The 917,307-nt window shown below is 44.1% G+C and overlaps 3 protein-coding genes across 28 annotated transcripts; 2 read left to right on the forward strand and 1 right to left on the reverse strand.

The window, feature by feature from the left end:
- Positions 1-26,091: 26,091 nt before the first annotated feature.
- On the forward strand, positions 26,092-724,917 carry KALRN (kalirin RhoGEF kinase). 26 transcript variants are annotated; one of them, XM_045851423.1, is made up of 60 exons: positions 26,092-26,528; positions 239,378-239,452; positions 250,118-250,232; positions 278,507-278,699; positions 281,132-281,644; positions 315,637-315,759; positions 341,941-342,132; positions 346,543-346,674; positions 350,028-350,258; positions 368,273-368,395; positions 399,867-400,058; positions 410,346-410,554; positions 413,864-414,038; positions 431,082-431,277; positions 439,407-439,573; positions 446,394-446,513; positions 452,751-452,969; positions 455,983-456,132; positions 458,997-459,111; positions 462,757-462,872; positions 463,303-463,425; positions 470,705-470,887; positions 472,109-472,227; positions 475,694-475,760; positions 476,312-476,421; positions 492,372-492,441; positions 494,813-494,902; positions 500,004-500,096; positions 504,925-505,036; positions 506,802-506,992; positions 507,424-507,525; positions 508,774-508,916; positions 511,886-511,988; positions 582,487-582,733; positions 649,400-649,683; positions 650,842-650,946; positions 654,252-654,347; positions 663,804-663,934; positions 665,685-665,751; positions 667,373-667,476; positions 667,665-667,734; positions 668,052-668,138; positions 668,942-669,034; positions 669,738-669,788; positions 670,613-670,690; positions 673,849-674,034; positions 674,397-674,568; positions 677,387-677,625; positions 679,727-679,983; positions 683,538-683,661; positions 684,789-684,848; positions 697,812-697,839; positions 698,345-698,516; positions 700,146-700,267; positions 701,145-701,276; positions 702,665-702,829; positions 705,948-706,026; positions 713,311-713,511; positions 717,186-717,324; positions 718,028-724,917. In XM_045851423.1, exons 1-60 carry the CDS (start codon positions 26,456-26,458, stop codon positions 718,571-718,573), a joined length of 8,970 nt encoding a protein of 2,989 aa, XP_045707379.1. In that variant the 5' UTR covers positions 26,092-26,455; the 3' UTR covers positions 718,574-724,917. The 26 variants fall into 26 exon arrangements, with proteins under 26 accessions (XP_045707379.1, XP_045707380.1, XP_045707381.1 ...); XM_045851424.1 differs by having other exon boundaries at positions 679,730-679,983; XM_045851425.1 differs by having other exon boundaries at positions 650,845-650,946.
- Positions 724,918-726,479: 1,562 nt separating this feature from the next.
- On the forward strand, positions 726,480-757,425 carry UMPS (uridine monophosphate synthetase). Its single transcript, XM_045851346.1, has 6 exons — positions 726,480-726,700; positions 740,750-740,903; positions 742,679-743,350; positions 745,293-745,468; positions 747,052-747,166; positions 756,919-757,425. Exons 1-6 carry the CDS (start codon positions 726,545-726,547, stop codon positions 757,086-757,088), a joined length of 1,443 nt encoding a protein of 480 aa, XP_045707302.1. The 5' UTR covers positions 726,480-726,544; the 3' UTR covers positions 757,089-757,425.
- Positions 757,426-768,410: 10,985 nt separating this feature from the next.
- On the reverse strand, positions 768,411-883,729 carry ITGB5 (integrin subunit beta 5). Its single transcript, XM_045851314.1, has 15 exons — positions 883,162-883,729; positions 874,950-875,035; positions 862,803-863,007; positions 853,502-853,751; positions 845,701-845,869; positions 823,510-823,671; positions 822,007-822,102; positions 820,188-820,277; positions 812,643-812,777; positions 803,152-803,581; positions 778,759-778,981; positions 774,562-774,665; positions 771,352-771,471; positions 769,836-770,002; positions 768,411-769,180 (listed from the first exon to the last, which is right to left on the reverse strand). The coding sequence occupies exons 1-15, from the start codon at positions 883,229-883,231 to the stop codon at positions 769,085-769,087; spliced, it is 2,403 nt and encodes an 800-aa protein (XP_045707270.1). The 5' UTR covers positions 883,232-883,729; the 3' UTR covers positions 768,411-769,084.
- Between the last annotated feature and the right edge of the window lie 33,578 nt (positions 883,730-917,307).

Here is a 917,307-nt window from a genome sequence, read left to right on the forward strand (position 1 = left end):
TTTCCAGGAAGTGGGGGTAGGAGGGAATGGGAGGTTATTGTTTAATGGGAGTAGTGTTTCAGTGTGGAAAGATGAAAAATTCTGGACACGCATGGTGGTGATGGTTGTACAACAGTATAAATATACTTAATAAACTAAACTGCACACTAAAACTAGTTAAGGTGGTAAATTTTGCATTAGGTATATTTTAGCACAACAAAAAAGCTATAAATGGTATTTTTGCAACAATTGGGGATATTTGGTATTGTGGAATAATTATTCATTTCCATAGATGATGTAATAGTATTGTGGTTATAGAAGATAATGTCCTTATTCTTAGGAGATGTATTATGAAGTACTGGGGATGAGGTGTTATGATTTCTATTATTTACCTTCAAATGGTTCAAAACAATTAAAAAACCCCAAAATACACATGTATACACACCACGCATGTAGATAAAGTGAATATGGCAAAATGTTAACAATTGGTGAATTAGGAGGAGAATATACAGGTATTCATTGTTTTATTTTTATAATTTTTCTGTTTGTTTGAAATATTTACAGTAAACATGGGGGCCAAGAAGAAGGTGTCCAGGAAACCCCAAGAAATGCCCAAACCCCATCCCTAAACAAGGGACACAGTCTTCTCTCTTTCCCATAAACTTCCTAAGGACAATCTATGTAAAAGGAGAAATGACAAAGGAAAGCAGCTCTTCATCTGGGCTTGTGTTTGAAAGCTAAGTGCCTCTTTCTTTGCTAGATGGTTCAGAGCACACGACCTAGGCCAGAGGGTCACCTGTGCCTCTCCTTCCTTCAGGCATAAACCCAAGTTGCAGACCTCCTTCATGGAACAAGAACACAAAGAGATGAGTGTACAGCAGCAAGCACAGGGGAAGAAAACTGTGAGCTAGATGCCCTCTTCAGCAATGTATAGGGAAGAGGAAGAAAGGAAAGTGGTGGAGAGAGAGACGCCATCCCTTACTAAGTAATGCCCACTCAGTGTGCTTGATCGTGTTACCGCCTTGACATGATTTCTTACTCAGGTACAGAGGTGAGGAGCCTACAGAGAAGTGAAGATGGCTTGTGTTCTTTCTTTTCCCAGAGGTAAAGGGCAGGTGGATGGAGACTCTTAGTCAATATCTGAAGTCCAGACTTCAGATTATAAATAGCATTTGTATGCATAGGAGTTGTGAAAAGGAAAAGTTCCAACTGGAAGAGGTCAGAGTTGGGCCAAGCAGTATTGCTCCTGCCTTCCCTGAAGCTGTGTTCAGCAACAAAGATGATAACCAGAAGAGAAGATGCTTTGCTAAAATACTTAGGAGCTTGGAGAGAAGATTATAAGCACCTATAATGACTTTTATTATGTTGGTAAAGAAGCACAATTTACTGAGAGGATCATCACTCCCGGCCCTTCCTAAAATGCTCCTGGCCCTTCCTCAAATGCCTTCTCTTTGACTTACTTTCCACAACTTGACAAAACAAAAGTAGTTTGGAATACTGTGGAGACAAAGTAACTAGGTTCTCCTTGACATAAATGATTGACATTATCACTCGTAAACTAGCCACATCTGTAATCATTTTATTAATAGGGATGAATTCATGGAAAAGAGGAAGGCTAGCAGATGAGATGTTAGGGAAATGGAATAGAAAGTAGTAATCCCTTGAAGCAAAACAGGGAACCTCTGACTTCCAACTTAACTGAATGCTGAATGGCGGTCTCAAGGTGAACCACTGCAAGTAGTTTGCAACTATAATTTTGCTCACACCTTCCCCCCAACTCTGGCCTTTTGCCAACTTCCTGAAACACTCATACCATCCTTGGCTCAAAGTGAAAACTACTTTCTTTGATGCCTCACTGTATCTTTTCTTACATGTTTAGGAAAAAGGCAATAACTTAGCTGAAACAGTTGCTTGTTTCAGAGGCACATTGACTGACTGACTTCATCTGATCAGGAATTAGTCCATCCTTTGTTGCTATTACTACTCCTCACAATGCCCTAGCATCAAGGGACTTGGCGTGGTGGGGGAATCAGGTGGTTGGAAACAGATATTTTAAATACAGACTCTGCCATCCCTGAATTTCCATGCATCATCTACGGGGGAATGTGGTGTGCCCTCACTTTCAGCTATTGAGAATCACTGTTTGTAATGGGGATATTACTCTTATTCATTCATTTATTTATTTTTAGAGAGGGAATGGAGGGGGAGAGAGAGAGAGAGAGAGAGGGAGAGAAACATCAATGTGCAGTTGCTGGGGCCGTGGCCTGCAACCCAGGCATGTACCATGACTGGGAATTGAACCTGTGATGCTTTGGCTCGCAGCCTGCGCTCAATCCACTGAGCTATGCCAGCCAGGGTGGGATATTACTCTTGTGGAGCCAGAAAACAGCCACTGCAACTGGCGGAAGAGGAGGAATTGGTGTCACCCGTGTGCTCAGATAGTTATCTACTTGTCTTGGGACTATGAACTCAAGGTCATGTTCAGCACAGCCTTGCACCTCAAAAATACCTGGAACAGTTGCTCAGGGGGTACACTTAACTCCCTTTCAACCTAGTTTCCCATCTGGAGATATGGAGCTAGTATGAGAGACAATGAGGCAGACCCATATCTCTCAGGATTTACCACCGCAACATGTTGTAGACATCTGACTGCCAGTACCTGTGTCTTGATGCCTAAGGACTTTACCTGGAACTCTAGAAAATCACTAGGCCCAAAATATATGGAAGTTCAAGAAGTTCTGGAAAATTAGCTGCCCTGCTCCCTCCCAGCATCCTTGAACCAATGAATGATGGGAGATGATGTATAAATATCTTAGCAACCTCATCCCTTGGGTGGAATAATTATGAGGTATTTTACACTGTTTCCCAGCAGAATCAAGCTATAGTTGTTCACTGTGTAGTTGGCTTAATAATTCACTTTTTATTGGCTGTCTTCCCTTCCCTGACTCACTTCCTCATTCCCTTACTGGTATTTCCTTGGATTAACTCCCAAATAAACTAATTGCTCTTAAACCCCTTGTTTCAAGGTCAGCTTCTGGAGGACCCCAAACTAAGACAATTAATTGTCTAGTAAACATTAGATTTGCTAAACACACATCACCAGAAAGCTGCTAAATGAGACACCCTCCTCCTCCTCTAATTCCTCTCTCTTCTCATCCAAGGCAGGAGGGGCTGTACCCAGAGATTTGTGTGGTGTACTGTATATACTCTCCTCTGTGAAGAGCTCAGTGTTGTAAAAAACATGTTCACAGGCTTTGAGAAGTTTTCTCATTGATACGAATTGTAAAATGAAAGAACATTGGTCACAGTGGAGAGAGTGGATCAGAGACTGTACTGACAGTGGGTGAGAGGAGCTGTCTTTACTAAGAGTAGTATTTCCTAATCTGTATTCCTTGGTGTTCTGGAAGATTCTTATTAGATGGAAACCACAAAATCAAGTTTCTATAGTCAACTGTTTGGAATTGCTGTATTAAGCAGAGACTATTTGATGGTAAGAATTCTCAGGACCTTCAATAAGACAAAGTACATTATGATCTCTGATTAGGGATCACATATATGGTGTTTTCCAAAGCTCTCTGACTATAGACCTTTAGGGGAAATAGCTACTGATACTCCACTGAAAACAGTTTGGGAAGCGATGGTGGAGAGACATCTATTTTATTCCTTAACAATTAAGTCTTTATTGCAAAGATGTATATATTGTCAAAATAAAATACAATAAGGAGAGAATAAAATATAAATGTTTACTTGCAAAATTAATACATATACATATATATTTCACAAAACACTGAGAAATGTAGTTTGACGAAGATTCAATTTGAACTGAAGATGCATCTCTTAAGTATAGCATTTTTTTCATTATTGCTGAGAGAGAATCCAAACATTCTGTGACTATAGAGAAAGCCCCATTTCTTATTATGTTCCAGCAATTCTCATGCTCTTTACATTAGGCCTTTTTTCAGGTCTTTGTGTTTTGAAAAGATTAGACCAGGTCAAAAAAGAAGAAGATGAAAACACATCAGTTACCAGAGTGTGTTGTATGAGATTTGTCCAGGTAGTCTGAGGGCTGGGTCCATTGCACCACAGAATGTAGATGACATCCTGGATAACATTAGCCTTCCAGAGAAAACTCTGGGTTTGAGTTTTTGCTCCAAAATTTATCAGTTTTTGTGATTTTGGGCAAGTTACTTAAACAATCTGAACCTCAGTTTCCTCTGTAAAACAAAGAGAATAATATTTCTCATGGGGCTGTTGTGAGGATGAAATTAGATGCTATACCTAAATCTCTTCACACAGGAGGTGCCTGGAATATAGTGGGAATGAAAAAGGAAAGATAGTTATTATTAGTATAATAGTATCCATAACTTTTACTCTCTAGCACAAAATAATCATTAAAAAAAAACAGACTTCACTTCTGTTGGTACCTTACTAAAAACAGTACTGCTTCCTAATGACTTTTGACAGTAGTTTTAAAAATTCTCATCAACAGCAAACTCACAATTATGAACAACCACACCTAAAGCAAAAACAAAAAAAACAAAATAAGCAAACAAGTAGAACAGGAACAGAACCACAGAAATGGAAATCACTTGGAGAGTTAGCAACAGGGGAGTGGGAGGAGGAGAGGGGGAAAAGGTACAGAGAATCAGTAGCATAGATGGTAGGTAGAAAATAGACAGGGGGAGGGCAAGAATAGTATGGGAAATGTAGAAGCTAAAGAATTTATGACACATGAACATGAACTAAAGGAGGGGAATGTGGGTGGGAGGGGGTGTGCAGGGTAGAGGGGAATGAAGGGGGGGAATGGGACAACTATAATAGCATAATCAATAAAATGTATTTAAAAAATTCTCGTTTGATTTGGTTTTGTCTTGCATAAAAACAGGACTAAATAAGGTAGCTCTTTGCCACATTTTGCTTTCAGACTAAATGACGTTAGTGCTCTCTCACACTCTACCCCACCCCTTGAAAAAAAGAAAGATACAAGAACGTATGGAATCACAACTCAGAAACCTAAGCGTTTTTCATTTTGGCTTTTCTTGGAATAATTTGATGAAAAGCCTGTGCTGTGGTTTTAAATGGCATCGGGATGCTCACCTTCTGTCCCTACCCCTAAGCTCCTGAACATGATTGATGTTTCTTGATTTTAAGCTAGTAAAATTTACGAGACTTTAAGCACCATAGTTGAAGTTATTCGAAGTTTAAAGGGATTAAGTAGGTCCAGCAGCACCTGGAGGTGTATAGGGTTGTTTTTTTTTTTAAATCAGCATTTGCATGTTAAAAATCACTTTTTAAGGATTCTCATAGCCTGAGTTTGAATCCATTTATTTGGGGCAGAGAAGTGAATTTTTTAGGATTTCTCTTAGATGGAAAAAAATCTATCCCCTATTGCTTCTGCTTTGTTTTCTGGGTTGTGCCTCTGCCCTTCACCTCATATTTCTTGTTCAGCTTGCTCTGTCTTCTCTGGGGTTTCCCTTCTCCTGTTCTTGTCCTCTCTTAAGCAGTTGATGTCTGGGTATTCCTCTACATTCATGTATTTACAAAGCTCAGCCTCTGACCCACGAACCTAACAGCAGCTGGAGCAAGCCTGACATTTCCCTACCCTTAGCTTCTTGGTGAGGGGAGCCAAGGGATCCTGCTGGCCGTGGAGGGCTGCAGTGGGCGATAGGTGCATGGGTGGGAATGCCTCGTTCCACAGGGGTGAAAGATCCCCATGTTTACACCAGAGGGTGCAATGACTCTGTGGCTAAGAGAGGCTGGTTAGAGTCAGGAGTTTCAAATGAAAATGCCCACTCAAGACAAAACACACAAATTCCTAGGCAGTTATGTTTAGAAGAAGTTGTACTGAGTGACATTGAAAAATAGGTTCAAGGCACAAAGTGGGCATACACTCATCGCCATATTCTACCAATGCTGGGAAGAAACAACATTCTTCTCATTGCCAAAAATTATCCTCATCAGCCTCCATACCTTGCCTTTCATGTTTCTTCCAAGTCCTAGCTCTGCCCACCCTGTCAAATCAGTGTGGATGTGGGGAGCAGGAACACATTTTAATATCAGCCTGAACCAGACATCACTGGGGAGGAACTCAGAGAAGCTATTCCGAAGTCAAATAAAAATAACTTTTGTGAGGGCATACCCTATGATTCCACTTATACAAAACCCTAAAATAGACAAATCTAACCTAGAGTGACAGCAGATTGGAAGCCATAATAAGGGAGGACTGACTGAAACGGGGCACAAGAGAAACTTTGGGGGTGCTGGAAATGGGCTTTGTCTTAATTATGGTGATGATTGATTGCACAGGTATATACAATTGTAAAAACAATAAAGTGTACAATTAAAATGGGTATAAATTATATATTGATTTTTAAAAATGTATCTGCTATGCATCCACATTCCTCACCCCCTCTATTAGCACAGGCAATGGAGAGTTGAGTATAAACCTTAGAATGCTCCTCAATCAGTGGATGGTTATTCTACCAGCCTATACTATGCATCCATACAAGGCATGGAGATCATCCAAAGCAGTAGATAAATACCCAATCAGTTACAGTGGACTTTGGAATGCCTTTACATTCCCTGAGTTCCACCTGACTGACAGAGACATCCGGGAACAGGCAGTCGAGAAATGTGGAAGGGAAGACATTACACAGTTAGCAGGGAGAGACAACAAAAGGGTGAATGACTACACAGATGATAAAGAATAGTTGACTTTGTAATGTGAACTGTGCATTGTATAAAAGTGTACAGGGATTGGTGATGTGGAGCAGATGCTCATTAGAAATCAAACGAACCACACCAAATGGTCCTGGCATCTGGTTCTCACCAACTCCATCTTTTCCAAATCTTTAATTAAATTTTTGATATTGCTTAAGTCAGGTGCAGTGCCCAATTCATTCTGACATTCAAATATCCATTTTAAAGTTGGCCAGTCTATCAAGAGGATGATGTAAATAGATCAAGGATGGAGTTTAGATTTAGGACATTGGATTTTTTTCCCCTGCTGTGTGACCTTCTGAAAAATCACTTACTTTATTTATTTGTTCAATTATTCACATATTCAATAAAATTATCAAACACTTGCTATGAATCAGGCAGTTTTCAAGACACTGGGGATATGACTCTAGGCTTTGCTTCCCTCATTTGTAAATGCTCGTTCTGGGATTCCTGTGCCATCCTACCACTGAGTGGCACATGGGAAGCAGTGTGGTCAGGCTCTGAGATTCCCAATTCTCAGAGATAGAGCTGCCGAGGTGGTATAAACAAGATATGACTCCGAACTTCTCTGCTCTCTATATTTCCAAAGGACACCTAAAACATTTTTGCCATAAAAGTTTTCATGAAAATTAAATTAGACATTTTAGTTTTATTTGTTGAAAAATGCTCATAAGAACTTTCAAAGCAGTTTGAAATTAATTCCCTATTTCTTCAAAGCACAAACTCACATGCAGTTATAAATTAGCATTTGGTCTAGTGCAGGGCAGTAGACCAAGGCTTTTGTCCAGCCTTGAAGATGGGGTGGGTGGGGTCAGCAAAGAAGAATCTTGATTTTCAGTGTTCCCAGGCACACCCACCCCATCTTCAAGCAAAATTTAGACATCAATAGACACAAAATTGCTTCTATTCTTGAAGTCCTACTTACACATATCTCTAAGTATACAAGATCTATCCCTTTTGGATCATCAAAGCAACTCCCAGAAGAGTCTGATAGAATTGGATTCAAATTCTGCTTTGTCCACTTATAATATGTGATCCAAGGAAGGTCCCCTAATCTTTCTGTGACTCAGTTTCTTTGTCTAGAAGTGGGAATAACAATAACTGATTTGACTTGTGGTGTAGTATAAATAAGATGATGAATGTGAAAAATACATAGCCTGGTGTTTGCTCTTAAAGCCTAGCAGAAATAAAGTCTGGGAATTGAAGAGAAAAAGTCCACCATAGACTAAAAACTATCCTTTTGATTCTTGGAATGGAGGAACCTGGATATTCAGGCTTAATGCATGAGTGGCTACTGTTGGGGAATAGCATGTTCACATTATGGGGTTCAGAAGTATTCATTATCTATCTGGGAGAAAGGCTGACATTCTAAAGGGAGAAATAAGCTATCCCAATGCCTTTGACCCAAGCATGAGAGAGTTTTCTCTTTAACCCAACATTCAGCTATAGGAGGAATTCATCTGGAACAATGAGGGAGAAAAAGACATGCCCCAGCTAGCTGTGATGGCTACATGAGCAGATGCCACAGTCAGATTACCTCTACATTACCCTAGGAAAGGTTGACATCTTCTGGCCCCTTCCAAATTAGGCACAATTCCACCCAAAAGGTCTTAATCAGTGTCACAAAGAGGGCTGAGAACCTGAAGATAGAGTGTGCCTCCTGTTCCAAGAACAACAGACAACTGGCTCAGTCTGTGATTAAAGTTGGTTGGAATTCACAACCAGTAGAACAATGACCGCATTCATGAACTGAACTTCTGATTACTCTCCTATTCCAAAGTCCTTAATTTTTCCTCCACATGGACAGACAGCTGTGCTGAGAGATTTGTGGTGTTAGCACCTTGATGTGTTGGGTGGACTTGATTACTGTGTAATAAAATCTAACATGAATGACTTGAAAATATAGTTAAAGGGTGCAAACCTACTTGTAATTACTAGGAGCCCCAAATAAAGGCCACTAGATTGTGGAGCTCAGCATGGTCAGGGACCATAACTGTCTTTTTTATGGATTTATATCCAGTCTTAAGCACAGAGCTTCTTGGGTAACCAACCTTCTTAGTTTGTGCAGGGATCTCCTGATTTTAGCACTGAAAAGTCCTGTGTCCATGGGAACCCCCTTCCCTCCAAGTCACAGGCAAACTGGAATGACTGGTCACCCTAGGCCTGGAACACATTAGGTGCTCAGAGAATTTTTGTTAAACAAAAGAAATAAATAAGCAGTAGAGGTATAACTGGAATTATAATGCAGTATGTTGTATTAACTGCTGTGGATAGGGGTACATCTCCAGCAGATACTGATTTGATGTTGAGCTTGGTGAAATAAAGCATATGAGTTTGATGGTATAGAGGCCCAATCTTTGGCTTTAAATACCATTTCATTTCTGTCCATTCTTCTGAGCTTAGTTTATACATCTCAGCCACTAGTCAGAATGAACTGTGCAGTTTCAAAACTGTCAAAGCATGGTCAAAGCATGACTAAGATTTCTAAGGTCTCTTTTCCCATTTAGTAACTTTCCTACCCTTTCTACATAGAAGCTAAGTGTTTTATTTTTTTAAATATATTTTATTGGTCATGCTATTATAGTAGTCCAGTTTTTTTCTCCTCTTTATTCTCCTCCACCTTGTACCCCCACCCCCATCATTCCCACACCTTAGTTCATGTCCATGGGTCATACATGTAAGTTCTTTGGCTTCTCTATTTCCCATACTATTCTTAACCTCCCCCTGTCTATTTTGTACCTACCATTTATGCTTCTTATTCCCTGTACCCTTTCCCTCATTCTCCCTCCTCCCTCTCCCTGCTGATAACCCTCCATGTGATCTCCATTTCTGTGGATCTGTTCATGTTCTAGTTGTTTGCTTAGTTCATTTTTTTAGGCTCAGTTATTGATAGTTGTGAGCTTGTTGTTTTACTGTCCATAGTTTTTAATCTTTTTCTTACATAAGTCCCTTTAACATTTCACATAATAAGGACTTGGTGATAATGAGCTCCTTTAACTTGCTTTTATCTGGCAAGCACTTTATCTGCCCTTCTATTATAAATGATAGCTTTGCTGGATAGAGTAATCTTGGATGTAGGTCCTTGCCTTTCATGTCTTGGAACACTTCTTTCCAGCCCCTTCTTGCCTGTAAAGTTTCTTTTGCAAAATCAGCTGATAGTCTTACAGGAACTCCTTTGTAGGTAACTGCCTCCTTTTCTCTTGCTGCTTTTAAGATTCTCTCTTTCTCTTTAATCTTGGGTAATGTAATTATGATGTGCCTTGGTGTGTGCTTCCTTGGGTCCAAGTTCTTTGGGACTCTCTGAGCTTCCTGGACTTCCTGGGAGTTCTATTTCCTTTGCCAGATTGGGGAAGTTCTCCTTCATTATTTTTTCAAATAAGTTTTCAGTTTCTTGCTCTTCCTCTTCTCCTTCTGGCACCTCTATGATTTGGATGTTGGAATGTTTAAAGTTGTCCTGGAGGTTCCTAAGCTTCTCTTCACTTTTTTGAATTCTTGTTTCTTCATTCTGTTCTGGTTGAATGTTTATTTCTTCCTTCTGCTCCAAACTGTTCATTTGAGACCCGGTTTCCTTCCCTTTACTGTTGGTTCACTTTGTTTCACTTTTCATAGCTTTCACTTTTTCCCCTACTTTGCAACCATACTCAACCATTTCTGTGAGCATCCTGATCACCAGTGTTTTGAACTGTGCATTTGATAGGTTGGCTATCTCTTCATCACTTAGTTGTATTCTTTCTGGAGTTTTGATCTGTCTTTCACTTGGGCTATATGTTTTTTTTGTCTCAACATGCCTGTTATGTAGTAAGGGGAAGAGTCTTAGGTATTTGCCAGGGCAGGGCAACCCACTTTGATATATTGTGGTGCTGTATGTGGGGGAGGGTTCTGAGAGGGAATAATGCCCACTTGCTTTGCTCTCTGCCAGCTTTCAGTCACTTCCTCTGCTACCCACAAGCAAATTGGGCCCTTCTGGTGCTGATTCCTGGGTGGGTGGTTTTGTGTACATTCTAGGGCCATTTGAGTCTCTCCAATAAACTCTCCTGTGAGGCTGGGAGTTTCTCTTGCCTCCTCAAGCCCAACGGATTTTTTCAGCCAGAGGCTTTGAGGCTTTATTTCCCCTAGCTGGAATCCTGGGTTGTGTGGTTTGTCTCACTCCCTAGTTGTTTCTCCCAGTTTATCCACATGCAAATATGGGACCACCCACTCCGCCAGCCACCATCTCGCCTGCCATCATCCTTCATCTGCTGCCTTGCTGTGAGTCCTCTCTGTCCTGGCAGCCCATCTCCACCCCTCCTACTGGTCTAGATGAATGTTTCTTCTTTAACTCCTTGGTTGTTAAACTTACATACAGTTTGATTTTCTGGCAGTTCTGGTTGTTTTTTGTTTTTAAATTTGTTGTACTTCTTTTGGTTGTGAGAGGAGGCAAAGTGTATCTACATACACCTCCATCTTGACAGGAAGTCTCTAAGTGTTTTAATGTGATCAGTAATATACAGTTGGGAAGGGAAGAGCATTTCTCCACTCAAAGTAATTCAACAATCTTTTATTGAGTAAGTGCTCTGGGCATTGTGCTGGGCACTGCAGGACATCCCAAATGAGGGAAATAGGACCCATGCCCTTAGCAGCTCTCTATCTAGTGGGGGTGTGTGTGACTAAACACACATAGTTATTTATAACATGAAGTAGGCTTGATACATGCACACTAGTTTAATTTTAATTGTACCCTATGGGAGAGAGGGAGATCAATTTTGAGATGTTGTGGAATACCTTCTTGAAGGAGGTGGGATTTAAGGTGGGCTCTGAAGCATAGGACTTCAAAAACTGGCTATGGAGTAGGGAGAGAGTGACTTATGGTAGAAGGAAGAGTATGAGTATGACAGTTAGTTGCATTAGGCTTCTCATTACATAACCCTGATTATAGGACCTTAACTAAACGTAGGCTTATTCTTCTCACATAACAAGCAGTCCTAGCCTGATGCAACAGCTTCAAGGTGTCATCAATGTCCCAGGCTTCTTTTATCTTATTGTTCCTCCATTATTGGCTTATTGTTTTGTTGCCTCATTCAAGGTTGTTGCTCCACCCTAGGTCTCCTATTTGTGAAGCAGGCAGGAAAGAGAAGAAAGAAAGGAGAACAGATTAAAGAGAAAGGCATGTGAAAGGGAAAGGCAGGGTATATATTAGAAGGTCAAATACTCCCCACAACACTCTAGCACACTTTCTCTGAGTCATATCTCATGACAAGAAAGAAGTTACATGACCGTCCTAGCTGCAAAGGAGTCAGGGTGGTAAATATTTTATCTGGATAGATTGCTCTCCTGAATAATATTTCAGTCCTTTTAGTAAGAAGATATGGGAGAATGTATTTTTGGCAGGTAAGCAGCAATGTCTGGGCCTGTGAGCAGAAGCTTAGGGATGGGGGCAGGGCAGGAATTGCTGGATAAATGAGAATGAAGAGCAGAATCTTGTGCATCAAATGAAATGCGTGTGTGTATGTGTGAGTGTGTGTGCAGGGAGTACAAGATAGAGTGAGATGGTGTCACAGGGTGTAGGGAGGAGTAATCTGAAGAAGATAAGATTGGAAAAAAGATTAGCCAAATGCAGGAGGCACGTGGCTTTCACCCGGCTCTTTAATTTCTCTGTAAAAGCTTGCCCTGGCTTATGTGGCTCAGTGGATTGAGTGCAAGCCCATGAACCAAAAGGTCACTGGTTTGATTCCCAGTCAGAGCACATGCCTGGATTGTGGGCCAGGTCCCCGGTTGGGGTCATGAGTATCTCTCACCCATTGATGTTTCTCTCCCTTTCTTTCTCCCTCCCTCCCCCTCTCTCTAAAAGTAAAATCTTAAAAATAATAATTTCTCTGCAAAAGCTCAAGAATAGTCTAGTTGACATTTTCATGTTTCATGGGGGGGCATTTATCTTACTCTCACTTTCATATTATATAGTACTTTGGATAGAGATATTAAAGATACCACTTTCAAACTTGTACCCTCATGTCAATATCAAAAGAAGATGATGGAAACACTTAAACCATTTTCTTTCCCTAAATTCATCTGTCCTCCATATTTCAAATTTCTATTGTTATTCATATATTATATTGATTGACTTCTTTAATTCTCTTGGGCACTATACATATCAATCTTTTATCATGGGCAATTGTGATTTTAGAATTGGTAAATACTAATCAGAAAAATGTATATACAGAAACATAAGAGTATAAATATATATTTCTATGTACAGATTCTGTGTTTTATACATACGCACAAATGCACACATATATGAGTATATTTCCCATCTATAACCATTTTCTGAAATTCAGATTTTTTAAAATATGTATTGGGCTAACATTGATTAATACAATTATATAGGTTTCAGGTATACAATTCTACAATAAATAAGTCATCTGTACATTGTATTGTGTTCACCACCCCAAGTCCAGTCTATTTCCATCACCATTTATGCCTCCTTTACCTCCTCCTACCTCCCCACAGAGTCAGATTTGTTCTTCAGCTTTACGATTTCTTTTGTATCTTGGTGCAGTTCTGCTTTGGTCATTCTCTAAGCTGCAGCTCTAATTTTTCCATTGTTTGGCCCTAGCCTTAGTTTGTTTCAGAATAATAGTTTCTGTAGATAACTTTAAGCATAACATAGAACTGAAGAAGCACAAAGAGCTTACTAGTATTAGAGGAAGTTATGATGTTTTTATTCTAAGTCAGCAAACCTTTTTTGTAAAGGGTCAGATAGTAAATATTTTTAACTGCAGGTCATATGGTCTCTGCCACAACTATTCAACTCTGCCATGTAGCACAAAAGCAGCCATAGACACTAAGTAAATGAATGAACAGTGTTCCAATAAAAACAGAAAGAGTTTCTTTCTTTCTCTGCATCTCTTTCTTTCTCTCTCTCTCTCCATATATATACTCCATATATATATTTCTCTCTCCTCATCACATTTTTTTCCACATTTGCCTTTATCCCTTTCTCATTTTAACCTCTCTGTTTCTCACTTTCTCCCCCACATTTTGGTTCTTCTTTTTTGTCACTTGCTGCAAGACACATCCCTAAGCGATGCTTGGCAGATCCTCCTAGCCTCTTGAGATGGCATTTGAGAGGAAACTTGACTCTTTCTTGAGTCTTCTTGGTGACACAAAGAGGCTCTGGGGCTGACTCGATTATGTGTCTGGTTACTTCTTAAGCACATGAAACTCTTCTTGGGTAGCTTAAGATGTGCTTTAGTTTCCTAGCTGTGGAATTCCTTCTGGCTTCCTCAGACCTGAATCTCTGAGATTACTAAAGGGGTATTTCTCTCACAACATCAGTGGAAACTGAGGTATATTTGAATGTTCTTTCACCTTTTTGAGTGCTCTCATAGCCTTGTGAGAGGATAACAGGCTAACAGGGAACATGAATGTAGAATCTATGAGGACAACTTCCTTAGGACCTGAAGAAAGTCCATATAACCTTACCTGCTGCAGATTTCCTCATTCAGGCAGGTCTGTGTGTTTGTTTTGTTGTTGCTGTTTTCTTTTTTGCTACCACATGCTATCCCCAAAGACAGGATGAGAGGGAATGAGCTTCAGCTGCAGTGGGAAAGATTAAGAGCAGAGATCAGGAAGAACTTGCATTCTGTCACAACTATATATCAAGTAAGGCCAAGACCTGGGGATGTTTTGGCATTCCCTTGGAATTGTTAAAAGAACAGGACAGATTACTTCCTATGCTCACTCTAAACAGAAAATAGTGTGACAAAGGAAACAGCTTTGTGTTAGAAATTTCCTGTGCAGTACGAGCTGAGGACTGGGAATCAAGATTTGAGGCCAGAATATCTTCCACCAGCTTCCTCTATGTAGACCAGCCCTCAGGATGCCAAACGATCATAGCAACAAGGAAGGCCACCCGCCCATCCAGTTTCTGTGTAAGGCTGATAGTTACCCAGCTTCAGAGCTTTTTATCCCTCATTTTTCTCTCAGCTATGTCTTTAGACTCTGCATAGCTAGGTCCATTTTAAACGACAAAATGAAATAAACATTTGTAAACTTGACTGTTCTGTCTAGCCATTGTCTTTTCTTTTTCTCACTGTCAAAACTTGGTGAACAGATGATTCAGTTCCACTGCTTCTCCTTTCTCATCACAGGCTCCTGTTCTGTCTCCAGTCTTTCCACCCTCTACTTCACTCACTCCCTTACCACATACTCTCTCCTACAATAGGGGTCCACCCTCCTCTTTCTCTCTCAGGTCTCTTGTAACCTACCACTTACCCAGATCCTATCTCCATGTCCCATTCCTTGTTGCCCCTTACTTCTCTGTGACATCTGACTTTTTTTGACCCATTTGCCTCCTGACACCATCTATTCTCTTGAACCTGAACATCTCTCCACTCTCCTCTACACTGACATTCTTGTGCATCATGTGAAAAAGATTCACTGTGACTTGTCTGTCTCTCTGGCCTTTTTTTTTTTTCAGGCATTGGCTTAACTTCCCTACCTTGCCCAGAGAAGTCAGTTGGCAAGCTGTTCTAGAAATTCAAGATTACAGAGCTGAAGGCTCAGCTAGGATGACATTAGAGGGAAAGGGGCAACAGATGTCATTTCAAAGAAAAACTTTGGCTTAATGACAGTATGGATGCAGGAAGTAGAGGAGGCTGATGAGCCAAGCACATCTCCCAGGATTCTAGTCTGTGAAACTGGATGAATGAAGTCAGGAAAGTCAGGAAGAGGTGCTGGTTCTAAGGCAATTGGATTTGAGTACAAGACAGGTCATACAAGTGGATAATATGTGGAAAATTAATGGAAATGGATAGAAAACATTTGATCTCATTTGCTCTCGCTACTTCAGCCAGCTCCTAGCTCCTTAGTCAATAGCTCCAGCTTCAAAGTCTTCCCAGACTCTTCGTGGACAGTTCTATTTGCTGATTGTACGTTACCACCTGGATGCCCATCACCACTTCAGACTTCTCAGGTAAGGTGAAATGTATTACAGGGAAGTAGCATGGAAAACTGGCCTGAGAGTCATAAGTTCTAAGGTCTGTGTGAACTTGGGCAAGTCACTTTACTCTCTAGTTTATAGACTTATCATTGATGAAATGAGGGTTTAGACTAAGTAATGTTTTACTTAATCACTTCCTCATATTTCTTTAGATTGGTTTCTCTCCTAGATTTTTTTTGTTAGTCATGCCACCATTCTTTGAGCTACCTAGTGCCCAGAGGTGTCTTAAACTCCTGTTCACCACTCCTTTCTCTTTCCTGCCCATACCTTCTCCATTCCACATATAAGCCACTGAAACTTGTTGTTTCTTTTTCTTTCTTAGTGACTTCCACAGCTTCCTATTTCAGTCCCACAGCAACGTCCTCCTTGAGGAGCTTACCATGCTTACTACTTTGCTCCTAGACTATTCCTGTGGACTCCAAACTCCCTCAGTCTTCAGGGCACATATACTTTCTTAAACACTTCATCCATCCTGTCCTCCGCTCTGTTAGTCTTCAAAGAGGGGTGGAGAGAAGATGGTGTCTTTCAAGATTATTTGAGCTTTTTTTCTAATCACTTGTACTTGAACATCTCTCCACCCTCTACCGCCCTGACAATTCTTGTGCCTCATGTGAAAAAGATTCTGCAGGTAATGATTCTCTCTCTCTTTCTGCTCATTGTAAAGAACTCATGTTATGAAATTTAAATATGATACACTTTTTATAGACCATATATTCTCCTCAAGATAACTGTTATTTCCTTGTAAGCAAATAGAGCTTTACCCCCTTTCTTCTGAAAAAAACCTATTGATTTAGCCCAGCTGGTGTGGCTTGGTTGGTTAGAGCATAATCCTGTGCACCTAAAGGTTGCAGGTTCAATTTCTGGTCAGGGCACATACATAGGTTTGGTCCTCAGTTGGGTTGCGTATGGGAGGCAGCCAGTTGATGTTTCTCTCTCATATATATATGTATTATATATTTATATATAATATAAATAAAACTATTGATTTAAAATAAATATAAGTACATATTATATATTTATATAATCAATATATAAAAATCAATATAGATCAATATTTGATTTATAATATAATATTGATATTAAAATCAATATAAATAAAATTATCCATTTAAAAATAGCTTTGCTGAGGTATAACTGACATTTGATAAATTGCATATATTTAAAGTACACAGTTTGATGAGTTTTGAACCTATGAAACTATTGCCATAATCAAGAACACACCTATCACCTCCACAACTTTCATTCTTCCTCTTTGTCATCCCACCCTCTCCTCCTCTCCTAGCCTCCCCCTCTGGTTCATCTCTAGACAACCACTGATCTGCTTTCTGTCAGCATAGATTACTTTGCATTTCCTGAAATTTTATATAAATGGAGTAATTTAGTATGTACTCTTTTTTTGTCTGACTTCTTTCAGTCAGCATAATTATTTTAAGTACATTCATATACTGTTGGTATATCAATAATTCATTCCTTTTTACTACTGAATAGTATTCCATCATATGTGTATATCACAGTTTATTTAGCCTATCTCTTGTTGATGGAGTATGTATTGCTTCCAGGTTTCCACATTATAAATAAAGCTGCTATTATAAATAAAGCTGCTATGAGAATTTATATACAAGTTATTGCATGGATATATGCTTTTATTTCTCAGGAATGGCTAGGTCATATGGTAGGTGTATACTTAATTATTAAGAAACTACCAAATTGTTTTCAAAAGTGGTTGTATTATCCTACATTCCCACCAGACATATAAGAGAGTTCCAGTTGTTCCACATCATCAACTCTTGATATGAACAAGTTTTTAAATTGTAGACATAGATTGTGGTATCTCATTGTGGTTTTAGTTTGTATTTCCCTAGTGACTATTGATTTTGAGCATCTTCTCAAGTGCTTATTTGCCACCCACATATATGCTAAGGTGAGTGTCTATTCAAATCTTTTGCCCAACTTATATAAATTGGGTTGTCTATTTTCTTATTTTAAGAGTTTGAGAATTCTGTATATATTCTGGATATAGTCACTCATCAGACATATGTGTCTCAAATATTTTCTCCCAGTGATTTATCTTTTAATTATCTTAACAGTATCTTTTGAAGATCAGAACTTTTCAATTTTGAAGTCTTTTTTTTTTTAAGATTTATGCTTAGGTGTCATATCTAAGAAATCTTTGCTTCCCTAAGGTCACAAAGATTTTCTTCACTGTCTCCTAGAAATTTTATAGTTTTAGGTTTTGCATTTAGTTCTGTGATCCTTTCCAATTTATTTTTGTGTGTGGTGTGTGCGATGTTGATCTAAGTTTATTTTCTGTTTCTGTATGGATATCGATAGCAGAATTATGTCCTTCCTCAAAGATGTCTATCTTATGATCCCCAGATCCATAGCCTATGGGTATGTTAGGTTACATGGCAAATGGCAATTAAGGTTTTGGATAAAATTAAAGTTGCTAAACAGATGATCTTAAAATAGAGAGGTTATCCTAGATTTATCTGGGTGGGCCCAATGTAATCACAAGGGCTCTTAAAGGTGGTAGAGAGGAACTAAAGAGAGAAAAGAGAGATGGTAGTATGAAATGGACTTTAACAACATTACTGATTTTGAGGATGGAGCAAGGGGACAGAAGCCAAAAAAAAAAAATGCAGGTGGCTTCTAGAAGATGGAAAAGGCAAAGAAACAGATTCTCCCCCAGAATCTTTGAAAAGATCATGTATTCCTGCTAGCACCTGATTTTAGCCCAGTGAGACTCATTTTAAACCTTTGACTTCCAGAATTGCAAGATAATAAAATTTGTGTTGCTTTAAGTGATTAAGTTTCTAGTAATTTGTTATGGCAGCCATAGGAAACTAATACAGATTTTTAGTTGTTCAAGTGCCATTGTAGAGGCTATCCTTTTTATCCTGAATTCCTTTTGATCTTGGTTGAAAATCAATTGACCATTAACATATGAGTCTGTTTTGGGACTCCATTCTGTGCCATTGATCCATTTGTACATCTTTAAACCAACATTACATTGTCTTGATTACTGCAACTTGAAAGTTCTTTTAATAAATCTTGGAATTGGGTAGTATAAGTCCCTCAACTTTCTTCTTTCTTAGTTGTTGGCTTTTCTAGTTTCTTTGCATTGAATCAACTTGTTGATATCTACAGAAACAAAAAACAAAAAACAAAAACCCCTCCTGGAAACTTCACTGAAATTTTATTGAATCCACACATCAATTTGGAGAAAGTTGATATCTTCTGATCAATGACCCAGAATATCTTTCATTTATTTAAGTCTTTTTAAATTTCTTTCAGCATTGTGTTGTACTTTACAACACAATTGTGTTTGTAGGACTTGCATATCGTTAATTAGATTTAGTCTTCATACTTCATATTTTTAAGTTTATATAAATAGGGATTTTTCAAAAATGGGCTGTTTCTTCTAGTCTACAATAGAAGCCATGCCTCTCCCTTTCACAGATGGTGCTGTGAAAGCACAAAGGGAGAAATCATGGTTCCTTGTGGAAGCACTAAGAGAGCTCTCCAGATAGACAAGACATGCCTTCCTCTCCTTCCATTTAAATCCATTTTCTTTTCTCAGCTTCCTTAAAAACCTGAACTAAATTTCAACTTGCAACAAAATTGTGTAAGACTTTGCTTGGCTCTTAGTTTAAAATGTTTCACCAGAGACTCACAAGGTTGATATGATGATGGTGTTCAGCTTGAACTGTGGCTCATGGTCAATTAAAGTCTGCGTGTTTATTTAAAAAATTGCTATTTCCAAATCTTCATTGCTAGTGTGTAGAAATACACTTAATTTTTATAGTTGTCTTACAGCTTGAAATCTTGCTAAACATGAGCTTAGTTCTAGTGGCATTTTGGTAGAGTTCATGAAATTTTCTAAATAGATAATTATGTTGTCTATGAACAAAGACAGTTTTACCTCTTCCTCTTCAATTTGAATGCCTTTATTTTTTTTTCTTCTTCCCTTATTGTACTGGTTAAAACATTCAATACAATGTTGAATAGGAGTGAGAGTAAATATTCTTTCTTTGTTCTAATCTTAAAGGAAAAGGATTCAGTCTTTCACCATTAAGCATGATATTAGCTATAGGTTTTTTGGTAGACACCCTTTATTAAGTTGAGGAAGTTTCTTTTATTTCTAGTTTTCTAGATTTTGATCAGAAATGGATGACGTGTTTTATAGAGTGCATTTCTTGTAACTACTGAGATGATCATATAGTTTTTCTTTTTCATTATGGTATATATATTAATTTTCTAGGCCTGCTGTAACAAAGGACCACAAACTGGTGACTTAAAAGAACAGAAATTTATTCTGTCACAGCTTGGGAGGCAAGAGGTTGAAATCAAGGTGTTAGCAGAGCCATTCTCCCCCTAAGACTCTGGGTTGAATACTTCCTTGCTTCTCCCTAGCTTCTGGTGGTGGCTCTCAGTCCTTGTCATTCTTTGGCTTGCAGCTGCATCACTCCAATCTCTGTCTTTGTTGTCACATGGTGTTTTCTCTCTGTGTCTCTATCTTAATATGAAGTTTTTCTCTTATATGGATACCAGTCATATTAGATTAAGGCCCACCCTAATGATTTCATCCAAAGTTGATTACATCTCCAAAGACCTTATTTCCAAATAACATCATATTCACAGGTTTTAGGACTTCAACATATTTTTTGGGGGAGGTGTGCAAAATTTAACTCATAATATCTGGTAAATCACATAGATTTTTCAAATGACAAACCAACCCTGCATCTTTGGGATAAACCACTTGGCCATGATGTATTACCCTTGTGATATGTTGTTGGGTTTGATTTGCTAAAATTTTATTAAGAATTTTGCATCTATGTTCACAAAAGATAGTGGTCTGTAGTTTTCCCCCCATTAATGGTCTTTGTTTAATTTTGGCATCTGAGTTATGCTGGCCTTATAGAAATAATTGAGAAATAATTCCCTCTTCTTTATTTTTTTGGATTAGTGAGTATGGGATTGCTTTTATTTCTTATTATTTCCTCACATGTTTCACAGAATTCACCAGTGAAACCATATGGGTCATGTTTTCTTTGTGGGAAGCTTTTAAACTACAAATTTTATCTCTTTAATAAACATTCGGCTATTTAAATTATCTATTTCTTCTTGAGTAAGCTTTAGTAGTTTGTGCCTTTAGTAGTTTTGCCTTGTCCATTTTATTTAAGTTGTCAAATTTATTGGCATAAAATTGTTCATAATATTCCTGTATTACTAGTTTTTACATCTCTATAATCTATAGTGATGCTGCTTCTCTTCTTCCTATAAATTATAATTTGATTCTTCTCTATTGTTACCTTATTTCAGTCTGGTTAAAGGTTTATAAATTTTATAGAGCTTCACAAAGAACCCTCTTTTGGGTTCATTGATTTTTCTCTTTTGTGTTTCTGTTATCTATTTTATTGTTTTGGCTCTGCTCTTTAAAAAGTTCTGTTTTTGACTTCAGGCCAAGATGGAGGCATAGGTGGACACACTGTGCCTCCTCGTACAACCAAAATAAGGACAATAACAATTTAGAAATAAAATAACAACCAGAACTGACAGAAAATTGAACTCTATGGAAGTCCAACAACCAAGGAGTTAAAATAGACACATTTATCCAGACCGGTAGGCAGGGCGGAATTGGACAGCCGGGCGGAGATGGGTCAAGGCAAAAAAAAGTGGGACAGAGAGGGGTCAAGGCAAAAAAGTGGTGACACTGGGTGCTCAAGGTACCCAGGGTGCGTAAGGCATCCCGGGTGCAAAACTGTAGTGGGTGGGCCCTGGGCAAGTAGACGGTGGCTGACAGAACCTTGGCTTGGGGTGGCAATAGGCAGACCCAGAGAAGCAGCAATTGTGAAATGCAAGGTGGCTGGCTGACTGGGTGGTCCCACATTCACTTGCAGATAAACCAGTCGAGGCTGGGGAGGGAGACATGCTGAGCAACCTAGGATCTCAGCACCGAAAAATAGAGCCTCGGGGCAACTGATTGAAAACACCTGTGGGGGTTGAGGTACCTGGAGAGACTCCCAGCCTCACAGGAGAGTTCGTTGGAGAGACCCACAGGGTCCTAGAATGTGCACAAGCCCACCCATACGGGAATCAGCACCAGAAAGGTTCAGTTTGCTTGGGGGAAGCGGCAGAGGGGACTGGAGTCCGACAGAGAGCAGAGCAGGCACCATTGTTCCCTCTCAGACACTGCCCCCACATACAGCATCACAACCCAGTGACTGGGTTGCCCCACCCTAGTGAACACATACGGCTCCGCCCCTCATACAAGTAACAGGCGCATATCAAGACAAACAAAAATGGCCCAACAGAAGAACAGATCAAAGCTCCACAGCAAATACAACTAAGTGAGGAAGAGATAGCCAACCTATCAGATGCACAGTTCAAAGCACTGGTGATCAGGATGCTCACAGAATTGGTTGAATTTGGTTGCAAATTAGATGAAATAATGAATGCTATGCTAAGTCAAATGAAGGAAAATGCACAGGGAACCAATAGTGATGGGAAGAAAACTGAGACTCAAATCAATGGAGTGGACCAGAAAAAAGAAAGAAACAATCAAACAGAAAAGAATGAAGAAATAAGAATTCAGAAAATTAGGAGAGGCTTAGGAACCTCCAGGACATCTTTAAACATTCCAGCATCTGACTTATAGGGGTACCAGAAGGGGAAGAGGAAGAGCAACAAGTGGAAAAGTTATTTGAACAAATAATAAAGGAGAACTTCCCCAATCTGGCAAAGGAAATAGACTTCCAGGAAGTCCAGGAAGCTCAGAGAGTCCCAAAGAAGTTGGGCCCAAGGAGGAACACACCAAGGCACATCATAATTACATTATCTAAGATAAAAATGAAGGAGAGAATCCTAGAAGCAACAAGAGATAAGGAGACAATTACCTACAAAGAAGTTCCCATAAGACTGTCTGCTGACTTCTCAAAAGAGACCTTGCAGGCAAGAAGGGGCTGGAAAGAAGTATTCCAAGTCATGAAAGGCAAGGACCTACATCCAAGATTGCTCTCTCCAGCAAAGCTTTCATTTAGAACGGAAGGGCAGGTCAAGTGCTTCTCAGATAAGGTCAAGTTCAAGGAGTTCATCATCACCAAGTCCTTATTTTATGAAATGTTAAAGGGACTTATCTAAGAAAAAGAAGACAGAAAACATGTATAGTACAATGACAACAAACTCACAATAATTAACAACCACATCCATAACAAAAACAAAAACAACTAGAACAGGAACAGAACCACAGAAATGGAGATCACATGGAGGGTTAGCAACAGGGGAATGGGAGGAGAAGAGGGGGGGAAAGGTACAAAGAATAAGTAGCATAGATTGTAGGTTGAAAATAGATAGGGGGAGGGCAAGAATAGTATGGGAAATGTAGAAGCTATAGAACTTACGACACATGGGCATGAACTAAAGGGGGGGAATGTGGGTGGGAGAGGGTGTGCAGGGTGGAGGGGGATGAAGGGGTGAAATGGGACAACTGTAATAGCATAATCAATACAATATATTTTTTTAAAAGTTCTGTTTTTCTAATTTGGTTTTCATTTACTCTTAAGGTAGAACAGAAGATCCTTGATTTGAGACCTCTCTTTTCAAAATATTTTAGCCATCTAAATTTCTCTCTACGTGCTGCTTTAGCTGTATTCCATGGATACTTATATGATATTTTTTCATTTTTTATTCAGTCTAAATTCTTCCTATTAATTCCCTTTGAGTTTTTAGTTGACCATAGGTTATTTAGAAGTATGTTATTTAGTTTTCAAATACTTGGGGTGAATTTTCCAGAAATTTGTTATTGATTTATAATTTAGTTGTGTTTTGCTCAGAGAACATACTTCGTATGATTTTTAAAAAGCAACTAAGTTATCATTTGCATATCAGTGTGCATGGTGTGAATCCTTTTAAATTTATTGAGACTTGTATTATGGCTTAGCATATGGTTTATGTTGATAAATGTTAACTGTATACTTGAAAAAATTTGTATCTGCTGCCATGACAGCAGATTCTATACATGTCATTCTATACATGTCAGTTAGGTTATATTCTTTGATACCATTGTTAAAGTCTTTCATATCTTACTGATGATCTTTCTCCTTAGTCTATCAAGTATGATACATATTAAAATCTCTGAGGATAACTATGACTTTGTCTATTTCTCCTTGTAGTCCTATCAGTTTTTCTTCGTATATTTTAAAATTCTAATTAAATACAAAAACTTTGATAATGATATGTTCAATTGATGAATATTTCAATATCTCTCTTTATCCCTGGTAACATTATGTGCTCTGAAGTCTTTGCCTGATATTCATATAGCTAAGAACATTTAAAATTTTAATAGAAATCACCAAATTTTCTCTGAAAAATCAATGTCATTATATAAGGTTATCCCCCGTCTGATCCTCATTTCTTGAGATTTTGATATGAACCTTCCTCTAAACATGTAATGTTTCTTCTCACTTTGGGATGAGAATACTCTTATCATGCCTGTGGTTCTCTATCTGCACAATGGTGGCAGTTAATGGCAGCTCTGCTATCCTGTATTGGGAGGTGGTGAGGGTGGGTCGGGGGAGGGGTGGGGGTGAGGGGAAGTACAGGACAGGGTTTTGTCATGGGGTTAAATCGAGGCAAAATTTAGAAAAGACAAATTGAAAGTATTTTCATTGTCAGAGTAGGTGGTAAGTAGAGAGCATTTGGCTGCTTTAAGGCAATTCAAGGTATCAGGGCCAGATGAATTAGATCTCGATCTCATGGCAGTTAACTTGAGATCTCAGAGTCAGTATTAATAATTTTTTAAGGAATGGAGTCTGATAGACATCCAGGACTGGAGACTGGTAACTGTACAACAAACAAACAAAAAACATTGTGACATTCAGTAAAGAAAGTGATGAGTACACAGAGCCAGAAAGGGTTCACTAAAAACTAATTTAATTCATTTTGTTTGCTGTTAGAGTTACCTAGCTGGTAGATCTGGAAAGATCTCAGGTGCTTTGACTCAAGGGAGGTTGCCAGAGACAAACATGCAGAAGATTCTGGCTGTTGGGCAGCATGACATCAACTTTAGACTAGGACCTGGTTTTCCAATTAGGTGTGTTTAACACATTAGGTCAGGCCACAGCCATTCCATTTGCCTGGATGAGGCAACAGCAACAGCCCCCAACACACCCCATTAAGTACTCAGGTTAAAGAGCCTCTGTTTTATAGGTTCTGCAGTCAATAGAACTATAAACAGAATACTGGCTAATTATTGTTTAATTATTGCTTAAAACCAATTGGCACAATACAATCACTGCATTAATTACCCATACAGCATCTGCTCGCTTTCTTTTTTTTCTCCTGTCAACCCCACTCCTCCCCTGCCCCTCTCCCCACTTTAATTGAAATTCAGCTTGCTGTAACACCTCCTTTCTTCTGGCCAACTGGATCTCTCCATTCACACGAGGAAGATGAACAAAACAGAGAAAGCCCCGGGGATTAGGGAGTTTTGACAGCTGTCCAAGAGAAGCGCTGAGAACGGGGCCAAGTACCGAAGCAGGACAGAGACAAATGAGAGACAGAAGAGTGACAGAGGGAGAGATAGTCAGGGGGACACCGCCAGAGGAATGAAGCGGACAAAGAGTCACAGAGATGGGCAGAGGTGTTTAAAGGGAGAAGAGGAAGAGAACTAAAAAAAGGAAAGAACTACGGGGAGATCGTGATGAACATGCAAGAGGCTCTGAAGGGGAGGAAGACAGGAGAGAGCTTATCTGCAAGGAGCAGGGGAATGGGGGGTGGGGAGTCCAGCCCCTAGGGACAGGTCAGTCCAGCTTGGGGATCGGTCTGAAAAGGAGAAAGACAAGCAGCTTAGGGTTCCCCTTCACACCTGGGAGCTGGGTGGGGCGCGAAGCACACACAGCACGAGGGAAAAGGCTGAGAGCGCATTGCTGGGGCGGCAGAGCCCGGGGCAAGCCGAGCGAGTGCCCGGCGGCCCCGCCCCCTCCTCGGCCACCTCCTCGCGGGGCTTTTCCTGCGGGGCTCAGGAAGCCAGCCGGCCTAGTACCGCCAGGAACAATAGCTCCGGGCCGGCTCTCTGCTGCCGGGGAGGCCGGTGCCTGGCCACGGGGCAAGAAGGCGACCACGCCGCCGGGGGTCCGAGGCGAGCCCCGGGCCCCGGCCGAAGCCTCAGCTGTGCTCGGCGCTGCCCGGGTCATTGTTGGCCGGGACTGTGGAGCGGGAGCCGAGGGAGGAGCTGGGGAGTGAGCGGCTGCGGCGGCGGGAGCCAGAGGGGGAGCTAGAGAGCGAGGTAGGGAGGGAGAGAGGCAGCGAGCGAGCGGGCGAGTGAACGAGGGAGGGAGGAGGTAGAGAGACTGGGAGGGTGGGAGGGAGGAGGAAAAATAAAGAGGAGAGCCGAGCAGGGCTGAACAATAGAGACAAGCGGACGGGTGAGGAGGAGAGCCAGCTGCTGCTGTTGGGCAAGAGCGGGCGCCCAGGCAGCCGGGCCCCCGGCCCCGGCCAGACAGCAGGCGGCCAGCGTCCCCGAGGAAGGGGTACCATGGGGGAGCCGGCGACAGGCGCCCCCAGCCCGCCGCGCGCCTCCCCTTGAGGGAGGCTTGGCGTCCTCCTCCCTAGCTTGCCGCCCCAGCCTCCAGCTCTCGAAGCCCGGAGTCCGCCCGGGTCTGCGGCCGCGGCCGCAGCCGCAGCCGCTGCGCCCCACACTCTCTGCCTACCCGGCGCTGAGCAGTCCTCGGCCCCAGGCTTCGCCGGCCCCGGGCTGCTCGCGGACGCCCTCCCCCAGTCATGAACCCCCCGGAGGGGGCAGCGGAGGAAGGAGGAGCGGCCGATTCGGACGTGGATGCGTTTTTCCGCACAGGTAGACTGGGCAGGGTGCGGGCAGCCGGGGGCAGGGCCGCTGCCTTGGGACGCGGCGTCTCGGACAAGTTTGGGGAAGCGGGACTGTTGCTGGGGTGTGCGTGTTGGGGAACCCTCCCCCACGCCGTCCGGCTGGAGTTGCAGAGATTCTTGTTGTTATGGCAATGCTGGTCGCGTTTCGGGGATGGGTGGGGGCTGGGAGCTCGGCGCCCCTCGGTGTTCACCTCACTTGCGGGAGTCTGTGGTGGGGAGGCGGGAGGCGGTTCCCTCGGCCGCCTTCTCCCGGAGCGCGGGGATCGGGCGATGTTGGATCACTTTGCAGCGCGCGGATCCAGCTACCGGCGTCCCCGGCCCCTCCCTCAATACCCTCCTCCCAGCGCCTGTCAGCCCATCTCGGGCCGCCCTGGGCTGGCACCCCTTCTCGGCCCAGGGGCCCCGGGGCCCTGATGTGCAAAGAGAAAGGCCTTGGGGACCCGGAGTCACGCAGGCTGCAGACTGACAGGAGCGGGGCGGACCCAGGACGGTCAAGCAGGGTGTGTGTGGGGAGGCTTGCGTCTTTGACTTGAGAGGCAGACCGTGCTGGGAGGGCAGTGGGCGCCTCTGGCGTCCTCCTTGTCCTCCTCTTCTCCAGTTCTGGGAACGGATGAAATTTTCATAAGAATCACTTATTCCTGGAAGTGTGAGTTAGCGTCCCCCTCATACACACCCACTGAGTCTTTGCTTGCCCGTGGTTTGTAAAGCCCCCAGATCTGTCTTTCCAGCTGTTTGCAGCCTCGCTACCTCCCATCCCCCAGCTCTATAGCTTCTCCTGCTCCCTGACTACAGAGCCCCTTCCCCTAGAACGGGCACCCACTGCCTTCACGTCCCACCACCTGTGGCCCGGTTTCTCTGATGGCCAGGGATTCCCCATCTCTCTTTTTACCTGTGGCTTCCACCAACTCGGTAGATAGAGCTCCGCATCTCCCATGTCTGGAACCATTTTGTCTGGAATCTTTGTCCCAAGGAGTCCATTAAGTTATGAGACCCCGCGTTTCTGCCCTCTCCTTTGCTAAGTTATATTAGAGAACGCGGACTGGTGGGGCCAGATCAGGTTAGCTCTGAAGGCTCTCTGCATATCCATCTGTTTCCTAAACTCATTGCTTTGCCCTGGAGGTCATCTCTAGGGAAGGGGGTGGAGTGCTTTGTTGGGGAGACTTGTGGCTTTAGAAGTCAAGACTTGATTGGCCCATATGTTCATTTTCTAGTGGGTCTGGAAGGGAAAATGCTTAGTACAGGCTAATGCCAGGACCTGGAGAAAGCAGAGGGAGCCCCTGTTATCCAGCTCCTCAGGCCCCAGCCTTGCCTTCCTTCCTCATTCCTTTTCCTCAGAGGTCACATTCTTATTCTCTCTCTCTCTCTCTCTAACACACACACACACACACACACACACACACACACACACACACACACACACACACACGACCTAGGACCCAAGGCATGGATTCTCAAGTGCGTGTTGGGAGCCAGCATCTCAGACTTGACTCGAGTTTGTATCCTGCAATCTAGGGTCAAATTTCTGGGAGCTAAGTGATACCTGGAAACATTCACCACGGGGTCTTCCTGACCCTTCTTGCCTTCCATGTGGGGCAAAAGTGTGCCTTTTCTTAGCTCTGGGGAAAACTCTTGAAGAGGGAGACTTCCCACTTTTTCTTTCTAGACTTTCTTTTCTTTCCTCCCTCCCTCCCTCCTTCCCTCCCTCCCTCCCTCTCTTCTTCATTACTTCTTTCCTTCCTCCCTCCCTCCCTCCCTCAGCATCCACTCCTTCCTTTTTCCTACCATCCAAACACTAGTTCCTGTTCATTCTCTGTCCCAGACCCTTGGAGGAGAGCTCAGTTTCTGGATGCTTGCTAATTTCTGACAAATGAATTCACACAGCATTAATGGTGTTAATGGCCTGTAATGGTCCAGTATGTCACTTTTCCTAGGGCCTTTCAAGACTCAACTTGGGGCTTATATTGTCTAGCTCCAGCTAAAATCACAGAGTAAATAGCAGACTCCTGTGGGACTCTTGTTAGGGCTATTCTTCCTTGGGCAGGCTTGTTGAAGGGAGGCTAGGTCTGATGTGCATTTAGAATCAGAGAAATGTGAAACCCTCAATGCATGTGGCTGGAAATGGCTTATGACCTGTAACACATTCCAAAAGGGAGTGCAGGCTGCCTTTGGTCCTCTGTGGCCCCCTGTGCTCTCCTTCCTGATTTTACCCCCTTCCATTCATTCTCTTGCCTGGGCTCTTGCTGAGGATTCTTAAGGCCATATTTCTTAAGTTTCTGGAAGAGGCCATATTTCCTAAGTTTCTTCCTTCTGATTCCCCTGTCTGTGGAACATAGCACTACACCTGGCAGTCTGGACATTATGAATTTATTCAACTGAACAATTGAGAAACAGTCAAACAAATTCTCAAAGTCTCTAGTGCAAGGGTTACCCCTTTTTTTATGGAAAATTTTGCATGCACAAAGACCAGACTGGCAATTGCTTTGTCAAACCACAGCATATTATGTCTCTAATTAGGCATGTTTGGGATAATTCTGTCCTTACTTGTCATCTTCTGATTATTTTGGTATTTCAGTTCTCTTGACCAACTGATTAAGCTAGATTTCTTAAATCTTCCCTACATGCGTGTGGGCACACATAGCCAACTCTCCCCACCCTCAAGCCCACTATTCTTACAGATTGGTGGACTCCATATCATCTTCCCGGTAATTCTCTATACCAAGCTTGGGAAAGTATGTCTTAGTAATTTTATTGGTGATGGTTATGAGGCAGAGAAGGGGAAATATGGGGACTCAGAACTGGGACTAGGAACCACTTGGAATAGAAAACCAACAAGGACTTTTCAACTTCTACCAGAAGCCTTCTGCTATCTAGGATGCTGGAATACAAATGAAATATTCAAAGTGGTCTCTTCCCTTGAAGAACTTTTAAAAGAAGATTGACAGTTACTTCTCAGAGATTAATTAATTGCTGAACATTTTGGTGGTATAAAATAAAAAGTTGGCAGAACTACAGAGGAGTGGAACCACCCTTGAGGGGGGATTGACTGGGGAGTGGGAAGAGCAGCGTGAGCAGAGGCACAGGGAGGTTGGGGCATTGACATTGAGGATTCAGAATGACTGAATGGAAGGTGTAATTTGGGGAGGAACAGGAAACAGAATTGGGTAAGTAGGGCAAGGCCAGATAGGAGAGCCTTGGAAGGCCAAGAAAAGAGTTTGGATTTGATTCAGAGTTAGTAGGGAGTCATTTTAGGTTTTTGAGCAAGGGTATATCCTGAAGAAAGTGGTTTTTGGAAAGGTTAATCTGGAGATAATGTGACTGGTGAAGCAGAGAAGAGAGTGAAAAAATTCAGGGAGATGCAAAAGTGATCCAGACCTGAGAGGGAGGGGACTTGGTCTGGGTTGGTGGCAGAAAGGATGGGGAGTCAGGGACAACACTGGGAGACATTTTCAAAGGTAGAAATGTGGGGATTTGTTGACAAGCTAGTTAGAAGGGGAAAATATTTTTAAGCCCACGAGGAAACAGAAGTAGCCTGGTTGATAGTACAGAGGCCTGGCTGTTCCTACTGACATAATCTGGTTGAAGACAAGAGTCCTTTTTGCAGGTAGCGAAGTTAGTTCCAGATGTGGATAATTGGAGGTGATTGAGGGATATCGAGGTGGAGCTATTTTGTGGGAAATTTGGGACTCAAGATAGGAGCATAGGCAGGAGGTTAGGGTTGGCAATGTAGACTTAGAAGCCTTCTGCATCAAGACTGGGTGCAGCCTAAGCTTTGTGATGGTTTCGTTCTTGGAGAGGGTGGAGGAAAGGGAGGAAGAGCTTTGGTTAGACATTGGAGGAGAAACCCTTATTTAGGAAGTGGCAACAAAGGGGACTTGATGCTGGGGACTCCAGGGAGTCAGTGTGGGTTTTGGTGTGATGACAGGCTATAGACAGGGTGAGCAGGAGAGCACTGGGTGTCTGTCATTGGATGTGGTAAAAAGAAGGCCACTGGGAGCTCTTGGGAGCCCAATATTAGAACAGAGATTCAGAGTAGGGATTTGGGGTGGTGGGTAGGAAGCAGTTACTTGCAGAGTTTATCAGTGAAAGGAAAAAAAGTTGTGTGCTAGTCATAAGCAGTTTTCCTTTTTTTTTTTTTTGTCTTTTTTTTGTCACAGTTAGAGAAGGTTTGCAGGTGGGAGGGAGAAAACCCATGGACAGGAAAAACTGAAGATGGGAGCTTAATTGTTGTGTTAGATACCTGAAAAGGTGAGATAAGAATAAGTTTTCTAACAAATATAAGAGCTTAGCTTTGGTGATAGAGAAGAAAACTCTTTCTTTACTATTCAGGGAAAAAACCTAAGAAGATAAATGATAATAGGATGTTGTAGAAATATCTTCTACCTTTGTCTTTGTGTTGAGCTTTGTCCTGTGATTCCAGACATTTTCAACTGGAGTGTTTGCTGTTACTTGGACTTTGGCCAGACTCAGACTCAACTCTATATGTCTTTCCAACTCCCCAAAGTAGCTCTCCTGCTCTTGCCTTCCTTAATTCTTCAGGTGGCATCTTCCATCTCTCAGTCATGATATTTAAAGCCTTGGTATTATCTGTGAGGGATCTCTCCTCTAACAAACCCTATTAAATTATTTTTCATAGTTAGCCATTGCTGTTCATGCTGCTCATGGACTCCTTTTAGTGGCCTTCATTCTTGCCCTTGGAATCTGCTCTCTCACCTCCACTCCAAATTGGTACCTGGAGGAAGATTGCACTTCCCAAAGTAGTTTGCACTACTTTCATCATATCACTACCTGGTCTGGTCTATGGACTTAAAATGACTCGATAGTGCTTCAGGGCCAAGTCCTTACTTGGCAGCTCAGCTCCAGCCTGGCTGTTCTTCTCACTATCCAATGGCTCCTTGACTCATGTTCTCCTTGAATTATCCACCCTGGCACCCCCACTCACTAAAGCTACCTCATATTTGGACACTTGAGCCCCACCTTTTTCTGGGAGCTTTTGCAACTCAGAAGACCAACTCTCCCAAATTCCCCAAACACTCACTTGTCTATATTCATTTTCTCACTTCATCAGCAGTATTATATTGTTTTTTTTTTACCCTTTCATACATCTCTAGAGTTGATCTCTACCATTGAAGTTCGTTTTTCTTTGGAGGTAAGGAGAAAGATCTTTTAAAAAGCTTATGATTTATCATAAAAAAATCACCTCCCCCAATATAGATAAAGCAAACATGGTAGTACATAAGCAAATGTTGAATCTAGGTAGTGGTGTGTTGGTATTCACTGTATGATTCTTTAAACTTTTCTCTAAGATGATAGCCCCATCCTACCTAGACAGAAGAACTGCACATCATAATGTTCAGATCAGAGAAGGGAGGTTTGGGAATAGCAACTCATGCTGGTGTGGAATTCTTTGAGTAGATATCACCACCCTGGCTGTGCATTGTCAGGTACCTGAAAGAGAGGGGGGGTCTGTCATGTCCTGAGCTCTCTTTTGCAGTAATGGAAAACATCTCTTTTTGACATTGTGCTCGGTGCTCCATAATGTAAACATGATGAGTAATTCAATGTTTATTATTCCTTCTTGATTCTCTTCCACTTCTACTCGTCATGAATTGGGCTTTTGGTCATATCATTTCCCAGAAACTTCTGGGGAGTAACAAGAGGACCTTGCTGTTCAGGAGAGGGGATATTGTTAATATTTCTAATATTGAATTTATATAACTATTTCTATATTAATGTATTTTAGAACATACCAGTGATATCCAGGAGCTCTCCATAAGATTTGGGAGGCTTTGCTTCTTCCTTGTGCTACCAATCATGAATAACTATTACTGGCTCCTTCTGTCTAATTGTATTTGGTAATCTTTTGTGGGATGAAAAAGGCAAGCATAAACTGAAGCTATTGGAATAAGCTAAAGCTACAGAAAGAAATTAAGTTAGAAGTAAGAAAAATCTATTGACTATAAATATCAATAAAACACTAGCACAGGTGAACTAGAGGTTCTTTTAAGATGTTAGAGAATGAACATTTTTAGTTTTCAAAGTTCTTTCTGGTTCTGGAAGTTGGCAGTTTACTTTTGGAGAGAGTCACTATGCTATAGTCCAGAGGTTCTCAACTGGGGGCAATTTTATCTCCCAAGGAACTGTTGTCAATGTCTGGAGACATTTTTTTTTGAATGTCATAATTCTGGGGGGTCGGGGGAGGAGGCAGAGTGTTGCTACTGGCATCTAGTGGTTGGAGGTCTAGGGTACTGCTAATCATTTTATAAGGCACAGGACAACAAGGGATTATCTAGCCCTGAAGTGTTAATAGTGCTGAGGTTGAGAAACCCTGGTGTAGCCAGAGATCATGGGGTTTTGTTGTATAAGATAGACTTGGCACTAACTAGGGGTAGAATCCCGGGTAAATTATTTAATCTCTTTTATCCTCATCTTCTGCAAAATGGGACTAATAATACTTGTTTTACAGGTTGGAAGGATTAAATAGGAAAACAATGTGTAAAAACATGTAGTGGCTTCTGATACACAGTAGGAGCACAAGAAATCCTAGCTGTCCTTGTTGGTCCTATTGTTTTAATAAATAAATGTGGTGGCACAGAGGCTGGGGGCGGGGGTCTCTGGATGGGTGCTGTGCAGGGCTTTTGACATGGGATGGAAGGGAGTGTCAGGCAGCCTGATAGAGTGCAAGGAGCCTGTCTGTGGAACCAGAAGGCTAAAGTTTGGGCCTCAGTTCTTTCATTCAGTCATTTAGCAATTTGTTTGACAAATATTTATTGAGTGCCTACTGTGTCAATGTGCTGTGCTATGGGAGTGTGTAAAATCATTATAAAAAATATAGTACAGAAAGGGAAATGGGTATAAATGTATCCCCTCAAGGGAGCACTTGCATTTAAGGGGTAGGAAAGGGAGAAAGAAGAAGCCTGTGAAGGAGGCTTAGAAGGTCAGGCAAGAGAGTAGGGGGTGAACACTCCCTTTTGCTCCCTACTTATCTGAATGTCTTGGGCAAGTGACTTTAACATCTGTATAAGATGAGGATAATACTCCACTTTGGCACCAACAGGGTTATTGACTCAAATAAGATACTGTATGTGAAAGGTCTTTATAAGTTGTACAGTTCTATCCAAATATATGTAGATAGTTCCTTCCAAATCAAACATTCTATTACTCTAAGTATCTCTTCTGACAAGTATTATCTTATTTAATCTGACTTCCATGGTACCTTTCCAGCCCAGGAAGAGAGCAATCCTCCTCAACTTTGTTTTTAGGACACTTCTATTCTCTCCTCCACAAAAGTATAAAAATGCCAGCCCTCAGGCCCTGGCACATGGCCCCATGCCATCTGGAGGTGCTTAGCAAGAATGGACTTCTTACGTCTGCCAAGTCTCAGGTGGGTACAGTGAATCAGTCCCTTCCTGCTCCTTCTCGGTCTACATGCGGTGCAGACTCCCCTTGCCACTCCTTTGTGTGTGAATGATTGGCAACAAATAACCAGGCAATGATTGACAGCCACAGGGTTGTTGGATCAATAGAGCTGCTTGAAATTGTGTCTGCTGAGGAGTGAGGGAATGGAAAGAATCAGCTAGTAGGACAGAGGAATTAATTCAGAGAAGTAAAGAACAAACTTGGAGAATTAGCTTTGTCTCCTCCCCTTCTGTCCCATGGCATTATTAGAAGGGAGATGGACATTAGCTAGAAAACATGGACATGAGGGATAAACAGTAGGAGTGGAAAATGAGAAATGAGCTGTGTTCTCAAGGAAGTGGTCACTCCTCAAGCTGTGGCTTGAAGGATGAGTAGGATTTGAATGGGGAAGGCAGAAAGTATTCTGTTTCCCAGTTCAACTGGCGTTAGGGAGGTGGGAACGTCCATGGCATATCTGGGGCAGTAAGAGGTCCAGTTTATGTGATTCAGAGATGGATGCAGGTGGAAATCAAGGGGAGAAAAAATTCAGAAGAGTGTGGGGACTAGGTTGACTGATTGCCTCATTTATCAAACATGTGCTCCTAGGTCACTAAGGGCTTTGAGTCACAGGCCAAGGAGTTTGGTCTTTTCTGCCGTTTGCTTTTGAGAGACACTAAAAGTTTCTGAATGGGGCAGTGGCATGACCAGGAAGATAAATCTGGTAGCCCTATTGATTAGAATGGGGGAGGTACTGCTGGCCAGGCCTGGATTGGGATACCATTGTGACAGGAAAGGAGGGTCCAAACTTGATATGCCACAGTGGAAGTGGAGAGGAGTGGGTGGATATGAGGGACCTCGTGGAGGTAGAGTTTATAGGATTTGGCAACTTGGATGTAGAAATGTCAAGGAAAAGGCAGGAATTAAAGATGACTCCAAAACTTAGAGCCTGGTGACTGGAAGGATGTAGATACCCTAAATGACAGCAAGGAGTTAGGAAGAGGACAAGCAGCTGTGGGGAGGCAGGAGGAGAGGGAGTATTTGGGGATTTACTTTGGGACATGTTACATTTCAGGTGTCAGTGAAATAGCTAAGGGAAGTGTTGATTCCGTAGGCGAATAACAGAGTCTGGAGCATTGGAAGGATGCCAGAGCCGGAAAAGTAGATTTGAGAGATATCTGCAAGAAGTTGTGGTTGGAGTTATCAGGATAGATGAGACAATAAATGAAAAGCATATATAGGCTTAAGGGCAGAGGGACAAGGACAGATATGTAGACTCAAGTAAAAGGCTGAAGCAGAACCAGAAGAGAGCAGTGCTCGGAGAAAAACAGGTCATCAATAGCCCTAAAGCTGCAGAGAGCTTAAGTGAAATGGGGACTGAACAGACCTCCTTGGTTCTGGAAATTGGGAGATCATTGGTAACCTTTGAAATTATGTATGGGAGTTGGAATCCAAATTGCAAGGGGAATGGGGAGTGAGTGGATGGGGAGGAAGTGGTGGGAGTGCATATAGATGACTCTGGAAAGGTTTGGCTGTGAAGGGAAGGTTAAAAATAGTAAGGTAGCTAGAGATGGTAGCAGAGTTGAGGGAAGGCTTTTTTTAGGTGGGAAAGATATGTGAATACCTGGGGGTGGGGAAGAGGAAGAAGGCATACATGAAGAGAAGAATGAATATTTAGAAAAGATAGGAGGAATTGATGGGGGAAAGTCCTGGATGAGCCTGGAGGGATGAATTTCAATGTCAGCTGCAGGGTGAGCTTTGGGCTAGATGGGGAGACAGTGGAAGGCAGACCTGACTAAAGTAGCTGGGGGCAAGGACCTCAGCTGAGGGCACAGTGTGCCTGATCAACAGTCCTGTTAGAGAAAGCATCCATCAGCTGGCTTGCAGATTTAGGGGCTAGTGGTGCCATGCTTGAGGAGAGTGGTGTAAGTTGAGGGTAGCTATGAAATCAGTGAGCTGCGTTGGTGTGTGGCCCTAGATGGTCCTTGGAGAGGAAAGATGGAAAGAAGAGTAGGAGATCCTAAATTAGCAATCCTTTTAGAAATGCCGGTGGTTTCCTTTTGCAGTCTGAGGTGCGATCTTCTCCAGGCTGTATAATGGGGTCTGCAGAATCACTTCTAACAGAGTGCGAGTCCAGAAGGCAAGTTAGTGGGTTGAGGGTGAGTGGGGAGAGGAGAGAGGGAGAGGGGCTGAGGCAAGAAGGTGTTTGGGGCAATCTCCTGGGGAGGGGTGAGTGCCTGGCTATCAGGTGCTGTATCACCCAGGGGTGGGACCTGCTCTTGAAGTTCTAGAGTTTCCTCAATACCTCTAGAAGTCCTAGAAGGAAGAGGAAGTATAGTGATTGAGGAAGAGCCTTTTCCCCTTGCTTCTTCATGAAGAGAAACCCCTCACACAAGACGGGAAGGTAACCAGGTGAGCACATCCATTTCATTAGCCTGAAAACACTCCCTCTGACTGGACTTTCAATTCTCCTTTTAGGGGAAAATTCAAGGACTGTCATTAAGGGAAAAGCCCACTTCAAAAAGGGTTTCTCAAGGACCTGACACAGCCCTCCAGAGGGGTGGGGAGTAGGAATCTGGGGGCTGCTATTCCAAAAGGTGGGCTATGGGGTACTTGGCTTACACCTCTTAGAGTTGAAGGAGGTGGGAGTTTCCTTAGGTGTAGCTCAGTCCCAGAATCATAGTCTTAGAACAGTAACTTACTAGCTGTGTGACCTTGTGCAAGTTACAAGCTCTCTGACCTTCAATTTTCTCATTTGTGAAATGGGTAAAAAAAATTCTTACCTCTCAGGGTTGCTGGTTGGTCATAGATATACTGTATATTGCTATAGTTATAGTCATACTATAACTCGTAGCAGAAAGGGGCATTTATTACTCGTTATATGATTATATTACATACATAATATAATCGTATTACTAGTTGGATGAATCTGTCTTTCAAATCATGAAAATTATGATGCTTTGATAGCTTGCTTCCCCCTAACTCTTCCTCCTTCTCTCCCTCCCTCCCTCTTTCCCTCCCTTCTTTTCTCCTTCCCTCCCTCCCTCCCTCCCTTCTTTCCTTTGGCTTCCTTCTTTTTCTCTGTAATAGCACAGAGATAGGCAGAGATACAATTTTAAGCTTGCAGTTATAGTTATTCCAGGGCATAGCAGGCAGGGACTGGGAATGTGGCTAAAATTCCTGCCTTTTACACTCTTACCCTGCAGCTCAGGGACAATGGATATCTATGGGTGGTGGGGGTAGGGAAACAGTGTTGAGTTGGCAGCTGTAGGCCTAGAAGGAGACCCTGGAGACTGGCAGATGGTTAATTGAATATGACAAAAGGGGGCTAGGAGGCGGGGTGTGGGGCTTCTAGGGGATTCTTGTCTCTGACTTCTTACTGTCCTTGAAAGGAGGCTGTGGGGAAAGGGAAGAGTAGCTTCAGAGCAGTCGGGGGAAAATATTGGCAGGACCCCACGTTGGTATGTGGCCGTGGAAGGACAAAACACCATTGGGCTGTGATGTGGGTGTGAGATACGAAGTTTCTTCTCTGTACCCCAGTGCATTGGCACATAACAGGCTCAGATACTTGGATGTAAAGAGAATGCTTCATGATCCCAAACACTGAGTTTTGAAAGCTATATCCTTATCACTTTTCATGAGAACTAGAGAAAGAATGGATCAATTTCAGTGAGTGGACCTCTTCACTTATTTCTGCACTCATTCATTCAAGTGGCAAACACAAGCTGTATACCTACTAAGTGCCAGGCTCTGGGGGTACAGAAACAAGTTAGAAATAATCCTTTCCACATAGAGGGTAACAGTCTAGTGGGATTGCCTGACACATAAGCAAATGATTGCAGTGTAGTGTAGTAAGTGCCATAGAGGTTTGCATGCTGTATACTTTGAGGATATAGAGGAAGGATTGACAGTTTCACCTGGGTGGGTGTGGGGAGAATTCACTCAAGAGGGGTTACTTAGGCTGAAATGAATGAGGGAGTGGTGAAAATGAAGATAGACCACTGTTTAAGAAGCTTGGTAATGAAAATAAGGAGAAAAAATGGTAATTGAAAGAACATTTTGAGAATATTAGTAGTGTCCTGTTTCTTTATCATAGTTGTGTTCTATTTGTGAAGGGTCAGTGAGCTATAGACTTATATGTGCAATTTTATTCACTTAAATTGTGTTTCAATAATAATTTTAAAAAAGTTATCAGATCCAGTGAAATTTTTTTTTTGTTTTTCAGAGAGAGAAAAATGTTTGAATGTGTGAAAAAAGTCATTGGAGGAGATAGTGGTAGAGAAAGAAGGTGTTAGAATGCATTTTGTGTGTGGGCAGGGTAGCAGGGTGAGCTCCAGCTCCTCAGAAGTCAGAAAAGGATGGGATTCCCAGGCAAAGAGGTTATTTCTGGGATGGAGGGACATTTTTTCCTCTGTGGCTACTGGAGAAGATCAGATAGTGTTCAGGTCAGATGCTAGAGCTCTTATTAAGCTGACTTCAGACTTCTCTGTGAATGGGAGCCAAGGTCATATGATAGACCGAGAGATGCTGAGAATCTGGAAAGAGAGTAGACAGCCTGGATCCATTCTCTGGACAATGAGCGAGAAATGCATGAAAGATTGATGTGTCCAGTTGAGTTCAGATTGGGTCAGGTATGCAGGCTTCTGCATCTTGCTCAGCCTTGAAGGCTCTGGAGTGGAGGCAAAAATGGTGGACTTTTGAGTTCTTGGGTGGTGACTTGACCAAGACGTTGAGGTTGGAGAAGAGGTGTGCACCAGATTTGTTTGGACACCAGTCTCCCTAAAACCTTACTGAACATTGATGACTCAAAGTCCTTTTAGAGGCCCTGCCTTGGAAAATGGTCATGTCTGGTTCCTGCTGGGGGCCATACACTCCTTTGGTGTGGCCTTGTCTATACTCTTCTCAAAATCCAAATTAGTGCCTTGAAGATAATACTTGCTTGATTAGTATTTGTTGGCTAGATTTTTTAAAATGGTGTGTAGGCCAATTGAGAGTTTTATAATGAAACATTGTGCTAAGGAAATGAATTGTTTTTGTAGACAGGCAATTCCACCTTAAACAAAACACCTTTGAAATCAATATTGACTGTGAAATATAGTGCACAACTCTTGTTGATTCTGGATTAATTAGAGGGGACTCCTTTTAACATTGGCTTGCAAATATTTATGTATTTAATAGGCACCAGAAAACTAAAGATGTACTCTTCTTTCAGGAAAATCCATACAGGAAAGTTCAAACATACAAATGGACCAACTAATCAGTACTGAGTGAATATATGCCATGTGCTTAGCATTATGCCAGATACTAAGGGGTCTTCTAAAGATTAGTAACAAATGTTTTTTGTCTCTGAAGAGTTTAAGGCCTCGCTGTGTTGGGAGGGGGGAATTTATATAGGAAAAATGGCTAATTGGAGGTCAATTAGAAAGGGAGTTTAACTCATACATTGATTTCTTTGATATGTATTTGTTGCCTATCAGCTAAAAAATAATTTAAATAAGTTGTAAACAAGGTTTCTTTTGTTTTTATTTTTATCCTCACCTAAGGACATTTTCATTTGCTTTTTAAAGAGAGAGATGAAGGGAGGGAGGAAGGGAGAGAGAGAAACATTCATGCAAGAGAAGCATCGACTGGTTGCCTTAGAGGCACCCAGACCGGGGACCTATGGTAGGACGAGGGATCATATGTGACTTGACTGGGGGTTGCATGCTTCCATCACCAGACTGGAATGAACCTGCAACTCAGGCATGTACCCTGATCAGAAATCAAACCTGCAACCTTTTAGTTACAGGAAGATGCTGCAACTACTTAGCCACACTGGCTGGGGCTAAATAAGGTTTCATTTAGAGAGAATCGATTTTCAGTATACTTTCATAGAACAGTAATTTTTTTTATCCTGAAGTCTTTTTTTATTATAAAATTAATGCTGGCTCACTGTAGAACATTTGAAAACTATGATCAAATGTAAAAGACAGAAAAGCCACTGTGATCCCATCACCCAGAGAGAACCCCTGTTTGTTTATTTGAGATATTTCCTCCTGGTCTTACTCTCTGTGTGTGCACTGTCCCTGATCCGTGGTGTGTATCATTGAGAGTTAAGCTGAAAGACAAACTGGGGTGGAGGGTGTTGACTTTTTCCTGGAATGAATTTAAATGTATGATACACCATTATACACTTTTTTAAAAAGCAAAGTAAGACATTCCTAAGCCAAGTAACCTTTACATGGAAATAATGTAGGAAGACAGAGGAGAGGTAAAGGCATTGTCATGCCATTGTACAAAATATTTACACAAAACACAAGTGCAGGATCAATGATCAAAAGTGAATGCACTTTCTCCTTCCTGATATTAAGATAAATTCAACAGATATGTGTACCTGTTGCATGTACAAGTTTGTACAAATATGTGACTTTCTTTCTTATTTACCAAGAAAGAGTTATGCTATACCTGTTTTCCTGCAACTTGCTCTTACCACTTTATAAACATAGACATTTTTCTATGTCAGTACATATAGCTCTCCCTTGTGGGATTTGAGTTGTGTTACATTCCATTGTGCGAATGTGCCATATTTTATTTAACTATTCTCCTAATGATGGATATTTATAACCCAGCTTTTCTGTGGCCTGGTGTTTGTTCTGGGACATTATTTGGTCCAAAGGGTAGCAAGAAGGGTCACCCATTGTCTGATCATTTTTAAAGGTGATGTAGGACACTGTAGGTTCAGGATGTTTCATCTGCTTTTATCCTCAGGAGAGAGGGAGGACAGCCAGTCTCTGTTCTTTGGAGTATAACTTTTTTGTGTGATGTTTAAGAACACTTTTGTTAGTGATATTTAAATAGATGGTAGAGGCCATTCTCAGCTTCTTTTGCTGTGTGTCTTTAAGTGACCTAAAGAGCCAGATTTGCAGTCACAATTAGCCAAAAAAAAAAAAAAAGAAAAAAAGAAAAAAAGCCACATGTGTTCTGTGGGCTTGAGTGAAAGTTAATTCCAATACCACAGGTATGGCAGTGCTTTAGGTTGTGTGTGCAAAAGCCATAGCCTGTGTTTGGCTAGAAGAATCCAAGGATATGATTCAGGAGACCTTGGTTTCCTATTCTACCCACCACTAATTAGCTCTGTGACTTGGCCAAGCCAGTTAACATTTCTGCTTCTACAGATGAGACCTCTGTTTCTTCATCTGAAGAAAGAGGGAAACAAAATTGCCCTGCCATCCCTCATAGGAATAGTATGAGATAAAGTGAGATAATAGAAGGAAAAAGCTTTGGACAAACAAAATTGCTGACCAGATGAAAAGAGTTTTTGTTGGCTGCCTTTGTCTGGGGTCTCCCTTGGTTTTAAGTGTGGTTGAAAGCTGAGCTAGGAGACTCAGATGGGAGTGACAGCCTGGACTGTGTTTGAGGACTGTACATTTTCTCATGTCTAGTAGGAAATTGTCAGCACTAGAGATGGAGTGGAACGTTTCATGATAAGTTCCATTTGGTTTTGGAAAAGAGATGTGTGTATGAGAGTGAAAGAGTGGCTCTTCTAACTGCGCAGAACAGCTGAGGATTTCTCTCTGATGGGTGACAGTGTAGCTCAGTTGCCCACTTATTTCTTACTACCCAGATGTGCAAAGAAAATGTTGCTTTTAAAATTTACTAATATGGACCTAACTTTTCTTATGAATCCTCATTCCAACTGGGCTGGTTTTATAGTATTGTATATCAGGTTTTTTGGTTTTTGTTTTTTTCAGGATTGGTCTTTTGGGATGATTGTTTCTTTCAGATAAATTTCTCAGTCACTCAGATTTTCTCCTGTTCTCCCACTTCTTTTCAGAATGGGATCTGTGTAGAGATGAACATGTGAACTTGTGGTGGTAGTGATGGGGTGAGGGGCCAAGTGTGCTTAGAGACATGGTATGTATGATGGCTGGTTTCACCTGGTCTTTGCTTCATGGGGGCTGGTCTGGCCTGATTCTTTTTCTTAAATTATATTTTATTGTTTATTCTATTACACTTGTCCCAAATTTTCCCCCTTTGCCCCCCTTTACTCAGCCCCCTGACTCCCTTAGGCAATCCATGCCATTGTCCATGTCCATGAGTCATGCATGGCTACTCTATTCCCTATGCTGTGCTTTACATTTGTATTCATGACTGTTCTGTAACTACCAATTTGTATTTCTTAATCCCTTCACATTTTTCACCCATCTCCCCACACCATCCCATACAAAGAATGATCAAAACATTCTCTGTATCTATGATTCTGTTCTGTTCTGCTTATTTATTTTGTTTTTGTTTTTTAGATTCAGTTGTTGATAGATATATATGTATTGCCATTTCATTGTTCATATTTTTAAAAATATATTTTATTGATTATGCTATTACAGTTGTCCCATTACACCCCCTTCATTCCCCTCCGCCCTCTCCCACCCACGTTCCCCCACTTTAGTTCATGTCCATGTGTCCTAAGTTCTTTCGCTTCTACATTTCCCATACTATTCTTGCCCTCCCCTGTCTATTTTCTACCTACAATCTATGCTACTTATTCTCCATACCTTTTTCCCCTCTCTTCTCCTCCCACTCCCCTGTTGCTAACCCTCCATGTGATCTCCATTTTTGTGGTTCTGTTCCTATTCTAGTTGTTTGCTTAGTTTGTTTTTGTTTTTGTTTAGGTGTGGTTGTTAATTATTGTGAGTTTGCTGTCATTTTACTATATATGTTTTTTATCTTCTTTTTCTTATCTTCTTTTCCTTAGATAAGTCCCTTTAACATTTCATAAAATAAGGACTTGGTGATGATGAACTTCTTTAACTTGACCTTATCTGAGAAGCACTTGATCTGCCCTTCCATTCTAAATGAAAGCTTTGCTGGAGAGAGCAATCTTGGATGTAGGTCCTTGCTTTCATGACTTGGAATACTTCTTTCCAGCCCCTTCTTGCCTGCAAGGCCCCTTTTGAGAAATCAGCTGACAGTCTTATGGGAACTCCTTTGTAGGTAACTGTCTCCTTATCTCTTGCTGCTTCTAGGATTCTCTCCTTCATTTTTACCTTGGCTAATGTAATTATGATGTGCCTTGGTGTGTTCCTCCTTGGGTCCAACTTCTTTGGGACTCTCTGAGCTTCCTGGACTTCCTGGAAGTCCATTTCCTTTGCCAGATTGGGGAAGTTCCCCTTTATTATTTGTTCAAATAACTTTTCTACTTGCTGCTCTTCCTCTTCCCCTTCTGGTATCCCTATAATTTGGATGTTGGAATGTTTAAAGATGTCCCGGAGATTCCTAAGCCTCTCCTCATTTTTTGGAATTCGTATTTCTTCATTCTTTTCTGATTGTATGTTTTTTTCTTCTTTCTGGTCCACTCCATTTATGTGAGACCCAGCTTTCTTTCCATCACTATTGGTTCCCTGTGCATTTTCCTTTATTTCCCTCAGAATAGCCTTCATTTTTTCATCTAATTTGTGACCAAAGTCAACCAATTTTGTGAGCATCCTTATCAGTAGTGTTTTGAACTGTGCATCTGATAGGTTGGCTATCTCTCAGTCACTTAAAAGTATTGATTCTGGGGCTTTCATTTGCTCATCTGTTTTGAGTCATCTTTTTTTTTTTTTTTTGTCTTGATGTGTGCCTGTTAAGTATGGGGGCAGAGCCTTAGGTGTTTACCAGGGCAGGGTAACCCAGTCACTGGGTTGTGACACTGTATGTGGGGGTGGGGTCCGAGAGGGGACAATGGCACTTGCTCTGCTCTCTGTCAGACTTCAGTCCCTTCTGCCGCTTCCCTCAAGCAAACTGGGCCTTTCTGGTGCTAATTCCCATGTGGGTGGGCTTGTGCACCCCGTGGGTCTTTCCAACAACTACTCCTGTGAGTCTGGGACTCTCTCTCTGTACCTCAACCCCCATAGGTGTTTTAAATCAGTGTCCAGAGGCTCTATTTTCCGGCGCTGGGACCCTGGGACCACCTGGTCAACCAGCTGTTTTGCGTGCAGTGCTTTGCTTCACAATCACTGCCTTGCTTCACAATCGCCACCTCACTGGGTCTGCCAGTTGCCACCCCTCAGCTGGGATCTGCCAGCCATCGCTTGAGCACCCAGGGTCCACCTGCTTTGGTCTTGCATGCCCAGGATGCCTTACGCAGGTCCCAACACTTTTTGTTCCATGACCCTTCTCGGCCTGGCTGCCCGACTCTGTCCCTCCTACTGGTCTGGATGAACGTATCTATTTTAACTTCTTGGTTGTCCGACTTCCATACAGTTCAATTTTCTGACAGTTCTGGTTGTTATTCTGTTTCTAAATTATTGTTGTCCTTATCTTGGTTGTGCGAGAAGGTACAGTGTGTCTACCTACGCCTTCATCTTGGCTGGAAGTCTCATCATTGTTCATATTTTTAATCTTCTTCTTAAAGCAGACCCTTTAACCTGGTTTGGTCATGATGAACACCTTTAGCTTTTTCTTGTCTGGGAAGCTCTTTACCTGCTTTTCGATTCTAAATGATAGCTTTGCTGGATAGATTAATCTAGGTTGTAGGTCCTTGCTCTTCATCACTTTGAATATTTCTTGCCAATCCCTGCTAGCCTGCAAAGTTTCTTTTGAGAAATCAGCTGACAGTCTTATGGGTGCTCCCTTGTAGGTAACTAACTGCTTTTCTTTGGTTCACAGACTGGCGCTCAAGTCACTGAGTGTGCCAGCCAGGGCTCTAACTGCTTTTCTCTTGCTGCTTCTAAGATACTCTTTTTGTCTCTAACTTTTGTCATTTTAATTATGATGTGTCTTGGACATGGGCCTCTTTGGGTCCATCTCATTTGGGACTCTCTGTGTTTCCTGGACTTGCCTGTCTCTTTCCTTCACCAAGTTTGGGAAATTTTCTTTCATTATTTTTTGAAATAGATTTCCAATTTCTTGCTCTTTCTCTTCTCCTCTTGGCACCCCTATGATGTAATTGTTGGTACACTTGAAGTTGTCCCAGAGGATCCTTACACTGCCTCATTTGTTTTGGATTCTTTTTTTTTCTTGTTGTTCTGATTTTTTTTTTTGCTTCCTTATGTTCCAAATCGCTGATTTGATTCTCAGCTTCATTCACTCTATGTTGACTCCCTGTAAATTGTTCTTTTTTTCAATTAGTGTATCCTTTGTTCTGACTCTTTTTTATACTGTTGAGGTCCTCACTAAGTTCCTTGAGCATTCTTATAACCAGTGTTTTGAATTCTGCATCTGATAGAATGCTTTTCTCCTTTTTGTTTAGTTCTTTTTCTGGAGTTTTTACCTGTTCTTTCATTTGAGTCGTGCTTTTTGTCTCTTCATTTTGGCAGCCTCCCTGTGTTTGTTTTTATGTATTAGGTAGAGCTACTACCTCTCCCAGGCTTGGTATAGTGGCTTAATGTATTGGATTGGCCAAAAAGTCCATTACATTTTTCGATATGATGGCCCTATTAGTGCTTAGTTGTCTTTAACTTCAGTTGAAATAATTTTGTTTGATTTGTTTGTGACAGCTGTCATATTAGCATGTTTTTAAAAAAATATCAAAATTGGTGAATGTTTGTACAACCATCTTAATATTGAAGATGGAAGAAGATATGCAACACTTTTACCTTACTATGCTTTATTATTTCAAGAAAGGGAAAACTACAACTGAAATGCAAGGAAAGATTTGTGCAGTGTATAGAGAAGGTGCTGTGACTGATTGAATGTGTCATAAGTGGTTTGTGAAGTTTCTTGGTACTATTGACATTTTGGCCAAATAATTATTGGCCAAAATGTCTTTGCTATAGTGCTATCTTATGCATTGGAGGGTGTTAAGCAGCACTCCTGGCCTTTACCCACTGGAAGCCAATAGCGGGAGATAGCCAATGTACTCAAAATATCCAAATCAGTAAAGTTATTCAGGAAAGTGAAAAATGTGTCTTTTATGTTATGGAAAATACCAAATAGACTTTTTGGCCAGCTCAATAGTAGGTGTCCTATAGGGTCTAGTGACACAACAACCCTTATTACCCAAGCTGGGTGCTCAAGGTGTGCCTACTGTGTGGGGTGAGTACTTCCTCCTCTTGTAGTTGAGACTTCATTGCTGTTGGTAAGTCCAAGGTAAGCCACCATCTGTGTTGTGTCCAGGGTCACACAGCATTAGCTACAAAGAGATATGCAGATGGTTGCTACTAGTACTGGGCTTGGAGGTGCCCAGGAGAGGCCAAGCTGTGGGCCAAGGCCAGCTGCTGCTAGTACTGAGTCTGGGGCAACTTAGCGAAAGGTACAGGTAGGATGCTCACTGAAGCCAGATGCTATTTGTTTGAGAGAATTTAGGAAAATCTGAAGCATGAGCCAAGACAAGCCATTTTTAAGGAAAAGCCACTGGAAGCAGCCTGTGTGGGCCCAGAAGTTGAGGGGGGCATTGCCTCAGTGAATCACCAGGTTGGGGCAAACAATGTCAGCCAGATTGATGGAGTCTCAGATATGGTGCCCACTTGTTGGCTCTGTGGCTCTGTAGGGGGAGTGCTCAGAAAAGGAACTCCAGGGAGGAAGTGAATTGTCTGTCAGCAGTTTTGTCCCAGAGAAAGCTGCCTGCCCCCAGCTCTTGCCCTGATGCCAGACAATTCACTTCCTCCCTGTATGTCTCTGATGCCTTTCAATCTGCTGCTCTGGCCCTGGAGCTCAGAAGGAGCGTCTGAGCTCCAGCCTAATAGTAGGTGTCCTGTAGGGTCACCAAGCTTAAAAGTCTGTGTAGAGGCCCTTTAAGAGGAACTGCCTGGGATTCCAGCAGTTCCTGTCTTCCACAGCCTCAATCCCCATTGGTTTTTACAACAGGAAGTTAATGGAGACCTTACTTTCTGGCACTGGAACTCTGGGCTTGGGGAGCCTGGTGTGGGGCTCAGACTCCTGAGGCATTCCTCCTGATTATTATTTAACACATGTGGGTGTGCGACTAGCCCATTTTGCATTTCTTCCCCTCCTACCAGTCTTGATGTTGTTTCTTCTTCAATTCCATAGTGGTGGGACTTCTATTCAGCTCACTTTATGATGGTTCTAAATGATGGTTGTTCTACAGCTTAGTTGTAATTTTGAAGTGGTTGTGCAAGTAGGTGAGTTGTCTTTACTACACCACCATCTTGACCAGAAGTCTCTGGTTTGATTCTTGTAGTGGTGGTGTAGAGGTGTCACCAGACCTGTCTTGCTTTTTGGGAGTATTGTGCTGATACTTAGTGCTAATGTTCATGTCCTGACTATTTGCCTATGGGGTCAAAGGTCCTGCACATTGTAGCCTCTTAGTCCTGACCCTTGGCCTTTGACTGGTCACTGACTCTCTGAGCATCTCTGAGTATTGTCATCTGTTCACTCAGTAACAATTGTGAGGAGGCAGAAACTATGCATCTGGCCTACCCAACTAGATACCAGCATTGGCCAGTGCTATGTTTTCATTTCTACATCTCTACACTGTGTGGAACATGGGACATGACTGCATGGTAGGCATTATCCTAGAGGTCTACAGCCTCCCTTAGGAGTGGTTCTAGGGTTTCAGGTTCCTTCACACCTATTGGCATATTATATTCCAAAGCTGCCTTCTCCCATTTCCCAGCCTGTGGTTGGACCATGAGGTGGGTCCACAGGAGGAGCCTGAGACCTTGATATCTCATTTTCTACAATGAAAATTTTCCATGTTCCCCTGATGCTCAAAGGACAGGGCTTTCTCTCCTTCTGTCATGGTAGGGTTCCCCCTTTTGTTGCCTACTCTGTATTCTTTGCCTCCGGTTTAAAGTGACTTTAAAAGTGATCTCAGTGGTCAAGTTCACCCAGTTGGGATCTTGATATATTAATGGGAGCTTGAGAATTCAAGCTGCATACTAAAAAAATCCTTTTCTGAATGTCAGCAGCTAAACATGGACACTTTCTTTGCCTGCTACATAACTATCCTAAATGTCTCTGAGGCAAATAGATGAGAGTTTAAATACATGGAAGGATATGCAAAAGAGAAAGGTGCATTATGTTTTTAAAAGTATTACCCTACTTAAAACAATAATTTGGGGGGGAAAGTTTAGAAATGGGGCTTCCAAGATTGCCTTCATTGGGATTCCATCTGTATACCTGTATGTTTATGTGCATGTAAACATGCAAAAGTGTGGCATTGTTGATTCTTCCAGTGAGCATTTAGCAAGCACTTCTTACATCCTATGCACTGTAATAGAGAGGGGACTATAGCAGTCTCTCTTTTCAAGGAGCTCCCAGTTTTAGGATGGCCATAACATCCTAAAGGGGCCTTTTTATTTTTTTACTGTTGACACTATTATAGATGTCCCCCATTCCCCTTTCCACTTTGCCTACTTCCACCCAGCCCCCACCCTCCCTCTCCTCCGGCCTTCACCACACTATTCTCTGTGTCTACCAGCTATGTACATGTTTTTGACTAATCCCTTCATTTTCTTTTATCCAGTCCCCACCCCCACCACCAACTGTCTTCCCCTCTGACATCTGTCAGTCTGTTCCATGTATCCATGCCTCTGGGTCTCTCTCTTTTTTTTTTTGTCAGTTTATTTTGTTCATTAGGTTCCACATATAAGAGAGATCATATGGTACTTGTCTTCCCCCTTACCTTGCTAAGTAAGATCTGCTTTCTGAGTCTCTTTAGCCTCCTAAAATGACCAGTTCCAGTGACTTTTGCTTTTTTTAAATAAAACTAATTCCTTCCAGTGCAGGTTTTTGTGAATATTTCGATGTATTCTATAGAAAGGACATGGTAAATGAGATTAATTTAAAGCAATAATAAATAAATAGAAAAGGGAAGTCCAGCTTAGTGCAGTTGCTCTATTTCTTCTGTGGTGGAATTACCTGTTTGCCATTGTTTTTAACCAAAATTCTTCATCTCTTTTTATCTAGGAACATTTTTGTGTATTGCACACTTTCTTACTCCAGGGCTCTGGGGCTCAAATAGCCCTAGTAGTTATGAGCAGTGTTTCTTGTTTGATCAGGGAAAATGGGAACACTATTCCCTGCAAAGGTGGTGGAAACTGGGAGATGGGCAAGCCAGACAGGTCAGTAAAGTACAGCAAAAATAAAGAAGCAGGTACATGATGGTGCCAGATGGTTGGCTGAAATGGAAAGAGCAGTGGGCTGGGTGTCAGGAGAACAGTGTCGTTATTGATAAGCCTGGTTGAATCCCTTTATCTCTCTGAGACCAGTGAGAGATTTGAGCTAGGTGGTCTCAAATGCATCTTCCACCTACAATGTTCTGAGCTAACTGGACAACAGTACAGCCAGTAGGGCTAGAAACCAGGTGGTAAGTGGGCTGTGAAGACTTTCCATCATTCTGAGGCCTCTTGTCTCTGTAACTTGAGACTGCTTGGTCAGACCCTCTGATGCCAGAGTTTGTAGGCGACCCTGCATTCTCGCTTGGTGAAGACAGGCTCTAATAACTGTTTAGAATCATCCTCATGGTCAGCAGTGGCTTCAAACTGATTTGGCCCTTAGGATATTTTGAAAGAAGGGCCAAGTTTCTGGGATTTCTGGGCCTGTGTTGAAAATACTACACTTCCTTGCCTGTTCCTTTGGACTCCAAGTCTGTAATTAGTCATGCGCCTAAACACCCTAGACAAGGCCTTCATCAGGGCTCCATCAGAACTACTCTGCAGGCTCTCCCAGGCACAGGGAAGGCTAACTTATTGATCTTCCTGCCAACTCATGTCCTTGATGTTTCTTCTTTTGAGTCAGAGAAGATGGTGAAAGGAATCCCAAATCTTCATTTCCTAGGGCATGTACAAACCCAGCCAGGTTGCATCATCTCAAAAGGAGACACGGGTAATTAAGCTGCTATCCTGGCTTTCTTATACATTTCCTTCTATCCAGAAATCCAGCTCCTTTCCCGTATATCCTTTAGACATTCAGAAAACTCACATTTTGATAGAGGAAACATTAGATATATTTTTTAAAAGTACATTAAAGGATTTCAGGTACATAATATAACTGCACTAGTGGAATGCAGAGACATAGGGAGGGAGTGGTGAAGCCTATTTTGGCCAATGTGGTGGTAGTCATAGAGTAGGAGATGCTTGAATGACTTTTGGAAGATGTGTTCATTATCCAGAGTGATAGGCAGGGAGGGGCATCCCTATCAGAGGGAGAAGGGCAGGTGAGGGCAGAGGGTTGTGGGAGATTATGGTGAATGAGAGCTCGTAAGGTGAGAGACTGGAGGTGAATGTGTGATTTTGGATTTTCATATTCTAGGCCTTAGATTTTATCCTGTAAGTAGTAGGGAGTCATAAAGAATTGAAGTGATGGAATGAAAATTATAATTTAGAAAGGATGGTGTCGTGTTGGAAGGGGCAAAACCAGAGATACGAATTCTAGTTAGGAAACTACTGAAAGATAGTTGGTATAAGAAATACGATGTCAATGGAATCTATAGGATTTCACATCTAGTTGATTGTGGTAGTTGAAGGAGAGGTGAAGTCTCAGGTAATCTCCAGAGTTTTGGTTTGGGTTGTGGGTAAAGGGTGCTTTTTATCTAGACTGGCACCATAAGAATCACATTGGAATCAGGAACATTTCACAAACTACTTTAGCTTTCCACTGTGAAGAGTTTTAGCACTGCTCTGTTCTTCCACCTATTTAAACTATTTTGAATATAAAACATAAACAGAGTGACTGAAGGATGGACAAGTATATACCCAGACATCTTTTCCCATGAGGATGGCAAGTCTGCAGGTCTCTGTGTGCGTATATGTGCTTGTGTGTGTATGTGTAATGTTGCTTATGCCTTAGATGCCAGTGTGTGTGCTTCTTCCATCATACTGGGATCTTGACACAATATCATTTTTCAGCATTAAAATTCCCATCACCTCCCAGAAGTGCTCCCTTTAGGATCCATTTCTCCTTGGCTCAGTGTGCACAAACATTCCAGTGGGATTGATTGCTTATGTCAAATTAATTTTTTCCCTTCCCAGGGAGAATGTCTGCCATGTAGAAAATGGGGAAATCCCCAGGCCACTAGCCAACTGCAAGCTCAGATAGACGAGCAAAGTCAGGCTTGGGTCAAGAATTACTCCAGATAACCCACAGAGCTTGCACCTGGATACTTTAGCTACTCTTCCCAGCATGCTTTGTTATTGTTCCTGGGTAACAGGAAAGCTTGAGGCTGGATAGAGATGGCTGCATGTAAGGCTTGGGTCCTTTTAGCATTGGCTGCGGCACCACTTTCACTTCTGTGCCCCATCTTCCTGTTACTGCTTTATTTAAAAGGTTGCAAAGCTGATGGAAGCAAATGGAGAACATGCTGACTGTCCTCCACTTGACCGCTATGAAACTTCAGAAAGCTCTGGGGCTGTTTTCCTTCCAGCCCCAGACCTGATGGTTCCCTGCAAGCTTTGGTGGTCCCTCAGAATGGACCTCTCAGGCCTTTGCCTGACAGGAAACCCTTAGCTTCATGCTGCCCAGACAGATAGCCTTACCACATGTGCCTGACTCCGGACACCAGACCAGGAACCTTCAGACTGTATTTCCCACAGTTGGAATGACTAGTCAGTTGACTGTGTACAGCAGGGTGGTCTAGGCTATACTGCCCACTGATGAACTAATTTGTATCTTGGTAGTAGGAGCTTTGTGAGATGTGTGATACAGTCTTCCTGAGAATAATTCTGGAAGTCCTGGTTAGCATTTGTTAACTTTAAGTTTAACTTTGTGGGTTATGATTATCAGTAGTTCCAACCAAAGTTTCCCTAGGAACTTACTGTCCATAGTCTAGTTGAATATAGATCTTTAATTAGTGGGCTTATGGAAAATATCTTAGCTCATTCAGTTAACCACTAGCCTTCAGGAACTTTGGAACTTTGATTTCCTCCTCCTGAAGGGTAAAACAATAAACTTCCACATTATCTGACATAGCAATTACCTTGGGCGGGGGGATGGATTTGGATTCCATTGGCCAAAAACTTTTGTATACATTGATAAAAGAAATGATACTTAGCATTTCCCAACAGATTCCGTAATGCATCACTTTTAGCAGAGGGCACACTTAGTTATATAATTTAATTCTCTGCAGTCCTCATAGAATCTGATTGTAATGTCTGTTTTTGGAGCCAGGATAAGTGGACTGCCAGGGGGGTTCAGGGCTCACAGAAGTCTGCTGCTGTTAGCCAGAATGTTTCCTCTTCCCTGGTGCCACCTATGTCTCTTGAATTCAAAAGGAGGTCATCTGATCTCTTCTTTCTACCCTGGCCCAATTTCTAAGCTCTTAAAGCCTTTCAGTCTGTTCTGTTTGTTTTGAAGTATTTATTTGATTTATTAGACATTAGAGGTCATTTTCTGAGACTTTTTTTTCAGGGACCACCCCAATTATTCCATCCAGCATTCATTATGCTGGGTGTTAAATAAGCGTGTTTGTGATTTTCCCTTAGGTTTTAGTTTTTCCCATGGGAAAGACCAAGGCAGCTCTCCAGATGAGATCCTCTCTGACAGACCCATGGCTGAAATGTGTGATCATGTGCTACGTTAGGTTTCCCAAAGGCCCTAGGAACATAGAACCTTAGATTTGGCAGGACCTGGTGATAGAGGTGGCATCATCAAATCCATCCCTATAGCTCTTTAAAGGAGAACAGAAGGGCAATCCCTTTAGGACACTGTCAAGCCCTCCAGGGGCAGGAGGTGGTGCCATTTTTTCCATGCTAAGACTTCAGTTCTTATACATTTAAATGTCTCTGCATGCAGGTACATGCTTTATTCATTCCTTCAAGGACCCTCAATATGTGTCCTCCTGAGGGTTTTGCATTTCTGGGGTGTTGGATTCAGTTTGATCTCCTCATACATTAGCTTAAATAGCTAATGTATAGCCTTGTGAATTCCTGGACAGCCTTTGTCAAGGTTAAGAACAAGGGAGGCAATTCATCTCTTCAAGTGTCAGGCCTTTTAACCCTATGTTTTTCATCCTGTTCCTCTGGGTTGTGTGACTTTTGGCTGCCCCTCACCTTGCCTGGCTGTGTATGCTGTAGTTAAGGCTGGACTTTCCAGGCACTGCTCAGCCCTTGGAAGGAAATTTGTATATGATTGTATTTTTTTGGTGGGGAAGGACTCCCCAAAAAGATGGTCAGTGGAAGTTGGCCCTGCTTTGGATGCCAGTAGAGACTTCAGGTCTTCTGGCTGGATTGTGACACAGCCATGGCTGCAGTGTGGTACAAAAGGGCACATCCCCAGTCTGGAGTTGAGAGCCCTGCGTCGGGCTCTCAGCTCCGTGCTGGCCTCCTCTGTGACCTTGGGCAGACCACTGCAACTCTCTGGGCCTGCGTTCCTTCACTGTAAGTTGAAGGTGCTGGTATGGATGATTGCTGAGGTTCTCTAAGCCATTAGAGAAAGTTGACAGGGTCTCCTTCAGACGGTACTTAGGAGAAGGTCCTTCTCTGATATCTCAACTCTGAGAAATGCTGGTCCTATAAAGATTGTCTTATGTTGGGGGGTGGTGTCCCTTTTCCTCTCACATGACACACAAAATTAGGTATAAATTGCCACGGGTTGATAGCTGTCCCTAGCCATTAGACATCTAGCAATGACAAACCCCTGGTCTAGCCAGTCTCTGGGTGAGCTGTGCAGGATAAATTCTGAGCCAGACACTGTATCCTCAGTTCTTACTTTTATAGGACCTAGAAATATTTATGGGCTTCCCAAGAAAGTACAGTCAACAAAATTTTTGGGTAGCCATAATCTATATATAACAACTACTCTTAAACATGGCTTGTTTCCTTTCCTGGTCTGTAAAGAGGATTTTTGAAAGGGTAAAAGTTTTGTTTGAATTTTCTCAGAGCCTCCAACTTCTTTAAATTGGATATTTGGCATATTTTTTCCCCCAGAGATACTCATCTTGGCCGGCTCTGCCAGATCTTTTCCCTTCCTATTAGAAGGAGTTTTAACTTCCATTGATTTATCCTTTACCACAGTTGGCTTGGTGAAGAGCTGTTGAGGAGAGCGATCCTTAGGGGGCTTCTTCCTGTGGTGATTAAGCCTCAGGACCCTCTCCCACTGTACTCCCTTTTCTGCCACTCTGTCTTCAGATATGAGTATTATTTTGGAAGCTGGGAAGAGGATGAGAAACTGGGATAAAGGAAACACAAGCAAGGTTTAAAGGTCAGGAAGTTCTCAAAGTTTATCACATGTCAAAGAGTCAGAAACAAAGAGGGTAGCCAGGTCAGAATGCACCCCAAAGCTAGATTCAGGACAACAGGGGCTAGGACAAGAAAGGTAGATGTAGGCCAAGAAGGTGAAGTGTGGGAAGGTCAGTCAAAGAATGCAGTGAAAGATCTGCTGAGCACCCAGGCCATCTGCAGAAACCAGAGGGGCAGCAGAAGAGAAGGGGAGGATGTGAGTTTTAGCTACAGCAGTCCTTATCTATTGAGGAATCTCCTGGCTTTGGCCCTGTCCCCTGCACCAACTCCCAAGCAGGAGGATCCTGGTGAGAGCACCTGACTGGGACATAGTTCTTGACGTCATCAGCTGCTGTCCCCAGACCTCTCTCTGGGTCACGTCATCTCATGACTCTGTCATTTCTGCTGCCCATGGGCCCTCTGTCTTTCCCCGTTCAGTAAGCCTGTCAGCACAGCCTCCAGGCTTATTCACTAAGCCTGGGGTTACAATTTGAAGTTTCAGACTATCTGATTATATTAAGAAAGTGAGACACTGGGCATCCAAATTTCTCTTAGAGTGTCTTCATATATATATATATACACATAATATTATATATATTATATAATATAATATTATATATATAATATAATATATTATATTATATTATATATACATATATACATATTATGTATATATTATATAATATATAATAAACAAATTTAATAAATAAATTTAAATAAATTTAATAAATAAATTTAATATAATATAATAAATTTATTATATTATATTATATACATATATACATATTATGTATATATGTATATAATATATAATATTATATATTATATATTATATACATATTATATATATAATTATATATAAAATTATATATATATATAATTTCCACCTTCAAACAGAGCTACTGGACTTTCCCTGTTTCTTTGGACAGTGCCGTGTCTTTGTGTTCACACCCAGGTCTGTGGGTGGGGCTCATTAATTCTGGTAGGTGGGCCAGATGCTCTTTGGGACCACAAGTAAGACAGGTTATAACCTGACAACCTTATTGTTTTTTGATCCAAACTCTCCTCTCAGTTATTTTTTCCTTCTCTCTCAAACTTGGAAGTTTTGAAGTTACATATCTCCCTCTGGTGCCAAAGAGCATCATCAGCTTTTGATCTACCTTAGTCCTGGAAGCTTCATAGCCTTGACCTGCAATTGGATTTTTCTGTGATTTCTCATTGGAATTAATCCAGCCCCATTAAATCAGTGAGTTTCCCTCTTGTCTCTGCCTTTGCATCCTTTACACCTGGCTTTAGCATTTCCTTCAACAGTCTTCAAATTGGGCCATTCATCCCCCAGGCCAAAGGTGAAAGGGTCTACCTTTATTACTTCTTTTTTTTAACATCCAAGGTGATGTTTGATATTTGGCAGTAGCTCCTTTAAATATAACGTGAGAAACACTGTGTGCCAATTGTTGGTTTATACTTGGTTGAATCCAGCTGTGGTTCCGCTGGGTATATGCTCCTTACAATCTTTGTCTTCCCCTTGCAGAGACGTTCATTGTATAAAGTAAAGGGATTGTGCAGTGCAGAGGTTCCCAAACTTTCTTGGCTCACGGTACCTTAACATCTCACCAATTTTCCATGGTGCTCTTAGGCCAAACAAAACACTTAACAGATCTGCTCATTAAGTAGCTAGGTCCAAAAAACTTAACAAGTAATTATGTCCAAATGATGTAGTAGCCATTTGAAAAAATAATACACATAAATTGAAAGAAAAGTATTTTTATTTAGACCATGGAATCAGATTGGATATTGTTCCCTTCATTTCCTGTTCTATATTGATTTTTTTTGTGTTATGCTTACTTTTTAATCATAGCAACTGTTCCAAATCCAGTTTTGCAAAGATATGATGTTGAAAGGAATGAAATGTGATTTCACATTAAAGCTGAGAACTATGTTGTGCTAGTAGGTCATGTGGTGTCTGACAGAGGTGAAGTGTTGATGTATTTCTCTCACAAGTTTAAACATCCTGTGGAGCCCTTACAAATTTGCTGTGGTGCCCAAGGGTGCCTTAGACACAGAGTTTGTGAACCATGGGGATAGTGGCATAACTGTTGGGAAATGTTTTCTGGGGGTAATTTTAGTGCTTTTTATCTCCTTAGCCTAGTTGCCATTCTCTAGGTTGCTAACATTTTCTGAGAATTCCTTGGCTTCCAGGTGGCCTTGATTCTCAAAGGACTCTTCTTTTCACTCTCCATTGGCTTTAGTAACCATTCTTGAGGCCAATTATCAGGGGTTCCTTTCATGAAAAAGGGCCAGATAGTCCTCCCCTAACATGAGATGAGGGCGAGATGAAAGTGGCACCAAGTAGGGGATTTGGAGTGAGGCTAGGGTTGGGGTGAGGACTGGCTACATAATTTATAGCACCCAGTGCTAATGAACATGCACACCTTTTGTTGAAAAAAATGAATGTAGTGCTGTTAAAGGTGTTAAAATATAAAGCTTTTTCTTTCTTTCATGGTCTCTCTCTTGACCTGTGATGGTGTTTTTAATTTGCTATTTAATGATGTGGTCCCTTAGCAAAGGATACTCGGAGCTACCAGTGCAGACCCTCACAGGTGCCTGGTGCCTCCCCTCTTATGCTTTTATGCATATGGCCTGTGTACTGCTGGGGTTCCCTTTTGCCAGCTGTAGGACTGCCCCCTGCTGAAGGGCAGGTGAGTTGAGCCAGGTGTCTCCCATTCCCATGGGCCCACTGCCTCAACCAGGAGTACGTGGGCACCCCCTGGGGATACTGCAAACACAGGGACATGCTAGCTAACTTGAGTACACGTGGGCAAGAAGCTTGTGTTTGCTGAGTTTCCCACTGAGCACACTGTGGTGTGGCCAGCCCAGGGAAGGGATGGCTGCCATCATCCCCTGCCTTGCGCTATTGTGGTGTGAATGTGCCTGACCTTGACTACCTCACCTCCAGCCATATTTGTGTCTAGGCCCCTGACAGGGAACAGGAATAGAGAACTAGGCAAGGCCTGGTGCCCCAGGCAGTGGGAGAATAGGATGCTGGAGGTGGATTGTATATAACCCAGGCCCCAACCCTCTGGCACACTGCTCTATTTTCCCACCAGAGTTCACTTATAAAATAGTTTCAAAGATTAAATTATTAAGAATTTTCAGAGAGTGACTACAGAACATTAAATTCCAAGCACAGGGCCTTCTCAGTGTGGGGCTCTGTGTGACAATGCATGCATGAAGCTGGCCCTAGCAATATTGGGGTTGCTAAGGGGTGGGTAACAAGTACCCAGATGTGTCTGCCTGACCACCCTTGCCCCTTCACAGGCCATGCTGCCTGCACCCAAGACACCCCAAGATAAACAGAAAAGAATGAGCTAGTAACTTTTGTGTATGTCTCTTTTCTCCAAAAAAGGCCTATAAGCCTTGGGGAGGAAGGCACAGTACGTAATTCTACCTTGTGACTGATCAAGCCAAATTCCTTAGTGGGTGAGGAATTCACTAAACCATGGTTCATTGACTGCAGTTACATCTCTGGAAATATTTATAGCCAATTTGGATTGAATGCTCACCTTGTGTCAGGCATCACACTACGTGCTTTACTTGTAGTAACTCATTTAATTTTCACAACAAAGCCATTTTACTGATGAGGAAACTGAGGTTAAGTGACTTTTTCCAAATTCCATGGTATGTAAGTGATGGAGCCAAGTTCTGAAACCACACGGTATGGTTCCAGAGTCCACCTCCCAGCCAGCAAGCCATTCTCTTTCTAATCCAGCTTTTGTTCATAATAATGGTGCTTAAGTGCATCTTTATTTCCTAATTCCAAACACAGCCTTTTGTTTGGTTGTATGTATTTCCCATCAAGGACATTTATTTTTAATTTGAAAGTTTTCTTTAAAGTGAAATAGTGTCCTAATTTTCTAAACTATGTTGAAGAAAAGTATGTGGTTCTATTTCCCAGTTTTCACCATCTCATCACAGTTTTCCACATGGATGTTTCAGTAGCATGACTGAAGTTGGAGGTGTGGTAGGTAGTCCTTTGTTCTGGGCTCCACCCTGCTGGCTGTCAACAGGTGATTAGTGGCCAAAATCTGAGGCAGCAATGAAGTAGGTCCACTCACTTCACACAATGCGGCCAAGGAAAGCAGAGTGTACTGCTCTCTGCAGCACATGTGCTCACTGTAAAGAAATAGACTATTTATTTAGAACAACAGAAGAGCAGTTATTTTACTTTCTAAGACCTTGCTACTCAAAGGATAGATCATGAACCAGGAGCATCAGCATCATCTGGAGCTTTTTAGAAATACAGGGTCTTAGGCTTGCTGAATCACATTCTGCATTGTCAAAAGAGTCTCATTTAATTTATTTGCACATTAAGGTTTGTGAAGTACCATATTAAGCAAGTATGTATGCTTATTTTATTTACTTCTATGGAAAAAAATATATCTTTTGTCACTTATGTTAAACACTCTTCCTTGGACTTGTGTGGCCTTGAGTACACCTTCTCTGAGCTTCAGTTTTGCTTTGTCAAATGAAATGAGACCACATAATCTCTGCAGTCTATCCTGGTTCTATGGTTTTAGTAGAAATCCCTATGCAACAGAGCTTTGCGACAGTTTATTGCTTCTATTTAAAGCCACCTTTGGGCATTTACACATTTTTAGCCTGCTTTATCCTGTACCCAACTGCTAAAACCCAATCTTTCCCAGAATGTGGCTTATGACTATTTGCATTAGACTCACTGGGGACATTGTTAAAATACAGATTCCTTGGTCCCAATCTAGACTTTCTGAATTGGAGTTTCTGGGGGTGGGTTCTAGAAACCCACAGCTTTTATCTTTGGTGCCAATGTATGTGTTAACACTTTCCTGGTACTTTTCAAGTACAGAAGTTTCTAGTGGTTCTCTTCTTTAATTCTCTCTCTTTTAAAAACACTACACACATTTCCTTGGTGCCTTAGAAAAATGGAGGCACAGTGGAAGGATGAAGGGAAAGAGCTAATTTGGGGACAGATGACATTGAATGTGTGGTGACAGCACATGACTAAAATGCAATTGTCTAGAAAACATTTGAGGCTCTGGGGCTTAAGTACATAGGAGAGAGGAGGATTGTGCCTTGGGTTTGGAAGTGCCTGCTACAGATGTGGCAGCCAGTCACCTTGCACCTTGGGGCATTGAAGCGTATAAAGGAAAAGGGAATGCTGCACATTTAAGTGTGAGAAGGTGTTTCTGCACAAGGCAGCAGAGCCTCCCAGGAGTGGGAGGGTACAAGGAATGGGGAAAGAGCTCACAGATGACTCTAGGGTTTGACTTTGAGGAAAGCTCAGAGTTAGAGGGTGAGAGGGAAATTGGAGTCCATGGAACATCCAAGCAGAGTTGGCAAGGAAGAAGGAGAGCCAGCATAGCTCAAGGTGAGCACACCAGGAAAGAAGAGTGTGGAACTGGTCACCAGTAAGACACTAGAGGTCAGCCAGTTTGTCTCCAGAAGGATTCATGCATTTGGAATAAGGGTTCAATGTCTTTGGCAGCCAGATTATATGTGATTTAAGAGAGGGCAGTGAGAAGAGAAGCAGAAGAGGGGAGACAGTGTGGCTGATGAGTAGGGTGATGGCACTGCTGGCTGTTTTGTAGGGAGGGGGAGCCACTGAGACATTTTGATGGTGCACTTGTCCAGGGTGTAGAGATGGTGGCCTGGCCTCCTCAGTATGGGTAGGTATATTTGCCCTTGGTGCTCGCATAGTGCTTATATGGTAATGTCTGAAGTTGCCAGCTCGGGAGGGAAGGGATGTGGGTGCGATGGAGGAAGATGGTTGGTAAAGACACAAACATTCTTGGCTGGTTGGCAAACACTGGGAGCAGCAAGCTGGAGGCAAACAGATGTCAGTATTTAAAACAAGATGTTTGGACATTTTGGAAGCAAGAAAGCTTTTTACTCCACTCACTTTCAGGAGGGATTGGTAATTTTCTTCCTTGCTTGAACTTTGTCGGCTACTTATCATAATTCAGACACACTGTAGCTATATTTGGCAGATGGTCAGCTTCTCTAGGGAACACAGATCATGGACACCATCAGGTCAACTCAACAAGCATTTCTCGAGGGTGTGCCTCATGTAAAGTACTGACTTGGGTGTAGTGATGATCGAAAAAGGCTGGGCCAATCATTTAGGAGTCATGGTATAAAAAGATTGATGTACAAATGTAATAATAGGCTGACTTACATTCTCTGTGTACATAGACACATGTTTTCTGGATGTGTAGTGTTTTCCCATTACTTTGATTATCAGATGAGCTACTGAGAAGCAGTTGGAGATTTTTTATTTTTTAAGTGAAGAAAAAGGAAAGAAAGAAACACACTCTAGTGTCATTAGCAAGACAAAGAGGTGTTTTTGGGAGAAGTGCTAGAATTCATTACATGCTGACCAATCCTTGTTAAATGACTGATATACAACGGCCCTGTGTGAAGGATTGAGGGTACAGAGATAAATAAGACATGGTTTTGGCCTCAGGAGCTTAGAGTCCAGTGGGGCAGACAACCAAGGAAATAGATAATTGTAACTCATGCCGAAACATCCTGCAACCGGGTCATCACTGAGTGCCTAAGGAAGCAGAGACGAGGGCACCAAACTCAGGAGGTGATTTTGATTAAGCCTTGAAGAACAAGTAGGAGTTTAAACTGCGATGGTAAGACACTTTTTTTTTGAATCAGTAAATGAAATGATGAGATTTTTCTGGTAGCCCTTTAGGGGCAGGGCATATGGTTTTGGCATTTGGAGGTTATGTTAGGGCTTCAATGATGCCTTCTTCTCTGTACTCTTCCTCCATTTCTCTCTTCATCATCTTCCTCCTTCATCAAAGAGATCTGAAGCGGAAAAAAAGCAACAGGAACAATCCATTCTCCTTATCCATCCCCCTCCCGACGGTACATACTATCCACCCTGGGGCAGGGAGAAAATCCAAAGGTTTTTGAGAGGGTGCCCAAAGATGATATCTGACCAGTGTATGAGCTGATTAGTTGGGCACTGAGGAAAAGAGCATAGTGTATATATTTAGGACTGCCTTTGGTTTGGGGTTCAGAATCTCAAAGGTGACTCTGTAACTGGGAATGATCCAGCCTTGCTCTTTCTTTCCATTTGACATCGCTTGAGCTACACACACGTTGCTTTTAGAACAAGTGTGCCTGAAGCAAAGACATGGAGCAGATTTGACAGTTTTCTCCCTCTGGATGACGCCACTCACTGCAGAAAGACCCACATCCTTCTCTTCAGGAGCCTCCCCATCTTTTCCCTCTTTTCCCCCCCTTTATCCCCCCTTGCCCTGCTACCCCAACCCTCCCAGCATTCCCCCTGCCTTAGTTCATGTCCATGGGTTGTACATATAAGTTCTTTGAGTCCCCTGTTTCCTACACCATTTTTTTTTATCTCTCCCCATCTATTTTATGCCTACAAATCATGCTTCTTCTTCCCTGTACCTTTCCCCACTATTCCTCCCACCCTCCTCCCTCCCTACTAAAATTCCTCCATGTAATGTTCATTTCTCTGATTCTGTTCCTGTTCTGGTTGTTTGCTTAGTTTTTGTTTTCATTGTTTTTCTTTTCTTTCAGGTTCATTTGTTGATAGTTGTGAGTTTGTTGTCATTTTACTGTTCATATTTTTTATCTTCTTTTTCTTAGATAAGTCCCTTTAACATTTCATATAATAAGGGCTTGGTGATGATGAACTCCTTTAACTTGACATTATCTGGGAAACACTTTATCTGCCATTACATTCTAAATGATTACTTTGCTGAATAATCTTGGATGTAGGTCCTTGCCTTTCATGACTTGGAGTACTTCTTTCCAGCCCTTTCTTGCTTGTAAGGTCTCTTTGGAGAAATCAGCTGATAGTCTTATGGAAACTCTTTTGTAGGTAACTGTCTCCTTTTCTCTTGCTGCTTTTAAGATTCTCTTCTTTTCTTTCATCTTGGGTAATGTGATTATGATGTGCCTTGGTGTGTGATTCCTTGGGTCCAAGTTCTTTGGGACTCTCTGAGCTTCTTGGACTTCCTGGAAGTCTATATCCTTTGCCAGATTGGGGAAGTTCTCCTTCATTATTTTTTCAAATAAGTTTTCAATTTCTTGCTCTTTCTTCTTCTGGTACCACTATGATTTGGATGTTGGAGTATTTAAAGTTGTCCCAGAGGTTCCTAAGCCTCTCCTCATTTTTTTGAATTATTGTTTCTTCATTCTGGCTCTGTGTGTGTGGAGGGGTCCAAGAGAGAACAATGCCACTGGCTTGGCTCTGGGCCAGCTTTCAGTCACTTCCTCCACTACCCACAAGCAAACTGGGCCCTTCTGGTGCTGAGTCCTGGGTGGGTGGTTTTGTGTATGTTCTAGTACCCTGTGGGTCTCTCCAGTGAACTCTCCTGTGAGGCTGGGAGTTTCTCCCATTGCTGCAACCCCCACAGGTTTTTTTAGTCAGAGATTTTTGAGGCTTTATTTCCCAGCACTGGAGCTATGGGGTGTGTGGACTGTCTTGCTCCCCAGTTGTTCCTTCTGGTTTATTCACATGCAAATGTGGGACCACCTGGTCTGCCAGCCTCCGCCTTGCCTGCCTTAGTCCTCCAGCCACTACCTTGCCTTGCTGCACATCCTCTCTACCTCAGCTGCCTGTGTCCACCCCTCCTACCGGTGTGGGTTAATGTTTCTTCCTTAACTCCTTGTTTGTTGGACTTCCATACAGCTCAATTTTCTGGCAGTTTTGGTTATTTTTTTGTTTTAAATTTGTTGTCCTTCTTTTGGTTGTGTGAGGAGGCAAAGAGTATCTACCTATGTCTCCATCTTGGCCAGAAGTCCTCTCAATAGCTTTTAAATTGTTATTTTTATTATTAAAAAGAAACTGGTTCTAGAAGTTGAGATATTAAGCTTAGAGTGGGGCTGGGAGAACATAATTTCTCTAGAGACCAAAGGAATTCCTGCCATTGTGAGAACATGGATGGATTTTGAGGGCATTATGCTAAGTGAAATAAGCCAGACAGAGAAATATAAATACTTACATGTGGAATCTAAAAGAAAAGTCAAACTCATAGAAACATAGAGAAGAAAAGTATTTGCCAGGGGCTTGAGGGGTCAGGGAAATAGATAGAGATTAGTAAAAGGGTATGAACTTTCACCTATAAGATGAATAAGGTCTGAAGATCGAATATGTAACTTGGTAACTATAGTTGATAAACTTTTTATGGTTGAAATATACTAAAAGAGTAGAATTAAAATATTCTTACCCACCCTTCCCCCAAAAGATAGATATGTGGCATGCTGGATGTATTAAATAGATAAGGGAATACTTTCACAGTGTATATGAATATCCAATTACCATGATGTACACTTTAAATATCTTACAATTTTGTATGTCATTTATATCTCAGTAAAGCTGAAATTTAAAAAAATTTCTCCAGAGGCCATACAAAAGCATCCAACTTAGATAAATTTGTGGCGAAGTCTGGGGAGCAGAGGTGGAGCTGGGCTTGATGGGGTTCCAGGATCCCTGAAAACCACCTTTTCCCTGGGAGGGTGGGCTGGGTGTTGTCAGGCAGAGGCTTGTGAGTAGGAAGACATTGCTGAGAGGCCATCTAAAAGGAGAGATACTGAGTCACCAGGTTGGGTGGAGGAGTGTAAGAGACAATGACATGAATGTTGTGCTGCTCATCCGCACACAGAACTGAGATTTTTCAGGCAATGTGATGATTTTTTCTTTTCAAGTGGAATGGGGAATTTCGCAGGTAGGCATGAAGAGGGTTGGTGAGAAAAGGGACAATTCCACTTCTGTCTAGGAATTCAGCTGTGCCAGAGAAAGTCTGGGGTGTGAGTTGCATAGTCCAGAGATTTTTCAGAGTGATTCAGTTGTTCAAAGTAGAACTAGGGAGGAAATGGGTTCATTAGATATTCCAGTCAGGGCTTCAGCAGGAACAGAGGAGTTGACCTTTTTGGGTAATCTAAGGAAGGTTTAATGAAGGGGCTTTTACATAGGTGTGGGCTAGTAATGGAGAGGTTTGTTTCCCTAGATCTAATGGAATGAGGAAGGAGTAGTTACCAGAGGTGGAGATAGAGAGTCTGTGTTGAGGGCTACCTCAAAAGGGGCTGTGACTTTAGGTCAAGGGATGTAGCCAGCCCACTTGGACCTCACAGGGAGGTTGTGGAGAGGCAGGACATACCCCAGTCTCTCTCCTTGCTTCTCCTGACTCCTACTAGAGGTTTCCAATGTTTGAACTCAGCAAGGTGCCAGAAGGCAAGGCAGCCTTGGTGCAGTCTAAACAGGTCAGCTTCCAGGGCCCAGAGTAGGCTGGAGAAAGATGGTGGGTGTACCTAGAACAGGGTGGAGGGTAGATCTGGAGGGGCAAACAGGAGTTATCTAGTCCACTAGGAGAATATGAGGCTTTTAGGAAAAAACTATTTTTTTCCAGCCTCACTCTCAGTTACTGCCCTATTGCTAATATAGGCATATCTTGGAGATATTACAGGTTCTATTCCAGATCACAATAAAGCAAGTACTGCAATAAAGCAAGTCATAATCTTTTTGCTGGTGGAGGGCCTTGCCTTCAGTTTGTAAAAAACAACATCTGTGAAGCACAATAAAGAGGATTGGCTGTATAGGCAATCTTTGTACTCCACATAGGTACTAGTAGCTTTATGCAAATGCCACTTTCTAAGGATGTGGTGTTAGCTGTGGTGAAAATGGGAGATCCAGAAGGAGTACTGGAGATAATTTAGCCTAACTCCCTCATTCCTATAGATAAGAAAACCCAGTTCCTAAGAGACAAAGTGATATGTCTATAACTTCTTAGAGGCAGAGCCTGACTGAGGACACCCATATCCTGGCTTTCAGTGAAATGACCTTTTCTTGAGACCCGAATTTTACCTAGCCTTAGATGTAAAACTGGCATCTCTTCCCTCTTTCTACATTCTCTGACCTCTACTCTTCATGGTCACTACCCCACTCCTTGTGAAATGAAATACTTGATGCAGTGGAGGCCTGTAAGTGTGCTTTACACATAGTGGGCACCCTGTCTAGATATCATGGAACTGAAAGCTCACAGCCAAAAACACGGAATAGGTCTGTGTACTTAGAATAGGGTACAAGGGAGTGGAAAGACCACATTCCTGATTTCCGTGTTACATAGAGTCATAGATCCTGTCTGTTCCTCTGCCATGTCAGCTTTCCCCTCTGATGATGTGGTTATGGAAGCCAGAACTGGGAGGTGAATGAATGGGCATAGCAGGCAGAAGGTGCCTGTGGCCAATGCATACTTTTTTTCAGAGAGATAATGGGGCAGGTAAACCTGTCTGGAGCTGTCCTGATAAACAGCTGTGGATCTTGTGTGGGCAGAGGACACATGAGGCCTGAATGAGTGTCACCAAAGAGCAGTTGTTGTTCAGCATGAATGTTAGGTGTCTACTTGGTTCTTTTCCTCCTTGCCTAGCTTCTCTTCAACACATGAATGCTCTTACTTTATGTATAACTTGTCTCATGAGCTACTTGCTTACTTATTGCCTGTACTCAGGTGTATCTATCTTCACTTTGTTTCTTCTGTTTTCTATAGAGAAGAATTGAACATTCTTAAATTAGAGAACAAACACACATTACACCTCCTCCGTGTATTTAGACTGAATGTTCACAGTTTGTACCTTAGTTTCTAGACTTTGAAGATTAAAAAAAAACATGAGACATTTCTTTAATTTCCAAAGAAGAGCTAGAGCTCTCTTAAGTGACTTTTTCCTCAGTGAAATTACCTCTCATTTGCCTGTCTTAATGAATTTCAGAATTAGATCATTATATATCTCCAACTAACGAGGAGATGTGAAGACACAGCCAAGAGGCTTCTCACATGGCCTGCTGACTACCCACCTGTCTCCTGATGCCCTGCATGTGTCTTTTCGGGCCCTGTGCTGTTAGCACAGTGGTTGACAGTGGCCTGGAGGGGCCATACCACAGGTCAGATGTGATAGTGCCCAGCTAGTGTTGCACAGAGGAAAGCGTGGCTTCCCCTCTACAGGTGGACCCTCCTTTAATCCTGGGCTATTCTGACAATGCCTTTGTCAAGGAGACAGGATGATAAAGTTTGAATAACTCTACCCAACCAGATCCCAGTTCTAAGGCTGACTAGAAGTCAGGGGAGGAACATGGTCTTCCTTCCTTAAGGAAACCAACCCTCTCCATCTGTGGAACTCAAGGACCCAGCCTCTTCTGGGTGTAACCTGCCTTTCCCCAGTAGTAGCCTTAGTGACATTGGGGCTAAAACCTAAAAGCCTGGTTTTCTCAGTGACACCAATGACAGCCCCAAATTACACTTATGTTCTGAGTCACTGGGAATTTCCTTTGCTGAGTGTGCTGTAGACTGAGATTTAACTTTTAGAGTCCAAGTATTGCCCCTGTTTCCATCCAGTACACTCAGTATTTGTGTTTAGCCCAGAGACACAAATATGAGGCACCTGGAATGAAACTCGAGTCCCTGGTTGCCTCTATCACTCACTGATAGTTCATTTTTCATATTCCTGCCACATCTGGAGATGATAGAGAAGTTAGTGGATTTTAGATATTTATTGATTTAGATCCTTTCTCTTAATAGTTGACTAATGTTTCTTAAGAGAAGCATTTGGGGCATGTAATACAAAAGGAAAATAATCATAGAGCTTGGAGGAGTTGGAGAGGGGTGAAGAGAAGCCCCTACTGACTGATGGTTTGAGGAACAAAGTGGCATTTTCCCCTTCATGCTGAGGAAACTATGTGATTTGTGAGGCAGAAAGGGCCTCCGAGCCCTGAGCCGTGCCTGTGTTAGACTGGACGCCAAGGCTGCAGTGTCCGACTTGCTGCTTTTGTCTTTCATGACATGGAAACACGACTAATAACAAGAGTAATAATTATCAGTAATCATTCTAGTATTTAATGAACACCTTCCATATGTTTGTGATAAGATTGGGCATTTTCACACATATCTCGTTTAATCCTTAATCTTTGTGGTCTCCATTTTTAAGGTAAAGAAACAGAGACCCAGTGAGGGTAGGAACGTCCCTAAAATCACACAGCTATTAAATGGCAGAGCTAGCTCTTGAACTGAGAAATCGTCTATATGTCTACTTCCACAGTCCATGTGATTTCTATTGCACTACCACAAGGAGTGCAATAGAAATAGGTCTCATGGAGACCTAGGAAGAGGAGGAAGAAGAAATACTGAGGAATCAATATTTAAGTGTCTAAGAGTCTGGGGATCTCCCAGAGCTGAGGCTACGTGTGTCTTTCTATCCAGTGCGCAGCCCAGGGACAGGAGAGGGGCACAAAGAGTCTGCTGCTCCTCGCCTTGCCTGTCAGTTTCAGTGTGTCTGTGCACTGTGGGACAGTGAATAAAACCCTCCACCCAGCTGGAAAGTCTTGGTTTTGTATTGATCTGTCATTGACTTGGATCTGTCTCTTCTCCTTTCTAGGTCTCAGTTTTTCCACCTGTAAAAAAAATGCAAGGGTTGCACTGAATAATTACTAGGGTTCATTCTATGTATGTAATTGTGCGATTGAAATTAGGGATTTCTCCTTTGTTGTGCTCTTTCTTCACTACCATTTCCCCCCAATGTGTGCTGATGTCTGTCTCTAAATGATTTAAAACTCTGGACTCAGAAAGTAGCATGCCCAGTGAAGAATGACCAGGAAGGGGATGTGCTGGTTGGATGGTGTGGGAGGCATGGTGTTCCTGCCTGTTTAGGCATGCTGGGATGCTTGGTGATCTGAGCACAGTCAGGTGTTACCTGGTGGTGACTTCTCTCATGGCAGTGCCCGTGGCAGGTGCCAAAAATCTGCCATAATAAAAGCAACCATTAAGTACTTTTCAGATGTCATCTCTAGTCCCCCCAACAACTCTGTAAGTAGTTAGTAGCAGTAGTAGTTACTCTCATTTATAGCCAACAGAACAGGCTCAGAGAGATGTTTGCCCAAAATTGTCAAAACAGAATCTTTCCATCAACTTTGCCTTGTTGCTCAAGCCCAGAAGAAGAGAGCATAAGGTATCCATGCCACAACCACACAGGAAAGGGAGAATTCCCCAGCTGGCCAGGTGTCTGTCTCCCCTGCTCGAATTTCCCTCAGGCACATTAGTCCTTGGGCCACAGGGAGTCCTGAAAGACCTCTCGAAGACGTTTTCTAGCTTAAGGGGTATGTGATTTGAAACTCCCAGGCTCCAGGTTTATTTCTTCTAAGAACTAAAACTGAATGTTCTTCCACAGGCTGTTAAGACACCAGGGAAGGAAAAAAGGATGTTGGCCAGGATAAATGTGGTGGAAGAGGAGCTGTTTCTTTTCCAGTAGTGGGTATCAATTTTCCACATACAACTCGGCAACATTTTACATTTCCTTCTGCAAGTGCTTGTAAAGGTAGCAGAGACAGCAGCTCAGAGCTCTGTTCTTCCTCGTCTTGTTCTGTTCTGATCTGCTCCCCGAGTCTTCTCTTTCTCTTTCTTCCTCTCCCTCCCACCAGTGTTTGAAAAGTGGTCTCTTCCTATTAATGAAAGCAAATTTTTGCAGCTTCACTTCAATGAACTTCTCTTCTACTTTGCTAAAGAATCATGAAATAAAATAGAAGATGAAGATCTTGGCCTGGGCGAGTTTTGTCCATAAGGTTTCGTGGAGGTAACAGTAAAGTCTCCCAGGAACCTGGAAATAACATGCATGAAGCTGCCTCTGAGGGTTAAATTGGGTCCATACATATATCCTACGTGGATGTAATCTACCATCTGCAGCTGTGGACTGGGAGATATTCTGAAAATGTGCAAAGAAAAAGACTTCATCAGAGTGACCTGGGAATAATCTCAGAAATGCTGGGCTGAATGAAATGTGACTGTAATTTAGTAATCTGAAACTTAATTAATTGAACTGAGTGCAGTCTGGAGAAAGTCTGTGTGTAGAAGGTGCTGGTTAGCTGGAGCATTTCTGAAAGGAAAGTTAAAAAGGCAGAAGCCAGTAGTGCCCATTCAGCTTGGCCACAGACAAGGGAACTTTGGGTTCTGGCAGATCTAGCCCTAATCTTGGGTTAGATATACATCAGATTGTCATTACCTGATGCCATTTAGCCATGAATTGTTCTGCAGACTCTCCTAGCCTTGCTTACATGCTCACTATATGAGGAAGGACCCCCCCAATGGAATTTATTTATTAAAAATTGTGTATTTATTCTTACATGTTTAAACTTGAGTCGCCTTCAAAGTACTCTCCATTTGATGCAATACACCTGTCGAGATGTTTTTTCCACTGCTCAAAACAGTTTTTGAACTCATTGATTTTGATGCCTTCTAGTGCTTCTGCTGTTTTTTTCTGTTTCACCTCTTTCACATTTGCAAACCATTTCCCTTTAAGGACTTTCTTCATCTGGGGAAACAAAAAAAAAGTCTCTCTGGGTGAGATCAGGTGAATAGGGAGGGTGGGGCATGGGGGTCATGCTGGTTTTGGTCAAAAACTGCTGCCCACACAGCGTGGTGTGGACAAGTGTGCTCGGAGATCACCAATCATGAAATGGGCAAATGTGTTGAAAGTCTTCAAAAAAAAATTCACTGAAGCTGAACGCAGCCTTTTACAACAACTGCAGCTGGTACACTGATACAGATGGGTTCCTAGAACACTCACCAAGTGGGGGAAGCCTGTACTACAAGGGGCCCACCCTCTAGAAAATAATTCCTATTATGGGGGGGTCCTCCCTTGTATAACTTTCGAATGATGGCTTGGTTCTCCCAGTCCATTAGCCTACATGGACCGTGCTGACCCGAGCACTCCAGGTCTTGTGACAGTTGGATTTTGGTTTTGTTTTTGGCACCCAATGACGAGTTTCTGGCTTATACATCAGCTTTGTGAACTTGGTTAATGTAAGGAGTCTTCACCAACAATAAATCTGCTCTCAAGGTGCTGACAAAGTCTAGCTTCAGAGTGCATTCCCTTTCCCTGGGTGGATTCATTAAAGACAGTGTCACACATGAACCGTCTTGGAGGCAGTTAATGGCTCACTACTGTTCGAACAAGGCTTGCTGCCTGTTTCCATGCAAAGTTTAACTCGAGAACAGGCAGCAATGCCATTGGCATATGGAAAGGACTTCAGAGTTTATAAAACAACATACAGGTTTAAGCGAATACTGTGCAAGAAGATAATAAAGGGACAACCGAAAGCTGAGGGGTTGTAGAACAAAGAGGACTATCATCAATCACCTTTTTAAAAGGCAGCCTTTTAAAAGTTACATTTAGATTGAGGAGTAAATAAAGGAATAGATGTGTTTAGGAAGACATTGTTAGTTCTAGCTAACACTTATTGAGTTCTTATTATAAGCATGACCTCAATTGATCTCCAGAACTGCCCTTTGAAGTAGATAAACATTCCTATGCCCATTTGAAAATGAGGATATTGCACTCTAAGTTTGCTTAACTAGTAATTAGGGCCAGGATTTGAACCTAGGCACATAACCACTATGTTAGAACAAGCTTTAGCAGGCAATACAACATTGCATTCTTTTGTTTCTGCCTCTCCAACAAAGCATTGTCTTCAGTCCCAAAATATAGAGTAGGCTTCAAGGTTCCATGATGCTAGGGGGTAACTAGGGGAGAAGTTGTTTGGCCCTTAGTTTTGAAGGAGTGAATGGATGTGGATGAGCAGACATGGATGCTGAGAAAGTCACACTATGTGGTAGTCACTCCTGTCAGTGGCAATAGGAGAAGCAGAACAGGCAGATGGAATAGCTCGCAGGGAACAGTGGGGCCTGTTAAGGGATACTGAGCTGATTCAGATTTTCATTTCCATGGTCAGCTCCCTGCTCAAAATAAAGATGCAATAACAAAAATCAGCTCAAAGGAATAGGTAAATTCAATCATACTCTTTTGTTTGTTCTTTGTTCATAGTGTTGGATTGGCTTTTCTGTGGATGTCTATTTTGGGTTTACAAACCTGAAGTTCTGTGTATTGAGTGGGCGCTGCAGATGAGGGGAGAGGGTCTGGCTCATGGTTGGCCCTACTGGGCAGGGTTGAATCAAATGTAGCGGACAGTTTGCCTGTTAGTCTAGCCAAGAGCATTTTCTGTGAGTTAAATCTGTGTTTGTTCCTGTTTTCCAGGCATATGTAGGCTGTGGAACCCACAATCATAAGACCCAGGGAATGGAGCCCAGAATTCATCTTATCTGGAGAGAGGAGACTAAGGAGCTGTCATGGGGCAGGCAGATCCCATCACACTGAGACTCAGTGTCCTCTCTTCATCAGCTCTTAGAACCCGAAAAGGGCTTCCGATCGTTTCTCTGGATGAGCAGTTCTTTTTCTCGTGGAAGAGTGTGCACCTGTACAATATCTCTCCACTAATTCCCTCTGACAGATTACTTATAAGAACGTTATGTAAGACCGGTTCTAGTGTTTATGCCTTAAGAAATCCACTTTTTTATTTCTTAATTTGGGGAACTGCTGGTTTATTCTTTCATTTTGTTTGTGGTGTCTAAGTCAGTTCTCTGATAAAGTGTTTACTCTGTTATATCATTATTCAGTTAAAAAAAAGTTTTTACTGTAATGCCTTGCCCATAGTTTCTTGGAAATTTATGTAAATTACATCCACAGATTTTAATTCACATTCATGTTTACTCTCAAAAACTCTTATACTTGCACTTTGCTTTTATAAGAATCACCCTGTCTTTTCCTCTGATAGGTCATGCTTGCTTACACACTCAGTAGTCCTGTTTTTCATACATATTCTGTTGGCTTTCCTGGTATGAAAATGAGAATTCTCCCTGGATCCTTTCTTATGAATGGAGGCTACATGTGTACTTGGCACTTTTAGGGCATGAGTGACTTTGTAATAAGAGGTTACACACTTTGGCTATCAGTGCCACAATTTCACCCTTGAATTCCTTTAGGGCTCCCAGGTGAATGCCATATGGTCCTGGTGATTTATTTATACCTCATTTGTCAGTCAGGTTCCTGAGTGCTTACTGTAGTGTCAACCCTGACCTCATTCCTGTCCATCGAGGAGGGCAAGCTGGGAAGGACTTTCATTCTTGAGGATATCTCTTGGACTAAGGCATTACCAGCTGGTCCCCCGACTCTATCTCATTGTCTCCCTTTGGTGGAACAAAATAACCTCTGTGATTGCCCTTGGCATCGGCATCCCTCGGTTGTATTTTTGGCTTAATTCCTGGGTTGATGCCTGTGTTTATGTGCCATTTCTTCCTCCACGGCCTCTGAAATTTCTACCTGGTCATTCAGGGATGCTTCCTCATGAAGGGTCTGCTGTTTTGGGCTCTGGTCTCACCCCGTCTATACCAGAATTCTAATACTGTATTTTAAAATAGCCTCCGATTTCTGTGGACTTGTGACTTTATACTTGTCTTTTCAGTCTCCCTTTACCAGTGTGTGTGTCCTTGAAGTTTGGCATTTGGTGTTTAGCGTACAGCTTGAGAAAGAACTTGGGGGCAGGAGTAGGACAGGTTGGTTGAGGGAAGTATTTATTGTGCATTCTACTGAGAGGCCCTTTGGTGTCATGCACATGGGAGCTGAACATACTGTCCTTGTTAGGACAAGCTTAGTGACTGAGACTTGTTTTCTGAGTCTGGATAGGTGGGTGGGATGTCCCAATGCTGCCAACCTTGTGAATGCACCTCCCTCTCTGCATGCAGTGTGGCCTGTGTACAATCTTTCCTTCCACACCCCAGGTCCCAAAGGACCAGAGAGGTGATTGACATGAGCATACTGGCCTGACATGCTTCCTGTGATGAGGCCAGAATCTCTGCAGGACAGAATTAAGAGAGAATGGACTGAGATTGCAGCAGGAGAAACCAATTTTGTACACAGAGGGGAATTTCCAAGGGGCCCTAGTGGGAGACTCAAGAAGAAGGTGGAACCTCTTTGGTGATATTTAAAATATCCATTTGTGTGAGCGAGAGACCCAGACCCAGCTGAAGTGAGGGCAGTAGGGGAAACGACTTCCTGAAACTTCTAGGCTGAAGATGCTGCTGCTCATCAGGATCACTACTCTGCTCCAGCAGCAAGTGCCTGACCAGGGCTGTTAAGCTAATTGTTAAATTAGAGCGTCTGGGAAAGCAAATTGCTTCATGATGGGGTTTCTCTGTGTCCAAGGCTGATGTCATCTGTCTTGTTCCTCGTTGGTGGGGTGGGAATGGGGGGACGATGTGCAGGCCTGACACACGTGTTAATGAACCTTGATCAACTGCAGGATGCCCTACTCCTCTGAGGAGCTCATATTGGCCTTTGTGGGGAATTCACAGCCAGCTTCTCTGTGCCTCTGCTTACTGCCCCGGGTTCCTGAGCCTCCCAATGGTGATATTCTAGATCATCTTCCTAGGGGTTTTGAACTCAGATGCCGAGAGAAGGCAGACCATTAGCAGGAGAGACAGAAATGGGCCAGGTATAGATGATGAGCGGGGACTCTCAGGGAGCAGGAAGAGCTGGTGGGGACTGTGGCAGACTGGAGAGTGCTGCCTCATGAAAGGGGGATGGCAGCTTCCCAGCTCCAGCTGATTGCTGCCATGTGGGAATGTGAGTTTTTGTTGCCAGGCCTTATTTCAGAGAAGATTCAAATATGCACTTGCTTTGTAAATAGCCTGGTTTTGAAGTGTTGAAACTATTAAAAGACATTGTGTTGGTCAAGCAAAGTCCATTTGCACGATGAGTTTGGCCTGCCAGGCTCCAGTTTACAGCTTCTGATTCTGGTCCATACCGCCTGGCTTACAGACAAGGAAACTGCCATCCAGAGAAGTTAAACCTCTGGCCCAAGGTTACAGGAAATCAGAGTTACTGCCTGGGGCTTGTGAGTCTTGTCTGGCTGGCACTTTTCTGCTTCTTGGTGCTGACTTGGGACCAGGCCTTTTGTGTACTGGGGCAGGCCAACTAGAGGAGAGTAGACCTGGGTGGATGTGATTGTGTAATGCCTCATACCACATTATTGCCCCTGTTTGGGATTTGTGTGTGTGTGTGTGTGTGTGTGTGTGTGTGTGTGTGTGTGTGTGTGAGTGACTCATTAAGGCTCAGATTCCCCAAATACTTGGGATGGTTAGGGTAATTCAGGAGGATGTGGCAGTTAACAGCAATGTATAGGAGAGTTGTGGGGAGTGGGAAAATCTAGGCTGCTCTCTGATTTGGAGCTCCTGAGGACTTAAAGCTGCCTTAACACAGACCCATGCCTGCACACATTCCTACTCTTTCGCATAGGCACTTACTTCCCTTTTCCATGCACACTGCACACATGTTCACACAGCGTGTGAGGCACTGTCACTGGAAGTATCTTCACCTCACACAGAGGCACTGGAGAAGCATGCATATGCCACCCCATTCTCTCAGTTTCCTATGTGTACACCTTGGAATTACCCTTGACTGTCCCTACTCTTCCTCTGAAATTCCTCTGCTCTGAACTGCCTTTGCAGTCTGACTGCTGCTCTCCCAGTCAGGAGTTTCATGATACAGTGTTGGATCATTGCAGTAGGTTTCAAGCCTGACTGCTCCCAATCCATTCTCCCCATTACTACCTGATAAATCTTCCCAGGCACAAGCTTTGACCTTGGCATGTACCTGCTCAAAATGGCTTCCCATTGCCCATTGGGTAAAGTAGCAGCTCCTTAACTTAGCATTTCAGACTCCAGAGCACTGTGGCATTGCTGCTGCAGTTGTCAGGCTGGCCTGAGTGTGGGTCCCAGCTCGACCGCTTGCTGGCTGTGCTAGCATGGGTGATTTTCTTGACTTCTCTGAAGGCTCAGGCTTTCCTTCTCTGTAACAGGAGGGTATTACATAGGATTGTTCCAAGAAATAAATGAAATCATGAATGTGAAGCGTTTAGCCTGGCACACACTGATTATTTAATTATTCAAGGACCTCCAGGCTCTGATCACAGTATTACCTGTCCCACAGGCTTAGGTCTAGCCACTTTGAACTACTGGGTGATCCCTGTGTCTTGGCCTCTCTTTTCCCGTTCTCCAGTACCCGTCCTTTTTGTACTGTCGGTATTTGTGTCCTCGTCGTGCCTGCCTTCCTCCATGTGCGCTGTGATGGCAGGGCCTGGGTTTGGCTCATCTGGTACCATACAGGCACAAGAGACACTCAGGAAATGGATGAATATTATCCTCAACAGAACAGTTCTCTGAATTTGGACTCCACATTAATTAGTCAATTGATAAGGTGTATATTTATAAATAGTTTCATGAATATTTATTGAATCTTACTGTCTTGGGGGTTTCAGTGAAGAAACAGGTAGTCTAGGCCCTCATGGATCCTGCAGTGAAATGGCGAAATGGGCCAGTACAGAGACCACTGAAGTATGCATGATAAGGGTGGTGGCAGAGCAGGCACAGGGCTGTGGTGGTGCAGGTGCAGGGCTGTGGTGGCGCAGGTGCAGGGCTGTGGCAGGGTGGGTACAGGGTGATACTGGTGTATACTGCAGGGGCAACTAACATAGTGGTAGGCTCCCAAGGGCTTCCTGGAAGAAGTATTACACCTGAGACCAGAAAGATGAGTACGACCTTGACTCGGGCCCATGGTTTATTGGGATGAAACTGCTTTACGTCTTCATTATAAAGAAATCCTTGCTACATTTTTCTTTACTCACAAGCTCTGACAGAAATATTTTCTGAGGATGAGGTTTTGTGAAGTGATATGTAACCAAGGCAATGTCAACAGTTTTAGGTTGTTGATTGTATTCAAATTTTAAGTTATCCCTGCCCCCATACACACACACAGCTGTGGCTAGAGAAACAAAGTTTCTCTTTTCTTTAAGAGCTGGGTGGGAGATAATTCTCTTATAATTACTAAAGGATAATCATATACTTTCATTCTGTTAGGGTGTGTGCATTCATCTACTCCTTGGATTCTGCTTTTGTTTGTTGTTTGCTTGTTTCATGGCTTCAGCTGTGTGAATAAAAGGACAGGAAAGATAAAAGCAGGAAATGTCTGGGCTGTTTCTCTGACCCTTCTGTTGGTTCTTCTTCTTGGGCTGGGAAGGGACGTGGTAGTGCAGGCATGGTCTGCAGCTGCAGAGGAAGCAGGGGGGCATTTTTTGCATTAGGAAGAGCTATAGGGATCTGGAGCTATGTGCAAGTCAGGAAACCTGACACCAGAGTGAGGAGGCCACAGAAAAAGATAAGGGTCTCTTTATAGACCCTGGACAAAAGAAATGTCCCAAGGAAAGCAAATGATTAAGAATCATTGTGATGGAATAATCAGAAGAATTATGAAATATATTATATGTTACTTTGAAACAGGCTACATTTAGGCCCCATGAGTGTGTTTGTTCTTTCTCATTATTATTTGTTTTGATTTAAAAAAATACTGGAAAACTGCAAATTTCTTTTTTCTGCATGTAACGTTTAGGACCCAGAGTCCAAGGCATCTACTGCCATCTGGTGGCAGAGTACACCACCTGTGGGATTTGGAGTTGATGGCGGTACTACACATTGATTGAAAATTGATCTACAGCTAAAATATAGATTCATAGACGATCAGAGTTGTCAGAGATCTTAAAGTTTACACAGTTTGACTCTGATGAAATCCAACACTTTTTCTATAAAATCTCTTAATTGAATACCTCCAGCGACAGGGGGTTCATGATCTTGCCTGATAGACTATTCTGCTGTCATTTATTCTTATTAGTTAGAGTATTTATTCTTATTTATTTTTAATTGAAATCACTTATATTTATTAATCCTAGTATCTACCCCTAGAAAAACCCCAAATAAGTTTGCTGCATCATCTGCATAATAAGCCTTCAAATATAAGGAACCTGCTTGTCTCCCCATAATCTTCTTATCGTGAGGTTAAAAAGTTGTGGTTCCATCAGTCATTATTCTTAAGTCATGCTTTTCAGATTCCCCACAGCCATTTCTTTCCTCTGGTTGCATCCTACTTTGCCAAGGTCTCCACCTAACTGTGTTGCAGGATCGGATCCAACAGTGTTGCAGCCATGATCGCCCAGCTTAGTGATATGGTACTTGCAGGCTATCTGGACACCAAACTTAATACCTCTGTGTAGGATGAAGTAGTTTTTTGTAGCATTTCCACAATGCTCACCTCTTTGAGGTTGTGGTAACAGCAAGCCCAAGAATCTGTGCCCTTCCCCGTATTTTTTAACCTTTTGTAAAAGCTAAAAGCAAGTTTTTACTTTAAAAAGAAAGTGGAATTACACAAGCTTAACACAATACATTCTGAATTGCAAATATAACAGGTAAAGCCTTGATTTTACACCAACTTAGTTTCTTCCTGGAGGTAAATCCTGCTATCAGTTATTAGGAACGCTTCCAGACAATTTTGTGCATTTACATGTGTAGATATATATCTGTGCATATGTGTGTGTGTGTGTGTGTGTGTGTGTGTGTATTTGTGTGTGTATATGTCAGAGGTTAGTATATCATATTTTTCATATCATTTTGTAACTTTTTATTCATGCAGTGACATGTTTTGAAAATCTTTTGTATAGTATTGCTCATTGTGGATATTCCATAATTGTCTTGGCAATTCTTCTGTTGTTGTTTCTGTTTTTTACTTTTATTTTTTACCACTATAAACTGTGCTACAGTGAACATTTGTGAACAAGCATGCTCATACACAGGTGTTTCTCCAGAGTAGATACAAGGGAGTGCAATTGCTCTGTGAGTGATATGTATATTTTAAATCTTAAAATGTAGATTTCAGAGCTAAAATAGTTAATTTTGACCTAGTGTTGAAATCCGCTGAGGTAAATTCACATACTGATTTTGGTCATCTATTATAGTATTAAGCCCATCTATTATAGTATTAATATAGTATTAAAACTGGTATTAAACTATACCAGTTTTGTATCATCTGTCCATACTATAAGGTTATCTTTTATTTCGTCATCTTAGGAAATAATTTTTTTTAAAGTCAAATTCAACAGTCATGGGGAGAGCTTTTCGGCTACCACCAGAGATGCACATCCCAACTGAACCTCATTGTATTCTCCTAATAAACACTCTTTGGGCCCTGCAGTTTATCTGCAGTAATTCTGCCCTACTATACTTTTATCCTGTTCATTTTCACTATCTTATCTACATGATTATCATGGAGGACATTTGTCAGAGATTTAGCAGAAACTCAGCACACGCTTGATGAAATTCTCCTGCCCACCCACTCCAGTCTGTCATGGATGGCACATATTGCCCCGGGGCAAGTGCCATTTAAAATAGATCCTGCAGTAACACTTTAATGAACAGTGTTTTATGTACCTCCATGTAAGAATGTATTCAATCTCAAAGATATCAGGGAAAAATAAGCTATCTAATCTCAAATTAAACCACTTGGTCTCTAGGGAGATGGTGATGGTAGAAGCACAGCTGCTTTAATGACAAGCTCAGTGCTAAGGGGTATACTTCCAGTGTTACTCAGGCTAATTTGTCTTCCCCTGATAAAATGCAAATGGAGATCTATTCACATGGACACACTCACAGGCCTACGTGCATGTACAGTATATATGCCTCCACACACAGCTTTTCGCACAAGTTTTCTGTCTCTGGTACTCATGGAAAAGTACATTGTCCAAGTCACAGGCCTTACTAGCTTACTCTGCATCATCCACATGAAGGATGGAAATAAGGGCAGATAATTTCCACTCACTTTTATCTGGCTTTGAAATTTGTTATATGACATACCACAGATGGTCCTCAAAATGGTAGTGACAGTGGGACCAGAGTCCTGGGGTTAGTGATGGAGGATAGAGGCACTGTGACTCCGAAAATCCTCTTCTGGGACAGCTGTGCCATCACATTGCTGCAACAACATAGGTTGGCAGTGCTCCTGGGTCCTTCTACTCCCTGGGCTAGGGTTTGGGAGCATCACTGCCCTTCTGGAGGTGGCCAGGCTCAGACTTTTCATTGAGGAAAAGATCATATGTTACCTCATTTTTAGGGCAACCAGGATGGAAAACATAACCTCAAGTATCTATGATGTAATCTCCAAGGGAAAAGTTGCTTCAGCTTTTTCTTACTAAAAGTAGAAATTCTGTTTCCTTTTTCTTTCTTCACTGAGCCTGATCTATCAAAAGCTCCTGGCAGACTTACAGCCAAGGATCTCTAAAATCCTACAGCCGTCTTTATTTGGCAGGTGGGGTGGTGGTGGTGCTGGTTCTGCTTCAGAAAAGAAGAAGGGATGACAGATGTTCCTTTAACTCCTAATGTTTCTCCCCCCCACTTCTTTTCCCTTAAGCTAATAAACAAAACAAACATAAACATAGTGATAAATGCATAAAGGAAGAAATGGTACAAAACGAGTGAATTGTTCCTATTTGCATCCTGCAATGCTTCCTCACTCTGGACAAAGTGCTATGCTAGGGGCTGGGTGCCAATGGCAGGAGGGAGTGGGGTGGGATATAACACAGCACAAACTATGGTTTCTGCCCATAGAGTTTACAGTCTGGTGAAGTCAGTTTGCAGACAGGATAGATGCAATGAACTGACCAGCATTTCTTGTGTTAGATAGACCATTGTTATAAAGAAGAATCCACGTTTTCTTTTTTTAATTTTAATTTATTTTATTTTTTAGGGGGTAGGAAGGTTTTTTTTTATTGATTATGCTATTACAGTTGTCCCAATTTCCTCCCCTTATCCCCCTCCACCCAGCAACTCCATTCTCACCAGCAATCCCCCCCTTAGTTAATTTCTGTGGGTCATACATATAAGTTCTTTGGCTTCTCCATTTCCTCTACTGTTCTTAACATTCCTAGTCTATTTTGTACATGCCAATTTTTGTCTCTTAATCCCTCTACCTTTTTCCCCATTCTCTCTCTTCCTCCTCCCAACTGATAACCCTCCAAAAGATCTCCATATCTATAATTCTGTTCCTGTTCTGCTTGTTTGCTTAGTTTGTTATTCAGATTCAATTATTGATAGTTGTAAATTTATTGACATTTTAGTATTCATCATTTTTATCTTCTTTTTCTTACATAATTCCCTTTAGCATTTCATATAATAATGGCTTGGTGATGATGAACTCCTTTAGCTTTACCATGTCTGGGAAGCACTTTATCTGCCCTTCCATTCTAAATGATAGCTTTGTTGGATAGAGTAATCTAGGTTGTATGTCCTGGCTTTTCATCTCATTGAATACTTCTTTCCAGCCTCTTCTTGCCTGAAAGATGATTTCTTTAGTGAAATCATCTGACAGTCTTATGGGAACTCCTTTGTAGGTAACTATCTGCTTTTCTCTTGCTGCTTTTAAGATTCTTTATCTTTAAACTTTGGCATTTTAATTATGATGTGTTTTGGTGTGAGTCTCTTTGGGTCCATCTTGTTTGGAACTGTCTGTGCTTCCTGGGTTTTTATATCTATTTCTTCATGTTTTCTTTTTCATAGTTCATGCAAAGTTATGTTTATTTTTTATGTTTGGTTTAGGTTTACAGATCCACTCTAGGAAAGCCTGTATTTCTCTCCAAGAGCTACCCCTTCCTTTGGTACCTGGTGACTTCTTGCCTTGGGCACGGCTATACCCACTCCATCTTCTTTCTTGAGTTACTGCTAGAAGGCAGAAATGTTGCTGTTCAGACTGTGTGTTGTTGGAGAGCAGCCTGGGTGTTCTGCTCCTTTATGTACTTCCAGGCATTGTCTAGGGTATGACACAGAGTAGACACCTAGTAAATGCTGTTGAATGAGGAAGGCTGCCCTCATCTATTCTTCACTTATACATTCAACACATATTTACCAGGTGCCTTCTCTCTGCCAGACACTAGGTATACAGCAACGAACAAGTCCTGGTTGAGGACATAGACATATAGACCATTGGGCTATAATATGATATCAAGGAAGTATAGGCTGTGATGGGTGCATATGCAGAGACATTCAGCCCAGCTAGGTGTGTCAGGGAAGGCTTCCTAGAGACTTGGAGAATTAGCACAGAGAGCCAGATGAAGTCAGGGTGGGAAACACTGTTCCAAAGCATGGGAAGAGCATATGCAGTAATCCAAAGGGAAGAGGTGGCTTAGCAGGGACAGTGATGGCTGAACATATAATAATAATAATGATAATCATAGATATATATGTAGTACTTAATGTGTGTCAGGCCCTGTCCTAAGCTTTTACATTTATTAGCTTAAGTACTGTTATCATCATCCTAATTTTACAGATAAGAAAATGGAGGCACAAGAAGTTAAATAACTTCATCAATTTCACACTAGTAAGTGGTAGAATTGGCATATGAAGTTGGTGGTGATAAAGCATTTAAGCCTATTTGTGGAGGGCACTGATTCACAGTGGGTATCCCTGGCTAACTGTTGGATGTGGATAGGCCCTAGTGGTAGCAATCTGCTTGGAGTATGTCTAGTGAAAACTGACAGGGCTTCTGATATATCCTAATTGTTGAGCTTTCCTTCATCAGGTAGATGATGAGGCTTTTCTTGCCTCAGTGGTTGGTTCCTCTGTGAATAGACTGAAGAGGAGGGAGTCCCCAACCTCCTAAGGAGAATGGACTTGGGGCAACAGCGACAAAAAAAGTTAAACTGTGGATGACCACACTGTATTCTCTTGTGGGATTTCATCCCTGAATGGGGAGAAGGAAAATGGTTTAAAGACTCCCACCCGCACATTGGACAACCTCTCCTGGTGCTATGCTGCTGCATGTGGTTGTCAGGCTACAGGTTATAAACAATGGATGAGGCAGGTCTTGGTTGATTGCCCTCTAGAAAATAGGCCTGAAAAGGGGTGAAGGTATTGGTTCTGCTTTCTTTCTCCTCAGTTTAGAAAGGAGTCATTCACCCCAAGTTATCTGTGCCCTCAAAGGCTTGTTTGTGCGGCCACTCCCAGTGACAGACCATGGTCTCTGGGCCTTGTCTCCTGCTTTCCAGATTCCCATCCTTCCTCCAAAGCTTTACCATGATCACTTCCTCACAGGCAGATTCTGCATGAAGGGGTATCTTCGGCAGCCTCCTCACTGTCTGCTAGTTACTCAGGAAAAGCACAAGAACTGCACATTGGTGTTTGGAAAAATTAATGCTTTCAAGATGGGCTTCACACAGTCTTAGCACGTCTGTGTCTATCTCTCTCAACAGCTGAAAGGAAAGAAAGGAAAGAAGCATTCTTAGACAATTACTTCCCAAGGGAGCCCAAGGACTGGCTTTGTTTATTGAGTGTTTTTAGTTACAACACGTGAAGTTCTGAGATTTTTTTGGCTTTGAGTTTTTTTTTCTCTCTGTTTTTTGTTGCAGGGATAGGAAAGATGAGTGAATTCCCAGTCAAGAGGGCACTTGGACATTTCAAAATTGTGAAAGGCATGTTCTAATGTGGGCATAATTGCTGAATCCTTGGGATAAGGAATTCAGTAAGACTTGGTAGAGGGCACCCAGGCTCTGACCTGCATTGTACCCTGGTGTTCAGAGTCTTCCATCTGCAGCTGCTTGAGGCTTCTTCACCTCCTAAGACTTCATCTTGTCTTCTGATAGACACAGTACTTAAGGACACAGTTACAATTGGCTGTCATTGTCCTTAACCTTAGCCACCTCTTTCCACCTTCAGTTCCTTCTAACCAAAGCATAACACTCTAAGTAGAGATGGTGGATTTAAAAGGATCAGTGTCAGTGAGCCAGAGTCCACTGTATAAGAACAGAGGTGGCAAACTTCATAGTCTATGTGTTGTGGCTCTTCTTGCCATGTCTTGGCAGACATTTTTAATTGACAGTGCCACTCTGTCCTGCCTGTGGCCTCAAAATACACCCCCCTGATCTCAAAGATATTTATTAGTGCAAAGAGAAAGATAGTAACTCTAAAGCTCTAGACAATCACTTCCCCTTGGTTAGAAATGAAACTTGAGATGAAATAGTTGCCACCTCTGACCAAAGTCCTGCAGGTGTCCAAGTGGCCCATAATGGAATACATGGTTTGAGAAGAATGGATTTTAATGAATGCTCATTAAGTTCATGGAGCATCATGGAGCAAAATGTGGTGATGAGCTGCATCTGATGGCCAGTGGACAGGTGCCTGAGTCCTGGGAATTGGTTACTATGACCTGTGGAGACCATCTCATATTCCAGGTCCTATGAGTGGGAAGAGGAGAGAGAACCTGCTGTCCTGGACCTGAGGGAGCACCCATTTTTCAGAGAGGGTCTGAGCTGCTACTTCAGTCAGCTTGAATACTTGAATGCTTTGAAATTACCAAAGTAATGAATGCTTATGGTATAAAGAAGTGTAACATAAAATTCTATAAAATATAATTCTCTGATATCATATCAGGGAATTATTTCCTCTTCCCCCATCCTCCAGGGGCACTCACTGTTAACACTTTGGTATATATCCTATGAGAACTCCTTTTCTATGCATGTTGAAATACATTCTTATAGTATACATGGGTATATTTATATGTCTGTATTTTCACAAAAAAGTGGGATAATACAAATTATTTCAAATTATTTTGCAAATTGTTTTCTCCTACCTAACAGTGTATCATGGACATCTTTTATGTCACTACATATAAAATTGCTGGTCTTTTTAAATGGAAAGTATAACTTATATTGTATTATAACTATATCATAATTTATCTTGGAGGAGGCAAGATGGCAGAGGAAATAATGGAATCCACACTAACCTCTTCCCAGGACCAATCTGGAATTACAACTAAATAGTGGAGAAGTCACCTGGAACAAACAACTGAACAATAGTGAGAGAGAAGCCTTATAACCTCGGACAGACAGAAGAACCATCTTCAGCACTAACTGACTGCCCCTGCACAACAACATACAAGACATGGTGGGTAGAGTGACCATGTTGACCAGCTGGAGGGAAGGACCCACCAAAGAATGACCCAACAACAATCAAAACCCTGTTACATTCAGAGAGCCAACATAAATGGCATAAAGGGCATCCCAAGAGCATCAGGTTCAGGAGATCAAGGAGACTGCACCACTGAATCTCACAGGTCTCCTACCATAGAAGCTCATACCACAAACTCAGAGAATCAAAACAGATCAATTTAAGAAGCAAAGACAAACTAGAGTCTCACAAATAATAGGAAGACAAAGAAACAACCCCCAAACAAAAGGAAAAGAGGGATCCTCAGAAAGAATGCTGAATTAAATACAGGCAAGTCAACTATCAGACACTGAGTTCAAAACAGTGGTTATAAGGAAGCTCAATGAACTCAATGAGAATTACCAAAACCTACAGGGAAGCTACAAGGAACTTACTGTGAATTATACTAGCATGAAAAAGGGCATAGAAACTATCAACAAGAGACAAGAGGAAATGAAGGATACAATTTCTGAACTGAAGAACACAGCAGTAGGAATCACATACAGCCTAGATGTAGCAGAGGATCAAATCAGTGAGCTGCAGGACAAGGTAGAAAAACATTCCCAGAAAGAGCAAGAAAAGGAAAAAGGACTCAAAAAGAATGAAGAGGGGTTAAGGGAGATGTAGGGCAACATGAAATGTAATAATATCTGTATAATAAGGATATCAGAAGGAGAAGAAGAGGAACAAATGATAGAAAACCTGTAAACAGTAATGATGGAGACTTCCGGCCAAGATGAAGGCATAGGTAGACACACTGTGCCTCCTCACACAACTAAAATAAGGACAACAATAATTTAAAAACAAAACAACAACCAGTACTGACACAAAATTGAAATATATGGAATCTGACAACCAAGGAGTTAAAGTAGACACATTCATCCAGACTGGTAGGAGGGGCAGAGTCTGGGAGCTGGGATGGAAAGGGCTTGCCACAGGGCAGCTAGTGGACCCTGGACATGCAAGGTGGCAGCGGACAGGCCCAGCAAGGTGGAGGATTGTGGAGGGGCATGGCACACAAGGTGGCTGGCGGGCTGGGCGGTCCCACATTTGCACACAGATAAACCAGGCAAAACTGGGGAGCAAGACAGCGTGCAACCCAGGGTCCCAGTGCAGGTAAAGAAAGCCTCAAAACACTGATTGAAAACACCTGTGGGAGTTGAGGTGCCAGGAGAAACTTCCAGCCTCACAGGAGAGTTTGTTGGAGAGACCCACAGGTTCCCAGGACGTACACAAACCCACCCACACAGAAATCAGCACGAGAAGGGCCCAATTTGCTTGTGGGAAGTGGGGGAAGTGACTGAAATCCAGAAGAGAATGGAGCAAGTGCCACTGTTCGCTCTTGGATCCCTGCCCCACATACAGCATCACAATCCAGTGACTGGGTTGACCCACCCTGGTGAACACCTAAGGCTATGCCCCTCATTACATAACAGGTACCTCAAGACAAAAAAAAAAAAAGACCCAAATGAAAAAACAGATCAAAGCTCTAGAAAAAAATACAACTAAGTGACAAAGAGATAGCTAACCTATCAGATGCACAGTTGAAAACCCTGGTAATCAGGATGCTCACAGAATTGGTTGAATTTGGTTGCAAGTTAGATGTAAAAATGAAGGCTACACTGAGGGAAATAAAGGAAAATGCACAGGGATCCAATGGTGGTGGGAAGAAAACTGGGACTCCAATCAACAGTGTGGACCAGAAGGAAGAAAGAAACAATCACACAGAAAAGAATGAAAAAACAAGAATTCCAAAAAATGAGGAGAGGCTTAGGAACATCCAGGACATCTTTAAACATTCCAACATCTCAATTATAGGGGTACCAGAAGGGGAAGAGGAAGAGCAACAAGTGGAAAAGTTATTTGAAAAAATAATAAAGGAGAACTTCCCCATTCTGGCAAAGGAAATACACTTCCAGGAAGTCCAGGAAGCTCAGAGAGTCCCAAAGAAGTTGGACCCAAGGATGAACACACCAAGGCACATCATAATTACATTACCCAAGATTAAAATGAAGGAGAGAATCTTAAAAGCAGCAAGACAAAATGAGAGTTACCTACAAAGGAGTTCCCATCAGACTTTTTCAGCTGATTTCTCAAAAGAGACCTTGCAAGCAAGAAAGGGCTGGAAAGAAGTCTTCCACATCATGAAAGTTAAGGACCTACATCCAAGATTGCTCTATCCAGCAAAGACTTCATTTAGAATGGAAAGGCAGATCAAGTGCTTCCCAGACAAGGTCAAGTTAAAGGAGTTCATGCTCACCAAGCCCTTATTATATGAAATGTTAAAGGGACTTATCTAAGAAAAAGAAGACGATAAAAAATATGAACAGTAATTTTGCTTGGTTGTTTGTTTTGTTGATTAGGTTCCCTTTATAGGGTCCTGTTAAAGGTGAAATCATATGGTATTTGTCTTTCACTGCCTGGCTTATTTCACTTAGCACAATGCTCTCCAGCTCCATCCATGCTGTTGCAAAGGGTAGGAACTCCTTTCTTTCTGCTGCATAGTATTCCATTGTGTAAATGTACCACAGTTTTTTGATCACGGATGGAACAACTACCAACAACTGAACCTAAAACAAAAACAAACTAAGCAAACAGCTGGAATAAGAACAGAAGCACAGAAATGGAGGTCATATGGAGGGTTATCAGCAGTGGGGAGGAAATGGGAGAATGGGTACAGGGAATAAATAGCATAAATGATAGGTAGAAAATAGACAGGGAGAGGTTAAGAGTAGTATAAGAAATGTAGAAACCAAAGAACTTACATGTATGACCCATGGACATAAACTAAGGTGGGGGGGAATGTAGGTGGGGTGCAGGGCAGAGGGGAATAAAGGGGGGGAACAGGATAACTGTAATAGCATAATCAATAAAATATATTTAAAACATAGAAATAAAAATGGTATTAAGAGAATAAAGTACTAATAATTAAAAGGGATGAAAAAAAATTAAAGAAAAGGAACTACACAGACTAGAAAGTGAAGGGTTGGAAAAAAAAATATTCCGAGCAAATGTACAGGAAATAAAAGCCTGGGTAGCAATACTTATATCAGACAAAATAAACTTCAAAATGAAGGCCATAGAAAGAGACACAGAAGGACATTGATAATACTCAAGGGAAGAATCCATCTTCCTTTTTTCCCCTTGTTTACCAATAAACATGGTAAACATATGTACCCAACATAGCAGCAGCCAAATATATAACAAAAATGTTGGAGGAATTCAAGAAATATATAGACAGCAGCACACTTATATTAGGGGATTTTAACATCTACTGTCAAAAATTAATAGATCTTCAAAACAGACAATCAACAAGGATATTTTGGCACTGAATGACACTCCAGATCATATGGACTTAACTGATATATAAAGAACCTTTCACCCCAAAGAAACAAAATATACATTCTTTTCAAATCTACATGGAACATTTTCAAAGATAGACCACATGGTAGGACACAAAACAAGCCTCAACAAATTCAAGAAAATTGAAATCATATCAAGCATTTTCTCAGACCACAATGGCTTAAAACTAGAAGATAACCTAAAGGAAAAAATTCAAAAACAGTAAAATTCATGGAGATGGAATTACATGTCATTAAACAATGAATGGGTTAACAACAAGATCAAGGAAGAAATAAAAATCTTTCTGGAAACAAATGAAAATGAACATACAACAGCCCCAAACCTACGGGACACAGCAAAGACAGTCCTGAGGGGGAAGTTCATAGCAATACAGGCCTACCTAAAAAGGATGGAAACATTTCAAATAAACAACCTAAACTTAGATCTAAAAGAACTGGAGGAACACCAACAAACAAAGCTCAGAGTGCATAGAAGGAAGGGAATAATCAAGACCAGAGCAGAATTAAATGACATAGAGACTAAAAGAACAATTCTAAGGATTAGTAAATCCAGTAGCTTGTTCTTTGAAAAGGTAAACAAAGCTGACAAGCCTTTAAGGAGACTCATCAAGAAAAGAAGAGGACCCACGTAAGTAAAATCAGAAATGAAAGAAGAGAAATTACAACCAATATCACAGAAATACAGAGAATTGTATGAAATTACTACAAACAACTATATGCCAAGAAATTTTCAAACCTGGGTGAAATGGACAAATTTCCACAAACATATAATCTTCCAAAACTGAATCAGGAAGAAGCAGAAAGCCTGAATACACCAATAACAGCTGGTGAAATTGAAGCAGTAATGAAAAAACTCCCAGCACACAAAAGCCCTGGACTGGACAGCTTCACAGGAGAATTTTACAAAATGTTTAGGGAAGAGCTAACCCCCTGTCCTACTCAACCTATTCCAAAACATCCAAGAAGAAGGAAGACTCTCAAACTCTTTATGAGGCCCATATCATCCTAATTCCAAAACCAGATAAAGACACAACAAAGAAAGAAAACTACAGGCCAATATTGCCAATGAACAGAGATGCTAAAATCTTCAACAAAATATTGACAAGTCACATTTAGCAATAAATTAAAAAGATCATACATCATGATCAAGTGGGAATCATCCCAGGGATTCAGGGATAGTAGAATATACACAGTATATCACATAAACAAAGTCAAAACCAAAAATCACATTATCATATCAATAGATGCTGAAAAAGCATTTGATAAAAACACTCAGCAAAGTGGAAGTAGAGGGAGCATACCTCAACTTAATAAAGGCCATATACGAGAAACCTACAACCAACATCATACTCAGTGGGCAAAAACTAAAAGCTTTCCTACTAAGTCAGGAACAAGACAAGGATGTTCCACTTTCACCACTTCTATTCAACATAGTATTGGAAGTCCTAGCCACAGCAATCAAACAAGAAAAAGAAATAAAAGGCATCCAAATTGGAAAGGAGGATGCAAAACTGTCATTGTTTACAGATGACAGGATAGTGTACATAGAAAACCCTATAGACTCAATAAAAAAAACTACTCGACCTAATAAGTGATTTTGGTAAAATAGCAGGATACTAAGTCATTATTCAGAAATCAAAGGCATTTTTGTACAATAACAATGAAATATCAGAAACAGAAATCAAGAACAAAATCTCTTTTGATATAGCAACAAGAAAAATAAAGTACCTGAAAATAAACCTAACTAAGGAGGTAAAAGACTTGTACTGAGAAAACTATACAACACTGAAGAAAGAAATTAAGGAAGACACACATAAATGGAAGCATATAGTGTATTCATGGATTGGAAGAATTAACATCATCAAAATGTCCATACTACCTAAAGCAATGTATGGATTCAATGCAATCCCTATTGAAATACCAATGTAATATTTCACAGACATTGAACAAATATTTCAAAAATATATATGGAAACTTAAATGACCCCAAATAGCTGCAGCAATTTTGAGAAAGAAGAACAAAGTAGGAGGGATCACTATACCTGATATCAAACTATATTACAAGAGCACAGTAATCAAAACAGTCTAGTGACTGGCATAAGAACAGATACATAGATCAATAACATAGAACAGCAAGCCCAGAAATAAACCCATGTCTCTATGGTCAATTAATATTTGACAGAGGGGGAGAAGCATAAAACAGAGTAAAACCAGTCTCTTCAACAAATGATTTTTGGAGATCTGGACAGGTACATGCAAAAAAAAAATGAAGCCTGACCACCAACTTATTCTGTACACAAAAATAAACTCAAGATGGATAAAAGACTTAAATATAAGTTGTGATATCATAAAAGTCCTCAAGGAGAACATAGGCGGGAAAATCTCAGATATGCCATACCACAATATTTCCACCAATATGTCACTTAGAGCAAGAGAAATAAAGAATAAACAAATGGGACTTCATCAAAATTGAAAGCTTCTGCACGGTTAAAGAAAACATCAGCAAAATGAAAAGGGAACCAACTGTCTGGGAAAATATATTTGCCAGTGATACCTCAGATAAGGATTGGATCTCCAAAATACATAAAGAACTCACATGACTCTCCTCCAGGAAGACAAACAACCCAATTAAAAAATGGGCAAAGAACCCAAATAGACACTTCTCCAAGGAAAACATACAGAGGGCCCAGAGACATATGAAAGAATGCTCAACATCACCAGCCATCAGTGAGATGCAAATTGAAACCACAATGAGATACCATTTCACACTGCTCAGAATGGCCATCATAACCAAATCAAAAAACAAGTGCTGGCGAGGCTGTGGAGAAAAGGGAACCCTAGTGCATTGATGATGGGAATGCAGACTGGTGCAGCCACTGTGGAAAACAGTATGAAATTTCCCCAGAAAACTAAAAATGGAACTGTCTTTTGACCCAGGAATTCCACTGCTGGACTATACCCTAAGAATCCCGAAACACCAATTCGAAAGAACCTATGCATCCCAATGTTCATAGCAGCACAATTTACAATAGCCAAGTGCTGGAAGCAACCTAAGTGCCCATCAGTAAATGAGTGGATCAAAATACTGTGGTACATTTACGCAATGGAATACTATGCAGCAGAAAGAGAGAAAGAGCTCCTACACTTGCGACAGCTTGGATGGATCTGAAGAGCATTATGTTAAATGAAATAAGCCAGTTGGTGAAAGACAAATACCATATGATCTCACCTATATATGGAACCTAATCAACAAAACAAATAAGCAAGCAAAATATAACCAGACACATTGAAATAAATAACAAACTGAGAGTAACCAGAGGGTAGGTGGGAGGGGATAATGAGGAGTATAAGGAAAAGGGCCATCAAGGAACATGTGTAAAGGACGTATGGACAAAGCCAAAGGAGGGTGGGATGGAGGGTGTGTGGTTGGGATAGCTAGGGTAGGGGGTGTGGTGGAGGGGGGAATGGAGACAACTGTACTTGAACAACAATTAAAAAAGAAAAAAAGAAAAATAAAAAAAGTCCGTGAGATAAAAAAAATTTATCTTCCCATTCTCCTTGTTGAACACTTCAGTTGTTTCTAGTTTTTGCTCCTACAGAGTATACTGAAATGTGTGTGTAAATACTGTAGTAGACAAGAGTCTTAGAAGGAGATTTGCTGGGATGTTGGCTACACATTTTAGAAATGTCAATATGTACTGCCAAATTGATATTATGCCTATTTGCTCTTCTACCTGATACTATTTTTCCCCCCTCAATCTGGCAGGTAGACTGTGGCATGCTGTTATCAGTTTAATTTGCATTTTCTTGACCATTAATAAAGGTTAGCATCTTTTTATTTTTATCAGTCATTCGTATTTCCTCTTCTGTAAATTGCCTGTTCATATTCTTGACTCGTTTTTATACAGGTTGCTTAACTATTTCTTAATGTTTTTTTAGGAGCTCTTCATAAATTAGAGGTAGTAAACTTTGGTGTAACATATTATTGCAGTGTGGCAAATATTTGGCTCCTTGATTATCTTAGTATTATTCATGTTTTTGCAATTTTATCTATTCTTTTTTTTCTGTGAAGACTTAGAAACCCCTCAGTTACATGCATTCATATTTTTTGAAAATTTATATAACATAAAAAGATTTTTATAAGACCATTATGTTCTGTCTGTCCAGCCTCTTGCCCCACAGGTAACCATCAGGGTTAGTTTATTATGAATCTTTCCAGTGTTTTTTTTTTTTGCAAGTATAAGAAAATCTGAATCCATACTTATTTTACCCCTTTCTTATTAAAAGCAAGCAAATACTAACTATATTGTTCAGTATCTTGCATTTTCAACCCCAAAATATGTTGGGAATATTCTTTCCTATCAATTTACAGGAACCTGCCTTATTCTTCTTTTTAAGCAGCTGCATAGTATTCCATCATGGGGATACACCATATGTATAGTTTAGTGGGCTTCAGACTTTTTGGCTTATACATGGCCTAATATGAAAAACTATATATGCCCTCACACATTTAACATTTCTTTTACTATAAGTTTAAATGGCTGCAAATAATATATTTTCTAACATGTATTATATACAAGCTTTAATTGGGTTGGCCAAAAAGTCCATTACATTTTTTCCATATGATGACTCTAGTAGTGCTTAGTTGTCTTTAACTTCATTACAGACAAGCTTTTTAGATTGTATTGTGACAGTTGTCACATCAGCATACATTTAAAAAAAACTTATCAAAATTGGTGAATTTTTCTGCAGCCATGTTAATTTTGAAGATGGAAGAAAGTATGCAACATTTTTGGCACATTATGCTTCATTATTTCAAGAAAGGTAAAACCACAACTGAAATGCAAGAAAAGATTTGTGCAGTGTATGGAGAAGGTGCTGTGACTGATCAAATGTATCAAAATTGGTTTGTGAAGTTTCTTGGTGCTCTTAACATTTTGGCAAAATAATTCTTTGCTGGGGGCTGTCTTATGCATTGGAAGATGTTTAGCAGTACCCCTGGCCTCTACCCAGTAGAAGTCAATAGTGGGAGATAACCAACATACTCTAAATATCCAAATCAATACAGTTACTGGTGAAAATGAAAAATATGTCTTTTATTTTATGGAAAAAAACTAAATGGACTTTTTGGCAAATCCAATATATTTTCTTCAAACTCTTGGAGCTGTAAATTTAATGAATTGGAAAAGACAGTTCTCATTGTCAAAAGAAGCAGTCAAATTATACATGTTAACTTCCTGTTAGAGAAAGTCTGGCTTCTTTTTAATTCATGTTAGACAGCCCCCCTTCGCATACTTGGGACAACCCTGTCTTCAGAAGTCTAGTTCTAAGATGGGTACACTCAAAGATAAGTAGATATGGTCCAGACACTAGCTTATGATTTTGTCTTCTAGATAAGACAAAGTATAATCCTTTAAATGCTTCCTTGGTGACCTTATCCAATCTTGTGGCTTTAACTGCTTTCCATTTACCAATGACTCCCTGTTTCATTTATCTATTATGTTGTGACAAACCACCCCAATCTTGGTGGCTTAGAACAACAATTTATTATTTCTAATGATTATGAGGATTGACCAAGCAGTTCTTCTGTTTCATGTGGTGACTGGCAGGTACTAGGATGGCTGGAAGCTCCAAAGTGGCCTCACATGGCTGGCAGTTGGTGTGAGTGGGGATGGGACTTCGGGTTCTGAGCCTGGGTCCTTGGTGCTCCTTTATGCAGTCTTTCCTTGTGGCTTGGGCTTCTCACTACAGGGCAGCCAGATGCCAAGAACAGTTTTACTTAGTCTTGACTGCATCATCTTAAACTGTCCTTTAAAAAGTTAGGTAATGTAGTCCAAAGGTCAAAATTCAAAAGATGTAGAAAGATATACTGTGAAAACTATTTGTTTCACTGTGATTTTTTCAGCCTCTGTTCTCCTTAGATGATTTGTATATTCTTCCAGAGAGTAAAAAAAGCATGTGCAAGCCAGTAAGCTCAAGTTTTATGTCTTGCTTAGGAAAACCTTTCCACCCTAAGACTATAAGAGTTTTTCTTCTTGAAGTTTTATGGTTTACTTTTTTTTACATGGACGTCTTTAGGCTTTCCTGTGTGTATGATGTGAGGCCAGACATGATGGACTTTTAGGGCAGCCAAATCATTGGAGTTTTCCATCTCCTCAGCACTGAGGGTTCTCTACATGGTTCGCGTGGGCATAGTCTAAGGATTTTTCATAACTGAATCTCTCTTAGAACTTTCCAACCTGTGTAAGGGCAGAGGAAGGAAGCCAGATGAGTTGGACAGTTGGGCAAGGAAGGTCTAGGACATTTCCCCTGCCTCAAGTCAGGTGGAGAAGCTGGGGGTTTTGGAGTCATGACCTGTCCCTAACTTGGGACTTCCTAAGGACATTTGGCTTAGAGTTGTTTTCAATGGCAGAGCTGAAGCTGTGTTTTTTTTTTAATTTTTAATTTTATTTTATTGGTTTGTCTATTTAGGTCCAATGAATTGAGAATTTCAACCTGATATAAGATTATTTTTTATTGTGGGAGAATACACTAACTTTATTAAGCACCTATTATGTATCAGGTACAATGCTTAGTATTTTATATGTTTTATTTTTTTTCCTTATGATTGTTGTACAGGGTTTTTTGTTTGTTTGCTCAGGTTTTGTAAGATCAGCTATATCTTCATCCAAAAGATGAAGAAACAGAGATTTGGGGAAGTTAAGTGCTTTGTCTCAAGTTACTCAGCTAGGAAAAGATTTAGTATTTGAACCTAGTAGGTCTGATTCCAACCTCACATCCTTACCCAATAGCTAGAAAGTTTCAATTAACAGTATTAAGAGATTATAAAGAGATTCTTTATAGAATTTATGGGAGTCAGTTGTTTTCAAGAACCATAAGCAGAATTCATTTGCTGCAAAGTAAAGTAATCGTGGTAACTGATTCTTTACTTTTTGAAAATAAGAGCCAAGGAAGAGAGAATTCAGTTGGCGCATGTACAGCCTGTTCTATTGGTGTGGGTGAGGGCAGTCAGGGCACTCAGGTGAGTCAGATATTCTGATATCATGATGGTTATCCTGGGTAACACACAGATGATAGATTTTCCAGAAAAAAAGAAACTCCAACAGAATATAGAAAAAATGTTTAGTTCTAAATATATGTTAACCCAAATGTAGTATTTCTTTGATGGCACTGATACAGAGAGCTCTGATCAGATCCCTGAGGAGGAGTAGAGAGGGGGGCTGTAGGAGGAGGTTGCCCGAGGCAATGGTAAACAGTCTAGGACAGGATTGGCTGAGAAGCTGAATGCCTCCAGAGCACATGGAATTATGGGCCAGAATTAAAATAAAAAGAGGGCAGAGACTGGCTCTGGCTCTCTTTCTCAAGGATGCCTGGATGATTGGGCTACAGCTGCCTGCGTTTCCCAAAGGACGGTATTTTGGATGGGAGAAGAACCTCCAGGTGCGGCCTAGGATCAGGTTGGCCTGGCAGAGGGTGGCAGGGTTATTCTTCTTTGGGTGTTCTAGAGGGGGCAGACTCTGAGGCAGAAGCCTGCCATTCTTCCAAAATTGTGTAGCTTTTATATCTTATGTTGTTTTAGTTTGTAGACTAACCCTATAGAAATAAGACATTTAAAAACTAACAGGGGAATGATAGGTGAACTCAGAAATTAAAGAGTTTATCCTTAATTGATACTTACTGAAAGTGACTAAGGCCTGTGGAAAGCTGTGATTCCAAAATTGTGTAATTTTTGAATGAAGACTCCTTTCCTTTATCACCAAACCTTTACCTCCAGAATTTTGCCTAGAGGATGGCAGTGGGAAGCAGGACCCTACCTGCTATTCAGTAACAGTACAGTGGGCTCTTTTTGATCTTGTTCAACTTCACATTTACGATATTATCAACCTCAGTCATCATTGTGGTACCTGGTTTCACAGGGCAGATGTGCTGTAGGGGTTTAGTTGGCAAAGTTCTTGGAGGAGATGGAGAGGGCATGAAAAAAAGAGAGGAGAAGGGAGAGAATTCTTTACAGTAGGAATCCCACATGCTCGGTGAGGTAAAAGCTTTCATTTGTTGTGACTGACCACTTAAATTTTCCTGATTTCATGTTGATGAACTGTGGGAATTGAGGGATAGGAGAAACAGTTAGGAGAAACTCACCTTAGAGGGGTGAAGTTCTGAGGCTTGAGAGGGCCTTGTGCCATTGAATCACACTACCTCCTTTAATGGCTGAACATACTACTCATAGTGCAGGAAAGATGGAGGCGCCACCTTCTTGGCTGTGAGGGAAGCATAGGCAGCAATAATGAACTCTCTGGATTACCTAGGCCTCTTGGGTCAGGTTCTGAGGTATTCTCTCCAACTACTTATTAGCCCTTTTCTTTTCTTTAAAGAACTGAAACTGGAAAAGCTGGCATTCGTGCTGTGACCTACCAGACCCAATAAGCAGAGGGATTGAATCTTTACGGGCGCTTTATTCAGATGTCCGGTGATCTGAGAAGAGAGTGGATTTGTACCCTAACAGACCATCTTAAATTCCATTTTTGACCCTTTTTATAAGGAGAAGAAAAGTGTAGATAAGGGGATTGGAATTCAGAGAAAAATTTAATCAGATAAAAAGCTGCAGCATTCTTTCATCTGTGTACTGGGTGTGGTCTTTATCTGTGCCCTGGGTGGTAGGCATCTCACCCTGGAGTACAATGGCTCAGACAACATCCTAATTGCTTGAGACCTCCTGAGGCACAAAGATCTGCTTACAGTCTCCTGGAGTCAAGTTGGGCCACACCTTCAGTTCCTGAACAATAGCTTTTTACATGCAGTGATTACTAAACTTATTAGCTATTACCTGGAACTAAAATTTTTCCAACATTTGAGCCCCCTGTCAGAACTACTTTATAATTTAGGTGCTTTGGAGAAGGCGACACACCAGGTGATCATGTACTGAATGGGAAATAAGTGATCAGGACAGTGAATTAGGGAGGGTGGAAGAGGCATCAGCTCTCGCAAGTTGCCCTCACCAGAATGGCCTGATAGGCAAATGACTCTGAAAGCTTAGGGAAGAGTCATGGTTGCTCCTTTTTGCCCCCAATATCCACCCCAACCACTGCTTGTATCTAAGGCCTGGACTTCCAGGCTCCTGTCTTTGGCAATCTCTTTTGCCAAAATGTAAATATTCCCTGAGGGTCTAAATACTAAGTTCTCATGATAAAAACCTTAGAGGGGATGATATTATTATAATACTTTTCATGGGCCCAGGGTGGGTGAGCTTTGAAAAGGCAGAGAAAGAAGGAAGAGTCTGACTCTTAGGACATAGGGAGGGATGTTGGGTGGCATGCTGTGGTTGAATATTCAGAGCAACGTAGGGGTTCTCTCGATTGGTTGGGGAACTATATGCTCAGGGAAGAGGACAGGGAAGGGTCGTGTTTCCCATTTAACAGTTTGCAGGGTATGGTTGTGTGAGGTTCACGTGGGCCAGGGGTCCCTCAGCCAATGGAGAGTTCAAGATCTCAGTAGGGGATGGAGGTGAGCAAGAATGAAAGTGACACAAAAGCCAGGGCAAGGCAGGGTAGTTGGCTTCTGCCTTCTCCTCCTGCTGCCTGACCTGATATTTGAGGTGACATTTAAAGCCATTGTACAGGTGTGTGGTGGGCCATGGCAGAATGAACACTTTCTGGAGCCTTTGGAGAGATGAGGCTGATTCCTCAGCCTCCCTGCTGTCAGCTTCTCAGACTCTCCTCGGGAGTCCCTTTCTGGACCTGGAGGGGAGGCAGGACTTCCCTTTACTATGTAGGGAACTCTGGTGGGATTCAGGGCTCAGAATCCCCTCCCTCCTCGACTCTTAGGATGTGTGGGGAAGATGGGTACACTCTAGAATTCAACCAAAATAGTTAAATGATTTAAGTCAGTGCTGTGTTTAACAGAAGAGAGCAGGGACAGAAGCAGACAGAGTTTACAATTTCAGAATCATCTAAGGAGTTTGTTAAAAATGCAGGTTTCTGGGAGTGAGGCCTAGTTATCTACATGGATAACCAACCCTCTAAGGTGATTCTGCTACCCATTAATCTTTGAGAACCCCTGAGATAGAGAATGAATGAGGTTAGCTTGGAAAAGGCCTCATGGGAGAGGTGGACTTGAATTTCAGTGTGATAGGTAATACTTGTCTTAGGTGCTGTCCTCAGGTGTGGACCTAAGGAACCTGTTTACCTTAGGATACCAGGCTCTCATAGGAGAAACTGGCAGGTGTCCATCCCATCTCAACCCATGGATGATGTGGCTGTGAATGTGTTGCAACAGGCTTCACTTTACCACTTGGGCACTAATCATCAAGGGGACAGAAGTGGTGTGGGAGGTGGCTGAGGATGGTGTCTGCTGGAGTGTTTGTTTCACGTTGCAACGGAAGCACAGCTTGCAGGGCAAAATGGCAGCCTGGTGGTGCCTACTTCCTAGGGTGGGGCGGGAGGAAAACATCATGTTGACAGACAGTCCTCACTCTGGCATGCAGACACTAGCAACTGTGCCACCTTCTGTGTTGCCTTTACTCATAAGATAGCCCTGTGTGTCTGAGGAGCTGGCCAGTGCTGCTGCAGGAACAGTGGTCATTGTCATCCAGGGAGATGAGTGGGAAAGATCTGGGATGTAATTGGTTTTCTCCTCCTTCCATGCTGCTTGCCTTCTGCTCCATACATTTGTGCTAGCTTTAGCTGATCAGGAACACAATGTTTTCATGTTGGGGTGGGTAGAAAGAGGGAGAAAAAACAGTGCCAAGTTGAGAAGAAGGAACAGCAAAGAGAAGGGGATATATCTATGTTGTGACATTGAGTAACCTGTGATCATCCAGATGGGTGATGGATGGAATGGATGGGCTGCTGCTGGCTTGGAGTCACTTCTTGTGCCTGGAGGACACATCCCTGTAGTCAGCTGGGCGGGTGGGAGGAACCATGCCAGTAGCCATGCTTGCTTTGACCACGATGAAGGAAGGAGCCACTGCAGAGCATTAAGACAATCAACAATAATAACAAAAACCTAGTAAAACTCTTTCTTGGCCAATATCCCATCCCTTCTAATTGCACTGCAGCTAAATTGCAACTCTGATAGTCTCTTGAAACATTTTATTCAACTTCTGGAGGGGCTGTATTTAAAGTAAGGCTTATGAGGCTCTGCGGGAGATGGAGAAAGAGCAGCAGTGGGCTGGGGAGCTCCAAGGAGCCCATCTTGATGGGTTGAAGCCAATCTTGAGCAAAATTCCTGGCTGAGTGGGTTTATCCTGGGCCTGATCCCAATAGGTGTGCTTATGTTCTTAGGTTCACAGTTTGTGAGAGAAGTGCTTGTACCCATATTGTTCTTTAACATCTTTATTCTCTTCTTTCAAAAAGAGGCTGTATGGAATATTTTGCCCTTGATTACCAGAAGCAAGGGAAGAGGGCCAACTTCTTTCTTTGGACCCAAGAATGGAGTGTGGAAGAGTAGTACTGGCTCTATCAGAGTAGTTTACACACCGTCCACAGTCACTGGGCCTTTCTGTCTCAGAGTCAGGCACTCTTCCTACAGGCCATCCTGTCCATGTCTCCTGCACGGAGGGATCCATGGGTATGCCCCTCTCATGTCAGATTTCTCCTGTGTTGGAGAAATCCATTTTGGGCATTCTTATTTGGAAATGCTTTCCCTCATGTAGCTACAAGCCAGGAGCCAAAGAAAAAGATGAAAGGCTGTTAGTAAGTGGTTATGTGCCTGCTGTGTACTCAGCCTGTGCCCACAGCATGTCAGCACTGCCCTGGAGATCCTGCCTTATGGGGAGGGCTTCCATCACTCTGTGAAAGATGTCACAGTTCCTCAGAAAGCAATTTCAGAGCCCCAGAAACTCTCTTTGGGAGGACACAGATGGTACATATTTCTTTCTCAGCCTAGCCACCTACTAGGCATTTGACCATAGCAAGTTATTTAACCTCTCAGAACATGGGTTTTCTGTTCTGTAGCCTGGAGAAAGTGGTTCCTATTCTACAGAGCTTGAAGGGCAGTTAAGAGGCCCAAAGTTGATGAGGGATGTGAAAATACTTAGTGAGCTAAAAAGTCCTGGCCACACCTGAATTATGGATTTTGTCAATCATGAAAGAAGGGGGAGGCTATGGGTCAGTGCACTTCTCTCTGGAGAGAGAGGAAGAGGGGTTTGCATTTTTGTGTTAACTAAACTCTGGAGTATTGTCCGTTTAAGGTTATTAAGTAATGCTCATTTAACAAAACGATCCTCACAAAGCCTGAGAAGTAGCTTTCAGATAGTGGTGTCAGCTCAGTCCCAATGCTGCCCTTTGAGAAGGAGCCAGGATGTAGTCAATGGTGGTGCTGGGTCAGGGCAGTGGAGACTGTGGTCCTACTCCCTTCCTCCCTCTCCCTCCTTTCTCCTGCCCCTGACATGCCTCCTCCCCAGTATGAATTCTGTCAGAATCTGCAGCCTGTCTTGTCGTGGAGGCCTAGGCCCCCAGGAAGAGCTGCCACTGAGAGAGGTCTGCTTCTGTCAGCTGCCGGAAGGAGACCAGGAGACCTGGGATGCCAGCGTTTCTATTAGGACAGTGAGAAGATATTGCCGGCATGGTCTAGGCTGAAATAAAAGCTGTGGTGAATGTACACATGGCTGCTGGCTTGCTGTTAGGCCTGGGGCACAAGGTTGTCCCACACCTAGGGTCTCCTTGGGTTTCACTTCTCTGAGGAGTACTCCCAGCTGCTGGGGGACAGCCTCACCATGTGGGTGGGCAATTCACTGTGAAATGGGTCCTCCACACGGCAAGGACATGGTGTTCTGTTATCCTTCTCTAGGCCTTAGGCAGTGCGCAGGCCCCCACAGTCCATTCCTTTCCGTGACAGAAAAGCAAAATGATGTTTTTATGGGTATTCGGACTCATTTGCCTGTTTATTCATTCCGTTACTAAATCCTTGAGCACACGGCACTATATGAAGCACTTTGGGGGTTGCAGAGATGATTACACAGTAGACTCATTTATCTTCATGGAGTATATGGCCAAGTAAGGAAGCAGAGCCCTCTATAAAGGAGAAAGTGAAATGCAGTATAAAGTGGGGAAGACCAGGGAAGGCCTCCTGCATTGCGTGGCATTTGAGTTAGACATTAGAAAATTCTGGAGGATTTGACCATGATGAAGTGGGGGAGTGGGGAGGTCATGCTGTTGGGAGGAAGAGCAGAGCAAAGACATGGAGATAGAAAACCACGAGATGTAATGGGTATGTGGGAACTAGAATCTGGCAAGAGGGAAAGGGGAGCAAACACTGGAGTACTGTTATCTGCTTAGAGCTGTTCCAGAAAGGCTAGATTCTTCCTTTCCATGGAGCCTCACAAGATCTCTGGGAGGCCAATGCTGTTTTCTCCAGTTCATAGAGGAGGAAGCTGGGGCTTAGGGAGTTGAAGTAACTTGACTGAAGCCTGGCAACTATTAAGTGGTAGGAAGCTCTGAACCCATGACTGCAACTCCAGAGCCTGGGCTGTGTCCAGTATAACAGAGGATCCATGAAGGACATAGGGAGAATGGGGCTGTGGCCTTTTTCTGGTCACATGGGCCTAGCAGTCCTGAGCAGGGAGTGCCTGTGGTTTTCACAGAGCAAGGCCATGGTGGGGTACTGGGTCTTTGAGCTGGCTTTGGAGTCCAGGATGGCTGAGCTCCTGGTTTCCCACCCCTGTCCTACTGGGGAGCCACTGGCCTCTGGCATGGGAGGCAGAGGAAGCCAGGATGACAGGAGATCTGAGAATGAAAGTTCAAGGAGGTCAGTTCAAGGTTTGGTCTTGACTGCAGATTCATTCTTAAAACCACCTCTAACCTAAACCCTTTGTGAAAGTACCCCCTACCTCCCCTCCCCATCTCTGATCTCCCCTTAGACCCATGCAGATTCTGTCTGCACAAGGTGGCCGCGTTCTGCTCTTGTTCCTTTGTTGCTGTGAAACAGGCTGCCTGCACAGTCAGCCTCTGTGTGGGAGGACTGGTGGTTGTCTTCACAGGCAGGCATTTGCTTAGAGCAGGCTGCGTGTGAGCCCCACGTCAAGAAATTCCGGCCTCCTCAATCAGCGTCAGTGGAACTAGGCTCTGCTGAGGGGACTGGCTGTGAAGGATGAGTTCAGGGTGGGATGACGGACCGCTTCTGGGACCAGTGGTATCTCTGGTATCTTCGCTTCCTCCGGCTGCTGGATCGAGGTATTGCTGTGTGTGTGTGTGCGTGTGTGTGAGAAAGAGAGAGAGAGAGGAAGATATATACACACAGAGATAGAAGCAGAGACAACACAGAGAAAGACAGAGCAGAGAGGGGTATGGAGAGCAAGAAAGGAGAAAAAAGGGAATGACAGAGGCAAGTAGCCAACCCATAGAAAGTAAAGAAAGACTGTTTTCCTGGGGACATTTGTCACCCAGCTGGGAATCAAGAACAGGGGGCCATTTGGAGAACATCTGTATATCAGGATCTCATTTCTTGCTCAGTACTATAGTCAAAGGCAAGTTAGGCCCTGTCTTGCAGGGCTCTCGGTAGAATGCTGGGAAGCAGTGCAGCAAGGAGAATGGTCCCTGCAGCAAGAAGCTGGGGGCAGGCAGACATAGGCTCACACCTCAGCTCTGCTGTTCTCCAGCTCTGTGATCCCTGCCTGACTTATGTGACCTTTCTGAGCTTGTTTTCCCACCTGTAAATGGGCATGGTAAGACCTATCTGCTAGGGTTGTTGTGGAATTATTATCTAATCCATACCTGTAAAACACAGCGTGATGTCTGGTGCACAGTAGGTACTTTGTAAGTGTTCTTTTCCTCCTATGCCTCTTAGCATCGTGGAGCTATAGTACCTGCCCTGAGGACAGCTCTCTTTGTGGATTATGTGTAGGTAGAGCCAGTATAGAATTTGCAGTTAGTAGAAAGGGAAGGGAAAGTTCACTTTATTCCTCAGATTAATCTGATCTAATACATTCCACCATCAAATACTGATGCAATTTAAATCTCCTGGCCAAATCTAGACATTGCATTATAAAGAAAAGCCACTGTTAACTGAATTGAGTAATTGATTTTAAAAGAATGTTCAATGTTATTTTTAACAAGCTTTGGCTCCTTTAAGAGGTTTTGACTAGAATGAGATCCGACTCCTGACAGAAAAGGTGATGCTGGGAAGCCCTGCTACATACCCCGGTGTGTATTCACCCCCCACTGGGAGCTGTCTTAGGTGTGTCAGGAGGTCAGTGCCAGGTGGAAGCGGAGAGCTGCACAGAGCAGGGCTCTTATCAATCAGAAATCAAAGATGGAGGAAACCAAACCAGCACCTGCGGAAAGCAGTCTCTCACTGGTATTGAGAAACAGGCCAGCGGGAGCCTGGACTTGAGATTAGATGAGAATGTTAGGACGAGATCCAGAACTTCTGACTGGTTGAAAGCATAGCCTGGGGGAAGGGGAAGGAGACCACAAGTATGAATCCTCCTTACCTGTGTGACCTCAGGCAAGTTACTTAACCTCTCAGTGCCTCTTTTTTTTTTTTTTTCATTTTAAAAGGGGATGATGGTAATAGTAGCTCCAACTCAGAGGGTTGCTATAGGGGTTAAGTGAAATACTACTTATCCTAGTGCCCGGCGTGAAGAAGGTGCCCCTTGAGTGTTAGTATTCAGTACCAACACAGTTAATTTTCACTTTCCTACAAACATCTTAGGAGAGGCAGGAACAGGTGGTATGTAATCACTAGGAGCTGAGAAAAGTCCAATTAAGAATTGTTAGAGGCTTAGAGATAATTTATACTTACATGGATTAAAACAAGATTCCAACTAACATACGACACTAATTATAAGAAGTTGATGTTACTGTATAAGCTATACTGCTAATAATATTAAGTGCTATTTTTTAGAAAACGCTCAAATTCATGAGTTGCAAATCAAGGTTTAAATTTTGGCTCCACTATTCATACCCTTGAATAAATGATTTATCCTCAAACTGACCCTCAGTTTGTTAAACTGAAAAATGGGAATATTAATAACAACACTTATATTATAGAAATTTGGGGAAATTGTGTTAGTGCTTGTAAAGTTGCCAGGCATTCTTAGAAATGTCAGGTTAATGAAGTTATGGGTTGAAGGATTAACCTGTCTCCGTAACAGCAAAAGTCGGCTGCCAGAATTGCATGTTCTCCGTGCATGTTTTGTTATCTTGTGTGTCTGTAATCGGAAAGCTTATGGTCTTTCAGAACAGGTCTCTATGGTTTTCTTTAATGTCAGGCTTTAGACTAGCAGCTTCAGACTGGGTAGGGCAACTTATTTCCAAGCTTTTGAGGGGTGGAGTGTTGATTATGTTGCCCAGTTCTGGTTAGTTGGTATCACAATATTACACATGTACATGTGAGCACACCTACATCCATGTTCAAGCGGGATTTTTGGATATAGCAACTTCCCTTGACTAACTAATGTTAGCTAATGTTCTATAGACAATGGCACACTTTAACATGACATGACTGACTGAACTAGCTCATGGGAGATGCTCAATAAATACCGTGTTTGTTGAGTGAATGGTTGAATGATGAACCTGTCCTTCTGGGCAGTGAACAAAATTCTCTTAGATCTCTCTTTAGTTTAACAGAATTTAGCTCCCTTCATCTGTTTTAGGATTTTATGTCATTTCACCTTGACATTGTCACCCCTTTTGTCATCTTGAAAGTAACAGGTGTCAAGAAAGTGAAGGTGGAATAAGAAATAAGAAGTGGAAAATGATGAGCTTAGCCCAGGAAACTGAAGCAATCGACAAGCTGTGTGCCAGTCTGAGTCATTCTCTTGGCTGTGACTGGGGGATAAATGAATCTGAGATTTGCCACACCTAGGAAAAGGGAGGAAGCATTAGAACACATCATAGAGCGGAAATAAACTTCACGAAGAGATGACAGTGTATGCTCAGTGATTGCAGACTGATCTTTAGTCTTCGTCTGTCATTGTTCTTTAGGGGTAAGGATTTAAAAATGTCAAAGAAATTATTTTCTTGGGCTGTACTTAACATATGTAAGGATTTATATGATAATGAACTGCCAGCTTGCTCAGGAACATGATTATTTTGAGGATTTATTTCATTAATAGCAGATGCTGTTTTCACAGTATTTGTTATGGGGCGTTTGTCACTCTGCTGCTTGTGTTCTGTGCTTACAGATGATGACCAAGGAGATGGCTCCTATGGTGAGGATTGTCCATTGAAAGAAAGGAACTCATACAGATAGGAAACCTGAGTGGTATATGAGAGAAGTAACATTGCTTTTTGTTGTTGAATTTTGGTGTTTCCATGGGGATTTGACAAGTAAGGTGGAGGTTTACATTCCTTTGTTTACATGTTTTTTGGTAGTGAAAGGGGAAGGGTGTAGGAAGTTTTGACAGGGTATGGGAATGTCCACCACTAGTAGCACATGAGATGATGTTTAGGCACTTTACAGGTCTTGCTGGAGGTTCTCTTGCTAGTCACTGCCTGGCACTGTCCGAGGGACAATCTGTTCTGCCTGAAGGACAATCTGATCTGCCTGGTGTCTGTTTCTGCTGAGCTCTCCACCCCTTTCCCAGATTCCGGTGCAGGCCCTCCTTAGCCCCACCCATCCCTCAGATCTCTCCTCAGGCCCACCCCTTCACCTCTCTTTTACCTTCCCACCAGCCCTCCTGGGCCTCACTCTGCCCTGCCTTCATCTCTGGTCCTAGATGGCTGCCTCCTCTTGCCCCCCTGCTCCTTCAGCCCATTCTCCCCTTCTGCCCCTAGGGTAAAGGCACAGCCCCACACCAACTGTAACCCAGTTCCCTGGCATCCCTCTATTATTCTCTAATCCATTGCCAAGCAAGCCTCCAGCCCTTCTCACCCCTACTCCTGGGACAACTTTGCCATGTGGATCCTGGGTTTTCCACCCTGGGCCTGCTCCTTCCTGACTTCTAACTCCGAGTGCTTTTTCCTCCCAGGAGCCACTGTCTTCTCTTCTTTTGCTTCTGCCTTTTTATGTGACCTTGCCATTATCCCCAGCCCACTAGTTTATTTAAAAAATTAAGTAAGAAATAGAGTTGACTTAAAACATTATCGAGGAAGTAACTGCAGGAGGTATGTGGATATGGTGAAGTGGGGACAGAAGCACAAAAGTGACTGTGGAAAACTAAGTGATATGTTGAATTTACAACACAGACTTCAGGCTGTTAATTTCTTCTTGATCCTCTGTCTACATCCCTGTAGCTACCATGAAGTTCTTTGGATTCTGGATCAGAAACCAGCTGATTCTGTCCCTGGGTGTACACAATGATCACCTGGGAGCTCTTAGCACAATGTCCAGTTCCTCCCTCCCCACATCCCCAAGCCAATTAAATCAGAATTGCTGGAAAGAGGGCAGGGTACTGGCATGTTTAAAGAGCTCTGCAGGTGATTCTAATGGCAGCCAGGGTTGGGAACTGCTCAGTGCCACCATGTAATATGGATGCCAGAGAGAAGAGGCAAAAATGACTCTTTAGCACAATAACAAAATAAACGAGAAAAGCAGTCACTGTGTGAGAATAGTGAACACAGAAGTAAACATAGGAATGTACTAAGGAACAAGAATTAAAAGAACTTAATCCTTTAACTATGTAATTCATGCAACTTCAGAAATTTCAACTACAACCATTTTGTGTCACTACCCAACTTTCCTTCATAGTCCCAGGAAAAAAATTTATCTGTGTCCCAGGATGTTGTCTGGTGCCACCTTGTTTTGGGGTTTGTTGCTCTCTGTTCTGGCTGCCTAGGGCTCTGGAGATTGAGATGGTGGCTTGTCACTGCAGATATCAAAAAAACAACAACAATCCTAAAACACAACAATTTCCTGACTTGATTAGTGTAGCTCCAGTAGGTGGGAACTGCACATATTTAGCTATAATTAGAGAAGGGAAAATCACTTCTCCCTTCTGGGTAAATGGGTAGTGGGGACAGTAACTTTTCTGAAGCTTCCATAGGGTTGGGCCTCTTCTTCAGCCTGCAGTCTACTTGTGTTTCTCACTGACGTTTGCCTCTTCCTGCCTGGACATTCTCTGTTCCTCAACCTTCAAATCTCCTAAACGTTCTAATCCAAGGATTGACTCTGCCCAGGGGCAGTGCAGGGTCAAGAGGCAGCTGGCCCTCACCGCTGTAGCCTCAGAGCACCTGGATAATGGTATCTTCCCATGCCTTCAGCTTTCTTCCTGGCCCCTGGTTTCCTGTCATTGACAGATGCCCTGCATTTGGCTTGCTTGCTGCTTAGCTCTGGCCCCTGACTGGGTCAGATTTGGTGTCTCTGCTCAGCCCATTTTAGGCTAGTTCCTACCAAGCTGCATACCCACTTTGGTTTGTCTTGTCCTGATCTTGTTAGCTGTTGCATATATGTGTCTAGCAGGATGTATGGCTTCTTTGTGCCAGCCTTTATGACTTGTTCCTCCCCTCCTATAATTAGTAGGAAAAAGTAAAGAAAAGCATGCAGCATGTGTATGAAAAGCTCATTGGATGGCTCCTCTGCTGGGAATTCCATCATCAGAGGAGGTTAGGTTGTAATCCCCTTCCCATTGGAATTGAATATTCATATCATACATAAAGAAGTTACTTTAACTTAGCTTTTTAAGTTGCAGACAGGTATCTTATATAGTTATTTAACTGACTTTTGGCACAAACCACCTTCCTAAAGGGACCAGGCCTCTTGTCCAATAAACAGTTTGAACACAGTTGAAACACCACCCCAGAACAATTCCCTGCCACTCTATACCAGAGCCTCCCCAGCAACCTTCATATTTTCTGTGTTTCTACTTGAAATGCCCAAAGTTTCCTCTTCTTATGGTTAATCCACATCCTTTCCCTTCTAAACTTCAAGACCCCCATGTCCTCCAGACAAAGCTCCCCTGGTAATCATACCTGGTTGAGTTCTGAGACATGTGGGCACTTTGGTGCAAGGCCAGTGTTTCATGACCCACTCCTGTGGGTGGTAGTAGGACACACTGTGTGGGCTTGTTGTGAGCATTGAAGGAGTTAATACTTGTGGTCAGTGCCTAGAACAAGTAAGTGCTCAGTAAGTGTGTGCTATCCTGCCAGATATCTGTTGCTTCCAGGAGCTTAATTGCTTCTTGGGGGGCCTTTCCCTCCATTGAAAGTAGAGCCTCCCTGAGGGCAGGTTCTTATCCCACCATCCCTTTTTGTTCTCACCCAGACATCTAGTTCAAGGTTGTATTCTAATAGGAAACTCAATAAATAACTCTGGCTAAAGGAGTGTTTGAACTCTCCAGGGAATGAAGAGTTACTGATTATCATTGAATTGTTAAGGAGGAAAAATAAAAAGATAACTGTAACGATTTGACATTTCCAATATCTTAGCCCTTTTGACTTTAGTATGTTTCTTTGGGATAGGTTACTTTAGTTCCCATTTCACAGAAAATAGATTTGTACCAAAGTCACAGTGCTGCTAGGAGAAGAATCAGTCCAGGCCCCTGACTTCATCTGCGATGAATTCTCTCCTATACCTGCCACGTACATGTGAGGAGACCCCCATCCTTCTCTCTCGCCAACGTGCATGTTAAATTGGGGTGTCTGCCCATCTCCCCTGTCAGAATATATCACTGGATGCCTTGTCTGTGGTGTGAGATTGCTAGGCAAGATAGATGTAGGCCAAGTCCTGGGGGAAGGACACTGATAGCTGCTCTGTGAGGTCCTGGTGTGGTGTTTCCATCCAGTGGGGTGGAGTTTACTGCGATGTGAGAACAGTAAAGCAGCATTTGCCTGGGTGTGGTGTGGCCTTCCAGGGCCTGGTCTTCTGTTGTAGCACATTCAGTGATTGCTTAGAGTCAGGGGCAGTGGGGCAGCTGTGTCCCTGGATGGTCTGAAAGCCAGCCAGATTCCAGTGTAAGTGGTGGATTCGTTCTTCACCTTGTGGATGGAGTTGGCTTGTTATCGAAGAAATTGTCAAGGCAATAAGTAGTGTTATTATTAGTGGCAGTAGTAATAATATCTGCTAAGGGACCAGGCATACATAGTAGGGAGTGGTTAGGGGTAGGAAATAGGATTCTTTTCTTTAGGGAGCTCATATTTCAAACTCCTAAAAGAACAAAGGCTAGAAGTAACTTCTGAGTCTCTCTTAGCTCTCTACCAAATAATGGATTACTTATAAGGAATCCTTCTAGTTCTATGGTCTGTGTAGACAATACCTGCAAAATAATAATACCTAGAATACCTAAACTATATCTATGTGACCCCACAAGGTGTTATTTCCTGTTGAATTGCTAAATGAGTGCTATGGATTCACAAGAGGGATAAATATTTAGGCCTAAATGAAGGAGGGAATGCTCACTCATTCAACAGATATCTTCTAAGGACCTACTATATGCTATGCCTTCTTCAAGACTCTGGGAATACAATGCTGAAGAAGACAGTGTTCTTGTCCTCATGAAGCTTTAGAGTCTAGTGGGGGAAATAGACAAATACCACAGCAAATAATACAATGGCAGGTGGAATAAAAAGGAGAGAACTGATTTGAACTTTAGTAGTGCTTACTGGTGAGAATGGAAGTTGGAAGGTACAGAATGTCTAGTGCTCCTGCATGGTTAGAGTTAGGTTTGGCAGGATGAGTTGGGGCCACCTTGTGAAGAGTCTTGCTTGCATGTCATGCTAAAGGCAAGTGATGGCAGGGTAGTAGCATTCAATCTGAAAAATGTATTGAGCAATTTCCATATACCAGACAGTAGACTAGGTACTGGAACTACAAAGAAGCATAATGTGGTATCACATGATAGAACCAAATGCCCAGTTCTTTTATGCAAGTGAGGTATGTCTGTATTTCTAGAGAGCAGTTAGGGTAGGCGATGCATGGTTTTGAGTTATTTGCCTAAAAGCGATAGTGAAATTGATATTAGCTCAGGGAAGACAATATAGAGGGAAATGTGACTAGTGTAGACTGATCTTAGAAAGTTTGGACACAGGGAGACAGAATCATGGGAATGGAAAGAGTATTCCCAAGGTTAGGAGGAGAGCCAGGATACAATAAATTCATGAAAGTAGAGGAGAAGGGATGGTTAGGGGTCCCATCTGTAGGGATATGGGGCAGTGTTGAGGGTTTGGTGACAGAAGGCATTTGTGACTACTCACAACCTTGTTTCAGGATCCTTGTTGAGGAGAAACCAGATTGTGGTGGTAGGAGGTAATGGGGATGAGGCAATAGCAAGCACACACTGTTTGTTTGAGAAATATGTCAGAAAATACAAGGTAAAATAGAATGTTGGTTGGTGGGACATTAGGGTAAAGTGATTGTTTTGTTAAAGAAGGGGAGCCTGAATGTGTTTGAGGCTGGGGAAGAAGCCAGTGGCAGAGAGAACTTTGGAAATGTTGAACAGAAGTGGATTTATTAATTCATTTAATAAATATTCATTGAGCACCAACAGGGTTCCAGGGCTCTGTGCTATTTGGTGGGGATACAGCATGAATAAGGCATGAAGTCTTCTTGAAGTTTACATTCTAGTGAGTGAGGCAGACAGTGCGCATGTCATAAAATCCGAGCTTGTGGTAAATGCTGTATAGTGTAGCAATGACCTGGAAGAAATAGGGGTGGGTTGAACAAAAGAGCGCAGATGGAAGTGATAGACTGGAGGAGGGACAGTGCTTCCTCTGGAAGGAAGGAAGAAGGGAGTGCTTAGAGAGATATTTTTAGGTAGAAGAAAGGAACAAAGTGAGGAAAGGCAATTCAGGTGGCTTTTATATCTCAAGCAAAGGAGTAGGCAGTGTCAAAGGCTGAGACCTGAGAGGTGGGATAGTTCAGGACTTTGGATAGTCCTTACCTGCCTCATTCAAGCCTGCAACAACTCTGGGTGTAGGAGATGTTCTCATTAAATAGGTGAGATAACTGAGGGGACTCAGAGAGGACCCCCATAGACCCATATCTCAGGGCAAAGGGGGAGGTCTATCACTTGGATGGTCTGCCAGTCAGCGACTCAGAGGGGACTGTTAACGAGGGAGGCACCAGGAGCCTGTCAGTGCAATCAAGAGATCAGTTCCTCCTCCTTCCTGCTATACAAAACACTATGCTGGGCCCTGTGGGGAACTCTTGGAGAGGAGATGACATCTGTGCCTGGACAGCATTAAAAACTGGTAAATCAAGCCATCAGCACATATTTTCTATTAAACTCACTGTCCTTGTGAGTATTTGGATTTTTAAGGATTTGAATAGAGCAAGGGAAAAGGGCATTCAGGGTGAGAGAAAATGCAGAGCAAACACTGAAGTGATTCAGAAGGTAGGTGTAATCAGAGAAGGCTGATGCTTCATCAGATAAAAAGTGAATTTACTGGCTGGAGAGATGGTATTGGGTCAAACAAGATCCATGGTAAGAAGGGGTTTTTATTTTTCATTTTCTTTGCCTCCATAACTGTATTCCAGCAAAAGGAAGACAAAGAACTGGAAGAGACCTCTCATTTAATAAATGGGGAAACTGAGCTCAAGGAGATGATTTCGTTTTCTAAAGGTATACAGCAGGTTATTGGCCAAAGCTGCATATGAATCCAGGGCACAAAAACTCCTAGCTGAGGTGTCTGTCTGTTACATTCGTGAGTTGTTTCAACTCAGTTCTGCCCCTTTAACATGTTCAGCAGCCCTGATGGATCACTGTATGTGGAAGAATGGGCAGGCTGGAGAATCCATGGGTTTGAAGGGTCTCTAGTTTAGATTTTGGTGTTTTGAGGCTCCAGGAAAAATTTCTAAGAAGCCCCAAAAGCAGGATTATATTTCTTTCTCTATCCTCCTTCGTTATTATCACAAAAAAAATAAGCTGAGCAGAGTTGGAAGTGGCACCTCCTGGCTCTCTCAGTCTATTGCAGAATCGCCCTCTGAAAAACCCAGGCCAGGGCAAAGGCAGAGGAGTGTCTTCCTTATAAACCCAGGCTAGGAGGAAGAATTGGCATGGGGCTTTTAATCTGTTCATGCCAAATGAAATCTGTTAGATGGGATAATGAGCTCCATATTTTATAGACTATTTTAAGCCTGTCTTAAAATATAGTACAGGGCTAGGGGTGGAGGAAGGACGATAAGTCTTGGAGACAAAATGCCATGGCTTACTCATCAGTGTTTTCATTTTAATGATCCCAACCCCAGTACAAGTCCCTCAGTGACACTGTAATGGAAACCACATTTTTTTTTCTGTTGGAAGTTTCAGGATGAACACAGCCAAACACTTTGAGGTATAGTTAAGATTACAAACTCCCATCCCCAGTAATATACTAACCTTTCACCCCCAGGAGGCTCAACTAGAAACAGTGTGGTGCAGAAGCAGTTGAAATTATGGAGACATTTCTTTCACCAATTCTGACCCACTACAGTTTCTTTTCTGGGCTTTCCCTCCCCATCCTCTTAACCACTGGCCCATCTCTGGAAAGAAATAAACCAACAAATAAATAACCCTGTTATTGACTCCTTTCCTGCCACAGGGAAAGAATCTCAGTCAGATGCTGCTGTGTCTGCGAGGGCTGGACATGGCTGGCAGAGGCAGGGCACCTGTAGCATGAAGGGCAGCCAAGGGAGCTTGACAATAGATGGAAGATACTGGGAGGCAGAGGTGCGTGTGTCATCAGCAGGTATGGGGGGAGATGGGGAATGTTCTGCACATTACAGGCTGGAAAGTCCACGTCATAGGAATGTCTGAGGACCCAAGAGAACAGTGTGTCTCCCTCTTGTGTTTGGACATGATGGGCTGAGTTCTCTCTCAGTTTGTATCTCCTTTGCCTAGACAAGCTTTCTGAATCTGGAAATATCCAAGTTAAGAAACACGCCAACACAGAAAAGATTACGTGGGCTTATTTCTTTCCTGTTAACCACATCTCGAACACTTGGAAGATAGAAGATTATGGAAACCCTTAGTGCATGTATACAAACTCACTCTCTGGCCAGTTTCAGTCCAATCTTAACTGTGTAGAGAAGGTTCTAGTTAGCACAAGGAGCAATGAGAGGACTAGGATATAGGACCCCTGACTGCCTTGGTCCTATACACTGCCCCTAAGGGTCATGATTCTGAGATGGAATAAGATGAGACACAGCTAGGCACTCTGCTTGGCTCCTTACAGAGGTCGTATAGCTGCTTCATGTCTCTTCTCACTGCCCCCATCACCAAAGAGAGTCCTGTTATTACCTTCAGGAAGATGTATTGATGAGTTCATTTTTGATTCATTTATCTAACAAGTATCAGATTCCTCTCTGAGCTTCAGCTTCCTCATTTGAAGGATTAGGGTATTATCTATCTGGGGTAGTCATGAGAGCCATTCCTTAACTGTTTTAGCTTTCTGCCTTCTAGTCACATGGTAAGATTGTACTTCCTTACACCTTTGACCTTGTGACTTACTTTGACCAATGAAGTGTGAACACAGTTGTGTTTCATTTCTAAATGGAAGCTTTTTTTTTTTAAGATTTTATTTATTTATTTTTAGAGAGGGAAGGGAGGGAGATAGAGAGAGAGAGAAACATCAATGTGCGGTTGCTGGGGGTCATGGCCTGCAACCCAGGCATGTACCCTGACTGGGAATCGAACCTGCAACACTTTAGTTCGCAGCCTGCGCGCAATCCACTGAGCTACGCCAGCCAGGGCTTCTAAATGGAAGCTTTACAAGGCAGTATACTACTTACTTCATTGTCCCACTGTTTCATGGATTGTAGAAGTTATACTGGCATAAAACCTCCATCAGTCTGGGATTTTGAATGACTATGAGCTTAGTCCTCTGTTGAGCCATATTGAACATGTAGGATAAATAAGAAATAGCCATCTTTTCTGTTAAGCTATTGACATTTTGAGGTAGTCTGCAGTCATAGTCTGCCAAGCATATATCGACTGATTTATATTACCTTATAAGGCTTGTGGGGCATTACACAAAATGGAAGTCTTTATGCAGTGCCTGCTGAATAGTAGACATTCAATAAATGGTAGGCACTTTATTTTTGCTATGAAAATCTTTTAGGATGCTTTTGGCTTCAGGCAACTGACCCCAAACTCAAAATAGCTTAAAAAAGAAATACGTTTCCTTCTCTCTTTCTGCTGCTTCTCCTGCTACTCTTAACAAGAAGTTTCAGAAGTTGGGTTGATAAAACAGAGGCTCAATATTCTCACCAGATTCTCTCTTACTTAGTCTGTTTGAGTACATCAGATTTTTTACATCTATAAATTGTTGCCTTTCACCAGTTTTCGAAAATTTTTAGCCATTATCTCTGTTCTTTTTTGTGTCTTTTCTTGGAATACCAATTGATTGAAATGGAAATTTCTTGAATTTGAATCAGTTTTCAAATTGATTGAAGTTAAAATTTTTCAGTGTATCATCTATATTTCTTATTATTACTTCTACATTTTTCATAATTGTGTATGTACCTGATTCACCCTAGGTTGTTTCTTTTGACTTTTCTTCCAGTTTATTCTCTGTTCAGCTATGTCTAACTATGATTAAATTTGTTCATTGACTTCTTAATTTCAATTATTTTTCAGTTCTAGAATCCTCACTTAATTCTTTTAAAAGAGGTTTAATAAAAAACTTTGAGCTTGTCTTATTTCTTTATTACATTTTTATCTCTGATAATTCTAGTATCTGGCGTCTCTGTGGGTATGTTTCTGCAGTCCACTCTTTTTGATGGATTTTGCTCATGGTGTTTTGTTCCCCCTTGTGTTATCTTTGATTGTGTTGTCCAGGTCATTATTTTTGAAATAGATTTTATGAGGATAATTTGAAGCCTAGAATGGTAACTTTCTCCTGCAATGATATATATATATATATATATATATATATATATATATATATTTTTTTTTTTGCCAGAGCCCTAGGACACTATCATCCAGTTCCATTTTAACTCAAGTAGAATGTTCCTTGGACCTAGATTATAGGCAGATGTGTTTCAAGTTCCCATGAAAGCTGGTTTGTTTCTAGGTCTTATTTATTTATTTTAAATTATATTTATTGATTGCATTATTACAGTAGGCCCAGTTTCCCCCCTTGGCCCCCCTCCATCCAGCACCCTCTATTCCCTCAGGCAATCTCCAAACCATTGTTCATGTCCATGGGTCATGTGTATAAGTTTTTTTGGCTCCATTTCCTATACTGTACTTTATATCTCCTTGGCTATTCTGTAATTACTGATTTGCACTTTTTAATCCCCTCCTCTTCACCCTTTTCCCAATATCCACTTCCCATCTGGCAGCCACCAGAATACTCTCTATATCCATGATTCTGTCTCTGTTCTTTTCGTTTGCTTTGTTTTTTAGATTTAATTAATAGATATATATTTATTGCTATTTTATTATTCATGGTTTTAATATTTTTCTTAAATCCCTTTAACATTTCATATAATAATGGTTTGGTGATAATGGACTCCTTTAGTTTTATTCTTGTCTGGGAAGATCTTTATTTTGCCTTCAGTTCTAAATGATAGCTTTGCTGGGTAGAGCAGTCTTGGCTGTAGGTCCCTGCTTTTCATTACTTTGAATATGTCTTGCTAATCCCTTAGCCTACAAAGTTTATTTTGAGAAATCAGCTGACAGTCTTATGGGAACTCTCCTGTAGGTAACTAACTGCTTTTCTCTTGCTGCTTTTAAGATTCTCTCTCTATGTTTAACCTTTGACATTTTAATTATGATGTGTCTTGGAGCAGGCCTCTTTGCATCCACCTTGTTTGGGATTCTCTGTGTTTCCTGCACTTGCATGTCTGTTTCCTTCACCAAATTAGGGAAGTTCTTTTTTCACGATTTTTTCAACTAGATTTCCAAATTCTTGCTCTTTCTCTACTTCTCTGACAAACCTATGATGGAAATGTTGAAACGCTTGAAGTTGTCCCAGAGACTGCTTACACTATCCTAGTTTTTGGGGGGATTCTTTTTTCTTCTTGTTCTGATTTGTGTTTTTTTTTTTTACCTCCTTATGTTCCAAATCATTGATTTGAATCTGGGCTTCATCCACTCCACTGTTGTTTCCCTGTAAATTGTTCTTTATTTCAATTAGTGTATCCTTCATTTCTGACTGGATCTTTTTTATGCTGTTGAGGTCCTCACTAAGTTCCTTGAGCACCCTTATAGCCAGAATTTTGAACTCTGCATCTAATAGATTGCTTATCTCCATTTTGTTCAGTTCTTATTTCTGGAGTTTTTATCTATTCTTTCATTTGGGCCCTGTTTCTTTGTTTGCTCCTTTTGGCAGCCTCTCTGTGTTTGTTTCAATGTACTAGGTAGAGCTACTATGACCCCCTGTCTTGGTAGTGTGGCTTAATGTAGTACATGTCCTTTATGGTTCAGTGGCCCAGGCTCTGCTATCACTCGAGCTTGGTACTTGAGGTATGCCCTTTTAATGGGCTGAGTACCCCCTCCTCTTGTAGTTGATCCTTGGTTGCTGTTGGCAGGTCAGTGGGAGGAATTTAGCCAGGCCAGTCAGTTGTAAGGACTGACTGTGACCACTGACCACCAAACTCCACTCTTCATGGAAGATCAGCTATGCAGGGGCAGGGTGGTGGTGCTCTGATGTGGTCTGTAGCTGTCCACTGGGTGCACTAGCTCTGGGGTTTTCCAGGTGGTACAGGCCAAGGTCAGCCCTCACCTGTGTTCTACCTGGGACCACCCTGCATGAACTATAAAGCAATCTGCAGATGGCTGCTATTTGTGCTGGGCTTGGAGGTTCACAGGCTTAGCCATACTATGATGCAAAGCTGTCTGATGCTAGTGCCAGGCCTGGGGCCACATAGCAAGAGGTAAGAAGTCTGGGGACTCACTGAGGCAGGCTGTTGTTTATTTGAGTGGATTTAGGGAGTTGTGAAGCATAAGCCAAGACCTGCCATTCATATGAAAAAGCCACTGTTAATAGCTTTGATAGGCCTGTAAGTCGGGTGGGACAGAACCTTGGGTGATCTCCAGGGAGGGACACATAGTGTTGGCCAGTTTGATGGAGTCTCAGATATGGTACCAGCCTGCCAGCTCTGTGGCTCTGTGGGGGAGGGTTTAGAGAAGGGACAGTGACCTCTGCCTGACTTTCTGTTTGGGAGGAAGCTGCCCCCCAGCTCTCACCTTGATACCAGACACTTCATTTCCTACCTTTATGCCACTGGTGGTTTTCAAGCTGCTGCCCCAGTGCTGGAGCTCAGAAGGAGAGAGTCTCAGTAAGTCTGTTTGTGAGTTCTTTAGGAGGAACTGCTTGGGACTCAATCCCTGCTGGTCTTTGCAGCCAAAAGTTATGGGGACTTATCTTCCTGTCACTGGAACCCTGGGCTGGGGGTCCTGGTGTGGGGCTGGGACTCCTTGCTTCTGAGACATCCCTCCTGAATTTTCATCCACCTTATGTTGATTGGGACAGCCTGTTTTACATTTCTGCACCTCCTACTAGTCTGGATGGATGTGGTTTCTTTAATTTTGTAGTTGTTGGGCTTCCAATCAACTCAATTTCTGATGGTTCTCAGTGATGGTTGCTCTGTAGTTTAGTTGTAATTTTGAGGTTGTTGTGTGAGGAGGCGAGCTATGTTTTACCTATGCCTGCATCTTGGCCAGAAGTCCTTATGCTACCTTTACCTTGAGGCTGAAGCCTTCCCTGTATGAGGAAACCCAGCCTAGACTGGGATATTATTTATCACACTCTTTTCTTTGGACATGCCCTGAACTTTTATTTCTGCTTCCCTTAGCCATACTGGCTGCCAAAAGCACTGTTTAGTTTTGCCACTATATGTCACAGATTGGCAAATGTGTTCAGGGCCAAAGCCGCTTTATGTTCTGGGCCAGCCTTTTTGGATTCTCACCTTCTCTCAGATTTTGGCTTAATAATCTTTATTTCCTTAGCTCTCTTATGCTTTTAAGATTTAAAAAATTATATTCAGTGAGAAGATTAGTCCTAGTTGCCCAGGCTGCCACTATAAGAAATGGAGATGACAGGAACCCAGTTCTCTGCACCTCCCACTCCTTATAGTCCCAAGCTGGCTGCCACGTGGACTCCAGGTGTCACATGCAGAACTGAGGACTGAGAAGCCTACTTTCATGCATGTATTCTCATCTTTTTAAGAGTAAGAAAGCCTTTTCTGATGACCCTTAGGAGACTTTCCCTCATGTCTCAAAGGATATAATTTTATCACCGATTTTTTTACACAAGTCACCAGAAAGGAGATTTAATTTTTCTGATTCGTATAACACAGTTAACACCTTGTGGGGCTGGAAGGGTCTCCACCTCCACTGAAGATGCAGATGCTTAATTCTCAAACAGAATTGATTAGGTTCTATAAGCAAGGACAAAGGGAGAAAATGGCTCTTGGGTAGGCAACCAACTCTGTCATATTCTGTGCTGAGCTAGAGTTAAGGATTAAGTAGTGTAGGCATGACCTTGGCTGGGTGGCTCAGTTTTTTTAAGCATTGGCCCATACACCAAAAATGTTGTGGGTTCAATTCTTGGTCAGGGCACATACCTCTGTTGCAAGTTCAGTCCCCAGTCAGGGTACGTACAGGAGACAGCTAATGGATGTCTCTCTTTCACATTGATGTTTCTCCTTCCTCTTTCTAAAAATCAACAAACATATCCTCAGGTAAGGATAAAAAAGAAGAAGTGTAGGCATGTTTGTTTCCCTACTTGGGGACAAACGTGCTCTGAATGATGTATAAGAATGTAGAGCTAAATCTTAATAGTAAGAATTCACAAGTATCAGGGCCATGTTACTTAAAAACACACTTTGTAACTTAAAAACTCTAAAAATTCGAGGTAGCCTGTGATCAAAATGTAATAAATTTATTTAATCAAAACTATCTAAAAGTAGAATTCTATAGTAAAATGGTCTTATTGGAAGGTTAGTCACAAAGTTTAATTATACTACTAATTACTTCTGTAATGCATATTGAAAAAAAATCTAATGCATCTGGTGGTGTTACATGGCTTCACTAGCTTAGCTGGGTCCTTTCAGCTCTTCCTGGCAGAGGAGGGCTGCATGTTGCAGAAGAAGGATCTTATTAAGGTTTAAGAATCCTCACAGACCTCAGAAACAAGGGCCATAGCCCTAGTAGGGTTATTGTATGGATCAAGTCATGTTACTTATGTTAAAGGGTTAATAAATGTCAGCTATTAATTCTTAATCCATATTGCCTAAAATTAACTTTTGGATGAGAAGAGAGTGGTGGAATGGTCAAGAGACAATTGGAGGCCTGGAAGCTTAGGCAGATCTTGAAGGGGTGGGGGACAGAGAATGTACTGTGAGTGTTGTGTACTGGGATTCTGAGAAGGGGCAATTGAGAATTGGGTGTCAAAGACCAACCTGCACTTTTCTTGAAGTTTGGCCAGAGACCCTGGTGGGAAACTTTAGCCCCAGGCTGTCATGTGCACCTCTTCCTGACTAGGATGTGTTTCCTACTGGAGTAGAGTCATCCATCAGTAGCTCCTTATTTTAAGGTCCTGCCTCCTCATCTTGAGATCCCCTGCCAGGTGGCTACGCTAGACCACCTCTGAGGGGGCAGTTCATCTGCTGTCTTCTGTTCATTCAATTTACCAGCTCAAGGTGCTTCCTGACTCCTTAGTGTTCTTTCTCCATTAAGTAGATTAAGGGGTTGGACATCCCAGTCCAGAATAATGGATATGCTAATTGGCAAACATTAGAAGGCTTCAACATTGATAAATCTTCAGGCTCTGGGCAGTATCTGCTGAAAATCATTCTTATCCACCACTTTGAGAGAGAAGGATCCAAGGGCAATGGTGAATGCCTAGCTGAGGAAGAGGGACCATCTGAGGCAGTGGGTCCTCAGAAGTACTGGAAGGGTGGAGTACTCCCTTGGTGGAAGCATTAAAAGAGTAAGACCGAAGGGTTTTCCTCTTTAAATGGAAAAGGTGGTTATAGTCAGCTCTTTGGCACCTCAAGTATTAATAGAAGGATGAGTGATGAGGCCTGAAGCAGCAGGTTGGGAGACAGGTTATGTCAGAGGCAAAGGAGTATAGGAGCTTCAGTGTACACTGGGCATTTGGGTGTCTCTTGGCCATTTCATCGGAGAGGCAAGCAGTCCATTGGTTCCTGTTTGTGTGATGAGTTTGAATGGGAGGAAAGGGAAAATGGGTTTTGGAGAGACCATGTGCTGTCTTTCCCAGATGTTTATTTCCATTTATCCCCATGGACTCATGTCTGAGCCCTGAGGAGAGCAGTGTTGTGCAAAAACTGAAAGAGCTGTTCTCATAGGGCTCTGTGTGGGATATGGGGACAGATGATGCTGGTTGTGAACAGAGAGTGGGGAGAGGAATGAAACTTCCATCACGGCTTGATGTGGGGGTGGTGAGAACTCCAGGGAACTCAGACTGTTTGGCACTCGAAGTGTTGGGGTTTGGGAGCCCTGGAGCTAAAACCGGAAAAGACTGGCATTCGTGCTGCCTGTCACCCACCAGACCCAATAAGCAGAGGTATTGAATCTTTATGGGTGCTTTATTCAAGTGGCTGGCAATCTGAGATGGTGGCAGGTCCATACCCTAACAGATCATTTTAAATTCCATTTTATATTTTTTAGGATTTTATTTATTTATTTTTAGGGAGAGAAGAAGGGAGGGAGAAAGGGAGAGAAACATCAATGTGTGGTTGCCTCTCACATGGCCCCTACTGGGACCTGACACACAGCCCAGGCATGTACCCTGACTGGGAATCAAACTGGCAACCCTTTGTTTTGCAGCCCATGCTCAATCCACTGAGCTATACCAGCCAGGGCCTTAAATTTCATTTTAAAATGACCCTTTTTATAAAGAGAACAAAGTGTAGGTATGGGATTTAGAATTCAGGGAAAAGGTAATTGGATTAAGAACACTGCAGTGTTCTCACCCTGGGCAGTAGTCTTTAGATGTTCCCAGGCTGTGGTCATCTCACTTTGGAGCACAATGGCTCAGATCTTATCTTGAATTGCCTGCAGTCTTCCTGAGGCACAAAGGTGGAACTGCTTATGGTCTCCTGGAGTCTGGGTGGGTCATAACTTCAGTTGTTGGAACAATAGCTTTTACATGCATTGATTACTAAGCTTATTAGCTATTACTTAAACTAAAAATTTCCAACTCTCAAGTTCCCTACCAGAGTAGGCACTCTTGAGTCAGATACTGGTATCCTTACCGAGGGACCCCAGCAGCACTGGGAGGAAAGCCAGAGCAGGGGAGAAAAGACATGGCAGGTATGGTTGATGGAATGTTTGGTGAGCCCAGAGAGGATGTGAGCAAGGCTCTTGGACATAATAGGATGAAACTTTTCAGGTGCTGAGATAGCACAGGAGAAAGGAAATCAGGCCAAAGCTAGTGAAATTTGAATTGCCTCTGTTAATGGGACTTCTTGTCTGGTGATGACTACAAAACTTGAGTTATGGAAGAAACACCTTGGCACTGAGGTGCTCCTTAAATTGACAAATATTTATTGTATGCCTACTTTGAAAATATACTCTTATGAAGAGTGAGCAAGACAGGCAAAGGCTTTGTCTTCATGGAAATGGCAGTGAAGGGAAAGGATTACTTAGTTGGAAAGTGCCATGGGAGCACAGAAGAGGACGTGAAGGATTCCAGCTATGAATATGACCTTGGAAGGCCCTGAGGGATGGGTAGAAGCTGGACTTGTGGAGGCTGAGGAGGGTAACAGAGGAAAGGTGCTGAGTGGGCAAGTTTGAAGAGTTTGGGAAATAGTCTTCCTGTGGAGGTTGTGTGTGTATGCTCATTGCAGTTGTGTGTGCAGGTGTTACAGAACAGACCCGGGGTCAGAGGAGGGTGAATAATATACTATTACCGAATGGACTCCCTTTATGCTCTGGGGGTCCCCCACCGTACTAGGTTCGCCTTGCTGACCACCAGGGAAAGACATCTCTCAATGCCAGAGATTGGTGAAAAGGAAAGGGATTATTTATTTAAAAAGTTATACAGACTTAGAGTAATGACTTAATGTCTTCATTAAAAATACTAAAGTCCTTTAGAATACCCGCATATGTACAGTCCTTCCTTCTCCCTTTTGCCCAGTCTGGGGTATCATATCTCAGGAAAAGAAGTACAAATCCATGGTTCAGGCAGTCCCTTGGTTCCTGCACCATCAGCTGTGTCACCACCATGATCTCCAGCTAATCCAAAACCATGTGGCACCTTCTCATGGCCCACCAGCAAGAGTCTTCTCACCCCCTTTCTTTCAGGCAAAATCTCCCCTGCTTCCTAAGGCATGTGGCAAAAAGGGAGCACCCTAAAGCTGCATGGTCCCAACTTTTGCCAAAACTGCGTGGTTTCAGAAAGCCCCCACATGGCACCTGGGTTTAAATCCCAGTGCCAGTCTTCCTCTGCAGCACCATTTCTGACTACTCCCATAGTCAGTTACATCTGCCAGCATTCCCTATCCTTCTAGCTTTACTGGGCTGCCATAGTAAGTCCAGGCAGGTGTGGCCCCAGGGCTTGGAGCCAATCATCTCCAAGCTCTCACAAAGCCACAGCTATTACATATCTATGAAACCAGTAAAAGGCTATAGATATGTTAAATGACCGTTCCAGAGGTTATCTGCAAAAATGTTGCTGTTGAAAACAATTCTCAATAGCCCTGCTCCATGCATCCCATACCCCAGCTCAGACTTGTGGGGGTGAGGGCATCATATATATATATACACACATATATGTATATATTTGTGTATATCTGTATATATGTGTGTCTGTGTGTATTTCGAATATTTCCTGGACACCCTGAGTTCTGGACCCCATTACAAATCCCTATTTGCACCCCCCCCCGCCCCCCCGCCACCAGCCCCTTGACTGCACTCTGTTACACAGGGGACTTGGGATCATGAAAGAGAAGGGAGAGAGAGAGAACCCTGGAAAGGCTGGGTGAGTGGGATTTACATTCTACACTAAAGATTTAGGATTTTATTTAGTAGTTTATGGGCTTCTTTTAGGAGATTTTGAGCAAGGAAAGTAATTTATCAATCCTTTCCTGTCCCTAGCTGAGGTCACTTGGTAGCATTGGTGTTAAGCATGGCTTCAGGCCATGATTGTTTCAATGTGTTCTCTTCCTAGGTTTCTCATGGGAGCAGCCTTATTAGTTTTATTTTTACCCACATGTCTGTTTTAGGTGTGCATCAGATTAGCAGCTCTATGCTTCCAGTTGGGGAGAGCTTCTGTTCAAAGCTACTGTGTGGGTGGAGTCCTTCAGCCACTGCCCAAACCTTGCTGCCCCTCCTGGGTGTTGACCTTAGCTGTGGAGGGTGTGGCTTTTGATTTAAGGCTGTTTGCTTTCCCTGCTTTCTCAGCTCCTTCCTGGTGGTTTTGAATGACCCAGAATTCTTTGTAGGAGGTTGAGCAGGGGACAGCTTGTGGTTTGAGTATTAGCTAGGGGCAGCCACTACTGGTAATAAATGAATGGTCATCTTGGGAATGTATGGTAGGTCTCTGCTTCAACCAGATTTACTTCCATTTTGTCATAAATACAAGCAGCTTCATAAATTTAAGTTGGTTTTCAGAAACAGAGCCTGGTTCCAGGAACATTTCTCAGTGTGGAAGACAGGATTGTCAAAAAAGATAGGGATGCATTTTTAAAGATAAGATACATTTGCCAGGACACAGTGTACCAAGAAGCAAATTGGCTAAAACTTCTCTTCTATATTCAGATGAAGAGTATGGTACAGATTTATCTTCCAGTGTCAGTGATGTTTTAAAATATCCTTCTGATGCTGTTAGCTCAGTTTGCCTGGATGCTATATTTATGAGGGGAAGGCTGTGGCTCGGGTCTGGAGTCCTCTCTCTGCTGGACGACTTCTCTCTGGTTATGGCTAGAGACCACACCTTCTGTCCCATCTGGTAGTCTCCCAGTAGCTTTTTATTAGTTGCACAAGAACCAGCACAAGCAGTATACTCAGAAAACAAAAATCTAGTCCTTCTACTGGAAAAAGAATCCAGAGACTAGAGCCTGTTGATAATGGTTGTGTTGTAATTTCATGATTTTGGACATTGATTAAGTACTTCCTGTGTGCCAGGAACTGCTCTAAGTGTTTATCTCAAACGCCACAATAGTAGTGTCACTCTCTTTAGAGATGAGGAAACTGAGGCTCAAAGAAGTTATGTGACCTGCCTAGGTCATTCTGCTTGTGTAATGGTGAGTTAGGATTCTAACCTAGGTTTTCTTTTTCTAAATCTCATGTTCTTTGCATTCTTCCACCTGGAAATTGTGATGAGAATACATATACCCAGTCACCTGGAGGCAGGGTCAGATGTTTGACTGTTCAGTGACAACTTAGGGTATCCTGTGGCCACCAAAGTGTATTTGGCTATGAATTTAGGCCTCTTCTTTATTGGAAGCAGTTACTTCTGTCCCATTTGGTGTTCAAGTTAACATCTGCTCATTGCCAAGGGGACCCCTGGAGACCTTTCTAGCTCTATCTTCCAGTCCCCAGCCTCCTGCTGAATTGGGGAAGTGACAGATGGAAGATCAAGTGACAGATGGAAGATCAGATTTCAGATATTGAAGACTTCATTCTGATCTGCAATGGCTTGGAGGAAGAGGAGGGGCTACTAGTTAGTGCATAGCCAAGTATGTTCTATGGACCAGCTACCCTGAGCTGGCGGTTAATACTGGGAATTTCTTTTATGAAAAAGAAAAACAGTGGCGATTTTTCCTTGAGCACGTTGGGAAAAGGTCAGCAAATTATTTGATATTGAAATAACCAAAACATTTATTAGGAGTCATCTCTGGGTAAGGCAGATCAAATCAAACTTAGTTTGATTTGAAAAGTGCTAGGAAAGTGTTCCCTGCCCACACCTCTCAGACCCTGGCGTGCCTTGGTGCCCCTGGCAGGTTCACTTATTCTTATGGGCCACCATCACCCAGCTGATTCCTTCAAAAGCTAATTTAAGATCACTTGTCTCTGGAAGAATTAGCGGAACACTTAAGGCAGTGTGTGTGCGCAGTGGGGCGGTGGTGTCTAGAGTGAATGGAATGACTCAGACGTGGTGACAGATATTCTGGGATGGCTTCCTGGAGGAGAGAGGTGTACTTAACATGGTGTGATGGCAAAAAGGATTGGTTGTTTTTTTTGTGGGGTTTTTATTTTTGAGGAGTTATGGATTGGAGCATTTACCAAGTTACTAAACATCAGTTTTCAGTTTTTCAGATAGTAGAATTAGCTCTAATAGTACAAGGTAGAAAGCCATCATTAACTTAGAAGCCTTTATAATCAGTTTATAAAAGCTCCTTTTGCTTGGCACCTTTCTCAAAGTGCCAAGGATTTAGAAATCTTAGAAATGCCATTTAATTAATGCAGAAGGTAAAACCCCTTTGGTTTCAAGCTGCCTTGAGAATCTACTCCTTCTTCCCCCACCAGAACCTTCCTGCCCGTCTCAGTATCACCCAGGAAGCCTCCCGGCAGGCATGGAAGGAGGCAGCAGGGTGCTTTCCCCAAGGGCGACTGCTGTGCTTCCTGGGCCCATTGAACATTCTGTGGGGATGCAAGAGACACTTCGCTCTGTGCCAGGAACCAGATTTCAGGGAGGCTGAGTGGCGAGCGCTCAGCGGGGTCAGGACAGAGGGACCACAGATGGCAGACGGCTCTGGCTGCCACTCGATGGGGGCTGTTCTTGGAGACCAAGGGTGGGAGGGGCTTAGACTACTCCCTGGAAAGGAGAGAGGGAATGCTTTTCTTAGGATCTAGGGAAGCTTTAGCAATTGAGTGAGGATGACACTATCTCTGTGTGAGTTTCTTGAGACTATAAAGATACGTGTAAATGTGAATAGTTTAAAAAAAATGCAACACATACATGTACACAGAAACCCTCTGCCCCTGACATAGGTCCTGGATGTGACTAAGTTCTGTGTGTATATACGACAGTAACAGAAACATTCATTTAGGGAACATGTGAAAAAGTTAGGCAGTGAAGACTGAATAGTCATGAGCTCTAATAAAAGTAAGCAAATTTCTTTTTTTACTTTAATTTTAATTTAGTTATTTTTACTGAACTTACTGTGGTGACATTGGCTCTCCAAACCACACAGTTTTCAAGTGTACAACTCAAAACATCACAGCACACTGCACGGTGAGCCCACTGCCCCAAACGGAGTCTCATTCTACCTCCCTTTTCCACCCTTTGCCCACCTCCCCTTTCCTTTACAACCCTTTCCCTCTGGCTGTCACCACACTGTTCTCTGTGTCTCTGTGTGTTATGTATACATGTGTTTTTGTTAATCCCTTCAGCTTCTTTTGTCTAGTCCCCCAACCCCCTCTCCTCTGACGGCTGTTAGTCTGTCCCGTGTACCCATGCCTCTGTAAAACTAAACAAATTTCATTTTTCATGTTTTTATAATAAGATGTCTTATTTGAGAATTTTATTACATACCAGGTTTGTCCTAAACACTGGAACTATATATCTTTTTGTTTAATTGTCATAAGAACACTGGGAAGTAGCTATAATTCTTTAGAGTTTATAAAGCACCTCCATCATCTCATTTGATTCTTTCAACAGTGTATATTTCCTTATTATCTGAATATGAATAGGAAACAGCCAGAAGTAGTGACATTGGAACTTGAACTCAGAGCTCTTTATTGCAATTCCAAGTCTCCTTTCACCATACCACAATGCCTGGCACTCTTTCCTCCCTTTTCTGTTCTATGGAGAATTCCTTGGGATTCTGTGCCTGGGTGAGGTATCTGAGCAGGGTGAGATTTTAAGACTGTATATAAGGTTGGGAGACACAAGGTGAGAGGGAGTAAGATTTGGAGACTGACTGGCGGGGCCCGGGGGATGTGTCAGAGACAGTGCAAGCCAGGCACAGGCTCCCCGTGAAGAGGGAGCTGGAAAGGAAAAACTCCCACTTTAGAGAAGAACGAGGCTATTCCCAGCATCTTTACAACCGTGAGGGGACTGATGATACTAAGGCTCACTGATGAATGGGCAGACATTTTCATGTCCAAGAAAATATTCATATAAATATTTAATTTGAACAAATTATGCTGCGAATCATTAAGACAAACATAAATCTCATGAATAAGGTTTCCCCTATTTCTCTGAATCTCAATGAAATATTTATTGAGGAAAATGAAGTCAGCTCACTGCTTTGCATGACTAAATGGCCATTGCTGGCTTCCAAGAGCAGCTTCTTCAGGATCCATTTGGAACACAAGGATGGGGAAGGACACAGGAATACTCTCAGGTCCACCCAACATGAGCAGGAGGTAGACTGCTCAGATCTCCTAAGACTGAAGCGAAGTCTAGCATTGTGGCTGGAATACAAAAGGGAATTTCATTTTTGATCACTTAGTGTTGATTTTGAAGGTCCTAGTTTACTTTCTAATTTGGGGAATAGAGAGGATGGGCTTCAGGGTAAGTGCCCTTAATTTTCAGGTTGTAAATCTGAATATATCCTATGAGGATGTCTAGAGCATAACTCTCTGATTTGAGCTAAGGCCATTGTAGGTGGCACACAGATGTCCTGATGCCATTTCCGGTCTTCTGGCTGAATGTGCTCTGCCTATGCTAATGATGTGCTCCTTGGTGGTATAGGTAGAAGGGCTTACAGATGCCTTTGGGGATTGGGAGAGCACCATCAACTCACCTGATCTCACCTACCAGCGTAGTAAAGGATATTGGTCCACCTCCCTCACAGATGTCAGCTCTAGCCACTGTTTCCTTACCTGTGGCACCCCCTAAAGGTGATCAGAGCAGAGCTGGCTATTTCAGGAAGTGGATTTCAAGAGATGAGTGAGTATGGGTATTTGGGGCATTGAGGATACTCAAGGTCTCTGGGCTCCCTGGACTGGTTTTGGCTGCAGCTCTACCCTTGATGGGGTGGGTGGCCCTGACTTGTGGATTCATAATCTTTTGACAGGCAGATCCTGTGTGGGTGAAATGATGGATTTTTCCATGGGTGGTCTTGTTGTACAAAGTTAGGTTTGCTGCTCCAATTTTATTTTGGTTTTCTTCTTGTAATACACAGGTGCCTTATGCCAGTACTTATGGATAAATGATAGATTTATTCCTCCCTCACAAACATAGTACTCTGGTCTGATGAGGATACCAGCCAGCAGTATCCATCTCAGCTGTGGATGTTCATCAAAACATGCTAAAAACATACACAGAGACAACTAGGTATAGGAACAGCAGGGCCACCCCTCACAGGGGGAGCACCTTGGCCACCCTCTCTCCTGGATGGTGCCATGGCCACTCTTCACGTGGGGAGTGCCTCATGTCCATACCCAAGCAGCTTTTTATTGAGAAAACAGACTTAGTTTGTGGATTTACAGTCTGGTAGAAAGGATCAAAAGATATAAACAACTTACAAAGGTGGGGACAGAAGTCCTGCTGAGATTCAGGGCAAGGTTTGTGGTCTTTAACATATTGCTTAAAGGGCTAGTTTTGGTTTCCTGTCTGTGCTTTTAAATTCCAAGTTAATAACATCCTCCAGAAAACAGATCTCACAGGATCTTGCATATTCTATGTCCCCCCAGGCCTGATTACCCCAGGGGTCCACCGTTTCTGGTCTGGGCCACCCCTGCAGGCCTGAGGTAACAGAGAAGACAAAGACAGCCAGGAGACTTGGATTTCTCACATCCAAGAGCAAAGACTCAGGCTCTGACAAAGGCAAAGGGGGCAGGAGTTGATGTCTGATCACCCCTTCATTTCCACAGCCCCGTGAGTCTTGTCCCTGTCATTCCTTCCTGAACGCGTCTGTCTTAGATTCATTCTCTATCCAAGAGAATTGTTACCCGTCATTGACTGCCGTTCAAGCCAGGGAAATAAGTTTTGTCTCCTTCAGTGGCTTCTGGTCCGGAGGTCTTTCACTCAGCCCAAGTCACAGGGGGTTACAGCTTCCTGAGACCAGGCAGGGTGGCCCACAACACTGATCCATGAGAAAGCTTAGTCAGGATATTGGGGCATTGTAGTTTAAGACTGACTATATTGTTTTCCTTGTCCTTAGGCTTCCCATTTTCTAAATCCAGGTTATGATGTATATGATTGGCATAGAATAGGAACCCTCAAGGCGAGCAGAGTTACTGAATTCAACTAAGTATGTACAGACAATTCCCAACTTAAAGATTGTTTTACTAATGGTTTTTATACTTTATTTTGCCGAGAAGCATTGTGAATTCAGTAGAAACTGTACTTCACATTTTGAATTTTGACTTTTTTCTGGACAAGACATATATGGTATGATGCTCTTATGAGGAAGAGTAACAGCAGCAAGCTGAAGTTTCCAGCCAGCCATGTGATACTTTACAGTGTACTATATTGCCAGCATTTTTTGAATATTGTGTTTTATATTTTTGTATCCCATCATGTCTACAAAATGCCCATGTGTGTCTCCTGCTTTTACTAATAAGGGGAAGGCCATTACTCCTGAGATTAATGTAAGTGTTCTGAGAGCTTACATTAAGGTAGGCTAGGCTAAGTTATGATGTTCAGTAGGTTAGGTGTATTGAATGCATTTTTGATGTATGATATTTTCAACTTTTGGATTTATCAAGATGTAACCCCATCATAAGTCAAGAAGCATCTATACTGAGAGTGAACCATGTACCCAGCACTGGGTTGGGTGCTCTCAAAGATTCAGAAACGTTAACAAATTCTTGTCTTTGGAGAAACTTACAAGCTAAACAGAAAAAATAAATATATATATTTATATAAATATATACATTTGTATATTTCATGTAATTAGCTAACTATTCATTTAGCATATATTTACTCAGTACCTTCTCTTAGTAGACTACAAAAGAAATCAGAAATGCTTTTACCCTTAACCTGCTTAAAAAGACATATTCATAATTATATTGTAAAGTGGAGAGTAATGTGAGTCCCAGGAAAGTGCTTTCTGTGAAAGACTCTATGTGATGCATGGATATAAATACCACTTCTGTCAGTAGGCCAGAGGATGGAGCCCCAGGCAGAAATTTTGACTGCTTATATTGTTCTACCGCCAGAACCTAGCATAGTGACTGGTACATGTAGATGCTCAATAAATAAATGTTGCATGAATGAATTTTGCTAGGCTGGAGTGCTAAGAGAAAACTTCATGGAAGAAGTCCAGCTTGAGTCAGATATTTAAAACATGATTGAATTTGGGTGTCATTGAGGAGGGCATTTCAGGTTTTTCAGGGGAAATCACTGCCACCTCCATAGCACTCTGATATTGATTTCCCTTTCATGTGTATAAACTACTGCATAAGTCACTCATGAGCACACAACCATTTTTTACCACCTTTATCACACTGTTAGGGAAGAGTTGACTCTGGTTCCTGTCCAGTTGTATGATGAAATGCAAGAAGTAGCGATTTATTTCTACTTGAAGCATTTTTATAGTTTGGGAATGCCTTTGGAGCCCCATTGAAAGAGGCTGTGGATTGGAATTCTCCATAAGACCATTAATTATTGAATTTGCTTTGTTGTAAAACAAAGGAGCTGCTCAATAGGTGTCAGCTGTTGAGCATGCAGAGCGAGTTAGTATCACTGTAAGTGCTCCTAATCACAGGCAGACCTGTTAGCAGACACTCAGGGAAGAAGACAGAATACTATCAGCACAATGCTGCAGCGAAGATGGGCAATTAGTGGCTTCAGATGTCACATAGCATCCTTCTTCCTTTACTCTCCTGGGCGCAATCAGAGACTTTAGTTATGACTCTAAAAAGAAGTCTCAGTGAGAGAATTCTGGTCTATAAGCTTGCCAATAGGATGAGGTGAGCAGTGCCAGGGAGTTTGGCTGCAGTGGTTGTAATGGAAGTTCTGCAGGTGGTGATGCTAAAGAGAAGGAGAAAAAATCCCTGGTTCTCATGGGGATGGTTTGCCCTCTAGGCAGGGGTCAGGGTGTATCAGTGTGGCCTGTGGTTATGGAAGAAGTACCACCTCTGCTGCTGCTACTTCGTCCATCAGCAGGCTCTGGGGGCTGGATCTGCTGCTCTCCTGCCTCAGGTCTTGGAGTGCACGAGGCCAGGCTGTGAGATCCTTCTCAGTGGGTGTCTTCACAATGAAGTGTATGGAAGCTTGACTTCTGAGCAAACGTGGTTAACCTGGGCAGAGGGTCTGTGTTTAGCGCTGTAGGGCCAAGGGGGCCATTCAGTGACATTTAAACCAAATTTGTGCTCAGCCCACAGAGGGAGCACAACCCTAATTTAGATACTGGAGTATAAGTATCATTGGAGTTCTCTGCACCACCAACAATAGAAATAGGTTGCTTTGCACGTCCCAAAGAACTTTCACATGATTTATTTCACTTGAAATCCACAATAGCCTTCTGAAATAGGTAGGGCAGGGATTATAATCATCCTTTTCCTTCTGACGAAGTAACTCCAACAAGTGAAGAGATTTGCCTAAGTTGCCCAGCTAGGAAGGAGAAGCTAAGCCTTGAATTTGGGATCTTGGATTGTGTGCCTCTTGTTTTGTTCTGTAGTTTCATGTTGTCAGGTCCTAATAGTGAGGAGACAAATATACACACAACTCAAAGATACACATGACTCAAAGAAACTAATATTGGAAAGAGGGAGACACAAGGTTAGAAATGGTGTAATGAGTAAGAAAGGGTTCTAGGAGCAGGTGACCTTGAGTCCTGCAAAGGAGAGGAAGCCATGATTTTGGTTGGAGAGGGCTGCATGTGGTGTTCCTGGAAATGCTGGCAGACATTTTTCAGGCCCAATCTTCATTATTCCTTTGCATGCAAAGGAGCCGGGGGTGGGAGGGAGTTAAGGGCATTGAGGGCCCAAATAATTTAAATCAGGAAACATAAACACCTCTTTTTAACTTACAACATAATCCTTCTTTCCTAGAAATGTTTTCAACACACTGCCCACAAACAGTAAAATACCTTGGAATAAATTTTTTCCAATTCTGTCTTTAATTCCCCTGTGATCAGGGAAGTACTTAGGAAAAGAGAAGAGGAGATGTCAAGAATCTGGATTTCCCCAAATAAGGCCATCAGCCTCTCTGATTGATTTGGTCTGGGCTGCACGGATCAGCTGTTTCCACTTTGAGCTATGGTGGCTCCACGAATTAGAGGACTCACCCTGGTTTGGGTCCTGACTCCGTAAGGCAGGTGTGGGGGAAAAGAAGCTGACTCTACCAGCTTGTACCCCAAAACTCAACAGCTCAACTACTAATACTTCCCCCTCTGGGGTGCCCTTTAGCAACATCTCTTCTGTCTTCACGGTTTATCTTGGTGTTCACTGTAGAAATGTTGAATAAAAGAGGATCATGGTTTGGGGGAATTCTGGCTAAGAATTAGAATAGATTTCCTTGCTTTTGCCAAGCCTCAAATTAATGGTTCTCTTCTTTCTCTCTCTCTTTTTAAAAATTAAGTTCTGAGTGAAAATTTCCAAACTTGGAAAAATAGACATCAGAAAAATTTTCTAAGAAGGTCCCTTTATTTATATATATTTTTTACTCAAAGTTATGTTTAAAAATAATCTGCTGCTATCGAAAATCAGTCACTGGGTAAGGTTTGGCTCCTTCGATCATTGAACTATTTTGAAGTCTGAGCAAATATTTGAGAATCTTCTTGCTCCCCAGCCCTGCTCCATCTTGGGAGAGGTGGACAACAGAGGTTTGTCTCTGGTCTCTGGACCTCGCCTGGCCACTCCTCTCCTTTGAGGTGTTTTAATCTCAAGGTGGTGGCCAGAGATGCCATGTAATCACAACTTTTGCTTTCTAACTGAGGACACAAAGACAGATTCTTCTAAAGGAGAAACACAAATTTGCATGCTTGCAAGAATTTCTTAGTGTAACACAGAATGTAAAGGCAATTCCCTTGCTATAATGTAGATAAATTTTCTTGTGGAAGTGAAATGGCGTAAGCCCTGCTGTGCCATGCTTTCCAAGTGACAGTTTCATCAAGTCCATATGTTCACAGATGAAGGAAGTGTTGTCACATGGCAAATGGCCAGGAAAACCCCTGACCTACTTCCGTAGGATTGTCCAAGAGTGCCTGGCATGTTCCACTCCTCAGTTACTCCCATTGATTGTGAACAGATGGGCACATACTCTTTAAGTCATATTAAAGTGTCTTGTATTTGGCCATTTTTCAAGAAAAATGAAAGAAGGTACTGTTTGTCTGTCTGGCTCACTACATTATAGGATTCATAAAATAATGACCCCTAGTTTGGTAATAACAAGAGTCCAAGGCTGCCAGGATGGGCACTTTTATGGCGGCAGCTCAGAGACTACCATTCACAAGTTTCGATTGGTTACAGATTGGTGGGCCAGACTTGCCTTGTTTTTGGTTTCTTTTCATTTCCAACTTTATGGCCTCTCAACTCACTAAATATCTGATAATATTTTCCCATTTCAGTTTGATCCAGGTTAGGATTATCTGCCAGTTTAGGAAGGTCTCAATTTCCTCTAAATAGATGGTTCTGAGAATAATACATATGAATCCTAAAGTGTCTCTGATATGATTCTGCAGGGTGATTTTTGTACCCCCCACATACTTAATGAGTTTCTGTGCACCTATATTCTAATACTCATTGTAGTCACTAGATTAAATTGCCATTCTGTGTCACCTTCTTCCCAGTCTATTTCAAATTCTCCCCTTCAAGGAAGTCTTCTTTGGTTGACCATATCTACTGTTGACCACAGAGTTCAAGATTAGTAGAATCTTCGTTGTGGATGAAACTTAAGAGTCCACTGAGTCCAACTTCCTATTGAGGTAGAAATTGCCTCTGGCGACCTCTGATTGATGGTGATCTATAACTTCAATGATAAAGTGCTCAAGACTCCATAAGACAACTTATTTGACCATTGGACAGAGCTAACTGTTAGTAAATTGAGTTACATATTTGAAACCTGACTGTCGAATTCAGTCATGTTGATCTTGGTTCAGACCTCTGGAGTAAAGTAAAGCTATATCATTTAATTTTTACTTGAAATCCTTCAGATAATTGAAGCTAGCTGTTATTATTACCATATTGTCTATTTGGCAATGATTTGTACTTCTTCATTGATCCTTGTGTCTCCTTAATTTTTTCTCTTATGTATGCTTCATTTACTTTATTACTCTTATTCCATAGTTTTATAGGCTAATCCTCTCCATGATTTTGTGTCTCTTAACAATTTATGCCTTTGATTTGTACAATATGTTTTAAATTACTCAATTATTTTCTTTATAGTTTCCCTCAATTAATATTTATTAAGTATTTTTGTGTGTGCAGGTCTATGGTAAGTGCTAGAAAGGCAGCAATGAGCAAGACCAACCCACTCCCCCTCCCTCAAGAAGCACTTACTAATGTGTCACGCTCTGACTTACCCCAAGTTGTGCATTATACCTGTAGCCAGACTTAACAATGGAATCAGATGGGTTAATAAACAGAGAAAACCAGAAGACTAGAATGCCAAGACATAGATGGCTTTCAACCACTGTTACATTTGTTTACAGATGGCTGCTCCTCTTCCTTCTCTCCTCTTGTTCCTTTCTGTGTAGTAAAAGACATTTGTCCTTAGAAAAAACGTGTTTCTTATAGAGGTTATTTAAACGTACACTGAAGACAGAAGACTGAGGTGAAAAAACTTTTGGGTTGAGAATGGAAATCTCAGCCCAATCCCACTTTACTGATTCAAAAGTGTTAGTTTTGCTTCTGTCCTATCCAGAGGGGAGGTGCTTCCTCTGAGTTGACGATGTGGGGAAGCAGGAAAACCAAATGAATTTTTTACAAGTGACAAGAAGTAGATGGCCCCTCACAATGAAATGAGACTACAGGTTCCTGAAAAATAACTTGATCCCAGCCCCCCAAAAATATTTTGAGAGGTGAGTTTGATGGAGGGGAGTTTTATGCTTCAAGAACTGTGTCTTCATGTGTGTGACTCTGTACAGTGCTGAGGCATGTGCACATGTCCCTGCTCAGCTGCTGTCTTTGCCCTTTTCAGCTGGTTCTGAAGGGTTCTGGGATCTAGAGTCACCTTATGGGTCTGACTCTCCTGTGCCTATTCTCTGCCCCCTCCCCCACTCCCCAGTATTTGCTCTTTCAACTTCATTACAGCTCTGCACAAGGACAGAAACGGGTTTCTAGTCCAGAAAAGCCATGAAGTTGTTCTCAGTCATTTGCATTTGACATCTAGGGAACCAAGCCAGAAACTATGAATTGAGAAATTGAGGCTGTAGAATCCTGGTGAGCAAAATTGTTCGCAGCCTTATCTATGTGCTCATGTGAGGATATTTCTAAGAAAGTCTCTAAAATTCTCAGTCATTGTGCTTAGGCAGCTTTTGTTTGAGTGAAGAAGTCAAGCTATTCTCAGGAATAGCTGCTGAATCATGTCGCAGCACCATGGTGGTATGGAAAGCTTATTCTGCCTATTCACAGACTCTGAGGGTCCCATGTTTCTTCCCACTCTAGTCTTTCACTAAAGAGCAGAGCCCTCTCCATCACTGCTCCACTGTTCTGTCTTAAGTCTTACCTGCTTTTAGAACCAGCTCAAGGCCTGTCTACTCTTTGCCTGCATATGCCAGTCCACAGTGACTCCTCTTTAGATTCAACCCTGTGTTTGGTGATCACCATAGGTATGTTCTTTAAGGTTGGTAGATTCTGTAAGGTCAGGGAACATGTCTTGGGCACTGTACTTGGTGGTGAAGTATGGGATGGGCAGCACACTCTGTTTCAGTAACTTGGAAAATGGCAATAAGAGAGAGTAGCTGGGAAGAAGGAAGGTGGTGGTGGGTGGAGGTCAGGGGAAGAAGGGATAAGGTGGAACTTGACCTTGTCCTAAGATTGTAGATCGATGCATCACCTTCTACTCTCCATTCACTGTATCACCATGGCACTATGGCCAGGGCTATTTATCTCTTTTTCATTTCATTCCCTAAAACTTGCTTTCCCCTTCAAGGCCAAGGCCATCATTGATTTTTTTAAAACTTCAGATCATCTATGAAAGATGGGTAGGGTGGGTTAGTGAGAAAAGGAAAGCAGATGACAATATTCCATGTGATTTACCCTAGTTCCCTGGCCTCAAGGGAAGCCTTGTTCATTTTCTTTGTGACTTCCAGAATGCCTAACTCAGTAACATAAAATATTTGCTTTATAAATGTGTGTTGATTATTTGATAACTAGGTAACATTTTCCAAGCCACATAAAAACAAATGAAATGAGTAATAACTCATTTGTCTATTTATGGGGTAACCTTTAACACTCAAGATGTAGAAATAGCCTTACAGCAGCAAAGAAGCCTATGCACAATAAATGCAACAAGAACTTTTTGACTTATGATTGTGTGTAGTGTTCCTGATTGGGTCATCTTCAGTATTTCCTGGAACAGTGATTAGGGGGACATGCTATGGCTTCTGATACTTTAGGGATGTCTACCCGTGAAGAAATAGATAGTGAAATTCCTAGATATTTAATATAGAGGTAGTCATCTCTACACATTTTAGTATGGTTCTCAAGGGTTAAGTGGATTATTATGTATAAGAAGTAAAACTGTTAGATTTTTTAAAAAGCTGCTTAAAGACTAAAATCAATTATCTGGAAATTATCTGGAAACCTATCTGGGGCACAGTGTTTCCCAGTGATACTTTAAAAAGGAGCCTTTACCAATAATACCAAGTGTTGATGAGGATGTGGAGCTCCTGGAACTCTTTGCTGGTGGGAGTGTTTTCTGGCATAGTCACTTAAAAGTTTTTTTGGTGGCAGCTATTATGTATACCCCTATGGCAGTACAGTTCTGCACCTGGATATACCCAACAGACATGAGTGTTTATCATCATCAAAACATGTACATGAATGTTCATATCAGCTTTATTCATAATACCTCCAAACTGGAAATAACCATAATGTTTCTATCAACAGTAGATTGGATAAATACACTGTTGTATATTGATGCAACAGAAGGTTATACAGCAATGAGAAGCACACACTGTTGGCATACTGGCAGCCCAGAGCAGTGATTTTCAACCCATGAGCTGCAAGAATTTTTATAACATGTAGTACCTGACTATTTGTCAGGGGTACTTGCCTCTGTTACCTTAGATTGTCAAATAAAAAAATGACAACAACCAACACAAAAGTAACTATCCAGTGTGAATGAATCAAAATTATACCTATTTTTTGTCAGTATGGCAAAAAAATATGTTTCTTGGTAACCTGCAGAATTTTAGTAATTAGTTTATGTGTGCCATGAGATGGAAAGGGTTGAAAATTGCTGGTATAGAGGAATCTTACCAGATGTCGAGCAAAAGAAGCCAGATATAAAATAATAGATACTCTTTCATTTATATGAAGTTCAAGAACAAGCAAAGCCTGTTATGGGGGGTAGAGGTCAGATAATGGCTATTCTTTATTTTCAGCAGTTTACAAAATTTTTTAAATTGTATTTTGTTGATTAGGTGATTACAGTTGTCCCAATTTTTTCCCTCTGCCCCCTCCAACCAGCACCACCCACTCCCTCAGGCAATCCGCACATAATTGTTAATGTCCAAGGGTCATGTGAGGGTTCTTGAGCTACTCCGTTTCCTATACTTTACTTCCCATGGCTATTCTATAACTACCTATTTGTAGTTCTTAATCCCCTCACCTCCTCACCCATTCCCCCACACCCACCTCTCATCTGGCAACCATCAAAACACTCCCAGTATCCCTGATTCTGTCTCTGGTTTTCTTGTTTTGCTTCATTTCTTTTTTAGAGTCAATTGTAGATAGACATGTATTCATTGCCATTTTATTGTTTATAGTTTTGATCTTCTTCTTTTTCTTAAATAAGTCACTTTAACATTTCACATAATAATAGTTTGGTGATGATGAACTCTGTTGTTTTTTTCTTGTCTAGGAAACTATCTGCCCTTTAATTCTAAATGATATCTTTGCTGGGTAGAGCAATCTTGGCTGTAGGTCCCTGCTTTTCATGACTTTGAATATTTCTTGCCATCCCTTCTAGCCTGCTAAGTTTCTTTAGAGAAATCAGCTGACAGCCTTATGGGAATGTCCCTGTAGGTAACTAACTGCTTTTCTCTTGCTGCTTTTAAGATTCTCTCTCCATCTTTAACCTTTGGAATTTTAATTATGATGTGTCTGTAAGTGGGCCTTTCTTTATCCATCTTGTTTGGGGCTCTCTGTGCTTCCTGGACTTGCACGTCTATTTCCTTTACCAAATTAGTGAAGTTTCTGTTCATCATTTTCTCAAATTTCCAATTTCTTGCTCTTTCTCTTCTCCTTCTGGCACCCCTATGATGTGAATGTTGTAATACTTGCAGTTGTCCCAGAGGCTGTTTATGCTATCCTTGTTATTTTTTCTTTCATTCTTTTCTTAATTATTTTATTGTTGTTCAATTACAGTTGTCTGCATTTACCCCCCACCATTCCCCCTCATCTCAGCTATCTCCACCTCCCTCCCTTGCTTCCAACCCCCTTGGTTTTTTCCATGTGTCCTTTATAGTTGTTCCTGAAAACCCTTCCTCCCTTCCCCCCATTATTCCCTCCCACCTCCCCTATGATCACTGTCAGATTGTTCTTAATTTATCCTTGTGTGGGTTTTTTTGGATTCGTTTTTCTTCTTGTTGTTTTGATTGGTTATTTTTTTTACCTCCTTATGTTCCAAATCTTTGATTTGATTGTGGGCTTCATCCACTCTACTGTTGTTTCCCTGTAAATTGCTCTTTATTTCAATTAGTGTATCCTTCGTTTCTGACTGGATCTTTTTTATGCTCTTGCGGTCTTCACTAAGTTCCTTGAGCATCCTTATAATGAATGTTTTGAACTCTGCATCTGCTAGATTGCATATCCCCATTTTGTTTAGTTTTTCTGGAGTTTTTATCTATTCTTTTCATTTGGGCCATGTTTCTTTGCTCCTCCTTGTGTTTGTTCCTCCTTTCTTTTGGCAGCCTCCTTGTGTTTGTTTCTATATATTAGGTAGAGCTGTTATGACTCCCTGTCTTGGTAACATGGCCTAATGTAGTAAATATCCTTTAGGGTTCACTGGCACAGCCTCTCCTATCACCCAAGTTGGGTACTTGAGGTGCACCCTTAGTGTGGGCTGAGTACACCCTCCTCTTGTCATTGAGCCTTTGCAGATCAACGGGAAGGATATACCCAGGCCAGTCAGTTGCAAGGACTGGCTTTGACCACTGACCACCAACCTCCACCCTCTGTGCAAGATCAGTGGTGTGGGGACAGGGAGTGGTACTTTTACGAGGTCAGTAGCTGTTCACTGGGTGCACAGGCTCTGGAGTTTTCCAGGTTGTATAGGCCAAGGTCAGCCCTGTCTGTGTTCTGCCCAAGGCCACCCTGCCTGAGCTATAAAGCAATCTGAGACGGCTGCTACTTGTATTGGGCTTGAAGATTCCTGAGTGAAGCCAAGCTGTGAATCTAGATTGGTTGCTGCTAGTGTGGGCCTGGAGCCATGTAGCAAGATATGGGGGCTGGAGGTTCACTGAGGCAGGCTGTTGTTTGCTTGAGAGGATATAAGAAGTTGTGTAGCATGAGCCAAGACCAGCCACTCATATGGGAAAGCAGGTTGGGTGGGCCCAAAATTTGGGTGGCACAGAGTCTCGGGATCACCAGTGTGGGGCAAACAGTGTGAGCCAGGTTAATGGAGTCTCAGATATAGCACCAGCCTGCTGAGTCTGTGGCTCTGTGGGGAAGGGTTCAGAAAAGAGCTAAAGGCCTCTGCCTGCCTTTCTGTTTGAGAGAAAGCTGTCCTCCAGCTCTTGCCTTGATGCTAGACACTTCAGTTTCTCCCTGCATGCCACTGGTGCCTTTCAAGCTGATACCCCAGTGCTGGAGCTCAGAGGGAGTGATTCTGTGTAAGTCAGTGGATAGGTTCTTTAAGAGGAGCTGCTTGGGACTACTGAAGCTTCTTCCACTGACTCAATCCCTGCTGGTTTTTGCAGCCAGAAGTTATAAGGATTTTTCTTCCTGGCACTGGAACCATGCCTGGGCTGGGGTTCTTGATGTGGAGCTGGAACTCCTCTCTTCTGAGAAATCCCTCCCAAATTTTTATCCACCACAGGTAGATGTGGGAGCAGCCTGTTCTGCATTTCCACCCCTCCTACCAGTCGGGATAGATATGGTTTCTTGAATTCCTTAGTTGTCAGACTTCCATTCAACTCAATTTCTGACAGTTCTGAGTGATAGTTCTGTATTTTAGTTGTAATTTTGATGTGATTGTGTGTTTACCCATGCTGCCGTCTTGACTGGAAGTTTCCAGCTATTCTTGATTGAATGGTAGATGAAGGAACTTTTTGGGAAGCTGTAGATGTTCTAAGTTTGGTTTAGATGGTGGTTTCCACCAATTTATATATATGGAAAAATTTACTCAGCTCTTCCCTTAAGAGTTGTATACTTTATTGTTTGTAAGTTATAGTTTTTTAAAAGAAAACAATAAAAGAAAAATGAGGTATTGATGAAGTATGAGGCTGAGTAGTTTGCCCCAGACCTCTGTAACTTCTGTTTGCCTGCATGTTAACAGACAGTATTCTTATGGCTCTAGTTGCTGAACTTTCTTGTGATTTTTAGCTTCTTTCTCCTGTTTCCAACTTGCTCTGGGAGGATCTCTGGTCTGAGAGTCAGGAGACCTCTGTAATAGTCTCTCAGCTCTACTTTACAGCTGTTTACTTATGGATTAGTTCAGAGAAGTCTATGGAATAGGTATCTCAATCCCTCCTCCAAATGTACCCAATGGGGTTTGCTGAACATCACATTAGGTACAACATGTCAAAGAGATTTGGAAAAAAATCAAAAGGGCCACCCACATACCAAGAATATTATTATCCTTGAACTACATGAAATTGAGAGCAGCTACTAATTTGAATTTATATAAGGTGCTGCTATCAAAGACCATGCTGTGATTTCAAACAATTGGGAAGTGATTTATGAATCATTTTGCTCCTTGGCCTGGGCCAGTCAAGTAGTACGTGAGGGTGACTCATGTATAGGGAAATGGTGTGATTACAGAAGCAGCCACTGTCAGGAACCCTGCAGGGTCCAGGCCACACAGTGGTCAGCATCAGGGGTACAGGATGATGTTTCTTTTCAAGGTGAAGCCCATGGACTAATGTGAACAAATGAACATGTCTCTGCTGAGACAATTCAGTTCTGGTTCTGGCTCTTCTGCCAAATGCCTATGTGTTGTGAGCAGTTACTTTACTTCCCTGGACCTTAGTGTTCTAGTCTGCAAAATGGGGGCCTAGATGATATCTTAGGTCCCACTCAGCTCTAATTTCTTATGTGTTTCCCTTATAGCCAGTTCTTAATTATTTCTGTATGTGTGATATATAATCGATTTTAAATCCTGGACTGGCTTCCTTTTTTTCACATGACTGTTTTCTGTCCTTCCTGGTCTTTGTGTTCAGGAAATGCAAATTCATTTTTGAACAAATACATGCTTTGCAACTCTACTACAAAAAATCATATTGTCTCCTAACAAACAATGTAGTAAATTCTGGATTATCGATTATCTATCATTTTGATTACCCAGCATCTCTTTCCACCATTAGTGCAGATGACTTCAGCATCACCTGATGATACAACCATTTTTCCGTTGTCCTGCCTTGCTTTCCCCATTGGTTCCCCAGCTCAGCATGCCTTGCTGAGCAGAGCTGAGCATTGGTAATGTTCTGTTTGGGGCTACAAGGGTTGTGAGGACAGCTTGAACAGTGCTTCCAGAGTTCAGGGTCTGGCACTCAAGCCAGTGAGAATGCTGGTGTGAGGAGCAGGAATCCAGTGAAGACAGAGCTGCCAGCACGGGGGAGGTAAGCACCAAGACACAGCATGACACACTGCAGGCTTCTTGCCTGGCCAGAGCATTTTAAGGCTGAATGAAAATAAATGCAGAGCCAAGGAGAAAATATCTAATTCTCCTTTGGCCAACCTGGGCAGAGGTCTTATTTTGCATGTGGCAGGACTCAAGGAAGGAAGAGCGGAGGGTTGATGGGGCCAGGAGAGGGTAACTGTGTCTGGGAAGGATTTAGGCCCTAGTACTACTGCTCAGAGAATGGGGAAAAGCTGTGTGGCACCTTTAATTTTGCCGTTCTTCTAACAACTGTTTCTGCAGGGAGTTTTGTTTCTATCTCATGTTCCATATTCTTCCGTGGGGGTTCTGTGTGTCAGAGGCCTGAAACTAGGCCAGGCGTCAGCCTCTGAAGACACTCTTTCTCCTTTGGCACACCTACCTCTTTGGAGACTAGTTCTGGTTCCTGCTTCTGGGGTGTCTAAACCCTTTTCTCTGAAGTCAAATACCTTCTTTCAGGCAGGACCCTGAGGGCAGCAAATGCTGGGCATGCCACCATGTCCAAACTGGATGGGATCTGCATTCTAGGAACTGTTTTCCAATCTGGTGGTGCAGGTTGTTCTTTTGTTTCTGTTTTTCCTCAACTATCCTTAATGGTGACAAAACTTTGTCCTTTGAATGCTAATTTGATTTTTGGAAACAGCCCAACTTCATTTGGGGAAATCCAGGGAAGAAGGAACCAAATCTGGCAACCTGAGTGATGGTGTTGTTAGTATTAAAAAAAGAGCAAGGTTTAACTATGAAGTAATGACATAATTTGCTTGTTTTTATTTTAAAATGACAGTGAAAGCTATTCCCAAGAGGAGACAAAAAAATGTTTTTAGCATCTGCTGGGCTAAGTATGGAGCCCAAGGAGGCAGCTACAAGGACAGTCCCCATTTCCCTGTTCAGTGGGGGAGTGCAGGGGATTTCTCAGGGGTCTGCAGCACTGTGGGAGGCCCAGGGCCTCTCTGTGACTGCAGACCTTCTCCTGTGCCTTGAAGGGAGGGAGGGAGGGGCAGACAAATTTGGGGCTGTTGCCAAGTCCTGTATAGACCTCTATTCAGATGTTGGGGAGGGAGATTCAATAATGAAAGATTCTGCATGAGGGAGGACTGCCTAATGCTGAAAGAGCTCACCCTGAGCCAGTGGACCTGCCTAGACCCATAGGAAATAAGTTTGAGAGGGGTAGGAATAGGACAGTATGTTCCTACTGTAATTCAAGATGACCTTTTCTAGTTGTTTTTAAAGAGCTGGGCTTTTTTTTTGATAGAGTTGGGTGAGGGGTGTTAGAGCTGAGGTCTGGGCTGTGAGCAGCCCTCTGGGGACAGTCTTGTTCCCAGGGACCCAGGCTGTTTTTCAGGACAGTGACTGAAGACACTGGGAATGTCAAGATGGTTGCTGAAGAGAGCCCTTGCTCAAAGCTGTGAACAACCAGGACGTTTTTCCTCGGAAGGGTAGGGTCCTTGATGATGAACAGCGTAGGAACATTCTAAGCAGGTTAGTCCAACTGCTGAATTCAGAGTCAGTGAGGGAGGGAACTGATGCAGAGTAAGCATCTACTCTATACCAGGCATTTACCTATAGTATGTCACCCTATGTAAGATGGACACTACAATCCCCATTTTACAGACGAGTAAGTAGAGGCACAGATACTGAAGCCACTTGCCTTGATCTCCTCACTGCCTTCTCCCTTCTCAATTGCCAGCACACTCATTCAATGTTTACACTCAGCACATTGCATTACGATTATTTGCTCACTCCTAGAGATTTTAATGGAATTGGTCTGGGATGGGGCCAGGCTTTGGTGTTATTTTAAAAGCTCCCCAGGTGATTTTTAATGTGCAGCCAATACTCAGAACTGCTGGTCTAGATCATAAGTTTTTTGTTTTTGTGTATCCTCAGGGTCTAGATCAGTGGTCCTCAAATTTGAGTGTGCATTAGAATCACTTAGAGAGTTTGTCAAAACACTCGCGCTGATTCTACTCTCAGAGTTTCTGATTCAGCAGGGTTAGGGTTGGCTTAAGAATTTGTATTTCTAACAAGTTCCCTTGTGCTGATGCTGCTGGAGTGAGGACCACATTTGGAGAGCCTCTGCTCCTTAATACAAGAGTAGGTCCTTAAGAAATGCTGATTGAATTGGGCACATCACCACACTTCCCAAGGATTTAAAACCTAGCCTGTCTGGTAGCAAAGCCATGACACTAGGCTGACTCTTCAGGAGTTTGGATAGACCAGTGTGGTAGGCCTGATGTTTGCTTAACTTTGGGGAGGAGGGTGATGCTTGTTGGTCTTTATAGTTTCCTCACAGGAGAGATAATGCTAGTAACCTGTCAGGAAACCTAGTGGCTATTGGAGCACAGAATTTCTGGGTAGTTGTTCAAGGCAGCTATGAGATCCTGGAGTTACAATCCAGGACACAGACTTCTGGTGCAGGGTGTGACCTGGGAAAGGGTGGTCGCAAATGTGTGCATCCCAGAGTCTTTGTTATAAACGTGGCGACACTGCTTTAAAGTTACACCTTGTTTGTGCTCCACAGGAAACTCAGAAGACTTTAAGGAAACATGGCTTAGTGATGTCAGCAGTGGGGGATTGGGGTCTCAAACCATCCTGGATGAGTAGGCAAAGGGTCAATGGGGTAGAGCATCTGTGAGAGTGGGTAACTGGAAAGGTTATTTCAGGCCAGGGCTGGGATGGGGTGGGAGAGAGCTATGATGGTGAATATAGCAGAGGATGTGAGGAGGTTCTGTTCTTCTGGAGGGACATGCTTGAACAACTGGAGACTCAAGTCACCCGTTTTTGCTGCACAATGAATAATTTTTAAAAATCAACTTAAAAACAAATCTTTATATAAGTGTCTACTATGTGCACAACACTTTTATAGATGTTGTGGGGCCTCAAACAGCTTAATGATACAATGCAGGTGATATGTCAAATGGTTGGTGAAGATGAAAGGTCTTTAATTTGGGGGTGAGGGGAAGAGTCCTGTTGGCTGTGTAGTTTGGGACAGCTTTGGGGAGGGTGGGTCTTCTGGTCCTAGCAGGAGGAGTGTGAGAGTGCAGTGATAATGGAGTAAGTGAAGGTGTGGAGTATGGCTCTTGATGTGTGAATAGCTCAGTCTGGGTACAATGGATGTTTGTGGCAAGCAACATCAAGGATGTGGATGGAAGGGGGATATGAATGTAAGGAACCTTGCTCTGGATTTTTGTCCTATTCCTTCCTCAAAGGATGAGAGCTGGCAGTTGGCGCTGATTACTTCTTGTTTTTCATCCTCACCTGAGGATATGCTTATTGATTTTTAAAGAGAGAGAAAGGGGAAAGGGGAGAGACGGAGGGCAGGAGAGAGAGAGAGAGAGAGAGAGAGAGAGAGAGAGAGAGAGAGAGAGAGAGAGAGAGAGAGAGAGAGAGAGACATTAATGTGAGAGAGAAACATCATCAGTTGCTTTCCATATGCACCCCGACTAGGAATCCAACTTGCAGTCTAGGCTTATGCCTTGACCACGAACAGACCTGCAGCCTTTTTGTGCATTTAACAATGCTCCAATCTGTTACTGAGCCCAAACAGTAGTGGGGGTCCTACCACTTGCCACCTACCAGGCAAATCTCCAAAGATGGAGTTCAATGGAAAAGAAAGGAATCTTTTATTTAATGACAAGTTTCTGCTAAAATATCTGGGTAACAAAAGTAGGAGGAAAGGAAAAGTCAGAGTATGACATCAAAAATAGCTGTTTAAATATTTGTCACTACAACTACTACTTAGGTTCAAGAACTGAAAATAGCACAAGAACAGAAGTCTGTTCATAGTGCTCACTATTATCACCAAGGTCTTTGGAAATAATGGTCTTTGGCAAGTTTCTGCCTCAAAGCCCATAACCTCTAAGACATGCAAAGAAAAATCACCCTGTGACCCTCGGTTAGCACGTTTCAAGGTTGCACTGGGAACCTCTTTTCCCACTGGAAACGATCATAAACATAGGTGGGTTAGCTGGTCTCCAGTTGCTGTTTAGCTTCAGGCATCTTTTGGACTCTGTGTCCTCAGGCCTCCACTCACAGGCCCACACTGGCCACTGTTGGCAGGCCTGCTGGTGACCATTGACAAGTCCTGCTGGGGGAGGGGAAAGAACCAACTTCCTTTTCATTTCCTGGTGCTCTCCCCTTAAAAAATCCTCTTCCAGAATCCCACGCATGCCAAAACCAGTAGGAGTGTCCAGCCTTCCAACCAATAATGGCCATTGTTGGCCATGTTTGTCTTTGCCCCTCTTCCGGCCACCATGCTTAGCAAGGGCTCAAAGTCCCCAGTCATGCCCACACAGTGCAAACCCCTCCCCCATTTCTGGGGTGGGGGCATGTGTATCCCTCTGACAAACCAACTGAGCCACCTGTCAGGGCCTGGTTACTTCTTAAAAGAGTGTCTACAAAAAGTCCTCAGAGGCTCCATTTCATCTTATTCATCTTATTCTTAACTTTACCAGGAATATTGGAAGTTGGAAGGAGGAGAAGAAAGTTCTTCCCTTTTAGAAATGGGAAGACTGACATCTAGGGAAGGGAAAGAGCTGAACATGACATTTGGGTATGGGTTGGATGTAGAGCATGGCCCAGATGGCTATCTGAATGGAATGGGGTGTGCTCAGGGCAGGAGTGAAGGGCAGTCTTCCCTGACTATCACTGGGTCATGGATGCTTAATCCTAGGGTTTTCTGTGCAGTTGGTGTCTTTGTGAGTCTGGGCTGGAATTAGGAAGAACAGGGTCAGAACAGCCCTAGTCAGGACACAGGGCCCCGGACATCTTCCAGTGTCCCCAGCTGGCTGGTATCTCAAGGGCCTGTCCTGGGTGCTGTGTCCTGGCGCTGTGGTTTCAGGAGTCCCCTTCCACAATTCATCTTACTTTCCTCCTCTGTCTACCTTCTCTCTGTCTCTCTCTCCATGCCTCTGGGCCCAGTGGGATCTGGACATGTAATCAGAAGTGCAAAGCCTTGTCTCCTTGCAGCATTGGCCATTAGACCATGACTTAGCTGGTTTTTGTGGGGGCCCACTCTTTCCCACCACCCCTCTTAGAACCATTCATGCCTCCCCTGACTTTGAAATCAGCCCTGTGTAACTGAAGGAGGGGGAGGGAAGGGTGTCTGTTCTCTACTCCACGAGTGGCATCACACACAAGTATTTATATCGAAAAGGAGTGTTCTGTTGCCTTGGCAACTTTCTTGCACAGGTTCTGGTGCTTAGAATATCTGACAAATCTCCATGTTTCATGTTCAATGGGTAAAGAATGGAGTTGTAGACCACAGGGTAAATATCAATGATCAGGACCAGGACCAAAGATTAAAAGGGTGACCAGGACAACATATAAGAAACTGCTAGGGTCACAAAGGATTCACTTCAGTTCTTTCCCTCTCCTGTCTCCTCTCCTTCCAAATTTCCTTGTGTAGTCTCCCCCTTCTGTGAAGTTCCTGGGGCCTCTTGTTTGTCTTTGGGTATCACTCAGCCAGCAGCATGGATGGGAGTGCTCCTGTAGGCAGTGTTCTGCTGTTGCTGAAGGGAAGTGGTGGACTCAAGGACCAATGTGTGACTTAAAAAAAAAGATTTTATTAGTTATTTCTTTTTAGAGAGGGGAGGGAAGGGAGAAAAAGAGGGAGAGAAACATCAATGTGTGGTTGCATCTCATGCGCTCCCTACTGGGGACCCAGCCTGCAACCCAGGTATGTGCCCTGACTGGGAATCAAACCGATGATCCTTTGGCTCACAGCCTGTGCTCAATCCACTGAGCCACACCAGCTAGGGCCCAATGTGTGACTCTTCATCATGGCTTTGGTCTTCAGAGAGCTCCCTGATTGTTGGGGGCAGAGTGAGGGATTCACCATCTCCATAGCACTTCTTCCCAGAGGAAAGAAAGTGTATTGGTGTGAGGAAGCCCAAAGATTGGGAGTGTGGTGTTCTCTGATGTTGTTCATCTATGTGTCTATGATGGTACATAAAATATAAATGTGAGGTGATGGAAAGACCACATTGCAAAGAAAACTGATGCAGATTGGGCACAGGCATGTCAGGGGGGATGCTGGAGGGCCTGCAGTGGGAGGGGCTGGTGAAGCTGGTTCAGAGCAGAAAAGTCCCTGTGTGGCAGAGAAGTGCTCTCCTCTCAGGGTTCTGTCCATGGAAATTTTTCTTGTGATGTGGGCCTCTGTGACAATGCCTCCTTGGATATAGGGGACCGCAGTGATGAGGAGTCAGAGGGCCCTGAGGTTGATGGCACTCCCTTTAAGTTGGTCTCTGGAGAACACATACTGAACAAGTGCTTGTGTGTCAAAATCAGGGCATATCTGTCTATCAAGTAAAAGCCTCCTTGGAAACATAACAAAGTGCTGTACCTTCTGTGGCTTCCTATGATGTGACTCTCTTGAGCTATACTTTGTCCAGCATTTTAATACATTAGCTTCCTTTTTATGTCTGCAATTAACTATGCACTGGCTATGTGCTAGCCCTGTGTGGCAGGAGCTCTTCAGAACCACTCCTTCCTGTTTGAGAATGGTGGGACAGGGTCCCTCTGTTTTGTTAGGGACAGGATGAGCGCAGAGAGGAGAAAGTTAGAGCTTTGGGGCCAGAGAGAAGGAATACAGGAGTGGTCCTACCAGGGTATCTGCGGTTCTGTCACACAGGGGTTTCAAGGGAGGTATAGCCATTGGCCCTCAGTTCACTGAGGAGTGAGGTAGAACCCTGGGGTTTTGATGTTAGGAGATCTTGGGTCATCTTTGAAGGAACAGTTTTAGGAGAGTGCTGGGATCACAAAGAAAGCATAACTGGGCAAAAAGGAGAAATTTCTGCAGCATCTGGAAGTGCTTCCTGGCTCTGACCTCAGTCTGTGTTGGTGCACCTTGATCCCTTTCATTTTGCTCCCATGGGAGGTAGAGAAGGCTTTTCTATGGTTTGGTGATGCCCTCAGGAGAGGTACTGCCCCCTGACTCTCATACTGTACTGCCAAGGCCCCACATTATCACATGCAGTTCCAGCCAGCAGGGTTACCTCTTCTTTGACTCCCCCTTCCATTAAGTGATCCGGGCTGATCCCTGGTGAAGCTATAAAAGTCACTCTTCTAGGTCCTTTTCCACTCTTGTTTCTAACTCATTTTAACCAGTGACCTTAACTCAAAAACTCTCCTCTCCTCTTCTCCAACACATAAAACTCTTGCTACTCATAAATTAATGCACATTTTGTTACATGTGATTGGTAACAAGTCAATGGGTTATTCCTCATGGGATATTTGTCTTTTATTTTTTTAAGATTTTATTTATTTATTTATAGAGAAAGGGGAAGAGAGAGAAACATCAATGTGTGGTTGCCTCTCACACGCCCCCACTGGGAACCCCGCCTGCAACCCAGGCATGTGCCCTGACTGGGGATTGAACCGGTGACCCTTTGGTTTGCAGCCTGCGCCCAGACCACTGAACTGCACCAGCCAGGGCTGTCTTTAAAAGAAGCTTGTTAAGCTAAATAAATAAGTCTCTAATGGTAGAATTTTACTGCTACTGATTTTTCTAAATTTTTTTTCATTTGGTTATCTAGAGGAGCCTTCCAGAATGTCTAAAAGTCAGGTGGAGGTGATATTTTGGGGGCCCTGGGGTACATTTGTAGAAGAGCAGTTATGGCCCCTTTCTGCAATATAGACCATTTCATGACCTTATCAAGAGGACAGAATTCAGTTCATGGTGCCCCAGATCCAGCTTTTGGGGAAACATGATCAACATTTGGCTGACAGAAGGAGAAACTGACTTATTATTTGTGCTATTCCAGAGAGTATAACTAGGCCTTCTAGTAGATATTAATGAAAAAACTGTTTCAGTGGGAACTGAACATAATGGAAAGGCCTGCTCAGGCTTGGGGTGGAAGGAGCTAACATTAACTGATGCTGTCTGTATGTCCTGCACTATGCCAGGCACTTGACACTTGTCTTACTTACTCTTCAGAGAGGTTGAGTAACTTGCCCATACTCACTCAGATGGAAAACTGTAATTTTTACCCAGACCTTTCTGACTCCAAAATCTGCTGCCTTCTTTCTATACCAAGAAGATGGGCAAGGGCCCCTGTGATTCCCCGTCCCTGGCAAAGGCTGATGATCCTTCATTAGAGCACAGACGGGATTCCTGCTTAGAAAGGGAAGTGAACGCCTTCCTTCTAGGCTTGACCTTGTTTGAGAGCCTCGCTGGCTCTATTTATGGGAATAATTAAGAGTTCGCCCAGGGATTTCATTTCCATTCTTGTGACTTCTCTCATCAGCACATACAGTTCCTAAGTTCCGGAGCAGCTGTCCTGCCTTCCCTGGGGTCCTAAGGAACAGGGTACACAGCTCATCTCATCTTGGGTGATGGGTGAACCCACCTCTTCTCCCCCAGCCTCAGGTTTCCTTTTCCTGAGTTTGTGGTTCCTGATTTTTTCATTTGGTTATCTAGAGGAGCCTTCCTCTTATTCTGGAGCCTTCATTCTGGAACATTCTTCCAGAATGTCTAAAATGGAACATCACCACTCTCCCTCAAAGTTTTATTTTTTGCTGGGCTTCTCTAGTTCTGAATATGACACTATCATTGTCCTGGTTTGAAGTTTGGGTTAACTTTGATTCTCCACTTCTGCTGCTTCCCAGCTACTAGGACTTTTCTGTTCACCTTGAAATACCCAGGAAACTAGTCCTTCCTTGCCATCCTCAGGGTCCCTTCATAGTTCTGACCGTCATCATCCCATGCCTGTTAGTCCCTTCTCCGGCACTCTGAGCACTGCTGGTTTCCTTTACTTAAAGCCCTCTGATTAAAGATCAGACTTGATCAGCCCAGGCTCTCCAGTTTTGCCCCGCCCAACTGGTCTGTGCTGTTCCCAGCAGCTCTCTTCTAACACAGAGAGCGTATTTCCTGCTTTTGCTTCCATGGATGAGATTTTTCCTCTCCCAAGTGTTCTTACCTCTCTTCCCCTCCCAACCTGTCCCCCCTTTGAAACCTTTAAGGCCCACATCCACTCCCCTACCTCCACAGAATCTCCTGTTGCCACTACAATTGGAAGAAACAGTTCCCCCAATTAAACTCTACTATGATTTATTTTTGTATGCCTTCTTTGGCACTTTTTATAGCATTTCACTAATTGTTAATTTTCACCTTTTATCTCCCTATTTGCAAATGAATTCCGGGCAATGATGGTTTATATACAATATTCTTCCCCACAGCATTTAGCACAGTGCAGAGTGTTGGTCGGGGGTTGCCTGGTCTGCCTTCTTTCTGCTCACCACACCCTCCAGTTTCTCACAGCCCCATCCATGCCCCCAGGAATCTTCCCTTGATAACCCTGATGATTTTTCAGGCTATCACTGTCTTTGCCCAGGCTGCTTCCCCCAGGCCTGCTCAGAACCCCATGCCTGTCCAAGTCTTACCATCTTAGAAAGCAGTGGAATCCAGTGGAAGGTACACAGGTGTGGAGCCAGGTGGATCTGGGTTTGAGTCTTGGATCTGCTCCTTACTAGCTATGTGGCTTTGAGCAAGTTATACTCAACCTCCCTGAGGGGAGGCTTTTTCACTTCTGAAAATTCTTTATCGTTAGGTAACAGGCTAGGTAGCAGGCCTGGTAACAGGCCTGCAGTAAACACTAGTCTCCCTCACCTACTCCATCTTCAAATCCTCTCTCTTCCATGCAGCCTTTCCTGACTATTCCTTTCAATATTCAACTCCCCATCCACTGATATCTGGTAGCATTTATAATGCCCAAGTCTTAGGCATTCAGACCTGGAAAGAATGCTTAATTTAAGCCTCTCATTTTAGATATCAGAAGACTGAGGCACAGAGACCTCCAGTGACTTGATACAGGCTGCTCAGACCCCGGCCAGGTTTAGCACTTAGACCTGAGTCCCAGCAGATATCCGTCAGCACACAACACATGCCCTCCCTTAGCCCCAGGGCTGTCTCTACTCCCATAACATCCTGCACTGTGCAGAGTGAATGTGGGGGATGTGCTTAATAAATACTTGTTGATGGACTGTTTCTATACGTGTGTGTCTTACTGCTCTGGTGGACTCTATGTTCCCCCAGGTGGGAGCATGCCAGCCTTTATGGCGTTGTTTGTCCTTTTTGGTATTCAGTACAGACCTGGTTATAATAACTGAAGGTTAATTTTAGGCCAAAGAACAAGGGTTTTGCATCAAGGCGGGAGGTCTTCTCTGTGGTTCCTGGGGCTGTCCCCACAATATTCTGACTACCTCTGGAGAGCATGCTTCTGTGCAGTGTCCATCTGTGAGCAGCTCCAGGCGAGAGGCCTATGTGTGTAGCTGTGGTGCTCTCTGTGCACCACTTTGCCTCCCACTCTGTACTCCCCTGTCCTCCCCATGCCCTCCCTCTGCTCCCATCTCCTCCCCCCACCTACTCCCTGCTTAGTACTGCTGCTCTGCTGGCTCAGGCTAGAATAAATCATCATGGTTGCATAGCAACGAGTTTGCTTTCCTTTAGTCCTCCTTCTCATCCTCCTCCCACAAAAGTCCCTCGGCACTAAATTTAAGGTAGTGTGTCAGAAGATGCCTTTATCCCACAGATGTCTCTGAACCGTAGCATTGTTCCTTGTATAGCTGCTAGATTTAGAGGGCAGAAACTGACTGCTTTGTTTACTTTTCTATTCCTAGCACCTAGTACAGTTCTTGGCACACAGTAGGTACTCAATAAATATCTACTGGATAATGAATGAATGAATCATTTTCTCAGATTCCCTACTGTTGAGAGGTGTGTCTGGGATAGGGAAATATTATTATGGACTCTGACGTCGTCCATAATTCACCTCTCTTGGCTAGACACCTCCCTCCCTCCTTTCTTCAACTACTTAAGATCTGGTATAGAAAGGGAGGGCACATTTTCTTCATAGTTCACTGGCCTGTGGGTGGCGAATACATTTCCCTCTTTTCTGGAAGCTGGTAGTTCAGTCAACCCTCGCAGTTTACTGAGCCCAATGGAGGTACCAATCTAATGGGGCTTCATGATTCTTGCCTTAGGAAGCTCATAGTATAAAGTGCTGGGGGCAGACTACTCTTTTTCGGTGGCAGGAGCATGAGGCTTGCTTCTAGAAAATGATCCCCTGCGAGCTTAGAAGTCACAAAGTACTATGTTTAAATCCTAGTTCTGTTCATTGTAAGCTGTGTGACCCTGGGTGGGTCTCTGAACTAAGCTCTTGGATTGTAAGGTTTGTGAGAATTCACAAGTAGACTCTAGCAGAGTGCCAGGAAATAGAGGTGCTCAAGGTAGTGTCAGTTTCCTTTTCCTCTTTCAGTGGGGAAACATACCAGAAAATGTCTGTTAATGCTAGTGATGTAATGCTATCAATATGCAGGTGGGCAGGGAAGGAGAGACCCAGGGAATGTCTTATTTTGGGGGCCAGAGGGAGTGTGGCTCTCTAGACCTAATGTGTTATTTTTTCCTGGCTCAGTAAATAAGTATTGGATTTCACAAGTTTCTTCCCAGATACCTTGTGGTTATCTCCTTCCAAACATCCTCATGTAGCATCCTAATCAGAGTAAGCCTCAAGGAGTGGGAGATTCAGGGTCCAGAGGGAGAAGGAAAGCTCAGCTGCTTCTCTGGGGTTATCGAAATAAGTTTGAAGAAAAGGCTAGGGAGGGGCCTCTTTTCAGCTAAAAATAACAACTGAGGGAGCAGCCAAAGGTCAGAAGCTGGGGCAGCCCCAGGCATACATTCTCAGCAGAGAACTTGGAGCTCAGCTAAGCTGTTCCCTGCCCCTTGAAATGGGGCAGTGGACACTGCCCAGTGCTGTGTGTCACCTGTATCTGCCTACAGCCGGCAGCCAGCATCTCCTTTACACTTCCAGCCTAGCACATTGCTTTGCTCCCTACCCCACATTTTCCTATTGTCCTTACATACTGCCATCATACCTGTAATCTTGCTCTTCTTCATCCACACAAAAGCATTTATATATTAGATGTTTTACAAACCAGTTACTTTGTACTAAGTGTTCTCAGGCCTCTGTCTTCTGGAAGTCTATAGTCTGAGATAGCATCCTGGACCCATGGACCACCAGAAAAACAGTCAAAGAACAACCATTAAATAAACACAAAATAGATGAGATAACATGTTCCCATCCCTTATGAGTTGAGGCCAGTGGTATTTGTGGAAGCTTCTGGGTATGTATTCAAGAAAGCCCCAGAGTTTCCTGCTTAAAAATGGTGAGATTGAGCTAAGCCAGTGATTTCCTGGGGCCAGTGCTCCAGGGGAGAAACAAGCCCTTCTCCCACCATCAAGAGGCTATAAGCCAGATGCTTTCTGCCTGGAGCTAAGGGCTGGACCTTGGGAGAAGATGCATACTGGAGCTATGGGAGGAGGATGGAGTCAAGACCATCTCCACATTTGCCAAAGACTCATTCTTATCTATTGATTAATTGATTGATCAATTAAACAAACTGTTGATCTGACCATTTATTCATTCAAAAAATTTAAGGAACATATGCTAAGTACCAGAGTGGAGGGAAGGATATTCGAGATCAGTGTTCTTTCATTCTAGCTGCACATTGGACTTACCTGTGGAACCTGAAAAATGCTGATGCTCAGGTTTCACCCCAGAAAAATGATATTAAAACATATCGAGGTCTAGGAGCCAGGGTAGAAAACCACTGGCCTTAATGACCACAAGTCTCTTTCCTACATAACACTACCACTCATTGCCTCTTTTTGGTTATGGCTGCTCTTGGCTTCTGAGTGATGTGACGAAGATGTGACTTGAGGTCACTGAGATGTAGCCAACACTCTATAGCCAGTTCCCATAAATGATTATTGGGCAGCTATTATGGGGCCTAATATTAGAGAGACACAGAGGTGTGGATAACAGTATCCCCTGGGAGTAACTTAATATATGTGCTCCATTTCCTTGAGTGTTTATCTGGTGATGCAAAAACAGTTCTTCTAATGAATGGGATTTTTCTGTGATTTGAACTGCCTTGTCCCTGGTGCATTTCAGTTAAATGGAGATGAAGCAGGTGGTAAAAAAAAAGACCCAGAAATAGGTGGAAGACAGGCAAATATGGGGTGATGCCAAGGGGACAAAATGTGTTCATCAGGCAGGCTTTCACAAATGCACTATCAAGTTGTCTAAGTTGTGGAAAGGTAAACATAAATAATGTGCCTATTTACCTTTTGGATTATCCAAAGGGTTTCCCAAGGATTTGAGCCCCAATGAGACCCCTGTCTCGTGCTGGGTACAGTGGACATGACCTTGGCATTGAAAGAATAGGCAATCTAGCTGGGGAATTAAGATGAATATAAAGAAATAGAGATTTTACATACTCAGTTGTGCATTATGACTATAAGGTTATTATTAGGAGTTTGAAGAAAGGAGGTATAAGAGAGGTGCTACTTAAAGTATGGTCCATGGCACAACTCTGCCAAATGTTTGGCAGAGTAAGGCCAGTAAAGACAAGTATGGAAATTTGAAAGGAAGCATTTAGAAACTTTTGTAGCAATTTGCCAGAGCAATTTTGTCCATTGAATCTACAAAATATTTAAATGAGCCTTATATTTTGTTTTTGAAATTGGATTTCTTTAGTAATTCATTTTCATTATATTTCTACAAAACTACTAGCCTATGACAGATTGAAATAAAAATCATGAACAAAAAACCAAACCAAACTGGCCGTTGACCACAGGTGGTTTGGGAGGCCCCGGACTGGAGTAACTGGCAATCGAAGATGCCATGGAATGCTGGAGAGCTACCAACAGGTGGGAAAGGGGCAGATGTTCTGTCGAATATTCTAAGAGTGTGTCCTGATAACCTGGATCTTATTCATGGAGGCTCTAAGACCATGAACATTTATTGATTTTTTTTTTGGTGGATACACCAAAGCTCTATCCATGCTTTTTATATAATTGGTATTAAATATGTCATTGACTCCTTTCACAACCTTATGTGATAATAGTGCTTGTTATCATCTCTGTTTTGCAGAGGCCTGAAGAGGGCAAATAATGCCCAGGCTTCCACAGCTGGTGAGTGGCAGGCCTGTATGTTAAAGCCTTCTATCTATATTGGGCTCCAGAGCCTGATGATTCACAGCCCCTCACCCCAGTTGTCATTCCAGGTGACAAGAAGCATGGGCCACAGACTCTGGCCATCCAGACATTACAGAATAGGGTGAAGAGAAGGTCCTTCAGATTTAGTTCAGGGAATGCAGGTTTGTCCTTCCAGAAATTCCTACCTCCTAGGAAGGGGTAGGGTATGGACCTTTACAGTTCTGCTCTTTCTTCTCCTGCGTGCTTATTTCCAGAGGTAGATGGGGCCACTCTGGTTTGGGCCTTTTATTAGACTCTATACTATCCTGTCAGTATCTTTTGTCAATGGTATCTCATCCATCTATTTATTTTGAACTTTTAATTTTGACATAACAGGAAGTTGCTAAGAAACATTCACGGAGGTCCCATGTACCCTTCATCAGCATGCCCACTGTTAATATTTTGTACAATTATAGTACAATATCCAAACCAGGAAATCAACATTGGTATGATCTGCAGACTCATCTATCTACTTTTTTCTATTAAATTTTAGAAAGACTTCTTTTTTAAGAGCTGTTTTAGAGTCACAGAAAAATGGAGAGGAAAGTACAGAGATTTCCCATTTACAAATGCAGCCTCCCTCATTGTCAACATCCCCCATCTATGACAAATTGATAAACCAACACTGACACATCATAATCACCCAAAGTCCACAGTTTACATTAGAGTTAACTCCTGGCATTGTACACATTTTATGTATTTTGATAGTAGTATAATGGCAGAAGTGTCCAACATTATAGTATCATGAATAGTAGTTTCACTGCCCTAAAATCCTCTGTGCTTTGCTACTTTATGTACCCTTCCTTGCTAACTCTTGGCAACTACTGATCTTTTTACTATCTCATAGATTTTCTTTTTCCAGAATGTCAAATAGTTGGAATCATATAATATATAGCCTTTTCAGATGGGCTTCTTTCATTTAGTAATATGCATTTAAGTTTCCTCTATGTCTTTTCATGACTTGACAGCTCATTTCTTTTTAGTGCTGGGTAATATTCCATTGTCTGAATGTACCACAGTTTATTTACCCACTAATCTACTGAAAGATATCTTTGTTGCTTCCAAGTTTTGGCAATTATGAATAAAATTACTATAAACATTGGTGTGCAGGTTCTTGTGTGGACATAAATTTTCAACTCCTTTGGATAAATGCAAGAAGCACAATGTAACCTCCATTTTTTTCTTCCATATTCTGGGTACCACTCTTTAAGAGAAGCATCAGCAAGTCATAATATATCTGGAGGAGGGAGAGGATGGGTATTCTGGAAGCCATAACATATCCAGATTGTTCTAATGAATATTAGGTCGAGAGTGAGCTTCTTGTGTGCAGATGTCATGTATTATTTAGCTTTCCTGTCTCAGCACCTAAAGCAGTGTGAGGCACTTAGTTGACCCTCAGCAATTGTTTTTTAAAAATTGAATGTTTGATTCAGAGCAAAAAAATGTTCATATAAGCATACTGGCTATCTTCCATATTTCTGGGCTTCCACTGTGGAGGAAGGGTGAGATTTATGCCACCCGTTGCTCTTGAGGGCAGAGCTAGGATTAGTTAATGAGGAAAAGACAGAGGGAGAAACACCCAGCTGGATTTAGGGAAGAACTTGATGGAGAATGGGAAGTGGTCAGCTCCTCTCTTCTGGAAGTATTTAGTCAGTACCAGATCATCAGGAATACAGTGAAAATCCTTGCATTTTATTGATATTGGGGCATTTTAGTGATAATGGAATTCTTACCAGTTTCTTGTTTCTGAGATTCTAAGAATATGCAGACAAGGACAGAAATAAGGCAAATGGGAAGGGGGACTAGTTTATTGGTAGAGGGTATTCATGGAGTTTGAGATGACAGCAATATATTTCCATGGAAGAATGTCTGTATATTTTGTAAAGATTCTATTTGCCTTTTTAAAAAAGATTTTATTTATTTTTAGAGAGGGAAGGGAGGGAGAAAGAGAGAGAGAGAAACATCAATGTGCGGTTGCTGGGGGTCATGGCCAGCAACCCAGGCATGCACCCTGACTGGGAATCGAACCTGCGACAATTTGGTTCGCAGCCCGCGCTCAATCCACTGAGCTATGCCATCCAGGGCTCCATTTGCTTTTTAAAAGGAAAAATCATAGGCAGCTGCATATAAAACCCTTTATTGAAGCTTTTCTGTGTAAACCTGTGGAATTTGCCCAAGGCAACATCTGGAGTTAACCTGGTAATCAGACACTAATCCTTTCGGGCTGCTTTCAGTCCTAGAGAAAATGGTGGGAGTTGGATTCTGACTACAGCTGATGTGTTTTTGTCATGTTAATCACTTATTGAAATTAAGAAGTTTATTGCAGTTTCTATTCCAGGAAAGGAAGTAGGCACTGAGTTAATCAGATAACTTCCATGTGAGAAAGAAAAAAAAAGCATTCTTAAATTGGGCCATCTGAGAAGGTTATTATATATTCATGCATGATTATCCTATGAGGTGTGAATTTAGATGATTTATGTTTTAATTTCATTTTAGCTGCCAAGGAAGACATACAAACTGTTCATGTCACACGTTTTTAAAAACTGACAAAAGAAAACTTACCCCTTTTTAAAAAATGTATGGAGTGGGGAAAAGAACTAACATTTATTGCCTACTATGTGCTGGGAACTTTACATATATTATTTCATTAATTTTCACAGTGATTCTGATGGTAGGTATTATCATTGCTACTTTATGGCCAAGAAACTAAAGCTCAGAGCAGATAAGTAACTTGTTCTGGGACACATCTAGTGAAAAGTAGTGTTGGGGTTCAAAGCCAGATCTGTTGGACTTCAAAGCCAGTGTTCTTAGTGCTGTTTAGTATTGGTAAAATCCCGTCTCTAGCAGAATCCAAACCTACTGTGTTCATGAGTAGATTTCAGAACTCTACCTTATTTTCAAATCCATAGGAGTCCGTTGCCTGTGTATAGCAAAGCCTGCCCAGATACCACGTTTCCACTGTTGCTGGTGACCTTTTTGCAGTAGTCAGACTGAGCTGTTTGACCGTTGCTACACTCAACAGCTAACTAATTGCCCCCAGCCCTGGCTCCTACCCCTGCCCCCCTCCCTCCTCCCAGTGCCTCTGTGATGCATGATCCTGAAGGTGTGAACACTGTCCTTGGGCTGGGGCACAATTTCCAGGTTGCCTGCTGCCCATTGTCTAATAGTCCTAGCCTAACTTTTTTCAAGTCTAGGGATTGTGTTCTCATTCCATAAGCGGGCTTGGAGTGAAGCCAGGAAGGCTCATGGTACAGGAGACAGAGCACTGTGCCTGAATGTGCTTTGTCCCTGCTATGCAATTTACCAGTCCTATGGCTTTAAGGAGTCCCTTAACTGGCTGAACCTGTTTTTTCACCAGCTAAAAGGAGATAGTAATAACCTCTTCTATTTTTTTTAGGGTGAGCATGAGACTCAGATGATACTAGCATGTAGGAGACTTTGTAAATCGTAGACGTTGTACAAGTATAAGTCCAGCACATGAAAGAGAATGATCCCATCCCCTGGAAAAGCTTTCCTCTGGAAGGGCTGGAAGCCAGCACACACATCAGGGTAGGAAAACATGAGCTCCTTCTGGCCAGCCATGCTCTTTCACTAGAGCAGGTTTGTCTCTCTGGCCCCCTCTTTTTCCTTAATAGCATGGCTGTGTTTCTTGGCTTGGATTGTTGAGATAATTGCTCCCAATCTTCCCTGTTCAATGAGTGCGAGGCTATTAGACCTGAACGATAACCACTGGCTGAAAGCCTTCCAAAGATTCTGATTGGGTAGACCATGTTCTGCTCAGCGTAATTTGCTCTGCTAGTTATGTAAATATTAGGATTGTTAATCTTCATTAGTGGGTGTTAGCCAAGAAAAATTGTATTTTTAAAAAACCCATATATTAACATGGGAAAGAAAATAAAAGTAAGACAAGCAAAATTTAACAATTTCAATGTCCTAAAAGCTTTCAGTGAAGACTACAAAGCCTCTAATGTGTATTTGTTCAATGAATAAGACTGTGGCTTCCAATTCTTTTTGAAAGTGGGGCATATATCTTAAATTAAAAAAAAATTTCTAATGTGAACAATTAGAAACTATAAATTTTGCTGTCATTTAAGAGGTTTGTATTTGCAGTTTTCATGGATTTTCCCCCCTCACATAGACTTTGTGTCTTAAATTCATTTTGTGTTTATATTTTTTTATTATAAACTTTTTACTGAAGATTCACATACATATGGAAAACTATACAAATCTTAAGTGTACAGGTCAATGAATTTTTGCCCTGTGAACCAGTGTACAGATCAACAAACCACATAACCAGCACCCCAGATCACTTGTCCCCCAGTGTCCCTTTCCGTTAAGTAGTCTCTCCTCTCAAGGTACTCTCTAGGGTGACTTCTAGCACCATAAACTTAATTTGTCTGTCTTGAAGCTTTATGTAAATGGAATCTTAAAGTACGTACTATTTCGCATCTGTCCTCTTGGTCAACATTATATGTGACAGGTTACTTCATGTTGTGTTAGCAATTATATGTCACTTTCACCTTTATGTAATATTCTATTGTATATACAGTTAGCTCCTAAATAACACTGGGATTAGGGGTGCTATCCTTTCCTGCAGTTAAAATTTGCATGTGACTTTTGACTGCCCTCAAACTTGACTTCTAATAGCCCGCTGTTGACTAGAAGCCTTAGCGATAACATAAACAAATCACACGTATTTTGTATATATGTATTATGTACTATATTCTTACAATAAAGTAAGCTAGAGAAATGAAAATGTTATTCAGAAAATCATGTAAATTTGTTTGCTGAAAAAATTCACATATAGGTGGACTTGTGCAGTTCAGAACCATGTTTTTCAAGAGATAATTATTTGTATCATAATTTGTCCATTTTACTGTAAAAGGAATATGAATTGTTTCTAGTTTGGGGCTATTGTGGCTAAAGCTCAATGAACACTTTTGTGTAGGTCTACTGAAGAATATATGTGTCCAGTTTTGTGATGCATATACCTAAGAGTAATTACTAAGCTACAGAATATGAGTATGTGTAGCTTTAGTAAATGCTGCCAAATGGTTTTCCAAAGTGGTTGTAACAATTTACATTTCCACTAGTAGGTAGGAGATTTCCAGTTTCTCCACACCTGCCAATATTTGGTATATTTGTCTTCTCCATTTTAGCTTCTGTGGTAGGTATGTGGTGGTGCCACATTTTGGGTTGTTTGGTTTTTTTGCTCACGCATTTTACTGATTATGAAAGGAGTCAAGAACATTTTCATATGTTTATTGGCCATTTGGATACCCTATTTTATAAAATGAATCTTTCATTGTTTTGCCCAGTCTTTGCTATTGAATTATCTGCTTTTACCTTATTGAATTGTACTTCTTTATATGTTCTTTTGGTTTTTAATTTTTAAAATTGTTTTTTCTATTACAGTTGTCCCAGTACTTTCCCCTTTTGCCCCCCTCCACCCAGCCCGCCCTTTTTGCCAACAGTCAGTCCCTTCTCCATTGTCCATCTCTATGGGTCATTCATACATGTTCTTTGACTAATCCCTTCCCCTTGCTTTCACCATTCCTCCCCTCTCTCCTTCCCTCCTACAGCTGTCAGTCTATTTCATGTTTCTATGTCTCTGGTTCTATTTTTCTAATTAGTTTATTTTGTTCATTAGATTCCAATTATAAGTGAGGTCATATGGTATTTGTCTTTCCCTGACTAGCTTATTTCACTTAGCATAATAATCTCTAGTTCCATCCATGCAAAGTATAGGAATTCCTTCTTCTTTCTTTCTGCTGCATGGTATTCCATTGTGTAAATGTACCACAGTTTTCTAACTCACTCATCTACTGATGGGAACTTAGGCTGTTTCCAACATTTGTTTATTGTAAGTAGTGCTGCTAGGAACATAGGGGTGCATAAGTTCTTCTGAATTGGTGTTTCAGGACTCTTAGGGTACATTTCCAGCAGTAGAATCACAGGGTCATAAGGAAGTTGCATTTTTAAGTTTTTGAGGAAATTCCATACTGTTTTCCACAGTGGCTGTACCAGTCTGCAATGCCACCAACAGTGCACTAGGGTTCCCTTTTCTCCACATCTTCGTGAGCACTTGTTTGCTGATTGATTAATGATGGCCATTCTGACAGATGTGAGGTGATATCTCATTGTTTTTAATTTGCATTTCTCTGATGGATAGGGATGTTGAGCGTCTTTTCATATGTTTATGGGCCATCTGCATATCCTCCTTAAGTGTCTATTTAGGTCCTTTGCCCATTTTTTAATTGGATTGTTTGTCTTCCTGGTGTTGAGTCGTATGAGTTCTTTATATATCTTGGATATTAAACCTTTGCCCGATGTGTCATTGGCAAACATGCTCTCCCATACAGTCAGTTCCCTTTTCATTTTGATGATAATTTCTTTTTTTTAGTTTAGTTCACTTTATTTTTTAAATTATTTTATTTTTGTTCAAGTACAGTTGTCTGCATTTGCCCCCACTGTTCCTCCCCATCCACCCATCCCCACCTGCTTCCCTGCTTCCACCCCCACTTGGTTTTGTCCATGTGTCCTTTGTAGTTGTTCCTGAAAACCTTTCCCCTGTGCCCCCTCATTATTCCTTCCCACCTTCCCTCTGGTTACTGTCAGATTGTTCTTAATTTCAGTGTCTCTGGTTTTATTTTGCTTGCTTGGTTGTTTTGTTGATTAGGATCCACTTAAAGGTGAGATCATATGGTATTTGTCTTTCACTGCCTGGCTTATTTCACTTAGCATAATGTTCTTCAGATCCATCCATGCTGTCCCAAAGGGTAGGAGCTCCTTCTCTTTCTGCTGCATAGTATTCCATTGTGTAAATGTACCATAGTATTTTGATCCATTCATTTAGTGATGGGCACATAGGTTGCTTCCAGTACTTGGCTATTATAAATTGTGCTGCTATGAACATTGGGGTGCATAGCTTCTTTTGAATTGGTGTTACAGGATTCTTAGGGTATAAATTCCCAGCAGTAGAATTGCTGGGTCAAAAGGCAGTTCCATTTTTAGTTTTCTGAGGAAATTCCATAGTTTTCCACAGTGGCTGCACCAGTCTTCATTCCTACCAACAATGTATTAATTAGGTAGGGTTTCTTTTTCTCCATATCCTCACCAGCACTTATTATTTTTTGATTTGTTTATGATGGCCATTCTGATCAGTGTGAAGTGGTATCTCATTGTGGTTTCAATTTGCATCTCTCTGATAGCCAGTGATGCTGAGCATCTTTTCATATGTCTCTAGGCCTTCTGTATGTCCTCCTTGGAGAAATGTCTATTCAAGTCCTTTGCCCATTTTTTAATTGGACTGTTTGTCTTCCTGGAGTGGAGTCATGTGAGTTCTTTATATATTTTGGAGATCAAACCCTTGTTCAGGGTATCATTGGCAAATATGTTTTCCCATACAGTTGGTTCTCTTTTCATTTTAATACTGTTTTCTTTACCTGTGCAGAAGCTTTTATTTTGATCCCATTTGTTTATTCTTTCCTTTATGTCCCTTGCTCTAGGGGACATATCAGTGAAAATATTGCTGCATGGAATATCTGAGATTTTCCTTCCTATGTCCTCCTCTAGGACTTTTATGGTGTCATGACTTATATTTAAGTCTTTTATCCACCATTTATTTTTGCGTATGGTGTAAGTTGGTGATCGAGCTTCATTTTTTTTTGTATGTAGCTGTCCAGTTCTCCCAACACCATTTGTTGAAGAGGCTATTTTTACTCCATTTTATGCTTCTGCGCACTTTGTCAAATATTAATTGACCATAGAGACTTGGGTTTATTTCTGGGCTCTCTAATCTGTTTCATTGGTCTGTGTGTCTGTTCTTATGCCAGTAACAGGCTGTTTTGATTACAGTGGCCTTATAATACAGTTTGATATCAGGTATTGTGATCTCTCCTACTTTGTTCTTCTTTCTAAAAATTGCTGTGGCTATTTGGGGTTGTTTATGGTTCCATATAAATTTTTGAAATGTTTGTTCTATATCTGTAAAATATGTCCTTGGTACTTTAATAGGGATTGCCTTGAATCTATAAATTGCTTTGGGTAGTATGGACATTTTGATAATGTTAATTCTTCCAATCTATGAACATAGTATATGCTTCCATTTATTTGTGTCTTCCTTAATTTCTTTCTTCAGTGTTGTTTAGTTTTCTGAGTACAGGTAGTTTTACCTCCTTGTTTAGGTTTATTCCTAGGTATTTTATTTTTCTTGTTGCTATATCAAATGGGATATTTTTCCTGATTTCTGTTTCTGTTATTTTGTTGCTATTGTACAAAAATGCCTTCAATTTCTACTTTGCCAAATTCACTTTGTAAGTTGAGTGTATTTCTGGTGGAGCCTATAGGGTTTTCTATGTACACTATCGTCATCTGCAAACAATGACAGTTTTACTTCCTCCTTTCTAATTTGGATGCCCTTTTTCTTTTTCTTGTCTGATCACTGTGTCTAGGACTTCCAATGTTATGCTGAATAGAAGTGGTGAAAGTGAACATACTTGTCTTTTTCCTGATCTTAGTGGGAAAGCTTTTAGTTTTTGCCCATTGAATATGATGTTGGTTGTAGGTTTTTCATATATGGCTTTTATTATTTTGAGGAATGCTCCCTCTACTGCCACTTTGCTGAGTGTTTTTATCATAAATGGGTGCTGTACCTTATCAAATGCTTTTTCTGCATATATTGATACCATTATGTGATTTTTTCTTTCCTTTTGTTTATGTGATGTATTGCATTTATTGATTTGCGAACATTATACCATCCTTGAATCTCTGTGATGAATCCCACTTGATCATGGTGTATAGTCTTTTTAAAGTATTTCTGGATGCGGTTGGCCAATATTTTGTTGAGGACTTTAGTGTCTATGTTCATCAGCAATATTGGCCTGTAGGTTTCTTTCTTTGTTGTGTCTTTATCTGTTTTTTGTATAAGGATGATGCTGACCTCATAAAAAGTGTTCGGGAGTCTTTTCTCTTCTTGGCTTTTTTAGAATAGTCTGAGAAGGATAGGGGTAGCTCTTCCTTAAATGTTTTGTAGAATCCTCCTGTGAAACCTTCTGGCCAGGGCTCTTGTGTGCTGGGAGTTTTTGATTACTGCTTCAATTTTACCAGCTATTATTGGTCTGTCCAGGCTTTTTGCTTCTTCTTCATTCAGTTTTGGAAGATTATATTTTTCTCAAAATTTGTGCATTTCGCTCTGGATTTCAAATTTCTTGGCGTATAGTTGTTTGTAGTAATTTTTTATCATCCATTGTATTTCTGTGGACTCAGTTGTAATTCTTCCTCTTTCATTTCTGATTTTATGTATTTGGGCCCTTTCTGGTTTTTTCTTGATAAGTCTGGTTAAAGGCTTACCAATTTTGTTAATCTTTCCAAATAATCAGCTCCTGGATTTATTGATCCTTTAAATTGTTCTTTTAGTGTTTGTCATTTAATCTTCTGTGATCTTGATTATTTCCTTCCTTCCACTGGCTCTGGGACTTTGTTGGTTGTTTTCCTCCAGTTTTTTTAAATATATTTTTAAATTTATTTTTAGAGAAAGAGAGGGAGAAAAAGAGGGAAACAACAATGTGTGGTTGCCTCTCATGTGCCCCAGGCATGTGCCCTGACTAGAAATTGAACCGGCAACCCTTTGGTTTGTAGGCTGGCACTCAATCCACTGAGCCATACCAGCCGAGGCTGTTCCTCCAGTTCTTGTAGATGTAGGGTTAGGTTGTTTATTTGAAATGCTTTTATCTTTTTTAGGTAGGCTTGTTTTGCTATGAACTTCCCTCTCAGGACTGCCTTCACTGTGTCCCAAAAGTTTTGGGTTGTTGTGTGTTGATTTTTATTTGTTTCCAGATAGTTTTTGATTTCTTTCTTAATCTCATTGTTAACCCATTCACTATTTAATAACATGTTATTCAATCACCATGTATTTGAATGTTTTTGAGTTTTTTTCCTTGAGGCTGTTTTCCAGTTTCAAGCCATTGTGATCTGAGAAGATACAATTTCAATTTTCTTGAATTTGTTAAGTCTTGTTTTGTGTCCTACCATGGCATCTGTCTCTGAAAATGATCCACGTGTGTTTGAAAAGAATGTTATTTTGCTTTATTGGTGTGAAATGTTCTGTAAATATAAGTGAAGTCCATTTGATCTAGAGTGTTGTTCAGTGCAGTGCCACAATACGCTTGTTGATTCTTTGTTTGGAAGGTCTGTCCATTGGTGACAGTGGAGTGTTAAAATCCCCTATTATGACTGTATTGCTGTCAGTCTCTTTCTTAAATTCCTCCAAGATTTTTCATACATATTTAGGTGCTCCTATGTAGGGCACATATATGTTTACAAGGGTTATCCTGTTGTTGGATTGATCCCTTTGGTATTATGTAGTGACCTTCTTTGTCTCTTGTTATGGCCTTTGTTTTGAAGTCTATTTTGTCTAATAGTAGTATTGCTACCCCAGCTCTTTTTCATATCTATATGCTTGGAATATTTTTTCCATCCCTTCACTTTCAGCATGTGTAGATCTTTTGTTCTGAGGTGAGCCTCTTTTAGACAGCATATGTGCTGGTCGTGCTTTCTTTTTGTTTTTTAAAGATTTTATTTATTTATTTTTAGAGAGAAGGAAAGGGAAGGAGAAAGAGAAGGAGAGAAATATCAATGTGTGGTTGTCTTTTGCATGCCTCCTACTGGAGACCTGGGCCACAACCCAGGCATATGTCCTTACTGGGAATTGAACCAGCCACCCTTTGGTGCACAGCTGACACTCAGTCCACTGAGCTATACCAGCCAGGCTGATTTTTGCTTTCTTGTCCATCCAGCTACCCTTTGCCTTTTGGTTGGATCATTTAATCCATTTACCTGTTCATTGCCATTTTCTTCTTTGTACCTTTGTTCCTCTCTCTCTCTCTCTCTCTCTCTCTCTCTCTCTCTCTCTCTCTCTCTCTCTCTCCCTCCCCCCCCCCTTCTTCAAGCAGTCCCTTTAGCATCTCTCACAATGCTGGTTTGGTGGAGATGTACTCTTTTAACCTTTCTTTTTTTGTCTGAGATGTTCTTTATTTCATCTTCCATTTTACATGAGAGCCTTGCTGGATAGAATAGTCTTGGTTGCTTGTCTTTGCTTTTCATTATATATATTCTTGATATAAATCCTTTGTTGAATATATGTATTATGGATATTTTCTTCCAGTCTACAAATTGGCTCTTCATGCTTTTTATGATGTATTTTGATGTTCTTAATGTTAACATAGTCCAGTCTATCAAGTTATTTTCTTTTACAGTTAGTACTTTTTGTGTCTAGTAGAAATCTTTGCCCACCCTAATTTTTTTACTGAAAGCTTACTTGTTTTACTTTTCACATGTACACAGGTGGTAAATTGAGAAGTGCTTTTTGTATATGGGGAGAAAATTATTTTTTTCTTTTGTGTTTTGTCATCTAATTGATTTAGAATCATTTGTTGAAAAGACCATTCCTTCTCCAGAGCACTGTAGTGTTATCTTCGTCATAAATCAAATGACCATATATGTATGGGTCTGTTTCTAAGCATTGAGATTTGGAGGTGTCACCAACCAGTAGATGCTATCTTGAGTTGGATTGTATTGAATAAGTGGCTAGCTAGACTTTTGGCAAAGGTATGGATGACTAAGAGAAGCCAGGGCAAGATCAGAGGTCCAGAAAAGTTTCCAGTGTGAATCCCATTGACTCAAAGACTGTATTTAGATATGCTTCTCCAAATAAAGTAACTTTAATAGAATCATAGTATATATTAATTAACTGTCCTCTCCATTAGAAGATAGATATACTGTAAGAAATGGAATTTAAAGGAATGTAATACCTAGTTTCAAATTAGATACAATTTCTTACAAGGGTCAACTGGAAATGATTACTTTATCTGATGCCAGTTTTCACAATCAGGGAATGCTTTCTTCAAAAACAGGCTCAGCTAGTGCCTATTTTTTGGGTTAATTATATCTGCCTGATCTGTGGGCTCAGGTATTAAAACACCCAGAGCCTTTAATTGTTTACTTATTATAATTACTTTGTGAAGTCCATTTTGTTTGTGCCCATTACTTCCGGCAGCCTGAAATCTTTCAGGTTTTCTAAGATCCTAAGGCAGTTGGATCTGGGGTGCTGCTAAGGGGTGGTTCTTCAGATGGATGAGTACCCCTTTTCCATGGGTCCCACCCAGCATAAATTATGGAGGATGTAGGCTGCCTGGTAGATCCCCAGCTCATCCAGGTAACATAGCTCCTTTCCATCAATAATACCCAGATGGTCAATGAAATGGAATCTGCCTTCTAGGGGACATGGACCTGGTTCCAGCTCCTTTAAGCTTGGAGAGCTAACCCTCATCCCTGTCCCCCTCTCTTGGGGCTGACCTGGAAGAATGAGCTGCCATGAACGAGAGACATTGTTCAACAAGCAATGGAATAACAGCTTCTTCATGTTTCTATTTGGTCAACAAATATAGTTGACACCTGCTGTATATCAGCATTCAAAATCTATTCCTAGCCCTTGAATCGCTTAGTTTACTTCTGGCTGTGTAGAATAACCATCTCTACTTAAACTTGAGGCCTGACAAAAATCCTTACTGATGCCAATCACTGGCCCTCAACTCTTACCCATCTCTATTCCTTGCCATGGCTAGACCTAGCTGAGTGTTTGGTGATAAATCTCATCTACCTGTCCTTGTACTGCATCCCCCCTTGTACCTCCATTGTGACTTGAGGTAATCCATGTGGTCTGTTAACAGGACGACTCCAAATTTTTTTGCTAAATATTTTATTGTTTATGCTATTACAAAGTTGTCCCAATTTTTCTCCTTTGCCCCCCTCCACCCAGCCCAATTCTCACTCCCATAGTCAATCCCCACACTGTTGTCCATGTCCATGGGTCCTTCATGTGTGTTCTTTGACTAGTCCCTTCACCTTCTTTTGGTCAGCCCCTGCCACCCCCATTCTCTCTGACAGCTGTCAGTCTGTTCCATATTTCTATGCCTCTGTTTCTGTTTTGCTCATTAGTTTATTTTGTTCATTAGATTCCACTTATAAGTGAGATCATAAGGTGTTTGTCTTTTCACTGACTAGCTTATTTCACTTAGTGTAGTTGTCCCCAATTCCATCTGTGCTGTCACAAAAGTACAGTGGCATACTGTACATTTTACACAATGGCATACTACATAGCAGTAAAAAAAGAAGGAATTCTTACTTTTTGCAACAGCATGGATGACTCCAAATTTGCTGGCAGGTTTTGCATAGTAACACCCAGTCTGAGCACCTGCAGAAGCCCTGGTTGCCCTCCCCAAGTTCCTAAGTATTGAAATGCTGCTTTGCCACCCCAGGGTCTGCTGGTGAGCTGGGGACAGAATGGTTCCCTTTTCAAGAGAGAGTTAATCTTTTTGAGTTAATGCCATCCACATGTTAGGGTCTTGGGTTACCCTTTTGCCTAATGGTAAATGGTATATAACAGTGAGGTGGCGTTAGGACTAGGTAAAATGTCCCCACAATTGTCATGCCTTATTTCAGTCAGCAAAGAGTCCTAATCACCACAAGTCTTTGCTACCCTGGATGTTGTGTATCTTTGATCTCATCTACTCATTTTCTCTGTGTGTGTACAGGATGGCTAGAGACTTTATTTTGGCTTTTTACTACTGTTCTTTTAAAATGAGCATTTAAAAAGACTGTTCTGTTTTGTTTGTTTTAAATTTTAAATTTATTTTTGCACATTTAAAAACCATTGTATATAAAGAATAACAGACTTTCAGAACCCAGAGATATTAGATATCATTAGTCCAATCTTCTCATGACTGAATAATATTGTGAGATTTCTCTCCCTGGAGATATTTTTAAATGTCTTTTACAATCACAGGAAGTCAGAGCTGAAAGAGAACTGAGAACTGTATAAAGCCAGCAATCTCATTTTACAAATGAGGAACCTAAGACCCTGAGGAGGCAAGTGACTGGACCACACAACTAGTGGTGTGATAAGACCCCAGGTGTCCAGATCCCCCAATCTGGGGGTCTTTGCTTTTGTAGTCAAGGCTGCTTTTTACTTCCAATTTTGCTTCATAGTTGTAATGCGAAGACAGCCAGGAATTTCTAATGGAATCCGTGAACCTGCTTGTCACGCAACATTAATTCATACCAGGATTTAATGTAACATAGAAATAGCCAAAATGTACCTTGGGAAAGTGCCATGAATCCCAGTGAGGGTGGGCTGGGATACATAGTAATGTTAATAAAACCTTTTCACATCAAAAGTATGAGTCAGGTTCAATGTATGAATACCACTAAGAAGTTAAACATGGAGGGAGTTTAATTTTAGTTCAAACAGATCGCCTGTTCGCATCTCCCTTCAGAAATAAAGGAAGTGGAACTTGTCTTTCAAATTAGATTGACTGTTAAAAATGGGAAAACAATCTGGAGGCAGATCATTTTTCCTTGTGGACTACTGTCCTATGTACTTTCTATTTCTAGCAAAGCTTGGACTTCAGTCCAATAGATGTGGAAATGGAGAATGTGCCTTTTCTCCCCTTTGCCTTAGCTGCATTCAGGAAATTCCACACAGGCCACTTAACCCTGCAGGTGCCCTGCCTCAGACTCTTTGCTGAGGCCTGTTGCTCTGGGCTGGTCTACAACTAGGCAAGGGTGGCTGTGTTTGTGGAGTTAGTGGGGCTTTCTGTGATGCTGTACATAGCTTTTCTTAAGGAGAAGGGAAATCAAAGGAGTCAGCCATCCTCCTGCTCCTCGGGGATCCCCCTTTTCTGCTCATATTTGCCTAGGAAGGCCTAAAGCAAGAAAAGAGGCTCAAAGATGTGCCTATGGATTTCAGAAATTATTTTTCCCACCACACTCTCACCTTGCTCCTGCCCCCAATGTATCACCTCCATTCTTTATTCTGCTCCCTAAGATCCCAAGCAAGGGAGTTTGTAGGTGAATGAGGAGGATGGAGAAAGTGCTGTGTTTCACCCCTGGGCTTTGTGTCTAGTGCCTAGAAGGACCCTGACACAAGGCCTATGGGAGGGACAGCCTACCCCTTCCCTTCCAGGGAAGGTCCCAATCTAATGAGGAGATAATAATCACCTGTCTCATGGTCTCCAGTGCAAAGTAGTGCCTGAGCTGGGGTTACTTTGTTGTCTCCTGGATGCAACTGCCACTCCTGGGGAAGTATGACAGTGGGAAGAAGCTGGATCTGAGTTAAGATGATGATTCTGTCCTCTTTGAATAGGCCATTGCTCACAAGAAGCATTCATGCGTTGATTTGCAAAGCACTTATGAGCTACTCTTTGGGGATTTTTTTGTCTGAAGGGGATGTCCATTCCTGGAATATACTGAAAGCTCTCCCTGACATGCCCGCTGCAACCCATCATGTTAGTGGGAAGGGAGAGCTGGAGGCCCAGCCATGTCAGGATGACTGTATTGATTGTAGTGTCTGGAGGAAGGTTATGGAAATGGATGGGGATTTACTGATAGTGAAGGAATAAAGCTCTGGCCCTGGAGCCTGTCTTTTTAACTGGGCTCCCAGCCAGGGCTTCCTTGCCAACTCCCTACTCCCCCCAGTCCATCATGCACACCCAACTAGATCTGGCTTCCTTGAACACCATTAGTCAAACTTCCCAATTGCTTAGAACCCTTAATGGATCCCTTTGGCCTGGACTCAAGGCCTGCAGGTTTATGTTAACATCCACAAACAGTTGCCTGTACAACCTTATCACTGATCAAGCCTACCCTTTGCAGCAAAGCCCATTGTCTAGTCAGATGAAGACTGCTCATACTCCCCTGAAGATTCCAGGCTTATTTAAACCTCCATGCATTTTTCCAGCTTGTTCCTGTGTTTTCTCCTTGGCTACCTGCTCAAATCCATTCCCAAATCAGTACGTGGCTCTTTGACCTTCTCTTCTCAGTTAGCTATAAAATAGCCCATTTACCTAATATGCACCAAGCCCCTGGAAATAACAAACTGCTCTAGATATAATCTCTAGTGCAAGGCTGAATGTGAGATACACACACATTGCTTCTTGGGTGAATGGGCAGAGATGGGTACTTGAAATAATGAATCCTCTCTGGACAACTTAGTATTATTTCTTTCTTGGCCTGGTGTCCAGGCACCCATTTTATAATAAGGTCTGGAGATGTTTAATAGGGTGGGGGAAGGATGAAGGCAGATCCTTCAGAAAGGTTTCCAACAAGGCAGTGGTCAAGAGCGGGACTGAAATGAAGCAGATGCTAGAGGCAAAAAACAAAACAAACAAACAAAGAAAATAAGAAATTGGATATAAACAAAACTTGGAAATGGAAGGTGAGTGTATGGGTTGATTACGTGTCCTCTGAAAGTTCATGTGTATCTGAAACTTCAGAATGTGACCCGTTTGGAAACAGTGTCTTTGTAGTGATAATTAGTTAAGGTAAAGTGAGGTCATAGTGGATTAAGATGGGCCCTGAATCTAATAAGTGGTGTCCTTGTGAGAAGAGCAGAAGACACATTGAGAAGAAGGCCATATTGTTAGGGAACAGACCCGGGGGGTTGGCACAAGTGATACACTATTACTGAATGGACCTCCCTATTGCTCTGGGCCACCCCCCTCCCCACCCCATACTAGGTTCACCTTCCCTGCCGCCAGGGAAAGACATCTCTTAATGCCAGAGATTGGTGAAAAGGAAGGGGATTATTTATTTCAAAAGTTATATAGACTTAGAGTAATGACTTAATGTCTTCATTAAAAATACTAAAGTCCTTTAGAATACCCACAAATGCACAGTTCTTCCTTCTCCCCTTTGCCCAGTCCAGGGTACTGTATCTCGGGAAAAGAAGTAGAAGTCCATGGTTCAGGCAGCTCCTCAGTTCCGACACCATCCACTGTGTCGCCGCCATGATCTCCAGCTAATCCAAAACCATGTGGCACCTTCTCATGGCCCACCAGCAAGAATCCTTTCACCCCTTTTCTTCCAAGAAAAGTCTCCCCTGCTTCTTAAGCCACGTGGCAAAAAGGGAGTACCCTAAAGCTGTGAGGTCCAAACATTTGCCAAAGCTTCATGGTCCCAAAAAGCCCCAGCAAGGCTGCGGTGCCTAGGTTTAAATCCCAGTGCCAATCTTCCTCTGCAGCACTATTTCCGACTCCTCCCACAATCAGTTACACCTACCAGCATTCCCATATCCTTCCAGCTTTACTGGGCTGCCATAGTAAGTCCAGGCAGGCATGTCCCCAGGGCCTGGAGCCAATAATCTCCAAGCTCTCACGCAGGTGCTGTAACAGGGGGAGTTGCCTCCCAGTTGCATCATGGGTTGAAGTCACTCCCATCCCCCTGGCTTAAAGCATGGCCACAGCTATTTAACATATCTATGAAATCAGTTAAAGGTTATAGATAGGTTAAATGACTATTCTAGAGGTTATCTGCAAAACTGTTGCTATTCAAAACAACTCTCAATGGCCCTGCTCCATGTGTCCCATCCCCCAGCTCAGACTGGTGGGGGTGAGGACATCATATATATATATTTCTAATATTTCCTGGACACCCTGAGTTCTGGATCCCATTAAAAATCCCCATTTGGGCCTCCCCCTTGACTGCACCCTGTTACAATATGGAGCTGGAAGCAGAGATGAGAGATGTAGCTACAAGCCCAGGAATATCAAGGATTGCTGGGGAGCTACCAGAATCTGGGAGAGGCAAGGAAGCATTCTTTCCTAGAGCCTTTTGGTGCTGACACCTTGATTTTGGACTTCTGGCCTGAACTTTGAAAGAATGTATTTCTATTGCTTTAAAGCTATCCAGTTTGTGGCAATTTGTTGTGGCAGCCTAAGAAATGAATACAGTGTATTTAAAATGGATATATTTTAGAAATATATAGAAATTCAAGGGATCAGGGGATCTAATGCTTAGATGACACTATATCTCTACATTCTCAGTACTGAGACCCCACTGTGGTTCTAATTGTGGTAAGAAGTTTGCAGTAGTCATTTGTGATCCAATTTTGCCAAGAGCTGCCCAGGGGTAAACTGACTCTTGGAAGCTCCTGGTCATCTGGGTGGAGGTGGCTGGCCCATGAAGCATATGGGGCCTGATAGGAAGTTGTGGGAAGAGCCATCTTATGAGGCACAGGAAGGAGAAATCACACCAGGCAGGATCTCCAGGTTGTTCCATGTTTATGCAGAAGAAATATGGCTAAAATAGTAATCAGGAACAGAGGAGGTATGTTCTAGGGAAGAGGACAGAGGGAAGAGGGAAAGGAGTGTGTCATGGCGATGTTATGAAAAAGTGGATAGGATGTGGGTTTGCTTTGCTACAGTGAAGGAGAAGAGGAGAGACAGTGCCAAACTACCCAAGTTGGCTTTTGTAGTGCGTGCTGTGTAAGAACTGCCTTCTTTTTCTGGGCCACCAGGCGGCTCTGGCTATTTGTCCCCAAAGCAGTGAGAATCTCACAAAGCAGAGGGTGGGACAGGAGACAGCTCTGTTCTTGAAGGATGTTCTTCCTCCTTCTCGGTGTTAGAGGTGGTGAGTTGCAGATGGTGCACACTGGAAGCCTCCCTCAGTTGCACCCATTGCCACTGTTCTGGTTGAGCAAGTCTGTTGTCCTCTCCAAGCTTTGGTGTTCTTCCTTTTACAGGAGGCATATGAGGTTTATGTGAGCATTGAGGAAGAAAACTTTGTGAACCTTAAAATATAATATACCGTTGTATTTTAGGGTCTCCAAGAAGTGAACAGAAAGATAGGTGGAGTCTTCATTCTTTGGACTAGAGTCCTGGGGTGGCTCATAGAGTATGTGAAAAGTAATACAGGTTTCAGTTTGGGATGGTGAAAAAGTTCTGAAGATGGATGGATGCACAAACATGTGAGTGTACTTAATGCCTCTGAAGTGTACAGTTACAATTGGTTGAAATGCTGCTCTGACTGGGTGGCTCAGTTGGTTGGAATGTTTCCTATACACCAAAAGATTGTGGGTTTGATTCTCGGTCAGGACACATACCTAGGCTGAGAATTTGATTCCTGGTCCAGGCACATATGGGAGGCAACCAATCGATGTTTCTCTGCCTGCCCCTCCTTCTCTCCTCTCTCTCTCTCTCATCAATGAAAACATATCCTTGGGTGAGGATTTTTTAAAAAACTGGTTAAAATGCTAAATTTTATTTTATATTACCACAATGAAAAAAAATCACAAGCTCCTACCACAACAAAGTAGTGGATACTGGACAAAGCTGAAATTCAAGTAAATTTGACACTCAGGTGTTACAGGGTGATTATTGTACTTTGTGGTGAATGATCATATTTACAATCATTGTGAGAAATTAGCCCTGTTTACTAAGACTCAACTAACACCATATATTATTATTATTATTATTATTATTATTACTATTATTATTTTGGGTGGCTCTGACTCCCTTGGGAGGGGGTAAATGGCTCACAACAATTGGAATTGAAATATGTACTTAATAACATGGGACCTGAGACCACTTCGCCGGTTCTACCTGTTCTCCCAAGGTTATGCTCCCTCCTCAGCACTGTTCTTTCTTGTTTTTTCCTTCCCTTTGGTTCCCAGTTGACTTTTTCTCCCAGGTCAGCATAAAAACAGACGTGCATCTATAGCACAGAAACACATGATGAGTTCATGCAGCCTCATGCACTTCACGTAAAATATCCATGCTTTCATGGACCCTGGTCCTCTGGCTCAGACTTTGCTCCCAGAGCTGAGAGCTATTTGCCCACCTCCAAGAGTATTTCATCCTTCAGGCCTGTGGGCATCTGCATCAAAGCGTTGCAGCTTCACCTCCCTTACAATTTCACTAATTCTCTCCTTTTTCTAGCTCCAACCGGCTTCTGAAGATCAGAACCATAGGCATAAATACTGCCTGATGACCTCTCCATTTCTGAGGAGTCCCCATAGGCTAAGGGCCTAGGAAATAACTCCAAAATGGGCTGAAGTTTGGATATCTTTTGGATTGAGACATTGTTTCATTTTAGGACAAAATAAACTGTTTAAAGTTTCATGTTCAAATATTGGAACCTGTATTATACCTCCTAAATCATCTCTGAAAATAACGCAGAACATTTTTATGTAGAGTTAACTGCCCCTGGTGCCAGGTGATTGTGAATCATGCACAGAGCCAGGCACAGCTCTGAGGTGTAATGGCTTCCTGTGTTTGAGCCTTCAGGGCAGACAGCCAGTTACTAAGAGGGGTTTGGGGATGGGGACAATCAGTGTGTTCTCTATGGGCTTCTTCTTCTTCTTGAATTTTGCTCCACAGGTTGGAGGTTAAATTTCAGTCCTCCTAACTAGGCCTTAAAAGTCTGGGTAGAGCAGATGCTCGCTGGAACCTATGTAGGTTATGAAGCAAGGAGCTCACTGCCTTACGTGGTCAGGAAAGGCAGGAGCAAAAGCCAGTGTGAAGGTGTAGGAGTTGGAAGGAAGTTGGAAACCAGCGCTTTGTGGCCCTTCCCTTTGAGATTCATGAAGGAAAATGAGATGTCTCCTTGCTGAAAGGTAAGACTTTAAATTTATCTAAACTCGGAATATTATATACTCTATTTTAGCTCCAAAGGCTTATTACCATAATGTATGTAAATTATATTTGAATTGTTGTGAATCCATGCTCTGAGGCAAAGCCAAGGTGGGGCCTTCTGAGCTGGGACACTTCTTAGTGCCCTCTGAAGGGACTGTTATCCAAGTTATATGCCATGGAGAAGAAACTCTAGAAACTAAACATGCACTAACAATACTTTTGTCCTTTTATTTCTTAGCAAAATGGAACCTCCTTTCTGCACATAAGCCCTTCCTCACAGCAGGTTATTCCAAGGGAGAAGAAGAAGTATGACTTCCAAATACCGTCAAAGGAAATAGGCGTGTCTAAAGGAGACGAGGACGACTGAGTGTGTTTTTCATGTGTGGAACATGTCTGCTGCACTAAACAATTCTTGATTAGTGAGGGAAGGGGGTATTTACCAATACCTCCTTCTAGCATTCCAATTCCCTAGTTCCTGCTACTGCTGTGTCTGAAACCACAGTGTCTTCATCAGGAACAAATGAGGAACAAACACAAACTGCCTATAGTCCTCTCAGAGGTATTCAAAGCACATCATAGAGAAGACGACGCTTGAAGATGAGAAGGGTAAAAAAAAAGAAAAAGAGCACTGTTCTCCTGGCATGCTAGTATGAGAGTGCCTGAAAGTGGACGTTGGTCAAATTTCATGTGCACATCAGCCCCAGGCCCAGAAGACATTCTTGGAAAGTCTGTTTAGGGTGAAGACATGACCAGGCAATGAAAGCATCCATGAAGAGCAAGGATCTTTTGCAGGACTTGTTGATGGGTGACTGATCACTCACACAGAGGGAAGAAACCATGGACTCCATGATAATAACTCTCAAACCAGCTTTTGTGTTCCTAGAGCATTGAAAATAGAAGAGAACCATCATGTAAGGAATATAGGAAATCTTACAGAAAAGAGGTGGTAAAGTATTTGTTTTGACAAGTCACCTTGCAAGTGATGTGAAAGCAATTTGGAGAAAAATATCCTCATCTAATACTGCATTAGTGTGTGGATCCTGTCGCCTAAATCTGTTGATGACATTAAAACATATTTTTGAGTTTTTTAAATAGATTTTTATAAGTTGGATACACTCCAGAAAAGAGATGAGCAAAATAGGATCTAAGGCATATAATAGTTTCCAGAATTAGAGCAACATAAGAAGTAAAAAAGAAATGATATAAAGTTAGAAGAAAGGTATAAATACTACAATAGGACACTGAACTATTTTAGGACCTTTACTCAGGAATTAAAAAAATTGGATTTGTCTATAAAAGACACTGAGAGGCTGTAGAAAAAACTAGATAATGTAGAGCAGTGATGTTGTTTTGGGAGTTTAAAAGAAAATAAAGAAGTTATTCAAGAGAGTAATACCTGAGGATCTCAAAGGAGTGTAAAGTGTGGTCTTCACAACTTAGAAAGATAACCCAGTTCTGGGAGCCCTTATCTCTGTTGCAGACATTGGTATAGTTCTAGATCTATTTTAAAAAGATCCCAAGGCAATTTCAGAGGATTTTGGCCAAAGAAAGCATACCAATTACTGTATGAGCTTGGTTCCTTCAAGTCTGAAGTGATAACCTGTGGGCTGGGTGGCTCTTGACCACAGACCTCTCATTTTTCACCTACAGGCTTGCTCTGGGCCCACTTCCAAGCTCTGGGCTCCTCCTCTCAAGCTTTCTTGTGCATAGTCTTGTTCCTGGGCTACCTGACTGATTTTGAATGCCTGAGGATTTGCTTTCATCTCTGCATGACAGAGTCTTGGCCAAGCTACTATTTTTGTTGACTTAGTTGCAACATCTGCCCCTGCTGGGGATGGTCAGAGCTTTCATAGTTGACACACAGTCCAGCTTGAATCCAGTTTCTTCTGTACTTTTTCTGGGCAGCAGGAAGCACTGTTTTTTGGATTCACTGCAGAACTCACACACTTAAATGTACAGTCAGTTTCTGTATCTGTCGCTGCAGCCAGATTGGACAGTGACCCTGGCTTCTGTTTCAGATAAACTCAGCTGACATTTAAAACCTTATTGTACTTTTCCTATCTTGTCCAGAAGAAAATACAATGGAATACTTCACCAAGAAATGGAGAAGAAGCACATGGTTGGCTATTGCTACTGAGTGAATGAATGGGTCTTAGCTCTCAAGCTCAAAGGCAACTGAATAAATGCAGATGGCACTGCTGCTACGTTTGCCTGGCAGACCTGTAGATTATGCAGCATATTTCAGCCTTTAGTGTTAGAGCGGCATTTCCAAGTACAGACTCGAGATCCTCAGGTGCCTGATTCTAACAGAGAGCCAGGGATTCTGTCCTGCCAATGCAGCCTGCAACATGGGGAAAGGGCCCAGTCTTCTGTGCCTCTTGCTTCAAACTCTTCTACCCTCTGGAGGCTAGAGAAAGATATAGGTCTACATCTTGAAATATGTGACTCGAGCAAGAATTACTAACCTGTAGAAAACTTGTCTTACTTTGAACAAATTCTCAGTTTACAGAAGCCTATAGAAAAATCAAAATAAAACATCAGAAGAAACAGTAACATTAGATGTCATTAGAAGTCATTAATTAAGGGGGTAACCTGGAAAATAAAGTCCTATTTGCCAAAAACTGTCTGATTAGTTTGGATTCTTATTTTTGATCCTTTTCCTCTTTTATATTTCTCTTCTAAAGTTAACTGCTCTTTCACAATCTACTTAATATTGTGAGAAAAGCCAAGTCTAGAAATTCGGATGGCTTTTCTTATTTGAATAATAAACAAGCAGCAACATGGTATGGCAAAAAGAGCTTAGGTTCCAGTCTGTCTTTGCGGCTAACTCTGGGTAACCTTGGTCTTGCCATGGCACCTCTCTGGGCCTCTTTTTAAAAAATATTTATAAAATAACGTGGGGGTGGTGTGCTCTCCAGAATACCCTTCTGGCTCTACAATCCATCAACTCTGTATTGCTGATAGTTTCCTCTGTTTGGGAGTTTCCGCATTTCTCACAAACTGTCAAAAGAGCCAGAGTTCAGGAGGAATGGAGACTCGTGACTATATTTGCAACAATGTTCAAAACTTTTAAATGCAAATGTAGATAATTAATTTGTCATCATTGCCTGAATATATTATAATTTTTAAATACTGTATTCTAAAATATCTTTAGAAAAACAAATTTGTTATGGAAAGTAAATAATTGTTACTGCCTGTCTCAGATCCTTCAGAGCTCCTCAGTCATCATCTACAGTGGTGGTCCTTAATCCTGGTCATGTATTTTAAATATGCTGGTGTCTGCCCTGCCACTTCAGCAGTTGTAACCTAATGGGTCTGGCACAGATCTGGGTACCAGTATTTTTAAGAGCCAAGTTAAGAACCTGTAGCCTGCAAAATAAATTCAATTCCTGAGGCTGGTATATAAGGCCTTCCCCTGCATGGCTTGAGCCTACTGTCCTCCATGCTGACCACCTGTAGTCTCTCCAGTATGCCATCATATTTCATGTGTGTCGTTTTACACTTGCACACCTTTGCTTCTGTTGTTGTGCCAGAATACCATTGCCGCAAGAGGCCTAGTCTTTTTTGACCAGCTTCCTGCAGTACAGGTTTCTTTTTATTAGCATAGTTACTATAATACTTTGTAGTCCCGCCTTGTAGTCATCTTCCTGTATTATAAATATTTTATCAATAATTGTATGTATTTATATTCATAAATCTGATCATATCTCTCTCATGTTTAAAACTCCCTGTACTTTCTCATTGTACCAGGAACAGCATCCACACCTCCTGCCTTGGCCCTTAAGGACATACATAATCTGAACCTGCCTTTCTCAGACCTCCTACCACTTCCTACTTGTTCACTTCACTCCAGTTTCACCAGCTTTCTGTTCCTAAAACATGTGAAGCTCATTCTCCTTTCAGGGCCTTTGCACATGTTGTTCCCTCCACCTGGGGCATCTTTTCTCATCTTTTCACTTCCTTCCTTCCCAACATTCAGACCTCAGTTCAAATGTCATTTCTTTAAAGCGGCTTTTCCTGGGCAGCCTACCCAAAAAAGCACATCCCCACCCTACCCACCATCCTCTATCCTATTGTTTGTATGTTCTTTTTGGACTGTCTGAAATGATATTTTTTATTTTGTTATTTTTAGAGAGAGGGGAAGGGAGGGAGAAAGAGAAGGGTGAAAAACAGATGTATGAGAGAAACATTGATCAGTTGCCTCCTGCACCCCCCCAGTGGGGGAATGGCCTACAGCCCAGGCATATGCCCTGACTAGGAATTGAACTCCTGACATTTCCCTTTGTTGGATGATGCCCAACCAACTGAGCCACACTAGTCAAGGCTGGAATGTAAGTTCTATAAATACAGTAACTTTCTCTGCCTGGTAGGGAATTTAATAAATGTAGAAGGGATGAATGTTGTCTCTCCTATAAGATAATGCTATGCCTAGCATAGTGACTGGAAAGAAGGTATTCAATAAATGTTTAATGAATTAATGGTTACATGTTACAGATGTTTCACCTTAACAAACAGTATGCCCAAAGATCTCTAAATAACACTAATGAAAATTAGGCTGACATACATTATGCATTTGCATTCTTAATTTCCAGTTACATAAACAGACTATATAGGACAGCAGATTATGTGCATTTATATCATTACTGAAACTTCCACTGGACAGTGCTGGTTTAGAGTGCACCCCTGCTAAGGATGAGAGATGTCTAGTTAGAGACTTGCTAAGGCCCCATCCATCTCCTAAGCTCAGAGATTCTATGGCTTTGTATTGAGAAGGTCCTATCTCTGTCTTTCTTCTGCTGAAAGTCTTTTGGTTTTCAAAAGTGCCAAGGCTAGTAGAAAGGGACAAAAAAACTGCAAGGAGTTCCTGTCTGACTGAGGACATTGTCATTCACATCAAGAATTGCAGCAAGATTAAGAGATGATGACATCGTATTGGAAAGCCCTTAGAAAAGTTGAAAAGTTACATGAGGATAAGGCAGGACTGTTAAGTGAACGCATTAGATACAAAGGCATCTTGGTCCTGGCTCCTTCTTGACTCAGCCAATCAAAGTGAAGTTGGATTTGAAGCAGTGGTATTTAGTTGCCATTGGCAACCGATTCACTACCTCATCCAAGTTTTGAGAACTTCAGTTGGGATGTGGGAGAGTTCAGGGAAGAGCATGGAAAGCTGGCTTCTGCTGGGGAGAATTGTGTTTGCCTCAGCTTGAAGGGAGCCGCCATAGTGGTGGTGAGAATCGTGAGGTTCACCTGGATCAGGGACTAAGACAGGTTTGAAAATTAGGGGCTTAATGGTTTCATCTTTTTTCCCAGGTGGAGAGTGAAGTCATTGAAAATGTAACTTTTTGTTCACCCTCTCTACATGTCTTCTTGTCTGGCTTCCCTTCTGTTTCCTCTCATGTCTTTTCATCATGGTCTTAACTCTTGTTGTGACAATATGGTATGTTAAGTACTGTACAAAACACACCACTTTCGGTGAATGAGTTAACCACATGCCCTCTGGTTTGGGTTATGTCTCAGTAGGACTCATGGAAAAGAACTGTGGCAATGATTTGAAAGGCAGCCCCATCTGTCACCATTGTCAACACTATGTCTAAACATGACACCGTGCTGGGAGCTGTACGAAGCCAGCTACAAAGGCACAAAGTCTGTCCTTGGGTATACAAACACCCAAACACAGGCAGGTGCATTTAGAATATGTAATAAGACAGTATAACTCTAAGTGTTAGCTCTTGGGTAGAAAGTCATGGACCTTGATTCAAGGCCTATTTATTGACTATGTTATCTTGGGGTCTGTTAGCCCCAGTTTACTTATGTATAAAATGTAAATAATAATGCCTTATTCACAGGGATGTTGTAGGAATGAATGGTGAACATGTGTGTAAAGGACCAAACAGAAGGCTTGGTACCCTGAGTCACTTACATTATTTCCACTGCCTTTATGAGGGGTCAGTGTTGTGACTTGGTTGGGAGTGATGGGGCAACTATAGGGAGTGCACACTTGAAAATTGGGAAACACTTCACTCTGTATATGGGCTCTCTGGGCTATTTGAATGGTATGGTGGAGATAGGGGTCAGTTTGGCTTACTGGTTTGGGAGGGGGGGACCCTCTCAATAAGATAAGGGCTCACGGGTATGAAGGAGCCTTCTTCAATCCTGAGCCAGTGGTTAACATTTTAGCAGCTGTAGCTTCTTTCCATCTGTTAGCTCTAGTTGGACAGGGGATGTTACTTGTGGATGGACAATCTACAACTACCCATGCAGTGGAATACCGGGGACTGATGGAGGGCCAGCGTGTGTACTTTTAGGGAAAGGGGGAGGATCTCTATGGCTTCCTGGCGCCTCACCTTCAATGAAATGCTGTTACAATCAATGGTATTTATTGATTGGTCTCTGATGGATATTTAGTTCTGTTGGTTTGGTTTCCCATTTTACTACAGAATACGAGTGTATATTTGTGTGAGAGATACAGGAAGCAGTTATGGTCAACAGTGGACTGAATTTCCTGTCAATAGGGGGATGTTTAGGGGAAGACCTCGGGGTCAGTTCTCTCTGGGACTTTCAGTTGACCTGAATGTGGGGGGTGTAGCCTTGCTGGAGTGGAACTAAGGAAACTAGGATTAGAGAGTTTTTTCCCCACTTAAGAAACTGAGAAGGAGGTGAGAATAGTGCTAATCTGGGACCAGTGTTCTTAGAACAAGGGGCAAATGACCATCAGTGGGTATGAAGTGTAAGGCTTAGATGAGGGTTGGCTTGTTTAAAACTCAAGCAAGAATGTCTCAGAGTTCCTTTCTCAGTAGATATTTTGGCAAAGCCTTCGTTAGCTGTCTGATTGCTTTGTAGATGTAGCTGGGATGTGCAGTAAAAAACAAAAACAAGCTTAGTCATCACTCTGATCCCTTACAGACCACATCAGTCTTCAAGATATTACTTTATCTCAATAAATCTTTACCTCCCCTCTAGTACCTCACAAAATGTTCTCTGAGGGGATCTTTCTTCCCCAACTATAATGGAGGATGTTGAACCATTTAGTCAATATTTACTGTAAACCAGGACCAATACTGCATACTTTGTTATGTCATTTTACTTTCCATAACATCCCTATAATCTATACATGTAAAAATCCCAGTTTTACAAATTAAGAAACAGACTCAGAGGTGTGAGGTGTCCCACTCAGGGTGAATCTGTGGTGGTGCTGGGATTAGAATTCCAGATCTGACTTTAGCACCAGATCAGGGAGAGCCCCTAAATGTCAGGTTAAGGAGTTTAGAATTCTTTTAGGAGGCAACAGGGAGTTGTTTACTATGACCAGCAGCTTGATATATGAAAGAAGACATTTTCCTCTTGAGTGTACACAGAGAAGTTGTATATCGATAAAGGTTTTTAAACCTCTTCCATTTTTATGAGCCCTTGTGAAACCCTTGGACTTTTTTTTTTTTTAAATGCACTCAGAACTCTATGTGCATTCTGGCTGTGGTCTTGGGGCTTCTTGGAGCCTGGAGAGTCTCTCAGGACATGAGCCATATCAGCTGCCTTGTCTGAAACATACTTTACAATCTTCCTCAGTTCCTGTATTCTTTATTCTACCTCTACTCTTAAAAGTGATGGATTTGTGCATTAGAGCAATCCTTTGTAAGTTTACTTGGGGAATTGGGCCCTAAACTATTTTTCTATATGTTGTTAATTTATTCACATTACTGTCCACCAAGTGCACATTCTGTGGTACCCAATTCCACTGTGCACCTCACATTCCACTATATGTTGCTACTGCTTTGGGCTTGACTTATTGACATGTATAATACGGTGAATTCATTGCAGGAAGAGTTCTCAACTTATTTATGTATACCCTATGCTTGCCAATGCAGTGCTGGGCTTGTAGGATACTCTGCATATAGACAAAATGAAAGTGATTATCAAGAAGAAACTTATGAAAGAAGTCCTACACAGGGGTTGTTTAGAACTAAAGGAGATTCCTCACTGGGTAGGTGGGTGGGTATTGCTGGGAGTAATAGGTGAGGGTAATATTCTTGGAGGCAAAGGAAAGGTATATCAGTTATCTAGTGCTGTGTAACAAAATACCCAAATCTTAGTTGCTTAAAACCACTATTTATTTGCTTGCAATTCTGTGGTCCCACCATTTGGAATGGGATCAGCTGAGTAGTTCTTCTGCTGATTCACCTGGGGTCCCTCATGTAGTTATTGTCAGTTTACAGCTTGACTGGGGCTGGGTGATCTTAGATGGCTTCATTTGCATGTCTGCCAGTTGGTCCTGGCTGTTAGCTGGGCACCTGTGTTTGCTCATCTTCTGGCATCTCATCCACCAGAAGACCAGGCTGAGTGTCTGTATCTAATAGCAGAAGTGTTCCAAGAGGATGAGAGTAAAAGCTGCAAGACCTCATAAAGTCAAGGCCTAGATGTCACACAGTATCTCTTCCACTGTGTTCGTTTGGTTAAGCAAGTCTCAGTCTAGCCCAGATTCAGGGGCTAGCAAGATAGACTCCAACTCTTGATGGAAGGAGAGATGAAGTTACATTGCAAAGGAGCATACATATATGGATGGAAGGTCTTGATGGGGCTAGCTTTGTAAATACAGTGTATCTCGGTACTTGTTGTTAATTTGTTCCAGAACTTATTATGTGTGCCAAAACCTATGGATACCAAATGACGCAGTATTTTCTCTTGTGGGGTGGTGTTGTGACTCATACAAATTCTAGCAAGTGCAATGAGTCCTGAGCAAGCACCGAGTGCTGAAATATTTTTTTCTTGTCAAAATGCAACAGATACACGGTTTGATGAGTTCTGAGGTCGACGAGTACCAAGGTATGACTGTAACCTATCATAGATCGACTTCCATTATTCTGACCCTCCCTTAAGTTTGAACTACATGTTCCCTGAGGATTCCTGTCTGCAGAGATCAATTAGAATTGGGATTCTCAGGAAGATGGTTTAATAAATGCTGGCAGTTGCTATCAGGGTCCCTGAATAAAGTCGTCTTTCTGGGAGTTCTGGGAAAGATTCTGGTGGATTTCCTAAGCAACTTCTCCCCAAAACCTTGTGCTATGTCCATACATTTTTGCACACTAGGAGGGAAGGCAACATGGTGGAGAGGGAAAGCATGGGTTTGGGAGTTGTAAAGACCTGGGTTCAGCCAGTTCAGCTTTAACACTGACTGACTATATGGCTTTGAGTACATTACTTGACTTCTCTGAATCTTATATTAATATAGGTGTTTCTATTTTGTGTGATTGATGTGAGGGGTGATGGTGTTCCAGGAATAATAAGAATCCATTTCAAGGGCAGAGTAAACTCAAGCTTCTCATTCAGATCCCCAGAATCAAGATGGTCTCACTCCCATCCCCATCTCCTTTCACCTTACCTTGACACACTGGTCATAAGGTATTGAGTTTCCACAGATCTTCCTGTTTTCTTCTGCCATGACTGCTGTGAGCAGGGAAGGTCAGGATGGGTCCATCTAGCTAATTTGGGTTCCCTGAAGAAAAGCCAGAGGAGGAAGTTTGAGAAAAACAGCCAGAAAGTCTGCTCTAGACAAGAAATTCTGCTTGAGTACTGAATGGAGCTGCCAGAAATGTTGCACAGAGAATCAAGTCACTGCTTAGGAAATTATTGTAGAACACCTGGACCTGAGGCCTTCTAGATATGAGATCTTGGGCAAATGTTTTAAACTAGTCTTCTTTAACTATAGAATAGGGATCAGAATTTTGTTTTGCAAGTTTGTTGAGAATTTGCCAAGAGCCTAGCAGAATTCCTAGAACATAGTATGTACACAGTAAGTGATAGCTTTGGGACTATTCTCAGCCCTGTCTACACTATGCATCACTGTTCCCTGTGTGTGGGTATTGTCACCCACAGGAAGTGATGGAGTAGGACCTTCCCACAATTTGAGTGACCTACTCCTGAGATATGATAACTGCACTTCAGAAAAGTTGCATGTCATGTGAATTTTTATAATTGAACCCTATTTCCTGATTGACTGATCTGATCATTGATCTAAGTGAAAGAGTTTATTGGAAAGCAGGTGTAATAGGAATGAACAGAGCTGCCATGATCAGCTTCCCTCTGTCCTCATTCTAGCCAGGAAATTGAGCTTTGGGAGATTAAGTAAATAAATTGTCCAAGGTCATACAACTAGTAAGTGACATAGCTGGGAACAAGGCTGTTGATCTAGATTGGACAGGGAGAGGGGGCAGGAGAAAAAATATACAGAGAGTAGGCTAGAAGGAAATGCTTTAAAAATATCATAGTAATTATATGGGGTTGAGACATTGTCATTTTATTTCCTCTGTCTCCTTTATTGTTCAAAATTTCTAGGCTGAACATGTGTTTCTTTTACAATGGCTAAAATAAATTTTATAAAGAAAAAAATTTAGAAAGAGAAAGGTTGGGAGAACAGAGCCTAAATGTAGTAGGCTATGTTTAGATTATGGACATGAGTGTCCCAGACTAGAAGGAAATATAGTGGGCAAAGAGCAGACAGAATTGGAAGTGTACACAAAATACCTTTTGAACTCTGAGGATAAAACTACCTTGTGGAAGTGGTACTTAGGTTGATTTGAAGCTTTGGGGGGTGAGGGGAATGTAGGTGTTAGCAAACCATAGCACTGAAGCTTCCTTTACTTCATTTATCTTTGCCTTGGCCTCCTGGCCTAGTGATAATTGCGGGAACGGGGAGTAAGATGGAAGTGGTCAAGACTTCCTGTTGTTTTGAATGGGCAAGTCTCAGGGCCAACTGGAGAAACTAAGCCAAGGGCTCGGAAACCCCCAGCCAGTCAGAGATAAAGTTTCTCCCAGAATTTTGGAAGAAAATAAATAGATCTTGTTATTGATACTGTGAAGTGCAAAATGCCCCACCATTCATCATTGCCAAGGAGTTCCTGGTGTTCCAGCAGACTTTCTGTAGCAGTGAGGCAGGAAGTTTTAAAAGTACAGCATTTGTCTTTTTTAGGCACAAGGCTTACTTGCTTGTCATTCACTGCCAGTCTCCTCACAGCTTGAGGTTGTCTCCCCTAGGCCCCTTTACCAGAAAATCCCACATCAGTCTCCTTCCTTGGAGCCAGCTGGGCCCCTCCTCCACCCACAGGATGTCAGGCCATTGACAAAGTGCCCAGAAGTCCAGAATCACAGCTGACTCCCTGAGAAGGAACCCCAGGTAAATGGCCTGGTGCAGGGTCTCTGCCACTTCCCCTCCTCCTACAGAGCAGACCTGATCTAACCAGGCTTCTGGTCAGGGGAGCACATCAAGAGGAGAAGTTTCCCACAGAGGGAGGAAAGGGGCAGCATGCAGGTGTCCTCTGGGGACAGAGACCTGGGTATGAATGCAGGACGTGGTTGCTGAGGTCTCTTCCAGAGCAGGGGCTCTTGGCTTTTGCTCCCTGATCACAAGAAGGAGTGGAGTGAACCACACCAACACCCTCATCTCACTTGATGATGTGGAGCTTTATGGTACTCTTCAGAGAGTAGAGGCTTGTACTTTTCTTAGGCATTCTCCATCACTAACCATCTTTGCTGGTTCCTGCCTCAGACAAAAGGGAAAGAGACAGACCTTACCTTAAATATGTTCCTCAATGAGAGTAACTCTCTAGAAATTGAATGCACCTGTTTGTCTGAGGATTGTGTCAGCATCTAGGTGTCAACTTGTCTCCTTACCCCTCAGCAGGTGCCTTGAAAGGGATATGCAGCAGTGCTATTCTCATTGCAGGGATAGGAATGCAAAAGCCAATAATGGGACTTTGCACCAGGATCTAGGGAGGGATAGAAAGACTATGTGGTTGGGAAGTAGAGGTGGGCATTGGTACAGAAGGGACGTGTATGTGTGTAGCCTCAGCTGCAGGTAGAGGGTTTTTGGCCAGACTCACCCACAAGGACTGGAGCTTGGAGATTCTTGGCTTCCCTTTCCAGTCAGAGCTCTTCTTCCTTTCTTGATTTCAACTCACATAATCCTTGGCAGGGAAGATGTTTAGAGGATGGCTTGGGTCCTGTGAGCTAGTCACCATCTTTAGAATTGAGAAAACAGTGGCAGGACTTAATTATAGAGAGGCTTCCTTTTCTGCCTGGTCAGTCTATGTGGGAACCTTATGCTGTGCTTCCAAGAGATGGGGGCAGCTGGCAGGACCAGTGCCCCATGGTCCTGGATCATATTGACTTCTGTTGTCATGAAAACTAATGTGGCAGGTAAGACAATGTGTAGGGCACACTCCAGCCTGTGTGTGCAGCCAGAGGAGGCTACAGTTCAGTGTTTCCCTGTGCCTTGTGCTATGCACAGTAAGCACATGGTATAACAACATGCCAAATTCTCTGCCCTCAAGATGCTTATAGAAGATTAGGGACATAACACACACACATGCACACACAGAGGCACTGAGCACCGAGCACAGTGTATGTGCTGCTGAGTGTCCAGGCCTGCTCTCCAGGGCCACTGTGGGTGTGTCTGCCCTGCTCACATCTTTTTAGATTTCAGGTTCTCTTCTCTCCTTTCTGCTGTGACCCTATGTGAATATTCTGTGCAACAAGTCTAAAATTACACTCAGCCTCTCCTCCCAAGGTATTTTGTCCCTCTTTCTTAAGACTTAAAACCTTGAGTGTCTGTATGGTTTTCTCTTTTCCATGGCTGCCTTATCTTAGTCTTCAGATCTAGTTGCCATACAACCTCCCCTTTCCACTCCTCCCACACTTTATCTCATGCCTGGGTGCTTCAGAAGCCTCCTGACCAGCCTTTTTGGTCTTGCCCTGCTCCTTTCTAGCTTAGCCTTCCTAAAACAGCAAATATCTTCAGTTGCTCTCTACCTCCTAGAGCAGTAACAGGGTTATATCAGGATAACCTGGGAGAAGATGGAGTGGGATGATTGGAGTCACCAGGGAAATCCATCCTGAGGGAGCCCCCACTAGTATTTGGTGAAGTGGTAATTTTATTAGTCATAATCTCCACATAAAATACCCAATTGTTATACATTTATAATGACTTTTAAAATCCAGTTCTGGCTTCTCTCTGCTGCTTAACTGTGGCCATGGTGCCTGTCCTCACTATCTGACTAGTATGTGCTCAGAGTTTCAACTCCTTGGGATATTAGCTGGAACCAGATACCCCTCAGAGGGTAAAGCAGCTGCTGGCGCCAAAAGTCAGAGCATACCCTGTCAAGCCAAATGTGGTGAACCTGACCAGTAGAGCAGAGCAAGCATGAGAAGCCCCAGTTCAACCATCAACTGTATCACCTTGAGTGTAAGTTGCTTCTGCAGTCTGGCCTCAGTTTTTTTAGATCCAAAATAAGGTCCAGTTCTGGATTATTTATACAACTTCTCTCCTCTATTTTCAAGGGAATTTGGGAGATGACTGTGTTTTCTAACTGTATGTCAATTATCTCTTTGTATCCTGCCAGAAAGGTATCCTCAGGCTTTGGCTAAAAGGAATTATAGAGTGTTGGCTTTAGGAGGGATCTTGGAGATCATCTAATTCAAACTTCTACATGATGGGCATACATAGTACTCAGCAAGCAAAGGAGACAGCAGATTGATTTTCTGCCAGACTCCTGAGGCAGAGAGGCCCCCAGGGTCCCTAGGGCTCAGGGCACTTAGTAAAGATCGCCTGACCTTCCTTGAGAAGAGGTGGAGGCAGTCAGACAGAATGCCTGGGTGGGCACCACTGTGGGGGCAGATACACTGGCTTCCTTTGTTCTCTCTCCATTCCTTTCCATGACACCTGGGAGTCTGGGGCTCTGCCCCGTGCAGATGGAGACCTTTGTATGTGTGCTTCTGAGGGGAAAGCCAGCCAGCTCCCCATGCACTCAAGACAAAGCAGTTGCCTGGCAAGTGTGAACTCAGACAAAGCCCTTGTTGCCTCTCTGCAGCATTTTAAACTTAATGAATATCCTGGTAAACTTGACCATAACCTGTAGTCTAGTAAAAATACCTGGAATGGCAGTTAATTGGGACCAATACAGAAGTGGCAAAAGTAGGTTAATAATAATAAATTGTACAGTAATAAATAAATAAATAAATAAATAAATAAATAAATAAAACAAGAATAAACTGTGTTTTTCATACTCACAACTGTAAATCTGCTTTTTTCCATCCCTGTGTTAGGGAGGTGAGGGTTCCAAAGGAGTCAGAAGCTTGTGTAGGGGTCATAAGGAGTTAGAAGATGCTTGTAAAGTGCCAGTGACTAGTTTTGAGATATGTTGGAGGCAATTTCATTTTAGTGGCCAGTTGCCCAGAAAATTCTTATCTTTCGCAGTTTCCCCACAGTTCTCTAAGCCCCATTTTTGGTGAGCAGTCCCAATCTAATTCATATATTGCTGTGTAATAGGCAGACTTTTCCATGGCCACTTGGTTCAAGCCAGTGTTTCTTCAAGTGTGCTTTGGACCACTTGCATCACCACCACTGGGGGTGCTCTTTCACCTGGATATGCAGGTCTGAGCTGTGGTGTCCTGAGACAAAACAAGAGCATGGTTTTTATAGCCATCTGGTTGGGTCCACAATATACCTCTTTATCAAAAGGGTGATGTTTAAACACCACTCAGAAAACAGTAAAATGAAGATAATTATTTCAAGAAGAAATTTTTAAAGGAAAAAATGCCCTAGAGACATAGCTGTATCTTCCTCATTAAGCCACAGCTTCCCCTTCCTCAGCATTCCCCTAACCATAATCATATATACAAACGTTGATCAGGAGGATGCACAGTTGTAGCCTGGAGGGACTGGTGGAAGTGCCGCTACTCAGCTTTTCTTGGTGTCATGGCTGTGGCTCTTCTCCACTGCTGACCCTGCCTTTGCCCTTCTCTGGTAGTGCTGCTGCTTCTTCACCTGCTAAGGGAGGCTTTGGTGGCTTTTGTAAGGAGTGCCCTGGCTTTCTCTTCCTAGTGGTTCTGGAAAGTTCCAGACTCAGCATCTCCAGCCCTTCAGCTCCTACCTTGAAGGCCATAGAGTTTTCCATGATTTGGGAAATGTAAATTCTCTGATCCCCTGACTTTTTCAGCTACTTTACTCTGTGCTTTGGTATTTCCTTACCCCAACTTTCATCAAGAAAAGTGGAACAACTCTTCCCCTCTTTTTTCTTAACCTAGAAAAAGAAGGGAGTGGATGCAAGGAGAAGCAACAAGAAAGTCCTTTCAGAGAAAGAAGGAGCCCCTACCTTTCACAAAATATCGGTGGATCTGGAGAGCATTATACTAAGTGAAATCAGCCAGGCAGTGAAAGACAAATACAATATGATCTCACCTCACCTACAAGTGGAAGCTAATCAACAAAACAAACAAGCAAGCAAAATATAACCAGAGACATTGAAATAAAGAACAAACTGACAGTAACCAGAGGGCAGGTGGAAGGGGGTAATGGGATGAAAAGGGGAAGGGTTGTCAGAAACATGTATAAAGGACATATGGGCAAAGCCAAAGGGTGATAGAATCAAGGGTGGGAAGTACGGATGGCTGAGGTGGGGGGAGTGGTGAGGGGAAAATGGAGACAATTGTACTTGAACAACAATAAAAAAAATGTGGGAAAAAAAGGAAGTGCTTTCTGGATCTTCATAAAGAACCTAGCTGGAAACTTGGCCCTACCACTTACAAGCTGTGTAACTTTTAGTAGGTTATGTCAACACTAAGAATAGTCTCTTCATCTGAAAAATGGCAGAAAATGACCTACAGGACTGCTGTCAGATTTCCATACAGGAGAAAACGGTGGCTCAGTGCTCCTCACATATTAGTTACTCAATAAATATCATCCTTCCACTTCCTTCTGCTTCTCTCTCCCAGTGAGCTCACCTCATTCTCTGTTCTCCTTCCTCTCAGTTCTGCTTGGCTCCCTTGCCCATGTTTGCACATTCCGCTAATTCTCTCACCTTCTTTTCTATAACAAACAACACCCTCCTCATTTGTGTCTATGACCCCAACTTACAAATGGGTGTCAGAACTAGACTTGTGCTTCTCTTAAAGAATGCATGTTTATGCATAGTTAGTTGAATATTCCCAGTCTAGACCCAAAATAACTCACCACATAGCATACATTTACAACGATAAAGAAAATGGAGCACAAAATTGTTTTAATAGTAAACATAACAAAAACTTCAGCAAAGAGAAGTCCTATTTTTCTTAAAAGCTGTGTATGATCAAAAACAGGTTAAATCAAATTAGATGATGAAGAGGTGGGTAGTTGAAATTTTTGTAGAGGCTATGACGTTGATTTTGGGGTGCTTTCAAGGGCTTTGCTGTCTTTGGTAATTTATTAGCTGTAATTTACTTCAAAATTCATGGCTCTGCCTTTTTCCTGATGAAGGTGTAAATCTCTGGCACTGATCTTGCACTTAGCCATCATTAGGATTATTTTTGGCTCAAAAATGGAACAAAGCAGGGAGGAGGAATTAGAGGGGAGGGAGAAAGAAATCTTTTACTGAGTTAGTTAGGGAAGAATTAGAAATAAAGAAAAGAGACAGACAGAGCTATGATAGATGTATATGTGTTGTAAAAATGCTGTTTATGGTGGGAAATGATTCTTCTAATGGATGTAGAAGTGTAACTTATTTCTTGTGATGGGGAAGAAAGGAAAAAGTAAAAAACAGAAACCAAATCAGGTGGGAGGGTGCTTTCAAATATTTTAGAAACAGGGTGCAGTGACCTTGTTAGTAGATCAGGGATGAGAATCTTGTTATCAACTTAAGTTTGGATATTTTTATATTGGCACTTAGTATCCTGGGAGTGCCTTTAGAGTGACTGTAGTCTTTTGCAATAGGAAAATCTGTTTGATGGAAATTATATACAAGAGAAAATTATCCTAAGGAAATTAAACATAAATATGGATACTAGGAGATATTAATTAGTCAGAAGTCAAAACAATAGGGTGGCAAATATTTGGGGACTACTAGAGAGGGTTTGGGAGCAGTGTATTAGTTATCTCTTGCTGTATAACAAATTACTCTATAACTTATGTCCTAAAATACACACATTTTTAAAAAGATTTTATTTATTTTTTAGAGAGAGGGTAAGGGAAGGAGAACTAGAAGGAGAGAAACATTGATTGGTTGCCTCTCACATGTCCGAACTGGGGACCTGACTCCCAACCTAGGCATGTGCCCTGACCAGGAATTGAACCACTGACCTTTCAGGTCACAGGCTGGTGCTCAACCCACTGATTCACACTAACCAGGGCCACACATTTATTTTATAGTTTCTGTGGGTCAGGAGTCCAGACATGGCTTACTGGGTCCTCTGCCTCATGGTCTGTCATGAGGCTGCAATCATGGTGCATCTAGGCCTGGGGTCTCATGTGAAGACCAGACTGGAGAAAGATTTACTTTAAAGCTCACGTGGTTGTTGGGAGTTCCTCAAGGGTTGTTGGACTGAGGAGCTTAGTTTCTAGTTGGCTGTTTCATGGAGGCTGATCTCAGTTCGTTGCCATGTAGGTCTCTTTGACATGGCTTTGTTTCATCAAAGCCAATGAGAGAAAGAGACAACTTTAGAAAGATAGAAGTCACAGAAGTGACACCACCTTTGCCATATTCTGTTGGTTAAGAAGTAATTTGCTAGGGCAGCGTGCATTCAGGTAGAGGGGATTTCACGAAGGCAGGAAAACGAGGAGTTGTAGATCATTGGGACAGCCTTAGAGTCTGCTTGCCACAGGCTGGGAGTATTAACCAACATGAGGACCCAGGAGACTGAGGGATCGATCTGGTGGCCTAATCTCATCTGGTTCCATCAGTGACTGTTTAGCCCTCTCCCTGTTGGCCTCTAATCCTGAAAAGGTATGCTTTCTGCCTGGGCTCCTAGTGCTCTGCTGCCATTCTGACTAAAATAGCACCTTCACAGCTTTTTTCTCATTAAAGATTTTCATACTGAATATAAAACACATAAAAAGAAAAATAAAGTGATGGGGAAGAGAGGCAGGAAAGTTCAAAATATTAAGTATTTATATGTACATAGGATCTTATGGGCTGAACTGTGTCCTGGCATGTTCATATGTTGAAGCCCTAACCTCCAGAATGTGGCTGTATGTGGATATAAGGCCCCTAAAGAGCTGATGAAGTTAAAATGAGACCAAAACTGGTAGCTTTATGAGAAGAGGAGACTAGGACACATGGAGAGACACCAGAGGTGCATGTGCACAGAGGAGCAACCATGCTTAGAGGCAGCAAGAGGGTGGCCGTCTGCAAGCAAGTGAGAAGCCTGAGGAAACTGACCCATCCAACACTTTGTCTCATGCTTAGTGTGAAAGCTCGTAGTAGAGACACCTGTTTACTCTTGAATTTCCCTCCCTTCTCTGTCAGAAGAGACCTACTTTGGCTTCAGTTCTTCCCGGCCACTTCCATATTTCTCTCAAAGTTCTCATTGTGGGGCTTCTACATTCTGTCCTAATCACTGATCCTCCCAGCTGAGGCTCTGTCCTTGGAAGGTTGTCTGGTGCTGGATCTTTGGTGACTGATTGTTGCTCCGGTGTCTGTTCCACCCTGTTCCTCCAGTCAGGGTCTCAACATGGGATGCCCATGGCCCAGGCACACCTGGTAAACAGACAGCAGCAGCTGTTCTCTGTCTTGCTCTGGGGACCCATCTCATAAACCCACAAGGCACCCAGGGAAGGGGGAGAAGAAGATCCAAGGAAGATGCAAGGCAACCTGAGGGTCATGTGCTAGTCCAGAACACCCCATCTCAGCCCCAGCACTCAGATGGTGGTAGTGTCCCTCCCCTGCTGTCAGCTGCCCTTCTGTCTTTCATTTTCATGGCCACTTGGTATTTGTTTTGACCTTGTTTATAAGCATGTTCATCAGAGAGTTGGGGACAGATTTGTGGGGTCTGCTGCTGGGCAAAGGGAACTGCCCTGTGATCCAGATGAGGAAGGCAGAGGTAAAGTCTCAATGTTGTTAGAGTCACACTTCAGTATTCACTTGAGTGGAGTTCCCTGGCTGGAGGGCCTAGCTTATTTATTGTGGTTGCCTCATTAGCTTGTCTTAGGGACCCCTGCTTACTCTTGAGTTTCTCTCCTCTGTTGGAAAATAGACCCACCGTGGGAGGATATTCACAAGACCCTGAGGAACAGTTCCTACAGAGAAGATACAGAACTCCTCTGAGCAACAGCAGTACTGTTAGAATACTGCTGCCACCCTTTCACCACAATGGTTAGGTTTTTAGATTCTGGAGCCAGACTTCCTGGGTTCAAATCCTGGTTCTACAACTTGCCTTCTCTATTCCTAAGTGTTCCCAGTTGTAAAATAGAGGTCATCGCATGGGCAAATGCCATCAATTGTACTGAGGAGTAAATGAGTCAATACAGTAACGGTGATTAGAGGCATACCTAGCAAATGAGTAATAGATACTATTTTAAAAGTCTTTTTTTTTCCTATTTTTTATTGTGGTTAAATACATATAATGAAATTTACCATCTTAACCATTTTTAAGTGTACAGTTTTGTGGAATTAAATACATTTATAAAGTTGAGCAGCCATCACCACCATCCATCTCTATAACTCTTTTCATCCTGTAAAACTGAAACTCTCTACGTAACTCCTCATTCTCTTCTCCTCCTGGTTGCCAGGGACTTCCTCCCAGTTATCATTCTACTTTCTTTCTCTATGATTTTGCCTACTCTCAGTACCTCATGTAAGTGAAGTCATATAGTATTTTGTCTTGTTGTGACTGGATTATTTCACTTGGCATAATGTCCTCAAGGTTCATCCATGTTGTGGCATGTGTCAGTTTCCTTCCTTGTTGGGACTGAATAATATTCCAGTATGAATATGTCACATTTTGCTTATCCATCTCTTGATGGACACTTGGGTTGCTTCCACATTTTACCTATTGTGAATAATGCTGCTATGAACATGGGTGTCCCATTATTTCTTTGAGATCCTGCTTTTAATTCTTTGGTGTGTATACCCAGAAGTGGAATTGCTATATCATACGATAATTCTATTTTTAATTTTTTTGAGGCTTCACCATACTTTTTTCCATGGTGGTTGAACTATTTATTATTTCTACCAACAGTGCACAAGGGTTTTAAGTCTCTACATCTTTGCCAACATTTGTTATTTTTGTTCTTCCTTCCTCTTTTTTTTTTTTGATAGTAGCCATCCTAGCAAATGTGAAGTGGTATCTTATCGCAGTTTAGGTTAGCATTTTTATAATGACGTTAAACATTTTTTGTGTGCTTTTTTGCTCACTCATATATCTTCCAAAAGTCTTCATAATGTGTTACTACCTTTTGTGGTAGGCTAGAGAGAGAGAACATATCTTAGACATCACTGAATCAACACAGTGCCTGACCAGAGCCTATTGCAAGCAGATGCCTGGTTATTTACTGAATAAAATGCTGAGATCTCTAATTTTCCATAGCTTATATCTTCACTAGGCAAGGGCTGAGGCTAACAAAGTTGTCTTTTTTTGCTAGGAATAAAAATCCTCTCACCGTCCCCTTAGATAATCTTTCCTTCCAGCTCAACACAGCCCACATTTCAATCATTAAAGTAACTCATTCACTTGACATAAGATGTTTCCCTCACAATACCTTATCAGTGCTCCAAGCCTGAGCATACTAGATCCCTTCTCAATGAGAGTTTTGACTGAGGTAACTATGGGAAGAGTGTGGGAATATTCTCCTGGAAGGAGAACAAGGCAGGAGAGGAGAATGATGCTGGAGGAAACAGTTCACAATTTATTAGAAACAGTTAGACCTTGATGACTTGGCAGTACTGCCCAAAGCTCATCTTGGTGAGGATGGGGAGCGTCTTTCTGAAAGACACAGCAGTTGGGACATGGAACATGTGAACTGAGCCATCTTTAAAGACAAATTCCTGGTTCCAGGGTATGGAACAGAGGCTCTGTATATACTTGAATATAAGAAATGAATGTTATATACTTAGAAATACCCTTTTCTCACCTATAATTGGACCTAACCAACAAAACAAACAAGCAACCAAAATACAACCAGAGACACTGAAATAAAGAACAAACTGACAGTAACCAGAGAGGAGGGGTGAGAGGGATAATAGGGGACAGGTCATCAAGAACATGTATAAAGGACACATGGACAAAGCCAAAGGGGGTAGGTTCAAGGGTAGAATGGCGGGGCCTGCTGGGGTGAAAATGGAGACAGCTGTACTTAAAGAAAATTAAAATTAAAAAAAGAAACACACAACTAACCCTCTTGTTAAGTGGTACCCTCAAAAGCAGACTGAGAGGGAGGTGGGCCTTCCATATCAAGCCCACTTGATTTAGTATCTAGAGGCTTCTGTAGCACCCTGTGCCCCCATCCAGGGACAGGGCATGTGTGTAGAGGAGAGGCAAGGATTTGTACAGGAGCTGTTCAGGCTCCATTGTATTAGCAAAGGTTCCTAGGCTTCTGGCTTGTGTTCCCCTGCAGGTTTGGGTGCGGAGAAATGGGGGCAGAGAGGAGAGAAGCATGAAGAATTGACCCTGAATGGCAGCGTAATAAGCCATGAGAAACCCAGTTGCTTCTAAAGGTATCTTTAGCGAGGCACACAGGGATTGGTGGACAGATAACTATAAATGGAATAATTGGAGTACCAAGGTGGAGTAAAAGGAAGGGAATGGGCCAATTAAGTCTGTATCTAGATTTCTGTTGTGATTATTAGAGAATTACAAGGTTGGGGGTGTTTTTAAGATTTATATTTGAAGCAAGAACTAAATGATTTTGTCGAAAGGTAATTAGGATATTGTAGCAGAGCAAATATGAGATAAAACTCCCTAATGTATGCATTTTTACCTGGTTCTTGCTTCTTTTGGGGTAGACAGACTCAAAATTTTGAACCCTGACTGCAAATGGAGTCTCCTAGGAAACCATTTTTAAAACCCTATGTTTAGGCCCCACTCCAGGGAAATTAATGAGATTCTCTAGCCTGGAGCCCTGGAGTCATGTTTTCACAGGTAGCCACAGTGGAGTCCACCATGTAAATTGTATTTTACAGTAGTATAGATAAGGGGTTTCGGGTGGGGCAATATGGACATTTAAGACAGTAAAAAAACAGCCATGAGAGGTCAGGGGTTGTGGAAGAGAAGAACTCTGTAGGGAAAAGGACATTTCTGAAAAGATTTTCATTCAGAGGAAAAGCTGCTTTAGTATCATTACCAACTAAATGATCCCCTCTGTATGGGTTCTGACAGAAATTAGTGTCTATCACTTGAATTAGTCATTTAATTACATTTACCTTCAGCTTCTCTTGTCTTGCGCTGGCACAGACAGTGGGTTTTGTAATCATGGGTCTGGCAGTTGGAAATACTTTGGACAAGAAGAATGAGAGACACTGGAGTGTTTTAGTGGGAAGGAGAGTGTACTCTGTTACCTAGTGTCAAGAACTGTAAAGGGCCTGAGATGTTACCTACTTGCAAGCTAACAAGTTAGCCTGCCATTGTTTCATGGATGCTGGCAAAAGATATGAGACTCCTGGGTCAGAAACAAAGAACTTGATTACTCATGGCAAAACAGATTGCATGAGCAGCCCCCAGAACCAAGGACTCTGGCAACCAGAACGTGTTCGTGTTTCTTTCCTCACAGCGTTTTCTACACAGCACTTCTCCCCAAAAGCAGAATGTGTGTGTGCCCAGCACGTCAGTAGAGTTAAAAATATGCCACTGTGATGCTGGTGTGAGAAAAGCCCTGTAATAGCTACATTCGGGTTTGCTTCTAAAACAAACTCTTATCGGAGCTTCTGACCAAGATGGAGTCATAGGTGGTCGCACTGTACCTCCTTGCGCAACCAAAACTAAGGACAAGAGGAATTTACAAACAAAAAACAACCAGAACAGAATGAAAGTCTGAATACTATACATCCAGTCCGGAAAGGAGGGGCGGAGTCAGAGGCCTACGGAGAGGGGTCGAGGGGTACCGGCAGGAAAAAGCGGTGGCTGGCAGATGCGGGAATGCAGGGTATAGACAGCAGTTGGCGGACCCCAGAAGCGCAGGGACAGCTGACAGACCGGTGGCAGACCCTGGGTGCGGGAGATAAGGAGCAGACCCAGAGGGCGCACAAGGCAGCTGGCTGTCTGCAGCCTTACATTCGCATGCAGACAAACTAAGTGAAAACGGCAGCGACACAGACTGCGCAACCCAGGGACCCAGCACGGGAAAACAAAGCCTAAAGACACCGACTGAAAACATCTGTGGGAGTTGAGGCCAGGAGATTCTCTCAGCCTCACAGGAGGCTCCTTGGGGAAACCCACAGAGTCCGAGAAAGTACACAAACCCACCCACCCGGGAGCCAGCACCAGAGGGGCCCAATTTGCTTGTAGGAAGTGGCAAAGGGAACTGAAGTCCTAGTGAGAGCGGAGTGGGCACCACTGTTCCCTCTCGGACACTGCCCCCACATACAACGTCACAACCCAGCGACTGAGGTGCCCCACCCTGGTGAACACCTAAGGCTCTGCCCCTCACACGTGACAGGTGTGACCAGACCAAAGGAAAAAAAAATAAAATAAAGAAGATGGCTCAAACAGAGTTAAAAGCCCCAGAGCCAGTTTTTTTTTGAGCGACCAAGAAATAGCCAACCTATCAGATGCACAGTTCAAAGCACTGGTGATCAGGATGCTCACAGAATTGGTGGACTTTGGTCATAAATTAGATGAACAAATGCAGACTACAATAAGAGAAATGAAGGAAAATGCACAGGGAACCAAAAGTGATGGAAAGAAAACTGGGTTTCAAATCAATGGAAGGGACCAGAAGGAGGAAAGGAACAACCAAACAGAAAAGAATGAAGAAATAAGAATTCAAAAAAATGAGGAGAGGCTTAGGAACATCCAGGACATCTTTAAATGTTCCAACCTCCAAATTATAGGGGTACCAGAAGGGAAGAGGAAGAGCAACAAGTGGAAAAGTTATTTGAACAAATAATAAAGGAGAACTTCCCCAATATGGCAAGGGAAATAGACTTCCAGAAAGTCTAGGAAGCTCAGAGAGTCCCAAAGAGGTTGGATCCAAGGAGGAACACACCAAGGCACATCATAATTACATTAGCCAAGGTAAAAATGAAGGAGAGAATTCTAGAAGCAGCAAGAGATAAGGGGACAGTAACCTACAAAGGAGTTCCCATCAGACTGTCAGCTGATTTCTCAAAAGAGACCTTGCAGGCAAGAAGGGGCTGGAAAGAAGTATTCCAAGTCATGAAAGACAAGGACCTACATACAAGAATACTCTATCCAGCAAAGCTTTCATTTAGAATGGAAGGGGAGATAAAGTGCTTCTCAGATAAGGCCAAGTTAAAGGAACTCATCATCACCAAGCCCTTATTATATGAAATGTTAAAGGGACTTACCTAAGAAAAAGAAGATAAAAAATATGAACAGTAAAAAAAGACATCAAACTCACAGTAACAACCACATCTAAAACAAAAGCAAACTAAGCAAACAAAGAGAACAGGAGCAGAATCACAGAAATGGAGATCACATGGGGAGTGGGAGGAGGAGAGAAGGGGAAAAGATATAGAGAATAAGTAGCATGGACCATAGGTAGAAAATAGACAGGGGGAGGTCAGGAATGGTGTGGGAAATGTAGAAGCTAAAGAACTTATGACACATGGACATGAACTAAAGGGGGGAACGTGGGTGGGAGGGGGTGGGCAGGAGGGAGGGGAGTGAAGGGGGTAAATGGGACAAATGTAATAGCATAATGAATAAAATATATTAAAAAACAGATTGCATGAGCTTTACCATATATTTGTTGGGACCCCTTTACCTATGTCCCACAAGGCAATGCAGAGAGGACCCCTGTGAAACCTGCACATGCAGTGGGTTTGCATCACAGCTGGGGAATCCCAATCTTAGGAAACCCCAGTGTTTTAAATGGGCTGCAAGTGAATCTTTCCAACCTTTTTCCCTGAGGGAGATGTTATCTTTATTATACTGGACAGCAAATAAAGCTCCTTCCCTTGGAGGGAACCTGTCTATCTTTCAAGCCTGTTCACTATATGAACATACTTGATAAGGCAGTCTAGAACAAAAATTCTCAGGGCCTTTGTTCATAGATGTGAAGAGACCATGGAGAATTGTATAACATCTAACACTTAAGGTCTTCCAGCAAGTGGGTGTTGCAGTAAGACTATCCTAGTGTTATCACTACACATCACACGCTCCAGGGAAGGTGGAACATGCCAGTTCCTTTTGGTGTGGTGTGGAGAGTGTTCTGAGACACTAAGCCAAGTACCCATAGTGTTCAAGTCTGAAAGTGTTGATGTATGTGATGTCAGCTCATATCCTTGGAGCATGCAAGGGATTCCAGGAGTTTTGAAAGAGTCATAGGAAGCAGGAGGTAGAAATGTTTCTCTGTGTAACCACCCAGTTCTTGACCCTGGAAAAGTCTGATGTGCAAGATTGTATAGAAAGCAGCATACAAGAAAAAATATGTACATATACTTTTAAATAGTGCTTTCCAGTACACAACTACTTTCCCAAGCTATCTATCTCATTTTAGCCCACAATTATTTTCCCCATTTTCTGTGCATAGGTACTGAGACAATGTAAGAAATAATACTAATCAGACCAGGGAAGGCTCCACTTCTCCAGGAAGCAGCTTTTAAACAGAGTTGGGAGGTGGCATAGGGGTCAGATGAAGAAGAGAAGTGGTGGGAAGAATACAGGACATTTGGCTTGGCAAAGAGTTTGTGTGCAAGTGGGTGAACAGGGAGCTTAGGGTGGTTGGTTCTGCCTACTTTCCTTCTTGAACACTTCCAGGGCCTTTGACTTTCTCCCTTAGTGGTTATATGTCTGAACACTCATCTCTCTTCAAGATTCTACCTGTTCCCTATCCCACCATCACCAACCCTGACAGCCATCTGTGGGCAGGTTACATGGAGCACAGTCCTACTTGAGGAGACTGGGGCCAGACAAGATCGCCACCAAAGACTGCCAAATCACTGGTCAGGGGTCCCATTTATATCCAGGACATAATGGTGTGAAACAACCAACAACAACCATTTTATTATGCTCATGTTTCTGTGGGTCAAGAATTCAGGCAGACCACAGTGGCGGTGGTTTCTCTACCCCCCCCCCAATGCTTGGGGTTTCAGGGGGTAGCTCCAGTACTTGGAGATGGCTGGGACAGGTGGTGCATTAGGGCCTTATGTCTGGGTCCCTGATTTTGCCTATAGCTAGATTTCCCTCACCCCGCCACACACACATACATACATTGTGTCTGCTGGGTCTGGAATATCTAAAAGGGCTTCATCCATGTCTGATGCCTGGGAAAACAACTGGGTTGCCCGGCCATTGCTATCTCTTCATATGGTCTCTCCACGTGGCTAGCTTGGGCTTCCAACAGCTTGGTGGTCTCAGGGTAGTTATATTTCCTGGGTTGTGGTTGGCTTTCTCAGTGTGAGTGTTTCAAGAGCCCTGGGAAGATGCTACACAGCCTCACAAGTCCCAGAATGCCCCTTCCACTGCATTCTATTGGTCAAGCAAGTAACTAAGACCAGCCCAGATTCAAAGGAAGGGGGATTAGACTCTGTCTTTTAATGGGAAGACTAGCTAACAATTTGTTGCCATCTTTAATTCAGCACACCAGGTCTCCACAGATCAAATCCCTATGTCCAGGTGAGGGTCACTTTTAACAAGTGAAGTCACTTGTTAAACCTGTGTATTCAACAAATGACTACAGGGAACTCCAGTCATGAGAAAAGTTTGGAAAATGCTGGTATTGAGAGTTGGTTTAAACTAGGAAGTGTGTTTGCCTTGAATTAATTGTATGGATTTGAAATTTATGTTCTCCAGGAAATTTTCACTATGTATACTTTTATTCTTTATTAACCTGCCTAGAATCTATTTGATTTTCTATCTGATTTTTACCCTCTTTGCGCTGGTCCTGGAACAGTTTGTTTTCAGACCCCCACTTTGCCCCAACTTCTTCTACTTTGCCCCATTTTACAGGGCACTACCCCCTATAGACCACATTTCCCAGGCCTCATGAGAGCTGGCTCATGGCTGAGTTTGGTTAGTGGAAAGCGACAGTAGGAGATTGAAAGGTGGAACAAAAGAGGAAACAAGAATATCTCAGCCTCCATCTCTGTTAACGTAATTTTCTGAGTGAGGGGAATGAGGCTCAGCTCCCTGGGTTTCAGTTTCCATGGGTGACCCTGGCTCCTGGTCATCTCTGGGTTTCTGCTCCATCCTGTTGGACTTCTTGGCTCCTCTATAACTTGGGTAACCAATTTTTTGCATTGAATTCCCAGTTTTTAATTTCTAGAGTGATTTTTGTTTATCTGATTGAAACCTGCATGATATATTCTTTTAATATTTTTGCCTAATTTAACAACTGCATACGACTTTCCACTCCCAAGCTTCTTTACAAATAGAATCCAATTTAATGTTCATTCTGGAATTCCTTTAAAGTGAAATTTCTGGCATTTCCAAAAGAAAGACAGAAGACTAAATGGAAAAAATAGCAGTCTTTCATAGTCTCACCAGAAATAACCCCTCTTAAAACTTTCCTTTCAGTCTTTATTTTCCTTTTTTCTTTAATATATTTTCTCCAGTGTCTTTATGCATTTTTATATGGTTGAATTCACCCAGTATATCTATTTTTGAAAACCGTCTCTTGCCTAGCTTGACATTTTATCATAAGCATCTTCCCATTTCTTTAGAAATCTTTACAAGCACTACTTTTACCTTGTGAAGGGGATCACAAAGGTAGAATTAGGGAGAATTCTGACTTTCGAAATTCTGTATTCCAAAAACAGGGTGCCAACTAGGGTTTGCATCTGTATCTCTCAAATTAGTTGTTCAACAGGCATTCATTGAGTGCTTGCAGTGCCCATGGTGTAGTGGGAGGCGTGAGAGAAGAAATTATCTAAGCAGGGACTAGTTGGGAAGCCAAGAGGACACATATAAAGCAATTAGAGAGCAGCAGGAAATTAAAAAAAAATCAATAGCTAGGTAGAGTACTTCAGACTCTAAAGTCAGTGCCATAAAAGAGTAGGGGAGGGAAAGATCAATATGCACTGGATTGCTCCCCAAAAGTCTCTTCCAGTGATGCCAACATGGGCAGGATTCAGGCAGGTCTGGAGGAGTTGGAAGGAGTTCCAGGCGAAGCAGGGTACAGATTAGAGGCTGTGGAGTCAGGCAGGCCTGGGTCTAGTCCTGACTCGCTCTCATCTCTACTAGCTCTGGGATCATAGGCAAGTTAGGAGCTTCCCTAGGTCCCAATTTCTTGGTGGTAATGATAATACTACCTACTTCTTAGAATGAAATGCAGTATTCGAAAGAGTAACAACCTTCTTTCTTCCCACCAGGATTTAAACTTTCTTCCAGGTGAGCACAGACATGAATAACTTTCATGTAAGCACTTGCTGTGGATTGTTACCTATAGTTAAAACTGCATCCATGTTACTGAAAGCGTACATGGCCTGCCCTACCAGAACAAAGGAGTGAGAGTCTGAGTTGAGTTAGGGACTGTATTCCCTGGTGCAGCTGAACCCTTGGGGCACTGAGCCCTCCCCTAATGTCTCCTACACACCAGGTACTGCCAGAATCCATGGGTCAGTGTGACTTCTCAGATTTCACCATGGCCCCATTCCCTTCTGGGTGGGCCCTTACCTGCAACTATATGGGGGGAGGGTTGTGTTTTTGGAAGAGGATGTTAGGTAAGGAAATGCAGTTGAAGACACTGAGCTAGTAGACCTGAATATCAGGAAAAAAAGGTAGTGACGGGAGGTTGGGGAATTGACAAGCATGAGAATGTGTGTGCAATTGTTGCAAATACTATAGATTGATGTAGATGCCTGTGAACCCAAAATACCTTTAGATACCCAAAATATCTGTTTGCAAAATTGCCTTGTTATTACTACTAGAAGAGACTTGGGGAGAAGAATTAGTCAGCTGGTTAAGACTTAGGGAGAAACCATGTACACACACTCAGAAAGTTTGAAAGAACTTGTACTATAGCCCCATATTAATTAGCTTGTCTCTTGAACTTAGCCAAGACCATGAGAGTTTACCAGACTTCGCAGGGCTTCTTTCCTCCTCCAGAGAGTCACTTGCCCTACTCAGGACTGCCTGTGTGACAGGCTTTTTGGGGTGTTGCCTACTATAAACTGATAGCTGCCCAGTGCCCTTGTTGTAAGGATCAAACTGATGGCACATGTAGAAGTGTTTTGTCAGTGGTGGGGAGGGTGCTCCGGGGACTGGGCCCTGACTTTTTAAAGGCCATGAGAGAAAATGTCAACATTTTCAGTACCTCCTCTTGGGGCTCCCCTGTGTGGGCAGGGTGGGAGGTTGGAGGAAATCTCTTCCTTCTCCTCAAGGGGCTTATAGAGCCACCTGTCTTGAACTATAGCCATGACAGGGAAAGGTCTTAAAATACAGAGCCTCAGTGAATCATTGTCCCCCAATACTTATTCTTGGGTACAGGATCGGCTCCACAAGAGACCCTGTCTTTGCTTCCACTCTCACCTACCTCTTGACTTCATTGTTTAGATAACAATGATGAATCAAGTTTAGCAGCGAGTGTAGGGTGCTTTGTCCACTCTTCTGCACAAAAGGATGGCCACTGAAGCCTGCAAAAGCCTGTCAACCTGCCAGAAATCTGATTTCAGCACTTGCACCAAACTCATCTGCACTGGAGTGGACTCCCATAATTGTTTTGGTTCTTATCAAAGTGTTCCTTTAGCCTTGGCAGGAGGCAGAGCTCCACAGAACCAAGTGGGGGTGGTGGACTGGGGACATTTTTTTCATCACCACCAGCTTTGTCCTCAGAGCCTGGGACGCTGTACCCAACTATCCACACTGAATAATGGTAATAAATGGGAAAGGGTGAGAGTGTTTTCCATGAATCTGCTGATCTTAACCAAGAACTCCTAGAATTGCCCCTCAGGGGTGTCTGCACAATGTATGGTGTGGTCTTCTTCCTGATTTGTGTGGCCTGAGTGGGTTTCCTCATTTGCCTAATTCCTGGTGCATAGGGTACCCAGTCTGAGAAGCTGTAGGTGGGGTCCTTTTCAGGGACAGTGCTCAGGTAAAGTTTGTTTTAAAGACCAATTGGGTATGTGAAGGGCTCTGAAAAAAGGTGAGTTGCTCTTTTCATGAGAAGTATTGATAATACTGATAATCATAGAGACTGCCGCTGCCTGCTTCTGAGATTAGAGAGGCCCACAGCCCAGTTCATGGACCAAAGACCAGAGAGAAGGAGAGCAGGGTGGAAGCTGGGGATGGACTCAGTGACGGCCAGGAGTTTTCTATAAGCTCACATCAAAGAAATTCCTCAGGAGCATATTCCCTTAGAGATTTTGGGGGGGGCTTTATTGAAGTTTCCCTTTCCTCCCCTTCATTTCTGAGGGTAAAAGTACTTTCCTATTCTCCTTGGCTGTTTATTTCTGAATCTTTATCTCATTTTCTTAATTATCTAAATACATACACATAATAAAAATATAAACAAATATATAAATATATGTATAACAAAACTAAAGCATACATACTATAATCTGCTTTTTGAAACCTAAAACACATTATTTGGTATCATTTGATTAAAAACATCTTTCAATATCATTATATTTGTATAAATTATTTTTAATGGCTCAGTAGTATTCTGCCTTATCCATGCATCTTGAAAATGATAACAATACTGCTAGCTAACACTTACTGAATCATTTCTTGCCATATAGATATCTAGAAATATATCAAGAATTGTGCTAAGTTAAAATACTAAGAGGTGGGTGATATAATTATGTCTATTTAGAGGTGAGGAAATGGAGGCTTAAGGAACTTAAGCAATCTTAAAAAGTTAACACAGTTCCTGAATAGCCAAGCCAGGATTTAATTCAGGCTGTCCGATTGCATGCCCTGCACACCGAACCTTGATGCCATGGTGCCATGATGTAATGAGCTGCTCTCTTACTGTGGGATACTTAGGATTTTTTATTTTTTTAAAGATTAGCAACATTTGAAATATTTTATTTATTTATTTTTAGAGAGAGAGGACAGGAGGGAGAAAGAAAGGAAGAGAAACATTGATTTGTTGCCTTTTGCATACCCCCAGCTGGGAACCTGGCCTGCAACCTAGGCATGGGCCCTGACTGGGAACTGAACCGGTGACCTCTAGGTTTGCAGGCTGCTGTTCAATCCACTGAGCCACACCAGCCAGAGCATTTACGATTTTTTAAATAAAAAATATATATAAACCAGTGTTTCATCTTTACATACATCTATGTCTCTGACTAGATTCGGCTTATGTCATTCTTTGAAGAACATGGTATTCTATAGAATCATAACATGTTGAGCCTTTTATTTGCTTTCTACATAATTTTATTTGGTTTCCTGAACATCCATGATAGTGGGTAATGGTGCCCACGTTCTCCAGGTGCTTTAACCAAGACCAGCCCTCCTGCTTATCAAGCCCTTGCCTCTGGCCTCTAAAATCAAGCCCTGGGTGGTGATTGTAAATAGATACCCAGAGCACAATCTCCTGCTCCCTCATTTGCTTCCAACCTGTTTCACTCAATCTTGTCTCCTGGATTCCACTCTCTGCCAAACCATACATAGCTTGACATTGCCCACATCCCTGACCCTTCCAGCTGTGGCCCTCTTCCAGCTGTGGGTGACATCTTTCCTGGATGTTCTCTCCCTGGCTCACCCTCTGGGCTAACCTCAGCTTTTCTCATGGGCTAGAGACAGCATGTGAAAAAAGTCCATTCTAAATGTCATTTCCAACCACCAGCTCGCTCCAGCCCTTCAGTAGGTACCTGACAGGGCATGGCTTACTCTCTGCCCTGACCCTGGGCCCCTGCCGGACTGGGAACAAGAAGGAATTTATGAGTCTTATATTTTTTTCTTGCTATGCAGTTTATCTAGGAATGTTCCATCCATCTGCTAGTTAATTTTCCATATTACATCTTCAACAGTGCTCCCCTGCACGTTCTGTCTCCCGCCCACCTCTCACTGCTCTCACTGTTTCCTACTGGAGTGCTACCTGAACCTCTCTTCTGGTTCACACTCACTCACTTAAGTGACAGTTCCATGAACTGTCCAGAAAAGCAATACCACATCTATGCAAAGCCAGAGAAACAGATGCATAACTATAAGGTGTTCTCTCTTTAGCTAGATTTCTAGTTGTGGAATTAAAGGCTTTGTGCAACATGGATTAATTAGGTGGCGAGATTTTGGATGGCAAGGGGAGCTTTCTTTTGTTTACTCCTAAAAGTAGCCTTGGGAAGTCTCTAGAGTGTGGTGATAACAAGAGCAGACATGGATGCTGGACAAACCTGGGTTTGATTCCACCCTCCTTATTTGGGCAAACACAGTCAGTTCTTTAACTTCTTTAAGCCCAATTTCCTCATCTGAGATGGGATAATATTCACTTCACAAGTTTATTGTAAAGGTCAGATTTCCAGAAAAATGTCAAGTCCTTTGGCTTCCTGCAGCTAGCCATGCAGTAAGGGCTCAGTGTTTTTTTCACTAACGGCTTCTGTGGTGGGAGGGATCAAAGAGACATTCTGTGTTCTCACTGTTCTAAACACTTCCCTACAGGGAGGACAAGCTAAGAGTTGCCTGGCTGAGCTGCTGGGAGCTTCCCCAAGGGAGGGCAGCAGCCCTAAAACAAAAGTGGTTCATGACCTCCTCTGGGCCAGGAGTTCTTATTTTAGGTCCACGAGTGGGCTTTTGGGGAGGTCTATGCAGTTCCTATAACTGCAGCTCCTAAAGGTTTGTGGTTATATGTATGTGTGCAGTTGACTGGGACAAAAGTCTGTGGCTTTCATCATTGACTCCAGAGAGGCTAGGAACCACTTGCTTTGCAGGGGTGTCCTACCTTTTGGTGTCTCTGGGCCACACTGGAAGAAGAAGAGTTGTCGTGGGCCACACGTAATACCTTGGGACACATAATCACAAAAAAATCTCATTGTTTTAACTAAATTTATGATTTTGTGTTGGGCTGCATTCATAGCCATCATGAGCCTCATGCGGCCTGTGGGCCACAGGTTGGACACCACTGCTAGAGGTTCTGTTGTCTTCTACATTCTCTTTCTCCATCAACGGTGGCTGTGGGCTGCAGGGGCCAGGGCCTAGGAATTGATCGTAAGGCCTCAGGAAGACTCAGGATGTTCATGGAAGCAACGGACCAGTGCTAGGAGAGAGTCAGGAGCAAAGTGCCAGAGGTGCCAGAGGTCTAGGCAAGGCAGTAGGGCAGACTTAAGGAAGCTGAGGAGAGGCCTGAAAGGCCAGAGATAGGGGGAACTTTGAAGCTGTGTGACGGCTGCCCATGTAACTGGCACTGATTCCCTGAATGAGGGAGGGCCCAGGTAGAATGTTGGCACTGCAGTGTGTGCCTGGTGCTCACTCTTGCTGCTCCTGGGCTGGGTTTCTTCCCATTTCACTTCTTTGCTTTCCTTGCACCAGGAGTTCTGTCTGTTAGAAGTTCAGAGCCCATTTTCCTCTTTTTACACGCCCCATCCGTCCCAGAAATACAGAAAGATCACCCCCAGTGCCATAGACCTCAGCCTCCCTGGGCTCTTGAATTCTAAGAGGTTTCTGGATTTGCACTGAATGCCCCAACTCAACCCTCCCTGGGGTCTGCAGAGTCCTAATTGGGCACCCACAGGAATGATCAAGTGTTTTTCCACTCTGGAGAGGGTAAAAAGAAAGGTATTGACACTATAATAAGAAGGATTGATGTTTTGCATTCATTTATTTAATATTTTTTATTAAGAACTTAACCATGTATAAGCACCATGCTAGTGGCTGGGAAACAATATTGAGTTAGATATAATTCTTTTTCTTAAGGAGGGAAGGGTCTCGTGTAGAAGTCAGAACAGTGGCCAGGCAATGCCCAGGCAGTGAGCAAAGTGCTCTATGGAGGAGTAGGTGCCTGGCCTGAGCCATGAAAAGTCTGTGCAGCAGCATGCAGGGGTGTGGTGGGGGGAATGGTTAGAGACATGCCAGAGAACTTAAAGGCCTGTCCTTGCTGTTTGAGGGGCGTGGAGTGAGGGAGATGGAGAGCATGACCCCTGGAAGGCACCTTCTTTTCTTGGGTTTGGTTTTTTAGAACCTCTTTTGGGTGAGCTTTGAGACAACATCCGATGAAGATGTACATTCTGTTGGTAGTAGGTTCCTGATCTTTTTCAGCCTTTTATGGTACTTGCTAGATTCCCTATGACCTATCTTCTTTTCATTAACCCAAATGTTTAAATGGGAAAGGCTCATCATAAATAGGAGAAGTAGGAGGTTGCAGCAGTAGTGGCCACAGTCAGGCGTGCAGCGTGATAAGAATGACCAGTGGTATAAGGAAAAAGCACTGGCTTGAGACTAGAAATCTGGGTTCAGAAACTGATTCTACCACTATAAAGCACTGGACATTTGGCAAATAACTTAACCTCTCTGAGCCTCTCGTTTTTATCTGTAAAAGTAGGATAAGTTATCCCTGCCTTAGAGAATTGTGGTGAGGAATGCATGAAAAAATACATATAAAAATGACTCAGCATATTCAATGGGAAGGGACAGTTTGGGAAAAATACATCCTGAGAGGCTCTTCTGAGTCTGGGGTGTGTTTTTCTACAGCCCTTTACATTTTTAAAAAAGATTTTATTTATTTACTTTTAGACAGAGAGGAAGGGAGGGAGAGAGGGAGAGAAACATCAATGTGTGGTTGCCTCTCACATACCCCCCACTAGAGACCTGGCCTGCAACACAGCCATGTGCCCTGTCTGGGAATGAAACTGGTGACCCTTTGGTGTGTAGGGCAGCACTCAAACCACTGAGCCACACCAGCCAGGGCACCCCTCACATTTGAGAACAAAAGCAGCGAAGAAATATACCACACCATCCCTCTTGGGAGGTATGGATACCCTTTTGATTTGTGAGTCTGTGTGTGTGGTTCAGATACTGCAGGTTGGTGTATATAACATCCATCCTAAAGATCTTCTCTCTTCTTCCTTTATTATAAAGGGTAGAGAGTGAAATACTTAAATCTCCAGCTTCCCTCGCCACTAGGGAAGACTCTGTGAGACAATTCTGACTCATATGTAGGCAGAAGTCAATAGAAATATCTTCTCATCTTAAGCAGAGATAAAACCATCCGAATAGAAAGCCGTCTGCTCTTCACCCTTCTTCCTTCTGGGACTGGGGACATGATGCCAGGATGTGTAGCATTTATCTTGTGACCAAGAGACAAGAGCCATGTGCAGAGATGGTGAATCAAGAGGACCGCTGCCATTGAAGCAGCCCTGAACTGCCGGCTCCAGACTTCTAGTTGCTTGAGACTTGTTTCAGCCATTATAGTTGGGCTTTTTGCTACTCACAGCCAAACAAAATCCTAACCAGTGCAGGACCGTGAGGTTTGGGAAGTTGCAGTTGAACTTGGGCTCAGAGGGTGGTAGAGACACTGTGTGGTGCTGGCCATCCTTCGAAGCGTGAAGAACAATGACTTTTCTTGACTCTCCCTGGCTGAGCTCCTGGTCCCTCCGGCATCGGGGGCATTTCCCATGGAAGACTGGAGCCTTGTGTGTTTTCTTTTTTGACAGACATTGCTAGTTTTCAGAACGTTTCTCTTCCTGGAAAAGAATCCTTGGGGAAAACAGGGATTTAAAATGCCGTCCTCATCAAAAGGCATTGACAAAGTCCTCGTGCATGGAGGCTCTGTTGGGGTCTGCACAGGTTGATTTCCATTTTTCCGAAGCTCCTGGTGGGAGGGAGATGTGCAGAGCTGCCCTGGGGAGCTCCAGACCTGAGAGAGGCCATCAGACATAAACAAACGATAGAATTGGGGATGTTTACTTTTTTGAGAGTTTAACTTTTAAGACATGTAAATTAATTTGATATGAATTAAATCCATAAATGCCGCCAAGGGAGTTGTTCCAATTACGTGACTCCCATCTTGGGAAGAAGTAGCTTTTACTAAGGCTGTGTCCTATTCTCTAGTCAGTCTTGGGCCTTGGAGCCGTGACCGGGAGCTGCTGGAAATGAGGATCACGCAATCATCAGGCCAAGGCCACACCAACATTTTTTTGTTACATCATATCATTCTCACCTCCTCCCATCTCCTGCCTCCCTTTGCCTGCAAGAGAAAGCACAGGGGCTTCAGAGCTAGCTCAGATGAAAGGTATGAAATCTCATGTGTTTGATGTACTTCACTTACATGTAAGTGATTTAGAACATTTAAATTAGAAAAAAACCAGCATGAAGGCTTAGAATTTTTTTCTCCCTGTGTGGAGAGTGGCATCCACTCCACCCTACTCCTTTAAAGAGGGTTTGGGTAACCTAATTTCTTTGAATCCCCCACCCTCTTCTCCCTTATTTTTCTTTCAGGCTACATTTTCGCAGACTCATCTGCCCTCCCCTTCTTCCCAAACCTGCCTCCTCCACCTGCGGCCCCTGTGTTTGTCCCTCCTGTGGTTATGTCTTGCAACAGACACAGCTGGGGTCCATTGCCCATAATTTTGTATCATCACCTTTTCTTCAGAGACACACTTCTTTTCCTCTTTGGTAGAGAGCAAAGTGTCACCCCCTCAGTTCCTAAGACTCTTCCACAGTCTCTAGAGCCCTCGGTGCCACTGCAGTCCTCTGCGGCTGTCCTGCTGCTTGGCTCGCTGGCAGCGCCGTTTCCAGTGTGTTGTGCCAGCTGGCAGGCTGGGCTATGGAGCATTTTCCGCCCTCAGCTTTGCTTGTTTCCTTTACTCCTGACATGTTTTGGTGGTCGCTGAAGTTCCATTAATGTTTCATAAGCTGCCCCCAGGAACCTTGGTTGCATTACCCTGGGGAAGTTTTCTGTCCTTCCTCCTCCTCAGTGCAGAGCTCTGGGGCTAGAGAGATCATTTTGTTTCCCAGAAACCTGGTGTCATCTGTCCTCAAGCCTCCAATTAGCGGAAGCTCAGTGTGGCAGTTTGGGGGTGCCAGCAATCTCCCTGACCAGGGAGGGAAGGCTCCTGGGGACAGTGACAGACTGGCTCATTATCCCTGAGCTGTGTCAGCCTTCGCACTAACTCATTCTTCTGGGCCCTTCATTAGTGCTTCTGGCTGAACCAGGTTCTATTTGATCATGCCCATTTAGCAGGGCTAGTAATTAAGACCAAAGGAAGGAAGCAGGAGGCTTGTTCAGGGTCATGTAGTGAGTCGAGGGCAGAGCCAGGTGAAAGCCGTTATCTTGCTTGGCCAGTGGTGCAGCGATGAGTCTCCTCTGCCATCTTCAGAGGCCGTGAGGCCATGAGCCTGCTGTCCAGATGCTGAGGGAAAATAGAGGTTGGGGCACCCAGGCAACAGCTTCTGTAATGCTTTGTGCTTTGGCTTAGGATAATGTTCCCAAAGCAAGGTGAGAAATAGAAAATAACAATAGGGCAATAACTAGCAGTGACTCTTCTGTGCCAGCAACTGTGATAGGTGCTTTCCATTCTCCAACAATGTGAATTGTTAGGTGTGAGTTCCCCCATTTTCCAGATGAGTATTCTAAAGCTCATATATTTTAAGTTGCTTGTCCTCCAAACATAGCTAAGTGGCAATTAGTCTTCCCACTTACACTTCGAGGCCTGCTGGATATGATGCCTCTTCATAAAACCAGAATCCCTTTCAGATGCTGTCCTAAGTGTTTTTACCTTCCCTGGCTATACTTGGGTCTGTTGGTCCACCTCACTTAGGTTTCTTCTTAGGGTCCTTCAGTAGTCGTAATTACTGTTTTGCTGTTAGGTTTTCATGAGTCTTTCAGTTCTGCCAAACACATTATCTTCTGGACTCACCGAATATAAGTGTAAACATAGGCACTAGAGTCTGTATTTTTAAAAATGTTCTCAACCAAATCTGATGATCAGCCAGGTTTGGGAACAACTGCTCTAGGCCACAAATAAAAACACCAATGTCTTTATTTTTCACGTGGGGATTATTTTCCACATGGGGATTATTTTCCACATGTGGAATGTTTACTTAAAAACAGAAATGTGAATACAGGCTGACTGCCCACAACAACTCCATAAACCTCTTACACTCCTTTTCCCAAATATCGAATCACTGCACGCTCATCTAATTAAGATGCACTTTGATTGCAGAAGGTGAATCATGTGCAGTTGATCACAGAAAATATTCTAGTAGTCGTTTATCTCTGGCTTTGAAATGCATCATGTGATTTCATCTGCTGCTTTGGATTATCTGTGCCACTGCCTTAATGTGCTAACTGCACATTCTTTTTTTTTCTTTAAAAAAATAATACCTGTGTCAGAATTTACCTCAAGGGGATTGTGATGCCTCCTTTATCCCTTATAAAACTAAATCTCTAAGATCTTGCTTTTCATAGCAGTTCTCCACATTGTCCCAGAATATAACCGCCTCCCCACCTAAAACTATGTTTTTCTTCCTAAGCATTTCTTACCAGCTTGTTAGGAGAACTCCTTGTAGAAGTCGCAAGCTTGAGCTAAGCCAGACAGTTCTTCCTCACCCCTTTGTAGCTTTGTAACATTTGCATTTACTTTTGGTAAGTTTTTGTTTGAAGTCTGCATGCCTACCATCTTTCCTTCTACTTCTTTTGCCTGGAATTTTAACAAAACACAGCATTGCATTGTCACATGGGTACACATAGAAAGGTGTAGCTAGTGCTGTGCTGGTAAATGTTTCCAAGGAAGATTAAAAGGCCTGATTTGTAGCATTTGTCGATTTCCATTGTGAAAATACTCCTATCTGTGGCAGATCTCAAGCTACCAACCTGTTCAACAACCAGCTGGCAAAGTTCCTGAAAATTACATTGTCTCTCGGGAGCCAGGACAAGCAGGCTCCGCCACCGCTGGTTGTAGTCAGTTGTTGAAGGGAGGATTCCAATCAGGTGTGGTGTTCTGCACGAATGAAAGTCATTCTTACAGCCCTGTCTACCAGTTGTCTGACTTTCGGCAGATCGTTTGACTTTTGTAAGACTCAGTTTCTACATCTGAGAAGTGCAATAATTTCCATCTCAAGAAAGAAATATAAGAGGATTTAATGAGGTAATTACTGTAATGGGCCTGACATATGTTAGGTGTGAAGTGACTGATTATTCCCCTCTCTGACATGACGGAGACACACAGCTGAGAGCAGTGGAAGATTTTGAACTTTTGATCTTCTAAATAGAAAGAAACACCTGCTGATGGTTGGTGATGCAGCTGGAAGTAGGCTGGGTAAAAGACAAGGCCAAGGGTTTAGATCTGGGAATCAGACCAATGATAGTACCTTGTATTCACGTTGCTCTCCAGAAGTTACCTGCTGCTTTCATATGTTTGTCAGAGGCATGGAAGTGGGTGAGCTCTTTTACAGAAGAGAATGCAGTGCCTGGCTCACTACCGGTAGGTAGTATCTAAGTCCTTTCCTCTCCCCTGTGTTTGTTGTTCTCTGTCTCTGTGAAGCTCTCTCGTGGGTTTTGTACCCAGGTCACTTATGTATTCCTTATTGCTTTTATTTTTTTATTATATTTTTTCATTACCATTTAATCCCCTTATTCCTTATTGCTTTTAAAAGAGACTATGTTTACCCTTTACAGAATACATTAACCCTAGGTTTAAGATTTTGAAATGGAGATGGAAAGTAATTTCTTCAGCCTTTACAGTTTGCCACACTGTTATTTCACCAAAAATTATGTCAGCAGTGCAGTGTTCTCTGCTTATTGGTCCTGATAGGTTGATGACTTTAATCACCTGCAAATGTTAGCGGTAATGAAGTAGAAGCTTATTTCTTGCTCATGTCACAGGTGACAACCAAGGAACCAAGCTCCTTCCATTCAGTGATTCTGCTACCCCTTAGGATCTTGGGGTCCTCTGCTGGAACCTCTGCATTCAGTCTTTGAAGAGGGGACAGGGAAAGTGTGGAGGACACACATACGGGATGATTTCACGGGCCAGTCATGGAAGTAGCACATCACATTTCTGTCCACTGGCTAAAGCCCAGTCATACGGCTGCTCTAACTGCGTGAGAGGCTGGGAAATGTAAGAGTTGTGTCCTTCCAAAGAAGAGTGAATGTCTTGGTGACCATCTGGCCAGTCTCTGGCCCATTCTTACATGACTTGGGAGAAACAGCCACTGCCATGGATATAGGTCAACCCATGTGACCACAGACTTTTTGTGTTTAACCCTAGGGTTTTCTGGGTAGTGTGGTAGATTGAGAAGTGCAACCCCATTCCCACAGTCAGACAGATTTCATCTAAGTTGGATTTCCAGTTGTTGAATTTACTGTGTTACATGAGTTCTCCAAACTTTTCCAGCACTAGAGTGTTCTGCTGACTGTACTAGCTGGTTTCAAGTTAACATTTGAAGTTGGTAATAATATTTGCTGTTGTGTTTATAATTACCTTGTCATTAACAGTCAACGAGGTGGGGAGTTTCATGGGACTTTTTATTTTAACTGAGCTACTTGTTTTCTAAAATGCTTTGGACAGTTTTTTATGGGATGTTTTAGTCACTTGCCTACATGAAGAAAATTGACTTCCTACCTCAAAACAAGATTGGCATTGGCACAATGTCTGACTGAGAGCTCAGGGACTGCTTAGCTGGCCTTGAAGAGGTGAACAGTGAGCTGTGAAATACATGGGATCCAATGGAGCATCACAAAAGCAAGTTTTCTTCAGGCCATCGTGGGGGAAGGAGAGTGAGCAGTTGTGGGAGGGAGTCTGCACGAGGTGGGAGACACTGTGTCAGGAGAGTCAGGGTTCCTACACTAGGGGGCCACCAATCCATTCCTGTCAGGCCCCTAGGCAGTGACTTAGGAGCACAGGTACTAAGACACATTTCCCTCTAGTCCCTGCCAGAGAGGGGCATGGCAAGGGATGGGAAAGACCCTAAACAATCAGGTGGGCCTTCAGGTTCCAATGCTAGCTAGCTGCAGGGTACAAACTGTAGCAATCAGCAGGAAACTGAGGCAAGAGCTCAGCAGGCCACTGTCCTGTGACTCCATAGAAATGCAGGGGCTGGGTGTTCATCCCAGACATTTCAAATATTGTATCAGTGCTGCACCAAACACGGTGGGATTCCCACCTAAAGCTCTGATGTGCCTCCAACCCAGGTGATACGGGAACTTGACAAGACAGCTCCATATGGCAGAAAGGTTTACATACAGGCTTTGGAATGGGGTAGACCTGAGTTCAAATCCTGACTTCATCATTTCCTGGCTCTGTGGCCTTGGGTCACATATTGATTTTTCTAATCATTAGTTTTTCACCCCTAAGATGTGGAAAATAATATGTACCGCATAGGGGTAATTGTGAGAATTAAGTGACATAAATTATATAAGGCACTTAAGGAGCCTACACCTAGGTAGGAACCTTTAATCTGTGGGAGCAAACATGTACAGAAAAGCCCACAAAAGCAGCAAGAACAACAGCCAGACAGGCTTGCAAAGGCAGGAGCTAAAATCTGAGCCCTTGTGATACTTGATTTACAAAGTCTGGGTTTTGTGAGGTAAGCTGTTATCAGGGTGTCAGTGGTGCCTCAGTTGTGCTGGCTGATTTCACCAGCTTGGACTTTCCTCAGTGTGGTTAAACTATGGGGCTGGGCTTATGCCACACTCCCTGCACCCCTACCCCATGCCAATTTGGTGTCTTTCAAATGGAAAGTAGGACTGTTCAGTCAGCCCACATACTGGCTACTCAGTATGGCTACTGAGAAGTACTGGCTACTTCTTTGGCACTTTTACTTTCCAGCTGGAAGACCCATCCTTTCTCCTAGAAGCCTGCAACATGATTATCACACATTGTCTTCTAATTGGTTACTAGAAGCACAAAGACATCCCTAAAAGGGTAGGAAGGGGCTTTTACTGTACTGACACTCAATCCGTAATGATTGGAAGGTTGAATGTAAATTCCTTTGACCTTGAGCTTCAAGTGGCTGGGAAGTCTTGAGGACTGTCTGTGCCTTGGAAAGGGGTTGGCCTTCACTTTAAGAAAAGCAGGGTGGATTATGAAAGTAAAGGGACTTCTGAAAGAAGCTTGATTTTTTTAAAGGCCTCACACAAAAATTTAAAGGAAGAGCGGGTAACTGGAATAAAACCAGCAGGAAGCCAGCTTGTGAACAATAATATTAGAGGAAGGTTTTGGTTTTCTGCTTGGGGAGCCGGTCTGTTGTAAAGGGAAATGGAGAAGCTAAGGATACAGGCCCATAATTCTGCTCCCACTGTCATTCAGCCAAGAGAATGTACTTCAACTTTTAAAATGCAAAATAGATTATTTGTATAAGAACTGATGGCCAAGAAGCAGAGATGATAGTAAAAGAACCAAGCTACTTTAACAGTCATAGCCGTAACTACCCTGGATCACCCTGGATCATCTATCCACCTGCTGTGTACCACAGAGACTTTATATGTGTTATCTCTGTATGAGGTTGGCATTATTGGCCTCATTTTATAGATGAATCCACAAGGCCCAGAGAAATTAAGCATACAAGGTTTCTAGAGGTAGCAGGATTCGAATTGTTCTGTCCACCTTCCCCCACTGCTTTGAGAAAAGCTCTGTATATTGGGCCTGAAAGGACTGTATCCTGGGATGCTGAAGGAACTCGCCCATGTGACCACGGGGAAATACATTATTAAGAAATCATTGAGTAAAGATGGGAAAATGCCTGGAACTTGAAGAGACAGAAATGGGCAGATTCAGGACACTGTAGACTTGAGTTTGGTCTTATTACCTGGCAAAATTCTAGAATTCTAGCTTTTGCACTAATTGGCTGTGTGACCTTGGGCAAATGACATAACCCCTTTGGGCTTTTGTTTCTTTGTCTGTAAAATATGTGCTTGTACTAGCCTTACGTCTAAGGCCCCTTCTAGTTCAAAGTATTTCATCCTAATAAGTTCCTCTAAAGTGTTCTGACAGTTTTAGTGTTTCAGCCCGATCTCCATCAGAGAACTCATTTTCTCTTTGAATCAAATGCTTCAGCCTTTCTTTAAAGGGTAAAGGGTTATGAAGATGGAGTTTAGAGTGAAATAGTGATAGGTTCAAATCTCACCACTTTTACCTCCTAGTTAACTGACATTAAGCAAGTTCTGTAAACCCTCTGTACCTCAGTTTTCTCCCCTGTAAAATGCTATTTTACACATTTCTGTTTGTTTCACAAGGTTGTTTTAGAAATAAATGAAATAATGTATTACATATAAAACACCAGCCTCAGTGCCTAGAATATAACAAGAACCCAGTAAATTCTATTTCCCATATTTCAATGATTCTAAGAGGTCCCTTTCAACCCACATTTTGCCATCTCTGAAATCAGGGTGCATTTTATAGTTTATTGGTGTGTAGTAGTTTAATTTTTTTTCTCTTAATGTACATAAACTAATGATTCCCTTTACCACTGATTAAGTGTGGTGTTCCCCCAGCATGATTCTCACCCTGGACATCCTCATTTTTCCTCTGGGGTGACCCCTTCTCTAACTTCTTGCCAGCCGTCATCTCTTCTACAGCAAAGCAGAATTAGGGAATGAAACACCTGGAGAGGGGACGGCCTTGGTTATTATTTTGTCTGCCTTGTTCATTTTACTAGTGTTGAAAATGAAGGCCAGAAAGGGGAAGGGACTGTGAAAAAAGTCACAAGGGGAACTCAGGTCTTCCACTTTCTAGTCTAGTGTTGTCTCCCACATCAGGAACATTATTAGCCTGGAGCAATACCCCAGTCATGACTCAGTTGCTCTTGACATGCCGGGACCCCAGTCTGATGGCCAGCACTTCCAAATTTACAAATGCATTTTGATGGAAGGATTTTAATCCTAGAGCCTAAAAGATGGAATGTTGACTACTCTTTCCATTTCCATAAACACAGAATCATAAAGTTTTAGACTTCAAGAGGGGATTTTTTTTTCCCCCACAGAAAGTATAATGTCCTCACTGTTGTAGTAGTCTGAATTTGCACGGCATGCTCTGTGGAGGCAGCTTATTTCTTCCCAGCTATTGTGCTTTCAGCTCCAGGAGCTGACAGCATGTGAATGATTGTGTCTTAAATTGAACAATGATTTCTACAGTTTGGCTGCTTCCAAGTTTGTACATCTGAGCCTAGTGACAAATCAATCATGTAGTCCAGACACTTCATTAATTCATTCCTTCACTCCATCACCTAGCACTTATTGGGCACCTGCTATCTACTAGTCACAAAGAAGGCACATAACCTCAGTTAATTCTCACAATAGCCTTGTAACACAGGAGATCAAGCCTTGGGATCTTGACGGTTTGTTCGGATAAGCCAAAAAATCCACAAGGAGGACTGGGTATAATAGACATTGGCTTTATTACATTACAGGGAGATCTGACAGTGGTGGGTTGGCAAGTAGTACCACACCTCCCTTAGGTCGAGACTGGTTTTAAGGGTCCCAAAGGAGGCACATGTTCTATGTGTGACTACCTCAGTGTGTACCTGCAGCAAGAGAAGGTCAAGAAGCAGTCACAGGACAGGAAGCCACTCCCAAAAGGGCATACAGAGGGATTATAATCCATTTTCAGAACAATACACATTCCTTCTAGTCACCACTCATGATAGAAGGGGCCCTCTGGCCAGCCTTCTATCATGGGTGGCGAAGGAGTCACATCTTGACCTACCCCCCAAGCATTATGAGGTTGGTGTTGCATTTGCAGTTGGGGAAATTGAGGTAGAGTGATGCTCAGTGACACCTTTTTGACTTGAAAGTTTATGAACCCTTCATGTTGAAAACAGATTAGGGCATTCCAAGAGCAAGAGAGAAGTTTATTGTTATAAGAAAAGTGTCTTAAAATTAAAATGGCAATATGAATTATTTTACACTACAGATGTGAAAATATAAAAATATACCCATAGCTTATAGAAAAAAATAGAATGTTCGTTGAGTAGCTTATTAGCCCCAAACATTAATTGCATCTGTCACTCTTAATTGAGACAGTAGATCTCAGAGCAGTTCTTTTCCTTGTCTCACGTACTTCAGGTGTTGAAAATATCCAGAGGATCTGGTCTCTTTATGGCCTGTATAAGCAGCTAACTTTTCTCCTCTTTTGTCTCATTTTAATGAATGATATTTGATATTGAAAAGATGTCATTTTTGGAGTCTTTACATCCAGAAATTTCTAGAACTCATTTTTTATTGGCAGGAATTTTCGTAATCAGGCTGTACTTAAAATTTTGAATACAGCAGAACAAGTCAAACTGTTTGCTAAGGGGCTTTTTTTTTCCCCCCGCAAGAATGTACACCCAGTCTTTTGAGTGACTTCTCACCTTGCCATGTGTTAGACTGGGCTTCAGAAGCTATTGGGCAGATTGGCTTCTTTCTATAGCAAGGCAGCCTGATTTCCATATGACCATCCAGCTTTTCATTGCTTTGGTAGAGAGTGGTTGGACACATGCAAGTTTTCAAATTGCCTTCTGAAAACATTGAGTCTCCAGTCTCCTAGCTTTGGGAAGATATTTTTCCAATAGAGGATTTGTGGATTTCCCTTTTCATTTAGGCTTCTTGGCCTTCTGGCACAGTTGCCTTCAGAATGGCAGAGCCTCGAAGCTATCTACATGAGGGAGGCTTGGAAAATAGTAACTGAAGGTTTTGGTTCCCATTGGAAAATTTGGTCAGGTTTCCAAAATTAATAGTCACACTTTTTGAGCAAAAGAGGTGAGGAGACAGAAGTCACTTTTTCCTTCCCTAGGCTCATGTGCTTAGACCAAGGATGGCCATCCCGGTGGCTCCCCTGGATGGCAGATCTGTGTCTCATGAACTCTGGGTCCTTGCTGGCTGGGGTCCTTGCTGGTTGTGTCATAGACTGTTCTTTTACTTATGCAATATTAGTTACAGGGTGTGGAGAACATTCCCTGTACATTCCAAAGGAACACTTGACATAGACCCTGCCCTTCAGGGAACTCAGTCATTTGCAGCATGTCTGCCCATCTGAATGATTAGCACTCTCAACAGAACTTTCTTGCAATGAATGATGCAGATGTTCTCTGTCTGTGTCTCCAATATGATAGCCATTAGCTACTTCAAATGTTACTGATGTGACTGAGGAAATGAAATTTTAATTTTATTTAGTTAATAAAAATTTAACTAGCCTCCTGTATTTTAGTGGGCACTGTGTTGATAGCAAAGCTCTAAACTGTCATCTGCCCATCCTTGTATTTTAATATGGATGAGCATGCCATGGGCGTACCCTTCAGACTACGTGATTAGAGCACAGAATGCTGGACTAAGATTGGGTTTCTAGACCCATGATGACAAGACCTTGAGTCTCTTCCCGCCACTGGATCTCATTTTTCCTTCTTGTAAATGAAAGACTAGCAGCTCTGTAAGGGCTTTCTAGCTATGACACTCCATTTGGTTCTGCTTGGTTCTGACCCTAATCGGTCCTCTAGGAAGAGGAGTTTTGTCCAGTGATCTGAGGAAAAGGAAGGTTGTTGTCTCTGCTCAACTCACTGGCATAGGCTGTTTGTAAGGCTGTTGGGCACATTTAGAAATTGTTTCCAGCTCTGGCTGGGTGACTCAGTTGGTTAGAGTGTCATCCTGTGTACCAAAAGTTTGCAGGTTCTGTTCCTGGTCAGGGCACACACCTAGGTTGTGGGCTCCATCCCTGGTCAGGGTGTGTACAGGAGGCAAACTATCGATGTTTCTCTCTCACATGGATGTTTTTCTTTCTCTTTCTCTCAGGTCAATAAACACATCCTCAGGTGAGGATTGAAAAAAAGAATTCTTTCTGAGAGAAAGAACATAGTGGGAGAAGGAGGTGAGGGAAAGTAATGCTTTACTTGGGAAGCTGGTGAAAATGTGGAAGGTAGAGGCCCTAGCCACATACCTGGGGTGGCCATCCATCTCATTATGATTATAGTGGTTGCAAGGATACATTCCGCCCTCAGAAGAGAAAGAGGTTAGACAAGGTGTCAGGACTCTACTGGGGCTGGCATTTCATGAAGAACCAAGAGTGTCTTTCTAGGTTTTGTTTGTCTGAGTGTCCTAGTAGTTGTGCTAAGATAATTACACACATTGGCATTCAGGGAAGTGCCTTTGGTTATTTTGACACAGTCCTCATCCCACACTGGGGACCATGTACTCTATGTTCCCTGATTGGGAATGCAAACATAGCTACACAGTTCCCCAACATCTAGCCCCACACTTGTCCTGCAGACCAGTGCTTGCCAAGAGTTCAGGCTTACAACTGGCACATTTATGTCCTCAGACCTGAGACACTAAAGCAGTGCAGGTAGGCATGGAGTGACCCAGGCTTCTTCTGATCATTGTCACCAGTACAGAGGACTGCCTCTCTCCTGAGGTTGCTGGTGATGGTGGTGGTGGTAGGAGGGCTTTTGCGTGAGCCTAAAAGCACAGGCATGCTTCAAGAACAGAAAGGCATAAAATCTGTAATTGCTTCCATGACAAGCTGCAATGGAGACATGATAGCTAATACCTTACTCTTATATTGGGCCTTGAAGTTTGGAACCTGCTTAACCTTGAATTCATTTAATCCTTATTGGTGTAGTATTGACATATCCACTTCAGGAAATTGAGGGCAGAGAGGGTGAAGAGCCTCCTCAAAGTCGCTGAGTTGATATTGGTTGAATCCATGTCATCTGACTCCAAGTCTGGTGTTCTTTCTGCCACTTCATGGTACCCAGAAACTCCCATAGTGCAGTTAGGAAGTGCTGAGAGAAGACATGTCACCAAGAGCTATGAGTCCTCCTCATATTATGGATGAGGACTCCAACAGACATTCAGTGAAATATCAGGCCAGGCGACTGTGATTAATTCTCACCACCATGCAGGCAAGCTGCTGTGTGTTCTCTTCCAAGCCTGTGTGCCTTTACCTTTTACCTGCAAGCCCACAGGACAGGGATAGGAACCTGTTTCCCAGCTTTAATGGAGTGGCAGTGACATGAGTGGGGAGGATTATCGATGAGGAGCCTGCTTGCCCTCCCCTTCTGTGGTACTTCTACTGACTATGGTACTCCTGCTGGCCACTTCTGGGCAGTGCAAATCGCATGACTCTCTTGTCTGGTCTATGAAGGCTTACTGGAGGAAGGGCACTAAGAGCCCATGTCAGATATTTTCTAGGGCCCTGCTTCTTGTTCTAGGAGTCAACCTCAAAAGCAAATTATAGAACATGCAAATAGATCGAAGGGCAGAAAGATGAGCATGGAGAGTAAGGGATTAAAGAGGCAGAGGATTATAAAATCCAGACAAAAGAAAGCACAGTAGTTTACCATAGATTTGAGTTTTGGGTATTTTTTCATATTGTCTTCCTGTAATTATACAACTTTAAATTTTTAGTACATATTCATTGTAGAAAGTCTGAAAACTATATAAGAATATAAAGAAGGAAATGAAATATCCCTATAATCCCACAACCCAGAAGTACATTACATTCATATTTGAGATCATACCAAATGGCTATTTCTGAAAGTAAGAAACCACTTGAGTCTCAGCAATTTCACATGACTCAGCCTAACATGTGTACAGTACATGTATCATTAGTATCCTAACTTTTACTTTACATATTTTGAGCATTCTTCCATGAAATTATAAATTACTCAAAGATAAAAAATTTAATGCCTGATTGGTGTTTCATTTATAGCTATCTCAAGTTTACCTAGCTTGTCCCCTTCTGCTGGGCGTTTAGGCTGTTTGCAGTTTGGGGCCACAATAAAAGATACTGCTCAGAACCTCTTGTCCTCAGATATTTGTCCTCATTTTTCCTTAGTTTCTTAGGACAGACACCCAGAAGGGGAATCACTGGGTCACTGGTTATGCCTATTATTATTATTCATGATTCATATTACTAGGTTGCTTTCTGGAAAGGCTGTAGCAGTTTTACTTCCACTAGCTGGGGTGTGGGCAGGCAGGGCTAACACAACTCCTGTCGACTCAACGATTGTTGCCTTTTCAACAACTCTGCAGATTTAATAGATTTTAAAACATCTTATTGTTTAGTTTGCATTTTCTAGATTACTGACTTAGGTAGATTACTTTTTTATGTTTATTAGCCATTTCTCCTTTTTTAAAATGTATATTTATATTCTTTGCCTGTGTGTCAGATTTGTTGTAAATATTTCCCGGCTTGTCATTTATATTCTAAATTTTGTTTATACTCTGATTTATAATTTACAATATTCCACGAAAAAAATCAGTATTTTTCTTCTCAATTTCTTTCAGTGCTTCAGAGCTCTTTCTCATTTGGGGATCAATTAAATACTCACCCATTTTTTTTTTACTGTTGTTCAAGTGCAGTTGTCTCCATTTCCCCCGCCACTCCCCCATCCCCAGCCGTTTTCTCAAGGCTTTTTTCTTGTGTGTGTCACTTTGAAGATTGGGTTTCTAATCCGGCTCAAATTTATTTTGGTGTATAGTATGAGGTTGTGAGGATTAACTTGATTACTCTGTTCCACATAGTCAATTTTTCCAGTGTCATTTATTGAATAAATGTCTTTTCCCCATTGCTTTAGATAGGTCTATAAATCAGGCTTCATTCATTTTTATGTTAATTCTTGTATCTATTCTACCTTTTAATAATTGTAGTTAAAATTTTTTCTTTTAATATCTAGTAGGGTAAGCCCAATCCATTATTCATCTTTTTTCCCAAAAAGATGTTTAGTTACTTTGATTCATTAATTTCTCCAAATGGAAGTATAGTTTAAGGTCCCTTTGGCACCTATCAGGTACTTAGAGATGAATGCAACAGATATCTGTTATAACATTTAGCTTTTAAAATCCAATAACATGTTGATTTTATTAGAATTTTTATTTTACTTGAGTCTTTTTTAATGTCTTGCATTCCTGAGATAAATCCTATTTGCATGCATGGCAAATCTTTAAATGACATTTAATGAAAAATTAATTTTCTGTTTACAGCTTCTTTGGACTTCAGTACCTTTAGCTGTGAGACATTTTGTGTGTGATGAATGGTAGCCGTTTTTAATTTGCTGTGGAATCATGTCACACAGTGAACAGCTGCATAACACAGTCATCCTAAATTTTAAATAAGTTTGCTTTTAAAATGCTGTTTGCAGATGCTGCCATAACAACAACCTAATTATTACACTTTTTAAGTATATGAATATTATGTAATGATCCTGTTTATGGAAGACTACTGTATAAAGGAGGGAATTGACTTTTCTCCAATTATATCAAGAATAAATAAGAAAAATTGGACAGTGAAAAGCATTAAAGAAATGTTAACACAATAAGCCATATCCCCATTTTCCAGAGGTAACCACTGTGTGCATGTATGTATGTGGGTTTTATACACACACATTCACACACCCACACATACCAGTATATATAAAAACAGAATAAGGCTGTGCATACTATTTTCTAATCTGTATTTCCTACTTAACAATATGCCATGAAATTTTCCATGACATTAATTATTCTTGTATAGTATCGTATTTAATGGTCGTTTAGAGTGGATATACCATGGATTATTTTGTCAGTCCCCTGTAGTTGAATATTTAGGTTTGTTGTGATTTTTCAATAGTTACAAAGCCATGATAAACATCTTTACTCTCTGCCTTAACATTAAGCTAGTCTTTAGCATATAAGCTGTGCTGTGAGTACATGTGCACATTCATCCATGGACAGGGCAACCTTATGACTCGCTGATCATGGCAAGGGCTCCTCATCTTCAAGGAGCTGGAAGAGAGGAAAGAGGACCAGGTATTCTGGCTTCCTGCAAGTGTCCTCCTTAGATTACTGGAGGAAATTCTAAGTGTTTGAGAATTAATGAGAAAATACTTTCAGAGAGCATGGAATAGAGATTTCCAGCAGCTTGGGACCACTTATTGTTTGGAGCAGGTAGATCTGAGGGTCTGTCTGACTCACCCAAGTTTCTATTCTTTGCCATTCCCCAGTGCCTCCACACCTAGCTCTGCGGCCTCTCTAGCCTTTCTTCCTCTGTGAACTCCCCATTCACAATGGCCTGACAGCTTAAGGCCAACCAAGGCAAAGATCTACAGGGTACAGACTCTCCTTAGGCCTCTTGTTCTTTCTCTCTGCAGGCAACTGGGGCTCCTGATAGGGTTCTGATGGTATTGTCTACAGGGAGATGCTAGGGATACCCCATCCCAGATGGTGGAGCTGCCATCGGTATGCATTTTCAGTAGGGGTACTTCTCAGAAATGCCATCAGAACTTGTACACTTTTGTCTGGGACCCAGCCTCATAAAAGCAGTGGAGAGAGGAGACAAGGAAGAAGGAATGGGGCATATGGTAGCTAAGGGCACCAGCACATGGAGATTAGTGTGAGAAGGGTGCCCATGATAGCCCTGTGGACACAAGAGGAGGGTGTTAGTGCTCAATCAGCTCAGTTTGTAGCTGGTCTCCCTTTGGGGACAGAAGGCTTTCCTTTGTAGCTGGGGAATCTTGCTAAGGGTACAGGAGTAGTTGGAGTGCTTGCCAAACTGCCAGATTGGGTAGGGAAGAGAAACAATAAAAATTCACAGGAACCACAGAGGTGAGTGTGCATAGCATGGCTTACTGGTGTGTAGTGGGAAGGTGAGGAGTCAGTTTTTAGCTTTTGTTTTCTGAATTTACTCCATTGACTTACCAGTTTACTTATTCATTTGTTCATTCACATAATCAACATTTATTATTGAGCATCTATATACCATGGCCCATGCTAAGGCTGCCAATATGAACAGGGAAGAGGGAAAGAGTGTTATGTTAACATCAGCTATGTGTCTGGTACCTTCAAATAGATTTTCTTCTTTAATCATCACCTCTGAAGTAGGTGTTGTTATTTCCTATGAGGAAACAGATTCAGAAAGGTTAAGTAAGTTGTGCAAGGGCACACAGCTAAAAAGTGCTTTACTCAGGGTTGTGCTTCGCTCAGAGCTATCTGTCAGGATGTGCCTGCCCAGGAAGAGCTTGCCATCTCATGCAGAAAATGGCTTGTTAAGCAAATAGTGGCCAGGCATGTCCAGCTGTTGCTGCTTGACTAGGAACATTTGAGAACCCCCTTCTCATCCTGCCATGAACCAGCTTCCAAGGGATCTTGTTAAATAAATTTGCAGACCCATTTGACTGGCTCTAACCCTGATCATAAGCTCTTAGGGATCCAGGAGAGTCAGCTTGTCATTCCTCTGCCAGCAGGGGTTAGAGGCCAAGGGAACCTTCAATTGGGAAGACTTCCAGGGAAGGTATTGCTACAGCACCTATAAAACTCATTTTACATTTAACCTCAGTTCTCCTGGCTCTCAGTACCTCCATAAAGAGAGAGAACAGAACCACCTCTTATGAAATTTATCCTTAGAGCATAGGAGCCTATACATAGCCTTCACCTCCCACTGTCTGCCTCAGCTTTCTTTAGTCACATTAAAGAATCTAAATCATTTCCCTCTTCTAGTTACTTTTTCTGCCAGCCCAGCTACAGTACTGGGTACGTGTAAACCATGAGTGTTAGAGACTGGGCCATAAGTGAGGCAGATGCTGGGTGATAGGATCTAGTGGTTAGTACTCAAGATAAATTATAAAGTCTCATTTTGACTTTGCCTTAGACCAGTGGTTTCCAGCCATTTAGAGAACCATCAATCCCTTTGAAAATCTGATGAAAACTAAAATAACACAGATTCTCTTCTCAGAAAAATAAACATGCATGGGCATATATGCAATAATTTGTATGCAGTTTTATGAGGTTCATGGCCTTCCCCAACCACATACTTTTTTGAGGCAGGGTTAGGAAGTCCACTTAGTTTACCAGGTGCTGGAGTGTGTGGCTTAGTATGTCCTATGGTGAACAGATTTGAGGGTTACCTAGGCAACCCTTTGTAGGTTTCTCCCAGCTCCTTGTTTTCCATAATTCTGGAGAAGGATTCTGACTTTGAGAGATATTTGGATTATCTCTGGTTTCCTATTTAAGTACTTGGCATTGGTATTGCTTCTTTCTAAAGAAATAGCAGGCATCACAAATCAGATTCTCTCTTAATCTTGGTTATTTCCTAGCTTATGTTGGCTATTGGTTATGATAGGTCCACAGGGGAACTTTATTGCTTATTTCTGGCAAACATTAACCTATCTGTCTGTTAGCTCTGGAGAGGTTCTGGGTCAGGGGGGAAAAACCACCATGTCTTAGCTACTCTTCTCTCTTCCCCTAAACCCACCAGAAAGACTTTGGTATTTACCACCATCCTGTCCAGTCCAGTACTGCTGAGGATCCTGTAGTCTTTTGCCTCTTCTCTAGTTTGCTGTTTTCACTTTTTAGATATTTTCTTAGAACTCAAGTTTTATTATCCCTTTGGGATTTTCTTATATGTATGTACCTCTACATGATATTATGTTTCTTACATGATATTAAAATAACATGTTGATGTATCTGACTCTACCAAAGTCATATACATCATGGTATCCCCACCAAACAAAAAGTCCCTTTAGGTCAAGAATTTTATATTTTTTATCATTTTACCCACAGAGACTAGAATTTTGTCTGACACATATAGGTAATCATTAAATATTTATTGACTTGGGCAGTGCTTAGGTACCCAAGGTAGTAATTTAAGAATTTAAAAATTGCTTAAAACTCTAGGAATATTTCTATGGCCAAACCATCCACCTCAGGTATGGTCAGCCAGTTTATCCAGAAACTTAAACATAGTGTTGGGAGATACACAGTGCTGAGAAACACACAGTATTATGTAGCTCACACTGTCTCATTTCCATGGAGTGTGTGTGTGTATCATGTGCACAGACCTTTCTTTCTGGGTTACTACAATTATTTGAAAAATCATACCAGAACAAGTCTTTTTATTCTCTTTAGTAACCTCTCCCTATCTGTGCCTCTTTAAAACTTCTTCACATTTATTTATCTTCCTGAGGTATCTTAATGTCTCTTTGGTATGTCACTCTAAGTAGTGACTACAGAACTAGGATCAAGGACAGCAGCACACATGTCTTTGGACAAGGAGAAGGTGCTTTAGTTCAGTAAAGTTTAGTTCCATCAAAAAAAAAAAAGAGAGAAAGAAACTGGACCACTAACTTACACCATACACCAGAATAAATTCAAAATGGATAAAAGACTTAAATATGAGTCATGATACCATAAAAGTCCTAGAGAAAAACACAGGCAGGAAAGTTTCAAATATCCCACACAGCAATATTTTTGCCAATATATCTCCTGGGGAAAGGGAAATAAAGGAAAAAATAAACAAATGGGACTACATCAAACTAAAAAGCTTGTGCATGGCTAAAGAAACCATCATCAAAATGAAGAGGGAACCAACTGTATGGGAGAACATATTTGCCAGTGATACATCAGTCAAGGGTTTGAGCTCTAAAACATGTGAAGAACTCATACAGCTCAACACCAGGAAGACAAACAATCCAATTTAAAAATAGGCAAAGGACATACAGATGGCCCATAGACATATGAAAAGATGCTCAATATCACTAGCCATCAGAGAGATGCAAATTAAAGCCACAATGGAATACCACCTCACACCTATCAGAATGGCCATCATTAATAAATCAACAAACAACAAGTGCTGGCAAGGATGTAGAGAAAAGGGAACTCTAGTGCACTATTGGTGGGAATGCAGACTGGTGCAGCCACTGTGGAAAACAGCATGGAATTTCCTCAAAAAAACTAAAAATGGAACTTCCTTTTGACCCAGCGATCCCACTGCTGGGACTATACCCTAAGAATCTCGAGTCACCAATTCAAAAGAACTTATGCACCCCTATGTTCATAGTGGTGCTATTTACAATAGCCAAGTGCTGGAAACAGCCCACATGTCCATCAGTAAGTGAGTGGATCAAAAAACTGGTATATTTATGCAATGGAATGCTCACAGCAAGAAGAAAGAAGGAGCTCCTGTCTTTTGCAGAAGCATGGATGGAACTGGAGAATATTATGATAAGTGAAATAAGCCAGTTGGTGAAAGACAAATACCATATGATCTCACCTATAAGACAAATCTAATGAACAAAATTAACTACTGAACAAAACAAAACCACAGACATAGAAACATGGAACAGACTGAAAGTGACCAGAGGAGGGGAGAAGGGAATAATGGTGGAAGGAAGGGGAAGGGACTTGACAAAGAACATGTATGAATGACTCATGGACATGGACAACAGGGTGGGAATTGACTGCATGAGTGTGAGGGGTTGGGCAGAGGAGGGCAAAGGGGGTAAAACTGGGACAACCATAATAGAAGAATAATAGTAATGATCTAAAAAATAAAAAGCAAATATAATGCTAATGCTCAACAGTTGATTCATATTCATCACAGACTAATTCATTACTGGCTAATGTTCTGTGTTACTTTGAGGACCCATCTAAGAATAATGCCCTGTGTAACAAAAAGACAATAAAATTTTCATCTTCACCACTATCCATGAGCACTTTAAATAACTGGGTTAGTTAGCAAAGAATCAGTTAAAAAAAGGGATGGGCACATGTAATCAATCCTGAAGTGGCCATTTTGTTGTCTCTAGAGACACTGAATGATGTCAGCTTTTCTGGGGGGGGAGGGAGGGAGGGAGGGAGGGAGGATGCGTGAGCCTGTGTGTATTGCAGCTGAGGTCTCAACTGGAGCTAATGTTAAATCTTGTGAAGGATAAACAGAAACAGTTTGCTCATTAGCTGGGCTTAGAGAGGTGTTACCCACATGTTTAAAGTGCTAATTATTAGTGATCTTTAATGGAGCTAATTTAACAGTGGCAAGTGTTGCAAATTTCTGCTCTTCAAAAGTAGTCCATTAACCAGACCTTTACATCTAATACTGACCTTAGAAAATTAATATTGGAATTGGCCACAATTAGAGTTCACATGGGAGTGTGAGAGAAGGATGGAGATGTGGGTAGAAATAGGCACAGAGAGGGACCAGGGGAAGAGGCACAGCAATTATTAAGAACCACTTTTTGTGGAAGGCACCAAGGCACTGCCAATGAGTAAGAGTCAGTCCTTGAGTCCCTTGTTAATCACCAGCTTTCTGCAGGCACTGAAAGATGGAGATAAATGCCCAGTCCCTGCCCCCAGGAGCTTAGAGTCTATAGAGGGGGCCGGACGCAGAGTGGAGATGGCACAGCAGTGATGTACCTGCCATGTGATAGACAGAGAAGGAGGAACCCCAGCCCAAACTGGGGTGGAGAAGGGTCCCTGGGTAAGGTATACAGCTCACTATAGCACAGGGCAGAAAACAGCCATTGTGAGGGGTGACATTCAAATGCATGTCAGAATTAAGAGAAGATCGACATTGCTCTTCCCTAGTGTAAAGACTGCCCAATCTGGCTGTCATCTTAAGTCTCTGGCTACTACCTCATATTGCATGAAATCTAGTCAGCTTGCTTACAGATTAGTATTTAGCACTTGCCTTATTTGTTTTTACCTCTCCCCTTTTGCACTGAAATCAGGCCAGCTGAGGCTCATGAATGTCCTTCTGGGAGATCCATGGCCCAGTGCCAGGAAGGAGAACTCTCCTACACTGTCTCTCCTCCATGGCTGCAGCTCACTCAGGGAAGGAGGATGCTGCCAGGGCTGATTAGACATTTGTGGTATCAGTGGTGAGGGGCATATGTGGGAGTTGGCCTCAGAGTGGGCAGATGGATCTCTATACTGTGTGGTGTGTTCTGTTGCTGACACAAAGCTCTCCAGTCTTTCTGTGCTGTATTTATTCCTTCCTCTTAGCACACACATCCTGCCTCAGTGGTAGTTGTTTTAATGAGAGTTGCAAGAGCCTTCCAAACAGGCAGTTTCCTCAATAGTTCATTAGTGTCTATAAACAGGAGACAAGACATTAACCTTCATGTGTGGGTGAGTATGAGTGTGCCTTTTTCTCCTGCTGTTACCCTTTTTCCTCTCATTCTTGCCACTTCTCTCTCCTTCCTTCTCTCCTGTCACTGTAGGAAAGGCGGAAGAAAAGGAACAGTGAGGGGAATGATGATATCACCTCTACCCACTAATGGTTTCCCTCATGTCCCCAACTGCACTGACAGTGTCTTCTCCCAAGGGCTTTGCCCATCTAGTCCCTATACTGAAGGAACCTTAAGTCTCTTTCCTTTATTATTTAGTCCCACATTGCATCTTCATGGGGTCTTGCACAAACTGCCTGCCTGCTACTGGCCTGGCAGGCTCCCAAGAGGTACCTCACAGACAAACCTTCTTCCTGACTTAGAGAAAAGATAAAAGAGACAAAGTTCCAGTACCCACTGTCCCCATAGTCTACCACCCACCTCAGCAGGAGCCATGTGTCCCATCCTCCTCTCTCTCCTTGAAGGTAGAACAGAATGTGTTGTGGAGGTTGGGGTCAGATCCTGCTGGTTCAGCCCTGCCCTGGAGTCACAGCCTTCCTCTGGGGCCAGTCATATTCCACCCAGCTCTGGCCCTTGCTTCTGGCTCTCTGAGTTTCCAAAGGCCCTTACAACCACATCTTTGCTGTTGCCTTTCTAGGAGCCCACCCTATTGAGAGATCAGGTTCAAAGTGAGATCTCCTTCATGCCCTCCTTTCCATCACTCCCTAAGTCTGCTTCTCTGTTAAGCCAGTAAGCTCTCTCCATCTCTGGCATCCAGCTTGTTTGCCCCTTCCTCTCTGCCTTGGCATGTGCTGCTCCCCACCAGAGCTCCAGTCCATGGCCCTTTCTTTATTCAATATCTGGTTCAAAGATCAGCTCTTTGGGGGAGCAGCCCTGATGATTCACTTCCAACCCACCGTCCTCACTTCCTGTCTTCTTAAGACCTCTGCATGCTCAGGTTCAGTTTGGTGTTTCTTGAGCCCCTTTCTTGTGACAGGTGCTGCAATAGGTGCTGGAGTAGAACAGTGGGTAGGACCTTGTTCTACCCTCAAGGTGTCAGGGTCAGTTAATGGGGGTAGCATGAAAACACAGAAGTGCCTTTCAGGAGTGAAAGAGTACAAGAAACAACCAGGGACATCTCAACTTGACGGGAGGTCAGGGAAACTGCAGAGGAAATGATGGGTTAGACATAGATTTATGGGGTAAAATCAACAAAACCGAGCAACTGAATTGATATTTGGTATGTAGGAGTGGAGGAATCTAGGATGCCGTCCCAGTTTCTGTTTTGGTAGCTGAGTGGATGCAGGTACCAACAATCAGGATATAGGGGATACAGGGCAGCCAGTTTGAGAACAGGGTGCGAGGGTCTTTATTAAAATCTTAGAAACTTAAGTTGTTTTTTATGCAGAGTCTGGTAACTTCCTGGTGTTAGGGGAAATGGGTGCTAGGTATTTTATTAGGTTGAAAGCTCTCAGAGGGCAGAAATTGGGTCTCCCCGCCAAGGGAGAGAATTATTGGAGATAAGCACTGTGTTGTCATTGAATTCAGAGCTCCCTGGGGTGGGGACTCCCCTCCTTCCTCTGTTTCCCTTTCATCATTGCCCGCCATCCAAGGCTTTGTCCTTATGGGCGAGTGCACAGGTGTAATAAAGAGGCATAAACTGACTGACTCCTCTGTCCTGCAGGGCCAGCTCAGAGATGGCATCTTGGTTTGTAAAAATGACCGTGAACAGTATTTACATTACTGAGAGCAGTGAGGAAGACAGGAGTCTGAGGGTTGGGGTAGTGGGAAAGGTTTATTGTGAAATTAAAATATTTAATGTACAAATGAATGGTTGAAGCTACCAAAATTCTGTGTGGTTTGGACAGGTGTTATTCATAAACATTTCTACTGCCAGAAAAACAAGACATGGTCCAGTCTCAATGCTTTGGAAGGGGAAGTTATCTATCCTTTTTGTTCCAGAGAAGAATTTGAGTGATGGTGACAGGGTAATGGCTGAATCTCTGGAATTCCCATGGTGGAGATGGGAGACATGATGGGAGGATGCTGTCTTTCATCTATCTCTTTCTCTGAGGCAACTCTGGAATAGAAAATTATACTTTAGTGTATACTACTTTTCCAAAGGTAATGCGCATGTGAATCACCTGAATGTCTTATTAAAGTGCAGGTCTTGATTCTACAGGTCTTGTGTGGGGCCTAAGATTCTGCATTTCTAGCAAGGTTCTATCTATTGTGTGGCTTTAGGACTTGCCTTTAGGAAGTCTTTCTTTTGAGTCTCCTTGCATTCCATACAGGCGATGTCTCACCTCTTATTATAGCCCATTATCCTTTCTACCTACCTGTCTGTCTCTGCCTGGAAGCCCCCTGGAGAGCAGGATCTAATCCTTACTTATCTTAGTATCACCAAAGCCTGGTATCATAAGGCCTGGCACATAACAGGTACTCAATAAAGAATTGATGAAAGAATGACTCTGGGAATAGAAAACTGTCCAAATTATGCCCAAACCACGTTTTGGCCTATCAAGCTCTTGGACCTCTCTGTTGTAAGCCAGTTTCTTTGTGCAGCAGATCAGTCAGCGTTTCAGTGCTGCTTTGATGGAGGCTCCATGCTGGATACCACAAGGACAGAGTGGAAAACAGAGGCAGAGACTTGAGCATGGGGCTATTTACCGTCTCAGTGGTAAAACAGGGTCTAGGCCTGCTTGAAGCAACATTGAAATATTTACTTGGTTACTTCGAAATAAGTGCAAATTAAGGGAAAATGACTGAAAACCAAAGGAAGTAAAGAGCAATCCGTGGGTTCCCTGGCAGCTTGCACTTCCAAGTGATCAACCTTTACTTGTTTGTTTCTTCACTTGTTGAAATCAAGATTGCTTTCTGAAAGAAGTTAGCATGGTTAGCACAAGGCACCCAGCTGCCCTGGGGGACTCACTGCCATCCTAGAGCCACAAAATCATGGACAGGGACTGTGTGATACCAAGGCCAGTCCTGCTGTTACCATGTGGGGCTGCAGAGAGCCAGAGTGAGGATGGTTGGCGTTTTCCAGCATAGGGAATGGCGACAGGAAAATGTGAAGAGGAACAGGCAGCAGCAATGTAAGCACAGTGCGTTTGGAACAGGAAGTTGGCAGAAGTGGGGCTTGGAGAAGACCCATGCTGGAGAACCTGGGGAGATGGCAATGGTAATTTTTACTTCCCTAATAGATGCAGAGCATTTCAACTTTGCTAATTAATGGGAACAGCAGGCTTATAATTCTGCCAGCAGCAGGACTTGAATGGTGTGGGATTGGCGCTGAACGCCAGCAGAGCATGCCTTTGTCCTTAAGAGAAAACATAGCACTCACATTGGGTCGGATCCATGAGGGTGCCCTCGGGTTCTTTTTTTTTTTTCCCTTGCAGTAACTCCCAGCATTTAGGGGATTTATTTCCTCTTGGGCTTTCTTTAGAGGTAGCAAGGGGCCTACTGCTACTGCTACAGCGGGCTTTTCTTTTAGAAGGGGACATTGGTGTATGGCTGGTCTCGAGTTTATAATCTGTGATATCAAATTATATCCCTTATATCAGAGATCTCAGTTGCAGTCCAAGTCTGCCTCACAGAGAGTCTTCCATTACTAGCCTCCCATTTTGGTAACTGGGGCTACCTGCAAAATGGGGTGACATGCCTTGGGCATCACAATTCCTAACCTGATTCCTGGGGACGAATGGGCTGGGAGGCCAGGGAAGAGTTGTTTTAGCTTCCTAAAGTACACTGACTCTCATTAGGGAATTTGTTCCCAGTATTTCCTTTCAAAGCATATTGATCTGATGATAATCTGAGGATCTTAAAGGCTAATGAATGTGAAGAAAAGATTTGAGAAGTCTCAGAGCTAAGTGGTACTTTGGAGATCATCTACTCAGATCACCAGCACTTGCTGCGACAGATGAGGCTATTGACCTTGTGCAAGTCACTTTAGGAAGGGTTAACAATTCATTCACTTATTTATTAATTCATCAAACATTTATTGACCATATACTAAAAGTCTGCCCATACATGTACCTGATAGTGAAAACATGTTGCTCTTTTATTGGTCCTGTTTGAGTTAGCATTCAATGGACTTCCCTTTTATTATAGGTTCTGACAGCTGGTTTTACAAGGGCCCTAGGGGAATTGATACACAGGATCTTCAGCCAGTGCAAATAGGTTTTCAATGCGAGGTCACCAATTTATAAGTGAGGGTAATTAATTTAGCTCTATTTGGCTTTACCTAATACATATACAAGGTTTGTCTGGAAAAAGTTCAGCCATTGTTAATATAATGAGAACAGTTTGTGTGACATCCATGTTCCATGTAACCTGGCAACCAAGGACAATGGATTGGAATGCACATGCGTGAGTAATGATGACTTCACTGTACTAGTCAGTGGGGGTGGTAGATGCTGTTGAATGATCATATTCACTGTGTGGCCATTGCATTCAAAATGACTGAGCAAGTAGAGCACTGAATCTGCATCAGATTTGGTGTTAAGCTTGAACATTCCTCCATGGAAACTATTTGGATGATTCAGTAAGGCCACAGCTATGGGCAACCATTGATTGGCAGCTTCATCACAGCTTACACGCTCACTCAAGCATCATGTCTCACACAGAGTTTTTTGGCAAAATGTCAAATCACCCAGGTGATTCAACCCCCCTGCAGCCCAGATTTGGTGCCCTATGACTTCTGTTTTTTTCCAAAACTAAAATCACCTTTGAAATGGAAGAGATTTCAGACTGTTGATGAGATTTGGGAAAATATGATAGGGCAGCTGACAGCAACTGGGAGAACTGTGTGAGGTCCCTAGGTGCCTACTTTGAAGGGGACTGAGACATCATTATCCTATGTACAATGTTTCTTATATCTTGTATCTTCAATAAATGTCTCTGTTTTTCATATTACATGGCTGGATACCTTCTGGACAGGCCTCATATTGTTGAAAAGTTATTTGTACTTCAGTTTTTGGAAAATGAAAAACTAATTCAAACCACTAAGGCAGCTTTTATTTAAAGAGATACTGGAGCAACTCCTTTTGTAATGTGAAAAATCTTGTTATTGTTGTTGGAAATGATTGTTGCCTAGTTAAGGATCTTGTAAGTCTGGAAATTTTAGGGTATCTTTGAGTGGGCACAGCCTGGCAGATAGCACAGTGGTGGTGTGAATTGGATGGGGGAAGACTCTGGCCTGGGAAGTGGAAGCCGTAGGAATCTTAGAACAGCCCATCCCAAGATATTGACATTTACTGGAGCCCATGATTGCCAGCTGCATGGACAGGCTGCTCCCTTCTCTAGGGTCCTGGAGCCTGGAGGGGAGAAGGACATGGTGGGCATGATGAGTGGGGTGCAAAGGATGAGATTTGGAGCTCCCTCTCCTTTTCCATGGGTGGGATCGAGAAGGGAGTAGGATAGGGCACCTTTGGCTTCTGTTATAGCAAATTCCAAATTCTTCCTTAAGGTCCAGGGTCTTTGTGGGATTAGCGCTCTCTTGTATACTTTAACACAGTAGGGGAGGAGAGGAAGAGCAGTAGAAAAAGAGGACAGGAGTTTAGGAGAGAAGAGGGTTATATGGGTTCTTGTTGTATGGTAAAATCTGATTAGTTGGGGCCTTGCTGTTTTTGAACTTGTGTATAATCTGAAAGAAGACAAGGCTGAAGTTTAGATTTTCATGTTAAATTTTTTTCTGTACAGCATACAGAATGAAAGCATATAGCACATAGAAATGCTATAGCTTGTAGAATGTATAGCATATAGAAATGAATAGCATGCACAGTGATGCAGGAGAGAATGTTTTACAACTGACATATAGGAAGACATTTCATATATGAAAGTAAACTATTTTGATGCAGAAGCATAATTTTACACAAGCAATTCATATATTAATTAAAGATGATACTTGTCTAGTTGGTAAGGCCTGATAGGACTCTTTTTTTGTTTACCAAGGGAACTGAAATTTATTGCATGAGGGTAAAAAAAGGCCCTTTGTATGTATTTGTTATTTGTATAATAATTTACATTGATCCTATTTCTACTAGTGAGGTTTAAAAGCTTTTCTGTGTTGGAAGATAAAGTCAGAGCATAAAGACCTGTAGAAACTAAGGAGAGAAAGTGGAAAACAATGCTTATAATTAAAAGTTGCTTTTCGTGGTGTGATTTTCTTCTATTGCCCTTCCCACAGCGAGCCTTGCAGTGGGTTCGATGGGCCAACTTGCAAAGAGAAGCAACTGATGAATAAAAAGGCTCACTGTCGTCATTTAGTGAAAAACTGTCAGATACACTTAGGAAATTTGTTTTGGGTTAGGGTGTGACATCTGACATGGCAACTGGCATTCTGGGGACACATCACTTCTGTTCTTTGGCTGAGTGTGCCATGGCCTCATTCCCTTTCCCTAGGCCAATCATCTTAATCCGGGGTTGTTGTCAAAATTCCCAGTAATTTTGGATCTCTCAAAGTAGTCAGTGTTTAGAGATTGAGACAAGCCTGAGTGAGAATGTCCTGCTCAGCACATTTCTCCCTCTGTAGACTATCACATCTGTACTGTAAGGGAGTAAGCCAAGTACTGGAAGGCACTAGAGGGAGTGTCCGTGTCTCTGGTTCTGGCTCACTGAGCTGACACAGAGCTGCCTCTCTTCCAGGGTCCATCTGTGCCATGTCCCCTGTGGTGAGCTGAGTGTGGGCTGGCTTTCCTGGAGAGTTCTACAGGGGTATTCAGGTTAAATGATAGGGACACAGTGGGCTGGACTGGGGTTTTACTTGTGTGTGGATGCTGGCTCCACCCTTCCTATGCATCTCACCCCTAGCTGGGTTGTTCTTTGCCTCCTGAGGCTACTGTTTCTCCAGGCACATGGTTATCTTCCATTCTGTGTGGGCCCCATGCCTCTGCCTCCAGCCTCCTAACAGGAACTCAACTAGACCCCAGAAAGGACTTTTCAACATAGAAGCAAGATGTAAGCAGAGAACAAATTGCTGAAGAAGGGAGTACTCTTTCTTCCCAGGAGATTTGTGTCTCCTACCTCGTATTTGTTGTGCACTGATGATGGTGACTTTGAAGGGGAGGGAGACAAAAGTGAAAAGGGATATTACATTCAATTTTTCTTTCCAGTTGGGGGTTTTCATGGTTTCTTTTTCCCATTGGTAAAGTAAAGATGAACAGGTGCTGTGCCACACAGAGGAAAGGCAAATAGAATCATTTAGGGAACTGTGATCCGTCTTGATATCAACTAACCTACTCAACAGATATTTATTGAGTGTTTACCGTGTACCAGACACTGTGGTAGCACAACAAGCACAACAATTACATTTTAAAAAGCCCCTGTCTTCAGGTTCACAGAAACAGGGCTGTAGTTTTTGCCTCCAGGTCATAGACCTTTGAATACGTAGAGGGAGTGACTTGGGCTGTCTTCTCCTTGTCCCCCCGTGGCCTGGCAACGTGTGGAGGTGTTCCTTCTGTTGCGGACCCCCTCCTGTTCCACTGGGCTGGGCTGTGGGGCCTGAACAACACGTGATGGGGTTGGGACCCTGAGGATGGGAGCCAGGGATTCAGCCGCCTGGCCTCTTTCACCCTGATTCCTCTGTTTTGTTGTTCTCACAGGTTCTTTTCGGAATGATGGTTTGAAAGCTTCTGATGTCCTTCCCATCCTAAAGGAAAAAGTGGCCTTCGTTTCTGGTGAGTGTCTGTGGAACTGTCCTCCATAATGGACCCAGAGAAGTTGTGTGTGTGTGCACATGCCTGGCACTCACTTCTCTGTGGGTTAGTGAGAGATAAGCGAGAGTGGAATTCACACTCAGAGCAGCTGCTTCCTCTCTACAGAAGGAGGCAGAAAGAGAAGGGAGAGCTCTGGACCCAGCTGAGTGTTCTGGGGGATGTTTACTACCATAGGTGGGTGCCCCCCCACAAACACCTCACACCCCCCACACATACCTCACACCCCCCCACACACACCTTACACCCCCCCCACATACATATACCTCACACCCCCCCACACACACCTCACACACACCCCACACACATATACCTCACCCTGCCTGCCCTCCCAAGCCCCTCTGAGAGATGCTCCAGCTGGAGGAGTCTGTCCACTTCATAATTCTCAGAGGTTTTATTTGGGTTCACCTCAGAGTGGGTTATAGATGGGATGTTAAAATTTTTTTCTGGCTCCTTCTTTTCTCTCCTTCCTCTCAAAGGGTACTCAAGTGAGTGTTTCTATCTATTATCCTGAATAATGACTTCCAAGTATTTATTTCTGAATTCTCTCACCAGCCCATCTTGTGCACCTGGACCTTTTAAAGTGTAATTCAGGGGTCAGCAAACTATAGCCTGTATTTCACTACAGGTCAACCACCTGCTTTTTGTAAATAAAGTTTGATTAGAATACAACCATGTGAATGTGTTTAGGTAGTGTATTAGTTTCCTATTGGCACTGTAACAAGTTGCCCAGATGTGCTGACTCACAACAACAGATATTTATTCTCTCACAGTTACGGAGGTAAGAAGTTCAAAATAAGTTTACTGGGCTGAAATCAATGTATCAGCAGGGATGTGCTAACTCCAAAGCTCTAGAGGAAAAATTGTTTCTTGCCTTTTCCAGCTCTGGTGGCTGTCAGCATTCCCTAGCTTGTGGCCGCATCATTCCCATCTCCACCTCCATGGTCACATTGCCTTCTGCAATTCTGTCTGTCACATCTCTTTCTGCCTCAGAGCGAGGATGCCTGTGACTGCCTTTAGGGCCCCTCTGATAACCCAGGATAATCTTCCCACCACAAGATTCTTAATTATATCTGCAAAGATTTTTTTTCCAAATAAGGTAACATTTACAGGTTCCAGGGATCAGGTATGTTTATGGTCTACTACATTGTTCAGTCTCCTACAAGTGTTGTCAATGGTTTCTTTGCCACTACAACAATAGAGTTGAATGGTTCTAGCAGAGATAGATGGCCCCCAGCCTAAAATATTTACTCAATGGTACTTTAAGAAAGAGCTTGATGACTGCTGATGTAATTGAAGCCAAACTATAAGGTACACCAGCATCACTCCAGGTGCCAGTTCCAGGGCTTCATTCAGGCCTCCTGGGTCAGAATCTCTGGCAGGGGCTGGGGCAATGGCATTGTGAATAGCCAAGGATCACATTTAAAGAAACATGCCCAAGGGCTTAAGCTTCATGGACTGAGCTTTCGTTTCTGGATGAGCCTGGTCATCTACAAGGAATGGCGGTGGAATCACAGGGAGAGAGTCAGTACAGTCCCAGGGTCAGTGCAGGGGTTTACTCCACAGGCAGTGCTGCCTCGCTAATGGGCAACTGCCAAAATGGAGAGAAAGGAGCGGGGAGGAGAAACCATGCAATAGGTGTCTCCCACCTGACCAGAGGGAAGAAGCAAGTCCAACGATGCAGACTGTTGGGATGGGAGGTGAGGGCAGAGTATGAGATGGGAGTGTGTAAGCTTCATAAGGTACTATGTGCATTCCATAGTATTGTGATTAGTAGTAGTAATAATAATAATACTTGTATTTTACTGTTGTTGCTGTTAGAGGAAATTGACCTGGAAGCTTCCCATTCGCATTATTAGTGTTAGGTATGTGCATGTCTGTTAGGTAGTGAGCCCCTGTCACTGAAGATGTTGAAGCACAGACTGATCATCCCTTGGCAGGATCACTTGGCAGCGATTTTACTGAGTGGAGGTGAAGGTGAGATAGCCTGCAAAGCCTTTGTAAACTTGGATCTGAGTGCTTGCTGAGCATGAGCGAATGTCTTGAGTAGAAGTCTGAAGGCCAACCGGGCAGCACTGGGCTTCTGACTTACTTCTGCTGCTGCTCATAATCCAGGCTCCCAGGACATGGCCCACAGCCCTCTGGGGAGCCTGCTTAGGTCTTTTTCTCTCCTTAATGGCTCTGAGCCTATTTAACCTGATGTCCCTGGATGTCCTGCTAATTAATCCTCCCATTCCATCATGTCTGATGCTTCTTCGACCTGCAGTGCCTTCCCCACACCTTCTTCCCATCTGAGCCTCTCTTACTTTCCAAGTCAGCTCCCACTTTACTTGTTCCAGGAGGCCCTCCTGGCTTTAATACATAGTCTTTGAGCATCGTCTTGTTTCACATCATTTTGGGGTATGAGAATGCAGATATGGTACACTTCGACATGGTGATGATTGCTTGATTGCTCGTGATTTATTTATTTATTTTTCCCATGTGAATTCAGTCAGACCTTTGGGGCAGGGCCCAGCCAGCCCTAGAGAAGAGCTTCCCAAGTATAGGGAGTTGTCCTAATGGAGCACCCAGAAGCAAGGTGCCAGGAAGGCTGTTAGTCAGGCATGAAACAGGTAGATGCTTCCCAGAGCAGGACCAAGGAGGTTGGGAGTGTGCAGCCTCATGACCGTGTACCCATGTTGGCCAGGCAGACTGGGGTAAGTCTTATCTTTGCGTGGGCTTAGAGAACATTGTCTTTCTGTGCCTGGGAAGGATGCTGAGGGCACCAGGGAGATGACTGCCTGCATTTAAAAAACAAAAACAAAAAACAAACAAAAAAAGCTCCTTGTATCCTGAGCTTTTAGAAGACAAAATACAAAAATAAGGCAAAATAAAGAAACCCAGAATTAAATGACGCAGTGTAGCAGTTGCATTCCTTTCTGAGAAAAAAGCACTGCAGGAAGGTGGTGAGCAGAGAAAAAAACTGTTGGTTGCGCCCACCCTCCTGTGCTGGTGCCCCTCGTGTGGCCAGGGTACAGGAATGCTGCGCTGCCATGGGAACACATGTTTGGTATAATCCAGTGCAGCCCAGCTGCTTCTGCATGTGGGCGTGTGCACGCCTGTGTGATGGGATCTGTGACTGTGTCACATGGAGCCTTTGTCGTTCCAGCCAGGCCCCATCCTGCTCTGTCATTCACAACCTCCCCCTTTGCTCTCTCTCTGGCTTCCTTTGTGTATCATGTCTCCCACTCACAGTACCCATTGTCCCTTTTATACAACCGTCTCGTGCAGGGCCCATTGCACTACTGTTATCTTAGTGTGTGCTCACACCCTCCTTTTGGCCACTTCCTGATGTCCCTTTCTGCCACCTTGTCTCCCACCAACATTGTTGTGGGAGATAACAACAAGGACATTGTTCCCAGGGAAACTCCATGCTGCTGTGGCACAGTCTTCTGTACTCTAGACCTGTGTCTCTCAGTGTGTGTTCCATGGAACAACAATCCCATGTTGTGATCCTCAAAAAAGAAAAGGACACGGACAACAGTGTGGTGATTGCCGGGGGTGGGAGTATAAGGGGACTAAATGGTAATGGAAAAAAAATAAAGAATTGATTTTAAAAAAAGAAAGAAAAAGGAGCCCTGGCCAGTGTGACTCAGCTGGTTGGACTGTTGTCCCATAGTCAAAGGGCTGTGGGTTCGATTCCTCGTCAGGGCACATACCTAGTTTGCAGATTTGATCCCTGGTGCAGGAGACAACGATCCCCAGTCTGGGTGCACATGGGAGGCAACCAATTGATGCTTCTCTCTCACATTGACGTTTCTCTCTTCCTTCCTTTTTCTCTCTAAAAAGCAATGAAAAAAATGTCCTCAGGTGAGAATGAAAAAACAAAAACAGGAAAAGGGGTTTTACTCTCAGACAAGTTTGGGAAATTATACATATTATAGGCCCCCTCTTTGAGATCTACCATGTTCATTAAATTGCATATCCCTCAACCACATGAGAACATTTCCCAAACTACAGAATAATCTTATCCTCTTAAAAATATCACGTTATCTGTTAAAATCTTGGGGAACTAAAGTTACATGGACTGAACTTTGGTGTGATCCTTTAGATGTATTTTTCTTGTCTTCCCCCCAAACTACCCTAATCTGCTTGCCCTAACTGGAACCTGACTCCCCCTGAAAAGTATAAGAACCATTCTCTACCACAATCAGGGACGCCTTAACTTTCCCTGCCTTTGGCCCTGCCACAGGCCCAACTTGCCCTGTTTCTGTGGAAAAGGATCAGTGCCATTTCTAGAACAAGCGACCCCCTCCCTCTTTATTCTCTACATCCCTATCCTATAGCTTCTATCCCCAAAGCCTTGCATGAATACACAAACAGCAGATATTTGGTGAGCAAGGGAATGGTGCTTTGAAAGGTCCTGCCACTGTTTCTATCACCTTTTCACAACTTACCCACTTTTGGCTCCCACTCTCTGGGACCCACTTCCATAATGCACATGGACTTCAGCAGGGGGCTCTCATTTTTCATCTCTGTTTATCCCCCTCTGTAACTTCAGCACCCATGGCAGTTATTGATCAAATTCTATAGCTTTGTGTCTTCTCAGCCTTCTTCTTCATTTTCTTTTAAAGATTTTATTTATTTATTTTTAGAGAGAAGGGAAGGGAGGGAGAGAGAGGGAGAGAAACATAAATGTGTGGTTTCTTCTCACGTCACCCCCACTGGGGACCTGGCCCAAAACCCAGGCATGTGCCCCTACTGGGAATCGAACCAACTGGGAATCAAACTGGCGACCCTTTGGTTCACAGGCTCGCACTCAATCTACTGACCTACAATAGCTGGGGCTCTTCTCAGCCTTCTTGACAGCAAAGTCCTCCACCTCCCTACCATGGCCATGCACATCTGAGACCTTAACCTTTGATATGTCTGTCTGTGGCCTTAGGGTTTTACCTTCGATCCTTTCTGATAATGCCCTATCAGTTGGGAGAATATGGATATCAGATGAACAAAACATGCCTTCCTACTTTTCTGGGAACTCAAAATCCAGCAGGATATTTCCTGCCCTCAGTGGGTCTGCTCCACTTATTCCAGGCATTAGCTCTATTCTGCCTTCACTCAAGTTAGTACCTGGCATGGACACCACAGCCAGACCTTTCAACAGAGCCCTCACTATGCCCCAATACCCTGCTGCCTTCCCTTAAGCCCATGTCATACACAGTCCTGTTCTTCGTTCTCTGGGACACTCGCTAATGGTGGCCCACTCCACCTCCCTTCCAGCACCTCAAGCCTACCCTGGTACTTGACAATCAACCTCATCTCATATTTCACCTAAAGAGCTGTGTTTGCCATGCAGGCTGACTTCCCTTCTTTTCATAATTTACCGTATCTGTTTCCCCTCCCTCACTGAGTTCTAGTCGACTACCACGGAGAAAGTGGCAGGACACCTCCCCTTGTACATTCTCTGAGGCCTTATCCCATCCTTGCCCCACTCTTTCTAGAATAATGATTCTCTTCCTCTATGCTTGTTCCTCCTCTTCTTCCTGCAATATTGTAAGGTCTTCTCCTTTGTGAAAAATATTGGGCCTAATCCCGCTGTCCCCTCTTGACTCCCTGTACATATTTCCTGAAGGGAGGGAATTGAGCAGGCTTTCTCCCCTCACTCCTTCTCCCTTGCCATCTGCTGCCTTCCCCAGCCATGATTTTGTGAAAATTCTGTCATCAAGGACAGAACGGGTTCTGGCTCAGGAAGGACACTGTCAACAGCTTTCAGAACTCCTTAGTTAGCCTTTGCCAATCAGATGAGCCTTGGCTCCCCTTGTTCCCATGGCTCTACTCTTCAAGTGCTCATGGAAAGTCAGCAAGAAAGGCAACAGCTGTGATTAAAAGCACCTGAGTGAAAATCATTAGGGTGAGGTAAGGCTGGAGGGAAAGATCAAGAGTATGAGAGAACCTCCCAGCCCTCAGGAAGCCTTCCCTTCAATTCTTCTGCTTCCTTTTCTTTAAGTGGAAGGCAGTTGGGAGATGGGGGCAATTTCCAAGGTGTTAAGTTGAGAATGGTTATTTGTTCAAAGAACCAGTGTCCATGGTATGGAAAGTCTGTAGCTAGGGGCCTGGAGTCAACTCTGTGGTGTATCTACACAAGTCTGCCCTGGAGTGGGGCTGCGGGGAAAGTGGGGGAGTGTGGTAGTGCTGAAACATTTTTTTCATCAGAGCAAGTCTCTCAGTGGCCCTGATCTTGTTTGATCCTTTTCTCCTTGTAGCCTCCTTATTTCCTCTTCAGGTATTCTGGAATGGATTTGGTTTTATTTGTTGATCCTCCCCTCTGTCTGTGTGACTTCAAGACCCTACAATTACACGGAAACATTATTCACGAACTCACACCTGAGTTCGGTTTCTTGGAGGCTCTATCTACCTTTCCCTGGATGAGATCCTTTTTCCAACGGCTAAGCTTTAAGCTTCTTTTCGAGCATTGAGGATGACAATGCCAACCTTCCCTCCCTCTTGCATCAGATTTTCTTGTGGTCCCCACTCTGGAGGATGTGAGATGGCTGCCCAGTGAGCATGTGGGATATGGGGAGTCTGTGATTACAACATGGGTTTTCTTTGTGTCGTAGTCAGTGCCTGTAAGGTCATGGCTATTGCACCTCGGCTTCATCCCCATCTAATTCTCCTGAGAAACTTGGCCCTGCTTCCTAATCATAGGACCCATTAATGAGTAAGAAGTTTGGGAAAAAGAGGAAAGAAAAAGCAGTCATGTTAAATCCCAGACTTCTAATAACAGCAATGCTCAGCATTTTAGTGTACTCCTTCCAGCATTTTAAAATGTGATATTTAGAAAATATTTGTAATCATAGTGTGTACAATGCATTTGTAGTGATTAAGACCTTGAGTATCCTTATTGTTGATAAAGATTCATGTGCTCCTCCAGCAGGAGCTATAATACAGGTCACATCTCAGGCAGGCAGGCAGGGGTGGATCCTTGGCTGTGCAGAAAACACTTAGTGTGGAGTGGCATCAATTGGAGGTAGGTTTCTGAAGGCCTATGGGGCAAGGAAGGATAAACACCCTCTTTTATGTCATCCAGCCTTTGGAGAATTGTCCTCCATTATTTTGGAGGTTGATATTTCTCAAAGTTTGATCTGCAGACTGCTTGGAGTGCTGATTCTGAGGCTCTAACCAAGATCTACTAAATGGGAGCCCTTGAGGGCCAACCCCAGCAACCTACATGTTAAGCCAGCAGTCCCCAATCTTTTTGACACCAGGGACCAGTTTCATGGAAGACGATTTTTCCATGGACAAGGAGGGCAGGGGAGTAGGGTAGGATAGGAGGTGGCACTCAGGTGGTAATGCCAATGATGGGACGCAGATGTAAATACATATGAAACTTCACTTGCTTGCCTTCTGATATGTGGCCTAGTTCCTAACAGGCCATGGTCCAGTACAGTTTCTGTTGTTTAACCCTCATGGCCTGGGGGTTGAGGGACCCCTGCATTAAACAACAGACTCAATACTTCCAGTCAAGATGGTGGCACAAGTAAACAAAGCTGGCCTCCTTTCACAACCACATCAAAATAAAAATTACAACAAAACTATAGAACAACCATTATTCACAATGGTCAGAAATCGAGCTGAATGGAAGTTCTACAACTACAGAATTAAAGAAGAAGCCACATCAAGACTGGAAGGAAGTGTGGAAATGTGGCAAGGGATGGTCCCACACCCACGTGTGGCAGATAAAAATCGGGAGGGATATCTTGGGAATAAGGGGTACCAGCCCCACATGAGGTTCCTAGCCCAGAGTTCCAGAAGAGAAGTTGCCATAACTTGTAGCTGTAAACTCAGCAGGGATTGAGACTGTGGAAGACAGAAGCTGCTGGATTCCCTGAAAATTCCTCTTAAAGGGCCCATGCATAAACTTACTCAGATTCACTCCCTCTGAGCTCCAGTGTGGGGGCAGCAGATTGAAAGGCACCAGAGACATACAGGGAGGAACTCAATTGTATGGCATCAGGATGAGAGCTGGGGGACAGTTTTCTCCCAGAGAGACATGCTGGCAGAGGCCGCTGTTCCTTTTCTGAGCTCTCCCCCAACAGAGCTACAGAGCGGACAGGTGGGTGCCATATCTGAGATACCATCAACCTGGGTCACACTGTTTGCCCCACATCGGTGATTCCCTGAGACCCAGACCTACCCACCTTTTGGACCCACCCAAGGTGTTTCCAGTGACTTTTCCATATGAATGTCTTGTCTTGGCCCATGCTTTAGATTTTCTTAAATTCTCTCAAACAAGCAACATCTGGCTTCAGCAAGCCTGCACCTCTTGCTAAGTTTCCCCAGGCCTGACACTAGCAGCAGCTGGCTTTGGTTCACAGCTTGACCTCGCCTGAGCACCTCCAAGCCCAGCATAAGTAGCAGCCATCTGCAGATCACTTTGTAGTTTATACTGTGTGACCCTGGAAAGAACACAGGTGGTGGCTTACCATGGACATGCCAACAGCAATAAAGAATCAACTATAACAGAAGGGTATACACAGCCCACATGGTGGGCATACCTGAAATACCTAGTTTGGGTTATAGGGAAGGCTGTGCCTCTGGATTGTACAGGACACCTACTACATTAGTCCACTCTACCAAGCCTGTGAGATGTAGCAGCTCTATGTAATACAATGAAGAGACAAAGAAACATGGCCCGAATGAAAGGACACATAAAAACTCCAGAAGAAGAAGTAAACAAAATGGAGACAAGCAAGCTACTAGATGCTGAGTTCAAAACACTAGTTATAAGGATGCTCAAGGAACTTAGTGAGGAACTCAACAGCATAAAAAAGATCCAGTCAGAAATGAAGGATACACTAATTAAAACAAAGAAAAATTTTCAGGGAATCAAATCATCGATTTCGAACATAAGGAAGCAAAAAACAAAAATCAAAACAAAGCAAAACAAAGCAAAACAAAAAAAAACCCCAAACAACCAATCAGAGCAGCAAGAAGAAACATTTTTTTTAAAAAATGGGGATACTGTATAGAGCCTCTGGGGCAACTTTAAGCATACTAACAGTCACACCATAGGGTTACTGGAAAGAGAGGAGAGAGAGCAAGAAGTTGGAAACTTATTTGAAAAAATCATGACAAAAAACTTTCTTAACTTGATGAAGGAAATAGACATACAAGTTCAGGAAGCACAGAGAGTCCCAAACAAGATGAACCCAAAGAGGCCCGCACCAAGACACATCACAATTAAAATGTCAAAGGTTAAAGAAATAGAGAGACTCTTGAAAACAATAAGAAAAAAGCAGTTAGTTACCTACAAAGGATACCCCATAAGACCATCAGCTGATTTCTCAAAAGAAACTTTGCAGGCTAGAAGGGATTAGCAAGAAATATTCAAAGTTATGAAAAAGCAAGGACCTACAACCAAGATTACCCTGCAAAGCTATCATTTAGAATAGAAGGACAGATAAAGAACTTCCCAGACAAGAAAAAGCTAAAGGAATTCATTGTGACCAAACCGGTATTATATGAAATATTAAGAGGTCTTCTTTAAGAAGAAGAAGAGGAAGATCAAAAACATGAACAATAAAATGGCAATAAATACATATCTATCAACAATTGAATCAAAAAAAACAAAACAAAATAAACAAGCAGAACAGAAACAGAATCACAGATACAGAGAATGGTTGCCAGATGGGATGGAGGTCAGGAGGATGAGCAAAAATGTGAGGGGATTAAGAAGTACAAATTGGTAGTTACAGAATATTCATAGGTATGTAAAGTAGAGCATAGGAAACAAGTAACCAAAGAACATACATACATGACTCATGGTCATGGACAATGGAGTGGGGATTGCCTGAGAGAGTGGGAGTGCAGGGTGGAGAGAGGCAGAGGGTTGAAAATTGGGACAACTGTAACAGCATAATCAATAAAATATAATAAAAAATAAAACACTTAACATCTTTTATATGAATGTAAGGACCTCCCAGCAAAGATGCCCTTAAGGCTTCTCCCCATGGTAGTCAGTTAATCCTGAGTACTCCCATGTCACAGAGCCATGCAAAGAGAAATGAATTGGAGGTTAAATTTACAAAGACCATAGCACTTACGATGGCTTGTTTTCTCATTAATAATAGTTATATCAGCCCTGGCTGGGTGGGTCAGTTAGTTGGAGTGTTGTTTCTTATGCTAAAATGTTGTGGATTCAGTTCCTGGTTGAGGCATAATACAGGAGGCAACTGATTGATGTTTCTCTCCTTTTCTCCCTTCCTTTCTCTTTAAAGTCAATAAGCATATCTTTGAGTGAGGATTAAAAAAAGAATACTACCTTCATTATCATTTTACATTTGTGAAGAGCCTACTTTTCAAGGTGCTTCCCCATGTGTCATCATACATCTTTGCAGCAACCCAGTAATGTAACCATTTTTATTTTCTTTTGCATTTTGCAGATGAGGCATCAAAGAAATCAAAAGACTTGCCCAAGGTCACCCATGTTATCTGCATTCAGAACCCCCTGTCCCTGTCTTAAGCAGTGACCAGATTTCTCTGGGCACCATATTCCTGCCTGTTTCATCTAGCACTTAGATGGAATTCTTTTTCCTCTGCAGTACACTTTCTGACTGGTTTTCTTATACTCATTTCTCTCCCTCCCTGCAGGGGGCCGTGATAAACGAGGTGGACCCATCCTGACCTTCCCTGCTCGCAGCAATCATGACAGAATAAGACAGGAAGACCTACGGAAACTCGTGACCTATTTGGCCAGTGTGCCAAGGTAAGGTTAAGGGGCATGTCCTGCAGGGAATGGGGGAGGGGATCTGGGCTGATGCAGGGGAGTTAGAATGAGTCTCCATTGATGCCAGAGGCCAGGGTTGTTTCTGCCCTTGTAGTGGATTCTAATTATTCCTGGAATATGATCAGCCATTGTTCACCTCATTCCCATCATTCCCGTTGTTACTTCCAGGATTCATATGAATGGAGTGGGAGCTGGAAGAGGGAACTGTGGGTGAAGGTGAAGGTCCCAGCTGAGAGGACCAGGAGAGAGCCTGGAACTGATGAGTGTGGCCTGGGGTTGAGGCCTGGGGAGCTGCTCTATACTTTGGGGAAATGGGAACTCTGACTGATTACACCCTGGCTTGTGTAATGGATTATTTTTAAAACCTGTGGCTTGTGAATATGTTTGTGGCTTGTAGAGTTTGGGTCAAATAACACTACTTCTATCATTCAAGAGGCAACCTGCAGCTCAGTCTAGGTTATGTTCAATGGAGGTAACAATGCCAGCTAAGGGGATGGCAACTGGTTCTTCGGGGCAGCAAAAGAAACAAAACAAAACAAAACAAAAACTTGCTCTTTTATGGATTAATCATAGCTCTACATATGGTATATAAACAGATATATAGTATATAAATAGTGTGCTATAGTATATAAACAGAAATATAGGATGTTTGTAGTATTAAAATTTCAGTGTGTGGATGATTAAGGAAAAAAATATAGAAAAGTCTTTTGTGGATAAGAGGTGATGATAATAAAATAAAAAGGTTGAGAAACACTGGTTTCTGAGTGTTCCTACATGATGCTGGCCATAGAGTTCGGTGGAGGTAGACATACCAACGACAGGAAATATGTATATAATCTTTTAAGGGGAGAAAGAAGAAGCCTTTGCCTAATCCGAGAATCACAGAATGTGAGAGCACTGAAAAGTGATCTAGGCAAATACGTGTCGTGGCCTGCTTAGGAAACAGGGTCGGTATGGGAAGAGAGTTGCTAATTGGGTGGCAGTGACAGAGTTTGGCTCAGAACTCAACCCTCCTGACTGATGCCCCAGGGCTCTCCCCATCCTGGTAGAGGTGAGAGCTCTGTTTTCTGCCTCTTAATGGGGCTGGGGCCTGGCAAGTGTTTGTTGTGGCAAATAAGAAGTAGTTCCTGGGGCTTTCAGAATCTTCATCTTTATGTCTGTGCATTCTATAGGAGTAATAATAGATTATGGAGAGCAGCTGTATATTCAGGACTCACTTTGCTGGACAACCTGGATAATTCTTGAATGTGCTGATTAAGTTCTTGAAGCCAGTGCCGGGTGAGGCAAGCACTACATTTGGAAGTTACAGGGGAGACAGATGTATAGGGGTTGGTGGATGGTGGTAGGCAGGTGATAAGGGGGATTTAAGAGCAGTCATCAAATGCTTGGAAGGATGTTAAATAGAATGAGGAGCCCTGAAAAGCTCCAAACAGAAGGCTGTGAACAAATAGATATCAAATAATGTCTATTTTTTTTTCTTTATGATATCCACTGGGGACCAGAAAAAAGACAAAGGATCTTAAGCTCCAACAAAAGGAATTTGGATAATATTCAAAGAACTTCTCAACTTTGTACATAAGGCTTTTTGAACTGAAAAAGAGAATGCAAGACTTTTTTGTATAGGTCTTTATTCAGAAGAAATGTTCCTATCTGTCTTGGGTGTAAGGAGACGAACTAAATAACCCATGATTGATCTAGATAATTGAGCAATTTAGCCATCTAGGGACTAAGCAGTTTTAAAAGCCCCTTTCCCTAGTACACTAACAGGCATAAAAACAGGCATTTTCTAAATCAATTTACAAGAAAAGTTTTCATGGGGACCCATAATGGACTCTCAGCTCTTTTAGAGCCAGAAGAAATTGGGATCCCTGGGGATCCAAAGGGTACATTTTTTTTCTTTCTAGTATGTTTATCACATCTTTGCAGCTAATGCATGCTCATCTTTTCTTTAGAATGGAAGGGAAAAGAGTTGGAAGAACACTTTTCTTTATTCTGACTTGTTAAGCAGAGATGGAATAAAGCAGATTGGAAGAAATTAAAGATCAGGAAAAGTCTTCTGTTGGGTAAAGGGGATGAAACCCAAGAGGGACTGAGAGGAAGGGCATAAAAAAGGAGAAACAGCACATTCTCACGGAAGTAATGTGCTAGTTGGAGGCTCTCCGCTTCCCACAGGGTAGTCACAAGTGTTGTATCTTGTGAGAACAGAGAAGGTTCTTCACAGGTTCCAGCAGGTGGGAGACAAGAGTCCTGTGGCCACTTTCGGTGGGGAGAATTGTTCTGAGATGCTTGCTGCCTCCCTCCTGCAGGGGCTCGTGTTCGCCAGGAGTGTGAGTGTGTGGCAGGCTGCAGAGCTTACCAACGAGTCGTGCCCACCTCGTGACTTCCTAATTCTGCTGGCTACAAGTTCACATGTGACAACTGTTGGAAACAGAATCTGGAACAGAACTGTTGTAAAGACAGTGAAGTATGGGGAGGGAAACTGAAGAACCGAGTAAGTCAGATAGTGTTTGCAACTTTTCTCCTTAGCCGTAGCTTTAGGAAAGAAAGGAAACTGTGCAAATGAATAGCTAGATTAGGTGGATGCTACTTCTGGGAAGAAATGATCTATGCTGGGTCATGGCCCAGAAGACTGAGAAAACAGGACCCTGTGATGGTGGAATGTGCTCTACAGACTGGTGTAATCACCAGTAGGCAACATTTGACTTTCATTTATTCATATATTTATTCATTCTTTAATTTGGCATCTGTATATGCCAGGCAGATTGAGGATCCATGGTGGGAAGGAAGAGATATTTTGAGAAAGTTAGGGAAAACCAGGGTATTCCCCTACCCAGTGCCAGGTGAGTGGTTGTAAAGCAGTATAATATATGACTGTTCTGGTAGCGTAGGAGATGAACCAGCCAGCAGAAGACAAGCAAATAAGGACCAGTAAGTAATGAAAGAGGATCCAGAGCTCTAAGGAACCAGATATTTTGGTGGCCATTTTGGGGCACCATTCTAGAATAGATGATTAAACAGATGGTGGTGATAATTTAAAAATAAATAGGAAAAACATAGTCCCACTATCCTCTGTGAAAGCCAGGCCATGTGTGGACTACTGCATTCAACTCTGCAGCACTGAGCTCTGCAGTTGAAGGATTGAAGGACGTTTTCTGGGAGAAGTGAAAAATGGAAGAGGCAGGAGAGGTGCCCCAAAGAGCAGGGAAGAGGCATGGTCTCAGTGGGTAGAAGTTAAAGATCAGGACTCTGAAGTGAAGAGAGGACCTGCCCATGCGGGAGCTGTCCAGCAGCAATGCTACTGCCTCTGGAGACAGTGAGCTTGCTGTCCTCACTAGAGGCTGGGTGACTTTCTGTTAGGAATGCTGTAAGGAGAATTCCTCCACTGGGCTGGAGGTTGGATTAGGTCGTTTCTAAGAAGTTTTCCTGCCCTGCATTGTGTGTTTCTGTAACACTGGAAAAAACATACAGCATATCATCTAGGACCTCAAAGCAGAATATTACTACTCCACTAACATACACTCCCTTTCTCAGGCTCTAAGTAAGTTAAGGCCTAGAATTTTACTTCAGATCTTGTCTACATTTTAAATCCTAAGAAAACTGCTTTCTAGTCCCCTTGGACTCTGGGTGGGAATTTTGGGGCATCTCGTGGGATGAGGGATCATCCTAGGCATGACAGTTTGGATCAATCTTAGTTATTCCCTTGTGAGCTGTCTCAGCCTGAGCTGAGTCATTTCCAACTTCCCTTTCTTGTTCCTGATAAATTTGAGCATATACTGGGTCTTCTTCAAACTTTCCATAATTTTGTGTTGAGGAATTATAGAGTACCAGGATAGGAAGATGCCTTAACAGTCTTCTAATTCAACTTCCTAACAACTCTTTTCACTCAGTTCAACAAATATTTATCAAATGCCCATGATGAACTGGGGCCTGGATAGGAATCTTGGTGAGTTTTCATGTTATCTTTTCTGACTGTCATTAATCCTACACTTCCTAGCTTTTTTGTTTTTCTGGCTTACTCTCTGCTTGGGGTTGCTTGCACATGAAAAGAAATGGAAAGAAAATACTGATATAGTAGCTGATGAATGTCCCTAGAAATTAAGACACAGGGTGGAAAATCTAGCTGAAGGGTAAACAGTTGGCCTGGCAGAGCTCGTCGGTTTGGATAATCCACCCACAGTGGTTATTGGGAGTTGACCATATACTTGAAATAGAAATTTCTAAGTATCTAATAAAGAAATTCTGGGTTAGTTTTATTGCACTGAATTCCTCCTTTTCATCATCATTGTTATCTTGCTTTGTCATGATCATCTTTCTGCTGCTCCTAAGGGCACCAACTGTTAGCTCCTTGATGTACCTGCCACTTAATGCTGCTCTTAACAACATGGCTGAGATACTAAGTGTTCCAGCAAGGAATGCAGGTGTCATATTGGTGAAGAAAGATAATGAGCAATTAAGATGGGATATTCCACAAAGCCAATCAAACCAAGGTGCCAATATTCACAGTTAATTATTTAGTAGCATTTACTTTTTCTTCTGACTTTAGCCAAAGATAAACTGGGCTTAGAGCGAGCACTATCTTTGTGCAGAATCACCAGAGAAGTATAAATAAGCAGAAAGAGCCAGAAAGACAGTTAAAGGGTGAGGAGGTAAAAACTATAAGGGTTTCTTCCACTATATTCAGCATGAAAGAGCCCAAGCTATCCAGCCTGTCCTCACTGAATGTGTTATGTTTGTTACAAGGACCTGTTGAGATGTGTTGCTGGTGTCCTGACCTTTGCTCTGGGATCATCAGTTAAAGGAGGATGAAGGAAATAGTGATGGGAAGTTCAGAAAACAGGACCAATGAGAACACTGGCCTAAAACCTATACCTTTTAATATCTGTTTTTAATTTATTTTGCTGCTTATATACAGAGGGTTTATCATTTCTATTACAGTTCCTACATCCTATACAAATTTCTGAGCAGTATCAGTTAAATGTCCCCATTGTTGTGTAGAACACAAGCCCCAAAGAGCAAATAGTGTTCTACTTTGCTGTTCAGGAACATAAATCACAACAGGAACTACTGTTGTTAGCGATCCTCTTCTTGGAGCTGTACACACCCTCACAGCAAAGGGAAAAGAGGCATGTTAAGATGGACTAAAAACATGGGGGTTCAGACCACAGTGCCACCTCTTCCTAGTCAGGAAACACGTGGCCATTCAACCTGAGTAATCGCAGAAGAGTTTAATGAAGGGGCAGTCTACAGTGATGCAGTCAGGGAACCAGGGAATCAACAAAGTTTGAATTACCAAGTTATCCCAAGTCTGGAAACAGCAGAGAGGGGAGACAGTACTGCTTCTGGGCCTGATGGAACTACGTGAGGAGTGGTGCCTAGAATCCAGAGAGGGAGCTGACAGGTGTTGTGGCCTTTGGTAGAGAGGTGCAGCTACTCATGGTGATTCTGTGATGGGGACTGATACTCTCACTTCACTGACCCATTCTCTGACTGCCTTTCACTGTCTGTCACTGACTGAATGCAAGTGAATCCAAGTGACTGAGTCTGTGAGGGTCAGCCTCCCAGGGCATCAAGTAGAGGGGAGAAGATGGAGAATGGGTTTGGAGGGACAAATAGAAGGTATTTGGCACAGGGTGAGACCTTGGTCATGTTACTCAATATTTTTTAGTCCAGTGTTCTTTTAATTTTTGTAAAGTATGTCCATCTCACAGGTGTGTTGTGAAGAACTCATCTAGCAATCTCTTTGTAGCACCCAGGCACTCAGTACTTGCTTGTCTGCCTCCTGCAGTCTGTTTAACAATAACAACAATTATTATTATTGTATGTACACTCATAAATATATTGCAGTGTTTACTGTATATGAGGGAGGAGATGTATATGTAAGTTATGAAGTGTAATAATAAAATGAACACCTGAGATCCCACCCCCAACTTTAGGAGCAGAATATCACCTCTGCTCTTCAAGCTACCTGTGACTCCTTCCCACCTCAGGCCCCTTTCCATCCCCCCAAAATATCTGCTATTCTGAGTTTTGTATTTACCTTTCTTTTATTTTTTTGCTATAGTTTACCACATGTTTGTGTAAACAGTATATTGTTTAGTTTTGCTTGTTTTTGAGCTTTATAAAAATGGTATTGTGTCATGTGTAGTTCTCGGTGATTTTTTTGAAGTGTTACGCAACAACATGGATGAATCTTCAGACAATTTGGAGTGGGGAAAAAAAGCGCTTAATGCTTCCTACTTCTGGAACTGATCTAGTACGTCATTACTATTTTCTTTAACCTACATTATTGTACTGTGATAAGTATATTGCATGCATTAACTTAATTCTCACAGCACTTTGAAATGAGCGTTATTATTCCCATTTTACATATGAGGAAACTAGTCTCAGAGAATTTAGGCAATTTATCAATGGATATACAGCCAGAAATTTGGAGCCAGATGGTCTGGCACTAGAACCTGAGCTTTTTACACACTGACACGATGAGGAGGCCAGAGCAGAGGAGCCAGTAGTAATGGAGTGCAGGGGACAGTAGGAAGGTAGATCTGAAGGATGAGCTAAAGACTGGATTAGAACAGGACAATGAAAGAAGGTTGTAAGGAGATGAGGGGTCAGGCAGATGTAATGATGGTGGGCAGTGGTCACCTGTGCATCAAACCTGCTTTCCCTAAGGCTCTCTCAGCATTCTAAGTGTGAAGGTTGATGCAGATGGGAAATGCAGGTGGCAATTGCCTCAAATCTGGGCTTTGGCTGGCCAAGGCAGCAATGGTGACCGTGGATGTGCAGGACGGTGGAGGTGCTGTGGGAATCCTGGGCTTGCTCCTTTAGTCGTTTGCATTCAGTTTTATACAAGTCAATACTGCTCATATATGTTTACCTGGGGACGATAGTTAAGTATGCTTTCATGACCAAATTACACCAAGAAATGTGGTGGAAAAGCCAAAGCACTTAAGACCATGGAAACTATTCAAAGAGATGAGTAAAAGACTGTCAGTAGCAGGGACCTTGAATTCAAAACCTAAAATTGGTGGTGGGGGGTCTCTATTGTATTCTAGAGATGGTTGTCTGTTCAGTTCCTTCAGCCTGGGTGTTTCTCTTCCTCAGACACCTGCCTGGTTCTATCATCTGCACAGCTCTGACATCAGAAGCTTAATTCTGGCATTACTTAGCCATCAGCTGATCCACATTTTGAAGCTGGTTCACTTCCTTGAACCATGCCATTGCTGGACTATACAGGTCTGTGCCAGCACAGTTTTGATGGGGCTGAGGGGCTAGAGGGGCTCCTGGAAACCCTATGAAAGGCACCTCTGTGGGGGGTTCAGGGAAAGCCAGCCATCATGTTTCAGATGCAGAGCTAAGCATTTGTGATTCCCTGGAGAACAATAACCTAGACAATCAGAGGCGGAAACCATGTAGTCATTAAGCAACTGTGAGAAGCAGCCCGGGTAATTCCAGGAACCAGTAAATGACTTAGGTGATAAATCAAGGGCCCAGCATTGTACAAACGGATTCCTGATGCAGAGGGGTTATTGTTTCTCATTCACATGCGTCTTCAATGTGACCCTTTGGAGGGAGTGGAACTGTGGGAGTGAAACAGTGGACTAGCAGAGAAGGAAGGAGGGGGCTTGAGGAAAAATACTGACCCTTGGAAATTATGCAGGGGATTCCACCCCACAAAGAATGAACCCCAGAATTCACCCCAGGGGGAGAGCTGTGCGTGCTTGCTGACAAACTTCTGTGAAGCTCCCACCAAAGCCAGTGGTAATGAGGATACATGACAAGACCTGTAAAACACATCTAGTTCAGAACTTGGCACACAGAAGAGGCCCGTGGCAAATGGCATTTTCTTCCCTTTGCTTTGCTTGAAAGTAGGGCCCTTGTTTTGTCACTCGTGCCTTGTTGTCCCTAGCACTGCTTTGTCAAAGTCAGGGTTAGGGTGATGGTTAAGGTTAGGATTAGAGTCAGTAAGGTCAGTGACACCTAGCAGGCTCATAGTAAGTACTTATTTAATGAATATTTGAGGGGGACCCCCCAAAGCAGAATTTATTTATAAAAAATTGTGTATTTATTCTTACATTTTAAACTTCAAAGTACTCTCCATTTGATGCAATATACCTATCAAGACAGTTAAAACAGTTTTTTTAGCCCTGGCTGGTGTGGCTCAGTGGATTGAGCACAGGCTGCGAACCAAAGCATCGCAGGTTTGATTCCCAGTCAGGGCATATGCCTGGGTTTCAGGCCACGGCCCCCAGCAGGCTCACATTGATGTTTCTCTCTCTCTCTCTTTCTCCCTCCCTTCCCTCTCTAAAAATAAATAAATAAAATCTTAAAAACAAAACAAAACGGTTTTTTAATTTGTCAATTTTGATGCCTTTTTAGTGCTTCTACCGTTTTTTGTTTCACCTCTTCCACATCAACAAAACATTTCCCTTTAAGGACTTTTTTCATTTGGGGAAACAAAAAATGTCTCTCAGGGTGAGACTGGGTGAATAGGGAGGGTGGGTTGGGGGGTCTTCCTGTTTTTGGTTAAAAACTGCTGAACTCTCAGCACAGTGTGGGCAGGTGTGCTCCTGAATCATCCATCACGAAATGGGCAAGGGCATTGGAAGAGTCTTCAAAAAAATTCACTGAAGCTGAATGTAGCCTCTCAAAACAATGCCAGCTGGTACACTGATACAGATGGGCTCTTAGGACCCTCACCTAGCAGGGGAAGCCTGTACTTACAAGGGGCCCATCTTCCAAAGATAATTCCAGTCTTGTTTTGGGAGGGTCCCCAGTAGTGTATGCCTAATGATGTGATAAAGTTTTGTAATTCTTTTAGTAATTAGAAAAGTATTTATCTTTAAAAAAGATTTTATTTATTTATTTTAGAGAGAGGGGAAGGGAGGGAGGAAGAGAAGGGGAGAAGCACCAATGTGTAGTGCCTCTCATGTGTTCCCAACTGGGGACGTGGCCTACAACCCAGGCATGTACCCTAACTGGGAATCAAACCAGCAACCCTTTGGTTCTCAGGCCGGCACTGAATCCACTGCGCTATACCAGCGAGGGCTTTTTTATATCTCTTTAACTACTACATAATTGTTACTTAACTATTCTCATATTAATGGACTTTTAAGGTTTTTCCAACTTCTTGTATTATAAGTAACATCAGAAGGGACATCTTTAAGCGTGAATGTTTGTGTGGCTTGATTTTGAAAATCAGGTTGTGGTTTTGAGTTTTTTCTTTCTTTTGTCTTTTTTCTTTTTTGATAAGTCAGAGAAGTGAGCATATATTTCAGGTCAAGATGTCTTTGAATTAAACCATACCTCTATCCTGAATGAACTTCTCAAAGCTGGATTCTTAAAGATACTTGACTCACCCTCTTTTCTATGCCTAAATGTATATTCATTTAATTTTCAACACTCAAATGATGTTTTTAAAACCTTTGTAGTGTGCACAATCTCATACCATCCATATGCGTAGAGAACAGATGAGCAGATCATCATAGGAAGCAAAAAGTCTAAAAAGTTTCAGTCTCCCTTGGCATTGGGATGGGAAGTTAGGATAGCAATTTTACCTTATAAATTGGTTTTATTTAGCTAATCATGAAATGATTTTGCATTCTTCAAGTCCTTGCTGGGATTCTACTGGGGGAGGGATCAGAAAGCAGAAACAAGTCCATAGGGGTGTTTGTCTCCCATCACATAGTTTGTTGCAGTATATTATAGTTCCCTGTAGACCTGTCTTTACCTTCCACTACATCAGGCATTTTGGGAAGCTGTGAATATACAAGATCTGTTCAGAAGGTATCCAGCCATATAACATGAAAAATAGAGACATTTATTGAAGAAAAAACAAAATACAAGAAACATTGTACATAGGACAATGATGCTTCAGTCCCCTTCAAAGTAGGCACCTTAGGACCTCACACAGTTCTCCTAAGTGTCTCTTCCACTATTCAAAACACTCTGCAAAATCCTTTGTTGGAATGGCTGTCAGCTGCCCCATTGTAGTTTCCTGAATCTCATTGATGGTCTGAAATCTCTTCCCTTTCAAAGGTGATTTTAATTTGGGGAAAAGCCAGAAGTCACAGGGCCCCAAACCTGAGCTGTAGGGGGGCTGAGTCACCTGGGTGATTTGATGTTTTGCCAAAAAACTCTGCACGAGACGTGATACATGAGCGGGCACATTGTCATGACGAAGCTGCCAATCACCATTTACCCATAGCTACAGCCTTCGGAATCATCCAAATGGTTTCCACGGAGGAATGTTCACGCTTAACACAAAATCTGATGCAAATTTGTTGCTCTACTTGCTCAGTCATTTTGAATGTGACAGCCATGCAGTATACATGCTCACTCAATGGCATCTACTGCCCCCACTGACTAGTACAGTGAAGTTGCCATTGTTCACACATGCACATTCCAGTTCATTCTCCTTAGCTGCCAGGTTACATCAATGTTTCACAAACCTTCTTGTTATATTAACAAGGCTGGACTTCTTTGGACAGGCCTCACACTTCTAAGACACTGTAGCATCCCCAGGGCCTTGCAGTGATATTTGGCATTTGGCATTTGGTGGGCATTCAGAAAATTGTATTTAAAGGAAACAATTATGAAAATTATCCAGACAGTCAGACAAATATACTTGGAAAATGATCCTGCTCATTTAGAATCATTGTAGACTGGAAGACTTTTGAACCCATTTTCCAAATATCCTAAGGGAGAACTTTTTAGAACCACCAGACTTTTGGAAAGTGGCTTTCCTGAGTGACTTCTGATGTCAGAATGGTAACCTTTGACTGATAAAGGCTGAAATCAGTTTAGTCACACTTTTTACGTCACTCTGTTATGTACACAAATTCTAGGTGCACTCTGGGAGGCTGCATTTCAACCTGATTTGGGGGATCTCATCACTTTAGTGAAAAAATGAAAGCCATCTATTTCTCATCGGCTATAAGGTAATTACGCAAAGCCATGAAGAACAGGTCATCAAACACTTCACCTCCTAGGAGGGAAACTCTGGCAACCTCTTGCTACCCTGATAGCATCACTCTGCTGTGACTGCAAAGTTGTTGACCTCCCTTCACTTTTCCCACTTGGCTCTTTATCTCTGCACTTCTGGCAGGGATAAGTTTCAGAATCCAAGCTTGGCATAGAGGATATGGCAGAAAAATATTAAATGAGAAAGCTGCCCTTATGAAGCTATGTCTGGATAAATGGTTCCTTTTGTCCCCAGTGCATGAGGTAGACCCCTGGAAGGAGCAGGAAGTGGCTTGAGAAAATACACCCAGTTCAGTGGTGCTGTGAATGGCACCGCCCGACGCCAGGAGGTGGCAAGTCCGCTCATGAGAAACAAGTCTTGGTGGGCACCATTTTCTCTAGAGTCCAATGGGGTAAACTCTAGTACTGGGTGGATTCAGAGAAGAGCTTAGAACTCAGTGCTAGCACACTAAAACCTTGTCCTCAACACCCCAAAGTTCCAGAACCTTCTCCATCTCAGGCAGTGCTGTCAGGTGAAGGCTTCTGAAAGGCAAGGTGGGATTTGCAGAGAAGGGTTTAATCCTTACTGCTCTCAGGTCACCTCTCCTCACCTGAAGACAGAGTCAAAAAGGGTGTGGCACCTGTCCCCAGGCCTCCTGGCTCCTGCTCTCGAGATTAGTATACTCTGTTTAATATTTGTAATTCATTTATACAGCACCTTCTAAAAGCCTGCAAGTGCACTCTACATTTGGCCCTTGGGTGGACACATGCATTATTTCACTTCACCCACAGATGATAAGCTGCCACCTCAGGGGGTGGGAGGTCGTGGCAGGCACCAGTCACCTCAGTGGCCTCTTTGGACCTTTTTAAAAATAGGATTGAATCATAATCTTTATTTAATCTTGCTTCTTGTTTTATTCTACTTTGCATTATATGATAAGAATATTTTCTTAACATTAAACACTTTTTATTCATAACAGTGTATCTTGAGATGTACCCTATTTTAATTATAAGATGCCTAAATTATTCCCAAAACTTCATTGCTATAAATAACTTTCAGTAAACATCTTTGTGTATAAACCTTTGTCTACATTTTAGATGGTTTCTTTGGGATGGATTTGTGGCAATCTCAGACATTTTTTTTAACACTGGTGATACACATTGCCAAATTGTTTTCCAAATTTCCCAACTTGTTTTTTCAGTATGCCTTTACATTTCTCTAAATTTAAGTTTATTTGCTCATCATTGCCATACCCCACTGCACAAGCAGTGCTGTTATGGTCAAGAAACCCTGACTAAGAGCCATATGTACTGTACCTAAACCTGTTCCCCTCTGGTCCTAAGCCCTGCCCTTTGGGGTCTGCCAGCTTAGGGTTCTTTTTTACTTTCCCTACCTAATTGCCCTCTGAATGGGGACCATACATTAAAGCTTGGATCTAATATGAAATCTAGAAAGACTTAATTGTTTTTACCTTGCTGAGTTTTTAGTTTTGCCTCTGGGCGTGCCTCAGCTTCTGGCTTGGCCCAAGGTTGTTTTAACCTCCTCTGTGCTCATCTGAACTAGGTCCTTATCTGCCTTCCACCAAGAAAGTTAGGCCTCCCTGGAGTTTGTCTCTTGGGCAGCAATGTTGCGTGAGCCTCTAAAGCTTAAGTGCAGCTGTTTTAATTTCTTGAAGTCTGGGGCTCACTAACAGGAAGCTAGCTCACTAGAAAGAGATGTTTCTGATTTCACTTAGATTAGGTGAACTTCAGCATGTCAGGTGAAATAAGTCTCATACACTCAACTTCTTCTGGAATTCATGCTAGGGTATTAGGATGACTTAAACTTAGTTCAGATTCATTTTTGCTGGGGTGTTGGAAATAAGGTACAGTAGTTCTCTGAATATGGATGCCAGAGAGACAGCCAATGATAATGGAAGAACGATGTGTTTTTCTCACGGTGGCTTCCAGACTTGGGGCTTTTACTCCCTTCCCCATTATGTTATCATTTTTAGTATGTTTTGTATTTCTCTCTTCAACTGTTTTTGGTTAAGTCTTATCAGGTGTCTTTCATTGGTGTTTTGGGGTTCTGTATGTTTTTAGCATATACTGGATACTGACATTGTATTCTATGTACGACACTAATTTTGTAGAGAGACTGCCTTTATTACCTATACTTCTGGCAAGTTAGGTATGCTGCCACCAAGTGGTAGAGTGCCTTAGCTCAGCTGCCCAAGAAGACAGATTTTCGTCAGAGACTTCAAATGGTCATGTTCTGCTCTTTCCTCATTAGACCTTGGATTTTCCAGGCTTTACTTTTAAAAATTGTATTGAAACACTGAAATTTAAGTAACCACTAAGCAACAATTATTTTTCCAAAACAACAAAATTGGTTTAATATCATCTTTCTCTGAGAACTGTAGTAAATATTTAATAAAATAACATTTGTGAAAATGGCCTGGGTATGTAATAATTGCCCGTTGAAACTGGGAAATTTATAATGATGCTATTTTGGGGAGAAAACAAACGGCTAAATAGAATCTCAACTTTCTTTTATAACATCAAGTCTTTTTTTTTTTTTAACTAAAAAAAATTCTTCCTATCAGTTTGTTTTCAGTCTGGAGTAGATTTGAAGTCACGGTGCCCCGAGCATACTTACCTCTTGGAACGTCTATGGCCTCCCTCACTATTTTCATCAACCGCAAACATTGAAGATAAAAGTTGTTGTCTTTTCAAACCTTCCAGATACTGTTTTCTTTTGAACATGGAGGACCAGGATAAGAAACACATCACTACCTAGGGCTTTTTGTTGCTGAGAGTATGGCCTTGGTGGATACACTCACTCATTGCTGACCATTTCTGTTCCAGTTTGCAACTGTAGCTTTTACTAAAAGAACATCCCCCCACCTCCATCTGTTCCACTCCATCTCATCTCTTCTTGGAGAAAAAGACTTCTCAAGAATTTCTTTCTTAAGAGTTTAGTGTCACCTAAGTAGAACAAAATAATTGGAACAAAATTTGGAAAAGACTTTTGAGTGTGGAAAATCATCATAGAGCAGTGATGGGCCAGTCTCTTCTACAAGTTCTGACTGTCTACAAGGCTCTTTCCCACATAGATAGTGAATTTCTTGAGGGCAGGGATGATGAGGATTGTTTCGGGGTGAGTTTGCAGAGAAGCACCTTGTAATTTGGATGAATTCAATTAGATTGGGAGCTCCCCAAAGGGGGAGGGCAATATCTCACCCCAGAACCCTTGGGAGCCAATGCCAGGCTTTTTCCAGACATGAAGTCACTGAGGCCAGACCCAGGTCTCCTTCCCGATGTCCTTTTTCCTCTCTGAGGGGCCGGCCCCACAGGGAGTGCCCATCCCGGGTGGGTGGACTGGCTGTGCTGCAGAGAACTTGGAAGAGCATATAATGGAGTGGAGAGTGGACTCCGTCACCAAGGAGGAGCATTACTGTTTCTAAATCGAGCAAGTATGACAGCCAGCCCCATGTCTCCCCGAACCCAGACAGGAGCACTTTGTCAGAGCCGTGGTGACTCAGCTAGGATGAATGTTTTCCAGGATAATTTACTGACATAATCCAAGAATGTGCCCTAATGGCTCTGCTCCATTTTTCCTTTTCTATCAGAGCCTCCTTCCTCTCCCCACCCCTTACTCCAGGGGCGTGAAACTCATTTTCACCAGGGGCCACATCAGCCTTGCGGTTGCCTTTAAAGGGCTGAATATAATTTTAGGACTGTATAAATGTAACTACTCCTTAACTAGGGGCAAGGAGCTCTACATTCAGCCCTTTGAAGGCAACCACGAGGCAGATGTGGCCCTTGGTGAAAATGAGTTTGATACTCCTGCCCTACTCATTCTAGGTCAAGAGAGGACCATCCTTGGTTTTGAGAGCAACCCCCAAACCCTAAAACTGATGTGTTTTTCTCCCTCCTACCTCTCAGGCTGTTTCATGCTGTCCTGAGCTAGAATTTCATGTTCCCATCACTGGTACTTCAGTGTGCCAGGGTTCACACAGCAACTCCTCTTGGCCTGATGCCCGAGGCAAGGTCTCTGAACTTGTGCTGTGGTGTGCCCCATTCTGATTCCCTGCCCAGGAAGAGAATGTCCTCTCATCTCTAGACCATAGGCTGTTTTCCTTTACAGGATGCTCAAGCTTCAGAACTCATGTGCTGAACAGAAACTCCCTCTTTTGGATGTGGAGGAGGGTGAGAACCCCTCCGCACCCTCCCTCACCCCTGACCATGATGGAGTGGTCCATTAGGACGCCTGCACATAGGTACAGATTTAATTCTGTGCATACACAGAACACTTGTTTAGTTCTTACATTGCACCAACTTAGAATGGCCAAGTGATCCTATAGTTTTTTCAGGCTGGCCATGAACTTGAAGGCTAATGAGGAGGATCCCGTAGAGCTCTGCCTGTTTAGTTTCAAGTTGCAAACATGTCTCGTCCATCAGGTGTCCTCCTTCAGGCTCTCCATGACCTCTTTTTCTCCTCTCAGGTTTGCACTAATGCCTGAGCTGTCACATAATTTTTTCCTCCATGTAAATCACTGGTATCTCATCAGTGCCCTTGACCATGCCAGGAAGAAGGAAGGCTGGCTGCATGGGGAGGGCCTCTGGCTCTGTATGAAGCAGAGCTCCTTTTGGCAAAGCCCAGGGGGCGTGCCTGGAGGGTGACTGTGGGTTTGTTGGGTGAGTGTCTATATGTATGTACAATAGCATTGGGCTTTCAAGAAAGCAACTGTTACTTAAGCGGAAGGTGGAAGAGGGGAGGGGTAAAGGTTTGCCCAGGTAAATTTTGACCAAAGACTATTTCCTGGAGGAGGCATGTGTTGTGTTGTTGTTTTGAAGTTTTCATTTATTTATTTTTAGAGAGGGGGGAAAAGGAGAGAGAAAGAGAGGAAGAGAAACATCAATGCGTGGTTGCCTCTTGTACATCCCCAACTGGAGACCTGGCCTGCAACCCAGTCGTGTCCTGACTGGGAATCAAACAGCAACCCTTTGGTTTGTAGGCCAGCACTCAATCCACTGAGCCACACCAGCCAGGGCATGGTTTCTTCAATGAGGATGCCTGCTGGAGAGTAGGGGATCCTGTGAAAGGGTGGGGATAGGTAGGGATGCGAGGAGAGGAGGAGAAAGAGAGATGATGATGGCAACAGTGGTTGGAGTGAGCAAAGAAGAGTAACCACTCTACCTCCTGGCCAGCTGCAGCACCCGGCCAAGCAAGGGTCAGCACATAGCTGCACCATTGCAGCTTCTCTGGGGTCAGCTGTCTTCTGTCTTCTCTGTGATCCCATTTTGGAGAAGCCACTGTCTCTTATAGTTGTGGTGACTGAGGCATTGTGGTTAGACATGTCTTTGGAATGTGGGCCGAGTCTTTGGTTTGCTACTCACAGATGTATGAGCAGTGATTATATACTTTTTTTAAAGTTAAAAGATGACTCATTTTCCACCCAACCTAACTGGAGAGGGGGAGGGAGAAAGGGGCTATGGAAAAGGACAGAGGAGCATGGCCCTGGGGTTTGTCTGGGGGAGCAAAGGAAGGGCTATGTGGGGAGGTGGTAGTTTTGGCTTCCAGTTTGTGTTTTCATTCCCTCTGTTGCTTTGGTTTCTATTTCATTTCTGCTTCATGTCCTGAATGTCCCAGAAGGAAGGGATGGACAGCTAGCTCTGTGAGGGAGGTTGGGAAATAAGGCCGGAAGCTGCTGTCTGGAAATGGATGTGTCAATTTCCATCCCATCTCCCCTGAACCCACCCCCTCTGCCACCTTCCCTCTCTGGCCAGCCAGCCCCAGACTTCTGTGTCTGGTCCTTCTAGGAGTTTTCCTTCCCCTCTTTCTCTTATCTTAAAGTATCTCCTTCTAAATGTATTGCCCCAGGCCAGTCTGATTTAGAAAGTGGGTCTCTTCCTTTGGTGAATGGCAGTTGTGTTGCAGAGCTTATGAGACTGTAAGATAACCTGGCTGATTAATAAATACACTAGGGTTTATGCAGCTAACCCAGGCTGGCCCCTCTGAGACAGCCATCCTTTGGAAGGCTGCATACCTTCTCCTTGGTTGTCACCCACACCATTTCTGGAACTCACTTTAGGAGCTCCCTTCAGCCTGTGGAGTGCTCTTCCAACTCTCTGTGGAATGACAAATCTTTGTTCCTTCTGAGCAGACTTGATTTTTAGAAGGTGTTTTGTTTAAAGGTATCATCAAGGAAAATAAAGTAGACAGATGCCGAGGGTCTGCTGTGGTTTTAGGCCACTGGACCTGTCACTTTATGGCCACACCTGCTGACTCAGGAAGTAATCCTGGGGTCTGAGTTTGTGCTATTTAATATTTCACCATGCCCTGTAAGGGGGAAAAATGGAGAACCAGGCACATTTCTGCCCCTGGCACATTTGCAATGGGAATTCTTTTTTTTTTTTAACAGTTTCATTTGGCTAGAATTGGGTAGCAGACTCTAAAGAGGTGAAAAACAACAGCCTCCTCATTTGGCCTCCAATGTGGGGTTTCCCCACACTGACTGGGGCAAGAGTTGGGCTTACTTCGGGTAAGGTCAAGGGTGGGGACTTGGCAAGGGGAGTTTCTAGACCTGGAAATGGACTAGCAAAATCTCTAGACCCTTTACCATAGTGGTACTTACCCAGGGCTGTACACTCGAGTCCTCAGGGAACACAGACAGTGCTGAGCCCTGCCCCAGACCAATTAGTCAGAATGTCCTCACTGTCAGGAGGCCTTGATTTAGAATAAAACATCACCTTTGGCCTTTGGCCCAGTCTTGGCATCACAGGGGAGAGGTGCAGAGGCAAGAGGTATGTTTTTAAATGTGTAGAATGGACACAAATTCTTTGAAATAATCATGACCTGGGAAAGTGGACGAGAATGTCTTCCCAAAAAACAAAAGAAAAACAAAGAACAAGAATCAACAAACAAAACACCACTGGATGGATGAACATGCACCCTAAGGAGGCCTTGATGGTAGCTGGATCACATGCTAAGAGAAAGCCAGCTGCTGGTGGACAGTGCTGAGGGAGGTACAGGCAGGGGAGCCCGCCCACCTCTCAGCTCCAAGCGCCTGCCTTTTGCGTCCAGCCATCTAGGAGCCTTCCACATTATGAAGGATGATTTTGAGAACTGTCTGTGCCAGCAAACACTCATTCAGGACACAGCATTCCTTAGAGTGGCTCATTTCTCTATAAGGCACTGCCCCCTCCTGCTTCTGATTATACCAATTAGAAAGCCTAAAGCGGGTGCTAATGTGTCTGTAACACTTTTCTTTAACACCTGCTGATTTCTGGTTGTTTAAGGAAGTGGGTGAATGTTTGGGACATTCAGCAGAGAGCTGCTATTAGAATAGTAATGAAGGCACAGAAAACAGATTAACAATGAATGCAGACGGAAGACTGGAGTGATGGGCCAACAGTGGAAACAAAATCTAGATCCTACACCAGGAGACTCTCCACCACCTGAGAATAGGTGCGACACAAATGGGTCAAGGGAATCACTTTCCCCTCAGAACTCCAAGACCCTTCTTTCTCCTTAAATTGTGCACAGAAAATTTGGCTTCTGAAATTATTTCAGGAAGACATGGGCACAGCATAGTTCTGGGGAAAAGTGTAAAGTGAGTGTCCTGTTCTGTTCTGTGAACTGTGTCCAGTTATTGAAGGCTGTCCATGTACCAGGGCAAGGCTTTGGTCATCTCTCCAAACCCCCTGCATTGACAGTCCTGCTGGCACCCGCAGGGCCAGCGCTGTGTGTGGCGGGCCATCCTGCCCTCATTGAACAGGAAGTCCTTCACTCCCCTGTCCTGCTCTGTCTGTCACGCTCTTCTGTCAAAACCCTCTGCCCCAGTGTTTAATTTGCCACCTTGCCTGGACAACTTACTGAGTAGGTCTGATTTGAAGGTTAGTTCTGCTCTATCACAACTCAAGCACTGGGCATTCCTGGGCCCCCACACTAGGATTCTGACACCCCACATGGCTGACACCACATGCTCCACAACGAGCACCACTGAACAGCCGCCCCCAGCCATCCACACTAAGCAGAAACTCCTGTCGCCCCCTCGCCTGGTCTGCTGGGATGTTGCTCATTACGGATCTCTACTCTCCAACACGCCATCACGACGGGGCAATCTTATACATATTTTTTTCCCCAACAGCTGTTTCAAGTGAGGATCTTCCAGGTATCCATAGATGCAGGGTAAATTTCAAGTGGCATCTTAGGAGCTGGGGTAAAGGGGCTCAGGCCAGAGCGCAGTGGAAACCGCAAGCAGGATGGTCCTCATTCCCAGGGAAGGGGTTTTGGTCCTCAGTGCAGGACACAGTGGGCCTCCAAACCAGATTACTTGATGTCTAGGAGGATTTTTCTTCCTCTCAGTTTCAAAGTTCTTGTGGCTTAAAAGAAGACCCAAAGCAGGGACACTGACATCTGGATGCCTGGCCCAGATAGCCAAAACATCCAGCCAGCTGTGTGACCCTGAGCAAGTCACTTCTTTCCTCTGGGAGCTGCTGTCCATGGCACCAAAATGAAGGATTGCCAAGAGTAAGCATTAATGTCTCTTCACGTTCAAGCATTCTGTGTCCCAGTGAGGCAAGTTAGCATGGCAGATACTGGAACCAAACAGATCAGATTCAAACCCTGATTTTGTCCCTTCCTGGTGGCTTTAAGCAAGTTACTCAACCTCTTTGAGCCCTTGTTTCCTTCCCTATAGGATGTGATAATGATAGCAGCTACTTGTGAGTTTCACATGTGGAATAAATAAAATAATGCACATAAAACACTTAGCAAAAATAGATTCTCATGTGCTCAATAAAATTAGCTTCTGTCATAATATATGGGTATGTCACATTTTTATCAAAAACAGATGCTCCCAGTTTCAGTAGTTTGACTCTCATTTTATGTGTTTCTCCAGCTTGAGGTTTTCAGCTCCTCAAGATTTAGAGCTCCCACCCAGACCTGGCTGCTGGGCTCCTGCTTCCTTACTGAATGAACTTCACCCTCAGCTTCCTCCTGTGATGGAGGAGCAGCCAGTTCTCAGGCTCTTTGCCACCTCAGGGCCTGTTCACAGGCTTTCCCCCTGCCTGCATTATTTTTGTTGTTGTTGTTGTTCTCTTAACTAGCTCCTTCTCATAGTTTTTATCTCTATTTCAATCGTCAGCTCCTCATAGACACCTGTCCTGATGACCTGATAAGCTCTTAAGACTTAACCACAATTTGCATGTATTCTATTTATCTAGCTACTGTCTTATGGCCATCTGTCCTTAGAATGTAACCTGCCCTATTCTGTCTTGTTCACACTCACATCCCTAGTACCTAGCAGTGGGCCAGGCACAAAGTAAGGACTCAGTAAATATTTGTTGAATGAATGAATTAATGGATAATATGATATACTTCTATAGTGCAATGTTATTTATGTAGCACCTTCATGACTAGGCTCTCATTTTTAAGTCATATAAATCTCTGTAAGGAATACAGAGATTGATCAGCCAGAGGCTGGCTGAAGGCACCCACACCGACAACTGCCATGCGGAATAAGCCCAAGGTGACGGCGGTACATGGGAAGAGCCCTTATCTCACAGGGGATGGAAGGGGATGGAGAGAGAAAGTATCTATAAGAGAAGACTTCTTGGTGGAAGAGGCATGTGAGTTGAACTTGGAAATGTGACAAGTGATCTAGGCAAAGATGGGTCTGGGGTGGGAAAGCATAAGGGTGTAGAGGGATGAGAGGCCCAACTGTAATACAGAATTGAAATGAATGAGAAGTTAAGAGAGGTGTGGATAATATGTCGTATGTTTTAGTGAGGGGAGAGCACTCTGACAGAGGAGATCAGGGAGGACCCTGAGGAGAAGGCAGCAGTTACATCCAACCTTGCGGACAGAAAATAATGAGAGGTATCTAGAGTGGTTCACTGATGCAGCTGGGACAGAGACCACAGGGACAGTCTGGGCTTCACTTGGCCAAGGGCCTAGGGAGGAATTGAGGGAGCAGGTATTGGAATGAAGTAGCACTTAGCTCTCTGAGGCCAGGCTTGTAACCCAGGTTGAAGCCCTGGCCTGGTGTTCTCGCTGATTGGTGCTCTGCCCTGCTGTCCAGGCCCAGAGGGCCCTTTGGCTTGAGGCACTGCTACCTTAATCCCTGCTCCCTAACCTAATCGAAAATTCCATTGTGTGAAACTGGGGATGGGGTAATAATATCAGCTAAAACAGGAGGCAAATCCAAAGGCCAACAAGCAGTCTGGCCACGGGAGTATGTGAAAGAGTCAGGAGAGGTTGAAAGATTGGACAGTTTAACCTCCTCCAAAGATGCTTGAAAGCATTGCAAACAACTGTGCCTAATGAAACTACTTTGGGGGATTGGGTTGGACAGTGGGCTGCTAAACTGTGGTCTCTGCTAGGCATGGGGAGCACCAGGAGTACAGAGGGTCAGTGGTGGCACCTGCTCATTGGTCCCTCACAACCCACTGCTGAGGCCCGACACCTAGACCATCAGGCCTGTGTCAGCCCTCACAGAGGGTTCCCAGCTCAGAGGGGGCACTGGATGTGGACAGGACCTCAAGGTACCCAGAGAGACATCATGACTTACCCGGAGCTTTTAGATGAGGCTGCCAAGTCAGGTGTGTGATAAGGAGCATAAACTCCACAGTGGTTTCACAGCAAATCAGAAGTAGAGAGGGAAGCCTAGGAAAGCAGCTCTCTAGGGGGCATCTGGTTGAACACAGTTACAGTTGGGAGGGCAGCCGCCAGGCCTAAAGGGAAAGCCTCCTGAGGCCAAGAGAAGAGGAGCTCCTTTGCAAAAAGAATAAGAGAAATGCACTGCATGGTTTGAAACCCTCCCAAGCCTATGCTTACAATAAATGACTCCATTAGAGAGAACACAAGGCTGTGGAGAGAGAAATTTAACATATTTGACAGGCTCCTGTAAAGCACAACTGTCAGCTCTCCTTGCAAATATTTTTCTGGCTGTATTTTGTTGTTCTGTCTGATTTATTTGTGTTAACTGCTATTTATTAATGTTTATTCCAATCTGATTTAGACAGAGTCAGTCTTTATCATCGAACTCTCACAAACCACACTTGAGAGAGTCTAGGTGTTGTCCTTGGATCGCCTGGGGAGACTCCTGGGCCTCATCCCAGACTGATTTCCATCAGAATATCTGAAAGGGAACCTCAAATCAGCATTTTAAATGTGTCCTACATGAGAAGTGAAAGTCACTAAAGTTTAAAAAACATTGGCATAGAGTCATGACAATGCTTTTCTGAGATAGCACAGGCTCACTGGGCGCAAACAGCCCCAGTGACATGTAATGAACAAAAAAACAAATGGTCTAGAACTGAGTACAAGAAATACGTGATCAATCATCCCGTCATTTGGTATGTTTACATTCTGGGCCTCGAACCCCAGAGGGTCTCTGAAACAGTTCACAGCTCAGTTTGAAGGGACTGGAATTTATCACAAAGGGCGAGAAGGGGGCTGGGGACTGAGGTCTCCAGCCCCAGATGGGAAGTGGTGGGGCAGGGCGATGGATCACTGCCGCCTTCTCCCTCTAAAGGCTGGGGCAGGAGGTGGGAAGAAGGGTCACTCGCTCTCCTTTTCCGTTCTCATGGATTTAAAGGCCTTCTGCTCCAAACTTCCCCTTTCCATGTTCCCATTCTCCTAATACACAATGCAAAAATTCAGCCTCTGAAAATTTGATTTAGGCTAATATCTTTTAAAAGGTAAAATAATCTAAAGGGAGGAGGGTTACCTGGTAGTTATATTCCAGTGTAAATTGCTTTGCTCAAACTGCCCTGCGTGTGAGCACACTGAGTGAAAAGGAAAGATTTCTGGCACCTTGGGAAAGAGGCAGCTGGGGAGCCCCTATGGGACTTGGGGTCACCAAAGAGTACCAGGCAGACCTTGGTCACTTCTGGAGTCAGAGAGGCAGGGCCAAGGGATGGAAGTCTACCAAAAGCTCCCTCTGATGGCATTTCTGCCAGTCATCCCAGAGATCAAGTTGGAAGACTGCTCCCCAGCCCACGCAGTTCCTGCCCCAGCACCCCACCGAAACTGCCCTGATCAGTGGGACCAAGGCTTCTTGGTTGCTAAATGCCAGAGTTCTGACCTCAGCTAATGACCTCTTCTCTGCAGCATTTGACACCTGTTCCTCCTTGAAGTCCTCTCCTCCCTGATTTCTGTAACTTCTCTCCTGGTTTTGTGTACCCTCCGTGCCTTCTCCACTCCCCCCACCCCACCCCGGCTCATCTATTTTCTTCTCCCATCTCTTAAACATCGATTTCCCATCAGTGTTCTCTCTTGAGTCAGAAGATGGGTCCCATCATCTTACTCATTGTCGTTGGGCGATCTCTCTTCTGTGTGCATCTACGACCACCATTCATGGGGTTTATTCATTCAGCAAATGTTATTGAACACCTACTAGGTACCAGGCACAGTATGACTCCCAGGTCAAGATTTGCAACCTGGATTTCTCTTTAAATGTCCAACAGTACATCAAATTACCTTCAGAATTTCATATATGTATGAAATATTATTTATGTTTACATTATTATTCATAATACAATAATGAAAATATTTGTCTTTGGCTATGATTTTTGAGACAGGGCTTCAGGTGCAAATGACTTAGTAAGGGCATTCTCTTCAGGAAGAACTTGTAAAGGGGTACGGAGATGGAGAAACAGAGTAGCAAACAGGAAGGACCGGCAAGGATGTTGTCTCAATCTAGTCAGAGACTGAGGGGGAGAATGGGGAGGCTCTGGAGCCTAAATCACACTTTGGAGTTACTCTGCACTAAGGTAAAGAGTCTGGGCTTTGGCATCCCTATATCAGAGAGGCACCACCCTCCCTGGGTGTGGGTATAACCTCCACGTTCCTCTTGGAGAAATGGAACCCATCAGCCAAAGGCAAGTCTTCAGAGATGGTCACAGGTATAAGCTGACAGCTGCAACACTGTTGGAGCTGGGGACTGGGCACGGTGGTCAGTGGAGGAGCCCTGGACGGGACACCACCAGTGTCTCCCATAGCAGCTAAGACTTTGTCCAGATGATGTGCCTGGCATCATCATAAGTGCTTTATGTATATTAACAAATGTAACCTTTAAAATAACCCTGTAATGTAGGTACCATTATTCACCTTTTACAGCGCAGGAACTGAGGCATAGAGTTTAAAAGTGACTTGCTTAAGGTTTCCCAATAAGTAAATGATGGAGCTAGGGTTTAGACCAAGGCAGGGTGGTTCTAGATTCCATACCCTTAGTGCTACCTTGAATTCCTCAGTGTGTTGAGTTTTAGCATACACAGGCACTATGTTAGCCACTGGGAATTCTGCAGGGAATGAACACAAAAATCCCTGGCCACTTTGAGTTTATTTTCTAGTGAGGGAAGATGGACAATAAATGAATAAGGAAAATGCATGATCCAGATAGTAATAAGTGCTAAGAAAAAAATAAATCAGGGAAGGGAAGTGGGAAGTGCTGTGTGACAGCTGCAGCTCCACTTAGGTGACATTTTAACAAAGACCCAAAGGAGGTGGCTATCGCCACTCCCTCCGGCTGGCCCCAGCATATTCTCCCTCGGCACAGCTAGGGTGATGTGTCCAAGCCACCTGATCATGCTCCTTCACTGAATGACACCCTCCAGTGGTTCCCATTGTTGTCGGGGGAACCCAGCACTCCTGCCATCCTGATCCGAGACCTGCTTCCATTCCTGGCTCTTCTCTGGTGTCCGGGGCAAGGGTACAAATGGAAACCCCCTACCCTATGTCTAAATATTGAAAATTAATATATCAAGCTAACAAACTGTTAAAACACATTCTATCCGTCTACCTTGACAAATGTGTCTTCATCGTGACACAGGGGGCCAACCTCATATTTCCACTTGGACTCCTCTGAGTTCTGTGCCAGAACTTGGCAGCACAGGGAGCCCAGTGCCCAGGCCATGCTCTGCCTCCCTTCTCTGCCCACTGCTGCCCAGCTCTGTCCTCTGCTCCGGTGCAGGGGTACCTCATGCCTGCCTGTGGACTCCTCAGCTCACATATCTGTGTTCTAGCCACAGCTGTGCAACTAGCAGCCCTTGGCCTTATTAGTGCTCATACTGGTAGTGTCACTTGCCTTAGAGGACTAGACCTGGGGAACAGGTACACATGAGCCCTGGGAGCAGGCTAAGGGCCCTTTGGACAGAGAATTTTCAGGGTTCAGGCACTAGGAGCTTGGTCTCTGAGAGAGGTCAGGGAACAGCACAGACTCTATCTGGGCAAGTGTCCTTGGCCCCAGGGAGGGGTGAGAGAGGGAGGGTATGCAAGAAGAGGGTCAGAGCTCAGAGTAGGGCTGTCTAAAGCTCTCAGAGTATCACTCTGTCAGCAGTCTCTTCCTTACCCATGTGCCTAAACCAAAGTGAATTACTTGAACTTTCTCAACATGCCATGCTCCTTTGCCTTTGTGGTTCTGTAATCTTAGAGACTGCACAATAGAGGTCATTCGCTTGGACTCCTTGTCATGATTTCCCTCATCTCCTGTGAGCTCCCTAACCTAATCCCCTCATTGCTGACTCTTAACCCACCTCCAATGACCAAAATGCCACTCATAGTGGCCATGGTGATGGGATGTAATATCTTATAGTGACCTGAGGGTGGGCTTTAGAGTGAACAGTCCTGGTTTTGATTATTTGCCTAGCCACCTGCTAGTTATGTGACCTTCAGCAAATTCTCTGCCTCAATTTCATCACTTCTCACATGGACATTACCATACGAAGTTTATAAGGTATTGGAAGGATAAAAAGAAATACCATATGCCAAGTGCTCAGCCACAGTTCCTGGCATAGAATAAGCATGTGTTAAGAAGTTCTTTTCCTTCCCCAGCTATGCTGCTTCTTTGAAACCAAACACACAAAGCACCGTGAGAGATTAGGCTGTTTCACAGAAAGATGTCGTTTAGAGTAGCTCTCAGCCCCCGGGCTTCCTTCTCCATCTCCTGAGTCAGTGAGGACTCACTAGATAATATTAGTATCTGATTTCTGCCTTCGTTGCCTATTGCCCACCACATTTAGATGCCGGGATAGTCAAACTCCAGCTCTTGGTAGCAACACTAACTACTTTTGCTAGGGATGAAGAGTTCTCATGTCAGCACAGTCGTGGTAACAGGGACAGAGCCTGAGGAGCAGGTACACAAGGAAGTTGGTCGTATCACAGGAAAGGTAACACTGACAGTTACCTCGCAGTGCCTGACACAAGTGGGCATGCAACCAATGTGTGTCAAGCTGAGGAAACTAAACTCAAAGAGAAAAGCCATTAAATCCCAGTAGGAAGTGGATGAAAGACCTGCTTAGGTAAGTGACAGAAGAAATACTCCTGGGCCAGTGAACTACAGCTAATAATCAGAAATACAAATCTAAGTGTAATGCAGTGTTTGTCCTACAGAATGGGCCGAGTTCAGTACTGATGAAGATACAATAAGTTGATATGTCCTTCTGCAAAGCAGTAATGAGAACAATTGAATAATTTATGGTGTAGGTATAAGACAGGTGGACTATGTGTCATTAAATGTAAGAGTTTCAAAGAAATTTTAAATGAGAAAAAACTGACAAGTAGAATACTATATGGTATGAAAATTACATGCACGAAAATACTGAAAAGAAATAGGACAGTATAATTTTTTTAAAAAGAGGTGCTACCATTAGCACCTCTCATGTAGATCTTTGAACTTTTCTATAATGAGCAGGCATTTCTTTTCTAATGTGAAAGAAATTCCATAATTTAAGAAAATGACACATTGCTTTCATACACTAGGTCAGACACAATTATGTATGGATGACAGTGGCCACTTGTTGACTCAGATTTTGGAGACACAAAGACTCAGCCTTCTTCCTGTGCTGAATCTAGCCCTTTGTATGAACAAGAAGAAATGGAGAGAGTTTTCTGCCTGGGTACTTTCCCCATCTGACTGCAAGTCCTGCCTCAGCTGCCTCACGCTTGAGACATTCATGCGGTTGCAGGAACTGTGGTCTCCTCACCAGGCTGTGACATTCTCGTGACTGTTGAGATCTGAGAATGAAGCCAAGAAAGAGGTTTTATTTCCACGTGTGGCTTAATCCTTCCAACTGTGGCCTCAGCTCCAGTGTTGTCCGTGATTGTGACGCAGCGGTACCCATCTGTGGGCCATGAGTAGGCCCAGTGGTTTGAGCAAGTACCGTCTGGGGAACAGGACATTAGTGAAAGATCCTAAGGAAGTACACCAGTGTTTATATAAAAATGTGAATTAACCAAAGTATATTTGGAGTGATAAATGGATAGGTTAAATAAGCCAAGAAGAAAAGACCCCTTAACTACCAAAACAAAAACTTTCTTCCAAATTGAGATGCTGTAACTTATTTTGACCTTCCTTTTATTCTTTTGAATCTTATGAGTTACTGTTAAAGTCACAGTATTTGAATGAACTTTGCTACTTAGTAAGCTACAGAGCAATATCCTGATTAACTTAGCCTGCTTATTTTTTGGTTTTCAAGATGGTCTCTGTCCTTCATCTGGCCTTGATTTTAGGAGTAGCTTCCCCCTCTTCACTTCCTGAAGCATGCCTTTTTTAGACCCTGACTCTTGTAATGGGAGTACATGGGACCAGTACTGTATCCACCTTCCTAATTAGCCCCACCTTTGGCTGTCTAGGAGTACTCAGCATGACTCGACCATCTGACTTTTTATAAGCTGATAAACATTTCAAACTATAAGTAATATATCTTAAATGCAGTAGTAGGAAATGTGTATTATTAATATTTTTCTGTATCATCTCTTATCAATTAGTAGATCAACCTAGAACCTTTTATTGAAAAAGATTTTTTGGCCCAGTGAGTGGTAAAGTGCACCAGTGACTGCCACTGATGTGGGCATGGGGAAAGGCAGCACTTGTGCGGAGGATTTTCTGTCTCGGAGTTGAGGGCAACAGGGTCCCTGTCTTTAGAGAGCTTGTTTTCAAATGGGGAAAACAGGATCCCTCCCAGCAGCGCGAGAGACAAAAACTGAATGTAAAATCAAACATAATTGTGAATACCCAAACAGTAAACACCCCAACAAGTGCAAATGAATATAGGGAAGGCTGAGTTAATTGCTAAACGCTAGAAAAAGGCAGAATGCCCTCAGACAGATGGAGTTCATCTGGAAGGGTTTTCTGAAGCAGTGCATTATAGAGTTGGATTGGAAGACAGCCAGGAGACCTGGTGTGAAGTTGGAAGGGTGGTCCAGATTAAAAGGAATGCACATTTCCCGATGCTTTTTGACCATGTGCTTCAAAGTCTCAGCTGCCCAGAGTGACCATGCCTGGCCTCTGACCTCCCCACAGTGAGGACGTGTGCAAACGTGGCTTCACCGTCATCATCGACATGCGGGGCTCCAAGTGGGACCTCATCAAGCCCCTCCTCAAGACGCTGCAGGAAGCTTTCCCAGCTGAGATCCATGTGGCCCTCATCATTAAACCCGACAACTTCTGGCAGAAGCAGAAGACCAACTTTGGCAGCTCCAAATTCATCTTTGAGGTGAGCCAGACCGCTGTCTCAGCACCCCCTTCCCCTTCCACCACCCACACACTTCTCACTTGTGCTTCCCCATCTACCCTACTGTGCGCATGGTGGCGGCTGGTACTTCAGGATTCCTTGGCTGCTGTGGCCTGACCAGTTAGTATATAGGGAGGCATAAGAGGATCAAGAGATTGTCCTAAACGCACAATGTCAGTAGGCAATTAATTCTGTGAATGTGTAAATTAGGACAGTTGTTTCTGGGGGCAACTTTGTAATTTGGGTGAAATGCCTTAAAAAGAGTTTATAACCATTGACCTAGTAATTCTTATTGGAAAAAAATGTTAATATAAAAATGAAACAAAACCTTTTTAAAATCTAATTATAATCATAAACAAATAAAGGTCTACACACCTTTGTGAATGGTGATGTTCATTCATCATAGCGTTATTTGCAATGATATACATACCTATATATACATCTCCACATATAAACATACACACGCACACACAGAATACGTACAGATTGTATTCTGACTATCCATTAATTTTAGTGACTAATATGCAAATACTATGAAGCCATTAAAAATCATAGTTGTATGTTAATTATATCTCAATAAAATCATATTTAGAAAAAGTGTCTTTGAAAAATGTTCACGAAATATTGGTTTAAAATGGCTGGTTATAAAATAGTATGGGTGTATAATCTAAAATTTGTTTTTTTGAGTGCATATATGAAGAAGACGGAGAGACTGAACATGTTAGCAGACTATTAGAAGTAGCTAGATTGTAGGTGGTTTTTATTTTCTTCACATTTTCTATATTCTTTTATACTCAGGGAGAACATGTTATTTTTTTAAGCTAATTATCCCAGACAGCAATGTGTCCCCTGGGAATTTTTAATGATAACATATCAGATTAAATCAATGATCTAGGAAACTTTGTTCCAGCCAAATTCGAGCTTCCCCCTTTCTCAGAATGCTGGCCCTCATCTGCAAGGGCATGGGCCTTGTCTCCGTGTGCCTGTTGGAAGGCAGAGCTGCTCTTAAACTTGCAGCCACTTTCCATCCCAGAGCCTTTCCCCCAGGCCCAGGAGCGCCTCTGAGTGGTGCGGTGGCCCCAGGAGTCTGTCACTGAGACTTAGCACAGCAACCTGACCACCTGAGCCAGGCAGTTCTCACTCTGTTTAAACGACACAAAAAATATGATTTGGTATAAAAACAGTTCTTACACTCTCCCAGCACTGCTACCCAACATTAGGAGTCCTGTATTTTTGTAGTTTCAGTTTGTTTATACAGAGGCAGTAATAACAAGCCTATACATGTTTATAACCTGAAAAGATCGAAAGTAATCTTTCTAACAAGTCCTGAAACTTTCCTTCAGTGGAGGTGCCTAACCCTTCCCATCTCCCTTCACCCCAAGCTGAGCAGCTTGTCTCTGCCTCCTAAACAAGAGGTATGGGGGAGAGAACTGGGGCCTCCCACTCGGAAGAGTATTTATAAAGCAGTGCCTTACAAACAGCCAGTGAAACACCACATGCAGACTGACAGTACAGACAGTTAATGAATAACTGGTGAATATAATCACGAGAGACTTCCAGGATGTGGTAAATTTGGAGCCAGGTTTGAAGGGGGAAGCGCTATAGAACAGGGCTGCTCCAAGTTTAATGTGCAGAGTCTCCTGGGGACCTCGTTAAAGGTAGATTCTGATTCAGCAGATTTGGGAGAGTTCTGAGATGCTGCTGTTCTAACAAGCTCCCAGGCGGTCTTAATGTTGCTGGCCCTAGGGCCACACTTTGAGTAGCAAGGATCCAGACTAGAAGAGGTTTGTAGCACTGGTTGCACATTAGAATCACCTGGGGAGCTTTTAAAACAACCCACGCCCAATCTCCAATCCAGGCCAACTAAATCAGAGAAGGGCATCTGCTACCAGGGAGAGCCTCCTCGTGGGGTAGAGGCCTGCCCAGCCTGAGGCAGGAATAGACTCAGATGCTTGCAGCACAAGGATTGACCCACATTGCTTAATGCAGCTGTGGTGATGTCCTGGGTTCGTGGGCCTGCATGGGTTTCTAAGCTATGGATAACTAGACCTCCAGGCCCTGGGTCTGTTTTACTTCCAGCTTCTCCTGCTTCTAGCATCTGAAGCTCTACTGCAGTGGACTGGGGAGCAGAGAGGAGGAAGATGAAGGCAGCAGAGACTTAAAGGCAGCCTTTCCTGGAATGGCAAATGGGAGGAGGAGAGGCTTTTTGATCCACTCAGCCAGTCTATTGAAACTGCTTTCCTGGCTGATCTGTGGCTAATGGCCAGTGGGCCACATGCTCCCCAAGGCAGGCTGTGATCATGATTATGTGGACTTATCTTGGCCCCTTGACTTTCCTCCTGCCTACTGCTGTTCTGGTCTTTCCCTCACTCCCCCTACTTCTCTGAGTCTCCCTCTCTGTGTCTGCCCTCCAGACGAGCATGGTGTCTGTGGAAGGCCTCACAAAGCTGGTGGACCCCTCCCAGCTGACTGAGGAGTTTGATGGCTCCCTGGACTACAACCACGAGGAATGGATCGAGCTGCGGCTCTCCCTGGAGGAGTTCTTCAACAGCGCTGTGCACCTGCTCTCACGCCTGGAGGACCTGCAGGAGATGCTGGCCAGGAAGGAGTTCCCTGTGGATGTGGAGGGCTCTCGGCGGCTCATCGATGAGCACACGCAGCTCAAGAAGAAGGTGCTGAAGGCCCCTGTGGAGGAGCTGGACCGGGAGGGGCAGCGGCTACTGCAGTGCATCCGCTGCAGCGATGGCTTCTCAGGGCGCAATTGCATCCCTGGCAGCGCTGACTTCCAGAGCCTGGTGCCCAAGATCACCAGCCTGCTGGACAAGCTGCACTCCACCCGGCAGCACCTGCACCAGATGTGGCATGTGCGCAAGCTCAAGCTGGATCAGTGTTTCCAGCTGCGGCTTTTTGAGCAGGATGCCGAGAAGGTAGGAGGGGAGCATGCCCCCCTGGGGCCGGGGTTTCAGCGGGGGGGCACAGCTTTTTAGTGAAACTGCTGGTCCAGTTTTCTGATTAATGGCAATACTTTTGAGGAAAGCATTTTTGTTTGTTTGTTTTTTAAGTGCTTACTGGTATTAGCTGGTACACATTTATTGCAATGTTATATGTAGCCATTGATCACTGACTTTTTAAAGGCCTCTTGCCAAAGCTGGTTCTTCTGTCTAGCTATTGCTCAGTTGTTTGTTCCGGGTGGTTTCTCCACAACGGAGTTGGAGAGTTCCAGATTGGCCCTGGGAGGAGGTCAGTGTGACTTCCATTCACTCCTCTACCATTTTCCCTCCCCTTAAAGCTCTCTTTATGTAGTGTTTATATGCACCCAGTACTGTTCTAAGCATCAAGTGTAAATTAACTCATTTTCATCCTCTCTAGTCCTATAAGGTAGGTGTAATATCATTATCCCATTTTACAGATGAAGAAACTGAGAGGCTAAATAACTTGGCTTAACAGGGAAGTGCAGGATGCCTCCAGGGTCCATGCTTTTCCCCAGTGCTGGACACTGCCTCTCTCAGGACATGTAGTGAATGATTCAAGCTGGCTGAGCAACAAAAATAACAATACTGTTACCAGCCACGGTAACAAAACTTTGTGATTGTTGCCATGCAATGTACCTATCTGCAGAGCCTTATTTAATCTGCATGGCTTTTCCATCCTTTGAGGTGCATGGTGGTGTCTCTGCTGAAGTCCAGGGAATTTGAGAACTCCTTGATCTTGGGTCTCCAATGGCAGACTTGACGTATGAATCCAGTTCTTTCCAGTTTGAAGTACAGGACTCTTCTTGGCATCCCACCTCTTTTTGAAGGTTTTCCTTGGGGGCTCAGCACTTGAGCAATGCTCCGTTTTTCCAGCAATGAATTTTCATAGCTTTCCCTTATCAGGGGAGATATGAGAAAGTGAAAAGAAAATGTATCATATAGTGCCTCTTTGCTGAGGACACAAATATATCTTCTCTAGGTTCTTTTCAAGCTAAAGAGTTTACTACTATATGTGCTTTAGGGGGAATGAAATGCCTTTCTAACAGTTTTCTGGAAATAACTTCTATGCAAATGCACAGTGCCACTCCACATCTCAGTAAACTGTGGATTTTACAGACAGTGGCTAATATAATGGTTCTCTCAGAGCTCATGTTGAAAATGTCTCTAGATGTTTTTGAGTGATGAAATCAGGATATAAAGCTCTATATAATGATGATCCTCATTTACATGAGCGTGCCAGCATACCTGGAAGAAAATGCACTACAGTGTGAATAGTTTCAATTTCTAGGTGTCAAGTTTATGGTTAATTTTAATTTCTCTGTATAAATCTTATGTATTTTCAATTTTTTATTATAATCAGAAGAAAATCAATATATGCCATTTTAAAAGAATGTATAGTCCCTTTCTACAACGGGACTTTGGCCGTCATTTGAGCCAGACTTTTTAAGGGACTTATAAAGGGGTTTCTTGCATAACCTTGGGAGTTGCAAGGTTTCCCCTGACCTTCCTGGAGGCTCTTTGCACAGTGACCTGGCAGCCTGGGTCTGACCCTGGCCTGCTCTGGGAAGGGCCACTTGGAATACAGAATCCTGTCACTGTTCACCAAGTGATGAGACACCAGGTCAGGAGCCAGCAGCTCTGTAAAGCCAGCAGCAGGTACTTTGGCTCCTGTGACTAAAAGTGTTAGAAAAGTCTGAAATATCTCCTTTTTACGTGGGGTCTCTTCTCCTCTGGGGCAGAGAACCTACTTTGCAGCCTGACCTAGGTGACCATTTCAGTGATCCAGGGACGGAAGGAGAGGCCGGAGACTTAGGTCTACCTAGTTGTATTTTAGAGGCACTTCACAGAATCCCTGAAGCTCAAGGTTATGGAAAAACTGCATTGGGCACCTTCTCAAAAACAAAACAAAGAACATGCCCTTAGCACTCGGAAGGTCCTGGTAGGGAAGGCTGACCTTCTAGACTCAGACAAATGCCAGTCAGCCAGGGAGTAATTGCTGCACCACACGCATCCTCTCAATACTTGCACACAAGAAACATATAGTATATTATTATTCCTCTTTTACAGTTGAGGGAATGGAAGCTCAAAGTGATGAAGCGGTTTGCCCAAGATCACACTGCTGATTACACAGAGCCAATATTTTGACAGTTTCCAAAGCCTACCCAAGCTCTTATCCAACAACCGCATTGTCCTCTGCTCCTAGGACCTGCCTCATGCTCCCGCTGAGCTCTGCTTGCTGGCCTCTGAGTCCCCTGGCCCAGGCTCTGATGACTCAAGAGGAAATCTGAAATCTCACCTCCTAATGCCCGTTTGACACCAGTGGCTCAACCATTCTGTGCTGTGGAAATCTAGGGACCCCATCATAGAATAATATTTGTAAATGTACAAAATATGTAGGCTGGGAACATAATTATTGAAATACAGTTTATAAGTTAAAAAACAGTAACATATGTACTTCTTTAGAAGCATGTTAAATAACAAAATCTACTTGAGGTCTCACAACTACCATAATTTTGAAGTAGCGATAAGCATAAATGATATTTTAGGGCAACAACCCTGATGTGATGTGAAAATATGTATGTTTCCACTGATGTCAGAGCCTCAAGTATTGCTGAGAGTAATGTAGTTTGTTGCTTACATTCACAATTGAAGTGAATGCTATATGTTAGCTAGAGGGTAGTGAAAATAAAGGCATATTTTTTCCCCTATCCAAGTACATGATCCCAGAATCCAGCACTCCAAGTTTAGGTTCCATGTACTATGGTGTGCTCACACCTTAAAAAGTGTGTGGATGGCTGTGGTGTAGAGAGGGGGAGGGGAGGGGAGAAGAATATTGAAAACAAAACAGAGGGAGTGAAAAGAGGATGGGAGGAGAGCAGCCCAGGACTGTTTTGATATTGAGCCAGTGGTAAAAATGCCTCTTGAGCCTGACCCAGCTGCCACAGAAAATATGCTGGGTGTGGGGAAGGGGAGAAAAACTGTCCTTTTACATTGCTTCAAGATTAATCTAAGATATGTGTGTAGAACTAAATGCCTCAGCCCTCGACATATTTGGTGTTTTGGGAAGGGGGTGAGAGGGGTGGCGGTTTGGGGGAGGGTTGTGTATGTGGATCCACGTCTGAACAAGGCATGAGGAAATAGTTACTGCGTGAGCCACGTCTGAACCTCCTTTCTGCTGGGAGGCTTATCACCGGTCTCTAATTTCAGATCTGGGAAGCTCTTGGCAATGGGAGGAGTCTAGTGATCATCCAGCTTCTATTTTTGTTAGGGGACGGGTGCAGAGTCTCCCCTCTGGCCCTGTGGGGTGACGGCCTGTTTTCCAGGCTCCCCATTTGCCATCTGGCCTTGGAGAGTGATGCCACCTCCTACCACCTTCCTTGACCTCTGTGATGACTCCCTGCATTCTTCATCTTGGGGGTGGTGGAGAGGGAGCCATTATCTCTCCCAATTAAGCATTTATGGAAGAGCAACTCCGTTCCAGAGCTAACTCATAAAGCTGGGCACCCATTCATTTAATAAACTTCTGTTGAGCATCTGTCATCAGCCCAAAACAAGGCACTTGGAAAAGACAAGTAGGCCAGAATTTTTGCCCTGGAGCAGCAAGCTGTCATAAATTCCTGTTTATTATTATTTATGCCTGCTGTATGCATCACACTGTCCTAGGTACAGCCTCTGTGATTGGGGATTTTTTAGAGAATGGGGTATATTGCAGCTCAGGACTGACAGGAAAGCCTTACTGAGCAATTTGTGAGAGAGCTGGGTGATACAGAGGTAATGCAAGTAACACATAGTACCTCTTGCTAGAAGATGAACACCGTTGTCTTGGCCCTGTGCCCTCTGGTCTGTAACTAATGGGCCTGTCCTCCACTGTGTTCACAGAACACAGGCCGGGTTGCTCCTCATTAGCCAGGCACAGATTATGACTCTCTTTGCAGCCCTATTTCACAGCCAGCCACCCCTCAGCTGCAGTGGAACCTGTGTGATGCAGGTGTCTGCCCTGTAGTCACATCCCATTCCCAGGGAGGAGGGAGGTCTCTTTCCCATTAGGGGGCAGACTATGGTATTAAGGATCATTAAGTAGACTCATTGTAGATGTCCCCTTGGAAAAGGGAAGGCTGGGTGCTAGTCAGTGGGGGGGTCGTGTCTAGCCCCATCCCCTTTCCTGGGTTCCTATGACACCTGAGAATGGTACAACTGGAAGAGCCCCTGATATAGAAAAGTCTACCTCCCATGCACTGTAGGAAACCCAGCCTTGTCATTCGGTGACAGCCATGTGACCTTACTGTGCCCATCTATGTGCTGATGCCAATGATAAGTATCAGAAAATACTGTAGCTACCACACCTCCAGCCTTCTGATCTGGGGAAGGCCTCCTATCTTCCAGTCTTTGTAGGGAAGGAGAAGTGCTTAGGTCTCCAGTGCCTAACTAGACTTAACTGATGGAGAAACCTTTGTCTACTTTGCTTCTGAATAAAAGAGGCTATACTGATGTCTACCCAGGAGTCCCATACCCTAGTCTTGTCCAAAGCCATTCCAGAAAGGAGTATATTCCCACTTTCCCACTTCATGGAGAATTCCCAAGAGCGGACAAAGCTACTCAGTGAGGCATCGGTATTGGAATTGTGCTCATTATTAGTTTATGCAGCATGTTGTGTTTATTTCATGTGTAAACCTGTTCTTGGGACATGCCCAGACAAGATCTTTATCACAGTGCTGGGGAGGGTATTTAGGTGCCCACCTCCTCTATGACCAAGGCATCTGCCCAGAGGAGGACCTCTCATTTGCTTACAGCACAGGTGGCAAACACAAGGCCCGTGGGCTCAACCCAGCCCTCTACCATGTTTTATCCGGCCCAGCACCTTTCTACCCAGCAGCAGCATCGAGCTCCTTGCCCCTGGTTAAAGAGTGGTTACATGTATACAGTCCTAAAATCACATTTGGCCCTTTGAAGGCAACCGCAAGGCTGATGTGGCCCCCGGTGAAAATGAGTTGGGCACCTCTGGCTTATAGGACACTGGCCTCACCACACCGCCTGTGGGGAAGCTCCCTTCAGGAGCCTAATTTTAAATGCCTTCCTTCATATTCATTCTTACGTGATGAAGTTCGATTCGTCCATGTGTGCCATGTTTGTGCCGAAATGGAGCTATGGTAGTAGGGGTTCAGGTTTGTCCTGGGGTGTCACCAGTGGGAGAGCTTAAGTACATCTTTGACCCCTGACCCCCAATTATATTCCCAATGAAACAAAGATGAAGGATTTGGTCTAGCTTCAGTGACTTTTGATTTGTCTTCTGCTTCCACATGCACTATTCTCATGCACAATACTCGCTCTTTGCGAAAACATCTTTCAGCGGGAGAAGTGGGCGGCAGGGCATGTGCGTGCTCCTGATGGTGGTGGTAGGGAACAGGCTCACAAGTGGACACGTCAGCCTCTCCAGGACAGTTTGATAAAGGCCCCCACCAACTCAGCCAAATGTGCCCGCCATTCCTCCTCCTCTGAGACTTGCTGCACTAAGTGATACCTAAGCCCCTTTATAGCTCAACACTTCTGTAACAATTTTTGTGTTTTTGCCATTCATTCTCCGTGTGTGTTTATAAGGAGGCTCTTTTCTCTTCAGGGTTGTCACTTTGGGTGATGATGAAAAATAAAAAATTTTTCTCAGCAAATACAATCATAATCTGCTGAGTTCTTTTCTTACTTTAAAAAAGAAAATAGCCCAAGCTGCTGCCCAGGGTTGTTACGAGAACTGAATGGTGTATATGGAAGTGCCTGGCTCCATGCCCAGCCCAGCATAGCTGCTCCCTAGGCATCAGCTTCCCTGCCTTCTCCCTGCACTATTCCAGTCATGATTTACTCTTCAGTCATGTGGCACCTGCTGAGACCTGAGACATGCAGTGTCATTGATTCTACCTTCTACATGAACTTGCCCCAAATAATTTTCAATGATCCCTAATGGAAGAAAATCAAGAATTGAACTCTGAGAGAAGTTGGCAGTTATGACATAGGTTTGTGGCAATTATGTCACTAGGTTGCATGATGCCCCTGGCTGAGACACAAGAGAGGAGCACCCAGATCAAATTGGGGTCATATTTGATGGGTCAGGATTGAGGGAGGTGCTCCTAGGAAAGGTCTCTAGTAAAACAGTGTCTGTTCTTGAAGCAGCCACAGAGGGAAGTGATGCTCCCAGGAGTGTGTAATTGCCCCTCCCCCTGCACCAGGTGCTGCCCCTGCTGCTGGTCCAGGACCCACACTCCTGTGAGTCACTGCTCTGTCCTCAGGTTCAGGGAAGCTCAATAATTACTGGCCAACCAAAAGGAATGGAGCAGATTTTCCCTTGGTTCTCCTTTGAGTGACTATTCCACTGTGGCTGCAGGCAGGGCCCTGGGCTGAGAGAATGAAAGAATGTGTGGTTGTTGATGACCTAGAGATGATCATAACTTTGACTTCCCAGTTGCCAATTCCTTTACATTTTCAATCTTGCTCAGATGGTTATTTTTCTCTCTATTTGTGTGTGTGTTGTTGGTTGTGCATTTAGGCTATCTAAAAATATGATCAAATCGTGCAGATAGGATGGATCACAATTCACCTCCTCTGTGCCTTTTGGGGTGTAAAGTGAGAGTGGGAAGTAGCAGAATAAGTTTTGGAAACTTCTGAGACACTTGTCACCTTCTGCTTTGTATTATAGCTAAGAGTATATTTGTCATATTCTCTTGCAAACTTGGGACCAGCAACACTTCCTACAGTCCATCTAAGACATACCTGTATGCATTTTGATATTATTGAAGGTTTATGCTAATGAAATGCTACTTTCATGCTATTTGCTATGAGAATATTTATGGGGCTCACTGGGTGAAGGGCATGGCAGTAGGCAGCAGGGTTCAGAGCTGAAGGTTACAGTGCCATCTGTATGTCCTGTTAACCACATTAGCAATTCAGGATATCCCCAGGATGCCCTGTCACTGGGCAAAGTATCAACTGCTATTTCCTACCTCCTCCCTCCAAGGCATAAACAGGTCTGATCACTCCATCACTCCCTAGGGCCCAAAGTAGGACTCAAAGTCTGACTGGGGTAACAAGGACCAGCGGGGCCAGTTGTGGAGAAACTGCACTGCCTGCCCTTCCTGCTGGACCCTGGCCCACTGCCTCTTCTCTTCGCCACAGCTCCAATCCCTGCGCCTCTCAAGCCAGCACTGAGCATGGCTCCATAGTCATTTGTCAAACTGAAGTGCCATTGTAGTAATTATAATACACAGTATTTTTTGAATGTCGGTTTTTAAAGTGTTCTCACACCCCTGATCTTAAGAGATTTTCTGGTCCAGCCCTTCCTTTTACGTAGAAAACTTTGACCCAGAAGCAGAGACCCACCCAGGGTCATCCATCATTGTGAGTCATCATTTGGTTTTCCATCTACTTTGTGTGGCAGGTGTGAACATGAGTTATCATTTTACAGAAGGGAAAACTGAGACTTGGTGGGTTTGGGAGGTATGCCTGGGATAGAGAAAAGTAGGCAGCGTGGTAAGGTAAGCCCTCTGCTTTGAGGCTACCCCCAAATCTCCAGCACACACACACTCCAACACCTTGTCCTGCAGGAGAAAGAATGCGCTTGCCAGCAACCTAGGAGGTGGCTAGAGGAACCGAGGAAAAATGAAGAGTAGGAGTTATCTGACCTGTGTCCTGGCTATTGTTGTGGTAAAAGAGCAAGCACCAAACAGGCCTCCAGGGGGCGTACCAACAAGTCTCTGTGATTCATTGCTTGAGCCCTTGGTGTTGGGAGGGAGGTTTCAAAGAGCTGTGACTTTTGGGAGCAGCCAGAAGGGCAAGGTCTTTATGGTTGGTTTGTAATTTCCTGCCTTTTTGAGAAACTCTGGTGCCCTCTCAATCCTGCTCTCCCTCCTCCTCCTGGGACCAAAACCACCGCTCCCTCCACCCGTTGTTGACTGGGCTCAGGGTGAGGAAGTGTGTCTGTGTTCCAGCCCAACACAGGACACAGTGTCCTGTATTATTTCCAGCCAGCTGATCCTGGGAATCTCTGCTTACTTTTTCTCGTTTCCTCCTCTTGAACGTTAGAAACATTAGATTCCAAAAATAATCCAAGTCACAATGTTCTGCAGGCTGCATGTGTGTTTTCTCCCAAAGCTGTTTTTCTCCTCCTTACAAACCTTTCTCCCTCTCCTTTCTCCCTCGCCTGCAATTTCAGCCCCACTGTATACTGCGATCGCCAGGCCTACACCAGGAGTGTGGGCGTGGGAACAACCAGATGAAGGAACACGAGGCACGGGAGGCTTGGCTTCCTCCCAGTTCTGTCCTGAGGGCTGGAAGAGGCCAAGACCTGAATTGTTGTGTGTGAATAGCCTCATATGTCATCTCTACTAATGAATGGACCCCATAGAACTGCATGTACCCCATGGTTAGCCCTTGGAACTGAGAATGTGGACATATTAACAGTCCCTTCCAGAATTCAGGTTGTCACCCATGGGTTCTGTCCACAGCAGTGTAGGTGAGCTAGGAAAAGTAGGTTCTGATCAGTATAGAAGTTGTTTGAGGCACAGGAAGTAACTGAGAAACATTCATTTGTCAACAGACATTGAGTATCTACCATGTGTCAAGTGCATAGCTAGGTGCTGGGGACCATGTCTCTCCACTCCAGGCATGGACGGGGGAATAGTGTAGGGAAAATCAGGTTCAGCATTGATGTGATTCTGATATCTTATAAGAAAAAAAATGGCTTAGAAATAGTAAGCACTCCAGGGATAAGACCCCTGATACCAAGGCCTCTCTGTTCCTTACCTGGCAGGATTGGGTTTGAGGGAACTAGTGTATATGGGGGAAAGAGTGGGGAGTTAGTCCAAGAAAAAAGAAAGCCTGTCAGCTCTGCCCCAGTAGGGGAAGTAGAGGAAATGTTTTAAGTCCCTTTTTGAAGAATGAAAGACTAAAAAAACAAATTGAGTCTGTGGGGGAGGGAACTTTTATAAGATTCCCTTCTAGGCATCTTACTTTGAAGAACCCACTTCCTTTCCTTCCCTTCCCCTTCTGTCCCACTCCACTGAACCCCTTCTCCTTCCTTTCCCACTGTGACCTTTCTTCTCCTTGGCCTTGCACCTCCTACAGCCTATACTTACCCACCCTTTCTGTGCCTCCATTCTCTCTGAACTTGTTGCTTAGCTTCCCTTTTGCACCTCTGCTTCCTCCCTTGGGTGGAGCTGAGGAAGAGTTCCTGTGTGGTTCAGGCCTCTCACAGAGGGCAGAGAGAACAGAGGCCAGAAGAGCCAGCAAGGGCCTCTAGAAAGAGCACTGGCTTTGCAATCACAGAGAACTGGGTTTGAATACCACCTTAGCCTCTCCCTAGTTGATAGGCTATGTGTGGCCAGTTCACCTTCTCTGAGCATCTTCTTTATCTAGAAAATGCAGATTTCAATACATGCCTTAGGATTGTTGTATGGATTTATTTTTAAATGTATATAAAGCATTTAGTATACCCAGTAGGCGCTCATTAGACGGTAGGTTTATGGAGACAGACTTGAGGTGGGTCACATAGATGGGATCGGGAGTGGAAGGGAGGCATAAGGAGGCTTTCTTGCATGGCTTGGGGAGGGAGGGTGAAGAGTACCCCCTCATTCACAACAAGGATGCTGAGCAGACAGTAGGCAGCATGTGGCAGCAGAGCATGGAGGTGAGGTAGGGACCTGGTGCCAGAAGAAACCAGGAAGGGACCTTGAGAAGGACCCAGTCAGTGAGTGTTAGATACAAGGTCTACTCCTAACAGAAGGAGAGGGAAATGGAAGCAAGTGACCAGGTTGGCAAGATCTTAGAACACTTGCTGAAGAGTCAGGCCTTCCCACGTGGGTGCATAGGGCGCTGGCAAACACAGAGCTGCTACGTAGGGAAAGTTCACTGAGATGCCTGTCACTGCTGGAGGAACAACAGAGAGGGGGAAACATTTAGCCAGAGTTGGGGTTCAGGGAAAGGGAAGAGCATGAGCAAAAGCATGGGGGTCCTAAAATACTGGGTGGGCTCTGGGAACACCCACTGTCCAGTGTGACTACAGCTCCCACTCTGTGGGGAGGAGTGCAGGGGGTGCAGTCCATGTCATGTCGGTAGGACCCAGGAGTCACAACAGAGGGTTAGAAATCTAGTCACACCGCTCCCCGGGGCAAGGATAAGAACTGGATTCTGATGAATGGTTCAGGCCTTACCAGGAGCATCTTAGAATATTAGAATCTTTGAATCAATCATAGGGTCTAATCCTTAACCCAAGCCAAAACTAACTCCCTTTCAGCCTCCCTCACTGACATGCATTCTCCTAGACTCTGATGAGCATTTCTGGGGTTGAGGAGGCCACAGCTCTGTGAGGCAGCCTGTTACACAGCGCCATTCATTAGAAAGCCCTCCTCCCAGCAAGCCTGGATCTGCTTTCCTGGAGCTTTCGCTACATGGTCACAGCTCTGCCCTCTGAGGTCTGCCAGAACCAGTCTCTTTCTTCTCACACAGGATAGCCCTCCGGTGACTTGGAGACAGTCATCATTGATCTTCCCAGTCTTTCTGCTCCAGATAAACTCCCATCAGCTCTTCTGGTCTGTTTGCATTTGATGTGGGCTCAACTTTTCAATGTGGCCTATCTGCAATGAGTTTTTCAAATACTAGAAGGGATGGATGGAGAAGGCTCTACATTTCTTGATTCCACTTTCACAAGTGTGAAAAATTATTTTGTGTGTAGGTGCACTTGTTTCTTGTAGCTTAAGTTAGTCAGTCTGAAACGCCAAGATATTTCCACCCAGAGAAGTGTGTTCTGTCACTGAAACAGAGAGATGCACTGTCTCATGTGTGAAGATGAGAGGACGTCTTGTCACATGAACACACCGAGAAACTTTTCCAGTGTGTAAGTGTTGAGTGCACAGGATTCTGGTGTCCCGAGCCACGTGTGCCCAGGTCAGTCATAGTCACTGTCCCTCAGGGAAAGCCTCATTCCGGAGTTTTGCCTGTTCCAGCCCCACCCCCGTGCCCCATGACTCTCCCAAGCAGAGTTGAAGTTTCATGGTCCTGTCCTGGGGAGAGTCGGAAAACCCATGGTAAAATGGGCAAAAGGACATCAATTTCCTTGGAGGAACTCTGTCTCTACTTTGAGTCTCAGAAGGGTTCTTTTCTCCCATGCCTGCCACTCCATGTCCGCCCAGAAACCTCACTTTCTTGACCTTTAGCTCCCCCCCAACCCCTTTTTAGAAATTCTTTTCTGGGATGAGAAATGCCCTGCTCTGGGGACAAGTTTCTGATGTGGTGAGAAAAGGCATACCCTTTCCTGCTATAGAGAAACTAGGGATACTTGGTTTTCTCCATGCAGATCAGGTACACTGACTGGTCCTACCTCAGAGTGGCACTTGTCCTGCCCTAGGAGATTTCCCAGGGGAGCTGACCCTTGTCATGAGATGTCAAGAGGAAGTGCAGCCAGAAGGACCTAGGATGGAGAGTGACACTGGACTTGGGCATTCAGCCCCCACCATCAGGACGTCCCCTTCTGTGCTCTGCACTGTCCACCGTATCATGCCTTTGTTTACACCACCCTCCCTCCCACTGCCTACTGAAACCCTGCCCCAGCTGACAGTCCAGCTCAGAGGCTACTCTACCTTCTCTTCCCTGTTGGAGGTTGTCTTTCTCTCCTCTGGGCATTTTCCTGTAGCCCTTATTCATCCCATTCAAATTGGCCCTGTTCCAACCCATCTTGTTTTATAGCCTTATGCCAAATGATGATACATTTATGCTCAAAGGCCTCATTCCCCCAATTATATTGCAGATTCTTAGAGATCAGAGCCAGGGTCTTAGACAGGTCTGGGTTCCCAGAGGCATATAGTCAGTGCCAAATTGAAAAATGGACCGAGGCACAGTCTGTACTCACTAGGCTGCCTGAAGGAACAGAACTTTGTGAGCACTCTGAGCTGGCTTGAGAGCGCCACCTACTGCTGAGTGGTGGTTTCAAGGGATGCTACTCTGATGCTCTCACTTAACTGGGGTTTTGGCAAGTTTCATCTTACAATGGTGTAATTTGGAGGCAGGGAATCCAGGCCTGGTCCTTTTGTACTAACCCAGCTGTGAGCGGATGAGATGACAGTGGAAGTGGAAGGGAGAGGGGCAAACCCTGAAGACACTAAAGGAAAGAAAATGAACCAGGGGACCGACCGGCTGGATATAAAGGAGGAAGGAGAGCTCAGCTAACCATAGGCCTGCATATTAGTATGGTGACAGTAGAGTGACAGTGGAAGAAAATCCCGAAAACATTTTGGATGAAGGCTAGATAACTAAATTAAACTCAACTTTTAATTTATTTTAAGACAGAAAAAATGAGAGAAGTTATCTGGTTATTGCATATCTGTCCTACACTTAGGGACAATTGGCACTGTCTAAAATAGGAATTTACCCTACTCTGCTGAATAAGATTATTAAAGAAATGGAGTATTTTGAGGAGTGATCGAGCTCTTTATTCCAAAAGTCCTTCTTGAGTTCCTGCAGGGTATGCTCTGCCAGCTCGGATCTGGGAGCTGGAAGCATGACCAAGCACTTCCTCCTGCCTGTGCCTACACCTGGCCCCGTGTGGCCCCTCACCTGCCTCAGCCCCAGTGCTGAAGCTGTGGCCAGAAGAGGGGAGAAGGGGGAAAGGGGAGGGCTAGCTGTCTCCCTCCGCTCAAGCAAGGTCAAGCCCACCTGGCACAGACCTCTTCCAGCACAGCACCTGCCTCCTCCTCTCAGAGAGTGACTGCTGAAGGAAGGCCACCTCCTGCTTAGCCCTTGTGAAATTTTACCCCAGATGTGCAAGTGATTGGCACAGCCGATTTTAGTACGTGTGGGAGGATGGGATGCAACATCCAGCAGACGCTCCATTTTTGCTGTAACAATAATAGTAGTTACCAATTACTGAGTGCATCCTGTATGCCAGGAACAAGCATTAGCTCATCTAAATTAACTTGCCAATGGCTAGATCTCAGTTCATGCCTAAATTTAGCTATGGGATAAAGTTGGGCACTATTTTCTTAGCTCGGATTAAGTAGGATTTGACCTCTTCAATTCTACATTTTGGGAAGTGAGTGAAGCACATTCCCTCATTCTGTTCCTGAAAATATTTTATCAGCATCTGTGGTTCAGATGGAAGGAATTTGGCCCGTTGGAGTCAACATCCTGGGGTTGCCTGGGCTGACTCCTGGCTTGGCTGGTCCTGTTTCTTGTCTGCTTGACTTGCTGGCTCCTGGATGACCATTTTGTCCCCACAGCGGGGGTACTTGTGTCTATTGCCAGTGCTGCAGGGGATTCAGCCCATCCAGCAACAGATTGGAAATGCAAAAAAAAATCCTTATTTAAGGTCTGAAAATATTTACGTTAATAATGGACTTGGTGAGACTTTTCATTACATCACTTAGGATGAGGAGGGCAAGAGCAAGGGGAGAGGCCTTTTAAGGCCTAACATAACCATGTGCTTCCCCAGGCAGAGCTGTGCTATGGCTCGTTTTCAAGGACAGTGTGGGATTTTTAGCATGAAGTCTTACAGCCTGAGTTTCTCTAATCAGAAAGCAACTACTTTTTTGTGACTGCCAGCTTATCCTGTCTGAACCCAGAGGAAGTGGAAAGGAATTAACGTGCATTCAGTATCTACTATGTGTCGTACACTGTGGTGGGCACCTTTCATTTGTTATCTTTCCTTCCTCCTTTGTATTTATCTTCTTTGACCCAGACATGGAAGGTTTTGTGAGAAAAGGAGTTGGAGGGGGGGTTAGGGGGAATAGAGGGAGGCAGAGAACCCTTAGTTGGTGAGAAATCTATAATGCGCTAGTTGCTTTTGTTTGCGAGATCAGGGCTGGCTTGGACTCCCCTTTGCAATGAGATTAAAATCTGTCTGTGGTCTGTGGTGTAGACATCCAGTTCAGGGTTAAAAGCAAATTGACCCTATCTCTGTCCTTCAGTGCCTCCCCACTGTGGCTGAGTAAAAGTCCAGTTCTTCTGCCTTTCGACCTTTGCCCCTTTGTTACCTAGCCCTTCCCTGTCTCTTATCATCCCTTCTTACTACTCACTTGATGCCCTGGAGCAGTTTGTACTTCTCTGTGCCCTGCTGTTGTAAGCCTCCAGGCCTTTGCTCAAGCTATTTTCTCTCATTAAGATTCCCTTCTCACTTATACCTCCTTCACCCAGATTCTGTTCCCTTACAAATGTTGGTCATCTGTTGCTACCTTCTGGAAGCCAGCCATGCTTTTTCCTAACTCTGCCTCCACCAGACTGTACCCAGTGTTCCTCCACAATCAGCCTGTAGTATAATATACACTTCTCATACTACCTTTCACACTTAAAATTGACGGAATATAGAATACATTTGTATCCCTCGCTAGACTTTGATCTTGATCATTGAACATTCATTTCTAATTCAATGGAGAACCGTGGGTACTCAATAAGTGAATAAAATATTATGCCAAACATCATGAACATGACACTATATGAGGGTACTTTTGACTACAAGAAACAGAGAATTAGGCTTTGGTGCCATGTTCCATATTTTAATTTATTTTGTCCCTTCCCCTCCTATTTTTTAAAGACGTTAATCACAGTCATTTTGAAAGTCTTATCTGCAAATTCATAGCCTAATCCTCTATGGGTCTGTTTTATTGACTATTTTACTTTTTAAATTATATTTTATTGATTATGATATTACAGTTGTCCTGATTTTTCCTCCTTTGCCCCCCTCCACCCAGTACTCCCCACTCCCTCAGGCAGTCCTCTGTCCTTCGTTCAGGTCCATGGGCCATGCATTTAAGTTCTTTGGCTACTCCATTTCCTACACTGTACTTTACATCCCTGTGACTATTCTGTAACCACCTATTTGTACTTCTTAATCCCCTCACCTCTTCACCCAGTCCCCCAGACCTAGCTCCATCTGGCAAGAATGAAAACACCTTCCATATCCATGATTCTGTCTCTTTTCTTCTTGTTTGCTTAATTTGTTTTTTAGATTCAATTGTTGATGTGTATTTTTGCCATTTTATTGTTCATAGTTTTTATCTTTTTCTTAAATAAGTCCCTGTAACTTTTCATATAATAATGGCAATGATGTACTCCTTTACTTTTTTCTTATCTGGGAAGCTCTTTGTCTGCCCTTTGATTCTAACTGATATCTTTGCTGAGTAGAGCAGTCTTGGCCATAGGTCTCTGCTTTTCATGACGTTGAATATTTCTTGCCAGTCCTTTCTAACCTGCAAAGTTTCTTTTGAGAAATCAGCTGACAGTCTTTTGGAAACTCCCCTGTAGGTAACTAACTGCTTTCTCTTGCTACTTTTAAGATTCTCTCTTTATCTTTAACCTTTTGCATTTTAATTTTGATGTGTTTTGTAGTGGGCCTCTTTGCATCCATCTTGTTTGAAACCTTCTGTGCTTCCTGGATTTGCTTGTCTATTTCCTTCATCAAATTAGGGAAGTTTTCTTTCATTATTTTTTGAACAGATTTCCCATCTCTTGCTCTCTGTCTTCTCCTTCTGGCACCCCTATGATGAAAATGTTGGACCTCTTGAAGTTGTCTCAGAGGTTTCTTATACTACCTTCATATTTTGGGGTTCTTTTTTTTTTCTTATTATTCCAGTTGGTTGTTTTCTTCTTATGTTCCAAATCATTGATTTGATTCTCGGCTTCATCTACTCTACTATTGTTTACTTGTAAATCTTTATTTCAATTAATGTATTCTTCATTTCTGACTCGATCTTTTTTATGCTGCTGAGGTCCTCACTAAGTTCCTTGAGCATCATTATGACCAGTGTTTTGAACTCTGTAACTGATACATTGCTTATCTCCATTTTGTTTAGCTCTTTTTCTGGAGTTTTGATCTGTTCTTTCATTTTGGCTCTGTTTCTTTGTCTGCTCCTTTTGGTATCCTCTCTGGGCTTTTTTCTGTGTATTAGATAGAACTGTTTTGACTCTGTGTCTTGGTAGCGTGGCCTAATGTAGTAGGTGTCCTATAGGATCCAGTGGCACAGCCTCCCCTAACAACTAATCTGGGTACTCGAGGTGCACCCTTTGTCTCTCCCATTAAACTGATTACACCCTCCTTGTTTAGTTGAGTCTTGGTTACTGTTGGCAGATCAATGGGAGAGATTTACCCAGGCCAGTCAGTTGCAAGCATCGGCTATGACCACTTACCACAAACCTCTGCCCTCTTTGGAGAATCAGCTGTGCAGGGGCAGGGTGGTGGTGCTCCTATGTGGTTTGTAGCAGTCCACTGGGTTTGCTGGCCTTGGGGTTTCCCAGGTGGTGCAGACCAGGGTCAGCCCCAACCTGTGTTTTGTCCAGGGCCACCCTGCCTGAACTATAAAGCAATCTGAGATGGCTGCTACTGGCACTGGGCTTGGAGATTCCCTTGTGAGGCCAAGCTGTGAAGCTAGGCTGGCTGCTGCTTATGCTGGGTCTGGGGCTCACTGAGGCCAGCTGTTGCTTGTTTGAGAGGATTTAGGAAGTTGTGCAGCAAGAGCCAAGACCAGCCATTCATATGGAAAATCTGCTGGGGTGGACCCATAAGTTGGGCGGGACAAAATCTCTGGGGATCTCCAGGGCTGGTTAACAGTGTTAACCAGATTGATAGAGTCTCAGATGTGGTACCAGCTTGCCGGCTCTGTGGCTCTGTGGCTCTGTGGGGAGAGGGCTTAGAAAAGGAACAATGGCCTCTGTTCAACTTGGTACCAGACACTTCAGTTTCTTGCTGTATCCCACTGGTGCCTTTCAAGCTGCTACCTGGGTGCTAGAACTCAGAGGGAGTGAGTCTGAGTAGGTGAGTGTGTGTGGGGGTGGGGGGTGGGGGGATTCTTTAACGGGAACTGCTTGGGGCTCCAGAATTTTCTTCTACTGACTCAATCCCTGCTGTTTTTTGCAGTCAGAAATTCTGGGGACTTATCTTCCTGGCATTGGTACCCTGGGCTGGAGGGCCTGGTGTGGATCTGGGACTCCTTGCTCCTGAGATATCCCTCCCAAATTTTTATCCACCACATATAGGTGTGGGACCAGCCCCTTCCTCATCTGCACCCCTCCTACCACTCTGGATGGATGTAGTTTCTTTAATTCTGTACTTGTCAGACTTCCATTCAACTTGATTTATGGCCATTCTGAGTAATGGTTGTTCTATATTTTAGTTGTAATTTTGATGTTGTTGTGCGAAGAGGCAAGCCATGTCTGCCTACACTGCCATCTGACTGTTTTTTTTTTTAATTAGGAATCACTTTTCTCTGCTTCTTCATATATCTAGCAGTTTATATTGTATACTGGATATTATAAATGATTTTTATAGACTCTTGATTAGGGTATCTTTCTCTAAATACTGTTTAGCATTGTTCTGGGATGCAGTTATATTACTGGCAGATCTTGATCACACTGAGCCTTGATTTTGTCTTTGCTGTGGCAGACCTACTTCCATCTCTTCATTACTCATAGGGCATAGTCCTTATTCTTGGTGGTTTTTCTCCCACAGCCTGGTATTTCTGGGGTCTCAACGCAAAGCACAGAATGTTCACAGAACTGTCTTCACATTAAGAACTCCCAATATTTTCCCATCTCTAGGTAACCTCTATCACTTCTGTTTACTTCTCAGTATCCTCCATCTCCCACAGCTGTTCTCTGCCATATATTCTGGAGGCTTGCCTTGCATATGTACAACTTAGGATGTGGCCAAGGACTTGAAGGAAATTTTAATGAAGATTTTTTTTATCTTATCTCCCTCCTATCCTCTCACTGAAATTTTAACCATTTTCTAGCTCTGAACTTTAATCTCTTTTTTCTTACACCCATCAAGACTGCTGGTTTCTTCTCACCTCTTTTCCTTCTCTACTGTTTGGAAAATACCCTCAAAGATAAAGGAGAGTGAATATGGGGCTTAATGTGTGCTTATCTTCCTTCAAGGATCATTGGTCTATGCTAGTCATTTATCATTGCTTTCAACTAGTTTATAGATGGGTTAAATCTGATACCAGGAGACTTCCAGCCAAGATGGAGGCGTAGGTAGACACACTGTGTCTCCTCGAGCAACCAAAAGGACAACAATTTAAAAACAAAAAACAACCAGAACTGACAGAAAACCGAACTGTGTGGAAGTCCAACAACCAAGGAGTTAAAGAAGAAATACTCATCCAGACCGGTAGGAGGGGCAGAGATGGGCTGGGCAGACAGGACTCGAGGCAAGGCAACTGCTGGAGGACTGGGGCAGGTGAGGTTGTGGCGGCGGACCCAGTGAGATGGCAGATAGTGGAGTGGGGCACACAAGGCTGCAGCTGGCTGTCAAGGCAGCAGCAGATGGACCTGGCCACACAGCAGATTGCAGAGTGAGCGGTCCCCCATTCGAGTGCAGATAAATGAGGAGAAACAACTGGGGAATGAAACAGACTGCATAACCCAGGGCTCTGCATAGGGAAATAAAGCCTCAAACCACTGATTGAAAACACCTGTGGGGGTTGAGACAGCGGGAGAAAGTCCCAGCCTCATAGGAGAGTTCATTGGAGAGACCTATGGGGTCCTAGAATGTACACAAATCCACCCACATGGGAATCAGCACCAGAAGGGCCCAATCTGCTTGTGGGAAGTGGGGGAAGTGACTGAAATCCAGAAGAGAGTGGAGCAAGCACCACTGTTCCCTCTCAGAGCCCTCTCCCACATATAGTGCCACAACACAGTGATGTGGTACCCTGCCCTGGTGAACACCCAAGGCTCTGCCCCTCACTATATAACAGGCATGTCAAGACAAAAAAAAATGGCCCAAATGAAAGAACAGTGCAAAGCTCCAGAAAAATACAACTAAGTGACAAAGAGATAGCCAACCTATCAGATGCACTGTTCAAAACACTGGTAATCAGGATGCTTACAGAAATGGTTGAATTTGGTCACAAATTAGATGAAAAAAATGAAGGCTACATTAAATGAAATAAAGGAAAATGTACAGGAAACCAATAGTGATGGGAAGGAAACTGGGACTCAAATCAACAGTGTGGACCAGAAGGAAGAATTAAACATCCAACCAGAAAAGAATGAAGTAGTTAGAACTCAAAAAAATGAGGAGAGGCTTAGGAACCTCCAGGACATCTTTAAACATTCCAACATCTGAATTATAGGGGTACCAGAAGGAGAAGACGAAGAGCAACAAATGGAAAAGATATTTGAACAAATAATAAAGGAGAACTTCCCCAATCTGGCAAAGGAAATAGACTTCCAGGAAGTCCAGGAAGCTCAGAGAGTCCCAAAGAAGTTGGACCCAAAGAGGAACACACCAAGGCACATCATAAATACATTACCCAAGATTAAAATGAAGGAGAGAATCCTAGAAGCAGCAAGAGAAAAGAAGACAGTTGCCTACAAAACAGTTCCCATCAGACTGTCAGCTGATTTCTTAAAAGAGATCTTACAGACAAGAAGGGGCTGAAAAGAAGTATGTGAAGTCATGAAAGGCAAGGACCTACATCCAAGATTACTCTATCCAGCAAAGCTATCATTTAGAATGGAAGGACAGATAAAGTGCTTCTCAAATAAGGTCAAGTTCAAAGAGTTCATCACCACCGAGCCCTTATTATATGAAATATTAAAGGGATTTATCTAAGAAAAAGAAGAAGATAAATAATATGAACAGTAAAATGACAGCAAACTCACAATTATTAACAACCACACCTAAAACAAAAACAAAAACAAACTAAGCAATCAACTAGAACAGGAACAAACCCACAGAAATGGAGATCACATGGAGGGTTAGCAACAGGGGAGTGGGAGGGGGAGAGAGTGGGAAAAGGTACAGAGAATAAGTAGCATAGATGGTAGGTAGAAAATAGAAAGGGGAGGGTAAAATAGTATAGGAAATGTAGAAACCAAAGAACTTATATGTACGACCAATGGACATGAACTAAAGGGGCAGGGGAATGTGGGTGGGAGGGGGTGTGCAGGGTGGAGGGGAGTGAAGGGGGGAAAATGGGACAACTGTAATAGCATAATAAATAAAATATATTAAAAAAATAAATATGATACCAACTACCCAATGTTGAATAGACCATAAATGTCCTCATGCACTGTTTAAATAAAAATACAAGTGCATCAGAATCACCTGGAATGCACCTACTGAGTCAGAATCTCAAAGTAGGGTCTAGGAAGCTATGTCACTTTCTTTTTAAAGAAACCTCTTCAGATAGTGCTGAATAAAGTTTTGTGAACTACTGTGGTAAACACTGGAGTAGTGAGTTTGTAGGAAAGAGAAATCAGTATGGTCTCAATTGGTTGAAGAAGGCATCAAGAGGAGGTGAGAATTCAATTGTATTTCAAAGGATGGAAATAATTTGGATATTTGGCTGTGGGGCATTTCATGAGGGGGGAAAGACATGACCATTAAAATGGGGTTGGCAATGAGTATGGTATGGTGTGTGTGTATGGCAGTGAATGGAATATAGCTGGAAAGGGTGCTTGGTGTTGGGTAGTGGTGTGTAAAAATCAGGAAAGGCAGATTTGGGCCTTTTGAGGGGGAAGGGGACACCTTGAATGCCAGAATAAGGAGATTGAATTTTGCATTGTAGATTATGAATAACAGCAATATTTATTTATTTACTAAGGGAATGACATGGTGAAAGCAGTGTACTAGAGAAGTGGACCTATTGGGGGCAGATAGGTTGTTATAAGGGAGAAAATGGACTTAGGGAGACGAGTAAGAAACTGATTGCAATAATCTAAGCAGGGGGCCTTAGAGGTAAATGGCAGCAGAATGAAAAGAAAAGGGTGTATTTCAGAGTTATTTGAGGAAAGAAAGAACAAATGTAGTGAAGATGTGGGAACTCAGTAGAAGGTAATATTTTCATGGAAAAGACATAGTGGTTGGGGAAGATGCTGTGGAATATTCATATTGAGTCCATAGGCACCCTGTGGCTGAAATTTAGGTAGATATTTGGGAAACAATTTGATAGTGATTTAAAAGCATGGACTTTGGAGTTTTACAGACCTAGATATTAGTTTTCAAGATGTCATTTGAGTTTTCATTATGTGACCTTGGCCAAGTTATTTAATCTTTTTGAATCTGTTGCTTTAACTAGAAAAAGGTGGTGATGATGGTATCTGCTACCTAATAGGGCAGTTTTGAGGATTGAGATAATGTGTGTAAAGCTCATTGTGCAAAGCCTGGCATGTATTTATTCTTGTCAGTTACCTGGAAGTTCAGGTTAGAGGGCATGCTGGAACCTAGGAAATTATATGGGATTAAGGTTCAGATGGACACTAGATTCTAAATTTATCTCCATCACTTACAAGCTATGTGATCTTCAGCAATTTACTTCCCCTCTTTGTACTGAGTTTTTGGCATGCTTAAAATGGAATTAACAATACCTTCTTTGTAGCAATATAAGGACTCCATGAGATAATCTACAGAGGTACTTGGCACAGGGCCTGGGGCATGAAATAGGAAATACTATTCATGTTGTTGAAGTTGTGAGCCTGGGTGGATTTTCAAATGGGCAGAGCATGATGAATAAAGGGCAGAGGACTGATGGCCAAGTCTTGAGACTGTCGCAGTAAGGGTGTGGGGGACAGGAAAAGAACCCATAAAGAGGCAGCCAGAGAAATGGAAGTACATTTGGATAAGTTATTGTAGGATAGGAGGGTTGGTGAGCTTTTAAAATCAGTGCTTCTATTGTTGTTGTCATGCTGAGACTAGACATTGTATGTCAAGGAAGAGAGTGTGGTGTGTAAAAATGCTGGTTCTCCTGAGAGAATTTAGTGTTGGATAGACCTGAGAAAGCAGGAGGGAAAAGCTCATCATGTCTGCAGCCAGATGGCCTGCCCCTGAAAATGACCTCATTCGAGGGCCAGAGAGAGTAGAATTTCAGAAAGGGCTGCATCAGGTCAAAGGGAAGGAGAACTGGCTGTATGAAGAACTCAAAAAGGTGATTGATTTTCATTGTAATTGCAGACTTAAGAAAGTAGTAAAGGTAGGACATATTGCAGGTTTAGGAGAAAGTGGATGGAGGGAAAACAAAGGCAGCAGAGGCAGAGCACACTTCTGAAAATTTGGTGTTGATGGGAAGGATAGATGGAATGAAGCTCTGAGCACAAAGGAAGGTGGAGCAACAGGGTTAAGAGCATCAACACTGGAATGAAGCATCTCAGGTTTGAATCTCAGTTTTGCCACTTATTAGCTGTGTGGTATTGGGCAAGTTAATTAACCTCTCTGTGTCTTTGTTTCCCAATCTATAAAATGAAGATGATAACATTGGGGGTTAATATTAGGGAGATAATTATGAGGTTATTAAGAGGATTAAATTAGCATATGTAACGTACTAGAACAATGGCCGGCACACAGTGAGTATTCAAAGAACATTAATTGTTGTTACCATTATTGTTGTTGTTACCATTATCATGACTGCTGTTATTAAGAGAAATCTAAAATAGAAAAGGAGGATGGAGAGAGGGAAGACAAGGAGAGACACATTACTATTGCTCATACATATAGTGTGGCTCTGAATAAGTATGCATCACCCACCAAGGAGTCTTCTTAGGTCCCACTAAGTGTTCTGACTTACCAGACTAATGGGCCACCTTTGGCACGGATCTGCTCAGGAAGACATAAAATGGGAACCATGGCTTACCAGCAGGACAGTCCTGGCTCAGTCCAGCTCAGGTGCAGGCAGAAAAGATCCATACAGGGAAGCTCAGAAACTGCCATGGCTTAAAAACTCCATGTCCCACAGGAGCTAATATCTCTTGTAACAACTCCATTGGCATAGCTTCTAGGTTGCCTGCAATGGACATGCCAGCTACAAGAGTCACCCCACTCAGGGAACCCCAAGGTATGGGGTCCCCATCAGGTATTTATAGTCCATTGTTAGTTCTTCCAGTCGGATACAGTCTACCAACTGGGAGGTTGTTTAGTAGTATGTTGACACATACTGTCTTCATCTCTTTCCAGGAAAACAGAACGAGGGTATGAACTGAACATCAGATTATCATGCAGAAGGGTAGGGGATTTTGTTAACCCATTGCTCACAGTGGGACATTTACCTGTTTTATAGAGAAACTGGGGCAGTTCTAGAGGTGAGCAGCATGATAATGTATTGGATCTGAGATTTGGGAATTTGGGTGTAGAGAGTGTAAGAAATGTGGTGGGGAGTCCATAGAATATCTACAGGTCAGAGACACAGCCTGGCCTGTGAAATTGTTTGGTGACCTGGCTGATTCCTGAGGTTACAGTGATGAGGTCTCCCAGGTAATTGGGTTGAGCCATCTTCCCAGAGCAGCTGGATTTATGGTGAAAGATAAAAGTGGCTTCTCTTTTATACAACATATTAAAGTATGCCTGTTGGCATGCCAAAATCCTAAAGGAAAACAGGCAGAGCTCAAAGAATCTTACCTCTCTCAGTAGATACTTGTTGGCAACTACAGTCTATTGGGTATAAATCCCAGCCGTCTTCCCTATCCATAGATACCAGTGGAAAGATGCTTTCTTAGAACCTTGAATTCCTTTGGCTTTCAAGTGTTGTAAAAGGTATTAGAAAAGGCAAGGTATCAAATTCCCTTCAGTCAAGAATTCTAGGAACCTGGGGTGTGGGAGTCAAAAAAAAAAAAAGAATTCTAGGAACCTAGAAACTAGGTTCACATTTTGGGGTCCTTTATTTTTTCCTCTTTCTTTGCCCCACTTCAGAAAAGCAGGAACGTTCAATCTTAGAAGAGTAGGTAATTGAAAACCAGGTTGAAGGGGCTTAAGGGTCCTGGGCCAGAACACACAAACGGGGTCTGTGTGTTGCCCTACTTGCACAAGAACGTGTACCCCAGGGTTAGTCAGAGTTCATGTGAAATCAGAATTGTAAAGTGGGGAAATTTGCTTTTGGTTCCCACCCACTACTCATTTTAGGGCCTCTGTCCTTCTGTTCAGGGCTTCTGCGTCACCACATTTTAGGGTCCAATCCCTGAGTTGTTCTCACAAAAGGCCTTGCTTTCTTATTGAGCTATTTATTAGAATAAACTAATTCCAGGAGGGGTTGCAGGTATAGTTCATTTTAATAGGAATCTCTCCTGAGTGAAAAACTGTTGAGAGCCAAAGGGATTGAGTGTCTAATAGTGAAAGAGTTGGGGTGTCAGAGAGGATGGGAAAGGGAGAGTTTGGAAGCAAAGCAAGAGGGAGTGAGATCCCTGGCCAGGCTGCACGGGGAGGGCAGGAGCACAACAGTGCCCTCAGGCAAAGCCCTCGGAGCGTGTGTGGGTCTCTGAGTCCTGTGTGAGCAAGGGTACCCACATGGCCCCTGAGTGCATGTCAGGGTGTAGGCAGTGGGGGGATGCAGGGGTGTTCGTGGTCTGTGTAGCACCCTGTGGGCGTTCTAGGGTACATCTCTGAGTGTTGGGCTGTGGATTTGTTCGTGTATGAGGTGCACGTGTGATTTCCATTAACCCACGGTGATTTCTCAGTGAGGTGAACCTACTGCAACTCTAAATCCACACCTTTCATCTATTTTGTGGTCCAAATGAAAACATTGGGGAAATATGTGCAATTGAATATGCTTACTCTGTGGATTTTAAAATCTACTAGGTATGTAGCACTTAACGCTTGATACCATTGTCTTGTTTGAATCTCACTACTACTCTGCTAAAGTCAAAATGATATAAATTATCCCCATTTTACAGGTAAAGAAACTGAGGTTCAAACCAATACCTAACCTATCACAGTTTATACAGCAGAATCTGCACTAGAATCCAGGTCTCCTGTTGAAAGCCTCTGCTCTTCACAGCCAATTCCAGACATAGCAAGGTTCACCGGCTAGGAGGTTGTTAGTAGTTTTTAGGGCACAGGCTTTCATGGATGGGTCACAGGCTCCAGGGGACACAGGTGATACTGGAATGTTCATATTTAGACAAAGAAAGTCCATTGGTTGTCTTCTGTCCTCTTAACCCATGAAAGCTGAATATGAACAACTTAAAAACCAACAAATCTATAATTACAGATGGTATAAAACACTAACAGTAGGTGGTAAGATGTTTTGAAAGTTAAAAATCCAAATCAGATGCCATTGCTAAATTTGGCAAATGAGGAAAATAAGCCCAAGATTCTTATTCAATATCTTTGCTCTATGAAATAGTTTATAGTTTACTAAAAACAGAGTAGAACAATAATAACCTTTTAGCTGTCCCATCTTCAAAAGAAAAGGGGGAAAAGGTTCCTTGTTATTTTCCTAATTTGCATTTAAATAGATTCTTTTATCATTTGCTATATGTTAAGAATCAGATTTTTATACTTTTCATTGAATTTTAGCCAGCATAAAATAATTACTTAGTTAAAAGCAAAACATGAAAAAAAGAGAAAAAAACCCCAAGTAGCTTATAACATCTATCTTCTTAATTAGATAAAACTATGTTGGTTTCCAAACAAAGAGATAAAATTTCATTATGTAGACATGAATGTTCCTGTTAGAGGAATTTTGTTGTTATATTACATTTTGTTGAACCTACCATTTGTAGAGTCTTAAAAAGAGAGAGAGATCAAAATGCTTGAAACCACTGCAGAGATATTTTCTTTAGTTTTTCTTTAGATCTTTAGGTCAGTCTAGTTCAAGTGTCTTCCGGAGAGCTCAATTCAAATAGATCAAATCATAGAATGTCGTAGCTGGAAGGGAGCTTAGAAATGGTCAGTTTCTCTAGAGATAAGTAGCCTGAGAGCTGTTGCCAACTCACTCCTGAATTCATTTGTTCACTAAGTGATTATTGAGAAAAGGGGGGCTATTTGAATCACTGTCCCCAGGTACTCATGGGGTAGGGGTGAGACGAGAGGAGAAAGCTGGGTGTTGGAGAGTGATTGACTCCACATGAGGGATAGCACCTTACTTCAGCTGGAGCCCCACAGTGTCCTGGTGGCTGCCTATTGAGGGGTAACCACCCTGTGGAGCCCAGACAGTATGGAGGAGGTAGGTCATTGTCCCACGAGCCCAGTTCAACAGGCACTCAGTAAATGTGCATTGATTGGGTAGAATGAATGAGTTCTAGACACTGGGCTTCACTTCTTTGCCCCTGTTTTTCATCTGTGAAGTGGACCTGATGGATGCAGTGAAATGAAGTGTGCAAATGGATGTTTTAAACTCTAACACACCAGACAAACATCAGAGCTGAGATGAAGAAGCTTCCTTTCTCTGGCTATCAATGAATGTCAGTTTTCTCATTGACATGCTTTTATTCAAAACTTTGAAATGTAAGTTGCAGTGATGAATATTCTTTCTAATTCAGGAGACTCAGTAAAACAATTTTTATTTTGAATGGAAAAGCACATTCTGTAAGTTTCCAAATTGAGCTGATTGTTAAACAGGATGCTTACCTCCTTCCTGAGAACCACTTATCCCTTGCAAATGAGAAGTCCAGAAATGAGGAGACCTGCCCATAGTCTCACAGGTAATTAATGACAGAGCCAGGCTTGGAATGAGTCTAGTCTTCATCCAGCTTGACTGCACACAAGCACATGAGTGCACACACATGCACACATACATATTCTCTTTCTGCAACCAGTTTTACTGAATGCAACAGAAATGAAAATGAGGGACTTCCGGCCAAGATGGAGGTGTAGGTAGACACACTGTGCCTCCTCACACAACCAAAAGGACAACAACAATTTAAAAACAAAAAAACAACCAGAACTGACAGAAAATTGAACTGTATGGAAGTTTGACAACCAAGGAGTTAAAGAAGACACATTCATCCAGAACAGTAGGAGGGGCAGAAATGGGCAACTGGGCAGAGAGGACTTGAGGCAAGACAGTGGCTAGAGGACCAGGGCAGGCAAGGCAGCAGCTGTCGAACCCAGCAAGGCAGCAGATTGTGGAGCAGAGCATGCAAGGTTGCAGCTGGCCGGCAGGCAAGGTGGTGGCTGGTGGAGCTGGTGGTCCCACATTCATGAGCAAATAAACTAGGAGAAACAACTGGGGAGCAAGACAGCACAACCCAGAGCTCCAGCTCAAGGAAATAAAGCCTCAAACCACTGATTGAAAACACCTATGGGGGTTGAGGCAGCAGTAGGAGAAACTCAGCCTCACAGGAGAGTTTGTTGGAGAGACCCACAGGGTCCTAGAATGTACACAAACCCACCCACCCAAAACTCAGCACTAGAAGGACCCAATTTGCTTGTGGGAAGTGGGGGAAGTGACTGAAATCCGACAGAGAGTGGAGAACGGCAGAGAGTGGAGTAGGCACCATTGTTCCCTCTCAGAGCGCTCCCCCACATACAGCATTACAACTCAGCATTGTGGGTTGCTCTGCCCTGATGAACACCTAAGGCTCTGCCCCTCACTATATAACAGGCGTGTCAAGACAAACAAGAAAAATGGCCCAAAGGAAAGGACAGATCAAAGCTCCAGAAAAAATAAAACAAAGCAACGAAGAGATAGCCAACCTATCAGATACACTGTTCAAAACACTGGTAATCAGAATGCTCATAGAATTGGTTGAATTTGGTCACAAATTAGATGGAAAAATAAAGGCTACATTAAATGAAATAAAGGAAAATGTACAGGAAACCAATAGTGATGGGAAGGAAACTGGGACTCAAATCAACAGTGTGGACCAGAAGGAAGAATTAAACATCCAACCAGAAAAGAATGAAGTAGTTAGAACTCAAAAAAATGAGGAGAGGCTTAGGAACCTCCAGGACATCTTTAAACGTTCCAACGTCTGACTTATAGGGGTACCAGAAGGAGAAGACGAAGAGCAACAAATGGAAAAGATATTTGAACAAATAATAAAGGAGAACTTCCCCAATCTGGCAAAGGAAATAGACTTCCAGGAAGTCCAGGAAGCTCAGAGAGTCCCAAAGAAGTTGGACCCAAGGACGAACACACCAAGGCACATCATAAGTACATTACCCAAGATTAAAATGAAGGAGAGAATCCTAGAAGCAGCAAGAGAAAAGAAGACAGTTACCTACAAGAGTTCCCATCAGATTGTCAGCTGATTTCTTAAAAGGCAAGAAGGGGCTGAAAAGAAGTATGTGAAATCATGAAAGGCAAGGACCTACATCCAAGATTACTCTATCCAGCAAAGCTATCATTTAGAATGGAAGGACAGATAAAGTGCTTCTCAGATAAGGTCAAGTTAAAGGAGTTCATCATTACCAAGCCCTTATTGTATGAAATATTAAAGGGATTTATCTAAGAAAAAGAAGATAAATAATATGAACAGTAAAATGACAGCAAACTCACAATTATTAACAACCACACCTAAAACAAAAACAAAAACAAACTAAGCAATCAACTAGAACAGGAACAAACCCACAGAAATGGAGATCACATGGAGGGTTAGCAACAGGGGAGTGGGAGGAGAGAGGGAGAAAAGGTACAGAGAATAAGTAGCATAGATGGTAGGTAGAAAATAGAAAGGGGAGGGTAAAATAGTATAGGAAATGTAGAAACCAAAGAACTTATATGTACGACCAATGGACATGAACTAAAGGGGCAGGGGAATGTGGGTGGGAGGGGGTGTGCAGGGTGGAGGGGAGTGAAGGGGGGAAAATGGGACAATTGTAATAGCATAATCAATAAAATATAGTGAAAGGAAAAAAATGAAAATGACAGACAGCCAAGCTTACAAGAGTGAGGATTTAATACCATTAGGCAACAGATTCAGGCCCAGAGCAGATGAGACAGTTCCTTAGCAAACAGCCATGTTGGAGAGACTCTGGTTCCTGATACCACATGCTACCATCTGGTCCCCTGAGCAGGTCTTTTTCTCTCTGCCCAAGACATGTGACACCTCTTTGGAACTCTGTGTCCAGCACAGCTAAACTTTCCCAGAATGCCCAGCCATAAGAGACCAGCTTGTGGGCTCCAACATGGAATGCAAAATTGGGTGGAATGGCATGGGCTCAGATCCCATTCCATGAGAAGCCCATTCAATGAGGTGTACATTTCCTGTAGCACTGTCCACTCTGGCATGTCTTTTAACTCGTTTCTTACTGCTTTCTACTCTAACGGGCCTGTGTTCAGCTTTCCTTGCTCTGTAGTCCAGTAGAGACCTGGCGCTGGGCCATCTAGTCATTCTGGAGCTAGCATATCATTCCACTGCTTATTTGCATATCTAAATGGCATTTAAGAGAAAATACAGGGAAGGTCACTTCTCAGCTACTGGGATAGCCTAGAATATATGTGATCTCTTTTCATCACAGATTCCGAGGGCTTCAGGCACTTCAGATTTTCATTTTCTTTATTGATTCTTTTTGTCAATAAGGAAAAAAAGATGAGGGATTTTTTAAAATAGGGTTGAGAAACAAATTTAGTGATCAGAAATTATAGGATGAGACTCCTCTAAATTCCTGGGCACTTGTCTTCTTTCCCCCCTGGTGCTTAATGGTAGTAATTTAAAAACAAAAGCCTGCCTTAGTGCCTGCAATGTGGGGCTGGCCATGGCTAGCAGACCCAGGATAGTGCACACAACAGATATGGATCCAGCCTCTACAGGAGTCCCCAGCCTGAAACATCCACTGACACTTGCAAGTAAAGAACGATATTTTTTGCTCTTTATTATTTGTGCAGGTAGCCAGAGTGATCCAGGTAATTCAAAAGGGACAATCATCCGTAAATCATGTGTGTTTGCATGCAGAAGGTGATGTTTTTATACTAAGCTTGAGTTGTCAATTCTCAATGCCTCTCCCCTGACCTCAGACACAAATCTAACTGCCCAAAGGGCACATGCAGTTGAAACTCTCATAAGCTTCTTAAACTCGACACATCTACTGTCTCCCCAACCCAGCTTCTTACTCTCCTCTTTAGGGAGCACCTGTGGTGACAACTTTTCTTACAAGGACCCAGGGCCAGGGTGCAATGCCAGACACCTGGCTCTTCTCCCAAGCCCTTTCTTGCCCTCCCTTCCAGAACCATAGTGAGTCCTTAATCTGGTTCCTAGTGGATCTCAACTCAGCTCACTTTTCTGACTCCACTGTCACTCCCCTAAGCCAGGTTTCTAGGGTCTCACCCTCTCTCACTAGGGTTGCTGTGACAACAGCCTCCTAACTATTCTCTCTGCCCTGTTTCACCCCTCCAGTCCACATCCCACAGTATTATCAAAGCTCACATCACCCTTCAATACTCAACTTAAAACCCTCCACCAATATACTGCTACCCACACTATATGATCCAGGTTTTTTGAAGCCTGTGTCAGGGCTTTCCATGGTCTGCCAACTGATCTACCTCCCCAGAAACATCATCTCACATTAGGCTCCAGAAGCACTGCTGAGGTATTTTCGGAGCCCTGGACATGCTGGCATGCCCCACAGTTCTGTCCCCTTGATCACTCCTTTGCCTGGAGCTTGCATCTTACTCATCTTCACCGGGAGTGAATGCTTAACTCCTGTGACACCTGCTCTGGGAAGCCTTCTGGGTTTACCCTTGTCCCCACTCCTTCAAGGGGGGTGGTGCTACCTTGATAGACCATATGAGCCTTTATCTTGATAGATTTTTTCAGAGTTTTGATTTTTTAAGTATATTTTATTGATTATGCTATTACAGTTTTCACATTTTTTCTCCCCTTTATTCCCCTCTGTCCTGCACACTCCCTCCCACCTGATTGCCCCCCTTAGTTCATGTCCATGTGTTGTACATATAAGTTCTTTGGCCTCTTCATTTCCTATACTATTCTTAACCTCCTTCTGTTTATTTTGTACCTACCATTTATGCTTATTATTCCCTGTACCTTTTCACCCATTCTCCTCCCTCCCCCTCCCCTACTGATAATCCTCCATGTATTCTCCATTTCTGGGATTCTGTTTCTGTTCTAGTTGTTTGCTTAGTTTGTTTTTGTGTTTGTTTCTGTTTTAGGTTCAGTTGTCGATAGCTGCGAGTTTGTTGTCATGTTACTGTTCATATTTTTTATCTTCTTCTGTTTTTTAGAAAGTCCCTTTAATATTTCAGAAATAAGGGCTTGGTGATGATGAACTCCTTGAACTTGACCTTATCTGGGAAGCACTTTATCTGCCCTTCCATTCTAAATGATAGCTTTGCTGGATAGAGTAATCTTGGATGTAGGACCTTGCCTCTCATGACTTTGAATACTTCTTTCCAGCCCCTTCTTGCCTGTAAGATTTCTTTTGAGAAATCAGCTGATAGTCTTATGGGAACTCCTTTGTAGGTAACTATCTCTTTTTCTCTTGCTGCTGTTATGATTCTCTCCTTTTCTTTAATCTTGGGTATTAAAATTATGATGTACCTTGGTGTGTGCTTCCTTGGGTCCAATTTCTTTGGGACTCTCTGAGCTTTCTGGACTTCCTGGGAGTCTATTTCCTTTGACAGATTGGGAGAGTTTTCCTTCATCATTTTTTTTTCAAATAAGTTTTCAGTTTCTTGTTCTTCCTCTTCTCCTTCTGGTACCCCAATAATTTGAATGTTGGAACATTTAAAGTTTCCCCAGAGGTTCCTAAGCCTCTCCTCATTTTTTTGAATTCTTGTTTATTCATTCTGTTGTAGTTGAGTGTTTATTTCTTCCTTCTGCTCCAAATCGTTGATATAAGTCCTGGTTTCCTGCCCTTCACTGTTGGTTTCTTGTATATTTTTCTTTATTTCATGTTTTATAGCCTTCACTTTTTCCTCTGTTTTTGGACCATACTCAACCATTTCTGTGAGCATTCTGATCAGCAATGTTTTGAACTCTGCATCTGATAGGTTGGCTCTCTCTTCATCACTTAGTTCTTTTTTTGGAGCTTTGATCTTTTCTTTCATTTGCACCATATTTGTCCCAGTGCACCTGTTACATTGTAATGGGAAGAGCCTTCTGTATTTGCTGGGGTGGGGCAACCCAGGTTGCTGCATTGTGGCACTGTAGGTGAGGGTGAGTCAGAGAGGGGACAATGTTGCCCAGCTCTTGGCCATCTTTCAGTCACTTCCCCCACTACCCACAAGCAAATTGGGCCCTTCTGGTGCTGATTCCCAGGTGGGTGGGTTTGTGTACATTCTAGGGCCCTGTGGGTCTCTCCAACAAACTCTCCTGTGAGGCTGGGAGTTTCTCCCACTGCTGCAATCCCCATAGGTTTTTATAACCAGAGGTTTGAGGTTTTATTTCCCCATGCTGGAACCCTGGATTGTGTTGTCTGTCTTGCTCCCCAGTTGTTCCTCTCAGTTTATCTGTATGCAAATATGGGTATCACTGGGTCCTCCAGTCACCACCTCTCCACATTTCCTGTCCACCCTGGCTGCCTGTGTCTGCCCCTACTACCAGTCTGAATGAATATTTCTTCTTTAATTCCTTGATTGTCAGAATTCCATACAGTTTGATTTTCTGACAGTTCTGGTTATTTTTTTGTTTTAAATTTGTTGTTGTCCTTCATTTGGTTGTATGGGGAGGCAAAGTGTATCTACCTATGCCTCCATCTTGGTTGGAAATCCCCAAGTTGTGAGTTTAAGTAAGTCACATGCCTAGTTGTACTAGCATTGTGTCTGAGTCTCTGCTTTCCACACTGGCCTTCATGCCACTTAATAAATTCAAGCACCACATTTTAGTCATTTTTGCCTTTTGTTGCCTTGGACAGTGCCTGGCACATAGCAAGTGTCCCTTAAATGTTGGTTGGATGTAGGTGAAAAAGTAAATCCACTTTTCTGTTTAAAAGATGATAATGAATGAGGCTCCCATTGTGCTTCCAGGAAAGCTACATGATCTTTGCAATTTCTCAGCCTTCACCTGTGCTCAGCTTCTGCAGCTGAGCTGCAGCCCTTGGCCCAGCTCAAACAACAGAGCATCAGTTCCAAGTGTAGCTATGCTCTTCTCCAAAATTTTCACACCTTTCCTGGTTGTATTACCTGATCTGACCAGATCTGACTGATCTGGGCAGGAAATTACAGAAAATCCAACTTAAATAGGCTTGAATAATAAAGAGGATTTCTTGAGGCAGGTACTAAGGAAGTCCACAGACAAGGTGGAGATCAGGAAGTCTCAGTCAGGGCTCTGTCTGCTTTCCTGCCGTTATTTTGACTACACCCTTTCTCTGTCCATGTGCTTCACCCACCAAATGCCAGCAGAATGGTTCATGGTCCGTATGGCTCAGCAATTGGAGGCTTAGGGTCACAATGTTAGTATCAGAGGAAGATAGATTGTATCTAAAGAACTAGGGTTCTGTTTTCCCAGAACCTTCCAGCAAACGTCCCCTCATGTTTTATTGTACTGAATTGGGTAACATTCCTATTTCTGAGAAAATCTGTTGAGCAGGAAATGTGAAACACTGATTGGCTTAGATCTGATGTCCTGAGGAGGGATAACTTTTAGAGTGACCAGGCTCTCCCCTGGAGCTGGGGTTCTGGTCAGCGACCTTTAAAGCATGTGGGCTGCCTGGGAGAAACCTAAATGAAAACCAGGGTACAGAGCTACGGGGAAGAAAATGGCTCAGTGCCCACTGTGCCAAGCAGTACTTCCTCTACCCTTAAAATCTTCTTGTGGTTCCTGATGGGTTATAGCAGAAACCCTGGACTTAGGAGTCTGTGGAACCACAAGAAGATTGGTTCAGTTCAAAGTCAATTCAACAAAGTGTGTGGTTGGTTACTGTGTACATGGCAAGTTAGTATGCCCTGTTGCTTTTAACATGGTTTTTTCTCCTCGACTGGGAGAGTTGGGAATAGATTCAGTCTCCCAGCTTGTCCCCTCATCACCTGTCCCTAAAACATGCAGAAGGCCCTCTTGAGGCTTTCTAAAAGTTTTTACAAAGGGGAAGTAACCAGGGATAGTAAATAGCTTTCACCCTCCCTTCCCTGATCCTCCTACTCTTTTTCTATTAGGCTCTGCAGAGAAACACAGAGTGCAATGGTGGGTCCTTATGCTAAAAGTGACGGCTCTGCTGTGAAACCAATCTGTGGACCACCCTGCTCTGACAGGGATGACTTGTTTTCACCGGGAACCAGCAGGAGGGCTTTTTTGTTCTTCTAGTAGCTCTGAAAGTTTTGTGCTGTTGGCCCCATGACCCTTCTAATTACTCTGTATGATCTTGTCCCCTCTAGATGTTCGACTGGATAAGCCACAACAAGGAATTATTCCTCCAGAGCCATACAGAGATCGGAGTCAGCTACCAGCACGCTCTAGACCTGCAGACACAGCACAATCACTTCGCCATGAACTCCATGGTGAGTGAAGTACCTGCCCTCAGCCCTGCCTCTGGGGACAGGAGGGTGGTGAGGGAAGGGAACAGGGGGAGGATGAGAAGAGGCAGGTCAGACTTCTAACCTGAGTAAGAAGGTGGAACTCTGAATGTGTGGATCCTTTAGAATCTCGTTTGCGAGAATGGGGACATGTGCAGGACATGTGGCCAACCAGCTGTTCTGTAGCAGATTATGGTCCCATTTCTGCTTCCAGACCTTGCTTTACAAGGGGAAAGGAATTTGCTGGGGATGTAGAAGGCATTAGCTCAGTGCCAGAGTAGAAGGGAGAGTCAGCAGTTCCACTCTGCTGACTTAACCAACTAGCACATGTGTTACTGAGCTGGGATAGTGAGGGACCTCAGGCTATGACACACTAGGATTGAGTGAATTGGGACAGTTTCGACTGGGGAAGAGGAGCCTAAAGGGACACACAATTGCTGCCGTCATATATGTGAAAGACTACCTTGGAAAAAAGGGAGTAGAACTGTTTTGTGTTGGTCTTACAGGCATAACTGTCTGAGGGACAGTAGTTGGAGGGAGAGGCAAGACATGACTCTGGGGATTACAATACATTGGGAGTTAGTGAGCTCCCCATGAGGGGGAGTGTGCAAGCGGACCCTGAATTCAGAGAGGGATATTTGTTTGCTGTGTGGCCATAGGGAATTTACCTCTCTGTTCTTCAATTTATTTATCTATAAAATGGAAATAATAATAACTCTCTTATAGAGTTGTAAGGATCCAAGGAGTTAGTTGTAAGGTTGTGGGAGCTGTGCCTCCCACATAGTAAATTATTAGTAAATATTAGGATGCTGCTGCTGCTGATGATGATGTAGGAGTCTAGTTCAGATAACACCTGTGATTCCTCATAAAACATTTTTGGATACTATGTTTTTCCCCTTTGGTTACTCCAAAACTTCATTTCAAAATCTTGTCTGCCCCTTGACCATGTATGGTATTTGAAATGCCTGCAACCTAAGAATGCCTCTTCCTCCGCTCTGCCAGCTCTTCCTACTTGTACTACTGATCCAAAAGAACAACTCCACCATTCCCCGTGTGTCTGGACACCAAGGACTCCTTATCATTTCAGCCAGGGATAACTGGTAGGGGAGCAAGTGTTAGAAAACCATACAAATAAATGGAGGATCACAGAGGCCAGGAAGGAAGAGAATTTCATTTTCTACCACATTGTTTTAAATGCTACACACTGTACTTAATGTACTGAAGACAAAATAATTCTGGCCTCAAGTTGTTCAGTATCTAGTTGGGAAGATAACTCAGACAATCATGGTGCAGCTTGACATGTGCCAAGATGGAGATGTGCTTAGTTAACCAAGAACTTTAAAATCTCTGTGGTTTATGAAAACAGGGATTTATCTCCTTCCTTCCTCCCTTCCTCCCTCCTCACCCAAATACATATTTTTATTGATTTTAGAGAGAGAGGAAGGGAGAGAGAATGAGTGAGAGACAAACATCAATGTGAGAAGTATTTACTGCTTGCCTCCCATACATGCCCCAACCAGGAATCAAACCTGCAACCTAAATATGTGCCCTGACCAGTAATTGAACTTGTAACCTTTTGGTGCACAGGATGATGCTCCAACCAACTGAGCCACCTGGCCAGGGCAGGTGGTGGTATTTTTTTGTGCCTACCACATGCCTATCACTGGGTGATGGGAGCTCTGCTCATCACAGTCACTTGGGGACCCAGGCTGATGAGCAGCCACAGTCTCAGATGCTGCCAGTTGCCTCACTAGACAAAGCATGTAGCCAAGCACATACTGGCTCTGGAACCACCTCCTGAGAGGTGACACATGCCACTTTGACTCATATTTCATTAGCCAACACCAGTCCTGCAGCCATATCCCACTTTGTGGGTGGAAGTGTATGGTCCTAACACATGATTGAGAGGAGAGAGTCGGATATTTGTGGATAGCCCCAACGACTAGCACAAGGAGCCAGTGCAGGATATAATGGAGAGATGAACATCATGAGATTTGCATAGAACTGGCTACAGAACAGAAGGTTGTGGGCCCAGGCAGGGAAAACAGCAACATTGGTTTTGTTATCAGTTTCAGCCACAACAGTCTTGTGTCTTCATCTAAATGTAAAGACTCATTCCCTTCCAACTAGTCTCCTACAATTGTGTCTCTTCCCTGGCTCACTTTAGTCACAGAGAAGCAGAGCAATTGATCACAGGTGATTAAGAATGTGATCTCAATGTAGTCAAGTTTGATTATCTGTGCACCTTATGGATTTCCCTGGTGAATTTTACAAATTCTTGGCCAGAATCTTCCTGTTGCCCAACTGCCTGGCCCTAGGGCAGACAACTCATTTGAATAAGAAACAAAGACAAACATAATTAGGGAGGTAAGGCTGCCACCAAGGCCCTCAAAACAGTGAACTACAAAGCTGTATAGAAAGAGTCTTTGGCTTTGAATTATCTGCACCAATGCTCATCTCTGTTAATATGGATAACGGAGAGTTAGTGGCACATAAAAAACCTTTTCTCTGACAAATTTACTTTTGAAGTCTCCATATGCAGGAGAAAAATGAGGGAGAAAATTTACTGAAGGGAAGCATCTTCTGCAGCTGGGAGAAAAAGAAGAGATTTAATATACAACAGCTAGTTAGCCCATTCCAGCCCATCTCAGAGCCTCCCACAGCCTGAATAAGTGCAGCACTCTGTAGCTGGGTTAGGCTGGATCTCCTCTCTGGCTACAGGGCGAGGGATCAAATTGCCTGGGCACATGTGCTTTACTTTATATACAGAGCCCACCCCATGCTTTTGTTAACTGGGAGGTTTACAGATTTGTTATTAAAAGGAACTTTCACAAAGAGGATGTCAGCATCCCTAACAGGTGAAGGGAGGAAATTACAGACTCCTTTTCTCTAGCCTAAGTGATGGAAGTTGCTGGAAGAAACAGATGAATACAAGCAGCTACTCCTGAAGCCCAGTGGCTGCAGGAACGATCGGTTCCTCAGGGGAAGTGAGAATGTGGACTGTTCTGTGAGCTCACTGAGGCATTTCTGTTTCTGTTTTTGTAAGTTACATGTACACCTGTTCACACAGCCATACTTCTTCCCATGTAAAGGTACATCCATGTAGCATACTTTGTTTTGGGCTACAGGGGAGTTTTTTGGTATTGAATCCTGTCTTATAACTGAAATAGGCCAGTGATTTCTTCCCTTTTGGGGAGGTCACAGACCCCTTTGAAATCTAATGAAGGTGGTGGTTCTGAGAAATATGTATATAATCAAATTGTTTTAGATACTTTCAGGAAATTCAAGGGAATTCTGAAGCCTATCAATCAACTTCCCTCATTTAAGATCCCAAGAACCTAATGACTTTATTTGCACGTTCCACAAGCAACTAAAATCAGACATTGTGCTGGATGTTGGGCATATAGTGGTGAACAAAAGAGATGGCCTTAAATATGTAATATAATATAAAAATATACTTAAAACCAATACATTTTATGTTGGGAGAGTAAGGGATGCTATGAGAGAGTACAACAAAAGAGGCTCGATTTAAGTGAGGGGAGGTTGGGTGTATTTTTCCATCAATTATCAGTGCCAATTTGCTCATTGTTCATTCATTGATAGTAATTTATGACCTATAAATTAACTATATAATATATCAAAGAACTTATAATTTAAAGAAGCTCTGGGTATATATTTTTTGCAAATTAAAAGAGTAAATTTATAATTTACCTGTTTTCAAAGATTTGTTTTCATGTGTCTAGTATTATACACAGGTTAAAGACCCAACTCCAACTAAGGTGACCATTACTGAGAAATAATAGCATATCATTAAATCTTGGAGAAAAAAATCAGAAATTTCCTAAATTTCTGAATTTGATACCAAATAAAGGCTATAAATTATTACCACGTGGGGAGGGTAGGAGCGATACACTACTGAGTGTGGTATGTGAGCATCTCCAAAAGGAAAAGGTTAAAATTGGTCATGTTTGGCTTTTTGTCTAACATATTTTTTTTTGCAGTTCCCACTGGGGAATCCTATTCTTTTGATCTTTAATAAATAAATAAATAATAATAACCCACCTACTAAACTCAGTAGGAAAACATTGTCTGGCTTCCTATAGTGCCTCAGAAAGGCAGGTTCCTTGAATTCCCTGGCGTTCTCCTCTTTTTAAATTAAGCCTCCTGTTGTGGAAACCTTTGTCACAAGTTCTCCTTCGCCTGAGTGTGGGCGTCTTCTCTGACAGGAGTGTGGGCAGGTGGGAGTAGGGTCGGGGTATAATATGCAACAGAATAACCATTTAGCTATTCAGTTCTTGTTCTTTATTATAAAGGCACAGGAGAACATAAAAACTTAGCACAACCTTATTTACAATTCTAATTAGCCAGTTCTTTGGGGAAAATTAACTGCTAATGGTTTCTGTCCAGAATTTTAAAATATGAAATAATATTCATTTTCTATTATTACGACAATGAGGATTCACATTGCTGATAACCATGTACAGTTAGGCAGGAGGAATCCTTTCTGCTGTGGCATGTTTGGTAGCTGCTTTAATCCTACTAATTTTGTTGCCAGAGGCACATATTGCCACCTGATGGACTGCAAATCAGACCAATTGCTGCACAGCCAATGGTGCTCTCTCTTTGTTCTGAGGGTTGGTTACAAATGGTAGCACCAAGGAAAAGTCAGATCTGGAGCAAGAAATATAAAGATTTTGAGGCAGGTTTCCTGACCCCAGTCTGAGAAGCCTTGCTCTGGAGTCCTCTGTTGTTTTAGATTCAGTTGTCAAAGGTAGCCCTAAACTGTGATTCTGAAGTATTTCCCCACCTCCTAAAGGCAGTATTTCCTATTATGACATTATTTCTAAATTTTGGTGTGTAAACACACACACACACATATGCTATTGTGATGTTTAAATGGCCACTATTTGACCCTGCCATAGTTGCAAAGCCCTATTATAAACAAAAAACAAAAAGAGGACATCAATCTTATCTGGTATGTGTTAGTCTTTTTAGTATATTTCTTCAAAGAATCATGTAGTGAGCTTTCTAAAAACTCAGATTTCCTTTTGGCTTCCACCCAAGTCCTAGAAAATTATTATTTCTGGGGAATTGGGCCTTAGGAACCTAAATTTTGAACAAGTTCATCAGGTAACTTATATGTACATTAAGGTTAGAAAAGTGTTGTTCTGTGAATATCTATACATATAAAATAGTTACTTACTAAAATAAAGCATCTCAAGTTCTGAAAGACAGTCTACTTTGAGCATGGCAGCATAAGGAGTTCCATAGACCTGTTTGCCAGTGAAACTGGTGAAAACTATTTTTTCATTATTATTATTTTAAATCCTCACCCGAGGATATGTTTATTGACTTTAGTGAGAGAGCAAGATGTGTGTGGGGAGAGAGAGAAAGAAACATCAATGTGAGAGAGAAACAGCAATCAGTTGTCTCCCGTACACACCCCAACCAAGGATCAAACTCGAAACCTAGGTATGTGTCCTAACCAGGATTCGAACCCACAACCTCTGGGTGTACAAGATGATGCTCCAACTAACTGAGCCTCTTGGCCAGGGCTAAAAGCATTTAAAGTCTCTGGAAATGGTTTTAAGTGTATATAGCAATGAAGGAACAGTTATTCAAAAAAAATCTACTAAACCTCAATAAGAACAATGAGTGTGTACTGTTTGAACCAGTATCCAATCTCCCCTCCTGTCCCGTTCCAGCTCAGTTAACATGAAAACTTCACTCCAGAGTGTCACAGCCAAGGACACAGAGTTCCCTTTCTCCCCGAGCTCCCAGATGGGGCATTTCTTGTTTTGCCCTAAACTACCTGTTTCTACAGCTAAGTTCTGGTTGAGTGTTGCCAAAAGCTGGGAACTCCTTCTGCCTAGTCCCTGCTTATGGAACAGAGGCTCTGCCATGGGTGCAACACTACTGAGGACTCCAGGGCCCTGATTGCCCTTGCCCCAACTTGTAATGGATAGCCATGCTGGGAGAGGCAAGTCAAGAATACCTGAGGCTACTCATCCACCTCCACTGAGTGTTCAGCTCTTAAAGTGGTGATGTCATGCAGGGAAGCACAGTGTTTGCCCTAATGCCAGCCCCAGAGCCCTGGCTCAGAGATTTTTGCCTGGGGATAGAAACAAACTAGTACAGAGAGTGCCAGATCTTTTTCCAAAGCCACCGACTTCATTTCCAGCAGAGAGTGAAGAAGTTCAAACCAACAGTGCTCTCAAAAATGCCCTTAGGGAGGCTCTGGTGAAAGGCAGCTGGGAGGAGATTGGTTGAGTCATTGGACATATAGGGTAAATGGTAGGCCTGCTAGTTTTCCGGAGAGAACTGAGAAAAGGACCTCCTGGGACCAGAACAAATCTCAAGCACTGACCTCAGAAACTATCCCTTCAAAAGAGCCCAGATTTGAATGGATTAGAGTAGAGGAATTTATGCACCAGGACAGTGTTGAAAACAGTAATTCATGGCATTTAACAGCTGGATGTGGTCAGGAAAAAAGAAAGTTAAAGAGAGCACAGCCAAGACCACTTCATCCCCGGGTAACTGTGCCATATCTAAGACTGCACCCCCCAAGGAGCAGCATCAGAGGTTCCTGCTGTAAGGGTTGAGGTGGAAATGGAGTTCACTAAAACAGTCCAGCCAGTTACTAAACAAACAAGCAAGAAAATAACAAGCTCTGGAAGTGGGAGGACCAGTAACCAGAGTTGCTACAATATAGCATCTAACATGTTCACTTTACAACAAAAATTATAAGACAATCAAAGAAACAAAACTATAACCAGGAAAAAAAAAACATAAAAAGCATATACTGGAAAAAGCAGGCAACAGAAACTTTCTGTGAGAGCCACTATATTCCAGATTTAACAAAGATGTCAAAGTAGCCATTATAAATGTTTTTTAAAAATCAAACAAACAAAAGGGATTCATGATTGAAGCAGTAAAGGAAGGTATGATAACCATATTTTATCAAACAGCAAATATCAGTAAAAAAGATAGAACTTATAAAAAGAACCAAAAGGAAAAATCCAATCACTGAAATGAAAAATTCAGTAAAGGAGCTCAATAGTAGATTTGAACTGGCAAAAGAAAGAATTAGCAAGCTTTAAAATAGATCAATAGAAATTACTCAACCTGAAGAACAGAGAGAAAACGTAATGGCAAAAATGAACAGAGCCTCAGAAAAATATGGGCCACATTAAAGGTATTATCATAGGTATAATAAGAGTACCAGAGGAGAAGAAAGAAAAAGGAACAGAAAAAATATTAAAAGAAATAATATGTACACTTTAAAAAACATTAATTAGCACAGCTGGGAACTCAAGGAACTTCAAGTAGGACAAATTCAAAGTGATCCATAAACAGACACATCATAGTAAAAATACTGAAAGCCAAAGACAAGGAGAAAATTTTGAAAGCAGAAAGAGATTTATCACAAGGAATCCCAGATTAATGTCATAAGATTAATGGCTGATTTCTCATCAGAAACAGGGGAGCCCAGAAATAAGTGGGATAATATATTCATATTGCTCATAGGAAAAAAACTGTCAACCAAGACTCCTATAATACATGAAAGCTTCTTTCAAAGATGAAGTGAAATAAAGATATTCCCAGATAAAAATAATCTGAAAACTTGTTCCTAGCAGACACACTTATAAGAAATAATAAAGGAACTTCTTTACAGTAAAAGCAAGTGACCCCAGACAGTAATTTGAATTTATACAAAAAGACAAAGAACACCAATAAATTAATTATTTAACTATAAAAGGCAACATTAATGCATATTTCTTTTTTCTTCTATTACCAAATTTAAAAATTCATTGTATAAAATACCCTGTTAGGCCTATAACATATAGAAATATATTTGTTAGTAACACCACAAAAGAGGTGAATGAGAGTGAAGCTATATTGAACGAAGGAAATTACTCTGTATGGTAACTTAAGTCCACAGGAACAAATGAAAGATCCAGAAATGATACACAAGGGCAATATAAGAAAGGCTGTAAACATATTTTCTTTGCTTTCTTCTCTCAGCTTCTTTAAGAGACATAAAATTATCAAAAGCAATAATTATAATGATCTAATGTTAAGTTTATAACATATAATAACAATGTCACAAAGAGTAGGGGGAAGGAATCCTGTATAGGAGTAAAATTCTTATATCTCACTGGAATTGTTAGTATCCATCTGAAATTGACCCTGTTAAGATGTTCAGAGTAAGCCCTAGAGCTACAGCTAAGAAAATAACTAAAAAATATAATGTAAAAATGCAGTAAAAATATTAAAATGCTATATTATAAAATACTTAATGAAAAAGAAAGTAGTATAGGAGGAATAGAAGTATAAAAAAAGACATGTAACATACAGAAAAAAATATTTTTAAGTACATTTTATTGATTATGCTATAACAGTTGCCCCATTTTTTTCTCCCCTTTTTCCCCTCCGTCCTACACACCCCCTCCCACCAGTTCCTCCCCCCCACCTCTTAGTTCATGTCCATGGGTCATACATATAAGTTATTTGGATTCTACATTTCCTATACTATTCTTAACCTCTTCCTGTCTATTTTGTACCTACCATTTATGCTTATTATTCCCTGTACCTTTTCTCCCTTTTCCTCCCTCCCCTCCCCCACCCTCCATGTGATCTCCATTTCTGTGGCTCTGTTCTTGTTCTAGTTGTTTGCTTAGTTTGTTTTTTGGTATTGTTTTTTTTTAGATTCAGTTGTTAATAGTTATGAGTTTATTGTCATCTCACTGTTCATATTTTTGATCTTCTTCTTTTTCTTAGATAAGTCCCTTTAACATTTCATATAATAAAGGCTTGGTGATGATGAACTCCTTGAACTTGACCCTATCTGGGAAGCACTTTATCTGCCCTTCCATTCCAAATAATAGCTTTGCTGGTGAGAGTAATCTTAGATGTAGGTCCTTGCCTTTCATGACTTTGAATACTTCTCTCCAGCCCCTTCTTGCCTGTAAGGTTTCTTTTGAGAAATTAGCTGATAGTCTTATGGGAACTCCTTTATGGGTAACTGTCTTCTTTTCTCTTGCTGCTTTTAAAATTCTCTCCTATTCTTAATCTTAGGTAATGTAATTATGATGTGCCTTGGTGTGTGCTTCCTTGGGTCCAACTTCTTTGGGGCTCTGTGAGCTTCCTGGACTTCCTGGAAGTCTATTTCCTTCGCCAGATTAGGAAAAGTTTTCCTTCATTATTTTTTCAAATAAGTTTTCAGTTTCTTGTTCTTCCTCTTCTCCTTCTGGCACCCATATGATTTGGATGTTGGAATGTTTAAAATTGCCCAAGATATTCCTACGCCTCTGATCATTTTTTTGAATTTTCGTTTCTTCTTTCTGCTCCGGTGAATGTTTATTTCTTCCTTCCATTCCAAATCATTTATTTGAGTCCTGGTTTCCTTCCCTTCATTGTTGGTTCCCTGTATATTTTTCTTTATTTCACTTCTTCCTTTTTTTTTCAAACATACTCAATTCTGTGAGCATCCTGATTATGTTGTTTTGAACTCTGCATCTGATAGGCTGGCTATCTCCTCTTCACTTAGTTCTTTTTCTGGAGTTTTGATCTGTTTTATCATTTGGGCCATATTTCTTTGTCTTGGCGCACCTGTTACATAGTAAGGGCAGAGCTTTAGGTATTTGCCAGGGTAGGGCAACCCACGTTGCTGGGCTGTATGTGGGGGAGGGGTCAGAGAAGGAACAGTGCTGCTTGCCTGGCTCTCTCCTGCTTTCAGTCACTTCCCCCGCTACCCAGAAGCACATTAGGCCCTTCTGGTGCTGATTCCTGGGTGGGTGGGTTTGTGTACATTCTAGGAACCTGTGGGTCCCTCCAGTGGGCTCTCCCGTGAGACTGAGAGTTTCTCCTGCTGCTGCAACCCCCACAGGTTTTTACAGTCAGAGGTTTTGAGGTTCTGTTTCTCCTGAGTCATGTGTTCTGTCTTGCTTTCTAGTTGCTTTTCATGATTTATCTGCATGCTATTGTGGGACCACCTGGTCCACCAGTCGCCATTTTGCCACGTGTCCTCTCTGCCCCAGCTGCCCATCTCCGCCCTTCCTACCAGTGTGGATGAATGTGTCTTCTTTAATTTCTTGGTTGCCAGACTTCCATACAGTTCAACTTTCTGGCAGTTCTGGTAATTTTTTGTTTTTCAATTGGTTGTTATCCTTCTTTGGTTGTACAAAGAAGCAAAGTGCATCTACCTATGCCTCCATCTTGGCTGAAAGTCCATACAGAAGAAATTTAAATGGCTGGTATACATTTGACCATCATCAATAATAAAATTAAATGTGAAAGGATTAAGCAATCATCTAGTCAAGGGTACAGATTTTTACACTGGATGAAAGGGTAAGACCCAATCATATACTGTCTATAGGATAAATAATTTAGATCCAAAAATTATAATAGATTGAAAATGAGAGGATAGAAAAATATGTATAATGCAAACAGCAAGCACAGGAAATCCAGAGTAGGTACACTTATAAAAGACTTTGCAACAAAAATTATCACTGGAGAAAAGGAAGGATATTTTATTATGATAAAAGTATTAATTTATCAGGCCTAAATGCCTATTATAAACATATATGTACCTAAAAACAGAACACCAAAATACATGAAGCAAAAACTGAGAGAATTGGAGAAATATAATTCAACAATAATAAAAAAGAAAGACTTCAACACCCCAGTTTTAATAATGGATAGAACAACTAAGCAGAACAAGAAATCAGAAGACTTGAACAAAGAGGTAGTCAACTAAACCAAATACTTGTACTATAAAAGAAAAGCCATCTCAAATTAATTAGGTAAACTTCCACTTAAAAGGCATTGGAAACAGAAGTGTAAACTGAACCTAAAGCAAGTAGAAAAAAGGAAATGATACAGATTAGAGTATAAATTAATGAATTAGAGAAAAGAAAAACAATACACAAAATTAATGAAACCCAAAGCTGGTTCTTTGAAAAGATCGACAAAACTTACAAACCTTTAGCTAGGATGACTAAGAAAAAAATTACTAGAACCAGAATATCAATACAACAGATGACATTATAATCAGCCTTACAGAAATTAAAAAGGTTTATGAAATAATACTACAAACAATTGTATGACAATAAATTATGTAACAGATGAAATGGACAAAAGACCAGGGCCAGATGACTTCACCACTGAATTCTATCAAACATTTAAAGAAGAATTAGTACTAACTCCTCAGAAACTTTTTCAAAAAAATAGAAGAGGAGGAAACACTATGAGTTGTGACTCATTTTATGAGGTCAGTGTTACCTTAATAACAAAACCAAACAAACAGCATCATTTATGAGTATGAATGCAAACATTCCCAGCAAAATACTAGCAAATTGAATCTAGCAACATATAGAAAAATTATGTACTGTGACCAATTGGGAGTTATCCCAGGTTTGTCAAGTTGGTTTAACATCAATAAAATGAAAAAACAAAAGCAACAGAAAAGCACATGATTATCTCAGTAAACCCAGGAAAAGTATTTGAAAAAATCCCAACACCCTTTCACAATTAAAACACTCAGAAAGCTAAGAATAAAAGAGAACTTCTTCAACTGGATAAAGATCATCTATGAAAAACCCATAGCTAACATCATATTTAATGGTGAAAGATTGGATATTTACCTCCTAAAATCAGGAACAAGACAAGGATGTTTGCTCTTGTCATGCCTAATCAATATTGGAGGGCCTAGCCAGGACAATTACCCAGGAAAAAGAAAAGGTAGCTAGATTATGAAGGAAGAAGTAAAACTATCTCTGTTCTCAAATGGCATGACTTCATACATGGAAAATCCTAAGACATCTACTAAAATTTTATTAAAACTAGTAAATGAATTCAGCCAGGTTGCAGAATAAACAATCAGTATTCAAAAAAATTTGTATTTCTACAGAGTTTCAATGCATAATACAAAAGTGAAATTGAAAAAAATCTTCCATTTACAATAGCATTAAAAAGAGTAAAAAATTTGGACAAATTTAACAAATGAAGTATAAAACTTATACTCTGAAAACTATAAAACATTGTTGAAAGAAATTAAAGGCCTACGTACAGGGGAAAGCTTTTCATATTCATGGATTAGAAGACTTAATATTGTTAAGATGACTATACTCTCCAAGCTGATCTACTAATTTAACATATCTCTATCAGAATCCCAGTTGGCTTCTTTGTAGAAGTTTACAACCTGATTCTAAAATTTGTATGAAATATTGAGGGACCCAGAATAGACAAAGCAATCTTTAAAAAGAGCAAAGTTGAAGGACTCATATTTCCTGTTTCAAAAGTTACCACAAAGCAATAATAATCAAGACAGTGTGACACTGGCACAAGTACAGACATATAGATCACTGGAATAGAATTGATTGTCCATAAATAAACCTATGTATCTATTATCAACCGATTTTCACAAGGGTACTAAGACCATTACATACAGAAAGACTAGTCTTTATAACATGGTGCTGGGACAACTGGATAGCCACATATAAAAGAATGAAGTTGGACCCTTATATCACACTAAATTAAAAACAGATAAATTTAACTTCATCAAAGTTAAAAACTTTTGTGCTTCAAAAGATATAATCAAGAATGTGGGAGGAAGACAACCCACAGGATGGAAGCAAATATTTACAAATTATCTGATAAGAGACTTGGGTCTAGAATATATAAAGAGTTCTTACAACTCAGTAACAAAAGACAAATAATCCAATTTAACAGTGGATAAAGGATCTGAATAAGCTCTCCAAAACAGATAAACAATGGTCAATAAATGAATGAAAAGATACTTAAAAGTGCATGAAAAGATGTTAATCATCAGGGAAATGCACATCAAAACCACAGTGTGACACCATTTGACATCCATTAGAATAGCTACAATAAAAATGCCAGGTAATAATAAATGCTGATGAGGATGCTGAGGAATTGGAACCCCTCATGCACTGCCTGAGGGAGCACACCATGGAGTGGCTACCTTGGAATAGTCTGATATTTCTGCTATCAGTTAAACATTGAGTTACCCTGTGACCCAGTGATTCAACTCTTTGGTATATGCCCAAGAGAAATGAAAAAATGTGTCTATACAAAGTATCCACCTATTATACACAAATGTTTATGGCAACAATATTCATAATAACTAAAATGTAGAAATAACCTAAATGTATATCTGCTCATGAATGGATAAACAAAATGTGGTGTATCCATGTAATGGCATAGTATTTGGCTGTAGAAAGAAATGAAATACTGATACATGCTATAACATGGATGAACCTTGAAAGCATTTTATTAAGTGAAAAAAATCCAGTCGCCAAAGACCACGTATTTACATGATTTCACTTATATAAAAGTCCAGAATAGGCAAACCTATAGAGACAAAAATTAGATTAGTTATTGCTTAGGGTTGGGATGGATGGAAGATAGGAGGACAATAGCAAAAGGGTACTGGGTTTCTTTCTGGAATGAGGAAAATATTCTAAAATTGACTGGGGTGTTGGTTGTACATGTGTGTATGCTAAACACTATTATACTAAAAACGGTTGAGTTGTGTACTTTAAATGGGTAAATTGTATAGTATGTGAATTATATCTCAATAAAACTTAAAAATATGAAGAAAAAGACAGCTGGAGAGGGAATGTTTTTAAGTGGATTCCACTAGATTGAAGATACCACCTCCTTAATGGTTAAGGGACTGACTGTGACAGAACACAGACACCAGCCCTGGTGGTGGTAGCGAGGCTGGGGCGGGAGGGCCAGGCGCACCCCTCGGCATTCACTCATTGGTGTATTCAGCAGACCTTTGCTGCCTGTATTCTCTGTGCTCTTTGCTGAACAGCAAGATTCATAAGACGCAAAGCTGTCTTCAAGATCCTTGCCGTCTAGCCATCCTCAAATTCATGTACCCAATGTAAAGAGAATTTAGCCCACTAGGATGTAAGCTTCTAAGGGCAGAGCTTTGTTTCATTCACACCTGCATCACCAGGACCTATAACGATTGCCTGCACCTAGTAGATTTCTAATAAATGCTTGTTGAATGAGCAAGGATATTAAGCATGCCACAGTGTCCATCTCCAACCTGGAGCAGAGTTTGGGCAGCAAGGACGCAGAACTGGTAGGCAGGGCCTCCACTCCTGAGGGAGCACCATCGGATGTGATTCCAGCAGAAGCTGAACAAGACAATGAATGAGAGCAGTCCCCAGGTGATGCACATCGAAGTCCTGTGGGAAGGAACTGTGGGACTAGATGATCTTTCAAGTTCCATGACTTTGAGCATCTTTGTTTCTGAGTTTCTAATCCTTAAAATGGAAGTAAAACCTCTAACGTGTGTCCTCTCTGACAAGAATGAATGGGATCCAGTGTTTGCTGTTAACACTGAGATTCCTAAGGCAGACCTTCTGGGGATACCTGCACTTGTATAATACTGTATGTACCATCAGCCAGGCGTGTTCTTGGTAAGCAAGTCGAACAGGATGCAGTGTGTGTATCTCTACAAATAGCTTTACGGGTGGAATCTCCTGTTTCTTCCAGTTCAGTGAGAGGATTAGATTTTATTTTCTGATCTGCTCAGGATCCATTTATGATCCTTGTTCTTGGCACCACTGTCAGCATTAAACTTGTCCTCAGGAGAGAACAGTGTGCTTTGAACTAGCCTGCTGGAGCTTGTGCACATGTCAGAGGCAGCAGCTCTCCACCCTGGCTGCCCACTAGAATCACCTGCGGAACTTTGAAAAAGTGCTGCATGTGGGCCCCACTGCCTGGGACTGTGATTTTACTGTGCTGGGGTGGAGCCCAGGAGATCTGTACAAGGTTGGGAACCAGACAGAATCACTGGTCCAGGGCAAAGAAGATAAGCCAGGGGACAATTGCCCTAGGGTCAAGCTCTAAAGCCACTAGATAATTAGCCTGTGAAAATGGCGGTGAGGACTTCCCTTCAAGGTCAGGAGTATCCAGGGAGAAAGAGTATCTGACTATACCCCCTATTCATTGTTCTCCACCCCAGCCTCTCTAGGTACCCCATTAACTTTTACACATTGGTCTCTAGTTAGCTATGTTTGGGGATTGGCTCCTATTCCAACAAGAAACATAGGAAAGCTCCTTGGTGTAGGCAGAGGCTTTTTCAGCATCAGTCTGGTACAAAATGCTCGCTTCTCTCGCCTGCTACCCAGTCACCTGGCTGGGTTCCCTTCTGAAAGGCTTCTCTGAGCTGACCAGCAGCGCTTGGCTTACCACTCAGTATTCTGACTCATGGCTGGTACTCCTCTCCTGAGTGAGGAGGTTCAATCTCCTCCCTTGATCATGCATTGCCCCCCTTCCCTAGCCCCAGATTCCCTGCCTCTTCTCCCTTACTCCTAGTTCTCTGTCCCCAGCCCTGGTACCTCTCTCCTGGCTTCAAACCACTGCTTTCTGGGGCCTTCTGTTAGCATGTACCTTGCCCTCAGGTTGTTGACTGTGCCCTTTGGGTGTGTATCTTCTGAGCCTTGTAGCTCAGTTTACCCGCACACTTTTATATACTCACATACAGCCAGTATCTGCTCTCTGCCATCTGCAGCCACCAAGGAGTTAATTTGTCTGAAATTCAGCCAAAGCTGACTCATGCCTCTTCTTTGAGGTCTCCTGGAGCCAAATGAAAGGCATGAAATGGTCTATGAAACCTAGCGTGTCAGATGAGATAATGTACATGAAAAGACTTAAACCCTAAAGCACAACACCAATATGAAGTATTGATAATAATAAGCAGCAGCATTGCATATGCCATCTGGGCTCTGGGTGGTAGCCAGCAGGAGGACCAGATAAGGCACAGAGGCTGATCGAGGACAGATAGGCGAGACCTTTCCAAATCAGGACATTAGAGAACTGGGACGCCAGGACTACTAGGTAGGCAGATGGGAAGGGAGCAGCACTTTAAAGTAGAGGTCAGAGTTCACGACATAGCTAGAGTCCCAGCAATATGAAAAAACTAAAGGATTTTCATCAGCAAGTCCTTTTGGTTCTACCCTCAAAATATCTACAGAACCTGGCCACTTGTTACCACCTCCACCGCCACCACCCTGGTCCAAGTGCCATCAGCTCCTGCCTGTACTATGGTAGTAGGCCCTACCTGGCCTGCTTGCTTTCACCTTTGTTTCCTTATAGTCCATTTGCAACACAACAGCCTGCGTGATCCTGCCAAAAGTAAAACACATCATATCATGTCACTCTACACTCAGAGTGCTTTAATGTCTTCCTATTCTCAGGATAAAAGCTGAAGTCCCTTATCATGGTTTATGAGGCTCTGCATGGTCTGGACCTCAGTTACCTCTTGAATCTCAACCTCTACCACCTACTCATCCACTCCAGTCACCATGGGCTTCTTGCTGTTCTTCGAACACTCCATGTCATTCCTGCCCCATGGTCTTCGCCCTTGCTGTTCCCACTGCCTGGAACCTCTTCCTACCTGAGGTGAGAGTGTTCACTCTCACTTCACTCAGGGCTAACTCAGGTGTGTCATCCCTGATTTCAGGGGTCAGCCTGACCTGGCTTCTCTATCTTCAGTAGCACTTTCCCTGCCCTATCGTGATTTATGTCTAACCCAGCTGTATTTTATATAGCACCGACATAAGAAACATAATATTAATTTATTCTCTTACTTCTCTACTAAATGTAAGCTCCATGAATGTACAAATTTGGTCTCTCTTGTTAGGGAACTTGCACAGAGCCTTACATTGTTGAATGAATAGCTGCATAAACAAATAGGATAGAGATTTAAGACTCTAGCAATAAGGCAAGTTATTGATTAAAGGGGCAGAGTGTTACCTTAACCCTTAGCTTTCCTGTGGTTCTGTGGAGGCGGGGACCTTTTTGTCCCGCAGGGTGGCTGGCCTTGGGTTTACAGATGGGGATTATTGCTCCAAGGAGGGAGAAGACAAGAGAAGCCACCTGCCAGGTTCCTGCCCACTCTGGAGCTGAGCTGTTCTGGGAATTCCAAGGGCAAGTCAAGACCCCCAGTGGGGAGGCCTCAGAGATGTAGAAATTTGTATCAAATTCTCTCTCCAAGGGCCCTGTTTCTCTTGGACATGAGCTTTTAAATTTGGGGGAGAAACTTTTCATTGTCTCTCTTATCCCTTGGGGGATATCCTTGGCTAGCCCAGCTGCTTTTACATTTATGGCAAAGTAAAACAGCAAGGCGGGAAAGGGCATGGGCACAAGGAACTGACTGAAGCTCTAGTTCCTTCCTAGCTGTGTGGTCATAGACAAGTTCTCTCAGCTCTTCAGAGCCTCACTACCACATCTGTAAGTGGGAATAATGGTTGTGCCTGTGCCAGGGATGTTGTAAGGATAAGATGTGACTGTGCATTTTAGGCACAGCATTTGGCATGGTGTAACACTTGGCTGATGTTCGGCTATTATTATTGTCAGGGTTGAGAGTGCTAGAAGAAATAGTTCTCCTTGTCCAGGGAAAGCTCCTCAGAGTTCCCATCTACAGAGTTTCTCAAACTTTAATGCACATATGTATCACTTGGGGCAATCTTGTTAAAATGCAGCAGCTACACATTCAGGATGTTGGGAGGGGGCCTGAGATTCTGCATTTCTAACCAGCTCCCAGGTTGTACTGATGCTACAGAACAAGCTCTAAATAATTGGGTCCTATAAGAGAAAGAGCCAAGGGAATAAAATACTGGTGAATGCATTTTCTTGAAGTCTTACAGCTTTTGATTTCAACCATAAAGGCAGCCTGAAATGACTACTTCATAACCCAGAAGAGCTGCATTGTTCCCAGCCACTCTGTCCATTGGTATCCCTGAATCTGATTTCAGCTGCCCCCCCAACCCTATCATATCAATCCTGCAATGATAACTCATACAAAGATACTCACCCCCTCCAAGGAAGTTTCACTCAAAACTGAGAAAAAAGAAAAGGAGCAGCTGGCTTTTTTTAAAACTTAAATCTGCTCCTGGGTTTCCTTGGCCCTCAGACATATGGCCAGGCACATATTTTCACGGCTGCTTAGTGGTTTGTAAAGCAATTGTTTGAGAAAACATTGCTGCAGCAAGCCAGGTGAAAGGGACAGAGGGATTAATGGGCCAGCGTTATCTTTGCTGAGCACCGGGGCTGCTCCAGCTCCCTTCCTCTCTCCACCCAACAGTGACAGATGGCTTCCACATGCTTTAACCTACTGTTTGGCCAGATTTGACCAGATAGTCATCCATCAGCTGCCCTGTTTGGCCCCCTAGAGGGCACCCTGTGGCTTATAGGAGGCAGAAGTTGGAGTTTTCATTTAAAGCTCATCACATCTTAGTTATTGGCAGAAGAGTTTCAAGCATGGACAGTTCTTATTCCAGATGTTACTATCCCAGTGTCCATATGTTTTGAGGTGGGATCAGCAGGTTTACATTGTAATGTTAAACATGTTAAACTAATTAATCATAAGCTGATGGTTTAACAGCTTCAGTACCCAAAGTGAGTTTGGTACCAGCAAAGATGTGAGCAATACATATGGCACCATTAATCTGGAGAAAGGAAGCGAGGTTCAGCTTTTTCCATTGCCTTGGCACAGCCTTTTCATTTTCTTACTAATGTTGAACACTACTTACAAAGCCATTGAAAGCAGTGTGGGAAAATCTTCAAATACTTCTTCTTATGACTTTCTTTGAGTGTGACAAAACAAAAACTTCAGTGAATGTGAGTTTCAAGGCATGAGAAAAGGTAGCTATAAGCAGAACGGTCATAGAGACTAGGAATCAAGAGGCCTGGGTCTAGTCCCGATTTGCGTCTCTTTGAGTCTTTGAACACACCACTTGACTGACTTAACAAATTTTTAAGTACCTGCTAGGTGGACTCAAGAAATGTCTGTGCTTTTTTTTCTGAAGTTAAAATGAGATTGCTACATGAACTTCTAAAAAATTTTAAATACTGTGTTTATATTTCTTTTCTTATAAAAGCAGTATTTGCTCACTAAAACTTGCCTGTTGCACTGGTATGTAAATTGTACTTTACTTTTAAAAAAAGTTCTACCAAAGTAAAAAGAGATGGAGAAATCTGAGTAATGACAACTTTCAAGGAATGCAACCTGACCAAATTACTAAAATTAAATATACATTGAAATAATTTTTAAAACTAAAAGTATTAAAAATACTAAATGCATTAAAATTAGAAACATTTTCGCAACCCCTAGCATTATTTGCAGAGGAAACAAAAAACAAAAACTGTATGTAGCTTTTGCGTCTCAATGAAAAGGAGTCTGACGGAAGCCAGAGGTTAAGCATAGCTTCCCCGTTAGCTCCATCACCCGTGGGCATGAGGTATTTTGATGCTTCAGTGGAATGAAAAAGCCTGTGGGATAAACTATTATGTACCTACTCTTTATAATTTTAAGAAATTATCTTTAAATATATATATTATTTTAACATTTTTTTTCTCTATATATGGAGAATTGAGATGAGAAAAAGATTCTAAAAAAAGTTTCCATTACCATGTATGTCTGATACAAAATAAGCAGTCAGTAACTGAAAGTACCTGTGTGTAGGTCCTTGGTATGCATGACTTTTTCAGCTGAGGACATACTATTTTTATATATATTTTGTCCTTCATATTTTGATTTAGCATTTGGGTTTTATTTGACCTGAATGAGTTTTGCTGAGTACTTTGGCTTCTGGCGGTTATTGCCTGGCCTCTGTCCCTGGACTTTTGGACTTGGGGAGCCCAGGTCTCCAGAGCTCATCTAGAGGACTGAATCCCTGTCAGGGGTGTGACTGCTATGTGGTTGCTGTGCCTCACCTCTTGGGCCATCTGATGGATTACAGCTTCCGTTTTCATAACAATGATTTAAAAGCCACAGCCCATTAACTGGGGTGGGATGGAGAACCCCAGGCCCAGGAGTCATTCCCCCTAGAGGTGAGACTGCTCTCCATTGACTCCCCTCTGCCTCTCTGGAGGTGAGTATGAGAAACATACTCACAGCCCCTGGACTACAAAATGAAGGGCCCCATGCTCAGCCTGGTGAGGGGACTTCTGCCGCCCTTCGCAAAATGGTCAGTAACAAGGAAAACGATCTATTCTCTTGTATGAGGACAAGACATCCCCACTTTTGAGTGCTTTGGACATGGCTAACACATGCCAAGGGAGCAGAGATGCCTTAAGAAGGTTATCCCAAGAGACAAAGAGTTGTATTTTTCCATCTTAAGTTATGGAAGGACACTGTGTTGGAAGGGCATGGCTCACAGAGCAAATCACTGGCTGATTCTGAGTTCTCTGTTGGACCATTCAGCGCCCTAGACCCTCGAATTGTAGGGGAAGGGCAGCTGCCACCAGAGGGGCTGTGTTGTGCAGGGCAGTGGCCTGACAGGCAGCCAGGGCAGCTTCACCGGCTGCAGGAATATTTCTCAGGAATAGCAGGGCACGTTGTGGCGAGCTCGCTGTGAAATACAATGGTGCTTTAGACTCTTGCTAGAATATTTGCCTCTAGTTGGAGTAGTTGATATGTTTTTCTTTTGTTATGCTTTTAACTAATACTTTGAGTTGGCTTGCATTTAATTTGGAGAGTTAACACCAACCTACTGGAACTGGATGAGGGAAAAGATCCGACATTCTTTGAGTTATTGGTTATATGCCAGGCAGTGGACTGGATACTTTGTGTCTCATGTAACCCACGGGAGAGAGTTTCTGATTCAGAGTGTGAATGTATGACCACAGGAATACAAAAGTCACCTCTGTTTATAGGATTGAAGCAAATGGGATTCAAATAATATACATATTCAGAAATGATCTGTTCTTACACTCAGGCCCTGACATAGAGCTTAGGGTTACCAAAATGCTTCAAATGATTATTTCTAGAGAAACCAGTATATCTTTCAAAGTACACCACATAAAAACTCATTTAAAGAAAAAAGTTATCTGGGTTTTTAAGCAGAAAGTTATCATCTATAAGCTCCTTTGCATGTTTCTGTCGCCAGTCAGGGCAGCCAGGAGCCAGGCTCAAAGTGGAAGCCTTTGGCAGGGCTGGAAACTTGCACCGAGATCCTGCCGAGAAGTTCTTTCAGGAGAATGACTCTGCTCCGTTGATTTCAGTTCGTCACAACAGGAGACAAGTCCTCAGGAGAAGGAGCCCTCCATCCTGTGATCTCCCATTAACGGATGAATGCAGGAATGAAATGAGAAAACAGATCATTCTGTAGGCAACAAAAGTAGGGACAGGGTGTAAATGTAGAAGGTTTTTGAGTTAGTGAGGTTTTGCTGGAGGTTAATTATTTCTCCCCTTTGTGACCAAAATGCTGGGAGGGGAACCTTCGCAGGGAGTAGGATCTGGTGAACAAAGCCACGGATAATGCTGTGGGCACCTTGCATTCTTCAGGGTAGTGTTAATATCTTGGGCTATGCAATACTTTGAATAATGATAATAATACTACATATATGTGGGGGTTTAAATTAACAAAGCAACTATAATAGCATAAACAATAAAATATAATTTTTTTAAAAAGTAAATTAACAAAACAGTTTTAAAGTGAGGGATTAAGATGATACTAAGACAGAATTATTAGCCACATTATTAATTTTTGGCCAGGTTAGTCTAGGCAGCTTGGCTTAGGGGAAGGAGCTGAAGAGGACAGCAGGAGGGGAGCAGCAGGTCTGTGTCATCACTCAGCTGCAGCTGTGGCCCTCCTGTGACAGGGCAGAGAGCAGAGCCAGGATGAGGAGCCAAGGCACACGACAGACAGCTGAGGCTGGGCTATGTGTCCCTCTGCGGTACACATCCCCCCTCTCCATGGTCTCACCCCATGCACCCTTCCTCTCCCCAGCCCTTTAGCACACAGGACATTATTTTGAAAGCATGAGTCAGATCATGTTACTCTTTTGTTTAAAACCTCAGCCCTGGCTGGTGTGACTCAGTGGATTGAGCTGTGGACTGTGAACCAAAGGATTGCTGGTTCAATTCCCAGTCAGGGCACATGCCTGGGTTGCGGGCCAGGTCCCCAGTAGGGGGTGCATGAGAAGTAACCACACATTGATGTTTCTCTCCCTCTCTTTCTCCCTCCTTCCCCTCTCTCTAAAAATAAATAAATAAAATCCTTAAAAAAAATAAAACCTTCCCATTGCACATAGGCACTTGAAAGTTTTGAGTTACCCTTATTTCTTCAGTTTACACCCCACTTCCTCTAAAGAAGAGGGTTTTGGGAGGGGAATATATTAAGTCCTCATTCCCCCCTGGCACTGAAAAGAAGAAAAAAGAAAACTGTGACCTCCTAAATTTTCTCTACATTCAAGCTGGTGCCCTCTGTAAACAGAGATGGATCTAGAGGCCTGGGTTATGTGGAGGTAACACTACTTTCTTGGAAATGTAATGTCTGGGATCATTTAGCTAAACTACCTCACTTTACAGATGAGGAAACTGAGGCACAGAGGAAGCAAGTGACATCTTAAGTGAGAGCCCAGGGTGAACAAGAACTCATGTCTCCTGACTCCTGTTTTTGATGCTCTCGACTGATGGATAGCTCTGCAGGAGAAGGGCATTAAACCTGGCAGACAAGAGTGGTGGGGCCAGGCAGATGGGATGGTGTGGAGGAGGTACCTGGTAGGAAATGGGAAGGCTGTGAAGAGTCAGAATATCTATTACCATTGGCTACGTCCCCAGGACAGACGATGCCCCCAAATGCTCCTTAATGGAGGCATAAACAGTGACACAGACCACATGGATGGATTGACCAAAGGCCATGACATGTCATTTGTGCCTAAGGACTAAGCACCTTTTTTTACCCAGCCTCTTAATCCAGCTCTTTAAGCATGTTCTTTCCTTTTAAGTCATTTGAGACCTTCTCTGCTGTTTCTTTTTTCATTTGGTTTGTGGCTGCAGTTTAGAATCTATCTGCCCACTTGTCTCAGGTTCTAGGCTGAAGGAAAATGGAGATGATGATGATGATGAACTTGAGTAATGTTACTTGCTGGCAGTGTTTTGCTATTCTGAAAAGGACCTTAGAGGGGAAAAAGTTAGCAAATTCATGAGTCAACATCATATTTATCCCTCTGTTATGAGGAATACTGCCTCCACTACTTTTGTGAAGCATAATCATTTGTTAGTCTCAGTAAAACATTTTTCTGCCCACTGATAAGGAAACAAAAAAGGCATTTGCTGTGCTAGTCTCTAGAATGAAATGTAAGCTGTGGTCCTTTGTTTGTTTGTTTGCTCTTAGCTTTCATTTGTGATCACAAGCTTTAGGGTTCCCAGGGCCTTGGAGGACCGCCAGCCTCACCGCCACCTCCTGTGTGGGAGGCCCCTGCCCAGTGTCCCGGTCAGTGGTTCAGACCCCTTCCCTCTGCACCCCCACAGAGAACGGCCTCTGCCTCTGTCAAAACACTTACTTCATTTTGCTTTAAATTACATTTACTTGAGGACTTTTCTTAAGTCTCAGCTGTGATCCCCTGAGGGTAGGAATCCTGTCTCCTTCCTCTTTGATCTCCTACAGCTCCCAACACAGAGCCTGGCTCACTCTCCATAAATATTTGAATGAGTGACAAGGTGTTAACAGCCTCAAGAAGGCAACCACAGTTAGACATTCCTAATAAGCTGGAAACTTCTTCCTGAAAGTGAGGAGAAATATGCCTCACTATGTTCGCTGTGGGGGAGAATGAAAACAGGCAGTAATGACAGAGGGCCAGGTGTCCAGAAGATGTACATGAAGGGTCCTGGAGACGGGCTAGTGCCCTGCTCTTAATGGTTTTCTCGCTTCCCATTTGGCTGAAGGTCTTTCCCAGGACAGAAAAACTCAACAGCCCTAGATAGATCTGGATAAATGCATGTGAGGGGGAGAGTTCCAAGATTCAAACCCAGCTTGGAAGGACAGCTGTATCCGACACTGTCCATACCCCACCCATGTCCACTTTGCCTGCCCTGAGGGTCCTCTGCAGACAGTTTCTCCACATACTGACAGCTTCCTGTATTTCTCTGCCCATGGTCACTCTGATCTGGAGAGTGTGCTTGGCCTGTGTTCAGGTCAGGTTGGAAATGCCAGGGAGTTAATTGAGTAGAGACCTTCAACAGTTAGCAATGGCACTTGGTGCGTAAATACTCCAGAAATCTCACCTGCCAGTTGGACAGCTCAGAAGTGTGTTCTGCACAGTGTTTTAGAGAGTTTCAGGAAGGATGGCTCCCAGTTGCTCAAAGCAGCAGCCCACTCATGAATGCACATCCCGTATTCATCTTTCTCTCTGCCCTCTTTGAATCCCCACTCCCTCGCTGTTTTTCCTGGGATCACACTCAAATACACCATCTACCCCAAATCCTTGTCTCAGGGTCTGCTTTGGGGGACCCCAAACTAAGACAAAGACACAAGCAGGAAATTTGGGGAAATACATGTTATTCCCTTAGAAGAGAGAACTTTTAAAATCAGTACATGCCTTTTTTCCTTTTCTTTCCCTCTAAGTGCAGAGTTGGTTTTTCTGTCAGTTCTATAAACACAGTTTAATTTTAAGTAGAATCTGTGTCCAAACTCAGATAACAGGGCTGATAATGGTTCCCAAATCGCTGAAGGATCGCTATTTCAAATAATAAGTCTCAGTAATGTTCTAGTCTATTAAAGGAAGTGTACTATGTCAGAAAGATCCCAAGCCAGACTAAAGAAAAAGCTTATGCATGGGGGTCATTAGACATCAATATGAATTTGTATTCAAGCATCTCACTGAACTTATTAAAGTTCCACAGAGACCTTTTAAATGAAGAGAGACCTTAACCACCTGGCTCAGGTTTAGGATGGAGTGCTTAGGGGAAAGCTAAGATGAATGGGGACCATGAGGGAAGAAAGAAAGAGAAATAAAGAACCTTCATTAAATTTACCCAGTATTAATGAGCTACTCCTCAGCTAATGGAAACAAGAGAGAATGCAGTTGTTGAAAAATATTTATTATCATTTGAGAGGATTTGTAACAAAAAACAAAGGTGTATAAGCTGCCTGTCACCCACATCCTTCTTTAGACAGTCATTAAGAGTCAAAGAAGCTCTCTGTGAGTGCCACAATATTCCTTGATTGTTTTGACACCTCAGACAATTAATAGGAGGTAGCAGTTAACAATAACCATGCTCACTTAGTTTTATGTTCATGGGGATTTTCTTTGGTCTTGTTCCTTCCTGGAGAGGTTTCTACTAGCCCAGTAGGAAACAGCGTCCATGGTGGTCATGAATTTTAATTGGCAGTCAGTGGTGGGAATGAGTGTGAACAAGACACAAGATGAAAAGAGTCACCAGGGCCAGGAGAGCCCCACAGATGCCTTTTGGGATGAGGTGGGGATTTGGTCCTAAGTCAAGGGGAGATAAGAAAAGGTCCCATTGATCTTATTTTTAGCATGGAAAAGTGTTGTGGCTTCAGGTGTTCTCTTTATTTAAACCCTGACTGATGGCCAATGCCTCAGCTCTTCTGGTGGAGGGAGTGGCATGGGGGCAGCAAAGTCTTTCCATGGTGCTAGGAAGATGCAGAATTATCACATAACATGTGTCCTCTACCCTCTTTGGTGTACATTGCTCCCCTGTTGTAGATGGCAATAATGCCCTAGGCACAGCTCTTTCCTGAGCAAGAGAGGTACTTTGGCCTCCTCCAGCTTTTGCCCTAGTCTGAGCCATTACTTTCAGAAAGTAACTTTTTTAAAAGAATTTATTTAGAGAGCTAGAAAGGGAAGAAGAGAGAGGGAGAGAAATATCAATGTGTGGTTCCCTGTCACACACCCCTTGCTGGGGACCTGGCCTGTAACCCAGCCATGTGCCCTTACTGGGGATTGACAGCTACCCTTTGGTTCGCAGGCCCATGCTCAATCCACTCAGCTACACCAGCCAGGGCAAGAAAGTAACTCTAAGAAATACTATACTGTCCCCATTGGCATGATCTCAAAGATGAGACTGAGGTTTACTAAGGTATTCCATACAAAATGACTGCATTTATGTGCATTAGTTTTTGGCACAAAAACTATGCTGGTCCCCAGAATGAAAAGCAGAGTTATCTTACCTGCTATCTGTGGAAATTTTATCATATACAAAGACTTCCCTTGGGCCAAAAACAGATATGCTAGTGTGGCCTATACCATCCTGTCTCATAATTATTATTTGGGGTAGCTTGCTTTCCCAAATACCTACCACCCCAAAAGTACTCAGTGGATGCCTTTTTAGCCCACCCCACTATGCACTCACTCTGCTTTGCTTTCCAGAATGCCTATGTCAACATCAACCGCATCATGTCCGTGGCTTCTCGCCTCTCTGAGGCTGGTCATTATGCCTCACAGCAAATCAAGCAGATTTCCACACAGCTGGACCAGGAGTGGAAGAGCTTTGCAGCTGCCCTGGATGAACGTAGCACCATCCTCGCCATGTCTGCGGTATTCCACCAGAAGGCTGAGCAGGTGAGGCCAAGGGAGCTGCAGAGGTTGCTATTGGTGGGAAGAGTGGGAGGATATACACTTTGTAGAGAGCTCCTCCTCTCTCTGAAATACTGAAGACCCTGATGAGTAGCTGCAACAATAACCCATGTCTCCCACTTTCATGGCCCCTGTGTACATAAAGAAACATTGGTGGCTTTGTTTATCGTCCAAATAAGAAGAAACCCAGAGTCTATTTACATGCCACTGGATAGTATATTGTTGTGTGTACTTGTGTGCGTTGATTGCCTGCCTAGTTTGTGTTCCCTGAGCTTGGACAAAAGGGGTGAAACTGAACTGATCATAAGACTACTGAGAACAGGGGAAAACTAATATTACATGAAGCATTTGCTATAGGTAATAATAATAATAATAATGTAACAATAACACACTAGCTAGAAGTAACAATTACTGGTTCCCATTTACTTACTGGTACTGGCCAGTGACATCACTAACTCATTTTACAGAGATGAGCACTGAAGTTTGGAGAAAATAAGTGATCTGCCTAAGACCCAGGGGTGTGTTGGAAGAACTCACTCTAACCAGATCATGGAGGTCCAGTTGTTAAAACTGCAGGAATTTTGTGAACTGGTTATTAAGTATAGCATTACTTAAGCTAAATTTACATTAACTATGTTATATTAAAGACAAAGTCAATAAACACTTAAAACTCATTATTTCCCATTTATTTTGCCACATTTCATTATCTAGATTGTTGACGTTATTTTTATCTATATGGAAATTTGTATGTATCTGTGGTGGGAATACTGTGCATTTGTGCTACCAGTCATCTCTTCTTAACTCCACATTTGGTGGTGTCACATTGGGAGCTTGAAATAGACCAAGGTAGGAGTTTTACACCATGGAAATAAGTACACCATACAAACCAAGGCTGGATTTATTGTTTTATTGATTGTCTAGAGTCTTAAAAAATGAAGGAGAAAAAATTTTATAGTGCAGATGAACTTAAAAATGTGTCTTGTTTGTAGCTCTTACATTATGAATGGCACACAGAATTGAGGAAATATTCTTCTGATATTCAGAAACCATTATTCCATTCTGCACAGAAGTCCCTCACATCATGGATGAACAAGTAATGTTCTGACATAAGTCTTGAGGTAGTTTCACTTTTGTCTTATACAAATGTAAGTGAAACTGACTTCCGGCCAAGGTGGAGGTATAGGTAGACACACTATGCCTTTTTGCACAACCAAAAAAAGGACAACAACAAATTTAAAAAACAGAAAATAACCAGAACTGACAGAAAATCAAACTGTATGGAAGTCCAACGACCAAGGAGTTAAAGAAGAAAAATTCATCCAGACTGGTAGGAGGGGCAAAGACGGGCAGCCAGGCAGAGAGGACTTGTTGCCACAAGGTGGCAGCTGGTAGACCAGATGGTCTCACATTTGCGTGCAGAAAAACCAGAAGGAACAACTGGGGAGCAAGACACATTGCACAGCCCAGGGTTCCAGCGCAGGGAAATAAAGCCTCAAAACCTCTAATTGAAAACACCTGTGGGGATTGAGGTGGCAGTGGGAGAGACTCCCAGCCTCACAGGAGAGTTCACTGGAGAGACCCACAGGGTCCTAGAAAGTACACAAAATTACCCACCCAGGAATCAGCACCATAAGGGCTCAATTTGCTTGTGGGTAGTGGGAGAAGTGACTGAAAGCTGGCAGAGAACTGAGCAAGTGCCATTGTTCTCTCTCAGAGCCCTCCTCCACATACAGCACCACAATACAGTGAGGTGGGTTACCCTGCCCTGGTGAATACCTAAAGCTCCTCCCCTTACTATGTAACAGGTGCACCCAGACAAAACAACAACAACAAAAAAATTGCCCAAATGAAAGAACAGATGAAAGCTCCAGGAAAAATACAACCAAGTGACAAAGAGATAGCCAACCTATCAGATGCACAGTTCAAAACTCTGGTAATCATGATGCTCACAGAATTGGTTGAATATGGTTGCAAAATAGAGGAAAAAGTGAAGGCTATGTAAAGTGAAATAAAGGGAACTCTACAGGGAACCAACAGTGAAGGGAAGGAAACCAGGACTCAAGTCAACAGCTTGGACCAGAAGGAAGAAATAAACATTCAACCAGAACAGAATGAAGAAACAAGAATTCAGAAAAAATGAGGAGAGGCTTAGGAACCTCCAGGAAAACTTTACATTCCAGCATTTGAATCATGGATGCCATAAGGAGAAGAAGAGCAAAAAATTGAAAACTTATTTGAAAAAATAATGAAGGAAAACTTTTCCTAATCTGGCGAAGGAAATAGACTTCCAGGAAGTCCAGGAAACTCAGAGAGTCCCAAAAAAGTTGGACCCAAGGAAGCATACACCAAGGCACATCATCATTACATTACCTAAGATGAAAAATAGGGGGAGAATCTTAAAAGCCACAAGAGAAAAGGAGACAGTTACCTACATAGGAGTTCCCATAAGACTATCAGCTGATTTCTCAAAAGAAACTTTACAGGCAAGAAGGGGCTGGAAAGAAGTATTCCAAGTCATGAAAGGCAAGGACCTACATCCAAGATTACTCTATCTTGCAAAGCTATCATTTAGAATGGAAGGGCAGATAAAGTGCTTCCCAGATAAGGTCAAGTTAAAGAAGTTCATCATCACCAAGGCCTTATTATATGAAATGTTAAAGGGACTTATTAAGAAAAAGAAGACCAAAAATATGAATAGTAAAATGGCAACAAACTCACAACTACCAACAACCAAACTTAAAACAAAAACAAAAACAAACTAAGCAAACAACTAGACCAGGAACAGAATCACAGAAATGGAGATCACATGGAGAGTTATCAGTGGGGAAGGGGGAGGGGGAGAATGGGAGACTAGGAACAAGGAGTAAGTAGCATAAATGGTAGGTAGAAAATAGACAGGGGAGGTTAAGAATAGTGTAGGAAACACAGAAGCCAAAGCAGTGACATGTATGACCCATGGACATGAACTAAGGGGTTGGGCGGAATGAGGGCGGGAGGTGATGTGCAGGGTGGATGGGAATAAAGGGGGGGAAATGGGACAACTGTAATAAAATAATCAATTAAATAAATTAAAAAATAAATGTTATTTCCATGAAAAAAATCATAAGTGAAACTATCAATCAGCTTTCATGTCACAACTATGCAAATATGTCACATTCAAAAGCATCCTGTGAGAATCAGTTGGCTACATGGAATTACAATAAAGAGTGTATGTTATTATTCTGTGTAAATTCTGTGCCATGTATCTCTTATGTTAGTAAAGTTTACGGTACACTTGTGTGTGGGTACAGAAAACGCAGTCCAGGACTGAGAATAGCTGGAGGAGTCAAGCTGCTTGCTGATGTTTCCTGACTTAGTTTGGATCAAGAGCAATTTTATTTGTATCTATTTTTAATGTGGTTTCCTCAGATATTACTGCTTCTTCAGGGAAACTCATAACTGTGATTTTATTTAGCTGGGGAAAAAACACACCCAACAATGGATTCAAGGCTATTTTTTCAATGTGTTTATTTAGGCAGCTCTTTATTGTCCTCATGTGGGCTGTTCTAGGCAATGAGATAAAAGGGTATCTAGGCAATTAATTCAATGGAGCTGTGCACCCAGGTGAGAAGAAGCACAGACAAAAACCATTCCAGGCTGTCGGGTGAAAAATTATTTGCATTTTAAAGGTGTGTGTTTCCACCTAATAAATCTGAGTGATTTCAGTTGGCTCACCACTTGTGCACAGAAACCTATAGTCTTCCACAGTTGTTAATTTTCATTTTTAAATAATTTGGTATCTGTCAAGGTCTATATCTATATGTCACATTCCAGGAGCCACTGCCACCATAGGCACAGTACAGTCTGGCCCCCTAAGCTGCCCCTCCCCTCTTCCACCCCTGAGGCTACTGACCCAACAGTAGGTGTCTTCTTGAGGGTCAATCTCCATTCCTTGTGGGAAGTCTCCTCAAGTTTCCTGAGGGGCCTGTATTATATGTTCTTGGCTCCTCTTCACAACTCAATGTATACACTATAATGTACCTGTATGGAAACATTCCATTACATTACGTGTAGCCCCCCATGTGTACCTGTGAGTGTGCACAGGACGAGCAGCTCTAATGTATACATGTAATGTAATGAGCTGTTTGCACACCTGTATTTTATAGTCAATATGTGGATATAAGCTGTTGAATATGCAGATGACTCCCACCCCCAGCAGTTTCATAATAGTCATCTTTGTTTGTGGAAACCACACTTCTTAAACAGGTACTGGGCCTGACTTCTTACATGGAGTTAATATTTGTACAATTAAAGAAAAACTTCCACCCTCTGCAGTGGCCTCTGAAGGTCTCTGCATAAGTTGTCCATTGCCCACCCCCAATGCCCCACACTGACCCAGCTGGCATTTCCTTCCAGTTCCTGTCGGGAGTGGACGCCTGGTGCAAGATGTGCAGTGAAGGTGGCCTGCCATCTGAGATGCAGGACCTGGAGCTGGCAATCCACCACCACCAGTCTTTGTATGAGCAGGTGACTCAGGCCTACACTGAGGTGAGAACTGAGCAGGACACCCAAGGGTACTGAGTGTGTGTATATATGGGTGGGTGGCAAGAACACTGGCCTGTACACTCTGGAAAAGCCCAGGTTGGACTAAGAAGAATAGATGCTATTTTTCTGTCTTTGGAGACTCCTTAAGATCTTGGATCTATGAATGATGGTGTCTCCAGCCTGGAGGCAGAAAAAATAGGGCCATCGGCAGACACCACCTTGGATATGTGTGAAGATTGGACTCTCCTCTCTGGGGAAGGACTGTATAAAAGCAACACTGCTCCTCTGGAGTTTGCTTTCTGGCTGTTATACAGGAGCCTGCCTCCCCTTTGGTGAGGCAGCTCATCACCAGAAGGTCCAGAGGAAAACGCGCCATAAGGTGCACATGAGTGTTTGTAGGAGAAGTTGCCGTGGAAGTAAAAGACAAACTGAAAGATTCTTCCTCTGGAAAACCAAAGCCTGGGGAAATTATTCAAAGTTAAGAGTGGGAAAAAAACTTAAAAAAAATTTTTTTATTGTTGTTCAAGTTCAGTTGTCTCCATGTTCCCCACCACCACTCCCCCCACCCCAGCCATCTCCACTTCCCATCCTTGATCCTACCCCCTTTGGTTTAGGCCCTGTGTCCTTTATACATGTTCCTGAAAACCCCTCCCGCTTTCCCCCTATTACCCCCTCCCACCTCCCCTCTGGTTACTGTCAGTTTGTTCTTAATTTCAATGTCTCTGGTTATATTTTGCTTGCTTGTTTGTTTTGTTTACTAGGTTCCACTTATAGGCGAGATTGTATGGTATGGCGAGATTGCCTTTCACCGCCTGGCTTATTTCACTTAGCATAATGCTCTCCCATCCATGCTATCTCAAAGGTCCTTCTTTCTTTTGCTGCATAGTATATTAAAAGGAAAAGGGCTTATAGGTGCATCTGTGTGGACGTACACAGGTAAGTAGGTTTGCTGACTGGCATGAATTCTGAGGGAGGTGGGCTGAGGGATGTAAAGAGATGGGCTGATTGAGGAAACTGTATGAAGAGAGGAAAGTGAATTCATATTTGGCTCATGGGATCCTTCTGGGGCAAGGTCCGTTAGAGCACTGTCTTCAAAGTGGGTTCCTGGACCATGGGCATCAGACTCACCTGAGGTGCTTGTTAGAGGTCCATATTCCTGGGTTCCCCCCTGGCCTGAATCAGAAAGTCAAAAAGTGGGACATGGAACTCGCATTTTACTAAATATTGAGTCAGATGCATGTTGAAGTCAAAGAACCAGTGGCTTCTGGATGAAACCAAAGGGTTTTGCCACTGTCAAAACTGGATTTGAATCTTGGCTTCCTTGCTAGCTGTGTGATCTCAGGCAAATTTCTTAACCATTGTAAGCCTCAGATTCTTCTTCTGTGAAATAAAGGCATAATGCCTTTCTTTCAGGGGAGTTTTTAAGAGTTATAAAGATAATGTATGTAATGCACCTGGTGCAGTGTGCCTGGTAATAGTAAGTGCTGAAAATGGTAACAGGTTTTGTCATTATAGGAGGCAGAGAGGAAGACTTGTGAGCCAATTTTGATCTCATCAGTTTTGACCCAAATGGCATGAGGCTTTTTCTCTTTTAACAGGACTGTACCTCTGCCCATGGGTCAAGAATCTCTAAATTCACTACTTATTAAATATACAAAAATAGAGTATACAAATGAAATTAATATTGTACTCACATGTTTCACATATTTAGGGTATGAGTGTAATTATAAATATAGATAGACTATTTCTCCCCATGTATTCTCAGGTCCTAGCATTGTGGAACAGAGACCCTCCGAGCCCTCTTCAGAGGTCAGTGGGCTGTCTCTGCCTCCCACAGGTGTGAACTGAGGCCAAGGACGGAACTCACGTGGACTTCGTTTCAGGACTTGGCCCTCCATCTCTGACCACCCTAGACATATCACAGTGTCGAGAGACAGCATTGGGTTAGAATTCCCTGAAGACAGCTCTGCTGGGTTTAGCCATAGGATATTTGTCTTATTCATGTCTCTGGAGGGATGTTATAAGAGGAAGGCAGGGGTAGTGGTGGTCGCCCAAATCGGGTGTACTCCTCCAGCCAGGTTTCCTCTCTCATCTCAGGTGTGCTCCCTGCCAGCCCTCCTCTTAATCAACGCCAGCCCCACAGGCTTTTCTGCAGCTGCATGAGCAGGAGGAGCTACAGTTGCCTCTTTGCTCCTGACCCCTCACCCACGCTATTATCTGGTGTGAAGGTGGGGTGCGGGGAGGCTGCAAGCCCAACCCACAGCTTCCCATTTGTTGTCACAAGGCTGGAGGTGGGAGCACGTCTCCTTCCACACCTTGCTGACAGGAAAAGACCATTCCACTGCAAACCCACTTTGATTTTATTGTTAACCAAATTAACTTGGGGTTTTAAAATTCCTATCAATCCTCTGTTCACCACTGTATTAAATTAGAAAGATAATACCAAGCACTGGAGAGCCACAGGTGTCAATCATATGATGCCAATTTCCAGAATTCATGGTGCCCATAATTATGCCAGGATTCCAATGAGGAATGACAGAGAGTGAGTGTTGGGTAACCCAGGAGCTGTATGGTGTGTCCACAATCTTAGGGTCCTTCCTTTACTCTGCATATTCTGAAAAGATGGGGATAGGACCACTTTCAGAAAGGAAAAAAGGTTGTATAGAAGGAGAGCAAAAGAAGGGTCAGTACAGAAGAAAATGACAAGGAAATAAAGACGACAGGAGAGAGAAATGGTGCTGCTGATGAAGATAGAATTGGTAGCCAATGCAGTGTGCTGGGCTCCAGTGTAAGTGCCCTGTGTGTGTTAACTCATCTAACCCTTACCACAACCCTGAGGTGTGTGCCATGACTATCCCTGCAAGTTCCTTACACAAGGAAACCGAGACCCAAAGATGGTAGATACCTTGTCTCTGATCACACATCTAGAAGTTTGGAGCCAGGTAGAGGAAGGTGAAGAAGAGAAGTTCTGTTGCCTGACCTAGCAGAGAGCCAACCAAAATATAGGTCAGGAACTATGTGCCAGGCACTGTTCCAGATGTTCCAGAGACAGGCAGAGTCCCTGCCCGCATGGAGCTAAAATTCAAGGGGGAGAGACACTGATTCAAGAGTGTCACAGACACCTGGGTGCTGCCCCGGCAGCTCCTCTGCCCCAGGATTCTGGGGTGCTCTGGCCTCCCATGCACTATGGGCTGGGCATCATGGCAGCTCTGGCTGACCCATTCGTTGGTTGTCATGGGTCTGGTTAGGACTGCAATCCTTGGTCCTAGTCCAGAACCCCAGGCAGACCCTCGTATCCTTCCTGTGCCCTGTCTGCCACTGCATGCCCCTGGTGTGACCCTCTTCCCTTCCTGCAGGTCAGCCAGGATGGCAAAGCCCTGCTGGACGTGCTTCAGCGTCCCCTGAGTCCTGGGAACTCTGAGTCCCTCACAGCCACAGCCAACTACTCCAAGGCAGTGCACCAGGTACTGGACGTGGTACATGAGGTGCTGCACCATCAGCGGCGACTCGAGAGCATCTGGCAGCACCGCAAGGTGCGGCTCCACCAGCGGCTGCAGCTCTGTGTTTTCCAGCAGGACGTCCAGCAGGTAACAGGCCCCATACCCAGCATCCATCCCAGGCAGGCAGACGGCTGAGCCCCTGACCTGGCTGATCAGGCCTGAGGTCACCTGATTTAGGAAAAGAGGGCAATTCAGCCTCCCAACTGCATGCCCCTCCCCAGGAAAACCATCTGGACTTGTTAGTTGCACCCCTCTTACCTAAGCAGCTCAATAGACAGGGCTTTCTCACCCTGTGGTTTTGAGAAGGGAGACTCAGCCTGAGGAATAGCAATTCCATGCAGTCATATGACATAACTGTCTTTGGGGAGAGCTTGACCCTCACTCATGAGCTTTCTGCATGATTCAAGGGCCTGTGGGTTATCCGAGCACTGTCTGGGTTGGACTTCACATAACATGACTTCGTTTCTTCGTCAGGCATGCAGGTGGCCTGTTAGAGTGGGGTTTGGGGTGAGATACAGGGCCTTTAGGGGGTTGTTTGGCAAGATTGGACTTGGGAAATCAGATGTAAAACATGAGTTGTTGATGACTCTATGTCCCATAATCAGAGGTTATTTCTGGCTTCATCTGTCTTTTTTGCATTATTATACCAGTTGTGGCTTTTTTTAACCACAAATAATAAAGATATGGTTATGTTTTTGACTTTAAAAGGATAGTCTTGCCACAAATGCCCTATTGGATGAAATAACCCGTTCTTCTTCTCTCATACTTTGTCTCCTTGGGGATTTCTGGGGGCTTTGCTCTGGGGACAGGAATGTTCGGGGAGGGAGAGCTGGTCGGGAGCGGAGGAGTGAGGTGGAGGCTTCGCGTCTCCTGCCTGCTGGTCCACTGTCAGGGGTGGGGTGGGGGCACTCATGTTATTAGACTTTTCTGTAACCACCACATAATTTCAAAATTATACAGATAAAATGACGTTGCCCTCCCCTTCTGTGGTGTTGACCAGGTGTAATCCAAAAGGGTATCAAAATACCCTTCAAAAAGGGTATGCAAGGTAGGGCAAAAGTTTACAGCTGTGAATCCACAAAATACAGAGTTCATTCTTGTATTATTACTTACTAATTATTGTGTTATTTTCCATATGAACAACTGTAAACCTACTTTTGCCCCACCCTGCACATGGAAAATTGAGAGCCAGCTGGCCATGTCTCTGGAGTGCTGATTCCCTTCACAGCTGTTGTTGGGAGGGGCCCTGGTGGTGGGTGCCCTGAGGAGGAGGCAGGGTGAAGGGAGAGCAGGGCTCCTATCCCTGGCTGTGACGCCCTCTGGCCGCAGAGCTGCTGTGCAGCGAGTCCCAGGAATAAACGGGCTGCCTGGAGTGTCCCCGTTCCTGGGCTGTGCTAACCTCCTTGCAGTCCCCCTTCTTTAACTGGGGCAGTGATTGAGTCATTAGAGGCAATGCCTCAGCCTCAGGACAGACGGCACTGCCGAAGTGCAGTCCCAGCTCAGAAACCCTTGTGAGGCCTGCTGGGAATGGAGAAGCAAATGAGTCTGTTGCCTGCTTCTGCCATCTGGAGCTGTCCAGAGAAATACATCACCCCTGAGCGCAGGAGAGCACAGGGTCTGCCTGTGGTTGAGGCGGAGGGAGGCGCTAGCCTCCGAAGGCTCACAGAGTGGGCGTTACTATTCAGTGAACTCCAACGGACTCTGGGAGATTATCTGGTCTGTGGATTGTGTAGTTTTCTTGCTGTGCTCATTGGTCTCCTTCTGTTTGCATGGCTGTTGTGTTGGGATGGGCCTGGAAAGGGGCAGAGGGCTGCGAGGAGGGTAAGCAAAAGGCCTCCCCAGCCGCAGGGTGGTGTCCAGACTTGGACTGTGTGGGAACTGTTAATGTGTCCTGTGGCCACTGTGAGATCTACACTAAAGCTAGGAAGAAGGGTAATAAAACTACATCTGTGTTTATTCTATATCAGACTCTGAAAAATGAGAGCATTTCTGGAAATGAAACTCCATTAATTTATCTCTACTGTACAAATTGAATTGCTGGCGTTGAGGAAGAGCAAGCAGATTATGATGTGGCTGTGGTGGGGGTTTGGATGTCCCGTGAGACTGAATTCCCCGAGATGCTTAATTCCATCGTCCTTTTCAGGTTCTGTGAATGTGAGTTCTGGGGACATCACTTCATTCACCCATTGTCCCACTCCCTCTCTGTCTCAACATGTTTGACAGTGGGACAGATGCATGAAGAAAAGTGTGGAAAACAAGGGCTACCAAACCTGGTGATGATTTCGAAGGCTTGCGCGACCCCCAGACAACCATTAGCGCCCAACAGGCGTCTGAGCTGGTGTTGCAGAAGGGTGCTGGGCATGCACACCTGATGGTCAAAGGGAAGGACTTGGACTTTCATTCCTAACTCCCAGAAATGTTACATATTTATCATTTTAAATATATTTTATATACTTATTATATACATTTTATATACTGATCGATTTTTCATGTTTTATCTCCTTTCCTCCAGTATTTTCTTGAGAGTAGGAACCATGGCTTCTGCTTGTCTGTGCCCTTGCAGCTCTTAGCTGTGTCTGGCATGAAGCTGAGGTTCTCTTCACTTTTGTTTATGTTAGCTGAAATTATCATCGGAGTACCCCAGTTTCTGCTTCTGTGAAATGACATCATTTAACCCTCCCTTCAAACACACTTAGGGGTTGCCAGTGAATAGCCACAGTCTGCCTGCAGGAATTGTGATGTGAAAACATTAAGGACCCCGGATGTTACAGCCCAGACGGAGGGCACAGAAACACACTCTTGGTGTTTACAGAGTGTCCTGGTACTCCTCGGTTACTCAGCAATCTTGAGTCTCTGCAGCTGGCCCAGTACTTTGCTAGGTTCTGGCACAATCCCTGGTTAGGTAGAATGACATAGGACAAGCACATTTGCAAGGAAAGGGCTGTTCTATGAGAGCATGGCGGGCAATAGAGTATTGATGGAATAGTTATAGGCAGAGATAGGAGAAGTCAGAGTTGCTGTCTTTTAAAAAATATTTTTTATTTTTAGACAGAGGGGAAGGGAGGGAGAAAGAGAGGGAGAGAAACATCAATATGTGGTTGCCTCTCCTGTGCCCCCTGCTGGGGACCCGGCCTACAACCCAGGCATGTGCCCAGACTGGGAATCAAACCAGCCACTCCTTGGTTCACAGGCTGGTGCTCAATCCACTGAGACACACCAGCCAAGGCAGAGTTGGTGTGTTGAAGGAGAGAATTGATTTGAACAATTTTAGTCTGGATCTGAAACTCCTGAGCACATTTGGGGCCCACAGATGTTGTACTCTGCAGCCTACGTGGAAAGCTTGTGAGCAGGATCAGTGGCTGGGGCCGTAGAGAATCACAGATTATTAGTTACTGAGCATGTAACTAATGCTCTGGAGCATTAGTTAGGCTCTGGAGGCAGAAAGCCTGGGTTGCAATCCTGCTCTGACAGATCTTGGCTGTGTGACATTAAGCAAGTTGCTTCACCTCTAAAATAGGAACAATCATAGTATCTATTTCATCAGACTGAATGGTATACAAGTACAGGGCTTAGCACAGTGCCTGCCTTGCAGGTAGTAAATCCTCCCTTGGTATTTTCTGGATTGTTGGTCACATCCTCTTTGAGTGGTGTTTGGGCGCCCCCTGGTGCCTGTGCTGTCAGGCCCTCAGCATGATTCTCCTCTTTATAGAAGAGCCACTGTTTCATGGGTCTGCTGAGCTCCATTTCATTCAGTGATAGTCTCAGAGCTGTCAGGACCTGAAAGAGCATCCAGTCTAACCTATTCTGTGGTTGAAGAAATTGAGGCCCAGAGATGTAAAGTAACTTGGCCATAACCACATAGGCAGTAGGCAACAGTGCTAGGACCAGGAGCTAGGTGTCCTGGCTCCCAGGCTAGATCTACTACGGAAAAGCCACAGGAGAAAGGAGCAAAGGAGACAGAGAAGGAGAACTGGAAGAAAGATGGGATGCACACATGCATAATGTAGAGGGAAGAATGACTGACAGACAGACACATCCACACGCCCCGAAGCAAGGAGGGAGAGGGACAGACAGAGACAAGCAACAGAGGAAGAGAAAGAAAGGGGGAGAGAAATTTAGAGACAGCAGAGAAACAGACACACATGGGATGGGAGGAGAAAGAGAACAGGAAAGTGAGGGGGGAGACAGAAGGGAAAGAGACAGTGGTTGTCTGACTCCTTGCCCCATTGCCATTTCAGGGTGTGGGTGGTCTTTGCTCAGATACAAACCATTTGCCCTTTAAGGACCCAAAGCAGAGTAAAAGCAGAGAAATGAAAATGAAAGATAGATGCCAGTGATCATGAGATTCCATTTAAACAAACACCTGCAGCCAGAATTAGCCTGACACATCATCTCTGGGGTAGCCCTCCCGTGAGTCCCAACAGGGGTAGTCAGCTTTGTCTTCCCTGCTGGGCTCGGGGACAGTGGAAATAAATCTCTAAGGACCACTCCGAAACTCAGGTTCATTAAGCTGCAGAAAGGCATGAATAGGACACACCTGCCGTAGTACTACTAGTGGAATAATTTTCAATACTGATGTTTTTCTGGTTTTAAATGGGATAGTACTGAGCCACAGCCCAAAGTGCATTCCATGATCTCCATCTTCTGTCTCTTGTTTTCCCCTAATTCCCGTAGTTTCCCATAGATGTAAAGAACTACTTCCAAGCCCAGATAGACCTGACTGTGTAGAGAAGAGCAAGGGGTAGCTAGATTTTTTTTTATCTTTCTGGTAGATGCAAACTCTATTCCATTATTTCATAGCCAGAGCAACCATGTTAAGCACTCTCTGAGGGCCACCTTGTTCTTCTGCCCCTTTTTCTTCTTCTCTCTCTGTTTTGTGCAAGAATAAATCGAAGTGTGTAGGAACAGCTGCTCTGTGCAAGGTTCTGTGCTAGGAGTTGGAGATTTCTGGCCTGAGAGAAGACGTATACACCCAGGGACATGTGAATGGCACACAGCCATATAGGTTCAGCGCCAAAGAAGCTAAACAATGGTGGCCAGGTGGAGTCAAAGCAGGGGAAGTTCCCTGAGCTTGGGGCTAGATTTTCACTGGTCCTTGGAGCTCAAGCAGAGGAGATGGGGATGGTGGTCCTGGGGAAGGCCAGGAAGCAGAGAGTTAAGTTATAGCCAGGGGAAAGGGAAGAGGAAGGCTAACTGGGTGCCCGCCTGCAGTAGAACTGAGAGGTAAAGCTGAAAAGCTTGATGTGGTCCTGGTGGTTTGTGGGAGACAGTGACATGTGTGAAGCTCCACCACCTTCCCTTAAAAATAATACATTTTGCTTCTAATCAGTCTTGTTAGGTGAGCTAGGTGAGGTGTAGCATGAGGAGGGGTCCTAGGAGTCTGTGAAATTCCTAGGCAGGAGAGTCTAAGAATGTCAGAGTACTAGCAGAATTTATCTGGCCCAATGACTTTATATTCTGAATGAATATATTAATATTAATGTCCATAGTTCTTATGTTACAAATGAATCTCACCTGTTTCTAGGAGTTTTCCTGGAACCTCATATGGAAAATTATAGCTTTTACTATGTCAGCTCTTGCCCACCTAAGAATATGTTAAGGGGATTTGAGAGTAATGTTTTAAACTCCAGATAGTCAATCTTTTACTAACTGTAGTGACTCTAGCCACTTAATCATACTAAACCAGCTTGGGCACAGTGCAATCCATTAGACAGCTTTGCATAATAAAAGATGAATGCTTTGTGTTGGACACAGAATGGTTAGTTAGGAAAAAAAGTGACCAGAATGATGATAGATTTAGAAATTAACTCTTCCTGCGAGAAGGAAGGATCAAAGCATCTGAGAAGGAAAATGCTCAGGGCGTAGTCCCAGATGGATGGGGGCCCACACAAGGAGAAGCCACTGGAACTTGGAACTGGTGACCTGCATGATTGGGGAGGGGTCTCAAACATCAGAGAGATAGTTGGATTCCAGCCTTGAGATTTTGTTACTAGGATTAAATGTCTGTAAAAGTTTTATTGTTCAAAGCTCAGGACTCATCATCTTTCTGAGTAGATATGATTGAGCATCTTATCCTTTCATGTGCGTTTTCTTATTTAGTTTTTCAACACTATAAGCCAAGTGATAGTTTGGTCCACATTTTACTGATGAGAAAATTGAGGCTTAGAGAAGGTAATTAAACCCACCCTTTAGTTTAGCAGAGCAAGAATTCAAACCCAAGTCCACCTAACCACTAAGTCCATGCTCTTAGCCTCTCTGCTATGCCCTGAGCACTGTGCTAGGTGGTAGGAATGCGGAGGACACAGCCCCTGCTCTTTAGGACTGTATAATCCAGTGCTGGAATGTCATTGCTCAAAGGCCCCTGGTGGATTACTTGGTCCCAAAGGATGGTACTTGCCCAAGGTTGTATAGCCTCTGACATCTGAGATTCAGGTTCAAACCGCCTGTCCAGTTAGGCCTACATAGTCATACTCATACCCAAAGACTCTTCCATCTGTTCTGCCATTACAAAGTGCCCTCTGCAGTTATTTATCTCACATAAATTTTCACAAAACAGACACTACCCATTCTCATTTGTTTTTCACAATCATTATGATAACTCAGCATTGCTGACACTTTTCTTTGTAGCATATATCTTGAATAATATCCGTTTTTCCACAGTAGTATTTATCAGTATTAAAGTTCTCAATTAAGTTTTTGATGGTGAAATCTGATCATTCTAATACATTCAAGCAGATAATAAATATTCTCTTGGCAGGGCGAATTCCCAGAGAAAGCAGGGCTAAGGCTCAGCTGAATTGGGGAGGTAGGAAAGGGAGAAAAGGAGGCTCACTTGTTAGGGTTGCTTTCTGACTGGAGTGAAGATAAGAAGTCTTCCCCATTTGCCTCTTTGGCATCACTGGTTTTAGAGGGAGTGCTCTGTCCTTCTCCCCACCATGGGAGGCTGCTATTGAAGGCTCTATTCCAGTCCTCTCCATGTATTCCCTAGCTAGAATGGCAGTTTGGGAATTGAGCTTTAGAGACTTGCTTCTGACATTCCCAGACCCTGCTGCCTGGGAATTTCATGGAGTCCTAGTTCCCCTCCGCACTCTACACCCCACCCAGTTCCTCCCTGCCCTACTTTCTGCCTTCCTCTCTTTCCTTTTCCATCATGACCTTCACCCTTCGTACTTACTTTGACTTTCCAAATGTAAACTCCGTTCTGACTGAAGGGTGCTCCTTCTGCAATGACCACCTTCCAAGGAGCACCTGGGTGCCTCCATCGGGCAGGGAAGGGAGGATGGTAGGACCTGGGAGGCATTGAGAAAAAGAAGTCCCTTCCCAGGAGTTACTGCCCCCTGAGGGCTTTCTTGGTCCTTGATCGGTGGTAACTTTAAACACCTGTAATGTCTTCATTTCACTTTTTATTATTATATTAACAAATGACAAGGCAGTCACCATCCAGGATCTCTTGTTTTTGATAACCCCTATGCTCACCATGGTCAACATATTATTCTGGAGCCTTGAATGCCAGGCTAAAGAATAAAAGACTCAAAATTTATGACTAGTAAGAAGTTATTGAAAAGATTTTGAGGAGAAGAAATAGGTGGTCAGAGTGATGGTATGAGGTATTTTGGTGCCAGTGAGGGGCTGGCTTGGAGTAGGCAGATCCTGGAAGCCTTGGTCATGGTGTGCCCGCAAAGCATTAACTAGGGTGATGAGGCAAGGTTAGGTATGAGAGCATTTATGAAAAAGAGCACTGGACATTATTGTCCATTTTGTTATAGAAAACAAGGGAGGTGTCAAGTATGAATATAGAACCGTATTTTTCAAAGTGCGGTCCTTGACCCTGACCAGTGTGGCTCAGTTGGTTGGGCATCATCCAACAAAGTGAAAAGTTACCAGTGCAATTCCCAGTCAGGGCACATGCCTTAAAGTGTGTTCCTTGGACCCCTAGCATTAAAATCATCTGGGTAGAGTGGGGAGCTTGTTAAAAACACAGATTATCTGGCTCTATTCCACACTTTTTTGATTCAGAATCTGGGGGGAAGGTGGTGCCCATGTTTTAAAAAGAACCCCAGGTGAATCTTAAGCATTCTAAAGTTTGAGAACCTCTGATTTAAGAAATTCCAACCTTCATGATGAAAAAAAGTATGATGACACCATAAACAGGCATCAGGGCACCAGGATGAGGAGATTCTCTCAGGGAGGTGCCGAGGAGAAGTCAAGTTCTCGTCATCCCAGCTCCACGGTGTTGGGAAGGGTCAGGTGTTGGGTGGCTGGGAGTGGAGGGGCCTAAGGGAGGGAGGCAGCTAAACTTTGGGTCTTCTCGCCTTTTAGTCACTTCCACCCAGCACAGCATCTGCCAGGTGGAAGGACCACAGTTCACTGGGAAAGAGAGTCTATATACCTGCTAATGAATCTCAACTGAGCCCTCTCAGAAAAAATGAAGGCTTCTCCCACCATAGTAGGACATTTATTTCGATAATACTTGTTCCAAACAGAGAACAGAAAATGAATTTCTGGGAATTGGGCATTTCACGTGACACCTGCATGCTACCTGGGTGGTACTGGCAGTGTGCAAGCCATTCCCCTTCAAAACTAACGCTCACATGCTGTGCAAGGAGACAGAAATAGTGACTTGATGGACTGTCGTGGGTGTTCTTACACATTGTGTGTACCTGAGCTTTTAATAAAACAAAATGTGTTGTAGACACTCTATCATTTGTAAACTCTCCTTCATTGGACTCAGGGAAAAAAATGACTTTCTAAAGAGTGAGAGGCTTGGGACCAGGAGGTGGGAGCTGAGAGGGAGTTCTTTCATTTATGCAAAACAACAAAGTCGTGCTTATTTTACTGTGGATCAAATTATGGCACAAATTTAGTAATTAGTTTCAAATAAGATGATTGATCAGAGGTCCAGATAAGGGAATCAGAGTTGGAATTCTGATTCCAAATTGTTTGCAAAACATTTTCATTTCCTTTAGTGGTTTCTGCCCTTTATCACACAGGAAGTTCTCAGATCAGGCTGATTGGGTTCACTCATTTATTCAGCAGATGCCCTTTGAGAACATAGCAGTGACCCAAATGAAGGCCCTGCCCACATGGAGCTTACACAGGAAGCCGAGAGGAAACACCACTACAAACAAACATGTAATAGGTCATATAGTGATAGGCAGTGCCACGTGGGCAGAGGGCTGATTGAATAAGCCATGGGGTGTGTTTAAGAGGAGGTTCCAGCCCTGACTGGTATTGCACAGTTGGTTGGGTGTTGTCTGGAAAGTGAAAGGTCCCTGGTTTTGTTCCCGATCAGGGCACATGCCTGGGTTGCAGGTGTGGCCCCTGGTCCAGGTACTTGCGAAAGGCAACCAAGTGATGTTTCTCTTTCACATCAGTGTTTCTCTCCCCCTCTTTCTCCTTCCCTTCTCCTCTCTCTGAAAGTAAATAAAATCTTTTTTAAAGAGGAGGTTCCAGGTACATGAAATGGGACCCATAGGTCTAAATGAGCTGGATGTGTTCATGAAAATGGGAGAATGGCTAGAGTGGCTGGTGAGCAGAGAGCAGGAAAAAGGGGGTAAGAAGTTTCAAGAAATGGGTCCACATCAAATTAGGCTTTATAAGCTAGAGAATTGAAAGCTGGAGAGAATCTGGTGTCTCTAAGTGTGATAGGAAACAATGGTAGAGTTTCAATAAGGGGAGTGTTATGATTTGATATGTGTTTAAAGAAACAGGTCTGGCTCCTGTGTGGATGGACATGGCAAGAATAAAAGGAGGAAAATCACTTAGATGGCTGGGGGGTGAGTGCAGAAAGATCGTGGCTTGGACTAGGTTGGCTGTGGTGGAAACAGTGGCCAGGAAAGAGTAAATAAGAAAGACTCTCAGGCTTGCAGCTAAGCAGTCAGATGAATTGTGGTGTCTTTTGCTAAGACAAGGAAGACCAGAGAGGAGGAGAGTAAGGCAGAAGGGAATAAAGAGTTCTGTTTTTGATGTGTTAAGTACAAGGTGTCCATTATATGCCAAATTTGAGGGGAAGAGTAGGCAGTTGAGTCTCATTCTGAGGTAAGAAATTAGGGCTGGAGCTGTGCCTATGGAAATCGCCAGAAAGCCATGGAACTGGATGAGATCATCCAGGGAGTAAGAGAAGAGAAAAGAAAGAAGTCCAGAACTGAGCCCCTGGGTACTCTAAAATGTAGAGGCTTGGTAGACGAGGAGGATGCAAAATATAAAACTGCAGTGGGTGTCAGGGAGTCCGGGGGAGTTCCTAGTGAGGATGGTGTCTAAGGAGCTAACGCAGAACTGTTTCTAGAAAGAGGGAAGGCTCATCCTCTTAAGTGGGGCTGAGCAAGGTAGGAACCTCCTCAGGGTGAGAGGGCCTCAGTGGTTCACTGATTCAGAGCCCAAGCAGCTGAGGATGGATTCGGTGGGAGGGCAGCTGAGCATGGGAAGTCCTCAAGAAAGGATGGTCCAAAGTGAGTGAGAAGGGAGTCCCTGAGAAAGGTCAGCCTGGTGGAGGAGGTCAGAGCCCATGCAAGGTGAGCAAAGCATCTGTATAAGAGGCTGGCTCAGCATAGGTGCAAAGACTGAGCAGTTCAGGAGCCATCCACAAAGGATGGGGGCTGTAGTGTGCAGTGCCACAGCCTGGGCAGAGTGAGAAGCACACCCATGCAGTGAGGGCAGCCGGGCTTAGAAGACTGAAGTTCAAATAGGGTGAGGAGGTGTCCACACAGGGGGCTAACCACAGGAAGTTTATTAGGAGGTGGTCTTGGAATTGATCCCTGAGGAAGGGAAAGGAAGCAGAGGGTTAGATAGAGGGTAAACTTGAGCTACCATATCATCTCAAGGGAATTCTCAGCCACCTACAGACCATTCTGAAGACTGAGTGACTAGTCAGAGCTGTCCTGGCATGGGGAAAGAGAGCTGGGCTTTTCTGTTTGGGAGAGAGTTCAACATCGGAAGGGTTGTGGCTTTCAGAGAAGCTGCTGTCTTCAGCCAAAGGTAATAATCCCCAGAGGGGATTGATGGCTGAGGTCTCTCTGTCTGCTGGTGGCACTCCCAACAGTTGTAAAACATCCTTTATGGCATATCTCAGAATCCAACACCTACATAGTCTCAAAGTACCTTCCCCAAATAATTCTTAATTACAGAGGGAATTAGAATGACTTTTGCAGTGAGGAAGGCTGGAAGACATCAACTTAATCAAGTGATCAAAATTAATGTCACCAGTAATGGGACAAATATCAAACGTACCCCACCTGATAGGGTGCAATAGGAAGAACAAGAATCATTTCTGTGATTCTAATCATGAGAAAGCACCAGAAAAACCCAAATTGAGGGACGTTTTATAAAATAATAACCCTGTAACTGTTAAAAGTGTCAAAGGCAGGGAAGTCAAGGGAAGCCTAAAGAACTATTCTAGGTTAAAGGGACAACTAAACACAACACATGCTTCTGGACTGCATTCTTTTGCCCTGAAAGTCAGTGTTGGGACAGATGGCAAAACCTGAGTGGGGTCTGAGTATTATATTATAGCATTGCTGCAAAACCACTTGGGTTTGAATCCTGACCCCACTATTTGATAGCTGTGTAAGCTCATGCAAGTTAACTAACCTCTCTGAGACTCATTTTCTTTGACCAAGAACAATCCCTCCGTAGCCTCTTCTTCCAAGGAGGGGAGCTGCTGTATGTGCAATATAATAAAACCATGAAGTGTTTGAGTTGGAAACAGATTTAGGGAGATGATGTGATCCAGCATCCTCATTTGAGGCAGTGAGGACCAGAGAGGAAAAGGCTCACACCCAGCTGGGTCACAGATAGGTAGGGGCAGAGCTAGAATGAGACCCCGAGGATGGCATCATTAAGTTAGGATGATCACGATGGTGTCATATTTTAATGATGCTGTAGGAACCTAAGACACTTTTATATGTAAGTAGAGCTTAGATACCAATTAAAACTTTGCTCTAAATGTTGGTTGTCTCTAAGTGTAGGGGCCCCCTACTGTGGGCTGAGTGGTGCTTGGGTCTCTTCTAAAACTAAGGTTCTGTCAAGTCAGAAGAATGGGAAAAAAAAAAACAGCTCTGGGACAGAAGGCAGCTGGGTCCCTTGATTTTCTCCCATTAACTCAGTCGCATTCATGGCCACTGCTCAGAAAATAATCAATAGCTATCTTCCAAAGGACTTTTTCTCTTCTCCTCAGCAGCTAGAAAGGGCTGTCTCTTCCCTTGAAAAGCATTGTCTTGATTGTATGCTGGTTGAAATAAACTCAATTAGATGAGGAAGAAAGGGGATGATTAGGAAATTGTTAAATTGGCTCCCAAATCCAGTTTAGGATGAGTATCTCTCTTGGAAAAAGGATGTTCTGGGAGAGGAGTAATTTCTGGGTGAAAGATGGAGCACACGAAAGGAGGCAGAGCTTTACAAGTTGTTTACAAGACTGTGTGCTATGGTGGCGAGCAGTCCTGGGCTCACCTGGGCTGGTGTCCCCAGTGGCAGGGTGAAGGTCAGACCTCTTGCTGAATAGAGTGGCACAACTTCTCCCAAGACTGGGGCAGGAACTTCAGCCATATCTGCCCTTGAGAATTCATGGCTATGAACATTCATTGAGTATCTCCTGTGTGTGTGTGGTGTTGGCCAGACTGCTGGGGGCGGGGCAGGATGAAAGGGTAATATACAAGGTGAGAACTCCACACACCAGTGGTCCCCAGCCTTTTTGGCTCAAGAGACTGGTTTCATGGAAGACATTTTTTCCATGCACAGTGCGGGGTGGGGGGTGCAGTATGGTTTGGGGATGTTTCAAGCACATTACATTCAAGCTTACCTCCTCCTGTTCAGCCTGCTTCCTAACAGGCCCAGACCAGTACCAGTCTGTGGCCTGAAGGTTGGAGACCCCTGCCATACACTATCAGGAACTAACTACCTGCCAAGAGGAGCAGTGGAGAGGGTGGAGACACACCGAAAGAACTGTGAATGCAGACTGGGAGAGATGCTAAGATAGTTACGATAGGAATTGAGAGCTGGAGACATTCACCCCAAAGCTGTGTGTTGGGGCAATGAGTTTGAGTTGACTGAAGTTCAACATGTCTTAAGCAAAGCACTCTGTGCTAAGAACCATGCTGTGCCTGGGAATCACAAGGAGTCTGGAGTCTGGTGGGAGAGACAGATCCATGGGCAATAATTGTGGTTTGAACAGAATTGGAGGAGAGTGACACCACCCCAGCTGGGGTGGGTTATTAAAGAGAAAAAGGCATCCCAAACTAGTGATTCTGAGATGGTGCTTAAAGAATGAGTGGGAAGGAGCCTGGAATGGGGATATTTCAAGTAAAGTTAAATACAGCGACAGCAAAACTCAGGAGGTGGGAAACAGCTTTTGGGATATTTAGGTGTGAGGCAGAAACTTGCTGGAAGTGGGGTAGAAAGTGGGGTGGGGCAGGCCACGGAGGACTCTGCTTGTCAGGTGAAGGAGCCCCTCAAAAACTGCATCCCAGTGAAATGCCCTTTCAAGGATGCATGGGTTAATTTCATTTAAGACTAAATTTGTGTTCTTCAAATGGATTTGCTGTCTCTTATTTTTTAATTTTGGGGATCCAGCTATATTAACAATATATAATTTATTTTTAAACCATAGTGTATAAAATTATTTCTTTGAAACCAAAGGCAGATTTTGCCAGAAGCAGATTGACACTATCATTGGGTGCTACTTCCCACTCAAGTTCAGAGGCACAGCTGTCATTTATCAAAACCAGAACACAAATATGAAAATTGAAAGAAAACTTAAGAAGTCTGTCATCTCTATGAGGTCCCTTGTAACTTACTTGCTTCTGCAGTGACCAGGTTCTCCTTCCATGCAGTTATTCAAGCCATGCGCCTGGGGTCAACCTTCCACCTGCCTCTCTACCACCTTCATAACCAATCACCAAATACTCCCCCAGATATTACTCAAACCTGTCTTTCTGCAGACACTCCCCATGGCTCTGTGTAAGCCACCGTCATCTCCCATTGGGATTTCTGCAATAGCCTCCTGTTTCCCGTCTCTGTTCGCTGTCCTCCAACTAATTCTCCACAAAGCAGTCAGGACCATAATTTTTAAATGCAGATTCCATGATATCTTTCTTTTCTTTGCAGTCTGTTAGTGGCTCTTAGGATGAACACTGGAATCTGACTCAGGGTTTAGCAGCATCTGGTTCCTGCCTTCTCTGGGCCCATTTCCTCCTTACTTCCTACCCAAGCCATGCTAATCTTTCTAATTCCTAACTTAAGTCCTATTCCCTCTCACATCTCAGCTAAACCTTATGTCTTCAGAGAGGCCTTCCCTGACCCCCCAGCTAGGAGCTCCTGACTGTTACTACTTTTCACCATTGCACTTAATGATGAATTGTGTGATCTGGGGTCTGGTGCTCGTTACTCACATAGCCTGAGCTTCCAGAGTCAGGGCCCGACGTGCTTTGTTCAGTAAGGTCCCTTGGCTGTCCTCGTGCCCAGCGCTGAGGCACAGTAAAGCTAATAAATATCTGAATATGTGAGTATTCACATCCCACATTGCTCCTCTGCTTCCCAAAGACCTCTCCTCGCACACAAACAAAAAGGTAAAACCTTCTATGTTGGGAACAAATACCAATTCAAAGCCATTAATAGGTATAATTAACTGTCATTCTGTACTATCCTAACTATAATTGATAATTGAATATTTAAAAACTACTATAGATGAGAGAAATTAAACAAGGGTAGCTAATAAGAAGTACTTTGATAGGTACATACACTTTGGTAAGGTCCAGGGTTTGGCTAGGAATGCAATTTTTTCTTTAACCAGTGGTGTTCAGAGTCTGAGACTCACCAGAAACTGCGGGACACCCAGACTTCCAATGCTGCGCATTTATGATGTGTACATGACTGTCAGGCACTGCTGCTCTCTGCTCAGAGGCACATTGCTATACTGGCTACTCTGTGTGGGCAGCTGGGCTCCACTCTCAGGGCTGGGAGACATGGATTCAGGGTTGAGAGAGCATGGGGTCCAAGTGTGTGTATCAAGCCATGATGGCTCTAAGTGAACTATCTGATCCAAAGTGGTCAGAAATCAGCATTTTAAACAATAGCTTGTGTTGATTATGTATGTTTATTCTCCGGTACTTTTTTTGTCTCCTTGTATTACTCAAGTAATTTTGTTTACTTCCTAAATCATTGCTTTTTCATTTATTCAATTGTTTTCCATGCGGTCCCTGAATCCTCATTGAGGTTGCACAGGTTTTTCCCACAGCTTCAGTTCTCGTATTATTTATTTATTAATGTATTTTTAATTGTTCAAGTACAGTTTTCTGCCTTTTCCGCCCACCCCAGCCCAATACCCCAGCCCTCCCCACCTCCCTCCCATTTCCATGCCCCCATTATCCTCCATGTGTCCTTTATATATATAATTGTTCTAATGGCAGAAGTTGGACTAAATGGAGGCAATGTACATCACAGAACAAAGTTATGTTTAAACTAAGTAAAAGCCTCTCAGATGTGAAGTAAATAGCTTTTTAAGTGGTTACAGTAGAGCTAATTAAGTAAACTCAATAATTGAAAATGAATTGACATTTTAAAGAAAGCAAAAGAGCTTAAACAGAAAACAATTTGCTTTTTATTTTTATTATTTTTTTACTTCTTTTTATTGTATTTTTTCCATTACCATTTACTCTCCTTATATCCCCCTCCTCATCCCTCACAATCATCACCCTGTTGTCCATGTCCACGAACCCTTTCTCCTTTCGCCTGGATCCTTCCATGCCTTAGACCACCTTCTGCCCCCAGAGCTGCCATCTGTCCTCCGTCTCTAAGTCTGGCTCTGTTTTGCTGGTTAGTTCAGTTCGTTCATTAGATTCCACATATGAGTGAAATCATGTGCTTTTTGTCTTTCTCTGACTGGCTTATTTCACTTAAAAGTTTAAAAGTTGTGAAATTACCCCCAGAGAGTATAAAAGCTAACCGTTTGCAAACTAGTGGATGAAAAGCAAATTTCTTTAACCGGTTTGCTTTAAAATAACCAATTTTATTAGAGCTGGAGATAAAAATGAAATGAATTAAATACAATTTCTGAAAACAGTGCTAGACAAGCAGGTCACACTTAACTGTTCAAAACTAAATTAAGAAATAAAGCTGTAATCTGAAAACTTGTCATAAATTCCAAAGCATTCATGAAAGGCTGCAAATCAGCTCTTTTATATATAAAAATTATCCCCAAGCTTCAATTCATTCTTAAAAGGGGATTAATAAGAGTTTAAATATGCATAAAAATTATAAAACTGCACTACCCATGGTATACAATATATGAAAAACTTCATACTTAGAACCATTTATCTTTGATCTTGCATGCGAGAGAATTGTGGGATCTTGCAATAGAGAATTGTGGGATCAAATTGTGGTAAATCAAGTAAAACTGCATTCTCCTGATTTTTTTGTTTTTGTTGAAATTTCAGCGTACATAATTCTAAGAAAACGTAGGCTCTTCTTTCTTCTGAGAAAGGAACGTTTAGAGCTCCTTTCAATGCTGCCTTTCATTCGTTTGCAAAATAAAAATACAGTTCATTCAGTACTTTGATTTCTTTTTACAGATATGCCTCCAAGTTTAAAAAATATGCATATGTATATTGCCAGAATTGGTTATATAAACTGTTTAAATCTTTACACTTAATGTTTAGATAAAGTCATTCTGAAAAAAGCCTTTTCTTCACTTTAATAGATAATTACCTGGCCTTTGGCTTTGTTAATGGCTGTTTGTCAAACCTCATTAATACATTCATGTCTACATTTCTCTAACACCATCTTGCTGTGGGCCTTATGATACTGTCACTGAAGACTTTGAAGCCTTCTATAGTTTGCACAATTATGGGCACTTTAATTAATTTATCTCAAACATCAGAGGAAGTGGAGCCAAAGGCTGGATTCAGTAGAGCTAGAACTCCCATGCCTGCAGACCATGCTGTGACTTTCTTGCCATAGGGCAGTCTGTAGAAGAAACAGAGAAATGGATTAAAGCATCCTTGTAAACAGGCCTAGTTCATCTAAATCATTTTCCCAAGGGTCCTTCTAAATCTGAGATGGCTAATACATCATTAATCAAATGTTCAGTTAAAGTTTAGTGTAGTAGGAGTAGAGTGGACTCAGTTATCTTGGCAGGATTTGTAACAGGTGTGTCTGTACTATTCTGATTTCACCGTGGCCACCTGATCTATTGAGCGCCAACTCCTCAGAGACCAGAGAACAAACTGCTTCCTCTCTCCCACATTTCTGTCAGGCTACCTGAGCAAATTTGAATGGATGTTAAAGGCTTTGGTCCTCCATACATTCCAAGACTTTTACTAAGGGTTTCCACCCCTTCTGTCAAGGGCCCCTCAAGACAACCTATCTTCTCGCTATCTCAGTGTCCCCTCACTCATGTCTCTACTGCTCCAGCAACCTCTATTCCAGCTTCCCTAAACACCAAGGGACACGTCCTGAGGCCACATCACTAGGTCTTAAGCCTGGAAGAACATGGAATTGCCACTGCTTCCCAAGAGAATCACAGATACTAAACACCTTAAAGATGGAAAGACCTTACTTTATTTGGTTGGTTGGTAGGTGTTAATTGGGAAAGAAGCCAGAGAGGGCAGTTGGCCTGGTAATTAGCTATCTTGTGCACAGCTCCAGCTGTGGGCTGACTACCCTGGACTTCATTTCCAAGATTAGAGTCCCAGGAGGATGATGAGGCAGGATGTCTATCACTGGCTGCCACTGCTGTGATCATTTTCATGGTAGAGGGAGGGCCAGGGAACTGCCCTGACCTGATACTACCTCATTGATGTGGTTGGAATAACGGTAGTGAGGGCTTAAACTGGGCTAAAAAATGGACTAATTAAGGTTGAGAAAACTGAAAATGCACTGAGGGGATATTCCAGAGATAAAAAAGGATGAACAGAATTCAGGTAACGATGGGACTGTTACATTGCCAATAGCAGTAATGAAATCCGCTATATCCAGTGACTGAACATTTCCACCTGGACTGCTTGCTGCTTTCTGATTGGATGGGGTCTCTAGGACTCTTGTGGTCAGATATGTTGTCACATGTCATTCCTTCTGCCCAAAAGTCATTGTTTCTGTCTTCCTCCTCTGACCAGGTATTAGACTGGATTGAAAACCACGGTGAGGCCTTTCTCAGCAAACACACAGGGGTTGGGAAGTCCCTGCACCGAGCCCGAGCCCTGCAGAAGAGGCATGATGACTTTGAGGAGGTTGCTCAGGTGAGGTGCTGGCTGTGCGTGTGTATGTGTGTGTGTGTGGCGGAGGACTGGGTGAGAGAACCAGGGCTTAAGCGTGGTGGTGTATGATGGGGCATGTCGGGCTGGTAGTCCATGGTTTCTGGGCTGTCTGTCTGCCTAATGCAAGGAGACCTTTGTCTGCTCTTGTATCACTAGGTGAGTGGTAAATAGGCCCTCACTTTATTGTCCTCCAAGAAAATCATTCTGCTGGCATGAGCTGTTAATGACTTGTCTATACAGTGGTGATGACAGGAGGGAAGACATCAGAACTATCAATAGCCCAAAGCCACCCCTATGGTTTTCACTGCAGTTGGGTGGGAGCTAAAAATAGTGGCTACTCTGTTCACAAAGCTGTGTACCTTCCAGGATCTTGAGAAAGAGATGGCACCTGGTCACCAAGCCATGCACCAGCAAGGCTGAATATTCCCAGAGAAGTGCCTTTGCATCATTGGCCAGTATTTAGTTTGTAATTTGCACAATGTTCAGCCTTTTAGCTGAGATGCATACCTGTGCCAAAAATGGCACTGTTTTCTAATTTGCATGAAGAGCCTGTATGAGAGGACTTAAACATTTGTCTTAATGGTGCAGTGATGTAATGGTGGAATTTGGGGGGTGGAATTCTGTTCTGAGCCTCCACCCCCCATGTTTTATTTTCATTTCCTTGGGAGTATTCCAGATGGATCCTCAAAATCTTCACCTTCAAGATGAAATACTGCTGTCCAGTTGTGTTGTCAGGTGTGATCAGTTGCAGGGGGAAAATAAGACTCTTATGAATAAGGAAGGGAAGAGGCAGCTGAGAAGGGAATCAGTAGGGGGCGGAGGGTTGGGTGCTGCTGGAGTAGTGAGGATGACAAAGCTGGGTTTCCACACCACAGCTTTAACCAGCACTGGCTCTGATCCCACGTGTGGGCACTCATTGTGGGTGTCATGCTTGGCATTGTGCAAAGCCCCATCTCTCACCCAAGGAAGCCACCAGCCCGAGACAAATATGAGCCAAGAACCAAAGGAAACTGGAGGAGGACAGGAAAGTAGTGGGAGCATACCACATCTCTAGGGGAGCTGCAAGTGTATGCTGAAAAGTAAGAGGCCTGGCAGGGGCCAGAAAGGTTGGGTCAGCAGTGACTTGAACCTGATCATTGCAGATAGATTAGACCCAGCCTATGGAATAAAACCTCACATGGAATCTTAGTGCACTGTTGGTGAGAATGTAAAATGGTACAGCCATTGTGGAAAGCAGTGTGGTGGCTTCTCAAAAAACTTAACATAGAATCACCATATGAGTCAATAGTCCCACTTCTGGGTGTATACCCAAAAGAATTAAAAGGTGGGATGTGAAAAGGTAATCCTATACCTGTATTAATAGCAGCATTATTCACAATAGCCAAAAGGTGGAAGCAACCCTAGTGTCCACTGATGGATGAATGGATAAACAAAATGTGGTCTGTACATACGCACAATGGAATGTTATTTAGCCTTAAAGAAGGATCCTAGCACATAGATAAACCTTGAAGACAATGTGAAATGGGTCAGTCACAAAAGGACAAATACATATGAGTCCACTTATGTGAAGCAGTCAAATTCATTGAACCAGAAAGTAGAATGGTAGTTGCCTTCTGGGTGCCTCTCCAGGCTGTTAGGAGGCAAAGGATGGGAGAGAGCCGTTTGGACTCCATGTCTGCTGAGAGTGGAGGTTATGCTACCTGGAATAATGTGTTAGAACAGAGCCATCCCATCACTTTGATGCTCTTGCCTTTTGGCTGTCCTGTGGCTCAGCCCCTCCTCGCTTAGGGAGAGTATCCCTAGAACCATGCACAGCCCTGACCCAGCCCACCCCTCCTGCTGCCTTTCTGCTGCAGCCTCATAGGCAATGCAGCCCTGGTTACAGGCTCATGAGGGGGCTGTGGTTTTATGTGTTTTTGCAACTAAGTAGGCCTGGCAGCTACCTCCACTTTAACCCCATTTTTCCTAATTACTCCTTTACTTTTCTCACTGACACCTGATAAGCCTTTCATATAGGACAATGCCTTTCATTTAGTACCAGACACATATTGACTTAAACTGACACTAAAGAAAGAATGCACACATTTTTAAAGTTATGTTTCCATTATGTATTTTATAACTCACCAATCCTGATTGACAGCTGGTATTTGTCTCGTTTGGTAAGAGAGGCCACTGAGGCTCAGGGAGTTATTCGGTGTGCACGGGTCGTCTGGATCGGTGGTGGTCCTGCTGGGGTTCCACCCCAGGTCTGACTCCAGTCATGTTCTTACCCAGCTCCACACTCTCTCTTCTTTTTGAGCTACAGGAACTGAGCATAAAACTCATTCCCAAGTGCCAGTTTGCTCATGGGAAGTACAGGACAAAGAGCAAGAATGGGAGTGGGGATGCTGGTGTGGCCATCCTGTTTGACATACACTGTAATCTCTTCATGTGATCCCTTCTCCCTGCCTCTGCTTTCTGATAAGACTGTTATCTTTGTGAGAAAGAAGAGATGGTTCTACCTTCCAGAAGGCTCTGCTTTTAGGAGGAATGTTTCCTCTGGAAAGAGGAACAACAGATGTAAAACACCTGACTACAAAGGGAGCACCTAAGCAAGGGGCCCATGAGGTGCTTGAGATGGGTGGGTCATGTAACCTAGAAATCAATCCTGTTTTGTTCCCTCATCCCCCTCTGGCAGGGAGGGGGGGAGTGAGCAGTGGAGCTGCTTAGCACCATGGAATTGGTAGTCCACTTAGGAAAACCAACTCTAACCATGGCGAAAACAGATGGCTGTCTGTAGCTGCCTGCTCAGCCTACCTTGTTCTGTGCAATGTGATCGTCATGCTCAGGTGGTGAGGGGGGGCAGGCCCTGACAGAAGAGGGCGCTCTCTTTCTCTCTTGCTTCTGTTCTCAATTAGCTGAGGGCCACTGCAAGGAGAGGAATGGATTTAATCAGGAACTGGATAATTTTTGAGTTAGTGATCAGTGACAATAAGTGAAAGTGTACAAACTCTTCTTGTTTTGGGATGCTGGTTATGAGTCATAGTCAGGAACGGTGTCACACACGGTGTGAAGCAGGAGGCTGGGGCGTCACTTGTCAGTAGTACTAAAAAGGGTCATGATATAGTGAAAAAAAAAACATTTTCAGTTTTATAATTTGCATGATTACTTGACCTGAGGATGATATGAGAAGGGAATTCTGAGCTCCCATTCTCTATACTCAGGTTTAAAAAATTGACTTGAATCAAGGCAAGAAGAGAGCTGTTTGCTTGTGTTCAGCTCCCAGAAATATGCCCTCTGCAGGACCAGCCCTCAAGCGGAGTTGGCTACACACAGGGGTGGGCGAGAGGCAGAGTAAAGTCCCCAGACAAAACCTTTCTGCTCTTGGCATAGTGGGTACACCTGTGTTTTCATCAAAGACATTTATGGCCGTTATTAAAATAAATATAAATGATAGCTGTGAAGAAATAATGTAGCAATCCATTATCTCTCATTAAACTTTACATTTTTCCCTGGCTAGTGTGGCTCAGTGGGTTGAGTGCCAGCCTGTGGACCAAAGGGTCACTGGTTTGATTCCCAGTCAGGACACATGCCTGGGTTGCAGACCAGGTCCCCAGTAGAGGGCATATGAAAGGCAACCACACATTGATGTTCCCCCTGCTCCTTCTCTCTCCCTTCCCCTCTCTCTCTAAAAATAAATAAAATTTAAAAAAATAAACTTTAAATTTTGTGTTTACTAGTTCCTGAACACATTTTAAACAGACTCTTCAACTATCATTTGAAGGAAATAAATTGAGTGTTTATGAGTCCTCAGTTCTTCCTGCAGATGGCACTCTTTGAATAGCCTTCGGTGAAGCTGAGGGGAAGAAGCAAAGGAGCCAGTCCTGACAGCTTGACTGAGGAAGGTCCTGACAGGCGGGTGGTGAGGGTCCAGGGCCATGGGACACACCCGGGGTCTGTTCCTACAGCTCTTTTTAAGTCCAAGCTACTGGTGCTGTCTGTGCTCAAATAGAAGACCTGGTCACTAGCAGGAACCCCTTCTGGTTCTGGTAGATTCTTGACTCAAGTCTCCTATAAACTCATCAAACAATGGGAGCCATAGAGTAAATGAGAATTGAAAAGATACTTACTATATTTTTATATTTACATATTTTTGGCATGTCAGGTATCATTGAGAGTGTAGACACGTGAAAGATGAAGTTGCTGCCTGTGATAACACAGCTGTCAGGAGACAGACAGAATGGGACACAGAAGAGTGACTTTATCCTGAGATATTTGCTATTACTTAGTACTCAAGTGCCTATGGTTTACATAGCAGCTGTGCATTCTCTGTTAGCGGTCTGATTTATAACCTCATTATCTGAAATGCCAGACTTTCTTTAGGCTAGCTTAGTCAAACATTATCAAGCATTTACATTCCAATATATATATAATCTAATGTCTCAAAGCACCAAATCACATTTAAGCAGTTAAGCATAGTAAGTAGCATTAGTGTAAAATTTTTGAAAAACCAGACCATTTAAAGAAAGATGTTTAAGAAACATAAAAACAGAGTCACAAATAAGTACTTCATTCAATAACCTTTGGTTAGTTATTTCTCTATCTGACCTTTGCTTTTTCCCTCCAACTTGAATAGAATACACTTCAAAATTTTTTCGTTCTGAATCTTGGGGTCAAAGTAGGCAAAAATGGAAGAGAAACATTTGGCGATCCAATGAATACACCTGCCTAGGGGGTGGTGTAGTGACCTTTGGAATAAGTTACATCTTTTCTTTTCATGCCTGAGACCAATTATAGCAGCTGCAAATGGAAGCAGAAGGGGAAGAGCCTAAATAGATGCTTTTTCACACTCCAGCTTCTTAGAGAGAATGAAAGGTTCTCAAGCAAGATAAAAAAAATAGTGAAGAAGAAAACCAGGAAAATGCAGAGAATTTAATGTCATAAAGTGGGCAAGTGGAAGAATGTGGAAGCGCAGAGAAATGAAGGACAGACAGCCTCAGGCTTTAGATCCCGCACAGCGCTCTTCCTGTCAGGGCACACTAGGCCATTCCCTCCGCGGACACTAGGGAGAAGTTGCTGGTGTGAGCTTCTGAGGGGGTCTTGTGACACTCGCAGGAAGAAGAAAGGTGTTACATGTCACGGATAATCTGAACCAAAGTCTTTGAAGGTCACTTTGTATACACTTGATGTGGAAAATTAAGAGGGGATCATAGCCAATATCCACAATATTATAGAGAGCCTGCCAAGAACCTCTTATCAAGACCATGGATTGTCACCGCCCCTGCCCAATTTTGCTGCTGCCAGTATGAAACAAATGGCACACTCAGAAGAATTTGGGAATGCATTCTTAATGACTTTAAAGTTCTGGGTAGCGAAGTAAAAGATTTGAAGGCACAGGTGGTGTTTTTATCTCTTGTATCATATGAAGCGATGATGCAGGGAGGCTTTCAGAAGCAAGTGGCTGCCTGTGGAGATGGTGTTTTAAAAACTTTCCTGGACTATAACCTACGGAACCAGAATAATGGCCTTCTGACAAGGGACAGAGTTCATCCTGTAAAGACTAGGGAGGATGTGCTTTGGTAGAAAACATTGTTGATCTATCTAGAAGGATTTAAGGGAATTTTGAAGTGAAATTAGGAAATCATCCCAGTAAAGCCAAAAGCAGCTATGTGATGCACCGCACAGGGGACTTAGAAAGAAGCACTGTGAAGTAAATTCCCTTAGATTGTCACCTTAGGTCTAAAAAATATACAAGAATATAGATTGCAAACAGTATTTATGGGCTCTCTTATCTATATATCAACCAAAGGCATGTGTAACAAGTAAGGCACTTTCACACAAGAAGATAAATACTCCTGAGACTTCAGGGTATTGAGCTCATAAATAGAAAATGGCAATAGAAGAGCATGTTTTGTTTAAAGGACTCTTTCTCATAGGAGGGGTGAGGGTCTGTCAGGAAGGCTCATGTCTCTGTGAGACATGAGGGTAGTAAACCTGAGGGTAGTAAACAATATGGAGAAATAACAGAGATTAAAGGAGAGCAAGAAGGAAGCCATGGTCGTTACTGGAGAGGACCACAGTCTGGTCCATCAGATGGAGGATGTGGAAAATGCTGTCATGTGAGTTCAGTTCTGGCTCGGAGAAAACTATGGTGATGATGAGAGTCCTCAAATTTCCTGGCATCTCCTATAAATTTTGTGACACTGTAAATAAAACATCAATAAGTTGATGAGAGCAAAAGGTTCTACATGGTAGAGGGCAAATCAATGTAGAAATGCTTGAAAGAGTATAGGGTGTCTAAACTCTCAATAACCTTGACCTTTATATGAAAGAGTTTAGACATCACTCTTACAACAAAAAAGAATATTAAAGTCTTCTGAGTGATGAGACAAATTAAAATATAACCTCTAAACCAGAGGGATAAGAATTTCTCTGTTCACTGGCTATTTCGATCACATATGGAATATTGTGCCTAATTCTAGAAAACATAGTTTCAAAAGGACATTGACAAACTATGCTGTGATTGTTAGGTTGCCAGGATAGTGAAATTGAAGTAACTGAATATGTTCAGTTTTAAGTAAATAATTTCTTTTAGTGAAAGGCAGGGAAGTGGGTTTGATAGTTGCAGGCTTCCTGTAGAAGAGATAAGGGTGGAAGGTATAATGAAGCCACTTTTAGTTTATTTTAGGTATCACTCTAACCCACAGTTGCTTTTTTATGATCTGTCTAAAACTAGAATGAAATGTCTTGTGATGTAGTGTGCTTCTTATCACAGGAGGTTTTCCAGTAGAGGCAACCCATATTCCTTAGAATATAAACATCCACAAGCCTTTTCCATCTTAAAAACAAACAAATAAATAAAAAGAAACCAAGACTAAGTTTTTTTTGCCTCCCCCTTCTCATTTCTTCTTCCCTCCATAGTCCAAATTCTTGAGAGGAGTCTGTATTTGCACTTGTATTTCCTCACCTCCTAGATGCCCTTGACCCCTGCTACTGGGCTTCTGTTTCCTCTGGCTGCCTGAGGTTCATCTTACCAAAGTCTCCACTTAAACATTTTTGCTAAATCCAAAGGACACTTTTCATATATGAATTGGTCTTTCTGAAGCAGTTGACCCTGATGACCATCTCTCTCTTTTTTTTTAAGTTCTCTTCTACCAAGAAGACTTCCATGATACCATGCTCTTGTGATTTCTTTATGTCTTTCTGGCTGGTCCTTCTTAGACTCTTCTCCTTTTTCCCCAGGATTTGTTACTCAGATCTTCTCTTCTCACTTTATACTCCCTGCATGATTTTATATTCTGGCTCAAGGGCTACCCTTGCTCTGATGGCTCCCAAATCCATGTTTCATCTCTGACTTTACCCCTGAGCAACCTGTTCATAAACTTACTGGCTTTCTGAATACCTCCACTTAGATTTCTCAGAAGGTTCTCAAATCCAATGTGTCCAAAATTTATTTTATTATCTTACACCCTTTCCCAGTGTGCTCCTCCTCTTGTATTCCCCATGCCAGTAAAGGACCCAAGCCACCCAGTTTCTCCAGCTTGAAACTTGGAAGTCATTCTTAACTACCCTCTTGCTCTCACCTCTCACAAATTCATCACAAAGTCCTACAGATTCAACCTCTTTAATATGTTCTTTCCCTTCCATCGCCATTTTCACAGCCTTAGATCAGAGGGTGATTTACCTCCTGCTTGGATTATCACAATAGCCTCCTGTTTTCCCTGACTCCAGTCCTGGTCTCCTTAAATTCATCCCACACCGCTCCAAGATTGGTTTTCCTAAAATGCACTTCTCATCATGCTACTCTGTTGGTTTTGGAACCCACAGATGGCTTCCCATCTGGACAAAGTTCAAACTCTTGATATTATATACCTTTTATGGTCTGGCAATTGCCTTCTCTGGTTTTAACTTTTATTTCTCCTGTGTTCCCAGAGTTTACCTGAGCATGCCATGCTCTCCAGGGTCAGTGCTGTGTCCTCTTTCATCTTTTCCACCTGTTTAATTCAGACCACTCCTGACCGACTTCTGTTCATCTTTAAACATTCATCTCAAGTATCACCTCTTCCAGGATGCCTTCAGTGGCTTGCATGGTTTGTACCGAATGCCACTTTTCTAGGTCACATTCCTGACGGGGTAGTAATTATCACAGTGTCATCAGTTTTATGCTAGCCTCACTACCCAGCTGGACTGTGACCTTCCTTAGAGCAGGAAGGTATTTTCATTAGTCTTTCTATCCCAGTGTCTAGCATGATGAGTCTAACATGTAATTGGCATTTGAAAAATAAAGGAATGAATGATATAGTGGAGATTCCTTTGTTGGGAGTATATCAGGCCAGATGATCTCTATTGTCCTTTCCAGCTCCACAAATGATAAGTGGAAGAGAGATGGATGTTCATTAGAGCACAGGCCCCAGAATCATATCACCTGGGACTTGATTGAGAGTCATCCTTCTAGACAGAATTAGTTAGACTGCACTGCACTTGGGAAGAAGGATCTTTGAGTCAAATTTTGAGTGAGTTCTTTGGACTTATTTGTATTTTTAATGTAAAAAAAACTAAATAATTATTTCAGGTGAAGCCATAGGAAACCAATTTTGAGAAAAGGACATCATATTCCTTCCTCTGTCCATATTCCCAGCCCCACTAAGGTTCCATGTTATTTCCAGCTGGGATCATTACCGTCATGCTGCGCCTGACTCTCAGGGGAGGTTTAATTCTCTCCCTCTGCAGCAGAAATGTGAAGTCCTTTTTCCCTTTCAAAAATTCTCCTTTGTTAAGGTGAATAAGATTGGCCCTTTTAAAGGGGATCTTAAAGGCCACAACAAAACAAAAAGTAAATTAGACAAAAGAAGCATATTGATTTTATGTCCAGTATATTGGTTCGAGTCCAAGAAAACTCATTTAGTCATACTTTTTATTCAATATATCATGTTCATTGATGGACTTTTTTCCTTTTCCCTGTTGAGGAGGTCCTAATAATAGTAGCAATAATGATAATAACAATAGCAATAAAGTAAGAAAGTACTTACTGAGTGCTTTCTATATTATGTTAATTTGATTCTCAGAACATCCCATGAGTTAGATATTTTCAATTCTCATTTACAGATAAGGAAATAACTATTAAATAACTCAAGTTGGCAGAGTTGTGAGTGCTGGATCTACGACTAAACCCTAGGAGTCTAACTCCAGAGCCTAGGCGCTCAACCACTTTGCCATTAGCCTCTTGATTCACAAGAACTCTGGATGTCTCTGTAGTCGGGTATGGTGGGGTCTTCATTTCCACCCAGAACCAGTTTCTAGTTCTCCTTCTGTGTGTGGATCTGGGTATTTCCTCAGACAGCTACACGTTACCATTAAGCGACACTTTTCCCTCCTTCTGTTTAAGATTGCCAGTGGTAGACTCAAGTGTCGCCTTCATGATCCTTTATGATAGCTTTTTAATCCGAAAGATCTATGTGACCCCAGGATGACTGCTCTTTATCTTTCTCTACCTGTCCTCTGGCTTATCTGAGATATATGCCCACAGTTGGTGACACCTGGCTCTGTTCTCTGCTGGAGCTCAGCCTATTTAACAGTTAACTTGGCCAATAGTCTTTATTTCCATTTTCTATCACAGACCAGTAGACTATATTTGGCCCAGCCCAGAACATTATTTTTGTCTCTTTCCTTTTACCTTTTGCAGAGGTCAGGCTATCATTTGATAAACCTCCTAATGTCCAAAATACAACCCTCTTAATAGCTCCACAAACCTATTTGAGACATTCCTCTCAGTTCTGATTTCCCATCTATTGGGACATATGGTCTAGTGAAGAAAAGGGTAGCATTTGCAGTCAGTCTCTTCTTTCCTTTTATTGGTCTTGGGCCTTGTGACAATCACTTAATTTCCCTGAGCAATGTCTACTATAAAATGGAGATAGTGCCCTGGCTGGTGTAGCTCAGTGGATTACGCTCAGGCTGTGAACCAAAGGGTCGCTGGTTCGATTCCCAGTCAGGGCACATGCCTGGGTTGCAGACCAGGTCCCCAGTGAGGGTCCATATGAGAGGACCACACATTGATGTTTCTCGCCCTTTCTTTCTCCCTCCCTTCCACTCTCTCTAACTGAATAAATAAAATCTTTAAAAAATAAAAATAAAATGGAGATAGTGACAACTATTCTGAAGAGCGATACAAGGATTAGAAATAACATATGGAAAGTGCCTAATAGAGCTTTTGGTTCATAGGAGGTGCTTGGCGAATGGTGGGCTCTGCGACAGCAGTGGTGGCCGTGGTGGTGGTGATAGAACACATCCAAGCCTCATTCCCTTCCAGACTAGGTTATCCAGTACCATGGTATCATATCTCAAGAGCCAGCTTGGTGTGGTCTATTTGTATGTTGGAAAGAGTAGGCCTGTCCTTTGAGATGGGTCATGTACCAAGGAGACAGGTCAGCTACAGGCACTGACAAGCTTGGCCCTAAGCTTAAGCATGATGGAAGAGGTAGCCATTCAGTCTGACCAATCAGAACCAAACAAAGGCAGTAGAGTAATGGTTTGTCCTACCTGGGGGGTGAGTGGGTAGGAAGTACCCAGTCCTGGGCGTCCAGGGGCCAGTGTGTTCAGAGATTCAAGGGAGAGGGTAGGCAGTATACACTGGGAAAGGTCTGAACAGATAACAGGGCTCCAGTCACTAGGCTGCAAATAAGAGGCTGGGTTGCTGGGGCATCAGGTAAGGAAGGGCTGGCTCTTAGGGACAGGACAAAAGTCTCATAATCAAACCTGGGCACCAGAGCAAGATGGGATTGGATCCCATGGGACCCAATATGGGGGAACCAGTCTGTTAGTAAGATGTGTGAATCCATTTGATTTCTGTAACTAAACTGGAGGTTAGCCTGCTATGGGGCCCCTGAAAAGAGAGGAGGAAGGACAGTCTGGACACCAAGTGAGAGCACTGTCCCTTCTAAAGGATTCTCCAACACAGTGGGCCTCCATAGGAAGGTACCAACTGCCTAACCACTAGTTTCACAAGGTGACAACATACTTACCTTGCACAGTGAGAATAACATACAGATAGGAAGAATAAAGTTACTCTCAGAGAGCATTGACATGGTTTAGAAAGGAAATGGGGAAAGCTGTTCCACAGGAAAGCTTTCTCCATCTGCCCAGTATTGATTCTGAAAGCAAACCTCTATTACCATGTCTTCCAATAATTAGTTTCAACACAGGTCATCCTGCCTAGATGAAGAGAAACCAAATCGGCTTCCTATCTCTTCCCTCTTTCTTTAATTTCTGTGACACATTGGAAGCAGGGTAGCCTCAGGAGTGTGCTTGCTGCTGTGGAAGCCAACACTATCTAAGCTGAAAGTAAGAGGGAGCAGGAGATAGGTTTGCATACAGGGGAAACACACGCAAATTCCACAGTGAAAATATTTCTCCAGGATAAAAATATTTTGAAAAGTATTTGCAAGGTTTTAAACCTATGCTCTAAAGAAAAACATAAGAGTAATATCACTGTCATTTATGTATACATATCTTCATAAGAAATATGAAGATATCCTTGAAATAACTCTATAGAGTAGGTTTTAATATTATCCTCATTTTTCAGATGAAAAGTTAGGCCCAAAGAGGATCATTCAAGTGAAGAAAGCAAGACTTGAACCCAGGCAGTCTGACCCCAAAGCCCACACTTACATTCCAGAGAAATGGAAAAAACAGAGCTTATTCACCCCCCACTTTTATTTTTTCCAGATGAAGTTTTTGTCTTTATTTTTTATTAAAAACTACACATTTTCAATGTAGAAGTACAGATGAGCAAAACAGGCCAAAAATAATCCACCCACTCAGTTGTCTGTATAACAGTTGCCAATACTTTGGTGTTTATTTTTCCAAATATGGGTATGTATATTATTTACCAGCTTTTTAATGATATATCTATGGTAATAGAGATATAGCTACAGTGTTATTTTTCTTTGCTTGTGAAGTCTTTAATATTAAGACTTCTTACTCTTTTCCAGATTCTAGTAACTTATAATTATAGGCTACTAAAAGAAAGTTCAATTATAAGTGGGTAAGAAGAAGCAAAATAAGCATTGAAAACAGAGGGCCATATTTAAGCGAAGCATTCAGGATCCTTTCCCAAGAGAAACCTTCAGAAGATGGCAGTTTATAAGTGTCCTCCCGATGGACTCTTCCAGCTCCCCTTTGTAGGTGCATGTATACTAGAGGACTGTGAGGACCTTCTGGGCCCCTAAAACTGGCTCTGGTGGGGTGCAGTGATGGTGGTGGTGGCGGTGGTGAGTGCTTCAAAACAGTAATTTTTGTAACCTCTTTCCTCCTGCTCTTTCTTCTTTCTGCTTTCTCTCCTTCTCCTCCTCCTCTTTTCCCTTCATGCCTGCCCCATCTTCTCCTAGAAGATCCTTTCCTGAAATAAGGGCTCCAGTCAGGTTCCAGGACGCAGCACTTAGCTCTGGCCCAAGTGTGGTTTTCTAGGTGGGCAGTGTTTTCCAGGATTCCAGCACTCCCTTGTGGCATTCAGGGCGATGTAACAAATCAGGTGTGTCTGAGCTGAAGGGTAAGGGCGTTTGAGAATTTGTGGTAGATGAGGCAGCTGGGACAGATGATGCGTGCCAGCAACCAGCACCTAAGAGCTCTGAGTGAAAGGGCTTTAGGCTGTAGGTTATGCAAACTAAAAAACAAACACACATCATCAACAAGAACAACTCACCAAGTAGATCATGTGTCTTTTTTCTCTCTGCCAATGAGCAGCTGGAGGCATTTTTATGAACCAGTTTTGTTTAGAATAAATTTTTAACAGGAGAAAAGCCCCCTGCCAAATTCTGACAGGAACGAAGCCTTGCATCTGATTTATTCCACCTGAAAAGGAAGCTAGGTTCAGGGCAGAGGGAGCTGAGCTCTTGTGGCCTCTTGCAATACCAGGCAACATCCAAGATTCATCGGAATGGATACCTCCATTCACCTTGGCATACACAAGGCAAATGCCCAGCCAGCATAAGGCACTGTCCTCTGGGTTTCAGTGGAGACAAATGCAGCTGTTCTACAACATTATAGGAGCTGACAACACTAAGTACTGGCAATTTCAGCTGTAATTACATATCTCCATGGTGTTTCATACTGTGAGCTATTTAATACAATATATCAGAGCCTCAATGATGCCAAGTATGGATTGAAATATCTCTGATAGACCTGAGTCCATCAAATGCCTAGAATCTGAAAATAACAGCAAACGATGGGGGCTAAAAAGGGAACTCCAAATCCATGTGATTGACATATTTCAGGGTTGTTTTTTGTTTTGTTTTTTTTTGTTTGTTTGTTTTTCACAAGACTTAGACTCTGCCTAAAATTATGGACTCTTTAGTGTTTTGGAATTCACAAGGTCAGTTTCATTTTCTTTAAAAAATGCAGCTACATAAGATAGGGCTATCTGGATACAAACCTTGGCTCTGACTCACCTGACATAGCTGTCACTTTATAAACTTGTAAAACTTTTTTTACAAGTTTATAAAGTTAGAAAAGTGTGAGGGTTATGCCAAGAAATTATATTCCATCATGACCTCTGGTGGCCAAATGATTTGGTACCAGATAACCTTGACACAGTGTAATATTCTAGATTAGCTGTTTTTTTATCCTACGCCTCACATGAAGGCCACCTCAACAATTAGTGCCATAATCTCCCATCAACAAAACAGGAACTACAGGTTCTTCCTCCCTTCTTCCTTATACAGTGAGAAGGATACAGGGATTGGAATGCCTGAGTAGGAGGCCCAGACCTACTCCAGCTGTATGCACAGATCACCTGACTGTGCCAAGCCCCATTTCCACATTTGTAAAATGGGGAAAATATTCTTCATAACTGAAGTAGGCAACCAATAAGATAATGTACTTAAAAGCACTCTAAGTCTAGAGCACAGAGCAAATGTAAATTATCATCATTATTATTCAGGGTATAGTGACAGTGGGTGAGATCATGTCTGGAACGTGCTCAGGAAAGAGCAACTAAGATTTAGAGAAGACTGATGATGTTGCCCCATACAGGGCATTTCCCAAGAAAGAGAATGTACTGACCAGTCTCTGTCTAACTGAACTCTTCATGCCCTGGACTTCTTATGCTCTTTGAGGGCCAGATTCCCATGCATAGCAGGATTAGCTGGGGAAACTTTCCACATTCTAGAGCTAAAGCTAAACCTAGTGATTTAATGAGCCTTGTGTTGATGTTTATAGAAGGGTAGATCAGTGAGGCTTTGGGGTCAAAAGTAGACTTGGAAATGGAAGTGGGAAGAACAAGATGCTTTGTACATAGACCACTCTGACCACTTATCTTACATGTCATTCTGACCAGAGAGGACAGGGAAGCCCTGCTCACAGTGGCCTGTCCAGCAGCAAGTATTGCCAGTTATGCCTAACCCTTCCAGAGAGTCCTGGCGCTCTCTGTGAAATTATTCAGACCCAAATTTTAGCCAGTTTGTTTTCCATTTGTAGGGTTGAGGGTGGGTTTGTACTGAGTTACTCAGGGTCTTTGCTGAGGCTTTCATGACTGAGGATTATAGGGACAGTCTGTGGTCATGGAAGATAGCTCTTGGCCTGTGAAAGCCAGGAACATTCAAGAGCTCCAGATAACAAGGTGAATGATGAGATGTGAGCCTGAACCTCATGGCCCCTCCTGTTCTCATGGTACAATCTCCAGGTACTCATATTCTCTCCTTTCCCTTGAGGGCCCTATATGTGGGACTTTGACCTTCCACAGCTTCTCTGCTCTGAGGAAATGCTCCAATGGGTGAGTCTCTTCACCCAATCTCCTAAGAAGAGAAAACAGGAAGAACATGTTTCCTTGTTGAAAGTGGAGATCCCGAGGACTCAGAGGGCTGTGGGTCTTGGTCGGTGGTCTGTGGTGAACAGTCCTTGGTTTATAAATGGTGTCTCTCCTGTCCGAGGGTAATGCTCTGAATCCCACCCTGTTTGTGAAGAGTGTGCAGGAGGCCTCATTCTTAGTGTAGATCTCCTTCATCTGTGTCTCCTGCCTCTCTCACACACTTACCCACCACTCTTCCACGCCACACAGCCACTGCGTGGGGCTTTGTCCTGTGGTGAGGGCCAGAGCTGGACTTCTGGCTCCCACACTGGGCTTTACTTCCTGATGGGCCATTAGCTGCCTCTGCTGTGTTCCCCCAACAAGCTTTCCATCATCAACCTCGACTTGAAGAAGAAACCCCTGGGACTGTACCTCTTAGTTCATTGCCAAGGCCCCTTAAATCTTCCTGACTTCTAAATCTGGACCTTTGCCCAAGCCATTATTTGGCCTAGCAGCTTCCTTCTTTTCCTTTCCATTTTAGATTCTTTAAAGTTGGCTCAAAAATTTGCCTCCTGAAAACTTCTTCAGGCTTATCCATCTTACCTGACCTCTCTGTGACCTGCTGTGCCCTCAGCATTACATCACCACTTTGTACTACTGTCACACCTCATTTCTTTCTACTCCTTGGAGAACGAACTGCTTGACATAATTCAGTTTTATACAGAACCAAGACTTAACCCTAAGCACTTTATGCCAAAACTTTTCAAATTTAATTTGTATTGATGGTAAACTTTCTGAAATGCAGTTTAAATTTCCTATGCCTTGTACACAGAGTATTCTGAACACAAGTCACCCTTTTTTTCTCATGGCTCAGGGTGCATGGCAGTGCTCACTAATTCCAGTCAGGAGTAGGGACAACACCTCCAGGGCCACTGCAGAGGCAAAGGCTTTCCTTTTCTCTTCACTGAGGGCCCCTCCCTACACAGCAGTGTCCTTTTAGGGCTCGCCTGCATTCAAGGGGGACTGATCAGGGAATACAGCCCCTAGAGCAGTATGTGTCACTCTCTGCAGGCCCTGGAGCAGTTCTGTGGCCAAGAGCCATATTTCTCTCGAACCATGATGATAATGAGGAGGAGGAGGAATTTAATGGTATACCTAGGGAAGGTGAGATCTAAGTAACCTAGGCTTTCTAAAGCCACTGAAGCCTCAGTCCTAGAGTAGACCAGTGAGACTAAAAGAAGGAGTCTGATTCTTCTCGAACCAGACACCTCCTATCACCCCTTGCATTTGTACATCAGTCCATCTTTATTTTGTTGATTTTTATTTAAAGGGTCCTAACCATTTCAATCCACATCAGCTTGTCAGTTTCACATACAGAAGCACACAAGGAGTGGCCCCTGCCTGTCACTCCACTGCTGTCAGCTCCGAGCTATGGGCATTAGGACTTTGATATTGACATGATGCTGCTGGGGAAGCCTTTCAAGCAAATCATACAGCCCATTCCAGTCAGAGGCTCTTGGGTGTTATCCAAGAAGCTGTCTCACTTTTAAGAATTTTCAAATTTAACATGTCTGTTACTTCTGACTGCTGCATAAAACAGCTCAGGGTCATGGTTGATGGCATTGTGCCCAAGGAGAATGATATTTAAGATTTCAGGGGTAATTATTTTTTTAACTGGAATTTTTTTGCATTTATATGTCACACCAAAATCATCATTTCTTCAAAGCTATACTAAGCAATGTCATGAAATTCAAACTGAGAAAGGTGAAATACCTGACTTGGGTGACATAAATTTTACATTTTTTTTATTGTATATTTTACTGTGGTTGGCCAAGCATTAGTTGTCTTCAAGAACCCAGAACTAGGAAATGCATCCATCTCTAAGCTAAATATAGATATACTTGTAGTGAAATTTATTTGTATTTCTAAATGTACTCAATTGACAAAAATAATTGGATTCTTTTCCAATTATTTTTTTATTTATTTTAATTATTCTTTTCTTTAAAATTTCTTTTATTGGTTATTTTTCAAATTTTGAAAGAGATTCCTATAGTTGTAATGACAACTGAAACACTGCAGAGATATGTACATAAAAATGCTAATTATCCCTGCACTCCCACTTCCCAGTCTCTCTGTCTCTCTGTCTCTCTGGATAATACGTTATCTTGGCCACCTTTCTTCTTACAAATATAAAAATAAGCAACCGTATGTAAATATAAAACTTCTGTTTATTTTTCTAAATAATTTCTAAACAGTGCCCTGAATATAATTTTTATACTTTAAATTATTTTTTCCACTTTTTATTATAAAATTAAAGCATGTTCACTACAGAACATTTGGAAAACAAGAAAATAGTGGGAAAAAATCATCCCTAATATCACTCAGAGATAATTACACAGGGTCTAGCAGAAGTAACGCCTGCTTGAGTGTGGTTGGTAGGGTAATAATGTGGGTGTAATAATTTATAGTTTTAATTTGAACATTTCATCTAAAGTGTCATATGGTGTGCTTGAATGTGATAATTGTTATGTTACAGAATTATATGCTTATGATTTTGTAATAAAAAGAGGTGTTATTTGTGCCAGACCCTGTATATAAACCATTGATATTTACTGGAAAATTTGTTATTTGTGCCAGACCCTGTATATAAACCATTGATATTTACTGGCAAATTCCATTTAGTACAGCAGAATGCTAAGTGAAATAAGCCAGGTGGTGAGGGACAAATACCATATGATCTCACCTTTAACTGGAACATAATGAACAAAAGAAAAGAGCAAACAAAATAAAACCAGAGTCATTGAAATTAAGAACAATCTAACAATAGCCAGAGGGGAGAGGGGAGGGGACACTGAGAAGAAGGGTTTCCAGGAGCTACGATAGAGGACACATGGACAAAACCAAGGGGGAGGGTGGAAGCAAGGGAGGGAGGTGGGTTTGGTTGGCGGGGAGGGGGCAGAAAATACAGACAACTGTAATTGACAACAATAAAATAATTTAAATTAAAAAAAATGAATGTGTTGCTTGGGGTCAAATGTGAATTCCAGATTGGCATCCGCCATTCATCGCCTCTGTGAGTTTACTCATGATTGTTCACCTTTCTAAGCCTCAGTTTTGTTATAACTATAGCAGTTTTGCTATGACAGAATAGCACAATCTACGGTGTGTTGGAATATTTATAAGTGGACCCAAAACCGACAGCCATCATTATCACTAGTAGTTGTTTTTGGTCCATCGATCAATGAGCAGAATCAGAGCCATAGTTCGGTTTATCCTGGGGGTGGGCCTGGGCATCACTTTTTCCCCTCAAGCTCCTCTATCTACACTCTCATCCTGTCCTACGAGAACCACAGATTAGTTGATTCCTTAAGGCTTATGGCACCTGAAGGATTATCAGAAATGCAATGTAGCTGAGGAAGTTGAATAGTCTCCTTCACTGGGCTTCCTCTACAGTGTCTGCAGCAGTAGAAGGCAGTTTTGCCCCCAGGATACATATGGCCATGTCTTGGGACATTTTAGGTTATTACATCTGGGGAAGGGGTTGCTATTGACATCCTGTGAGTAAAAGCCAGGAGTGCTGCTAACATCCTACAGTACACAGGACAGCCCCTGTATCAGTTTCCTAGGAGTACTATGACAAAGTATTAGAAACGGGGAGGCTGGAAACAGCAGAAATGTATTATCTCATAGCGCTGGCTGATGCAAGTGTGAGATCTAGGTGTCAGCAATTAGTTCCTTCTGAGGGCTGTGAGGAATAATCTGTTCCAGGCTTCTCTCCTGACTTCTGGTTGTTTGCTGGCAATCTTTGGCATCCCTTTGTATTACTCCAATCTCGGCCTTTATATTACATGCTGCTCTCTCTGCATCTATATCCTCACCTGGCCGTCTTTTTATAAGGCCCTCGGCCACATTGGATTAAGGTCCACCCAGTCTCAGCATGACCTCATCTTAACTAATTTCACCTGCAATGGCATTATTTCCCAAACAGGTCACATTCACAGGTGTTGGGGTTAAAACTTCAACATACCTTTTTGGAGAGTCAGAGTTCAACCCATAACAGCTCCTAAACAAAGAATTATTCAGCCCAAAATATTAAACCCTGGTCCATGAAAATCTGGATCAACCCCAGGGCAGTTAGCTAAGATAAGAACAGTGCAGGTAGGAGGAGTCCAGGTTCTTCAGAGATGGACCTTGAGCAGGGACACTATCAGCAAGGAGCATCAGTGACCTCGGTTCTTAGGCCAGAGGGGGCAGGCTCCCTGTGGATCTATCTAGGTATGGGCAGCCCTGGACCCACAGAAAGGCGAAAGGACTTGAGGAGCACTACGTTGACAGGGGCAGAAGCAAAAGTGTGGGCCAGACCTCTGTTCACCACATCATCTGGCCCACCATTTCCCTGTCTGTCCCCAGTCAGGGGTGAAACACAGAAAAGAATAAATTTACAAGCCCCAAGGTTTTCAGCAGTATTTTCAAGCCAACTGTCTTGTTTCTCTAAAGCCCTGCCTCTCCCTCTCTCGCCCACTGCCTCCCACTGACAGCCAAACATAGAATATAGAAAACAGGGAAAACAGCACCACCACAAAGTTACATCTTTGGGGAGAGAACATTGCTGTGGGTACATTTCCCCCTGTATCTCTTGAACTGCCGAGCCTGCAGCAGGTGCCCTTATTCGTCTTGGTTCCATGGGGATTCTGTCTCAGCGATTGCTTGTTTCTTTGGCTTTGAGAGTTCCAAATGAGAATGACTTCTGCAGAGCCAGGGCAATAGGTCGACCCATGTGTCCCTAACTGAACACTTAGGTCTATTCTCTTTATTTTTTAATATATTTTATTGATTATGCTATTACAGTTGTCCCATTTCTCCCCCTTCACTCCCCTCCACCCAGCACACCTCCTCCCACCCACATTCCCGCCTTTATGTCCGTGTGTCATAAGTTCTTTAGCTTCTACATTTCCCATACTATTCTTGCCCTCCCCCTGTCTATTTTCTACCTACCATCTATGCTCCTTATTCTCCGTACCTTTTCCCCCCTCTCCTCCTCCCACTCCCCTGTTGCTAACCCTCCATGTGATCTCCATTTCTGTGGCTCTGTTCCTGTTCTAGTTGCTTAGTTTGTTTTTGTTTTTGTTTTAGGTGTGGTTGTTAATAATTGTGAGTTTGCTGGCATTTTACTATACATGTTTTTTATCTTTTTCTTAGATAAGTCCCTTTAACTTTTCATAAAATAAGGGCTTGGTGATGATGGACTACTTTAACTTGACCTTATCTGAGAAGCACTTTATCTGCCCTTCCATTCTAAATGAAAGCTTTGCTGGATAGAGCTATCTTGGTTATAGGTCCTTGTCTTTCATGACTTGGAATACTTCTTTCCAGCCCCTTCTTGCCTGCAAGGTCTCTTGAGAAATCAGCTGATTGTCTGATGAGAACTCCTTTGTAGATAACTGTTTCCTTCCCTCTTGCTGCTTTTAAGATTCTCTCCTTATTTTTCATCTTGAGTAATATAATTATGATGTGCCTTGGTGTGTTCCTCCTTGGATCCAACTTTTTTGGGACTCTCTGAGTTTTCTGGCTTCCTGGAAGTCTGTTTCCTTTGCCAGATTGGAGAAGTTCTCCTATATTATTTGTTCAGATAACATTTCCACTTGTTGCTCTTCCTCTTCCCCTTCTGGTATCCCTATAATTCGGATGTTGGAACATTTAAAGATATCCTGGAGGTTCCTAAGCCTCTCCTCATTTTTTTGAATTCTTGTTTCTTCATTCTTTTCTGATTGGATGTTTCTTTTTTCCTTCTGGTCCACTCCATTGATTTGAGTCCCAGTTTTCTTCCCATCACTATTGGTTCCCTGTGCATTTTTCTTCATTTCACTTAGTGTAGCCTTCATTTTTTCATCTAATTTGCAACCAAATTCAACCAATTCTGTGAGCATCCTGATTACCAGTGTTTTGAACTGTGCATCTGATAGGTTGGGTACCTCTTTGTTGCTTAGTTGTATTTTTTCTGGAGCTTTTAACTGTTCTTTCATTTGGGCTATATTTCTTTTTTACGTAGTGAGGGGCAGAGCCTTAGGTGTTCACCAGGGTGGGGCAACCCACGTCACTGTGTTGTGATGCTATACTTGGGGGAGGGAACAATGGCCCTTGCTCTGCTCTCTGCTGGATTTCAGTCACTTCCCTGCTTCCCACAAGCAAACTGGGCCCTTCTAGTGCTGATTCCCGTGTGGGTGGGTTTGTATATGTTCTAGGACCTGGTGGGTCTCTCCAACGAACTCTCTTCTGAGGATGGGAGTTTCTCCCGACACCTTAATTCCCACAGGTGTTTTCAGTCGGTGTTTTGAGGCTTTATTTCCCTGCACTGGGACCCTGGGTTGCATGGTCTGTCTTGCTCCCTAGCTTCACCTGGTTTATCTGCATGTGAATGTGGGACCAGCAGGTCTGCCAGCTGCCTTGTGCAATGTGCCCTGTTCCACAGTCTGCCACCTCCCTAAGTCCAACCAGCTGCTGCCATGCACGCCTGGCTCCTCCCCTCCTGTGGGTCTGGATGAGTGTGTCTACTTTAACTCTTTGGCTGTCAGACTTCCATACAGTTCAATTTTCTGTCAGTACTAGTTGTTTTTTGGTTTTTAAATTGTTGTCTTTATTTTGGTTGTCCAAGGACTCACAGTGTGTCTACCTACACCTCCATCTTGGCCAGAAGTCCCCTCTATTTTCTTCACTTTGAAAATATTTTTGTCCACATATCAGTACTTTGGTTGTGGTTACATGTTCATTATTCTGTCAATTTGAACAGAATGAGGGGAAGGAGGCAGGGGGAAGAGGGGCCAGGGTGGAGACTGTGTTATCAAATTCCCAGAGTGGTGAGTTGCTTCTCTGCAGCAGTATGGATGACAGTTGGCTGCTTCTGGGGCCTGCTCAATGAGAAGAAGATTAAAAGCTTTCCTCCGCAGGCTTTGGAGCTTTCTGTCTGCATGGCACTCTCCTGGTTGTCTCAGAAATAAATGACACAGCTTTGGGCAACCTCTGGCTTCCAGCCTGCTTCCTGCCTGCATCAGCTTCTAATTTGTGTTTGAGTCTGAGCGCCAGTCCTAGCTCTCCCAAACCTGACTCACAGTTGCATCTCTGCCTTCAGCTGTTCTCCATGCCCTGGAGTAGGTGGAGAGTGTCAGGAAGAAAGCCCTTCCTTGCTTTGTGTCTCAGTCCCCTAGAAGTGGCCACATTTTCTAGAACCTGGCTGGTCCTTTCTTATAAACTGGACCTTGTGTCTTCTGTCAAATCATACCTTATAATCTATGTTGTCAGCCTCTATGACTGACCCTGCTTTTTGGTCCAGAAACAAAGTGTTCCTATGCCATCATTATAGTAAATAGATAATATGCTGACCATTGATTCTCATTATTTATTTTGCTCTCTTGCCTGCAAATGACTAGGTATTCAGCTTCCAGCCTGTAGCTGAGAGGAAATACATTGACCTTCCTTTAATGAAGAGGTGTAGGTAGTGTGGGTTAGAAGGAAAGGGAAGGATTCAGGAAAAGAGAGGACACCCTAGCAAAGAATAACTGCTCTTCTCATAATTCCTAGGTCTGGGCATATTCTTAAACACATAAAACTTAGGCTGTAGAAAAATAAAACTTAAAATTATGGAGTTCTGAAAATATGCCATTTATTATTAATTGGGAAAGGTGCTGAAGCATTTTAGATATAGAGAGGAAAATGCTCTCTGGCAAGCAGAGATGTGTATGAGAATGGGACAGGGTGATGACTGCATGTGCCAATGTGATAAAGCTGGCTTTTAGATTCCCAGAAAGAATGTGAGCCCCAAAACTACTTGTGCTGGGAGGTATCAGCATCTGCAGTAATTATTTTTTGGTAACAGTCTCAATTAGTAGACTGAAGATTCGCAGTCTCCAATTTAAAGATTATCTGATTAGGACGACTCTGTAGACACTCCTTGTTTGGACATACAGATTGCCCTACCAGAGGCAAATATTGTTTGTTCTCTTAGTCAGGAAACCTAAGAAGATGTCCTTCCAGCATATGTAATGTGGTGGGTTAACCCAACACTGGTACCAAGTGATTTCCTCCTTTCCTTGCTACTGCTTCTCACCCAAGACCACTCTGCCATTGCTGGAGTCCAGCCCCAGATCCTCCCTTGCAAGAGCCAGCAGACGGGGGACACATGTGTGCCTGGTGCTCCCAGATGAAAACTGAAAGACATTTTCCTATCTCACCCTCTTTATAAGTTTGGTTGATTGTACATGATGTTCTATATCAGTATTATATTTTAAAGATATTATGTGCTCAACCAAATTTCTTTATCCTGGGAATCTAACTCCTATTCACATGGAAAATACATTCTCAGCACTAAATAAGAGGCTTACAGAGGAACTTTTGAGTCACTACTGATTATTGAACTGGGAACTACCTGCATTAGGAGATAAGATAAAGACCCATTTTCAAGCCTTACTGCTGACAAGATGCTGGGCTGCAGTTTTTTGGTTGAGAGCCAGTTGAAAGGGGAGCACTTTGCATAGTAGGTACAATGATGAGTAGTTGAGATAGAAAAGGTGAGTAAGATAGGACTCTTTCCTTCAAGGAGAATACAATTCCCTCGAAATAGAGTCAGCATGCACTCATTGGAAGTGTGTTACAAAACAAAAAATATGGCAGTAATGAATAACAATTACAATGTCATAATTTAGAAATCAAAGGCATAAGAGTGAATATAATGCAAAATAACAGAGAAGCAGAGGATATGGAAATTTTATTGAGTCTTAGAGAATTACATGATTCCATACAAAGTGCCTGGAGTTTACAGAGACATGGTCTGCTGTGTTAAACTCTGTAGCATTCTTTGATCATGTTACTTTGCCTCCCTGAGCTTCAGTTTTCTCATTTGTAAAATGAAATTAATAATGCCTATTTTATGACTGATCCCCAAGCTTAGAGGCACTGCATTTAAAGGGCCAAACACAAAGCCTAGCACACCGCAGACATCTGGTAAACTGATACTGCCTTCTGTGACCCTGGGATTGTGTAGAAGTGTGTTAGTTTTTAACCCTTTGGGGATTTTCCATAGAAATTTCTATTATTGATTTATAATTTAATTACATTATGGTCACCGAAAATATTTTGTATGACTCATATCCTTTTAAATTTGTTAAGACTTGTTTTATAGCCCAAAATACGGCTTATTTTGGTAAATGTTCTATGAGAACTTGAAAAAAAATGTTTATTCTTCTGTTGTGGGTGTAGTGTTGTGTAAATGTCAGTTAGATTACATTGATTGAGAGGGGTTTTTTTAACTTTAATTATTTATATAGAGAGGGGAAGGGAGGGAGAAGGGGAGGAAGAGAAACATCCACGTGAAAGACAAACATCTATCAGTTGCCTCTTGAATGCTCCCCCGACCGGGACCGAACCCTCAGCCTAGGAATGTGCCCTGCCCAGGAATTGAACTGGAGACCTTTTGCTTTGTGGGATGATGCCCAACCAAATGAGCCACACTGGTCAGGGCTGACTGAGAGTCTTTAAATCTCCTATATCCTTACTGATGTCTTGTGTACTGGTTCAATTAATTTTTGAGAGGGGACATTAAATCTTTGTAAGGTGGATTTGTCTATTTCTCCTTGCAAGTTTATGAGTTTTTGTTTCACATGTTTTGAAGCTTTGTTATTAGCTTCATAAATGTTTAGGATTATTATATCCTCTTGATGAATTACTATGAAATGACCTTATTTTTCCCTGAATATTTTTTCTGAAATCTGCTATGTCTAATATTAATATAGCTACCCCTGCTTTATTTTGACTAGTATTATCATACTATATTTTGTCTAACATTTTACTTTTAACCTGTTTGTGTCTTTACATTTGAAGTGCATTCCTTGTAGATAGCATACAATTGGGACTTGCAGTTTGTTGGGGTTTTTGTTTTTTTTTTACAATATGACAATCTCTTTTTTTCATGGTTTTTAGACAATTGACATTTAATTGGGTTATAGATATGTTTAGGTTTAAGTCTATCATCTTGGGGTTTTGTCCCATGTGTTTCGTCCATTCTTTGTTTTTTCTCTTTTTCTTCCTTTTTTGGATGAATTTAATATTTTTATGATTTCATTTTATCTCCTTTGATGGTTTACTAGCTGTAATTCTTTGTCACTTTAATGTTGGCTTTAAGGTTTATAGAATGTGTCTTTAATTTATCACAGTTTACCAAGTTATATTATGCTACTTTCCATGTAGCATAAGAACTTTAAATAGCATACTTCTATTTCTTTTTTCCTGGCTTTTGTGCTATTGTTGTCCTGTGTTTTATTGACACGTGCTATAAACCCCACACTATGTTGTTATTTTTGTTTAAACAGTCAACTATCTTTAAAAATATTTAAATAATAAGGGAAAAGTCTTATAGATTTACCCATATAGTTAGAAGTCCAGTGATTTTCATTTCTGTATGTGGGTCCACATTTCCATTTGTTAACATTTTTCTTTTCTTGATGGACTTCTTATAACATTTCTTGTCATTTGAGTCTGCTGTTAACAATTCTTTTAGCTTATATATGCCTTGACATATCTTTACCTCATGTATGTTTTTGAAAAATTTTTGTGCCAGGCATAGAATTCTGGGTTGACAATTTTTATTGTTGTTGTTTTTCTTTAAAGATGTTGCTTCAGTCTTTTCTTATTTGCATTGTTTCTCATGAGAAGTCTGCTGTCACCTTTATCTTTGTTCCCTTGTGTATAACATTCCATTTTTCCTTTGGTCACTTCTAAGATTTCCTTTTCTTTCTTTCTCACTTGATTTAATTAGATGTTTATGTGCCTTGGTGTTTCTTGTGTTTCTTGTGATGAGGGTTTGCTGACTTTCTTGGATCTGTGGATTTATAGTTTCATTAAGCTTAGAAGCTTTTTGCTAATTTTTTTTCACTTCCCTTCTCCTTCTTTAGGGATTTTAATTAATGTATATTAATTAGTCTGCTTAAAGTTGTCACACAATTCACTGATGCTTCACTTTATAAAATTTTCTCTCAGAATTTTATTTTGAATAGTTTCTATTGTTATGTTCTCAGGTTCAGTAATTTTTTCTTCTATAATGTCTAACCTGTTGTTAATACCATTCACTATATTTTTAATCTCTTGAAGTTCAAGATCTTTTTTTACATCCTTTATTTCTCCACTTTTTGAACAAATGAAACAAATTATAACCATTTTAAATTTTCACCTGTTAATGTTGACATTTATGTCAGTTCTGGATCAGTTTTGATTGGTTTTTCTCCTCATTATAGTGTCTGTGTTTGCTTCTTTGTATGTCAGGTAATTTTTAATTTTTTGCTAGATAGTAGACACTGTGAATTTTACATTGTCAGTTGTGTGTACATATATCTTCAGTTTTGTTCTGTGACACAGTTAAGTTACTTGAAAAAATTTTGATTCCTTCAAATTTTTTTGGTCTTTCAGGTCTTTCTTTTAAAAGTTGTTAGGTAAGACCAGAGCAGTACTCAGTCTAGGGCTATATTTACCCTGATGAGGCAAGACTCTTCTGAGCTCTACCCAACAGCCACTGAATCATGAGTTTTTCCAGTCCAACTAGTGGGAACAGGCACCATTCTGAGCCCTGTGTGAATGCTGGGTGCTCTTACCTCTAATCTTTTCAGGTGGTTCTTTCCCCAGCCTCAGGTGGTTTCCTCACACCCATAAAGTACTATTCAAATGTAAGGTGTGAGGCGTTACCTTGATTTGCCTACTATTCACTAATGTCCAAATCCAGAGACAAGTCTGTACCCTCCCCAATACCTGTGCTTCCATGTACTTTTTAATGAATGCTTGTGTACTTTTGCTCCTTTCCTCTCACTGCCCATTGGTTCTGGCCATGCCAGCCTGGAAAAATGGTCATTAGGAAGGGAGTTCCTTCCTGGTCCTCTGGTAGTCCATTCTCCAGTCCACACTGCCTCTTTGAAATAATCAGGGGGACTGCTCAGCCTCCTCCTTCTTCATCCCCAGAGCATAGAGCCAAGAGTGCTAACTCTGTATTATCAGGGAAGTCAGGTCTTGACTCTAGACTTGTTTTCATTCACTGACTCTTCCACCCCTTGCCTTTAAAACTCCCTGCCCCTCTGCTTCAGCACAGGGAATCTACAAGCATACCTGTGTTGTTGGGATGCCTGCATTTTTAGAGACAAGTTATTCTAGTATATGCTGTTCCTTTCATGAAGAAAAAGCAAAACACTGATGGGCCAAGGCTGCACCACAGGGAATGAAAGATAGAGTCCACGGCATTTGCCTCGTCGACACAGGGAAGGAGGTTGGGGAGTGAGGACCAGGAGCTGCAGCCCAAATCTCTGGCTCAGGGCTCTGGCTCCTGCAGGCCCTGCTTGAAAGTCTCAAGGGCAGAGGGATTGATATCCCAGCACTCATAATCCATTTTTGCCACATCAGTTGGGAAATATTAATAAGGGATTGAATCCAAGGCAGAGGCTAAGAAGCTGGGAAACCAAAGAATGCCTAGGTACTACATTCATAATTGAGGTAGACTCTGGCCCTGGAGCAGAAACTGTTGTTAATATGGTCAGAAGGTGAACTGAAGCGTGTTGTGGTCTTTGCTCCAGTTTTGGGCGATGACAGGCATCAGTGTAGTGCTCGGATGCTACTCTGGTTGGTATTCCCTAAGCCTGTTCATTTCAGGACTGGGCCAGGAAGGGGGAGGAACCAGATGGGATTGAACACTGAACATGATTTCCAGTGTGGAAGGCTTCGTGCCAGATATTTGGTGAAGGTCAGCGACTGAATACTGGGATTGTTTGGGATTGATGTAGTCTATAATATTCACAGAGCACTTACTTGATGCTAGGCACTAAAGGAAAGAGGTAAAGGACATTGTCTGCCCCAAAGCATGTAAGACGGGCAAACTTTTGCTTTAGAATATGACAGGTAGCATGGGAAAGGTCAAAACAGCTCACTCTGGGAGCCCAGAGAAGCACACCTAAGCCAGCCTTGGGAGGAAAGTATATATGAGGGTGGACTTCCTGAGGGCATGATGCCTGTGTTCACTCTGAAAAGGTTAGTAAGCATTGGTCAAGTAGAGAAGTAGGGGAAGGACATCCCAAACAGAAGCACAGAGGCAAGATTCAGTGCAATGAGTTTCTGAGAGTGTAAGCAATTTCTTGCACAGGCTATTTGTAGGGGAGCGATGTTAGTTGAAGATGAAGGGAGAAAACAGATATCAGATGAAGAAGGGCCTTGCATGAAATTTTACCCCAAAGGCAATGAGAAGCTACTGGACAGTTTTAAAGGGAATAGAGGTATGACTGGATCTGAATTTTAGAATCTTTTTCTGGTTGTGGTGGGAAAGAGGACTGGGCAGTGATTAGAGCAGGGAGCCCGGGTTTTAGTGCAGACCCCATTGCCCTCCCACCTGTCTTTCTTGTGCCTTTCTTTCTATAAAAGCCATTATCTAGCTTTTCTCTTCTTATATAATGTGACATATTGCCACTCTCCAGTTTTAGTCATATTGATTCAACTTATTCAAACATGCCATGCGCATTCCTATCTCTGAGTCTTGTTTGTTCAGCATTTAGAAAGTGCCTATTGTGTACAGTGCCTGGCTTGGAGAACCACAGATGAATGAAACATGGAACCTCTCTTTCAAGAGCAGACAAGTCAGTAGGGAGATGCCCCTGGAAGCACATTGTTACTGTGAGCATGAAAGTGGCTATGGTATGGGATAAACTAAGTCCTGTGGGCAAGAAGAGAGAGAGTTCTGTTTATGAGAAGCCCTCCTCCTCTGCTAAATCCTGCCCATACTTAGGCTTCTGCCTTCACTCTGTATATAGGCAGGGTAGTGTCTCTGTATACTATATCCCTATTCTACTCAAAACCGTTTAGTGGCTTCCCATAACTTTGGAGTAAAACACCTGAGCATGGCATTCAAGGCCCTTCTTCATCTGACACAATAGTGTAATGGTTTGGAGCTTGGGCCCTGAAGCTAGACAACAAGATTTAATCTTTGTTCTGCCACTTACAAGATGTGTGACCTTGGTCAGAAATTCTTGGTGCCTTAGTTTCTTCGTCTGTAAAATTGGGCTGGTGTCTTTATCAACTTCATAGTGTTATTGCAAAGATTAAATCAGTTAATATGCATATAAATCTTTAGAATGGTCCTTGGAATTTAAAAAATGTTTAATAGTTATTAGCTATTATTATTCTCAATTTTTAGTCATTTTCTTCTTAGCGCCCATTTGTGCTGAGAAACTTAAATCCCTAATTATCTATTATTGTGTTGCATGCCCTGTTGATGCGTTTTCATATTATTTCTCTCAACAGTGATTTTATTGCCCCTGAGGCACCATACACTGTGTGTGTGTGTGTGTGTGTGTAAATATAATCTGTACTCCTGAGATATGTACAGTGTTGGGTGTGTGCTAGGGTGACCAGCCATCCCATTTGCCCAGGACCAACAGGCTTTCTAGGATGCTAAAACCAGAAAAGTCCTGGGCAAACTGGGACAAAGTTGACCACTTTATAAACAGTGGGCGCTTCAGTTTTGCTTTTTATTTATCTTTTGATCCCAAACTCAACTTAAAAGCAAGCTTCCTTTGGCTTTGCTACAAATTTTTATTTGTTGGCCAGAAAATACAAAATTACAACCTCTGTCTTTTTGGGGGGTTTCCTGAGATTCCCTTAAGTTTAAAGTGGAAGATCTGAGGAATTCCTGGGGTGGGGAACAACTCTTCCATCAGCTCTGGGCATATTTCCTAGAAATTGTGGCAGCCTTCCTTAATGTGGCCCACAGCCCCGGAGGTCTTCTGTGGCTTGTCATTTCCTGTCTCTCCAGGAATCCTCGTAACTCTGAGTATAGCCTTCATTTGCTTTCAGGATCCACTTACCCTTATTTAACTCACTGACAAAGCCTCTTTCTTCACACAGGGATTGCCTGTTTTCCCATGATCCAAAGGGGTTTTTTTTCTTCCTTTTTAGTCCTGGCCCTACTCCCATCTCACCTGCCTTGGGACAGTGCTTGCTTTGGGCAGTAGCTTTTCAGACAGCATGTCTTAAGGATCCCCTGAAGCCACTCTTGGTATTCCTTAGAGCCATGACAAGTGTTTCAGCAGCCTCTGAAAGTTTCCACCCCAGTATATTAGTTTGCTAGGGCTGCATTAACAAAGTCCCACAAACTGGGTAGCTTACACAACCAAAGTTTATTGTCTTGCAGTTCTGGAAGCTGGAAGTCCAAGATTAAGGTGTCAGGAAGGTTGGTTCTTTCTGAGGGATATGAGGGAGAATCTGTTCCATGTCTCTGGCTTCACTTGTGGTAGTTTTTTGGCAGTCTTTGCCATTCCTCCTTGTAGACGCATCCCCAGATCTCTGCTTTCAGCTCCACTTGGCATTCTGCCTCCTCGGGTATGTCCTGACTCTTCACATGGTGTTCTTTTTGTAAGGACACCAGTTGTACTGAATTAGAGGCCCATCCTGCAAATTGATCTTAACTAATTACATCTGCAATGATCCTGTTTCCAAACAAGGTCACATTCTGAGGTACTGAGGGTTAGAGCTTTAACATGTGAGTTTGGAGGACACGCAGTTCAACCCTCAACACCCAGGAGTCTTTGGGTGAGACCAAAAAACTCCGTAGAATCTGGAGGCCTCTTTTCCATGAGCAAAGTAAAGCACCACACAGTCAGTCATTGCTCATAAATCCATTTCAGTCCTTCATTCACTTCATGCTTGATACTGACTGTTTCTGCTGCCAGATTCACATTGTCACCAGTAACCACTTGTTCACCACTCTCTAGGGCATTTTGTGACTGTAGGAATGATTAAGAAATATGTGCAACTGATTCATTAACTCTAAATTGGTGAATATTAGATCTTTTTTAAAAGTGAAGCCTGCTAAGAAAAAGTTGTATCCATGGCTTACATGTAATAACTATTACATCCTGATGAAAAAGAACTATAAGTTGGTTGACTTTTAAAATGCTCTGGAGAATACCACGGGCAGTACAGACAGGGGTTGGAGGAGTGTGTGTGTGAATGTACATGTGCATGCAGTAGCTTATAATAAACAAAAATCACCAGACTCCTCCCCAGCCTTGCTGCAGGGATTAAGCCTTCCCTTGGGCACGCAGGGAATAGCCTGCATATCCTCACTCTGGCTGTGGCTACCTCCTTTCAGCTCCCTGAGTTGCTGACCCCTTCCCCTCCTAAGAGACAGCTCTGTTTCAAAAGATAAACACTAGTAGTTACAAGGAACTCCAGCAAAAAAGTCAAGCAAGCCTCCCAGTTATTGTCTCCCAGACGATCTTTGTGGATGAGGCATTTCCAACCCTGGCAGTTACAGCCTGAGATGTGAGGGCAATGATGGATCTTCATAAGGGTCGGGGTGGGTCAAGGAGCTGATGAGGATTGAGGACTGTCACATGTCTCCTCCCTTCTTTCCAGGGCACCCCACCTCTGAGAAATCCCAGGGACTGAGGAGGCGCTCAGCTAGTGTCCTCTATGTGCCAAGCTGCCAGGCAGGCTGCTAGCTTGCTGGGAGGCAGCAGGCAGCTCAGCACTGAGCTCCTCTGTGCCAGATCAGGGAGCTGTCGGCTCAGCACCCACGCCTTGCGCTCCAGCTCTGGGCAGCCCCTGGTGGGCTGGGGAAAGGCGACAAGCTTGGTTCGTGACTGCAAGTTGACTTTCTTTCACTGTTGTTGCCGGCAGAATACGTACACCAATGCTGACAAGCTCCTAGAAGCAGCGGAACAGCTGGCGCAGACTGGGGAATGTGACCCAGAGGAGATCTACAAGGCAGCTCGACACCTGGAGGTGCGCATCCAAGACTTCGTGCGCAGGGTGGAGCAGCGGAAGCTTCTCCTGGACATGTCTGTTTCCTTCCACACACACACCAAAGAGGTAAGAGCAGCTAGTGGAGAAGGGGCATTGGTTGGGTCGAGTTGTTCTGGCAAGGGTTAGGTTGGTTTCCTAGTGTAATGACCCTCAAGGTATGCCCAGGGTCCTGGATGGTCTAAGGGTTACTAGCCACTTAAGTGTGATGATATTAACAATTTGCTCCTGATAGCCTATATTTAAGTCTCAAACAATTTGGGGCAAAATTTCCTCCTCATCTCTGGTGAGGAGGGCACCACAGAGGCAGGTGGTTTCTGGAGTGTCCAAGAGCATTCAGTCCTCAGCTGGAGAAATTTAGGAATCCCTGGTGTAGAAATAGTCACTAGAAGAGGAAATGAGGATCAGAGACTCCCATTCCACCACATACCCTATTGCTCTTGGTTGCTGTTTCCTGTGGGAGATCTGGGTCCTGCACAACTTGGATCTTCTTTGTTGCCAACAAGAAACATACAGAGTTTGCAAGTATGTTATTGTATTGTAAAAAGAAGACAAGATTAAATCTTCATCATGAGCTCTGCTACAGAGTGATATTAAAGTGAGTTTGTCCTCACCTTGCCTTATTGTGGAGTGACAGCCTGTGAAGGAAGGGGTGTGGGCACTGAGTTGCCCTCCAGAGAGGAGGAAGTGAGCTGGGCTTAAATCTGACCGAGTTAGTCAAGAAGTGGAGACAAGAGAGGAGAGGATGGATTGTTATGTTGCTGGCAGGGCAGGGGTGCCCACAGAGAGGAAGGTTGCAAACCTGCTATTGCTTTTCATTTTTCATTCACATGGGCATTCTGAAATTGAATAAGTAGTCAGTGAGGAGGCACATTTAGCATCTTCTCTAACAACACCCTTGGCAGATAAACTCATTAGATACATGCATGCTTGTGTTCCTGCAGGAATTCATTTTAATGGAGTATTAATTAAAGTTTGATTGCTGTGTAGGAAAAAAATTAACCCTACTTAATTAAGTTGAGTTTTGAAATTGGAAATGCATTAAGAAGTCTGGATATTACTACTTCACAGGATTTCTGACACTTTGTGGGAATGAATGCAAATCATTGCACTGCCTATCAGAAAAAAAAAAACATGAAAAGATAATGTTTTCTAAACTGAGATTCCCCAGGCAGATGAAGGGCTGGCAAGCTCCCCGAAGCTGGCTGTGCTTCCTCTCCCTATGACCCACAGCCACTCTCTGATGAGTGTCTATGAAGCAAGGGGATTAGTTTTAATCCAGGTTTTCCTGACTGGTTGTCTGCTTGCTTGTGGCTCACCCTGTTCTTAATAATGGTCTCAGCAACCAAAGGCATGTGTATTCTCCTTTAATTATGAGCCTGCTGATGGTAGAATGGAGCATGAATGAACAGCAGTCATATTCCTTGGGCTGCCGGAGGACTGGCTGTCCAGGGAGGGGGTGGACTAGGTCAGTCTCCATGGAAGTGCCACTGCTGAAAGGGTGACCATGGCTTCCAATAGCCCTTTCTAGCTACATGTCCCACCTTCTGCACATGGATCTAGGAGGCTCAGCCTCTAGTTCAGATTCTGCTGCTCTGGAGCTCTGTGATCTTGTGCAGATCACGGTGCCTCTGGCCCTGGGTAGCCACATCCATAAAATCATGCAATTGGACTTAGTGGCCCTAAAACTCTTGTGGTTCTAATGTGAATTCAAAATTTATTTCTTGGGTGGGGCTGGGTGAAGGTGGAGAAAGGAAGAAAAAGCAGGAATGACTGTACAGCATAAACAGTAAAAATTTTTTAAAGACTTTTTTCTTTTTTTCTTTATTTGATATTTACAATTACAGTAATTAATAATAGTAGTAATTAAGCCTGAAATATTGTGGGTGATCTACCTAGCCTAAGATTTGGTGCATTGTAAGTACTCAGTGTATATTAGTATTTTTTTAATTGAGTACCTCATGCTTGCCAGATACATATTATTACATGCAATCCTCGTGGCAATCTTATGATAGAGTTTATTAAACACATTTTCAAGTAGGGGAACTAAGGCTCAGAAAAGAACTTGTGTAAGGTTACAGAGCTTCTCAGTAGTACAGAGATTTTACCTGTCTTTCTAAATACTGTGCCCTTGTTCTGAACTGCTACCCCACACCCTACAGTCCTCTTTTTTCCTTTTGTATCTCCTTTCTGCTCTCATTCCTTTGTCTTACTTTTCTTTTTGCTCCTTACATTTTCAAACCCCAAAGCAGGGGCTTGATGGGGAGGGTAGACCGTAGCTGAGAAATGTAAAGTGTTGCCGGGGTTGTGGTGTGGGAGCTAGGAATAGTCATTGACCATTGTTTCTAATGTATCTCTCAAACCTTGTTAAGGTTGGTCCTCTTTGAACCTGTGACTTGTTTTCACACTGAGGCTCAGCTCATAAAATCACATTTCATATGAAATAGTACTAAAGGGAGCAGCATAATACTAGGGAAGGTGAAGAAAGAGAACAGGAACTAAAGTATATTTAACACCTGTGTTATTATCTATCTAATCAATAGCCATAAGAATTATCATTTTATTCCAATTTTACAGATCAGAGAAATTAATAATCTGCCTGGGGTCTTGTAGCTAGGATGTGGTAAATGTAGGAATTGACCCTAAATCTTTCTGATTCCAAGGCCCATGCTTTTTCTCCTTTGCTACACAGACTTTTACATAAAGGCCAGAAAATAGAAACTGGGAGGAGCTTTCTCCACAGGAGAAAACAGGAGGCTGTCAGGAAGTAACACAGTCTCTATCAGGATCCCAAAGTAGGAGAGAAATTAGGAGCAGTCTTGCCAGGATGCAAAGGGGTGTGTGATTGTGAGGATCCTTCTCTTCAAGAGATCTGTAACTCATCAGTCAGCAGATTCTGACTTTTTTTTTCAGGATGGAAAGAAAAGCATCATTTTGAGTGGCTGTCAGGGAAGAGCTGTTTATAAGAGCCAAACAGGACTTTATATCTGTATGCCCCCTCCCGATTACCTTCCCACCCCAAAACTAGATGTCTGAGGCCACTGTTAGGCAGAGTAGAGAGTAAGACTTGTGTGTGTGTGTGTATGTGCACACTTGCATTCTCTTAATAATGCACTCAGGTTTCCCACGCATTAAGTACAGCAAGGTGTTGGATGTTAGGGAGATCTGAATTCCAGATCTAGATCTTCCCTGGGCATGTTATGTGCACTTGGGAAAATTACTTAATCTGTTACTTTGTGATAATTGTCATAATGATTATTTCAAAATTAAGTAGTACAATACTAACACCACTTTTTTGCCTGGTAGAAAACTTCCTCCCAAATTTATCCTTAGAGCATCTCTGAAGTAGGCTTAATAAGGAACTTAAGGACTCAACTCAGGCGTCATTTTTTTTTCCTTGAAGTTCTTCCCTGGTGCTCCTAACTTCCTACCATGTACATACCTCCTTTGATGGTGCAGGGATCGCCCTAAGCTCTTTCTTCTTCATTAAATCTGAAGTGCTCATATGTGGAGTACACATACGTGTTTAGATGTATAGATACAGATTCTACTGTACATTTCTGTCACTATGTCTGATGCACAGAGATGCTGAATAAATATTGAACATGTTTCTTGACAATGGGAAGCTGCCATTTCACTATAAAAGAAAAGAAAAACTGGGGGGATGAAAGAAGAAAAGCCCACTCAACAAGATGTTTTATCTACTCTAGTTCTTTGACTTGACCTCTGTGGACAATGTATATAAAAGGGAGTGGGGTGGGGAATCTGAGTTACCTATGGGAGGTTTTTTCCAGGACCTGCGTAGTAAGCAGAAATGGATTGCTAGGTAGGCACACATGAGCATCCTTGGGCAGTCTCATGCAGAAGGAACCCCTGTGGTGTGATCTTTCCATATTCTACTTGGTACCTCTCAAGAAGCACCACCTCTCAAACCCTAGTAAGTGTGAGTCCTATTCGATCCCGGGCCTAACGACTTTGGGCTCCTTCCTCTTGACTGCATGCAGGTGTGTCCAGCCTTTTGGCATCTCTGGGCCACATTGGAAAAAATGTTGCCTTGGTCCACACATTAAATACATTATGACATGTAATCACAAAAATATCTCATAATGATTTAAGTAAATTTATAATTTTGCATTGGGCCATATTCACAGCCACCCATGGGCCACAGGTTGGATGCCCCTGCATCTATAGGCAAACTTCTGGCTTTTTATTCAAGATAAGGTCAGTAGCCTAATCTACAAGTCTGTTAGGGTATTTTAAGTTGCTCTGGTTGGTTTTTCCTCTTACAATAAATGGAGTGAATGGATGGTCTTCTGCTCAGTTTCATTAGTGGCCATGGGTGCTATTGGGGTTGCTGATAAATATTGTTGTAGACTCTTCCTGCCTAGATATGGTTAACTCCTTCCTTCTTTCCTCCTTTCTTTTCTTCCTTCCTACCTACCTACAGTTATTTGCTCAGTTTTTGCATAGCACCAATGTTAATAGAATGTCATTGTAGGATGTAACTTGGAACGAATTAAAGCCCCCTTTATAGGAGATTTCTGAGCAGGAACTGAGTATCCATCTTCATAAATGATTTAACCTAGACTTCCTATCGCTCCCCAGGCTGAAGTTCATATTTTACTTTTTCCCCACTTCCTACCTCAAAAGATTTACTCTAATTAGCATCAAAGAGAAGACAGAAGAAAGATATGAAAAAGATATCCTCCAGGCTTGTTTATTCTGCAGATTGAAGAGTCTGCTTAATCCTGTTGGCCCTGCTCTGTGAATTCTTGGTGACCAGAGGAGTGTGGATGGAGAGTTAAAACCGTATAACCATTTCATTGCAGTGTTGTTCATAGTCTTGAGTAATTAGAAACCATCTTAATTTGCCATATTGGGTGATTCATTAAGCAAATTCTATATAGTGAAATATTATACAGTCATTATAAATTACCTTGTCAAAGATCATAATACATATAAAAAACTATTTCCAGCATGACTACAATTTTGATCACATATATAGAATAAAGACTAGAAAGAAATGTACAAAGAAGTTAATGTTATGGGTGATTTTTCTTTGTATCTTTTTGTTTTGTACATTTATTTATTATTGTTGTTGTTCAAGTACAGTTGTCTTCATTTTCAACCCCCACAACCCCCACCCCACCCATCCCCGCCTCCCACCTTTGATCCTAGCCCCTCTGGCTTTGTCCATGTGTCCTTTATACATGTTTCTCAATGGCCTTTCTCCTATTATCCCCTATTCTTCAGTGATATTTTCAGTTGAAAATTGGAACCAGTCCCAGTAAGTATTATTTTACAAAAATAAAACTTTGTCTACACTTAGAAAAACAATGTGATTTTTTTTAAAAAAAGGTGATAAACATGTGCTTGGGATCTTCTTATGTGTCCAGAGCCTCAGCTGTTAGTACATATTATGTTGAACTTTCAAATATCTTCTTTTGTCCAGGGACAAGAAGGCAGCTGGTTGTCGGCTGGTCTGGAGGGGTAGAGAAGACAAAGGAGAAGCATTTACCCAAGTTCCCCCTTTTTTTTCATTCAATGAAAAGACATTTGTAGCAAGTATCGTCTGCTCTTCAGAGATTTTCCAGTCAGAATTCTCTTTCCTCCTTACTCTGTGTCCATGTAAATGCTATAATTGCAGGGCTTTCAAAATATCAATTTTTAGATATTTTTGTAATAATAATGTGAAAGTCAAGTTAGCAAAGGAATGTGGCCAAGATAATCAACATTAGCCCTTTACAGCCCTGGCTGGCGTAGCTCAGTGGATTGAGCACGGGCTGCGAACCAAAGTGTCGCAGGTTCGATTCCAAGCCAGGGTACATGCCTGGGTTGCAGGCCATAACCCCCAGCAACTGCACATTGATATAAAAAAAAAATTAGCCCTTTACTAAATGGCTTAATTAAATGCCCATTTCCGTTTGTTCATAACCTTGATAAGTCATTCTTCCAGTTATTTCCTGCCCAAATAGGCTCACACATGTCCATGCACACTCACACTACACATACTGGACACTCACACATGCACATGCTCCCCTAACCACCCAGTCTAGAACCAAAACTAGATCAGTCTACAAACGGGATTGATGGCCTCAGACAGCTTCATTTACTGTTCCAGTTGTCAGACTGTTGTGGTGTATATTTAAGAAATAAAAGCTGGTAGTTGATGCCAAAGAAAAACAATCTCTTCAAACCGAGGGAAGGGTGGTTTGCCCTGTGGCATCGGTGCTCCTTTTGACACCTGTAGGAGTCAATCTAGTGTCCAGCACAGTGGCAGCCTGAGCTGCACAAATGCAACAGGCAATCACCAGAAGCCTTGTGATTTCCCTACCCCTCCTAGTTTCTCCCTCCTTGTCCTCTGCTTCCTGCCTTTCCAGTTGTCCTTTTCCCAGGCTGTCTCACTATGTAAGCACAATGGGGTCCATGGGCTAGCCCCTCCTGAACTCACTGCTTTCACTATTAGAGCTAATATGTAGGGCATTAAAATGCTCCCTTAATTCTACCCCTGCCAAGTTTCTGGAAATTCTCAAATTAGGCCCATTCTTTTGGACGTAGGTATTTCTGGCCACAACCATGTGTTCTCTGAGAGAAATAACACATACAGCCATCTGAGTGCGTATACCGGCATGAACCAAGCAGACATTGCCAAGCAGAGCGCAGAACCCTGCACAAATGGGTCACAGCGCAAGTGCATTTGGTCAAGAAGAGAGGCTCTGGAAGTGGCTGAAACATGAGATTCTTTCTGGGGAGCAGATGGGCTGATGGAGAAGGTGCAGTGCTAACATATTAGACCAGCGATTTTCAACCAGTGCGCCACAAGAAGTTTTAGAACAGGCAATACCTGACCATTTAGTCAGGGGCACTGACCTCTTTTTTCTTAGACTGTCAAATAAAAAGATGTCTTGGTGTCAAAGCTGTGACTGTGGTTTTCAGTTTAGAGAGGCACTTCTATTACTGCCTTCTTCTTTATATCAGTTTTGAAGAGAAACCATAGCATGTTAGAGCCAGAAGAGATTTCAGAGACAAGCGAGAGGAGCCACGCACGTACACATACACTCACTTCACTTTAAATGTGAAGTCATTGAAGTAAAGTAGTTTTCCCTGGTCGCAGAACTAGCCAGACAAGGGCAGAATCAAAAATTATCCTCAGTAAATATCAGTTCTACTTGAGAATTCCTTTCCCTCTGGGCTTTCTGATTGTTTTGTTACAAAAGGGAAAATAAAGAAAGAGGTCACTGACCTTTTTGTCTCTAGTGCATCAATCTCCTTCCCTATTTCTGAGTCAACTTCTGTTCATAACCGGCAATTTGGATGTTTTGCAGATTGACCTTCCTTTCTTTACCAGTCCGCTGACCACTGGGCTGAGCTGCATCTAGTCTTACACTTGGTTGTCTATCTCTTAGCTAGTTTTCCTCAGCAGTAGGTTTTAACTCTACCTCAGACGAGGGTTTCTTTATAATATAATACAATAGAGGAACTCTGAGAATTCAGTTTCAATTCATTTATCAAAGAACGTTTGTAGGGAGGGCACATATTTCTGATATTGACTTCAGAGGAGAGTGTGTATTCTCAGATGTCCCTAGTCCTTTTGTTGATAACTGTGCCACCTCATTTTTATTTGGCAGTTTTTGTCTGTGACTTTCCCTACAATGTAATTGCATGACCCCCTGGACGAGGGAGTATCATGGGTCATGGTGGATTTCCCCAGAAAGGAATGATGCTTTCTTCCCTAGACCTACACTGGAGGTGTTCAAGTTTTCATTAAGGGGTGGGGAGGACATCCAAGTGGTGAAGCCATTAATATAGCTTAAGGGTGGTACTGAGAACAAAATTATCTTAAATAACATAAAACCCTCAAGATACCTAGAAGCCTCTTTTCTATCTCATTCCTGTATCAGTGAGCGCCAGACTTGTCCTAGTTAGTCTTCTGTCTCATTGTCTGTGCTCCACTGAGACATCAAGTTTATTTTTCTCCTCTTAAAGTACTGGCTCCATATGCACAATTTGCATCTCTCATCACATCTCTCTTGCTCCTTCCTTCCTTTGAAATACCTGAACTTTCCAGTCTCTAGGCTTTCCTTAGACATCCTGGGACAAAGTAGCAAAAACAGAAAAGAGGGGCCCAGCTCAACCCAGCATATTGAAGGACCAAATCCATGGTTGACCTTTTACCAAATTCAGATTTCCCCTCTGCCTGCTGGTGGGAACTAGAGATGGCTTGCATCAAAAACATCTTTTAAATACAATGATATCTAGCATTTACTATATGCCAGGCACTGTTTCTAAGTGATAAATAGATATAGATCTCATTTATGTGTGTATATACAAACAGACATATGACACACATACTTGTATATATCAACTTAGTAATCTTTACAGCTTTGTGAGGTTAAGTACTATTATTATCCCCATTACACTGATAAGGAAAACTGAGATACAGCGGTTACATAGCTAATATATAATAGAACTGGAGTGTGAAACTTTTAACCACTATGCTATATTGCTTCTGTATACAACATTTTTTCAGAGAACTCACTACCTCTTAACCCAAGGACTTTAGCACAATGGAAAAATGGTTTTGCTTTCTAGTTAAAATGATAGCCAGAAAGTATAAAGTAGCATTAAACTATAGTGATCAATATACTGAACTTCCTGATTTTAAATAAGTACATTCACACTTGTAGGACTATATATCCCAGCTTGTGTGGTCTGAAAAACTTTTGTTTATTTTCTAAAGAAAATAAACTGAATTACAACCAAATTGCAATCTGCTAAATGATGGGAACACTGAATAATAATTTGGTTATAGGTGTCATCGCAATGCTACGGGCTTATTAATAAGGCTGTATGTTTGTTTAAAGCATTAATAATAAGCAAATCACTCAATCTTCATGATCTCTGAAGTAAGCAGGGTGGTTCTTATTCGTCCCCTTTGGTAGGTTAGGAAACTGAGGCCCAGAGAGGTTCTCACCTGTCTGAGAAGGACATTCATTCTCTGCCTCCAGGGCTTCTTCATCCTGTTACCTCAGCCTCTCCTGCCACATCTAGAGCCTCTGCGGACTAAAGTGCAAGTAACAACTTGTCCAAAATCTAGAGACTATTTTTTCTCTCTTTATTATTTCTTTTCTCACCCCTTATTACAAAGATTATACCATGATTTACCATACCAAACCAAATAGATGAAATAATATTCTCAAGGTGGATATTTACTCATGTTTTTAACTTACAGAATTTTAGAATCAGAAAGTAACTAGCAATTTAATTTCATGCTTTCCCCAATCTAGTTTATACATGAAGCCATGGTGATGACAGGGTATAGTGATTTTATTCAAAGGCACCACAAGTTATGGGAAGAATAGGAGCCAAAATCCCTATCTTCTGACTCCATCTATTAGTTCTTCCTCTCTACGGGGTGTTTTCCTGGTAAAGCCCTGAACTTACCTTGCTTGTTAGCCAGGTGAAGATTCCTTGTTTCTACGCAAACATAGGACTCATCTTTCTTCCATCACTTATGAAAGTGCTCAGTAAGAGTAGTTAGAAGCGGAGTAGTGTGGCAGGCCACTGAGGACCTCGTTTTATTAATATCATGAGGAAGAGCTATCAGTAAAGGAGTTTTCAGTAATTCAGCTAAACTCTTCATCATTTTTGGTGCTCATTCTGTTCAAAACACTACACTGAGCTATTTCCAAGTTGTCTGACTAGTAATGTCATCCTGACTGTGTTCATCATTTCAAATATCATGGGGGAAATGTACTCATACAGAAGTTAAGATAAACTGCATACTTAGCATTCAGATTTCTAACCAACCTAGCAATCCTACAAAGAACAAAATGATTTAACATAGCATATATTTCCTTAATTAATCTTCATTTGATTCTTATTGAACAGCACATTCTTTTTTACTTACTTGCAAAATGATGCTAAGTTGCTAGGAATTTGACACCTGGCTGCTTGGAGGAAGTGTGCAGAGCCCTCCCTTTCCTCCTTTCTGAAAGGTGAAATAAATATTTGTTCAGCTCAGCCTCCCGTTCTTCCCACTCTCTCGACGATGAGTGATCTCCCTGCTCTAAGATTACAAGTTTCCCTGAACCACAAGGAAGCTAAGCCAAGGGTGCTTCCCATCCTTAGGGAATGCAACACTGGTGGAGTAAGCTTAGCAAAGGTGGATAATGAATAAAAATATAGAAACACAAACTGACCCATAAGCTGCTGCTGAGAAGGCCAGTCTAACATTGCACTGAGAGGTTGAAGGTAGGTTGCATGAACCCCATCCAGACTTCCTTGCCCTTGCCTCTGCCCCAGCCCTGGTCTCTCCTGTCTGCCCTGAGTGGAGTCTCTGTTCTCTCCCCACAGTTGTGGACATGGATGGAAGACCTTCAGAAGGAGATGCTGGAAGACGTCTGTGCAGACTCAGTGGATGCGGTCCAGGAACTGATCAAGCAGTTCCAGCAGCAGCAGACTGCCACTCTGGATGCCACCCTCAATGTCATCAAGGAAGGCGAAGACCTTATCCAGCAGCTCAGGTCAGCGCCTCCCTCCCTGGGGGAGCCCAGCGAGGCCAGGTCAGCATGGGCAGTGCTTTCCAGTGTGAAATGCCTCGGACTGGACGCGAGATAAGTCATGTCCTGGTCTTGGCTCAGCCACAGCCAGCTTTGTGGTCTTGTGTGGTCTTCAGTTCCTCCATCTGTCAGTTATAAAAATGCCTGTACCATATTCAACTTGAGTTTAAAATGCAAAAGTAAACAGAAAAGTTCTAATGTTCCAAAGCATTATTTGCCATTCATGATGTTATTCAGCAACCAATAAATAACATAATTACAATAAAAATTAACAATGAACAGAAAAATAAATAATATCTTCATGAAGAAGTACGGCATATTTAGTCATATGGAGAAAGGCCATTATGGAATATAGTGTTCTTTGACATCTGATCTCAGGCTGAACTCCGAACTCCATTGCCCCAGTTGGCAAAATGTGACCGAAATGGTTAGCTTTGGTCCACAAGAATGCAGAGTGTGTGATGTCCCCCTCTGTTCTTCATTACCCACTTATGACTTTTCCACTATTCCTTGCTGCCTAGAAAATGAAAATCCTTCTGCACCAGCATAAACAAACATAACTAATGAGGGAATTCCTGTCTAAAACCTTACATTCATCTAGAATCACCCACACCATTGCCTCCTTTCTGTTGGTATTAATATCCAGCCTCCTGTTCCTGTCAAGAGCACTGACTCCTCAGATTATGTCTCACGGGGCCTTGAGCAAGCCCTCAGCAGCCAGCCCCGTGCCCAGGTGCTGTCTAAATAGGATCTGATGGTGCTAATGATGCCTGCCCACAGGGACTTGTTTCTATCCCAAAATCACTCAGCGTTGGGACTCCTGGCAGCTCTGGACAGAAATAATCTCATCAACAAGTCCCGGGCAAACCCTGGAGCCTGAGGGAATGACTTCAGTTGAGAGGGCTTCCTCCCGCATCAGTTTTAATTAAATAAACAACGAGAACTTACCTTTCAGTGAATGGCCCAGGCATGTTTTTCTGCTGGAAACTAATTATTTCTATTCTAAATATGCACATGAGATGTTCTGAATCTTCCTGTTGCATACTAACAAGACAGCCTCTTTCCCGTGGTCCCCCAATTCATCTTCATGAATATATAACATATGACAATTTTGTCTGCCTACCTAGGAAACTCCACTGTTATTTTTTTTCTCAATAAAATTCCAAATAGTGAGCAGTCACTTAACCTCTCTGGGTCTCAGCTGCTTCACCTGTGTGATCAGGGGCTCACTCTAGGAGGTCTGTCAGCTCTGGAATTTTGTGATGGCTTTATGTTTTCTCTCCAAATACTTTTCACAAGCTTCTGGGGCTGGGTCTATGGAGATGCCACTTGCCCTTAGCAACTGCCAGCCTTGCACAATGCTTAAAGGCAGAAGGCTGCTCAGAGGTGGTGAAGGCAGTGATGTGGCTGATGCCAGTTCCACAAGTTTAAGTTGCATGGATTTCAGAGAGGACCATAGATCTATGACCAAGACCCGCTGGTGACCATTGTTTCCCTCCTAGCCTGACTCTAGCCTGTGCTCTCCTCCCTGACATCAAGACCAGGCAAAGAGAAAAAGAAGTAAATGTGCCCAGGGGGCCTTGGCAGGATGCCTTCCGCACACTGGGGCATACATCTCCTCTAGGTCTGGCTTCCCGTCACCTCTGTAACTCCTAGTGAGTGTGACACTGACGTGGGTGCTGTGAAACATGTCTGAAATTATTCTCTTCCTTCTGGAAGGTGTGTGATGGAGAAAGACTGGGAGAAGCAATCAGAAAAACAATCATATCCTCCCCAAAGCAAAGTCCTCAACAAATGCATCATGCATAGCATTGACTACATTCTTCTATGCTTCACGATTGGGGGTCCTTGCCATGGTGGGGTTTCATGTCAAATAGGCCAGGGTTAGGAGGTAGAATTGGCAGCTCTCTGAATGATAGAGGGAGATGCTCTTGACAAACTGGTCTCATGTTCCCTTCAGAAACAGCCTGAGCTCAGATACCATTGCTTCTGACATGAACACAGGCTAGCTAAGAGGACTGGTTCTCAGAAAGCTTGCTGATGCGAGGATTCAAAACTAATGATCTCCTTCTTGTCCTCTGACATCTTAAATCATATAAGAAATCAAGATGTCACAAGAGAGTGAGTGTGCCCATTTAGTTCAAGTTTTAGGACTCTAGCTTACTTGGGACTCTGTAGAACGTTAACTTCTTAACCTCCAGTTTTCCTATTATAATGATCTCTTTGGAGGTCTCACCACCACCTCATTTCTGAGCAGGTCAGTATGTTTATCTCTTGGTTCCCTCTACAACCTGTCACCTTCCCCCTGGTACTTTGGTATAGACTCTCACTCTCAGAAAGCACACCCCTGCCCCCATCTTCCTGGCCGGATTCATCCTTTTCTTCTAATGTGGACAAACACATTCAGAACTCATTCTCTTTGAAACCTTGTTGCTGCCCCAGACTCTTGTGCCCTACCCTCTACTCTCCGCAGTTGGGCCTGTGCCCCAATCAGCACTTGAGTTTTTTCTTGTGTTTTTTTCAAAATTAATAAGCATTCATGTGCCACGTTCCTGGTCACAGAGCATGTCCACACACACTGTCTTACTTACTAGCAAACTGTGAAGTGAGCAGGGCAGGGATCATTAAGTCTACTTTACAGGAGGCAACTGGGGCTCAGGGAGGTCATTTCCCAGGGCCATCAGCCCATGTGCAGCAGAGTGGGGACTTAATCCAGGCTCACAGCCTCTGGGTCCCCTGCTTTTCTAACTACAACTTGAAGCCTGTGTAATCCCATTAGCCTATAACTTTGGCATAGCTTTATAAAACGGATGAATAATTTTAGTACCATGATCTTAGTTTATTTTAACAACAATCCTGCAAAGTGAAACTAGAAAGAGTTTTTTATTATATGTCCTTAATTTGTCTGCTCTTATGCATTGTGTTTAATGTGTCTACTCTTACGCATGTGTTTGTGTATATTGAAACTCTACATATCTGCATGGGACCATCCCAAAGCAACATTCTGTGCTTTGTAGAGCCCTTTCCTCTCCACTATCTCATTTGATCCTTTTCACAATTCTGTCTAAGGAATAGGAGAGCAGCTAGTCTTACGGCTGCTGTACTGTGAACCCCAAAGAGGATACATGTCTATCTCTGGTTCACCCACTGAGCAGCTAGTGCCTGGCTCTCAGTAGGACTTTGATAGACATCTGTCAGTTGAGTAATTCAACTGATTCACATCCACCTTGTTCAGAAGAGGAAGGCCCCCTGCTCCTGTATCGCTTTTAACATGGCAAGGCCCCTCCCTTCTTTTCTCCCACTCTGCCACAGGGACTCAGCTGTGTCCAACAACAAGACACCCCACAGTAGCTCCATCAGCCACATCGAGTCGGTCCTGCAGCAGCTGGACGATGCCCAGGTGCAGATGGAAGAGCTCTTCCACGAGCGGAAGATCAAGCTGGACATCTTCCTGCAGCTGCGCATCTTTGAGCAGTACACCATTGAGGTAGAGATGGCAGAGGGGAGTGCTGGGGAGGGGGCGTTCGTGAAGAGTGCTGGCAAGGCCTGCAGAATGGGCTGCTGCCTGGCCAAGGGGGCTGCCCCAAGGTCTGGCAAGGGAAAATTGACTGAAGCTTAAGGATACATTTACAGAAATCTATAAATTCACATTGCACCTTGTTATATTCCTCCATCCCTCTCACTTTCACTGCCAAGTAGAGTTTCTCTGTTTTACTGTCTGTCTAGGGATAACTTCAATGAGATGGTTTTTGTTGGTGTGCTTTGGACTCTTGGTATTTTGGTTCCTAAAAGACCATGGAGTTGGCTCTTTGGGGACTGAGGTAGAATCCTTGAATTCTGTATCTTCAAGAGTAGGTAGGTGTTAAAATCGGGTCTCCTCTGATGATGACTATAGATCAGGGATTAGATGACATCACACAGTAGCCAGGAAATCAGGAGCCACAGGAAGGAAGACCTGTATGTATCCTGAGTTTGCTCTCTGCTTATTAAGAAAGTAAGTCTGTGCCCTGCCCAGTGTGGCTCACTTGTAGTAACTTGTGTTGTCCTGTAAACAGAAAGGTCACGGGTTGATTCCAGTCAAGGTACATGCCTGGGTTGTGGGTTCAGTCCCTGTTTGGAGCATGAACGAGGAGCAACTGATTGATATTTCTCTCTCCCATAGATGTTTCTCTTCCTCTTACTTCTAAAATCAATAAGCATATCCTCTAAAAAGAGAAAGAAAGTCTGTGATAAGGCCATTTGGTGGTCATGTCATAGCCTTCTCAGTTCATTCTGAAAAGGTCAGAATTGAGTGTCTGGGTATAATTATGTCCCCCTTGTGACACCTATTAATAATGTCTGTCTCAAATAATATCCTCTTTTTATTATTTTTTGCATTGAAACGTTAACAACTCCAGGGCAGTGAGGTTTCTGGGGTGTGAAGAGTATCAGACATTTAGGTGCCTTGTTTTTCTCAGGGATTGCAAAGGGTCAAATTAAAAGCACTGTCCTCTCTTTGCTCCCAGCTAGTGTGGTGTAAGGGAAATCCAATTCTCTATCTACCATGTTTTAAAACTCATGTTTTGCATTTCAGCCATCTTCTCTGAGTTGGGACTTGTGCATGTCTGGGACTTATCTTTCCAACCGTAGCCTTGGAAACTTTTTTGGTACCGGTTTAGAAGGGAAATGTCTGTTGTTTTTTCTTTTTAATGTTGAAAGCTCCAACATCCCAATCCCACTCAGGACCAGAAAACTGTCCTGGCAACAGCTGCCCTTTGTTTCAGTCCTGAGACCAACAGTGTTTACATTTAGAATCAAAACTGTGAAAGAAAAGCAGTCCTTGCAGTCGCTTCCTCTCAGACGCCCTTTCTCTTCACATTGCACACCTCCACCCGCCTCCCTGGAAGCCACTGCAGTTTCTTGCTTCGAGATTTCAGGTTCTAAAAGGTTCCTTCTGGACAGTTTATGGGACAAAGGGAAAGATAAGTCTAGATATGACTATCCTTCTAACTTATTCCATAACTTTAGGTGAATGATTTATACTTTTTTATTTTTAGTTTATTTTGAATCTATACTCAAAGGATTTCAGGTAGTAATAAACATATATTGAAAGAACACTTTAAATGCCAGTGGAAAATTAAAGATATTGGCGTGCAGCAAAGAATGAATATGGTGGATTTCATAAAGGCAGGGCAATAAAGAAAGGCTAGAGGGGCTGGGAGTTATTATCCTTTGGTAATTGGGAGTAAAACTCACAGACATAAATAGAGGTTCCATTCGATGACAGTGATGTTGGCCCCAGGCCCTCCCACCATCCTTCCTCAGCTCCATTTTGCCCACAGAGCGTGAATACACCCAGAGGGAAATTACGTTAGCAGGTGTGGTGAGTTTGCCGGTATATTCCTTATCTACTCTCCTGTCATTCTGGGTCCGCATAAAAGAATAACAAGGGGAAGGAAACAATCTGAGAGTTGGATGTTTAAATGTTATTTCACTAGATGGCTGTGGTTTGGAGGTCAGGGTTGCTGGTTTATTTCCGGAATGTGACCATTAGCTTCACTTCACCATGGACTGCACCCCTGGTGGCAGCTGGGGGCATCACTAGGGCGTATGTGCTTGCAGTGATTCTCGGAAATCCATTTTCAGTTCTGAACAAGAATCCAAAGTATATGTTAGAAAAATCCTTTAAAAAAGAAAGCTAACTGTAAGTCAAATGGATCTTATTTAAATGTTGCAATAAGGGAACTTGATATTTAAATTGTGAATTTGCACTTTTTAGCTTTTGTCTGTACAAAAATTCCCCTCTCACCCTGATTTCTGGACAATAACATGGGCAGCTGATTACATATGCAGTAGAGAAAAAGTGGGGGCAAAGTGTGAGGGTCTAATACAATGAGTGAGATAAAAACAGCAATTTGGCCATGCACCCTCTGGTTTAGGCAGTGAAGGGGTCTTGTTCCTTATTTTGGGTGTGGCCAAACCTTGAGGAAATGCTACATTTCATCTTAGACTGAAATGGAAATCTTGCCAAACCTATGGAAAAGTTGTGCTTTGAGTCAGATTGTCAGAAGTTATTTTTGAGAGTGCTGCGATTATTCCAAATACCAGCTAGTGTTTCACTGTGGGGATGAAGAGCAAACATCTAGAGAAGCTTCAGAATGTGAACTGAAGGTGGTTTTTGTAAGGAGAGACATGTCAGAGCTGACATAAAGCAGGCAGGGGCTGTCACTGCAGGACCTACAGCCACGGGCTTCTTCCCTGAAGGAAGGAGTCTGGTGGACATATTTGGGATTCCCGGGGATTACCAAAGACCAGCGCAGGCCTGCTCCCCTGACATCTGGAGGTCTAAGCATGGCTCCTTAACCATATCTGATTGCTGAAATGGGGTAATCAACTTAAGAATTAAGATAATATAGGAGTTGCTTCTGCAGTTTCATTTTACTGAGTAAGATTGGTGTGTAAGACTCCCACAGTGAAACCTGGGGTGAGGTCATAGGCCACCCCCAATAAGAGTGAAATTTATCCCAAATGGATTAGGCAGATGCTCAAAATCCAAGACTACAGCTGCATTCCTGACATACATTTTCAGATGCTGTGGAGACTAGACAAAGTGACCTATAGATGTTCTATGAAATGTTTTTCTGTAAGGTCAGCCTCCTCTCTGAGAAACATTTTACATAAAATGGTTGTGATGGCCCTGACCAGTGTGGCTCAGTTCATTGGGCATCCTTACACAAAGCAAAAGGTCACCAGTTCAATTTCCAGTCAGGGCACATGCCTAGGTTGCAGGTTCAGTCCCCGGTAGGGGCACATAAGAGAGGCAACCTATCGATGTTTCTCTTTCATGTCAATGCTTCTCTCTCTCTCTGTCTCCCTCCCTTCTCTCTCTAAAAATAAATAAATAAAAATCTTTAAAAAATAGTTATGATAAAAGAGATACTTCACCAAATGCAAATAATGTTTATTTTGTAATGGTAGGAATATAGATAATTTTTTCTTGTTTTTGATGCTTCCATACATTTTTTTCTACAATTAATCAGAATGATTATAAAGAAATAAAAAAAATATTTTTAGAAGCAAGAACATGCCCATGGCCTCTGAGCTCTTTTGATTATATACGCTCTCAATAAATTACTTTTGAACTTGCAACCTCCTATGTGTGTGTGTGTATACAGACACACACACACACACACACGTGCATCAATTGTACATATTTTACCATCACTGACTAATAATCTCAAAACTCAATGTGCCCTTAGGGTGAAGTTTCACTTTTTTATTAGCAGTTGTGGTTCCATACTTCAAATAATCTTATGGATCATTTCTAGTTGTTCTTTTGGCCTATTTTCTTGACAGATCAGATGAAATTGTCACTGTTTCTTTACCCCATAATGTGTCTGACAAAGAGTTCAAGGTTCTCTTGTGCTTTCTTGAGTAGTGTTGTCTTCAGACTGTAATCTTTGAGGAATCTTGTTAAGCCATGTGTATTTTTGTAAAGGTCTAGTTAAAACTAGACAATAGGTAAATCCACTTAACTGGGCACATGAAAAGAGCAATACTTGGAAATAGGATGAAAGCAACCGAGCAAATGCACCACAGGCAGCCCCCTGCACTGGGCGCTCCATCATCCCTGGTGCACCCGCTCATACCGCACCGTCTGCTGTGTGGTCTGATAGTGAGAGTGTAGGGGCACTTCCTGTCTTTTTTATTGGTTTGATCCAACATGTATGCTTGTAATATAACATATATACATGTGTATGCATATTTGTATACAGAGAGTTTTTCTCTCTGTCATCAGTGGATAATCTTGAGCATCCTGTGTGTGGGCATACCTGTGTTGGAGAACACTAGAAATGACACCCAGAAAGATACTCTAAACAAGGGACTTTATGAAAAATGGGTCACAGTTATGATCTTTCTTTTAAATCTCTGACTCTATAACAGCCAAAGATTGCTCAATGTACCTGAAAATTAGTCTGTGCAGTACCTGAGTAAGGAATGGAACAGTCAACTATACATTCGTGGGATCCACATTAGGGCAAGATGGGGCCAGACTGAAGCTGGGACAAAATGGCCTTCAAGAAAGAAAATGCCACCTGCAGGAGAGAAAACTGATTGTGATCTACTGGTGGTTTCAACTCTAATTGTTTGTATGCAGAGGCCCTTAGCATTTTATATTTGAAAGAGTCACTCAGTCAACCTTTTACCTGATAGAAATTCAACTCCATAAACATTTAGTGAGTGCCTACTGTGTGCCAAAAACTATTCTGGGTATTGAGGATACAGTCCCTGGCATTAGGGGGCTAGTTTGGAAGAAACACAGGAACAGAACCATCATATTATGTGACAACACGGTTTGATGAGGACACAAAGGCAGGAATGCCTACCTTTGTCAGGCTGCTCCCGGAAGGTTTCCCTGTGAGCGTTCACCTTAGCATCCCAGAGGATGCCGCCCAGCCTCTACCAGAGTATTTCCAGAGCCCAGAAGCAGGGGGCAGGGAGGAGGGGAGAGACAAGAGGGAGCTCGAGATTTCTTTACCTTTCTACACTTTGGTCCTGGATCTGCCCTCCAGAAAAACAGGACAAATCTGCTCCCCCCTTTATTCATCAGCCTGTAAAATACTTCAAAATGGTCATCACAGGCCTCTTTCCCTTTACCTGAAAAATGTTGAGATTGTGGTGAGTTATTTCTGCAGTCCTTTCTGACTCAAAAAATTAGTGAGTATTTCTCTTCATCATCATCCTTTCTCTGTGCTACGTATTTCCAATTTAGTCACCTATTTCTGGATGTGACATGGTTTCCAGACACCTAACTCTCTTGGTCAGCTGTTGCTGGGGGGCCTCTATTACTCATGCCTTACTAGACACTCACCTGGATGGGCGTGTTCAGGACACTGGCGCTCTCCTGGTGCAGCCCAGAAGTTAGGAGTCTTTTCAGTGACTTCCTCATCTGTCTTGTCTGGGATTGTGCTCTTTTAAAAGCTCCTGGTTGCTCTTTCAAGATAATTGCTTCACATATGCTTTTTTAAAGTTGAATTTATTGGAGTGATATTGGTTTCAGGTGTAAAGTTCTATAACATATCATCTGTACACTGTATTGTATGTTCACCACCCCAAGTCAAGTCTCCTTCCATCACCACTTATCCCCATTTTACCCTCTTCTAACTCCACTCACCCCCTTTTCTCTCTGGTAATCACCTGCTATTGAGGCTGACTTTTTTTATTAACCTAAACAAAAGCTTTTTATATTTTTTCCCCTCTCAAATTTTACTTTTTTTCTTGGCCCAGTTCTTCAGCCTATCAAATAGGCTGGATTCATAATCACTGTCACATGTGACCATGTGAAGTCTTGCCCAGGTCAGGCAGGTCTTCGCTGCTCTCCAGGGACACAGAGTCGCCGGGCTATGCAGGCATTTTGCCGGCTGTGGGCCATCGAAGGGCCACATCGTCTCAGTCCAGCTTCACAACATTTCTTCCGTAGATGCAGTGTGAGAGTCTGCAAAGCCTGCCGCTCTCTCTGTGTGTGGTGGGCCTCAAGTCCACCAACACAACAAGTGTATCCAGGAAGCAAATGAACTCTGCAGGAGTCGGTCTTTGTGGACTCTTCCTAGGGCTCCCTGCAGCATTTTCTGAATGTGCCTCAAATGTGATCCTTTGACAAGGAAATGCAGAAAAAATACAATAAAGTAAACCAATGTCTTCACAAAATATCTATTTGATAGTCTCTTTTAGACTTTTATCAAATTGATTTTTCAGAATCATTGGGGTATTTTCTCTTCCATCTTTTTTTTTCAAGAATTATTCATGCAGCTTTATTATTCTGGCAAGTCACATTTTTTCTTCTTCATTTATTATTTTTTTCCATTACTGTTTACCCCCCTCATTACTCCCCTCCCCCCATAACCACCACACTGTTGTCCATGTCCATGAGTCCTTTATCCTTATTGCTCGATCCCTCCACCCCCAATCCCCCCAATAGCTGTCGACCTGCTCTCCATCTGTGAGTCTGTCTCTGTTTTGCTTGTTAGTTCAGTTTGTTCATTAAACTCCACGTATAAGTGAAATTATATGGTATTTGTCTTCTCTAACTGGATTATTTCACTTAGCATAATGTTCTCCAGGTTTCAGAGTAAAATTTTCTTCTTTTTTATAGTCACAAGTCACACGTTTTTAGTAAATTATTAAAGATCCCTGGTGGAAACTTTCACATCACTCTGTAACGGGGAGTGCCCAGGGCTAGAGACCTGAAGCCAGGTTACATTATCAAGGTTCAAATGCTGTGTGCATCTTGTCTCGGATAGGGATGCAGGGGGTTCAGCAGAAGGAAGCAGGTGTAAGCTCCAGCACTGGATATTTAACTTACAGGGGAGAAATAGATCCTGGCATTAAAGCATTGATGAATACTAGAATGAGTGAACAGTAGCTGTTGTAGGAGTTCTTCAAGAAAGGGAGGTCTTTGGAAAACAGAGCAGATTCTCAGAAGTCTCAAACTGATTAAGAAGCAAAGACAAGGATAAAATAACCACTCATGATCTCCTTAAGATCAGTCATGATTGTATCAAAGATCTCAGTTTTAATCATGATAATAATGAAGAAAAGTACATGAAATTGGTCCTAAAATTATTCAGTTATTTAAATTATCCAATTGGAATAGAAATTAGGTAACTGTCATTGGAACTCATCAATTACAGCATATTACAATATATTCTTACATTATGTTGCCAAAAATTAACAACCGAGTGTATTTCTTTACTGCCAAGTCCTTTTGCTTTTCCAGAAAATTCTTGTTATATCCCCAAAGATCTTGATACTGCTACATAAAGAAATATTTTGGGGCATGTGAGAGGCAACTGATCGATGTTTCTCTCACACATTGATGTTTATCTCCCTTTCTTTCTCCCTCGCTTCCCCTCTCTCTAAAAAGAAATAAATAATTAATTTAAAATATTTTAACTCTTTAGACAAATTATGTTATATTTCTAAAATAGGGAAATTCTATATCTTTAAAATAATCTGCATTAACACTCACTAATTTTATCATTTTGTAAATTGAATAATAGAAAAGAACTTTACATTATATTCTTAGACAAGAAGAATAAATGACTATGATAATTTAGTTTATTTCAGTTTTACAGTGGTAACCCCCCTTGATGTGCAAACCCATTGCAGATAAAACAGTTCTTCCCAAGCAACTGGATGGTCTCTCTTGCTGCAATATGTCTTTCCTTATTACCCAGTACTTGTAGGTCAGTGAAGAATATTTAGCTTTCACTTTTCTCATCTTACTAAAAAAGTGACATCATCAAACAGAAATATGCTCATTTTGCAATTGATAGTCCATGTATTTCAGAGCAATCTCACCACAGTGAAATGCCTTGCACCCTTCCTCCCACTCTTAGTTGGAATGGGATTGACTTTAATATGTGTAACACATGTGGTATACGAGGTCTGTCCAGAAGGTGTCCAGCCATGTAGTATGAAAAATAGAGACATTTATTGAAGAAGATACAACAAACATTGTACATAGGACAGTGATGCCTCGGTCTGCATCAAAGTAGGCACCTTGGGACCTCACATAGTTCTCCCAGTCATCATCAGCTACCCTATTGTATTTTCCTGAATCTCATTGACAGTCTGAAGTCTCTTCCCTTTCAAAGGTGATCTTAGTTTTAGGAAAAGCCAGAAGTCACAGGGCACCAAATCTGGGCCGCAGGGGGACTGTGTCACCTGGGTGATTTATGTTTTACCAAAAAAACTCTGCATGAGTTGTGATGCATGAATGGGCATGTTGTCATGATGAAGCTGCCAATCCCCATTTGCCCATAGCTGTGGCCTTCTGAATAATCCCAATAGTTTCCATGGAGGAATGTTCAAGCTTCATGCAACATTTGATGCAGATTCGTTGCTCTACTTGCACAGTCATTTTGAATGTGATGACCACACAGTACACATGCTCACTCAATGGCATCTACTGCCCCCACTGACTAGGACAGTGAAGTTGCCATTGTTCACGCATACACATTCCAGTCCATTCTCCTTGGCTGCCAGGTTACATTGATGTCACGCAAACCATTCTCATTATATTAACAATGTCTAGACTTTATCTGGACAGACTTTATATAGACACATACACATATTACACACACATATATATATATATATATATATATATATATATACATATATATATACAGTATAGGGGGAACCAAAAAATGGAATTATCTTCTGGAGGAAGGATCTCTTGTAGTATAGGCTTCCCCACTATCTGAGTGTTCTAGGAGCCCACCTGTACCAGGGTACCAGCTGGCATGATTGTCAGAGGCTGCACTGGGCTTCAGTGAATTTTTTTTAAGACTCTTTCAGTGCTTTGCACATTTCATGATGGGCGATTTATGAGCCCACCTGCCCACACCACACTGAGCATTTAGTAGTTTTTAACTGAAAACGACATGACCCCCATTCCCCACCCTCCCTATTTACCTGATAGGGATTTACCTCCCTATTTCCTGAGTGAATTTTTTTGTTTCCCTGAATGAAAAAAGTCCTCAAAGGGAAGTTTTGCTGATGTGAAAGATGTGAAACATAAAACAGCAGAAGCAGTACAAAGCATCAAAATCGATGAGTTCAAAAACTGTTTTGAGCAGTAGAGAAAATATCTCAATAGGTGTATCGCATCAAATGGGGATTACTTTGAAGGTGACTGAAGTTTAAACAAGTAAGAATAAATATACAATCTTTTATAAATAAATTCCATTTTGGGGGGCTATAGACAGGGTCCAGCACAAATAACATCCCTTTTTATTACCAAATCTTTTATTATAAAATCATAGGCATGTGCACACACACACACACACACCCCATTTGCTGGAAAGCTGAAGGCACAGTCATCACTGTGTTGAGTTAGACTGCCTGCTCCTGGAACCCGTTTCACCACCTTGACTAATCGTGGGACCTTAGGCGAGTTACCTCCTCAGTTTCCTTATATGAGAAATGGGGGTGAGAGTAATAATCTCTGGCCCATAGGGTTATTAAGGGTATTAAGGGTTAATGAGTTAACACATAGAACATGTTTAGCAAAGTTCCTGGCACTTAATGACACTTAATACATTGTAATTGGCATTAGTATTATTATTAACAATATATTTCCATACATATTTTCTTCCATATTTTAAGCAGTTAAATATCCCATCGCATTCTTTCCCATTGTTCCTCTCTAAATTTGTTGGTGGGTCATCCTAGGCCATCCCTGAGTGTTCGTGAAGCTGCTGTGAGAAGCCACGGCATGGCTCGCGCTGCACAGAGGGCGGGCTGCACGCCTCTCTGCCGAAGCTCCCTCCCGCCGCTCACACCCTACCATCCTGTTGCAGATGTGTCTGCTGTTCATGGCAGAGGCTCCTAGGCAATCAGGAAATTCTACATAGGTTAACATTACCCTTCTACCAAGTAATCTGCCAGAGTCAGCTTCAAAAAAATTGCAAAACTCTTAAACAAAAATATCCTATTGGGGGACGGCTGGTGTGGTTTTTTACCAGGGTAAATTACTCCTGGCATTTATATATGGTCAGAAACACACAATTACTTTATTGATCTATTCAAGGGACACATTGGTTTAAAAGGTCCATGTGAACTAAAGAAAGTGGAGTTATCAAGGAGGGGGTTTTGAGGAAGAAAACAGGGAAAAGGTTAAATGGGCACTTCTCTGAAGTGAGAATAATAAAAAGAAAGATACCCTCAGAATCAGTTCTTGTGTTAACGGAAGAGACCTGTTCTTCTTGCTGATGCTGTAAAAAATTATAGATGAGCCAATCTATTAGCATGCAAGCAGGATGTATTGGTGGGCCTTGCCAAGGCTTGGGGGGCATGGAAGGCATAGGTTCAGGGCAAAGCATGATAAGGGTGGCGAATGTAAGGGCAGCCAAAGGCCAGGTGGCAAGTGCGTGCTAGGTCTTTGTTCTGAGAACTCGTATAGTTGGCAGGATAGAAGTGAAGAAGTTACATATTGATTGATGGGTAAAGGTGGTGCCAGCTTTCTTGAGGGGACCTGACTACTCAAACTTAGATATGTGTTGGGGTCTGTTAGCTTGAATCCTTATCTCACTCCAGAGCCCATTTGTTCATCTTGTTGTAAAACAGATGCGTGACAGGGGGCAGTTAATTAAGGTTGGGGCAGCTACCCAAAGTTATTCCTGGGCTCTTTCTGTAAGCAGCAGGGACTCCCTTGCAAAACAGATAGTGACCAGAGGCAGGCATTTAACCAAAGTCATTTTATGGGCTTTTTCTTTGGGTACCGTTGACCCCCCTCTTCTTCCCTCTTCCAGGCTTTGGGATGAATACACAGTTTCAAAGCATTCTTTTCCAGATGGTGAAAATAATACTTCCCCCCTCCTGTGCTATCATGGTGTATCCTGTGATGCTGGAACACCTGGCAATATTATCAGACCAGGCTCGGGACTGCTGAGTTAGTGGGTGGGACATGTCTCCCTCCTCCTCCCTGCCTTGGTTTACTTTCTATCCTACCTAACTGCTAAAAGGCATTGCCTGGTAGCCAGGATGCTAGACACTGATCGGCAACAGCAGCACAGTCTCAAAGTTCTTCCTGTGCCATCTCCTGCCTCACTTGGACTGGCCATATTGATATACCACCATGGCTAAGAGCACTGGACTTTGTAGTTGAATGCTCAGCTCTGCTACTGCCAGCCCTGTGACCATGGGAAAAATGATCTGACTCCTCTGTGCCTTAGTTTCCTGCCAGAGTTGCTCTGCGGATTGAATTAAAGAAGGTTAGTCAAATGCCTCACACTCTGTCTACTCCTTAGTCTATACACAAGGAAAAAACACCTTCTTCAGTCATGATCATCATCGTTGTCACAATCAACCAGCATCTAAAAGTGACCTGAAGAAAAAAACTACACAGGGAGATTTCCACCTATGCAGGTGATAATAAAGAGCTAAGTTATAGGAATAGACCACAGGAGGTGGGCAGAGTAGGGGCAGGTGAATTTCGATTCAGGCAGGTATGGAATAAAACATCTGGAGGGGAGAGGCTAAAGTGTTCTCTACATATAAATACTGGGAAAGGCCCAGAAAACGGGAGAGGCCAGTGGAGAGGACTCCCTGACACGCCAGCACTAGGCAGCTGCTAAACCAAGCCCCTAGGGTCGATTTTTGGCAGCAGAATGCTGGATTCAATGCATCTCATCTGGCAGGAAACTCTTAGGCTTCGTTTTGAAGTGAGCCTTCCCATTTCCCACTGCCTCTTATCCTTTATAAATTTCTGTTTAGCTCCTTTTCTGATTTCCCTTAGGCTGTGGCTTTAGAGTATATAATTGTTAGAATAGATATGCTGCCAACACATCTCTCAAAGACGTCATTGTGCCCTAACACTCTAATTAATTCAGAAGAGCAAGGGAGACAGATGCCACTGCAGCCAAGAGTGAGTGGGCCAGGAGCTGAGGTGGAATTAACTGAGTGGAAGGAGGAGGCAAATTAGGTCGATGAGAAGCTGTGTTTCCTGTGGGCACCTTGTGTTCTTGCATTTATTTGGTTCAGGCCCTGGTTTCTGCCCTGAACAAATTCTCCCTGGAGTCTTTTCCAAATGGAGTTAAATCACCAAATTAATTCCCTAGTGCAAGTTTTATTTGTCTTTTTTGGGGGGTTTTTTGTGGGGTTTTAGAGTCTTGTCTCTGTATTAGCAAATTAGCCCATGCCACATGTTATGAGACAGGCCAGAGATAAACATGTGGGTCTGGGGGTTGTTTCCTGCCAGAGTGTTTACTTTGAAGGTGGTGAGGACTTGAGTAGACTGGGAGGAGGGACAGGGCCCTTTCAAGGCTCCTGGACCAGGGAAGGAGGCTGAAGAGGGCAAAGCTGATTCTCAGGGTCAGTGAGGAAAGCAGCTGACTGGTTCATGTCACAGAAGTGCCTGAGATGAAGCTGGAGGGCTAGGTTTGTTCATTAGCAGTAGGTAAGCTTCAGGTTTGTAAACAAAGTTTTTTTCTTAAAAAAAAGTGACCGTCTGTTGTATGCCAGCCTTGTACCCCCAAAAAGAAGGTAGAGAGGAGAAACCCAATGAAAGAACAGTCTTTGAAGAAATAGAAAAGAGAATAAATTTAAATTCCAGCAAATGCTAGAAATACACAGATCAATCAGGAAAAAAATACACAAATGAGACTATTACAAGGCTCTGGGCCTCAGTGCATGGGTGGAAGGAGAGGAGAGAGTCAGAGTGAAGAGCATTTAAATACAGGGAGGGCAGCCTTAGGAGTCAGGCTTTTCCGCTGAGTAGCTCCTTGAAATTCACATTCTTCAGGCTTTGTAACAGATTTGGGCCCTATAGCCTAAGGTGTCGGGTAGTGAGTGTGGTAGGGAAGGGAGAAGAAAGAGTACAGAAACACTGGACACAGACTCCTAGACACAGTTCACGTTTGGTTTAGATTCAAATTCCCAAGATTCCAGACCTTTGAGCCTCTCTGTCTTAACTGAAGCACCTCAACTTGGCTCCTCCTCACCAGGACCCTTGGCACCTTCCACTCCCCAGATCCCTAGCCCTGGGATCCCTCTGGGATCTTCCTGCAACAAACAGGCCCTTCACATACTCAGTTTTATGGAAACAAAACAAAAACCAATATTGAAAGAAAGGTTGGCTCTTCCTTTCATGCTTGCTGTGTTAGTTTTTTTTAATTTCTTTTAGTTTGTAGGCAAGGAAATGAACTAAAAATTTTGCTTGGGCTCTTTTCAATATATTTTCTGATCAAAGGCTTATATGAAGCATACATGAAGAGCTCTCTGAAACCTCTAATCAACCTAGTTTTTGAAAAATGGGCAAAAGACTTTGAAAACACTTAAAAAGTAGACACAAATGTCCAGTAGCATATAAAGATGTGCTCACCATCATTAGTCATCACAAATCTATGAGATATCACTTCACACCCACCAGGATGACTAAATTTAAATAGGCTCATAATACCAAATGGTGGTGAGGATGTAGAGCAACTGGAACTTTCATATCAGGTTGCAGCACAAGCTCATTTGTTTTCTGCTGTAAGGTGGCTCTGGGAGTGCTTAGCTGTCTTTAACTTCATTTGAAACATTTGAATTGCGTTAGATTGTTTTGTGACAGCTATCAGTGTGCATTTTTTACAAACACTTATCAAAATGAGTGAATCTTTATGTAGCCATTTTAATATTGAAGATAGAAGAAAATATGCAACATTTTCAGCATATTATGCTTTATTATTTCAAGAAAGGTAAAAATGTAATTAAAATGCAGAAAATGATTTGTGCAGTGTATGGAGAAGGTGCTGTGACTGATGAAACATATCCAAAGTGGTTTGCAAAGCTTTGGACTAGAGATTTCTTGAGGATGTCGCTCCATGGGTGGGTGGACAAGTTGAAGTTGATAGCGATCAAATCGAGACATTACTTGAGAACAATCAACATTATACCATGTGGGAGATAGCTGACATACTCAAAATATCCAAATCAATAAAGTTGAAATGAAAAATGTGTCTTTTATTCTACGGGAAAAACTAAACGAATTTTTGGCCCGCCCACTGCATGCCTGTGGGGAATGCGAAGCTCGTGTTGGACATGCTCAACACACACACACCCTTGGACGTGACAGTCGCACTCCTGGGTGGAGAAATGAACATCTGTGTCCACAGAAAGACTCGCATAAGAACTTTTATATTAGCCTTATTCGTAATAGCCACACACTGGAAACAACTCGAAAATCCATCAGCCAGAGAATCAATAAACAAATTGTGGCATGTCTGAACAATGGATAGCAGTTGCAAAGAATGAACTACTGATACACACAACATGGGTGAATCTGGAATACAGTGTGTTGAACACAGAAAGCCAGACCTGAAAGAGTCCATTCTGTGATTTCATTGAAAATCCAAGAATAGGCTAAACTACATCTGTGATGAGAGAAATTAGCAAGTGGCACCTGAGTGGGGGAGAAAGGCCAGGAAGGGGGCACAAGTGGACTCCCTAGGGTAATGGAAAGGTTCATATTTTGTTTTTGGTGATGGCTACATGAGCGCATAAAATTGTCAGAACTCCTAGATCTAATAGAGGGCAGGGCAAAAGTAGATTTATAGTTGTGATTATGCGAAACACAGAGATTATTCTTGTATTACTATTAAGTATTGTATTATATCATATGAACAACTGTAAACCTACTTTCACCCTATTCTATATGTGTATCTTATTGTATATGTTATATTTTAATTTTTTCAATACAAGAAAGAAAACATATTTATAAGCCTAGTCTATGTAGGCCTAGTCATCCTACAAATTATCTAATAAATTATAAATCATTTATCTCTCTCCTCAGTTTAACTCCATCTTTAGTTACAGAATGAAGTACTTTTCAAAGATGGATACAACACAAACCTGTTTTGCCTGCCCACCTGACCCCCACAGCCTGCCCACAATAAGTACCATAGATACTAGGTTTTCCTGCTGAGCTCAGTGGGTCCCTTAATTGACCTAAAAAGATGTGTGGGTGTGAGGTGGGGAGCCAGGACCGTAAAGGTGGTATCTGCTGTTCCCCCATCTCTGCGTCGAGAGTAGCTACACTTTCAGTGAAGGAAGGTCTTACTTTTAGACAGAAAAATGGAATCCTGTGTCCCAGACAACAACCCCTCATCTCGTATTGCTTTCCTTTCCCCTCACAGTGTATGGCCCCAGCACAGGAGATAAAGTGCCACCTCCCAGCTGCCCGCAGCTGGTCTTCCTCTTCCCTTTGTTCCCTGATGTTCCTGGAGCAGCGGCTCTTGGTGATTGGGAAGGTTCTGCCACATGTCAGCTGCTGTGAAGCCCAGCAGTGAACATCGCTAAGCTGGGCCCTGGGATATGTGCTCAGGCTGCCTGGGCCACCTTGTGGCTCTTTGATCTGGGGTGAGGCTTTCATTTTATCTTCTCAGAAAAGGGGGTGACTTCACAGGGCCTTCACAGGGCTGCTGTGGGGGTAGCACGAGATAACAGACCTGCAGACCACATTAGAAACATTTTTATCTGATTCATTTCTCAGGTGGAATTATTACCCAGTTCAGTGCTTCTGAGTCCCTATTCTGTGAAGGGTTGCAGCATTCGTGAAGGAAGTGTAGGGATCAGACTCTCTGGGCAGTCACGTGTTTGAGAGTTGATGAGGGGAAGCCACATGAGCAAAGGTGTAAAGCAATAACTAATTAGCAAATTCATATCAAGACAAAGTTTCCATTTATTACATGCTTCAGTCTTTATTAGGATCATTAGTGCCTTTCAGTCGAGTATAATCTGCTTGGATTTCTATACCCGTACTAAAAGCAGAGGGTAACCAAGTCCAGGCTCGGGCTGCCTGTCACCGCTCAGCCACAAAGCAGAAACAGGGATTGGGTCATAATTTTGCTTTTAATATCAGAGGCCAGCATCTGAGAAGGTGGTGGGTAAAAACCCTAACGTCCACCTTCCCTTGAGCTTTCAGAAGTTAAGTTTATATAGGGGAAATGTGGGAATTTGGGAGGGGGAGTGCAGAGATGCTGTTTCTCTTGGAAGAGGACTGAAAGAAGTTGGGGCAGCTTCTTCCCAGGCTGGCTCTCTTTGTTCTGTGTTATCTCTCCGGTTTGCTGTAGCATTCCGTTGTTCCCCGGACTCCTGTGGTTTACAGCCAGGGAGGTTCTGCATTCTCTGGTTAGAGAGGAGAGGTATAAACCGTTTGCTCTCAAGTGTCCTTGGTTAGAGGAGATAAGGTCTTGTGATTCACCAGCTGGTTGTAAATTGGCCTTGTTTAATTTTCTTGTATCAGTTTCTCCATTCCACATGCCCAGGAATTTCTCTAGCTTCTTACTCTCCTGTCTCAATACTACATATTCACCCGGTGTTTAGTGACCATCTCCAGGTGTCAGCCTTTGTAGTAGAGGAAGTGAACCTGTGCAATAGAACATGGGAACCAGACCTAGACTCAGGGTTTGTGTGTACCAGCTCTCACAGACTGTGTAACCTCAGCCCATTTACTGGGCTTCTCCAGCCCTCATTTTCAGTTTCTTGAAAAGAGTTAGATTCAGCACTTAAATTCTGAGGACCCCCCCAATTATGAGATTTTCCTAGAGTAAGTTGTGGTATAGTGGGCAAAATCTTTGTGGTCAGTAGAAGACCTGAGCTATGACCTCAGGTCCACCCCTTGCAAGCAGGATTAACTCTGGGAGAAGCATTCCATCTGTCTGAGTGAGCAGCCGCTTCTCCTTCTGCAAGACAGACCTGGAAATGTCCACCCTGCCTGCCTCTCTAGGGCATTGCAAGGGTCGAACTTAATGGAGTATGCAAAAACTTCATAAAGCATAATTCATCATATAAATGTTTCCTGCTATTCCACTGCCATTGCTATAGACATTGAAATACACACAAAACACTTTCAAAAGCATGTATACCTGAGTGTGGGGCAAGTTCAAGAGATGCGAAGCAGATATCGATCTGAGAGTCAGGTCAGTTAAGAAGGCTTGGAATCCCTGAGTTTAGCAGTCTCTCATGGACCAGCGAGCCTGGACTGATGGTTGTTCCCTCACAGGTGACAGCAGAGCTGGATGCCTGGAATGAAGACTTGCTCCGGCAGATGAACGACTTCAACACGGAGGATCTGACACTAGCAGAGCAGCGGCTCCAGCGCCATACGGAGCGGAAACTAGCCATGAACAACATGACCTTCGAGGTCATCCAACAGGGCCAGGATTTGCACCAGTACATCATGGAGGTCCAGGCCTCAGGTAGGCAGCCTGTCCTAGCCTTGTTCTCCTGCAGGAGGTGATGAAAACAAGAACACCAGCTTGACTCCAATGGGCACTTCCACTTTGTTCATTCATTTTATTCCTACAGCTCTAAGGAACAGATTTTTGGCTCTACTTTAAAGAAAAAGGAGCTCAAGCATGAGACCTGAAATAACTTGTGTGAGGCTGTCCAGTTAGGCTGTGGTAAAGATGGAAATAGGGTTGGGCTCTCCTGGCACTGTGGAGAAGTGGGGAAATGGGGAAAAAACTAATGGTGGAAATTAGCAAGTTCAAAAAACAAAAGAAAAAGAAAGAAAATGGTGGCCTGGAAAACAAACCAGCTTGGCTTCAAAAGCGGTTGGCCATGCACGTGAATTGTATTCAAATGTGTAGACACCCCCTTGCACCCTACCACACACACACCATCCTGCCCTGGCTCCTCCACTAAGGCTGGCTCCTTGTTTCCACTTCTGGACTCTCAGAGCCCTGTTTTTTAGCACTGGTCTGTGCATGAGTGCTAAGAAGTGCTGATAAAAATTTATGGCAAGGCCATATAATTTTATAACTTCTCAAAAAAACATGGTCTCTTTACCCAGATTTTTTTTCCTGCTCAGGATTTATTGACTATTTGTCCTACAAATACGTGAAACCTTAGCTCTGGTCAACTGTCTCAGTTGGTTGGAGCATCACTCCATATACCAAAGGTTGTGGCTCAATCCCTGGTCAGGGCACATATGGGAGGAGGTGACCTACTGATATTTCTCACATTGATGTTCCCTCTCTCTCCCTCCCTTATTCCCTCCCTCGATCCCTTTCTCTCCCTTTTCTCTCTCTCTCCCTCTCGCCTCTCTCTTCCTCCGCCCCCACTCCACCTCCCTCCCTCTCCCTTCCTCTCTCTCTAAAAGAAGTCTGTAAACATATCCTTTGGTGAGGATTAAAAAAATGAAACCTTATTGTTATACCTTCAAGTTGGCCTCTGTTATCAGAACTGGAGGGTGTCATCGCAGTCCCTAGTCCACCTTAGCCCAGAAAAAAGAAACCACTCACATAAGCTAGAACCCAGGCCTGAACACCCAAACCCACCCATTGTCCTCCTCCCCTTCACCTACTTTGCCCTTGTTGGCTCAGGCTCCTCCCCAGGCATCTACTCTTTACAGCACTGTTGGTCCACGTCCCTGTTGATCATGAAGGATATTTAGAATCATGAGATTGTTAGGCAAGCCTTAGCAATCAAACTTAACTTTAGAGTACTGTGCTTCTTTTAATGTATTTGTAGGATAAGTAGTGACTAAATCCTGGGCATGCAAAGGAACTTTACTTCTAACCAGAGGAGAGACAAGCTAGGAAATTCTGTTCACTTTGGTCAGCATCATCCTTCTTTGAAGTTTCATCTGTGTTGTGAATAGGTCTGTGCCCCAGATAGCCCCAGGAAGGGCCACTCACATTATAGTTTATCTGGTGTCTGTTTTATGACAATACCCAGGCCCCACTGAGATACCTGATTTAACAACCTCTCAGTCAGGTGGGCATCTGAATTTTGGGCATCAGCAAAACCCCGCAGGTGATTCCACCATGAAGCCAGGGCTGAGACCACTGCTTTTCATCACAATGGTTAAATCACAACAGCCAATACCTATGAAATGAATGTCCCAGGACAGGGGCATCCCAAATGTGGTTCCCAGATCAGCAGCATCAACATCACCACTGGAACGCTTGTTAGAAATGCAAGTTTAAGGGCCCATCCCTAGAACCTATCACATCAGAATCTCTTGGGGTCCAGCCCAACAATCTGTGTTTCAAAGCCCTCCAGATAATTCTGATGTGTCCCTGCTGATCTAGGACCTTGCTTCTCAAGGTGTGGGCTCTAGGCCAGCACCATCAGCATCACCGAGTTCTAATTAGAAATGCAGGATTCTAGACCTTTTCCCTCAGTATTGATGTGTCTAGCAAGAGAAGGGCTTGTCTGCCTGAAAACCCATGGCACTTAGGACCAGGGTTCTGGCATGATCTGGGGAAAGCCCACCTCTATTCCAACAGCTAGGTATCCATAGCAACAGGAAGACTGCTGGGAGCTTGCATTCCCTGGAGACTGCCTAAGACTGGGGTTTAGTTGTACTTGGCAGCCACCTTAACCATGAGGGCTGAGTGGGTGAAAACTCCCCAGGCAGATGGGCTGCCCACCTCCACAGTATCCTGTTCTAGAAATGAGTTTTGTCAAAAGAGGCTGGATTGGCCTCCTCAGCCCTCTCTGCTGGGACTGGTTGTTCCCCTGCTCCTGCCACATTTAGCTGCTCAGTCTGGCATAGCCCCTCAGGCTTCAAAGGGAATGAATCCAGGGGTTTCAGGGATGCTCACTCTGCCGCTGAGTGCCTGGTCCTCAGTGGAGGCATCTCTCTCATCCCTGGCTTAGAGGAGGGGAGCACACAGTTGTGTCAGAGCTGGGGAGTGGGGGTGGAGGTTGGGAGGGACCCAAATGGAACTTGCACCCCTGTGGCCGAAGAATGCAGGACTTCAGAGACATAGGACTGAGGCAGTAAAGACGATTATTTATTATGTACATCTAATGAACTATATTTGAACTAGGAGTAAAATTAATTGCTGTGTTAGAAAAGGACAATAAGCAAAATTAAGAGTTGGATGGTATTTAGCTCTTCATGTTAAATTAATTAAGGGCATATATTTTGATTTTATAGGAGTAAGTGGAAGTGGAAAATTTTCATACACTTATTTTCAGGTATGAAGTTTATAACATTGAATCAGGTTCTACTAAATCTCTCTAGGTGCTAACAACTCTAGCCAAAGCAAAGCCTTTGCTTAAATCAACATCAGCCTTAGGAATAGAAGGCAGAAGAGGAATAATTTCTTCACTTGCTCATCATTTCTTCCTCCCTATAGCATTATGTATGTGAGCCTCAAGTTGGAGGTATTTGCTGGTAATAATCAAGTTGGAGAAAATGTGCTTGCTGAATTCAAGAAGTTGGAAATGACTTTTCTTTCTCTTTAGACCTTACTTTCTTTCTTTCTAGTGTGGCAGGTGGATCTTGATTCCTAAAGTCCTCTCCACTTCTTACCTTCCATGATTCAGCCTCACTACCTCCTTTGATTATGCCCAGGTCTCTCCTTAATGTGATCTGACAATGAGACTGTTATACTTGACCTTAGGAACAAGTCAAGAGCCATATATCCTATGGATACATTCCTTTTGTGGTTTAATCAAAGCTTCAAGTTCTCTCTTTATGCAAGGCTTTGAAGACTCTTTGGAGCCTGTAGCAGTGATACTTCAGATATAATACTATGCTTGAGAAGACTTCTGCCACAGTATTTGAGAATAAATAAATTTTTTAATAAGTTTTGGGGGATCACTCTTCTTCTTGAGCACAGAGGTTAAAAGTACAGGTAGGAGAGGAAGATTGCTTGGCTTGGCATTCTACCACATCTCTTACTATCTGGGTGTCCTTGAACATATGCTCACTCTCTGAGCCTTGCTTTCCTCTGGAAAATGGTGATCATGGGAATAAAAACAAAAGAGAGTCATTGTGAAGATGCAGTGGGATAATACACAAGGGTGCCAAGGGCTCCATAAAGCTTGATAATGATTACATATTACACTAGTATTCCAGCATAGGGCATTTGGTTGGTGTTACTTTTGTTCCTGTAGCATCTTCAGCAGCATGAGGATAGGACTCTTTCTTCCTTCTCTTTATATTCCCAGCATCTAGCAGAGTCGTTATGTCTTGCCTATAGCAAGTCCTAATAATGGTATCTGCTGAGTCATGAATACTAAACATAGTGTGGGTGAAACAAATGTAGGCAAAAAATAATGAGCCATAAATAATTTTACTTATGTCATAAAAGGAAGGAAAGACCTGTGTTTTTCCAAAATGGAAGCTACTCTGGGGTCAATTGGAATGTGGATCTGGTTGGGGCTGAGGGGAGGGCAGAGGAGAACTTGAGGTAAAGCAGTAGTTCTGAAGACCTGGCTGTACATTTAGAAAATACATGGAAAACTTCTTAAAATATTCAGGTTGGGGGCACACCCCTCAGGGATTCTTAGTTAATTGGCCTGGAGTGGGTCCAGAGTCATTTAAACTTCCCAGGTGATTTTAATGTAGGGCCAAGATTGAGAATACTGATCTAAAAACCTGATTAAAGGACTTTGTAATTTCTGAACTGGTGTTGTGCTGAGGCAGTGATGCAGAAAGAAGAGTGGGGTGGGAAGGAGAAAGGAGAAAAGAAGATGTTCTCTGTCTGAGGCAGATACGTATTTTAAAAACACAGTCAAGAAACACATTACAGGTCCTGGCTGGTGTGGCTCAGTGGTTGAGTGCTGGCCTACAAACCAAAGAGTCACCAGTTCAATTCCCAGTCAGGGCACATGCCTGAGTTGTGGGCCAGATCCCTAGTAGGGGGTGTGCAAGAGGCAACCATACATTGATGTTGCTCTCTCTCTTTTTCTCTCCCTTCCCCTCCCTAAAAAATAAATAATATCTTTAAAAAAAAGAAACACATTACAAGTATGGACATTGTAGCCAGGAATACTGCTCACACTAGACCATAGTCACCTCTCCTTAAGGAAATTAAAGTGGTTCCCTCAACCTGACAGCAAAGGAAAGCAAAGCAAGATTTTATTTTCAGCTGTGGCCTTGAGCCCCAAATAAATACAGTGCCAAACATTCTAGTAACTGAGTGTAGCTGAAGGAATATCTCTGTCCCCTGGATTGTTGGCAGTTGTACCATTTTATCCAGTGGTTTCCAGTCTTGTTTTCATGTTGGAATCACCCTGGGAGCTTTAAGACTTACTGACGTCTGGGACCCACCTCCAGAAATTCTGGTGTTCTTGGTCTGGGCTGTAGCCAGGACACAGTGATTTTTTAAAGTTTTCCAGATGAATCTAATGTGAGCCAAGGTTGAGAGCGTGGGTCGAACAGCATCCCAACCACCACAGTTTCTAATGAGACACCTTGAGCAAGGATTGGGTTCGCCAGAAAGTTTGTTTTTTCCATAAGATGGCTGTGGCTGTTTTTAACTGCATTCAAAACAATTTTGTTAGATTATTTTGTGACAGCTGTCATATCAGCATGCATTTTTTTAAAAACTTATCAAGCTTGGTGAATTGTTGTACAGCCATATTAATATTGAAGATAAAAGAAAATGAGAAACATTTTTGGCATATTATGTTTTATTATCTCAAGAAAGGTAAAAAACACAACTGAAATGCAAAAAATAAAAAAGATTTGTGCAGTGTATGGAGAAGGTCCTGTGACTGATCAAACGTATCAAAAGTGGTTTGCAAAGTTTCGTGCTGGAGATTTCTCCCTGGATGATGTTCCATACTCAATAGACCAGTTGAAGTTGATAGTGATCAAATCAAGACATTAACTGAGAACAATCAATGATATACCATGTGGGAGATAACTGACATGCTCAAAATATCCAAGTTAATAAAGTTATTGGTGAAATGAAAAATGTATCTTTCATTTTATGGAAAAAACTAAACAGACTTTATGGTCAACCCAATATATAAACACCTGACAATAAGATTTTATATTTACATTTTATACAAGGCATTCAATAGTCCCATCAGTCAGTAACCAATAGTGAATATATTCTTTTCCTAAGGGAAAGAAAAAGTGGGAAAAAGGATACTTTTTAGCCAGCAAAATGCCACATACTATATATGCTTTATCTCCTAGTCTTCATGACACCCCTAAAAGTCTTTCTATGGATTCCCATTTTACCTTGTCTCTGAGAGGATATTGAGCCCAGAGACTTACCATAACAGGTTGCAGACCATGGATTCAAAGTTAACACATGTCCTTCATCAAAGCTCTCAGGTACTTTCCACCACAGCTCATGACCTGAGCTCCTCCCTAGAGTGGCCCATGTGTTCACTGTACAGGTATTTACTGAGTGTTATGAGTCAAGCACTGTGCTGGCTCCTAAAGATACAGGGAAGCATAAGACAGACATGGACCTAGTGTCTGTGTGTATGCATTCCTGAGAGAACACACAAGTTATGAGGAACCAACGTCAGTGGAAGTGTCCTGATGAAGGGATGGGTACAGAACACTGTGGGAGCACATCAGAAAGAATCTTCAGTACAACATTTTATTAAGGAGACCGACAAACTATTTCATTACAAATATATTTTACTACTTGATGCAAAGAACAAACATTCTTTTATAAAAAAATATTTATTGATTTTAGAGAGAGGAACATGGATGTGAGAGAGAAGCATTGATTGGTAACCTCCCTTATACGCCCTAACTGGGAATCGAACCCCCAACCTTTTGGTATAGGCAATGATGATCCAACCAACTGAGCCATACCATCCAGGGTTGAATGAACATTCTTGTTGCATTTCTGAGATCCTCTGAGGATAATAGTTAAGCCCATGATTAGATCAAGAGGAGTAATGTCAACACAAGAAAGCTTTATTTGCTGTTGATTGGTGGGCATGTACTAATTGATGGGTTTTAACTGGGACTCATGTCAATGTGTAGGGGGCAGAGGGGTGAGTTTGTATTCTTCTAGGTGTAGCTGGAGTAGGTCTTCATGTTTTTCCCATTCTCCATCCACAACAAGATATGCTGTCGAGGGCTGCAGAGGTGTCATAGGCATCATCTTCGCCCATTCTGTTTTCTGTGTTTGTCTCATAAAACAGTCTCAAGCAAGGTAGATGAAAATATAGGGCTTGCCTCAGGGCAGGCTGCAAGCCTCTTCTGGATGATCCCTCAGCAGGGAGATGGCCTCTTTGATGAGTTACTAGGCTTAGAGAGCCTATTTACATGCAGTGAGCCATAAGCTTTCCATAGGAAGACACTTTGCCCACACCCAGCATACTAAACACCAGAGACATGTGCAGAATGAAAATGAGCCAGAAAAACATCTGCATTGTGTCTGGAAAGGAAGAGCATCTACTTCTGTAGATGGATTTTTTAAATACTAACCCAAGGATATGTTTATTGATTGTATATAGAGAGGAAGGGGAAGGAGAGAGAAAGCAAAAGAGAGAAACAGGGATCTGTTGCCTCCAGTCTGCTCCCTGACGGAGGATTAATCGTGCAACCTGGGTGTGTGCTTTGACTGGAGATCAAACCCGCAACTTTTGGGTGAACAGATGACACTCCAACCAACTGAACCACCCGGCCAGGGCTGCAGATGGATTTTCATTAGATTTTTAGAAAGTAAAAGTAAACATAGGGGTCAAAGGTCATTCCACTTTGCTGAGCATTGCAGAGGTAGAAATTTTTGTGTTCCTTCTTATTTTTTATTTCAGTCAAGGAGATGTTCTACCTCATCCTCTTGGTAACTGAAAATAGTAAGTGGAAGGAGTTGACTGCCAAAAGAACAAGCCGTTCTTTTCTGTTTCCCACAGATATTTCAGGAGCTAGGACTTGGAATTATGAAACTGACAAAAAAATAAACATGAAAAGATACTGAAATTATTACCATCTAACACCAGAAATTTTTTTTCCTACTCTCCCATATTGTCCTTATGTAAAGCACTATTTTTGAACTTCTCTATAGAAATGAACTTCCTTTAGTGTGTATGGACATCCTGACTGTATTCCACAGGTGAATTGGTGAAGGCAGTGATGAATTTCTGATGGTTCAGTAAGAGCAGTGGGGAAGTCTCCCAAAGAGGATTTCTTTTTCAGGTGGCCATCCCTTGAGATTGGTGGTTTCCCCATCTGATCAGCTAATGAGAGTATGCCTTGGGCAGAAGTTCCTGAGACAGAGTCTTTTTTGGCCTTGTTTTGTATTTTCCAATATTATCCAGAGGCTGGTTTGTGAATATTCTGGGTGTTGGCAAATGTACTATCAGAGACTGCTGAGTGCTATCTTGTCTGGAGACGGGCTTTCAGAGAGCACCTCTCCCTAAATCCAGTTAATAATAAGGAGCTGACCATCTATTGGAAAGTTATTCCCAGGCAAAAGAGATGGCATGTTTGAGCATCCCAAAAAAAGCCAGTTATGGCAATCTGTCCAATTTCACAGAGAAATATTGTAGAGGTTGGGAGAATACTGAAATGGCTATTTCTAAATTCCAGCTTTCATATGCATAGTGAAAAATTGTAGTCTTTGCAGTACCACATGGTTTTTAATTGTTTATTTCTCTAAATCAGGAATTGAGTTAATCTGTGAGAAGGACATTGATCTGGCAGCCCAGGTGCAAGAGCTGCTGGAGTTTCTGCACGAGAAGCAGCACGAACTGGAGCTCAACGCAGAGCAGACTCATAAGCGGCTGGAGCAGTGCCTCCAACTGCGGCACCTCCAGGCTGAGGTCAAACAGGTGAGCCTAGCTCTTCCACCTTCAACTCAGGCTTCCCACTTGGCTGGGTCAGCCACAGGTGTACACAGACCTTAGGAAATAAGTAAGTTAAGGAATGGTTGTATTTGTTTCTGAAAGCTAGGCTGCCATCTATTGGACCTAACAAATAGACCTAATGGCACAATGGCTCAAACAACAAATGCAAAGTTTCTCTTTCATAACAATCTAAGCAGAACATTCCCAAGTTATTCCCAGTATTTTATTTTCCTTTGTGCCTTCAATCCTAGCATACAGGTCATAGTAAATACATATCCTTTATCAACAAATATATTAAGCCTTCAGAGCTGGGTTGATTAATTTGAGGCATCTGTGTGTCTAGTACAGTACCTGACACATAGCTGATAGTACATGGTAGCAGTTGCTGTCATTCTTTTCAGTGTGTGTGTGGTTCTGATAAATTTTTCTTATCATGTTAAAGTGAACTTTAAAAAGGAAAAAAGTTATCTATGAGACATTATACTAGCTATTTTTCTAAAAACATGTACCAAGATCTCTAGGAATCTCTAGGGATATAACAATGACCAATGGTACAACAAAAAATATTACAGCCCTGGCCAGGTGGCTCAGTTGGTTGGAGTGTCGTCCCATGCACAAAAAGACTGTGGGTTCAATTCCCAGTCAGGGCACATGCCCAGGTTGCAAGTTCGATCCCCAGTTGGAGTGTGTAAGGGAAGCAACCGATCAATGTTTTTCTCACATCAATGTTTTTCTCTCTGTCTCTGTCTCTGTCTCTGTCTCTGTCTCTCTCTCTCTCTCTCTCTGTCTCTCCTAACCCCTCCCCACCTCTCTAAAATCAATGAACATATGCCCAGGTGAAGATTTTTTTTAAGCTACAGATTTTTTTTTATGTGTAGTAACTGCTAGATCTTTTAGATTTAAGTCTATTAATTTACCACAAGGAACAAAAACATCATATTTGATTTAATTATTCCTAGGTCCCTTATTGTCAGGATATTTCTTGTTAATGCCTCTTTTAGTTATTACATTGTTGTTTATTATAATGGGCAAAAAAATCTTCTCTGCTCCACTTCTCATACAGTCATTGCTCGGCCGAAGCCCACACATGCTGTGCTAAAGATTCATCAGTGAGCCCCAAGCAAGACCAGATCACAGCACTGCTGTCCAAGTTGTTTTCTGCTTCATTACACTGGGATCACTTCTGAATCTCTGGAGAAAAATATTGTCCATGGGGACACGGTACAAATCCTGGCAGGCCCAGAGCTGTGATGAGCATATAAATCTGAAACTGTTGTCAGTAATGATAGTAGTTTCTTTTCATAGGAGAAGTACTTCCTCATTTGTGATCTTATTTTAGAACAAGCAGGGGGCCGGGAGTGGTGTATATTTACTTTACAAATGAGGAAACTGAGGTACCAGAGGATCAGTGCTTGCTGGGCCTTGACTAACTCAAGCTGAAACTTGAGCCCAGGCTTCCTAAATCCAAGGTCCTAAAATCTGCCTCTTCAAAGCCCCACACCCACTCTGGGGTTTTGGGAGAAAGAGAAAAAAGCCTTCCAGCACAACTCAGTCTGGGATACTCTTGGCCTCTGTAGCTGTCCATGTGAGTAGACAGGCAGGCACAGTGTATGCCTGGCAGCAAGGGTGGTGCCTGCCCGATCTCAGTGGGCTCCCCCAGGTCATGGGAGTTCTCCTCCGCTCTTCATGCTCAGCTGTTTCTGCCAGTGGATAGTGATCTGAACAAAGAGGATAACATGAAAATTATCCCTGTTTGACTTTGAAGTGAATATATGCTTTTGCTTCTGTTCCTGGTTTTTTAATTTTATTTATTTATTTATTTATGCTCCAGCATTAATAGTAAAGCCAACACTAATTATATTCTTTTGACTGATATGAAAATGGAAATGAGTGATCATCCTCCAAGAATACATTCCGTATGGAATGGGGAGCTGGGATGATGACACGTAGTTTGTCAGATGGGACAGTAAAATATCTCCTTATGATCTGTACACATTTCCATTCAGTATTTCATGAGTTGGAGAACAAAAAAAGGAATTCTTCTATGGGGGTGAGAAAACTCCTTCTCCCCACCACACAGTGGGATCGTAGTTCAAAAATGGTACTGGATTGTTAGAGTCAGACTTTAGGAAAATGGTGAAGGCCTTTGCAAAGGACAGTGGCCCTTGGGGACGACAAGGGACTGCTGCTCAGTGAGCCACCACGCCTCATTAGACAGACTTGTTTTCCACATCAATGTAAGACTCTTTCTTTAGAGAGTTGTCTAATCCAGTTTTAGAGAAGGCATTTGTGTTTGATGGAAGTTGGTGGAGCGGGAAATATTGACTTGGAAGCTGTTGACACTGGAAAGAGGGAGTTAATTTAGATGTCAGTATTGATCGGTGGGGCTAAATTTAGACACCAGCTTGAGAGTTTCTCTTTTGAATATATTCTCAAAAAATAAAAAAAAAGAAAAGGGCATTTAATTGAACTATCAGTAATGGAGACAGAAAGGGAGAGGACAATGGCTATTATACATACAGCTCTGCCATTAGAGCTCTCACAGATTAAAGGTTTAAGTGTGGCCATCATAACCGTAAATCATTACCTCACAGTTATATGAAACTGAAGTTTTGAGGAGTGGCAATGTCACAGATATTAAACTGAAAATTATTTTCAAGTATTAAGGACAAAGGAAATTGATTGATGCAACTGATTTTTTTTTTCTGAGGGATTACCTGGGACTTTGTATCTAAGATAAATGGCCCAATTACATCTAGGAAAATGTTGAATCTTGAAGGGAAACCACTCTCTTGATTATAGTCCATGGTCCAGGACCACCCAGATGTCCCTTTTCTTCTAGAAAAATAGTTCAGATTATTCTCCAAATTCCATAGAATGCTCTCATTGCTTTGCAGGAAAATTGCTACTCAGGTAAAGATGACCTCACATTTATTAGATAATTCAGAAAGATTTGGAAAACCTATTTAATGGACATAAAACTAAATGAATTTCCATGTGTATTCCTACAGAGCAGTGCATTTGGCAGAAAATAGCTTAGAATGGGTTTATAAGATTTTGGGGCTCTCAGCTATGGGGAAAGAAATCATTCATATTTTTTTACTAAAGATGTTGACAAAATTAGCCCTGTGGACCAAATACATTTGCATATGATCAAGATGGACATTCAAAACAAAGGAGAAAATATTATCCTGCCCTCATTTTCTTGTCAAGAATACTGTGTTCAGTTGGGTTCACTGTACGTGAAACTTAGAAAGGATTTGGAATAGATCCAAAAGAGAGACAACCAAAGGGACAAGTACTACCCATTTGTTTCAAAATGGAGATAATGAAGAAGGCACATGGTCACAATTTATAAAAGTATGATGGGTGAATCCATACAGTCTTAAAAACCTTGAATTTTTAAAACTAGAAGACATTGGCCCTGGCTGGGGTAGCTCAGTGGATTGAGCGCAGGCTATGAACCAAAGGGTCATTGGTTCAATTCCCAGTCAGGGCACATGCCTGGGTTGTGGTCCAGGTCCCCAGTGGGGGCCAAATGAAAGGCAACCACACATTGATGTTTCATTCCCTTTCTTTCTCCATCTCTTCCCCTCTCTCTAAAAATAAATAAATAAAACCTTTAAAAAAAACTAAAAGACACTGAAAACATGAGAGGCTCCCAGTTACCATCTGAGGAGCTGATGGTTTTTCCTGTGGTTGGAGTGGCAGAAATGGCTGTGTCTTGTAATGCTTTCTGCAGCAGAAACCTTAGATTCAATGGCTTTGAGTACAACCTTAGAGATTTGTCATTGATATTACCTAGAGAATACAGCCATATACAAGCAGCTTCCCCAGCCTACATGGTAACAGGGTCCAGTCTGCTTAGATGGACATCCACCTCAGTTATTTGTGGACACCCGCATGCAGTTAACCAAGTCCAGTCTTCTCCTAACCCGGGGTTATCTGAGCTTCCTTGGCCTAAGGAAGCAATAAGTCTCCATTTTCCTTTCCCCTTCTCAGGTATGACTGAGCTGAATTCATGGCCTCGCTCTAAGTCCCCAAGCAGCAATACTTTTTCATGTCCTTATTTCTAGAAAGTTAAGTTTCTCTGGTATCCCATGTCTCTGAATTTTGAAAGAAGTATAGAATGTTAGGGCCAAAGTGACCTTCAAAGATCATCTAACCTATAGGTAAGCTGTTCTCTCAATGACTGATCAGCATGAAATATTAATCTGACAGATTACACTTTATGGTTTGCAAATACTTTTACATTAATTATTTCATTACATCTTCTTAACCCTGTGACTTAGGCAAGAAAATTTTTACCATTTTACAGAAAAGAAAATTGAGCTTCAGAGAGATGAAATGTTTCCAAAGTCAAGCACCTCAAGATTAGTAGGTCCAACATTTTCTCATTTTTATTACAATATTCCTTCTCCTTTGCACTCATTTGTAAAGTAGATGCTCATGAAGAATAAATAACCAACTTTATGAACCAGGAAGACAAAGGACTACAGTAATAGGAAGTTATACCAACAAGAGTTATCATTAATAAGAGTACAAAAAAATTATAACAAAATAGCTACGGTACCTACCTAACATCAGAAGGCCCAGAATACAAGTACTGGGACAAAAACTAACATTCCTAGACTTTTTCTTTTCTCATTGTGAGAGGTACAAATGAAGAACCATAGCATTAACTAGCTTTGCTCAAAAACTAAAAATCATCACCACCACCAGCCTCCTGTTATACGTATTATAGTATGTTGCATCAAGACTGATACTGAAAGTGAAGGTACCATTATCCTAAATTTACAGATGAGAAAACTGAGGCTCAGAAGTGTTAAGTGGTTTTGCCTGGTAGAACAAAGCCAGGTGTTCTGACTTAAGATTTTGTGCCCTTTCTCCACTATATCCCAGTTCTGCTTCCAGGACTAATGCAGGGATCAGTCCCACTGCTGAACCCAAGGCCTGGATATAAACTGCCATGCATTTTTTGTCTTCCTAATATCAAATCTCCCACTTTAAAGTCCTGCAGTGCATTTGGACAATAAAAACAAACAAGATGTCAAGGATTTGGCATAATTTAATGAAAGAGGTAGACACTGAAGCAAAATGCAATGAATCATGGCAAAAAGACTTACTTAGTTCAAAATATACATTGTGAGTTCCATTTTGCCAAGAGATAAAGCATCTTAGGCATGTGATCCATGTATGCATGTACCCAAAATTACAGGCACCCTTTGGAAATCATTAGCACCCCTAGCCAGCCAGCCACAGTACACCAGTGGCATCAGAGATTTCACACATACACTCTGAGCAGTTATTTCCTGCAGCTAATCACTGTACAGATTGGTACCTCATCCACAGTCTGCCAGGCTGGCCATGGATCAACATCTCAACCCAGATAGCCTAGCTTCAGCGGGATTTCTGCCTCAGTGTCATCCATGCACAACATGGCACCAGTCCTTTACTGCCCAAAGGACACATTTGCAAAATGCCTGTGGGGGTTATGGCATAAGAGTCCAGGATTAGTATCTTTCTAATTATTTAATGTGAAGTTGAGAGGAGGGAAAAATAATTCTGAAACAGATTGAGGTGACTTCTGTTTATGTTGAAGTGATAGATGCATGGTATTTACTGATCTTGAAACTTCAAAAGCATTTTTTTCTCCAATAAAACTCTCAGATTTACTAATAAAGAAAATATTTGGCTATTTTTTGGTGACCAGACACAAGGCAGATTTTCAAGGCCTAATTCTTCTAGTTTGATTATCCGCACTAACTCTATTAGCTGGATAATCACCACATGTCCACTTCACCTAGGACTTTTAGATGGTGTCAGCTGTTTCTCTTTCTATTCTAATGCTCCCTAGCTGAGTGCTAACCAAGGCCACCTACAAATTTTACTCAGCCTAGTCATGGCCTCTACATAATTTAAATCATTTTTAACTTACTCTCCCTTTTTCTGGTGACCCAGTGTATGGATTTTTAATGCTATTTTGCTTATTTTCTTTTTCCTTCCTCCTGCCTTTGGGTTGCTTATGTACCAAAGCTCAAGCTTCTCTTCTCTTGGCTATTTTGCAAGGCATAGGTGGTTGGACCCACTGCTTAGGTGTGACTAAATGTTTCTCATAGATCATCACTCACCCTTCCAAAACCATTACTGCATACCCACCATATGCAAGGTACTTTATGAGATGAAAATGTGACTAATATAATACTCTGCTTTTCTGAGAGTTTACAGTCTGAGGGAGGAAGTGAAATATAAGTCAAAACAACTGACCAAAGGCAGTCTGTGGTGAGTGCCACAAAGGTGGTAATGCGAAATGATATGGTCGTGCTACATGACAAAGATGTTTCTAATGGGGGTGACTAGGTATAGCAGATTTCAAGAAGTTATTAATATTTAAAATGGGCCTTAAAAAACAGAAGGAAAGAAAAGGGTAACCAACAGAGGAAATGTATTTATTTGCACTATTCTGTGTTGCAGAAGGAACTTCAGAAATGTGCATACAATGCAGTCAGATAAATTGATGTTTAAATTGAGTGGGTGAGGACATTGGGACAGAAGGATGATCAGGGTGGGGAAAGAATATATGAAGCTGGGAATGAGGTTAGCCCTTAAAGTAAGTACCTTAGGGCACAGGGTGCCAGGTAAGATTAGGAAGGTGACCGTTTTAATTATCCAGACCCATCCTGTCCTCTCTCCAACTGTAGGAAGAAGATAGCAAGCTCTGTGATGAAAGGGCCCATCAGAGAAGGCAACAGCTCTGCGGAAGCTGCGAAGGCCATTTATCTGTGTTCTTGTTCCAATTCCCCAGGTCCTGGGATGGATCCGCAATGGGGAGTCAATGCTCAATGCCAGCCTGGTCAATGCCAGCTCTTTGTCTGAAGCAGAGCAGCTGCAGCGGGAGCACGAACAGTTCCAGCTGGCCATCGAGGTAACACCCAAATCTGGCTACACTGTCCTCCCTCCCCCTTCCTGCTCTGTGGTTCGAGCAGGATGATTCTTCCAGATGTGGCTGTTCCTTACTCTTCCTAGTGAAATGGTCCAGGTAGCCTCCCTACTGCCCAGGAATTGATGGAGAAGTAAATGTAGGGTTCATCACCCCAAGGAGGCCTGGTGTTAGAAGACAAGTATTCACACTAAAAATGTGGATTTTCTTTCTTAGTCTCTCAATTAGAGGAAGATTTAACCAAATGAACATTTAGTGATTACAAAAATTATCAGGCTTCTCCTCAGTATATGAAACTAGCATATAATTGTCATCATAAACACGTCATTGGTACCCTTAACCTTCAGGGCCTTGGTATGTTGAGTTTTATATTCATTGTGGACTAGGCACCATGTTAGAAATGTAAAGATCACACAGAATTGAGGATTAAAAAGTGCAAAAGTCACTACTAAATTAGGATTCCATTTTTAAATATTTAGTTTACAGGTAAGATTTAGATTCCATTGTCAGATTCTGCTTTTTAACAATAATCACAGGAGCAGATCACACTAGATAGTTTGCTTCACTGAGAATAGTTGTTCAATGATGCTGTTTTAAAGGCTCTTTTAAATAAAACTCCACTCAGGATAATTTAATATAAGTTTTATCTTGCTTTAAATAATACCTTTAATTATCTTTTCTACTAGAACATTGTTCTCCCCAAAGAGACTTGAGCTAATTGCTTTAGAATGGTGTGGGGGAAAAGAGTAGGAAATGGGACATGGGGATGGTATTAAAAATAAAATAAGTTCAGTACCAATGGGAAAAGAGATAAAGAGTGAAAAGTTCAAAGACATTCGTTACTTGCGTTTCAGTACAAAACCCAGCCCACTCCTGAGTGGGTAAGAAATGTAGAGGTGTTATCTTCTACTTAAAAAATTATTGTTAATGAGAATTTTCTACAACAATGATAAATTTTAACTGTCTATGCCAATAAGTTTATGTTCAACACAGCAATCCAACTGCTTACTAGTCATTTTTAAACGAGTATTGGTTGATTTCAACCATTTAATTTTCCAAAAGGCATCTTGTATGTGTGAGCATAGCAGGAACATGAATGACATGTTTCTGTACGATTTCTGATATCTTCTAAGGGACCACTGCTTAGGATACTGTCTGGGATTTAAGATTTTAAAATATACTGAATACTACCCACACAGTATAAATAACTGTCTAAGAAAGAACTAACCAGAGGAGAAAAGTTGTGTTATCTATCATTAGCTGTCCCTGCTGCATTTTGCTGGCATGTCAAACTTGAGCCTGTTGGGACCCCCTTGCTGTAAAGAAAAAATGAGCAGTGGGGTTACAGTCAAGGGTTGGGCTCACAGTGGCCAAGGGCCCCCAGAGAGGCAGCAGTAAAGAGAACTAAGGTTTGTCGGTCAGGCCAGAGCAAGGGTGTGGAGCTGTGAGGGGTGCCAGGCACAGAGAGCAGACAGCTCTTGGCCACACTGCCTCCTTGTTTATCTTGAATGTAAAGGTTTATGTGCCTGACAGGTAATTAAATTTTCAGTCCCTTAATCAAATGTTGGGAAAGTATCACTAAGTGTCACGATGCTTTTGAGTATCTCAGTGAGCTAGTGAAAAATAGCAGGTAAATGCATTTGCAGCGCTATCAAAATGACTACCTTTCACATGACGTGCATATGCAGCATGTATTAATTTGTGTTAGATGCTGTGGCATCCTTAAAGAATAGAGGCTCACTAAACATCGATGTCTCTTACTTGCCTGAATGCAACTTGATCAAATATCCTTGGAACTGACATTGAGACAGAGGTCCCTACAGAGTTTATGTCTGTGGTTTCAAGAGGACATGGCAGAGCAGATAGGGTTGCTGGAAGATCTCGGGAATACAAGGTAGGCAGGGTCTGCCAGAACAATGAAGGGAACAGAACAAGAATTTCAACATATGTTCCTCCTTGTGAGGTGGCCTTGTGCTTCTCTCTAAATGTATCTGTTTACACCCGGTTCTGCACTGGGGGGAAATATACCAGGAGTGACTTAAGCAATTTGAAAGCAGATCCATCTAGTCTGCTTTGGCTTAACCCATCCTGATGGTGTTGCTGGAGGCCGTCACAGTGATTGCTAGTGGGGTACATAATTTGACTTCTTGGGCCCTAAGAAACAACCCTGGGTTCCAGAAGGGAAAATAAAATAGTTATAGGTAGGGTGATCATATAATTTATTACTAAAATAAAGAAACTTTTAAAAGTGAAGGAGGGAATTATTCATAACTAAGCCAAAAAATAGGCATATACTAGAACTGTCATGGGCAAAGCAGGATTTGTCACCCTAGCTTGGGTGGCCTCATCAGTGTGAAGGTTTTGGTCTCACAAAAGGTCATCAGAATTTTTACCTGAAGAAGGCTTGGCCTCAGGAAAACTCCCCAGAGCCATTCGGAATGCAGAGTAATAATATACAGCACCCAAAAGCATAGCTTTATCACCAAACTCAGATTATTATTTGTTAGTGGCTGTTGTTGTAGCTGATATGTCTTCAAGAACTGTGAACATCATAGAGACATACTCAATTTTAAATTCCATGTTTATTTGAAATCTTCTTATGCATTTTAAGCTTAAACATTATGACAGAAATAGTTAAGTAATTGTTATCTAGTAGTTATAACTGGATAATAAATTCAGTTGATTTGGTTCAATTTTCTTCCATGTTTTGCTACTAAATATTAGCATCTTTGATCCATAACTTAAAGATATAGCACTCAACAGGATTAGGTAAAGAGCAGAAATAAATGCAAAATAATGATTCAAACCTAGCAATGCAAAGATTGTGTCATAAGCATGTGCATAAGAGTTTATCATTTTGGAAGTTAAAGGAGGAAGGGCTTCCCAGGACTATTAGATTATAGTGAGTTTTCAAATAAGGAAGAGGATTTATTATACAGTGTAAATTATAGGAAAATTAAAATTACTCCTATACTGTCAGAGAAAAAGACATTATGACGGGTTTATGATGACAATTATATGCTAGTTTCATATACTGAGGAGAAGCCTGATAATTTTTGTAATCACTAAATGTTCATTTGGTTAAATCTTCCTCTAAATGAGACACTGAAAATCCTGTTCTAATCACTAGACATCAAACAATGTGATGTGATACAGTGGAAAAGATGTAGGTTTGGGGATAGATCAAACCTGAATCTTATTCCTGGTTTTATCACTTCCTTGGTTATACGTTTTTGGGCAAGTCACTTCACCAGCCTCAGCCACAGTTTCTTAATCTGTGAAGTGGGAATAGCAACATTTACCTTGCAGTAGTGTCATGAGAACTAGAAAAAAATATGCATAAGCACAGTGCCTAGCACAGAGTATATATTTGGTAAAATGACAGCTATTCAAGTGATTTTTAAAAAGTAGTCATTGTCTGAGAGTTTCACAGTCTAAGTAAGGAGAATCAGCCACCTGTTAGATGAGTGTTATAGTTCAGAAAAGGGTGGTTTTTAGTGAGACTCAGGCTATCTGAAAAGGCCTCTTTGAAGGAGGTGGGACTTGAGCTGAGTCTCAAAGGGTGACTGAAGGTAAGTGGGGAGAGGCTGAGGGGTGTTCATTAAAGGCAGAAAGAGTCATGGCAGCAAAAACAAAAGAGTGTCTGGTGTGTTTTCAAAGTACTTTGTATGTAAATAGTGGGTAATGACGGTATGGAAGTAGTTAGCACCCTATTATGAGAGGCTTTTAATAACATCCTCTAGAGTTTGGGCTTAATTTCATAGCAATGAGGGAACTAGTGAAGGCTTTTGAATTGAAAGAAGGGAGAGATGTTTATAGCATAAAATCAGAGTTTTAGAGCTGGAGAGTACATTAGAAGTCGCTTCCTGTTACAGAAAATTAGTCTGCCCTTGGTGTAAGGGATGGATTGAATGGTCTAGAAACAGAAGGCAGGAATACTAGGGGGGTGACCAGCACAGCGGTCTAGACAGAAAGTGATGGGACTGGGTTGGGGTTTAGAGCGAGGAACAGGGGGCAAGAATGATGACGAGGTTGTAATGTGGGGTGGCAGCGACGAGGACACCGGCAACGGAACAGTAAACCGCCATGGGAAGACTTGTTTCCGAGGCCAGAGGAGTTTAGTTTTAGATGTGGAGCTTGTGGAGATGTCTGGCTGACTGGCACGGGCAGACAGACCGAGCTGAACTGGTGCCACTGACCTGGGTGAGAGGTGTGACAGGCAGCTTACCCTTACATCCCAACACAATTAAAGATAAGGGTCAGGTGTTGGGGTGAGAGATGTGGACTGGGGAGTCATTTACAAAGGAGAAATAGTAGAAGTCAAGGAAATAATGGCAGCTCTGCAGAAGTTTTAAAAAAAAAGAAACAACCAAGAATGGGTCTTCGGGTACCTCTGCATTTAGGAGACAGGAAAAGAAAATGCTGCCAATAAATAAACCAGAGAAAGAAACCAGGGACCTATTGCCAGTCATTTCTGCCCATTAGTTTACTTTTTCCAGCTGTGCAGGAGCCCTAATGCTGATGTGGTCATCGGGATTGAAGGCTGACTCAGTGGCAAAGTGAGGGAATAAAGACGTCTAAGCTGTGAGAGGTGGTGTTAACATAGCTAACACTGGGTACAGATTCAGGAGACAGGGAAGGGAAGCCAGGAGGTGGTTGAGAGACTGGGAAAAATAACTAGGACCGTGTGGATTGCCATCTGGGATGAGGGCGAAGGGGGAAGTAGAGGTGAGAAGAAGGGAGGTGTGCTCACACACAGGAAGTGAAGAATGGATGTGCTCTTGGGAACTGTCCTGGCACTGCTGCCTGAGAAGAGATGAAATAATTCTAGAGTAAGTTACTGGGCTTCCAGCGGCTCACTTTCACTGCCAGCCGAGCTATTCTTTCCTAAAAGTGCAAAGGCCAAATTTGTACTGTGCCATTCAGTTGAAATGATCCCAGCAGTGGAGGCTGGGATAATATTAGCTCTTTAAAGTCCGATGGCTCATCCACATCAGTCTTTCATTTTAATAAATTTTAATCCCAGGTGGCTCTCCCTGCCACCCAGTCCTCCAGCCTGGTCTCCCCATCTTCTACAGTTAATGTAAACTCAGAAGCTGCAAACCACATTGAGCCTGAATAAGAAAATAAGCCTTCTATGATGTACAGGGTCTGGCACAAATAATGCCCCTTCCTTATTATGAAATATTTTATTATAAAATCATAAGCATGTAATTCTTTTTTTTTTTAATACACAAAATTCTTTTCAAGTGCTGGATCATGAAATGTCTCAATATAAATCAAAGTCTTGAAATCACAAAAAGTATATTCTATGATCACAACATGTCAAATTAAAAATCAGTACCCATAAATTAACTAGAAATTGCCCAAATATTTTAAAAATTAAATATACTTTTTTGGAACATATCACACTCAAGTACACCATATGACATTTTAGGTGAAATGTTCAAATTGCTATTCATCTCCTGTGAGACAAGACAGTCAACCACACTCAACCTACCAAACACCCTCAAGCAGGTGTTACTTCTGCTGGACCCTGCACATATACTCCTAAAGGCACATGCAGATAATGCAGTAATGTGGGTACTGCCTGCTAAGCTGAAATGTCTACTGCACTGCTCTGTTCCCTTGGTGAGGTTACTAAGGGAGGGCATGAGATGCTACTCTTCTGCTATATTAACCTGCCAAGTTTATTTCTTCTACTGGAATCCTTTCCAACTGATTGTTAATATTTAAATAATTGCATTGTTGACTCAGATTTGTGTTACAGGTATTTTTTATGTGCTGTTTATTTGATCTGTAAAATGGGACTGCAGCAGTAACCTCCTTTGAAAATGCGTTATGATGAACAATTTTATGATTATATTTGAAAGGGAAATTTAACTAATGTATGAACTAATCAGATTATATGAAATTGTTATTCTTCTATACCATCAACACTGAAATGTCTTTAAGACCCACAGTGGTATAAGTAGAAGAGAAAGGGATGGGGAACAGGAGTTATGGACCTAAGTGATTAGTTAATGAAAATGTATGATATTCTTTTTTTTTAATACATGCTTTAAAAACAATAATGTGTTAGTCATCATGACAAAATGTTTGAATCAGTCATTTAAAACTCTTTAACTTTTCTGCATCTTCCCACTCACGCCTCACTCCACCCCCTCCCATACCACGCCTGGGTCGTTCCCATGGACCTTTCTCTCCTCCCCTTGTGCCCAGTCCCTCTTTCATGCCACTTCCTTGCAGAAGACGCACCAGAGTGCCCTGCAGGTGCAGCAGAAAGCTGAGGCACTGCTCCAGGCTGGCCACTACGATGCAGATGCCATCCGGGAATGTGCCGAGAAGGTGGCCCTCCATTGGCAGCAGCTCATGCTGAAGATGGAAGACCGGCTAAAACTGGTCAATGCCTCTGTGGCCTTTTACAAAACTTCTGAACAGGTGAGAGAAAGAGCTGTGAGATGTGTGAGGCTGAGACTGGTGGAGAATTATTTTCTGTGTCACACTGCTAATCTGCAGTATCTACCACAGCAAGAAGCCAGTCCTCTCAGTACTGACCTTTGAGAGGAGGAGAATGACTTGTGGAAAAACCATGATTGGCTTCCTTATAATGCTTCCCATTAGAGAAGTAGTCCATGTGATTTGCTTCTTATACATTTCTCAAACTTATTGGACCTAGCTGTTGAAATAGAAATTGGGTAGGTGTATGCTGAATGCTAGGGTGGAGTGGTGTAACAGTCAGCTATTGCCCCAGTAAAGCTGTGTAACAAAGCACCCAAAAGCTCAGTGGTGTACAACAATAAGCATTCGTGTTTTTTACTTAAGTATCTGGAGCTCAGGTAGTCTTGGCTTAGCTTGGTGGAACAGGCTTCAAGCCGCAGGTGGGATTAGATCTGTCCCCATGTCTCTCATCCTCCTTGACCAGCAGCTACTTGAGGCACATTTAGGGTGAAAGGCAGGAGTGCAAGATCTCAAAATCTATTGTGAAAGTGCATTTCAAGTCTCTGCTATGTCACATGCTCTAACAACCTTTGGGCCAAAAGAAGTCATTTAGCTAAGCTTCCTATGGAAGCTGGGAAAGGACAGTGACAATTTGATGAACATAATCTAATCTACCACAACCAGGTATTATGCATTGCTTGAAAAACATACAGTTCTTTCACTCATGGGGCTCCAGACTAGTAGAGAAAACACAGCTTTCTATCATTGGAGAACTATGCGCCTAACTTGTGGGATGGTGTCGTTGTGGGGAAAAAGGCAGGAATACATACAGCAGGGCCATAAAGATGCAGACCCGTTACTGTTGCATCTGTACAGCAATGTGCACAAAAGCTAAGTGGGTTTTTTAATGATTTAGATTTTTTAATGTTAGGGAATTTTTCCCATAAAATAGAGGTTTAAAACAGAAGTGATTTTATTCAGTGTAAAACGCTTTTCCTCATTACAGTTGCTCCCTAGTAGAAATAGATTGGAGAGACACTCTCTTCTAGGTTGCTTAGAGGAGCCCTGGGGAAGTGTCTAGGAGCAAACACAGCATGTCTGTCAGAGGGCCCTGCAGCCAGTGTTCCTGCCTCCACACCTTCTCTCAGTCCTTCCTGCTGCTTCAGGGAGATGATGCCTTCAATGGCCACAGAAGTGGGAGCAGCAGACAAAGATGATAAAGAGCTCCCCAACTGATCTATAAAATTCAACACAATCCTAATCAACTCACAGCAAGCATTTTTTAATAAAAACTGATATGCTGATTACCTAAGATTTATATGGAAATGCAGAAAAACGACTTTGAAAAGGAAGAACAAAGTTGAAAGAGTTACGCTACCTGACTGGGAGGTTTACCTTAACGCTGCTGTGATCGAGACAGAACAGTGTTGGGTGTGAGTGTGGAGTCCACGGGACTGAGTAGCAGTTCCGGAAGTAGACCCACATATATACAATCAGTTAATTTTTGACAAAGAAATTTAATACATAAAGTTTTTTAAACAGATGATTCTGGACAACTGAATATTCATATAAAAATGAGGTTTAATCCCTGTTTACTATCATACACAAATTTTAACTTGAGATGGATCAAACTACTAAAGGGGACAGAGCACTACATTAAGAGTCAGGAAATTTGACCCCGAACTAACTTTGTGAAAGGTCACTTTGTAGCTCAAGATTTCTGTTTCTCTGACTATTAAATTAAAGGACTTATGCTTGATAATCTTTTCAGCTTCCAAATTGGTTGAAGTCCAATACTAGGATGGGATAGATGTCAAGTACTTTTTTTCTTAGAGTTTTTGAATGTCTATAATGTTTTCTCTGAAGATGTGAGCCTTCCTGCATGTTCACATGCCTTGTCTAAGGAGAGATGTGTGGTGCTAGAGAAGTCATCCAGAGTCCAGCTTCAGGCCTCTCCTACACGAGAAGCATGTTGTATGAGGGTGTCCTACCTGGGGCATCTTTCAGCTCAGTTCATAACTTAATAAATGTCCTATCCAATGCCACACTCTCCATCAAGAAAGATAGCTTCCTCAGTCTGAGGAGGCCAAAGGTACTTATGGCTGCTCTCGCCTGCTGCCATAGTCAAGCAGGTAATCAAAGCCTATTGAAAGAAAGGTGAGGAATATGAATTTCTGTTTCCTGCCTCCTTCCCTGGGCCCTGACATGAGGCTGCCCTGGGCCTCCTACGGTTACACTCAACCTAACTTTCCCTCCAAGCCCCACTCTCAGTGCTTTTGCTTTTGCTCTCTTGTGAGTTTATTTAAAAGGTCATTTAAAGGATGGCCTCTCAGCATTTTTCAAACTGAAAAAGCTCCTTAACTCTTTTTTAGGTTAACCCAAATTTGTTATCCCTCTAAAGGAAATGTACACTTTGCAATAGAAGGCCTGGAGGTGTCATCACCATATGGTATCTTGAGACATTCTTGCTGGGATATTTTTTCACAGGGAGAGGAAGCATGGCATTCATTTATGGACCATACGTCACACAATATATAGGCAACTTCTTTATCTCTGCTTGAAACTACTTCCTACAGAGCAATTACAGATGGTTGGGCAACCTGAGTATCTTCTCCAAACCTCACTTTCCTCTACTACTTAATTCACACAGTTATCGTGAGGTTATATCAATATGATATATAAAAAACACTCAAAAATTACATAGTATCCCTGTCCCCATATCATCATAGTATCATGAGTCTCCATAGCTTCAGTCTTTATCCATTGACTGTCAGAGGATGACTCCAAAATCCGTATTTCAGCTTCAGTCTGTCTCCCAAGGTCTAGATGCTGGATCTCACTGCCTCCCGGATTTCTCTTAAATGTCCCAAGGGTACTGCCTCCCTGAAACCTGCAAACTGAACTTTGAATGAAAAGTTGTGCAGCTGTACCGGGTACTCTCTGCTGAAGGTCCTCATAAAATACTTCCCAACCGATTGATTTACTGAATCTTTTTGTTCCCACGATGCATTAGGTTTGTAGTGTCCTGGAGAGCTTAGAGCAAGAGTACCGGAGAGATGAGGACTGGTGTGGTGGACGGGATAAACTGGGGCCCGCAGCAGAGATCGACCACGTCATTCCTCTCATCAGTAAACATTTGGAGCAAAAGGAGGCCTTTCTGAAGGTGAGAGCACATTGTCATCCAAGGTCCAGGGCTTTAGCCTGTTCTTTCATCTACCTTCTTTCTCTCCCTCTTCCCCCTCTTCCCCCTCCTCTTCTCCCACCTCACCCCCACCCTCACTCTCACACACAGTGCTTCATAGGGCTTTCCATACCCCTGTTTTCTCTGGCTTCTGACCTAAAAGGCGGTATTTGTAGAGAAGATACTGGGTGGCTAACTTGAAAAGTTGAAAGGTCACACTTCAAGTGTTTACTGTATTTTGCTGTGTATAATGTGCACTTTTTTGTTCAAATTTTTGAGGGGAAAATAAGGATGTGTATTATACATGGGTAGTTCCTGAAATACCTGGTATCTGTTCTTGTGTTTTGTAATTATTTGTGACGTAAAATTTCTTGTACCATAATATGTTCAAAAATAAATGCTAAAATTCCTTTATAATACAAAGAACAAGTACCTAAATATAAATAAATAATTGAATTAAAATATTAAAATGAAAGATTTTTTTCCTGAAAGTTTGGGCCAGAAATGTAGGAGTGCGTTATGCATGGCAAAATACAGTATTTCTCTCAGGACTTTTTGTATAATTAGGCAGTGAAGATGCACCATTACTACTGGTACCATGTTCAAATATCCCAATATCCCATTGATGTTAATTGAGAAAAATACATATTTTCACTTAGTCGTTTGGTTTATTAAAATATTTTAATTGAAATATATAAATGTAGATATGAAACAATATTAAAATAAATCTTTTATAAAGGGATAATACAATGTTTAGGGCAAGAATTAAAAGCAATAAATGTATACATCTCACTTATTTGTAAGTTTAATAATTATCAATTACTGATCAATTAACACTGAGTATTCTGCTATATGAAGAGAGCAACACCTTATATTATTTTTCTTCTTTTTAATAGAGCTCTAGCTCCCCAGGGAGGAAGCACAGGAGCTGCCCTGAGCAGGCTTTCAGCGCCTGTGGGGAGTCCTCCTGACTCTCCTCCCGCCAGGCATCAGTCTTCCCTTCGACAGAGTCTTCTGTGTTAAAACTTATCTGAAGGCTCCACTCACTCTCAGGTTTCCTGCTTTTGGGTTCTGCTTCCTCTCAGGTTCCTGAAAGTACAAAAGAGAATTTTTATACCCTGCTTTGTTGCCCCTAATTTTCTACAATTCTGTAATTAACTGCCTTTCTTTTATTAGGGATTTTCCCTACTGGACCACCTTAATGAGTTTTATTTTTATTCTTTTTTTTAAGATGGCCTCCCCGGCCCTTCTCCCATGTATCTGTTGTCTGCACCTGCAGTCAATCAGCACCCTAACTAACCAACTCTTACCACATCCCTTCATGATGATATCAAATAGAGAGATCAAATAGAAATTCTTCTATACGGGGCTTAAGATGATTTTAAAAGTCTTCCCCATTATAAAACAAAATTTAAAACAAAACTACTTAAATAGAGCATATTGAAGATTTTAAATAAAGGTATAAAGGTATTTCGTTATAAGATTAAATGCTTCTTTTGAAGAAGGAAAAAAGAAAATGTTCTGATTATATGTTTTCCAAATGTGCCTAAAACTGTAGTCCAGAAACTCCCTGTTGTTGTGGGAAGTACATACCCAGTGGATGGGACACTAGTTACTCCACTTTGGGTTTCTTAGCTTTGAACCACCATCCAGCTGTTAAATTCATGGGCCTCTGGATGGACCCACCAGCAGTCTTTCCCAGAGGTCTTAAAAGCCATTGTTGCTAATGCAGCATTTAAACTATTTTCTACTATATAATTTGTAGAATCAGATGCTAAGAACAAAAGGTTTTAAAATTTGACAGTTTTGCCCCTGACCAGCTCGCTCCGTTGGGTAGTGTCGTCCCAATCTGCCAAGGTTGTAGGTGTGATCTCCAGTCAGAGCACATACAAGAAGGAACCACTGAATGCCTAAGTAAGTGGCACAACAAGTCTCTCTCTCCTTCTCTCCCTCCCTCTCTCTCCACCTCTTCCTCTCTCCTTCCCTCTCCTCCCCACCCTCTCTAAAATCAATAAATCAAACAATTTAAAATTTGACAGTTTTGTCTAGAGATAATGTAACTCTGAAAACTATGGGTTAAAAATTAGTGGGCTACCATGTATTACTTGTACAATCGGGGGGAAACTGATTTTCAAATAAATGCACATCATCTGTGATTTTGAGAGAAACTAGACATGCTGTCACTAGACCCAGGTTCTAGCCCTGGCTTGCTTCATGACTGCAGCCCTTTCAGGGCCTCAGTTTCCTCCATGGGTACAGCAACATGGGACAACTGTCCTCTCTGCCACTTCCACAACTGTGAGTCTTAAAAGGGCTCCTATAAGAGCTCTTATTCCTTTAGGTAGAGTGATATTTCTCAGCAATAGAGTATTTATTAGTGTTACCAAGGTGAGGGTTGTTTTGATGGACAAATAAAATTTTAAATGTGGATAATAGCCATTTCAATTTGGAATGCATGGTTAATAAGTTTGTTTCCCAAAGTCACCTTCTCAAGTCTAAATTAAACTAACATTAAAGTGACTTACACCAGTGGTAGTATAAGAGGCATTCTGGTGGCACAGAAAAACCAGCCTGAGAGTGAATATTAGTAATACTGACCCAGCTTATACTAGTCAAGGTATGGCTGATTTCTGATTTTTACCTGTAATGGAAAGGGAAGAGACACAGAAAGTAATTCTTTACTTAATGAAAGGGTGAGCCTCTAGCACTGAGTGTCCATGAGCCAGAGTGGCCTCCAGGGCTCTGCTCACCCAGAGCTTCAGAAGCCCCTTCTAGATGTCTTGGATCCCGTGCACCTGCTGGACCAGGACTTATGTGTGGGGGCTTCACACCTTTGTCTCCCTCAGGCCTGCACCCTGGCGCGGCGGAATGCTGAGGTATTTCTCAAGTACATCCACAGGAACAACGTCAGCATGCCCAGTGCCGCCAGCCATACTCGGGGACCTGAGCAGCAAGTGAAAGGTCAGTGTGAGACCTGCTGGCCACCAGCCACTTCAGAAGCACAGACCAGGGGCTGTGTACCTACCTGGTCTTCACGCAGTCTCAGATTTCCTGGTTTTTCTCCTTGGATAAGAAAAAATTAGATGTGGGATGGCATGGGCAGTGGTGATTCATGGGAGATTTTTAAAACATGCATCAAGATTTGGCATGGGAAAATGATGATAAAATTTCACCAAAGCCTCTTCATTTATATGTCTTAGAGCCTAGAGCAGTGCTGATACGACTTTCTGAAATAGCAAAAATGGTTTATGTCCAGGCCAAACAGCCTCCCAGCCACTAGTCACACATGGCTATTGAGCACTTGAAATGTGCCTTGTGCTACTGAAGAACTGAAGTTTTACTTCTACTGAATATTAATCAATTTAAACATAAACAGCCAAATGTGGGTAACAGCACAGTGCTAGGGTATCTTAGAGCCTGGGAATAAGACGAGTTCTAATCCTGGCCTTATTACTTCTTGCTTAAGTTTTTAAAATTTCAGTTTCCTTATTTAAAAATAGAGAAAGAGATCTAGATTCTTGCGGCTTAAAATGTGGTCCCCAGACCAGCAGCACTGACATCACTTGGGAGCTGTGAGAAACACGGGATTTCAGGCCCCTCCCACACCTACTGAGTCACCCTGAATTTTAGAAAGAGCTCCCCCATCCTGCTCCAGCCAGGTGACTTGTGTGTCCATGAACGTTAGCTAAGTACCGGTCTAGATAATCTTTAATATCTCTCTGAATTCTATAAAATTGATAACTATATACAAAATCAGGAACCTTTATAAACTACTCATTAGCTGACCACATTAAGTTTAAATGATTGGAATTGCTTACTCTGGACCACGCAGAAATTCACCTTTGAGTGGATATAGAATTTTACAAATGTTGTCTCAGACACACACAGAGAAATAAAACTTGGAGACCCAAGGCTGGGGAGGGAACCGAAACTGACTTGGAGTGAGGGGTGGGGGGCAGGCTTGGAGAGCTTCAGAGTGGCCCCCTGGAGGTGCTGATCTGCTTTAGGAAGAGCCTCCCTCCTGCTCAGAGAGCTCCCGTGGTGAGAAGATCAGAGACCAAAGGGAAGAATTAATTTTAGGAATCCAAGTCCCCTATAGAGAAGAGGGAAGCAGAGTTCCTTTTCCAGGTGTGCTGCCCCTGTGTTCAGCAACCCGGTGCGTGGCTGGCTTTATGCCAGCCTCCCCTTCCTGCCCATTTCAGAGCCTATGTTCTGACTTCCAAATGCAGGTGGCTGCTGGGGTGAGACCAGCTACCTGCTGAGAACAGACACTCCACCTACACCCTAGTGTGCTGAGAGCAACAGGCACACAGAGAGAACAGGACATGCTACAACTTTGTTGGGGTGAGGGCAGGTGCTTGTCCATAGGAAAGCTTTTTTTAAAAGAAAGTAAAATGATTGCTTCCAGCACTTGGCTATTGTAAAGGGGAAGGGTTTACAGGAACAAGTATAAAGGACTCATGGACAAAAACTAGGGGGGATGGAAGTGGGGGGAAGGTGGGGAGCATTGGGGGGTGGACTGGGATGGGAATAAAAGACAGAAAGCTGTACTTGAACAACAATTAAAAAAAAAGAAAGTAAAATGAAACCTGAAACCCTTTAGGATTTTTGCCAGATGTGGGTTGATTCTGTCAACTCCCACAGAGAGAGCTAGCTGCAAGGAGCGAAGCTCCAACTAGGAGACAGAAAGACTAAAGCAAACACAGGTTCTCACTCATCTGCCCAGTTGAAGCTGCCACCCGAGCAGGGACCTACAGTCTTCCCTGTATCCATTTCCTTTCCACTGGCTGCCTGGACCCAACGCAGTGCTGCTTATTTTAATTTTTTATACAGGAGCAATGATTGCTGTAAAAACAACCAAAAAATTCAGTGGTATACTGTTGTAAACATTTACTGTTCAAGTGACTGTGTGTTAGCTGGGCATCGCTGTCTTGGCGGGGCTCAGCACGGCGGTTCTGCTTCAGGCTGCAAGGCTGGCTGGCTCGGCTCCTTCGCTGCAAGTTAGGTTCCTGTCTGCTCCATGTGTATAAATTCTGGGACCTTGGTGGAGGGGACAGCAGTTACCCAGGAGAACTTCGTATAGTGCTGATGGTAGAGACAGGAGGCGAGGTCAGTGTGCAGTACACTTCAAGCCCCTCCTTCCGTGGCATTGCTCATCTGTTTGCCAAAGGAAGTCACATGGCCGAGCCTGAGGTCAGGGGTGAGAAAACACATTTGTCTCTTCGGGGAGAAACTAAAAAGTTACATGGCAAAGGCATAGATGTAGGGAGAACTGAATAATTGGGGCCTAGAAAAGCTCTCAGCCTGAGAGAAGAAGGACAGATTTCATCCTTAGAGAGCCAGACTTCCATGGAGCATTAAAAATTCACAAAATCAACCAGAAACTTCTAAGTATAAGTACAAGCACTGCGATCTGGGTTGTGTCCTTTATTGTAGAGCACAGTAACTTGTGCTTTACAGCCCGATGAGCCTGGAGACCAAGGGGACTAAGGACTCGGGTCTGAAGTCAAGCAGCTCTACCCCTTCCTGCCTGAATGACCGTGAGCAAGCAACCTCTGCTCTCTAAACCTCGATTTCTTCATCATAGAATGGAGACAATAATGGTGCATGCATCATGAGGTATTGTGAAAATAAGTCTACCACATAGTGAGGGCCTAATAAATGTTAATTTTTATAGAATCCTATTGTATACTTTATTGACATCTAATATAGTTAGCAGCAAGCAGGAGGCAGACATAATACAAAATAAATTTTATTGTTTCAAGCATAAAACATTCTATTAAAATATGTAGGAAACCCATCCCTGTGGCCAGTTGCTCCTGAAACAACAAAAGAAGGGAGGGCGATGAGATGGACAAACGCCTCCCACGACCCACTGTGTGAGGAGCTGTATGTCCTGTTCGTATCCTCACACTTAACGTCATCAGAGGGAACGTGAGACCAGCTTCCAGCTTTTCTGGTGATCGCATCCCCAACAACGTGGCAGTTTGGTCCGAAAGATATGATTCCATGTGGACGTGATTCCAACACGTCCCGTGGCCCACAATTTGGGGACTTTAAAATCGAGGCTCCACTGTTAAAGTGCTGTTTGCACAGCCTTGTGAGCAGGGCAGAGTGGGGCACATGCCTTGGGTTCCCCGTGCAGTTCCACCAGCCCTCACGTCACGGTTCCTCCTCACTCTCTCCTAGAATTCCTCAAGAACGGCTGGGGTTCCTGTCAGGCCCATTCACTCTTACAGGCTCTAGGGGCCAACTGAGTTGTTGTTTTAGGGACTGACACTTTGTATGACCTCTTACCCTCGAGGACAAGCTTTGATGTGAAAAGGATCAGGGTTACTTTTAAGTCACCCTAGGGACATACTCTTCTGTCATTAATTGATGGAACCTCATCAACAGGCTCTCAGCCCATCCTCCCCCATCCTGTTCCCCTCTGGCAAGTTCTCTCTGGAACATGCTCTTCCTCCCTTGCTTCTGATGCCTGGGTGAGTCCTGTGGGGAGGCCTGAAAGTCCACAATTATCTGACACCCAGGACGTGGGGCCAAAGTGGCTGGTCAGATTTGTTCGGGGCCTTCCTGTGACCAACGCTCATCTCCTCTGTCCTGCAGCCATCCTGAGTGAGCTCTTACAGAGGGAGAACCGCGTCCTGCACTTCTGGACCTTGAAGAAGCGGCGGTTAGACCAGTGCCAGCAATACGTGGTGTTTGAGCGCAGTGCTAAGCAGGTATGTTCAGAGTTTTCCCTGGCTCTGTCTCAGTTCAAGGGACTGTACAGAGGCCAAGGTGACCAACACTTGGGACATCCAGAAGAGGGTCATAGCAGCAGGCAGGGTGGAGAAGATGGGAGGTGGGGATGAAGAGAGGAAAGGGAACAGGCTGCCACTTACCGGTCACTCAGCCTTTACCAAGCACTCTGTTTAGAGTTTGGTACCAGGAGCTGGGAAGACATTGCAGAAGAAGATTACCCCTAATTCATGGTGATATGGGGTCAGTCTAATGAACAAAACACCTTCTTTGTCCATGGGAGGTTCCAAGTCAAACAGGGGAGGGCTCATTTATAAATCAACTTCCAAGCGCAACTTTCGTGGTAGCATGGCATGCTTTCCTACTGACAGCTGGCTTTTAGGGGACTGGGTGAGTTGTTTGCTCCCACAGGCGCTTGAATGGATCCAAGAAACAGGTGAATATTACCTCTCAACACATACCTCCACCGGAGAGACCGCAGAGGAGACTCAGGAACTACTGAAAGAATACGGGGAATTCAGGGTGCCCGCCAAGGTAGGAAGCATGCCGGGGCCTTCCTCAAACCTTCCTCGGAATTCTCCATTCTGACCAGTTTCACACTGTGGAAGGTAGAACAGCCTCTTGCACAAAAATGCTTAACCACAGTGGCAAGAGTGGGGGTGAAGAACAGGTAGGATTATCTCCTTTGACACCCGAGTACCCAAAGGATTGCAGCTGCTGGGTAGAGCCTCTGTATGCAGAAAGTCAGCTCCTACACACTGCTTCCAAACACTCCTCTTCATGCTCTGGGTTCTGGAATCTGCTATATTTGGCCCCCAAATATAGCAGATTTGGGGATGGCTTAGGATATCTATCCACCTTATGAGAAGGGCTGAAGACTATGCGTGTGTTCACAAAACAGGTGAGTTTATTTCCAGTTTAAATCCATGTTGTTCAAGGGTCAACTGTACTTCTGTCTGGCCTCAGACCTGCAAATGAGCTGGTCTGGGGTCTCTGGGGACCATATGTTCACTGGCGCACCCCTACCCCCCGGCCACACACACCCACTCCCACTGAGGCAGAGACTGCTACGGCAGGAGGAAACCTCGTTTTCATCTGTTTCCACAGCCAGGATTTGATCTGAGGACCATTAGGCTTGAATGGAAATCTGATCTGTGTGAGTGCCCTCTTTGTAGGGCCCTGGTCCCTCCCCCTGGACTCCCTGCCCTGGAGGAGCCTTTCTTGGCACCACTTGCATGCAAGACAGATGCTCTTCCCTGGTTGAGAGCTGATTTTGTGGGAGTGAAGGGGGGCACATTAGTGCCCCACCCTACCCAGAGATCCCTCTGACACTATGGCAAACGTTCCCCTAGTTCGCTATGACAAAATTAGGCCCTTAGCCTCATTCCTGACCTGGCATTTCAGAAGCGGTCACCCCCTTTATGAATCCTCCACTATGAACTCTTGATAGTGGGAGGCCTTCCCCTGCGTTCTGTGAGCCTTTGGGCCTTTTTGCCTAACGTGAAAAGCTGTCAGTTCAGAGAAGAGGCTCATTTCAATACCAGCCAAAACAAACAGCACTAGGAAGGTGGCAGGTGCACAGAACCCTTTTCAAGTCCAAATGAAAATGGTTTTTAAATTAGCCACTTTGCATCTATCTGCCTCTCTCTAAATAGTGTCGATAATGAACTGCTAACACACTGAACAGTGCCAGCTTCCCCGGTGTTCCTAGTCACATGGGGTGGGTCCCAACAGACACCCGGGACTTCCCAGGGTCAGAACCTGTCCATAACCAGAACAGAAATGTGGAGAATCATTTAGTCAGTTTAATCCATTTTTCCTTTTCCATCATCTGCCTATCTTTTCTCTTTTTCTACTCACATTGCTACCAGCCCAGTTGAGTTTCATGCTTTTGGACTTTCCTTCCTTTCAGCCCATCCTCCTCTTCATTGTGGTTCATCTTTAAAGCACTACTGTGGTCACATTACCACCCAGCTCAAGAACTTGAATGATTCTCCAGTGCCTCAGGCTAACACTCAGCAGCTTCTACAACTGATACCTCGACACCCCTGCTTTATCTTCAATTATTCTTTTATGCACATTCTAGCCAAATAGATGTACTTTCTTAACCTTTGAGAGACACCTGATATACTTTCTTTCCTCTGTACTGTTTCTATTCTATTTTTCTGCCTAGAATATCCTTCTTCCCCTCTATTTTGTACTTTTTAAAAGAGCCCACCTTCCTACTGCAGCGCCTTCTCCTCTGTGATCCTGCCTCCATGCCAGGACATGGTCTGGCCCAGCCCTGGTCTGGACTGGTATGGACTGTCCTGTTCTCCAGTGATCTCTGTACCCTGTTATTCCCTGTATGAGCCAGCAGGATCCTGAAGGACAAGAACTACTCTTTATTCACTTACCTGACTTATCTTTTGCATTGAAGAGAGGCCACAAGTATTTGTGAATGTAAAGGAAAAAAGAAATTTGGAAAAAAGGAATCATTAAATATATCGATATCGACATTTAATATGATTCCTTTACTTTGATTCTCTGAGTGGCTTCTTCTTCTTAGCTTAGCTATTTCTGCTAATGGGGCTTCACTCATCTATCACGATCCAAGTCTCGGAGCTATTTGGTATTAGAATAACTACAGAATAACAAATCCAGTTAAGGAGCTTCTGATGAAAGGCGACAGCCTCTTGCCTACCCCAGTCCCATTTCCCTGAGGAAAGCCTCTTTTAAGCAGACAGCTTTGGTTTTAACCTTTATAACCAATGAAATACATTTGAAATAAAAAACCAAACTGATGTTAAACAACAAGAGAGTAAATACGGTGGACCTCATGACTAACAGGGCAGTAGAGCATATTGAATTATTATACTCTGCCCTAGAGAAACGCATTCAGTAAAAGCAACACTGAATATAAAAATATACTTTCTAATAGCTATCCACAAATATATGCCATAGACAGAAGAATATAAAACTTTCCTATGGTATATTTTAAATTTATAAAGAGTCCAGGCACACGGTGATAAGAAAGCTTAATTGACATCTGGAAGAACTCCTTTCTTCTAAAAGCAAACTTTTAAAAAAAATTCTCTTGTTTTTAACTTCTTAGAATTTATTGCTTCTTAGTGTAGTCACCAGGTGTACAGTCATTGCCACTGTCTAATTCCAGAACATTTTGGTCATCCCCCAAACAAGCCCCATGCCCATTAACAGCCACTCCCCACTGCCCCTCCCTGCAGGCCCTGGCAGCCACTAACCTCTCTCTGGGTATCCCTGCTTCGGACACTGCCTAGAAATAAAATAATGGAATCATATAATATATAGTCTTTGGTGTTTGGCTTCTTTCATGAGGTGTAATGTTTTCAAAATTCATCAATGCTGTGGCACGTGTCAGCATTTCATTCCTTTTAATGACTAAATAATATTCCCTTATGTGGAAATACCACATTTTTGTTTATCCATTCTTGTGTTGATGGACATTTGGGCTGTGTCCACTGTTTGGCTACTATGAATAATGTTGTTGGGAATCTTCATGCACAAGTTTTGATGTGGACATATGTTCTCCATTCTCTCAGGTATATACCTGGGAGTGGAATGACAGGGTCACATGTTGAGCTTTTTGAGAAACTGCCAAACTGTCTTCCAAAGTGGCTACTTGATTTTACACCCCCACCAGCAAAGCATCAGAGTTCAGACGTCTCTGCGTGCTCTGTAACACTTGCTGCCGTCCATCTTTTCTGTGTAGTCATCCTTTATAAAGTATGAAGGGACACCTCACCGTGGCTTTGACGTACATTTCCCAGTGAGTAATGATGTTGAGAAGATACTTTTTTTAACTGGTAATTTTATCTCTGAAAAGAGCTATGAGATAAACTGGACTTAATTCTTATTAACAGAGAATTAAGGGGTAATGAAAGTTCCTGGAGCCTTAGCAGAGCGGAATTACGCCTCGGAATTCAGACTGTGGGAAGAAGGAGCTGTGAATGCTTCAGGCACTTTAGAATGAGAAGAATGGACTCGAAACAGTTCAGATAAAAAATGGGCGTAATCTGTTTTTGAGACTCTTAAGAGAAATATAGCTCACGCCCGATGTGTACTATTGAAAGGTTTGGTTGTTTGTGTATGATGACAAACTCTCCTGTGGAATGAATGGGAAGATATGTCTCAGCAGAACTGTTTACCCACATGGGGAGCTCAATAGGTCTACGAAGACTGTGTCAATCAATACATAAAAAGAATATCAGCAATGAAAGGCAAATTAGAAGTTTATACTGAAATTATAAGAATAATACCAAAAAGCTAAACCTTAAAGACTTATCATATGTGCTGAAGACACCAAAAGGACTTTTGAAAAACTATATTCGGTGTAAAGTTCACTGATTAGGGGAAGATTGTATAGTATTAACTGGTCAAAGGAAGGAAGAAAAAGAAAAGAAAAAGAACTACTGAACCCTTTTTTTAACATATTTTTTCTAGCAGATAACATAGAACTCAAAGTGGAAGTGGCAGAACATGTATTACAGGACACATGAAGCCAAGATAAGTGAGATATCAGTTCCAAGTTTCTGGGCCCAAATGAACTATATTCCCCCAAAGTTTCCCTTTTGTCCACAAGATTATGTACATACCTCTGAAACTAACATCCAAGGGTGCCTGCAACCTGCGTCTCAAACTGGCTCAGGTTATGAAGGGTGGGGAGGTACTGTGTGGCTGTGTGTGGAAACAAAGAATATAGAAACCATGGTGCTGGACCTCCAGGAACCCAGGAAACGGTGAATGGCTCAGCCTTACGGGAGAAACAGGAAACGTGGCAGAGTCTCACCTCTGCAGGTGTGCCGAAGACTGCGGGCAGTTCCAGCAGCCACGCTTTCTGGTCACCTCATCACAGAGCATCAGGGATACGTTACCACCATGCAGCTTCCTTTCACTTCTCTCTGCTCTCTCTGTTTCCACCGCTGCTCTGCAACCAACTACTCAGTGCCCCATCTTTGCACTTCATATTCCCAGAGAAACCGCCTCAACTGACCCAGTATACTGCCACTATCCCTGTTTAGACAGAGCTTTTAGGACAGGACAACTCAGAAATGACTGGCTGCATGTTGATAGGCTATCCATATGGGACAAGTTTTTACCTCTGACCTTGTGTGACCAGGCACGTGGCAGATCCAGTGGTACCACTAGAGTCATTCGTGAGTGAGAAATCACTTCAGACTCCACTCGGCAGGGGCTGTGGGTGTGCTTGGTGTCCAGTTCATGGGCCAAATTTATCATATGATTTTTCCAGGTATAAACCCTCTGCTCTTACTGGTGTCGCTTTACACACCTCTAAACACAAGATTTACTCAGTCCTTTGCTCATTCCTTTCTTCAACATTTATGGTAAGCCCACTATTTTCTAGGATTGGAGATGAATAAGTAAGATAAAACACATCTTATAGGAGTTCATGGTCTAATGAAGGAGGCTCATACATGATTCAATGTGATACATGCTTAAGTACAGGCATATACGTGGTCCAATGTGATATATGCTGAAGTAGAGGCATGTACATGGCTCAGTGTGATACATGCTTAAGTAGAGGCATATATGTGATGCTGGAGGAACACTGGGAAGGGCATCACCCACTCAAATTGTGGAGAGGAGAGGGGACGAAAAAGGGCCATTGGATTAAAACAGAGAGAAGTAGAAGCCACTCATCACAGCAGGAGGGGCATGTGAGGTGCAACACGGCTGCAGGTTAGGGGCCATGGAGGGCAGAGGAGACGGCCTCAAAGGCAGGTGAGTTCTCACGGGGAAGGGCCTGTCTGTACTGCACATTTTGTTATCCGTTTGCTCTCCCAGACTCCACACTTACTTGGAAGACCCTTGGTCACAAGCCATTCTTTTTGTTGACTCTAAACCACAGTTTTGATGTTTCAGGATAAAATTCCCTCTGGTGGGGCTGCTGCCACCAGCTTTCCATAAAACCCCATCTCATGCTGAAGTCTCCTTACCAAGAGAAGAGAATAAACATGTATTGCCAGGAATTTACACAAAGGCAGGTTTCTTATTTATAGCTGCAAAAATTAAACTTTAAGTAAATAGAAAACCTAAAAAAAATTGTTTTTAGGGAGGAAAAATAACCTAAATGCAATAAGATTGAAGTCCTTAGGATACCAGGTATCTTTTCCCAACCAATTCCAAATACCACTATTCTTAGTCTTTTCATGGCTAAGGAGGTATTTCTCCTGTCCTCATGCCCATTTTCTTTTCTTCACATCAAAGCTCTTCTGGTTCCTTGTCTCCCAGCCCTGGGTGCCACCCCACTGTCCTGAGACAGGAGAGACTCAGATGTATTGAGTTGCTACAGCGCTGAAGCCTGCCTCTCCTTGGCCATGTGGCAGGCCAAAGTCCTCTCTGCTTGCGTCGCTGGCATTTCTTGGGAGGGTCAGTGATGTGGGAGGGGTTATGATGAGTCTGGAAAGGAAAGGGAGGGTGAGAAAGGCTCTTCTGTCTTTTCTCCTCTTCCTCCAGTGATTTTCTGCCCATTTCCCTCAGTTATCTAGATTGTGGAATGATCCAAACCTGGGACTTACTTTCCTCCAGTCCCAAAGATAGTTTTGCCTCTCAGAGTATTATTTCAGTATTCTTTCTTAAAGCTGTTAGGCTTCCCTGATTGATTTTAGAGTTTCAAAATCTAAACTTAAATAAAAGATGAGCAAGTGTTACTTGTTTGAACATCCCTTCCATTTCCGTGTCTTAAGTCCCACCTATGAGACCTTTTCTGCCCATGCCAGCACACCTTGATTCTTTTCTTGTCCTAAAATTTCTGCAGTGTTAACTATACATACTTCTCATTTTGGCATTTGGTGACATGGCACCCTCAGTTGTTTAACTACCCTCTGAAAATCTGGTCCCTTGTAGAAATATAAAGAGAAAAAATAGTATCTTTTTTCTTCTTTTGTTTCTCCCCCTAGCTTCTCCCCACAGCCCTCTACACTCAGAGTAGGTGTCAGGCAAACTCTTGCTCAAAATGAAATTAATCTTGCTCATAATGAAATTACATCAGAGCTCCACCTTACTTTGCTCTGTCATGGATACCAGCTTCATTAATTCTTTCCTCTCTTTCTCTGTGGAAGCTAAAGACAGATCCTGGGGGTGAAAGGGACATGGTTTACTTTTAAATCTGCTGACTGGACTTCCTTATGTACTGGCATGTGCCACCTTACCTGATGCTTAGAAAGCCTACTTCAGGGCAGTACAGTGAAGGGAGAGAACTCACAACTACGGAGCAGTGGCAGACAGGCTGTTACTTGCAGGTGGTATGAACCTGGACAAGACCTAAGTCTTTAGACCTGGTTTTTGTTTTTTGTAATCTGTGGTTTTAAAGAGACCATTACCCCCTTCCTCCACCACCTACCTCTTAGGGATGCTTTAAGATTCAGATAAATCTTAGATGTGGCAGTAACATAGTCTGTAGCTGGTAAAGTGCTGTAGTGTAAGAGGTTCTTGCATTAATAATCATAGCAACTGACATGTATTGCTCACTGAGTTCTTACCGTGAGCCTGTGTTTCAGGCACCCTTCTGAGTGCTCTATACCGCACTTCACGTAACACTCACATCAACCGTGCGACTGAGACACTGTTATGATCCATATTTTGCAGATGAAGGAACTGGGGCACAGAGGGTTTAAGTAACTTGCTCAGGACCCCCCAGCTAATAAGTGACAGAACTCGGATATAAACCCAGACAGTCTGTCTGTGAGCTGCTGTGAGGAAGGAAAAAGGAGATGGGGGTGAGGGCCTTGAAAGTAAATGTAACCTGATAACTTAAAACCATCTTTTGGGGCAGCAAACAAAGGAGAAGGTGAAGCTTCTGATTCAGCTGGCCGATAGCTTTGTGGAAAAAGGCCACATTCATGCCACAGAGATCAGGAAATGGGTGACCACGGTGGACAAGCACTACAGAGACTTCTCCTTGAGGATGGGGAAGTACCAGTACTCCCTGGAGAAAGCCCTAGGAGTCAACACAGAGGTGGGTATGGCAGCTGCCCAGCTGGGACAGCCTCCTTTCTCATCTCCCTCAGTGCTGCTGCTGCTGCTGGCGTTGCTGTGGAAGGAAGCGTGGTTTCCAGGCCAGTCTTTCTGAGCTCCTACCGCACTTGCCTTGTGTGGTTTTCTAGTGGAAGGGTGGATCTTCCTGAGCCATCTAGCCATTGGCCTCTAGCCTTGCATGATGAGTGATATACATTCAATATATATAGCAAAATTGGCAGGCTACAGTCGGAACCCGTGGCTACAGAACAGAGTTTTGCTGTGTGAAGCTAACTGTTGACTTTGAGGACTAAACCCTTTATCTTGGCTTCATCAGTACCATCTTCTACCCAATTACGCTAATCAGCAAATGATTAGAGTCGTCAGTGTGTATAACAGTGCTCTTTCAAGAATAAAGGATGCAGTTTGTACAAAGGTTATTTGACATTTCAGCTGAAGAGAGGTTCTATTTTACCATAAAGCTGGGGAAGGCTGACTTTTAATCTCTTCTTTATAATAGGGGTCAGTGACCTATGAATTAAAAACTAAACACAGGCTGGCAATTCAGCCCTAGGATTTCTAATTCTTAAATCTTTAAATAGGCTCATGCTCTAAAGCACAGCAGACTAAAGAGTACAGTGGTCAAGCCACTGAAATTAGGCTTTAACCTGTGAGATTTTTTCCTAGAAGTTTCCATCCTATGTAAATACCAAACAGTGTTGAAATAAGCAGGGATGGGCAATTAGAAAATTCAGTAATTGTTTTCTATTTCCAAGGAATTTGCTTGTTTAAATATTTGCTTTTATTATTTTCCCTTGACAAATGAAAGTTAATTCCTATGTCTTTGTGTGTTTCTGTTTCACATATATTTTAATGGGTAATCATCAATCTTGGACTAATGTTGTGCGTATGTGTTTAGATTTAATCAAGACAAAGTCCTTGAGGAAGTATGACACTAATTATCAAGTGTGTTCATTGTGTTTCCCTGCAATGGATGTTAGCCCTAAACATTTGACCTGAACATTTCATATCTCTCTTATATGAGAAAAAGTCATCACGTGAAGAAGGGTGCTTGTGGGTGGCAGTCTGTGGGACTTCCCATCTTCTCATCCTTCTTCATTATATCTTTCCCTATTTTTTGCCTCTGCCCCCCTCCCCTACGCTACTTAATTGTTTTCCCAAAGCATCTCCAAGGTGACCTCTGTGGTCTCTCTGTGTGTAGGACAACAAGGACCTGGAGCTGGACATCATCCCAGCAAGCCTTTCGGATCGTGAGGTCAAGCTGCGGGACGCCAACCACGAAGTCAATGAAGAGAAGCGGAAGTCTGCCCGGAAGAAAGAGTACGTTGGCTTCCACCCAACTAAGCAGCCTCCTCATAACTATGCTTGGTTCTCTTTGTTACTTGTTGCTTTACAGCTTGGTGTGTGCTCATGACTGCCTACAGAGGTTAGGATGGACATAGGCGATGCTTCTGCCCGCATGTCACACTAGCCAAGAATGAGAGGGCATTGGGTAGTGGAAACGGTGAATGACGTCCACGTCACAAAGCATTGCCTGGCTACTCCACTTTCTTTATGTTGGTTTTATCGCACAGTTACATATGTATCCAAAGATCTTCAAAGGGACTTGTAAGACTATTGTGACAGAGTCCTTTTGGGTAATACTGGGGAAAAACAGTGTTTCCTAAGATTAAGAATCCCTAGGTAGCTGATTTTATAAAAATGAAGTAGGACATGGGTCCCTTGAAGCTGGCCTGCTAAGTCAGAGTTTCTGTTTCACCTGGGGAGTATATTAGTTTGTCTGGGCTACTGTAAGGAAGTATGACAAATTGGTGATTTAAACAACATAAATGCATTGTCTCACCATTCTGGAAGCTGGAAGTCTAAAATCAAGGTGTTGACAGGGTTGGTTGCTGCTAAGGCCTAAGAGGGAAGAATCTGTTCCAGGCACTTCTCCTTGCCTTAGAAATGGCTGTCTTCGTGTTTGTATGGCATCTTTCCTGAATATATGCATTCATCCAGATTTCCCCCCTTTTTAAAGACTCTAGTCATTTTGGAATAGGTGCCCCCCCATTCCAATATAACCTCATCTTAACTAACTACATCTGCAGTGGCTATTTCTAAACAAGATTCCATTCTGAGGCTCTGAGAGTTGGGACTTCAACATATGAAATTTGGGGGAGGGGACACAATTCAACCCATAAAGGGGAGGAGAATGGACCACACCTGGCCAAATCTTGCTGCCGGGCTCTTTCTGGGGCACAGAATAGCCAGAGGATGGCAATGGCAGTGGAGCCAAATTATGAAGAAAGACACAAAACTGCAGGAAGCAGATGGAGAAAAAGGAGGGAGAAGGTGGAATGCCAGAAACCCAATACAGTAAAATCAAAGACAACTTTCCCAAATATGTCAGATTCTAGTCCTTCTGACCTTCTTTCCCTCCTTGTTTACTAAGTACCTACAACGTACTAGAAACTTTGCTTACATAATCTTGTTTAATTAATACTCGCAGCAGTCCTGTGTGATCATCTGTTTTATAAGTAAGGAGTCTGAGGCTGGGAGAAGCAAATACTCCCTCTGGTAGATAACAGAGTCATAATTGGATTCCTGTTTGTCTGACTTCAAAGTTCATGCACTTTCCAGTTTACCGATTGAGTAAGAATAGTAACAGAGTGGCCAATTAACTCCTGCAAAAGGGAATTTTTAAAATCAATACTTTAATTCTAATAGGAAGGCCACTGCTAGTACAATGTATCGCTTTAAGCAAAATCCCACCACAATAAAGGCCCAGGAAAATATCCTGCTTGTTTTAATGTTTCCTGTAATTTCCAACAGGTCACACATTAGGGGCAATATTTCTCACAATTTTCATGTGATGGAACACCTGGAAATACTACTATGAAAAACTAACATGGAAAATCTAAAATAAATGTAAATACATTGTGTTGCAGCCTGTCAAGGCCTGGCAGGTCCACTCCAGATTCAGGCAGACAAGAGAAAATGCACAGAGCCCTGGGGGTGCTCGACATGCCTTTATTCATGGCTGGATGAGCCACGCACGCTGCAAGCTGCGTACCCCTGCATATCTGTGTGGCACACTGCATGTCACCTGTCTCCTTGCATGGCACATGTCATGGCACTCAGCAGGGAGTCCCTTACCTGCTTAAGTACTAGAACACAGACCAAGCCAGAAGGGTGCCAACAGATCTTATGCAACAGAGCTTCATACTACACATACGAGCCCACTCAAGGTTATGGAAACAATTTTTCAGACCCAGTCTCAAGGCTATGAGAACAATACTTATCAGGCCATTCTCAAGGCTATGGGAAACTGCTTCCCTTAGTAACCCAGACACCTGGGTGAGGAAGCCAAATGCCTCCACTTATGCTACATACATACTTTGTGCTAAATTACATATTATTATATATCACATGACTGCTGGGAAGCACCATTTTTTTCAATATTTTATTTATTTATTCATTTTTAGAGGAGAAGAGAGCAAGAAAGAGAGGGAGAGAAACATTGATGTGTGGTTGCCTCTCATGCGCCCCCAACTGGGGACCTGGCCTGCAACCCAGGCATGTGCCCTGACTGGGAATCAAACCATCAGCCCTTTGATTCACAGACCAGCACTCCATCCATTGAGTCACACCAGCCAGGGCCATTTCTAATAAAAATTTGCAAAAGGAGAAACTTAAGTTGGCACACTACAGTGAAGCCATGTACCTGTCAGAAGCTCACCAGCTACCCAAGCACATGGTGTTGTTAGGGAGCCGCCCCCTGCAGATGTGCTGCACAAGCATCTATTTATGTGAGACAGAGGAGCAGTCACTTAACTCGTCCACTTGTGCTGGGCTTGTCATCACACACTCAGTTTCGTGCGCTTCAGTCTGGGATGTAAATGAGCCCCATTACAAATAGTGTTGAAGTGCACAGGGCAAAGGTCAGCAAACTGTGGCCCACAGGCCAAATTATCTCACCATCTGTTTTCTTCTTAAAATTAAACTTATTGGGATGACATTGATTAATAATCACCTGTTTTACATTGTCTGTAAGCTAAAGATTCTTTTTTACATTTTTAAATGAATGAAAAATATGAAAAGAAGAATAGTAGCAATGTGAAAATTAAATGAAATTCTATAGTGTCCACAAAGTTTTATTGGGACACAGCCACACTAACTTATTTTTGACATATTGTCTATGGCTCCTTTCCATATGGCTATGTTGAGTGGTTATAACAGAGACTGAATGGCTCTTTACTGATAAAAGTTGCTAACCCCCCAGTCTCAGTGGTAGCATCTTAGCATTTGTTATTTTTAGCTCTGAAGCCTGGTTTAACTTAAAGCACTGTGAATTGTTTTGGTATAAGTCAACAACTCCACTAAACAGAAGCCATCACTCTGGGAGCCGTAAGAGAGATGTAGAAAGCTGAGACTGAAGCTACGTGGTTGGTAAGAATGAATGTGAACGGTGCTGCATGCACACATGCAGGCACATGTGCAGTTGAGAACACATACGTGTCTGCACAGAATCACAACGTAGGGGAACTGGGAGGGAAAAGGGAGAGAAGATGGGGAAGCAGCTGAGCCTGAACATGCCAAAAGGAGACAGAGCAAATGATCAAAGTGAGAGGGACTCAGACCTAATACTCAGAGGCAAGGAGTTTTGAAGAAAGGAAGAGACGTATTTTGATAAAGTAGAAAAATAGGACATTCAATAATGTCATACATGCCAGGGTGGGGAAGTGAAGTTTGAAGGAGGGAGGTGTATCTCTAACCAACTAAATGCCACTGTGTTTCCTTCCAGATTCATTATGGCTGAACTGCTCCAGACAGAGAAGGCTTATGTAAGGGACTTACATGAGTGCTTAGAGGTAAGTCTTGCAGCAATCAGTTAACAACTGTATTAGAAAGATGGTTCTTGAGAAGGAGCTCAGGTCCTCAAGAGGAGCTCAGTGCTCTTTGTCTTCTCCCAGAGCTTAACAACTATCAGAATCAATAGTAATTGCATGGGAGTTTAAGGCACTTTTGAAAAGAAACTTTTCTCAGACTCAGGCTAGACCCAGTAAAAAAGTATGTAAGACCCTTGAGTTCAAAATAAAAACCATGACACGGTTGGTGAACTTGAGTCTGAAAGCCTACACCCTCCACTCGACACACACTTGAACATGCACACATTTAATAACTAAGAACAGTGTGGGTTTTGTGCACTGACCAAAGGTCAGGATGTGTTTCCCTAGCAACAGTTCAAGATAATGGAAGTCGGATTTTCTTTCCTTCCTTCCTGCTTGTGTACTGTCTCACTTTTTACACTCTGCTCGCATTGCCAACCCAAGTCTTACGCCACGTGTTTGGAGGCCTGTTCATTTCATCTGTATTTCATGTGGCAGTTCTTGCCACTGATGAAACTGTTGCTGTCTTTCAGACCTACCTGTGGGAAATGACCAGTGGTGTGGAGGAGATCCCCCCTGGGATCCTTAATAAAGAACATATCATCTTTGGCAACATCCAGGAGATCTACGATTTTCATAACAAGTAGGTCGGTGGAGGGTTTCAGTGGAGCACACTTAGGGCCATACATATCAAACCATAGGGCTTACCAATAAGTGGGTCGAAACAGCTGGGAAAATCTCACCTAGTAAATTGTTACCTATTAAATTTTCTAAGTCAGTTGGTGTCAGACTTCTTTCTCATTCATCCGTATTTCTCCACAATTGTCCAAAGTTCCCAGTGGAAAGTGAAGTATTCAGCAGTGTTCTCCTTCAGGACCTACTGGCAACATCTCCATCCCCAGTCAGAACAATAACCAGGCTTTGAGGAACAAAAGTAGCTTTTCCTCATTAAAACCATGGAGAAACCTGGCCTCAGAATTCATCTAAGGCTAACTGTTCTACCTTGTGGGTCTTAGGTTTCAAAGTCCATTGAAGTTTCCGTTCAACCTAAATATTTCCTCTCAACTCCCCAGTCATCTCAACCAAAACAACAAAGTAGAAAAGATAGATGATAGACAGGTAGACAGACAGACAGGCAGACAGGCAAACTACCTAATGGAACACATCTCTTGACAGCCTACAGGAGAGAACATCGATTGACCCTCTCTGTCGTGCTGAAATTAGTAGAATCATGAAGCCCTTAAACCTCACAGCTCATTTTGTCAAATGCCAACTTGACTTAAGAGCCTTTTCCACAACCTGTTCTATTTTTAACAGAGGGTCAGCAAGAACATTGGTTAATGAGTTACATAACCAACTAATGGAAATAACTCAGTTCACAAAATACAAATAGAGAATCTCAAAACACAAGGACGGCAGTGGTATGAAGTCCTAGAGCTTGCTCAGGACCCTGTTCCAGTAAGACACAATTCAGAGAAGTCCTAAAGTCAGGCTAGTCAAAGCTTTAACTGAGTTAACTAGTCACGCTGGAGCTAAAACCACCAGCTCCACGAGTTCCTAGGAGCACGTGTGCAGTGGTAGCAGCCACGCTGAGGCAGGGCTCTGGAACAGCACTGCCTAGTAGAGCCTTCTGCAGCGATGGAAATGTTCTGTGTCTGTGCTGCCCGTTATGGTAGCCACCAGGCATGTGTAGATATTGAACACTTGGAATATGGCTAATACTGCTGAGAAATGAATTTTTAACTTTATTTAATTAGACAAATTTAGATGGCAGGTGGCTACCATATTCAGCAGCTCAGCTCTAGAAAATGAGGCCTCACTATGGCCCTTTGCTAAGAATGACTAGGAGGCAAGACTTGGCTCTAAAAGGACCACCCTGAGTTCTTAGAGTTCTGAATAAGGGTTGGAAAGTCACTCCTTTCTTGTCAACTCCTGATGATTAATCCCCTGTAATGTTATCAAATGGCATCATTTAAAAAGGAACATAAAATATGTAGCTTCCAAGACACGTTAACCTTGTCAGATTATATAAACAGTAAGCTCTAGAGGGAAAAAAAATCTGACTTCCTGGAGAACTTATTAAGTTCCCAGTCCTTTTTTTTTTTTTAAATCACAAATTTTAATACTCTCCATGTGGTTTGTTTGGAAATCTTCAGACATAGAAATAATCTCTCCTCATGCCTAGTTAAGAAGACCCCTGTAAAGCCATTTTTTACTTTGATTCCAAAGCCACTGATTCCAAATTCTATCATCTGAGCCCAGCTCAGCATTACCCCATCTTCCTTGGGATGTCTGAGAAGATATGGGACCGGTAAGCAGTAAGTCATGTTCCTTTACTTTTCTGATTTATGGTCTCTGGGATTTAGTTAACAAGTCTCACTTTCCTCATATCCCTACCAAGCTGACTAAGCATCAAAATGTAGAAATCTAGATATCACAAAGCACACTTCCTGTGAACTCTGCTTTTGCCAAATCAATATATAAAGGGAAGGGATGTCTATTTCAAAATCAGTTAATCATAACAAAATATCTAACACAACTGCGTCTCTTATGCAGTTCTGCAACACTGCTCTACCGAGCCATGGCAGCAGTCTGGTGCTTTTCAAATAGCTGAGTCTGCCCGCCAGCTACAGAGCATGGTTTCATCTAAGAAATCCTTTTTAGAAGTCCACTTAAACTATATAGAATGCTGCAGACTGCAGAGGAATAAATTCAATGATTAAGCTGCCAAGCAAATGTTACCTATTTATAACATTACAACAAAATAAAAACCAGCCTCTGAGCAACCAAAAGAGCTATCACAAAGATAAAGTTCTTACCTTTTCATAGAATCTCCTTTCTATCCTCTCTAAAAGCCACTTTACATCTTGGTTAGATTGTTTTGAGGCTCAAGCAATTTAGAAGCAGCCAATAAGAAGCAAGAAGTTGAGCAAGTAGTTTGATACCAGCAGTAAAACCTGACAGGAAAGAAGACAAACTGCAGTAAAAATAGACAAAAGAACCCCAAAAATCAGAGTGACCAAAGGCTATTTAGTATTGGTGCAAACGATTCTGTATCCATTACAGGGCCTAGCAGAGCCACGTTCTGACAGGATAGCGTAATAATTGATATTAGTAATAACCTTGAATCATTACTATATTCTACATTAAAAAGCAGGAACTCAGTAATGCTTTTGAAAAGCTATTCCCCAAAGACAAAAAATGTTTGAAATTATCCACAATTTAAAGGAACATTCAAGAAAATCAAGCTGTGTATTAATTTCCTACAGGATCTGAAAGGCTAAGACTTTACTCATAATGTACGCTTTCTACTTATGCCACACAAATTCTGATTAATGGAGAAAGTGTAGCACTTCCATAATCTCTAATAAATAAGAGATATGGCAATTAAGCCAAATTTGAAAATGCAGGAACTGCGAACTCTGTAGGAGACCACGTCTTTCTCCGCATAACCCCAATACCTAGCACACAGAAAACTAAGTAAATATTTGTTGGATGGATGGGCAGATGGACTAAAAATAGAATTACAATTTGCAGGCTTATGGTTAATGCCATTCAGGTCATACTTCAGTCTTTTGTCTGTGAAAGTCTCAAGATAGAGAAAACCATTCAGCATGATTGCTCCCCATCACTACCAGAACCTTACAGACCAGCAAAGTAAGTGAATACCTGAATGAAAGAGGTTCTTGGGAGCTTCTTAGTGAGAGGACTCTTTCAGGAACCATTGTCTGAAATGGTCACTTTTTAACCTGAAAATTTCCAAGGGTTCTTTTTAACTCTAATTGTTCGCATCCTTGCAAAGTTGCAATTAAGTGCTGTCTAACAGAGAAACATGCTCCTCACACTTCTAGTGTGCAGCTCAGGTTATCTGGCTGTCCTCCAGGGAGGGAGGGAAAGAAAGAGGGAGGTGGGGAGGTGGGGAGGCAGAGGGGCTGAGGTCGACACTGCCCCGATAACCCAATTAGCTGAGTCACTAGAAAATTAATACTTAGACAAAGGGTGATATGGTATTGATTCTTTTAAATGGCGTCACTTTGAAAAATAACAACCAAGATTAGTTGTGTGCATGTGTGTCTTTCTCAAGGACCTTTGTCTATACAGATACTTAAGGGAGAAATTCCCAAGCACCAAAATTTCTATAAAGAACAATTCAATATATTTAACACAAATTGCAGGTTCAAATGGAATGATACTTCATTTTTACCCTACATCTTTTTTCTATAGAACTAAATATAAAGATCATGAAACTTCCTACACAAGAATGAAATCGAGTTTTATTGTGTATTGCTAAGCATTCCTGGAGCACTCAGATATGATAGGACGATAGATCCCACAAACAGGTCCCCAAACAGTTAGCTGTGTTAGTGCAGTATCCCCACTTTGACTAGCCTACAGCTTGTAATTCAGGAGAATCATTTATTTTGTTTGCCTTGATTATTGGATTTTCAGCTTTGGTAAGGACAGTTGTTTGTTCAAAATATTCATCACTTTCAGTTTAATCTGAACTTTTTCCTTTTTAGTTATTTGTAGATACGGTCTTATATGTGTCTGAGCTATAACATTTTTATAAAATCTCTGTTGTCAGACTCAGAGGATCTTCTTCACTGTTAAGTACAACCATCTCCATTTACAAATAAGAGACAGTGAGATCCAGAGAGGAGCCAGTGACTTGCCCTAAGTGTGACCCATCCCCCCGCCTTAAAGATTAGGCATAGATTGCAAGTGTGTGGTCTCCCACATCAGTGCTCTCTCCCAGTCCCTCACTCCGTAGACCACCACTGGGACCACCACATCTGATTGGTTTGGTTTGTCAGCTTTCATGTGGATCCCCACATTTGAAGAATACTTCAACTCCTTTCTTCCATAGGTTTGTCCTCCAAGTCCCGCACGCTCCTGTTAACTATCTGAAATAAGTCAGTTTTCAGCAAGACCTACCAGGGCTAGATATTTCTCCTGTACACTCCCTCCCTCCAGTCCTGGCACTCCTGGCCTGGTAGTCGCAGGCCCATGGCTGAGCGAGCAGGGCCAGAGCTTTGTGGGGCTAAGCTTGGAGCACTGACCAGGCCAGGGTCAGCCAGCAGCAGAGAGTTGTGTGTAGCAGGGGCTGAAGACAAAGTGGAGGAAGTGATGAGAAAGGCCAGGGCCACATTTTTGTCATCTTCTCAGAGTTCCTTCTTGGGCCAGCCCTGTGCTAGTTGGGAGAGGCAGCTGGTACCTGATGGTGAGTCAAACCCAGCCTCTGCCCTCTGAGCTCCAGGAATTAGTCAGGTATCTGTGATAAGACTGGAGGCAAGAACAAATGTAGTTCAAAGAAGCAAAGAAAATAGCCTCAATCGGACTGATAGGAAAGGCTACAGAGGAGAGGGCATTCAAGATGGAATTTAAGTAAGAGGATATTTTTAGCCAAAGATGGCTCGCTCAGGAAGGGAGGAAAGTTTGAACAATGGCCCTCCAAGCGGGGAGAGTGGGGAAGAGAGCAGGGAGGCTGCAAGAGGTAATGGAAGGAGTTTGAGGGTGAGTCTCAACTCTGGGTCAGTGTGGGGAGAGGACCAGTTGTCACACCCCCTGTTAGATTCTCTTGTCACATCTGTGTCTGAGATTGAGGCAGAGGAAAGGAGAGGTGGTGGGTAGAGGCAGAGATGGTGCTGTGTATGGGGGGTATGACATGGAGGAAAGAGAGAGACAGAGTGAGGTGGGAAAGTAGGATAAAATGCCTAGATAAGGAGAAGAGAAGTGGATGGCTAATAAGGGGAAAGGAGAGATGGGGAGGGAGAGAGGAGCAGGAGGCAGTAATGGTGGAGGAGATAGATAGATGGAAGGAAGGAAAGGAGGGAGAGAGGGAAGGAGAGAGAAAGGAAGTTGCTGAAGGGATAGTCAAGGAAGAAGGGAGGGAGAGAAATGGATAAGGACCAAGCCCTCCCTGGGCTACCATCCTGTTGCAGTTAGAAGAACCAGCAAGGTGTTTTTCAAACATTTTTCTATGTGAACCAAAGGAAAGAATTATACATTATGTCTTGATATATTACATATTATAGGGAATAAAGTTTTTTCAAAATAACACCTGCACTCTGTGTGATGCATGCTGATATTTTAGGTTAGGTTCTGTTTGTCCCTCCCCCTCCTTCTCCTCCTCTTCTTCCTCCTCTTTTATTGCTGAGTTACACCCGATGTATTGATTTTATAACCCTTGAAACACTATGGGTCAGTCTACAGCTGCAAGGCAAGGGGCTGGCTCCACCAGGTGCTGAGACAGGAGATGTGCAGCCCACAGCAAGTTGGCATGGTCGCACTGGTGGCCACTGCTGCTCCAGAATAATAGTATATAAAAGCCTGGGGTCGAGGGTGGGGGGAATCCTTTAAAGATAATCTAGTTCCCCTCTACTCCCTTGTTTTATAGAAACTGGAGATTATAAAGGTTTGTGACCTTCCCAAATCAATTAGTAGCACAACCAAAGAATTCAGGTCTTTTCAACTCCCTATTACAACACAGTCACTTTCTTTGTGTTCAAATGTCAAGGACAGCGGAAAGGGAAAGGGAAAACTCATCATGATGTTTTGTGGGCCCTAAGCCCATACTTGAGGGATAACTGCAGACCTTACACAACCCATCAGAAAGGCTGTATACAAATTTAGCTCTGGTTTTGTCGTTTTGGTTTTTTTTTTCAGTATGCTGTCAGATTTGTTACTGGTTATAGATGTTGGGGAATACCCAAGTCAAGACAAGCTTGAAACACTTTTTGGAGGTGTCAAAGTAATGTTAGTATTAGTTATACACATGAACTGCTTAGTATCTATTCCTAGTTACTGGCAGCACATTAATGGATGTGTATAACATTAAATGTGAGGTTAATTTTTATATTTTATTTTGACATTAATTTTGTGATATATCTCTGCACATACTTCTTGATTCACCTGGTCACACAAGTTAAATAAAATTAGGAAATATTAGCAAAACCTATTCAACAAGTAGAAGTGCAGCAAGGTAAACTGCTGTTTGAGGTTGGACGCCGAGGTGGAGGAATACAGTGAGTAGGAGTCCAGCCCTGCACACCTTTCCCCTTCGACTCTAACCTGGGCTGAAGTTCCTGGTGTGCAATGACAGGGCAGAGCTGGCTATTCTCGCAGCTCAGCCTGGGTGATCACTGTGCTGAAGCTCCTCCATGAATAATCCCACACCTTCCCTGGGGTGCTTGTGACTCTCCACTCGCTCAGGAGCTGCTCCAGTCCTGAACGACCACCTGTCCTAGCCCCTACAATCTAGAGGCTCGTAAAGGCTAGACTCTGAATCTGTCTGGTCACTAGGGTTTTTTTAAGAAATGATCCTGCTTCTGCTTGTATGAAAGCAGTAACACAGCCCTGCTTTGACAAGGAGGCAATGTCCTGGACTTCCTGCAAAAAAGTGAGCCTGGTGCCCTTTCTCACCTGACCTCCAATTTTATGTATCCTTCTCATTGTTCTTTTCCCCTTTGCCACAGCCCCCACCCTCAATCCCCTTCTCACTGCCTCCACCATTCCAACAAGTGCATTTGTGCAAGAGTGCACGCACATATGCACACACACACAAGGTCATCAAATATATTTATGCAGACTGCATCCTTGATGTAAAGGTGTGTCTGCCAGACCTGGTTGTAAGTCCCTCAGAGAGGGATGCAATTCTGCACTGCACTGAGACTATAGGCCAGGTTTATCTTGGAGAGAAAATCAAAATGACTCAGGGTACCTTTGAGATGGTGCTGTTTCCATAGTACTTTTTTTTTCTCTCTCATTTTTTATTGTTGTTCAAGTTGTCTCCATTTCCCCCCCTCCAAACCCCCCAGGGTATCCCCACCTCCCACCCTTGATCCTACCCCCCTTTGGTTGTCCATGTGTCCTTTATACATGTTCCCTGATGACCCTTCCCCTATTTTCCCCCGTTATCCCCTCCCACCTCCTCTCTGATTACTGTCAGTTTGTTCTTTATTTAAATGTCTCTGGTTATATTTTGCTTGCTTGTTTGTTTTGTTTATTAGGTTCCACTTATATGTGAGATCATATAGTATTTGTCTTTCACTGTCTGGCTTATTTCACTTAGCATAATGCTCTCCAGCTCCATCCATGCTGTCATGAAGGGTAGGAGCTCCTTCTTTCTTTCTGCTCTGTAGTATTTAGTATTCCATTCTGTAAAAGTACAATAGTTTTTTTATATATTAATTTACTGATGGGCACCTAGATTGCTTCCAGCACTTGGCTATTGTAAATTGTACTGCTATGAACATTGGGGTGCACAGGTTCTTTTGGATTGGTGTTTCAGGAGTCTCGGGTATAATCCCAGCAGTGGAATTGCCGGGTCAAAAGGCAGTTCCGTTTTTAGTTTTCTGAGAAAATTCCATACTGTTTTCCACAGTGGCTGTACCAGTCTTCATTCCCACCAACAGTGCACTAGCGTGCTTTTCTCCACAACCTCACCAGCATTTGTTTTTTGTTGATTTGGTTATGATGGCCATTCTCACTGGTGTGAAATGGTATTTCATTGTGGTTTTAATTTGTATCTCTCTGATGGCTAGTGATGCTGAGCATCCTTTCATAAGTCTCTGGGCCCTCTGTATGTCCTCCTTGGGGAAGTGTCTCCATCCTTTGCCCATTTTTTAATTGGGTTGTTTGTCTTCCTAGAGTGGAGTTGTGTGAGTCCTTCATATATTTTGTTGATCAAACCCTTGTCTGAGGTATCATGTTTCCATAGTACTCAATGTTAAACCTCAGAAAACTTTTCTTTCAGTTAGTGTTAGAGATTTCATTTTCCAGGATTCTGTACAAAGCCAGAGGAAAGCATTTTTCTCATGGAGTAATTTCATAATATATTGTATTGTAATTATTTTTTCTTTAAAAAAATATATTTTATTGATTATGCTATTACAGTTGTCCCATTTTTTTCTCCTTTTTAACCCCTCTACCCTGTACCATCCCTCCCACCAGCATTCTCCACCCTATTAGTTCATGTCCACAGATCATACATGTAAGTTCTTTGGCCTCTCCATTTCCTATACTATTCTTAACCTCCCCCTGTCCATTTTGTACCTACTATTTATGTTTCTTATTCCCTGTACCTTTCCCCCCATTCTCCTCCCTTCTTCTCCCCAATGATAACCCTCCATGTGACCTCCATTTCTGGGATTCTGTTCCTATTTTAGTTGTTTGCTTAGTTTGTTTTTTGTTTGTTTGTTTATTTGTATTTTAGGTTCAGTTTTTGATAGTTATGAGTTTGTTGTCATTTTACTGTTCATTGTTTTGATCATCTTCTTTTCATAGACAAGTCCCTTTAATATTTCATATCATAAGCCTTGGTGATGATGAACTATTTTAACTTGACCTTATCTGGGAAGCACTTTATTTGCCCTTCCATTCTAAATGATAGCTTTGCTGGGCAGAGTAATCTTGCATGTAGGTCCTTGCCTTTCATGACTTGGAATACTTCTCTCCAGCCCCTTCTTGCCTATAAGGTCTCTTTTGAGAAATCAGCTGAGAGTCTCGTGGGAACTCCTTTGTAGGTAACTGTCTCCTTTTCTCTTGTGGCTTTTAAGATTCTCTCCTCTTTAATCTTGGTTAATGTAATTATGATGTGCCTTGGTGTGTGCTTCCTTGGATCCAACTTCTTTGGGACTCTCTGAGCTTCCTGGACTTCCTGGAAGTCTATTTCCTTTGCCAGATTGGGGGAGCTCTCCTTCATTATTTTTTCAAGTAAGTTTTCAATTTCTTGTTCTTCCTCTTCTTCTGTCACCCCTAAGATTCAGATGCTGGGATGTTTAAAGTTGTCCTGGAGGTTCCTAAGCCCTCCTCATTTTTTTGAATTCTTATTTCTTCATTCTGTTCTGGGTGAATGTTTATTTCTTCCTTCTACTCTAATTGTTGATTTGAGTCCAAGCTTCCTTCCCTTCATTGTTGGTTCCCTGTATATTTTTCTTTATTTCACTTTGCATAGCCTTCACTTTTTCCTCTATTTTGCAATCACACTCAACCATTTCTGTGAGCATCTTGGTTACCAGTGTTTTGAACTCTACATTTGATAGGTTGGCTGTCTCTTCATCACTTAGTTCTATTTTTGGAGCTTTGATCTATTCTTCCATTTGGGCCATATTTTTATGCCTTGGGGTGCCTGTTATGTAGTAAAGGGAAAAGCCTTAGATATTTGCCAGGGCAGGACAAACCACCTAGCTGTGTTGTGTCACTGTATGTGGGGGAGGTGTATAAGAGGGAACAATGATGCTTGCTCAGCTCTTGACTGGCTTTCAATCACTTCCTCCTCTATCCACAAACAAATTGGGCCCTTCTGGTGCTGATTCACAGCTGGGTGGGTTTGTGTACATTCTAGGATTCTGTGTGTCTCTTCAACAAACTCTTTTGTGAGGCTTGGAGTTTCTCCCACCACCACAACCCCTACAGATTTTTACAGTCAGAGGTTTTGAGGCTTTATTTCCCCACACTGGAACCCTGGGTTGTGCAGTATCTCGATCCCCAGTTGTTCCTCCCAGTTTATCTGCAAGAGGATGTGGGATCACCTGTTGTGCCAGTCAACACCTCACCCTACCAGTCTCCCAGCCGCTGCCATGCCACACATCCTCTCCCCACTCCTACCTGTCTCAATGAATATTTCTTTAACTCCTTGGCCATCCAACTTCCATACAGTGCAATTTTCTGGCAGTTCTGGTTATTTTTTGTTTTTAAATTTGTTGTTATCCTTCTTTTGGTTATGCAGGGAGGCAAAGCATATCTACCTATGCCCCTCTCCTGGCTGGAAGTCACATTGTAATAATTTAATAGAGTAGTGACATTGCTTAGATCTTGATATTTCCTTAAAAGTTTTGTTCATTTCTGAAAGAACCACAGACATTCACATAAGCACTTAAACTACTTGTTTTTCTCATTCTCTCATGATTTATTACATATAATAATTGAAATGGTGAGGACCAAGATACTGTTATAAAACAGCTGACGTGAAATATTCCATCATTTATAAGATAGTTTTGACCTCTTGTTCTTTAATTTAAGCTTATAAAGTCTATTTGATGTAGGTGAAATGATAGTGATCAGACATACATAATCTATCATCTTCATAAACTTCAAATTAAAAAGCAAACTAAAGTTTAATACTGCCATTTGCCTTCAACAATTACCTTTAGATTGTAGTAAATATCTTACTCAAAGTTGTGAATTCATATGCCCAACACAAGATAGCTTTTCTAATTCTTAACTTTTTTATTTAAAAATTCAATCATAGTCCTTGCCAGTGTGGTTCAGTTGTTTGGAGCATCGTCCTGTAAACTGAAAGGTTGCCTGTTCAATCCCTGGTCAGGTCAGATACCTAGGTTGCAGGTTCTGTCCCTGGTCAGGTCACATGCATGAGGGAGACTTGCATGTGAACCAGTTGATGTTTCTCTGTCATATCAATGTTTCTCTCATATGCATTCCCTTCCTCTCTCTTTAAAAGCAATGAAAGAAAATGTCCTCAGGTGAGGATAAAAAAAAATTCAATTGTACAGTGTCAATGTAGGATTTGCCAACTGGAAGCCCACTGGAACCTAGGGCAGTCACCTACAAATGCTGATCTCTGGACTGGATGCATCAGAATTACCCAGGGAGCTTTTCTAAACAGTTCTGGTACTCAGATCCTGTCCCCGGGTGGCAGTACACAGCCAGGTGTGGGGATCAGTAACTAGAGTTTTCCAAGAGTGTTCTGTGAGTAAATGTCTGATACTCCCTCCAAAAATGTTCCACTCTCAAATTAGTTTGGGAAGCACTGCACACTACATCACTTCAGAGATTTATAGTGTACCTGATAGTATTGGGTTGGCCAAAAAGTCCATATGGATTTTTCTGTAAAATTAAAGCCACATTTTTTATTTTCACCAATAACTTTATTGATTTGGATATTTTAAGTATGTTGGCTATCTCCTGCATGGTATGATGTTGATTGTTCTCAATTATGTCTTCATTTGATCACTATCAACTTCAACTGGTCCACCCAACCGTGGAGCATCATCCAGTGAGAAATCTCCAGCACAAAACTTTGCAAATAACTTTTGACACATTCAGTCAGTCAGTCACAGCACCTTCTCCATGCACTGCATACATCTTTTTTTACCTTTCTTAAAATAGTAAAGCATAATACAAGTATGCCAAAAATGTTGTGTATTTCTCATCTCCAATATTAAAATGGATATACAAAAATTCTTGAATTTTTATTTTTTTAAATGCACATTGATATGACAGCTGCCACAATACAATCTAACAAAACTGTTTTGAATAAAGTTAATGACAACTAAGTGCTACTAGACCCATCTTACAGAAAAAACCCTTTGAAGTTTTTGGCCAACCCAATAGTATAGGATTTTGGAAGTCCTGCAGTAAAGAAGCCAGCTTACCCCAGGATTTCCAAAATTTAAATGATATGTTGCTTTGGAATCTAATTTTTGTACTAATACTGGATCAAGATTTTCCTAGGATATGGTTGCAGGGGTGTCCAACCTTTTGGCATCTCTGGTCCACACTGGAAGCAGAAGAGTTGTCTTGGGCTACACATTAAATACAGAAGCACTAATGAAAACTGATGAGCAAAAAAAGGTGTTAAGTAAATTTACAATTTTGGGTTAGGCAGCATTCATAGCCATTCTGGGCCGCATGCAGACCATGGGCTGCATGTTTTTAACAGGGGCTTAGTAAAGGGAGCTCCTGAACTTTGTCTCTGTGAATGGGGGAGAGTGTGAGATACGTATGTTTGTCAGAGTATGGTTTCATTAAGATTGAGAAGCACTGATCCTGAAGAACTGATGTTTATTTAGTGTCTACTGTATACCAGGCACTGGGGTGGTTTTTTAACTGTGTGGATTTATTAAACTCTCACAACAACTCCACAAGGGAATTACTTAAAGACAAGAAAATGAAGCTTTGAAAGACCCCCCTCACAACTGTGACTAACTGAAGTCTGGCTCTTTAACTCATGCTTGGTTTCAGAAAAAGGAAAGTGAGACATGAAGTCAGTAGGAGGGTGGACTAGTGGCAGTTGCTGTTAAAACTCACATTTTCCAGAAAGGCATTAATTGTAGAAGTAATATTCTATGCATTTAATTCATTTTATAGTGCTTTCATTTTTGAGGATTTTCAAACTGAGCATTCTCCCATAGGTTTTTGATAGCTGCTGTCACAAAAAGCCAGGGTATTGCTCTATTTAAATTTCCAGTATTTTCAATAAACTTTCTAGCACTGTTTTCAGCATCTAGATCAATTATCAATCTGTGGTTACAGTTACCACTGTTTGTTTAAAATTAACCTCAGTGACCAGCAAATTGACCATGGGTCATAAGTCAAGGAAAGAGGAAAATTTTCCAAGTTTGTTATGGGTATCCTTGCAACTTCTAAAACAAAAATATATACAAATGATGTATTATATAGAATTGTGTACTTGAAACTTATATAACCATATTAACCAGTGTCACTCAAATAAGTTTTTTAAAAATAGGGAAAAAAACAACAACAAAACAAGAGCCAAAAAAATACATTCAATTCATAGATTACACCTTAAGTTGGTAACTACAGTTGCTTCCAAGGAGGGGCCAGGAAGACAAATGGTTTGTTCTTTTATCATGTACATCTGTGACTTACAAAAAAATTTAAATATTATAAAAAATAAAAATGCCACAAAAATATAATTTTATATTCTGTGTGGAATGCCATGACGCAGGTTGTTTTACCACTTAGTTGCTCACTCTTGCAGGAGAATGGCGTACATACCGTGAAAATCAGAGTTTAGGGGGCTGGAGTGAGATCCTGAAGGTGAGGAAGTGGAGGCCTCTCAAAAGCATTTATCCTAAAGCCCAGGGCCTCCAGATTCTCCCCTTTCCCCTCTTACTCTCTTCATCCAAGGTCTCCTGTCCTCCCATGTTCTCCTTTGTCTAAAGCAGTTCATTTTCTGTCACCACTCCTTGTCCTAAAATAGTTCCTCAGATTTTCTGTCCCCACTTGCCAAGTCATTACAACCCCCCCGACCCCACCCCCAGGCCCTGTTCAGTCCATCATAGCTCAGAGCTGGGTTTCCATTCATTGTCTTCCCTGAGGTTAATATTGAAGGCCAGTGTGAGAAATGACCGTGTAAAGAAGCTCTCAACACCTTCCGAACAACTGTGAAGCTATTATACGTTATGTTATGTAGTGTTCCTCATGGAAAAGAGCCACGTAATGAAAGTCTTTTAGAATTCAGTTTCAGGTATAAAAATACTTATTAAAATAGATTAATATTATCCTAGTATGGTAACACATTGTTATGGAAATTTTCCAGAATTAACATATTATATATACAGTAATGGGGCAGATTTCTTCTCTTTGCAACAAAAAGGATTTTTCCCTTTTAGTGTTGAAAAAGTTTTCATCCTCAATTACATTTTTCCTGTTTATATTTTGGAAGTTGTATTACATACATGTGTGTCCCCTACAGTTTTTCTTAAAGTGGTAGTAAATATGATTTTTTTTAATTTTCCAAGATTATTGATTTTTGAGCTCTGCATATTTGCATTTCAAAAGCTCAGATTGCATTATAACCTATTCCATGATTCAGATCAGGATACTCTAGGGGAAAGATGATTATTATCAAATGGGTACTGCTAGGAGTCCCCAAAATTTTTGTGTGAGTTTTGTCATTACTAAATACCAATTTGTTATAAAATATTTAAATTGCAGATAGATAAAAATATCATCTGTGATCCCACCAATCATTATTAATATTTTGGCTTTCCAAATATGACTTGCCAAATATTTTTAAATCACACATACATATTTTTTAAACCAAAACAAACATTTTTCTGTGTCATCGGAAAGAGAACACAGTGACACACACACACACAGAACCCATAGCCAATTGTACTTGTGAGAGACTGCCAGAATGCTTGGAAAGTAGGAGCCAGGTAGAATAAATCAAATCAATAAAATTAATTTTTCCAATGATAGAGGCTAACTTGTAAAATAATTCAGAACTGCTTTATATCACTTCATTTAATTTTTAAAATCAAAATTAAATATAAAGTATATATTGAGAAGTCCTACCCACCAGTATCTCTCCCTGTTCCTTCACCTGATTTCCTGTATTAAAAAGTTTTTTTTCTTTAAACTATTTTATTGAAGTATGATTGACATGTAGAAAGCTGTACACATTTAACATATACAGCTTGATGAGTTGGGGGTAAGTGTGCACCCATGAAATCATTACTACCATCAAGGCAATGGGCAATTCTGTCACCTCCCAAAGCTTTCTCCTATTATTATTATTAGGCAAGAACATTTAACATAATATCTATATCTTAGCAAATTTTAGTATACAATATAGTATTGTTAACTACAGGTATAATGCTATATACTAGATATCCAGAACTTTCCTTGAATAACTGAAATTATACCCTTTAACCATTAGTTTCTTGGGTTGGAAAAAATAATATATATTTCCTCCTTAGACAAAAGGCAGCATGTTATGTACATTCTTCCAGATATTTCTCTTTTCACTTAATATCCTGCCCTGGAGATCTTCCATATGAAAATGTAGAAAGCTTTGTCTTTTTTTTATAGCCATGTAATATTCAGTTCTGTGGATACACCATAGTTTATTCGGCCATCTACACGCCATCTTTCGCCGTCATGAACACTGCCACAGAGAGTACGCATGTGTGTACACCACCTCATGTATGTGTGAATGCAACTTTAATTTTTCAGGATGAAAATTGCAAAGTCTTGACAGAAATTGTCAAGTCGTCCTTTTTAAAGATTACACCATCATTCATTTCCATCAGTATGTAATGCCACAGCCTCGTAATTATTTATTTGAAAAAATTTGTGTGGTTTTTAAAAAGCTAACTCCACTCCAATGATGCCAGCTTATTAGAGCCCATATTTTCTGAGCTCAGACAAATTGTTTAATATATTTATTTGAAGTCAGTATAATCAACTCTTTATTACTCACTAACACAGAAAGGAGCCATGGCACAGATATCCGCAACAGCAGATAATTCCAAAGTAATTCAGTTCAACTTTGAAATGTATTGTAACTTTTTCTCCATTAAACTCCTTTTTTCTAGTGATGTCTACATTAGGAAACGTCAATGCATAATTTTTAGCACTAACTGTCTATGGTGGAAGAAGGCCAAGAATTAGAAAAAGGTTGTGTAGGATTAAATATTTTTCTACTTTTTCCGTGGGATTATGGATGATATTAATTTGTTCTTTTTGATATTTATATTTTTAATGTTACAATGTGTTCAGATAACTTATATTAAAAATCAGTTTGTAGTTGCTATTAAAAGGCCCAAAACAAGTATAATAATTCATTATTTTTAGCCTGAGAAGTGTAAACCCCTAAGGGAAACTATATTATTTTAAGTAGCACTAATTAATCAATTAATAAACATTTTAATGACATTAGTTCCCACATATTTAAAACTGCCCTTTACCACGTTGTCACTGAGCGTAGAGGCCATGTGTAAGTAATGAAGCGTCAAGAGTCTGTGCTGGCCTCAGCACAGGCCTCTGAGGGGCAGGGGAGCCATACAGAGATGTCTGATTCAGCCTTTCTCTCCCTTGCAGCATCTTCCTCAAAGAGCTGGAGAAGTACGAGCAGCTGCCTGAGGACGTGGGACACTGCTTTGTTACCTGGGTAACCGACCCAAAGTCCTGTTTCTCCCATAGTCCCAGTGCTTTCCAGGAGAGCAGATGAGATGGCATCACTTTTCGGTGCCTGACCTGAGAATTGGTGTCACTGACATTCTAACATATAAGACCAGGGACTGTAGAAAGGAGTGGACCTGAGAGAGGCAGCCCCTCCCTGAGGAGCAGTGCCCTCATGGGGAAAGTTCAAGACATTGTGTACAAGTGCCATCTTAAGTTTTCTACGCACTTTCCAAAATCAAAGTATCAGCAGATTGAAACAAGACCACTACTCTTGACAGAGAACCACTCTGGCTCCATCCACTATTTTTGTTGTTTTTGATTAGGTTTTTTTTTTTTTTTTTTTAGCTGGATGAGGATTAAGGCATTAGAACTTTGGGAATACATCAGACCACCAAACCATTGATTACATGTTCTTCCCTAATAGAGAACACACTCTTTGGGTGCCCATGCTAATTCTAACCTATAAGATTCTGTCTAGTCATCTTCTTTCTAGGTGCTATTGTCCTGGGCCAAGTAAATGGGCTGAATGTACCAGGTTCTAATTATGTAAATGGAATTATTAGTCTCCATTAGCATCTCCACATCACATTATTCTGAGCCAAGGTTTGTGATATGAGTGCAAAGGTCTCCAGACCTTTGAAGGTCACATAAAATGCTAGGTGCAACCCAACATGGAAATTCTTCCCCCGGGGCAGGAGATCTAATATTTAATAATTATTTTCTAATTATAACTTCTGCTCAAAATGGGTAACTTACTTTTCAGAATGTCTTCACAATTCGGGAGTTAGTGCTCTCAGCAGTCTCATGGAATAGGTGGGGCTGAGGTCATGTTTTGTGTTATAGATGGACACGTTTCAGATGAGCTGGGAGACTGACAAGTCTATGACATGTATCCCAGTCAGCTCCACAGTTCAAGACCTGAGTCTCTTTCTGTTCATGAAACATTCACATTTGCTTCCTGGCATTCTCTCGTGTCTGAGGGAAGCCTCAGACTGCTATCTTACCTTGTGCTGATACATTTTCCATATCTAAATGCATGAGTACATGCACACTTCACATTCATGCTGATCAACAGCATATGATTCTTTACATTTCTCTAGTATAGAGGAAAAAAGATCAACCATTAAGTGAAGGGATTTTTATTTTCTTGTTTCATACAATTTGTGGATTTGCCTTGCAATCGACCATAAGTATGATTTAGCAACATCTCTTAGGGATGCTGAATGCCTCTCGGGTAGGACATAAATCCAGGAATTGGTTTCAGAAAAATCTTGGTGATTGCATAAAAGATGCACATTTTGCCAAGAATTATCCCAAGATGACTTTAAGTCTTATAATCTCAACCTATGAGTGTAGTGCAGGAATAAATAGTAGAAAACTACGACGAAGAAGCCTGAAGTCAGCTTCCCTGGATTCTGCCACTGTTTAACAGTTTTCACATCTGTGCAATGGGGATAATGATGATGGAGCTCACTGCACAGGGTTCTTGTGAGGATCCGATGGGTTAATACACATAAAGCACTTAGAAAAGTGCTGGCACAAATGAAGCCTGCCACATACATAGCGCACATCTAGGCTGCTCTCTCAGACAAGGACACCCCAGATGTTCTATAGACACCAAGGTGGGCAGTGGTTTACAAATGGGAAAAGTACTTGGGGGACAAACTACGCATACCTTTCCCAGTGGAAAGGGTGTGTGGCACCAACCAGAGGGTCCTGAGAGAAATGAGAAATGAACTTTCACCAAGTTGTAAGGTTCGTGACTTAAAGTAGCAATTTGGTTAGCACTCATTGTTCAGACCCTGCCCCAAAGGGTCCTGTGCTTTCCTGCCCCCCCATCATTGCTTCTGAGAGGTTGGGGATGATGGCATAGTCCCTTGACACACCCTACAAGCTGCCCCCAGTGAAGACACTTGGAGTATAAGCAGACCTAGCTCTGAGATCATACTTCATTTTCATTGCTTGATTTTTGCTTCAGAGCAAATGCTGTCACTTTTCAAGATGGGATGCGCAATAGTAGGTAATCCAAACAAGGGAATAACATCTAAATAAATTCTGTCCAACTTCAGAATACATTATGATATGTGAATTGGTTTTGCTAATTCTTTCCAGCACAGACTAGTTTTAAAATGAGCTTGCTTCCTTTCAGGAAGCTTTCTGATGCTGTTAGGAGAAAAGCATCCCAAAGTTTGTCTGGCAGCACGCACTGGACAGCCCAGAACACTTGCCACAGGCAATCATGTGGCACACCGTGTCTGAGCGTTTAACTGCACAGCCCTTGCTGGACCCTGTAGGCACGGTCAGCAGAAGGGAGCCACTAATGTATACTTATCTATTATTGTCTTTGTTCTTTTTAGGCAGATAAATTTCAGATGTATGTCACCTACTGTAAAAACAAGCCTGATTCCAACCAGCTGATTCTGGAGCATGCAGGCACCTTCTTTGATGTAAGCTGTGATTTTCCATTCTTGAGCCACTGAAGCACATGGAAATGCTTCACTACTTTGGGATAATGGGTTGCTATCCTTTGTTCCTTTCTTTTCTTTACTGGCCTTTCCAAACCTCTATCTCATGGATAAAGCATGGAGGAAAACCAAAGCAGTATTTGTCTTCTGTTTAACTCCATCCCATCTCAAGTGCTGTGATTTTGGACAAAGCATGTTTGCCTCCATGCCTCCACCCCACGCCAAGTTAGCCATAAGTCTGGTGTGTATAAGAGCCTACTGTGATGCAGGTGTTCATTAAGATGTTTCAGTTCTGCTTCGTATTCAGCTCCCTCAACTGCAGAGGTTCTCAAAGTGTGGTCCGCAGACCAGCCACATCGTCCTCCCCTGAGAACTTGGTAGACAGGCATATTTTGGATGTTATTGAGTCAGAATCTCCAGGCCAGAGCCTGACAGTGTGGGTTTTAAGGAGCCATCCAGGGGACTCTGGTGCCTACTCAAATTTGAGAACCACTACTCTAATGCAATCGTTTCAACCTTGGCTAATCACCTGGGGAGCTTTGAAAACTGCTGATTCTGGGTCCTGCCTCTGAGATTCTGTTTTGATTGGCCTGGGTTTGGGCTGGGCGTTGAGAGTTTTAAAAGTTTCAGGGTTGAGCACTTGTGCAGTAATGGAAGCCAGGGGGAGAGTCAGAGCTGATGGGCCTCGTCAGATCCTTTGGTTTTGAATGAGGATCCTATCCTGTTGGTGAATGATGGTATAAGTCTGTATGTTCTAGTCCCCAGAGAGTGACCTAAAGTGAACAGAATCAAATGGGTCACTGCAGGATCCCAGGGAAGAAAAGAGGGAGAGAAGAAATGAGGGGGGCAGGAAGGAAGTTCAGTGAGAGAGAGACTGTAACAGTGATGCCCACCCGTTCTGGTAGACACATCCAAAGTGAGAACAGCTTGAAGGTCAGCATGTCTGTCAGTCTGTCTTTCTGCCTACCTGCTCCCATTCCTTCGAATATTTTGAATGTCTACTAGACGCAAGACAGTGTGCTGGGCCCTCTGGGGATACGGACATTTAATTACAGTCCCCATACTCAAGTTTACAAAATGAACCTTCTGAGCCTCTTTCTAGCCTGACACTGACATAACAGAAATAATTCCCTGAGGATCCTATTGCTCAGTGAAGTGATCACACTTGAATGGGAGAAAACCAGGCAAGAAAAAGCATATGATTTGTTAATAGAGCATTAATGTGAAAATGGTTATAAGATCCCAAACTGGAATTTCTGAGGTTAAATTTGGTAAAACAGAAAACCCAAGTAAAGGGCTACCTTAACTTGTTATCAGAGTTTATAGAATGTTTTGTGCCATTATCTTTGCTTAATAATGTATTTCCCTTAAGATGTTTCTGGATGACTATTCATCAACAGTATTCAGAAGGGTCTTTTTGAAATTTTAAATGCACTTTGTTCTGTCTTCGACTTTGTATTGTTTTGAACATACATGCCCTTTGCTCTGAGCAAGCCTCAGATCAGTGGTCCCCAACCTTTTTGGCACCAGGGACTGGTTTCATGGAAGACAGTTTTTCCATGGACTGGGGGGTAAGGAGTGGGGGTGGTTTGGGGATGATTCAAGCACAGTATATTCATGTTCACCCCCTGCTGTGTGGCCCCTCCATTCCTAACAGGTGCTGATCAGTACCTGTCCATGGCCTGGGGGTTAGGACCACTGCCTTAGACCATCCTGCTTACTAATCTTTGCTCACCCTGCTCTCTCTGCCTAAAATGGATTGCAACCCCCTTTGTCACACATGCACACACTCAAACACGTACAAAGTCACTCTTCAGAATTCTTCCTGTACTTTAAAGGTCCAATGTTGGTTTCTGAGTCCATCCTTCCCTTTCTCTATGCACACATTATTACTCTTAGCCTTACTCTTGGTATTTGTAATGATTCACCTTTTGGCAGGTTAACATTGTACCTTTCCATTACTCACACCGCCCCCCTTGAGGGGGGCCACTTGAGGTTAGCTAATGGTTTGCCTGGTTCATTTTATATATGCCACAGTATCTGCTGTTAAACCGTGTTTTCCTTTAGTCCCACATTCCTCATATTCCTGTTTCTAGCCAATTTCTGGACTTTGACTGAGAAGTCAGATAGACTCCAAATTTTACACCCTGCCCTCCATTTCCAAAGCAGTGCCTGATTAGCCTTTGCATTAGTTGGGAAGGCCAATGGAAGGAGTTCCCAGGCTTATCCTGGAGGTGGGGAGAGGGAGCAGTTAACTCTCCTGATTGTTCCCAAAGCTTTCCAGAAAGCATAATTTTTGCAACTTTTTTCCAACCCATCAGAAGGATTTCCCTAAATTCTGCACTTAGGAACTCTCTGCTTTAGGCCTTCATTCTATAAAAGAGATAAGCCCTTAATAAAGGCAGCCCCTTATCTCCCATTCTTGTAAAGAGAACACAGAAAATTGAAGACCTGGAAAGTCTTACACATTCACATGATCCAGACTTTTCTACTCCAGATATGAACACTGTGAGGCAGTGGTGCCTGATGCTGTGTTGATTACTAAGCGTGGTTTGCCAGCCTGGCCGCTGGAGGCAGCCCCCTTCCTCGCTGCCCCACAGGCCGCCTCCCCCAACCCAGCGTCTTGTCAGAGGGGAGGACTGTCACAGGTACATTATTGCATGTGCTGCCCTGCCCAAGCCCCCAAACAAACTCACAGTGTTGACTCTGGCGAAGAGAGCCAAGCTGCCAGCTGTCTTGCCCATCATCCTTGAACGAGTCCTGCCACAACTACACACCTCTAGGGAAGAGGCAAGTGAGTGAGAAAATTGCTCATTTCTGGGATGATTGGCAGGAAATGGAGTAATTTTTTATTAATATTCCCTCTTCTTTACCCTTTTCCATGGCCACACAGCAAGTCCTAACTTGTCTAACTTTAAATATTTCTTTTTATTTCTCCTAATGCTTTGTTTTCACTAGCTTAGCTTAGGCCTGCCTGTTAAACACCTGTGTGTGTGTGTGTTCACAGACCTGTGCAACTACCCACAATGTTAATGTTAGAATGTTTTTATCATCTCATAAAGCAACCCTGCCCTCTTTAGCTACCACCCCCAACCTTATCCTCCCCTGCCATTCCCCAGCCTTAAGCAACCAATGATCTCTGTTCTTTTGTGTAAATTTGCCTGGTCTGGACATTTCATAAAAGCAGAATCATGTAATGTGTGTTCTGTTGTGACTGACTTGATTTTTCACATAGCATGACGTTCCAGGTTCATCTGTGTTGTAGCATGACTCGGTACTTCATTTCTTTTTATGACCAAATAGTCTTTACTGTACAGATATATCACATTCTGTTTTTCTATTCATCAGTTGATGGACGTTTGAGTTGTGTCAACCTTCTCCATATTATTATTAATATTAATAATACTACAATAAACATTGTGTACAAGTTTTTGTGTAGACATACGTTTTCATTTCTCTTGGATATACAGGTGGGGCAAAAGTAGGTTTAGTTATTTGTATGGGAAATAATACAATAATTAATACATAATAACACAAGAATAAACCATTTCAAGTACTCATAACTTTAAACCTACTTTTGCCCCACCCTGTTTTCCTAGGAGTGGAATTGGTGGATCCTGTGGTAACTCTATGTCTACACTTAGCCTTTTGCCATGATCTCCTAATCAGTCTGCTTGCCTCTATTTTCCAACCCCCTCTGTTGCCATTAGACTTAAATTACTCTTCCTGAAACATTGCTTTCAAGTTTTCCTTCCATTCAGTAGCTACAATCCTTTACATTGAGAAATTCACCAACAAACCCTAATTCTTCATTCTAGCTCAACTTTAGCAATCACCTGAAAGCGTCTTGCTTATCTAACTGTATTTTTTACTTTTTCTAGAATGTAGGTGTGCATCCTCTGTACCTCTCAGGCATGGTCCTCATTATCATCTAAATATATAATGATTATTTCCTGTGCATTTTTGCTCTACATGTTTGCCCTTTATAGGGAACCATCCTTCCAGCTTCCCACTTCACCACCCCAAACAACCCTCTAAGCCCCAGCCGAAGGTTTCATGTCTATAAAACCATTCATGGGGCTGGTAACTCTGCTCTGGTCTCCCTGGCTATAACCTATGAGAATGCTTACTGTTATCTTTCATTGCTGTCTATTTCATGTGTGTGAGTATTATCAGCTAGCTAGAATGTAAGGTTCTTGAGGGAAGAGACTAAAATGTACCGTCCCCTAACTGTCATTACACCTAGACCTTTGGGGATGGAAGATCATTTTGGAGGTAGGTTAGAGAGTGGTCTAAAATGAGAGACTAGAGGCACAAAGAGCAGTTGGAGGCCACAGTCATGGCCTGGGCATGAATGACATGGGCAGTGTGGGTGAAAATGGGCAGGAAAGACTTGTCTTCCCCAGTTGTCGGGGGTAACAGAAGGAAAATAACTGAAAATGACTGCATGGTTTCCAACTCGACAGACCTGAAGAATGAAGGAAGTACCGTTGATCTCAATAAAACTGCTGTAAGGAGGAAGTGGTGATTCTAAGTCAAGATGCATTAAATTTAAAGAGAGGAGGAATGGGAAATGAGATGTATCCTTGTGCAGTTTTAAGAAGGAGACCACAGGTGGATAAATACACAGTAGCCATCAATAGAAATCAGAGCCTTACTCTCTGCCTTCCCTTTATTCTCATCTTCCCTTTTATCCCCCTTTCATTTCCTCCATTCTGGGTTTATTTCCTTTCACTTCTTCTTCACCTCTCCTTTACCCTCCTGTCCAATATATATCTTATCACTTTCTTTTTCCACCTTTGTCTTTCTCTATTTCTTCTTAATTTCCATTTGTTTCACAAATCTGCTTTGTTTCCCTAAAGCTCCTCCCTTTTCGCCATCTCTCCATTTTCTTTCTATTGATTATTTACACATGCACCTTAGTCTTTCATATGTCTCTGCTTCCCTCTCCCCATCAAAGAATAGTTTCTCATGATCATCTACCCTTTTCTCTTTTGTCCTCTCTTCTTACCCCACCTGCCTTCTCCCAGAACACACATATGCATGCTCCTCCGTGTCTAATGGTACCGTTTTCATCCTGTAGGAGATACAGCAGCGGCATGGTCTGGCCAACTCCATCTCTTCCTACCTAATTAAGCCCGTCCAGAGGATCACCAAGTACCAGCTGCTCCTGAAGGTACCTCCCCTCCCCTCTGTGTCACCCCCTACCACACGAGTGCCCAGGCCCAGGGAGTCCCAGTTTTGTCTGAGGATGGAAAAGCTTCCACCTGAAGACCTTTCCTCTACCTAGAGCATAACTTCAGAGATGAGCCCGTTTCTGGCATTGCTGGCTCAGACTGCATGTCCTATCCTGTGATATTCCAGGTCTCATTCATTGGGAGCAGGAACAGGTTATAACGACTTTCACACCCACCCACCTCTGTACAACTTTTAGTGATTGCCACCCCAGGCACTGGCTGGTACGTAAAGCCTCTCCTGTCCTTTCCTCCTAGAGAAGATCCCCCCTGGTGGCCACCGCTTCTGATAGGATCAAAGGTCAAGGCCTTATGGGCAGTGCCAGCCTGCATGGGCACTGGAGTCCAAGGCAGTACTTGCCATTGTCTTAATCTCTGTGTTTGTCAAGGCTATGAGGTTTTTTAGAGGAAATAGTTGAAGATTGCGTATTAAAACACAATGACACTCTTATGTCTGTAGGATCTCATATTTTAGAGATTCTGGAGCCAACCAAGAGATTTGGATTTTTCTAAAATCTTCTCTTTTGAAGTTAAATAATAAAATTATCTAAAATACTAAGTGATTTGGGCTGATTCTTCTCAGAGGAGAATATACTGACAGTCTGAAAATATGACATTTCCCCACAGAAAGCCCAGGAAATTGATATTATAGACAATTATATAACCCCTGTCTATCTTAATTCTTTTTTTAAAGATTTTATTTATTTATCTTTAGAGAGAGGGGAAGGAGGGAGAAAGAGAGGGAGAGAAACATCAATGTGTGGTTACTTCTCACGCACCCCCTGCTGGGGACCTGGCCCGCAACCCAGACATGTGCCCTGACTGGGAATCAAACTGATGACCCTGTGGTTTGCAGGTTGGCACTTGCAGAATCTCATATTCTAGCTTCACAAAATCTGAAAACCAGTCTAGTTTCATACCTAGGTTTCCAGTCATGTTAGAGAGTGTGCCTGTCGTTAGGTCCATGGGGTCCCTGGCTTAGCACTCATGATTCTGGGATGAGCACAGAGTGGGCAGCAGTGAGCCTGTGCCCTGAACCTCTCTTACCCCTCCAGGTCAGGGCAGGGCCCTGTCCCATCCTTCCCCTTCAGCCTCCTTCCTCAAACCTCCTTCCTGTCTCCAAGAAGAGACCATGGGCTCTTGCTCCCAGGCACTCAAGTCATCCATCTGCAGAAGGACATAGAGAATTACAACATGGCGTCATGCCTGTGGCCTTTACTGAGGACTAGTGTGAGCAATAACGAAGTGCAGGACACCTTGGCTGTTCTGGCAGAACCACTTTTGGAGATGTCCTCTTTGTTACGGGGTTTCTCACATAAAGACTCAGAATTTCTCACAAGAGCTCCATGTGGGGCATTGGGAGCGGGGGAAAATGTGTCTCCTGAAAAATGGGTATATGCTTTCTACCTTTAAATCACAGGAGCTTCAGGTCTTTCTTTACCTTTGACTGTTAGATAGTTAGCATTGAGTCCGGTTACTTACAGTAGTTTCTCCTTAGCCCAGATCTGTGCAGCCTAATCATCCTCCCCATTCACTATTCCACATAATGTTTGACCCTTCTAAATGATTTTCCTTATGCCAAACAATTTTTTAAATTTACTTTTGTGTTTTTTTAAAGTATCCCCAAGCCTTCTCAGGAATTGGGGGGTGGGGGTAGGAGCCAGCTCACCCATCTACACTGATAGTGCCTTATATTCAATAAGATGCAGTTCTAAGGGAAAGACAGCTTTTCACCTCTCCCTTTAACACCCATAAGGCTGAGGTTCTGAGGATTAATTTTGTGATGCAGACAAGGGAGGAAAGTGGAGAAAGGATAGGCTGTCCTCTGTTTTGCTTTAGGCAGATGGAGAGGTGGGCCCTGGGCTTTCATCCTGTGTTGAGTGTTTTAGGGAGATATGACTGAGAGCAAAAAATAAAGTAGTGGGAATTTGGTTGTGAAGAAATGGTAGAATTATTGGGAAAAAACACTTAAGGTAATTTTGGCCTCTTTTAAATGTGCTGGTGGCAGAGTGCCTGCTGAGTAAAAGAAAAATAGCTTGCTGAGCTTTAACTACAAATAAATACTATGGAATTCATTTTCTCATTGAAGTCCATTTTATTCCAAATAAATTGATATTTAATTACCAGTATTCTCTGGGGTTCCTCACTCTAGGTGTTATATGACAGCAAAAACTTCCTTTTGCAGTGTATATTAAATGTGGGGCCTTCTCTTTATTGTAAACTATAGCCAGAATCCAAATGGAGCTTATTGGCTTTGCTGGTTGATTAGCAGACTTGCCAGATTGCTTTGGGGTTAAACTAATTGGCATTTTCTGTTGTAAACTGAAGCATATTTCTAATTTCTCTCTTATGTTTCTGCCTAGAAGTTCTTTTGATGATGTATGAAAACAAGGGCCGAGAGGGTTAGAATTAGGAAAGCAGTGAGGAAAATCAGAGTTCAGGTTGGCAGAAGGAAATGCAGCCTTAACAACGATTGAGATTATACTGACTGGTACCAAGGACAGAGCTGGGAGCTGAACACTTCTACCTCACAAACATGCTCTGGGCAGTTCACGTGTTTCATGGACATGCAAAGCTCCCTTCTTCATGTGGAACATATCCAAGATAATACAAAGGGTTGGATTCTCATACCAGATTCTCACTAATCAGATATCCTACCAAGTATAAAGCTTTGCTAGTCATGTATGGCCTAATGACATTTCGGCCAACTATATACCACAATATGACCATGATCCCATAAGATTATAATGGAGCTGAAAAAGTTCCTATTGCCTAGTGATGCCATAGCCATCATAATGTTGTAGCATAATGTATCACTCCCATGTTGTAGTGATGCTGATGTGGACAAACCTACTGTGCTATATAAAAAGGAAAGCACACATAAGTATGTGCAGTACATAATACCTGATAATGATAAAAATGATTACTACTGGTTTATATATTTACTACTCTTCTTCTATTTTAGAGTGTACTCTTTCTACTTATTAAGAAACGTTTGCTATAGAACAGTATGCTGCATTACCGTGGCAGCAGCCTCATATACTTCGTGTTTACCTCATCTCTTGATTGCTGCATTTTCTCTTGCACTTGATTTAATCTCGTATTGTTTATATAGTAACATGCTGTACAAGCTTGTAGCCAAGGAGCAGTAGTCTATACCATATAGCCTAGGTATGTAGTAGGCTATTCCATCTAGGTTTCTGTAAGTGCATTCTGTGATGCTCGCACAATGGCAAAAGCAACTACTGACACATTTCTCAGAATGTATCCCCATTGTTAAATGGTGCACAGCTGTAATTTCAAGGATGCAAATGATCTTAAGGCAAAGGTAAAATGGAGAGAAGTCCAGGACTGCCAACAGCTTCAAGTCCTTTCTTGCAGCATCAGGATAGGCCGTGGGCCTGGTTAACATACAAGATTTCTAAAATACTTGTTGCATCCTATCACCTACCCTGAAGAGAGCCATTTTGGTCATGCAGTCACTTTTTTCTTAGTTGCATAGTTTATGTGATACATTCCAAGGAGCCATGCCCAAAAAGCCCCCGATTCTAGGTATGTTTACCATAAGAAGTCATGGATAGATAGGCCAGATATATTCCACCAAAAGCATTCCATAGCAAGTGTCATTAGTTTATTTGCTAGGTCTGTCATTAACTTGTTTACAAGGTTTGATCTGGTCAAATTCTTTCTTTCCTGGAAGTACGTCCCCACACATCCACCCATTCCCTGCCTCCCTTTTCCCCTAAACAAACCCCCCAAGGAGAGAGTATGGATTGCAGGCCAGTTTCCTTCCCGGTGTCAAAGTGATCAAGATACAATAACCCTGATAAGAAAAATGAAGGACAGCATTTTTCTGATATGGCCAAAATCATCTAAATGGTCTTTATGATTCCTCAGGTAGTTGGAAATTATCTTTTCTCCACCAACCAGATACTATACATCTTTTGTGAAGATGGTAAAGACCTAGTTTCCAATGAGAGAGTAAAAGAGAGTGCATGCTCCAGAAGTCTCGGTATGGTGGAGGACATGGAGGAGCCAGGGTTGGCGTGGTGGGTGGATCACTGGACTTGCATTTGAGAGACCTGGACTTAAGCCCTTGCATTACCTCCAGTGAATTCTGTAACCTGGGGAAAACCTCTGTCCCTCTTAATAACGGTTTCCTCATCTGACAATGAAAGACTAGTCCAGGATCCCATCTGCTGGCCCCAGGTTAGGAACTCCTGATCCATATGATCTAAAAATCTTTTGTTAAGTCCAACATGCTATAAACTTAGAATGTCTGTAACCCCAGATTGCCGCCAGTGTAGGGGAAGCCAGCATTCAAGCAGTAGAGGTGTGTAAATAAAAGTGGTGCTAGTCCTGCGGTGCTAAATGAATTCTGAGCATTCCTGGCACACACTTGTCTTCTCTTTACGATTTCATAGTACTGCACCTCTGTTCATGTGTTTCTCAGGGGTATCCCCTTCTCTAGGAGGCAGTCAAGTGACAGAGAACACCCTAGTTGCTGACTTACAGTGTCAGCCATTTGGAAGTTGGATTGAATTGAGTTAGTTTGCATGAGCTGAGCTGAGGAAGCTCAGTTCGTAAAAAAAAAAATTGTGGCTGACTTCTTTGGAGATAATCCCATCCCACGCCACCCCACTTTCTTGTAGCTTAGAGGGAACCATTACAGAGAATGAAGCTGGTGTGTAATTGCCTTGATGGTTTGGTGGTGGGAGGGTCGGGAAGCTGGGGGAAATGATTCTAATTGTGTTTGGACTTTTTTCCCAGGAACTTTTAACTTGCTGTGAAGAGGGGAAGGGGGAGCTCAAGGATGGCCTGGAGGTGATGCTCAGTGTCCCAAAGAAAGCCAATGATGCCATGCATGTCAGCATGCTGGAAGGTAGCTGTCCTCTCAGCCTCCTCGGGGAGCCTCCTCCTTTCTTAAGACCAGAGAGCTTGTATCATGGGAGGGACGTAGCATAAAGTCAGGCAAGGGGCAAGGCTGGAAGAGAGGAGAAATGGCAAGGTGTTCCATAGGCCTTGGGCGGTATGAGAGGAGCTGCACAAGGTCTGGCTCAGCTAACACCGCCTCCAGGTATGACTCGGCCTAACCCATCTCAGTATGTGGACACCTTGCTGCCTGTGAGGTAGTCTAGGAAAGGCCATCATCTTTACTATGAGTGTGCTACAGCCCTGGCCCACAGCAGTCCTGTTCGTCAGCAAAACACTTGCATTGCATTTGTCAGCAGAATAAGTAAAAATCCTACATGTGTGAGAACACATCTTCAGCCTTGTTCCCTTCTTTTTTTATTGCAGTAAAGTATACATAACCTGAAGTTTCCCATCAGAACCATTTTTAAGTGTACAGTTCAGTGGCATTAAGTACATTCACACTGGTGTGCAGCTACCCTTATGCCATTCCTAGAAGGTGAGATAAGTCCAACCAGGTAAACCTGATAGGACTTTACCAAAGTACATTCAGTCCACTGGAACCATGTCCTGTTGTGGGACCCAGAAACCTGGTAGAGTGAGACTCCGATCAAGTGTTTTTAGCACTGCAAAAGGAGATGAGCAGAGCAGCCATATTGGGGTAGAAGTTCTCGATGAATTTACTCATCCCAGTCAGGCCTGGCAAACAGGCCTTGCAGGCGATAAGTATACTTTGTTGTAAATATGTAAACCTGTGAACTGTTACTTTTCATATAACAGCTGATGCTCTTTCTCCCCCATCACTCCACCTCCCATCTACAAAACCTAATCTGGTCTCAATACTACTAGGTCACCTTTAACAAGCAAGCCCTGATTCTACCTACACACACAAAGGAGCTCTGGTTACCTTCTCCAGACTAAGCACTAACCATCTGAATGTATTCCTTTGTCACAATTTCTCCACCCCTTTCTGTTATGTTTGCACCTACTCCCATCCCTGGGTGTACCCTTCTCCTCTGGCCTTACCCTGACCTGTATTCGGGATCTGGCTACTCTGGGTATGGTCTGTGCACCAGCAGCATAACACTAATGAGCTTGTCAGATGTGCAAATTCATGGGCTCCACCCACACCTACTCTGAATCCTGCCCTCTTGGGAGGTGAACAATCTGTGATTTCACAAGACCTCTGGGTGATTCGTATGCACAGTAAAGTTTCAGAACCTCCGTTAAACATTTAAAGTGGTATAAATATAAACTCTTAAAGGTATATACATCACACAATATAAGAACAATCAAAGGAAATTGTCCTAGAAATGGAATATGAGAAATAGAGACACTACAAATAAAGTGGGATCAAGAGCATTCAGTCCCTCACTGTTTGTCCTTAGTCCCACGCTGAGCTCTGAGTCAGGGGTGCTGGGGGGCTGTGGGGTTCACCCTTGCAGGAGGTCCCAGACTGACAGTGGAGCTGTGGGGAGGCTGCCCGGACCTTTGCGGGAGAGTCCACCAGTACCAGTTATGGGTGGGAGAGCCGGTGTGGGTAGGGGGATCTGATTTCAGCTCCGAAGAACTGTCTGCTCAAGTGCTCAGGAGTCTCAGGAGCCAGCTGAGAGAGAACACAGTATGGGAGCTGAGGACGCACGGTTAGGGAAGCCTTTCTCTGAGAGGGGAGTGGAACATGGCACCCCGACTGTGGCCCCAGAGAAACTCCACAGGATGGAACGTGTGTTTTTCAGGGTTCGATGAGAACCTGGACGTGCAGGGGGAGCTGATTCTCCAGGATGCCTTTCAAGTGTGGGACCCGAAGTCACTGATCCGGAAGGGACGGGAGCGGCACCTGTTCCTCTTTGAGATCTCCTTGGTTTTTAGCAAGGAGATCAAAGACTCTTCAGGACACACAAAATATGTTTACAAGAACAAGCTACTGGTAGGTTGGACAGGTGGGGTAGGACAAGACTCCCTGTTTTCATGGAGCCCTTGGGCAGGAAGGGATCTTGAACACTCAGCTCATCTCTCCCCTGGCACCACACCAAAGCCATCCTGGACAAATGAAAATGCCTTCTATTTGGAAAGCTCCCCTGTCAACTCCCAATTCTGCATTTTGGAGTTCACAGTTCTTCCTCTTTGCTTTTAGCACCGCCCTCTTCACCTTCCCTCCCTGCTACCTGCTAATCAGGCACCAGCCTGTAGGTCCTTTCATCCTGGGTAGATGAACAAAATATCCAGTCTATTTGTTTGATTGACAGAAGCCCCTTCCTCGGTCCTCTCCTCTTTGTTGCCTTTCCCTTCCCACCCCAGCCCTAAGTTTCCCCACTGCCCTCCCCTTCCCCGCCTCTCACAGGCATTTCCTGTCTACAGACCTCAGAGCTGGGTGTGACCGAGCACGTAGAGGGGGATCCCTGCAAATTTGCCTTGTGGTCTGGGCGCACCCCATCCTCAGACAATAAAACCGTGCTGAAAGTAAGTACTGCCGTCTGCTGGGCACAAGACCAGGGCTGGGGATAGAGGGGTGTGGGCACCTTACACCTAAAAGCTGGGGCCAGGAGACTCCACAGAGCACTGGGCCTGCTTTGGAAAGGGCAGCATCGCATGGGTATTCAAAAGCAAATTCTGTCATGAAAGTGGACTCACCGTCTCCAAGATGAGTGGTCTTCTAAGTGCATGCCCTTGTGTGAGCAAAGAATGAAGAAGTCAGGACATGGCCCACTCAGAGATGTTCTGTCCATATGTCCCCTTCAAGTGTCAAAGACAACAGTTGACCCTTTGACAAAAAGCACCTCAATTTGCTCCATATTCAACTTTTTTTCCTCTGAACACCTTGTACATATAAGGTATTCTGCCCAGTGCTGCGGAGGATAGTTGTGTGTAAGTTATGGACTCTATCCTTTGGGGATTTATATTCTAGAAGCTCTAGTAAATTGTACCAGCATGGGAACTATGCTGATTGAGATGGATGTAAAGAAAGGGCCTTTCACCAGGCGATGGCCTTAAGGAGTCCTTTCAGCTCTGCAGAGCATGCACAGCCTGGGGACTGAGTCAGTGCTAGTGGTAATGTTCATCTCACTGAGGAGAACTCCTGCCCATGCAGCACCCACAGTCATTAGGGAAGTGCCCATCACTGAATTGCCAATATAGCTGCTACCTGTCGTGAGACAGACTTACCCGAAAAAAGTTCCACAAAGATAAATGAGATTCATGGAATGGGAGTGATGCCTCTAATAAGCAGGTTTACAAAGCTAAAAACCCAGTCAGCCATGTGAGGGGTGAACACCCTGAACTTTCTCCATACCAGTTGGTTATTAGCTGCTACCTTCAAATTCCCATTTGCTGCCCCTCCTAGTGCTCCTCCCCAGACCACCGCAGAATCAAGTAACTGAAGCATTTATCCCTGACCTTGGGAGACCTCCAGAAACTGCTCCAGCCCCAGGGCAGAGATCAGTATTGGCCAGTACTTCACAGGTTATTAAATACTTTGAAGTCGCCCCTGTGGAAGTCTGCACTGCATTTGAGGTTATAGCTCTGCTCTAGGAGTTAGAGAAGCGTGACCCTGGGATTGGAGAGTCCTAAATACATAAAATGAGAAATAAGCTCCTCAGACATTTGATATCTTAAAATTAATGGGCGAAGCCTGCAAGAGGAGAGTTGAGAACTGTTTTGGTGGGATGAGGGGAGATGGGGTCCTGACTCTTCCTCCCTGTGGCACTCCAGGCCTCCAACATAGAAACCAAGCAGGAGTGGATCAAGAACATACGTGAGGTGATTCAAGAAAGGATCATTCACCTGAAAGGAGCTTTAAAGGAGCCAATTCAGCTCCCCAAAACACCAGCCAAACTGAGGAACAATAGTAAGAGGTAACCAGCGTCTCCTCCCAGTACTGCCTCACATGCTTCTGGGAGCGGGAGAGGGGAGAACCTTTGCTTCCACGGGGGTAGTGTGCTCTGCAGGCAGCAACGCCCTCCATGAAGCCCCACTGAGTGCAACCTAAGATGAGTCATCTCCTCTTTAAAAGCATCTCACTAGTTGCTGCCCATTCAATTCAGCAGGGCCTTGTTGAGCACCTCTTATTTGACACACACTCTGCAAGGCGCTACAAGAAGATGGAAAGGAAGTGTAAGATGAGTCCATTCCCTCCAGAACAACCTAAGTCATGTTTCACACATGAAATGGAGATAAAGGAACCAGTGCCAGTAGGACAGTGGGGAAGGCTTTAAGAAGAAGGTGGGCCTTGAGTGGGGAGCTCTCTGGGCTTGTTGGACAGTGAAAGGGCTGTGTGTACTGTCATGCATGGGGTTTGGTCTGATGGGGCAGTCACTGCAGCTCTTACTGCCACACCCCCGGAGTCCTCCCGGAAACACAATGGGATCGGGCAGAACAGGGCTTATTTTTTGTATCTTCATTTCTCTGGGCCATTCTGAATCCCAGCTTCCCTTAGACCAATGGATGACTTCTTAATCTTAAATATTTCTTTCTCAAGTCTCCATGTGACAGTCACTTACTATGACTCTTGGAGTCATTCTCTTCAAAATAAAGCATACAAAATCTTCATGTCAGTTTTTGGGAAAAAGAAAAGCAAAAAGCAGAGATCTGACGGTGATGGCCATTGGTGGTAACAGGCTCTCCTCTCCTCCCCTATTCATGAGTGGAATAAATCTAGAAGATTTATTGGACCCTTTGGTGCCAACTGGGACATGCGGGTTAGAGCACCACCGCAGCGACTCGGTAGCAGCAGCACAGGTCCCGAGGGACATGGTGACCACAGGGAGGGCGTGACTGAGCTGGAGAGACATACCTCCACAGGGCGAAAGCCCCAACACCTGCCTGGCCAGGATGTGGTCACCTCTCTGTGCTAGGAGGACAAATTATGGCTGTATTGGGAAAAGGGTTATTTTTATTTCAGTTACCTATGTCCAGAGTCCAGGTAAGGGATAGACTTATTAAACACTAGAGACAGACCCTGTTGCAGTAAGGCCCTACCTACATTAATGAGACAAAAATGGAAACAGTCATAAAGAGCTGAATGTCCAGGACCATGGTGGGAATGGATATTCAGGTAGGGTTAGCCAGGGTTACTTTGAAAAAGAGCCTCTTTCTCCTAGAGTAGGAGAGCATCTCTAGAACATGGAGTGGGCATATCTTGGAAATGCCTCCCACCTTTTCTCTGTCATTGTTCTGTGATGAGACAGTGAGAAACCTCGGCATACTCTGCAGAGAATAGCCAGGCAGTCTGTAATTTCATTAACTTGGCCTCTTGGATATGAGGACAGAGTTTATAGAACACTGAATTGGCTTGGGAAATACTACCCGCACTCCTGAATGGACTCCCTACCTCCCCCAGCACTGGTTCATCTGGAGGGCCCAGAAGGGCCTGCAGTGGGCCAGAGCCATGGGAAGCAGAAAGTACAGCCAATTATCTGCAAGCAGGGGAGCAGTGGCCCAGATATCTACAACAACAGATGATCTGAAAGCCCTGTATTTTTGGTTTTGAAATGCATCACATCATTTTTTACAGCAGATTTTCCTTTCTACAAATATGTGGCTTATGTTATTAAAATAAGTTGGCATTTTCCAAGCCCACAGCGGCAGGGGGGAGGGGTAAAACAGCATTTGGCTTAGAAATATTCTGGGTGGAAGAAAACACCTTTATGACTAGTAGACACTGTGTATATACATGTGCAGCACATGAGTGCCCACATGCACACACATGCCCCACACACACTCACAATTGTCATTGTTTAGACTCTGTGAGGCAGCTTCAGTATGTGGGTGTTATGCCTGTGTGGTAATGTTCTCAGACAGCGAGTTCCCTTCTCCCTAATGCCCTAACTTCTCCGTAAGCAGCGTCAGGGTATGGCTTTCATAAAAACCTCATGGAAAGAGCTGTCCTTCCCTGTGCTAACTCAGCCAACCTCTGACCCACATCTCCTCCAGTTTTTGTTTGACACAAACCATTTAGCCTTCACCAGTTCCCAGGCATTTAATCCCCCTTGGCCTGGCTATGGGTTCAGTGAAGGACTGGGACACAGTTCTAAAGCTGGAGAGATAAGGGAGCATGTGGGACATGTGGGACAGCCTTATGGTCCAGGAGACTAGGAAGGGGTCCAAAGGGCAGGGTGCACTTGGGAGACTGTGTTATCAGACACTGAGGAACACAGCTGCTGTGGAATCTGTCACTATTCTCCTATCTTTGAGAAGATGCTTTAGCCTTCTGTGTTTATAAGAAGTCATCACAAATAAGTACATGATCAACAACACCCATCAGAATAAAAGGCAGTGAACTCCTCATCCATACTCAGGAGTTGAGGGTCGAATATCAGGAACTTCTCAAAGGTAATCTTCCCTGGAGGAAATATCCCACTCCAGTTTCTAGAGCAGACAAAACACAGGTCAAAAAAATATTGGTCCTGCCTTCTTTATAGGTCAGCTATAAACCAACACCATCCTGTTATGGGATGCAGGAAAACTGACCCAGTCTGATGGATAGAAGCCTAGATCTAAGTAGGATATACCTCTTCCTACTGCCTAATATGGACCTATTCCCGGTAAAAATGCCTCTTCTACACCACAGGCCAGAGGAGTTTGGGAGATGGATTCATTTTGTGTTCCATTGTCAACAGAGTGATTATGTGTTTACTAAGTAGAAGAGGTTATGTCATTGAAAATCACACAGGGCTGCTCCTTTAGTGGGATAATTTTAGACAAATCCCTGCTAGAAATTTCCGAGGCTCTGCTCCGCCAGCCCAGCTGGAAATCCCATGTGCTCTAAACCCACAGTGTTCTCCCCTACCCCCACCCCTGTTTTTTTTTCCTCTTCTTCCTGCAGGGATGGAGTGGAGGATGTTGACAGCCAGGGGGATGGGAGCAGCCAGCCGGATACCATCTCCATCGCCTCGAGGACCTCTCAGAACACAGTGGACAGTGACAAGGTAGGACAGTGCCCCAACCTTCCTTCCTCTAAGATTTGTTGGCTTAATTACCCCTGAAGAGTAACCCCCCTACAAATTTCTCCCATTATGGAGCCTGACCTCAGAAGCTAGTTGTCTCTTTGTAGGGCTGAAGTGGGTGTGTCACACGGGGAGATCTTGTCTGAGGGGAGACTCTCATGTTGTGAGAGTTCAGCAGAAGTGGCGAGGGTAACAAGCAGGAGTCTCTAAATCTCCTCTCCTGCTGAGGTGCCCCACCTGGGCTGCTCGGGCTGCTCTGCCTTCTGAGAGGCTGGAACTCAGGGAGCTGAGGCTGGGCTAGTTTTCTGAGACCTTAGTGGCTGTGACTGGCTCATATTTAGGATGATTTGAACGGACTCATCTCAAAGTTAGACCAAGACCAATGATTTGGGAAATGGCCACAGAGCTGCTGGTTGGTGGGAGCCTCCTATCCAGAGGGGCTCCCGTGGGAATGATGATTCCTTCCCCTGGTCAGATATTGGGGCTCAGTTCCTGAGAGGCAGAGGACCAGGAGGTGGTGTGTGAAGCACCATGTAGGGATGTCGTAGTCTTGGGAGAAAGCCTGGTCACTTCCTTTCTTACATTTTGGAGCAAATAAACAAAAGTTAGTAGCTCTCGTGGGAACCGGAAGAAAGGAGACTGTAGCCAAGACTCTGCGTTTGCTGAAGCAAGAGGAAGAATTCAACTGTCTGAATTTGCAGCAGGGACATGCAGGGTTTTGTCTCTGACCGCACTCTCCTTTGCTTACCTCTGGGTCAGAGGAGTATGAGGTGATATTTTGCTGCATATTAGTGATTTTACTGAAGAAGGTATGGATTTGCAAAGATTGGCTGGCCCTAGTTTATCTAGACCTAGTATTTTGGGTTAGTCCTCCAGCCTCAGGTGGCGGGCTGTGTCCCTGCTTCCTTTTAGGGCTCTGAGTTATGGGTGTTTTTTAAAGATGATCTGCATTCATTAGGATTTTTCCTAATTTTTTTCTCACTGGGGAAAAAGACCATGCCCCCAATCCTCCTAAGATCGTGGTGCTGCACCACTCCCTGTGGTAGTGTTGAGGGATGTTCACAGTCTCCTGTCTGACATCCTGCCCCCAAGTTACTGAGCCATTTTGACTATCAGAGTGAATGGAAAATCGTTTTTTAACCACTTGTAAAAACATACAAAGAAAACTATTTCTGTACTTTCCTTTCTCCTCTGATGCGTTGTTTAGAAATACAGCCTAGAATATCCTATGAATGAAAGTGTTTCTTCTTAAACAGTCAGCGGGTGGTGAGTGCAGTGCAGTGTTTCTCCTGTCAGACATAGCCTGTCAGTTTCACGGTCCAGGAAACCCACCCCTTCCCGCTGCTGCTCTGTCCTCCCCGCAGCCCAGACCTGCCCAGACCCCTTGGTAGAGCTCTTTGTCCTAGGAAGCCGCCGGCTGCAGCCATGCCTTGTCTTCTGGCAAGGTAAGTGAGGCTGAAGGAGAATATCTCTGACTGCAGCATTTTGTTGTTTATGGCGAGTTCTGGTGCCTACACTATCCTATTAAGTCAGGAAACTGAGGCCCAGAAAAACAGTGACTTGCCCAGGAAACTTCTACTAGTTAGTGGAAAAGCAGAAACTAGAACCCAGATCTTCCCAATTCACGGTTTTCCCCCCTCACTCCAAAAGTCACAGTATCGAACTCCCCGTGCTCAGATCATCTCAGCTGTTCAATCTTTCCACACACTCCACAAAACCATCCGTCACGTACTCATGGAAAAGCACCTGCCACATGCTGAGCTCTGTGCTGGATACTGTAGAGAAATGTGGACTATCTGTTGAGTGTGAATCCTTATTTGTGCAATCTTTGTGTCATGTATGTCTCTACAGCCAGGCCGTTAAGCCCGATGAGAGCATCATTTATGTCTGTGTGTTTCACTGCTGTCGCCCTGGCACAGGGCACACACAGGCGATCTGGAAGTACAGGAGTGATTGACAGAAGGGACATAGTCCCTGATCTCAGGGAACTCCAGCATTAAAAGGCAGCTTAAACTGGTGGTCTGAAAAGCCACAAAACATACAAACATTATATTTTTAAATATGCTGAAGAAGCCCAGAAATTTCTTTACCTACAAGCAGAAAGCTTTAGTCAGCTGGGGAACCTGGTCTGTTAGGAACATTACCCCAAAGCACCTTCTCAAACCTTGGGAAACGTGGGCAGTGGGTTGGGAGATGACGAGAGATTCTGTGTTCCATACACAAACCCTGGAAAGCTGTTTAGAAAGTCACACTTTCAGAGTGAAGCAGAGTGCTTGTCGATGACCATGCGCTGTAATTTAGCATGTTCTTACTTCTCTAACACAGAAGAGTGATAGCAAAGCAGCCACGTGTCCTTGACCTGCACGCCCCTTCATCAGAGGAACCATTCATTGCTATCTTTCAATTCTCCCCTAACTAGACCAGAAGACCAGGAAACTGGTCTCCACTGGTTTCCAAGTGCTCTGATAAACAGAACAGGAAGTAGAGTAAGATGACAAAGTGGATTGATTCAGGTAAACTGAACCATATTCAGTAGAAGGGCAAACTCAGGTGGCTATGGATAGGGAACGGGCAGACACACCTCGCAGGGGTCGGGGTCCTTTAACAGTGGGTTTCTGGGAAAGGCCCCACACTTCCTCTTCTAATCCAGAAGAATTAGAATAGTGGTACTACTGGGCTGGGCAGATGAGGAAAGCATAACCATTAAAATGGCCATGACAGGCCAATTTGAGTGGCTGTGGAGCCTTAGGTCACCCTTCTAATCACCCTACGTGTATTATGTGTGTTATGGTGGGGAGGAAGGAGTCTGGACACACCTGGGTTCAAATCCCAGCTCTGGCACTTAACTCTCTGTGTCTTTTTGCATGAATTACTGTGCCTTAATTTCCCTACCTGCAAAACAAAGATAATGCCCATTTCACTCAGGCACTGGGAAGATTAACTTAAATATATTTACTTGGCATCTGTTAGACATTCAGTAAATGTTCATTTCCCACCCTTATTATAGTAGAAACAAAAGCTTAGATACTATGAATAACAGTACCCAACTATTTAGCAGACTGAGGACCATCGAAAGTTCTTGAGTGGAATCCTGTCCTCTGGGTTCATCCTAATTAATTGTCAGCAGAATCTTTTCCATATTAGGCCTAAAGAGATGTAGCTTCAGTTTACCTGTCTGTAAACAGAATAGCCTTATTCCTCTTCTCATTTGCTATCCATTAGTATCTAAGACTTAGATATTTGTGTTTACCCCATGCTCATGAGTTAATTTTTTATTATTTAATGGGTTAAATGCATTACTGTCAGATATTCATTTTAATCTTCAAACCGTACCACCTTTGGCCAGTATAATCTGTAAGGCTTTATATATGTGAAGACAGATGTCTTTAATCTTTTCTGTTCAGGTTGGAGGTCCTCAGTTTTGCTAGTTGTTCCTTATGTGAATGTGTTGTCAGAGCCTTCCGTATTCCAGTTGCCTTCTTCTGGATTGACTCCAGTATGTGATGATCTGTATAAAATGGGGCATCCAGAAGGGTATGTAATACTGGAGATATGATCTAATTAATGCAAATTCAGCTTCTCATTCTAGGGCTGCTCTGCCTAGTCTCACTGAGATGGTCCCCCATGTCCAGAAAGGGTATACACTGTTGCTCATAAAATCTCTAACCTGTTTTTATGGACCATCCTTAGTTGGGCAGGTGATTTAGTGAGCTGAGTGTTGGACTACTTTGTATCTATTAGATTTTTCTTATTGGATTACACACCAATATTCCAGCATGTTTTGAATATAAAGTATTTGTCCAGTATATCAACTACATCTCTGAGCATTATTGGATAAATGTACCTTATGTGGCTTTATCCAAATTCTTGCTAAAAGGACAAGACTGAGGACAGAAGACCAGTGCCCAAGTCTCTCCATATTTCTCAATGACATTTTAGCACTTGGAACCCTCTGTGTCAGACTCTTCTTTCTAGAAAAGGAAATTCCCCGACTTTTCTCTGTAGCAGGAAATCTGGGGTTGCTTACTTAAGTTATAAATCTCCCCTTGATGAAGAATCAATCTAATATTTTTAACTTTGCATTAAGTGCTGACTAAGCCAACATGGGTACTTCTGTAAATGACATTAATAACTTTCCCCAAATTTTCTTTTATTTGATCCTCAAATAGTCTGCATAATTAGGTTCTACCTTACACCTGTCCCATGCAAGTGTTATCTCCCTGAAGGCAAATGGGTGTGCTTACATTGTTCTATATTGGTCTGAGCTCCCTCCTATTGTGGTCAGTAATATGCTCATACTACTCTGGCCATCCACTGTGAAGAGTCTTTTTTCTATAGGTTTATTATTAATTGATGGGGCTTTGCAACCACACTTCAAAGAAATCCAAAATTATGGAATTCTAGTCAGTTGAGTAATGAGGTGGTAATGAAGAAGTATCTTATTGTTTAACATGATGGATGTCTGCCGAATAATTTCCAGCTAATGGCACAGAAGTGGCCATCTGCACTGTGATGCTCCCTATGCATTATGTTTATATTTATTTCGTCTAGGCACGCTGGGACACTCCCTAAATGCTTATTGAGTTGCACATTACAAGTGCATCCTAGTAGAGATACTGTCCATCCAGATATCACCATGAATTTCTGGGCATGTCTGGGCTGGCTGAGATAGGGAAATTAAAGGAAAATGAGTTGAAGATGCTATTCCTTGCAAAATGTGTAAGAGAGAGAGCATTGCTGGAACATGATTATAATTTGAATGAGGAATTTCAATCACAAGCTAACATGATCTAAGACACAAGATGGGCTGATAATGGCAGTAAGCTGAAGGGGGAGAGGAAAGTGGCTGAGAGCCTGGAGATTTTAAGATCTAACTCAGTAATACTGTTAAAATTCCGGCCTTTCAAATTAATGTAGTGGGTCATGACTGAAATTTCATTTTACTGATTGGGAGGGAAGGCTGTGTTTAGAGACAGTGAGGGTCCAACTGAGGGGAAGTTGAAGATTCCTACAGTGTTACTCACTGCAGTAACATGACGCATGTGACCAGGGGTAAAGCAGCCTGGCTGCTGGGGCTTCTGGGAATAGACTTCAGTAGAGCCCCACCTGGCTTATCAGAACCTGGTCATCCTGAAACCTGTACTCTAGGAGCACGTAGCAGGCCACTGAGTATGAGGGCTCTAGTTCATGCACTGGTCTAGCTCATGCACTGGTGTCTAGCTCATGCACTGGTCTAGCTCATGCACTGGTGCATTAGTGAGGGCCCTGCCCCTGCATTGGCCCAGTCCAGCTCTCTTTACTCATGCACTGTGTTGAGGTGCTACTTGCTCCATAGCAGATGCAGTTCTCCACACCGGCAGTATAGCAATGAACACACCAAAGCCAAGCCATTGTCTAGATTGGCTTTCTTGTAGGGAAGAAATGTAAACAGTCAGAGAAAGGATGGCATCCCTAGTCTTCTGCTAATAGCATCAGAGGTAAAAGGTTACTCAATTTTTCTCCTAAGAAAAAGTGGGATGATGCTGCCATTGGAAGAACTTGAGTTTCATGTAAGAAATTATTTTCCCTGCAGGGATTGTTGCTGATAGGGGAACAGATGACTCAGGAAAAAGCAATCTCTCCATTTAAATGGGCTTATAAATGGAGAGGGGTGGTGGAAGCCCCTAGAGAACAGGGCTGGGGATAGGATAGGAGTACCTGGTACTTGGGAGAGTGTGGAAGGGAAGAGGGAAGCCTCCTGGGTCCAACTGCCTAGAAACAGAGTCTGAGACTGAGATTACTGTGCATGTGATTTATTGGGGGAAGGGTGCTCTCAGACAAAGGAGCAGGGAAACAGGGTCCAGTGGAGAAGAGAGAAGGCAGACATGCACGTGGTTTCAGCTGGAGTCCGGCTCAGGCTGACCCTTCCCGGAGCTTTGGAACATGAATTGCACCCAGAGTTTGCTCCACCTGGAGACAAGGTGGAGACGGGGGTGGGGGGTGGTTGGCCAGCCTTTTGTGTGAGCTATGAGCTGTTAGTGGCTGCCATGCACAAGAGCTCGGGCATGGGTGCCCTCGGGGAGAGGGGGTCCAGGCAGGATGCAAGGCATCTACCGTGGAAGGAAAGGCGACTGTGATAGGAAGGGGATGGGTTCAACCCTTGACTGCCTACCTTGGGTGGGTCATTCAGTCATTGTGTGCCTCCATCTTCTCATCTGCACTGTGAGGGTAATGATTTCTCTTCCCTGGATGTTGAAGGACTAGCCGAGATCCTGTATGAAAAGTGGTCTGAAGCAGAGGAGGTATGAAGTATGTCACTGTCCAAGCGACTGCAGGGCACTGCCATGCAAGAGAATGCACAGTGTGCTCCCTGGAGGTTTAAGGACCCACAGATCACTGGGTTCTGCCACTAAAGAGAAAACCAAACGTCTAGAAATGTAGACTCATCTGGGTCAGGGCCAGTAAAAATCCTATCAGTTCACACTAGGTAATAATTTTTACTTAACAAATTCTTAAAAACCATCAAGACAGTTCACGCATGGTTGGGTCTCCAAACCGTTATTGTGACAATGTGGTACCTTTAGCAAGGGCGCCTGTGTAGGCGAGCCACTCGCAGGAGACCCGGGCCGTGACGCACCTGTGTTAGAAGCTGAAGGACACGTGGCTGGTCTTTCAGAGACGTCCCTCAGCACTTTGTTCCTCCGCCTTTGTCTCAGTGGGGCCTGAAGAAGGCCCATAAAATATTTCTTTATATATGTGGCCTCCCATCTAATAACAAAACACTTTCTGACTCTTAAACCAATACACAGGAAGAGTATGTAACTGTGCTTCCTATCACCAGGACTGGGAGTCGATATCTCTGAAATCCAGGGTTGGACCCTCATAATCTTGAGTCTCAGCCTGCACCCCGCGTCTGATGGGAAGGTGGGCCAGAACTGCTGTACAAATCTGATTTTTCTCACTGGTTTCTGATTTGGGTAGTCAGTCCAAAGTAGGAAAAAATGTCATCTTCACTTTAAAGTTTTAAGCCCAAATTGTGATTTATTTTTTCAGTTTTCTGAACAATCCAAATTCAGAACCAGATTTGAAAATAGCTTTTTTTCCTAGTGTGATCTGTGGTGGCAGTGGGCAAGAAAAAAATGGGACCCCGCCCTGGCTGGTGTGGCTTGGCTGGTTGGAGTGTTGTCCCATAACTGACAAATTGCGGGCTCAATTCCCAATCAGGACACGTACCTAGGTTGTGGGTTCGATCCCTGGGCCAGGCATGTATGGGAGGTAACCGATCGATGTTTCTCTCCACATCGATGTTTCTCTCTCTCCTCCTCTCTTTCAAAAAAAGCAATGGAAAAATGTCCTTAGATGAAGATAAAAACAAAAGCAGCATGAAACACAGGATCCCTGGTCCTTGGGATGGCCAAAGCTCCCTTTCTGTGGCTGCTGTGTCACCTCCCAGAATCACAACTTCATTCTCTCCCCAGTGACATTCAGTGCAGCAAAATGTGTTGGCTTTTCAGAACAAAATGATAAAGCGTGAGGAGTTGAGGTCCCATGTTTTCCTGTAAAAGAGAAGTCGCTCAGATTACTGGCTTCCACAAGCTGCACCCCACCAGAGGGTTTGAAAGACACTTTAATAAAACATACTACCCTAGGTCCACATGGCAAGCTCTCCCATGACAGCATTACTTTACTTAATGTTTTAATTTATACTCCATAACTTGACAACCTTCCTTGAGAGACCCACCATTAAAGTTGCCAATCATCTGAAAATGCAATTCAGTTTCAAAAAATAAAGTAGCCAGTGAGTAGTTTGCCGCACACAGCAGAAGGAGGCAAACTCAGAAGTGCCCTCCGGATGCTCAGAGCACACACGGCCTCCGCACAGCCTCTCTCTGCTTCTAGTGGAAGCTCCGCATTGGTGTCTGCTACAGAAAGAGGGAAACCGCAAAAGGCGGTTTGCCAGTAGATCACATCTCTATGAGACAGCTGCCCAGTAGCCAGAGGCCACATTTGACTCGAGTGAGTTTGGAACTTGGAAGCATAGGGGCTTTTGGGAAGAAAAGAGCCTGAAAGACAACCTACCTTCTGTCTTCATCCTGTTTAAAAGAAGCCAAGTGACTTCTCAGAGTCAAAAAGCCAGGTAATGGCAGACCTTAGGCTCAAACCCAAGTCAATTCCCTGCCTGTCAAATTGGATTAAAGGCAGTACTTTGGAGGTAACCCTGATAGTTCAGCTTCTAGATCTTTGTAGCAAAAAGCAAACACTCCTGTGACCAACTTCTCCGATGGCTCTGAACCACCCTGTCCCAGCCCTGCTAAATCCACAGTGACCCAAAATGAGTAACAAAGTAGCTCTTACGGCCCTGTCTCGTGTCACTAGGGCTGGCATACAGGAAAAAGGAAAGATAATTTCTCAAATATTAATGCCTATCACAGACTCTTTCATACCAAGTACTCGTGACACATAACAATGGCCTTGTGGGGGGGTGCGTCTGCTCCAGACAGTCTTCGTGTCTCCCAAGGTAAATTCCTGCTTGGGCTCCGAGTGCCTGGCAATGAGCGCTGAGACGTGGCAGGGCTGCTCCCCGCCTCCGAGCTGCCTGTGAGCAGAGAGTCTCCAGGGCCCGCGCCGCCCTGTGGCAACCCAGCACAAACTTTAATTCTATTTTTTAAATTTTTGGCGGAAGGAGAAAACAAATCTCAGGGAGACCCACAATGTCCAAGTGGATTAGCTGGTGACAGTCCAAGGCAAACGAGACCCAAGTGAGTAGCTCGCTCTCAGCCGGGTGTTCTCTGCTGGGGAGAAAGAGGCCTGGGAAGGGGAGGCAGCCCGGACAGTGCGGGAGGGCAGAGCAAGGCTTGGAGGCTGAAGGCAGAGAGAGAAGCAGCAGCTCTCAGCCCAAGGACTGTACTGGAGTATTCCACACAGACCTCTCGGCTCATCACTTACCCTTTTTTCCTTCTGGGTCAGTTAAGGAGAAAAAGTTCTTTTAGAGTAGGAGAGAATGACGGAATCCCTTGTTAAAGCTATGGTGGGGAACAGCTATGGGAATTACTGTTCTTAAAATGCTGTGCTCCTGGATGACTAGAAGTAACACCAGGAGTATGGTAACTGGAGGTAAGCCATCCGGTGGGTATGAAAATTAACTCTTTTAGAAACGTCAAGCAAAACTATTGCTGGAAATGAATGTCTGCCACCAAAGCAGTGAGACTAGAAATGGGGGGTGGAGGGGCTTTGAAGTGGCGGCTCTGCTGTAGACAGACCACTGTCACCCTGTCCGTGCCACGCTGTAGAGCATGTAGAGCACGGACACTCCGTGACCATGACGTAGGGTTCTTGGGGAAAGCGTGTTGGGTAGACAAGTGGGTAAATATTATCCTGTTTGTTAGTCTTGAGCTCGCCTGAAAATGCTTGCTCGGGTTTTACCTGCCAGGTAGCCTAGTGTCACTTCCTCACTGCTGAGGGCTCCTGCCCACCTACCTGCCTTCCACCGCCAGAGTCACGCAGCAGGTGGATGATGGGGATGGGTGGATCTGAGAGTCTGTGTCATGGGGATGAGATGATGTGATCGTACTGCCAGAAAGCGGGGCCTTGTCAGAGAAACAAGCTGAGTGTTCTCTGTGGTGGCCAACCACTGGGAGCAATGGTGAGGTCGTGACTTTGGCTCAGGGACTCTCCCCAGGCCACTAAACAGCAGATACCCTCAGGGGTGCCTGATAGCCCTTCCTGTTGTGAGAAAGCTGTTAGAGGAGATGAAGACCTGTGCAGACTGGCCCATGACAGACCCACTGCCTAGTCCCAACCAGTATGAGGCAGGCACGGCCTGCTGTGCCCACCCTGTTCCCCCGGGGTCTGGCCCTGGGTGCGTTAAAGCAGTCACTTCCTCGTATATGGGCTTAGTCAGTTTTCAGCCTCCTCATATGTTAGGGCTTAAAGTTCAATCTTCCAAGTTCCGAGTGTTCATGTACTATCTTTATTTAATGCTGTAATTGATTCTGTTTGGAATTGCTAATTGCTGAGATAGAGTACATTGACAAGAAGTTCAGGAGAGCTCTTCCTCTAATCTGGGCGGCCCCTGATGAGGCTGGCTGTGGAGTGCTTAGGGAAGGCTCCTGTGCATGTTGGGTCTGCCCCGTTCCACCTGCGGGGCCTGACCCTTCTCTCTGAACTTCACGGCCTACTAGAGGAAAGAAGGAGGCTCTGTGTTTCCCCGTGTCCATCTCCTGTCTCCTGCTAGCTGCTGGTCTTCAGCTGCAGGAGTGGTGTTGAAAGGTCAGGATGTATTCACATAATCCAAATATTATTAACTTGTTTCTACCTCCTAAAACAGAAATGTCAGGGGAAAATTATTCATAAAAATTGTTCTAATTTTTTTTAAAGGGATGTGAGGGGCTGAGGAGTGGGGAACAGTTTTGTTAAAGGGAGGCTCTTTAGAATCTTTTTGCATTCATGAAAAATTTCTCAAACATTCCTAAAAGAAAAAGATTTTCAGGGTATGTTCTCTAACATTTATATACATGTTATTTCAAGGGCAAACATGTAGACACTACCATTAACACATGACCGGGCAGAAAAATCTGTTAACAGAGAAGAATGGAATTAGTTAGAGGCATAATAGAAAATTATTTCAAATATATTGATACGCTGAATTCATTCTTTTGTTAAACAATTTTATTGAGTGTCCACTGCTGACCAGATACCATGGAGATTCGGGATATGTAAGCATGACTTCTTTCCTCATGCTGCAGTCCCAAAGTGTCTCGTGCACAATAGCAAATTGAGTAACTGGATACACATTCCGTGTACTGACGAGAGGAGACAGTGGTACTCAGTACTTCCTATATGCCAATTGTTGTGCTGGCATCCAAGAAATTACAAAGATGCATGTGTCAGGTGAGATACATACTTACCACACAAAATGCCACATTTTACAAGTATAACAGAAGTATACCCATTTTGAACAACAAATTTAGGCTGGGAACCAGGGAAGACTGTTACAACACAAGTGAAATTTGAACTTGGCCTTGAAGTTCATCTTCCTTTCTACTTCTCCTCCTTTGTATCAGTTTTGATCTCAAAGTGTTATAATCACAGACAGTATGTAAAAGAACAGTGCTACTGATACATCTGTATCCAAGAAGTATTTTGTTTGGATGTAGAATTACACTTTTTTTTAAATAGACTCAGCTTTAGTGGAAACTATTCAAAAATTCCCTTAGAATCTTGACCAAAATCTTCTTTTACTTCCTCACAATCATCTAATGCTTAAGCAAGTAGCAGCTTACAATAAGTACTGTTCTACACTTTTCCCCATGTAACAAACCTGGGTGATTGTATCACTGGATATGTGGAGCTGCTTCACTCCTTTGATGGCCAGACAGTATTCCATCACTTGTGGTGCCTTAACTATTTCACTAATCCTCTATGGATGGGTGTATGGGAGGTTTCCAGTCCTCTACCATTACAAACAAGGCTGTAATCCTTATACTGATATAGTTTCTCACACTCATGAGTTGTAAGTATATTAATAGGCTAACATCTTCAAAGCAGAGCTACTGCATCGAAGGGAATATGCATGTTAAGTTTTAGAAGACATTGTCAAATCAGCCCCTCACATGTTGGAATGATTCATGCTCCTTCCGGCTGTGTGTGAGTGCCTGTCCCCCCACAGCCCTGACGCCTAGTGCCTCATTAGTGTGTTTTACCTTTTCCAATCCAATATGACGCTCTTTAGAAGTAATCCTTGCTCATTATTGTTCTTGTGTGTTTTGTCTAACTAATAATATTGCAACTATATCATTTTCTATTTTTATTAAAATGTACAGTATTTAGTCTGTACTATTACACACTAAGAGTTATGGACTTGGCTGGTTAACTAACCATTATTTATACTCTTATTCCTATGAATAAAAGACATTCCTGATTATAAACATTTGGTCTACATTAAAGTTAAAAATTAAATGTGAAATACATCTGTTTAAAATGCACAAAAACTACTAACCCAGTGAATGACTAGTTATAAAGCGAGCACACGTGCAATGACGTGCCAGCGTGAAAGCAGGACCTTGCCGGCTCTCCAGAGCCCCTCGTGTGCCCCTCCCCGGTCACACCGGCCCCTCTCCACTGCAGGCAGCTAGCTGTTCTCCTGACATTCGTAATAATCATGTCCTTGCTTTTTAAAAAAATAATCTTGCCTCTTAGTATGTGTTCCTAAAACAATGTGGCTTCAGTGTAGCTGTCGTTAAATTGTATATGACTAGAATCGTACTGGTGTTTTTGTGTGTATGTCTTGTTTCTGTTGCTCAACACCAGTTTTTGTGGAACCCGTCCATGTTGATATGCAGAGCTGTTCATTCATTATCCCTATTGTGTAGTGTTGTGCTGTGTGAATATAGCACAGTCTATTTGTCCATTCTGTACACGGGATGTGTGGGGCTACTGGGAACTGCTGTGAATGTTCTTGTATTGGGTTGGCCAAAAAGTTTGTTTGGTTTTTTCCATAAGATGGCTCTTGTAGTACTTAGGTGTCTAATTTTATTCTAAATGATTTCATTAGATTATATTGTGACAGCTGTCATAACACTATTCATTTAAAAAAACTTACCAAAATTGGTGAATTTTTGTGTAGCCATATTAATATTGAAGATGGAAGGAAATATGCAACATTTTCAGCATATTTTGCTTTATTATTATAAGAAAGGTAAAAACACAACTGAGGCACACACAAAAAAGATTTGTGCAGTGTATGGAGAAGGTGCTGTGACTGATTGAACATGTCAAAAGTGGTTTATGAAGTTTTATGCTGGAGATTTTTCACTGGACGATGATGCTCCATGATCAGGAAGACCAGTTGAAGTTGATAACGATCAAATTGAGATATTGAGAATAACCAGCGTTATACCATGTGGAAAAAGCCAACATACTCAAAATATCCAAATCAATAAAGTTATTAGTGAAAATGAAAAATGTGTCTTTTATGGAAAAAACTAAATGAACTTTTTGGCCAACCCAGTATATATAAATCTTTGTGCACATGTACTTGTGTTTCTCTTGGAGGTAAAGCTGGGAGTCTAATTGCTAGGTGATAGGGTATGTCTTATATACAAGGTCTATCCAGAAAGTATCTGGCCATGTACTGTGAAAAGGAGAGGCATTTCTTGAAGAAGATAGAAGATACAAGAGACACTGTACATAGGACAATGACACCTCAGTCCCCTTCAAAGTAGGCACCTTGGGACCTCACACAGTTCTCCCAGTCACCATCAGCTGCCCTGTCGTATTCTCATGAATCTCATTGATGATCTGAAATCTCTTCCCTTTCAAACGTGAGTTTAGTTTTGGGAAAAGCCAAAAGTCACAGGGCACCAAATCGGCTGGAGTGAAGCTGAGTCACCCAGGTGAATTGATGTTTCTCAAAACAACTTTGCACCAGATATGATGCATGAGAGGGTGTGTTGTCTTGATGAAGCTCCCAGTCACCAGTTGCCCACAGCTGCCACCTTCTGATTTATCCGAATAGTTTCCACAGAGGGATATTCAAGCTTAATGCAAAATTTGATGCAGATCGATTGCTCTACTCACTCAGTCATTTTGAATGTGGTGCTCACTCGAGCATCTACCACCCCCACTGACTAGCACAGTGAAGTCGTCATTGTTCACACATGCACATTCCAGTCCACTCTCCTTGGCTGCCAGGTTACATTGATGTCACACAAACTGTTCTCATTATGTTAACGTAATTGGACTTTTTCTGGACAGACCTCATATATCTTCCACTTTACTAGATGATGTAAACTTTTTTTAATGCTGATACCAAATTTACACCCTTACCAATATATGTGAAATTTTCTGTTGCTCTATATCCTTGCTTCTACTTGAAATTGTCAGGTATCAAAATTTTGCAGATCTAGTGGGTATGTGGTAACTATGGTGTTAATTTCTAATTCTCTAATTACTAATGAGGTTGGAACCTTATTGAACCTTAGAATTTTCTCTTCTATGATGTTCTTGTTCAAGCCTTTTGCCCCTATGTCTAATGAGTTGTCTGTTTTTTCTTCTGTGTTTTTAGGAGTTCTTCATATATTCTAGATATTAGTCATTTGTTGGTTATATATGTTGTAAATATCTGTCCTCAATCTGTGGCTAGTTTTTTTACTCTCTTTATTTTGTCTTGATAAACATATAATTTGCCATATGAAAGGCAATACATTTTTAAATTAGAGGCTCATATGATGTGACATATGAGACATTTCTTATATTTAGTATCGTAAAAGACAGTTCCCCATTTATGCCTCTCAGAACAGTGCACCAACACAGAGACCTTATATGTAATGCTGGCCTCTGTCAGTCCCTAAGTGCACCTGTGTTTGTGTGAAAGAATAAGAACTGTAACTTTTGGGATAAATTTGTCTGTTGTGTTTTACTCTATACATTATGTGACAAGTAATACAGCTACAGCAATGAAGTTTGTTAAAAGAAAATATATTAACACATCAGATCTGGAACTGAGCTGTTTGACAAACAGATCCAACACCTAGGAAGATAGTGATTGACCCTGAAGGACGGATCCTGCCCCCTTTGGCATTTATTGGGTGTCTGTCTAATGTACTCCCCTCCAAGCCACTGTCCTATTACACTTGACCTGTGAAAGGAGCCTCCCAACTGGTCCCCAGACAGTCACTCTTACCTCCATCTAGATCTCCTCTCCACTCTGCAGCCAATGGGATCTTTTTAACATTCAAGCTTTCCACATCGCTGAATGGCTTTAAGCCCTTCAATAGCACCCCTTTGCTCATAGGATAAATACCAAAATCCTCAACATGACTTCTGAGGGCTGCATGATCTGGACCTTAGCCTACTTCTCCAGCCCCACTGAAGCCACTCTTCTTTTTGTTTACTGCCTGGCAACCTCCCTGGCCCTCCTCTAATGTGTCAGGTTTCTTCCCAGACCAAGGCCTTTGTAAAGAGACTTTGTTTTCTCTACCTGGAAAATTCTTCCTCCTCCCATGCCAGAGTCCACCCCTTTTGCCCTCTCTTCTTTTGATCTCAGCCTCTCCTGTCATTCTGACAGTCTCCTCCCCAAGTCCTATCTCTTACCATACCTTGTACTGTTATTTCTTGGTACCTAGGGCCATCAGTATAAGCATTTGTTGGGTTATGTGACTGCATCTTCCACCCGACTTTTAAGCCTGTGAATGAGGGCAGAGATATGTCTGTTTTATACCCCCACGACATCACTGAATCCAACTAAGCATTGATTTAAAGGAGGCACTTGGTAAATATTTGTTAAATGAATACAGCAGGAACAAATAAACATAGAGCATTATGGGTAAGAGAGATCTAGAAATGGAGACTGAGTATAATTAAGAAAAGTCAAAATTCTAGTTTGATTAAGTTCAGAGAAGTTCCAGCATTAGACTTTACTAAATGGGTAGGGTTTATCCTGGCAGCATTGGTATTGTCAGTAAAGGTAGAGAGAAAGGAAAGCCGGGACACCTCGGAGCGTGCAGAGCAGATATACCTCATTGAAGTTCAGGGTTTGTGAGGTGAGCTGTGGGAAATAAAGCTGGAATGATTGTTTGCTTCAAATCATGGCAGACCCTGGAGACTATTTAAAGGATTTTAGACTTTACTGTTAGCACCCAAGAAACACTGAGAGTCTGTTTTATTTTAGCATGGAGGTTACCGAATTACTTTTATCTTCACCCCGATGCATCACTGTCCTTTTATTCCCTCATTCTTTCTCTAGACTCAGAGTCTAAGGTTAACCTATCTACAACACTCTGAGCCTCATCCTTTCTACCCACCTCCAGTATATCAATTCAATACACCTTCTCTTTGTGCTACAGTCAAACAACTCCCTTCCTCTACCATCTGACACATTTGTTATTTCATGCTACCGGTGAGATCTGCACTTGGACTTCTGCCCCTGATTCTTCTTTCTCTAGATCCTCACCAACTTCCAACAACATATTGCTTTCATTCTGATGTCCACAACAATATCTTTGAAGTGACTTCACTCCTAGGGGGAGTGTCATATTAATTGACTCACTCACTCACCACATTTTTCGAGCACCTGTTTGTCAGGCACTGTTCCAGGGTGGAGATGCACAGTGAAACAAAACAGACCAGCACCGACCCTTATGAACGCTAACTTCTACTGAGGAGCTGGAGAACCAACAAGCAAGTATAAGACCAACTGACAACATAGTGTGTACCGTCTCCGCTAGGTACAGCAGTTACGATTGCTCACCTCTGTTTCCAATTCGACATCCAGCTTTTCCTCAGTCTCAGCTTCAGAAAATTATTTCCTTTTTCTCTCAAACCGGTAACTTGGTTTGGCTTCCCTTTTAGAGGAAGAACAACATGATGATCCCAGACACTCAGATTTTACCTGTCAATTCATTTTCAGCATATTTCTGGATAGCTAGTCTGTTGCCAAGCGCTGAGAATAACTCCCTCAAAATTTCTGTCACACCACCCCAGGCAGACCTTGATTACCCTTTGTTTAAATCCTTCCAGTAGCCTCCTAAATGGCCTTCCTGTTTTCTGGGATTTTGCCCCTGCATTTTACTTTTTCTACCAACAACACATTCATCTTCCTAAAACATGCCTTTCAACATCTCACTTGTCTGTTAAAAGCCTTCGGTAGCACATTTATCAGGGTAAAGTATAGGCCCATTTCCAAACACATTTATATGGCTTTCCCTCCTACATATGATCCTTTAGAGACCCTTATCTGCTATACACACTATAACGCATTCACATTATATTGAATCGTAGGAAACTGCCATTTTTGTGTATCCAAATGGTTGAGTGTCAGCAATGTACGTTTCAAACTCATTGTACTTATTCAAGTCATTGGTTGCCTGCATGTCTTTCTCTCCCGTGTTACACTGTGAGATCCTTGATGATCATGTCTTGGTCTAAACGATGCTCATGTCTTTCCTGTCTGTGTCAGCTGCCAGCACACAGTGACCACTGGGAGCTGGGTGCCCCCACCCATGCCGTGCTTTGCTCGGGCTGCTTCATCGCCTGAAATGCCCACTGACTTTGCCTAAGCACATCTGGCCCACCCTCCACTGCCAGCCTGGCTCAAGCCCCCTTCACTTAAATGCTCACTATTTCTCCACCTTAACCTCCCACCACCACCTCCGAACTACCAGTATTGCCCACCCTCAAAACCAAATACATTGGACCCATGAACAACAAGCGGGTTGGGGCAGTGACCCCTTGCACAATGGAAAGCCTGTGCATGATTTTTGACTCCCCCCACTCTTAACTGCTAACAGTCTACTGTTGACTGGAAGCTTTGCTAATAACATAAGGAGTTGATTAACACATGTTTTTTATGTTATGTGTATTATATAGTGTGTTCTTACACTAAAGTCCTCCAGAGAAAAGAAAATGTTGTTAAGAAAATAATAAGAAAGAGAAAATGCATTTACAGTACTATACATATTTGTTTTTAAATGTTTGCATATAAGTGGACATATACAGTTCAAACCAGTGTTGTTCAAGGGTCAACTGTATTATTTTATTAATTTCCAGGGCATATATTATATATTTTACATTGTATTTGCCACGTATAGCATAAAATTGCTATAAAATTACACTCAGCATAAAATTACACTCTTAACAATGAGCTGGAAGATCTCTGTTTCTAGCCCTGATCTTTCACCCTGGGATTAAGACCCCATTTCCAACTGCCTATGGCATTAACTGCACTCTGCTCAAAAGATGTGAAACTGAACTCGTCGTCTGCCATCTCCCAGATCTGCTCCTCTTCTAACACCCTGGCCCACAGCTTGACCTCTAACCCTTCTTGGTTTTCCTTTCTTCTCCATCCTTTTCCTGAAATAACATCGCAGTGGACCTCACAGTGATTACGCATTCTTCAGCCTGGCTTTAGGCTTTCACATACTATACGAAGTCTGTTCCTGGGAGCTTCAAGAGGCAAAGCATGTCTCTCAAATCACAGTAATGTGCCCTAAGACCTAGAGCCTCCTGACACACAGGCCTCTTCCCCCTGTAGCTGCCCCCCTCTGGGTCCTCTGCTGTCTGCAAACCTGTCCTCTAACATAAATTTTCTGGTAGGTATGTATGATCATCTTTACTAAAATATAAAGGTGTTTCAAATTATAATTGCTTTTGTCTACCAGTCTGTACTGCATCACTGTGTCCCCAAAGTTATTTCCCTGTCCTGATAGCTACATTTCAGGTCTCACGAAGAGTGTTGTTGGAACACGTCTTCATTATTAGAATGATTTCTTGAGTCCCTTCCCTCGGCACTTTTTGAGGCAGCGTCTCCTCCCAGTTTGCTGTTGTCTGTGGGTTAGTTTTTGTCTCAGCAGCTGAATCCTGAGACCCATGAGGACAAGGCTCTATGTGATACCCTGTGTTACCTACAGTGAACTGAGATAGAGTTAGAGGTTCCCAGAAAGTGCTCAAAAAATACTTGTTTGAATGGAATGTGTTATGTGTGTAACTTCTGTTTATGTATGTGTATGAATTTGTGTGTGTGTCTGGGTGTGTTTATCATAAATGCTCTAAGAAGTATTCATCTATGTGGTCTGGGAAGCTGGGGTATCTTGGATATGTTCCCTGGCCACCAGACCCATAACATGATAAAACAGTAAGTCATGTGCTCCCAAAGTCCAGGCTGGGACTGTCACAGGTGAAGGGCCTACCTGAGCTGCAGCCTGAAGTTACTTTTCTGTCCCACCTGCTTGGGGTCTTCTTTTTTCCTCTAAATATAAATAACTGAGTTTCTGTTAAGCGTAAGTTGAAATGTGTATGTGTGTGTGTGTGTATATGTGTGTGTATTTGTGCTTATGTATGTATATACAGGGTGGTGCAAAAGTAGGATTACAGTTGCTCATATTGGAAAACAACACAATAACTAACAAATAAAAATACAAATAATAACAAGAATAAACTCTGTGTTTTGTGTACTCACAACTATAAACCCACTTTTGCCCACCCTGTGTACATATAATGTGTATATACATATGTGAATGCATGTATGTATATATGAAGGAAATACATGAAAATACAATAAATAGTGGTTATTTCCGCATGGTGGCTTTTTCCAAATTCCCTCTGATAATAAAATTACTGTTATTAACCAAAAAACCCCAATAGGTATTATTTTTAAGTGATGGGAAGGGACACGATTATTAGGTGGTCACTGAGGTCCACCTTATGTGTGAAACAAGGACAAGGGGACAGCAGGTGCCTCGTAGGGCTCAGGCAGACAAACCGTCAGTGTCTCAAGATGAGATGAAGTGACCAGAGGGTGAATTGGGGCCAAAGCGCAGGCCAGGCCAAGGTTGTGAGCAGAGGAACCGGTAACTTTGTTTGTGAAGGTCAGGGGCCTAGGTCAGTGGAGGGAATGAGAAGAAACATTTGGCTGGTGGAGGGTCAAGAGCAATAAGGAGATGAGGAAAAGCTTGAGCAACACTTTCAAGTTTATGAAGAGATTTCATGAAGACATTTGCAGTGGGAGAGAGAGAAAGCAGACCTGTTTCAAGTTTGGTTTTAATGCCCTGTGGTTCCAGATGGGGGGCTTTGCAGAGTGAGTCAGTGTCAGACACTGGACCCAGGTGAGGAGGACACAGAGAACTTCCGTCAAGGACATGGGCGAGCCCTGCATGGGCGGCAAGTTTGCAAATAGGTGGTGCATCATTAGGTCAAGACCCATGTCTCCCCCACCTCCCGCATCCCCCTCATCTCTCCCAGTCTAAGGGCAGAAGAAACATTCTCTGGTAAGAATTCTTGATAAAGAGGCTTTTTCTAACCTTTCTGAACTTGAAAGAAAGTAATTATATATGAAACAAGTATCTTCAAGGGCATTTCTCCCACTCTGCCCGGTTTCATTGTTCTGTCAGCGGGTCCCTGAGCAGAGGGAGAGATGGAAAGAGGAAAAACAGGAGATTGACGCTTCCTCTTTCTTGCTGTGGCTGATGTCCCTGGGGTGGTGTGCTGGAGGCAGGAGCACCTCACCTGTCACTGCAGAGGGAGCCCCGTGGAGTGTAGCTCTACTCCTACTAGAGGCCTTCCTCCTCCACAGACTTCAGCATGAGGAGCCTGGGGTCAGCAGGAGCAGCAAGCACCCACGTCTAGAAACCAAAAGATAGCCCTTCAGGCAGAGTAGAAAGCATGAAAAAAACAAATAAGGTCACAAGATCAATCCTTGAAAAACAGCTAAGCTGAAAATACATTTCATGGTTTTTTTTAATGTCTTCTACATATGCACAATTCAGTATTTTTACTGTTCTACACCTCAGCTTTAATTCTGATGGCTGTATCCTGAAAATTTCCAGTCTGAGCTCTAGTTTGAAATCCAAGGTGGAGGAGCACAAACAGCACACAAGTCCCCACCAAGGACTCTGCCCTGCCACCCATCTAATGGGAGAGACATAGTCTTTTCCATCAGAAGTCCCTGCTGTAACTGGGCAGGCCAACTAAAGTGCGGAGACTGGCTGTGAGGAAATTACCCGTGGCATAAACCATTGGTGATAACAACTGCCTTCTGCTTTTCTTCCTAACTCCTAATACGAGCCTGGCAGTCCCTGTACAGTCTCTCATTTGATCCTCTCCACAGTTCATCAAGGTAAGTATCATTATCCTCATTTTGCAGAAAATGTCACTCAGAGGGGTTAAATAACTTGCCCAGGGTCACACAACCAGAAAGTGGCAGAGCTGAGACCTGAGCCTGGGTCTTTCTTTGGTGTCTCCTGCACACCTGCCTTCTGCTGGCTAAGCCCACTAGCAAAAACAATTGGACGATTCAGGCAAAAACACACAATGTAACATTTAGACCCAAAAGGTGTAAGTCCTATTGTTTCCCCCTTCCTGATCCACTGAACAAAACACGCCTGAATTAAAATTCCAGAAACATTCCGTGTCCCATGTGTTGCGTGTGTCAGTTGCTCACTGCCTTCTGTGCCTAGCAGAGCAAGGCATGCGTCAGGAGTTTAGAGGAGGCTGTCCACTGTGTCTTACCCATTGGAGTAGTAATTCAGGCATACCCTTGCCTCACTGATTTGCTAATCCATCAGACAGAAATGTGCAGAACACATAGTCAACTGAAGATGCATTTAAGAACATAGTGCAAAATTGCCCCAAATTCTTTGTGGAACGAGAAAAAGTATAAATCTATAATATAATAAATATGTTCCCTATTTGTAGCTATTTTTATTTTACCGGGTGTCCAATGGTGTCTCTTGGACGCCCAGCGTTGGCAGGACATCCCTCTGTAGCTCAGGAAACTCAAGTTGTGAGTGTCTAGTGTTAGAACAGGACCCACAGTCCACTGAAGGGGTCCACAGGAAGGGGTCTGTGCCTGAAGAGTGGGATGTGGGGGAAATCTCAGCATAGACCCCTCTCCCTACAAGCAAAGAATGCCTGGTTAATAAAAGCCACTCCTGTCAAAGTGGGTCTCACTGATTCTTGCTTTTTGTAGAAAAAGGTGAAGACAAGGGCATTTGGACAATATGTGCTGGCAGGTGTGGAAATGCAGCTGAAATACTGCAAAGCTTAGGTTTCCCAGTGATAGAAAGGTTGGGACCTAGAAAAGGCCTCTGTGCTAAGGTTTCCCCAAACCAGGGAAATATTTCAAAAGGCTAATCTCAAGCCTACCTTGGCCTAGGGAATCAGAATGCCAAAGATACAGGGTTATTAGATATGGACGATATATGTGGTTGCCAAACTAAGAGTTATTTTCTAAGTAATGGAAATCACTAGTGTTTCAAAAAAGTTAATGACCTTCTTTTTTTCACCCCTCCACTTAAACTTTTCCCACTAGCCCTTTCCTAAGCCAAGTTAAATATATATATATCTCAATAAGATTCTGAATGACTGTCATTTCGTCTGTGCATGGTGCTAATACCTCTTTCAGGGTACCACCTGGGCTCTGCACAATAATGGCTTCCTATGTGAAAGTGTCTGTATTTCCTCAGGGTTTTGGAGAACAAATGTTCAGTTGGCCTGCATGTATTTATTTGTCATATGTCTTATGTATAAAACCATCATCAGACAGATTTGCAGGAACACGGAGACAGTCACAACTTGAGGTTTAAGAGGAGAGGCGATTTGAATGCAAAACCCAATGAATATGCATAATGAAGTGACTCAAAACACTTCTAGCGAGGTCCTCAAGGATAAGGTGGATCCTGAAAATATGCGAGGGGTGCTTTCCAAGACCTTTGGCATCCATAAACATACAAACATACAAATATCACTTCGCAGATGGATTCTCTGTTACAAGAGACAGCATAACTAACTGGGTAAGCATAGCTTTGAGTCCAGCCATCCTCAGTACAGAGCTCAGCCCCTCTGCTTGCCAGTTGTATGATCCTGGGCAGGACCTCTCAGCGCTTCAGTCCGCAAAATGGGGGTAATGGTATTACCCACCCCATAAGGTGTGGTGCAACGCATGTGAAACAATGCATGCCACTCACAACTTTGCTTGGCACATGCTAAACATTCAATAAACATTAGCTGTTAACAATAAGGATAATAAAATAATGAATAAATTAGATATTAATAAAAACAACAATAAAATATTTTAAAAACTGTTCTCCCTTTAAGAATTTTAACAACTAACCTGGCTGGCATAGCTCAGTGGATTGAGCGTGGGCTGCAAACCAAAGTGTCGCAGGTTCGATTCCCAGTCAGGGTACATGCCTGGGTTGCAGGCCATGACCCCCAGCAACCCCACATTGACGTTTCTCTTTCTCTCTATCTCCCTCCCTTCCCTCTCTAAAAATAAATAAATAAAATCTTTGAAAAAAAAAAGAATTTTAACAACTGCATAAAGAATGTCAAGGTCAGTATTTCTAAAACTATTAAATTCTGCCATTAAAAATAAATTCTACAGCCCTTATAGCATATCTATAAACTACACTGGAAATGATCATGAATTATGATGGAGGGGACTAGCTAATCCAGACAGCTGATGCCACCCCTTCCAGACCCCCCATGAATATAACGCAACATGAAATTAGACAGACCCTCGTTCCCCGGCAAATGTGAGCTCTGTGGCTATACTGCCTTCACCTATGAGTTACTTCACAAATGCATGCATACAGCTCCTGGCTTTCTTCAATATCTCATCTGTCTCCTGAATCCTAAGTATCCTCTGTCTTGCTCACAGCTCAGGGTAACCACCATTTGAACTGGATGCTGAAGTGTTTCCTCTCCCTTAATGAACAGTTTTTGCCCTGCTGGAGTTCTTACTAAGAGAGTTTCAAACTGTTTTTCTTGTTTCTATGTGGCAAGTATGACGGAGCCTTTGACATCACGAGCTGAGCCACAGTCACATGTGAGATCATGCTCTTTATCTTGAACTTCTCTCTTGGCTAGGAGCCACTCCTCCAATTCCACTAGAAGTTGACTTTCTTTGAGGGACCACTGTTCTTAAACAAATAACTCATCACTTCAGACGACCCAGTAGCAAGGCTGTAATCGCACTAGATTATGGAAGGGGTGCAGTCACTAGACTGTATCACGGCCCATCCTTTGCTCCCTCTCTCACACAATGGCCCATTCCCTCGACTGGCCTTGCAGCCTATGTGAACTAGCCTCATTCCTGAGAAAAATTACAGATTACCATATGCCATGGACCCTGGAAACACTTGAAATAATAAATTTTAGGTCCATCACTGCTAAAGATCTACTATATACATGGGTAAACTTTTCTAAGTTTTCCCCCTAGTTGAGTGCCATAGCAAGAATTGTTGGTGGAGCATGGGAACCCTGAAAGGGGTTGAAACAGGAGAACTACAAAACAAAAAGGCATAAAATAAACACTAACAATCACTGCCACTAAGACATCATATTTAATGCATCTCTGTTTATATTATTCCTGGCTCTATTTTTGTTTCTATGCCTGGGACACTGGGAAGTCACGGCAGGTCTGTCCTACAGGGAACCAATGCGAGGAACAGTGTATGGATCCGAGCCCTAGCAAAGTTAGCCCAAGTAGCCAGCCAGCGATCCTCATCTGGATCCTGGACCTGGTTGGCTGCTCCTGGGCATTCACACCAAGGAATGTCCTAGAGAGCGTTGCCTACTCCATTACCTCCTCTACAAAATGATTGTATATTTGCCACATTGCACTCTGTGCACTGGGTTGCTAGAAATACAATAGGTTGCACTGATGATTTCTGTTTTCTATAAAGGGCTACGTGATCTCATGCAAAGTTTTGCAAAGTCATATGCAAATCACAGAGCCCTGGCCCTTTTCTTAACAGGATGGCAACCTTGCTCCTCGGTGGCACCTGGGACCTGGAGATCCTTTCTCCACTTACGTTTAACGCGCAGCCTGGGACTTGTCCCTGCAGCTCTCCGGGTTAGCCGTGCCGCCGTTGAGACCTCCCACCTGGACTCCCATCACCCACTTCTCTTGAGACTGCTCTGGCAGAGCTGGTGTGGGGTGCAGCCTTTGCTCAGAGGGCAACATGTTTCAAGCAAAATCTGCCCACCCAGGCCATGGGCTCACCCCTCAGGGCTCCCTGCTTCTCTGTTGGGTTCAATTCGAGGTTGCCAGGCTTCTTTCCAAAGTCTAAAATGGTGGGACGGTAGGGAACTGTGAGAGGCCTCATGACCCAAGGTACTCCCCCCAGCTCCCAATCTGAACACCAGGCACCCCAGGCCCTCCCTGCCCTAGAGGTCTACAGTGTGAGTGGGCAGGTTCATTAGAGGGAGATACTTGTCTCTGGAGTTTTTCTCCTGGGTGAACGTTTCTATTGTCAGTCGCCTTCAGTCTGGAAAGTCCCATTGTTCCAGTCTAGCCTGCCTGCTCCAATGAGAAAGAGGGAGGAGGAGGAATGCATGGTTTATGGCAGAGAAGAAGAGGGCTAACCCTAGCTGTTCCCAAACATTGGCCACAAACACTTTCCCGACAAATGTTCTATCTGCTTCAGCCTACCCAGGTTTTGTCAAGATTTTCTAGTTTCCTTCCTAACCTCACTCATTCCTGAGGTCTCTGGTTCAAACCCACCCTCCCAGCCTTCCCTTGCTTCCAGATTATCCTTTTAGGGGGTGAATGGGAAGTAGGAGAAGAAATCAATGAAACACTCTGGTGACATGTTGGCCATTGAGACTAGACGGTGTGTACGTGGGCATTCATTTTACCATTCTCTCCACTTTTGTATATGTTTGCAATTTTTCATAATAAAAAGTTAAAGAATAAAAAAAGTCTTTCAACTTCTGAGACACTTAAGAGAGAGCCTCAACCCCTAACACAGTTTCCTGGGACCCACAGACTAAGGCAAGAGACAAAGATAATTCCATTACATATATATATATGTATATTCATTTTCTAATTTTTTAAGTCCCACTGCTTTATTTTCAATAGACTAAACCTTATTTCTAAGAGATCCCGAAGTCGGGCTTATTTATTTCCCCCAGCTGGGTTGTGGGGGAGGGCTGGGTAAAGGGTTCCTTAAAATCCTGAAAGTTTACACTTCTATGTATCTCACAATCTTGTTGTGAGGAGGGGACTTGTTCAGTGTTCTGAACTTTGAGGAGGAAACGCGCTCTCAATTCAAAGTGTCATTCTCTGGAATTGCACCTGGCTCAGGAAAGGACTGTCTTTGTACTTGAATTAAATCCAATGGAGAACCTTAACACGGGCATTTGCATGACTGAGAATTGCTGCTGTCTTTTTTCCGTATGTCACTTTCTTGAATGTGTTCTAATAAAATGATTCTAAAGCAGGCTGTTGATATACAGTGATTTATAAATACTTTCTACTGAGTGCCGAGGCCCTTAATTTTCTACCGAGAGTCCACCCCATCCCATTCTCTGGGAAGATCTGTCTAGCTGGGGACAGACGCCACTGAGCGTCCATCTGGCATGATGGCGGCACCACTGCAATTACAATCACTAATAAGAATGATATCAACCACAGTAATTTTGTCTTCTGGTCGCCTAGCAGCAGAACTTACTTTCCAGAATAAAGAACAGCCATATGTAGTGAATGAGTGTGGTGAGGAGCAGGGAGGGTGGAGGAGGCAGGGCAGGAACAGGAGTGTAAATCTGTCAGGGAACGGGGAGGGGGCAAGGTGGAAGGAGAGACAAAGGCACCCAAGTTCAAGTTCTGTCTGTTCAGTGATACATCTCAGCAAGTTAAAATGGTAATTAACGGTTAAATTTTATTTACAGAATTGCACCTTAGCAAGTTACAAATCTCAAAATCTCACCAAGCAAACTAGAAGCAAAAAGGGGAGAATATGTATTTCTAAATGTAATTATTTTGAGAAGCACTTTTTATCCCAGTCTTTATCCGCCTTCAGCCAGACAGGTGAGGGCACCGCCATGAGCTAGGAACAGAGTTGGGCCAGTTCTCTGGGAAGGAGGCATTGTTGGCAACCTTACAAAGGGGCAGCAAAGGCAGAACCAGACAAGAGGCTTCCATTCACTGATCACCTTTCTCAGACCAGAGGCTGGGAAAGCACTGGATACATGTTTTCTTCTCTAGTCTTCACAACCATCCTGAGAGGCAGGCAGTACTGTCTTCATTTGCCAGATGAAGAGCCTAAAGCCAAGGGAAGTAAATAACTTGTACAGACTCAAAAAGCTAGAAAATAGCAGATTTATGATTCAGATTTGGTCCCTAACCCCAAACCCATGCTTTCTTAAACCACAGAGTGGATGGCCCACGGCCCAGACTGGGCTCTCCATTGCACACTGCCATGGTCCTCACTTTAGTGAGCTGTGCAGCCTCTCTATGCCCAGGGGGTTGGGAGAGAGGTAAAGCCAGCTCGGGCTCTTCTTTGTGCAGTTGGAGATCCCTCCTGGGCCAGGGTCTTGGCAACCCACATCCATCCATGTCCCTGGGTCTTCATTGTGTAGAGCACAGGCTAATGAGGCTGCAATCACCATTTGGTTTTCATAGGGATGTGCTCACTCTTTCGAATATTTGAATGCTTGCAGTGCTAAGCATTATGAATAAGGGAGGCAAATATGTAAAGACTCAGCCTCTGTTTTCATGGAGCTTACCAGCAGAAGGACAGACATTAATCAGGTAACACATGAATGGGTATGTAATTACAACTGGAAGGGACCTTGGAGATCATTGAGATCAACAGATGAAACGGGACCCAGAAATGCTAAGCAGTTTGCCCGAGCCCATATAGCAAGCTAGGGGCAGGATGTGGACTGGAACTCAGAAGTCATGATTTTTATTCATAAGACAACTTTTCCCCCCACCATGTCACACTCTAGTCTGTTGCATACCCTTAGACTGGCCCCTAACCCCGGCCAGCCATACAAACATGTTGATCAATCAGTACACTATCCCCATACCTAAGGAAAACCACACGGCATATTTTGTAATGATAAACAGTACAGTGAACGAAACCCCTGAGGATGGCATTTACCAAGCCCTGTTTGCAGAGTTATTCCAGACCCCAAAGTAGAAACAGAGAGGCAAGGCCCCTGTGCTGTAGCAGTGCTGCCAAAGAAGGATGCTTGCAGCGTTTTGGTCTGACCCCAATATTTTCTCATCTCCCAGGTTCAGCCATCATTTATTCACCCATTATTAATTCAACAAATATTTATTGAGGGCTCACGAGGTGCCAGGCACAGTTCTCAGAGCTGGGGACACAGCAGTGAACAAAAAGGACTGCCCTTGTGCAGCGGGTGTGCTACCTGAGGGAGACAGACAATAAACAAACAAATAACATGCCATCATAGAAGGTGATAAATGCTGCAAATAAAAAATAAATCAAGAAAGAGATGCAGGGAGTGCCCAGAGGTAGGGGGGCATGTGGTTGGGAAAAAGATCTCCCTGAGAAAATGACGTTCCAGGTTATCACTTTACACACACACACACAGTCACATGTGCAGTGTGATTTGAAAAGTCACACAAGCCTTCCTCTGCCTCCTTCAGAAAAGTAAAGGCTTCTCAGTAGCACATCCCAGAGGCCAATTCCAAGCCTTTCCTTTCTTCCTTTGAGCTAAAACAATGGTCATGCACTTGTATACACATCAGGATCAACCAGAGGACTTGTTAAAACACAGATTGCTAGTCCATACTATCAGTATGTGGTTTAGTAGGTCTGGGGTGGATCCGTGATTTTGCATTTCTAACAAATTCCTAGGTAATGCTGGTGCTGCTCCTCCAGGGACCACACTCTCAGAGCCATCAGGTTAAGTCATTATAGCTGTTAGATCCCTGTAAAAAATAAACTATTATCTGAGAAAGGATGCATCCATTCGTTAGGATCTATGGATCTTATTAAAGTAGCTATCCCAAGAACAGGCTGCTTAAGAAATGTGACTCTTTCTAGCTGGGGTAAGTTTCAGAAGCCACAGCCCAAGACCCCCAAGCACTGACGAGTCAGGGCAAAGAACAGATCCTGAAAAGGTGGTGACAACAGTATTTCATTGATTGTCTGTCAGCGCTCTGCATTTTCCTAGCACTTAATACTTTTACAAGCCCTTTGCCCTCACTCTCTTTTTACACAGTTAACCTACTAGGTAGGCAAAACGGGTGTCATTATTACATTTTATAGATAAGAAAATTGAAACAAAATCATTATGTGGCCTCCCTTGGGCATCAAGGATGAGAATCCCAGATGCCTTACACTTAACTCAGTGTTCTTTCTTCTTCAACACTTTTCATAACGCTAGCTCCAGCTTTCTCCGGGAGCTTCTGCCCCTGAGTCCTTAAAATCCGGGATGTGTAGTCACTCTTTGCCTGTTGCTCTGTTCAAAATCCCACTTGTTGCAAATAGACTGTTCATGAGGTTGATGAACTGTGGCAAATACTAGGCCCTGCATGAGTCCTCTCTGCCATAAACACATTTCTACTCTTCTACTGCTCGTTTTAGCATTAGCCTAAGCTAGAACTAATAGTTATGAGAGCAAACCTGCTGGGGGAAAGCACACCTAATGCTTTCCAAAGACAAATAGAAATGGCATTTGGATTATATGTACTATTGCTTCCATCCCTTTAGTAGAGATAATTGAAACTTTTCTGCGTCACTAAAACTCACAGCAAAATGAAAGTGGATTTTACTAAATGTGATGGCTGTGGTATTACATTTTCAGATATTTAAAAAGATCAAAAAAAATCATGGACATGAAAAATATCTTCCCACACTTGCCCTTCTGGTTATTTTCTTCAGTTCTGCACTGATTCCTCAGGTCTCCCATTGAATCTCACAGTGACCCATGGGTTCCAAGGAGCTGTCTCTCTTCAGCTTCCGTTCTGTTTTTGACCATCCAGGAGCTTAAGGTTATAGAAATTTAATTTCTGAAACTACCCTCATTGTTCTCTCAACCTACTGATATGCTCACATCTTCCTCTGGTACTGCCATCGGGACGACTCATTGATTCAGTAAGCATTTATTAAGCATGGGATGTGCACCAAATCCTGTAAGAACCTTTGAACAGGCTACAAAAATGAGTTAGATATAATTCTGTCCTCAAAGAACATAGTAGATTCACTCTCTAAATTTCGTAGAAATATCAACATTCAAATATATTCTAGACGTAGATTATAAACCCATGTGAGCTTCACCCATTTTTATTCTCTGTACTCACCATGTGCTCAAATAAAGCTAATTGCTGACTTATGTTAGACTCACCACAAAGGAAAGGATAGATAACTGGGAAGAAAAGAGTGGAATGAGGCAGAAGCTCTACTCGGTAGTTCTGAGCACACATGGAGATCTGCACCAGCAGCCCAAGGCCTGGTATCAACAGGGCAGTAGAATCTAAAATCTGCTATAGATACTGCACATGTGCATTATAACGAATTAAATATGTAAGGGTCTTAAAGCTTGGGTGATCAGAAGTTCCATATTGATGAAAGATCCAGTGTGAATGTGTTATTGCTGAGTTTTAGAGTCTGAAGTATGCTGTAAAAAAGTGATGCTGTATTCCTTAAAAACAAATAGTTCATGTTCACTGCAACACAGGAACTGAGCATGTAAGAAATAGGTTGGATTGGGAGAGGTGGGGTGGGGTATAGAGGGTTCAGTTAGTTGGGTTGGTATGAGAGAACCTGTGAGAAGAGGTGCAGACAATAATCCAACAATGTGTGTATGCTTGAGTATGTGAGCCCTTTAAATTCATAATCCCAAAAGGAAGGCAAGTTTAGAAAACCAAACACAGTCAGAAAATAAGGATGAGCATATAGTTCTGGTGACCAAGCAGCTGAAGAAATACCCCGACCCACCTGCCTCCTAGGAATGTACATCAGCTGTCACTCCCTCAGCACCTGTAAGGAGCAGCTCAGGCTCTGACTCCCCTCTGCTTTAGGTCAGGCTTTGTGAATAGTGGAATTCCAGGACAGGGACTCAGGGCAGATATGAAGCTGGATCTCATATCTGCCCTTTGGTTCCTATTTCTCACACCTCTGCAATCTGGAGAGGATTTTCACAGCACAGTGCTGTATCCAGGCTTCCAATGACCAACAAGGGTGCTAGTGGCGTGATAATACAGCCAGGCCTAAAATGGGGATATGGACATGGAGAGTGGGAGCAACAGGGAGAATTTAGAGGGTTTAAAAATAGCAGTGATGGGGAGAGAGTCTCTGTGTCTGCTTTTGAGTTTTGGGGGTGGTAAAGATTGTTATTTTATTCATAAGGATGTCCATGGACTCTGATGCTTGTTGATGGTGACCTTTTAATGAGCTTTATGCCCAAGCTTAGTGTGGAGTTTTTAGATGAGGCAGTGCCACATTCTGCTGGGTGGTGGCTATGGCACACATCAAGGTGAAGGGAGGTGCCAGGGTGGGGATGGGGACGAAAACCTCGCCGATGTAGAAGCAGGATTTAGATGTCACTGTGTGGCACTGTTGCTCAGAATGACCCACATGTATGGCATTGCAGGTGTTGCTCTGGTATCTCCTAGATTCACGAGGACTTACATGGGCATCTTGGCCTTGAAAGGAGCAAGTTGGTGATAAAATTTATTTGCACAGTTAAGTTCTTCAAGGCCAGCTAGAAGTTGGCAGTATAAATAGGAGGCTTTGTACTTCCCAGATTCTTTTTGCATTTTCATTAGGTATTGAAAATACTGCCTGTATTGCTTTATTTGTTGGTATTTCTGGGACTATACAATCAACAAACTTTTTGGAAAGTCATAGGTATAGGACTCAAGGCCAGGCTATCAAAAATGATCTGAGTATGCCCTGTCCAGCCTGCAAGGCCACACAGGCATGCTTAGAAATGGAATCGGTCATTAAAGAGGGAGGCCCTTGCAGGGTCTGATGGATTGGTTGGTGTAGCAGAATATAAGTGGGGACATTCCAGCTTAATGGCACGGCACAAGATTGCTTCTAGGGCCAGGCAGGTGCAGAGCATAGAAAAAGTCATCAACCCAGTGTTTCTAGCTTCTGAGGAAGGCATTTTTCAGAAATTAAAGTGGTAAGATAATTGGCCCAATTAGTCTGATGGTCTTACAAAAATTATTGCTTAGACCATCACTACATGCCATTTTCCCATCATGCCCTAGTCCTTAGATTTGGCTATGATTGTCAGAAATCTGGCTAATTTATTTCTCCTGGATTAAATATCTTGTAAAAGAATGCATATGCCAGCAGAGGTAGGGGTGGGGGCAGAGGGTTGAGATAGGGTAGTATCAATAGACATTGGACACATTGGTCTCTAGGGGTGTCAAGGCTTATGCCCAAAGTAATGTGATGATTTCAGTTCTAGAGGGTTCCCTCAACTATCAGAGATTATGGGAAAGATGAATATATCCTCAGGGATCAATCAGGGGTCATCCATCCAAAAACCAAGAGAATGGATATTGTTAATAATTACCAACTCATAATAATACTAGATATCCATCATTCCATATATTCAACAAATATTTATTGAATATATATGATGCACCAGTCACTATGCTAGACAAGAACAACTAGAACAACAATAAAAAGACAAGAATTTTGACGCTCGTGGAGCTGACATCCTCATGGGAATATAGATGAGTAAACTATATAAAATGCCAGATGATACATGCTGTAGAAAAAAATATAGCTGCAGGCATGTGGCGAGGAGAGGACCTGGGTTCCCATGACTGACATAATCAGGGATATAGAGGGTAATGACATTAGTCCAAATGGTCTCAAGGCTAATGGTAGTGCTAAGAGTATTGGAGGGGCATACTCCTCTGCTAGGAGCACATACAAGATTTTAGAAATCTCTCTTCACTACTTCAAAAAAAACCATGAAGCCTTGGGGAGGAGTGGTCTTATCTAGGAACAGGCAGGAGCTCTCAGGTAAGATGGTCTCTCCCCCAAGCTTCTTGTCTACATTGGAGCCAAGAAGATGCCCAGGAATATGCCCCAGAAGTATAGTGGAACCCCTGACTATTCCCCCAGCCTCCACCAGGAGAAAAAGGGAGCATTTCTAATATAGTAGTAGCGTAGGTTAGAGGAATCTGGATTTCATTCAGAGTGATGAGGACCTCACCTATGGTGTGATCAAACATCCCTCAGAGTTCACATTGTGAGATTCTTGAAAATAAATCCAGGTATGGTCCAATTATAAAATGAATCTAAGAACCAAGAGTTTAGGGAATATACTATTCATAAATGTCAGAAAGCTCAAATGGGTCATTGCAGATTCTGAGAAGTGGGATAAGGTATTTGTTTTTTCCTTAAGTGGTTTAAAATATGAATCCCCTTTGGTTACCTCCCTCAATTCCCAGCAGGCTGCAGGGCCCCTCAAGTCTAGCTTGATGAAGGTTCAGCAGCAACAGGAAGAATAGTTTCCAACCACCTGTTTGGGGCAAGCCCCAGTCGCCAGTACAAGGGCACAGAGTTCTTTATCGCAAAGAGCAGAGGGCCCCAGGAGACTCAGTGAGCAGATGCAAGAATTCATGTCAGAGTCTTGGGCCTGCATAATAGATATGTTCAACCCAGACAGCAGGAACTATACTTAGTTAGAGTTGCCGTGTAAATGTAACTTCCCCATTTCCTCTTCCCAAACCTAACTCAGGACCCATTAAACTTAAGCAGCAGACTTGGGAGTTAAGGAGAAGCTGGCTCTCTCCTCCCAACTGCATCAGTATGTCCTCAAAAGACAAGCTTTTGAGATTGAAGCCCAATGAGAGAGGAGCTCAGAGTACAAACACACACCCTTCCATTCATTGTGTAATTCACTGTGTTTCACCAAATACTAAGCCTTATCTCTGGACAGATACATTACAACACTAAATCCAAAGAGTTGTCCGTCATAGCTGTATAGAAAAATTACCAATGGTGTTAGTAGCTCCTCCAGGAAAGAGCTGCATGGGACACATTCATTGCAGCTCAGGTCTTGGTCCAGGAGCCAAATGGTGTCATGAGAAAGAAACTGTCATTATCCCTGTGGCTGTGAGAAATCAATAGTGGCATTTGGTTATTTTCTATTTATTTGGATCAACACATGTGCTCAGCAGAGGTGTTCTGACCATATTTGGTATAGGTCAATCATCTTTTGGCCTGTCATGATAAAAATTTGGTTTTCAACATGACCCAGACCTCATCTGTAGGACGTAAAAACTTTAACTTGCGTGTGTATGTAAGCAGATGAAGAACTAGATGAAGAACTAGTGTAGCTCTATAGGACCCATGTAAAATCATACTAGTAATTAAATGTGTCATTGTTACAGAGTAAGTTCCATAAGAGCAGTGATTCTTGTCTGAACCCTCACTGCTGTATCCCCACTGCCAATAGTAATGCCAGGAACATAGTACATACTGCAGGTACAATCCCACAGTATGTAGAGCAAGGGCAATCTCCTTCATGTGTGGAAATACAGAGAGAAATATTCTCCAGTTTCAGTGCAACCAGACTGGTAAGCAAGTGCCTTCATTGCTCGACTGGGGAGTGGGAAGGTGCCCTACAGAACAGTGTCTTACTTAGCAAAATAAAGGGGCATGCTGCTTGATTTCCAAATAATGCAAGAGTAGAAGACAGGTTTGCTGCATTATCTGATAGGCAGAGTTAAAATTTTGAATGGAGGATTAGGATTGATAAATGGAGAAAGCAACTGAAAACTAAGCAAAGCTCCAAGGCTAATATTCAAAGAAGCAAGCAAACAGTAGAAGCCAGGTGTGGAAAACTACTGTGTGTTTTGGTCACTAACATTTCAGAAATCTAATAAATAGCAACTCATCTCTAAAGACAGTGTTTTTTAAAATCCTCACCCAAGGATGTCTTTATTGATTAGAGAGGGGACAGGGAGAGAAACATCGATATGAGAAAGAAACATTGATCAGTTGCCTCCCACATGTGCCCCAACTGGGGCACCCATAACCTAGGTATGTGCCCAGACTGTGAATCGAACCTGCAACCTTTTGATGTACAGGGCAACACTCCAACCAACTAAGCCATCCATCCAGGGTTCAACACAGTTTTTATTGTATTCCCTACCCATGAGTTGGTTTCTTCTTTTTAATCCTCACCCAAGAACGTTTTTCCATTGCTTTTAGAAAGAGGAAGGGAGAGAGAAAAACATCAGTGTGAGACGAAAATATCAATTGGTTGCCTCCTGTACATGCCTTGACCAGGAATTGAACCTGCAACCTAGGTGTGTGCTGTGCCTTCACTGGGAATCATACCCACAGCCTTTCAGATAACAGGATGATGCTCCAACCAACTGAGCCACACCAGCCAGGGCCCCACCCATGAGTTTTTAAAAGTACAACTTGACTTCTGAATAATTTCTAATTAAGAATGGCAAATGAAAAGATTGAAAAAGGAAAAGCAGCAAACCAACAACAGAGCACAACACCCTCAAAAATGAACCAATTGCTATGAGAAGTCATATTTTAGAGATGTCTCTCATTTGGTTTACTTCAGTGAGTCGGTTGCCAGTGAGAAGGAATAAAGTTCGAAAGACAATGTTATTGAAAATGCACTTCTCCTCTCTGCCCTGGTCCATCCCTGTGCTCATGATTCATGTTAAGCATTCCTAAAGCCCCAGGTGGTGAAAATGTGAGAGCTGATGCCTTGTTGTCAGTCAGCCGAGAGATGTTGTCAGTAACAGGTTCTGATGCCAATTTCCTGATAGCAAGTGAAGCTGGCTTTCAGCTTGATTTTGCTTAGCTTTAAGGCTGTTCCAAAAGTACACAAAAAGAATATAAAATATGGCTCTTCACTAAATAATTGTATAGTCCAATTGACAGAGAAAACATAAATACTCAAAGAAAGTTCACACTGTGTATGATAGGGATAACTATTGCATTAGCCTGACAGGCCCCACAACTATAATGATCTCTCCTCCCTCTATCTACCCAGTACCAAGGACCAGTCATAGCATATAATGGCAGTAATCTTCAGGGTTTTAAAAAACTAATGATAATAATCACGGTAATAGTAGTAACACAACAATAATAAAATCCACTAGGCCTGCCCAAATTACATTTAATTTGCATGTGTCTACCTTTGTCTTAGGATGGCCCCGTGCATCTCTGTCCCTCTCTTGTCTTTATCTTCCCTGCCACTCGCTCAGTGTTCCTGGACTCCTACCAATATCCGCCCCCAAGACAGTCTCATCCAGAGAAGAGAATAAAAGCAGATGTATCTGTCAGAAAAAGTTAAGTCATGCTGTGATTAAAAAAAAACCTCTAAAAATATTGGGGGCTTAAAACAATAAGGATTTATTTCTTGCAGCACTGCATGTTCATTGTGGGTTGTCAGGGGGCTCTGTTCGTTATAGGGAACAGGGACTCTGGCTGATAGACCAGATTCTAAAGCTACCAATTACCATCTCAGAGAGAAAGAGAATTTTGAAAGATCCTGACCCACAACTAAATGATCCAGCCTGGAAATGGTTCAGTGTCCATGGTCAGAACTAGTTACATGGCCCTACTCAACCAACAGAGGCCAGAAAAATAAGTTATGTGTCTAGAAGTCAGAGAGCTAGAAATAGTGACATCAGAATGACTATGTTAGCAGTTAACATTAAGTTATATTTGCAAATAGTTTACAGTTTAGCTCTAACTCAGGTTTTCAAATTTTGGATCTACTCAGCCAGGATGTGTGTATGTGTGTGAGGGAGGGGGAGAGAAAGAGAGAGGCAGAGCGAATTTCAAACAAATGCACTGAAGTGACATTGTTCGTGTTTAACTCATGTTTGCTTTTTGTTACTTCCACTGCCTAATTCCCACTAGACCCTGGCCATGATGCTACATGAGACCCTATATGTATTGGGTCAGTGCTAATATCAATGTCTAGTCAGAGTATAAAAGTGAGAAGCCTTCTTTTTCTTCTTGAAATTTTTTTCATACTTAGGGAACCAATTGGGGGGTGCAATATTCTGATGAGTCTATAGGGATATGTCTTAGAGTTTAATTTATTACATTATTTATATGCTAACCTTGTAGAGTTCTCTCCTGGCATCTGGCATCACACTGTATAGAGTGGTGCTACAGATGTGAACTTACTGAATCCCCTATGGCAAAGTCACTGACTAATGTTATTGGAAAGGGTGTTTCACCTAAGTGTAAGAACGTGATCCATGTGCCACTTTGCTCCTGTTATAAGTAGTGGTATATGATTGCATGACCTTGTTCTAGAAATCACATGGTTACACCATTATTATTAAGTAGCTTATGGTATTACTGGGAAGCCAGGGCCAGCCCTACTGTAAGCCACATTCAAACTGTCTTTAGACAGAGGGTATTAGACACAAGAAGACCAGGCAAGAAAATATAGCACTGCAATGGGGTGGAAAGAACCTGGGTTGTAGTCAGGAAATTTGGTTTTGGTCTTAATTGTATTGACTAGGTATTGGCTTTGAAAAATATTTTAGTGAAATCATCTATCTCCTCAGAACCTCAGTCTACTCATCTTTAAAATTAGAAAGTAATAGGACTTATCTCTAAATTTTATTCATGCTTAAACATTGATTGTCTATTACTGACTTAAGTGAAACCCAGAAGTATGACTTTTACTGGGAAAAAATCAATAAGCACACATCCTAAGTAATGTAGAATTGAGAATGATATTTATAAAAAGGAATGACAGTGCTCTATACAATAATTATCTGCATTGGTAAAAGAGACATAGTACTGTATAGCAGTAATTATTTTTAATTGTTCAGATTTAAAATATAGGCAAAGAGATTGTCAAAAATTAATATATATGCTCTATTTTCTTATTCATTTATTTAACTATTTCTTTATATATAGATATATATAAACTTTACCTTGTAATCAGCTGGGTTAAAGTGAGCAGAGAGGGGCAAAGGAGTTGAGGATATTGGCAAAAGCATTACTGAAATCCAAGTTTCGTAAGAAGGAGAGTGATGCAGGGCCAGTATCAAAGAATTGTGAGGAAGGAGAGGGCTCCGTGAACTAGAGGTCCCAGTGGAGTTAAAGGAAGGCCATCACAAGAATAAGTAAATAGGTTGGAAGAAAAATAAGGAAAGAAGATTTGAAACTTCTGTTTCTGACCAAGATAGAAAAATAACAACCAGATATACTCCTTGATTACACCCCCCCCTTGATATACACCCCCCACCCCCCCAAAAAAAACAAACAAACTGACAAAATAGAAGAAACAACCATTTTAAGGATACTGGACAGCAAACAACAAAGGACAACGTGACCCCTGAGGGACCGGAAATAAAGTGAGTTCTGTGAACACTCTAGCTTACTGCCTTGAGTTTCCAGGTTTCCGTGTGGGGAGGGGTAACCCGGGGTCTCCCTGAGTTAAGGAGATGGATCTAAAAGTTCACTGAGATTGAAGCAGCTAGACTTCACAAGACAGAATAGTGGAGAAAAGAAAGCTGCACAGAAAGAAAACTCGGGAGATTTTCAGAAGGTCTCCCTCAAGTATTCATCGAAATATTGATCATAACATGTATATGAGGAAACTACCCCAGGATGGGGAAGAATTACCTGAAATAATTAGGAAAAAAAAGAGGTACCCAGGGCCTGTTTGCACTAGCCAGACTAGAAAAGCTGAAATTCACAGGGCTCCATGTAGAATATTCAGAAAGGTCTTACATTCGTAGTGGGAATCATACAGCCCAGAGAACTAGGCTCTGGTTCTGCCTAACAAGTCTTAAACGGTTCGGGCTGCTTCAAAGTAACTGCATCCAATGAAGTAAAATCCACAATGTCTGGCATCCAATCAAATCTTACCAGTCATGCAAAAAAGCAGGAAAATATGACCCACCCATAACATGGGGGGAGAAAATAAATCAAAACTTACCCAGAAGTGATACAGATGTTAAAATCAGCAGACATGGACACAAAAATGGTTATTGTTAAGGGTATTCCATATATTCAAAAAGTTAGCAAGAAACATGGAAGACATAAAGAAAAATTCATGTTGAACTTCTAGAGGTAAAGACTACAATGTCTGAGGTGAAGAATACCTGGATGGGATTAATAGTAGATTAGACACTGCAGGGAAAACCATGAGTGTACTTGAAAGTATAGTAACAGAAACTGTGAAAAATGAAGCAGAAAAAATCATCATTTTTTAAAAAAGAGCAAAGAATCAGTGAGCTGCAGAGCAATTTCAAGCAGACTAATGTAACTAGAATTCCCCAAAGGCAAGGAGTATATTAAAAAATTTTAAATATTTAAAATGGTAATGGCTAAAAATATTCAAATTTGGTAAAGGCCCTAAACCCACAGATCCAAGAAACCCAATAAACCTCAAGCACAGAACTATGAAGAAATCTATACCAGGACATATCATAATCATGTTCCTCAAAACTAGTGGTAAGAAAGAAAACCCTGAAAGCATCCAGAGTAAAGCAGACATGCTATATATATAGGAACAAAGATAAGAATCACAACAACAGACTTCTCATGGAAAACAAGGCAAGCAAGAAGGCAGTGGAGCCTCTGAGTGCAGTACTGAAAGTAAAAAGAAAACTGTCCACCTAGAATTCTATAACCAGTGAACAGATCTCTCCATAATGAAGGCAAAAATAAAGATTTCTTCTGACATACAAAAGCTGAAAAGCAATTCTTTGCCAGCAGACCTATACTACAAGAAATGTTAAAGGTAATCCCTTAAGTAGACAGAGATAAAGCCACAGGGAAATAGGGACCTGCAGAAAGAAATAAAGAGCATCAGAACTGGCACATACATAGGTAAATAAGCAAGATTTCCAGGCAAAGAGCAGCATGAAAGAGACTTTAAACAGTATGTTTAAAATCCTAAAAGAGGTAAAGGATAAATAAATACTATGTGTGAAACAGAAATAAATGACTATAAAACAAGTTATATGGAGATGAAGAGAGAATTGCTGATTTGGAAAATAGAAGTGAGGAAATCACAGCACAGCCAGAGAGATGAGATGGATGGAAATGATGTTAATAAGAATTCTCAAATAAAGTGGGGAGGATGGCAGGAATACATTTTGCCAACAGAAAATGACTAAGAATTTTCCAGAAATATAGAAATATTGCAGTGAAAATAGAGAAAATCGAGACTACAAAACTCTTAAAGACAAGAGAGAGGGAGAACTAGTTACCTAACCAGGGACAACAGCGATCTCGATAACACACTTCTCATCAGCTACCACAGCGACTGAGGGAAGAACAGAGTAGGAGCATCAATGTTCTGACAGAATATTTTGTGCCCTAGAATTCTATATCCAGCAAAATTATAATATAAGAGTGAGGGTGAGATAAGGATATTATCAGACATATAAGAACTTAAAATATTTACTAATCATAAGTCTTCACTCTTTTGCAAAAAAAAAAAAAAAAAGAACCCAGAATGGAAGAATTGGGTGAAAAAAGTCATTGTAAGTAAAAGGAACACTAAAATGCTGTGGTAAATATAATACAACATTGAGTACAGATGAAAAAATAATAATAACTATTTGAAACAAATGGGATGTTCTGAGGGAGAATTAGGCAAATTCATATCCTTTTCTGGCTTAAGAACAAGACAGAATTAGGAATTAATTTAGACTTTGTTAGAAAAATATAAATTTGTAAGGACAATCTCAGGATAGCTGCCAAAAGAATAGAAAAAAGAATATATAATTTCAATACTGGTAGAGAAAAGTGAGGAGAATAAAACAACCTCCATTAATCCAAGAGAGAAAAGAAAAAAAGAAGGAAAGAGAATTCATGGCAAATAGGAAATACTGACAAAAATGTCAGAAAGAAACCCAAGTATGTTGTTGATCACAATAAATGCAAATGGGATTTAGTGCATTTATTAAAAAACAAATACTTTCTTCCCTGGTTGGGTGGCCCATTTGTTTGGAGCATCATTCTGTGCACTAAAAGTTTGTGGGTGTGATTCCCAGGCAGGGCACAAACCTAGGTTGTAGGTTCCATCCCCTGTTGGGGTGCATGCGGTAGGCAACCTGTTGATGTTTCTCCCTCACATCAGTGTTTCTCTCTGTCTCTCTGTCTGTGTGTGTGTCTCTCCCCCTCTCTTTCCCCCATCCTTTCTCTCCAAAATCAGTGAACATATTCTCAGGTGAGGATTAAAAAATACTTAAAATACAAATACTTTTCAATTGGATTTTTAAATTAAAATTCAGGTACACATTCTATAAGAGAGATACAAGTCTAAAACAGTGATAAAGAAAATACTGGAAAAAAGATATACCAAATAAATATTAACTAATAAAAGTTGATAATAGAATTTTTAATGTCAGATAAAATATAATTATCTTAAGCTCTCTTGTTCTTTAAACTTTTATTATGTGTGATATGTTTATTAATCAAGCAAAGCTAATGTAGGAACTGCTGCCTAGAATTGGGCTACTGCCATACAAAATTTTTTTAAATGAAAGACAAGAACAGCAAAAAAGAAAACACGTGGTATTGGCTTTGGAACTAGCCTGAGGATGAAGGAAAGTGTTATTGGAGGCTGGAAAACTGGGGACCTACAGTGTGCAATGGTGAAACATTTGGAAAACTGTCATTTATAATGATTTAGAAGGCAGCTAATGTATCTAATGAATTTGTAGATTAAAATGAAAGAGTCTGGGAATTTTTTAAGGAAATAATTTAATGTTTAAACAAAAGCAATAATAATGATGTGTGTTGCTTATAACATTTGTGATTATAAACTGTATGTCAATAACAATATAAAGGCCAGGAAGGGAGAGGCAGAAATATACTATTACAAGGTTCATATGCTATCATGAAGTAGTGTACTATCACTTGCAGGTAGACTGTGAGAGTTAAAAGTAAATATTTAATTAAGTACACCATAAATCCTAACACAACCACTAAAATAACAGAGCAAAGATTTTTAGCCAATAAGCAGTCCTATTCTGCTTGGGCTACCGTAACAGAGTGCCACAGTCTGAGGGCTTAAACCACACACTGAGTTTCTCACAGTACTGGAGGCTAGAAGTCCGTGACCAAGATGCTGGTGACTTCTATTTCTGGTGAGGGCTCTCTTCCTGGCTTGTCAACGCTGCCTTCTCCCTGTGTCCTCACATGGCCTTTCCTCCGTGCCTGCATGGAGAGGCCTCTGATGTCCCTTTCACTTCTTGTAAGGACAACAGTTCTACTAGATTAGGGTCCCACTGTTATTAGCTCATTCAGTCTAATTTTTCTCCAAATACAGTCACATTGGGGTTCCGGGGTTCAACATATGAATTTGGGAGGGACACAAGTCAGTCCATAACATACGCCAACAAAGCAGATAAAATGGAATTATAAAACATTCTCAGATAAAACAACAGAAGGCAGAAAAGGAGGGAAAAGAGGAAAGAGAACAGAAAATAAAAGTAGAAAACAAATAGTAAAAAACTAGATTCAGACATAATCATATTCATAATCTCAGTAAAATTAAATGGTTTAAACCTTCTCATTGAAAGTCAGCAACTGGATTTTTTAAAAAATACCAAACTATGTACTGCCTACTAGAAATACACTTTAAATATGAATATACAGATAGTTTTTTTAAAAAGTTATACCACCCTAACATTAGTCAAAAAAATCTTGAGTAACTACATTAATATCAGCCAAAGTAGAATTCAGAGCAAAGAATATTACCAAGGACAAAGATGTATATTTCATAATGATAATCAGGATGACCTAACAACCCTACACTTTATGCATTTTATGAGAGAACCTCAAAATACACAAAGCAAAAACTAATAGAACTGCAGGGAGAAATAAACACATTAAAAATTACAGGTGAAGATGTTAATATTCCTCTTTCAATAACAGGATAAATTAAAAACCAGTGAGGATGTAGAAGACTTGAAGAATACAATCAACCAGCTGACCTAATTGGCAGTTACAGAACTCTCCACCCAGCAAGAACAGAATACGTATCTTTCAGGTGCCCACAGAATCACTACCAAGAGAGACCATAGTGTGGGCCATAAAAGAAGTCTCAATACCTTTAAAGGGGTCCAAATTATTAAAAAGTATGTTCTGTGACCATAGTGGAGTTAAAAACTAAACTAGAAAGAAATAGCAGAATGATTTCTGGAAATTTTCCAAATATTTGGGAATTAAATAGCATGCTTCTAAATGATCCATGGGTCAAAGTGGAAACCAAAAGGGAAATTATGTGAGTTGGATGAAAATAAAAATACAACATATCAGAATGTGTAAATCGCCACTCAAGAAAGGGAGATGTCTAATTTAGCGATGTGGGAGTCAGAGCAGTCAAAACTGGTGACCAGGAAATACACAGCGTGCCCAGCAGAGGGCGTCTCTGCAGGGGAGCGAAGGAGGGCTCAGCTCAGATGAGGAGATGGGAGAACCAGGAGGCCAGACTTATGGAGGGGCTGCCTTCAGGGAGACGGTCACTTAAGGTGATGGCAGAATTTGGAGTGGAAAGGAAAACTATTAGTCTGGAGCCAAAGTCACCAATAAAGGAAGGTCTTCTAGTACCAACTCTGTTGTTTTTACAAATCACTTCATCTCTCTGAGTCTCTGTTTCCTTATGTATGAACAAGAGAGTTATGAATTCCTCCTCTGTGATTAGCTTTTAATAGTCTCTCCGAATTTAAATTCCTTGATGTGCATATGTTATGTAAGCTACCACAGATACTTTTTTTGGGAAATGGCAAGGTAGTAAATGATGCATGCGCACATCATTTCTAAGGTCCATTGAAACCCTGGTGTTCCCTGATTTGTGCCTGTACGCCTCATCAGATCTAAAATGGCACTCAGAGCCAGGCCGCAGGAGGGAAGTTACACTCCAGTTACTGCGGACAGTCCAGAGGGGGATTAGCCTGTACGGTCGGGTAATTGGCTATATATTGATTCCCTAAAGAGCAATTCTCCTGGATCTTCCCAGCATCAGGAGGCTGCCCTTGACTGCCCCAGTGACAGAAAGGCCTGGCAAACAGTCTTCTCCTTCGTCCCCAAGACAGAGAGGCAGGAAGCAGGTTCATCACTGGGGAAAGAACCCGAATAGGATTTGGAGCTCCACACAATTGACCATTCAAGCAGCAACAGCTACTGACACCTTCCCCTGCCCGCTTATCCCACCCTCATTCACCACGATGATGAGGCTTCAGCAAAATGAAATGTAGCTTCTCCTGATGGAAGCTTAAATAAGATAGAGGTTTATTTTTCTCTCACATAACAGACACCTGAAGATAAGTCTAGGACTGGTGAAGAAGACCCACAAACTCATCAGGAACCCAGCATGTTTCTATATAATTCCTCCTCTACACGTAGGGTTTGATCTCACTCACAGTCCAAGATATCAGGTGATCCAAGGAGCAGCTTGGGCAAAAAGGAAGAGGAGACATCCTCCACACATTGAGGGACTAGTTTTAATCAACACTCAGCCTTACACCTCACTGGCCCGAGCTTGGTACTGTGGCTGCCAGGGAACCTGAGGCGGCAACATAGCTCCTCCCTGCCAAAGGTCTTCATTGCTGAGACATCAGAGCAGAATGGAGTGGGGAGGCACCTAGTTCATTACTCTTGCTACCAGAAAAATAATTGATGGTAATCCATTATATATCTCTCTCATTTCCTTCTCTACATTTTGTGCTTATTTTGCACAGTATTAATAGCAAAAGTATCCTTGAGACTGACAACCCCTAACTCTTCCCATATATCATAAAGGAGCACTGTGTCTTTTCCTCTTAATATTTAAAATATATTTTAAACAGATTAATTTTAAAGTATTATGAGGCATCCCCTCAAAATTAATGATGGCCCAGTAAAAAGTCCAAAATTCTAAGCCAATAAAAGGCACTTTAAATATGTATTCTACATATTTCCAAAACAACTTGTGAGAGTTTAATTAAAACGCTAAGAAAAATGTGAAATTTTAAAATTAAACATAAGAGAGTCCGTTTAAAGGAAGCAGGGGATGTAGAAATTTCTAAAATGTCAGGAAGCAGAACACAGCACTTCCCATCTGCTTCAGCTAATTCAAATCAACAATAATTGAGAATCCTGTGTACGTAAGAATGTTTAAAACAAAAACACGTGGACTGTACCGTTAAGGCACTTTCAGTCCAGTGAAAGATACGGAAAGGTAAGCAAATATCCAAGGCAAAAATGTTCTGTGGTGGAGGTACAGATAGCATTCTGCTAGAAAGGGAGACAAGATCATTTGGAGCTGCTGGGGGTGATGGCGTGGATGGGGCTGCCTGTGGAGGGTGGCGTGGGTGAGGCTGCTCACAGTGGGAGAGGGTTTCCAGAAGCTGAGTGGGGTGTGGCTTGGGAGAGGAAGGCAGAACCTGTTCCAGACTGAGAACGCACCGTAAATAAAGGTCAGGGAGTTGGGGAAGTAGTGGGTGTGTTTGGGGATCAGCAAGCGTAGGTGTGACTTGGGACATGGGATTAGTCTTGGAGCAGACAAGTTGGCCAGATTGAGGAATGGGGTCTGAGAGGCCTTAGGTTACATTCTCAGGAATTTAGACCTTGTTCTTTAGGCAGAAGAGGAACAGCAGAATATGATCTCTATGTTCTCAGAAAGTCGTGAGCAAGATTACTTACTGTTGATGAGAAGTTTTTAGCTCTAAAGAATATGAAAGATTTAGAAAAAGATAGTATGATGAAGAATCAAAAAGAGAATGAGCAAAATCCCCACTGAGGTGTTGCAAGTGAATTTGTATTTTGATTTTCTGACAGCAAGAGCAAAAAGGCAAACAGGTTAGGTTAAACAACATTTTCGTTCTTGACAAGTACAGTATGCCATAGTGTGTTTTTCTTAAACTGCATCAATTGATATTTCAATTGATTGTTATTGACCTTGATAATGTAGAAGCCAAAGGACAATGGCACTGAATAGCTGAAGGGCATGTGTGTGCACGTGCATGCACACACACGTGTGTGAGAGAGAGACAGAGAACCAGACAGAGATAGAGACAGGAACAGAATTCATCACTTTTAGTGATGTAGTTAAGGAGAAATGATCACTGGGTAGTAGTCTGTGGTCAAAGGACTAAGGTATGTGTGTACATTATGGATAAGCTGTCTGACATTTTAAAAAATGTCTTAAAGTGATGCTGGATATTCTAGGTGCAATGATGTGAAAAGCAGAGATGTTATCTCTGGAGCTGGAAGGAGACAGACTTTCTCCTCTTTTCTTTCAAAAAGGTATTGTAATGTCAAAATGACAATGGTAAATACAGAGATTTAAGCAAAATACCTTTCTGAATGACAACGCTGTAGCAGAGCTAATGGTGGGGCCTCAAAAGCCCTAAGAGGGGCTGGAGCAGCTCACCAAATGTGCTGGCCCCTCGAGTCCTTGGCATTCCCCACCACGTGATCAGTGAAGGAAGGGCGTGCTATAAATGGAAACACAAAGTTAGAACTTAAGGATGCTTTTATGTATATTTTTTCATCTACCTAATGCTTTCGTTTATAGACAAGTACATTGGCCCAGAGATCCAGTGGCTTGCTCCAAATCACCACCCAATGAAGGGCAAAACAGATGACTGCCCAGATACTTGACTCTTGGCCCATTGCCCCCCATCGTCTCGCCACTGTGCTGTCCGTCGGTGTCCTGAGGCCCGTGGGGCCCACCCGAGAGCCACACCCGAGCTCTCTGCCAGCCCTCGCAGCTGGGTGTGTGGCTCCAAGAGAAAGAGGCAACTGGGGGGAGTAGCCACAGCCTGCTGATGAAAAGGAGCTGGGGAAGCAGTCAGATGGGGATTTCAGGAAATGCCCTAAAATGGTTTAAGAGGGTTTTAGGGGAAAATTTACTTACCACTTGTCTCATTGATATTAAAGTACAGTGCAGACCGCCCTCCTGCATTTAGGCTTTCTGTGCCTTCTGGGGACCCATAGATTTTCTTTCTAAAGTACATTGATCCCCTGAGGGAGATAGCTGACAAAGTTCCAAACCCTTTCCCAACTGGAAGCGTTAAATCATTACATTTGTTTTATTAGAAATGATGGGCCTGACCATAGTCATTTGAGTAACTTAACCACCAGCCCGTCATCTGTCTCACTGAGACCCAGAACCAGATGCACGCCCGCACAACCCCTGCCGGCAGCATGCAGTAGGGCTTAGCACAAAGCAAAATTAGAGGGAAAAGGAAGTCCTTTGCCCAGGTTTTAGTGGCATGCTGCATAAAGAAAGGGGTGTGACAACCAGTGTTTTCATAGGAAAACCTGAAGAAAAGAAGACAGTCAGGGCTTACGTTTTCTAGATTCTTTTAAAGGGAAGTAAAGGAGAAAAAAGGATGAAAGGTCAGAATTGTCTGATTTTAAAGAATCTGCCCTGTGGCCAGACCATGTGTTCTGTTTTTTCATTTGTTTGTTTACTTGGAGCTTTGTAGACCTACTGTGGCAATATGGTCGCCTATGTATCCAGTGAGTGGCTAGTTGAGTGGCTAGCTGTGCGTGAGTAAGTGGGAATCTTTGAGCCACACTGTACAGTTCTAGAGCTAGAATGGACCTTGATGATCCTTCAGTCCATGCTTGTTGTTTTATAGGTGGAGGAACTGTAGCATACTTAGAAAGTTGAAATATCTCATCCAGCCTCCTAGCTACTAAGTAACAGAGCTGGGAGTCATATCTGCATCCATTCATTTTGGTCTAGAACCCTTTACATTACACCTGTCTGTCCTGGTGCTATGGAGGTCATTTTTTGGCAAGTCAAGGGCCCCTCAGTAGGCACCAGCTACCCTTTTACGAGGCATTGGTATGTCCATCACAAGGGACAATTAGAGGTTCCTAAGCCTATTTCTTAATTATGTGCCAGTCAGCCCCCCACAGCAGAGCCTAGGACCCATGTGTGTCATAGCTGTTCTTTTCACTACTCTGGCCTGATTGTCCACTCTTTCAAACAGTTGGATGCAGTTTCTTAACAACCGAACACCCGCTTAGTTCCTGGTCACAGCTTGTTCTCCATGGCAACAGAGCTCATTTCCTGTGACTCGGTGCCATGAATGACAGTTTTTGGTGTCACAAGTGTTTTCGTTGTTTAATTGTCAGAATCCATAGAAGTCCTTGTGAATTTTGTTTCTCAAAGAAAACCTTTGTGATAATTGGAGCTTTATAATCACACACTTTTGTTTCTTAAATTTCACATCAGCCATGCCAGCTGCTGCTCAGTTCATTTAGTTGCCAGGCAAGAGCTCTGTGAAAATAGCTCAGGAAAGGGGCAGTGCACCTCCAGGAGCCCAGGAGGGCGATGGAACGGCACACGAATCTAACATGCGCAGGCTCAGCGGGTCTGGACCACGGGGAGCCTGGGTCCGTGGGGTGGTCTTCGATCCAGGGTGCCTGTAGGCCCCTGGCCATTCCGGTTTGAGATCCTCTCCCCAACTTCCACGTGACATGTGCCTTTTCTTCGCCTTCTCCCCGCTGCTTACTCATGTTGCTATCCCCTCTCGACCTAAGCTTGGCCCATCATGGCCCCTCTGACCTCTCTTTCCTTCCGAAAAACCCGTCCTGCCCTCAGGCAGTTGTGCCATTAACTTGCCATTTCCTAGTTCACATTCTTGAAAGATGGAATCTAATTGGCCCCACTCACTTTATGCCCCAGGCCATGTCGTTTCTTACTGGCCACCTTTAGGACAGCTTTCCACGGGCAGATGCCCACTCCGGTCCAGTTACCTGTGGGTGCAGGACAAGATGGAGCTGTGTGATAGGAGATGTTGGTGGCTCAGGCCTGCCTATCAGCAGCTGTAAGCAGGGCAACTCTTATAGAAGGAGTCATGGCCAGGCCAGGCAATGTCTTTAGCCTGCTTAATATAACACATGGTCAAATCAGCAGGGAGGTGGCCAAGAGTAACAGAAAAAATAGAATTTAGCAACAAAGAATTTGGCGTTCAGTTCCCAACTCTGGAACTTAGTGACTGTGTGACTTTGAGCAAATTACCAAAACTCTCTGAGCCTCATCCTCCTGTGAGTAAGATGGAGATTTGTGAGGATTAGATGGAATGATAGTGCGAAAACTTACTGTCAGCTGTGTAGCACCACACCCATGGAAAGCACATCACCTCCCCTAGGCCCATCCTAAGCATAAAATCTTCAGTTGTGGGACCTCTGTGCATCCCTTCCTAAGTTGCCTGTCACCTCCCAGAATTCAGCTTGTGCCTCTGGGTTCAGATGATGACTGCCTTGCTGTCTGAATCTGCAGAAATACCCAGAGAGCTCAAGGTTGCTACATTTTATACGTAGCTGACCCAAGCGACATTTTTCCTGGAATGTTTTGTTTGGAGAACACAGGGCGTGAGAGCAGGCACTCCTTAGAGTCTTCTGACCCAAAGCCCCTTTATTTATAGACGAGGAACTAAGGCTTAGAGAAGTTCATTGATGTCTCCTATGTCAGTGACAGAACGAGAACAGAAGTCTCTTCATTATCTATCGCTGTGTAACAGATTACCCCAAAGCTTAGTGACTTAAAACAACAAGCTTTCCTTACCTAATGGCTTCTGTGGGCCAGGAACCCAAACAGGACTTAACTGGGTGGCTCTGGCTCAGGGTGTCCCAGGGTGTCTCAGGAGGCTGCGGTCAACATGCCAGCTGGAGAGGCAGTCTCTGAAGGCCTGCCTCCCACAGGCTCCCCCACACGGCGGTTGGCAGATGGCCTGGTTCCTCACCACGTGGACCTGCCCCTTAAATGTCCTCATGACACAGCAGCTGGCATCCCCCAAAGCCAGTGATCCCATAGAGAGCGAGGAGGAAGCTGCCGAAGTCACACACCACCATTTCCACCATATCCCATTCACTAGAAACAAGCCCCAAGTCAAGTGGAGGAGAAAGCAAGTTCCACCAACAGCCAAAGGGCAGAGGGTCAGAGAACTTGTGGACTTATTTTTAAATACCACACAAGGTTCCCTTTAATGAATTATTTTCTCTGCAAATGAATTTCAGTAAGACATCGGTTTTTTCCCCAGTTACTTGACAAAAGGTTATTCTCATTGAGATGTAATTAGTGGAAGAGAAATTAATTTATGAGGATATGTTTTCAGGAGAGTCTTAGGAAAACCTGTGTTGCAGACAGGAAGGTTAAAAGATATGGGAAAGAAACGGTATAGGCGAGACAGGTAAAAGGAAAGAGTGCCAAGGGGAAAAACAGAAGCAAGGGTGCCTAAGATTCTGACTTCTGTGGGCCGAGTTCTCTTTCAGTTCAGGAAGCTGTGTGAATAGGTGCCGTGTAAAGCATGTCCAGAGGCTGGAGTTTGAAGGTACAAAGCCGCTAGGGATCCCAATTCTAGTTGCAGAGCTTGACCCATATATATAAGCAGCCCCTATTTAAATACAAGGAAGTTTATGTTAAATACTGTATTCGAGTTACCTGTGACGGACGTTGGGAGCATGTAAGGAAAAAACAAGTCTGGGGTAGTGGGGTTTGGGAAATCCTTGCAGAAGATATGCAAACCAATGGATAACACCCCCCACCATCACCACCACCCACACACCAGACTTCCTATACCCTTTCCTTACTTGATGTTTCTGTTTAGCACTGACCACTATCTCACATTCGGACATTCTGTTTATTTTGCCTGTTTATCTTGTTTACTGCCTGCCTCCCCTGTAAGAATGCAAACTCCAAGTGGATTAAACTTTTATTTTGTTTAGTGCCAAACCCCAGCACCTAAAGAAGTACTTGGCACATAGTAAGCACTCAACAAATATTTGTTGAATGAATAAATTAGAAAACTATTCAGTACCTAAGGAAATTGAGCCCTACCATCCAGTAGCAGGAGAACTTGGCAGGCGAGGACGGGAGGGAAGGGTTCCAGGCAGACAGGACAGCTGACTAAAGGCACTAGGATGTTCTGGGCCTGGCCATCTAGTCTGGAGCTGGGACTGGGGGTCGATTGTAGGTCGCTGTGGCCAAAGGGAAGGCTGGCCCAGCAGCGGATAGGATGTTTGTGGAGAGGTTAGGATTTCATTATGCACAAAGGGGATTGGCTTACATTTTAAGGCCAGAGGTGGAGTCTTTGATTTTCCTCTATGGTCTGGCTGTATCTGAGAATACTTACTGCCACAATTTCTTCTATTACTGAACATTTGATCTGCTGCTCATCACCCAATGATTCCGACTTTCACTGTAGCGAACAGCATTTCATTCTTCATATTCTCTTTCTGGTGGAAAAAGGGTAAAACTCTCTAGAATAGATATGGAGGTCTTCTATGTTCTTCCCCTCTGCCAGTAGGCCTGAGGTCAACCTTAGGCCCTGGGAATGTGGTGGCATTTGTGGCACATGTGACATAGCAGCTTTATACCAATGAAAAGAATCATGAATTTCTTGCTGTGATTTCCAGTCTCCCTAATATATAGTGTGCCTTTCTCGGGCTTCATGTGCTGAGATTTTTCAAAACCCACCTCACAGCTCTTAGCAGCAGCTCTGTTGAATGAAGAGAGAAAACCTCACCCGAAGGTGCAGAGCTGGTTCTGGACGCCCAGCAGGTGAGGGCCCTCTGCCTCCTGCCCTCTGCCAGAGGAGAAGCAGCGCCCGGGCTGGGTTCCCAGTGCCTTCCGCCCGGAGGCAGGGCAGGAGGCTGAGCCCTGCCTGCTGTGCGACGTCCAGCTCACCCTCGCCACGGATGTGTCATACAATCCCCGTTCAGCTTTTACTACCAAGGGAGGTGTGGGGTCCGGGCTGAGACTTTATGCCATGCCACACCCCAGTGGAGTGTCTGTGAGGCCCTCGGGAGTCCAGACCTCTCTAAGGGAACATGATTTTAGGTAAGGATGGCAACTGTGTCTTAACTCTGTAATATCTCCTCTCAGCCCGGGTTCAGAACACAGCCCTGCCCACATCTGATTTTATGGTTAAGAAGGCAGAGACCAAGCACGGGAGAGTTTTTATCCTAACTTGTCTCCTTTGTCCCATTTTCCTTCATATGGGTGGGAGAAATAACCAGAAAGACCATAGAGCACAATTTGTCATGAGAAAGGAAAGGCAGCTCATCTCAGCGAAGGGCTCTCATCAGCTACTAATTCCATTTTTTAAAAAACATGTCCTGGAATATTTAAGATTTAATGCTGTTTTTTTTAATGTATTTTATTGATTATGCTATCACAGTTGTCCCATTTTTTTCCACCCTTTATTCCCCTCCACCCTCCCTCTCACCAGGATCCCCCCACCCCCTAAGTTCATGTCCATGGGTCATACATGTAAGTTCTTTGGCTTCTCCATTTCCTATACTGTTCTTAACCTCCCCCTGGCTATTTTGTACCTACCATTTATGGTCCTTATTCCCTGTACCTTGTCCTCCATCCTCCCCTTTCCCCCGCCCTGCTGATAACCCTCCATGTGATCTCCATTTCTGTGATTCTGTTTCTGTTCTAGTTGTTTGCTTAGTTGTTTTTTGGGGGGTGGGGGGGCAGTTAGGTTCAGTTGTTGATAGTTGTGAGTTTGTTGTTATTTTACTGTTCATATTTTTTACCTTTTTTTCTTAGATAAGTCCCTTTAACATTTCATATAATAAGGCCTTGGTGATGATGAACTCCTTTAACTTGACCTTATCTGAGAAGCACTTTATCTGCCCTTCCATTCTAAATGAAAGCTTTGCTGGATAGAGCAGTCATGGATGTAGGTCCTTGTCTTTCATGACTTTAAATACTTTTTTCCAGCCCCTTCTTGCCTGTAAGGTTTCTTTTGTGAAATCAGCTGATAGTCTTATGGGAACTCCTTTGTAGTTCCTTTTCTCTGTCTCCTTTTCTCTTGCTGCTTTTCAGATTCTCTCCTTCTCTTTAACCTTGGGTGATATAATTATGACATTCCTTGGTGTGTGCTTCCTTGGGTACAACTTCTTTGGAACTCTCTGAGCTTCCTGGACTTCCGGGAAGTCTTTTTTTTAGCAGATTGGGGAAGTTCTCCTTCGTTATTTTTTCAAGTAAGTTTTCAATTTCTTGTTCTTCGTCTTCTCCTTCTGGCACATGTTGGAACATTCAAAGTTGTCCCAGAGGTTCCTAAGCCTCTCCTTCATTTTTTTGAATTCTTGTTTCTTCATTCTGTTCTGGTTGAATGTTTGTTTCTTCCTTCTGCTCCAAACTGTTGATTTGAGTCCCAGTTTCCTTCCCATCACTGTTAGTTCCCTGTACATTTTCCTTTATTTCACTTTATAGCCTTCACTTTTTCCTCTACTTTGCTACCAAACTCAACCAATTCTGTGAGCTTCCTGATTGCCAGTACTTTGAACTGTGCATCTGATAAGTTGGCTATCTCTTCATTGCTTAGATGTATTTTTTCTGGAGCTTTGATTTGTTTTTTCATTTGGGCCTTTTTTTTTTTTGTCTTGGAGCACCTGTTACATAGTAGGGGGTGGAGCCTTAGATATTCACAAGGGCAGGGCAAACCACATGGCTGCGTTGTGGTGCTGTATGTGGGGAGGGGGTCCCAGAGGGAAAAATGCTTGCTCAGCTCTCTGCCAGCTTTCAGTCACTTCTTCTACTGCCCACAAGAAAATTGGGCCCTTCTGGTTCTGATTCCTGGGTGGGTGGTTTTGGGTACATTCTAGCAACCTGTAGGTCTCTCCAGTGAACTCTCCTGTGAGGCTGGGAGTTTCTCCCGCTACCACAATCCCCACAGGTTTATTAAGTCAGAGGTTTTGAGGCTTTATTTCCCTGGCTGGAACCCTGGGTTGCGTGGTCTGTCTCACTCCCCATTTGTTCTTCCTGGTTTATCTGCACATGCATGTGAGACCGCCCAGTCCACCTGCCACTGCCTTGCCCCCCGCAGTACTCCAGCTGCAGCCTTGCCACGAGTCCTCTCTGTTTCAGCTGCCCGTTTCCACCCCTGCTACCGGTCCAGATGAATGTTTCTTCTTTAACTCCTTGGCTGTTGGACTTCCATACAGTTCGATTTTCTAGCAGTTCTCAGTTTTTATTTTTAAATTTGTCGTTGTCCTTCTTTTGGTTGTACAAGGAGGCATAGCACATCTACCTATGCCTCCTTCTTGGCCGAAGTCAAATGAGGTTTCTTCTCCATGTTCTGGGTTCTGATTACGCCCAGGTCATGTGTTCAGTTTGGGAAAATTCACTGAGCTGATAGATGCAGTTCTTGTATGTGTATTATAAAAAGTTTAAAAATAAAATGAAAAATTTCTCTCCAAGTAAATTTAATTAGAATTTAAAGTAATTTCTCTCTCTATTTCACACACACACTCAGTAACCCAGCCAGTCCCACCACATCCTGACGGCAGCAGTAACTGTAGTAGCAGCAATGGTCACCAATCGGATGGCAGGTGTCTGACACGCATCATCATCTCTAATCAGCACGGCAACTCTGTTATTACTGGTACATCTTATTTTTGGTGAGGAACTGAAGCTTAGACAGACCTTGTATTTTTAACCGTTTCGAGGTAACTTAGCCAGTCAGTGGTGGAACTTGGATTCGAACTCCAGGCTGCTGTGTTCAAAATCCAGACTGCAAACCCCACGCTGTCCTCCAGGGAACCGCCAGCCTCACCAATTCCCTCAGTCGCGCCTACCCCTTGCTACCGATGGAAACTGAAACACAGGTTGTGGGCTAGAAATATTGACCTATTTTTGGTAGGAAAAAAAAACCACAACTGAAAGTTTTGAAGAAAAATGCTACACTATGGCCAACACAACTGTTTGGACTGTCGCCAGACACACAGCCCTGGGACGCCCCCCAGTGGTGGGACAACGCCATGGAACAGGTGCGGGCGGATCAGACTGAGAGGGCTCTCTGGAGGTGACTGTTCAGTCACTGAGCCAAAGAGCCAAGAGATACACGTTTTATATACTGCAGGTGGCAAACACAAGGCCCGAGGGCCAAATCTGGCCCCCCACCTTGTTTATCCAGCCCGGTACCTTGTTTCTACCAGGCAGCAGCACCAAGATCCTTGCCCCTAGTTAAGGAGTAGTTACATTTTTATAGTCCTACAATTACATTCGGCCCTTCAAAGGCAATATCGAGGCTGAGGCTGATGTGGCCCCCGGTGAAAAAGAGTCTGACCTCCCTGCATTATCCTGTGAGCATGCACACAACCGTCTGAAGTGCAGGATATGCCCTCTGACTGCGTGAGCACCAGGGCACCTGGGACAGGACACGTTGGTCCCCGGAGGGGAAGCCCGCTGGGTGGGCCACTGCCAACGAATGCGTGAGACGTGAGACTCGGGGAACTGAGCTCTCCTTGGCTTTCGATGGTAGGGAAGGCAGAGTCTGGAGCAGAAAGGGGAACTTTTGGTAGCAACATCATCCATCCAAAGAAGTCCAGAAGCAGAAATGACTGGGGCATGTTCAGGGCGCCATCAGGAGACCAAAGAGAGAAAATCTGTGGGCGAGGGGGGTGGGAAGGATTTTGAGGGCGTTGGATGCCCAGATGAGGCTGGTAGAATTTGAAGGTGCAGACTCGGCAGAGCCGGTGTGAATTCTGAAATAATAGCGCTGTGAGGAGGGTGGAGCACGGGAGAGAGTAGACTCAGGTGGGCGATGGGGCCTGGCTTAGCCACGGAGCTGTGCAAAAGACAAGAGAAGGATTTTTAATAACCTTGCTGTGCTAAGCGATAGGTTAGACATGGATAAAAGAGTCTCAAATAACTACTATTTGTCCAAAATGTTTTGGAATCTGGATGAGGTAGTAACTTCTCTGGGTTGAACCACAGAGGAGGGAGCAGAAAAGCAGGAGGGGAGGAGGAGGGCTGATGTGCGTTGTGATGGAAAAGCTCTAGCCTGAGAAGTGGGAAGACTGGGCCCTGACACCAATTGATCTTGTGACCACATCACTTCATCTGCCCTGGTCTCTGCTTTCTACAGTTCTAAAATTAGAAGTTTTATCCAGGAAACATTTACTGAGTACCTACTGTGTGCCCAGCACTATGCAATTGTCTGTCTCTCAGGTCTCCCCCATAGGCTGATGGTGTGCCCCAGTCAAGGTAGGGTCCCACCTTCCCTTCAAAAGACCTTGTGTTTCCTTTAGTAAATCCTAGCTTGTGCTTCCCTCTAGTGGCCACTCAGTGCCCCTTTTTTCCTGGGCTGCTGATCTGAATTGAAAGTCAAGATGGAGCTGAATTAGAGACGGTGCATGTGGTCCAGGGAGCAGGTAGTCAGAGGCACACAGAGGGCATGACTTGATAGGTGGTAACCAGGCAGGACAGGGCAGTAAGAAAGACGGAGTGTCATGAACCAGACATGAGACAGGAGGTGGCTGTCAGTCCCATGGCAAAACCAGCCAATGGCAGCAGGCAGAAGCAGAAAGTCCCGTTAAAATTTACCCAATGAAGTGGACCTGGACAAGTAAGTAGTGTAGGGTCACAGACAGAGGCCCATTTTCACACTGAAGGGGCAAGGATAGGATCGGGAATACCAGAAAATCTGTAATTCAGTGAGGGCAAAAGCTTGATAAATGTTGAAGAAGATACTCTAAGACTCTAGGAACCCTTTCAGTTGCTGCCGCGCTTCCCCTGGTGTTTGGCACATGTTCTGGATCATTCCTCTGAGGAGCTGGCATCTGCTCTGGCTCCCACCCCTAGGGTGGCACCAGCACAGTTGGAGATGGTGGTGACAGAGCCGAGCAGCAGGCAGAGCAAACAGGCAGACATGCTGGGGTCCCACTGCGTGGTGGGTGAACCAGAGCACAGATGTCATTGATTGTCACGGCCAAAGGAGGTGCCAACGCTGATAATATATACAGCTCCAGGGAGACACAAGCACAGCAGTGTCCAGGGGAGCCATCAGGCGAGGCAGGAATGGGACGAGGGGCCCCGTCCTTCAGCCCTGGGCCAGCACCCCCTGCTTCCCCATGCTCAAGGTGCTTGTATGCTGAATGCTCCCCAACAGACAGCACGCCCGGAAGAGCGGGTCGTCACGACCATCTGCCGCTCGCCCAGAGCTGAGGCTGGCTGGTGAGTAGGCGAGTCAGTGCGTGGTTGAGACGACTGGATCCATGAGACCTGGAATTCCCCCTTTGCACCTTGCTATCGCGTGGTCTGAGCCCGTTATTTCACTTCCCTCAGCTTCACTTTCCTCATCTGTAAAATCAGGTGGCAATGCCAGCTTTCTGGGGTCCCTGAGGATCAAACAATGTCTGTGAAGAGTTTTATAAACCACAAAGGGCCATACAAATGTGAATGACTTTCTTATTCTGCTTGAAAATGAAAAATTAACAAGATGCCCACTGGTATCTCTTTTGGCCTGGGAGACAGTGACTATGGGTGTTTTCTTTTTGAGTCAAAGAATTTGGAATGGGCTTCTGAACATGAATTTTTGTCGTGCGCCACCAGCCTGCCAGCCTGCCAGCCTGCCAGCATCTGGGGGCCCCTTGCTGAGACAGCCCCTCCCTCTCAGGCCCTCAGCAGTATAGCCCTGAGCTCCACCTATGCCCTCTTCCCAGTCCCAGCTCTGGTCACCATGGGGAAGCGTGGCCTCTTTCCACGGTTGTTTTGCTGAGTTTCTATGCATGAGCAGATACCCTATCACTGCAGTGTAAACGTGTTATCCACCCAAATTTGGCAGAGTTCCAAGAATCCCTTTCTGGCCTGCTTGTTTTAGGAGGCTGGTGTTGTAGGGAGAAGAGGGAGGTTCACAGTCATGGCCTAAATTGTACCCAAAACTTTTTGGACATGGAAATATATGGCTGCTTTTCTTTCTTTTCAGATTTGCCAGTTTCCCTCAATAGGTGTCCTTAGAGATGATTTGTAAATGGATTTCTATTCCATAGACATGGAATCAGTGTAGAAAATGTGTCGGGTATGTGCCAAGTAACCTTCACTATGTGTGTCCAGTAATATTTACTACCTATGTTAATTCATGTAACCATTGCAGTGACTATACCGTAGGAGTTTATACTACCCCTGTTTTACAGGTAAGGAAAATGATCCAAAAAGAGTCCATTTAACTTGCCTAAGGTTGTACAGATAGTAACAATGCAGACAGATTCAAACCCAGCAGTCTGACTCCAGACCCAGTAATGTGCCCAATGGGAAATGGTGACTCACACCTGAGTAACTGAGGTTTGATAACATTTTGTACTTTTGCAAAATCCTCCCTAGTCTTTGGCCAGAGTCCCCCTTTGAACACAGAAGTTCAACTTTTCAGTGCTGCACAAACACTGTGGACAGTTTGCAGGACAGTCTGGGGACAGCCCGCACCTCTCCCCGCTCTGCTCTGGGTGACCTCGGGGTTTTCAGAGACATGCTGTGGCCAGCGGTGCAGGAAAGAACCTTCCAGCCCAAGAACAGTCAGGACAGCCGTGTAGACAGACGGGGGTAAGCACGAAGGAACTGAGGAGAGCCTCCCCCTTGTCAGGACACTTATCTCAGACTAAGGATCCATGTTGCGAAGGCCCAGGTTCATTGCCAGGTTGTCAGTCCTCCTGACACCATTTCTATTGACAGTCTGTGCCCAGTCTAGTTGGTCTCCAAAGCCTGGGCAGGGAGTACAGAGATGCAAAGCAGACAGAATTCTGTGTAAGTCTACATTTCCCTCCCCCTTTACTGCAGAGCTCTAACCAGCATTTGATAACTCCCACTGAATAAAGAAATGGATAAACATTAAGCCAAACCTGAAGCCCTGTAGCTTCTGCCCCCAGTGTTAACTATGCCCAAAAGCAAGTCTCGTTCCTCCTCTGGGTGAACCAAGTCCATCTGTTAGGAGCTCTGCCGTTGCTCCCACCTTGTTCTCCATCTGTATCTCTCACTAGGATGAACACACTGAAGCATAAAGTTCAGGTGGCGCAAAGCTGGAAGGAATCACTACTCTGATAGATGAGAATGAAGAATACTACCTCTTAGCTAGAAAGTTGATAGAAGATTAATAGAAAATTCTCCAAGTTAAAAGCCTGAGAACCCCAAGTAGAGAGACAGAGGGACCTGGCCTGAGAAGGCCCGGTGAGCCAGACTGGGGTGTTCGTAGGCTGTTTTCCCAGTGGAAGCCACAGCATGGCTTCACTAACTCAGCCCGCGTCGCTGGAGGCGTAGTGTCTCCACGTAGGAGGTGAATGCTGGGCTTAGTCTGTGCAGAGCAGGCTGCCTCTGAAGGATCGGGTTCAGTTCCATGTGCCCCTATTAGAAGAGACTGTGGCATCATAAAGTTCATTCAGAAGAATATGATAAAAAATGTTGGAAACCACACATTTGAGAATGATTTGCAAGAACATCTGGAAAAAAGAAAGGTTAAGGAAGGGTTGGCCTCGTCTTCACCTAAGTGCAGCTCTGTGGGAGAAAGATGACTGGTGTGTTACACTAGAGGGCAGACAAAGAACCCAGAGTGGAAATTATGAAAACAAAACACTCCCAGCGTGGCAGCAGGAGGGGACAGCTTTATAGAACGCAGGGCTAGATGTTTTTACGCGGGCCCTGCCTTGAGTGGGAGTTTAGAGCAGAAGCTCACTAAAGTCCTAGGTTTCTATGATCGATCATTTTAGCTGCTGCTTCCAGCTTCATGTCCTCTGCAGCTTTGCCAAGCATGGATTTGAAAGTGCCCTTCCCGCAGTTACACCGATCCACGTATCACCACTGCATGAGGTACAAGTGTGGACTAGTACCTTGTGACATCCTCATAGATCGCTACAACCATTAATCTAGGCAGACCGAATGAAAAGAGTTCTGCGCCCAGACTCTGAAAAACGGAGCCTGGCCTTGTCTCTGCTACCAACTGGCATGGAACCTTCAGTTTTACCAGTTATGAGTTAAAGGGTTGGATGGTATCTGACTTCACTCATTTGCTTACAAGTGCACTCATTCATTCAACGAAAGTTTATTATCCACCATCTCCTAGAGACTGCCCTCCTTAGACAAGTCCCTTCCTCTTTGGGGGGTTCGTTCCCTCATCTATAAGTAGGGGCATCGGGTTAGGTGAACCCCCAGGCCCCTCAGTCTAACAGCCCAACAGGCCACGTGTGCCCCTGATGATGATGTTCTCTCAGCCCGCATGGCGTCGTTTGGGCTGCAAGGCTGCCACGTGAGGCTTGGGTGGTGCTCTGCAAAAATCGAACACCATTTTGAGGTGCAGGCATTTCTCAAATCTGTCTACCTATTAATTCATTGTTTAAAGTGAATAAAAGGTTCTTTTAATATGTATATGTCAACGGCATATCACATTAAGAGAAACAAAAAAAATCAGAATAAAAGGAAAAACTGAGAGGACCACCAATGCTAATCATAATAGCTAATACTTACTGAGTCTTATTGAGGCCACCTTTTAAGACTTTGCAAGTCTAAAACTGCCTTTATTTAAAGTGCCTTCGTATTGACTGATGGTTTGTCTGGGCATAGAATTCTAGGTTGGAAGTAATTCTCAGAATTTTGAAGGAATTGTTCCATTTTCATTTACATTCTAATGTTGTTGCTGAAATCTTCTGTCATTATTGTCCTTGACTTATTGGATTTTTACCTGACTTTTTTTCCTCCTCTCTGAAAACTGTTAGAATACAGTACTCTTTTTTCTGCCAGTATGTCCTGATGCTATATTTCAGAGTGGGTCTTTTTCAGGTAATTGCCGCAAGCACCTAGAACATTCTATCAATTTTTTTAAGTTTTTCTTAATTGAGGTGTAATTAACATATTAAATTAGCTTCAGGTATACAAAATAATGATTATATATCCGTACACATTACAAAATGATCATCACAATAAGTCTAGTTAAACATCCATTACCTCATTTTGTTTTTTCCTTCCCACCACTGCCCACCCTGGGTCCTACCCCCAACCCTTTGGCTTTGTCACCGTGTCCTGTATACATGTAGAACATTGTGTCAATTTGATGCTTGCCCTTCAGCCCGGGGAATTTTCCTTTACAATTCATTCCTTTCCTTTCTGTCTACCTAAAACTTGTTAGATTGATTCTCTAATTTTCTTATATTTCTCTCATATTTTCATTTCTCAGTGTTCTCATTCTACTTTCTAGAAAATTTCTTTGACTTTATCTTTCTACCCATGACTGAAATGTTTTGTTTGAACCATGTTTTTCATTTCAAAGAGCTCTTTCTCATTCTACAATTCCCCCCCTTTCTTTAACGGCTTGTTCTTTTGTCACAGATATAATACCTCTCTTATCTCTCTGAAGATAATTACAGTGTTATTGAGGTTTTAACCTCCTGCCTATATTTTGTTCCCTCTGAATTCCTGGTCCTTTTTGTTTGCTTAGTTTGGCCTTTGTTGAGGGGCTTTCCTGAGAAATCTGGTGATCCTTGGCTGAGCCATATCTACTTTTATCAGTGAAGCATCTGAAAGGCTGCCTGGCTGTTGTCTGTAATGGAAGGAAATCGCTGAGGGGAGAGTTTCACTGCGCAGGTCTGACAGGGCACTGCAGGTCTGGGAAAGGGGTCTCTGAATGTCCGTATTTGAGTCTCTGAACCTCTTTTGGGTTTCGCCAATGAAAAATCCTCAGATGTCCCTAGGATGTTTATATTTGACTGCCAGTGTTCTGGGGGCCAAGAGGGACAAGGATTGTGGCCCATTCCTGTAGGCAGACCCTCAGTGATTTTCAATTTTTCAGGAAAATATGCACTAGATAGAGGAGACATCTAGAGGTCTGCTGCCCTTACAGATTTTCACTCCATCTTCCCTCCTCGTCCCCACCTGCACCCCTACCCCCGTATGGACTGGCACTTGCACTCCCCCAGCCTTCCTGGGGGCTGTGTGGGGCTGGCTGCCAGAGATGCGAATCTCACCTCTGCTCTACCAAGTCAGATACCACTCTTGAAGTACTTTGTTATTTTTAAAAATGCTGACTTATCGTAAATATCATTACCTCTTATTCTCTTGGTTTTTGTGAGTCTTCCCCACTCTGTGTCTTTTTTGTCAGGTTTAGGAATTAATGGGGATAAAACTGAATGATTAAAGAACAAGATAATTTTGGGAGGGGAAAAAGGCCCAAAACATACATGGCGGGATCTGGAAGACACTGGCAGGAGTAGGTGAGCACCCACTGAGAGGGACCGCTCAACATCATAGCCAGGCATCCCAGTCGCATACCGGGCACCAGCTCCTGGGGTTTATTCACAGGTGCAGTCAGCAGGTCTGGGCTGATCGCTGGCTATGTGCCGGGCATCACTCTGGACTCAGAAGATGTGGCCATCAGCCAGCTAAAGACTGTTTCTGGGCCTCATGCTCCTTCCTGGATCTTACATTCTGATGTGCAATAAGACAAGAAATAAGTTAGCAAAGACAACATGTTAATGATAAGTGATCAAGAAAATTAAATAGGTTTGTATGTAAGAAAGTAAATATAGAAACTGCTCTGCTCACAGAATACTAAAACTGGATGGGGTCCTGAAGTCCATTTTCCTTGTCTTAAGCATGAGGAAATTCGGGTATGGAAAGGGGAAGGGCTTGTCATAGTGGCACACGTGGGTGAACCTGCACCAGCAACCAGGCCTCCAGATTTCTTCTCCTGCATTCTTTCCGCTGTCAGTCACTGTGCAGTTCATGATACTGACCCTGACTGCAGACCATTCTCCATGCCTCTCAGTGGTTCTGCCCTTCCTGTCAGCAACACGGAAAACAACAAAACCAATTAGCTCCTTTAGTGGCAGTCAGTAGCAGCCCAGCTCCAAGGACAAAAACAGAGCAAATCCTCAGCTTTAGTTAGACTCCGAAGCTCCACGGGCCACCACAGTGCAAACTGAAGGCATCCCAGGGCCCCACAGCAGTGTTCCTCAGTGCCCAGACATCGCTTCCCGCCTGCTTCAGAAATTCAATCCGAGATAAAAACTGCACTGAATGTGTGCACTGCAGCTGGTTTCTGGAATCTGAGTTTCACCATAGTGCAGGACAGAGGTGCCCAGGGACAGGTTTTGAAGCCGCTATACTGAGGCATTGTCATCAACTGGGGGGCTTTCCGGAAGCTCCTGTAGTGGTCCTGCAGCAAAACCGGCAAGTAGCATCCACCCAGCGCCCCCTCTTGTTCCTTCAAAGTAGTGCGTCTCCCTGGAATATTTTCAGGGTTTTTTTCCTATTGCATTGTTGACTTGTGTTACCCGTTATTGTTGATATTGTTATTAATTTCATTATAAAATGACTCTTAAGCGAGGAATATTGGGCAATAATGGAAACTGGAAAGGGGGAGGGATTATCCAGAGTTACCTGCCCAATAAAGCCAGTCTTACATGTTGACAAATTTCTTTCCTGATAGTTTCTCATTAGTTGTTAAGTTCTTCACAGTCATCATGTATGATCAACTTCATATATGATCATCATATATGATCATCATCAAAAGACAACTTCACATCCTGTCTTTTTTTTTCCTTTTCTTCCTTATATACTTTGTAAGCCCTTTATGAAGCTTTATCAACATCTAATAGCCACATAATTAAACATTCATTTAGTGGATATATCATAACCATTCCCATTAGATTTTTCTGTTAGATTTTTTAATAATTTAGCTTTAGAGGTTTTTTCTGTTATGGTTAAGTTTTTCTCATTAAAAAATGCTGTTATAAACATCTTCATGCTTAAAGCCATGTGAGTACAGTTGCATGACATTCCCGTGCCACTTCTCATTTTTTTTTTTTTGCAACTGGAAGGGAGTCATATACATAGTCTGCTTTGAGATGTTTCGTGCTAAGAGATGCGACCTGATGCGACCAGTTAATCTCTGACGGGGGGACTCTGGGCACTGGCAGCAGGTGCAGGGGGAGAGCACAGTTTGCACAGGAGTGCCCTTTAAACTGCGCCAAGCAGGCACCCTGCAGCTTCCCCTTCTCCTAAGGCTGGCTCTGGCCTCCCACGTTAACATTCCTATGTAGACGTTAATTCGGAGAACTCTGTGCCTTGAGCTGGCTGAATCTTGTAAAGGAATTAGAGCCATGGAGCTGGGGGCAGGCAGCCGGGAGAGGAGGAGCGGTCCAAGTTATCTGATGCGCGATGCAGTGTCAGCAGCTGATGCTCCCAGTGGGCGTCGGCTGGGTGGCAGGCATCGTGGGTGCTTATCGGACTCATGGGAGAGGGGCTTCTTCAGATGGAAGGTGTCTGGAAAGCAACAGGACATGAAAAGACAGGAGTGAATCTTCTCCTTTCATCACAGGACCCAGCGTCACACACCCCCTTGTTTTAATAGGAAAAGCATGTACTGACTTGGGGGACCTTTGAAGGCATCACCTTTCCTAGACAGCCTTTGGGCCAGTTCTTTTAGCTGGCTTGGGTTAGGGCAAGATTCTGTTAAGATTATAAAAAAAGGGCCTTGGCTGGTGGCTCGGTTGGAGAGCCGTCCTGTGCACCAGAAAAGGTTGTAGGTTTGACTGCAGATTTGATTCCTGGTCAGGGCACATACCTGGGTTGCAGGTTCAATCCTGGGTCAGGGTGTGTACGGGAGGCAACCAATTGATATTTCTCTCTCCCTCCCTCCCTCCCTCCCTCCCTCCCTCCCTCCCTCCCTCCCTCCCTCCCTCCCTCCCTCTCTCCCCTCCCTCTCCCCCTCCCTCTCCCCCTCACCCCTTCCTTTCTCTCTAAAATTAATAAACATATCCTCAGGTAAGGATTAAAAAAAGATTATGTAAAAGGAAGAAACTTTGGTTCACTTACATAATACTTTGCATGCCTGCATACATCTGGTACAGTCTGTTCCCAGATAGCGTGCCATCCAAATTGATTACTTTTTTCATTTCTTCTCTATTTCTAACTCAAATGTAAATGATAATAACTAATACCTCTAGAACTTATTTCTTTTAAACATTTAGAGAGCTAACTCTGCTCAAGGCACTGTCCTAAGTGCTTTAACAGTGGAATCTCATATGATCTTTGTAGCAGCCTATGAAGCAGATGCTGTTACAACTGTCATTCTACCCCTGAGGAAACTGGGACCAAAATGTTAAGTAACTTGCCCCTGATCACTCAGCCAGGGAGGGGCTCCAGAGTCCATGCCCTTAATCAATAGACTCAACTGCCTCGGGAGGGTGGGGTGGAGGCACGGAGGCAGAGGCTGGGGCCCTGAATGGGCAGCAGTAGACTGCCAGGTGGAGTACTGTCCTCTCCTCTCTGAATGTCGCTGGAAAACCCACAGGGAGAAATCTGTTCTTTTTCCATGACGTGGAAGTGCTTAGGGATAATCTAGCTCACACTGTTTATGCAAGAAGGAGGTTCAGTTAATCCCCAACTAGGAACCAAGCAAAAATGGACCTAACTAAAAGCAGTCGTTTCCGGCAAACATGAGTAAGAACAGAGGGTAGGTATGCAGTCTCCTGTTTATAACTTGCATGCAGACGTATATGCTGGAAAGAAGGCATTGCAGCCACACTGCAGAGCAGGAGGAAAGTGAGCATGTGAGGAGCAACCTCTGCCCCTCAGGAAGCACCACAGAGGGTGGAGGACAGAACCTACCCAGGGATGGGGCAGCAGGGGAACAGGCTCCCCCTGGAAAGGCCCAGACCCAGAAATAATCATGTGATGACTCGGCAGCAGGCAATTGGAGGAAATCCAAGTAGCACTTAGCACCCAAAAGGCTTAGTTGGGGTCCTAGGGAGCTGGGCAAAGAAAAGGTCTGAGAAGCTCCCAGGAAGGGGCCACGTCAGAGGCTCAGCAGGAAAGGCCAGGCTCTCTGCAAGGGTGGCAGTACTGGGAGGGCCGTGAGGTGAGGGATGATGACAGATCCCAGGGTGCAGGTCAGAGGAGACCAAGGCATGCCTGACTTCATTCTGATAGCTGTGCTGCCCACGCAGGTGCCCAGTGTTTCCTTAGGAGAAGTAAGTTTGGTTTTAGAGTCTGAAGCAGGATTGAACTGAGAGTTTGGAAGTTAAGCATCCATAGTAGATAGCTTTAAAATATACAGTAAAACCATGATGCACCCTCGGAGTTTTGAACAGAGAGTCACAGCTTCTCTGGCCCCTGTAGTGGTCAGGGGTGGGGCTGAGGATGCCCATCAGGTGGGAACATGGCTCATTGAAGGAATAGCCGAGGTGCTGGTAGAAGAGACCCAAACTAAATCATCAAAAGATTTTTTTAAAGCTACTTGGGCAGATCATCCTAGAGAAATCAGAGACCCTGCTAAAGGAGAAAAAAGTCGTTTTTACATTTAGGTTAGTAAAAAGTGTCTACTCAGCAGGGCCTGCTTTTTTCTTGAGAAATATTTAGAGGAAGAGAGGCCCTGGTTATAGGTTTGTCCTTTTTCGAGCACTAGCATCACTCAGCGAAGAGCGTGACAGCTCCAGCGCCGGGAAAGCAAGCAAGCTGGCCGTATGTCCGGTCTGCAGGGGTGACTTCCAAGTGAAGCCTGCAGGTCAGAGAGGGAGGCGGAGATACTACGATATCTGTGGTCAGACCACCTGCGACAGGAGGAAGAGCAGGTGGTTAAAGGGAGGAGAAGAGGGGGCTGGGGACATGGAGGAGGTTCTTAAAGTAATCCAAGTTTAGAGCATGAAATGGGAGAATGGGGAAGGGGGAAGGAGGAAAGATGCATCAGAGAGGTAAGAGGGAAGAGTGGTTAGTGGGGAGGCTTGGCATACTCAGGAGGAAGTAAATGTTCAAGGAATTGACAGTTAAAGATAAAGCCAATTTAGAACAAGCCGGAATGTGGGATGGATAGATAGATCGATAGAGAGAAGACAGAGGGACCTCTGTGCTGCCTCCACTGTGAAAGGCTCTTCCCAGGGAGAGATCAAGGGGCTGACCAGTCAGCCCAGTCGGGAGGTGAGGACGATGAGTAACAGTGGTTTTCCAGCTTTTCCGCGTCTGCGTCTCCACGATTAGTAAGTCAAGCAGGAAACAAGTGAGAGGCAGCACCAGCCCATGTGGGGAGACTTGTGGGAAGGAAGGCTCAGCCAAAAGGAAAATTAGAAAACATAAAGGGGTCTCTCTAACAAGGTATTGAAAAGAAAGCCAGCCCTGGCTGGTGTGGCTCAGTGGATTGAGTGCCGATCTGCAAACCAAAGGTCGCAGGTTCAATTCCCGGTCAGGGTACATGCCTGAGTTGCAGGCCAGGTCCCCAGGTGGGGGTGTGCACGGGGCAACTGATCAATGTTTCTCTCTCACATCGATGTTTTTCTCCCCTCCCTTCCCCTCTCTCTAAAAATAAATAAATGACATCTTAAAAAAAAAAAAAAGGAAAAGGAAAAGAAAGCCAAACATGGAAAATGCTATGTGGGCCTAACAGGGAAAATTAGAAAACAAATATGTCGAGAAATATAAAATAGAAATCTAAAGAGGACATTACGACCGTTCTTAAAAGGCTGTGAGGAAGAAAAGAAGTCAGACAAAATACAGATGTGGCTTGCAGTTTTCCACAACAGATTGTCAGGTAAACCCTATTTAAATTCCTGGGAACAGAGATTCGGTTCAGGGGGAGAAGTGGGGGCTTCCTGAGCTCGCCACTGCCGAGGACTGAAGTGTGGTGAAGGGGAAGGAAGTAAGAGTGGGGGCATGGTCACTGGTCCTTTCGAAATGGAAAGAAGGGAAAGAGGAAATAATGGCTCTGGGCTCTAATGGACAGGAGACCAGCTGCCACACGCCAGACTGGTCAGATGAGAAAACATGCACATGTTTCTAAGAAACCAATAATTCCGTATTTGTGCAGGAATGTGGTTTTGGTGGATTAATGAGGGGAGCACTCTGTCGTTCAGTAGGTAGTGTGACTCAGGAGAAGGCTTCAGGCATGAACCATGAATGAACTGCACTTAAGGACTGCAAGTAAAGGTCTTTTAAGTGTGCCAAGACTCCTCAGAGGTCTTTGGCCCCTCTGTCTTTGACCCCTCCCGCACTGACAGGAGCTCTTAGAACTTTCCAGTGCTGATTCCAGTTGTATGTTCTTCTAAGTGTGAACCCTGAGTTTCCTGGGCACCCTTAGGCTTCCTTGTTGCTCTGGGGAGAAAGGAAGAGGGACTGTGTCAGGGCCAGCCCTGCCTGACCACCAACGCATATCTCTTAAACCCCTCAGCTGCCCCGCTTGGGAATTCCCTTTTTGCCCTGGGCTGGGGACCTGGTGTAGTAAATCTCTGTGATCACTCACTGAGGTGAGGCGAACCAGACATTCATCATTCATCTAGCATAATGGTTTTTGCTAGGTCTAAATCTTGAACACAGAGACATCACCCATTAACCACCTTTCTTTTCTCCACTTCCTTCTTCATTATCTGGACTGAGGAGACTATAGGAGGCAAACTCTACCACCTAGTGGTGTTTCCAGGCTTCTCTCAGGAACGGGATCATTGAATGGTAGAAGCACACAGCCTGGCTGTTTATCCTCCCCTAGCCCTTACTCCAGACGCCAACCTGCCAGTCAGTCTGGCTGTAATTTGACCTAGGGGACAGTGGGCCTTGTATCTGGGTGACTCGCCGGGCTGTTTGTAGCCAGAGTCTCTGTGCTCTGCCTCAGCAGTCTGCAAAGGGGCTGCAAGTTGCATCTCAGGTCATGTGCACACTTTACCCCAAGAAAGAACCCTGAGCACATGAGCTGGCACAAAGGAACAACTGCACTGAGGCTTACAAGCTCAGTGACAGAAATTCTCAGAAGGAACGTTCATGGCCATCTAGGCCAGTGTTCTACAAATAGTCTATTTGTGGCAAGTGGAATCAATTTTGTGGGATGCCACCAGAAAATTGAGACCAAAAAAAAGTATCAGAGAGAAACTTGTGTTTCAGTGATATTACTATTCATACATAGTGCAAACTCGTCAAGATATAAAAAGTATTTCTTACAGAGGATTGCAGTCCAAAAAGTTTGAGAGACCTAATGTAGGCCAAGCAAACCCTGAGAGGACAGTAGCTCAGGCCACTGATGCCTTCTTCTCTCCTCTGCTTCGCACCCTTCCAACCACAAGCATACCTACAAACAGTTGTGTAACTTGCCCTGGTGTGTGCTTTAAGGACTGTGGGATTTGCAGTTGAGGTCTGAGTTCAAGTCCAGCTGGGTGACTATGGGAAACCATCCAGCCAATGTTTCTCAGACAATATCCCAGACAAAACCCCCTTTTCAGAATCATGAGTTAGGGTTCTTGTTAAAAAATATGCGTTTTGGGCCCTAACTGGTATGGCTTAGTTGTTTGGGTGTCATCCCGCAAAGTGGAAGGTTGCCGGTTCGGGTCCTGGCCAGGGCACATGCCTGGGCTGTGGGTTCGGTCTGCAGTCGGGGAGTGTACAAGAAAAAGCAACCAGCTGGTGTTTCTCTGTGACATCCATGTTTCTCTGCCTCGTTTTCATCTTCCCTTCCCCTTTCTCTAAAAAGAAATCTTTTTAAAAATATGCATTTGGAGCCCTAACCAGGCCTCCTGAATCAGGGAGCTGGGGCAAGGGAGGGATTTAATAAGCTCCCAGGTGATCTTTATGCACACTTAATGTTCCAACCACGGAGCTGGACATTTCTGAGCTTAAATTTCTTGACATATGAGAAATAGTAATATCACCTAGTTCTTGTGAGGATCCAGTAGGTAACTAATGCGAAGGTACTTTGGACACTGTGAGAGCACTGCAGACCTGAGGCATTCCCATCCCACAAGTGTCTAAATGACACTTTAGGGAAAGGAGCATCAGGAGAGTGGGGCAGTGCGGGCTGTGCATTTAATGGGACCGGGAAAGCTAAAAGGGGGGAAAATGAGCCAACAGGCATGTTTTTTCTTCTATTGTCTTTTTCCATCTCTCACCTCCTGCCCTACAGATGTTCCTTCCTGATCTAATCCCAGCAGCAGCACCGTCCCACCATGGGAATGTGTGTGGAGCGGACTCCCTGCTCTGTGACTGGTGGTGATGCGTACTGCAACCACCAGTCTGATGCATCACGTTAACCTTCTCAGGCCCATGTGACATTCAAGTTCCCTTGGTAGAAAATGCTCACAGGTCTCAGTGCAGAGCCCTCGGTACTGGTGGGGCTGTTGATTCCTAACTCACTGTGATGTTCGGAGTTCACCATTCTGTAGAAGCTTCCCTGAGTGTGTGACATAGCTACATGACGTATCTGGACTCTCTGGACTCGTGCGTTAGAACAGCTGCCAACGCAGGTAGCGCAGGCCCCGAAGGTTTGGATCAGGGATGCGCAGACTGAAGGCGAGGTCCCGGGAGGTGGTTCAGGAGGCTTCCCCTTGAACCTTAGAGAACAGGCTACTGAGCTGGGCCCCTCGGCTTCTCATTCCTCCCCTGCCCTCCTGCTCCCTCTGCCCCTAAGAGCAACTGCTGTTCCAAGAGGGAGGCTTTGTGCTTAGCTCTATGAGATGAAGTAATAACTAGTGGGTTTTCATGGGGAAAATGGAAGTCTCAGTGTTTAGTTAGTAGAGGTTGTTCCTCTCTCCAGGTTACTGGTTCTGCCCTAGGCTCAGTGCAGTGGGAGAGGCTGGCCTGGAGGGAGGACAGGATGGAGCACCAATGGTAGTCCCAAAGTACGATGTGACCCCTCTCCCCACTGTCCGACGCCTTGGTCCCTGGTGGCTGAGCTCATGTCAAACAACTCTGTTCCCCTTCCAGGTAGACAGAGTTCAGCTTGCGCCTTTGAAATGGAGCCTCATTCTTCTTTGTGTCACTGGCAGCCTGTTTTGTTTTGTTTTAATGTTTTATTTATTGATTTTAGAGAAACAGAGGAGAATGGAGGAGAAAGAAAAGCATCAAATTGTTTTCCCACGTATTTATGCCTTCATTGGTTTTTTTCTTGTATGTGCCCTGAGCTGGGATTGAACCCAAAACCTTTGGCATATAGGGACAACACTCTAACCAACTGAGCCACCTGGCCGGGGCGTGGCAGCCTGTTTCATGCTAACAGCTCCAGTGCGGGGTGAGGAGGGGGAAGGTAGCCAGTGTTACAAGAAAGGCAAGTTTCTCTTCCATTATTCCCAAACATTGACTAGAATCAAGTGAGAGCGAGTGGCATAGACACAGATGCTCAGGAAGAATCCGAGGGTGGTTGTGGGGCAGACATGGGCCCAGAATGCAGCCCAGGGATGAAGTGAAGGGACATACTGGGGAAGGGTTTAAAGACGCAATTGGCTGGAAGCCTGGCAAGGAAATAATGAAAAGAACTCCAACCACAGAAGGAATTAGAATCAAAGCCCTGGTCTCTGGGCCAACTCCAGACTGTTGCTGCAGTTAGAATGGCTGAGTGACTTGTTGGCACCATTAATCAGTTTTCTTTCCTTGTTTTTTTTTCCTGTTCCCAACTCCCTTTTCCATCTTCTCCCTTCTTTCCTGAGTCCCATCTCTTCCCTCTTTCCTTCCCCCCCTCCATCCTCTTCTCTGCTTTCGTGCATCCTTTCTTGCCTTCCCTCTCCCCCACCCACCCATCTCCTTCCGCCATGCCCTCACATTTTACCCCCATCCCACCATCACCTCCAAGCTCTCTGGTGGATGTGAGTTGACCGTGGTCCTCCAGGACTTCAACGCTGGCCACAGCAGTGAGCTGACCATCCAGGTGGGACAGACGGTGGAGCTGCTGGAGCGGCCGAGTGAGCGGCCGGGCTGGTGTCTGGTGCGCACAACGGAGCGGAGTCCCCCACAGGAGGGCCTGGTCCCCAGCAGTGCCCTGTGCATCTCCCATTCCCGAAGCAGCGTGGAGATGGACTGCTTCTTCCCACTGGTGAAAGGTAGGGACGACAGAGGGGAGGAGGGGTGCAGACCGGACCCCCGCTGGGGAGTCTCGCCCCTCTAACTGAAGAACATCATGGAACTAACCTGTCTCATGAGCCTGTTTTGAGCCTGTTGGATTTCCCTGGGACCTGCTTATGAAGAAAGCAGGTTGAGAACTTAAAAAGAGAGAGTGAATGAGTAGCTGTATGACTTTGGGAAAGTTATTTACATTTTCTGACTCAGTTTCACCTTAAAAATGAAGGTTGAATTAGAAGACTTCTAAGCTCTCTTCCAGCTCTCCCATTGTATCACCCTATTGTTAGAAAAAGTCCTCTTCTACCTGTGGCCAAAAGCCTGCTAGACTCCTCCTCTCCCCATGGACCCACTCTCCCTCTCCACAGCCCCTCGGCTCACTGACTCCCACCCACCCACCCACTCACCCACCCAAGTGCTCATGCTGACATAGAGGCACCAAGCAAACCCAGGGTCAAATCTCTGCCAGGACCTAAGGCACTCATTTATGTAGTTTTGATGGATAAATTATTAGCACCGTGGCTTCTATTTTGTATAGTTCTGCATTCCTTCCACCTGCTTGTTTATTCATTTTCTCACACCAGGGAGAATAACTGGCCAAAACAGTGATTCTTCAAGGTGGAGGGTGCCTTTCTCTGACTGGCGTTTAATGTTCCATTGCCCTAATTTCATCTTGTCCATCTCCAAAGCCTGACTTCCTCCTTTTGTCCACCAGATGGCGATAGCAGGAGGCATTATTAGCACTGCCCGCTTTTCATCCCGCCTCCCTGGATTTTTTCCACCGGGAGAAAAAAGTGAATTAAAACTGATTCTTCTCCCTATACACATGCGTGTATGCACACACACACACACACACACACGTGCTCCCCTCCCCCAATTTAGCCCTTTCCCTCTTTTCTCTGAGGACTAGGAAAGGACTGTACTAGGAAGTTGAGTGGAATTTGGAACTGCCCATGCAGCTCCTCAGTCCTTTGAAGTAGCCACTAGAGAAACTCATGATAACAGGGAAGAGAAAAATCAGGGAAACAAGAATGTGGTTCTGTTTGAAGTGTCAAGAGAGAGAAGCCGGGACACAAAGAGGTTAGAATTGAAAAGGTAGAATAAGATAATATACATGTATACAAAACACTTAGAGCATTGCCTGGCACTCGATACATTGAGTGGTCGTTATTGTTATGATATCATTTGTCATAGGTTACTTAGCAAAATAACTACAAAATTCTGCAAGTGCAGGCTAGGGACCCCATGTCCAGAGACAAAACGAAGGACAGCAATATGCTGGGAAAGGCTAATTCGTCAGAGATGTCCAAGTGCAGGTGAGTTTATAGGAAGGACTTAGCTTCAGAAGAGCTGACACTTCTTTTTTAGAATAATTTTTTACTTTCCAATTACAGCTGACATACAATGTTACATTAGTTTCAGGTGTACAATACACTGATTAGACCTTGCACAACTTACTAAGTGGTCACACGAATAAATCTAGTACCTGTCTGATGTCACACGTAAGTGTTAGCAGTATCGTTGGCTGCACCCCCTGTGCTATACTTTACATCCCTCTGACTGTTTTTAATGGCTGGCAATTGGGACCTCTTAGTCCCTGCCCCTTGTGCACTCACGCCGCACCCCCTCCCATGTGAGAGCCACCAGTTTGTTCTCTGTGTCTGAGTTCATTTCCATTTTGTTTGTTTATTTTGTATTTCAGAGTCCACATGTAAGTGAAATCATATGGTATTTGTCTTTGTCTGACTTACTTCATGCAGCATAATACCCTCTAGGTCGATGTATGTCATTGCAAATAGCAAGATTTCACTCTTTTTTAAAAAAATTATATTTTATTGATTATGCCATTACAGTTGTCCTGGTTTTTCCCCTTTGTTCCCCTCCACCCAATGCCCCCTATTTCCTCAGGCAATTCCCCCCACCATCGTTCATGCCTATGGGTCATGTGTGTAAGTTCTTTGGCTACTCCATTTCCTATACTGTACTTTACATCCCCATGGCTATTCTGTAACGACCTATTTGCACTTCTTAATCCCCTCACCTTTTCACCCATTCCCCCCACCCTCCTTCCATCTGGCAACCATCTGGTAACTAACTTCTTTTCTCTTGATGCTTTTAAGAGTTTCTCTTTATCTTTAACCTTTGGCCTTTTAATTATGATGTGTCTTGGAGTGAGCCTCTTTGCATCCATCATAAGTGGGACTTCCTGTGCTTCCTGGAATTGCATGTCTATTTCCTTCACCAAATTAAGGAAGTTTTCTTTCACTCTTTTTTTCAGATGGAGTTCCAATTTCTTGCTCTTTCTCTTCTTCTTCTTCTGGCACCCCTATGATGCTAATGTTGGAATGCTTGAAGTTGTTCCAGAGGCTGTTTATACTATTCTCATGTTTTTGGATTTTTTTCTTCTTGTTGTTCTGCATGGTTGTTTTTTGTTTCTCTATGTTCCAAATCATTTATTTAATTCTCAGCTTCATCCACTCTGTTGTTTCCTTGCTAATTGTTCTTTATTTCAGTTAGTGAATCCTTCATTTCTGACTGGGTATTTTTTATGCTGCTGAGGTCCTCACTAAGTTCTATAAGCATCCTTATAGCCAGTGTTTTGAACTCTGCATCTGACAGATTGTTTAGCTCCATTTCATTTAGCTCTTTTTCTGGAGTTTTGATCTGTTCTTTCATTTGGGCCATGTTTCTTTGTCTGCTCCTTTTGGCAGCTCCCCATGTCTGTTTCTGTATATTAGGTAGAACTGCTTTGACTCCATGTCTTGGTAGCATGGCCTCATGTAGTAGGTGTTCTGTAGGGTTCAGTGGCACAGACTCACCTCTCACCCAAGCTGGGTATTCAAGGTGCATTCTTCATGTGGGCTGATTACACCCTCCTCTTGTAGTTGAGTCTTTGTTGCTGTAGGCAGATCAATAGGAGGGATTTACTCAGGCCATTCAGCAGCAAGGACTGGCTGTGACCACTCACCACCAACCTCCGCTATCTGTGGAGGATCAGCTGTGCAAGGGCAGGGTGGTGGTGCTCTGATGAGGTCTATAGCTATCCACTGGGTGCACTGGCCCTGGGATTTCCTGGGTGATACAGGCCAAGGTCAGCTCCCACCTGTGATTTTCCCTGGGGGTGCCCTGCCTGAGCTGGAAAGCAGTCTGAGATGGCTGCTACTTGTGCTGAGCTTGGAGGTTCCTAGACAAAGGCAAGCTGGGATTCTAACCTGGCTGCTGCTAGGACTCACTAAAGTGAGCTGTTGTTTGTTTGATAGGATTTAGGAGCCAATACCAGCCCTTCTTACAGAAAAGCAGCCTGGGTGAGCCCATAGGTAGGGTGGGGCAGAGCCTCTGAGGATCTCCAAGAGAGGTCAAACTGTTAGCCAGGTTGATGGAATCTCAGATATGGCACCAGCTTACTGCCTCTGTTGTGGGAGAGTTTAACAAAGGGATAATGGCCTCTGCTTACCATGATTTCAGACACTCTAGTTTCTCCCTTTATACCACTGGTGCCCTTCAAGCTGCTACCCCATTGCTGAAAGTCACAGGGTAAGTCTGAGTGTGTGAGTCAATGTGTGTTCTTTAAGAGGAATTACTTAGGGCTCTAGCAGTTTCTTCCATTGACTCAATCCCCACTGGTTTTTGCAGCCAGAAGTTGTGGGGACTTGTCTTCCTGGTACTGGAACCCTGGGCTGGGGGCCCTGGTGTGGGGCTAGGACTCCTCACTCCCAAAATATCCTTCCTGAATTTTTATCCACCACACATGGGTGTGGGACCAGCCCGTTCTGTATCTTTACCCCTCCTACCAGTCTGAATGGATGTGGTTTCTTTAATCCATAGCTGTCAGACTTCTGTTCAGCTTGATTTCTGATGTTCCTGAGTGATGATTGCTCTGTATTTTAGTTGTCATTTTGATGTGGTTGGGAGAAGAGATGAGCCATGTCTGCCTGCGCTGCCATCTTGCCAGAAAGCTCTTCAGTCTTTTTTTATAGCTGAGTAATAATATTCCATTCTATGTATGTATGTGTGTATATGTACACACATATATAGGGATTCATATATACACACACACACACACACACACACACACACACACACACACATAGATATATACACACACCACATCTCCTTTACCCATTCATCTACTGATGAACACTTAGTTTGCTTCCATGTCTTGGCTATTGCAAATAATGCTGCAGTGAACATATGGATGCATTTGTCTTTTCAAATTAGTATTTTTAGTTTCTTTGGATAAATACTAGAAGTGCAATTGCTGGGTCCTTCTTTGTCTCTTGTTATAGTCTCTTGTTATAGACTTTGTTTTAAAGTCTATTTTATCAGATATAAACATTGTTATCCCAGCTTTTTTTTTCCATTTCCACTTGCAAGAAATATTTTCCCATCCCTTTCCTTTCAGTCTGTGTGTGTCTTTTGATTTGAAGTGAGTTTCTTGTAGACAGCGCATGTATAGGTCCTGTTTTCTTATCCATTGGGCCACCCTATGTCTTTTGATTGGAGCATTTAATACATTTACATTTAAAGTAATTATCGATAAAGCCCTCACTGGTGTGCCTCAGTGGGTTGGGCGTCCTCCTGCAAAGCAAAAGGTTGCCTGTTCAGTTCCCGGTCAGGCCACAAGCTTGAGCTGCAGACTTGGTTCCTGGTTTGGTCCCTGGTAAGGACACATACAAGAGGCAACCTACTGATGTTTCTCTCCCTCTATTCCTCCCTTGTATTTCCTCTCTCTAAAAATAAATAAATAATGAACAGCTTACCTTAGGGTTTAAAATAAATACAAGTAAATAATAAAGTAATCAATAGATATGTAGTTATTGCCATTTTGTTGTTCATGTTTTTAATCTTTTTTCCTTCTTCTAATTCTTAAAGAAGTCCCTGTAACATTTCTTTTAATACTGGTTTGGTGGTGAAAAACTCCTTTAGCTTTTCCTTGTTTGAGAAACTCTTTATCTGCCCTTTCATTTTAAATGATAGCTTTGCTGAGCAGATAATCTTAGTTGTAGGTCCTTGCTTTTCATCACTTTGAATACTTTGTGCCAGTCCCATTCCAGCCTGCAAAGTCTCTGTTGAGAAATCAGCTGCCATTCCTATGGGAACTCCCTTATAGGTAACTAATTGCTGTTTTTCTTGTTGTTTCTAAGAGTCTCTCTTTGTTTTTAACCTTTGGCATTTTAATCATGATGTGCCTTTGTGTGAGCCTCTTTGGGTTCATCTTGTTTGAGCCTCTGTGCATGCCCCAGACTTGTGTATCTATTTCCTTCACCAGATTAGGAAAGTTTTTGCCACTATTTCTTCAAATAGGTTTTCAATCCCTTTCTTTCTTCTCCTTTTGGTATCTCTGATGTGAATGTTGGTATGTTTGATGCTGTCTCAGGAGCTTCTTAAAGTATTCTCACTTTAATTTTTTTCTGTTTGCTGTTCCAATTGGGTATTTTCTACTACTTTGTCTTCCAAATGGCTGATTCCGTCTTCTGTTTCATCTAATCTATTGTTGACTCCCTGTTGTATATTTTTCACATCAGTTATTATATTCATAATTTCTGTCTGGTTCTTCTTTATGTTTTCTGTCTTCACATGTGTTTCTTATCTCTTTGTTAGGTTCTCACTGAGTTCATCTATTCTGCCCCTAAGTTTATTGAGCATCCTTATGACCAGTGTTTTGAACTCTGATTCTGGTCGATTGCTTGTCTCCATTTTGTTTAGTTCTTTTTCTGGAGTTAGTTTCCTTTCTCTCATTTGGGACATATTTGTCTCCTCATTTTGGCAGCCTCCCTGTGTTTGTTTATATGTATTAGGTAGAGCTTCTACACCTCCTGGTCATAGTAGAGTGACCCTATATAGTAGGTATCCTGTGGGGCCCAGAGTCACAATCTCTCGGGTCACCTGAGCCGCTGCTCCAGGTGTGTCCCTTGTGTGGGTTGTGTGTGTCCTATCGTTGTAGTTGAGCCTTGATTGCTATTGGCACTTTGATGGGAAGGATTAACCCTCAAGCTGGTGAGGAAAGTGAGGAATGACAGTGACTACACAGAAAGAGCTGCTGAACCCATGGAACAGGAATCACCTCAGCTGGGCTCTGGTGCCTGCTGAGCCCACACTTTGGGGGTGACCTGACACTTCTTGACCTAGGTCCACCCTCCCTGGCCTATGGCTGACTAGAATGTTTATCTCCTCCCTACTCCTGACCCGGCTAGGGCACCTCTGTGTGCAGCTTGGAAGGAGCAAACTCAGTGGGGAGGAACAGAGAGCTGTCAGAGTGGGTCTGTGGTCCAGAGGTGAGAGGTAGAGACACTCTGGGTAAGAACCCGAGAGAGAAGGGAGGGAATCGGTGGAGAGTTAAGTGAAAATGGAGCTGAGGAACAAGGATAGAAGATAGAGACTTGAAGGAAAGCAAGGAAGGAAGTTTCTAGCTAACTCTGCCAGACATCATGGCTTCTTAAAGGCAACAGCCACTACCTCCACCCCTTGCAGTGCCCGTCACCCATTTCCTTGGATCTTTTTATTTGCAAGTTGGTTCCTGTCTCTGCCAGCATAGACCTATTAGGCTGGGCCTTCAGATGGCAACCTGTGAGTGCTTACTGCCCTCTCAGATGGAACATCTCTGAGTGCTGTAACAGGGGTATTTGGTCTACTCATGTACCTGCCCCAGCTTAGAAAACTGCCTCCCTCTCTATACAGGGCCTGCCCTGAGTGTTGGCCTCTTAGAGGAATTTCAATAACTGTTCCTTCTTCCATTTCAGCTAGATGCCTGCTGGCCACCTGACCTTCTCTGAGCAGTGATTTGTCTCTAGCAGGCACTCTACCTTATAAGTTATGCACAACTGGATTGAGAGTGAAACATTCTCCTGGGGGTTGTGGAAAGGAGAACGTTGACTCTTCCATGTTCCTGAAAGTCAGAATCTATTTCTGTTTTGATTCTTAGAGGGGAACTAGTCCTCTTCATCTTCCCAGACAGCACGCAGAGACTCAGTGCTCCTGCAGGCTGTGAGAAGGCAGGCAGCATCTGTAGGATGTGCTAATCGCCACGTCAGTGCTCAGGCAGTGACCATCAGCACCAGAAATGGAAGCAGAACCACGGGGTGCTAGCACCAAGGAGGGAACTTAGAGAACTGCTGGATGTGAGCTCTCACCTCCGGCTGCATAAAATCATCTGGGAGCTTCATTAAATGACAGAACCCTGGCCGCATGGAGAACAACTGGAATGGGAGTCTCCAAGGTGGGGCCTCAGGGTCAGTGTTTTTGTAAATGCTCACTAAGTGAACCTAAGATACAATCAGGGTTGAAAACCACTGTATCAGCCCAGTTTCAGGGGCGCTTTGCGTCACAGGTGACTTCCCTGAAGCTGCAGGGGAGTTGGTGGCAGAGCTGGAGTAGAGCCAGGGCTCCCACCCCCTCCTAGGAGCAGTGCTCCACACCCACACTCTGCCTGTTAGAACAGGCTGTAGGGCCCCTCTCCAAGCATTCCCTCCTGTGCCTTCTCAGGACACAGTGGTTGGTTGCTTCCCCCTGATGTGCCCATGGCAGGACTGATGATGAAGCTGTATGACAAAGTGGGGGTCCTGCCTTTCCTATTACTTTACTGCCACCCAGACATTGAAAGTCTTCTCCCTGGGGTTGGGCCCTCTGGGACCTAGTCACCTGTCTAGTGCCCCCTGGCTTTCTCAGCACTACATGGTGGAGGGCAGCACCTCCCGAGAGACAAAGACTTTGTAGTGGTGGTTTTCAACTCTATATGCATCTCAGAACCACCTGAAGGAGGCTTTTGAAAATACTGATGCCTCACACACCACACCAGACGAATTAATTTAGAGCCACTGAGCCTGGGCATCAGTATGTTTCAAGTTCCTTGGTGATTCTGATTGTCTATGAGGGTTGAGGATCACTGCTTTATGGGCTTGGGACTCACAGAGTGTCAGGCTTAGGAGATACTTAAAGATGTATTGAAAGGGTTAGTATGCAGATTGTATAAAGAACTCCTACAACTCAACAATTAAAAAAATGATTAAAAAACAAGCAAAAGGCTTGAATAGGCATTTCTCCAAAGATGTGCAAATGGCCAATAACCACATGAAAAGGAGCCCAACATTACTATTCATTAGAAAAGTGCAAATCAAAACCACAGTGAGATACTACTTCATACCCTTTAGGATAGCTATTATTAAACACGCACACACAGAAAACAACAGGTGGTAGTGAGGATATAGACAAATTGGAACCTTTGTACATTGCTGGTGGGGAAGTAAAGTGGTGAATTGCTGTAGAAAATAGTTTCTTCAAAAAAATTAAAAATGGAATTACCATATGATCCAGCAATTTTACTTTTAGATATATACCCAAAAGCACTGAAAGCAGGGACTCAGGGAGTTATTTGTACACCCATGTTCAGGGGGCATTGTACATGATAGTCAAAAGGTAGAAGCAACCCAGTGTCCATCAATTAACACATGGCTAAACAAAATGTGGCACTTACACACAGTGAAATATTATTCAGCCTTAAAGGAATATCTGACATGGATGATCTTTGAAGACATTATGCTAACAGTGAAAGAAGCCAGACAAAAAAGTGCAGATACTGTATGATTCCACTTATGTGAGTGAAATATGGAGGTCACATTTATAGACAGAGAGTAGAATGGTGGCTGCCAGGAGCTGGGGTAGGGGAGGAATGGGGAGTTAGTGTTTGATGGGTTCAGAGTTTCAGTTTTGCAAGATGAAAGAATTGGTGGAGGTAGATGGTGGTGATGGTTGCACAACAATGTGAATGTACTGAATGCCAGTGAACTGCACACTTACAAATGGTAAAACTGGTGCAAATCCTGGGTATTTCTGCCCCAGGCCCCAAAAACCAGTCTAGGTTCTTCTTCACCCAACTATGTAGGGCATCTGTGTTCCTTTTCTTTTCCTGCACAGTTTCTTCCCTGGCCCCAGCTGAGTGCCTAGGGAAGCAATAAGGAAACACCTCTTTGATTAGCCAAACCTGAACCAGGGCCAAGTAAACTCTGGAAGCAGATTTTCTGGAGGAGAGGGGCAGTGGCCCATGGTGGCCCTGGCTTGTTCATGGGGAGTCCTCTCCCATTGAGTCTCTTGATTTCTGCTGTTGTCACCTAGCTGACCTCAGAAACAGCTAACCCAGGTGGTGGTGGTGGTGCAGGTGTAGAGCAGTGGAGAAAACTTAGGCTCTGGAGGCATATACCACCAACAGCCTGAAGATGCTGAGCAGCTCTGTGAAACTGTTGACTCATGTTAAGTTTGAGGTCAACTCATAAAAATACCAACATTTATTGAGCTTACTATGGACCAGGTTCTGGATTGTTGCCTTACTACTAATAATAGTAATATGTCCCTCATTTTACAGACAAGGAAACTGAGACTTAGAAAGATAAAGTAACTTACCCAAAGTCATATAACATAAAAGCGGTGAACCTAGATTTGAACTAAAGTCCATTCCCCAGGGTCTCACTCTTTACTGCTGTGCTGTATGACCGCCCAAGACTGAAGGCATTGGAAAGATGTACTTGAGTTTATCATCCTTCCATCTGATTATGCACCCCTGTATCTAGCCAGTCTAGCTGGATGAGGATTATGAGAGCATGAGGCCCTGCATAGTGCCTCTCACTCTCCCTCCCACCTCTGGCCTCACGTGCTCCCTCCCCAAGGGGCACTAGCAGCAATCAGACAGGTTTTGTCCTGTGGCTGCTTTGTTCACTAGAAAAATTCTGGTGTCTCTGGCTGGATCAGGACGACTTCAAGCAGCACTCTGTACAGCAGGCTAAACTGGTCCAGCTCCAATAGGGGTCAGCCAGCTCCTGGAGCTGGTCCAGCCTGCCCAACAGATTTTCTGCAGGATGGGAATTCTCTGAATTTTCTGCTGCCAGGAGCCAAAATGCTCCTTTCCTATCTCCTCCACTATCAAATCCAGAAACTTACAGGCTCCTCCTGCCTGCCAGCTCTGAAGAGTCCACCAAAAATCAGCCTCTCTTTCTCTCTCTCTCTCTCTCTCTCTCTCACACACACACACACAGGCACACAGACACACACACCCAACTCACTCACTTTTCAGTATAATTCTGCATTAAGAACAATGATTCTCAGATTTTATTTTACTCCATAATGCCTAACACAGGGCTTTACCACAGGAAGCTGAAAATAATTGGAGGATGAATAGTGCCCAGACCTTTCCTTTCAGGTATGAAGTGACACGTTACAAACTACAGCTTACTGATCCATACCCCTGCCCTACTTATACAGCCACACATTTGTAACTGTCCAGCTATAAAGTAGCCACTTTGACATTCAAAACTTGCTTCCTCATAGAACAAAATTATGCATGGGAGAGGGATGAGCGAGGATGGGAAAAGGTTTCCACCCTAGCACACAAAAATTTCCATAAATTTACATAAAACATAGCTATTCTTGACCAGTGTTCCCATTATATTTAATAAAATAAAAGTAAAAAGATGAAAAAAAGAATAACATAGCTGAATAAAGTATGTTTCCAAAAAAAATAGTGGTACAGTAAAAACCACATATCATTAGATAAGAATTAAATGAATTTGAATAAAATGCAGCATTTGAATAAGAAATGTAATTAACTTGAGTGCTGGAACTTCTTGGAGATAGGTATGCTTAAAAATAGAGATATATTGGTAGAGATTCTAAACGGAGCTCCTAGTCATTTTTCTGAATTCTGAAGAGTTAGAATTAAACTTTCTCCTTTTATAATTGAACCAAGGTATTCCTTGATTAGATTTAATTTCCTTTCAGAACATTGGCTTTTAAGGGGTCTTGGAATGTTAGAATCGAAAAACACCTTAGGGAGGTACACAAGGCCTCTCTGTACTGAGATGGTGGTGTAGTTAAACACAGCTCACCCCTTTGCACAACCACATCAAAATTACAACTAAACTACAGAACAACCATCATTTGGAACCACCAGAAACCGAGTTGAATGCAAGTCTGACAACTATGGAACAAGACAAGCCACATTGAAACTGGTAGGAGGCGTGGAGATGCAAAGTGGACTGGTCCCACACCTGCGTGTGACAGATAAAAACCTGGAGGGAAATCTCAGGAGTAAGGAGTCCTAGCAGTCCTGAGAGGAGTTTGTAGTGATACGAGCCCACCTAGAGAAGATAGAAAAATCTCAAATACAGCCTAACCCTACATCTAAACGAACTAGAGAAACAACAAAGCCCAGTGAGAGTAGACAGAAGGAAATAATCAAGATCAGAGCAAAATTAAATGACATAGACACTGAAAAAAAAACAGTTCAAAAAAAAATCAATAAATCCAGGAGCTGGTTCTTTGAAAAGATAAACAAAATAGACAAACATTTAACTAGATCATAAAGAAAAAAAGAGAGGACACAAATAAATAATATAAAAAATGAAAGGGGAGAAATAACAACTGATACCACAGAAATACAGAGGATTATAAGAAATTACCATAAATAACTGTATGCCAATACATTGGACAACCTGGGCAAAATGGATAAATTTCTGAAAACATACAATCTTCCAAAACGGAATCAAGAAGCAGCAGAAAACCTGAATAGATGGATAATAAACCGCAAAATTGAAATAGAAATCAAAAAACTCCTTGACACACAAAAGCCAGATGGCTTCACAGGCAAATTTTACCAAACATTCAAAGAACTAACACCTATTCTCAAACTATTCCAAAAAGTTCAAGAAGAGGGAAGACTCCCAAACTCTTTTTACAAGGCCAGTATTATCCTAATTCCAAGACCAAATAAAAACACAACAAAGAGAGAAAATTACAGGCCAATATCTCTGATGAACATAGATGCTTAAATCCTCAACAAAATATTGGCAAACACATCCAGCAATACATCAAAAAGATCATACACCATGACCAAGTGGGATTTATTTCAGGGATGTAAGGATGGTATGATATTCACAAATCAATAAACATAATACATCACAAACAAAAGGAAAGACAAAAATCACATGATCATATCTGTAGATACAGAAAAAGCATTTGATAAAGTACAGCACCCATTTATGATAAAAACACTCATCAAAGTGGAAATAGAGCATTCCTCAACATGCTAAAGGCCATATATGAGAGATCTACACTCAACATCACACTCAATGGGCAAAAACTAAAAGTGTTTCCATTAAGAGCAAGAACAAGACAAGGGTGTCAGCCTTTGCCACTCTTATTCAACATAGTGCTGGAAGTTCTAGCCACAGTGATCAGAAAAGAAGAAGAAATAAAAGGCATCAAAATTGGAAAGGAGGATGTGAAACTCATTATTTATAGGCAACATGATAGTGTACATAGAAAACCATATAAATCCCACCAAAACACTGCTGAACCTGGAAGTGAATTCAGCAAAGTAGCTGGGTACACAGTGAATATTCAGAAATCAGTGGTATTTTTGTTCACAAACAATGAACTATCAGAAAGAGAAACTAAAAAAACTCCCATTTACCATAGCAACAACAACAACAAAAAAGTACATAAGAATAAATTTCACCGAGGATGTGAAAGACCTATGCTTGGAAAACCACAGAACACTGAAGAAAGAAATTGAGGAAGATACAAATAAATTGAAGCATATACCATTTTTACAGATTGGAAGAGCTAACATCATTAAAATGTCCATATTACCAAAGCAATCTATAGACTCAAATCAATTCCCATTAAATACCAATGGCATATTTCACAGATCTAGAACAAATACTACAAAAAATTATATGGGATCAAAAAAAGAACCCCCAAATAGCTTCAGCAATCTTGAGAAAAAAAGAACAAAGTTAGGGGGATCATAATACCTGCTATCAAACTATATTACAAGGCCACTGTAATCAAAACATTCTGGAACTGGCATAAAAAGAGACATGTAGATCAGTGGAACAGAATAGAGATCCCAGAAATAAACCCATGTCTCTATGGTCAATTAATATTTGACAAAGGGGAAATGAGCATACAGTGGAGTAAAAATAGCCTCTTCAATAAATGGCATTAGGAGAACTGGACAGGCACATGGAAAAAAAAAAAAGGAGAAGAAATTAGACCCACCAACTCACACCATACACCAGAATAAACTCAAAATGGCTTAAAGACTTCAAAATAAGTCAAGATACCATAAAAGTCCTAGCAGAAAACAGAGGCAGTAAAATTTCAGATATCTTATGTAGCAATATTTTTACTGATATATATCCTAGGGCAAAGGAAATAAAGGAAAAAATAAACAAGTGGAACTACATCAAACTAAAAAGTTTCTGCATGGCTGCAGAAATCATCATCAAAATTCAAAAGGAACTGACTATATGGGAGGACATATTTTCCAATGACATATCAGACAAAGGTTTAATCTCCAAAATACATAAAGAACTCATGTGACTCAAGACCAAGAAGACAACAAAATTAATTGAAACATGGGCAAAAGACCTGAATAGACAGTTCTCCAATGAGGGCATACAAATGGTCCATTGACATATGAAAAGATATTCAACATCACTAGCCATCACAGAGATGCAAATTAAAACCACTATGAGATACCACTTCAACCTGCCAAAAGGCTATCATTAAAAGTCAACAAACAACCAGTGCTGGCAAGGTTGTGGAAAAAAGGGAACCCTAGTGCACTGTTGGTGGCAAAGCAGACTGGTACAGCCACTGTGGAAAACAGTATAAAATTTCCTCAAAAAATTTAAATGGAAATGCCTTTTGATCCAGTGATTCCATGACTTGTAATATACCTGAAGAATCCTGAAACAAATTCAAAAGGACTATGCACCCTATGTTCATAGCAGCACCGTTTGTAATAGCCCAGAGTTATAAACAGCCTAAGTACTCATCAGTAGACGAGTGTATTAAAAAACTGTGGTACATTTACACAATGGAATACTATGCAGCAGAAAAAAGAATTCCTGCCTTTTGCGACAGCACGGATGGAACTGGAGAGTAGTATGCTAAGTGAAATAAGCAAGTCAGTGAAAGACAAATACCATATGATCTTACTTATAAGAGGAATCTAGTGAACAAAATAAACTAATAATAAGCAAAATAGAACTAGATACATAGAATCACAGAATGGACTGACAGTGGTAAGAGGGGAGGTGGTGGGGGGACTCTTTGAAAGAAGGTGAAGGAATTAGCCAAGGAACATACGAGGTCTGTCCAGAAGGTATCCAGCCATGTAATATGAAAAACACATTTATTGAAGAAGATACAAGATACAAGAAACATTGTACATAGGACAATGATGCTTCAGTCTCCTTCAAAGTAGGCACCTTGAGGCCTCACACAGTTCTCCCAATTGCCATCAGCTGCCCTGTTGTATTTTCTTAAGTCTCATCAATGGTCTGAAATATCTTCCCTTTCAAAGGTGATTTTAGTTCTGAAAAAAGCCAGAAGTTGCAGGGTGCCAAATCTGGACTGTAGAGGGGCTGAGTTACCTGAGTGGTTTGATGTTTTACAAAAAAACCATGAACTAGATGTGATGTGTGAGTGGGTTCATTGTCGTGATGAAGCTGCCAATTACCAGTTGTCCATAGCTGCAATTTTCTGAATAATCCAAATAGTTTCCATGGAGAAATGTTCAAGCTTAACACAAAATTTAATGCTCTACTCACTCAGTCATTTTGAATACTATGGCCGCACAGTAAACATGCTCACTCAACTGTGTCTACCACCTGCTGACTAGTACAGGGAAGTCATTGTTCACGCATGCACATGCCAGTCCTCTCTCCTTGGCTGCCAGGTTACATCGATGGCATGCAAACCATTCTCATTATATTAACAATGGCTGGACTTTTTCCAGACAGACCTCGTATATGAAGGAACCATGGACATGGACTACAGGGTGGAGATTGATTATGGAAGTGGGAAGCAGGCTGGGTGGAGGAGGGCAAAGGGTGAAATCATTGTAACAACTGTAAAACAAAAATAAAAAATAAAAATAAGATGGACAGAAATGTATTGGTAGAGATTCTAAAAGAGCTGCTGTAATTTTTCTGAATTTTGAAGAGTTAGAATTAAACTTTCTCTTTTTATAATTGAACCAAAGTGCTCCTCGATTAGATTTCATTTCCCTTCTGAACGTTGGCTTTTAAGTGGTCTTGGAATGTCAGAATCAAAAAGCACCTTAGGGAGGTACACAAGACTACCGTGTACTAAGATGGCAACATAAACACTGCTTGCTTCCTCATACAACCACATCAAAATTACAACTAAACTACAGAAAAGCCATCATTAAGAACCACAGGGGTCTTGAAGCTCTACAACTGCAGACAGGCAGGAGGGGTGGAGATACAGAATGGGCTGGTCCTATACTCACACGTGTGACAGATAAAAATTGGAGGTGTATCTCTGGAGGAAGGGTTCCTAGTCCCACATCAGGCTCCTCATCCCAGAGTTCCAGTGCCAGGAAGATAAGTCCCCATAACTTCTGGCTGTAAAACTCAACAGGGATTGAGGCTGTGGAAGACAGAAATTTCTGGAGACCTGGGCAGTTCCTCTTAAAGAGCGCACACACAGACTTACTTGGACTCACTCCCTCTGAGGTCTAGTGCCAGGGCAGCAGCTTGAAAGGTGCCAGAGGCATACGGTGAGAACTGAAGTGTCTGGCATAAGGACAAGAGCTGGGGGACAGCTTTCTCTCAGACAGAAGTGCTGGCAGAGGCCATTTTTCCTTTCTGAACCTTCCCGCAACAGAGCCAAGAGCTGGCAGGCAGGAGCTGTATCTGAGACTCCATCAACCTGGCTCCCACTATTTGTCCCATGCTAGTCATTCTCTGAGGCTCCACGCTACCCAACTTTTGGGGCCACTCAAGCTGTTTCCAGTGACTTTTCCATACAAATAGATTGTCTTGGCTCATGCTTCAGATTTTCCTAAATCCTCTAAAACAAGCAGCATCTGGCCTTAGCAAGCCCTTGTACCTCTTGCCAAGTGGCCCCAGGCCCCACACTAGCAGCAGCTGGCCTTGGTTCACAGCTTGGTCTTGCTTGGGCGCCACCAAGCCAAGGACAAGTAGCATCCATCTGCAAATTACTTTGTAGCTTATGCCAGGTATCCCTGTAGAGAACACAAGATGTGGCTGACCTTGGCCTACACCTCCTGGAAAGCCCCAGAGCCTGCATACCTAGTGGACAGCTACAGACTGCATCAGAGCACCACCACCCAACCCCCTCTACAAGCAACACACTCAAGGGGCAGACTCAGCAGGCATCAGATCCCTGCTGAAGTAAGTCCTACCCTGTGGAGTAGCCCCTGCACAGCTTATCTTCCACAGTGGTCAGAGGCCAGTGGTTAGTGGTCACGACCAGTCCTTGAAGATGATCGTCTTGGATAAATTCCTCCCATTGACCTGCCAATAGCTATTGAGGCTCAACTATAAGAGGAGGATGTACATAACCCACACAGTGGGCACACCTCAAGTATCCACCATAGGTGATAGGGGAGGCTGTGCCACTGTACCCTATGGGACACCTCCTATTTTAGGCCACTCTACCAAGCCAGGGAGTTGTAGCAGCTCTACTTAATACACATTATAGAAACAAACACAGGGAGGCTGCCAAAGTGAGGACACAAAGAAACATGGCCCAAATGAAAGAACAGAACAAGACTCCAAACAAAGAACTAAATAAATTGGAGACCAGAAATCTACTAGATTCCAAGTTCAAAACACTGGTTGTAAGGATGCTCAATGAACTTAGAGGAAGAGTAGATGAACTCAGAGAGAACTTCTACAGCATAAAAAAGGACATTGAAACCATAAAAAAGAACCAGTCAGAAATGAAGGATACACTAACTAAAACGAGGAACAATTTACAGGGTATCAACAGTAACATGGATGAAGCCAAGAATCAAATCAGCAATTTGGAATATAAGAAAGCAAAATACATTCAATCAGAACAGCAAGAAGAAACAAGAATCTAAAAAAATGAGTATAGTGTAAGGAGCCTCTGGGACAAATTCAAGTGTACTAACATTTGCATCATGGGGGTGCCAGAAGAAGAAAGAAATTGAAAACCTGTTTGAAAAAATAATGACAAGTCCAGGAAGCACCAAGAGTCCCAAACAAGATGAACCCAAAGAGGCCCACATTGAGATGCATCATAATTAAAATGCCAAACATTAAAGACAAGAAGAGAATCTTAAATGCAGCAAGAGAAAAGCTGTTGCCTATAAGAGAGCTCCCATAAGATTGTCAGCTGATTTCTCAAAAGAAACTTCACAGGCTAGAAAAGATGGGTAAAAAATATTCAAAGTGATGAAAAGTAAGGACCTACATCCAAGATTACTCTACCCAGCAAAGCTATCATTTAGAATCAAAGGACAGATAAAGAGCTTCCCAGACAAGAAAAAGCTAAAGGAGTTCTTCACCACCAAACAATATTAAATGAAATGTTAAAGGATCTTCTTTTTTTATGTTTTACAGTTATTCCAATTTAAAGGGATTTCTTTAAGAAGAAGAAAATAAAAAATATGAACAATAAAAGGGCAAAAAATACATATCTATCAATGATTGAATGTATCCCTGACTTGTGTGGCTCAGTGGACTGAGTGTAGTTCTGCAAACCCAGGGTCACCTGTTCAGTTCCCAGTCAGGACACATGCTTGAGTTGCAGGCCAGGTCCCTAGTTGGGGGTGTGCGAGGAGCAATCAGTTGATGCTTCTCTCTCACACTGATGTTTCTCTACTTCTCTTTCTCACTCCCTTCCCTATCTCTAAAGTAAATAAATAAAATCTTCTAAAAAATAATAATTGAATCTAAAAAATGAAATAAATGAACAAGCAGAACAGAAACTGAATCATAGATACAGAGAATGTTTTGATATTTTCCAGATGAGCGAGATATTGGGGGTAGATGGGCAAAAAAGATGAAAGGATTAGGAAGTACTAATTGGTTGTTACAGAAGAGTCACAGGGATGTAAGTACAGCACAGGGAATACAGTAGCCAAAGAATATATATATGCATGACCCATGGACATGAACAACAGTACGGGGACCACCTGAGGGAACTGGGCAGTCTGGATGGAGGGGGGCAAAGGGAGAAAAATTGGGACAACTCTAATAGCATAAAAAATAAGATATAATTTAAATGTAAAGAAACAAACCTTAAAAAAAAGAAAGGAAAGTACCTTAGGTTTTCTGGTTCTCTCTCGCCTCAATATAGGGACCCCCTTCTCAAATGGTACTGATAAGTGGTCAGCCAAACGTTACCTGACATTCCAGGAACTGGGAACTCATTATTGCCAGAGGAGGCCTATTGCGTTTAGTGTAATTCCGATGGTTAGAAAATGCCTCATATTTAGTACTGAAATCCAGATACTTTCTGCCATCACTCCTCCCTAAGCCCACTAGTCCCAGTTCTCATTGTATTGAAACCCAGCAGTCTTAATTCTCTTTCTTCACCTCCTTCTGATCTTTATCTAGAACAAAGGAATTTGATTTGTATATAAAATGTTAGACATCTTTTCTAAGGTACTACTTAATAAGAGCCTCACAATTTCTCCATAAATTCCTTTATGAAATCCTTAGAGCAGAACAAAATATTTTGTATTAAATTCAATAATCTTAACTTATGGGAAGTGATTATTTGTGTGTGCTGTTTTATAGTTCTTTTAACCATCCTTGGACTTAGGAACTTCCAGCAATATGGCTTCCCCCTGCACATCAGGAGCCCCTGGTCTCCCTCACAGATCTTGTCCCCTTCTCTCAGGGCACAAGACTTACAGGTCACTGTCTTCCATTCTGAGCCTCTCTGCAGGCTCGTCTTTTTTTCCTGGTCATTCTCTACTGTCATTCATATTGCAATTTGTTCTGAAATACCATTTTTATTACCTCTCAGTCATATCCTCATTTGGTAACCTCAAGTGATTAACTTAAATATGCTATGTTTCATTCATCCAAGCCTAACAAAAATATCTTCATTTGAGGCAATTTATTAGGTTGAACCTCCTGAAGTTGCCATTTTTGTAGTCAAAAATGGTTGACTATCAGCAGTTTCTAAGTAGTTTCACCTAGTATGTCACAATCAGCCTATATTTTACTTGGAAGGGCATTTGCAAATTTTTGAGAAAACAGAGGAGGGTTTTGTTCTCAGTGAGTCAGATGGGCTAGGAAGAGGTCAGGGTGTGGAATGAATGGAAAGTCACATAACCTTAGTTTTGCATCTATGCAACGAGAAGCTGATAAAATTGCCTATCTCACAGAGTTGCTGGGAGGCTCAGCAGTGGTAATGTTAAGTAAAACTGCCTCTAAACTGTGAAGTTGGTCTTTTGGTTTTGTGCACAGGCTAATATGTAGAATAAAACAAAAGTGGCCTGGCTACCACAAGGCTTTACAATAGTATATAGTTGGCCATAAGGTGAGATGATGAGAGGTGTGGAGTAACTAAGGGTCTCGGTGTAGAAGGCCTGAGTCTGAATCCCAGCCCAGCCACTCACCAGCTGGTGAGCACCATACTTAAAATCCGTATGATAGGCCAATCACTACTGGAAGTAAAGTAAGCACTTTACTTCCCTTGACTTCGACTTCCCAGCCTAGGCGTACCAGAGGCAATCCATCAACATTCATCTCCCTGTCTGCCCCTTATCCCAGTTCTGAGACCTTTATCGGGGTGAGTCTAGAGTGTTTCCAGTCTGAATCCATCTGGTTTCATCCATGGGTTTTGTAAAGGCCCCAACATTGTGTCTCATCTGCACCCGCCCCTTTCCCTCAGACTTTATCCCTGGCCTATCCAGGGCCCTGTCTTCAGCCTACCAAGCGCAGATCCACCTGGCTCTATGATGCCCCAAGAAATGATGGTTTATTCCCCTCTTCTAACTTGCTTTTGCCTTCTACACAGAGGGTCGAGATCATATCTGATAGATTTAAGCTGAAAATTCTTCCTCCCTGGCTTGCACGTCAGGCACCTCTCAATGACCGATTCTCTTTCAGTGATGAGCTCTGCTCACTGGTGGTAACATTCCGACCACACCAGAGTGATGGGCTGCCCCATGTGATGGAGGGCTGTGCGAGACTCTGAGTGTTGGGGTGGCTAGGAGTGTGTCATTCTTCAGTTCAAACAAGACAAAACCGAAGGGGAGTTTTGTGAAAACTGCCTTCCTTATTTCGTTTTTAACTAAATTTCTTCCACTTACCTGTCTATGTTAGGATGGACCAGAAATGGCTAAATGGTTATGGAACAACCACCTGGGAGCCCTCCCAGGATGGAGTTGCAGGAAGAGGGAGGTATAGGTGCCATGCAGTTCACACTCTTCTCCCCCACCTCCCCCCACTTTTTTTAAAGACTAGGATCAACAACAATGGTTAGAAAGTGTGCCCGAGGCCTGCTTTGTTCTGGGTGAGATGTCTTGCCTATGGCTGGTGACTATCCCTCTGATATTTAAGGGCTTGGAATTGAAGCCTCATATAGGAAGATGTCAGGCCAGGCCACTTCCTCCTCTAAATATACCCCAGCATGGTGCTGCCTCCAAGTGCAACCAAAGCAGGAGGAGGACATGTGCTCTTAAGGGAAAGAACTGATCTCTCTGGGGCCCTCCTGCCTTTTTCCTTTTTGTAGGAGCCTGCTGTGGCTTAGCTCGTGCCAAATGCCCGTTTCAAGAGCACATTTTCATGCCTCCTGGTGTGCACTGTAAATCTGTTAGATCTTTGTGAGGATGATGCTTGTTCAGAGGGGAGGGAGGATGAGGCTTGACTAGTATTCTTGTCCCTTGGAGCCTTGTGAGCCAGCTAAGGGAGCTCAGAGCTAAGATGACAGTCAGATTTGATCCCAGACAGGGAAGGCTGCCACTGATTGTGCTTTCTCAGGAGAGGCTGGAGAAGGTGGAGAGGAGGTCACCCCAGCAAACAAAATGTTCCCCCAAGAGAAGCCCGAGTAATTTTCTCTTACTTAGAGCTAGTTAAGCCCAAACCACTTCCCCTCAAGAGCATAAAGGGACCAGAAATGACATGCACCAAATGTGGCTTGGGAAGCAGAGAGGGCAGGCAGTTGTCTGACTGCTGGGGTATGCCCACTGTCTGCTCAGGGAAGGTCGTGGGGTCAGAGGTGAATGGATTAAAGGCCACAGCTGGAGAGGCTTTCAGCAGAGGCATTCTGATGCTACTTGGCAAAGCAGAGTGGTCAGGGTCCTATTCTCATCACCTCACTGCCTTCCCCTGGGCGACTTGAACCTTCCCCTGGGTCATCCTATCACTTGAACCTTGAGAACTACTCCCCCTCATCCAGAACCTGTGTGGAATTGAAACTGCTTCTCAAACCCAAACCCTGCAACATGTCATCTTTCAGCTTACAATACTTGCTATTTTTAATACCAGCTCCCTATCTTCTAGGAGCAAAGAGACCAGTCACTCGCTGGACAGCCTGTGCCCCTTTCTTTGTCCCTGCCATAGGAATAGGGCTGGGCTGTCCAGTTTTCCCACCATTGCCCACCAGCCCCAGCCAGGGATGTGCATTCTGATGTCATGCCCACTTGCCTCACTTTCCACAAGGCCCTGTGGGCCGCAGGAGGTATGGTGTCCTACCTTCGTACTCAGGTGGGCAAATAGATCATTACTATTGCTGGCTCCCGATGCAGGGCAGAGACCTGGGCTGAAGATCCTGCTTGGCTCACACCATTCCCGTGGCTCCTGTCTCACTGCGAGTGAAAGCCAAGGCCTCCGTGTGTCTGCAAGGACGCCCCTACAGGGCCTGCCCTAGAGCCTGTTCTCTGACTCTGCCTCACATGTCTTAGTTTCCTTTTACTGCTGTAACAAATTACCACAAACCTAGTGGCTTCAAACAACACATTCATTCCCCTACTGTTCTATAGGTTTAGAAATCCAACAGGGTGTCACTGGGCCAGAGGAAAGGTGTCAGCAGGGTGGAGTTCCTGATGGAGGCTCTTAGCAAGAAGCTGTTTCCTCACCTTTTCCACCTTCTAGCGTTCCTTGGCACGTGGCCTCTTCCTCCATCTTCAAAGCCAGCAGTGTTGCGTCTCTCTGATCCGTAGTCACGTCTTCCTCTGACCGCAGTGGGAAAGGTGCTCTGCTTTTAAGATGTCTCATGATTATATTGTGTTCACCTGGACAATCCAGGATTCCCTCCCCATCTCAAGGTCCTTGACATAATCACATCGGCAAAGCCCCTGTTGCCATGTAAGGGAACATATTTACAGTTCTGAGGATTAGGATGTGGACGTCTTAGGAGGACATATTCTTCAACTACATCCTACCGCTCTCCTGACCAGCCTGCCTGACTCAGCTTCTCCCCAGTAAAGCAACGCACGCTGTCATCTAGCACCTGCACCTTTCGTTCCCCCTGCCTGGGGCACTGCAGATACTCCAGACCCTCAGATACCTGGGTGGCTTGCTGCCACACTTCCTCCACATCTGTGCTCGAATATCACCCGATTAGCGAGGTCTTCTCTCACTCCCACCCTCTCCCACCACACTGTATAGGCCTTTCCCTGTTTCACTTTTCCTCATTGCATTATTCACTACCTGACATATTTATTAATGTTTATTGTCTATTCCTCCCACTGCCCCACCCCCAGATTCTCCCTACAAGTGCAGGAATTTTGTCTTGTTTGTTCATTGCTCTATCCTCAGCATCTAGAACAGTGGCTGGCATATAAGAAGTTCTCAGTAAATACGGGAGGGAGGTAGAGAGGGAAGAAGGGAGGAAGGGAGGAGAAGAGAATGGAAGGGAGGGAGGAAGGAAGGAAGGAACCCCTGAGGAGTTCATGAGTGAAAGACCAGGCTCAGTACATTCTCCATCCTCTAAGAACTATAGAGGAAACAGGCTTAAGCTTTAGCAGGAAGGAGCTTAAGGATGGGAAGAGGAAATACTGTTTTGACGGTAGGAGTTCTGATTGAGGAAGTCTTTGAAATTCTATTTCCTGAAAAGTCTTCTGTGAGGACACACAGAAGACTGTGTGGGCTCAGCACCTCTCATTTATATGGATTGTTGAAAAGTCAGAAACATAAGGATGGGCTGTACCTCCCCCATCCCTCCTAGTATTGAAGTCTTCAACAAACTGATTTGAGTTACATCACGGCAAAACGCACTTGGCATTCAGTGTATCAGAAACCTCTCCATCACACCCTGTGCGTCTACATGCTACTGCAGCTGCTACTGCCTGTGGGAGGGAAGGTGGCACTGACAGTCAGAATCGAAATGCCATCCTTTACAGTGGACACTTAGCAATGGTAAGCCTTCCTAAATTGAAACTCAGTCAAAGTGATAGACTGGCACTTCTACTGCCCTACTTTGGGAACACTTTGACCTACTTAGAAGTAAACATTTCTAGAAGTGGACAAAACCTGGGGTGATTTGTTTTTAGCAACTCCAGCTGCACCCATCTCTCACTTTGATAAATAGCTTGCCTACTCCTGAGCGTAGGCGGCCGCTCAGCGGCAGACCTGCAAGCTGCCTATGGCTCTACCTCTCCCGTGTCCCACAGAACACAAACATTGGCTGTTCTGGGGAGACATCTGGGTCTTCTGTGAAACTCCATAGTCTTCATCAGTACTGTCTGAACCACCCCCTAACCTGGGGTCTGGGACAGACTGGCAGGTGATCAGTGAAAACAAAGAGGATGATTGACAGGATGAGCTGGAGTTTAACTTTACTGAGGATGAGTGAGATAGCCAGAAAGAGGCAGTCAGGTGTCTGATAGACAAGAACAGAAGAACCCATTTACACATATAGGATGAGTGAAGCGATGATTTGGTCACTGGAGTCTAGGAGCTATCACCAGGCGGATGGTAGTACTCACAGGGCCAGCAGTGGGGCAGCAGCTAGCCCACACTAAACGGGAATAATTGGGAGAGGAGATTACTGGGCATAATGCTGGCAGTCATGCTTTTTCTGCAGACATTATTAAAATAGTACACATTACTTCGGATTAGTTACCCACACAGACATTATATGATTATAAAAGATATATTTAGGGCCCTGGCTGGTGTAACTCAGTGGATTGAGCACGGGCTGCAAAACAAAGTGTCACAGGTTCGATTCCCAGTCAGGGCACATGCCTGGGTTGCAGGCCATGACCCCCAGCAACTGCACATTGATGTTTCTCTCTCTCTCTCTTTCTCCCTCCCTTCCCTCTCTAAAAATAAATAAATAAAATCTTTTTTAAAAAGATATATTTAGAGTTCAAATTAAATACTGCACCTCCTTTCTCTGATCTTAAATGTTTCTGGTCACTGATGATTATCTCAGTTCCTCTTTTTTACAGAAAGGTAAAACCTCTACCTATGTCCATTCCTGGTCTGTCTGCAGTTTCCCTTTACTACCACAGAAACAATTGAACCAACTACATCTCCTAGGACTCACCCTGTTCTTTGTCTAGGGAACATGTCTTATTCACCTTATATTTGTCACATAAATTTCATATATTCATATATATATGTTCATTTGTTCATATATATAAACATATATAGGTTATTGCAGAGAGTAGATGTTCAGAAACCAACCATTTATTGGATACATGGTCAATACTTGGCAAGAATCTTAGAGTTTTAAGCCACAGTCAGGGTTAAAACTTTCTATTCATAAATGAAAGCCAGGACAGGGTAATTTGGGGAAAATTGTCAACCACCCTGGCACCAGCAACCAGGCAGCTGACAGGCCGGAAATCTACACAGGGAAGATAACGGTTAAGGAGCGTGCAGTTGGCAAATGAAGAGCATGACAGGCGGTGGAAGGTAAGTCAAGGGACAAGTGAAAGCATTTGAGTCCAGGTGCTTCCCAAACTCTATTTATTATCAACATGCAGGAAGTAATCCCAGAGTGTGTGCAGGTGGCCTGGAGGTCAGTGGTTCTTAACTCTTAGTTCACATTGAAATCACCTGCGGAGCTTTTTAAAACTCTAGATATGAATCTGGATCAGAATGTGGGAGTCGGTGCTGGCAGTGAGAGTCACTGCTGGAGGAAAAGGCGGGTCATTGATGGGTCGGAGTGGGTGGGATGAGGAAGCCAGGGCCTGTCCTCCGTGTTCACCAGGACACAGCCCACAGCCCGCGGAGCCTATTTGAGCACGCTCTGTAAGAGGTGTGCACTGTGCTTGTCACAGTAAAAACGTTCTCAGGAATGTCCAGGCACAGTGGCTCTTCCTTCTGTCCCTGGGCTGTGCTCTCACTAAGAAATATGGGAAGTGTGATTTTGAAAAACTCTGTTCCTATAAATCGGACGAGAACAATCCTAAAGGAAAAGTTTTCACCACACATGTGTGTCGGTGCAAAGGGCAGACGCCTGAGGTCATGGTACAGCGTTACTGAAGCCTGTGGCTGATGAGCAGGGGAAGGGCAGTCCTATTAGTCCCCACTATTAGGCCCAGCATTTTGGTTTACCTGGCCAGTATGTCTGCAGACTGAGACTCTCAGGAATTCCTTGGGGTTCTTCTGCTGTGAGGAATGGAGATGAGACATAACATAGACACACAGGGAGGCAGAACACCTTATTCATAGGAAAATGGACTTTGACTAAAGACGAACTCTCAGCCGTCTGTTTGGAAATTAAGAACACTGTAAAGATATTGCTATAACTGCAGGGTTCTTAGCCTGAACTTTGGGAGTGAGTGGCTAGGTATTTGAAAACCCTGAGATTAAAGACATTCAACTATCTTATACCCTCCCCAAAAGGAATTTATTTGGGGCTCAAATGAAGTCCAGGGATCAATAATACTTTGGGGAAAAGTGTATCTAATTATTCAGATGATATTATCAAAACTATCCTCTTACTCTCTGTTCCTCTCTCGATCTCCCCTATCTGTCTATGTATCTATCATCTATCTATTATCTATCTATCATCTATCTATCTCATCTCATTTCTTTCATCCATGTGGGCTTTATTCTCAGGGAGTTTCTTCCTATGTGCTTATGGCACGTTGGCCTCCAGCTTCTTTAGGCTAACGTTGTACCAACTCAGAAATCTTGTGGGAAGCTGCTTTCCCAGTAGTTCTTGCTAAGGTATCACAGTTCATTGGCTGAAACTGGATCATGTGCTTAAGCTGAGCCAATCCTTGTGACCAACTGGCCAAGCACAAATCACAGGCCCAAATGTGGAGGGGGCTGGGGACGGTGCGGTCAGCCACGCCTCAAAACAAGTTCTGACGATGGAGAAGGGCTGGTTCCTTAAAGAAAAATCAAGGTGCTATTATCAAAAACAAGTGAGCATAGATCACAAAAAGATGGGGGGAAATCCTCTAAGCTAGTGGTTCTCAAAGTGTGGTCCGTATAGCAACAATATCAGCACCTGGGAACTTGTAAGCAATGGAGATCCTCAGGTCCCAACCACATCCACCGAATCAGAAACTGTGGGAGCTGGGCCCAGTCACCTGTGCTTTAACTCGCCCCCCCCGCCCCAGGTGATTCTGATGCACATTCAAGTTTGAGAACCACCACCTAATACCAGTGGTTCTCAACCTATGCTGCATATTACAAGCACCCAGGAACTTTTAAAAATACTAATGTCCACCTGCACCCAAAGGGAATTAATCTGAATCTTGACACAGAGCTGAGGGTTGGGGGCCAGATACCCAGGCATCAGTGTTTCCTAATCTTGGTTCCACCCTAGAATCACCTGAGAGCTTTATAAAAACAAAACAAAACAAACAAACAAAAAAACCCTAATGCCTATTATTTGCTAAAGTTTCCCTGATGATAAGCACCAGTGTTTAAAAACCACTGACTTACCATATCCCCTCTAAATTGTCTTAAGGGTATCACCTTAAAACATCTAGATGCAGGTTATAGGATTCAGGCACCTGTTTTCTTAAATCCCTCAACTCAAAACTTGGTCAAATATCTAGTGTTGATTCCCTTTTTGCTCACGTACATGGCGAGTCTGTCCAAGTGGCTAGCTCTGCAAGGGCTGGGGTCATTTTTGTGTACCAATGTAGACCCAATGCCTAGAGCAGAGCCTGGCACGTAGTATCCAAACAGGCGGACTGAGTGGGTAAACCAAGTATCTATTGATTCTTGTGTCATAGCCCCCATGCAGTGAATCAGAAGCAAAAAAATTTCAGTTTTAGAAGTGTTGAAGATGCTGGCCATTTTCTACCCTGGGCTTACAAAGAACAGCAAAATGGGTGTTCTCTTTGGTGACATGGAAGAGAGAACTAGACAACCATACTGGTTGCCACAGGTCAGAACTGAAACCCAGGATAACTATGGTCCTGCAGTAATTCAATCCGGCAAGATGAGACTGACCAGTAGTTGGGATAATCAGTGAATCAGGAATCTGGCTTGCAGGCTGCATAGGCAATTTGAACTGTCATTTCTCTGTTTTGTATGTGGAGCACCAGAGGCACGTTTCCTGCTCAATAGTGAGATCCTTATGTAATTCTTGCCAGGAGAGGCCGTCAGGGAGATGACAGTGGTAGAACTGGAAGTCAGATTTCGTTTTCCCTATGAGGTAGAGCTCTTTAGAGTCCTTTTTAGAGTTAAACCACCAAAGCCTCATCAGTTCATTCATTCAGTTTCCTCAGATGTAATAGAGGACCCCACCTTATAAGGTTTTTTTGTGTGTGGACAAATGAATTAATAGGGAGCAATTAGGAAACTTTTTGACACATATAAATGCCCAAAACATGTTAGCAATTGTTACCCATTAAGTCGTCTGCTATCATTTACTGAGCATCTACTGTGTTCCAACCATGAGGCAGATGCTGCAGCACATAGATAAATAAGGCACAGCCCTGGCCATGTGGCTCAGTTGGTTGGAGCATCGTCCCATGCACCAAAAATGTTATGGGTTCAATGCCCTGTCAGGGCACATGCCTAGGTTGCAGGGTCAACCCCCCCACCCCCACTGCCACTGGGTGCAAAAGGGAGGCAACTGCTTGATGTTTCTCTCATATCAATGTGTCTGTCTGTCTCTCTCTCTCACTCTCTCTCCCTGAAATCAATGAGCATATCCTTAAGTGAGGATTTAAGATAAATAAGGCACAAATCTAAACAGTTCAAGCTGAGAAAGGAAACCTCAAATACTGGTAATTCCTGGAAGTCTTGTCCCTTGGCTGTATTTCTTTTGGGTGGGAATTGGTTACCTGAGTGATTCTGGGTTTTGTTCCTCTAACAAATTTCCCTGTTTTTCTGATGAATGAGCCCTCTGTGCTTTATGAGTATTGCGTGTTTCCATAATCCCTCTTTCTCAGAGCTGGACACAAAGGAATGGGAGAGATGGCCTGTGAGTGATATACTCATTCACTCTTAGGTAGGTCCAGTGATGCGGTCCAGATGGGCTTCATGGGAGGAGGGGGGATATGGGCTTGGCCTTGAAATATGAAAAAGATTTTAAAAAGAAAAGGACAGAGATACAATAAAGAAATGACAGTTGGGCCTGGCTGGCGTAGCTCAGTGGATTGAGCGCGGGCTGCGAACCAAAGTGTCACAGGTTCGATTCCCAGCCAGGGTACATGCCTGGGTTGCAGGGTATAACCCCCAGCAACCGCACATTGATATTTCTCTCTCTCTCTCTTTCTCTCTCTCTCTCTCTCTCTCTCTCTCTCTTTCTCCCTTTCTTCCCTCTCTAAAAATAAATAAATAAAATCTTAAAAAAAAAAGATTCCCACATCTTTAGGATTGTGACTTTAAAAAAAAAAAGAAATGACAGTTGCATTGTGGTGGTGGTGGTGGTGAGTGGAAGCTGCTGTCATCAGGAAGATGTGGGGCATTTCTTTGCTGCCGTCCCCTCACCTGGAACCATTCAGCATCTCTCTAACAGGCACTTCCTTGGATAGGTCTTTTAAAATTCTATTAGCAATCCTTTGTCCGTCTTTTGTATACTTTTTTGAATGCTGAAATTGAAGACCAAAAAAGTGCAGTGACTTGCCTAAGGTCAAACAGCTAGTAGGTGGCAAACAGCTTTGAACTTCGGTTTTATGACTCCAAATCCAGAATGCTTTCGAACAACGTCATTACAGCCCACCAGCCAATAAAAAAGTGAGGTGCTATTATCAGTGTTAGCATGAAATATCAAAAAGAGAAAAAGAAAAGGGATAGTGAAGGTGGTTTCAGTGCAGAGGAGGCTGTCAATGTTTGAAGGCTGAGGGGAAGGAGAAGTTGAACCTATTAGAGAGAGAAAGCAATATTGAGCCTTGAACCTAAATCTGGTCCTGTCCCACACAGGGTGTCCAACCTTTTGGCGTCTCTGAGCCACACTGGAAGAAGAAGAGTTGCCCTGGGCCACACATTAAATCCACAATACTAACGAAAACTGAGGAGCAAACAAAGGTCTTAAGTAAATTTACGATTTTGTGTTGGGCCGCATTCATAGCCATCCCTGGTCGCTTGCCGCCCGCGGGTCGCGGGTTGGACACCCCTATTGGTGGCCTTTGGGGAAAGGAAGCTGCACAGAAAGGGGACACATCGGTTTTGTGCCAGGGGCTTGGTGTGCTACAGACCGTCCTCTCTCCCTAGTTTGCCCAGTGGCCACAGCCGCAGGCGGCAGGCGTTGCTGAAGGCTCGGAGCGCGGGGCTGCCCGGTACTCTAGCAAACAGCTGGACTTTGGAACTCCGCCCCCTTAGGCCCTCCTTCCCTGCACGGGCCCCACCCCTCCTGGCTCCAGCTCCCAGAAAGTGAGACTCCGATCGCGGTGTCCAGAGAGGACTGCTAGGAGCGACTTCTCAAAGGCAAGAGCTGGCTCCCGGGCCGCGGCGCTGAAGTTTCCTGTCCGCCGAACTACCCCGCGCTGCTGGCGTCCCGGGCCATGCTGGAGCGCTGGGGCCGCGCGGCAGCATGAAGGGCAGCGAGCGGGTTTACTCCCGAGGTCCCTCTTTGGGGTGGCTCTTTGCCAGGTGCTGCTGTTGCTTCCCATGCAGAGGTGAGTGGCTGTCGGCACTTACGCCCTCTTTTAGCCAAAGACTGGCGCGGCTGAATGCAAGGGAGGGGTGGGAGAAACAGGGCTGGATAGTGGGAGGGCGGCAAAGGGAGACAGTTTGCTGTGAACCGCGTTTATTTCGGTTTCCCTGGCAGAATTCGCGCGGGCTCACTCTCTCATCGCTCGGTTCTGACTTGCCTGCGGAGCTGCAATTTGGAAACTGTTATTTATCAGCGATTGTGGATGTCAGGGCACCAGCCTGCTGGGGAGTGGGGTACGGATGCAGCGGGTGGGGAGACAGCACTCGGAGCCAAGTGTGTGACCCCGCAGTGGCAGAGCCGCAGTTCCCTGCTCTCATTTACATATGGATCTCAGCTGCGGGATTAACTGATGACTCCTAGCTATAGGAATGCGTTTGACACTTGTCTCTGCACCAGGAACTATTTTTGCCAAGTGACAATTTTCTTTAGGGACTGGAGCTGGCTTTTCTCTGCCTGGGTTTTCACAGGCCTAAGTAGGTTTGCAACTCTGGGCCAGAGTTTGCCTCATTAATTAACCAAGAACTCTTTATGTACCCAATTAGGACTGTATTAAATTATTCTGCTAATTTTAATGTTGAGGAGACTTTCAGGAAGCAACTAATTCCCCCCACTCCCAAATCAGCCTGCAAAACAAGATGGTGAGAAGTATGACAGAGGGGAAGGCTATCAACTGGGTAGCCTCTCCCGAAAAAAGAAATCCAGTTTTCCTAGACAGAGTTAGCAGATGTTCCTAAAGCTGTCCTGCCACGTTAACACTTCAGCTCAGAGGGTGGGGGAAAGAGGGATTCTGTTTCTGTGTGGTTAGAAGTGAGATGCAGCCTCTCACTTGACATTTGCCCTTTTTAAGTGTCATCTGTTGGACCTGTCGTCTCCACCTCCACGTACAGTGCCCTCGTCTCTGTCTTCATGGTTGCCTGACGAAGTCCAAATGGAACTCTCTCTCAATTACTGATGAATAAATTTTATCCAAGTTCCCCTTCACCGTCTTCTATGCCACACATACAGCCTGACATATGCTCCATCCTGAGCAGCTATAAGGCTACAAAAACTAATTAAATCTGAAGGACCTTTCCCCAAATCAAAAATGTTCATAATCCCAGCATTAGAGTCTCTCCATCTGAATTTAATTAGAACAGCCCAGAACTGTGTGGTAGCTATCTCTAAGAGCCAGAATTCAGATGGAGAAGAAATCGTAGAGGGCCAGAACCCTCACAAATATCCAAGCCTCGTCCAGAGACATTTAAAACCAAGGCTGGGAGTTGAAAGAAGGGGGCATTAAAAGGGCGAGAAAGCAGGAAATAGCCAAAGGGAGTCTGAGTGGGTGGGTTTTGCTCTGCTTTCATGGAGAAGGTTTTCCAAGCAGGATTTCTTGGGAGTCCATTTCCTGTCCAAAGGCAGAATTCGGGGATTTGGGCGCTTTTCCAGATGCGTGGCAGCCCAGCTTCCCTACAGAGTAATTCTCTCGGGTCTCTCCAGCTTTTGCTTTGTTTGTGAATTGGCCTGGCTGTCCCTCTCTGTGCTGTGGCTGAGGAGGGGGTGGGTAGCTGGTTTAGGGCTCCTGCTGGGCTGCCTCCTGCCTGCAGGATCGGGAAATTGGAGGCTGCAGGCTCTTTGGCTTGGAGACAGGCACAGGAAGAAAAGTGGTGTCAGATGAGCCAGAGCTGGAGGAGACCACTGACCCTCAGCTGAACACTGAAGGATCAGAAAGGCCCAGCAGCGAAAGCACCTTTAAAGGGAAAAGGCGGTTAACAAATGTGCGTGCTTCCTCTACTCCTTCATCTTTCCTAGATCAGAAACATGTGAAGAGGGAAAACGGGCTCAAATCTGAGAAAGATGGTAGGGAAGGTGAGTTAGCCACCCTTCAAAGAACTTCTGGCTTTGGCTAGGCAGGGCAATAGTATCTGAGGTGTTGGGGCACCTCCCCTGGGGCCCCTGCAGTCTTCTCTAACTGAAAAGAGAGATCTGAGTCTCCACCCCGCATGTAGGCATCTTTCAGAAGCAGATTGAAAAAACAAGGTGTCTTGTGCTGAGCTTGAATACATTGCCCAGAGCCCCAAAACTATATGGGGGAAAGTGCCGGATTACATGACAGAGAAGGGCTCAGGGAAAATTCCGAGAGGCTGAGTAGAGTGGAAGGGTTCTATGAAAGGTGATCTTTCTTCCCTACCTTGATGTTGGTGTTGAAGGTCTGCTTCCCTTTTCAGTTAAACCAGTTTCTCTGGTTGTTTAGACTTAGTGCAGTTGAAAGGCAACTTCCCCTTTTCAATAAAAGAAGGTGGTTATTGGGTCTCTGTCCCTTCTCCTGAGAGAAGTTGGCTCTTTCCTACTCCTCCAGGAGCTAATAGGTTGGAACCCACCAAATGGATCCCGACTCAAGGGACCTTCACTTTAAGTCCCTCAGGATTTAAAGGACACCTCCTTGTAAAGTCTAAGGAAAAGGAACAAAGAGGAAATGGTACGTTCTGGTTATTTTTGACTCAAAGCTAAGTGAGGCACCCTGCACTATCTCTGGTGAATCTTAAGTGGTTGTAATTGTTAGCACTAGAGTAAGACTCAAAGATTTAGTGATGTACTTGTGTGGCTTTAAAACACCATATTTAAGAAAAGTGTGGAATGAAATTAGTTGAGCTTGTCTTTTGATTCAGACAAGTAAGAAAAGCAACAATCTGTTTTCCTCCTCCAGTTTTTTGATTCTGTGGAGCACGAGAAAGGTAAGGGGGCTCCATGAAAGGTGATCTTTCCTCCCTACCTTGAAATTGGTGTTGAAGGGCAAAAAAACAGAAAAACAAGGGTAGGATGGAAATGGAGATCAGGTGGGAAGGAAGAAGGACAACAAATAACATTTATAACTGCCTTTTTGGAAGTGAAAAATAGCCAAGAGTGAGATAATAGCATGCATGTGTCTGAAGGGCGATTTATCACTGATGTCACACTCTGTGGGAAGTTTCAGGGTTGCTTTTGCTTCTTATACTTTCCTTTAAGCCCAAAGAAGTAGGTCAGTTCTGGATTCTCTTTTAGTTATCTTAAAAAATTTTTTAAAAAACAACTGCTTTGAGAATGACAAAAGGGATTTCAAACCCCCTGGAGTTTGCTAAGCCATGGGTTTCAGACTGGAATTTGTGACTTCTTAGATCTCGAATCCTAGAGAGTTTTCTGACCTCACTAGGATGGAAGCCAGTTTTAGAGCCTTTAATTTTCAGGTTAACTTGTAATTAATTTTGTGTTTGTGGGCCAAAGTCCCTTCTTAGAAACCTTTCCTGATTACTCTCCTCCTCTGCTTCTCTACAGTGTGGGGGATTTATTTATACTTATTTATTGCCGTATCATTGTCCTTCCATCTCAAGCGCATCGTGTGTCCCCGTTTGCACTGTGAGACAGTGGCAGGAGTCAGTATCTCAGAAGAGATGAAGGGGTGGTGACTTGTCCAGGCTGACTCAGCTCAGCGGGGAGGGGCCGGGATCCCGTTCCCATGGCTCTTTTACCAGGAGGGCAGTGGGTTCCAGCTTGCTTCTGATGTCATACAGTGTGGACAAGAGTTACGGGGGTTCACAGGGCATCCCAAGGCATTCTCATCCATAATTTCTTTTTCTTTGACTACTTTTCCCCAGAGTCACTAAGCTTGATGTGACTGTCTCTTCTTTGGCCCATAAATTCATACAGCTCATTTTACAAACTGAATTGAATCTGTGAAATCATGACTCCAGGTTCCTTTAGAGAGGTGTTGGCAACCTCAGAGAGGAGCCCTTGTGACACTATCATTTACTTTAATTCACCACCCAAGGGACAAAATCCTTGGGACCTTTTTGTTTCTTCATTTTCCAGGAAGTGCCTTTATCATGATGATGAAAATTGAATTGACCATTTAACATGTATGTTTTCCCAATACACCTCTGGTTTTCTCTGCCTCCCAGGAATATATCTTAATCGGAGGAGAATTACCACACATACACACCCTGACCCTAACCCTAACCCTACTCAAATCCTGTGCTTCCCTTCTCATACCTGATTCTCTGACAAGGGATAATAACAAGGATAATAGTTATTACCTGGAGAACTACCAGTCAGAATGGAACCTAGTAGAAATGGGAGTGTATGGGTTGATGGGGTGAGGCAGAGATTAGAAACAGAAGTTGAATATCCCTCCGGTATGGCTGTGGACCCCACGATCACTGATAATGAGTGCTGGGGGCATGTCACCCTAATGGCACCACGTGCTACAGGGTGGTTAAGTCCTAACATAGAATAAAAATGTAAGATTTCCAATTCTATCTGCATTTTTATGCTAAATAATTTAAAAGTTTAAAAACAGTGAACACTGGGGATCCACTTCTGAGCCCAGACAATATTGCAGGCGTTCCTGACTCTGGAGTAGTATTGTTGGTATTCTACTTCCTGATGTTCCTTTTGAGAATGCACTTTTCCTCTGCCCTAAAAATATTCCCCACACTTCTGAAGTGCTGCTCATCCATCAGTGAGTGAGAAGCTGCATGGCCTGCCTTCGCCTTCCAACCAAATCCCTCGCTTTACTTGAAGGAAGACCCCAGATGTTAAAAGCATGGAACTGAAACCTGAGGAGGGCTTCTCAAGCAGAAGGGACTAAATCATGGAAAGTTAGAAGGCACCTTAGAGATTATTTAATAGATCTTCTCCTTTATACAGGAGGGGACTGAGATCCAGCCACTTGGTTGCAGGCTTAGTCAGAACTAGAACCCTCTTCCTGTGCTCTTCACTCATCTCCATTTCTGTCTTCCTGGGCATGCGGTTTCTCTCACTCTGGACAGAGGCAAGGCTGATGCATCTGAGAAGGGTAGAGGCAGTCCCCAACCTAGAACTTGGGTGCTGTTGACTGGAATGATTTGTAGTTCTGGGGTTTCCGGGAGAGGGTGGCTGCATTGCCTGCAACCATTTGGAACTGGACCTGCCTGATCTGCTTTGAGTGGCTGTTCTGTCCCAAGACCACAGAAGGCAGATCTCTGTCTCTTCCAGAATAGCTTGTGCACATGTTCTTAATAAATATCTCCTTATGTTTTCCCTTCTGGTTCCTTTTCCTCCCTTCTTTCTTGTGCCTTTTCTTGAAGTGGACACTTTCAGGTGAAAATGAATCAATAAAGTGCATTCCTATAATTCCATCTTTGAAGGGCACTAATTTTAATGTAACACACCATGTTTTAATTCATTTAAGAAATGTTTATGTGCTCACTGCCTGCTAGCCCCGCACTAGGTACTGGGGGGAATGGATGGAGGATCATAACTGCGCTGACCCCATAGGGCTCTTGTGAGGATTAGTTAAGATAAGGTATGTTGTCCTGGCTGGCGTAGCTCAGTGGATTGAGCGCGCGGACTGCGAACCAAAGTGTCACAGGTTCGACTCCCAGTCAGGGCACATGTCTGGGTTGCAGGCCACAGCCCCCAGCAACCGCACATTGATGTTTCTCTTTCTCTCTCTTTCTCCCTCCCTTCCCTCTCTAAAAATAAATAAATAAAATCTTTTAAAAAAAACTGGTTTTAACAACAACAAAAAAAAGATATGTAAAGGACTTGGCATAGCACCAGGCATATAAAGTGCTTATAAAAGGTTAGTTGCTGATAGTAACAGTAATTGTAGTACTGGACACCAGCCTATCCTCAGGGGACTCCTAATAGCTAAATTTGTGTGGGTCCTCTCGGTGGTTATACTGTAAATCTAAGTTTCAAAGCAATTCAATGGTCTTGGCTCAAACTGTCATCAATTGTGCATCAATGCTGTGGAGATGTCTCTGGTGGGAGGAAGGCCTGTGATCTAGAAGTAGGGATTTTCTTCTTTTTTTTTAATTAAACCGATTTTGCAAAAAGAAAAACACCATAGAATACTTCTAGTATTATAATCACTGTGTGGTACATAAAAGAGCATTCGAAAAAAGATACTGGCAAAAAACAAAACAACAACAAAAAAAAACCCCTAAGAATCCTTAAGTGATTCTTCTCTGAGGGAAAACACAAAGTATGAGAATTGGAGAATAGTTACAGCAATTCTGAAGTTTAGATCCTGAGAATGTATGTTCTCTAAAAAGACATCAGTTATTCTTTGCCCACCCCGAGACTTGGGCTACGTGTTTCTGTTCACTTCAGCCAAAGTTTGTTGCACAACCCTTCTGTGCAAGCTTTGCTGGGTCTTCTTCAGGCTGTTTTTGCCAGGATAAAATTATGACCTGCTGCCCATAACAGCCCCCAAGATTTTAGACATATCTCTGAGGATTGACAAATATCTTCTCTATTCCATGTAGGGGGTAGAGGGTATGGGTAGTTTGGCGCCCCACTTAGCAAATAATGGTGCACACCTTTCGAGGTTGACAGAACTTTCTGTGTTGGACTTCCTGGAAGGAGGGAGTCCTGGTTACAGTTGGGAGTTTGCTAAAAGGCTGCCAGGTTGGTTAAAAGAGCAAAGATCAGAGTTACAGAACAGGTTGTCCCACATTCTTGCTTTCCTGGTTACTACAGTGCGGAAACTGTCAACCGGAAAGGAAGGGACACCTTTTCTGCCCCCAGATTGAAACAGTACCTCCTAAAGCTTGTTTCCAGGTTTATCTGCTTTCCCTTGTGGAAGGATTGATTGTAGGCGAGTGTTTATTCTCTCAGAGGACTTGGTGTGTAACAGGCTCTCAGGACACTCCCAATTTCTGCCCTCCTACCATTAGAATCTCTGTGTTGCTCCCCTGGAGAAACCAATGTTATCTTTCCCCATCCAAAGGGGGACCAATTGCAAACACTCTGCTTCTTCACAAATTTCAGGTCTCAGTTTTAGACCAAGGAGGGCTTCCTTTACTTCTGTACTTAGAGCAGAGTTTCCGGAAACTGTGGTCACCTGTCACTAGGAAACCTGTTAGAAATGCAAATGCAGGTTCTCAACCCCACCAATACAGAAACTCTAAGGTGGCACCCAGTGGTCTGTGTTTTAAGAAGCTTTCCATTTGGCTTTTTTTCTTTGGTGTATTCTGTTCTCTTTCTGTGTTCTCTCTACCCTCTTTACCCTCCCTCCTCCCCTCCTCCAGCTCCAGCAGAAGAATTCTGTAAGTGAAGGCGTGTCCTGCTTCAGCAGACTCTTGCTTTGAGAGGTGGTAGGGGGAGACCCCCTCATTGTTCACTTTCCCTTGCCCTGTGGGCCAGGGTGGGGGTGGTGTAGGAACTGGGAATCACCTACAATCACCTACACACTCATTGAGTTTTTCAAACCCCAAGGGTCGAGTAAGAGAAGTTGTTGCATCCTTCTTCCCATTTAAGACTCCTTTGCTTTTATTTTGTTTCCTCATTACTCTTAAAGCTCATTATGCTCACTATAGAAAACAAATCAAATTAGGCAAACATAAGGATCATAAAAGAATAACTTTTATAACATAATCCTAAACCATCTGGAAAGAACTACTACTCAACCACTTAATACAAGTATGTATCCTTTTCTATATGTTTACCAACCATTTTAAAATAAATGGGTCCATATTATTTATATACTGCTTTATAAGTTGCTTTCACTTAATCTTCTGCACATCTTCCCATGTAGATGCATTTTCAGGATATTTTTAATGGCTGCAAAGTGTTTTATTACAAGACTTGAACTTGACAATAGTTAATGTTGATATAATATAATTGTTTAAGTTTGGTGGGAAGGGATGCAGAATGACCCTGGGTTAAGAAATAGATCTTTCCAGAATCAGACTATACAGACAGACTGGTTCTTGTCTTGGGGTTTACATTATCAGCTCCCTACTTCCCACCTTTACTTTCTACAGCATGTATGATTTATTCCTCAGGAAGTTAATATGCACTGTGGCTAGAGATGCAGGTTTGACCCCTTCATCCTTTACCTCTTTAGGTGGTTATTAGGAATTTTCTCACTCCTGAGGCTTCTAATTGAGCAGTTGCTTTCACTGAACAGATCCAGGGATTCATTCTCTCTCTCTTTTGAGACGTGCCTCCAAAAATAGGTCATTTTTAATTATTTTAACTGGGAAAGAGAGCCCAGATTAACTTGTTTTCTGCCTAGCAAAATCATACATAAACACTGGCAAATCATTTGGAAATACAGATAAATGAAGATAAAATCCCATTACCCAGAGAGAACCACATCAACATTCTGAATATATCCCTTTAGGCTTTCTTTCCATGTGTGTATTTTTTTCAGAAATATGTATGATTTAGCAGTGTTATAAACTTCCTTCACATCATGTATTGGACAGCTTCTGTGATGTTTTTATGGGTGCATTCAGTAATATGTTGGAGCCAGCTCAGCTCAGCTTGGGATTGTTAAATAGTCAGGATTTTGAAGCCATTGGTGGCTGGAGATGGGCCATGGTGGCAGCATTTGTATTGGGAAAATCACCAGACACCGAAAATCAAGGTGGGTTTTTTGTTTTGTTTTTTGTTTTATTCACAGAGCTGGTTTATCAGCATACCATTAGATACACATTTTATAATTTGTAGATATGGTTTGTTTTTCTTTACAATCTCCCTATTTTTGGTTGTTTCTAATTTTTGCTATTGTAAACAATATTGTAATGACCATTGGTATAGTTAAGTCTTAGCATACCCCCATAATTACTTCTTTAGGGTAAACCCCTAGAAGCAGAGCTTCTGAATCAAAGGACATCCAGAATTTTAAGACCTTTTTTTTTTTGCCAGTTACCTCCCAGTTTTGCATCCTTTGAAAAGAAGAGTGTACTGGTTTTTGTTTTAGGAGGATTTATGAGCAACATCCTCTGAGACCTGGAATTTCATGTCTCTCTATTGTTTACTTCTGTTTACATTTTCTGAATTAATTCTTTTTATATAAGGATATACCCTGGCTGAGAGTATAATAAACTAATGTCTTTGATTCTCAGGCTACATACTTATATGCAGGGTGTACAAAAATATTTTGTAGTTCTGGATTGAGAGGCAATACATTGTGTTGATTAAGAGACTGGACTTTGGAGCCACAATGAATTTGAATCCCAGCTCTGCTACTTAATAATATGTGTGACCTTGTGCAAGTTACATAAGCCCTTTGCCTCAGTTTCCCCACCTGGAAAATGGAGATGATCAGAGAATCAGCCATGGGGTTTTATAAGCCTTATGTAAATTATGGGTTAGCATATGTAAATCATTTCGAACTGGCACGGGATAAGTGTTGGATTACTGTTTGCACTGAGGATACAGAAGGTCTCTGTGGAACTGTGCCACTGTCACCTTCCAATGATTTCATTAGTCACTTACTCATAAGAGAAATCGAGCTAAGCATTCTTTATCTCAGTCCACAAACATCTGAGTACCATGTGGCAGGTTTTGTGCTAGCAACCACAGAGAATTTAAGATGTTTCCATGCCCCTGAGGATCTTGCTGTCTAACTTGAGAGCTGCTCCATAGGTATGAAACAGTAAATAATAACAAAAGGAGGAAAATAGTTGCTGAAGACAATAAGAGGAAAGATGCTCCAAGGTCCTACCTGATTGCTGCTGAGGCCGATGGGAACACAGTGGCCTGGGGTCATCTGTGGGGACTTCTCAGGAGATGTAGGGTTCTCTGTGGGCCTAAAGGGCAGGAAGGCCTTTTTAAATGGGTGAGGAGATGGGGTGAGCAAAGCAGCAGAGATGTGCAGGGGACACAGAGGAAAGCAGGTCAGAACTGCCTTCTAGAGCTGTGCTATCTAATTGAGTGCCATTAGCCATATGTGGCTACTGAGGACTTGATGTGAGGCTAGTCCAGATTGAGAGGTGCTGTGATTACAAGTTACACACCACATTTCCAAGACTTAGTGCCAAAAAAAACAGGTAAAGTGTCTCAGTAACTTTTATATGGATCACATGTTGAAATGCTAATGTTCTGGAGATACTAGGTTAAATGTAATATATGAAAATTAATTATATCTGTTTTTACTTTTTAAAATGACTACTAAAAAGCTTAAAATTATATACGTGGCTCACATTTGTGACTTGTGCTATATTTCTGTTGGACGAGCTGTCCTAGAGTTTATGGACCAGGATACCACATGTGCCATAGTAGGAAGTTTCCAACGGTCTGTCCTTTTATGCCAACCCTGGGCCATTCCAAGGCCGTCCTTCCAGCTCTCTTCATAAATCCAGGAGAACCGTGGCCTCTCTGATGCGTACGGATGCCCATAGACCTTCTCACCTGAAACTTTCAGGAAAAGCAGTTATACATTTTACTTTCTAGGCAAAATATTTCATGAGGGAACAAATGGGTCTTGAGTTGTAAATTCTCCTCACAGAGCTCAGATTAGCCAGTTTTTAGGAACCTAATGAAGGAAAAGCCTGGAAAGAATACTGAACAGGAAGAGAGTGACAATGGGCTCGCATCCCCCAACTCTCTAGCCCCTCAGCTGATTCAGTCCAGTCCTGCTTCTTTGTGTGGCAAAAGCACTGCTGGCCCAGGCCCAGGCCTGGGAGGCCCAGGATGTAAGGGAAAAGATGGGGCTGTGTGGCCGCGTGGGGAGAGCCCACTGCCCTGACTCCTGGCTGAACCTGCGCAAGTTTCATTTTGTCATTTACCTGAATGATGTTGTGAGTGTTCGATGGTATCATTCTGGGCAGCATTTTCCATCCCCGTTTTTGTCCTCGTGAAGCATCACTGAGTGCCAGGCTGAGCCCAGTGCCGTATAGGCTGTTGGGTCCATCTCCCTATTTTTCTAGGGAGTGCTGCATTTACATCTTACATGTCACAGAATACTAGAACTTTACAGTGTGTCAGATCATAAAGATCTGTTTTATCCATGAGAAGAGCATTTTATAAAGAAAATTAGTAAAATGCTATCATTCTGTCAGTAGCATATTGCTTGTATTGTATAGTGGAGACAGTGAAATACACACTAATAGTCCTGCTCTTTTGTTTGGGGAAATTGGGAGGGCAGAGGCACTGAATCAAGTCTATGGGGAGACTTAGCTCTTTGGAAGGAATCCAGGGGAAAAGGGGCCACAGTGAACCAGAAATCACTTTCAGCTTCCTGTGACTACGTCCTAGCCACCTGCTCTAGATTCGCTTTCACAGAAATCTGGCCTGCAGTGCTAACTTGCATCTGGTGTTTCCAAATGTCTGGAGGGATTGTGTGGGGGGGGACTTTACCCCTCTGAAATCATAGCCAGATTCCCAGAACCTAGCACTGAGGGATAGGTCCGGCTGGTCCTGATGAAATCAGGAAGGACCCTGTTCTCCAAGCAAGGCCAGCCAACACAGGGAGCCTTCCTGTGACCTTCTAGGCCAGCTAGAAGGTCAGTGTTGATCTGAAGCCAGGCCTGGACAGCCAGTGTGCTCCAATCTAATCAGCATCCCGTGAAGCCTTCTCACAGAACCCAGGGGAATCTGTGGCTGCACAGAATTCCAGGGGCCTTACCCACGGTGTCCCAGACTGATCATCTCTGGCTCCTCCAGGACTGGAGGGTAATCAGAAATCACAGCCGATGAACAAAACGGACATGGCACAGCCCTTGTAAATGTACAGTTCCGAGGGGACAACAGGTCTCTCTCACACACACAGACACACTTTTCTTAGTGTTCTCAGAGGGTGCTATGAGAATATCGTTAGTAAAATAGTACAATGGAGGTGGAAAGAGATGGAATTTTGATTGGGACAAGAGGGACCTTGTCTGAGGAACTGACAAAAGTACCAAAGTCTGGTTACTACCATCCTGCTGGCCCCCAGGAGGATACTGTTTGCATTCTGAACCAGGTGTAGAGAGTCTTCCCAAAAAGTTTTTGCTAAATATTATGGAAGAACACAAGAGAATTAGAATTTAAAAATCATAAAGGCAAATAGCTTTGTGAAATTCACATTTCTTTCTCTTCTTTAAACTTGCAGAGACTTTGAAGTTTATTTTTTGTAATTTTTTCCTGAATTTTATTTTAATCCTCACCCAAGCATATATTCATTGATTTGAGAGAGAGAGACTGATCTGCCACCTCCTGCACGTGCCCTGATGGGGACCGAACACACAGCCTAGGTGTGTGCCCTGAGGGGGAACCAAGCCCTCACTCTTTTGGTGTGGGCTCGATTCAACCAATGCTCCAATCAGCAAGCCATGTGGCCAGGGCTATGGCATTCACATTTCTGGTACTTGCTTGAAGCTGACTTGCTTACAGAGCTCACATGCTATTCTTTGATCCATAGTCACCTGAGGAGCCTGTACTCTGTCTGCAAAGGACCATTGCTGAGATCGTCGCTTCCTCATTGATGACCTGGGTCCCAATTGAGCTGTCATATTCCTCCATATTTTGACAGTGGTATCCAGATTAAAAGGGCCAGATTCCCATTCACCATTCTCCCTGGGGCTTTTCCACCTGGCTCCAGTGTTTGCTCTGAGGAACTGACATGCACAGCTGCTGCCTCCTGCAGTGATGCACCACTAAATATGCCTGATGACAGGTTTCAGCTGACTCTAAGTGACCTCTCTTGGCAATGTTATACACTTGACTCTGCAACACGCAGGGGGACATTGTACTCAACGGCCTCTGAGATCTTTCCCAGTTATCATTCCAGAAAGGGATTTAAAAAAGCGACAGTCCTATTGGTTTACTTGGATTCTGCCTGAAAGCAGATGAAGATCTCAATAGCCTTTTGAGGCATTTTTTTTTTTCAGCTTAAAAAAATTTTAAGACCCTGTTTCTTTGTGCCTTGGTTTGGAAATCATACCCCCTCCCCAATTTAACTTCCATCCTAACCACCAAATAGTGCCTTCATTTGGACTTAGAGCACAAGCAGCCAGCTCCACCAGTGTGTCTGCGGATCTCCTCAAACAGCCCGTTTCCCAGCTCCTTCCCAGCGAGGTGGTCAGGTCTAAATTTAACCGTGACCTTGCATACGCAAGCCAGGGCTGCAAGAGCAAAATCAGAGCAGGACTGTTCTCAGCGAGCGTGTGTGACAAGCGCTTGGCAGGGGCAGTTACAGGAGAAGGTGGGCAAGGCTCCTCAAAAGGCCAGATCAGCCCCTGGGGGGAGAAGAAGAGGAGCTCAGGAAGAGAAGTCGAGTCATTCCAAATGACTACTGGAGTTCATCCCAGCTTGGCCAGGTCCCTTGGAGAAAGGCAGCCAAATTCTCCACCCTCTCAGTTTCCTCCCACTGTAAAGTATCCATGACATAACTCACCTGGATTGGTAATTACCATGGCTTCCTGCCAAGCATTATACCACAATGTTGTGTCCATTCTTGTTCCTTATTCCAAAGTCACCAGTCCCAGATTTATGAAATACAATCTGCACATTTTGTTATGTAGATTTCAGCCTTTGTTCGGTCATCTGGCTTGCATCATTGTTTGGTTTGCATCCTTTTCTGTGTTAATGGGCACATACCTCAGAGTCAGGGCTGGGTTAAGTATCTGTAATTCTGTTGTGAAGTAACTTTGCAGATTTTTATACTAAAAATGTGTGAATGCAAAGCACTGAAACTACTTTCATTTGTAAAATTTATCTCATTATAATTCATTCACATCCCCAGTTTGTATTTATAGTCATGATTAGCAGCCTGCACAATAAAATTCATATGTACACACACATGTGACATTTTTAGAGTGGTATCAGATTATGGATCAAATGGACTGCCTTTATTTTTCTGTGTGATCTCTAACAAACACAGGCAGGGTGGAGAGACTGCCTTGACTGTGTGCATCTTTCAGAAATGATTACATTTGAGAGGAGAACATCACAGAGTCTGGAGCTGGGAGTATAACTCTCTGAAAATGCCCAGGTTAGCATCACAAACAGGGACTTGACTAAGAAGGGAACATGGGCTAGTTGGCACCCTTGTGCTCATTCGTCATTTTCTGTAAATAAACTAGAGGGTGTTTGGGGGCAAATGTCTCTTTAGCTCGGGTCTCTAAGGGAAGAGCATGGATTAGAGAGGGTCAGAAGGCGTTTCCATCCTGGCCTCAGCCCTCACTAAGTTGCATTAGTCTAGTCACTCATGTTATCCATGCTAATTTTTTCATCTTATACTTGAGAAAATAGAGGTGTTTATTTATCCCTGGGGTATTCGTGTGGATTCAAATAAAAAAGGTGTGGAATGTGTGGGTATTACTTTGCGTAGTTTGGAGCTCCCCGGTACAGAGCACTCAGGAGATGCTGCCTTGTGAACCACACCGGTCTTTCTGGTTATCAGATGTTTTTCTGACTTACAGGGCAGTTGTTTCAGTTGAACCTCTAAGTGAGATGGGGGATTCGTGAGTACTCTTCAAACCTGTCCAGAAGAAAAGACTGGTAACTTAGGCTTTTAATTACAGGCCTTTTCCCTAATTTTTGATTTTGGGGAGGGTCCCTGACCAAAACAAGTTGCTGATCTGGTGGGTCATGGAGTTGATTTAGGGAGACAGTTTAATTAAGAAAGAGATCAAAGGTCTCCTCCCTATACCCGGAGGCCAATGTGTTGGGTTCTTAAGCAATTCGTGGAAGCCACTACTGAAGACCTTTGTATTTATTTATTCTAGGCCTCTGCCATTTAAGGTATAAAATTATGTGCACAGGTGTGCGTGCACGCCAAAGCAATGCTTATATTAAGAGTTTTGGTGGCGCAGGACCTGTCCTGTGCCATTATCCTGTATTTGTGTCCAAAGTTGGTCATCTTGGATATGTTCCTTAATTACTACAATTATCTGCTGTTCTGGTAAATATCTGATCTGCCATTTATGGCTCAAAAATTTCTGTTCTGTCATCAGCAGCCAATCAGAGGTTCTTGTATTCAGTAACCACATTTACCACTTTTTGTTGAAAACAAAGAAACTTCAAATTTTGGTTAAGTGTTAACCAAAATGAGTAAATCTAACATTATGAGTTAGATTTAGATTACTTTGTCTGATAGTGAAACTCACAGACCTGCATGTTCAATGGAAAGGAGAGTCAACAGTCCCCAAAGTTGACTCTCTTTGAGCGTGTCTGTGCTGAGTCAGGTCATTCGATCATCCTTGAATTAATCCTCGTGGTTCAGGGAATAAAATATCCCAGTTATGTTGGGACCCACCCCTGAGGGGACCCACTCGTAAAGCTAAGACACCTGGGTGTTGGGGGGAAGCCAGCAGGCTCCCTCTCTGTTGACCTGTGGGCCTTAGTCTGAGGAGAAACTGCGCTGAGTTTACAGAAATCCCTCTGCCTCTTCTTTTGTCTGTGCTTGGGGGACAGCCTGACCACTCTTGTGCAGAAATGAGGACGATGTATGCAGGGGAGGCCTTGTAAAGAGGTAACACTGGGGCCGGGTCTTCAAGGGTCAGGAGAGATATTTTTTATCTGGGAAGTTAACCACAGGAAGTAGCATGAGGAGGGACCGGGAGTCCTGCCCTGGAATGGAGTGTCTGTGTAAATAATGAACAGAGAGCAGTTTGCCGTGTGGTGCTGTGGTATCTCCTGTGGTCGTCAGCCTTGGGGAGTCAGCCTGCACATTTCATGGATGGGAAGGCTGAGGCTCAGAGAGATAAAAAGATTTTCCCAAGAGCGTATGGTTAATAAATTGAGTCCTGGTTTCCTCTCATTACTCTTCTCTCTCTCCCACTTGCCGGGCTGTCCAACTAGATTCTATCATTGTATCAAGTTCTTATTTTTTTAATTGCTGTTATGGAATCTGGTACAATTCCATATTGTGTCCCTGAAACTGTAGGATGGGTTAGCAGTTCCAGAAGCAGCTTTGTCTTGTGGGCTATTACTTTTATTTACATATATAAACCCTGTGCCGCCAAAGCTCTTAACAGAAGCATTGTCTGGCACACACACATGCTTTTATACCCTAAATAGCAGAGACCTAGAAATGTTTGTCTACTTTTGCCAACATCTGACTGTAATTATCGTTAACCACAGTCACACTTGTTTGTCTCTTAAAATAGTATTGACTCTCCCAAGGAGGCTATTTCTAGTCATCACAGCTCCAAGAACACTGTCTCTTCTACCTGTCTTCTCCTCGTGTATTTGTCAGTCATGATTCACTGTCAGTCATTTCCCTGCTCCCTTGTGTTGACGCTCCCGAGTCCTTCCTTAGGATCTAAAGCCCTCTCCTAGTGAGAGTGTTGGATTTCACCTCTCAAACCCCAGTGGGTGACGCAGGCAACTGATAGTATACCTCTCCCTGAGGTATCTATTGGCCATTCCTCCTTGCTATCCTTGACTCCTCCTGCAGGCCAGGCCAATGTACAGGGTTTGACCTCCGCAGAGGAGGGCAGCCTAAGAGCCAAGCCGTGTCTGACCTGTGGGATGGACCTAGATGCTGTTTGAAATGAAGTATCCCTCCTGCCTCCCAGCATGAACATGAAAACTTTCTGTCCTTGCTTTGGGCTTCTGTGTCAGGGAGAGTCAGTATTCCCCTATGTTAGTCGGGTTCCTTGCCTTTGAAGTAAAAGTTGCCTCATTTCGACTTTGAACCTAATGAGAGTAAAAAAGGAAGGGAATGAAAAGGTGTTCTTACCTTATGGTTTCTGTCTATGCATTGCCCCAGCTTCCCCCACCTCCTAGACTGATAATACATCATACCAAGCTAGGAAAAACTGCTACCACATGGAGCCTGGTGGTCTTATTTGAGAAGGTCTTTCTCAGAGCCTCGCTAGGGTAAAGGAAATGAGCAGCGTCAACTTGCACATGCAGTTCTGTGCTGTGAGCTCCAGACTTGGATCCTGGCACAAAGAGATCCCTTTTCACGTGGGTGGCAAACACTAAAACCCACAGAGTAAGGACTCTGAAAAAAATAGATTGCTTTCCCAGTTTTCAAGCTTACCCTATGATTTGAACAGTGTGTTCCCTAGAGTGGGGGCGTGGAGGTCACTCACTGAGCTCCGACAAGAGCCTCTCTTGGTGCCAGTGTCGGACTATATTGTTCTTCCCAAACCACAGAGGTTGTTTCTGCATAACCTTGAGACAGCAGAACTGAAAGTTGAGGTGCTTAATGGTAGAAAATAGACTTGGGAGATGAGGGTTGCAGATGAGCTATGAAAGCCCTATAAATATTTTTATGACCATTAAACTAAATTATCTCACTAAATAAAGGGAATGAGTACTGTGCAATTTTCATTCTGTTGGGTTAGAAATAGTTCAGACTTCTCTAACTGGAAATTTAAACTGAGTATTTTTAAGTTCATACTTGTGTGTGCAGATAATAGGTACATTAGACTTTCACCTTCGCCCCTGCTGTGGTCCTTCATCCGAACCGTGTATGAGCGTAGATTTCAGAGTCCATCGGACCCACCCCGAGTACTGGCTCTATGATTTATCAGCTCCGCAACCCGCTGTGTAAGGGGCGTGGCTTCTCTGGGGTCATAATAATAGCACCCATGTGCAGGTGCAGGATTGTTGCAAAACGCTTACCGGACAGGGGCAGTGAAACGCTTAGCATGTCTGTCATGTTGTAAATTCTCAGTAAAGAGTGGCATATAAAACGCAAATGTAGGTGATGGTCGGGATTGCACACCGTTGTATACTTCAAAGTGATTAAAATGATCAATTTTTTCCCAGCCAGGGTACATTACTGGGTTGCAGGCCATAACCGCACATTGATGTCTCTCTCTCTCTCTCTCTCCCTCCCTCCCTCCCCTCCCTCTCTAAAAATAAATAAATAAAATCTTAAAAAAAATCCCCCCTTTCAATCATAGTAGGTGGCAGCAGAATGCACTAGATTTAAAAAAAAAAATGATCAACTTTATTTTATGTGCATTTTGTCAAAATAAGAAGAATTTGTAAATTATACCCCCAAAAGGTAAATGTATGTGTGGAAGACAGCAATTTATTAAGTTATAAAAGACTGGAAGGAAGTTCCCCAAAACATGCTATGTGGAAGGATTCTGGGTGATTTTTTTTTAATTCTCTCCCTTAAACCTTTTTGATTTTTAAAAATTTCTATAGTAATATTATTTTCTTCTATAACTAGAACATACTAGATTACAACAAAAGGCCAGGTGGACCAAAGCATAGCTAAGTAAAATAATGACAGACCACCCACCATTTCAAGCAGACCCCAGGCCCCTTTGTTCTTCACCTGTCCCAGCGCTGCTTTGGGCAGACGGCAGCAGGGTCGTAAGTGCAGCCCCTCCCTGTCCTGGCCAGAGTAGAGGTCAGTGTGGGGCCACTCCTCCAGTCAGCCGTCTGCCACACCCATGGCCACAGTCACTGCCTTGAGGAGTCGGATGGGATGGTGCAGATGATCCCTCATGGTGCACCCCCTGAGCTATAGCACCTACAGGTGCTGCGTCAGTTTTTGACTCCCCATTTTAGAGTTTCAGTACCTTAGGGTTTTTTGGTGTCGTGTGTTTAAGAAAGATGTGTGTGTATCCACGGGTGTTTTTCATCCCCTGTGCTTCACCCAAGGCAGTGTGATGTGTCAGAACACCCAAGAGCAGAGGGCAACTGGCTCTACCTCCATATCCCTCTGTCCATGACACGGGACTGAGATCCCCACCCCCAGACACACACACACCAGAATGTTATTGTCACTACAGCTTCTAGCATCTCCCCCAGGTTTTATTGTTAACTTTAGCCCCTTTTTCATCTCAGTGCCTGCCAGCTCCTTCTGATTATCTCCATCACAAATGATTTAAAGATTAATTTAACATATTCACTAATTCATTCATCAATTTATTGAACCTAGTATACTGAAACTTAAAACACAGAGAGAAATAAAACCATGTTTATTGAAGTTTTTGCATGAGGAGAATTGTGCTTTGGTGTACTTACTATATCATCCTCATATGGGGCACTCCTAGGTCCTTGAACTTCGGCCTTAAGTGATAGTGAGACTGGTGTGCCGTCTCTTGGGTGGGGGTCCTCACTGGTGATGCGTGACTCCGAGCAGCAGCGGAAGAGCTGCGAGAGTCAGAGCCGGCGATCTGTCTCTCCCACGTCTGGCCGGCTCCGTGCTCTGAGCCGTGAGATGTGTAGCAAGGCTTCTTAATCCTTCTCATGGTCCTGTCTCCTCAAAACTCCACAACTTTGATTTATAAAATTTGGAAAGCTTGTAAGACAAATATAAAACACAGGTTCTTTGAAGTTTCTACTTTAAAAATTTTTCTGACAATAAAGTAAGGTAAATTAGGTCCCCAATTAACATTATACATAAAAATAATTTCCAGATGGGTTTTAGGCAACTGTAATCGGCACAGTAAAGGAAGTTAAGACAAATGATAGACTGGGAGGAAAGACTTGCAGCCTACACAACTGATAAAAGATTACTACCCAGAATGCATAAAGAGTTTCCATGAGTCAATAAGAAAAAGCCAGCACCCCAACAGGAAGACTCAGCTCAGCTGGTGCAGCTCTTATACTTAGCATTGTACCCTGCATCTTCCACTTCATGTTGTCTGAGCATTTCCCCACGGTTTTACAAGTTCATAGCCTCTCATGCTACCTTTAAATGTTTATTATAAATTCACAAACTTTAAGGCTCAAGAATAGATGGCAGGATTTCCAAGGGCGGTGGGGGCCAGGTACCCAGAGACCGAGCCCTCACCTGGTTCGCCCAGTAGACGTGGTAAGTGGAGGGCAGCCAGGTCGGGCCCAGGACTGAATGTATGTGGAAACCATACAGTGTCCCCTCTCCCCTTTTGCCTTTTCTTCTGGTGGTCAACAGACCTTCTGGTTTCGCTTCTCCCCAGCTCAGGTGCTAACTGGCATCTGGGAGCTGTTTTCTCTGCTGTCGGCCTGCTTGAGAATTGGGGCTAAAGGGCAGGATTGAAATGTTGGCCCTCCCCTGAAGTAATGGCATCTGAAAGTCAGCTTAGAATACAAATTACAGTCTTCTGTATCTCTGAGTTTAAAAGGTCAAAGGGCTGGTAAAGATGATCTTGAGTTGTCCTTCTATTTCATAGGTTGGTGAATTAACATGCTGCAAGATTGGGATATTCCTAAAGCTAAGCTGCAGGCTAGCAGTAAAGCTAGAACCCTCACCTGGGACTCTTGGTGTGGCCCAGTGCTCTTTTTAGTGTGCCACGAAATGGACCCAAGCAGCATGAAGTCCACCTGCAACCCTGAGACTTGGTCAGAGGGATAGTGGGCTAAAGGAAGGTCGTGTGGGCTTAAGCTTTAGTTCATTCATTCAACGAATACCCTGCTCTACACACACATAGATGAGGTAAATATTCTTCAGTGTTACAGGTATAATTATCCCATGGAAGAAGGACCACAGAAACTTCACTGTCTTCTATTTTTTCCTATAATGACTATGTATTGCATTTGAAAGCTTGACTTTTGAAAAGTTTTCCTGTTTACCCAAGTATTTCTATTTGTTGAAGTCATGAAGTACTTCCTAGCTTTGGAGTAAGACATGGGTGGGAAATTTTGTGAACCAGATAAATCCTCTCTTCTAATGTAAGTCTGGTAGTTCTGGGGCCTTGAACCTGAGTACAGGGAAGTTCTAAGTGTGTCATGTCACTAGCCCATTCACACTTGTCATGCTTGTCTGTGAGTGTGTGTGTGTGTGTGTGTTTGCACTTGCTGCATTTTTGACTGATGAGGAGCAGCAGGTTAGAGAAGGGAGGAAGGGGTAGTGCTCAGAAGAAGGAAGTGCATTCTCCCTCTGTTGCTGTCTTGTGCAGGAAAGTGAAAGAGAACTCATTCATCAGATGACTCAAAGCATGGCAGTCTGATGGCTCAGGATAAGGGCTGGCTGACTCCCAGGCCTTAGCCCCATGGGCAATGCTGTATTACAACACAAGACTGTTTATTGTCATTCAACAGCCAACATTGTCATTGCTGTTTATTGTCATATAATAACCTTTCACTATTACTTTAAGTAAACATTATTATCTCAGAGGTAGGTTATCCCCATTTTATAGATCAGGAAACCACAATTCAGAAAGGTGAAGAGGTAGAGCTGGAACTCAAATTCCACCGATGTCTCCTGTCTTTGTCCATGCATGCACCAACAGGGGCCTTGGCTTCTTTTTTATTTATTGAATATTTAGATAAAAAAACTGTGGTATTGAGCATTTTCTATAAAATCTTTTTCCGACAAATGATTGAGTGTTTTAGTTCTATGTCAGATGAGTGCTACAAACACAGCAGTGAACAAAAGCAGACAAAAATTTCCTGCCCTCATGGAGCTTATATTCTGTAAGGGGAGTAGGAGGGACAAATAACAAAGTAAATTCTGTAGTAGGTATTTCTTAATATAGTATATTAATAGAATTAATAGAATTTTGAGGTTCAGTGAAGCCAACAGATCAGGAGATAATTGCCACTGAAGAAAAATATATTGCTCACAGTTCCTAAGAGGAGAAAGCACACCTCACAGAGCCACAGGAGGAAACATGGAGGTTGGCTGCAGGAAGAAAGACCAGGAATGAGTGGACCGAAGCCTTTAAGAGGCAAGTCAGGGTCATCAGGTTGTGGATTGGCTAGTTTGAATAATTTCAGCAGGCTCTGGAGTGTGGGGGCTCTCCCTACTTCTCTGGCACCTGGGCTGATTAGGGCTGGTGGATAGTGGCCCAAATGCAGACCCCGTTAAAGAAGGTGGTTGTGAAATGGGCTCTGGAGTAGTGATTTTGTGTATATAAGGCACAATGTCAGTTGAGTTACCTGCTATCTCTAGGAATGGGAGGGTCTGTCTCTGCAGAGTCATCCAGGCTCCAGATAGCAAAGCATCGAAAACACAGAAAATAAAAAAGCATGGATAATGCAGTAGGCTATATGGCAGTGGTAAGTGCTATAGGGAAAACAGAAGAGGAAGGGAATGGGGAGTGTCATTGTGGAGGGGTGGGATGCTGCAATTTTAAATACAGTAGTCAGGGAAGACTCTACTGGGAAGGTAGCATTTCAGTAAAAACCTGGAGGCAGAGAGGAAATGAGCCATATGGGATCTGAGGAAAGAGCTTTCTAGACAGAGAGATCAGCAAATCAGAGGTGGGAACACATCTCCTTGATAATGCCACCTAAAGCTGTATCACTGTGCCTCAGACTACAGCAGGGAGAATCTAGTTGAGAGATAAGGTGTAGTGTAGGTGATGGGAACACAAGCTGATAGTAGGAAGGAACGGGTGGGCCTTATGTGTGTGAGCTGAATATGGAATATTTTGTCCAGAGACCAGATTTGGTAAGGTGTTTCCCATTCATCCACATTTGGGAGATGTTTCTCCCCAAATCCTTTAGAAGAAAAGGTGGTTCTTGGTAGAAAGTTGATTCTAATTCAGGAGAATGTTATCTGGCTGTGGACCAACATGGACCAATCAGAAACTGAAGTTTGTCTACTAAAGTACAATTGTATACCATCACCTGTCCCTTACCTCAATGTCTCTGAAAACACTCCAGTGGTCTCCCACTGCATGTAGGATAAAGTTTCACCTCCCTGCCATGGCCTCTAAGGATGCACTCCAACCACTGCTCACCTCTCCAGCCTCATTTCATATCCCTCCGTCCACCAGCTATGGTCCAACCACTGGAACTTCCTTTCGGGAACTTGAACATCCCAAACTCATCTCTACCTTAGGATTCCTGCACGGGCTGTGCCTGTGGCACCATGCCTTATCCTCATCTTTGAGGGGCTGGTTCCTTCTTATCATTCAGTTCTCAGCTTACTTTTCAGAGAGACAGTCCCCAACTGCTCAGTCTGAAGAAATTATCCAGGCCGTCTCCAGCCCATGAGCCAGATTTCTAGTATTGGAAGTTTTTCTAACTCCTTTATTAGTTTATTATCTGACCCCATCGCTACGCCAACTGGATGTCAAGTTCTTACCATCAGAGACTTTGTCTTCTTCACTTCTGTATCCCAGCCTCGGGAGCAGCACCTGGTACATGGACTGCACCCAGTAAGCATTTGTTGAATGAGTGAATAATAACACAATAACTTTAAATATAAATACTATATAAATGAGCCTGTAGGACCCAGCATTTAAGTAATAAAAGAGCCATCATAATAGGGCAGAGTGTAAGCAGTTTTCTAGGAAAGAGGCACTCTTACGGAAATAGTCTAATTGTGTATCTTTCCCGCTGAGGATATCTCCAGGGATATCAATGGTGCTAGATGACATCCCATTCCAGTCATTGCTGATCTGGAAGCTGGGAGCTCCAGCTCTAGGAGAGGAGATGGCCTGGTCACCATTGGGTAGGCACGGCAAAGTGGCAGCCCCAGAGCCTTTGGTCCCAGATGTGTAGTATTTGGCAGCACAGTGTTTAGGTTCTTTTAAAAAATATGAATATGAATCTATCAACTTACACTCTTCATTGTGCCACAGAATGCCTCTCCTGAATGTCCTGTATCCAAAGTCTTCTCATGTTTACCTTAGTTGTTGGTCCCTGAAGACATCTGACACTTGGCCCCTGCCCTAGGTGAATAAGAGCCCTGTCCTAGCAGCCGAGGGGGCACCTTGGATGTTTCTCCTAATTAAAGGGAAATTCAAATACTGCTGTCTTAGGAAGCAGCTCATGGCTAGAGGACGTGGTATCAGCTTGTCTTACCTGCTCTAAAGGCAGAGAATGCTTGCTAACGGGAGTTTCTGGTCCTGATTATGCAAATGCCATACAGAATATAATTAGGAAGTGACCTTTATACTGTCCTGAGGTATGGTGTCAATTAGTCTCTCTACCCAGTTCTTCCCATGCTTAAGGCTTATTATTTATTGTAACAGTTGAGTAATCTCACTTAGTGTTTTCTGGACTAGAGGCCAGCATCGTGCCTCCAAGATTCTCACTGACCTATTCTCTCATCACCTACTTGCTATTTCTCTCTCCTGTCACACTCTGAAACTTGATTTGTGATAAATGACATGCCTCACTGTCTACCAGCACCTTAGAAACACATTTCCTTTCTTTGGCCCCTGGCTGGGGCCACGTTTCCAGCTGGTCAAGTCTCCATAGCAGCCCATGTTCTTTGTCATGACGATCTCTCTGTGTTTATTCATAAAATACTGTAATGGTGAACAGAGCTAGCCAGAATTTTATGCCTCCCTGAAAAACCTCCCACAGCATGTTCAGTGACAATTTCAAGAGCTACAGAAGGGGCTCAGGGGTTGAATGCAAGCCTGACCCCAGATTAGCTTTCACAGTCCCCATGTCCCCATATGAGTTTCATGTAGAAACTTCAGCTTGCCTGATTTTGTATGCCCACAGGGCTACAACCAGCTTTAGATATAGCATGTCAGACACAGCACAATTTATAATAAAGGTTCAACAAAATCTAGTTCTAGCCTTGGGCATAACCATCTTTTTCATTATACATTGTTCAGTCTGTTTTCAATAGAGTGGAAAATTATTCTCCTCTCATACTTGTGATTAGGAACTGTTTCATGAATGGAATTGAGTCTTTCATACAAGAATTATATTCAAACATTATTTATAATTGATTTGTACCAGAATTGTAAAATATCGGGACTAAGCATATATGCAATATGACTTGATGGGTTAGAAAATTATGTCAGTGACAGTTGTCACCGTAACCAGGGAGTCAAAGTGGACACCACTAGAATTGGATTGTATTAATATTACATGTCTCCTCACATGGTATATGTTCTTTTCAGGGGTATTCCTGCCAAAAATGCATGCTCTACATTAAATCTTAATCATAAGGGGAACATTCAGCAAACCCAAATTGAAAACCCAAAATAACTACCCTGTACACATCAATCTGTTCAAGTAACGAAAGATACGATCTTTTTTCTGTGAAGGACATTATGGGGACAATTGGTAACTTTTGAGTAGAGTATCAGTGTTAAATTCCTGATTTTGCTAATTGTACTGTGGTTGTGTAAGAGAACACCCTTGTGTCTAGGAAAGTTACACTGAAAAATTCAGGGATCAGAGGGAGTCTTCTGTATAACTTACTCTCAGACAGCTCAGGAAGAGTGAGAGCAAGTGAGTGAAAGAGAAAAAAAAGAAAAACCAAGTGGTAAATGTTAACATTTGCGAGATGGGTGAATTCTTCGCACCAATCTTGCATTTTTTTCTAAATCTGAAATTATGTCAGAATAAAAAGTCTTAATGGAATGATGTTAATGGCATCACACCCGTGAATCTTGTCCCCAGCAGGCTGAGGCAGTGGGCTTTGCTGGCCACAAGCTCCCTCGGTGCGCGTGGTGCGCTGGACTCGGAAGCCGGGGAGGAGGACCATGGGGGCGCTGTTGCATGAGCACATGGAGAGTCGAGAGATGTGGAACAAGATCTTGTGCTTCGCTGGGAGGCACAGACTGAACTCAACTTGTTCATCTGCCACTTTTTCCAAGCCAGGTAGCCAGGACCTAGAGAAAAATTCTCTTGGCACAGATACTCGGGAGAAACAGCGCTACATTACGACTACAGGGTCTCACACTGCCTTAAGTCCAGAAGACTGTAAACCTTAACACGTTCTTTCTCACCACCACCACCCCACAAAAAAATGTAGTTTGCCAAAAAAGAACACTGAAAACAGGTAGTACTGACCACCAGCCGCCTGTCTCTCCCTGAAGACAGGCAGTTTCCTCCTCCTCCTCCTCCTTCCCTCAGGTTCCCTAGGAGAATTTCCATTGCAGCCTTTTCAGTTAAGTAGTGCTTAATTACAGTCTTAAATTTTCCAGCGTCACCCTGCTTCAGCCTTTCCCTCTGCCTCTGTAATTAAGCCTGGCTGGGTGATCTTTAGCTAAGGTTACTACCGAAGGGCACTTTGTAAGTGAAATCCAGGTCAGGCTTCCCACTGGCCTCTGGGTAGACTCAGAGGTGATAGTGCACAAGCCGAAAATAACTGGACCGACTGTAACTTATCTCCTGCTTGAGTGTTCATAAGAGGTTTCGAGTTTGACTGGCAACCCTGCTGTCAGGATACCATCCTCAGGAATCTGACTCACCTTTTGTATTCCAGACCAATGCTCACCGCTCTGCTTTCTACAACATGTTAATAGAAACTGGTACTCACATGTTCTTGGAGAGTCATCCTCTATTTGAGCAAGTGAATTAACATATTAAAGTTTCCTAAAAGTCCTGAAGCAAGGAAACAGGTACTGGTAACTTCATTCAATTAATCTTAGTTGATTGACAACACTCAGAACGTCTTAAGGAATAAGAAGCACTGGCCGATATTAATAGTCACGTTGCTAAGTTTAAGAGACTAGTGCCTCACTGACATTGAGTTTTTCGTAGAGGTCTCTGAACCTAAAAACCGTCAGACTCCAATGATTTCTCTTTCTTTTTCCTTAGTTGTTCATCACCAACCATTTAATGAGCTCCTTGGTGACCAAAGAGTTTGTGCTGGGGATGTAAGGCTGGAGGACACCTCTGTCCTCAGGGACTTTGCTTAGAGTTAGGGAGGTTATGCACACGAGTATTTATCTGTGCCAAAGGAATGGTGCAAGACGTACTCTCAAAGAAATAGGGGAACGTGTTGGACTCAGCCATCTAAGAAGTCTTTAGATGAGCAGAGAGAGAGCAGCAGGGTAGTATGAGCAGTAAGGAATGCAACATGGGTGGTGTGGTGCACTGAACAGTTAGACTACCGAGGAGGGTTCCCGTCCAGTAGTTATTTTCAGACGTCAGCATACATTGAAATTACTTGGAGGGCATGTCAGCCCACAGAGTGCTGGGCCACCCCCACAGTTTCTCATCTAGTAGCTCTGAAGTGGACCCCAAGAATTTGCATTTCTAACAAGCACCAGGTGGTGCTTCCATTGCATGTCTGGGGACCACAGTCTGAGGACCTTGGGTTATCAAAGAATGGAAACTCACAGAGCTGGAAAGGCAAACCCAGATCTGGCCATGGAGTGTAAATGGCGGGCTGACCAGGTAGACTTCACTGATCCCGTTTTGAACAGTGACTTGCACAAGGTGAAGTAATTGTTCTAATAGCAGAGATAGGCCAAATGGATAAGAGAAAAAGAAAAAGATACAGAGAAACCAGTTTAGAGGTTGTTACATGATTAAAGCAAATGATCTAAAAGGTCTAAATTCGGGCAGTGGCAGTGGGAATAGGAAGAAAATATCAGTGCAGAAATCCTTGTCCATGAAGGATTGTAATATCTAGAATATTTACTCTTGGAAGAGCAGCAGAACTGCTCTCACTGACTTTTCCTTGATCTGAGGTATCAAGCTTTGGAATCCACCCCTTGAATATAGAGAAAATGTTGGTGAAATTGAGAGAAAGAGAGGGAATTTCTTGGCCCTTAACTTCCCAATACAACTAGAAGGGTAGTGAATCAAGCAAGTCACTGTGGCAACATGTCACAGCAATGGTCTTGCATGTTTAGGATATGCCTATCTGGGGGATGCTTATCTGGGGGTGAGGTCTTGGTGTCCTTTGAGGGCTCTCCTCCCTCTGTTTCTGGCTCAGAGAGAAGAGTACACAGGGGAAACTGAGGTGAGAACGTTATCATTTCAACCTCTGCATCCAGTGGCGTCCAGATGGGAGTCAGGGACAAGTGTGGGCATCGGGGGACCAGGGCAGACACTGAAGAAGCCTGCAGTGGTTGAGGGAGATCTGGACTGCCTTAGAACGGAACTACAAAAGGGTCTTCTAGTTTGAAACCAGAGGTGCTGACTTTTCACCCCTGTGGAGATTGTTTTGTCTGCTGGAGAAGACCCTGGTATTATGAGCTAATATCCCAATGGGCTCCGAAGATGAAAAGGATTCCTGTCCTCTGTGGATGCCACTGGGTTTGCAATCACCCCCAAGTCTCAGATCTCTGTGCACATTCTACCAGGACAGAAACAGCAGAATAGGGAAAAGAAGGGGACCAATCAGTAGGAATGAACTAAGATACAGTCTAATACAATGTACTTTAAGGCTCAGAGTGGTCCTTCATTTTGTACTCAGTTTAGTAGGGGGAGTCAATCATGAATGTTCCAAATTATAAGGATTTAGATGTAAGAACAGATTATTAAAAAATACATAAAGCCTGAGTAAAGTGGTGGGATAAAATGTGGTGGGTTGGCAAAGGACTCATTGGAGACGAGATTCCTGAACTAAGTCCTTTGTAAAAGCTATGGCGCGATAAGCAGCAGGCAGGGGCTTGCACCGTGCATGTGGGACTTGAGTATGGCATAGAGGTGGGAAAAGGAATATCCTGAGCCAAAATGTGTTTGCCAAGTGGGAGCAGCAACTGCAAGGACAGTGAGTTCCCTAGTGGGAAGAAACAGTATTTCTGGACCAGGCTGATTCTCCTCTTCCTCATTTCCAATTACTGTTACCATAACAGCTTTCTTTATCCTCTGGTACCAAGTGGTAAACCAAATGGTTTTTGGGGAGAAGCCAGCCATACCAAGATCTGGTGGCCCATAGCTTTGGAACCGCAGCTGAATGTGCAGCCAGGACATGGGATTTCATGAGCATGCCACTAAAAGTCCCGCCACAGTCATTATCATATGCCATGAAGGGTATATTCATAACTACTGCAAGTGTTCTGCTGTCCCTGCTTACAAAGCATTGGATTGATGTATTTATTGCCCAGAGAATTTTTACCCTTCACCTTCTTCCCATTATATGCCCTCGTCTAGATGTGCAATTTCCAGTGTATAAATACTTTGGTAATTTTTACTTTTTCTCTTAAAAAGTTCTTTTTACTTTGATAATTATTTCACTCATATGTGGAATCGATAACTTTTATATTTAACAAATTATTTATAGAAACCAAAGAAAACATCAATGTTTGGGTATAAAATCTCTGCAGACAGATGTGTTGAAATGCATTTGCTTTATACAGTTTAAGCCATGAAAAGCAATAAGGATGAGTTTACAATTACTCTTGTGACGTTGGAGCTAAAGCAAAATGAAGGAACAGGAGACTGAGGAGTCTTCTGTTAAATATTTACTAAATACCTAGTGATGTCTTCTGATTTTGGTCATTGGAATCAAAGCATCCAGTACAGTATTAGGATTAATACCAGGGGGACATTTATAGACCTACTGAGTATTTAGATAAAATAGGTACAGTTAATGTAGAACAAGAATACCTCCCCCCTTTTTTAGCAATTACACAATAGAGTATGTGAAAGACATGCTTTTGGGGTGTGATGGAGTACTATTACTGAACTCCAGAAAAATGGATTGCAAATGAGTTTTTCAGTCTTGAGTTGTGCCCTTCAAAGTACTGTAGAAAATGATGGGCCAGCTTAGTGAGTGACGCATCCAGGGTGCTCAGGATCCGATGAAACCTTGGGTGGCACCTACCCATACATAGGCTCGCTGGGGGCCCAGCCTAGCCCCTCAGGGACACTGTTCCTGGTCTTCGGGGATAGTAAACCTACGAAACTAATAAAACTGTTTTCTCCTTTTGCTTAGGAGGTATAGTCCTTCTTTACTTTCAGCTCACTTTGAGGTCAGTGGAAAGAAGGCTGAATCAACATTTTGTGATTAGAAAAATTGCAGATGACAGTTCTGTGGATGCAGCCATAAGGCATTGGCCATATATCCTAAATTTGTAATCTTTGATGATTTATATACAATGTATTTTGCTTCCAGAATAGTTTTGCAGAATTTTATACTGGAACAAACAGGGTAGAAGCTTTTTTTAAGGTGTAACATAAACATGAAGTAAATATGAGCTGAAACTTTGTAAAAGGGAAATTGAGTTTATAAAGGAGCTGTATTTAGATATGACAGATGTCTAGTATAGTCAGTTACTACCCAGGCTGTACACAAGTATCCTCTTTTTTGTTTCCTAAGGAAGGGCTACCGAAGTAAAAGAAGGACAATATTCCACATAGACAATTGACTTGCAACGACGTGTTCAGTGCACAGACTCTCACGGGCTATTCTAGTTTTCATCTTCATGTCAAGCAGACAGCTCTCATCTCCTGTGCTGCTTGGGAACATGTTTCTGTGATTAAAAACCAAAACCAAGCAAGCATACCTGAGACCCTAATCTCTTCAGTTGTTCGATCACTTGGACATGAAGTCCAGCAGAAGCTCCCATTCTGTAGATACCACCAGAGATAAGGAGGCTGCTTACCCTTCCAAATGGTGGAGGAGGGGGACACCAATGGCCTGGTAGTCCAAGGCTGGGGCTGCCTGACTCTCAGAGGAGATTGCAGGCATTGGTCACAGGAGTGGTTATGTGGCGTGGGGAGGGAGAGTGACACAGAATGGCACCTGACAGCATTGAGTTCTTCATCGCTTTCATAATGCACAAAACTTTGAAGCTAAAAATGGCCTTAAGTTATCTAGTCTAGCCTTTGGAAGAACATACAGATGGAATGAAGGAGCATACAGAGAAAACTCATAGTCATGGAATTAGGGAAGACTTTTATGGTTTTACTGGTTTTGACTTAACTTAGGTGGTGCTTCCCATGGATCTAAAGTATATTCAGCACTTTATAAATATTAATTCCTTAATCCTAATAATAACCCTATGGGATAGATACTAATATTATCTTCATTTACTGATGAGGGAAACAAAATATAGAGAGGCTCAGTGACTGGCTGAGAGTCACACACCTCGTCCGTGGTGGAGCCAGGCTCTAAATGCATCCAGTCTCATCTTTCCACTTTGCCGATGAAGAAACAGAGGGCTGAGTGTCTGTCGGTTGCCACCTAGCTAGTTAATGGCTGAGCAGGTTCCGGACCCAGGTCATCTCTGTGTTGCAATCCACTGAGTAGGCACCAGTAGATCGTTCTCAGATGAGATAAGTAAGGCAGGAAACTTATCAGACTAGGAGAGCTTCTCAAAATCAACCTCAACGAAATATCATTAGAAGATGAGTGTTGGTGTCAGGAAGTCTCTAGTTATTGGCTGAGCTTCGGAATATGTTTTGTGACCATATAGTGTGTCTTTTCCCCTCAAGTATGAAGGAGGAGATTAAGTGGTTGAGAGAGGTAGCTTGGTAAGTCAAGAAAGTGGGGATGAAAAATAGTATAAAATCTGCCGATGGATAAGAGTTTGTCATTTGTTGGCTTATTTAGATTTCCTTGACTTCATTAGGATCATGATATTCCAATGGCCAAGCACTTAAGCTTGTGCCACTCAGTCTATGAAGCTGGACCTTCAGCTTCATGGATTACCCTGCCAGGTTTTCTATTCTTCCAATAGAAAAATAGAGATATTTTTCTCTATTTTGGCTGAGATATCAACTATAGGATGATTGATCTAGAGGCATAGATTTTTACCTTTTCATTTCTTCTTGAAGCATTCTACATTTGTCTCAGTTTACTTCCTTAAAGTATATGTCTAGGGTTAGGAAGAACACATTTAATTTTTCCAGAGGAAAACTATGTGCAAATGTACACAATTGAACATCAAGGAGAAGGCAGGAGGATGAGAGCTTTTGCACACAGTTGATGGGAGTAGCTCAGAGAGCAATGTGATGACACCTAGTGAAGTTGGTGACATGTGTTCCCTCAACCCGGAGCTCCACCTTGATGTACAAGGTCTGCCCAGAAGGTGTCCAGCCCTGTACTATGAAAAGTAGACACACTTATTGAAGAAGATACAAGATACAAGAAATCTTATACACAGGACAATGACACCTCAGTCCGCTTCAAAGAGGCACCTTGGGACCTCACACAGTTCTCCCAATCACCATCAGCTGCTCCATCGTATTTTCCTGAATCTCACTGATACTCTGAAATCTTTTCCCTTTCAAAGGTGATTTTAGTTTTGGGAAAAGCTAGAAACCACAGGGCGCCAGATCTGGGCTATAGTGGGGCTGAGTCACCTAGGTGATTTGATGTTTCACCAAAAAACTCTCTGCACGAGACATGATGCATGAGCCAGGCATGTTGTCATGATGAAGCTGCCAGTCACCAGTTGGCTGCAGCCTTCTGAATCATCTGAATATTCTCCGTGGAGGAATATGCAAGCTTAATGCAAAATTGGATGCAGATTTGTTGCTTTACTTGCTCAGTCACTTTGAATGCAATGGCCACATAGTACACATGCTCACTCAACAGTGTTTACCACTCCCACTGACTAGTACAGTGAAGTTGTCATTATTCACACATGTGCATTCCAGTCCACTCTCCTTGGCTGCCAGGTTACTTCAGTATCGCACAAACCATTCTCATTATATTAACAATGGCTGGACTTTTTCTGGACAGACCTGATATGTACTTTAAATGTTGCAGAGCTGAGAGTGTGAGTGCTACTCAGTGTGTGATTGGCAGGCAGCAAAGGTGAGCTATTTGTTTCCAATCCACAGTGAGATGAGTAAAGGAAATGAGAGCTAGCATTTAGAAGCTTTTATAATAATTTGACATTTCTATGACACTTAAGAATATGACTTAATGTTATAAAAGTATTGGTCCAAAACAGATTGGAAATAAGAAAACTGGGTCTCTGACCACAGATAAGTTTGGGAAGCCCTGCCCTAGGGGAATTCTCACACGTGTGCCAAGAGAGCTGTACGGACTGCTTAAAATCACTATATATCTGTGTGTGGGTGGGGCGTGTAACAGCCTAAATGTCTACTGTTATGATAACATATTACAAACATCATATGTCCTAAGAAAGAATATTATTCAACAATTTAAAGTGAATGAAGTTTATAGATCTACATATATGAACACAGATAAATAATTTTGAATTAAAGAGCAAGTTACAAATTAATACCTACATTGTGGTAATTATGTAAAATATAAACACAACAGAATATTATATTTACATACACGATAAGTGGCTAACAATAAGTGGCTAATCGAGGGAAAGGTGCCCGCTAACAGCAGTGGAGAATTTCACTTTGGGCAAGAAAGTGGGTAATAGGATGGCAAAGAGGTAAAAATAAAAAAAAGGCTTCAACTATACAGTATTTTATTTATTTCAGTTTTTAAAAACTGAAGCAAAAATATGGAAAAAATATTTATATTTATTATAAATAAATGGTAGCTATATAGATATTAGTTTTTTTCTGTATTTAAAAATATTTCATAATAAATTAGCCTCAGAATGTGATTCTTTTTTCTGATGCAGAAAATGGGGAAATGGGGAACATCCGGGGAACTTTATTACCTGCCATGTCCAGGGACACATTTGTCTTTCCAGTGACTCAAAACCAGACATCAGTCTAATGGGCAATTCTACACCTCAGGGCTAAAGAGGGAGCCTTGTTTCAAAGGGCCGGAGCAGACATAGAGATGGCTGGGTTCTGGTCCTAACTTTGTGATCAACTTAATTGTGACAGTGGGTTTCCCATATCAAAACCTCCGTTGCCTTCTCCATAAAATTAGTGCTACTGAGACTGTTTTCAATGTTGCAATTTTACAACTTATATAAATTATATATAAATGTGTATTTGAAATGCTACAAAGACTAGTGACTTCATGCTCTTTTTTACAATAATCATAGAGGCTAAAGGAATACAGGGAATGAACACAGATATAGGAATAAGATTAGGTATTTATGCAGTGGAGTCATATCTGGATTCAAATCTTGCCTTGCAGACACTTACTACCTATGAGCCTTCGGGGCCCTAAAATATTCTGAGTTTCTCTTTCTTAAAATGAGCATAAAATAGCACCTACCTCAGCTTGGAAAGATTCGATGAGACAAAGTATTATTGTTGAAGATGTTACAGGTGAGTACCTTAACTGCTGTGCCAGGAAAGGTACTAGAATAAATCCTCGAACAACTTAACTGCAGCCATCTCCCAGAGATGGGAGGAGCGTAACACACCAATCATTCCTTGAAGCAGTAATAAACTAAGAACAAATTTTCTAAATTAAATGATGCTGCATTCTTTTATAACCATACATTTGAAGTGACTTAGTAAAAGTTCTCATCACAAGAAAAGAATTACAACTATGTGAGATGGATATTAACTAAACTTAGTTTAGTAAACATTTCTAAATACATACACATTCATCAAGTCATGTTGTACACCATAGACAAATACAATGTCATATGTCTCAAAACTGAAGCAATTATAAATATAAAACAATTATATCTCAAAACTGAAAGAAAAAAAAAAACACACAAGAAAAGAGCCCTGGCTGGTGTAGCTTAGCGGAGTAAGCACGGGCTGCAAACCAAAGGGTCACCAGTTCAATTCCCAGTCAGGGCACATGCCTGGCCAGGCCCCCAATAGGGGGCATGTGAGAGGCAACCACACATTGATGTTTCTCTGTCTCTCTTTCTCCTTCCCTTCTACTCTCTCCAAAAATAAATTTTTAAAAAATCTTCAAAAAAGCAAGAAAAATTTATTTAGAAATGGTACTGTCTGAATTCTAAAAGATAAACCATAGATTGTTTCCATCTCTTGAATTCTCTTTTATGTGGACTGGGGTTGATGGCCCTAATTGTTTACACAGAAAAAACAAAATTGAGAATACTCTTGATTGTAATTTGTACTTCATAATCTGGACTCTTGCTGCTAATTTGTAGAGAATGCACCAAAGCAGAACCAGATGACGATGGGAGCAAAAGAACCGTCCATCGAAGTTTGCATTAGTGAGTCTCAAAGCCAAGTTATAATTTGCCATGGAACAGAAAGTCTTGCTTAGTCACACAAGGCTTGATTAATGAGGCTGGGCTCATTAACCTGCTGACAGAGTATGTGCTGATGAATCTAGGTTTCAAAGGCTTGGATTCAGTGAAGCCATATGACATCACAGGGGCCTGGTGAATGAGAAGCTTCGCAGCTTATCAGCAGAAAGGTAACAGAAAGGCCCTGGTCCCACTACCAGTGCTGGGGAGATGCTTATCACCCAGGCTTCTGAGAACAGGAGTTTGACCCATACCAACACTTCAGAAATAATGTCAACATACTCAAGCCTGTGGCCAGCAAGGAATTCTCAGAGATAAGATTACAACCTGGTCCTTAAAGGGATGCCAACCTAATCAGTCGATCTCCAAATATTCCCTCAGCAGAGCAACCCTGTAAGTTATTCTTCATACCAGAGAACTTTAGGAGCTCATTTTTTGTGCTTCTAGATCCGAATATTCTGCTGTTATTTTCTAAAGTATGTACAAAACTCTCCCAATGTCTAAGGAAGTCCCTGCAGGGTCAGTCTTGGTGCCTTTGAGATCAGCTAGTTGTAGAAGCTAGAGATAGCTCTCTGTTGGCAAAAGCATTCATTCACCTTCTCTCAGGATTTTGTTTCTTCTTTGTCTAGGCCAGAGAGCCCCCAAGGCTAGATTAGACTTTTAGGCTAGGTCTGGGATGAAGTTATTATGGGGAAAGGTGACTCAGTCTTTGAGATAAGTAGGTATACAAAAAACCACTCCAATAATTTGTTTAAATACCTAGTCATGAGTTTGGTTTAACTATCAGTATACAAACTGGCACTGGGGTGATGGGAGGAAGGTGTTGGGGGTCAAGGTAAAGCTGGTCAGGTATTCTCCCAAGACCATTTTGGTAATGAGAAGAAGCAGCATACAGAGAGGTAACTCACCTTTGATTGCCATCCAGACACTAACGGCACCACTTCTTGCTTTGAAATGCCTCACATTCATTCCTAACAGTCCCTCAACACAGCCCTAGTGTGGCCTTCTAGGTTCTAACTGCCCCCTTCCCACAGATATGCTGTATACGAGGCCTGTCCGGGAAGTATCCAGCCATGTACTATGAAAAATAGACATATTTACTGAAGAAGATACAAAAGACATTGTACACAGGACAATGATGCCTCAGCCCCATTCAAAGTAGATACCTAGGGACCTCACACAGTTCTCCCAATCACCGTCAGCTGCCCCATCGTATTTTCCTGAATCTCACTGATACTCTGAAATCTTTTCCCTTTCAAAGGTGATTTTAGTTTGGGGAAAAGCTAGAATTCACAGGGCGCCTAATAAGGCTAAATTGGGGCTGAGTCACCTGGGTGATTTGATGTTTTGCCAAAAAACTCTGCATAAGACGGGAAGCATGAGCAGGTGTGTTGTTATGATGATGCTGCCAATCACCAGGTGCCCATAGCTGTGGCCTTCTGAATCATCCGAATAGTTTCTGCAGAGGAATGTTCAGGCTTACTGCAACATTTGATGTGGATTCGTTGCTCTGTTCCCTCAGTCATTTTGAATGCGAGGGCCACACAGTGCACATGCTCACTCAATGGCATCTACCATCCCCAACTGACCAGTACAGTGAAGTTGTCATTGTTCACACATGCACATTCCAGTCCACTCTCCTTGGCTGCCAGGTTACATTGAAGTCGCACAAACCATTCTCATTATATTAATAATTGCTGGACAGACCCATATAGGTACCAGATTAATTAACAAACAAAACCTTTTTATCATCATTCTGGTAAAGTCTCACAATAAAGTTTATACTCCTCTAGTTTATTATTAAGTATCCTCACTAATCTTTCTATCCAGTTTCTTCTTCTCTGTTAATCTTCATTTTATTCAAAAGATCTATTTATGGGCTATGGTAACTTAACTTTCCAATTTTCCTGCCTCTGTGCTTTTGTCCCCACCTTCTCCTCCTTTGGGAATTTCTTCTTCCTTCTCCTCTAGTCAGACAGATCTCTCTCTCCACACCTTTACAGACCAGTCCCGACAACACTGATCTGACCTTCCTGTGAACTCCACTGCTTTATCATTTAGAGTCCAATTAGGCACATACTTCTGTGTGAATTTACCTTTATCTTGTGAGCTCTGACTTGCTCTTTCACTCATCTCTCCTCTCTGCTTCTGTGTGAGTGTGTGTGTGTAGCTACATAAAAGGTTTGTGAAAATGAACACTTTGACTTGCATATCTTTAAAAAACACTAAGAGTTGCTCCATAACATTGTTACGGGTTGGTAACTCTTGCTCAGGACCTTGATTTTTCCACGAAAGAAGGTGTCTTTGTCTTCTCTTTTCTCCTGGAACCACAGCACCTGGAGTGGTGCCAAATACATTAAAAGCCGAGTGTGTGTCACTATTACTGCCGTTCCTGAGAGTGTGTCCTTGACTGGGGTCTGCAGCTGGCCTTGACATTCTGCCTACGTTCTAGCTTCCTGAGGACAGAGCTGTCTCACTCCCAGGCTGGCAGGCGCCTTAACTGCCTCTGACACGCTGTGTCTGTCTGTTCTTTTTCCTCAGATGCATACTCTCACTCCTCAAGTGAAAATGGAGGCAAGTCCGAGTCAGTGGCCAACCTGCAGTCTCAGCCCTCCCTGAACTCCATCCATAGCTCGCCCGGCCCCAAACGCTCCACCAACACCCTTAAGAAGTGGCTGACGAGTCCTGTGCGCCGGCTTAACAGTGGGAAAGCAGACGGAAACATCAAGAAGCAGAAGAAAGTGCGTGATGGTCGGAAGAGCTTTGACCTGGGATCTCCCAAGCCTGGTGATGAGACGACCCCTCAGGGAGACAGTGCTGATGAGGTATTAACACATGGCCATCAGGAAGGGGCTTCTGACACACATCCTCCCTGGAGGCCTGGGAGGCCTCTTTCCACAGGTGTGGTGAGCTGGACAGTCTCTAGTCCCCGGAAGTGTTCCTTATTGAGCTTAAGTAACCCAAGTTCATTGTATTGTCAATGCCAAAGACCTTGCCAGTTTGATTTGTGACCAATTCAGACTGACCAGCACCTAGGATATCTAGCAAACAGACCCAAGTTTGCCAGATTTGGCTCCAAGGGGAGCCGGCTAGTCACCTAGTGCCCTGCCACTGCTAAGGACTGCATCAAGCCTTGCTAGGCCTGTTCAGAATAGGAATAAATGAACAGAGACCATTTCACTTGGGCAACAGAAGACTGCTGAGAGGTTATAGCTGTTTACAAGCATCTTGAGCAACGCCCCATATAAAAGGGAGTAGACAAGTCCAGTTTGCTCTGGAGGGGAGAATTATGATTAATAAGTGGAAGTTGTAACAGGTAAGGTTTCAGCTCAAAGAGAGACAGCACAGAGGTGGAAGGGGTTGTTAACTACTGATGGAATGAGCCTTCATGAAAATGAATGAACACCCATACTGGAAGCGTTTGGGAGGCTATATGATCTCACATAACAGAAAGATACCTGTGTTAGCCAAGAGGTCCTTTGGGGTGACCTCTGAGGGTCCTTCCAAAGCTGAGATTCTGTGATCAAAATACAGTGGGTATGTTTTGGTTGGTGGAAAGAGATAGCTATTTTATCTGGCAAACTAACCTACTCTAGTCACTCATGTGGCTAAGAAGTACTTCCTAATATGCAACCATACTCTGTAATTTTACTATATCTGCCATTTCTTCCTATGAAAATGACAGTGGAGCCTGGTGATGATCAGATTGTGGTTTAATCGTCCTTCAAACACTTAAAGTTAGGCTCTCTCTGACCACACTCAGGGCTTATCAATGGGGTGGGTGTTTCTCACGTGTGTCCCCTCTTGGTCCTCACTGTCCTTCAAGGTAAGCAAGTGTACCTATTCTATAGAAGAGGACACTGAGGCTAAAAAACAGGAGTCTGTTGAGAGAGGAGTATCTTCAGTTGCTTGTTTAAAAGTTGCAAGTCCATTGGCATTTTTAATTGTATGAAACAGTGACTAATGCTGCTCTTTTGTTCTAGAAGAGCAAGAAAGGTTGGGGTGAAGATGAGCCAGATGAAGAGTCACACACCCCGCTCCCTCCGCCTATGAAGATCTTTGACAATGACCCGACACAGGATGAGATGGTGGGGCTTCTTGACTTTCTCACTTGAAAGAGCAGTGCATAACACATGTGATTGTATTTTGTGTGGGGGGGGCGGGTAGTGATATTCTCGCCCTTGCTACCCCTTACACCACATGAATCCATGGTGATGCAGACTCTGACTGTGTTTGCTAGGGGTCCCCTCCCTTCCCCTGGAGATCTGACTTCATTCTGGGCAGTGTAGCCATGTATGCAGAACACTCAGAGTGGGGACCCGCCTGGCCCCTTGTCCTGTTGATGAAGGGTAATGGCTCTCTGTCTTTGGAAGCAGCAGATCTCAAAAGGCACTAGTAGTCTCAAAGGGGAATCTGAGGTGATTCTACACCATTATCGTTTTCTGGTTCCTGACTGTATGGCCTATGTTTTAGTTGGTTGTTTTCCCTATGCTCACCTCTAAAACTGAAATAACGGTAACTTCCAGTCATGCCCAGTGCTGTTAAAATTCTGCAAACACAGCATGAGGGCAGAGATGCTGCTCAGGAGAGGTTGCTGTCAAAGGTGGGCAGACCTAACACGCCAGCTCGCTCATGTTCTCTGTTTGGCAAAAATGCCGACTCCCTGGCAGAGGGGCTCATGGATGTCTGAAGTGTGAAGTCTGCTGGGCCTCTAATCACAGAGTGATCTCTCCGGTTGTTCTGGAACAGAGGCTGAGGTTGGCTGTGCTTTCAGGCTCTGATCCGAGGCCCCAGGCTGCGTTAGTCATGTGCTGCGTCACTGACTTTCCTTACAGACGTTTTCACTGCACGGTGCTTTTCCTGCCTTCTCTTAGAGTTGCTGTCATTTGCACTCTGGAGTCGGAGTGGTGGTTTCAGTTTTCGATCGTACTTTGCATTTGCTTTCGGAGTGCTGTTCGGGGGTGGGGGTTGCGGTGGCAGTACCCTAGCCTCTCCCCAGGGTCCTGCTGTGCTCTCTGGTGCTCTGCCTCACAGCTGGGCAGGCTCCTCTGGTGCTGTGGCTCTAGCACACAGTACCACCTAGGGTACAGTTCAAAAAGGACTACAGATGCTTCAGCATGTCTGGTGATAGCCCAGTTCTTGTTTTAATTCTGCTTTACATTTGGATCATTAACCTACAGACATTGAGGGTGTCCCCTGTGCCACAGGGACAGATTCTAGGGACAGGATGATGACTAAGATGTGGTCGCTGCCACCCTCTGTGACTCACCCATGAGCAGCACACAGTTGTGGCCCCTCCTAAGGTGCTGTTGGTGACCCTGGTCTCCGGGGTCAGCTCTGACTCTTGACTATTGGGAAAAAAGCAGCAGGAAGCGTGGCATGGTGCCATGTGGATTCCCAGAGGCCCATCCTTGTGAGATGCTCTGCAAGCAGTGATAGTGTATGGGTGGGGGCGGGGCGGGGGGGCGGGTAGGACGCCCCTGCCCCAGTTGCTTGCCCTCCCACACAGCCTTCCACAGTGAGGTGCCAGCTCGCACAAGATAAGTAAAGGTCACGAACCCCCCCCCCCCAATACCCTCTGAACTGCTTATTTTGGGGAAAAGGATGTTATGTTGTTTCTGGATAACTTTTAACTGAAAATGTGGATTTACCCGCAGACATTGATGTAGACTTTCCTTCGCCAGAAGTAAGGCAGATGGCCAGTCCCTGTTTACACTCAGTAACCCTCCTCAGTCCTGTTTGTTGGACTTCAGTGCCTTGGTTTTTCTGGAATATTTGGTGATCCTCAGAACTTTTAGCAAATGGCATTGGATTTATGAAAATAACTTTTGTAACAGTGTAAGAGGAATTTTTTTAGAGTCCACCCATTGTTAATGTTGTGGAATTAAGTCTCCATGTTTCCTTTTAATATTTGTTCATGAGTGTTTTATTTAATGTTTCCTAAAATCTCATTGATTTTACCTTCGTAACTATAATTTCAATAGCTTGGGAGTATTTCATTTATTTGATGTGCCATAATTAGCTTGGCCCGCCTGTTTTCAGGTACCGTAGGTGGTTTCCAATCTTTGCTGCCCTGGTTGGTGCCACCACAGGTCCCCTGTCACGCACAGCATTCGCTCTTTTCTTTTCTGTCCCTGGAGAAAGTTCCCGGGTAGAATTACTAAGACTGATAAAAGATTGATAACTTCAATTTCCAAACAGACTTACACATTTTTCTTGCATTCCCCAGGAGAGAAAAAAATAGTTTTTTTATCTCTCTTAACTACATTGATTTCATTTTTTTTAACCCTATCTTAGAAGCAAATACCTAAACTCACACTTAGATTAGGCCAAAAGAAGCTTCCTTTTTGAAACTCTCCCCCCTAACTTTGGGGACAAACTGGAATTTTTGTCCCCAGACATCCAGTTCTCTACTCCCAGAGTCATCAGTGTCAAAAGCAGAAGACTCGTACACCCTGGGCCCCGGGAAGGCCAGTGCACTCTGCTCTGACGTGCTGGGGGTAAAAGCTTGCATGTGCACGTAGAGTTGATCATTTCCCCCAGTTTCTTCTCAAGTAGGAGTGGGAAGAAAATATACCACCACTCCTCAGTGAGCAGGAGTCCCCAGAGCACTGCCCAAACAGCCGTGTGGACTAAGCCTTATTGTGGGTGTGAGGGAAGAGGGACAGGCCCTGGCCTTGAGCCTCCCTTCTCTGTGCACAGGAGAGTCCCTGCTTCTCCAGAACAAGTTACACAAGTCCTGCCAAAGCCTTGAGTTACTTCCCAGTGTGCCAGTTTGCAGCAGTGTGTGTCTGAGTATGCATGGGGGTGGGGAGTAGGTGTCTACCTTTCTGGTCTTAAGTGCTCTGCCCTCAGCATTTCTGATTTTTGCTTGACACACAGTAAGATCTATATTTAAGATCTACACCTAAGTAAAGCGAGGATAATTTCTCTTCTTCAAACACACTCAGAGCTAGCTTTTTTGACTCCTTTCACACCCTGGAATAGCAAAGGGCAGCCCTGTAGTGGCCCAAGTGTTATCTGCCTTCCACCCCAACCCCACTGCTATCAGTAGGCACAACCCTTACCTACTGGTCTCCCAGAGAACGCAGCAAACCCCCACCCACCTAAGCTCCTTAGGGGGCCTGCATAAGGAGAGCCTAGTCGCATTCCTGCTTCACTTCTGGCCAGAAACTCTGACAAAGGGTCTGGCAGGCCTGTCCCACACCCATACCCCTCCCCCCGCTCCCCCCCCTCCCCCGCCCCATGTCCCTCTGTCATCTCCTCCCTCGAAACTCCCAAGAGCTTTGCTTGCCTTGCCCACTTTGAGCTTTGGACTTGCTGTTTTGCTTGCTAATTGCTATTCCTCATTCCTTGCTAATCTGCGTTTCCTCTGCTGCTCAATGTTTTGCAGTCCTCCTCTTTGCTAGCAGCCCGGCAGGCTTCCAGCGAGGTGCCTACTGCTGCAGACCTTGTCAGTGCAATAGAACAGTTGGTCAAAAGCAAGCTGGTAAGTGGGGCCCAAGAGGCAGCTCTGCCGGGATCTCCCCTCTGTGTGGCTCCTAGGGCTTGGCATCTGTCAGCAGTGTTCTCTGTTGCACCTACCCTCGTTCCTCCTACAGGGTCACTTCCAGCGAGTGGTGCTTTCTAAAAAGCTGTGTGCCTGAGTGCTCTTGGGATTTGTTCGGGAACGGGTATGGACAGTGAACAGACTCTTTTGGGACTGTGACATTGACGAGAGGTAAAAGGTATTCAAGACAAAATAGCCTCCCAATAAGCCTGGTCCACTGGTCTCCAGGGCAGAGACATTTTGACGGTGACTGATGTGTGTCTGGTTAGCCTGGAAGCTAACTTTTCTGCAGAGACATGGAACAGGGATCGGATCTTTGAAAGCACTGAGTAATTGTATTTGGGGACCTCAGGTAGTCTTCTAGCTTGCGTACCTCACACAAGTGGACTGCTGATTCTGAAGGAGCATGGGCACAAGTACATGGACACCTCCCCGCAAGACACTCAGGGAGCTGGTGCAGATCCTGTCATGAGTCTGAGCTGGTTCAGGGCTTTGGCATTCATGCTGGTGACAGAACTCCTTTACTCCCTTATTTTTACGTTTAAATGTACTGTAGGAGAATAAATAAGAATAAAAATAATAATAATAAAAAGTATATCAGTACAGGATGACAACTTGAAGCCCTCTCCTTTCCTTTGCTCTCTCTTATGTCCCTCACTTTGTTTTTATTGCAACTCTCACTAGGATAAGTGCCTGTGTTTCTGCCAGACTTCTGTCGGGCAGTCCTGTCCATCAGCACCACTTCAACCCTTCTCCATTTGGCCCAGGAATGAGAGGGAATGATGGATGCTCTCGGGGGAAAGCTACCTGATAATAATTTTAATTACAGGAACTCCCTCTTTAAATGTCCCAGCTCTTATGGAGTACCAATGAATTTAACATATATGACTTTCTTCTTTTCCTCCTAACTTTCCTTCCCAATTAAAAAGAGCTTAGCTGGTGTTTTCAGTAAGGATGCCAACCTCCAGGGGGTTGTCTGTTCCCTGCCATCTCTCCTTGCCCCACAGGTGGGGGTTGAGCACTGTCATGGGCCTGCGTGCACTTTTCAAAGCTCCCCTCTCTGGCCACTCCTCACTTGCTCCCCTTTCCTTGCTACACTAACCCATACAGCCTCTTCGTTCTCCAAATACCATAAAAAATAATTTATTTCCTTAAAAATCATCCTGCGCTGGCCAGTGTGGCTCAGTTGGTTAGAGCGTCGTCCTACAAGTGGTGGGTTCAACTCCTAATCAGGACGCATGCATATGTTGCAAGTTTGGTCCCTGGTGGGGCGCATGCAAGAGGCAACTGACCCATGTTTCTCTCTCTCTTTCTCTCCCTTCCTTCCTCTCGCTCTACAAAAATTAAAAAGCATGTCCTCAGATGAGGATTAAAAAAAAATCATCCTTTTTTTGCATTTTCTCTTTTGCCACCTGAGCCTGGGCCCTGACCTCATGGCTGCACTACTGCAGTATCCACTGCTTGATCTTTCCCTGTCCTGGTCTGCCTCCCGGCCTCACACTCCAGCTGGTCCTTCACAAGCACTGTTTATTGCCTCCCTCCACAGTGGAGGCTCACCACTGCCCTATAGCCACAGAAGCAGTTGTTTCCACTGTGGGGTGCCTTCAGTACACAAGACAGTTTGTTGAGATGCAGGAAGAAAAGATTGGCATCTCTTTATCTCATTGTTTGACAGTCTTGTGTATGTCTTAATATGTACATATGGTAATACAGTAACACAGATATACGTGTATGATTTATAAGTAAGTTACATGCTTTGGATATGTGTAACCAAAATTAGGCTTATTGATAGAGGTACATAATCAACGTTTGGAAGTCACTGGCCCATACATAAAGTCCACATTTACTCATATTTCTAATGTTTTGGAGCCTTCTTCCCAACCTGTCTTTTCCAGCGTCCACTTGCTATTGTGGTTGATGAACACGGAATTGTTTTTTTCACTATCCCCAAACACACATTTGCCTGTGCTGCCTCCAAATTTCATTCCACTTCCCTGGAATGTTCTCCCCCTCACTTTTGCTTATCCAAAGTGTAATAGTTATTCAAGGCCCCACTCAAATCTCATCTCCCCACAAGGGCTCCTCTGACTGGCCCGGGCCAGATGTCATGTGCCGCCGGTCCCACGGGGACCACTGTGCAGACCGCACCCGCCCAGCCCCGCTGTTCGGTGGTCCTGTGTGTTACTCCTTACAATGACTTTCAACAAATGAAAGTCATTTCATTTACCTCTCCAGGTAGATGCTTTGTCATTTAGGACATTGTATTCTCCTCCACTATAGGGGCCTTTTACACTTTTATCAGTAAATATCTGTTTCCAAAAGTCTGTATTTTTTCATACGTTGGAGTACCTTTTTTCTACTACTGCTGCTCACCTTACCACTGTCAGGAGTCTCTGCTCACCTCCAGTCTGTGTGAGCAATGGATGTGGTGTGACACATGTTGGTGCAGATACTGAGAAGTCCCATAAGAGCAGATTCCCCAAAGGAGAGGGAGTGTAGGCTGGTGGTGGAGTCAATTGGCCCTATAACTGGCTCTCTACAGATGTCTTCAGATGTATGGCCTTTCTGTGGTGAGTTTACCATAATAGGATCTTTAACTTCTTCCACTAATAACTACTTCTTGAGGACCTGCAATGAGTCTAGAATTATAGAGATTTCTTTGGCTGGATATACAAAACCAAACTCATAGAGGGGAAAGGAACAAGGGAGCAGTGGTTTGGTTTCTCAGAATCTTCTCACCGAAATTCCGTCCGTTGTCCTTCCTCCTCTCTTTCTTCCCATCCCCACACGCACCCACCCTGGGGCAGCAAAGGAGCCAGCAGTAGCTGGTGCTTTCCTCAGCCACATTTACAAATACCAAGTTGTGTTTTCATCTCCAAGACTTGTGTTCCTCTTCCCTATCAGCCCTTTAGCTTAGAAGAGGGTAAGACCTAGAGCCTGTAAAAGTTCAGGAGCTTTTATTTGACTGTAAGTACAACAATGTGAGTGCTGCCAAAAGAGCCAGCGTGATCATAGGCTGGGTTAATGGAAGCACAATGTACAGATTCAGCAGAGTAATGGCCCCATTGCACTCGAGCTTTCAGACCACACCTGTCATGAGCTGTGTGTGAGTCATGCATTGGGTTCTGAGCCTGGCATTTCAAAACACTCTTGAACTCAGTGGAAGTCGCCCCTGAAGGGGTAGCCAGTACCATGTGGTCCATGTCATTTGAAAGAAAGCTGAAGAAACTGAGGTTAAGGCCCTACTGGTGTGGTTCGGTTGGTTGGACATCGTCCCATAAAGCAAAAGGTCATCAGTTTGATTCCGAGTCAGGGCGCAGGCCTGGGCTGTAGGTTGGGTCCCAGCTGGGGCACGTGCCAGGGGGACGTGTGTGAGGGGCAACTGACCAAGGTTCTGTCTCACGTCGGTGTTTCTGCCTCTCTCTCTCTCTCTCTCTCTGCCTTCCCCTCTTTCTACAAAGATAATAAAATCTTTTTAAAAACTCTAATAAAAAAAGGAAACTGAGGTTAAGTATGGGGAGAAGTTAGGAGAGAGAGGACACAAGAGCTGTCTTCTCATGATTGAGCAGTGCCGTGGGAAAGAGGGGTTAGTCGCAACACTTTCTTACTTCCGAGGGTGAATCCTAGGCCTGTGGGCAGAAGTCATCTTAGTTCAGTATAAGAAGAACCAACAAGGTCCTTTTCAATGTAGAGTCTGGAAATTTTACAGCAGTATCTGGTATATTTGGACTTTTATATCTAAGGCTTTAATTCTGTTTTGGTTGCTCCAAAGATAGCCCCAAATTCTGCACTCGGAATTCACTTGGTCCCCTAGCTCTTCCCAACAGCCATCATGAGATCCCTTATGTCTCTGAGTTTCAGAGCTGCCCTGGCTGCTTATCTGTGCTTCTGACTGCCCTGAGGCTCCCGCCCTGAGTGTTGTGGTCTCTGCTGCTTGAGAACTGCTGTTAGGGAATGAGGATGGGCATTCTCTGCTCTGGTGCTGTGCCAGTAAAACCCCTAAAATCCCCAGAACCTCCTTTGGCAAGTCCCTCTGGACCTTAATGAGCACTTCTGAGTTCTCTCTGGCTAGCCTGGGTCTTTAACTCAGGCTTTGGTTTACCACGAGAGGATGCCCACCCACCTTCCCAAACAGAGCTAACATACTTGCTCTAGGTTTTATATTAAGGTATTGTTTTTAATTCTGACGCAAGACTAAGGACTCCCCCTGCCTTCCCTGTTTGATTTTTAATAAAGCTTTTTCCAGACATGTAGACTGGAGGTGGTGGTGAGTATATAAGGAATCAGAAGACCTAGGTTTTGGTCCTGCCTCTGCTACTTACTCTGTGGTCCTGAGCAAGTTACTTAGGCTACTTGGGCTTCAGTTTTATCTCATTTATCAACAATGCTGGTTCTGTCCACCCGAATCTAATCTCAAGAGAGTTAAGATGAAGACTAAGTGAGGTGTGAATGTGCTTGGTAAACTGGTACCGCGAGCATTCTACAAACATTAGCTCTTAGCCAACTCATAAGTACTGTGAAGGGCAGGGAAAGGAAATGTGGTCATACTTTATCTTCTACAGCCATGCCCTGGGCCCAGGGACACAGTATTTGTCAAACAGGGTATTGGTAGTTGGGTGAATGTTGCTGGGTAGTAGCTTAACAATCTGTATGACTGGTTTTGTTCCTCTAAACAGCCCCAAGATTCCCCGACCTGCCTAGAAGAAGGGCTGAGCCTTTAGAGGGAAAGCCTCCTCCCTGAGGAGGGTCCTCAGGCAGCATCACAACAGTTCACTGGGCTCAGGACAGCAGGACCCTTAGCTGATAATCCTCTGCCTATAGGGAAGGAGCTGGCCAGGACTGAGATTTTGTTCAGTCTACCTGTGGCTTGGCTTCCTGAGAATGTGTCACCTGCTTCAGCAAGACTGCCTACCTTTGAGACTTCTGTTTTGAGAGCATTCAGCATCCTGGGTCTGCCCTGGTCAGTCATGGCGGGCCACATTACCTGGGTAGGACCAGGCTGTATTCCTGTGCATGCTTTGCTCTCCTTTAGATGAACTGACTTGCTTTGTCAGTGGCGACGTAGAGCAAGCAGAAGTCCAGAGTCCAGATGGAAGGATATACTGGCCCCTTATGTCCATTATGAAGGTGTATGTTTTCAGGAATTGGGTTTCTCTGACATCCCTCTATGGAAAATGTTATTGAGCTTGTTGAAATAGAAGAGTTTAGCCCTGACTGGTGTGGCTCAGTGGATTGAGTTCCAGCCTGCGAACCAAGGGGTCACCAGTTCGATTCCCAATCAGGTAACATGCCTGGGTTGCAGGCCGGGTCCTCACTTGAGGTGTACAAGAGGCAACTGCACATTGATGTTTCTTTCCTTCTCTTTCTCCCTCCCTTTCCCTCTCTCTAAATATAAAAATATATTTTTTAAAAAGAAAAGTTTAGATTTCCACAAAAAAAATTTTAACCTAAAGTCACAAACGTGAATGTCATTTGCCTGGAAAAACTGGACTTCAGCTTTTCTATTCTACACTTGTTTTCCCTCACCTCACCCCCAACTTTCCTGGGAAAGACTGAGATCTAAAACCTTTCACCCAGAGAACACTGCACACATTTGTACAAAAGGATGGGGCAGCTAGAAGTTGGCATGGTGGGTAGTGCCGGACCAGCCCCTGGCCTGCTTTTTCATCAGATGAGCTTTGACCTCTCCACAAGAGTTCCATAGCATATTCAGTACATTCTTGGGGTCCTACTATGTGCAAACTCTGGGATCAAGCACAAAACCTTCCTTAATGGGACTTGTAGTCTAGGGTCAGGGCTCAGAATCTCCTCCCACCTGGACTGTGGCAGCCATTTTCTCTCAGAGTTCAGTCTGTCTCCTTACATGACTGCCAGGGGAACTTTATTTTCTTTCTCTTTAAAAAAACTTTATAATGGTTCTTTTTGACTAATAAAAGCAATAGATGCTCATTCAAGAAAAATTGGGAAAACAACAAGTATAAACAAATTATATCACTTATCATCATCTAGACATAACTCAGGGTTGAAATTTAGATATATTTTCTTCTAGACTCTTTTAAATAATGTAATCATAGAGCATATAAAATTTAAGGCCTGTTTTCCTTTGGTATTATATCAGACATTTTCCCAAGTCATGAAGAGGAATATTAACACCGATCTTTCTAAAACTTAAATCCAATGATGTTGCTTCCCTGCACAAAATTCTCCTGTCACTGGCGTTAGAAGGTGAAGTCTCTCCTTCTTAATGCTACACACAAGGGTCCTTACGATCCAACCCCCTCATACTTCTGCAGGCTTACCTATTCCATTCCTCACCTCTTTCCCTAGTATTGACCCACTCCCAACTCACATAGCACAGTCATTTGCCACCCCTCCGCCCCCATCTCCTGCCTATACCAGGCAGCTGGCAGCTTCCCAGGCTGCCCTATGTAGTCTCACAACCTGATCCTTTGCTCACAGTGCTGCTCTGGAATGTCCTCCCATTGGTAGATCCACTAAACCCTTTTTCATTTCTCAACACTCAGTTCAAGGTGCCTCCTCCATTAAAGCCTTTTCCTTTCCTCTCCTCCCCACCATAGAGCTGCCAGCTCCCTTTTCATCCTGTGTGGTACCTCTTCTGTCTGGAAGAACACCCACTGTAGCTTAGATTGTGGAGGACAGGGAACCCTATCTTGTTCTTCTTTGTTTCTCCAGCACTTTGCAGACATTCAGCATGTAGACACCCATGTGCTTTAGCACAGAACAAACGATCCCTTACAATCCTGTGCCATGATGCTGTGCAGGGGGTGTGTCAAGGGTGGTCATAGGGGCCCAGAGGAAGGGCGTTTTATGGGTGTGTGATCCAAGACCCAGCACACAGGAAATGTGTTCATTTTTAACATGGGGACAGCCTTCCTCCACACTTAATCTGCTTTTTTGAATTCTGTTTGCATTTCTGTTCCCTGACCTTGGACTGACTCTGGGAGCACCCATTGTGCAACTTTTGTCCCTCCCTCCTTTGTACACCTTTTCCTTTGTCTGCTGAGACTGTAGTGACCTGAGCCCAGGCAGGGCAGTTCTCCCTGTGGCAGTACACGGCGCAGCACACAGCAGCCCCCCACCACTGGAGCAGCACCAGCAGCTGAAGGTCACCCCTAGTGGCCGTTGAGTGGGACCTAGTATCCCAACTCTAGCACAGGTAGCTAAGTCCTCAGTTCAATTATTGTAAGTATTTACAGCCAACACCATTATCTGAGGCAGATTACCAAGCATACAGTTGAGCCAAACCCTTTACTTCCCTCTTCTTCCTCCTGCACAGCTTCTGCCCTTCTCAGCTCCATCCCAGAGATCACTTGGGCAGGGGGAGATGGAACATATTTTTCTGCATGACATTTTGGACTCCTCAGATGTCCTTCAATCTGCAGAAGAGTTGAGAGTGGACCACGCCAAGCTGGATGTTCCACAGGAGAGCTTCGTAGGCAGAGATATGAGCTCTTTTCCTGGGCCTCGCAGCCAGCATCCTGCCAGCCGGCAGGCTGCAGAACAGACTGTAACAGGACACTGGGGAGGATGGGAGGGAAGTGAAAGACGCGTAATCAGATCAATCACTCTCTGAGTGCATCCTCCTGGGGAGCTTGTCTCTGGTGGTGGCACCAGGGGACATGTCACATGTCACTGAAAAGCCTGCCTGTCCGGTGGCTTGTCAAGCCTCAGCACCAGACACTCATTTCCTTAATAACTGGTTACAGATCCTGAACCTATAAATTTAGCTAAACTCTTCCTGACCTTTCTATATTTTTAGACTTTGCTGCTTCTCTGGATAACAGAGTCCATGGTTGATTACTTGTTCTATAAAATACCTTCCTGTCAAATTAAAAGAAATTCTCTTTCTCAAGCTTAAAAACCCTGTCTTCTTCACTCTAGTTTCTACTGTTGGTAACAAATTCCTGTTTGGCCCTCAGCACATTCTGTTGATTTGGACATAGATTGGGGAGCGGAGTGGGGAGGAGGTTGACATCTCTCTTCAGCTTTAAGCTTTTCAGCTTCAAGTCTCGATATTCTCCCCCTGTTCTCATGTAGTGGCCCTTTGGGCCCCTCTTTGCTTTTTGTTTCATTTTTCTGGACTTTTTCTGCCTCTGTTTGGCCTGTGTTGAAATACAGCAGTTCAGGGAGTCCTTCACAGATGCTCCAAGTGCATGTTGTTTAAGACCATGTGAAGCTTTTTGTTCCTCCTACCTTTTTGGACATTTTTTCTTTTTTATTTTGAAAGAGAGACATCAATGTGTGGTTCCATTTATTTATGCATTCATTGGTTGCTTTTTGTGTGTGCCCTGACTGGGAATCAAACTTGCAACCTTGGCACATTGGGATGATACTCTAAGCAACTGAGCTACTCTTTGGGACACTTTTCAGTCTTCGTGACTTCAACCTTGGGGCTGACGTTTTCGAAGACTAGTAAAGCAAAGCCCTTCCTTTTAGCAGCAGTGGCTGTTGCAGACAGGCGTCTTGTACAGAGAATTTGGATTAATCTCCCACATTTGTTTCACAGTCGCCCACATTGACTCAATCTTCAGTCTCACTGTTCACCCACATTGCGTCTGCCAATTTGCATCATGAAATGCTAAGTGTCACTGTGTGATCCTCCTTCCCTGGTACTTTTATTCCTTTGAAAGCTGTAGAAAGGAGTGTTCTGATTTGCAAATTGAGGAAAACTGAAGCATATAATAACTTTAGCTGTCTCATTAAAGATAATCCAGTCACTGGTAGCTCCGGGATTAGAATCCTTTACACTTTGCTCTTTCTAGAGCACCATATTAATCCTTTCAAATGTTTCTCAATCCCATAGCAACTAAATTAAAAGAAATGAAAGAGATTAATAAATGGAAGAAAGCCCTTTGGTAAATAGCCTTAGCAAACATGTTTTTAGAAAAGGCTAAATCTATTGACTTCCTCAAAAAACATCGTAGCTGATTAAACAAACATGATTTTAAACGAACTGGTTTTCGTGTCACTACCCTCCCCTATCATTTGCTCTGATGTTCCTGTCTCTGATTTTCTTCTCTAACTGCTTGTTTGGTTAGAATCGCCATGATTAGCTTCACCTTGGAGCTCTTACCTGGAGATAAATGACTTCGACAATTTTCATTCTGTCTGATGTTTGGGAAATTGGCAGGCAGCACATGACGCCAAGCACATCCTGATTGCCCGGGAAGGCCGCAGCTCTGGGCTCCCTGCTGCGGGAAGATGGGAGTCTCCGGTCTCCTGGAGCTCACACTGAGGTTCAGGGAGAACAGCCTAGGCTACATATCTTCCAAGTTGCCTATGGCCGGGGTGGGACGAGGGGTGCAGGGAACATGGGGCCTTCCAGAGGCCTTTCCAGTGCATCCTTCTCTAAGGCTGTTTACTCTTCTCTTTCAGAGCCTAGAAGGAGGCTCATACCGGGGGAGCCTGAAAGAACCGGCAGGCTGCCTGAATGAGGGGATGGCCCCGCCCACACCTACCAGAAACCTGGAAGAAGAACAGAAAGCCAAGGCCCTGCGAGGCAGGATGTAAGTGGCCTCCCCAGATTCCAGGGACCCTGGTGCACATGTGTGGCACCAGGAGGCAAAGGGCAAGGGTCACAACAAGTGTGGGTAGAACTAGAGGGGGTTAGAGAGCCCTTCAAGGGAAGAGATGCCAGGTCCACTGGCAGTGCCCAGTCCTGTTCCCTTCCCAAGACAGCCCTCAGGGGCTCAGCAAACAGTTCAGGATAAAAGTATCGCTTGGAGACAAAGAGCTGGACTTCACCTCATCAGAGCGCCCTTCCAACCCTGAATTCCTACTCTAACTTCCCTACGGGTTTTCTTTTTACCACTTTCTTCCAAGCAGTAACTTGGGCTGTGCTAAAGCTATATTTAAATGCTTTTATTTGGCCTTGCCAGTTCCTTCCTGTGGCCTACAACACATGTGTGTCTCAGAGAGAGGGAGCTGGTTGGTGGTGCTGGACGCGCCGATAAAGAGGCATGTGTTCCCCTGGCTTCCTCCCCATCGCCCCCAGGCCCCAGACCGGAGGACTCGGTGGCTTCTCTGTGCTGTACAGATCAAGAATTTCAGATGAATTGCTTCCTGGGTTCAACCCTTTTGCTGGGGCCCCTCTTTCACATCTCAGAACTTTATCCCTCCTGCTACTTGGGCCAAAAATGCAGTTGTGTGGCTCCAGGCAAAACTCTTTCAAATGTAGATAATACACGTCAGACCCCAGCAAGCCACGCAGCACCCAGCGGGTGCCAGTGCAGAGCCCAGGGTTGTCTGTGCTTTTGTTCTGCTCTTTACTGTCGGGACAGAAAGGGAAGTGTTTGGCTTTGGTGCCTCGGGGACTCCAGAGAGCCAGTCTGAGTGGTTTCCCAGGCAGCGGACGATGGTGAAAGAGCTGACTCTTTGAACTCTTATACAAATGGGTTCAAATCTCAGCTCTGCTACTCACTTTGCCCTCTTGGGCAATGCCACCTGAGTGTTTTCATCTACACACAATAGGGTTTGCAATCCCTACCTTGTTATAAGCATGAGAAAATCCAGTGAAGTACCTGGCACAGAGTAAGTACTCTAAGAGGAGAAAATCATTAACAAGAAAGAAACCAAGAAAGCAAATGTCCTTGAAGTTGTTAAATCCCACACCTGGTGGTGCATAGGGAGGCTGTGCATTCAAAGTTGTTATTTTGGAATGTCTACAGTCAATCTTCTTGGCCTTGACTGGGGATTTTGCAGGTCAGTTACCATGGATACCTATCTGAAGAACTGTAGTCTCTATATCTCAAAAGCCCCACTCAGTGTCAGTATCTCTGAGGCCTCAGAGATTTGTTATCAAACAAATATCTTCTCTTCTTGTCAAGTGAAGAATGGAGCAGAAATGAAGGGAGAAAAGTCTCATGTTGATCCCTTGGCCTCAAGCTTTCATAACTCAGTTTTGTCAAAATGTTGTCATTCCTTCTGCCCTATGTCTCTACAATTGTTCAGCTACAAGCGAGGGAGGCAGAGCATAAAGAACAGGACGCAGAATGCTGGGCTGTGAGTGGCGTTCTTTGTCTGACGGCTGGCCATGTCCCGTCTGGGAAAGCCCCTCCTCTGCCGTGGTGCCCTCAGCCGTCCATGCAGGCCTCTCATGGGGAGAGCGCCAGTGAGCACGGTCCTCGGGGGGACCAGTGTGGGCTTCTGGGTGGTCTCGTCACAAAGGCAGCAGAGTAACTTTCCTGTGAACTGAAGTGTGAAGATTTCTTGCTTCACACTGAGGAGGAACCTCATTGTTCTTCATCTCCTGCTCAGGTTTGTCCTGAATGAGCTGGTGCAGACTGAGAAAGACTACGTCAAGGATCTGGGGATTGTAGTGGAGGTGAGTAGGTGGCTCGGGTGGTCAGCCAATCCGGGCATATCGGACCCTAGTGGGGCCGAGGTGTTTTACAGTGAAAGGATGTAGTTTACTCTCTCTGGGTATTTGCAGAAATGAAACTAAAAATGGTAATAGATTAATTAGAATATGTAGGTAAGGTTTTCTTTTTTTCTTTTCCCCTTGAACATTGTAAGAGATTTAGAGGGAGGTGGGGCCCCGAATGTCGCAGCCTCTTGCTTAGGGCTGAGTACATTCCCCTTGTTTTAGGTGATGAAGTTTTTGTCTGAGGTTTTCGTTGGTGTTTAACCTCATGGACATAATATTCTCCAGAGCTATAAGCCATTAGGACTGCCCTAAGCAGGTTACTCTTAGTGAAAGCTTGGGGCTTATGTGCTTCCTCAGATTTAAGGAGAACGTTGTGAACATGAATTCCAAGAAGACAGACAAAGAAAAAACCACCAGTAAGGCAAGACTGACAGGCCCACAGCTCAGAGTCAACTTGGCAGTGAATGAAACAGCTCTTCCTCCAGAGGGGTTTACTGTAGGGGCATTTAGACACTTGGATAAGAAAGTCTAAGAAAGTAAATGGATAATTTAGATAACTTAGAGCCCTGTTGCTAAACATCTTAAATGAAAGAATGTGAATTCTAAAAATTGAGTGTCTGACGCCTAAAGTGCCTTCTGGTTCCTCACACTGGACCTAGACGTCCCCATCCAGTGAAATCCGCTGACTTACGGTTTGTAGGCGCCTATCCTGAACCGTGGGTAAACGAACTAACCTGGCGTACAGAGGACCTGACTTCCAATTTATGGGAAGTTAGCCTCTTCTCCAAGGAAGGATGGGGCAGGCAGGGGTACAGCAACCTCCACACAGAGTGCAGCCCAGGAGCAGAGGGCTGGGAGTCTGGAGGCTGCGACCCGGGGCCATCGACAGCAGCGGTGCGACTGTCGGGCAGGTCATGAGACCCCCCCGTGTCTCGGCTTTCTCATCTGTCAGGGAGATAAGCGCTGCCTGGACAACCTCCAAGCTTGACCTTAAAGCTGAAATGAGATCATACGTGACAACATTTTACGGAGTCTAAAGTATTATCATATTGAGACTTATTTCTAGGCCAGATGTGTCTGGTTCTGAGTCTTTAAAGATGTGTAACGGATTGAGAGAAAGGAGAGGGGCGAGTGATGTCTTCTTCATTCTGCTTTCTTAAGGGGGCAGAAGACAAAGAAAGAGACCCAGAATTTCATTTGTTGATTTTTTTTTTAGAGAGAAAGAGGGACGGGGAGAGAGAGAGAGAGAGAAACATTGATTTGTTATTCTTCTTCTTTTTGCATTCATTGGTTGATTCTTATATGTGCCCTGACCAGGGATCGAACCCACAACCTCAGTGTATGGGGATGACACTATAACTGACTTAGCTACCCAGCCAGGGCCAAGAGCCAGAAATTTACAAAAACTTTGTGTGTCACTCAGCACAAGGGTATAGCCCTGGTTGAATACTGAGAAACCACAGAAGCACCTGCCCTTGGACTCGTGCAGAGTGGGAGCCCACACAGGGCTGCATGTTGTGCTCACCCCCGAAAGCTTTCTTGTGAAGATGCTCAGCTCATCATTGCCTCTGCCCTACAGGGCTTCATGAAGAGAATAGAAGAAAAGGGCGTCCCTGAGGACATGCGAGGAAAGGACAAAATTGTGTTTGGGAATATTCACCAGATTTACGATTGGCATAAGGAGTAAGTACTACATCATTCTGAGGATTGGGCCATCCTAGGACTCCAGGGCCCTCCTGTCCCCTTCACCCCCTGCCTCTGACCTTAGGGCTAGGAGTTCGGGGAGAGTCTTCAGTCATTTATCTCAGCCTTGAGACATTACACAGTGCTGAAGAATGTGGCTTCCTTTTTTATCCCCTCCTTCCTTTTAGTTTTTTCCTGGCTGAACTGGAAAAATGTATCCAGGAACAAGACAAATTGGCACAGCTCTTTATTAAACATGTGAGTGTTTCCTGCGCCTTCTCCCCTCCCCTGCCATCAGGCTCGCTTACATGCATGTTTAACTTCCTGTCTCCCCTGCTATTCATTCTCACCCTTCTCTGAGTTGTCACTAACTTTCTTGGCAGTTTGGACGATGGGCTCTTGCTACTCCATTTACTCTTCTATCTTTGGTATGTAAGGGCCCTGGTGCACCCCCGAGGTGTGGACCGTGGACCATATCAGTGTTCTGTCGCTGTGTAGACTGGCAGAGCACTCGCAGGCCCTGAGGTTCACCCTGGGGCACGAGGGGACTGAGCGCCTGCCCTCTGCCTTTGCAGGAGCGGAAGCTGCACATCTACGTGTGGTACTGCCAGAATAAGCCGCGCTCGGAGTACATCGTCGCTGAGTACGATGCCTACTTTGAAGTAAGCTGCTCCGGCTTTGCTGAACTGGGGCCGGGGGAAGAAATTCAGGCCAAGCAAGACAGCCACCCACAGGTGGCGCCTACACAGCACTGGTGACCCCTTCAGGACACGGATAGCTGCCTCAACACAGCCATTAGCTCTCAGCTAAATTCTCAGGAGCCCCTTTGCCAGAGAGGAGCTGAGGTGGCCAAGCGTGCTTTTAGAAGCCCCCATGGTGACACAGACTGCTTGAGAAGCTGCTGTCCTCCTTATGTGGCCCCAGGGCCCACGGTTTTCCTCACCAGCCCTGGACACTCCTTGCTGAGGACCCTCCCCGCTGAGGTGGTGCTTGTAATTCCCTCGTAGTCTCTGCCTCCGTTCCCAGAGGTTCTGTCCAGCACCTCAGAGTGTTTGTTCTGCCCCAGCCTGCAAGTGTGCATGTGGCCGAAAGAACCCTCAGTGGGGTGTCTGTAGATCTAGTTGAGGGCGTTCAGGTTGTCGTGTCCCAGGAGAAGCCCGTCACCCCTGACTTGGCCCTGGAGTGGTGGAGAGAACGGAATACCCATTCCTGCTTGTCCCCCAGGACTGGGGCGAGGACACAGCATATGAAAGTGACTGACCTGCAGAAGGAGATGATGTGTGTTCTGTGTTATTAATAACACGATAGCAGTTCTGTAGGCAATTCTATCATTCACATGGTTTGGATATTCTAAAACTTCATTGGCAAACACGAAGGCCTGTCTTGTTTGAAGCCTTGAACCCCGATCCAGAGCACCCCAGTTCTCTGGCTCCTTTTTTTCTAGCATCACTCCCTTGTGTTCCAGGAGGTGAAACAGGAGATAAATCAAAGGCTAACGCTCAGTGACTTCCTCATCAAGCCCATTCAGAGAATAACCAAGTATCAGTTGCTCCTCAAGGTAAGAGAGCCATGGGGCCATGGGCTGGGTCAGGGCCTGACTTAGCAAACAGGTCAGCTGGAGGTTCTACCTTCCCCACACTGTTGCCGTGGGCTCCAGCGGGCACCTGTGAGCTTTTGTCTTGTCTGTCGGTTACTTGTGTCAGCTTTGCCCTCAAATAAATTGTATACCTCTTATTCCCAACTTTGAGGTTGGTTAATTCACTTTCTTTTTTTTAATTTCTGACTTTGTCACAAAAAGTGAAAAATAATCATACAATCAGAGTGAGGTACAAGCAGAAAGGAAAGGCCCTAGAAATTTTAGATGAGTAATAGCTAAAATTTGATCATATTTTACTTTTTAATGGTTTAATTTGATGTGCCTAACAGAAACAGGAGGTAAATGAAAGAGAGATGTAGCTAACCTTTCTCCCATCCCTTCTTCTCATAATCCTCTTTTCTTCTCTCGTCATAATGTTCTCTCCCCCTGCTTCCCTTCCTCCCTCCCATTTCTCACAGTTTTGAATAGTTGACTATCCTGGGTTTTTCTCTGTGATGCTCATGACTTCCCATCTCAGCTACTGCAAAGCATTGCCGTCTCTGTTGGGAAGGAAAGTCTTCTGGGTGTTATCACGGTTTATGTGATGCCAGGTTTTTTATAGTGCTCTATTTTCCTAACTGATTTCCCCCTTCCCACACCCTTCCCTGCTTCCCCCACTTGCTAGGACTTCCTGCGATACAGCGAGAAGGCGGGCTTGGAGTGCTCAGATATCGAGGTGAGCGTTTTCTGCTTGTAATGCTGACTATCTAGGGACAATTATTGGGAGTCTGTCTCCAAAGGGGAAAGGTTGTCTCTGGCTGACCCCTCTAAAACGGTCAGAGCCCTCCAACCGGTGTTGAGCGGGATGAGGAGTCGAGAGTACTGATACATACAGTGAGTGTTTTTCTAGAACTCAAGGATTCTGTCCTGGGCCACATCAGAGCTTAGCCCCACTGGTGTTCTTCTCGTGGCTACCAGTGACATGTGGTGGGAAAGCATGATATTTGAACCCTCTAACATTCTCCTGAGACTGGGTGTTTCAATGTGTAATTTTATCCATAAATCTAGGTACTGTTTGGGTCTAAAGTATTCCATTTTCACTCCCTCCCCCACCCCCAAGGATTATTCCTTAAGTGAAGTCCTTTGAGACAATGTCACCGCGGGGATTATTTTAAGCCAGAAAGGCTACAGACCATTCTGGCAAGTTATTTTAGGTTAAAAACTCTAGTGTTTCACAAGCCAGGCTAAGCTGTTGCTTGGGCAACTAGGAAGCAACAGAGAGAAGAAAGAACATACAAGAAGGGAAGGGACTTGATAACCGAAAGTGGGAAGGTAGGAAAAGGATGGGCTGGGTAGCATGGTCCCAGCATGGGAAGCATGTGTGAAGAACACCAGCACCCCCACCTAGAACAGACAGTCCCCCAGCCCTCTGAGCATGGGCAGCAGGGACCAGTGTCCTCTCCTAGAATTAAGAACTACCAGGGGGCCCCTGCCTTCCAGCACAAAACTGCGCTGAGCTTCCTGTTTCCCCTCCTGAGCTGCTTTTGTTGTTTCCCACAGAAAGCCGTGGAGTTAATGTGCCTTGTTCCAAAACGCTGCAATGATATGATGAATCTGGGACGCCTGCAGGGCTTTGAGGTGAGCCCTTGAGAGTGCTCCTAAACCCTGTCTCCTCTGGGCAGCAGGAGCCCAGGCTGCTGCAGCTTCCCTTCGAAGTCCTGTGCCTGCCCCCTCTGCCTCCTCATGCACCATCTACTGCTGTGTGCCTGGCTGCTCTGGTTCACAGGCCTAGAAAACTCATCTATGTAGGCTATCCAGCGACAGGGCAATCAGACACACTTACAGAGCAGTCAACCAGAGCAGTAACAGGGCAAGCAAGACCCAGAATTCTTTATAACTGTGGACCTGGCTGTGACGTCTTCCCCCTTCTTTCTTGCTTGAGAAATGCCAACTATGTAAGGGAGAGTGGGACTATGTGATAGAAATAGAACCAGAGGGAGAGTACACCACTTCTTTGAGAGGGTGGTTCTAATAAGCAAGCCTATACAGTGGCTGGCTTTTTAGTTAAATGAGCATTTTTCTGTTCTTTGAAGAGGAGAGTTAAATTTTAGGAGAAACAACTAGATGTCCCCAGGATTTTGGTTTCCGTCAATGTACTAGTTCTCTAGGGCTGCCATAACAAAGCACCACAGACTGGGTGGCTAAAACAACAGACCTTTGTCATCTCACATCTGTAGAAGCTGGAAGCCCAGAATCAAGGAGGAGGCATAGTGGCTCCTTCTGAGAGTTGTGAGCAAAGGGTGTGTTCAGGTCTCTCTCCTTGGCTGATAAATGGCATCTTCTGTTCATATGGCATTCTTCCTGCATATTCTCCTTACCTTCCTTCTGGATCCAGATTTCCTCCTTTTATAAGGACACCAATCATACTCAAGCACGATCACCACAATGGCCTCACTTTAATTTTGTGAGGACCCTATGTCCCCAAAAGGTCACATTTGGAAGTGCCGGTGTTAAGATTTCAACATATGACTTGCAGAGGGTTATGATGCAACCCATAACAATGAAACTTTAAATTAGAAAAATTCAACTTGTTCTTTGAACTTAGTAAGCAGTTGTCATTAGTTTATATTCCAAACCTCATATATTGATGAAACATAACCTGTTTAAACATCAGTATCATAAAATTGGAACTGACAAAGTTATTGGCTGGTACACAGTTGTTGTTGAGCCCTTAGAGAAAGATGTGAGTCTTCCGGTCCTGTTTCCTGGTAACCCTACAACTTGATGATTTTATTATTCCATTTTGGAGAAAAGGGATCCCTGAAAGTTGGCATCATTAATAAAGTAGTAGACGTCTTTCTTTGGCTAACTTAAAAGAGGTAGACTAGAATAAATATAAGACAGGCTGGTCCATAAGTAAATTTAGGAGATGCTATATTCAGGTTTGGGTTCTTGAACTGGATTCATGGTTTTCTTGAAGCAAATTCTTTTGTCCTCCTTGCCCTTCCAGCCCATCCTGGTGTCCCTGTCTGATTCCACTGCTTTATTGGGACCAGGAAGTAGGTCAAGGGTCCTTTTTTGTAGGTTCCCAGTCCCCCACAGCAGACCCGATGCAGGAGAATAAGGAAGTTATGCAGCAGAAACATATTCTGTGTTCTTACAAGGCATTTTAGTCTTACTAGGTGAGGTTTTATACTTCTTCCATTAGAGTCATGCCAGGTCTGAGGCTATTCTGCACAACACAAGTAACTGCTTTTGCTCTTAAACCTTGATGTCCCCATGTTTTCTGAGCAGGAGTCTGGCTTGATTTCTCCTGGCCTCTGGAGAAACTCAACACTGACAAGAGGAACAGCATCTGATTTGCTGCCTAATTCAAGCCAGACTTCACAGTAACTATGTTGTACATATGTGTGTGTGTCCACAAGAGACCACATACCAGGGTGTTTAACTGTTTTCTCTTTTAAATCAAGTACCACCATCTCCTTTTTTCATCAAGCCCCAGAGAATCTACTTTGTATTCCTTCAGCTAATCTGGAAGGACCTTGAACATATTTCCGTTCCTGCTAAAGCCAATGGCTTTGGGCCAGGGAGAAGGGAGCCCCTCACTTAGAGTCCCTCCCCAAGTTTAAATCCTCTAGCTTTCCCTTCAGCATTGGCAGGGCTATTCCTCATGGGTCAGGCTCTTATGTAATGTTAGTGGAGCTTTAGCTTTCTTGGCTAGCTGGTCACCGGCTTAATATTAACTTTGGACCAGGGTAGAGATAAGCTTGTTTGGCTGCTGACCTTGACAGTGAAGAGCATGATCCAAGCAGAGGTGTTTCTCAGGAGCATGAAAGAAAAGTGACCCATGTTCTGGGTAATGTTTGGAATGTGACAAGGTGTGAAAAGGATGGCCCAAATTTGCATTAAAGGGTCAAGTTGTCACCTGAGAGAGTATGATTCAGAGGAGGCCCTCTGGCTGCTGACTCAGATGTCAGCTTCTTTTTGCAGAACAGTAGGAAAAGCAAGGCTCTTAGATAGCATCTGTGAAGACTTGCAGGGTTGAGCCATATTTTCTTTGAAGATGTGAAGCTCTCTCTGAAAATCTGGTCAGAAACTGGCAAACCAAATAGGCTCCACCTCCCAGGCTGTGTGTCAAGTGGCCTGGTAGCTGGAGGCATTTTAAGCAGGATCACAGGACCCCCAAAATATCTACTAGCTTATACAATATGGGCACCTATCTACAGTAACCCAACTGTACATGTTGATCTGTAGCAGGAGACTAAGATCTCAGAAGAATTTCCTCCATTTTAAAATAATAGGAGAAAAGAGGGGCCCAACTTATCACATTATTTGTGGTCCCTCCTGCATCACTTCTCTTGGCCACAGTTGGCTCTAGGTTCATGGCCACTGGAGGACTCCAGGTCCTTGTGCTGTGCTGCAAGGGAACCGGGCAGGCATGCTTCTCAGAGCTCCAAGGACAAAAAGGCCACTTCTAGCTCCAAACATCACTTACTTTCTGTTCTCCTTCTAATAAAACAAGAAGGGCTGGGATCATTTCTGAACATCTTTTTAGCTAATAATTTTACCTTCCATCAGGAATTTTCCTGGACCTGCTTCTTACCTTTTCCCTGCAAGGCCCTTGTGCCTGCCCTAGATGAATGGTTGTGTCCTAATTTGGTCTCTTACTACAGCCCTGAGGATTTTGGTATCAGGTCTGCTGTCCAGGTCCCCAGAAGGGAGAATCTGTGGACCCACAGGGCTGTGGTCATCTCCCCATTTTTCACTTACTTCACCCTAGCCCTTTTCTCCATCAGGGCACCCTGACCGCTCAAGGGAAGCTGCTACAGCAGGACACGTTCTATGTGATTGAGCTGGATGCAGGCATGCAGTCCCGAACCAAGGAGAGGCGCGTGTTCCTCTTCGAGCAAATTGTCATCTTCAGTGAACTGCTCAGGAAGGGATCTCTTACCCCAGGCTACATGTTCAAAAGGAGCATCAAGGTGAGGATCCAGTGGGGAGGAGTACGGACAAGGAAGAGCCAAACTGGGGGGAGCTGCATCCCTAAGGCAGAGGAGTGAGTAAGGTTCTGACCACTGCAGGCCTTTCAGCCTCAGAACCTTCAGGTGTGAAGGATGGATATGCGTGAGAAGTGACAGGCTGAGAGCCCGTCCCTGTTGCGGGCCTGTAGGTTCTCCAGGGTCGTGTCATTCACTCAAAGACAGAGACCAAAGTATTTAGCTGTTAGATCCAGGGCAAAAGTTTGGAAACATCTCCTGAAATAAAAACTGGGAGGAACTGTAGTATGTTCTTGATTTTTATTAAACCATTTAAATATGAAAAGGATTGACTTGGTATCTCCCAGATGAACTACTTGGTCCTGGAGGAGAATGTGGACAACGACCCCTGCAAGTTCGCACTCATGAACAGGGAAACTTCGGAGAGGGTCATTCTGCAAGCCGCCAACGCTGACATCCAGCAGGCCTGGGTGCAGGACATCAATCAAGTCTTAGAAACACAACGAGACTTCTTAAATGGTGGGTACTGGGCCCAGCTTCTAGCAGCACAATTATGTGGGACCCCACACCTCTGATATTCCTTGGGTCTGGGTTCAGGGTGTGTTATAAGCCCAGACCATGTTTTATGTGAAGTTCAACTTTGTAGTTTTCAAAGACACTTTGTTTAGAATTTTTCTGAACCTGAATATATAAGCGGAACAGATGAAGCATTGTAAAGATGCCCCATCTTTTCAAAGGAAGGGATATTCCCTTATAACAGCCTACACATAGGATATATGTCTGTGGCACCATTACCAGCTGGTAATAATCGAGGCAAACACCTGAGGTGGGCATGTCCTCTTCCTCATAGGGGCCATCAAGGACATGGGTCTTCGCCTTTGGTGGCTAATGGCTGCTACTCTCACGGGTTCTCTCGTGTGAACTAGAGACACCTGGGAATTTGGCAGATCCGTTCAAATGCCCCTGCCCCCGCCAACAGTGTGAAAGCCTGGCTAAGTCATCTCTTCCATGATAGGAGATTTAAGACCCTGTATTTATCTTAAAACAAATAAAAAGAAATATATAGCAGGATGCCATGACTTTCTAAGTTAGGACATGAAACTTCAAAGCAGTTTCACACTGGTTCCCCAACTGTAGAATAGTTTGAGAAAAAACAAGTAAGTAAAGTGATCTCTAGGGTTCTTTCTCATTCTAAAAAGTCTAAATTAAACACCAGCCCAGCCCTGACAGATAGTAATGAAAGTCATATAAAAGTTACAGTGTCCGAATGTACAACTTTGAATTAATACTTATGTTGATAAAACAGCTTCGTACAAAAATATGTGCATACATAAAATATATTTATTAAATTTCACTGTATCAGGGATTTCTGATAGACTCCAAGGTGGAATGAGGCTTCTAAATTCATCTGTTCAGGACAAAGGAAAAATAAAGCAGAACAAGAAGGTGAAACCAGAAATAGCTGAAATAGCGGAGCTGGCGGCCATCCTCTCTCTGGGGCCGGGCACCGTGCGCAGCGTCTCTCGTGTGCTGTCACACTCACTTAGCTCTCACATCAACCTGGGGAGACAGGTACTGTCATCATATATTTTTGAGGTGAGGAAAAAGAGGCTCAGAGAGGTTAAGAAACTTGTCCAAAGTCACAGAAACAAGGACTTCAACCCAGAACTATATAACTTAAAATTAGGGTCTTACCCACAAAACTGTGGTATAGTAGCTCGTGGTAGAATACACATTTACATATGAGCTCCCTACCAAACAAAGCAAAGAAAGAAACAGGATCAGGCATAAGACGCTGCATCTGCCAGCTGGAAACAATCCTGTCTGGACGTGCACAGCTTTCGCGATGCTGCGACCTAAATTATACAGATTGAGGCTGGCGGAAGGACACAGGCTCAAACGCTGGAGCGCAGTTACTGCATGTAATCAGTTAAGGCCCCAGGTCCGTGAGACAGGTGTTGCCTCAGCAGGACAGTTTGACAAGGCGAGCTTCACAACTCTCTGCGGCCTACTTAAAACTTAGAACTGCGTTTCTTAGAGCACAGTCCATGATTCAGACTGGTTCATTGGCTCCAAGAGGCCTCTCTCCTAATTTTAGTGAATTATGAAGCTGTTACTAAACTACATTATCAATACCTCAATATTTTATGCCTGCAGCACACTCCCCAGGGAGAAAGGCTGAGCTCTGACACACTCAAGAGACGTGATGATGGGCCAGGGCCAGGGCCAGGCTTGTTCGGAGACACGTGCAGGCATCTCAGAGCCTGTCTTTCCCTCCTGAGACCTTGAATAGAAAGGAAGTGTGACCTATGTCATGTCCTACTGGAGTTCATACCTACCCCTACAGAAATATCCCTATAACCGAAAGTTCTCTGGGCCCCGGCTATTAACCCACTGAAGTATTTATTACAGTGAAAACTGATAAAACCCACACAATCAGGCCAGCCCTTGAAGCCATGATTACAGAATTTGACCAGTATGGCTTTTGCCTGGCTGTTCAGGACTCAAACCTTGGGACTTTGTTATCTTCAAATCAGTAAAGCAAAGTTCACATCTTTGCCCCTTGGCAACCATTTTCCCAGTCTGCAAACCCGAACCCGAGCGACCCTGGATTCTTGCCTTCCTTTCCCACCGAGGCGGCTGGAGTCGAGTCTGCCTCCAGAGCACTTGCTGCTCCACATCCGTCCACATTCCCACCGACTCGCTCTGGTTAGCAGTCTCTCCTCCCAGCTGCTGCTTAATGTCCTGCGAGTGTGGTTCTGTTGATGGAATCCGAATTTAAAACGTTCAGGTTCGGTGAATCTAGTCACTTTTCGTGATCTTCAGGATTAAATCCAGACTCGGTTTTCTAGATCTCTCACACCATGGCTCCTCCAGCCTCCCCTACCCACCGCATCTCCTCTTTCCCCATGGAGACGTATGGCCCCATCCTCCTCGTGACCTGACTCCATCCTGTTCCCCAGACACACTGCACACTTGCTTCCTTCCTGCAAAGTCTGCCTGGCAGAGTCAGACAGCCGGCCCCCTTCTGAAGGTCTTATCGCCACCACCTGTATACTTATACACCCCATGTGCACACATGCTACAGAGTCCTCTCTCCCTTCTTTTGCACAACGCTCTGCACCTCGTATATGGCAATTATTTGGGCTTTGTATGCATATTTTCATTATTCAGATAGGTTTCTTATTCTCACAGTGGATTACAAGGTCCTTAACAACAAGGGCAGGGTCTTCCTCGTACACCTCCATTATGCCTGTCACGGAGCCTGTCCCTAAGAAGCCTCCAAACCCTATGGGATTCTAAAAGCTCTAAGTAACCATTAGCTCTTGCTCTGCAGCACTACAGTCACCCATTGAGTATCAGCGGAAGGAGAGGAGCACAGCTGTGATGAGGTCCCAGCCTGCTAGGCCTCTTCAAGCCAGCCCTAGGCCCTACTCCTCTGTCCCCGTGGGCTCTGAGAAGCCCCCAAAGGGCTCCAGCTATAACCCCCCTCTGCCACCTCTGAAGATATCTACCTCCAATGGCAATCCAGGGTTTGACTACCACCAGCCTGGGGACAAGTTTGAGGCCAGCAAGGTAAGTGACAGCCCATTATTCCCATCCTTACCTCTCTGAGGGAACAGCCTTAGGGCTCACTTTTAGGAAGTAGCATTTTTTTGAAGATTTTATTGATTTTGCCCTGGCTGGTGTAGCTCAGAGGATTGAGTGTGGGCTGTGAACCAAAGGGTCCCTGTTTCAATTCCCAGTCAGGGCACATGCCTGAGTTGCAGGCCAGGTCCCCAGTTGGGGGTGCATGAGAGGAAGCCACACATTGATGTTTCTCTCCCTTTCTCTTTCCCTTCCCCTCTCTCTAAAAATAAAATAAATAAAATCTTTAAAAAAAGATTTTATTGATTTTTAGAGAGAAAAAATCAATAAAATCAATAAATCAATGAAGCCAACATCAATGTGTGGCTTCCTCTCATGCACCCCCAACTGGGGACCTGGCCTGCAACTCAGGCATGTGACCTGACTGGGAATTGAACCAGTGACCTCTCGGTTCTCAATCTGACAATCAATCCACTGAGCCACACCAGCCAGGGAAGAAGTAGCATTTTTTTTATGGTGATCATTTTGACAGGATACAGACTGGATACAGACTAGTCTGTTGTTTCTCTTTCTTCCCTGCAAATTGAGTGTTAGACCAGTTCCTTCTGTCTCAGACATTCTGTTCAAGGGCTACTGTCATCTACAGAAACTCTTTACAAATCTAAGGTATTATTGTAGTAGCAATTGTGAAAAGTGGGATTTATACCAAATAGAGTAGTTGTGCTGCAGACCATCTAAAAGGCACAGCTCTAGTGGTTGACACTTTAAAGAGATTGCCTTTTCTAATGATGAGCTGCCAATGGAAACTCATAGTTCTTCACTCCCCATTGGCTGATGTGGCAAGAAGTTACTCATGAGTGTGATGGGGCAGCCAGCCTTGGATTAAACATTTACCGTACATAATCCATCCTTTAAACATCACCTGAGGGCCGCCACAGACTTAACTGTACACCTAGACTACACATTTGTTTTGATCCTCCAAGGTAGTAGGAACCAGAGAACAAATGGGAAAAGTGCTAGATTAGGGATTAGGTGATCTGGTGTCCATTCTAATCCTGCAGTTCACTTGCCCTGGAACTTCAGCAAGTCAGTTCATCAGATTAGGCCTCAGTGTGCTCTGGAACTCAGTGGGTCTGTGAACAGGAACATCTCCATTTTGACCTACATATTCTGATTTTACACTTTCATTCTTTTTACCTGAATTATTAGATGACATTGATTTTTTTTCCACTAACATGTTTAAATTCACTTCTGTGTCAGAGTAACTATACTGACTTCATTGAATCACCCAGAAATGATTTGCCACCTTCATGACCCCTGCTCTCATGAATAAGATGAAGTCACATTGGCATTTTGTCACAGATTTTAAAGAATTTCTGGTTCTCACTATGCTCTATAAGGCAGCCAGGCCTCCCTGGGAGTGACTCCCAGACCTGGGAGTCACAGGTCTGTCTAGAAGCAGCTTCCCTAGTGTAGAGCCTCGTGAAAAGGCCGTGGATGCAGGGCCTCTGTATAAATCAGTGCAGGGGGCCCTGGAGGAGGTCTGTTCCCCACAGGAGTTGGGTCAGGGTGGGTCATGACCTTGCCTATGAATTGGGCAAATGCCTCATTGTTATTCCTGTCGCAGGGAGGGTCAGAATGCAGAGTAAGACCAATGCTTTTTCAAAAGGAACAAAAAATGTACCAAAGCATCTGTGCTCTTCCCACTGGGCATTATGACCCTTTACTCATTTGCCCTGGCTTCACTTCATCCAGGTGCTCGCATGTCCCTCTGCCAGTACCATGCTGCTCCCTCCACTAATCCAAGGATGCAGGCAAGATGGTTGCACGTGAGGGAGGGGCTTCCAGGTAGAAGGTGTGGCTACCCCTTTACCTAGGCCAGACAGTATCTCTACCTGTCCACCCTTGACTATATATTGTGTGAAACAAGAGTGTGTTTATGAGTATAATGTGATTACTCAAGATAATATTCTGCCTGTTATTTACCCTGCTAGTGGGAGGTCTGGCTTTTCGGCACACTTTAGGATGCCCAGCAAGCCCCTGCAAACCAGCCTTCTTGTATCTGGGTTCCTCTCGCCCTGTCTCCCAGCAGAGTGACCTGGGAGGCTGCAATGGGACTTCGTCTATGGCTGTGATCAAAGATTACTATGCACTGAAGGAGAACGAAATCTGTGTGAGCCAAGGTGAGGTGGTCCAGGTCCTCGCCGTCAACCAGCAGAACATGTGCCTGGTGTACCAGCCTGCCAGTGACCACTCGCCCGCGGCCGAGGGCTGGGTCCCGGGCAGCATCCTGGCACCCCTCACCAAAGCCACGGCAGCGGCAGAAAGTAGTGACGGGAGCATCAAGTAAGTGCCTCATTGGCTTCCCCGGGAGAGGAGTATGTGGATTTAAAAAATTCCAAAACAAACAAAGAACCCAAACATGCAAACACACGGTAGGGAATCACTGCTGCTTAATCTCGACAGTGCCACCGGGACCCATGTCCGAGTGCTGGAGCCGCACGCAGCAGGGCGCCCAGGCTGGATTGCGCTGGATTTTTTTGTTTTCGTTGATGGTAGTGGCGGTGGTTTTCCTTTCCTTTTTGTTTATAATTTTGTGTTCATTTTTTCCCTCTCTTCCCCCCCGGTTAAGAAAACGACCCTACTGAGACCCTAGGTGACAAAAGCATGCCTTCCGTTGCTCCACTTGACCCACCACAGGATTCACTGGACTGGACTTCTATTTATATTGTATTAAGTTACTGATATATATATTTTTTGATTGACACCAAAAAATTACCTTAGCACAAATGCCAGACAGACCTGTGAGGTCGGAGGCCCGCTGCTTCTCCCAGGAGAGAGGGAACTTTTTGGTTGTCTGTGGCAATTCCTCTGTACAGATTGTACTTTTTTTTTATTTCCCCTCCCCTGTTCCTTTAATATGTGTTCATGGCAATTTGTAAGATATTTCTTTTTCTTATTTTGGTTGCAAAGACCCTTCCGAACACATTCCTGTATAAAGTATTTGCACTATTTAAAGAGACCCATGCGGACGGAGTCAGGCTGTGCAATATAATGGAGAGTCACAATGTTCACCATTGTACCTGTGCTGTAACTAAGGACTTTAATGTGCTATTTTAAATATGTAAATAAATTTTCACCATGAGCATGTTTTAATGAGGTTAAAGACTAGTTGACCCTTTTTCCCCATTTCACTATTCTGGGACTTTCAATATACAAATGATTATTCTCCTACTCCCCACCCCCCCACGCCCTTCCTTTTCTGTTCTTTTCTGTATTTTAGGAGTTGGTTGAATGCATTGGCAGTCTTTTCCTCCACAAACAGTTGCTAAAGCTCCAACCCCAGCCTCCCCTTCTAAATAGCCTCTATTGGTTTTCCTCTAACCTCAGATGAGGAATGATGCAGACTGGATGCTGTCCAACCGGGTGACCTTGAGGTGCTTACATGAATTAATGACTGGAGGAGAAGGTAGTGTTTGGCTCGCAACCCCACTGCTTGCCATGCTGTGTGGTCCCTGGTGCTGGGGACAGAAGGAGCTCCCAGTAGACGTCTGAGCAGGGTCACCAACACAACTGTGCTTCATGGGCCTTTTCTGAAGCTCAGGTGTTAGAGGCTCCCGACCTCGCCCTGGCCTTGCTGGGTAACTACAGGCCCAACTGCAGATCAGCAGTGGCCCCTAAGGCACAAATAGGCCCAATTCATTTTATTCTAAAGGTGTTTGGCCTGGGTGCCCTTTACGGGGACACCTTGTAAATAAAGACACTCAAGGTGTTGAAGTTCTCATTCATCAGTGGCCTTACAGAACTAACTCGTCATGATTTGTGATCTAATTATCTAAGCCCTGAGCTCATCCTCCTCCTTACCCTTGGGTCTTTCGGTCACTTTTTCACGCCTTCTGTGGGAGGGCAGGTAGGAGGGTTGTCAGGCTGGGTGAGAGACAACAGACTTGATACAAGTTGGTCATTTTGGTTCCTTGTCAGCTGCTCTTGTACAAGGCAGGGGTGGGGTGCAGAGCAACAGACTAAAGCAGTTGTCATTTACCAGTGAATGACACATACCACCCCCTCCCCAGGGCCTGCAGAGGTCATACCGCAGAGGTCAGAGTTAGTGTGACACCTGCAGGATCGATGTCGCTGTGACCCTGTCTCCACATCCGTCTCCGAGGCTGTGGCCGAGAGATGGGGGCTCCCCGAACCTTGATGATGAGTTCTTCTGGGAAGAAAATGTGAAATTGAGCCTGTCCTGCCATTTGCACTACTCTGAGTCTCCCTCCTGAACATTATTTATGACATTTGCAGCTCCCCACCAAGCACACTCAGTGACCCACAGGGTGCCAATAAACACAGGGACACACCCCGCACTCACACTAGCCCACACCACTGTCTACCCTGGAGTCCTTGCTTGGCTCAGGACCTTCTCAGAAAGAGCTAGAGGCATGGATTTGGGGTAAAGACATGAGATGAAAGTCTGAGGTTAACAGAGTGATGCCATCTGAGGTCAGCTTCCATGCGTGGCTCCCATTCAGATGCAGCAAATGGAGGAAGGAGCTGGTGGTGTGCGTGGATCCCAGACAGCCTGCCTAGGAGCTACAAGGGATGGTCTGGCCAAGACTCTTTCTTGCCTTTTAAAAGAGCCCCCTCTCCCAAAAAAATTCAAGAATGTGACAATGATTGCTCTTGCCTATGCAGAAGGTGGATTTTTGACCATGTGTGTTAGAGATAAATATTTTGGGGACACCTTTCTCAGAACATCCTAAAATTCCTAGTGTATGTGGAACTTTGTGGAGGGGATGCTGTACATTTTGGGGTACCCTCCTTCCTCCTGAATCTCCTATGCCTCCTTCTCTCCTGTCTCCCTCAATGGGAGTGCTTTTCATTGAGATTTGGTCTACATAGGTCTAAACCTGACCAGGAGACACTGAAGGGACGCCAACCCCACTTATCTCAGACAACCTTAGAGCTTCATCCAGAGTCTGTGACCACGCCTGAAAGTGACGACACCTGCCCAGGGCCACTGATGGTGTGTGTGACTTGGCTTTTGGTGTCTTCGTCTTTGAGTCATACCACATGAGGAGCTCTGCTTTGAGCTTCTCTTTGCACGTCTGTGGAGAAGTACCCTCGTGGTGAGAAAGAAGTTAGGACTGTGTGAAAGGGCATTGCTGCCCACCCCTTCCCGAGGGCATATTGTGGTTCTTCTCCCAACGGGAAAACCTCTTAGTGGTTGGCAGAGCCCTATATTCACGAACACCGAGTGATGTGGGTAACACAGGCCCAAACACCCTTTATCCTAAACTGTTCGGATGAATGAGTGGTGCTCAACTGTTCATTAAGTCAAATGCCCCAGAAAATCCTGTCTGTACTGCAGAGTTGGGAGTGGTCACCACCCAAGCACAAATGAGGGTATGGAAACCTGAAAATCACCCTTTTGGGGGTCTATGCCTGGTCCCGGGAAAGTGCCAGTGGGTTATGCACTATAGAAGGTACCACTTTTATCTTTCCTGTGTCTCCCCGCCCCCCACCCCCACGGCCGCCGCCATTCTTCCCCTACCCACCATACCCTTCAGGAAGGGAACTCCTCAGTCCTATAAGATCTCATCAGTAATTTTATAAAAATTGCCCCTGGTAGCGTTTAATAACCTGGCACTCGTATTTTTCTCAAATGCTGCAGTCAACCTTGCACATCTGTCAGGAGGAGTCAGACTTCATCCTCGCTGGCTTCCCGAGGGAGGCGAGGTCCCCGCGCGCCACCACAGGCAGGGACTGGCCTGCAGGTGCGGGGCCTCGGCAGCCGGCCGGACTGGAGCCCCTCACCCACTGACTCAGCACGGGTGGCGAGCCCACCCACCGCTTCACCCTGCCCTGGCCTGCCATTTTGATTGGTGCATTTTTTGGTACAACAGGAAGTCATGTTCATGGCACACTCTACGCATGAGAAAGCGGGCGGAAGTGGAGAACACGGGTAAAAGTGAAGCCACAGGGTCTCGTAAACCCAAGGATATTCTGGGCAACAAAGTCTCTGTTAAAGTGAGTAAGGCATTCCGGAGCCGTGTCCCACCTCTCATCCACTCCCACCCTGCAGCATTCTCACGAGGCGATCTGGGAGGACGGGGTTTTTTCCCCCAGTGTGGGAACCAGAGGGGAGGTAGTTTAACAGGATTTTGCATGCAAGATCAATTTATTTTTTATTTTTTATTTCTCCTGGCAACTTCGATTCGAGTAAGTAAGTATCTCTTTTTTTTCTTTTATGACTTTATACTATGCAGATGTTTTATAGCAAAATTATCTGCAGCATTATTCTCTTAGAAATGCAAGGCGCTTGATTCATACTGGAGTTCTCCAAGTTGCCCACGCAGGCAGTGCCCTAGGTTTGAAAACTCGTGCCGGGTAAAGAGATGTGGGGTGCTTTCCAAACCCTCAACCCTGTGACGCCTGAGGTTTGGAACGTAAGGGCCACTGTGCCCTTGGTAAAGTCTCGTTTCTTTTCCCCGGAATCCAGACGTCACCCTCAGGCCTGGGCAGGGCAGGGAAGGGTGGCACACTGGTGAAGCCCAAGTCACTGCTTTGGGATGATCCACTTATTACCCTGAACTCACGGGTTACAGGCTTTGGCAGACTCTCGTTGCCTCCCGCCTCAAAACATTGGGATCTGTTTTCTTCCACTGTGCCCTCTGGAAAGTGCTGACTCTGGGAAATGGAAATTAGATGGCCGAGGTTCAATTGTGCTTTAATGTGTGTTTATCTGCCTGGCACTTTTTCCCCTTCCTGAGCAAAATAAGAACAACTGAAACCTGTTCTAACGTCCTTCTTGGGGAAAAGAAATTGTATTCTCTCCTCACTCTCATGCGGGAAGGCCAGCCTGTCACACGGAAGACCACAGTTTAAACTCAACAGCACTCATGCTTCATTCAGTTGCTTCCATTGCTATTTCCTGTGAGATGATGGCTGTCCGGCTGTCCGGCTGTCCGTGGTCCCAGCCTTCACTCCTGAGCAGAGCATGCTGCCGCCCTTGGTGACTCGCAACCCACCTGGTCCTCCTCTGCCCGGTTTCCCATTGCCCATGCTTCTCTGAAGTTCTCCTCGCTCTCTAGCAAAAACTGTCTGTGTTCTAACTGTGTTCTCTTTCTTCCCCCTTCCTCATGCTGCCCATCAAGGAGACGAACAGTTCCGAGGAGTCAGAGTGTGATGATCTTGACCCTAATACTAGCATGGAGGTAGAAGCAGCTATTGTTGTCCTGTTTTTTTACAATGATTGTCTTTTTTAATGTGTTCTGTGACAGTGGCCTTGCCAAAGTGACCAGCTAGACAAGGATAAATTGTTATGCCAGAGCATCTCTGGGTGTTCCATCCCAACTGGAAAAACAAACAAACAAATGTAATTCAGTTAGATTTTGATAGAAAACTCTCCCTAGATGTCTTTTTGAAAACACACACTTCTATTTCTCTCAAATGCTTGCTTGGTATTTTCTTCTTTTGCCAGTTTGACTTTATGTAGAAAATATTTAACTTCATTATTGGAAACTTAGAACACATTTTTTTTGTTCATGAAAAATGGCATTATAAAGAGTGGTTGCTTTCTAGCCAAAAAATAAGAATGCATTAGTTTTAGTTTTTCCCACTTTTGCCTCCCTCTCCTCCCATTTCCCTCTTTTTGTATCCCCTTTACCCTCCTTATCTGGTTCTTCCAACGGGACCTATTCTTCCCTTGAGAGTCCAGCAAAATCATGTTCTGAGTATGATTTTGTGGAGACTGGGCACCAGTCACTGTGTACAGCTGGCTTGATAGCAGATGAGGAGCAATTGCAGCACCTTCAAGAGCCCCCCTCTGCCTGGCCCCAGGGCTTCTGGGCAGTGTCTGTGCCTGCCGTGCCGGAAGAGGAGTCCGGGACGGCCTCCCTCCCAGAGTCTTCACAGAGGTTTCTCTAGGGACAGGGAGACGGAGACACTGCCCTGGGGCCTTTCCCAGGCTCTGGGGTGATCGATGTGGCAGTGGAACCAGCACCTCCACCAGCAAGAACATCAAATCAACTTCCAACTCCTTCTAGGCTAGAAGCTATTTGGGGTTATGGAAACGGGCCTCTCACCTGCCTTCCCAATGAATGCAACCATTGTGATTTTTAACCCCAGACAATTCAAGCGAAGTTGGAGTTGGTCTTCCCTGCCGTTTTTTTCTTTCAGAGTTCATTGAAACTCTCTTCTCCAAATCTGTGCCTCCATCTCCAATAATGGATAAAAGTTTAGAGATTACCTCTAAGTCCAAAGTAGAGAATTTAAAAAAAAAAAACTTCTTTTTTCATAACCCTAAGCTTTTCACTTAACTAGTTGGATTTTTATTGTTTTTATTCTAATTCCACCTAATCTCAATGAAATCTGTTACCCTATTATGACAATGACCACAAAATCCAAGAAAGACCATGCTGCCCAAAACGTGGTAAGTTCTGTGGAAGAAGCCAATGGAGTTGAGTCGGGGCCAGAGACAAGTGGTTGAAAGTAGGAGTTCTGCCAGGACAAAATAGTCCCCTGTGGATGTGGGTAATGCCACAGAACTAAATCTGGCAGGTGTGGGTCGGTGCAGTGCTCCGCTGTGGGAGGAAGTGCATATTGCATGTGTAGCGTAAGTGTATCTTAGAGAAGGAGGAAGCTGCGGGGAGGAGGGTCTGGCTCTGCCTGTCTTGCATTTCATAGGGTAGGCACCAGCTCCCATGGAGCCCGCAGCTGTCAGCTTGTAGGTGCCCGGTGACTCCTGTATCTCCAGCCTGTGCTGCTGGCATGTATCAGAGATGTCATCTGCAAGCAGAGGGAGGGAAATGCCAGGTATCTGTGTTCCAGAAGGCAATCTGGGAACTTTTTCAGCTCTGGGGACTGGGAGAGAAGAGTGAGTGACTTTGCTACTCTGCTCTTTAAAGGAAGCAGTGGGCACAGGGGAATGTGATGCAGGTGAGGAACACACACTGAGGTAACTGCTGTAACAGGATGCTCCACTCGACATTTAGTGAAGCAAAAGTGTACATATGCGTGAGCACACATCTTAGCCCCGCTTTGTTAATTGCATGCATTTCTGAGGCTCCTATTCATGCAAAGCTTGTAGCCTTTGCCCGGCCTGAGTGAGATGAGTCCCGGGAAGGCGCAATGAGGCACAGAAGCAAAGGCATTAGGGGGTCAGTGCTGAACAGAGAAAAGCCAAAACTTGTCTTGATGCAGGTCCAAAATGTTTTCAAACTTCAATAACTGGAATTCTCAAGGGGTGGGTGGGTGGGAACTGCAAGTCTTCTGGTTAACCCACCTTTCTGTAGTAGGTGTGCACGCAGCCCTTGCATATTTCATACAGATCCTTCTCGGCATCAGTGAGCTCTTCTGAGCTGTGTTGCCACCTTGAAATTAACTCTGAACACATAAGCAGGTGCTGAGGGAGAGCAGGCATCTTGGCACTGCTAGCTTAGTGTTTACAGACACAGGTAACAAATAAGATATAGAAAGTCAAACTGTTCGATATGAGTTGAGAGCTTTCTCAAGGGGGAGGTAAGTAGAACCTTACCACAGAGTCCACTGCAGAAGAAAACGGCCACAGATGCACTTGAAAGGAGCTATACTTTGAAGACCTGGCTTAAGAAACAGGAGGGAGGACCACCTCTTGAAGGCCTCTTGCTGCTAAAGCAACAGCTTTGGACCTCACTACCCGGCCCAGCCCGGTCCCCGGCCTGGGATCGTGACAGGCTGTGGGAGCGGGTGCCTGTGCTGTGCTGAGCTGCACTGCAGCTCCACGGCCTGCCGACACCCCTGAGCCGGTGCCAGCCCCTTGACCCCGTTCCTCGCTGTGCGGGCCCTTGTCCAGCCTCCACATGCCTGTCACTACCCAAGCATTTTTTGTTTTTTCCTCAGTGAATTGAAGCATTCCTATAAGGAGCTGTTTCCTGGGGTCTGTCCTTCCACAGCAGCTGCTTGCTACCCTCAGAGCTGGCATATGTCCCACCATACCGTTTTAGGGAGATATAGTGGCACATCCTTCAAAGCTAAAGAAAAATTGATCACTTTGAACTCCAGGAATCTGATTTACAGAGCTTTCCAAAAACACCCAATTATCTAAAGGAGGCAGTTCTATTCTAAAGTTACATCCTTTTTCCCTGTAGGGACACTCATGAGTGTTCCCAAGTACAACCCCACTCCTTCCTCCCAGAGCCAGCGGCCACACCACTGGCTGCTTCGAGATTGGCTCCAGGTCTGTGTGATCCCCTCATGGCCCATCAGCCCTTTCTCCTGCTGACCCATGACGACACCTCAGAGAGAACTGTTCCCAGAATGACAAGGATCTTCCCTGGTTCAGCTTACCTCTTCAGCTTGCACAGATCACACTTTGGGAATAGGAGTGGAGGGGAGATTATGGATGAGGGAAATGTTTCCACACGGAAGAAGAGTCAGATCGGGCTAAAAATCAAACACTAGGCCATCTTGGGAACAAGTCAATATTAGTTCAGTTGTTCCAGGACAGCTTAGACCACTGATCACCTTTTGTTGAAAAGAAGCACAGATGCGAAGGCGGGCTGGGCACGACGCACTCACCTGACAGCTTCGCGGTGCTGCCGCGGCCCGGCGTCTGCACTGATACCCAGGCTGGAACCAGGCTGGGGGCTTGAGACTCAGCATCTGCCCTCTGAGCCAGCGGCCCTTTCTGAGAAGTCTGAGCTGGAGTGGATTTCTGTTAGGACCTGGGCTGGGCAGGGTGCCCACCCATGCCACCTCTGAGAAGTTGTCTGAGGACTGCGTGGGTGCTTGGGCTTTTGCACCTGCCTTCCAACCCCAGCCCTGCCACTCGCCTGCATCAATATGCTGGGGTAGGGAGGCCTGAACCTACCTCCCAGGCTTCCTCTTCAGGGACAAGGATTCTTAACCCAGCTTTTAGGTCAAGCCCAATTTAGTAAATGCACTTTAAGTTTTCTTAAATGCCTAGTACCACCTGCAGCAGAGAAGGTCAGTCCCCAGCCACGTGACACGGGACGTGACTGAGCACAGACATGGCCCGTGGCCGTAGTGCCAGCCATCAGGTGTTCCGCTCAGAGGCCCACTTTCTGCAGTGAGAACAGAGCTGGAATCTCGTGGGAGAGGGTTCCGAGAGATGAGGGAGAGGAGACACTTGGAAAGGTGAAGCTAATCTGGGAGAAAACTTCCGATTAGGATAAAGACCATCAACTTTCAGAGTTGACGAAAACTTGGAAACCTTTAGTGGGCTTGTCCCCTTGGGGCACTTTTTAAACTGTGTAAAACATACGCAACATAAAATGCACCACCTCCGCCATTTTAATTGGTGTTAAGCACCTTGACAAGTTGCGCGGCCGTCACCACCACTCATCTCCAGACTTGCATCATCCCGACTGCAGCGGTGCCCCCCAAGTGGCAACTCCCCATTCCCTCCTCCCTGCAGCCCCTTGGGAGACTTTCAGAAGAGGAAGCTGAGGCAGGAGGCAGAGGAAGCTGTGACTTTCTGCTGGACAACGGGAAGTTGCCCTGAATAGTCTGTCTCTGGTTGTCCCTGGTCCACGCCGCCCCACCTTCACCGCCCTGCGCCTCTTTTGCTGCTCCCCGTCTCCAGGTTGCTTTTAACTGAAACACAGGTCCTGGCCAATGACAAGACCTGCCTTCTTGTGCCAGGTTTTCTGTATGAATTTGTTATTCAGTGTCCCAACTCAACAAAGAGGAGTATCATTTCTGCCCATCCCATCTTTCCAAGGCTGAAGTATGACTTAGATGAAAATCACACAAAGGCAGCAAGCATCACGTGGCAAGAACCTTGGAACGGGAATCAACACCTGGGCTCAGTGTGGGCAGCCTTTCTGAGCCCGGGGTCTCTCTGGGAGGTCACACAGCTCCCAGGGGACAAGTGCTTCTGTACATGACGTGAAACCCCATGAGCACTGTGTAGATCTAAGGTGTGATACCAAAGGTATCCCTTGTTGAGACCCTTTGTCCTGAACTTCTGATTCTGAAAACAATGAGACTCCATCAGAAGAAGAAACAGAAGATTCTGTACCTTGCTCCCAAAACTTGCTGTGCAGGGGGTGTGGCAAGAATGGCCTCCTGAGACCTGAGTGGATCGGCCACTCCCTGCTCTGGGAAGGGTGGGAATGGCCGGAGCTGCCCCTTCTTGCCTTCCCCACCCCCACATGCCCCATCTCCAGCTTCCACGTCTTCAAAGAGCTGGCCTGATGTTCCCACCTCAGGTGCTGTGGCTCCGTGTCCCAGAATCAGAGCTTCAAAGTAACCTGGCCAGACAGGGGGATGAAAACTTGCACCCCTAGTCAGCTGACTGACCTCCTGGCATTGCCAGTGTGTTTCCAATGACGCCTGTTTCTGCGTTTTATAAAAAGAATTCTTTTTTAAGAAAAGAACTCTTTGGAGAAAAGAAAATGAAGCATCACATTCCTCTCATTTTATTTTTGCAAAATATTTTCTTTGTAATATATCTGATGGTGCTGGTCCAGAGACTCACTCCTCTTGCCCAGCTTGCTTCTGACTCTCCATGCAGACTGATTTCTTTTCTGCCACGAAGAGCAGGGCATTAACTGTGCCAGACCTTTCCACTGCATATTCACAACTGTTATGCTTTCTGTTCCTTCCAACCACCCGGTGAAGCTGGGGTTTTCTTACCCTCCAGAGAGGTCATGGTTATTCAGCTAATGAAAGGAGCAGGTCTTGACTGCAGTGCTTTGAGTGGCTGAACTTGGCAAGCGACACAGAGGAAGACTGTCACTGAGGTTCTGACCCTCCCTTGTTGCACATCTACTTGTTGGAGGAGAATTTCTTCCTTAACTTTTTAAGTCATTTGATAGTTGGAGTAATTAATTGTCCTCCCTCACACCCTTTCCCAGTGACTCAGGAGTCCATTCATAGAAGCCAAGAAAGGCCGTTCAGTTGTATGAGCTAGAAACATCTGAACTGGTTTCCCAGGCCCACACACAAGTCAGCACAGGCTCAGTCATGCGTGTCCTGTGGCACCCTCGCCTAGAATGGAGCTCTGGGCCCTTGCATTCCCGTGATACACTAATGGGATTGTGAAGTGCCATTGACCCAGGAGAAGTTGCTCTCAGAGCCTGCTACTAGAGGAGCAGCGGCCACACCCCACAGCCCCGCCCACCCTGCGCTGTCGAGGCTCTCCTGCAGGCTCACTCAGTGTGACGTCCTACTTGATTCAACGTGTCAGACTCTGAGAACACCAAGGGTTACCATACTGCAGTGAGTACTGTGGAGAGTCAGCGGAGGGCCACCAGGCGTGGGCGTCCCTAACTGGGGACAGAGCCCCCAGGTCAGCTTTGCACTCTCCCATGTCCTCAGAGCCCCGTTCTAACCTCTTGTGGGTCCTGAGACTCTGGGAGGTGGTTCCATTCATTAAAAAGAGTTTAGGGGATAGGGATGAGAGCTCAAAACATTCATCCAGAAAGACAGTATCCAAAGCTGAGGTCCTGGCTTCCAGGTTGGGAATATGATTTATGAAAAAGAAGCTACAACACTGCCACCCTAACTGTTCTTGGCTTCCACCCCCACCCCTTCCTGACAGGCCTGTAGGCTGTCTGGGGCACCGTGAGCGCAATGCATACAGTGCTCAACCGCCTCCTGGTGTTCCTTTCCCCTCAGCTGTTTTGTGGGACAGGCTATAGATTTCTTGTATTATTCTGTTAAAAGTCATATTTTCATCCTTTTTATTTTGGAGGACACACTAAATGCTCTCTAACCAAAATACCAAGCAAGGTTGGGAGAGGGAGGTGGACTAGAAACCCCCATAAAACAATGTGACTGACCCATGGCCACCCATCCAGAGAGACTGCGCCCCACAGTCAGTGCTCATGCATTCCTCTCAAGAACCCTCAGGACTTTTCACAAAAACTGATTAATGCAGCAAGTCTCATCCAAAAGTCAAGAAAACAGTATCGTTTAGACCAACTAGTCCAGCCATGATACAATTAAGTTAGAAATCAGTAAGAGAAGGATAACTTTTTAAAATCTCATACATTTAGAGATTATAAAACATTTCTATTACAATTGAGTCAGAAATAAATCAAAGTTGAAGAAAAAGTGCTTAGAACTAAAGGATAGTGAAAACAGTCGGGAAGTAAGGAACTAGTTCAGAGGCAGTTCTACTGCTTTTGGGACAGAGCTGCATTTACATATTTTCAATTGCAGCTTCATGTTCATTTAGGAATGAGCAGAGGTAGGAAGACTTCCTAAAATTTAGAAAAATATTTTCTACAATTTCAGAAAATCGTGTCTGGTTTGGCCAGATGACAAACATGAAGGGTTAAGAGATATCGAACTAAAGAGCAAACGGACAGTGACCGGCGGGGAGGGTCATCAAGGGGCGTGTATGAAGGACATACAGACAGCCAAAGTGGGGTAGGGTCGAGGCTGGGGTGGAGGGCTGGGGTCGGGGGAATTGGAGACAGCTGTACCTGAACAACAACAAAAAACATGAAGGGTTAAAACTCCAAACCAGAAATCATACCCAAATTTTTAGAAATTGTTTTTCTTATATCCATTCATTTAATTCCCAAGTCTCATTATCTCAAATCATCTAAAATCCCTTTTCCTTTCTCCTCTGAACACAGATTCCCATGAAACAAGCACAAAGGGGCAGAGAATAGAAATGAGGGTTCACTCAAGGTTTAGGACATTTATTTTGAGCTTCCTTTGATCACTTTTATTCTTTTAGCATTCTCAATATGTAGTTTTGAACTGTGTTTTGTGGCTGGTGATGAGGGATTTAGAAAAATGGGGTAGGGATATTTTTACTCGGGAGTCGGTTGCTGCCTTCTTTTCTAGACATACAAGGATTTTTGCCTTCACTGTCAGGTCGTAGGGTCAGAATCTTGGCCATTGACTGGCAAGAAAAATACCCTTTGGAGATTTCTTCAGAGATCAGCCGAATTAAGAATTCAGTGCTGGTTGATTTTACCTGCGGCTCTTTCCCGTCACCTCACCGCCCTCCCACTTTGAAGGAGAATCAGGAAAGGACTGGAATTCTCTCCGGCGGGAGGAAACACTACCACCTGCCGCCCTCTGCTGTTCAAACCAAACCAGGTTCCGCTGCAGCTCTTCACCCCGCGCTCTACTCCAGCCGCGTCCTGCGGGGCCTGGGCTCCCGAGAGAGAAAAGGTGCATTTCAGAGGGACAGCCATCTTTCCTCCACTGCCACACCCATTCTGGATTCCAGTTCTCTCCTCCTTCCCATCTTCCACTCTATTCGGACGCCCACACTGTTTCTAAGGAAGGAAAACATTAGGCTTCAAGAAAAACGTGCAGCTTATGATTAACCCTTCAGGTCCCAGCCTGATACCTCAGGTCCCTTGACACATGAACAAGATCATAGATAAGGTGGTCAGAGGCCAATATTCTAACAATTGTGTGACCTCAGTTAAATTGATTCAACAAATACCTGATCTCCTGCTAAGTGCAAAATGCTCTGTTAAGCAGCATTACATAAACCATGTAGAAGGGCTGCTATCTGTGAAGGGTTCAGGAGCCCAGTGCAGCAGTGACATCCGGGAAAGAAGTTACGACAGACGGGCGCGTGCATGTGGTCAGAGCCAAGGAAGAGCACCTCCACGCGGGCTGGCCGGTGAAGCTCCAGAGCCAGGCACGTTCCCGGCTACTGGAAATGGGGAAGCACCCCAAGTTCATGGCAAGACATTTTCTCAACTCTTCTCTCCCAAATTAGAATCCCACCACTTGAAATTTTCTTTGACTGGGCAAATCTAAATGTAGCGCCTAAGTGCCAGGTACTGTGCTAGGCTCTGCGGCAACAGCACTCTGCAAAATGCAAGCCTTGCCCTCACGGGCCCTGTAGTCCACAGGGGGCCACAGACAGATCCACAGGCCACACGCTACAGCTTGAGGAGGCCCTCGAGACCCTCCTCTGGTCCACGTTCTGATTTGCTTCCAAGTAGAAAGAGGAAAAATGAGGGAGGGGTCTTCTACAGGCATGATCCAGAGGCAAAGTTGGAAAAACCATTAGCATGGATTTTGCCCAGGCTCTTGGTCCTTGCTGGAGGAATTTGAAGAGGAAGACTAGGTAGAGTCAGGCTGGAGAGCAAGGTGGGAGCGTCAGAGTAAGCAGGTAGGTGAGCCTTTGACCTTGAGAACAAGGTTTCACGATGCTCCCCCAAGCCCCGCCTCTGCACTGAGTGCTGTGGCGGAAAGAGCACCTGGGGCCAGCCCACTGTCACTGTCTCCGTGATCTCACACAGGCCTTCCCTCTCTCATCTGGAAATGGAAGTAAGCGACCCCAGCCCGGCACTTGCCCCTGGGGTTCCAGAGGAGCAAATGAAGGAGTTTTCAGGTAGTTTATGTGACTATGCAGTGCAGCCACAATCAGCGATGTCATCGCCGACATCAGCAACACCTGGGCCAGCCAAGGGGCAGCTCGGTGAACCCAGTGCCCCCACCAGCCCTTCCAGACGGAGAGCCTGCAGTAAAGCTTCACTGGCGGCGTTTCTCTCCAACTTCCCTACTAAAGTCTACCAGGGATGTCCAACTTTTTGGCATCTCTGGGCCACACATTAAATACACAAACACTAACAAAAACTGATGAGTAAAACAAAGGTTTTAAGTAAATTTACAGTTTTGTGTTGGGCTGCATTCCTAGCCTTCCTGGACAGCATGCAACCCATGGGCACCCCCGAACTAGGAAGATTTGAACAATGTACTTAATGCAGTTGGGGCGTGATGAGGAAGGGAAACAGGGCAGGAAACCCTCTTAGCAGCAGTTGGGAGTGCTGCGTGAGAGCCCTGCACGGTGCCAGTTTGTGAGACCCCACTTCGAACTTGGCAACGTTGGAACCTGCCACTCACTCTCCCACTGCCCTGCGTCTCCTCTCTGAGACTCCCGGCCTGGGCTCACCGTGCTGCTCCCTTCGGGGTGGGTTCCCCGCGGGGTGGTAATGACACCCAACACAGTGGGCCGCGTTCCCACGTCGTTTTTACCTGAGTCCTCGTCACTGAGTGGCAGTGGGAAGGGGTGAGGGCAGTGCTTCCTGTTCGTTGGGGGCTGGTCATTAAGCTCAGCCAGGCGCCCCCGGGACGCTGTACAGATGGCGTTTGCTGCCCTCCTGCGCACCAGACGGTTGGCCCAGTGAAGGCAGCGAGCCGTCCGCCTTCCTCCCCGCCAGACACCGCCACCTAACCAAGGGTTGGTTCTGAAAATCTTCATCAGTTAATGAGTCCTGACACCAAACAACCTTCCAGGTGGGCATTATCGCCCCCAATTTATGGATAGAACTGAGGCCCGAGTGACTCCAGGGATGTTTTCAGGGCAGGAGAGCAGGTCTGGCTGCAGGTCCGGAGCAGGTCAGGTCACTGCTGGCAGAGCTGACCTCCCACCTGCACAGCGCGCTGCTGAGAGCCTCCTCTCTCAGAGGCAATGGCTTTTACTGCTTCGTAGTCATTTTCCAGAAAGTTTGCATCCTGTCTGTATTTGAAAACAGGGCCTAGGCAACTAGCATCAGTCGTCACTCAGAAGTGCTACGGCGCTTTATAGATCTTTTGGTCCTATTTCCAGATTCTGTTTATGAACCGGTCCTCAGTTCTTGGGAGGACTACACGGAGGACAAAGATCAAACAGTCATTCAACCGACATGTATTAAATGCCCACCGTGCTGGAGACCTGCACTCGGGGCCCAAGGCACAAAGATGAATAACAAGGGGCTCATGGCCGGGAAAAACCTAGTTTAATAGCTCTGGCTGCACCTTTTCTTTCTTTAAAGAAAAGTTATCACAAAAGTGAGACATTCTGACTGCAAAATATTTGGAAAGCCCAGGTAAGAAGAGAAAGAAAAGAATCACCCGAAGTTCAAACAACATTTTACAAACCCTGGGGGCAGGGCCTACGTCTTAGTGTCTCTGCGTCTGCGCAACCTCAGCCCCGACTAGCAGACTAGCGAGGCGAGGCGGCAGTGGATGTTGGTTGGATCCGGGAGGCCGCCCTTTATCCCACCACCCTGAGATGGCCACTGTTGCGTCTGCGCAACATTGCTAGTCTCTTTTTCTTTGACTGTGAAACCACTGGTTTGGACATCATTCCTCCTGCCTCAACCTAAGGCAGGTGCAGCGCCACCTACGAGCGACAGGGTGGAGCCCACCACGTTTGGGTAGTCCTCCACCACGTCTCCTCACTTAGGGGTCTCTTGGGTGTGGGAGAGACAGGAACTGTTTCCAGATGCCCCCACGCCTCCCCACCCCACCTCAGAAAAGCCTCAGGGGCAGGAAGCTGGTTCACCTGAGATCTGCCCCCTTGGATGGAGGGGGACTTCAGGAACTTTCCTCAAGCCTGAGGCAGCTTTCAAAACTCCTGACGCCTGGATCGCCTTTGCACTAATTAAACAGAATCTCTGGGCATGAGGCCCAGGTGTTGATCTCTTTGTATTTTTTTCTTTTTTAAATTCAACTTTTTTTTACATTTTAATTGTTGTTCAAGTACAGTTTTCTGTCTTTTAATCCCATCCCAGCCCACCCTCCCCAGCCCTCCCCACCTCCCTCCCACTTCCACCCTTTGCCCCTCCCTCAGTCTCTTTGTATTTTTAAAGCTTTAAAGCTGCCTGGGTAAAAGACTGACAACCACCGATTTAAAGGAAGGCAGCCAGTGGTGAGGGCGGCCTTTAGAGAGGAGCCCTGAGACAACGGGGCACCGCAGGGGTGCTCTGCCGCCACCTGCAGGAAACACCGGGGTGGGGGTGGCGCACATGGGAAGTGGTCTGCAGAGGGGGGGCCCACAGGAGGAAATAGCGTCTTTGTTCCGAAGGGTTCTGGTGCGTCCCCGGTGCGTCCCCCGAGTGAGGGAAGAACACACAGAAACCATGTTTGCGTATGAAGTAAATACAGGGAGCTAACTGTGGGTGCCCCAAAGGGCTATCTGAAAGGCACAGGAGCTTTCTGGCTTCATTATAAAGGAAAGAAGAATTTTGCAAGATAATTTGTCAGAGATAAACCACTGTAACAACAGGTTGCCTAGCCTAAGGGAGATGACTAGAATTAGACAATCTTTCTTTATGTAATTAGCCACTGAAGGCTTGTTACTTGTCAAGCACAGTCCTAAGCACTTGACATGCATTATTTCATTTAATCTTTGTGATAACATTTTGCACCGAGTATTATTTATTACCATTTTATAGTAGAGGAAATCGATGCTAATAATTTTCAAGTAATCAGCATGCAATCACATTAAATAGGAGAGGTGAGCCCAGCCTCTCTGACTGCAAAGCCCATGGTTTGCTCACTCTGCCAGGTTCCAGCCAGACTTGCGTGATTAGAGGTAACACCAAGGTGGGAGGAAAATCAAGGCTTCCATCCTCCTGAGGAATGGTGACTTTTCAGCATGACCCACTGGCTGGAAGGCGCTTCCTTCTGTGAAGATGCGTGGTGTGAGATGGCGGCCAACACGCTGTGCAGAGAGCTCCAGCAATGCCTCTGCCGCCCAACCATGCAACCACACAGGTCACCCAGGTGGTCTACGCCTCTGTTTCCACACCTGCGCAGCCAAAAGGGCTGGAGCCACTGGGTCAATGGTTTTCAAGTTGCCCTGTGGAGGCCTGGGGTACAGGAGACAGTGCTGGGGACAGGGTAGGGGGCACAATCATTCTCTTTCCCCTTCAACCAGGCAAGCTCTGCCTTTAGCTGCTTCACGAGATGTTTCCCTGACTGAGGGGAGTGGGTACATTCAGAAGGAAACCATTAGGTTAGTGGTGAGTGATGAATGGCAATAACCCTTCCAATCTGATAAATGTCAGGTCCTCTGTTTCTGAAAATTCATGGTGCTGGGAAGAACCAGTACCATCACATTTAGGTGGATGTTGAACAGAGTGGGCGGGAGAATGGCCTTTTGTGCATGTGGCAGGGAGGAAGGGCCACGGAGGCGAAAGAGGACAAAAAGCCCAGCAGCACGGCCAGCAGAGCTCACACTCAGGGGAACCTGCCACTCGGAGTGCACGTGACCCACCAGAACAGACAGGAGAGCAACCAGGCGCCCTCTTTGTCGCTGTGGGGGGGCGGGGGCGGCGGGACGGGGTCACAAACAGCAGAGGCTGAGCTCTGGGCTTCATCCCCCTTGTTTGCACTTCTTCTTACTCAATAGAGTAAAAGTCTCCTGTTCTCTTTTAGTAGGTTAGGATTTAAGCAATCTTCTGTTTCTTTGTGTTTTTCAGATCTTAAATCCAAATTTCATCCAAGAAGGTGAGTTTAAAAAGTGGTAGAGTTGAGAACACGGGGCGTGGCTAAATAACTCAGGGCAAACCCAGCACTGAGCAGGAGCCTTGCAGCCAGCGTGGGGCGGCTCGGTGCGCACCGCCAGGGGGCGTGCTGGCGATGCACTGTGAGGCGGAAAGGCCGCAGAGTGCATTTGCCCAGGGAGTTCAATTTACATAAGAACCTGTGTGTTGAATTATAACCTGAAAGGGTATTTACCAGAACGTTCACAATAGTACAATAGTCACCTCTGGATCATGGCATCGCGGAGCTTTTTCTTTTCTCTGCTCATCTGTGTTTCCTGATTTGTCTGCAGTAAACATTTACTACCGTTAAAATACTTTTTCATTGGACACGGCTTAATCAACAGTGTTAAGCTGAAGGTTATTTGAATTGTTACACACCATAGGTGGGGAATGCGAGTAACATGCTATAAAATGACTGTTCTATTCTAAGTCCTGACTGATGTGAATTTATGTCAATTTAACCACAGTGGCCCCAGAATTCCTTGTGCCCTTAGTGGATGTGACCTGCTTGCTTGGGGACACAGTGACACTGCAGTGCAAAGTCTGTGGGCGACCAAAGCCCACCATCACCTGGAAGGGTCCAGACCAGAGCATCCTTGACACTGACAGCAGCTCAGCCACATACAGCCTGTCCTCCTGGTGAGCGGCCCACCTCCTCCGCACCCGCGGCGTGTTCGTGCAGCGCCCAGAGGCACTGGGACACAGCTCTGTTCCAGTGATTTAGTTTCTCCCAGAGAAGAGCTGCCCTGGAGCCTATTCCAGAGCAAACGCTTGGCCTTGACTAGGAGAAAGCCCGCGTCAAAAACCGTGGGTGGCTCACGGCCACTCGCTCTGCCCACACGGCGGCGGTCCCCGGGCCGCGAGCTCAGCACGCCTCAGCCTGAGGGACACACGGGCCGTGACCAGCACGCACTCACTTGTTGCTCAGCATTGTGCAGACATACTGAGGGTCAGAAAGGACGGTTCAGAAAGACTGCACCCTGAACCCACATTAAACAAAGAAGGACACACACGAACCTTCTCTCAGGTCAAGCCTGAGCCATCCTTTTGAAGAGCCCTGACAGTCACTGACTTACCTTCAGCCTATTTAACTGTCTTTCCCTAAGGATTCCCAAGAGAACGTCTATGTCAGACATGAGGAGGCTGCAGACCTGTGGTAGGAAAGTGATCCTCATGTCTGGACGCCCCAGTGTTCTCTGTGCACCTCGGGATCCTGGGAAACAGTGATGTAATCAGTATTTAGCTCTCCCACCAGCCTGAGAACAATTCTCTTACCAGAAAAGACAATAACCCACTCCAAAATGTATAAGAGAAAACAGAAAATCCAGCCACAGCATGCTTCTGGGCAAAAAGGGTGTTTAACAAAACTTGGCTGACTGCCTCCCAGTCATCCTGTTAATATTTATTGCTACTAAGTATGAGCTTTACTGTGGACTACTGCTTGCAGTGCAGAGCAGTAACAAGCCCTAATGCTTCTTAAGAATCATCTACAGGAGAAACACCTAAGATCGAGACTCTCATCCACTAACTTAACATTGGTGGATGAACAATAAAGGGTGTCACTGTGAAGCCTCCCTGCCCAGGCCCTAAAATACCAGCGAGCCCAAGGAGGTGAGAGGAGGGTCAGTGTTCTGTGCGGATCTTGAGGGTCACCGCTGTGTCACAACTGGGGCGGGGGGGCGAGTGGGGCTGATGGGGCCTCTGCGCTGGGCCCCTTCCAAGCAGCCCATCCTGAGCGAGTTCCAGTCCCCCAACTGGGACTGCCAAGACAGCCACCATTTAGTGGAGGAATTTGCTCTTTATATAATTCACTTAATTTTTGGAGGGTTCCACTATTAGAATCTGAAATGCTTGCACACTTTCATTCTTTAGTCTTTCTTTCTTTTTTTGCTCCCCATTCATTCTTGATCTGTGTGACTGGAACTATTCAGAACAAAATTGCTGGTGGTAATTATACAAGTAATACTGTGAACAGTGCTTGTACTGGACTTTATAGATTTCAAACCGTGTTCTAATTCTTACCTCATTTTACTTTTTCTATCCCTATCCCTCATGTACAATGAGCTTGAGAAAGGGGCACAGCAAAAATTTTTGCCCCATAATTAAGGAAATGAGAATGTAGGGAGGCAAGGCGACCACCCGAGGTGTGTACAGACCGGGGGCTAGCCCTTGGGCCTGAGGACTCAGCTCTGGCACAGCAGATGCCAGCCCCTCACCTGTCCATTGTACCACTGCTGGAGTCTGAAGGCATCCTCTCCGTGTCCCTAGTGATTCCGGGGAGATCACCCTGAAGATCTGTAATCTGATGCCCCAGGACAGTGGGATTTATACCTGCATTGCAACAAATGACCACGGGACCGCATCGACGTCCGCTGCAGTTAAAGTGCAAGGTACAGTCCCCTTTTTTAAGCACTTTTTATACTTGTTAAAATATTTGCTTTTATTGTCACAAGATACACGTAACATAAAATTCACCATCTGAACCAAATTTAACCGTACAGTTCAGCAGTGTGAGATGTATTCACACCATGGAGTAACCAGCCTCTTCACTTCACCTCATAGAACTGAAACCCTGTGGCCTTTAAATACCACCCTGCCCGGCCCGGCCTGCCGCGTCCCCACCACCACCCCCCCACCCCCCCCTACCCCCACCCCAGAGGTCCCATTTTCCTCCTCACTCTCTGCCTGTGTGTCAGTCAGATGTTTTCTGTGGGCATTACAGGGCTCCCCGAGACCTGGGCGGGGTGGGGTCTGGGGAGCCATTGTGAAGGTCCCAAAGTAAGGTTTTAGCAGACAGGAACAGAATGAATTTTCAATAGGAGATTTCTATGTTCTCTCCACCTCCGACCAAGTTTCATCTCCCATGTGCCGAATTTAGCCCAAGGAAGAATTTCTTCTTTTTTGAAAAACTTTTATGTATTGATTTTAGAGAGAGGTGGTGGGGGGTGAAGATAAAGAGAAGAGAGAGAGTGAGGGAGAGGGAGGGAGGGGGGAGAGAGAGAGAGGTTGAGAGATTTGTTGTTCCACTTATTGATGCATTCATTGGTTGGTTGCTGTATGTGCCCTGACTGGGGATCAAACCCACAACCTTGGTGTATCAGGACGATGTTCTAATCAAGGAAGATTTTCTGACAGCAAGGTGTATCTCCCAGGTCATAGGAAAAATTTGAGATGCAGATTAGGTAGTTTCCCAGGTGACATTCAACCCCGGTGTAAAATACCAAGTTCTGCAGAAATAGCACTTGACCCTAATTTCTGTCCCCGAAGGTGTTCCGGCAGCCCCTAACCGCCCCATTGCCCAGGAGAGAAGCTGCACCTCCGTGATTCTCCGCTGGCTGCCCCCGTCCAGCACGGGAAACTGCACTATTTCCGGTTACACCGTGGAGTACAGAGAGGAAGGTGGGCCATCTGGTTGTCTCCTCTTCCTTGTAAAGAGGGCCTTCAGATGCATGAAACTATTGGTCTCTGAGCCCTTTACCAGCTGGTCCTTCTTGTGTCTTCCAACTCAGCACAGCGCCACACTACAGAGCCTTCTCGGATCCCATGCACCCAGCAGCGGTTTTTGACAAAGTGATGACTGGTGGCAGATTTCAGAGTGCCTTCATGTGCCCATCCCTGCCTAACGAGCCCAGGCCTGCTGGCAGAGACCTTCAGGCAGGTTCTGCAGATGAGGAGGCTGAGGTCTGAAGTACAGAAGCAGGAGGCTGAAGTTAGAGCCCAGGTCTCTAGTTGGCTCATTTGTGATCTTTCTCCCAGAAGTAACAACTAGGGGAGCAGGAACAGAGCTCTACCCTAACCCCCCCCCCAGATAAAACTGAGAGATCGATATATAGAGAGTACCTTTTTAAACAAATTGTTCACTTTTTAAATTTGTGACGTTTACACGCTGAAAGTGCATACATTTCTTCAGCAGTTGTAAGCAACCGAGCCTGACACCTACTTATAGAGAAGAATCAGCTAAAATGATAAGCTGCCAGGCAGCTGATTGCTAATAACACATCTCTGAAACACACGGCAAGTTACACGAGGGAACTGAAAGCGATGCTTGCACCCAGAACCAAAATCATGTGTTCCTGCACAGTCCGTTCCTCCTACTATTTTAACTCTTCTTTCTCCTGGGGAAGTGCCGACGCTGTTCATTTCTGCTCTTTCTCGGGCTGTTCACTCTTGTGTCTCCCTACTCAGCACAAAGGCATCGATGCTGAGCGGACGGGCAGGGCTCACAGAGTCCATCTTCGCCTCAGCAGTGGGCAGTTGTCTTGTGAAAGTTGCTGGGGCTCTCTGAGTTCGGTTTCTTCACCTGTGCAGTGAGACCCGTGCTCCTGACCTCACAGGGTCCCTGTGCATCTCAGTGAGTGAGGGAAATGAGAGGTTTGTGTGAGGACGCCTCCCGCAGCGCTTTACAGGCGCGTGGCGCTCAGTACATGCTCGTTTCTGGTTTGCTTCGATTTCCAAATGCAGCTTCTCAGTTTTGTTGTTACTTTCTGTTTTCCTGGCTTTATTCAAAACTGGCCCATGTTCCTCTGCGTGTCTTCCCAGGCTCACAGGTGCACGCTGGAAATGGCTGCGGCCCCTGCCCCCACACCCACTGTGGTGTGTTCCAGTGTCGGGGAAAGCAAGCCCAAACCTGCCGCAGGCGGCCCGCAGGCTTTCAGAGCTCCACACAGCGACCACAACTGTCCCTCGCATGGAATGTGTCAATTTTCCTTTCTTTGTTTGCTGAAGGTCTCTGAAACAATGTCCCTCTGGCCTTTTCTCTTTCTCTCTCCTTGCAAATTGCACACTAGGTTCCCAGGCCTGGCAGCAGTCGGTGGCTTCGACCTTGGACACTTACCTTGTCATTGAAGACCTCAGTCCCGGGAGTCCTTACCAGTTCCGTGTCAGTGCCAGTAACCCCTGGGGGATCAGCCTTCCCAGTGAGCCCTCAGAGTTCGTGAGACTTCCAGAATACGGTGAGCCCCGGGCATGCCCAGGACCCCAAGCAGTGGAGGCGAGGCACCTGGCCAGAGGCTGCACACTCACCAGCACTGTCTGTTCATCGGTGTGTCAGCTGCCATTCAGCAGGTGGCCTGGATTTGCTCAGTGGCCTCAGTCAAATAACATTTCAGAGGCCTGATGAAAAGTGTCCCCATAAAGTGTGATTTCAGGTGTCTTGGGGCAAGAGTTCGATCTGCTACCTGTGTGTAGCCTGGGCCAGCCAGGCTCCCTGGGCACCAGGCGTGTCCCAAGGGACTGAGGCGCAGGCAGACTCGAGAGTCACTCGGATGCTCACTGCCCCTCTTCTAAGACGGAAACACCACAACCCTCCTCTCCCCTGGGAGCCCCTGCCAGGCATATGTGCACCGCACAGTATTAGGGACCCCTCCCCTCCGCCCCCTCGACTCACCAATGTAAAATGGGGAGAGGAAAGGAACCTGGTTGAAGGGGTTGATCATTTCCTCAGTCTCTTACCCTCCCAGAATACACTTTTAGGTGGGTGTGCCAAATCCATAACGAAGATACACACATGACCAGCTAGCTACACGGGAGTATTGTACAAATGAGGCTCCTGTTTCGCCCACCTCTCCACTCTCTCACCAAGCCCCCTTGGTCCCCAGGACATTTTGAGAGAGGACACTTGTTAGCCCACAGAAAGCTTCGAGAAGTGAGGTTTCTGGCAGTACAAGGGAGTAGGCAGTGCGTGTCGGAGGACAAGGGAGATTACTGCACTTAAAAGCCAATGAGTCTATATCTCTTTGGGTTAAGAGAATCCCAGAGCCTAAAGAGGGGCTTCAGAAACCTTCCAGGGTCTCAGACCACAGCCCCACCCCCACTGGCTCAGCACCCTCCCAATGGCTTTGTTCCGGTGGGGGGGTGGGGCCGTGACTCACTGGGATACCCTGGCCTTGGGTCTGTTTCCTCCGATTGCAGTGTGGATGGGTACCTTCAGCCTCAGCTGGGATTGGGCAGCCCCAGGTGACCGGGGTCGGAAGAGCTGTGCTGCTGGCTTGGTCCTCTCCTCCCAAGCCCCACTCAGAGGTGGCCCTGCTCACGGTTTGCTCCTTGTCAGCCTTGGCCCCCAGAGAAAACCCGCAGATAGGAGTGTGCGTGCTTGCGTGAGTCATCACCTAAAGTAATGCTGCAGAGATTCTACTTGGGCATGTGTTTTGGGTTAAGGTAAATAACTCCATAAACGGGATAAGCTCATTAGTGCCTGAGACCAGGAGGTGAGAAAGAGCAGTCTTTAGACCCTTTGGAGCACAGTCCTTTCCCTCATCCTTTCCCGCTTTGTGACCTTCCCCAGCCCCTTTGTTACAGAACAAACAAGGGGGGCCTGGGATGATATACTATTACTGAAAGAAGCCCCCAGGTCCATTATGTCCGCCACCAGAGGAAAGACGTCTCTCAATGCCAGAGACTCATGAAAAGGAAGGGACATGTTTATTTAATGCTATACAAACTTAAAGTAGTGACCTAATGTCTTTATCAAAAAATCCTAAAGTCCCTTAAAACACCCACAAACAGACACAGTCCTTCCTTCCTTCCTTCCCCCTTTGCCCAGTCCAGAGTACCATATCTCAGGAAAGGAAATAGAAGTCCATGGCTCAGGCAGTCCTCTGGTTATTCCCAGTTAGTACTCCATCTCGACTGGGAGACCTCCCTGGGTTCCCAGCACCCTCAGCTGAGTCGCTGGGATCTCTGCTAAAACCAGGTGGTGATTCCCCCTTCTAAAGCTGCGGGGGTCCCCACTCTGGCAAAGGCACATGGTCCTCTCTCCCAGGGCCATGGGAGTCCCCACTCAGCCAAAACCACGTGCTTCTCCCCCTGTGCAATGGCTGCAAGGGGGGGGCAGATCACCACTCTGCCAAAGCCGCATGGTGATTGTCTCTTGCAGGGCTGCGGGAGTCCTCACTCTGCTAAAGCTGCATGGTTCTCTCTCTCCAATGGCTGTGATCCTCTCTGCACTTCCACAGCTGCATGGTTCTCCCTCTCAGGGCTGCGTATGGTTCTCCCTTAATGGCTGCTGCATCTCAGTTTAAATCCCTACTCCCGTCTTTCTCTGTAGCCCCATTTCTGACTCCTCCCACACTCGGCTTCACATGCCAGAACTCATACCCTTCCAGCTTTACTGGACTGCCATCATGAGTCTGGGCAGGTGTGGCCCCAAGTCCTGGAGCCAATCATCTTCAAGCTCCCACGCAGGCACTGTAACTTGGGGGGCCTGCCCCCCAGTTACATCTTGGTGGGAAAGTTACTTCCATTCCCCTGGCTCAGAGCATGGCCACAGCTATTTAACATATCTAAGTGATCAGCCAAAGGCTATAGATATGTTAAATGACCACACCAGAGGTTAGCTGCAAGGCTATTGCTATGCAAAACAGCTCTCAAAGGCCCTGCCTCATTTGTCCCTTCCCCCAACCCACACCGGGGGGGAGGGAGGACATCCTAAAATCTCCTAGACACCTTGAGTTCTGGACCCCATTTTAAATGCCCATTTGGGGTCCCCCCTCTTGGCTGCACCCTGTAACACCTTGACCACGCCCTCCCACAGCCCTGACTCTCACCGGCCTATCTGGCCTTCAGCATGGTCTTCACTCTCCCTTTTAATTTTTTTTTATCCTCACCCAAGGACATTTATTTTCTTTGCATTTAGAAAGAAGGGAAAACGAGGAGGGAGGGAGAGAAAGAGAAACATCAATATAACAGGGAAATATTGAATGATTGCCTCTCGTGGGCTCCCTGCCCAGGGATTGGACAATGCTACAACCATTTGGGCCACACAAACCAGGAATTCCTTTTAATTTTTTCTGCAAAATACTTATCTGTAAAATATCCTGAACTTACATTCCTGACTCCTCGAGTCCTTGGGTTGCCGTAGGTGGCACAGGGAAGGAGTCTGACTCTGTTACTTCAGTTTTTCCTTGGATCATAGTTTTTAAATGAGAATGGCAGAGAATCATGGTGTTTTCCCACTGAGTGAGACTCCGTATTTAATCTTGATTTGGGGTTATGCTGGAGCTTTCCTGCTAACCTTTTTGTTACTCTATGTGACTTCCTCAATGTCATAAATGGGTTCTCTCTCTTCCGAAGATGCTGCTGCTGATGGGGCCACCATTTCCTGGAAGGAAAACTTTGATTCGGCTTACACTGAGCTGAATGAAATCGGAAGGTAATGACCCTGTTTTCTAGTCCTTCGTTCGTGAGCACTCAACACCACACCAGAAGAACAACCTGCTTTTATTATGTGTTTTTTTACTAAGTGCATTCTCCCTACAGTAGGAAAAACGAGAACACTTACATGTATTTTCTGTTGTCCTTTCTCTAACTTCTGAAGTTGGAGGCTTCCCTTATCAACTCCCAGCCTTTCTTCTTTTCTGGTATGAGAATTGAAGGCTCAACCTTTTCTTCAAAGAACAATTTTAGCTACATCTCAGTTGCTATGTGGCATTTTCATTTTCATTCAGTTCTAAGTATTTTTCCTTCACCTAGTATTTTTTCCTTTGATACAATAGAAAAAATGGAAATGTTTTAAAATTCTAAATGTATGAGGTTTTTGCAATTATCTTCTTGTTACTGATTCTACATTGCATCGCAATTGAAGAAGTTGGTCTATATGACACTGAACCCTTTGCTGCTGGGGACACTTGCTTTAGGAGTAGTATGTGGTCAGATTTTGTTAGAAGTTTCACGTGTTCCCAAGAAGAGCTGTGTAATCACTAATTGTTGGGTGTGGATCTTTGTGGGTGGACATGCAGCAAGCCCAGTGTTTTGTGGACATTTCTAGTCCAAGCACTCGTGCTCTCTCTCTCTCTCTCTCTTTGTATTTTGGTTATAAAAGTGTGTCCTCAACAACAAAAAGGATAAAAGTATGACTTTTAAAAGAATAGTGAAAATATGTATCACCTGTCCCACAAAACAGTTGATGGAAAGGAACAAAAAGGGGGCTGTCCCCGTGTGCGCAGTAGCCTCCAGGTGGTCTCAGTGAGGAATGTGGGCGGGGTCTTGGAAGTTGCCAGCTGCCCTGGGTGTGTGAAGAGAAGAACATGGTTGGCAGCATCTCCATCTCCAGTGGGCGTCCCTCAGCGGAGCACAGAATCTCCTAAGCAGGTGGCTGTGACAGAGTAGAAAGAGCCCAGGTCTTTGTTGGTCCCATTTTTTAGGCAGTAGTCACAACGTAAATCACTGCCTTCACTGTACCACCTTTCACCACCACCAACAACAACACACAAAAACACAACCTCAGCTCTCCTTTGCTATCTTCTTTGTGTAGACACAAGGCCGACAGGCATTTATGTGGTGTTGATGATGATGAGATGCTTATTGAGCATCTATAGTGTTCCAGACACCGGGCAGATATTATATAAAAGTTACTTAACCCAATTCTATTGTTACAGAACACAACAAGGGGGGCCTGAGACAATATACTATTATTGAAAGAAGGCCCTGGGTCCGTTATGTCCACCGCCCTAGGAAAGACGTCTCTCAATGCCAGAGATTTGTGAAAAGGAAAGGAAATATTTATTTAATGCTATACAGACTTCAAGTAGTGACCTAATGTCTTCATCAATAATCCCAAAGTCCCTTAAAACACCCACAAACACAGTCACAGTCCTTCCTTCCTTCCCCCCTTTGCCCAGTCCAGAGTACCGTATCTCAGGAAAGGAAAATGAAGTCCATGGCTCAGACAGTCCTCTGGTTCTTAGTTAGTCCTCCATCTCGACTGGGAGACCTCCCTGGGTTCCCGGCACCCTCGGCTGAGTCGCCAGGGTCTCTGCTAAAACCAGGTGGTGGTTCCCCCTTCTAAAGCTGTGCATGGCTCTCCCTCCTAAAGCAGCATGGTTCTCCCTCTTAGGGATGCGCATGGCTCTCCCTCCTAAAGCACCACGATTCTCTCTCTCCAATGGCCGCCAAGTCTGGGTTTTAAATCTCCACGGCCAATCTTCCTCTGCAGCTTCATTTCCGACTCCTCCCACACTCAGCTTCACATGCCAGAACTCATATCCTTCCAGCTTTACTGGGCTGCCATCATGAGTCTGGGCAGGTGTGGCCCCATGTCCTGGAGCCAATCTTCTCCGAGCTCCCACGCAGGCGCTGTAGCTTGGGGGGATCTGCCCCCAGTCACGTCTTGGTGGGGAAGTTACTTCCATTCCCCTGGCTCAGAGATGATCACAGCTATTTAACATATCCATGCAACCAGCCAAAGGCTATAGATATGTTAAATGACCATGCCAAAGGGTAGCTGCAAGGCTGTTGCTATGCAAAACAGCTCTCAATGGCCTTGCTCCATTTGTCCCTTCCCCCAACCCACACCCTGGGTGGGGGGATGGAGACATCTTAAAATCTCCTGGACACCTTAAGTTCCAGACCCCATTTCAAATGCCCATTTGGGGTCCCCCCTCTTGGCTGCACCCTGTAACACTATTACACGGTGTTTGAGTAGATATACGGTAGCTGTAAACTAAGTCTTAAGGGTTAAATAGCTTCCTTGAGGTCTGAGGTCCAGGATTCAAACCCTGGGCCCTCTGACCCTGAGCCTGTGCTTGATTACTCTAAGATGTTGTTTTGCATCACAACAACTTTTGTGATACATAAGCAGTAGTCATTAACATCTAATTTTCTCCATATACTGAAGTTTGTGAAGCTAGATAAGATTCTCCTTGTGAGCAGGTCAACCTGGTTTCACCGCCTGGATGCCCCAGGTAATTCCTCTCCTACACGAATCAGCTGTGGACAGCCTTAGGCTGAAGGTGTTTCAGCTGGAAGAGATGGGTGTTTGGATATTCCTCAAAGAGGAGATCAATGTTCTGATCTGTCCAAAGCAAGCCGTGGTTTTTTAGAAATTACATCTCCAACAACCTGAAATTTTTCCTCTCTCCCTAATTGGTCCTTATATTTTCAGAAGATCCTTTAAACCAGGGGTGTCAAACTCATTTTCACTGGGGGGCCACATCAGCCTCTAGGTTGTCTTCAAAGGGCCAAATGTCATTTCAACTCCTTAACAGTTAAGGAGTAGTTACATTTATACAGTCCTAAAATTACATTCGGCCCTTTGAAGGCAACTGTGAGGCTGATGTGGCCCCGGTGAAAATGGGTTTGACACGCTTCGGTTAGACACACTGTGTGCTAATAGAACAGAAACAAAGCATGCCGGTACTTACCTGGGACACGTGCAGGACGATCGTGCTGCCAGGGCTGTACAAGTGACCTAGTTTTCTCCATCACACCTACACCCAGACTCTAAGCGTGTGTGACTATCTTATTATAAAGAGCTCTCTGGTAACTGAATATTATAAAAATCGTGGTGCAAAAAGAAATACCTTTACTCCTATAGCCCAATCGTGGAAGCAAAGAGCACTCAGGCACAGCATGTGAACCAGAAGTGGGCTGCACAGGCACCAGTGCAGTCTGGGGCAGCCAGGGTCACCCCCGGAGTGCTGACTGCTCACCTGTACGGGATCCAGCAAGCAGCAGAACCAGGCCCCTGGGGAAGGACGGTAGTTGAACCAGGTGTCTGTTTTCACTCCCTCTTCAGGCTTCACTAAATCTCCTATAAAAGGATTTTTTAAAGCAGACACATAAGGAGGAGGACATTAGAAGAAGTGACAACAATAAACTATCAAAAGCAGCAAAAACAGGTTGAAAGAGTGGCAAATAACCCGGGAAACCTGAGAAAACTCAATTCAAGTCAGTTGTGGGGGCAAGTGAGAGTCACAATAAGAGACAGCAGAATTCCCCAGAGGCTCAGGTCCTGGCAGCACCCAGAGCCTCGAGAAATAGGTGTGAAGAGGATGCCCCTCGTTGGCAGGATTGGCTGAATTCTGTGTGAGGAAAAGTTGCAGCTCAAATCTCCTCCCGCGCCTCAGGCGGCTGCACAGTTATTCTTCCCCACCCAGGAAAAGGCCAGAGGCTTACTCTCCCGGAAAGAGTACAGCGGAGGGCCTCTGTTCTCAAGCTCACCAGCACCGTGGAGGGCAGCAGAGCCCTGCCCCAAACAGGCCAATTAGGAGACTATGTGCCCACCGGATGCTGAGGGGCCCCTCTCTCCTCCACTCTCAGAGCTTTCAAGCAGCTTTTTAGTCCCCGCTTCTTAAAATGAGCCAACTTCCCACACTAGCCAAGATGGAGTAAACCCCTTGTAGCTGTCTCTGTTCTCTCTCACTGACCTCAACCAGAATCCCAGGGGCAGGATGTGAAAAGCAGCTATGTGAGAATTCTGAGAAAAAAAAACAGTAGCAGGGAGATTGGGGAAGGAAGTCAAAACTTGACAAAAAATGAAAACATTGGCTGTGAGTTTTCTGTTTGTTTTTTTCTCCTTTGACCCAAGGGTGGGCCAAATCCAGACACTGCAGCCCACACAGAGACGGAGCACCCCAAGACAGATCTGTCTCTCAGGCCAAAAGACAGGGCAAGGGGGGCCCTTCGAGCTGAAAAGAGCAAGGAGCCTCCCCTGGTCCCTCCTTCTCTCTCTCACTGCTTTGCCCCAAGGGCATGCATGCAAAACCACAGTCTGGTGAAGTGGGAAGCTGAAACTCTCAGGCAATCCAGTCGTTTTGGCCAGAAGAACAATAGGAGGGGGCTGGCGGGAGCCAGGAATGTGGGGGAAATCTCAGTGAGGGACATAACAAAAGGTTAGGAGTTATAATGCTTTGGACATCGACAGTTAACATCATCAATTACACTAGAAATCAGAAAGCAAGGGAATAATTCCTTCAAAATTGTAAATGAATTTTTCCACCTAGAATTATACTCAGCGAAACTAACAATCAAGTGTATAGGTAGAATAAGCACACTTCAGGTATGCAAGTCTCAAACAACTAATTTTCCCATGCACTCTTTGTCAGAAATGACTGAAAAGTGCATTCTGCCACAAAAAGGAAAAATATTCATAGTTTGCTAGAGGTTCAGTTGTAAATAGCGCTGACATAGTTCCAAGAATATAAACACTAAAATGGATTACAGTATAGTTCTGTTGGGAGACGGGGTGAAAAAGTGGCTATGAGGTGGAGACAGAGGGAGGGAAGTCACTCAAGTCGCACCTTTCATACTGGGATGTCAACAGATAATAAGTAAAATTGGAAAAAATCAAAATGTAGTCACACAAAACATACCACACTTAGAGTCATAGAAGTAAATACCTAAATCAGCTAAAATATATTAAACTAGTATATTAAACTGCTTCTCAGGAGGAAGATGGGGATGAGTGGGATGATGGGATGCTTTTGTTTTCAAACCTTGCAAGGCTAAATGACTCTCTAAAGCATGGGGGAGCGTTATGTTGATACACACAAATTAAGATTAAGGTAGCAATGCTTTGTCAGGGCCATGCAGTTCAGGAGACCTTGCTCGGCATTCACAGTCCTCTGGAAAGACAGACTTATAATAATCAAACTCATGAGAGTGCAGTTAAAAGTCAGAATGACTGTTTATTAATTCATGACATAAAATAGAACTTCCGTTCTGACAAAATACTTGTTCATTATGCCAAGAATCATGTCTGGTACAAAATAGGCATTCAATTAACATTTGCCTGATACTTGTTTTATTGACTAGCATATTCTCTCTTTTGGAGAAAATCTGTAGAAAAAAAACACTATTGTCAGAAAGTTGCTCAGAGAGCACAGAGCCAAGTCAGGGAGCCAGCCCTGGTCACAATGTCTGGTGCATCCACTGCTCTTCACACCCTGCACTCCTCCACGCCTGAGTTAGGGCGCCTCTGGACAGGCCTCACTGGCACTGGCTTGTCACCTTTTTGACCCTCCCTTTCTCTGCTTCCATGGTGATCAGCCCACCCCTTTCTACCGCTCTCTCACTCCCTTCCATAGGGATACAGCTGAGTCTGGGAACATTTTATTTTAGGTGCAGTTAATTTTCCTAAATGTAAAAATGGAATGGTGGTTACATACTTGTTCAATGTTCTTGTCGATTAAAGATGCAAACTGAAGTTTAATAAATGAAATAACATGATATCTGGATTTTACCTAAAACACTTAAAAAAAAAGCAGAGGGCAGGAAAGGAATAAATGAAATCGTGTTGGCAAAATGTTGATAATTATTGAAGCTGGCTGTTAGGTGCATAGAGCATCTATTACAGCATTCTCTCTACTGTTGTGTAAATTAGACATTTTTCATTGAGAGCAGGCCTGCGAATCAAAGTATCACCGGTTTGATTCCCAGTCAGGGCACACGCCTGTGTTCCAGGCCAGGTCTCCAGTGGCGGGTGTGCTAGAGGCAACCATACATTGATGTTTCTCTCCCTCTCTTTCTCCCTTCCTTCCCCACCTCTCTAAAACAAATAAATAAAATCTTTAAAATAAATAAATAAATAAAATTAAACTAAAAATAACCTCTTTAAAAATGTTTTTTAAATTATCACAAGTAGAATTCCTCCTTTTTTAACATTGTTACTATCGTTACTGTAGTATTTGATAGAAATACACTCTGTTTAGAAAAGAAAACTGAACCTGTGCTTGATGTTCCACAATGACAGGAAAATATATTGACTAAAAAATGCTATTAGTTTTTATGCATGTCAAAGAATCCTGAAATGCAGAGGAAGGAAAAATGGTGGCTGATAACATTATGATTAAAACTACAGCCCTGGCTGGTGTGGCTCAGTGGATTGAGTGCTGGCCTTTGACCCAAAGGGTCAGAGGTTCGATTGCCAGTCAGGGCACATGCCTGGACTGTGGGCCACGTCCCTGGTTGGGGGCAAATGAGAGGCAGCAGATCAATATTTCTCTCACACATCGCTGTTTCTCTTCTCTTTTTCCCTCCCTTCCCCTCTCTCTAAAAGTAAGTAAATAAAATCTTTTAAAAAATATAGTAGTACCCCTTTTTATCCATGGTTTTACTTTTCACAATCTCAGTTACTTATGGTCCACTGTGGTCTGAAAATATCAAATGGAAAATTCCAGAAATAAAGAATTTGTAAGTTTTAAATTGTGCGTTGTTCTGGGTAGCTTGACTAGATCTTGTGCCACCCCACACAGCCCCACACAGGTCACGAGCCACCCCTCTGTCCAGCATGTCCACTCTGCGCCCGCTCCCCACTGTGAGGCACTCACGGCCATCGCAGTTACCAGGTCAGCTGTCGAGGCGGCACAGCGTGTGCTCCCATCACCCTTATTTTACTAATATCCTCACAGCACAAGAGCAGTAATGCTGACAATTCAGAAATGCGTGAGAGAAGCCATAAAGCGTTTCCTTTAAGTGAAAAGGAGGAAAACATTGTATGTGTAGGCTTCAGTGCTTTCTGTGGTTTCAGCTTCCACTGAGGGTCTTCGAGCATACGCCTCTGGGTGGGCAGGGGACGGCTACTGTACAGGAAAATAGAACTCCTAATAAAATGTTACTATCTGACCACTTCAGAGAAAATGTCATACATCCTGAGTAAAGTAATGACTACTTGATTAATGAATCTTTGACAAAATGCTTTCTCCCTTTGGTTTTCCAGAGGCCGTTTCTCCATCGTAAAGAAGTGCATTCACAAAGCTACCCGCAAAGATGTCGCTGTGAAATTTGTTAGCAAAAAAATGAAGAAAAAAGAGCAGGCTGCCCACGAGGCTGCCCTGCTCCAGCACCTGCAGCACCCGCAGTACGTCACCCTCCACGACACCTACGAGTCTCCCACGTCCTACATCCTGATTCTGGAGCTGTGAGTACGGGGTCATCCCTCTGAGGTGGGCCCCTGCTGTAGGGCTCAGTTGCTAGCAGTTCTGTCCAATGCAGTGTCTCATAGTTTCCAAAGTGCTGTGTGTCACATGCACTCTGCCCTCCATTTTATAAAAATGTTATTCTTATTTTATAGATTAGAAAATCAAGGATGAGGAAGATCCTTAAAACTAGGAATTGGAAAAGCTGGGACTTGAACCCACATTTGTCTCACTCCAGTTTTCATCTTCTTTCTGTTATGGACGTTTGAGCTGGGCAGTTGAGGAAAAGCTTTTGACAGTAGACTTACTGACAGGGGGTGGGGGCATGGAGTTGGGATGAAAGGGAGGGGCTTGCACGTCAACCCACTGTCATCTACCATCTGGGAGATCCTCTGGGGCACAACCTTACCTTCAGAACATTCTACTCATTCCAGAGTTTCTAGGGACTTGGGCAGCCATGTAGTTGGCCCTGGTTGGCCCCAGGACACATCAAATAAAGCAGTAAGTTCACATTCTTCTCACGACTACCCCCAGCTAAGACCAGAGGACATGCTCTGTGGTTTAGAGAGATTTTACACCGACTAAAGAAGCATTTTCAGAAGTACTGAGCCCTCACAGGAAGGTTATCAGATTGGTACAGATGAGGCCCTGGGCCTGGAGAGGAGATAGATATTTGCACCCAAGACCAATGCCATGCAAGTCTTCACAAGGACCCTCATTCCATAGAGAAGCACCTCCATTCATAGCTTCGCAATGTCGTTTTAGTCTTGTTCTTGTGTGCTTGTTAGTCTAGCTCAGCAATTTTCACTGGTGTGCTGCAAGAATTTTTAAAGCACGCAATACCACCCTGACCCGTGTGATTCAGTTGGTTAAGTGTTGTCCCACAAAGCAAAAGGTCTCCAGTTCAATTCTCAGTCAGGGCACATGCCCAGGTTGGCGCGGGTCCCAGTTGGGGCACATGTGGGAGGCAGCCAATTGATGTTTTTCTCCCTCTCTTTCTCCCTCTCTTTCTCCCTCCTTTCTTCTCTCTCTAAAAGTAAATAAATAAAATCTTAAAAAAAACATGCCATACCTAACTACTGAATCAAGAGCACAAACCTCTTTTCCCTTAGATTGTCAAATAAAAAATGACAACAACAAACAGAACAACAGCTGTCCAGTATGAATGAATCAAAATTATACCTATGTTTTTGTCAGATCAGCAGAAAGTACATTTTTGGTGTGCTGCAGATTTTTAGTAATTAGTTTATGTATGCCCTGAGATGAGAAAGGTTGAAGTCACTGGTCTAGCTGTACATGTATATGGATCTTTGAAGAAGCGATTCATCATAACTTTATTTATGAGGAAAAGAAAAACCAAAGTGCAAACATCTTAGGCTAAACTTTTAAACTGGTTGAAAAGAAATGAGAGGAGACAAAAACAACACTGTTAGTATTTGTAATTCTTCTGTGATCCGGATACAGCTGCATAGTAGCCAGTGCATGGTCACTTCGGACTTAACCAATACACGTAAAAACAGCCTTTCAGAGCCTAACCTGTTTGTGGGGAGCTTCCCAACTCAAAAAGGTGTATTCTGTTGACAGTGAATTATCTTTGTTTACAAGTGACAACTTGCTACACTGGACTGTACTTCAATAAAAGGTATTGTCACTTGTGTACCAAAGTGGTACTGTAAACCAGAACCTTTGCCCCTTCAGATTTGCAGGCCAGCGTTCCGAGGGAAGGTGTGAATCCCCAGGCTCTCAGTACAATGGGATGAAGGCTGGGTGCTAATCCCAGTTCTGTGATTTGGAGCCAGTGTACTTGGCTTCCTAGACCTCAGGGTCCTTATCTGTGACTTAAGTCTGAAGAATTATTCCCGCTTCTCAGAGATGTTGCAGGGATTAAATTAGATGAATATTGGATTACACTAGTTTCAGCATTTACTGGGCACTCACTATGACCTGGGCCAGGGTGGGAGGAACAAAGACGAAAAAATAGTTCTTGACATTGAGGAGTTATAGGTGGAATGAAGAAGACCAACTGCTAATTTCAATATAGTATGGTAAGTGCATATTTTGCATTTACCATCAGAGTAGAAGGGTACTCTGAGAACATAGGAAGAGACTAGGTTGGACCTGAAGTTTAGGTAAGACTCGTGAGAGGCAGTTCCTGTGATAAATCTTGGTTACGCTGTGACTGTGTAGCTCCCTTTCTGTGGCCACCCAGTCAGTGGTAGAGCTTTTCTCTACCAGGCAACTGAAGCAGACAACTGAGGTTCTGATCCTCTGGTCTATGGCAGGGCCTGGGCATCTGCATTACCCAAGGGCTCTAAGGGTGAGCTTGGCAACTGAGACTTTTGGATCTCACAGTAGTACTATTGTTAATGTCCCCTGTTAGTGCTCCAAGAAGCCCAGAGGGATGCATCAGACAAGCCCAATACAACTACACTCCACGTGCACCTCCCACACCCTAACCTTGGCAGAGATGGAGAAAGGAAGGCAGCACAGATTTTCATTGGTCCTAACCTTTGCTCCTGTCAAGGAAAGCAGAATAGACCAGTAGGAAGGAACAAGCAAGGGAAGAGACTGGAAACTTGGCCCAGGTCGGGGGTGGGGGTGGTGGTTTTCAGCAGTGCTTGAAAGTAGCTTTGGACTCTTGCTCAAGCTTCTCTGCCTGGGCATTTCCGGGGCGGGGGGGGTGGGGAGGGGGGCTCTTTTTCACAGCCCCATGCACTTTACAGAGTAACTGTCTGACATGTGGTCACTCCTCGCTAAAGAGGACACAGGGCACCTGAAAGTAGCTGGCATTTATTGAGCTCTTACTCTTGCCACCAACTGTGTGTAAATGCCTCTGCTCACTTGACCCTTGCACGGTCTTCACAGGGAAGTGGGTAATTCAGATCAGGGTCTGCTGGGCTCCTCCTGCCTTGTCTCGCTAACAGTTTTTAAAGTTGGAAAATTGCTAAAAGGCAAAGGATTCAAACAGGGGTCAAGAATGCAAAGCTAAACTTTGCCTACTTCCGGTTTTTCCCCAATGAAAACTTGACAAATAAAAGCAATTTGCAAGACATAGGTGGAGCTGCTTGAAGGCAGGCACCAGGTTCCTGTTAATCAGGATTCGCCCGTGTAGCTCTCCATCTCTCTCCCCTCCCCATCTGAAGACTTTCTCTGTTTTGCAACCTGACCTCTCAAAGGATCTTTGAATTAGAACTTTAACCCCATGAGCGATTTTAAAAGTTAAGAAAACAGCCTGGCCAGTGTGGCTCAGTTGGTGGGAGCCCTGTCCTATAACTGAAAGATTGCAGGTTTGATCCCTGGTAGGGGCACGTACAGGAGGCAACCAATCAAGGCTCCTCTCTCACATCGATGTTTTCCTCTCTCTTTAAATGCAATGAAAAGATGTCCTCAGGTGAGGATAAAAAAAAATTAACAAAACAGAATGTCTTAAACAAGGTTATATAGCTTTCTTCCCTGAAGTATACCACATTTATCATTTTCTTTATTTACTTGTTTGCTTATTTATTTATTTTAGTTCTGAACATTATACTAACCTAGGGTTCTAACTAAAATATGTGTGTATTACCACATTGATCTTTATCATAGGGAGTGGGAAAGATCTTACAGGTTTGTTTGTGTGTTATTTTTCTGGTTTTTTACAAACCCATTTCCTTAGCCTTTTCCTCTCTACTTGCAGGATGGATGATGGCCGGCTCTTAGACTACCTTATGAATCACGATGAGCTCATGGAAGAGAAGGTAGCATTCTACATCCGAGACATCATGGAGGCCCTACAGTACCTTCACAACTGCAGGGTTGCTCACTTGGACATCAAGGTAATAAGAAATAGCAACCCTTGCAGGGCCGTGATGAAATCCAACCTGCCAGTCATTGCCCTTGAGAGATGTCAATGCTAATCCATTTTATTTATTTAGATTATAATCTCCATGAATATTAAACAGAAACTAGGTTATCACACAATTTAAGCATATTATGCATGAGTTAATGAGAATACAATGACGCAACGATGTTTGGAGTGAGAGAAGATAGGCAAGCTTTGGCCACTAGGTCTAATTTTGTAGAAGGAAGCAAGTAAATGTCAACTTTTCCATGATGCTAAAAAAAAGCCTCTGTTTTCCAAAATGAGTAATTTATTCTTCACTTGATTCAGTGCAGAAGTAAGGGGTAGTTGAGAGACATGATTTTCACACAAACTCAGTTTAGCTTAGTTTGAAGCCTCCTGTGCACTTTGAGGAGGGAATGTCCCATGCGCCAGGGGTCCCCACCCCCGGGGCCTGTAAGGACGTGCCTGCTAGCAAAGCTCTCCTGAGCTTACACCTCCTGTTCGCTTCTCCCTCTCCCACCCTGCCTTCCATGATACTGGGCCCTGGTATCAGAAAGGTTGGGGACCAATGCCACTTGTTATAGGCTTTATCAAAGAGTAGCAGTGCTGTGTTTGAACTAATGGAGTCCTACTGAGAGTCAAAGCAGAGAGCTGAACTTGCCTTCCCTTCTCCCTGCCTCCTTGCATCTCCTCAGCCCGAGAACCTGCTCATTGACCTGCGGATTCCAGTGCCTCGAGTGAAGCTCATCGACTTGGAGGATGCTGTCCAGATCTCAGGACACTTTCACATCCACCACCTGCTGGGGAACCCTGAGTTTGCTGCCCCGGAAGTGATCCAGGGCATCCCCGTGTCCCTGGGCACTGACATCTGGAGCATCGGGGTGCTGACGTATGTCATGCTGAGTGGGGTCTCCCCCTTCTTGGATGAGAGCAAAGAGGAGACATGTATCAATGTATGCAGGGTGGACTTCAGCTTCCCCCATGAATACTTCTGTGGCGTGAGCAATGCCGCCAGAGATTTCATCAACGTCATCCTGCAGGAAGACTTCCGGAGGCGGCCCACAGCAGCCACCTGCCTGCAGCACCCGTGGCTGCAGCCCCACAATGGCAGCTACTCCAAGATCCCTCTGGACACCTCCCGCCTGGCCTGCTTCATAGAACGCCGCAAGCACCAGAACGATGTGCGGCCTGTTCCCAATGTCAAGAGCTATATTGTCAGCCGGGTCAACCAAGGGACGTAGCCACTGAGCTTGCGTCCCAGCCCTTGAGGTTTCACATGGAAGTGCAGTGTGAGCCAAAGCAAGACTGAATGTGTCTGTAAATAATTCTGTTCATTATTTCACTCCATGCAGTTCTCTGGATTGAGAGATGGTCTCTCTTAAACCTCATCAGTGGTTATTCAGGGTCTGAGCAGCAGTAAAATCACCCGAGATCCAGGGCTTTCCAGAAGGTCGTTCACAAGAGATAAAGGAGAAAGTCACAGAGAGTATTACAAAGAGGGTCAAGGATAACAAGAATATTAGCTGTCACAAAATGTTAATTGTGCATTCCAAAATGAGTGGGTAAGTGGGCAAAACTTCAGCTCATTGTGGTGAGTATAAAAGGTTTCTGCCTGTGCTGAAATTTCAAGCAAAAAGTTCTATTTAACAGAAATGTCAAGTATGCCAACCATTCTGGTTTATAGTACTTATAGTTTCTTAATAAGATTCATATACACACACAGTAAAACATATCCCATTCAGATTTCAGAGTTTTATAATAGAGAGATATATATGAAATCAATCAAAGTAACTTTTTAGTGCTCCAGTTAAGACAGTAATTTATCTGCCGAAGCATTACATTGTTTTGACTAAGCACAATTAGATGACAAGATTTTTAGAGCATTTTATAAATCCTGTATAGAAATCTTTACCAGAACCTGTGCATTAAGAGAAAGCAGTTCCCCTTTTGAAATCTGTGAACAAGTTTTCTCTCAGTCACAGGCACCTGACTAACATGGGTTCTGTATATGAAATGCTATTCCCAAATTCGCTGGCAGCTCAGAGTCAGCCTGGCAGGACAGTCTGCCAGGAACTAAGTCCAAATTATGGCAAGAGTTGTGAGCTCTTTTTATGTCTATACTTGGTTTGAAGTTAATAGCGAATATAACAGGTTCGCACAAAAGGGCAAACAAAAACCTTTCCTACGGTTCCTTGAACACCTAACAACACTCTCTGCTGTCCTCTACAGCTGTAGAACTCAGTCCTCAGACAGCTAGTCTACTTGATTTCTAACCCTTGTGGAAGCTAAGGGGTGCTCACCAACAGGAGGCAGCCATGTAGGCCTTTTAAAGGCCTGGTCCCAAGTCCTTTTTGAAGCCATGGAATAAAATCTGCTCCATCACCCTGATAGAGCATTGAATTTTAACTGCAATTGCACTGTCTACCACCACCCAGCCATCAGTATTTCCCGGCACTAAAAGGACTAATTGCACTCGGAGGCCAATGCTGCTTGCTGGTGTACCTTCTCCACACTAGATGCCTGCTCACTGCCCTTTTTTCTGCTAGTGGAAGAACAGCTAAACCTGAGCATTTCATGTTTTTCCTTTCTTTGTTTTGGAAAGCATTTTTGTTTTTGTGTTTGTCCGTGATCCACTCTTTGTTTTCTAAAGTGTGTTTTGAAACTTGCGGTTATGCAAATAATATTTTAAAAACATAACTCAAGTGTTTGTCCGAGTCAGATTGAATGGCATTGCTTCTCTCCTGTGACAGGATTGAGAAAATTGAAATCACGCAGCACGGACATGCAAGCACAGAGTTGATTAAGGGTAAATAGAAATACAGACTTAGTTCAATGAAAAGGAATTTTGGAAACTGAGCCCGAACTTGCATATGTAAAAGCACTTATTTCCACAGTGGAAATGTAGAATTGAAAACACTCATCATTCTTTCCCACTGATTTCAAAGTCAACTTCCTCATCTACCCTCCAATTCATCCCATCCAAGATTGTAAGTTAATAAGTTAATGGAAAGGATAAGCAATAAGACTAGATAGCACTTCGTGTTTTCAGAATTAACCAAATATGTGGAGACTGACTTTGACTATATCTGTTTCTTAGTTTTCAAATGGCCGCAGGGCCATCAAGGATCCCTTCCTCAGAGTGCTCTCTTGACGAACGCTCCATAGTCTTCATTTAAAAAGAAATGTATATACAAATGCTATAGGACATAATATTTTAAAATTTAGAACAATTTACTAGAAAGTCTTTTAGCAAACATGTCTTCATTACAAGACATATCAGAAGAAGAAAGCCTGGTCCCCAGGCTGGTGTGCAATAGAGTGCAGGCCTGAGGGGTCCAGATCACCACCTAGTGGTAGGTATGGCTCAGCAAGCTCCCTTCTATCCGAGGGGACAGTGACTAAAGAGCCCCCTGCTGAGCCACTTGGAGTGTTTATGACCATGCAGGAGGTGAAGCTGAGTTTCTGCTTGGGAAGGGTAGGGCCTAGGACAGTGGTGCAGATGGCACAGGAGAGTGTTAATGGGATTGTGTGGTGGGAAGGCAGTTGACAGAATGTTGGAGCCAAAGCTTTTGTATCAGCTTTTACAGCAGAGTGGGGATGATCCAGATGGGAGGTTGCACGGAACCCCCACCCCCAGGACACTTGTTGGGGAAGTGAGGGGACAGGAGAAGAAGGACATAGACATGAAAAGTAGCATGATTTTGTTAACTGGAGCCAAAGTACAATCATTAGAGTAGAATGAATTTAATAGGAGCCCAAAGAGAAAGGGCGTATATTTTATATAGTTTGGAAACTGAAGGAAAACAACAGGGAAGCTCCCTGTCTGCAAAGCTTCTGGTTCCTCCCGACAGGAAAGAGATAGCAAAGCTTCTGGTTCCTCCCGACAGGAAGAGATTCTGGTTCAAGAATTCTCCCTGACAAGTTGGAGGTAACAAGGAATCCCAGAACAGGTCTGGCAAATGCACTTCAGGTTGCCCTGTGGGCAAACATGGTGAGAGATGCAGGCCCAGGGACCCCTTTCTCGTACCTGTTTCGGAAGAGATATTTACTCCTTTGTGTTAGAGAAGAGGAGAAAAAAGAGACAAGAGCCCACTTCCCCAATTCCGGTGGTCCTTGACGTCAAAGCTTAACGAGGAATTAGTGAAAGTGAACTTCTGGTTGAACTGGGGAAAATAAGTGTTGGGTAAATTCACAACTTTCTTGCTTGGCTTATATTCACTGCATAGGTTCTGGGGGGTTTTTTGTTTTCTTTTGTAAAGGTGGGATGGAGAAAGAAGGGAGAGATCAGGGACAACCCATAGTAATTTTTAAAAGGTATAAGGATTTGCTGCATCTTTTACAATTGTTTCAAATTAAATAGATTTATATCCACTCACAGCTGAATGTGGGAACATTTTTGAGAAAAAAATGGTCATGTTGGCAGTGTGCTTTGGGTCTCTCACAGCCATCAACACTCTTGGGGGAGTAGAGGAGGCAGAGAGGCAAAGCCGGATTCACTGCTTTGTGGCTCACAAAGCTTTATAACAGTAGTGCCTTTCGGAGGGGAGGATGGGAGGTAAAGAAGTTCATTGTGTTTAGACTGACTGATGTTGCAGCATTTTTTCTTTATATACAATATCTGTTAAATGAAAACATCTGAATATAAGGTGAGCCTAGGAATTCTTGAGTTCCAACCTCAGTTATTCCTGATTAGTCCTTTCTAACAGAGAGTCTCTGTTTTCTGCCCCAGGTGTCCCCATTGTTAAAATGGGAGTTAGTGGGAGGGAGGGTGGACATTCATTTCATAGGCGTGTTGGAAGAATACCTTAATTGGGAGGTCTAGATAATACTTGGACTTTTTAAAAAGTGCTACACACTGCCAGTGCTAAGAATTTCATTGACAGGAACTTGAACATTCCAGGTTTTCAATATTCATGTCTTTAGGTACTCATTTGCAAACTCATGAAGTTAAATTCTACAAATTGATTTTAATTGGAGGTACTAGGTGCTCTTTGTCTAAATGTTATTTGGTTTTGGCCTATAATTTTGATCATTTAAAAGCTTGTCTACAGAAAGAGGTTAGGAGAGCTAATTGAAGTCTTTATGTCAATAAACTGTTTTCACCGGTGTTTCTTGTGGCAGACGCAGAGTAAGATGCCCTCCAAAGCAACCACTACTCTCTCTTCTCAAGCCTTGTGCCCTGGAAAATTAGGCAGAGAAGATCCCAAACAGCCACTTTCCTCATCAGGAGGGCAGAAGTGAGAGTAAAATAGTGTCTGATCTCACACTCACTATTTCAGAGTCTCACAGTCATCTGTTATTGAAGGGGCAAATGAAATGCCCGGGTGTAGAAATGAAGAACTCTTGGTTTTTGGAGGGAAAAACTTTGGATCCTTTTTAAAAGATAATTAGGTTTTTCAGGAGTGTAATATTTGCCTCCTCATAGTCTCCATGATTTAGCGCCCGTGAGCTAGTCATTACTTTTTTCTCACCTCTGTGGATGAGCATGGAAATTTGTGAGAATGTGAGGGAGCCAATATGTTATACACTAGATAATGGTTATTTCTGTGTATTAACTAAAACTTTGTCCTGTGTTTGATAGAGGAGGGGATATTTCACACAGAAGGGGTCTCTGAGTGGGGCAAAAGTGCAAGTACCATTTCTTGCTCAGTTTTGAGGAATTTTGACCTATTCCTTTCTCTGCTGTGCGGCATCTCTGTGGAGTCTGGGCTAGGCAAACACAGTATGTGAGCTTTCAGTGGATTATCTGTATTATGGCTTTTCTTAACTATTTAAAATCTAGGAATCACTTGAAAATGAATGAGCAAACCTGGGGCAGGGTTAGGAAAGATAAGGTTTACACATATTCCACTAAGATAAGGGAAGCTACTATGTTAATATTCATTTTCTAAAAACTCTAAGGCTCTCATTGTTTCACTAATTTTAGAGGGTTAAAAAGGGCTGAAATTTGTCCACAGCACTAGCCACTTAGAAAATGTTATTCACGTGAGAAATCTATACAGAAATAGTAGAACACAGAAATATCATAGGCCATATTTTCCTCTTCATTTTAATATATGTAGAAGTTAGAGGAGAAGAAATTACTCTAAGACAAATTTTCATCTTTAAGGGATATTTACAGAAAGCCTGAAATTGATACTCACAGGCTTGGTGTCCTCCTCTCAGCCTTGTTGCTGGGAGAGTCGAAACTGTTGTCAGATTTAGCTTCTGTTCAAATATTCAAGATTAACTGTTTATTCAGATAACTGTTATTTTGGAGAGTGAGGATAGCTGAGAAAAGGGAGGGTGGTAGGAAAACACACAAGTAAATTTCTTGAAGTCCCCCCTCCTGAGGCTTAATTTGAGCAAGCTAATCTGCTAGCCCAGGAGGAGCTGGCACAAGAGCTCCACCCATGCCTGACTTCTGTCAAGAAATGTATCCACATCCAGGAGTATCACGCAAACTATAATGACCTCACAGACTGTGGTTGTGAATTTGCAGTTAACAAATATACGTCTTCTTTAACCAACTGAAGCCATATCTGTCATTTCTGTGTTTGACTCTTTTTTTTTTTTTAACCCCGGTGCTTTCCCCTCTGTTTCTGCCAAACTTCAGCCTACTCTATGGGGAAGAGGAGTAAAACCGTAGTTAGGATGAATGTGAGGACCATGAAAAAACTAAACCTCCTCTTCACAGTGAGATCCTAGCCAGAGAACAGTAGTGATCAAAATGCAAACTGTTGGAAAACATGGATATATGTACATCTGTACATGTATATAGTGTATAATATGTATGTATATGTTATTGCTCATATGCAGAAATCTATCCATTTGAAGACAGCCCAGGTGGGTCCATTTTTCTGTTGGAAAACCATCCGGGCCATTCAAAACCATTAGGGCCGATGGGTAGAGTTACATTCTACTGAATTAGGAATCATTTGCTGTCTTTTGAAGTCCACAAACCCAAATCAATGAAGCCTAAAACAATGGGGCCACCATTTCAGTTATTATGTTTATATGGAGTCAGAAGTACCTTTATATTTGAATCATTAACAGTTGGTTTGCAAACTGCATTGGCACCTTTTGGTTTTGAGTGACCCCACCCCACCACTTCTTTTGAGAGTTCGACATGGCTTCTCTGGCCATTCAGATAAAGGGCCTTATCCATAGTGGACAGGTTTCCCCATAGAGACCATTACACATATACATATAAGTACATACATCCATCAGGCTTATAACAATTGGTTTAAAAATCACTCCACAGTATTGATAAATAGCTCTATATTTTCAAGGTGCAGAAAAATTCCACAGCCTTAATTATTTCAGTGTCTTGCTGGTCTGCCTTAAGTGTATCTTCTGGGTTTTGGTTGTCTGATTATTTTTAAATTTTTCTGCAATTATTCATTTTGTATGCACACAATGTCATTTTGTAAAGGTAGGTTGTATATATTTTATTTGTAAGTCAAATTCATTCACGTGTAATGTTGTAAAGTGATGATCTGCTGTCTTGTTATACTACAGTAAATGTTATAAGTTATGGATGACTTCAAAATGTACATCTCACAAGTTATGCATTCCTATAAATATACTATACTAAAGATCATTATTTCTGGTGGCCTTTTTGTTTTCTTTCTAATTAAAACCTGTGTTCAAAAATCATATTTTTCTCTCTTTTCCCAAGTATATGAAAGCATTTGACAAGGTAAACAAAATCACATTATTATTACAATACTTTTTATCCAGGATTTTGCATAGAAAGTAACAATTTTGTAGCCTGGAGAAGTATGCTAAAGTATTTCTTTATTCAAAATATTGCTGAATAAACTTCACATGTGCATTGTTAATTTCATTCTAGTGTTTCATGTGGCAACTTTGTTAGCAAATTGGAAGGCCATTTGTGCTGGATCTCACAAGTTTATGCATCATAGTATGAACTTGAGGAATCTGGATTAGCCTATGGGGACATGGTCAAGCTTTGAAAGACTGGAAGTGCCACTGAGGTGCAAAAAAGCCTGATTCATAATACAGTGTCAGCTGGGTAGAGTGTTAGGGATTGAAGTATTTTGATTAGCCAGTAAGAGCCAAATGTTTTAATATCTGGCTTTTATTTCATCAATATTTTACTGCATTTATTTAAAATGAGAAACAATTGTCAATGCACAGGTTCTTCACACTGGCTGGTCAGCACAATCTCTTCAGAGAAATTGCATAAAAAATATTGAAATGAGCCCCGGCTGGTGTGGCTCAGTAGATTGAGTGCCAGTCTGAGAACCAGAGAGTTGCTGATTGTATTCCCAGTCAGGGAACATGCCTGGGTTGCAGGCCAGGTCCCCAGACAGTGGGTGACAGGCAACCACACATTGATGTTTTTCTCCTACCCCTCTCTCTAAATATAAGTAAATAAAATCTTTTTAAAAAGATTGAAATGAAATTAGAACCAATTTGATGGGTAACAATCATTAGCCCTATGGCTTTATGAATTATTTTCCTTAAAGTATTGCCTTCTACACATGAGAATTTCCTCCACTTTAAGGGATCTATTTGCCAAAACCGAATTCGCTTGGGTTTTCAGATTAGCAGGCCAGGTTACCCCAGATGACCTTGATACCCTCAGTTCATCCTTCTCTGCCCTCCTCCCTCGCTTCATCAGCTGCACACGTATTACGCGCCAAGCATTTGCGTGATCGAAGGGGAGTAAATATGCATCCGCCTCCAGGACTTGTAGAGCCGACGAAATGAATCAACCTTCTTGGCGCTCTAGAGTCCCATTTGAGAAGGGCTCACATTGTCACGTGACCAATGCCATGAAGTTCAAGGGAGAAATGAGAAAAGGTCCCTATCTCTGAGATCTTTATTTTTCGAAACCGGATGGGGGACGTGGCTAATAAGCAAATAACTACATTCGTGGCCAAATAGGAAAGAAAATTCAGAGGACGCTAATCTTAAGTGGGCAGAATTCACAGTCTCTTGAAAGGCTTGACTTCATGATCTTGGAAGCGATCTAACTCTTCGACGCTTTACAATCCATGGATCCAATCCAGGGGCAGCCAGAAGAAGCGTAAATCTTACGGCAAATTTCACGGCCGGCAACCTAGCCTGCAGAGGCGCGCGAACGGAGCCCGCCCGGCCGCCCGAAAAGGGGACGGAAGAGGAGGGCCTTCTCCGCTGACGTCACAGGAGCGCCGCGGTCCCAACATTCTTTGACCTGTGGAGCGAGTGTGGAGTTCCCCACGATGTCGGCTACCCGAGCAGCTTTGGGATCCTTGGTAACGGATCTGTACGACGTGCAGGCTTTCAAGTTTGGGAACTTCGTGCTGAAGAGCGGGCTGTCTTCTCCCGTCTACATAGATCTGCGGGGCATTGTGTCTCGACCACGTCTTCTGAGTCAGGTGTCAGCCCCGGAATGGGAAGAAGCGGGGTGGTGGCGGAAAGGGAGACCAGCAAATGGAGGAGAGTGAAAAGTAACTGGAGTTGGGCTGCGGGTGAGAGCAAAAGAGCCAAATAGGAGGATCGACCCTACTGTCGGCCTGGGGAGTCAATTTGAGAAGCCCAGAGGCCAGGAACTGTTAGTTTCTTGGGGACACAGAAAGCAGCCTGCTCTTTGACCCACCGACTTTGACACGTGCTTTGCAAGAGTCGGGGCCCCAGTTTGGAGCCTCGTCTCGCATAGAAGTGGTTGAAGGAGTTCTCTGTCTCTAACCTCGAGAAAATTAGATGTGGGGAAAAGGTGGGAGGGGGTAGAATTTAATAGCTGCTCAAATAATTGGAAGGACTGTTGCTTGGAAGGGGGTTTTGATTTTGCACTGTGACCAGGAGCAGGAATTAAGGCCTGAGGGTGGACATTTCATGGAGGCAGTTTCTTTTTTTTTGGGGGGGGTCAACATTAGGAAAAACTTTATGCAAATTAGAGGTTACTAGCGCAGTGCTTCTCAAACCTTCAGTACGTATGAATCACCTGGGGGTTTTGTTAAAACGCGTAATATGGTTGAGTAGAACTGAGGCAGGGCCTGAGGTTAGGCACTTTTAGTGAGCTGCCAGCCAAAGCTGCAGACCACACTTTGAGTAGAATAATCTAAATGTGATGTTCATTAGAATTGCTACTAGCTACATGGGAATATTGAGCATTATGAAGTTTTAAAATTTAAATAGTCACACGTGGCTATCATATTGGACAGTGCAGATATAGAATATTTCCATCGTCACACAAGTTCTATCCAGAAGACACATAAAAGTTCCTCCTGTCACCTTATGTCCTTATGGCTTTTATGTCCACCCTTTGTGTGGTTATTATGAAAGGATCGAAGCACTAGTTGAAATGGGTTGGACTACCCAGGATATTGCTATGGCATGTGTCATCCATGCTGATGAAGTGAATGACTAGGGGGTCTTCTCATAAAAAATTGGTATACCTTTTAACAAGTCGTCAGTTGATAGAAGACTGAAAACTATTATTTGATACTAGATCTTGATGTGGGTGTGATTTTTGGTAGTTAATTTGTAAGGAGTCAAAATGTTGAGAGACCTGGCTGTAACAGAACTTCTTTCATGTCTACTTTATTCTAATAGGGTTTCTCAATATTTGCACCCAGAAAAGCTGTATAATTTACACTAAAGTCTAACTTCCTTGTAGTAAGGAATATTGAACTACAGTATACACATAAACGAATGCAAGGGGAAGAGGTACCATTCATCTCACAAAGAAATGCATTTCTGAAATAATCAGTTTTTATGCTTTTATCAGAAGCATAAATTAATTTTATGCTTATAACAATTTTAATTTTATTCTTATAACAATTGTAAATGGTAACTCAATACAGAAGAACTTTTAACACTTGGAGACTTACAGTCAGGAAAATTTCAATTTAATATTTTTGTCATGAAGAAAATGATCAGTAAGAGTTTTATTTTTTTTTTAAGGTTTTATTTATTTATGTTTAGAGAGAAGGGAGGGAAATAGAGAGAGAGAGAAACATCAAGGTGCGGTTGCTGGGGGTCATGGCTTGCAACCCAGGCATGTACCCTGACTGGGAATCGAACCTGCGACACTTTGGTTCGCAGCCTGCACTCAGTCCACTGAGCTATGCCAGCCAGGGCAACATTATACTTTTAAAAATATTTTGTTTAAATAGTCTCAGGTATACAACATAATGATTTAATAATTGCATATATTGCAAAGTGATCACTGCAGTAAGTCTAGTTAATATCCATCATCATACATACTTAAAGAATATTTTTTTGGTGATAACTTTTATGATCTACTCTCTTAACAACTTCCAAATATGCAACACAGTGTTGTTAACTGTAGTCACTGTGCCATGCACGACATCCCCATGACATTTACGATGTAACCGCGAGTTTGTGCCTTCTGCCCACCTTTACCCATTTCATTCACCCCCAACTTTGCCCAGCCCTCACCTCTGGAAACTACCAATCTGTTCTCTATAGGTTGGGTTTTTCTTTTTACCTTTTTTTGTTTGTTTGTTTCTTTATTTTAGATTAGACATATAAGTGAGATCATACGGTATCAGTCTTTCTCTCTCTGACTTACGTCTTCATCCATTTGTCTATGGATGGATGTCTAGGTCGCTTCCACATGGTGGCTATTGTAAAAAATCCTGCAGTGAACATAGGAGTGTGTTTATCTTTTGAATTAGTGTTTGGATTTCTTCAGATAAACACCCAGAAATGGAATTACTGGGTCAAATAGTAATTCTATTTTTAATTTTTGAGGAATTCCCATATTGTTTTTCCATAGTGGTTGGACCAATTTACAATCCCACCAACAATGCTGTGCATTGGGGGTTCCCTTTTCTCCACATGCCTGCCAACATATGTTAATTTATTGATGATAGCCATTCTGAAAGTGAACCACAGTGAAGTGATACTTCGTTGTGGTTTTAATTTGCACTTCCCTGATTTTGATTAGTGATGTTGAACATCATACGTCCATTGGCCATCTGTATGACCTCTTTGGAGAAATGTCTGTTCTGGTCATCTGCCCATATTTTAATCAATTTTGATTTTTTCAGTGTTAAGTTATATAAGTTTCTCATGTGTTTTGAATATTAACCCCTTATCAGATATCGGCGTATATCTTCGCACTCATCAGGTTTTCTTTTCATTTTGTTGATGATTTCGTGCACTGTGCAAAAACTTTTCAGCTTGATGTAATCCCACCTGTTTACATATGCATTTTTTGTTTCCCTTACCCACTGATACATATCCAAAAAAATGACAGAGAACAATGTCAATAAGTTTATTGCCTATGCTTTCTTCTAGAAGTTAAGGCTTTCAGGTCCTACTTACATTTTTTCAAGTCTTTAATGCATTTGGAGTTTGTTCCTGTGTATGGTGTAAGAAAGTGAACAGTTTCATTCTTTAGAATGTATCCGTCCAGTTTTCCCAATGGTACTTATTGAAGAGCTGTCCTTACATCATTGTATAATCTTGCCTCTTTTTGTCATAAATTAATTGACCGTATAAATGCAGGTTTATTTCTGACCTCTCTGTTCTGTTCTGTTAATCTGTGTGTCTGTTTTGTGCTAGTACCATGCTGTTTTGAATACTGTGTCCTTGTGTAATTTGTTATCAGGTAGCCTGATACCTCCAATTTTGTTCTTTATATCACTTTGGCTATTTGGGGTCTTTTGTGGTTCTATATAAATTTTAGAATTATTTGGTCTAGTTTTGTGAAAAATGCCATTGATATTTTGATAAGGATTGCATCAAATTTGTAGATTGCTTTGGATAATATGGACATCTTAACGGTGTCAATTTTTCCAACCCATGAACACATTATATCCTTTTATTTACTTGTGTCTTCAATTTTTCTTAGCACTGTCTTCTCGTTTTTAAAGTACTGGCCTTTTTACCTCCATTAAATTTATTCCTAGGTATTTTGTTCTTTTTGATGTAAATGTAAATGGGGTTGTTTTCTTCATTTCTTTTCCTGATAGTTCATTGTTAGTGTATAAAAACACAACCAATTTCTGAATACTAATTATGTATCCTGGAAATTTACTGATTTTGTTTATTAGTTGTAATTATTTTTTGGTAGCATCTTAACTGTTCTCTCTATATAGTATCATGTTATCTGCAAATAGTGACTTTCTTTTCAATTTGGATGCCTTTTACTTCTTTTTCTCTATTAGTTGCTAAGGCTAGGACTTCTGATACTATGTCGAATAAAAGTGGTGACATACACATCCTTAAAGCTTACAGCTTTTTGCCTTTGGGATGTTAGCTGTGGTTTTGTCATTCATGGCCTTTATTATGTGAGGTGTGTTCCTCTATACCCACTTTGCTGAGAGTTTTTATTATAAATGGGTGCTTGATTTTGTCAAGTGCTTTTCTGCTTGATATCATAATATTTTTATCCATTTTTTATGTGGTATATCATGTTAATTGATATGTGAATGTTGAACCAAACTTGCATCCTGGGAATAAATCTCACTTGATCATGGTGTATGACCTATATATTGTATTGCTGAGTGCAGTTTACTAATAATTTATTGAAGATTTGTTCATCCAAGTTCATCAGGAATATTGGCCAATAATTTTATTTTTTCTAATGTCTGTCTAGTTTCGGTATCAGGGTAATGTGTGTCTTTTTTTTTTTCTTTTTTAAGAATTTATTTATTTATTTTTAGAGAGGGAAGGAAGGGAGAAAGAGAGAAAGAGAGAGAAACATCAATGTGCGGTTGCTGAGGGCTGTGGCCTGCAACCTAGGCATGTGCCCTGACTGGGAATCGAACCTGCAATGCTTTGGTTCACAGCCTGCGCTCAATCCATGGAGCTACGCCATCCAGGGCTCTGTAATGTGTGTCTTACAAAATGAGTTTGGGAACCATCTTTCCTCTTTAATTTTGTGAAATAGTTAGAGAAGCGTAAGTATTAATTTTTTTGTTGAAAGTTTGGTAAAATTCACCTGTGAAGCTATCTGGTCCAGGGCCTTTGTTTTTAGTGCAATTTTGTCTGTTTGTATGTTTGTTTTTAATAACCTCTCTGTGTTTTTTTATTCTATTTTATTGATTATGCTATTAAAGTTGTCCTGATTTTTCCCCTTTGCCCCCCTCCACCCAGCAACCCCCAGTCTCTCAGGCAATCCCCCCACTGTTCACGTCCATGGGGTGTGCATATAAGTTCTTTGGCTACTCCATGTTCTGTACTGTACATCCCCATGGCTACTCTGTAGCTACCTGTTTGTACTACTTAATCCCCTCACTTCTTCACCCATTCCCCAACACCCCACTCACATCTAACATTCTCTGTATCCATGATTCTGTCTCTGTTCTTGTTTGTGTAGTTTGTTTTTCAGATTCAATTGTAGATAGATTTGTATTTATTACCATTTTATTGTTCATAGTTCCGATCTTCCTTTTCTTTACTAAGTCCCTCTAACATTTCATATAATAATGGTTTGCTGATGATGAACTCCTTTAGTTTTTTCTCATCTGGGAAGCTCTTTATCTGCCCTTTAATTCTAAATAATAGCTTTGCTTGGTAGAGCAATCTTGGCTATCTTAGAGTGAGGCTCTTTGCATCCATCTTGCTTAGGACTCTGTGTTTCCTGGATCTGCATGTTTATTTCCTTCATCAAATTAGGGAAGTTTTCGTGCATTATTTTTTCAAATAGATTTCCAAGTTTTTGCTCTTTCTCCTCGCCTTCTGGCACCCCTATGATGCTTTTTTTAAAATATATTTTATTGATTATGCTATTACAATTGTCCCATTTTCCCCCCTTCACTCCCCTCCACCCTGTACACCCTCTCCCACCCATATCCCCCCCTTTAGTCATGTCCATGTGTCATACTTATAAGTTCTTTAGCTTCTACATTTCCCATACTATTCTTACCCTCCCCCTATCTATTTTCAACCTACAATCTATGCTACTTATTCTCTGTACCTTTTCCCCCTCTCTCCTCCTCCTACTCCCCTGTTGCTAACCCTCCATGAGATCTCCATTTCTGTGGTTCTGTTCCTGTTCTAGTTGTTTGCTTAGTTTCTTTTGGTTTTGCTTTAGGTGTGGTTGTTAATAATTGTGAGTTTGCTGTCCTTTTACTATACATGTTTTTTTCTTTATCTTCTTTTCTTAGATAAGTCCCTTTAACATTTCATAAAATAATGGCTTGGTGATGATGAACTCCTTTAACTTGACCTTATCTGAGAAGCACTTTATCTGCCCTTCCATTCTAAATGAAAGCTTTGCTGGATAGAGTAATCTGGGATATAGGTCCTTGTCTTTCATGACTTGGAATACTTCTTTCCAGCCCCTTCTTGCCTGTAAGGTCTCTTTTGAGAAATCAGCTGACAGTCTGATGGGAACTCCTTTGTAGGTTACTGTCCCCTTATCTCTTGCTGCTTCTAGGATTCTCTCCTTCATTTTTACCTTGGCTAATGTAATGATGATGTGCCTTGGTGTGTTTCTTCTTGGGTCCAACTTCTTTGGGGCTCTCTGAGCCTCCTGGATTTCCTGGAAGTCTATTTCCTTTGCCAGAATGGGCAAGTTCTCCTTTATTATTTGTTCAAATATGTGTTTAATCTGTTGCTTTTCCTCTTCCCCTTCTGGTACCCCTATAATTCAGATGTTGGAACGTTTAAAGATGTCCTGGAGGTTCCTAAGCTTCTCCTCGTTTTTTTGAATTCTTATTTCTCTATTCTTTCCTGTTTGGTTGTTTTTTTCTTCCTTCTGGTCCACTCTATTGTTTTGAGTCCCAGTTTCCTTCCTATCACTATTGGTTCTCCGTGCATCTTCCTTCATCTCTTTTATGGTAACCTGCATTTTTTTCATCTATTTTGCACCCAAAATCAACCAATTCTGTGAGCTTCCTAATCACCAGTGTTTTGAACTGTGCATCTGATAGATTGGCTATCTCTTGGTTGCTCAAAAGGATGAGTCCTGGGGCATTGATCTGTTCTTCTGTTTGAGACATGTCTCTCTCTCTTTTTTTTTTTTTGGTCTGGTCGCTCCTGTTACGGTGAGGGGTGGAGCCTTAGGTGTTCACTGCGGCTGGGCACCCCAGTCACTAGATGGTGACGTTGTATGTGGGGGCAGGGGCAGGAGCGGGAGTGAGGGAACAATGGCGGTAGCTCCGTTCTCCTGGGACCTCAGTCCCTTCTCTGGGATCCTGGGTTGCGCGCTATGCCCTGGTCCACAATCGCCACCTCACTGGGTCCTCCAGCTGCCGCTTGCATATTCAGGGTCCACCCGCTGCGATCTTGTGCGGCCCAGATGCCTTACGCGCTCCCTCCCAGTTGCCTTATCCGCCCAGCTCTCCCTGTTCTCTGCGAGCCATGACCCGCGCCCGGCTTTTCCTCTCCGCCCCTCCTACTGGTCTGGATAAACAGGTCTACTTCAACTTCTTGGCTGTCGGACTTCCATTCAGATAAATTCTCTGTCAGTTCTGGGTGTTATTCTGCCTCTAAATTGTTGTTGTTCTAATCTTGGTTGTGCGTGGAGGTACAGTTCATCCACCTATGCCTCCATCTTGCCGGAAGTTACCCCTATTATGCTAATGTTGGAATGCTTGACATTGTCCCAGAGGCTACTTATCCTAGCCTCATATTTTTGTATTCTTTTTTCTTCTTCTTATTCTGCATGGTTGTTTTTTGCTTCCTTATGCTCCAAATCATTGATTTGATTCTCAGCTTCATCCACTCTACTGTTGTTTCCTTGTTAATTGTTCTTGATTTCATTTAGTGTATCCTTTGTTTCTGACTGAGTCCTTTTTGTGCTGCTGAGGCCCTAAGTTCCTTGAGCATCCTTATAACCAGTGTTTTGAACTCTGCATCTGACAGATTGTTTATCGCCATTTCATTTAGCTGTTTTTCTGGAGTTTTGATCTGTTCTTTTATTTGGGCCATGTTTCTTTGTCTCCTCATTTTGGCAGCCTTCCTCTGTTTGTTTCTGTATATTAGGTAGAGCTGCTTTAATTCCCTGTCTTGGTAGCATGGCCTCATGTAGTAGGTGTCCTGTAAGGTCCAGTGGCACAGACTGTCCTATCGCCCAAGTTGGATATTCGAGGTACGCTCTTTGTGCAGGCAGAGTACACCCTCCTCTTGTAGTTGAGCCTTGGTTGCTGTTGACAGATCAATGGGAGGGATTTACCCAGGCCAATCAGCTGCAAAGACTGGCTGTTACCACTGACCACCAACCTCCACTGTCCATGGAGAATCAGCAGTGCCGAGGAAGGGTGGTGGTGCTCTGCGAGGTCTGTGGCTGCCCATTGGGTGTGCTGGCTCTGGGGTTTCCTGGGAGGTGCAGGGCAGGGTCAGCACCCACCTGTTTTTTCCCTGAGACCACCCTGGCTGAACTATAAAGCAATCTGAGATGGCTTCTACTTTTGCTGAGCTTGGAGATTCCCAGATGTGAATCTAGGCTGGCTGCTGCTAGTACTGTGCCTGGGGCTCGCTGAGGCCACCTGTTGCTTGTTTGAGAGGATTTAGGAAGTTGTGCAGCATGAGCCAAGACCAGCCATTCAGTTGGAAATACAGCTTGGATAGGCCCATAAGTTGGGTGGGGTGGAGTCTCTGGGGATCTCTAAGGTAGGTCAAACAGTGTTAGTGAGTTTGATGGAGTCTCAGATATGGCACCAGCATGACAGCTCTGTGGCTCTGTGAGGGGAGGGTTCAGAAAAGGGACAATAGCTTCTCCTCGCTTTGATGCTGGATACTAGTTTTTCCCAGTATACCACTGGTGCTTTTCAAGCTGTTGCCTGGGTGCTCAGAGGGAGTGAGTCTGAGTAGGTGAGTCTCTGTGTGGGTTCTTTAATGGGAACTGCTTGGGACTCTGGAGGTTTCTTCCACCCACTGAATCCCTGCTGGGTTTTGCAGTCAGAAGTTATCAGGACTTATCTTCCTGGCACTGGAACCCTGGGCTCTGGGATCTGGTGTTGGGCTGGAACTCCTTGCTCCTGAGACATCCCTCCTGGGTTTTTATCCACCACACATGGGTGTGGGATCAGCTTGTTGCCATGTCGGTCCCTCCAACCAGTCTGGATGGATGTGGTTTCTTTAATCCTGTAGTTACTAGACTTCGATTCAATTTCATTTCTGATAGTTCTGAGTGATGGTTCTATATTTATAGTTCTGAGTGATGGTTCTATATTTTAGTTGTAATTTTGATGTGGTTGTTCAAGGAAGTGAGCCATGTCTGGCTATGCCACCATCTTGACCAGAAGTCGGGAGTTTTTTTGATTACTGATTTAATTTTATTAGCAGGTAGTAATGTCTTCAGATTTTCTGTTTCTTCCTGATCCAGCATTGGAAAATTTTGTTTCTAGGAATTGATCCATTTCTTCCAGGTTGTCCCATTTGTTGGAGTACAATTGTTTGTCGTATTTCCTTCTAATCCTTTGTATTTCTGTGATGTCATTTGGCATTTCTCTTTTACTTTTGCTTTTATTTATTTGAGCCCTTTCTGTTTCTTGATGAATCTGGCTAAAGGGTTATCACTTTTTTTCTCTTCATCAAAACAGCTCTTAGTTTTGTTGATGTCTTCGATTTTGGAGTTTTTTTGTCTATTTTGTTCATTTCTGCTCTGATCTTCATTGTTTCCTTCTATTCACTTTGTGCTTTGTTTTTGTTTTTGTTTTAATTTTTTTAGGTGTAAGGTTAGAATGTTTTAAGATTTTTTTCTTATGGTAGGTCTATATTGCTGTAAAATTGCCTTTTGTAACTGCCTTGATTGTGTCCCACAGATTTGGGGTCCTTGTATCTACATTTTTATTTGTGTCAATATATCTTTTAATGTCTTCCTTGATCTTATTGTTAACCCACTCATTGTTAATAGCATGTTGTTTAGCCACCACGTTTGTGTTTTTCGGTTTTCTTTTTGTAATTAATTTCTAGTTTCATCCCATTGTGATTGGAGAAGAGAAGAGATTTGTGTAGTGGCCTAACATTTGACCTACATTTCAGCCAGTGTGACTTTTGATCTATCCTGGAAAATGTTCCATGTACACTTCAAAACAATGCATGTTCTGCTGCTTTTGGGTAAAATGTCCTAAAAATATTAAGTCTCTGTGGTCTAATGTGCCATTTAAGGCCCCTATTTCCTTGCCAGTTTTCTGTCTGGACGATCTATCCACTGATGTCAAAGGAGTGTTAAGTCCTGTGTACTCTGACTGTGTTACTGTCAGTCGCTCCTTTATGTCTGCAGTGTTTGCCTTAGGTGTTTAGGTGCATCTGGGTTGGGTATGTGGATGTTTGTGAAGGTTATACACTCCTACTGAATTGATCCAGTTATCATTATGAAATGCCCTTCTTTGACTCTTGTTTTAGCCCTGTTTTTAAAGTCTGTTTTGTGTGATATGAGTATTGCTCCCTCAGCTTTTTTTTCCCATTTTCATTTGCATGAAATAGCATTTTCCATCCCTTTACTTTTCAGCCAGTGTGACTTTCGATCTGAAATGGATCTCTTATAGGCGGCACCTGTATTGGGCTTATTGTTTTATCCTTTTAGTCATCCTGTGTCTTTTGATTAGAGCATTTGGTCTGTTTACATTTAAAGTAATTATTAGTAGGTATGTAGTTATTGCCATTTCACTCATTGTTTGCTGATGGTTTTTGTAGTTCTTGTTCCTTTCTTATTCTTTTGCTTTCTTGTATGTTGATGACTTTCTGTAGTTTTTTTACCCTTCTCTTTATTTCTTGTATATCTCTTATAGATTTTTGGTTGGTGATTACCATGTGCTTCCATATACCAAGCTATGTTTATAGCAGCCAATTTTAAGTTGATAGTCGCTTAAGTTCTAACACATTCTAAAGCCACTACAATTTCTACCCCCTCACACTTTATGTTTTTGTCTTTATTTTTGCTTTTGTGTGTGTGTTTGTGTGTATCCCTTAATTTATTGTATTTAGACATGATCTTCATACATTTGCCTTTTAACTTTCATACTAGCTTTATTGTTGGTTCATCCACTGCTTTTACTGTTTGCCTTCGTCAGTGAGGATTTTTTCCTTTCCAGTATTTTCTTAATCATATTTTGTATTTTTTCTGTTTAAAGAAATCCCTGTAACATTTCTGGTAATATCGGTGGTGATGAACTCCTTTAGCTTTTTCTTGCCTGGGAAAATCTTTCTTTTTTTTTTTTTTTTCAGATTTTATTTATTTATTTTTAGAGAGAGGGGAAGGGAGGGAGAGAGAAACATCAATGTGTGGCTGCCTCTCACGTGCCCCCCACTGGGGACCTGGCCCGCAACCCAGGCATGTGCCCTGACTGGGAATTGAACTAGTGACCCTTTGGTTCACAGGCTGGCAGTGAATCCACTGAGCTTCATCAGCCAGGCTTTTCTCTTTTCTTTAATTCTACCTTGCTGGGTAGAGTAATCTTGTATGTCTTTGCTTTTTTCATTTTGAACATTTTGTGCCAATCCCTTTTGACCTGCAGTTTCTGTTGAGAAATCAGCATATAGTCTTGTGTGAATTCCCATGTTTGTAATTATCTGCTTTTCTGTTGGTACTTTTAAGATTTTCTCTTAAGTTTTGGCATTTAATTATGATGTGTCTTGGTGTGGACCTCTTCAGGTTAATCTTTTTGGGGACTCTGTGCTTCCTGGACTATTATGTATATTTCTTTCACCAGGTTAGGGATGTTTTCAGTCATTATTTCTTCAAATATGTTTTTTTCTTCTTTTTTGTCCCTTTCTCTCTTCTTCTGGGAACCTTGTGATGCAAATGTTGGTATGCTTAATCTTTTCCCAGAGGTCCCTTAAATTGTCCTCATTTTTAAAAGTTCTTTTTTTCTTTTGGTTGTTTCAGCTGGGTATTTTTCACTACCTTGTCTTCCAGATTGCTGATTTGGTCTTCTACTTTATTTAATCTGATGTTGAGTTCCTCTAGTATATTCTTCATTTCTTACTGGTTCTTTTTTATATTCGAAGTCTTGTTGTTGAAGTCTCACTGAGTTCATCTATTCTGCATTATTGAGCATCTTTTTTTATCAGTGTTTTGAACTATTTATCTGTTAGATTGCTTGTCTCCATTTCCTTTAGTTCTTTTCATAGAATCTTGCTCTTGGGACATGTTTTTTTTTGTCTCTTCAGTTTGGCTGACCCTCTGTATATGTATTAGATAGATCTGCTGTTTTCTGGTCTTGAAGGAGTGGCTTTATATGCAAGGAATCCTGTGGGGCACAGTGCCCCCTGGTCACCTGAGGCTGGTGTTCCGGGGTGTTCCCTCTGTGGGTGTGTGCCTTCCTGTTGTAGTTGAGTCTCTATTGTTGTTAGCACATCAGTGGGTGGGGGGCCCTGCTTCGACTACAGGAGGACAAGCTGTTTTGCAGGGGCTTACACCAGGGAGCAGAAGGTGCTTTAGCAAGGCTCTGGTGCCAGGCATCAGGTGTATTGGTTGAGAAGCTGCTTGGGAGGGCCTCTGGTACTTGTACATTTCAGCAGCTTTTTTGTGCTGGGTTTGGAGGCACTCGTGGGAGGCAAAGATGCTAGCCAATGCTGGCTGCCACTTGTTCCAGGCTTGGGACCATTTGATGGGAGCCTGTGCTGGGCATGGGGCAGCTTAACTGGAGCCATGCTGCAAGCCAAGCCTGACTTCCCTTATGCCAGGCTTGAGACCACATGGCAGGAGCTACAGTGTAAGCTGAAGCTGGTTGCTACTCATGGGGTTTGTGGACCTTTAAGAGGGTCTGCAGCACAAGGCTAGGGAGGCTGCTTTGGAAGAGTCTCCAGCTAGGTGAGCAGGTTGAGTGGGGCAGGGTCTCAGGGAGATGCTAGGGCAGGGCTTTGGTGTTGGCCAGGTTAATGAAGAGTGGCATTTTGTACCCATCCGTGCCAGGACAGCTGGGTGTGAGGAAAGCTGAACAAAGGGACAATGGTTCCTACCAGCACTTGCATCCCCTCAGAGAATTCTCCTAATCCCTGCTCCCCCAGTACTCACCCTAAAGTTAGTTGAATTCCTCAGTATGACTCAGGCCCTTCTCAAGCTGCTGCCTCTGTATTGGTGCTTGGAGCAAGTTTGTTTGTCCTTGAACCCTTTAAGATCAGTGTCTCGGCCTCCCATAACCCTGGGACATAATCCCCATTGGTTTTCAAAGCCAGATATTATGGGTACTCCTTTCTGGCTCAAGTACCCTGGGGCTGGGGAGCCAGGTGTGGGACTTGGACCCTTTGCTCCTCAGCAGGGACCTCCATAGCCTCGCTATCCCGTTTATTAATCCCTACTCTGTGGACATGGGAACCTGCCTAGTCTGCGTTTCCATCCCTCCACCCCTCCTACCTGTCTCCATGTGGCTTCTTTATATCTGTAGTTTTAGAAATTCTGTTCATAGGTGGTTCTCAGTGGTGGTTGTTCTATAATCTATTTGCAGTTTTCTGTGTTCATGGGAGATGAGCTCAGGGTTTACTTACTCTGTGATATGCACTTTACCCCTTGCCTTTGGAAATTTGATAGGGATTGCATTGAATTTGTAGGTTGTTTCAGCAGTATGAGCATTCTAACAATACAGTCCATGAGCATGGAGCATCTTTCCATATTTGTCTTCAGTTTCTTTCACGATTGTCTTTTCTTTTTTCAAGATTTTATTTATTTATAGAGAGATAAAAAAAGGGAGAGAGAAAGAGAGAAACATTGATGTGTGAGAGATAAATCCATTGGTTGCCTCTCGTACACCCCCCAACTGGGGACCTGGCCTGCAAGCCAGGCATATGCCCTGACTGGGAATCGAACTGGTAACCTTTGGGTTCTCAGGCTGGCACTCAATCCACTGAGCCACACCAGCCAGGACTCATGATTGTCTTAAAGTTTTCAATGTACAGTTCTTTGACCTCCTTGGTTAAATTTGTTCCTAGATATATATTTTTCTTTTTGATAAAATTGTAAATGGGATTGTTTTTCTTAATTTGTCTTATGAAACTTCATAACAACTGAAGACTTTATTTCAGGAGGAAAATATAACTAGTAAGTGATAGAAAGGTTTAGATACTGAAAGCATAATAGATTACCAAGGGAAGCTGGGAACCCTGGGGACCACCTTTAGTGTTTGAGGTGAACATCATAGTGTTCCCTTACATATCCTATGTTGCCCTGAGAGCAGACCTTGAGTCTAGATGAATAGTTTTATTGTTGTGCCTTTATATTTGTAGATGGGTTTATGCAGGGGTGATTTAACAACAAGCCATATGTAGTTTTCTAATCAGGTTTGAGACTGTTTCCCTAATGGGTCTGATGTCCTTAATGTTATATTGCCTTATTTATACACAATTTAAAATAGAATAATAGAGTAATAATTAATAATAATAATAATAAATAGCAAGGAATGGAATAGGTGGGCTGGCTTGAGTTAAGGGAGGCTTCTTCCTCTAGGGTTTAAAGCCCTATCCCTCACTTCCTAGATAGTGAATCTGTTTATTTTCTCAATTCAGTGAAAAAATAAAAAATAAAATAGAATAATAACAGTTTATGTGTTCATTTTTTTTTACAGGTTGCAGAACTTTTATTCCAAACTGCCCGAAATGAGGGGATCAATTTTGACACTGTCTGTGGAGTGCCTTACACGGCTCTACCGTTGGCTACTGTCATCTGTTCAACGAACCAAATTCCAATGCTCGTCAGAAGAAAAGAAACAAAGGATTATGGTAAAATAAAAGTAGTGTAAGGATTAAGTGGATAAGTGACCTCATATTGCTAGAATTTTTTTCTTCTAGGCATTGCTCTTTTACCAGTCACCTTGAATATTTTTTATAGGCCCTTTAAGTTGTTGTGGCTTGTGGATTTGTTCACTGTTGCCATAAGTAAATCATCTTCCTTTCATTTAGAGTCTAGGGGTGAAATGGCAATGAAAAAAGTGCTTTTTTGCACTATTCTACGAGACCCAACATTTTTAACCGCCCTTCCCTCATCAGCAGAATATTCTAAGAGCACTTTGTTAGTATATTTATATTTAAATCGCATGAAGAGAAATACATGAATAAAATTACTCAAAGCAGTATAAATGCCACATAGAATTCTTAGTGGAGATATTTTTTTTCATGGGCCATGGCAATAGGTTATCAGGTAGGTGTTTTAAATATGTGGGCTTGCTTTAAAACCAAATCAATCTAAAAATATTGGAACTGACTTGATATTTGATAATGAGGAAGTAATGGGGTTTTTTTGTTTGTTTTGCATTGTGTTGGTATGATAGTATTTCTATTATGTGTTTTTTAAAAGAATCCTTACCTCCTATGAATACATTTAAAATTTTTTATGATGAAATCATGATTCTGAGAATTGCTTCTAAAAACTATGTGGGGAGGGAGGGAGTGGGGGTGGGGATGTAGCTGGAACAAGATTGGCTACAGGTTGTTAAGTGCTGAAGTGCTGTAGTCAGGAGTGCTTGTTGATCTCCTCTGTCTAGTTTTATTTGTTTGAGATTGTCTATATAAAAAGTCGCAAGAATATTTTTGCTGCTTGAAGGTGCAGTATTTATGTGACCCACTGCTCATAATGAAACTACTACTTCTGTTTTTTTATTATGTTTCTTCAAAAATACTTCTCAGGATGAGATTATTAATTTTAAATATGCCTATAACTACTTGCAGTTTTGTGTTGTAGTCCAGGCTGATTCAGTTAAACTTGACAATTCTTCAGGGGGGAGGAAAGGAGTCCAGAGGGAAGAGATGGGAAAGGACAGAGATGGCACCTGTGGTAAAGCTCCAAAAGTGGCCAAAATATATACCAGTTCTATTTCTGCTTCAAAATAAGGCAAATTTGGTAGTGGAAAATATAAAAGTGTGTATCTAAAAATGAGTCTGTAAAGTCTACAGCCTGAGTGGCTTACATTTTTAGATCATCTGAAAATAGTTTATCTTGGGGGTTGGAATGGGAAAGCGCATTAGTCACATTGCATTATCTAGTTCATGAAGTTGTGGTGGTTGGTCTGACTGGTTGCTGAGTATTTTCCCTCCTGAATCTATATGTGTGAAGGCCAGTTTTGTGGCTGATCTTGAGTGATGAACTGGTGTGTTGATGGAAAAAGCAATGATCTTGAAATCATTAAGGGTATCGAGTTGTTATTTGTTTCATCACTTTCCTTGATCAAGGTGATCTTGCTTTAAGAAATCCCATATTTGAAATTTTGAGCATAAAATGTTAAGTGGTTTTTATTTGCATTGCAAAATAATTTGTTAGTTTTACTGTAAATATTCTATATATGTAACTGACAATTTTTGGATACAGAGACATTGAATAAAACAGTAATTATTGCACATTGAAGATTCATCAGAAATAAAATAGCTCCAAAGTAGATTATCAGAAAATAAGATTTAGATCGTCCATCTCTTCGTAAATACATGCCAAACTTATTTTGTAAGCTACATCTTGAGTTTAATGAAATATTAAATTGGAATCAATATAATTCTTTCTTGTCCAGGTACCAAGCGTCTTGTAGAAGGGGCTATTAATCCAGGAGAAAACTGTTTGATCATTGAAGATGTCGTTACCAGTGGATCTAGTGTTTTGGAAACTGTTGAGATTCTTAGGAAAGAGGGCTTAAAGGTCACTGATGCCATAGTGCTGCTGGACAGAGAGCAAGGAGGCAAGGATAAGTTGCAGGTACATGGGATTCGTCTCCACTCAGTGTGTACATTGTCCAAAATGCTGGAAATTCTTGAGCAACAAGGAAAAATTGATGCTGAGATGGTTGAGAGAGTGAAGAGATTTATTCAGGAGAATGTTTTTGTGGCAGCTGATCCTAATGATACTCACACATCTACAAAGAAAGCACCCCAAGAACTCAGCTTTGGTGTACGGGCAGAGCTGCCCAGGATCCACCCAGTTGCATCGAAGCTTCTCAGACTTATGCAAAAGAAGGAGACGAATCTGTGCCTGTCTGCTGACGTCTCAGAGTCCAGAGAGCTACTGCAGGTAGCAGATGCATTAGGACCCAGCATCTGCATGCTCAAGACTCATGTAGACATTCTGAATGATTTTACTCTGGATGTGATGAAGGAGTTAATGGCTCTGGCGAAACACCATGAGTTCTTAATATTTGAAGACCGGAAATTTGCAGATATAGGAAACACAGTGAAAAAGCAATATGAAGGTAAGTAGTCAGTCGTCCCTCACTATATCGTGGTTCACTTATTGTGGCCTCACTGTATTGGGGGGAAACCCATAATAAGTGAATTGAGATATAGCGAGGGACGACTGTACTTCACTGGTGAGTACCCATATAGAATTTTATGTGTTGTTAAAACTACGTAGGTTTAAGAGTGTAGAAAGTGTTTAAGAGCATATGAAGTGTTTATAAGAGTGTGGGAAAGGTTAATAAGAGAGTGGGAAAGGTTTATAGTAGTGTGGGAAGGGTTTATAAAGCCTTAAAAATATATAAATAATAAAATAAATATAATGCTGCTACTTTGTGGATTTTCACCTATCTCGGGGGTCTCTGGAACGTAACTCCTGCGATAGGTGAGGGATCGCTGTATTCAGGAATCTGCAAGAATCAGAAATTCAGTAAACTGGCTGAAGAAAAAAAGGAAATGTATTGGCTCACATCACTGAAAGTCCAGCCATAGAACAGGCTGTCAAGCATGGTTGGATCCAGGAGCTCAAGGGGTATCTTTGGACTTGCTTTCTCTTCTTCTGTCAGCTCTGCTTTCTTCTTCTTTCTCAGGTACGCACACTCCTCATGCCTACCCCAATTCAGTCACTGGGGTATACAGTGCCTTTAGGTGTAGAATGACTAAAGGTATAGCTAACCTTTATTAGCCTGCCTGGGTAATGTGCCCCGCCTTTGGTAATGTGAGGTTAACTCTGAGTAAACTTCTTAAGCTGAGATTGGTCACGGGTAATTCCCCTAAAGAAAGTGGATTTGCTGAGGCCATAAGATGGGACGTGGGTTCTAGGCCTGCAAAAATGACAGAGGTTGTCCTGGCAGAACACAGTGAGTTCTAACACTTGAAAAATGAAAATTGCAGGTACAGGAAACAATGAAAAGGTAGTATAAAGTTGTAGCATTTATTTTTAGCAGAAAAAGATTTGTTGATATACATTCTTTTAAAATATCATCTTAAATAGGAACTCAAAGTAGAGCATATGTCGGTTGCAAAAATTGCTTAATTCCTTACCCTTCTTTGCAAATTGCTGCCATAGTGTACATAGCTAATGCTTTTTTCCACTTAATGCTACATTTTATCATGTTAATGACCCTTATAGGCATTTTTCAAGATAATTTCATAAAGTAATATATATGCATATTCTTAAGCTATTTCTTTAAATTTGTCTATAAATTATTTTTTGTGTGCCTAAGATGTGCTGCTTAGTTTAGTTTATTGACTAATATAAAAGTTATACAAACTTTCTATAGATTTACATATAATCTTTTCAGAAATCAATTAGGGTTATTGCTGTCAGCTTTTAAAACAAATACAATTGCCTATTGAAATTTGAAGAACTAAAGAGATGTTAGGAATAAGTGGAAGATTTGATAAAGGGTAGAGTTGCTGCAAGATTCCTGCAGAATGAAAATTTGTCATCTTCAGAGGAATTTCAGAATGTTGGTATCTTTGACCTCCATAAACACCTAGCTTCACTGGGGTCCATTTCTTCTTCTCCTCCCCCCCCCCACACACACACATTTTGTTCTTTTTTCATTTAATCTTTATTGTATTTTTTTACATTACCTTTTAGTCCCCTTATGCCCTCTCTCTCCCCCCCACCCTCAATTTCTAACTGTATAAGTTTTATTGGTGGTCACAAGCTTCAGCCCATATAGAAGAACAGTCTTAGTGATGCTTGTAAACTAAGTACAGAACTTTCAAGAGTTTTCTCTCATTATGATCACTTAACTAGCTACGAGGTGGGCAGATACATTTTTTACACTTAGAACTGTAGGTCTGCTGAAACACTAAAATTCTCAAAGTGTTTCACTATTTCATTAAAGTGTTACTAGGACATTATTTCATATTGTAATTGGTTGGCAAAAAGTTAAAGGGTTTTGTGTGAAATTTGACAACTGTCTTCCCCCCTGCCCTTCTCCTTAGGTGGTGTCTTTAAAATAGCTTCCTGGGCGGATCTAGTGAATGCTCACGTGGTGCCAGGCTCAGGCGTTGTGAAAGGCCTGCAAGAGGTCGGCCGGCCTTTGCAGCGGGGGTGCCTGCTCATTGCAGAAATGAGCTCCGCTGGCTCCTTGGCCACTGGGAACTACACTAAAGCAGCGGTAGGTGGCAGGGACTGGGCTGTTACACTACATGTTTCAAAGGAAGAGAGCATCTTAATTTGGGGTCTATGAAACCCCACTTAAAAAATGAGCTGTTGTTAGTGTCACAGTATATTAATACTGTTTGGCCAGAGTTCCCTGACAATTATTAGCATTTTACACCTTAGAGTATACCTTGCAGTGGGCAGTTAGAAGATTTGAATTGTACGTCCAAGAGAGAAACATTGGAACACAGATACTTGGTCAAATAAACATCTGCCCATATGCTTACTGACCTTTAAGATAGCGTTGTCTTGTCATGTCTTGTCTCGTCTCACCATGGGTTGAAATTGAAGAGCTTCTTCCCACACACGCAGCACCTCAGCATCCCCCAAGCCCCACAGAAATGCATTCTCGGGACAGCAGCCCACATGCAGTGGCATTTTCTTTTTTAGTCTTTGATATTGATTGGTATTGTATGAGAAGACTCTTAACTAGGGCCTAAACACATTGTTTTCTCCAGTAACTCCCCCATTATTAAAAGTTCTTAAAATCCTGCACATGTTAATATCCAGCACCCACACCTGTGTATCAGAATAGAATAAGAGAGGATAATTACCTAGTTAAAGTTTCATAGTTGGACACTCACCTAGAAAGTTGGATAGATCACCTTTATAGATATTTTACTTTTAAAAGTAACAGAAATTTTTACTTTAATAATATTTTAATTTTTACATGGGGATTTATTTTTTCATATCATTTCAAGTACTGTGTGTGAAGATCTCATATGGTCCTAGGACCAGGTTTTAATTCTACCCCTGAATTGTCCATAAATGTCTGTGATTTCCCAACTCTCATAACAGAGGGTCCGTGAGTCATTCTGTGAGTCTGGGTCTGGCTCAAGGACAAGATGTCGCTTTCTGGTGGGTAGTAGTACGGGCGGCAAGAAGACAACAGTGTAAGTGTCAGAGAAGAGCCAAATTAGGAAGCCAGGGAGACCTTCTAAAGAAACTTCTGTGAATGTGGGGTAATGGTATAGAAATCGTGGAGGCCTATTATTGGCAAACATTAAAGAGGCGCAAAAGCGGTGGAGTTGAGATTTCTTTAGCTCTTGACCACATAACTATTTCTGTATGGTGGTTATCCTTGAATATCCTGTATAGGATGGAGTATCCTGTATAGGATGGAGTATCCTGTATAGCTAGGCATTAATCTTCAATGTGGTTTTATGCCATTTAGAAATGTATGCTAGAGTAGTTTCCTCATATGCTTTTTGTAATTAGGTGGATCCTTAGGTATTATTACAAATAAGTAATTATGCAGCATCTAGATTCTGGACAACCACAGTACAGGATTTTCCATGTTTTTAGGGCATGGTTAATTGGGAGAAGGGGAGAGATGGAGTTAATGGAACAAGTATATAGACTCGTATCTAAGATTGCCCATTTTAGATACAGTGAGTTTAATGGGAAATGAGAAAACACATCCATAAAACAGCAAAGTTTCTTACTAGTTAATAGAGTCAGTGTTTTACTTTACTTGTAGAACTGTTATTCTTTGTGATTAACTATTTTTTGTAATCTGTCCTGTTACATTCTATTTAGGTTAAAATGGCTGAGGAGCATTCTGAATTTGTGATTGGTTTTATTTCTGGATCCCGAGTAAGCATGAAACCAGAATTTCTTCACTTGACTCCAGGAGTCCAGTTAGAAGCAGGAGGTAGGTCTATCCACTCATCCTGGTTCTTCCCATAGGTTTCTTTATCCAAGTCAGCAAAGGCAAAGTGAAGTGTTGTGTGTTGTCATAAAGTTGCTAAAGAGAAAGCTTGTTTGTCTAGAACAATAATAAACGAGCCCTTTGGCCTGGTGATACTCACCTCGGTATGCAAAATATTGGGTTGGCCAAAAAGTTCATTTGGTTTTTCCTATAACATGGCTCTAGTAGCCCTGGCTGGTGTGGCTCAGTGGATTGAGTGCTGGCCTGAGAACCAAAAGGCCACCAGTGCAGTTCTCAGTCAGGTTACATGCCTGGGTTGTAGGCCAGGTCCCCAGCTGGGGGCATGTGAGGGGTAACTGATCAATGTATCTCTTGCACATGTATGTTTTTCTCCCTCTCTTTGTCTCTTCCTTCCCCTCTTTCTATTAATAAATAAAATCTTAAAAAAATAGATGGCTCCAGTAGTGCCTGGTTGTCTTTAACTTCATTCCAAACAATTCTGTTAGATTGTATTGTCACAGCTGTCATATTAGCGTGCATTTAAAAAAACAAAGTTGGTGAATTTTTGTGTTACAGCCATTTTAATACTGAAGAGGGAAGAAAATATGCAACATTTTTGGCATGTTATGCTTTCTTTAATTTCAAGAGGGATAAAAATGCAACTGAAACACACACACAAAAAGATTTATGCAGTGTATGGAGAAGGTGCTGTGACTGATCAAATGTGTGAAAAGTGGTTTGCGAAGTTTCATGCTGGAGATTTCTTGCTGGATGATGCCCCAGTCAGGTAGACCAGATGAAGTTGATAGCGATCAAATTGAGACATTAATTGAGAACAATCAGTGTTCTACCATGTGGGAGATAGCTGACATACAACATCCAAATAAATGAAGTTATTGGTGAAAATGAACAATGTGTCTTTTATTTAACAGAAAAAAAAAAACCCTAAAGGGACTTTTGGCCAGCCCAATACCTTGCAGTCTAATTTTAGGATGAAAATTTAGAAAACTGCTTCTTACTGAAATGTACCTAGATATTTTAGTTGTGTTTCCCAACTGATATTCTGAATCTGCTGCCAAGGAAGGTGTTCTGTGCTCCAGGACGACTGCACCGGGCTAAACAAAAGCACATGTTTGCTTCTTTGTTAGAGGACTTTGCAGAGCTCCAGTGTGGAGATACATGGCCAGTCATGACTCCCAAGCTTATTTGAATATGTTAACACTTCCAGCAATCTAAGAAACACAGTTGCAGTGGCTAAAAACAGTGCATATTTTCTCACTGATAGTCTCTAATCAGTAGACGAGTAACCGAAGCTGTAAAAATATGCTTATTTAGTGCCCTTTGGGACTCAGTGAAGCTGTTTCAGTTTTGAATGTGGAAGAAATGATGACTTGGAAAACTTATTTTTCCTTAAAAGGCAATAGTAGCCTTTTGTGCAAGAAACATTGCTTACAATGGCTATGGGAGTTTATTCTATCCTGCTTCCCATCTTTTTCCTTCTTTATGGATTAGGTTAAGAAGTTGGAGATTGGAACTCTGAACAGTAAGTAGGGCTCTTAGTTAGCAAACCTAACTGTTTAAAATGAAAACACTTATGCTTGACTTCCAGCCAAGATGGAGGTGTAGATACACTTTGTACATATACTTTGTCTCCTTGCACAACCAAAAAAAGGACAACATATTTAAAAACAAAAAATAACCAGAATTGCCAGATAATCAAACTGTATGAAAGTCTTGTAACCAAGGAGTTAAAGAAACACTCTTTCAGACTGGTAGGAGGGATGGAGACGGATAGCCGGTAAGGACAGGACGCGCTGCAAGGCAGTGGCTGGTGGATCCGGTGGTCCCACATTTGTGTGGGGATAAACCAGAAGGAACCACCGAAGAGGGTGGGTAAGACAGACCACACAATCCAGGGTTCTAGCACAGGAAGAGAAAGCCTCAAAACCTCTGGCTGTATAAACCTGTGGGAATTGCGGTAGTGGGAGAAACACCAGCACAATTCCCAGGAGGGTTCGTTGGGGAGACCCACAGGGTCCTGGAATGTACACAAGCCCGTCCACCCAGGAATCAGCACCAGAATGGCCCAATTTGCTTGTGGGTAGCAGGGGACATGACTGAAGGTCAGCAGAGAGCTGAGCAAGCGGCATTGTTCCCTCTCTGACTCCTCCCCCACGGTGCCACAATGCAGTGATGCGGGTTGCCCCATCCTGGCAACGTAAGGCTCTGCCCCTTACAACATAATAGGTGTGCCAAGACAAAGAAACGTGGCCCAAATGAAAGAACAGATCAAAACTCCAGAAAAAGAACTAAGTGATGAGGAGATAGCCCATCTATCACAAGCAGAGTTCAAAACACTGGTAATCAGGATGCTCACAGAAATGGTTGAGTGTGGTCGCAAAATAGAGGAAAAAGTGAACGCTATACAGAGTGAAATAAAAATATACAGGGAACCAACAGTGACGGGAAGGAAATTGGGACTCAGATCAACAATTTGGAGCACAAGGAAGAAATAAACATTAAACCAGAACAGAATGAACAAACAAGAATTCCAAAAAATGAGGAGAGTGTAAGGAACCTCTAGGACATCTTTAAATGTTCTAACATCTGAATCACTGGGGTGCCAGAAGGAAAAGAGGAAGAGCAAGAATTTGAAAACTTACTTGAAAAAATAATGAAAGAAAATTTTGACAATCTGGCAGAGGAAATTGACTTCCAGGAAGTCCAGGAAGCTGAGTCTAAAAGAAGTTGGACCCAAGGAAATACACACCAAGGCACATCATAATTACATTACCCAAGATTAAAGATAAGGAGAAAATCTTAGAGGCACAAGAGAAAAGGGGACAGTTACCTACAAAGGAGTTCCCATTAGACCCTCAGCTGATTTCTCAAAAGAAACCTTACAGGCAAGAAGGGGCTGGAAAAAAGTATTTGAAGTCATGAAAGGCAAGGACCTACATCCAAGATCACTGTATCCAGCAAAGCTTTCATTTAGAATGGAAGGGCAGATAAAGTGCTTCCCAGACACGATCAAGTTAAAGGAGTTCATCATTACAAAGCCATTATTATATGAAATGTCAAAGGGACTTATCTAATAAAAAGAAGATGATAAGAAATATGAACAGTAAAATGACAACAAACTCACAACTATCAACAACTGAACCTACAAAAATCAAAAACTAAGCAAACAACTAGAACAGGAAGAGAATCACAGAAATAGAGATCACATGGAGGGTTATCAGTTTGGAGGGGGCAGGGGATGATGGGGGAAAAGGTACAGGGAATAAGAAGCATAAATGGTAGGTACAAAATAGGCAGGGGGAGGTTAAGAATAATATAAGAAATGGAGAAGCCAAAGAACTTACAGTACAACCCATGGACATGAACTAGTGGGGCAGGAATACTGGAGGGAGAGGTGGTGCACGGTGGAAGGGAATAAAAGGGTAGAAAAAAATGGAACAACTGTAATAGCACAATCAATATATTAAATAAAATGTTTTGTTTTTTAAAGAAAGCACGTACGCTCATTACCCCTCAGATCAGTTTGTCAGGTTGATACTCTGATATTCTTATTACACTGAAAAGTTCAGAAGGTAACTTTAAAAATATTAAGAGAATTATATTAGTCATTCTTGTGTAACTCATACTCATCTCTCCTCCATACCACTCTTTCCCCAGCCTGGCTTGTTTCTCTCTCTCTAGAGATAATCATGTCACCAGCGCGACATGTATCCATGCAGACCTTTGGCTTTGCATGCACTCACACATGCGCAAAGAGTTTGGAGAGTGCTTTGTATCTGTGCACCTCTGTCACATTTCCACATTTAATGTAACCTTTTCCCAACTGCACAGTGTTTCCTAGTTAGGATTGGGCTGTAATGTGTTTAACTGTTCCCATGTTGGTGCATTGGGAGTGTTAACAAACAGTGAACATCTTTGTATGTATTTCTGTACATGTAGAGTATTTCTGGAATAGTCTTTCTAGGCTAGAAACTCCTCAAGGATGAGAGTTCTTTCTGAAGATTACTTATCCTCCAGCACAGCACCCCTTGCTACATAAATATTCTGTAAACACTTACACAAATGTTGACGGAATGGATGCTGGGCTTTTTACGAACAGGTGAAAGAGTTGGTATTTCTGTAACTGACACGACAACACAGAACATCAGAGTTGAGGGTATGAGTTTGGTAAACCTTGGTTTTCTTTTTAAACTCAAATACTAGAGCTAGTAGATACCCATTAACCTTGAAGGAGCTAATTACTTTATGTAAACAATATAACCACACTTAAGGAAAGTACTGTCTCTTGGGGAATTTGTTTCTAATTAAGTACTTTAAACAAAAAGCATTACATAAAGTTAATCAGAAGGAAAACCAATGAGAATTCAGATAAACTAATGAATGACAGATGTGCCCCCATGGTTATAGAATATTGGAGATCTCAGTTTCTCAAATTTCACGTTACTGATTGCATACACTCTAGAGTAGGCCTTGGCAGAATGACTCTCCTCTGTAAGGGTTTGTAATAGTTGCCTCAGTAATCAACTTTTGACCTTTTTAAAAACTCCACATTTGTGCTTAACATTTTATGAGCCTGTTTTGGGTTTCTGGCCCTTCTGTTTAGAAGCCGTGTGTCTTTGGACAGGTCACTTCAGTCTCATTTTCTTGATCTTGTAAAATGGGGATAATAATGTTAACCTCAAAGGGTTGTTGAGGCTTACATGAGATAATGTGTTTAAAGCACTTAACCCAGGCTCTTGACACAGAGTGAGCATAGGCACCCATAGGCTTGTCAGTTATCAGTGTTCATTGTAAGTCCCACAGTACTTTGATTAGATAGTGCAGTTAGGATATAGGCTTTTGAGGATGTTTCTGTCATTTTGTATTTGAGAGAAAATAAGCCATTTAACAGAAGGCTTCTAGAACAACAGAATTTGAAAAGGAAAAAAGTAAGTTTCTGGTTCAAGATGGCAATGTCATTAAGTCCTGAACTTGTCTCCTCTCATGGACAAAGTCTTATAGCTACATATGGAACAGTTTCCTCTGGAAAAAACAAAACTAAAGGCTAGCTAAGCAAGGACTACACATCTGGCAAATAAGAAAAGTACCATCTAAGTTAGTAGGAGAGGCTGGAGCACTGTCTTACCGTACTTCACTCCTGCATGGCAGTCCGCAATTGGGAGGGAACTCAAAGCACAGAGCTTTCCCCTGAGAAGTGAAGGGTTTGAACTGCGCATTCAGGCACCCTAGCTTTTAAGACCTGCACCTGAGCGATGAACCCCCAAAACATCCAGCTTTAACACTAAAGGGCTTGTGTCCACCAGACTCACAAGACTAGTGATTTGAGAAGTGGCTCTTAAAGAGCTTACCTATTCAGGCTCACCTGCCCCAGGGCCTTGCTTAGGTAGCTGATGGTACCCAGACATTAAGTAAAATGGGTTCATTTTCATTTGCTAATTTAAAAAAGTGTCAACCTGAGCGGAAGGCATCTAATTTGACACACAAATATTCTCCAGGGATGGGGACTAGTGGGCAGCATCTTCTTGATCTCCCTCTGCTTTGCTCTAGCTACTGGGAACCATCTCTCTATTTCTTTAACACGAGGACTTTAATACCCTACGTATTACATCACGGACAGATCACCGAGACAGAAAATAAGTAAGGAAATATTGGCTTTACTTAAATGACATGTTAGAACAAGTGTATTCCAAACATTCCATCCCAAAGCAACAGAATACACACATTCTTCTCAAGCGCACATGGAACACTCTCCAGGATAGATCATGTTAAGCCACAAAACAAGACTTGATAAATTTAAGAGGACTGAAATAATACCAAGCATCTTTTCTGACCATAGTAGTATGAAATTAGAAATCAGTTATAAGAAGAACACTGAAAAATTCACAAATCATGTGGTCATTAAACAACGTGCTACTGAACAGCCTGTGAGTCAAAGAAGAAATCAAAACAGAAAATCCCTGAGACAAAAATGGAAATGCAACATGTAATTTATAAGATACAGCAAAAACAGTGCTGAGAGAGAAACTGAGAGTAATAAATTTCTACTTAAGAAACAAGAAAAAAATTTCAACACTGCAGCTGAAGGAACTAGAAAAAACACATGAAACCCAAAGGTAATGGAAGGAAATAAAGATCACAGAAGAAATAAATAGAATGGAGGCTAAAAAGACAATAGAAAAAAATCAGTGAAACTAAGAGCTGGCTTTTGAAAAAATACAAACCTTTAGCTAGACTCACCAAGAAAAAAGAGGACTCAATCAGAAATGAAAGAGATGTTTCAACTGATACCACAGAACTACAAAGGATCATAAGAGACTACTATGAACAATTATATGCCAATAAATTTGACAACCTGTAGGAAATGGATAAATTCCTAGAAATGTAAATCATCCAAGACTGACTCATGAAGAAATAGAAAATCTGAATACTCTGATTACTAGTAAGGAGATTGAGTCACTAATCAACAAAACTCCCAACAAATAAAAACCCAGGACCCGACAGCTTCACTGGTAAATTCTAACATTCAAAGGATTAATATCAATCCTTCTTTTCCAAACTCTTCCAAAAAATAGAAAAAGATGGAATGCTTTCAAACTCATTTTACCAGGCTAGCATTACCCTGATAATAACCAAGGAAGGACACCATGAAGAAAGAAAATTATAGTTCAGTATCCTGCTGAACACAGAAAAATCCTCAATAAAATATTACCAGACTTAATTAAAAAATAGATTAAAATAGTCATATACCATGACTAAGCAAGATTAACTATAGAGATTCAAAGATTGTTTAAATCTACAAATCAGTTTGATATATCACATTAACAAAGTAAAGGCTAAAAATTATATGGTCATCCCAATAGATGCAGAAAAAATTGATAAAATTCAATATCCATTCATGATAAAGACTCAACAGAGTGAACAAAGGGGAAATACCTCAACATAATTAAGGCCATTGATGACAAACCCACAGCTAACACCCTGCTCAGTGGTGCACAGCTGGGAGCTTTTTCTCTAAGATCAGGAATAAGATAAGAATGCCCGCTCTTACCACTTGTATTCAACACAGTACTGGAAGCCTTAGCTAGAAAAACAGTTGAGAAAAAGAAACAAAAGATCCAAATTGTAAAGGCAGAAGTAAAATTGTCATTGTAGGGGAAATGTACTATATATAGAAAATCCTAAAGACTCCACTAAAAAACTGTTGTCATTAATAAACTAATCCAGTAAATTTGCTGGACACAAAGTCAGTATGCAAAAATCTGCATTTCTACATACTAATAACAAACTATCAAAAGAGAAATTAAGAAAATGATTTCATATACAGTTTCATCAAAAATAATAAAATACCGAGCAATAAACTTAATCATGGAGGTGAAAGACCTGTACACTGAAAACTATCAGATAGTAATGAAAGAAATTGAAGACACAAATGTATGAAAAGATGTTCTGTGCTCATAGATTTGAAGAGTTAATATTATTAAAATGCTCATACTACCCAAAGCAATCTACAGAGTTGGTACAATCCCTATGAAACTCCCAATGGCATTTTTCACAGAAATAGAATAAACCATCTAAAGTTTGTATGAACTGCAGAAGGCCTTGAGTAGGCAAAGCAGTCTTGAGAAAGAACAACAAAGCTGGAGGCATCACACTTCCTGATTTCATATTACATAACAAAGCTATAGTATTCAAAACAGCATAGTAATGGCATAAAAACAGACATATAGATGGATGGAACAGAATAGAGTGTCCAGAAGTAAACCCACATAATATGGTCAATTGATTTATGACAAAGGAACCTAGAATATGCAATGGGGAAAAGACAGTTTCTTCAGTAAAGTGTTGTTGGGGAAACTGGATAGTCACATGCAAAAGAATGAAATGGCATCACTATCTTACACCATACACAAAAATGAACTCAAAATGGATAAAAGACTTGAATGTAAGACCTGAAACCGTAAAACTCCTAGAAGACGACATAGGTAGTAAGCTCCTTGACATTGCATAGCGATAATTTTTTTTTTTGAATTTGACATCAAAGGCAAAGGAAACAAAGGCAAAAAAAAGTGGGACCACATCAAACAAAAAAGTTTTGCACAGCAAAAGTAACCATCAAAATGAAAGGGCAACCTACCGAATGGGGGAGACTATTTGCAAATTGTGTATCTGATAAAGGGTTAATATCTAAAATATATAAACTCAGGAACAAACAGTTGAATTTAAAAATGGGCATGCCTGACAAGACAATTTTCCAAAGAAGACATACAGATGGCCAGCAAGTACATGAAAAGATGCTCAAAATCAGTAATCATTAGGGAAATACAAATCAAAACCACAATGAGATGTCACCTCATACCTGCTGGAATGGCTGTTATCAAAAGGCAAGAAATAAGTTGTTGAGGATGTGGAAGAAAGGGAGCCCTTGGGTACTGTTGGTGGGAGGATATGTTTGTGCAGCTACATATGGTTTATGGGGCAGTATGAACAAGTTCCTCAAGAACTTAAAAAAAACTGACACATGATCCAGCAATTTCAGCTGTGGGTATTTATCCAAAGAAAATAAAAACCTAACTTGAAAAGGTAATATGTACCCCTGTGTTTCTTGCAGCATTATTTATGATAGCCAAGATATGGAAACAAGTATCTGTTGATGGATAAATGAATAAAGCAGTTGTTTTATGGAATATATATTATTCAACCATAAAAAAGAATGAAATCTTGCTGTTTGCAATGACATGGATGGATCTCAAGGGCATTATGCTAAATAAGTCAGAGAATGACAAATACCATATATGCTCACTTATATGTGAACTCTAATTCATAAGCCCATTGATACAGGGAACAACTGGTGTTTGCCAGAGCTGGGGGTGTGGAGGGGGGCAAATGGGTGAAGGCGCTTAAAAGGGACAAACTTCCAGTTATAAAGTAAGTCATGAGGATGCAGTGTACAGCAAGGCAACTGTAGTGAGTAATACTGTATTGCATATTTGAAAGTTGCTAAGAGTAAATCTTAAAAAATTCTCGTCACCGAAGAAATGTTTTTAATCATGCAAGGTGATGGATGTTAAGTAGACTTATTGTGATCAGTTTGCAATGTATACAAATATTGAATCATTTTGTTGTATACCTGAAGCTAATGTTATGTGTCAGTTATACCTCAATAAAAAACATGAAAAGAATGAAAAAGACAAAATTAAGGATTAGGCTTGGTATACAGGGTGGGACAAAAGTAGGTTTATAGTTGTTAAGTACATGAAACAGTTTATCTGTGTATTATTATTTATTAAGTATTGTGTTATTTTCCATGTGAACAACTGTAAACCCTCTTTTGGCCACTGTGTATAATCCGAGCACTTGACAAGTTGTAGCAGAAACATTCATGTATGTGATCGTGGTCCAGTTAAATGCCTTGTGAGGACTTCGCCAATAGTGTTCTGAGATGTGTACTAAAATTGTCTTAGATTTAAGGCCTATTTTTCTTTTAAAAAGTACTGTTAAACTATAAATGCTCTATAATTGGACATTGAAAAGGAGTTGGCTGGCTTCCTTCTGCCCCGTGGAGGTCTCTGGCCATCCGGAGTCTGTCTCTTCACCTGCATTTACTCACTGTCCAGAGGAGCATGGAAAGCGAGAGCACAGTTTTGTTTAAAGCTGGTTAGACACTTTTCAGAAAGGCATGTGACAGGTTTTCTCATGTTTTGTGTTGTTAAATGGTAACTTTTGTGTTTTTGCAGGTGACAATCTTGGCCAGCAGTACAATAGCCCACAAGAAGTTATTGGCAAACGGGGTTCCGATATCATCATTGTAGGCCGGGGCATACTGGCATCCGCTAATCGTCTGGAAGCAGCTGAGATGTACAGAAAAGCTGCCTGGGAAGCTTACTTGAGTAGACTTGGCAACTGAGTGTCTCAGATACATTTTGTGAAGGTTTGAAGACCCATTGTCTCCTGAGAGGTATTGGCTGGAAATAACAAGCAGCCTTCGATACTATTTGGGTTCTTCCATCAGAATGACTTCTCAAGTTACCACAGTGTTTAGGAAATATTGAATGGTTGTAATCACTGCATTATTGCTGTAATAAGTTCATTTTTAAGCATTCTTTTCAGTGAGACCGATGTTGGCTACGCAGTTACAGCCCTGCCTGTGTTAAGATCTCCCCCACTATCTGTAGATCAGATTTCTTGATTCTTTTATAAGCGTCATGACACAAAAATTTTAGGAAATACAGAGTACAACATTTCTTGTGTCCTTTATTCTGTGTTTAATGTGATACCTAAATAATATTAAAACATGAGCTGTTCTCCTCTTAAAAGTGCTGGTCCAGGCATCCAAATGGTGCAGGTTCGCAGAACTGCCATTGCGCCCTCAGCAAGGGCGGGAAGTGAGACGGTGACTGCAGCTGAGCCTCTGAGCCCATGTCTGGCTCTCCTTTCGACAGAGGGCTCCTGCCTCGGTTCTCCCCCTGAGCAGCAGCGGGGCCTGTGCTGAAATCCAGCCACAGCTTCTTTTTGCCTTATTTAGATTACAAATGATGAGCTGCTCCTTCATGTATTTAAAAAGACAGCAACATCGAGGTCTAAGGTTCATTTGGAGGTTTGCTTGAGGATCGTAATTGTCCCAACTGTCCTGACAGAGGGAAGTCGCCTTCACTTGCCCTGAGGAGAAAGGACCTCAGCAGCACAGCGGGTGCTATCATCCATGTCTCTGGGTTCCCACCACATCTCTGTAGGGGGGGCAGGACAGCCACCTGTCCCCCCAGCCCCCACCTCACACAGTTGGGCAGCCCCGTCCTCACTCAGGTCCCAAATACAGTCTCCCAGAAATGCCTGCCAGTTTCTGGAGATCTTTGTTCTCTAGTGCTGATAGATACTACCCATTTTTCTATTTCTTTAGTCTGTTCAGGAAGCCCCTTGGAGGGGGGTAGAGTAAAGGATTTGGGTTCAGATGACCTTTTTTCCCATCAGCATTTATCCCCCCATGCCCTCTTCCACCCCCACCCCACATTCACCACACTGTTGTCTGTGTCCTTGAGTGCTTTCCTGCTGTATCGCCCAGTCCCTCCGCCCACGCTGTGCCATCAAAGCCCTGTCTGAGCGGGGCCAGGGGGCAGTTGCATGTGAAGGCTCAGTTCTGATTCCATCAGCACACTGACAGTCTGCCTCTCCTTCTTGTCAGGACCATTCCTGCGGACGGCAGGTGTCGGCCAGCATGTCCTTGGGACAGCTGTTCCTGTACCTCACTGTCCCACTCTTCTAATGACTCGGGTGGGAGCCTGGGGTTTCCGTTCAGGTTTCGTGGCACTACCCCTTGGTGTCTTCCTGAAGAGCTCTGAAGTCCTTGTGCCGCATTTGCAGAGAAGTTCCTTTTGGAAAAGGCAAATGATCAAGGAATACAAAGGTCAGATAGAAAAGGAAGGAGTGTGGCATCCTTGGGACTCCTCTGAAGGAGCCATTGAGAGAAATACCAATAAAACCGGCAGGAACCAATTAGATGTCATCAAAGTCTCGGTGGCCCTGAGGCTGAGAGACTGTTGGAGTGATGTGCTGGGTGTCAGTGGTCACTTGATGGACTGAGAGGTCAGTGGTTCTCACACTTCAGAGCATGTATGAGAATGACCTGGAGTCTTAAGTCACACTGGCTCTAGCCCCAGCATCTGTGAACAGATAGTTTTAGGATGGGCCTAAAAATTGGCATTCCTGAGGAGTTACCGGCAGCACTGCTGGCTGCTGCTGGCGCAGGGACCACACTTTGCAAACCACTGCACTGCCTAGTCGCTTAGTTACATGGTCACATATTTCTACTGCAAGGGGACCTTTTCTTGGTCTGCTTCCCTCTCTTGCTGAGTCACCTACCCCTGCCCTTTGGAAGTGTGAATTGCCACCCCAAGGCTGGCAGGGCCTGTTCTGGTGCTGAAGTTCACCCATGGCCCCCTCTGGGTGACTTGAAGGGAGATGAGCAGGGCATCAGAGATTCTGCTTTAGCAGATTTGGTGTGTGGCCTAGAAATTTGCATTTCTCACAAGAACCTAAGCCCAGTGTTGTAGGTCTCTTATGTAAGCAAAGCCCAGACCATCTGGGAGTCAAAACTTTGGGGAACAAATTGACCCAGATGAAGAATTTAGGGTGTCTTGGGGCCTATTAGGGTGCTCTTCAGCATAGCACTGGAGGCATTAGGTAGTTTAGCCCTTCTCAGTCGAGGGATATTCACAGAGCACGAGCTCCAGGCACTGTGACTCCTGGCCCTGCTGAGGAAAACGGGGATGGTTCCCAGTGTGGCCAGCACATCTGTGCAACTGATGGGAATGGAGGATTATCTCCTGGCATCTCCCAGTGCCCTGGGCATTCAGTAGAGCATAAGCCAATACATTTTGTAGTGCTGGGGGGAACCTAAACAACCTGATAGGGCTCCCTACATTTTAAAACTCCCTTTACATGGGCCCAGAATAGTACAGAGGGATCAGCCCACAGCCAGCCTGTGTCTCCGTCCCAACTCACCCTCATGCTGATGTGAGTCACCTCCAGGAAAAGCTCCCTAAAGCCCCTCTAAAGTCTCTGGGGAAAAAGCACTGGAGGGCACAGGTGGTGGCCTGAGGACACCTTTACTGCTCTTTCACCTCCCATTCACCCACCACTTCTGAACAAAAGGGCTGGCTGCTGGCTCCACTCAGACAAGGCCTGCAAGCCTGGGCCACAGGCTCTGCCTAGAGCTCCAGAGAAGGGGCAGGTGCAGGGTATTATCTCCAAGGACGTGGGAGCAAGGAATAACAGAGGGGAGGCTCAGGACTTGGGGAGGAGTGGCATCTATGTGAGGGAGTGTGTGTGCCCCAGCGGCCCACCCGGGTCCTCCTCGCTTGAGAGGAGCTGCGGTTTCTGACAGCATCCTGCTCGGTGCAGTGCCGGCCCCGAGATGCAGACCCAGGGCCCCCTGTCAGTCATGGGTTTGCTGCCGCATGAGGGTCCACCGCGCTTTGCAAGGCGTACAGAGCCAAGGGTAGGCAAAAGGAAAAGTACCTGGGGGAAATGCAACCAGGGCAAGAAAGCAGAGAAGCGTGTCTGCAACAGGTGTGAGCCTCCAGGAGAGCAGGGGCCTCACTGCGGTGCTCACGGCAGTGCTCTGTGCACCTGGAGCCCTGGAGCGGGGCCGGCGAATGTTTTCGAGTGAAGGCCACACAAAGTGAGCTGCCCCAGAGCAACGCACTCTGGAGACCAAAGTAACAAAAGCAGAAAGACATAATACTTTGTTTGGGGAACTAAATGAGAATTTTAGTTGTGAATGTCAAAATTTGATGGAAAATTGAAAGTATAATGTTGCAAACCACATTTGTGGGCTGGAAGATCAAGTGGAAGGAATCATCAGAATTCAAAACAGTGGGACAAAGAAATGGAAATAATGGAGTAAATGAGAGGCTTAGAGAAGACACAATGGGAGTAGAGGAAGTAATTGTAGGAAAAAATTAAGAAAAAATTCCAGTTTGAAAAAACTCCCTCAGGAAAGGGAGGCCACAATGGAAACACAAAGAGAAATGAAACAATTAGAATAACTTTTAAAGTTCAAGGTTTTGGCATAAGAACTGCTTTGGAAGAACGTTCGCCCCTCTCCTTCCCACCAGGGCAGCGGGGGAGGAGTCCCCTCTGGCCTGGAGGGAGCAGGAGGCAGAGTGGTGGTCACAGTCACACACCTGGTAAGCTAAACCCCTGCGGGGAGGGGGAGGGGGAGGCAAGCCAACGCCCAGACAGCAGAACTGCTGGGGGCCTCACTGCGAGAGGTGGCCCGGGGGGCCCTTGACCATCCGGAGCCCCCACTCCAGCAGAGCATGGCAGTGGACTTGACTTGGAGGCCAGGTGTGTCCTGGGGCAGAGCCTGAGGCGGCCTGAGCTTCCTGTGGCTCCAGAGTGACATGACAGAGAGGCCAAGCTCCCCTGAAAATGGCATGGGAGTTAGCCGAGAAACTGACCTGGGGGACAGCCGTCCTAGGGGGGCGTTGCAGTGGACTGGTTCTCACGAGGACAGCGGCATGTCAGCAGGTGTCCGTGTGTACAGCCCTGGCTCTAGGCGCCTGCCTACCTCCGTGGCCTGCCTCCATGCTGTCCCCTGCCGTTAGCTGCCCGCCCCATGAGGTGTGGGGAGGATCCTACACGAGTGTGTTTAACAAGACATACTGTCCCAATTTGCCTAGTAACTCTTTCTCCCTCACTTTGAATAGACACTCGAAGTAGAGATAATGTTGAGTTTAAAAGACAAAAACAACATAACATGTTTTTTGCTTGCTTGAATGATGGCCTAAAGCTTCCTACTCACCTTATAGAATTTGCTCAGGGAAAAACGGCCTAGTCCTTTGTCCTCTCCTTCTTGTCCTCCTCTCCCTCACCTCTGCCATCTTGCCACCCTCTGACCTTCCCTAAGCCCTGTGGTCTCCTCTTGGGCTACACCGCCACTTCCTCACTTTTCTTGTCTTCTTCCCCCTTTAAAACTCCAGGCCCATCCAACAGGGGATGTCTCCCAACTCAGAGCAAGCCTGCAGTCTCATGGCCCAGGCCTGAAAGCCCCTCAGAGCCGGCGCTGGGTAGGCAGGAAAGCCGAGCCCCCTCCGTCTGGCCTGGACCATCGCCCAGCTCGCCCACCCGTGTGGAGACACAGGTCACGACCCGCATGCCCCTCGGCTGTGTGTTTTGCTCACTGTAGGTTTTCTGAAACACTGTTTTATGGCCACAGGCTGGGACTTGGGTGCCAGCTCTCCCACGGCCCCAGGCCTGGCTGAGTGGCAGGGAGAGCAGCTGTGTGTGATCTTGCGCCTAAGGCGGCCCAGTGCCACCCCCGGGGAAGGAGCCACACATCATGGCACCTGCGTCAGTTGTCATCTTTCCTCATTTTAAAATAGTCCTTTGAACTGCACCTGGATTTTTAGTTAACGTGCATGTACCAAAGCCTGCTCCTGTGATGGGGATGAGAGAAGAAGCTACACAGAAGAGGGAGCAGCGAGGCCTTTTGTAATTTCAGGGTCTGCACAAAGGCACTGACCTTCCTGTGGTGGGGATGTGGGCCCCAAGGCAGAAACTCTGATGACCCCCAGTCGTACCACTGAGTCCTGGGAGAACACAGTCACTTCTCCCAGGAGAAGAGAAACGAGCATCAAAGCAGGGGAGGGAACCCTGTGCTGGGGTCTCACTCGCCAGCCCTCACCCCAAGTGTGATTGACCTCAGTTTCCGCCTTTGTAAATGGGTGAGATCCGTTTGCTGAACACCTCGCGGGCCTAGTGGGAGGGTCACCTAAGGAGACGCTGATTTTAGTCGCCAGGGTTTGGTATTCGGTGCGGGTAGGACCAATGAAGCTTTACTTACTGAACCTTCCAGGTAAAACAGATGTTAAATGATACCTGGTTGCCTTGATATATAGGTCCAGACTTTCTGGTATATTCCCTACTTACACATTTATAAGGGTTACTTCTGATAAGGAGTCTATAGTGTTCAGCAGAACTCTGAAAGCATCCTTGACACAGAAAGGTTAAGTACTCCGAGCCTAGGAGGTTGCTGGGGCTTAGGACTCTGGTGACTTACATAATTTAGGTCTTGCTTTTTGCACCAAGAATTTGAGGCCACTTAAGATGAAGACATGATGCACCAAAATATCGGTCAGGACCAGAAACCCCCTGTGGAGACAGGGCGGGCGGTGGGGAGTGTCGGGAAGCCCGAAGAGGAGGCGGGGTTTGGTGGAGGGGACGAGGATACCAGTAAAAACTGAAGGTTACATTTTGTCGCATTTACTTCCCAGCTTCCTGACAATGGACACCCAAATGGGCCAGATTATATAGGTCCCCTTGTATGACAAAATGAAGCATCAGAACTTCCCTGCATTGAATTCCAAGAGAAGTAAGTGACATATGAAGCCCTTCTCGCTTTGACACGTCACCTGGCCCATCTTGGAGACAGGTCTGTCAGAGGGACTGGCTGGGCAGGGACCAGCTGGGAGTCTTTCCAAAGCTGCCAGCTCACAGGAGGAACCCTGGGGGCTGAGGCCAATTCCCAGGCACAGCTCTCTTGCCAACACCACCGCCTGCTCAGCCTTCCCGTGGTCATCTCCCGGAGGGTCTGAAGCTCTGAGTGGAGCTGTGTCCTAAGAAGTCTGCAGCCCCGAAGCTGGGAGGGGAAGGAGGGGACAGAGCCAGGTGGGGCACCTAACTAGGCCTCCCCAGTTTTCTGGCCCGAATGAGGGACCGCGGAGCACACAGGCATGCCGAAAGCCACAACGGAAGCCAGGCTCCCCGGCGGGCAGAGAGCCTGCCCGCACACACACATGCCCTGTCTGCAGGTCCCGTCTTGCTCCACATCCACACGCGGCTGACTCCTCAGGTGCCTCAGACACACAGGCCCAACACTCACCTCCTCCTGAGTTTCATCGAGCTGCCGCCCTCTTCCTCCTCCTCTCCACTGCCGCCTCTCAGCCAGTCACAAGGCCCTGCGGGGCTCAGTGCACCAGGCTGCTCCCCTCAGAAGCGAGCAGGAGCCCGGCGAGCCGAAAGCCCTCCAGAGAGCAGGAGGGACTATTCGGTTAAAAGGCATCATTGGACTGAGTAAGACCTTCTCTACTGTCCTCATCTCCCCATCTGTTTGCTGCTCCTGAAGTCCATTTCCAGAGTTTCATGACAATCATCCTCAAGCTCTGGTCCCAATTAAGCAAATTAAATCATGTCTTCTCAAAGAGGTGGCTGTTACTTTAGTTTGACTAATCAACCAAGCTGAATAGAGTCTGCAGTCCTTACGACAGGGGTGTCAAACTCATTTTCGCCGGGGCCACATCTGCCTCACGGTTGCCTTCAAAGTGCCGACTGTAATTTCAACTCCTTGACAGTTAAGGAGTAGTTACATTTATACAGTCCTAAAATTATTTCAGCCCTTGGAAGGCAACTGCGAGGCTGTTGTGGCCCCTGGTGAAAATGGGTTTGACACCCCTGCCTTATGAGAATGACATTATAATCCTAATTTGGCTCAAACTACATGTATCGGCATAGGAAACAAGACTGAGAAGTCCTACACAGGAGGTCAGGCATGGAATGCCTGCATGAAATGATAATAAAAGACTTACTTTCTTTATAACCTATTTCCCATCCTTTCCACGTATTACTCTGGCAATTAGAAAGTTGTTTAAAATCAATAAAAAGAAGTACCATCTGGAAATCTATTTATTAACACAGACTGACTGCAAAGGTAAGCAGCCCGCTTCTCCAATGGACAACTGCAGCACCTGTCACTGCTGCAGACAGACCCCGGAGGGGCACTCTCGGGGAGGCCACGGCTACTCCTCGCAGAGCCACCCTGCCCACACAATGGCAATTGCTCTGCGTGGTAAGGATCACTCCCACCTGTGCTTCCACAGCCAAGTAAGGGTGGCAAGGGCAGGGTCAGCCCTTGGTTCGAGAGCTTTCCAGCCCACCTTTAGCTCTTGCTCCATTATTTGTGTTAATTGGGGAGTGGGAGAGTGCGGGGGCGGGGGGGGGGGGGGGCGGGGACCTGGCCATATTGCCTAAGGAAAGGAAAGAAAGAAATCACAGTATTGGGTCAAAATCTCGGAGAGCAGGTCTCCAAACAGTTTTTCCCAAGAGATTCCAGCAGGGGGCAGCAGGGTGCTGTGAGGAACAACCATCTTGTGTCATGGATGAAATGCCCCACATTTCCACATCAGCAAGGGTCAAATCCTCTGCTGTCCCGGCTCTCAAGAATACTGCACCCTTACACAGCAGCTCGGTAGAATATGAGACTTCGAACAAGTTAATGATTTGTCTCCAGGAAATCCACAATTAAACAGAAGAGAAATCCAGGATTTCTTCCAAGATTCTATTTTCTGAATTTACAAAGTTTCAAAGTCACCATTTACCTATTTTATTTTTTATTTTTATTGATTATGCTATCACAGTTGTCCCATCTCTTTTCTCCCCTTTTATCCCCTCTGCCCTGCACCCCCCTCCCTCCATCATCCCCCTCAACCCCTTAGTTTGTGTCCATGGGTCGTACATATAAGTTCTTTGGCTTCTCCATTTCCTATACTATTCTTAACCTCCCCCTGTCTATTTTGTACCTACCATTTATGCTTCTTATTCCCTGTACCTTTGCCCCCATCCTCCACTTTCCCCTTCCCACTGAAAACTCTCCATGTGATCTCCATTTCTGTCATTCTGTTCCTATTCTAGTTGTTTGCTTAGTTTGTTTAGGTTCAGTAGTTGTGAGTTTGTTGTCATTTTACTGTTCATATTTTGTATCTTCTTTTCCCTAGATAAGTCCCTTTAACATTTCATAAAATAATGGCTTGGTGATGATGAACTCCTTTAACTTGACCTTATCTGGGAAGCATTTTACTGCCCTCCCATTCTAAATGAGAGCTTTGCGGGATAATCTTAGATGTAGGTCCTTATCTTTCATGACTTCTAATACTCCTTTCCAGCCCCTTCTTGCCTGCAAAGTCTCTTTTGAGAAATCAGCTGACAATCTGATGGGCACTCCTTTGTAGGTAACTGTCTCCTTATCTCTTGCTGCTTCTAGGATTCTCTCCTTCATTTTAATCTTGGGTAATTTAATTATGATGTGTCTTGGTGTGTTCCTCTTTGGATCCAACTTGTTGGGATCCAAACTTTTAAGACTCCCTGTGCTTACTGGACTTGTATGTCTACTTCCTTTGCCAGATTGGGGAAGTTTTCTTTCATTATTTTTTCAAGTAAGTTTTCAAATTCTTGCTCTTCCTCTTGTCTTTCTGGCACCCCTATGATTTGGATGTTGGAATGTTTGAAGTTGCCCCAGAGGTTCCTAAAGCCTCTCCTCATTTTTTAAATTCTTTTTTCTTCCTTCTGTTCCAAATTGATTTGAGTCCCGGTTTCATTCCCTTCAGTGTTGTTTCCCTGCATATTTTCCTTTATTTCACTCTGCATAGCCTTCACTTTTTCCTTTATTTTGCATCTGTACAATAATTTCTGTGAGCATCCTGATTACCAGTATTTTGAACTCTGTATCTGATTGGCTATCTTCTTGTTGCTTAGTTTTTTTAGAGTTTTGACCTGTTCTTTCATTTGGGATATATATATAAGGGCACTTGTTATGTTGTAAGGGGCGGAGCCTTAGGTGTTCACTAGGGCAGGGCAACCCATATCACTGCACTGAGGTGTGTCTGTGGGGGAGGAGTCACAGAAGGAATAATGCTGTTTGCTTGGCTCTTGCCCTTCTTTCAGTCACTTCCCCTGCTGCCCACAAGCAAATTGTGCCCTTTCAGGTGCTGATTCCCCAGTGGGTGGCTTAATTCACTTGCTCCAAGAGACTCCCCTGTGAGATTGAAAGTTTTTCCCTCTGCTGCTACCCCCAAAGGTTTTATACAGCCAGAGGTTTTGAAGCTTTATTTTCCCTGTGCTGGAACCCTGGGTTGCATGGTCTCACTCCCCAGTTGTTCTTCCCAGTTTATCTGCACGCTAATGTGGGACCACCTGGTCTGCCAGCCACTGTCTTGCTGCGTATCCTCTACACCTGGGCTGCCCATCTCCACCTCTCCTATCCATCTAAATGAATGTTTCTTCTTTAACCTCTTGGTTGTCAGACTTCCATACAGTTCGATTTCCTCACAGTTCTGGTTTTTTGTTTTTAAATTGGTGGCTGTCCTTCTTTTGGTTGTGTGAGGAAGTGAAGTGTATCTGCTTATGCCTCCATCTTGGCCAGAAGCCCATTTACCTATTTTATATATTTATTTACACTTGGCTTTAATCCAAAAATTTTAAGGCAGCTTCACCAAGTTGCAGGGTCTCCTAACTGCACAAGACAAAGGAAACACAGTCTGTGCCATCTGCCCCAGGTATTAGGCCCTATTCACTGATGAGCATTTGTCTTTGTGTTCATCAAAATGAAGGAGAATTTGATCTCAGGCTGAAAACAGATGAATTTGGAATGAAAGCCCAATAGCCTTGAAGTAATGCCAAAAGCAAAAAGTGATTTCTGAAGTCCTGGCTGGGTGGCTCAGTTGATTGAAGTGTAGTCCTGAGCACTACAAGTTTTCAAGTTCAATCACAGGTCAGGGCACTCACCCATGTTGCAGCAAATTCTTAGTTGGGGTGCATATGAAAAGGAACCCACTGATGTCTCTGTCTCATATCAATGTTTCTCTCTGTCCCTTTAAAATCAATAAAAACATTGAGGATTATTTATTTACTTATTTTTAGAGAGGGGAAAGGAGGGAGAAAGAGAGGGAGAGAAACATCAATGGGTGGTTGCCTCTTGAGTGCCCCCCCCTTCCAGGAATCTGACCCACAACCCAGGCGTGTGTCCTGACTGGGAATCGAACTGGCAACTTTTTGGTTCACAGGCTGGTGCTTAATCCACTGAGCCACACCAGCCAAGGCAAAACATTGAGGATTTTTAAAAATTTCTGTTTAGATTTTATTTATATTTATTTTTTTAGGGAGGGAAAGGGAGGGAGAGAGAAACATCAATGTGTGGTTGCTTCTCATGTGGCCCCCACTGGGGACCTGGCTGGCAACCCAGGCATGTGCCCTGACTGGGAATCAAACCTGCGATGCTTTGGTTCGCAGCCCGCACTCAATCTACTGAGCTATGCCAGCCAGGTCACTGAGGATTTCTGAATGTTTAAAAAATGATTAGTGAAAAAGATTTTACAAAAAAGAGCAGGTAGTAGGAGGCTGATGCTCTGGTTGTGACCCGGGTCTTCAGTAACAGTTTGTCATGAGTTAGCCTCCTGACACCTGGACAAGCTACCTTTCCTCTCTGGCTATCAGATCAAACTTGTGGGGTTCCTTCCATCTAAGATATGGGAACCTAGGGGGACTTTAGGGCCCTATGTGGGGGGGAGGGGGGGAATGAAATAGGTTTTGTGCTTTGGGCCTGGTTGGGACATAAAGTTTGGCTGGGGAAGGCATTGAAATAATGAAGTGACTTTCATATGGAAACCACATCCCGACTTGTCCAGTCTATTTCTGGCCTTAGTCTCTGCGAACTGGGGAGGGAGGCCAGGGGGTGATTTTCAGGTTCTAGCCTAAACTCTTTCTTTAAACAAAAGCTGGAAGGGTCCAAAGGGCACCTGCTCAGCCCTCCGTGGAGCTGCCCCATGCGGCTGCGTTTGAAGAGCCCTGGACTGGAGCTTGGACTGGTTCGAGCAATCCTGGAGGGGCGTCCACAGCCGTTGCGGCCCCCAGCGAGGCACCACGCAAGACCACTTCAGAAAGGAACAACACGCACACTGTAGAGAGTGTCAGGCAAACACCAAGTGTTTTGGTTTTAATCTTTACTTTCAACCCCCAACAATCTCTTTCCTTTTCATTACAAAAGTACTAAACAAACACGGACAGAAGAGGGATGCTGACATCTGCAAACTGCCTCCAACAGGCGTCTCAGCAATTCCATCACCAACACCCGCGTGCAGGGCACGGACACTGGCAGACAGCCCTCAGGAACCAGAACTGCACCGTGAATGCACGATCTGTTTATTTCGTAGAGAAACGACCAAACACAAAGTCAGACCATGTGTCGACATTATGCGCAGGTGCTCCCGGGAGCCGTCTCCTCTGGCCAGACTGGAGGCCCAGCCCCCGAAGGGCAAGGCAGCACAGCATCTCAGCAGTTCATGGACAGGACAGGGTGAATGTGGCGTGGGGTTGGGGGGACCAAGAGCGCCAGGCTCCCCTGGCCTTTCCCAGGCTCAGAGGTGTGGCTGCTGAGCATGGCTCCGCCCCAGCAGCTGGGTGGCATGGCTGGTGCCTTCCTACGCAAGGGAGGGCTGGCTCCTCCCCCAGGCTCACGGCAAGGTCCCTGCGTTTGTCTATCTAGGGAGCCGTGGTTGAGTCCAGCAGCTGTCCAAAGCGTGTCAGTCTCTGACATCATCATTTGCCCCCTCCGAGCCCTTGAAGGAGAAGGAGCCGTCAGTCCACTGTGCCATTGTAGGATTTGTTAAATTTGTTGAAGGTGAAATCCACTGTGTGTGTGGAGATGGGCTTTCTGTACAGAGGGTTTGAAGCCTACAAACACGGAAGGAGAAGGACATGTGTTAGTTGATTCATTCCGATGCACACCCTCAGGGTGAGAGGCCCTTCTGAGGTCAGTCACCCGGGAAGGCAGCAGGCAGAGCACACAGGCGGAGCGGTGGACCGGCTGCCTGCAGCTCCTGAGCCCTGGGACAGTCCTGCCCGGCTCTGAGCTTTCAGCCTCCGAGATGAGGGCTGGGAGGTGGTCTCTAAAGTTCCTTCTACCTAAAGGTAGACACTGGGGATTCAGGCAAGTAACTCTCTTATTCTGTGCCCAGTCCTTCGGGAGCATGCTGTTTTCTTGGGGAGACATGACCTGCGCCCATGGATACTGTACTGGACTATAAGCACTTGAGGTCCTTTCCTGGGTCTGTTGTCTCCCTAAAACCACACAGACCTGTGCTGAGGCTGTGCCCAGCACCTCTGCCCCATGAGTCCCCCGACCGGGGTCTGGTGCAGGGCTCTGTGGGCCCTCTGTGCCCTGGGCCACACACTTCTTGCCGCCCAGAACCGGGCACACACCACCCGTCAGGGTTTGCTCTTTGTTTTGAATGCCAAAGATACTAGTGGGCCTTTATCACTTGCTTGAACTCAACCAGACCACTAAACATGGCACTTTTTTCTACTTTCCAACTTCCCAATGGCTTACCATTTCATAGCGGGCCCTGGATCGCTCACTCTGGAACTTGGCAAACTCTCTGCGGTCGTGGATGGTGACAAGCAGCTTCCAGATGGCCAGGAGCGCCATCCCGATCAGAAGGATGCTGCCGACCACGGCCAGCAGGATGGTCATGGCATTGGGGGCCGTGCCGCACTCTGCAGGGCACCAGGAGGCACGATGAGCAAAGGCGCCAGCATCAGCGCAGCCCTCCTGCCCCCAACCTCAGGTGCATCTAAAATGAAAGGCACTTGTCGTGCCCAAAGCTCTTCCCACTATTCTCTCTTAGATCCCCCCACTGCCTCCAGGAGACGTGGGTGGCAGGCAGGCTGCTTCAGTGCCCACAGAGAGAAAGGGTCAGAAAGGGATGGTGATAGTTCCGGCGAGTCTACGGCACAATCTAGATGAGGACCTTGGCGGCCATTCCACTTCCTCCCATGTGCCACGTACATGGCTGCATCTCCTCAATCCAAGCCCCCCACCCCCCGACCCCCCTGCAGCCTGGCCCAGTCCCCAGTGCAGGACGCCGGACCATGCCTCAGCTTCTTCGTCAATGGTTTCAGGAGCAGATTGGGCAGGCAGGAGGTTTCAAGAAGCCGCTTCCGGCAGGGCTGAGCCAGGGGCCAGCCAACATTTGTAAGCCCTTAGTGTGGTGCCCTTTGGAGCAAATGTGCTTATTTTCAGAGAACTGCAGAGACAGTGCTTGGAAACAAAGCTTCATTCTTACAGGCACGCATGCTGGGCTGGTACCATACCTCCCCCTGCCTCTGCCCAGGGAAGGCACGTTATGTGGCCTGGCCCAATTTGGAAAAACAGCTCGCAGCGCCGTGAATGAAAGAGATCACATCTTTTTCTGCTCCCTCTGCCCGCTCCAGAGGAGAGTAAAAGAGGTCACACTAGAAACCTCAATGACCCCAAGGCCAAAGAGCACTGGTCCCTCCCCAGGCACGAAGCAGGAGGCAGAATGGTCTGTGTCTGGGTCGGGCCCCCTCAGCAGGAGCACAGCAGCATGCAAGAACGTGTCCCTGGCGCGCCCTCTGCCCTCTGGGACCTCACACTGGGAAGTGCAGCAGGCCCACAGGGCCGGGAGGCTGCCCAGGTGCTCCCTGGCGTGAGCGCTGCCTGCTCAGCTCTCAGGGTGCCGGCCGCCCTGCGCACTCCTCAAAGAGCCCAGAAGCTCCCCACCATTGACCTTTAGCTCTGCAGGGTAAGTACCTTCTGAGCTTACTTTCACCCTGTGCTCTCCCTCCTCCAACATGAAACACCCCCACACGGCAGGGCCCTGACCTCTGGCACCTATGTGCCCCAGAGCTGTGCCCCAGTAGTGGATCCCCAGAAATGCACCCATCTTCCTTCTGAACTCTAGGTGTCGGGTAGGGGTGGCCTTACAGTCTGATCTTTGTAAGAAGCTGTAACCTGCCCTCTCTGGAGTTTGGAAGGGCGGCGAGGAGAGGGCAGGTGGCCGGCCTAGAGCAGGGAGTGGCGCCAGGGGCTGAGCCTCACCCACCTGGCTCCCTGAGGACCGTCAGGTTGGACTTCCCGCCGGGCAGCTCCGTGTAGGTGAAGAGCATGACACAGTCCTTGGCAGTTTTGTAGAAACAAAGCGCAGCTTCCTGGTCGTCTTTCACTGGAAGGAAACCAAGCAGGAACGTCCTGGGTGTGTCTCTGAGTCACCCAGAGCTGCTGACCAGGCGAGGGGCCTAATGCCTCACAGAAGAAAGGGGTTGCAGAGGCAACCCTGACTTTAGTTTGCTCTGGGGACATGAATACCCCTGGGTGGGAGGGACTGCTGTGGAAAGCAACAGAGAACCTTCAAACCTCCAAAGTGTCTGCTGGGGTGAGGTGACATGAACGTGAGCATCAGTGGGGGGCGGGCCTGGCACCTGGGACTCCTGTGGAGACTGAAGGGATGAGGAGAAGGGAAGCCACCCTGGAGCCCCTGGAGGCCTGAGGGAGGGTTCACACTCCAGCCCACCCAGGCTGAGCGCTGGCTGGGGAGACCAAGCACCAGAAGCTCTTTCCTGGGACGTAAAACCAGAAAGACCCACAAGGGGAGGAGGATATTTGGATAAAAGACTGGCAGCCACAGTGGCACCTGCACCCCAAGACAAAGTGAGCCGGTGAGGGAGGCCTCACTCCTCCCCTCCCCCCTCCCCTGACTGTCCCCCACCCAGGCCTGACCTGCACCCCAGGGCTTCCCGGGAAAGGCTGAGACTGGTTTCTAGGAGGGGGAGGGACTACGGGAGTGTGAGCCGGGTCCTGTCATGGCGGGAAAGAAATGCTCCAGGCTCTGGCCTTGTAACCCTGTTGTGCAAAGGAATTTCAACCTGGAACCAGATAAATCAGTGTGGTTTTCAAACATGAAGGCCTGGACTCAGCCCCCTACCCCCAAATCATAGGCCTGGTCTGGGTGAGAGTGAGTGTGTATGAAAAAAGTCAGGGAGAAGGAAGAAGAAGAGTAGGTGGTGAATTCAAACAGAAACTTCCTGTGAAGGAACCGCTTCATCCCACAGGGAGACTGAGACGCAGCTGTGCAAGAACAGTGCAGCTGCTCCGGGTGTGTCAGTCAGAGCGCGCGGGCAGGCACTGTCTGATCTTTTCTGACTATCTGTGTCTGAGTTAGGGGCGACTGCCCCAGGCTTGCAGGCAGAAGTTCTGCCTTAAGTATCCAGGCGGAAATGGGCAGGAAAACGGGTATGAGAGATGCCGCTCGGTAAGCTCCCACTGGCCCCTGGGTCCAGCACGTAGTTGGTGCTCAATGAATATGTTGGCTGCGTACGTGACTCAACATATTGGGAGCCGTGATGTGGCCAGAGGGGTCAGTCAAGATCAGGGAGGCAGGGACAGGAAGTCTACAAAGAAGGCAACTCAGGGCCAAGACAGACAGGTGGCTGGGCTAGGAGTGTGCAGCAGCTGGGGTCAGGGCCAGGCTCCAGCAGGGAGCCTCAGCTGCAGAGTCCCCTTCAGGGTCCACAGGCCCTTTCCCCCACCACTTCAGCCATTTACAAATGTACAGCTCAGGAGTTCCAATGCAGTCACAGTGCTGTGCAGCTGTTCCTGCTATCTGATTCTGGACTGTCTCCACCACTCCAAAGAGAAAGGCCATACACATGAGCAGTCAGTCTTGAGTCCCTTTTCTCATTTCCTGGCGACTAATCTCTGTCTCTATGCTTTTGTCTACTTTGGGCATGTCATACCACTGGAATCACATAGCACGGGTTCTTTTCTGTCTGGCTTCTTTCCCTTAGAGCCATGTTTCCAGGGTGCACCCACGTGGTAGCATGTGGCAGTATTCCATCCTTTTTATGGCTAAGTAATATTCCATCGTGTGGACAGACCACATTTTATTTTTCCATTCCTCAGTTCATGTACATGCAGGTTATTCTCAACTTTTGACTATTATGAATAATACTGCTTGAACATTTAAGTACAAGTTTTTGTGTTGATCTATGTTTTTAATTCTCTTCTGTGTATACCAGAAAGTAGAACTGCTGGATTGTATGGTGACTCTGTTTAATTTTGAGGAACTGCCAAATTGTTTCCCAAAGTATCTGCACCATTTGATATTCCCACCAGCAGTGTATGAGGTTTCCAACACAAGAGGCACTCTGACTTGATGCAAATAGTGTTCCAGAGCAGTTCCAAAGCCAGCGACGTGCGCAGAAACCCCTCAGCCTGGACACCAGCAGCAGTGCAGCCTGGAGGGCAGTACTAGAAAAGACATGGATGAAGCCCCGAGATGGTGGAGAGCAAACATTTTTGTCCCCCGTCTGAACCTCCTTGTAGGCTCCCAGTCAGTGATGGACTTGTAGCCATTCGTGTCAGAGGTAAAGGCAGAAAGGAGGAGGGATGTGGTCAGACTGGAGTGGCTAGGGTGAGAAGAGCCTTAAGATGTAAGCTACCGGGCAAGGCAACAGAACACAGAGTGGGCAAGATCTGGGGGAATGGGAGAACCACCAGGGCATCACTCACTCCCGGATGAGAGCTCTGCCCTTTCTGATGCCCGCAGCACCGTGAGAGCTGCGCTGGGCAGACGCCAATTGGTGGAGACACTAGCCATGGTTTCCCTGTTTCCTAGGCGTATGGCTGGACTACATTTCCCAGCCACCCTTGCAGTTAAATGTGGATGAAGTCCTGTGCACCACTTCCAGGCCTGGCCCATATAAACCTTCTTGGGGATACTTCACTCCTTCCCCATTGCTGACTGAGTGGAAAGGATTCTGATGACCTTGAGGCGGGAGGAACCTTGACAAAGAGGGCACCTGGATTCTCGAATGAGAATCCACGTGGAAGGCCTTGTCAACCAGGAGCATCTTCACTGGACTTTCAGTGAGTGGTAAACTCACTTATGTTTTGTTAAGTTGTTGAGGTTTGGGGTTTGTTCATTATAGCAGCTAACATCAGTTATTCTAACTAATATGCTAACTTTGCAGAGAGTACGGAAGACGACTGGGTTCCAGAGATGGGACAGAAACTTAGGAACAAAGAGGCCTTACACCCTGGAGTCTGGAACCTATACCACAGCACAGGCACCCCAAGTCCTCTTGGGGGGCAGCAGTCACACCAGGAACATTGAGGTTATGTTTCCTAACTCAAGGCTACAACTGCCCTCCTCCCTACCCAGCAGCCCTGAAGATCACCCCACAGGAAGGAAGTCTCTAAGCATCTGCAAGATCCAAAAGAGGACAGCTGCCCAGGGCTGTCCCGGTACACTCACCGATGGTGTCCACCCACGTGATCACCTCATCCTTGCACAGGTTTTGGCAGGTCTGGTTGTCAGCCGGGCTCCTTGAGTGAAGCAACAAGCACTCGACACAATCTCTTTGGAAAAGAGGCAATAAATGTGGGTGTTTGATGCTGTGAAGTAACTCCACACATGTAATAAGCTCCCAACAGTGCAGACCCCAGCCCTCCTGGGGGCCCAAAACCTTTGACTTCAGCCTGTTTTCAGATGTTTGGCTTCAGAGAATGTTTCTGCTCTGCCCTTCCTGTGGCTGTTATGCAGGGAAGGCCCAGGTTCTTGGCGGAACATATATGCGTTTAGAGCCACATCTGGTCTACATGTCAAGTTGCAGGTTGGAGTCCTTTCAAATTCTGACAACGGGACCCAAACCCACCTGCACTAGGGTGCATCAAACGCCTGACTGAGGAATCTGCTTCAAGCAGTTAGTTTCTGAGTGATAAAAACTGTGATCCCAGCCTCAGAGAGGGGTCCTCACACCCCACAGCCAGTGCGTGATGCGCCCACACTGCCCTAGTTCCCAGGACTGTCCCCACCCCCGGTCACCACGGGGCAGGGCTCTCAGCCCTCCTGCACAACAGCCTCTCCAGGGGGCTCTGAGGACAGGATACCCTGCCTGGGCCGCCCAGCCCACGGAATCACATTTCTAGGGCAGAGCCTGGGCTCCTGGGAGTCAGATAAAAACAGTGGGGGCCGAGAACCCCTGCCCTGAAAGCTCTTGGGCTCTCACCCCCTTCTCCTTTCCGAATGGAGCTCACCCAGCGGGCCCCGGGGGGCCTGCTGCCCACTCCCCCATTAGCTGAGGCACACCAAACTCTTGGAGGCCACAGGTGGCAGCCCTCTTCCAGGGAGCCCCATCTCAACGGGCGCCTTCTGGAGAAAATGGGGGGGGCAACCATAAAGAGGCACCCTGAGCCTCTTCCCTTCCACCTCAAACTGAAGTTTACATCAGATATTGTGACTTGCTTAATTAAAATGCTCAATTCATAATTAGTATTTATGCTTTCCGTAGTCAAAACCAGGCTCCAGAAATTCTCCATCCACCTTTAGTTACATCAGGGAGAACACGACTCCTGAGGCTGCCAGGCCAGAGAAGTGGAGCTTTCACTAAGGGTCCGTGAAGCTAGCTGAGGAGGCAGAAGAGCCCTGACCCCTCCGGGGGCCTGTGGGGCGATGGGGGCGGGGGGGAGCAAACGGGATGGTGAGAAATCAGCTCCAGGGAAGAGTGGGCTGAGGCCAAAACAACCAGCTGACAATAAATTTTCAGGGACTTTGTGAAGCAAAGAAGTGAGAGCCCCCCAAAACAGGGGCTTCCTCAGGAAACTGGGTTAGAACTTGAGAGCCAAGTGTGCTGGGAAGGCCCCGGGCTCCCTGCAGCTATGCCCGGGCCCCAGCACGCAGCGGGTGAGCTCACAGAGCTGGAGTCTCATGGGAGCACAGGGACTGTGTGTCAGGAACGCTCCTCAGCACAGTACAGAGGGTGTGTGACCACAGCGCCTCACCTCTACCATCATCACCTCTAACATCATCACCCCTGTCTTAATTCCTTGAGATTAAGAGGCCAGGGCAGAAACTGTGGACTGGAATGTCAGAGCTGGAAGGGAGCTCAGAGAGCATTCTGTCAAGTTCCCTTAGTTTACAGATGAGGGAGATGAAGCCAAACAGAAGAAGTCAAGGGAGCTGGATCCAGCACCCAGGTGCCCATCTCTCAGACAACCTTGTCCCCAAATCCTGATTCCACTTTCTGACCACCGAGGAGGAAAGGGCGAGTGAGTTGCTCATGAAGAGGAGGTGAATAAATTAGCTTTTCTTCAGAGCATTCCCATATGCTTAAGAGCTCAACTATCCCAGAACTGGCCACAAAAACCCCACTCCCCTGACAATGACTTCATGGAAATGTTCTGGAGTTACAAGCACGCTGGCCATGTTTGCATTTCCCCTGAGACCAGATCTCCAAAGGGCATGTGAGTGAGGCCCGGCTGTGGTCCAGAAGGGGGTGGCTCCAGCTCCGGCCATTCCCGCTGACCCAGCTCCTCACCCTCCCTCCAGCCCCTGCACCAACACACGGTGAAGAAGGGAGGCTGCTTCCGGCCTCAGCGGGGACCCACTGTGCCCTCTGCCTGCGTCTCCTGTTGTCATCAGACCACGGAGACGCTTCCAGGAAACAACCCTCATTATCCATGCAGACACATCAGTCTAACTTGTGTGATTCACGTACCAGGCTGAGACTTGTGATGGGTTGTTGTCACGTATTAGAATAAGCCAGCCTGGTCTTTTAAACAAACAAGTTGCTGAGAGAGACTGCCCAGCATCGGTTAATCTAACTCAGCTGAGGCTGAGTGTCAGCTCACCCAAGGTGAAGGCTGTGTGTGGTTAGTTCTAGAAAGCACAGATCAGCTGCTCTGAAACCCCAGGAGAAAGGACAAAAGGCATTCATACGGTGGCTCTCAGCAAAACAGCAAGCAGAAAACCAGGCTGATATAAGTCACTATCAAAGGGACTTTGTTTTAAAAAAGTTGCAACCAGGCCCCGAAGGAGAGAGAGGGTCAGAGAGGTCAGACGGTGAGAAGGGTCGTGAGGTCCCTCACGGCATCTCTTTGCTGTCCTTGCTCCTTTGGTTTTGCTGAACAGATAACAAATTATCAAATCTACGTCTTCTGGGAAGTGAACACTTTAAACATCGAAAGCTAAGACTGTCTTCCCATGGGACCTTTTAACTGCCCCACGCCAATCCAGAGGAGGGGATGAAATGGGTGTGGTCGACTTTTATTGATTCCACATGGTTGTCCTCGCTTGGCCCCACCCCCACTAACTCCGTGCACTGCAAGAACTGGGAACGTACACTCAAGGGGTCTGCTGGTGGGGAGGGCACCCCCTCCAACATACAACGGGCAGAATGCCTGTGAGTCCAGGCTCAGAGGGCCATGGCTCTTTGGGCTCCAGATCCAGGACCCTGAGCCCCACCCCTGAGTTGTTCTCTTTGAAATTCTGTTGTTTCTCCACTCTTTGCAAGTCTAAAGTGGATCTGTTTTTCTTCTCCCTTCCTCTCCCTGGCTCCCCTCTAATTACACAAAAGAAAATCTGGCCCTGTCTATCTTGTCTCTTGATCTGCAGCCAGCTTCCAATTACCCACGCCTGGCCTGTCCGTGGCCAGCATCCAACCACGGGCCCTGCCACCCAGAACGTCCCCGAGCACGGACAGACCAGCAGCCACGGCGGGCTCAGGGAGCGTGAACTCCTTTCGCTGTCAGCCCAAGCCAGACGCTGGGGGGGAAATCTGCCAAGAGAAAATTGCACACTCGTGTTCCCCAGCCGAAGAGAAAGGCTGTCTGTGTTATTTGTTTCTGATTATCTGTGCCTCTGCCTCCCTCCCGGCTGGCCCCTGAGCACGGATGGAGACCACACGGCCGTCTCTCCAGTAAAATGCAAGAGAAACTGTCCTGCTTTTGGCTCCTTGCACTCCCTCACACTGACACCCGGGCAGTGTGAGGAGCAGAGCCATGGGGAGGTCAGCCGGGGAGCGGGGAGTCAGGCAAGGCCGGTGCCCGGGGCACACAGTCTGTGTGTTCATCAGCCGCACAGAGCGCGCTCCGCGGTCTGCATAAATGGAGCAGAAAATTCAACGGCCACGGCAGTTTGTTCTTGGCGTGCCTCGGCTAGGCCGGGTGCCCTCCCACCCCATGTACCTTCTGATTGTGTTTTGTTTAAAGCAGCATTTTCCCAAACTGTGTCCTGTGAAACGCGGTTTGGGAGATGTTAAATTGGCAGGGCAGGGGTGGGGGGTGGGGGTGGGGATTGAATGCATTTGAAGGACCGACGTACCCCAGATCCCCTTCTGAAATACTCAAACGCCCAGTGAAGGCTCTGAGAAGATGTTATTTTGGTATAGAAACCAGTTTAATTTCATGTAATTCAGTAATCTTTTAATCTCTAAATCTGTCAAGCAATTAAATGGCTGTCTTGGTGTTTTCCCTGTTTTGTTATTTTCTTACAAAATCCCTATGGAACCAGAACCTCAAAGATGCTATTTTAGTCAGTATTAGTAAGACTTCCGCTCCCCAGCAATGCCAAGAGCATGTTGATGGGGAGGGAGAGGCAGGCCGACTGGCGAGAAGACAGGCCTGGACCGGGCAGGCGAGAAGCTGGCAGGGGCGGTCTGGGGCGGGGCAGTACCTCTTGGTGCTGCAAGCATCCGGGCAGGTCGGGCACTTCTCACACGTCTCCCCAAAGGCTCCTGGCTCTGTGCACTGGCACTGCCCGCAGACGCAGCGCCCACGGTCACTGCAGACCTGGCCATCCTTGCCCCGGCACGTGCTGATGTCTGTGGAGCAGTTACAGTTGTCCCCGATGTAGCCTGCGTGGCACTTGCATTCTCCGCAGTGACATTCACCGTGCCCTAAAAGGACCACATAGCACATTAACACTTGCCTGTATGAGCACGCAGGCGCCCACCCAGTGCCCACCATGTGCCAGGCACCAGGGACCCGACAGAATGAGCTGCTGCACCCTCAGAGTCCATCTGGGCAGAGAGGACCCAGTGCTGACGGAGTGACAGCAAGGGCCCAGGCAGCTGGTGTGGCCTGTGTCCTAACCCCCGGAACCTGCGAACCTTACCTCACACAGCAAAAGAGACTCTGCACAAGCAACTGAGTGAAGGACTGCAAGATGGGGAGATTCTCCTGGATTATCCAGTGGCTCTAAATGCCACCGGGAAGGTCCTTTTAAGGGGAGGGCACAGGGAGATGGGACACCAGAACCAAGATGCTGTGCTGCTGACTTTGAAGATGGGGGAGGAGGCCCGTGGCCAAGGAACGCAAGGAATGCAGCTCCGGAAGAGGGAAAGGTAGGGACGCAAGTGCTTATCTGGGGCCTCCCCCAGAGCCTCTGTAGGGGTGCTGCCACCTTGACCTTGGCCCCATAAAAATTATTTCAGCTCTGACATCCAGGGCAGTAAGAATAAATTTGTGTTGCTTTAAGCCACTAAATTTGTGGGAATTTGTTACAACCACAATAGGAAACTAACACAACTGTCATCCCTGGGCCTTGGTGAGGTGCTGATTTTCTTGCTCTGGCTTTGGACTTGCAGCCCAGAGCCGGGGACTGCAGAGCGGAAGACTACGAAGCAGGCACGGGCAGTGGTGGCCAGCACTGACCAGTGCTCACTGCAGACATGTCAGGCCACATAACATAAACTTAATGGCGTCTTACAGCCATCAGGCATAGGAATCACTACCATCTTCACTTCCCAAGTGATGAAAACGAGACACAGAAAGGGAGGGCGGGCCAGCGCAGATCAACAGCCAGCAGCCCTCAAACTAGGACACGAAATAGGGAGTCTGGGTCCAGGACTGTGGTCTGAACTCCAGGATCCACAGCCTCCCAGGAGAAAAGCACAGAGCAGGCCTGAGTCAAGATGAGAACCAGCTGAGGGCTGCCTGCTCCCCGTTGCACGGAGGGACCCCGGCAGGGGCAGGGGCCGGGTGTCCCCTGGAGACTCAGCAGGCGTCAAGGGCAGGGAGGAGCTCAGCCCTGGGGTCAGGTATGAATGTGTGCACCAGGCACGTGCGTGAGTGTATGTGTAAGAATGTGTGCACTGGGCACGTGTGTGAATGTATACACAAGAGTGTGTGCACCAGGCACGTCTATGAATGTATGTGTGAGAGTGAGCGTGTATACGAGGCACATGTGTGTGTGATAGAGTGAGCATGTGCGCCAGACACGTGGGTAAGAGTAAGTGCATGCACCAGGCACATGTGTGATTGTATGTGTGATTGTGTGTGCACCAGACATGTGTGAGAGTGCATGTGTGCACCAGATACATGTATGAGTGGGTGTGTATACACGTGACAGGCAGTGCAAAGCATGGAGACAACATCTTGCCAAGGGGGCCCGCAGCCTGGCAGTTAGTGGGTTCTCAAGTCTGTACACTGACAGAGGCTGCACGCAGTGCTACAAGACGGCACTTAACGGAATCTGTATTCACCGAACACCCACGTACACAGGAGCAGGACACTGGACAGGTGTGAATGGGTGGGAGCCTTGCAGTTCATTCCCACACCTGAGTCAGTCAGCCTGGGGGCTGGATCCCGCACCTTCTATGAGACCACCAATGAGAGTGACTCACAACCCAGGTCAGGACCCAACTTCGGAGAGACTCTCACACCACTTACTTCCTGCACCCTGTGGAGCAGCCAGGCCTCCCAACCCTCCCAGGTCCCAGAGCCACAGCAGACTCTGTGCGGGGCGAGGGCCCCTCCCTCCTCACAGGCAGCCCAGCAGGGACGCAGGGCAGTCCTCTGGGGGAGGTGAGGAAAGCCAGGCTGCAACAAGGCGCGGGGTGTGACCCAAGAGCCCCAGGACAGAGCAGCACTCGGCTGAGGGCTGGTAGGGAGGGTGGATGGCAGCCCCTCCTCTCCACCATCTTTGAACCGCAGGGGTTTGAAGCCGGGAAGGCAGGAAACCACGCCCCACAGGAAGTCTTCCCAAATGAAATGGCTCCAGTAGCAAAATTCCCTCGCTGTCCAGCCTCAGGGACCTCACTGGTCAACAGCCTGTTTTAAATTAACATGGTGCACTGTCGGGAATAATTCCCCCTCACCACACCCTGACATTCTATTATGAAAATCTCCAAACCAGCAGCCAGGTTGAAGGAATTGTGCAGGGAACATTCACATACTCGCCACCCACATTCCTCCGTTAGCACATTACCTGCTCTTCTATCCCACATCTATCCAGCCCTTGATCCATGCATCAAAATGCATACTCAAAATGTACTTTGAAGTACATTTTTAAAAACATGCATGCACACAGTACAGACATTGGTGCTCTTCAGGGGGAGGTTTTTATAGCTCTGGCTTATACACCACGTCATCCCATAAAGCGAAAATACAAAAAGTAAAAGGCATGGTTGGTACTGAGGCCAGAGGTCCTGCTTTGCTTGACATGGTGAGTGTTGTTTTTTTCCTACTTGAATTGTTTTTGGCAACACCATAAAATTATCCAGCTAACCTGACACAATATTCCAAAGTGTCAAAGATTTGGAGAGGAAGTAGTATAATATTCTGTGGAAGAGCTGGGTGTTGGCTGAAGCGTGTGTGTGTGCTGGAGGGAGAACCTGCTCCTCCCCACGGGGGCTGCACCTCTCAGTGGCAATGAGGGAGAACCAGGCAGGACTGCCTGCTGCTCTGTGCTTTCCACCAGGACGGCTGATCAGCAAGTAAACCCAGCTGCTGTGGGTACGTCCAACACGGTGCAGGCCCGAGTGCTCCAAAACCCAGCCCAAGGCCAATGCAGGTGAGTGTGCCCCAGGCCTGGGGTTCAAGTAGAGTCAGTAAGAGTCAAAGGCAGGGCACAGTGGGAGCTGAGGATTCTCCAAAAGTCATCTGGGAAAAGAACAGGCCTCACCGCCAGAGCCATAGCTATTTCCTGAAAGCCTCCATGATGCCAGAGCACAGCAAAGACGTAACAGCCGCATGCAAAGAACCTGGAAGGAAGAGGAGCATCCAGCCCCAGTCCTCGTCACTGGGGCGGGTGAGCAAGTGGGAGTCACTGAGGAACGTCAGAAAATTCTTATCTGTGTAGACTTTGACCTCAAATATCTGATAATTGCAAAGCAAAGTTGCAGCAAGCCAAAACTAAGAAAGAAGCTCTTGGCTCCTCCTGAACGTTTGTCCTTGGTGACAGCCTTGATAGTTCTGCTTTAGTTTGTCAGAATGCTCGTCACCTTTCAAAGACAGCTGAAAGCAGCTACAGCAAAGATGAGGTCCGTGCCACCATGGCCTCCTTCACGCCTGTGGCCAGCAGTGCCGTCGAGTCCAGGGAGCCTGCCCTGCAAGCAGATCCTTCCAACTCGTGAGAGCAGCACATCTTGGTTTAAAGCTTCCAAGTCTCCTTTAGAAAGCATGAGCCAGCTCTGGCTGGTATGGCTGAGTGGATCGAGCACCAGGCTGCAAACCATAGGGTCGCCAGTTTAGTTTCCAGTCAGAGCACATGCCTAGGCTGCAGGCCCAGTTCCTAGTAGGGGGCGCTCGAGAGGCAACCACACATTGATGTTTCTCTCCCTCCCTTTCCTTCTCTAAAACTAAATAAATAAAATCTTTACAAAAATGGAGAGTGGAAAAACTAAAAAGAAAGCATGAGCCATATAGTGCCATACACTACATAGGTGTGGTCACATCTTATCCTACTCCAAATGTCTCAGGTCCTGCAGCTGGGCCTTGGCCTGCCCTTCCCTCAACTTACATGAGGATTTCTCACCCCTTCTGGTCAGTCCTCGGTCTCTTCTAGTGCCCTAGGAACACATGTTATTAAAATGACGAGGGTCATTTGGCTCTGTCCCCAGGACCAATGACGGGTCAGTCACCAGTGAAACTGAACAGAAGATGGGGGCGTGACCCTGGCAGAGAGCACACAGAAGCCTACTGGGTGACGACACTTCATCAAAGCCAAGCTCATTCAGAGAGCCATCCCAGCACCTTGGCAAAGTGGGCTGGGTTTAGTGATGCCTGTTTAATACTGTACAGACCTAAAACTATTTTCATCACACATAGATAGGGGTACTGAAGGGCATGTGAAAGCACTTTGTAAGCTGTGAACTGCTACATGTGCAAGTTATTATTAGCACTACCTCTGTTAGGAGGATTGACAGATAAATGGACAGGACGTGGTAAATGCGTCTATTTATACAGAATTTCAGCTCTACAGAATTCAGCAGCTTTCCTTCAACACAGCCCTGCTTGTGTGGGCTGGGGGCCAAGACGCCGCCCCTTGCTAAGTTTCAGAAAACAGAAGGCCGGCTATCTAGAGGAAGAGGTGCCCTTGAAGAAGGCTGGGGGAAGGAGCCACCGGAAAGGAGGAGGGAGAGGAACCAGTGGCCTGGGAGCCAAAAGGGACGTGAGAGGCAGCCCCGGCACTGCGCTCTGCAGGGGCCTCGGAGGGCCGATCCTGCAGTGGCCCCTGGGTTTCGCCACAGTCCGTAGAAATGCACAGGATGCGGCTGGCAGGGGGCAAGGGAGTGGTGACAGGCGGCACAAGCAACTCCACAAGTGACCTGGCTGTGCAGGGGTTTTGAAGATGGGAGATATTTGGGCATATTTCTGATTACAGAAGAGATCCAGAGGAGAGACAGTCTGGGGGAAAATAGGAGAACTGAGTGACTGGCAAACTCTACAGAGATCCCAGCAGAGGGGGAAAGGGAGAGGACGAGCTGAAGGGTGCTGGTGGCTGTGGCCAGAGGAAGATGCTCATTTTCAGTTCCAGCAGTGGAGTTCAAGGGCATGCAATCAGCTGCATGAAAGGCTACAGTGCTGTGCTGGAACCAAGTTCAAATCCATCCCTCACCATTTGTTATATCCCCTTGGGCAAGTCACTAAGTCTGTGCGATGATCTGGGTCCTCATCTGTCAATGGGGACAACGCCTTCCTGGTGGGGACACTGTTAGGAATGCGGGCACTACCGTGAGCACAGACCCTCACACAGCGTCCGGCACTCGAGGGCGCCTGGGACACGCTCGCTGAAATTGCTGGGACTAACTCCGAAGCTGAGCCATGAAGAACTCGGAGACAGTGTGTGGGACAGCTCGCGCCGCAAAGGAACACAGCAGACAGTGGGACTTGGGGGAGAGGAGGTGAGTGTGGGGTGGAATGTAGCAATGACCAGGAGGCCAGCAAGAGACAAACAGGGAAAGGTCGAGGGCTACGCCAGGAGCCAGGCACGTGCTGACGAGGTGTGGGAGGAAGCCAGCATCCCCCAAAGTGCCCCCAGCCATGTTCTTAGGGACCAGTAGTTTCAGGAAAGAGAAGGGATGGGGATTTCTGCACAGGCTAAGAATGATGAGGAGTCTGTTAACCCTGAAACACGAAGGGTGAAGATCAAAGCTGGGACACAAGGACCCACTCAGGAAACGGGCCGTAGGGCGTCGTGGTCGGTGCAAAACGCCTGCACTCGCAAGGGCTGGCCTGCTGAGCCTGCCTCTCCCCAGCAGGAATGTTGGACCGCCCCGTATACTGGCTCCCTCATTTTTAAAACGGGGCTAACAAACCCCTTGCAGGGCTGCTGTGTGAGTCAAACCACTCAATCCACATGAAGCACCTGATGTTCAGCATGTAGCAAGTAAGTGTTCAACAAATGCCAGCTGTCCCCATCATCATCACCATCGTTGTTATAATGGGAGTGAGGGGAGTGGGAGCTTGGAGCAGGTTTTCTTGGAGAATGGGAGGGGAAGCACTTTCTGGGAGCTCAGGTCAAAGACTTTCAGGGTTAAAAGCTCCCATAAGCACACCTAACCCACACCCGCCTGAGGGGAGAACCCCCCAAGGGCCCCCAGAGCCTCGGGGAGGCTGACACACCAAGGTGTCTGAGGCCCGGCCTGGGGAGCTCCCTGACAGGTGCCACAGGACAGCAGGGAATGCGCAGTGTGGTGGCTGAGGGAGGGGACCAAACCTGGCCCTCAGCAGCAGGGGGGCAGCTGGATGTCTGGGGCAGGGCTATGTGACCTGTGGGGCACAGATTGCCTCTCCACACCCGTCCAAAAACAGTTCCCATCCAGCTCCGGATGCGCTGTGGCTCCCCTCAGCGGGAGCCTCCGCCTCTCTGAGCGTCCACTCTGGCTGGCAGAGGGCAGGACTGAGCTCAGTTCCTGAGACAGGTGGGATGCTTCCCTTCATCTTCTCACATTTGGTCTGCCTCTGCCTTTCTCACTCACACACCATCACTTCCTCTTTCATCGTTTCCTGCTGCTCAGCTGTGTCCTGCTCTCTTCACAGCGCTAGGCCCCCTCCCTTTCCCTCAGCTTCCCACATCCTCTTCAATCACAGCCCTCTGTGTGCCCCAGAGTCTCCCCCTCCCCGCTTTCTCTTCCCCTTTGAGAACCCCAGCCAGGCGTGTAAACAGGAAGTGGTTAAGAGAAAACGCAAGAGAAGAGGTGTGTCCTGGAAAGCCTTTGCTCATTTGGGATATTTCCCTGTCACTGGAAGTCAGGTCCTGTCTGTGCTCCAGACACCTCTGGGTGAGCCCCTGGGCCAGCCTCCCCCCACCCCCCCAGCTCCAAATACCATGTTAAAAAGAGCAGGAAACCAACTCAGAGCTTTCTGTGCTTCCAGTCACGGGGGGTCGATGGGACTCAGGCCCAGAGATTCTGCTGAGCCAGGGCAACTGGGAGTGGATCCCACAGCCCTGCCCTCTTCTGCATCGGGCAGATGTTTGGACACCTCTCTGCGTCTGTGGACACAGCAGGGAGCAGCCTCACATCACACACATCCTGGCACTTACCCAAATCTCCATGCAGAACCAAAGCCAGACACAGCTGACCTCTGCGGCCAAAGGCACACACAGGCTTACTCGCAAAGGGTTTGGCCTTTCTGTCTGGGGCTTCTACACAGGAAGGGGAACTCCCTCCTCAGAAGTGCTGTTCCTGGTTCTTATTGACAAGCAAGTCAGTGTTACGTAACAGGCCCTCTCTTGTCCTGAGTGTCCCTGCTGCTGTGTCCTCAGGGTGTCTCCGCCTGGTCCCTGGGGGAATGTGCCCCTCCCACTTTATCTTCCCCTTCCATGCACTGGCTTCAGTTCCAAAACAGTAGAAAACAGAGCTTTCTGAAATGCATAGGACATGTTTGCTCTCTGTTCCCTATTAAGGGATCTTAGTCTAGCTCCAAGCTAAGCAGAAACTAAATAAACCGCCAGGGGCAAGAGAGAAGCCACACACTGTAAACACTGCACTACTTGCCAAGGATGAGTTACTGAAGGGAGGACCTGCCAGCTGAGGCGGGCTCCTCCCACCAAGAAGGCACAACAGGCCTCAGGCTAAATACCAACCCTGAACGCGGCTGTGCAGAACAGCTCCTCTGACCAACTCCATCCTGTGCTCGTCACTCTACTTGAAACTCCGCAGAACTGCGCATCTGGGGACTTAGTTTCAGAATGGTGCTACTGTGCAATCCCGGCTACCTACTCGCTGCTCTGGGCACTGGCCCAGTTCCCTTAATAAAAGAGGGATAGTGCCTTGTCTGTCTTACAGGATTGGGGAAATCCTCTGTAAATGTACAACAGAGAAATGTAAGATTTAAGCGTTTACTTGGATGACCTCATTAGTCCTCCCAATAACCCTATGTAGTGGTATAATTATTACCTTAATTTTCCCAAATAAGAAAAATAAGGTATAGGAAGGTCAAGAAATTTATCCAAAATCACACAGCAGGTAGGAGTCAGGGCTGGGATTTGAACCACAATTGTTTGGCCCTGGTGCCCATACTCCTAACCATTATACAAACTGCCTCTCCAGTATAACCCCATCATGATTAAGTGACAAAAATTAAAGCAACACGTAGGATAAGTGTTCAAGGTGACCCAGGGTGTTGTAAAAAGCCACTCTCCCTTAAAACCCTCCAATGGCCCGTCAACACTTCAAGCATCCCTTCCATATTTATGCTCTGTGTACAACATGCAAGGCCTCCCACTGTCCAAGGTTCCGGGCTACATCTCACACCTGTCCACCTGCCCACGCCCACTGCCCCAACCCCGCACTGCAGGCTTGGACTGTTCCAAACCACTCACAGCCTCTAAAAGGTGCTGAACATGTGTATATTTTTGTTGTGAAACAATCCCTTTGCACTGTGAAGAGCAGAGAGACTGGATGTGGGTAGCAGATACAGAGGAGAGACAAATTTCAAAATGAGAGACGTGGTGGCATGAGGGATATAGGAGCTGAGGAAGAGGTAGGAAAAAGGGTGATTCCTGGGTTTCTACCTTGCACAACCAGATGAAAAGTGGAGAGGGAAAAATTGGAAGTTTGAGACTTCCTGAGACTGAGGTGCATTGAAGACAACCAAGTGGAGATGTCAAGTTGGCCAGTGGCTAAAGGAAGCTTGGGAGCAAGTCTGAGCAGCATGTGGGTGACAGAGGCTGTGGGTTCTGGGGAGAGGAGGGCTAGGCCATGCCTGGGACAACCCTAGCATTGAACAGGTTGCCAGAGGAGACGGGTCCACAAAAGAGACTGCAAAGTTGTGACCATTCCGAGGTGGGTGGGCACGGTCAACTGTGTCAACTGTCGCGGAAAAGTCAAGATGAGGCTCAAAGAGGCTATCGGATGTAGCGGGGCGAGGCCACTGGGGACCCGGGAAAACCTGTGTTGGTGGAATCACAGGGCTGGCTCCAAACCAGACGGAGGTGAGGGCTGAGTGGGAGGTGACAGAGGAAGACAGTGTGGATAAATATTCTAAGAAATATGGCTGTGACTACGGAGGAAAGAGGAGCTGGCAGTGATGGGGGCGCACTGAGGGTGTCTCTTCTGTTCTTTTCCTCTTTTTTTTAAATATTGAAGAGATCCAGTCAGTGGCTGTTTTTTTCATTTTCATGATCGTTTCCTTTGCTGTGCAAAAGCTTTTTAGTCTATTTAGTCAAACTAAATAAAAATTTATTTTTTCCTTTTGTTTCCCTTGCCCAAGGAGATATATCAGAAAAAATATTGTCATGAAAAGTGTCCAAACTATCCAAGATTCTACTGCCTATGTTTTCTTCTAAAATTGTTATGGTTTTGAGTCTTAACATTTTTAATCCATTCTGAGTTTATTCTTCTGTATGGTATAAGAAGGTGGTCTAGGAGAAGGGATTATGCCAAAAAAAAAAAAAAAAAAGAAAAACTCACACACAACAGTATGAGTAATCAACAGTGTAGTGATTACTAGAGAGAAAAAAGGCTAGGGGGAGGTAGGAGAGGGTAAAATGGGGAGTAAATGGTGACGGAAGGAGACTTGACTTTGGGTGGTGAACACACAATACAGTGTTGTATTAAACATCTGTACACTTGAAATCTATATACTTGGGGGACCTCCAGTCAAGATGGCAGCATAGGTAAACATGGCTCACCTCCTCGAACAACCACATCAAAATGACAACGAAAATATAGAACAACCATCACTCAGAACCATCAAAAATAGAGTTGAATGGAAGTCTGACAACTATAGAATTAAAGAAACCACTTCCATCCAGACTTGTAGGAGGGGTAGAGACACAGAATGGGCTGGTCCCACATCTACATTTATGTTGGGAACCGCCCTGACTGGTATCAGAAGCTGAAACCCCCGCCTAGCTAAGGCTAAGGGAACGCCCTTGGAACCGTGAGCCAGCAAGGAGACAAAAGCTTATCTCCCTGGCAGGAATGCTGCTTCTGCTGCTGAACCCCCCAAAAGCTTGGTCGGTTAGCCAAAGACGGGTAAGATTCCCCACGGGGGAACAACCCAAGCCAGGCACGATCACTTTTGGGAGGCCCCCCAAAAGAAGGACTTGGGGGGCTGCAGCAAAAAGGGGGTGATGGACCCTCACTCCTCGGCTTTGACATAGCCTGAGTTCTCAGCATCTGGGAGAAAATCTCCTTATCTCTTGGTTACCTAGTTCCCTTGCTCCACCTAAGCCTGAAACAATGACAGGGTGGTGCAGCTCCGTACTGAGAAGTGCGGATTCCCTGGGTGATCAGGCCTAAGAAAGAACATGTAAATTACTGTGAAACCTTCTTTGTTTAGAACGCTCTCAGTTGAATGAGAAGGGTCTTAGGAGGAAGTTATTTTGTTCCTCAGCCTTACAGCTCTTTGACCCCCCAACTCAATAGACGGGCAGAGTTCTTTGTTTTCTATAGTTCCTTACTTCCCCTAATGAGTATTGTACTTTACCTGAGTTATTATGTAGCATGAGCCCAATAAAAGCAGGTATGGACTGTAAATCGGCGCGCTCCCCACTAGGGGGGGTGGCCATTCTGTCCCTACTTCCCCACAGAAACTAGTTTGTCTCTGTGCATGTTGTTATTTCTCGCGTGTTTATTGTCGAGCCATCCACAGCGTTCCGTGGTCACTGCTGGCCGGTGACCCACGCGCAACACATTTAGTGCATAAAAATTTGGAGGGCATATCTTGGGAGCAAAGAGTCCCAGCCTGACATCAGGCTTCCAGCCCAGGGTTCCAGCGCCAGAAGGATAAGTCCCTATAACTTCTGGCTGCAAAAAGCACCGGGGAATGAGCCACAGGAAGAAACTTCCAGTGTCCCAAGCAGTTCCTCTTAAAGAACTCACATATAGATTTACTCAGACTCTCTCCCTCTGAGCTCCAGCACCAGGGTAGCAGATTGAAAGACACCAGTGACATATGGGGAGGAACTAAAGTGTCTGGCATCAAGACAACAGCTGGAAGACAGCTTTGTCCAAGACAGAAAGGCAGGCAGAGGCCATTGTCTCTTTTCTGAGCCCTCTTGCCACGAAGCCAGGAGGGGGTTGCCATATCTGAGACTCCATCATCCTGGCTTACACTGTTTGCCCCACCCTGGAGAGCCCCTGAGACTCCATTCCACCCAAATTATGGGCCCATCCAAACTATTAACCATGACTTTTACATATGAGTGGCTCATCTTGGCTCATGTTTCACAACTTCCTAAATCCTCTCAAACAAGCAACAGCTGGCCTCAGTGAGCCCTCAGCACCCCCATACCTCTTGCTAAGTGGCCTCAGGCCTGGCATTAGCAGCAGCCAGCCTGGATTCACAGCTTGGCTTCATCTGGGAATCTCCAAGCCCAGCACAAGTAGCAGCCATCTCAGACTGCTTTCTAGTTCATGTATGGTGGCCCTGGGCAGAACACAGGTGGAGATTGCCTTGGCCTGCACCTCCTGGGAAACCACAGAGCCTGTGAACCAAGTGGACAGCCAGAGACCACATCAGAGAACCAACACCCTGCCCCTGCACAGCTGATCCTCCACAAAGGGCAAAGGTTGGTGGTCAGTGGTCACAGCCAGTCCTTACAGCTGAGTGGCATGAGTAAATTCCTCCCATTGACCTGCCAACATCAATCAAGGCTCAATTACCAGAAGAGAGTGTGATCAGCCAGCACAAAGAGCACACCTCGAGCCCTGGCTGGCATAGCTCAGTGGATTGAGCATGGGCTATGAACCAAAGCATCGCAGGTTCAATTCCCAGTCAGGGCACATGTCTGGGTTGCAGGCCATGGCCCCCAGCAACCGCACATTGATATTTCTCTCTTTCTCCCTCCCTTCCCTCTCTAAAAATAAATAAAATCTTTAAAAAAATTTTTTTAAAAAGCACACCTTGAATACCCAGGTTAGGTGATAGGACAGGCTGTGCCACTGGAACCTATAGGACACCTACTACATTAGGCCATACTACCAAGACAGGGACTCACAGGGGGTCTACCTAATACACAGAAACAAACACAGGGAGGCTGCCAAAACAAGGTGACAAAGAAATATGGCCCAAATGAAAGAACAGATCAAAGCTCTAGAAAAAGAACTAAACAAAATGGAGACAATCAGTTAGAAGCAGAGTTCAAAACACTGGTTATAAGGATACTCAGGGAACTTAGTGAGGGCCTCAGCAGCATAAAAAAGGTCCAGTCAGAAAAGAAGGATACACTAATTGAAACAAAGGACAATTTACTGGGTAACAATAGTAGAGTAGATGAAACTGAAAATTAAACCAATGATTTGAAACACAAGGAAGCAAAAAACAACCAATCAGACAACAAAAATAAAAGAGAACCCCCCAAAACAAGGATAGTGGAAGCAGCCTATGGGTCAACTTCAAAGATTCCAACATTTTCCTCATAGCAGTACCAGAAGGAGAAGAGAGGGAGCAAGAAATTGGAAATCTATTTAAAAAAAATAATGAAAGAAAACTTCCCTAATTTGGTGAAGGAAATACCCAGGTAAGTCCAGGAAGCACAGGGAGTCCCAAACAAGGTGGATGCAAATAGGTCCACTCCAAGACACATCATAATTAATATGCCAAAGTTTAAAGATAAAGAATCTTAAAAGCAGCAAAAGAAAAGCAGTTACCTACAAAGGAGTTCCCATAAGACTGTTAGCTGATTTCTCAAAAGAAACTTTGTAGGCTGGAAGGCACTGGTAGGAAATATTCAAAGTAATGAAAAGCTGGGACCTATAGTCAATATTACTCTACTCTGCAAAGCTGTCACTTAGAATCGACGGGCAGATAGAAAGCTTCCCAGCCAAGAAAAAACTAAAGGAGTTCAGCATCACCAAACCATTACTATATGAAATGTTAAAGGGAGAAAGAAAAAGAAGATTTACGAAAAAGAAGATCAAATCTGTGAATAACAGAATGGCAATAAATACGTATCTATCAACTATTGGATCAAAAAAACAAATTATGCAAACAAGAAGAACAGAAACAGAATCATGGATACGGAGAACATTTTGAGGTTGCCAGATGGGAGGGGGGTGTGAGAGAATGTGTGAAGAGGTGAGGGGATTATGAAGTACTAATTGGTAGGTACAGAGTAGCCATGGGGGTGTAAAGTACAGTATAGGAAATGGAGTAGCCAAAGAACCTACGCATGACCCATGGACATGAACAAAGGAGGGGGGATTGCCTGAGGGAGTGGATGGTTCTGGTTGGAAGGGGGGGAAAATCAAGACAGCTGTAATAGCGTAATAAAGGAAATATAATTAAAAAAATAAATTTATATAATTGTATTAACCAATGTCATCCCAATAAATGCAATAAAAATAAAAAATATATAAGATTGGAGAGGTCTGAGCATGTCCTATAGCTGAACAGAAGACTTAGTTAAGAGGGCAAGTGTAATATATAGTCATTTATCACATGGATGTGCAGTATTTATTTGCTCATTTGCCTCACCTCATTAGCCTACACCATATAAGTTAACGACAGTGTTTCAGCTTTGTTTGTCCAGTCCCGGCATGGTGTCAGTCACACAGAATATGCCGATGGTTGTGGGAAGCTATGAACCATTAGGACAATCCTGGTGCCCTGGGGTCAGACAGCCAATGCAGGAAATTAGAAGACACACAGGAGTATTACTGATGCTTACGAACTCAAATGTGTTTTTTGAGATATTACAAATTCTTAACACATATCCAAGAAACCCAGAGATTTCAGGGTAACGGGAGGAAAGAAGGGTTGAGACTTTTCTTTCCTTTTTAGTAGGACGTGGTCATGGACAAACAGAGGCTTCACACCCCACTACTGTTCTTGCGTAGTGTTCAGATTTCACACAGTTCAGGGATATGAATAAAAATGCATCTTTAGTCTCAGGGACAGCTGTTTCTCTGTTCTTGGCTTAGAGTCGATGAACTAGCCCTGATAAGGTCCACCAATACTGCTTCCCAACAGGCAGCCCCTCAGCCTTTGCCTTCATCTGCTGAACCACATGTATCTGAGCAGCAGAATATGAACACTACTACGCAAATAGGGTGACGTGGCTCTCAGCTAAGCTCCTCCAAACCTCAGCATCACTTTCTGAGATGGCAGCACTAGCTAAAAGATGTCTTCACTGTCAAAGGCGATCGCGTGCTCTCCAAGGATAGCTTTGCCCTTCTGGTCTTACACCTGACTTCTCAATGCCACTGCCCAGCTGCCAAGTCCCTCTAATTACCACTGCATTTCACATGAGAGCAGCAAGGAAGGGACTTGGTGTCTGGCCCGACTCTATCAGTCTCAGTGAGATTAAGGTAATGCAGGGAAGATGGAAAAAAATCCCATGTTCTTTAATGGACTCACCTTTCTGGGTTCAGAGAAGTCTGCAAACAACTGAGCAATACCAGTCACAGTCCTCTCAGGACCCGAGAGTTCTGACTCAGAGAGGAAAACAGAAGGCCTGCAGCCAAAAGAAATAGAGGTACCTCAAATCAACAATCTGAGTTTGGCTAAACCTGCCCAGTCCGCCTGGCAGGCACTTCCGGGGAAATGCCAGCCACATCTGGAGAGACGTGAATTCAATACCCTCTTGGTCTCAGCAATAGGATGAGAGGGTTGCTATTTTCAACCTGGAACACTGTCGTGTTGTTGTGGCTGGCCAGCAGTTGCCATATTCCGCCCTCAGATGGCTGCTGTTCAGAGCCTGGTGCGGCAGTCTCAATGGACAGAGTTGGTCTGGAATGTCACATGAGCGGGCCACGCAGAGGCCTGGCTGCCAGGAGCCCAGCCAAGCCACGAGATGGCAGGAAGCAGCCGCACAGAAAAGAGCACCCACCCCCGGGGTGAGGGGAGGTGGGCTTCTCTTGGGTAAAGGCGTGGGGCCAACATCAGTAAGGAGTGTGGCCAACGTGCCAGTCCTCTCAGCCACAGCCTCCCCCTCGTGGGTCAGATCAGTAACAACCACATCCATCTCCTAGTACAGTAACAACTAATGAGATCATCCTCTCAAGAGCGTCTCATAAATTAAAACAGGCTAACAAAGTTTCATTTGAAGAATGTGGGGGTCAGCATAATCAATAGCGACAGCCCGACACCTGCTGAACACTAAGAGGAACATTCTGTGCCTTCCCCAGACGATGATCGCACAACGGGCGTCTCGCCCTCAGTCCACACGTGTCCTTCTGCCTAGTCCGCTGTGTCTGGTGGACCCTTACATAACCCAGAGACACTCACTTAGGAAAACACAGACTAAACACTTCCTAAAATTTTTACCAAAACAAAGAGCGCTTACTAGATAAGAGTTGGAAAATGTGACCTAAATGGTGGGGTGGTAGCAGGGATGGCTGAACTGGTAATTCGGATATCTGGGAAGGGTCTCAGCTAATATAAATAGGTGAAAGTAGATGGAAATTAGGTCACTATCTACTTGCCAAGTTCTTCCCACCTGAATCTATAATCAGGTATCACAAGGAGCTCTAGTCTAGGTTCTGGGCCTCAGTTTCCCCAAGTGTAAACAGTCAAAGCAGGTACTACACAGTTGACCCACTGTACGTGACTGGTGGTATTACACAAGGCAAGAGATGCACATAATCCCACTATCAGTGCTTGCTCATGATGAGTGCACAATACTAACAAATTAGCCTCAGTTTGTTTCCCCGGGGGAAAAAGAGGACATTAAATAGATTCTCCTTGCTTTATTATTGGGCTGGCCAAAAAGTCCACATTTTTTTTTCATAAAAAACACATTTTTCATTTTCACCAATAAGCTTATTGATTTGGATATTTTGAGCATATCAGCCATCTCCCACGTGGTATAACATTGATTGTTCTCAGTTAATGTCTCGATTTGGTCACTATCAACTTTAACTAGTCTACCCTACTACAGAGCATTGTCCAGAGAGAAGTCTCTAGCACGAAACTTTGCAAACTACTTTTGAGATGTTGGATCAGTCACAGACCCTTCTCCACACTGCACAAATCTTTTTTTGTGTTTCAGTTGCATTTTTACCTTTCTTGAAATAATAAAGTATAATATGCCAAAAATGTTGCTTATTTTCTTCCATCTTTAATATTAAAATGGCTACACAAAAATTCACCAATTTTGATAAGTTCTTTTTAAAATACACACTGACATGACAGTTGTCACAATACAACCTAACAAAATTGTTTCAAACACCCCGTGCCATTAACGAAGTTAATGGCAACTAAGCACTACCAAAGCCATCTTACAGAAAAAACAAATGAACTTTTGGGCCAACCTAATACATTTGCCTGTTAGGTCGCTAAAGATCAACATAATGAGGCTAAACAGCATGCCAACCTGGAAAGTATATTTCCTTCTTTTCAAAAAAACCACATTTTTTTAATCCTCACCCAAAGATGTGTCTATTGATTTTGGAGAGAAAGGAAGAGGGGAGAGACAGAGAGAGAAACATTGATTGGCGGCCCTGACTGGGGATCACACAGCCTTTTCGTGTAGGGGACGATGCTCTGTCCGGCTGAGCCACCCCGCCAGGCAGGAAGTGTACTTCTTTAGCTTGGGGATGGGGGAGTCACCTGATCAAGACTTTTCAGGGTAGCAGTTGCGGGCTGGGGTGATAGGAGGCCCCCTCCTCCAGTCAGAGGGCAACAGGCTGGGCTCAGGAAGTTGCCCTGGTGAGAAGAATCGATACTTTGAGGTGGACTAGCTCAAAGCCATTTCCAGACAGCAGGGAGCAGCTGGACCTGGGTGGAGTTCTCAGTCAGGGACACACACCCCAAAGGATCACAGGGCTCCATCCAACCCTGCCTTGCTAGCCAGAGGCACTGAGACTGTAATCAATTGTGTCACCGTTTCCAAAATCAAGACCAAACTCAAAGTGACAGCTCAACACCTAAGAAATGGAACCAAAGGGACCTTAGGAATAACTTTTAGTTACCAGAGGTCTCCCACAGTTTTCAATTTAACTAAAAACGAAAAATTTTCTAACATGTGATTCTATCTATGCATAACATTCACATGGTCTTTCTGTGAAGTTTCCTGTGCTTTTGAAATTTCATTATTTCCTTCACAAGCCAAACTTCACGACCTTAAGAACCAGGCCTGAAGTTCAAAGCGCACAGAGTCCGCATCACGGGGTCTCCTGTCGGCACACTTCCCTCTGCAAGTCGAGGGAGAAGGGCAGGAGGCGCGACCCAATGCTGAGATGACTCCGTTCTCCCCATCACTGCTGAATTGTTGCATAAGGTGTTTCTGAAAACGAGATCTGAGCAGTGAGCACGGGCAGCAAGAAAGCTCCATTCCCAGAGCCAGGCTCAGAGCGTGGAACAATGCAGGTTCTCCAGGTGGCTTCCCAGCACGCCGTCTTGTCCTTTAAGATTTCATATAGATCTGGATGGTGAAGGAAGAAGTTTCTTAAAGAGGAAAATGCCAGGGGCTACAAAAAATTAGAAATTAATTCAAGACCCCAAGCAACTCCAACTCTGCCCCCAGGGCACCCAGCACACACCTGGCACACAAGGCCTGCCCCGTGAGCTCCTACTGAACGAGAGAACAGCAAATGCCCTGGCACAAAATGACGCTCAGTGAGAGACTGTTTCCCTATCTGTAGCTGCACTAAGATTAGATACTCACTAAGCTTTAGTTTTTCCAAAGAGCTTTCTCTAAGGACAGGCTGTAAAAGCTAGCTGATTGCAGGTCTCAGCAGCCCCGCTCACCAGGTTCCTGCAACTGGTCTGAAAGGCGCACTGTTTCCTTACACGACTGGGCCCTACATTTTGGTTCCTTTTAGCCTTTCAGTTGAACTTGAACAATATCTGGACACAGATGGAGTTGTTAGAGAATTCCTGACCATGAAATACCCACTGAAAACTTCTAAAACCAACATGTTTTGATGCCATGAATATCTCTGAGGCTTATCCGTGTGTATGAAAATGTTCTTCCAGGAAAGGGGTGGGCAGGTAATAACATTTACTCAATGCCCCTGGTGGAGAGGTGGTGTGCAAGGAATTTTACAGTACGACCCTATTTGATGCTCACAATGACCCTCTGGAGTACCTGACAGATAAAAAAAAACCTGTCACAGAGCGTCCACGAGGCAGGAGAGGGCACTGCCAGGTTCAGAACCTAGACCTGAGGGTGCACTGGTCCTCAGCCATTCTGGTAAATGGTCTGGTGGAAGTATCTTTATTAATTATGGGTGTATCATCCCTTATAATCATAGCTATTGAAGAATCCTGTAACAACTTTTGTTCTCAGAGCCACTGTATTCTCAGTGTTCCAAAGTGGAATATGACTCTCATGCCTTCGCTGAGATGTGCACAGTTAGGACTTAGTAACACCAGGTTTGGGAAGCTGCTGTATAGGACATGCCTTTGAGGGAGAGGGGCCCTTTACCAAGGGGAAAAAAATATATACAGGGTCCGGCACAAATAATGCCCCTTTTTACTGCAAAATCATAAGCATATATTTCTGTAATATAACAACATCACACTCAATCACACCATGTGTCATTTTAGTTGAAATGTTCAAGTTAAAACTATACACAATTACACCCATATCATTACTCTCCCAACCACACTTGAGCAGGCCTTATTTCTGCCGGACCCTGCATATGTACGTTGCATCCTTATGTTTATAAATAGCACCTCGAGACCTTGAACAAACTGAGCAGAGATTAATGTATGTGAAAAACACCTGAAGAATTTTCTAGGGTCTCCCATCTGAGAGGCACACAGGGGCAGCCATTCCCACTAAGAGGCTGCTTTCCTGGGAAATCAAATATGCCACATCTTAGGTCACTCCAAAGGTGCATTTGGAGGCCCTTGTCGTGGAACCCTGTCCAGGGCAGACCTGTAAGAAGCCAGCTATGAAACAGGCACCTTGCGATGGGGTGACACAAGGGACAGCTGTGCCCACGGCCTCGGGAATCGCCACCAGGCTGCTCAATGAGTGTGAAAGTTGCATTTCTGAAGACAATGTTATAAATACAGGGAGACGTACTTTTTTAAAAACATATCTGGGTAGCGGTTGCCACAGGAAGGGTTCCATCTGGTAAGAATCAGGAAGTCCAGGGCTAGGCCATAATGTCAAGAAGGAGGCACTTTTAACTGGAGAGGTTTAGCAGAACCTTGCAAAGCCTTCTGGGAACCATCAGCCCAGACCCAGAACTTGTGCTCAGGCGCTGGCTCTGGCCACTAGGATTGACAGCACTAGTGTCACCGTGTCATTCTCCATGTGTTTATGTTTGGGGGAGAACTGCAGATGCCTCGACCTCTAATTACCTGTCACACATTAAAGGATCTACAATATGTTGTGTGTATATGGACAAACTGGTCAAGCCACCTGTTAGATGAAGTAAAATATGTGAGAATTTATTTAGATGTACTTTGGGGATGCCACAGTCACATGACCTAAAAGGTTCTGCTGAAAATTCTATATCCTATTTAATCTGTCTCAGTATGCGAACCCCAAGAAGTAAGCTGACCATTAGCAAATTGTTCACTGTACCCCAGTGCAGTCATCTGAAGTACAGAGACTGCTGAAAGCATCAGGTTGAGACTGATTTCAAGTTTACCATAAAGGGGTAACTCCAATCCCAGGAAATTCACTCTTTGGGTACAGAAACCAGCAAAGAACAACAAAGTTGATGCAATAATCTTTTATTATAGTAAAAACAAATTAACAAACCATGTCCTACTCCCCATATTCTATTCGCAAAGGGACTCTGAAGGGTCAGCACTTCATGAGACTCAGAAGCATAGGAACCGTCAGGATGGCCCCATAAAGCTGCCTCTGCACACACAGGAACGGTCCGCGGCCAGAACCACTCTCTACCTTACGCTGCCTCTAGGAACCAGAGGGAGAAACCACCGCCCCGACTGCACACGCATCCCATGACGGTATCACAAATAACACGGGTGTTCAATTGCTTCCAGACCTTAGTTTGATCGGCCTCGCCACTAACTTTTATGACGTGTAACACACCACAAACCTGTGATTGCTCGCATTTCACCCTCAGTCCTGGCTCCTGGTGGGGGAACTGAGGGGAAGAGCATAAGCCGATGACAGACAAAAAGACCACAGAGAAGCGGAAGGAGCTGCTCCAGGACTTCCCACCAATTCTGGCCTGGCTCTGCCTCCGCCCGCTTCTGAAGACAAACCACAACCACACGGTCCCCTTGTAAGATGGGCTGCAGGGCCGAGGGCGAGAAAGGCTGACAGAGAACGCTGAAGTCAGCTGCTCGTGAGTCTCGGAGTCAGCATCTTCAAGCCAGAGTGATTATTGGGCAATAGACTTCTCTCCCACCAAAACCCCACATGTGATGGCAGCCAAGAGCTCAAAACCAACACACACAATTCCGGAGTGGGAGCCCTGAGCCCGTAGCGGCGCGGGGCTGGAGCCCCTCCCCCACCCGCCCACAGCTGCCCCCTGGACAGCCCGTCCTGTTTAAGAGACAAGGAACGCAGGGCTGGGAGCAGCAGCCCTGTTCAGGGAGCAGCCGCCCCGACTGGTTAGAGAGTCCTGCTGGAGCTGCGCTGGGTTTCAGGTCCTTCACAATACCCAGAACAACAATGACCTCATGCCAGAAACTGCCTTCTCCAGGAAGATGTGGATAGCTTCACGTTTCAACTTGTTGCTGCTTTTAAAGTGGAGGGTACAGGAGGCTAACCGGGGACGCGCTGGAGAGAGTCGCATGTCCTCATCTGGCATGCAGTGGAGTGGCTGCTTCTGAGGACGTATCATGTGGAAAAAGCAAGGCACAGAACCGTGCGCAGCCACAGGCACACACTGACTCGGAAAAAAGTTTAGAAGGGAAAATACTAACTCTTAAAGTATGAGCGATGGAATTATAAATAATTTCTTTCTTTCTGCTCTTCAGAATATTCTAGACCGCAGAAGAGCCCTCCAGCTCCCTGCCATTCTACTGACTGAGCACACCTGTGAACCAGTGTGGGGAGGGGCTGCTTATCTGGGGCACCAGATGGTCCAAATTAGTCCTGGTCCCCGAGGAGGAGACAGGCGGCACAGAGCGACCACACAGCCATCGACTTCCCTGTGTTTTCTCAGTGTTCTTTAAGAATGTGAGTGTTTTCCCAGTGGGGGAAAAGGACACCGCATCTCAGCAGTCCCGGGAAGTCTGTCATGCACAGGGGAGCCTCAAAGTCTTCTCAAAACTCTGTTTCTCCACCTGGGGACACACAAGCGTCTTGCAATACCGCAGGGTTGGGGGGAATGAAGGGAGGAAAGCACCAGGGTCTGGTCGTATTCTGAAATGCAAGAATAACTCAGAACTGTAGATGTTGGTGGCTAAACAAAAAATGCTGCGTTTTCACTCAGCTATAGAATATTCCTGTTTCCAAACTGACAAGTCTTCCCTACTGAGGCTGCTCACACCTCACCTTCCACCCACCCTGCCCCTCCAGGCTCCAGGCTCCACGCAAAGCACCGTAGCCCCTCGGAGTGGGAGAGGAGGCATCTGCCACGCACTGGGCCACTTCCTGCCAAGCACCATGCCAGGTCCTGTGTCTGTGTCTTCTTCAATGCTCCAAATAATGCAGAAATCAGGGGTGTGGGCTATATTTAGAGAGAGGAAAGCTGAAAATCCAGGACAACCCCGACAGCGAGCTGGTGAACCACGGGGACAGAATGCACACGTGCCATCTGCCGTGGAAGTCCTGCTCAGCAGGACTCAGCAGCCTCTGAAGAATACCCAGCAGAAAAGAGGAGGGGAGGTTCCATGAAAATATTTGATAATGTATTTAAAAACAAAACAAAAACTGCTGAAAGCCAATTGCAGACACTGCCAGGCTTTTTGGAGCTTTTATGGCAGCTGGTCAAAGGAATGGAGCCTCCATCGCATCACGCTGGGCCTCCCTAGACAAGGCCCAGAGACTGACAAGAGGGGAGGCCACCCCTCCGGCACACGGCAGCAGCTGTGGCTCCCAGAGTTGTGTGGCATGGACTCACAAGGGACTCACTCGCTGGTGGTCAGTGAGCCCTCCTTTTGTGCCAATGTGCTGGGTGCTTCATACATATTCTCTTATTCCTCAGACACAACTCTATGCCCAGCAGCAAGTGGTGTGACTGGACAGAGCCAGGTCTGTCTCAGCCTAAGCTCTTTTTCTGCTAACCCAGAGAGAACCAGCCAGCTAATCCCGATCTATCATGTTTAGCACCTCAAATCCTAACTCTTTACGACATTCAGATGTCCTGCACTTTCTGGAGAAGTTCCAGTTTTGAACACTGCAGCCACGGGTGTGTGCACACGGTGCGGTCAGCCCAAAGAGGCCTCGCTTGCTAAGCCACACCCACATCTGTGCAATGCTCAGAGCTTGCTTCCTCCATGGAGGAATAGTTACTCTGTTTGCAATGAGCTCATGTTGTAATTTGCTTCCCATATTTATGCTTTAATCTTCCCTGCTGCACTTTTTTTTTTTTAAGAAAGGAAGGGAAGGAGAAAGAGAAGGAGAGAAACATCAATGTGTGGTTGTTTCTCACATGTTCCCCACTGGAAACCCAGCCTGTAACTGGGAATCGAACCAGCAACCCTTTGGTTTGCAGGCCCCGTGCTCAATCCACTGAGCTACACCAGCCAGGGCTTCCCGGCTACACTCTTCAGTTCCTTTCAAATCAATGCTTCCCAACTGGAAGGCCATTCTCAAAGAAGGAATCCTGGAAACAACAGAACGCACAACAGAATTCATAGTAGTAGAAGAAACTACAATGCTAACTAAAATTGTTTTTGCTTCCTCTATTTGCAAGTAGTCTGTTGTTGGATGGAATGACTCTTTGGAGACATAATTTTATGCCATATCATCAGAATGCAACTCCCAGAATGGGAACCACTAAGTTATAATTTAAATGGAATCCATGTAAAGTTCTATGCTTAGATTTAAAAATTTAAGTGCTCATACGTGACATAATAAAAACTTGGTGCCCTCGCTACTGTGGCTCCGTGGGTTGAGTATTGGCCTGCAAGTGGAAAGGTCACCAGTTCAATTCCCAGTTAGGGCACATGCCTGGGCTGCAGGCCAGGTTCCCAGTGGGGGAGTGGGGTGTGCAAGGGGCAACTGATCAATGATTCTCTTGCACATTGATGTTTCACTCCCTCTTGTCCTCCCTCTCTAAAAATAAATAAAATCTTTCAAAAAACAAATAATAAAATAAATAAATAAAACTTGGCTGGACTATATTTCAAAAAATTTAAAAACTTAAAATTTTGTTAGTAAAGTTAAACACAAGTTCAATAGTATAATGTGATTTTTTAACAGAAAAGTGAGCACAGTGTTAGGATGTGTTAATGGAAGAGGAATGTGCAGATCACAGGAAGCAAATGCTTGGCTGAGCCCTTGTTATCCAGAAGGACAAATACGTGCTCAGTTCTGAGGGCACACTGCACAAAATGACACAGCCCTCAAAGAAGGAAGGGACTTCCTTCTGGACAGGCCTGGATAAGAACAGATGTCTGACAGGCTGCCATGTGGAAGAGGAGGGCTAGAAGACAAATTATTGGCTGAAGGTGACTGAGAAACAATGTTTTGTTCAATGTAAGAAGGAACTTTCAAGCCAAGTCTGCGGCAGGCAGAATATGGCCCCTGAAGATGCCCCACGGCCTAGGGCGGGAGCTGTGCCTGTGGCGCGTCACACGGTAAAAGCAACTTCGCAGGTGTGATCAAGTCAAGGATCTTGAGTTGGGCAGACTCCTGGCTTATCCTTGATGGTCTAACAAAATCGTGAGGCTTCTTATAACAGTGAGGCATGAGTATCGGAGTAAGATGCGACAAGAAAGCAGAGACTCTTTCTCAGAGTCAGAACAAGATCTGAGGATGCTGCACTGAGTGCTCTGAAAACGGAGGCAGGCGCTACAAGCCAAGGAATGCTGATGGCTTCTAGCAACCAGCAAAGGCAGGAACTGGGTTCTCCCCTAGGGCTTTTAGAAGGGATGCAGCCCTGACAGCAGCTGGATTTTAGCCAAATAGCATCTGTTTCAGACTTCTGACTTCCAGAACTATAACAGGATACATTTCACTGTCTTAATCCACCAGGTTTGCAGTAACTTGTTAGGGCAGCTATAGGAGATGAATGTGACATCTAACAAGGAAATAGACACTACCAGCCCCAGTGAGCTCCCTGTCCCGGAAGGCAACCAAAAAGAGCTGGAAACCTGTCAGGACTGCTGTGCAGGCAAGTCCTGGATGACCCATGACTGACTCCTCCAACTCTGATGGTCCACGTCTTATGGCGGCTCCTTCTCCTGCTTCTGTATTTGACACATGGGTCCCCACCCCGAGGCCTGGCTTGCCCTCCTCTCCTCCCAGGAGGACGGTGGTGGTGAGTGAAAGGCATGCTGGGGGGGATGCCCTCACAGCACCTGGGCCCGGCTCAGCATCTGAGCATGTGCGCAGGGTGCCTACCTGAGCAGAGGACTCCTTTGTTCCTGGCGCAGGAGAAGTTGTCGCACTCGCAGAAAGGCCCGTAGATCTTCCCGAACTCGCTCTCGAAGCAGGAGCACTGGCTGCAGCTGCACTCCCCGCGCCCGCTGCACAGGGGCTTGCCCTCTGCTTCCCGGCACAGGTTCTGGTACCCGCTCTGGTTTTCCCCTTCCTGGCATTCGCACCTGGTGCCCAGGTAGCTGGGGTTGCACTCACACAGACCGCACACGTAAGTTCCATTCCTGCTGCATCTGGGACTATCCTGCTCCAGCCCCGCGCTGCAGCCACACTTGCAGTTGTAGGTGACCCTCACCTCCAGGCTGTCCCGGAAGCCCACGGGCCGCAGGGTGAACATCTGCTCCGTGCGTTTGCCTGGACAGCTCCGGGCCTCCACCGACACCTCAAAGGACGCCTGGGCAGAAAGAGGAGAAGGGACATCGTGGGCACAGGGAGTCAGGGTGTCCGCACTGGCCTTCCAGTCAACCAGGGGCCTGGCCCAAGCACAAGTCCTCAAGGTCCTTGGTGGAGAGCTGCAGCAAAACCCGCCCTGTCCATGCACACAGGGCCCCAGAAGGAAGAGGCCCCTGGTCAGCAAGCACCCTCATTTTACCGAGGAAGAGCTTATTTAGGCATGCCGACATCTGACGTGCACTGTGCTTGGTTCCTGAGTGCTCGTTACCTCTTTTCACCTTCACAGCCCTGAGGAAATGGGCTTCCACAGAAAGGTAGAAAGACTCAAAAAAAAAAAGTAGGTTTTTTTTAAAATATATTTTATTGATTATGCTATTACAGTTGTCCCATTACCTCCCCTTCATTTCCCTCCACTCTGCACACCCCCTCCCATCCATGTTCCCCCCTTTAGTTCATGTCCATGTGTCATAAGTTCTTTAGCTTCTACATTTCCTATACTATTCTTACCCTCCTTCTGTCTATTTTCTACCTACCATCTATGCTACTTATTCTCCGTACCTTTTCCCCCTCTCTCCTCCTCCCACTCCCCTGTTGCTAACCCTCCATGTGATCTCCATTTCTGTGGTTCTGTTCCTGTTCTAGTTGTTTGCTTAGTTTGTTTTTGTTTTCGTTTTAGGTGTGGTTGTTAATAATTGTGAGTTTTCTGTCATTTTACTGTTCATATTTTTTAACTTATTTTTCTTAGATAAGTCCCTTTAACATTTCATAAAATAAGGGTTTGGTGATGATGAACTTCTTTAACTTGAACTTACCTGAGAAGCACTTTATCTGCCCTTCCATTCTAAATCAAAGTTTTGCTGGATAGAGCAATCTGGGGTGTAGGTCCTTGCTTTTCATGACTTGGAATACTTCTTTCCAGCCCCTTCTTGTCTGCAAGGTCTCTTTTGAGAAATCAGCTGACAGTCTGATGGGAACTCCTTTGTAGGTTACTGTCTCCTTATTTCTTGCTGCTTCTAGGATTCTCCCCCTCATTTTTACCATGGCTAATGTAGTTATGATGTGCCTTGGTGTGTTCCTCCTTGGGTCTAACTTCTTTGGGACTCTCTGAACTTCCTGGACTTCCTGGAAGTCTATTTCCTTTGCCAGATTGGGGGAGTTCTCCTTTATTATTTGATCAAATAACTTTTCCACTATTGCTCTTCCTCTTCCCCTTCTGGTACCCCTATAATTTGGATGTTGGAACATTTAAAGATGTCCTGGAGGTTCCTAAGCCTCTCCTCATTTTTTGAATTCTTGTTTCATCATTCTTTTCTATTTGGTTATTTCTTTCTTCCTTCTGGTCCACTCCATTGATTTGAGTCCCAGTTTTCTTCCCATCACTATTGGTTCCCTATACACGTTCCTTCATTTCACTTAGCGTAGCCTTCATTTTTTCATCTAATTTGTAACCAAATTCAACCAATTCTGTAAGCATCATGATTACCAGTGCTTTGAACTGTGCATCTGATAGGTTGGCTAACCCCTGGTTGCTTAGTTGTATTTGCTGTGGAGCTTTGATCTGTTCTTCTGTTTTGGCCATTTTTTTTGTCTTGTTGTCCCTGTTACGTATGAGGGGCAGAGCCTTAGGTAACCCAGTGAGGCAACCCAGTTGCTGGGTTGTGACAGTGTATGTGGGGGTGGGGTCCTAGAGGGAACAATGGTGCTTTCTCTGCTCTCTGTCGGACTTCAGTCCCTTCTGTCGCTTCTCCCGAGCAAACTCAGCCTTTCTGGTGCTAATTCCCGTGTGGGTGGCCTTGCGCACGTTCTAGGACCCCATGGGTCTCTCCAACGAACTCTCCTGTGAGACAGGGAGTCTCTCCCTGCACCTCAACCCCCACTGGTGTTTTCAATCAGTGCCCCAAGGCTCTATTTCCCAGCGCTGGGCCCCTGGGTTGCACACAGTGCCTCGCTTCACAATCGCCACCTTGCTGGGTCTGCCAGTTGCCACCCCACACCCAGGGTCCGCCCACTGCAGTCTTGTGCACCCAGGATGTTTTACACACCTGGTCCCACTGCTCTTTGTGCCTTGACCCTTCTCCACCCGGCTGCCCAACTCTGCCTCTCCTACCAGTTTGGATAAACATGTCTATTTTAACTCCTTGGTTGTCTGACTTCCATACAGTTCAATTTTCTGTCAGATCTGGTTGTTACTGTTTCTAAATTGTTGTTGTCCTTATCTTGGTTGTACGAGGAGGCATAGTGTGTCTACCTACGCCTCCATCGTGGCCGGAAGTAAAAATATATAGTTCTTTTTCTCCCCTTTCTCTTCACCTCTCTCCTATTGCCTCCTGTCTCACTTTGAAAGTCATTTGATCAACAAATATTCCCTGGGCACTTCCTCTGTGCCAGGCGCTGTGGGAGACACTCCCTGAGCTCATGGGCACCGGAGCCCACAGACAATGCTGTAAAAAGGCTTCTTCCCTGCTGAAGAAGGGACAATAGGACACCTGGATGCCTCCCAGTGTACCTCACAGGCATACCTAAAAGGACCGGAATGGTCCTCACAGCTGCATCTTTCATAATCAGCCTATGGCCCTGAGGTCATAAAGAGTCATCACTGATCAAATGTGCCACACGCATGAACAGACTTTTCTTTTTTAAAAAAGCATCTAAAGAAGCATTGCTAACTCCTGAGCTCCTTGTGGGTTGCCTTGGAAACAGGCAGCAAGGTGGACCAAGCAGGCAGATGGTGGGAAAGGTGCCCACTCGGCTGAGGTGTGAGGAAAGCAGGCCACTGCTCAGTATGATTCTCTCAGGAAGCACAGCATGACCTCCTCACCTTCATCTGTGTCTCTCACTGAGAAAGGAGCCACGTGTGGTCAGAATCAGCCAGCACCGCCCTCGGAACAGAGCCCTGTGAAGTCCACGCACAGGGAGCTGGCGTGCTCCTCCCCTGGATGGTGGTGGTGCCTACACAAATGGAGGCCTGGGCACACTCCAGAAACTGACTCACCGCGTCTGGCCCAGATGTCTTTATGTTTCAAGTCTCCTCAGATCATTCTAGAGCTCAAAATGGGTTAGGAATCACATTTAGCTAGTGTTATTCTTACTCTATTATTTGGGCTGGAATAAAGCTGAGTTTAAAAGTCACCAAGAACCTGCTTTACAGGACACTGTTTGGGTAATGATGTGCACTCTTGGAGAGCAATGAAAAATTTTTTTCTAAACATTCTATAGATCCTTATCACTTTGGGATCTTTACTAATTCTAAAAAGCCTCCCTTCAGATTCTGTGACATCTACGGACACCCCAGGGTGGGGGTGGGGTGTGACAGACGGAGGAGGGGGACAGACCCAGCTCTCCAGGTCCTAGAGAGAGACCTGCTTGGCACCAAGCCACGGCTTCAGGGTGTTCGACAGAAAACACCCAGCAGTTGGGGTCAGCTGAAGGGTGTCACGGGAGATGCTGTGGATGGGGGCTGAGGACCATAACCAGGAGCCAGGGTCTGAGGACACTGGGAAACCCAAGCCAGCCACAGACAGTTGGGACTAGCCCTCCCCCACCTCATGGCTATGTTGGGGGTGGGGTGAGAGGAGATAAAAAGAGAGATTGACAAAGCAAGTTCAAGACTAGGCTCCAAGGCCCTGAGGTATAGGTGGGCTCTTGAGGTAAGGAAACAGATGAGGCACGGAAATCTGTGACAGCACACACTACTGGTTACCAGGTGCCAAGCACCCTCTGTGTCCAGCGCTATGCAAGCATTCCCCCGAACACATCATTTACATGCCCTGAAGGGAGGCACCTCATCCACCAGAGAGAACACGGGGGCGGCAGGCTTGGTGCTGGTCTCACAGCTGGTGAGGGCTGGCTTGTGCTCTCCTTGGCAGACTACCTCCTGGAAGTAGGGAATGAGGCAGACGCCCAGTGTCTGTATCTGGGTACAGAGGAAGAGGTGGCTCGGCTCACTGTGGGGGCTAGATGGTGACCCCCAAGGGCCAGAGGCTCCTCCGCCATCTTCCTGTCTTGGCTCAGGATGACCTAAGCCTGCAGATGAGCAGGAGGAGAGACTGTGCCTGACCTGACCGGAGCCCCCCACCCGGACATCGAGAATGCAGAGAACATCCCTGTCCTCTGAAGCTCAGAGAGAAGCTGGGACTTGGTCCGTGGCCTACTTCCCAGGGCTACCACTTTGCTGCACTTGTTAGCTGAAAAGCCCTTGCCCCCTAAGGCATCTGTGGGGCAGAAATGAAACAAACTACAAAGGCATAACCTGGTTAGAGACCAGAGGCATTTAATTATTGAAACATTGTGGGAAGTGTCCATCTCTGAACAGAACCGACCCCCAGGGGAATCTGGCCTGTGTCACGGGACACAGTGACAACAGAGAGAATGAGATCTCCTGAGTCTTGCTGATGTGTCTGTGGTTGCTGGGAGTAAATGCAGAGGCTGGGAGCCCCTGAATCAGTGCTGGCAGCTGATCACCCAGGATTTAGAACAGCGCACGTCCTGTCTGCCTGGCTGCGGAGCAAGGAGGACCTGGCTTGTAGGCATGTCCAGCAGCCCGAGCATGCAGGTGACCACCAGTGACCACAGAAGGGCTCTATTTTAGCCCCTGGGTCTGAAGTCCTGTGGGCACAGGAGTGCTGTACAAAGCATTTCAGGAATGGCAAGTAAACCCATCCAGCGACCCTTCCTTTCAGTGTCCATTTCCCTAAGGGGTCAGGAAAAACTGGGCAGTCTGGCAGGTGTCTGGAGAGGCTTCTCTTCCCTGATTACTATGGCCTCCAACCGGTAGTGAAGGCCCCCAGATCCCAGAGACTCCCCATTCTCCCACTCCAAGACGCCAGAGGAAGGCGGGGTGGAGCAGCCCTCCCTCCTGCCCAGCACGTTATTTAAACCTCATTGGGATGCTCCTGGCTCCCCAGCAGGGCTGCTGGTCTGACCACCCTTTCAAACAGGCCCCCCGGCCCCCACCCGAAACCCACCAAACCCAGGGCTGTGCAGACGCCAAGTCCACTAGGAGCACATTGAAACAAAGCCCCAGAGGAGGGGACAGGAACGGGATACCATGGGAAGCCCATGACAGGCTCACTGGGTCCTTTGTACTGGGCGTTAGCGCTCTCCGCACAGCCGGCCACTTGCATACTGATTTGTCAAAGCTGGTCCGTGAGAAAACCGACTCCCTGGGCTGGGCCAGTCAGTCAGTCCTGGTCGGTGTTGGGACGAGGGAAGGAAAATTAGGGAAACATCGCAAGTCACTGGAGAAGAGAACCCCTTTGGATTTGGGGTTCTCAAGGTTTTATTTCTGTACCATTTCTCTTTGAGGACATCCCTGTTCCTCGCCCCCTGCCACCTCTCCTGCTCTTTCCTGGACCAGATCTCTTAGCCCAGAGAACAGAGTCACAAAACCACGACCTCTGGCTAGGCATGATCACAGACCTCTGCCTGCCCACCCCCAGCCCTGCGGGAAGCTTCTGTTATGAGGAGGTGAGCCCACCTAGCTACCACTTGAACCCAGCTGTCCCACACGTGTCCGCACGCCAGACCCTGAGGGACCAGATGACAGGTGTTCCTGTCTGCCTTCACTAGCTTCTTCTCCAGGCGAGCCCCAGGGCCCTTCCCCTTGCCATCCGTGGCTTGTCCAAAGCCCTCCCAACCTGTGGCTCTAAAGAACAGAACCCGCCTACCAAATAACAGCCAGACACCTTAGCTCTGCCCGCGTGTCCTACAAGCACGGCCCAGGCCTGCCTTTGCAGCCCCAGCTCCAGCCACCCACCCCTTGGTCCCAGCCCACGGCCCTCAGCAGCTTTGTAATTATAAAAAGACAAAGTTCTTTCACACCTTTGAAGACTCACCTGCGGCTCTGCACATGCTATGCCCACTCATGGGACCTGCCCACCTTCCCTGTCCGTGTCTGGAAAATTCCTTCTCATGCTCCGAGCCTCAGCTCCAGCAGTGCCCTCTGCAACTCAGGGCCCCTCATTCCTTGGGGCTCCCGGGGTAACCTGCCCAGCTTTTATCACCATGCCCATCAGCCTCCATAGGGTTAACTCATCTGCACGTTTGTTTCCTCCACCGGATTTGTCTTTGGCACAAATATCAAGAGGGAAATGCCCACATCCTCGGTAGCAAGCCTGCTTGCCAAAGCCCAACTGAAACCTCTCTGGAGAAGGACAATTCAGCCTGTGAGGAGGAACAGAAAGTTGGACTTCCTGGCCCAGGGTTAGGAAAAGCAGGCTGGTCCCAGCTGGACCTGACTTTCTCCTTCGGCAAGAAGGGGGTGGGGGGAAAGCCCCCCAAACCTCCCTCCCAGGCCGGGCCCTGGGGACATGTGCCTGTGCGGGGCCCACTCGCAGATGGCCCTGGGCTTACTCTGATGTTCTGCTGCTGGACTGTTAATCACTGTTGAACGGGAACCCTGTATTTTCATTTTGTACTAGGCCCTGCCCCCCACTGCCTCCAGGGCCTGCACAGAGTTCGCCTCCTGTGGCCTCTCCCAGCCTGGCCCAGCCCTGCCCTGCGAGCAGCATCCTGTCGGACTGTAACGGGCAAGTGGCCGCTGTCCTGTGCCAGCCTGTCTCCACCCACTGAAAACAAAACCCTACCACCCTTGCCCGGGCCCCCTGGGCCCTGAGTCCAGGCCCCTGGACAGCCAGCCAGCCCTGAAAGGTTGAGGAGACAAGGAGCCAGCACGGACGCCTGTTTTGGGCCACGGCTGCTTCAACAAGGCCACAGCCCTCAGATCTCAAGGGCTGTTGAGGGGCGTCGGTGTGGGAGGAGCTGTCTTCTTTCTCTACTTCTTCACATGCTCTACAAATTACCCCAAAACAGCAGATCTTTTACTTTTGTGAAAAAATGCCACTTAAAATTGTTTTCTGTCTCTGGACAACATCTCCCTATCTTAAGGTGTCCCATCAAAAAACCACAATGTGTGCCCTTGCGTGCCCAGGGACCGCCGCGAGGCCTCACTCCCGAGGTCAGTGAGGAGGAAGGGAAGGACGCAAACTCGGGCGTCAGCCGTCCCGCATCTGACTCCTGGGGCTTGGGTCTCGTCAGGTCAGTGGGGGGACTTCTGACGACCCCTCTCCCAGGCCCCCAGAGTCTGAGTCTCTGTCATGTAAAACAGGTAACCACGTGTGTCTAACTTACGCGGCCACTGCAGGAAGCACAGGTAAGTACAGCCCCTGCTGCAGTCTCGGGCGCATTGTAACCCCACGGATGGTGACGCATGTTATTCCCTCCACAATGAGGAGGCAGTGACCGGTGACATGACCTCGGTGATCCTGGGCAGGTCCTCACGCCCCCACATCTTGGCAGCCGGCAGCAATGAGTACAGCACCCCGTTCCCCACCTGAGCCGCGGGTGTGTGGAAAACACACAAAGGCACTGGATAACCTGCGTGGGTTCCCTGAGTGGGGGCCTAGGTCTCTGTCACTACCCGCTGCTCCGAGACAGCCCTTTGAAATGGGCATGACAGCAGGACCATGGGCACCAAGAGGCTGGGCAAAGGGTGCTGGTGCCAGAGCCAGAAAGCCCCAGCTTTGGACTTTCACTTTGCTGCTTACTGGCTGTGGAGCCTTGGCAATTAATTCAGTTCTCTGTGCCTCAGTTTTTCTCATCCGTCGACATGAATAACATTATCTCCCTCACAGGGAACCAAATGGGGAATACAGAGCTAAGTCACTTCGAGTTTATGGTGCTTCTGAAAACAAACTGCATTTTCCCCTTGGGCCCATTAGGGACCCAACACTCTTATAACGATTTTTCCTTAGGGACCCAACACTCTTATAACGATTTTTCCTTCTTCGCTTAAGGTGGCAGGAATGGGCTTCAGTTTCTTGCATCCAAAGGGAATTCTGATTTTATGCCATTATTATCCACAGACACCCGTTCCTTTGACCTTCCTGGTTTCTAGACAATTCATCACGATCATTTACTCGTCACTGTCCTCTGGAAAACAGAACTGGACATAGAACTCTGATGCAGACTGATCCACACAGAGAAGAGTGGAACCATTCTCTGGCGTTTCAAACTACTTCTGTTCATGCAGCTTTCATTGGCAGTACTTTTTTTAAAAGCAACACTTCTTTCACATTGAACCTTTGAGGATTAGAATTTGCCCGATCCTCTTCTTAAAAACAACTATCAATTTCCCTCTATCCTACTAATATTATCAATGAAACACAAGACATTACTCCTGATGATTTCAACCCAGCTTAATTTTAAACAGTATTTTAAATCTTGGTTTCCTTATTTGTAAGATAATCTGTTTTCTCCAGCTCTGTGACATTCCTGTATTTGACAAGCGGGTCTCCATGAGTTCAACTCAAGCCATTAGTAAACACAAACGAACAAGAGATGTGTGGGACCTCAGTCAAGGCTTTCTTCTAGTTGACATTATCAAAACTCTTAGAAAGAGTGTTCCCTCGGCTGCAAATTGGCCTGATTGTGCTGCTATCAGCTCAGGTGATTTGCCTCAGGCATAACATCAGAAATCCTTAGGAGCCTCTGAACCCAGGCATGCTGTGTGTGCTCGGCATAAGCTTTCCTCCTCTGTTCCGCTGGGCCCAGTCCTCCAACTAGACGGGTCCTTGTCTGGGGTTTTTCACACATCATTCTCCAGCTTTCCTGACACACTGACTAAACAATCTACCCAGAGATTTCTTCCTGTTTGACAGAAGGGAAGAGTGAGGGTCAGAGTGTACAAGACACAGAGCAAGCTGCAGAAGACTAGGGATGAGGCCAGGTCTCTTAGACCCCTGCCCATATTCTGCCACCTAAGTCCATGCCTGTCCAGTGAAGACAATAATCGTGTGAACAGCCAGGCACAGTGTCGACCTGAGGAAGACTGAGGGGGCAATGCACTGACGTCTGTCTGCTGACTGGGGCTTTCTGACAAGTCCATTTGGCACCTGGAAGGCACGACACAGAGTGGGCTTTGGAAAGTCCGCAGGGCTGTCAAGATGGAAGTCAGAATAAGAACTACTAAAGGACTCTAATAAGTTACAAAAGTTATCAGAAGCCAAAGAATGATGGCCAGTGCTGACACGTGACACATAAACGGAGACGGGGCGAGGACTTACCGTGTCCCCAATCTTCAGGCCCTCACACTTCCTCTGATCGGGGTAGGACACGCCATCCTGGCAGGTGGCAGTGAAGAAGAGGTTAAGGTCTTCGGGCTGATCCCAGACTGACAGCTCCACCTTGGACCGAATGCTCTGAACAGAAAGAGATGAGGCCCAAAACATTAGTAAAGGCTGCAGCCAAGATGCCCTCCACAGCGGTTCTCTGGTGCCCACGTGGCTTCCTCTTGCACGGGAGCCTCAAGCCAAGGCAAGAGCCAGCCAGGGGGCTTGTTTCGGTCCCCCGTCCTCACCCCTTCCTTCTCTCCACACCCACACGCCCACCTTGCTGGTAACTGGCCTGAGGTCTCCCTTCGGTAGCTTGGAGATGTCGATAACGGTCCACCTGCCATGTGATGTTATTATCTGCCAGTCACCTCGCATCCCACCCTCAGGTTCAGACATGCAGCTCCTCAAATGTTGCCCTGTGCTCTCTAGACCTTGGTCCTTTACACATGGAAAAGTGTCCCTTCGCTTGATGGCTCTTCTCTCCTCTCTTCCCTGGCCAGCTCCTTATCATCTTGCAAAAGATCAGTCCAGCAGGCACTTTCTCCAGGAGTACACCCTATTGTTCTTCACACCCACCCCCACCCCCATCACAGGAGATTCACTTGGGTAAGGCTGAACTGCATTATCAGAGAATAACATCTTTTGAGTGGATTATGTTCTGAAGACAGTGAATGAAATGAAAATCAAACCAAAATTTCCCAGAACGGAAAAAAATAAAAGACTGAAAACATCAGTGTCAGAAAGGACGTGGAGCAACTGAGGTCCTCATACTCTGCTGGTGGAACTGTACCAGGTACTACCCTCAAGAAAACCATTCGGCAGTATCTGCTAAAGCTTCGGCCAACCTCAGACCTGTCGGTCTACCCAAGGACCATGCGCAATGGAGACGTGTACTAGCCCGAAGACATGTACGAGAATGCCTATGGCAACACTGTCTCGAGCTACCCAAATGCCTGTCAATAGAACAGGGTTTATTTTTAAACTGTGGTATGTTCACAAAATACCACACAGTAATGAGAATGAATGAAACATGACATTTCACAATATAGATGAATCTCATAAACATAGCAATGCCCAAAAGAAGCCAGATACAAAAGGCGTATGTACTATATGATTCTATTTATATGAAATTCAAAACAGGCAAAAATAATGGACACCCTTAGGGACAGTAATGGAGGAGGACGTGATAAGGACTAGTAGATACAACTAATATTCCCTAGGCACTGGATGCTCAGGTGTATTCCATTTGTGAAAAGTTTGAACAATTTTCTTTGTCATTTTAAAAAATTGCTATTGAAAACCCTTAGGGAGGATACACTTTGGAAGCTAAATGCAAATAAAGTAATTGGCTTATATTTAGGGGGCATATCTTACCCCCCAGAATTTTTTTGTACACTTAGTACACTCAGCATGGCAGGACGTACGCATTCAAAGGAACTCATGGACACATGGAACCCCAGACCGACTGAGGAGCCGTCCGACCTCCCAGGTGCGCTCCGGGGAACACGGCACTGAGCAGAACAGCAGGCAGAATGGCCTCTTGCTCTCATGCGGTTTCTTTCTTTTTTCCTTTTTGGTGAGCATGTAGTCTTAAACTTATATAAGTTAAATATGCAGTTTTCCTAACAAATTAACAGCTGGTAAAAGTATTCCTACAAAAAAGTCTCTCCCTTTGTAACAAATCGTGGAAGTGCTTCTACAACTCTAAAAATACTCTCTCTCTTAAACCCACTTCCTCTCGTCAGTGCCAGCCTCAGCAGGCAAAGGGCTGCCAGCACACCACTCCGCACCCAGAGCACGAGCCACTCCGCACCCAGAGCACGAGCCTGCTGGATTCCACGGGCTATTTACAAGTCTGTTTTCCCCACTGAGCTGTGAATTCCAAGAGCTATATTAAATTCCTCTCTAGGACTGAGCACAAGCTGCTGTTAAATGAAAGGATGGAGAGTTTAACAGCAGCTACACAAAGAAGCTCCAGACTGGTAGAAGAAACTTAAATGAAGTTATTTTTGAAACAGCAAATAATTTTTTAAAATTTACAGTCGTGAGTAAATAGAAGGATGAGGCAAAACTGCATGTCACTAAAAGGCTAAGTGGATTGGGGCGATGTAAAAAGTTAGTAGAGAAGAGTCACATGAAATATGGGCCTTGTGGTCCACAAACAGGATCACGAAGCTCCTGAAGTTCATGAACCTGGATGAGCTAATGGAGAACCTGGTGGAGGGAGAGGGAGCACAATGGGTACTGGGACTCCCATTCTATGAATCAGCAACCATAGTGGATGGAAACCGAATTCTATGTTCTACTCTGGCCATCGGCCCCCAAAGCCTTTTGTTTTGATCTGAAATTTGTATTATTCCTGCTCCCTACACACTCTCTAAAATCAGAAACCCTCAAGACGTTAGAGGCACAGGAATGATGGGGATTACTTAGTTCAAACCTCTCATGTTATGGAGCCGGAAAGCCAAAGAAAAGGCCTCCTCCAAAGTCATCATCAGCTGAAGCCAAAGAAAAGAACTCATCCAGGGTCATCCAGCTGCCAAAGGCAGGCAGGCGGGTGGGCGGGCCCAGGCCCAGGCCTTTTGATCCCCCCCGCAGAGCTCTCTGCAATCACTACACCCAGTGCTCCTTTCTTTGAAAACTGGCTCCGACTTGGAAGAATGTGGACAGGCAGGCTGTATTCTGCTTGTGAGGGCAGGACTGTGTTCTGTTCACTGTTTTATTCCCAAGGTCTAGCACGATGCCTGCCGCAGCCATTAGTATACACTTGTTGAATGAATGAGTAAATGAATGAGTGAACGAATGAACAAACAGAAAACAAGACACAGTAGAGGATCAAAGCCACAGACAATGCAGTTCTTTCACATGAAGACTCATGTGTGACTCCTGAAAGTCAACAAACTCCTATAGCTTTGCCTCTGAAGGAGGATTCCTTACTCCTCATCCTAGGACACAGAGACAATGTCAAGAATGTCAGAAGTTTGGAGGCTATTAAATACTCAGGCTAGGTCACATCTGCAATTGCTTTAAGTCAGGCAGCTGTGATGTGGGTGGGAGCAGACTTTATGGCAACAGCAAAAAGAGAAACATGTGCTCAGTGAGGAGAAACATATACCACGGCCTCTGATGTCACCGTCCACATGCAATTCTAGTGGTTCCCAGCTCACTCTGCTCTTCCCCACTCTGAAAAGAGGCCACCGTGATTGCTCCTGAGTCCCACTCCCCTTTCACAGTGAGACATAATGCTGGTGCTGTGTGCACGCAGCCGGCCCTCCCTTCACTCCCCAGTGTTGGAAGAGACCCTATCGCCAACACCAAGTCTACAGCAAGGCTCCACACTGCTCAACACCCTCGGGAGGATTTGGTGATCTCCCACAGTGAAGAAATTTGGCACTATAAGAATACATTTATAAATCAAAGCCCAGGGCTGAAGATTTCTCACTGTGAAAGTTGCATATGACAGACTCAATTCTGCAAGATATTAAATCAAGCATACCCTTTCCATTTTGCTCCATCTTCAGCGGAGCTAAATACCACAGCTATTTCATCTGTTACAGATGTTCCAACCAAAATCTTTCCATAAGGTCCCCACAGATGGTTTGTCAGCAACTCTCAGAGGAAGGTAAAAGTCAACACCCACACTTAGTCACGTGTTGCTTGCCTCATCTGAAATCCACTGCAAACCGCTGAGATGGTAAGGTGACACAGAGAAATGTAAACAGTCCGGTTAGAGCTGTGCTCGTACCCTGGCGGGGGAGAAGAGCAGGAGGAAGGACAATCGGAGGCAACTGGAGCCTTCAGTGCAGGCAAAACTCACACCACACCCACAGCCCCACAACACACCCCTGCCACGCACACCACACACACACACCACACACCAAGACACCCTTACCATGCACACCACACACACCCTATACACTACACACACCACACCAGAGGCCAGTGCGAGGCTCAAATCCAGGAGAAGTGCTAAGGGCTGAAGTCCAGCCTGGGCCTTCCCATTTGCCAGAAGTGCTGGCGACCAGTGAAACAGGTACTACTCAATGCCAAGCACCAACTTGCCCCCAACACGGCTTCCACCAATTAGGCTTTGCTCCAAATATCCTGCCATTTCACGTTTCTTTATTTAATATATCACTTTAAATTTCCACTGAAGAGGGGGCAGAAGTAGGCAAACACAGAGATCCCGCCTTTTTGGAGTGATAGATATGTTCAATACCTTGATGGTGGTGATAGTTTTGCAGGCATATATATGAGTCGGAACTTAAATTGTACCTTTTATATTTGTACAGTTTATTACATGTTAATTACCTCCCAATAAAGCTATTTTAAATTTTTCCAATGCATTTAAACAGTCATTGTTGATAGTATTCCGGAATTGCCCATTTTTAAAAAGTTGAGTTTCATATGTTCATAAGTTACATGTCCCATCTCCTATCGTGTTCTCTTATAGGAGCCAGTTTGACTTGAGTCAAGTTACAGTGCTAGGTTCCCACAAGTCCTCAGGGGACTCGTCCCAGGCTGCAGGCGCAGCTCGCCCTGCCCGACTCCTCAACAGCAAGAGGGCTCCCCACTCCTCTCCTGTCCTCTGCCAGACAGAGCGTGTTTCCTTCAAGAAAGCAAATCTATTTACCATGAATCCTGCCAGAGTCAATGCAATGTACCTCAGAGAAAGAACGCCACTGAGCATTTAAGAGTCCCACCCTGGGAACCACCACCACCTCATGCTCCGCGGATTTTAGCAGCTGCACACACAAGTGTGGGCATGCAGAGCCACACAGCCCTACAACGCTACCTGAGCAGAATGCTTTTTCATTTCTGGCGAACATGACCCGGCCAGTTTTGTGGAACCGAGTGACATTGTGCCCTACTTCACTGAAGCCTCGAGGAGCAGAGAGCCTGTGCCTTCACCAGGAAATGCTCTTGGAAAGGGCCTAGGTCTGTCATCCACCCACAAGGGTCTGGACTCAGGAACTGAGGGTGGAAATGCTGGGAGGTGGCTCCTCCCCAGACACTCAGGAGAACATCCTCACTCCACCTAGAGCTTGAGATGTGGCTGCTCTTCAGCCATTGCTCCCTCCCGGGCCCTGGCCCAGCAGAGGGAAGCTGCGGTCGCCCTGCCACTGAGAGCAGGTCCAGCAGCAGCCCACCTCCTAATCCGGACCCCTGGACTCCCAGAGGATGGGGAGAACCACCCAGGCCAGGGGTCTGGCTCTTGCTTTGACTTTAGTTCAGTGTCCAGAGCTTGCGTCCAAAGGTTCACGGTGATGCATGGCCCTCAGAAAGAGGGTTGCACTCGGCAAGCCGGGCCCCCCCCTCGCACACACACTCTCTTAGCAAACACTTCTCGGTATGTTATGCTTCCGCCATTGTGGAAATCTCAAAATCACTAAGTATAAAGCTAACTGGGAACTCTATCTTCCTGGTTCTGGGTTCTGGGTAGCCAATGGATCTGGCAAAGATTCAGAGGTCAGAGATGAGAAAAGAGGATGTTAGTAAGTGGGGAGTGGGGTAGGAGAGGAGAAAGAAGTCGGTAGTTTCTCTCAGTAGGGAGTTCGGGAGCCAGGAGGAATCAAAGAATTTGTGAAGAGGACCCTTAACTGCGACAGAAGGTGGGGGAGGGAGGAAAACCCAGCCACAAATCCTCACCACTCCCTGACTCACACCAAAGCTCCAGGAGACCAGGACAGGGCTGGCCACCCCCATGTCCCAGCACTCCTCCAGGGGCCCGAGGGCACCACAATAGCTCCTGCTCTAGCTGAGCAATCTTGTCACACAAAAAGGGCCCCATCAGTAGGTGGAAAAAGTCAACCTGGAAAAGGCTGAGTTCCAAACACTCATTTGTAAATCTGTTGTGGCTGGGAAAGGTGGTTCCTCTCACACACATGTGATGCCAGAGTGGTTAACTGGGTTGCCAGGTTAGCCCACAAAGTCTGCTTTGCATAAGTTTAGGACGAATACTGCCACTTGAACTATAGTTGCTCTATGTATAACTTTGTTTTAACAGGAAGATACACTCTGAATTCTATCTGAGAGCTACTTGGCCCTATGAAGAGCAAGGTGGGCACTGGAGGCTACAACCATCCTGGGGTTAGGCAGGGAGAGGGCAGCTGAGAGTCTGTTCATACGTTCATACCTCCCAGCACAAGCACAATGTGCCTTCCATTCCCCTGAAGAAAAAAAAAAAAAAAAGCTAGGTCTGAGTCCAGTACTTCTAGGATATTGAGAATTGGGGTAGCCAGTCAGAGAAATGAGTGCCATGTGATTTCACTCGTAAGTGAGAGGAACTACCAAGCAAACTGGAGAGTCTGACAAGACGGAGAGCAGGAGGACAGCTGTCGGGAGTGGGGGGCCGAGGAGGCGAGTGGAGGGATTGAGCAAAAAAGAGAAAGGGAGAGAAAAACTCATAGACTAGTGGGGGGAGGTAGAAGAGGGTATGGGGGATAAATGGTGAAGGAAGGAGACTTGACTCGGGGTGGCAAACATCTAATACAGTGTACAGATGATATGTTGTAGCTTTGTGCAGCTGAAACCTATATAATTTTGTTAACTAGTGTCACCCCAATAAATTCAATAAAAAGAAAAAACTAAAATTAAAAAAACCCTACAAATGTTATGGTGACATGTGCAGGTCAGTTACATGACTTTCTTATTTCAGACTGATAATATTTAGTTATTTCAGTAATTAAATTAAACCATTCAGTCTAAAATCCCCCTAAAGAATAGTGACTTCAAATCACATGGTCTCCCATAAAAATAATAAAAAATACAAGAATTGAGGTAAAAGAGTGAACAGGAAAGAGGCTTGGGCATCACAGACATCAGCCTGGGGTGTGAAAGCAACTCCCAAACCGCATCCGGGAATGCTGCACTTACTACAGAGTACAGCCAAGGTCACATGGTGACTTGTAACAGCACAGAATTTCACAGGCCCACTCAGGCTCCCTCTGACTGCAATCCCACCCTAAGTGTGCCAGCAAAAGACTTATTGCTGATTCTTAGTTTTTCCACCGAATTTCAGTCTGCAGCTCTATGCGAAGCTCCATGAGCCTGGGGAATTCCAACCATCCCGCCCATGGTGAGGTGACATCAGTGTGCATGCTTCTCGCGTCTGCCCCCAGGGGGCACAGTGGCAGGATCGCCCAGGCAACGGGGTGAGTGGACGGCATCTGTACCCAGTCAAGCGAGGTGCTCCGTTGGGACCTGGGTCTCATGCAGTCAGAACTCAAGCATGGTCAGAGGCCATGGCCTGAGTCTGACTGAGCAGTCACAGCTCACAGGGGTCAGCTTATGAGGAGAGGCAAGTTGGCAGCGTGAGGGGAGAGGGATGTATCAAGCAGGACAGCCTTCTCCATCCTGAACCTGAACAAAGGAGAAAGGCACCAAACTCAAGAGGCAACAGTCACAAGCAGAGCCAAGCACGCCAGCATGGTGCGCTGCCCACCTGAGTCTGGGCCAGCTCCCAGAGCCTCAGAGGGGAAGAAGCTGATGACTTACGTTGTATGCATTGATGATCAGTTGAATAATATTTTTGGAGTCTCCGTGTAAAATCTCCACCGTTGTTCCAGGTATCAGGGCTGTAAAATTCTTGGGGGAAGAAAAAGAAATAAGAAATAAGCCCATCTGCCCTTTTATCCCACCAAAGTGAACCTGCTCTCTGAACAGAAAAGGCCCCCCCACCCCCACACTAGTCTGCCGCTCTCTCGCACTGTGAATCGGAGAGGGTGCCACAAGGCACCACGAAAAGAACTGGCACAGGGGACAGCTGCTGCAGTAACTGTGCAATATCCGTCCTCGAGGCTCTAGATCTCTTCCCCAAGGATAATCTGTGATCCTTCTCGGAGCCCCTGCCCCTCCTGCATGTAATGGACAGCTCTCTGAATGTCCACCCTCCAAGGTCAATGTGTTCTGCCACATTTCCTGCCATGTCTGCCCTTGTCCACATAGGTATTCCCAGGGTCACGTCAAAGATGCCCTCCATCTGCTCAGCGAAGGGGAAAGGGGAGACTCTCCAAGGGGCTCCCACGCAGCCTCTTTTCCTAACAGGGAAGGGAGATGGGGAGGGTGCCCTCTGGGTGAAGTCCTGCAACCAGGCAGGCAGCCTTGAAGTACTTGCACTCCCCTTTCAGTTGTATTAATGCCTGAGTATGTCACTTACTGACGTGACAGAAACATCCAGAAGCACCCAACAGCGTCAGCCCACCTTGGACTCCTCCCTGAGCAAAGTGTCCCTGTCTCAGTAAGGCTGGCTTCAGCCAAGGGGTATCCTCCGCCCTATGCATCTGGAAGCATGCTCAGCACAATCCATGCAACTGACCCCTCTAAAAATGGTATTTGCAAATGGATATGTTTTATCCTGCCATATTCCACAAAACAGAAAAAAACAATCCTCTTCCCTCATTTTCATCTTCTCAAATGGACTCAGACTGAAAGAAGATCAAGAGCTCAAGAACACATCAGTGGCATTTTATCAGTAGTAATCTCCGGCAGGAACAGAAGAAAAACATAATTAGATGAAGGCTCTTCGTGGGCATTTAGAGCAGAAAGGAGAGGGGACCAGGGCCGGCTGTCTGGAGGTGGGGGTGGAGCTCCCCGTAACCGCTCATCCCAGGGATGTCAGAGGCGAGCTGGGCTTTACGCATAGCTTACACGAGCTCTCCCGGACCAACGTGGCTTGCCTGTGATCGTGGGAAAGAGCATGTTCGAGAGGGAGTTTATGGCAATGGCTCATGGGATGACCCAGAAATAGACTCTTACACAGAACAGATTCATACGGACTTCTCTGTGCACTTGAGACATTTATTGTTTTCTCTGGGAATTCCAGTCCCAGGCTAGCCCCCCAGTCTCCTGCACTCTGTGGGCAAGGCAGGAAAACTCGGGAACACTGGACTAGTGGCACAGCCTGCCTCCATGCCCAAGTTTTGTCTGTGTGCGTTTTCATTTTATATTGGCCTTCCCCATTGCAGCGTGTCCCATGTATTTCCACTGTATCGTCTGAAAAGTGGGAATTTGTATTTCCAAAGTTCTCGAGATTAAATTAGATACCATACGTTTAAATTCCTTGTAAAGGTACATGCGCTGCTAGGTGAATTCCTTAACACTTCCTTATTATTCCTTGTAAAGGTACATGCGCTGCTAGGTGAATTCCTTAACATTCCTTATTATTTTCCACTAGATCAAGATGACTATAATCCCCCCACACAGCAGGGCTGTTAACAATCGTCAGCCCACATTTTAGTCTCCCATTCACTTGAGGGTCAGCATGGCCCCCAGAATCAGCACACCAGCTTCCCTTCCTTCCTCCCTCCACACATACCTTGTAGAGCATATAATGGTTTTTCGTCACTGCAAAGATGAGGTTGATGTTGTTCTCTGCCAACTTCTCTCCAAGCAAGGCAAGGGATGGATAGTCCTAGGGCCAATGCAGAAGTCCAGGCTGTAACCTTTCTAACAGGCTGAGGCACTACCAGGCTCCAACACGCACTCGGTAACACATCCCTTGCCACAAACAGCTCCTTCCCCCGGCAGCCCCTTAATCACAAAGTCCCATTGGCAGGTTCCCCTGAGGAAGTGTGTAGAGGACATGTCTTTCCAGGGAAAGACCCTCTGGCACCGCCACCCAGAAGGGAGAAGTGGTACATGGAGGGCTGGCTCCCTTACCTGGTCTGGGTTTCCGCCCTTGCGGCGGGGATGGGGCCCAGTCGGGAGGCCCCGCAATGAACAGCCACCACACCCTCCCGTCGGCCGTCAGCACCTGTTATTTTTCCTGTTCCTTAAGACCTTTCCTTCTGATCTCCTTACCTCATTTTCCTTTTCTTGTCCTATGTCTAACGACTGGGCCTGCCACTACCCCCACATGTCCTGAGAAGCCCTGCTCGTGGCTCGGGATGGACAGAAGAGCTGGCCTCTGGACTGAAAGCTGGGCCGAGGCGGGCATGGGACACGAGTGGGGAGGAGGGAGGAGGCCGAGGGCACTTTAACAACGCCCCGAAGGGCGTTAAGGCTGGTGATGGGTCAGGGGCCCATCTCAGTTCTGCTGTTTTCAGGTTGTACAGTTATGAGTCCTTTTTCCAGACTCCATTATTCTTGGATAAAACAGAAAGCCTAGACACTGGCCATCTCTTGAAACTGGAGAAAATGGGCTTGTCCAGCAAAGAAAATGAGAAAGAAAGAATTCCTCTCTAGCCAGACACCAGAATGGATTCGGGAAGGAAGAAGGTACAGATTAATTTTTTCAATTGAACAGTGTGACAGGGTCTTGGTAATTGTTGGGTCTGGGTGATGGGAACGTAGGAATTCCTTTCCCTGGTCCATCTATTGCTCGTCTGACATGTTTGAGATGGCCACCCATCCCATGCGGGACGCCCTCGGCCCCCTGCAGACACTGACAGGCCGCGTTCCTCGGGGAGCCCGTCTCCAGAAGTCAGGAAGTTCTGCCTCGGCTTGGCTTGCCCTGCAACTTCTATCCCAGTCTTGATCTCTGAAGGAGCACAGTGCCCCTCCTGTAAGACTGCCTCTCCCCTTCGGGACTTACCCTGTCTCCCAGATCACCCCTTCCCTCAGTGGAACACTCCCATTTAGAGGCACATGGCAGAAAGACTGGCCAGAGACAGGAATCCCTCAGCCACGTTCCAAGGCAATGAGGAGTTCGGGCAGCCCAGCTGGAGAAGATGGAATAACGAAACCCAATCCCCCAAATGGCTGGGAAAGTCAGTGAGCAGAGGCCAGACGAGGGTTTCAGCGCCAGTGAGCCCCGGGACCATGGGCCGGGTCACGGGGCAGCGCTGGGGTCCCGGCCCGCACCCCCTTCCCCCCTCACCATCTGGCTGGACGCAGTATACTCGTTGGCCTCGTTCAGGTGGCACTGGCCATCATGGGGCTGCACCAGGCCCCCCAGTTTCCCGTCGAGTGCGATGTGGGGCACGTCGTCCGTCGTGAAGACCAGCAAGTGCAAGGCATCCTTTCGCCAGCCAATCTTCTCCTGAGGAACAGAGGGTTGATGGGTGCAAAGCCTTTCTGGGCACTGCCCCAGCCTGCCCAGGGCTTCAGACAAGGCCCTGGGTCATCATCTCCAGGGGTCACGGTGTGAATGAGGAGCATTCCCCTGTGTACCTGGGGACCCATGTAAAACCACTGGAGAGGAATCCCACAGAACTCAGAAGACACCTGCCTGGGCGGAGAGCCCTAAATGCATGGGGAGGTTCCCCAGGCTTGGCTCATACTGGCCTAGTGTCTGGAACACCCCCTGCAGCCCATTACAGTCTCCCCCAGCTCTTTTCAGTTTACACCCAAGCTGCTTCCCCGTCTGGCCTCCCCTATTACTCCATCCCCAGAACAGCCTTTATCCTACCCCGACATCTCACAACATGCCTGAGCTGGCGTGTCAAGGATGATGGGTAAGTGAACACTTCAGGCCCCAGACTAGACTGAGTTGCTTAGAATGGAGCACTCTAATGATCCACAGACAGATCTGTCTTTCAAGGATGGTAAAATCGGCCATTCATGCTGGCAGGTGTAAGCCACTCCCATCATTAATTGAACCACTCATTAATTGAACCACTTTGGCACTATAGTTCAAATCAGATAAGCTCTTTTCTCTCTCTCTCTTTTAAAAAAGATTTTATTTATTTATTTTTAGAGGGGGAAGGAAGGAAGAGAAACATTAATGTGTGGTTGCCTCTCACATGCCCCCTACTGGGAACCTGGCTCACAACCCAGGCACGTGCCCTGACTGGGAATCGAACCTGTAACCCTATGGTTCGCAGGCCGACACTCATTCCATTGAGCCACACCAGCCAGGGCAGCTCTTTTCTCTTTACAGCTTCACTACACGAAATGTACCCACTCTTCAGTGGGAGACACAGCTAATACCATCTGCTTCCCAATGGAAGGGCTCTATGTTTCAAATTCAGCCACTGTGGCCCCAACACTGCACTAGGAACAGCTAGAGCCTGATACAGAGCAACAGAAACAGATATACGATTGCCGTCTTATGAACAGTGAAAGGACATCCTAAAACACGCTGGTAGCAGGCAAACACATGAAGGGTTTGAACACTGTTGGGAGCCGTCAGCCCACGCGCACACTGGACACTGAAATCGAGGCTGTATTCTTACGGCAGACGAGGGACGGAGGGCCTCCTCCTCTCTTCCTCATCACGATAATAATGGATGAAACAGCCTTCACAAACTGTGATGTTTTCTCACTTGCCCCGAAAGCAGCATGGACATTTTTTGAAAAATTACAGAAAGAGTAACACGAGGGACAAAGGGGTTTGAAAAGAGGCCAGTGAGGACTGACAGCCAGGAGGCCTGCTGTGAGGAAGGGACTTGACCTTTAGGGAATCCGGTTCCGTGACCCTCAGCATTCATCCCAGGTACAATTATGGGTCTCCTGCTGTGTGCCAGCAAGGCCCCAGTGGAGGCACTGAGTCTAGGCAAAGATTTCTTAGACAAGACAGTTCTTAGGATTAAAAAAAGTGATGAACTGGACTTCACCAAACTTGTTATATATCAGTAGTTTGTAATTTAAAGAACTTACAGTCAAACGGATGTGCTAATGAAGGTAAAGACAATGTCAGTGGCAACTGGGAGAAACGGAGCGGACGAAGCCTTCCAGGGTGCATGAAACTTAACCCAAGCTGGAAGGGTGAGGAAGACCCTTCAAAAAAGCTGGAAGAAGAAATAAGGCAGAAGTGGGGAGAGGTGGGTGGTCATCTAAGCACTAGCAAAGACAAAATGAGGAGGCTGGGCACATTTGGGGGTACTTAGAGTAAGAAATATAGATGGCCCCTTATAGCAATAAAATGCTGAGCCACGACATAACTAACATATGGTGTCAGAAGTTTAGGCCATGGTTCCCATTGGTGGCAGGACTGGGGCAGGGGTGGGGCGGGGGTGGGGAGTGGGGAAGTAGGGAATAAAGGAAGAGGTCACGAGGAGATTCCGGGTCATTGGTAATATTCTGTTTCTTGACCTGGTATTTCCACCTTGTGAAAACTTACTGAAATGCATTTTTATGTCAAGTTTTCTATAGGTACATTATAGTTTGATAAATAGCTTAAAACTTTAAAAAATATGCAATAATTATAATCCATGAAGTGTGTGTCGGGGCCATGAAATGCACAGCAGATAAAGCATAATCAAGAGAGTACTACCCGGCAACGTTTTCTGCAAGAAAAATGTGACTTTCTTATCCAGCAGGGCAAGGCAATGTGCTAAACACCCTAACATAAATGCTTTATTTTTAAAAGTATATTTTATCGATTATGCTATTACGGCTGTCCCATTTTTTTCTCCCCTTTGTTCCCCTCCACCCTGCACCATCCTCCACCAGCATTCCCCACCCTTAGTTCATGTCCATGGGTCATACATATAAGTTCTTTGGCTTCTCCATTCCCTACACTATTCTTAATCTCTCCCTGTCTATTTTGCGCCTACCATTAATGTTTCTTACTCCTTGTACCATTTCCTCCACTCTTCCCACTCCCTGCAGATAACCCTCCACATGATCTCCATTTCTGTGAATCTGTTCCTGTTCTAGTTGTTTGGTTAATTTATTTTTGTTTTTGCATTTTTTTTAGGTTCAGTTGTTGACAGCTATGAGTTTGTTGTCATTTTACTGTTTATAGTTTTGATCATCTTTTTCTTAGATAAGTCCCTTTAATATTTCATACAATAAGGGCTTGGTGATGATGAGCTCCTTTAACTTGGCCTTATTTGGGAAGCACTTTATCTGCCCTTCCATTCTAAATGATAGCTCTGCTGAAGAGAGTAATCTTGAATGTAGGTCCTTGCCTTTCATGACTTGGAATATTTCGTTCCAGCTCCTTCTTGCCTGTTTCTTTTGAGAAATCAGCTGACAGTCTGATGGGAACTCCTTTGTAGGTAACTGTCTCCTTTTCTCTTGCTGCTTTTAGGATTCTTTCCTTATTTTTAATCTTGAGTAACATAATTATGATGTGCCTTGGTGTGTTCCTCCTTGGGTCTAACTTCTTTGGGATTCTCTGAGCTTCCTGGACTTCCTGGAAGTCTATTTCCTTTGCCACATTGGGGAAGTTCTCCTTCATTATTTTTTCAAGTAAGTTTTCCACTTGTTGCTTTTCCTCATCTCCTTCTGGCATCCCTATGATTCAGATGTTGGAACATTTAAAGTTGTCCCGGAGGTTCCTAAGCCTCTCTTCATTTTCTTGAATTCTTGTTTCTTCATTCTGTTCTAGATGAATGTTTCTTTCTTCCTTCTGGTCCACACTGTTGATTTGAGTCCTGGTTTCCTTCCCTTCACTGTTGGTTCCCCGTATATTTTCCTTTACTTCATTTTGTATAGCCTTCATTTCTTCCTTCATTTTGCAACTGTACTTAATCATTTCTGTGAACATCCTGATTACCAGTGTTTTGAACTGTGCATCTGATACGCTACCTATCTCTTCCTTGCTTAGCCCTTTTTCTGGAGTTCTGTTCTTTCACTTGGGCCATATTTCTTTGTCTTAGCGCAGCTCTGACACAAATGCACTGAGAGAAGGCCAACCTTTAATTTTACAAGGTGTATTAAGAACCTTAAAGAAAATCAGAAACCTAAATAAATGGACAGAGAGATCATTTTCATGGACTGGAAGAGTTAATGTTGCTGAGAGGTCATTTCTCCTCAGGCTCATCTACAGATTTTACACAATCCCAACTGAAAGCCCCAAAGACCTTTCTGAGGAAATGGCAGGCTGATTCTAAAATGTATAGGGAAAGGCAAACAACAGACACTAGCCAAACAGCTTTGAAAAAGAACAACAAGGTTGAGGGACTCGTGATCTAAGGTTGAGATTTATGGTAAAGCTACAGTAATCAAGACAGTGTGGTCCTGACAGACTCGACACAGAGCAGTGGAACAGGACAGAGAGACCGGAAAGGGACCCACACACATATGGTCAGTTCAGCAGAAGGTACTGGATCTATTAGACATCCATAAGCAAAAAAAAATGCTCAACCTATATATCTCACTAAGTAGAAAAATTAACTCCAAGTGGGACAGAGACCCAGGACTATGAAACTTCCGAAGAAAACCTTTGTGAACTTTTTAGGAAAATAGTTCTTAGATGCGACAGCCATTGGATTAAAAAATAGATGAACTGGGCTTCAACAAAATTAGAAACATCTGCTCTTTGACAGATACCATTAAGAAAATGAAATGACAAGGCAAAGATTGGGAGAAAATATTTGCAAAAAAACCTCACCTGATAAAGGACTTGTGTCAAAAATACATAAAACTCTCATAGGTGAGTAATAAGAAAACAAATAATTGAACTTAAGAGACAGAGACTTGAACAGACGTTTCACCAGATAGGAATGCAAATACACCCATGCAAGGATCCTCTGCGTCATTAGTCACTAAGCAAACCCCACTAAAACCACAATGAGTGAGCCATCAGGTAGTGATTCCAATGACAAACCAGCCAACCCTGACAACACCGAGTGATGGTGAGGATGTGGAACAATGGAACTCTCATAATGGCTGGTGAGAACCACAAAATGAATTCTTACAAAGTCAAATACATACTTATCATTCAACCCAGAGATCCCACTCTTTGGTATTTATTTACCCAAGAGAAATGAAAACTTATGAAAACTCTGTGCGAGTACTACAGCAGCTATTCATAATGACCAAAAACTAGGAAAACCCAAAAGTCTATCACATGGTGAGCGGACACACACACTGTCATACACGGGGTACCACTCAGTAACAGAAGAGACAAACTACTGATACACACATTGTATGAATCTCAAAAGCATTGTGTTAAGTGAAAAACACCTGACTCAAAAGGCAATTCCATTCACACGACATTCAGGGAGAGATGGGAAGGGAGGGACGGAACACAGATGGGCGGCTGCTAGAGTCTGAGGGTGCAGGGAGGGGGGACGGCAGGGGCACTGGGAAACTCTGGGGGTGGAAATAATCTATATGTTAATTGTGGGGGCAGCTATAAGACTTTATACCCAAAAAGGGTGAATTTTACTTTGTAAATTATCCCTCAATAATCCTGATTTAAAAATAAAAAACCTTACTGACTCAGTAATTGTACCTCAGGGGGTTCTGCCAGAAGTAATCTGAAAAATGCACAGCAGCATTTTTACTAATAGTGATGAAATGGAAAAGACGTGAACATCCTATTATTCAGGAGCAGTTAAGTAAATAGAGATAACTCCTCTATGGCCATTAGAAATCATGTATAAAATTAGGTGTAAACATGTACCATATAAAGTGAAAAATACAGCACTGCAACTGCAAACTACACAGGAAACAAGCATCACTTTCTACCAAAAAGACAGTAAGACAGACTGACACGAAACACACCATAATGGGGTTGGGGTTAAGATTATGGCCAATCTCTTTTCCTTTTTTCCAAACTGTCTGCAACAAGCAAGCGCCACTTTTACAAGACTGGGCTCTGAATGTTGGCTCTGTCATTTACCTGTCTTGGCATCCTTTTCTTCCATGCCAGCTTCTCGGGGGACTTACGGGGACCTACATGAGGGTGGTGGCGAGGAGACCAAACATGGAACCTGGGGGCTTGAAGATGAGCACGTGAATTTTGTTGCTGGCCCTAATGACCTGTGTAGCTTTGATTAAATTACGTAACACCTCAAAAGTATTTTGCTTGTCAGTAAAATAGGAATAATGATACCTAACATGTGTTGATCACCACCCTCATTCCACATAACTTTCACTGCAACCCTTATGAAGCAGGTGACATATGTATTGCCATCTTGTGGATGAGAACAGTGACATTAAGAACTAGCCCAAGCTCACTGAACTAGTAAGGAGCCAAGAAGCCAGATTCAGATCTCTTGACTCGTACCCACAAAGCTGAACTACCCAGTCATACAGGGGGAGAGGAAGGGGTGTGTGTGTGTAATGAATGTGGTAACTCATGAAAGTCCATGGTAAACTCTCAACAAATGGCTGCCACAGCCTAAGTAAATGCTTGTTGAATCTGAAATGGAAATAGCTCCACAAATGAACAGTGTCATTGCATAACAATAATAAATTCTGTTTTCTCTGAGTGGACCCTTGTTATGTAAGTCATGTTAACAAACTTGGCCCGGAGGTTGGGCTGCAGAGAATGAGTCAGGACAGGCTTATTTATTCACCCAGGCGTTGGGAGTTGGAGATTTTACATGTGGTGACTCCACAAAGAATTTATACTCAAAATAATTTCCCTACTGTCTGTCTGCCTGGTCAGCAAAGCTGTCTGTTTTGAAGTCTTAAGTTTTGTATTCCATGTCTGGGACAGAGGGCAATAGTGGGAAAGTGAATTATTTTTTATCAAAAAAAGAAGAACAGCACAGGGACCAGCATGCTTTGGAACAGAAGAGGCTGAGTTCAAGTGTCTGTTTTGCCCTCACTCCGAGACCTGGAGCCAGCCACCTCACCTTCAGTTTTGTCACCTGTAACATGGCGATAACCCAACTTTGCAGGGCTGATGCTAGGTTTAGGTGTAATGCATTCAAAAGTACATAGCACATAAAAAGAACTAAAGAGAGATCTGTAATTATTACTCTAAGACTAGTAACAGTTTTACATTTCTTCACTTCTGCTTTTACTACTTGATATGTGAGGCTCCAGCTGTTGCAGGGACCAGGAAGTATGGCACACTGAAGAGCTTAAAGCTTTGTGTTAGTGAAAACCACCATGGGATTCCACCACACACCTAACAGAATGGCTAAAATTCAAAAAAGAAAGGAAGGAAGAAATGTGGGTGCGGGGGCTAAAAGGCACAAACTTCCAGTTATGAAATAAATGGGCCATGGGGACGTGATGTGCCGCATGGCATTGCACTTCATAACACCATCCCGCATATCGGACAGCGGCGAGGAGAGTGCCTCTTAAAAGTTGTCACAGCCTAAAAAATTCTGTGACTGTGTGGTGGCGGGTGTTGACTGGATTTATTATGGTGATCATTCTGCAGTATATACAAGTATCAAATCATTACATTGTACTCCTGAAACTAATATAATGTTATGCCAATTATAACTCAATTTTAAAAGATCGAAAAGACTAACCACACCAAATGTTGACAGAGGTGTGCAGGAAATGAAATTACCATACACTGCCAGTAAGAATGCAAAATGGTGCTTGACACCTTGGAAAACCAGCAGTTTCTTGAAAAGTTAAACACCTGCCCCAACTGGTGTGGTCAAGCAGCTTGCTTCCCAGTCAGGGCACAGGGCAGGCTGTGGGTTTGGCCCACAGTTGGGGAGCTTGCAAGAGGCAATAGTGATCGATGTTTCTCTCCCTCTCTTCCTCCCTCCCTCCCTCTCTCTAAAAATAAATAAATAAAATCTTAAGGAAAAAAGTTAAACACCTACCAAATGACCTAGCCATCCCACTCCTAAGTACTGGCCTATGAAAAATGGGAGCATACATTATACAAAGACTTGAATGCAAACATTTATGGCACTTCTATTTGTAATAAGCAAAAACTATAAATATCCAAAACAACCCAAATGTCCATCGATAGGCAGATGAGTAATCAAACTGTGGTACACCCACGCAATGCAATACTACTCAGTAACAAACGAATGAGTGGGAACACTCAACAACACAGGTGAATCTCAAAACATCTGGGCTGAGTGAAATATGATGGGCCAAAAAGAGTAAGCACTGTACTTACAAAATGTTAGCAAATGCAATGGGTAGTGACAGAGAGGAAGTTAGTGGCTGCCAAGGGTAAGGGGACCAGAGGTGCAGGAGGGAGAAATGACAAAGAAACACAAATACCCATTGTGGGGAGAAAGACACGTTCATTACCTTGACTGTGGTAGATATATCTCACAGGTGTGTATGTACGTCAAAACTTTAAAATTGTACATTTTCGATACGTGTAGTTTATGATACATCAATTATACCTCAATAAAGCTTTTTTTTTTAAGGCTTGGTTTGCTCAGAAAGTTATTTAAATACAATAAATCATGTGACCAGATGGAGGCTTAGTCAGTTGCTGGGAAAACCACGCCAGCCTGCCCTTTGCTCTGGGGCCGTGCAGTCAGGACCGCAGGCTGACGTCTAGCCAACCTCTGCCCGGCGAGCAGCCTACCCTTTCCCAGCTCCAGCTCTTCAGCTCTAAGAGGAGATGACACCAGTACCCATTAAAACAGGGCTGTTGGGAGGATTAAGCAAAATGACACACAAAGAACACCCAGCTCAGTTTCCCCCTGTTAAGTTATCAAAGAGTTTCTGTTATCGGTATCTCCAGGGACTGAAAATCTGTGACCCGAGTCTGTCATCCGGGAGCACGCCACCTTCTCTTTGGGGTGCAGGGTTTTCGGTGATGTTTCTCTCCTGTGTACCAGCATTTTCTGAATTTTCAGATGGAATATATTCTTTCTATAGAAACTGTTTTTAAGAAAAAATTTTAAAAGACCTAACCTTGTCTCCATGTCTCTGAGTAAAAACATCTTTTAAAAGCCAGTTTCATTCAACGTGACAGAGTCAGCCCTCAGATGCAAGCGTCAGGGGCAGGCGGCCCGGGAACACGCTGGGCTCGGTCAGGCCAAGGCCGCCACCCGCTTCGCTTGTCTTTGTTTGTTGGTCCAGTCTGCACCAAGTTCACCGCAAGGTCTGTGCCGACTCTCCAGCTCCCAGACTGGCTCCAGCAGGTAACCTCACCTTTTTGGTCACCAGCAGTGAGGAAGGTAGCGGGATTTCCCTCTTATCTGTCTCAGTCTCTCATGGTGTCTGCTTCCACAGTGCCAGGATGCCTCGAAAATAAAGGGGGCCGCCTCCTGGCCTCCCCTCTGATCTTCATGAAGGAGTGCTCCTCCCTCCCCCAGGAACACCGCCGCCACGGCCCACCCTCTTTGGAGAAATTGTTCAGTGGTCAGTCTCTCCTCTGCTTCCTTTCCACGTGCCCACAAATCTAATCTACTCAGGACTCACTATGAAGGACCCTTCTTTTGACTCATACTCTGCCAGTCTCCTATACGTTCTCTCTCTCTCCCTCAAGACCGGCAGATTTACTGCCTCTGTTTCCTTTTTTTTTGGTTCTGTGTGATCTGACCTCTCTCTCTGCCCCCCGGGCAGTGGATCTCAGTCCCCTCTCCCTGCCTCACACTCACGGCGGCTCTCTGTCCTGGCAGCACATGAGGCCCCTCTAGGGAGCTTTAACTATACGGGTGCCCAGAGGTTCTCTCACACCTGGGCTCACCTGCAGGCCTTGCCACCGAGGTTTTTAAAGCTCCCTGGGTGAGTGTGCTGTGCAGCCAAGGCTGAGAGCCTTGTGCCGAGGTTCTGTCACCAGCCCCACAGACATCCTCGGGCCTCGCTCCCGTGGCCTCTCCGCTGCCGACCAGGGCCTCCTCCGAGCCCTCCTGCCCTCAGCTCCGGGGACACAGCACCGTCCAGCTCCCCCAGTCCGCTCTGGCTGCTTGCTGGCACCATTTTCTCTCCTAGCAGTTACATGAAGTCAAAGGTAAATCAAAGGTCCCCTGTAGAGATTTATCCAAGTTTGTGCATCTGCTTGGATAACTTTTTTTTAAATTTAAATCACTTTATTGTTGTTCAATTACAGTTGTTTGTATTTTCTCCCCACCCCCTCCAAACCCACTTCCCTCCCTTGCTTCCACCCTCCCCCTTGGTTTTGTCCATGTGTCCTTTATAGTAGTTCCAGAATGCTTGGATAACTCTTAATTGCACCTCCCACCACTTGATTTTTCTCCTGAGCTTTACTCCCGGATCTGTGCCATTACTCAAACTCAACTCACCGGAAGCTGCTGCACCAACTTCCATCCAAATGAACTGCCCCTCAGGATGCCCCACCTCTGACAGTGGGACCATCAAATGTCTGCTCTAGAAACCTTGGAATTATCTTTTTCATCAATTGCCCTGGCCTCCCAACAGCATCTGTCCAGTCCCGAGCTATCAGTTCTCTCTTACTGTCCATTCTCATGACCTGTGCCCGGCTGGAGCCTCCGGGCGGCACCACACGCCTCCCCTGCCCTTCCTAAACACAGCTGGTGAGCAGGTGCAGGCCGAGGCTCACCTCCCTGCTGGCCGCCAGCCTGCACTCTGCCACCCCAGGGCGATGTGCCCTGTGACCCACATTTACTCCAGCTGGTTGATCCAGGTGAGCCAGATAAGCGGGTAGGTGGCTGTAATATGTGCAAAGCGGCCGTCCACGGACTCTGGACATATGCGTTAGGAGTAATAAGTAGTTGGGGAACACCCACACCCACAATCTCCATGTCCATCCAGGTCACAAGAAGCAGACTCTCTAGTTTTGTGGGAACCAACCAGCCTAACCAGGGCTGGGGCTAGAGACAACTTTCTCAGTGGAAATTCAGGAGAAAATTTGCCTGAACTCTGCTCTGTCCTCAGAAAGCAGCGGAGATCTGGAGCTGAGGGAAGAGCGGGGTGCAGAGCCTAGTCCCAGAGTAAGCAGAAGCACCGCCTGGCACGCACTCGACACTCACAGAAGGAGGTGCGAGTGAAGACAGACAGACCCAGGGCTGGGGACCGAAAAACCTCCCTCACCATGTCTGCAATTCACTCAGTTTCCCTGGTTAGTTACTGTGCTCTGAAATCTAATACCATCGTTTAAACATCTAAATATAAGAAGTCCTAAAAAGTGGGTTTTTTAAAGACTTTATGTATTGATTTCTTTTTAAAGAGAGGGGAAGGGTGGGAGAAAGACAGGGAGAGAAACATCAGTGTGTGGTTGCCTCTTATATGCCCCCCTATTGGGGACCTGGCCTGCAACCCAGGCATGTGCCCTGACTGGGAATCAAACTGCAACCCTTTGGTTTGCAGGCTGGCACTCAATCCACTTAGCCACACCAGCCAAGGCCCTAGGAGGCTATCTTAAGTGAAAACATTTCATTGAACCACCTACAATGCGCTGAGATGTGGGAAACTAATGGGGATTGCAGAAAGGGTGGTGACAGGGCCACAGGCCTATCTGACACAAGCTCAAGAGGGTGGAGGACTGGGAGGAGCAGGGGCAGGGCTGGGGGGTGGCGGGCCTGCACGTCAGCCTGGGAGATGTGGGACACTGAAATGGTGAAGGGGACTCGGTCCATGAAAAGGGGAAGCAGAGTGGAGATGGAAGATGGGGTCTTCTAGCCTGTGAAAACACAAATTAAAAACTGGCTCCTCCCACCCTGGGGGGATAAGTCAGTTGGTTGGAGCATTGTCCCAATTTGCCAAGGTTGCAGGTTCAATCCCCTGGCAAGGCACATACAGGAATCTATCAATGAGTGCATTAAGAAGTGGAACGACCAGAGACATTGAGAGAAAGAACAAACTGACAGTAACCAGAGGGGAGGGGGAGAGGGATAATGGGGGAAAATAAGGGAAGGGCTGTCAAGGGCCATGTGTAAACGACACATGGACAAAGCCAAAGGGGGGTAGGATTGAGGGTGGGAGGCGGGGAGGGGAGGGGTAGGGTGGTGGGTAAGGTTGGGGGGAAATAGAGACAACTGTACTTGAACAACAATAAAACATCATTAAAAAAATAAAAAGGCAAAAAAAGTCAACAACAAAATGATGTCTCTCTCTCTAAATATCAATAAATGAAATTAAAAGAAAACAAAAACTGACTCTTCCCAAGGGCAAGACAGGCTTGTTGGCTTGTCCACCCCCAACATCTGGCTTCGGACAGTATGCAGCAAGGGAAGAGAGAAACGAGGACTGGGAATAAGGATGTGGTTTCTCTGTTTGGAGACATAGCCTCCAGCTGGTGGGCAGTTTGGTTTCTGGGGTTGGAAGGAATCACACTGAGAAGCTACAACATCTGACAAAGGAAGATCAGAGGAGCAAGAACAGGCTTCAGCCCTCTCCCTCCCACCTCCAGTCTGTCCTTGGTCCTCTTGTACAGCTGTCCACCCCTCCTGGACTTGGAGACTCCATGGGGAAGTCATCGGGAGCCAAGGGAAGCTTTTTTAGGTATCAGCTCACAGCAAGCTGAGCTTGGCACACAGATGAATATGCATGGTAGAGTTCATGGTCACAGTGGCCAATCACAGATGCAGCTGAGAGGATGCACTGCTGAGAACCACACAAGATAGGCGAGAAGGGGTTACTACAGAACAAAAGCTGGGCTCCATCAGCACACTGAGCTGTTAGGACTAGCGGTCTCCCTGGAAAATCCTGAAGGCTGCCAGAGCTGTTGTAACTTTCTGATAAACAGGAAACTCTCAGCTCCCGTACACAGTAGCATGTGCAACCGTCTCCCCCCAGAACGGAGTCACGTGGGAACCACGGTCTATGGGTTGCAAACTGGGTCACGTGGGAAACCGGAATGGTTCCTTAGATGAGCACTTTGCTCTCTCTGGATGCTCACACCTCCCACTTCTCCTTCCTGCCACAGGCACTCTAATGTCCAGTTGTAAGAGCTTTGAGAAGCTCCTCAACCTCTCTAGGCTTGTTTTTTCATCAAAAGGAGACAGTAAAGCCACCTTCAAAGGATTAACTAAAATAACTTCTGTGGGGCGCTTGCATAGAGCCTGTTCTCTGAAAGCTTCTGGGCAATGGTAATCAGTAACATCAGCAGCATCAGAGCCTCTAGGCAAACATGGGGGGCAAAGGGACCAAGGTGACACCCTGAAGGACAAGAACATTACGATTCGAACACTGCACCCTAAGGGGCCAGACCTTCCACAGAGTCTGTGCACTCAGCTGGTACCTGGGTCACTGTACAGGCAGGGGTCTTCCTGCTGAAACAATGTTCACAGGGACAGGAGCCGTGGCCCTCATCCACCCATCCCTCACAGCTCCTAACGTGGCATCCTGCATGCAGTAAGGACACAATAAATTGTTGGAAAGTCCTGATAAAACACTGTACTTGCACCTTCCAGGCAAGCACGGAGAGAGAGGACAGGTTGGGAGAGGAGAGGAGGGAGGGAAGAGAGGAGGCTGACCTGCCCGGCCAGGGGCAGTCCCTATGGCAGGTCTGAGCTCGGCCACTGAGGAGTCTGAAGGCCAATCAGCACACAGTGAACACCAAGGTTAGATTCCTGGGCAGCTTCCCCTATCGTACTGACATGCAAGCCTATTTTTGTCACTTTATAACAATAAACGTGTTCTCATTAGTAGTTTGTTTTTCCTGCTTCCATCCATATTTTGTAACAAAAATAAATCTTTTTAAAAAATCTGTTCTGTGATTAAACTTGAGGGCAAAAGTCTAGTATTTCTTTCCTTGGGGGAAAGAAATCTCAGCCTGTGACTCAGGACTAAGACATCCACCTCGAGCCTGAGCGCCAGCGTGGACTCAGGCGAGTCCCTTCTGAACTGCAGAAGAGAAACATCTGGAGCGCCGAAGGCCGAACTGTATGAGTTTTCTGTTTTTGCTGGAGGAATTATCAGCCGTCGATGTCCAACATCATTGGCAGTCAAACGTGAGCAACCGCACACGGGCCCATGTAACGTTTACAAGCAGGTTGCTGTGTTGCATCTGCCAGTTCACATCAAACCCTGACGACAGGGACTTTCCCTCATCTTTCTTTACTTTCTGTCACCCTACCTGCCACCGAGCACTTACTGGGAACTCGTTAAATATTTACTGACTGGAAAGTACTGCCAAGTAACAGTACCCTGGTTCTGCTTTAATGGGCATGTGTGAAGCGCTGTGACGTGGAGGCAGCCTGGGGTATTGAGAGGTGGACCATCTGCTCCTGCACCAAACGCCTGAGGAGAACCCGTGATGTGCCAGGCTGTGAGCCCCGTGCTGGGGATGGAGGGTGCACGGCTGAGGACCACGAAGATGGGCTACAAAGAGCTACTACAGAGCAGAAGCACCGTGGTTACTGGCAGAAAGACAAACTCAGCGGAAAGAGCAGCACCTGAAGTTTGGAGGGAAGAGACAGGGTCCCCGTCTTTAGGGAGCGTACTGTCTCAAAGACTCAAAGAGTGGCCCAAATAAAAGTAAATGGTAGCCGGGGTGGATGTGAGCGAGGGTCTGGTACTTGGGGACTCAGACCTGCTCAGGAGGATCAGCCAGGGAAGGCTTTCCTCACATAGACGAGTGAGCGGAGACCTGAACCCTAAGTAGCCTTGGATCACACATGAAAGAAGAGAAGGCTCCGGGAAGAAGAGAGGGGACACGCGGGCAGAGCACAGAGGGTTTTCAGGGCAGTGGGACTACCCTGCGTGGTGCTGTAGCAGGGGACACATGCCCTCACACGTCTGCCCGAACCCACAGAATGCACACCGCCAAGAGTGAGCCCCAGTGTTCTGCAGAGCACCACTCCAGTGGGGGGCGGGGTAATGGGGGAGGCCACATGTGTGGGGGTGGGGGGAGGGTATATGGGGACTCTGGGTACTCTCTGCTCAATTCTGCTGTAAATCTAGAACGGCCCTTACAAAATAGAGTCAATTAATTTTTTTAAAAAAGAAGGAAAGAAGAGCTGGAGTACAGGGAGGAAACAGTACGTGCAAAGGGCCTCGCAGGAGTCAGAGTAACGCACTCAAGGTCCCATGGCTGGAATGCGAAGGCCAGGGATGGAGGCTGGGGAGAGCAGTGCCCAGGGAAGAGAAGAACAGATCCTCATCTGCTTTCCTCTTTGCCGGTTGGAGCCATTATGTGGAATGAAAATGTAACGTTCTCGCCAGGTCCAGAAATATAGCCTCGGTCACAGAAGGGCACTCCTAGTTTCCTCCCGGATGGTCCTTCCCTGCCACTGTCAGCCAAGGGAGCCAAGGGGTGCAGACATCAGCTAAAAAAAATAGAGATCGGTGCTGGAAGATAGAAAAAGAAAAAAAGATGCCAACTCTCACTCATGGCTCCGGTCAGAACAAGCAGCTGTGAGCAGGACGGGGAATCCCAGGGCACAGCTCCTGGGCAGTGGGCAAAACAAGAAAACCTTGCCTCAGGGCCTAACATCGTCACGTGATTAAAGGTGCACATTAACCCAGAATGACCTGCTAAGTAGGGAGCCAAAGAGAACTTGCACCTCCACTGATAAATCAAATCACTGCATGGGCAGGGGACCTGCAAACCTGCCCGCCCAGCGCCCCCCAGCCTCTGGGCCGCCAGGAATTTCATGGTGTTTCACAAAAGCCCTGAACCAGAGGAGGAGCAGCAGGCTGGGTTGGATCAAGCCCCAGACATGGTGGGGCTACCTGCTGGAAGAAACGGTTCACAGACGCTGAGGCAGATAACCCAGAAAGCACAGACAGAGAACACAGGGAGTGGCCCCTTGAGGTGACGCGCAGGCATCAGGGTGGCCAACTCCCTCAAGGACAAAAGGCAACCCCCTACCTGTCTCAACTAACACTGGGGAAAATGACAGAAGTCTGAGGGCTGTGAGAAAGCAGACCAGTCTAAACAAACCAAATCAGGTCTGCAGGGGGCGGGGAAGTGGGAGAGTGCACAGCAGAAACCTCTCGCAGCCAGGCCTGACACCACCCCTCATGCTATCTCCAGCTGCCTGGCCGCCCTGAGGCTCAAGCCTGAACCAGGAAAAAAAGCAAAAGAGCAAAATCAGAGCTCTGAGCAAAGGAACAGGGCCTGTGACATCTGTGACAGTCCTCCGAAAGGCAGCACTGACCAGTACAGCTGCAGGACACCCTGGAGGCCTTTCCTCGAACCCCACCTTTCTGCATTGTCAGATGAGCTCTCCGAGGCCTGGAGAGGTCAGCTGGCCTCCACAGACCGACCAGTCAGTAGCGGAAGAGGCAGAGCTTGAAGCAGGACAACATGACGCCCCACACTGCACTACACTGTTGCTACTTTCCAAAGCGCCAGGCACCAGGTGGCAGAGAGGGCATGGGCTTTCAAATCAACCAGCACTGGTTCCAATCCCAGCTCTGCTCTTAAAGTATAATGAACCCCTGTGCCACTCAGTTTCCTCGCCTGTAAGCTGGGGACAATGAGAGGACTGTGGTGTGGATCAAAGGGATTGTGCACAAAGCATCTGGAGCACAAAGAATGGCTGAGCAAGGGCAGCAATTATTTCGCTTCTTGGGTTCCACAGAATTTGTGTTCCTGCAGAAAGTCTTGCCAGAGTGAAGCTGTCCCTTCAGCCCCCGGGGCTGTGGTCTCCACTGTAGATCAGAATGCTCTTGCCGGCAAAGGAAGAAAGGACCCAATCCATGCCGAGACATTTTACTCAGCATGTAAACTTAGCTCATTTGCTTTGACACTTAATCATCTACCTATTTCTGAGAGGGCATATAATGTTTTAAAATTTCAACACACAATGCAAAATGTGAGAATCAAGACTAAAACAGAAAGTCTGCCTGAAGGACATGGAAGATAAATGCTAGGGCACTAGAAGTTGAGGCCAAAAGGGAAGAGCGCTGGGCTGCACAGACCTCTCTCCTGTTTGGACGGAGGAAAGAGTCCGCAGACCCACGTGCCACTTGCTGAAGCTGAGAGCCCTAAGGAAGAAAAGCGAAGAGGTGACTGGCAATTTGGAACACTGCTCCTCGGCCACTCCTCTGGTCTCCCCAGGACAAGGGCACACCCGTTGGGGAGAACAGGGGAGCACCAGGTTCCCATGTGAGCCACTCATCATCCTTCCACCTATAATCTCAGAGCGAACAACTTAGAATCAACTTCTAGAAAGTCATAAAAGCGGTAACGGGAGAAACTATTATTCTGACCAAGAAAACGTATAACCAGGTACAATAATAGGTTTCTACGTAAAGATATGAAATTTAGGGCAGTGCCACTCCCTCGTTCCAACCCAGCTGGGTACGATGCAATGAAAACAATGCCTGTGTGGATAACAGAGGCTCGGGTGAGCTGTGGACACTGTCAGACAGCCTTTCACAGCAACGTGACCTTCTGGGAGAGAGAGAGCCACTCCAAACTTGCACTTGCAGAAGCAAGCTCCTTATCCTAAATCAAATCTTAAATAGAAACAGACCGTTTCCTTCTGTTTGCAAAGAACGGCTCTGCAAGAAGTACAGAGCGGGCCATGGAGGTGGGGTTAAAGGTCAGGCAGGTGAACAGCCCACGCCCTGTGTCTCACTGTCGATGACTAACAGTCCATCCCAGGGAAACCAGGGTGAGGAGACCAGAGAAAAGACGCCTGTGGGCTATGAGCTCCGGGGTCAGAGGAGGGCTGGCCTGAGGAGGCTCCTCTGCATCAGAAGAGGTTCGGGGGGTGTGTGTGTGGGGGCGGGGGGGAGGGGCTGCTGGCTCCTCCACCATCAGAGCAGAGCACAGGGTTCAGTGCAGGGCTTTTCACCTGGGCAGATCAGGAGGCAGTCAGCTCAGTACACAGGGTAAGGAATGCTTAGGACTTAAAAAAAACAACAACTTGAAAAACATGTCACTGAAGTTACTAATCTAATTATCATTGAAATCTAATTATCATTAAAAATTAGAAGAGCAGGGCCCAGCCCCCAGTTGAGGTGGTGTTTCTCTGACACATCTATGTTTCTCGCCCTTTCTCCCTCCCTTCCTCTCTTTCAACATAAATAAATAAAAAAAAATTTAAATAGAAAGAAGGGAAAACGTGGACAAAAAGAGGCTTTGCTTGGGGCGACGGGCGCATGATGCAGTGTGCTGACGATGTTTTATCAAGTCCTACACTTGAAACCTGTGTGGTTTTGTGAACTGATGTCACCCCAATAAATTCTACTTTAAAAAACTGAAATGCCATGGAAATAAATCACATCTGGGATCTGCTTCACACAGAGGGAGACGAAGTGGCCAGGAGACGAAGTGGCCGGGACACAAGTGGAACACGAGCAGCCACGAGCACCGGGCCCGTGGGGCCTCACTGCACTGCTCTCCCCTGCACTGTGCTGTGTTTGAGGTGTCATTGTTCTTAAAACACATACGCACTGTGGAAATTTAGGAAATACAAAACTTTTTAAACCCCCAAATAAAAACAATAAAAACCACAGATAATCCTATCACTGGAGATAACTATCATCACTCCAGTCTATTTATTTCCAATATTTTTTGTCTTTTGTTTGCAAAATAGGCTCATACTGTTTGTACTGTTTAATCACTTGCTTCCAACTCCCCTCTTAATTTAGCTTAAGAATTATTCGATTCCTTAAATATTCTTTAAAAGTATGACTGCTACACAGTTACTCGTGTAAAGACAGGCCAAAGGATTAAGATAGCAGTATAGGTAAAACGCCATATTCACCTCCTCCCACAACCACTCAAAATTACAACTACACTGCAGAACCACCACCACTCACAGCTCCTGGAATCTAGCTGAACGGAAGTCCTGTAACCAATGACATAAAGCAGCAGCGACCCAGACTGGTTGGAGGGGTGGAGATGCAGTGTGGGCTGGTCCCACACCCTGGGGTGGCAGATAAAAATAGGGAGGGATATCTTTACTGCAGAGGTCCCTCCTGAGGAATGAGGGGTCAAGGGGTCGAGGTCCCACACTAGACCCCCAGGCCAGCATGCCAGGGCTGGGAAGAGAAGTCCCCATACCTTCTGGCTGTAGAGACCAGCGGGGATCTAGGCTGAGGGAGACTGAGACTAGAGTCTCAGGCAGTTCTGTGTGAAGGGTCAGACTTCTCAGACCCACTGCCTCTGAGCTCCAGCCTGGAGGCAGCAGCAGCTCGAAAGGTACCAGGGTCATGTGGGGAGAGACTGAGTTGTCCAGCATCAGGGTGAGAGCTGGGGCAGGGGGGCAGCTTTCTCCCAGACAGAAGTGATGGCAGAGGCCATTGCTCCTTCTGAGTCCTCCCCCCACAGAGCCATCAGGCAGGGGCCATATCTGAGAAGCCATAGACTTGGCTATCACTGTTTTCCCCAAGCTGGTGATTCCCTGAGAGTCTGCCCCACCCAGCTTGCAGACCCACCCAAGCGGTAGCTCGTGCTTCAAACTTTCAGAAAAATCTCTCAAACAAGAAGCACCTGACATTGGCGTGCTCTATACCTCTTACTAGGTGGCCCCAGGCCTAGCACTAGTGGCAGCTGCCTTGGTTCTCAGCATGGCCTCTCCTAGGCACCCCCGAGCCCAGCACAAGTGGCAGCCATCCGCATTAGTGCTCTGTAGCTCATGCTGGGTGGCCCTGCGCAAAACACAGGGGGTGGCTGACGTTGCACTACACCTCCCCGGAGGCCCCAGAGCCAGCACACCTGGTACACAGCTTCAGACCACATTGAAGCATCGCCCAATCACCTCCACAAGCGACACATTCAAGGGGTGGACTCACTGGGCACCTGAGCCCCACTGAAGTAAGTCCTGCTTCATGGGCTGTGCCCCTGCTCAGCTCATCCTCCATAGAGGTCACAGCCAGTTCTTGCAGCCGACTGGCCTGGGGGTAAATCCCTCCCATTGTGGTGCCAACAGCAATCAAGGCTCAACTACAAGGCAGCGTGCACGGCCCACACAGGGGGCACACCTGAAGAGCCCGCTCAGGTGAGTGGGGAGACTGTGCCACCACTGGGTCTCAAGGAGCACCTACTACGTTAGGCCACTCCACCAAGCCCATGAGACACAGCAGCTCTACCTAACACACAGAAACAAACACAGGGAGGCTGCCAGAATGAGACAAAGAAGCGTGGCCCAAATGAAAGAACAGAACTCAAAAAAAGAACTAAACAAAATGGAAATCAGCAATGGAGATACAGCTACAAACATGGGTTATAAGGATGCTCAATGAACTTAGTGAGAACCTCAATAGCATAAAAAAGGACATGGAAACCATGAAAAAGAATCAGTCATAAGTGAAGGCTACACTCCCCTGACTGGTGTGGCTCAACTGGTTGAGCACCATCCTGCAAAACAAAAGGTCGCTGGTTCAATTCCCGATCAGGCACATGCCTGGGTTGTGGGCCAGTGCCCTGTTGGGGTGTGTGCAAGAAGCAACTGATTAAAGTTTTTCTCACACATCAATGTTTTTCTCTCTTTCTCCCTCCCTTGCCCTCTCTCTAAAAATAAATAAACAAAATCTTAAAAATAAGGAAGGCTGTGGTGAACCAGGAAAGATGACATTCGTTATAAATAAGGGATTTCAAGTGAGAAAGAAATTGCTCACTGTGTACCCAAACATAAACTGACAGCACAAGGGAAAAGAAAAGGCGAAGAGAGAAGCTGGTGGCTCACAGACTGCATAATTCCCAGCAATTATTAACTGCCCGGGTGTTCCCTGGGCAAAGGTCATGGTGGGAATAAAGAAAATGCCAGTGGAGCGCCTCTCATCCTACAGTAATACAGGCATTTATGTTCAGGGAGTGAGTTTACAAAATCTATGAAATGTTCCATCTTGAAATGCTGGGTTTTTGAAAGGGAGAATATTCTCATGGCTCTGGAGCAACACAGGAGGTTCTGCAGGCACGAGAGTGAGTCCGATGGCTTCCCGGAGACCACTGTGCTTCCGGCACTCAGTCCTGCTGTCCTGATGGATGTGACTGGACAGTCGGCATGATGGGATGTTGCTCAGGCCTGTCGCTGGGCTCATTTGCCTAAAGCAGAGGTGTCAAACTCCTTTTCACTGGGGGGCACATCAGCCTTGAGGTTGCCTTCAAAGGGCCGAATGTAATTTTAGGACTGTATAAATGTAACTACTCCTTAACTGTTAAGTGAGAGCTCGGCACTGCTGCCAGATAGAAACAAGGTGGAGGGCCAGATTCGGCCCGAGGGCCTTGTGTTTGCCACCTGTGCCCTTAAGCTTAAAGGTACTTTCTTCCCTCAAAAAAGAAAATCCACGAAATTCTGAAGATGGGGGAGAGAGGCATCCTATGCCTGCTCTGCGCTCTTCACCCCTGCCAAGGAGTGGAATTTTGCAGAATGTCCGTCAACGCCTGAATGCCAGTCAAAATCCCATGTTTCTTTCTGAAGCAAATTTATACACTGCATTTGAAAAATTAAGAGCCGAACACATTCTAACTGTGTTCCATCTGGCTTTCTTGGACACTCCAAAGCACCAGGGACCTCTGGATCCAACCATTCGGCCCTGGCCAGCAGCTGGGAAGGGGCCAGTGTGTGGCCGCCCTGAGCGTGGAGCCACCGGGAGACCTTCCTCTCCAGCCTGGCAGGCAAGAGGACAAGAAGAAGAGTGCAGGAGACCGAGCTTTCTGCACTTTCTCCCTTCACCTTATCCTTCCCTCTACCGTTTCGATTTTTTTAATTTCAGAAAGGGCAGCCGTGGCTCCCTTATCACCCTGTCCAGGACTGAGTGGAGGAAAAGAGAGAGAGGGACACGCTGGACGCAGGCTCCACAGGTCAGAAACGTGCAAGTGGACGGCTCAGTGCTTATCACCTAGTGAAGAACAGCAGCTGCTCATAGGCCCTTTCTCCACACTGAGCCCTACCCTCCCCCTGCAGCCCTCCACGGGCACCACAGTCCTGGCCGCCGCCCTGTAGCCAAGCCTGCCTGAAGTTTCCAGGAAGCACTGCCAGCTACATACGCTTTACCATGACCACTATGGAAAAATGTCACAACTGTGGGTTGAGATAGCAAATTCAAGAATGATTTTTATGTTTTGTTGTTGCTATTGAGTTGTTTGGACAGCAGAAAATTATTTAAGAATGAGTTATTACCAACATTCCAATGATATAGTTTGCTGAGACTGGAACCTCTCAAAGCATGAGTTCATTTCTGACCTAAGTCTCTGCCTCCCTCTGGATTCACATATCACAGAGAAGGAGGAGAAAAAAACAAATAGAAATGCAACCAAAGATGGCATGCGGTTCTCCTTTACAGCTGGATTCCCCAGTAGAACAGTACTGAAGATGTTCCAAAATTGGGGCAGAAAGCTTTACAAGCTGCCATGCATTTGGCCTGACCTTTATTTTTTTCTCCCTGAACAGATGAAAAAAAAAAAAAAGCCAAATGTATAAACACAGAACAGCTGTCTCCTGGCACAGACAGCATCCCACTGCACACAGCCACACCCAGACAGAGATGCACACCAGCCCGGATCCACCCCTGAGCTCGGGCTGCTCTGACTGCTGTAGACATTTCCTCCAGGGCCCACTGAGCTCACGCTCTGATGTAGGAGTGGCTGGGAAGCCATCTCCTGCAGGCCCTGTGACACCCACCCTGACACTCCCTCCCTTGACCTCCCACGCAGGGACGGACCAGAGAGGAAAGCTACCTTGCAGACAGCCGCCTGGAGCACTGCGTCAAAGCCCCCCTCGGGGGCATCGCGGTTCCGAGACACCCTCTGCTTCCGAACCTCCTCGTTGAAGCTGTCAACTCTGTCTGTGAGCGGCAGCAGGTGGCGGAACCCGAAGGATGGGACACAGTTTGGGAACAACTTGTAGCTGGAGAGAAAGAAGAGAAGAGTCACTTTCCCATCACTGTCTTCAAACTTAAACAGCCAAGTACTCTTGATTATTTACCCAGCACCCACAGTGTGCCCCTGGGACCAGCACGGTGGGGAGAACGAAGAGAAAGGGCATAGTCTCGCCTCTCCACACACCAAGCTCTAAACTGCAGGCGAGACAGCCCGGCTGTAAGTGAATGAACAGAAGAAATGGCTGACAGGAAGCAGAGACGACAGTAGGCTACCGGGCACAGAGGAAGTTGTCGTGGATGAGCCCTGCCGCAAGGGACCAGTGGTCCCGGCACCGAGGACTGGGCAGCGCAGTGGGAGGGAAGGTGGGCAACATCGGGTGACAGCAGTGTGAGCAGAGTGACTCTGTGAAACCAGCTTCTCCGACTCGGCTGCTGCCACGGGACAGAGGATCATGTCACCCCTTCACGTCAACCCACTCACAGACTGACCGCCAGGGCAGCCTGGCACAGGAGCCAGTGCTAAATGCAGCAGGAAAGATGTTCTTCTTGCTTCTTTATTCACTTATCAATAGTGCAACAATAACTATCAGCTTTCCTTGATGCAATAAATATCATTTAGGAACCAACCATTCCCAAATTGAAAATTATATCCGGAAATTTGGAAGGACAGAAGTGCTGCCTCTTAACAGTAGGTTAATGCACAATACAGTTAAGTATCGGGCAATCGCACCTTGAGTCTGGAGTAGAGGTCCCAAGTGGCCCATTCCTGGAGGAAGTTAGATCCCAGTTACAGTTCTAGGAGTTTCATATTTATATACGGCCAATGAAATAGGAGGGGAGGCCTTATACTGTTTCACAAATGGGCCCACCTGGTGAAGGGGAAGAGCGTCGGGCCCAGAGAGAAGAGTACATACATGCGAGAGCCCTGAGGCAGGAGGGACTGTGCAGAGCCCAAGGGCAGGGGAAGGCCACTGTGGCTGTGGTGCAGGGAGGAAGGGCAAGCAGGGCTGAGAGGAGGCTGGGAAGCCAGGCTGGGCCAGAAACCTCTCTTTAAGAACAGAAGATGAAAAAGAAACATTAACCAGGAGGCCCCAGAGGGAGGCTTCATACCTCAACACAGAGCCTGCAGCAGGAAGAGAAACAGGCTTAGCAACTGCTCAGGGTGCTGTCTGACTGCCACCAAGAAGCCACTGCCAGGGCAGGTCTGGACAGGCTCCCCTCCAGAGGCAATTCTGAGCTTTCTGGGAGGCTGCTCCATTTTCTTCAGGACCTACAGGGTCTGCTCCATCCACCAGCCGCAAGCAACAAGCGGCTCCGGACAGTGTCAGCCCACTGGCACCGTGCCCTCACTTCAGGGGCAGAGCCTTCAGGGGCAGAGCCTTCAGGGGCAGCGCCTTTCCCCACTTGCCAGTCCTTTTTTCCAGCCCTTCTCCTACCTCCAAATCTTCACCTGCACCTTGTGCTTGGACAAGTCCGATTCCTGTAACCCGTGCCTGGGGCCACCCAAACTTCTCATCCCTGTCTCATTTTGCCATAAAAAGCAGGGTCATGGAAATTACTCTGCCATCCAGAAGAAGGACCTGAGCTGAGGTCCCATCTGGGGTTCTGTGACAAACAGACAGTTCCGGGAGGATGTAAGTACAAACTCTCGCTTCCCCCTCTCGCTTCCTCTAAGCAGCTACTCCCTTCTGCGCTGCGCTAGTCCGGGACTTAGGGCTCCAGGTGTGCGCTGCCGGTGGTGGTTCACCAGGCTGGTGAGGAAAGGGAGGCACGCAGCAGAATGGTAACAGCCGATCAATGAGAAAACCGGAAAAACTGAGAAGTTCAGATAAATTAGCTCAGCACTTTTACCTTTTCTCCTTCAGCCCTGCAAATTGCAATAAGCTTAGTTGACCAGTACAGGTGAAAATGTGCATATAATTTTTGCTTCCCCAAAACTTGCCTACTAATAGCCTGCCGCTGACCGAGAGCCTCACCAACAACGCGCAATTGACTAACACACACCTTATAGGTTATAGGTATTACGTTCTGCATTCTTACAATAAAGAGCACTGTAAACACATTCACGGCACTGCCCGGACTTGCTGAAAGACTCCGCATGCACGTGGGCCTGCACCGTCCACAGCTGCGCCACTGTGAAGGCCCGCTGCAGGTGAGCCTGTGCTGGTCAGAGCCACTGCTAAGTCAGTGGGAACCGGAAAATATGTTTGCCAGGGAAAAGCCTTCAGTACTGGAAATTTATTGCAACCAAATCAGAGCCACCTCCTAGCTAGGGAGAAACAGCCGCTGTTGAATGTCTCCATCATCGCCACAATAAAATGTCATTGTGGCCAATTTAACGGTACCCCTGGAACGGCTGAGTGACCTGAAGAACTAGGAATTTGGGGTCTCAGGCCAGGAAACCCTCCGCCTCCACCCTGTGTCTGTGCCACAGGGCCCCAGTGGAGGGCCATGTACAGGGAGTTACCAAATTAAAGATTATGACCCAGGAAGACAAAATATATGTGCCTACAGAACCTGGGGAGCATGTGTGTATAAAAAGTGAACCTAATTTGCAGATGCTAGATCTGGGCAAATCCAGGAAACAATGTAACACTTCAGGACAATCTCTTTAATCATACAGAACTGCTGGATAAAGTAGAATTTTTTTAAATGTTAGTATGTAGCCCAGCAGGGAACTCCCAGGCATCAGAAATGAAGAGGAAATCATCCAACAAATGAATGGACATGAGAGTCGAGGTGGAAGCTGAGCAGGGGCTCACACCAGAGGTTCCCCGCGGGCCAGGGCCCCACGGGGCCTTCGGGCTGGGGGCCGGGGTCTCACAGGGTCACGAGAGCCTCGGGTCTGTGGAAGGCCAAGCGTGAGCTAGGGAAGCCGAGTGTGATGAAGAGTTACCCTGTCACTTAAGTCAAAAACAGAAAAATTCCAGCCACTGGCCTGGGAAAGAGGGAATATCCACTCTGGGCCAAAAGCGAGATGAATCACCCATAAAAATTGCAGCTCCAGGCCCGAGCAAGTCAGAATTCACTACTTTTATGGTGAAAGAACCCCCAACTGAGAAATGAACAGGAAGACTAGTCCCAGTGACAGTGGGAGGATATAACCCCCCTGCAGGGCGGCCAGCTCACCTGGAGCACGGGGAAAGTCAGAGACCCCACGTGAGACAAGCCCCCCTCATGGGGCACCACCAAGTTCAGCAGACTCAGGGCTCCGCAGCTCAGGAGGCAGAGACCACAGAATGACCCGAAGCACTTTAAAAACAAGGAAACTGAAACATTCCAGGAGAGGAGGGAATGAATACCAACCACCAGAACAGGGTATTACTGGGGGGTTGGGGGAGAGTATGAAAAACAAAGTCTGACAAAGAACCAAATCAAAAATACAGTCACCAAAATTCCAAAATGAAACTTCAGTGTATGAACTAAATAACCGAAGAACAAAATGGTAAACTGGAAGAAATTTCTTATGCAGCTTAGTGGAGGAAAAGGAGAAAAAGAGGTAGACATTTTGGGAGAAAAATTTAAAAACGAAGTTTACAATGAGAAGTACCAACACGTGGCAGTGTTGGAAGAAAATGGGAAGAACAGGAGAGGGGAGTCAAAGAGATGATGTCTGAGAATTCTCAGAAATAAGGGTGCATCTCTGACTGAACAGGCAGACCAAGCACTGCCATTTTTTGTGTGTATGGTGAGAACATTTCAGATCGACTCTCCTAACAATGTTCAAACACGCAAATATACATTTCAAGTTTGGTATTGTTAACTCTCAATCCCAGGCTATACGTTAGGTCCCCAGAACACGTTCATCTTAAAACTGGAAGCCGGTACCCTCTGACCGACATCCCCCCAGCCCCCTCCTCACCACCCAGCCCCTGGCGACCACCACTCTTCTGTCTCTGAGCTCAGCTTCTCCAGACCCCACGTACAGATGAGACAGAACACGTATTCCGACGAGAGGCCAGCACCGCTATGGAAGGTGCCCGGGGCCACAGACAGCTGCTGGACTAATCCTTCACATCAGGGAGGGTCAGGTGACGCTTCCTAGCGATACTGTTCCTCTTACTCAGACCAGCAACTGAACGGTTCTTCAATCGAATGATTAAATTACTCTGCATCTTTTTTCTCCTATGGCAGCCCTGGTACCACTTTACTTCAGCTTGGGCATCTCTAACATGGGAAGAAATGAGTCTAGGATTTTGAGTCTTTGGCAGAAACATCTGGAGCAGGAGAAAGAGGGACAAATCGTAGGAAAGCCCCGTGAAAAACGGGCTCCCCTTCCCCTGAGATGTCCCACGCAGGTGGTTAAGTCGCCTGCCCGGACTCCTCCAGCCCCCCAACTTCCCAGGGGCTGCTTCTGCTGCTCCCACCCCACAGGGGAAAAAAACCCAACTGAAGATGCCACTGCAGCTTGAGGAAAACCCAGTGATTTTTCTCTCCACATTTGCCGAAGAAAAAGAATAGATAAGAATCACAACACCTACCAGCCAGACATGAAACCCAAACCAGCGAAGCAGGCCAGCTGTGAGACAAGAAGGAATGGTGGGGGCTGTGGTGGGGGCTCTGGTGGGGGCCGTGGGAGCCACACAGGTGGAATGAGCCCAGCTTTCCCAGATCATCAGTGTTTCAAGAAAACCTAGGAACCCTGGGTATTCATGGTTACTTTCCGTAATGTCGGTAACTAATGCACACTGCCATTAAAACTCAGAAAGGCAGACAAACATAGGTACAGGCTGGATCGGGCACGGCAGCAGCACGTCCCACAGCTTGCTGTTCCCCCGGGGCAGTGGGGCGTCTCAAGGACACCCGGGACACTGAACGTGTTCTGCTGCCTACATGTGGGAGAGAACTCAGCCTGCTCCCCGAGCCAGAGAGGGACTCCCCCATGGGTTGCCCAGCTTGCAGGAGAGAGAGCCGCATAACTTAGATGTGAGTTTTCCTTCAAAACTCCCGCTCTTCGCTATATTTCCTGTCTTACAAGCAGCTTTTCAGCGTGCCTTGTACTCACTGTCAAGCCTTGTACTGTCTGCAATTGGCTCTGCCTTCTCGGGCTCAGAAAAGGAGCTCTGAGTAAGGAGTGTGGGATAACCTGAATTCCAGCACAGAGTGCCCAGAGCCTGCCCAGAGCCCTCCGCCAGCTTCCAGGGTGGCGTCTCACAGTTACTGGGCGGAGCACAGAGGAATGAAAGTGGAGACGCACCTGTCTGTCTGGGGACAGGGCTCAATCAGACAAGAGGGCAGAGGAGAAACGAAGCAGAATCACTATTGGAGATGAACTGAAAAAGGTTTTGGTTAAGATGCTGCTGCTCCTGGTGGGCAGCAGAGCTCCTCCAGCAACAGGACATCTGGCAGCGGGACTTCACCTAGAGGGGCCTTGGAGACAGGACCGAGGTAACGATGCCAACAGCCACCTGCAGCCAGGAGGAAGCTAAACTCAGCGAATGATGACACCTGGTGCTTCTCTGTGGTTAAGGAACTCAGACTCTCATTGGTACTTAAAATTTTTCTTGTTTTAGTTTTTTTTCCCCTACCATTGTGTTAGTTCCCAACCCCTGGGAAAGACCTAAGTTAACATCCAAGAGACTGTACAGAAAAATCAGGGAGGATTCAGAAGAACGTACACCACCAGCAGTCTGACCCAGAGCTGGGAGCTGCTGAGGCTGCCAAAGATGAACTGGGGTACTGGACAGGCTCAGGAGCGGAAGCAGCACTCTTCACCTAGGGGCAGCCAAGGAGATCAAGCATCAAAAAGCATCTCAGAAGATGGAAAGAGCCTGATTGTCGAGTCGCCGCATGCAGGAGAGCTGCAGTGGAAAACAGTTCAACCCTCATTGGATTTTGTATGGACAAGAAAGAAACTCTCACTGTGTTAAGACACTGAGATCTGTGGCTTGTTTGTTACTGCAGCATGGCCTAACCTGACTCTAGCTCGAGAAGCATCTAGAGGGCGGTGGTAGTTTGGGAATAGGCATTGTTACTTACAACAGATGTAGGAAAAGTTTGTGTGTTGTACTGTGATTTGGATGGGGGGAAAATAAGCATTATATTAATGGGCATGCAGATTCTTGAAGTCATTTGTCCTTTTTTTTCTTAATCTTCATCTGAGAATATGTTATTAGAGAGAAAGAGAGAGCAATAGAGAGAGAGATATTGATCGGCTGCCTCCCGTACACACCCTGACAGGGGGTCAAACCCACAACTGCAGCATGTGCCCTGACTAAGAACTGAACTCGCAACTTTTGATGGATGGGACAATGTTCCGACCAGCTGAGACACCTGGCCAGGGCTGGAAGTTGTCTGTCTTGACTCAGATCCCAGGTGAACCCCCTACTATTTATGTAATCTTAGGTAAGTTATTTATTCTAAGCCTCACTTTCCTCATCTTTAAAATATGGCACATATCTACCTTAAAGACCTCAAAAGATTATGAGAGTAAATAAAATAACCCCTGTAAAGTATTTAGCATGGTGCTTCATACTTGGTAAGAACTTAAATCTTAGCTATTCCGTATCCAGCAGCATCCCAAGGCCTAACTAAACAAAGCTGAATGTGGAGGTGAGGCAAGAAGTTGGGAATTACCACTCACTGTAGTCACAGCACATAGTCCTGTCACTTCAAGAAACACTTGACAGGCCATGAAAAACAAACCAACCTCATAGAGGTTAGCTAGGGGAGTTGGAGGACATGGTCCTCCACCCCTGTGCCCCCCACCACACACACACACACACACACACACACACACACACTCTCTCTCTCTCTCTCTCTCTCTCTCTCTCTCTCTCCATGGCAGAGACCTGAGCACCAATCCTGCCTCCTCATCTTCCTGGGCACAGCTCAACCAGTTCCGGCCTCCTTGCTGGGGCACAGTTCTTGAGACTAGAATGTAGACTACAAGAGGCCAACGCCTCTCTCTCTCGGTCCTGGCCCGTAAGATTCTCCTATGAGCAACCCTCCAGACACTACGACCTGAGAAGCCACGTGTGGCACATGTGGAAGACGATGGAGTCGGGACTCGCCTGGAGGAGAGGCGTCCACTGATCAGAGACCCACACGCACTTGGGTGAGTGGGAATAAACCCATCAAGTTTGAGCCATTACACACTTTTGGATTTGTTCGTTGCAGCAGTTAGAAACTCCTGTTCTTGAATAATGTGTCAAATATTTTCCACTTCAAGTACTTACATTCGAAAAAAAATTATACCTTTAAAACACAGGGTTTTCATTTTGTTTTGTCAAGGTAAGTTGTAGTTATTTGTGTAAACAATAGGGATAGACTTTGAGTTCACTTATCCTCAGCACCTCAGTCACTTCAAACAAGGGGGCAAGTTTAAGTTGTTCTATCTGCTTCCTCCGTGATCACCTGGGTTCATCACTTCCTGAGAACATTCTCTAAAACCTATTAATGCAGCGAAGAGTGCCACATCAGGCAGTCAGGAAAAGAGGTAAACTACGATCAGCGCATCTTTATGCAACCTTGTGACAGTTCATTTCTTCACCCAGAGTGGGAAGACAGAACTGGGTGATCATTAATCAAGTTAAACACATAAGCCTGGTTCACCCTCCTAAATCTGCCCCCTCTCCAGTCCTTTCTTTGGGCTAGGTTCTCCTGTTACTCCATTCCCCCAGCTTTAAAGACCCAACAGAGGAAAGCTGGTCACTTACCCAATGCATGGGTTGGTCTGGTACCGGGGTGCCGTGTAGGAGAAAGGAGAGATGTTCTTGTCTACAAAAGAGCCAAACCCCAATCGGAAGTTGCTGGTGAGCTTCCTCATCTCCTCAGCGAGCTTGGTGCCCAGGCTGCGTATGTTGTCCAAGTCATCCTTCATGGACAGGGAGAGGTCCATCAGGTAGTACAAGTCCACGGGATAGTCCTCCACCTGCCGAACCTGCAGCTGGAAGGTAGTCTTGTCACCTGTGCCAACAGAGAGGCCATGCATGTTACAGGCCACCCAGCTTGCGGGAACCGAAGGGATGGATTTCGCGTTCAAAGCTGGTCCACCACTCACTTTTCTCTAGAGATTGTGTGCCTCTGAAGAAATATTTTTTTCTTGGAAGCAGAGTGACAGAAGGGAATATAAGTGCCAAGGATGAAGCTCTGGGTTCTCCATCCAAACAACGGGCTCAGCATTTTAAAGGAAACTCTTTCACACCAGTCTCTTCAGTGGTGTCCTGTTTCCTCAGGAAAAATGGCACTTGGGTCACTGGTGGACAGTGAACCAGACAATTCCATGGGCACAAACTGGGTGAGGGTGGCCCTCCAACCACACACCAACTCCAGAGAAGGGCCCAGGCACAGTGGGAGTGTGGCCAGGAAGAGAGTATACAGGTGTGCATGACACAGAAAGTGGGGGTGAAATCAACAAAAGAAAGGCACAGACACGAGTAAGGTGGGGAAGAGAGAGAGAGTGTAAGGCAGTGGGAGGGGGACACAAAGACAGTTCTTAAAACTCAGCCCCCATGCCGGGCCACATCACCTATTTCTATGCCTCCAGCTGGTTATCCAACAACAGTATTTAGTTCTGCTGCCGGCTTTAGCTCAAGCAGTCACTTCGCCATGGCAGACGACTAACAGTATTTAGTCCTTGGGCATGTGCTGTGTTGGAACAGCAAACACAAATCATTATCACCAGAACCCATACATGTAAATACAGGAAGACAGACTCCAAATTTTAACCCCGGCAAAAGGGGAAAAAAGCAAGAAAAAAACCACTACTGGCTTTATGATAAAAGAGTCAACAGACAGAGGAAAGGGGAATTAACTCAGAAGAAAGAACAAAGAAAAGCCAGTGTCTGGGAGGTGTGACTTCTGCAAAGTCACCTCCTAGACGCACAAAAAGGCCCAAGTCAGCCCAGTACCTGGAGGACTCTCACCAGGACAAAGAACCTGCAGCACCTATGACCTCTAAAAACACATTTGTTCAGATCCAACTTCCAGAAACAAATTATATGAAATAACTGTACCTGCCCTTGGGTTTATTAGCCCTTCAGAAGCAGCAAGAGATGTCCTTGAATTTTACGGGTAGAAGATCTGTTCACACACCTTTGCAATCTGGAGGTATTCAATGTGTTCAGAGGTGTAATAGCAAAGGGGGCCACTCCTGCCCGCGGGGCCCACGCCTGATCTGCCCCTATCACATCTCAGAGAAACCCAGCATTCACCTCCAGCTGACAGCTGGCAGCTGTGGCATCCCTGAAGTTGCCAGAAAGGGAACCCAGTGCTCTAGGCTCCCTCTCCTCCCACCCCGGACAAGACGTCCTTCATGAACTAGACCATCAAGAATAAAATGATTGAAGATTTTAGTCCAAGTTCCAGCTCTCTCCCTTGTTTAGGGGTGCAACCTGAGCCTCAATTTCTTCAAACACAAAAATAAAAATACTAACACAGCACTGGTTAAGGCTGCAAGCACTCACAGGGGACAGAAGTGCTCTGCAGGCAGCAAAAGCCCGCAGACATGAAGCGCGCGCACAATGATTACAACCTGCAGCCAGAGTGATAGTGCCGTGCCTGCTTCTGAGGCCTGTCTCCGCGTGTACTGTCCTAGCTGCCTGAAGGCTGATGTATTGTAGTTCGGGTTGCCTGTTGGTATAAGCCTATTCTTAAAAAACCATCAGAGTCTGACTCACATGCAGGAGTGTTTGAGATTCCTTCCAGAATGCGTTCTGAACTGCTGCAGTGTCTGCCTCCAGTTCCCCTCAGGCAGACAGAGCAGGCATCCTCCCATCCACGGGGGCTACCTCACAGCGGGGGCGAGGGGAGGAGACTTAGGGAGAGGGAGACCCTCCCTGGCCTTCCCTCGACAGACCACAGACCCCGAATGGCCAGATCCTGAAATCACGTTCCCTCTGTTCAATCCTATGACTTTTTTGAAGGGTCTTCTGCATTTCTGTCACCTGTGCCCTTCCTCCCAAGTTCCCAACTACACCTTCTTTTCTTCAGCCTTTCCACCTTTCTGTGGATTATGAGTAATTAAAGATGAGTGATTTAGGACCAAGAAACGGGGAACTGGTTTGGACTCAGGGAGCCACCCATGGGAGGGAAAGGGACACTGGCCTGGAGAGGGGGAGCTGGGCTGGAATCCAGACCTTGTCACCAAGGACTCAGAGACCTTGGGCTTCTTTAGACTTGTGGCTCAGTTTATGGATTAGTAAAGTGGCAGGACGTTAATTACTGCAGTGATGAAAAGAGACAATGTATATGAACACCATACAAATGCTTCTACACAAGGAAAACTGCGGCCTCCCTTCCTCCAAAGTCAATTATTAAAGCCATTTCCCGTGGGGATAAAAAGAGACAGAAAAGTCTGCCAGAAACTTGACTGTGAAGGGCAACAGCCTTGTGCATGAAATTTAACTGCAAATTTTCCAGACATGAAGGCAAAGAGAAACAAAAGGTATGATACATAGTTTACCTGTATGCTAAGAGGTTATCTATCCTGAAGTGAGAAATCATTTCTAGGAGAAGCTGATCACTAAGAAAACATGTGCACCCACATGACACAGAGGCTGCAAATGTTAAAAGAAATATTTCTCCAGTTTCCCAGAAAGGGAGTAATAGCACTGATGTTCAGAACGAGGGTTTATTGCTACCTCAACCAAGCCTGATTTTAAATGCTACGAACTCCTCAGTGGGCCTCGGCAGTAACAGAATGTCCCGTCAGCAGATTCTGGAGGGAGCAACATTCCTGGGCCCACTTTCAGTGTGGGAGTTACGCTGCAGGGCACCGACTCCCCAGCAAGGGTGGCTGCCCCGGTTAGCAAACTGACGGGGAAGCCGTGGCTGCGTGCCAGGTGCCCTCTCTGCTGAGAAAAGGTGTGGAGTGGGTGCACAATCTCAGGGCGCATGTCCGGAGCCCACGCACATTCACCCACACTCCAACAGACATCCAGCCCCCAGTCCTGTGCCACCTGAGGCTTTAAACCAGTCACCACCTGCCCTGTGTCTGGCAGGTGCAGAGCCGTCTCACCTTCGCTGTGGGTGCTGGGCCTGGGCCTGTCTCTGGTGACACCATCCCTGCCCACAAGCCCCGCCCCCCTCTCTTCTCCACGTAAACCCCTACGGGCTAATCTCCCTGGGTGGCTGCACCCCTTCTCTCTGAGGACATTCCACATAATTCCCGCCTCAGGGTCAGCAGCAGGATCAGAGAAATGGGATAAAGCAAAATCCAAAGAGAAGCCGATGGCCTTGCACCTGTGAGGATGAAACTGCTCCTGCAAGCAGGTGGTGTCCCCTGTGGTGTCCCTCTGGTTTTCCTGTTTCCAAAGCACCACCCCAACTGTGTTTTCACAGAATTCCTGACACTGCTGGGTTCTTACCTGGAGGATCCCCCACCATAATCAGGCATCGACTTGGACTCCACCTGAAATGGGTTTTTTTTTTTAAAGCTTTCTTCTCTCCACCCTCCCCTCAATGAAAAGTGAAAAGTTCCTTCCTTAGGGACATGCACGTGATGACAAACATTTCTGGAAGAGATAGATCTCCAGCAAGAACTTTTAGTTTCTTTAAGATTGATTATTTTTTCAAATGTTAAGACAAAGCAGTGCCTCGAACGATAAAGACTCTTGCCATTCCCAAATAAATGCAAAGTGTTTGATGCTCCCAAGTTACCAGAAACTGAAAGAATGGAAACATAAAATACAGCTATGTTACAATAGGACTGCAGCTGAGCAGGGAGTTAGGGTGCTACTGCACACTTCAGCTCCTCCGTCCACTGCAGCAGAAGGTAACAGCACCCCAGAATCAAGCCCAGACCCAGAACCAAAGAGTGGCCTCCCTGGTCTAGGGCAAGCCCGCTACGGTGCCCCACACCCCACTCTCCATGCCCGAATCCTGACTCTTGGCAGATGGAGCCTTGGCTGGCCTCCACAGTGTCTGCCCCCCAACCATTAGGGCTCAGCATGCATAGTTTCCTTGAAAATAACCCCGTCTGGGGCAGTTCAAGCTGCTGTAGCAAGTACCACAGAGTGGGCGGCTTATACACAACAGAAATGTAGTCCTTACACTGAAGAAGGCTGGACGCCCGTGCCAGCACAACTGAGTTCTGGGGACAGCCCTCTGCAGCGACAGACTGTCCACTTCCTGCTCTGTCTGCACGTGGCGGAAGCCCGCCCCGCCCCGTTTTTTGTTAGAGCACTAACCTCATTCATTAGGGCTCTACCTCCGTGATCTAGTCACCTCTCGAGGCCCTACCTCCTAGTGCCGTGGGAGTGTGGGTTAGGATTTCCACTTATGGATTTTGGGGGACACAAACATTCAGCCTACAGCAAACCTCTTATCCTCCCAGCAAAGCCTTTTTTCACGTGTGTGCACCGTCAGCCCGGGCAGCAGAGCCACACCTCAGTCAGGCAGTGGCACCTACGAGGCAGCGCAGAGTGGCGCTGGCAGAGGCACACACCGAAAGGTGCCCCCCCAACCCCCGGCGGCTCAGGAAACAGGCCTTCCTGGCTGCGACCGCACGCTCTGGTCACGGGCTGTGCCATCCCTGGGAAGAGCTGAGAAGGGCTCACAGGAACTCTCTACTATTTCTGCAACTTATGAATCTAAAATTACTTCAAAATAAAAAGTATTAAATTAAAAAAAAAAAACTACCAATCAAGGATCATTTTTTTGAGAGGCTGAGTCAGGCAAATAATGACCGAAGTAAAGCCTTTCTAATTGCTCCACCTCTACCTTTTTACCATTTCAATAAACTTTATTCTAAAATGTATGTCCTTTCTTAAGGGTTTTATGTCCCTTGTTAAGGCTTTTTTAAGACTGTTTTCCTGACATTTTCAGGATTGAAAACAAAATGGAAACTATGATCCTGTGTTTATACGAAATCCTGCTTGAAGTTTGGCAATTCTTCAAAAAGCTAAACACTGAATAACCACATGACCCAGCACTGCTCCTAGCTGTACAGTCAGGGTTATTGAAAACACATGTCAACGCAGAGCTGGTGCGTGGACAGACGACCACAGCAGCGTGAGTCATAACAGTCCCAAAGTGGAAACACCCCAACTGTCCATCACCTGGAATGTGGCACATCCATTTATATGCAGTGGAATATTATTAGGCCATAAAAAGGAAGTCCTGTTATACACTATAACATGGGTGAACCTTGAAAATATTTTGCAAAATGAAAGAAGTTAAACGTAAAAGGCCACATCTTGTATGATTTAAATGAAATGTCCAAGTAAACCAGAGAGTTAGAAAACAGACGGGTGGTAGTTCGGGTGGTGGGTCGAGGCTGAGTGTGGTGGGGAGGGGGAGGACCGGGAGAACCCATGAGTGGCTGGCATAGGCCTTCTTTCTGGGCGATGAAGATGCTCTCAGAGTCAGCAGAGGTGAGGGTTGTGCAGCTCTGCAAACATACTGCACGCCACCAACTGTGCACTCTAAAAGGGTGATTTTATGGTACATGATGGCATCTCCATTAAAAAAGAAAAACAAAATTAAAAAATCTTGCTTAAAGAAAAAGAAATGCTTCTTTTCTTTTTTTCCAGGCTTATCCTTGAACAATAATTGTGCCTTGGTGAAGTCTCTCACGTTGTGTAGAGGCTGGCCTTTGGCTAGTCTGACAGAAGGCTGGCAAAGCATTCCACTTCACTCAGCAAACATCTGTCATGAGGAGGTCTGGGGAGCAGGGCGAGGGAGGAGAGGCAAAAGCAACACTAAACACGCGTGATGGAAAAACCCAGTCACTGCGTAGCTGACTCCTCCACCAGTCATCGCTTTGAGGTCATCGCAGGGGTCATCGCTTTGAGGTAAGCGCACACTTGATAAATTGTGACATACCATTTTCTCCCCCCAAATAAACAAATATCCAGGGGTTTGCTGTATTTCTCTTTAAATGTTAACATCTTCAAAATATTAAGAGGCACCATTGGCTTCAAGTGCTTCTATATTTGAGAAACATATCCACAAGGTTCCTTTTTACTAGATCCTCTGTCTTTACTCACATGTCCATATTTTTCATCTACTTAGAATATATTTATAATTGTATATAGTTTTTACTCAAAACCTTTGAAAACAAGGACGAAAACTCACACCTCCGAAAGAGTGTGGTGTCAGGGTCACCACACTCTCGACCTTTAAGAATTCGTATTTTCATCAGACCCACTCCTGGTCTTCATCCCCACAGGTGGGAACGTCCCCACGCTGAGTGTCTGCGCAGGGCGGCCAGCCCTCCTTCACCCCGACCTCCCGGCAAAGGGCTGGCCATCGGCACGCTGTCTGCAGGGCTGGGGCTGCACATGGCACCCCAACAGGAGCCTGGACACACACAGGATCCCGTTCCCCATTTTATTCACGATACCAGAACACCAGGAACTGTATCATAATACTTAGCGGGAGATGTGACTACGCCAAGGAAGACAAATTTTTTTTTTCTCTAGTGGAGCATATGTTGAGCTTTCCACATAACTAAGTAGTGCACATAAATTTAATGTCAAGAGAACTCTGCCCAAGGGGGGGACCCTCACTCTCCTCACCTCTGTGGCTCCTCTTGGGGGCTGTCTCAGTTGATAAGTCAAACCAAACAACAGTTTCCCCACCTTAGAATCACACCTTAATTCTGATTTTTAAAACCGGAATTAAAGCTGTGACATCTCTGGCTTGGTGTGACCTCCAGCTGTTCCCTAAGCTGAAGCTACCCCGAGAGACTGACAGGGCTCCCCCACAGAGGGCGTGTCCTTGAGAGAACACCGCAGACTCTGAGGGCCGTCCTGGACAGGGGTCCCAGAGACACAAAGGCCTCCCTCCCTCGGGATGACCCTGACACCACACTCTTTCGGAGGTGTGAGTTTTCATCCTTGTTTTCAAAGGTTTTGAGTAAAAACTATATACAGCTATAAATATGTTCTAAGTAGATGAAAAATATGAACATGTGAATAAAGACAGAGGATCTAGTAAAAAAGAAAAATAATATTGTGTTAATCTTTTCAAAGTTTCCTTTCAGTTACTGTTATGCTGTTATTACGAAAAAAAGGAAAATGTATCATTCACCTTAGTTGATAACCATTCTCATCCCACACCATGCTCCAACATCTCAGGTCTCCCACACCTCCCGCCTCCCTTCTGGGTGAAAGCCCTTGACCCTGAGCCTGTCTGCACAGAAGGATGAGTTATTTTTCCGCACAGAAGGTCATCAAACATGTGCCCACATAGAGGCCAGCTGACTCCTTACCCACTCACACAACTCTGTACGGGCTCCCTTCCTTTTCCCTCTCACTGTGGTGTCTCACCACACAAAAAGGCTAAGTGTCACTTACAGTGAAACGACTCACAAAAATAGCAACTTCAACGAAACCCAGCACGAATCCCTGCACTATCCTGTAGTCTGTGCCTTTCTCCAGCAGGGCCCTTCACGTCCTTTTTTCATTTCCTATTTCCAAGATAACCCAACAGGCAAACAAAACATTTCTCAAATACAGGATGACTCAGAGCTCTCTCTGACAGAAACAAGCAGCACTGCCGAGCGCTTCCGACAGGTAGAGCCGTGCTCAACTCGCTTCCGAGACGTTGAGAAACCTATTCAAACCTGAATCTGGCTGATTCTCTAGCATCTACATCTCTGCCCATTACTCTTTGAAAATAATGATTTTAGCTTTTTTTAAAGTGCATTTATACAAAACACTCATATAGGCCTCTGAACACAGCTGTGAGGAACGAAGGCGAGACAGACCCCGAGTGCCAAGGCCGGGGAAACTGCCCGGGGCCTCGGGCCAGGCGCAAGGCCAGGGCGAGCACCCAGAACGGCCAACCAGATCCGTGTCTTTTCACTGTGCCCAGTTCCCAGGAAACCTGAGCAAGCCATCTAGAAACAGTGACTGTCAGTCACTGTTTCCGAGACGATGGCATAGGAAAAAAAAGGCTACAACCAGTGGAATTTGGAAAAATTCCTTCTCTCAACAATGCGATGCATCTTAATTCAGCACTGTGCACATGCATCTTTCAACATCCAAGGACTTGAACCTGCGGAGCGGTGGGTGGCAGGAGTGGTGGCTGCAAACAGCGATGAGCCCCACAGTCACCAAGGCCTGGGGGCGAGTCGGTTCCCTGCCCCGACAGGGAGGATTGGAGCAGGTCACTCTCTCAAGTAAGACGATACTAGCTACCTTAGGGTAGATCAAGGATTTAGCACGTAGTGGGTGTGCAAAGCTGTTAGTTTCCTTATATTACAGTCAACTCTAGGGTCTGCAGAGGCTCCAGGGCCATAAAACAAAACACTTCTACTCTAAAAGTTTGTCCCTTCAGAATGTCACTGACTTAAATGGAATCTGCTGACAGGAAAATGTACTTTTCCCCAGAAGTCGCACTTTCCCTGAGAAACGTGCGTTCACTCCATCCTCCCATAAAAAACAACAACATTATTCATGGCAGCTAAAAGGCGGAAACAACCCGAGAGCCCACTGATGGACGAGTGGATACACAAAGGGCAGTACAGACACGCAATGAATGTAACCCAGCCGTAAAAAACAGAACCCGACACGCCCTGCAGCTTGGACGGACCGTGAAGATGCTGCGCGGAGAGAAGTCGGCCGTCACACAAGGACGAGCACTGTCTGAGTCCACTTATCTGAGGTCCCCAGAGCAGTCACACGCATGGAGGCAGAAAGTGGAAGGGCGCTTGCCGGGGGGCTGGGGAGGGAGGGGACGAGGAGTCATTATTTAATGGGCACAGAGTTTCAGTTTCAGAAGATGCAAAAAGTTCTGGAAACGGTCTGGGGTGATGGTTGCACGACATGGTGAGTGAACTTACTGCCACTGAACAATAGAGTTAAGAATGGTTACAATGATAAATTTTATGTCACATACATTTTTTACCACAACTTTAAAAATGACAAAGCTCTGCTGTCTTTCCCCAGGGACTCCGAATGCTGCTTCCTGGGGTCCGGGCCGGGCCTCCCCCACCTCCCCTGACCCTGTCCCCAGCCTGCCCCAGCCCACCTCCCCGTCATTCACGTGTCCCATCTCAAGGGCACTCACCGGGCCGCAGGCTCACAGCGATCTCCTGCGGCGTCATCTGAATGACGTCTGAGCCCGCAGAGCCCGAGCCCTTGCTGCTGAGAGGCAGGCTCCGCAGCACCTGGGTGATGCTGGCTGGGCTCTCCAACTCCTCTCCACAGCCGTTTCTGACCAGGTTTGCCCTCAAGTCACACCGGGAGGTGACTGACCGCAGGCTGCCGAAGTTCTAGGCAAAGAAACAGAGGAAGAGAGCAGGAGGTAGTCAGAGTGTCTCTCTACTACACCTCGGGTTGTATACCCACCGCCATCTGGTTGGCCTCGAACCCTCTACATTCCATTTTCATTGTCTGAAAGTGGAGAGATGATCATCCGTACCCCAGACACCCCACCAAGCATTAAGAGGACTGAGGGGCTGGATATGAAAGCATTTTGTAAACGGTAAACACATAATAAAAATGTTGGGTTTCACAGTTTTGTTTTTTTAACCCTCACCCGAGTATATCTTTTTCTTCCATTGGTTTTGGAAAAGGGGGGAGGGAGAGAGAAACATTGATCTGTTGCCTCCTGTATGTGTCCCAACCAGGGATTGAACCTGCAACCTAGGTATGAGCCCTGACTGGGAACTGAACCCGCAACCTTCCAGTGCAGAGAATGAAGCTCCAACCAACTGAACCAGCTGTCCAGGGGCTGTTTCATGGCTAAGTTAATGTCAAAATGCTCCTTTAAAAATGTGCCTAACTGTCTACATGATTAGCAGGAGAGAATTAACTGAAATGGTCATAAGTTGTATAGTTAAAATTTTTTGAAAGATGTAAGTGTCTGAGTTAGTTGTCACTCGGGCAATTGGCAGTTCCCCTGGGAACTGTTCCCTCGTCTGTCTGTTCTGCAGACACTGACGCTGCACAGCCACCAGGAAAACAATGTGGCAACACATACCGTATCCTTTGACCTGGGGGTCCACTTCTCGAAATTTAATCCAAAGACAAAATCAAAAGAAAGAGAAGCTTGATAGGATCTGTACTACAGTGTTATTTAGAATAATATAATCTTATAAATTTGTAAACCTAAATCCCTAAACCATAAGAAAAATATGGTTTATCACTTCAATAGATGGCAGAGCCATTAGCAATAATTATGAAGACCAAACAGAAATTTCAAAACATTCATACTTAGAAAAAAATCAGAAAATATAGTTGTACCTGCATTAGGGTTCAAAAAAAACTTCAGAATGAAGACGGTTGAGGTTATTAGGGTAGAGGAACTAAAACGATTATTTTTCTTTTTTATCTTCATTGCTATTTGAACAATAAAACCACATTGATAAGAAAAACAGTTCTTTTCTTAAGATGACTTGAGCGGGGCGGGCATCAGGATGACCCAACTAATGTGGGGCACCGCAAGTTTGGGTCATTAACTTTAAAATGAAATAACGTCCTTTGTTTTAATATATGGCAACAAGAAATACTGATCCTTTTCCGGTAGTGAAACTTTTAAATAGCAAAGCAAACCCAGGGTTCCTTCCGAACACTTTTCACTGACAGATGTGAAAACCAAGGTCACCTCCTCCCGTTGGCTGGGTGCCAGCCACTGCTGTGCTGGCTGATCCTCGTGATGGCTGGAGCAATCTGGATGCTGGCCTTCTGCTCCCCTCTGTGACACTTTGCCAGAAAGCCTTGAATGGGTCAAGTGTCCCTTGACTGCTATCAGAAGCCACACCACTGGCAGACACACAGACACGCAGAGGGACTCGCCCTTGGTCATGACTAGGACGCTCCAAGGCTAGTCAATGTCTGTTGGAGTCTTTGCAAGATTCAAGACCAAGAAGTCAAGAAGAATGACTTCATAGCATTTTTAAAGAAGTAAAATCAAATGTGCTTTTCTGGGCCTCTGTGAGGTTTTGTTTGTTTGTTTGTTCTGTGTGTGTTTTACAACTGGATTTTTTTTAACTTTCTATATTGAACCCTTGGAGATCTTGCCTATCCAAACCTCAGGGACTATGCCATAGGTGTAGCTGTCTCCACAGCCACTTGTGGAAAAAGGAGAGAACCATGATTATTCTAGCTTAAAATAAGTATCTTTGAAATTACACAATGACTTCTAAGCTAGGGTTTCCAAAATGGGGTTCCAAGTGGCCAGGGTTGACTCTGATGAAACAATTCTAATGAAGCAGGAAGAAGGCACAGGTGTGGGGGAGGGAGCGTCAACCTCCTGTGGGCCCTGCGGCTGTGGGTCCGCTGTCCCGCACTGTCTGGAGCAGAGGTCTAATTAGCTGTGCAGAGTCGGAAGGGCTCAGGGACTTGCCTGCTCGGAGCTTACTCAGCTGGAGAACTTCTGAACGTCTCACTGATGCACTGGGCCTTGCTGCCAGCTCCTCTGGTTCTGAGGAGCTGGTGATCCTTGGTCCACTTCTGGTTGCCAAGGCGCACCTGTCTCGACCAGTCCCGGGCAGATCCCGGCCACCAGGGGTTGGCGAGGAAAGCACCTTCAGTCTCCCCAGAGTGAAGGGAACCCAATGCCCCTCCCGTGGTCTCAAGCAGCTTGTGCTCTGGAACAGACCAGGTCAAAAAGCCAGTCTGCCTCACTCTGAGGAGGCGGCGGTTGCACGATTCCTTATCCACAGCCTCAGCCATTCGCCTTCAGGCTGGTCACCGAGATCATCCCCTGCTGCCTGGACCTTCTTGGCTGTCCTGCCCAAAGTGGTTTTTGACAGACTACCAGTCCCTGATGGAGGACTTGTACAGGGCCATTGCTGGTCAGGGAAGATGTACCTGCTGGACTGTCAGGAGACTCCAAGTCCAGGTCTTACTTCCCAGACCCGAAGAACTCAGAGGCAGCCCTCACCTATGCCAATTACAACCTTGTTTGTGTAGCTGGCTCTTCCCACTGCATTCTGGGGCTTCTTTGTTCTCTAGGATGTTAGGAGAAAAGCCCTCTTCATTCCCCCTTTGGTGACAACGTTCCCCATCTTCCTCCTTAATACCAGTCTTCAAGGCTGTGGTCGAACCTCAGCTCCAACGCGCATGGCTTCCCTGAAGTTTGCTGCACCAGCAGGGAGGACCAGGAACTCCTGCAGTGCTCCTGGTTCTCAGCGTGAGAATGATGCCTGCCCACATTAAAACTGAAACTTGCAGGGTGACTTCAGAAGTGCCAACCAATCAGCACTGTGACAGCCCAGGCAGCCCCTTCTCAGCACGTCCAGCTTTACTGACAGTAAGGGACATCCTATGATGGCACCTGTACCAAACTTAGGTCTGGTCTCAGTGCCGTTCATCTGTATCATCAGTTGGTCAAAATCCTATTTCACAAAGGTCAGTTTCTTGCTACCTGGGGCAGGCCCAATAGTCTCCCTGATGTGTTCAACAGCCCTTGAGACACCCGTAACTATATATCAAATCTTGTCATTATTCCAGAGCTTTAGGGCCCCAAAGACACCAGCTGAGGCACCTCTGGGCAGGGTAGGTCTGAAGGACCTGCTGAGGGTAAGGCAGCTGCCTCGACAGCGGGATTCCTGCCACAGCTGAAGGCCCCTATGGTGCAGAGCCTGAAAAAGACCATGGTTAATTTCTAGCCATAGGTTCTCATTGTCCAAGAAAAGGACAGAGAGTGCTGCAGAGGCCCAAGAAAGTGGCACTCCACAAGCTCAAGGGCCCCTCCTTTATGCCCTTGAAATCCTTTCTAGATATTTTCATTTTAAACAAGGTCATGTGCACATTTAACGGGAAGAAACCAAAACCACAGAGACCGTGGACAAATGCTGGGAAGGTTATGACCTTTGAGATACCCAAACACTGTAAAGGCAATGTCTCAATACCTACAGTTCCAAGCTCCACATTCAGTGAGAGCAGGCGCCCCAGATGACAAACCCTTAGAGAAAAGGAAGACTTATGATTAAGAAAATCCTCTTCACATGGATGACATCCCAATGTCTGATGTGCTAAGTAAGAGCCTTCAGGTCCCAGAGACCTAACACTTGGACCCTCTATCAGGTATGAGAATAAAGCAAGTTACAAGGTGTCAGCCCCACAGGTGGGGGGGGGGGGTGAGAAAGGATGGGAGGGAGAAAGAGAGGGAGAGAAACATCAACATGAGAGAGAAACATCCATCAGTTGCCTCTTGTATGCACCCGACGGGACAGAACCCACAACCTGGGCATGTGCCCTGACCGGGAATCAATCCTGCAACCTTTTGCTTTGAGGGATGACACCCAACCAATTGGGCCCCACCAGTCAGGGCAGCCCCACACTTCTGTGGGTGAGATGCCCACATGCATGAGTTTACCAGAGAAGTCCAAATTCATTGGGCCTCAGCTTCTTGGACCCAAGTCCAGAAATCTTTACATCATCTCAGACAGGGCCACTGCCGAATTCCATAGCAGAAAAACTGGGCACACAGATTCTAGCCCTCTGAATATTGTATCTCCTTGCTGTCCCGAGTACAGAGATCTTCTTGCCACCTATCAAACTTGGAGGATAAACATCCACATCATGCAGAAAAATGGGTATAGAAGGTGGGGGTAGGGGACTTCATTTCAACATGGAAAAATGGAAACAAGCTCAACTGCTTGCAGGCACTCCTGGTGCTCAGCGCTGGAAGGGGTTTCAGTTCATGAAGGAAGCCTCTGGTCTCCAGAACCTGGTCATCAACTCTCCACAGAACTTAGAAAGAGTAGCGCATTCATTCCAGGCAAATTACCAAGAGAAGCAACAGAATGGGAACAGGAACTTCAAAAGGGAGGTGTTCCAAATTTAGATCCTTTTAATTTGTTACAACATTGGCATTTGCACCTTGTTGTAACCTGCCCCTCTCTGTTCCCTTCATCCCCTGTTACCCACAGCATGTAACGAGGTTGACTGTTGTTTAATCAAAATCTTTTCCTACCTCCTGTCAAGATGGAGGCACAGGTAGACACACTTCACCTTCCTGCACAACCACAAAAAGAATTACAACTGGATCTCAAAACAAATAACACCCAAAACTGTCAGAAAATTGAGCTGTATGGAACTCTCACAACAGGGCTTAAAGAAGACACATTCATCTAGAGGAGTAGGAGGGGTGGAGTCACGAAGATGGGCGGAGAGGCGCGGAGCTACAGTGCGGCACAGAGAGACGGTGGCAGTGGATCAGCTGATCCCACATTCACATGTGATGGATAAAATTCAGGAGAGATACCTTGGGAATGAGTGGTCCCAGCTCGAGGCCAGACTACACAGCCCAGGGTTCCAGCCCCAGGAAGATAAATCTCCCATAACTTCGGGCTATAGAAACCAGCGGGTGTTGGGGCGGCAGAAGAAACTGCTGGATTTTCAGGAGACTCAGCTTAAAGGGCCTACACTGACTTAGAATGTATGCAAACCCACCCACTCTGAGATTCACCACCAGGGTAACAGCTGGAAGGGTACCAGTCACATACGGGAAGTGGGTGAAGTGACTGGAAATGAGGTGAGTGCTGGACAAACCTCCAGAAGCTAGGTAGCAGCATCGTCCCCTCTCTGAACCCTCCCCCCACACAGAGCCACAAAGGGGTGAAGTGGGTTGCCCAGCCCTGGCAATTACCTAAGGCTCTTCCCCACACAATTTACAGATGCCTTTTCTACAACAGGCCATGCTACTAAGACAGGGAGTCACACAGAATCAAACACAAGGAGGCTGCTACATTGAGGAGACAAAGAAATATGGCCCAAATGAAGAAACAGATCAAAACCCCAGAAAAAGAAATAAACAGAACAGAGATAACCAACCTATCAGATGCAGAGTACAAAACACTGGTGATCAGGATGCTCAGTGCACAGGATGTACACTGAGTACGGCAACAATATAAAGGAAGAAATGAAAGTTACACTAAGTGAAATTAAAAAAAATCTACAGGGAACCATCAGTGGAAGGGAGGAAGCTGGGATTCAAATAAATGATTTGGAATATAAGAAAGAAATAAGCATTCAACCAAAACAGCAAGAAGAAAAACTAATTCAAAAAAATGAGGAGAGTATAAGGAACCTCTGGGACACCTCCAACATGCCAACATCTGAATCATAGGGATGCCGAAAGAAGAGGAAGAGCAAGAAATTGAAAACTTGTTTGAAAAAATAATGAAAGAAAACTTCCCTAATTTGGCAAAGGAAATAGACATACAAGTCCAAGAAGCACAGCGAATTCCAAACAAGTTGGACCCAAAGAGGAACAAACCAAGACATATCATAATTAAAATGCCAAAGGTTAAAGATAAAGAGAGAATCTTAAAAGTAATAACATAGGAGAAAACTGTACTAAATAATGATTAAAATTTGAAAAAAAAGAAGCAAAAAAAAAAGCAACAACAGAAAAGTAGTGAGTTACCTGCAAAGGAGTTCCCTTAAGAGTATTAGCTGATTTCTCAAAAGAAACTTTGGAGGCAAGAAGGGGCTGGAAAGAAGTATTCCAAGTCATGAGAGGCAAGGACCTACATCCCAGATTGCTCTATCCAGCAAAGCTTTCATTTAGAATGGAAGGGCAGATAAAGTGCTTCCCAGACAAGGAGTTCATCATCACCAAGCCATTATTACACGAAATGTTACAGGGACTTATTTCAGAAGAAGAAGATCAAAACCATGAACATTAAAATGGCAACAAATTGACAACTATCAACAACTGGATGTAAAAAAAAAAACAAACTACGCAAACAACCAGAACAGGAACAGAATCACAGAAATGGAGATCATTTGGAGGGTTATCAGCAGGGAGAGGAGGAAAATAGGGGGGAAAGGTACAGGGAATAAGAAGCATGAATGATAGGTACAGAAAAGACAGGCGGAGGATAAGAATAGTATTGGAAATGTAGAAGCCAAACAACTTATATGCACGACCCATGGACATGAACTAAGGGGTGAATTGCTGGAGGGAAGGGGGGTACAGGGTGGAGGGGGGCTAAGAGGGAAATATTGAGACAACTGTAGTAACATAACCAATAAAATATATTTTTAAAAAAATCTCTTTTCGGCCCTGGCTGGCATAGCTCAGTGGATTGAGCACGGGCTGGGAACTAAAGTGTCCCAGGTTCGATTCCCAGCCAGGGTACATTCTTGGGTTGCAGGCCATAACCCCCAGCAACCACACATTGATGTTTCTCTCCTTCTCTCCCTCTCCCTCTCTCTCTCTCTCTCTCTCTCTCCCCACCTTCCCTCCCTAAAAAAAATGGATGAATAAAATCTTAAAAAAAAAAAAATCTCTTTTCCCGCAGTGAAGGCCAGTGCTCAGCTGGCTCTTGGTGCAGCAGTCCAGCATCTCCACCAGCGCGTTCCGGTTCTCCTGCCACACGGTCATTACATGACATCTGTGGACCATCCCAACCACTCCTGCTGAAGGCTAAAGCCCTACAAGGATGTGGGTGGTTGTTTGGGGGGCAAAGACAGGTTTTTGTTTGTTTGAAATGGCAAGCCCTGGGAGAAGAGGAATCCAAGCAGGAAATGAGACAACCAGGCCAATCCCTGGGATGAAGAGGGGAAGAGCAAACTGGTGAACGGAGAAGTGGGCACAATGGGGAGCTGGTGTCCTCTGTGATTGGCCTTTCTGCTGTGACACAACCAGGCCAGGCTCTCTGACCTGCCAAGGCTGCAGCCTGGGCTTGGCAGAGCCCCCATGGGTTTGGTAGAAAGCAGGAGGGAAGAAAGAAGGTAAGTGATGCAATCCGAAATCTGTGCACCAGCCACATACCACCACATGCACTTCCTGCCTGGGGATAGAGAAATCCCTTTGTCAGCCTTCAACTGGCTGACTTAACACATTGAATAAATATTTATGAAGCATCTATAATAGGCCAAGATTATCCCTTTCATGACCGCAAAGAGATGTTCTAAGAATCTATATTTTATTTGTGAGTGGAAGTAAATGCTCTTTTTTTCCTAACTTAAAGGAAAACGTGGATAATGTCACCTCTACTTTCCCTGCTACTGTAATTTCCCAGAAGGCCCAGTCAGCCCATCCTCTTTCCCAGCCTCTAACCCGTCTCCTTCCTCCCACTCTGCCTCCTTGTTCCTGCCTCCACCCCTACTGACTTCATTCCTTCCTCTCCACGTCCACGTCCAAAGCAAACACCCTCACCCCAGCCCCGGCTTCCCCAAGTCTTCCATGCCTGACTCTATTGCCACCCATCCACATGCCACAGGCCTCCCACAGGGCGGCCGTGACTATTGGGTCCTTCTTCTTCCTGTTTCTTGGCAGCCTATACCGCACAAGGCCATGTCACCTCAAGGTGTCTCCCTTTCACGCCCTATAGCCTCTCCATTTGCCCCAGCCCCAAGTTCAATCACCCTGCCTGCCTTTGCCTCCTCTCCCCTCCCACCAACCCTGCTTTCTATCCCACAGGGAACATGGGCCCATCAGCCCTGCTGCTTCTCCTCAACCGCTGTCCCCTTGCAAGGCACATCAGCCTCCGTGCCTCTAGCACAGGCTGCCAGACAACAAAACCCACCCTCTCTTTCTTCCTGGGAACACAGCAAGATTAGAGCTCCAGTTCTCCTTGCACTTAGGCCTAGTGATATGACTGGGTTTTAAACAGGAAAATGTAGGTGAAATAACATGGGCTGCCCTGAGGCCTTGCCATTAAAGCCCCACACACATTCTTCCCAGTTCATTCTTCTTTATGATGGCTGGGTTGTGAAACTTGGAGTCCTAGAACAGAGGCAAATCTCCACTGTAAAAAAATGATGGATAGATAGCCCTGGCCAGGTGGCTCAGTTGGCTGGAGCATTGTCCTGTGCACCAAAAGGTTTCAGGTTTGATCCCCAGTCAGGGCACATACCTAGGCTAAGTGTTCAATCCCTGGTCGGGGTGTGTGAGGAAGCAACCAACAGATGTTCCTCTCACATCAATGTTTTTCTCTCCCTTCCTCTCTCTCTAAAAAGTTTAAAAAATTTTTTTAAATCAATAAACATATCCTTGGGTGGGCATTAAAAGAAAATGAAGAACACAATAGATAATAAGCTGCCTGAGTTTGCTGTGTATTTTACATTGTGCAGTACACACATCGTAAGTGTTCAAGCTGGCTGAGAAGCAGGGGCCATGGCTGAATGAAACGCCCAGGGGGTCATGAAGGACAAGGGACAAGGGCCAGGGTGTGCAGTGCAGACAGGTGAGGACAGGCAGTCCACTACACATCCTCATTTCCAAGTAGGTGAGCGAGTCTGGCAACTCTGGTCGTAAAGCCCGAGGGTAAGTCTGAAGCCACCTGGTAAACTATGTTAGAAAACAAAGACAAGACAACCAGGATCATAGGGCCGTGCAGCAGAACGGGGTGGAGAGAACCAGCGTGCAGTGCTGTGCTGGAGCAGGTGAGGACACGGACTGACTCAAACCCGACACCTGTGGGAGAGCACAGTAAGGGGAGGAAGGACTGGGTGGAGGGGGTGGAATTAGGTTACAGGGGTGTTACATGTAGGGAGCCCCACCTCCACCTCAATGAAATAAGGAAGTCACTGTGGGATCTAGAGCAGGGGGGTCCCGATGGAATGTGTGCTGGGATTAATCCCCGCAGATCAGAATCCACTGGAACACACTGGTTAGGGACCTGGCCCTCCACCATCCACTCAGTACGAGCCCTCAAAACACACACATGGCTCTTGGCATATAGATACCTCACTCCTTCGGTGATGTCCCGGGATGTATGGTTAAGAAGGCACACTCACTCTGTCTTGCTAAGGGACAGGGGTTGATCGAAGCTATTCCTGAACTCTCCAGACCCTGGTCCCCAAGACACGTTCAGGACCCCAGGAAAGTTCAGGTCCCTGCCTCCCGACGAAGACAGGAAGCTGCATTCCAGCACAGGCCTCATGGAAAGTTCTGAAGCCAAGAATGAGGCTCTACCTAAGCAGAGAGGGAGCCCAACAGGCTAGAGAGGGAACCCAAGAGAGGGCTTGGGACAGTGAAAAGCTCCTCAGAATAATGTCATTCACTGTCAATAACAGGCCGACAGACTCATGGAAATACTAACACAGGAAAGGAAAAAGCCTGAAATAGACAATGATCTTGGTGTCTGGATCCCACTGCCCACATTTCACAGAAAATATCCATTGATGACAGCAGCCCGCTGGATAACTCTCATTCAGTCACTCAAGAGGCTGGGCTGACTAGCAGTCCCATCCGCAAGCCCTCTCCTGCACTGGTCTCCTGTTACACTCCCAATAACGCTGGAGAGTGGGAGGTGTCATTCATTTTACACATCAAGATGCTGAGAATAAACTGCGACAAAACTGATACTTAACCTTTGGTCTTCTAACTCCATGTCTTTTTTAGTGGGCCTCTTTTATCAAAGATGAATTCTTGCCAGCTTCTTAGCTGAATCTGGGGATGCTGAGACAAATAAGATGTGGCTTAGGTTCTCAAGGTAACAGGCATGAGAACAAATGAACAGAGTAAGAGTCTCTGAGCACTACTGAAGAAGTAGAGTTTGGGAGACAAAGAAGTGGTCAGGGCCTGCACATGCAGACTCACCATAGACAGACATTTAATGAACTCCTCCCATCAGTAATTATTGAGTAAATACTATGTGTCCATTCTGGGTGCTGGATATGGCAGTGAAGAATACAGATAAAACTCCTGCCCTAATATCCTGGTGGAAAGAGCTTGCATTCTCGTATCAAATGGATGGACAGATAGACGAATGGATAAAGGGATGGATAGGTGTGCTGGGGGGAAACCATGAAAGTCTTCATAGAGTAAATGAGGCTTGGACTGATTTCTGGAAAACCAGAAGACAAGGTGCTAATCAGGGGAAGGTGTGGAATGCCAGGAGGCCCTCCAGGAGGAGGAGGAGCACAGGGAAAACCACACGCATGTTCATCAGCCAAGGCTCTCTAGGGATCTTAAGGTAGTTTCCTCTGACTCAAGTGTTGGTGGTGGGCAAGGGACGATGGTGGGGACACAGGCAGCGGCCATGGAGCTTGGATTTGTCCTTCAGGTCACAGGAAAGCAGCGAAAGGTTTTAAAGAGCATTCATAACAAAGACACTAATTAAACACAAATCAGTGAAGGGTTTAGACACTGGGGAGAATCCTCTCTCAAAGCTCTTGTATCCTAATCTTACTCTCTACTAGAAAAAATTCTGGGGCAGTCACATGTAAGAGGCAGTGTAGCCTACTGGAAAGCACTCCAGCTCAGAAACCCAAGAAGCCAGACTCAAACCCCAGCTTCAGAACATCATGTGTCCTGGAAAGAGAAGCTTTACCTCTCTGAGCCTCCACTCTTCATCGGTAAAATGAGTGTACCACCACCCACCTGACAGAGCCGCTGTGATGATCAGAGACATCATGTACACAGTGTACAGCACCTGGCAGGGGTCCCCACAGACCAGCCACAGCCAGTGCAGGCCAAAGAACTCCCTCGACCTCTGAGGCTGCATCACAGCAAAGCCCGACCCCCCAGGGGCCAACTCCCGGTCTTCCTTACACACACTGGATTCAGGTCCCACTGAACTGCAGAGGCGGAGGCAGTCTAAAATGCCAAGCTTTGGGTTCTTTCAAAAATAACCTTAACTGTGCACAAGTGCAAGAAGGGCTTATGCTCCATGGTTCTAGCAACAGTTTAGAAAAATGACCCAGAAATATTCTTTAAGACAGGAAGTTTAGAAATTGATCATTTCCCAACTAGCCCACCAACCTTGACATTTGCACTGCTTTAGGAAGGCAATCTGCTGATCACTACCCCAAACTTACACTCCTTCCTATAGGCTTGAAGAAACAGCAGCTATTATTTTTAATAAAATCACTCCATAAAGGCCAGGTCATGATATTCCATTCATCCTCACATAAGCCACGTTAAGGTGACCAGCACCCACCGACAGGTCACTCAGCCAGGCTCGTTTTGAATTATTATGCAACAAGCTCACTGCACAAGCTCATGTCTCTGCTTAAACAGCAGAAAACTATACGAGAGTCATAATGGGTCCCCCCTCAAAAGGAAAGGAAGGCCTCGTTTCCCTAAAACAGAATTGAAGCTCTCAAGAGCCAATTTCAGAGAGCCGATTTAACAGATCACGTTAAAATGCAACTTTTCTCTTGTCATCCCGTAGGAAAAAGAGGAAAAGGCAACTTGCAGAGTCTGCACACACTTTATCTGTGCAATCAACTCGTGTGCTACGGCACAGTCTACCCCTCCCCACCCCCAGAACATTCCTCCCCTCCCCCCTCACCACCCACATACCTCTTTGGAGCACCAGGCACATTTTGGGTGGATTAGCAGACATTCTTCACAAGAGGTGGCACTTCCACTAGTGCATCTGTTGAGACCTGTAAAGCAAGATGAAGATGCACTAATTAGTTCCTGGCTATAATCCCTACTGTCGAGGCTTTTGAATGGGAGGGGAGGAGGAGTTCCTTTTTAACAGGGAGCCTCAGTAAGGCTGCGTGGTTCAGGCCCTGTTGCTAACCGCAGGTTAAGGCTCATGAGCTAAAGCTAAACACTGACATTTCTGAGGCACCCATGGAGCATTCACATTTGTGTTAGCAACTCCCATTTCTTCTGCTGGACCTACCTGGATTTCCAGACCCTTCCCCATTACAACAGACTTTCCCTGAGGGAAAACAGGTCCTTTGCCTTTAATTCAGCCAAAATCACACACACACACACACACACACACACACACACACACAAAGTAAAATCCTAAATCAGGTGGTATCACACCAAATCCACAGTATACCAAAACAAGCCAGCACAGCCCTTAAAGAAGAACATAGTCCAGGAATACAATGCTAGGTTAAGATAAAGGAAGTCCAGGCCCTGGCTGGGTATCTCAGCTGGTTAGAGCATCATCTCAATACCGCACGATTGCAGGTCCAATCCCCACTGAAGACACATACAAAAATCAACCAATGAATGCATAAGTAAGTGGAATAACATATCGATGCTTCACTCTTCCTTCCTCTCTCTAAAAACTTTTAAAATAGTTAAAAAAATAAAGGAAATCCACTAATTCAATATATCTGCTGGTAGGTCAAATAAGACAAACCATGTCACTGTCTCAATAGGTAATAAAAAGGCATTTGATCAAATTCAAAGCCCATCCCTACTTTAAAAAAATCAGAAACCAAGATTAGAAGGAAACTGCTTTAGTGTTGTAAAAGTTACTTATTTCAAACTCAGGTCATCTCCCCCTGCCATTAACCTGGGGAGGGCCCCCTGAGGCAGACTCAACTGTAGTGTTGAGGTTAAGTCCATTGTCCCCTCTCCTCCCTCCACCCCTCTCCTTCCCGCCCCACAGCACAGGTACCCTTGAAGAAACCTATCATCCCTGTGTTTTCCTTCCTCTGTAAAACATCGGGACAAATTTCTTTCAACCAAGAACAGAACCTGATGGTTTTTCTCTGAGTGGAAATGACTCTGTTTGGTCCTCACAGCACTAACAGACCCACTGGTCTCTCCTGGTCACTGCCTGAAGCACAATGGACAGAATAAGGAAAACCCGGGATCACCAGCGACAGGGAGGGCTCAGACAGTAAGCGGGGAAAGAGTCAAACAGATGAAAAAGGAAGAGTGGAAGAAAAATATGGGTAAGTGGTGACAGTTCCCTATCTCCACTAAACACTATCATGACATTTATTTTAAGCCATCTGGAAACTCAGGCATTTTCTAATTTGCTAATTTTAACTCCTTGTGTCTCCTTTGTCACAAGAAGAAAAAACCCACAGAAATTGGGTGACACCGGAAGCTACACTGTTCGAGGGATAAGAATGGTTGCTGGAGTGGGAGGGAGGAAAAACTGGCAGGATTTGAGTGCTGGGAAGAAAGGGTGGGGGGAGGCTTTGAGGGCGAAAGCAATGATTCCCACCAGCCACAGAGCACCGCCCGGAACCTGGGGCCCCTCATCCCCACCAGCCCTCACTGTGTTGGGCCCCCTGCCTCACACCCACGGAGCTGGCATTGCTCAGACACCATCTTTCCGCCACGCCTGCAGCAGAGTCTGCAGGGCACAGCCCTGGACTCAGAGCACACTTTCCAGGAGAAACAAGCTGGGACCAACCAGGGCGCATCACCTCATCTGAGCAGGAAGAGCCCTCCCAGGTCCACACGCTGACCAAGAAAATCTTAGAATCCTGCCTGCCTCCAGCTTTCAGCAGCATTTAAATAGGCACGGAAGCCCTTAAAAAAGGGATGTGTGCAGGGTAAGTTTCAAAATGCCAGTTTTTTGGTTAAATTCCCTTACCTGTCAGAAACTGCTCTCTGAGGGGGGAGTGATCAAGTCTAGAACAGAAGGGACTTCCCTCCTGCTCTCCTTGGCTCCAGAATACACACGCAGACCCCGGCAGGCAGCGTATCAGCCGCTTTGCTGTACGACACTATTTCTGTAAAGTCAGGGAACTACAGACCCTTGCAACTAAAACTGTTCTAAGATGAGCTAGTCACCTCATTTTATAGATGAAAACATGAAAAACAAGAGCAAGTGACTTGAAACAAGGAGGCTAGTCTACAAAAAAAAGGTCAGAAAGTGTGCTGGCCAGCAAGTGCCCTGTGGTCCCCACGCCATCCCAGACTCAAAGCCATGTGACCAGCGAGTTCCAACGTCTTCTGGAAGACATCACCAACAGGCCTTTGATCAGAAAGAAACCTGAGATCAGACATCTCACTTATACCTCTGCTCCAATCCACAAAGATTCACAAAGACCACCTTTCAATTACCACAGCCTCATTGCTGAGCTCTGGGAACTCCAGCGGGAGAGTCCTGGGCTAGAGGCAATAAGGGCTCCTCAGTTCTGACCCGGCTCCAGTCTTCTGCTTTGCCGGCCTAAAGGACCTCAGACATAGCACTGACATGTGACAGACACCTGGCATGCAAACACAGTGAGTAACTGTGACACATTTGTCACATGGCATCGCTGACTGTTTGTTTTCATTACTGCACCTTCACTGCACAATAGTAAAGCAGTGATATTGGACTCAAAATGATTCCTCTAAAATTAGGTTGTTGGTGGAACAAATTCAAATTCAAGAAAATCTGCACTAAGTGTGCCAAGCAGTGGCCTACAGGATGCTAGAGGTGCAGAGACGAGTGAGCCGGGCCTTGCTCCCCAAGAGCCCACAGCTTGCCAGGTGCCAGGGAGCAGACGGGCACTCCAGGCACAAGGGCACAGGCTGGGTGCTGACACGTGTCCCAACGCTGGAGTCACTCCCTTTGGCATCCCTCCTCTCTCCACCTATTAATATTTCAGGCAGTTTGAATCTAGCTGGATGAGTCACTGGGCACCAACAGCATTTTGAACGGAAGGAAGCAATGAATAAAAAGCTAAACAGCTGGAGGTCATAAATGTCAGAGTGCTGTGTCTGGGTCATGGAAACTGGCACTAGCAGCCCAGAAGGTGGCCACATCTCTTCTCAGTAGCTGTTTGCACAGTGACTATTCCCAACTCAATTTCAACTGCCGGCAGCTCTCTAAAGCCAGGGGTTTACTGCAAACTGTAATCTAAAACTATGCCCTCCCTCTGAAGCTCATTGACTCACCCCTCTTTCATCAATCACACCCAGAAGGCTATCGTGTCCAGCCGATCATTCCAAGATACATGAAATGTTTCTTTCTTCCGATCCAACCCTTCCTGCCTGTCCCCTCCCCCACACACAGTCCAGACCAGGCCCTCTCCATTCTGCCTCTTCCCAGCACACATCTCCATGGTCAGAGAACGCCTACTGAAGCACATACCCAGCAGCTGGTTTCCTGATCCAAAACATTCAGTGGGATAACAAAAGTAAGTACCAAGCCGAATGGCCCTGCTGGCTGGGGGGAGAGGAGACATGATGTTATGCAGTTGGGATGGTGGGAAAAGCATAATGAGTATATAGGGTGGACACCCTCCCTGGGAAGCACGTGGTTGCATCAGGGACCAAGGTATGTAGGACCAGGGCAATTCACCTCGTAGCAGCTGAGACACAACCCCTTCAGTCCCCATGTGCACTATGAGCCAAAGGAAGGACAGGCCAATCCTGCCCCACCTGAGGGCTGCAGAGAAGCCGTCACAAAGGGAAGGATGTTTGGGTTGGAATTATGCGATGAGGAGAGCATATCTGGGTGATCCGAGTACTTGTTCTGTCATTTACTGGTTGCATGACCTTGGACAAGTCACTTTACCTTCCCAGGCCTCAGCATCTTCATGCAAACAATCCAACTAAATGGTCTCTATTATAGATTCTCGCCTCCCCCAAATCTTGACATTTAAATGGGTTCTCTCTCCCCAAGAATGTTTTTTCCTAAGCTATATGGAAAGCTCCTGACCTCAAAGCTAGTTGTAGAAGGCAACGAGGAGGTAAGGATGGGACAAGCCCACTGTCCAACCCCACCATCTGTGCATTCAACAAGCATGAATCAGACACTGTTCTAGGCACAGAAGAGAGAGAAATGAATAAAACTGATTAAACTCCCTGTCTCACTGAGCTTACATCCAGGCTGCGGGGAGACTCCCATGGGGGAAGATAGACAATGGCATGGTAAGCAAGTACATTAGATGGTGATGAGCACTAAGGAGAATAATTATGGAAGGAAAGGAGGTAGGGAGAAGGTGGGGCAGGAGGTTGCAGCTTTCGCTGGGAGTGGCCGGGGAAAACTCAGCTGAGTAGGAAACAACTGAGAGAAGGTAGAGGAAGCCCAACCTGCATCCCTGGGAGAGTATTCCAGGCAGCATCATGCTGCTGGAGTGAAGTGTGTGATGGGAGAGAAGTGGTAAAAAAAAAAGTCAGGGAGGAAGGTTGGGGGGAGGGGGAGGAAGAGTCCCCAGACACCTGGCAAGACACCATCAGGACTTTTGGAAGCCATGAGAGGGTTTCAGGCAGAGTGACGTGACCTGAGTTGAGTTTTAACAGGCTCACTCTGAGCCAAACTTGAGAATAATTTGAGGGACAAGTACAGAAGCTGGTCCCAGTTCTACAAGACACAAGCAACCACCTCTGGAAAACTAGGGGTTGGGGGGAACCAGTAAGGAGAAGGCAGCCCACAAACAGCCCCTCCAAACACCTGCCATAGGAGACTCGGCAAGCCTGTCTTGGAGCAAACTTTTCATGGTGCGGCCCAGGAATCAAGCCCCGCATTCCACAGAAGCAGGAAACCTCACAAACAAGTGGGCACCTATAAAGTGTTCCTTTACGTTTACAAAGGCCATTAATCCCATTCCAACGAGAAAGAAAGAAAACAAACCATAGCTGTGGATTTCCAAAGCCCTCAGTCCCAGCTAAGCAAAAATACCTGTGAGAAGAGACCCTACCCCATGAACCCAGCTGCACGCCACCACGTGAAAGGACACGGTCATTCAAGTACCGTGCAATCATCCAAGTTGCTGACATTGTTAGAACTTCTCAGAGTATGTCCATGAACAGGGGAAGAAGTAGTTACCAGGGCAGGCAGGCACAAGGGGCCTTTGGCCAACTACTTAGATATTTTAATCCTCCTGTTGCCTCAGGAGCCAAATAGGCATGGAGAAAAAGCAGGAGAGGAATACTAATTAGAGCTAATTAGACCCTGCCCTCTTCTGCTTCAATCCCCTTTATAAAAAGCCCCTAATTCAAGGATGATGGAGCTAAAATATAAATATCTAGGGTAAACAGCAGTCCACACACTAGGCCCCCGTGTGCATTTCCTTGTCCTGCTACTTCTAAACCTATGCCTGGCTACCTGAGGAGAGCTGCAAACCCACAGCCAAATTCCAACCCCGCTGTCACAGACCAAGGAAAATGGGGGTGGGGGGAGTGCTGCCACCAGAAGCCCACTAACTAGACTAAAGGGCTCTCTCTGGGCTTAGAGCCTCCTAATTTTCAGGGCATCACTGAAAGAACATTTTAAAAAATGATACACTACAATAGCAAACATGACTCTAGTCCGACAGTGAGATCACGGCACATTCCCCACTCCTTAGAAGGCAAGGGCCCTAGCCCAGAGACAGGGAAGGCCCTGGTTCAGTGAACACTGAAACCTACGTCCTGTCCAAGGCTCTTGGCCGTGAGACGATATGGAGAGCAGAAAATAACCCTGGGATGGGGGTTTGTCAGCCTACCAGAGTTGTCTGAAATGAGTGCCCTTAAATTCAAAGTCTGTTTCCAGCTGGATTAAGCAGGGACGAAAGTGTGGTGAAAGCAATAGACCGGCAGCTTGGCTAAGGGCCTCGGGACACCCAGGCAGGCATGGCCCAGCAGGTCACTTCTTTCTTCACTGACTAAGGAAGGGTTTCCTTTCAAATCATGTCCCTAGTAGCAAGACAGAAACAAACTCTGGAGAAAGTACTGCAGGGTCCCAAGAGAAAAAGAAAAGAAAAGAGGAAAAAAAAATGTTTCAAACTATGTTTGAACTTGACTCAGCATCACTGGGAAACTAGGAGACCTCACAGGGATGTGAGTCGGCCCCTGCAAACCTTGAGAAGCAGCTGGGCAGAAAAGGGAGACGACCTGGTGTGGAGGCCAGCAACGGGCTTGCTCTCCCACCATTCTGCCGATCCACCAAGGCTGGCAGAGCTCTGAGGCAAACCGGACGGAAACCAGAAGGAGTTGGAAATATACCACCATGGCTCAACACTTGCTTCCCAGCCAAGGTGAGTCATGTAAGACAAAGGCCACTGGGCTGAAAAAGCCCTGAGATCGGTGGCCAAGGTGGCTGGGCAAGTCAATTCACCTTCTTCAGCTCATTTGAAAAATGAAGATCATTGTAAGAATGTACACATACTTCAAAAAACAGAAATCACAATGCAAATGAAAAATAATATATTGAAAGAATTCTTTATTACTGGAAATATGAGTTTTTATTGGAATCACAGAATGTCAAGCTGTAAGGGAACTTAGAAGTCATTTCCTTTAGCAGTTCCTAATTTTTGGATTTCACAGAACATTAAGAGCAAAACAGAAAAAGGGGAAACATATAGGGCTGTCAGATTATTTTATCAGAAATGAAAAACTACCCTCTGTTAATACTTTAAATTGTTAAAGGAAAATAAGGATCTCACTAAAAAACGGAATTTCGAATTAAAGGACAATCCTTGTGAAGCAGGGAACTAGTTGGCAAAGAAACACTCCAATGTATGACACAGGCTACATCTTTTTCTCTGCATTTTCCTGGGGACCAGAGGGGCACTGGTTGCCAGGTGGATGTTTGAGAACCACTAATCTATTCCAAGCTCTGGAGTGATTCTTATCCCATAAAAGATACCTAGCTACAGTATTAAGTCTGAATTAGGGCCTGAGGAAGTTTTTTGTTGGTCCAGACCCCTCCTGCGTTCTCGGAGTTAAACCACCACTGCCTTCATGTAAATGAGACACCGTAGGAAAGACTGCCCTGCCCTCCCTCCGCCGCCAGGCGCTTGGCTCACTAGAGCAACCCAGAACGTCGGCCCGGAAAGTGAATAGAGAACCCAACACAAAATTCCTAGGGGAAAAGAGAAGTTTGGAGCTTCCATCTTTTGGGGGAGGGGTTGGAGTAGGTCCTCTGCCTCGAAGCCCAAGGACCCAACAGAGCATCCTTCCTCTGGGGCCTCCTAACTTCCTAACTGCCACATCCAGCCCTCTCCGGAATCGGAAAACTTAGAGCAGGTAACAACACACTGCAGCCAGCCCATGGCAGTGTCGTGCTAATAAAATCAATCACACGCACACCCTGCCCTCCGCTCCAGAATCCTCCAGAGTTAGGGGACTGCGCAGCACGGAATGTTTGTAAGTCGCAGAATAATGTCAGGCAGAGAAATCAGAAAGGGAAGTCCCAGGTGGGGCTGTGCGTTGGGACGCGGGTCTCCCCTCGGGTCTGCGGTTTTTGGAGCAGAGGAAGCAAACGGATTACATCTTCAAAGAAAGGCGGTGGGGCTGGGCGCAGTGAAATTCTCGGATTGGCTCTGGAGCCCTGAGCACCCGCAGTTCCAGGAGACAAGCCCTCCGGCGTACGCGTGTGCCCCCGCATTGACTCCTGCGAAGATTTCGGGTCTCGCACCTCTAGCTGCCCTTCCCCGTCCCGGGACCAGGGCAGCGGAGACATCATCACTCCGCTCCTCCCAGCAGCCCGCCGGCCCCCGGCCGGTCACAAGGGCTGCTTTGTGCCAGGGAGCTTAGAGCCCCCGCTCCAACGCAGGGGCGGCTGCGGCCCTCCCGCGCACTGGGCGCGGACGCACGCGGGCTGGGTCAGCAAACTGGTAAGGCTGTTTACACAACAGGAAGGGAATGCTCCTCCGCAGGCAGGGAAGGGACCGGCGACCGACAGCCAGGCGGGACTGTGCCGAGTGACGCACGCTTTTCGGAAGCCCCCCTTGAGGCCGAGCCCGGGCAGCCCACCCGCCCGCCCACCCACCTGGGAGGGCTCAGTAGATGCTTTCTACTCTCCCGCACTGCCTCCCGTCCCAAGCCCTCCAAGACGCCTGCGGTGGCTCTGTGTGCGACAAAGTTTTGCACAGCGGGCGTCGCGGCTTACCTGGGAGCCTGGGCACAAGGGCGCAGAGCCCAAGGAGGCAAACGTACAGAGGCGCCCCAGCCCGTGGCATGGTGGGGGTGCCCGCCTCAGCGGCGGTGCGGGCTGTGGACTCCGAGGCGTGCGTTCGCGGCTGGTGCGCGGGGTCCGAGGGCCCGGGGCCACAGCCGCATGCCCAGCGCGCAGCCCGGACTCACAGTGGTACGGGCCGGGTGGGACTCGGTGGCGGCTGCACTGGCCCGCGCCCCGCCGCCACCATCCCTCCCGCTGAGCAGCAAGCGGAGTACTGGGTCTGCCTTAGCCCTGGCTCACCCGCCTGGACGTACTGGGTGTCGCCTCTCAGGGCGGCCCCAGCGGGCGGCTCCGGGCAGGGGAGGGGCTGGCTCGGCGCTGCGACTGCAACTTGGGCTCCGGGACGCGCCTCGCGCGGAGGCTCCCCAGTGCGCCGGCACACTCTGCCCTTCGCCTCCGCCCCTTCCCTTCCTCCCTCCGGTCCTCCAGGCTCCACTTTCCTCCCCTTTTTTCCCCTCCCCTTCTCTCCCCTTCCAGGCCCCCGCCGGGCTGCCACACGGTCAGTTTACGGCGGGGCGGGGCGGGGCGAACTCCCAGGCCGGCTGGCTCCGCCCCGCGCGGGGACTCGCCCGGGACGCCAGGCGGCGGGCGTCCAGGTGGAAGTCCTTTCCGGCGCACACGGGGCGGGGGTGCTAAAGCGCTGGATGGGGTCCGGCTCCTCGTTCTCTGCAGCCGGATGCCACCGGAAGGGGGCGGGGCACTCGCCAACCCTCGAGCAGAGAGTACTTTGGGTGGCCGGACGGCGGGAGGGAGAGAAGGTACGGTGGCTGTCTCCTCCCAAAGCCGCGCCTCCAGCCCCGCGCTCGCCAGAGGAGGGACCAAGGCTTCCGCTCTTGTAATCTCGAGGCGGCAAACTTATTGGGACAGAAAGGGCATGTGGGACGTGGAGCCCACTTTTTCCTCATTAATGTTTTGCCCCTTTGAGGGTTTGCGACTGGCCCAGGTGCGGCTATTCTTCGGTTTCCTTATCTCGACACACTGGGGGTTTCCGAGAAGCCAAGCTGATAAACTCAAAAACAGATGCGCAGGGTTTCACCTTATCGTTGCCATTAAACTGATAACCATAAAAACTGCTGCTCGGTCGAAATTACACTTTATCGTTTACATCTAAACTGGTTCTGAAATTAATGGGGAGGAGTCGGGGTGTGAAGGACCAAGTGGGCCTGAGCAGGACTGAGGAATGGGTTAACACTGGGAAGGTAGAAGAAAGCAGCACACTGCTAGCCAGGCACTGTACTAAACTACCTTACCATGTTAACTTGTGTAATCCTCCTGGCAACCCTAGTATAATCGGGATGCGAAAACCGAGGCACAGAGAGGCTAACTTGTCGGAAGAACTAACAGGGATGGGATGCCTTGTCCAAAAGTTAAGGATTCTTTGACTAAAAACAGAAGCAGTAAGGAGTGACCTGGTTTTTGGAGCTCTGGAACCAGTTGGAGAGACGGCTCCCAGGGTCCAGGCAGAGGATAGATAGTTCTTTTTTTTTTCCTTTTTAACTTTTTTAAAGGATTTGAGGAAGAGCTTTTTTAAAAATTTTATTTATTTATTTTCAGAGAGGGAAGGGAGGGAGAAAGAGAGAGAGAGAAACATCAATGTGCTGTTGCTGGGGGCTGTGGCCTGCAACCCAGGCGCCCTGACTGGGAATCGAACCTGTGATGCTTTGGTTCACAGCCCGTGCTCCATCCACTGAGCTATGCCAGCCAGGGTTGGGACAGATAGTTCTAACTGTCCAGATTAAAGATTTGGAGTTCAACCTTTATTTGTTCTCTAACTCCCCCACCATCACTGCCAACAGCTCTACCAAGATGGTGCCCTCAAGCCCAAGAAGGCCAGTGTTTCGTTCCTAACCTGCAGGCAGCTATCATTCCCTCTATAACATCTCTGTGTTCTGATGTAGAAGTCATGCTTGTCTCCAAAGATTTTCTACACAATTGGTGCTGCAGAGGTGGCCTGAGTTTATCATGGGTCTTTCTGCTTTTGGGGAGAGTGGCCTTGGGCTACTCTTACCCAACCTTGAGAGGCAATGATTATAAATAATGGGAAGTAAAAGCGTTTGAACTGAGAGGTGTCATTTGCAAGGTGGTGATTTTCAAAGATTTGTCTGGCAGGGTTGTAAAGCATGGATTAGATAGAAGAAAGTTAAGTTTCATAAACTGGGTAAATATTGCATTAAATATAATACTAACTTGCATCTATTAGGCATCCCCAAAGTTTAGGCCCTGTGGTGTCTGATCTTCTGTGCATCACCTTCCCCACACCAACAAGGTGCTTCTCTGTTCAGATCAACACAGACCCCTATTTACCTGGACCTGCACCTGGAAAGAGCTGCAATCAAATCTGCCCTCATCCATCCCACCTGGTAGTTACCAACCTGCCCAGACCTGCTGTAATCCACTGAATCCCAAGTGATGACAACACTCTTCCATGCTCTATCATCTTAGAACGGGTTGGGAGATGCCTTTTCTAATTCTTCTGCAGCTTTTGCTTTCTGGTTTGTAGCTTTTTTCCTGTCCAAGAGCCCTTCATTCTGTTTATTAAGCTGGAGGATGGAAGTGCTCTTCAAATGCTGTGACTGTCTCAAGTCGGCAAAGTCAGGGTGCACTGATGGCCCCCTCTGAAGGGAGGTAAGGCAGGCAGTACTTCCCAGTCACTGAACAGTTTCTTTTGTGACTGCCTCAGGAATATCCCATTTCTGATCATTGCTGAGCCTTGGGGCCTGAAGGAGGCTTCTGGTTAGATTGCGTTTGGCTCTCAAGGTTTGAGCATGGATAACCTAGAGAAACTTTGTTTCTTATTGGTTTTAAAATAAGATTAGTTCCCAGAAAAATGAAACAGAATTACCATCTGATCCATACCCAAAAATTGAAGACAGACTCAAACAGATATTTGTACACCTATGTTCACAGCACCATTATTCACAGTAGCCGAAAGATGGAAGCAACTTAATGTCCTTTAACAGATGAATGGATAAAGAAATTGTAGAAGTATCTACATAAAGTGGACTCCTGTTCAGCCTTGAAAAGGAACTGAATTCTGACACATGCTATAGCATGGATGAACCTCGAAAACATTATGCTCAGTGAAATAAGCAAGACACAAAAGGACAAATATTATATTATTCTATATATGAGCATACCTAGAATAGAAATTCACTGAGTCAAAGTATAATAGAGGTTACCAGAGGCTGGAAAGAGGGAGAATGGGGAGTTATTAAATTAATTGGTATAGAATTTCAGTTTGGGATATGGATGAAAAGGGGTCACATAGTAAACCTGACAAGCTCAGGGGAGGCCTGTGTGGTAGCCTTACAAACTCAGAGACAGAAAGTACAGTAACCAGAAAGGATGGTCTGATAGTCATGTCCTAGGGCGGTATTGTTCCCTAACAAAGGTCAGTCTTTACCTTAACTGAGCCTGTCCTCCTTTTGCATCTAGGATTACCTGCCTTTGCAATAACAAAGTAATTTCCCTTTTTCCAGATGCCTCAAAGCACAGGCACCATCAGAATGGAAACCACAAATCCCGTCATTGTTATTGTTATCCTGTTCATTGTTGACTGTTACATCATTTACTTTTTATCCAATCCCAGAGGTCCTCCCTAATCTATCATCAATGAATTTCATGTAATGCACTTATACTGCCTCTTTCTCCTCTTTTGATTGTAATGTATAAAGCATGGTGCAAAACTGCCATTTTCCGGGACATTTTCTCAACGCATTGAGATTTTGCTTCCCAGCAATTGTGGTCGGTTTGGCTCAAGCTCATAAAAGTTCTTTCAGGTTTGGACATTTCTTATGTTTGAAATGGGGTACAGAGCATGTTCCCCCACAGCTCATGATTAGAGGAAGGAAAGGAGCAGATGATACAGCTTAAGATACTTTTCATAACAATGGCAAGTGATAGCTGTGTCCTTCCTGAAGGGAAGCTGCGCTGCCACCTGGGTCAAGGCCTGCTTGACCTTCAGCACCTATAGTGCCAAGTACGAGGTCACATAGGGAGTCCCCGGTCAGCATTTAAAATTAGGACAGCCAGCCATGAATGCTGCCATGCAGTTGGGAAGGGTGTAGTGAGCTGGGAGCCATGAGGAAGGAGAGCAACGACATAGCAGCCGTGTGAAGGGGGGAGCACATGAGCAGCCACGTAGCCTATAATCAGGGTCTGCCATGTGGCCTGGTGTGGAAAGGAAGGAGACATTGCTGCTCTGATCATGCCTGCTCCAGCTGGCTCAGAAGCCATCCAGGACCTTCCTTGCAGACCCAGACTCTATCTGGACTCTTGGGACTTGGGACGTACAGAGAGGCCGTACTATTGGGACTTGTGCCTTTCCTGGACTTCACCATGATCCAGTGCGTGACAGCACATGCTCTCCTGGACTATTACATGGAGGCTGATGACAGTGTACCCCAGATCCTGAAGGAGAGAGCTGCTGTGAGGCTGTTGGCCCAGCCAGCTTAAGCACATGTAAGGAGATGGGGAACTATTGGGCTTGGCTTTGGCTTATAGCCTTTTGGGGATCAAGGGAAGTGCTGGGTCTCACGGGAGAACAGGGCTCAGAACTGAAGTGCTCCCAGTCCCCCCAAGGCTGGAATATTGTAGTTAGAGACCTGTTTCTGCCATCACTAATTGTTGGGTCATACACCAGCCGCCACATGAACGGGACCCTGTTTTCTCAGTTCCATGTTGACAGGGATAATAAAACCTTCTGGAAAAGGATTGTGGTGATGGTTGCACAGCACTGTGAGTATATTTAATGCCACTGAACTATATACTTAAAAATGGTCAAAATGGTAAGTTTTATGATATGTATTGAGTTGGCCAAAAGGTTCATTTGTTTTTTTCCCATAAGATGTCTCTGGTAGTGCTTAGTTGTCTTTGACTTCCTTCCAAACAATTTTGTTAGGCTGTATTGTAACAGCTGTCACATCAGCATGCATTTTTTAAAAAAATAAAAATTGGTGAATTCTTGTGTAGCCATTGTAATATTGAAGATAGAAGAAAATATGCAGCATTTTTGGCCTACTATGCTGTATTGTTTCAAAAAAGGTAAAAATGCAACTGAAACACAAAAATAGGTGGGTGCAGTGTATAGAGAAGGTGCTGTGACTGATCAAGTATGCCAAAAGTGGTTTGTGAAGCTTCGTGCTGGAGGTTGCTCACTGGATGTGGGGTCATGCTGGACACGCCTCCTCCAACCTCCAAAATCAGAAGGCTGGCTAGAGGGCCCCTGGCCAGAAGGAATGTGTATTCCTTTGGAAATGAATTGTAATTCCCTTCTTATCTCCTTTTGGGAGTGGCTTCTTATTCTGTGTGACCGCTTCTTGACCTTTTCTCTTTGCACATACACACTGAGGTAATGTAGTTTAGAGTCACATGCAAGACACGTGCCCCCTTTGTCTGGGACCCCTTAAAACAGGGGTTGGTTTTAGGGCAGTGCAGTCCTGCTCCCCAATCTGCTGCCATCAGTGCTCCCTGTACTGTGAGTAATAAAGGCTACATCTGCTCCATCCAGTCCTCCTTGTGGTTTTTCTGGCTCATCCGAAGGAATAGTCAATATCCCCGGCCTCAGCTTCCTGCATTATACTGGATGTTGCTCCATGGTCGAGTAGACGAGTTGAAGTTGATAGTGATCATATTGTTACAGAACAAACAAGGGCGGGGGGTGGGGCCTGGGACGATATACTATTACTGAAAGAAGCCCCTAAGTCCGTTATGTCTGCCACCAGAGGAAAGACGTCTATCAATGCCAGAGATTTGTGAAAAGGAATGGAAATGTTTATTTAATGCTATACAAACTTAAAGTAGTGACCTAATGTCTTTATCAAAAAATCCTAAAGTCCCTTAAAACACCCACAAACAGACACAGTCCTTCCTTCCTTCCCCCTTTGCCCAGTCTGGGGTACCATATCTCAGGAAAGGAAATAGAAGTCCATGACTCAGGCAGTCCTCTGGTTATTCCCATCTAGTACTCTGTCTTGACTGGGAGACCTCCCTGGGTTCCTGGCACCCTCAGCTGTGTCGCCGGGATCTCTGCTAAAACCAGGTGGTGGTTCCCCCTTCTAAAGCTGCGGGGGTCCCCACTCTGGCAAAGGCATGTGGTCCTCTCTCCCAGGGCCACAGGAGTCCCCACTCAGCCAAAACCACGTGCTTCTCCCCTCAATGGCTGCTGTGTCTCAGTTTAAATCCCCGCGCCAATCTTCCTCTGCAGCCCCATTTCCAACTCCTCCTACACTCAGGCACACTTGCCCTCAATCTGCTGTCTTCTCCAGCTTTTCTGGTCACCATCGTGGGTCTGGGCAGGTGTGACCCCATGTCATGGAGCCAATCTTCTCCGAGCTCCCACATAGGCACTGTAACTTGTGGGGACCTGCCCCCCAGTTACATCTTGGTGGGGAAGTTACTTCCATTCCCCTGGCTCAGAGCGTGGCCACAGCCATTTAATATATCTATGCAACCAATTAAAGGTTACAGATATGTTAAACGACCACGCCAGAGGGTAGCTGCAAGGCTGTTGCTATTTGAAACAGCTCTCAAAGGCCCTGCTCCATTTGTCCCTTCCCCCAACTCACACCTGGGGGGTGGGGGTGAAGACATCTTAAAATCTCCTGGACACCTTGAGTTCTGGACCCCATTTCAAATGTCTATTTGGGGTCCCCCCTCTTGGCTGCACCCTGTAACAATATCAAGACATTAATGAGAACAATCAACATTATACCATGTGGGAGATAGCCAACATACTCAAAAAATCCAAATCAATAAATTTATTGGTAAAAATGAAAAATGTCTTTTATTTTATGAAAAAAATTAAACATATTTTAGTCAAACTAATATATGCATATTTGACCAAATTAAAAAAAACAACAACATCAGATTAGTTAAAACTTTTTTAATTCACAATTCAGATTTACATGTTAACTTACTCCACCGTGAGTTGTCATATTGTGCAATTCAGTTTATAATCCAGGTTAAGAATATTTTATTGATACATGGTTGCAACTTAATATGCAAAGGAAAACAACTTTGAGGAGGGGAGGCAATACCCTACAGTATTCACCTTAGTTTAACTAATATGCTAAATTTACTTTGCTTTTAATAGTTATGCCCGGGATTTGTCACAGGACAAGAAATGAATGCCCTGCACTGGCTGGGTGTCTCCGTTGGTTGGAACATCATCCCATGCACCAAAATGTTGCCACTTTGATCCTCAATCAGGGCAGATACCTAGGCTGTGTGTTCCATCTCCAGTTGGAGTGCTGTCAGAGGCAACCAATCAGTGCTTCTCTCTCACGTTGATGTTTTTCTCTCTCTCTCATCAATAAATACCTGTCCTCAGAGACTACTGGTCAAGATGGCGGCATATGCAGACATGGCTTGTGTCTATCCACAACCACCTCAAAATCACAACTAAAATATAGAACAATCATCACTCAGAACCATCAGAAATCAAGCTGAATGGAAGTTGACAACTATAGAATTAAAGAAACCACATCCATTCAGATAGGTAGGAGGGGTGGAGACATGGAATGGCCTAGACCTTCACTCATGTGTGGTGGATAAAAACTTGAGAGGGGTATCTTGGGAGTGAGGAGTCCCAGACACAAACGAGGCCCCCCAGCCCAGGTTTCCAGGGCCAGAAAGACAAGTTCCCATAAATTCTGGCAGCAAAACCCAGCAGATATTGACTCAGAGGAAGAAACTCCTGGGTCCCAAAACAGTTCCCCGTAAAGAACCCACACGTGGACTCACCTGCTCAGATTCACTCCCTCTGAGTCCTAGCACCGGGTTGGCAGCTTGAAGGGCACCAGTGGCATATGGGGAGAAACTAAAGTATCTGGCACCGAGAAGAGCCGAGGCCATTGTCCCTTTTCTAAAACCTCCCCCTCACAGAGCTGGCAATCTGGTACCATATCTGAGACTCCATCAACTTGGTTAACACTGTTTGACCTGCCTTCAAGATCCCCAGAGACTATGCCCCACTCAATTTATGAGCCCACTCAAGCTGCTTTTCCATATGAATGGCTGCTCTTGGCTCATGCTTTACAACCTCCTAAATCCTCTCAAATAAGCAACAGCTGGCCTCAGTGAGTCCCAGGCCTGGCACTAGCAGCAGCCAGCCTAGATTCACAACTTGACTTTGCCTTGGAATCTCCAAGCCCAGCACAAGTAGCAACCATCTCAGATTGCTCTGTAACTCAAGCGGGGTGGCCCTAGGCAAAACACAGTGGGGACTGACCATGGCCTACACCACATAGGAAACCTCAGGGCCAGTGCACCCAGTGACAGCTACAGACCATGTTGGAGCAACACCACTCTGCCCCTGCACAGCTGATCCTCCATGGAGGGCAGAGATTGATGGTAAGTAGCACACAGCCAGTCCTTGCAGTCTACTGGCCTGTGTAGATCCCTTCCATTGATCTGCCAATAGCATCCAAGTCTCAGATACAAGAGGAGGGTGTATGCAGCCCACAAAAAGGGAACATCTCAAGTACCCAGCTTGGGTGATAGGGGAGGTTGTGCCATTGGACCCTACAAGACACCTACTACATTAGACCACACCACCAAGACACAGAGTCAAAGCAACTCTACTTAATACATAGAAACAAACACAGGAAGGCTGCCAAAACGAGCAAAGAAACATGGACCAAATGAAAGAACAGATCAAAACTCCAGAACAAGAGCTCAATGAAATGGAGATAAGCAATCTATCAGATGCAGAGTTCAAAACACTGGTGATAATAATGTTCAGCGAACTTAGTGAGGACCTGAGCTACATAAAAAAAGATACAGTTAGAAAGGAAAGATATACTAGTTGAAATCAAGAACAATTTACAAGGAAACAACAGTAGAGTAGATGAAACTGAGAATCAAATCAATGATTTGGAACATAATGATGCAAAAAACATCCAATCAGAATATCAAGAAGAACAAAGAATCCAAAATAATGAGGATAGTGTAAGGAGCCTCTGGGACAATGTCAAGAGGTCCAACATTCACATCATAGGGGTTCCAGAGGTAGAGAAAAAGAGTAAGAATTCGGAAATTTATTTGAAAAAATAATGAAAGGAAACTTCCCTAATTTGGTGAAGGAAGTAGACATGCAAATCCAGGAAGCACAGAGAGTTCCAAACAATGGATGCAAAGAGGCCCACACCAAAACACATCATAATAAAAGTGCCAAAGATTAAAGATAAAGAGAGAATCTTAACAGCAGCAAGAGAAAAGCCATTAGTTATCTACAGGGAAGTTCCCATAAGACTGTCAGCTGAGTTCTCAAAAGAAACTTTGCAGTTTCGGAAGATGGCGGCTTTACTCTAGGCAGCGTTTTTCTCGGCTTCTGTGAAGAGGGGGGAAACTCACGGATCAGTGGAGAGGCAGAGCAAGTGGGCTGGGTTGCCGAATCACTTTTGAAAGCAGGACATCAGAAATTATTGCACTCACTGGAAAACCAGACGGTAAGGAGTCTGATACAGGACAAAAGGAGCCCAGGGATCAGCGCGGGGTCTGGGGGTGTGCAGACCCCAGGCCCGCCTGGTGCTCCAGGCTCTGCCCCAGGGCTCCCGGGAGAGGGAAGCCGCTGCTCCCTCCCTCCCCCGAATACGGGGGTGAGCAACTCCAGGGGAGAACGGGTTGCTAGAAGGAACAGATTGGCCAGTTGGACTGAGAAAAAATTGCCCAGGGAATATGAACACCCGCCCAGAGACCGGGGAGAAGTGAGAGCCTCTAGCTGACAGGACCAAGGGCATCTCTAGCCTGGTGGAAGTGCAGATCGGTGGAGAGTACAAGCCGGCCGTACTCAGCTTGCGCCCCATAGGGAGGCCGGAATCTCGGGCTGCGATCCCAGGAGGGACGTGGTGCTGGGTGCGTTCCTGCAGTGGTGGCTCAGAGATTTCCAGCCAGCCCGACCAGGGGAGCCGGGAAAGGCGCCAACACCCGGTCGGAGTGCGGTTCGGCAGGGAACAAGGAGCTGGAAATGGCTGGGCTTGCGCACCATCGTTGGGAAGACTGACTCTCGCGTGCCAGTGGGCTCGGGAGCGCCCAGGGTACCTGACACACTTGCTGAGATCTGGCTGGGAGAGAGAGAAGCATTTCAAAGGCCCCTCAGCCAGCTGAAGCCAGCAAGATCAGAAAAACTGGTCTGGCCAGTTAGAAACCAACAAGAGGTTTTTGTGTGTTTGTTTGTTTGTTTGTTTGTTTGTTTTGTATATTTTGTTTTGTTTTTTGTTTGTTTTTTGGTTTTGTTTGGTTTTGTTTGGTTTTGTTTGGTTTCTCTGGCTGTTGTTGGTTGATGGATTTTATCTTGTGTTTTATGTGACTTTTTTTTCAATTCTTATTATTTTTATCTCCCAATCCCTTATGTTTCTCTTCCATTCAACCTAATATTATTCTTTCCACTCCAAATTTATCTCTCCTGCACTACATCTTCTGCTTTTCTTTCCTTTTTTTTTAATCTTGCAAGTTACTGTAAATTTGTATTATCTTTTTCTCACTTTTCTGACATTTTTTATTTTAATAATATTTTGGTATTCTTTTTCTTTCTGTATAATCTTCTTTGCTTGGCTGGTTATACTGTCATTTGATAGGTTCCCCCTGGTATCTCAGTCACAAGGTGTTGATAAGTTACTATCCTTCATCTGTGTTCCATTAATACACCTCTCAAGGTTCTATAGTCTTTATTCTTGTTATCTAGACCTCATCGATTCTGCCACAAGTCTGTCACTTTACTATTACTGCTAGTAAGACCTAGTCTATACAATTGTAAATGCTTCTCAATACCCCTACCTGATCTCAACCCACTTTGCAATTTTCTGAACTATACTATTGTGGGGGTTGTCTCTACTCTTTTACTCATTACTCCAATATACTAATCTTTAGTCCAACCCTACCTTAGAAGCTGGCCTCCCACAGCCTCACAGCTTTCTAGATCCAACTAACAATCCTCTCAGCCCCAATAAGAGTCTTACCTTCTTTCCATCCTTTCTAAAATGTGGATAGTGGGGTAGAGGATCATGGTTAACACTATAAGGAGCCAAAGGATAACCCATCTCTTCTCTACTGGCTGCTAAAGTAAATATCATAGAATACTGTCTTGCTGTTTTAAACCATTTTGCCTTACTCCTCCAACTGATCCCAAAAAAAGAGTAGTGGGAAGCTGTGAACACCAGGATACACGAAGGAGACTGCACCACTGAAACACACAAATATTCTACCACAGAAGTTCACACCATAATTACACGGAATCAGAACAGTTCAAATTAACAAACAAGAAGAAAAAAGAAGAAACCCACGAACAATGAGAAAACAAAGAAACAACCCCCAACTGAAGAGAAATAAGGAAGCCTCAGGAAAAATGCTAAATGAAATAGAGGGCAACTCAACTATCAGATAGTGAGTTCAAAACAATGATTACCAGGAAGTTCAATGAACTCACAATGAGCTTTCAGAAATTAGAGGGAAACTACATCAATCTCACTGCAAACTATATAAACATGAAAAAGGAAATAGAAACTCTCAACAAAGGTCAAGAGGAAATGAAGAATACAATTTCTGAACTGAAGAACACAGTAGAAGGAATGAAAAGCAGGATTGATGAAGGAGAAGATCGGATTAGTGAGCTGGAGGACAAAGTAGAAAACAGCATCCAGAAAGAGCAAGAAAAGGAAAAGAGGCTCAGAAAGAATGAAGAGGGATTAAGAGAAATGCAAGACAATATGAAACATAATAATATCCGTATACTAGGGATACCAGAAGGAGAAGAAGAAGAGCAAGGGATCGAAAAACCTAGTTGAACAAGTAATGAAGGAGAACTTCCCTAATTTGACGAGAGAAAAAAGTCACACAAATCCAGGAAACACAGAGAGTCCCAATCAAGAGGAACCCAAAGAGACCCACCCCAAGGCACATCATAATTAAAATGACGAAATTTCAAGACAAAGAGAGAATCTTAAAGGCAGCAAGGGAGAAAAAGGAAGTAACATACAAGGGAGCCCCAATAAGGCTAACAGCTGACTTCTCAATGGAAACACTTCAAGCCAGAAGAGAATGGCAAGAAATATTCCAGGTAATGAGAACCAGAGGGCTGCAACCAGGGATACTATATCCAGCAAGGCTCTCGATCAAGATAGAAGGCCAAATAAGAAGCTTCCCAGACAAAAGAAGTCTAAAAGAATTCACCTCCACCAAACCAGCTCTGCAAGAGATTCTAAAAGGACTGCTTTAAGGATAGAGAAGAAAGAGAGAGAGAGAGAGAGAGAGAGAGAGAGAGAGAGAGGAACACACGTACATAAACAACAATGAATAAGTACCTATCAATAATAACCTTAAACGTAAATGGATTAAATGCTCCAATCAAGACATAGAATAGCTGATTGGATAAGAAAAAATGACCCACATATCTGCTGTCTACAAGAGACCCACCTCAGGATAAAAAGACCTACACAGGCTGAAAGTGAAGGGCTGGAAACAAATCTTCCAAGCAAATGGACAGGAAAAAAAAGCTGGGGTAGCAATACTCATATCAGACAAAATAGACTTCCAAAAAAAGGTCCATAAAGAGAGACCCAGAAGGTCACTTCATAATACTCAAGGGAAGAATCCATCAAGAAGACATAAATATTGTAAATATATATGCACCCAACATAGGAGCACCCGAAATACATAAAGAAAATCTTAGAGGACTTCAAGAAAGATATGGACAGCAACACAATTATAGTGGGAGATTTTAACACCCCACTATCAAAAATGGACAGATCTTCTATACAAAATATCAACAAAGATATTGTGGCATTGAACAATACCCTTGATGAAATGGACTTTACTGATATATACAGAGCCCTCCATCCAAAAGAAGCTAAATATACATTCTTTTCAAATGTATACAGAACATTCCCAAAGATAGACCACATGATAGGACATAAAACAAGCCTCAGAATTTCAAGAAAATTGAAATCATACCAAGCATTTTCTCAGACCACAAGGGACTGAAGCTAGAAACCAACCCGAAGGAAAAAAAAAACAAAAACACTCAAAATCATGGAGATTAAATAGCATGCTATTAAACAATGAATGGGTCAAGAATGATATTAGGGAAGAAATCAAAAGGTTTCTGGAAACAAATGAAAACAAACTCACAACAACCCAAAACTTATGGGACACAGCCAAGGCAGTCCTGAGAGGGAAGTTCATAGCGATACAGGCCCACCTAAAAAGGTTAGAAACATTCCAAACAAACAACCTAACCCTACGTCTACAAGAACTCGAGGAACAACAACAAAGGCAGCCCAGAGCAAGCAGAAGGAAGGAAATAACCAAGATCAGAGCAGAATTAAATGACATAGAGATTAAAAGTACAATTCTAAGGATCAACGAATCCAAGAGCTGGTTCTTTGAAAAGATAAACAAAATCAACAAGCCTTTAAGCAGACTCATCAAGAAAAAAAGAGAGAAGACCCAAATAAACACAATCAGAAATGAAAGAGGAGAGATTACAACGGATACCACAGAAATACAACGGATTGTAAGAAATTACTACAAAGAGCTGTATGCCAAGAAATTTGAAAACCTAGATGAAATGGACAACTTTCTAGAAAAATACAATCTTCCAAAACTCAATGAAAAAAGAAGCAGAAAATCTGAACAGACCAATAACAACAAAAGAAATTGAAGCAGTAATCAAAAAACTCCCAACACACAAAAGCCCGGGACCAGATGGTTTCACAGGAGAATTCTACAAAGCATTTAAGGAAGAGCTAACCCCTATCCTACGCAGACTATTCCAAAAAATCCAAAAAGATGGGAGTCTCCCAAACTCTTTTTATGAGGCCAACATCATCCTAATTCCAAAACCAAATAAAGACACAACAAAGAAAGAAAACTTCAGGCCAATATCACTGATGAACATTGACGCTAAAATCCTCAACAAAAATACTGGCAAACCGCATCCAACAATACATTAAAAAGATCATACACCATGACCAAGTGGGATTCATTCCAGGGATGCAAGGATGGTTCAATATTCACAAGTCAGTAAATGTAATACATCACATAAACAAAAGCAAAGACAAAAACCACATGATCATATCAATTGATGCAGAAAAAGCATTTGATAAGGTACAGCACCCATTCATGATAAAAACACTCGGCAAAGTGGGAATAGAGGGAGCATTCCTCAACATAATAAAGGCCATATATGAGAGACCTTCAGCCAACATCATTCTCAATGGGCAAAAAATTAAAACCTTTTCCATTAAGATCAGGAACAAGACAAGGCTGTCCACTTTCACCACTTCTATTTAATATAGTACTGGAAGTTTTAGCCACAGCAATCAGACAAGAAAAAGAAATAAAAGGCATTCAAATTGGAAAGGAGGAAACAAAACTGTCACTGTTTGCAGATGACATGATAGTATACATAGAAAATCCTATAGACTCTACCCAAAAAAACTGCTTGACCTAATAAATGAATTTGGCAAAACAGCGGGATACAAAGTCAATATCCAGAAATCAAAGGCATTTCTGTACACCAACAATGAAACAGCAGAAGTAGAGATCAAGGGAAAAAAATCCCATTTGAAATAGCAAAAAAGAAAAAATAAAATATCTAGGAATAAACCTAACCAAAGAGGTAAAAGACCTGTATTCAGAAAACTACACAACACTGAAGAAAGAAATCAAGGAAGACACAAACAAATGGAAACATATACCGTGTTCATGGATTGGAAGAATTAGTATCATCAAAATGTCCATACTACCCAAAGCAATTTACACATTCAATGCAATTCTTATTAAAGTACCAATGGCATATTTCACAGACATAGAACAAACACTTCAAAAATTTATATGGAATTATAAACGACCCCGAATAGCTGCTGCAATTTTGAGAAAGAAGAGTAAAGTAGGAGGGATCACAATACCCGACACTAAACTATACTACAAGGCTACTGTAATATAGTTTACTGTAATATAGCTACTGGTACTGGCATAAAAACAGGCACATAGACCAATGGAACAGAACAGAGAGCCCAGAAATAAGCCCAAGTCTCTATGGTCAATTAATATTTGACAAAGGAGGCAGGAACATAAAATGAAATAAAAATAGCCTCTTCAACAAATGGTGTTGGGAGAACTGGACAACCACGTGCAAAAAAATGAAACTTGAGCACCAACTTACACCATATACAAACATAAATTCAAGGTGGATAAAAGACTTAAATATAAAACATGACACCATTAAAGTCCTAGAGGAGAACGTAGGTAGGAAAATCTCAGATATTTCACGAAGAAACTTTTTTACTGACGTGTCCCCTAGAGCAAGGGACATAAAGGAAAGAATAAACAAATGGGACCTCATCAAAATTAAAAGCTTCTGCACAGCTAAAGAAAACAGTATCAAAATTAAAAGAGAACCAACTGTATGGGAAAACATATTTGCCAATGACACCTCAGACAAGGGTTTAATCTCCAAAATATATAGAGAACTTACACGACTGCACTCTAAGAAGACAAGGAATCCAATTAAAAAAGTGGGCAAAGGACTTGAACAGACACTTCTCCAAGGAGGACATACAGAAAATCCAAAGACACATGAAACGATGTTCAATATCGCTAGCTATCAGAGAGATGCAAATTAAAACCACAATGAGATATCACTTCACACCAGACAGAATGGCCATCATAAACAAAGCAACAAACAACAAGTGTTGGAGAGGTTGTGGAGAAAAAGGGGACCCTAGTGCACTGTTGGTGGGACTGCAGACTGGTACAACCACTATGGAAAGCAGTATGGAACTTCCTCAGAAAACTAAAAAATGGATCTGCCTTTTGACCCTGCAATTCCACTGCTGGGACTCTATCCTAAGAATACTAAAACACCAATTCAAAAGAACCTATGCATCACAATGTTCATAGCAGCACAATTTACAATAGCTAGGTGCTGGAAGCAACCAAGATGCCCATCAGTAAATGAATGGATCAAAAAACTATGGTACATTTACACAGTGGAATTCTATGCAGCAGAAAGAAAGGAGCTCCTACCCTTTGCAACAGCGTGGATGGAGCTGGAAAACATTATGCTAAGCGAAACAAGCCAGGCAGTGAAAGACAAATACCATATGATCTCACCTTTAACAGGAACCTAAATAACAAAACAAAGAAACAAGCAAAAATATAACCAAAGACACTGAAATAGAGGACAGGCTGATGGTGACCGGAGGGGAGAGAAGAGGAAATTTAAGGGGACAGTGGGAAGGGTTCACAGGAACAAACTTAAAGGACACATGGTCATAGACTAAGGGGAGGGTAGTAATGGGAGGGAAGTGGGGAGGGTAGGAGGGGGGACTGGATTGGGAGTAAAAAGGAGAAAACTGTATTTGAACAATGATTTAAAAAAAAAACTTTGCAGGCTAGAAGGTATTGGAAAGAAATATTCCAAGTCATGAAAAGCAGGGACCTCCAGCCAAGATTGCTCTGTCCAGCAAAGCTGTCATTTAGAATTGAAGGGCAGATAAAGAACTTTCCAGACAACAAAAACTAAAGGAGTTCATCATCACCAAACCATTATATGAAATGTTAAAGGGAACTATTTAAGAAAAAGAAGGACAGGAATAGAAGACAGCGGTGAGATAGGTGGGAGTGGAGCCCACTTGTTTCTGCACACAGGTGGAATACCTTGCCAATCTTCTGAGGAACAGAGTGAGCAGCCAACAGTATCCCAGCATATATGAAGGTTGGAGGCCAAAATTGTAGAGGACATTGAAAAACAGATAGTAAGAGATTGCTTTGGGATGGTAAGGCCCCCGGGACCAGTGCGGGGACCAGGGCTGCTGGAGCCCCCTGGCCTGGTGCCTACCAGCAGGTGCCAAATTATCCTTGGCAGAGAGCCAAATCAACAGCTCCCACCCTGCCAAATGGGGAGGATAGAGCAGCACCAGGATGGACCTGGGTGCTTGAAGTTGCTAGGGGGAATAAAAATGAAGTGGGAGATGCACAGGGATGGTGTTCACCCACTGAGACTGTGGACACTGGCTAGTTCATTACCAGAAAAATTGGGGAGCTGGGTGACACCTGGAGAAAGGGGAAGAGCTGGGCTGTGACAGACCCTGACCTGGATAGTCTCAGGTCTGGTTGGAAAGTTGGGCTGTGTGAGAGGCAGAGCGCTTGTTTGGAGCAGCAGGCTTGAACAAGAGGATTTTGTTCAAACAAAGGCTCTCAGTGCCTATTTAGGGAACTCTCCAATAGGAGCTGCCCCAGCAGCCACCATGGCCACAGTCTCCCACTCACCTACCTCCAACACAACCTTGGCTGCGCACCTTCCCCTACCACCCCTGCAGCCACAGGCATGCCCCTGCCCCCATGCAGATGGCCTGGCTCCCTAACAGGAAGGAGGAGGTGTGCCCTGCAGAGGAGAACAGCAGGACATATGGAGTTAGCAGTCCCCAGAAAGACTTAACTCAGTGGGGGACCTGAACTACCCTGAAGACACTTTGAGGGTTCCCAACACAAACCTTCGAGGACAGCAAAGAGCGAGAAGGTGGTGAGTGAGTTGCCCCTAATTGTGCACCTCAAGGACAGCACAACTGGTGGATTGAGGGAACTGGGTTGGAGGCTGAGCAACTGTGAAGATTGTGGCTCAGACCTAGCCCCCATCCTCAAAAAGCTATAAGAAAGGAGAAAAGCGAAGCCCAACCCTCCTCAGCCTGAGGCAGCCAGGAAGACCAGAAGAACTCGCTTGACTGGTTTAAAGTCACCAAGAGGATTTTTTTTCCTTTCTTTTCTTTTCTTTTTTAATTTCCAAGTGAGACAATAAGACCTGGAGCTGTGAAAGGACCATAGTCAGACCCAAAGAGGGATCACAACCCTAATCCCAACAACTGAGAAACTGAGACAAAATTCGCTTTGCTATTCCAGAGAATTTGCATGTTATTGTTTATTTGTATTATTATCATTTTTTCATTATTTTTACTTCTGTTATTTTATTAATATTTTTATTTCTCTTCTTTCTGTTTAGTTATTTTCTTTCTTTTTTTTTGTTTAATTGCATTGTTTGACTGGTTTTCCTTGTCCTCTCTTTCAGAGTGTATTTTAATTTTCCTTCTTTCACTTCACTTGTGTTTCAATAGCACACTACTCTAGGTCGTGTACTGCCTATTCTTGTTATTCAGATCATATAGATTCTGTCATATGATTGTTTTTCCAGTGTTATTGTAAATAATTGTTCCACACAATTGTAAATACTACACATCACCCCTCCCCAATCTTAGCCCATTTCACTATCTTTGGGAACTTGATTACTGTTGTGGTTAACTCTATTCTCTCCTACACTATGCCAATTTTCTATCCTTTACTCTCACTATATCTCCTAATCTTACCTCCCACAAGTGGTCTGTTTTCTGGATCCAATTCACAATCCTTCCAACATCTAACAAGAGTCTTATCTCTTTTCCACCCTTTCTAAAACATGGCAAGTTGGGTGAAATATCACAGTCAACACTATACTCATTCAAAGGATCTCCTATCTCTTCTCTACTAGTTGGTACTTTAAATCCCATAAAATACACCCCCAATGTCTTAATCCATTCAGCCTTCTCCCTCCAACTGATTACATAAAAGGGTAGGTGGGAGCTGTGAACATCAATATACCTGCTAGAAGAGAGAACCCATCAAAAAAGAAACCAACAATAGATAATAAGGGAAGATGGCAGAGGAGTGAGTAAAAGCCACATTAACCTCCACCCAGGACCAATCTGGAATTACAACTAAACAGTGCGGAAATTGTCCAGAAAAACAACAGTGAGAGACAAGCCTCATAACCTTGGATAGGCAGAAGAACCAGTTTTGACTCGACCTCTCTGCACTTGCACAACAGCATACAAGATGTGGTAGGCGTAGTGATCCTCAGTTAACCAGCTGGAGGAAAGGAACCACCAAAGAAAGACCCAACAACATTCAAAACTCAAATACACCCAGAGAGCCAACATAAATGGCATAAAGTGCATCCCAAGAGCATCAAGTTCAGGAGATCAAGGAGACTGCACCATTGAATCTCACAGGTCTCCTAACATAGAAGTTCACACCACAAATTCAGGGAGTCAGAACAGATCAATGTAAGAAGCAGAGTCTAACAAAAAGAGTCTCATAAACAACGGGAAGACAAAGAAACAAACCCCAAATGAAAGGAAAGGAGGAAGCCTCAGAAAGAATGCTAAATGAAATAGAGGCAACTCAACTATCAGATATTGAGTTCAAAGCAATGGTTATAAGGAAGCGCAATGAGTTCACTGAGAACTACCAAAAACTACAAGGAAAGTACAATGAAATGAACTCACTGCAAATTATATCAACAGGAAAAAGGAAATAGAAACTATCAACAAGGGCCAAGAGGAAATGAAGAGCATAATTTATGAATTGAAGAACACAGTAGAAGGATCAAAAGTAGGCTAAATGAAGCAAAGGATCGAGTCAGCAAGCTGGAAGAAAAAGTAGGAAAAAGAAAAACACCCAGAAAGAGCAAGAAAAGGAAAAAAAGACTCAGAAAGAATGAAGAGGGGTTAAGGGAAATGCAGGACAACATGAAACATAATAATACCCATATAATAGGGATACTAGAAGGAGAAGAAGAAGAGCAAGGGATAGAAAACCTGTTTGAAAAGAAATAATGGAAAACTTCCCTAATTTGATGAGAGAAAAAGTCATACAAATCCAGAAAACACAGAGAGTCCCAATCAAGAGGAACCCAAAGAGGCCCACTTCAAGACACATCATAATTGAAATGGCAAAACTCCAAGACAAAGAGAGAATCTTAAAGGCAACAAAGGAGAAACCAGAAGTAACATACAAGAAAGCCCTGATAAGACTAGCATATGACTTCTCAATGGAAACGCTCTAAGCCAGAAGGGAATGGCAAGAAATATTCCAAATAATGAAAACCAAAGACCTACAACCATGACTACTCTATCCAGCAAGGCTCTCAACTAAAATGGAAGGCCAAATAAGGAGATTCCCAGACAAAAGAAGTCTAAAAGAATATGCTTCCACCAAACCAGCTCTGCAGGAGATGCTAAAGGATTTGCTTTTTTTTTTTTTTAAGATTTTATTTATTTATTTTTAGAGAGGGAAGGGAGGGAGAGAGAGAGAGAGAAACATCAATGTGCGGTTGCTGGGGGTTATGGCCTGCAACCCAGGCATGCACCATAGCTGGGAATTGAACCTGGGACACTAGGATCTGCTTTAAGAAAAGGGTGAAAAAGAATAAGAGAGAGAGGAACACAGAAGTAAAATGGCAGTGAATAGGTACCTATCAATAATAACCTTAAATGTTAATGGATTAAATGCTCCAATCAAAAGACATAGAATAGCTGAATGGATAAGAAAACATGACCCACACATATGCTGCCTACAAGAGACCCACCTCAGGACAAAAGATCTACACAAACTGAAAGTGAAGGGTTGGAAAAAAATATTTCAAGCAGAAGGACAGGAAAAAAGGCTGGGGTAGCAATAATCATATCAGACAAAATAGACTTCAAAACAAGGGCCATAAAAATAGACTCAGAAGGTCACTTCATAATACTCAAGGGAAAAATTCATTAAGAAAACATAAACATTGTAAATATATATGCACCCAACATAGGAGCACCCAAATATATAAGGAAAATCTTGGAGAACCTCAAGAAAGATATTGAGAGCAACACAGTTATAGTAAGAGATTTTAACACCCCACTGTCAAAAATGGATAGATTTTCCAAACAAAATATCAACAAAGATATTACAGCATTGAACAATACCCTAGATCAAATGGACTTAACTGATATTTATAGAACCTCTCATTCCAAAGAAGCAAAATACACATTCTTTTCAAATGTACATGGAACATTTTCAAAGATAGACCACATGATAGGACACAAAACAAGCCTCAACAGATTCAAGAAAATTGAAATCATGTCAAGCATTTTCTCTGACCACAAGGGCCTAAAACTAGAAACCAACCTCAAGGAAAAAAATAAAAAACACTCAAACTCATGGAGATTGAATTGCATGCTATTAAACAAGGAATGAGTTAAGAATGAGATTAAGGAAGAAATCAAAATTTCCGGAAATAAATGAAAATAAACTCAAAACAATGCAAAACTTATCAGACACAGTGAAGGCAATCCTGAGAGGGAAGTTCATAATGATACAGGACTACCTAAAAAAGATAGAAACATTTCAAATAAACAACCTAACCCTACACCTACAAGAACTGGAAGAACAACAACAAAGACAGCCCAGAGCAAGCAGAAGGAAGGAAATAACCAAGATCAGAGCAGAGTTAAATGACATAGAGACTAAAAGCACAATTCTAAGGACCAATAAATCCAGGGGCTAGTTCTTTGAAAAGATAAACAAAATTGACAATCCTTTAAGTGGACTCATCAAGAAAAAAAGAGAAGACCCAAATAAACACAATCAGAAATGAAAGTGTAGCGATTACAGCTGATACCACAGAAGTACAAAGGATTGTAAGAAATTACTACGAAGAACTGTATGCCAAGAAATTTGAAAACCTAGGTGAAATGGACAACTTTCTAGAAAAATATAATCTTCCAAAACTAAATGAAGAAGAAGCAGAAATCCTGAACAGAACAAAATAGCTCATGAAATTGGAGCAGTAATCAAAAAACTCCCAGCACACAAAAGCCCCAGACCAGGACAATTTTACAAAGCATTTAAGGAAGAGCTAACTCCTATCCTCCATAGACTATTCCAAAAAATCCATGATGACAGAAGACTCCCAAACTCTTTTTATGAGGCCAACATCATCCTAATTCCAAAAGCAGATAAAGACACAACAAAGAAAACATCAGGCCAATATCACTGATGAACACAGATGCTGAATTCCTCAACAAAGTATTGGCAAACTGCATTCAGCAATATGTTAAAAAGATCATACACCATGACCAAGTGGGATGCATCCCAGGGATGCACAGATGCTAAAATATTCACAAATCAATAAACATAATACATCACATAAACAAAAGCAAGGACAAAAATCTCATGATCATATCAATAGATGCAGAAAGAGCACTTGATAAGGTACAGCACCCATTTATGATAAAAACACTCAGCAAAGTGGGAACAGAGGGACAATTCCTCAACATACTAAAGGCCGTATATGAGATACCTACAGTCAACATCATACTTAATGGGCAAAAACTAAAAAGTTTCTCACTAAGATCAGGAACAAGACAAGAATGTCCACTTTCACCACTTCTATTCAACATAGTATTGAAAGTCCTAGCCACAGCAATCAGACAAGAAGAAAAAATAAAAGGCATCCAAATTAGAAAGGAGGAAGCAAAAAGTCATTGTCTGCAGATGACATAATAGTGTACATAGAAAATCCTACAGACTCCCCCAAAACTACTCAACCTAATAAATGAATTTGGCAAAATAGTGGGATACAAAGTCAATATTCAGAAATCAAAGGCATTTTTGCACACCAGCAATGAAATATCAGAAAGAAAAATCAGAAAAAAAATCCAATTTGATATAGCAACAAGAAAAATAAAATACCTAGGAATACAGCTAACCAAGGAGGAAAAAGACCTGTACTCAGAAAACTACACAACACTGAAGAAAGAAATTAAGGAAAACACAAACAAATGGTAGTATGTACCATGTTCATGGACTGGAAGAATTAACATCATTAAAATGCCCATATTACCCAAAACAATTTAAAGGTTTAATGCAATCCTTATTAAAGTACCAATGACATATTTCACAGATATAGAACATACACTTCAAAAATTTATATGGAACCATAAATGACCCTGAATGGCTGCAGCAATTTTGAGAAAGAAGAACAAAGTAGGATGGATCACAATACCTGATATCAAACTGTAGCACAAGGCCACTGTAATCAAAACAGCCTGATACTGGCATAAGAACAGACACATAAACTAATCAACAGAAGCATAAAATGGAGTAAAAATAGCCTCTTCAACAAATTGGGAGACCTGGATGGCTACATGCAAAAAACCAAAACTCAATTAAACCGTACACAAAAAAAAATTCAAGATGGATAAAAGACTAAAATATAAGTCATGACACCATAAAATTCTGGAGGAAAACATAGGCAGGAAAATCTCAGATATTCCATACAGCAATATTTTCACCCATATGTCCCCTAGAGCAAGGGACATAGAAGAAAGAATAAACAAATGGGATCTCATCAAAATAAAAGGCTTCTGTATTGCTAAAGAAAACAGCATTAAAATGAAAAGAGAACCAATCATATGGAAAAACATATTTGCCAATGATACCTCGGACAAGGGTTTGATCTCCAAAATATATAAAGAACTCATACAACTCCACTCCAGCAAGAGAAGCAACCCAATTAAAAAAAATGGGCAAAAGACTTGAACAAACACTTCTCCCAGGAGGACATACAGAGGGCCCAGAGACATATGAAAAGATGCTCAGCATCACTAGCCATCAGAGAGATGCAGATTAAAACTACAATGAGATATCAGTCCACACCAGTGACAATGGCCATTATAAACAAATCAACAAACAACAAGTTTTGGAGAGGATGTGGAGAAAAGGGAACCCTAGTACACTGTTGGTGGGAATTCAGACTGATGCAGCCACTGTGGAAAACAGTATGGAATTTCCTCAGAAAACTAAAAACGGAAGTGCCTTTTGACCTGGCAGTTCCACTGCTAGGATTATATCCTGAGAACCCTGAAACACCAACCCATAAGAACCTATGCACCCTAATGTTCATAGCAGTACAATTTACAATAGCCAAGTGCTGGAAGCAACCTAAGGGCCCATCAGTAAGTGAATGGATCAAAAAACTATGGTACATTTACATGATGGAATACTATGCAGCAAAAAGAAAGAAAGAGCTCCTACCCTTTGCGACAGCATGGATGGACCTAGAGAGCATTATGCTGAGTAAAATAAGCCAGGCAGTGAAAGACAAATACCATATGATCATCCATATAAGTGGAACCTAATAAACAAAGCAAACAAATAAGCAAAATATAACTAGAGACATTGAAATTAAGAACAATCTGACAGTAACCAGAGGGGAGGTGGGAGGGGATAATGGGGGGAAAGAGGGAGGGGTTTTCAAGGACATCTGTAAAGGATATATGGACAAAACCAAGAGGGGAGGGTGGAATCAGGGGAGGGAGGTGGGGATGGCCTGGTTGCGGGGGGAGAGGTGGGCATAAAATGCAGACAACTGTACTTGAACAATAAAATTTAAAAAAAAAGAAAAATAAAATAAGAAGAGCAAAACTAGGAACATAAAATGTCAACAACTACATATCTATCAATAATTGAATCTAAAAGCAAACTAAGCAAACAAGAAGAACAGAGACAAAATCATGGATATGGAGAGGGTTTTGATGGTTGCCAGATGGAAGGAGGTTTGGGGGACTGGGTGAAGAGGTGAGGGGATTAAGAAGTACAAATAGGTAGTCACAGAATAGCCAGGGGGATGCAAAGTACAATATAGGAAATGGAGTAGCCATAGAACTTACATGCATGACCCATGGACACAAACAATGTTATGGGGATTGCCTGAGGGAGTGGGGTGCTCGGTGGAAGGGGGCAAAGGAGGATATACCAGGACAACTGTACTACGTAATCAATAAAATTTAATTAAGAATAAAAATTAAAAATTAAATTAATGTATGTGTTCAGGTGAAGACTGAAAAAAAGAAAGGAAGAAATGAATGGCCCTGGGGACGGAATACTATAAAATTCTGTTGTAGCAATGTATACATTTTTCTTTAATGTTAATATTAACTTCTTATTTTAAAAATACTGAATTATACTCCTTTTTATAGGACAATGTTCTTTGTAGGTTTTTCTCCCCTGTGTACCATTATCCTGTTCAGGAAAAATAATCCCCACGTCAGCACTCAGGGTTTGCAGCCTGTGCAGACTGCCAAGGCCAGACCGAATGGCAGCGCCCAGGCACGGGTGCGCAAGGCGGATGGGCAGTGGACAAGCCACGGTGCCATTTTGGTGAAAATAGCCTATTATATTAACTGACATATAGTAGATCCCTGAGTAATTTTCGCTTGCTTATTTTGGGGTTTAGCATGCACTTTGTGGTTATGCCAAGCCTGAATGGGTGGAATTTCACATTGAGGGGGGAATAAAACAACGGGTCCTGACAGAAATTTGCAACAGTAGGGGAAGGTTTTCCTGTTTGTTGTTATCGCTTTTAATGATGAATGTAACTGTGAGTCATAGAAATGTCATATTTCTTTGAAGTTCAGAAGCATTTTAAACTTATTTAAGGAGTAGCTGGAACATCCTTGGCAAATAACTTACGTATTTTCAGCTTCTCTGTTCATATAATTATCAATTCTGAAAGTGCTCATTAATTATTACATCTTTCTGAGAGCAATTTCTTTAAGATTATATATTCCAGATGAAACGTATGTATTCCAGCTTTCATGAACAGAAATATTTTTAAATAATATTCATTAATGAAATTATAGAAAGAATGTGATATTTTCAATTAATTTTGGCATGCTTGCTTTCTTTTTAGAAACTTTATAGGGCTTAGACCCAGCAGTGATGGCTAAACACTTTATCTAAATGCCCGTTTTTGCCCTAGCAAAGCCATCAGTGTGTTTCTCTGTTCCTAGAAGTTATGCACACCACCTGAAGGGCATACATTCTTTTCTAGTTGTTTCAATAAAAAGTGCAATGATTGAATACAAGTACATACACACACACACACACCTTTGTAATTAATCATGGCTTGGAGTTTCTAGAGTCAATGCCAGGAAAAAGAGGAGTAGGGAATGGGGAAGGGGCACAGAACAGGTACTGTCCATGCAAACGTGGCCTGGGGAGAAATGTCCCAGAGTGGGGGGATGAGACAGAGGGCAGTGAATGTCACAGACACAGGCAAGGACAGAAATCTCTGAAGGCCAGAAGGAAGAAGCCAGTAACTTGAGAATACTAGCCAGCACTCTGCCTTGGCTACCTGAATACCGCTTTGTTTTTCTCCTCTTTTCACCTACACTCCATTCTCTTCCTTGCCACCCTCCTCTTCCTTCTTGCTTCTCTCCTCTGCCTTGTCTTAGGTCCATCAGTGGTCCTTAAGACGATGCTTAGCTAGTATTTCAGCAGCCTTTCAAAAGACAAGCTTCTGACCACTACTCCTTTCTGGGGACCCTGGTTGTGGATGGGATGGGATACTCCTGATTAGCTGTTCAAGGATTGTGCCATCAGCCACCAGCCTGGGACCCCACTCTGCCCTGTGTACAGAGGCTGCTGCCCCTCTTGTAGAATATAACTCTTCAGCCATGACTGGTGTGGCTCAGTTGGTTGGAGCACCGTCCCAGCAAAGTGAAAGGTCACTGGTTTGATTTCTGATCAGGGCACATGCCTGGGCTTCAGCCCCAGTCCCTGGCTTGGGTGTATGCAAGAGGCAACCAATTGATGTTTCTCTCCCTCTTTCTCCCTCCCTTCCCCTATCTATAAAAATAAATACATAAAATTTTTACAATTTTATTTAAAAAAGAAAGTAACTCTTCATAGTCAATTGCTGGAAGAAAACTAGAAATCTAGACTCAGAATCCAAAATATTAAGTTCCAGTCCTCAATGCCATCAACTAGTTGAGCAACCACACAACGGCCTGCCCCTCTGTGGACTTCAGTTGCTCATTTGGAAAGCAAAGGATCTGGTTCATGCCAGAGCTGACTCTGTAATTACTACCTGTGAAGTCAAATGTGCTGGGCACTTGGCAGTGAGATCTGTTTTACATAACCCATTCTACTAACTAAACACTGTCCTTCAAAAAACCAGTGCCCTTTCACTGAGGATGTTATGCTTTTTTTCTTTTTTAACACGTTCTGTCTCTGGGAGGACTGTGAGGATCTGACTTGAGGGTGCATTCTGAAAATGATCATATCACCTCTTTAAATGATGTCCCAGGGAGCCTGTATCAGTTCCCTAAATAAGCTACTCCAATTATTTAATAATCAATTACAGCAAATTCTTCATTCCATGTAACCGAAGCTCATTCTTTGACAGTTTCCTCTTCTCTTGGCTTGAGCAGAGGTAGCTCGGCATCCCTCCAACATTTCAGAGACTGTAAAATAAAACATGGTGCCTGCTGTGCCTGCCAGAGGTTCCTCCTAGGTTCAACTAAACACAGAGTCAGAAGCCTTCCAGAAGCCACACTTAGCCTTAGTCAACTCAAAAAGTCATAGCGAGGAGCCACAGCTAGCCAGCATGGCAGCAATAAGAGTTCATCTCACAAGAGTTCTGGTCTCAGACTGGCAGAGCGTTCATCTCAGGTGCAGGGAGCTAAGACCCATGTTGCTCATGTGGTGTAAAAGCCTCCCTGGCTTAGAAGCCATTCTACTTTGTAATACCTCTAGTAGTATAGTTTCCAGGTTCCTGAGAAAAGACAAGCACAGTTCAAAAAGTCACCATACTCAGGCCCGAAGGATTCTGCCCAGCTAGGTCTATATAGTTCATAGAAGTCAACACTGTAAAACATACTGTATTGTTCCCATTTGGACACTGGTACTCAGAGAAGTGATAATAAGTGATAGAGCCAAGATCTCCTGACTTTAAGCTCCACTGTTCTTTCTATTATATCATAGCTGCCTCATTTTGAAAGGAATTTTTGATCTTCACTGTGACTATGACATAGTCTTAATAATTTGAGTGTATTTAAAAGAAATATAATTTGAAAAAATAATGACTGGATCTTCCCTAACCAGGCAAATGAAAAAGACACCCCAATCCAGGAAAATACAGCAAGTCCTAACCAAATAGGCCCACACCAAGATACATTATATTAAAAGGGCAAAGAGAGAATCCTTAAAAAATTTTTTTAATTGATTTTTAGAGAGAAAAACATTGATTTGTTGTTCCACTTATTTATGCATTCATTGGTGAATTCTTGTATGGGCCCTGATCAGGGATCAAACCTACAAGCTTGGTATATTGGGATGATACTCTGACCAAATGAGCTATCTGGCCAGGACTCAAAGAGAGCATCTTAAAAGCAGCAAAAGAAAGACAGTTACCTACAAGAAGATCCCATAAGACTGTCAATTGATTTCTCAACAGAAACTTTTCAGGTTAGAAAGAATTGGCATGAAGTATTCAAAGCAATGAAAAGCAAGGATCAGGCTTGCAACCAAGACTACTGTACTCAGCAAGGCCATCATCTAAAATTGAAGGAGAAATAAAAAGCTTCGCAGACAAAAACAAACAAAAAAAAACTAAAGAAGTTCATCGCCACCAAACCAGCCTTACAAGAAATGTTAAAGGGACTTCTTTCTTTAAAGTATATTTTATTGATTATACTATCATAGTTGTCCCAATTTTTTCTCCCTTTTATCCCCCTCCACCCTGTACCAGCCCTCCCTCCAGCATTTCTGCCCCCCCACCTTAGTTCATATCCATGGGTTGTACACATCTTAGGCTTCTCCATTTCCTATACTATTCTTAACCTCCCCCCGTCTATTTTCTACTTACCATTCATGCTTCTTATTCCCTGCACCTTTTCCCCTTTTCTCCCCCTCCCCCACATGATATCCTTCCATGTTATCTCCATTTCTGTGATTCTGTTCCTGTTCTAGTTGTTTATTTAGTTGTTGGTTTTGTGTTTTAGGTTCAGTTGTCGATAGTTGTGAGTTTGTTGTCCTTTTACTATTCATAATTTTGATCATCTTCTTTTTCTTACATAAGTCCCTTTAACATTTCATATAATAAGGGCTTAGTGATGATGAACTCCTTTGATCTGACCTTATCTGGTCAAGCACTTTACCTGTCCTTCCATTCTAAATGATAGCTTTGCTAGATAGAGTAATCTTGGATGTAGGTCCTTGCCTGTCATGACTTTGAATACATCTTTCCAGCCCCTTCTTGCCTGCAAGGTTTCTTTTGAGAAATCAGCTGAGAGTCTTATGGGAACTTCTTTGTAGACAACTTTCTCCTCTTGCTTTGTTTAAGATTCTTTCCTTATCTGTAATCTTGGGTGACTTAATTATGATGTGTCTTGGTGTATTTCTTTTTGGATCCATCTTCAATGGGACTCTGAGAATCTGGGACTTGCATGTCTAGTTCCTTCCCCAGATTGGGGATATTTTCCTTCATTATTTTTTCAAATAAGTTTTCACTTTCTTGCTCTTCCTCATCTCCTTCTGGCACCCCTATGATTCAGATATTTGAATGTTTAAAGTTGTCCCAGAGGTTCCTTATACTCTCCTCATTTTTTTGAATTCTTGTTTGTTCATTCTGTTCTGGTTTAATGTTTATTTCTTCCTTGTGCTCCAAATTAATGATTTGAGTCCCAGTTTACTTCCCTTCACTGTTGGTTCCCTGTATATTTTCCTTTATTTCACTTTATATAGCCTTCATTTCTTCCTTCATTTTGCAACTGTACTCAATCATTTCTGTGAGCATCTTAATTACCAATGGTTTGAACTCTACATCTGATAGGTTGTCTATCTGCTAGTTGCTTAGTTCTTTTTGTGGAATTTTGATCTATTCTTTCACTTGGGCCATATTTCTTTGTCTCAGCCCATATGCTACATTGTAAGTGGTAGAGCCTTAAGTATTCATGAGGCAGGGCAACCCACTTCTTTGCATTGTGGCACTGCTTGCTAGCTTGCTCAGCTCTTGCCCCACTTTCTATCACTTCCCTTGTTTCCCACAAGCAGATTGTGTGCTTTTAGGTGCTGATTCCTGAGTACATGTACTGTGTACATTCTAGGATCTCATGGGCTTCTCCATCATATTCTCCTTTGAGACTGGGAGTTTCTCTTGCTGCCTCACCTCCACAGGTTTTTGCATCCAGAGGTTTTGAGGCTTTATTTTCCCACACTGGAACCTTGGGTTTCGCAGTCTGTGTTGCTCCCCAGTTGTTCCTCCCAGCTTATCTGCACATGAATGTGGGATATTCCGTCTGCCAGCTGCCACCTCACCTGCGTGGTCTGCTGCCTTACCACACATCCTCTCTACCTGGGCTTCCTGTCTCTGCTAGAGGGACTTCTTTGAGATGAAGAAAGAAAAAGAAGAGGAACATAAATATATATAATAAAATGGCAATAAATATGTATCTACCAATAATCACTTTAAATGTAAATGGACTGAATGCTCCAATTAAAAGACATAGGGTAGCTGAATGAATAAGAAAACAAAGCCCACATATATGCTGCCTACAAGAGACCCACTCCAGATCCAAATATCAGAGACTGCAAGAAAAGGGATGGGAAAAGACATTTTATGCAAATGAAATGAAAAAAAAAAAGACTAGGGTAGCAAAAATTATATCAGACAAAATAGACTTTAAGACAAAGACTATAATAAGAGACAAAGGATGTCACATAATGATAAAGGGACCAATCCAACAAGAGGATATAACACTTGTAAACATTTATGCACCAACATAGGAGCACCTCAATACATAAAGCAAATATCGGTTGATTTGAAACACAGACTTTATTCTTATATTATTATTTATTAATTATTGTATGATTTTCCATATGAACAACTGTAAACCTACTTTTTCCTCACCCTGTATTGTAATGACTATGTATAGTGCCAGGTGAGTACTTGAATTAATGGGGGAATCACTTTGTAAATTATATAATTGTTTAATCAGCCTGTACATCTGAGACTAATATAAAATAATATTGAATATCAAACGTAGTAGAAAATGTTTAAAAAACATTAAAATTTTTAAAAGAAACATTCCTGCAACACCACAAAAGGGCAGGATACCACAGCTGGTCTGAGAATGGAGACAGAAGCTGGAGGCCCCTCAGACAAGGATGGAAGCCATGCCTGGAGTGATAAATAATGGGCAGCGGGCATTTTTCAGATAGATGTGGATGAGTTACTTTAATGGAGAGAGTGTTTTCTGAAATGTAAACAATTGCATAAATTTAGATGGAATATTTCATTTTTGGTAATAAAGGCCTTTTAACCTGTAAGCTCCAGGAAGCTCTATTTTTTATCTGGCACTATGCCTGATAAATACAGGAACCTCTCAGTTTCAGACACATGTCTCATTGTCTCTATTGACCATTGAAATGCCCTACATATCAACATTTTGGCATTAAATGACAGAGAGGCAGGCTCCAGAGGTGGACTGCCTGCGTTCGAATGCTCTCCGTGCCACTCATCACCCATGTGACTTGGGGCAAGTTTCTTCTGTTTCCTCAAGCTGTCAAACAGAATTCGTAATAGTACCTACTGCATTATTTCATGAGAATTCAAGGGGATAGTATATGCAAAGCATTGAGGATTGTGCTGGCACATATTAAATACTCCATAATATTAATGGTTGTTGTTGTTTTGTTTTTCAAAGTGGCTGTCTTCTGAAAGCAGAAGAGAATTATTTTATAGGACCACATGCCATAATTGTGGGCTCAAAAAAGATGTTACCAGGCTTGCAGACATTATGAGGTCTTCATTTCTTTCTTTTTTTTTTTTTTTTTAGGTCTTCATTTCTGTTTCTGAAAAGAACCCACATTTCACAGCCTGGAGGTTGAGAAGACACTCATATTGTACCCCTGGACTCTCCCAGCATCATTCTCTAAAAAAAACCCCTAACCAGACCTTGCTCACCTTCTAAAAGCTGATGAAAGACCTCCCACTGGTGGTGTTTTGTTTTTATCTTAACTGAAAAAAATTCTCAGTAAAAATGGATTTATTGCCTTTTTTATTTTGAAACAACAACAACAACAACAAAACACCCTTACATAAAACGGTGATTATCTACACAACTGTACCAAATTTTTTGCACCATTAATATGACATTAACACTGCTTTGGTACACATAAGATATTCTGGGACCCATGAAAAGGAACAATGTATGACCTTTAGTGATCCAGTAAAAATAATGTGAATATTGCAACAAGAGTGAATTCAGTAACATTCATGTTTCCCTGGCACAAGAGCGAAAGAGAGAAAGTAAAAGTCATGGGACATTTTTTTTCAAATCAATGCATTAAACATTAACAATTTCAAACTAGCCCTTTAACAGAGCTGCCCCTCGAGAAGTCGGATTTGCTGCAAGCCATGGGAGACAGCGGCACCTACTGGCCATGGAATTTGCCCAGCTGGTAGGAAGAGGCGAGAGGGGTGGTGGTTCAGGGGCAAAACTCCCCAAAAGATTTGTTTCAACCTCTTTTGATGTCAATGCCACCCATATGCCTGACCTCTTCCTCCATAAGGAATCTGGGAGCCAACGAAACTTCTTGCATAGTGGACTTCTGGTTTAATGTGACCTGGGGCTTGGCAGTGAGGAGCCAACCCACTGATTGAAAGCAGCAGTTCTCAAGCTCCACTGCACATTCCAGTGTCTGGGGGAGCTTAAAAATCAAGATGCTCAGGCCTACCCTACACCGGTGAAGTGCCCTGGGTTGAGCCCCAGGCATCCGTGACTTAAATCTCCTCAGGTGGCTCCATGTGCAGCTGAGTCCTACATCTGTCAGGGCAGTGGCCCATCCCCAGTTGGTTTCACCCCTTGCTGACCTCAAAGAACTTTCAGTCTAATGCAGAGATCAGCAGGATGGCATGCACGTGTTCTTGTTCTGTGTTAGGGCTGTGACCCCAGGATGCCCTCTACAAGGTTGGAGAGGTCCCTGCATGAGAATCCATCCCTTCACTTTAAAACAAACAAACCAAAAATCAGAGCTTTATTGAGTAAACTGGGTTGTAGACCTAATTCCACCATGGCGGGGTGTTCCCCCACACCAATGAACAAGTCTCAGACACCAGCAGGGAGCCCAAGAATTCAACTCAGTCCTGATACTATCTACCTGGAGAGAGCATCAGACTCCACAGGTTAGAGATTCAGGAGTACAAGATAGCTCCCTGGCCCCCACTTCAGACTCCACCTGCACGCTGTGCTTCTGACCTACTGGCCACAGGCTGGAGGTTCCTATTCCCCCCTCCAACTCAGAATGCCAGTCACAAGTCCAGGTTGTCATCTCTACTCCCATATAACTGGGAGTATAAATCAGAGGTCCCCATGACCCCCTCCTTGGGTTCAATTAATTTGCTAGAACAGCTCACAGAACTCAGAGAAACATATAACTTACTAGATCACTGGTTTATGGTAAAAGGATATAGCTCAGGAACAGCCAGACGGAGGAGATGCCCATGGCAAGATATGTGGGAAGGGGCAGAAGCTTCCATGCCTTCTCCTGGGATGCCGTTCTCCCCAAATCTCCATGTGTTCACCAACCCAGAAGCTCTCCAAACCCCATTCTCTTGGGGTTTTATGGAAGCTTCAGTTACCTAGTCATGATTGATTAAATCATTGGTCGTCGGTGCTTGATTTGGGGATTGGACTGAAAGTTCCAACCTTCCAATCACATGATTGGTTCCACTGGTTCTTTAGGTGAATGATTTCCAAAAGTCACCTCACTAGCATGGTGAAAAAGACAACTTTGTCATTCTCCACACATAAGAAATTCCACGAGTTTCAGGAGCTGTGAGGCAGAAATTGTGAACACGGCCAAATATATATGAGAAATATATTTTGGTCATGTGAATGACCAAATGTATATTTCTTATAAATCATAACATCACATTGAGACATAACTGAAGTACAACAAACTGTACATATACCCAGAGCTTGTATGTCTCGGGACCTTTTGAAAGCAATAGAAGCTGGTCTTCCCCGGTGTAGAAGGGCACAAGAGGTGGGACTCTGTAGAAAAGAGGTTCAAATAAATAGCCTACTTGTAGCACTAAATCCAGAACCATCTTCAAATGTAAAGGAGGTAGCAGGCAGGTCAGAAATAAAGTCTGTGGTTATAAGTTACAGTGGTCAGACAATATTGAATTATGCTTGCATTAATTCTGTTGCTGTTAACTGATTGTTTGATGGCAAATGTCTGCCCTGTGAGCCGTAGTAGCTGATGAGAGTGTACTTCCTTTATTTCATTCACCACCAAGCCTTGAGGACACGAGTGAAAACAAGTGGCATCAGTGAGGATGCTTTCAGCTGCAGAACCGAGAACAGCTATACGCTTCCCTCATTTTATTTCACTTTGCTGTATTGTACTTCACAGACGTTGCATTTTCTTACAAAC

The sequence above is a fragment of the Phyllostomus hastatus genome, unplaced genomic scaffold (genome assembly GCF_019186645.2).
Source record: "Phyllostomus hastatus isolate PE091 unplaced genomic scaffold, TTU_PhHast_1.1 phas_contig_86, whole genome shotgun sequence".
Lineage (NCBI taxonomy): Eukaryota > Metazoa > Chordata > Mammalia > Chiroptera > Phyllostomidae > Phyllostomus > Phyllostomus hastatus.

Bases quoted from the DNA above. Each gene is read 5' to 3' on its own strand.
- KALRN (XM_045851423.1), top strand. From the start codon at position 26,456: ATGAACCCCCCGGAGGGGGCAGCGGAGGAAGGAGGAGCGGCCGATTCG. The intron at 439,574-446,393 runs GTGAGCCTAGCT...CCAATTCCCCAG, and splicing joins TCCAGGCTGAGGTCAAACAG to GTCCTGGGATGGATCCGCAA. The intron at 668,139-668,941 runs GTAAGCTGCTCC...CTTGTGTTCCAG, and splicing joins AGTACGATGCCTACTTTGAA to GAGGTGAAACAGGAGATAAA.
- UMPS (XM_045851346.1), top strand. From the start codon at position 726,545: ATGTCGGCTACCCGAGCAGCTTTGGGATCCTTGGTAACGGATCTGTAC. The intron at 726,701-740,749 runs GTGTCAGCCCCG...TTTTTTTTACAG, and splicing joins GACCACGTCTTCTGAGTCAG to GTTGCAGAACTTTTATTCCA. The intron at 743,351-745,292 runs GTAAGTAGTCAG...CCTTCTCCTTAG, and splicing joins AGTGAAAAAGCAATATGAAG to GTGGTGTCTTTAAAATAGCT.
- ITGB5 (XM_045851314.1), bottom strand. From the start codon at position 883,231: ATGCCACGGGCTGGGGCGCCTCTGTACGTTTGCCTCCTTGGGCTCTGC. The intron at 863,008-874,949 runs GTATGTGGGTGG...TTCTTTGCCTAG, and splicing joins GTGCCTGGTGCTCCAAAGAG to AACTTCGGCAGCCTGCGGTC. The intron at 769,181-769,835 runs GTAAGCCATTGG...CCGTGTTTGTAG, and splicing joins CCAGGGCCCGCTATGAAATG to GCTTCAAACCCTCTGTACAG.